At 38.8% G+C, this 1,153,433-nt stretch overlaps 1 protein-coding gene, 2 long non-coding RNA genes, 1 other non-coding gene and 1 pseudogene across 15 annotated transcripts; 2 read left to right on the top strand and 3 right to left on the bottom strand.

Moving 5' to 3' along the window:
- Positions 1 to 3,500: 3,500 nt before the first annotated feature.
- Positions 3,501 to 911,737, bottom strand: NAV3 (neuron navigator 3). 10 transcript variants are annotated; one of them, XM_044941916.2, is made up of 42 exons: positions 911,616 to 911,735; positions 638,178 to 638,302; positions 622,220 to 622,612; positions 277,663 to 277,780; positions 276,949 to 277,001; positions 258,525 to 258,597; positions 255,303 to 255,486; positions 223,637 to 223,705; positions 220,392 to 220,531; positions 208,271 to 209,297; positions 194,448 to 194,563; positions 172,389 to 172,497; positions 171,341 to 171,724; positions 159,075 to 159,194; positions 105,858 to 105,990; positions 104,922 to 105,192; positions 103,059 to 103,767; positions 100,595 to 101,083; positions 96,813 to 96,854; positions 95,262 to 95,422; positions 88,885 to 89,073; positions 86,187 to 86,239; positions 77,836 to 77,859; positions 75,112 to 75,189; positions 65,915 to 65,998; positions 55,952 to 56,063; positions 44,860 to 44,981; positions 43,846 to 43,866; positions 42,985 to 43,157; positions 42,653 to 42,718; positions 41,261 to 41,414; positions 39,647 to 39,821; positions 34,864 to 34,961; positions 32,095 to 32,190; positions 31,654 to 31,822; positions 30,070 to 30,305; positions 20,002 to 20,156; positions 18,401 to 18,472; positions 17,637 to 17,833; positions 16,399 to 16,517; positions 12,146 to 12,349; positions 3,501 to 5,953 (listed from the first exon to the last, which is right to left on the bottom strand). In XM_044941916.2, the coding sequence occupies exons 3-42, from the start codon at positions 622,289 to 622,291 to the stop codon at positions 5,834 to 5,836; spliced, it is 6,987 nt and encodes a 2,328-aa protein (XP_044797851.2). In that variant the 5' UTR covers positions 622,292 to 622,612; positions 638,178 to 638,302; positions 911,616 to 911,735; the 3' UTR covers positions 3,501 to 5,833. The 10 variants fall into 10 exon arrangements, with proteins under 10 accessions (XP_044797851.2, XP_044797850.2, XP_044797846.2 ...); XM_044941915.2 differs by lacking the exon at positions 638,178 to 638,302 and having other exon boundaries at positions 911,616 to 911,737; XM_044941911.2 differs by lacking the exons at positions 622,220 to 622,612; positions 638,178 to 638,302; positions 911,616 to 911,735 and adding an exon at positions 387,993 to 388,678.
- A 2,738-nt stretch (positions 911,738 to 914,475) lies between these two features.
- Positions 914,476 to 915,626, bottom strand: LOC123333356. The gene is made up of 2 exons (XR_006550691.1): positions 915,447 to 915,626; positions 914,476 to 914,619 (listed from the first exon to the last, which is right to left on the bottom strand). It is a non-coding gene; the product is annotated as an uncharacterized LOC123333356 (long non-coding RNA).
- LOC123333355 lies at positions 914,615 to 919,488 on the top strand. 3 transcript variants are annotated; one of them, XR_006550690.2, is made up of 5 exons: positions 914,615 to 914,857; positions 914,947 to 915,128; positions 917,448 to 917,542; positions 918,905 to 919,090; positions 919,190 to 919,247. It is a non-coding gene; the product is annotated as an uncharacterized LOC123333355 (long non-coding RNA). The 3 variants fall into 3 exon arrangements; XR_006550688.2 differs by having other exon boundaries at positions 918,905 to 919,488; XR_006550689.2 differs by lacking the exon at positions 914,947 to 915,128 and having other exon boundaries at positions 918,905 to 919,488.
- A 169,753-nt stretch (positions 919,489 to 1,089,241) lies between these two features.
- LOC112584356 lies at positions 1,089,242 to 1,089,635 on the top strand (annotated as a pseudogene).
- Positions 1,089,636 to 1,113,911: 24,276 nt separating this feature from the next.
- Positions 1,113,912 to 1,114,021, bottom strand: LOC112584784. The gene has a single exon (XR_003109188.1). It is a non-coding gene; the product is annotated as a U6 spliceosomal RNA (small nuclear RNA).
- Between the last annotated feature and the right edge of the window lie 39,412 nt (positions 1,114,022 to 1,153,433).

The raw sequence follows: 1,153,433 nt of genomic DNA on the forward strand, positions 1-1,153,433 counted from the left end.
CCCCAAAGCGCAACTGAAGATTCCGTGTGCTGCAACTAAGACTTGGCACAGCCAAATAAACAAATAAAATATTTTAAAAAGTCTACACACAACAAATGCTGGCAAAGGTGTGGAGACACTCTCCTACACTGTTGGTGGGAATATAAATTGGTACCACCACCATGAAGAACAGTGTAAGTGTGTTAGGTGCTCAGTCGTCTCCAACTCTTTGCAACCCCACGGACTGCAGCCCGCCAGGCTCCTCTGTCCATGATATTTTCTAGGCAAGGATACTGGAGTGGGTTGCCATTTCTCCAGGGGATCTTCCCAACCCAGGGATCGAACCCGGGTTTCCTGCATTGCAGGCAGATCCTTTACCGACTGAGCTATAAGGGAAGGAGATTCCTTAAGAAACTATTAAATAGACATAGTGCTATCTTATGATCCAGAAATCCCATTCCTGGGCATATATCTGGACAAAATATACTGAAAAGACATGCACCCCAATGTTCATTGCTGCACTATTTACAGCCACCAAGACGTGGAAGGAAATTAAATATCCATTGAAAGAGGAATGGATAAAGACGTGGTACATATATATAATGGAATTATTATTCAGCCATTTAAAAAGAATGAAATAATGCCATTTGCAGCAACATGAATAGACCTAAAGATTATTATACTAAGTGAAGTCAGTCAGATAAAGACAGATATCATATGACATCATTCGTATGTGGAATCTAATTTTTAAAAGACATAAATGAATGTATTTATAAAACAGAAATAGACTCACAGATTTCAAAAACAAACTTACAGTTATTAAAGAGGAAATGTTGGGAGGAGGAAATTAGGTAGTTGGCCTTAGCATACATACATTACTATATATAAAACAGATAACCAACAAGGACCTACTTGTATTACACAGGGAGCTCTACTCAATATTCTGTAATAATCTATATGGATAAAGCATCTGAAAAAAAAAGATCAATATAGGTATATATATAACAGACTCACTTTGCTGTACACATTAAACTAACACAACATTGAAAATAAATTATACTTAACAAATTAAAAGTAAAATGAAAAATAGGAAATAATCAGGTCAGGAAGCAACAGTTAGAACTGGACATGGAACAACAGACTGTTTCCAAATAGGAAAAGGAGTACGTCAAGGCTGTATATTGTCATCCTGCTTATTTAACTTATATGCAGAGTACACCATGAGAAATGCTGGGCTGGAGGAAGCACAAGCTGGAATCAAGATTGCCAGGAGAAATATCAATAACCTCAGATATGCAGATAACACCATCCTTATGGCAGAAAGTGAAGAGGAACTAAAAAACCTCTTGATGAAAGTGAAAGAGGAGAGTGAAAACATTGGCTTAAAGCTCAACATTCAGAAAACTAAGATCATGGCATCTGGTCCCATCATTTCATGGCAAATAGATGGAAAAACAGTGGAAACAGTGACAGGCATTTTTTTGAGGGGGACTCCAAAGTGACTGCAGATGGTGACTGCAGCCATGAAATTAAAAGATGCATATTCCTTGGAAGGAAACTTATGACCAAACTAGACAGCATATTAAAAAGCAGAGACATTACTTTGCCAACAAAGGTCCATGTAGTCAAGGCTATGGTTTTTCCAGTAGTCATGTATGGATGTGAGAGTTGGACTATAAAGAAAGCCGAGCACAGAAGAATTGATGCTTTTGAACCGTGGTGTTGGAGAAGACTCTCGAGAGTCCCTTGGACTGCAAGGAGATCCAACCAGTCCATCCTAAAGGAGATCAGTCCTGGGTGTTCATTGGAAGGACTGATGTTGAAGCTGAAACTCCAATACTTTGGCCACCTGATGCGAAGAGCTGACTCCTTGGAAAAGACCCTGATGCTGGGAAAGATAGAGGGCATGAGGAGAAGGGGACGACAGAGGATGAGATGGTTGGATGGCATCACCAACTCAATGGACATGGGTTTGGGTGGAGTCCGGGAGCTGGTGATGGACAGGGAGGCCTGGAGTGCTGCAGTTCATGGGGTCGCAAAGAGTTGGACATGACTGAGCAACTGAACTGAAACTGAAATAAATAAATAAAATATTCCATCTTCAAAGCAATCTTATGAGTAGGAACTAAAACCATCCCATTTTACAGATTGGCAAACTGGATAAAAGACATACTTTTCATAAGACTTTAATATTACCATGAATACATTTACAAATTCAATAATGAGAGTATTTGTTACACTACTGATGTTATTAATGTATTATAATGGCTGTGCTAATTAGTAGCTGGCATTTATTCTATTTCCTGAGTGCCAGGCATCATTTGAAGTACTTTACAGATCTAAATTCAATATTCCCAACAGCCCTATGAGATAGGTACTATTACCCCATGTTATAAATGAGAACACTGAGTTTTAGAAGATGCAGTCTTAAAAAAAAATACTGTTGATCTTTGAAAACACAGTAATTGTAAGAGCTGGATATTATTCCAGTCATCCAGTTGATAGGTGAGGAAACTAGGCATAAAGAGTGTGAGTAATTGGCCAAGGTTACACAGAGAATGATACTGTTGGGACCCACACTTACACAGCCTGATACCAAATGTGTGAGAATAATGTTCAAGTTTTATATCATTTCAGCTTTTACCTGGATAAGATGAATTGTGGAAATTTCCCAGTCTCTGAAGGTGTGAATAAAGGAAATATTTATCCATTTTTATCTATTACTGTTGTTCAACTCATTTTAACTAATATATATATATATATATATTTATCAACAAGTGTTCTAATTTTCCTGCTTTTAGAACTAAAACCCTACTCAGAGTACCCAAATAAGCATTCCAATTACTGGTATGAAAGACCAAGGTGCTTTGAAAAAAATTTCTCATTTTAAAGAGGGTTCCTTTTCTTTTTATAATCTCTTAAAAATAAACCATCACCAGAAGAATTCTTCTATGTTAAAAGCATCTTTAGAGCTAAAAGGTCAAAAAAAGTTAATGGAATAAAAACAAAGAAACATTTAATAAGTTGATATAATTAAGTGAATATTAACATTTTATTTTATATTAATGCTTATTTTATAATCATTTAGGTAGACTAATAATGAGTTTTCTAAAAATATTCACTGAATAAATAACTTTCATTTAAAAAGATATACCTAGTGCCTTCAATATATTTACTCATTTAAAAGCTATGAGGTTCTTTCTATGAGGAATATAAAATAAAAAAATCACATACATCCTACTCATGGCTTATTAATAGTGCAAGCAACATTTTAAAGTTTGATACTTTTGGTGCATAATTATTCAATTCTCTCCACATATAGACACCACACCTTGTTGTCAATAAATAATTCCACTTTAATGTCAAAGTAATAATTTAGACAGATACAGGGTGCACATTTGCAAAAAAATATATGCAAGCTGGTTTACAAGCTAGAGGAACAACCAACCAATAGAAAATACATCACCCAGTTAAGTCCACTGACACCAAGTAGTTGCTGTCGGGGCTTTACAAAGACTACAAAACTTTTCAGATGATTTATTTCACTGTTTCTATTTACATGGTATGTTACATCAAAAATGTACAAAATATAAAATGTATACAGACAGATGTTTCACAAACTAGTTTAAGTTGTGAACTAGGCGGACCTACTGGGATGTATTGCAGGAATTTCTGTTTAATGATCATGTTTGGACTGTGGTTCTCAAAACGGAAGGGAAAGATTAGCAATTTTCTTAGATCACATATTGTACAAGGGCCGCTAGTCACTCATCCAGCTACGTACGTCGACGTTTCACCACAGACGTGATCCACGTTTGAGGCTTCAAAGTCAGGGCGCCCTTTCTATGTGCACACATCCAGTCCCGACTTCCCTTAGGGCAATAGCACCGTGGAGGGCCTGCAGACCGAGCGACACTCTGGCAGCTGCACCGGTGTCTCGTGTGGTTACTGTTCTACAGCAACTGACCCGTGGGTGGTCACAGAGGGTAGCACCAATTGGACGTCCTGAAGTAGCACATTTTCACACGCACGGACCAAGTCTACACCGTGGCCTAGCCCTTGGGGTGATGAATTTCAAACCTGTCCTCTGTGCGTGGTGGGAACTTCTCCAGTCACTCCCGTTAGCTCTCATGTACTCTCTTGAAAGCCTGCCATGATGGATGCACTTTCAGACTTTACTTTTCCAAAAATGTATTGGCTTCATGGACAGTTTTGAAGCATGCTCACTCTAGCACTGATAGCTCCTGCATGGTCATCACGACTGTAAATACAGGACAAACACACCAGGTAACAACAGCATTGAGGGTCTGCATTCTGTATTTGTTTGCAACGTACAGGAAATCTCAGCAAGTGAAACATCTCTTAACACCCACAGGATAAAATACAATTTGTGTGTGTGTTTGTTTTGAGTTGTGCAAGTTTTTTAAATGATTTATTTACAATACCTACCCAGTAGACTGTGCAAATCTAACCTTCTTTTACAGTATAAATGCCTTCTCATCCACAGTGACTTCACTGCTTCAGTGTTCTCGAATGCTGAATTTCTCATGTACAATAATACCCATCAAAACAACATGCTCAAAACTCATAATAATTAAAAAAAAAAAAAAAGAATAGGAGAGAAAAGCCGAATAGTTGTGCTCATGCTGCATCTAGTGCTTCCAGCTCTGCTGGATAAAAATTCACCCTCTCCCGCCTTCTGAAGCTCTTTCCCCTAGAACTGGATGGAAGATAGCCACATGGCTTAGCTTTTAAATGACAGTCAAAGAGGGTTTCTGGGTTACTTGAGTCTTTTGGAGGATAGGCAAAGCAATCTATTCTCAAGGTAAAAATACTGATCTTTCTCCTATCCATTTCTTCAAAAACAAACACAAAAATAGAGATGAGGCTACTGTGTTAACTGGTGTTATAAGTGAAGATGGTGGAAATTACCAATGGTTCAGGATTTAAACCAACTGTTAAACTGTTGTAGAAATCGGTTTAAGGCAGTGAGACAGCACCATAAGAAATGTTCCTTCTTTTCACTGACAAGGCTCAAACAAATAAAGCCCTAAAAAAGCCTGTTGCCAGTGTTGACTAATAATTGGTATAAAACTTTTTTTTTTTTTTTTAAGGGAATGGGCAGGTGGTTTAAAAAGACCACAGTGGGAAAAACAACTTATCAAACCTGTGACGCAGACACTAAAGCGTGGGTGAAGCAACACCCCGTGATCACGGCAGTAGGGAATGATACCGGCACTTCTCCAGCTGGCCACAGCAGTGTTTCCCTGGGGTCGCACAATTCCGTTTGTGCTTGTAGAGGCCTGGCCTCTTCATTTTGGAATGGGGTGAGCGCACAGCGCAAACACTACTGGGGCTCCACGACCAGCACCGTGTGGCACAAAGGAGGCTGGACGGGTCAGGAGCGTGGACCCTGCTCGGGGAGAACAACCCCTCAGAGGAAACCAAGAGAAGGAACTACCATAACAGAAAAAGAAAAAAGAAAAGAAAGAAAAGGTCTGCATTGTAAACTTTTAAAGAGAAAAAACAGAAAGTCCAGTTTGGCTATCCCATGCGCAATCTTCAGGTGCCCTGTCATTAGGGTCCTTTCCAGTTGAGTATTGGAGCCTTACATCACTCCACAGAGATTAAAAAAAAAAAAATGCCTAGAAAGAAAAGCAAGTTACGCTTCCGTGTCAACTGAGTATCTTGGCGGTTCAGACTTAGTTCTGCTGTCTCCTTAGAGACCACAACTCTGGGTCAGGGCCCTGACAGGATGCTTTCATACTGGCAGTGGTTTAATGAAAATACCTTACTTTTCAAACATTTGTTTTGTTTTAAGCATAGTCTTTTTCCCCTAACTTTTTTTCACCCTCTAGAGGGTAGATTCAAGAGACGAATCCAAAATGTCTTCATGATGGCTGGTGCTATCACTGTCGCAGCTTTGTGTGCCCGAGTAATTGGCTGCTTCTTGGAGTTTCATTAGCATATTCATCTGAAGAAAGAAAAAGAGACATCGATGGAGGCGATGATGCACGGAAAAAGCCCGGCCCAGAAAACACAGGGGCCCGAGCCACACAGAGCACCCATCTTATCCCCTCCAAGGGAAACGGAAAACAATTTTAGACTTTGACTGGTTGCCCCGGCTCCTAGACTGTTTCTCCCACACATGACTACAACGGCAAACCATAAGGACAAAATAGGGCCTCTGGATAAGTCTTTTATTCGCGACTGTAAATGAATACAGCGCCAGCAGGGAGCGCGGAGAGGAAACTGTATCACAGCCGGACATCTGGGCTCGTGGCTGCAGAGGACGCCAAGCTGCCCAGCTTTTTGGCTGCGAGAAGCAGAAAGCGCTGAATGGCAACTCGAAGTCCTGAACGTTCCTACACGCCGACGGGCACACAGGCTTCCGCTCAGGGTCCCTGGAGAGGAGGCGGGGCTGGAGTAGAATGGAACCAGCTGCTTCATACAAGCCCCCCCATCTGCTGCTTAAGCGTTGACCTCGAGGGGAGGCGACCGAATGAAGCCGACCATGAGCATTTGAAGAGGGCAAAGGGAAGAATCACCGTCAAGCTTCTGTGGCTGTTGAACGCCTGGCTAAAATATGATGGATATCTCACTGAAAAGAAAAACCACCTTCTGGAACAAGAGCAGCTGTCTAAAGTTTTCCAGCCTTCTAGGACAATGGCAACGTTTGTTCTCATAAAAGGGACATGGGCAGGAAAGCAGCTGGGGAGAAAGGCAGCTAGTGTTACCGGGTATTAGAAAATAAAAGGAGGACACTTTGCTTGGATTTTGAGAGATCTGCAGATTCAGTGGTAGAGATGGATAAAGAAATCTTGTTCAAAAGCAAATCGTGAATAAATGATTTGACAGTTTTAGAAAGCACAGAAAAATTGGCACATCTTCGGGAGGGTATGGACTTGTTTGCTTATCAAGAGTTTCTGTAAATGGTAATAATCTTTGTATTGTTTAATGCATGCTAACTTTACTATTTATTATGTAATCAAAGATGTTCTTTTTTCCCCCCAACTTAAAATTTAGGGAAACTGATCCAATAGAAAGGCTAAATCAAAAAGGATTCCTTAGTCATATGTTAAGCTCTGCTTGCTGATATATTCAGTATAAAATGTGTGTTCAATTAAAAAATGTTTGTGAAATAAAATGACACACTGGTAATTACCAATTCCATCAAGAATGCCTTTCTGACAAAGAAGCTATAGTTATAGCATATTTTAAAGTCATTTTAATATTCTTTAGGACAATATATTTCAACATAAGTTTCTGTCTAATCCCCTGAATTTATTAAACAAGCTACATAAACATATGAAAGTAGTTGGTGATAACCTCTTAAAACTCAGTGAGTCAAAAAGCTAAATGTCTCCATCAACATAGTGTTTCTCTCTCTCCCCCCTTCTCTCTCTTTTGAACACAAACATACACTCCCACCTTCATGCACATTCATACTCCCTTTTTCCTTTCTTTTGTTACTCTCTCTAAGTAGCTGGCTGTATGTTCAAGCATCTGGGTGAAGATAATTTGCAAAAAAAAAAAAAAAAAAACAAACCAAAAACACTGTGTTTTGAGCACCTTTCAAGAACAGAAATGCTTTCAAGGTTATGCCTTGATCTCAGTTACAAATATTTGAAATCACTTGAAAGCTGACTGTTATAAAGTTTTACGGTATAATAATAGTATTATTAAAGTCTTATGTTTTGAAAATGGTGCCATATAGTAAATATGTTCCATTAAAATAAGTTCCAAGTCTCAGATTCATGGTAAATACATATAAAGGATTTACAGTGCCTTCTCAGAGGGTTGCTTTGTACATTTGAGTCAAAGGAGGTAGGTAAGTTTCACATCAATCAGTAATATGACTGGGTATAATCAGGGTGGATCATTATTCTCTACACAAGTATTTCCTTGCACTCTTTTCCCCTGCTTCTTTCCCAGACTCATAGTCATAAACACAGTGCCTATCATTTCTAACACCCTGGTCAGGTCCTTATCATCCCTGCTATTTACACATCTGCCCGTCCTCCAGCCTCTATCCTCTTTCCTTTAACCTGCCCTCTATTCTATTACCAAGGTGATTTTTATAAACTGCAAATCTAATAAGTCCCTTGCTCAAAAATCTTTGGTGGCTCCCCATTGTGTGGTAAAAATTTAACTTCAAGATAAACAAGGCTTCACATGACTTATCAATTGTAGACTTCTGTAGCTTTAATTCTTTCTGTCCCTTTTATTCTAATTCCACAAATTTGTATACAGCTCCCTAAACTCATTATTTTTATTGTACTGTTTCATCATGTTTCACCTGCTGTTTTTTAAATTTTGGATCGTCTCTATCCAACCTCATTATGAACTTTTATTCATCCTTCCAGACCTAGCTCAAGAATATCCTCCTCTGAGGAGCTTTATCCTAACCACTTCCTCAACAGACTCAAAACTTTACCTAGAACATACTTCTATCATTATTGCACTGTAATTTATATATGTAGATATCTTTCTCCATGGCTGGACTATGAGCTTCTTAATGTCAGAAATGATATTGATTTTATGATCACCAGGATTTAGCCCGGAGTACATACTTATTATTTACTAATATTTACTGAATGAATGAGTCTATTGATGATGAATACACATTATATTTTAAATACTGTGAGATGTGCCAAAAACTTATATCCTTGTTCAGAGTCAAAAATATATTACTGACACTGAGGTTTTCTCTGAGTACTTCTGATTTAGATTGGACTACAAATATGTTGTTACCTTATGTCAGTCATTATAAAAATATAGAGCAATAAATGCAGAGAGATACTTGCCAATCAGAATGTGCCTGATTCATAGATATTCAGATGAGAAGGTTTTGTCATTTAATATGTCAAACATCATAACCCCTTGTCCTTTAAGATGTTGAGTGAAGCAGAAGGTTAGGAATCAGAGATTTTTTTTTTTTTTAAACCAAGTTCTCAATCAGAATGTAGAGATTCTGATCCCTTTTCTAAAGTAGAAGATAAGAACATCTAGAATCAGGGAAAAGAGTGATTAATGGGTTTAGCTCACCCGGACTGTGTGAACTGGGAAAATTTAGGACATCCCCTAAACGTCCCATACTCTATAGAGTAACCCTGAAAACAAACCTTATAAACACCTTACCTGTATCAGGAACTGTATGAGAAACTGCAAAGGGAGAACTGGAAATTATAAAAAAAAATCAGAAGAAATAACCCATATTTGTACTGTAAGGCTTATTTTTTGTCTATTACATATGGATGTGAGAGTTGGACTATAAAGAAAGCTGAGAGCCAAAGAATTGATGCTTTTGAACTGTGGTGTTGGAGAAGAATCTTATAAAGCCCCTTGGACTGCAAAGAGATACAACCAGTCCATCCTAATGGAAATCAGTTCTGAATATTCATTGGAAGGACTGATGCTGAAGCTGAAACTCCAATACTTTAGTCACCTGATGCAAAGAACTGACTCATTTGAAAAGACCCTGATGCTAGGAAAGATTGTAGGTGGGAAGAAAAGGGGACGACAGGATGAGATGGTTGGATGGCATCACTGACTCAATGGACATAAGTCTGAGTAAACTCTGGGAGTTGGTGATGGACAGAGAGGCCTGGGGTGCTACAGTACTTAGGGTCGCAAAGAGTTGGACATGGCTGAGCGACTGAACTGAATTGAACTGATCAGGAATTACTTAGTGTATAGTCACAGATTTGTGGAATTCAAAACAATTTCACCATCACTATTGTTTAGTTATTTAGCTATGTATGAGCTAAAGGGTCAGATACGTGTTGTAAAAATATGAGTTCAGGTCCTCAAGAAGTTTACGAAAGTGAAAGTCACTTAGTCATGTCCAACTCTTTGCAAGCCCAAGAGTTGCAAGCCCCAGATCTTTCCAAGCCCTAGTCCATGGAATTCTCCAGGCCAGAATACTGGAGTGGGTAGCCTTTCCCTTTTCCCAGGAATCTTCCCAACCCAGGGATAGAACCCAGGTCTCCCGCATTACAGGCAGATTCTTTACCAGATGAACCACCAGGGAAGCCAAGAATACTGGAGTGGGTAGACTATCTGTTCTCGAGTGGATCTTCCAGATCCAGGAATTGAAGTGGGGTTTCCTGCATTGCAGGGGGATTCTTTACCAGCTGAGCTACAAGGGAAGCCCCAAGAAGTTTATAGTTTAGATCAAATGTTCTAAATAAGAGATTCCTGGGCTCTAAGTAGATCAATGTATATTTCTTATGACTTTATGGAACTTTTTGACATAGTATGGAAAATCTTCCGTGTGCATGCATTTTATCGGGAAAAAAGTCATGAAACTTTATCAGATGGTTCACATGTAAATTACAAGATGTTCAAAATGGTCAACTGAAATGATGAGATGTACATGTGTTGTGGTTATTAGTGTAAGGATATTCCACAAAGTATTGACTTATAATTTTATGTCTTTAGGTATGGTTGGAGAAGGCAATGGCACCCCACTCCAGTTTTCTTGCCTGGAAAATCCCATGGATGGAGGAGCCTGGTAGGCTGCAGTCCATGGGGTTGCTAAGAGTCGGACACGACTGAGCGACTTCACTTTCACTTTTCACTTTCATGCACTGGAGAAGGAAATGGCAACCCACTCCAGTGTTCTTGCCTGGAGAATCCCAGGAACGGCGGAGCCTGTTGGGCTGCCGTCTATGGGGTCACACAGAGTCGGACACGACTGAAGCGACTTAGCAGCAGCAGCAACAGGTATGGTTACAGACTATAATTTAATAATTTCTTTAGATTCCCTGGTGGCTCAGATGGTAAAGCATCTGTCTGCAATGTGGAAGACCGGGGTTCAATCCCCAGGTCGGGAAGATTCCCTGGAGAAGGAAATGGCAATCCACTCCAGTACTCTTGCCTAGAACATTCCATGGATGGAGGAGCCTGGTGGGCTACCATCCATGGGGTCACAAAGAGTAGGACACAACTGAGCAACTTCACTTTTTATGTTTAAGTAACATAAGGACCTTTATCTCAGCATGTCTTCTTACTGTATTGGTTATTCAGTAATTTCTTTAGCCAGAATAGTAACCTAAAAAACACATTACATTTGAGACAAATTTGTGGAAAGTCATCTCTAAAAATAAAAAAATACATATGAAAATAAAGTTATTTTACTAGGAACAGCATGTGCTTAGTATTTCCAGAGTATTCGTGCTTCGGGGTTTTATTGACTTACAGTACGACTTCCAAGAATGCAATCTGAGCAAGGCAGGGAATAATAGCCCTCTATAAAGAAAGCTGAACATCAAAGAATTGGTGCTTATGAACTGTGGTGTTGGAGAAGACTCTTGAGAGTTCCTTTGACTGCAAGGAGATCCAACCAGTCCATCCTAAAGTAGATCAGTCCTGGGTGTTCTTGGAAGGACTGATGTTGAAGCTGAAACTCCAATACTTTGGCCACTTGATGAGAAGAGCTGACTCATTGGAAAAGACCCTGATGCTGGGAAAGATTGAGGATAGGAGGAGAAGGGGACGGCAGAGGATAAGATGGTTGGATGGCATCACTGACTCAATGGACATGGGTTTGGGTGGAGTCCGGGAGTTGGTGACGGGATAGGGAGGCCTGGCATGCTGAGGTTCATGGGGTCACAAAAAGTTGGACACAACTGAGCGACTGAACTGAACTGAACTGAATTCCAAAGTCAGTTCATTCTTCTCTACTGTTGGCAATGGAGCACTAATCCTAAATTTAGTTAGATAAAATTTTACATGTAAAATGTAAAATTGATACATGTAAAATATTCTTTAGTTTTTCAAGTATAGATTATATTCTTTTTTTTGTCATTTTAGAACAAAATTCAGCTTTTTCTCACATACCTAATGAATTGAGTCCTGCAATGTTTGAAGTTTATTTATTTATATAATTTTCTGCTTAATAAAAGAAAAATTATGGCCTCAGAGCTCAGCCTGGTTTAAGTGTTTTTGATTATTTTGAAGTATACAAGTTTGGTCTTTTTTAAGAGTTTCACCCAATTAATGTAGGCCAAAGGTAAAAATTTGAAAACTGAGTATCAACATCAGGACAATCTCAAATACTAGCCAGGAAAACGAACTAGTGTCTCTGATGCAAATGACTAAACGCTAGTGACTGTACACTGTAGTCAAGATTAGACAGGAGACTCAAACACCGGCTTCTTACCAGGGGATCCCCCTCTGTGTCAGCTTGTGGAATGTGCTTTGAGGTTGTAGCTTCCTTCGTGGACACACAGCCCTCATACCCAACATCTTCTGGTCGCAACTGAAGTAATGCTGGGCCTTCCTGAGGCAGAGATGCTGAGCTCCATGGGTATGTATCAAGCACCCACTTGGAGGGATCTTCCCAAGGTGCTCGTTTCCCATACATCTAAAAAGTGATCACATATTTAGCACATATAAAATGAATTCCTTGTGTGTGTGGTTTTTTTTTTTTTTGGCCATGCAGCTTGCAGGATCTTAGTTCCCAGAACAGGGATTGAACTCAGGCCCTCAGCAGTTAAAGCCTGGAGTCTTAACCACTGGACCACCAGGGAATTCCCTACATCTCTGTTCAGTACAGAGGTGGCTACTAATTGCACACTGAGTCCCTGTGGGACTTTCAGGGGAATGAAGTGTCCATATGCTACTTCCCAGATTTTAAACTATCTGTATAGTTCACTTTAAACTTGAAGGCTAGACAAAATAAATGGGCAGCATTTGGGGGAGAGCATGAGGGAGGTTTATTTTAAATACATAAAGAAATGACTACCCACATTTATCTTTGTTAGTAATTTTACAAACTAAATGAAAGCTCAACATTGAGAAAGGAAAGTTTCAGTAATAGAGAAATAAAAAGATTCATGCTAGACACTAAATACCTTTATTTACTAAAGTGTACTTTGGAAAGATGATGAATACAAGAGATTTCTTTTCTCTACTTCATTCTACTCAGATTTTCCTTGACAATAAGCATTCTTTCCCTGACAACCATTTCCATCAGATTAATTTCCTCTGTAATCTCATTGCTTCCTATTAAAACTTCTTTGAGATATTTGTTTGTAAGACCACTAGTACAGAGGAAAATTATGGGAAATGAAAACTTTGTCAGAACTCCTCTGGAGGAAGAAAGTTGATAAGAAAGAGATTATAAAGCCTGGTTAAAATACAGGTAGTGGAGTAGACGGCAGATGAACACAAGTGATGTTAAAAAAATTTTAAACTGGAAGCAAAGCCAAAACCAAACTAGAAACAGCACACTAAGGAGACAGAGGTTGGTGGGCTTGGGGAAAAAAAAAAAAAAAGAAAAAGTACAAACCACAAAGGCATAGAAAGAAACGTTATAATTAAGAGTAGAGGGTAGTAAAATAGGCACACTAGTTCTTTGATGGACTTTCCTACCCCACTGAGGGCAATCCTGGTTATTAGGTGTATATTTGGTCCCAGGTGGCGCCGAATACCAGTGTGAAGCGTTTCATGTGGTTTGCTGTGCTTCAGTGAGACAAAAACAAAATGGCAGATGCTGAGTCCAGGAAAGGCCCACAGTCTGTTAGGAACTGTCTTTTGAGCTTCTCCTGGAGAAGTTGCATGGGTTGTGGCAGGCTTGCCTTAAGGGAAAAAAAGGTTCAGGTCTTGATATCTGCACATCTAGGGGATAACAGAGAAGGCAATGGCACCCCACTCCAGTACTCTTGCCTGGAAAATCCCATGGACGGAGGAGCCTGGTAGGCTGCAGTTCATGAGGTCGCACAGGGTCAGAAATGACTGAAATGACTTAGCAGCAGCAGAGGATAACAGTAGGGGTAGTAATCAGCTTTTTGAAAATAGTTCTGTTATTTTGGAGCAGAAATTGTCTCTCAGTTAAAAATCTACTTAGATTGCTATACAACTTAAACTAATTGAAGGAAAGTATATAAATCTTGGAATGGAAACATTACAAAAAGAATATGAAAATCTAGCAGAATCAATTGATGATGTCCAGAATCATCATGGACAGCAAAATTGGGGGTGACCAATAAAAAGGTAAATAGGCTCAATTCTGTATTTCAGAGTAAAGTAGATGTTATAGAACAAGAAATGAAAGAATAAATATTTAATATTTATTTATTTAAATATTTATTTAAATATTCAGAAGGAGATGATCTGACTGCTGACATTTCAAGAAAGACAGAATCATCAGGATAAAAATCAGAATCCAGTGCATCACAGTGTTTTTTCGAACTAGAACATCTGGCAAAGAGTATTTGCCATACGGTCCCCCACCAAAGCATCAGCCTTCATTTGGGGAGAAATTATTCTATTCCTCTCAATTCAGATTTTATCTTTGCAACCATGCTTTATTTTTCCACCTTTTGTTCCAGTTCATGGTTCTTTGTTGCCAGTATATCCAAGAAAATAGTTCATGACATGTGTGATTTCTCTTCTTCCTGTTCCTCCAGAAGTCACATATGGACCATCACAAGAACATCATCTGCCAACAGACTTCCAGTCCAGCATATCCTTCAGTAGCGATAACTCTCTCCTCACCAAAGGGTTTTCCTTTTTTTCTCAAAGTGCTGTATCTGCCTCCTGCATCCTCCGTTCCCCCCAAGCCTCAGTTATTCCCTATGTTGTGATTGATCCAACTTTCACTCTAACCTACTAACAACATCTAGAACCACAGCAGAAAACTTGAGATATTTTTATTTCTCCTCAAAAAAAGTTTTTTGGAGTATATCTCCAAATCTTTATTTAAAGGGAATTTTTATAGAATGATAATTCTTAGGATGGTGCTTTATAAATAATGATTTGAACATTAAAAATGCTACATACTTCTAAAAAATGAGATTTAAGGATTTTTAAGGTATTACTGTTTTTGAGTTTTTAAAACTCTTCTAATTTTTCTGATGTATTAGCAAATGAATAAGAAATAAGGAAAATTTAATATATAAAGATTTGGATAATAGTTTACTAATGCTGAAATAGTATCTAGAGGAACACATAATTAATTTAAATATTAATTTAAAAATCATGACCTCATGAATATTTTAAATAAATTTTCATACAAATATATGATGTTTTTGGAACAAATAATTGAAACCAAGAGACCCAACTTACTTCTGAGATAGCATAATAGTTTTAGAGGAATCTTGACATGTACTATGTTATACTTGAAGATAAAACCTTTTGGCACAGTCTTTAACTTTGGTGGAGGCATTTTCTCAGGCTGGTTTGGCTCATACCATTAAAAATATGAAACTGAGTTATTTAAATCTGAGGTAGAACCAGTTGATAGCATTCTCTAGGATCATTACCTCTGTACGTTCAGAACATCCTCATAATATTCATCACGTTCACCATCCTGTTAGTTCTAAATCACTGCCATGCCTTTCTACAAGGTGAGGAAAGCATAAGGAAGTGAAAGGAAGTGAAATGAAGGAAAATAGACAACCAATTTTTTTTTAGACAGTGATATAAAGACAACACAGAACTGCAGATGACAAAATGTGAAAAGCATGAAGTGTATCTTGGTTCTGGCAGCACTTGTGATAACCAGAAATAGAGATGCCTAAAACTGAGAACAGAGAAAAGCAAGAACTGCCTAAACTTTGGCTGAGTTATTGTAAAGATGACTGGATCTTTCTGCCACAATTTTGGTGATTATACAACGCGAATCTTAAAAAAAATTCACACAAGGAAAAATAATCAAGACTTACAGAAAAGGGATGATATATTTTGTTGAAAAGGGGTTTTCTTATTAAGGATGTATTTTGATTTCTTAGTTAAGAGTAAATAGAAGGGGTGGTTGCAGGGCCTCGTGATGTAAGGTAGAAGAGGGAGGAGCAGAGATGCTGCTAAACCAACCTGTTTTGAAAAATGAAATGCCTTAGATTTAGAGCACCTGTAAAAACAGAAAGGGATTTTGCAAGGGATGTTAAAGGGTTTCAAGCAATGAAACAACCTAAAGCAGGGAATCTACTAATGTAAGCACAAACTACTTGCTACAGATTATATGAGAAGAGAATAAATGGGGAATTTCCTAGAGATCCAGTGCTTCCACTGCAGGTGGCATGGGTTTCATCCCTAGTCAGGGAAGATCTCGCATGCTGTGTGACATAAGAAAAGAAAAAAAAAAAAGAAGAGAACAAATGACCAAGGTCCATATCAACATGCCTGTTTTATAAGATGCAGAACTGTGCAATTAACTAGCTATCTAATAAGAACAGTTTGTAAATACCGATGGCAATAAATTTGGCCTTCAATGTGTTCTTGTTGGAATTCTTTCTCCTACATATTTATTCGCAGAAAAAATGTATTATAAACTATTTGTTCTTTCAAGCTACCTTTATTTTTCTGCACAAATCAGAGAAATGATTTTTTTGTTTGTTTTTTTGCTTTTAAAGGATGATTTTTTTTTTCTATTTGGTTTTTGAAAACAGTTAAGAAAATTGAATACTATACCTGCAGACCTTCTCTTACTGCCTCCAGAATATAAGGTACCAAAGAATAGTTCCAGAGATCCATGAACCATACTCTAGAACCTTCTACATCCATGGGACAAGGCAGGAAAAGCCGAGGGCCTGAGAAGAAAGAAATAACAAACCATTTATGAGAATCCCTGTATTTAGCAATCTAAAGACATATTTAGACACCGTTCTGGGGGTATTAATACGCTTCTTACAGGATTCTTAGAAAATTATAATCTTGGTCAGCTTAATTATTATCAGTGTTTTACTGAAGATCCATCTTCAGGACCCTCCTTTATTTTTACACTAAAATCTTAGTCTAACACATAACATTTTAGTATTAGGAGAAACCTTAAAGGTCATAATCCAGTCAATCTGCTCCACTTTACAAATGACAAAACTATGATGGAATGAATTGTCAAATATAAAATATGTCATTATTTGCTGGAAGTGGGCCTCTGCAGTGGTCTTCTGATCCCAATTGTAGAATTGTCCTAATTCTTTCTACACTGTGCCTTTAGTGAGTATATCTTTCTGAATGTGCAACTTAAGAAGGACTATAAAAACAAACATCTTTATGCCAACTCAAGACAAATAACTCAAACAATTTTATCTTCATGAAAATATAAAATGCCTAAATTATCTTAAAATCTCTCACAACTATAATTCATATATGCTAAAATTTGTTTTTAGCATAAAAATGATACTCTAAAAAGATATAATTTATTTCACATGGCTACCTGACTTTTAGTTGTCTATATTAAACTAATATAGCTGTCTACATTAGTTGATGTTAGCAAAGTTTCATGCTTGTATGCGTGCTAAGTTTTCTCAGTCATGTCTGACTCTTTGCAACCCTAAGAACTGCAGTCTTCCAGGCTCCTCTGTCCAAGGATTTTCCAGGCAAGAATACTGGAGTGGGTTGCTATGCCCTCCTCCAGGGGATCTTCCCATCCCAGGGATTGAACCCACATCTCTTATGTCTCCTGCATTGATAGGCAGGTTCTTTACCAGTAGTGCCACCTGGGAAGCCTTAGTAAACTGTAATAGTCAGATGAAAAGACACAAAGCTTGAAGGCTAACTTTCAGAAGGAGAAAAAAAAAATGAAAACTTAAATTTTTGGAAGCTTCAAAAACATTAGCTTCAGTTGTTATTTTCTACTTCCAATCTGGCTATCTTTACCAAGTACTCTTAGTTCCTGGAAAATGGCATATTGCAATTTTGGAGCTCACCAATTGTAACATCAGAAGAACTGTGTGTTTCTAAAAAACTGTTGAGATGATGCCACGTCTTAGGAATCCAATCTATAATTTTGACTAGGTCATTATTGCGAATGTTCCTTTCAATTTCCATCTCTATCAGTTTCCTTCGAAGGTATCTGCCTAAAAAGCCTTTCACTGGCTCTGTGTGGTTTGCACATAGTACCCACCTATAAGAAGAAAAAAAAAAAACAATCAAAACCAAAACCCAGAAATCCTTATATAAATTAAACTTAAAGTCCACAGTGATTCTCTCTCCAATATAAAGTAATAATGTTCCTATTTCAGTTGGAGGCCATATGTTAATGATCAAAGAGATGAGACAGTCTATTAACATTAGAGCTAAACTGTATGTAACTTTTCTTTCTGAGCTAAAGAGACGCTCATGTGCATCACAGCAGTGAGTGGGAGTGTGCACGCTGAGCACTCTTCTGTAGGAGAATCACAAATCCTGAAATAGGAACTCTCTTCACATTTCTCACATTTAGAAGAAAAGTGTTCTACTTTAGCTGTGACATAGTGAGCAGGAAAAACATTTCTTTTTTATTCTTTTTTAAAGAAACACTTCTGATTATAGGTCAAGGATCACAAAATGTCTGCTTGAGAAAGACTGTCAGAAGAAGTGAGAATTATTTCTACACCCCAGGTTACCGATTCGTCAGTGTACAAATGGAAAAAAACAACCAGCAAAAGCAAACAGAAAAGAGACAATACAAACAATTCCAACTTATTTTTACCTGAAATTGTGATGTAGCTCTAGATTTGGTGATGAAGAAACTCCCTGATTCATTGTTCCAATAATATATGGACTGGAGACAAAAAGAAAAGAAAATGTATATGCATTAACAGTAAAAGATATTAATATGTTAAAATTGTCTCAGGGAACAATTTGGATAAACTTGTATTCTTCCATTTAACATTATGCTGTAAAGGGGTAATTTTATAACATTCAGCTGGAAAATGACAAAGATCACTGAAGTAGAAATTAAGATTTGGGGCTCAAATGTCAGCTCTGGCATCCTAGGCAAATCATTGTAATCATTTTCCCTCTCTAATCCCATGTTTACTCATAAATAAAATAAAGAGATTAGGTAGAATAATCACAGGGATTTCATCCCACTCTAATATCTTATGATTCTTTTGCTTATAATCCAATTCATTAATTTTTCCTTTATTATTTCATATTTCTAGCAGAGATAACTGGGATACTTGCACCACTGAAACTAACATTTATGTAGTTGTTCTTATATGTTCTTTTTTAGAGATCACACTACAGTGAATCTTAAAAATCTTTTCAGATTTTTTATACCCTACTTGAACCTTTTCTCACATGTAAATAGTTAAACATTAGAATCACTAAGGACAAAGGTATATCTGAATGTAATAAATTTACTTCTATAGGAAGGTTGAATTTAAACTTTACTATGGACCAAAAATGAAACGGTTCTATAGCCTTGTTCTAGTTCTTAATTTCCCTGATTCAAACATTCTGTTATTGATAATAGTCAATAATAGGGCTTCCCTTGTGGCTCGGCTGATAAAGAATCCACCTGCAATGTGGGAGACCTGGGTTCGATCCCGGGTTGGGAAGATATCCTGGAGAAGGGAAAGGCTACCCACTTCAGTATTCTGGCCTGGAGAATTCCATGGACTGTATAGTCCATGGTGTCACAAAGAGTTGGGCACAACTGAGCAACTTTCATATCACATCACATAGCCTCATTCTAGTTCTTAATATTTCTGATTTAAACATTCTCTTAAAAAAATAAATAAATAAACATTCTCTTACTGACAATAGTCTTCCAGACTTTTAGCATACATGTAGAAGTTAATATCATCAAGTAAATACTGTTGCTATAAAAGCACTTGGGACACACTTGTTGAATGAATAAATAGATGTTATAAGGGATACACAGAGATTCTTTGTAAACATGGTATAAGAGTAATGAAGGCTTTTCAAATTAAGGACATCCATTGCTGCTGCTGCTGCTAAGTCGCTTCAGTCGTGTCCGACTCTGTGCGACCCCATAGACGGCAGCCCACCAGGCTCCCCCGTCCCTGGCATTCTCCAGGCAAGAACACTGGAGTGGGTTGCCATTTCCTTCTCCAATGAGTGAAAGTGAAGTTGCTCAGTTGTGTCCGACTCTTTGCAACCCCAAGGACTACAGCCTACCAGGCTCCTCCGTCCATGGGATTTTCCAGGCAAGAGTACTGGAGTGGGTTGCCACTGCCTTCTCCAAATGGCATCCACTATAGGTCTTAAAAGGAATAAAGGCACAAGAATTCAAGTTTGATCCCCATTTTTCATATTTCATCATTCAAAATATTTCAAGCATACCATTTATTGTATTTACAGTTGAGAAAACCATTGAAGATATCACTCAAAGAGCCCACATGATGAAGATTATCGAGAATTATTACAACTGGAAGCTCTGCACCATTATTATCAGCACTGCATTGTTCAGCCAGGTTAGCTAGATATTGTTGTAATTCCTTTAAAAAATAAAGAAAACAAACACATCAATGATAAATTCATACTAATGGTAAGCCATTCATAATTTAGGAATAATGCATTTTGTCTTCCATCTGAGTTCTGTGATTAAAACTCATAGATCATCCCATTGATATAAAATATTATTCTACAAAGCAAAAAACATATAATGTTGAAAGTGTACATTTTTAAAGGAAAGAGAAAAGCCAGTACAGAACATCTGAAGCAAATATAAAACTGTAAACAGAAGGACATATTTCTCAGTTTGTTCTCTCCCTGGAAGAAAGGCAAAAAAAAATGAATTCTTGATATGAGCTCTTATGGTAAACCATAAATATTGAGACTCCATTCTTACTTTTGATATAATTATAAAAATGGATTTTAGCAAGCCTTATAATTTGAGGTATAGACTAAATCCAAAATGATACCCCTAAATTTCCATTTAGACTCTAAACGTCTTAATCATTTTGATGAGGTGCATCTGAAAATACAGCCCTGGGACTCAAATAAAACTATGGTTGGTTGGTTGTTTGACTGACTTATTTATTATCTGCATGCCACTGTTGTAGTTTAAAATAAAGACAAAAGTTGTTGTATTTCATTGGGTCACTTGACATTAGCATTTAGCATTTATTAAGTTTCTTGGTTATTTACAGGTATTTTTCCTTTCTAATAGCTTTTAATCTAAATATGATAACCAGTTCACTGATTGCTGTCACAGATGGGTAGGCCAGAAACATAATTAGGTTTCTTAGAATTATCCTAATCAGTAAGAGCATTTCCATAATATTTGCATATTTACAATGACATTTTCAATTTGTAAATCTTGAGCAGGGTTAAAATCAATTTCATGATGGATCTTGAAAATAATGAATAGAATTCCAAATGATAAGTATGTAGATTTTTACTCTTTCAACACAGATTTAGCAAGTGCCTACTATGTGCCAGGTACTCTGGCATCAGGATTTAGAGCTTACTTCTACATTCCAAGCATTAGAGTTGACAAACAAAAGGGCAGGCCAACAAGTAAATCACAATGCAGTGTGATAAGTGAAATGCACAAAGCACTATAGAAAAACTAAAGAGAGATATCTAACTCAGATTTAAGGTTCAGAGAAATACGCTATGGGGGTGGGAGGTATAATTGAAGAATAAAGAGTAAAGCATAAGAACTGGAAGATATGAGTGTGTGACGTGTTTGGAAAAATATTAGTGTTCTGCTTTTGCAGAAAATGGTACACGGTAGTAGTGATCTCAATGAGAGAAAACAGAAAAGACTGAATCCATGCAGAGAAATTTGGATTTTACTATATAAACACAAACACCACTCATATGCTGTTGTTGTTTTGACAAGGGTAGAGAATTTATCAAAGAAAATATATTTGAAGGATTTGTCGTTGTTCAGTAGCTCAGTCATATCTGACTGTTTGTGATCCCATGGACTGTAGCACACCAGGCTTCCCTGTTCTTCACCAACTCTCAGAACTTGCTCGAACTTATGTCCATAGAATTGGTGATGCCATCCAATCATCTCATCCTCTGCTGTCCCCTTCTCTTCCTGCCTTCAATCTTTCCCATCACCAGGATCTTTTCTAATGAGTCAGCTCTTGGCATCGGGTGGCCAAAGTACTGGAGCTTCAGCTTCAGCATCAATTCTTCCAATGAATATTCAGTGTTGATTTCCTTTAGGATTGACTGGTTTGATCTCCTTGCTGTCCAAGGGACTCTCAAGAATCTTCTCCAACACCACAGCTCAAAAGCATCAATTCTTCAGTGCTCAGCCTTCTTTATGGTACAATTCTCACATCCATACATGACTACTGGAAAAACCATAGCTTTGACTATATGGAACTTTGTTAGCCAAGTGATGTCTCTGCTTTTTAATATGCTGTGTAGGTAGCACAGCTTTACTTGCAAGGAGCAAGTGTCTTTTAATGCAGATGCTTGAAGGACAGGATGATCAATTAGAAATGGAAAAACCAATCAAGATGCTTATTGCCTTGAGTAGGTTAGGCACATACAATATGCAGATAACTACAATTTATAGTGGAAAATAATACATTACCTCAAAAGAGTATACAACAAAGATTTTGTTCACTGCATATAAAGATTACTTGTGGCTTCTGGGAAAGACTTTCTGGTGGCAGTATTATTTGCTACTAACTTTTTATTCTAAAGGTTAGGTGATATTTTGATGCTTAAAAATGAAAGAATAGCTTTCCACAGACAGAAAAACAATGGCAAAACACAAAAATATGAGCTCCATGTAGGAAAGAACCAGTAGTATAGGTTTTGTGAAAGAGTTGTAAGTAGATTGGAAATAAAAGTTTGCAACTTTGAATCATTGGTAAGACTACTGGACTTTTCCTACTGACAGTGAAGAAACATAAGTAATGTAGCCAGAATCATGATTTTGAAGTGAGGTAAATATATTGTTTAACTCTATACTCTGAGTACATCATGAGAAAAGGTGGGCTGGATGAGTTACAAGCTGGAATCAACATAGGTGGGAGAAACAGCCACAACCTCAGATATGCGGATGATACCACCCTAATGGCAGAAAGCAAATAGGAACTAAAGAGCCTCTTGATGAGGGTGAAGGAAGAGAGTGAAAGAGCCAGCTTAAAACTAAATACTAAGAAAAAAACTAAGGTCATGGCATCCAGCCCCATTATTTCATGGCAAATAGGGGAGGAAAAGGCGGAAGTAGTATCATATTTCCTCTTCTGGGGCTCTAAAATCACTTTGAATGGTGACTGCAGAAATGAAATCAGATGTTTGCTTCTTGGCAGGAAAGTTATGACAAACCTAGACAGTGTGTTGAAAAGCGGAGACATTATTCTGTCGACAAAGGTCCTATGGTCAAGGCAATGGTCTTTGCAGTGGTCATGTACAGCTGTGAGAGTTGGACCGCCAAGAAGGTGGGGCAGTGAAGAATTGATGCCTCTGAACTGTGGTGCTGGAGAAGACTCCTGAGAGTCCCCTGGACAGCAAGGAGATCAAACTATCAACCTTACGGGGAATCAACCCTAAATATTCATTGGAAGGACTGATGCTGAACTGAAATTCCAGTATTTTGGTCATCTGATGTGTACAGCGGACTCATTGGAAAAGTCCCTGCTCCTGGGAAAGATGGGGGGACAGAAGGAGAAGAGGGCATCAGAGGATGAGATGGTTGGATGGCACCACCAATACAAGGGACATGAACCTGGGCAAACTTCAGGAGATGGTGAGGGACAGAGAGGCCTGACCTGCTGCAGTCCATGGGGTCGCAAAGAGTCAGACACAACTGGGCAACTGAACAACAACAAGTATATTGTAAAGGAAGAAGAGAAAGCAGTCAAGAGAATACTGAAATTGCTGAAGCCAAGACACACTGTGGGACTCAAGAGGAATAATAGAGGTATGGGGAGATTTTTGACCTAGAGCAGACAGCAATGGGGAGTCACTGCTGGATTTTAAAGTGGTAAGCTTTTAATTATGAAAAGACATTCCATTTCCACGAACTGAAAGCAAAAAGAGACACACAGAGAGAACTGGAATTTAATGGAAGTTGTAAATCAAGCAGTTAGTAAGCAACTGCAGTAGCCCAGGTGAGCGACAGAGTGTTCATTTGTTTGGGAGGGTGGTGGTAGCAGAGATGGATAGAAGAAGATGCATTTGTGATACATTTTCAGAGTTGAAATTGGCATTTCTAAATATGTATATTTACTATACTAATGGAAACATATCTGTAAGCTAACAGAAATGTCTACCATATAGAACATGGGCATGGCTAATAGTGTCCAACTGGAACCAACACAAATTCAAACAAGGAAGTTATCTGGATGAAAACAGATGTGGAGGAGATCAGAATGTTGAGGAATATTTACATTCACTGGAAGGTGAAGGAAAAACAGTCAGTGAATGACACTAAGAAGGAGCTTACTAGAAGGTAGGAAGGAAACAGGACAGCATTCCATAATCATGAAAATGAGAACAATTTCTAGATAGGGGGCTCAATTATAGTAATCAGGTACACATAAATCAAGAGAGAAAGGAGGAGGGAGGCGAGGGGAGAGGAGGAAGAGGAGGAGGTGAAGCAGGGAGGTGGCTGGGGGAGGGAGGTGGCACAGGGAGGTGGAGAAGCTTGACTTGGATTTGGTAAATAAGAAATCACTGGGTGATTTCTGAAAAAATAGGGCTAGAAGATTCTATTACAGTTCTCTTTTTTCTTGAGACTGGTAGCAGATTCCTTTGGGAATCTAATAAAAGGTATGGACCAGTCAGAAGTAGAAATAGGCAAATACAAGTAATTCAGTCATATAACTTGAGGGTTTTTTTTTGTTTTTTTTTTTTGTTTTTTTTTTTTAAACCCCATTTGAAATCATTCCATGAACTTCACCCTAGCTTAACTGGGGTAAAATCTTAGATTGAAGTATTGATGCATTAGCATTAGAAGTTTCAGTCCAAGATCTAATAAGGCAGAAAAATAAACAGGTATATCTACCAGATGGATATTGATAATGAGACGAATCCCATACTTCGAAAATATACACAGAACACAGCAGTTGCATAAAAACTATTGATCACTGTTTTCCCTCATTTTGACTCTAGACACACTCAAAATGAATCTGCCAAGTCCAGCTTTCTGATCTTTTCCCACCTAACATTCCAAATGGCTTCAGCCGGCCACATATTCTTTACTAAATCCATCTCCAGCCTTCTGGGCCCACTATATCAAATGTCACAAAGTGTAATTGTTTATGTGTCCTGCTTTCAATCAAAATATTCCAGCTGGCAGCTCAAGAGAGGGCTTGAAGAATGGGAAGAGGGACAGAATGTAAAATGCAGAGACCCCCAAAACATGAAAAGATTTGTTTTCATTTGATGGTTTATTGTTGGACGTTTTTGGAATCAATGAGTACTTTGTGCCTTGTCCCTTCAGAGCTATCAGAGGCACAGCATAAAGCATGTCAGCAGTTACGCAGCTCTGATTCTCAGGGAAGGCATTTATCTCACACCTTATTCACCCTTTACTGTCGTAAACCGACACTTAGCTGTCCCTCCCACAATGCAAACCTGCCATCCCCATTTCTCTGTACCACTCTCACATACCATCAACTCCTGGAAAATAATTGCAAATTCTCTAACAATGTGGCAAGAACCGGCCAAATTCTCTGGCCAGGACTTGGTATCCAACATTACTGATGGGTCATTCATATCTTACAACCATAAAGAAATAATAAACATTTGTTAGTTGGATTTTGTGCTTTCTTGGTGATGAACACTACGTGACTTGCCCACGGATTTCTTCCTATAACTGTTCTCTAGCGTCATCCATTCTGTTCACTTTTGTCATGCTTTATTTATTACTTTATAATAACAAAGATTAAACTGATCTCATAATGGCACAAGTGATTTTATTCAGAAAAAGTAGAAAATAAGAGTGCTGGCTGTATTTGATCAAATTTTAAAGGCCATATAAATTGTTATTACTTAAAAACATCCCCAAGCACTAAACATTTTTTAACTGAAATAAAAATAACTTAGATATAACAGTGTCTTATGGAGTGAGGCAAATTTTAGAACTAATGTAAGTTACCCTACTTTATTTTAGCATGTCAAATTATATCCTGAGGAAGGATGGTCAACTTGACTTAAAATTTGACTTTAAGTGATTCTCTAACTTTATCAAAGTCCCATTTCCTCTAATTAATCTATTCTTCTCCTATTTTCCAACCAGTTGCTTTTTTTTTCTTTTTTTTTTTCCAGAAAAGAAGTACTTCTAAATAGTTTTTTCACATTAACATTAAGGAAAAATCAAAGAGAACACAGGGTAATTAAAATATGTCAATTCTTTTATCATTTTGGCTGAAAAGAAACAAAATATGTTAAAGCTTTTAAATAAAGCTTGCCAACATCCGCTGGATCATGGAAAAAGCAAGAGAGTTCCAGAAAAACATCTATTTCTGCTTTAATGACTGTGCCTAAGCCTCTGACTGTGTGGATCACAATAAACTGTGGAAAATTCTGAAAGAGATGGGAATACCAGACCACCTGATCTGCCTCTTGAGAAATTTGTATGCAGGTCAGGAAGCAACAGTTAGAAGTGGACATGGAACAACAGACAGGTTCCAAATAGGAAAAGGAGTATGTCAAGGCTGTATATTGTCACCTTGTTTATTTAACCTATATGCAGAGTACATTATGAGAAACGCTGGACTGGAAGAAACACAAGCTGGAATCAAGATTGCCAGGAGAAGTATCAGTAACCTCAGATATGCAGATGACACTACCCTTAATGGCAGAATGTGAAGACGAACTAAAAAGCCTCTTGATGAAAGTGAAAGTGGAGAGTGAAAAAGTTGGCTTAAAGCTCAACATTCAGAAAACGAAGATCATGGCATCTTGTCCCATTACTTCATGGGAAATAGATGGGGAAACAGTGGAAACAGTGTCAGACTTTATTTTTTGGGGCTCCAAAATCACTGCGGATGGTGACTGCAGCCATGAAATTAAAAGACGCTTACTCCTTGGAAGGAAAGTTATGTCCAACCTAGATAGCATATTCAAAAGCAGAGACATTACTTTGCCAACAGAGGTTCATCTAGTCAAGGCTATGGTTTTTCCTGTGGTCATGTATGGATGTGAGAGTTGGACTGTGAAGAAGGCAGAAGGCCAAAGAATTGATGCTTTTGAACTGTAAGGACTGCAAGGAGATCCAACCAGTCCATTCTGAAGGAGATCAGCCCTGGGATTTCTTTGGAAGGAATGATGTTAAAGCTGAAACTCCAGTACTTTGGCTACCTCATGCGAAGAGTTGACTCATTGGAAAAGACTCTGATGCTGGGAGGGATTGGGGGCAGGAGGAGAAGGGGACAACAGAGGATGAGATGCCTGGATGGCATCACTGACTCAATGGACGTGAGTCTGGGTGAACTCCGGGAGTTGGTGATGGACAGGGAGGCTTGGCTTGCTGTGATTCATGGGGTCGCAAAGAGTCGGACACAACTGAGCAACTGAACTGAACTGATGAGGAGACCCAGAATTCATTGGAGGCATTAAACATGTAGGCTGAAGTTAACAAGCAACTGTGTCTTCTGCTTTTACTTAGAGAAGAGTTTAGTATTCTGTCTCAGGTGCCATGTCTCTCTCTACTTAAAATGAGAATATTTGGTTCGTCAACAATCTGAATAGTGCTGAATTCCAAGGACGTAGTCAGAATTCATGCGCTCTATTGAGTCAACATGAGGCCTTATACACAACTCTGCTCTCCTTGAAAAATACATACAAGACAATTTGAACAAATATGTGTGTGTGTCACAGGAGTGGGTGGTCTGTATGGGTCTGAGTGTATTTGTATAAGAAATCCTCATTGGAGCCAAGAGCTATAATTAGTAACTGTGGGCAACCCTTAGACAGTGCTTGCTATGTGCACTATTCTCTCTCTTTCCCGGCTTCTACTTCTCTCTGTCTCTCTCTCTCTCTCTTTGTCTCTCTCTCTCTCTCACACACACACAGAGTCACTCCTTTAGTCCTTAACACAACTTCACTATTTTCCGCATTTTATGACTGGGAAAACTGAGGCACAAAGAAATTAAAGAATCAGCCCTAGGTTCCACAGTTGGTTGGTGTCATGAACTTAATGAACTATTCCTTTAAGGCATTTTTGTTCACTAAATTAAACATCTTTCAAGAATTTAGTGGTTTGGGGCTGCTTTGGGGAGTCGTGTTTATTTTCTAAATATTTGTAGGAGGGAGGTGACTGTGAGACTGGGTCAGTTTAGATCATTTAACCAGGTAATTTTTGAAAAAAGTCACAGTGACCCAGTGTCATCTGGGTAACCTCAAGGTATTGCTGATAACAAATGTAGTTTCCTAAGAGAACCTCAGGCTGCACTGACTGAGAATGTAGTTAGTAACTATCAGTAAAAGTAGCCCAGTGTTAGCGATTTGTTAGGCATCAACTATTTTCTTTTTAAAATTGTTGACTTTGCTTGGAGTATATGAAAGTACTGGCTGCCTTTTATATCCCCTCATGACTATTTAAGAGCTGAGAGTGTTCAGGATGATAATTCTGGTATACTAGACCTTAGTATAGACTCATCTCACACACTGGCAAAGTAATGCTCAAAATTCTCCAAGCCAGGCTTCAACAGTACGTGAACCGTGAACTTCCAGATGTTCAAGCTGGATTTAGAAAAGGCAGAGGAACAAGAGATCAAATTCCCAACATCCACTGGATCATCAAAAAAGCAAGAGAGTCCCAGAAAAAAACATTTACTTCTGTTTTATTGACTATGCCAAAGCCTTTGACTGTGTAGATCACAACAAACTGTGGAAAATTCTTCAAGAGATGGGAATACCAGACCACCTGACCTGCCTCCTGAGAAATGTGTATGCAGGTCAAGAAGCAACAGTTAGAAATGGACATGGAACAACAGACTGGTTCCAAATCGGGAAAAGAGTATGTCAAGGTTATATACTGTCATCCTGCTTATTTAACTTATATGCAGAGTACATCATGTGAAATGCCAGGCTGGATGAAGCACAAGCTGGAATCAAGATTGATGGGAGAAATATCAATAACCTCAGATATGCAGATGACACCACCCTTATGGCAGAAAGGGAAGAAGAACTAAAGAGCCTCTTGATGAAAGCGAAATAGGAGAGTGAAAAGTCAACAACATTCAGAAACCTAAGATCATGGCATCCAGTCCCATCACTTCATGGCAAATAGATGGGAAAACAATGGAAACAGTGACAGACTTTATATTTTGGGGCTCTAAAATCACTGCAGATTATGACTTCAGCCAGAAAAATTAAAATACGCTTGCTCCTTGGAAGAAAAGTTATGACCAACCTAGACAGCATATTAAAAAGCAGAGACATTACTTTGCCAACAAAGGTCCGTCTAGTCAAAGCTATGGTTTTTCCAGTAGTCATGTATCGATGTGAGAGTTGGACCATAAAGAAAGCTGAGTGCTGAGGAATTAATGCTTTTGAACTGTGGTGTTGGAGAAGACTCTTGAGAGTCCGTTGGACAGCAAGGAGATCCAACCAATCCATTCTAAAGGAAATAAATCCTGAATATTCGTTGGAAGGACTGATGCTAAAGCTGAAACTCCAATACTTTGGCCACCTAATGCAAATAACTGACTCACTGGGAAAGACCCTGATGCTGGGAAAGATTGAAGGCAGGAGGAGAAGGGGATGACAGAGGATGGGATGGTTGGATGGCATCACCGACTCAATGGACATGAATTTGAGTAAACTCCAGGAGTTGGTGATGGACAGGGAAGCCTGGCAGTGCTGCAGTCTATGGGGTTGCAAAGAATCAGACACAACTGAGCAACTGAACTGAAATGAACTGACTGAGACCTTAGGTGATGGTGAAATGGAATACTATTCAATTTCCTAAGTTTCCTACACAGAAATCCTATAGAAATATGATGTAAACAATTTTCTGCTCCCAGAATTTCTGCTTAGAATATATTAATCATACCCAAATATCCATTATTACAATATTCCAGTTAATTCCTTGTTTATTATGACCCAGACCAGATACTGACTTTTGAAAGCTCTGATTTCTCCAGGAAGAGTTCTAGCCTCTTGCTTGCATAGTATTTACTTGGATCTCTTTTTGCTCTAACACTTCCTAAATGGATGTCTAAGAGAAATTAGACAATAGAGACCTTGTTCTTTTCTTCTGTCAATTCCCAATGCTTGTGAAGTACTAGATAACTGAATGCCACTGAGCAGTCTTATTCAAATTCACAAACAGGGTTTATTCATTCTCCAGATTCTAGCCTTAGCCAATGAGATAGATATGTTTCCAGGCACAATATGGAAGTTTCATGTAATCTTAATGCTTAGTTGAGTAATACAATTATGGATAAATGGCAGCGGTTGTCTTAGGAGTCTGTGACTTACCTTACTAGACTTGTGATCCACATTAAAAGTGGCGATTGCATCCTCTGTTTTTTTCCTCCCAGATTTGGTTATTACATATTCAGCAAGTTTGTGTGCTAAATAAGTCTTTCCAGTACCACTAGGTCCTGAGAGTATAATTCTGTGATGCTCCATCAACAAGTTAAAGTATCTTTGGGTAATTGGTTTAGGAATCAGAGTATCAAAAACAAAACTGTCCAAACTGTTTTCTTCTACCCCTAAAGGGAGAAACAAAGGGAAGAGAATGGCTTATGATTCTACATAAGCTAGAATTTAAAACACAGTGTCAACTGGCACCTGGGCTTTGTTAGCCATAGCAATAACACTCCTTGCAAGAGACTTTCCTTGACATTTCTGTCTCACAAACATGTGTTGCTATTTTAAGACAGAATACATGAGAAATAAGGCAGAGTGAACACAGGAATGAAAGCAAGCCAGTTGCTTTTCCTGAGACTCTCTTCCCTGTCTACTTCATGCTTCCCACTTATGTTTCCACAGAGAAATGGAAGCATTACTATGAATGCTATCAAGAATTATTCTTCTCTTTGAAGGTGGTAATTTTGTTAAGCATAAATATAAAAATTTGTGTTCTTCTCTTTTTCCTCCTCTTTTCTCCTTCTCTTTACTTCCTTCTAGCTCTCATTATACATCCCTGCTATACCATCACTTAAGCTTTTGAAGAATATATATTGTGATATTTGGCAAGGAATTAAGGAGAGCAACAGTATCTCAACTATCTTAATCATAAAATCAAATATTGACAAATCCCTCTATTAATCCATAGTTACCTAGATATGTTCTGAACTCATCAACATATGTGAACAAGAAATTATGGAGACAAGGATACCTGAGATATTCCATTTACCTAGAAATAATCACATTATTCAAAGAAAAAGAATTTCTCATCCCTAATTCTTAACTTCCATTCTCTATCCCCAGTGGGTATTCACTGAATATGTGCTTAGTCTCTTCACTGCATCCAACTCTTTGTGACCCCATAGATTGTACCCTGCCAGGCTCCTCTGTCCATGGGATTTTCCAGGAAAGATCACTTGACTGGGTAGCTATTCCCTTCTCCAAGGGATCTTCCCAACCCAGGGATCAAACTTGGGCCTCCTGCATTGCAGGCAGATTTTTTACCATCTAAGCTACCAGGGAAGCCCTTGCTGAGCATATATATTTTAAAATTGAAGGCATAGGGATGAATATATTACCTTAGACTAGGCAATAAACTTTTAGAAATTTCCCCTAAATCAAAGAGGATAATGTAGAAAACCTAGAAATTTGAAATTTGACGAGTCACTTCTTCTATGAGTCCTCGAGAATCTTCAAAATTACATCTCAAAACTCATAGACTTTAATTTACTTGATTTTTGTTTTTAGTTGGATTTTTGTGTTTTTAATATAAATATGGTTCATCTCATACCCAAACTATTAAAGTAGTTAGCCTACTTTTCAAATATGAAAATTTGAAGTGAAACTGCAAAAAAAAAAAAAAAAAAAAAAAAGGAAAAGAAACATTGGTAAAAATGCAATTGTGGGTTTATTTTCCATTTTTACTTTTACCTTTCAGGTTCACAGTGATGACGTTATTATCACCCACAAGGTACCCACAAGGCAGCAGCTCAGGCACTTCTGGGCCATGGGATCTGGTTACGTCTCCTATACAGTAGCTGGCAATGCAGTCAGAGCTCAGACCAAGGCTAGCGGAGGTATCAATTCTGAACACATACTCCTAAAATTGTATACACAAAGACGCAAAGTCAAAACAGAGGGACCACTCTTCTATCACGGTAAAATTCATGGGGATATGAAACTAGCTATCAGGAATTTTAGAACTGGGTACTACAATAACTATTAATATCACACAGCATAAAGAGAAAGCTTTCTTTAATAGTTAAAATGCAGGAGAGGAAAAGCAGATATGCACATGCCATTAAAGCTAAGGGAAGCATCCAAAATGAAACACGTTTGAAAATTAGTATCAGGATATCTTGTACAACGTACCTTAAAGAGACGTCTAATTACACCATCTAAGACATCCCACTTGGTTTTTCCACTTACACCAATGGATCCTATCAAATATGCCTGAGACTTCTGATCCTAAGTAAGATCAAAATAAAATAAGATAAAACCCAACTGCATCTTGTTTTATTATATCTACTAAAATATTAATACTGGTGGTGATTAACACTAAAATATATATTAAACTTATGGTTTATATTATGGTAGACATACACAGTGGATTATACAAAATACCCCAGCAAACAAAGCAACCAAAGTAACTAATTAACTAACAAGCAAAGTAACAGGAATAGCAACAAAACAAGAGAGAAAGAGGTTAGATGAAGTGGTATGGCCAAGGAAAACTGATTCATGACCTGTTCAGTAGAAAGGAAAGGTCCAGGAGAGAACAGTCTTCCATTTTAGCGAGCACGTACATTTCTGAAGAGAAGCAGCTTGGTGGGAAGGAGATGGTGATAGAGATGCAACAGAACTATATCTTGAGTCCTAAAATCTCATCTTAACATTTTTGCAATCTAAATGTTAAGTCCAAAACTCAGTTTATTATTTTTTATTTAGATTATCTCTAAGATTGAATCCAAATTTGAAAAAAAGTTATCCATGGCAGTATGGGATTCATATATTCACAACTCAGGCTCTACTCTGAATTTATCAGAAAATTCAATAGAATACTTGCCAGGAAATCCTACAGGATTACAAGGAATCCTTGAAGATTCTTGGAGAATCTTCAAAATTACATTTCAAAACTCAAAGATTTTCATTGACTTGATTTTGTTTGTTTTTTGGTAGGGTTTTGGTGTTTTAAATATAAACATGGTTCATTTCATAGCAACTATTAAAGTGGTTAGTTTACTTTTCATATATGAAAGTCTAAAGTGAAACTACATCTACCATGTAATTAAGAAAAGTGATGTTAGGTCAAGTCACTTAGCTGGCTCTGACCTACATTTCTTCATCTATAGAATTTAACTCTATAAGGGTAAATGATTATCACCACTACTTAGGTATACCCTGAAACAAATATTTGTTTAAAAAAAAAGTTAGAAATTTATAGCAAAACCACTGTTATTTTTATACCACTGTTATAGACTGAATGTTCTTGTTCCACTCAAATTCATATATTAAACCACAACTCCCAATTGATGGTGTTTGGAAATGGAGTCAGCAGGAGGTAATAAGAGTTAAACTAGGCCATGAGAGTGGGTCTGACATCACAGGATCAGTAGCCTTCTAAGTCGGAGAAGGCAATGGCACCCCATTCCAGTACTCTTGCCTGGAAAATCCCATGGATGGAGGAGCCTGGTAGGCTGCAGTCCATGGGGTCGCGAAGAGTCGGACACGACTGAGTGACTTCACTTTCACTTTCACTTTCATGCATCGGAGAAGGAAATGGCAACCCGCTCCAGTGTTTTTGCCTGGAGAATCCCAGGGACAGTGGAGCCTGATGGGCTGCCGTCTATGGGGTCGCACAGAGTCAGACACAACTGAAGCAACTTAGCAGCAGCAGCAGCAGCACCCTTATCTAAGTAGGGGAAGTAAGAGAGAGATCTCTCTCTCTCCAAGTACACACATTGAGGAAAGGCCTGTGAGGACATAGGTGCCATTTGCAACCCAAAGAGAGAGCCCTTTTCAGGATCCAAACCAGACAGCACCTTGATCTTGGACTTAGTAACCAGGAGAAAACAAATTTCCATTTTTTAAGCCATCCAATCTGCAGTATTTTGTTATGGTAACTCAAGAATACCAAGATAACTTCTTCTTAACATTCAGAAATATTGTCTTTCAGAATTATTTTGAAAAAGAAAACTTGTTTTCTGGTGTTAATGTAACTGAGTCAAAATGGACATGCTTACAGGGCTTTTAAGCAGCTGCTTTTAAATCAGAGATCGTTCAAGCTTCACTGAGACTATTATAGTCTTTTACAAAAAGACCGACATGGGAAATTCAGGCACAGATCTGCAGCTCAAGCAGAAAGCTTATGGCATTAGAATTCTTAGAATATATGCTCAATGTAAAAATTCACAATTGCTAGCTCACTTTTCAAACTTAAATACTGCAATTATCTTAAAATTCTAAAGTTCTTTGCTCTTCTGTTTGATACGAAAAAATCGGATACCTACAAATTTGTATTTTTGGCCACTGAAATACAATTTCAACTTGAAAAAAAGTATTTTTTGTTTCAAGAAGAGTCTAGGATCAGGATGACACTGCCAATTTGAAGGCAATATTTGATTCCAGAAAAATTAAATATTTGCCTTTTCAGCTAGGGCCTTGCTTAAAAATGATACACAAAAGTAGTATTAATGGACATTGTTATAATGAGTCTAATAAAATATATCTATCTTTCCAGTGTCTAGAATGGCCATATAGCTTATAGTCTCCTCTTTGTAGAAAGACCATCTTGACAGTTCTAGCAACACGGTACCATACATCATAAACATCACCTGTATTTAGTTAGATACGATGCTATGTCAAAGAAAGCCATGTGCTTCTTTTTAGGTTTTAGGAATGAGGGTGGCTGACAGCTGCTACTGTTTTCAGTGAATAAACATGAAGTACGGAGACACATTTCTATCTATAGGATGAGGCCATTTCTTTTGAGTCCCTAACTTTCATGCTCTTATAAACATATTAAGCCAATGCCAAGACAAACTCTGCTGGTAGAATATTTATCAGGAAAAATACTCATATTTCAATATATTTGACTCGTGGTCATTCACGGTAATAAAGAGCTTAAAATTAAAGAAATACCTTTGCTCGGCCGTAGCCCTTGCTTATGGAGACTATAATTTTCACACTGCGGCCATCCTTGTGTCCAGTTGCATCACCAGGGTCATCCAGCAAAATATCTACCAAATTTCCAAAGAAACATGCACACACATAACAGAGTCACGTTAGCTCGGATCTGTCTACTGCCATCACTTTCTCCCCCATAGTTTTTCGCTTTTCAAGGGGAATATTTACCTTTTCTGCCATCCATTCTAACTTAACACATGTGAAAAACCTCAGCTTTCAAGAAGATGGGTGGCTGTGGTTGGGTTAAAGTTTTCATCTAAGACTTTATTTCTGTTTTCAAAGATCTTCACCCAAGTGTTGGGCCATCGCATTAGATGAGGAAATAAGGGGTTTCTTTCCCTATTATGCACAGGTCTGAGTAATACCTGAGTAATATTTAGTTACCATTATAACTGCCACAAATTGAAAAGCAATCTGATTTTCTATCTAGCTGAAAATATCCAAGCTCAAACCCCATGAAATTATGAATGCAAAGGTGCTGAGATTGAGTGTCAACTGAAATTATTTTCAAGCATTTGGTACAAACACAGCTATATGACAACTTTTCCTTATATCTGTAATTTTAGGTAATGTTTTGAATTTCAATGATGGCATTATACTTCCCTGCAAAAATATATTAATTATTGCTCTTCTGTCCTCTTTCTGCTCACAGTTTCAAAACAAAAATGATATTTCTAGTAATCAGCCAAGAGTTACAGAAGCATGATAAAGCTAGTTAACCTTTAAACTACCAACATTAAATGTGATTAAAGATTAATTTTTTAAATATAGTATTGAGATTAATGTTCAGTTTGGAGAATGAGTAAGGCAAACTATCCCACATATGTCTTCCTTTGAAAATGATATTATAGAGGCATATTTAATATGAAGATAGTGTTCTGTGGACAAAGGAAACTTAGCTACATGTTGAAGATCACATGTGCCTGGTGACAAGAGGACTCATTTGCTCAAATTGTAAATTCAGAGAGACAAGGACTTTGTATCATTATATAGAAGAAACAATTTCATCAAATGGGTTCTGAAAATAAAATTGTATTACTTTAATAATTGGAATATGCAATTTTGCAAAGAAAGGAGTTTAAAAAATGCCATAATACCATAACAATGAAAAACAAATTTAGAGTTTAAGGAATATGGAGATTTTTTTGCTAGAAATTTTTAAATTGTCAAAGACAATCTCCCTTGCTGGAATTAATTTTTTTTTTACTAGATGAACATCCTCCTGGTCTCATCTTTTTGCTTATCCTGCTCAAAACTCTTCCTTAAGTGTCATTTTAATTCTCATTCCTTTTCTCAAAATTTTAAACTGGCTAATTATTCACATCTAAATATCTTATAATTCATGACCAAATCACCTCTTTAGTACTTTGTTCGATTATTCATAACTGTTCATAAATATTCAAAAATAATTATTTAAAATAATAATTTATTAAGCATCAAAGAAATCAGGTACTGTCCTGGGCATTGGAAATGAATACCATGGTGAGAAAGAAGATGAATTCTCTACTCTATCATTTACTGAACTAATTATAGTAAGGCCCCCAAGTCTTCATTTATAAAATGGGTTATAAAACCATTAGCTTGGTAGAGTTATCGAGAGCATAACAGACAATGCTTTTAAAGCACTTTATCCTCAGTATTTAGTAAGTTCATCTGTTCTAACCATTACTCCTTTTCTCTGTGTGTCTATTCTAACTCCTTGCATTAACAGTTGGAGGAGAACACCGTGGCTCACTCTGGGTCTCCCCATTGGTACACCAATGGGATGATCACCGGAGCAAACAACTCCAAGGGAAAACAAATAACAGCCAATTTGAGATAGGGGTCTTTGTGTTTTGTTTTTGGTTTATTTATTTATTTATTTGGAAAATAAGTTATGGTTCTCTGTCAACATATTGAAAAAAAGAATAAAAAGGTTTGCCATTCTGGTTCCAATCAAGTGAAATACTGACAAGAAAAATAAAGGTTTTTTCACACCTCTGTATTCACTGGATGCATGGAACATGCACTATATTTGAGGAACTGGACCTCTGTCAATTGTCCTCTGTCTACTACTTTTTTAATTAATCATGTACTCTACAAAGCTTTTCTGTTAAAAAGCCCCAGCATAAAAGCACTTTTGACTGTCAAGTTTGAGACCACTAACCATGCAGAGTTCCAAAGAATAGCAAGGAGAGATAAGAAAGCCTTCCTCAGCAATCAATGGAAAGAAATAGAGGAACACATAGAATGGGTAAGGCTACAGATCTCTTCAAGAACATCAGAGATACCAAGGGAACATTTCACGCAAAGATGGGCACAATAAAGGACAGAAATTGTATGGAACTAAAAGAAGCAGAAGATATTAAGAAGAGGTGGCAAGAATACACAGAAACTGTACAAAAAAGATCTTCACGACCCAGATAATCACGATGGTGTGATCACTCATACTCAGCTGGAGCAGACATCGTGGAATGTGAAGTCAAGTGGGCCTTAGGAAGCATCACTATGAAAAAAGCTAGTGGAGGTGATGGAACTCCAGTTGAGCTATTTCAAATCTTAAAAGATGATGCTGTGAAAGTGCCACACTCAATATGTCAGCAAATTTGGAAAACTCAGCAGTGGCCACACGACTAGAAAAGGTCAGTTTTCATTCCAATCCCAAAGAAAGGCAATGCCAAAGAATGTTCAAACTACTGCACAATTGCACTCATCTCACACGCTAGTAAAGTAATGCTCAAAATTCTCCAAGCCAGGTTTCAACAGTACGTGAACCGTGAATTTCCAGATGTTCAAGCTGGTTTTAAAAAAGCCAGAGGAACCAGAGATCAAATTGCCAACATCCGCTGGATCAATGAAAAAGCAAGAGAGTTTCTGAAAAACATCTATTTCTGCTTTATTGACTATGCCAAAGCCTTTGACGGTGTAGATCACAATAAACTGTGGAAAATTCTGAAAGAGATGGGAATACCAGACTACCTGACCTGCCTCCTGAGAAACCTGTATACAGGTCAGAAAGCAACAGTTAGAACTGGACATGAAACAACAGACTGGTTCCAAATAGGAAAAGGAGTACGTCAAGGCTGTATATTGTCCCCCTGCTTATTTAACTTCTATGCAGAGTACAGCATGAGAAACGCTGGGCTAGAAGAAGCACAAGCTGGAATCAAGATTGCCGGGAGAAATATCAATAACCTCAGATATGCAGATGACACCACCCTTATGGCAGAAAGCGATGAAGAACTAAAGAGCCTCTTGATGAAAGTGAAAGAGGAGAGTGAAAAATTTGGCTTAAAGCTCAAAATTCAGAAAACTAAGATCATGGCATCTGGCCCCATCACTTCATGGGAAATAGATGGAGAAACAGTGTAAACAGTGTCAGACTTTATTTTCTTGGGCTCCAAAATCACTGCAGATGGTGAGTGCAGCCATGAAATTAAAAGATGCTTACTCCTTGGAAGGAAAATTATGACCAATCTAGATAGCATATTGAAAAGCAGACATATTACTTTGCCAAGAAATGTCCGTCTAGTCAAGGCTATGGTTTTTCCAGTGGTCATATATGGATGTGAGAGTTGGACTGTGTAGAAAGCTGAGTGCCAAAGAATTGATGCTTTTTGAACTGTGGTGTTGGAGAAGACTCTTGAGAGTCCCTTGGACTGCAAGGAGATCCAACCAGTCCATTCTGAAGGAGATCAGCCCTGGGTGTTCTTTGGAAGGAATGATGCTAAAGCTGAAACTCCAGTACTTTGGCCACCTCATGGGAAGAGTTGACTCATTGGAAAATACTCTGATCCTGGGAAGGATTAGTGGCAGGAGGAAAAGGGGATGATGGAGGATGAGATGGCTGGATGGCATCACTGACTCGATGGACGTGAGTTTGTGTGAACTCTGGGAGATGGTGATAGACAGGGAGGCCTGGCGTGTGCGATTCATGGGGTCGCAAAGAGTCAGACATGACTGAGCGACTGAACTGAAGGGAACGGAAAATTGCCCAGGAACATGTATATTATTGGTTTTCAAGCGGCATCTAGTGGCTGTGCTTTGTAATCACCACAGGTCCTCCTGTAAATCTTTCTCTACCAAGTCTTTTATGTATACAAAAATGATTAAATGCTGTGTGTGTGCACTCAATTAAAGGAGCAGTTATACTTTATAACTGAATAGTTCATCAGATATTAAGAGGTTAGGTTATATGATTCTATTTGCAACTGACTAAGACGGTACCCTTATTCTGAACTCAATACTGGAACCCAGCGTTTCCTTTTTGTCTGTTTGGTGACAGTTTAATAGAGCTGTAGCCTGGTGACAGAGGAGCACTGTATTCTCCCTGGGCTGCAAAATGCAGGATCACTAGTCAAATTTAGGAATAGGTCCTGAAACACCTGTAAATGGGCAAAACGCACGGGGTTCTGATTATCTAGTGATGAGTACAAACCTTCATCAGAGAATATTACTCCTTCGTCCTATCTGTAATCCTGGAGGAAGTACTTGTCAAGCACAAACAATTGTTTTAAAAAATGATATGAAAACCGTATCTCTAAGTCGTTTCACTCTTTCACAGAGAATGTTCTTTTAAGATGATCATGACTGAGAATGAACTTATAAGGGAAAAGGGCTATCTCTGAGAATTAGGGTGTTAACGCTTTGAAGAGGGAATGGGTGAGGGTCGTGGTGGGCAAGGGTCTGCAAATTCGAGGTGTCCTCGCTTGTGACGTCCTAGGCATGCTGTGATGAGGCAATGTGCGCACAAAATCACCTGAGGTAACAGACTCCGCGATGTTCAGATTGTTCAGCGAGAGCCCTAAGGACTGGCGCGAGGAGGAGGAGGAGGTGCTGCTCGCGGACTCGGACGGGGGCCGAGCAGGCTTCGCGACGTTCCCCGTCTCCGCCTTCAGCCGGTCATTTTCAGCCTTCAGTATTTCAATCTCGTTCTGTTGTGAAATTGAAAAACATGGCGCTAACTTGAAGAGAAAAGGGTATCAAGTCTTTTAGTAGTAGTGTTAATCAGTGTTTGTTTTTTTTTTTAATGTGGTGAGATATTAAATAAACAAATATAAATTATGAAAACAAGATTTCCTTCCAAAGAAGGAAAAGTAAATCTCTTTCTCTGTCTCCCATATATACATATTCAGATATTCACAAATATAGATACACTGACCAGTGGAACTTTTTTACACTTAAAAAAAAATCTATCATATATTTGAGGAGTTTTCCAGGATGTGGTCTCACCTGAATTAAGAATAACATAATTGAAGAGGTCATTCCATTTCTCATTTTAGAATTAAACACTACAACATATATAAAAACAGATAACCAACAGAGAGACCTACTATATACTCAATATTTTGTAAAAACCTATAAGGGAAAAGAATTTAAAAAGAATGTATCTATATCTATCTATATTCAGGTATATATAATATATATATATATATTATATATATAACTGAATCACTGTGCTGTGCATCTGAAACTTTGTAATACAACATTATAAATCAGCTATGCTTTAATAAAATTTAAAAATTTAATGCAATACTATTAATATCTCATAGAAGAAAATGCCCTTCGTAATATTCTGAATTCAGGGAGAGTTGAAAATCACAGTAAAACAAAAGTAATATAAATGAAGTGATTTAAAATTATCACTTCAGAATCCTAGCTAACGTCTGAAAAAGTTTTTGTTCCTTCGAAACAGAGCACTAAGCTCATAAAAACAACACAAGCCTTTTGATGAATATATCAGTGGTATAGGAATCTGCTTGGCAACGAGCTTTTCCTGTTTCAGTCAGTCATCTGTGGTACCAAGTGATTATTGGTTGACAATAATAAAATGAAAGTCTGAGCACAGACTGGTTCTGAATTTAGCCTTCGGATCCTTCCAAGATATACAAAAGCTTTACTTTTACAGATGGCATTCTACATCACTTTTACTTTCATATTTAGAAAGCTTGTGTTATATTTCTGTCCTTTCCTCATTACATTTGTTTTTCAATAAAAAACAGGTAAAGGTGTTTGAAAGTCAGATTTCAAAATTATAGGAAGAAGTTACCAAAAGGTAAATCACGGGGAAGTCAAGAAGCAAGGGCTGTAGTAGTTTCTCTGAAAACTTAGCTCTCAGCCAGTTCAATCACTAGTAAAAATGCCTTCAATGGTCCTTGAGAGCAACCAGCCAGTTTGCACTCCCATTTCCAAACCTGGATTTTACAAAATTTTCCAACCGATATTAGGAAAGGAGTTGCAGAGATTAAATAAAAAGAGTGCATTTCCAAAAGGGATTTAAATGTGAGATTTGCTTTTACAATAACTGAGACAAGAGAATAAGCAGCATTTCAAAGCTCTCCTGTTCACTCCTTGAAGGTGCTTACAGACCAACCTGCATCCGGTTCATGGCTTCCCGGATCTGATCGAGATGATGTGCAGAGCTGAGGGCCTCCAGCCGAATATCTGTTAATTTTAATTCCTTTTCTCTGAGCTCACTCTTCAACTGCAGAATTATCTCTGCCTCAGCCTCTGTGCATTCACAGATCCTGAAGAAAGAAACAAGCACAAAATCAGCAGTTGGGGAAGCCAGAGGATTAGGAAAGGCAATGATTCTTTTAAAAGCTGAACTGCAATAATATCCAGCAGGTAGAGAGATTATTTGCTGCTGGCAAAACCTAGAGAAAAGGAAAAAGAGTTTTACAAACAGAAATACATTCATAGGTTCAAAACTGAAAACAGTAGGCCTTTGTCTCTCTTTTTTTTAATCTCTATTTTTTGAAGTTTAAAAACAATCTATCTTTACTGTATAGAAACTGATACTCAAAATTACCTTGTTGCTAATATTTGTGGGGCTGAAAGTCAGAGTATTACTATATCTCATTCAACCATTTTTTCAAGGGACTTAACCTTCTATTTGCAACATATTAAATGTGTTTAAAACAAAGTTATTATGTATCAAAATGTTGATTTCTAGTTTTATAAAATTTTGCAAAGAATAATCTTATTTTGCCATAATACTATCTCCCGGTTACCACAAAACTTCAAAATAAATATTGTAGACAATAAATCAGGGAGATTAGTTTTGGACATTTAAATAATGGATGAGTGTTATATAATCCTTCTGGTAGGCTCGGCTGATTTAGGAGGTCAGCTAATGAAACTGAAGCAAGGTTTCAACCCAAACAAGCGGGCTAGTTGGGGCTGCTTGAAGGTCACATACACTACATCCTCACTGTTGTTGTGCTGTTGTTTTTAGACAGCCTGGGAGGAAATGTGTCAAAAAGAATTTCTGTTGTATTAATGAATAGCTTTTCTATTTAAAATGTGAGGATTAAGTTGCTGGTCACAAAATGACCGTGCTGTGTTCTTCTAAGTAAGGGGAATAAATAGGGTGTGCAAGGTCTTAAATGGTTCTATTTGTGGCCTTGCTGTATATGACAGCTCTGGGGAGCTGCCGTCACGGGCACACATGGAATCGGAACTGAACAGCACACAGAACAGAGAATTATCAGAGCACATGTTTAACATTCTACATGTTTTATTCTTTCTTATAACATTCTAGTGGGATACTATAAAAAATGCTATGCTAGATTATCTAACACAATTGAAGAAAAATGGATTGCAGTTTGGCTTAAGGTAACAAAATTTTACTTCCACAGCAGGAGGGCAGAGGAGGTAGTCATTGTTGAAACACATGCGAGTGATTTTAGAGAAAGCAGGAGTGAACACTGCTTAGGTTAGAACTGGGATCTGAGCAGTTTTCATGCATCACACTCCATTTTACCGGGATCTATGCTTGTAGATCACAGGGCCATTTTGCCGTTTCTTTGGTGGCCAGACAAGGGGTGACCTGCATTTAATGCACAGTTAGATAGATACAAGGACAAATGCCAGTGAAAATAATAACTTAGAAAAGGGGAGAATGAGATCAAGAAACATTCACGTTCTAATGTATGGAAAACAGAAGAGAAATGAATGCTGTCTGCTATTCTAAGGAAGATCTGGAAATAACGGACACAGAGACGATGCTGTGGTTCCATTCAGAACACACACGTGGGCCTGGCCTGAAGTCGTCTTCAATAGATTCTTCCTCGTGCTGCAGAGGGGGTGACTTACGCAGAGGCAGACTGGGAGGGCTTCATGGAGGCTGACCCACAGTCACCCCCGTTGTGGGGCAACTTGGGGGATGCTGGGAGGGACCAATCTGTAAGCTCTTCAATGTCCGAATGTGAGGAAGGAGGCTTGGTGGACTTTTTCTTCCCAAAGGCTTGTTTGAATGAGCTTCTCAGCTGCAAGAAAGGACAGAAATTACCTTCCTTGCCTATTTGCACTGGGGACATCTCGCTTTGGGCCGTTAGTTTGCAAGTGCCATCCTAGCCACTGCCTGGGGTCAGTATGTATAAGCAAAGGATTAACAGCTGCAGCACGGTATCTCTAATTAAAAAAAAAAAAAAGATACCGTGTTTTGTGTTTCTGTTTTATTCTTGTATTAATCCAGCACAGCGCAAACATGGAAGGCTTTTAAACAGTGCAGGGACAAGGGCATGGCCATCAGAGCACTCATTTAAAACGAAGTACCTTGAAGGGATCTCCTTTCAGAAGGCTCCTCTCTTCAAGGCAATTTGTTTTAAATGGCCACTTTAGCTCTACTGTCAAGTCAGGGCCTGCTGACAGTACAAACTTAAAAAGCAAAATGACATCAAATTCACCTAACACTTCATCAATCGTGAGTTTCTATTCAAATTTTCAGTTCCCAGACTATGCAAAACCAGAATTGGTACGCCCTACAGCGCTATTTGGAAAGTAGTTTTACTTCTCTTTAAAATTGAAGATTAAAATGAAAAGACACAAAGAAAAGACAAACAAGGTAATCTGTTTTTAAAAGGTATAAAAGCTTCCTGCCAAAATGAATAGCATTCATGCCAAGGGTGGGTGTTTTTATAGATGCATGCCAAACTGTCCACGGTTTATATTCACCTCACTTCCTCTAGAGTTCACCTTGCAGAAACATGAAAGAGTGCGGAATTACAAATCAAGGGAAGGAAGGCTGATCAGTATTTTAAAATATTACCTGCATCAACATTTTTTTTAAAACAAAAAAAGATATTTCTCTCATTATTTACAGAAAGCACTCTAGTAAAATCCTTTCCTAATTTCATTTTGGATTTCATCAAGAGTTCTACTTATTTAAAATATACTTTTCTTCCATGGCAGTCAAAGAAATCCTTTACTTCATTATTTTTTAAACATTTTGTAGTGGTAGCATCTTCCCCTCAGTTTTTCAGCAATTACTTTATATCATAAATTAGTTAACAAGGGATAGTTGTAGCTAACAAGGGATAGTTCTGTTAAAGTACATTTCTATATTTCTCCTATGTTCTTTTGGTGAAAATATATAGAGTTGATTTCTGATACAGTGGTACTTTCACACTATAAGCTCTGTTGATGCAAGGGGTGGAGAAGTTTGCAAGGCCTCCTCTTTCTTTTTTACCAATTCTATTTTTTCTCCTCTTCTTCCATCAGCATCTTTACCACCATCACCATCATCGCCACTACTAACACCACCACCATCATCACCATCATCCTCTTTTTCTTCTTCATCTCCACCTTCACAATAAAGTCCTGCTTTGAGCCATTTATTTATAGATGTTAATCTATTTTTCTTTACAATATCCCTGTAAAGTCAGTATAATTATCCAGTTTTTACAAATGAGAAAATTTAGGCTCGCCAAAAGGTGAAGTAACTTGCCTAAGAGCCAAAACATAAGCATCAGAGTTGGGATTCAAATCTAAGTTCGGTTAGTCCCAACTCCAAGATGTCTGTTCTTCAGCGCCAGGCTGCCCTGAGCTTTTTGATGAGTATAGAATTTGAGGGGTCAGTCACTTGAATGAGACACTGTAAACTGCTGTGAATCTCTAAAGCCAAAAGGAAAAATCCTGCCTCACTGTGCAGTAATAAGCTTGTGAATTAGATGAATGCTAATAGCTTACCCAATTTTTCTTTTTCTTCTTCTTGGAGTCAGCATCATTACCACTGCCAATGCTGGAATGGCTTGTGGCACTGTTAATACTAGAAACGCTTTCAGAGGAATGCTGTCTTCTGATGCGGAGATCTAGCCACAGACAGAGAGAGTCACATTTACTCATAACGACTTTCAATCTGAACAAATAAGAATTTTAGGCTTTCTGAGAGGAAGTTCTCTAATAATAGTCAACACAGCTTTGTATAGATCATTTCAATGCAGTTTTAGTTTTATAAGCTTAACAAAGTATCACCCTATTTGCTTTAATTAATTAGGTTACCTGTATTAAGATTCAATGGGAATCTCAGGTAAGTCTGTAGCATTGGCAGTTTAATGGATTCTGAGTTTTGTCCCCAAATTAAATGCTATGCTAGTGATTTGTACTGAATACCTAGATTAAACAGCACTTAGAAAATCATTTATCCCAATGATATATTCCATGGAGTAAATGGAAACTCATAATGGCATGAAAATTAATTGTGTCTTTTTAATATTTGTCCTTTGAATAAAGCTACTAAGCCAGATATACAGACTTTCCATTTCATGGAAGCATACCTTGTTAGAGCCAAAACAAACCTTGTGAGTCATCTAAGCACTTCATCTCATAGATGAGACAACCGAAATGCAAGGAAGTACCTTGACCACGGTCAAAGAGTCAAAGTCATCAAGAGAGAATCTAGGTAGACTTGATTAGTGAATTAAATAGAAATCATATTTCAGTTCAGTTCTGCTGCTCAGTCGTGTCCAACTCTTTGCAACCCCATGAATCGCAGCAAGCCAAGCCTCCCTGTCCATCACCAACTCCCGGAGTTCACACAAACTCACGTCCATCAAGTTGGTGATGCCATCCAGCCATCTAATCCTCTGTCGTCCCCTTCTCCTCCTGCTCCCAATCCCTCCCAGCATCAGGGTCTTTTCTATGAGTCAACTCTTCACATGAGGTGGCCAAAGTACTGGAGTTTCAGCTTTAGCATCATTCCTTCCAAAGAACACCCAGGGCTGATCTCCTTCAGAATGGACTGGTTGGATCTCCTTGCAGTCCAAGGGACTCTCAAGCATCTTCTCCAACACCACAGTTCAAAAGCATCAATTCTTTGGCACTCAGCTTTCTTCACAGTCCAACTCTCACATCCATACATGACCACAGGAAAAACCATAGCCTTGACTAGATGGACATTTGTTGGCAAAGTAATGTCTCTGCTTTTTAATATGCTATCTAGGTTGGTCATAACCTTCTTTCCGAGGAGTAAGCGTCTTTTAATTTCATGGCTGCAGTCACCATCTGCAGTGATTTTGGAGCCCAGAAAAATAAAGTCTGACACTGTTTCCACTGTTTCCCCATCTATTTCCCATGAAGTGATGGGACCAGATGTCATGATCTTAATTTTCTGAATGTTGAGCTTTAAGCCAACATTTTCCACTCTCCTCTTTCACTTTCATCAAAAGGCTCTTTAGTTCTTCTTCACTTTCTGCCATAAGGGTGGTGTCATCTGCATATCTGAGGTTATTGATATTTCTCCCGGCAATCTTGAGTCCAGCTTGTGCTTCTTCTAGCCCAGTGTTTCTCATGATGTACTCTGCGTATAAGTTAAATAAGCAGGGGGACAATATACAGCCTTGACGTACTCCTTTTCCTATTTGGAACCAGTCTGTTGTTCCATGTCCAGTTCTAACTGTTGCTTCCTGACCTGCATATAGGTTTCTCAAGAGACAGATCAGGTGGTCTGGTATTCCCATCTCTTTCAGAATTTTCCACAGTTTCTTGTGATCCACACAGTCAAAGGCTTTGGAGTAGTCAATAAAGCAGAAATAGATGTTTTTCTGGAACTCTCTTGCTTTTCCGTGATCCAGCGGATGTTGGCAATTTGATCTCTGGTTCCTCTGGCTTTTCTAAAACCAGCTTAAACATCTGGAAGTTCACGGTTCACGTATTGCTGAAGCTTGGCTTGGAGAATTTTGAGCATTACTTTACTAGCATATGAGATAAGTGTGATTGTGCGGTAGTCTGAGCATTCTTTGGCATTGCCTTTCTTTGGGATTAGAATGAAAACTGCCCTTTTCCAGTCCTGTGGCCACTGCTGAGTTTTCCAAATTTGCTGGCATAGTGAGTGCAGCACTTTCACAGCATCATCTTTCAGGATTTGAAATAGCTCAACTGGAATTCCATCACCTCCACTAACTTTGTTCGTAGTGATGCTTTCTGAAGCCCACTTGACCTCACATTCCAGGATGTCTGGCTCTAGATGAGTGATCACACCATCGTGATTATCTGGATCATGAAGCTGTTTTTTGTACAGTTCTCCTGTGTATTCTTGCCACCTCTTCTTATTATCTTCTGCTCTGTTAGGTCCATACCATTTCTGTCCTTGAATTTAACTCAGATGACAATTTTATCTACTACTGTGGGCAGGAATCCCTTAGAAGAAATGCAGTAGCCATCATGGTCAACAAAAGAGTCCAAAATGCAGTACTTGGATGCAATCTCAAAAATGACAGAATGATCTCTGTTCATTTCCAAGGCAAACCATTCAATATCATGGTAATTCTAGCCTATGCCCCAACAAGTAATGCTGAATAAGCTGAAGTTTAACGGTTCTATGAAGACCTACAAGACTTTTTAGAACTAACACCCAAAAAAGATGTCCTTTTCATTACAAGGGACTGGAATGCAAAAGTAGGAAGTCAAGAAACACCTGGAGTAACAGGCAAATTTGGCCTTTGAGTATGGAATGAAGCAGGGCAAAGGCTAATAGAGTTTTGTCAAGAGAAGGCACTGGTCATAGCAAACACCCTCTTCCAATAACACAAGAGAAGACTCTACACACGGATATCACCAGCTGGTCAACAGTGAAATCAGATTGATCATATTCTTTGCAGCCAAAGATGGACAAGCTCTATAGAGTCAGCAAAAACAAGACCAGGACCTGACTGTGGCTCAGACCATGAACTCCTTATTGCCAAATTCAGACTGAAATTGAAGAAAGTAGGGAAACCCACTAGACCATTCAGGTATGACCTAAATGAAATCCCTTATGAATTTACAGTGGAAGTCAGAAATCAGTTTAAGTGACTAGATCTGATAGACAGAGTGCCTGATGAACTATGGATGGAGGTTCATGACATTGTACAGGAGACAGGGATCAAGACCATCCCCATGGAAAAGAAATGCAAAAAAGCAAAATGGCTGTCTGAGGAGGCCTTACAAATAGCTGTGAAAAGAAGAGAAGTGAAAAGCAAAGGAGAAAAGGAAAGATACAAGCATCTGAATGCAGAGTTCCAAAGAATAGCAAGGAGAGATAAGAAAGCCTTCTTCAGCGATCAGTGCAAAGAAATAGCGGGAAACAACAGAATGGGAAAGACTAGAGATCTCTTCAAGAAAATGAGAGATACCAAGGGAACATTTCATGCAAAGATGGGCTCGATAAAGGACAGAAATCATATTTAAGACAGTGTAATTCTCCCATTACACCTAATCCCAGCCCATGACTTGGAAGAGTAATAGTAGTGGCAGTAATAACAGGTAATAATAAAGCTAGCTTTCACTACATGCTTACTTTGTTCTGGGAGCAATCTAATTTTACTCTTAAAGCAAACCACTGAAATGAGTGTAATCACTACAGTTTCCTTGCAGTAACACAGCTGAAAAAGAGTCTTAGACGGATCTTACTGTCTATTGTACTAACTGCCACATAATATGACCTCTATATACTCCTAAAAAGCATGAACTTCTCTCTAGCTAATAAGATATTTGAAAAGGAGACTATTTTATACTAAATCAGTTTTTAAAGGTAGCCACTCCATACAAGCTTATAAGATTTATTTATAATATTAAAATTGAAATTATTTCTACTCATAGTGAACTGACCTTAAGAGTTAGTGAAGACACAAGTAATTTATAAAATTATTTTTAAGGTCAAATGTGCTTTTAGGCCATCTCTTACTGTTATATTTAATTGGACTCAATGCAGATTAGCCAAGCCAAAAAAATCTCAGTGGAACTTATCTGAGGTCAGAAATCACAATATAGCTTTCAAAAAGTTCCCATAGAAATAATAGTATATAATCAAAACTATTCAGCAAAGTAATCTGACAATAAAATGACCGATGGAAATGGAACCTTAACTGGTTACTTTCAAATCGTACAATAAGTATATGTGTGGGTGGGTAATATACACATACATATCTCCATCTTTAATCTCATATACGTACCTATCCATAAGTACTTTGATTTTTCCATTAAGAGAATAACCGTGCTGAAAAATTTTATAGGAGGGGAAAAATATAATAGCTGTTTTTAAGAATCCCTAGAATTTGGTCTAAAAGTATATTTTTTTAATGATGAAAACATTTACTGTTTTTGCATGCGAAAAGCATTACCAGTGCCAAAACCTAAATCATGGTATTTATGTGTGTTATTTTGCATCAACAATAAAGGAGCACAGTATACCTTATCAACTAATGTGGAAATTATGTGAATAAGCAATAAAAGAACATGTGTAGGTACTTGTGTTTTAAATATCTGCTATATTTGGCTACAAGCTTTTCTGAATAAGATTAGCATTTGCTAGTTTTCTCATCATAACTGACTTTTACAAATAAAGCAGATGTATTAAGTTAAAGTATTTCAGAGTTTTTTATTATATCCAGAATCAATAAATTATATTTGACTTCAAATAATCCCAAAATGTTTAAAGATAGGTTAAAAAGTAGTCCTTGGAAGTATTAGCTATGTTCAACTATGACCGCATTTCCAATAAAGACTGGCAAGGGTGCAATTTCAATAACATTACAGGATGAAGGGAATACATTTTACTTTCCTCTGACAATTATTTTCTAGAGTTAAGTATTTGAGTACATGCAGCATCACAGAGTTCAGTAAAAATGGTTTATCAAATGAATACCAACAATCTGAATGAAAGAAGAAGCTTATTTTAAACAATATATATTTCAGTTATATGTTTATTCATTCTCCACATTCTACTTCCCATCCTTAGTTCTGTCACTGTTCTAGTTGGAGCCATCGCCATCACTTACTTGCTCTAAGAAAGAACAGCCAGCCAAGTCATCTTCAAATCTTTTTAAAGAAAAATCTTTCATGCAATCCCTATCAAGCTACCAACAATATTTTTCAGAGAACTAGAACAAATAATTTCACAATTTGTATGGAAATACAAAAAACCTCAAATAGCCAAAGCAATCTTGAGAAAGAAGAATGGAACTGGAGGAATCAACCTGCCTGATTTCAGGGTCTACTACAAAGCCACAGTCATCAAGACAGTATGGCACTGGCACAAAGACAGAAATACAGATCAGTGGAACAAAATAGAAAGCCCAGAGATAAATCCATGCACTTATGGACACCTTATCTTTGACAAAGGAGGCAAGAATATACAATGGAGAAAAGACAATCTCTTTAACAAGTGGTGCTGGGAAAACTGGTCAACCACTTGTAAAAGAATGAAACTAGATCACTTTCTAACACCACACACAAAAATAAACTCAAAATGGATTAAAGATCTAAATGTAAGACCAGAGACTATAAAACTCCTAGAGGAAAACATAGGCAAAACACTCCCCGACATAAACCACAGCAGGATCCTCTATGACTCACTTCCCAGAATATTGGAAATAAAAGCAAAAATAAACAAATGGGACCTAATTAAAATTAAAAGCTTCTGCACAATAAAGGAAACTATAAGCAAAGTGAAAAGACAGCCTTCAGAATGGGAGAAAATAATAGCAAATGAAGCAACTGACAAACAACTAATCTCAAAAATATACAAGCAACTCCTGCAGGTCAATTCCAGAAAAATAAATGACCCAATCAAAAAGTGGGCCAAAGAACTAATTAGACATTTCTCCAAAGAAGACATACAGATGGCTAACAAACACATGAAAAGATGCTCAACATCACTCATTATCAGAGAAATGCAAATCAAAACCACTATGAGGTACCATTTCACGCCAGTCAGAATGGCTGCTATCCAAAAGTCTACAAGCAATAAATGTTGGAGAGGGTGTGGAGAAAAGGGAACCCTCTTACACTGTTGGTGGGAATGCAAACTAGTACAGCCACTATGGAGAACAGTGTGGAGATTCCTTAAAAAACTGGAAATAGAACTGCCTTATGATTCAGCAATCCCACTGCTGGGCATACACACCAATGAAACCAGAATTGAAAGAGACATGTGTACCCCAATCTTCATCACAGCACTGTTTACAATAGCCAGGACATGGAAGCAACCTAGATGTCCATCAGCAAACGAATGGATAAGAAAGCTGTGGTACATATACACAATGGATTATTACTTAGCCATTAAAAAGAATACATTTCCCTGTGTACGAGACAGCAAAAGAGACACTGATGTATAGAACAGTCTTATGGACTCTGTGGGAGAGGGAGAGGGTGGGAAGATTTGGGAGAATGGCATTGAAACATGTAAAATATGTATGAAATGAGTTGCCAGTCCAGGTTCGATGCACAATACTGGATGCTTGGGGCTGGTGCACTGGGATGACCCAGAGGGATGGAATGGGGAGGGAGGAGGGAGGAGGGCTCAGGATGGGGAACACATGTATACCTGTGGTGGATTCATTTTGATATTTGGCAAAACTAATACAATTATGTAAAGTTTAAAAATAAAATAAAATTTTAAAAATAAAAAAAATAAAAATAAAAGAAAAAGAAAAAAAAAAAAAAAAAGAATACATTTGAATCAGTTCTAATGAGGTGGATGAAACTGGATCCTATTATACAGAATGAAGTAAGCCAGTAAGAAAAACACCAATAAATAACGCATATATATGGAATTCAGAAATATGGTAATGATAACCCTGTATGCAAGACAGTAAAAGAGACACAGATGTATAGAACAGTCTTTTGGACTCTGTGGGAGAGGATGGGGGTGGAATGATTTTGGAGAATGGCATTGAAACATGTATATTATCATATGTGAAATAGATCACCAGTCCAGGTCGATGCATCATACAGGGTGCTTGGGGCTGGTGCACTGGGATGACCCAGAGGGATGGTACGGGGAGGGAGGAGGGAAGGAGGGTTCAGGATGGGGAGCACGTGTACACCCATGGTGGATTCATGTAAATGTATGGCAAAACCAATACAATATTGTAAAGTAAAAAAATTAATAAATTAATTAAAAAAAAAGAAAAATCTTACCATGACTCTCTTAAGACTTCCCAGTAGATTCCCATTTGAGCAAAAATAGAAAACATTCCAACTCTTAAAAACGGCCTACAGATCCCTAAGTAATCTGGTCAGTACTCATCTCTCCAACCTGGTTCAGTTTATTTTACCTTTGATCATTATCTTCTTGGGGTCAGTTTCATAAGGGCCTGGATCTCTTTTCTATCTTAAGACCCTTATGGAATGCTTTTCTGTCAGTATTTAAAATCTGCCTTGACAATTGATCCCTGGGTTTCCCCTTATATATTACTATCTGGTAAAGGACTTTCTTGACTCTGTAACCAGAGTAGGTACTCTGGTACCCTTGCTCTCTATGGCACACATTCTTGTCCATTTTAGAACTTATAACTGTTTTATATGCACATTCAGCTACCCTAATCATCACAACAATTCTTTATTTCTGCTTTCCTTTAAGATTAAAAGTTAAATGTTGAGAAAGACTATGTTTAGTTGGTCTACCATTATATATTCAGGGCTTTATACAGAGTATATCATATGGTAGGTGATCAACAAATAATTGTTGAATAAATATATTTTTATAATTCATTCAGTGTAACACTGAGTTTTAATATTAATCTGAATATCCTATTTACATTCAGTCCTTTATAACTATTTGTTTTTGTTAGTTTTAAACTTTATAAAACTATCATTTAATCTTTCTTGACCAATTTGTTAGTAACTGTTATCCTTTTGTTCATTTTAGTCTACCTTCTCACAAATCTGAGCAAAGGAATTCCTATTTTTCAATTCCAGTAGACATTAAGCTACCTGTTGCCTGAGATAAAATGAATCTTTCCAGAAAGTTTTCCTTCAGTGTCTTGTACCACAGTAAAGAAGGGATTAAGCCTTTTTAAATCCCTTCTGGACCTATTTACAACATGAAGATTTAGAACATAAGCTGCTTTATTATAGCTCTAAGATAAGCTTTAAATATGCAGTAATTTTCCATGCTGCATATAAATTAACTCCCCGACATGGTAAGTTGCTAAATTCTTAACAGAAGTAGCCCTTAGAGAACTAGTTTTTCTTTTAATTTCAGTATATCTCACTTTATATAATTATTTTCCCAAAACTTAAATTTTGTTTTTAAAAATTTATATTAATATTTTCTATAAAATTTGAATAAGCCCCTTTCATATACAAGGCATCAACATGGCCAGGATTTCGTATGAAGAAAACAAACCACCCTGCTATCAACCAGGAAAGGTAGACCATAAATAAATGAAGGCACCAAAGTGTAATGCAAATTTTTTAAGGGAACTATAGTTATTTTCAAAAACATATCACAAAGGGACTTCATATAGTTTGAGAGTCAAGGAGGTACGTGAAAGTGAAGTGAAAGTAACTCAGTTGTGTCCAACTCTTTGCAACCCCATGGACTATACAGTCCATGGAATTCTCCAGGCCAGAATACTGGAGTGCGTAGACTTTCCCTTCTCCAGAAGATCTTCCCAACCCAGGGATCGAAACCAGGTCTCCCGCATTGCAGGTGGATTCTTTACCAGCTGAGTCACCAGGGAAGCCCAGGAATACTGGAGTGGGTAGCCTATCTCTTCTCCAGTAGGTCTTCCCGACCCAGGAATCAAACTGGGTCTCCTACATTGCAGGCAGATTCTTTACCAACTGAGCTAATAGGGAAGCCCCAAGGAGGTATGTTTAGGCTAACCCTTGCAAGATCTCAGAAAGTTTTTATGCTGAACAAACACTATAGAAAGTGCCAAGCAGAATAAACAGAATATGTAAAGAACTTCTGAAGAACTGAAAGAAGTTCAGGATAGCTAAAGCATGAAATGACAAAATGCAAGACATAATGTCTAAAAGACTACCTAGAACATAAATGATGATCATTAAACACTTGTTGAACAAACAAAACTGGCAAAGAGAGATTATGTCATGTTACAGAGTCTGCATTTTAACTAAAGGCAATGGGATGCCTGTTAGGCATACACTGTTGGACCACTGCTCTGGTCTCAGGGTGAAGAATGGCACGAAGAGGCGAAAGTCACAGAGCAGGAAGGCTCTTGAGGAGCTTGTGGCCGCAGTTCAGCGGGGAGATGAGGACTGGTGATAGGAGGATCGGAGAAATGGAAACAAGAGATGTTTAAGAGGTGGGGTCAGCAGAACCTAGTGATTTGCTGAGTGAGGAGAGGAGGATTGCTGGTAATATGGAAGGATGGTGATGCTTTTGACTGAGAAAGCAGCATTGAAGGCATAAGCAGGTCTGAGAAAGAAGAAGACAAGTTCAAATTTAGAGATGCTGAGTTTCAGGTGATAAACACACATCCAGAGATAACCAGGTAGAGTTCCCTCTTTAGCAGCTGGATTTACAGATGTGTGACTCAAGAGATGAGCCTGCCCTGGAGAGAGATACTTGACAGTTATAAACACAAAAACAATAATTATAGAAAGAGTATTAGATGGCGTTGTATAAAAATTTAGATAGGATGAAGAGAATCATAACATGTATAAAATCATAATGGAAGAGAGCTTAGGACTGGGCTCTAAGAAACATCAATATTTAACAAATGCAACAAGCAAGTGAATCTACAAGAGAAACGGTGAAAGAAACTTTCAAAAAGCATAGAAGAATAAGAATATGCATGTAAAGAGCATCAGAAGAAGTGAATGTTTCAAGTAGGATGGAATGGACATCAGTATCAAATGCTATTTCTATGATAAATATAATAAGAATTTTAAATGTACTGCATTTAGAGTTATATAAGTCCTTATTGATGATGGAGAGAACAGTTTTGGTGGAGTAGTGGAAAGAAAAACCACACTCCAGTGTCTGAAGTATGACTGGCTGTTAAAGACATCGAAGAATTCTATCAAACATTCCCAAAATTCATCTGGAAAAGGGAAGAGAGATGACAGAGCACTCAGGATTTAAGAAAGCCTTTGTCAGCTGGTAAGAGTTGAGCATATTGAATGCTACTTAACAGAGACTAAAAATAAGTAGAACTTATGTAAAGAAAAAAATGACATGACATTATCACAGAGTATTTCTTCAGTGGCAATCAAAGGTGTAGGGGTGGCGGCAAAAAAGATTATTTTATCATTAAGGTTGTCGAAGCATCGTTACTGTTTAGTTACTAGGTTGGGTCTGACTCTTTTGTGACCCCATGGACTGTAGCCTCCCAGGCTCCTACGTCCACTGAATTTCCAAGGCAAGAATTATTGGAGTGGGTTGCCATTTTCTTCTCCAAGGGATATTTCCAACCCAGGCATTGAACCTTTGTCTCCTGCATTGGCAGGTGGATTCTTTACCACTGAGCCACCTTGAAAGCCCTGCTGAAGCAAAATAATAATTAAAAACACACCAACTTTTAGTCCATTTTCTTACCCTTTTTAAGTTTTCTACAAAAAATATATTTCTTATTGCCCCCACACAGGAGTTTGGGTAAACTCTGGGAGTTGGTGATGGACAGGGAGGCCTGGTGTGCTGTGGTTCATGGGGTCACAAAGAGTCGGACACGACTGAGAGACTGAACTGAACTGCACAGGACAAGTTGCTCCCAATACCCACTACTTCACCATATTGATTGCTATATTTTTATATAAAGATCCAAATTTCCATATTTCTTCTCTGGTTTGTTTTGCTCAATGGCAGATATGAATCTATTACCTACCCTCTCTAGACCCAACGTCACCAAATCAAGAGGAGAGAAGAGTTCGACTGTAGGAGCCAATTCCTAAGGTCAGTTTGATACTGAAGGCTCCTGTTCTTAAATTCTGAGATTCTGAAGAATAGCAATTATCAAAGGCAGTGTGACTGAGGAAAAGCAGCTTTGCTCTAATTAATAAAAATAGATGCCTATCAGACTGCATGAAAAAATGGCAAGATTTCTGAATATACCTTTGGGAGGGTGGTCAGGACCATTCAGTGCTCCCTGAATGGCTGCCTGGGCAGCAGAGTTCTGGGCCTTCAGCATTTCAATGGTTTCTCTTAGTTCTATCAGTTCAGACTCCTGTGAAACAAACAGAATTTAGAAGCTTTAATACTTTAGAGAGAAGAACAAACCACTTTTATTCACAGCTCCCTATCTAATGAGCTTGGTTTTATGTAGCGCTACTGTCCTGGGAGATCTGGATGCTTGGCTGACCTTCTAAGCTGTATCCTACAATCTTTTACTTGTAAATGTAAGAAGCTAAATCTGATAGAGAATTTAAAAAATAATGTTTTGGTTATTCTCTTACAAATGTGATCTGAATAGTCTTTATTTCTCTAAAAGTGTACCCCAAACTGAGGGCTTCCAGGGTAAAGAATCCACCTGCCAATGCAGAAGACACAGGAGATGCAGGTTCGATCCTTGGGTCAGGAAGGCCCTTGGAGGAGGAAATGATAACCTATTCTAGTATTCTTGCCTGAAGAATCCCATGGACAGAGGAGCCTGGCAGGCTACAGTCCATAGGGTTACAAAGAGTCAGACATGACTGAGCGTGCATGCACCCAAAGCTGACCAATGTGACCTAAAACAAGATAGCACATTGCTCATTTAGACACCAAACTTATTACTACTACCAAAAGTATATCATATTGCATGTACTGTTAATTGGAAACCCTGAGGTTTTGTCAAATGAGTGATTTTAGATTTTCCCATCTGTTTTGCATCTGGGAAATAGTCTTCATATTCAATAACAAAACCTGGAATTCATTCCTAAGTCACTCCTATTAAATGCCATATTATTAAATCTGCTATCATATCAAGGTCATCTTAGATTTTGGCACGTTTTAGGCAATTAAATTCCTAGTATAAAGACCTAGCTTCAGCAAGCTAAAGAAATACAGGAATTTTTAAAAACTGAATAGAAATATATGTAACATATAGTCTTTAAAATAGTCAAATTATTTAAAAAGCTTACAAATAAAAATTTTATGACACTTATTTTCTTATTGGGACTTCCCTCGTAACTCAGCCAAGGAATCTGCCTGCAAAGTAGGAGATACAGAAGACATGGGTTCGATCCCTGGGTCAGGAAGATCCCCTGGAGAAGGAAATAGCAACCCATTCCAGTACTCTTGCCTGGAGAATCCCATGGGCAGAGGAGTCTCTCAAGCTACAGTCATGGGGTCGCAAGAATCGGACACGACTTAGCAACTACACCACCACCACCACCACCATTTTCTTATTGAATTTAGGGTAACTTTAAGCTATGTCTCAATTAAAATTCTTATCTAAATTTCATCATCCATGGTTATTTAAATGAGTATCTTTACCAGAAATAAAGGACTCACTATAAGGAAGATAAGATAACAGTAGCAGCAATAACAACCAGGAACTGGAGTGTTGTTTCAGCGAAAGCAGTGTTTCCATCAGGAGCACAAAAACATGGAGTATCCCTGGCTGTGATAGCAATCCTAAAAATTAGAATCCTGTGGACCTCTTAGGAGGAGAATTCCTCCATAATATATTTGTCATTCATCATTTCTTCCAAAATCTTTGGCATAAAGCCAAAGAACTGCACTTGAGTCCTTCACTCAGTAGTAAGCAGTTTATTCCTACTTAATGTCTCCCAGTATGTATCAAAAAAAGCAGGGTTATGATAAGTGCCACTGAAGAAAACTGCTTCATGCATGGGAATATCCAATGGCTATTCCAGCCTTCAACACTTTTTTAAAAAAAGATGGATGGTGCTAATTGAAATGATATCCAGGTTCAGAATAGATACTCAGCACCTCATATATCTATTTTCCTTGAGTATCTGGCATATTCCTAGAAGACAGGCATTTAAAAAAAAAAACTCTTATAGACTTTTAATAGCTTATAAATCAAAGAATCTCATAATAGAAAATCGGTAGTGACCTCTTGGATTCACACATGGATCCTCAAATATTTGACTGTAATTTCACTTGCGTTTATTTGTCATAAAGGAAAAAGAACATGTTTGTGAAAATTACCAATACTGTGACAAAAAATCTATCACAATTTGTCATATTTTTTCAGTCTCTCCAACTTCTATCTATATTTTGCCCCTTGTCCAACTAGTAATAAATTATTTTACCAAAATTTAATATGCTTCCCATTTAAGATAAATCTCCCAAGTGATAAAATATTTACTGGAAATTCATTCTGCTTTTACCAGAAATATATTCACAAAAGAACACCTATAGTGCATATTTAATGAATCACATAATTTAAGTAATTTTACAACTAGCATGGATGTTAAATTTTAATTAAACTCAGATTTTCATACTTGAATTTAAAATCAACAGTGCTAAAACATTTGCCTTTAGGTTAAAAGAGGAAAAAATGAAAATTAAATCTCATGTAAATGTCTAAAAATTTAGCTTAATTTTATGGGTTGGTTGACTTGTTTCATTTATTTCAAATTTTGATCTTTTCTAAAGAAGTCTCTTCTAGAAACTATTATTTTTTTTAAATTAGAAGTAGAATGTTCAGGTAATATTGATTTTTTCAGAAAACTGTGTTTAATGAAATAGAATGATCACATTAAAAACAACAGCTATTGGCAGGGTAGTAATCACTCAGGGCGGCACAGTAAGCCAAAAGGAAGAATAACTATGTAAGAAATACTTCCATTATATATATGGGAAAATCACATCTATGAAAAAATTAGTTTAGCCAAACTCAGTACTTCCTCAGGAGAACTTTGTAAGTATAAGCAAGTACCTATAAAATGTCACATTGACTTTAAAAAAACAAAATAGCTAAATTCTACACTGATAATCTGTTCAGCTCTGAACTAGTTATCTCTCCATATCTTCCCAAATCCCTTTTTTCTTTCTTCTGTTAATGAGACCCACCCTCACCATAACTCAAACTAGCACATATTTTTCTCTGAGCCTTTCCATGTGATTTCTTCCTGTGCTTTGAATATTCTTCTTCACCCTTAAGGACTATGGTGAATTATCTTTATACACAGTGACATGACATGAGTTTTCTTTTGAGGAAAAATGAAAAAGTTCCTTCTCTATATGTCCAGACCATTTAATGCATTGAGTGTAGTTAGCTGTTGAAGAGTTTATCTTTTCATCTGACTTATGATCTGATCTCAATAAATGTTCGAATGATTTTGTTCAAATCTCTGGTCTATATTAAACAGATGTTTCTTCCCTTCAAAGAATGATGAAACAATTCAATTCTATTGCATATTTTAACAAGAGGATGTCTCATCAAATACATGCCATATACTAAAAACATCAAAACCTTAGCATTCATTATAAAACAAAAGTCTCAATATAGCTAAATCAGTGGAATTACATCCTTTGGATGGCAACAAAGTAAGTTTTTCTCTTTCTCTCTTTTTAGTATGTAAATGAATATAAAGCATTTCAAAACTTCATTGAGACAGCAATTTTTTTAAATAGTTTACTTCTAGGGTTCCTCTTTCCCCTTTATAATTGATTTTTCACATTTTTTTAAGCTACATATTTTCTAAGATGTCTATAATTCATGGAACTTGCAACGTTGCCTCTAAGTACAACTATGGTTTCTGTATTTCTTTTTTTTTTTTTTTGGCCATGGTAGGGAGAGAGTGAATGAGAAAAAGAATTAGAAGTGAGTTCCAGCGATATCCAACTATAAAATTCTTTGATAATCTGAAATATATTAACATACTCTTTTCATTTTAAAGGTGACTTAATAGAAGATACTTAAGTTTTGAGGATCCCTTTTAAGCCTTCAGAAAGAACCTCCAGGTATGTACCATCAAGAGATGAATCTGAAGTCTATTTCTCCAATTCAGCAGTTTTCTGTTCCACTCCGCTCATTAGGTGCCAAAGAGAAGACTGGGCCTAGACAACTCTGCAGAGGGTCTTGGGAATAAGATGATCAGATAGTATTTTGTTTATATTTCCCACTTTTTAAAACTGATACTTTAAAATGTGAGAACCGAACTAAAATTTTATTTACCTACAATGAGCCTTTCAAGATAATGATGCCTCAAACACAAGCTTGCCATGTAAGATTTCAGTATTCTATGACAGTTTCTTGTGTAAAAGAGGTTAGATGGAGTCAATATCTCTTCTAACTGTTTTGTACACATTTCTGAGGCAAAACAAGTTATCACGGTCAGATTTTAAATGCTTCAAAATAAAATGATCAAATATTGTGTCAGAATACTAGCCTTGCTTGGTGTTTTTCCAACCGAATTTCCTAACTACATCTGACTTCTTTCCAAATTTCTCCTGGACAGGCCTTGTTGAGAATCCCACAGCTTGGCAACAAATCTTATCAACCAACCAGAACTTCTAGGCAAGGTTATTAAAATTTTTCCACTAAACCTGCCTTTTGCTTCCCCATATTGACACAATTAATTCCACATTATCGAACCATTAGAAGACATGTTAGTTATTAGACATGTTCTTTGACAATGTCCCACTTGCCATTCCCTTGTGTGTGTCTTGAAATACCATGAGGTTTTCTACCAAATGAATCTGGACATTCCTGGCTCTAAGTGAACTGAACTCATCAAATCCCAGTAGCATAGGTAACTTGAATCTATAAGTAACTTGTGGATTCAAATTATGCTGCACCCTAAAAGGCTAATGAATGCATTTTCTGAGTCTAGTGATAAATTTTTTTTAAAAAATTTCTAGATATAAATATTTTAATGTGAGCTAGGAGCAATTAATGTAAAATACCCAATTCAACTAAAATTTTAGCTTTTATGTTAACCACTTCCAGAGAATTGCTTTTGAATTTCCTATTTTAGTATTTAATTGTATATTCATCTAGCTATCCAAAAAAGTAGTTTCACAGAGGTGAGAATAAGCAAACCCTAGATATTATATTTAGCACAAAGATCAATATCTGAGCTCCAATACTCATACAAAAATACATCACTCTGTTGTGCTCTGACCTTGTAACAAGACTAACCTACCACACCTTAATGTGTTCTAATCAGCTCTGGCACTAGATATAAAGAAGTGATTTGGGAGTCTTTTAATTATTAGTAAGTACACAGCCTTAGTAAATTTTCAAGGACAGCAAAACAGCAGTAGCTGTATAAAAATTTCATTCATAAAAATATAGATTTGCAGAATTCTTGCCATTTTGATGACCTTTATTGTAGCATAAGAAAATAAAATCCTGAATAATAATTTTAGTGACTTTTTTTTTCAATTCTGGCAAGGCTGGTACGTTGCTAGTACCACTTCAGATGCAGTGAAAAGATACTGTTTCATCACAATACTTCAGGGCATTAGATCTCAATTCTTTTAAACAATCTTAGTAGAAAGGTACTAGTCAAGGGACAAGGACCTGGAATCCTGGTAAAATTCTTGATCAAACTATGTTACCATTACAATTTGTTGAGCAGTAGGTATCAGGCAGTACCTAGAAATAATATTGCTGTACAGGCAAACATTATTGACAATTACCTTAATTACTTCTACTTAGTAATTAAGTAGAATGCATGCATGCATCCATTCAAAGTCGCTTCAGTCATGTCCGACTCTTTGTGACCCCAGGGACTATAGCCCACCAGGCTCTTCTGTCCATGGGATTCTCCAGGCACGAAAATTGGAGTGAGTTGCCATTCCCTTTTCCAGGGAATCTTCCCAACCCAGGGATGGAACCCTCTTTTCTTATGTCTCCTGCATTGGCAGGCAGGTTTTTTTACCACTAGCGCCACCTGGGACGTCCACTCCTATTTATAGACTTACTCTTCTATAATGTGTGAATCTTGTCTTGTGTTCAGTCGTGTCTGACACTTTTGCAACCCTTTGGACTGCAACCTGACAGGCTCCTCTGTCCATGGGATACTTCAGGCAAGAATGCTGGGGTGGGTAGCCATTTCCTCCTCCAGGGGATCTTCTCAACCCAGGGTTTGAACCTGTGTCTCCTTGCATTGCAGATGCATTCTCTACCCACTGAACTATCCAGGAAGCTTGATCTTTTGGCAACTACTGGAAATGCTGTTAAACTACTGGGAAATGTAGTCAAGATTTTTACCTCCATTAACTATCTTTCATCCTGTTAGTCTGGTGTCAAAAACCTTTGAATGGCTCCTTGTCCCCAAAGACCAAATTCCTTAGATATCTTTCAGGCCTTGGTTCCACATTTCCCCACACACTCCCTTCCCTTTTCCCTTCGTTTCCCTCCTTGCTCTTCTCTTCCATGGTGTTCCTTCCTCTATGACTTACATCCTTCATCTCTCCTGAGTTTATTTTTCATCCACCCAGAGCCTGGCATGTGTCCTGTGTGCCACCTCATTTATAAAACTAGTGTGACTAGGTCGACAGACATGGAAAACATACTTATGGTTACTAAAGGTGAAAGCAGTGTGGGGAAAAATAGGAGTTTGGGATTAACATATACACACTATCTATATAAAACAAATAATCAATTAGGGCCTATATATAGCACGGGGAACTATACTCAGTATTCTGCAGTGACCGCCAAGGGAAAAATTTAGAAAAGAATAGATGTAACTTATATAGCTATATATACCTGAATCACTTTGCTCTATACTTGAAACTAATAAAAGATTGTAAATCAACTACACTTCAATAAAAAAAAAAAAACATAAGTAAATACATAATATTTACTTACAAACTAAACAAACCAGTATGAAAATGCAATGGTTCTCTGTGAAAACAGTCAGGGCATCATCCTGTTATATTTCTAAGTGTACCTCATAATTTTCTGTCTCCCGAGTTATTCATACATGTCTTTTCCTTTTTTTTTTTTTGACCAGGCTACACATATATAAAAGCAGTGCTTTGGCACATACATTTGGCAAGAGAATCAGTGTGACTTGGCACCTGGAAACAAGGAGGAATCTTAGAACACTATTCAAGGGACCTATTTCTAATTAAACATTTGATACAGTTTTCAGGATATTGATGCCATATGATTATTAAAAATCCCACACTGAAGCAGGAGTCTTGGATTTGAGTGTTAGTGTAGTTCATCTATTTGTTAACTAGGTAACAAAGCACACGTGACCATCCTGGCCTTCAGTTCTTCATGTGTTAGCATCCCACCTCGCTTCTCAGTACAGCATACTGATTCTCAGCTTTAAAGTTTTTCAGTGGTGCATGTCTTCATCTGAACTCATACATGTTGAAGTTATATTTTTATCACAATCTATCATGTACTAGAATTTGAACTCTATTTTATATTATAACCAGCTATTAACTAGGATGTAAGTGTGTGTGTGTGTATGTGTGTTTGTATTTCACTGCTGAATTCTCAGTAGCTAAAATAGTATCTCATACACAATAGAAGTTCAACATAACTTTGGTGAATGACTAAATGGACAAAGGAACCCTGGAATTCTAGACGAGAGTGTCAAAACCTGTGCTCTATATTATCTGTTCTTTTTTCCTCGGGATTGCTGGATCACCAGAGAGTAATATGCCCTTTTATCTCAGCTCCCTGAAGAAATGGCTTTACTGAAATATGGCTAAATGTTATGCCCTCGGCTTTTAGAGAAATGCCTATTTGAACAGCGGTTTTGTCTTTTGTTATTTCATGACCTCAATTTAAGAAACTTTACAATAAATTTGTCCTTGAATTCAGTGTCTGTAAGTGTGTCTCTTCAATCTAAATTACACTCTCCTGGTCAGAAAATGAAAACTACACATTCTAAGAAATCTCCCTTTGTGCCTTAGCTTCTTTGAGATCAATTCAATTCAGTAAATCACTACTTTGGAGCAGTAATTACCTAGGCTTAAGCACCTTGTTACATACATTCCTCTACTGGTTTTCAATACATTCTGTCATTGAATTGTGCTATATCATAACCCAATAAATTTTATAAGATTCTTAAAATCACTTGGAAAAAAATCAAGTTATAAATCCCAGATTAATAAAGTAAACATTGTTAACAAAGTATAACACTAATGTTAAAAAAACCCAATGTTAATAAAATGAACATTGCTTTGTGGCTATATAGCTTTCAATTAAAAGAGCAATCATTCCATTTTCAGTTAAAAAATGTCAAGGGCAATTGCAGACATTATGATATATTCTAAGAAAGCTTTACAATTTTGGCAATATTACTTCAAGGATAATATGAAAACAATTATATAATTCTTTGTAGTATAGAGATATATTGAAAAATATTTAGAAATTTTTCATAGGTATTATAAAGTAATATACATGTATATATTTCTGATTTCCATGAGAAATTTTGCCTATAAATATAAAAGAACTGAAGGAAATATGCAGAGGCAAAATATATTAATTTTGACTTCTTAAAGATACTGACACTTAAATATTATCCAGCGATGAATTTGGTTTACCTTACATTTTTTTTATGGAAGAAAGAAGAAAAATGTCAAGAAAGGTAACATTTGTTGATTATTCACTGCCTGTGATACATTATAATACCTCCCTTCTTCCTCATAATGATTTTATGAGGTAGGTATTATAACACCTGCTTTCAAAATTATAAAGTTGAGAGTTAGGAAAGGTAGATTCTACAGCTCTTGGCAGACCTCACCAAGATTTAAACAAGGCTACTGGACTCTAACATTTATAATTGTTACCACTAAGCTTCCCTAAAAAAGGCCTTGTAATACTGTTTGCTGAGTCCTTATATTATTTAGTGAAACTGTAAATATGTATCCTCCCAAAAGATTAAGATAAAATTTATATTTATGGTCAAAGCCGTTTGTTATCATCTGTTTTTGAACAGACTTGACAGGGATAGAGGATGTTCTCTTTCATCGGCAGGATAGATTATGAAATAGGAAAATGAAAGATAAGGGCAGGCAGAATATAGTTTTATATTCATACCATGCATCTATAGGCATATTTGATTTTCTCTTTTGGTTTAACTGAACTGTTCACCTTTTTTTTTAAATTTTAAAAAAATGTGATAACCTGACAAAACTCAGTAACACATGCTAGTTCTTTAAAGCCAGACCAGACTTTATAGAACTGAAGCCAAAACTGAAGTCATCCTCATGGAAAGATATAAGTACTGATTATGAAATTATCCAAAACCTAGGATTATGGATTTCTTTGAAAATTAGAGGAAAACCATGGACATCTGCTCACATTTTACACATATGTGATTTTTAAAAATATTTCTACACAATTTTAGAGACTTTTTAGACACTCATCCAAGAATTCAGATTAGGTCACTAACTTCATGACCAGAGGTAAGTTACTGGTCGTCATATGGAAAGTGTCTAGATTGTTTCTATCTAGTGTGGACCTTTTTGATATTTCTGCCTTTGTGAACCAACTTCTCTGTTTCTTTCTTTTAAGTACTCCTTCTCCCAATCTGTAAAATCCTTAAGTTTATTTTAAAGCTTTTGCTGTCACTTAGCTTTACTTCAAAAACAGCATCCCCAGATGCCAACACATCCTTGTTATTCCCCAATTACACAGGACTGTGTCTTGTCCCCTGGATACTGGAACCTAGGGCTCCTTACTTTAAAAAGACCCTAACCTCCATTTTAGGCCTTTTTCATGAGTATCTCAGACCACAACATGGTCTACAATACAGACCACGAATTTGGGAAAATTCTTGTCAGTGTACAATTCCTGTCAACAGTGTTAACAATTATTCCTAGAATATTTTAACTCATCTCTTGTTTCTTAACATTAGATATTCTTTCAATAGTTCCTGTCAGAAGTAAAATAATAGACTGCCTTTAAAGAATGTGAGTGTTTGTGTGTGTGTGTGTGTGTGTGCACACACTCAAAAAGGTTAATCCAAGTCATAAGTCTTTAAATTAAAATCTGAAAAGAAAAGGGATCCTCTTGTCATAGTCCCAATATACCTGAGGATGGATCCTTTCAGTATTATTTCTAAGGAGCTGCATCTCAGGTGTTGTTTAAACATCTATGCAACTTGCTGCCTTATTTCAAGTCCCAGTGGCCATTCCTGAACATACCTTCTGTTCCGCTGTCATGGTTAGACTTTGCAGTCGGCCAGTCATATTCCCTAAACTCTTTTCAAAAGCTGCTACGAGGTGAGCCTGTGAACAAAATGAAAGGAACATATCTTAAATGTCAGAACCTTATGTGGATGGATGAAAACCCCTCACTTTACCAAAGTGCTTAATTTCACGTATTCTTACTCTTTAAGTACTGTGACTATCATGGCTGGCTTTCAGTGCTGACTTTCCTTTAACACAAATCTTCATCTGTTATTTCCAAACTTCAGCTTAAAAATCAGTGTTTCAGTCCTGACATGTAATGTGAGTTCAACTACGCAAAGGGAATGATACTTTGCAAATAATAACACCTTCTAACTTGCACATCATAGAGCATTTGACACCCGCCAGAAAGTTCTGAGTTGCCAAGTTTTTAGACTCAAAGCCCAAGAGGAGCTCACTGCAACAGTCAATGGAAGAACTTCCTCACATTTTATACCTGCACAATGACCTTTGAAGATATTGTTAGCTCCTCTGTTGAAATGATGCTTCCTCCAAGTGTCAGACATCTGCTGACAGCTCTAACATTATCTTTCCTTTTTCCTACTTACAGAGAATTCAATCGAAAAGTGTTGTCTTCACCCTCCAAACTTGTTTCAATAAAAAGGGCTTTTATTTTTACTTTATTCCCTCCCACTAAGGAAGTGTAGGTAGGCCAGTGGGAGATAATACTCGGTCATATTTTATTTAAGTTTTTGTGGCTCTGGGGTTTTCTTTTAAATCTCAGAGAATTATACACAGTGCAGTGCATAACCATAACTCTCATGATTAAGAGATATTTGACAATCCTATTACAGCTCTAAAATAGGCCAGTTTCTACTGACACACCATTATGCAAAGGCTTGAACCACAGAATACTAAGCATGAAGACACACTTCAACCTCTCACTGTGGCTTGATGTAGAACCACAGATATGTTGTCTCAATGTGATGGAGTTTTATTGCATCCATAAAAGATTCAAGTATAGAATATTTTACAACTTCCACCTATAATAAACTATGTATGGGGGAAATTTAGTAAACGAGAGGTAAAAGAGAAAGGAATGAGAGGGTGCAATTAAAATAAATCGCTTTGTAACCCTACCAGAACTGAAAGGCTGAGGTACCTATTATCAAATGGATCACAGGAGTTCTAAGAGTTAGGGCACCAGAAGTTTATTTCATTATGAGTAACAGCCCGAAGTTTATTCCCTTATTGGTAACAGCTAGAATGTATAAGTTCTTTCCATTGACAGGATTATATTAATACAAAAGTATCTTTGTTCCGGCTCTGAGTCTATCCTGGGATGCCTTTCTTTTTTAGATATTGTAATATATAGAAAAATAATTTGTAGAAAATGCAATTAATCTTCAGTCCATGTGTAAAATTCTATTCTCTTTCCATCTATTCACAAACCAGAAACAGACCCACAGACATAGAGAGCACATGTGTTGCCAAGGTGAGGCGGTGGGAGGAGGGAAGAACTGGGAGTGAGGAATTAGCAGATGTTAACTATTATATATAGATGGATAAACAATGAGGTCCTACTGCATAGAAGATGAACTATATTCAATATCCTTTAATAAACCATAATGCAAAAATATATAAAAAAGAATGTCTACATACATAAAACTGAGTCACTTTGCTGTACAGCAGAGATTGGCAGAACACTGTAAGTCAACTGTACTTAATAAAAAATTTGAAGAACAGTATCTTATACTTCAAAATGTTTCCAATGACAAGGAAAGTCATTACATCAGACTCATTACCCTCAGAAACTGGCATAAGGTTGTGTTCCACTTTCTCTTGTACTTAACCTTCACACTATGCTAAAGTGAAAAAAAGGAACACGCACAACCCACTGGTTTATCACAGTGAACATTCATGCACTTGGCAGGCAAGTCAAGGAACAGGACATTTGAAGATCTGGAAATCCTCCCTTGTCCCTTTTTCATCTCTGTCCTTTCTGCCTTCCACGAAGATAACCACTCCTGTGACTTGTGTGATAATTATGTTCTTGCCTCTATTTTATAGAGTTTGGCCACCTGAACCTGAATCCCTAAACACTATGTTTTAGCTTAGCCTATTTTTAAACTTTCCAAGTGGAATCACATGGCATGATATTTTTGGTGATGGCTTTCTTTTGCTTAACATCATGTTTTCAGATTCACACATGTGGTGTGTTGGCAGGAGTTAGAATGTACTGTAAAGCACTGCTCTATCTGATTTAAAATTTATTTGTCTATAGTGACCATTAGAGCTGATTCCAGTTTAAACTGTTAAAAATAATTCTGCTATGAAGATACAGTGGGTTACTAAATCCTAATGATACAATTGCTTGCTTTCCTTTAAAATAGAAAAGTTTTGTTAATATTCACCAAAAGAAATGCAAGATTCTATATAACATTGAAAATTTTCAGTCTCTCAAATAACTGTAAGGTTTAGCTGTTGGACTATGAGTCCTTGAATGTGCCATTTTATAGAAAATTAGTTCATTTTACCATCTGAGCAATATATTGCTTATATGTAGTAGTTGTCAGTAAAGATAAAATGTTCACCATTAGAATGTCAATTTTTAATCTTTAGAACATTGCACTTTATTATTTATATAATTAATTAATTTATAATAACTTATAATTGGCTATAAAAGAATATTTTAATTTGAGTCATATTGTTCTCAATGAAAAGTATGTTAAAAGTATGTTTATTAAGTGCTGCTTTAAGTTATGTCTCCATGGTTTAATTTATCACAATAGCTTTGCTACTTTGAATATAATACAAGGTTAAATTTCTCACCAATTAGATTAATAGAAAGGCAGCACAATAAGTAAATAAAGGAAGGAATTTCTACCAGTGATAATCTTTGTCACCTTAATGGAGAGAAAAGAGAATGTAAGATCAGATTATACTATAGGAAAATATATCTTATCTGAAAAACTTTATAAAATGATGACTTTAAAAAAACTGGATTTTTAGGGGACTGTTAATCATAGTTTACAGGTTCTGAGTTTTCCCTGAGAAGTTGCATAATTTTCAAGTCAGAGTAAAATTGCATTAGTGTATTAAGGGCACATAGATATGGAAACAGTGACAGACTATTTTCTTGGGCTCCAAAATCACTGCAGATGGTGACTGCAGCCATGAAATTAAAAGACGCTTGCTCCTTGGAAGAAAAGCTATGACCAACTTAGACAGTATAATAAAAAGCAGAGACATTACTTTGCCAACAAAGGTCTGTATAGTAAAAGCTATGGTTTCTCCAGTGGACATGTATGGATTGGAGAGTTGGACAATAAAGAAGGCTGAGTGTCAAAGAATTGATCCTCTTGAACTGCGGTGCTGGAGAAGACTCCTGAGAGTCCCTTGGACTGTAAGGAGATCAAACCTTTCAATCGTAAACAAAATCAGTCCTGAATATTCAATGGAAGAACTGGTGCTGAAGCTGAAGCTCCAATATTTTGGCCACCTGATGTGAAGAACTGACTCATAGAAAAGACCCAGATGCTGGGAAAGACTGAAGGCAGGAGGAGAAGGGGACGACAGAGGATGAGATGGTTAGATAGCATCACTGACTCGATGGACATGAGTTTGAGCAAGCTCCAGGAGTTGGTGATGGACAGGGAAGCCTGGCGTGCTGCAGTCCATGGGGTTGCAAAACGTTGGACATGACTGAGCGACTGAATTGAACTGAACTGATTAATGAATATTCCCTGCTTGTGTTAGGTAAAGTCTGTCAAGGTAATAAAATAGACAAGACTGAATATTAGTTAAGGGATAAATTTTTAATACATACTGTCTTTAGTTTGGGAATCACATAACATAATCTGAATACACATGTAAAGAATTGTGGTACTAAACAATAAGATGGAATAGCATTGTGAAAATGCCTGCAATTGCATTTGTTCATTCGGAATTCAACAACATCCCATCAACAAAATAAAAAATACTCTTTACATAGATGTATATGGGGATAAATAGATAGGTAGCTAGGTATAGATTATTTTATATACATGACTCTGAAACATCATAAAGATTTCATATATATATATATATAAATATAAATATCCCTACAGTGTTTGTCATTGTTAATTATGTGCAAAGTATTTTTTCTTAAGTGAGATGCAGAAAAACAAAAGTAACTGCCTGATTATGTAAAAATATTAAATAGAGCAAAGAAATAGGGCACAATCCTAAGCAAAATAAAACCTGAGAAATGTTTGGTTAAATGACTTATGTGCTGAAAGGCAAAACACTTTCTTTTGTTACACATTCATTCAGCAATATCTTTGAAAGCTAGTAGTAATAACTAGCCTTTGTGCCCATTTCCAGATTATGTAAGGGCTGACATTTGTAAGAAAATACGTTAAGACACAAATAAATGCATTCCACCTGGCTTGGCTTTAAGCAGTTGTGGGCCAGAGGTCAGGGGTAACTGGCTGTCTGTCTGATATGACCATTCGTTCCCGGGGGCCGTGGACTGTGGGGCTCCTGCTCAATGGTGGGGTACTCACTCAAAGAAAACCAGGCGACAGTGCTGGCCCACACTGCTCTTCTCCTTTCTACAGACATCCTAATGGACACACCTCTGTAAAGAGGCTTCCCAGGGCTTGCTCAGCTCTGCTCAGAGACCTGCACAAATTGCTGCGTAGGCTCAGTGTACCTTCCCCTGAACGTGGGTTATACTCTGTCAGGCAAATGAGATGAGATAGCCAAATATATTTCTGACTTACCAGTGCCCCTTTTACAAAGGGGAAAAAGACATTTTAGTAGACAAGCAGATGTTTCCAAAATAAATATTAAAACACAGATTGCTGTGTGGACTCCATATAAATATAATAATGTCAGGTCCAAACATCTGATACACCAGTTACAAAAAAAAAAAAAAATACCCCAAATTTAGGAAAAACATTTAAGGCCTGAAAGAATTATTCATATATTAAGTAAACTGAATAGATCTTAAAATGACTACTAAATAAACAATAACAGTTAATGATAGTTTCTATAGAACCAAACATTGCAACTTATATTTATACTACTACTAAGTCACTTCAGTCATGTCCGACTCTGTGTGACCCCATAGACGGCAGCCCACCAGGCTCCCCCGTCCCTGAGATTCTCCAGGCAAGAACACTGGAGTGGGTTGCCATTTCCTTCTCCAGTGCATGAAAGTGAAAAGTGAGAGTGAAGTCGCTCAGTTGTGTCCGACCCTCAGTTACCCCATGGACTGCAGCCTACCAGGCTCCTCCATCCATGGGATTTTCCAGGCAAGAGTACTGGAGTGGGGTGCCATTGCTTTCTCCAACTTATATTTATAAACCATGGCTATTACACTTCTATACAACAATGGCCATTATAGAGATCTCATTTAACCAAAAAGTAAAGTTTACTTGTGGTTTGAATAAAATAATAAAAGACATATCTCTAACTCCAAATAGGAAATGTACAAGAGTAAACATTTTTTGACTTATATTGAAGCAATTTTACAGAAACTTTTTTCAGTCTTATAATTAATTTTTATAAAAGTATATTAAAATGTGCACATATATAGTACATACATCAACAGATGCTAACTCAGAGGCAATGAAGTAAAGCACACTCTGGATGAAATTCAAATGCAGCATTTCCTAGAACTGAGGAAAAACCAAGCGTTTTCTCAAGTAAATCCTTTGATGACTCATAATGGTGCACTGAATCTAAAGTGACATTTTAAACTAGATGCTAAAGATAATGAATTCAAGACAGTTTGTACCTTATAAATAATTCAAATTTCTGAATGTGTATAGGAGATTATATCCTTAAAAATACAAAGGGACATAAATATATAAGACTCTACCCCTAGTAATTATGAAACTATTAAATGTTTAAAATAGGATTGGCAATAAAATTATTTTATAAACATTGATGAACTCATCCACTTATACAAGTTCTTCACTACTGCAATAGCTTTAAAGTGAATTTTGATAAACTGTTTTGTAAAAGAGTAGAAGATAATGCATATCTTCATTACCTGAATCTCCTGACTTTTATCTTCTGACAGTTTCAGCAATACATTTATCTGATGGTGAAAAACTTTAACAATGCATATTACCACCAAATAATAAAAGCACTAAAGGGTGAAATAAGATAGAAATGTGCAAGAAATTAAAAACTAGACATCTCTTTTAAAAATTGTGATAGATCTTTAGATGTTTGCTCTTTTAACTTGAAATAATTATACATTCACAAGAAGTTTCAAAGAGAGTACAGAAAGGACTCCTGTACCCCTTTACCCAGCTTGCCTCCATGGCTACATTGGAGAAGGAAATGGCAACCCACTCCAGTGTTCTTGCCTGGAGAATCCCAGGGGCAGGAGAGCCTGGTGGGCTGATATCTATGGGGTCACACAGAGTCGGACACGACTGAAGTGACTTAGCAGCAGTAGCAGCAGCAATGTAACGTCAAAGCCAGAAGCTCATTACTGGTACACATATGCACATGCACACATGTAGAGAACCACCTTTCATCACCACCAAGCTCTCCCTAGTTTTATACTCACCTCTCAGGAAAGAGGTGACCACCATTCCTACACCCTGGCAATCAATACAATTTTGTCATTTGAGAATGTTGAACAAATGGAATTCTACAGCATGTGACTTTAAAAGTCAGACTTTTTTCACTCAGCTTAATGCACTTGAGATCCATCCAAGTTGCTGTGTGTATTAATAGCTATTGTCCATGGTATGCATGTATGTATCAGAAGTTGTTTATCCATCAACCTATTAAAACATTTCTGTTATTTCCAATTTTTTCACTATTAAACAAAATAAAGGTTCTATGTGTGGGGTTTTGTGTGGGTCTGAGGTGATCTGAGAATATTTCTAAAATGTATTATGACATAAAACTAGAATAACATACAAAATAGGATTAAGCTCCCACCCATGTGTAAAATATACTACTACTGATAACACAGACATGGACAGGAAAGACTGGAGATATTTGGATCATTTTTCCAAGACTAGCACTTTTTAAACAAATTTATTTTCTCTAATTTTGTGTTTCTTACTTTTTTTCTTCTTTATTGACCCTTAGGGAGACAATATAGATTTTTTTTTCTCTAATTGCCCCCTTCTTCCATGACCATTTTATTATCACAGATATGATGGATACCTGTTTATATTCTCTCTGTATATCTCTGCTTTATGCATAAAAGAACACTTTTTTTTTTAACTGTAAAAAGTTATACTCATGCTATGAAGGTCGTATCAATTGCCAGCTGAGGATACATACTTCATAGTCATGAAAACAAATCAGTGACCACAGTGTGGCATGCATGACTTGAGAGAAGTGGTAGGTAGCCAATGTCTCACATGTTTTTAAAATGTTTGTTACCCTTTGAAACAGTGGCACTGAGTTGTCCCCCAGGACAGTCCTCCTATGTTAGAACTTGGTTCCTTCCATAGGGGTGTGTGGGTGTGTATGTCCATGTGTGTAAGCCTTTGCAAGTGTGCACTGTATATATATGCATTCATGAGTATATAGAAGAACAGTGTTTAAAGGACACACAAGAAATCAATAACCATGAATGGAATTGGGAGCCTCAGCAGGAAAAACAAATATATTTTGTTCTTATTAAATGCTTTTAAAATTTTTTATTAAATTTTTAATTTAATGCTTTTATTTAATGCTTTGTTTTTTATTAAATGCTTATTTTAATTTATGTTTTTCTTTTTAATACAATAAACAATGTATATTTGTCACTTGGTATCCATGGGAGATTAGTTTCAGGACCAAAGTCCATGAATGCTCATGTATCATAGTTGGCCCTCTGTATTTGAATTACACATTCAAGACGTCAACCAACCATGGATGGTGTATGGTTGAGCTCTGAACAACATGGATTTGAACTATGTGGATCCATTTATATACAGATAATTAATGTGTGAATCCACTTATGTGAGGAGTTTAAAATATCCATGCGTAAGTGGACCTGCACAATTCAATCTGTGTTGTTCAAGGGTCAACTGCATTACTTTTTAAATGGAGATGGTATACATATATAACACTGTGTAAAAGCACAAATTCCATTTTGTATAGCAGTAATTTATTAATCCAATAACTGAGTATACAAGTCCATGCAAGAGACATTTACAAAAGAAAATAAAACTCTGAGTAATCATTCAAGACATTTGTATCTTTACTATCCAGGGCATAGAAGCCTTCCTCATTGCAGACAAACTTCCCTCAAAGTTAAAAAAAGATAAAATCAATTCAAATACAGTGCTAAAATGAACTCCTTGTGAGGGAACGAACTTAAACACTGTGGAAGGAAATTCTCTCTTATTTAAATCATACACAATGGGCCCACATTGTGTACATCAAGCTTTGTTGAGATGGAAAAACTCCAGGGAGGGAGCAGAGCGCGGTAAGGCAGTAAACAGGCCCAAAGCCACCCAGTGGGAGTGAGCAGATTGATGTTGAGCAAAGGTGTCAGGACACATGGCAAAACAGCAGGAGCTTCCTCACCCCTCACTGCTGCTTCGAGACCCTGTTCCTCAGGACCAGGCACAATGCCACACGTCCTCCGGGACGTCTGCACCTACTCTGAGTGCTCCCTGGCACACTGACAGATCTTCAGTAAACGTTAATATCATTGGTAGTCTTTATCACCATCATTTTTGCTATCTTTGGCTCCTTAAACTATGAGAAGGCTACCAAGGTTTTTGAGAGAACTATAGCTCCTTTACAATATAGCTAAGATACCCAAATTCAGACCAACCTAATTTTGGAGAATTAATTGGATGTTTCGTTAATTGTTCAATAAATTGTGCTGAAGGAGTCAGCATGCATGAATTTTTTATCTTCCATGGTCAATCACTGTCAACCCCTCACTGTCTTGTGGCTTAAGAAAGTCTTATGTATGAGGAATGATAAAAATAAGAAATAAGAAAAGAAATAACCTTTCTAGATGTTACCAATGTTCCAACCTTACAAGAGACAAAAAGCCATTTTAACCACATTCTGATTCCTCATCAACTTGGATGTAGATGTGATGATTCCGTGTGCACAGTCCCCTGATTTAAAGACTTAAGTCTGTATCATTTGGACATCTAATGTTTGTGAGCCTGTTACTAAAATTATCCCATTTACTATATAAACATCTGTTTTAATATGTTAAAAAAAATTTTAAAGTAACTTACATTTGCTGAAAGTTGAGATGTGAGGGTGGCAACTTTTTCTTGTGATGCAACCAGCTCTCTCCGTAGTTTATGGATTTGCTGAATGTAATTAAAAAATCAAATCAATACGGTAGTAGATTTTAACTTAATACTAAGAATTTAGTCCAAAAAAGCAAACACTATAAATAGTTCATTCTAATACCACTGTATCAGCACCAGTTTCCAAAATTTAAAGAAATGTGAAAACTGGCTACTGAGTAACAATTAAATGCCATTTATAAGAAAAGCAAGTGCCTGTGTTCACAACGGAAGTTCGAATCGACACATTAAAGGATGCTTTTTTGTTTATTTGCTGTTTGCTTCAATGCTTATTTGCCATTGCTTTTTGAATCCAGAATCAGTTCATTTTGTCTATTGCTCCTTCTACCTCTAGAAATTTATGGTAATAAAAGTTTTTCTTTTTAAAAATTAAATACACATATATATATTTTCTGGGTCTTTTTCTTTTTCTATACATATTTGTATGTTTATTTTTATTTCCTATATTTTGATAAGTACTAATAAGCTGTAGAATATTCCCACAGTCACTGAAAGTTGGCTACAATTCAACATTTAATGATTCCATACTTGAAAATAATTTTATTGGCTGGAGTTTTCATTACTAACACTTAGAGAAGCCGTCTCAAATATTTATTATAAGGTCATTTATTCAGTGAGTTACTATGAGCTCCGAGCAGAATCGCTTTACAGATTATCCATAGTTTGGAAAAACAGGGGAAAAATCAGTAAAACTGTGTAAATGGCTAGATAAACCAATAACAAAAATATGCTAAAATGTTTCCCTTTTTCGGTTTACTCCATACTCAAATAAATTGAACCAAAAAAAGGTTAGAGTATGTATCATTTTTAAGTTTCAGTACTTTCCACAGTTTAATCTGCATGTCTTATGATGCCATGAAATATACACAGTGATTAGTAAGGTTAAAATGTTTACAAGAATCTAAGACTAAGTTTACAAGTACACTTTTGGTCTCAAGGGATTTTAATTACTTAGATGCCAAACATTCTACTCTGATGATTCTCATTTCAAAAACAAGTTGCTATTGTTGTAGTTGGACTTTCAAAACACTATCTTAGTTTGAAAGAACATTCTTGAAACAGTTCATTAAGTGCTTATTTTTTCCTACTCATTAGATTTTTGTAGAGAAGAAATGGTGGTCATTTTTCAAAGATTCTAAAAAAGAACGAAATTTTAAACTGGGAATAGAGGCAGGGGATATTATTATAATTTCAGCAGATGTGATTCCATTTGACTCCTGTACTTTAAAAAAAAGACACACCCAGATCCAAAGAGAATTTGGGTTCATTCAAATGATGGTGACCACAAATAGTTCTAAGAGGCATCTATTTCATTCTTAAAACAGTACAAAGTCCAAAGAACATTTCTCAAATTACTATTCTCTATTACATGATTATGTTTCCTTTAAAATTAAGAATACAAGAAACCTGAAACTAATGTAAATCATTAAAGAAAATGATCCACTATGGCTATAAATAATTAAAGTGGAGGTGGGTAACTACTAATATGGCAAATAGATGTGGTACTTGTACGCGTTAGTAGCTACACATATTATGATCAATGTAGGAAGCTTTGCCATGTCCCCATATATAAATAATTTAGGTTTTTCAAAATCATATTTACTCTTTGGTCTAGCAATTATACAGATAAAATTGGCATAATTTACACTTTCTCAATATTTTTATTGAAAGCGAAGCAGCTCAGTCGTGTCCAACTCTTTGCGACCCCATGGACTAGAGCCTACCAGGCTCCTCTGTCCATGGGATTTTCCAGGCAATAGTATTGGAGTGGATTGCCATTTCCTTCTCCAGGGGAATCTTCCCGGCCCAGGGATGGAACCCAGGTCTCCCTCATTATAGACAGACGCTTTACCACCTGAGCCACCAGGGAAGTCCTAATATATATATAGAAAATAAAATATATTTTAATGTAAATATTGTAAAGTAAAATAGTACAAACTTTAGAAGACGGATAAAATAAAACTTCAAAGGGAAGAGTTCCTTTGCAAAGGCTATTGCCAATGCATTTTTCTTTGTTCAGGGTAAAACCAATCAAATAGTAATTAGCATATGGTGAATAAAGGCCTAATTGAAGTCCCTCTGCTCTCCTTGGAAGGACAACTTTCAAACAAAGGGAAAGAAAAAGAATGTTCTCTCCAGGTTGCAATCTGATTTGTATGTGATTATAACGAAATACTTGTGAAGTGTGTGATTAGAATAACATACTGCATTAGCCAAGTGATTAGAAGCAGAAAAGTACTGGGACCAAATAATAGATGGACTCATATACTGGTAAACTGCACTGTGGGGGTCTAGGGCCTCAAATGTAATACTTGCCATAATCCTATGTGATTAGTCTCACAGCTGTGGGGGAAGAGACCACACATTTATTCATGCATCAAAGATTTTTAAGTGATTACTACTAGAGACAACTTAATAGGTGCTGAGTTAAGACTCCAAGCTAGAATGTGAGCAGGGAGTTTGCTTCTAAAAACTTAAGTTTCACTTTCTTTTAAGAGGAAGTATCCAAGACTATTATTGCTGGGTCACCTCTATCAGCAGTGTTGAGTCATGGGCTGTATCACAGAGCCCTCTGGTGGTAGAACTACTCATTTCATCCTAAATGCAATTGAAAATAGTCAACTAAAAATGCTGCTAGGTTGTTACCTCTGAATGAGCCTTCTCTTCAGCCTGTAAAAGATAAAAGGAAAAATAATTTAATTGTAAATAATGAGTATTAATTCATTTCACAAGTATAAAAGAATACAATAAATATAGTGTGTCATTTAAAATGTTATTTTGGTCTAACGTAAGAATAACATATAAGATATTAAATAAATTAATAGTAAAAGCAGGAACTGTAGAACTGCACTGATATTTATTTATCTATAGACCATATTGTATTCTGAAAACATAGGTTATTTGACTGATGGATATATACTGTGTCTTAAAATCTTTAAAAGTATAGAATTAAAAGATGGTACTACCCTAAGATCCAGACAACAAATAACAAACAAAAGTTATAAAATTATATTTTAAAAAAGGTGAGCGCAGAAAAAAGTAATAGGGAAGATTTTTTTTTTCATACAGATTTTAGGAAATTTGTACTTCATGAAATCATAGAGATTTTTAGCCAAGACCTAGGAGTCAGAATTTTATTCTGTGATTTATAAATCATAAAGAATGCCAAATACAACTACAGGAAAAACATGTACCTGTACTGACAGCCACAGAAAATCAGCTTATTAGTTACTATTTTGTTTACTTTTTCCTAATGATCATTGGAGAAGGCAATGGCACCCCACTCCAGTACTCTTGCCTGGAAAATCCCATGGACCAAGGAGCCTGGTGGGCTGCAGTCCATGGGGTCGCTAAGAGTTGGATACGACTGAGCGACTTCACTTTGACTTTTCACTTTCATGCTTTGGAGAAGGAAATGGCAACCCACTCCAGTGTTCTTGCCTGGAGAATCCCAGGGATGGGGGAGCCTTGTGGGCTGCCGTCTATGGAGTCGCACAGAGTCTGACACTACTGAAGCGACTTAGCAGCAGCAGCAGCAGTGATCATTAAATAAGTTTATTTGGCTGCAAGTCAGCAAAACAGTAAAACACCCAGTTGTGAAGTGGTGAAAAAAGTGGTTGGCAAACACAGGCTTTACAGATGCCAGAAATAAGCACTGCTGTAGGACCTCAAGGGGTGTTTTGGCCTCAGCTGTAGAAAACTCCTAGCTCTGTTTTTCTTCTTCTCACAGGGCTGCAAAAATGCCAGACAATGAGTTACATGTGCCATTATACTTGGGAAGCTCCCTCAATCTGAAAAAAGCTGGAGAATGCATAATATTGCTGAATATTACAAGTCTGTTCACTGCCTGGAGCAGCTCCAAGGCTGAAAAACAATCTCTTACCTCCTATCTCTCTTTTTCCGACACTTCCTGATTAACTTAAGCAGAACTATCTGAACCACTTTTTAATTCTTTCATTTCTCCGGAAAACATAAAATGAAGCAAAGTAAAATAACTCAGGATATTTTTTTATGCATAAGCACCTCTTTTAAACAGGGTTTTGTTCTTTTATATATTTTCTCTAGTCTTAAAAATATGTATAGTTAGTAAGATACTGGGATAGATAGTAACAAGACTGGGAGCTGACTGTGGCTCAGATCATGAACTCCTAATTGCCAAATTCAGACTTAAATTGAAGAAAATAGGGAAAACCACTAGACCATTCAGGTATAACTTAAATCAAATCCCTTATGATTATACAGTGGAAGTGACAAATAGATTAAAGGGATTAGATCTGATAGACCAGAGCCTGAAGAACTATGGATGGAGGTTTGTGGCATTCTACAGGAAGTAGGGATCAAGACCATCCCCAAGAAAAAGAAAGGCAAAAAGGCAAAACGGTTGTCTGAAGGAGCCTTACAAATAGCTGTGAAAAGAAGAGAAGTGAAAAGCAAAGGAGAAAAGGAAAGATATACCCATTTGAATGCAGAGTTCCAAAGAATAGCAAGGACAGATAAGAAAGACTTCCTCAGTGATCAGTGCAAAGAAGTAGAGGAAAACAACAGAATGGGAAAGACTAGAGATCTCTTCAAGAAAATTAGAGATACCAAGGGAACTTTTCATGCAAAGATGGGCATAATAAAGGACAGAAATGGTATGGACCTAATAGAAGCAGAAGATATTAAGAAGAGGTGGCAAGAATACACAGAAGAACTATACAAAAAAGATCTTCATGATCCAGATAACCACGGTGGTGTGATCACTTACCTAGAGCCAGACCTCCTGGAATGAGAACTCAAGTGGGCCTTAGGAAGCATCACTACAAACAAAACTAGTGAAGGTGATGGAATTCCAGTTGAGCTATCAACTGGAATTGATATTATTATCAATTTAGGATTATCAAATCCTGAAAGATGATGCTGTGAAAGTGCTGCCCTCAATATGCCAGCAAATTTGGAAAACTCAGCAGTGGCCACAGGACAGGAACAGTCAGTTTTCATTCCAGTCCCAAGGAAAGGCAATGCCAAAGAATGCTCAGACTACTGCACAATTGCACTCATCTCACATGCTAGTAAAGTAATGCTCAAAATTCTCCAAGCCAGGCTTCAACAGTACATAACCCATGAACTTCCAGATGTTCAGGCTGGATTTAGAAAAGTCAGAGGAAGAAGAAATCAAATTGCTAACATCCGTTGGATCATCGAAAGAGGAAGACAGTTACGAGAAGCACCTACTTCTGCTTTATTGACTATGCCAAAGGCTTTGACTGTGTGGATCACAACAAACTGTGGGAAGTTTTTCAAGAGATGGGAATACCAGACCACCTGACCTGCCTCCTGAGAAATCTGTATGCAGGTCAAGAAGCAACAGTTGCATCTGGACATGGAACAACAGGCTTTCAAATCGGGAAAGGAGTACATCAAGGTTGTATATTGTCACACTGCGTATTTAACTTATATGCAGAGTACATCATGAGAAACGCTGGGCAGGATGAAGCACAACCTGGAATCAAGATTGCCGGGAGAAATATCAATCACCTCAGATATGCAGATGACACCACCCTTATGGCAGAAAGCGAAGAGAAACTAAAAAGCCTCTTGATGAAAGTGAAAGAGGAGAGGAAAAAAGCTGGCTTAAAAGTCAACATTTTGATATTTGGCAAAACTAATACAGTTATGTAAAGTTTAAAAATAAAATTAAATTAAAAAAAAAAAAAGTCAACATTTAGGAAACTAAGATCATGGCATCTGGTCCCATCACTTCATGGCAAATAGATGGGGAAACAATGGAAACAGTGACATACTATTTTTGGGGGGCTCCAAAATCACTGAAGATGGTGACTGCAGCCATGAAATTAAAAGTCACTTGCTCCTTGGAAGAAAAGTTATGACCAACCTAGACAGGATATTAAAAAGCAGAGACATTACTTTGCCAACAAAGGTCCGTCTAGTCAAAGCTACGGTTTTTCCAGTAGTCATGTATTGATTTGAGAGTTGTACTATAAAGAGAGCTGAGTGCTGAGGAATTGATGCTTTTGAACTGTGTTGGAGAAGACTCTTGAGAGTCCTTTGGACTGCAAAGAGATCCAAGCAGTCCATCCTAAAGGAAATCCTGAATATTCATTGGAGGGACTAATGCTGAAACTGAAGCTTCTGAAACACCAATGCAAAGAACTGACTCATTGGAAAAGACCCTGATGCTAAGAAAGATTGAAGGCGAGAGGAGAAGGGGACGACAGAGGATGATATGGTTGGATGGCATCACCGACTCAATGGACATAAGTTTGAGTAAACTCCGGGAGTTGGTAAGGGACAGGGAGGCATGGCATGCTGCAGTCCTCGGGATCGCCAAGAGTAGGACACGACTGAGTGACTGAACTGAACTGAATACTTAGTAAGACAGTGGTTATATAAACAGTAGTTACCTAATAGAAACCCAACAGCCTTTATAGCAAAACTGTTTTAAAAATAAACACTGACATAAAGCTTTAATGTTTTACATCTCAAATTTATTTTAAAGTTAAGTGAATCTTTACGTAAAGATTCAATATTTTAAAATTATAATAATTTCAAGGTTTCATATAGTTTGATTTTTGAATCAGACATATATTGGAATTTTAAGACAATTTCATAGGCAGAAAGAAAGTTTGGAAGTTGTTTACCTTGACACATATGGTGTGATTAACCCTATTTGGTTTCCCTGGTATTTTGAATATTTACTGCCAGTTTATTCTGTCCAAATCCTGTTTTTAGGCTTGCTAGGATTATACAGAACTGATGCTCAACACGTAATTTGCATGTTTAAAAGAGCATTGTATGTTATTTACAAATTGTCTAAAAAGAAATTTATCACATTTTTATTATTAATAAAAAACCCTGAATAAGTTACATACACTAACTACATGTATAACTATTACGTATTATACATATGTATATGCATACTGTATAGAATCATTTTGTTTGCTGACTTTTCATAACTTTTTCTTTAATCTTTGCTTTCCTTCATATGCTTTGGTTAGCAATACTTGGTAGCTGTTACCATAAAGTGGAAGCAATGAGCCAGATTATTAATATTATATTTCTTTTGGTGGGTTAGGTATGGATTGGTGATATATGATGAAATATGATTACTTCTCAGTGTTAAATAATGGTTTTGAAGCTGGCTCAATGTCCTCAAGGATGGTAAACAGCATAAAACATCTTGCCTAAATAAAAATATATTAGATGTTTCTTTATTCTGCAAGCCTTTCTTGGCCATTCATTCATCCTTTCAAATTTATTAATTAAAAAATATTTGCTTTATTATTAGCTGTGTGTTAGGAAATATGCTGAAGGGATCCACAAAGAACTAACACAGCCCTCACTCTTATTAAATCAATACAAAGTAGATTAAAAGTACAAAACCAGTTCAATACAATTTTTAATGTACAGCCACTCAGAAAACATCTATTGCAAAGATCAAAAATTTAAATACTTAATAGAACTAGACACATAAATAAAAAGTGCCCTGGGTATTAAACACACACACACACACACAGCCTTCCTAGGCTATTTCCCCCCACTTTTCATAAAGATATGGATACTACAGAGTTATTTCTTTTCTTCAAGAAATGCAGAAGCACAATAATAACTAACAATGCAAAATCAGCTTCAGTGTCAGCAAGAGAAGAATCGGTGGAGGCTGGGTCTTGTCTGAGATCACACTAACATCTTGTGTGATAAGATCAGACACAACATCTTAAAGGGGTGATGCTGTAAACACTAGTGGTAAAGACTTCCTGCCTATGCCTATGAGGGAGACGTAAGAGATGTGAGTTCGATCCTTGGGTCAGGAAGATCCCCTGGAGAAGGAAATGGCAATCCATTCCTGTATCCTTGCCTGGAAAATCCCATGGACAGAAGAGTCTGGCTGGCTACAGTCCATGGAGTCGCAAAGGGTTGGACACGACTGAAACAATTTAGCATGCATAAACCTGGAAGAATTTCATCTCCATGTTGCTAGATATTCCACTTACTTCAAAAAGAACTTAGAAATTAGAATTTTCATGTAAAACTCCATATTTCATGGTGTCAGCTTGGAAGTAAAAACAAACACACAAACCCAAAGTTTGCCAAGGGTAACAGCTTGGCGGGTCAGATTGAGTCTGTGTTTTTCAACCAGTTTGTAATCTCCCTGGATCTTTCTGCTCAAAAATTCTGAAAGATGATTTACTCAGCTTTATAACAAGATACTTTTGAAAATTTCACCAAATTATAATTGGTAGAGACTTCAAAAGCTGTATGTGAAGAAAGAATCCTTTCAATTGGATTTACTGTACTTGTAACTTGACAGGCAAATGTCATCTTTGTTAGTTCAATATAATCCCATAAATTATGTAAATGATGGTGTCAAAGATTGTTTCTATCCATGGTTCCTAAGAACAGTGTATTGCCTAACAAAACAAAGTGTCTAACAATCTTCTAAAGAAAAAATTTTTTTTTTCTTTTCTTTATTTTTTTGGTCATACAGCTCGGCTTGTGGGACCTCAGTCCTCCAACCAGGAACTGAACCCAGGCCCTTGGCAGTGTAAGTGTGGAGTCCTAACCACTGGATTGTCAAGGAACTCTTTAATTATTTCATGAAGGAATATCATGCACAACTGTGTTACTTGCACTTGGCATAATTTCAAAAGGTGCAATTCACAAAGACTATGATATCAATGGTGCTCCCATGAAGTTTACAGTTTTTTTGTAATTAATGGTATAGAATGACCCTCTCCTCTAATAATTGCAAAAGTCCCTTGAACAGACCGAATAGATCTGGTTGCTCTTTGTCAACTTATTTTACAGGTATAGTCCAAAGAAATTGAGCAACTTTTGTGATGTCAAAAATGTAAATCAACTGAATCTTTATCCACAGTCCTTAAGGAGGCATGGAAAAAAATGATAAACTGATTCTTCACTTCCTGATTTGAAAAACACTTTCACAGATACCTTTTCTTTGCCAGTTAAATCTCAGTGCATGGTAATGGAGCACTGGAGACAGAGTGACTCATCATCTGGAGTTTTCTCTTCATTATTCCACTAAAAATGCATTTACCTGAATTGTCTAAGGTTATCAGTACAAGTATATAATTTCCATCATTTCCAATAAAGCTATTTAAATTTTCTCATTTCTGAATAATATCACCTTCTCATGTTTTGATCACCTAATCCATTATTTTCACACTTAACATGAGCATCTATTTTATCACATAAACATGTGTGTATAGTCTCTTTATTTTCATCTCTTCCTATTTCATATTGTACTCTTAACGCAGTACTTCCCATTATATTTTCTAATTTAGCCTTATTATTTTGACATCTACTCCTGTAAACCTATAATATCCAATATAGTAGTCACAGGAACATGTGTCTATAAAATTTAAAGTTGTTTTTGTTTAGTCACTAAGTCGTGCCTGACTCTTTTGCAACCCCATGGATTGTATCCTCCCCAGTTCCTCTGTCTGTGGGATTTCCCAGGTAAGAATACTAGAGTGGGTAGCGATTTCCTCCTCCAGAGGAGCTTTCTGAACCAGGGATGGAACCCACGTCTCCTGCATTGACAGGCAGACTCCTCACCATCTGAGCCACCAGGGAAGCCCAAATTTATAGTATGCAAAATTAAAAATTCAGTTCCTTTGTCATACCATATACACTTCAAATACTCGATAGCCACATGTGACTAGAAGTTACTATATTATCTAGTACAGGTATGGAGTATTTTTATTATCACAGAAAGGCCTATTGGACTTGTGTATACTAATTAGCCATCTGTTTTTCCTCAGCTCATGCTCTTTTTCTTCTTGAATTTTTCTCAGGCTACATGAAGGTGGTTTCTTATCCAAATACTGCTTCTGTATAATTTAAAATATGACGACAATGATGTTGCACCTTTGATGTTATACAGAGACTTCAACTGCAAGGGTTCAATTCAGAATATACCTCCCCTCAAGCAGTGGTATTGGCCCAATAGGAGGAATACTACATCTTAATATATTTTTTTGTTTGTTTTTTTCCAATACATTTTAACATTTCTCACTTTTTTATCCATTTGCCCAAAACAGTAGATTTATATAAACACTAATGGCAATTTAATTATTCTTAGATCTATTGACAATTTTAGTCATTAAAAGGAGAAAGGATAAGAAAAATATTGCCTCTGCCAATGATAGTTTGATCTTGAGGAACTTTCTAAAGCAATAAGTATATAAGAGGGCCATAATATTTGAACTAATGAAAATGAGTGAAAAAATCAGTATTGCCCTTAATGCTTAATTACTTAGTGACAGCTGAGGCTTTTGAACTTTTCATGAACTTTTAATACAAATTAGGAGTTAGTCATAATGTTCAAGCCTCAATGAGATTCATCAACTAAAATATACTTAGGATGAAGGAAGTTTTTTGTAAAACATAACTCCCTGTAGACTAATTTTTAGAAAAGGATGAAATTATAGTAACTGGGCAGAAAACTTATACTTGTAAAAACAAAATATATTTCACACACTGGAAAAATAAGTTGATATACTGGCATTTATCTCTTAAGAAATTAAGTTTTTAAAATCACCCTCTTTAAGAAGATTTAGTTTAAAAATTCATTAAGCCTTTTAGGCTTTTACCCTTTAATACAATTTTCTCAAAAAATGAACTTAAAAAATAAAAAAAAGAAAATGAAGAAAATGCCATAGAACAATTACCAGTCAGAGAACCAAACAAAGAAAAGTGATCAGTATGATAAAGTTATGACTGAGAATAGTACATGGTTTTAAGGGTTTTGAGTCATAAACCATCAGATTTTATGAAGTTCAGTTTTTCATCCACTCATTGATTACAAATACAAGTGTGTTACAGAAGAATTGGTAGAGTACCTGCCTCCTTAGTGGATATGCAAGAGCTTAGAGTACACCTTTATGTCACTGTGGAACTTCTGTGTAAATAAATGTCAACCTATTTAACAAAGGTTGGCGAAGGCAAAACATTTTTTTACAGCCAACACTTACCGTGGAGTACAGAGAAGAAGTGCTGGAGACCAGTGATAATGAAGAGCCATGAACTGAAGAAAGCAAAAAAAGAACAAGAGGTAAATAATGGTATCTGTTCAGAACCACCAAGCCTTTACTGAAAAATGAAGAATAGGTGGTTAAGGAAATAAAAATAACATAAGAATGTGAGGACAGGTATACATGTGTTCCCACATGTATACCTGTGGCGGATTCATTTTGATATTTGACAAAACTAATACAATTATGTAAAGTTTAAAAATAAAATAAAATTTAAAAAAAAAAAGAATGTGAGGACAAGCCTGCTGTTAATTTTTAGAGATCCAAACATTGAGCCATGGAAAGGTCCCATACCTTTCCCCTAAAGTACTTCCTCCATCATGTACAGAGAAGAATTGACAAATGCAAGCCCTTCTAGTATGCCATGCACATACTGCAAACCAGAGTAAGCTCTCACATAATACTTAATCAGAAAATCAAGGACATCTTAAGTTACTATGAAAGTGTAAACTTATAAAAAAATTTATGTATTTTATTCTATTTCATTTTTTATACAACAAAGGTTGATTTTCAGTATTTTTCTCCATATATGTTCAGGGAAATAAGCTATTTCAACATTATCTGTGATGAGCGTATTATACTCATTTAAATGAAGTACGGTTTCTTCATAATTTTAGTAATAGAAAAGTGCTTATTTCAAGGAGGTGTCTCTTAGAAATTAAGAGTGGAAATTTTATACTGTCTTTTGGGGAGGTGTAGAAAAAAATCATCTTGATCAGTTAACAGAATGATTTATTACTTCTGCAAGTCCAAGGTATTAAGCTCAAAGGAGGATACAGTTGTGCTTAATTATACTTGTAGAAAAGTTCTTCCTCTTTTCATGGGATAATATATAGTTATTTCTGCTTATTCATCCATTAAAGAAACATTAGTTGAGTACACACAATGCGACAGGCGCTTGCTAGATGCTGGGACTATAACATTGAATGTCACAATTCTCAGAGCTCAAAAATAAACAGAAATATATGTAACTAAAAACAAAATCACAACGGGGCCATATAGATACTATCGAGAGCAATGTACTGGGTACTAAGCAAGCCCCAGGGGCGCTCACACCTGGTCTGGAGAGGTCTAGGAGAGCAGGTGGAATGATAATAAAGCGATGAATTTGAGAGCTATAAGGTCAGATTATTTATCCACATAAAAGAAGGCCAGAATTTCCAAGCATATAAACAGTGTTCTCTCTGCCAGGGAAACACCATAGAAAGCCATGAGCATGTTTAGTACATAATTTTTCCAGTATTTTTTTTTTTTATAAAAGGCCTATCTGTGAAGAGAGAGGTAGAACCGTTTTAGAAATGCAACGACTTTACATTTCAGATTTGTTATATTTTGTCTACATCTGCAACTATCAGGAGGCTCTCAGGGTAGAATTCCCTATCTGTCACAGTGAATTCAGTGGTTTGGTTAATATCCCAAAAGGCAGTGGCAACTGCAGCCAAATGATTTAGTGATCACCTGGTAAACAAACATACTGCAGCGATGACCTGAAGACCATCGATTTTCACAGCTGCCTCAATTTTAGTCAGAAGATGCTTTAAATACGAAGGTAGGAAGGGGAAAATAAAGGAACAGAATTGCTCTTTACTGTGTTTTCATCCTTAGAAACTACAGACGCAGAAATCGGACGTAACAAAGTTATGAAACTTTCTCAACTTTATACCACAAAGAGACAGATGACCAGTATGTTTCAAGATCGAGTCTTTTCTGTTATAGAAACTTACTAAGCTCAGGATAGTATAGCTGACTGCCTCTGATTTTATTCTAAGGAATTTGGACTTCGATGTTTACCTTTGTTTTATTCTTAACGAAAAGTGCTTTATAAAATGTGTGTCAAAACCAATACAATATTGTAAAGTAATTAACCTCCAATTAAAATAAATAAATGTATATAAAAAATAAAATGTGTGTCACAATTTTACTTTGTGAGCATTTAAAAATAAATTCATTAAATCAAAGAGGAAAATCTCTCAAATATTATTATCAAATTTCACATTTGGGGTTATATAGTTTAGAAAATTATATACATTGGAAAATCAATTAAGCCTCTTGAGCTTTTCAAAAAGTATTTGTTATAAAGTGCTCATGTAGAATTTTACAACTATAAAGACATTTATTAGGTCAGGTGAGAATTTTAATGTAACAGATAAAGGAAATATAACTTATAAAGCAAAATGTAGGTGTATTAGGAATTCTTAAATGATATGATAATAAAAACTAACACCAGAGGGAGTTTCTGAGAATAAAAGTTGGCAGCATGTGGTTGTTTCATATGAGAATTTTTTCTGGTTTATGTATCTTTTGTGGTTTTTAACCAACGTGTCAAATGAAACATTCACTTTGATATTCGGCAAACCAAAGCAAATAGTCTCTAAAATTGCCCAGGTTTGTGTAGGAGGACACGAGATTTATTCTGAACTGTTCTATAGCCAAGTATTAATCTAAACTAGGTCTGTCATATTTCCAAATGCATAAAGAAACAGAAGGTAATACAGACTAAAACATCTTCAAGTTTCAGGGCTCCCGAAATGGAACTAGCCTACTTGATTTACTCTTGAAGGCATCCTTTTGACATAAGTGATATGATAGCTTTCAGGTCTGAGTTAACCAGCTTCATCCTTATTTCCCCCACGCCTACCTTCTTCCATGCTGTCCCTGAATGAGCCTGAATGACTGATGGCCCGTGGCCTCTCCTCCAGAGACGTGGCGCTCCCACAAAGCTGGGAGTCGTCATAGAGATCGAAGGACGAGTCTTGGGCTGGGATGCTGTTTGAGCGCATCATGCTGGGCCCAGGAAGGTTAAACTGAGAAAGATTGGTTGGGCTCACTGGAAAACAAAGTGCACACAGCCCATTATTCCGGGGCTTGGAAGTTCGCCTCTGAAATTTTCAATAGCAGTTACAGTGGAGTCCCTCTTTTCTCTAGCACTTTCATGGGAAGCAGCATGTCAATTTCTAAAGCAATATTAAACAAAACCATCAAGTTACCTCTACTGTTTTTTCCTAGAAATGATATGGTATTTTCTGCTGCCCATTATGAAGAAAAAATTGTCTTCCTAGAGTCAGAACATTTATTTTTCGAGAAAAAGAAATCTACATTTTCTAGGAAAACGTGTATGAAGCTTCCAACCAAAGACTTTCAGTCAGTTTGAGTTCTAAATTTTTGTCAGTTCATAATCAGAACCATCACTATTGTCAGAGTTAGGTTATAATAAAGAAAAATAAAAATGAAATATAATGTAAGGTACATGGTTATCCACAGCTCATTGTGACATTAATCACTTAAAACTACTTTCCATTGTATCTAAGATGAGAATGTCACAGTGAGACTGTCAAAAGTCACAAACTTGTATTTCTCAAGCAATACCTTAAGTCTGTAATTTGAAACATGAATTTATTTACCCAGTGCCTACTGCCAAATAGTCCTAATAACATTCAAGTTTTTAGGCCAACTAATTGTCATTAATTTAAAGAAATATGTGGTTGACTGAATTGGAAAACAATATTGCTTTAAATTTGGAATAAAAGCAAAACAGAAAAATTAAGATATATATTTATCATAAATGCTCATAATTAAGAAATACAAGTTGTTATAGACATATGAGGAAGCAGGCAGGAGACATTTAAGATATGAAAAGAATGGCTGAGTACTTTCAAAATCTTGGAGAATTTATGTCTTTGGCTTAGAACTGGTCTGATAAATTTTCAAAACTTGCTATTTCTTTTCTTTGACATAGGCACTACATTTCTTAATGTAATTGCTGAATCTCAGAACAATGTAAAATATGGGGCATATATACTATGAGATAACTTTAGAAGACTGTCTCTTATTTGCCAGGTACTATGCTGGAAATTTTACAGGTAATAAGGAATCTGATAGAGCTAGTTGTGAACTGAAGTAAAATAAGACCAAGAAAAGTAACTTAAGACTTAGAATTATATCTATGTGTGCATATGTGACATATAATAATGAAAGAAAGAAACGTTGGATTTACAAAGTCCCCAGTCCACTGGAAGAAGGGAAGAAAGGGTGGAAAGTAGGGGGAGGGGAGAAAGAAAGGAGAGTGAGAGAGTAAAAGTTAAAGAAAGATCTTTCAGGTACATTCCTTCAGCCAGCAGTGACAAGTCAGTGATTGCTAAAGACAACCAACAAATACCCCAAAGGACATTCTAGACTCGAATGCGTGTGTTTAAGGTGTCTGGACTGGAGTAAATCTTACTATCTTAGGTTCACAGTATGAATTGACTTTTTGCTAAATGAATGAGGTACTGAATACATTTGCTAGTGCATCATTTTAATACATATATATATATAGAGAGAGAGAGAGGGGTTAGAAACACACTTCATTCACTGACTTTGTGCAAATTCTTACAAAATGGCTGCAGATATATCCAGGTAAAGTCTCCTTATATAATTTCAAAACAACATTTAGCTCATTCAAAATGAAATAGTAATGAGGACTAGGACAGATTTTAAAAGGAATGGTTTGGAGTGAGAAGGATGGGACGAATTGAGACAGTAGCACTGACATATATACACTGCTGCTGCTGCTGCTGCGAAGTCGCTTCCATCGTGTCCGAATCTGTGCGACCCCGTAGACGGTAGCCCGCCGGGCACCCCCGTCCCTGGGGTTCTCCAGGCAGGAACACTGCGGTGGGTTCCCATTTCCTTCTCCAATGCATGAAAGTGAAAAGGGAAAGTGAAGTCGCTCAGTCGTGCCCGACTCTTAGTGACCCCATGGACTGCAGCCCACCAGGCTCCTCCGTCCAAGGGATCTTCCAGGCAAGAGGACTGGAGTGGGGTGTCATTGCCTTCTCCGCATAGATACACTATCATGTGTAAAATAGCTAGCTAGGGGAAAGTTGTTGTAGAGGAGAAGTCTCAGCTCAGTGCTCTATGGTGACCTAGAGGGGCAGGATGGGGGTGACTAGGAGGAAGGTTCAAGAGGGAGGGGATGCATGTACACATGTAATCGACTTACTTTGTTGTACAGCAGAAACACAGCGTTATAAAGCAATTATACTCTGATGTTAAAAAATGACATAGGGATAGTAGCTAGCTTTGGGGGAAGGTATGGATTGTGGCTGGGTTGCTAGATGGGTGGAAGGGAATTTCTGAGGTGTTGAGAATGTCCCGTCTTGACCAGAATGAGAGCTGCATGCATGTTCACTTGGAAATATTCATTAAACTGTGCTTTATATTTTAAAAATAAAAGGAATATGGGTATTTAGAAGCATTTCTGATAGGTTCTCCATTGAAAACATATTCATTCTATTTAAGAATGTTCAGTTAAGTTAAATCTATAGCAGGTTTGCTTTTTTGTTACCATGGTTAAATAGAAAGATCAATATAGCAAGATCTCTGGCTTCAAGAGTAACCTCTAGAGGAGGTGACTGAGAGGTAGACAAATTAATAACATAAAAGAGACAGAGAAAAGTTATGTAATAGGAGACAAAAGTATGATGGACAGAGAATTTCTGTAATGGGACACAAATTAGTACAGGGCATCTAGTGGTAGCTTTGCTTTCTACTTGCTTTAAGCAAATATTTCCATATCTACACTTCAGTTTCTTCATAAATTTAAAAAAAAATGACAGAATAAGTGGACTCTAAGATCCATTTAAAGCCAGGGAACATGTAAACATTTCTAATAAGCAAGATATAGGTGTGACAAGATATTATGGAAAAAGAGGGCTACTGGCTTTGCCTTAAATTATATATCATACTAACATCACTGTTTTTATTAAATTATATGTCGATTATATTATATGTGATGATCTGAGAACAGGAACTGACAGAAAGATGGAGTGGGTTTTTAAATACAGCAAGTGACTCCAGACTTTGCTGCCGTAGACATGTTAGCTAATGAGTTTATGATATTTTTCTAATAAAAGCTGTCATATGCAACCTACTTTTATTTTTTAAAATCTGGGAATATAACTATGAACTAGGTGGAGATTCAGAAAATGTTTACTTGATCATTTAAAGAACTTTAAAAGTGGACTATATCTAGATATAGGTAGTTTGTGATTGGTGGGTTAGAGAAGCTAGAGCCGTCAGAGGAACTTGCATAACAGATTCACAATTGAATCAGATGTAGGTTTCTTCCAACTGTGAGATTCTACTCTTCCTTGAGTATAGAAGAAAAGGCTTAATCCTGAAAGGCTTAAGGGTGAATATGGAGAGGGAGTAGAAGGGCATTCAAGGTGTAGGGAGCTTTGGGAGTAAATGCAAAGAAACTTCCCATACAAAGGTATTTAAACATCACTCTATGCAAAAGTGAAAGTGAAAGTCACTCAATCCTGTCTGACTCTTTGCGACCCCATGGACAGTAGCCTGCCAGGCTCCTTTGTCCATGGAATTCTCCAGGCCAGAATACTGGTGTGGGTAGCCATTCCTTTCTCCAGGGATTGAAGCCAGGTCTCTCGCATTGCAGATGGATTCTTTACTGTCTGATCCCATCAAATATGTAGACTTTGAAAGTGACATGTTGATAGCAATGCTTCTACAGGGTAACCCTTGAGGCAAGGTGAAAAAGAATCTGAGCGACAGTCATCACCCACGGGACTATGACAATGTCTCACTAGGTTATGGGATGCCTCACAAGGACTGTGACCAATAGTAAATAAAATTGCATCTGATAATAATCTGTTTATGTAAGTTATATTCTGTAATGCTTTCCTGGAGAGGAATGATTTCTATTATAGCTATCATGCCAGAAACCATATACAAACCAGAGCTGACTTTGGCAGTAGCTTACAGTAGTCTACTAATAATGACATAATCATAGTGACCTTAAATTTCTGTTTATTTTTTATATGTGATTTTTACAGTAATATTTCCAAAAATTTTATATACAATATTAATATTTTTAGTGGGTAAGAATAAAAAGCATGGTTACTGCAACTCTTAAGTGTTTGTAATAATCACTTATCTTAGTGATTATTCAAAAAAATGATCAAATTGAAAACAAGTGATTACTAAAGTAAAATGTAGAACAATGCTACCCATATTCAAGTTACAGGGTTACATTTGATATATTTTTAAAATTTAATAACAAAGTAATTTTTACTTATGATTGCATTTTAATAGTATCCGCTCTCTTGCCTAATAAATGTAAGTTCCAGTGGTCTGGAAACACAACCAAAAGTCTTCAAAAGCAATTTTCATGGTTTTGAAACTAGTTATTTTGTCTTCTCTTGTAAAATAATACAGCATATCTGATATGAACCCACATACCCACTTATAAAATACAGGGAGGCACATACAAGTGTGTGGATATGTATGGGAAGAACTTCCTTCATGTGTCTCAGTGCGTGAACACTTTGAGAGGTATGAAAGTAGAGATAGTAAGATCTATTTGAAACCTACTGCAATTCTCTGCTAGTGTAAGACATCTCTTTCTAATAAAAACGATGATGTAGCAGAGTCTACCAAGTCTGATACTCTATCTCTCGTCTCTTTGCACATGTTCGTCATTCCTTACAATATAACCTAAGTATTATGAATCTATTTAATAGGTGAGAAAATTGAAGTTAAATGATTGCTAATATCAGACACAGTAAGTAGCGAGTTTTTTCCTTCTGAACAAAAAACGGGATCGATTGAATCAGAATAATAACAATGGAAAAATAATGGAGTAAGGATTCACATATTCAGATTAATGTCAATTAATGAAAAGATTGACAGGAGGGAGCCGTGAGATACCCAGCAAATTCAGCAAACTAGGTGACATGGGTTTGATTTCAATATTGTGCAATATCAGATTTTTCATATGTCTATGACTCTACAAAAACATTTTCATTTTTTGAAATCAAAGTTTTAAGCTTCCTGTTGCGTTTTATAAGTACAACTCAAAGTAAAAGTTTTACCATCCTTCGTCATTATGGGACAAAGAAATCTCATCACTGTGTAGGTTCATCAGTAAAAACTTGGTGTTGGGTATACATTCAGTAGTACGTATAGAACGATAATCTAAATAACTGTTTTTCATTGTCATAATCTCTATTCTCTATAGCAGAACAGTTATAATAGAAGAGAAATAGCCTTGACTATCCCAGCAGGGGGGAAATTTGAAAAGTCCAAATTATTAAAGAATTTGGACATTCTCCAAATGTCTATTCTCCAGAATATTGGAGATTCTTCAATAATGGACATTCTCCAGAATGTACTATTCATTCTGTTGGTCTATCATTACACAAAAAACCTCAAGTGAAAAAAATAATGCGACTATTTTATACATGACTTTATAGAAGAGACATCTATTTTTAAAAGCAATGGATCTGTTCAATGATAACTGGCATATTTAGGCTTTCATTATTTTGTCACTTTCCCTTGTGTTTTCTGTGATGTTTGTGCAAATGATTTTATATTTTGTAAAAGTTATGCTAAACACAAAGTAATCCAGTGGTTCAAATAATCATTTCTTTTCATTGCCTTCATCCAAAAATGTTCACAGGGTATTATCTTAATAGGAATTCTCATATGCATTTTAAGGAGAGTTTTAACTTTAAAATGAAGATGTGACTATGGAGTCATGGAATGATATTTTTTCTTCTTCTTAATTATTTCTATTTTCTTTTTTTCTACAAAATGATAATTAATTTTCTTATAAGGATTAAAAAATTTAAACAGAAAAGAAGGAGGGGTTTTACTGGTTTCTAAGAGGACTCTGAGAAAACTCCTAGGCTTAAGGTCAGGTGTTCTGGCATCAGTTACTATCTCTGCCCCTTAAGATTGGTGATTTTTTTTTTTAAGTCAAAAAAATCTCTTTTTGCCTCTGGATCTTAGGATATAAAATAACAACAGTATTAACTATGTCAACTGGTTGTCATGAGAAATAAACTGCATAATGCTTGGGAATTATTTTTGGGGTTGTAAATGTACAAATAAAAGGCAATGTTAAGGTGTCTATCTCCTCTTTTAATGAGCAATCCTTCTGAATGCATCCCAGGGTTCCTGGGAGAGTAGATGGTAAAAGGAACAAGATGAAATGGATGGTTTAGAAGATTTTACCCAAGTTGGAAAAGTGATATTTTCCTGTTGCAGAAGATGACATGGCAGAAGGGGACACCAGGGGTGACTGGTTGCCAGTATCCTGCAGCCCTCCAGTAGAATGGGAGCGTAACCACTCTTTGCCTTCCTCTTGGTTGGCCTGCCGAGACGATGGGGTGTATCTGCAAAACAGCACAGCTAAGACACTTCAGCACATCTGCAAGGGCAAGGCAATATCAGGACGAGAAAACAATTGAGAGGAGCTTACTATTCAGACTGAACAACATTCTCAAACAGATTGAATTTAATTATAATTGCTTAGTTCTTCCAGATGATTTGACACCATCTGTTTGAATCTCACAGGAAAAAAAAAATAAAGGATTTTGAAAAGAAAATTATGTTCCTGTGAGATATGTGGTTGAAAATCATAAGCAACGAGCAGACAGCCAGGTTAATTGAGAAGGGCACAAAAGCATGGTGTTTAGAAGGGCGTGAAGAGGGTGAAAACAGAAAGTAAATATGGTAGACAGTAGCTGGCCAGAAGCCAAAGGAATTGGAAGGATGGTCACAATAAGACACAGGAAACAGAACACAAAAGACAGATCTTTTTTAAAGGAAAGGGAAAACATTTATTTGGTTAAAAATGCCACTTGACACCATGTCTGGATTTTTTTTTTTAATGGAAAGAGAAATAAGCTTCCTTTATTGGAAAATATTTTTCTGGAACAAAATCTTAAAATGGAATATTTACAAACTGTTTGCTCTTGCTAAGAAACTGGAGAGAAGGAGGATAATAGATAAAGATCTAATAGGCCAGTATTCACTTTCGCCAGAGTAAGTAAATTCTTAGTTCCAAATAGCAGTCAACTTATCATGTTCGTATAGTGTCATATCTCTAGTAATAGTTCATTCCATATCTTCTCATTAGATAGAAGTGTACAGTAAAAGATAGCCATACATTAAATTTTCATTTTATATTTTTTATGAACTTAATAATTATTTTGATATTATTATGAAATACTAGCCTAATTTATGTCTGTACTGATTTGATAGATATCAGCACTTCTGAAAAACAGGAAAAAAAGCTCTTCTGAGTTTTTACCAGAAGGATTTCTTAAAAATTATCCCTTAATTACACTATTTGTCCTCTGATGATGAAAATAACTTTTCTTTGATTCAAATTAGAGCATCCTGCAACCTTTCAACATTCATTTGGCCACATGTGCAGACTATAGGGGTTGAGGCTTTTGTAGGCATATGCCTCCAAGATACAAACATTAGGGAAACTGATTTTATTCTTCAGAAGTGAGCTCTGAATTCTACTAAAATTGCTGCCCCCCAAATAATGTCTTTTACATCACATTTAATTTACTGAGTTTCGGCCTCTACCAAAACTTCTACCTGAGGGCCATCTCACCAACTCCTCAGGCCAGAGAAAACCTCAGGATTAAGAGTGAGTTGACCCTTGATGTCAGGTGCTTCTTTGCAAAGAAAGAAAGAGGCAGAGAGACAGCACACAACGTTTACGTAACAACAGAGAAAGGCAGCGATTGTGCTGAGAGAAATATATACCTTAGTCCCTTTTTGGGTAGTGTATTTCTGTCAAGCTGCATGCTGTTAAAACAAAGAAAACCCCTAAGGACATAATGTAAACAAACCCTCCAAACTATACATCCAACATCAATGACTCTGTTTGAAATCTGTTACACAAAATAAGGTTTTCTTTTTTTGTAAAAACATATTTAATGCTTAACTCATTGGAAAAGGCCAACCAAAGATTTCACTGTTGTAACTCATTCAATGATAACTTAGTGACAGGTCTATTTGAAGATAGATTAAGTTATATATTAACATACTTCTCCTCTAGATTCTATTTACCTAGTGTTAACATGGTAGGTTTTCCTTCCCCATGCAAATGACTAGATTTCTGCTATGATTTCACATGGAAGAGAATCATAGAGGAGGAATGAGAAAGATCTCTGCCTAAGTTAAAGTGGCATGTTCCGACAGACAGAGATATAATAAATCCCCTTTCAATACTTATTTTTTGTATTTAAATGATCTTCAGTAAAAATAAAGGCAGATATATTCCTATTCACAGAAAAAGAAGAGAAATATATAACTGCTTCAAATGTAATCCTTCTAGCATCATTTATTTAGATATTTTAATACAATTAAACTATGCTATCTTTTCAAATTATAAATCGGAGGTTTAAAAGGCTATGAGTTTTCAATGTCTATTTTAAAGAATTCTCAATTGGTTCTAAAAAGGGAAGAAAGAATGTGTCTGGAGAAAATGAGAAGTGGCCTCCCTAAAAACAGAGGAAGAGGGTGTCAAGAATTAAGTGGGACGAGTCTAGGAATTTCTGTTATAATCTCCGGCATATGGATAACCAAATAATAAAATTAATTTGGATTTTCAGGATGATATCTGTTTCATTAAACTTCAAATGTCAAAATTGAATACACAGGATATGCACATGAGGATGATATAACATGAATGCCAACACAATGACTTGAAATTTAATCACTAAAAATCAAAGCTAAAATGTTTTCTTCTATGGGTACTCCATTAAATAGCACTGCAATAGAAAGAATCCAAAGGCATTATCTTCTTTTACTTTATGTACTGGGAATGTCCAAATAGGGTAATCGCACAATTATGTAGAGGCCAATTCTAGTGTGTATCTTGACTCTAGATGTATTCTTAGTACATCTGTATTTTTAGTACAACAGAAAGGAATCATACTGAACAACTACACGAGTACTCTAAATATATACTACAACATGCTGAGGCACTGATAGCGTCGTAAGCTATTTTAAAGATTATCTCTTTCATATGTATGAATTTATTAAATTTTAACATCACAGAGAACAGTGAAAATAGGCATTGTTTTGCCCATGTTATTAACTGTGTAAACATTATGTGTTTGTATCATACAGAGAATTTAATGAAAGGAAAATCAGAAAATAAGTTTACCAATAAAAGTTAAAATTTTAAGTAGAAATATCTGTTTGAACCTGGATATTAATGATTTTATAAAATAGACACTTATCACAAATGCTGAAAGGCTAAAAACTCTTATGTCTGCAGGAGCCAAGAGGGCAATGGGAATAAATGAAGTAGAAATGTTAGCAGTCTGAAGAGGACAGGCAGAGTTTGTCTGAAGCCAGTAAATGTGGTACAGGATTTTAAAGTCAGGGTAGCTGGATCTGACAGTAAAAAACAAGCCAGATGTTTTTAAAGTTGGCTACAACTTTAAATTTTTTAAGGTTTGCTTTGGTCACAAAAAACAAAATGTACAAAACAAATGTGAACTAATTATAGCCAAAGGCTGCTCTGATCTAGAACAGTTAGAAGAGAAAACTGTTATATTTTAAATAATTTGTTTATGATACTTTAATGAGAAATTTAGACCAAAATTAAAATCTATATGAAAAGCTATTTATTTAATAGTATTAGAATAATAAATATCAATAAAGTCTTCTGAAATTGTAGATCAACAGAAAAGTCATTAACTTACATACATCTCTATTATATCTTTCTAATTACTTTGTCTAAAATATTTAGACTTTGGCACGTTTATTTGGCTTCCTTAGTGTTCCCAACATTATGTGGACTATGTAATTAAGCCAGGATCTCTGATAGGATCTAATTTTCTCTTCAAGGGATCATATAGTTCTTGGGTGTACTTTAAAGGATTAGAATGGATTGCTGGTTGCTTGCAATTTTGTTCACAAGAAAAAAAAGTACAACTTCTTATATCAAAAATTATTTCAATCAAGTAATTTATTGGAAGAAACTAGTTAATGTTTATATTGTATACCATAACTATGAAGATAATTTGCTTTTTCACAGTTTAATAGTCATGAATAAATCTTACTAAGAATAAAAGGTAAAAATTTCATCTCTTCAAAATTAGTTTTAAAATTTAGTTTAGAAAAATTATTTATCTATTTATACCAGAACACATCCATCCGCAAAACTGGTCTAGTTGAAGACTGAAAACCAAGTTTAAAAAGAAGATTTGTTTAAAGGGAATAATTAACTGTATATTTGTCAGTGTATTTCCATAGTTAAATATATATATATATATATATATATATACACACACACTGACTTCTGCTAGAATACAGATCAAAGTAAAATATTAACACATTTATATTGCAGCTATAAAACTCAGCAATATTACCAACTAGATTTGTTTTAGAGTTACTTGGTTACAAATAATTACTCGACCACTTCCTGTGTTTTAATGTATGAATGCCAAAGAAATGAGTTGATGGCTAAATGGTCAACGTGTGGTCATACTCATGATGAAAATACTCAGTGTCTTGGAAGGTGAGTGCTGCTAACAAGTGGCCTACTTGCAGTGAGCCATGTTTGAGGTGGTATGTCATTATCAACGATAGACTGAATAAAAGTTTGTGAAAGTTATCAGGCATTTTCAGTGACCTGTGGCACTTTCACAAATAACACAATTCAGATATACAGCCAAGGGCATTTCTGAAAACTTTAGGTGTGCCAAGAAACAAACAGCAGTAAGTTCATCAGGGAAAACCAGGCAGGTTTAAGATACATTCCTGGGGAAAAGAGTCAGTACCAAAATATCTGAGAAAGGATTTTTTTAGGGAGGAGAATCCAGAGTCTTCTTGGCGAACAGAGATGCTTTCTCTTAAGTATATTAGGTAAGGAATGCCTTCGTATGGTCATTTTAAGTTTAAAGGAAAACTAATTAATTAAGTCAATGAGAAATATCTTGTAATGTAGTTTAAAAAGCGCCTAATAAAAATGTCACTAGAGTGTAATTTTGTCTAAGAATTCATATCTGACAACTGATCTTTTTTTTTTTCCAATTCAACTAGGGTTCCTAGCTATCCATTTGCTATTTTCCCAAAGAAATGCTAATAAAGCCACCTGAACATTTCACTCTGGGCATAATTGTAGAATCCATTTAGATTTGATCTTTCAATATGCTTAAATCATCCTAAGAAGCTATGTTGTCCTGGAGCTCAAGCTAAATCATTGCTGTGTCCTTGAGAAAACATCATTCAATACATAAAAACACGCTTTTAATTTTATTTAAATTGGCTAGTGGGTGCATATGTATGCATCATACCAAGAAACTAACTAGTCAATTTTTTATGGATCCTTAATGGTTTTCACCTTCTGCAAATGTGGTAGTAACACCAAATAAAAGGCCCAGTATCAACAATCCGACATCCCTTTGCAAAGTGGCACTCTCACTGAAATTTAAAAAAAAAACAAAACAAAACTGAATGCAGGGTAGGGGTAGGTACAGTGTGGGAAGGAGGGAGGTGAAGACTTCAGCAAGGCCTCCAGGAGAGCTCACCTTTCTGAGAGAGTAGATCTCACACTACCAGTTCTCATGAGCAGGCTCTGCACCTCGTGAGTGCCTGTGGTCAGTCCAGACAGGGAGCCATGGTGGCTGAGGGGGAGGTCAATGGACTCAGAGCTCGTATGGAGGCTAGTCATGGACTGGTAACTCGGAGTGTCCTTGCTGCCAGCAGAGGAACTGCTCAGATTGGCAGCCCACACGAGACCACCTGATGTGAAAGAGTGAACCGATGCTGGGCTGGACGCCAACGAGTGGCTTAAGCTTATAACGTCTGCAGTGAGGTCTGAGGGTTTATTGAAGAGAGGGCTGCTGCTGCCACTGAGCCCACCAGCACTGCCCAGGCTGCCCGTACCAGACGACGGCGACTCCAGACTGCCTTGCCGCGCTAGTGTGGTACTGGGACTGGGCATTACAGAGGAGGATTTCACACCCTCAGTATTAGGCGCGGAGGCAGGTTTGCCACCTGCCTTGGCACCAAACAACCTAAAAGAAAAACAAATAACAACTTCAGTTGTTCCGAGAAACTGACATCCACATTTAATACTTAGGGTTATAGTACATAGAGCCAAGCGTGCTCTGGTGGATGGGCCACCAAGCACTTCCTGTCTCTATGTTAATGAACTTGATAAGCTTGAACTTCCTAATCTCTCTCTCATATTGCCATAGGGGTAAACTGGTACTGAGCTGCCATCCCGCTGATGGGGGCACGTGGGCCACACAGAAGGAAGGATAAGCCAAACATCAAAGTCCCTGGTTTCCGCAGTTAAGTGATCATGAGAGTTTTTTGCAAAATTAAGTAGTTTGCATATACTTGCTGCCTATTTATAGAACCATTATAATGAAACAACTTCTACGCATTTGGTATATAATATGAAATTATTTTTCTTTTCTTTTTTTTTCCTTCATGTTGTCGGCTTATTCAAAATCTAGAAGGAATGCTTAAGGCAAAGTTTAGGAGGCTGTGTTGTAGGGGGCCTAAGTGACTGTCAGAGAGGAGTTGGTTAGAAACAACATTGGATACTGTCGGCAACATGTCAGTATGTCTGCAGTTTCCCCAAGAAAGGCCAAAGGGTCAGATGTCAGTTGCCAGTGCTATTCCAATACATATTTATAATACTGATTTGAAACGTGGTTGGTGCTAAATTAGATGTTGGAGTTTCTTCAGAAAACATTTTAGTTTTGTAAATGAAGCAGATGACATAATTGAATTTATGTAAATATGGAAATAAAGTGTGATATGAAAAATGACATAATGATCACTAATTAAGTTGTAATGAAATCATTATTTCCTATAGTGAAATATGATGAATAAGAGAAATTGTTTCATAGGTAATGGGCCACTGGAGGGCACTATTGGCTTTTACTTAAGCAACGGAAATATTTACTCTCACTACAAGTGATTACTCCTTCCAATTCAACATTTCAAAACACCATTTCTTCAGGATTAATAAACAATCATGTATCTGAGATTACTGAAATGTAAAAGTAAATGTTTCAAGACACTCTGTTTCCCAGATATCAAGGCTCTTGGTTTAGTCAGTCTAATAAAAGCAAACATTAACAATACTAAACATAATCATGTAATGGATTATAAATGGACTATAAATCATATTCTATCATTTCATAGATGAGGAAACAGACCCAGAATAATTTAACTGTATGACTTAAATCTTTACCTGTATGTATTTTCCTGCCACTTAAAACACATCAGTATTTAAAAACACTGATATTGGAAAGGAGAACTCCATTTACTGAATATCAAAGACAACCCCCATGCAGAAACCAAGTCCTATAGGTTATTCAAGTCATACCAATGAAAGCTGATGGTGAGTTAGAAAACCTAGCACATTTCTTAGTTATAATCCTATACCAAGTATCGAAAGGTTTTCAAATTCTGTCAATCATATCATACCTTGACTTTCATTAAGATTTCAGGATATGGTGCTACATAAATTGGTCCACTGTGATCCAGTACTGTATAAGGAACACAACAACTTCATCTATGTTCATGATTAGCAACAGCTCATTAAGAGCCAACAAGATAATAAACACTAGAAATGGATACCAATAGTCATAAAGATCTATTTTATTTTGTTATTAACTGTGTAAAGATGAACATCTATTACAAGCTACTATTTCATCACTCCCCCTAGGTACTACCATCTGCTTTTACTCATAAATGCTGTTTGTTTTGCTGTGACAATAGTGAACCTGCAAAGTTGGAGCATTTCTCAAAATGAGCAATATTTTTCCACTAGCTATTTATAGCATCGGCTTCTGAAAACTCATTGTACTCAGAAACTGACTAAGTGTAAGTTATATATATCATACACTGAGGCTATATACATATACATACACACGGAGGATATCCATCTTTTATAGGACAGGCTACGGGACACACAAATATCCTAAGATAAAGCACTATATGTTGTCCCAGCACCATTTTACGCTTTCTTACCTTCGAAATGTTGGTGAGGCGATGTCAGGGTACTTGGACCCTGGCTGCCTGAGCCCTTGTGGCCCACAGGCACTAGCAGATGTGGGGCTGGATTTGGGGGAACCTGACAAAGAAACACTCTCTGAATCTGAGACTGCAACCTTTTCTTTCTCCTTGTCTGTCTGGTTGACCGTGACGGGACTCGAGCGCCCTGAGCCGATCTTCGTGGGTTCTCTCAGTTTCGAGGTGGTGGCACCAGCTGACTTGCTGCTGACATTGGAATCGATACTGCTGGTGCTGGATCTGTGGCCGCCTCGGCCGGGAATGCCACTGGCGCTGGATTTGGACGGGCGGGGCAAGCTGCGGTACTGCAGGGAGGTTTTGGTGCTAACATGCAGCCCAACATCGTCCTGATTCTGTGACCCATCCAAGCTGGTTTTCCTCCCTGCGTTTGACTTGCCAGCAGGGGCAGCAGATCTGGGGCTTTTACCCAGTGTGGCTGAGCCGCTTGTTATACTGGCCCCACTGCTCGTGACCATGGCGGAGCACCCGACTCCACTCGGCTTCTTGAATCCAAAAGAGCCAGTGGCCGTTGGTCTTCCAATGCCCGAGGGCGGCTTTTTCCCCTCATCTCCACTGCTCTTTCCTGCATCTGATGGAGATCTCTGTAGAGATGATCCTTTCAGGGGACTTTTTCCTTTCTCAGAAGCTTTGGCATCATCGGTTTTCCCTAATGAGTGAGAAATATACACATTTATGTGCCTGCACATTGTGATTTCACAATATTTCTTTCAACAGAGTGTAAAATGTGAATACATCTATGTGCGTGCTTAGTTGCTCAGTCGTGTCTGACTCTGCGACCCCATGGACTGTGGCCCACCGGGCTCCTCTGTCCATGGGATTTCCCAGGCAAGAGTACTACAGTGAGTTGCTAGTTCCTACTTCAGGGGATCTTCCTGACCCAGGGGTCGAATTCACATCTGTGTCTCCTGCATTGGCAGGCAGATTCTTTACTACTGTACCACCTGGGAAGCCCAAATATATTTTTTTACTACTTAAATTCCTATTCATTATTTTGGCTCTAAATAGGCATGTATGCAATATATTCAGAAGATTAAGTACAAAGCTATAGAAATATGGCTGTTAGAGGAAAATGACTAGAGATCGAGGAGATAAAATGAAAATGCCTATTTTGCTATGTATTATTGCCTTATAGCTTACAACTCTCTTCCTTTATAAAGATAGCACTTAATTTCATCAAACTAAGTGCTTGAAAAAGAGTTCATCAGATGATTGTATTTGAAGTATCCTGGTACATTAGTACCTCAGGTGGCACTATTTATATGAGGCACCATTTTAAAAATAGGGAGAGAGTCTTAAAAAAAAAAAAAAAGGACGGTACATTTGCAGAAATCTTTTACTCTATTTTTTCATCAAGTCTAATTTGGAAATAATGTTTCAAATCTCCAGCCCTCCAACCCATTAGATTAGTGTGACTTTTCTTGCCTCTTAGAGTGAAACATAGGGGGAGATGTAACATAAATATTTCAAACTTTATAGAAAATCAGAATGAAAGCTATCTTATTTTTTTTAATAAGTTGGCTTATTTTATTTCCACATGACCAGAAATGACTGTGGCAAAATAAAACACTCACCAAGCTGTGATGATACCCTCTAGAGGATGCCTGGAGTGTTGTACTCATGTGGATGCATATGATAAGGCATGTGAAATTTAGACAGAAAAAGAATTTATATGGAGAATTATAAGCATTATATAAATATAAATAATTGTATTTTTGATATAATTATGAAACGCTGCTGTTAAAGACAAGAAAGATCAAATGGAAACAATTTAGCTTAACAGCTGCCAGAAGACCAGCCTACCAGGTGTCTTGAGTGCACTGGTCCCAGTTTTCTGCCTGGAAGGTGCTCCTCCTTGGGCTGACATGCCTCTTCTCCAGGAGCCTGTCTGAGAAACAGCCAGGGACGCTTTCTGCCCCGTCTTCTCAGGGTCTTCAGGAAGTCCAGAGGAAACGCCCTTCCATTTGCCACCCCCATCCCCATGGCTGTCAAAGTCCTCCTCGGGTTTTTTCAGCTCCTCGGCGCTCTCCCAAGGCTCATCTGTTGCAGATCGTTTCTCTGAATCTGTCTTCAGCTGTGAAGAAAATAGGACAGAAGAACTTTGTGCAGAAAAATCTATCAAGTGTGAATTGGGCCCTAGAATGTCCTTTCAGATAATTAGCTTAAAAAAAAAAAAAAAGCAGCAGCAGTGATTTGTATTTCAAAAGAACTCCAAAGATGCCTCTATTTTTATCTCTCTGTTCATTTAAGTTTCATTAATTTTAGTCCTATAATTCTCACTTGCACATATTAGAGAATATCAGAAGAAATGTGTGCAGAAAACTTCAATTAAACACTCCAGAGAGGAAGGCATTTTCTATGTCAAATCTAACAAGGAAAAGTAAGACAAGATAAAACTTACTTATCTAATATTCATTCTCGATTCACCATTCTCAAGAGACTCAGCAATGTATCTCAGAGATCAATATAAAATGAATCACGGACTATCCAACATTAGACAATTCAAAAATCATTTTTGGATTCCTAAACAATTATATCAATATTATAAAGAAAGATATGCAACAGAAGGCTTTCTGGGTTAGACTGAAATCAATTGAAAAAATACATATACGTACAAGCTGCCTCAGTTTAATGTAATTACTTCGGACTAAGAGGCTGTGCTCTATTTTAAAGCAATGTAACATAACTTGGGGAAAAATCTGGCAGAAGCACTGGAGAAGGAAAGGAGGCAGTTCTTACCTGAGTACTCTTTCGGGATGGGACAGTGAGGTTGGAGTAGGAGCTGACGGAGGACGCGGTGTTCAGGCCATCGGCACTGATGTTATCCAGGCTGTCGCTGAGCCCACTGCTCACGGAACTGCTGTCATCCCAGCTAAAGACAGGCAGTGGCAATGGCTAAGCACAGGCTGCACACCGCAAATCGCCCGTATTTCCACTTAACACGTACCACGCATCGGGAGAAGAATTCTTCTTTTTTTTAATCTTATGATGAAAAATACTCACTTTTCATTTTTGGAAAATCATGCTGTTAAGAACTGAGCACAAACCTGAGAATAACCTTATCAAAGGTTTGCTAAGAATCAGTGCCTAGAGCAGATACAGGGGAAATGTTTATACAATGAGTAAAAATAATGTTGAGAGCCGAAGAATTGATGCCTTTGAACTGTGGTGCTAGAGAAGACTCTTGAGAGTCCCTTGGACAGCAAGGATGTCAAACCAGTCAATCATAGAGGAAATCCACCCCAAATATTCATTGAAAGGACTGACGAAGCTGAAGCTTCAATACTTTGGCCACCTGATTTGAAGAACTGATTCATTGGAAAAGACCCTGATGCTGAGAAAGACTGAAGGCAGAAGGAGAAGGGGATGACAGAGGATGAGATAGTTGGATGGCATCACTGACTCAATGGACATGAATTTCAGCAAACTCCTGGAGATGGTGAAAGACATGGAAGCCAGGCATGCTGAAATCCAGGAGGTTGCAACAAGTTGGACATGACTAAGCAACTGAACAACAACAAAAAATATTGCTATTAATACTGCAAAGCATCAGGAAAAAAAAAAAAACATTATACCCATAACCTTTGTTTTTCCCCGAGAAAGCAATCAAGTCATGTAGCATGTAAGAATCCATCCTTTGTGTTAAAAAGAAGAAACACAAGCACACAAAAACTGTGCTTTAGTCAAGAACCAGAAAATCATTGCTCACTCTTTTCTCCTACCAATAACTACTTCCAATGATTTACCCAATCTTGAAGATTGAGACTTATTTTATCATAGCATCCCTCTTGCAATACGTCAAGATTTCTGACCTGGACAACATACAATATTCTTTCATCTGGCCTTCCTGCCTTCAGTGCTTCTCAATAAACTTCACCTGGTAAACTTGGGTCAACGTTCAGAAGTTCACATCCAGCCATGTCAGTCCCTTACTTAATACTCTTCAAAAACTTCTCTTTACAAAAGCTGTAGGTTCCACCGTATAAAGCTCCTGCCCTTCAAGGTGCACAAAGTAATCATTTGGTGCATAAGGAAAGTATCTGAAATTCTGAATAAATCTGTTCTCAATTGAAAGAAGAATAAATAAAATAGGCTATATCAATATTCATGTGGACACTACAATGGGAACCCTCACTCAATCAACATGTCAGATGATGCAGAAGGCATGCAGGCTGACCAGGGTCACCTGATGAGAATGGGAACTCCAGAGAGTAAAGAGGTGAACCACAGCTCTCATTTACTGGCTGGTTTTCAGTCTCCTGTGAAATACTGCTGCTTACCTGCACTCTATTAATTGATTTGTGTAAATTGGGTACATATATCACATACAGACAAGAGTGAAGTCTCATAAAATAGACAAGTGGCTTTAAAAAAAACCATCTGTAAGTAATCCACACAAAGAAGAGACTATGCATAGAGGACAAGCTAACTGCAAAGGAAGGGTAAACTGGTAACTTTTCCTACTCTGCTACGTGTACTTTGAGTCACACCATACATGAAAAATAATAGGGATGGCTTGAGATCACAGAGCAAACTGACTAGAAATGTAATTATCAAGAAGAAAATTTGAATTTATAGAAAATATTGTTATTGATGAGCTGTCCCTAGGTGAGCTACTGACAGCATAAAACATGATGACCAAACACATTTATAAATCATATTATTACCAATAATAATTATATTTTTAATCATAGCAAAAGGGCATTTTGTTCCACTGTAGGAAATACCTGCCATTTGCAGCTGCTCTAATCTTTTGATTATCTTCCCCACATCTTATTTTGATAATTGTCCACATTAGGAGTCTTAGGTTCTCAAGATAGAATTTAAGAAACTCACATTTCCAGATTTCCTTATAAACAGATATGACGTGTAACACAGGGCCTACACATGCAACCGCAGTCACGAATGAGAAAAATAATCTTCTGGCAGAGTAGTAGTCATTCGATTTTTCTCTTATAAACACTGGCAGATATCTGGTCTCTAGTTCCAGGGTTCAGAGGTTCCTGGTAGAGGAAGATGTGATGCCCTAGATCTATGGTCAGCTAAAAGCCTGTGAAGAGCCTCATTATTCAATCACCTCAATTATTCCAACAGCCTTTTTATATCACTTCATTCCTTAAATTAGATAGAGTGTGTAGTTTGAAACTAAGAGCCTCTATCAATAATTCATAATTTTAAAAATAATATTCCTTCTTTCATATATCCTCTAAATTTTTTTAATGTTTATATATGCTATACAATACATATACTGGGTTTCCCAGGTGGCGCCAGTGGTAAAGAACCTACCTGCCAATGCAGGAGACATAAGAGACGCAGGTTTGATCCCTGGGTCAGGAAGATCCCCTGAAGGAGGGCATGACAGCCCACTCCAGTATCTTTGCCTGGAGAATCCCATGGACAGAAGACCCTAGTGGGCTATGGGCCATAGGGTCGCAAAGAGTTGGACATGACTGAAGCAACTTAGCATAGCATAATACGTATATTCTCATAGGAATGTGTGCATATAATTATAAAATTTTAAATATACATACTTGAGCAACTACTTGTCTATTTAAGTAGTTATTTAATTAGATTAAGCAATTACTAACTGCTATCTAATTAAGCAACTACTTATCAGATTCCTTTAAAAAAACATATGGTTTTCTGGATTATATGGCCCTAGACTACTTCTTTGGAGAAGGCAATGGCACTCCAGCACTCTTGCCTGGAAAATCCCATGGATGGAGGAGCCTGGTAGGCTACAGTCCATGGGGTTGCTAAGAGTCGGGCACGACTGAGCAACTTCACTTTCACTTTTCACTTTCATGCACTGGAGAAGGAAATGGCAACCCACTCCAGTGTTCTTGCCTGGAGAATCCCAACGACAGGGGAGCCTGGTGGGCTGCCGTCTATGGGGTCGCACAGAGTCGGACACGACTGAAGCGACTTAGAGGCAGACTACTTCTTCAGCTTAAACTCTCCATCCCCTGCCTGACTGTGTGCACTCTGACTTAGAGCTGCATTCAGTTCCCATCACCATCACATTGCAACTTCTGCCTTTGACCAAGTTACCCTTTGGCCTACTTGACTACCTCATACTTGCCTTATAAAGCAATTCGAGCAACTATGTTCAGGAAAAGCTAGGTAGCTTCCTCTCTGCATTGTCATCATACTGATGCACAGACTTACAGGACTGGATGCAGCACACCGTTTTACAAATCTACAGAAATGTGTATAAATGGATCATTAGCCCATGAGTTTTCTGAGCACAGAACTGTGTGATAGTTTTCTTTGAATTTCTACTATTTGGCAATTTCTACTATATGGCAATGACTGACGTAAATGTTGAATAAATTCTCATGTTTTATTCAGATTAAAAGAAAGAAAATTACAGAGGTAATCTTTCATACTCATATGAAACTTTCACAATATATTAAGTACTCAAAGAAAATTAAACAAAAAGGAAATTTTACCTGTTTTAAAAATGAATCCTTTTAAGGTAACTATTTCTCTGGCAAGGAAGATAGAATCAATATTTCTAACTATAGCTTTCACCAATGTAAATCCTAGCATTTGCAATTCAAAGTTAAATGCAACAACTCTTACGGAATTAAAAAAAAACACTTGTGTTTTAAAGCCATTTAAAGTCTCAAATGATCACAATGGCTTTGTGCTTAAAATAATATAAATGAGAGAATCCAAAATAAGATATCAAGTTTCAATCTTGCAACAGAAAAATTTAAAAATATATCAAATTAAGAAATATCATAGACATGAACAATCTGAATTTATCTTGGTATAATGGAAAGAACAATGGATTCCTAAAATTAAAGTTTTTCACGTGAGCCTTTATTAAAGGCACATAGCTAGTCTTGCTATTCTGATCTTCCTATCTCACAGGGTAGCATGGGAAGAAAATGAATCATTTATATGAACCATTTTATAATACTTTATACTTTACCATCTCCTCAAACTGCTTTACCTCCAATATCTCAAATGCTGCAGTCTCATTTTTTGATCACAATCTTCCATACTTCTAGCATTCTAAAATCTACTGATTCCTAATTTTTAAGACTATTTGATAGCTACTTCCTGTGTGGGCTTCCTTGGTGGCTCAGAGGGTAAACATCTGCCCACAAAGCGGGAGACCTGAGTTCGATCCCTGGGTCAGGAAGATCCCCTGGAGAAGGAAATGGCAACCCACTCCAGTATTCTTGCCTGGAGAATCCCATGGATGGAGGAGCCTGGTATGCTACAGTCCACGGGGTCGCAAAGAGTCGGACATGACTGAGCAACTTCACTTTCACTTTTCCTGTTGTCTACTTTTAATGGCCTTCTCATGTTTTTTAAGCCACTGATCTCTTTACTGAATGATGCAGGATCCAAAGATGCTGGAACAAAAGGACTGCTAAAGTGAGAAGTACTCTATTCTAGCTCTTGCCACCACAGTGGTCTTCCATACCTGTCTTGACTTTGTTAATTAAACATGTTTTCCCTATTACTATTTTGGAAAATGACAACAAAGTCAATTAATGAGAATGACTAATATAAAAATATTATTATATATTTGTATAATATGTAATAATACAGATTCAAGTTACCTAACCTCAGGTGATTTCTCAGCTGAAATTAGATTTCTCACTTAGAAATTCTGCCTAATCCAAAAGTGATTTTCTTCAGAGTCCAATGATAAAGCTTTGTTTCTCTCTTCTCTGGATCTCAAAATCTTCCTCCTAGTATTTTAGTGAAACTGCTTTCACAAAGGTCAATAAATCCATGGACTGAGTGCTTACTGTGTGTCTTACTCTTCTAAATACTTAATGCTGCTGCTAAGTCGCTTCAGTTGTGTCTGACCCTGTGCAACCCCATAGACGGCAGCCCACCAGGCTCCTCTGTCCCTGGGATTCTCCAGGCAATAACACTGGAGTGGGTTGCTATTTCCTTCTCCAAAATACTTAATATATATTATCTAATCCCAGAACAAAGCCAAGAGACAGACATTATATAGATAAAGGGGTTCAGGTAGTTTGAATGATGGAGCTGAGATGTGAACTCAGGAATTTTGCCCTAAAACTTGGTCAGCACTTCTCTCCCTTGCCTCCCATCTTCTCACCCCTTGTATCTTGAAATACACCAGTGATGAGCCTTTAGAGGCTCTTTGCAAAGTCTCCCAGTCTTATTTGTGATTCCTTCAAATTTCTCTTCTTTGTGATTCCTTCAAATTCTTCAAAATTCAGAACTTAATCTTAAATCACCTTAGAGATTCTTTCTTGGAAATTTCTTAGTCTCTGACAACTTCAATATCACCTCCATGATGACGATACTCAAGTTTACATCTCTAATTCAGACTTCTTTCTTGATTAATTGATCAGCCTTTCCAGCCTTCCTCTGAACAGTTTCTCAAGGATGTCCTATTCACATCTCAAATTCAGTCTACCTAGATTCCATCATTTCTCTTTAAAAATTCTTCTCCCTTTCAGTTACTGCCTACCTGTTCATCCTTCTTCAAAATATTACTGCTAGTATCTCTCTTCTCTCACCTGGATTCACTATTAATCAAGTTGTTTCTTATCCTCCAAAGTCTGTCTCAGTTACAGGTGGCATGGCTCTCTCTGCGTTCTGTATTACCAGTCTGTATACTCCTTCCATAAGAGCTTTTAGTAAGAATCTGCTCTTATTCATTAAATGATTAATAAATTATAGCTCCTCTCCTTTGAAGAACTCACTGTGTATTGTGGAGGGCAAACATAAACAGACCATTACAATACAAAATGGCAAGGGTTGTAATAGAGATGAATGGTAAATATGTGGCACAACAACACCCCTACCACTCATTAGAAGAGTTCAAGCATTTCTTCCAGACAGGGATACTGCAGCATGATCAGAGGAAATAAATGTTAATCACTGTATTAGAGCATGTTTCACTTGTTATGCCACTATTTTGGTGTTTTCCCATCTTCTTGGTCATAATCTGGATTACCTGACGTCAGAGACTGTGTGACATTTATCTTCATAATTCTAGCATATAACATGGTGTCAACCATTGAACAGATGATGTTTGTTAAATAAATGAAACAGTTTTACTTTTGAGAATACTGCTTCTATCCAATAATGTTAAGTTAGACTAAATGCAATAATAAATGTAGAATTTGAGAAAAAAAATGTGTTCAACATATTTCTTTGCTAAGTAATCTTAAAGGAACACCTTTTGATTGATGACAACATGATTTTCCTCATCCTAAGGTTCTGTGTTTTGACTTTCATCTTTGGTTTATTAGAACCAGAATTCTCCCTAGGTAGGATGCAATTAATCTTGTTTATTATGGCGTATTTACTTAAGTGAAAAACTCCATAGAATATAGCCTTTTTTAACTGACAAAAATGTTACTCAAATAATTAGCTCCAAGTAATATGTCTCAAACTCAATATATTTTCATCATTGCAGTTTGAATTTCATTAAGATGTTCTAAGAATTCCTGACTATATATTTTTTTTATAAAAGAGAAAGTCTTTATCTCCTCAAAGTTACAGATCTATGGCTCTGCTATGCTTTTTTCGACAAACTAGGACAGTTAAAAAAAATTACAAATCTGAGTATCTTATACACATAGTTTGCATTTACACATTGAGTTATTTCCAGTTTTAAAATACTATGAATAAAGCTGTCAAGAACATTCACATACACTCCATTTATGTGACATTCTAGAAAAGGCAAAATGACAGATATATAGGACAAATCAGTGACTGCCAGTGGATAGGAGTATGGGAAGATCTGTGGTGTCTGTTACCTGACTTGAGGCATATGTCAAAATTCTGAACTATATAAAAATATTATTGTATGTAAAGTTTTTAAAAAGTAGCTAATTAACATGTTGGTAAATCACAATTTGGATATACACTAGATTACTAATCATTCTAAGAAGAAAGTGACTCTTTGGGCATGTCTTTAATATTTATACTTTTACATTTTATTTATTTATTTGGCTGCTCTGAGTCTTGGTTGTAGCGTGTGGGATCTAGCTCCCTGACCAAGGACTGAACCTGGGCCCCTGCACTGGGAGCTCAGAGTCTTAGCCACTGGGCCACCAGGGAAGTCCCAATATTTATACTTTTAAAGATTAATTAATGGCACCCCACTCCAGTACTCCTGCCTGGAAAATCCCATGGACAGAGGAGCCTGGTAGGCTGCAGTCCATGGGGTCACTAAGAGTCGGACACGACTGCGAGACTTCACTTTCACTTTTCACTTTCATGCATTGGAGGAGGCAATGGCAACCCACTCTAGTGTTCTTGCCTGGAGAATCCCAGGGATGGGTGGGCTGCCGTCTCTGGGGTCGCACAGAGTCGGACACAACTGAAGCGACTTAGCAGCAGCAGCAGCATGCCAAAGCCTTTGACTGTGTGGATCACAACAAACTGTGGAACATCCTTAAAGAGATGGGAATACCAGACCACCTGACCTGCCTCTTAAGAAATCTGTATGCAAGTCAAGAAGCAACAGTTAGAAATGGACATGGAACAACAGACTGGTTCCAAAAGGAGTATGTCAAGGCTGTATATTGTCACCCTGCTTATTTTACTTATATGCAGAGTATATCATGAGAAATGCTGGGCTGGATGAAGGACAAGCTAGAATCAAGATTGCCAGGAGAATATCAATAACCTCAGATATGCAGATGACACCATCCTTATGGCAGAAAGTGAAGAACTAAAGAGCCACTTGATGAAAGTGAAAGAGGAGAGTGAAAAAGTTGGCTTAAAGCTCAACATTCAGAAAACTAAGATCATGGCATCTGGTCCCATCAGTTCATGGCAAATAGATGGGGAAACACAGGAAACAGTGGCTGACTTTATTTTTGGGGGGCTCCAAAATCAGTGCAGATGGTGACTGCAGCCATGAAATTAAAAGACGCTTGCCCTTTGGGAGAAAAGCTATGATCAACCTAGGCAGCATATTAAAAAGCAGAGACATTACTTTGCCAGCAAAGATCTGTCTAGTCAAAGCTATGGTTTTTCCAGTAGTCACGTATGGATGTGAGAGTTGGACTGTGAAGAAAGCTGAGTGCCGAAGAATTGATGCTTTTGAACTGTGGTGTTGGAAGACTCTTGAGAGTCCCTTGAACTGCAAGGAGATCCAACCAATCCATCCTAAAGGAAATCAGTCCTGAATATTCATTGGAAGGACTGATGCTGAAACTCCAATATTTTGCCCACCTGATGTGATGAACTGACTCATTGGAAAAGACCCTGATGCTGGGGAAGATTGAAGGTGGGAGGAGAAGGGGACAACAGAGGATGAGATGATTGGATGGCATCACTGACTCAATGGACATGGGTTTGAGAAACTCCAGGAGTTGGTGATAACAGGGAGGCCTGGTGTGCTGCAGTCCATGGGGTTTTGAAGAGTCGGACATGACCGAGTGACTGAACTGAATAACTCAATGAAGCTGGGGATCTATTTTATTTATTTGGCTGTGCATTTGTGGCTCTGACACTCATGTTCACCCCTGGGTTTACACTGAGAAGCAAATATATGTGGTATATATTCATCATCTTTTTTTTATTTTTTGCTTTTTTATGTTGAAGAATTCTGAAATATTAAGTAAATAAATTTTAAAGTAATTTTACAGATATAAAACTAATTTCAGGGAAAAATGCTAGTGCTGTTGGTCAGTAATTTTTCAACACACACCTGCATGATAAGCAAACCCATCATTTTTACACATGATTTAAACAAAGTTGCTGCTGCTGCTGCTGCTGCTAAGTCGCTTCAGTCATGTCTGACTCTGTGCGACCCCATAGATGGCAGCCCACCAGGCTCCACTGTCCCTGGGATTGTCCAAGCAAGAACACTGGAGTGGGTTGCCATTTCCTTCTCCAATGCATGAAAGTGAAAAGTGAAAGTGAAGTCGCGCAGTCCTGTCCGACTCTTAGCGACCCCATGGACTGCAGCCTACCAGGCTCCTCCGTCCATGGGATTTTCCAGGCAAGAGTACTGGGGTGCCATTGCCTTCTCCAGCCATTGGTAAATAACATAGATAACATAATAAAGTGTTCACTCCAGTGCTTGAGTCTGGGGACATCTCCCACATACAGTCCAATACACTAGTTGCATTTAGTCTCTGCAGACACAGACAAGTGTGGAGACTCCCATTTATTCCATGAGTGTCTATTATAAAATGGGGATTTTTTAGTTATAAGTAAGGTGGCAAAAACAGAAAAAACGTAGAGGCTAGAAGAAAAGGGAAACATTCCATGGGTATGTCAGAGGTCCAAGTTAAAAATCTCATGAGATAGTCATACTGAGAAAAATAGGCTGCTTTCTTCCAACCTAAATATAATATATGATAAAGTACAAATATCTGATATATGAAAAATAATAATATATGATAAAGTACAAGTTCTAAGGATTTTACTATATATTTCTTAAGACAAGTAATTTCTTCATGAAAATAAAAGAGGAGTCTCTGTAGTTATCTGTAGGACAACTGGGTGAAAACTTCTGGATATGCTTTCTGTTTCTAAGGCAAAAGTAAATAAGAAAATAAAGGTACTACTTAAAACTCTATCACATTCCAGGATAGCTTTGTTTTCCATTTCCACTGTTTATGCTAATTTACATGATATACATAAAAAGATAACAGTCATCTCAAAACTATTTAGACATAATGATCTTTGCAATAATAATCTTAAAAACACTGACAATCAACTGTTGAGGCTTTGCAGTTTGGTACTAATATGCTAAGTCAATGGTCTTTTCCTCAAAACTAAATGTGCATAAAACCACTTAGACCTATTCCATACATTTTTTTTTTTTTTAAATCAGCAGAACAATGTACTACCTGCCACACTGAGCACTGCAACCACTGAAGTGTAAATTCTACATTACTTCAGGGTCATTGAAAGAAAGCAATGGCGTGTATCTCAACAATGATTCATTCAGCATTTCCCCCGAAAAATATTTTATCACCAAGAAAAAAAAGAATGAGGCATTAAAAAAGATTTTATAATTGGAGAAACCTAAGTATATAATAACATCAATAGACTAAACACAATTTTATGTTTAAAGTAGTCCTTTCAACCTATAACATGAACATGGTCTTCATTGAGTTTTTAAAAAAATGTCCTACTTTCCAAGGTATTCTGTCCTTCCACTGCTCATTAACTCTGCAGTGGAGTATAAGCAACTGGTTTATAATCCAGTTGAAAGGTCATTTCCTCTATGAACGCTTCTAGGATTTCCAAGGACACGTTAACTCTTCCCTGTCTGTATTTACTACCAGTGCGCTTCTACGGTCCTGTAATTTATCTGCTTGCAGTGTAGGTACAGCCACAGGACTGTGGTTGAGGCAAAGAGAGTGGCTTTTCTCGTAGTTTCAGTGTTCAGGCTGGCATCTGGCCCATGATAGGTTCTTAATGTTTGTGGGATAAATCGTGAGTGAAAAAAATGTTGCCAGACACGACTGAAGCGACTTAGCAGCAGCAGCCCATAGCAGTAAACAAAGAATGCTGCAATCATCCAGCCTCTACTGTGAGCCCTGAGGGAACTCGGGAGAGAAACAGCATGCCTTCCCTCAAGCCATCAGCCACCTCAGTGACTCCCCGGCAGTGCACCCCGAGGAGACTCTGGAGGGAAACACAGGATATGGATCCCAAGTAGCTGAGGTACACATTGAAGAATGGGTTCAAAGAGCCCAGCATTTTGCATTTTCTTTTACACAGAAAAGTATTACATTGAGTCACTTGAGATGTCTGGTTTTTCTCTAGTAACAGTAATATTTTGATGTTCTGAATACCTGTGTTTGTTGCAGAAACTCCTGTATATCTTGGCTCCTCCCTTACTTCTTTGGAATAGTTTCTCAAAGCTACTTGAGAGTCTGTATCCCAGACTGAAGTCCTCAGTTTTTTTCCGTGAAATAAAACATAATTGTGGTGACCCAAGGATGAAAGAGCAGATAAAACCAAGGACGGTCTTGGAATGCAGGAACAGAAAAACCAGACCCCTATCATCCTTCCCTCCCCCATGATGTAACTATTAATAGATTTCAGGTCCTCCTGAGCAGTATAACCTGCCTCCCCTCCTCCCCCATAGGGAGAAGGTATTTGCCTTACTCTTCCTCCACTCCGTATATGTGCCTCATCCAATCAGCAAATGCCTCATCCAATCGGCAAATGACCCCTAAGACCCCTATCCCACTCCTTGTACCCTGGATATAAAAGGACCCCTGTTCAACATCGGTTTTCCCTTGAGCTGACCCGCTGTTCTAACAGCATCTCCCACTCTAATAAGCTTTATTTCCCTCTCATTCTGTCTCATGTCTGGAAATTCTTTTCCAACCCGCGCCCAGACCGTGACAATAATTTCAATGCTTAGGTTGTGCATCTTTTTCAAATGACACAATAAATCATCTAGTCTTATAGTCATATACTACAACCTTAATCTATGATTCATTTACTCATTCTAACACTTAAATATGCACATCATTATGAATTGTGGTTAAAAAAATCAATGTGATTATATGAGAGAAAAACCAATCAGAAGGATCTATTACGTCAGATGAATAAAGAACAGCCTCTTTGAGGAGGCAGCTGTAGACAGTCATTAAGTAGATGAGGGAAGGGTAAAGGAAAGCCATCTGTGAAAGGGGTGGAGAAGACAACAACAGGGAGAGGAGACAGCGAGTGTAAAGACCCAGAAGCAGCAAAGGTCAAGGGGCAGCAGGACCGTGCAGCCCCAAGCAAGGGAGCAAGTGTCAGTTCTGAGACTGGCAAGTAGGCAGGGCCAGCTCTTGAACGATCTTCTAGACAATGTTAAGACATTAGAGTTCTTTGGAAGTATGAAAGACATTCATCAAATAGTTCCAAGCTATGAAATGACATGAGCGGAGCTAAGGTAATACTCCAGTGTTATGAGTATATTAGAGGTAAGGAGGAATAGTATTGGGAAGCTCAGTGAAGAGATTTTTGTCAGTTTTTGATGAGGGGGTTAGAAGTAAATTAAAAGAAGGCAGTTTGGGGGTTCCATGGTGCTCCAGTGGCTAAGGCTTTGTGGTTCCAATGCAGGGAACCTGGGTTTAATACCTGGTTAGGGAACTAGAACCCACATGCTGCAAACTAAGACTCAGAGCAGATAAATAAGTAAAATTTTACAAAAGGAAGGCAGTTTCAAGATATATTTGGAGGTAGAAATGATAGGATTTGCTGTTGGCTGGTGTGACACAATAAGCAATATATATTTGGTTTTTATCCCCAGTTCCTTATACAGAGCTCCTAAGAGTTTTGTAATTTTTTTAGGTGATAAGTATGCCAGGACAACCTTTTGTTCTAATATTTGGTCTTGGACTTCAGTTTCTAAGGCAGAGCTCCTCAATTCCTTGGAATCTTCTGGGTGATAGGAGCATCTTTTGCCTAATAAGACAATGCTTGGTTGGCTTATTGGTCTTTTTCTTTTAAACCACAATTCAAAATTACTTGCACTTATATATTAGAATGAGTGAATGTATCACAGATTAAGGCCTTAGTTTGTGACTATGTGAGACTAGATCATTTATTGATGTATCTCACACCTCCATTCTTTGAGAGGGAGAGGGGCTGAAGACTGAGTTAATGTATCATGCCTACATAACAAAGCCTCCATAAAAATCCATAAATTATGAGGTTCAGAGGGCTTCCAGGTGAACATACAGAGGTGCTTAGACAGTAGGTTGCCAAGAGAGAGCTTGGATGTTTCATGTCCCTGCTCTCTACCTTGCTGTATGAAACTCTTCAGTTGGTTATTCATCTAGATCCTTTGTCATATCCTTTATAATAAACCAGCAAATATAAGTAAATGTTGCCCTGAGTTCTGTGAGTCATTCTAGCAAATTATAGAGCCTGAAGAGGGTCATAGGAACCTCCAATTTATAGCTGGTCAGTCAGAAACAGGAGGCCTGGGCTTGCAATTGGCATCTGAAGTGGGGGCAGTCTTATGGGACTGAGACTTTAGCTTTGTGGCATCAGATGCAAATTCCAGGTAGATAGGGCCAGACCTGAGCTGAACTGAACACAGGAAACAGAGCTGGTGTCACATAATTGGTTGGTGTGGAAAAAAAGAAAACACCAAACATTTGGTGTCAGAAGTATTTAGTGAGTGAGTTATATAAAAACAGAAGTTTTCCTTTAGTTGGAATATGGTAAGAGAGAGAGAGAGAAAAAAAAAAGAGACTAGATCTATTGTAGAGTTTCTACTGGCAATAGAGGCATGAATGGATTTTTAGAAAAGTAAAGAATCCATCAACAGAACATAAAGCATAATTTCATCTTAAATTTTGTTTGCACTTAGTATTGTTATTTTTATATATCAAGGGAAACTTATATGAGTTTAATATCATAGTTTAAGTGTATAACTCTTGGCAAAACTGGCAATTCACATAAACATGAAGTTAAAATATCTCCATTTTCACTATTTTCAGTGTGTACAACATGCTATATATTTTATCCATGAAATATTTATAGAGACTACCATTATTCTGTGGGGGTTTTGGATAAGGAGAGCATCAATAAACTCTATTCACTGGCCTTTTCATTCCCCTTTCTTTTTTCTAGAAAACAAATAATGAATATTTACAGTTATTCTATTATGGCATCAGATAGGGTAAGATAAACAAAAAAACTCTTGTTCTTTATAAAAGAAAGCCCTAGGTAGATTTGATTAAATATTATGAATGATGTTAGCTTGAAATGAATCTATGTAATCAGGCAGATTTTAAGAATTAATGGTATCTGAGGCAGATAAGAAACCTCTATTTTTGTTTTTATTATTATACAGGCTGATACCATAAGAGATAAAGTAATCTTATTAAACTCATTTTGCTGAAACACATCACTGGAACAGTGCTTATTATGGTTTTGCTAGTTTATTTCAAAGCCTTCTTTAATGATTTCGTTACATAGTTGATAAGCTGAGAATATAACATATAACTCACATGAAAGCTAACTTGAGGTTAAGATCCACTTGGTATCTTTTTATATCTTACATGAATTAAAAAACCAGTATGTACTCATTGTTGCAAACTCGGAAGTCCAGAAATATATAAAAGAGACAAAGCTTTTAATTTATCTGTAATCCCACTAGAAGTACCCACCAACATTTTGTGATTTCTGTCAAGTCATTTTCTGGATGTATAATATATACATATGTAAACTGACCTCATTGAGACATTGCTGATTATACCTGATGGCACGTCTGATTGTAACTTCTTCATTTGTATTACTTTATGATGATTTTTAATATCTTTACGTTTTCTTTGATATAATTATATCAACTATTATATATTTTACCATTTCCGTTTTAGGATATATGAAATACTTTATAAATTTTTTTACTATGTAACTAACACTTCAATGAATATTTGTATGTAACTATTTAGGTTATATTTACAGTTATTTTCTTAGGATAAAGTCCTAGAAAGAGAATTAGTGATTCACAAAATACAAACATTTCAAGCACTGCAGATGCAGCATAATAAGGGAGAAAGACATCATTTTATGCTCCTGCAAGCCATGAGTGCCAATCTTACAAAACTCTGGATACTTTCAGGCATGTGGTTTCCTTCAGTGATTCAAAAGTTTTGAGATGTGAAATAGTTGCTTAATGTAGTCTTAATTAAGTTGATCAAATTGTAAGTGGGATTACATTTTCTATAGGTTTATTAGCTAATTTTATATCCATAAATTGTCTATGTTTTTGTATATTTTTCCAACAGAGTTTAAATAACAATAAAAAACCTAATAATGTTTTTATATATTAAAAATGTTTCAAATATTTTCTCAATCTAGTTCATGGTTTTTACTTTTATTCATTACATTTTAATGTATAGAGTTGAAAAAAATCCATCTCTGATCTTTTCTCCAATTTCTCCCAGGAAATTTTGCATGTATAATTTGGTTTCTCTGCCTCTTTCTTTTTATATACTATTGTTATGGTAAAGTGAGAAACTACTTTTTTAAAAAAACAGCCAGTGAATTTCATAGACATCATTTATTGATAACTATTCCTTTCTATTTATCATTATAGTTCACTTACCAAGTCTTAATGCATGGTATTTTTAAAAATGATTATCAGATATGTTCCATTGACTTACCTGTTGATTTTTGCAGTAATACATGCTGTTCTAGTATAGTGAGGTACAGAGTTGTAGTTTTTTTTACACAGTGAAGACTACAACTTCAAAATATTTATATATATATATAACTAAGAATCGAAGCCTTTAAAAAACCTTTCTCAAAAGTACACTAATTAGCTATTCTTCTAAAAATTATTGTCATTTATAGCCACAAGGGCTTCCCTTGTGGCTTAGCTGGTAAAGAATCTGCCTGCAATGGGGGAGACCTGGGTTCCATCCATGGATAGGGAAGATCCCCTGGAGAAGGGAAAGGCTACCCATTCCAGTATTCTGGCCTAGAGAATTCCATAGACTGTATAGTTCATGGGGTTGCAAAGAGTCTGACACGACTGAGTGATTTTCACTTTCACTTCCATAGCTGTATTCAGTTAGTGCATGACAAGTTAACTGAATGATACCATTATCGTAGATACTGAGAATACAGAAATATTATAAAGATACAACTTTTGATCTAATGTAGAAAATGTGCAATTTTCACTTTTGAGAATTCAGACTTTTTTTTGATAACTGAACATTTAGTTATAGGCATTTTACTTAATAAGTAGCAATCACAGCCACTAATCCTCAGATAAGAGTTTCCCTTGTAGCTCAGCTGGTAAAAAATTGCCTAAAATGCAGGAGACCCTGGTTGGATTCCTGGGTCCAGGAGATCCCCTGGAGAAGGGATAGACTAGCCACTCCAGTATTCTTGGGCTTCCCTGGTGGCTCAGACAGTAAAAAATGTGCCTGCAATGAAGGAGACCTGGGTTCAATCCCTGGGTTGGGAAGATCCCCTGGAGGAGGGCATGGCAACCCACTCCAGTATTCTTGCCTGGAGAATCCTCATGGATAGAGGAGCCTGGTAGGCTACAGTCCATGGGGTCACAAAGAGATGGACACAACTGAGCGACTAGGCACAGGACAGCAATCCTCAGCTAAACTGTCTGCTCTCTCAAAAGCCTCCTTTCCCACTCGAAATATTTTTGGCATTAGCTCTATCTTTCAGAAGAATAGAAGTCCTCAAATTACTATAATTTCAAGATTGAGTGAAGAGAAACGTTATGTAGGAATAAAATAACTTAGATAAAACCCGACAACTTATCTACAGATCTATCCACAAAACAAGGTTGAAGATGGAAATCTGTTCAATGTTATCTTACTTGAAATAGCATACATTAAAGTAACAAGATCTCAATAAAGTATTTTTATTTTGAGAGAAATATTTCTAACAATGAAGAAATATTTTTGCTCTGAAATAATATAAAATAGGTCATATAAAAACATTCCAGATTCTTGTATCTTAAAACATTCTTAAAGCTGCCTTGGTAAAGAACACCCCCTTCGCAAGCTACTCTAGAGAGTGAATATCTTCAGGAGGAAGCCAAACATAGTTCAGAATCAGAGAGCTGTCTGCCAGGAAATTCACATCCCAGCACTGAAGAACAACAGATGGCAGCAGTAACAATGAAAACTTGCAGCAGATCCTGGCTGGCACACTTTCAAAATGGCCATATATATTTCCCACCACAGTCAATTGCTGTTTCCTTCTATTGCATGTATGGATATAGAAGAGAAAAAAAAAAAATGCAAGAATGACACTTGAATTGCCTTCACAGGGAAATGATTAAACTTTAAAAGCAAGAATGAAGTGATGACATGAACCTGGTCAGGTGTATAAGTCTCCTGAGACTTCCCAGGCACCAACTCATGGCTGATGCTTAGCCTGAACTATCTACATCTGAAATGTTGCCATCTGCTTCGAAACTACTCTCTCACTTTCCACACCCCAGTCTCTGTGTCTCTGAGCATGGCTTAGAAAATTCTGCTTGATTTCTGTTTTCTTTCAGAGGAAGATTTCATCCATAGATGTCTATTGCTAAACCTGGATCATAATATCTGACCAGATTCATCTTGGGTCCCACCCAGCACAAACAGATGATTCAGAAAAGGTGACACTTTCAAAGATAATGCTGCTGCTGCTGCTGCTGCTAAGTCACTTCAGTCGTGTCCGACTCTGTGCGACCCCATAGATGGCAGCCCACCAGGCTCCCCCGTCCCTGGGATTCTCCAGGCAAGAACACTGGAGTGGGTTGTCATTTCCTTCTCCAAAGATGAGGCAGTGGTTGGTAAACAGACCATCTCTCACCTCAGACAGGCAAAGTGGAGTCAGGGCACACCCAAAAGAAAGAGATAGGGCAGAACACAAACAAGCAAGAGAGAGGTCATTGAGTCCTTGCACAGTTGAGAGCTAGTGGATTTACAGGGGTTAAAAAGGCTCAGAACATAAGCAGGAGAAAAAAAAAATGCAATGCTCAGTAACAAAAAATATTTTGAGAAATGGGTCAGTCTCTTGCTTCAAACAGAGAGCATTTATATCACTCAAGCAGAAATCAATTTCTTAGGATTGGTGAGGGTAAACAGAAGGGCCTGACATAATGATGTAAAGATTTGGAGAAAAGATGAGAAAAGCATCTCCTTTCCAGTCGGTTTGGGATGCAGGTTATAATGTCATTCTTTGGTCCTCTCAAGAGAGGAGAACTGGGTTTCATACTATAAGCTTGGAGGAAGTGAGACAATTGGTTGGGGTGTATCCTATGTGGTGCTGAGTCTTGGGATTGATTACGAGAAGTGTATTTCTGTTTTCCACACGGTGGATTTAATACTGTCTTGTCTTAGCTTCAGGCATACGACAGATATATGGAAGACTCTTCTCAGGCTGATGTGAGTTAAAATGCTAGAATCAGCAAATCAATTTTTTCAGTAGTGTTTAAACCAAATATACTGCATTTACTATATTTCATCTGTGTTGCTTCTAGGGCTATCAATAGCCTAATGTAGTAAGTATCTTTTACAGTTCCATGGGAGCATGGCTTTGAAAGCAAAATGTCATCTGGAGTTCAGATCCACAGTCATTCAGCTGTGCATCCTTGAATAGTATGCAACGTGTATGATCATGTATGGCCATCCTGAGTACTGTCATGGAAGCACTCGCCAAGACAAAAACCTAGATTTCTCTCTCTTACACAACCTAAATTCAAATGGTCAACAAGCTCAATTTGCTCTATATTTCCTCTGTTTGCATCTCTTCATCCCCATTGCCGCTGTCTTAAATGATCTCACTACTTCCCAGCAGACTAGTACTGCTATCTCCTAACAATCATCTCTTCCTCTGGTCTGAGCCAATGGATCCTCCAAAAAGCCAGAATACATTACCAAGAACTCTGTATAGTACAAAGACTCTTCAGGTTATTCTTACTGTTTTAACCTAGTTTTCATGGCTTCCCTATCTATAACCATGTGGAGCTATCTTGTACTTTTTCAAGTGTTCTCTCAATTGCATAAATTCATGCATTCCTTACTGTATTTTTATATGTACATTTAAATATAAAATTTTATATGTACAAAAATATTTTTATGTACATTTCCCCCAGGCTGTTATATAGCTTCAGTTCCTTCTCAGAAAACTTCTCAAACACCTGAGGCTCTTAAATAACCCTCCTGTGGATACTGTGTGTATCCAATTCAAATATTTATACTCATTATAGCACTTCTCTCATCAAATTTGATATTATTTATTCTACTTATCTGTGTTTTTCATTGGTATGTGATCTGTTTAAACAGTTTCTGATTACATATACAATGAATTTTGTAACATGTACAAATACCATAGGTTACATTAACAATAGGTTATATAAGAGTGGTAGATTTCATTCTCAGAAAGCTAAAATATTATAATCACCCAATCTCTGCTTGTCTTTTAGACAAAATCTCTGAAAAATAAAATGTAGTAAGTTGGTTAATATTAATACATTAAAATTCAAATATTAATAGAGAAAACACTGGGTTGAGTCCAGTAAGAATTCACGTAAGGTAAAAGAGGCAGATTTTGACATTCCTAAGCCAAAGTGTTTCCACTGATCTTCCTTTCTTTATCACTAGTTCCTCCCTAGGTGGTGTCATTACAACATACTACAATTTCTTCACTTTATCCCAAAATATATGAAAGAAACATGTCTCCAATGCTAGAATCACTGTGTGTCTCACTCTCTAAAGGACAAGTGGAAAGGAGACCAAGGGGACCACAAACAGAACTCTCCCCATCTGTGCCCACTCCGGAGTCGGGGCTCTTCTAGTGGAGTGGTGAAGTAAGAACTCCAGGAACCCTTCCACTGTGTTTATAAACATATATGCTCATGTTCTTTCTCCCCTTTACCCTTACACTTTCCTTTTTTTAAATTGATTTATTTTTTATTGAAGGATAGTTGCTTTATAGAATTTTGCTGTTTTCTGCCAAACCTCAACATGAATCAGCCATAGGTATACATATATCCCCTCCCTTTTGAACCTCCTTCCCGTGTCCCTCCCCATCCCACCCCTCTAGGTTGATACAGAGCCCCTGTTTGAGTCTCCTGAGCCATACAGCCAATTCCCATTGGCTCTCTATTATACATATGGTAATGTACACTTTCTTTAGTAACACACACTCTCTTTAACCCTTGAGTTTGAGATGATTGAGGAAGCGTACAGGAGTCAGTTTTAGTAACTGGAACTCCTTCTTGTGGAGCCTACCTAACTTGCAAAGCCCTCTGGAACTTTTCTTTGAATAAACACCTAGTATGTGTGTGCATGCATGCATGCTAAGTTGCTTCAGTTATGTCCGACTCTTTATGACCCTATGGACTGTAGCCTGCCAGGCTCCTCTCTCCAAGGGATTATCTGGGCAACAATACTGGAGTGGGTTGCCATGCCCTCCTCCAGGGGACCTTCCTGATCCAGGGATCAAACCAGTGTCTTCTACGTCTCCTGCACTGGCAGGCCGGTTCTTTACAACCAGTGCCACCTGGGAAGAATAGCAATTATATCTATCATATAAAGAAATATTTAAAAATATCTTTCACATGTAAGACAATATAAATAGAAGTTATATGCTTCTGATTTATAAGCTGGTAATTAAGAAAACACTAATTTTATTCTTCATCATATTCTTGAGCATTTTTTCCAATAATAACTATAATAGAACGTATTTATAATTGTGTAGCTACAAAGTATTATAATTATGACCTTAAAAGATCAAATGGTCTATGATGTTCATAATGATATGACAGGGTTAATGTCATCCTCCAAGTTCAATATGTATGTAATCGTTAACCATCTCAGTTACTGTTAATAATTTATCAGGTATAGCTTTTGATTTGGAGAATTATATTCTTCTCATTCAAATGTTGTATCATTACTTCCATTGAATCATTTTCATTAAATATAAACAAGCCAGGGCTTCCCTGGTGGCTCAGTGGTAAAGAATCTGCCTGTCAGTGCAGGAGACACAGGTTCTACCTGTGATCTGGGAAGATCCTACATGTCACAGAGCAACTAAGCCCATATGCCACAACTACTGAGCCTGTGCCCTAGAGACCAGAGTCGCAACTCCTGGGCCTACATTCTGCAACTACTGATGCCCGCACACCCCTGAACCTGTGCTTGGCAACAAGAGAGGCCATCTCCATGAGATGTCCACACACCACAACTAGAGGACAGGCCCTGCTGTCCACAGAGAAAAGCCCGTGCAGCAGCGAACAGCAAAAATTAAAAAAAAAAAATTATTAAAAAAAAAAAAACAGCCCATAACTTAACAAACTGAACATAATACTATACCTTGGGCATTTGAAATTTGCATTTTCTAGATTGCTTTTGGGATAAAGAACAAGTCGACTTCATAACTGCATGTTAGAAGGAAACTCCCACCCGGCTCCAGTCTTTACAAACAATCAGCTTCACAGTGTTTATAGGTAAACTCAAATAAATGGACACAGGGTGAAAGTCTAATCCTCCAATTGTATTCAAATTGGTACTTCACAATCTATCTTTAAAAATACAAATAATAATAAAATGATTTTTTAAGACATGTTGGTAAGCAACAACCATTTGAATATGCTCTGGAATAAATATATCTATATATCTTCTAATGTAAAAGGAAAGATGGTTTGGGGTAGGAAATAACGTTCACCGGGAAAGAAGAAGTTTGTCTGTTTTCCAGTTTAATGTGCCACTGTGTTCTGTTTTGTTTCTGTTAATCCCCAGAGTCCCTGTGCTTTGCCAAACTGACACAGAGAGCTTGTTGTGTCTTGTCCCTACAGCTCCTCCAGTACTCTGCAGATCTTTATACTCCGGTGATGTGTGTTTTATTTCCAAACAGTATTTAGATTTCTTGCATTTATTCCACCACAACTTCATATACCAAGAGATTTAAGGATACTTTCAATTTCCGAATCAAAGCTTAAAATGCCTCCTCTGTTCTTCTATTCCATTCTCGATTTATTGAGCACCTTCTAAATTCCAGGCTCCACATTACTTGCTGTTATAAAATAATGAATGAAAATTAGATTGTGTCTTCAATAAGCAGAGGATGCACAAAAATACAGATGGGTAAATATCTGTAATTGAGGACATTTATTTCAGCTTGTTTGTAGTCAACAAAGAAAACTACAGAAGCATTATGTAAACCTACCCCTGAATTTGTTGCCACAACAGGCAGTCACAGATTTGGCCACAGAAACTTGAAAATGCTACTCAATGAATCATACTTATTGTTTAGTGAATAATTTCTATTTTTATTTATTCACTCATTCTTCAATGATTTACTAGTTGCTAACTCATGAAAATGAGAGAGACAAAATCCAGCTTCCTAGGGCTTGACCAAATGGGAATTATTGCAGGAAGCAGACATGACTTGGCAAGTTTCTCTGGGTGATTTGATCAACCAACCAAGTAACTTAATCATTGTATGAAAGCCAAATACATACCTTACTCTGCTCTATGTAATAGAGAGATACAAAAGTCTGTGTCTCCTTAGTATGGAATTAGCCTTAGAATTTTGGTTAAGGCCCAAGTGAATACTGATGAAACAGCTGGGAAAATAATAAATACCTTCAAATAAAATGAGTCTTTTTCATGGCATTAGAAAAATAATACTATATTAAGTGTGAACACATCATTATAGATGTATTTATTTTATACATTATAATATTCTATCAATATAAGCCAAGTATTTCATATGGGGCTGACCTCTCCTTGCCTCCTTGACTCCCAATTTACACAGGTACTGATTTGAAATTTTACTTAAAATAACCTTGAACTTGAATGTGAACTTTCTACTAAGTCAAGAAATTCTGCAAGAATCTAGGCTATATGGAATCTGTACCCTGCATTGTTGTATTCCCACTGTTCTGTATATATTACGTTTGGATATTTGCTAGAATAATAATTAATAAATGTTGTAGGCTGAAAATATTAGAAAAATTAAACTACTATTTTCTCTCTTACTTTTATGACTGTTCTTTAACTTGGAGAGAGTGCTATTTTGAGAATGGACTGAGTGTGAAGTAATTTTCTATATTTTGTCCGGGCTTTAAAATGAAACTCAAAAAGGAAGAAAAGAAGGAACAAAAATAGATGTTGCCAATGAATAGATGAATTACTTGCTGGTCCTTGATTAAAACACTGCTTTCACTTAACATTTATTTTGAATAAAGTCTGTAAACTGTTGAACCCACTGACTAAGGGTCATTTCCTAAATTACTAATTTTCAACAATCTAAAAACTGTTAACATTAATCAAAGAACAATGCATTTTAGCAAAAAAGGGCCAATAACACACCTCCAAAGAACTCATCAGAATCCTCTTCTGAAACCATCTTTGTTTACAAAACTAAGGTTATTATTAAATGTTACATCTCCAACTGAACTTTTAAATGTCAAAACATCAGTAAGAATCAGTAGGTATAATTTCTATGATCTTTAACATTTCAGGCACATATCTTAAGGAAGATCTCCTTAATTAGCTAGGTTATTAATCTTTAGTGTTTCAAAAGGCATTTTAAATTACCAGCTGTACATTTTTTTTATGTCATTTTACAATACTCTAGGTACTTGAGTAAAAAGCTAAACCTGTATGTCTTTGTATGTGTTCACACTTACACAAACACACATGTCCATGTCCACACAAAGCACAGAATTAGCTCTGACACTTTGCAAGATACCATTCACCTTTTACTTTTATTGTTAGAGTTTGGAAGTGAAAGGATGGATCCCATGAAGAGGGATTTTCTCATCTTTTTAAGTTTTATTTTAGAAATCAATGGATTTTAGAAATATGAGAGCAAGTATTGTAGAATCCTGTTTATCACTTTAAAGATAGATCATAAAGACTGTTGTATGTGGTGTCAACCACAGCAGTTTTTGTTTTAGAGAGAATTTAAAATACATGTCGTGGTAAATTTAAGAACCTATAAAAGCACTGTCCATGGTTACTCGGTAATAAAGTTCACAGTACACCCACAACAAAGCTCTATTTAATGTCAATGGTACCATGATAAGTGGGAAAATATTCCAAAAAGCTCACTCATCATATACTTTATATTACCTAATGTTTGGAATCACTCAAGGCACAATCCCTATGGTGAGATCTAACAGGTATCTTCAGGGAATGTGGTTAATGTTAGTAGCAGAGGCTCTAAATTCAGACAAGCTGAAATTAGAATCTTAGATAAATTTCTTGACACTTCTGAATTTTCCATAGCTTATACATTTATTTGCAGTACTGGAACCAAAGAAGCATGGACATAGGAATATCTGCAATTTAGTTCAACTTTCAAAACTATTTTTGGGTTCACCTGAAATCAAAGTATGGTTGTCATCGTTTGATAAAGAGGATGATAGCGACATGAGAGAAGAAGAAACCTACATACAATATTAATTCTGCAAAAAGATGACAGAGTTAAATTCATAAAATCAGCAAAGAAAATCATAAAAGTCAAACAGAGCAGAAGAAAGTTTAAGCCAGAGTTTGAGAGAGAGGTCATTTTGAATTAGAAGATGTAGAAGATAGAGCAAAGGCACAAAAGGACTGAAGGTACCAGCCAGGCAGGAAATCAAGGTCAACGCTGAAGAAGAATGGAAGGTGGGGGCACATAGACACACAGCAGCATCTGGGATCTGAAATTATTTTTTATTCGATGAGTTAGATATAGTGGAAGAATAAGGAAGGGTTAGCAAGTAGGATAGATATATACTGGTGGCCACAAGTACCAACTTGCAAATGGTGAGGAGGCATAAGGGAACCAACTTCCCATAAAACACCGAGTCTCATCATAACCCCAAGTCCTAATTTCCACTCTTGATCCCATCACTAAGCAGTGCATTCAAACAGGATGAACATTTCAAAAGTCATTTATAATGTTAAACCTAAAAGCCATTATCCAAGCTAATAAAACAACTGCAATGAAGTTTGAAAGTGAAAGTGAAGTTGCTCAGTTGTATCCTGCAACCCAACGGACGGTAACCTACCAGGCTCCGCGGTCCATGGGATTTTCCAGGCAAGAATACTGGAGTGAGCTGCCATTTCCTTCTCCAGGGGATCTTCCCAACCCAGGGATCGAACCGGGGTCTCCTGCATTGCAGACAGACGCTTTACCATCTAAGCCAATGAAGTTTATCTCATCTTAAAAATGAGGGAGGGCTTCCCTGGTGGCTCAGATGGTAAAGAATCCACCTGCAATATAGGAGACCTGGGTTGGATCCCTGGGTTGGGAAGATTCCCTGGAGGAGGGCATGGCAACCTACTCCAGTATTCTTGCCTGGAGAATCCCCGTGGAGCCTGGCAGGCTACAGTCCATGGGGTCACAAAGAGCTGGACACAACGGAGTGGCTAAGCAGAGCACAAAAAGAGGGAAGGAAATTAGAAAAAGGAGACCTCTGGAAAACCAAATGTAGTTGTCTTTGAAAAGGCTAACATTCTGGAGATTTATAGCTTACTTTTTAACAAATCAGAAAAACCAGGGTATCTACCTAACCAAGGCAAATGCCTTGGTTCTTTTACTATGTGAAATAAAATGGAGTTTGTTAGGTATGTTATCATGTTTATCTCAATATTTTCTTAACAATTATGGCCTCCTCTCATGGTATAACATTTATTTTTCTCATTTGTTTCCCCTGCATTGGCTTACTCTCTCCACTTGAATGAAACCTCAGAGAAAACAAATATATGCTTATACATAGGTGAATTCCATAAGGTTTTTTGGGGGGAGGGGAGGGGAGAGAAAGTGCTGGTGGGAGAAAGTAAGTTGGTTGACTAAATCACAGATTTAAATGGCCAGACCTGCCATATTTACAAAGAGAGCGCAATACACAATCATGTCTCTCATACTGATTTCAAAATATATGAAGAATAGAATCCTTAATACTCTCAAAATCCAAAACACCTAATTTAAATGCCAGTAAGGGATTTGAGAGGTTTGTGATATAATTTCTTTTCTTTTTTTGGCTCCCATCTTTGTACTACAGCCTGCAGTCTTGGATTAATTCTGCAGTGATATGGAACATACAGCCATCTTCCTGCTCATGCTCTTGATTCTGGGTGAGCGATCCCATCTTCAAAGTCTCTGGGGACCCCTGTAAAAGCAAGCAGTTGCTGCCTGAGACAACAAGACCTACAGGATTGAACTACTGCAAGGGAAGTAGCATTTAAGCAGAGTTCTGGGTAAGAGTATTTATTTTAGTTTCTTTTCTAAGTTTCTCTCTTGACAGAACAAAAAGAGAAAGAAGCAGGATGAAGAACTTTTTATCTTCTCCTCTAGAGAGGACATCCTTAGCACTTCTTGTAAATTTATGTGACTGCATTTCAACAAAGCAGTGAAAAGTAGAAGCTGCCAAGCTAATTTAATCATTGGGTCCTTCCCCTTTGTTTGCCTAGTTTAGATAATATTGTTGCAGTGATAATCCATTTACAAATTCTATAACAATAGTATTTTATGTTTTGTTGGAAAGGTGTTTGGAAAGAAAACACAATGTTGAATGAATTTTATATTTTATCCTGTTATATTTTGCTTATAATATGCTACCTCTGGATTTATTTTTCTTCATATGCATTACAGAACAACTATTTGATTTTAATATGTTTTATATATTACATGAATTACATAGCTGTGATGATAAAGATCAATTATAACTATCATCATAAGAGGGGCAAATGAATCAGTAGCATATAAAACAATGAAACATATACTATCATATAATATACAAATATGCATATGAAAAAAGACTGGAAAAGAAAATGGTAACACTAGTTGTGCTTAGACAAGAGGTAGGACATTTTTTTTTTCTATTTAGCAAAAGCTGTCTATGATGTTATGTTGCTTTTACAATAAAAAGATGATAGTTTATATTAATCACACTGATTTATAAGTGAATATTCAAATTAATTTTCTATTAGGAGTTCATCTGCAAAACTAGGGCAAGTAAATAAATCCTTAATTCCATAGAAAGTCTCTGTAAGACTATAAAATTAAGTAGCTGGCCATTTTAATTCTAAAATACTCTTTGCATAATACACAGGGAAAATAGTCAAAAGAGGTCAATTTTAGAGGTTGCATTTTATAAACTATTATTTCTAGAAGCAGACAAGAAGGTGAAACTTTATACTTTATAAATATACATGACAATTCTAGATTACTTTACCACTCACTAATAGGGCTTCCTGGGAGGTCAACTGGTAGAGAATCTGCCTGCAATGCAGAAGTTCAGTTCAGTCCAGTCTCTCAGTTGTGTCTCACTCTTTGCGACCCCATGGACTGCAGCATGCCAGGCTTCCCTGTCCATCACCAACTCCTGGAGATTGCTCAAACTTATGTCCATTGAGTCAGTGATGCCATCCAACCACCTCATCCTCTGTCATCCCCTTCCCCTCCTGCCTTCAATCTTCTCCAGCATCAAAGTCTTCAGTGAGTCAATTCTTCGCGTAAGGTGGACAAACTATTGGAGCTTCAGCTTCAGCATCAGTCCTTCCAATCAATATTCAGGACTGATTTCCTTTCGGATTGACTGGTTGGATCTCCGTGCAGTCCAAGGGACTCTCAAGAGTCTTCGTTTCCAACACCACAGTTCAAAAGCATCAGTTCTTTGTAGCTCAGCTTTCTTTATAGTACAACTCTCATATCCATACATGACTACTGGAAGAACCAAAGCTTTGGCCAGATGGACCTTTGTTGGCAAAGTAATGTCTCTGCTTTTTAGTACTGCTGCCTGTAATGCAGAAGACCCTAGTTTAATTCCTGGGTTGGGAAGTTCCCCTGGAGAAGGGATAGGCTACCCACTCTAGTATTCTTGGACTTCCCTGGTGGTTCAGATGGTAAAGAATCCACCTACAATGCAGGATCTGGGTTTGATCCCTGGGATGGAAAGATCTCCTGGAGGAGGGCATGGCAACCCACTCTAATATTCTTGCCTGGAGAATCCCCATGGACAGAGGATCCTGGTGGGCCACAGTACATGGGGTCACAAAGAGTCAGACATGACTGAGTGACTATGCACAGTACAATAAGGCTGTCAATTAAATTTTTTTAAAAATTTAAACAACATAACTGCATAAAACTGCAGAACAAATCTCATGCAGGTCACCTAAATCACAACCCCATCTTCTAAATATCCATTTCTTGACTGTGCCTTGCAACTAGGCATGGGAGGGTGGGGAGGTTACAGTGATAATGTATGGATGCTATTGGACTCTTTCTGAATGTAACAACTTCCAAACTCATCTACAGGACAAAATACACATATGGATACCAATATAACCTTTAATCCGCCTTGAGCCTGTTGATTTTCAGTTAAAAGTTTGATTTCTAGAATTAGATCATACATGTCAAGCTCTGTTACAAAATCATCTCTCATAGAAAATGCATATATTTTGGCAGCTTAGCAAAGAAATCCTCAATTTCAGTGAGATCAACAGAACCATTTTTAGAAACTCACTGCCAGAGCTGAAGCTAATTTCCTTTAATTCTGCAACATCTGTAAGCCTCGTATGGGAGTCTGGGTTTTAATTAGCGCTGCAGGCTAACAAATAGCTAGTGATGTTTAAAAAAATAAACACCAAAAACCATTTCACAGGAAAACCACAAGATAGTATAAAAGAGCAATATGGGCTACAGGCTCTAGAATACCTACTGTTTTACTGACAACGGTTAAGACTCCATAGGCAGTTAATTCAAAAAACAGGAAAAAAGTGTTGGCATCATAAAGGGAATCTTCTTCACCAAAGAGTATTTTTTTTTTTACTAGAATAAAAGATGGACAGTGAAGCCACGATAACCCCAACACAGAGATATACCTCAGTGGAAATCGTATCTCAGTGGAAAGAAGCGATAGTGCAGAATGGAACGTAAAGAGAGCCTGGGCCACCAGTGGGCTACAGAAATTCTGATGCTAAAATAGGTGTATCGTTCCGGGTTTTTAACTCTAGCCGACTGTCAAGTTGCTTCAGGTAATTCTTCAAGTTGAATGGAATAAATAGTCCTTCAGCAATGTTTCATCCCTTCAAATGCTTCTCGTTACTATATGACTTCTTATTAAGCATAAAAATGTAAGAAGCTGAAGGTAAATGTATCAGTACCATGCAAATAGCCTCTCATTATGTCAGTGTGATAAAAATATTGGTAGCAATAGATGTACATGCTACACAGCCATACTCTTGCAAGGGGCATGAAGTGAGCATTTGGGCACAATGAATCTAAAAATTATAGCTATTAATCAAAGTGCTGTGTATATATTACAACTGAATTTAATCTTATTTGCATTTTTCACATAATTGGCTAATAATACACATTCCAGGCATTTTTATTAGTTGGCAAAAGAAATTTTAACACAGAAAATAAAAAAAAAAAAAAAACCTTATGTTTCAAGAACCAACTTCAAGAAAAGCAAAGGCAAATAAAACCTGAGTTCATGTTTCATTTTTGTTATTTAGTTAAAGCATTAAGTTTAATATTTAAAACAAGCCAAGAAATGTCTGAGCATTTTGCAAAAATAATCTCATTTAAACTTCTCCACAATCCTGTAAGGTAAGTGTTATTATTACTATTTTGCAGAAAAGGAAACAGGTTTAGGGAAGTGAAATAATTTGCCCTAACTGAAAGTGTTACAAAATGGCGGAGTGGTAAGTTAAACACATATCTTGGACTCCCGAGTTTATGTTTTAATTTCCATGCCATACTGTCTCTCTGATAAAGTCACAAAACTCAGAACCCACTTGCTGAGTAGGTCTAGGTGATTTAATAGTGGATCACCAATCCACACTTCTATCAGGATGCATGTTACTTTGAGCTGGATTTCTGTAATTTGCGAACCAGCTACTCTGTTTCTTAGCGTTAAATCCTTTATTTCTTTTTGCCAAAATGTAGGTGTTTCCAAATGATCTGTTCTTGGCTCTGTTCAGAATCGCCAGCCCTGAACTTTCCCCCAAGTGCAGTTTTCCATTTCAATCTGCCTGTCTGACATCTGCTCCTGGATGTTCAGCCTACACAAAATATGTTTCTTACTGAATTCATCTTCTCAAATTTATCCTTTCTACTCGATTTTCTATTTCTGCCTACCCTTTTCACAATCACTTAAGAGGACAGAAGCTAGTAGTTTGAGTCACCCCTATAGAAAATGGTATTACTGTTCACAAACACCCTACTCTCATCTCTTTTTGTGGCTTATCCATGTTTAACCCACTGACTTTGACCTTGACCTGGTAATGTTTTTTGGTGAAAGGGATATCAGCAAATATGACACATGCCACATTCTTTAAGGAGCACTGCACTCTTCTGCTGACTTTCTGCTTCTTCCTCTCTTACAATACCCAAACAGGGGCTGCCCCTTCAGTCTGGGTCTGGGAATGAGAAAACAAAGGAAAGCCAAGCAACATCAGGCAAGTCACAATTGTGGCATGTTTTGTAAACAAGGAATAAATACTTGTTATTATAAACCACTGATATTAGTAGGTTATTTCTTGTAGCTCTAGATATACATTAGTGTTTTGCTCTCACTTTGACATCAAATCCATTGCAATTGCTATTAGTTCTACATTTGTAATGTATCTTCCATCCTTTTACTTTCATACTGCCACTATCCAAATTATGTTGATCATTACCGTTCCTTTGGTAACTGCAATTCCTCATGCCTGTCTTTTTCTCTAGTTTCTATCTAGAGGACTCTTCCTCAAGTGAAATTTGAACATCTCACTTTGAGCATCTCACTATTCAAACACAAATGATTCTCCAAGGGCAAGGAAAAGTCTCACAGAAGACTAAGTAATCCATTTATCAAATAGTGCTGACAGGTCAAGTCAGAGAGGAATGAGAAATGACCGCTAAATTTAGCAACATGTATTTGACATCAATGAAAGTCACTAATAAGAAAGTCATTCATTACCTCAGGAAGAAAAGATTTGGAGGTGTAGAGTCTCGAGACAATAGGAAGAGAGGAAATGGAGACAGCAAGAGAATTTTAAAAAAACTTTTCAAGGATTTTGGTGTAAAGAAAAGCAAAGAAAAGGTGAAGTGGCTCAAGGGTAATATGGACTTTGCCAAGGGGGGTTTGTCATATTTATTTACAGTGAGAGAGAAATGTCAACATGTGTGTGTGCTGATAGGAATAACCAAGTGGGAACAAACAGAAAAAACTGATGATGCGGGCAGCTTAGAAGTAATGAAGCTAAACATTTGATCAGGATATAGTGGATGGGATCCAGTACTTAACTGGAGTGTTCAGTCTTGTATCAGCAGCTGAGACAGTTCCAATAGAGTAACAGAAGATATAAACTGAGCTGTAAGAAGAGATCTAGGGTGGTGAGAGTTCTATTTGAATTCCTTCCATTTTCTCAGGGAAGCGGTAAGCATGCTAACTGGGAATGAGAATGGGAAGAGGAGATCAGAAGCATAGGAAAAAGAAGAGGTGTGGATTATCTGTTAAAAAAAATGGAAGGATGAGTGAATAAGAGGATGTAGAATTTGGGGGCAAAGCAGGAGTCCATTTGAGATTAGTAGTCACAAATCAGTCTGCAGGATTTTGAAATTTTCCGGTCACATTCAGCTGGAGAGATTCCGCTGGGCAGATGAAATGTTGGATTCAACTACAGATTAAAGCTTTGTTAGTCAAGTAAGCAAAGGGACGAGTGGGCAGTGGGATAGAGGGGATTTCTATAGCCAATAAAGTTTTCTTTTTTTTTTTTTTTTAAGCAATCATGGAATCTAACTTGCATGAAGGAGACTATGAGGATACAATGAAAGTATGGCATTTTGGCAAGTTTGAAATTAAGGAATAAAAGGTCTTGGTAGAATTATGTGGCTTCTCTGATGACTCAAGGGGGTAAGTCTCCTGCAATGCAGGAGACATGGGTTTGATCCCTACGTTGGGCAAATCCCATGGAGGATGAAATGAAAACCCACTCCAATATGTTTGCATGGAAAATCCCATGGATAGAGGAGCCTGTCAGGCTATAGTTCATAGGGTTGCAAAGAGTCAGACAGGCTTAAGCAGGCATGCACACACAGCAGAATTATATTATTCTTGGAGCAGGGATAATAAAAGGAGTAAACTGAAAGAATTAGAATGATTATCATAATATTCAAAATTGTTCCAACGGGGAGGGCAGAAGCTCTTATTAGCAAAAAGTTCTAGGATGTGATGGTGGGACAACACGGTTCAAGACAAAACAGAACGCAGGATCATCGCAAGGGATGGTGTCAAGGTCCTGAGAAGATAGGCTCTGGGGAAGTGCGTCTAAACACTGATACCATAATGGGTTATGACAGGTGTAGTTACGTTAGAGGAAGTGACAAAAGCTGCGTTACCATCTTGAGTAACTGAGGGAGAGGAGCCTAAAGTTCTCGGAATGACAACACCAAGAATGGGTAGCAGGGAGTCTACATGGATGCTAGGGAGGAGCTTCAAAACCGGATGTTGTCGGAAGGGGCGGGGCAGTGGTTAGAGGCAGGACGGCGGGTCAGCTGCATCCGGGCACAGCTGCAGGAGGTCTGTGGGTGACGACGTGCCAGGAATCAGAAGCCTGCCGGTCGGAGGTGGCTGACTGGGAAAAGTAGATGAAGGGTGCAACTCAGCATGAGAATACTGTTAGAGGCAACTTAGCTGAAGATGGTTTTAACTTCTAAGAAGTGTGATGAAAAGGCTTCTAATATCTGAAGGTGTGGAAGATGGAATTTGGAAAAGGAGGATTTACCAAACTCAATAGCTTTGGGGGTATAGATATGAGAGAGCAACTTTTAATTATCACATTAAATGTATGTCTTGAAAAGTCTGATGCATGTAACAACACAGTTTGTAAATCAAACTTCTTCTATTTAAATGTTAACAGTAGGAGAACTACATCACACATGCTTTTGTTTAATAACAGATGAACAGAAACCACATAGAGAATGTCTAAAACAAAATACCAAAGTGTTCAACATACAACTTGTTACCCTCAAGTTAAATTTTAGCAGAAAAAAAGTTAACTAACCTAAAAGACCATGTTTTCCTTGAAACCTTTTGCAAAGATATTTTCAAAACATCATTAATCTGACAAAACGATGAAGGCAAGAATAATTCATCAGCTTGTATGTTTATATTGGAAAATGTGCCTATGCCAGGGAATGAGATAAATTAAAGAACACCCAGGGAAACAGTGAGTTAACATTCTTGTCTTTAGGGACTTTTGTATTTTAAAGCGAAAAAGTATCTTTGTGGTGTGGTCAGCAGCTGAAACACACGGCACAGGTTACAAAACCCACGGAGCCCATGAATGTAGAGGGTTCAACATTCAGGATGCCTGGCCCTGGGAGGGCGATGGGCAGCCCTTCTCTGGGGACTGGAAGAAAGGTGATCGTTTCCACTCGGAATGAACACGGTGGGTTTAGTTCCTCAGACAAGCCTCTCTCCCACTTCAGGATGGGCCCTATTAGATTTCCCAGGTGTATAAAAAGGTCTATGACAGGGTTTTAACAGAGACAGAAGCAAGAGACAAGGAGAGGAAATGATTGTGGACAGCGAGCAAGAGACTGTCAGCAAGACATCTAGACAGCTGACGCAGATGAGAGGAGCAGCAAGGACAGAAGGACAGACAGCTGACGCAGATGAGAGGAGCATCGAGGACAGAGAGCACTTCCCCCATGCAGCTCCTGCCATTCACAGCCTGTGAAGGCAGGCACTTGCCACCTTGGGGCCCTTGCCTGTGCTGAGCACCACGCTCTGCGTCTGCACCAGATCCACCATGAGCCTTGTGGAGCTGAACCAACAGGCTCATCACTTGCACCTACACACAAGGGATAATAAAAGGCATGACAGTGTCTGCTGACTCTGACCAAGAGAGAGTCTTTCAAGAAAAGAACATTCCTGTAGTCTGAAAAATAAACCTCACTCTCTTAATGTATTATAGTGTTAAATAGTTTATAAGACATTAGAGATCTTCCAGGCCCAGGATTGAACCTGAGTCTCTTGTGTCTCCTGCATTGACAGGTGGATTCTTTAGCCCTAGAAACACCTGGGAAGTCTATGAGATGCTATAACAATGTAATAAGTGAAAGTTTCAAATATCCTTCGAACAAAGAGAATTTCTAGAGCTTGATAGATTTTTCTTGTAAGGGGGGAAATCAAACTCTAACTTCTCTATCTTGTATCTTATTGCCTTTCTTCTTCATACCTGCTAGCTTGCCACATAGATACAATGTCTTAAATGCACCAGGCCACATTTACAATGACTAAATGGCCTGTGGTTGACAGGACTTTGAATTAGCCTTTTTGTTATTATTGTGTGCATGTGCTCAGCTAAATAAAGTCATAAGACAAACAATTTTGAGATAATCACGTGGTGCTGATCATACCTGGGGTATGCACTTGACTTTCATAATTATTTCTGCATTGAAGACTACCCATACTATTGCATTCTGCAAAACAGAGCATCACAGTAAGGGAAAAACATTTAGAGTCCCTAGTGACCATCAGTATCCATTTGAACACTATTTTCTTACCATGAGTCCAATATCTTGGAAAAACTCCAAGGTGACAGCCAATCAAGAATTATGATCTATGTTAGATAGAAATTAAACCATAATAGGCAGAAGGAAAATCTAAAAGTCATAATCAATACTGACACCCACTGTGTTAATGAGCTGCTGTCATTACAATAACAACGGAATCAGAAGGTTAAGAAAAGCATCTCTTCAAAGTGTGGTGATTAAGCCTTTAATTCAAAGAGAACATTTCTGGGGGTGAAAATTTATTTCAAAAGCATGTTGCAAGAGAGAAAACATTTAAAAGTTAATTTGAGGCTCACTCCATATATCACACAGACAACTTAATTTTACAAAAGGGTTCTTATTGATTTTTAGAAAATGAGAGGAGGCCAGCTCTCCTTCTGTGCTTGCTGGCTATGGGGATGTGACACACTTGTCTTTTCTGCTTCCTACTTGTTCTTTGTACTGTTATACTTTAACCCACACCACATGAGTACCCACTAGGGAAGAGACACTGTAAGTTAGAAAAATCTTAACTATATCCAATCTCTAAACTGGAATATCAATTAAGAAGGCCTAGGCATGTAGATATAGTTTGAGATCTGGCAGTCAACAGAATGTGTGCATGTGTGAGAGAGAGGGGAAGGATCGTGTTCATACGGTACTGAAATATAAACAAAATGCATTTGGTATGGTAAATGCACTCACTCTCCCTGCTTTGGTTGCCTCATTTGCAAAATGCAGAATACAGCACTTCGGTTATGAATACAGATTGCATGGCATGGCATCTCGTCTTTAATTAAACAATGCTAAGTCCCCCTCCACTTCTCTACTGCCATACGCAGGGAAAAGGGAGCAAATATCAATTATGCTGCATAGATGCGATGGAAACTCCATTCAGTAGACAGCCCTAAGCAGTTCTCCAGTGTTCTCTTTGAAGATGTTTCTGTATGCTTCTATTCTAGAGGTAGGATCAGTGTACCAGATATTAGTCATGTTCTAGGTAAGTAAAGAAGTCTTATGTTTGTTTTCTTACTTTTAAAGATGGGAACTTTTTTAAAAAATTAACAATATTTTTCTGTGATGAGAAGGAAAGAGAATTGTGCTTGGCACTGTAAAAGATTACAACTGTCCTATTAAAGCAGACTTGGGATGATGGAGCAGGAATAAGAGCTGAATATCAAACCACACATACCAAAGTATATTGCCTCTTTTTGCTGATAAAAATGTCATCAGTTATGAGAATAATGCACAGATCCAATGGCAGCCTAATAAGACTTCAAAGAGAAAGAATACCAGGCTCTATTTTAAAGCATGTTTCTTTCAAAATTGATGACTATGGACTAAGTTTTCCAGTTTCAGGTATGTAAGCTACAAATCTAAGCTTTTATATCTAAGAAGCTCACACAGTCTTTTCATTTAAGCCAAAAAAAAAAAAAAAAACCTCTTTAAAATCCCTGTGCTGACCCATCCTTGCCCCGGCTGTGTGACTCGATGGCATCTCCGCGCTGCATGCTGTGACTACTCCAGTTAGAAACAGGCATGATACTTCCTGAGGACAAGGCGCATGCACAGCTGGCGGCTGCAAATGCCAGTTTTATTTCAGAGTCAGTGCTGCCTGCTGTTGGACACAGATGGGTATGATTTGTGTATTATTCTTGATATTTTTAGGGAATCGCAGAGTTAAGGATGTTAGCCAGAAGAATATTTGTTAGAAATATGATGAAAATTAGTAATTTTGCTTATAATTAGATTTTTCGAAATATTGCTGCCTGTTTCTTAAAATGGTAAATAGTTGATTGATATGATGCCACATTTTCTTCCAGGTGTTTTGTAGGGTTGAAGTAGCGAGTCTTATAGGGTCACCTTTCCATTTTCTTGGTTTAGTTTTATTTTTCTATTATCACCCTGTAGAGTTACTAACAGAGAAGCTATGGCTTGATATTTAGAAGGACAGAAAGAAGAAGATACAACTCTCATATCTGTTACTTTACCTCCTGGTAGTTATTGAGTTTGATGTCATACAAAGAGAAGGAGAATGTTATAGCTGAACAGAATGCCACCATCCTTCTGCTGCTGCTGCTGCTGCTAAGTCGCTTCAGTCGTGTCCGACTCTGTATGACCCCATAGACGGCCTCCAACCAGGCTCCTCTGTCCCTGGGATTCTCCAGGCAAGAACACTGGAGTGGGTTGCCATTTCCTTCTCCAAGGCATGAAAGTGAAAGTGAAGTCGCTCAGTCGTGTCCGACTCTCAGCGACCTCATGGACTGCAGCCTACCAGGCTCCTCCGTCCATGGGATTTTCTAGGCAAGAGAACTGGAGTGGGGTGCCATTGCCACCATCCTTACCCAGCCCCAAATCACATGGCAGAGTCCTAACCCCCAGCATGTCAGAACGGGACCTTTTTGAAGGTATCGTCTTCCCAGAGGTGATTAAGTTAAAGTGAGGTCCTTAGGGTGGGCATAATCCAATATGACTCTTTATAATGACTATAAGAAGGGGTCATTTGAATACATACACACAGAGCAAGACAGTGTGAAGACATAAAGAGAAGACAGCCATCTACGCAGGCAGAGAGGGACAAGAACAGGTCTTCCTCTCCGGGCCTCAGCAGGAGCTGCACCTGCAGACACCTGCGTTTCCTCCTCCTGTCCTCCAGAACCATGACATTGTGTTTCCATTGTTTAAGGTGCCCACTTTGTGGGAGTCTGTTACAGCAGCCCCAGCTAACTAATACAGAGAAAAATGTCAGGCCTAAAGAACAGACAGAAGAGGAATCACCAAATCATGATTATGACCCAAATCCAAGTTGTAGACCCCACGAGCTAAGAATGCTCTTTACATTTTTACATGGTTGGAAACATTTGTGGCAATTGTTTTTCTCTGTTATCTAAGCACATGCATAATTTCTTGATTTTGTTTCTTAATGTGCAAAGTCTATAATATTTACTAAATGACCCTTACCAGAAAAATTTTGCTGATCCCTGGTCTTAGATAAGAATCAAGCTGAGTTCAGTTCTGATTGTGACATTTAATTATTGGGAGTACAGTTAAATTTATTGAGCTTTCCTATTTTTATTTACAGAATAAGGCTTTATAATATTTTTTTAATTTCACAGAATTAGTATCAAGGAGTAAATCAAAAGATGAAGAATGTGAAAACCTTAAGAAATGTTGAAAGGTCTATGAACATATAGATATAGTTTTTCCCTAGAAATATTAATGTAAATTACATAAACAGCAAATATTAGAAGTCTACAGCTTTATTCAATGAATTTTCTAAACTCAGATGAGTTCTGCATTGTTTTAGATGCAATCAAGACATACTTAAAGCAGAATTTCTGATGAAAATCGTCCTTAGATATCCTAGTAATATACCTCACTATTTAAGTAAGATGTACAAACTATTAGGTATAAAATCAACTACAGTGAAGTAAGCCAGAAAGAAAAACACCAATATAGTATACTAACGCATATATATGGAATTTAGAAAGATGGTAGCAATAACCCTGTGTACGAGACAGCAAAAGAGACACTGATGTATAGAACAGTCTTATGGACTCTGAGACAGAGGGAGAGGGTAGGAAGATTTGGGAGAATGGCATTGAAACATGTAAAATATCATGTATGAAACGAGTTGCCAGTCTAGGTTCGATGCACGATACTGGATGCTTGGGGCTGGTGCACTGGGACGACCCAGAGGGATGGAATGGGGAGGGAGGAGGGAGGAGGGTTCAGGATGGGGAACACATGTATATCTGTGGCGGATTCATTTTGATATTTGGCAAAACTAATACAATTACGTAAAGTTTAAAAATAAAATAAAATTAAAAAAAAATTAAAAAAAATCAACTACAGGGATATACCATACAAAATGAGGAATATAGCCAATATATATAATAATTATAAATGGAATATAACCTTTAAGATTTGCAAATCACTACCCTATATGCCTATAACATATAATAACTTATATAACATTATACAGGAACTATACTTCAATTAAAAAATAAATTTGTGGTTTCAGTGTTTTGGCCAAAATATTTTTAAATGATCACCAGTTAGAGTTAAATCAATACATTTTACACCTTAAATTTACACAATGTTATATGTCAGTCTTATCTCAATTTTAAGAAAAGAAGTGAATAGTAGTATTCTGGATAATAATGACTTTCAAAGACATATCATACATAATAAACTCTTCCATAATGTCTTCAATGTTAACATTATTATCTACATTCATCCTTTTCTACCTACAGTTTTCAAACAAAGTCTCCATAAAAAAATATTTCATTCATTCATTTAAGAAAACACGAATTGAGTACTAACAGTATATCAGGCTCTGTGCCAGATACTGAGAATATAAAGTCAGATAAGACATGGAAAAATATTTTTGATACCATGTGGAGAGTATTATATAATATAAGGATATACAAGATGAAATGGGATTTCAGGAAAATAGATATACATAGACAATAACTGCATTTGAAACTCGGGATAAGGGAACGAATAGGGCACAGCCCCTGTCCTGAGATACAGCATAGGCTTCTGGGAGACACAGACACATAAAAAGAGCACTCAAAATAATGTGGTGAACTGTAAGATTGAAGTACACCCAGTACACTGAGGAGAAACACTGAGCCTATTAAGGTTTTAAGGAAAATTCACAGAATAAATAACACCTGAAGTGAGTCTCAGAGAACAAGCAAGAATTATGAAGGAGGTAGAAGGGTTGAGTTTGGAATTCCAGATCTAAGCAAAGACATGGAACAGCTGATTCCAGCATGTGTATATGTATAAGTAAGAATTACTTTCACAAACTCCTTAATAAGGTTTATCCCATGTGATAGAGGAGCATGCAAACATTAAAAGGCATAGTTTAAAAAATATTTAATGCTATCGGGTAGGTTCCTTATGTAAGTGGGTAAAGCAAGTATAATCTATCATATGGATGCAACAGCACAAACTGAATAAGCAGAGTGATTAGCAAGTTTAAGAGGAAATATATCAAAGCAGTATTCTTGGTTGTTTTGGGGGTGGGAAGATTATGAATTATTTTTAGAATCTTTTTTATACTTTTATTTATTCTGTAAACTTCCCTCAATAATCACAGAAAAGTTTACAATAACAAAATAACTATTTAATTCAGAAAATAAGCACTCATTTGTAATGAAAGCACTTTCATTTGCAACTTATCTAAAAAAAACATATGGAAGCTCTGGTGATGCTTAAAAAAAATCCCAGCTCACTGTGAATAACTTTAACCATTTCAAAGACAAATTAAATCAAGTAAAGAAAAGGAATATAGACAGAGCACATAGGACACTAATAAATCTGTCCACACCACTCACTCAGTGCAACTGGAATGAGGATACAGAATTTATAATATCAGCTGCCAGCTGGGAACCCTCAGTTTAATGATCCCAAGTTGAATGTCTCACCCTATTAGTTAGGCTATATAAAAAAAGAATTCATCCACAGCCCTTGAAGGGGAAATAAAAATAACTGTTTCATGTATAGATGCAACTCTTAAATTAAACAATTAAATTCAGTGATAACTCTCCTGTTTTATTGGAAAAAAATCATATAAAAGGCCCACATTGTTTTTCCCCTTGTATAAGTACTCTTTTAGTTTTTTTCCTACATATAAGATGAATCGTATTTCTTCCCTTCCATTTCTATTACCTCATGAGCCTGTTAGAAACAGATATTTCAACAGACATTAGATTTCAAGATTATGATAGATTGACATGTATAAAAAGAAGCAAGACACTGCTGAATTGTTACCTATTAACAAACTATCAGCCTTTTAGAAGCTCTAATGCATGTGGAAATATTGTTCTGTCAGGTGTGTGTGTGTGTGTGTGTGTTAGTTGTTTAGTTGTGTCCAACTCTGCAACCCCATAGACTGTAGCCCACCAGGCCCCTCTGTCCATGGGATTCTCCAGGCAAGAACACTGGAGTGAGTTGCCATTTCCTTCTCCAAAAGGAACTATAGAAAGAAAAAAAGTGAAATAGCTCAGCCGTGTCTGACTCTCTGCGATCCCATGGACTGTAGCCTACCAGGCTGCTCCATCCATGGAGCTTTCCAGGCAGAAGTACTGGAGTGGGTGCCACTGCCTTCTCCACCATCAGTTGTGTTTTTACGTTTATTGGCAGTCTTCTCTAGAAATAGAAAATGATTACATGTACTGAAGGAACGTACCATCACTTATAAAGTTGAAAACAAAGATCTATTTGTATTTCACAGTATGTCTAGACCAAAAAGGATGGCTAAAATAATTTAAAAAATCAGATAATGTTATCCAGTCATGATAAAAACCTTATCTAAATTATTAATTTATGAATAACTGTAAGAGTACAGGAACTGGATTCAAATCCAGCCACTATCATTTATTACAAGAGAAGCGAAAGGCAAAGGAGAAAATGAACGATACACCCATCTGAATGCAAAGTTCCAAAGAATAGCAAGGAGAGATAAGAAAGCCTACCACAGTGAAAAATGCATGGGAGTAGAGGAGACAGCAGGATAGGAAAATAGACATCTCCAGGAGAACTAGAGACACCAAGGGAGCATTTCATGCAAAGACGGGCTCAATAAAGGACAGAAACGGTATGGACCTAACAGAAGCAGAAGAGATTAAAAAGAGGTGGCAAGAATACACAGAAGAACTATACAAAAAAAAAAAAAAATCTTAATGACCCAGATAACCATGATGTTGTGATCACTCACCTAGAGCCAGACATTTTGGAGTGTAAAGTCAAGTGGGCCTTAGGAAACATCACTATGAGAAAAGCTACTGGATGTGATGGAATTCCAGCTGAGCTATTTCAAATCCTAAAAGATGATGCTGTGAAAGTGCTGCATTCAATAAGCCAGCAAATTTGGAAAACTCAGTAGTGGCCATAGGACTGGAAAAGGTCAGTTTTCATTCCAATCCCAAAAGAAGGGCAATACCAAAGAATGTTCAAACATCATACAATTGCACTCATTTCACATGCTAGCAAAGTAATGCTCAAAATTCTCCAAGCCAGGCTTCAACAGTATATGAACTGAGAACTTTTAGATTTTCAAGCTGGACTTAGAAAAGCCAGAGGAACTGGAGATCAAATTTCCAGCATCCATTAGATCATACAGAAAGCAAGAGAATTCTAGAAAAACAGCTACTTCTGCTTCATTGACTATGCTATAGCCTTTGACTGTGTGGATCACAACAAACTGGAAAATTCTTCAAGAAAAAGAAATACTAGACCACCTTTCCTGCATCCTGAGAAATCTGTATGCAGGCTAAGAAGCAATAGTTAGAGCAGGACATGGAACAAGGACTGGTTCCAAATTGGGAAAGAAGTACATGAAGGCTGTATATAGTCACCCTGATTATTTAACTTATATGCATATTCAACTTATATGTAGAGCGCATCATGAGAAATGCAAAGCACAAAACAGAATCAAGATTGCCAGGACAAATATCAATAACCTCAGATACACAGATGACACCACCCTTATGGCAAAAAACTAAGAGGAACTAAAGAGCCTCTTGATGAAGGTGAAAGAGGAGAATGAAAAAGCCGGCTTAAAACTCAACTTTATAAAACTAAGATCATGGTATCCAGTCCCATCATTTCACGGCAAATAGATGGGGAAACAATGGAGATAGTGATAGACTTTATTTTTGGGGCTCCAAAATCACTGCAGATGGTGACTGCAGCCATGAAATTAAAAGACACTTGCTCCTTGGAAGAAAAGCTATGACAAACCTAGACAGCATATTAAAAAGCAGAGACATTACCTCACCCATAAAGATCTGTATGGTCAAAACTATGGTTTTTCCAGTGAAGTGAAGTGATAATCGCTTCTGACTCTTTGCAACCCCATGGAATTCTCCATGCCAAAATACTGGAGTGGGTAGCCTTTCCGTTCTCCAAGATGATTTTTCCAGTAGTCATGTACAGATATGAGAATTTGACCATAAAGAAGGCTGAGTGCCAAAGAACTGATGCTTTTGAACTGTGGTGTTGGAGAAGACTCTTGAGAGTCCCTTGATAGCAAGATCTAACCAGTCAATCCTAAGGGAAACCAACTCTGCATATTCATCAGCATCAGGACTGATGCTGAAGCTGAAGCTCCAATGCTTTGGCCACCTGATGTGAAGAGCCGATTCATTAGAAAAGATCTGATGCTGGGAAAGATTGAAGGCATGAGGAGAAGGGGACGACAGAGGACAAGATGGTTGGATGGCATCACTGACTCAATGGATTTGAGTTTGAGCAAGCTCCAGGAGACGGGGAAGGACACGGAAGCCACAGTCCATGGGATTGCAAGGAGTTGTGACACAACTGAGAGACTGAGTAACAACAACCGTTCATTAACAAAGTGTCTATAAGCATGTGACTTGATCAAAGGACTGTCTGCCTCACTTATAATAATGACAGTATAAAAATTCCACTTCATAGGGGTGCTGTAAAGATAAAATATAGTAATGTACTTAAATAATGTGGTATGTGGGCTATAATACTAGATCCTCAATATAGACAGATAACATATAATATGGCTATTTTACTATAATGAAGCATGTCCCCTCTTTGTCTTGAACATCATCATCACCATCTTCAAAAGATTTATTAGTAAATTGTTTCTGCAGGAGATAAGTTAAAACTACTGCAGAAGTAAGAGTATTGGGGACCATGCCCTCTATTGGGGGATTAATTCTAATATAATGACAGAGGTGAGCCATGGCCAAGTTTAATATCAGGGGCAGTCTTAAAAAGGGTGGCAACACTTACAGCCACATGGTATCTGTTTTAAAATATATTAAAAGGTATGTCAGTCAAAACAACTTGGGCTAGTCGTGCTGTCCAAGTATCCTTTGAACCTCAGTGGCTTTTAAGGCTTGATTAAGCCAGCCAAAAAGCTCTTCTAGTGTAAGACCTTTGAGTACAGGGTCCCCCAGGATTGAGTACAGAGTTTGACAGAGAGCAGGTTCTCAATGCATGTATACAGTGTGAATTAATTCTATCAGAGATATTACTTAAAAGTCTTGAAAGTTTATAAGATTATTCACAATGAAGTCAGGTAATGCTGAGAATCAGGACACAGGAGAGAAGTTAGCAGCAGTTTGTAAGCCTGCATAGATGAGCAAGGTACCAAAGGAAAGTTGAGGAGGCAATACAAATTTTTCTACTTCTCCAGTGTTTTGCATTGGTCTCTCCCTACTTAAAGAAAGGAGGGAAAATGACAGGCCATTCAATTATAAATGAAATAATTACATTTACTTTTATCTATTTCATCACAGCCTATTAATCTTTTTTGTGTTTGTTTTTAATTATTGTGGAAAACCAGTAAGTTAATGAAGGAAATACTTAAGATATGGGAATATACCAAATCTGTGATTATGTGGGAATGAATCAACAGAGAATAGAAGGAACTGTTGAAATGTACATAAATTAGTGACAAGCATCATGAGTCCAGACTCTGGAGACATTTGCTTGGCAGCTTAGGAGAAATCTCTGTTGCTTTTGTGAATCTTGTTTGCAGAAGCCATAAAAATACCAAAGGCCTCTGCCCCTTAGAAATGACAGCCCCTTCTGATTTTATAAGACCTTCCATGAGTCCTTTTGCAGAGGCAGTGCAGTTTTCTACACATTGATGAAAACTATGAAGGCATCAAAAATATACCACCGTGAAGAGCTTTTTCTTTCTTTTGAAGTCCCCTCATCTGCCTAAAAAAGTCTCCCTCAAAGAGAGAGAGACTGTCATCAATCTCCTCCCAGGGAGCTTCACAGTCAGTCAGGACTGACTCCTATCACCAGTGACAGATGGCGCTGAATAAGAGAATGCCTAAATAGACTATGTCACACAACTATCACATCTCCCATCTCCTCTTCTACAGTCCCACTGACTGTTCCTAAAACTCGTTTGTTTTCCCATAGGTATCCTTTTCCTAGTCCGCACTTCCCTATGCAGAGGTCCCGTTTCCAATCCCCACTTCCCTATGCAGAGGTCCCATTTCCAATCACCTCCCCGAGTTACATCTCTCTGTGGTCTCCTGCATACGTATGTGGGTAGGAATGAGGCTCCTGCTTTTCAGTCGGTGCAATCTGCAGGCCGCCAACCACTAAACCTAAGAGGGTGGAAAAACAGATTTCTCCTTCTAGTAGGGGACTCAGTATTCGGCACTAGACTTCCCTCAATACAATAAGTTAGAATGACTGACAATCTGACAGGCATGTAATATCATGATAATACTTAATGCATTTTGTAAATTTGTCCATCAGTTGTGATTTTAGTTTCTGATAGTATCACGAATGAAATCAGGCTCTCCTTTAATACAATACAAAAATAATAATTTCTATGATAGATGATGCTTTTATATTTTTTATAAAAAGTCATGATTTAACAGGCAAAAATAAGGACAAAGATGAATAAATTGTTTAGTTTATAATTGAAATAAACAATCACTGCTGTTAAGAATATAGTGTGTTAGTCAGTCATTTCCGACTGTTTGCAACCCTGTGGTCTGTAGCCCACCAGGCTCCTTCATCCATGGGATTCTCCAGGCAAGAATACTGGAGTGGGTTGTCATTTCCTTCTCCAGGGGACATTCCCACCCCAGAGATTGAACCCAGGTCTCTCACACTGCGGGCAGACTCTTTACCATATGAGTCACCAGGGAAGCCCTGCTTTTAAGAGTATAGTTTAGATGAAATGTCTTTTCCTACTGGTCATGGGGTTCTGAATATTCATTGGAAGGACTGATGCTGAAGCTGAAACTCCAAATCTTTGCCCACCTGATGCAAAGAGCCGACTCCTTGGAAAAAAACCCTGATTCTGGGAAAGACTGAGGGCAGGAGGAGAAGGGGATGACAGAGGATGAGATGGTTAGATGGCATCACTGACTCTATGTACATGAGTCTGAGCAAGCTCCGGGAGTTGGTGATGGACAGGGAAGCCTGGCATGCTGCAGTCCATGGGGTCGCAAACAGCTGGACACAACTGAACTGAACTTAGATGAAATGTAAGACAATCCAGAAAAGAGCTAGAAAAAGGTATGTTTGTTATTGAAATTTAAGGGATTTTGTTCATATTCAGTAAAGAGTGGCACCTGGAGCTTTGTCTTCCTCTCTTTTGAGACTCATTCTATCATCATCATGAGTTAATAGGCACCTGAATAAATCATCTACATAACTGAATTCTGACTTCTGTGATCATTCTACTTTAGTAACTTAGGTGATGACTTGTGCCTTGTGTAATATCTATAACTTTAGCTCTCAAATGTTAAACTTCACATTATATTTAATTTTTTTCATAAACCTTCTTGCCCTAACTTCGAATCTCCATAGAATTTGACATTGGTGTCTATTCCCCTTCTCTCCTTTGCAAGAATACCAGCTAACTCAATCTGTCCTCTGCTTTGTGTTAGAGTTGATTTCTCTGTCTCTTCAATTGCTAATCTTCCTTTATTCTCTTTTTTAAGTATCAAGGGTACATTCTCAAGGCTTGTTTTTTCACTCTACATCACAGATCCAGATGTGCTCTTAGCTTGAACAATGTTGATCTGCAGAGTGTTTTAAACAAAATTAATTACAGTTACTTCCATAACAGGCCTCACAGTCTCACCTAAGTGACGCTATGACTGGGATACAGACTTTTTTTTTGTTTTGGTACTATCTTACATAAAAAACTTAAAAATGAACTCAGATGGTTTTGCCACAATTCTTTGTACCTGCTGGGCAGAGTTCTCATGACTGGCAGCGTTCTCATTCTGCCTCACAGGTATCACCACTAGTGAATATCTTTAGGAAACTTAAATGGACTTAGGAAGTTTACAAGACCATATAGGAGAATGTTCATGGTCTCCTGCTTTTTATGAACTCCTGTGTGATTTCCAAGATTATGCGACATTGAAAATGTATGTGTATCTTTAATTATCTGTTGGCCTCACAGATCTGCTAAGATAGTTACCAATACTTAAAAATTGGGAGAGTTCTCAAAAAAGTCCAGACACTTGATTTTTCTTCATGGTTTTCAAAAAAAGGAAATGTTGGGAGGGGTAAATTAGGAGTTTCAGATTAAGATATATGCACCACTATATATTAAATAGATAAGCAACAGGAAGTACTGTACAGCACAGAGAACTCTCTTCAGCATGCTGTAATAACTAATATGAGAAAAGAATCTGAAAAAGACTAGATATATGTAATATATGTATAACTGAATCACTTAGTTTTGTACCTAAAACTAACACATTTAAAACCAACTATATTCTAATATAAACTAAAAATGAAATAATAAATCAAATGGTTTGGTGATTCTCAGCCCTCCTTTCCACAGCTGTGCATTTCCACAGGCAGCAAGCTGCAAGAGCTGAGGACAGATGCCTACTTGGACTTGTCATGTTACCATGTCTCTTCTGCTTCACTCTTTTCATGTGATGTTCCTCATCCCTGTAGGATTTAGGCTTATGATGTGCGTAATACATATACTCACTGTTTTACTCAAGCACCTATAGAATGTCTGAACCTATATCTTAAAGGATAAAACCACCTGGGAGTTACACGGTTTTAGGGACTGTATTGTGTCCATGTCATCACCTTCCACACCAGGTTAGCATGGTGGAGTCCTCATTTTCCAGTGTGTCTGAGGTGGGGATTGCACCTTTATGGAGATAATTAAGGTTAAATAAGGTCATAAGGGAGGGTGAATATTCCAGTTCAACTGGGGTCCCTATCAGAAGACTAACAGGCACTAAAGGTCTCTCTCACTGCAAGAGAGCACAGAGCAAAGGAGGACATGGTGAGAAGGCGCCTGTGTGAGAGCCAGAAAAACGCCCTCCCAAGAGAATGAATTTTCTGAGCCTGTAATTGGGACTTTAGCTTCTGGAACTGTGGGAACACAGCCATCTATTGCCTAAGCCACCCAGTCTGTGATACTTGGTTAGGCAGTCTGAGCAGAGCACTATATACAGGCTAAATCCAAGTTTCTCTCCAAATGATGCCCCATTTCTGCTCTTCAGTTAGTGCTCATCTTCCCTCACCTGGACTTTTACAGTTATGTCCTAAGCAGTCTACCTATGTTTGAATCATCCTCTTGAATATTTGCTGTGCAAATGTTCTTTTTAAAAGATAATGATTATAACATGTGTTCTTGCTTTAAAAAAACTAAGTAAAATAGGTAAAATAGCTTCTTATCACTTAGAGATCCAAATACTCCAGAACAGCCATCTGGATCCATTGTCTCCTGTCCACTTTGCCCACATCCCCAAGACACTAGCAAAATCGCATTACTAATGGCTCTGACAAATACTCTCTCCTTGACAAAACTTTATTGAAGGTCCTCGCAGGTCGCTTCTTAACTCATCCCTGACCTTGGCCCCTTGCTGGGCTGCATAGTCCAGTTTTATTACAAATCTTGCTAGGTTCTCCATGTAGAAAGAATCCTCCATCCTTGACAGATAATCATGTTCAATATCTGGTCAACTTGTCCATCCTCCACCCTCAGTACCTAAATGGCATGGCCTAGACATTAGCAAGCATCTCACTGAATGGATTTAACAAGAATCCCCCTACCCTCTATCTCCTTTCAATAGGCTTCCTTCCCTAACCCTCCTCATTCTGCCTGTTGTCTATGACTCCATTTACTCTTTTCGTTTTCTGAACTGAGCCCAGTTCTGTATGGAGGTCTTCTTTCCCTTATTGCAATAGTTCCTAATGAAATCTGTTTTTACTCCTTTAGCTCCTGTCGGCTTCTGGATTTGTTTAACTCCTTAAATCAAACTCTACCATGCCTCTACACTCTCATTCCCTTATTCCCTTTGATTACTCCCAGGCTGGGCTTCCCTTGTGGCTCAGCTGGTAATTGTTTTTGTTCAGTCACCAAGTCATGTCTGACTCTTTGCAGCCCATGGACTGTAGCACTCCAGGCCTCCCTGTCCCTCACCATCTCCTGGAGTTTGCCCAAGTTCATGTCCAGTGTTTTATTTATGGCCCCATTTAAATCATATTGCTTTTGGAAGTGTTTTCTTATAATCCCAAGTTTAAATAATTATTTTCCTTTGGTGCTTCTATGGCACTTTATATACATATCTATTATCACTTGGTCAATTTTCCTATCATTTTATTTTTTGTTCACATTGTTCTTTCTGACCTATAAACTCAGGGTCTTTCACATTTATTATTTTGTTTTACTTTTACCCAAGGTGCTATTATGATGTTAGGCACTCAGGAAAAATTATATATTTATTAACCAAATATTATTAGTGCTAGTACAGAAGCCAGTGAGGGCAGTAATAGGAATTAGTAAGTAGAAATAATAATCATCTCCCACCCTCTCCCCAAAATTAACTTTTAAAAGCTCAATGAAACCATTAAAGTGTATGTGAATTAGGACTGACCTCATTATAACCAGAGCCAAATGGATAGTCTGCACATTCTGTTATGAATTTATTTTTTGAAGACCTCAGAGAGCCTCCAGCATGTCTACAAGGATTTGTCCCATTCTATAATATTCTCTTAGGTTACTGAGGAAATGGGGCTGGTATTGGACAGATATAACTGCAATCTTTGAGAAACAAAATACTTAAAACACAATACAGGCGGCTGTTGGAAGCCCTCCTCTTTCCTTCGGGGCCATTTTAATCTGCTGAGAAGAGGAATTCAGCTGTTCTCTATTGTTCATCACGTTTTCTTCAGAAGTTGATCAAAGGGGAGCCTGTAACCATCACTACAGCAACACAAACAATTCAAATCCACCGCCACCCTAGCAGCTGGCTACTTTGTCATTATACAAGGGCATTTTTCACTGATACACCTTCCAGAAGATATGAAAAAGTAATAAAACATTGTCGATTTTTTTTTTGCTTTTAAACTTTCTTATCAGTGAGTTATTGCAAGGCCTAACATTTACCAATGTACTAAAATGAACTAATCACAAATTATGTCATAATATTGTTTTTAAAACTTCAATAAAAATTAAACTTAAAAATCCAGAAAAAAAAAAAAGCTTGACAAAGGTAGCTGGGAAGCTACAAGTCAAGGAGTTAAAAGATTCAACTCCTTGCACTATTATATCCCCTAAATGAGGGATTAGTCAAAATGAGCATTTCTTAAAATATTATATGAGCAAATTATTATAGAGAAAAAGGTGGGGGAATCAGTGATGAGAAAAATTTAAGGAGCAATGAATTAAATAAAGTTAAGCAGGTTTTATTTCAAACTGAAAGACTCCTCAGTACCTTTAGTCATTCTTGTCTCTCCTATTTGGAATGGATATCGGAATTAAGAAAATTTTATGAAACAATAGAAGTTAACACAAGGACTTTCACAACTTTAATATGTAAGATGATGCACTTTAAAACGATATGCCTCTTGAATCACTTTCTGAATATATGCTTTAAAAGAGCTTGAGATTTATCTACAATAGCAGAGAAACTCCTATAGTAGGATTCTCACTATAACCATATTGCTGTTTAATATATAAAAGTGGACAAAGTTCTTTTGCGTTCCTCATATTATATAATTCTTTCAAAAAACTTTTACATAATTTTCAAGATCTGAATCCAACAGAGACAGATATAACACATCATTATCTAATTTAAAAAATGATGACTGCAGCCACGAAATTAAAATATGCTGGCTCCTTGGAAGAACATTTACTCCAGCCTTCTCCGGACCTCCTTCCCAGACACTCTAGCAGGGCCTTTGCCTCTACTCATGACCACACACTGACTGACACCCGATGGCCAGCGATAGTTTACACGTTCACCAAGGCCATCCGTGGGACAACCAGGGCACCGGGCATAGAATCCAGCTATGCTGAGTGGCTGCAGTCCCTGCTAGTCAGGGCCTGACACTATGTGGTCCTTTGGAGCAGGGACTGGCAAACCATTTCATTGTTCCTCCCTTGAAAACCTCAGGAAAACCTTGAAAGAAAAGTTATGACAAACCTAAGTGAAGTGAAGTCGCTCAGTCGTGTCCGACTCTTTGCAATCCCATGGGCTGTAGCCTACCAGGCTTCTCTGTCCATGGGATTTTCCAGGCAATAGTCCTGGAGTGGATTGCCATTTCCTTCTCCATGACAAACCTAGACTGCATATTAAAAATCAGAGACATCACTTTGCCAACAAAGGTCCATATAGTTAAAGCTATGGTTTTTCCAATAGTCATGTTCAGATGTGAGAGTTGGACCATAAAGAAGACTAAGCACTAAAGAATCAATATTTTTGGACAGTGGTGTTGGAGAAGACTCTTGTGAGCCCCTTCAACAGCAAAGAGATCAAACCAGTCAATTCTAAAGGAAATCAACCCTGAATATTCGTTGGAAGGACTGATGCTGAAGCTGAAGCTCCAGTACTTTGGCCACCTGATGCAAAGAGCCGACTCACTGGAAAAGACTCTGACACTGGGAAAGATTGAGGGCAAGAGGAGAAGGGGATGACAGAGGATCAGATAGCTGGATGGCATTACTGACTCAATGAACTTGAGTTTGGGCAAGCTCCAGGAGATGGGGAAGGACAGGAAAGCCTGGTGTGCTGCAGTTCATGGGGTCACAAAGAGTTGAACACAACTTAGTGACTGAACAACAACAACAATAGATTTGTGTCAAAAATACAATAACGATTCGTGCCATTGTTATTTTAATAGTCTCTTCCACTTGACAAAGCGTAGTTAATAAAGTAAATATTAACAAATGTCATTGTTTTATTTTTACATGTTTATGTTCAGTGTTTAGTTTTCATAGGCCTCGCCTCTACTGGTTAATTTTAAGATAGTGGTTCACTAGTTTTAGTGTATATGTGAATCACCTGATTAAAGCTTTGATTGCTGGACCCCAAGTCAGCAAGTCTCAAATGGAGCTGATAATCTGCATTTCTAAAAAGTTCCTAAGTCATGCTGATGCTGCAGATCCAGGTACCACACTTTAAGAATAATGACTTTTGCTGGTTCTAATTTATTAGATGGAGCCCTGCATCTTTCTGTTGGTCCGAGTTTTGTCAGCCATGCCCCAATCTGAAGCCTTAAGGGAGCAAAGAGAGCTGGTTATCTCATTTGTCTCCAAAATACTTTGCCTTTGTAATAATTCCCAGATTCTGGTATCATAAATCTCATTCCCAAAGACCAACAGAATTTTTTCCCTTCCTTTAATGCTTTCCACTGTCAGCTAACAATATGTAGGTCATTAGTTTCAAAATGTGGCCCTTTGGATTTCTTTCCCTCTAATCACTACTTCCTATTCCCCAACATAACTCATTCCCACTCTGATATAATATCCTTACAGTATATTCCCACTCTTACATAATATCCTTGCAGTATCTTGTCTCTTTCCCCAGCCTTGTTTGTTTCTTTAACTAACTGGACCCTATCGCTAGACTATATGAATGTATCGCTGTATTCATTCCTTTCTTCATTCACTCCAAAAGCGTTTATTAAAAGCTCAACATATCAAAAATGCGACAAAAATGTTTTGCACTCCCGTGCTTACACTGTTGTGAGGGAGATACAAAATAAATGTGTAAACAAATAATTAGGATTGATGTGTACGCTAAAGAAAATAATTTAAGATAATGGGAAAGAAAATGACTGGAAATGAAATGTACCTTAGCTACTCTAAAAACACTTTGTTAAGAAGGTAACATTTAAACTGAAAATGGCATTCTAGCCAGAGGAAGCATCAGTTTGGAAGCAGAAAGAGGACCATTGTGTTTGAAGTTAGAGTCGGTGAGGGAAAACAGTTGAAGAATAGTTCAGGTGGGGGTCAGAGTGAATAAAATGTTTTATAAGCCTGTTGTAAGCACATGCTTCACACAGACACCTTGTATACAGCCTGGGAGACTAGAACACACACAGGATGGTCTAGGCCAACAAGAATTAAAGCATCAGCACATCTCAGTGAGCAGGAACTGAAGACTATGATCAGGATGCACTGTCTAGCCTTAGGAGTTGGCTGTATTAAAATACACAATGAGTTATACACAGTTCTTATTTCAGAATGTGGACACATTAGGTCTTAACATTTTGTCTCCTTCATAAATAGTGAATTAAAGAACTACTCCAGGGATTGATATACAGTAGTTCTGCTGCTGCTGCTGCTGCTAAGTCACTTCAGTCGTGTCCAACTTTGTGCGACCCCATAGATGGCAGCCCACCAGGGTCTGCCGTCCCTGGGATTCTCCAGGCAAAAACGCTGGAGTGGGTTGCCATTTCCTTCTCCAGTGCATGAAAGTGAAAAGTGAAAGTGAAGTCGCTCAGTCGTGTCTGACTCCTAGCGACCCCATGGACTGCAGCCCACCAGGCTCCGCCATCCATGGGATTTTCCAGGCAAGAGTACTGGAGTGGGGTGCCTACAGTAGTTCTAGAAAGAGGCAATCTCTCCTTTCTTAAGAAATCAAACATTCTGAGTGAAGAGGGGGTAAAATCAGGTCAGAGTATGTCTTACAACAACATTTCACAAAGACAGTATTTTTAAAGAGCAGTGATTCTTATAATATTGGCAAAACAATTCCCATCAAAATAATAACTAGTATATGAAAACACACCAGCCTTTAAGCAATTTGAGATATGAAAGAGGTTAGCCTAAAGCAAAATTTAGTTGTATGCTTTGAAGAAACCCCTTAAGAAAAGCATCAAGCTCATCTTACAACATAATTAGAATTATGTTTTAATCTTTTATATCATTAGCCCCCAGGTAGAACTGAGAGTATCTGAATTGAAAGGAATTTACCATCCAGGGTTCTTTTCAGGGAAGGAGCAAACGTCTACATTTATAATTTTGCTTTTGTAGATATTAAAATTTGCCACCATGTAACCTGAAATTTATTAAATATTCTCATCAGCAACACAATTCCTTTAGTATATAGAATGAAAATTCTTATAAGCAAAAGCACCTTAGTTTTCAAAATGTTCAAAAATAATGATTATAGCAGGATAAAAACTCATTTGGTTTACACTGTAAATTCCTAGGATCTCACTTGCGAAACTGCTTTATGCACTCCTCACCATTGAGCACACTGATGGCATTACCTGTCTGCATCCACGGCCACGTCGTGAAGCCCTCTCTGAATGACGTCCCTGGACGCTGCTGTGTCTGGGGCTCGGTGCAGACTCCTCGTGTACAGGTTGAGCCCTCCATCTGTCATGTAGCTGAAAGTAAGAGCCTAATTAATCAACAGAGAATTGAATGACCGCATCCGTATAATTTAGCTTAATATTGTTCACAAATTTCAATATTGTAATTATGAAATATGCTTTATTATAGTTTTTCTATATAAATATCCTACTCACCAGGAAGTATTAGAAAATCTCTTGAAGTTTATTAGGAAATTAATCTTCCTTACTTCAACAAGCAACTAGCCTATTATAAAACTTTCCTTCTTTCTCTCCTTGTTATCAATATTTTGAACAGACTTAACAAAATAAAACCAAGATCATTTCATCTTATAAATACCATTTTGGAAGAACTGAAGGTCCCAGGAGTCATTTTAAAATTTGATTAATTTATTTGATAAATAAAATGTACACCACAATTGACCACTATTATAAAATAACTAAGATGTATTAAACATTTAAGATGTCACCAGGAACTGTTCTAAATGGTTTACTTGCAATAACATTATTATCCCCATGTCAGTGATAAAGAAAATAAGCACAACAAGTTTAAGGATTTACACCAAGTCACTCAACCAAGTCACAGGAGTGTTGAGAATAAATCTGGAAAGTCAGCTTCAGAAACCATCATCTTAACCACCATGCACAGCTGTCTGAACCGAAGGACCACACTGCCGTTTCCTGTCTATAAGAACTACTTCTTTGCCATCACAGGACCACCGCCATCAACAGGGCTGGTAGACTTGTCATAGTCATGTTGCTTCCTTGGCGATCGGGGTTAGAACAGGTGTTAATCTCCTACCCCATATGGGGCTAATCAAATGTTTCTTTCTTGAAAAATGGGACTAAGACAGCTCATCAGTCTTTGTATGTGAAAAGTTTATGATAATGAAAACCCAGGAGCTGTGGATATTTCTCTTCATCAAATGCAAAGAGGCACAGAGAAAACTGATCAGCAAAATGGAAAGAATGACACAGGTGCACAAAAAGCACATTTTGGTCATGTGGTTTCAGCTTCACAACTTCTTGGGTTCTAGGAGGTATCCTTGCTTCCTTATTATCAGATCCTCAATTTGCTTAAACAAATTTGAGTTGATTCCACTGTTTAGAACAAAAAATTAATCATGATCATATTAAAGACTGCTCAAATAGTTAAAACTAGGATTATGAAATTTGCTAATCGCTCACATGATTAATAAATTCTGTCCATTTTAGTTGAAAGATCATAAACAAATTTCTTAAATTATATCTCAATTTCTGCCTATGAAAATGGGAAGAATAAAATTTACTGAAGATAGATTTTATATAATTGAAGGAAAAATACATAAAGCTCTTAAAATGAGAATCCTATAATAGCAACTTGTTAGTCACAAAGTCTCTCCCCCATGTTAAAAAGGAAATATATAAATTTTATACACAAACAACAAGTCATAGTGTATTATTCTTGTAAGGTACTCTACATGGTTAATTTTCTTGATAACCAAATAATTTAATCCCATCAAAACTAAAACAATGAAAAAGAGTATTTTGGTTCCAAAATGTACTGAAAACTGACATACTCTTTTAAACAGGGAATGTTTTAGACATGACAAGTTTTTTTGACAACTAATTCATGATTATGAGCATTAATTTCCTGTATTATAACAATGATACTAAATGAGACAAAGAGTAAAGGACATTTGTCCTTTGTACTTTTCAATTTTTCAGTTGCCATATTGGGGCTGTCAATGTTTTATTGTTTATTCTTACTTCCACATCATTCTCAACCAATTCTATTTTTAATTGTTTTTTTTTTAAGGTGAACTATATGGAATTCCTGATAAAGTAGAAGTGTTTAGAGATAAATAGCTTTCTCATTCACTCTCTTTTTAAAATTGTCTTAGTTTGGGGTCAATAAATATATATTGTTTGTTCAGCTGAAGTTGAAAGGCTTCCATACTGTAGGAAGAAACCGTGACAGCAGATCTCAGCACTTCATCCACAATGACAATGCATGTAAACCAGAAATAAGATGGATGATCACTTCTATTAGAAACATAACCTTTCAATTATTCAATGTTTACAGAAGAGTAAGTTCTATAGACAAAGGTTAAATGCTTTGAAAATTCAATTTCCAAAGAAAAAAAAAATGCTTGAAAATTTCAATGAATTAAGAAAAAAAGCTTTCTTTTTAAGAAGCACTTCAAAGGATACACATTTTGCATTGACCCTTGGATTTTCCAGGTAATATTAAATAGGTTTACATCAGGTATTAATTGTACCAAAAAAGTCATTCATGTCTAATTCCTCTGTTTACAGACACTGTTGCACTGGAATGCCGGAAGGGCATTTTCATAGTCGAACCATGAGTCTGCTATTTGACAATTATATATAGGGTAAAGCACAGGTAAAGCAAATTTCTGATTAAAATTTTTTGCTTGAAAATTCTTCCTTCTTTTCAGTCTTTCTAAAGGATTTAAATTTTTTTAAAAAAAATGAATTTCATAGTTCCCCTAGAAAAATTTGCTACAATCTGGGAACCATAAATGTTAGGAAATCATTTTGAAAGAAAATGTAAAATTTTTAAAAAGATCTCCTTATAATGTTATATGTAAACTTTTCAAACATAAGCTGAGCTTAACAGGTAATAGTCATAAGGAAGACTGGTATAAACAAAAAGTTGCAAAGGAAACTCGTGAAGGTTACTGATGAAAAGAAGAATCTCTAAAAATATGAAAGTCTTAAGACAACTTTAGCCATGTTGAAATTCTGTAAGCTCTAAGATGGTTCACATAAAAATCCAATGGTCTCCCAAAAGCATTTCTAATTCTTCTTCCATCCCACTGTTATCTCTTTTCTTCCTTCTGTTGCAGGAAAAACTTGGCTTACTTTGGCATATTTTCTTTAGGTGTGTGTTTTCCTAATTAATATTTCCAGGCCATACTGCTCCACCCTGCACTAGAATAAGATATCAAACTGCTTCCTGAGCACAGATAATTTGTATTTCCCATTAGCACCTCAAATCCAGCATAAACTGCCCATATATTACCTTCACCACAAAGAGAAGTCTCTTTCTGTGTATGCTAATATAGTTACAGGAAAAACACTCCATTCACCTAGTCAACAATCTAGATAGATGATTTTCTACTTGTCACTCAGCAGCCTCAACTATTATAGGATAGTCTACTCAGACCTGTGAATCAGCATCACTGTGTTTCAATTATGTCTCAAAATCACTAAAAATAGGAAGAAGTATTCAAATCTTATTTTTGTATGTGATTCAATCTCATTTTCTCAAGCAACATAAATATGTACAACTTTATCTTCACAGCAAATCCATAATTTGTTAAGCATCATAGTTAAATATATCATATTTTTGCAAGAGTATAAAAGTACACATTAAATAATAAGTAAAAAATAATATCAGTTTTCATGTACCCATAACCTGCATTCAGAAAGAGAATATTTCCAATCTTCAGTGACCATACAGGCTTTTCCTAACCCTACATTTCCAAACCTCGCTTCCAGAGATATCTACTGGCCTGGATTTTGTATTAAGCATTCCTTTATTTGTCTTTATGATTTTACCACATGGACATATATTCCTAGAAATACATTGCTTAGCATCTCATGAATTTGAACTTTATATAAATTGAACCATATTATATATATTCTTCTGTGACTTGTTTCCTTCATTCAAAATTAAATTTTTGCAAATCATCTACCTTGATGTATATCATTGTGTTTTGCATGTTAGAGTTGTGTAGCTTCACTTTACAAAAGTACTACAGGGCTTCCCAGGTAGCACAGTGATTAAAGAATCCACCTGCAGTCCAGGAGACTCAGGAGACGTGGGTTCAGTCCCTGGGTTGACAAGATCCCCTGGGGTAGGAAATCACAGCCTACTCCAGTATTATTGCCTGAAAAATTCCACGGACAAAGGAACCCGGCAGGTTGCAGTCCATGGGGTCACAGAGTCGGACACAACTGAGTACACACACATGGTTTACTTATTGACTACTGCAGACTTTTGAGCTGTTTTTAGGGTTTTTTTGATGCTACAAAAAACTCTACCATGAACATTTATATAAACATAATTCCTTGTGCTCACAAGCAAGTGTTTGTCTAAAGTCTGTATCTAGAAAAGGAATCATTGGGTCATAATAGATACATATACATATTCAAACCTTACTAGTCAGTGCCCAAGAGTTTTGCAAATATTTTCAGAATAAACTTCTTATGAATAAGAAGTTGCTTATAAAGTAAACTTGCTTATGAGTAAGAATTTTCATGTTAGCTTTAATTTATAAATTCCAAATTATCAAGCAGGTTTATCATATTTTTACTTTGTTAAAGGCCATTTATGTTTTGCCTGTGAAATGTCTGTTCACGATTTTTGCTCATTTTGCTATTGGATTCTATGTTTTTTCTTTTCTCATTGATATTCATCCTTTATTAGTTGCACGTGTTGCATATGTTTATGGTTTATGTGGGGTTTTTATTTTGACATTTTTATCTTGCTTATTTTTATGTGAAATCAATTATTTGGAATAAAAAGAAACTTGATCTAGATACCTTTCTAACTTCACACAGTAACTGCATCTATTATTTTTGTGTAGTGTTTTAAAATGCGATAATTAGCTTTCTGAGATTTCTGGACTCTGTCCCCACCTCTCATTTTGATCTGGACCTTCTCTATTGTCACTTTATTGCCACATCCCATTCAGTTTGCTTCTCCTTCTGGAAGTTTCCCCTCAGAGTGGGGCCCTGTCTGGGAAGGAAGTTGTGGCTGGAGAGTTTAATGAACTCATGGGAACAAGAAAACTCCATTCCTTCCAGATAATGACCTTCAGCCCTGACTCTCCCTGCCTGGTCAAAACCCTGCCAGCTCCAGCTGCTGCCTTCAGACAGGGCCTGTGTGTATTCCAGTCAGCGTCGCTTGGCTCTTTTGGGGTTATTCTGTTCTCAGGTGATCAGATGTCCCACTACTACCCTCTGTTTCTTTGTACATGGATGATGGTATCAGTGGTAAAGAATCTGCCTGCCAGTGCAGGAGACACAGGAGATGTGGGTTCAGTCCCTGAGTTGGAAAGATCCCCTGCAGTAAGAAATGACTACCTGCTCCAGTGTTCTTGCCTGGAAGATTCCATGGACAGAGAAGCCTGGTGGGCTACAGTCCCCGGGGCAGCAAAAAGTTGGACTCAACTGAACACACAGGCAAGCTAGTATAATTCTGATTCTTTGGCTCTTGACTAATTGTCCCTTATTACTTATACCTGGGGTTTGAGATGATACCTTGTATCAGCTTTTTTAAGTAAACAATGATCATTTTTTATGGCTTAGCTATCTAGTTGTTTTGTCTGTTTTTTGTGGAGATTTGGAAAGATTCAAAAACCCATGTCCCTACCAATCTTCCTAGAACTGTTTTTACACTCAATATTTCATATCAGAAACTTAATATAACAATTAGATATTTTTTATGACATGAAAACACAGGGCATCTAAAATTTGTGTTCATGTTTAACTTTCAAGAACTCTAGTTTAGCATCTAGAACACAGATGGCGAGCACAGATAATTTTAAGGGTCATCTCCTTGATCAAAGGTGCTAGCTAGGGAAAACTATACTAACAATGAATGATTGCTGTGAAGCTCTTTTATGTTTGTTTGTAAAAGAATAAACTTCTATGAGAGAAATGTGGACAAGGAGACATGTAGACAACAGGGTCAATATGTCAAGATGATTAAGAGTTCAGACTGAAGGCAAATTGTTTTCAAGTTCAAATTCAGCAATGCATGCATCAAGTAAGTTTGTATTTTTTGGAATGTCAATGAGTTAACTTTCTGAGTTCTATCTAAAGCTACTAAATCTATCCATGCCTCAGATGTTTCATCTGTAAAATGGAGACAGTAATAATACACTTATGTCTTACCGTTATGGTGAGACATAAATTAGTTAATGAGTTAGGAAGCACTGCTGTTAATAAAGCTAGTGGATCTGATGGAATTCCAGTAGAACTATTCAAAACCCTTAAGGATGATGCCATCAAGGTGCTGCATTCAATATGTCAGCAAATCTGGAAGACCCAGCAGTGGCCACTGGAAAGACTGGAAAAGGTTAATCCTCATCCCAACTCCCAAGAAGGGTAGTACTAAAGAATGTGCTAACCATCAGACAAGTGCACTCATCTCCTATGCTAGTAAGGTCATGTTTAAAATCTTGCATGCTAGGCCTCAGCATTATGCGAACCAAGACCTATGGGGACCCAGGTCTCCCACATTGTAGACAGACACTTTACTGTCTGAGCCACCAGGAAAGTCAAAGGAAGAGGAAACAGAGATCAAATTGCCAACATCCGCTAGATCATAGAGAAAGGTAGGGAATTCCAGAAAAACATCTATCTTTGTTTCATAGACTATGCCAAAGCCTTTGACTGTGTGGATCATAATAAACTGTGGAAAGCTCTTAACGAGATGTAAATACCAGACCATTTTACCTGTCTCATGAGAAACACGTATGTGGGTCAGGAAGCAACACTTAGAAGCCTGTATGGAACAACTGATTGGTTCAAGATTGAGAAAAGAGTACGGCAGGGCTGCCTGCTGTCACCCTGTTTGTTTAGCTTATACACTGAGCACATCATGAGAAATGCCGGGCTGGATGAGCTAAAGCTGGAATCAAGATAGGCGGGAGAAACATCAGCAACCTCAGATATGTGGGTGATACCGCTCTAACAGCAGAAAATGAAGAGGAAATAAAGAGCCTCTTGATGAGGGTGAAGGTACAGAGTAAAAGAGCAGGCTTGAAACTAAATATTAAACAAACTAAGCTCACGGCATTGGGCCCCATTGCTGCTACTGCTAAGTCACTTCAGTCGTGTCCGACTCTGTGCGACCCCATAGACGGCAGCCCACCAGGCTCCCCCATCCCTGGGATTCTCCAGCCAAGAATGGGACCCATCATTTCGTGGCAAATAGAGGAAAAGTGGAAGTAGTGACAGATTTCCTCTTCTTGGGCTCTAAAATCACTGTGGACGGTGACTGCACCCATCAGTGGTCACCCACTGCACCCATCAGAAATCAGAAGATGTTTGCTTCTGGGCAGGAAAGCTACGACAAACCCAGACAGTGTGTTGAAAAGCGGAGATATTCCTCTGCCGACAAAGGTCTATACAGTCAACGCTAGTCTTCCCAGTAGTCATGTATGGTTGTGACAGCTGGACTGTAAAGAAGGCTGAGTGCCGAAGAGCTAGCAGAACACCAAAGAATTGATGCCTTCGTACTGTGGTGCTGGAGAAGACTCCTGAAAGTCCCTTCGACAGCAAGGAGATCAAACCAGTCAATGTTAAGAGAGATCAACCCTGAATATTCACTGGAAGGACTGATGTTGAAGCTCCAATATTTTGGTCATCTGATGCGAACAGCTGACTCATTGGAAAAGCCCCTGATGTTGGGAAAGACTGAGGGCAGAAGGAGAAGAAGGCATCAGAGAATGAGATGGCTGACGGTATCACCGATGCAACGCACATAAACTTGGGCAAACTTCGGGAGATGGTAAAGGACAGAGAGGCCTGGCATGCTACAGTCCATGGGATTGCGGAGTTGGACATGATTAGGTGACTGAACAACATCAAAATGAGTTAATATATGTAAAATGCATAGAGTATTCAGTTCAGTTCAGTTGCTCAGTTGTGTCCGAATCTTTGCGACCCCATGAATCGCAGCACGCCAGGCCTCCCTGTCCATCACCAACTCCCAGAGTTCACTCAGACTCATGTCCATCGAGTTGGTGATGCCATCCAGCCATCTCATCCTCTGTCGTCCCCTTCTCCTCCTGCCCCCAATCCCTCCCAGCATCAGAGTCTTTTCCAATGAGTCAACTCTTCGCATGAGGTGGCCAAAGTACTGGAGTTTCAGCTTTAGCATCATTCCTTCCAAAGAACACCCAGGACTGATCTCCTTTAGAATGGACTGGTTGGATCTCCTTGCAGTCCAAGGGACTCTCAAGAGTCTTCTCCAACACCACAGTTCAAAAGCATCAATTCTTTGGTGCAGTAAGTAAGTGCTATGTATATGCTGAATAGCATTACCAGCTATTTGTCCATTAGACTTTCTACATTTGCTAAAAATAATTATCATATCTTGAATATGAAGTAAAGCATTATGATTAGGAATAAGTAGTTTACCACGTACACCCTTTTAACCCAACTCAGGTAACCCTACTTTTTCCAACGTTATGCATGCTTCAGTCACTCACAAAGTTTACTACAGGAGAAATGAGGGAGGGTCAAAGGAGGAAATGGCAACCCCCTCCAGTGTTCTTACCTGAGAAACGCCATGGACAGAGGAGCCTGGTGGGCTATACAGTCCATGGGGTCACCAAGAGTCTGACACGATTCGTGCCCGCATGCAGGGGAGAAGCAGTATTAAAGTATCCACCTCCCTTTTAAAAATGTCATTCTCCAGAATTAAATTACTTTGTGTTTGGGCCATTTAAAGTAGAATTTTAGGTTATATTCTTGGTCTAACTATTTATCACTGTGACACCTAGAGATAACTCCAGTTTCCACCCAGTTAAAATATGCAATTTCCCCTCCAATTTTCTAGAGTACTCCTTTTTTTTTTTTTCCCTACATGGAGACTTTTTCAAAGATATTCATTATAAGTAAGAGGCCTTCCTCTGACTAATTCCTAATTACTGGCAGATTCACATCCCCAAGTGTTTAAAGTAATTTTGAGAAGAGAAAAAAAGAGATAAGCGTTTGCATGCTTCAAGAAATTTTGAATTCTCAGAATGCCGATTACTTAATTTTCTCAGTTCTACCTGAAGTTCATGAAAAGAAAAGAGAAAGTCCATTTCCATTTACTTCATGACATGACTTGCAGTTATATGAAGAGAAAATCCTAAATTAAACATCTTCATTCACTGCTATGCCTTTTGAGCCTTTTTCTGTCCATTTAATCACTAAAACATAGTTCTAAAAATTGGGAACAGACAGTTAACTTTGTGATTCAGTATTTCTTCATGAATTGTAGCACAGACATTTCTATGCCCTTTTTCTTAAGGAAAGTATCAGATTAACATTCCCCTGAGCATGTCTTCCTATCTCTTAGTTTCAGGCTGACACACTGGACCACACCCTTCCGACTTCGACAGGGGCATAGCACGCTCAGAGCTGAGCGGTGAGGACGCACAGCACACCCTGGGTGCCCCCACAACCCCAGCCGCCGCTGAACCGGGACCAGCAGCCCCGCCTCTGCCACACTCATCACCCTCCATTCGGGGTCAGGACTCAGTCACGCGTCACATTCCCGTGTCTGCACTCCACCACGGGAAAGAGAGCGTGCATAAGGCCAAGCACATCGACCTCATCAGAGGGAGCTTCCAAACAAGCTTTGGGTTGTTTTTACTTCGTTTTTTTTTTTTTTTTTTTTTCTTCATCTTCTACTTTAGTCACTGAATATGGGTGACTTGGGTGGTCAACACAACACACGAAGACCACGAACGTGTACTTATACAGATTCATTTGTGGGACTGTTCAAGACCTCCTTTGAAAGACCAATAGTGAACAAAACCAGAGAACAGAAGTGAGAAACAGGTTTCCAGTGAGTCAGGAAACAAGCAAGAAGGAAAAGGGATATAACGGTATTTTTAAAATTTCTCATTAGAGAGTTCTGCAGAGACTAGTCAGCTCTTATCCAGGCAGCTTCCTCTTCCTTCTGGGCACTCAGCTGAACAATGGTCCCTGGCTGCACTGACGATCAGATGCGGCCACCTCAGTTCTGCATGAAGGAATGTGCGTAGAAGTCATACCCCCACTTCCAGGCCTCGTGCATATGAAGCATTCTTACACCTCGGTTCTCTATCTGTCATCTGCCTATTGAAATCAACCCCCAGGGTGACACTGGCTGTCGGCCTGGGTAACAGCCATGTTATCTATCATCCTAGTCTGAAAGACTGTGTCTTATATACACATTCCCTGACTGATGACCAGAAACGCCAGGAAGGGTTTTATGTGAAGGAGAAATAAACTTCTTTGTGTTAAGTTGCTGAGATTTTGAAATTTCTCTGCTATAGAAGTTACCTAATATAGCTCCTGAGTATGGGTATGCTGGTAAAATATATTACTATAAGCAGAACTCAGTTTTTTAAAAAAAATGCCTTCAAAACCCACTTATCTAAGAATGTATACACACACTTACATATACATATACATATATTACTATTCATTCATTGAATAAATGAACACATAAAAATATAAAAAAAAAACTAACATGTGAATAATACATGGGCTGGTACTGTGTCCATATGTTCACCACTAAATACACAGTTCCTAGAATGTTGCTTTACACATAGGAAGAACTCAACAAATTTTTCTAATAGGTACATACATAATTCATCTCATGATCTCTCTTCTCTATTATTTTCCCAGGATTCTTTCTTCATACCTCTCACAATTTCAACTATCTCCTATATGAGATCATACCCTATGATTATTAGGTTATTAATCATCAGGTTAATAATTTTACTGATAAAAATCTAACTGTGATGACAATGATAATTTACTGAACACGTACATTGTGAAAGACTTTGTGCTAAGGACAATCTGTGGGTTTTTCTTCATTCCTAACAATTTAATGAAGATTCTGCAATTTTGTCTTTATTACAGAGAGGAATTTGGATAAATTCAGCTCTCGAGGAGATCACAGACAGCACATGTTAGAAAGAGATTTAATTTAGACACTATGACTCCAGCGGCAACTCAACTGCCTCCCACCCTAATTAACAGTACCCTGTCCCCCTAATTCTAGCTCCTTACAAGCTCAAAGAAGGTGGCCACCAGGAGTGCACTGGTGGGTATCAGGATATCAAAGCAGAGCTATGAATCTGATCAAAAGCACTTTTGTACTTTTTAAGGTCTTGTCCCCATTCAAACAACTTTTTCATGAATGAAGTCAGGAAAGGTTACTTGTATAAAGAATGTCTTCTGAGACTAGTCCTCTCAGAAGCATAAGGACAAAGAATAGGTCAAAACCCAGACTCACATGAAAAATATAGATAAAGTTAATTGGAAAGTTTTTCCTTGTATTACAGAGCCTGGGTTTTGAGGTCAGATGTATCTGAGTCCCAATGCCATTTTAGTCTTTCCTTAGCTTTAATACAATTGGGGCCAACTGTGATCAGTTTCCTTATCTGTAAAACAGATTTAAAAATACACACCACATAAGGGTTGTCAGTGGAGGGCTGGTTAAATGACAACGTCCTTAAAGAACTTAACAAGAGTGAAGTAGGTAATAAGTTTTCCAAGTGGCAACTACAGTCATTAATAGAAGTAGTTTTAATAGACTATTCTATTTCTGCCACTGGGGATCACCCTAAGATTGAACTAAATATTCCAAATTGCCAAAATACTTTTTGAGAGTTTTATATCACAATATTTTTTTTTTTTTGGAATGTAATAGGAAACAGAAGGAAAACAGGCTACGATGTCAACAAAAAAGAGAATAAACAGATGGAAACTTTCAAATGTAAAAGTTAGATCAGAGGTGCATAATTAAGAATGCTAGAAAATATGTGTTCCTCAGAGCAGTTACAGGCAGCTTTGACAAGCCCCCCAAAATTCAAGCAGTTCAGCAAAACTCCTCCTGTCTCCTTCCCATGTCCTTCACTACAAAATCTGTGATTTAAGAAGCATGTGAAAATCACTCTGAAAAACATATGGCACATGTGTTTCTCTGAATTAACAATAGAAAAAGTTAATGGATTATAATGAAAAGATTTTAGAGCAAATTTGGATATTTTACTGTTCATGAGTGATCAGAAAAGAAGGCTGAAATATCCCCAAATAATCTTAGATTTCTCACATTTTCTAACAACTTTATTAACTAACCTTATATACTCCCTTCCTGGAGGCTTACCAGGTAGATCAGTGGTACAGAATCTGCCTGGCAATGCAGGAGACACAGTTTCAGTCCCTCGGTTAGAAAGTTCCCCTGGAGAAGGGAATGTCAACCCACTCCAGTATTCTTGCCTGGGAAATCTCATGGACAGAGGAGCCTGGTGAGTTACAGTCCATGGAGTTGCAAGAGTCAGATAGGACTTAGCGACTATACAACAACAAATTCCCTTCCCATAGCTAATGCATCTTGGTAGACCACCCTCTTTACACAATTCTGTTGGAGCCCAGGGCCCAGGGCCACTTACCCACTGTTGATGTCATCAGTCCTGAGACTTTTCCCGAGGATATCACCATCACTCATATATCCACCAACGTCGACTTCAGCAGACATGTCCAGGTCACTGCTTGCTTTCTCACTCATGTCAATCTGTGACATGTTTCCCAGTCGAGAGACAGCAGCTCGACGGAGAGGCGTAGTGTACATGAACCTTGAGGGGTCCGTGTGGATGAATCTCCCAGTACCGCTGCGAGGGTAGCCGGCACCCAGGGACGGAGCGTCTCCAGCCTGAAGTCGAGGGCATGCCTGGCCCAACCTCCAGGTCATGGGGGTGGGTCGACCTGTCAAGTTGGTTATGGTCCTGCCGTTCACTTCCGTTGTTACAGTGCTGTCAAATGTCGTCTCCAGGGTGCTGTCAAATAAAAGAGAGACATCACTAGACACTGGCTCACCTGGGGCCACGGACCCAGAGTGCATGAGCACGGGAAGGCTTATAGTTGAGACTTATTTCTTGGAGCGATGTCTACTTTCATGGAAGTCAAATTATACATTCATTTTGAGATTTCTAAACACCTCTGTAGGTATCAAAATGTAGGAAAGGGCATTCACCACAGCTTTTTCTTTTTTGCTTTCCAAGAAAGGCCATCATTACATTTTAGGTAAAACAATGTTTCATATTCTCAACTAACCGTTAATTTAACTCACTGTAGCCTTCCTGGAACTTTTCTGGAAGTTAACGACAATTAGTTTGCAGGCTCTCTAACATCCCTCCTCAGATGCATTTTAACTACAACATCTGCCATAGTTATTTAAGGCAGGCCTGAAAATCCATTTAGCAGTGATGGTGGTAGTTCAGTAGCTAATTCACTCTGAATGGGAAATTATGTGAAGAGATGGTTAGAAGTAAAAAACATCACTGGATAGGTGCTGAGAAGTCACCAGTTGGTTGTCACATAAAATTTAAGCGAGAAAAGAGTAAAGGGAAACTAAAATCCCTTCTTTATCATTATAAGAAGTTAGGCGCTTGCTGTAATTTTTTCTTTACTGGCCCCCAAACAGGCAGAACTGAAGAAGACCTGTGGCTTATCTGGGTCCCACGAAGACTAGACATCGTCTCTTCTAAATTCTGCCTCAAATCTGCTATGTTTTTAACTGTTCTCATTCTTCTTGTTTCAGGGTCTTCACCTAGGAAAGTAACACAATAATTTGTTATTCATGTCATTTATTGTGTATATGTATATATGAGTTCCTTTCATCAAAACTTAAAATAATAGGTAGAAAATTCCAAATAACTATATCATCTTAAATTATATTTTTTTTGTTCTACAAACAAAATGGAAATAGAAACAAATATAATGGTAAAAATAATAATTTCAAGTGGTGATAATATAATAATATTCCTTAGGTCTGAAACTCCAGTACTTTGGCCACCTCATGAGAAGAGTTGACTCATTGGAAAAGACTCTGATGCTGGGAGGGATTGGGGACAGGAGGGGATGGGGACGACAGAGAATGAGATGGCTGGATGGCATCACTGACTCGATGGACGTGAGTCTGAGTGAATTCCGGGAGTTGGTGATGGACAGGGAGGCCTGGCGTGCTGCAGTTCATGGGGTCGCAAAGAGTCAGACACGACTAGCGACTGAACTGAACTGAACTGATGAGCTTAATCGTTGCAAAATGAGAGTCATCAGCTCCATGTTTCTGAGCTTAATTTAAAAATCTGCAACTAATTATTTCCATAATCTCCTGTTTCAAAGTGTGCTCAGAGTAGCTGAGATAACCTTATTATGTAGCAAGTATACATTTGGATTTAGGGGAATATGATGGAGGCCTTTTCTCATAGAAGCAATATCTTTTCAAGTCTTTCAACAGACTAATGAACAAAGATTCAGAACTTGATTTGTAATTATTCCTCCACTTTCTACAGGGAACCAGACCATGCACATGTGACACCAAGAGTTCGAACAAAGTCCTAAGCATCTAATCTAGGAACAAGTCTACACATAAAATAAACAGCTCTGCCAGGGTGACAAATGCTGGCTTTATACAACCTTAACATATCATTCGGGGGCAGAGGGGGCATTAAGCCAGTTTGTTTATGGCCATGCAATAAAGTCCAGGCCAGTAACCTTTTCAAGCTGGTGAATCTGGAAATAAGGAGAACCTAAAAAGGGAGGAGAGAAATCACAGTCTCCATTTTGTTCAATGTAGCTCAGGAGTATGTCCAATGATCAGGAATTTTAAATAAAAAGAAAGAAGGATTTAAAAAAAAAAGAAAAAAGGTGAGAGGAAGGGGAATGAATGAATTAAGGAGACAGAAGGTATGGGGAGGAGAGGGAGGAAGAAGAAGACAAAGGAGGGAATGGCAGGGAAGGAGATGCAAAAGGGAAGGAGGGAAAAGAAAAAAACAAGAAGGAAAAGTGAAGGTAGAAAACAGTATTAAATTATTCTGTATTAAATTCCAGAATAAAGACTGTAACATAAACAAGCCAAATATCTACAATCTGTTTTAAGAATATAGGTAGATAGTCAACCTGTTTGCTTTTCTTCCATAATATTTATGCCATATTAAAAAAAATACAGAAAAATTGTACCCATATAACAATTATATGGACTTCCCTGGTGGCTCAGATAGTAAATTGTCTGTCTACAATGTGAGAGACCTGGGTTCTATCCCTGGGTTGGGAAGATTCCCTGGAGAAGGAAATGGCAACCCACTCCAGTACTCTTGCCTTGAAAATCCCATGGACGGAGGAGCTTGGTGCAGGCTACTGTCCATGGGGTCACAAAGAGTTGGGCATGAATGAGCGATTTCACTTTCTTTCTTTAACATCTATATAGCATTTAACACCTATAATAGAAACTTACCATTGGTGGGGACATCAAAGATTCTCTGGCCTTACCTCTCAGCCAATGAAGGAACAAATCTTTGTCTTACTAGTCAGGTGGCCATGTGTATCTATCTGAAACCTCTAAGATTGGAAAGACTTTCTCTTCTCCAGTAAGAGCTGATTCTTTCCAATATTAGACTAATTAGATCTAATTATAAACAACTCTGAGGATGAGTAATAATTTGTCTCCATTTAACTTCCACCCAGGGATCCCCATAACTCTGAAACCAATAGAACAACTTTACACTACTTTACCATGGTGGGCCCTCAAAAAGACAACTGCTAATTCCCTGTTCAGCCAAACATTACTACCTTGTTCATTTTTCTTCATTCTGGGTGGTTGTCAAAGCAACCACCATTCTTCTGCCAGTCTGAAAATCTCTTCCTTTTAATTTATCAATTATTTGAACTGTTGACATGTGATTAATAACTGTATTATTATTTTAAACTTAGAAAATATTGAAAAACTTCCCTAATTAACTATATGAAAGTTGCATGCATGTGTACACACACACACACTCACACACAGGAATGTTACTCAGTCATAAAAAGAATGAAATAATGCCATTTGTAGCAACAAGCATGAACTTAGAAATTATCATACTATGTGAAATAAATCATATAGAGAAAGACAAATATCATATGATACCACTTATATGTGGAATCTAAAAGAAATGATACAAATAACTTATTTACAAAACAGAAGCTGACATAGAAAGCAAACTGCTGTTGCTGCCGCTAAGTCACTTCAATCGTGTCCGACTCTGTGCGGCCCCATAGATGGCAGCCCACCAGGCTCCCCCGTCCCTGGGATTCTCCAGGCAAGAACACTGGAGTGGGTTGCCATTTCCTTCTTCAATGCATGAAAGTGAAAAGTGAAAGTGAAGTCACTCAGTCGTGTCTGACTCTTCGCGACCCCATGGACTGCAGCCTACCAGGCTCCTCCATCCATGGGATTTTCCAGGCAAGAGTACTGGAGTGGGGTGCCATAGAAAGCAAACTAATGGTTATCAAATGGGAAAGGTTGAAGGGGATAAATTAGGAATTTAGGAATTTGGGAGTAAAATATACACACTACTATATATATAAAGTAAACAAGGACCTACTGTATAGCACAGGGAATTTCACTCAATATTTAGTAATAACCTGTATGGGAAAAGAATCTGAAAAAACTATGTGAGTATGCATACATTATATATATATATATATATATATATATATATACACATATATATATATATAAACTGAATCACTTTGTTGTACACCTGAAAACAACACATTGTAAATCAACTCTACTTCAATAAAAAAAGAAATAAAAAAGTCACCCATTGTATCCTCATGCACATGGCATAAACTTTTCCAATCCTAATCCATGTGATTTCTAGCCTAGGAGATTAATATATGTTTAAATATCAGAACTGTATTTAACTTAGCCCTTAAGACTCTAATTACACCTTCTCCAGAAATTCTTCCTATTCTCCTCTTCATAAATACAACACAGCATACTTGAGAAATGGTTATAAAGAAGTCTATCTCTTATTTCCAAATAATCTGGCAGAACCCTGAAGGAAAAGGAAGGATTTATAAGAAAAATCTTAAAGGGTGACTACAGCCATGAAATTAAAAGACTCTTGCTCCTTGGAAGAAAAGTTATGACAAACCTAGACAGTGTATTAAAAAGCAGAGATATTACTTTGCCAAAAAAGGTCTATCTAGTCAAAGCTATGTTTTTTTCCAGTAGTCATGTATGGATGTCAGAGTTGGACCATAAAGAAGTCTGAGCACCGAAGAATTGATGCTTTAGAACTGTGTTTTAGAAGAATGTTGGAGAAGACTCTTGAGAGTCCCTTGGACTGCAAGAAGATCAAACCAGTCAATTCTTTTTTTTTTTTATTTATTTTTATTTATTTTATTTTTAAACCTGAAACACTGTATTAGTTTTGCCAAACATCAAAACGAATCCGCCACAGGTATACATGTGCTCCCCATCCTGAACCCTTCTTCCTCCTCCCTCCCCACACCATCCCTCTGGGTCATCCCAGTGCACCAGCCCCAAGCATCCAGTATTGTGCATTGAACCTGGACTGGCAACTCGTTTCATACATGATATTACACATGTTTCAATGCCATTCTCCCAAATCTTCCCACCCTCTCCTTCTCCAACAGTCCATAAGACTGTAATAATCCTGACTATTCACTGGAAGGACTGATGCTAAAGTTCAAATACTTTGGCCACCTGATGTGAAGAGCCAACTAATTAGAAGAGACCCTGATGCTGGGAAAGACTGAAGGCAAAAGGAGAAGAGGGTGTCAGAGGATGAGATGGTTAAATAGCATCATGACTCAATGTACATGAGTTTGAGCAAACTCTGAGAGATAGTGGAGGACAGAGAAGCCTGGTGTGCTGCAGACCATGGGGTTGCAAAGAGTTGGACACGACTGAGTGATTGAACACAACAGAAAAAAATATCATTACAGTCATAGGAAAGGCAGAGGTAAAGAAGGGGTTTTACTAAAAGTGGCAGAAAAAAAAGTAATAGTGAAGGATGAGACCAAACTGGAGACACACTAAAGTTAATACTGATGTGGTGGCGTATCTAACACGTCACACAGTAGAGAAGCCAATGATTCTAAGTGGTGGTAAGAGATGAAGAGTCTTAAGAAAGTGTTTCAGAATGGGAGAAAATAATAGCAAATGAAGCAACTGACAAACAACTAATCTCAAAAATATACAAGCAACTCCTACAGCTCAATTCCAGAAAAATAAATGACCCAATCAAAAAATGGGCCAAAGAACTAAATAGACATTTCTCCAAAGAAGACATACAGATGGCTAACAAACACATGAAAAGATGCTCAACATCACTCATTATCAGAGAAATGCAAATCAAAACCACTATGAGGTACCATTTCACACCAGTCAGAATAGCTGCGATCCAAAAGTCTACAAGTAATAAATGCTGGGGAGGGTGTGGAGAAAAGGGAACCCTCTTACACTGTTGGTGGGAATGCAAACTAGTGCAGCCACTATGGAGAACAGTGTGGAGATTCCTTAAAAAACTGGGAATAGAACTGCCTTATGATCCAGCAATCCCACTGCTGGGCATATACACTGAGGAAGCCAGAAGGGAAAGAGACACGTGTACCCCAATGTTCATCGCAGCACTGTTTATAATAGCCAGGACATGGAAGCAACCTAGATGTCCATCAGCAGATGAATGGATAAGAAAGCAGTGGTACATATACACAATGGAGTATTATTCAGCCACTAAAAGAATACATTTGAATCAGTTCTAACGAGGTGGATGAAACTGGAGCCTATTATACAGAGTGAAGTAAGCCAGAAAGAAAAACACCAATACAGTATACTAATGCATATATATGGAATTTAGAAAGATGGTAACAATAACCCTGTATACGAGACAGCAAAAGAGACACTGACGTATAGAGCAGTCTTTTGGACTCTGTGGGAGAGGGAGAGGGAGAGGGTGGGATGATTTGGGAGATTGGCATTGAAACATGTATAATATCATATATGAAATGAGTCGCCAGTCCAGGTTCGATGCATGATACTGGATACTTGGGGCTGGTGCACTGGGATGACCCAGAGGGATGGTATGGGGAGGGAGGAGGGAGGAGAGTTCAGGATGGGGAACACGTGTATACCTGTGGCGGATTCATTCTGATATATGGCAAAACCAATACAATATTGTAAAGTTAAAAATAAAATAAAATTAAAAAAAAAAGAAAGTGTTAAGATGACTTTTACTGGAGGGAGTAAAGAAAGAACAATATTGCCCTTGTACAAGTTTCCCAAAATATACCTTTATATGTACCCTGTCACCAAGCCCTTTCCCTCAGGGAGAACTTTCACATTGCAATCAAACTGCATTTCAATCACCTACCTGCCAATTTCTTAATATTAATAACACTGATATTTGAATTACTTTCAACATTTTTTACATAAACTTAAAGAACACTATATTTTCAGACATTCCATTTTTACTCAGCATTTTTTTTTTAACACCTTTATCACATTTTAAGTTTCCTTCTTCCAATCCAGCAGGCATCTTAAGTGCTTGGGTTCTTCCCACTGAATCCATTGCTTGTTTACACAGCTTCCCTCATGTTTCAGAACCATCACCTCTCTCCCTCCTCTGGTTTTTCTCCTCAGACATCCACTCATGACACTGCACCACTCATAACCATCAGACAAATGGACATTTTCCTCCTAGCACTTACTGAGCAGAACATAATCGCTGCCTCGTTCACATCAGGAAAGATAATAACCAAATCAAAATTTATTGCAGTAAATGTTCTCAATGACCCACAAAAGGCAAGATAAAGTTAAATGTACTTGCAAACCCCTTAAGGATGGCACAAGCTTGAAACAGCCTGTAAATTTGTATCCAAGTGATGTCTAGAGAAATAGTGGTGGGGAGAGAATGTGAACCTAAAAGGCAAAATATAAAAGCACAAATAATATGAAATATTTAGTAACAAAAGTTAGAAGAAAATGTATTTAGTGAGAAATGTATTTAGTCACAAAAATGTATTCCATTTCACTTTTATAACTTTAAATCTAGCTATTATTCCTGAAGGAAGCCTCTTAAGTGTCAGACAAAATAGTAAAGGCTTATACACACATTTTCCAGAAGGCCATATTCTGAAATTCACTTTGAGTTTTCAACATTAGTGTGAACTGTTTTCTCTTGGCTTGTAATATCTCTTCTCTGAGCAGGACACAGAATAACAGGCTTAGTTTGGTGCTTCTGAATCTTTACCTAATGGTAGACAGACCATTTAAACTGTGTGGTCCTGCTCTTATTTTTCAGGCTTTAATTACATGAATTGTACATGAACACTGCCAGTCCTGTTATCTTTTATGAGGAAAACAAATTATATATGAATGAACCTTCAGTTCAGTTCAGTTCAGTCGCTCAGTCGTGTCCGACTCTTTGCGACCCCATGAATTGCAGCACGCCAGGTCTCCCTGTCCATCACCAACTCCTGGAGTTCACTGAGACTCACGTCCATCGAGTCAGTGATGCCATCCAGCCATCTCATCCTCTGTCATCCCCTTCTCCTCCTGCCCCCAATCCCTCCCAGCATCAGAGTCTTTTCCAATGAGTCAGCTCTTAATAACCTTATTCACAGAGAATTATATCTTCTACAATAGCCATACTACAAACATTATTTTTTAGAGTTTAGCTGTCTGATTTATTTGGAGAAATCACCTTGGTTTTGTGGATCACCCCCAACAGGGAGTTGGATACAACATTTTTCAACTCATCAGGGTAAACCAGACACATTAGGGGGCAAAAATAGCAAAATATAACTAGCAGTTTTACTAGTTATCTTTTAAATATTCTCCTATATAGTTATAACACAAACCCTAGTCTATCTGATTTATTAGAATATATAAGAATAAAGAATTGAACTCAGGGATCTCTGCCTAAAAACAAACTTGGAAGAGGCCATTTTGAGTCAGAAGCAGAACCCAGTTAAGCACCTGGCAGAAATCCTGAAATTCCTGTGTGCTATGGGCTCGGATATATTTACCAACTTAAAATGCATCATTATTTAGGGAATTGCCTTGCAATGCTTCATTATCCTGATATGATTCTTCATATTAGAGCTGTTTGAATAAACTCTTCCTCTCACTTTCTCATCTGCATTTTTGAATACTGGCATCTGTTGGGGGAGAGAAAAGCCTTATAGAGAGCAATCCCATAAATACAATTAGCAGATACTCTGTTTAAGAACCATATACTACACAGACACCTATGGAGAGCTGACCCTCTGACAGTAATGCTCCAAGTTATTTATGCACAAGAAGGCATGTGTCATATACACACCCACCCACAGCCTGCTATAATTTAACAGAACAACCAACACACGCTGTCAGAAGACTTCACTCTGGTTGTATCTTTGAAAATACTTACATAAGAGGTACTCAGAGCAAGATAAATGTACCACTTTCAAGGTATGATTTGAATCACATCACAAATGTGATTTGATTCTACCGTTTCAGAGGATCAAGAGAAGAAAAAGGAGTCTTAAGAATTAAGACTTAATTCTTAAGTCTTAAGTCTTAACAATTAAGACTCCTTTTCTTGCCTTTTTACTGGATGCAGGTTTTTTTTGTTTGTTTTGTTTGTTTGTTTTTATGAGAATCTTTCATCACAGAAATCACACAATGGTGAAGAAGTAAATCTTCAGTGTTTGATCATCTAGGGTATTGAGATTCAGAAATCACCATTCCTTCAACTGCAGAAACATTCTTCTTCTAAAGCTAAACTGACATGCAAAATGGAGCGATATTTGCCTCTGCTGTCTCTCTAAGCTTTCTTCTTCTAAAGCTGATTCACTGAGATTCCAGAAAATCTCATAAAACCTCTTGTAACAGGAAGGTCTACAAAGAGAATAAAAGCAAACCTATATTTGGCATCAGCTGAATGAATCAGAAACAAAGAGATCACTGGTCTGGTTTAATTCTTGTGATTATAAGGGGTTCTATAATGAAGGCCTTTGTGGAAATAAACACACTGATATAAAAGGAGGATGTGGTCAATGGTTAAACACTTATGAGTTTTTGAAGAAGGCACCCTATGATATAAATATGGTACAGTAGAGCACTGGATTTAAAGTATCTCACTTCACTTTCAAATAGTTTACCTATTCAGGCAGGTAGCGAACTAAAGAGTTACTTCAGACTTATTCATACCTAGTTAATTCAAGATTATATCAGAACTTACTCCTAACAACAATGTCATCAAAAAGGCCTAGTTTGTAAAGCATCAGAATAGTTCACACTCATCTACATAGTGATTTGAATAGTTACAATGTACACACTCCTAAATATTTTTTGTCCAACACTTTTTAAAAAGTAGTCAAGCTGTCAGAAGAGACCTCTGCATTTCTGGAAGTCTAACTAGAATTCATGGTGCTTGTCACTGAGGTACAAACAAAGCCATCTCTTCAGACACCAGGGAGGCAGCAGGAGAAAGTTGACTGCACAAAAAAATTGAGCCACGAGCTCCATCATTCTTCATTTCAAATCTGTGGTGAGGTCACCTTGAGAGAAGTTGAACAAATAGGCCCTACTGATGACTAAGTAAAAGCACATTTGGAGTTTTAAATCATGAACACTTAATTATGGCTATCTAGACTCCGAGCCAATAATGCCCAGGGCAGGTGCTTGCTATTCACTTTCTCCATGTAGACTTTACAACTACTTCTCATAGTTCAGTTTGCCAAAGACAATCATTTCAAGACACAAGGAATTTAAAATTCTTTTGAGTCACGGTGGTATAAAAAAAAAAAAAAAAAAAAAGTCAGTAGGAAGAACAGAAGCTCTATGGCTCATGCAAAAGGGCAGCTCCTTAAAACTCCATCCTCCTTTCAGTAGCAGACCCAACTTACCTAACAAGTCAGTGTAAAGAGCCTCTTCCAGATCGCCCAGCATCGTCAGGATGACATCTTCATCCAGATGGGCTGTGCCTTCCCGCAGGCAGCTTTCTCCCTCCTCCTCAGCCCAGCTCCGGCTGAGGCTGCCGGGCCTGGAGGACACATTTTCATCTTCAGACCGGCTGTCTTCATCGCTCTCACCTTCCAAGCCTCTTCTGGAAGTCCACTCCTCTAAGTTCTCACTGCCTGAGTGGCTGGTGGGTAGGAGGCTCCAGGCCCCAGCGAGGCTTGTGTGGTACAGGGACTGCACAGAGCGGGAGGAGCACCTGGAGAGCGAGCGCCTCTCTGCATAGCTGGATTCCCTCTGGCTGGCCTTGGCGGCATTTCCAAACCAGTTGGAAATGCGCACAGCAGGGCGCCTCTCCCCCTCACTGGTGAGGGACAGACTGGTCAGAGATTTCTGCTTCTGAAGACAAGCTCTCTTTGGCCTTACTTCTTTGCTCCGAAACACAGAGAGTTCAGCCGGCCGCTGCATGGCTCTCTTTATTGGCTTCTTTTTCAGTTAGACTTCATATTGTCTTTCTGCACAGAGATGCCAACTGGCCCTTTTGCTTATAATTAACACATGCACTTCAAGAAAAGCCCAGAATCTAACATTCACGTTAGATTCTAGAGCTGTAGCACAATCAATGAGTTGCCCACAATTCAGCTTGCCACGTCATTGCCCTCATCAGCAGTACTCACAAACATTTTGCTTGGACATATCGGAAGCAGAAGAGAGTTCACCAGACACTTCTCCAGCTGCAAAGTAGCACAGGAAGCCAACCACGTTTTCCAATCTTCATCCAATCACATGTCTCAGCAGGAAGATGGGTCCACATTTCCCTCTATCGCTTCTGTATTCCCAAACGCGAGGAAGTGAAGCACAAGCACCCCAGATGTCTCTGACTGTGCTTTTTTTTTTTTTTCCCTGTCTCTCACCAGCCCTTCACTGATCTGGGTCTGCAGCCCTTAACTCTAGAGGAACTGACACGGTGTAGCATGCATAGCCTCCTCATCAGAGCCCCGTAAGAGCAGATTAAGCACCAAAGCCAGCCCTGCACGAGCCTCTCGTGTTTTAGTATTCCACCTGCATTCGCAGATCTACGGCTCTTCCTTGCTGCTGCAGTGGATGCTGCTGGCTGCCATGGCAGCAAACATCCTGCTAAATTAAAACAGAGGCACGGAAGCGGCTGTCCAGCCTGGCATGCCACAGGTTTCAAAGCCAAGTCTGAATGAGATGCTACACGATTAACCCTCTTCACGTTTAAATCACTCTAGGCTACCCCGCCTCAGATACAGAGGCACTCGCGCGCGCGCGTGCACACACACACACACACACACACACACACACACACACACTTACTCACTCTTACACATAACACACACTCCACGACACTGAGAATGACAGACTAATTCTCCATAGCTGCAGGCAGCCGAAGCAGGCAGATCTGTCTTCTGAATGTTGGGATTCGTGCTACAAAAGCACAAATCAAATTCAAGAGTGTAAAGGACCTAAAAAACACTCTCCACCGGCAGGCAGATAATGGTTTAAAGGGAAAGACTTCACCTTCTCTTTTAAAGAGCAAATTCAAGGGCTTTTTATTTTGAGGATATTTAGTATTATACAATCCTACTGTACAATAAAAATCAAGATTTCTTCCTATAAAAATAGCAAAAAATAAAACCTTTAAAAGTTGTTTTTTTTTTTTTTTTTTAGTTTTGAGAAGGGATATTTTTACTCAAAGCATATAATTGAGAGTTAATGGCTAAGTGTGTGGAAGACAGTGACGTGCCAAAAACATAAAATGTATATTATGTTTTCTGACATGGAGCATTTTTCCTAGTCTATTCTATAAACCTATCACTGTGTAATCTGTGTAAGCTCTTTATTTTTAATCTTTTGATAAAAAGCAGAAAACCTAAAGGGTAAGTTTCTTGTATTTATCTTGCACTGGTTACAATTGCCATCCTGAAATTCTGATTTTAGGAAGACTTTGAAAATACTTATCAAGTGTAGTAGAGACCATGTTCTACTGAGAGCTAATGAGAAGAGTATCAAGGAAAAGCTTATGAGATTGTTTCTGTCCGTAAACATTCCTCTCCAAAAGGGGGAAGCATGGAGAAACAGATTAAAATATTTGTGTCATTTAAAGTGATATAATTCCCTAGCACATAATTTTCTGAGCTAATATGATCTAATTAATTCTGATTTTTCACCTCATATTGCTAACTTCAATTAGGTGTTGTTGTTGTTATTTGCTCAGTCATGTCAGATTCTTTTGCAACCACATGGACTGTAGCCCACCAGGCTCCTCTGTCCATTGGATTCACCAGTTAAGAATACTGGAGTGGATTGCCATTTCCTTCCCCAGGGGATCTTCCTGACCCAGGGATCAAACCCTTGTCTCCTGCATTAGCAGGTGGATTCTTTACCACTGAGCCACCAGGGAAGGCCAAAGCTGGGGGTAAGGGGATGCCCTATCTTCTAACTATATAAATTATCATTACAATGTACACTGCCTACACCTCTACATAGATAACAACTTACTTTGCAAAATAATTATTTCTTATGCTCAAGCTCAAGAGGGACCATGAGTACACAGATACATAAAAGAGAATCAGATGGAAAGAATGGCAACTATTTGTGATAAAAAATTTTGCGACTAAATGAACCTGTGAATTTTAAGTACAGATTCTCAATTCTCCACTCGTCAAAAATAAATTATGTTTATATAAAATGTGCTTAAGTCTCCCCTGCTGGCTCAGTGGTAAAGAATCCACCTGCTAATGCTAGAGCCTCAGGTTTAATCTCTGATGCTGGTAGATCCCACCTGCTGCACGCAGAGCAACTAAGCACCACAACTCTTGAATCTGTGCCTAGGGCCTGGGAGTGGCAACTGCTGAAGCCTGCCTGCCCTAGAGTCTGTGCTCTGCCACAAGAGGAGCCACCCAACTGGGAGCTCACACACTGAAACTAAAGAGCAGCCCTGCTGGCGGCAGCCAGAGAAAAGCCCGTGCTGCAACAAAGACCTAGCACAGCCAGAGATAAATAAATATATAAATATATCGTGTTTAAATAAAACAAGGGTACAAAGGCTAAATCACAGAAACCGAAAACTGTCCTTCTACGACACCATTTTATAAAGTGTTTTTTTTAAAGATTAGAATGCTACTCCACTTTGGAGTTTTGTTTTGCTTTGTTCTTTCTTCATTTGGAGTTATTGTGATCCAGTGAATCACTAGATTACAAGACCAGAGTAAATTTGCTAAGGTTAGAAAACATTAATTTGTTTGATAGGTATTATGCTGAAGTACACATGTAGCATCTTCTAAAGTCTTACAGATTCACCAAAAATGGAATTCTTATGCTTTAGGCATCAACAGCTGAGCATATATAAGTAAAAGCAATAATGATGCCCTCTCTTTATACAAGGAAACTTGTGTACCAGTCAGCTTAGACCAGCGGTTCTCAAACCTAAATGTTCAGAACCTCTCTGAGGGTTTATTACAACTTAGCTGGCGGTGCCCCATCCCCAGCCCTATTCATTCAGACAGTCTGAAAGGAGCTTGAGACGTTGCATTTCTAACATTCCTAGGTGATGTAGTAGATACTGCTGGCTCTGGAACCCCACTTTAAGAACTTATGGGCTGAGACTAGTGGTTTTCAACTGGGTCCTCCTGAAGGGACATTTAGCAGAATTAGGAGACAGTTTTGTTTGTCACAAATGGGGATGTGGTGTTTCTGACACCTTGGAGAAGAGGCCAATGATGCTGCTACACACGCTACAATGACAGGGAACCTCCTCCCACCCAACAAAGAATTACGCAGACTACATGTCAGTGGTTCCAAGGTTGAGAAATTCTGGCTTAGATTAAGTTATACTGTATTTGTAAATGACTTAGAAATGTCAGTGGCTTACAGTAACAAAGATGCACTTTTGCTCACATTAATGTCCACTCTACATTGGCTGCAGTTCTGATCCAGGTACCCTTCATACTAAGAGCCATACTAAAAGAGCAACTTCCCCTAGTTGGGGATAAGAGGGAAAAAGATGAGAAATACCAGATTCTGCTCAAGAATGGCTCATGTCATTTTTCCATTCATAATTACTGGTCAAACTAATCCACATGGTCCATTCTGATTCAGTGGGGCAAAACATATAATCTTCCTGTAGGAGTGAATTTAGGAAGAGGTGGCTAAGTCCACTGGATTAAGTAATGAGGAGCTGGTTATTCTGAAGACATAATCCTAATAGAGAAAAGCATCAAAAGGGCATTTGTGTTTGTTTCTTTGTTTAAAGACACTGTCAACTTGTAGTTATAGTAGTTCTTCCTCTGGGAACTATATCCTTAAGTCCTTAAGTCTACCCTGAACAACAGCTGGGAACCTAATTATTGCTTCTCTAGAGGCAGTTATCTCTTCTTGCTTTGGGAGTACATTTAAACATGGGTGTATTCATATGTATTTATATTAAACTGTTTAAATGCATGTTACACAAGGTGGAAGAGGAAGCCTCAGGGCATAAGAGACAAACACCCCCAATCAATGCTGAAGATGTGAATCACTCTAATTTAGCCAATACCTCACATAAAACATAGCTACTACAATGTTCTGAGAAGGAATGTTTTTGAGTTCTTTAGTAAGCATAATTATAAAGTAACTATTTAAGTAGAAGATCTAAACTGATTTAAAATGACCCGAGCTTGATCATCTTAGTCTTTATAAATGTCCAAGAAAGAGGCAAGATAAATGATCATTTTCAAAGATCTTAAATATGAAGTATTTCCCATTATTCAATACAAAGTCTGGAAAGTCAGAAAAAGACACATGTAACCATTAGTTTATCTCTCTGTTTAATCTAAATTCTTACTTCCTGAATCCATCCAATTATTTAATTAAGTTTTTACAAATGACATATTAGCTTTGCTGATTCTGTTTCAGTTTGGCATCTACCATCATTTTTCAGTTGAATATAAATTCTAGATAAAGGTGAAAAAATGGATTAAATAAATGTGATACACATTGGTAGATAGCCTTATGCAAAACAAGGGACATGTGTGGATGTATGTACTAAAAATTATCTAAAAACTTTCTAAATGATTCCAGTGAAATGAAAAGTAAAGCCCACTTAGCATCTGGCAGAATCTCTTGGCACCTGATGAAAGGGATGGTTTCTGCAGCCAAATTCTTTTTGTCAATGAAATAAAGAATAAAACCCAAGCCAAGCAGTAAAATCTAAACCGCTATTTCAGCTGAACTTGTAATATTGAGAGGATGGCATGACTCCTAAAGGATAGGCTGGAAGCAAGAAGCTTACTCACTCTGTCACAAATTTCATGAAACACATCACCTGACTGCAATACTTAATAGGAACATCATCATCAGATTGGGTGAGTATTACTAGTTTGCTCCCCAAGAACATGAGAAATAATAGGAAACTTGGGAGAAATACATAGAGACTTTGGAGGGATATAAGGTTTCCAAACTGTAAAAGTCTTGGGCTTTATCTAGAAAATGCTATTTTATTGAGTGTCATGCATTTCTGACACTTATATTTACACCTCAATTTAACTACATTTCTAACTTCTGGGACCATTTAATCACGAAGACATTGTTCTTATTAATTCACATGAGTTATATAGCAAGCTGAGCTTCCCAGGTAATTTAGTGAATCCCTCTAACAATTCTGCTTTTCAAAATGAACCATTCAGGTTTGCTCCTTAGCAGTATCAGAGAACTTTACAGGTCATGCATCTCACAGGTCATGCAATAGAGGTGCTTTTAATGTTTGTTTAAGCACAGACGGGGATTTTCTTGGGTAACACAACATAAAAGTGCAGGGAAGAAGGAAGAGAGAGTTTCTGACGTGGCTTGCTCAAGAGCTCAGACATTGAGCTAATTCTCTCCTACTTCAGGTTCTGTTTTCTCTACATTTGTTTCACGGGAGGGTGAAGGTAACTGCCAGCACCTCCAAGCTTTCTTTTGATTAACTTCGGATGTAGTGGAAAAACATAGGTCTCTTTCCTAACAGTCAAGTAAAGTTCTGAGACTGATTCTCACTGGTTCCAATTCAACTGACTTGGGCCACATGTCCACCCCTGAAAGAGTCACTGTGGTCAACAGAATGGGTTGTTCTGAAAGGATCTGCTTGGATAAATTTCATCTGAACCATATGAACGAAGGTTGATGAGGCTGTGATTGATTCCCAAAAAGAAAATCAAGGCACTGTTTTTAGAAGATGTGGCAATGCGGTCAGGTAAGACTGTACCAGGACATCATGTCCACTGTGAAGCCAATAATATTTAATATACAGAGCATCTAACTTGATTGAGCCCCTTTCTAAATAATGCAATTTTGTATATTTAAAATTATTTTCAGGCTTTTCCAAATTGTATAGCCTCTAAAAATTCACAAAATCTGATCTTATCCAGCCAAGACTAACTGCCTCAGAGGAGTTCTATATTATTTACATGTATGAGGTCCCCATAGCAACATTTAGTGGTGAAGGTTCAACAATAACATGAGCATTGAAACTGTGGGTTAAGAAAATCTCAAATGTGCTCAGTGTTACAACAAGAAATATATGAAAATAGTAAGGTAAGTATTTTTTTTCATTGAAGTTGCTTTTCCCTGGAATATTATATACTGATTTCTTTGTCCATTAGAATTCTACTGTACACATGTGATCTTCTTTTAAGCCCTAACTAAATCTTTACAGCAAAGTTAGTTGTTCCCATAAGTCTAGTAATTCAATTATTCGTGGTGTTAAAGTTTGTCTCTTATTCCTCTATAGGACAGCTCATGTCTTAGTCATGTTTGTTTTCCTAGTCCTTGGCATGCTTGGCATTTATAAAGTACCACTGATGATTATGGAATATAAACCATATCTCACAACAATCCTGTGAGCTTATTAAGCATAATTATAGTCACCTCATAAAAAAAAGAGAACCAAGAAACAGTTCAAACCGCTAAATAATAGCAGTGCAAAAGCCAGAATTATTTTTTTCTACTTCCTAGAACATTTATCTTCTCATAGCTCACACTGTCTTTGAAAACATTTTCTACAGGCCAGTCTAAGGTATGGCTTAGCAATAAAATCAAGTGTTTGTGTACTTTGTGGTTTCTCAATAAGAGAAATCAGAAAGAGAAAGAAAGTGGTGGAAAGGATCGAGAAAAGTTTTTTTTTTTTTTTTATTATGATTGGAGAGAGAGCAGCATCCTGTGGGCTATAGAGTGATTTGGTATAGAGGGAGATATTAAAGAGGTAGAAAAGAAACTATTTCAAGTAAAAGTGGAGTAAACACATATACAAGCTGACCATTGGAAAAGACCCTGATGCTGGGAAATACTGAAGGCAGGAGGAGAAGGAGATAACAGAGGATGAGATAGTTGGATGGCATCACTGACTCAATGGACATGAGTTTGAGCAAGCTCTGGGAGATAAAACAGGGATGCCTGGCGTGCTGCAGTCCATGGGGTCACAAAGAGTTGAACACGACTTAGCAACTGGACAACAACAAATAAGTATAAATGCTGGGCATGGGTAGGTATGGTGGCAGGGGTTTGTGAAATTTTTTTCTCTGCTTAAATGGCATTAGAGATTTGAAGAGCAGAGAAAAGGTATAAAATTGTCATCCAAAACATTGAGATTGTTCTTAGATGACAAAAAAGACTAAATGCACCAGAGAAATATAGAATGATTGCCAGGCAGCATTAATTACTCAGTTAAGGTTGGTGGTCATGAATGTAAAACCAATCACATCAACATGTCATGTGTTTTTCTCCAGGTTCATTCATTGCTGGTATAGACTAGGTAGAGATTTGAATGTCACTAGGTCAGGAAGCAATAGTTAGAACTGGACATGGAAAAACAGACTGGTTCCAAATAGGAAAAGGAGTATGTCAAGGCTGTATATTGTCACCCTGCTTATTTAACTTATATGCAGAGTACATCATGAGAAACGCTGGACTGGAAGAAACACAAGCTGGAATCAAGATTGCCGGGAGAAATATCAATAACCTCAGATATGCAGATGACACCACCCTTATGGCAGAAAGTGAAGAGGAACTCAAAGCCTCTTGATGAAAGTGAAAGTGGAGAGTGAAAAAGTTGGCTTAAAGCTCAACATTCAGAAAACGAAGATCATGGCATCTGGTCCCATCACTTCATGGCAAATCGATGGGGAAACAGTGGAAACAGTGTCAGACTTTATTTTTTGAGCTCCAAAATCACTGCAGATGGTGACTGCAGCCATGAAATTAAAAGATGTTTACTCCTTGGAAGGAAAGTTATGACCAACCTAGATAGCATATTCAAAAGGAGAGACATTATTTTGCCAACAAAGGTTCATCTAGTTCAAGGCTATGGTTTTTCCTGTGGTCATGTATGGATGTGAGAGTTGGACTGTGAAAAAGGCTGAGCGCCGAAGAATTGATGCCTTTGAACTGTGGTGTTGGAGAAGACTCTTGAGAGTCCCTAGGACTGCAAGGAGATCCAACCAGTCCATTCTGAAGGAGATCAGCCCTGGGATTTCTTTGGAAGGAATGATGCTGAAGCTGAAACTCTAGTACTTTGGCCACCTCATTGGAAGAGTTGACTCATTGGAAAAGACTGATGCTGGGAGGGATTGGGGGCAGGAGGAGAAGGGGACGGTAGAGGATGAGATGGCTGGATTGCATCACTGATTTGATGGACGTGAGTCTCAGTGAACTCCGGGAGCTGGTGATGGACAGGGAGGCCTGGCGTGCTGGGATTCATGGGGTTGCAGAGAGTCGGACATGACTGAGCGACTGAACTGAACTGAACTGAGGTCTATGGTTTCATCCAATGAGTACAATGCAGTAAGAGAGGGGTAAGGGAGTAAAGAGTACCTGCAAAAGTAAAATCATATTCCGTCACTATCGGAATTCATCTGATTAAGGAAGGAAGGACATGTAGAGTTTGATGAGGGTAAGTAAAAGGTAGTGGGATCAACAATTTAGACATCTTAGAATCAGTAGTGTTGTCAGAGAATGAAAGGGAGCACATTGAAAAGAAAGGAGGTTGCCATGAGCAAGAGTGGGCTGCATGCCAGTGGGATTATATAGAAGGTGCAGATTCTGATGATGCCCAGATCTAGGGTATGAACAGGAGAGTAAGTAGCTCAAGGAGGGATAAGAAGACAAGATCATCAGAAGAAACGCCAGGGTTTGCCATCTCACTGGTCTACTTCCCTATGACTACCATCCTCTCATCACTGCTCTATCAGTATTCTCTCACCTGGATCTCTCCAATTATGGCACTCCAATGATAGCTTACTGAATATAAGGGAATATCTTTCCTTCATGAAATCTCCAGTTTGCATTGACAGAAATTTCCAATATTCCACCACAGACTCACTTTAAATACATGATCATAAGAATGACACAATCAAATCAGCCTCGTTTAGGCACTTATTTGCCATTTTCTTTCTTTTATTATATTCCTATCTAAATTATAGACTCAAATCTATGATTCTACAACAATAATTATTATAAAAGCTAATATTATACCTTCTAATAAATCCATCAAGCTATTGTATAATGTTAAAGTCTAGTTTATATTTCACTTTCAAATATTTCATTAAAACCAGAACATTAAATGGAAATTTTTTTTAAAAATTCCAGTTTTACTGAGATACAATTGGCATATAGTACTGTATAACTTTAAGGTGTACAAGATAATGATTTGACTTACATAAGTAGAAATATTAGCTGGAAGTATGAAAAAATGATCAAATGGTCAAAAGAATAAAGAAAATGAAGAAAGAATCAAAAATGCTGTTGCTTCAGAGACACTAAGTGATATAGTAATTTCAGAAAAACAAGTTTCTTTGTAAAATTCACATAAAAATCTGAAGTCAAAGTGTAATAAATTCATTTTCTGCTACAGATTTGAGTTCTTGTAATTTGTAGGCATACTGATACTATTTGAAGGCATTCATGAATAAAGAAATATGTAAAACATATACATCTCCATACCACACTATGTTTAAATAATATATAGTCACAATACAGATACATATCATCCATCACCATGGGGTTATCTGGAACTATGGGAAACCAACACCTTCTCCTAGTGATCGAAAAAAATCTACCAATTGTTCAAGCAATTCCCCCCATAACATCCCCATAGCTATGCCTTGGCATTACCATTTCAGCCCTTACCCTGCACTGACCCATGTTAATTCCCGCATGAAAACTCTAAAGCCTAATCCCACAGATGTTAATTCCAAAAGGAGCCCTTGGGACGCTGTGCTGCCACTGTTGTCAATATCCATGGGTGGATACTGCAGGAACGGCTAATGCTTGCAAACGCGTTTAAAGTCTGATGAAGTGAGGAAGTTTCTTAACTTCCAAATTTGTGATATGGTTAGGCTCATGAGCTTCAGAGCAGTATTTTGAGTCCTTGGAGTACTGTGGTAATTAAAAAAAATATATAGTTCTTTTACTTTTTTCCTTAGAAATAGACAAGGGCTGAGCCAGAGATTTATTGAACTAACAAATATACCTCTATGTCTATGCATTCTTATACGTGGAAACAGATAAAATGTTCTTCAACCCTCTTCCCCCTTGTTGTTGTTCAGTCGCCCAGTCATGTCCGACTCTTTGTGACCCCATGGACTGCAGCATGCCAAGCTTCCCTGTCCCTCACCATCTCCTGGAGTTTGCCCAAGTTCAAGTTCATCACATCAGTGATGCCATCATCAGTGATGCCATTCAGTGATCTCATCCTCTGATTTCTGCCTTCTCCTTCTGCCCTCGATCTTTCCCAGAATCAGGGACTTTTTCTCCTTCAGAGCATTGTATTGTGTTAAGAGCCTACTTGGCTCCTTGTGAATATTGAGCTGTATATAATAAAATTATACCAAAAGACTTCGCTATGTGCTGAGGCTTATCCAGATCCTAGGAAAAACAATGCACTAATGCTGAGAATCTGACAAATTGGGTCTGGAATTTGTATATGGCTTTTTTTTTTACATTATTTATATAAAATGAAAAAAATTTCCATAATTAGATTTTTCATAGAACACACATTTAGAGCCACTCTGAAGAAATACACAAAATAATACAGAATTGAAGATAAAGTAGGGTTGGACTGACCATGAAAATTTAACATTCCCAGCTTGCAGGGAGCCGGCGGGAGGACCTCCATCCGCAGCAAAAGTCATGAGGAAGGAGGCTCGACATACGCAAAGGCGGGATCGAGCCTCAGGAGTCCCCCTGGAAATTCTCGAGCATCTACCCCCATAACCAGAGCCTGCCTACTTTACTACTTTGTGCTCTCACCTACACCTCTGACTTTATGGGGGGCTGTCCCCCACCACCTCTTTCGGAGAAGGAGTTAAAAACTCCTGGGCGTGACAAGAGTGTTTTAACCTACAAACTCCTCTGAAGGTTCTCTAGCCTGCCTGACAGGATTGTCCAGCCACATGTGATTGCTCACAGCCTTCCAACCGTGAGAGGCACGAGATGCTTTAAACCTTCTAAAAACAGGTTCCTTAGAAAAGTTAGAAAACCATTAGTATAAGTATAGTGGGCTGATTAGAAATTGTATTGGTGAAGGGTTTTTCAATTGTTGAGCCAATGTTTGTTGCTAAGTCTCCACATCCCCTGCCCTTACATTAATGAATATATAGAAGAAATAAGTATTAACCTTTGATATTAATCATGTTAGACCTTAGGCTAACTGAATTCTTTGCTTAATTAAAACCCACTACACCCTCACCCTATAGGAATGTAACTTTATCTGGTACCTTCGGAAGGTGGAGTCTTTTTTAAGAATAATCACCCCTGGAGAAATAAGTGTCCTGGTTGACTGACCGCTGTCACAAGGAAAGGGTCATAAATTGTCAGCAGGCCCCCTGGCCAGAAGATGATGTAACACCCCTAAGACCTCTGTATACATTTGTATAAAGCACCTGACTTTGATAAAAGTCAGGACTGCTGACCCCACGTGACTTTTGCATAACATCACAGTGTATAAAAGTAGACCATGGAAAATAAAGAATGGGGATCAGTTTCTCGAAATACTGGTCTCCCCATGTCGCTCTCTCTCTCAAACTCTGGCTGAGTCTCCATCTGGAGCGCGGAACCCACCAAGCTTACTAATTTCGCCTGGGCTTCTAAGATCCGACCGGGGAGGCCTCAGTGTCTCCTCTCCGTCGGGAGAACGGAAGGATGCCTGCAGCCTACGTAAGTGGTGCAAGCTTCTTGTCTTGAAGTTTTATTGGTCTCCCATGTAAACCAAGCTACTCAGCCTCTTTTCTCCACTGAATTTCCTACTGAGCTATCCACATTCTATTACTCTTTACATCTCTAATTAATATCTAATTGAAGCTATTGTATCCTGATCCTCGCCGACGCCGTCCCCGCTTCGAACTCCCTGGATCAGCCGGGGCTGGACCTCGGCACCACCTGATCATTAATATTTTTTAAATCTGCAAATACATCCAAGGACTGCCTTATTAACAACAGAAGTTTCTCCAGATTGTCTCTGAGAGTATTCAACTTGACTGAGGGCAACAATTACTTAAAATCTCAGCCTCTGAGAGCACTACCCTTCTTTATAGAATTCTTTACTGAATAACAAAGAGATCATTCTAAGCAGAACAGTCAAATACCTAAACATCTCTGAAGCATGAAATGTACACAGTCCATATATGCCTAAGGGAAAACAGTATAGCACAAACATGACTTAATAAAAAAGACTTATGTAGAGAGATTACAAGAATTCTGAGTTTGACCTATGCGTCAATCAGGTCACTTACCAGATATCTCCTCTAGGCACTGCTTAGCTGTCTTACTGTACGATAAATCCATCTTGGTAGGGCTGGTGCAGGAGTCGGCAGATGGTAAAGAAGTCCCTTCATTTTCTGGATGAGCTCTGAAATTAACCAGGAAGACAGAAATGCAGATTGCTGTCATCAGTGACTCATCAAAGTTCTCTAACACAGGAAGAAATCAATGTATTAAAAGTTTTCTATTAAGGTGAATGAGCATTTCTTTATGTCTGAGAAATTTCTTTATTTTTCACATAAAACTGAGACACACTGGTTGTAGTGAGATATTAAATCAGATTTCCTTATTTTTCACATACAACCCAAGTTGTAATGAGATGTTAAATCAGATTTCTTAGACTTTTCTAAGTTGAAAGGCTTGTAATTACCAATGTATTCTTTTTTGACAAAAGGTTTGAAAAGATTATTTTTTTTCTTTTTGCTGTTTTAGATAAAGTCTGGCTAAATTGTGTTCTTCTGAGAATAATAAAAGCATTGAAAATAACCTAAATATTCTTTCCCTGCAAATTCTATAAAATATATCCTAAAATACAAAGTATATATAAAATAAATACTGACTTTGCTATGGGCTATAAATGTCACTATGATGTTTTCATTTCAGATAAAAAGTCAATCAAAAAGAAATTCTCATTCTGAAAATACCCTTTTTATATTGTTTTATATTTGTCTATACATGTACATGGATATGTATTTGTGTGTGATTAATATGTAAAGATTGGGCCTAATTAAATAAAAAGCTCTCCACAGAGGGACCTCACATGTTTTGATAGTCCAGTCTTCATGCAATGTTTTAAGAGGCTCTCTCTCTCCTTGCTGCTGCTGCTGCTAAGTCGCTTCGGTCGTGTCCGATTCTGTGAGACCCCATAGATGGCCTCCTACCAGGCCCCTCTGTCCTTGGGATTCTCCAGGCAAGAACACTGGAGTGGGTTGCCATTTCCTTCTCCAATGCATGAAAGTGAAAAGGGAAAGTGAAGTCGCTCAGTCGTGTCTGACTCTTAGCGACCCATGGACTGCAACCTACCAGGCTCCGCTGTCCATGGGATTTTCCAGGAGAGAGTACTGGAGTGGGGTGCCATTGCCTTCTCCATCTCTCTCCTTATGCAGTTTCAAAATCTACAAATATTTGGTCAAGAATACCACATATTTAGAAAGTCCTCACCATGAAGTACAAGAGAAAGAAGGAGACAAGACAATACAGCACTGTACACCGGACTTTGTTCTTCATAGTTACCTCATTGGTTTGGGGTCCCATTCCTACAGGGTTTGGACCATGGAAAGTAATCACTAAATATTTCTTACTTTAAAAAAAATCTAAAAAGAATATTTATATGTGAAAGAAAAATTCAGTATATCTTTAATAAATTTTCACTTAATATCTCATTTTTATTTTAAATCCTGATTTTGTTTAAGAGAAAATAAAGTGTAGTCACCTATGTTAGAAATATATTTTTTTTTTTATCGGACATGTCTAGAAAGTCTGAAAAATTCGTTAGGATCTTAATAAATCATGGAAAATTAAATGCTGTGTGTATGTATACAGGAATTGATATAATAAAAGAAATATAGAGCCATGTAAGAATTCATAGAAAGCTGCGCCTTGACCTCCAGTGATTTCTAGCAGACATTCCTAATTTTCAGGCGAAGTTCCAAATTACAAATACTTATTTCTCTCCTATTTTGACAGCACTTCATACTCTCACAATGTGACATTTGTGCAATTATTTGATAAATGTTCATCTCCAAAGTAGAGTCCGTTCTCTTATTTGAGCTCACCGTTATACCCAATGCCTAGCCCCACGTCTAGCATATATATGAATGAGTAAACCTTATCAGTAGTGATTATAAACATAGTGTTCTTGGTGGGTAAAATATATGGAAGGAAGCATGGGATAATGATGCATGCTTTGGGTCTGGTTGGACACTTGGCTCTCTGAGCAGTTATTAACTCATGTGACCTTGCTAAGTTACTTAGTTCCTCTGAACCTCAATTTGCTTATATGCAAAAGTAAAGACAAATATGTTCTTCACAAAATAACTGTGTGCTCAAGAGCTATAATTAGTAAAGATCTGGAAAAACATTCTCTTGAGGCTTGTGGGACTCTGGCCAATGTTAAAATGTGGGGAGTATATCTGGCTCTCTGTGCTACTTACTTTCTTCGGTGGCCCCCAGGGTCTCCTCGTTCCCCTGTCTATTGCCCATGCCCACTTGCTTCCAAAGTTCATTTTCATCTATTCCTCCACTTGGGCTCTTTACTTGTGAGCCATTGCACCTCCTTGGCCTATTCTTTAGCCTGGTGTCTATGAATGTGGGGGGAAATATTCCTCTGACATTTTCTAAGGATTGTTATTACTTGCAGAAGAATTTTAAATTGATAGTATATAAGTGAAATAGGAGACCCCAGGAGAGCATACTGGCTGCCTGCCAAGGAGTCTCTGGGAGGAATGGGCAGTTAGGAGAACTGGCTGGGAGCCAGGGTAGTGTACAGTCACACAGGTCAGAGATGCTGAGTCACGGAGAGCAGTTCTCTAAGGTGGCTGTCTAATGCCCAATGCCAACTGGGTTTTCCTAGGACAAAACCTGAGCTTTCTCAGGAATCAGAATACTTGTAGCCATGTTAGTTATAAAGATGCAGAGCATCTCCCGCTAGGAAACTCTCTACAGAGCAAAAGAATATGTAGAATGTATTTTGGGAGTAGAGTTTTTCCTTGCTGCAAATAAACACAACTTAAAAAGTACTTCTCAGTGTATGGCTATCTTCCTCAGTATATGAAACCTGGTATTAATTCCATTGGCTAAGTCCCCACCCTTAGATAAAAATATTCAAACTTCAGTCTTAGAAACCTTTATTTTATTTTTTAATGTGACAGTGAATATTTCTGGCTGATTTGCTCTTTAACTTTTTTTTTCCCATTTGTTGTTTTTAATTTAGGTCACAAGAGATACTTTTATTTGTACCATATTTTCACATTCTTTGGTGTATGTGTCACTGTATTCCCTATCTGAGCTACCTACTATAACAATGATAGAGTAACAGATTGATTAAGGGAAGGAACATAGATAAGTTAAACTTCAAATAATTATACAAAGACCCCAAGAAATCATTTTTGGTTTGTATGACATGTATATGGTTCCAGACCTCCTGCTCTACATATATTACAAGCCATCCATTTCTCCACGATTTGCACCTCATTATTTGTTAAAGTGGAGTCAGATTTTTACTCTAGTCTCTAGAGGGACAATCAGTGCTAACTGGTAAAGATGTAACTTTTATACAAATGATCAAAGAAGTTCAGTTTAAACTCTGAATTCTCTCAGCATGTCCTCTATTTTTGTGCATGCTTCATTCCAGTAAAATAAAAGGCTCCAGGGATGATTCATAAAATAACTCACGAAGACTTAAGAATCAATAGTGTTCTCTAATCAAAAGGTACAGTCACAGTGACATCATTCACTGCTTCCATGTAAATTGATATTGAACTCTCCTCATATTGACTGGGAAAAGGGGAAAAAAATGAGTATCATGAGGTTCCTTCAAACTATTCAGAAGACATTATCTTGTGCAGACCATCTGACTGTGCATTTACAACATGGTCAACATGTTAAAAGTACTTATTCAAACTGTAAGATAGGGCATGGCAAAAATACCATTTAATTTATTTAGAGTTCTAATATTAATATGTTAGTGCTAGCATCTGTTACTAAGTCTTAGTAGGTAAAAGTAGATTTCAGCAATGATTAACATAAGATTCATTTCCCGTTTAAGTGCACTCACTATGTGCCAAGTGCTATGCCTAGTGTTTTATCTAGGGCATATCAAACTCCACAACAATACTGTCACTATTTTCTCAGTGTCTGGTTGCTTCCAAAATCCATGTGTTGAAACCAATGTGATGATACTAGGAGGTAGAGCCTTTGGGAGGTGATAGGATCATGAGGATGGAGCCCTTCTGTATGGGATCAGTGTCATTATAAAAGAGATCTTGGAGAGGTCCCTCACCCCTTCTACCACGTGAGGACAGAATGAGAAGACGGTCATCAAAAACCAGGAACCAGGCTCTCACCAGATTCCGAATCTGCTGGCACTCTGACCTTAGACTTCTCAGCCTCCAGAACTATGAGAAATAAATGTTAGTTGTTTCAGCCACCCAGTCGACAGTATTCTTGTTAGAGTAGCCAGAACAGACTAAGACACTGGTAATGTAGGTGCTGTGGATAAATTAAGGGTTTTAGAGGTGTAACAGTTTGCCCTGTATAACACGCTGGTAGATACTTAAACTGTATTTAAACCTGGCATCTTATAAATATTGTTCTATGAACCACTACCCTACAATTTAACTCCATCCAAGTGTCTCTGGACACTGAGCATGTTAATGTATGTGATGTCTCCCCAGATAACAGATAGCTTAGCCACTAAGTTATTAGCTAAGAGTTAATAATGTAACAGTACTTAATGGTCTAACCTTAATTTTACTCTTTACTAATTTAAATTTTTACTTTTAAGAAAAGGGAGCTATTATGCATGCCATCTAAAGGAATTCAGCAATACATCTAGATATTATCAGTGTTCAGATTTTCAATTTCACAAATAGAGGTGTTGCACATTGGTTTATATAAAAAAAAATCTATCCATATGAACTCATCTTTATATGGATATACCAGTTACAAATGTGGACACAAGCAAAATTGGTTTGAATCAGCAACATTAATAAATGGTCCTATAGTTCCTGCTTTATAAATTCAATATAAAAGAAAGAAAAATCAAGGATCTTTCTAAAAGCAGTTATTTCCTTATTGGTGGGTGGCAGTCGGGTGACGGCCGGGCGAAGGCCAGCAATCTGTCAGGATGAAGAGCAGGCCAGGGTGGATGGGACATTTGTTAGATCTGTATGTTGTGGGAGGGTGCTGAGCAAATGAGAAAGTATACTGAGGACAGCGAGAGCCAGGTTTCTCAGGTGACAAAAGAAGGTGCAAGCATGGGAAGGAGAAAGCAAGACAAAACTGTGCATGTTGATTTGGAGTTGGAGGCATAGTGAATTCTCTAACAGATTCCTCACTGATATTGAGATAAATGCGTATGTGTGTTATGTATACACCTATTTATTTCACCATTTAGGAAACCTAGGGGCAGTGAGATCAGGCTCCTAAATATTATCCTTCACAAAAGAACTCAAGGCACCACAGGTAAAAGCTCAAGTTAAGGCAGTGAGAGTACATGATGAGTCTGTATCAGCTTGAGCCAAAATGAAACACAGTTATGAAAGAAAAATGGAGTGAGCGGAAGTCAGTGTGAAGTGCATCCCAGTAGCCTGATTTGAGAAAATTTAAACATCACAATAAAGAGTCATTATCGACAGATTATAATTCATTGAAGACAAGAGGAGTCCATCAGTCCATAAAATTTAAAGCGAGGGAGAGGGATAGAGTATAGGAGAAGGAAAAAGAAGAGGGGAAAGAGGAGAAAAATAAGAAGGGACATCATTTTCTAAAAGTTGAATGGCAAGACATACATACAGATGGAATTAGAAATCACATGACATCAACCGGAGTAAATGATTAATTTAGGCAAGAAATCTCAATGTGTGCTAAAATCCTATGGGTGAAAGTGGATCAAGGAAAAGAATTTTTATAGAGTCTCCAAATATCTTCCCATAAAAATATCTGTGAAATAGAAATGGGGCAAAATAACTATAGAGTAGAAAACTAGCAAGCAATATCTCAAACAAGTGATCAAATTCAACATCACTAAAAAGAGTCAGACACGACTGAGTGACTGAACTGAACTGAAAATGGGAAATATTAGTATAATTGATACCTGAAAGGAAGGAAACAGAAAAAAAAAAAATCCAGCATCATTTCTGTGACATTCTAGACAAAAAGTATATTTGTGGGTCTAATCATGAGAAACTATTAAACAACCCCACACTAAGAAATAGTCTATAAAATGCTTGCCTTCAAGGACTTCCCTGGTAGTCCAAGGGTTGAGACTTTGTGCTCCAAATGAAAGGGGCTCCAGTTCAATCCCTGGTGGGGGAAATAAGACCTTACATGCTGTGAAGTAAAAAAAAAAAAAAAAAAAAAAAAAAAAAGACCTTTTCCAAGAAAAGATGAAATATAGGAAAAAGAAACAGTAGTGGTTTGGTTGGGCAATCTGGCACTGAAGCTTGTAAGCTAAATATAGAAAGGGCAGTTTACCAAGCTTCTCTCTGAAGAAATGCCAACTCATAGCCATCTTCCACACAACAGACCCTCTTCTAGCATCGGCTGTGTTTTCCTGCTTAAAATACTGCTGTGTGAGGGAGGTTAAACTGCTACCCTCTACCCTATGCAGATATATATATCAAATCTAGCAGAGCCAAGTTTGCAAGGCAAGCTTTCAATAAGCTTTAGTTTGTGCTGATGACCAATTATGCCCAGTTCACATAAAACCACAAGTGCCGCATAATCTGTAATAATAGCTGCAGGGCTTACAAAAGTTTTATCTGCAAGATGGTTAAATGCTTCACATTTCAATCTTTGTAAACTCACAACCTCCTACTCAATATGCTGGTTCAACAAACAAGTTAAACTTAAAACCATATGAGTAAGCATTTTCAAAACGAAGGTTTTGCATTCTTTGCCTTTCAGAACATCGTATATTCAGGTGCCAATTTTCTGTGTCACTTTCTAGGCAAATCTGAGATCTCCAAAATCTTGTTACAACCTAAATCTTTCCCCAAAACCCCTAATGTTGTTGTTCAAGACACATTATATCAAACAAAAGGAAACCTCTAAATTCAGACCTTCTTAACCTGATTTTATAAACCAAGTATGTATAGAAGGTTTCTGCTTATATTTAATAGTTAATCAACGGGTTTAAGAAGCACATTGATTTTTCTCTCAGTTTAACAATGTTTTGCCTTATCTAAAGGTTGAGTTCATTTTTCTTTTCCTTTGTGAAATGTTCCCCCCCGATTCTCTCTCTTTGTCTTCAGATGTTTGCTCTATGTCCAAAATACTCTTTTCTTGACATTTACCACAAATGGTCAGAAAATAACAAAGAGCACATAGACCTCCTCAAACTCATAAGTTATGAATCTGGTTAATAGCTATTTTGAAATTTATTGGGTGCTATTATAAATATTGTGGTTTAGAGAAAATGTACAGGTCTTTCATGCCTCCTTGACTAACTTCACTATTCATGTATCTTTACAGGCACAAAACGTATAGCTGTGAAGTAATGAAAGTAAAAGAAATGAAGAAAACATGACACATGGAGAGAGAGGAGGCAATTCTGAAGGTCCCAAGGAACTGCAGTAACAAGTTTTGAACTCCAGGCAAGGGAAACAAGTTTGAAGACTGTAACATAGAGGGTAGATACCAAGAAAGAAGAGGAACATGGAAAAGTAAGCTTTTCTTCTTAAGTATGTTCTTACTCTTTATCTTTCTTTTCCTCCTATAATCAGTACCTCTAATACAATGGCAACCCACTCCAGTATTCTTGCCTGGAGAATCCCATGGATGGAGGAGCCTGGTGGGCTACAGTCCATGGGGTCACAAAGAGTTGGACACGACTGAGTGACTTAACTTTCTTTCTAATACAAGTTTAACGAAGCTGACCCTGAAAGTCAGTAAATGTCTCCTTCATCTAGCCACTGAACCTGGTATATCCTCCCTGACCTCTCCCACTAACAATTTACTTACACAAGACAAAGTACATTTTCAGATTGTGCCGCACACCCATGCTCTCAAGTGCTAGACTACACACTCACACAAAGTCTAAAGTTTTTGACATTCAAGAGTTTCTACTACAATCAGGCTGCAATCAGTCTTCGTATTCTAGGAAAATTGATCTTGCCAACAACCTACATATCTTGTGTTGATCCTGTATATTTGGCTTCTTTAGTCCTACATTTCCTTTTCTGTCCCTCTCATCTCTAAATGTTCAACTCTCACTTCTCTTTCAGAATCCGGCTTAAGTGCTACTTTCTGATTCCAACAACTAGTGGTAATTTTCCATTTTTCAAAATCTCAGTTGCCAAATCTGGTTCACTACTGTTTTTGTTTTTTTTTTTTTAAACATTTCCTGCTTCATTTTGTGGTTATGTTTGAGTCAGTCTCTCTTCTACTACACTGTGGACCACAGAAAGAAAATAACATATGGGATGTGTGACGTTTCACTCTGACCCTGATGCCTTATAAAGTAAGCTATTTAGCAGGGAGTCAGAAGTAGGGGAGATACATGAATGAATGTCCTGAAGAGTAGATACGGTTTCATTTTGTAAACATTTTAAAGTTGTTTATATTTCAACTAAACTTTACCATTTATAGGAATAAAAGACTTCTGACTTTTTCTTATTCCATTGTACATTATTGGCAGTGTTTCTATTCTTCTATAGTGGGTGAGTCTAAGCCATGATGATGGTGTTTCACTCAATTTTTATTTGGTTCCTATTGTGGGAGGCTTGTCCTGGGCAATTATGCTATCAAATAAAAATAGACAAGACTCATTTTTCAATGAGTTTATGTTATAGTTGGAGGTGGCTGAATTCATACTTGTTAATAAGTAAACAAACAAAAACAGTGGATGGTGATAAACTATGTACAAAACACAAGAGGACAATATAGCATACAATTCTGGCAAGAGGCATTGTGAGTGTTCCTTCGGATTAGATAGCTGAAGATAGACTGTGTTAATAAGCATCATGTAAGTAGAGCTCTGATGAAAAGGAGCCTGCTCTAATCCAGGAGAAAGTCCTTACATGCAGAGAGAATGTCTATGACAAAGTCCCCAAAGTAGGACAAGTGAGTTTGCTGAGAACAGAAGGAACGCAGGGATGCAGGGAGTGTGGTTTAAGGGCTAGATAGAGGTGAGATAGAGGCCAGATTGTGCAGGAACTTGTAGGGTTTGGTAAGAACCTTGGGTTTTACTACATGTAATGGAAAGCCAACAGACGGTTTTATGAGTTTAAATGACATAAAATTTATTCTTTTAGAGGATTAGAGTCCCTGTTGTGTGAACGATGTTACTGGAAAGAGCCAACAGGAGATGCTGGAAGACTCACTGGAAACTAGGTGAAAATTGGTGGTACCATGTCTTGGGCCAAGGGAAGGAGAGTGGAAATAGAAATGTACAACTAAGGGATGTTTTAGAGAACGAGACAATAGAACTAGCTGAAAATTAGACGTATTGGGAGGGAATGATTGAAAGAGAAAAATGAAGTATGGATTCATTCTAAATTTTCTTCCTAGTTTCCCAATGAAGTAATCATGGATTCTAACCTCTAGTTTCTAGCAGTTTTGGTTACTAGCATTTGCATATTACTTAGCAATTTGCCTGTTATTTTTTCCATCATGCTTTGATTGTAAAAATGTCAAGTTTGGATGATGCCATAACATTCTTCCTCCCACCTGACAAATTCTAACTCATCTTTTAAGTCTTATCTGTTTTTTCACCTTTTCTTTAATGCATACATTGACTCCACCCTCACACAAGAGTCAGGAAAACTCTTCTACATTATTTGTTGTATACATTTCCATGAGAACAATTAGTTTTTTTAAGTTCTTGATTAAATTCTTATCATTATCACCCATATACTGAACCCCCACAGAGCAGAGACTTTTTTGCTCTTTGTAACTCTTATAACACAGTATTTTCAGAATGAGTAATGAGTACATAAAAGGAAAAAAAAAAACTTTGGTGATTTTCTTTTACTTAAACTATGGAAACTGGTCACTGTATCACTTAAGAATCTTCAGTAGTCACCTTAACACTTAAAAAGACAGCTTAATCCATTCATACAGGTCTAAATACTGGAAACTTCTTACAGTGAATTAAAATCTTTTTCAAGTTTTCATCTTGATTTTAGTGCTATCCACACATTAAATGGATAAGGTATGCCAAATTCAGAACTACTTTTATCACACTGTAGTGATAAATGAGCTACAGGAACTTAATATAGAATATCCTTGTACTATACAGGAGTAGGTCTAATATAAAATTCATTAACTTCTAAAACTCAACATTATATTTATAGGACATTGAACATTCAATTTGCAGTAAAGAATATTATGAAGCAAATATTAAAGTCCCCAAAGGAATAATTAATAACCAGCATGACCTAGAAGTAGACTGAGAACAAGGAAACATATACATGACCCATCAATCTTCTCATTATATAAAGGTTATTTAATTTTCTTTAAATATCAAACATGCATGTTATATATATATATACACACACATAAATATGTGTTTTAAATTTATTCTACTTAAAAGCAGTAAAGTATTTCCCATTATAAATGAATTTTGATGAAGATATCTGCAAATCTGCTATTGACATTTTCCCAGCCAGAATTTCCTTAGTAACAATATCTCCTATTTCTACATGTACAGAAAGAACTGTGAAGCAAAGGAGAGCACACTAGAGATTCAGGCGTATATGGGTTCAAAGGCAAACTCCTGCTAGCCCTGTGACTTTAAGGGATTATCATTATTCTGCCTTGAAATTGCTGCTTCTTCATCCCTGTAAAATGCTGTTATATCCCTTTGTCCTGGGTTTATGACACAGTTTAAATGAAAAAAAAAAAAGAATATAAATTTCGTAATAGAGACTTGCATTAAGTAAGCACTCAACAAACATCATTATAAAATAGTACATTATTACTATTATGAAATGATTAGCAACACTAGGAAAGTCTGTCAAGGATCTTCCAAGAAAAATTTGTAAATGGTGTTGGAGTAGAGTTGAAAAGACATTGGGGTCACAACAGCCCTATGATGTGACTCTACAACTTTCACTGACCATTACAAAGCTTGAATACTGTCTACTCTAAGATGATTTATATTATCATTACTAAACTATTCTGAATTTATAAAACACTTCAAGCAACCTTTGCTTCATATGTAGACTATGATATGACATTTCTGATTCAATGGTTTTATTTGTTTTCAATTACTTTAAATTATTGACAATAAAACACAGAATTAATGACATTTATAAGCAATTTATTCTGAATCTGGCTCTGTGCTTAAGTCTTTACACAAGACTGTCCTAATTTAATCTTTAAAACAACCAAATGAGGTAGATATTCGATCACACTTTACAGTTTCTACAGGTTAGAAACTGAAGTCTGTGGAAGGTCATTTACAACGTGGTAGGTACTATTCTGGGGCTTCCCTGGTGGCTCAGACGGTAAAGCGTCTGCCTGCAATGCGGGAGACCCGGTTCGATTCCTGGGTCGGGAAGAACCCCTGAAAATGGCAATCCACTCCAGCACTCTTGCCTGGAAAAATCCCATGGATGGAGGAGCCTGATAGGCTACAGTCCATGGGGTTACAAAGAGTCGGACAGGACTGAGTGACTTCACTTTCACTTTTAGGTACTGTTCTTAGCCCTGTGTAAGTATCAACTCATTTAACCTTCAAATTACCTTATGAGGAAGCTTCTATTATTGCTACCTCCATTTTACAGATTATAAAAACTGAGGTCCAGCATCTTTAAATGGATTACACAAAGTCACATGATCAATAAATGATGTCATCAAGATTTCAACCCAGGGACCCTGGCTCTTGGGGCCACTGTCTCAACAATACAAGGTGCTATTTCTGAACCATGGTAGAACACACAGACTTGACAGCCTGAAAGCCGAGCTACTTGGCTATACTACCTCACGTTTATAGTCTTCATATTAAAGAGTGCAAACAGAAACTGAAAGAGGCTGGAAAATTTGGCAAAGTCACACAGCTGATTCACACTTTAACCTCTAAACTGTGCTGCTTCCTCTTTTAAATTAGCAAAGGCTATACTTTCAAATGGAAATCACTAAATCTGTACCCACTGGATATGTTATTGCAAACAACCCAAAACATCTGCTGCTACTTACAGAAAGAAGCTTGCTAAATTGGTGGGTATGTCCTTTCTGCGTAGATTTATACTTTCTTGTTGAAATTCATCTGTGGTGATTTGAAATGAGGGACGTTTTTTTACGGAATATACTTGAGAGCCCCAAGTGTGCCGAGTGTAGCATATTTCAAACTTTATAATTTCTTCTTATATCGTTGAAATGTGGAGTATGATTCTAACATCTTAAATTGTTTTTGGTCAGGTAGGGTCTCTGGAGTTAAAAGGATCTGCCGACTCCCGCTGTAATGGGGGTGAGGCAGGCATGATCTGGAGCGCTCCGGCTCAGCCACTGGTCTGCAGCCCAGTGTGTCCCTCCCCCAGGCGAGTGGCCGTTAGAGCAACTGTCAGGGAGCAACTGTTACTGATCCGCTCACACATTGGCTGGCGCTGCAGTGCCCCACCCACCCCCCGGCCCCGTATAAAAAGAGTCTGACTTCCGACTGAGGGAAGATGGTTTTTGAGGCACTAGCCTGCCATCTTCTTGGTCTGCTACCTTTCTGATTAAAGTCATTATTCCTTGACCCAGCGACCCGTCTCTGGATTTACTGCCCTGCCTTGCAGCGAGCAGAGTGAGCTTGGGCTCCATGACACCGTGCCATTTGAATACAACAGTTTTAAAATGGATCATTGCTATAAGTCAGAAGAGCAGACTTAAATAAGGTAAGCTAAGATCTGAAAATCGGTAACTAAACATTTGTTTGGATGAGTACATAAAGCCCTGGTGGGGGGTGGGGATGGGGATCACTTAAAGCACTTAGGTTTTCCAGGGAGGGAAAACAAAGCATTATAATGATTTTCTTTACTTAAAAACTCATATATGCAATAAATTTAATAAAATTTGAAACAATATAATCTTGATCATTTCCTATTTGTAGTAAATGCTACATCCTATTTTTCCTATTTTTCCAGTTGTATAGATAAACTATACAACTGCCAAAATCACAGGCATTATTCCTTTCCAGTAACCTCTTCACAGAAAAGACAGGGAATGAATATAGTGACACAGCAGCACTGACATTTCTAACTGATTAAAACTTAACCACAAAACAATAGGCAAAACGTATTCTTTTTAGAGCTGTGTAGTAGGATATATATTTGAAAATATAGCATGTGCTATATATTTTAATACATGAAAACTAAAATATAAATAAAACAAAAAGTTAATAAAGTATAAATATAATAATTACATTGATCATTATTTTTACCTAGAAACACAGGCCTAGCTGTGGAAAGTTAATACACATTTTATGCTGGGAAAACAATGCCTTATAAACAACATATAACAAACATGTACAAGGTGCCGGAATATATAATAAGCATCTTATATGCATTATGCATGTTATTCTTCCCAACTCAGCAAATCAGATACTATTCCTCTTTGACACTTGAAAATAATGAGATTAAGGATGTTAAATTCATTGTCCAAAGGCATATAGCTGATCAGTGGCAGACCTGGGTATCAAGTCTACATATGCCTGATTCTAGAACCTGCACCCTTAACCATTAGGGTCTACTTTCTCCCATGGGTGAAATATCTTTAAACTCTGTAAAAACAATAATTATTTTAAATGACTAATAAAATTATTTTGAATGACGAATAGTAAGAGGCCCAAGAAAAAAGTCATGGCACCTGGGTTCTATTTTGCCTTGGACAACGAGTAGGTTCACTTTCAAAGGCCTCCAGTTCTTGAGTAGAGAGGGGAAGAAAAAGGGGAGAGGGGAAGTACAAGAGGACTAGCAGACTGGATACAGGAGCTTTTCTCATAAAATTTTTCACTCTGGGCCTCTAACTTCAGAATGAACCATTGTTCCACAACGACTATGTGAAATAGGACTCTGCAACCTTCCTCAGGACACTCTGAGTACACAGACCTGTCACTGTTTAAAGCTGTGGAGAAGAGAGGCCACCTTACCTATAGATGAATGGAGCCACAGTGGCGGTATTTGGGTGGCTGTGTTGCTGCTGCTGAGGGAGTTGGACAGCACCGTTTCCCATGCTCTGCCCACTGCCTTGCACCACTAAACCAACAGAGGAACCCACCAGAGAAGCATGGCTGGTTTCCCTTCCTTCCAAGGGAGCGGGGCAACTGGATGTGCTTGCTTTCTCAGTGGTTATGGGCTTAGGGAAGGACTGGGAAGGGCTTCCCTTGGTAGTCCTGAATTTTTCAGACTCTTTGCTTGCTGAGTTGCCAGGTGAAACAGTCTGCTTTGCTGTTGGCACCTTTGAGCCCGGCTTTGGGATTCCACTGGACGAGGGGATTAAGCTTTCCTTCTTGGCTGCTGTCGTCTTGCTACCCTTTGGGATTAAGCTTGCAATTTTAGAGGTCTTTTTTGGAGCTGTCTCCATCATCTGATCTTTTTCGTCCTTGACCAGCTTTTCAGTACAAACTTTACTTTTGTCCCTGTTCTTTTCCTCTTTTTCCTTTGGCTGTAGCAAAGACTTTTTATTGCTGAGATTTTTGCTTCCAGCTTTTGGAGGGGCTAATTTTGGTGACACTTTGGGGCTGCTGTTTGTCGAGCCACCGCTATTGAGACCACTGTTCAAACCTTCCATTTCACCAGATTCAGAAAAGGCATCGTCTTCCTTCACGCCATCACTGGGTCCTGAACTGGCCGACTGCGGGGGGCGTAAAGCAGTCCGGGCATTGACCAGCTTGAATTTCTCAAGCATGGATTTCTGTCCTGAGGGAGCTGTTTTGACCCCTTCTGAGGCAGGGGCCTTCAGTCTGTCTGCAGACGGTGTGGGAGAGGTGGTTGGGCTTCCCTGCTTCACGGTGAGCATGGTGGAGGTGGCGCTGTGCTTGGCATTCATGGACTTGCTGCGCCATGGCTTGCTGGTGCTCGGGGAAGGGATGGCTGAGGCAGGGGGCTGCCCCGCAGTTCCAGGAGGCTGCATGTTACCATTTACCCCTGAAGATGGTTGAGGTCCTTTGGAGGAATCTGGACATGGTTAAGAACAAACATTTTTAAAAGGCTGATTAGTTTTTGATCATTTATATCAAGCTACTTTTTGAGGGCTATCAGAAAATAAGGCCTAGTGTCATATGAGTACTTACAGTGCACTAGTGTTAACTTACTTTCCACTCAGCAATCTCATTATGATTTGAATTTTTATATGACTGTTACAACACTGATGAATGCTAGATTAAAAGTCTTAAAAAACTAAACCAAAAAAAAGATGTTATAATATCATATAGAAGAAAAAAAATGAGTTTGGAGTTAAGAGATTTCAGCATAAATTTAACTATATAGCATTTGAGAACCATATAATTCTGGTCATGTTATTACCTGAAGTTTCATCTACCATAAATACCTCCTTCTTCCATCCTCTTTTTCTGAGAAATGGAGTGATAAAAAATTAAATTATCTACTTATGTAAAAAAGGCAACAATGATACTGTTAACATACTAGATATTGTCAAATTAATACAAAGTTGTCTTGATGAAATGTCCAAAGGAAATAGTTTACTAAAGAATCTTTTAATAATATTCCAGAATTGGAGTCTATTAAACCAATTAAATATTAATAAATATAAAACTACAATGCTTTCACTTTTAAATGTTTTCTTCAAGGGTATCAAAATGCATGATAAAAACATGTAATTAAGTCAATTGGTATAGAATACTTGTCTTACCTATTTTTCAAAAGAAAAATTTACATAAAAAGTTAGTAAAGAAGTTAGAGACATGAAAAAAGGTTAAATTGCTTATTGAGTTTTTGTATGAGTTAGCTTTTCTTTTTTAATAAATGTGCCTAAAATAATATAGTAGATTTGTGAAGTTTATATTAATAAAAACAACTGTATAGACAAATGTGGGCTTCACTGGTGGCTCAGCTATAAAGAATCCACCTGCAATATAGGAGATGCAGCAGGAACTGTAGGTTTGATCCCTGGGTTGGGAAGATCCCCTGGAGAAGGAATCAACAATCCACTCCAGTATCCTTGCCTGGAAAATCCCATGGACATAGGAGCCTGGCAGGCTATATAGTCCGTGGGGGTCACAAGAGTCGGATATGATTTAGTGACTAAAACAACAACAAATAGACAACTATTTTATATTGAGTTGGTACACCAACATTGACTTCTAATTCTATGTTTCCTACAATTCCACATTTTAACTATAAAAATTGGTGTAATTCTGTGTTTAAAAATGCTTCACTAAAATGTAGTAGTTCACTGATAACCCAATACGCTTACATGGTATATTTAAATTTGAAAGCATAGGACAATACATTGATTTTTTTTTACAGTATTTAAAGTCTGTAATCGTGTCCATTTCTAGAATATTTGTCAGGCTCCATTTGGTTCATACACAAACAGTAAGATATTCTTATAAACAGTAGAAGTATCTGACTAATTCCAGACAAACAAATCCAAACAAGATTCAAATGTCCAATGTCTCAAATACCTTCAGTCTCTGTGAATGGATTTCAATTCTTTACTTGTATCTGTTTTAAGTATAGGTTATTCCAGATTTACTTCACTTACAGATTCTTTTCAGAAACTGTTAACATTTCATTGTAATCTGAATCATTCTCAGTAGCAGATAGAGTACACTGATTACCTACAGTTAGAAATGCCTATCAAACATTTCTTCAGAACAGCTCCTACTTATTGATCAGGTCTCACTTTCACCTCACTTCCTCTGCAAAAAAAAAAACAAAAACATCATTTCCACCCTCACCTCTGTTCTCCCTAGCATCAGGTCTGGGTTAGGTGACGACTCTTGTGTGCTCACTCAATCGTATTCAACTCTTTGCCACCCCATGGACTGTAGCCCGCCAGGCTCCTTTATCCATGGAATTTTCCAGGCAAGAATGGAGTCGGTTGCCATTTCTACATGAGGGGATCTTCCCGGCCCAGGTATCGAACCTGCACCTATTGAGTCTCCTGCTTTGGCAGGTGTTTTCTTTACCGCTGCGTCACCTGGAAAGCCCCTACCATAGTTTTTTATTTCTTTTATTATAGCCATTATAACTTCACTGTAATTGTCTGTTTCTTCTACTACATCTATATATATGGTCCATGAAAGCAAAGACCATATATTATGGTCTATATTATGCATAGTTCTGTACTATGTACACAGTACCTTCTATGTGTAGGACACTAAGTATCTGACATTCATTAATTCAATCTTTCCAACAACTGCATGAAATTTTCATTATTACCCTCATTTTGCATGTGAAGAAACTGAAGCACAATGAGGTTAAATAACTTGGCCAACATTACAAAATTTGTAAGTGACACGTTTGAGAACTAAATTTAGCTTGGAGTTCTAAGTTAATTCTGTCAATGACTATGTCATAATATTTTCAAATGTATATAGTGCTAAATACAATTTTACAGTTTCTGAAAGTGATAAGGAGTAACACTGTTCCTGGACTCTGGAAACACAGAAGATAGTCAATGTCAAACTAATGCCTTGAATAGAATTGCCAAATGAACTTTATTTCTTGATTACCTGGGTTCAACTGGAAACTAAGAATATACCCAAGCAAGATGAATTTTCTCAAGTTCTGTGACTTGTGTACATGCCTGTGAATTTCACAGAGTGAACTTACTATTTCAGTGATTTTTGTCAACATCTATGGCTCTATTTTGACTATCTACAGAAATATTAATCAGTGCTATTTAGTTCCTACGATCTCTGGGACATGAATCTAGACACAACAGCTGTTAAATTTTACTGAGTAGCTATTTTGTGTAATGTCCTAGACTCCCCGAGACACAATCTGGTCAGAGGAAAGAAATTGGATTCACAAAAGATGAATGGCATATACTAAGTGTTAAATGAGTCGGATGTGGGGAAGAAAATGGAAGAGTTCAGAAGTGCAGCAAAGGCTGTACAATATTAAATAAGATCAAGACAAATGAGCTAAGGGAGATACACAGACATTCATGGCAGGAGGAATATAGGATTTTTCCAGGAAACTATGTGAAAATTTATTCTATGTATTTACTTTTAAATAATATGCATATTGGGATTAAGAGTTGGAGAGAAACAAAGTACCCCCAAAATGAAAGCATAGTCTGCTGTATTATTGTTTATAGGAACATAATGGCCTCATATTGAATTTATCTTCACTTTCTTACATTGATCCCAAAAGTTATGTGCAATATTCTTATTCTAGAATGAAAATATTATTAATGATTATTACAAACATAATAATGCCTACTAGCTACTAACATTTTATTGAAGTTTCTTTATATTTTCTCACATTAGCATTCACAACAACCTGATGAGATGAGAAGGGTTCCTATCTGTTTTTTCCAGCTTTTTTTTTATATATACAATTTTATAATTACTTTGCCTATCTTTTTTGGGGGAAGGGCTTCTATTTCTAATACACACTTGGGTAAGCCAAGGGTTTGAGGATCTAAACAACTCATTCAGTGGAATACAACTAGTTAGGAATTACTGTGTGGCTAGAACTGATCCCACATGTGTGATTCTAGTTCCCAGGTAGTGCTTGTGGTAAAGAACCCACCTGCCAATGCAGGAGATATAAGAGACATGGGTTCGATTCCTGTGTTAGGAAGACCTCTCCAGGAGAAGAGAATGGCAACCCACTCCAGTATTCTTGCCTGGAGAATCCGATGGACAGAGGAGCCTGGCAGGCTACAGTCCATGGCATCACAAAGAGTCAGACAACACTGAAGCGACTTAGTGTGTGTGATTCTAGAGCCCAAGCTCTGTTGTTGCTGTACAATATGTAACATTCTAAGTGTGTAATGTAAGGGTCTCAGACTTCAGTGTGTGCTTCAGTCACTGGGGATCCTACTGAATGCCCATCACTTGTGCTTTAGCAGATCTGCAGGAGGCCCTGAGATCCTGCATTTCTAACAAGCTTCACGTGATGGCAATGCTGCTGGTACAGACCATGCTTTGAGTAAAAGAGTTTGAACAGATTGGGAAATCAGGGCAACTGCTGAAATGATCAGCTTTAAAGAATTGTTTATTATGATAGTGTCGAAATTAGCTAAATTCATTTAAACTTGTCACACCTATGCAGCATTAATATTGTTTACTCTGTGAACTTCTGGAATCTTGGCCAGTTCAACCTTCCCCCAGATGCTTGGCAGTTTGTGGTGAGGGACCACTATAAACAAAAGAAGCCTATCAGGTTTTCCTAATGTCTTTTATTTCATCATTTTAGCACATACTTAGTGTGTATCTTCTGTTTCTGCAATCAGGTTAAGAAGTCAGGGGATTCCTCTGGTGTCTGTCTGGGAGCTTTGGTGAAGATGAGAGGAGAGGGTCACAAAAGGACCAGTCAGGATGCTCTTTAAGCATGCTGATGTTAGCTAGACAGACGGCTATCACCGTTCAAGTAGAGGGGAAATTCAACATCATAACACTCTAAAATGAGACAGGAGGGACTCCGAATTATGACATCTATATCCAGCCCACAGTCTCAGTCATACAACAGCTGTAAAATTGTCCTCAGATGAGTACACACAGAGAAGACACTTCTCTGAGCTCAACTTTCAGTCTGCCCCCATCTAGACAGAGTCACAATGAGGTGCTTCAGGTTTCATGAAGAGCGCAATTCATAGGTCGCTGTGCATCCAGGGAACATTAGAATAATGAGTGTCTCTGGGCTCCTCACAAGAAAGGCTGCAGAACAATAGCCACTGAAATGACAGCCTTTCAGCTCTGACAGAGTAGGGGCCGCCACACATTCTGCTCTCTGTTCCATTTACATCTTCAGTAGTAAGCAGCCTGGTCTCTCAGATACATTTCTGAGTGTTGTTATCTCAGCTTCTGTGAATGGTTAGCTGGGTATGGGGAGAAGCACAGCTCTGTACATCTAAAGGCATTCGTGCAACAAACTTGTAGCCTGTGTTTGCAGGGGCCCCTCTCTGCCTATAACTGTTCCTTGTCTCTGATCTCCAAAGAGAAAGGTACTTGCACTCCTGTTCTTTTCCTCCCCCTTCTTCTCCACCACCACCAATTCCATTACAACCAATAACCAATTATTTTCTAACGGCTTACTTTTCCCAGATACTTTGACATATGGTATCACCATGAGAGCTCTAACAACATGCCTCATTTAAATTCATAATAACCTACGATATAATTATGATCTCTACTATTATATATGAGAAAACTGAACCTCAGAGAAAGCAACTTGCTCCAAATCATACATATGGTAAAATTTAGAAAAGAGACTCAAAATTGGAAACCAGGCTTATGTGACTCCAAAATTTGGAAGATTTTGATACTCTCTTCTTTCCATATGTCCATGGCCCACCCAGAAATTCTGCCAGTACGGTTCTCCAGAAAGTCACGTTTGTCACAACAGTGAAGGCAATCGGATAACTCCCTGAAGTGTGGGTTCCTTCTTCCTCAACAAATTGAGGAGAATATACATGGGGAGGATATCATACAAGATACTATTCAGCTAGCCATATACTATCTCCTGGGACATCCTGCTGACACCATCCTTCTGAGCTGATGTTAAAGAAGATTTTAATTCTCGCTCAGAAAACACCTAAATTCACAGAGTTAATTTTTAGTTATTACATACTGCAAAAAATTAACTTTGATGACCTGGGAAAAGTGCCAATCTGTTCTAAAATTACTACACGGAGGTAAATGTGGCAGTCACAACAGGCATATGGGAAGTTTAGATAAAGACGATTCTCTGGGGAAATTTGGCAGGTTAGCTTCAGAGCTTAGAGACGTGCTGCCAACAGTGCCACTAGCCTGAGAAGCAGACCAGGGAACACCCTCAGTTATTTCTCTCTTCTTCCTCACTCAGTAGTATGCTGTTCAGATGCAAACAAACAAGTTTCAACTTACAAAGTAATGACAAAGCGCATGCGCACTCAGTCACTCAGTCGTGTCCGACTCTTGGAGACCCCATGGACTGTAGCCCCGCCAGGCTCCTCTGTCCATGGGATTTTTCAGGCAGGAATACTGAAGTGGGTTGCCATTTCCTCCTCCAGGAGATCTTCCCAACCCGGGGATCAAACCCACATACCCTGCATTGGCAGGTGGGTTCTTCACCAGAGTCACCTTGGAAGCCCAATGACAAAGTAAAAACCACCAAAAATAACAACAGCACCTCCATTTTTGAAGTATTTACTGTCTAGCTGGCATTGTGGTCAGTGACATGTACAGTCCCTACTAAATATTCAGCATCACAGATCACTATGGAAGGGAGGAAATGATTGATCAATGTAGTCATGCTAATTAGCGTGGTAAATAATTAGATTCTCATTTTATAATAATATGCCAAAATACTTTGAACATTTTGAAATTTAAAAAAAGGAGCATTCAGATTTAAATATGGCTTGTTATCAACTGGCCCTGGTTTACCTCACCACACTGTTTCCCATAAATGATAGTTTTCAAAATGCCTCAATCATCAGTTTTATGATGACTCAACAGAAACTTGGAATGCTGTTACAAGGATTGTAGAGGCACTGTCCATTCTGTGCGTGTATATATTGTACCATATGTAAGGTGAGAGTGCTGCTTTGTGGACTACTGTAAGATTTAGGGAAGCTTCAGTTCACCAGCCAGATTCTTGAAACATACCTAATTTATGTATAAGCATGTATAATATGTGTACACCTCAATATGTGAGCATGTATACATAGAAAACAACATATTGTCTATTTAATTGTATCACTTGATCTATGTACTTAATTACTTTACCTCATAAAAATCCCCAAGATTAACCTGAAGTTATCATGTCATTATAGGTTTATATAATAATTAAGGAAATAAAGCAAAAAGTCATGGCAGAATACATAAATCTCCAGTAAAGGGACATAATAAGTAAAATATATTTGCATTGCATTGAAAAGAAAATAAAAGAGTTCATTTTTTGTCTTTTGGTAATTTCAGAGTAATTTTTTAAAAATACTTAACTAGATAACTGTTTTAAAAAACCATGAGTAATACAATATTTACATTAAACTGGTAGTTTAAAAAAAAACAATTTTGCTAAATTCTCTGGATCAAGTCTACCAAATCTATATTGAATGTAAGTGAAAGAAAACACCTCCACACCAGAAGCTACTTCATTAGAATCTAGGAAAACAGAAAACAAATCTCTTTTGGAGATGTGCAAGTTCCATGTAAGAATCACATGGGAGAAATATAAAGAGACGGGAGCATGCCCTATGCTGCTGTGGTGTTTCTTAGCAACACAGAAAAACATCTCTCTGCTAAGAAACTCTGTCAAGTAATATGTGTTCAGGGATCATAATTCAGAAAGGGAATTCCAAATAGAGCCAGGAATATTTACATTCATGATAACACTAAACTGTTAAGCTGTTTTCATATTTATCATGTCAATTTTATAAAACAATTATTAAGATAAACTACTTCAGTCATAAAAAATATGTCCAAATGAACCACAGCATTTTTTCCCATAGGATCCCTGCTTTCCACTGAAGAGGTATTTGATTTTTCTTTAAAGCATACATTTGTCTAGAGTAATTTTATAGGCTCCACAAGCAAACTGCTAAATGCTAGCGTCAGAATATATTATTCATTGTCAGTTTCTGAATGGCAGGTCATCAAGGGAAGAAACTTGGACTCCCCAATGAAATGCTTCTCTACAAACAATGCTGTCTTCATTTCACCGTTTGTTCTGTGAAATTTGTCCCTACTACATTCCATTTCAACAGAATGGTGGATGGTATTGCTTTATATTTTAACAACATTTCTATTTAGCCTTCTCTGCAAGTGATAATTAATCTGTGGCCATGTTCACTGATATTTTAATCCATTTGGTGAAAGGAGCACACTATTTTTTGGTTTGTATTATTATTAAGATGATATTAGATGTATCATTTGAAGTGTGGTTTGTTATTCTCTACTGATTTTCCTTTATTAGATAAGTCACAAAATTCCAAATAAGCTATTTTTACCATCCCAAACATGTGAGAAGCCACTGTGCTTTCAAAATTATGTTTTTAAATAAGTGAAATTTCTTTAATTGTGAATAAGTCTTTACTATCTACTACAAATTCTAGAGATTCCCCAATTGATTCATATAAGTCATCATTTAAGACTTAAGTAGAAAGTACATTTTTCATTTAGAAGCATTCAGGGAGCACATTACAGATAGTATGATTATTTTTTCTAGCAAAATATTTATTAAACATAAATGCTATACTTTCTAATAACTAAAAAGAAAAGGCAATTAGAATACTCAAGTCAGTACTTTCTGAATTCTGTCATTGTAATACTGTAATCTTTGAAAATCTTGTTAAACTTTAACCTTATTTGGACATGCCCAGGATATGTATGCAAACTAGTTGGTCACAGAGATCAACTTATTATCTGATAGAATATTTTTAGAAGTTATCCTACCACAAAACATCTCCATGTCAAAAGGTTAAATAATTCTTATCCAAAAAGATGTACCAAGGAACAGTCTAAAGGATAAATTATGAACTGTTTCATATGCGATGTTTATATTTGCTTGGTTTGCTCTATAGTTTAAGATAATATTTTGACCATATGGCTTCCCAGGTAGCACTAGTGTTAAAGAACCTGCCTGCCAATGCAGAAGACCTAAGAGACACAGGTTCAATCCCTGGATTAGGAAGATTCCTTGGAGGAAGACATGGCAACCCACTCCAGTGCTCTTGCCTAGAGAATCCCATCTCTTGCCTGGCAAAACTCCTGGTGGGCTACAGTCCAGAGGGTTGCACAGAGTTGGGCACAACTGAAATGACAGCATGCACGCACATTTGGCAATATAAAATAGCATGATACAATGATTAATTTAAAAATGATATTGGAAGTACTGACATGAAGTTGCATCTCCATGTGAATAGAAAATGCCACATAACATATAAAACAAATTCTCCAGGCCAGAATACTGGACTCTGGGTAGCCTTTCCCTTCTCCAGGGGATCTTCCCAACCTAGAGATCAAACCCAGGTCTCCCACATTGCAGGTGGATTCTTTACCAGCTGAGCCACAAGGGAAACCCAAGAATACTGGAGTGGATAGCCTATCCCTTCTCCAGTGAATCTTTCCATCCCAGGAATCGAACCAGGGTCTCCTGCATTGCAGGTGGATTCTCTACCAACTGAGCTATGAGGAAAGCCCTGTATTATATAATGCAATTTAAGCTTTGTTATTGACAGTTTCAGACCATTTAATGCCTAAATTTAATATATTATAAATATTTGTGAGTGTGAGATCATCCACTTTAAAGGTTTTAGAATTTTACTTTGTTGGAATTAAAAGTAATGGCTATAATTCACCAGGAAAACTTTTGCTCTTGAGACCAACGTAAGGAAATCTGCTTGTGGTCAAAAATCACATAATGTATGTCATCTGTCTCCACCTTGCGGTTATTGTAAATACTGCTACTTTTTAGAGAGGCTGAATGGCTATGGAAAAATAGGAGTATTTGGCTATCTTTGGATTTTTACTTTTAGATACCAGAAATGTAAAAAAGTATTTCACTTTTAAATGACTGAAAAGTACATTGTTATATCAAAGTGTTAGGTCATCTAAAGCATTTCTAGGTTTCTTTGCCAATGTTACTAGTCATTTCTTACAAAAATATTATGTGACTGTAGTATCATGTAGCCAAATTGGACACCTGAGCATTCCACTCAGCATATATGGTCTAAGCCTGTTTACTTTCCATTAGAATTTCACAGGCCATTGACACTTTCTAGAAAAGTCACAAAATGAGGGAGATATTTTTGTGATAAGAAATTGTTGTCCAGGAGAAGTATAAGTCTTCAGAAATACTTCTTCTTAGGTTCTCAAATCAAAGTTTTTATTGTCTATTTTAAAGAAAAAAATCCTAACTTCCAAATACATACTATTTTCTTCTTTTTCCATTTAACTCAAGAACTGGGGATCTTACACTGCTCTGTTTATAGGGGTTTAGAGTCTGCCCAGTTGTGTTTTAATAGGTAAGAAATTTTCAGTAAAGTGTATAGATCACTCCTATCAATTCAACTATAGATCACCCATAGATTACCCTTGTCAATTCTGAGTAAAAGAACTCTCATCAAATCATCCATATGAAACAATTGGAAATGTTCGAATCAGAGCCAAAAAACTTTTAACCTGGTTGAATTAATCAAACTAAACTTGCCAGCTGTTCTACCACTAAGCATATTTGTCACTATTGAATTTCCTGTTACATGGAGAGTTAAATACTACAAAGAGAAGTTTTATTGATCAGAAAACACTACCTCAAAATCTTGCAACATGCCCTCATCCCTCACAGGGTCACACTGCTCCCAACAGCAGAAGTTCTTGGTTTTCTTATGGTTTAGATGTAAATTACACATCCTCCCACTTGGATGCATGATCCATAGGGATATGCATCAAGCCAGAGCCTCTTTAAATACATGCTGCACACACTATAGAGAACTGTGTATCATATAGTTAATATATAATCTGCCTTTAACACACTTCCAACTGTATCCTTTCTTCCTTATCAGTATGTGGTTGGATATTTCTATCATATACCCTTTCAAGAAAGTAAAACAAACCTGAATAATTTGTCTCTTAAAGGAAAAATCAAGGTCATAATATTTATTTGTCCTGCTGCTTCCAAAGACTAAATATCTCTCATAATTATGTCTTAAATTCTGATTGCTTCAAACTCAACTTCCCCAAACACTTAGGGCACTTAATTAATTTAGTTAACTAAAACTAAGGATTCAAAGACATTTTATGTAGGTTTATGATTTCAGAATAAACATTCACAAAACATGAGAAGACAAAAGAAAATATTATTTACATGCATCCAGGAGGAAATCTTTGAGAAACAGATTTTAAACATAGGGATATCACTAACTGCTTTAATATAAATGACTACATTTCCTTAAAATATTCTCCAGATCAGAAAGGTCCTGAAGAAAGCTGGATGCTTTCTTCAAGAGGATGCACTTACAAAACATAAGAAAGTCCACTGATAACATTTCCACTCCAAATACTGTAACATTGCTTACACGCTAGATTTAGCATGTAATTTACGAGGCTCATAGGTTACACTTGTGCCTTTATGATGTAAGGGGAGAACACGTACCTTTTTCATTGCCATTTGCATAATTTGGAGGCTTGTTTTTATCAATGCTGTTAAAGCTCTGACTTCTCCTATTTAAATTGGAGGCTCCCTGGACCTTGCTGCTGTTGCCTGCAGCTGGCACCCTAGAGGGACCTGGAAGCCTGAAATAGTACAAGAAAAATTACATCATTATAGTACATTACAAAAAGATAGAGAAAAGGAGGTTCTGAATAGGGAAGGGTTAATGGGAAAATCATAATTTATGGAGTTCAGCAAAAATTGTTGGTTTAAGTGACAAATTGCTAAATACAACATTTGAGAATCACCAGAAAAGTCTTGTTTCATATGATTAATCTGCCTCCAAAGTATATTAATAATGCAAGACAATTAGAAATAAAGTAATTCTAACTAAAAAACTCACTCTTATCACATGCCTGATGAATACAACTTTGATTAAAGGGGCTGTAACAATTATATGAAAAGCAAGGGAAATAATAATATTTTATTATGTTCTCAGGATATTAAGCATCTGCCTGCAATTATTGTTAAGTTTTTTCAATGTATGGGACATTTGTTTTTATCTTAGGTGGCTGTATCTTAAATGAACTTACACGTTAATAACAAGAAGAATAAAGTTACATAATAAACTGCAAAGAGCAAACACTTACTGAATATCTGAGCTAGTTAATTACTCTAAAACATGATGTGGAGACCAGGGTCATGAGTTTGTTCATACTGGACCCACCTGTCTCACATAAAAACTTTCACTTGCTTGCCAAAAGTGAAGACCTGGACTTTACCTGGTTACCCCACAAGTGTGGCTAATAATCACACAAGCCATGTGACAAAAAAGATGCAAGTCTCATAAGAAAAAAAAAATCTGTTAGTAGAATGACAATTTAAAATGCACATACAGTGAGAGTTGCTTCAGCTCCTTTTATATGAAGGACAGAGGAAATACATGTAGACTATCTTAACATTAGGGAAAGCTTGACAAGAGTTAATGTACTTAAGTTGTTTTACTTCAACTATAATTAAACATCAGTTTGGATCATTTATTTCACTGTTTAAACAGTTCCCATATTAAAATTTCAAGTATTCAGTTATTTCAAGGATGGTGCCTAAAATATGCAATTACAATATTTTATTTAGTGTATACTGCATATTTATAATAAACAGTCCACATAAAACTAGAAATTAAGAGCTAGTATTGGTATTCTAGACATATTTAAAAACTTGATATTACGCACTGCCAGCGTCTTTGCTAGTTTTTGCTGCCACCGTGTGAACGTCACTGTGTACTGCTCTAATAAATTCTATTTTAAAAGAAAAGTAACAAAAAACGTAGAACTTATAGAGGTAGCATTTTTTTTTTACTGTTATCCTTTAGAAAAGGTTTAAAGTAAAAGAATGTTTATATCTGTTATACTGGTACCCAATATATTACAATTTCCCAACCCTTTGCTACCATATTCAAAATTTAACTCGCCTTATTACACTACCTGATATACTATCGCCATAGATCCTTAGGAAATCAAACTCTTAAATGTATACTATAAATATTTTACAATAGTAACAGGTATAGCAAAAAGGAATGTACATCAGGAAAATACACACACCAGCTTGAAAACAGAAGTGTTGATATCTTGGAATAGTTAATAGCTTCAAAATGTTGACTGTATTTTGGAGTTTAAATACATATGGCTGTTAATAGTTCCTTCAGCTATTTTGCTAATTAGAGGTTGTGTCATACACAAGATTAGAATCTTTCCCAAATGACTCCAGCATTTAACTTTTGCTCAAATGGATCTACAGGGTTTGTAAGTCTAGCACAATAACCAAGACACCAGGAATTTTGGAGACCAGTGATTGCACTGTGTAGAAAGAACTCAATTAATTAATTTGGCTAAATGTCCCAATCATAATAAAAATGAGAACTAGTCCTGTAGACTCAGGCACAGACTTAGAAAGTTCAGTCCAAACTCACATTTATAAACAGATTTTGTTACAAAATTTGCCCTGATTGCAATGAAACTTGCTGTGTTTCTAGAAAGCAATTAAATTGCATTTTAATCATGACTGTGACCCATGGAGCCAAGTGATCTTTAGTTCTCAGAAGAACAAATTAAAACAAATTAAAAAATCCATTTGCTCTTCTCATTACCCTAATTTGACAGTCAGCCAGAGCTCTAGATCATTCATCAAAGTAATAAAAAGAGAAATGAGAATGAAGCCAAAAAAAAGAGATGTTCTATTAAACTGAAGAAGTACTTAAAATACATTTTACATTCATAAGTCTCAGAAGTAGTAATAAAAAAATGCTCACTGAACATGGAAGGTCATTGTTCTTTCCATATCCTAATTTATCTCATTTCTTCTGGTTTTTCATTAAATACCCTCTCAATTTGCCTATCCAGAATCAGTTTAATTACTATGGAAATAAGCATAAGTTAGAAAACCAAGGCAAGGGGAAAACATTTCAAGTCAAGGCACCATCAGCAGTCCTTGTGGTCAAACACTGCATAATATGATTCATTATTAGAGTAGTGACTAGTTAACCACCAGTGAGACACTCTCCCAGTGAGTGAGATGGCACAAATAACTACATGATAATCAGGGGGCAAAACACATTTGCTGTGGCTTCACTTAGCTGTACCATCATTAACGTTAAAAAAAGATCAATTTTCACACATTTTATATACTATTGATTTTTCAAACAGTACATAATGCACTGTCATTTATTATACTATACTGACTTTAAAATACATATTTCATAAAGAAGAAAAAATTTAAAGTGTTAAAGGAATGACCCAGGTTGACCTGGTGCTAATTGCCCCACAAAAATCTGCCAATGTGTCTCAGTGCTGCTTCAAAATGTGCAATAATCAATGCAAGGCCATTTCAAAAAGCAATTATAATCTTGTTTTACTTCCAGAATTTGTGACCTGGAAAGAAGAGGGTCTTCAAAGTAATTTTTTTCCTTAATTTTCTCTAAGCCTAGAACCTAGACTTTAGCCCAGTCATAGCACTATGTGTAACAAAACTAAATTAAAGGAACTCAAGATCCATTTCATAATTGAACACAACAAGCTCATCCTCAAGAAGTCATGTGGAAATCTACTTGGAAAAATTCAGTACTCTAACCTTTTCATCCAGAAGTATGTCATTTTTTGAAAAAAAAAAAAAATTAGAATGATAGGACAAAATATCACTGGGCATTTACTTTATTATCACTAATAAGCAATAAATTAGAGATATTAACTGACCTAGTAGGCTTTTTTTGACTGGTTGCAATTCCACTGTGATTAGACTGAGTTGCATATCTGGCTGCCAGACTGTATGAGGAGAAACAGAGAAATTGAATTAAAGAGATTCCTTGAACATGGAAAGAAAGTACAAACTTACAAGAAAACTATGAGTTAATGAAATGCAATTGGAACATGTATAAACATGCATAAAGAATAAATTAATTAGAAAATTATGATAATGTAACATATACACCATGACCATTGATTATGAACATACTATGAAATAATTAATGCTGTGTACCCCCTTAATAAGTGTGTTGTCAATGACTGTAAAATAATGGCTGTGTGACAATATTAGTGCCTTCTTAAGTAGTAGTATTCCATCTTATAAAGAACTCAACCTTTGTAAATGACAGTGAAAACTTCAGGAAAGCTACAATTTGACTTATACCATAGCAAGATCTCTTTCTCAAAAAAAGATTTAAATAAAAAAAAGTATGAAATGAGAACCATTGTTTTATGAAATCTAATTAGAAAATTTTAACCTAAATACCATTTTGAATACCAAAAGTTAAAATATCTGGTTTCTGTCTAATTAGTTATTTCTGATCTCCAGTCCTGGATACAACATTTTAAGGAAGTGATTAATAAAATCCTTTCTGGAGAAAGAGCTATGCAAAAATTGAGATTAAAATGGAGTCAGATTCTTCAAAAACAGAACAACTACTGAGGACAATTTCTGGGCATTCTTAAATTACAATTCTTAATGATTTTTTAAATCACAATCTTTGGTCAAAAATACACCAAAGAGCATCATGGAAACTGAGCTTTGAAGAACAGTGGATACTTTATAAACAAAATCAGCATCTGTGCTTCAGTTTGAACTGGTTTCTGAATTACCTAATGGCTCTGAAACTAGAGTTCTGAGGACACAGTAAGACCCAGTGGACCCAGACATTTTCACATGCGCTGTGATGGCCATGAGTTGGTGTGTGAGTAGAGAAACACTGTGCTTTGAATGGTGCCTCTACATGAAGCCAGTTGTACATGCACAGTTTTCAAGGCCTCCAAGGAGACAGGAACAACATGGAGGTGTTGGAATCAGGGTAGAAGGGTTGTGTGGAGCCCTGCTGTCCAGCCAATTGTTTTCCTGCTAAGCAGAGGGTATGTAATCAGAATGGTGTCCTTGAAATGGTGACATGTTTCCTAAGTAAACTCTGACTCCACAGAGGCAGCCTGTGGTGGGAGCATGCAGGTCCTTAGAACTGCCTGGCTAGAGAGGAACAAATACATCCTCATATTGAGATAGGTTTTCAGAGCACTTGTTTTCAAGAGCATACATAATATATTCTCATTTGCAGACAGTGCATTCTGTATTCCAATGGCACTGGACACTAAGACAGCTGGCCACAATGGCCAAACTACACCTCAACTACCAGAACATAAGAGGACAGCTTACAAAACAGAAACAACAGAGCGTCACAGTGGAACAGGACATTCACTCAAAATTTAAATGTAAAAGTACCTGCCGTGAAAAAAGAATCTTTTGTGAAGGTGTCAACTGAGAAAAAGAGAACTACCTAAAGGTTTACCCTGAAGTCTTCTATCCTGTACCTTCAAATTGAAGACAAATATTAGCAGGAGAGATGCCCATAAAAAAATGCACGTTCCCTAAGGGAGCTGAGGCCAGCTCACTGATACTTTCCTCCATGATTTATAAAGTATCATAATTTCTACTATGGAAGTGGAAACCAACAGCAAAATCGAGACAAGTTAATTGGCCAAAATCAATTTGATTTTATTGCCCATGCGTGTTTTCTAATTATCAGAGAATATAGGGTTTCTTAGGTGGCTTACAAGTAAAGAATCCACCTCTCAAAGAAGGAAACACGGGAGACGCAGGTTTGGTCCATGGGTCAGGAAGATCCTGTGGAGAAGGAAATGGCAACCCATTCCCGTATTTTAGCCTGGGCAATCCCATGGATAGAGGAGCTGGTGGGCTACAGTCCACTGGGCCACAAAGAGTTGGACATGACTGAGCACACACACATCAGAGAATACAAGTTGCCTATATTTTTGTACCCTACTCCCATTCTTTAAAACTTGGTTTCTGCTCTATTCTCTCCTTGCAATTGTGAAACTTGTTATTTGAAGAACACAAGAGTTTGATTCAGTTCTTAACATATTCTAATGTCTTTGTATTTGACCATATTGTTCCCTCTGCCTTTCTGACTCTCTTTCATAGACTGTCATTTGAAGAACACAAATAAACTCAATCGATCTGCCCATCATCATTCTTGATCATTTTCTCTTTCCTTCACCTCTTCCATTATCCATCTCTTAAAGACATGCTTTTTCATATGCTATCTTTCCTCAAACACTTGTATATGCATTCTTTCATTTGAGTCTTACATAAGATTTCAGGTAAAATCAACTAGAAAGTGAAAGTTAGTCATTCAGTCGTGTCCAACTCTTTATAAGCCCATGGAATGTAGCTCGCTAGGCTCCTCAGTCCATGGAATTCTCCAGGCAAGAATACTGGAGTGGGTAGCCATACTCTTGGGCTTTCCTGGTGGCTCAGTGGTAAAGACTCTGCCTGCAATGCAGGAGACACAGGTTCTGTCCCTGGGTCAGGAAGATCCCCTGGAGGAGGGCGTGGCAATCCACTCTAGTACTCTTGCCTAGAGAATCCCATGGACAGAGGAGCCTGGCAGGCCATAGGGTCACACAAACTCAGACATGACTGAAGCAACTAACCTTTATTCAGGGGATCTTTACCACCCGGGGATTGAACCCTGGTTCCTGATGGGGTTAATTAATAATCGAAGGCTAGAGTTAATATCTGCATCATATCGCCAGTGATTAACATCAGATGAATAAAAGACACCCATTTCCATGACCAAACTCACCATTTTCTTTTTTAAATCCCAAGTTCTAATCAGATTCTTTCTTTCATTTCATGATTTCTGTTCACAAGATCACCATTTTATTTAACCCTCTGGGCTTGAAACCTCAGTAGTCAACTCTTCCATTTTTCCTTCCTATTAATTACTGTAGATGTGCAATCAGTATCCTGACATGCTGATTCGACCTCTACAAATTTATTTGTATCTATGTTCTCCCTCAACTTTCATGTTTCCCATGCTAACTCAAGCCTCAACACTTTCCACAGAGACTCTGCTGCTGCTGCTGCTAAGTCACTTCAGTCGTGTCCGACTCTGTGTGACCCCATAGACGGCAGCCCACCAGGCTGCCCCATCCCTGGGATTCTTGAGGCAAGAACACTGGAGTGGGTTGCCATTTCCTTCTCCAATGCATGAAAGTGAAAAGTGAAAGTGAAGTCGCTCAGTTGTGTCTGACTTAGCGGCCCCATGGACCGCAGCCTACCAGGCTCGTCCGTCCATGGGATTTTCCAGGCAAGAGTACTGGAGTAGGGTGCCATTGCCTTCTCTGATAGAGACTCTAGTTCCCTTCATTTTTCTTAATTTTTTTTAACCTGACTCTGACTCCCTGTGCAGCAGAAACATATTTTTTCCCACAGTGCTTGTAATACCATTTCCCTAGTTTCATATTTACAAACTGGCTAGTAACAAAGTAGGTGAGTGGATACAGTTAAAACAATTTATTAATGAAACAGACACAAGGGACATGTAGACCCAGCTATGAGGCAAGTGGGGGTAGATAAAATGAGTTAGAGCATCAGTGAACTAAGGATTTGCAGACATCTGGATGGAAGATTGTCTTCTTTTCCAGAAATGTTATCAAAGGAAACTTCTTCTAGTTAATAATTTGGATGGCAAAATGTATCAGAAACAAAAGAACAAAAACAAAAAAATATTTAGAAACTCACTGTGGGTCCTATACTAAAGAAAAGAAGCATCTGCTCATCTATCTAATAAAGTAGAATATCAAGGGAATGCTTTTTATTTCCTCTAACATGGAAGGGAAGAGGAGGAGTTTCCAGATAGCCAATTAAACAAAGGATGAAATTCATCTGGTATTCAAAACACAGAAGGATCCCACCTGCCAGAACCATCTAAAACAGCTTCAGCACAAATCTCTACGTGGAATTACAATATCCACATATTTATAAAGAAAGAATGCTTCTCAAAGTAAACAGATCCTGAATTTTGATTAGCTATTTTTATTAACCACCAGAGTCTCACTATTCAAAGTGTTGTCCATAGAAGAACAGAACTGGCATGACACGGACCTTCTTAGAGGTTTCTGTGGTGGCTCTTTGGTAAAGAATCTGCCTGCAATGTGGGAGACCTGGGTTCCGTCCCTGGATTGGGAAGATCCCCTGGAGAAGGGAACAGCCCACTCCAGTATTCTGGCCTGGAGAATTCCATGGACTGTATAGTCCATGGGGTCACAAAGAGTCAGATGTACTGGTCTGTTCCCAAATCAACTGACTCAGAATCTGCATTTTAACAGGATTCTTATACATAATTGGGCTTCCCAGGTGGCACTCGTGGTAAGGAACCTGCCTGAATGCAGGTTCATCAATGCAGAAGACATAGCCTGTAGCCTGCCTCAGTCCATGGGAGATGGGTTCCATCCCTGGGTCAGGAAGATCCCCTGGAGGAGGGCATGGCAACCTACTCCAGTATTCTTGCCTGGGGAATCCCATGGTCAGAGGAGCCTGGTGGGCTGCAGCCCATAAGGTCGCAGAGAGCTTGACATGGCTGCAGGAACTAAGCATGTGTCATCTCCCTTAGCTTTCTCAACACAACGCTCTCTCTTGAGCTACTCCTCCTCTTCCTTCCCAGACTCAGGGTCATTCACCATACTCATCTTCTGAATTTTGCACTATAACCATGAATATTTTCAAAGTCATAATCCAAGGCATCAGCTGATCTATTCCTCCATTTTGTTATATCAAATCTCTATTTCATAATCCAATCTCAATTCTAAACTCAGCCTCTTTTCTAAAATATCTCATCTCCTAGATAAGCTACCTGAATCTATCAGCTACTAATAGATTTCTCCCAGATATTCCCCAAATGTTCAAACCTCAACTCATTATTCTTCTTCCAAATCATCCTCTTTCTCTTTGCTGTTGCTCTTTAAATTTAGTGTCAAATATTTTTTTTTCCATTGAACAAAGAACTTTATCTTGATCATGACCCACTCCATTCTTCCCTCTGTGTCATCCTTCTCATGGATTCTAATAATGACTCAGGTGACTAGTCTCCTTGTTATCAGTCCTTTTTTTTTTCACAGCTAGTCAAATTCATTCCTCTCAGAGTCAACAGAACTAACTTTCCCAAGAAAGAATCAGATCAGATCAGATCAGTCGCTCAGTCGTGTCCGACTCTTTGCGACCCCATGAATCGCAGCACGCCAGAACTCCCTGTCCATCACCAACTCCTGGAGTTCATGTCCACATTTTTCTCTGAGCTTGCTGTTGACTACCCATTGTCTGCAGGACAAAGTCCAAACTCTGTGATCTGGTTTACAGAGTGCTTCTGTGTGCCTCCTCAGACTTTCCTACAGCTTCCTTTCCTCGGCACATCCTCCACCCCATGTTCTCCACTATCACCATATCTCAGCCATGGCCTGGGTCCTCTTCTCCCAGCTCCCTGCATTTCCTCATGAGGTTTTCTTCAACATAAAACACCATTACTTCTCTTCCTCACTTTATGATATCTTCAGTTCAGTTCAGTCGCTCAGTTGTGTCCAACTCTTTGTGACCCCATGAATCGCAGCACGCCAGGCCTCCCTGTCCATCACCAGCTCCCAGAGTTCACTCAAACTCATGTCCATCGAGTCGGTGATGCCATCCAGCCATCTCATCCTCTACCGTCCCCTTCTCCTCCTGCCCCCAATCCCTCCCAGCATCAGAGTCTTTTCCAATGAGTCAACTCTTCGCATGAGGTGGCCAAAGTATTGGAGTTTCAGCTTTAGCATCATTCCTTCCAAAGAACACCCAGGACTGATCTCCTTTAGAATGGACTGGTTGGATCTCCTTGCAGTCCAAGGGACTCTCAAGAGTCTTCTGCAGCACCACAGTTCAAAAGCATCAATTCTTAGGCACTCAGCTTTCTTCACAGTCCAACTCTCACATCCATACATGACCACTGGAAAAACCATAGCCTTGACTAGACGGACCTTTGTTGGCAAAGTAATGTCTCTGCTTTTGAATATGCTATCTAGGTTGGTCATAACTTTCCTTCCAAGGAGTAAGCTTTTTTTAAATTTCATGGCTGCAATCACCATCTTCAGTGATGTTGGAGCCCCCAAAAATAAAGTCTGACACTGTTTCCACTGTTTCCCCATCTATTTCCCATGAAGTGATGGGACCAGATGGCATGATCTTCGTTTTCTGAATGTTGAACTTTAGGCCAAATTTTTCACTCTCCTCTTTCACTTTCATCAAGAGGCTCTTTAGTTCTTCTTCACTTTCTGCCATAAGGGTGGTGTCATCTGCATATCTGAGGTTATTGATATTTCTCCCGGCAATCTTGATTCCAGCTTGTGCTTCTTCCAGCCCAGCGTTTCTCATGATGTACTCTTCATATAAGTTAAATAAGCAGGTGACAATATACAGCCTTGACGTACTCCTTTTCCTATTTGGAACCAGTCTGTTGTTCCATGTCCAGTTCTAACTTTTGCTTCCTGACCTGCATATAGGTTTCTCAAGAGGCAGGTCAGGTGGTCTGGTATTCCCATCTCTATCAGAATTTTCCACAGTTTATTGTGATCCACACAGTCAAAGGCTTTGGCATAGTCAATAAAGCAGAAATAGATATTTTTCTGGAACTCTCTTTGTTTTTCCCTGATCCAGCTTACTTCTACTTTAAGATCCTATTCAAATGGCACCTCCTTGTTGAGGCATTTCTCAAGTACTGTAGAGTTAGTTTTGTCCTCCATGAGTCCCCAGGTCTTTACTCATCTCTAAGTGTCTGGTTAATATGGAAATTTATCAGGGTAAATGTCTGTCTCCTGAACAGACATCATTGTTCACCAGGACAAGGGTTATGGTATGTTCATTTCTGCATTCCCAGTTCCTACCATGGGTTTGAAGTGAAGTAAAGTGAGGTCACTCAGTCGTGTCTGACTGTTTGCAACCCCATGGACTAGAGGCTAACCGACTCCTCTGTCCACAGGATTCTCCAGGCAAGAATACTGGAGTGGGTTGCCGTTTCCTTCTCCAGGGGATCTTCCCAACCCAGGTTACGAACCAAGGTCTCCCACATTGCAGGCAGACGCTTTACCTTCTGAGCCACCAGGGAAGCCCATCATGGGTTGGCATGTGTTTAATACTAAATAATTGATTGCTATTTACTGGCTGCTGCTGCTGCTGCTAAGTCGCTTCAGTCATGTCTGACTCTGTGCGACCCGAGACAGCAGCCCACCAGGCTGCCCCGTCCCTGGGATTCTCCAGGTAAGAACACCAGAGTGGGTGGCCATTTCCTTCTCCAATGCATGAAACTGAGGTCACTCAGTCATGTCCGACTCTTAGCAACCCCATGGACTTCACCCTACCAGCTCCTCCGTCCACGGAATTTTCCAGGCAAGAGTACGGGAGTAGTAGTATTCAACATTGGGCTTCCCAGGTGGCTCTAGTGGTAGAGAACATGCCTGCCAAATGTGGGAGAATAAGAGACATGTGTTCAATCCCTGCATCAGGAAGATCCCCTGGAGGAGGGCATGGCAACCCACTCCAGTATCCAACAATGGTAATTATATCATCATTTTATAACCAAGTGAAATTGTTTTAAGAATGGAGTTATCAAAATTATGCTAAAGGAGGGAAAACAACATGTCTTCACTGTGTCCTTATTAAGTGATGTTAGCCTTTAACATTTATTATTCACAATAGTCCTGCAAAGTTAATGCTCTATTCCTCACTGAAAAATATGAAAGTGATGCCTTTAAACATTAACTCACTTGTACAAGTTATGCATCTTATAAATGATAGTAATTAAATTTAAATGTTTATCTGTTGAATTCTATAAACTATGCTGTGTTCTACTATGACATATTTACTTGCAAATTAAAACTGGCAATATTTTAATGCTTATTTTTCTATGAATTCATTGCCCTTTGGATTTGTGAATAACTTCTTCAGGGTGTTATCTTTTCCAGTGTCAAATACATCTACTTTCAATAGATACTCTTCAGCATTCAGAGAATGAATATTAGATCATTTCATTCAACAGATTACTTTATGAAGAAATATGAATACCTGTGGCGGATTCATTTTTATATTTGGCAAAACTAATACAATTATGTAAAATTTAAAAATAAAATAAAATAAAAAAAAGAAATATGAAATAGGCAATAAAAGAAACTTTAAATTGTAAGGTATTTTTAGTATCCAGGCAGATCTCCTAAAAAATCCCCCAATTAAACACTATATTTAAAATTTTTAAGCCACATTTAGTAAGAACTAGAAAATAAGTTATACTACTTATAACTTGCCACTCTTATGTTCATTACACACATAACCAAGCAAGCAATCACAGAACTTTTGAACTTTTTCTGCTGAGCGCTATGGTAACCTCAAAATCTCTGGCCAGGATTCCAGGAACTCATATTAATTAAAAGGCTTGGCATGAGTGTAAAAACTTCCTTGATTCCCTCTTTTATACTCTCACCCAAATATAAAAAAGATTTTGAGTGGTTCGGCGCAGGACTTCTTAGAAGATTCTATTTCTGTTGTAATTATTCTAACAGTGGACTTCCATGCAGCAATAAAAATTATATAATCTTATTAGTTAGCTTTCATCTTCAAAAATCAAAATGGACCCAGATATTAAGGATATATGCATCTTTTTAAAATCACCAAGGTATACCATCTGAACATCACACATCTATTATTTTTTATCTCCATTGGTTACTATTAAGCTTCTGAATATCTCATTTGTTGTTGTTCAGTGACTCAGTCATGTCTGACTCTTTGTGACCCCATGAACTGCAGCACTCCAGGCTTCCTCATCTGCCGGGAGCCGGCGAAAGACATTCCACTAGTGACAAAGGTCATGTCGCCGGCTCCTGGCACTCATCCTTCACTATCTCCTGGAGTTTGGTCAAATTCATGTCCATTGAGTTGATGATGCCATCCAATCATCTTATCCTTTGTCATCCCATCCTCCTCCACCCTCTATCTTTCCCAGCATCAGGGTTTTTTCCAAAGAGTCAGCTTTTCACATCAGTTGGCCAAAGTAATGGAACTTCAGCTTCAGCATCAGTCTTTCCAATGAATATTCAGGGTTGATTTCTTTTAGGATGGACTGGTTTGATCTCCTTGCAGTCCAAGGGACTCTCAGGAGTCTTCTCCAGCACCACAGTCTGAGAGCATAAATTCTTTGGTGCTCAGCCCAACATTATGGCCCAACATTCACATCCATACATGACTACTGGAAAAACCATATCTTTGACTATACAGACTTTTGTTGGCAAAGTAATATCTCTGCTTTTTAATATGTTGTCTAGGTTTGTCTTAGCTTTTCTTCCAAGGAGCAAATATCTTTTAATTTCAGGGCTGCAGTCACCATCCACAGTGATTTTGGAGACAAAGAAAATAAAGTCTGTCACTCTTTCCATTTTTTCCTGTCTATTTGCCATGAAATAATGGGAACAGATGTCATGATATTCCTTCTTTGAATGCTGAGTTTTAAGCCAGCTTTTTCACTCTCCTCTTTCACCTTCATCAAGAAGCTCTTTAGTTCCTCTTTCCTTTCTTCCATTAGGGTGGTATCATCTGCATATCTGAGGTTATTGATATTTCTCCTGGCAATCTTAATTCCAGCTTGTGATTCATCCAGCCTGGCATTTCTCATGATGTACTCTGCATGGAAGTTGAGTAAGTAGGGTGACAATATATAGCTGTGGCGTACACTTTTCTCAATCTGGAACAAGTCTGTTGTCCCATGTCTGATTCTACCTATTGCTTCTTGACACGTGTACAGGTTTCTCAGAAGGTAGGTAAGGTGGTCTGGTATTCCCATCTCCTTATGAACTTTCCACAGTTGTTGTGATCCACACAGTCAAAGGCTTTAGCATAGTCAATGAAGCAGAAGCAGATGTTTTTCTGGAATTCTGTTGCTTGTTCTATGATCGAACAGATATTGACAACTTGATTTCTGGTTCCTCTGCCTTGTATAAATCTCATTGGAGATAGTTAATATTTGAATTGTCTTAATTGGTACTTAATTAGTATGATAATTAAATACTCAGATGGGAACCTGGAGAGGCACATCAACTTACTAACAAATTGAGACTTTGTCCTGAATATAGCATAGAATACCAAAAAGTTTAAATTGTAGAATAAATAATAAATTTCCACATTAGTGAGATCCTTTTCTTCAATATGTAATGAAGAAATTGGGGCACAAAAGAGGTTGGGATATTTAGTAAGCTTGGAACCAGACCGCATAAGAAATCACTGCTACTGCTCAGGAAAGATCTGATGAGGGCCTAAATGGAGGCAGAGGCACAGGAAATAAGAAAAAATGATTAATGAGATAAGTTATAATCATGGACATAGGAACTGAAGGAAAAAACCTAAGACGGCTCCTGGACCTTGGCTTGAGCTGCGTAGTACAGTTATATAAGAGCAGAGAAAAGAGATGTAAACATCTTTGATACAGTATAAAAAGAAAAAAAAGAGAGAGACTCCACTTGTAACTTATGTTAACTAGTCAAAGGATGAATAAATAACAGGAAATAATAGAAAGATGGATATTCACAGGTGGGTAAATCCACTTTCACAGCAGAGAGAAAGATCACTTCATGATCTTATTATAATAGCTCTCTTATAAAGCACACAAGACTTTTGGATACTGAGTGAATCAATAGATAAAGAAGACATTGACTTCATACCCCTATGGTATTTAAAGTGGCAGATGCACATAAATATTGAGAAATTTGATTGAGTTTTGTGTTCCACTTATTCTTTTTTTTTTAATTTAATTTTATTTTTAAACTTTACAAAATTGTACTAGTTTTGCCAAATATCAAAACGAATCCACCACAGGTATACATGTGTTCCCCATTCTAATAAGCATATATTGATTGATATTATCCACCAATTAATAAATCATTAAAAACACTATTATTGACCACTGACAAAGTATCAGCATTGTTGTGACCACAAAGTTCCAATATGGAAAATTTGCTTTAGGCATGTGGGGATGACCACTTCACTCACAGAAGTATAACCCTAAATACCAGGTATTTTAATTCAAAACCCTTCCTAAAAACATGGCTTGATATTTAACGGAAAATGAATTGACTTCAAGCTTTGAAGGAGAAACCCAACAATTAGGCAAGTGTCCAAAAAGTGACACATTCAAATATTTATTCTCTGTGAATTATTAAAATGAAATGTCAGTAGTAAAGATCTATCATAATATACTGGTCAATAGCACAGTCTCTAGAATGCTCAACCTGAATCCTAGCTCAGCTGTTCTCTGTGCCTGTGTCCTTGTGGGTTAAATAAGGATGACAATGTTACCTACCTCATGGTTTTCATAAGGATTAAATTGTAAATCACTTAAAAAGGTAGCCAGTAGAAATAAGTGTTGGAACAGTTTAAAAGACAACTCAGTAGAATTCAGATGAATGTTTGGAAGTTCCTGGATTCACTAAGCCCCCATGTGAGGTTCTATAAATAGTCTGGTGAATTCAGTACAACATAACTTCCTATGTTCTTATAATCACTCTGCCCTCCTGTGCTTGGCATTATTCTCAACACCACATTCTTTGGTCCCACCTATCACTTTCAATGTTACTACATTCTTACTCTAAGACCAACAAGCATGGATTCCTCAGGGCAGTGCATGAGCTTTAACTCTGGCTCTCAGTCTCCTGGTTTATAATTACTTTGAGACCATGGTTTCTTGTAAGCAAATACAGTTGTCTTAATCCCCTTCAAACCTCCCTGGATACCACTCACTCTTTTTGTTTCCTAAACTCAACAATAGCCAGCCCTATAGGTCTTTATAATATTATAAAGAATCATCAGAAATTGTCCCAATAGGTCATCCATGAACCACCATTCCCATCACGACATGCAGAGGGTAAGCCTTCCAGAATTTATAATTCTCAGCGCTGTATATAATCCTCAAAGTATCTCAAATACATGTTTCATAAATTTTTATTTTGTGATATGTCATTAGAAGAAAATACAGTTTTGATATGTTTAATGCTATAATACATTTGCTTTAATATTCAACCACAGTTTTGTGTTAGATTTGTACTCAAAATTTCAAAACTAATTAGAAAGACAAAGCTAACATGCCTCAGAAATAACAACAAAAATAATTTGCCTTTAAGAAGGTAGCTAATGGGCTCTCATAATTTAAATACTTTGCAAAACAAACAAAAGGAACAATCTCTTGTTTGCTTACTTGACCAATAAACCTTTGCTGTCTCCAGAGTTTGTTCTGAGACCTCATTTTCTTTACAGAAATGGAAGAGCATGATCCTCTCTTTCTGAGTAATCTCTTCCATTTCTATTGTTTCAACCAACAAACCATTGCTAAGTCAATGTTCCCAGGTCCGTATAGCAGTCCCTGACCTTTCCTCTGGGCTCTAGAGCCTCATATTAGGTATCACCATCTACAAGTCTCAGTGAAATATCAAATTCATAAAGGCCAAAGCTAAACTTCTTTCTCTGCGTCTCCTTCTCATGTGTTTCTACCACAGCATTATTATTTTTTTTTCCTTATTAAAAGACATTACCACAAATGAGCCAGCAAAACTAGAAACATGATGATTTTTTGGCCCTTATCTCCAAACAGCCCAAATCCATTTTCCTCATCCTACCCTCATGCCTACTAGCATTAAACTGTTCAAACTCCTTCTCTCAAAGAATATCTTTTCTCTATGTTGTCATCAAGGTCAAGTTCCCAATTTATAAATAGCATCATCTTTCCTCTGTTATAAAATTCCCAAAGCAACTCCCTTTACCTTGGAGAAAGAACAGTCAGCTCCTAGATGGAGCATCCAGAGACACATAAATTGACCTCTGCCTTGTTCCCTATCCTATCATCAAACCCTGTGACAATTTAAACCCAGAGCTGTAATCAATTGCTTGGTACTCCTGTCATTAAGAAGTGGGGTCTTGGGCTCCTCAGGATTCACCGTGAGGGGTGGCAGCATCTGCTGGGTTTCAGTTTTGAGAGCCCTCATTCACATTTGGAGGCCAGAAATCGCTGAGGGCTGTGTCATTTCTTGTTTGTTGATATGGCAGGAGATGGTTTCTTTTCACACAGCAACCATACCTACCAACTATATTTACTACAGGCAGCCTTAAAAGCCTTGTCTCTTCTGACCTCACTCTTCAACCAGGCTCTACTGTGAAATTTGGGGAGATAAAACATCAGAAAATTAGAAAAGCCAAGCACTGAGGTCCTGCTACTGGCTGTTGGCTCCACTGCTCCTGATAAAGTTTGAGACATTGGTTGTCATCTAAACAGCAAAGAAAACAAAAATACAAGCCCAGTTATCAGCAGACAGGATTACCACCTCACTCAGCCTTGCCCGTCAGAGGTGGGGAAAAGAAACTGAGCACAAATCTCACCCTATTCAAAGCTTACACAAACCACTGGACCAACCTTAGGAGGGCAGAAACCAAAAGGAAGAAAGAATTCAACCTTGAAGCCTGGGAAAAGGAAACCTCAAATACAGTAAGTTAAAAAAAAAAAATAATGAAAAGGCAGAGAAATGCTACACAAATGAAGGAACAAACTAGAAACACAAAAGTCCAAATAAATGAAGAGGAAATAGGCAAACTACATGAAAAAGAATTCAGAATAATGATAGTAAAGATGATCAAAAACCTTGAAAACAAAATGGAGAAAATGCAAGAATCAATTAATAAAACTTAGAAGGATTAAAGAATAAACATACAGAGACAAACAACACAATTACTGAAATTAAAAGCACTCGAGAAGGAATCAATAGCAGAATATCTGAAGCAGAAGAATGAATCAGTGAGCTGGAAGATAAAATGATAGAAATAACGTCTGAAGAGCAGAATAAAGTAAAAAGAATGAAAAGAACTGAGGATAGTCTCAGAGACCTCTGGAACCATATCAAACACACCAACATTCGATTTATAGGGTTCCCAGAAGAAGAAGAGAAAAAGGATATGAGAAAAATTTTGAAGAGATTATAATTGAAAATTCCCCAACATGGAAAAGAAAATAGTCAATCAAGTTCAAGAGGCATAAAGAGTACCATACAGGATAAATCCAAGGAGAAACACGCCAAGACACATACTAATCAAACTAACAAAGATTAAACACAAAGAATAAATATTAAGAGCAGCAAAAGAGAAGCAACAAGCAGCATACAAGGGAAACCACATAGACTAAACAGCTGATCTTTCATCAGAAATTCTGCAGGCCAGCAGGGAATGGCAGGATATATTTAAAGTACTGAAAGGGGAAAATCTACAAGATTACTGTACCAGGCAAGGATATCATACAAAATTGATGGAGAAATAAAAAGCTTTTCAGACAAGCAAAAGTTAAGAGAATTCAGTACCACCAACTAGCTATACAACAAGGGTTAAAGGGACTTGTATAGTCAAGAAATACAAGAGAAGAAAGAAGATCTACAAAATCATTCCCAAACACTTAAGAAAATGGCAAGAGGAACATATATATCAGCAATTACTTTAACTGTAAACAAATTAAATTCTCCAGCCAAAAGACACAGACTGACTGAATGGATATGAAAGCAAGACCCATATATATGCTGTCTACAAGAAACCCAATTCAGTCCTAAAGACACATATAGACAGAAAGTAAGAGGATGGAAAAATATATTCCATGCAAATGGGAAGCAAAAGAAAGCTGGAGTAGCAATCCCTCAATAATGTTGAGCAATAAACCTCAACAAAATTTTAAATAAACCTTAACATAAAGAAGATTACAAGAGATAAGGAAGGACACTACGTAATGATCATGGGATCAATCAAAGAGGAAGACATAACAATTGTAAATATCTATGAATCCAACATAGGAGCACCTCAATGCATAAGACAAACACTAACAGACATAAAAGGAGAAATTGAAAGTAACACAATAATGGTAAGAGACTTTAACACCCCACTCACACCCATGGACAGATCATCAAAACAGAAAATTAATAAGGAGACACAAGTCTTAAATGATACATTAGATGAGATGAATATCATTGATATCTTCAGGACATTCCATCCAAATGCAGAAGAATACACCTTCTCAATTGCAGATGGAACGTTCTCCAGGATAGGCCACATCTTGGGACACAAATCTAACATCAGTAAATTTAAGAAAACTGAAATCATATCAAGAATCTTTTCTGACCACAATGCTTTGAGACTAGATATCAATTACTAGAAAAGAAAAACTGTAAAAAACACAAACACATGGAGATTAAACAATACATTTCTAAATAACCAACAGGTTACTGAAGAAATCAAAAGGGAAATAAAAAAATTTCTAGAAACAAATGACAATAAAAACATGACAACTAAAAACCTAAGGGAAGCAGAAAAAGCAGTTCTAAGAGGGACATTTATAGCAATACAATCCCAGCTCAAGAAACAAGAAAAACATCGAATAGACAACCTAACTTTACATCTAAAACAACTGGAAAAAGAACAAAACCCCCCAAAATTAGTAGAAGGAAAGAAATCATCAAGATCCGAGAAGAAACAAATGAAAAGGAAATGAAACAAACAAGAGTAAAGATTAATAAATCTAAAAGCTGGTTCTTTGAGAAGATAAACAAAATTGACAAACCTTTAGCCAGACTCACCGAGAGAGACGAATCAAATCAACAAAATTAGAAATGAAAAAGGAGAGATAACAACAAACAATGCACAAATACAAATGATTATAAAAGACTATTATGAACAACTATATGGCAATAAAATGGATAACCTGGAAGAAATGGACAGATTCTCAGAAAAGTTCAATCTTCCAAGACTGAACCAGGAAGAAATAGAAATTATGAACAACCCAATTGCAAGCACTGAAGTTGAAGCTGTGATCAAAAAACTCCCCCAAAACAAAAGCCCAGGACCAGATGGCTTCACAGGAGAATTCTATCAAACATCTTGGGAAGAGCTAATGCCTATCCTTCTAAAACTCTTACAAGAAATTTCAGAGGAAGGAACACTTCCAAACTCAGTCTATGAGGCCACCATCACCCTGATACCAAAACCAGACAAAGATAACACAAAAAAAGAAAACTACAGGCCAATATCACTGATGAACATACATGCAATAAACCTCAACAAAATTTTAACAGAATTTAGCAACACATCAAAAAGCTCATACACCATGATCAAGTTGAGTCTATTCCAAGGATGCCAGGATTCTTCAATATACACAAATCAATCAATGTGATACACCATATTAACAAATTGAAAGACAAAAACCATATGATAATCTCAATAGATGCAGAAAAAGCCTCTGACAAAATTCAGCATCCTTTTATGATGAAAAGTCTGCAAAAAGTAGGCATAGAAGGAACCTACCTCAACATAGTAAAGGCCATATATGATAAGCCTACAGCAAACATTATTCTCAATTGTGAAAAACTGAAAGCATTTCCCCTTAGATCGGGAACAAGGTGTCCACTTTCACCACTATTATTCAACATAGTTCTGGAAGTCCTAGCTATAGCAGTCAGAGAACAAAAAGAAATAAAGGAATCCTGACTGGAAAAGAAGAAGTAAAGCTCTCAGTTTGCAGATGCTGATACTACACATAGAAAATCTTAAAGGTAGTATCAGGAAATTACTAGAACTAATCAGTGAATTTAGCAAAGTTGCAGGATACAAAATCAATACACAGAAATCACTTGCATATATATATATATATATATATATACACATATACATACTAACAATGAAAAATCAGAAAGAGAAATTAAGCAATCAATCTCATTCACCATTTAAATAAAAAGAATTAAGTATCTAGGAATATACTTACCTAAAGAGACAAAAGAACTATACACAGAAAATTATAAGACATTGGTGAAAGAAATCAAAGATAACATAAACCGATGGAGAGATATTCCATGTTCCTGGGTAGGAAGAATCAATATTGTGAAAGTTACTATACTACCAAATGCAATCTACAGATTCAGTGCAATCCCTATCAAATTACCAATGGCATTTTTCACAGAACTAGAACAAAAAATTTCCCAATTCATGGAAAAACAAAAGACCCTGAATAGCCAAAGCAGTCTTGAGAAAGAAGAGTGGAGCTGGAAGAATCAACCTTTCTGACTTCAGATTATACTGCAAAGCTACAGTCATCAAGACAGTATGGTACTGGCACAAAAACAGAAATATAGACCAATGGAAGAAGATAGAAAGCCCAGAAAAAAAAACCATGCACCTATGGGTACCTTATTTTTGACAAAGGAGGCAAGAATATACAATGGGCCAAAGGCAGCCTCTTCAATAAATGGTTCTGGGAAAACTGGACAGCTACATGTAAAAGAAGGAAATTAGAACACTTCCTAACACCATACACAAAGATAGACTCAAAGGATTAAAGACCTAAATGTAAGACCAGAAACTATAAAACTCTTAGAGGAAAGCATAGGCAGAACACTCGATGACATAAATCAAAGCAAGATCCTCTATGACCCATCTCCTAGAATAACAGAAATAAAAACAAAAGTAAACAAGTGGGATCTGATTAAACTTAAAAGCTTTTGCACAGCAAAGGAAACTATAAGTAAGATGAAAAGAAACCCTCAGGATGGGAGAAAATAATAGCAGATGAAACAACTGACAAAGGATTAATTTCCAAAATATACAAGCAACTCATACAACTCAATACCAGAAAAACAATCGAATCAAAAAATGGGAAAAAGACCCAAACAGACATTTCTCCAAAGAAGACATACAGATGGCTAATCAAACAGATGAAAAGATGCTCAACATCATTCATTACTAGAGAAATGCAAATCAAAACTACAATGAGATATCACCTCACACCGGTCAGAATGGCCATCATCAAAAAGTCTACAAACAATAATTGCTGGAGAGGGTGTGGAGAAAAGGGAACCCTCTTGTACTTTTGGTGGGAATGTAAATTGATACAGCCACTACGGAAGACAGTGTGGAGATTCCTTAAAAAACTTGGAATAAAACCACCATATGACCCAGTAATCCCACTCCTAGGCACATACCCCGAGGAAGCCAAAATCGAAAAAGACATATGTATCTCATTGTTCATGGAAGCACTATTTACAATAGTTAGACCATGGAAGCAACCTAGATGTCCACTGACAGATGAATGGATAAAGAAGTTGTGGTACATATATGCAATGGAATATTTTCAGCCATAAAAAGGAATGTCTTTGAGTCAGTTCTAATGAGATTGATGAACCTAGAGCCTATTATACAGAGTGAATTAAGTCAGAAAGAGAAAGATAAATATCATATTCTAACACATATATATATGGAATCTAGAAAAATGCTTCTGAATAGTTTATTTACAGGGCAGCAATGGAGAAACAGTCAGAGAGAATATACTTATAGACATGGGGAGAGGGGAGGAGAGGGTGAGATGTATGGAAAAGTAACATGGAAATTTACATTACCATATGTAAGATAGATAGCCAACGGGAATTTGCTGTATGGCTTGGGAAACTCAAACAGGGACTCTGTATCAACCTGGAGGTGTGGGATGGGAAGGGAGATGGGAGGGAGGGTCACAAGGGAGGGGATATATGTATCAGATCAGATCAGATCAGTCGCTCAGTCGAGTCCGACTCTTTGCGACCCCATGAATCTGGCTAATTCATGTTGAGGTTTGACGAAAACAACAAAATTCTGTAAAGCAATTATCCTTCAATTAAAAAATAAACTAATTTTAAAAAGTAAAATAAATGATAAAAAAAGAAGTGTGGTCTTTGTCCCACCCACTGTCCCTTTGAAGATGGGTGGTCTTGTCACTCCTTCGATTAGTAGGCCATCGTGTTTGAAGTACAATGTCCCTGAGATGCCCATGCTGGTGAGGATATATGCTGTCACTATTGCAATTAAGCTGCTGGACCAGTGAGTGAAAAAGTCACCTTGGAAGTGATTCTCCAATCAAAGATGTTTTGCCTCCTACCAGTCTGTGACATGCCAGTCATTCCACCCTTTCCCGTGAAAGTCCCAGACACAGTGGAGTAGAAAGAAGCTTTTCCTGCTGCTCCCTGTCTGACTCCTAAGCTTACATTATCCATGAGTATAAGAAAATCATTATCACTTTGGGCCAAAATATTTTATATAGCAAGAGATACCTAGAACACATTTCTACTTTCACTTCCTCCTAGGCCAAAAAGTGGCAGCTTCCTGAATGTGCAATGGCATCCTTCACCAGTGCCTTTGTTTGGACTCCGGTACTCTGTTGTAGTAGTCTGCACACCTCACCAAACCATCTGTTTAAACATTTAGGTTCTCTATTAGTTGGTGGGTGATGTGCAAGATTAAAGCATCGGCAGATCTCAGCTGCGCATCTAGCATAATTCTTGGTGCATAGAGGGGGCTGAATCTTTATTTGCTGAAAGGTCACATATGAGCTTTCAAATCACCAATAAAAAAGCACATTGTGCTCTAAGGTAATATATGAAAGATCATTAGAACAGTATTGTTTTTCATTAAGCCATATGGTATTCTTGGACTGTGCCCAACTGCATAGTGACTAGCTCACCAAAACATAAAAATAAGACATAAAAACAGTAATTTTTAAAATAGATGTACTTAATATAAATAACTGAATAGACTATGTTAACCAGAGAAATTTTCATATCATGTAGGTTTTTACAACTCATCTATATTAAGAAACCTTATACAAAACTATCTTAGAATCAACCATCTTTCCTCCCTTTAGTCTATATAACTTTAGGCTTGGAGTCACACAAATATTATAAGAGTGGAAATCCCTATACAAAATCCCTCTCAGTCAGACCTTTAGTACTGTATTCCCAAAGAAAGGGAAATGATGCTTAATCATAAGATCAAATTGTTCTCTTTAACAACACTATTCCCAAGGAGCCAAAGAGGAATACAAAGAAACAAATTTTATAACAGGAGGTGAGACATTTCTTGGGCATAAATTTTGGTGGAATTTTTTACCTCCAAATTTTACCTTTCTTTTATAAGACAGTATCAAGTGAAGAAGATAGGAATTATTTCCTTTCAAATTTACTAAATAAGGCTTGAGAGAAATCAGGTATAAATTACCCAAGATGTACTATAATTAACACATTGCAAGAAAGTTTTAAACTAGGATTCTTATACAAAATAACAAACACCGAAGACAATAGGGCACATTCCCTAAAATTTTTTAAGACCGAGATAGCTTGAAATATATTTCCTTATATATCCTATGATATAGAAATATAGAAAAATATAGAAATATAAAAATATAGAAATGAAACCAGATCTTCAGAATAAATATTATTTAAGCCAAATTCTTCCTTTAGTAGATACAGTTTCCCTCCTGTAGGATCATTGTGCAATGTTATAAAATGATAACTGACAAGGTAATAGCTCTAAAAAAGAAGAAAGTGTTCAGACACTTCTGCAAAATATCTTTTGTACCTTATTCAAAAATATTTAAGACATTTTGTAACAACTACTCACTTCAGAGCATTTTTTAAAATATATTGTCCCTACAAATAAATTTTGCTGAGACGTCACTAAAAACAGTTATTGCCTAATCCATAAATGAGTCAGAAACTTAGCCTTCATCCACATGTGTTTCTTTTTAGCAGCTGGGTGGCTGAAATATCATCCTGATTACACATGAGACAGGTTACTGTGATAACTTATCCCATTAGTGAAATATGGTATGTAAATATCTTACAACCTCTGTCTAATCTTAAATTTCAGCTGACAGTTAATAAGGCCACCTGCATGGTCTGCTTTTGTGGGATCTCAAAACAGTAACTACAGAGAGAGATGCCTGGATAAGATATTACTGCATCAAAGTCTCATGCTCTTTTAGGAATGCAGGACTTCAAGATAAAGGAGAACTCAGGAAACCAGGCTCATATTTCTCTCACAATGTTACCAGAAATTAGATTTTCCACACTGCTTTTACTTACATGTAGCTCAAAACACTATGCTGCTGCATGGATCTTTTCCATTTACAACTTTTAGTGTGGAGGAAAATTATATCCCAATGCATTCAGTGCTCCATTCCAAAGGTCCATTTTAATGCAACTACCTCAAAAAAACAAAAACTGGACTCTCAATACTGCTAGAAAAAACTATTTTTAAAAAATTAATTATTGTTTTCTGTTGGAGTATAGTGGATTTCATGTTGTCCTAGCTTTAGGGGTACAGCAAAGTGATTCAGCCGTATGTTAATATGTATAGATGTGTGTTAGTCATTCAGTCATGTCTGACTGTTTGTGACCCCATGGGCTGTAGCCTGTCAGGCTCCTCTTTTCATGCAATTCTCCAGGCCAGAATAGTAGAGTGGGTAGCCATTCCCTTCTCCAGGGGATCTTCCCAACCCAGGGATCGAACCTGGGTCTCCCACATTGCAGGCAGATTTACTGTCTGAGTCATCTAGGAAGCCCCTTTTATATATATTAAGGAATCTGAAAACTAATGTGTATTTATAGAAAAGACCCTGCAAAGTAATTTTCAGATTATTTTATATATATATATTGGTTATTACTATTTTAAGCAAAAAATAAAATAACAAATGTTGGCAAACTCTACCCTGAGGAGTGAAAAATCTGGATTATTTAATACTTCTGAACATTTAAAAAGAATTGTAGTATGCACAAAATATGTTAGCAAATTATTTCTTAGTATGCACATTCATGAAAATGACATATAAAATAATTATATAAATGTTTGAAGGTTCTATGAGAAAGTAGATGTCAAGGAGTCCTTGCAATTGAGCTCTTCTCAATTTACTGCAAAGCAAATATGAGCATCAGTACAGAAAGTCTCACATTGTTCAGGGGTGACTGGGGTCTCAAAACACTTCTGATGGTGGACTCTGATCCAGAGTCCTCCCTGCAGTGTTGTGTTTATACATCTTTTGAGACTGAGAGGTCAACCAGAAAGATGTGGGTGCAGGAGGGTGGCATGGTGTGGGCAATGAGGGTGGCCAGAGGCAGAAGCACAGGGCATGGAATATGAAAAGGAAAACAGTGACAGTGAGCTTCGCAATGAAGAAAAACTCTTGACCCATGGCAAGACTATCTCAGCTGCAGAAACATGCAAGTCCCTCAAGTTCAGTTCTTTGCTTATTTTGTCATCCTCTGATTATAATTCGGCTTTCTCCGTACACCTTATGGCAGGAAAGTATTCAATGGTCATGCTGCAATGCTTGTGACAGTCGCTTTTGTCCACTGTAAGGCAGTAAGTTGAATCTCTGATACACAGATGTTAGGATAAAACAGATTAATACATAATCATTGCATATGCTATAAAACTGCAGATAGAATTATCAACTCTATGACAGTCGCGTTTGTCCACTGTAAGGCAGTAAGTTGAATCTCTGATACACAGATGTTAGGATAAAACAGATTAATACATAATCATTGCATATGCTATAAAACTGCAGATAGAATTATCAACTCTATGACAGTCGCGTTTGTCCACTGTAAGGCAGTAAGTTGAATCTCTGATACACAGATGTTAGGATAAAACAGATTAATACATAATCATTGCATATGCTATAAAACTGCAGATATAATTATCAACTCTCCATTTGTTCAGTCACTAACTCATATCTGACTCTTTGCAACCCTATGGACTGTAGCGCACCAGGTTCCTATATCCAGGGGACTATCCACACAAGAATACTGGAATGGGTTGTCATTTCCTTCTTCAACTGTATATTACCAATGCCCTAGTCGAGAAGAGAGTGTTCCAGAAATAGCAAAGATTGAATAGAACGAAAAATTTCTAGTGTTTGGGAGACAAAGTTCATACAATACATAAACAGGATATCAAAATGTTCTGGAGTAAAATATTCAAGAAATAAATCACAAGTTAATTATTCTGAGTCATGGCTCTGTGATGATACATGAATATGTTTGGTAATTATAACACCAAATTATGAAACATTGGTTTATATTGTTTTTATCTAGACATTTATGTCACAAAGAAAACAAGTCTTAAATTCTCTAAATTAGGAGTAAGTCTAATAATTTAAAAGATACATTCTCACAGTTCCCTTGGGAAGGTAGAGCATAATTGTGATGTTTTCATTTTCTCCCTGGATAAGTTCAGCTAATTGATTTTCATTTATTTAAAGAAAATAATAAAGTTATTAGAATGAAGAATTATTCTGTCAAAGAACGTGATGCCATAACATGTTGATAAAAAATAATCAAGGTTTAAGCTCATAACATCAAAGGATATCATTACAGATAAAGGGGGCCATCAATGACCAGGAGGCTAAAACAGATTTTGGGCAACTGAAAATAAATGAAGTATTTTTGATGGAGAACACACAGCAGGGGATGCCTCATCCTACTATACACATGGGGGGGGGGTTCAGTCTGTAAGAGTGAGGGGTGCTGTCAGCCCATAAGAGAGAGGGAGGCTGGACTAGGAAACTGCAGATGAGATGAAGGAGGTACAAAAAGAGGGAGATTAATCAAATACTTATGTCAATTACTATTGCTGCTCACTCTATGACCAGACATAAACAAACCAACTAGTTGACCAAACAAACAAGAAACAAGTTTAATTATAACAACTAAATAATTCCAGAGAAAAGATGCTGGCAAAGAGGGGTCCCTCAATTTATAATATCCCTCTAGAGCGACATTAAATGAGCCATGGCCTGTTCTTTTACTGAAATGTATTACTCAGCCATTAAGAGTAAAATAATACCATCTGCAGCAACATGGCATATTATAGTTTCCCATTTCTCCTGGAATAAAATCCACAGTTCTTATAATGGCAACGGGGTCATACTACCTGATCTTTCTCTGAAATGTATCCTACTCTTCTTCTATGCCCTTCTTCCTGATACAGCCAAATTGGGTTATTTCCTCTTCTTGAAAAAAAAAAAAAAAAAAAAAAACAACAACAGATAGACTCCTAACTCAAGGTCTTAGCTCTTGTTCTTCTGTCTGCCTGACACTCTCTTCCATAGGATAACTGCAGAGCTAGTTCTGTTTCCCCTTTTGCTCAGTATCATCTGAGTGAGGACTTTCCCAGAAGCCTGTTGAAATGCAGAAAAACATCTTATTTCTCCTGCTCTGATTTATGCTTCTCTACCAACAGCTGCTCAATTACTAGTACATATTTTTTTTTATTGCTTGTCTATAACTAAATATAAGCTCTAAAAGGGCAAGGATTCTTCCATTTATTTTATCCTCTACTGTATCTCCAATGTTTAGAAGAGTGCCAGGAACACCTAAGTGCTTAATAAACATTTCTTGACTATATTAATGGGGGATTGGAGAGATGGGAGAGTGCATACATCAGGGGCTGCAGATTCGATCCCTGGTGATTCAGATGGTAAAGAATCTGCCTGCAATGCTAGAGACCTGTGTTCGATCCCTGGGTTGGGAAGATCCCCTGGAGAAGGGAATGACTACCCACTCCAGTGGGCTTCTCTGATAGCTCAGTCGGTAAAGAATCTGCCTGCAATGCAGGAGATCCTGGTTTGATTTCTGGTTCAGGAAAATCCGCTAGAAAAGGGATAGGCTACCTACTCCTGTATTCTTGGACTTCCCTTGTGGCTCAGCTGGTAAAGAATCTGTCTGCAATGTGGGAGACCTGGGTTTGATCCCTGGGTTGCGAAGAGCCCCTGGAGAAGGGAACAGCTACCCACTCCAGTATTCTGCCCTGGAAAATTCCATGGACTGTATAGTCCATGAGGTTGCACAGAGTGGGACAAGACTGGGCGACTTTCACTTTCACCCTCTCCAGTATTCTTGCCTGGAGAATGTATCTTGGAGTTATATTTTGCCTGTCAAAGGCAGAAGAAGATGGTGACAGAGGATGAGATGGTTGGATGGCATCACAAATTTAACGGACATGAAATTGGGCAAACTCCAGGACATGGTGAGGGACAGGGTGGCCTTGTGTACTGAAGTTCATGGGGTCGCAAAGAGTTGGTCATGACTTGGTGACTGAACAACAACAATGTGGAGCTAAGATTCCACGTGCCATATAGTGACCAGGCTCACGGGCCACAGCTGGAAGTCTGTGTGCTGCAGGGGGAGATGCAACTGGGACCTGATGAGGACACATAAATAATTTAAAAAATAATGATCAAATTAATGGATAACAATTAGTGGCAGTAGCATTTTATTTATCTATAGGGGACTAACTACTACAGGAAATACCTAAAATAATGAATGGTGTTACCTCCATTTAGCTAGATCAGGCCTGGGAGGTCTGAGCACTGGGTCATTATTTTTAAATTGTGAGGATATATTTTGAACTACTTTTATGTAATGCATAATGGGGAACACGTGTATACCTGTGATGGATTCATGTTGATGTATGGCAAAACCAATACAATATTGTAAAGTAATTAACCTCCAATTAAATAAATTTATATTTAAAAAAAAGAACCAATCTTCTAGGATGAGACAGAAAGGAATGAACTGCTCTATGAAGAGAGATGAGTGCTTTAGACTTGGTAGAGTCATTATTTACATGCAAATGTGTATTTCTAATGCACTTGAAGCTGAGCTAAGTAAATATTCCATTTCCTTGAAAAAAAAAAAAAAAAGAAGTGTGATGGACAGAACTGATCAGAGAAAGTGAGAAAGAAAGGAAGAGTGAAGAGGTTGACTTGAGGTATTAATTTTGATCTATAATTTTATTATACATTGATATGATCTTAAAGTGAGAGGAGGGAAGATGAAAATGGCTGGTTTGAGTGTTTATTACACACTAAGAGTTGTGTTAAGGAGGCACTTTAAATACAAATTATGTCCTGTGGTCTTCTCAATACCCTTCTGAGAAAGTTATCACCATTCCAGTATTAGAGGGAGGAACACTGGCATTTGAGCAGGTTAAAATAACTTGCCGCATGCCACATCACTGGGGACTGGTAGGCAGAAGTGAAACCCATGTTTGCCTGATGCTAAAATAACCAAACCTATAGAGATGATACCCCATCATAACAGCAGAACTATGAATAGCTGTCAAGCTTTAAAAGCACTGAATAAAAGCATAGAACATAAGCACTGTGTATACATGCACTGCTACTATTATACCCTTTCTTGGTTTCCTCAATCAATCAAAGAATAATTTCTTTCCCTTCAATTATTTTTCTCTGGGAATAAAAAAATCATGATATTAAAAAGGAGATTCATAAATGTGTTTGTTGTTTGTTTCATTTTCTTTAAAGTTTAATTGATTCACCATCATTTTTGAAGAGCACACTATAATCCATATAGAGCTGAATTAAGCAACTAATTGAAGCCAGGTTCACAAGGGCTTAAATTACCAGAGCTTTCCTGTCATCTTAAATTAAACTTCCTTCTATACTTCTCAAGATTTATAACCCCAGGCTGAAAAGCTGTAAACTGCCCCAGTTTCACAGTGAATCTCCCAGAAGGAAAGGATGTTTCCTGGAAAGGGGGAAGGAAAATGTCTTTCATGGAAGAGGGTTCCAAAAGCAATGTGTGTGGCAGGGGTCACAGGATCCTTGGCAAGGGGCTGTAAAGGGAGTAGGCAAGTCACTCAAAAAGCATGTGCCCAGAGATTTTGCAATTTGACTTGTGAGTCCTGTAGGAAGGAGCAAGTTCATCTAAACAGCAACTGGACACATTCTTGACTTTCTCCTACAAAATGAAAAGCAGAAGGGACAAATGATCCTCTGCGAGGATCATAATCTCCCAAATTCCCAAAATAGCTCTTAGTTTAGTTCAGAAAGACTTGTTATCACTGCCTCTAATACTCTATCACCTATATAATTTCTTAGCTACATTTTCACATGCATTTCGTTTCTTTCTCACATGTTTCATGAAAGACCAAAAAGGAATATAGTCAGGGATCAGTGAGGATGAGGCGAATAATTTCATGCATCCAGATAAGGTCTGATGATGGTTCCACTACATACCACTCTGAAACTATCTATAGTTCAATATCATGACCACCTAAGAATCCAAAATACATTTATCTTTAATATAGTATTTTTATAAATATACACAATTTCCATTTTAAATGACCTACCATTGCAACTTTAAATGTTAGACAGTCTTCCTTCTTAAAATTAGAAGCAGCTATAATAGATTCATTCATTTTTACCTTAAATCACTTCAGAAATCATTACTAAGCACCTCCTGTGTATAATGTTTAATCCCTCAAAAAGTATTAAAACATAAAAACACTACTCTCAGGGCTTACGATCTAGAGGGGAGGAAGTAGCAATAATAAACAATGACTATAATATGTTTTAGGTTAGAGAGTGATTAGGGCTATGGAAAGGAAGGGAAAGTACAGCAACCAGGATGGATGGGCAGCCTGTAGTGTTAACAGAGTAGTCAAGGTCACCATCAGTGAGAAGGTGACACGGGAGCAGTGAACCTGAAGGAGTGAGACATTCAGCCAAGTGACTCTCGGAGGAAGAGCACTCTTGCAAAGGAATCAGACACAACGTGTTTCCTAAGTGGGGAGCAAGCCAAGGCTATTTGATGCCATGTCACGGCTCTGAGCGGAAAAGTGACATCTGCCAGGTGTGTTCAGTGAGTTTTAGATTCTGACCCAATGAACCCCCAGAACAACCTCATGATATTGGTGCCATTGCCCTTTTAGCAAACGGGAACCTGAAGCACACAGAGGTTAGGTAAGTTGCCCACAGTCACACAACTAGAAAGAGGTGGAACTGGGATCCAGGTGCAGGCAGATTCTAGAGGTGAGCTCTCAACAAGAAGATCTGTCCTGAACAGGACACACACAGGCACCTGTGCCCACATCTACGTGCACAGCACACAACCACAAACACACACTCAACAGGAGAGAGGAAGCTGAGAAGTCGGAGGAGGAGAGTTTGCCACCCCCACTCTATTTCTCTTGGTTCACATTTGATTTTCTGTCTTGTATATTTTACTTGTTAACCTTTAGATCAAAATGTCTATTTGAATGAAAAATGTTCAAATGGAAACATTCAGTGTTATGCTCAAAAGAGCAAAACAAATTAGCAATTCTTAGTGAATAAAATAAATGTTGTGGAAATCTAGGCAGCTATGCCAGTTTATTTAATAAACAAAGTGAACAAAACAAAAACTTTCTCATGAAACAAGGTGCACTAAAATCCTTTCAGGTCTACCAAGAAAAATACAAGAACATTTTCTGGCTAAATACCTAGAATAATATAGGAACCAGTCATTTAAACCATTCACTTGGAAAGAGCTTTGAAATCAATAGAAAATCTTCATAAATCATGATTTATGACTCACATCTCAAGCAAACAAAGAGAAATGTGTCCCTGGGATTTTTTTTCACATTTATCACCTTGGTTCTATAGTATGGAGACTTAAACCTTTCCTATGTATACTGTCAATATAGGTTTTAAAAATGCTTAAATATGTTATCACATTTCAGTTCACATAAATTATAATCATATACTATTTCACTATATCAACCTTTAGCAATATTTAAGTAATATTTTAGCAACCTTTAAGCAATATTTCTGTCTCTGTACAACATTGTAAACTCTAATTCCTTTGGCAAATTTTACTCATTAGTGAATGATTAATAAAGAAAAATTACAGTTTCACCAAAAAAAAACTGAATGTACTAAAAGGCCATGGAATGATAAGGCATATTTGTTTTTACTCAATACTGCAAATGTGCTTCTGTTCTTTAAGCTTGTCTTAGCATTTTGTGATGTGTGAAACTGTGCAGGGATCAAAGTGAAAAATATGATCTATAGTGTAAGTTCTTTGAAATTCCTTAAGAATGGAAAAGGAGAAAAATAAAACATACACTTTATTATTAACTTTTGAGGGGTGATTGATAGAAACATCTAGATTGCTTATCAAGCCCGCTGCTGCTGCTAAGTCACTTCAGTCGTGTCTGACTCTGTGCAAGCCCATAGACAGCAGCCCACCAGGCTCCTCCATCCCTGGGATTCTCCAGGCAAGAACACTGGAGTGGGTTGCCATTTCCTTCTCCAATGCATGAAAGTGAAAAGTAAAAGTGAAGTCACTCAGTCATGTCCGACTCTTAGTGACCCCATGGACTGCAGCCCATCAGACTCCTCCATCCATGGGATTTTCCAGCTAAGAGTACTGGAGTGGGGTGCCATTGCCTTCTCCGTTATCAAGCCCACACAAATGGAAATAAGTATTAATATCTGAAATAGAGCATTCTCCAAAACATATAATAAATTCTGTTGAAATGAAGACTTTGAGCTCCTCTTTATCATGACCCTAACTAAGCACTACATTTAGTACAGTAAGTACTCTGATTTGTTAAATTACCAATCCAAAAAGTAATTAAATCCAATTTATCAAAAGAAAAAAGTCAGGGTTCCCAGGTCGCACTCATGGTAAAGAACTCCCCTGCTATCCCAGAATTAAAGGACACTAGTGAAAAGAATGGGCTTCCCAATGCTTTTTATAACCTTTCACTGAAAAAAAATAAGATAGCTCTCTCCAAGACGCTGTAAAATGACCATGCCTATTCTATATATAGTTCTATATTTTAAAATATTATACAGCTTAATAATATCCATGCATATCTAGCAAGAAGAGAAAAAAAATCTCCCCCAAAGGGTTATAACCACTGAGAAGTCTGGGGCAAGAAACCCTAATGACAGATACAGAAGTAGAGTGAGGAAAAGAAGTGACAAATGATGGCTCATCTCATTTCCAGAGTCAACATTCTTTGCACAATACCATTTTAGTTCCTGTATTTTTCTAGCTACTATTCTTGCTTCTTGTCTATTCAAATGGCTTAAACCAAACTCTAAGAAATATTATTTCTGGCAGGTCTCAAAATCTAGATCTGCTTCTATCAACCACCACCCCCCAATTTAATAAGTCATATGTTTTATTCTTCTCCTCTATTCTTAAGGAAATCCAAAGAACTTATACTATAGATCTTTTTTTTTTCACTTTGATTCCTGAACAGTTTCACACAACAGCACAAAATGCCAAGACAAGTTTAAAAAAGCAGAAGCACATTTGCATTTTTGAGTACAAACAAACATTCCCTTATCACTCCATGGCCTTTGTAGTACATCCCAAATTTTTTGGTGAAACTATAATTTTTCTTTATTAATAATTCACGAATGAGAAAAATTTGCCAAAAGAAGTAGAGTTTACATGGTTGTACAGAGACAGAAATATTGCTTAATGTGAAGCAAGGGGTGGTTGACAGATGAAAGAGGAGATTTCTGAACTGTTGAGTATCTGACAATAAGTGGGAAGTGGTTTGTGAACATATTTTGGAGTTTTATATTAGTTTTTTCAGTCAGTACTAATTGCCAAAAACAGACTACAGGCAAACTGTGTTATTAGGTTTTAGGTCTGGCTTCTAAGATGGAAAAAGTTAAATATTTACATATATTTGATACATGTGTATATTTTAGAAGATGGTAAAGAGTATTTTTGTATTGGACATTCTCTCTCCTTAAGAAAAACAATCACAGCTATGTATGAGATAGAACTAACAAGCTGATAACCCACACACTGATCAGAAACAAACGATTTGCATGAAACCTGTTAATCTTGTTCAGTGATTATTTTTTGACGTGCCAACTTAGCTAGGTTTATTTAGTCCCACTCAGCACCAATCTGGGTCTTTCTGTGAAAGCATTTTGTGGATGTGGTCTAAATCCATAGCATTTGACTTTAAGTAAAGGAGATTATCCTAGATTATCACTAGGATAGTAGGCCCAATTCACTCCTTGAAAGGTCTTAAAAGCAGGAGTGCAGCCTCCCTGAGAGATGAAATTCCACCTGTTTATAGCAGTTTTGGCTCATGCTCACAGTGTCAACCTGTCCTCTCTGTTGGGCTGCCGTTTGGCTTCACATTCGCCTTGCCAGCCACACAATCACGTGAATCAATTCTTTACAATGAATCTGTTAACGCTATTTTTTTTTTTTCACTGATTCTGCTTCTCTGCCTGAATCATGACTGATGTAATTCCAAACTGAAAAAAGCAGTGATGAAAGAGTAAAGGATGTTGTAGTGGTTTGTCAGCACTCGATCCTGGCTGTGTCTACATGTACCCACAGACTCAAGTAAGACAAACATAACCTGTGTATATAAATACACACATACAATCTCACATCAAAACAGCATGTTCCCAAACACTCAAACTCCTGTGTTTAACAGGCCTAAACTTTTTGACAGATGTAATGATTTAACCAATCTGAAGCATCAACAAAAGAAAACTCTACAACTGGAGACCAGGACTCCAAAAGTACATTCTGAATAAGAAGAAAGTAACTGTGACAGGCAGCTTACAAGAAAGACACTTCACACATTTCGATACAAACCACGATCACCTTTAAAAACAAACACAAATGTTGTACCTAAAAAGTGACAAATGTTGGTTGTCCAAGCAAAAGAGGTTTTGAATTCTATAACATTAGTCAAATAATCGCATCACATTGATACAACTACATAAATATGGTGACCAAACTCACACACCAAAACTTATAAAAACAAACTGCCAGCATCCCACCCTGGCTGTGTCTACATGCTCCCACAGACCCCCATCGATGTAAATTCATTTGAAACACATCCCCCGCTCCCCTCGCTTACCTGGACTGCATGTCTTGCTGGGTTTTGGCCTGGCTGGCTTCTGCTTGAGGGGAGGCGTGGGTGGCCCGCTGCTGAAGCTCCAGCAGGGACTGGTAATACTGCTGCTGGTGGTGCTGCTGCTGCTTGTAGCGAGACAGACTGAAAAACAGCCCTAGGATGGCTTTTAAGTTTCCATTTCTTATTTCTGTATCAAGCGGAAAATAGAAAAACAGTATCATATAAAATTATTTTTTTTAACAAAAGAAATTCTAGAAGCAGTTTGCAAATTGCTTCCAATAGACTCTTAATAGACTAAATCTTTGAAGACAGAAATAAAACTTGGTTTTCTCAGTCACACATTAAAGTAAGTCTGGTTTTCTAAAACATGCTAACAGTTTTACATAGTTTGGAAATTCCAGAGAGAGAACAAAGCTTACTCAAGGGATGCTCTTTGCTGACCCTGAACTAAAGTTTTTCTCGAGTTAGCTTCTTCATGCAAATGGATAGGCGCTCTGTTTTGTTTTCCTCATTTGATTTATCATTCTGTTTCTCTCTCAAATGGGCTTCCCAGGTGGGTCAGTGGTAAAGAATCTGCCTGCCAATGCAAGAGATTTAGGAGACACAGGTTCAATCCCTGGGTCAGGAAAATCTCCTGGAGCAGGAAATGGCAATCCACTCCAGTATTCTTGCTTGGGACATCCCCTGGACAGAGGAGTCTGGCGGGCTACAGTTCATTGGGGTCTCAAAAGAGTCTGACATGACTGAGCACACACACACACACACACACACACACACACACACACACACACATTTTCCCTCACAAATGCACATACCTGTTATCAGCGGAGGGATGCCTATGAGCTAGAGAAAGAAAGCTCAGTGGTCTGCATTATAAATACTGATGCTATATCCTGCTGCTGCTGCTAAGTCGCTTCAGTTGTGTCTGACCCTGTGCAACCCCATAGACAGTAGCCCACCAGGCTCCTCTGTCCCTGGGATTCTCCAGGCAAGAACACTGGAGTGGGTTGCCATTTCCTTCTCCAATGCATGAGAGTGAAAAGTGAAAATGAAGTCGCTTAGTCGTGTCCGACTCTTAGTGACCCCATGGACTTTAGCCTACCAGGCTCCTCCATCCATGGGATTTTCCAGGCAAGAGTACTGGAGTGGGGTGCCATTTCCTTCTCCACTGATGCTGTATGGGTGTACCTCATAATAACTGTTAGTAGTATTCTAAATCACCCACCAACCGATTTATTAAAAAACTATGTATTTGTCCTCCAAAGAGCAGATGGCACCATAGTTATCCACTTTAATGTTCCAATTCTTTTATTTTTAATTCACATTACATACTAAGAAATGATTAAGATCACTTTATGCATGGCTTTAGATGCATGCTTATCATGCATGCATAATCGTGTAAGTAGAATAAGCATAATAGAATAAGTAGAATTTCTAGTTCTAAACACTTGAGGCTCCTGTGTAAGTTTTTCTAACATAGAAGAAAAAAATCAAATGTACAAAGTAGGCCATAACACGAGCTAGTTTTTTTCTTCTGGAGTTATAATTTTAGAATTAGAAAAAGAGAGGCCACTAAAGCTGGATATAATGCTATGCAACCTATAATCATACTTTAAATGAAACTTGCCATTGGCAATAAAATATATCCTCTTGTGAGGTCAAGGTTTTATGCCTCCTTTTCAGAATTTAGAAACATTAATAAAACTACTTAAATTTCTTTCTCTCTGATGGTTTATAATGTCACACACACACTATGCAATGGAATTATTCATATAAAATAAGGCTGAGTTATTATAACCCCCAACCTTCCTCACAGGGGCCATAAGTATAGGCTTGATCAATATAAAGCTATACAGTGAGAAAGTATAAATTTTCTTGGGTGAACCTGCAAGTATTAATTTTCTCCTGTGAATCTTATTGAAAGATATTCTTTAAACTTGTTTTATTAGTATTCATGTTTAATAAATACAGAAAAGCATTTTGACTATTCATATATTTTTAGGAGATAAATAAAAAGCAACAGGCTTATGTTAATAAAAGATGTCATGTTAAAAGGAAGAGACATAAAACCAACAAATAGTAACATTTCTCACCTACTTTTAACCTCTTAGTAAGTAAAGTATCATCCTGGAGAATTTTCTCAAATATTATTCTAAGTAATAGAACCATGAGTTGGGTTTGAACCTAAGTTTTGGCCTTTAAGTATATAATTTAATATTAAATATCATGACATAAACATATAAAGGATAGAAGAAATTAAAAATAAAATTTAAACAGTGCAGAAAAATTGAGAAAAGTAAATAATTCTAGTTCATGCTCATAATATTTCAGAAGTCACACAATTCCTATTTTTCCAATGGCAGTAAAACTTGTAGAACTTAGACCTATCTAGTATTTATACTATCTGTGGGGGTCGGGAAGGCTTTGCAGAGTAAATTGACTGTAGTAGAAACATTAAGTAACAAAAATTGCCAAAAGGGATTAATATAATATGATTAAAATTCTAATTTAAAAAATGCTTGTTGCTGATATAGATCTCAAAGGAACTGATATGTCGTAATGTTAGCAATTGTTTTTGTTACTATTACTACTTGAAAATTTTGAAAAGGTTTCCTAAAAATATATGTTGAAGAAAAAGAATGCAGGAAAAAAGTGACAGATTTAGTTGTCTTTTTCCTGTTTTCTGTATTTCAATGTCAGTAATGATCTTTTAAACTTTTAAAAATGCTAAGGTCTTTACAAAGAACAGTTACTAATACTAATTATTTAAGAATTCCTGAGGACTTGATTAAACTTACCAAATATTTAGACTTGGACTGCTAACTTGATCAAATTATAGAATTGTTATTGATAAAACAATATTTAAGCATTAATTACACCATTTAACTGTATTTCTGTCCTATTACCCAGCATTATCTATCCATCCATTTACTTAATATTCTAAAAGTACTACTTAATCGTTATAAAACATAAAGATACTTTGTTAATATGCCCCCCTTCCATATACTCAGTAATGTAAAGAACAACTTTGACAAAATCTGGAACATAGCTACATAATGAAAGCATACATTAATAACCACAGAACTTATGTTTCTATTATTTTGGAAACTTTACTAATTTCCTTTTATATATTAAGGGCCTATGTACTCTCATTTGACATTTCTAGTGTTATCAAAAGTCTTTTCAAACACAGATGCCATTTGTGACAATTATGCTTTTTCTTACCTTCAGCAGATAGACCTTGAACATTTACTCCTCTGGCTGCTAGAAAACTAAGGCAGACATCAACATTTTCAATCTGCAACATGAAAAGCAGTGAAAAAGTAACTTAGAAGATTATTTTTAAGTACATAAATGAGCTAGAATGAAGCCAGAGAGAAAGATAAAGAAAGAATGAATACTTTACATTCATTTCATACTAGAGATCTTTAACTGGACTATAACTAGAATAATTTTGGCTAATTGCAGGATGAATATAAAGACTGCATTGTCTGATTTGGTACTTACAAACAATTCATAGAGGCCTGATCAAGAATGGCATTCTTACAGATTAGCAACCCACCTACTTAACATAAAACCAGACCAGTTTTGTGCTTCACAAGTAAGTCTCTGAAGCATCCAAACAGGAGATGCTTAGAATACTAGGATGTGGGTAACTGAGATTCGAATAGTAACAGTCAGTAAGTATGCCAAAAGACAAATAAGATGGAAAAGGGGTTGATACACATGAAAGAAATGAAGCATATTTTCATTCTAAACCATAGAATTCTTTTAAAAACTGTATTTGCTGTTGTTGAAAAACAAAACAAAACAGGAAATTAATGTGTGATATGGTGTTACTAACTAAAGTACAGATTTGGTTCAAATTTACCAAAATTTTATGCTAGTGTCCATGCTTTGTTTTTATACATTATTCAAGATTCCACATTGTATTTAGTTGCAATAAGCCAGCTTCAGCTGCATGCAACAAATTCTGGTAAATTCTCTTTTCATTTGTATTTCATTATCAATATTTTCTAATTTTCCTTGCTATGCCTCCTTAGATACACCCATCATGTAAAAGTGGACATTTAATTTTCAAATACATGAGGTTTTTAAAGGATCTTTGGTATTAATTTCTCATCTTGACAGCAATTTCTTTTAAATGCTTTCATCTCAGCAATCACCCTCTGTGTTTTTTCAGACTTCTGACTTTACTGAGACTTTCAATGGCTAAGTCAAAGATCTCTCTTGGTAAATGTCACATTGCACTTGAAAATATGTGGGTTATTTTCAAATATCTTTTGATATTGATTTTTAACATAATTCCACAATGATAAGAGAACAGACTCTGTATGATTTCAATACCTTTAGACTGTGAAATTTTACACCTTGTTTTATGTCCCTGGTGTGTTCCAGTGTCTCCAAGTTTATAGTCTATGGGAACGTGAATAGAACTTTGCAACCTACTGTTGTGTGAAAATTGTATAAATCTTAATTATATTAAACTGGTTCATGGTGCTTTTCAGGTCTACTATACCCTTCTACTTTTCCGTATATTCATTCTATTAATTTTGAGAGCTTGATATTGAAATTCCAACAAAAATCTTAATTTATCCACTTAAAATAATTTTATTATAAAATGGGACTATATGACTTTGTTCTATATTTTCTAAGTGTTGTCTTACTTTCATAATTTAGAAATAAAAATAGAAAAACTATATTTGTATTCCCATAGTTCAGTAATTCTCTGATTAAATACAGACATCACCTTTGTACTTTAAAAGAGTAATGCCACTGCTTTTAAATAGTCCATTTCAGCACAATAACCAGTGAGTGATTAACCATTTGGGGTGAGAACCAAAAAGAAACAGATTAATTTATGTTAATTCATGAGTTGATTTCAGTATTAGTCATATACTAAAGTCTTAGTTAAATAACTAAGACTTTTTAAAAGAGTGTAGGAAAACTAGAAAGTTACAGTTCTTTATGAGTCATCTCCATGGGTTTTTTGGTATTCCATAAATCTTGAAATTCTAAAGTAAATAAGGTTTAAAGTTAATACTTGGCAAGGTACTGTTCTCTGTCTTATTAAATTCTCATCAAAAGCTATGTATGAGGACATATGAAGTTCTGCCAATGTCTTCTCTAGCTAAGCTTCATAGGAAGGTCAAAATGTCTTTTAAAGAAAATAAAAAGAAAAAATACATTCCAGACTTTGTCTTTATAAAATGGACAACTGTTTACATTTCTTTTTAAATGTAATTTTGTGCAAAATTAAAGCAATAATATCCAGTGAGAGGTTTTTTGCTTTAAAATGATTGCAGCCAAGGTATACACATTTGCTTTGAGGAAAAAAAAAAGTTTTATATTAATTCATTTCAAAATAAGTTTTACTGAAAGAATTATAAAGTTGAAGACACTAAATATTACATGACCAAGTGGACCTTCTTGTTCTACCTGTTTACATTGACATATGCAAAAACCCTATAGTTCTGGAACCTACTTTGAATTCTTTCCTTTCTTCACACTGCATTTTGTTATTAGAAAATGAGATAACATAAAGAAGGAAAGAATATCTTTGCCTTTGTGAGCTTTGTGAGTTTGTAATACAGCTGAAGAGAACGAAAAAAGATTCATAAATCAGCATAACACAAGGCATAATATTCCAAAAGAGAATTATAAAGAACAGTGTGGCAGTGAAGAGAATGGATTTATCAGCTTTCACTACGGAAGAAGTATCATTTGGACACACAGGATAAGTCTGATTTTGATAAGTTTGGGCAAGCTTCAGAAGGAGGAGCAGGCATGCCCATAAGAGCTACCCAGAGCAATACAGTTGCTCACAAGGACATCTGAAAACAGACCGTGCCAGCCTTTCCTCTCTGCAGTCATGCTTACAGAGTAAATCTGGCCTGGAACTGAAAAGGCTCCAATACCCACTGGGATCCTAAAACCACTGCAATATAAAAGCTAAATAACTGTAAACCAGATAGCAGGCATAATACTTAAAAGACTTGAGTTTTCTCTGCAGACACAATGCATACTGGTTAGGGCATGTCTGTAGGTACTGCTGTTATGAATCATACACAGAAAATATGTAGAAGAATATAAACCAAATGTAACTTTCATTCTCTCTGGATGAGAGAGAATAAACTTTTATTCTTTTGTGACTCGTGCTATTTTAAATTAATGATTCTTCCCATTTTTCAAGATAAACAAGTATTGCTAATGTCATTGTATAAATTAAATTTTGTTTCAACCAAAAAAATAAATAAGATGGCTCAGTTTGAGCAAACTCCTATCATATGGCAAAATTCAAATGATTATATAGATTTCAGCCAAAGATTTTATTATAACTCTTTAAAATATAAACACTTAGAAAATTAAAGTAAAATGCAATAATGTTTTTGCATTGGTTAAAACTGTTAAGATGTTTGTTTTCATTCATTCACATAATGATTATTTATTCATTGAGACATGTCCAAGACCTTAAATACATATATAATCTCATAGGAGATGATTCCAATGTAATGCAATGAATGTTATAGAGAAACACACTGCTAAACAGTCTATTCATAATCAGAGGTAAGAGACTAGGAAATTAATTAGCAACTAAGATTATCTATCATGGTTACAAAGATCTCTTCTTCTAAAGTTACCATCAGATCAGTCACTCAGTCATGTCCGACTCTTTGCGACCCCATGAATTGCACCACGCCAGGTCTCCCTGTCCATCACCAACTCCCAGAGTTCACTCAAACTCACGTCCATCGAGTCAGTGATGCCATCCAGCCATCTCATCCTCTGTCGTCCCCTTCTCCTCCGGCCCTCAATCCCTCCCAGCAGCAGAGTCTTTTCCAATGAGTCAACCCTTTGCATGAGGTGGCCAAAGTACTGGAGTTTCAGCTTTAACATCATTCCTTCCAAAGAAATCCCAGGGCTGTCTCCTTCAGAATGGACTGGTTGGATCTCCTTGCAGTCCAAGGGACTCTCAAGAGTCTTCTCCAACACCACAGTTCAAAAGCATCAATTCTTCAGCGCTCAGCCTTCTTCACAGTCCAACACTCACATCCATACATGACCACAGGAAAAACCATAGCCTTGACTAGACAAACCTTTGTTGGCAAAGTAATGTCTCTGCTTTTGTATATGCTGTCTAGGTTGGTCATAACTTTCCTTCCAAGGAGTAAGCGTCTTTTAATTTCATGGCTGCAGTCACCATCTGCAGTGATTTTGGAGCCCAGAAAAATAAAGTCTGACACTGTTTCCACTGTTTCCCCATCTATTTCCCATGAAGTGATGGGACCAGATGCCATGATCTTCGTTTTCTGAATGTTGAGCTTTAAGCCAACTTTTTCACTCTCCACTTTCACTTTCATCAAGAGGCTTTTGAGTTCCTCTTCACTTTCTGCCATAAGGGTGGTGTCATCTGCATACCTGAGGTTATTGATATTTCTCCCGGCAATCTTGATTCCAGCTTGTGTTTCTTCCAGTCCAGCATTTCTCATGATGTACTCTGCATAGAAGTTAAATAAGCAGGGTGACAATATACAGCCTTGACGTACACCTTTTCCTATTTGGAACCAGTCTGTTGTTCCATGTCTAGTTCTAACTGTTGCTTCCTGACCTGCATACAAATTTCTCAAGAGGCAGGTCAGGTGGTCTGGGATTCCCATCTCTTTCATAATTTCCCACAGTTTATCGTGATCCACACAGTCAAAGGCTTTGGCATAGTCAATAAAGCAGAAATAGATGTTTTTATGGAACTCTCTTGCTTTTTCCATGATCCAGCGGATGTTGACAATTTGATCTCTGGTTCCTCTGCCTTTTCTAAAACCAGCTTGAACACCAGGAAGTTCACAGTTCACATATTGCTGAAGCCTGGCTTGGAGAATTTTGAGCACGACTTTACTAGTGTGTGAGATGAGTGCAATTGTGCAGTAGTTTGAGCATTCTTGGGCATTGCCTTTCTTTGGGATTAGAATGAAAACTGACCTTTTCCAGTCCTGTGGCCACTGCTGAGTTTTCCAAATTTGCTGGCATAGTGAGTGCAGCACTTTCACAGCATCATCTTTCAGGATTTGAAATAGCTCCACTGGAATTCCATCACCTCCACTAGCTTTGTTCATAGTGATGCTTTCTAAGGCCCACTTGACTTCACATTTCAGGATGTCTGGCTCTAGGTCAGTGATCACACCATCGTGATTATCTGGGTCATGAAGATCTTTTTTGTACAGTTCTTCTGTGTATTCTTACCATCCCTTTTTAATATCTTCTGCTTCTGTTAGGTCCATACCATTTTGTCCTTTATCGAGCCCATCTTTGCCTGAAATATTCCTGTGGTATCTCTGATTTTCTTGAAGAAATCTCTAAGTCTTTCCCATTCTGTTGTTTTCCTCTATTTCTTTGCATTGATCGCTGAAGAAGGCTTTCTTATCTCTTCTTGCTATTCTTTGGAACTCTGCATTCACATGTTTATATCTTTCCTTTTCTCCTTTGCTTTTCACTTCTCTTTTTTTCACAGCTATTTGTAAGGCCTCCCCAGACAGCCATTTTGCTTCTTTGCATTTCTTTTCCATGGGGATGGTCTTGATCACTGTCTCCTGTACAATGTCATGATCCTCATTCCATAGTTCATCAGGCATTCTATCTATCAGATCTAGGCCCCTAAATCTATTTCTCACTTCCACTGTATAATCATAAGGGATTTGATTTAGGTCATACCTGAATGGTCTAGTGGTGTTCCTTACTGTCTTCTATTTAAGTCTGAATTTGGCAATAAGGAGTTCATGATCTGAGCCACAGTCAGCTCCTGGTCTTGTTTTTGCTGACTGTATAGAGCTTCTCCATCTTTGGCCGCAAAGAATATAATTAATCTGATTTCGGTGTTGACTATCTGGTGATGTCCATGTGTAGAGTTTTCTCTTGTGTTGTTGGAAGAGGGTGGTTGTTATGACCAGTGCATTTTCTTGGCAAAACTCTATTAGTCTTTGCCCTGCTTCATTCTGTATTCCAAGGCCAAATTTACCAAAGTTACCATAAGTATAACATTTTTTCCAGGGGTAAGTGTTGATCAGCTATTAAATTGAGATGCTCAAGGTTACACAGAGAGAATATATCAAAACCAGAGTCTGTGTCATTAACTTCACACACACACACACACACACACACACACACACATATATTTCTGCTTCAAGGGAAGCCTGAACTAGTCCCTGAAAGGTTAGGAAGGGTTAACCAAATAACAGTATGTGGGGTGAAGCGAAGCCAAGGAAGGTACAATATGTGAACTCTTGAGGGGTGAGAAACACCTTAAGTTAAAGGACTTGCAAGGAATTCAGAGGAATATTAAGAGTTGAACACTACTTAAAGCTTTTCCCACAACTTCTTTGTTATCAATGTGAAATAGACCTCTCTGGTGGCCTTCAAAAGGTTTTAAGAAACTGTGTCAGAGGAGTGTTCAGGAACAAGGGACTCCAAGATCAAGAATCTTGAGATCTGGTAAATCTAATGGCAGAAGATGAATCCATAGAGATAAACAGGCGCTGGATGTGTAACATCTTCCACACCTTGCTAGTGGCTGGGCTTGATCTTAAGGCTCAGGACGGTAATAGTGCATTTGAAGCAAAAGAAATAAATTTTCAGTGTTGCATGGAAGTTATCCTTTTTTTTTTTTTATGATCACACAGTATATACATAGGTTTATAGATAGAATTTAATAAACGTTTCACAAATCAATTTCTACCCATACTATCTGCCATGTGCTTTAATTTTTAAAAGTCCATTTTAATGGGTTTAATTTTAATATGTCATTTGTAAAATATTAACTTCACAACAGGCTGCATTGTGAGGAACCTCATACTACATGTGAAGCACAGAAGCAGGGGACATGGGTTAGAAGCCACTTCTTTCTCCATCACTCAAAATCCCAGCACAGGAAGGGAATTCATACACATTAAGCATGTATATTATTTACTCCAAATGCAAAATCCTTATCATTTTCACGATAGAGGCTGGAAAATTTGATATTCTGATCATTCAATAAAGCCTTAGAAATGACATATTTTTATACTGCTACTGTTACTGCTAAGTCACTTCATTCGTGTCCGACTCTGTGTGACCCCATAGATGGCAGCCCACCAGGCTCCCCCGTCCCTGGGATTCTCCAGGCAAGAACACTGGAGTGGGTTGCCATTTCCTTCTCCAACGCATGAAAGTGAAAAGTGAAAGTGAAGTCGCTCAGTCGTGTCCGACTCTTAGCGACCCCATGGACTGCAGCCCATCAGACTCCTCCATCCATGGGATTTTCCAGGCAAGAGTACTGGAGTGGGGTGCCATTGCCTTCTCTGGCGTTCTCTTGCCTTCTCTTGCCTTCTCTACTTTTTATAAGTTTATACAATTGAGTACACAGCAGAAGCAGAATTCAAACTCATCCCCATCAGTCTTCAATGAAATAACAATTATTACCACACTATGCTTCCTACCACTGTAACTGAGGCATTCTGAGTTAAGTCAGTTCCAGCTTTTGACTCAAGCTCTCTACATGATTAACAGACAGCTGGGTAGGATACAGTTCTGGCACAAGATAGGTGCTGCAGAACAAGGTGGTTGAATGTAAGGATGAAATTGTTCAGTGAGAGAGTATGGGCTTTCCTGGTGGCTCAGATTGTAAAGAATATGCCTGCAATGCAGGAGACCTAGGTTTGATTCCTGGGTTGGGAGGAAATGACAACCGACTCCCACTCCAGTATTCTTGCCTGGAGAATCCCATGGACAGAGGAGCCTGGCAGGCTATGATCCACAGGGTCTCAAAGAATCAGACCCAATGACTGACTAACAAACAAGCACATAAAGAGCATGTAAAATCTATGTGCTCCATACAGAGTCTAAGTTTATAAGGTTTAAGTGATTCCAAATTATTTCACAACTATCCAATGCTTTTTATATTCTGGTAGATGAACATATAGAATGATTGATGCGGCCACAAGCCAAGGAATGCTGGCAGTTACCAGCAGCTGGAACAAACAAGGAATAGATTCCCCCCACAGCCCCTGGAGGGAGCACAGGACGGCTGAAGGCTTGATTTTGGCCGTGGGATACTGATGTTATGTGGATCATAACAAACTGTGGAAAATTCTTAAAGAGATGGGAATACCAGACCACCTGACCTGCCTCCTGGGAAATCTGTATGCAGGTCAAGAAGCAACTGTTAGAGCTGGACATGGAACATCAGACTGGTTCCAAATCGGGAAAGGAGTATGTCAAGGCTGTATACTGTCACCCTACTTATTTAATTTATATGCAGATTACATCATGTGAAATGCCGGGCTAGATGAAGCACAAACTGGAATCAAGATTGCCGGGAGAAATATCAATAACCTCAGATATGCAGATGACACCACCCTTATGGCAGAAAGCGAAGAACTAAAGAGCCTCTTGATGAAAGTGAAAGAGGAGAGTGAAAAAGTTGGCTTAAAACTTAACATTCAGAAAACTAAGATCATGGCATTTGGTCCCATCACTTCATGGCAAACAGATGGAGAAACAATGGAAACAGTGACAAACTTTATTTTGGGAGGTTCCAAAATCACTGCAGATGGTGACAGCAGCCATGAAATTAAAAGACTCTTGCTCATTGGAAGAAAAGCTATGACCAAATTAGACAGCATATTAAAAAGCAGAGACATTACTTTAACAACAAAGAGCCATCTAGTCAAAGCTGTGCTATCTGCAATAATCATGTATGGATGTGAGAGTTGGACTATAAAGAAAGCTGAGCACCAAAGAATTGATACTTTTGAACTGTGGTGTTGGAGAAGACTGTTGAGAGTTCCTTGGACTGCAAAGAGATTCAACCAGTCAGTCCTAAAGCAAATCAGTCCTGAATAGTCATTGGAAGGACTGATGCTGAAGCTGAAACTCCAATACTTTGGCCACCTGATGTGAAGAACTGACTCATTGGAAAAGCCCTGATGCTGAGAAAGATTGAAGGTGGGAGGGGAAGGGGATAAGAGAGGATGAGATGGTTGGATGGCATCACCAACTCAATGGACATGAGTTTGAGTAAGCTCTGGGAGTTGGTGATGGACAGAGAAGCCTAGCATGCTGCAGTCCATGGGGTTGCAAAGAGTTGGTCATGGCTGAGCGACTGAACTGACTGACTGAGTACTGATTTCAGATTTCTTGCATCCAGACAAGTGAGAGATTAAAGTTCTACTGTTTGAAGCCACATTTGTGATAATTTGTTACAGCAAGCACAAGAAACTAACACAATTATCTACTTAGCAGAGCAGCAGGGCAAGGATGAGTCTTTAGCACATAAGGGTGAGTTGGGGTCTGTGAGCATGCAGATCTCTAGGCCTTGTCCTCTGAGGATTGATTTGCTAATCTATGGGGAGTGCAGATGAAAGACGCAGTTTAACTTGTTACCTTCTGCCACTGTGCACTATATCCCATGCTTTGCTTTTCTATTTCAAGTTAGTTTGTGCTGTGGGATAAGGCGAGGTAGGAAATAGTAATTCTGTTTGGCTCTTCAGTTTGTTTTTGTGTTAATTTGGTCCGGGGTAAGACACATGATTAAGTACTACAGAATAACAATTTAAAGTTTTGCACTCAAATCTGAGTTTGAATCCTAGTTATGACATTTACACCCTGTAAGAAATCAACAAAATAAATTGATAAAGTTTTTACTCTCCTGAAGCCTCAGCTAACCTATCTGTGAAATGAGAATGAAAGCAGCTCCCACACAATAATATTATGTGAGGAATACAGATGTTTATGAAGAGCTTAGCTCTATACTAGGCATATGTGTATCTATGTCTGAGTGTATATATGTGTATGTATATATTTTCATACTGCTGCTGCTAAGTTGCTTCAGTCGTGTCCAGCTCTGTGCGACCCCACAGACGGAAGCCCATCAGGCTCCCCCGCCCCTGGGATTCTCCAGGCAAGAACACTGGAGCGGGTTGCCATTTCCTTCTCCAATGCATGAAAGTGAAAAGTGAAAGTGAAGTCGCTCTGTGGGTCTGACTCTTAGTGACCCCATGGACTGCAGCCCACCAGGCTCCTCCGCCCATGCGATTTTCCAGGCCAGAGTACTGGAGTGGGGTGCCATTGCCTTCTCCATATTTTCATACTAGAAATGCCCATATAAACACACATATTACAGAATCTAATTACAATTAGATAGATATATAAGGGTACTCATATGGAAAATTTATTAGGACTTTCTCAGATAAAAATTGTTTTTTGTTTAAAATTCTATATTCTGCTTTAACTGACTTGGTGTTAGAGAATGATGAACATCATTTAATATTAGTTGCCTATTAAAAATGATATTAAATCTTCATTATAGGCTATAATTGCCAATAGAAAGTGTTATAAATATAAAATTATAAAATACTGCATCAGTACCTATTAACCTGAAAATATATTCTCTGGATTTTTAGTAAGTTCTTGCTTCTCCATTTGTTACAGAGAAGAAAACAAGGAATTTTTGTTTTTTATTATGAAGTTATAAAACTGTTCTAAACTTACATAATATCTATCTCTATATATTATATATAAGGGCAAAGCTACATATAATAATATTTTCCAGATGCATAATTTCACCATAAAATCTATAAATCATTATCCCATATGCCTGTATGCTCTCCCAAACTAACCAAAGCTCCTATTTCTGCTGTAGATGGAATAAAATTAAAGAAAAACACTCCTTTATGTTGCAAGTTTGGAGGGAGGGGAGAGAGGAGAAGGATCCAAACACTAAAGAAGAAGGAGGGAGAGCTGGAAGAGGAAGAGGTTAAAATTTAAAGACTTGAGTTTCAGACCTTAATTTGTTAAATGCATTTATTAATAAGTTTAAAAGCAATGTGGCCTTGACTCAAATTGTCGTGTTTTTTTTGTCTTAAATAGACATGAGACAAAAACCGATTCTTCCACTTACTGAAAAGGGACACAAGCAGCCTCAATGAGGCAAATTCTTTTGTAGGTTTGCTATAATGGTGCATTGAAAATGCAAACAAGGCGTCTAGTACAGCCCTGGATACAGGCGGTTGGCAGTTAGTCTACAAGTGAATCAGTAAGTGGTACTGGTACTGCCGCACCCTCAGGTCCATCTCTAAAGCCTGGTGCTTCTATGATGCAGTTTCACAATGGGCTTCCCAGGTGGCGCTAGTGGCAAAGAACAACCTCCAGTGCAGGACATGTAAGAGGCGTGGGTCTGATCCCTGCGTCAGGAAGGTCCCCTGGAGGAAGACATGGGAACCCACTCCAGTATTCCTGCCTGGAGAATCCCTTGCACAGAGGAGCCTTGTGGGCTACAGTCCACAGGACCATAAAAAGTAGGACACAGCTAAAGTGACTTAGGATGCATGCATGGGATGCAATTTCATAATATTTTTTATGTTTGAAACCTGACTTATACAAATTAAAGGGCAATACAATGTTTTAAAGTGTAACCTGATATGTCATGAATTTTTGTCTACGGCTATCCACACAGGTCAGTTTAATTTAACTCATATTAAATCATTTAATAAAGAAGATTTGGTACATCTGCTGATTTTCAAGTAATTTATCTTATCAAATATATACTTCTCAACTGAACATACTGAGGTCAAATGAAAAAGTTTCTCCCATTTCATTTTGTTTTTTTGTCCGATGGAAGTACTTTTACTTATAGGTTTTTAAGCTATGAATACCACAGATCATAGTTAAAATGATCTCATATCTTAATATATTGTTTTCCAAGCTAGGATTATAAAATTTTCTCTTTTTTCATATTTTTTTTCACTACTGAGTATTGAAAGTGGTAATTTTCTATTAATTTTAAGAAGGGAATTGAAAAAGATGGAGCAGTAGGTTCTTTTTAAAAATTAGACCATTTAAGGTAATAAAAGCTAAAGTTATGAAAGGATTGCTACAAAATATGTTTTCTAATATTAGGTATGACTGTATTTCATGTTAACTGGGATAGTGGCTTATCAGTGGGAAACACCTTACAGTATTTTAAGTCAAACTATTAGGGATAAGAACATTCTAAATATTTAAGAAAGTGGTCGATATTCAAATGTACAGCAGAAATACAAAGTACATTTGCAATTGTTTTCTCCATACAGATATAAAGCTTAATAACTACCTATAAAAACAGAAATAAGTTACATCCTATCTTCAAAAAGAAAAAAATTGTATGTGGATATCTGGTATCCAATTCAAAATTAGCTACTTAACTTTAATTTCTATTTGTCCTACTAATGACACAAACCAATTATAATATTGACACATAAGAAAAACATTTACACTATTTACTCTATATTATAGTTAATATAGAAAAGCATTCTTATATTTTCAGCATTTACTTAATTTCTGAAAGGCAGACTAGGTAACGTTCATAAAAGTATTGTTTTTCATTGCAAATTAGACTTAATACATCTTAGGAAATATCTTTTTTACCTTACTATGGATGCTGTTTTAAAAAGTTATAAAGATTGAAAGCCCAAATACATCTCTAAGAAGAAATACTGAACAGAAAGCATGGTCTTTGCTATTTTGTTAAATCAGTATAGCACGTCAGCATTCCAATGGATTTCAGAGTTTATCAGTCTGATTTCCTCACTACAGAAATTAGTGAAGACTTTGAATATTTATGGAGTTTTTTCCTGAATCATCTAATCAGAATTAGAACTCCAGTGATCACTGTCCTTTAAACATGACACACTCTCAATGTCCCCATTTTACTTCAGTTTTTTCATTCAAACTTTACATATGAGTATACTGAACAACTTCTAGAGACAAACTCAGCTTTAAAAATCATCAGGGTGGTTTATATTAATAATATAAATACATTGTATCAGTAATTTAATATAAATTTCCTAATACTTGTAGTTTATGCTTAATCTTCTGAAGTGTGAGCCTAAGTAAAAATAATGAAACCGTTAAGCAAACTACAAAGTAGATTTTTAGTTAGTGGTTCTTTAGAGATCAGAGCTCTATTTGTAGGAAAACATTTGTCTTCATTAAGCTATCTTTTTCTAGACATTCCAGAAGATGAACAGTTTCAAAATGGCAGGGGATCATGTGAATGGACTAACTTAGCAATATTCCACTCCTCTGAGTCATAGTGCTAGAATCCTGCAGTGTGCCATTTATAAGATTTTATTAAATCTTTAGAGCATTCCAATATTTTATCTTTTCCCTATTTGGTTAGAAACCTCATCTTATCTTACCTAAATAGATCCTTTAAAAGGGCAGCAATAACAAGCAGTGGCTGGAAGAATTAAAACTTGAAAGGGCAACATACAGATAAAACAACAGAATAATTTTTCTATCAAGAATAGCTTCCCTGTCTGGATTCCTGTAAACTATAGAAATGGAACAAAGATGCCTGTGAAATACAGTAATTATTGTGGCAGCCACAACTCTGTAGGACATGGATTCACAGAATTAAGGGAAGACTAAAACCTATTATTTCATCTAGGAACAGAAAATTGTAAGAGGCACAAGCGTTACAAAAATCCTCATATCAGCAAGTTTCAAGCAATACAATAAGATAGGAAAGAAGGTAGAAGGTTGTGGCTAAGAGAACAATTGAGCTACTGGAGTGAGGTGAAGGGATGAGCCAGAAAACAGGAAGGACAAGCTGGGAACTGCATTTGCCAGATCCTCAGTTCTGCCCCATAATCTAATTCTTGGTTTGCAACTATTGCACATAATCAAATTTCCTAATCCCTCCATGCATTTATGAAGACTGTTAAATACCACGGTCTATTTTATTAGTGTTCTACTCTAACCAACGGAGCTAACTGGCCAAGTGCTCTAATGGGCTATTTTGAAGTAAAGAAAATTTTGTTTTCCAAACAACTTTTCCCCTATGTGTCTTTCATTTTTGTCTAAGAACCTTGCAGTTGTGCCTCTGCATTTCAAATACATGTTGGGCATTTTTTTTCTGCTATTTTTAATCTGCTGGGCATTCTGGACATTCCTGGTATTTATAGTTGACTAATTTATTTCCTCATGTAATCTCACCAAAGTTGTGGCATGCAGCATATATTTTGAATCCTGATACCACCCACCTAGAAATTACTTAACAGGTGCCATCCATATTAGTAACTTCATCTTTGGATGAGGTTAAATATAGTATTGAATAAGCTCCTACAAACTTAGCTGTGTTTCCCGCCCCCCGCAGGATGAATTTAGTCTTAAGCTTATTAAAGAAAGATAGCAATAGATAACAGTTGAAACAATAAATATGAATTGGAACCTCTCAATAATCAGGCTAATAAACTGCTGTAAAGACATGTTCATATTGTCTTAAATATCTGCTCTTTAGTCAATAATATTTGAAAGAATTATTATTGAATTGTATGTTATAAAATACTATAATCAATTTTTCTTTATAAGGTCATCATTACAGAATGACATGGAAAAGAGCACATTAAATATTATCATATAATCTGAAATCATTACATTTATTTGAATTTCTTTAATTTCTATGTAATCCACTAACAAATACCTCTTCATGCGATCATATTCCCTTATGACATGACATAAAGGAAAATGTATTCCCATTGTTTTCCAACATTAAATCTTCCACCCAGACTTCAAATTTCCTCCTTTCCACTTCCTTGAGGATCTGGCATTTCCCCGGAATCTCCCTCCCCTCTCCTTCCTGCTTCCTCCTTCTCTACTTTCCCCTTGCAAAAATTCCCCTCACCCTGCCTTCCTCTCAAACCATGTTCTCCCTTCCACAGGAAAATCCTAGAAAAATATTAAACACTCAGTGGCTATCTGCCCCTCTCAGCCACTCTTGAACACATGATCACTCTTACAGAAGATGTTTACTTAAAGGTCATTAATGCCTGTCTAATTACTAGAACTAATTTTTCACCTTGGGTATACCTACCTATTTTTTATGTAGCCCTGGACAGTATCCATCACATTTCCCTCATTTTACTTTTCCCTGTCCCACTAGGCTAACCCAAGTATGCACTATAGCTTAAGCTACCATAGCTACCCTAATGATTAACAATCCACATATGTTGAGTGACCCTCTCAATGACGGGCTCACTTTCTCACCACTCTTTTCACCCTTTTCTGACTCCTACACCTCTCCTCGTCACATACATGCTGGCGTACCCCAAGGTGAGAACCTCAGCTTTCTTCCTATCTTACTCACACAGATCTCCTAGAGATCTCACCCTTGTCCACTTCAATCAGTGGCTACACACTAGTACATTCTCACCAATGCCTTACTTCTGACCTTTTGGAAACACATGCCTAATTGCCTCCAATCACCTCCACTTCACGTTCCAATGGCTATGTCAAATTATATTAGTGAGAATCTGAATTTGTCATCTCCCCCCGTTCACCTTTTAACCTGTTTTGTCCCTCCATAATAACCATCTTTTTTAATGGTAACTATTTACTCATTCAGGCCAAAAAATTGGGGAGTACTGCATAGTCCCTACATTTTTCATCTCCCACACCCAACTGAAAGTCAACACTTAAGGACTGTACAATTCTCAGAAAGCACCTGGGGTGATCTTTTTAAATATTTACATCAGATCATAACATGGTCCAGCTTTAAAAGTTTTCTAAAGGCTCCTCAATCAATAGAGTAACACAGTGGACCTTCCTTTGTTTCCACATAATTAGGCTTCCATCTTCCCCTCTGAACACCTCTCATTGTGCTCAAACCACATGGTCTTCTGTTTCTGGAACACACCAAGCTCACTCCCTCCACATTCCTTTTGTTCTTCCCTATGTAACACTGTTGTTATTACTTATCTGAATATTTGTTTCTGATTCTCAAGTGTCCCCATACCTGGGCCTTATGAGCTCAGTTAATCTTACCCAAATATGAACATCTTGCTGTTCATCGATTTCCTGTAGATTCATACTACAAGAAAACGTCTATTCTTTTTTTTTTTTTTTTTTTTTTTAGCGGATTCATTTTGATATTTGGCAAAACTAATACAGTTATGTGAAGTTTAGAAAACGTCTATTCTTAAAGGCTTAAAATAATCCAGGGAAGGTTTCCCTTGTGGCTCAGCTGGTAAAGAATCTGCCTGCAATGTGGGGGACCTAGATTAGATCCCTGGGTTGGGAAGATCTCCTGGAGAGGGGAAAGGTTACCCACTCCAGTATTCTGGCCTAGAGAATGGACTGTATAGTCCATGGGGTTGCAAGGAGTCAGACATGACTGAGCAACTAACTGCTAAAAAAAAAAAAAAAAAAAAGTTATCAAGTTTAAAATTAAAAAAGAAAAATACCACTTTGTAACTAGAAATAGTAGCAGACCTAGTTTTACCTTACCTTTTGTTATCAAACGTGAATGCCAACCCAAAGGCCGTGAACAATATATATATATATATATATATATATATAAAGAATTGGACAAGTAGTTCTATGAGTAAGGACAGTGCTCACTGTTACTAATGCAGCATTGCTTGGCTGTTACACAAAAAAAGAAGCAGGCCACATCCTGTTTGGGATAGAAATATGAACTTTATAAACCTAGTCACGCTATCATAATTCTATTTCCTCTACTTTCTTATCTCGGCTAAAATCTAGAATTTTTATTCATTAATAACATGCTACCAATGCCAATTTTTAAGAACAGAGGCAAAAATGATTCAACCAAAAAAGTGACACTTCTGTCACATGTATTCTTGTGAATCACCACAGGGAAGCCATGCCAATTTCAGGTTAAAAATTCAACCACAAAAAAAAAAAAAAAAAAAAATGAGGTTACAAGTCATTGTTACTCATATTTCAGTGTAATTCTGACTAAAACTTTTGGCTGGAAAAAAACACCTATTTTATAACATACGCATTTTTCAGGTTTTGATTTTTCTGTGTGTGTGTTTTTTTTTTTCATCAGAAGCAGAAATATCAACATCACATTGTATACTAGATGTTATATGACATTTGAGGGCTAAAGGAGCAGGAAGTAATAAAATTAAGAGAATCTTATGAGATATTTTCATATTTGTAGAATCTTAGGCACAGATGTTTCAGATGAATATCCAAGGACTGCATCTCTGTCTATAGTTATGAGCTTTGGAGGTCCATTTATTATCTATCATGAAGCAATAGCTTGGCTATTCATTGAACTGTTATCAGAATCAAGTTGGAATGACAGCGGTGAAGAGAAGAGTTTTAGTATCCAACATCTCTTGATGATTGAAATAAGGAAAGTAAAAGCAAGAGTGTTGGGTTTGAGAAACATAATGTGATATTCAGGGACTATAGTGCTTTTATAAGAAACCTTACAAAGTTTTTAACAGGTATTAATTAATGAATGTGCCCTTTATAAAGTTTGTAGCAGTACTATTCTGCATTTCCATATCAGTTTAGGTAGTAAAGACTGTCCACAGTTATATGTTATTGTCATATCATAATTAGGGTTCATTTTACAGATGAGAAAGCAGAGGGTCAGAGAAGTTACATGTCTTTGCCAACATCAAGGAGCTTTCACTGGAGCAGGGCCCAAAGGTATTATAATCGCTTCCAGGAAAACTTCAGGAAACAACCATAATTAATTTTTATAGAGTCATCTTTGTGCCCAGAGTAATTAGATCAGGAACTTTCCCTAAAACTAAAGTGTTTTACAGAGAATCTTTCTTTATAGTGACTTTTTCTTCACAACAGCGACAGAGAGTTCACGACACTGTAATAGGTCCTTAGAGTGCTTAAACACACACACACACCAGACATGCTAGTTAATCACTCTTTAAAACTAAATTATTTTTTTTATTATTTTGGATTTCAGTTTTCTGACATTACCGATACCAGGTCAGCAGGTCAAAAAGTTTATCATTTCTTTTCATTCTTCGTATTGCTGTCAATTAAGAAATCATTATTTTTATTTTAAATGTCTATTCTATGCTAAAAAGAGTTTTGGAAAAACCTCATCTTCTGAATTTTGGCTGTCACTCCTAATTATATCTGCTGACATAACTTCAACTAAGGCATTTTGGCTTCAGGTTGTCCTATAAAATTAAGTTGTGGTTATTTAATTAATAAAGGGGTGGGCTTCTAATCTCAGCAGTTTATCAATCTATTGTTTTATTACAAAACTCTACCCTTTACCAACTAGTAAAGATAAGAGAGGGCTGGGTGAGATACAGATCTCTAGATCGGCTACTTTCTGGAAAAAGCTATGAATCATATCCCCTAGTTAGTCCCTGCTCAGCAAAACCAGCAGCCTGCCTTTATAGAGTCATTTCCAAAAGTGCTGAAGAGTCCATATGTTTATACTGGACTTTGTTATGAGCAAAGAAAATACTATTTATATATTTTTAAAATGCACATGACAACTTTTGTTCTTCAAATCAGTTGTTCAGACAAAGAGGCTCCCCTCAAAACTGGAAATGGGATTTCCTGCCACTAGTGAAATTATTCAGACACCAGAACACAAAAAAATTTCAAGGATCTGATAAAACACCTGGAGACTGTTTTTTCAAAAGTCATACATATTCAAACATACTGATGCTATCACTTTTTCCTAAATTGCACCCAAAGAGATATACATACATGATAGAATACAATCAAATGGTTTCTTGAATAAGCAGGAACATATGCAAAAGAAATTTCTAGTCCATTTATAAATGCAGTTAACTCTGGAAGTGAAGACAGGCATTAAATTTAGAATAAACATGATTCTTACCATCTGAGACTGACTCCTAGGACATCCATTGATATCTTCAACTTTTTCATTTGCTAAAGCCAAGAAATAAAATAAAGGAGAGAAAAAAAGAACGACATGCTTAAGCCATGAAGTGAAACACACACACAAGAGACTAAGAAAAAAAAAAGGAAAAAAAAAAAAAAAAAAACAAAAAAACACAAGCAAAACGCTGCTGCTACATTCACTTTGTCTCCTAAGCTGTGTACAGGACACACTTGTTAGCAGCCGCCAAGTCCATATGCAGGAATCAGGCAAATTAAAAAAAAAAAAAAAAAAGTGACTGAGAAGGAAGTTGCCGCTAATTCCTCAGCTTGTGCCAAATGACTGCTGACATGAAACCTTTCACAATTGTCCCTGCTGGATCAGGATACAGTTTCAAGGAATCTCAGAGTGTATGAGTTGCTCCAGCTAACAAAAAGCACACATGGGAGACATATGGTTTAATGAAGCGTTCATTTCTGACAATTCAGTGTATGTAAAGATACAGCTCTAGCCATTTACAAGTATGGCCAAACTGCCTTTTTCAAACATCCTCACATAAACATTTTAATTAAATCACAGGGAGAGCTACATTAATCTCACAGACACATGGACCAAGTTTCTAAGCATTCGACTTAAATTGTATTTTACCCAAAGTAGGTGGGGGCAGAGACTTTCAAGTTTTGTTTTGTTTTTCCAGAGGGTAGGTCTTACCAATGATCTGGATGATTTCTGCTAGCAGTACTCCATCTGCAATGTCTTGCTGCAAATCCTTGATCAGCCGCTTGTGGCCCGATTTTGCTAGGTAGTGGTTGGCCCAGTCTGTGTAAATCTGTTGAACAGAGGGAGGGAAGAAGTGAGATGAGATGAGGGAAAAGAGAGGCAATAAAAATGCTCAAGACAAATGTTGGATACAGAGGGATGTTATTCTAGATCACATTCCAGCTTAAGAAGTCATAGCTCAAAAGGAAATAGTTGTAAAATAACTTTTAAGTTACTCTTTTTCAAAACCAGGGACTAGTCACTTGTGACAGAGCAAAACTCCCTTCCTGGACGACTGCTGAGGAAGCTCCTGTTCGCAAATCAGTTTCAGTTTGTACTCTCTTGCCTCTGGTTCCATCATACTGAAAATAATCCTGTCTGTCCTTGTAAAAGGAAGCCACCTGGATTGACTTACACAGGAATCTCACTATAAAAACGTGTGTTTCTCTGAGCAGACTTTATTAAATCTGTCATGTGAGATACTACATGTGATAATATTTTGGCATCATTTTATGAAATAATTGCAGATGCCTAAGCTGTTTTATTTGAATTGTCAAATCCCATTTCAGCTTCTTGTAATGTGTTTTTATAAGAGAATAGAGGAAGTTTAAATGCAGCTATTATATAGAAATTGTAATTAATATAGAATTGAGGTACAGATTATGAACTCTAAGCTTGGTTATCTATATAAAGAGAGGTGTCTCTCCAATAACAGATTATGATAGAGGAAAAAATTGAAACTGTTCAAAAACTTCACAAAAATAATAAAATGTTACTAATCTTTCAAATGTTATAGGCACTTACTGATGTAATATAATCTAATTATAGGGATAAAACTTCAGTTTCATAAGAGGCTCACATGGACATATTAGTACACTTATAAGGCAGACCATAACATGATGTGATAGAAGAATGAAAACTTGAAATAAGAATAGAGGAGGACAAATAACCGAGAAATATAAAACTGTGTTATAGAAGAAGCACTGGAAGTAGAACTGGAAACATAAAAGAACCTGAAGAGAGGAAGTGAAGGGAAGGGCTTTCCCCCAGAGGGTACAAGACACAGAGAGGCACAGGAGCAAAGGAATCAAGTGCACAGCTGAAAATCACGTAATTAAGGCAGGATGCCTGAAATTAGGACAAATCAGACTGGAAAGGTAAGTTGTGCCTTGTGGTCACGAGCACTGAGACCCAAGCAAACTGCAAAAAAAGAAAAAAAAATTTCTAACAAAATTAATACACGTTTTTATAAAAATAAAATAAAACAGAAGTGTAAAAACTGGACAAATAAAAGTTTTCCACAACTTGCAACCCCACCCACTTTTGAATAACTTGATATGAATAGTTCTAGAATTTTTTCTACACCCACACACTTCACCACATGACTTCATATTACACACCATATACACACACTCATGACAGAATGCGTAACCAAATGTAGCTCAGTTTTACCTACCACTCTGCATTTTCAGCTTTTCATGTAACAATATTTTAATAATACTTCTAAAACCTTTTTACAAAAATTTATCACTATTTTTGATGTTATGTTATACATAGTATCAATCCCTCCTAACAAAAGATACTTATTGTGTTTAAAAATATTTCTATTGCTTCTAAATTTGTAAGAGACATCTTACAAATGTGTCTTGGCATATACCTATACTAGTATTTTTTACAGGACCAAAATCTAAAAATGGGGCTTCCAAGTGCTTTATAATGGATCCTAGGTATAAACATTTCAAAATATAACACAAAAGAAAATGTGTTTATTTTAGAAAATATAAGGTGGCATCTTAATGCATATGTACTGGTAGAATGTGTTCTGAAAGATATCAGTAATTTAAGGTATATCCTACTGCGTAAGAAAAACATATATAATGGCAACACTACATCTTCTTTCTTCACATTCATTATCTTCTTTATACTAAAGATCATTAAAGTGTAAGAAAAATCACTTGCACAACCGTCTCCTTAATTAGAAAACAAGCACAATTTCTAGATTGACATTTTTATTTGTTGATCATCTTCCTCAATTAAGATTTTACTCTACTTGTGTTATGGCAAAATTTTAATTTTATAAGATTTACACTGTTCATAATCTTAAAAAATTGAGCGCTTTCCCTTCACCTACACATCAATCAAACAATAGCATTAATCACCTGGTGTCTAGTAGAAACTTCAGTGTGAGCCAGACTTTATTTGTGCCTATGCCCGAGGCAGTGAGTTATTTATAAGGACCAGTTAACTGACTCTAAAGGATCCACAATGATGAAGAATATGAGTTCTGGACTCAAGCAGATATAGCTTGGAGGCCCAGCAGACTATTTGCTTCCCCCTGGGACCTTGAACAAATTACTTATATTTTCTAAACCTGATTCCTTATCTGCAAAATAAGGATGATATAATACTTACAGTATTATGTCAGGACTAATAAGATTGAACTTGTAAAGGACCTGTCACAGAGTTGATTCTGAAAAAAAGGCCTATTATTATTATTTTATGGCATCTAAATGTTATTTGCTATGGTGGCTTTCCAACAAATATTTGTTGACGTTATCATTGCTCAAAGGTTAAAAAATGTGGAAGTATTGGCAGTCGAAGACTGGAGAAACCGTATTTCTTGCTTTCTTACACTAGTCACATCTCTGACTCCTGCTATCTAATTCACTGAGGCCACAGATCTGTCCCCCATCCAAACCCTGAGGAATGTGTCCAATTTTGAGGCTGCAATGTTCTCATCCAGACCTGCAGTGAATGCCTCCATCATTACACCACCGCCAACAAAGCTCATACTGCATGGATTATTTTTTATGAAGGCATTAAATTACAGAAATTATGCTTATTTAATATTTATTCAAATATATATAAAATGGAATGCATTAAAAGTAAAAACAATAATACTTTTATTCTCCGAATGCATGCTAACAGTGCCTTATCCTCTATCCAAAGCCCTCTGGGACGTAGGTGAGAAAACAGATGGGAAGTCAGCTGGTTGGCTTCAAGAACTTGTTGAGAAAGCCTCTGACTGAGCTCAAGAAACATTTTTTCACTTGGTCCAGGATTTCTTCTAGAGGAATCCCAAGCCCAAGTGCTTCAACTTGTCCAGCATCTCCAACATGTGAAACTTTGCTCAGACAATAACTCTGACTTAGCGGCAATCAGAAAAATATATTCAGACTAAATAAATGAACTTAAAAATTAGTTCCTGTGTATTTTACTTAGTCCTTCTAATAGACATGTGTAGAAGATACTTGATTCAAATAAATCAGTGTTTTCCAAAGCATTATAATATAGATGATGAAATATAAAACAATTACCTAGAAACTTCTATACATTTTAAATATTAAATATAAGCTTATAGTTTATCTTTAATAAATAAAAACTTAAATTTAAAAAAGTGGAAATAGGAAGTGTGTCTTTAAGAAGACAATCTTCAAGCAAAGGACACATGGTATATAAATGTGTTTGCTGCTGCTGCTAAGTCACATCAGTCGTGTCCGACTCTGTGCGACCCCATAGACGGCAGCCCACCAGGCTCCCCCGTCCCTGGCATTCTCCAGGCAAGAACACTGGAGTGGATTGCCATTTCCTTCTCCAATGCATGAAAGTGAAAAGTGAAAGTGAAGTCTCTCAGTCGTGTTGGACTCTTTGCGACCCCATGGACTGTAGCCCACCAGGCTCCTCCGTCCATGGGATTTTCCAGGCAAGAGTACTGGAGTGGGGTGCCATTGCCTTCTCTGATAAATGTGTTTAAAAATCATCAGTAAACTTACTGTAATAATCTGATGAGAGAAGATACTAACAACCTTGTCAACCATCATTAAAATCTGTTGTTCAAATAAATACAGAATTTATTTGAACAGAATGGTGAAATCATGACCAGATTTTGGATCCGAGCTCCAAAGTTGCCCTTGGTTAATTTCCACTAAAATAATCACATTATTTAACCTTTTAACCTCAGTTGAATGAGTAAAATGTGTGGTAACATATTTTGTAGGATTATACTACAAATTAGAGGGTTAGTTTGTGTGTGTGTGAAGAAACCGATATAATTGAAAATAACATCAAATTACTCATAAATCAATATTTTGTATTTTCTATAGCAGGATCACTGAGTATTTAAGTCATCAAGGTTCTGACCAAAACTTTAAATAGCATTTACCTTTAAGCATCTTAAGCCAACTTTCCTCAACCATTTTAACTGCAATGTTATGAATATAAATGTCATCTCATGTAGTAATTATATTTCAGTTAATTCAGAAGAATTAATGAGATTACAGTTACCAAAGTGCTACTTAGAAACTCTAGCACATTTGTATGTCTAATTATTCATTCACAGTAAGTTAAAATAATAGAATTAAATGCACCATGGCATATTTTATACTTTGTATTTATCAGCATGTGTTTTAGGGCCTGTACGCAACAGCAGGTATTCTTTAAGGAACAATCTACAGGGCTGAAATTTCTGCTCCACCATTTAATATCCATGTGGATACTGACTGAACATTTACTTTCTCTCAGTATCAGATTTTTCTCACCTATAAAATGGTAATAATAGTATTATCTACTAATGGAATTATTGTGAGGATTGAATAAATTTATACTCTTGGAACATGGCCTTTCACTTACTAAATATGTGTTAAAAGTCATATAGTGTGAGTAGTTCATGTTTCAATATAAAATACATTTATGTTAATTGTAATTAGTTTATTAACATAAATCATCAGTATCACTGTCAAATCCTTAAATATTAGCTGTCTACCCAAATGTAGATGACCTAACTAATGAAGGAAAATTGCTGCAAGTTATAATAATCTCTTAAGTATTGATCCTATAATTTTTCTTTTATAGTATTCTCTTCAGCAGCACATACACTAAAATATTTCTTTTACAATGCTTGTTTTTAAATTATAAAACAATAGGGTCAGAGAGAAGGCAATATTCCTGATTTCAAGCCATACTATAAAGCGATGGTCATCAAAAGAATATGATAGGGGCACAAAAACCAATAAATAGACCAATGGAACAAAAGTGAAAACCCAAAAATAACCCAAGAATATACAGTCAAGTAACATTTGACAAAAGGACTAAGAACACTCAATGGAGAAAAGGCAGTTAGTTCAGTAAATGGTGCTGAGATAATTAGATACTCACACGTGAAAGAATGAAACCGCACCCATGTCTTATGCCACTTTACAAAAATTAACTCAAAATGGACTAAGCCTTGAAACCATGAAACTCCTAGAAATAAACACAGGAATCAATTCTTTGACATGGGTCTTGGGAATGAATTTTTGAATATGACATGTAAGGCTCAAAAAATAAAATTAAAAAAAGAACAAATGGGACTGTACCAAACTAAAAAGCTTTGACACAGCAAAAGAAACTATCAATAAAGCGAATAGACTACCCATAAAATGGGAAAAATATTTGCAAACTACTCATGCAATGATGGAATTAATATCTAAAATACATTTTTAAAAATCATATAACACAAAAGGAAAAAATACAAATAATCCAATTTAAAATAGGCAAAAGATCTGAATAGACATTTCTCTAAAGAAAATATACAGAAAGCCAACAGGTATGAGGAAAGATGTTCAGTATCACCAATCATTAGGGAAATGCAAATTAAAATCAAAATGTGATATTACCTCATGCCTGTTAGAATGGCTGTTATCAAAAAGATGAGATAAGAAACGCTGGTGTGAATATGGAGAAAAGGCTTCCTCCTCCCTGCTTTTTTCTTTTTACTCTATGTGAGCAGATGGATGTTGCTGAACCTACTGTAGTAATAATTTCACAGTATATGTAAACCAAAGGCTTCCCAGGTAGTGTTAGTGGTAAAGAACTCGCTTGCCAATGCAGGAGACATGGGTTCGATCCTTGGGTTGGGAAGATACCCTGGAGGAGCAGGAGATGGCAACCCACCCAGTATTCTTGTGTGGAGAACCCCATGGACAGAGGAGCCTGGAAGGCTAGTCCATAGAGTCGCACAGAGTCGGACACGACTGTAGCTACTTAGCACACACACTGGCATATATAACCAAACTCTCAGGCTGTATGCCTTAGACTTATAGAGTGATATATATCAATTATTTCTCAACAAAACTGCAAATGGATAAATAAATATGGCAAAACACACAAAACAAACAAAAATAGAAGACAATACATAGATACCACATTGCTTTTGTTCTGTTCCAGTAAAACAACATCACAGGTTCTACTTTGATTCTCCATGGAGTCTTAAACTTTTGCTCATGATGACTTCTTTTTAACTACTGACAACATAATGTACTGCTGTTGTGTATCACAGCAATCTATTCCTGAATTTTTTAACCATAATTTTAGAATTTGATGAGTGTATTTTAAGTAATCTGACAGTTAAATTAAATTATTATGACTTTTTATTATTGCATATACTGCACAGAGGTACACACATGTGTCAGTGAGAGACAATAATTTATTTATAATGAGTGCTAAATGATCAAAAGAATGTAGAGAAGTAGGTTGGGAAAGACAGATTCTTTAGTCAAGAATCTATTTTAATAGAAATACACTAACCTATAACCTAAAGTTCTGAATATTCATTGGAAGGACTGATGCTGAAGCTGAAACTCCAATACTTTGGTCACCTGATGTGAAGAACTGACTCTCTGGAAAAGATCCTGATGCTGGGAAAGATCAAAGGCAGGAGGAGAAGGGGACAACTGAGAATGAGATGGTTTGATGGCATCACTGACTAAATGGACATGAGTTTGAGTAAACTCCAGGAGTTGGTGATGGGCAGGGAAGCTTGGCATGCTGCAGTCCATGGGGTCACAAAGAGTCAGTCACAACTGAGTGACTGAACTGATAACTTAATTAGAAAATATTATAGATGAAGTCTGATAATTTTTAAATATTAGTCGAGACAGTTTTAACCCTGCATTTACTTATACCATTAGTGTCTCCCCAACATTCAAGGAGTAGTGACATTCTCATAAGCACTACTCTCCAGTTTCTACAAATCACTGCCTTTCAGAAAGCAAATAGGCGCCTCTAAATCCACAGCAGACAGAAATCATTTTGAAACTCAAGAATTTCCGTGGCAATAAGAGGCTTCTGCATTATATAAATCAGCAAAGTACCAAGCACGTAAAAGATAAGCCATAAATGGTGGACTAGGGAAGTATTTTTCCCGGAAAGAGAACTCGTGCTGGCAAGATGACTGGAAGAAACGAAAGGTGCTAAGATGTGGCCTAACAGGCCACTTGTCTGGGTAGAATTTCACAGTCACATGTGGACCCAAGAAGGACTCACAAAGCATAACATGTACCACAAGTTTGTGGGACAGCATCTGCTTTTTTGTTTTTGCTTTTTTCCAATTCCTGAAAACAACATGGAATTGTCTAAGGGAAAACCACTTATCCTAGAGAGTATTTGAAATCAGGACAGGAAGAATGCTGAGAGCGGACACATGAAAGGACAAAAAGGAAGGAAGATGTGATCACAGGTTATGGTCAGTACAGTCTGACAGGCATCGTAAGTTTCACCATTACCAGGCAGCAGCACTGAGGGGCACTGGTGTCCCAGAAGACGTGGCATCACAGAGCCATGGGAACAAGTAACCCTGGGCACCAGCCCTCCCCAGACCACCCTTCAGAAAGAAATGTGCACAGGGAAGGAGAAGACTCGGGAATCGACCGGGCCTCTTCTGGTAATACTGGGCTTTAAACTGGAAGTAACTTTGATTCGGGAAAAATCAATTTTCTCCTGCTGAATAGGAATAGAGATTTAAAAGCTACAATTTTATATGCCTCAGTATATGACTCAAAAATCTCTGAACAATAGGCAAACTTGGACAAAAGGATTAGAAAAATTACTAAGGATTTAAGATTTAAAACATGCTATTTTTAGTCTGCTTGGAATTTGATCCCAGTCTGGGTCTTCAGTTGTTACCACAGAACTGATAAGACCAATGATCCATGGAGGTCAATGTCATGGCTCTTGCAGACCTTCTAGAAATCTCAATGCTGAGGGCTATGAGTGAGTGTGCCTGCTCAGTCATGTCCGACTCTTTGTGACCCCAAGGACTCTAGCCCACCATGCTTCTCTGTCAACGGGATTTTCCAGCCAAGAATATTGGAGTGGGTTACCATTTCCCTCTCCAAAAGATCTTCCTGACCCAGGGACTGAACCCACATTTCTTGCGTCTCCTACATTGGAAGGTGGATTCTTTACCACTGCACCATCCTGAAAGTCCCAAAGAGATACTATTATAAAATGAACACATGCCTCTTGATGAGAGTGAAAATGGAGAGTGAAAAAGTTGGCGTGAAGCTCAACATTCAGAAAACGAAGATCATGGCATCTGGTCCCATCACTTCATGGGAAATAGATGGGGAAACAGTGTCAGACTTTATTTTTTGGGGGCTCCAAAATCACTGCAGATGGTGACTGCAGCCATGAAATTAAAAGACGCTTACTCCTTGGAAGGAAAGTTATGACCAACCTAGATAGCATATTCAAAAGCAGAGACATTACTTTGCCAACAAAGGTCCGTCTAGTCAAGGCTATGGTTTTTCCAGTGGTCATGGATGGGTGTGAGAGTTGGACTGTGAAGAAAGCTGAGCACCGAAGAATTGATGCTTTTGAACTGTGGTGTTGAAGAAGACTCTTGAGAGTCCCTTGGACTGCAAGGAGATCCAACCAGTCCATTCTAAAGGATATCAGCCCTGGGTGTTCTTTGGAAGGAATGATGCTAAAGCTGAAACTCCAGTACTTTGGCCACCTCATGTGACGAGTTGACTCATTGGAAAAGGCTCTGATGCTGGGAGGGATTTGGGGGCAGGAGGAAGAGGGGATGACAGAGGATGAGATGGCTGGATGGCATCACCGACTCGATGGACATGAGTTTGAGTGAACTCCAGGAGTTGGTGATGGACAGAGAGGCTTGGCATGCTGGGATTCATAAGGTTGCAAAGAGTCAGACACGACTGAGTGACTGAACTGAACTGAACTGAAGTGAATTTTGCTTATAGAATTAGCAAAGACTTAAACATGATAACATTTAGTGCTGGCAAGAGTGTGACAGGGCATTCTTATAAACTTCCAGATGAATGTAAGTTGACCAACTTTTCTGAAAAGCTACCTCCCAGATTCAGAAGTAGTGCCTCTCAGCATTTTTGAGGGGGAACTTCATTGCCACTATTTCTTTGATGAGTTAATTGTGTATTTGCCCATTTTTTATTCGGAGAAAGCAATGGCAACCCACTCCAGTACTCTTGCCTGGAAAATTCCATGGATGGAGGAGCCTGGTGGGCTATAGTCCATGGGGTCGCTAAGAGTTGGACACGACTGAGCGACTTCACTTTCACTTTTCACTTTCATGCATTGGAGAAGGAAATGGCAACCCACTCCAATATTCTTGCCTGGAGAATCCCAGGGACAGAGGAGCCTGTTAGGCTGCCGTCTATGAGGTCGCACAGAGTTGGACACGACTGATGTGACTTAGCAGCAGCAGCCAGTTTTTCTTAGGCTGGTCACTTCTTTAATCACTGATATGTGGGCCCTTGTATGACTGATTATTTAATTAGTTTTCCCTACTAGACTGACTTATTTAGTTTTGTTGACCTTATGTCCAAAGTGCCTATTGTATGCCTATTCCCTGGCATACAGTAGTCATTCAGTAAAAACTTGTTGAATAAATTAGTGAGTTGAATAGCAGTTACTTAATAAAAAATTGTTGAAGCACTTAAAAAATGAATATTAATGAATAAACAACCCAGCAAATCAGAAGAAGGTCTTTGAAATCAGGTGAATTCTAAAGTAAGCATAAAATAAATTCCAATAATTTCCTTTTACTGTTTTTTCTTTCTCACATCCAATCTCTAATCCAGTTCTGTTAACTCGATCTTCTTCATGCCTCTGACCCTTCAGCTCCATTGCTGATGTAATTGTTGTGGTTCAGCTTCTCATCATCTCTCACACAAATTACTTTAAAAGTCCTAGGAATTGTTTCTAAGTTAGGCAGGCTAAGTACTAAACTATTCTAAATACTATAGACAGGAACCGCTTTAAAGTGAAAAATTATTAAGTAATTTACCTTTACACCTAAAAATTACAGGATAGCTCCCACTTGATTTGAGAAGAAAAGTTTCCTTCTATAGCCAATTTACTCCAGTTTTTAAAAGCAACTTTGCTCAAAGAAAAATGGCAAAAAAGAAAAGATAAAAAAGAAGGCCAAAACTATGAAGGTTCTAGAAGAATGATGGAAGATTGAGGAATGCCATCCAAAAGGATGAGCTTTGACAAGCAGAGAGAAGGGAAAAGCATGTGCCATATATGTGATGAAAGACAGTGAAACATAGTAAGAGGCAGGGGTGTATTTCATATTCTGAATTCTGAATCCATTTGTTCAGAATAATTTCATTTGTTCAGAGCATGGGGAAGAGGCACATTGAAAAGCTAGAGAAAAGATAACAGGAATCAGATAAGGGTCCTGTGCAAAGAAGGCTATGTCAATACATTAGGTGAAAGCTTATTCTTATGCAGGAGACATAAAACTGACAGACATGACTGCATTTCTAAACTCTAGCTCTGGTACAGCTATGGAGGACCATTTGGAACAGAGAAAAACAATAAAGGGAGATTACTTAAGAGGATTTCACATGCTAGCAAGGTAATGCTCAAAATCCTTCAAGCTAGGTTTCAACAGTATGTGAACTGAGAACTTCCAGATGTACAACCTGTATTTAGAAAAGGCAGAGCAACCAGAGATCAAATTGCCAACATCCCTCTGATCACAGAAAAAGCAAGGGAATTCCAGAAAAAAAAAAAAAAATTGCTTCATTGACTATGCTAAATCCTTTCACTGTGGGGATCACAACAAACTGTGTAAATTACACAGAGATGGGAATACCAAACCACCTTACCTACCTCCTGAGAAACGTATGCAGGTCAAGAAGCAACAGAACTGAACGTGGAATAATGGACTGGTTCCAAATTGGGAAAGGAGTATGTCAAGGCTGTATATCGTTACCACGCCTATTTAAATTATATGCAGAGCACGTTATGAGAAATGCCAGGCTGGATGAAGCACAAGCTGGAATCAAGATTGCTGGGAGAAATATCAACAACCTCAGATAGGCAGATGATACCACTCTAATGGCACAAAAGGAAGAGAAACTAAAGAGCCTCTTATTGAGGGTGAAAGAGGAGAGTGAAAAAGCTGGCTTAAAACTCAACATTCATAAAACTAAAACCATAGCTTCCATTCCCATCACTACATGGCAAATAGATGGGGAAACAGTGAGAGACTTTATTTTCTTGGGCTCTAAAAGCACTGCAGACAGTGACTGCAGGCATGAAATTAAAAGACATTTGCTCCTTGGAAGAAAAGCTATGACAAACCTAGATAGCATATTAAAAAGCAGAGACATCACTTTGCTGACAAAGGTCCATACAGTCAAAGCTATGCTTTTTCCAGTAGTCATGTACAGATGTAGAGTTGGACCATAAAGAAGGCTGAGCACCGAAGAACTGATGCTTTCAAACTATAGGGCTGGAGAAGACTCTTGAGTGTCCCTTGGACAGCAAAGAGATCAGACCAGTCAATCCTAAAAGAAATCAACCTTGAATATTCATTGGAAGGACTGATGCTGAAGCTGAAACTCCATTACTCTGGGCACCTGATGCAAAGAACTGACTCCTTGGAAAAGACCCTAATGCTGGAAAGATTGAGTGCAAGACAAGAAGACGGTGACAGAGGATGAGATGGTTGGATGGCATCACCAACTTAACACACATGAGTTTGTGCAAACTCAGAGAGACAGTGAAGGACTAGGGAAGTCTGGTGTGTGTGTACAGTCTAATGGGTCGCAAAGAGCTGGACACGACTTAGCAACTGAACAGTAAGTTAAGATGTAAGATTCTTCTTTCTCATAGTGAAATAAATACTTCACCACCCTGGTATTTTCTAGAAACTCTACCTTAAAAGAGCAAGAGCAGAAACCAAAAACTCTAACTCCATGACTATAATACATGAACATGGAAAGCAGATGAAAGAGTGATACATGACTTAGCAAAGAGAAGTAAAGAAACATCAAACCCACAGGATCTGCAGAGGTAGATACCAAAGCAATGTAAGGAAGTTTTCCCATAGAACCCCAGAACAGCTCAGAAAGTGTGGGCAACAGACCAAATGGAAGCTGGGAGGAACCAGAGACAAGAGCATACTATCCAAAGCCTGGAAATACATACCAGAGAAATTCCAGACTGAGAGTTATCAGTCAGGCAGGAGGGTGGAAGCATAAGAATGAAAATGAGAGATAAATATTATGCATCATGAAGTTGAGACTCCAGCAACTGTCTTCCTCTATTGGCGTTCTTTCTCCTTCAGAAATGCAGGAGTATATTTTCCCCATCCTCATTCCAGCCTCATTCCAGAACTTTAAAGTCTTTCTCTGACAACAGTAGTTATCTCTAAGACCAAAGACAGCAAAATTTAAGATACCAGGTGAATCAACCAGCTGGCCAGTGGGGGACCTATAATTAATCCCAGAAGACATTAAGAAATGTGTGGACGTGTGAATACAGCTTTATAGTATCTCACACTTGGTACACACAGAGTTGAAGCTTACAATACATTTGGTAAAACTCTCTAAAATAAAATACAGACATCAGATGGGCAGATAAAAGAGTCAGAATAAAATACTGTAAAAGACAGGAGTAGACTAAAACTTCAAGGAAGTTATAATATTGGTATCTACCACTTAGTAGACACCCAGAAGAGTCTGGGTTTCAGTCTTTTGAGCCATCTGTATGCAATCCATATAGATGATATATATATATGATGTTTTCATTTTTATATTTTAAGAAAACATAAATATTTCTTAATTGTTTAAAATATCTGATTTTTGGCTGCAAAGAAGAAAATGCTTTAATGATGATTAGTACACTTCTGGTACATGTCACATATATTACTAATAATATATTCCATGTGAAGGGATTACCAGTCTTAAATAAACATGATTAAAATTCATACACATGCAAAAATATCACTTTCCATTATTACTGCACTTAGTGTTTCAAGTTCTTTGAGAGTTATTTCTTATATGAGACTACAGTACACCTCGACTACCTACTGACTTTTATTTTGAGCATAAGCCGAATGAACCAAATCATCATCAGTATTCTCAAATCTCACGCTTGCAACTCTATGGATCCCAGTGACATGTTTTTGGTATGAAGCTGTCAAATGCACCCCTTGACTAAGAAAAGTCTTAGTCTTGACTAAGTCTTAGTCTTAATCTCGACTTAGTCTTAGTCTAAGTCTTGACTAAGACTTAGTCAAGGGGTGCATTTTACTGAATTTACTGAAACAAATTATATTGATATTTTCATTTACAACTAGGTTCATCTGCTTAACTTTATACCACAAATTATTAGCTTGGAATCGAATTACCTCTCCTTATAGGCGTACCTCCAAGATACTGTGGGTTCCATTCTAGATTACATCAGTAAAGCAAGTGTCTCAACAAAGCAGGTCAGAGGAATTTTGTTATCCAGTGCATATAAAAGCTACATTTACACTATGCTGTAGTTTATTAAGTGCAATAGCCATTAAGTGGAAACAATTTACATAGCTTAAATTAAAAATACTTTATTGCTAAAAATTCTATCTGAGCCTTCAGTGAGTCACAATCTTTTTCAACAATAACATTGAAAAAAATCACTGATCACAGATTATCATAACAAATGTAGTAATAATGAAAAAGGCTAAAAGATTGCAAGAAATAACAAAATGTGACACAGATACATGAAGTGAAAAAATACTACTGGGAAAGCTTGATGCAGGGTTGTTACACACCTACAATTTATTAAAAAAACAATTATTGGTGAAGTGCAATAAAGTGAAACAGCAAAATAAGACCTGCCTCATTGATATTGGGAAAAAGAGAATCTCAGATGGGCAGGAACAGACAGAATGTAATGCAAAAGGAAAACCTAGTGACTTTCTAGCCACCCGGCTCCAAATCAGCATTTCCCACAATCTTGTGAAGGCTCCCTGGCATCCGTTTGAAGTCACGTGTCACTGATCCGTTTCAGCACTGCAAAGGCATTGATTGCTTTGGCTTTCGAGTCATACTTTCTCCTTCACTTAAGGTTTTAAGTGTGACCATCATCCTGGGCAATTTCCTCATGAGTGAGTAATCCATTAAACACTGCCAGAAATTAAATATATAAATAAGAAGCATCTACCGGGTACAGAAGAACTATATAAAAAAGATCTTCATGACCCAGATAACCATGATGGTGAGATCACTCACCTAGAGCCAGACATCCTGGAATGAGAAGCCAAGTAGGCCTTAGGAAGCATCACTACGAATAAAGCTAGTGGAGGTGATGGAATTCCAGTTCAGCTATCCTAAAAGATGATGCTGTGAAAGTTCTGCACTCAATATGCCAGCTAATTTGGAAAACTCAGCAGTGGCCACGAGATGGGAAAATGTCAGTTTTCATTCCAATCCCAAAGAAAGGCAATGACAAAGAATGCTCAAACTGCCACACAGTTGCACTTATCTCACAGTAGCAAAGTAATGCTCAAAATTCTCCAAGCCAGGCTTCAACAGTACATTAACTGTGAACTTCCAGATGTTCAAGCTGGATTTAGAAAAGGCAGAGGAACCAGAGGTCAAATTGCCAACATCCATTGGATCATCGAAAATGCAATGGAGTTCCAGAAAAAAATCTACTTCTGCTTATTGACTACGCCAAAGCCTTTGACCATGTGGATCACAAAAAAATAAAAAAAATAAAAAAATAAACTGTGGAAAATTCTTCAAGAGATGGGAATACCAGACCACCTGATGCCTCCTGTGAAATCTGTATGCAGGTCAAGAAGCAACAGCTAGAACTGGACATGGAACAAAAGACTGGTTGGAAACTGGGAAAGGAGTATTCCAAGGCTGTATACTGTCATCCTGTTTATTTAACATGCATGCAGAGTATATCATGAGAAACGCTGGGCTGGAAGAGGCACAAGCTGGAATCAAGATTGCTGGGAGAAATATCAATAACTTCAGATATGCAGGTGACACCACCCTCATGGCAGAAAGTGAAGAAGAACTAAAGAGTCTCTTGATGAAAGTGAAAGAGAAGAGTGAAAAAGTTGGCTTAAAACTCAACATTCAGAAAACTAAGATCATGGCATCTGGTCACATCACTTCATGGCAAATAGATGGGGAAAAAATGGAAACAGTGACAGACTTTATTTTGGGGGGCTCCAAAATCACTGCTGATGGTGACTACAGCCATGAAATTAAAATACACTTGCTCCTTGGAAGAAAACCTATGTCCCACCTAGATAGCATATTAAAAAGCAGAGACATTACTTTGCCAACAAAGACCTGTCTAGTCAAAGCTATGGTTTTTTCCAGTAGTCATGTATGGATGTGAGAGTTGGACTATAAAGAAGCCAAGAACTGAGGAATTGATGCTTTTGAATTGTGGTGTTGGAGAAGACTTTTGAGAGTCCCTTGGACTGCAAAGAGATCCAACCAGTCCATCCTAAAGGAAATCAGTCCTGCATATACAATGGAAGGACTGTTGCTGAAGCTGAAACTTCAATACTTTGGCCACTTGATGTGAAGAATTGACTCACTGGAAAAGTTCTTGATGCTAAGAAAGATTGAAGGTGGGAGGAGAAGGGAATGACAGAGGATGAGATGGTTGGTTGGCATCACTGACTCAAAGGACATGAGTTTGAGTAAGCTCTGGGAGTTGGTGATGGACAGGGAGGCCTGGCGTGCTGCAGTCCATGGGGTCGCAGAGTCTGATACGACTGAGCGACTGAACTGAACTGAACTGACTCTGTTTTAAATTCACAGTGTTTTTTTATTTAATGATCTTTTCTTCCATAGAAAATATGACATCTTGTACGTTTTTTTTAAAAAAAGGAGTTGGATAGTATAATCATACAGTGTAATTCTGGTACTAATTTTTTTTTTTCACTTAATTTCAGTTGTATTTCCAGAGTTACCAGCAGCATGACTAAAAAAAGGGCTTTACAGTATTCTTTCTCCAAGATGTAGTATCTACTAATAATATTGTTGAGAGTAAGGCACTGTTTGTACATGTTAAATGGTTTCACTAATCAATCCTCAAAGCTCCCTAACAGGAAGATAATATTATCCCATTGCAGACATGAGGATCTTGAAACAGCTAGGTAAAGTATTTTCCCCAGGTCTCAAGAGTAAGGGTGCCAAATAATGCAGATATTCTGTCTCATAATCTGTACTCTTAGCCCACACAAAAGGAAATATCTCAGTTACGAGCTTTCCTAATTCCGGCCTCCTATAGTTATTTCTACTGCATGTGCCATGCATCTCAAAATATGAGGAAAAATCTCCTTTATTTGACTGCTACAACATCTGGCATTTATAGAATGCTCTATGGGGAATCCTAACAGCTTGCAAAATTCTAATAACCCAGGTGGCAACATGCGCTAAAATCTGCATATTAGAACCAGTTAAGAGAACTTTTAGTTCCCATAGTTTTCTAGGGGAAAAAAAAAAAATTATACTTGAAATTCTCTTACCTTCTTTTTATCTCAGTCTAATAATTGATGCAATTTAAATTCAAGGTAAATATTAGCAACCAGCCTTCAAAGACCAAATAAAATGGCAGAAAAATATGTGTAAGAAAATCATATTAATGAAACACAAAATTAAAAGAGCACAAATCTCTATTAGTCTTAGCAAGTCACAGTTTCTAGGCTTCTGACCTGGATATTTCTCTTCATGTACCTATAATTATCCGTGAAGGATTGACTGATAGAAATATTAAACATAGCCCACTAATGCTCAAAGTGCTATGATCCCTATGCCAACATTCTCAGGGTTATCTAGGAATTTGCTAGAAGTGAAAATTATCAGTTGTCACTGGAGAGCCACTAACTCACAACTCTGAAGGTAAAGCCTGTAATCTGCATTTTAACAAACCCCTCAGGTGATTTTTATGTATGCTAACATTTGAGAACCACTGGCATAGAAAATGATGTACACAGATAAAAATGATTTTATTTCTAATACTTTAAACCATGTTTTAATGTGAAGAGAATGTCATTTCTTTCTAAGTAAATTAAAAATAACAAAAGACTTATGGCTTATATGGTATTTTCCCTTAGCTCCTGAACTACTTCTGCCCTTAGCTCCTAAACTACTTCTGCTACCAAAGCAACAATAACAACCACAAAAACCTCACAATGAGCCCAGAAAATACTGACTGTAAATGCTCTTTGCAAACCATTCAATTCTATATTAAAATTTTTACATTTTTAGTAATAAAGGTAGGCATCTATTTCAAAGTTTTTTTTCAAGATTAAAAAAAAATTATTTAGAAGAAAATGAACAAGAGGTGGTTTGTATTTACTTAGACTAAAAACATAAACTTGGAATCTGAAAGAGACACTCCCTGCTGTGCTAAAAACCTGCAATGAAAAGTAATGGAAATAAAAGTGCATCACCCCAGGGTCCCTAATACAGCCTTTCAGTCACCGCTAGTCTGTAGGAGTGAAATTCCTGGGGGGAAAAAGAGACTTTTGAAAATATTTTTGTTTTGTGCCATTTTGTTTTTTGTTATTATCACATTAATTCTAAGCCAACACAACACTATTTGGAAGATTTGGGGGCATATGCTATTTTCATAAATATGTGACAATTTTGAAACTATAATCAATTACAATAGCATATACATATATTTGTGTATATATGTGACACATGGTGCGATCTCTCATGTAGTCTGCTGTTTGCTAAGGACACTGCGATAGATTCAGTTTATATTCCAATCAGACAGAATTACTTACTGGCTTCCTGCAGGTGGTTTCTCTCCAGTGACATGCTATAGCTCCGAATCACCACGGGTAGGGGCTAGAGCCACATAACTCCAAGACCATCAGCCCCGTACAGCCACCATACAGCTTTGTCACACTGCAGAGTACCTGCTCACATCCTGGGACAGCCACACTAGTGGTCTGTTGACCCCCAAGAGAACCTCTCAAGGTTTTAGAAGCTATCACATTAACAGTCACCACAAACATCTCCAAATTTCATTAAGAAATCCTTTCATTTTCCATGTACCCAACAGCTAGGTTGCTAAGGATTCAATTTAAATCCCTTACAAATTATTGCAATACATTAAGTAAAATGGAAAAAGAACACCAAATAGGCATACTGCTCATTATCTGAATTCACACTGTATTTATATATGAATGCAAGGTAGCAAATAGAAACCAAAGATTCTAATTTGGCCAATATTTCAAGTTCAAGCCTCCAAACCAAATTTTACAATCTGTTTCCTTATGAACCCATTCCAGTGACTGAAGCTGTTCCCCACGAGGTATGTGAAACATGGTCTAGGTCATTCACTCCACATGGATGGACTCAGGAAGCAAAACTTCTCACTAAGCAGAGAAGCTGATCTCAGTTGATGTTGTTTTCTAACTCCCAAACCCTCTGAGAAAAAAAATAAAATTTTTGAAGGGTTTCAGAAGTGGAGCCTGGAGTCAGAAATTCTGGGCTTGTTTCCCAGTCCCACCACTTACTACTGGATCTTGAGTTTCCTCCTCTTTAATGTGGGGATCATATCCTTATCTACCCTGCCTATCTCAGAGGATTATTGTGAGGATTAACCGTAATAGAAAACATTTGGAAAAGCAAAATATATTATCCAAAAATAAGGCATCATTATTATAAGCCATGAAACATGTTACCCATGAATTACATTTAAAAACATATCCCCCCAAAACAAACATACAACCATTTCAAAGAACTATTGTGCATGTCTATGGAGGTCAACTATGTTTTAGTTTTTAACTGCATTAATGAGACACAGAACCTAATTTATTTCCACAAAATATCCTTAACTCAATTTTTTTCTTTGTCCATATCTGATGTATTTCCTAGTCTCTTCCAAAAAAGGTCACACATCAGCTGTGTATGCTGACAATGGATGATTTTTATGCAGAGCTGACCCAAGCAAGGATGCCCTTCCAGCTGCTCCCCGATTAGAAGTGCCCCCACTCCCACCTCTTGTCAGAGAATCTATTACCCTTTAGCTACTGTTCACCAAAATTGGTTTTGCAGCTTCCATGGATAAGATCTCTTCTAGCAAGCAGCTTCTCACACAGAAACCCCACTTGCAGCTCTCCTCTCCTTGGATTTAGGTAGAAAAATGTGGACTAGTTTTTAACCAATGGGATGTGAACTGAAGTAATATTTATCTCTTCCAAGCCTGGCTTATAAAAACATCCCATACCCTGTTCTCTATCCTTTTTTTGGCCCTCAAGGCAGCTAGAAGCTCATATCTAGGTGGGACATGGAAGCCACATGACGAAAATGGCAGAGCTACAATTAGTATTAGTTCTTGAGAGTCCAAAACAGAATATCCTGACTCCACATCCAACAAGCAGAAAACATCTTGGATAGCAGGAGTGAGAAAGAAATACATACCATGCTAAGCTACTGGAATTAGGTGCTTGTTAGAGACTGGTGTTAATTTAAATTAAATCTCCTTACAGTGAAAGATTCATCATAGAAGAGCTCCCATGCATCCCAGAATTTGATGATGAGGTCAACAGAGGGACACAGGAAATATTCCTATTCTATTTTCTCTTCCAGAGACCATTGCCCTGTACCCACAGTTCTTATCAAGGACTTTCTCCTCTTGATAATCTTTTCATTAATTCATGTCATATGTATCATCTGAACACTTATCACTCCATCACTAGGAATACTTATCTCTTCCTTATGAAGCTCTGAGCTTGGACCCTCAGCAATTCCATTCAACTTGTTGCTACTGGTCCTGGGGTGGGAATATGGGCAGAGATTGGTCAAACTTCCATACCTGATATCCTCAGAAGTTGGTATAACCATTTTTTGTGCACGTGTGCTTTTTTTTTTTTTTTTTAATAAACGGGCTTCCCAGGTAGTTCAGTGATAAAGAAACCTCCTGCAATGCAAGAGACTCAGGTTTATTCCTGCTTCAGGAAGATCCCCTGGAGAAAGAAATGGTGAGCCACTCCAGTATTCTTGCTTGGGAAATCCCATGGACAGAGGAGCCTGTTAGGCTATAGTCCACGGGGTCACAAGAGATGGACATGACTTAGTGACTCAACAACAACAACAACAAAATTAAAAACTGAACTATTAAATACATGTAAAATCCTTATTTTGTTTACAATTTACAAATGGTTCATGTCATTTCTTCCTCACAATACTCTTTTGAGTTGAACAAAGTAGCTGTTATGGAATTCCCAGGTGGCACTAGTGGGAAAGAATCTGCCTGCCAATGCAGACTTCCTTGGGTCTGGAAGATTCCCTGGAGAAAGGCATGGCAACCCATTCCAGTATTCTTGCCTGGAGAATTCCACAGACATAGGAGCCTGTGGCTATGGGCCATAGGTTCACAACGAGTGGGACACAACTGAAGTGTCTTAGCAGCAGCATCTGCAGCAGGTATTAAAATCATGGTCCTACTTTACAGACCTATGGAAGGGGTAATACAGTTTTAGGAGGGCTGTTTGGAAAACTTACCCATCATTTATAACACTGTTTCTATGGCAATGGTGGTTCCAAATGTCAATAAAATGTGTTTTTAAAAATCTGGAAGATGATCAATTTCTAAATTCTTCACTGCTTCCTGTCTATTTTAGTATTGATATGTGTGTGCTTGGGACATTAAATTCAATGGCTTATAAACTCTGTTTAAAAAATAAGCATTGGTTTTTAAAATTCAGAATTCTTTACTATCATAATTAGGTGGTAGAATGCTAGAATAGTAGAAAGTCTTTTTTTTTTTTTTTAATATTTCTCAAATTGGCTTTAGGTTTGCCATACACCACTGTAACATTCTGTACTTTTTTTTTTTCATATGCATTGTGTGCCAAGAAAATGTCACATATATTATGAAAAGGGAGAAGAATCAAATCAACAGAATTAGAAATGAAAATGGAGAAATCACAACAAAAAACATAGTAATACAAAGGATCATACGAGACTACTATCAGCAACTATATGCCAATAAAATGGACAACTTGGAAGAAATGGACAAATTCTTAGAAAAGTATAACCTTCCAAAACTGAACCAGGAAAAAATAGAAAATCTTAACAGATCTATCACAAGCATGGAAATCAAAACTGAAATCAGAAATCTTCCAACAAACAAAAGTCCAGGACCAGATGGCTTCACAGGTGAATTCTACCAAAAATTTAGAGAAGAGCTAACACCTATCCTACTCAAACTCTTACAGAAAATTGCATAAGGAGGTAAACTGCCAAACCATTCTATGAAGCCACCACCACCCTAATACCAAAACCAGGTAAAGATGTCACAGAAAAAGAAAACTACAGGCTAATATCACTGATGAATATAGATGCAAAAATCCTCAACAAAATTCTAGCAAACAGAATCCAACTACATATTAAAAAGATCATACATCATGACCAAGTGGCCTTTACCCCAGGGATGCAAGGATTCTTCAACATTTGCAAACTAATCAGTGTGATATACCGCATTAACAAATTGAAAGATAAAAACCATATGATTATCTTAATAGATTCAGAGAAAGTCTTTGACAAAATTCAACAAAACATTTATGAAAAAAACCCTCCAGAAAGCAGGAATAGAAGGAACATACCCCAACATAATAAAAGCCATACACAACAAACATTATTCTCAATGGTGAAAAATTGAAAGCATTTCTCCTAAAGTCAGGAACAAGACAAGGGTGGCCACTCTTACCACTACTATTCAACATAGTTTTAGAAGTTTTGGCCTCAGCAATCAGAAAAGGAAAAGGAATAAAAAGAATCCAGATTGGAAAAGAAGAAGTAAAACCCTCACTGTTTATAGACAACATTATCCTCTACACAGAAAACCCTAAAGACACCACCAGAAAATTACTAGAGCTAATCAGTGAATATAGTAAAGTTGCAGGATATAAAATTAACACACAGAAATCCCTTGCATTCCTATATGCTAACAATGAGAAAACAGAGAAATTAAGGAAACATTTCCATTCACCATTGCAATGAAAAGAATAAAACACTTAGGAATAAATCTACCTAAAGAAACAAAAGACCTATATATAGAAAACTATAAAACACTGATGAAAGAAATCAAAGATGACACAAATAGATGGAGAAATATACCATGTCCATGGATGGGAAGAATCAATATAGTGAAAATGAGTATACTACCCAAAGCAATTTATAGATTCAATGCAATCCCTATCAAGCTACCAATGGTATTTTTCAGAGAACTAGAACAAATAATTTCACAGTTTGTATGGAAATAAAAAAAACCTTGAATAGCCAAAGCAACCTTGAGAAAGAATAATGGAACTGGAGGAATCAACCTGCCTGACTTCAGACTATACTACAAAGCTACAGTCATCAAGACAGTATGGTACTGGCACAAAGACAAAAGTATAGATCAATGGAACAAAATAGAAAGCCCAGAGAAAAATCCATGCACCTATGGACACCTTATCTTTGACAAAGGAGGCAAGAATATACAATGGAGAAAAGACAACCTCTTTAACAAGTGGTGCTGGGAAAACTGGTCAACCACGTGTAAAAGAATGAAACTTGAACACTTTCTAACACCATATACAAAAATAAACTCAAAATGGATTAAAGATCTAAATGTAATACCAGAAATTATAAAAATTCTAGAGGAAAACATAGGCAAAACACTCTCAGACATAAATCACAGCAGGATTCTCTATGACCCACCTCCTAGAGTAATGGAAATAAAAGCAAAAATAAACAAATGGGACCTGATTAAATTTAAAAGCTTATGCACAATGAAGAAACTATAAGCAAGGTGAAAAGACATCCTTCAGAATGGGAGAAAATAAAAGCAAATGAAGCAACTGACATAGAATTAATCTCAAAAATATATAAGCAGCTCATGCAGCTCAATTCCAGAAAAATAAATGACCAAATCAAAAAATGGGCCAAAGAACTAAATAGACATTTCTCCAAAGAAGACATACAGATGGCTAAAAAACACATATAAAGATACTCAACATCACTCATTATCAGAGAAATGCAAATAAAAACCACAATGAGGTACCATCTCATGCCAGTCAGAATGGCTGCTATCAAAAAGTCTACAAACAATAAATGCTGGAGAGGGTGTGGAGAAAAGGGAACTCTCTTACACTGTTGGTGGGAATGCAAACTAGTACAGCCACTACAGAGAACAGTGTGGAGATTCCTTAAAAAACTGGAAATAGAACTGCCTTATGACCCAGCAATCCCTCTGCTGGGCATACACACCAAGAAAACCAGAATTGAAAGAGACACGTGTACCCCAATGTTCATTATAACACTGTTTATAATAGCAACTGTTATTAATAGCATAGTACATGGAAGCAACCTAGATGTTCATCAGCAGATGAATGGATAAGAAAGCTGTGGTACATATACACAATGGATTATTACTCAGCTATTAAAAAGGAATGCATTTGAATCAGTTCTAATGAGGTGGATGAAACTGGAACCTATTATACAGAGTGAAGTAAGTCAGAAAGAAAAACACCAATACAGTATACTAATGCATATATATGGAATTTAGAAAGATGGTAACGATGACCCTGTATGTGAGATAGCAAAAGAGATGCAGATGTAAAGAAGACTTTGGACTCTGTGGGAGAAAGTGAGGGTGAGATGATTTGAGAGAATCGCATTGAAACATGTATATTACCATATGTGAAACAGATCGCCAGTCCAGGTTCAATGCATGATACAGGGCACTCAGGGCGGGTGCACTGGGATGACCCTGAGGGATGGGGTAGGGAGGGAGGTGGAAGGGGGGTTCAGGATGGGGGACACATGTACACCCATGGCTGATTCATGTCAATGTATGGCAAAACCCACTACAAAATTGTAAAGTAACTAGGCTCCAATTAAAATAGATAAATTAATTTTTAAAATATTTCTCAAATTGGTTTTAGTTTTGCCATACACCCCTATAACATTCTGTACTCTTTTTTTAATATGCCTTGTGTGCCAAGAAAATGTCACATATATTATGAAATAGAGTATTTAAAAATAAGTATTAAAATGAATACCCAAGAAGTAAATTATTATTCCCAAATAAGATTCACTCACCCTAGGAAATATTAAGTAGCCATGAAAAATAGAAATAATGATGCTTGTATACCAAAATATGAAAGCATAATGTAAAAAAGTAGAATATAAGGCAATCTTTAGATGTGCCTGTAGAAAATACCGCAAGCAAATGCAAAGTATAACCATAGTTGTAATGAGCGTGACCAGACTTAGAGTTTTCTCTATATTTAACAAAACTCTATAATATTATATTTCTTAAATAATTAAAACTGATTTCAAAGCATCACCTCACACATGCTATAAGAAGATTAGTAAGAGTTCTTTACGAGCACTGTTTGGCCTTTTGGGAAAAAGATGCAGTGAGACTCCGAATATGAACACACATTATGATTTATCATGTCTATAGAGAGAACCACAGGTAACCAGAGGGGGTTAGGACCACATACAGACTGAGGGACACATGCCATAGGGACAAGAGAGAGGACAAATCTGGACAAAGGTATGAGCAAAAGTTGGCACGTGGTCTGAAAGGGTGTAGCACTTTGGGGTGGTCCATTTATGTCTAGAGAGCAAGACCAACACTTGTGCAGGATGAAAACAGAAGGCAGGCACAGGGTAACTGGAAAAGTCAGAAGGAACACAGATGACGAAATCTTCCCGGAAGTAGAGGAGTGTAGAAAAGAGATCTAACACATCAAGTGCTCAGATGAAAACCAGGATGTTCATAAAAACCCAGTGGCCAGAAAAGCAATTAGGAGAATTTAAATCACTAGCCCACCAAAGGGAAGAAATCTTAAAAACAAATTCCTCTCTGGTTCACAGCTCAGAGACTTTAAAACATGTGCTAAGTGGCTTCAGTTGCATAGGACTATTTGCAACACTATGGACCATAGCCAGCCAGGCTCCTCTGTCCATGGGATTTCCCAGGCAAGAATATTGGTGTGGGTTGCCATACCCTTCTCCAGGGAATCTTCCTGACCCAGGCATTGAACCTGAGTCTCTTACATCTCCTGAACTGGGGAGCAGGTTCTTTACCTCTAGCGTCACCCAAGAAGCCCTTTTAAAACACAGAGACAGGCAACCATCCAAAGGTAGCTATTGTGGCATCTTCAGGGAAGGGAGGTAATTGGAACTGATGGCTGAATTACAGAACGTCTTCAGGGCTGACAGAGGTGGGAGCTTTCTTTAAGCAAATGACCAGAAGCTCTTGGCCTTGAAGTTGACGGACACACAGACTCAGAGAGAGCTCTAATCTCACCTCCACAGTTCCCACTAAGTCACAAAGGACACCTGCTCCAGCACAACATTCACTCCCACGAGCTGGGCACTTCACAAGTGTTATTTCCTGTACCTTCCAAAGGATCCTATGAGATGAGCATTGTTACACTCGGCCCTTGGCATTTGCGGATGTGGAATCTGTAAATGTATGGGGGCTGAATATGCTCTGCCAGTGTATACAAGGGTTTGGTGTTTGCAGAGGGTCCTGGAACCAATCCATCATGGAGATCAAAGTGTTGCTGTTCAGTCACTAAGTCATGTCCGACTCTTTGTGACCTCCATGGACTGTAGCACACCGGGCTTCCTTGTGTTTCACTATCTCCGGGAGTTTACTCATATTCATGTCCACTCAGTCAGTGATGCCATCAAACCATCTTATCCTCTGCCACTTGCTTCTCCTCTTGCCCTCTGCGGGACAACTGTGTTAACTTTACAGAGGAGACAAGTGAGGATCAGACCAGTTTACCAGCCTGCCCAAAGTCAATAGCAAGTCACAGAGCCGGACTTGAAACTGTTTCTCTCTGTCCTATACCCATATGTTTCACTGACACCATACCATCCTCTATGTTGGCATAAACAAACAAAGAAAAAGGGTAATACTAAAAACATTCAAAATATTTGTCTTGGTACTACCTTTATATGACCATAAAACAGCTGTTTTCCTTAAGAAAATATCACTTTAACCCTACGTTTTCCAGAAATTTTTTCATATTTTCATATTAGAAGGCTCATGCTAACTCCATGATAAAGAGATTTAGCTATGAGAAAGAACTTACCGTTAGACAATCTCTTCCCAAATCAGTTCCAAGCTGCAGCTATTAAGGGCTCTGTTTTGTTTTTGTTTTTTCTCTAATATATTTGGATTAACAATGCTTACCATTTGTTGATTGCTCCAAACTGTTAATTTCTCTGATGGGGTATATATGGGTAATTCTGGGGTGTAGGATTGTAAGTATATTGTTTCCACATAGCTATAATTTTTCAACACTTCTATCAATAGTAAAAGTGAAATTTGATTATCATCTCTGTGTCTCCATCAAATATTTGCAGTTGATATGAACTTAGCAGAACATTTATTAGTCTCTAAGATTTCAAATTAAAACCTGAATAAAAATTAACCTTTATAGAATTCTATATCTAGAGGACACATGACTTCAGTTATTAGATTCACAATGACAAAAAAATAAGTCATTTATTAACAAATAAACTCTTCTCAAACTAGGCTAAATTTAAAGTTTAGCCTTTGTCAAAAAATTTGCTGAATATTTCATATAACTCTACTCATAAATTTCAGCTTCTGCACTGGCAGTTGAGTGTCCTTTTCATGTTCTTATGATGGAATAATTAGAAGTGCTTTTTTCTAACCAAAATTCTCTACTCAGAAATGCCTACAGCCTTTCCATTCTCTTTTTTGACAAGAACATAGGCAGAAAACCCAAAAATGACCTTTGAAATTTTAATACTCTACATATTTGCAAGGTAAAACAATTATCAGTGTCACTTGATTCTTTGATAATCTGTCTGTATCAAGACAAGGATAATCTCCTGCAATTCTTTAATATAAGTTTTTATGACAAATATTATTGTTAATATTTGAATTTATACTAGCAAATAAAGTAGAAAAAAGTCAAATATTTGGTTACATGAGTGAGGTGTTTAAGCATCGGTACATAAGAGTAAGTTCAAATATTTGTATTTGTCTTTCAGATAGTTCTAATTTTCACAATATATATTTCTCAACACTTTTATTTTCCACAATACCAAATTAACTATGTTTCCAGGAAAATGCTAAGAAGGAGTTATTTGTCCTGTGAGATGTATAAATAAAAATTCATTTAAGACATTTCATTTTATAGTTTGGGGGCTTTTTTATTGTCTTTTTAAAATTTATCTTTTCCATTTTCTTTATGTAAAATGTTAGCTCATTCTCAAAACAAGTTCCAATTTTTTGGAAGAAAACTGTTTGGATTGGATAAAGTAACTGAAAAATTACATATAACATGAAAGTGAAAGTGAAATTGCTCAGTCTTGCCCGAGTCTTTGCGACCCCAGGTATAGTAGCCTACCAGGCTCCTCCGTCCATGGGATTTTCAAGGCAAGAGTACTGGAGTGGGGTGCCATTGATAGAGCAAAGTATTTTCTATTCTAATCTGAATTATGAATTATAGACTGCATAGTAACAGTAATGATAACAGTAAGATGTATGAATCTTTTACCATGCACTAGGCACTGTGCTATGTGCTAAATAGGTACACTTAATGTGGCTGTCATGACGATACATTAAAGAAATTATTATTACTATCATTTTACAGATAAGGAAACTAAGGTTTAGAGATGTTAAGCCATTTGCCAAAGTTCACACAGGTAGTAAGTGGCTGAGCAGACTCTTGGGCAAGCCAAAAAAAAACTTCTGAAACTTTTAACATTATATTATATTTTAATGATACATTTTAAATGCATTTGCTAAATAGTGCCTAAAATGGTAGTAAGTTCTAAACTTGCTGTATTTATAGTGTCATTTCCAGAACTGAAATACAAATGATTGTTCAGTCCCCTCTAGAAAAACATTGCTCATTCTCTTCAAATTCTAACCACACGGCCCCAACAATGACAAAAGTTCACTAGACAATCAAGGCTCAATTAGGTTTCCATGAGGCTGAATAAACAGTGGCCCTTTGAGACTTAGAATTCTGTTGATCTGCTCAAACAGAAAGCAAACAACATATAAATGCCATTGAGAACACTGCCACGCAGTTAAGCTGAACCCCAGTAGCTGAATGAACTCTGAGTTGCCATGTGAATAAGCCTGGACTATTTTGCTGGATGAGGAATAATCACATAGGGAGAGATTCCAGTCATCCCAGTTTTAACAGATAAGGAGATTGTGGGCTATCTTGAGAAGAGCTATCCAACTCTCAGAAAAAATCATCTGTCTGGTAGCTGACCACAAACATGAGTGACCCATGAAATACAGTTAAACTGCCTGGATGAACCCAAGCCAAATTGTTGACCCATAAAGTTATGAACTAAAAAGTTGTTGTCTTAAGATACGGAGTTTGGGTGGATTTTGCAGCAAAAGCTACCAGATACATTTTCCAATAACTCAAAATAGGTTTGGATGTGTTAAAAGAATCAGTAGCTAACAACTCTGGACTAGTTGATGTAAAAGGTCCCCATAATATAGACCATAAACACTCTCAGCCAAACAGTTTCTATTTGTGGATCACTGTTTAACAGAATGTAGATGTCATATGCAAGATGATAGAGTTACTAAAAGAAAACATTCCTGACCATGAAAACTTGTCCAAAGGGAAGGTAACAAAATGGTGCTAACATTTAAGAAGAGCTCTAATAATTAAAGCAAGAGAAATCCCTAGGATTGAGAAAGAAGAGGAAAAAATACCACAATTGACCATTCCATACAGAAAGTCAGAATATTGTTCTTTAGGTATAAGTTCAAGTGCTAATGCTTAATTTTGATTACTTCAATCTGGACTTTATATAGTTTGTTGGCCCTTGTGCTAGGAAAAACATTGCTGCTGACAATGTACAGGTGAATGAAAGTTTTTTCGAAATGCCATCACATGCTTTCCATGTTTAAGAAGAGATACTACAGATTAACAGGATCCATTTGGTCACTGCCTTTGGATGCAAAAATCACAGGATGAGTCAGGATCTATTCATGAAAATAGTAATCACTCTAGAGAAATTGAAGCTTATCTGGTAGCTCAGACTGTAAAAAATCTGCCTGCAATGCAGGAGACGTGGGTTCCATCCCTGGGTCAGGAAGATCCTCTGGAGAAGGAAATGACAACCCAATCCAGTATTCTTCCCTGAAAATCCCATGGACAGAGGAGCTTGGTGGGCTGGGGTCACAAAGAGTCAGACACAACTGAGCATGCACATATGCACTACAGTAGTAGAACTGAAGAACTGAATTTCTGGCCACTGAATAGCCATAAAGACAAATAGTGAAGTCGCTCAGTCGTGTCCGACTCTTTGCAGCCCCATGGACTCTAGCCCACCAGACTCCTCCATCTATGGGACTTTCCAGGCAAGAGTATTGCAGTGGATTGCCATTTCCTTCTCCAGGAGATCTGCCCGACCCAGGGATGGAACACGGGTCTCCTGCATTGTAGGCAGAGGCTTTACCATCTGAGCCACCAGGGAAATAAGGAATGCTTAATACTGATCAGTCCTGGGTGTTCATTGAAAGGACTGCTGTTGAAGCTGAAACTCCAATACTTTGGCCACATGATGTGAAGAAGATCTGACTCATTGGAAAAGACACTGATGCTGGGAAAGATTGAAGGCAGGAGGAGAAGGGAACGACAGAGCAACATCTGAGATGGTTGGATGGCATCACCGACTCAATGGACATGGGTTTGGGTGGACTCTAGGAATTGCTGATGGGAGGCCTGGCATGCTGCGGTTCATGCAGTCACAAAGAGTCGGACATGACTGAGTGACTGAACTGAACTGAATCCTGATTTTAAAAGAGCAGGAAGTCATTATCACCTCTACAGCAGAGGGGAAATAGGGTGTGGTATTGCTGACCCTAGAACCTGACTTTGCTAATAAAAGCTACAACTGGAGAGAGATGAGACCACAGAAGAGAAGACACATTCAATGCAAAAAATGCCAACCTACTACCCATAGGTGTTAAAAGATTAAAATATATTGAATACAACAGACAGAAAGATATTAGGTAGATTTTGTATTTTAGACTTTTTTAAAAATGCTGACTCAAATCTATGGAAAACCAGCCTCCCTCGTATTTCAACAAATGCCTAATAGCCTTTCTCTGTTACTAATACAATCTTTACACCTTCTGTCCCTTTCCTGCTCTGAGAAACCATTCCTTCCTCTTTGCTTTGGTACCTTTTAGTTGAAGGAACTGGACTCCCACAAAGTACAACCAGAAAGGAGCCTTAGTGTTTCCCTTCAAAACATGTTTCTGGATTTATTCTTTCCTCTTCCTTGAACTAAATATTGGACCAGTAGTACATAATTTCCAATGATTCCCAAATAATAAATAGTCCTTTAGGTGTGTGATTAAATAAAGTGAAAGTGTTAGTCACTCGGTCGTGTCCAGTTCTTTGCAAACCCATGTAGCTCACCAGGCTCTTTTGTCTATGGGATTTCCCAGGCAATAATACTGGAGTGGGTAGCCATTCCCTTCTCTAGAGGATCTTTCTCACCCAGGAATCAAATCCGGGTCTCCTGTATTACATGCAGATTCTTTACTACTGAGCCACCAGGGAGGCCGCATTGTTAAATAAAAAATTGGTGCAGTTTAAGTATCCCATACGTCCTATCCAGCTTCAGGACATTGTATCCACTGCTCTTTTGCCTTTATATCTATTAATCATTCATCTACCCAGTCATGTGTTGCCTTAACCATTTCATTCATGTCTATGCTCAAATCATTGTCTCAAAGAGACCTTTCTTAAATTTCTTGATAAAATACTCTCACCAATGCAACTCTGTCATAGCCTAACTACATATATTTTTTTCTCCAAGTACTTAACATTACCTGATACCCTATAGATTTGCCTCCCAGTTACCTCCTCGCTCTCATTAGAATGTACGTTTCATGTCATTTAGCATGGCCTTATTCACTGATCTATCTCCTGTGGCTTAGACGAGGTCTAGCCTACAGGAAGTCCCTGATAAATATTGATAGGGTAAAATGAATGAATGAGGAATGAATGTGGCCACAGAGTATACATAGCAAACATCTTACCAATTTTACAACTTTGTCTTTATAGCTCTACGGAGAAGATAATGATCCAGTCAATTTAATTATTTCTCAAAGATAAAGTGATAATCTTCAAAGATCAGAGAAAATTTACCCTCCTGGTCTTGAGGAAATGTTATAGATATAAAATGGCAAAAAGAAAAAAAACAATAACATAAAAAGAAGACACTACTCAGTTGAATTACTTGATTCTGGCTGGAAGACCTTGTCTTCCTTTTAACATGAAGAGACCCAGTGGGAAATCCCTGGCTTGCAAATTTTGTAGATATAAAATAGCAAAAAAAAAAAAAAAATGCATAAAAAGAAGACACTGTTCAGTTGAATTACTTGATTCTGGCTGGAAGACCTTTCTTCCTTTTAACATGAAGAGACCCAGTGGGAAATCCCTGGCTTGCGTGTCTGTTTTTGTCAAACATTCAACAGTAACTGATAATCTCTACATCTGTTATTTATTTGACAAATCTCCAGAGGGCCATACAAGTGGAAATTTCAGAAAAGCCCTAAACAAACTCCACGGCACTATGCAATGCCAGGAAGATTTTTTAGCCATTCTACAAATGTTAGGTTTAATTTAATGTACACACAGATGACTACTTACCTATGAGTTCTTTTGCATAAAGCATATAATGTGAAATTCTTTGATGTGCCCACTATTGTATTTAAAAATAAAAGTTAATTGCACATTGAAATTAAGCCTCTTGACTCAGGGAGGAGGCAAAAGTCAAAGAAAATTTGCAGCTGGTTGGGAAGTAAATCCAGGGTGGAGAAATTTTTGCAGAGCTCAGGAAGAGAGGAGGATTGTAAGGCATGAAGGATGATGTTTAGATTTTTTTATGGTGTTTTCGAGATTCTGACAGCTAGAATCAAAAAGATGCAAGATACCCCTTAAACATACATTGCATAACTAAACTAAATGATCTTCAGAAATTAATGAGCTGCATTTGGCTTGGGTTTTAAAAAGCCATTTAAATGACTTACATTGTAAAATAATACGCATGCTGCAACACACAATCTAGGCATAAAATGGAAAAACACCAGATCCTGAAACAAAGACTAAGCACCTACACGTTTCTTAACTTGGTAACAGGTTTAAGTTTATTGTTTTGAATTTTAAGTATCTGTTTTCTGAATAAAAACAGATATCTGAAAATTTCTTTTTAAAACTATTCAACATCTGTTTCAGTCTACAACAGACTAGGAAAGACTCCATGGATTGTCACTCCATATTTGCGCAAGGCCAAGACAACAAAAGCAAGATACACAGGCTTTCCCATAGCGCACGAGCTCGCCCTTTGAGGGAATTTAATCTGTGCCTATGACCGTAATTTATTTTAATGGTATCCCCCAAATGAGAAGTTATTCTTCAAGTATGACTTTTAGATAAAAGCAAAATCATTTATTTTACAATTTCATGACACAGAAACATTTGTAACAAAACACTAGAGAGCACCCCTCACTAAGATATCAAAGTAGCTGCTAAACTCAGAGGCCAGCTGAAGTACAGGCAGTAGAAATCATCTTGTACCTCCCCAAACATCTTACACCTTCCCACAAGACCGATGAGTGAATCAAGGATCAAAGTTTCTAATATGAACCAAAGGCATGCTCTCTTCACATGCCAGTAAGACCAATAAGGATTCATCTGCAGAAGAGATCCTTACATGATTCTCTCCTGAAGCAGCTTACAAAGCTGGCATAGCTACAAAATGTGAAAATTATGGGACACATGAACCAGCTAAACATCTGTTGTAATTTTCATTCAATTAACAGCAGAACATCTTAAAATCTTGACTTGGCTTCCTTAAAATGTCATGGCTTAGAGGTAAAGAGCGACCTCCGCACTGGAAATGATTAAGGCCCACAAAGGATTAGGAGAAAAATTAACATTCAATAAATCTGTATTGAATTCTAGGCAAAGTGCTAAAAAAAAAAAAAAAAGCTGCCTGAGAAATACAAGATCCACATCAGACTTAAAAAGAGTATGCACAACAGACAGAAGAGGCACAGAACTAAGAAAATACTTGAAATATCATCTATAAAAATGTCTGAAGCCCAGCATAAGATGAGAATTGTGCAAACATTTTAAGTAGCTATATTTAAAGATAGAACTTAAGTGAGAGAAGATAAAAAACATGCAAAATCCCAATTTGTTTTCATGAATTGAGAGTCTAATCTCCCAATAAACTACCACCTAAGTCAAATAATCATAACTTAAAAAAAACAAAGCTAATATTATAATATAAAACTCTTTGAATTAAGCTTAGAACATGGATAAATACTAGGTAAATGCTAGCTATGATAATTCTCATAATCTTCCCTCTTATTCAAATATGTTAATCTTCTAGTGGTTTACTGGATGGTACATACAAGCTGCAGGGGCTGTTTAGAGTTTTCTACCCATAACCCAGTCACCACAGTGACTTGAGCTCCACTGGACACAGAGAGGCATGTGGACTTCCCTTCTGTCCCTTCCTTCAGTTAGCTAAGTGGTTCCAAGTAAAAGTATACATGTACATATGCTAAACAATTGGGCTTCCCTGGTGGTTTCGTCCGTAAAGAATCTGCCTGCAATGCGGGAGACCAGAGTTCAATCCCTAGCTTGGGAAGATCCCCTGCAGAAGGAAATGGCAACCCACTCCAGTATTCTTGCCAGGAAAATCCCATGGACAGAGGAGCCTGGCAGGCTACAGTCCACGGGGTCCCAAAGAGTCAGACACGACTTAACGACTAAACTACCATCATCACACGCTAAATAATCTTGTATACCATGTATCAGGGCCAATCAAATTAAGATTTTTTTATTCCACTAGGCACATTTTTTCACATCATAATGGAATTTTAAGTTACATTAAACAGAGTGATTCAAATATAACTGGTAATCTGGAAAAGGAAAACATGATTAAGGGTTACAGAAATAACTGAAGATAAAGGAAAATACAGTAAATAAAATTATCTAGGCACTTTAAATATACTTGAAGACTAAAGTCTTCAAGTACAAACTATTTCCTTATGTTCTTGAAAAAAAATACATCTTTTAAGAACTACAGAGATAATAACAATGATAATCATGATTGTCATGATCTTTTAAGAAAGAGATTGATCCAATTTTCAAAACTGGGGGAAATATATCTTTGCGGATCACTTGATGCTGATTCATGAAAAAATTCTAGTGTCAATTTCTGAGCAATTGGTAACTGAGCATTTACATAGTAAAAGATGTTTCTAGCAATCAGACTATTTACTAGGAACAAATCAATTCAAATTAACACTATATCATTTGTAATAAGGTTACCAGGTATCTTTTGGTTTGTAGGCCCATCACACTCCATGGTGACATGGTGTTTTTCCTATGAATCTGTGATTCATATGAATCACATTCATATGAATCTATGAATCCAGATTTCCCCTTCTCATAAGGACACCAGTGAGTGGAGTAAGGCCCACCCTAATCCTGTATGTGTTTATCTTAACTTGATGATATCAGTAAAGATCCCATTTCCAAATGAAGTCACATTCACAGGTACAGTAGGTTAAGACTTTAGCAAACATTTTGGGAGGACACAATTCAATCCCCAAGAGTACTTTATTCCAGGCAATGTATATTATGTTGCCTCAGTAAATGGTTGCCATAAACTCAGTAGAGTAGGCAACATTCCCTTTTAACTGATGAAAAGAAAGTGCACTAAGGTTAATTTAGTTATGAGGAGGACGCAGCAAGCAAGAAGCAGAGTCTCAAACATGGAACTGACTGACTACAAAGCCTGTGTTTCTGAAAGAGGGGTAAGAACATCCTAGAGATACAAAATGTGTGACTAGTGGTATAAGAATCTTTCCGATTAACATGGTCCACCTTCCATGGAAATCAAATTTATCTGATGATGAGTGACTTAAAACATTAATTTTATTTTAAAATCAACATATTTTATAATGGAATGTTATCACATAGGCTGTTATGAATAATTTTAGTTTCAAAACAAGTTGAGAGAACGGATTTTTGGCAAACCCTTATAAGTAAACATTCACTACATCAGTCTGTAGATGCTTTATTTTTTGAGTTAAAAATAATTAATGAAGTATTGCCAGTGTGATAGTTTGTTTTGTTTTTTTTTTAATATATAAGATGGATCATCATTTGCCAGGATGTTTCAGAAAGTCTTGGATAGGATTTGATTCTTTGAATTGAAATGGATAATAAACTAAAACATCCTTTAATCTGTTCTTATTAATATTGTAACATAAACAAAGATACAGGTTGAGTGAAAAATGTAAAACAATTCTGGTATGATAAATCAAGAGTAATAAATTTATTGGTAGCAAAGTTGTATCTCTCACTACTCAGAAAATTGGTTAAGTTTTATGAAAATGCCAGGTTCTAATTCCATTCCCTCAAGGAAATTCTAGAATGTCCAAAGGTTAGGATAAACTCCATTTCTAATCTTCTTAAATCTTGAGGCACTTGATCAGTTTTCTCACCAAGATGCTCTTTGGTTTCTCCTCAGAAACTAAACTAAGTAGCAATGTTATTAGTTATTCTATTAATTTGTACTTAGTTCATATCAGATCAGATCAAATCAGTCCTCAGTTGTGTCCTGCTCTTTGCGACCCCATGAATCACAGCACGCCAGGCCTCCCTGTCCAACACCAACACCCGGAGTTTACTCAGACTCATGTCCATCAAGTCAGTGATGCCATCCAGCCATCTCATCCTCTGTCCTCCCCTTCTCCTTCTGCCCCCAATCCCTCCCAGCATCAGAGTCTTTTCCAATGAGACAACACTTCACATGAGGTGGCCAAAGTATTGGAGTTGCAGCTTTAGCATCATTCCTTCCAAAGAAATCCCAGGGCTGATCTCCTTCAGAATGGACTGATTGGATCTCCTTGCAGTCCAAGGGACTCTCAAGAGTCTTCTCCAACACCACAGTTCAAAAGCATCAATTCTTTGGCGCTCAGCTTTCTTCACAGTCCAACTCTCACATCCATACATGACCACCGGAAAAACCATAGCCTTGTCTAGACGGACCTTTGTTGGCAAAGTAATGTCTCTGCTTTTGAATATGCTATCTAGGTTGGTCATAACTTTCCTTCCAAGGAGTAAGCGTCTTTTAATTTCATGGCTGCAGTCACCATCTGCAGTGATTTTGGAGCCCAGAAAAATAAAGTCTGACACTGTTTCCATTGTTTCCCCATCTATTTCCCAAGAAGTGATGGGACCGGATGCCATGATCTTTGTTTTCTGAATGTTGAGCTTTCAGCCAACTTTTTCACTCTCCACTTTCACTTTCATCAAGAGGCTTTTGAGTTCCTCTTCACTTTCTGCCATAAGGGTGGTGTCATCTGCATATCTGAGGTGATTGATATTTCTCCCGGCAATCTTGATTCCAGCTTGTGTTTCTTCCAGTCCAGCGTTTCTCATGATGTACTCTGCATATAAGTTAAATAAGCAGGGTGATAATATACAGCCTTGACGAACTCCTTTTCCTATTTGGAACCAGTCTGTTGTTCCATGTCCAGTTCTAACTGTTGCTTCCTGACCTGCATACAGATTTCTCAAGAGGCAGGTCAGGTGGTCTGGTATTCCCATCTCTCAGAATTTTCCACAGTTTATTGTGATCCACACAGTCAAAGGCTTTGGCATAGTGAATAAAGCAGAAATAGATGTTTTTCTGGAACTCTCTTGCTTTTTCCATGATCCAGCGGATGTTGGCAATTTGATCTCTGGTTCCTCTGCGTTTTCTAAAACCAGCTTGAACATCAGGAAGTTCACAGTTCACATATTGCTGAAGCCTGGCTTGTAGAATTTTGAGCATTACTTCACTAGCATGTGAGATGAGTGCAATTGTGCGGTAGTTTGAGCATTCTTTGGCATTGCCTTTCTTTGGGATTGGAATGAAAACTGACCTTTTCCAGTCCTGTGGCCACTGCTGAGTTTTCCAAATTTGCTGGCATAGTGAGTGCAGCACTTTCACAGCATCATCTTTCAGGATTTGGAATAGCTCCACTGGAATTCCATCCCCTCCACTAGCTTTGTTCATAGTGATGCTTTCTAAGGCCCACTTCACTTCACATTTCAGGATGTCTGGCTCTAGATGAGTGATCACACCATCGTGATTATCTGGGTCATGAAGATCTTTTTTGTACAGTTCTTCTGTGTATTCTTGCCATCTCTTCTTAATATCTTCTGCTTCTGTTAGGTCCATACCATTTCTGTCCTTTATCGAGCCCATCTTTGCATGAAATGTTCCTTTGGTATCTCTGATTTTCTTGAAGAGATCTCTAGTCTTTCCCATTCTGTTGTTTTTCTCTATTTCTTTGCATTGATTGCTGAAGAAGGTTTTCTTATCTCTCCTTGCTATTCTTTGGAACTCTGCATTCAGATGTTTATATCTTTCTTTTCTCCTTTGCTTTTTGCTTCTCTTTTTTTCACAGCTATTTGTAAGGCCTCCCCAGACAGCCATTTTGCTTTTTTGCATTTCTTTTCCACGGGGATGGTCTTGATCCCTGTCTCCTGTACAATGTCACGAACCTCATTCCATAATTCATCAGGCACTCTGTCTATCAGATCTAGGCCCTTAAATCTATTTCTCACTTCCACTGAATAATCATAAGGGATTTGATTTAGGTCATACATGAATGGTCTACTTAGTTACTCTACAGCTTCTACAGCTAGTGTTTGGTTGAAATGACATAATAATGCCCTAAGGTTATTCTCTCTCTTTCTCTCCCCTCAGCCTTTTCTTTCTTTCCTTCTGAATCTCTAAACATTACTACAAGCTAATGGAAGTATAAAAAGGTGGCCATTCAATTCAGTCCCTAATACAGAAGTTTGGGGAGTTTTTCCTTGGCTCTTCTGTTGTTCAGAGTGAGTTTTTGGAACTGCAGTTTCTCAAATATGAAGTTTTAATGCTTATTGTGACTAAATGCTAGCAAATTGCTGAAATTCAGAGCAAACACACTTAGACAAGAGAGAATTTTTAGATTTCTATACCTTATTAGAAGAAATGGAACAGCCCTCATAATCAACAAAAGAGTTCCAAAAAAAAGTACTTGAATGCAGTCTCAACAGAATGATCTCTGTTCATTGAATGGTTATTCAATATCAGAGTAATCCAAGTTTATGTCCCAACCACTAATGCCAAATAAGCTGAAGTTGAAAGTTTCAGTGAAGACTTACAAGACGACTGAAATGCAAAAGTAGGAAGTCAAGAGTTACCTGGAATAACAGCCACGTTTGGCCTTGGGGAAAAAAAAAATGAAGCAGGGCAAAGACTAATAGAGTTTTGCCAAGAGAACGTACTGGTCATAGCAAACACCATGACAGCAACACAACAGATGACTCTACACATGGGCATCACCAGATGGTCAACAAAGAAATCAGATTGATTATAGTCTTTGCAGCCAAAGATGGAAAAACTCTACACAGTCAGAAAACACAAGACCAGGGATTTACTGTGGCTCAGATCATGAACTCCTTATGTCAAAATTCAGACTTAAAATTGAAGAAAGTAGGGAAAACCACTAGACCATTCAGGTATGACCTAAATCAAATCCCTTATTGTTATACCGTGGAAGTGACCAATAGATTCAAGAGATTAGATTTGATAGACAGAGTGTCTGAATAACTACGGGTGAAGGTTCATAACACTGTACAGGAGGCAGTGATCAAAACCATCCCCAAGAAAAAGAAATGCAAAAAGGCAAAATGATTGTCTGAGGCCTTACGAATGGCTCAGAAAATAAGAGAAGTGAAAGGCAAAGGAGAAAAGGAAAGATATTCCCATTTGAATGCAGAGTTCCAAAGAATACCAAGGAGGGATAGGAAAGCCTTCCTCAGTGATCAATGCAAAGACATAGAAGAAAACAATAGAATGGAAAACACAGAGATCTCTTCAAGAAAAATAGAGATGCCAAGGGAATTTTTCATGCAAAGATGGACACAATAAAGGACAGAAATGGTGTGAACCTAACAGAGGCAGAAGAGATTAAGAAGAGGTGGCAAGAATACACAGAAGCACTGTACAAAAAAGATGTCAATGACCCGGATAACCACAACAGTGTGATCACTCACCTAGAGCCAGACATCCTGAAATGTGAAGTCAACTGGACCTTAGGAAGCCCTACTATGAACAAAGCCAGTGGAGGTGATGGAATTCCAACTGAGCTATTTCAAATCCTAAAAGATGATGCTGTGATGTTCTGCACTCAATATGCCAGCAAATTTGGAAAACTCAGCAGTGGCCAGAGGACTGGAAAAGATCAATTTCCATTCCAATCCCAAAGAAAGGCAATGCCAAATAATATTCAAACTATCACACAATTGCACTCATTTCACATGCTAGCAAGGTAATATGCAAAATCTTTTAAACAATGCTTCAAAAGTATGAGAACTGAGAACTTTCAGATGTTCAGGCTGGATATAGAAAAGGCAGAGGAACCAGAGATCAAATTGCCAACATTTGTTGGATCATGGACAAAGTAAGTGAATTTCAGAAAAACATCTACTTCTGCTTCATTGACTACACCAAAGCCTTTGACTGTGTGGATCACAACAAACTGTGGACAATTCCTAAAGAGATGGGAATACTAGACCATCTTACCTGTCTCCTGAGAAACATGCATGCAGGTCAAGAAGCAATAGGTGGAACCAGACATGGAACAACTGAGTGGTTCCAAATTGGGAAAAGAGTACATCAAGGCTGTATCTTGTCACCCTGCATATTTAACTTATATGCAGAGAAAATCATGTGAAATGCTAGACTAGATGAAGCTCAAGTTGAAATCAAGATTGCCAGGAGAAATATCAATAACCTCAGATATGCAGATGATACCACCCTAATGGCAGAAAGTGAAGAGGAACTCAAGAGCCTCTTGATGAAGGTGAAAGAGGACAGTGAAATAGCTGGCTTTAAACTCAACATTCAAAAAACAAAGATCATGGCATCCAGTCCAATCACTTCATGGCAAATAGATGCAGGGAAATGGAAAGAGTGACAGACTTTATTTTCTCGGGCTCCCATATCCCTGCAGATGGTGACTGCAGTCATGAAATTAAATGATACCTGCTCCTTGGCAGAAAAGCTATGACAAACCTAGACACCTTATTTAAAAGCAGAGACATCACTTTGCTGACAAAGGTTCCTACAGTCAAACCTACGGTTTTTCCAGTAGTCATGTATGGATGTGAGAGCTGGACCATAAAGCAAGCTGAGTGCCAAAGAACTGATGCTTTTATATTGCAGTGCTTGAGAAGAGTCCTGAGAGTCCCTTGGACAGCAAAGAGATCAGTCAATCCTAAAGGAAATCAACCCTGAATATTCATTGGAAGGACTGATGCTGAAGCTGAAGCTCTAATACTTTTGCCACCTGATATGAAGAGCTGATTCATTGAAAAAGACCCTGATACTGGGAAAGACTGAAGGCAGGAGGAGATGACAGAGGATGAGATGTTTGAATGGCATCACTGATCCAATAGACATGAATAGCAAACTCCAGGGGATAGTGAAGCATAGGGAAGCCCGGTGTGCTGCAGTCCATGGCGTCACCAAGAGTCAGATGAGGCTGAGTGACTTAATAGTAACAACAAGAACAACCTTATTAACAATGTATCAAAGTTAAGAATACTCCAATTCTATTTATTATGAGTATAACCAAACATCTTTTGTTATAAAACATATAACCATATTTGGTTATACTCATGCTAAATAGAATTGCAGTATTCTTAACTTTGATACATTGCTAATAAGGGCTTTTGTGGTAGTTCAGCTGATAAAGAATCTGCCTGCAATCCTGGAGACTCTGATTCAATCCCTGGGTCGGGAATTTCCCCTGGGTAAGGTATCATTCCACTATTCTTGGGTTCCCTATTGGCTCAGATGGTAGAGAATGTGCCTGCACTGTGGGAGACCTGGGTTTGATTCCTGGGTTTGGAAGATCCCCTGGAGAGGGGCATGGCAACCCACTCCAGTATTCTTACCTGGAGAATCCCTATGGAAAGAGAAGCCTGGCAGGCTACAGTCCATGGGGTCGCAAAGAGTCAGACACGACCGAGTAACTAAGCACATAACCAAACATAAGACATCCTCTTGAATTGAAATCCCTAAGGGGTATAGTTTAAGAATGCCTTAACAATCATTTAGTGTTATTCTGAAGAAAATTTTAAAATAAAAATAGTAGAAACACTGTACAGATGGCTAAAGAATGGAAATAGTGAAAATAGTCAAATGATAGCTTAATTATAATGATTCATCTTAGTTTCTAAAGGTATCCATACCACCAGGTCAACTGTATACTATATACATTTGTAGATATTCAATGTTGTGTTTAAAGTAAATTGTGATACCTTTTAAAAATGTACCTTGTAACCATAATTCTGATGCCAATTTAATAATTTCAATAGAATCTGATAGTTATAAAGATTGAAGAGATCATTCCACAATATATAAACATTCATGAAGATCATTTGTATAAGAAAACCATAAAATAAAGCTTCCATTTGCATTGAGTCATATTAGATAAAGGGTGACAATTTCATGTTAGTAGCTGATTTTAAAAGGCAAAAAGTATTTTGCTCCACTTATGTTCCACTGAAGAACTATTTCTATTTAGAAGAGAATGACCAAGTTGGTTTGCCTTTCCGTCTGTGCCGACAAGCACTAGCATGTGGTGCCACAAGCTCTTCATAACATTTTTTCTCTTTTAACAGACTTTGAGTTGGCATCTCTTGTGTTCCTTCTTCTTATCGCTGCATTAGCTTAGATCCGAGGGGAACGCGGTCTTTATCTGGCTGGAAATGGGCCTAAGTTGCACCACTGTTTCAAGCAATATAAAGAAGAAAAATTCCTAAAAATCTCTCAACTATACATCAGATACTCATTTGTATTTCCCATTTTAAAGTTTCTGTTATCTTTAAAGATCAGATAGTTGTAAAATCCTATACCTACAAATATAATTCTGATAATAACAGAAGCTGCATTCTGTGTACCATCTACAGGCTACGACCTATATTAGAGGCTTTATATCCAGAATCTAGTTTAATCTTCACAACGAAACTATAAGGCAAATAACATTAATCCTATTTTGCAGAAAAGGAAACTGAGACTGAGAGAAATTAAGTAGCTTGAGCAGCATCAAACATCAAATGGAAGGGTCATGATCTGAATCCAGTCTGCATATTTCAACATCTGTGGTCTATGTTCTTTTCCCTGAACTATGTATGGCTTGTTTTGATTTCCAACTTCTTTAAATACAAACTATTCGATCTATTTCCACAGGAAAGGATAAAGTGCTGCTATCACACAGAAGGAGCAATCTGATGTATAAATTACACAAAGAAGAAAAAATATCTGAGGGTGGAATGCCGAATGCTTCTCTGAAATATTGTAAATAGTAAAGCAGTGGGAAAATCCAACTGTTACTCAAGGTATTTTAACTATATCTAAGCCACTTGCCCTGCTTATTGGACCTTTGTCAACAAAGGTCCATCTAGTCAAAGCTTTGGTTTTTCCAGTGGTCATGTATGGATGTGAGAGTTGGACTATAAAGAAAGCTGAGCACCAAAGAACTGATGCTTTTGAACTGTGGTGTTGGAGAAGACTCTTGAGAGTCCCTTGGACTCCAAGGAGATCCAACCAGTCCATTTTAAAGGAGACCAGTCCTGAATATTCACTGGAAGGACTGATGCTGAAGATGAAACTCCAATACTTTGGCCACCTGATGTGAAGAAGACACTGATGCTGGGAATGACTGAAGGCCAGAGGAGAAGGGGACAACAGAGGGTGAGGTGGTTGGATGGTATCACCGACTCAATGGACATGAGTTTGAGTAAGCTCCGGGAGTTGGTAATAGACAGGGAAGCCTGGCGTACTGCAGTCCAAGACATCACAAAGAGTTGGACACAACTGAGTGACTGAACTGAAGCCACTTACCAAAGCAAAGTATGCATTTTTTGATGAATATTATTTTCATAAAAATAATCTTAAAAGTCTATATATTATTATAAAATAGAATTCATATGATCATCAAAAATTGTTTAGACATCAGAAGCTAGAGATTAACAAGGATATCTTCTTTTTAAGGCTTCCCAGGTGGCACTAATGGTAAAGAACCTGTCTGACTCCAATGCAGGAGATGTAAGAGACATGGGTTCAATCCCTGGGTCGGGAAAATCCCCTGGAGAAGGTACGGCAACCTATTCCAATATTCTTGCCTGGTGGGCTATAGTCCATAGGGTCACAAAGAGCCAGACACGACTGAAGTGACTTAGCACTCACATTCTTTTTAAATTGTATTTTCTCGCATTTAAAAATATTGGTATCATTGTTTCTTTTTCTTCTAACAAATACATTTGTGGACACTTTGCTAAGTGATGACCACTTGGAAACCATTTTATAGTTCTAAAATAAATAAAATACATCCAAACTTTCCAGTGAAGTATAATATATTTAGCCCATATGAAGTGATAAACAATATGTCAGCTTCAATACTTTCTAGAAGCATATGTTGTTGATTTTATACTATCTTTACAATATGGTGATTTTTATATTTATGTATATTTTCCAATATGTTATTAGTAGTCTACATGGAAATAAGCAATTCTGCATACAAATTTGGAATAGCCTGCTGACAAATATATATATATATATACATATAATTTGTGATTATGCCTTACAATCAAGATCTCATTATGTTTTAAAATAAGAATATAAGAAAACAAGCTAAAACCCACTGCTAACTCTAATTCTATAGTTTCTGTGTGAGAGTGGTTTGTTTCCAGCTTTCCAGAATATTATGGAAGAAAACGTGTGGTGATCATCATGGATCGTACACAGGCCAGTAACTTTATTCAGCCACTCACACAGTGAAAGAAAATTTCCTAAGCATCCACACTTATGTGCAAGTATGTGGCACATCCAGTGTTATTCAGATGTGAAATCCTGCTGTCAGTTATGTTTACTGAGCTGGTTCACTTGCCCAGCATCATGCCTGCATCCAACAGATTGAACATATTAGCTCCCTTTTAGGTGTTTACAATTTTAGGTGCTGAAGTCTTAGCTATGTTAACTGAAGAATCAGGTATGATACACCTATTGAATTGTGAGGACTCGTATGTATATAACATGAATAAGATGAATGAATACCATTAAAAGTGTGTGGAGTAAGTCAGAAAGACAAATATTCTATATTAACACATGCATCTGGAATCTAAAACTGTGGTACGCATGAAACTATTTTCAGGGCAGCAATGGAGACAGAGACATAGAGACAGACTTGGGGATACGGGCAAGAAGAGGGTGGGACAGACTGAGAAAACAGCATGGCCATATGTACATTACCATGTGTAGAAGAGAGAGCTTTGGGAATTTGCTGTGTGACACAGGGAACTCAACCCAGGGCTCTGTGACAACCTAGAGGAGTGGGATGGGGGGAGGTGGGAGGGAGGTTCAAGAGGGAGGGGACATAAGTGTACCTATGGCTGATTCATGTTGATGTATGGCAGAAACCAACACAATATAAAGCGATTAAGCTGAGACATGGATCTTCTGTTCTTTGCACTCCTGGCTCTCAGGTCTTCAGACCTGGACTGGAATCGACCCCATCACCCTGGCCCTTATGCCTTTGAACTACACCAGGTTTCCTGGGTCTCCAGCTTTCAGAGATTAGGTCATCAGATTTTTCAGCCTTCATAATATTGTAAGCCAATGCCTTATAATAAATAGTAAATCTCTTCATATACATTATATATATATATATATATATATGTAAATACTCTATTTCTCTGGATAACCCTGATAGATATCTCAAACCTAATATTTACAAAGTTTAGCCACTGATCCCAACCTCACCCAAATTGTCTCCTCTTGCATTCTTCCCCATTTTACATCCCAGCAATTTTATCCTTCCAACTGGTCATTCTAAAACCTTGGTGTCATCCTTGACTATCCTCTTTCTTTCATATCTTGTATACCATCTGTCAGCAAGTTCCGATAGCTTTATGCTAATATTTAACTATGTATATGACAAGAAGAAAACATATTCATTCAGTTTGACTAGTTTGATGATCATTGAAATGAGATAAAATGAAAATGGACAATAAGGATATCATGCTTTCCAGAGAATATGGGATATAACATGATTCCAAAAAAGTACCAAAAGCCAGAGATTCAGTGTTGGTTCAAGTGTGTATGGCTTTAGTTAATTAGCTAATTTCCATAGTCATTGTAGTCTATAAAATGGAAATATAGGAGACACCTAACCTGTAACAGCTACTATTAGAAACAGAGTATAATTTTCAAAAGTAAAGGAAGGTCAAATAAAAATAGGTACTTATAATAGAAATTATCAATAAGATGTTCCTGTATTAGGTCAGCTGAACTGTTAACCACTTGGACACAGAGCTCTAAAGAAAAAAAGGGTTATGAGATTGGACACTGAGCTCAGTGGGTATAGAATCCACAATAAAATATGTACAAAGACTTCCTCTCTTGAGATATTTTTAGAGTTACACAGTTCCCAGACCATGTTTAATCTCATGAATAACAAAGAACACAGACATATCATACATACAGACAACACAACACACCTGCCTATCAGCGACTGGAACATACAGTATGCCAATACAAAAGAAAAACAGGACAAAATAGGAGCTTAGAATTGGCTAGTGGAGACTCCATGTACCATTCATGATGAAAGAAAGCAGAAGAAAGAACCACAGAAGCCAGACCAGTACGAAGCCCAGGAGGACATACAGGCTTGCAATTCAAATTGCAGTTCAAAGTAACTAGCAATTGAAGTTCACAGAGGTGTAGCAAAGGTGTAGCTAGGGAAAGACCACATACCTTTCAGTAAAATAAATATGAGAAAGTAGATATAGGGCAAAAGAGCAAGAAAGAGCAATAAAGATTGATGTCAGAGCTCCAGGATGACAGACAGAATGCCCGTAAATACTCAAATATCCCATTAAGTTAAAGCATGATGTGATGTGACGGTATGTACTAGTCATTTACTGAAACACCCTGTAATCATTTCAGAAGATTTATTTCCATGCAAGTTACAGTGAGCTGCTCTCTAGGAGAGACCAAGAACCAATGCAGATGGCCAGTGGGCATAGGAAAAGGAAGGAAAAGGAAAGGACCGTAAATTCAGAGTCAGGACCGAGATAAAAATCAACTTTTTATTTTTGATGCCTTTCTAGGCCCGAACTGGTCAAATGCTTATGAGCCTAAAAATTACATAAAAGTGTGGAAAGTGAAAGTGTTAGTCATTCAGTTATGTCCAATTTTTTGTGGACCCATGGGCTGTAACACACCAGGCACCTCTGTCCATGGAATCCTCCAGGCAAGAATACTGGAGTGGGTAGCCACTTCCTTCTCCAGGCGATCTTTCGGAGGCAAGGATAGAACCGAGCTCTCCTGCACTGCAGGCAGATTCTTTACCACCTGAGCACAGTCACTTGAGACTAAATATAGATTCCTTTTCAGGAGATCTGGAGCAGAGTCTGAGAGTCTGCATTTTTAACAAGTTCACAGGCAACGCAGGTGATGAGTCCACCACTGCACTCTTCAATCAGTGAGGCACTGATAGAGAAGCAACTTGAGAGCCTGACACGGGTCTTCTGTGGCTGTTCACAGGCCTCCTGGAGGCCACGATGCACAGCTTCGCTCTGTCTGGCCCACACAATTTTCAAGCCCACAATGAAAAAATAGGAGATTATATGCAAAGATTGGGTTTCTCAGTTCTCTTGAAATCCTAAGACAGCTGGCATCACTGCACCTGTCAACCACCAGTTGACATTAGAGCAGATTGAAAGTTACCCCTCAGGAGAGGTATTTCCCCTCCAATCCTTAACAGTCTCATTCACTACCAAGTAGCTCCCTGACAGTGGCAGAGACCATTTTTTCATTCATCATGAAAATTTTATGTTGAACATGTTTGAGAGAGAGAGAGATTTTTCTATCCCATGTCTGTTAAAACTGAAGGTTTAAACCAGATTGTATCACACTATATGCTTTATCTATATCAATCATTTATATTATATGCCAAGCCCCTTCATGTTTTTAGTTTGTAATACATGGTTTTATTCACCTATCTAGTTCCAGAACCTAAGACAGAGCCTGGCAAAGAAGACTATGAAATGAACTGCTAATAGAAAACAGAGACTCGGTATCAAGAGCCTGCTTTTGAAATCCTTTAGCAGTACCTGTTCTGTTACATGAGTGTTCCTACTGGTTTCCGTGTGCAGGCAGATCCATGAGCTATACTGTACCTACCTACGGTCAACCCACAGGTTCATTCAATCTTTTAGATGAATGTTATGTTCTGACAACCTAGAGAATGGGACTACACTTATCCTGAAAAGGATCTTGCTGACTGGAATCAAGTCATACAACTTGACTAAAAATACAATTTGAAATTAAACATACAACTTAAAGCGCTTACTTCATTAATTGTTTGACATTAGCACCACTTTCTCAGTTTTGTGACAGATTTCCATTGTCCTAAAAACAGCAGTAAAAGAATCTCTTGTTTTGTTTTTACTGGAAATTGAGATCAAAGACAAAGTAAATGGCTGCAACAGTTCAGAATAAAATAAAATCTCAGTTTCAGTGGTTATAAATCATAATGTATACTTTTATATGAGCTCTTTGCAAGAGAGTGGGAAATATAACTCCTCTTATCAGATATGTGTATTTTGTTTAAAAGGGAATATTTTCATAAATGTTTCCAGACAGAATTTTTTAAAAATGTGTGTGTATGTATGTATATATGTTGGTATAGGGTGGAGTGGCATGGAAAGAAGGCAGATGTGAAAAAGAATCATTATTCTTACTTAAAGTAGACACTTTAATTATTTAGGAAAACATAAAACTTAATATATTTTATACAAAGCTCAGGAGTGCAATTTTGCACTTTGAAGAGCACTGCTGAGAACATTAACAACATAAAGTCAAAGCCAAGTAACAGAAAGGCAGGTTCTAATCAAAACACTTGCCTTGTGTTTGGACAGCATATTCAAAAGCAGAGACATTACTTTGCCAACAAAGGTCCGTCTAGTCAAGGCTATGGTTTTTCCAGTAGTCATGTATGGATGTGAGAGTTGGACTGTGAAGAAAGCTGAGCACCGAAAAATTGATGCTTTTGAACTGTGGTGTTGGAGAAGACTCTTGAGAGTCGCTTGGACTGCAAGGAGATCCAACCAGTCCATCCTAAAGGAGATCAGTCCTGGGTGTTCATTGGAGGGACTGATGCTGAAGCCGAAACTCCAGTACTTTGGCCACCTGATGTGACAAACTGAGTCATTTGAAAAGACCCCGATGCTGGAAAGATTGAGGGCGGGAGGAGAAGGGGACGACAGAGGATGAGATGGTTGGATGGCATCACCGACTCAATGGACATGGGTTTGGGTAAACTCCGGGAGTTGGTGATGGACAGGGAGGCCTGGCGTGCTGCAGTACATGGGGTCACAAAGAGTCGGATGCGACTGAACTGAATCAAAATACTTGCCTTGTATTTGGACAGCATAATCTAAGTTTTATATTCATCAGCATGTCCAAGACTCAAAAAAAGTTCCCTTACTGTTTATCACTAAAGGTTTGACCAGCAAGGTTGGAACATTATACTATCCACATCCTACTATCCCCTTCTTTCCTCCTTCCCACAACACACACACACACACACACACACACACACACACATCCCTTCTTTTCAAAATATGTTTTTAATATCAGGTCAGTCCCTGATAAACCAACAAGTCTCTGTTGACTTTCTGTTCCTATTACACTGTTTGCTAGTGTTTGACATCCTCAGCTCCCTTCGAGAGGCCCAGCCATGCAAGGTGGCCATTGGAGGAATCTCAGAAAATAACATAGTTTTCAAGAAACATTGCTGCCCTTTTCTTATTCTTTTTTCTATGATAAGACCCTGTCATCTCATATCTCTTTCAAATATATCAAAAAAATAGAATACATGATGAATATCTGTCAGGGCAGAAGGAGTCAGTCAACAGCATCAAGCTTCCAGAGATGATTTGTTTGGCAAACACAGTGGTTTAAAAAGATTTTAGATTCCACGTATAAGCAATATCATAGATATCACTGTGTGTGGAATCTACAGAACTGGTACAAATGGACTAATTTACGAAACAGAGTCACAGATGTAGAAAAGAGACTGATGGCAACCAAGGGGAAAGTAGGGGAGAGATAAGTTGGAATATTGGGATGGACATACATGTACTTCTATATGTAAAACAGATAAGAACTCACAGGGAACTCTACTCAGTACTCTAATGGCCTGCATGGGGAAAAAATCTAGAAAGAGTGTATATATGCATATGTATGACTGATTCACTGCGCTGTATAGCAGAAACTAACACAACAGTGTCAATTACGTATGTGTGTGTGTATGCTCAGGCGCTCAGTCATGTCTGACTCCTTCGACCCCATACACTGTTATCCACCAGGCACCTCTGTCCATGGGATTTTCTAGGCAAGAATACTAGAGAGGCTTGCTATTTCCTGCTCCAGCGGATCTTCCCAACTCAGGGATCGAACCTGCATTTTCTGTCTCCTGCATCGACAGGCAGATTCTTTACCAAACTGAGCCACCTGGGAATGCTTTAACAACAAAATAATTATAATAATTTCAAAAATATTTTAGCTAGTTTTTAAAACTCAGACTCTCTGAGATTTCTGGCTTCTTCTGAGAAGCGGGACGATCTGGCAGCACCAGGTGCACACTCTGGCAAGTCAGCAGTGAGTTCTCCCTTTAACATGAAACCTGCACTTCTCAGTTAACCAGTCCTCTTCACCATGACCTGTAGTTTTGTGTCATCAGCCCTTTTCACACATTTACTCTTCTTGTCTGGTCCCCAGAGACATTTGTTTACTTTACAATTCCTGTACTAGACATCAGCTAGTCCTTTCTAATTCTCCTAGCTACAGTTGGTAGAGTTGGATAAAAATAAAGCGATGCCAAGGATTTTTTTTTTCTGATAATCAACCCTCTTACACTGTCAGTAGGTTACTGCTTTCCAAACCCAAACTACTGAAATTTTTATATTGACATGAAATTGTTGGATGGCATCAGCGAATCAAGGGACATGAGTTTGAACAAATTCCAGGAGATGGTGAAGGACAGGCAAGCCTGGCATGCTGCAGTCCATGGCTTCACAAAAAGTCAGACACAATTAAGCAACTGAACAACAAGAACACAATCACTTAAAGCAAGATTTAAAGATCTATAACATGTATTTTCTCTAGCTTATATGTTGGCTTAGAAACTAGTCTGAATCTTACTTTGAAAATAGAAATCTTCCTAGGTTACATTCATAATTGTCGCGCTGAGAGGGCGGTGGCAACACCATGGTGTTAGTCAACTGGAAAAACATCTAGGAACGTGCTGGGCAAAATTCCAGAGTCAGCAAAGCAAAGTGAAGCTGGTGTAGTTTCAGGAGGTGAGGAGGTGAGAGGGAAGCCAAAGTTCTAGGACCCAGGATATCAAATTCTGCATTTGAGAGGGGAAACAGATAACTGCCAAAAATTAGAAAAGCAACAGCACTGAGGGCAAAAACCAGTTGTCTCTGACAACCTGAGTGTTTTCTGCAAAAAACAGGTAGCTGTTCATCTACTCTTCAGAATATATTAGTATAACCAGATGGCAACTAGGAAGGCAATATTATAATCATGATTGGACTTTTCATTCTAATATCAACAGCTAAAAGGAAGTTTATTTGCACACGTGTGCACACACACGATGGAATATTACTCAGCCAGAAAAATGAATGAAATGATGCCGTTTGCAACAACATGGATGCAGAGATAATCAGAACAAGTAGGCCAAATCAGGCAGAGAAAGAGAAATACCATATTGATATCACTTGTATGTGCAATCTGAAAAAAATATACAAATGAACCTATTTATAAATAGACCCACAGACACAGAAAGCAAATTTATGGTTACCAAGGGAAAGGGGAGTTAGGGGTAAATTAGGAGTTTAGTATCAACAGATACATACTACTATGTATAATATAGGAGATTCACTGATGGCTCAGTGGTAAAGAATTCACCTGAAATGCAGGAGACACGGGTTCAATCCCTGGGTTGGGAAGATCCCCTGGAGAAGGAAATGGCAACCCACTGCAGTATTCTGGCCTGGGAAATCTCATGGCCACAGTCATGGAGTCATGGGCTACAGTCCATGGAGTCGCAAGAGTCAGACATGATTTGGTGACTAAACACACACACACATACATAAAATAGATAACAAGGATCTACTGTATAGCACAGAGAATTATACTCAATATTTTGAAATAACCTATAAAGGAAAAAAAAAATCTTAAAACTGAATCGCTGTGCTGTCCACCAGAAACTTGTAAATCAACTCTTCCTCAATAAAAGTAAATATATAAATAAATAACAATTTAAACAATCCTAATTACTCTTCTGAGTTTTATGCTTGAGGGAAAACTTCATACTGACCAGCAGAGAAGTACAACTTCACAGTAAACTTCTAAGAAAATGTTTTAATTTGGTAGAAGGTGACCTCTATAAACTTTGACATTACAAGATTTGTAGCATGATGTAAGTTGTACTTGGTTATTTAGCTCCTTCCTGAGGTTCTTAAAGATAATAAATTTCTTTCCTTACTTTATGTTCCTTTAAATCCTATTTTATATTGATAGAGATCTTTTATACACCATGTAAGGGAAAATGGTACAGTTAGACATAAAGTTCTTATAACTAGGTTAATATTTCTAAGCATTGTTCTTCAGAAAACTAACATCCACTGAGATATTAATAGTTATTACTCAATGGCACAGAATGATTATCATGAAACTCATCACTAAGTCACCTACCAAATAATTATCAAAGTTAGATATCTACCAAATAATCATCACCCCTCCCTTCTTTCTTTTATAATAGCTAACATACATTTATTACTTTGTACCAATTGCTGCATTCCTATTTTCTCATTATTATTCTCATTTTGAAATAAAGAAAATTAGGCTTATCAGGTTTAAATAATTTTTTCAAAATCATGTAGTTGGCCAATGATAAAGCTTAAATTAAATTCAGAGAGTCTGATTCCACAACTTGCCTCCTCTATGAACTTAGGGGAACCTTCAATGATCATCTGATGAATAAAGAACTAATTTTCCCTGAGCAAGAAGATACAAGGAGCATTCATCAACTCACCTTTGCATTAAATGCATCTACTCAGTGATCATAGGCTATGACATGGACTTAGAAATTTAGTAACCTTCCCTTCAGTTCAGTTCAGTCTCTCAGTCGTATCTGACTCTTTGTGATCGCATGAATCGCAGCACGCCTGGCCTCCCTGTCCATCACCAGCTCCCGGAGTTCACCCAGACTCATGTCCATCAAGTCGGTGATGCCATCCAGCCATCTCATCCTCTGTCATCCCCTTCTCCTCCTGCCCCCAATCCCTCCCAGCATCAGAGTCTTTATTGTGTATTAAATATGCCATATTTTGATGAATAAGCAGTTTATGAGACCATTTTTGCCTTTTACTTTAATGTTAGTTTGAATTATTCCTCTCTAGTATCATGAGTACCTTGTTAATACAGTAATTAAAAAAAAATTATAATTATAAAAGTATTCCATGGTCAAAAACATCTGAGAAATATTTGTGTAGGTCAATTCCTCTAAACACCATGAGAATGACAGAGTGGATGAACAGATTCCCAGAGGCTTCTTCTAGACTAGTTCAATTCAGTTCAGTCTCTCAGTCATGTTCTACTCTTTGCGACCCCATGGACTGCAGCACGCCAGGCCTCCCTGTCCATCACCAACACCCAGAGCTTATTCAAACTCATGTCCATCGAGTCGGTAATGCCATCCAACCATATCATCCTCTGTCGTCCCCTTCTCCTCCCACCTTCAGTCTTTCCCAGCATCAGGGTCTTTTCTAAGTGAGTCAGTTCTTTGCATCAGGTGGCCAAAGTATTGGAGTTTCAGCTTCAACATCAGTCCTTCCAATGAACACTCAGGACTGATTTCCTTTAGGATGGACTGATTGGATCTCCTTGCAGTCCAACAAACTCTCAAGAGTCGTCTCCAATGCCACAGTTAAAAAGCAATGATTCTTCGGCACCCAGCTTTCTTTATAGTCCAACTCTCACATCCATACATGGTTACGGGAAAAACCATAGCTTTGGACAGACTTTTGTTGGCAAAGTAATGTCTCTGCTTTTTAATATGCTGTCTAGGTTGATCACAGCTTTTCTTCCAAGGAGCAAGTGTCTTTTAATTTCATGGCTGCAGACTAGTAGATGAGGAATTAGACCTGCAAGGCTATTGGTCACAGAGAGGAGAGAAACTGATGGAATCAATAACACAGTTCCTGTGAAAGAAAATAAACAGACAACGGAACAGCAGCACCTGGAATGAACGGTTTGCCTCTGGAAGGCGGCATAGTGTTACAGAAGTATATTAGACTGAAATGCAGGAGGCCAGGGACATCTCTATGGCTACTGGCTTTTGGAGTTGTGCATAAGTACTACGACTCCAATTGTTTCAGTGAAAACAGGTTTGTTAAATTGCTAGATGTTTGTGATTTGCATGATACAGTGCATCATATGTTAAGTCACTGAACTTGGGCAGTTTCTGTTTCAAACAATGTTATGAGCCACAAATAATACAACTGGAAATCTGTTAAAGACTTCTGGAAATAAATATAGGCATATCACAGTTTATTGTGCTTCTGTTTAAGATGCTTCACAGATACTGTATTTTTAACCGTATGAAGACATGATGACCCTGTGTTAAGGAAACCTCTGGCTGCCATTTCCCACGAGCACTTATTTGCTCACTTTCTGTCCATACGTCACATTTTCATAATTCTCACAAAATTTGAAACATCTTCACTGTTACTGTGTCTGCTAGGCGCTCTGTGATTGGGGGTCTCTGATGTCACTGCTGTAGAAAGTCGATGACTCACTGAAGCTCAGATGGTGGCTAGAATTTTTAGCAATAAAGTATTTTTTAATGAAGGTAGATAATTGTTTGTTATAACCCTTCACTATAATATAGTTAAACAAAACTTTTATATGTCCTGGGAAACCGAAGACTTTGTGACTTGCATTGTCACAGGATTTGCTCTGTTGCGATGGTCTACAGCTGGATCTACTATATTTCAAGTATTCTTGAAATATTTCCTGCCTGTATCTAGATTTGAGAGTACAAGAAATGAGATTGCATTTCCCCCAAAGGACACCATATTTACATATTTCTGCCAAGAACACAAACAAAGAAGTGAGAGACAAAAGTGCTATATGGAATATTTTGAGTTCGACATACTATAAAAACAATGCTTACCACATAAGCATTTACTGAATTATCATGAAAATAATATTTGGTAGTACATTTATCTTGAATCAGAGTATAGATACAGAATAACCTATCTAAATCACTGGAGAAATATACTTGATTAAGTTATTTTGTTATTTCAGTTTGTTTCACTTACCAATTTTTAAAGCAGAAATATCAAGAAAAAGTTCTAATATTTCATTAGGAACACTAAATTTACAAGGAGTCTTTGTTATAAAACAGGATAATCTTGCTTAAGAGAAGAAAGGGAGGAAAATATTTGGCTAACCACAGGCTGCTCTGGAGAACTATCTTGGGTCTAAATTATTAAATCATTTATCATATTAGAATACTGGGCATGATTCCCTCCTTTTGATCCATTTTCTGAAACATTATAGGCATTTCAGATGTTGATGTGTCTGACTTGAAGCTACTTTCAGAAGAACTTGAAATGTTTCCACAGAGTTGACAGATAGCTGTTTAAGACATTTAGGGATATATTCACATTGTAGAGTATCTACTTTGTGCATAAAGTCATCTTCATACTTTAAATTCTAATAATATAGCTGTTATATTGAGATTTAGGGATATTTTCCTAAGTCAAAATAGAGCAAGCTATTTACCCTGAGTTTTTTTTTTTTTAAATAAACATCAAAGCAAAACAGATGGTATCTAAATTAAAAAGGAGAGGTAAAAAATAGACATGTTTTTCTAATTCCAACCATGGATAACCACATAAGAATTAGATACGAGCTAGGGCTTAAAGATATATTTATTATATTTCTTTACTTTATAATTTCCTTAAAATTAAAGAAATCAGAGTATGTTGTAAACAGGAAAGTTCTCAGGAAGGTTATTCATCAAAAAATTTTACCAACAGCTAAACTTTGACTGACTATGGATTATAATTTGCATAGAACAAGAATTTATAAAATGAAGGTTTATGAGACTAACATAAAATTCAAATATTAAGTTCACTAAACATGGTTTCAGTTGTGACTATCTAACCAGGCTAACACAGCTACAGGATAAGAGTGGTAGCTACCACATTAAGTTGGAGTTCAAATTTATAACGGCTATTCTTTGTGTATCTAGAGAAGTTTCAAAATGCAGATAAATGGTATAACTATAGGACTTTTTCTGCATGCTTATGTGAGAACTAGAATGTGCTTCCACTCTAAAAACATGAATTGTATTTAGGAATGATATTAAGAAGAACCCAACGTTATTGGTTCATGTACATCTCTAACAACTGGGTCTCAACCATTCAACAGCAATTAACCCTAAATTGTAACTAATTGATAAACATGGATGATAAGGTCCTTTAAGTTTGATACAAACATGATTTGTTGAGTTTGGTATAATGATAATTATTACAGTGTAAAAGAGTATTTACTGAGTTATCATTGAGATAATTTATGGTAGTTAAAATAGCTGCATTTACCATGGATTGTCCAGCACTTAAGTTTTAACCCTAGATAAATCCACCTGTATTAGTCAGGGGTCTCTAGGGAAACAGAAGGTATACATCTAATGAGATTTATTAAAAGGAAGTGGCTCATGTGACACAAAGACTAAGAATCTCAAGGTGTGCAGTTGGCAAGCTGGAGACTCACAAGAGAGGATTGTGTAGTTCCAACCTGAATCCAAAGGCCTGAGAAGTAGGGGAATCTAAAGGGTGAGTTCTAGCCCAATGGCAGGAAAATACTGATTTCCTGGCTCAAGCCTTTTTGTTTTATTCAGGTCCTCAATTGATTGGACAAAGCACATCCACATTAGGGAGGGTATCTTTACTCAGTCTACCAAATCAAATGTCATCTTATCCATAAACACCTGTACAATCATTCCCACAGTGACATTTGTCCAAATGTCTGGGTACTCTCTGACCCAATCAAGTTGACACAAAAAATTAATGATCATATGACCCAAAAGGTGAGTGTTCTTTTTAAACTTCATCAAACTTTTAAGATAAAATGGAGATGTTTTATTTCTACTAAAGTTTACTGTTTATTTTAAAAATAAATTAAATCATATATGTTACTAGAACACTAAAGAAGATAATTTACAAGTTAGAGAAAATAAATTCACAATTAAAGATCACAAAAGCAGTTTAAATATCTAAATAAACCTATTGAAAAGGAAAATCACATTAACATATGATAACTCCTTTCAATATTTATTGAGTTCCTGTTAAGTTTTGCTAAATGCTAAGTAACAGCTTCCCAAGTGGCTCACCAGTAAATGATTCGCCTACAATGCAAGGAACTCAGGAGACAGGAGATGTGGGTTTGGTCCCTGTGTCAGGGAGATCCCCGGAAGAGGAAATGGCAACCCATTCTAGTATTTTTGTCTAGAAAATCCCATGGACAGAGGAGCCTGGTGGGCTACAGTCCAAAGGGTCGAGAAGAGTCCAACAGGACTAAGCCCTGATCACAAATGCTAATGGGGGCAAGTGTAATAAACAAGGTAGATATAGTCCCTGTTATGAGGGAACTTATAATCTAGTGGAGAAAACAGGTGTCACATAACCACACAAATAAATGCAAGTTTTGATAAAACTTTACTACATCCCTAAACACAGTGTATCACAGTCTTTCCCTGGATACTGGTTCTGAAGTCACCATAGAAGACACACTTTTCTCACTTTCAAATACTGAAGTTTCCTCTAAAGTAGAGGATGCATAGTCTTAACTTTACAAATCAAATAGTCGTGTAGAAATTGAAACCAAGAAGGGATTCGAGTCCATCCCATGATGGAATGATGGACTAAATTTTCCATGGCATTTAAATTAATTGCTCTCATTACCCAGTCCCAATCACTCTCTCTCTCTCACCAACTCAGATAAATAAAATGTTCTAAATTAAATGCAGCTGTGATAGGACACCACTTAGGAGGCACATCTGCTCCTTGAGAACAGGGTGTTCTTTAAGGCAACATCAAATTTGTATTCTTAGCATCTAACATCATGGGCTTCCCTGGTGGTTCAGATGGTAAAGCATCTGCCTGCAATGTGGGAGACCTGGGTTCAACCCCTGGGTCAGGAAGATCCCCTGGAGAAGGGAATGGCAACCCATTCCAGTATTCTTGCCTGGAGAATTTCACAGACTGAGGAGCCTGGCGGGCTATAGTCCATGGGGTCACAAAGAGTCAGACATTGTAGCTGGAACCTAATAATTGTTTATTCAATTAGCATGGAAATCCTGTCAAAACGCCATAAGCCTAGAAGGGAACTCTTCTTTCTCAAAAAGCTTGGAATACGCAGTATCCTACATGAAGACAACTGAAAACTCTTAACACAAAGACATTTTAAATTGATTATGGTGTCTGAAATCAAAGGGTAGAGTTATATATAAATCATGTCAAAAGGCAACATCAGAATAGAACCACAATTATATAGCTCATTTCAGCCTAGTAATTATTTATAGGGAGCTGGCTTTGTGGTAGACACTATTGTAGATATTTATTTAAGAAGAAAAGATTATTTTAAAAGTATCTCCAATTCCAGAAAAATGAAGGAAATAACATTAAATGTATCAAATTTAATGACTTTTATTCAGCAAGCTACAACAGTTAAAAACAAGAATACCAGAAAAAATTGTAGGATATCACGGTATCTTTGAGAAAGAAGAATTCAGCAATGAGTTGTCCAGGGGTGGAAGCAACAAAAGGCTTAAACAATATCCAAGTAATATTTGAGATATTTTCAAATAAAAAGAAATTATACCCATTGAAAAAAATATGAATAAAAAGCATGGTAACTATACTTGAGGGATTAATAATCTGTGTTAGACTAAGAGAAGGATAATATAAATCAATATAATATGTTAAGTCTAAGAGACACATACATTGTAGTGATGGTAGAGGAGATACAAACGTTCAAAGGAGCTGGGGGGAAAACTAAACCACTACACAGCAGGCAGTGTGAGCAGAAGCCATTTAGTGTTATTAGAGCAAAGAGAAGAGGCTGGAAGCGAATGCAGGGAGCAGATCACGTGCGGTATGCACGTGTAAGTGGCGTGGCGGAACTGACATTTCTCAGCCAACAGTTTAAAGACTGTTTGGGAGACAGACTAACTGGATTGGGACTATCCACAAGTTGCCTTTAGGAAGTACATATGAGAGATTGCAATGGTGGGAACGAGGGTAGTGATAAAAGCGATAAATGGGGAAGGGAGGAGGTTGAAGAACTAGTTAAGACATAAAACGAGCAGTATCTGGTGACTGAATTGATACCAGGAATAAAGAACAGATATTTGGCTTAGACAAAGAGATAAATGATGCCCCTTTTAACCAGGAGAAAGAACTGCAAAAAAACAAACAAACAAACAAAAAATAATGTATCATTTGCTTAAACAGAAATTTTCTTAAATGGAAAGATTGAGAAGCCCAGTTTGATTTAACCTAATGCAGCTCCCATTGTCAAATATGGTGAGAAAGATCATGGAACTACAGCTATGTCTCACTTTGGACTAAAATTAATCTTAAGCAACAGGAGAGTTAAAGAATGACTCAAATTGCAAGCATGTTCTTTGCTTCAGCACTGTTTTTTCAGGAACATGACCACGCCAGTGTATTTAAGAGCGCATTAATGACTGTCAGCTACTCAACTGAGAAACTAAGGAGTGGAGACGACCAGAGGCGCAGACGTTTAGAATGAAGGTCAGAATTCACTTCCAACTTAAGACTGGAGCATATTCTTGACATTTCCGATTCACAAAAATACTTCTCTGGGGCAGATATACTGGTAAGAAGCAGAGGAACCTTCATACATGAGCAACATCACTTGCATTTCTATGTAGATATTTATTACACAACAATCTAAAATGCATTTATTGAGCACATGTTCTGTACAAGGTATTGTTGTGTATTGCTATCTTTTTTCTCCCCTAAAAATAAGAGGTACATATATAGTTACAAATACACAAACAATGGTGAATGCTGTGGCAAACTATGCAATCTCTTCAGATTATACAAGTAGGTCACTGAATTCTAAGGGCTGTTCACAATCTGTGACTCTGACATAAATTGAGGAGCTGAATCACATTTCACTATAATAAAATGCTCACTCCTAGAAAAAGCTTAACATTTTAATTGCTTTTCCCCCACCATATATAATGATAATCTCATGTTTTCAGGGATAACAATGAGTTAATAAAATGGTTAGACCTCTTTACTTTAAAGCAAATGACACAGAATTTAACATGATACACTCTCCATGGTAGATTTTTAGTCCCTGGATATAGATCTTTTCCAATAATAAAGATGAGGTTCTAGAAATGCTTCATCCATCCATCATCATAATCCTCATTATTATACTTATGATCAAACACACCTGACATTTCTGAAAATAGAGTACATCTAAATAATAATCTGCCATTGTAGATATTTGTTTCCTTTTTCTAAAGTTTTACTAAATTGATGGTGAACTGAGAATTGCAGAAATAAAGAATCAGAGCTACCATTTGGAGCTGCTTCTAGGTACCAAGATCAAGGGCCACAGTTATAAAATGAACCAACTAGCTTTAGAAGCCAGCTCTGCCTTTTAGCTGAAAGAGCTATAAAGTTTTAAAGTCATGGTAGGTGCTGGGCCTCCCAGAGAGTTTACTTTTGGCTTTATTTCAAATCACAAGAAGATCACATGGAAAAAATATATATTTCAGGTGGCCAAATGTAATTTGTACCTTTTGTAAAATGTATCTTTAAAAAAAATACATGGCTTGAATGTATAACCAATCTTTTCTAGGAAAGACTTCCAGATGGACCTGTGATTTTTTATTTGCCTGTGGTATACTGAAAGTTAAAGGAAAGAAATATCAAGTAACTATTGCAAAAACCTAATGCAACAGAGAGCATCTTTGAGGAAAAGAGAAAATATGTTTCTTCACCATGAAACACGGTTGTCAGTGCATCCTCTCTCTTGCACTCTCTTTTAGCAAACATGCTAGAAGAAAATAGCTTTTTAACCAAATATTATATCAAATGATTTTGCTGAGCAGCAGGAAGAGCTGTAAAAGACTAACTGCCATTTTCCATGAATGTTGATAGATGATGGAATCGGATCCTGATATGCAATTCAAGGAAGATTCCAACCCAGCTACTGCTGCTGCTGCTAAGTCGCTTCAGTCATGTCCAACTCTCTGCGACCCCATAGATGGCAGCCCACCAGGCTCCGCAGTCCCTGGGATTCTCCAGGCAAGAACACTGGAGTGGGTTGCCATTGCCTTCTCCAATGCGTGAATGTGAAGTCGCTCAGTCGAGTCCGACTCCTAGCAACCCCATGGACTGCAGCCCACCAGGCTCCTCCATCCATGGGATTTTCCAGGGAAGAGTACTGAAGTGGGGTGCCACTGCCTTCTCCGAACCCAGCTACTAACCATCGGCAAACATGGTAATGACTTGAGATTTCACCTGACAGACAGCAGAGGCAAGTGTTAGAATAGGGCAGGGGGGAGAGAGTCATCTTTGAGCCAGTTCCTAAAGTCAAAAATAGCATGACAAAAAAGCCCTTTACAAATGTTAGGCTGATAGAATAAGTTCACATTTATGTGTGCTCACGTTTGAGAACCACTAAGCTAGCCTGAAGGAAAGCACAGCTATCTAGGCATTCTGCCTCAGAACAACCGTAAAATAGCCGATTATTAATTGGCAGGGGAGGTAGGGGTGGCAACACCACACTGCACAACTCCAGAGCGTGTCATTTACATGCTGTCTACATAGATAACATCTAGCACAGTTGGAGTGACACAGCACTAAGGCTCTTGATGGAGAAGTTACAAGAAATACTACTTGGGATTCCCCTGATGGCCCAGCGGTTGGGAACCCACCTTGCAATGCAGGGGATGCAGGTTCCATCCCTGGTTGGGGAACTAGAATCCCACATGCCTCAGAGCAACTAAGCCCACCCGCCACAACTACAGAGCCTGTGCACCACGACTGAGACTCAATGTAGCCAAATTAATAAATAAAATGTTCTTTAAAAGTACTTCTTGCCTGCAGGGTTTATCCTATTTCTAAATACGGAACCTCTGTAAGGAAAAATTAACTGCATGCTAACAGAATTGTCCATTTTCCTGATAATGAAGGGAAGCCACATTTTACATGATGTGACTTCACTATGAGACGAGCCATTTGCCAAAGAATCTGTCCCTCAGGCTTTCTTTTCCTAGAATGAGAAATACAATAAGAGGAATAGAATCATGCCACTCACTGAGTTTTTACTTAGAAATGGAGGTTCAGGCATATTTTTATGAAGAGTCATTGGGCGGCTGGAAAGGCTTGGGGCTTCTACTCACTCTTTCTTACCTAATGTAGAATCAAAACAGGCAAATTCATAGAATAATAACTACTACCATTTATTAGGCACTTAGGATTCACACATTTTTACAAATAACATTACATTACCAAGACTGCTGTAAGGCAGAGATTACGGCTGTTTATGTATTAATGAGGAAAACGAGAGTAAAGAACTTAAATCTTTTATCCAAGGTCCTGATGGGTAATTAAGAGGGCCAGCATTTGAACCCACATCTGCGGGACTTCATTATTTCCTGCTTTGTACCACAAAAATGATGGAAAAGATGATTGACTTAATGAGAGAAAGTGCCTTCTAAAAAGCTATAGCCAACCAACAAGTGAAACAAATTGGCTTGTAAGGCAGTGAACTCTGATGATTACACATAACAATTATGTATATCCATATGGAGTACTTTCCACGGTAAAGTGATTATCATATACATGAACTCATTTAGCTCGTATAGTCCTATGGGTCAAACATTTTAATTCCCACTAAATAGGAATTCTGTGAACACGAATCTTGCATTACAAAGAGACGTGATTTAGACAGATACTAAAACATTGCTGTCTTAAAACCCTATGGCTCTCTGAAGGTATGCAGGGGAAATTTTTGAGCCTGGGGACTTTTCAGGGTTACTTGCTTAATATAGACTGTGTTGCAACTCTCCCTTACTCACTCATAAGTAGTTCCTCTACATCCACTATATTTAGTGGCACAGAGTGACCCACCTCCCAGTGTTGCCACATTCTACTGAGAGCTGCTTCCTCCCACAAGAGCCATTAAAAACTAAGAAATGGTTGTCTGAGACAAAGTGTGTGCAGACATAGTCACAAATATGCTCAATGCGGAACTGAATATCTACAAATTCAGGTCCCTCTCCTATAAACAGGCTTCCCAGGAGGCTCACTGCATCGAGAGTCTGCCTTCAACACAAGAGACGCAGGAGACACGGGTTCAGTCTCTGGGTGGGGAAGATCCCCCTGGAGGAGGGCATGGCAACCCACACCAGTATTCTTGCCTGGAGAATCCCATGGGCAGAGGGGCCTGGGGGGGCTACAGTCCATGGGGTCACAAAGAGTCAGACACCACTGAAGCAACTGAGCACTGAGTGCTCCTATAAACACCTTATTGAACTTTACGTTGACTGATGTGACCATTAATTTTTCTCACCCATTCTCAGAAAGCAATTCAGGCCAGAGTTTGATGGCCAAAAGCTGCTTATAGAGCAAAGAGTATACATACTGTGAGAACTCTAACAACCCTTATACAATTAAAATAAAACAAATGTAACCAGAATGTCTAAGCTCCCTTTGCCAGAGACCTCTTCATCAGATCGCATTACAGTTTGTTTTTTTTTAATGGACAGACTTTTTTAGAACAGTTTTTTAGGTTTACAGAACATTGAGAAGACCATATCAAGAGTTCCCATATATCCAGCACCAAATTTCCTCTATTATTAACATCTTATATTACTGTGGTACATTTGTTACAATCAATGAATCAATGTTAATACCTTGTTATTAACTAAACTCCCTATTTCATTCTCATTTCCTTAGTTTTTAACTAAGGTCTTTTATCCCTGTTCCAGGATCCCATTCAGTATCTAATACTTTTAGTTGGCATGTCTACTTAGGCTCCTCTTGGCTCTGCCAGTTTCTCAGACCATGGCTACAAAACAGTAATAGAAACATTAACCAACTTCATTTCCAAACATATTATTCCAAATATATATATATATAATTTATTTTAGAATTTTGACGGAAGTAAGAACAATAATAGCACACAGAACCATTGTCACGCTACCCTATGCCTTGGAAAGAGACTAAACCTGCATCGCTAAGTGCTTCTCCAATATGCTGTATTTTCCTCAAAAGATACAAGGACAAAGAGGAAATTATAATGGATCCCTCTAAGTATTGCCTTTTGAGAGAGGAACATACAAATGGAGACAAAGAGTATTATGCAATCTACATACAGACTAAATACATACAGTCGATAAAATACATCACTCATGTGAGCAGGGATATAATCATACTGTCAATTTAATCAAATTCCATAATCAAATAAGAACTTTTTCTCATTATTGTTGTTGCTATCTAGTCACTCAGTCACATCTGACTCTTCTGCAATCCCACTGACTGTACCCATCAGGCTTCTCTGTCCATGGTATTTTCCAGACAAGATTGCTAGAATAGGTTATCATTTCCTACTCCGGGGAGCTTCCCAGTCCAGGGATCGAACTCAAGTCTCCATGTCTCCTGCATCACAGGCGGATTCTTTTACCACTGAGCCACCAGGGAACCCTTTCTTATTATTGATTCAATTTACTCATTCATTTAATAAATATGTGTTGTGGCTGCTCTATATGCTGGGTGACGTTTCAGGAAGTGAGAACACAATAGTGAATACTCCCTATTCCCACAGATCTCACATTCCAATGGGAAGATCAATTGATAACTATAATGTATTGGTAAGTGCTATCACTTACCAAGTAGAACAATCAAACAGGATAAGAAGAAGCAACAAGGGTGTTTTCTTGAGAAGTATAGTCAGAGAAGATCTTTTTGACAAGGTGCAATTGGAGCAGAAAGTTGTGTAAAATATAGAAGTGAGCTTTGGGTAACCTACGGGTAACAACTATTACAGAGGTCCTGAGGCTCTCATGCATCAAGTGTTTAATAGTGTAAATCAGTAATTTAAATGTTTATAGTCTGCTGGCAGCTTGAAGAAAAAGGGGCTTTCCCAAAAATACTTCTGGAGAAAATATACATTTAAAGTGTTTCTTCTGTATAAAAAGCAACAAATGACCAAAATAATGTCTCTTTCACCTCTATCAGTGGCAGCTAAAGTCTTGCCATGAAAAACTTTACTCTTGCCAAACAGCTAGTTATTTATAAAGTTAAAATAAATATGCATTCTTCTTATAACAAAATATAAATTTCTTGTTAATTAACTTTGGTTACTTTCCTCTATATTTTTATACATTCATCACACTGTGTGCTGTGCTTAATTGCTCAGTCGTGTCCGACTCTTTGCGAACCCGTGAATTGTAGTCCATCAGGCTCCTCTGCCCATGGGGATTCTCCAGGCAAGAATGCTGGAGTGGGTAGCTATTCCCTCCTCCAGGGGATCTTCCCAACCCAGGGACTGAACCGAGATCTTCCCCCATTGCAGGCAGATTCTTTAGCATCTGAGCCACCAGGGAAGCCCACATTCATCATGGAAACTGTTAATATAAAATTGAGTAACCAAATTTATAGAGTAAGGAGAATGAAATAATCATTTATTGAGAGAGAAGCCCCTCTATGCTTAATTTATTCACTCATTATAATAACATAGTAAGGTAGGTATTACTAAACCCATTTTAGAGACCAAAAATCTAAAGTATCACAGGCTTTTGTAACTTGTTGCAGAAAGGCTTCCAACAGGTAATTATAGTATATAAACCCATTCTGAGAGATCCCAAAGCATTCACTTGGTAACTAATACAATTAATATAGGTTTAGATGTTTTTAAAAGCTACTCAACCTATTTGAAAAGATTAAAAATAATATCAACAACTAGTATTGACTAAGTTATAGAAAAATGGACAATCTTAAAACATTATTATCGAAAGAACTAACTCACAGGGTATTTAGAAAGAGAAACTTCATATAATCTGATTTAACATTTGATGATGTGATTAAAAAAAAAAAAGGTCTTAATGACCCAATAACCATGATGGTGAAACCACTCACCTAGAGCCAGACATCCTGGAGTGTGAAGTCAAGTGGGCCTTAGAAAGCATCACTATGAATAAAGCCAGTGTGATGGAATTCCAGCTGAAGTATTTCAAATTCCAAAAGATAATGCTGTTAAAGTGCTGCACTCAATGTGCCAGCAAACTTGGAAAATTCAGCAGTGGTCACAGGACTGGAAAAGGTCAGTTTTCATTCAAATCCCAAAGAAAGGCAACACCAAAGAATGTTTAAACTACCACACAATTGCACTCATTTCACATGCTAGCAAGGTAATACTCAAAATCCTCCAACTTAGGCTTCAACAGTATGTATCATGAGAACTTTTAGATGTACAAGCTGAATTCAGGAAAGGCAGAGGAATCAGAAATCAAATTGCCAACATCCATTGGATCGTAGGAAAAGCAAAGGAATTCCAGAAAAACACCTACTTCTGCTTCATTGACTGTGCTAAAACCTTTGACTATGTGGATCACAACAAACCATGAAAAATTCTTAATGAGATGGGAATACCAGACCCACACACAGGTGTATGCAGGTCAAGAAGCAATAGTTAGAACTGGAGATGGAGCAAAGGACTGGTTCCAAACTGGGAAAGGAGGATAAGATTGTACACTGTCACCCTGCTTATTTAACTTATATGCAGAATATATTTTATGTTAAACACTAGAAATATATTGGTGCACAAAAGAAATCACAGTTTTGCCCCCATAAAGTTTGTGGCCTACTGGGAAATATATTTAATAAATAATTATACTAATACATGCATTATTAAAAATTGAGACAATGGCTTTGAATAGAAGGAACATGATATTAAGAGAGCATGAAGCAAAGGAAACTAATCTGTTTGGATGGTGAGGCAGGTGGTCATGGAAGCCAGCCCTGAAGAAGTTAAGTCTGAACTAAAATCTGAAAGTGAATAAGAGTTAACCAGGTTAAGAGCAAAGAAGAAAGTTCCAAATAGAAACAATACTTCCAAAAATTCTGAGGAGGGAAGGTCATGCCATGTTCAAAATAGCTGACATGGTCAGGACCACACATATTAAAACAAATTTTCATTTACTCAACAAATGATCATAGGCATAATATGTCAGTACCTTATGCGATTTGCTTCATAAAAAATTATCATTACCATATTTTTCAATACAATATTGTTTCTGCTGCTGCTGCTAAGTTGCTTCAGTCGTGTCTGACTCTGTGTGACCCCATGGACTGCAGCCCACCAGGCTCCTCAGTCCATGGGATTTTCCAAGCCAAGAGTACTGGAGTGGGTTGCCATTGCCTTCTCTGCAATATTGTTTCTACTTGACATTTATTTTCCCAAATAGGGTACTTATTATATGACAAGAAATTTATAATTTCATGGAATCCTGTACAGCTGTGAAACTGATGCTTAGAATAGTTAGCTGATTTGCCCAAGGTCACAAGGCTAATAAGAGGCAAACCTAAGAACTGAGTCAGCCCTACTCAAAGCCCAGCTTCTTTCCACTTGACCTCATTTACCACCATATTAATTAAAACTTGCATTCTCCGCTAGTAGAGCAGAGCATTCTTGGTCTTTTTAAATCATCATTTAAACAGTTTGGACATATCTGTAAGGGTAGGTTTTGCATAGTGATGTTTACGGCTCTCATACAATTATTTAAATTAACCAGACTTCATGCACAAGTTAAGTTTTTTAGGAGTACCTATTTTTATTCCATAGGAACATATGCCCTGGCTCTATTTCTCCCCACGTTATAATCCAGATATCCCAGCATTGCGTTGATTCTTCTCAAGTTCTTCTGAATATTAATAGTTCTTTGAGTTACAGCCAATCACAAAGTTTGAAGATTAGAAGAAAATGACAAACTTTGGTTTATTACAGAGCCAGCAAATCTACAATGCAGAGTCTGTGCCTGAAATGAAGAGAGTATCTGGGGTGAGCAGGCTCCACTCTCTAGTCTTCCTCAATGCTTTACCTAAATGCATGCAAACTGGAGTGGCTTCAGCAGCATACCATCTACTAGATCAGTGCAGCCCAGAAATGCAAGCTGGCTACATTTTATACTCTTTGGAGTCTGAAGAAGTGGGGTCACAGCAGCACCCTAGGGTTTATTCTATTATCGTGAATTTTGTTTTAATTTTGCTATACAACAATTTGTTGTTGCTGTTTAGTCACTAAATTGTGTTTGACTCTTTGTGACCTCATGGACTGAAGGCCACCAGGCTTCTCTGTCCTTGGGATTTCCCAGGCAAGAATACTAGATCGGGTTGCCATTTCCTCCTCCAGGAGATCTTTTCCTCCCAGGGATCAAGCCAGCACCTCCTGCCTTGGCAGGTGTATTCTTTATCACTGAACCACCATAGAAGCCCACACAACAATTACTAAAACTAATTAGTGTTTGGTATGTGTTAGTCACTCAGTTGTGTCTGACTCTTCGCAACCCCATGGACTGTAGCCCACCAGGCTCCTCTGTCCATGGAATTCTTCAGGCAAGAATACTGGAGTGAGTTGCCATTTCCTTCTGCAGATTAGTATTTAAGCTTTTATTTTATCTTGGGTCTACTCAACGGTTAAGGGTCACAGCTCTAGGAAGGCCTGTCTGCTATGCTTGGGAATGTTCACACTTTATTCTCACACTCTAGAATTTGCTGCATCTCTGATTCTGTTTGAAAGGACAACATGTGTTCCACTCCTTTCCTCACACCCATCTATTCAGTATTTTTTTCAAAGGGCATTCGATATTCATCTTCCTGTTACCATCATGCCTAGCTAAATTTTAATTTCACTGACTGTCAATAGTAACCTTCAGGATTTTATATACTAATCTATATGTTAATAACAATGCTTACATATTTTTCAATGGACTTAACCTCTGTATATACTTTCATCTTAGAAATGCCAAATATTCTTTTAGAAACAAAGATCAGATAAAATCAATATATAAAAAGAAATACAACAGTCAGGAGGAACAAAGAATAATTATGTATCTTGGACTTCATCCACTTTCAACTTGAATAATTGCATTTATCATGTCTAAATACTGACTTCATTTTAAACTGTTAAATTTAATGCTTGTTTTGACTGTCAGATTACTAAATTTAATCCTTGCCATGTGATGTGTATCTTCTAAAGAACAAATGTATATGTTAATCATTTTATTTGGTTACACTGAAGAGGAGGTTAAATATGAATGAGATCTTTATTGGGAATGTATGTTTGTTATTTTAGCTAAAGATCAAAGCTTGATTGGATATTACAAGGATTTCTTTACTTTTACAATTATTAAATGAACTATCCAAATTATTTGCTGAGTTATTCAAGAAGAATATAGATAAAATATGTACCTTCTACACACAAAGTTAGATTTTAAATCTTAATCACACTTCTTATAGCTACCCAACAGTAAATCTGTCTCTGGGCCTTCTCAGAATTTTTCTGTGATTAAAATTAATCTTCGTTATTGGTCTTTAGGTGGGATAAAGAAAATGTTTGCTTCCTCATCCTGTGGTTGCTGGATTTTCTGGCTTTTCTGAATCAAATCAAACTGCTTCTATAATCCCACAGACCAGGAGGCCTATACCATTTGCACAAGCCTGCAGTCACTTAGGCTAATTTGTTCCTGTTTTTAAAAAACGCCCTTCCCTACAAACATCCACTTATAAAATAAATAAATCACGAGCATGTAATGTACACTATGGGAAATAAAACCAATAATATTATATTAATTTGTGAGTGTGTGAAAGTCACTCTGTCACGTCCAACTCTTTTGGACCCCATGGACTATAGCCCACCAGGCTCCTCTGTCGATGGAATTCTCTAGGCAAGAGTTCTGAAGTGGATTGCCATGATGTCCTCCAGGGGATCTTCCTGACCCAGGGATTAAACTTGGTTCTCCTGTACTGCGAGCAGATTCTTTACAATCTGAACCACCAGGGAAACCCTGTATTAACTTCATATGGTGACAAATGGGTACTGCTGTGGTGATCATTGGACAGTGTATGCAAATGTCAAATCACTATGCTGCCTATATGAAATATAATGTATCAAATACACATCAATAAAAATAATAGATAAATAAAATTTAAAAAACAACTTTATTCTGCTATGCAGTAGCACTATATAAACCCTCAAAGCCATTCTAACTAAACCTTAAGCCTTGGGACTTCCCTTGTGGTTCAGTGGGTAAGAATCTGCTTGCCAGTACAGATGACACAGGTTCGATCCCTGGTCTGGGAGGATCCCTCATGCCTTGGGGCAACTAAGCTTGTGCCCCACAACTACTGAAGCCTGCGTGCCTAGAGTCCATGCTCTGCAACAAAAGACGACACCTCAATGAGAAACCCACACATGCAACTACAGAGTAGCCCCTGCTGCTGCTGCTGCTGCTAAGTCGCTTCACTCGTGTCCGACTCTGTGCAACCCCATAGACAGCAGCCCACCAGGCTCCGCCGTCCCTGGGATTCTCCAGGCAAGAACACTGGAGTGGGTTGCCATTTCCTTCTCCAATGCATGAAAGTGAAAACTGAAAGTGAAGTCTCTCAGTTGTGTCCGACTCTTAGCAACCCCATGGACTGCAGCCCACCAGGCTCCTCCGTCCACGGGATTTTCCAGGCAAGAGAACTGGAGTGGGGTGCTGTTGCCCTCTCCTGGGTAGCCCCTACTCACCTCAACTAGAGAAAGCCTGTGGGTAGCAACAAAGACCAAATATGGCCAAAGATGAACAAATGAATTTTTTTTAAAAAACCCTTAAGTCTTACACTTTATTTTATACTTAAGCCTTGTATTTATTGTCAATTCCCCAGTAGAATATAGAAAGACAATATTCTAATATTCTTGTAAGTCCTATACCAATATAATATACATATTTTATCCAAGTTGACCAATCATTCAAGATCAATATAACTGTGTCAAAATCATATTTTTTGTTTAACATTTAGATTTTACCTTATTTAATGTTAAAATCTGGTTTTAAACTATATGTTTTAAATTTGATTAATTGCTCTTCATAAAATGTTTTTGTTTAAAAAAAAAATACTGGAAAAATGTTATCACACATTGTTTTGGTGGACTTCCCTGGTGGCTCAGATGGTAAAGCGTCTGTCTATAATGCGGGAGACCCCCGCACAATCCTTCCAAAACATTTCCTGGAACATATGTATTTTGAGTCAAATTCTTCATCCACATGGAACCCAATCCCTCCTTAACTCCCTGTCCCCCATTTTCATTTTCTTTTCATGTTTTCCACCTCCCATGAACAGCAAATTTTTCAAGCCATTCTCCAGAGCTTAAAATACTGCAATGTACTTTACAGTGTGAATGATGGATAACTTTTTGAAACTTATAAACTATTGTGTTTTATTTCAGAAGCCACTGCCAAAAGTAAAAATCACATTGTTTTGGTGGCAAGCTGACACACTCCTATAGTGTGAAGGCAATGGGAGCACCCCTAAGAGCAGTGGGTTGTCTCTTGATGCATTTTAAAGAAGAAGTGTATACTGAGTATTACCTAGTTGGGGATCCCAAAGTTAGAGAAAAAGGGGGACATGGGAAAGTCTGTTTGACAGTAGTCACTAAGCAAACAGATTAGGCTGACAAAGCATGCAAGCAGGATACGAGAACAATGGGTTGTTTTATATTGTGAAATAGTTGAGTTTTTGTCCATTCGTTTGTTTGTTATTAAATTCATTGTCTTAAAACTTATAAATATGCCTAAATATTACTCCTAATTTCCTTAAATTATAATACATACACTATTTAGCAAACTAATTTTTTTAAAATTACTACTATCAAGAGAAGTGATTTAATACATGTTAAGGTATGAGACATTAACTAATGAGTATATTTCCTATATCTAAAAGATATTCATACTTCCAAAGAACCTCAAAATATCTCTTGGAAAAAGTATTTCTGACAACAGAAGATTGGAAAACAAAAACAAGGTCTACAATGTTTGAAAAAGGACTTGAAATATTCAGTATCCTTATGGGCATTATGAAAGTAAAGGGAAGCCTTAATCCTTTCTTGTTCAAGAGAAATGTCTCATATCAGTTTTCCCTCCCATTTCAAAGTAAAATAAAATAAAATAGGAAAACATATAGACTCATCTATGTGAACTACAAAAGAGCTTTGAACTGTAGAATATACTTCAGTTCAGCCATCAATTTTTTCAAAAGGAGCTAATGTAAATAAGCATACCTTACATTTCCTCACCAACTATTCATATTTCATTTAAAGTCATCATCTATTGACAATATAAACACCTTTCTCACAGATTTTATAATAATGCATGCAATAGCCCTAAATCATCAAAATAAATCACAAATGTGCCTGATGCCAACAAGCTAATCCTGCAGAAGAGTAAACACTTTGAACCTCTGAAGGGTTTCTTTCAGTTTAGCATGCTCATTCATTCCTTCATTTATTATTTGAATAGATATTTCCTGAGCACCAATTTTGTGTAAGACTTCTCAAGATACAGAGGGATCTGGGATTAAAAAAAAAAAATATGACAGGCAAGAGCTCTCCCCTCATGGTACATAATTCTGAAACAAATAAAATAAAGAAAAGAGAATTACAGACTGAGATGCATATCAAGAGAGAAATTTTTAAAAATGGTAACATAACACCCAGTGGTTGGGTAGAGGGAATTTTAGATAGGAAAAAGGCTGCTTAGGAGGTGAGCAGACTCCACTAGAACATAGTTCTAGGGAACATCTACTTCTATTCAGATTAATCTTAAGAATATCTAAAACCTTTGCTGTCTCAACCATCTCAAAAATCATAACCAACTGCATCAAAACTTTATAAATTCTCACTACAGAGAGTAACTTTTGTATAGCAAGCCCCCCTACTCTGTCGTGTGTGTGTTTTAGTCACTCAGCCATGCCCATGGACTGCAGCTCACCAAGTTCCTCCATCCATGGGATTTTCCAGGCAAGAATACTGGAGTGGGTTGCCATTACCTTCTCCAGGGGATCTTCCTTTCCCAGGGATCTAACCTGGGTGTCCTGCACTGCAGGCAGATTCTTTACCCACTGAAATATGAGGGAAGCCCCCATTCTATTGCAACAAGGTAATTCTTGCAGTGAACACACACTAGTGGACATGTGATACTTTTAAAGGTAGTTAAAATAGAGATTACTTGCTACGAAAAGGATTCAAAGCCATTTCATAATGAGGTACGTCTAAACAAATTTCACTATTATTCATAGATACATTGGCAAACCACTGGGCCCTACTTCTGAAAACATGATAGACTGATAAGGAAAAGGGAAGTATAACTTGGTAGAATCCAGTAAAAAGACTGAAAATAGAGAAAGAAGATTAAACCAGGGGTCAATGAGGAAGGTATAGCAGGATGGCGTACAAATCAGAGACGCCCTAATTGCAGTGTTTAAATGAATCTTTGTGTTTAGGTATTTTCTAAGATATATCAAAGATGTTCATCAGTCCTGTCCCCACTTTACAACCTGCCACAGGAGGCATTTTACTTTGAAATATATATGTTACAGAATTTGGGGATGTGTTATTATTAACTTCATTGCCTACATGATTGCTTTAAATGATTTTTGTTTTCTCTTCCTGTCCTATTATTTAAAACCAACAAATAAAAGAAGCAAAAAGACACATAAGACTGAATTGTGAGAAAACTGTCTTTAGGTAAATTTTTAATCTTAGCTCTCAATTTTCTGACTTTGAAAGTTCAATACTCATTGCAGTCTTAAAACATGACTCCAGTTATAGAATTTTTCTCCCTATGTAATCAATTCAAACTTCTCCATACAAAGGGAAGATTAAAGACTAGGCATGTTGCTAATTGGCTGACTCCCACACACATTTATGCCAATGGGAAAAGCAAAGAATCATGATAAAAAGAAAACTGAAGAGTTAAACATACAATGACATGAATCGATACATTTTTAAAATATCTTGCTAAGGTGATCAGTAGAGTAACCTATGCTATCATTTACTTTAAAAAATAGATAAAATAATTATGAGAACTTCAAAAAGTTGTCTACCAAATAGTGACTATAAATAAGGAAATGCAAAGTGATAAAAAATATCTGAGTGATTTGTACTAGTTTAACCAAGAGTCGGAGTATCTTCTCAACATGTCTCCTGATATGTACTAAAGAGAATTGAACTTTTATGACTTGAAGTATATATGATTCATTTTGATTCAGATAAATAAGTTAAAAGTTAACTGTCAAGTATGCATTCTGATCCACCTATCTTCAGCAGAGTTGTTATTTGTTTATACTTTGTTTCTCTAGTATTTGGACAGTTGGCACTCCCAGGCCTTACATTTTAAATATAAACCTGTTTTATTTGGTGTGAGCAGTTGCAGATAATTTAACAAAGATTTTCAACATGTCAATTTCTTAAGAATATGCATACAGTTCATCTGTTCACTGGCAAAAGTTTTCCTTAACAAAGAACAAAGGAGATTCAGAATGGTAACATGCAGTGTTTAAAATACGATAGCAATAAAGAAAGCTGATACTGTAGTCGTGTTTTATTTTTTGGTTTTTTTTTTAAGATGAGAGAAAAAAGGCCAAGGTTTCATGACCTTCTAAAATTGAGTGTGACAGTATCCTCCTTCATCCTGTCCCCATTCAAGTCCTAAAATAAATAGTTGCTTCATCCAAGAAACTTCTGCCTGATTAATATGGAAACATTAGATAAACTATCATTTAAACAAATTAATGTTTTTTTAAAAAATCACATATCACTACCAATGAAACAATACTTTCCCTCTGGGGTTTCATTTCTCCAACAAAAGGAGAATAATGATGCTGTCTTTTTAATAATTTTTGTTATGATTTGCTTGGTACACTCATTGGACCTTGCTATGAAGGATTACAGGAAGGATTATGAATTTAATACATGTTTTCACTTTTGGTTCCATCTCAAATAGTACATCAAGCCAAAGGAAACAATCTCAAATTATTCAACAGATTCTACAGGCTGGCCATCGCAGAGTCAGCATCGGTTTCAGTTATCATTCGACTTTCTGTTCACCTACCCCCAAACTCCAGAAAACTGGAAACAAGTTCATCTTGTTGACAAGCAGAATTGACTCGAGGAAGGCAAGATACCACAGTATCTTTGTCATTAACCTTCAGGTAATTAAAATGTCACACCAAATCTTCAAAACGCCCTTCAGGGACAACTGATGAACTGCTCTTTTCTATATATGTAACTTGAAAGCATTTAAAAGACGTTATTTTAATGATATACAAACTAAAATTAATAACTGTTACTTTATTCAGTACTCCTACAAAGACCCATAAATAGAAACATAATTCATTTTAATGTGCATCTCACATCTGCAGAAACTGCTGAAGAGCTGTATTTGCCTGTTATTTAAAATAACAATCATAACAATATTATCCACTGGAAAAATTAGAAAACATGTCAGAAATGAGAGAGCAGAAAAGTATATCTTTGTGTGTATGAAATTTGTTCTTGACCTTTCATTGTATATTTTAAAAGCAATTTTAGACAAACACTATTTATATCAATTAATAAAAATAACCAAAATCCTACCTCATGTTTATTCACATTGATATTAGCCTGGGGAGGGAGTGACTATTTTTCTAATGGCTCAAAAAATGAATTTCATTTGTAGAATAATGGAGTTTAGACATAATATATAATAGAATCTAGACTAGTAAACATACTGCAGAAAAATTATTTAAGATCTCAGGACATTTTATTGTGTCCTCTAAGATTTCAGGAGCTTTTTCCATTATCTACTCCCTCCCCAATCCCATCAATTTAAAGTCAAATTGGCTTCCATGACATCTGGCTAAAAGGTAACAGAAACTCTTAGACATCCTATTGCTTATATACTAAGCAAGCAAGAAAGTGAAGTCACTCAGTCATGTCTGACTCGTTGCAACCCCATGGACTGTAGCCTACAGGACTCCTCTGTCCTTGAAATTTTTCAGGCAAGAGTTGCCATTTCCTTCTCCAAGGGATCTTCCCAACCCAGAGATCAAACCGGGTCTCCCACATTGCAGGCAGGCACTTTACCATCTGAGCCACCAGGGAAGCCCTGGTTTTGCTTATATAACAGGTTGCAAATGTCCAGGAGGCCATATTTCATGTTATTTAATGTTATTTTGGGCTTCCCTGATATCTCAGTTGGTAAAGAATATGCCTGCAATGCAGGAGACCCTGGTTCGATTCCTGGATCAGGAAGATCCGCTGGAGAAGAGATAGGCTACCCACTCCAGTATTCTTGGGTTTCCCTTGTGGCTCAGCTGGTAAAGAATCCACCTGCAATGCGGGAGACCTTGGTTTTATCCCTGGACTGGGAAGATCACCTGGAGAAGGGAAAGGCTACCCACTCCAGTATTCTGGCCTGGAGAATTCCATGACTGTATAGTTCATGGGGTTGCAAAGAATTGGACACATTTCACATTTCATAGTATTTCACATTATTTTATGAGGATATAGTATGAAACTGGTAGGGGAAACAACAACTGAAACTGCCCACCATGGGCAGACACAACAGTAACCATTTTGCATGAGTTATTTTATGACAGGAAGTCCTGGTAAGGAACAAGAAAGTAATAAGCTATAACCAACTGGAAGAGTTTGGTAAAGATCAAAAGGAGATGCCATGTGTCCTCCCACTTCCCAGAATTCTCCTCTATGGCTTCCATCTTGGCTGAGCAGTGTGTGCACCTCCAGAAGGACCCTGAGTCAGAATGACTGCCAGAGACAACCCGGAAACTAATCCATCACCATAAACCTGAGACTGAGAGCCACATGGCACAGCAGTCCTCCTGGGTTCCCTTACTTTATTGCTTTCCACTGGGTCACCCCTTCCCAATTAAGTCTCTTGCTTTGTCAGCATGTGTGTCTCTTCAGACAATTTATTTCCAAGTGTTAGATGAGACCCGCCCTTTCAGGCCTTGCTAGGAGTTCTCCTTCCTGAAACAAAACTGTATTTGCAACATTCAAGCGTTTCTTAATGTGCTCTCCAGAGAGACATCCAAGCTGGTTTCATGAGAAAATTATTCCAGATTTCTTAGCATTTGATCAGAATAAATGCTGTTAATGTAACCCATTATTTATGCCTGATAATGACTGATGCTGTATGATAAAAGAAAATTGGACAAAAAGTCATAAAACTTTTTGCTGGTCTTGGTTAATTAAGAGTGTTTCATGCAGATGACTGTGTATAATCATCAATATAAAACAGGAGAGAAAAAAGAAAATGATGTCTTCTTTTTAAGCCAGGAAACATTTAATCAAGTATATGATGTTGCAATCACTTGCTATCTCTACTACCCAGGAGATAACCATGACTATGATATCAAACTGAAGCACATGAATGGCCACAACAAATGTCTCTATGATCAAGAAAGGAATTAATGGGATTTACCAACTCTCTGCTTTTAAATGGGGGCTTCCCTGGTAGCTCATGACTCTTTGTCATTTCTTTACAAACACATAGCAAATGAATACTTTATCATACAGTTAAATAATTCAGTCTAAAATGAATTATTTTTACCCATTCTGTAAAAACAGCTTTGATCCTCGAGTCCTTTATTTCCCTTTTTACTGTCCAATTAAAACTACTTGACTAAGAATTACTAAAATGCTAAGCTAATTGCCATTTCAAATGGTATGAGACACTGCTAGCATCTGTTTCCATTCAGTAAGAAACCTATATGGAATTCCATTTAAACTTGTAAACCTGACTTTAGGTATTTACATTTGCACTAATATTTTGATGGCACAAACGAACTTTATTCTATTTAAATGTTAAATACAGATTTGGGATTATTGCATTTTATTCAAATAAAATAACACCAATTTATTCCAACCCGAAGGAAATAATGCTTCATTTAATACTTGCAATTTGTGCCCTCTACCCAGAAAACATTTAACAAAAGAGAAATATTTTCTAGCAATTAGAAAAATAATTTTTTGTATACTCATGATTGCTGCTGTATACTACTACTTTGGAAATGGCTATTTCTAATTCAAGTATAAAAAAGGATTTAACAATTATTTTTTAAATCTCAGCAACATTTTAATATTCTTAGATTTTAAATAATGTGTATAATAAAAGTTTAAACAATACAAAGTGTGTATATACATATATATGTGTATGTTTACATGTATAACTTTTATATATAATAAGTGTGTGTATATATATTTGTATAAATATGTGTGTTGTATGTATATATGAATATAATTATGTGTATCCTTTTATATATAAACTATATATATGACATTTACATGTATATAACAGTATAATGGTATATTATATTATTATATATAAAAATAAAGTAAGACGGCCTCTACCCTTGATCCCTAAACGTCTCAGTTTCCTTCCCCTCCCTGGAGGCAATCACTGTTACTATTTTTTTATGTAGTATTTTGGCTTTCCTGGTGGTTCAGTGGTAAAGAACCCTCCTGCCAATGCATGAGACATGTTCGATCCCTGGTTGGGAAGATCCCCTGGAGAAGGAAATGGCAACCAACTCCAGTATTCTTCCCTGGGAAATCACATGGACAGAGGAGCCTGGTGGACTGCAGTCCATGGGGTTGCAAAAGAGTCAGACATGACTTAGTGACTAAACAACAACAATGTTATTCCAGAGCTGGTATGTGCATACATAAATACATATGTACATATACATGCAAATATATTTTGTGTTTATTTGGAAGCATCCTACCCACCATGTTATGTACTCTACTTTTTCAGTTACCATATCTTCAGTCTAATTCATTATCAGTACATGTAGATCAACCACATTTTTTAAGGAACACGGAAATATTTTAAATGTGCTTTACTTGTTAGCAGGAACTGATTCAACTCATGAAGAAATACAATTAAGCATAAAAATAGTGAAAATAGTGACAGTGTGAGCAAGAGGAAAAGAGAAATACAAGGATGATGAGGCATGTCACAGTTCAAATTCAAGGAAAAGTCATCATTTTAAATACTGTCTTGAATATCAGAAAGATACAGCAAAAAAGGTTATCAATTTAGTTTTTGCCATCACTCAAAAAATTGTTCTTTCAAAAGTCACATCCAATTTTCCTTAAGCCTGAAAAATTATTAGCTCTGTCACAGAAGCTTAGCCTTGAGGGCCAAAAGACATATCTCAAAGGACTATATATTTCTCTTAGACAAAACTGAGAAATTTGAAGATTGGAGTTATATTTTAAATTGTTTCTGAAACACATTTGCAATAGTTTCCAGGGACTTATAATTTCTAAACGTTGCAATTTGGGACTATAACTGCATTCCAAGGAATGTGTAAATTATGATAAAATATGCTAAAAGTTTCGTGAACTGAAGATAAATCATAGCTCAACTGAAATTTCATTCTCTTCTATGAAGAGGTATCTCAATGAGTTCTTTATAACTACTAGTTTTCATTCTTGGATGGGATGACTGAAACTCTTTTATTGTGAATGATACACTCTTACTCATTTAAAAATAGAGGAAGGAGCTACACTTTTTACAGTTGTAATGAAAATAAACTAGGAGAAATGCATGCCAACTTGTAATGTCAGTCAATCAACACAAAAGGTTTACGATCTTAGGCTGGGGTAAAGAAGCTCACATCTCCCTCAGTAGGAACCCCTAACAGAATCATCCAGGGTAACTAACTCCTCTGCTAAGCACTGCACATGAGGTTGTATAGTTAATAAGATTTTGTAAGATTTTATTTGGATTGGTTTGGGTTTGGGTAGAGCAGCTATTGTTATGTGGATAAGCATGCTTATATAGCAGGATTTGCCTGTTAAATATTTTCCTGGGGCTCAACAGGAACAAAATTTTGATTTGTGAGCTTTTTGCTTTCCCTGAAGAAAAGTGGTCGGACTGAAATGAGAGTAGAGAGGCTCCCTAGTTCTGGAAGCAGAATTCCCACAGTGCGAAAAACCACAATGAGATAGTGGTAATAAAATACAACTGTGAGTTCCCAGTCTGTCTTCAACAGAGCTGCTTTCTCACCATTTCTCCTGGTAAATCAACTGTGTATGTAAACAGCTGGAGTCTTAGCTATTAACTTTTCACATGGTGGCTGTATGCATTGTACTTTCTGAGAACCTGAGGTATTTCGGAACCTTTAGAAATCTTAATTAACAACACAGTCCTTCCGAAACATTTCCTGGAACATATGTATTTTGAGTCAAATTCTTCATCCACATGGAACTCAATCCCTCCTTAACTCCCTGTCTCCCATTTTCATTTTCTTTTCATGTTTTCCACCTCCCATGAACAGCAAATTTTTCAAGCCATACTTCAGAGCTTAAAATACTGCAATGTACTTTATAGTGTGAATGACGGATAACTTTTTGAAATATTATAAGCTATTGTGTTTTATTTCAGAAGCCACTGCCAAAAGTAAAAATCACAGGCCAGATTTCTAACTCCCTTGGAACTCTCCCACAGAAGTGACCCCTTGAAATCCTTAAACCCATGAAATAAATATGGATTGTATTTTGTCTCAAATGCAAAATGTCTTTTGGCAAAATGCACAGATAACATTTGGTACCTAATGTGAATTTTTGACTCACATCCTTACAAAGATACTTAAAAAAAAAAAAGCAAAGAAAACAATAACAAAATTCATCAACTTTGTGTCACAAAAATGTAACCAACTCCATGGCATTGTAAATACAAGTTTGTGGGGTGGATCATTTTCCATCTAGATATTACATCTACATAATACAGATTTTTATTATCCCCAGTTCTAAGACATGGTTTTATATCTGACCATTTTTTTTTGCAAGAACATTTAAATATGATTAATTCCTGTGAGGAAAAGATTATCCAAGACACACATTTTCCAAAATCTAATTTTTTTCTTGCCCTTAAAAAATCCAAGAGATGTCATATTTAACTAAAGATTTAGTTCAAAATTTAGACAAAAGAAACTGTTGGAAACCAAACTGATGATATTTTAAATTCCCCATTACAAGCATTGCTGAATATTTAAAGATAACACAATTGGTTATTTTTTTTTTTTAGTTGCTGAATTAATGAGACTCTTGATTTTTATTTTTTTGAAATTTTTTGTTGCAGGCATCTTATTCCATGCAATCATCACATGAAGAATAAAACAGAAATCCCACAATTATCATATGATTTCAAAGAAAGTTGAAACCAAAATCTCAGAGTATACAACAAGTTATTATTTTTAAAGGCTCAATTTATTCTAGGCAGAGATATATAACTCTTACAAAAATTTCATGAAGGTCATCTTATAATCTCCATTTTAGAGAGAAAGAACATGGAACACAGAGAGGTTAAACAATATATTCAAGGTTACCCCTTTAAAAGTGGAAGGGCTAGTATTTGTATGTAAAATTGTCTTGTTCCAATTTTCATGCTTGAAATCGTCTCCAAATTTATCAGAAACATGTAGGCTCAAGTTTGCCTTAACCGGTATCTCACTGTTCAGATTATCAAAATGAATGCATTGGTTTAAAACAAAAGTTTAAGATGTATTCTATGCAAAGTCAGAAAAAAAAGAGCTTTAAATATTTGATAATGCTAAATGAAGTCTAAACATTTAGAATTTAATCATTGTTAATCTTTCACTGTCCAAAGAAAGTGTAAAAATTTTAAATCACTTAAAGATTTGTAAAAATCTTACTTTCAGAAACAATCATTTCTTATTTTCAACTCAATTCAAATTTTTAAATGTTTACTTTCACAATGTCTGGGGAAATTGTTTTTTAAAAGCAATTTCCTAATATTCAAATATTTAATGTTATTTTAGAAAAGAAAGTAGATAATAGACTTTATTTTCCTGTTCTCCATTTAACATTTTAATGTCTCTGTATTTCCCTAAATTGTAAAACAATATAATAGTAAGACTTTCACTTTTATTATTTTATTTTTTATTATATCAATTCAACATTCTGTAATATTTTTTCCACTATAAAATTTTCAGAGAAAGCTTTTCATTTATTTCTAGAGTTATGAACTTTAAACACTGAGTTAAACCAATATAGTCTTAAAGAAGTCTAGATTTCCAATGAGTATCTTTATACTTTAGATAAAGACAACAAATTTGGGGTGAACCATCTGTGTGAGAACATAGCCCTTGAGGTCCAGAGAGACCAAGAGACAACTTTCAAATTTTATGAGCAATTCATCAGTATTTTCTCTCAGTTTCACCCTGCCATTATCACTTCATAAACTGGTATTTATTTTGGGGGCTCCAAAATCACTGTGGACAGTGAATGCAGCCATGAAATTAAAAGACACTTGTTTCCTGGAAAGAAAGCTATGACAAATCTAGACTTCATATTAAAAAGCAAAGGCACCATTTTGCTGACAAACATCCATATAGTCAAAGTTATGGTTTTTCCAGTAGTCATGTATGGATGTGAGAGTTGGACCAAAAAGAAGGCCAATCATCAAAGAATTGATGCTTTTGAATTGTGGTGTTGGAGAATACTCTTGAGAGTCCCTTGGACAACAAGAAGATCAAATCAGTCAATCCTAAAGAAAATCAACTTTGAATATTCACTGGAAGGTCTGACACTGAAGCTGAAGCTTTGGCCACCTGATGCTAAGAGCTGACTCATTGGAAAAAGACCCTGATGCTGGGAAAAATTGAAGGTAAAAGAAGAGGACAGCAGAGGATGAGATGGCTAAACAGTATCACCAACTCAATGGACATGAGTGTGAGCAAACTCTGGGAGACAGTGAAGGACAGGGAAGCTTGGCGTGCTGCAGTCCATGGGTCACAAAGAGCTGGAAATGACTGAGCAACTCAACAACAACAACAAAACTGGTATTTACATTCAGACTTAAACAGCTAAAGGTAACAAGAAAATAATAAGAATGATCTAGGAAACAGAAGCCCAAGATCTACAAACCCAATGTGTTTCCTGAAAGAGAAGACACCGAAGGGACTTAAAAGATTTTAATGTACATCCATTGGTAAAAAGAATTATAAAGCATTCCCTTGCAATCCATGTGCCAGGATAAAACGAATTTCATAAAAACTACACTGATGTGAATACCATAAAATTTCAAAATGTATAGAGAAAAGAAATTTTAATAATAAATTTACATGGAAATAAACTTTGTAACTATTATGCAAATGTACTCCATATCAGTATTGGTTAGCATCTGCTATAACATACATTACCGAAAATGTAGTAAATCATCTGTTTAGCTCATGATGCTGTGGGTTGACAATGTGGGCTGAGCACAGCTGAGCAGTTTTCACTTGATCTTGGCTGGTCCCCCTCAAGTAACTGTACTGCACTGGAATCGGTGACTGGTATCATAGGACATGTGAGTGAGTATGGCAGTCAGTAGCTGTTGGTGAGGGACCCAAGTCATGTGCCATTCGTTATCCAGTCACCAACCCAGGCTTATTCACCTAGAGTTCCCAAGAGCAGCAAGGGGGACAGCTACTACGCTCAGAATTCTTACACTGTCTCTTCAGCTGTATTCTATTGCTAGAAGCAAATTTCAAAGTCAACTCAGATTCAAAATGGGGATAGAGTCCTGCACTTCACTTTGATGAGAGGTGCTACAATGTCATGTAGAATTCTTAAAATAGTGATAAATAACACAGTCATTAAACAAAGACTTTATGAGAAAGTAGAAACACATGTAGTGCTCTTTAACACACGTGTTGTCATTTTAGCCATTTCTGATTCTTTGCCTGGGCCCCACCAGGCTGCTCTGTCCAGGGGATTCTCCAGGCAACAATATTGGAGTAGGTTGCCATTCTCTTCTCCAGGGGATCTTCCCAATCCAGGGCTCAAACTTGGGTCTCTTCCCTCTCCTGGATTGGCAGGTGGGTTCTTTACAAGTAGTGCCACCTGGGAAGCCCAGTGCCCTTTAGGGATAGCATGAACTCTCTAAGAACAGATTCTATCAAACAACTTTCTTTCATTTCGTGGCAGCATTACTTGTCAGCCAAGGGAATAACAAGGACATAGATATCTTAATTTGAGCAGATTTTTTAGATAACAACTTCATTAATTTTTTGCAAAAATATACTAACATTCAGGGTATACAACAGAATAGTTTGATAATTTCACATATATTTAGAAAAATACAATTAAAGAATGATGATTAACAGACCACAGTCTACCTGAATATTCCTAGGAACCATAGACAACGATGTATTAACCAGCATTTCTAAGTAATAGACACTTAGATTTAAAAGATTTAGATGGTATTCCTTTATATGTAAAGATTAAGAAAAGATATTAGGAATAGCTAGCATGATTGGTAAGAAAATTAGTGTAGCTGGATTTAAATTCACGTTATTATCCAAAGATACATATAACACATATATACACAGAGACACACAACTGGATTAAAATCATCACACAACTTTATATCCCAACCTTTTCACTTACTTTGAAAGTGAAAGTGAAGTCGCTCAGTCGTGTCCGACTCTTTGTGACCCCATGGACTGTAGCTACCAGGCTCCTCTGTCCATGGGATTTTCCAGGCAAGAGGACTGGAGTGGGCTGCCATTGCCTTCTCCAGGGGATATTCCCAACCCAGGGGTCGAACCCAGGTCTCCTGCATTGCAAACAGACGCTTTACCGTCTGAGCCACCAGGGAAGTCTCACTTACCTTTATGTAAAGCTAAATAAAGCTAAAAAAAAGACAAGCAACTGTGGTTTATTCATAAATTAAAATGTTGAGGAGGACATTTTCAATGACAACAATCATAAGAACAGATCAATGGGGTTTATTAAGATTTATTCAAATTCAAGTTCAGTATGTGCTTATAATATCAGCACTGCCAAAAATTTACTAAAGATGTTTTACCCTCAAACAACAGACACAAACAACCTTCCATTGTAAGAGTTAAGGAAACCAGAGGCTCTTTGTCAGTAATGTTAGGGGAAGCACCCGGACTGAAACCGCTCACCCTGGCCAGGCACCATAGTAACTGCATGAGTTGTTTTATGACAGGAGGTCCTGGTAAGGAACAGGGAACTAATAAGCCACCAGCAAACAGAAGAGTTCAGGAAAGGTCAAAAGGAGACACCACATGTCTGACCACCTCCCAGAATCCTTCTCTCTGGGTTCCATCTTGGCTGAACAAGGCTTGCACCACCAGGAATGACTCTGAGTCAGAATGATTGGCTAAGGACAACCCGGAAACTAACCTCATCACCATAAAACCAGAGACTGTGAGCCACATGGTAGAGCTGTTCTCCTGGGTTCCCTTACGCTACTGCTCTCCACCAGGGTGCCCTTTCCCAATAAAATCTCTTGCTTTGTCAGCACATGTGTCTCCTCAGACAATTCATTTCTGAGTGTTAGACAAGAGCCCAGTTTTGTGCCCTGGAAGGGGTCCCCCTTCCTGCAATAGTAATACACCATGGGCCTATCGCTTGCTATTAATTTTAAATGTAAAGATATCATAACTAACTAGGCCATGTATAAAGAAGAATAGTCAAGATGTTGAAGAGTCTAGAATCCAAGTCATATGTGGAATAGGCCTCTGCTCAGAAAGGAGAACAACAAGAAGGTTTGCTACATTAAAATGAGAGGTTTCACCATATTCCTTCAGAATAAAGTTGAATTCAGAAATAACGTGACACAAAACAAAACGGACACTAATTTTTAAAAATAGATAAGATTATCTGTCTTCTGCACAATGAGCAATTCTGCACATTTTAGTATATGTGTCTATGTATGTGTATTAAAAAGTAGCTATCAAATATATTATACATATTCAATTTTATATCAAATAATGTTTTCCATAAACAATTAATTATTATTGGTCTTTCATGACATATATAATAGACATTGAGGCCAGAATTAGAAAATGTTCTAAATATTCTAGGAAACAAATACAGTAATTTGTGAATTTTATGATCATAATATATATTCATTATATTTATGTGGAAAGGAGTGTATTTTTGAGTGCAGATGTTTGTCCTTATTTATCTCTATTTCTTAGTTGACATTTGGCTCCTGGTTCCTCCATCCACTGAAACAATGATATTTATAACTTCAAGAAGACAGAATTCAGCTATAACAAGGAACTCACTGCTCAATTGTATTTCAAATAGTTTTTAAGTGACAAAGTAGTTTTGAAAGTTAGGATTCACTGAATGAGAAAGTATTTTCAAGATGGCAAAATTTCCTTTTACCAAGCAAATTGAAAACCTGAGCACAGAGTTCATAAGAAACACAATTCAGAGGATGCAGGAGGTATTTTCAGAGACCTATTGTCACGGTGAGAATTTTTAAAAGTTCAAATAGCAGGAAGGAAGCAAGGAGATTCAGAAGGGATATGTCTAAAATAAGACACCAGAAGGATCCACATAGAAGGCCATGACTCCAGACCCTGGAGAGCATTCTCAGGACTGACTGTTGGATAAGAACAGTTCCCAGCCAGGTTGTAGGTTAGAGTGAAAGCTACGAGGAATCGCATCCCACTTCCTATGTGGGAGCTGGAAGGTGGTACTGATGGTAAAGAATCGCCTGCCAATACAGTGAGGTAAGAGGCTTGGCTTTGATCCCTGTGTCTGGAAGATCCCCTGGAAGAGGCCATAACAACTCACTCCAGTATTCTTGCCTGGAGAAGCCCATAGAGAGAGGACCCTGGAGGGTCATGGTTCATAGGGTTGCAAAGAGTTGGACACCCCTGAAGCAACTTAGCACACACGCACACAGGGCCAAAATGCAGGGTGCTCATGCTCAGTGGCTAAACTGTGCTCGGCTCTTTGCAACCCCGTGACTCCTCTGTCCATGGGATTTCCCAGGCAAGAAAACCGGAATGGGTTGCCATTTGCTCCTCCAGGGCATCTACTGGACCCAGAGAGCAAACCTGTGTTTTCTGTGTCTCCTGCATTGGCAGGTGGATTCTTTACCACTGAGCTACCTGGGAAACCCTAAACACAGGTGCCTCTTGCCAAAATCCATACTGAAAATACAGGGAAAAGGGCAATAGGACACAGTTAGGCAGACAGAGTTTGAAACAGCATTCCTGATGTGCACTGAATCCAGAATATCTCCATCCAGCGAGGGTATGTGAAAGTGAGGAGAGGACCATGTCCTCAAACAGAGCTGGCATTAGGGGAAGGCAGATGCAGGGTCCAGCAACGGCCACTAGCAGTGGGTGTCCACATAGTAGGCAAAGCCCAAGTCTCAGCAGGAATTGGCACAGCAAGCCCAGAGCTGTGTGAGGTCACCACAACACAGAACAGTAAGGATCCAGATGGTTGCCAGCAAACCTGAGAGCCTTTCCCACTCCCCCTGCTGCAACTTGAAGACACACACAGTTTCCTAAATATACTGTGTTTATCTATCAGATGATGCCATTTAATAAAGGAGAAAAGAGAGAAACCTCACAGAGAAAGGAAAACAGCACAGATAAGAAGCTTGACCTTCAAATTAATAAATAATTACTCTAATGAGGCATTCCTAAACAAACAAAAAAAGGTGGGGGGATCTAATTTAGGTTTCTCCCATCATCATCAATTTCCTTTTCTATCACTAGCAGCAGGAATTGACGTTTGAAAGCAAGGTGAGATGTGTTACAGAAAATGCAGAATTATACTTTCTTATACATTGGAGAGTGAAAGTGGAGAGTGAAAAAGTTGGCTGCAAGCTCAACATTCAGAAAACGAAGATCATGGCATCTGGTCCCATCACTTCATGGGAAATAGATGGAGAAACAGTGGAAAGAGTATCAGACTTTATTTTTCTTGGCTCCAAAATCACTGCAGATGGTGAATGTAGCCATGAAATTAAAAGACGCTTAGTCCTTGGAAGGAAAGTTATGACCAACCTAGATAGCATATTCAAAAGCAGAGACATTACTTGCCAACAAAGGTCCGTCTAGTCAAGGCTATGGCTTTTCCTGTAGTCATGTATGGATGTGAGAGTTGGACTGTGAAGAAGGCTGAGCACCGAAGAATTGATGCCTTTGAACTGTGGTGTTGGAAAGACTCTTGAGAGTCCCTTGGACTGCAAGGAGATCCAATCAGTCCATTCTGAAGGAGATCAGCCCTGGGATTTCTCTGGAAGGAATGATGCTAAAGCTGAAACTCCAGTACTTTGGCCACCTCATGCGAAGAGTTGACTCATTGGAAAAGACTCTGATGCTGGGAGGGATTGGGGGCAGGAGGAGAAGTGGACGACAGAGGATGAGATGGCTGGATGGCATTACTGACTCGATGGACGTGAGTCTGGGTGAACTCCGGAAGTTGGTGATGGACAGGGAGGCCTGGCGTGCTGTGATTCATGGGATTGCAAAGAGTCGGACACGACTGAGCGAATGAACTGAACTGAACTGACACATTGGAGAAAGTAATGTATCTTAAAGCCTTCTAAGTCCAACATATAAATTACAATGCACTTGGCTGAATTCACTGCACTACAATGGATCTGTGATTACTTACAGGACTATCCAGATCATACATCATCTTAGACAAGGAAAACTGTGTTAACATCCATAAGCCTACCCTGGTGATAGAGCATGGACATTGTTGAAAAATAGAGTGATCTCATCAATTATGTTTTTTTTTTATTTTATTTTATTTTTAAACTTTACATAATTGTATTAGTTTTGCCAAACATCAAAATGAATCCACCACAGGTATACATGTGTTCCCCATCCTGAACCCTCCTCCCTCCTCCCTGCCCATACCATCCCTCTGGGTCGTCCCAGTGCACCAGCCCCAAGCATCAGTATCATGCATCGAACCTGGACTGGCAACTCGTTTCATACATGATATTTTACATGTTTCAATGCCATTCTCCCAAATCTTCCCACCCTCTCCCTCTCCCACAGAGTCCATAAGACTGTTCTATACATCAGTGTCTCTTTTGCTGTCTAGTACACAGGGTTATTGTTACCATCTTTCTAAATTCCATATATATGCATTAGTATACTGTATTGGTGTTTTTCTTTCTGGCTTACTTCACTCTGTATAATAGGCTCCAGTTTCATCCATCTCATTAGAACTGATTCAAATGTATTCTTTTTAATGGCTGAGTAATACTCCATTGTGTATATGTACCACTGCTTTCTTATCCATTCATCTGCTGATGGGCATCTAGGTTGTTTCCATGTCCTGGCTATTATAAACAGTGCTGCGATGAACATTGGGGTACACGTGTCTCTTTCCCTTCTGGTTTCCTCAGTGTGTATGCCCAGCAGTGGGATTGCTGGATCATAAGGCAGGTCTATTTCCAGTTTTTTAAGGAATCTCCACACTGTTCTCCATAGTGGCTGTACTAGTTTGCATTCCCACCAACAGTGTAAGAGGGTTCCCTTTTCTCCACACCCTCCCCAGCATTTATTACTTGTAGACTTTTGGATCGCAGCCATTCTGACTGGTGTGAAATGGTACCTCATAGTGGTTTTGATTTGCATTTCTCTGATAATGAGTGATGTTGAGCATCTTTTCATGTGTTTGTTAGCCATCTGTATGTCTTCTTTGGAGAAATGTCTATTTAGTTCTTTGGCCCATTTTTTGATTGGGTCATTTATTTTTCTGGAGTTGAGCTGTAGGAGTTGCTTGTATATTCTCGAGATTAGTTGTTTGTCAGTTGCTTCATTTGCTATTATCTTCTCCCATTCTGAAGGCTGTCTTTTCACCTTGCTAATAGTTTCCTTTGATGTGCAGAAGCTTTTAAGGTTAATTAGGTCCCATTTGTTTATTTTTGCTTTTATTTCCAATATTCTGGGAGGTGGGTCATAGAGGATCCTGCTGTGATGTATGTTGGAGAGTGTTTTGCCTATGTTCTCCTCTAGGAGTTTTATAGTTTCTGGTCTTACATTTAGGTCTTTAATCCATTTTGAGTTTATTTTTGTGTATGGTGTTAGAAAGTGTTCTAGTTTCATTCTTTTACAAGTGTTTGACCAGATTTCCCAGCACCACTTGTTAAAGAGATTGTCTTTAATCCATTGTATATTCTTGCCTCCTTTGTCAAAGATAAGGTGTCCATAGGTGCGTGGATTTATCTCTGGGCTTTCTATTTTGTTCCATTGATCTATATTTCTGTCTTTGTGCCAGTACCATACTGAATTGATAACTGTGGCTTTGTAGTAGAGCCTGAAGTCAGGCAGGTTGATTCCTCCAGTTCCATTCTTCTTTCTCAAGATCGCTTTGGCTATTCGAGGTTTTTTGTATTTCCATACAAATTGTGAAATTATTTGTTCTAGCTCTGTGAAGAATACTGTTGGTAGCTTGATAGCGATTGCGTTGAATCTATAAATTGCTTTGGGTAGTATACTCATTTTCACTATATTGATTCTTCCAATCCATGAACATGGTATATTTCTCCATCTATTAGTGTCCTCTTTGATTTCTTTCACCAGTGTTTTATAGTTTTCTATATATAGGTCTTTAGATTCTTTAGGTATATATATTCCTAAGTATTTTATTCTTTCCGTTGCAATGGTGAATGGAATTGTTTCCTTAATTTCTCTTTCTGTTTTCTCATTATTAGTGTATAGGAATGCAAGGGATTTCTGGGTGTTGATTTTATATCCTGCAACTTTACTATAGTCATTGATTAGTTCTAGTAATTTTCTGGTGGAGTCTTTAGGGTTTTCTATGTAGAGGATCATGTCATCTGCAAATAGTGAGAGCTTTACTTCTTCTTTTCCAATTTGGATTCCTTGTATTTCTTTTTCTGCTCTGATTGCTGTGGCCAAAACTTTCAAAACTATGTTGAATAGTAATGGTGAAAGTGGGCACCCTTGTCTTTTTCCTGACTTTAGAGGAAATGCTTTTAATTTTTCACCATTGAGGATAATGTTTGCTGTGGGTTTGTCATATATAGCTTTTATTATGTTGAGGTATATTCCTTCTATTCCTGCTTTCTGGAGAGTTTTGATCATAAATGGATGTTGAATTTTGTCAAAGGCTTTCTCTGCATCTATTGAGATAATCATATGGTTTTTATTTTTCTATTTGTTAATGTGGTGTATTACATTGATTGATTTGCGGATATTGAAGAATCCTTGCATCCCTGGGATAAAGCCCACTTGGTCATGGTGTATGATCTTTTTAATGTGTTGTTGGATTCTGATTGCTAGAATTTTGTTAAGGATTTTTGCATCTATGTTCATCAGTGATATTGGCCTGTAGTTTTCTTTTTTTGTGGGATCTTTGTCAGGTTTTGGTATTAGGGTGATGGTGGCCTCATAGAATGAGTTTGGAAGTTTACCATCCTCTGCAATTTTCTGGAAGAGTTTGAGCAGGATAGGTGTTAGCTCTTCTCTAAATTTTTGGTAGAATTCAGCTGTGAAGCCATCTGGACCTGGGCTTTTGTTTGCTGGAAGATTTTTGATTACAGTTTCAATTTCCGTGCTTGTGATGGGTCTGTTAAGATTTTCTATTTCTTCCTGGTTGAGTTTTGGAAAGTTGTACTTTTCTAAGAATTTGTCCATTTCTTCCACGTTGTCCATTTTATTGGCATATAATTGTTGATAGTACTCTCTTATGATCCTTTGTATTTCTGTGTTGTCTGTTTTGATCTCTCCATTTTCATTTCAATTTTATTGATTTGATTTTTCTCCCTTTGTTTCTTGATGAGTCTGGCTAATGGTTTGTCAATTTTATTTATCCTTTCAAAAAACCAGCTTTTGGTTTTGTTGATTTTTGCTATGATCTCTTTTGTTTCTTTTACATTTATTTCTGCTCTAAGTTTTAAGATTTTTTCCTTCTACTAACCCTGGGGTTCTTCATTTCTTCCTTTTCTAGTTGCTTTAGGTGTAGAGTTAGGTTATTTATTTGGCTTTTTTTTTGTTTCTTGAGGTGTGCCTGTATTGCTATGAACTTTCCCCTTAGGACTGCTTTTACCGTGTCCCACAGGTTTTGGGTTGTTGTGTTTTCATTTTCATTCGTTTCTATGCAAATTTTGATTTCTTTTTTTATTTCTTCTGTGATTTGTTGGTTATTCAGCAGCATATTGTTCAGCCTCCATATGTTGGAATTTTTAATAGTTTTTCTCCTGTAATTGAGATCTAATCTTACTGCATTCATCAATTATGTTTTAACTGACAAGGAAATCAAAGAATGCCAAGATAATGTGAGGTGTTGGGAGTTTTCTTGGAACATCTCCCATCTCCCTACTGTTCCTCCAGCACAAAGCTATGGCTGGCTTCCTATGAAACAATGAGTCTTGGATTTGATGTTAGAGCCATATTCATTTTTCTCAAGCAGGATTCTTAGGGCAACCTAAATAAATGTTAACAACAACTGGGGCACTCAGGTCAAAGATTTGTATATTCACTTTTTAAGACGATATGGCTTTAAGATAGGCCATTTCAATTTGCTGGGTCTTGTATTAGAAGACCCTCCACTATCCCTTTCACTATTCATATGATGTGTGTGTGTTAGTCACTCAGTCATGTCTGACTCTTTGCAACCTCATAGGTTATAGCCCGCCAGGAACCTATGTCCATGAAATTCTCCAGGCAAGAATACTAGAGTGGAATGCCATTCAACTCCAGCAGATTTTTCTGACTCAGGGATTGAACCCAGGTCTCCTGCACTAGGCACATTCTTTACCATCTGAGCCACCAGGAAAGTCCTATTCATATGATACATATGATGATACAGAAACTTATGAAACCACCACTGAACTGGGATAGAGTCACTCAAGATGGACTAGAACACTACACTAAAGCCAGAATTAAGAAGATTTTGATCCTCTATCACTAAAATAGCAGAAACATACCCAAACAGTAGAGCCAATATTTATACCCAAGCAACCATGAATAGGAGAAGGCAATGGCACCCCACTCCAGTACTCTTGCCTGGAAAATCCCATGGATGGAAGAGCCTGGTGGGCTGCAGTCCATGGGGTCGCTAAGAGTTGGACACAACTGAGCGACTTCACGTTCACTTTTCACTTTCATGTATGGGAGAGGGAAATGGCAACCCATTCCAGTGTTCTTGCCTGGAGAATCTCAGGGACAGGGAGAGCCTGGAGGGCTGCCGTCTATGGGGTCACACAGAATCGGACACGACTGAAGCGACTTAGCAGCAGCAGCAGCAACCATGAATACTCTACAATAGCTCTTTTTGAAACAAAACCATCACAAGGCAAATGGTAAAAACCATTATTAATTTTTTAACTCAAAAATATGTTCTAAATCTTACTGCATGCAAGATGTTATATTAGGAATCTCAGGGGATATAAACATGAATCAAATAGGACTCTCCTTAAAGTTAGAGTTTAAGTGAGAAATTTCATTTCAATCAGATTTAACTTATATGCAGAGTACATCATGAGAAATGCTGGACTGGAAGAAACACAAGCTGGAATCAAGATTGCTGGGAGAAATATCAATAACCTCCGATATGCAGATGACACCACCCTTATGGCAGAAAGTGAAGAGGAACTCAAAAGCCTCTTGATGAAAGTGAAAGTGGAGAGTGAAAAAGTTGGCTTAAAGCTCAACATTCAGAAAACAAAGATCATGGCATCCGGTCCCATCACTTCATGGGAAATAGATGGAGAAACAGTGGAAACAGTATCAGACTTTATTTTTCTGGGCTCCAAAATCACTGCAGATGGTGACTGCAGCCATGAAATTAAAAGACGCTTACTCCTTGGAAGGAAAGTTATGACCAACCTAGAGAGCATATTCAAAAGCAGAGACATTACTTTGCCAACAAGGGTTTGTCTAGTCAAGGCTATGGCTTTTCCTGTGGTCATGTATGGATGTGAGAGTTGGACTGTGAAGAAGGCTGAGCACCGAAGAATTGATGCCTTTGAACTGTGGTGTTGGAGAAGACTCCTGAGAGTCCCTTGGACTGCAAGGAGATCCAACCAGTCCATTCTGAAGGAGATCAGCCCTGGGATTTCTTTGGAAGGAATGATGCTAAAGCTGAAACTCCAGTACTTTGGCCACCTCATGTGAAGAGTTGACTCATTGGAAAAGACACTGATGCTGGGAGGGATTGGGGGCAGGAGGAGAAGGGGACGACAGAGGATGAGATGGCTGGATGGCATCACTGACTCGATGGACGTGAGTCTGAGTGAACTCCGGGAGTTGGTGATGGACAGGGAGGCCTAGCGTGCTGCAATTCATGGGGTCGCAAAGAGTCGGACACGACTGAGTGACTGATCTGATCTGATCTGATCTGAAGGGAGAACTTTGAATGAATGCCAAGATTCCCAGATGTGCTATGGAAGATTAATTTGTCAACAGCATCTGGGAAGGACTAGTATCACTTTTAGAGTCACAAAAATCACAGAAAATACTGGTATTGTATAGTCATTCCTGAGAGAGTCAAAACTTACGATCTATAAACCTCAGCAAACTGGCAAACATAGCACAGTCTCTTTTTTGGAACATATATCTAATCAAATGGCATCACGCTGAGAAGACTGATGGTTCAGTCTTTATTACAGAAATTTATCTCTATTTACCTGGGTTCTGCCCTCTAAAATAAAGAACAGCAGTAAAGTTTAAATCATCTAGTGTTCCAGAAGCATATGGCAAAAGTTGCATACATTTTGTTCAATAGATAAGATGATAGGTGCCTTTTTATCCTTTATACCACTGCCAGGATAAACTCTTCCAAGTGTTTAGTAAATTATGTGCTGTATTAAAAATGGTGTGAGCTCATTATTTATTTTTCGTACTGGAGGACAAATTTCCAATATGTCTTCAATTTGACTATTTCTAGCAGAGAAAATTTTCATTTACTGGAACTAAAATACTTGGCATACAATGGAAGGAGGGTAAGGACTTCTCACTGACTTCTCCCATTAAGCATCCTTGGGCAAACCTGAGATATACTCCACAGAACGGATTTTATATTCATTCAACAGCCCAGCTTTGCAGCTAGTAGCAACATTCATAGGCTTTACTCAGAGCAGTCCTGTTATTTTAACATGGCTGTTTCTATTTATAAAATTACACAATCCAGTTGGTTCCTTCTTCCTCCCTGTCTGAGACACAGTTTACAGAAAGAAACCACAGTTATTACATAATTGCATTGCCAGGAAATCCAAGTGCTGTTTTCTGGTAGAGAGTATAAGACCCGCACCTTGACTTACGGCTTACTCATCTTAAATCACATCTGTTTGGGGGACTTTCTCCTGGCTCAAGAATGTCCTCTGAAGTTTTACTATATTTATTAGAATGCCATTTTTGCTATTATGACTAATTCATGAGGTTGTTTTACAGATGTCCTGTAAATGAAAGCCCACTATACAACAGGAAGTACCCATAGCCAAGTCCTTTGGAGAGTAGCGGCACATTCACCAGAGGATCCAGGTGGTAAGACGTGAACAAAAGTTTTACACAACCACACTTGAAAAGAAGAAAACAAAAGACAAGGCAGACATTGGGACTCGCTCTAACTCTTTCAACTCAATGGCAGCTGTTTCACTGAATGTGTTCAGACAAGTCACCCTTGTGAGGGGGTGGATATAGACAGGAACTGTCCTCTGGAAGGCAAAGCAAACTATGAATGCAACAGAACAAACACAGGGATATGATGTCTGAGATTTTCTTGTAAATCCTCAAAATATTAAATTTAATTAAAAATTTAATGACTGTTTGATCAAGGCTGCAGAAGAGAAAGGGATGTATCAGTGCGTGTGATACCCTTACTCCAAGCAGCATCTTCTCTCAAATCGTACCCAGAATGAGTTGTAGATAGTCGTCGACACCTGGCCTACTCTCGGCCTAAAAGGATTTCTTTCTTGCTGAAACCTCTGCAGTCTTACCTTTCAGTTGGATTTTATCTTCTTGCATTTTAAATTCTCTTAGCTTGCCTCACACGCACCAGACATAAGAGCTAAACAAAATGTGTTTAGTGCCTGAGGGAATTAATTTTCTGCCTGGGATAACTAGACAAAGTGTGATGCAATTCCTCCCCTGAATTTAAAATGCTGTGTTATCTTGAAGCCAATCTTCCTCATCCAATAAAAACAGGGGGTAAACGGGTGACCTTAAAAGACATTTTTCTGAAAACTAAGATTCTCACACACACACACGCACAAATGCTTCTGATAATTCTGGGTGTAGACAGATGCTCTCTTCCTCTCTGTACTTCCCCAAGTTTTTGTCAATGGGCTATTGTTAAAAGTGTGGACTTTCTCCCAGACCACATCCTGTCTGTCTTATGAAGAAAGACACTGCTGAAGTATATTGAAAAGTCCTGTTTTTCCGAGTGTGGAGAGAAAACAAATTAACCTCAAGATAGTTCCAAATTCAACTCAGAACTATGGAACTTCTGTTGGAAATCACCTGATGAACGCAGGGAACTATGTTTGTTTCACTGACAACCCTGAGTCTTTCACACAAAATGAAACAACAGGGCATTCAGTATTGCCAACACTAGAGTCGGACACAACTGAAGCGACTTAGCAGCAGCAGCGAAAATGGCGGAGGTGTGAAGGAGCAGATGTAAGCACCTGAACTTCAAAACAAGAGAGTCATTCTTTGAACAACTAAAACCTCCACAGAAACTACTTCTAATCTGAATAACTGGCATTCAAGAAAGGACATGGTCTGTCCAACTGAGTCTGACAATGAATCCTTAATTAAATAAGGTGATATTTTAAAATCAATAAATATAAAATACATTTTCAACTACTACCAAATTAGAATTAATAATGAGATAAAAGTGAAATAAAAGTAAAGAGAAAAATAAGAACATCGGATTCAGAATTAGGGTGACCCACCATTCCACTGTGCCCTGGACTGAGAGATTCCCCGAACAAAAACTTTCAGAGCTAAAAATCAGGACAGTTCTGCGAAAACCAATATAGTCACTCACCTATGTGGACTGAATTTTTTTCATCTTAATAGTTCCTTATAGAAGGTAAGGAGAAGGGGAGAAAACAATAAGTTAAATTTGGAATAAAAATGGTATCAGGAAAATTGTTATTTAAATTATACAGTAAGATGTCCCTATGCCCCTACAAAATATTTCTTGCACACCAAAGAGCAGACAAAGATGTGACTCTCCTAAGGAAATATTAGCTCATGCTTTGGGCATTGATAAAAACATCACTTGCTTTAACCTTCATGTATCAGCAGCTCCAAAGCTCAGATCTAAATGTGTAGATGACCTTTAGCAACTATACAAAACATCACAGAATAAATTTTATACACCAGTCTTTCCTCTAGCTTTATCTTATTCTATTGTTCTTTCCTTCTTATGATCCTATTTTATTCACACATGTTTTGAAGTCACGTTGCATTTTTTTTTAATTCTACTAAAGCTTTTTTTTTTTTTCAAGAGAGACAGGATTTGCACTGGCAGTACTAAACGGAGGGCAATTTCCCCACTCCAAGGGGAAACACAATGTCTGGAGACATTTTTTGATTGTCTCAACTGAAGGGAATAAACCTGTTTGAAATTTAAAGAAAACAAAAACATACTTCAAATGTATAATAAACACTATGATTATTGGAAACCTGAATTATCAATATAAGTGTTTCTGATATTTCTAAGTAATACCAAAGAGGATTTTAATGTTGCCCTCAATAATAAATATAAATTCCTAAAGACTCAGTTGTTGCCAGCATATTTCCCACAAAGCCCATCATGTTAAAATGAGCTTTCAAACACACACACACTTCCTTTTACATAGTAAGCATAAATAGTTGATGATGGACTAATTAATAGATAGAGGAAATAGGATCCATGACATAGACACAGAAGTAGAACTTGGAGGGATTTATTTGTGAAAGAGCAACCTTGTTTTAGAATACAATAGATTTAGCTTGAATCAGAGGAAAAGAGCAGAGGGAATGTATTGTTGGAGATGATAACCCTTGTGTTCAGTGGAAGAAGGCAACACACAAGTGTGGATATCAAAAAGCCAGCCAGAGGAAGGAAAAAACAGCTATAAAAAGCAGATGGTTTGAGGAGAAAGGAAATGTAAAACAGAATCCAAAAAAGTATATGGGTCAAAATAATAACACAAATGATTCTGGCAAAAATATTGCTCTGTAGAAATGCAACGAATGGCCAAAAACAGAGAGGCACAGCAAGATTAAAAATGTAAGCATTCAGGGGCAATAAAGAGAAATACCTATTACCTGCATATTTTTCAGAGCCTAAAAGCTGAGCAATTTAAATTGATCCATGCTAAAGCTAAACAGTAAACACTGATAAAGAGAAGTATAAACCTGAGTGGAGAGTCCCAGATGTACAATTAAATCTAAAAGACCAATTAAGTCATTTAGAAATTTATGTTGCATTTGAAAAGAGGTTGTTTTATGCACTGTTCTTTGTATTTGCTCACCAAGGTCTGAAAGGATTGCAATATGAGTTGCTTCTTCCAATACTAGTGATGGAATTGTCAATGACCCATTCATCCACTGCCACTAGGTCCACTTTGGAGCCAATGTGTAATGTGCCTACAGAGCTCGGTGGTGTCTTCAGGCGGAGAGAGCAGATACTCCCTCACACAACTATGCAGCCACACATTGGACATCTAGAAGCCACCAAACACCTCCTTCCTGCTCCTGACTCCCTTCCTGACTCCAGCCCGGCTCTACATTTCACTTCTAGAATTCAGATGTGACACTCTTTTGGCCCTTCTGGCTCCCAGCTTGATGGGAGAGCTTCCAAAACCAGTAAGAGAAAAATGCAACAAGCTGAGCAGTAAAGCAAGTAGAAACAAGGGCACAGGATCAAGAGAGTTGCCTTCAGGATATAAGTTTGGATCAGCCGGTTTGAACAGGAGAAACGAAAGATGGGTAGCAAAACCATCAAGCAGGAAGCAGCCTGCAGAGTGACAATACCGCTGTTATTACTGATATATGGTGCATTTGTGTACAAGGGCCTGGTCTATTTTTTAAAAGCGGAATTAAATACAAAGTGTTTTCTTTCTGTACATTTAGTAATTTGAATATAATTTGGTCCTCCACTCATTCAATGTTTTGCACTTAAAGACATGTCCTTATATCAAGAACTTTTGGACAATCTGGAAACCACTTCTGGGCACCTGAGAATATTTCTAATATGGCAAATTTTGGCTGATTTTAAACATCTGACTAATTAGGCAGTCATGGGCTAACTAAATTCTTGCTAATAGTTCACCAAACCATTTCCAAATGTGTGGCTAGGCTATATTTCCTGGCCTTTCCAGCAATTAGGTATCCTGCGATAGGGCTCTGGCCAACAGAACTGAGTGGAAGTGAGTTCTGTGGAATTTCTAAGCCTCTTACACAATCCTCTATTTTCTCTCTTTCACTGATGGTTAGCTAAAGGTAGGATGGTACAACCACAAGCTAAAAAAAAAAATCTGATTTCCTGAGTTACCATAAACCTGTGTCAGCAAACTTTCTATAAAGGGCCAGACGGTAAATATTTAAGGCCGTACTATATTACAACTACTCCAGTCTAGTCTCACTGCACAAAAGCAACCATTGACAACGTGGAAACAATGTGATAGCTGCATTCCAATAAAACTCTACTTACTAAACTTGGGTGCCAACCCAGACTTGACCTATGTACCACAGTTTGTCAAACCCCAAGATTATACAACAACCAAAAGACTGAAAAATAACCTCCTACTGTGTTAAGCCACCGAGCCCTTGAGTTTATCTGTTAGAGAATTTAGCACTACCTTAACTAACCAACGGAGAAGGCAGTGGCACCCCACTCCAGTACTCTTGCCTGGAGAATCCCATGGATGGAGGAGCCTGGTGGGCTGCAGTCCATGGGGTCGCTAAAAGTCAGACACAACTGAGTGACTTCACTTTCACTTTTCACTTTCATGCATTGGAGAAGGAAATGGCAACCCACTCCAGTGTTCTTGCCTGGAGAATCCCAGGGATGGGGGAACCTGGTGGGCTGCCGTCTCTGGGGTCGCACAGAGTTGGACACGACTGAAGCGACTTAGCAGCAGCAGCAGCAGTAACTAACCAAATGACATTTTGATTGTTTGCAAAATTTAACACATGTCATGATGGGAACTTGTGGGCGTGACACCCCACAGGTTTTCAATTCTACAAGAGTCCTTTAAAACATCAAAATACAGCAAAAAGAGAAGGCCTGCTGTTCTTCTTTCTTTCTTTGGTTTTTCTCTTTGATGGAGACTGTATCATCTTATTTTATGGGGAAACAGGTAAATTTTTGCCACCATCTTCCCATCTCCAGGCAGACTTGTAACACTTTTTAACAAATCATTCCATTTACTGGGAACAGTGGAGAAATCCTGCCATGCGTTCAATTAATGATCTCTCCCACAGATATTGAATTTCTCTACTGGCTCTAATGACCAGGAATCCAAAGTAAAGCGTTTCTCAGAGCAAAAATGGAGCAACAGTGGGAGGACAAAGAGTTTAAAGTGAAAATTGTCAAAACTTAATTCAGCCCTCCTGCAAGAATCACAGTTTTCTATATTTTCCCATTATGTGGTTGAAGCAACAAAAAGAAATAATAACTGATTTTGTCTGTGGTTTATAAATTGTTATCAGAGAGAGGCAGAGAGGGAGATTGAAAAGTAAGGACTTAAGGGTCATATAGACCTCGGTTGGCATTCCTGCTCTATTTTGACACCTCTCTGAGTTCAGTTTCTACATATATTTAATTTTAATAATAATAAATTGGGTATAGCATCCAGCATATGGTAGGTACTCAGAAAGTATTAATAATTATCATTAGTTTTAACTGGTACTTGCTACCAAATTCACAAATTATCATTTCTAAATAAACTGTAAATTTTTGTTTGAATTAAAATACTTCAAAACACAGAATGTTGTGTTTTGTTGATAATTAGTACATTAATTCAAAAAGCTATAGCTTATTTCACTAGACTTGTCCTTCTTCCATTACTCTTGAGAGGGTTATTTTAGACAAAAGTTTGCTCCATTACACACTCCTAAACTTCTGTATTTCCAAACTCTCTTTTTACTGGATATTTCCATGTTTTATTTTATCCTCATCTTTCTAACATATGGACTTAATCATGTTTCTTTGATATCCTCCCCCTATCCTCTACAGAATAAGTACAAATTACTTATTGAGCATTTAATGTCACCTTCCCATTGCCTCATCTCAACTACATCTCTCTTATCTGTGTTTTAGGATTGCTGAATAATCTATAGTTTTCTAACCACAGCACAGTATTTCATACCTTGGTAGATGCTATTCTATCTAAAATGTTCCTTATTCTGTATTTATTTGGCTAAACAAATTCAGTCTTCAAAACATGGTTGAAATGTTACTTTACTCATACATGGAAATTAATCACTATTTCCTTTGTTCTACTAATAATACTTAATATTGCTAATCTTTATACCAAAGTATTACATATTTTAGAGTATTATAATAGGTAATAAGTTGACCACCAACTATGTATGTTGACACACAGTTTATAGGCAATAAATACCTCATTTATTCTTCAGAGCAATTTTATGTGGTTAGTTTATATTATTGTCTCCATTTTACAGATGAAGAAGCTGAGGCTTAAGTATTAATTGACTTGCCAGGGTCACTTCGTTAGTGAATATTAGAGTATTCTAAATTGACAATGGTGGTCAGCAGATGTTAAATGGTACAAACAGGATGAAAATAAGAAGTAAATGTGAGCCAAGAAAAGATGTCTTTTTAAAAGCCATTAGTAACTTCTCAGAAAACAAAAGTCAGAAATCAAGAAAAGTAAAGCAAATGTAAAGCTTGGAATAGTGGCAATAAACACAAACTACTCTTTAAAGAAATGTATCTGCAAATAATAATCATTAAATATTAAATGTTAAAATTAATGAATATACTTAACATTTACAAGATTAATAATAATAGTGGTTACTATTATTATATAGTAAAGACCTAAGCATTTGCAGAAGCTGATTCTAAAGCAGTGCTTCTTAACTGAGTTTGACTTCACCTTCCCCACAGGCACATTTCACAACATCTGGAGACATTTCTGGTTGTCATAACTGGAGGATCCTACTAGCGTGCAGTAGATAAAGGCCTAAATTGTGCTAAATGTCCCGTGATAGGAAGATTGCTGCCCCACATCACAGAACCATCAGGTCCAAAATGCGATGAGCTTGAAAAATACTGGTCCAAAAAAATCCATTGAAGAGAAAGATTGAATAAAAAGAGAAATGTGATAACGGATAGGACAAAAATCACGAAGAAGAATAAAAGGAGTACATAATAAAACTATTACCCTTAGAAAAACTTTATCAAGAACTGCTGTCCTCGGTTCTCTTTTATTTTTTACAGATACAGAGATTGAAGTCGAGAGAGTTTAAATAACTTATCCTTTCAAAATCTATCAGAAGTTTAATTCAAATCTTTGAGCTCCTAATTTGATGTTCTTTTAAGTATGCCAGCTGGTATTTTAAGTTCAAGATTGAGGGTAATTCCTGGAGACATGATAGCATAAATACCAACAATAGAGCAATTATTTTATTGACAAATTAATGACATACCTATTGATTGTATGTTTCCATAAACAATATATTAAGCACCTTCATTTTTATTACAGGAAAGAAAAAAATGTCTACAGCACTGGAAAAGAAGAAGCTAAGAAGAATGCATTTAGCAAATTGGCATCAAGTATTCACTCAACAGTGACACCTGCAGAACAATTTAAAAGTTGTATGAGATTTTGAATTACATTTAATCACATATGTTTAGAACATTACATATAATTCTTTAAAGACTGTAAAGCACAAACTAAAATAATGAATTATGGTATTACACTGTCACATTTCTATAAACTGTTACTCAAGGGAAAGAAATGCATGCTACTGAAACTCTGAGTCTTCAGCCAGTAGAGAAAAAGTTAAACTTCAGAGAGCATTACAATATTCTTTACACTATTGCTGTCCCAAAACAAAAACAATTAAAGCAACTATTAATGGCTTCATTATAAAACTTGGAGCATGAGCTATAACAAGAAAAATAAATGATCTTGTTTCTTTAAATACAAAGAATTAAATGTGCAAGCACAGCAGAACTAGGCAAAGCAGGGGGAACCATCTCGAGAACAGAGGGCTGACCTGTGCAGCTGTGGGCCTGGCCAGCCCTGCAAGTGCTGCCCAGTGAGCGAGCCCACAGGAGTGTCCACAGTCCTCAGCAACCAGGCATCCTTGCCATGAAGGAAACAGCTGGAGGCCAGAGACCACCCTCTACTCTACTGACATCTGCTGCTATGTATTTCTATCATGGGGTTTCTTTTATTTACCAATATTTTTGTTTTTCAAACAATTTGATGGAGACCATGTGTCAACTTAATTGTCTTCTGATCATTCCAGGCACTTAGGCACACCAGTGCAACTCACTAGCAATGCTGGAAGGCTGCAGTCCATGGGGTCGCTGAGGGTTGGACACGACTGAGTGACTTCACTTTCACTTTTCACTTTCATGCATTGGGAAGGCAATGGCAACCCACTCCAGTGCTCTTGCCTGGAGAATCCCAGGGACGGTGGCGCCTGGTGGGCTGCCGTCTATGGGGTCACACAGAGTTGGACACGACTGAAGTGACTTAGCAGCAGCAGCAATGCTAATTAAATACTTAAACCGTACCAATACATATAGAAATTAAGTCAGCCAATAGCCTCTCTTCTCTTCCCCTGGCACCACAAGGAGTTCTCCTTGTTGAAATGTTGTTTACTGGTAAGAACAGCATCTTCTGAAACCACACAGTCTTAGTCTGAATCCATATTCTGCCACATTGAGATACTGGTAAGCAATTTAATCTCAGTTTCAGTTTATTCATCTGTACAATGGGGATAATAACAGTACTTATATCATAAAGCTACTGCAAGGACTGAATGGAATACTCCATGAAGTGCTCAGTCCAATAAATGGCATCTAGCAAGCCTCTGTAAGCATTAGTTAATATTAGTCCCTTCCCACTCTGATTTCTCTGAAATCTCATTGACGGTGTAATTTTGTCTCATTTTTACATAAGAAGAGACTCCTTCATTGTCTACCAAATGCCTCTATCTGCCTACATCTTTAATCTGATCCCCTAAACTTTCTTTTCATTAATAGTCTGCTCAAATTATAATGGCTTTCCAACTTGGTATTCCTCTCTGAAATCCTCTCCTCAAAAGAATGCTTTTTTCTCCTCTACATGGGCATCCTATCTGCCCATTAAATTCCAGCTACTTGATGATGAAGTATTTTTTGAATGTTCCAGCCAAATAGGATTTCTATCAAATGTGAAATCTGACAAAATAACTGCCCTCATTATCAATATTATCCATATATTTTCTTGTCTATGTCGCAATTTCTGTGTTTTTTTTTTAAATATACAATTTAATGCTTCTGAGTGTCTTCTGTTTTCAAAGCATTAGCTTTGGGACTATATGAACAAAATAGTAAGAAGTGATTTCTACTTGGACTGTTCTTGCAACTAACAGGGTAAGAATATTAATCAAACCTCCACTCTATCATGTACAAGTACTTTCTTTATATCTCCACAACTGAATGTAAACTTTCCTTCCTTTTAACCTGCACAACAATTTATTTATTCCTTTCTTTGACTCTGTAAGTAAGTCTTTAAAAAAAGGTAAAATTTGGAGGAAAAAGTATAAATAGAATATTGCAAGTATATCATGAAGAGAGAATGTAATGTAAAGGAAAAAAAAAAAGTCACTGCAGAGACAAATCTAGATTCAAACTCTGGATTTTGACACTAGTACTTAACTGTTTGATCCTATGCTGGCTTCCCACTCGATCTAGGCCTCATTTAATCCTCTGTAAATGTGGATACAATGCCTTCTTTGAAACACTGGGAGACTAAAATGAGAAATTTCCTATAAAGTACAATATCAGTTAAGTTCTGTCCAGTCACGCAGTTGTGTCCGACTCTTTGTGATCCCATGGACTGCAGCACACCAGGCCTCCCTGTCCATCATCAACTCCCGGAGTTTACTCAAACTCATGTCCATTGAGTTGGTGATGCCATCCAACATCTCATCTTGCCCTTCTCCTCCCTCCTTCAATCTTCCCCAACATCAGGGTGTTTTCAAATGAGTCAGTTCTTCGCATCAGGTGGTCAAAGTATTGGAGTTTCAGCTTTAGCATCAGTCCTTCCAATGAATATTCAGGATTGATTTCCTCTAGTATGGACTGGTTGGATCTCCTTGCTGTCCAAGGGACTCTCAAGAGTCTTTTCCAACACCACAGTTCAAAAGCATCAATTCTTCAGTGCTCAGCTTTCTTTATAGTCCAACTCTCACATCCACACATGACTACTGGAAAAACGATAGCTTTGAATATATGGACCTTTGTTGGGAAAGCAATGACTGCTTTTGAATATGCTGTCTAGGTTGGTCATAACTTTTCTTCCAACGGGCAACTGTCTTTTAATTTCGTGGCTGCGATCACCATCTGCAGTGTATTTGGAGCCCCGCAAAATAAAGTCTGTCAGTGTTTCCATTGTTTCCCCATCTATTTCCCATGAAGTGTTGGGACCAGATGCCATGATCTTAGTTTTCTGAATATTGAGTTTTCAGCCAATTTTTTCCCTCTCCTCTTTCACTTTCATCAAGAGGCTTTTTAGTTCTTCTTCACTTTCTGCCATAAGGGTGGTGTCATTTGCATATCTGATGTTATTGATACTTCTCCCAGCAATCTTGATTCCAGTGTGTACTTCTTCCAGCCCAGCATTTCTCATGATGTACTCTGCATATAAGCTAAATAAGCAGGGTGACAATATACAGCCTTGACGTACTCCTTTTCCTATTTGGAACCAGTCTGTTGTTCCATGTCCATTTCCAACTGTTGCTTCCTGACCTGCATACAGATTTCTCAAGAGGCAGGTCAGGTGGTCTGGGATTCCCATCTCTTTCAGAATTTTCCACAGTTTGTTGTGATCCATACAGTCAAAGGCTTTGGCATAGTCAATAAAGCAGAAATAGATGTTTTTCTGGAACTCTCTTGCTTTTTTGATGATCCAATGAATGTTGGCAATTTGATCTCTGGTTCCTCTGCCTTTTTGAAATCCACCTTGAACATCAGGAAGTTCACAGTTCACATACTGTTGAAGCCTGGCTTGGAGAATTTTGAGCAATTACTTTACTAGCATGTGAGATGAGTGCAATTGTGCGGTAGTTTGAGCATTCTTTGGCATCACCTTTCTTTGGAATTGGAATGAAAAACTGGCCTTTTCCAGTCTTGTGGCTACTAGCAAGTTTTCCAAATGTGCTGGCATATTGAGTGCAGCACTTTAATAGCATCATCTTTTAGGATGTGAAATAGCTCAACTGGAATTCCATCACCTCCACTAGCTTTATTCATAGTGATACTTCCAAAGGCCCACTTGACTTCTCATTCCAGGATGTGTGGTTCTAGCTGAGTGATCACACCATTGTGATACAAAGTACAAGGTAGGTGCTCAAAAATTTCTATAATAATATTTAAAAAACTTTAGTTTGCATACATAATCTAAGAAAGAAGGGGGTGAACAAGCCACGTGTGAAAGAAATTAAAAATGAGAATAGAGGTAATATGTAGGTGACAGATCAAGCGGAAAGGAGGCTGGGCATTTAAAAGTGAAGGCCAGTTTACAGTGGTAGATCTAAGGAACTTTAAGGAAAGCCTAAGGAACTGTCATGAACAGGGATGTCTAATGCTTAATCACACTCTATTTGCTGAAGCATGACAATGTATAATACTCTTTTTTAACCTTAATCTCCAGATTCTTAAGTATGATCTCCTAACCAAAGTGACTCTCTTTCTCATTTGGGTGAACACCTAGGAAGAAAAGAAAAGCAAATCCATATGAGGAAAGACACTAGAAAGTTCAAGAAAAGTTGAAAATCAGAACAAAAGGTAGATAGAAAAAAAGTATAAATCCTTGAAATATCATGGTGGAATGTGAAATTGGGACATGAAATCTGTAATTAAAGCTATTTATTTTGTAAGACCACAATGAGCTATCACCTCACACCTGTCAGAATGACAATCATCAAAATGAACACAAATAACAAATGCTGGCAAGGATATGAAGAAAAGGGAAACCTTTTACTCTGTTGGTAGGAATGTAAATTGTGGAAATCTGTATTGAGGTTTCTCAAAAAATTAAAAACAAAATTACCATTTGTTCCAGAAATTCCACTCTTGGAAAACCTCCCAAGCCCACATTTATAAAGATACATGCACACTGATGTTCATAGAGCATTGTTTACAATAGCCAAGATATGGAAGCAACCTAAGTGCCCATCAATAGATGAGTAGACAAAGAAAATGCAGTGTACACACACACACACACACTACTCAGCCATAAAAAGAGTGGAATTTTGCCATCTGCAGCAACATGGATGTACTTGGAGGTCATTATGCTAAGGAAATAAGTCAGACAAAGACAAATATCCTATGGTATGACTTGTATGTAGAATCTAAAAAGCACATTGAGCCAGTGAATATAACAAAAAAGAAGCAGACACAGACATAGAGAATAAACTCGTGATTACCAGTGGGGACCAGGAAGGGTAGAGAGTATTTAGTAGGTATAGTATAGGTATGGGCTTCCCAGGTGTTGCTAGCGGGAAAGAACCCACCTGTCAATGAAGGAGACATAAGAGATGCAGGTTCCATCCCTGGGTTGGGAAGATCCCCTGGAGAAGGAAATGGCAACCCACTCCAGTATTCTTGCCTGGAGAATCTCATGGACCTAGGAGCCTAGTGGGCTATAGTCCATGGGGTTGCAAAGAGCTGGACATGACTGAAAGTGACTTGGTACTTTAGCATACTTAGTACAAGTATAATACAGTAAGAAATACAAACTATTAGGTATAAGATAAGCTATAAGGATATATTGCACAACATGAGAAAAATAGTCAATATTTTATAATAATTGTAAATGGAGTATAATCTTTAAAAGTTGTAAATCACTATATTGTACACCTGTAACATATAGTATTGTATAGAAACTATACTTCAATTAAAAAAAGAAAAAAAAAAAGGACAGGGAGTCTAATTTGACTGAAAAAGGTTGGGACAAGCAAGCATGAGAAAAAGAGTAGCCAGATGGAGCTAAGATAGAAGTGACACCAATCGGAGGACTGAAATATAAGACAGGAGAAGTAACTTAAGTCTTTGCTGTTGTTGTTTTTTTTTAATCAGAATGGTAAATGTTTTGAATAGATGTGATAGAGAATCCCTGGGGAAGGGACCGATTTGGAATTATTACAATAACTGACAGAAAACTTAACAAAGGTCAAGCTTGTGCATAAAGGAATCAACAAAGACGTGAGTAAGGGGATAAATACAAGCTGCAGTACAGAAGCAAAATCTCCAATTTCTAGCAAATTATGGAACGTGGAATAGCAATGTTTATTATCAGAAGTTAGACTAGGAAATCAAGATTAGATGCCTGGAATGTTGGCATGTACACTAATCAAAAACAAGAATAGGAGAAGGGAGTACTGGATTGAAGATCCGTTTCTGACACTGTCATATACAGATTTGTTTTCTCTCACCAAACTGTGAGGCTGTTCAGTACAAGGACTAGCCAAATACTCCACATAAATGTTTCTTAATGATAGTCATCTATTGTGGGTACTATCCATGGTCTCTTTTCCTTAGAAATAGAACCCATAATTTTTAGTTGGGCACATGGTTGCTTAGAATAAACTTTACATTTTCCAGTCTCCACTACACCTAGATAAGGCCTTGGAACTACAAAATAGGCCAAATGGATGTGGAGGAATCCTTAATGAAATAGGACATGTCTTTTTAACTGAGTGAAAGTCAGTTATCCACTTAAGACTGAAAGATGGATGCCAAAATAATGATGAACAAAAAAGAGAGAGCTTGGATCCCCGACAATTTCGTGAAGTCCCCCTGCCAGTCATGGAGTACTTACTTCCAGATAGCCTTTAAATGAAAAAGAAAGAACCTCTATTTTAATTCTGCTATTGTTAGGTTGAGTCTTTTTTTTAAAACAATTTGTAGCCACATCTAATTTTCTCTAATATAGCTACCTTGATCATGTTTGCTGTTTTCTTCAGTTCAATTTTTTCAAAGGTTTATGTAAGTCTTTATTCTTTCCTAACATTTAGAAATATTCTGGAATGCTGACCAACCAGGCATTCTTTACATTTGATTGAAAATTTTTTAATCTGATAAGTGACATGGTAAAAACATCCTTACAAATACAACATTACTTACCACAGAGTCTTATTGGAATATCAGATGTATGACTGATATGTTCACTAACCAAAGAGACCAACCAAAATTCTCTTGTGAACAGTACTCACAGTGGTCAAGTCTTAGGCCAAGACCATTTATCAAAGTACAAGTTGGACTAAACCTGCAGAGATTATAGCCATGGTCAGGAGAGAAAAGTGGTTTCTCTTCCATCTAGATCAGACAAGCCATTGTGGGCACACGGAATTTTAGAAGAGAATGACATCCATTTGCTTTTAATTATTTTCATAAAGTTAAATATTTTTTTTAGTCTTTTTTGGTAGTTTACACTTCCCTACTTTCACCTTGAAATGCTTATTTTGGGCTGAGAACACTAAGCCTGAAATTAATTACTTTCTTTTAACTGATTTTTGTTGGGTAGAAGATGTTGTCCTAAAACATAAAAGGAATAATTGTAGAACTAGAAGTACTTTAAAAAGCATTCATTCTAAGCCATATGTTTTACAGGCAGATGGTCCAAAGAGACTCATGAAGATAACTAAATCTTTCTCAGCATACCTGTCTTTTCATTCAGTGATTCATTCATTCATGTGTTAATCCATTCAATGACTATTTAATTGTTAGGCATAAAGGATTGAGGAGAGGAAACTGTAACAGAGAATACGGTCCAGGGCTCTATATATTTTCAGTTTAGTGGGGATAGATATAAATTATCCAGATAATTAAAACTCAATATAAATCAAGATGTTGCAATCATTGCTACAGATAAAGAACAACAGGAGACAGAGGGACAGGAAAGGTAATTAGCAGAGACTTTATGAAGAAAGTTGCACTTTGCTGTACCTGAGAAGATATGAACAAGTGAGGATAGAATGGACATTTCAGACAAAAGGGTGACTTTCTTTTTAACTTGTACAGCTGATTTCTGTACAAAGACTTTTTCTTAAATTATTTTTAACATACATTTGGGTGGGAGAGTAAAATCAACTCACCCCAAAGGAGTCAGAGATGAGAGTGGTAACTTTGTAAAGCTGGACATCCTAAGTTAATGCTGCATTAAAAAGTGATGCAAGGTACAAAGGAATTCCTATGAAGTTCACCAACTAAAGGGTCCCGTTACCCTTCAGCATCTGGAGAAAACGAGTGTAGTATGGTTTAAAACCCAAGAGCTACTGTTCACAAATGTCATAAATTAAATGACTGAAAAAGATGTCAGTAATGAGTAAAACCAGGGTTTCAATTTACAAGTGAAAACCCAGACAAATGTGCAGTATCAAGGAAGATCACATTTCATTGTCTTCTCTATTGTAATGAATTAAGCAGGCTAGGATTCACATATCCAGTCAGAAAGTGTATAAAATGCAAATGAGTTACAGAAAAGTGATGGTGTCTGTATGACTTTTCACAAATGAATCTTATTTTTACTTCATAATGTATATGAAAAATAGCTTCCCTTTAGCTTATACTTGTGATCAATTATGATTTCAGTAAGAGAGATATCTAGGTTTAAGAAGGCACTTCATCAATAAGTAGTTCTGATAACACAGGCATATTCAGAGAAGTCTGGTCAACCCCTTTACAACAACTGTACATAGGCCTTTTGACTATATAAACTGCGTAACTCTTTTACACCCATATTCCTCTGCTGCTCCCCAATTCACAACATGCTTTATATTCTACCTAACAGGAAATTTGCATTTCAGCTTTAAAGTCTGCAGATAGCGTTTAGTCACTAACCTTGCTGTCTTCTGTCTCCTTAGCTTTTCCTTGGAGGGGTTTCTTCTCTTCAAATTCACAGTTTGATTTGAAGGTGAGCTGACAAGAAAGCATTGAGCTCTCTAATTCGGTAAGTTCCAGAGGTCTCGAAGAAGAGCGCCGTGGCCCCGTGGTGCCAAGACTTGGTATCAGAAGAGCAGTGTGAACAGGCTTTGACCCAACAGCTGGCTGCCTTAGTTTTGAGGCAACCCCAAGTACAGGCATGGCTTCTATAAAAGTATCTTCTTGCTGCCAAAGAAAATGCTTCTAACCTCAGTCTGGTAGACTCCAACTTTAGTATTTCCAGAACAAATACTTTAAACAAAACTAGCAGTCATCATGATTAAAAAAAAAACAACAAAAAAAACCCAAAAACTAATAATATAACTTTCAGGAAGAGGCAAAACTCCCCTTCATCTTCAGTTGTTTCTTTCTTGCTGGCTTGAATTCTCATGTTTTCATTCTGTCATATATTCATTCTCTCTCCTCTGTTCCGTGCATCACTGCCCATGTAACATTAAATACTCCTTTGGGGAGGAAACTTTTCTTGAAGGTAACTGCTACAGAGCTCTTTCTCTAGGATTAAAGAGCTCCTAGATTTACTCTTTCTTCTCACTAGAGCAGTCTGAGTCTGAGCATTGCGAGTGAAAAAGAACAAAAGGAAAACCCTTCAGTCCAACTGCCAAAGCAGCCAAGAGACCACAATAGTAGTGGGACAGGCATTCTTCCTGACTTCAGAAATAATCAGCCTATATTCTCTTTTAAAGAAAATTGTATTTCCCCCAGCTTTAAAAAAAAAAGAAAAGAAAAAAAGAATGGGCCCGATTAATGGCCAAAACAAACAGCTGTTGTAAGAACTTTTAGCCCGGAAACAATCTCAGCAATGAAGCTGTTTGTCTGATTTCCAGCTATTTTTCACTACTGACAGCCATGAACCATGGTGTTCATTCTGTTTCATCCCATGAAATCAGGTTAAATTCATGCAATTGCAGCGAAAACTGCTAAATAACTCAGCAGATCATGACTGCCTAGGTTATGAAAACATAGTAAATACAAAGAGCAAGACACCAGCTATACAGTAATCATTTTAAAATGTAATAATGGTGATACTAATAATATTTAGAACTAATACATATGAGAAATGTACTACATAGCGCTTACTAGGCAAGCACTTCACACATTATCACACTTAACCAATGGGATAACTCAAGAATAGGCACATGTATTTTCTCCTTCAGAGAAAGACTAACTCAGATTCATTTAAGTAATTTGATGAAAATCATGCAGTTAAAAAGTGAAAAAGCCTATACTATTTAAAGAGTAACTTTAAAAACTAAGAAACAATTTAAAATAAAACTATTATTCAAGCTCATTAAATCTAACTTAAAATTCTAAACTTCTAAAAAGTGTCCACTGATGTATTAAATGGCTATGAAAAATAATGCTTCTATCCATAAAATGATTTTAATTATCAGATCAAGTTTCATTTCTGGTAAAAGCTTACCAGGATCTATAATAAAAACAAGGGGTATGTTTTTAAGAAAGCATCTGATGTAGTATACTGTCTTTAAAGTAGTTGGATTTAGATAATGGGTCCCCAGAGAAATTCCCCCACTATTTAGCAAAACCATACTTATATGATGGTCTTGAGATTTCAATAGAAAATGTATACCTAATAACAGGAATTTATTTGATTGTATATCCCTTACGTTGAAGAATTCTGTAAGACATTCACAGATTTTGTTTTAAAAATTTTATTTATGTTATAATTATCAACTATATTAAGATTTAGTAATATTCTAACTAAAGGTCCATAGAAAAATGAATGAACATTTAGTATTCTTTCAAGAACTGGTGGCAAATACGAGAATCATAATCACTATTGTAGAAAATATCTCTTTATAGTGAAGGAATGATTTTATTTGTCTACTGTTTCCAAGTCTAAAATTATTATGTACTTTTAATCCAATTTAAACTTGAATTTAATCCAAGAACTAAAGTACTTTTTTTTTGTTCTTTTGATAAAAGTATAGAAGAAATTCAAATACAAGTTAGAAACCTTGCAAACTTAAAAAGCATCCCAAGTGGGCTTTACACAATGGGATAATAAGAAACAAACATAACACTAGTAATCATAAAGAAATAGTTTACCTTTCTAGTGCAAGTTCGTTACTGTACATTTATAGACCATTGAACACACTGTCTCTTCCAGAGACTATGAGAAGATACTGCAAACCAGGAGATGTTCAAGTTCCTAAATCAGGTTTTAAATTCCGTGAGAAGATACATGCACCCTGCAATCCTCGCATTGCAGACAAAACGGCATACCTAAAATAATAGTACTGGGGGGGAAATCAGGTTCTGGGAAGGCCATTCAAAACATAAGCGACTTTGGGAGCAGATCACTAATAAAAAATAATACCGGTACTCCTCCAGAAGATAATTAGGACCACCCAGGCAAGCAGTCAAGCTCAGAGTTAACAAAACAAACAAATAACATATTGAATAGAAGCACTGGAGATATTTTAATTAGAATTGGTAGGAAAAAAATCTAGTTGAAAGGCAAACTTTTGAGTCCAAAGATGTGCCACTGAAATGGGCATATGCGGCGGTACAATTGGCAAATATTTAAAAGTCACACAAGACAGGAGGCCCTGAATAAGGGACTTACTCTTTAAATCATCTTAAAATTGAGCCAAAAGGGCACCTGTTGGGTGGACAGTATTAAAGCTGAGGATTTCTTTTCCTACCCAAGGCTATAATTCTACCTTATCTTATGCCTTGATCTAGAATGTATGACATATAAAGCTACATTATATCAACATAATTCTGTTTACCAACTGTAAATAAGCTAATTGGTATTTCAGAAATGTGCTGGAGGAGAACACACTATATTTCCTGATAAAGCAAATTGAAAACCAATGTTCACATGCAAAAGGGTATCTTTCACTTTGAAATATCTTTTGCTTATTACACAGTATCATTTCACTAGGACAGAAATATAGAATTGAAAATAGTCACTGCTGATAGCCTAGGAAATTACATCAAACACTAAGTACAATAAAAACAAGCTAACTTACTATAGAGAATTTACTGTGTGCCAGGCACCGTCATCCATTTCATCCTAAAAAGAACACCACCACTTTTTAATAGGAGACAAAGGTGCTGAGAAGTAATGAACTTAAAGTCACAGAAAATGGGGTTTCTCAAACTGGATTCACCAAACAACAACCAGGAGTGATTGCTAAAAATACAGATTCTCAAATTCGTTCCAAATCTACTAAATAAGAATCATGAGGGAGAAGTTTATGCATTGAATTTAATAAATTGATTCTCTTATCTTACATTTTATTTGATTTGTAGCTTGACAGTTCAGGGATGGACTTTTAAAAGGCTTGATTGCCTGTAGTCAAATTTTGCTTCTTCACTTACTAGCTGTACGAATCTGGCAGTTGCTATGACTCAGTTTCATCTTCTGTAAAATGGGGGGAAAATCTGTAGTTCTTCCACAAGTTACTTGTGAGAATTTAAAAAATGAGATAAACTAAGTCATTTTTCTCATCAAATCTGAGGGAAAGCAGCATACATTAAAATAATACATTATTACATTATTCTAAACTGTCAATCCCTTTTAAAGAAAAACAAAAATGAATAAAAATGCATTTTATGTTTATCCACATAATTTTATTTCCTGTGGTATGTATTCCTTTGTGTAGATGCAAATTTCCATCTGGTATCATTTTCCTTCTCCCTGAACAACCTCAATAACATTGATTTTACTACAGATTTGCTGGTGATTAACTGTCTCAGCTTGTTTGTCTGAAAACGGATTTACTTCACATCCATTTTTAAAAGACATTTTTTTCTGAGTACAGAATTCTGAGTTAATGATTTTCCTTCTTTGACACTTTAAAGATGTCTCTCTTTAGTTCTTCATTTGCATAGTTCCTAAGGAGAAGTCTGTTGTAATTCTGATCTTTGTTCCTCCCTATGTATTGAGGCTAGTTTATCCAGCTTTTGTTATGATTTGCTCATTTTACTCATTTTTAACAATGTGATTGTGTTATGTTTCTTCTGTGTTCTTTAGTATTCAGAGTTCTTCCAAAGCTGGAAAGTTTAGAATAGTTATTTCTAACTAAAAATATTTGTTGCCTCCCTCTTTCCTGCTGGGGCTCCAGGTACACACGTTGGACCATTTGCTTTTGTACCACAGATTACTAATGCTCTCATTATTCTTCAGGTCTTTTTGTTGTTCAGTCACTCAGTCATGCCCAGCTCCTTGCAACTCTATGGACTGCAGCATGCCAGGCTTACCTGTCCTTCACCAACTCCTGGAGATTGCTCGCTCATGTCCATTGAGTCGGTGATTCCATCCAACCATCTCATCCTCTGTCACCCCCTTCTCCTGCCTTCAATCTTTCCCTGCATCAGGGTCTTATCCAATGAGTCATCTCTGCATCGGGTGGCCAAAGTATTGGAGCTTCAGCTTCAGCATCAGTTCTTCCAATGAATATTCAGGGTTGATTTCCCTTAGGATGGACTGGTCTGATCTCCTTACAGTCCAGGGAACTCTCAAGAGTCTTCTCCAACACCATAATTCAAAGGCATTAGTGCTTCTGTGCTCATCCTTTTATATCCAGCTCTCACATCCATACATGACCACTGGAAAAACCATAAACTTGACTAGACGAACTTTTTTAGGTAAAGTAATGTTTCTGCTTTTTAATACGCTGTCTAGGTTGGCCAAAGCTTTTCTTCCAAGGAGCAAACATTTTTTAATTTCTTGGCTGCAGTCACCATCTGCAGTGATTTTGGAGCCCAAGAAAATAAAGTTTCTCACTATTTTCATTGTTTCCCCATCTATTTGCCATGAAGTGATGGGACCGTATGCCATGATCTTAGTTTTCTGAATGTTGAGTTTTAAGCCAGCTTTTACACTCTCCTCTTTTACCTTAATCAAGATTGTCTTTAGCTCCTCTTCACTTTCTGCCATAAGGTCTTTTAACTGTTTTGTTGTTGTTGTTGTTTTACAATCAGTAAACCTCTATTGCTACATTGTCAAGCTCACCAACACTTACTTCTATAATATTTAAATATTTTGCATCTAACATTTCTTTTCTCACCATCTTGATGTTCTCTTCTACCTTCTGTGTTTATGAGGAATATTTATAATAGCTGTTTAATATTCTTACACATGAATTTCATCCTTTCTGTCATTTTGGATTATGTCCTTCTTACAATTTTTTTTTCCCTTCCTGGGTATGACTCATTTATACTGCTTTTTACATGTCTGATAATTTTTTCCTGGATGGGAGATGTTTTGAATTATACATTATTGTCTGCTGGATTTCATGTAATGTATGAGTTTGTAATGGCACAATTAAGTTACTTTTGAGACTTTATCACAAGCTATTTTAAAAAAGGTACAAAGCAGCTTGTTGTCTAGAGTCAATTTAACACTACTTCTAAAGAAATACAAATACCTCATCTATTAAGTGGCCTCTCCACTCTAGCTGGGAAAATACCAAGAGTCCCTAGACTTACATGAGTTCTGCGGACTGTTTATCATACTATGTCATGGTGCGTTTCTGGACCTTTGCTTTTTTCCTTCCCATACAAGTACAGTGCAGTCCTCTACCAAACACTGGAGAAAACACCTCTGTACGTTTCCAGTGTTCATTCTCATTTTCTCTCTCATTCATTTTCCCCTTCCTTTCTGGTATTCTTAAAAAATTTAGACCTCTAGGTTGTCTGAACTTTGATTTCAGTCTCTACAACTCAGCACAACTGCTGGACTCTACTTGGGTTCTATAGACTCTTTGGGGAATTTGGACATTGCCTCCAGGAAGTAAGGTGGCACAATAATAGAACCAGTTTTTAATTACCCTTCTCCTGGGTATCACAGATTTATGCTGCTTTTTGTGCAAAGACTGAATAATGTAATTTTTTATAACTTTGTCCCATTTCTAGTTGTTTAAGACAGGAGATTAAGTCAGATCCCTATTAATCTGTAATGGTCAGAAGCAGAAATAGAGTCAGATCTTAATTTTTTTTTCCTCCAATCCATCCTGAAAACTGCTGACTGTTACTAGTTTTTCACAATATACCTCAAAACCTTTTTTGGTTTGTGAGCCTCTTTCATTTAGCTGAGTACTTCCCTTAAAGCACAGAGAAGAAATAATTTGTACTGACAACTTGCAAACTGTTTGACTGATTGCGTTAGACTGTCTGCCAGATCTAATGAGAAAATTTAAATAATAAAACTAACATAAGATACAATGAGCATGAAGTTACAACTAGTCTCCAAACTTGGCTTGAAACACTTAAAACACTGAGATCTGTTTTAGAATGTCTCTTTCCAAAATCCCTGTTGGCACCATTTTTTTTTCTACTGATATCTGGGAAATATATGATGCAGAAAGACGTATTAGCCATATAGTATATCTGAAGGGGCAGAAAGCCAAAATATGCCTTTATTGTGGCATTAGACAGGGAAAAAGAAGGTAAACCAGCTGGCTCAAATATAAAGGCAGGTGATGAGTACAAAGGAGCCAATAATAAAACTTCATGAACATTGGGAAATGCACATGATACCCAGCAAAATGAGGAACAAGTCGAGAGAGTTGAAACTAATTATATTTGCTCTATGGCATATATTTAGCATCTTACAGGCTTCCTTACAATATACTACTGATATAGTCAATTGAGCAAATAAAATTCACCAAATTCAGAAGCCTCTTAACCACAAGGTATAATGAAAAGCAAATGTAGTAAGCTCTGAAATGGCACTGCATGTTGATATTCTCCCTTTCAGAATATCATCTTCCAGAGTAAAAAACATACACATCCAGAGAAAGGACAGTTATTTTATTAAGACAAGAGTCTCTTTGACAGCTTTGCCAGATAAATTTCAGTGCTCTAATAAGACAGAAGATCTTACTCAAAAAGGACATTAGTAACTTTAAAAATACACTTTAAAAGACTATTTCAATTGACATATAAGTACATAACACACTGTGTTATGAAGGTAAAGAAAGGGAACTAAAACCAAGTCCTGAGAGTTTGTTCCTGGAAAACGCAGCCAAATAATTTTAGGCATGCATGAGTACTAAGTTGCTTGAGTCATGTCCATCTCTGCGATCCTATGGACTCCAACACACCAGGCTCCTCTGATCGTAGGATTCTCCAGGCAAGAATACTGGAGTGAGTTGCTATGCCCTCTTCCAGGGGATCTTTCTTACCCAGAGACTGAACCCACGCCTCTTACGTCTCCTGTACTGGCAGGTGGGTTCTTTACCACTAAAGCCACCTGGGAAGCCCAATTTTAGACATGACAATATATAAAGTCTATTGTTATAAAAGTATACAGTGGCTTGGAGAAAGAAATGGCATCCCACTCCAGTGTTCTTGCCTGGAGAATCCCAGGGATGGGGGAGCCTGGTGGGCTGCCGTCTATGGGGTCGCACAGAGTCAGACACGACTGAAGTGACTTAGCAGCATACAGTGGCTCAGACAGAAAAGAATCTGCCCACAGTGTGGGAGACCTGGGTTCAATCCCTAAGTCAGGAAGACCCCCAGAGAAGGGAATAGCTAATAGAGAATTTCATGGATAGAGGAGCCTGGCAGGCTACAGCCCATGGGGTAACAAAGGGTCAGACATGACTGAGTGCCTAACACATTCCTTTCACATAATCTTTTTTTTAGTACTGTTGCCACTTTTCATTATTTTCAACTATATTACATAAATAGGAATTGTTTAAAATAAGAGATAAAGCAATAAAGCATAACTATTTAAAAGGTATCAATAAAATTATTGTTTGCAAAGGTTGTACTCACTTCTCGTGAAGAATTTGTAGGAATATCACTTGAAATATTACACATTCTCACATACTGAGTACCCAATGGCATTATATATAACCACTGTTCTTATATCTTTCAGAATATTGTTAACTATCCCCTGCTTGATTTCAGATACATTGAGGGTGCATCAGAATTCTTTGAGTAATTCAGAAGAAGTACTTTCATTTCAGAAAAATCTTTTCTAAAGTTGTCTTCCTAACTTTATTTTTATTTTTTAACCCAAAAAGTGAGTTAAATTGTTGCCTGTGATCAGGAGGAGATATGTCCCTCAGTTTTAGCAAAGGGAATTTCAGACATAACCAACTTTCATCTCCATTATAGGAGACCACCCAGAAAACCCACCCAAATCCATAGCTTCGCAAAGGTGGTCTTTATCAGATCATGTAACATTGTACTAGGAACCCTGGGGATATTTCAAAACAGCTGTTGGGGGGTGGGGGGAGGAGAGGAGAAATACTGAGAGATTTAGCAAGATCACATATTATTCATCCTGCTTGAAGACATGAAAATAAGAAATGAGGAACTAGGAAGAGTGAGGATGAAAACACGTGGTCTAAGAATTACTCTCCTACTATCCCAAGTATTTTATTCAGGTGCTTGAACAGCACCATAAAATTCCATATACATTAGGGGCATCTGTTTATCCCACTGAACACAAGCGACGATCCAGGGCTGCCACTTGTAGGTGTAGTGCCTTTCACACCTGGGTTGGTGTAGTGCACAATCTTCTCAGCTGTACTCAACGGCCCCATTCACAACAGCCCAGGGATAAAGTAAAACGAATAAGTGGAAAGCCACGGTTTTTGTATCAGGGATATCTAACCCACTGGATTCAAAAATACATAGAAAATATACCATAAAAGATGCAAGCTTCAAATATATTCTTTATAAACAAGTCTGAGGGAGCACTTTAAAGTTTTCTTTTTCTTTTTTTATCTACTTTTCACCAAAATGGTTTTCTTTATGTATATCCTTTGACTGACATAATATTCTCCTGATCTTGACATCTGTTTCCTTTGCCAATCAGTTTTCTTACCAACATATGATATCCAAATATATATCCCCTTCACTTCCACATTATCCACATTTCAAGGATTCCTTTCTTGAAATTTCAAAATGGAAGATGATTTCTGACAGCAACAGAAACTGTTGCCTAACTCTTTCCTACATATTTTTGGTTATTGCGTTTATGAACAACACATATGTTGCCCTGAAAAATCTTCCTCTTTCCTGTTTTAATTCCTTAGGCTTTGAAGATGGCTGAATAGAAGAGCATAATGTCGACAAAGTGCAACAGATTTCTCTAAAGATGACTTTAATTAATTAATTTCAATTAATTTAACAGGAAATTCTTTATCATTATCAATGTAAGATATATATCAGGAGCATCTAATTCTCAAAGCAGAAAATTTAGGCTAAGGCTGAGATGTTTTGTTTTCTTTTCTTCACTTTATTCCATGTACCTATAGTCTCTTGCTAAATATTTTAGCAAAAACATTTTATTATCTTCCCTACAATGCATCCACAAAAACCTTATAAGCTTTATGTGTTAGGCAAGGATGAGAACACGGAAGGAAAAAAAAAAAAAAGGAAAACTAAGTTTGGTGTCTAAAATACGAGGCTATTTTTCATTTTTCAACAGCTATATTTTGAAGATTTACAATCCACAAATTTAGAAGAAATGAGATTTTCAAAATTTGCTGATAGCATGCTATTTAGTAGCTGGTGATACAGTAGAATGTCATCTACTAGAGCAAGTTGGACTCTTAGTAACCTCAGCTTAAAATCCTCTTAGTCAACTCTTATACTCAGGATGAGTAGCATATTTATACCATGTTTATGTTAATATTCAGTTCAGACAAAAATTAAAAAGAGGGTGAGGGGACAGGGAACTCCCCAAAATATTTATAAGATTCCCACCGGTCTCATAAAAAGTTCACAGAAACATCTACTGCTGCCATGAGTCTTGTCTTGGCCAAGTTCTGTAACAGTACCAAGAAGGTTTGGAATCAATCAGTTCCACTATCACTGACAGATATCGCTGCGGTCAGTGAAAACGTCTTCAATGGACTTTAAGAATATAGAGAAAATTTGCACAGCCAAAATAAAATGGAATTAAGTACCACTAGACTTGCTGAAAATGGGATGGGCTGAAATCTATCAACAATTGGCACAATACATCCTACATGGATATAGAACCAGGGATATGAACAGTCTGCTAACTTTTAAAATAAACTCACTTTTCATTACTTAAACTCTGCTTATATTAAATGCACTCATTTTCATATTCTTTATCATAAGCAAAACAGAATCTCTCACATACATTTCTGGAATTAATACAAAAACTTTCTTCTCATAGATCCAGGCAGATGAAAGAGGAAATGTTAGAGATGAAAGGTAATATGTTGTCTCATCTCCTCTAAACCCCATCTGATGGAGACCATCAGATGCTAACCTGAAATCGCACAATGTACTGATTATCTCCAGACTTTCCTAACAGAAGTGTTAACTTTTACACGAGGTCACTGAAAACAAAGGGTTCACATACTCTTAGTCTTGGGGACAACACTGCCAACTTTCCACACTTTTCAACTTTCCACACTTTCTGACAAAAAACAGGCAAACAAAACAAGACCAAACACTTTGAACAAATGGAAAGTTTCATAATTCGAACTGGATGGGACAGAGATTTCTCCCATAAAGCCAATTTCCTTGTTTCTTATGAAACATTAAAATTACTCATTACAAATAGATCATTTTCATAGGATAGTTTTAAAACCCATGCCCCAAAGCATATGCATTCTAGAAGTTTTATTTCTGCCATTCTTTCAGCAACATCGGCATATTTGCATTTTCTATTGTACACATCCCAGACTCTCATGTAACAAAATAGTTGGGATTTCTCTAAGAAAAGCATTATGATAAATCAGTTCCATTCAATTGTATGGCTTACTTCAACTTAGCTCCATTATTAAAGTCTCATGTTTTTGAAGCTGTTTTTCATTGTCTTTAGCAGAAGGAAATCCTTACATGTTCCCTTCCCCAAACACAGAAAGCCTTGTTTCTACATATATTTATTTCACCACACCTCAGCTTCTAATTCATCTGCTTACTGTATCTTATCTAAAAAGTGTTATCTCAACATCCCAAAGATATAAAATGATAAGAGCAGGTTCCATAGTTGTAGGCATCTTCCATCTTACTAGAGACAAACCATACAAAAATATTGCCCTATTGCTGAAAGATGCTTAGAAACACATTTACCCAGTTGAATTCACCTTTGAGGGTTAAAAGAAAAATGAGAGACCAGTCGTGATTTTTTTTTACCCACCAGCTTGCATCTCTCAGCTGGGTTTTAAAAGCTATTTTACAAAATAAGCATATGGAGACCATAACTGCTATAGTGTACATAAAGAAGGAAAATAATGACAATAACATGCCACGAAAACTATACTGAAGGTGAAGTGACCATTTAATTGCACATCTGGCAATGCTAAGAGCTGAAAAGGAGAAAATATTCAGGAGAGGTTACAGTTGTCTCTGCAGTAAAAAAAAAAAAAAAGTACAGTCTGATCTTAAGAGAATCACTGGAAGAACTTTGCAAAGCCTTCTAATCAACAGGCATTGCCATCAAGGAAACTAGTCTAAAGTAAAAAATAAATAAACAAAAATTCAAACTTTTTGTTTGTTTGTTTAAGGCAAACTCAGCAGCTTCTCCTCTTGGGTCTTTCTGCAAAGAATCTGACTTAAACAAAGCATTTCTGGCAAAAAAAAAAAAAAAAAAAAAATAGGGCTTATTATCCCTACACAGAATATTTAATAAAGACATAAAATTATTAGTAAATCTGAAAGTGGGTACAGCCATTCCAGGCCCACAATTTCAAAATAGTGAGCTCAGTTTAGATAAGCTTTAAAGTTTGGTTATCCACTTTCTTTCTGTCCAGTTTACATCTTATTGGTATATTTTCTTAGTATCAGAGGCCCTATAAGCATCCTCCCAAAATCTTATCACCAGTGTGTACATAGTAAATTGAAATTGTTGTTGTTCAGTTCCTAAGTCCTGTCTGACTCTTTTGCAACCCCATGGACTATAACCCGGCAGGCTCTTCTTTCCATGGGATTTCCAGGCAAGGAATAGTGGAGTGGGTTGCCATTTTCATCTCCAGGGGATCTTCCAGGGATCGAACCCATGCTTTCTGCATTGGCAGGTGGATTCTCTACCACTGAGCCACCAGGGAGGCCCAAATTGGGATTAAAGGTCAATAAAAAGCCACCCAGAAGATGTAAAGAGTATAATAAATTGGGAAAGAGAAGGAAAAATAAATTGAAATCAATAGGAGCAACTGCAGTTTGACAGAAGCATGTAAAATGCCAGCTGTACAGATACACAGCACAAAGTTCAATTTGTCCATCAGCAAGAATTCATAGAGTTATTAACAAATTGATGGCACTTTATTATTATATCTGAAATGTTAGCTTTAAATGTTCACTGAAAAAGAGCAAACACTCCCTCCATAGGTTATTACAGATCATAAAGATGTTTAGAAGTGAGCTGAAACATAAAGCCCTAAATCTACATTATTCATTTAAAATATTTGCTTACTGATATAAAATTTATTTTTTCTCCAATTTTGGATAGGGAGGTGAGGAATGGCAAGTAATGAAATAAACATAAAGCTAGCTAGAACAAGATATTGTGTCTATAAGTAATATTCAAAGCCAACTAGGCACAAGGGCTTCCCTGGTGGCTCATCGGGTAAAGAATCTACCTGCAACGTGGGAGACCTTGATTCGATCCCTGGGTTGGGAAGATCCCCTGGAGAAGGGAAGGGCTACCCACTCCAATATTCTGGCCTGGAAAATGCCATGGACTGTATAGTCATGGGTCACAAAGAGTCAGACAGGACTGAGTGGCTTTCACTTTTACTTTCAGGCACAAGGAGTGTAGGGTCAACATTTGGGCATCATTTGAGAGGAAGGCAGAAAGAAGTGCATGTCACATGCTACCTGGCGGCTTCACCTTCCATTTCTTCTAGTTGTTTGTGCTCACATTGGATAAGGAACTTCGAGGTAATCCTGGATGATAAACTCATAGGAAGGGAAGCAAAGGAAAACAAATGTCATTATCTTAGACTCAATTTGAAAATACTGACCCAGTACCAATTCTAAACAGAAAGTAAAACTAGTGGTTTTCCAGACCTTTCAGAAGTCTCTTAAGTTCTGTCTTTCAGTAAAAAATGCACCTTCTTTTCTGACAGAGCTAAAATATTTCTTTACATATTAATCACATTAGAGGGTATTCACTAAGTCTGAAAATATAGATGAATACTTTAAACAATTCATGGACATTATACTCAAAACATCATAAAATGATAGCTTCGGTTTCCAGACTTCCTGCTTCTAGTATTTCTTAAGTCTTCCTTCTTAACACTTTCCAATGAATACTGTGTTCATTTCTCCCAAACATACCTTGTGATTATACACACATTTCCACTAATAAATTCTTAATAACTGTCCCATCAAGCTTCTTCCTGCCTTTGAAATTCTATCTTACACTTCCTCAATATCCCTGCTCTTATTCCCTGTCCTCTCAAATCATTCAATATATGAGGCTAGCTTGACACATAATATAATATATTTCAATTCCCCACTTTCCCTGGTGTATGGTTACATATTAAGAAGTTTCAAAATACCACAAAATATCAATAGAAAATGATCCAGTTTTTTTAGACATCAGATTATTATTTTATTGGAATATCTAAAACTGTTAGGTACCACACCCAAGTTCTCGTTCTGAGAGCTCATTCTTGGCAATCTAAAAATTACAGTGTGCGGTTCAGAAAGGATGTGGAGATGAAATGCAGGCGAAAATGATTTGATGAACTATGACATCTCAGGAAGCCATGACCACACTTTATATGAGAACTAAGATGTTCTCATATAAAGTGATAATTTTATGGGACTATGGTGTAATTTTAAAAGCTACAACTTACTGGAGATGATATACATGATAATTTAAAAACCCATTCATCAGGGGGTGTATCAGGATTTTTTAAATGAATTATATTTAACCTATCTACTCATAGTAGAGATATCCTTAGTCTACTCAAATATTTAAAATGAAAGGTCAATATTTACTATGTGCTTCTGAAAAAACATATGCTGTAATTCTGATAATGAGAAAATAGTAGGTTAATAACATAGCAGCATCTTCACAGAACTAGATGTTTCAAATTTCGCCACTTGAATTTTTAAAGTTTAAATTGCGTCCCTGCCTATTCTAGTCTCCTCTGGATCAAGTCTGATCCTCATTTGCTTCAATATAAACAATATAAGTAACTGTCATATGAATAAAAAACTGACTGAGGAAGTTATGACTAAAACTATTGTCTACAAATTATTTGCTTTTTGTATTATCTATTTATTCAGCCTAAAATTTTACTTTGAAATAACAGACAACGTCTGACTGGTAGTGAATATGGCCAGGACTAAAATTCAAGAAACATACACCACACTCCCTTCAATGATCGATGCTCACCACCTTGTCAATTACACTGGCATACTCTTATGTCATATCACTCCCCACCCCATCCTTGACAGTCTTCAAGCATCCCTGCCGTTAATAGCACCAACATAAATTCTAGTAAAATCAGCACATCTTGCAGCACATCTTTGGGAACACAAACAAAAAATACATATATCTCTTCCTCTCCCCAGACTGGGGATTCACATTCCAAACTAACTGATTAACAGCACCAGCAACAGCAACATTCTAATCAGCATTTTGCAACCACGATCAAGCTGAAGACAGTCTTAACTTGTTTTAAACCTTGCACATCCAGTAGCTCACTGTGTTTTGCTGGGTTTTAATCACAGGTGAGTCCCTCGAATGGGCAATTCCTGTCGTAATTAGGAGGAAAGTAGGCCTGTGCTATTGAGGGGTCCCTTTCTCACCTTACAAACTGCTTCTCCACAGTTCTTTAGTCCTTTCCACAGGATCCAGTGCTTTCCCTGTTTCTATAATTTCCTCTGCTTACCACACATCGGTTGTTTTTATTGGCACCAACCCACTCTTTCCCTTTGAACCCAATCTTCCCTCCTTACTGATGTTTTCTTGGTATAACATTTCAAATAAAGATCTCCATTGCTTTGTGTTGCTTTCTTTTTCGATTTGCATGGTGTAGAGTTTGGTGAAAGTAGAGTTCAGTGCCAGGCCATGGCAGAGAAGGCAGAATGTCTGATTTGGAGACCACATCTCCCCAAAGGTTTCTTGATAAACTTATCACAGGGCAGAAAATGGTAGGAGACATTGGCATGTTCACCTCAAATCAGTTTTTCCTCAACTGATTGCCATGAAAAGCCATGAGTCTTCTTGGGCATTGATTTACTACTTTCTCTGGGAGATTGGACTTGGGAGTGTCCACCAATCTCTAGCATGATATTCAGTCAGTGGTCCCTTAATGCACATTAGATATGCAGATGGTATCACCCTAATGGCAGAAAGTGAAGAAGAAAAGAGCCTCCTGATGAAGGTGAAAGAGGAGAGTGAGAAAGCTGGCTTAAAACACCATTCAAAAAGCTAAGATCATGGTATCTTGTCTCATCATTTCATGGCAAATAGATGGGGAAAAAATGGAAACAGTGGCATATTTTATTTTCTTGGGCTCCAAAATCACTGTGGACAGTAACCACAGCCATGAAATTAAAAGACACTTGCTCCTTGGAAGGAAAGCCATGACAAACCTAGACAGCATATTAAAGCAGAGACTTAACTTTGTTAACAAAAGGTCATATAGTCAAACCTATGGTTTTTCCAGTAGTCATCTATGGATGTGAGAATTGGACCAGAAAGAAGGCTGAGTGTCAAAGAACCAATGCTTTCAAACTGTGGTGTTGGAGAAGACTCTTGTGAGGCCCTTGAACTGCGAGAAGATCAAACCAGTCCATCCTAAAGGAGATTAGTCCTGGATATTCACTGGAAGAAGCGATGCTGAAGCCGAAGCTCCAATACTTTGGTCACCTGATGCAAAAAGAGCCAACTAATTGGAACAGACTCTGATGCTAGGAAAGATTGAGGGCAGGGGGATACAGAGGATGAAATGGTTGGATGGCATCACTGACTCAATGGCCATGAGGTTTAGTAAACTCTGGGTGATACTGAAGGACAGGGAAGCCTGATGAGCTGCAATTCATGGTGTCACAAAGAGTTGGACACGCCTAAGCGATTGAAAAACATACACCATCTGAAAAAGATAAACTCAGAATGGCTTAAAAATATACACAATGGAGTATTACTCGGCCATTAAAAAGAATACATTTGAATCGGTTCTAATGAGGTGGATGAAACTGGAGCCTGTTATACAGAGTGAAGTAAGCCAGAAAGAAAAACACCAATACAGTATACTAACACATATATATGGAATTTAGAAAGATGGTAACAATAACCCTGTATACGAGACAGCAAAAGAGACAGTGATGTATAGAACAGTCTTTTGGACTCTGTGGGAGAGGAAGAAGGTGGGATGATTTGGGAGAATGGCATTGAAATACGTATAATATCATATATGAAACGAGTTGCCAGTCCAGGTTCGATGCACGATACTGGATGCTTGGGGCTGGTGCACTGGGACAACCCAGAGGGATGGTATGGGGAGGGAGGAGAGACGAGGGTTCAGGATGGGGAACACATGTATACCTGTGGCAGATTCATTTTGATATTTGGCAAAACCAATACAATATTGTAAAGTTTAAAAATAAAAAAAAAAAAGACCTGAACATCCTAAATAACTTCATATAGTGACAATACATAGGGTGTTTCTTTCATAATGTATAAGAATATCTAAGCACTATGCTGTACATCTGGACTTCCCATGTGGCTCAGTGGTGAAAGAATTTGCCTGTCAATGCAGGAGACACAGAAGACGTCTTTCCGATCCCTGAGTCAGGAAGATGACTTGGAGGAGGAAATGGAAACCCACTCCAGAATTCATTCTTGCCTAGAAAATCCCATGGACAGAGGAGCCTGGCAGGCTATAGTCCAAAGTGTCTGCAAAAAGTTGAATCCGACTGAACACACACACACACACACATGCATGCTATACACCTGAAACTAAAACAATATACTAAGTCAATTTTGCTTCAGTACAAATATTCAAAGCATCAAAAAGCAAGCAAATTCTAAAAAATTAAACATGCATTCATGTTCATAGCAGCACTACTCATAATAGGCAAAAGGTGGAAATAGGCCAAAGGCCCCTCAATAGATGAATGGATAAACAAACTGTGGTATATACATACAATGAAAGACTTAGCCTTTAAAAGAAAAGAAGTACTGGTATGTGCTACAATGTGAAAGAACCTTGAAAACATTGTACTGAATGAAAGAAGCCAGATACAAAGATATCATACAACTCTAATTTCTATGACATATTCAGAATAGGTAAATATATAGAGGCAAAAAGCACACTGGTCGTTTCCAGGGGATGAGCAGAGGGGTAGAAATATGGAGTGACTGCTTAATGAGTACAGGGTTTCCTTTTCAGGTGATGAACGTTTTGGAAAACTAGATAGAATTGGTGGTTGCACAACTGTAAGAGTGTACTGCTACTGCTAAGTCACTTCAGTCGTGTCCGACTCTGTGCGACCCATAGACGGCAGCCCACCAGGCTCCCCCATCCCTGGGATTCTCCAGGCAAGAACACTGGAGTGGGGTGCCATTTCCTTCTCCAGTGCATGAAAGTGAAAAGTGAAAGTGAAGTCGCTCAGTCATATCCGACCCTCAGCGACCCCATGGACTGCAGCCTTCCAGGCTCCTCCATCCATGGGATTCTCCAGGCAAGAGTACTGGAGTGGGGCGCCATTGCCTTCTCAATTTAGAGTGTACTAAATGCCACCAAATTGTTCACTTCAAAATGGTTAATATTGTTACCTCATCTTATTTTATAGCATTCTCAGTGAATGTCTGTCTTCCTTCTTTCCACCTATCTATGTCCTTCTCAGAAAGGAATTCACATGTCATTTACTTATTAATACCTTCTTTGATAATTCCAACCCCAAGTTAACTTTTATTTCTCTGAGTGTTTATGTTGTATTTCATATTCAGTCATTCGGCCATCAGCTATCCATTAAAAATCCACTCTAGGTTCTGGAAAAGCTTTTACTTCAGACAAATGGCAAGAATTATGTAATCAAACTAAAGAAGGTCTAGATCAAGTCAGTAAATGTGCTTTGATAAAAAGAAACATTTCTCGAGAACATAAAACTAAACAATGTGACTGAGACTTGATGATGGAGGTTGTCAGAAGAGAGAATTAACAATATGTGCTTTATTGTATACTCTCTTAATTATTAATAGCTCCCCAAATATTAGAAAACAAGACCACATTCTACATAAATTACCATGCTCTTACATGATGCCAAAAGAATGAAAGAATGAATGGCTGGTGAGTACACAGATATTCATGGACCATAGGCATAGATGGTGAAGAACTTGTGGAAACAAGTTTGCACTACTACCTAAATAACTAATAATTACTATATGAATTAACACTTTTATTCTTTTACATTTTAAAAATTCATCTACTATGCATGTTTACTTGCCATTTGAGAGACATCTTTTCAATTGAAAATATTAAATTTTTCCCCTTAGGAAATATAACTGTCTTAAATATTTATTATTCAGTAGTCATATCAGGGGAATTTGATATAAAGCTATTTATTTTTATCATTCACTGCATATTTTAACATGAGCAAGTAATTTTGAATTAAAATAAAAAAGCAATAAAACTGATTTAACATAAAACTTTTAAGTAGCTATATTTTTTAAAAAAGGCTTCATTTGAATTTTGGACTACCTTTATTCATAATGGCTTGGCAGAAATATTTAAGTAGTGAAAAGAATTTAAAAATTTGTAAGAAACATATTTGTTGACATTATACATGAAATGTCTTGAAGTGAAGTGAAGTGAAGTGAAGTGAAGTGAAAGTTGCTCAGTTGTGTCCGACTCTTTGCGACCCCATGGACTCTGTATAGTCCACAGAATTCTCTAGACCAGAATACTGGAGTGGGTAGCCTTGCCCTTCTCCAGGGGATCTTCCCAACCCAGGGATCAAACCCAGGTCTCCCACATTGCAGGCAGATTCTTTACCAGTTGAGCCACCAGTGAAGCCCATGAAATGTCTTAGTTCTATTTATTTTAATTAACTATTTATTTTAATTAACCCAAAGTGTTTAATCGTGGGAAGAAAAATTTGTTTAGCCTTGTTGGTCTGCAACATTACTCTAAGTTTAAAAGTATTTTCTGATTTTAAAACAGTTACCAGTCTATAAATGGAATCACATAATATCACTTTAAAACAATTATTCACTAATAAGCAATTATTGATCGATATGAAAACACATAATGGATCTTGTACCAAAAAATGTGTAAAATGACTAAGAAGTTTAGAAAACTGACTAACAGAATTTGGAATTAAACAGAAAAAGAAAAGATCCAGGCAAAACCTGGATCAATCCTGAGCAGAACAGTTTGTATAATCAGGCATTTGAGAATCTGGTTTTAATAGATACTTGAGTTAGTATTTTTATAACAGCAAAGGTGACAAGCCAATAAAAATATTTAGCAATTCAATTTTTGCTGCACTGGAGCAACCAGGAACCCAACCAAAGGCAGATCTGATACACAGGCCACGTATATATCTGCCAAACATTAAAGCCAAAATGATTTGTAATTCACCGTGGAGAAAACCACACAACAGTGGTTTTGCTATGAATTGGAAATTAGCAATTTAACCCAATTTAAAGGACAGAGATCAAATACAAAGAATAAACAACCCACATTTGCAAAGTATTTTTCTATTCTGATTTTTTTTCATAACGGAAAAAAAAAAAAAAAGGTTAGTAACTCATTCCTCAGTTCATTGGTTAAAATGTAATAGTATAGCAAGGAAGAAAGCGAGACAATGTAACACTGTCATTAAAATATCATCAAATATAGGATGTTGTATAATAAATGTACCCTTTACATTATCAAAAGGAATTTTCAAAGCTAAACAAGAAGAATGTAATTTTTAAAGTTCTTTTGGGCTTCATTAACAGAGTTTAATTGAAACTCATTTCCATTACTCTAGTATCCATTTACAGAAAACAATTATTTGAACTCTCAGGAAAAATTCTGTTTTCCTTTTGAATACCTGAGAATATACCAAATCCATTTATTTTATTTCCATCTTTCCTCCTTAAAAATCAGAGATAAGCTTGACTGAGCTAAAAAATGTAAACCACAAAGTTAATATAATATGAAATTCATGACATACCTAACTTCTCAATCGCTTAGGCCTGGTTTTCCTAGAGTCACTTATCAGGCATGGATTAATTATATTTGCTATAAAAAGTCAATGATGTATTTTTAGCTGATTTCTATCCAGTATTCCTTTGGTGGCTCAGATGGGAAAGAATCTGCCTGCCAAGCAGGAGTTGTGGGTTCAGTCCCTTGGTCAGGAAGATCCCCTGGAGAAGGGAATGGCAATCCAACCCAGTATTCTTGCCTGGGAAATCCCATGTACAGAGGAGCTTACAGGTTACAATGGGGATGCAAAAGACTTGAACACAACTTAGTGACTAAACAACAACAATCCCCTGAATATCTAGGTTAACTTGGGAGAGGAGAGAATGGGGGTGGGGGTGGGGGGTGGGAGGATATATTCTTAAAATATATACCAAGCATCAAAATACACACCAAACCTTCTGAATAAGAATCATTTCTCATATTGTTCAGTTCAGTTCAGTCGCTCAGTCGTGTCCGACTCTTTGCGACCCCATGAATCTCAGTACACTAGGCCTCCCTGTCCATCACCAACTCACAGAGTTCACTCAAACTCATGTGCATTGAGTCGGTGATGCCATCCAGCCATCTCATCCTCTGTCGTCCCCTTCTCCTCCTGCCCCCAATCCCTCCAGCATCAGAGTCTTTTCCAATGAGTCAACTCTTTGCATGAGGTGGACAAAGTATTAGAGTTTCAGCTTCAACATCAGTCCTTCCAATGAGCACAAACAGTTGAAGGCCAAAGGTTTCTTTTAAAAGATGGATTACCATGGTTTACCCATTTTTATATTTATATGTACAATTCTAGGATGTTCAACTTGGAGCCCCTGAGAACTAAATGACCATTCGTTCATTTATCAAATACTGAGTCAGCAGCAACTATGAGCAAAGATGCTATAAAGACTAGAGACCACCTGAAACTCTCATGAAATTTTTAACTGGCTATACTGCAATACAAAATAAAAAATCTAATAAAGAACAAAGAGAGGAGAGAGGCATTAGGCATGTCATCTCTCCCTCAGTAGTTTAACTGAAAAGGAAGCAAAGATAAGGATCTTTTCACTAGAAATCATTAAAGCGTTAAGATGAACATCTCTGATGGGCTAAGAGAGCTACCCCCAAAGGGCTGAGAAATGAGGAAGGTCAGACATGAGAGGCAGCTCTTAGCTATTCCACACAAGGAACTGAAGTCTTTGGGAGCAAGCCACCACAAGTATCCCAGGTTGTCTTATCATTAACTACAAAACCCAAGAAAGAAAAATTTAAGCTTTATATACTAAGTTTTCCACTTAGATGGGGCACGCTACTTTTTTTAGAGTTTCAGCAAAATCAAATATCCAAAGGACCATTTTTATTCATCAAAGAATGAAATAATGCAAATTAAAAAATATTAATGAACCAGTACTGTAAATACACAGTTTTGAAATAGAAATTCTGAAATCATGGGAAAAACAAATATCCATCTCTTCCTCTGGATGTATGTTTGTGTTCAAGAGATACATATAAATGTCGAGGATATGAATTTTAAAAACAGGAGAAGAAATTACAATCATGTATTATAATTAATTTTTAAACCCATTATATCTCTAAAACCACTTTTAGTTAATGTTTAGTTTTTGTTCACAATGATAGTATCTTTAATGTATGTTATGTAATGATGTAAATTACATATACAGTATTACATATATATACACACACACACATGTTCAGTCATTTCAGTCATGTCTGACTCTTGCAACCCTATGGACTATGGCCCACCGAGCTCCTCTGTCCATGGAATTCTCCAGGAAAGAATCCTGGAGGGGGTTGCCATTTCCTCCTCCAATATACACACATATATACATACCTACAGTACACCATGGAATCATGTAACTGGGGGAAAGGAACTAACAGTTAGTGAGTAACACGTATGTGATATAGCCACTCTGCCAGTAGCTCACTGAATCCTAAGCATCGCACTCCGAGCTAGGTTATCATATCAGCTTTTGTTGTGCAGAACTAAGACTGTGCGATTCCATATTGTACCCATGATCAATCTGGATGGATTAGAATCTGAATTCCAAAATAGATAATGTTTTTAGATTCTAATGCCCAGGCAGGCAAAGCAAAGAAACACATCATCTTTGGTAAGAAAAGACTTTGTCATATTTTCTCCTAATCAACTCTTAAACAAAATCACAGAATGCCCTGGGAATAATGAAAAAGTTTTAAGAAAACCACAAGGAGTATCCTGGGTGAATAAAAGGGTTTAAGAATAAAGAAAAGTGTAATGAATAGTAACGTCTACCTTCCCTAAAAAGGAAATATGAATTTATTAGAAATAAATTAGGATTTCTTTATCATGTGTTTTATCTCACAAATTTGTGTCCATTAAAAAGCAGATCTTAAAAACATTCCTCTGAATTAGTTCTTCACAACTCATTCTGTTATAAAGTCAGATATGTAGGTCACTTATACAGATGCCAAAATATGTTACTACTGTATTTTAAAAGCAAAGCTACATAATCATGTCCAAATAAAATTTTAGATTGTTCATAGACAATAGTTTTGCCTACTGTACTTAAAAACAACAAAAAGAATGTTTGTTAGTAAGTTAAATAAATATTAGATTACTAAGGATAATATCAAACTGATGACTTTTAGGGGCAAATGCACTAGGTATTTTATGAGTAACCATCAAAATATCCACATTCCCTCAAAAAGAATATGAGACCCAAGAACATCAGACCACTGTACACATAATAGAACCCACTGACTTTATACCATGATAACAAACACTTTTTCTATAAAAACAGCCAGACTAAAGTTCATGTGTTTTGTAAATGTGAATACCTCGGTTTATTAGCTATGGGAGTTGAGCTCTATGTTCCATTTCTGCTTTGGGAAGAGTTTCATTTCTAAAGACCACCCATAAATACAAGCCAGTCCCTTCCTTCTTACCTTCTTCCCTTTTGGCCTTTATCAATGCTTTGCTGGCCAAATTGAATCTTTACAGTGGCTGCCAAGTTCAAGGCCTCAAAAGCCATCTCATGACACTCATGTTGATGTTCCAGGAAAGTCCAACTCTACTATTAGTAAACTATTATTCACCCATGGTTTGACATGTCTTCAACTGTTATATGTCTCAGAAAGCAAGGGCATGCCATGGTGAGAATGATGCCTTTTAACACATTATTCTACTTGTGCCATTGATTTTTTATATCACTGATTCCGAATATTCACTGAGATAACTGTTGAGATTCTGGAAGAATCAAATTATAATAGCATTATAACTAAGTACAGATAATATAAAACATCATAACTACATATATTCATTTCATATTTAAAATATATATTACAGGGACTTCTCTGGCTGTCCAGTTCGCCTTCCAATGCAGAGGGTGTGAGCTCAATTCCTGATCTGGGGGCTAAGATCCCACATGCCTGGTGGCCAAAAAACCAAAATATAAATCAGGAGCAATATTGAAATAAATTCAAAAAAAAGGTTTTAATATATACATATACATTATATATATACAAATAAAATTTGTGACACTGTAGAGTATAGTAACCAGAAGTCTGTGTTCTAATATCCGACCAACAAATGTCAACACCTCTACCACTTACTAGTATGTAACTATGCAAGAGTTCCCTAGCCTCTGAGTATTTCACCTTCCTATTTGATTTTTTAATAAAAAAATAATTATCTATGACAAGGCTAAATTAGGAGAATATACATAAATAATTTAATAGCATGTGCAATGTACATTAAGATCTCAAAATTAATTTTTAGGTGTTATCACCACTATAAGCATCATCACTGGGGGAGGAATAAACCTTCTTAGTATTTATTGCAAGCCATAGCAACTAAACTTTGGCTCTATCACATTCTGACTTTAAAGTTATAATGAGACAATAATTCTTAATAAAGGACCGTGTTGACTAAGGTCTTTAAAATCATGTTTACCTGCTTCATTTAATTTTCTATAAGTTAAAAGTCCAATAAAGCAAGGGAGGCTCAAAAGTTGTGTTTGTAGTAGCCTGTTATAAGAAAGAGCTCGGATGAATCATGTTCCTTGATATCCCAACCCTTGTGTTATCTCTTCTCACACTGACTCCTCCCACATGTGCTCTGGCCAATGGAAAAAGAGCAAGCACTATACCAACAGAGGCCTTAATGGAAACTGCACGCTGGGGTGTGCCCTAGCTCTTGCTCCACAGACAAGCTAGGCTGCTGAGGATGTGCAGTCCAGCTGAGAGCCAGTATCAACTGCCAGATACGTGAGCAGGGCCACGAGGGAGCAGCCAACTCACTGCAGATGCTTGAATGCAGCCAAAACACAGGGAAAAGCCATTCCAGCTCGGCAACACAATGATTTGTTAATAAACGGTGGTCTGGAGGTGTTTTGTTATGTAGCAAAAGCTAACTGATAAGAGTATTTCTCCTCCAATGAAGTAATTCTAAGTTATTCATCTGGGTGAAAATGTGTTTCATTTCATTAATTCATTTTCATTCATTTATACCTATGTTTGGTACATAACACATTGAAAAACAAAGTCAAATCATATGTGAATCTTGCTCTCCCTTGGATCACTCGTACAGACGTGGATGGACCTAGAGTGTCACGCAGAGAGAAAAACAAATATTACACATGAATGTATAATGTGGAATCTAGAAAAATGGTATAGTTGATCTTATTTGCAAAGCACAGAGAACAAACATGCGGACACCAAGGAGGAAAGAGGTAGTGGGAGGATTAAGAAGACTGGAGTTGACACATGTACACCATTGACCCTATGTACAAACTAGATAACTGAAAAAACATACTGTGAAGCACAGGGAGCTCTATTTCGTGCACTGTGGTGACCTGAATGAGAAGGAATTCCAAAAGGAAGCAGATATACATATGTGTATGGCTCATTCATTTCACTGTACAATAGAAACACTGGAAAGCAGCTATACTCCAAAAAAATTAAACAAACAAAAAAGAATCTCCTCACAGCAGCAACGTGAAATCAAAGGAAAGGAAGTCCCGCTCAACAGTGATCATAGCAAGTATGATATTTTATCATCATTCAAATATTATTAAAAATAAAGATAAAAAATTAATATTTATGTATTCAAGCACACTATTTCATTTAATCACCATCATAAAAGAGGTTTCACTTTTATTCTTATCCCTTAGGGGAGAAAAGTAAAGTTCAAGATGTTAAATAATTTGCCCATTACATAGTTATTAGATGGACTATTTTCTCATAATTTCTACAGCTTTACAACTATATACTTACAAAAGTTATTCTGGTCCCATCACTTCATGAGAAATAGATGGGGAAACAATGGAAACACTGATAGACTTTATTTTTTTGGACTCCAAAATCATTGCAGATGGTGACTACAGCCATGAAATTAAAAGATGCTTACTTCTTAGAAGAAAAGTTATGACCAACCTAGACAGCATATTAAAAGCAGAGACATTACTTTGCCAACAAAGGTCCATCTAGCCAAAGCTACCATTTTTCCAATAGTCATGTATGGATGTGAGAGTTGGACTATAAAGAAAGCTGAGTGCCAAAGAATTGATGCTTTTGAACTGTGATGTTGGAGAAGACTCTTGAGAGTCCCTAGGACTGCAAGGAGATCCAACCAGTCCATTCTAAAGGAGATCAGCCTTGAATATTCATTGGAAGGACTGATGCTGAAGCTGAAACTCCAATACTTTGGCCACCTGATCTGAAGAACTGACTCATTGGAAAAGACCCTGATGCTGGGGAAGGTTGAAGGAGGGAGGAGAAGGGGACAACAGAGGATGAGATGGTTGGATGGCATCACCGACTCAATGGACATGAGTCTGAGTGAACTCTAGGAGTTAGTGATGGACATGGAGGCCTGGCGTGCTGCGATTCATGGGGTCGCAAAGAGTCAGACACAACTGAGTGACTGAACAGAACTGAAAGCAAATTTATTAAACATGCCGTGTGTGTTACCTACCCTGAACTTGGTTACTTCCTCATTTATCAAATGAAAGTATTTGAAAACATGATCTTTAAACTACTTTCTACTTTATACAATTTCTGTATAATCCTTCGACACAAAAAATCAAATCAGGACACATGTTACTGATTTACTTACTCTAAGTACATAATGAAGTGCAGTCACAATGTAATTTTTGAATTAGTTTATCATACACAAACACATATATATTGATAACCCACAAATAGTGCTTTTAAAAGAAGGCCACACATAAATAGTAGATTATAGAAAAAAACAAGTATGTCCCAAGACCTTGATTAATACTCTTCTTAGCCTGATACTGACAGTTAATATCTGGGCAAGCTGTGCTCCATGTGCCTCGGTTTTCTAATTTGAGGAAAATAATGCATATTCTGTGACTATTTTGTAAATGAAATAGGAACAAGAGAAACTGTTCATGTGTGCTAGGCATTGTACACACATAATCTCCATTCTGACACACAATATGGAAAAGCACTCTTATTTTCATTTTATAGTAAAAAGAAGTTGAAACCTGAAGCAAGATCATACATCTTAGATGAAAACAAACCAGTATTCAAACCTGAGTTTCTCGGGACTTGCTGCATGGTGCTCTGAAAAAGGTTAATGTTAAAAAATATATTTTTATTTAGGTAGATAACTGGCAAGATCAGTCATCTTGACCAGTAGCTAGGTTGTAGACTGATTACAACTTGAGGACCATAAGAAGTGAAGCGATCTTTAAAACCATTTCATTTAAATAACAATAAGAAAATGGAGTACCTGAGTTTACTTACTTGCCCAAGATTTTACTTGATAGTTTGTAAGGAAGACTTGACTATAAACAGATTCCTGAGTCTTCTTCATTTTAAGATGGACGCTACAACTTAACTGCTGAAGGCATTAAGAAATAATTGTCACTTCTCTTTCAGTCTTAGACAAAATACCACCTTCCTGATTTCAATATAGCATTACCCAGTTCTCTTTACTATACCTCTATTATTTTTTTCCTTCACAAGGTTAACTATCAGATATAATTATTTTACTTATTCACTCACTCACTTCATTATTGCCTGTGTCTTCTCAGTGAAATCACGTTCATAGAGGGCAAGCTCACTGGGTGTATGGATGGAGACAGTTTGGCGTCAGCAAAGCCTAAGAAAGTGTTCAGCTCCTTAGGGTGACCAGGCACAGAGGACCACGGGCAGCCTCTCTGAAGACTCTTGCACTGGAAGTACGGAATGCACCAGGTAAGAGCCAGCAGACTTGAAGGGCCACAGTAATACGTCCACAAAGAGATGTACCTCCTGATAGTAACTGCTGGAAAGTGATGATTTGATGTCCAAAGCCCCTACCTGTTAGTAAGGGGCTTTTGTTTGTTTGTTTTGTTTTAATATTTTTGTTTAGTTAGTTTTGGCTACACGACATGACTTGCGGGGTCTCAGTTCCCTGACTGGGAACATGGGCCGCGGCAGTGACAGGGCCATATTCTAATCACCTGGCCACCAGAGAACTCCCAGGAAGGAAGTTCTTGGAAACAGACACTAAGACAGGATTAAATGTGCTAAGGTTTTCCTATAGGAAACAGCTATGAAAGAAAATAGACAGGGAGACTTAAAAGGTTGTCAGTGCCTTCATTCAGACCGTACCAGTCTGATCCAAGGGGTGGAAAGAGGGAAGGGAAGTTGAGAGTGGAAGTGCCTCTAGGTGCTGAGCAATCAAAGGACAGCTGAGCAAGGCTGAGGGGAGTCCGTGAACCAGAGCTGACCACCAGAGGAATCCCATACTTTTGGCAATCAACCGACCTTAACATCTCTGTTCTGCTTAGCAGCTGGTGGAGAGCAGCCCCAGGAATCCTGTGTCAGTGGGCTGATGGATTCCAGGGCACATCAGCAGGGGTCTCGGTTCAGCGATGCTCCCTGTAGACTGTGGTCGTGACCACCATGACCCGCATCCAGTGCCTTAGCCCTACATGATATATGTGCACCATGGCAGGTGGTATGTGAGTGGACCTTAAAAAAGGGTGAAGATTAATTTTTTTGCCAGCCTGACAAGAGACAGGTTAAAGTGACAATTGAATTGAATTATGAAACAAAGACTATTTTATTGCCTGGCACCTGCATTGGTGAACTGAGCTTTTCATTTGCTGCATGTTGGAAGGTAAAGAATTCTAAACAGAGAGGAAAGCAGATGGTCCGGAGACGAAAACAACAACAACAAAAAGACAATTTGGAGGAGCTGAAATAAAGCAAGTCTGGCATTAAGAATGGTACTAGTGTTAGAAAATGTTGATGAAAAAATGTAAGGCGCTTGGTGCTTAGGTAGATTCTGGAGGAATACATACAGATGTGGGGTCCTGCTGCATGACTGTGGTTAGCCATGGGCTACTGCTAACTTTTTGTGAGTCTTACCTCCTCTTCTCAAAATAGGAGTTATGATAGCATAAGGGAGTTATGTGGACTAAATGAGACAATATCTTGAAAGCATCCATACTAAGTTTCTAAGAGTTAACTAAGTCTGTTCCATCTCATCAGAGAGTCTGTTTCATATGCCAGGAAAATGCCCTCCTTTATCATTAGTGCCCATCCTGATGACCATCTCATAGGATGAGCTGGAAGGAAGAAATGACAAATAAAAGTAAACCCTTCTTACTGTCCTACAGGCACAAAGAAAATGCCAAACTGAGGTCAAGGGTCTTGCCTTTTTCTCTTCCTCGTTTTCGCCTCCTTTGAAAGAAGATCCTAAATGGGTATATGGGGAGAAGGGGGTGGTGGAGAGAAATGCCTTAAAAACATAAGGTACGTGGAGGAAAGCAGCAAGATAAGGAGGACTTTGCTCTGCAGAAGGTACCTGAATGGGGTGGTCAGACACAGAGTCTCTGGTTTTCACTCCTGAATGTTCTTACATCACTGGACAGTGAGTTGAGAGTCACTCAAGTAGTAGTGAATCCTCTGAGTAGTGAATCCCATATGGGATAAATATCCAGATCTCAAACCCTACAGAGGATAATGCAGAGCCTCAAAGGCCAGAAAGCCTCTAAAACAAGCAACATCTGGTCAACTGGAGGTAAAGGTGGGCCCTGCTCGAGCCACAAAGCCAGACTGCAAATTATACTAGTAGCTGCCCCCACCTGCCAAGACCAGCACCAGGTGGACAGGGGTAATCAACCCAGGGGTCAGAGAAAACAAGCTCCAGAGCCCAAGAATCTCAACTCTTTACCCACAAGATAATGAAAGTCACTTACTCCTCAATACCTTATATGCAGACCAGTCTAGGAAAGAAACCTAAAATGGGACAGAGGCCTGAACCCAAGGTTGAGTATTTTCTCCTAGAGATGCTAAGCATCACCTAAAGAGCCCACTGAACATATCTATGTTACAGTTGCCAGTTGTCTCATTACTTTTTTTTCTGGCAAGTCAGAAGATGTGAGCCTGTGTGAAGGACATCAGCTCAGCGCAAGACATCATGTGTTCACTGCACATCTCAGCTCTAGTGTGAGAAACTTTGCTATCGTTTCTTTTATGGGTGTTTATATGAAAAATGACGGTAGGGGTACCAGAGACAGGCTTGTTACGTGTGATGTGAGCTAGCAGGTAGTAAGGGAAGCTTCACAGAGGTAGAATCTGCAGAACAGATTTGCTGAATCTTGAAAGTATCAATACTTACCTGGCAGACACAGGACAGGTGAGGGAGAGAAAGGTATTCCAGAAAGTGGGAACAGGAGGATAAACGTAGGTGGTGCTTACCAGAAAATAGACTAAGGAAAATAAAGCAGTTCAATAAGAGTTGGGGGGGGGGGGGCAGGAAAAACAGGGACTAATGACTAATAAGCCAAGTAATCATGTATGCATGAGGCAGCTGATGAAGTGCTGATAAGAAACCGGAAAAATTTACTGTGGGAGGAATATGATAATCAGATACACATTTTCATTCCAGGAAATCCCACTTTGGCGGAGAAATGGAAAATTTACTGGAAGGATTTGATATCAGAATGAGGAAAATAGGTGAGCTGGCATGATCCAAGCAAGAAATGATCAGAGCCTGAAATGAGACAGTGGCAACGGAAATGGAGCAGATGGACTAGGACATGAGTGAAGCAGAAGAGTCCCGACGTGGTTACTGGATTACCGCGGATGGGGTGTGCGTGTGCATGAAAACTCAGCCATGTGCTACTTTGACCCCAGGTCTGACTAGTCCGCCAGGCTTCTCTGTCCACAGAATTTTCCAGGCAAGAACACTAGAGTGGGCTGTCCTTTCCTTGTCCCGGGGATCTTCCCTACCCAGTGATCAGAACCATGCCTGCTGTGTCTCTTCCATGTGCAGGCGGGTCCTTCACCAGCTGAGCCCCGAGGGAAGCCCATGGCTGGGGTAGGAGATAAGGACATGCTTACACGGCTTCCAGTGCTCTGGCTGGGGAAGATGAAGCAGAAAGGGACACCCCGCACAGGGTGAGGAGATGCAGGGGAGGGACAGAGTTTGAGGAGCCAGGAAATAGAGAAGATGATGGGCTCAGTCAGGAGGCAACATGAAGTGTTGTTGTTGTTGATGTTGTTGTTTTAATCTACTATAAGAGTTTAATCTCAAGAAATCTCAGTTACTGTATCTTAGGAACAGACATCCTATCACTTACCCATCCTGAGAACAGTAGTTAGGCCTGGAATCTCTACAAATTCTACATAATAGAAGGGAGAAGAAGGAAAAGGGGGGTGGGAAGAAGGAGGAGGAAGAGGAAACACCTGAGAAAGTCGGGGTTTTTTTAAAGGCTAAATGTGTTTAAGAACAGGGCATGTGTGAAATTCATTAAGTCCAAGCATACGGAAAGATTCACAGACCTTTAGAGATGAAAGACATCTTAGAGATCATGTAACCCAAGCTAGCACTTTTCGAGATGAGGCAACCGGGTAGGGAGGGGTTAAGAAATTCAGCCAAGATCACGCACAGGGGCCCATCTCGGGACTGCTCTTCTTGCCAGGCTGCTGCCTCGAGGGATCACATTCAGCACAGCTTAAACTGGAAACACTACCACAGACTCAGAACTGAACGCCTGTTGTATTTCTTTCTAACATTCAGAATTTCTAATTTTACTAGAAATCTCTCAGCATCAGTCTGAATAACTCTAATAACAGTAAGGAATTCACATATATGCATTTAATACACATTAAATCCATAAAATCCACAGTAAAGACATTATTTGGGTCTATTGATATTCACTACAATCCCATGAGGATTAGCTACACTTTATATTAATAAATATAAACTCCAAGGTACAGCTGTGTCAAATGTCTGACTCCGGGTCAGAGGATTAATAATCTGTGGAGTTAGGACTGGAACACAAGTAATCTAGCTTCAGCATTTTGAACTTTATAATATACTGTCTCTCAATCATCTCTTTTTTTGTTGTTTGCAAACTAACAGAGCTAATGACACATTGATAATACCAAAATACTTTCAAACAGGTTGCCATTTAAATATAGATCTAATCATTATCAAGATAAGTCCATGAATAATTTTAAAATATGCATATCTGTACAACTACCAAACTGCATCTGTATACTCCATAATAACTTAATGACAATCTATAAAATAGTCTTGGCTTGGTAAACCACATTTACATAAAATGAACAGTTTCCCAAAAAACCTGCTAAATAACAAAGAAGATTATTTAAAAAAAACTGTTTAACTTAGTTCAAGGAATCACTACTTTATGGAAATTCTTATCTGTAAGACAGTGAATACATCCTAAAGGAAACAATGCCAGTAAAATATGTTGGTCACATCAGTGTTTGTACCTAAGTTACCTTCTGGGTATCTAAGCAAGTGCTGCCAGCCTTAAAGGACAGATGGGGACAGTAAGCCACACAAATAAGAATTCTGTTTCTCCATAGTTGTCTCTGGCAGCCATCACCCTTCAACCTCAGGTTGACATTGTCCAATCACATGAGAGGATAAATGAAGTACTCATCAATCAACAAGTAATAAATAGTTCTTAAGCTTCAAAGGTCTTCTTTCTTGAGTGCTGAGTTATAATGGGGAACAAAAGATTGGGAATAATAGAGCAGAGAAATGGCATAACAGAACTGAAAATAATACATGCTGAGAGATGAAAGGCCAAGACATCCTTCAGAAGAACAATGTGATTCTAAGACTTCAATTCCATTGCTGGTAGGATTAGGAAAGAAAGACCCTGGGAAGTCAGAGATGGTAAAAGCTGGAGGTGTGGGGACAGCAAAAAGGCAAGAGTTAAAGATGCAGGGATTTCTCCTATATAGTTCTTGCAACCGTAACCCCATGTCTTAATATCAGCTTTAACATGACCTTTTCCAAGGATCCACCTTATACACTGCCTTCATCTGAACTGCTTCAAAATGTTCAAAGAAATTATGCTTATTATTTAAACTACATGGCTGTTGATATGCTGCCCAAATGAACAAAGATATTTTATTTGGCCCATTTTACAAAAAAATAGAATGCTGTTTCAAACCATTCTCTTTAAATTATCCTAGTGTTACAAAGACAAAAAAAGTCACTTCAGTTTTAACATATGAATAACATTAAAATGACATGTGAAGAATATTAAAATACATGGATAATAGTCACCATTTGGAAATGATAACAGGCAAACGGGTATATGATGAACAATCCAAAAATATAAAGCTTTAACTCAGGAAAAAACCCAGATAAAATAGTATCAGTGTTCTCATATTTCACCATAATCAGAATTATCTTATTCTCTATCATATTCTCAAAAAAAAAATAGTACCACGTAACATTAGCATAACAAAATAGCCATTTTCAATTATTCTTGTGAAATGACTTAAATAGGGATTTTTTTTAAGAGGCATTATTTGGCAAAAATCTCACTGCAATGATTTTTATTGGAAAGATTTTGTGGGCTCCCACAGCTTAGGTGAGAGAATTTGATCCCAAACCCCAAGCCAAAATTCTTATAAATCTACACTCATCAAAAAAGATCATTCAGCTCCTGCTAAGGCTTGACTTGTTTAAGGTTTAACATGACAAACCTCTCCTCATCTCAATATACACAGGCTCTGTTACTGAGGGATTTGGAAGGATGGATGAATATGCATTTCTTGGGTTTCCAAAGTATATACTGAGCAAATTGTCCCCCTGATAGAAGTCATCTTAAAGCTACTATAGGAGCCCACCATTATTCCTGATGGCATTCAGGGTAGGCTGCCCCAAAATGCCACTTTGAGATATTGATGATTTTGAATCAATCAATATTGATTGATTTCTTAAAGCTACTTAAGAAACAGCCAGTACAAGAATACGCTGACCCTCCCCTGTCTCCCTGAAAGCAGATGACTCTCCCATGTCAAATATATTCTTCCTGCACCAGGAGGAAGAGAAAGACTTCTTATCTATCTCCTCAGAGAGAGAGAATTTAGAGTTGAGAAGGCTGTATAAACAAACCTTGCTATTTCTACCCCAAATTGCTTCTCTAAGCCCAAACTTCTTTGTCTTGTCAATTCTTCACAAATGTATTCTTTCTTTGTCTAAAGCTGCCTCTTTTGGTCACTTCTCTGAGTCTCATATTTCTATGAGTTCCCCATACCTTCAAAATTAAAATGTTTGTTGTTTTTTTCTTTTTAATCTGTTTCATATCAATGTAATTATTAGAACAGCCAAAGGATCTACAAAGAAGGAGAGTTTTCCTTTTTTACATTCCTTTCATCAGTAAGACTATGGAGAAAACAGCCCACACATATTCCAGGCCTCCCACTCCAGGAATATTGACCTGCTTACAAACAGCAGAAATGACCACGAGGCTCTGCCCTTCTATGCGTACACACAGACCTGTTTTGTCATCTGGAATGTCTTTTGGCTTATTTCTCCTCAACCCTTCAAGGATGAGTTCTGTTTCCACCTTCCCCTTGAATCCATACTTAAAATATCAACATGCCATCAGTACCAGATGGGTCTGCAGAAGTTGCCCTGCCTTCTTTGTCCCTCCACCTCTTCAGTCCCCTCCCCTCTCCTCCCGCTTCTCCACCTCAGGACCTCCTAGGAACATTTCTGTCTAACATGCTAACCCTTTTCCAATTAGCATCCATCTCTGTTTAGGGAATCTTCCCCATCTCCGCCACACCACATTGCACATTGTCTTAGGAAACAGTGACTACTTCTCGCTAAGGACGTCAAAGTAATATATCATCATGACCCTGTTCAGGACAGACAGAAGCCAGGCATGGACAGATTCCAGGTCAGTATGAGGCTCTCTGAGGTTTTCAGTGTTGAGTAAATGATACCATAAATTGGGGAGCACTGGAGGTCAGAGTGGAGGCATGAAGACCACATGGTCTTCACCCTTTGCTGTGCCTATAGCTTTTTCTCACTGGACTCACTGAACTTGCATTATCCTAATTAAAATCCATTTCACTTTCATGTGTTGGCTACTGTAGCTTGGTGCTAAGATCCCTGATGGATACATCTCCCAAAGTCAACTGTACCTAAACTGGTCCTCCCAACATATTGCTCTTCCAGCCAAGCAAGAAATGGAAAATATAAGATACTCGTTCAACTAACTGCTTCACTGACCAAACTCCCTGACTCCTGCCATAGGTGAAGTTCGACTGCTGACTCTCACTGCACCTCTAACCTTGACGTGCCTTTAGCAGGCAACTTTCTATTTTTGATGATGGAATATCAGTTACATCGTCCTTCCGTAGGGTGACACTGTGCTTGTTGCACGTTCCCTGCATGGCCCACCTTCTGACAGCGCTGTGTGCTCCACTATCTACATTTTCAGACCCTGACTTCAATCAGAATGCAGTCTGAACTCCCATTCATGATGTGTATCTTATGACAATGACAATCAAATTTTCATAGAAAGGATAAAGAACTATTATCCCCTTCTGTCTAGATGAGGGAAATACCATAATAGATTCCTCTTTGAACAACTCACAGTTGCAGGCTCCTAGAAGACTCCTGAGAGTCCCTTGGACTGCAAGGAGATCCAACCAGTCCATCCTAAAGGAGATCAGTCCTGGGTGTTCATTGGAAGGACTGACGTTGAAGCTGAAACTCCAATACTTTGGCCACCTGATGTGAAGAGCTGACTCACTGGAAAAGACTCTGATGCTGGGAAAGATTGAGGGCAGAAGGAGAAAGGGACGGCAGAGGATGAGATGGTTGGATGGCATCACTGACTCAATGGACATAGGTTTGGGTAAACTCCAGGAGTTGGTGATGGACAGAGAGGCAAGGCGTGCTGCAATTCATGGGGTCACAAAGAGTTGGATACGACTGAGCGACTGAACAGAACTGAACAGAACATATCTCTCCCAGCCTTAAAACCTCAATAAATTAATTCCAGGCTTAATTTTACCAGCTTCCATCTCCTTTAGTTACTCTTTGCTTTCTGTTACCTTATCCCTAGATTCTTCCTCTCTTCATTGACTGTTCGACTGCACATTCTTCTGTGTAACTTTGGTTTCAGGTTCTCTCCATGAGATCACTGGACTCCCACTCAGTCCAGCATTCTCATCTGCCGGAGTCCAACTCCAGCAACCAGGGATTCAACCTGAAGAGATGACGGTGTTGGCCAATGAGACAGCCTCTCAGTTTTCTATGGACTGCCTGTTTATTCCAAGTTTAAGATTCTCTTTTATGCTTTTACAAAAACATTAGGCCAGAGGTTTGACATTTTCAGTTTCCCCTCTCCCAGATTTATTATCTCCATAAATCATTGTTGCTCTTCAAACAGAGTTCCTGCTTCAGTGATTCTCTGGGAATCAGCCTTATCATCTATTATCTACCTCCTCTAATGTGTCCTATAGTTAACTTGTGATTACATTGTAACTCATGCTACATTCCTCAGTTTACTACCTATCTTCCTAAGTCCTATTTGCCCCTAACATCCTGAGCTCACTATCTCTTAAAAAAGCTTCTAGCTATAGTGTCTCTAAAAATTCCTAACTTCTATAAGCTATAGTAAAATATGCTAACTTTACAACATTCCTTACATCTTTAACTTCTAACTATTTTAATTATTTCTAAGCCCTAAATTCAGTAAACTCCTTTGCCATAAACATTCTTCTCACAAATAGGCTTCAGATACCATCCCTGGAGGTGACGGAATTCCAGTTGAGCTATTCCAAATCCTGAAAGATGATGCTGTGAAAGTGCTGCACTCAATATGCCAGCAAATTTGGAAAACTCAGCAGTGGCCACAGGACTAGAAAAGGTCAGTTTTCACTCCAATCCCAAAGAAAGGCAATGCCAAAGAATGCTCAAACTACTGCACAATTGTACTCATCTCACACGCTAGTAAAGTAATGCTCAAAATTCTCCAAGACAGGCTTCAGCAATATGTGAACCGTGAACTTCCAGATGTTCAAGCTGGTTTTAGAAAAGGCAGAGGAACCAGAGATCAAATTGCCAACATCCGCTGGATCATGGAAAAAGCAAGAGAGTTCCAGAAAAACATCTATTTCTGCTTTATTGACTATGCCAAAGCCTTTGACTGTGTGGATCACAATTAACTGTGGAAAATTCTGAAAGCGATGGGAATACCAGACCACCTGACCTGCCTCTTGAGAAATCTGTATGCAGGTCAGGAAGCAACAGTTAGAACTGGACATGGAACAACAGACTGGTTCCAAATAGGAAAAGGAGTTCGTCAAGGCTGTATATTATCACCCTGCTTATTTAACTTATATGCAGAGTACATCATGAGAAACGCTGGACTGGAAGAAACACAAGCTGGAATCATGATTGCCGGGAGAAATATCAATCACCTCAGATATGCAGATGATACAACCCTTAAGGCAGAAAGTGAAGAGGAACTCAAAAGCCTCTTGATGAAAGTGAAAGTGGAGAGTGAAAAAGTTGGCTTAAAGCTCAACATTCAGAAAATGAAGATCATGGCATTCGGTCCCACCACTTCATGGGAAATAGATGGGGAAACAGTGGAAACAGTGTCAGACTTTATTTTTCTGGGCTCCAAAATCACTGCAGATGGTGACTGCAGCCATGAAATTAAAAGATGCTTACTCCTTGGAAGGAAAGTTATGACCAACCTAGATAGCATATTCAAAAGCAGAGACATTACTTTGCCAACAAAGGTCCGTCTAGTCAAGGCTATGGTTTTTCCTGTGGTCATGTATGGATGTGAGAGTTGGACTGTGAAGAAGGCTGAGTGCCGAAGATTTGATGCTTTTGAAGTGTGGTGTTGGAGAAGACTCTTGAGAGTCCCTTGGACTGCAAGGAGATCCAACCAGTCCATTTTGAAGGGGATCAGCCCTGGGATTTCTTGGAATGATGCTGAAGCTGAAACTCCAGTACTTTGGCCACCTCATGCGAAGAGTTGACTCATTGGAAAAGACTCTGATGCTGGGAGGGATTGGGGGCAAGAGGAGAAGGGGACGACAGAGGATGAGATGGCTGGATGGCATCACTGACTCGATGGACGTGAGTCTGAGTGAACTCTGGGAGTTGGTGATGGCCAGGGAGGCCTGGCGTGCTGTGATTCATGGGGTCGCAAAGAGTCGGACACGACTGAGCGACTGATCTGATCTGATCTGATCAATCCCTCCATGGCCTCAAGCTATGGCCTCTGTGCTCATCCTGGAACACTCTTTTGTAAAAGTCCTTGCACAAATGTCAATGATTAACTTTATGAATTATTTTCTGAGCACAACTGCAGAAGGCTTTGTGCCTTCTCATGCTCCTCTCAAGAACAATAAGCACCTTAATATTCCTTTTCAGTCAACTCAGCTGAGGAGAGGAAAAGACAAGTCAGAATTACAAGGCCTAACTCCTTCATCCCAGGGCTGTGACTGTGGAATGAGGAGAGGGGGCTGGGGACCATGCCTCCATTTTGTCAGTAATGCCTAATGCAGTTCCTGACACTCATCCATTTGGCAAGAAGCTCAATCCAGCCGACTCAGCTTCAGCTTATGGGAGAGGGATTGTTATATCTCCACTCACAATCAAGAGAATAACTGTGTTGAAATGGGATTTTCATCCTTCTTTTTAGCATGATAATAGCTACTGCTCACAGACTACTGTTATGAGTGGCTGGTACCAGCCTAAGCACTTTACCTAATAATCTTATTTGATCCTCAGAATGCCTTGAAGCAATTAGCATTATTGCTCCTCATTTATTGAGGGGAAAACTGAAGGTGAGAAGCATTATGTGCTAACCAAGTTTACACAGTTTGTGGATGACAGAGTAAGGATGGAAACCCAAGTTGCTCTGATCTCGAAGTCTGTGGTTTGAATCACTACACTCTAACTCCAATCTGCCCGCAACACACATAGCCATGAAAAAACTCATCAAGTCTTTACGTCCTAACTGACTGAGGGCCTTATGATTTGCTTCTGTTTGCCTTTCCAAACTTCTCTCTCCTTTTGTCCCTCCTCCCTCTCTCAGCCACATGGAATCTGAACTCCAGGCAAATCGAAATGCAGGTATCTACAAATAAGCTCTATGCCTTAAGCCCCAGATGGCCATCATTTTACTAATGCAGTTTCCTATAATATAAAACATTCTTACCCTTATAATCTCCATTTTCCATCCTATTCATTCCATATGATCCAGATCAAACATGTCCTTTTACATGAAGCCTGCCCCATCATCCCCCCACTTAAAAAAAAATGTGCCCGTCATTTTAATTCCCACAATACTTAATTTATTCTCTACATAACCCACACCAACTCAACAAGATGCTGAGTTCCTTGGAGGCTCACACTGTGATCTTCTCTTCTACTGCTTGCTCTGTGCACCACTCTTTTCCCTGGTAAGCTTAACTGTTGGACTCACTTAAGTCTTCTGCTTGCTCCTATTCCCAGCCTATCTCGAAGAAATGTAATGAGGTTGCCAGACACCGATGATCAGAGGCCACCACACCTGCCCTTGCTTACCTTCCTTCACAATTTCAGGCTCCATGTGCTCCTTCTGGGTGGGTTCTCCCATTAAGCCTGGAAAGGTCATGTGCTTACACTTTATAAGTACAAAGGAGAAGACTGGTTGCAATAGTTCTAATAAGTAAATCATGAAGTAGGAGCTGGAATCTGTAGCCCAAACTGGACTTTAATATAGCATCTTTTAAAATGACAACCTTAATAATATAAATTGAAAATAAATTATCACAATAGAGTCAATGGTGAATGAATATATTAAAAAAAATATGTTCCAAGGATAACTTGAAATGAGCTGCTTTAAAACATAATGAGAAAAACAATTGCTAAGGAACTGATTCTTCCCATGCTCCTTCCACTTCCACCTCACCTCCAGAGAGTCTGTAAGCACAGCCCAGGACATTGCATCAACAGATGCTCCATTTTCACACCAAGATAGAAACGAGAACTCTGCAAATAAAAAGTGGGGACAAATTAAAGTATGCTATCAAATGTGGAAAGTGCAACTAAGTAATAAAAGTTTAGAATGAGAGCAACTTCTGACTTCTTCCTTTTTCATCTGGATACTACTTTCAGCTCCACTAGGATTTTCTTATTATCCTATTTCAAGTGGGATAATTTCTTTGAGAAGGTACAGCTATGAAAGATGCAAAGAAATGCAGAGGATAAAAACAGTGTGAAACTGTGTGGAAAAGTTTGACTGAATTGTTTCTATGTGACTCTGTGTGAAGTAAACTCCCAATTTACAGGCTCTTTGCACAATATAGGGAATCTTTAAAATCTCTCTCAGAGAAGGCAATGGCACCCCACTCCAGTACTTTGCCTGGAAAATCCCATGTATGGAAGAGCCTGGTAGGCTGCAGTCCATGGGGTCGCGAAGAGTCAGACACGACTGAGCGACTTCACTTTCACTTTTCACTTTCATGCATTGGAGAAGGAAATGACAACCCACTCCAGTGTTCTTGCCTGGAGAATCCCAGGGATGGGGGAGCCTGGTGGGCTGCCGTCTATGGGGTCACACAGAGTCGGACAAAAATCTCTTTAGGACAAGTCACATAATTATGACTGGTCAAATTCATCACGCTAAGCATTAATTCATGAAGTTTTCATTTTAAATTTTATTTGAATCATGGCTTTTCCAGCTAGTGGGGTCAGAAGTATTATCTGGCACGGTGCATTTTTTATTATATTTTGAAGGAAAGAGAAGAATTTCATCAAAAAAGGAAAGAAAAAAGAGAAGAAAGGGAAAAAAGAAAACAAATTTCTCAAGAAACCTTGGCACTCTGTTCAAGGTAAAGTAGCTTTAGAGAATCAGAGCTGTACGATATGAGGACAGCACCTTCATCACCAAACTTCTCTAGCAGCAACTTGAGGACTCCTACAGATCTAAGGAAACTGTTATTAGTGAAACTGCTTTAATTTCACAAAATATGCAAATGAAGGATATAGCACATCAGACTGTTAGGGAAGCCTCCTGGTATTTACATCTCTAGGTAAAATTCTTCCATTGCATGTGTGTGGAAAATGTGACTTGATTCTAACCAATAGATTATGGTGAAGATGCTGAGATGATATTTCTAGGATTACACAGTGTAATGCACAACTTTCTTTGCTAGCCAACTTGCCCCAGGATCTCTCTCTCCCCTTTTCTACTTTCAAAAAATGAATGCCATGAATCCTATAGCCAGAGAGTTGAATGTTGGTTATAATCATGCAAGTGGAGGGAGTAGATGCTTTCAAGCTTGAGTGTCTACTAGAAAACACCACTGTGTCAACCCACTGATTTCAACAGAGCATAAGCAATCCCTGACCCACAGAAACTGTGAGATAAATAAATATGTGCTGTTTCAAGCCACCAGGTGTGTGGTAATTGTCATGCCCTACAGAAAACGCATAAAGAACTAACATCTACAAAATATACAGAAACCAGAGCCAAAGACAAAACCTAACTTCTTAGGTTTAGAATTCTCTACCTTCGTTCTGCCTCCAAGGAAAATGAATGTAACCAAGATGCCCTTAAGAGCACCCTCGGCATCACTAAGATTTAGATAAGTTTCTTCCTGACTTTTGGCCCTTGCCTTCTCTTTTCTTAGATTTCCCTCTAAAAACTTGATTTTGTAAATTCTTTCTCTCTTTGAGATATAAATCACTTCCCAGCCTCTGGCTCCTTCTACTACTAGAAAAGTCTTTCTCAAGGACCTGAGAAACATCTCTTTGAAATTTTATCATCAGTAAAGATTTAGCCTTAATTTTCCAGTCTCTGTGGAAGGTAGGAGCCTAAATTAGGTAAATTGCCATATTGCAAACACATTGACTGACCTCCCCACAGTTAGTCCACAAACTTTTCTACTAGCTCATTACAAGTACTTAAAAATTCTACTGTTTTTTGGTTCAGCATAATTAAAACAATCTCTTTCCTCTACTGCATAATCTTGAATAATCTCACTACAATAGTCTTGACCCCTATTGCAACAGACATGAATAGTAAAGTCTTCTTGTCTGTTTAACTCCATCCAGTATTTGCTCAGTTCTAGAAGTTACCTCTCATACTTATTCACATAGAACTTCATGAAGTTGTGCAACACAAGATGTACATATTAGTTCTTTCCAATGAGCAGTTTAAGACTGCTGTTAATTCTCTTTTTCAGCAGTCCTGGATGATCTGAGTATATACAAGCTGCACAGAACTCAATTTCAGAATGCAGGCACCTTAGAGAGATTGTGGATTCAGTTCTGAATCATCACAATAAAGTGAATATGACAATATAATGGCTTGCACAAATATTTTGGTTTTCCAGTGCATATACAAGGCATGCTTATACCATACTGCAGTCTTTAATTGTTCAATAGCATTATGTCTAAAATAACAATGTATACACTTCAATCAAAATATACTTACTGCTAAAAACTGCTATCATCTGAGCCTTCAGGTTGTTATAATCTTTTTGCTATCATAGCACCAAAAATCACTGATTGTAGATCACCATAACAAAGAAAATAATAATGAAAAAGTTTGAAATATTGTGAAAGTGAAGTCACTCAGTCGTGTCCGACTCTGTGACCCCATGGACTATAGCCCACCAGGCTTCTCTGTCCATGGGATTTTCCAGGCAAGAATACTGCAGTGGGTCGCCATTTCCTTCTCCAGGAGATCTTCCCGACCCAGGGATTGAACCCAGGTCCCCCGCATTGTAGGCAGACACTTTACTGCCTGAGCCACCAGGGATATTGTGAGAATTAGCTAAATGTTATATGGGGACATGAATGAGGAAATGCTATTGAAAAAATTGTGTCAGTAGACTTGTTCAACACAAGGTTACCATAAATTGCCAGTTTGCAAAATAAAAAAAAAGGCAAAGTCTGCAAAGAGTGATAAACGAAGCACAATAAAACGAGGCATTGCCTATATGTCCATCTTATTGGAATGGTTGATTTTATGCCCACTGAGATATTATTTTAGTGCTGATTTCACTCAACTCATGGGTAGACACCAAAAATTTAATTCATACCCTCTGGGTGAGGTTTTTTCAGTGTGGTGAAAAAATTTCAATTCAAAACTACAAATCTCAGTGGCTTCATAACATTTATCCAAAACTGACACTTGCAGAGGAAATAAGTAATATGACCAACTGCCACAAAAGTGTCATTACAAAGCAGTATATAAGTACAGATGCCAATAATTTATTCTCGCATATACAAAGTGGCACTGGGTAGTATCAAAAAGACTTCTATTAAATTTACATTTTAAAGCCTATTAATGCTTTTTATTAATAATTTGAGAAAATTACAAATTTCAATCCACATTTTAACTTAGTCACATGAGAATCATATGAGATAGTCAATCTCAGTAATCACTAAATTGATTTATTTCTTTGTCCCAGAGATAATAATTGATGTCATCAAATTATATACACATTTATTAATGAAGATGGAGAACTCTGCTTGATGACACGATTTTATGCTTCTCTACTATATACAATTTCCTTTCTCCAACAAACTATTTTTTATAATTTTAAAAGGAACTTTTTTCCCATTTCCTTTTAAAATACATGTTCATTAAAATAGTACAGAAAATAAAACAGTGTAACGAAAAAGAAAATGATCTATAATTTTATCAGAGAGGATCACTAACACTTTTGGTATAGTATCTTCTAGTCTTTTTTAAATACATTTTAAGGGGAAAGTGTTGCAAATATACTGATGAAACATTTATGTAGTCTACTTTATCATAACAGTATATACCAAGCCTTTTTCCTATATGGATACTAATTATTTTCAAACATACTTTTAAATGATGATATGATAGTTCAAGCATATGATGAAATCTGAACAATTGGATTACATGGACAAGGAAATCTTCACATTCGTTTCTATTAATCACAGTTTGAATAGTGAAAAACTCTCAGCTCCTGTTTATACTTGTTCAGAGACTATATTTATCAGTGATGCAATCCCAGAACATGACTTTGATGAGCTTAAGGATTGATGATCTTGAGACACAGGGTCAGAGAAGTGCAGTACCTTCATAAGGAGGTTATCATCATCCTACTGAACAAATGACTGACAATGAATGAGCTCTCCATAACCAATAGTTGGAGTTTGTTTCCAAGTATCTGATAACCTCTAGAAATGGAATTTTAAAAAATATGCCTATGTCTTTGTGTATTATTCTGTAGAGGGACCAGAGCTTTCATCAGTTTCTCAATAGGTTTATGACCTATCAAAAAGGGCTTCCCTGGTGGCTCAGACATTAGAGTCTGCCTGCAAGGCAGGAGACCTGGGTTTGATCCCTGGGTCAGGAAGATCCCCTGGAGGAGGGCATGGCAACCCACTCCAGTATGCTTGCCTGGAGAATCCCCTTGGACAGGGTCTGGCAGGCTACAGTCCATGGGGTTGTAAAGAGTCGGACATGACTCAGTGACTTTTACTTCACTTCACTTCTATGCTTTTGTGCATTTTTCCGAAGAAGGACTTCAGCTTTCATCAGATTCTCAAGAGGTCTATGACCCACCAAAAAGTACTTAGCTATTAAATGCAGGAAAAGTTCAATACATATCCAAAATATTATTAATCTTTTGTGTGACACATATCTACCTGTTGTCATGTCTTATTTTTCTGTGATATTAGAACTGCCTGTTTTTGTTCACGTGTTTACCAACGTGTCACCAACCTAGAATTTACCCCATCAGCTCCCCAATCTAGTTTTCCCTGGTTAGACACGTGTGACTGATGAACTTCACATGTAACACAATAGTAAGGTTTCTTGAATGCTCCAGCAGGTTGTGTCTTCCCCTATAATAATTCCTGGTCTCAGAGAGATGGGGACTACAAACCTTTCCACATCCTGAGGACAAAAGTGTGTCCCGAACTTGGGTTGTATCATCTGAGAGGACAGAATGTCCCTTTTTTAAATCACAGAAAGGAAGCAAATGGGCTAGTGGCAGTAATGTATACACACAAGTACAAACATCTGTTGACATGCCACTTCCAGCATTAGATGTAAACTTACCTCTCTTATCAAACTTCAGAAAGTGAACAATGGTCTTATTTAAAATTGCATTATACGGACCATCTAGTAATCATCAGTTCATGTCAAATGTAAATAGTTTGGTATTATTGTTTAATTATGGTTGGTAACAGTCACGTCAGACCCTTAGTGATCCCATGGACTATATCTCAGCAGGCTCCCCTGTTCATTGTATTCTCTAGGCAAGGATACTGAAGTGGGTAGCCATTCCTCATTCCTTTCTCCAGGGGATTTTCCAAACCCAGGTTTTGAACCCAGGTCTCCCACAATGCAGGCAGATTCTTTGCCATCTGATCCACCAAGGAAACCTCAACAAATATAGGGACATTTGTGTTTGACCTCATAATATACTGGTATGCAATCCTATTGTGGTAAGAAAAATGTCAACCAGTACAGATTCTGTAAACTGGTTATTCATTTATTTATAATCCCACATTTTCCAAAAGTTCTAAGGTGCTCTATATAGTCATATGAACTAAAGCAAAATACAAATTTTTAAATAAATGGATGAGGAAATATATCAGAGGGAAAATAAGAATAAGAAAGATACGATAAAGTCAGGAGTGAAGTTGATAGACAAGTATACCTTGCAAGATGAAATTCACTGGTTAGAGCTTGGTCATGAATTTAAATTAACTTTGCAAGAGACAGCGCAAATTGACAGAGAGACTCTTTTAGGTGAAATATCCATGTCTAAAGTCAGGAGCTCCTGGTATAGAATGAAACAAACTTACTTATTTTATTCATAAGGAAAATAACCCATTTGTTCAGAGTAGAAGCTCTGAGCTTCTAAGCTCAACTAATCCTGGTACTAAAAACAGACAGAAATTTCTCCCAAGGATCCTCATAGGATTAATCTGTGATATATAAATAAATAGAACTGCATGCTTCATAATCTTTATTTTTTAACTTCCTTAATGTAGACTGTTAGATTCACAATATATTAGAATTCAGAAAAATTACATTTTAACACAGATTGGAAAAATGTGGTTTGAGTATCTTAATCAGATACCAGCCTATTTTAATTGAAGGATTAAATGCATGGTATTAAAGTGGTCATCTGGTTCCAGAAATCAACCTTCAAAATGTGTGCTTTATGGAATGAGGACTGTCTTTTGATGTGCATGTGACCTCCAGGAGGCCACAGGTCACATACTTGCCTTCATTCAATTTTGTTACTTTCTTGGCTTCTCTAGTCCTTTAAGTTTGCAATTATCAGTCCAGAAGGGTAGATGATCTGCACGTCCCTCAAGGAATCTTCCATAAATACTTTTTTCATTCTAGCTTTTGATAAATATTTGGGGCAGTGACGTCAAAATAATATTCTCCAAGAAATGCCTTGAATACACTATTGTACATTGCTGATTGAGCAGTGATTATTCAGAAACGTAAGACTAGACCAGCATCAACTTATGAAAGCTAATGAAGTCCACTCTACATCTTCACAGAAGTGGGTCAAAGGAGGGCTATGACTGGATACCTGCAGACACTTCCTGCTATGTCTTTCCCAGTGTGTGAAAATAAAACCATTTGAGCATCTGAGTAGAAGACGACATGCTTATTCTTTCCAGTCTCTAAAACTAGGCAGGCAACTATGCATGTTGTTCACCAGAGCATGAAAATCACACCTGGAAACTGCTATGTAATTCTCAAGAAAATTGTTTCATTCATATTAATTCCGTAATATTAATGTAAAACTGTTGTGTGAACGCAAGCATCTTTAACCCATGACCAATTTCTGATCATGTGCTTAACAGGCAAGTTAAGTACAATAAAAACAGAGGTTTTGGCAACATAATACAAAGTATAATAGTGATTAATTGCAGAATAATCATATCTAATGCCTACAGCTCCCAAGAAAGAAGAGCAGCTTGTGAATCTGCCAAATCCCACTTATTTTCTATTAACATAACAGCAGGGGTTGGCTGACATAAATACAAAAATACTGTATAGTATAATTACACAATTAAGTAGACGAATATATCAAAGTACACTGGGAAAAACACCATATAAAGTTGTCAAAAAACACATTTGAGAGTTAATGTTTGATAAGTAATCTATTAAATTGCACCTCCCCATACTCCCCAACAGCATTCTCTGTCTTTCCTGCCTTGTACTTCTTCATAGCTCTTATCACCATCTAACATTATATAGTTTACTTATGTATCTCATTTCTTGTCTGACTCTTCAACTACGTTTTAAACTCCATTAGGACAATCTATGTTTCCACTTCACGGAGCCAGAGATTATTTATTTCCAACATGTGTAAGGAAGTATTACTTACTAGCACTTTGTATTTGATAAGTAGCTATGAATTAATACACAGAATGACTTAACAGTCAGTTTTATTTAAAATTATAGAACACCTTGCAACAACCAAACTAGTAGAGACATCAAATAGAATATTTCAATGGAAGATGCTATTGTTTACATTGCTTTTCTTTTGAAATCTTGGTGGTAACAGTTACAGCCTTTTTGCTGTTGTCTACAATAATTCCAATACTTTTTTTTTTTTTAAACACTGAGGATGATCACTGGAGAAAACAACAAAAAACTGATGATTTGAGCAAAAGCAGTTCTAATAAGGTGATACAGTAAATAATCAACACTTTGGGGGAAAACAATTTCTGATTATTTATTACTGAATTACATGGCAACCAGACATATATATTCCATAATGATGTCATATCTATGACAGCAGATAGCTTTGTAGCCAATAGGAGAACTCATCTGTTTCTTCCATTTAGGATGATTAAATATTGGAATGAAAGAGTGTCAGAAACGAGCCTATTTTTTCAGCATTACAAATTTTCAGGTAACATATCTGCTGTTGAAATGTCCAAATTTATCTGTTGTTCATGAACAGTCATAATGCAAACAACTATAGAAGGCTGGAACAGCTGGTAGGAAAGACCAGCTATCTGTTTAGTTCATTAAGCTAGGTCTGGGTGCTATCATGTAACATGCGTGTCCCACAAGCACATTTCGGCCATCAACAGTCACCCTAAACCTCAGTAAGAATTCAACACAGATTCCAACCGCTTGAACCATCAAGGATTTTCCTTTTAAAACAGTTTCTCATATGACTGAGTTTACCCATTGAAATAGAAACTCTCAAACCGAGAACTGAAATTTAAAAGGATAGCCCCCTCCCCCCCCAAAAAAAAACCTCAGTTCAGGTTTCAATATGAAAATTGCTAGAATCTCCTTAATGATTTTGCTCAGTGAAGTCAAAATCAGTGTTAACACAATTTATCATTAACCTGAGCAAGGATTTGATTCTGATATTTCCTTACAGAAAGACATATATTCATAAAAGGAATGACAGGTACAGTCAAAATCAAAGATTCATGAATAAAAACACTTGGTTGGTGGTTAGTGGCTGATTTTTCCTAATTAAAAGATTTCCAACTTAATTTCTTCTATTATTTTGAAATCATCTTTGTGTTTCTATCATCTGTTGCTCAGAGTACAAAACATTCAAAGTTTTTGAAAAGCCTTCACAGAATCAGTATAACTTAAGAGATTAGACATACCCAAGTTGGAATACTAGTTTCGCCCCTTGTTATTAGCAATGTCACTTGGAGCAAATGATACAACCTCTCCAAGTCCCAGAATTCTCATCTGTAAATAAAGCTAATGATATCAAAATCAAGGTTGAGGTAAGGTCTAAAGGAGATCATTATGCAAAGCCCTTAGCACAGTGTCTGGTGCAACATAAAAGAATGATACATATTATTAATAGGTATTATTAGTAGGCACCAATGTTGAATACATAGTGTTAATTTTTCATACTTTATCATATCCTCTGTTCAGTTCAGTTGCTCAGTCGTGCCCGACTCTTTGCGACCCCATGAATCGCTGTACGCCAGGCCTCCCTGTCCATCACCAACTCCAAGAATTCACTCAGACTCACGTCCATCAAGTCAGTGATGCCATCCAACCATCTCATCCTCTGTCGTCCCCTTCTCCTCTTGCCCCCAATCCTTCCCAGCATCAGAGTCTTTTCCAATGAGTCAACTCTTCGCATGAGGTGACCAAAGTACTGGAGTTTCAGCTTTAGCATCATTCCCTCCAAAGAAATCCCAGGGCTGATCCCCTTCAGAATGGACTGGTTGGATCTCATTGCAGTCCAAGGGACTCTCAAGAGCCTTCTCCAACACCACAGTTCAAAAGCATCAATTCTTCGGCGCTCAGCCTTCTTCACAGTCCAACTCTCACATCCATACATGACCACAGGAAAAACCATAGCCTTGACTAGACGAACCTTTGTTGGCAAAGTAATGTCTCTGCTTTTGAATACGCTATCTAGGTTGGTCATAACTTTCCTTCCAAGGAGTAAGTGTCTTTTAATTTCATGGCTGCAGTCACCATCTGCAGTGATTTTGGAGCCCAGAAAAATAAAGTCTGACACTGTTTCCACTGTTTCCCCATCTATTTCCCATGAACTGGTGGGACCGGATGCCATGATCTTCATTTTCTGAATGTTGAGCTTTAAGCCAACTTTTTCACTCTCCACTTTCACTTTCATCAAGAGGCTTTTGAGTTCCTCTTCATTTTCTGCCATAAGGGTGGTGTCATCTGCATATCTGAGGTTATTGATATCTCTCCCGGCAATCTTGATTCCAGCTTGTGTTTCTTCCAGTCCAGCATTTCTCATGATGTACTCTGCATAGAAGTTAAATAAGCAGGGTGATAATATACAGCCTTGATGTACTCCTTTTCCTATTTGGAACCAGTCTGTTGTTCCATGTCCAGTTCTAACTGTTGCTTCCTGACCTGCATACAGATTTCTCAAGAGGCAGGTCAGGTGGTCTGGGATTCCCATCGCTTTCAGAATTTTCCACAGTTTATTGTGATCCACACAGTCAAAGGCTTTGGCATAGTCAATAAAACAGAGATAGATGTTTTTCTGGAACTCTTTTGCTTTTCCATGATCCAGCAGATGTTGGCAATTTGATCTCTGGTTCCTCTGCCTTTTCTAAAACCAGCTGGAACATCAGGAAGTTCACGGTTCACATATTGCTGAAGCCTGGCTTGGAGAATTGTGAGCATTACTTTACTAGCATGTGAGATGAGTGCAATTGTGTGATAGTTTGAGCATTCTTTGGCATTGACTTTCTTTGGGATTGGAGTGAAAACTGACCTTTTCCAGTCCTGTGGCCACTGCTGAGTTTTCCAAATGTGCTGGCATATTGAGTGCAGCACTTTCACAGCATCATCTTTCAGGATTTGGAAAAGCTCAACTGGGATTCCATCACCTCCACTAGCTTTGTTCGTAGTGATGCTTTCTAAGGCCCACTGGACTTCACATTCCAGGATGTCTGGCTCTAGATCAGTGATCACACCATCATGATTATCTGGGTCGTGAAGATCTTTTTTGTACAGTTCTTCTGTGTATTCTTGCCACCTCTTCTTAATATCTTCTGCTTCTGTTAGGTCCATACCATTTCTGTCCTTTATCGAGCCCATCTTTGCATGAAATGTCCCCTTGGTATCTCTAATTTTCTTGAAGAGATCTCTAGTCTTTCCCATTCTGTTGTTTTACTCTATTTCTTTGCATTGATCACTGAAGAAGGCTTTCTTATCTCTCCTTGCTATTCTTTGGAACTCTGCAGTCAAATAGGTATATCTTTCCTTTTCTCCTTTGCTTTTTGCATCTCTTCTTTTCACAGCTATTTGTAAGGCCTCCTCATACAGCCGTTTTGCTTTTTTGCATTTCTTTTCCATGGGGATGGTCTTGAACCCTGTCTCCTGTACAATGTCATGAACCTCCGTCCATAGTTCATCAGGCACTCTATCTATCAGATCTAGGCCCTTAAATCTATTTCTCACTTCCACTGTATAATCATAAGGGATTTGATTTAGGTCATCCCTGAATGGTCTAGTGGTTTTCCCTACTTTCTTCAATTTCAGTCTGAATTTGGCAATAAGGAGTTCATGATCTGAGCCACAGTCAGCTCCTGGTCTTTTTTTGGTTGACTGTATAGAGCTTCTCCATCTTTGGCTGCAAAGAATATAATCAATCTGATTTCGGTGTTGACCATCTGGTGATGTCCATGTGTAGAGTCTTCTCTTGTATCATATCCTGGGATAACCTAAATCCAATGCTTCATATATAAAAGCAAGGAAGAGTAGACAGGCTCCAGAAGGGGTACAGGTGTGATTGCTAGGCTATCATTAACTACTCAGATCTGAAGCTCTTGGCAACTGTTGAGGCAAGCCACCTCTAAGTCGAATTCAACTTTCTACATCTATTTCTCAAGAGCTCTTGTGTAGTTCAGGGAAGTTCATTACAGTTCAGTAGCTCAGTCACATCCAACTCTGCAATCCCATGGACTGCAGCATGCCAGGCTTCCCTGTCCATCACCAACTTCCAGAGCTTCCTCAAACTCATGTCCATCAAGTGGGTGATGCCATCCAACCATCCCATCCTCTGTTGTCTCCTTCTCCTCCTGCCTTCAATCTTTCCCAGTATCAGGGTCTTTTACAATCCAAAATTCCTACTAAATAACATTCTCTGGTTACTTGGGAGGACAGTTTATTGACTGGCCCACTTCTTTGACATGCTCAGTCAATCCCAGTGACATCCAAGTCCAAGGCTACTTCAGCAGAGACCTCACTTCATTCAGAATTGCTCCATCTCTAAGACTGCAAACTGACAATTTACTCTCCTCCTACAGGGATTTAACTTTCTCAATTATGATTTTTCCTCACCTATAAATGTTGTTCTCAATGCCAATATTCTTTCTTATAAACTAGAGAAAGCCCATTGCTCCCAGGCTCATAATATTTTGATGACAAAGAAAATCTAGAAGTTTAGCATAAGCAACTTTCTTATGTCTTCTCTTTTCATACTCCTACTGGTATTTCTCAATAAAACATACCCAGATTCAAACTTACCAACTTCTTTAAAAAGACAATTTCTCCTTCTTATTCATTTCTTTAATTTCATTTTTTCAAAAGAAATTTACCTGAATATCCTAGTTATTGGTCAAACATTCATTTCACTAGATGTACTGATGAGAGGTTACTATCTTGAAACAGGAACTGACAGTTTTTAAATTAATAATATTCACTACCAGGTGGTTTGGGGAAGGTCAGTATAGGATACACTCAATATCTTGTAGTCATCATTTTACGTTTTAAAAAATCACTTTCTTGTTGAGACATCTAAGTTTCTATAATGGCAGTATATTTCAAACTCTGGCATCAAAGACCTTAATTATAAAAATAAACCATTTCAGTTGGGATTATTACTAAATTATTCTAATGATTCAATGTTTTCCTTTACTAATTTATAAAGTCCAGTAATTCATGTTTATTAACCCATAATCAGAATTGTCTCTTCAAACACTCCTGTTACTTTTCTTTTATGAATATACTGCTTGCTCTTTCAGTCAAGGAAATGTACAGAAAAAGTCTCAGATGTTGAAGTAGTTATCTGGGTAACCATACAAAATGGGTCAACATTCCTCTTTTCAAATACAGCAAGTACTGCCCTATCAGAAAATGCTTCTGACAGATGGCATGACTGCTCTGAGATCTGTGTTCTTCTGTTAGTTATTAATGACAAACTGGGCATTTTACATATGTCTGCAGTTGTATTAGAAATAAAACTTGAAAGCTTGGAAGCCATTTACTGCTAAGCCTTGTATCAAATTTAGTTTATATCAAAAACATATTTGAAAAGAATTATTTCATAAATAAGCAGCAACTATATGTAGAAGTTTAAAATACAGGTTCTGGAGTTGACTTGACTGGGTTTTAATCTGGGCTTAGTTTGTTACTATATGAGTGACCTAGCAAATTATTTAACATCTCTATGCCTGTTTCCTCGACCGTAAGATGGTAATGAAAATAATACCTACCTACCTCAAAGAGTTTTTTAAAGAATATTAGATATATTAATTGATGTAAAAGACTTAAAACAATGTATTGCTCACAAGAAATTTTCATTTAATGTCTGCTACTAGTATTTTCTTGAGGAAAAGGCATTGCAATTGAGGAAGAAGAGAATCACAGGTACTCATTAAGCACCCATCACGTGCCACAATTGTGCTGGCTTTTTTACCCAGATCATCACATGTGGCTCTCACAACAATCCTGTAGGAAACTACACATACCCACTATGAAGAGGTCAAAACTGAGACTGAGTTCAAGAAACTCAGGTAGAGACACAAAGCTACCACATGAGAAGCCAAGATTGGAACCTATCCGTGTAACCCCCAACTTGCCACCAAACTTCCTAATAGTCATTTCATCCCTTTGCATAAAATGATTAATTGCTTAATTTTAGTATCCTTAAATTTTTATCTGGAATACATCTTAGACAGAAGCTATACAAAGTTATCATTTTTAACCATAAGAGGAGGCATGCCTTATGTCCATCACAAAATTAACTAAAAATGGACCACAGTCATAAATGTGAAACACAAAATTCCTAGAAGACAACATAGGAGAAAACCTAGATGACCTAGAGTATGGTGATGCATTTTTTAAGATACAACACCAAAGGCATGACTCATAAATCAATGATAAGCTGGACTTCATTAAAATCAAAGACTAGGCTGTAAAGAAAACAAGCCACAGCCAGGGACTGGGGGGAGGAAGTACTGAAAAAGACACACTTGATGAATGACTGCTACCCAAAATACACAAAGAACTCTTAAAACTCAATAATAAGAAAACTATGCAATTTTTAAAAGTGGATCAAAGTACATAAAGTAGCAGATTGGATTAAAAACAAGAACCTACAATGTGCTACCTAAAAGAGACTCACTTCAGGGTGAAAGACACAACTTCAAGGTGAGGGGATAGTAAAAGATTTCATGCAAATAGAAACAACAAGAAAATGAGATTAGCTATACTCATATCAGACAAAATAGACCTTAAAACAAAAGTAATAAAGAAAAAAAAAGGGGGGGTAGACCTTAAGAGACACTTCACTAAAGAATATATGGATGACAAATAAGCATATGAGAAGATGTTCCACAAATATGGCATCAGGGCAATGCAAATTAAAACAAGATACTACCATATACCTGTTAGAATGCCCAAAATCTGAAACACTAACACCACCAAATGTTAGGATATGGAGTAACAGAAACTCTCATGCCCTACTGGTGCAAATACAAAATGGCACTGCTGCTGCTGCTGCTGCTAAGTCACTTCAGTCGTGTCCGACTCTGTGCGACCCCGTAGACGGCAGCCCACCAGGCTCCCCCGTCCCTGGGATTCTCCAGGCAAGAACACTGGAGTGGGTTGCCAGTTCCTTCTCCAATGCAGGAAAGTGAAAAGTGAAAGTGAAGTTGCTCAGTTGTGTCCGACTCTTAGTGACCTGATGGACTGCAGCCTACCAGATTCCTGTGTCCATGGGATTTTCCAGGCAAGAGTACTGGAGTGGGTTGCCATCACCTTCTCCACAAAATGGCACAGCCACTATGAAAGACAATTTGGCAGTTGTATAAAATGAAACAAACCAGGTGGGAGGGAGCCCCGAGAGGGAGGGGCTATATCTATATTTATGGCTGATTTATGTTGCTGTACGGCAGAAACCAACATAATATTGTACAGCAATTATCCTCCAATTAAATATAACTTTCAAATAAAATAAACATATTATTTCCATGCAATCACCAATCACTCTCCTTGGTATTTACCCAAAGTAGTTGAAAATTTACATCCACCCATAAACTTGCACATGGAATTTTTGCAAAAGCTTAATTCACAATTGACAAAAGTTGGAAGCAATCAAGATGTACTTCAGCAGATTAATGGATAAACAAACTGTGGTACATTTAGACAATGGAGTATTATTCAGCATTTTAAGAAAATTAGCTATCCTGTGGTGACCTAAATGGGAAGAAAAATATAAATAGTCTGGGATATATATATGTGTGTGTGTGTGTGTATGTGTAACTTATTTACTTTGCTGTACAGAAGAAACTAATACAAGATTGTAAAGCAACTATACTTCAATTAAAAAAAAAAGAAAAGAAAATGAGGTATCAAGCCATGAAAGACATGAGGGAAACTTAATCAAATATTAATAAGTGAAAGAAGCCCATTTGAGAATGGTATATATTGTATATTTCAACAATAGGACAATCTGGAAAAAGAAAAACTAGATAGAAAGACAACAGAAAGATCAGTGGTTTCATGGAATTAAAGGAAAGGGAGAGGAACAGACAAAGCACAGAGGAATTTTAGGGCAATTAATATACACGATATGATAGTTTAGCGATGAATATATGTCATTATACACTTTTTCAGACCCATTGGACATACGACATGATGAGTCAACCCTTCAGTAAATTAAGGGCTCTGGGTGATTATGATGTTCTAATGTGGCTTCATCTTTGGTAAAAAGTGTACTATGCTGGTGAGTGATGCTAATAATGAGGGAGACTATGGGTCAGGAGCACAGAGCCAAATTCTGTGCCTGTCCCAACTCTACTGTAAACCTGAAACTTTACTAAAAATATATATTTTTTAAAAAAAGCAGGAGGAGACTGAAACTTAGAGTGCTTAAGGCATTTGTTCTAAGGCCATGTGGCTATCCTGTTTTTTAACTTCTTTGGTTCTATCAATATGTTTTTTATACAAAAAACCATTCTCTTTGAATGTTAAAAACATTCTCTTGGCCATTAGCCATTTTAGACAGTGAGCTGATGAATATGTATGAGGCCATGATAACTTGGGAATGAAAGGGCCAGTCACTAACAGAAATGCTGAGCCAGGTTCTGAGATGGAGATAAAAGGAATAGCTTTGTTGGTGGATGAGAGTGGTGCCAAAAGGGGAGTTAAGTTTCACTTGGAAAGGAAATGGAGAAAGAGAAAATGGTGGTGTTGATGTGTAAAAGGAATTGACAGATTTTCCACACCTCCTTTAAAAGTAATTACCATCTCTTCTATTTCCTGTATCTTCACCATCTTCCCTTCCTCTAGCTCTTCTCCCTTGTGTGATAAATGTGATCTAAGTTTTTCTATCTAGCAGCAAAAAGTAGCCTGTCTGTATATGGCTTCAGTTTCCCCTCCTTTACTCTCTGTTCTCCTTCAACAAATTTGACCACTCAACATCTCCTTTTTCTCACATCGCTTAAATTTCTCAAACTATGGCCATTTCTCCTCAACCAGTCAGCTAAAACAGATCCAGCTTGGACACTCAGAACACACTGTACGTCTCATTGGGTTTCATGTCCTTCCTTCAAAGTTCATCAGTGATTCTTTCCTCTTCCATTACATTTTTCTCTTATTTCTATGTTACATTCTTCTCCCGGTTCTTCCTCTTCTCTCTTTCTTTGATCTTGGTATCCTCTTCCTAGCTAGTCAGTTTCATCAGATTTCACTGTTGGCCTTCCTTCTGTTCTCAGTCTGTGTGCCCATCTTGAATTTCCTTTTCTTCCACTGGAATCAGCTCTTCCTTTCTTCCTCTGGTAACCAGTCCTTACCAGCTCTCACATGAACTCTCGGCTCCACCCATACTGCCCTTCCAATATCCTACGTTCTTTCAGAACTGCATGCCTTTGGTCACGTCACTCCTTTTATTTGCATGGCTCTTTTCTTCTTTGCTTCCTGACTTAGCTTAAAAACCATCTTAACTGAATGCCTGAAACACAGTCAGCTGCTGTTGCTTCTAGATTTTTAAAAGTCTCTGCAGCACCTATCACCTTCTTTTGTAACTAGACTTCTCCTGTAGCAGAATGTTATCTTCAAAGGCACCACTTTGAAATGTATTATTTATCTTCATAGCCCAAGTAATTGTCATGATACCTGTATACTATAGACCCTTCCACAATTAGTTCTTAACAGTCTGATCAGTGAACAATCTGGAGTCATGGGTTAAGCAGCTGACAATGACATTTAGAGGAGCACAGAGTTGAGGCTAAGGTGGCTGGAAAAGAGATTTGTGGCTGAGGGTCTCTGAAAGGTCAAAGAACCTTAGAGACTAAAGAATTCAGGTCTGGCAGCAAGACTGTTGTCAGAAGTCTTCCTTCAGCTCAGGGTATGAACCAGCTAGGCATTTCCAACAAGATGTGAATAAAGAAGAATGGTTAAAATATTAGGATTTCTGGGGATTTCCACTTTCCAAACACCAGTTTGTTTAATTTAATAGCCTTCATAATGTTTTATGTTCATGAAAACTTTTAAGCAGGTTTCCTAACCTAGCATAATTGAGAACATACCATTAGGAGATTTTACAAGAGGGCATGGGGAAGACTGGCTTGCCGATGCATACATATGCAGACACTTCCTGGATGTGGTATATTTACACACCCAGGTTACAGGAACTGGGATAGCTTCCAAAACAATGACCCAGACTTGCTTTCACAAATGTCACTTATACACTGACATGAATACGCAGAAATTTATGTACCGACTCATTCCATTTGTAAATGAGAGGTCCATTACCTAATTCAGAGGTACAGACCTCCTGTAACATGATAAAATAGTTAAAGCAGAATAAAATGCAATAATGCCATGTGGGAGAGCAAAATTTGCCACCCCAAAATGTGTCTCTTTGCATGATGATTATTTTCAGCTGAAAATAATCAAGGTCCAAGAGACTCAGGAAGACCCTGTGGCCTTTCCCCTACCTGCCTAAAAGAATGTACATAAAGAACTTATTCCAGGAAAGGAACTAATACCATAGACAACTAGAGTATGAACTATGTGTGGTAGACCAGGAAGAATCTAGTAAGGTCTGCTTGTTAAAATTCCCCTCTGTATCCAGTTGTCTCTCCATGGACCAGCCAACATTTGTTTACCAAACATTTGTTTTTCCATCTCCATATGACCTGCCTTCCTCTTCTTTGATGTCCCAAGCCACAACCCCCAACATTCTCTTCTGGCTTTAGTTGAAATGGCATTTACGGTGAGGGCTTTGGCCATTTCACCTAGTTAGTCTTCCTGGGTCTCTTCCATGTATACACATTATTAAACATTTGATGGATGTTCTCCCATGATCTGTCTCATGTCAATTTAATTCCTAAGCCAGCCAGAAGAACCTAGAAGAGTAGAAGAAAATTTCTTCCTTTCCAACAGCTAACAACACTATTTTATTAGGTTTAAAAACAGTGTAAAATCAATTTAATAAAAGTTTTTTTTTAATCTCATGAAATGAAGAAAATGAATCTCATTCAAATCAACTAAATAGCAACTTAAATGAAGTTAAATTCTCTTTTGCAACTTGATTAAGGGAATCTTAAAACACCTCAGGATTAAATTTGTTTTAAAATCCCTAAACAGATATGAGAAGTTCATTTCTATCTTCCTTTCAAAATAACCAATGACTGGTCTCAGTAACAAAATGCCCAGGGTCCTCTGGGTGGGTCTTAAAACATATACCAAAATAATAATGATGGCCTATGTGGTAATATTTGCATTTGATGAGGGACAATTGGGGTGATTTTATTGATTTTGAGCAGGCTGTATTACTTAGGGCATGGATGCCAAGCAAATGTATAAACAATGAAGATGCCAGTATGTACAAGTTAATTAGGAAGGACAGTGCCTGTGTACAGATGGTCACACATATAAAAAAGTGGCATCTACAATGCTGTTATACTTCAGGAGGCATTCATCCTCTTGTGGGAATATTTGAAGAGATTGTAAAGGACAAGAAAAGATGACTCAGAACTGGGAAGAAAAGTGTTTACATGATTAAACAGCTCTAATGGGCAGTACCACCTTTTACAAACAGGCAAGTAAGGCCCCCATCCTGGGCCCCAGGATTCAGGGGCTCCCACATCTGAAGTGCCTTGTTTGAAATTTTCCTCTGTTCTTAAAATAATTTTATTGACTATGATTGATATACAAAGAAACTATACATACCTAATATACATAGCTTCATGAGCCTCGACATATGAATAAAGCTGGAAAGCCATCACCACAAAGTAACAGACATATCCATCACTTCTGAAAGTTTCCTTCCTCTTGTGTGTGTGTGTGTGTGTGTGTGTGTGTGTGGTAAGAACACTTATATGTGAGAGCTATCCTCTAGACAAATATTAAGTGTGCAATAAAATATTATTAACTATAGGTTAATAACATGTTGTATAGCAAATTTCTAGAACTTACTCCTCTTGCATAACTAAACACTGAAATTGTCTTAAAAAGTCCCTCTCTAGTGCCTGGAGCTGGCCAGGGTCTACAGTGCTAGGTAGGGATGGTACCTCAAACTCAGACCAGAACCTCATGGGCACTATTCCTCTTTCCTCCATTTGAGGTCTTCTGCCATGCTGTACTGAGGGACCCAAACCTATTTCAGCACTTGGTGACCTTGCCCTCATTCCAGGAGAGTAGCCGCGGGCAAGGAATCCCTCACACTGGTCAGCGCACTATTTCTTTCATAAGGTTGCGCAAGGTTAGGTCATAAGAGTTGTGCACACATAACTGGTTTTGAATAATGTTTACTTATGTTGGATGCAGAAGGCAATGGCCCCCCACTCCAGTACTCTTGCCTGGAAAATCCAATGGACGGAGGAGCCTGGTAGGCTGCAGTCCATGGGGTCGCTAAGAGTCTGAGCAACTTCACTTTCACTTTCATGCATTGGAGAAGGAAATGGCAACCCACTCCAGTGTTCTTGCCTGGAGAATCCCAGGGACGGGGGAGCCTGGTGGGCTGCCGTCGATGGGGTCACACTGAGTCGGACACGACTGAAGCGACTTAGCAGCAGCAGCAGCATGTTGGATAGAGGGCAAATTCAGAATGTGGGCCACCAAAGGTCTAGCCTACTTTGAGCTCCATGGCTCATCCATCAGTTCACCCATGTTCCAACTCTGTCACACTGCTGGTCCACGGCACTCAAGGGTAGCAGGGGTGGCAGCATGCAGTCTTTGTTCTGTGGGCTCCTTACCCTCTGCATCCGGGGCTGCCATCAATCCCCATCTGGGGGTCCCAGGCTGAATGTTCTCTAGTGGTGGTCATATCCATCTTCTCAAAGGCCTTTTTCCCTAATGCTCATGAGTTACTGTAATCAATGTCCTCTCTTACTGCCTACTGAGCTGCTTCCCCAGTCCAGTCCTAAGCTGTATGGACAAAGGAGACGTATTCTTTGTATGAAGAGGCAACTTCTCTATCGAAGTTTTCATCATCCCCACCCTACAGATGGCCTTGTGGATAAGCCAAGGACACAGTCTACATTAAAAATAATCACAATCTAGGAACACACTGACTATGGTCTAAGGAGTTCATGAAAAGATATAATAAAGATGGATTTGTTATTTTCAGCTCACACTCTAGATAGTAAATTTAAATAGTAAATAGGAAACAAATTATGGTTCAGATTTTCCTCCATATTCTGAGTAAGATGTCTTTTCATGGTTATTAGTGTTTATAAGAATAACCTCTGAGGGGGCCACCACAAGTCAGTATTCAGGGAAAGAACAATGGATAATGCAGTATCGTGAATGATCCAATGAGCATTCAATAAATGGCATCATGGAAATGCAGAGGCAAGATGCATATTGTTTCAATGTGAATAGTTTCTAAAGATGTGTGACACTAAAAGTAAAACAGTCATGCCCACAGTGAGCAACAGTCAGTTAGCCAAAAACTGTGCTTTTAAGAATAAAGATCATGGCATCTGGTCCCATCACTTCACGGGAAATAAATGGGGAAACAGTGGAAACAGTGTCAGACTTCATTTTTTTGGGCTCCAAAATCACTGCAGATGGTGACTGCAGCCATGAAATTAAAAGACGCTTCCTCCTTGGAAGGAAAGTTATGACCAACCTAGATAGCGTATTCAAAAGTAGAGACATTACTTCACCAACAAAGGTCTGTCTAGTCAAGGCTATGGTTTTTCCAGTGGTCATGTATGGATGTGAGAGTTGGACTGTGAAGAAAGCTGAGCACCGAAGAATTGATGCTTTTGAACTGTGGTGTTGGAGAAGACTCTTGAGAGTCCCTTGGACTGCAAGGAGATCCAGCCAGTCCATTCTGAAGGAGATCAGCCCTGGGTGATCATTGGAAGGACTGATGCTGAAGCTGAAACTCCAGTACTTTGGCCACCTCATGCGAAGAGTTGACTCATTGGAAAAGACCCTGATGCTGGGAGGCATTGGGGGCAGGAGGAGAAGGGAACGACAGAGGATGAGATAGCTGGATGGTATCACTGACTCGATGGACATGAATTAGGGTAAACTCCGGGAGCTGGTGATGGACAGGGAGGCCCGGCGTGCTGCAGTTTATGGGATCTCAAAGAGTCAGAGATGACTGAGCGACTGAACTGAACTGAAGAATAAAGAATTTGAAGAAATGAGTGGGATTTTAAGGAAGAAGAGTTCTGTCGATCAAGAATTTCGTAGCAGTTATCCCTGTTTATATGTGGACTAGTCATCTTTTGAACATTTTCCATGATGAGAGAGATCAAAGAACACGGATCAAATGTCAGAAAGGTCGGAGTTGATAGTTACAGTGCAGTAGATGGAAACAGATGATCTTCAGGGCACTGCTGAATTATCACGGTCTTCAATCACTCCTCCTTTGGTGAGAGACACCGGAATTCCCAAAGTGGTGTCAAAATAATTTTCTAAGTAATTTCAGGTTTCTGCAAGGTATAGCATAGGGTTTCTTAAAGTAAAGTATGAAGTTCATATAACTGAATTTAAAATGTTAATAGGTGCGTAAGCTGCCAATTTTGAAAAACATACCATTGAAACAGAATTTTAAAAAATTTCTAAGATTGTTGTTCTTCCATTGTTCTGTTAATCTGACTAAGCCTCATGACTTTGTGCAATGACTGTGAGTATTCCTACTAGAGTAATGGGAAATCGTGCACTGAGGTTTCTAGAATCTGTGGTTTGTTCTATCTCCTTTACTCTTCTCTCCTTTGAATCATCCAGTTCCATCATAAGCTTCATGCAATTCCACTATTATGCAGGTAAAACTGTAAGTGTTCTGGAGAAAACATCATCATCATCAAGCTAAGATATTTTCAAATACTCCATTTCTTCATTTGAGAGATATATATATATATAGATATATATATATATATATATGTGTGTGTGTGTGTGTGTGTGTGTATATATATATATATATATATATGTGTGTGTATTTGATTTTGAAGTGGAATTATTAACAGTGTCACCGTATAATGTTCTCTTAACATACAACAACCTAGCAGAGATCAGTACAGTCAAAGGAAAAACAGTTGACTAGTGAGAGCACTAGGCACTGAACTAACATAATTTCCTATCAGCTTTTTTCTTAAATGGTAAGTTGTTTTGCTTATTCATATTGTTTTAAGGATCTACCTTAGGAGATGATCTATAGACATGCCCGGTATCTGCCTGCTAGATCTAGTACAGCATCAGTGTATTCTTTTTTTTTTTTTTAATTGAAGACAACAGAAAGAGTTCCTTCCTGTATTACTTTTATTTGTTCACTCCTTTAGTTTTGACTGTGCTGGGCCTTTGTTATTCCATGAGGGCTCTCTCTAACTGTGGTGCTGGGCTTCTTATTCTAGTGGTTTCTCTTGTTGCAGGGAAGGTTTTTCTGTTGCCCTCCACAGGCTTAGTAGTTGTGGTGCATGGGTTTAGTTGCCCTGAGGCATGTGGGGTCTTCTCAGGTCAAACCCAGGTACTCTGTGTTGGCAGGAGAACTCCCCGCCACTAGACCACCAGGGAAGTCCCTACAGTCAGTGTGTTCTTTGTGTCCATGGCAACCAATCACAGCAGGGGTCCCTGCACACACTGACTTTCAGCTTCTGTGCCTGGATCAACCCTGATTTAGATGATCAGTACCCCAGCAGGGCTCTCCTACAGTCCTGGGGTCAACTTCCAAGAGGCGGTGCTCCTCATATCATATAAGGTCCTGGTTCACCCGCTGCTTTCTTGCATCACCCAACATCCATGTACAGGGAGACATTCTTCCTGATACTGCTGCTGCTGCTGCTGCTAAGTCACGTCAGTCGTGTCTGACTCTGTGCGACCCCATAGACAGCAGCCCACCAGGCTCCCCTGTCCCTGGGATTCTCCAGGCAAGAACACTGGAGTGGGTTGCCATTTCCTTCTCCAATGCATGAAAGTGAAAAGTGAAAGTGAAGTCGCTCAGTTGTGTCCAACTCTTCGAGACCCCATGGACTATAGCCTACCAGGCTCTTCTGTCCATGGGATTTTCCAGGCAAGAGTACTGGAGTGGGGTGCCATTGCCTTCTCTGTCCTGATACTCCTACTGCAGCTCAAAAAGACTTGGGCTACTGCCACATTTCCCCTAAAGTTTCCCTGATTCATGACCAGGCCTATGATTTTGAACTCTTCTGGGACAAGGACGCTACTGTGAAATGCATTTGGTGTTGGACACTCAGAAATCCTCTAATATATGTGAAGCACTCTGTGGATTAGCACTTGGCTTTGAATGAGTCCTCCATCCCCACCCTACGCTGGTAAATACTGGCCACTTGCTGGATACCTATACTTCCTGCTCATATATACTTTCTGCTGACCTTTTGTACTTCAATGGGTGGCAGGGGAGGACTTCTTATAACTAGACATTCCTGGGGAAGCCTATAGAATCTGTTGGAGAATACCTCTTCTGGAACTGTCTAGTATCTTCCATCTCTGCTAATGCTTAGCAACCTAACCTGAAACCTGGGGTAAGATTATGGCTTCAGTCAGAGAGACAGCAATAGGAGGCTGGGTTTCCTTTTACTCTTAAAATGATCAGAGCTTAACATTACTTAACTTTGTTTCCTAGAAATCCACTTGCCTGGAAAAACATTATCACTCAGAGCTAACTTCTAGTGTACTCAGGTTCTTGTATCACACTTAAGCTTGGTAAAAAATTGTGCCCCCCTAGTGACCCAACACTATGACCTTCTACCTTCCTTTCAGTCTCTCTAAGCTCCATGTTGTCCTGGGTTCATACTTCCAGGGGTTCATCCCATAAGTCGACACTGGAAAAGTTATATGATAATATTTCCCTTGCTTTGACCAAGAATTTCATCTAAAACAGAATTCATTTTCAATGCAACTTCTTCATAATGATAGCTTTGAAGTGCAACTTACTGACAGCTAGCGGAATATTAAAAACAAGGCTACAGATAGCTTTGCAAACTCTCCAACTGCTGCTAGTACAACTCTCACTAAACAATAGCCAAGGTCAACAGGAAAGGCTTAGAGACGCTAAGACAGGTTAACATTTCACTTTGAAATTTGCACGTATGGCAAGAACCCCAGAATCCAAAGTAAACTTGCATGCTGCTCTGTGGTTCCCCAGAAACCCATCTGCCCACTCTGATTCCATTCAGGACAGTGGGACCAAGGCCAAGATACTTTCTCAGCATAAAAAATGATCTCCACCTGAAAGTGTAACTAAAATCCTGACAAAAGGAAAATTATTTTGGAACAAGAATCCAAAGAAAATTTCTTTTTTACATGGCTACGCAATGACTCAAAAGATACTGCTTTCCTCATACACATGGGTATCTCCTGCCATATCTGGATTTAATGTTGTTCTAGCAGAAATTCAAAACATTAAACATATTCTACCCCAGAGATCTTCTGATATTCACAATGTTCAACAGTCTAGGATATTCAAATCACCACTAGAAAGGTTCCAGCTTCCTTGGATTTATAACTGATCCTGGGAAAGAGGCACTTATGCATTAATTATATACAAACAGGACACTTTCAATTCACTCTCTGGGCTTCTGTTGCAAACAGGAAACTGCAGCATACTAAGCATAACTTCAAGCAGAAGTCATGTGACAGTGCTTTAGAATCCAGAAAGAAAGCAGTACTGGGAAGATGGACTACTTTATTAGAAAAAAAGTTGTTGATTCCTCTAGAATCAAACTGGAATATAATCCCAAAATATTTTTAAAATGAGACAGTCTTCATCAGTAAACAACCTTACTTTAACTCCTGCATATTTGTTCATAGAGTGGTGGATATCCACAACAGGGTAAAATTAATATTTGTTCATTTGAACATAGTAGATAACCAAAATAATGGCATTTAATCCATTAAGAGCCCATTTCTCAACTTAACTTCAGCTATACTGGCCACCAGGAATGATTTTATTTGACCAGTTACCTAAGAGTCAGAGGAGCACATTTACAGCTTCACACTCATTTCAATTAGCACAGTTTAATTCCCTATGAAATAAATGGCTCCCTGGAAATTGAAGACCACTGGTCCTATATAAATTCCTAGATCAGTCAAAAACTAAGATCTGAGATCACAGCTCTGCCATTTTAAGCCACATGGGTTTTGGCAAATTTTGTAATGCTTCTGGGCCTCCTTTTCTTTTTAATCCATTTTCATTTCTTTGTGTAGAGCTGCTGCTGCTAGGGAGAAGGCAATGGCACCCACTCCAGTACTCTTGCCTGGAAAATCCCATGGACAGAGGAGCCTGGTGGGCTGTAGTCCATGGGGTCGCGAAGAGGCAGACACAACTGAGCGACTTCACTTTCACTTTTCACTTTCATGCATCGGAGAAGGAAATGGCAACCCACTCCAGTGTTCTTGCCTGGAGAACCCCAGGGACAGGGGAACCCGGTGGGCTGCCGTCTATGGGGTCGCACAGAGTTGGACACGACTGAAGCGACTTAGCAGCAGCAGCAGCAGCTGCTGCTAGATAACATTTATAAAGCAACTACTACAATCCTAGCATATAGATGGCTCTTAATGAGTATCAGTTATGATAAATACTTCTGCTGATCAAAAATGGGAATTAAAAATGAAAGTGCTTAGAATTATTAACTATGTGGAACATGCAATAGTTACTATTAAATATACGTCTGAAAAGTGAATATATGATGTTTTCAAATTAGGGAGAGGAAGGGACATTTCAACATGTACTGATAGCACTGCTGATGTAGCGTGGTAGACTATAATTTTGTCTAAACATTCTTGCTACTCTCCTCCCCCACAAAGTAGGCCTATTGCTGCAGGGAGCCATACTTCCCATCACATCATTATCAAGCATGGCCACGTGACTTATGGCTCATGAAACATGAGTGAGAGAGAGATGAGACAGGGGCCTCTTGAAAGCAGAAGAAGTAAGAGCCAGCACGTGGTCTCACAATCTCTTTTGTCCAATCTGCTACCCTCTTGGCATGGCCTAGAAAAGGACTGCCCTTCAGCTTGAGTCCCACCAGGACAAAAAACATGAAGGGGAGCCTCAGAAAACATTGAACATGAGCAGGGAATAAAGTTTTGACTTCATGGAGATTTCTCTTACTGCAGTGTAAACTAGAAAAGGCTACCTAATTAGATGTAAAGGGTTTGTTGGATGGACTCTAGCCTACTGGATCCTCTGTTCATGGGATTCTCCAGGCAAGAATACTGGAGAGGGTTGCCATTCCCTTCTCCAAGGGATCTTCCAAATACAGGGATTGAACCCATGTCTCCTGCATTACAGGCAGATTCTTTACCATCTGAGTCATCAGGGAGGTCCCTTTCATCTTAAAGTAGTAACTCAAATTTTAAGCTAAGAGTGAAGTTAGCAAGTTAAATGACAAAAGAATCTTTTCAGGCATGAGGTAAATTTACTAAATATATATAAATATATAAATGCAGTTAATACAGTTAAATAGAGTAGCTGAAATGTACCCACTAAAGACAGATGGATAGATTTGGTGGATACTGTGTATCTCAAAGACTTACAAAGTACATCTACATTTTGGTTATTAGGAGCTCTTGACTTTCAAATAAGAAAATAAGAACAACACAAAAAAACAACATGATAATTCAGGATATCACTTTTAAACCATTACTGAAATACTCAATCTCAAAAGAAAGTCAACCAAGAATCTTTATATAACCTCCAGCTATAAAACAGAAAGTTATGGTTATTTCTTTTTTATATGACACTCCAGACTCATAAACTGTGCAGCTCCTGAAGGAGCCTGTCTTAATGATATCACAGGATGTAACAAGAGAATGGCAAAGATAATCGAGACATTTCCAAGAACGCCTTTATTCCCATGTCCAGAATAATAAATAGGACAACACACTGTGTGGAAAAATAAAAATACATGCTTCCTGGAGATAGGAGAGGAAATTGAAAGTTTAAAAATAAATCTGACAGTTAAGTAAGCATGGCATGCATAAACTACAAAAGCCATATAAGCCAACATTCTGAAAGATTATTCTATCGTATAATTTTCTAATTTTTGTAAGCCTACTTAATTTCCATAAAATCTTGTTTTTAATAACTTTGGTAATAAAAATAGAAGGCAAAGATGCAGCAGTGGTTGTGCATGTTATACCACATGGTCCTCACACACCTCTGTAAGGTGGTACTTTTATTACCTCTACCTTTTTAAAGAAAACGAAATGAGAATGCAAAACGGCAAGTGTAATTTGTGCCTGCTAAGTAACAGTGCTAGGACTCCAAAGGTGGTATCTCTATTCCCAAGTCCATTCTAAGTCAGCACTGTAGGCTTTTTCCTGTGTTTTCCTATAATGTATGAAGATCATTAACGTAGGTTTAATCTTTCAGTATGTCTTAAAAGGATTTCTAATTTGTTCTTTCAACCCAACTTATTGTTTCAACCCATTAATGTTATTATCCAATAGTTTCTCAAAAAGGAGATTACAGCTCCCACCAAATAAAGGCAGAGGGCCTTGCACCCCTCATATGCCCAGCCATAGCTGGTACATGGTAGACATAGGTGAGCAAAGAGGTCAAAATATATGCAGCCTATGTTAAATTAATATATATATATTTATATATCACATGTTAATATATTAAATTAACATATGTGTGAATATGTGTATTTTATTTTATTTTAGAAGAGCCTTATTAGGAAAATATAAACTGGAAATTATTAATTATGATATAAGATATCTAATTCAATTTCTGAAATCATCTCTTGGAAAAAAAAAAGACTGAGTAAAACAAACTTCAGGAAAAAACAGGCTTAGAAATACCAAGATGAGGTGAGGTATGCATCTGTATGAAAAGGTTTATCTGTAGTCCTACCTTCATGGCTAACTGAAAGAAAAGGGAAAATTAAACTATTAGGTTTTTGTTTTCTTTTAATTCAGGAAAGAAACTTGTAATTTAGAATATTATATTTAAATATTTTGATAAAGGATTCTATATCCGTGTCAACAATTTTCACCCAACACTACCTGATTATATCTTTGAATTTAGTGCAAAATCAGGAACAAAGTCACAATATTACAAAGAACATGATTCTGGCAACACTTCTTTCCAACGTAGAGGGAAACAAATCTCATGAGCAATTCAGGCAAAATTTCACATAAACGACTCATTCACTGGAAGCACAGCCAAAAGGAACATTAACATTTTTCTAGGATTTTCATAAAGTAGCACTAATACTAGTTAATAACTTTGCCTTCCTCCTCTCATAGTAGCAGCAAGGAACATGAAACCGTGATTAAAAAGCTTGTTTTCTGAAGCTATCTAAGTTTTAGTATGTAAGAATTAGATGTTCAGTTAACCTCACAGTCTGGGCTGTAGAGACCATGGAAGAGAAAGACAAGATAAAGTAGTTTTTTAAGAGCAATGAAGGTCACCATAATAATCCAATATCAGATCAGATCAGTCGCTCAGTCGTGTCCGACTCTTTGCGACCCCATGAATCGCAGCACGCCAGGCCTCCCTGTCCATCACCAGCTCCCAGAGTTCACTGAGACTCACGTCCATCGAGTCAGTGATGCCATCCAACCATCTCATCCTCTGTCGTCCCCTTCTCCTCTTGCCCCCAATCCTTCCCAGCATCAGAGTCTTTTCCAATGAGTCAACTCTTTGCATGAGGTGGCCAAAGTACTGGAGTTTCAGCTTTAGCATCATTCCTTCCAAAGAAATCCCAGGGCTGATCTCCTTCAGAATGGACTGGTTGGATCTCCTTGCAGTCCAAGGGACTCTCAAGAGTCTTCTCCAACACCACAGTTCCAAAGCATCAATTCTTCGGCGCTCAGCCTTCTTCACAGTCCAACTCTCACATCCATACATGACCATAGGAAAAACCATAGCCTTGACTAGGCGAACCTTTGTTGGCAAAGTAATGTCTCTGCTTTTGAATATGCTATCTAATAATCCAATACAGGGGACTGGGAATAGCCATAGCTTCCACTGGGAAGTGAAACTGTTAGCCAATTAGTGGCGTCTGACTCTTTCTGACCCCATGGACTGTAGTCCACCAGGCTCCTGTGTCCATGGAATTGTCCAGGCAAAATACTGGAGTGGGTAGCTGATTCTTTACCATCTGAGCCACCAGGGAAGCCCAGCTTGTACTGGAGTATAGTTACATATACTGGAGTATATGTAAAATAACTTTCACATATATTGTTATTCCTTTTCCATGTGAGCATAAGTGGGGAATTAAGCCAACAGATAATTCAGTTAATGTGTTTGACTCTAGTTCCATGTGACTGAAAGCTTTGGTAATGCTAATCCTACGCCAGGATTCCAGTTGAGGACGTGAAGGACATGAGAGGAAATGCCCAAATAGAAGCTCTAAATGGTAAAAGCTGAGAGAAGCAGGGTGACGTGAAACGATGAGATGCCTACAACATGCTTTTGTAAAAGCTCATTCAGAAATATTTAAAATTTAAGTGATAAACTTAAAAGTATTCATTATTTCAGAAACAAACAAGTGTACTAGCCTCATTTTTTTTCCCATATATCAAGGCTCAAAATAATGGTTAATTATGCAACACTAAAAATGACACATAATTTAATGGCACTAAAAGTGGCTGTCTGACCAACGTGGAAAAACCTGAATCTCATATTAGTGAATAGCATGTAGAATGACAAAACATCTCTCATTTAATTCTTCTTTGGATATAATTTGATGCATTATTACCTTGATAAGCACACATTCTCCTTATCTGTAATAATTTCACTGCAGACAAAGAATTTTTTATACAATGTTTACAACTTCCACACCATTTCTTAAAGAGCCATGAGTTCAGTGTTGTAGAACAACAGTAATGGACCACCTCCTCTTCTCTTCCTTTTCTACTGATTTGTGGCAAAGGGTAAAAAAGAATCCAACACTTCATTTTTAATGCTATCATGATTTTCAATATGACCTTACTGGTAAGAACTGCAGAATCAGCAGTGGATGCAGACCTAGGGATTGTCTTTAAAAAGAGAGAGGAGAGAAGCACACCTGAGCTGCGTCCAAGAAGCTGTCATTAGGCCTAGGGATGAAGTTCACTTTTGGCTACTACAAAGCTCAGCAATTGCTACTTCTCCACTCTGACTGGGCATATACTCTTAAAAGGAGAGATTTAGAGAATATTTTAGAAGGAATCTTCACTGTGAAAATCTTGGTCATAAACTTCAGTTGAAAAAAAAATTTTTTTATTAGGTGCCTACAATGTGCAAGACAGGGAGCTCATGAGAATGATAAGTAGTATTCTCCACAGCGAACGTTCTAGACACTCAATAAATATGAATAAAAGGGTTGATTTGACAGGTAAAGTTTTGTTGGAATTCTTTTACTATTTCTACATGGTTTCATTTTCTAGCCTCACATAGCTCTTACTGAAGATAGTTTGCAAACCTTCCAAAATATAGATGAACTGAGCCTATGAGACCTAAATTACTCATAAAATACAATGGAATTTTATGGAGTTGTGGCTTCATGGTGCTGGAGCAACTTTGAAGAGATACCCCACACCCAAGGGCAAAGGAGAAGCCTCAGCAACTTGGTAGAAGGGGTGAAATCACATTTGGAATCAAACCCCAGAGCTGCCAGAGATGCTCAGATGGCTCAAACAAACCTTGTGTGCACCAGGACCCAGAGACCCCACAGAGACCCCCAGAACTGTGTTTGAGTGTCTCCTGTGGAAGTACACATCAGCAGTGGACTTCTGCAAGGGCAGGGGCTCTGGGTGCAGTAGATCTGGGAATGGCATAAGCCCTCTCAGAGGAGGTCGCCATTAACCTCACCATAGAGCCGCCAGAACTTACACAGGACTGGGGAAACAGACTCTTGGAGGGCACAAACAGAACCTTGTGTGCACCAGGACCCATGAGAAAGGAGCAGTGACCCCACAAGAGACTGAGCCAGACTTGCCCAGGAATGCCCAGGTCTTTCCCACAGAGGGGTGGGTCAGCGGTGGCCTGCTGCAGGGTTGGGGGCACTGGGTGTAGCAGTGTCTGCATGGGACCTTCTGAAGGAGGTCACCATTATCTTCACTATCTCCACCAAAGTTTGGCCTCAGGTCAAATAACAGGGAGAGACCACAGCTCCATCCATCAACAGAAATTGGATTAAAGATTTACTGACCATGGCCAAGCCCATCAGAACAAGACCAATTTCCTACTCAGTCTCTCCCATCAGGAGCTTCCATAAACCTCTTATCCTTCTCCATCAGAGGGCAGACAGACTGAAAACCATAATCACAGAAAACTAACCAATCTGATCACATGGACCACAGCCTTGTCTAACTCAATGAAAACTATGAGTCATGCCATGTAGGGCCACCCAAGACAGATTGGATCATGGTGGATAGTTCTGACAAAATATGTTCCACTGGAGAAGGGAATGGCAAACCACTTCAGTATTCTTGCCTTGAGAACCCCATGAACAGTATGAAAAGGCAAAAAGATAGGATACTGAAAGATGAACTCCCCAGGTTGGTAGGTGCCCAATATGCTTCGGGAGATCAGTGGAGAAATAACTCCAGAAAGAATAAACAGATGGGGCCAAAGCAAAAACAACACCCAGTTGTGGATGTGCCTGGTGACTGGAAGTAAAGTCCAGTGCTGTAAAGAGCAATATTGCATAGGAACCTGGAATGTTAGGTCAATGAATCAAGGCAAATTGGAAGGGGTCAAACAGGAGATGGCAAGAGTAAACGTCAACATTTTAGGAATCAGAGAACTAAAATGGACTAGAATGGGTGAATTTAACTCAGATGAACATTATATCTACTTTGGTGGGCAAGAATCTCTTAGAAGAAATGGAGTAGCCATCACAGTCAACAAAACAGTCTGAAATGCAGTACTTGGATGCAATCTCAAAAACGACAGAATGATCTCTGTTCGTTTTCAAGGAAAGCCATTAAATATCACAGTAATCCAAGTCTATGCCCCGACCAGTAATGCTGAAGAAGCTTAAATTGAACGGTTCTATGAAGACCTACAAGACCGTCTAGAACTAACACACAAAAAAGACGTCCTTTTCATTATAGGGGACTGGAATGCAAAAGTAGGAAGTCAAGAAATACCTGGAGTAACAGGCAAATTTGGCCTTGGAGTACAGAATGAGGCAGGGCAATGGCTAATAGAGTTTTGCCCAAGAATGCACTGGTCAGAGCTAACACCCTCTTCCAACAACACAAGAGAAGATTCTACATACTCACACCACTAGATGGTTGATACTGAAATCAGATTGATTATATTCTTTGCAGCCAAAGATAGAGAAGCTCTATACAGTCAGTAGAAACAAGACCAGGAGCTGACTGGGGCTCAGATCATGAACTCCTTTTTGCCAAATTCAGACTGAAATTGAAGAAAGTAGGGAACACCACTAGACCATTCAGGTATGACCTAAATCAAATCCCTTATGATTATACAGTGGAAGTCAGAAATAGATTTAAGGGCCTAGATCTGATAGAGTGCCTGATGAACTATGGATGGAGGTTTGTGATGTTATAGAGGGGGCAGTGATCAAGACAATTGCCAAGAAAAAGAAATTCAAAAAGGAAAAATGGTTGTCTGAAGAGCCCTTACAAATAGTTGTGAAAAGAAGAGAAGTGGAAGGCAAAGGAAAAAAGGAAAGATATACCCATTTGAATGCAGAGTTTCAAAGAATAGCAAGAAGAGATAAGAAAGCCTTCCTCACTGATCAATGCAAAGAAATAGAGGAAAACAATAGAATGGGAAAGACTAGAGATCTCTTCAAGAAAATGAGAGATACCAAGGGAACATTTCTTGCAAATATGGGCACAATAAAGAACAGAAATAGTAGGGACCTAACAGAGCAAAAGAGGTTAAGAAGAGGTGGCAAAAATACACAGAAGAACTATACAAAAGGGATCTTAATGTCCCAGAAAACCACGATGGTGTAATCACTCATGTAGAGCCAGACATCCTAGAATGTGAAGTCAAGTGGGCCTTAGGAAGCATTACTACAAACAAAGCTGGTGGAGATGATGGAATTCCAGTTGAGGTATTCCAGATCCTAAGAGATGATGCTGTGAAAGTGCTGTGCTCAATATGCCAGCAAATTGGGAAAACTCAGCAGTGGCCAAAGGACTGGAAAAGGTCAATTTTCATTCCAATTTCAAAGAAAGGCAATGCTAAAGAATGCTCAAACTACTACACAATTGCACTCCACATGCTAGCAAAGTAATGCTCAAAATTCTCTAAGCCAGGCTTCAACAGTATGTGAACTGTGAACTTCCAGATGTTCAAGCTGGATTTAGAAAAGGCAGAGGGACCAGAGATCAAATTGCCAACATCCGTTGGATCATTGAAAAAGTGAGAGTTCTAGAAAAACATCTACTTTTGCTTTATTGACTATGCCAAAGCCTTTGACTGTGTGGATCACAACAAACTGTGGAAAATTCCTTAAAAGATGGGAACACCAGACCACCTGACCTGTCTCCTGAGAATTCTGTGTGCAGGTCATGAAGTAACAGTTAGAACTGGACACGGAACAACAGACTGGTTCCAAATCAGGAAAGGAGTAAGTCAAGGCTGTATATGTCATCCTACTTATTTAACTTATATGAAGAGTACATCATGAGATATGCTGGACTGGATGAAGCACAAGCTGGAATCAAGCTTCCCAGGAGTAATATCAATCACCTCAGATATGCAGATGACATCACCCTTATGGCAAAAAGTGAAGAAGAACCAAAGAGCCTCTTGATGAAAGTGAAAGTGGAGAGTGAAAAAGTTGGCCTAAAGCTCAACATTCAGAAAACAAAGATCATGGCATACGGTCCCATCACTTCATGGCAAATAGATGGGGAAACAGTGGAAACAGTGTCAGACTTTATTTTGGGGGGCTCCAAAATCACTGCAGATGGTGACTGCAGCCATGAAATTAAAAGACGCTTGCTCCTTGGAAGAAAAATTATAACCAACCTAGACAGCTAAAAGCAGAGACATTACTTTGCCAACAAAGGTCCCTCTAGTGAAAGCTATGTTTTTTTCCAGTAGTCATGTATGGATGTGAGAGTTGGACTATAAAGAAAGCTGAGCACCGAAGAATTGATGCTTTTGAACTGTGGTGTTGGAGAAGACTCTTGAAAGTCCCTCGGACAGCAAGGAGATCCAACCAGTCCATCCTAAAGAAATCAGTCCTTAATATTCATTGGAAGGACTGATGCTGAAGCTGAAACTCCAATACTTTGGCCATCTCATGTGAAGAACTGACTCATTGGAAAAGACCCTGATGCTGGAAAGGTTGAAGGTGGGAAGAGAAGGGGACAACAGAGGATGAGATGGCTGGATGGCATCACTGACTCGATGGACATGAGTCTGATTGAACTCCAGGAGTTGGTGATGGACAGGGAGGCCTGGCGTGCTGCAATTCATGGGGTTGCAAAGAGTTGGACACGACTGAGCAACTGAACTGAACTGAACTGAAAACCATAGTGGTTTTCAGACATGACTTAGCGACTGAATTGACCTTCACGATGGAATGGTTCACATCTTAGAGCTGTATTAGCACCTTCAGGTCACTGAGTTACCATTCACTTCACTAGGGAAGAAGTAAAGACTATGTCACTGACTAGGTGAGTGAGAGCAGGGTGACAGTGAAGCCAGAATGCCCAAAGCTAACCCTTTTTAAAGACCTTAAACCCCATAGTCTTGCCAAAAGGAATTAACTTCTATATTCAATTTTGAGAGATGAAGAGAAGGAGGAGGAGGTGTACTCTGTGTCAATCCCTGTTCAAACTCCCTCAACTTAATCCTTGTAAGACCTCTATGGGGTTGAAACTTTTGATATCTCATTTTAGAGTTGAGAAAACAAAGACTCAGGGAGAGGAAATAACTCGTCTGGGCATAAAAGTGATAGAGTCAGAATTCAAACTCAGGCCGTCTGGATCTAAATCCTATCCTGGGCTGTTTGAATGGATTGCTTTGTATTCCATTAAACTGAGACATTTTGGTGTGTCTTTATCTGCTTTTACCTACAAATTGAGAAAAATGGACTTGGCTAGATTTTTTTTTTTTTAATAGCAGTGCCAACCCTCAACTTGTGGGTACAGGCACATTCAGGTAGCACTTCTAATTAGAGCAACACGAACATCCTGTGTATGTAGACCTTTAGAGAATGTCAAGCAAATAGTTTCCTCCCCAGATTCCAGGTCAAAATGGAGTTTGCTTCATATTTTACACCAAAGACAGGATCTGTGCCAAGTTTAAATTAAGAACAAAAGTCAAAGTAATGGTGCATCAGTTGTGGGTTTGGCAATGGCAAGAAAGATAGCCTCAAAGAACACTCATACCTTTTATGGAAACCAAATATTGACCACAACTGGCAGACAGAAAACTGCACAGACAAACAAAACTGCTGGATAAACAAATCGAAATTACATAGGAAGCTGACACCCACTCTTTACAGTGGAAAACCAAAGATAAAAATGAGTCACAAATTTTATATTCTTGGAAAGGATAAATGTTCACTCATCTGGTAACATGTTTTTAAAAAATTTCCCTGAAGATGTCTAATAGTACCAATATTTTCTTTAATAACAAACTAAGAATAACTACAATGTGTTAACACTACAGAACAATTGACTATAAACTCAGATGAGAAAGAAAAAAAAATTGAACATTGTGTCCTGTAATAATACAAAGTGTATTCTCAGATTCCTATGACATTTTTAGATTATAAAATGAGTCTACGTATACGTGGGTCTGGGTACTGGATTTGAGGGAGAAAGAGAGAGTCGTTTTAAGACTCATTTTTGAAGTAGAGAGGCATTAAAGAGTGCAACGTGTTAGTCATCCTTCTTTTCTCTTTTGTTACCCAATATCTTTACATTTTCTTTCCCCTGACCCACACCAAACTAAACTTTCATACACTTAAAAGATCCTAAAGAAATAAGAAGTTCAGTTTGTTCAAACTAAGATCTACTACATCTTTGTGAAACTCTAAAGAACATAACCCTTTAGCCCATCTCAAACAAGGAGAAAAAGAAAATTCTTACAATTAGCCATGAGATTGTAGGAACCACTGACCATATTATAAAGGCAGTCATGTAGCCAAAGGCACCTTTATTTTCAGTTCTAAGTGAAATAGTGTAAGTGAAATCGTGGAAAAATTAAGTGAAATAGTATAAATAACTAAGGGAAATAATGTAAAAAACTATAATCCTGTTAGTGCATGAAAACCTTCAAAGGAGACAGACTCTCATTTTGTGAGTTTTGTGTTTTGCCTTTTTTATTGTACATCATTGCATTGCTTGATTTGGGAAAAAATCCACATAGAACTATTTCTGACTTTCCCTTTTAAATGCTAACAGTTACAACGTGTGATATAATCTTTTACCACTCAACATTGTAGCACAATTAAGTCCACTTCAGTATTTAAACAGAGGCCCAAGGTCTAAACAATATGATTTAAGAGGCGCAGAAGCTAATCAAGGGTAATATCCCCCAATGAAACCCTAACTTAGCTCTTACCCAGGCTTGTCTTTCTTTTTGCTCTCTCAAATTTTTAATTAATATTAAATAATCATGGTACCTTGACATTTAAAACAGAGCAGAAGTTATTCCATTTAATCTCTACCAAACCAAAGATTCCTGTTTATTATATCTGTTTGGCAGTGGCCGCCCATGACTTTTACTTGACAGAAAATAATTCTAGCAAGAATCTATTGGCAAGTTGAACATCTGAGGAAAACTGGTCAGCCTCCAGCTTCATTTGGACCCAGTCTGACATATTAAGCACTCTGTTAAATCATGGCTCATAGAGAGCAGCACAAGCCCCTGGATGTGGCCTGTACATCACAGGGTGCTAAGTGTCTAGCAATATTTTTAAATCTATTTCTTTTTTGAAGTATAATTGATCTACAATGTTGCATTAGTTTCTGATGTAGAGCAAAGTGATTGAGTTATACAATATGGATAGGTAGATAGATACATTCTTTTTTATATTCTCTTCCATTATGGTTTATTTTTATAAGATATCAAATATAGTTCCTGTGCTACTCTTATTTTTTATCTATTTTCTGTACAGTAGTGTTTACCCTGGAGAAGGCAATGGCACCCCACTCCAGTACTCTTGCCTGGAAAATCCCATGGATGAAGGAGCCTGGTGGGCTGCAGTCCATGGGGTCGCTAAGAGTCGGACACGACTGAGCGACTTCACTTTCACTTTCCACTTTCATGCATTGGAGAAGGAAATGGCAACCCACTCCAGTGTTCTTGCCTGGAGAATCCCAGGGATGGGGGAGCCTGGTGGGCTGCCATCTATGGGGTTGCATAGAGTCGGACATGACTGAAGCGACTTGGCAGCAGCAGCAGCAGCAGTGTTTACCTGCTAACCCCAAACTTCTAATTCATCACCCCCTTACCCCCTTTTCCCCTTTGGTAACCATAAGTTTGTTTTCTACATCTGAGAGTCTGTTTCATAAATAAATTCATTTGTGTCATATTTCAGACTGCACACGTAAGTGACACCAGGTGATATTGTCTTTCTCGGACTTCACTGAGTGTGATCATCTCTAGGTCCATCTGTATTGCTGCATCTGGCATAATTTCACTCTTTTTAATGGCTTAGTAGTATTCTGTTGTGTTTATATATGCATCTTCTTTACCCGTTCATCTATCAGTGGACACTTAAGTTGCTTCCATGCTTTGGCTACTGTGATATAGCGCTTCTATGAACATGGAGGAACATGTAACTTTTTGAATGTGAGTTTTATCCAGATATATTCCCAGGAGTGGGACTGCTGCATACATGGCAACGGTGATTTTAGCTTTCTGAGCAACTTCCCTACTGTCTTCCATAGTGGCTGCAGTTTACCCCACCACCAACAGTGTAGGAATCAAAAGATTCTTTTGATCTTTACTACATTTCTCTCATGACTAAGGTTTTTATTTTTAGCAGCTGCTTCATACTGCTGGTTTATATTATGGTCATATAAAAATACCCAGCTTAACCTTTTTTTTTTTTTTAATTTTATTTTATTTTTAAACTTTACATAACTGTATTAGTTTTGCCAAATATCAAAATGAATCCGCCACAGGTATTTGCTATCAAGCTGTGGTTCCATTATCTTAAAATTGTCCAAATTTTTTAAAAATAAATATGTACAGTCAAATTTAACCCCATAATTTGATGATATCCATCAAGTGAAGCTATTAACCTTGTCCATTGATGTTCTCATCCATCATATTAATGCTCCCTCCTGTATTTTTATCTGCAAATATTATATATCTTTTATGACCTCATTCAAGTTTTAATATTTATAAACACTTTTAAATGTTAAACTCAGTCTCAGGGATGAATCCTTCATAGTCAAATCCTCAGATATCCTTCAACATAGAATTATTAGAAATGAAAAGCTTTCCCTTTTCCATTTACAATAATATTTCCTTCTCTGTTAATCTGATGCCCATCACCACAGTCTAATTAGAATCACTCTCTTTATAATTGCAGTTCATATCAAATCTTCCTTCATCATGCCTGTCATCATTAAAGAAGAACATCTCTTTCCAATAGTTCTGGGTTGGGAGAATCTTTCACACTTTGTCACTGAAAGCTTACTATCAATATTGTGTGATAGTTTAACATCACATACACCTTAAAAGGCCAACTTGAATCTTACCCACCGTCTTGAAAACTTACATACAAACTTTTTTGGTCAGCTAGAACAACAGAAATCTTGAATTTGACAATGAGAAAGGCAAACCACAAATGGAAGTTGAGTGACTGTAGCAACCAAATTAGGAGAAGGCAATGGCACCCCAATCCTTGGACGGAGGAGCCTGGGGGGCTGCAGTCCATGGGGTTGCTAAGAGTCGGACACGACTGAGAGACTTCCCTTTCACTTTTCACTTTCCTGCATTGGAGAAGGAAATGGCAACCCACTCCAGTGTTCTTGCCTGGAGAATCCCAGGGATGGGGAGCCTGGTGGGCTGCCGTCTATGGGGTCACACAGAGTCGGACACAACTGAAGTGACTTTGCAGCAGCAGCAGCAGCAACCAAATTGCTCAGGAAACTTTATAGACACCACCATCATGACACTGAACAACTGATAATACAATTTTCCATCTAGAATCACAGACTGTATTTTATTGTAAAATTACTGGTAGAAAAGTGATGGCAGTGGTCCTTTCCACATACTGTTCTGTGATGTCAAAAGGGAACAGATTTATAATCCTGGGTTTTTTTTGACATGCTACTTTCTGATTACTTTCAAAGTATGGTTTAACAATTTTAAATGCCTATTTTAATGTGGCAAACACTAGATCAGATTTATCCACTGATTTTTATTTTTCATAGGTATAACTTCCCAAAATAGAATCCACACTTAAGAATCTACTGCCACATAAATTTAATTTATAATTCAATAAAATATTTTAAAAGAAGCAAAGGGAGTTGATATCAAATATAACGGGGCACTACTTTCAAGGTATCAAATATTTTGGGAGACCATTATCATACTAGTCAAAATGTGACTGAGTCTGAAAAGTGACCATTTAATTTTTAGATTTTTCTGACTTTTAATAACTATTTAGACTATATGATATTTAGCAGAACTAAGTGCTAGAAATAATAATCCTGGAAAAATGAGTCATTATCTTGTCTTTCCAAAGCATAAGAGTAGCTGAAATGCTATATGTTAGAAAAGAGTTCCCTGTTGACTACTGTCTCAAATCTCAAGTCCAAAGGCAGAAAAATCTCCCTGCTTGGTGCACAGGCATTCTGCAATCAAAGTCATTAAGTAATCTTTTTAACAGTAACTCACTGTCCAATGATATGATATTTTATAATTATTTTCATTCTTCCAATCTTCCTTTTTCCATTTCCTTCTTCAAATAGATATTCATTTCTGGGAAGACAGACTAATTCTTTAATTTCTATATATTTCTCTCAGAGACTATAACAGTATTGTGCATGTTAGTCGCTTAGTTGTGTCCAACCCTTTGCAACCCCTGCAAAGGTTCCTCTCTCCAAGAGGTGCTCCAGGCAAGAATACTGGAGTGGGTTGTCATTTCCTTCTCCAGGAGATCTTACTCACCCAGGAAATGAACCCAGGACTCCTGCATCGCAGGCAGAATTTTTACCATCTGAGCTATCAGGGAAGTCATATGTCTCTTTATGATATTATATCCTAAAAACAATAACAGTATTAGGTATATAATATAATGAACAGATATAGACACACATATATGTATTTGTGCATATGTGGGTATACACGCACATACATACATACAGCTAGAGATACCTGTAGACAGATTTTTTAAAAGCTCTTTAACATCCAGGGGTGCTTCCCTGGTGGCTCAGAGGGTAAAGCATCTGCTTGCATTGCAGGGAGACCTGGGTTCAATCCCTGGGTCGGGAAGATCCCCTGGAGAAGGAAATGGCAACCCACTCCAGTATTCTTGCCTGGAAAATCCCATGGAAGGAGAAGCCTGATAGGCTACACAGTCCATGGGGTCGCAAAGAGTCAGACATGACTGAGAGACTTCACTTTGACTTTTTTAACATCCAGGAGGCTAGACAGTTTATTTTTACAAGGACTGCAACACTGTTTATAATGATACTTCTTTATGTTGACTTTTAATGGGGATTTCACACAAATGCTTCTGGGCAACAACCTATAGTTTTCATGTAAAAGCATTTTCATATTGTGTATGGCTGTTTGCTTGCTATGATGGTAGATCTCAGTAGCTGTAATAGAGAATAGGGCCCACAAAGCCAAAAATATATACTATCCAGCCCAGTAAGAAAACATCTGTCAACATCTCATACAAGCAAAACACACAACACAGAGTAGCCCTCAACTAACAGGAATAATGGTAGAAGATGGACTAGCCTGATAGATTTTCTTTTGACTGCTGCTGTTATCAGCTTGCCAATCGGGGAACAGGTTACCACTCTTTAGGGCTTCCCTGGTGGCTCAGATGGTAAAGACTCTGCCTACAATGCAAGAAACCTGGGCTCGATCCCTGGGTTGGGAAGATCCCCTGGAGAAGGAAATGGCAATTTCTTGTCTGGAAAATCCCATGGACAGAGGAGCCTGGCAGGCTACAGTCCACGGGGTCGCAAAGAGTCAGGCATGACTGAGTGACTAACACTTTAACTTTTCTTTACCACTCTTTACTAATGATTCCTAGAATATGTTCCTATATTTTGACCTTAAGTATGACTGAGCAACTGAGCACACACACAGCACATTTAGCTAATCGTGTACAGATTTCTTGTATAGAAATGTATGTATGTATAGATTTCCAGTTTAAGTTTTCAGAATCAGGGCTTCTAAACCCCTGTTCCATTTTCCCATAAAATTTCTTGGTATCCTATTCACTTGAGCAGTCACTGTTGTCCCACTTATCCTAGAGTTACTTTCCTTTGTCCCTCTCTGTCAAGAACTACCAGAAAAGCCCATTGTAATTGACCAAGAATACACCAAGACCTCACTGATGCTCAGTAAGCCTTTGATTCCTTCCTAAATGATTCCTTATTGCATTCTCCTCCACCCTTGACCCCAAACTTTACCATCAGAACTTCTCAGGCTTTTCTTCCCCTCTCTCAATGCCCTCAACTCTTTCAATGAGTATTTACTGAGCAGTGGCTCTGCTTCTGAATTTACAAAGACGACAGTCGCTGGAGATGATATCTGGCAGTCTCCTTCCTCTCCACCAGAAGATGTGGCTGACCTCTGCTGCATGCATCCTTTTTCACTGAGTTCCACTTTCCAAGCCTCCTGGACTTATCCCCAATCTTCTCACAATTTGTTCCATCACACACTTTTGGCTACTTCATCACTGCTTTTGTTTCTCTCACTCTTCTAACTGACTCAAACATTCCCAGTTTTCACAAGAACCAATGATTACTACCTGGCTAAGTAGTCTAAACTCTTACTAATAAAAGGAAAAGAGATAGCCTCAGTTTCATGCAGAATGAATGATGTAATACTTACTCACCACTAACAAAGTGTTGGTTTTAGATACTATCTCATTTGACAAAGTTTAATGATACTAAAATCAGCAAAAATTGCTGCAACACTAGTTTTTAACCAAAAGACAACACTTCAGCCCAGATTGTCAATTTTTTTCAATAAAAAAGGGAGTTGCTCATTGCATTTAACACGACACTGTCCAAATCAAGACAGAAATATAGTTATTGTTCACCCCTTGAAATGCAAACCTTCCATATATAGATGGAGCTACTTAGCATCAAAGGATACTCTCATGATCTATTTTACAAACATACTTTAAAGTTCATATCTATAAAAAAAGTTCATTATGATTTTTATTTTACATAAAAAAAGATAAAATATTTAAATAAATAAAAATACTTAAATAGTTTAACTAATAACAGTAGTTTCCTGACATACCTTCTCCTGACATATTTTTATTAATATACCACGAAGAACACTGAAAAGAAACCCACCACAGTAAAAAACTAAGTATAGTAAAGAGCCTGTATAGAGTCTTAGGAAGTGCCACACTGCATAAACTCCATGAAATGAGACAGAGGAAAAATAACATATCCTATATATCCTTCCACGCATTCACAAAGACCCAGACATGACTAAGCGACTGAGCACACACATGACTAAGTGACTGAGCACACACACATATATGCTTCCACTTATTAAACAGAGAAGTTCTTTCACAATACACGAGGCTTCTCACTTGCTCCTGCAGCGTGTTGTCTCAGCTCAAAATCAAAGTCTTATGTTTCTGATTCCTAGGGTAAATACCTAGGAGCGAATTGCTGTGTCAGATGAGAGGTATACGTTTAATTTTATAATGATGGTGTATCACTGAACATTGCCTCCAGCAAAAGCAATGTGCTGAGATAAATTATTTCAAACAGGATAGGCTACATATATATACTAACACTGTACCAGCTGAATTAAGGGTACAGCTGATATGCTGGTTAAAACTGTAACACAGATGTCAACTAGAAAAACTCATGAGCAAAAAAGTGCAACAAGTTCAAATTATGTCAGAAGAAAAATTTTATAGAGATAGCAGAGCAGATCATAATGAAAGATTTTTAGGTATACTGGATGCAGAAACCAGAAAATAAGCAATAAGAATCTCAATATATATTGAATAATATGTGGTAATTATGAAAGAAAACTTAGTGAAGCTAAATATGAAGATCAAATGAGGTCACTGGATTCTTAACAAATTCAAATTAATTAATAACAGGCTTTTTGCCCTCCTGCCTAAGTAGAATCATATATTTAATATTTTTTTGTACAAAGATAAACTGTCAAAAAAGCATGAAGTTAGGAAAATCAGTTATCAATGAAAAAGAAAGACATTAATTTGTTATCACACCCATCTGCAAAACTGAATTCCTATTAAAATATTGAGCACTGCCTACAATTTTAATGACCAACCAGTACCTTTATATTTAGCCATATTTTTACTCATATATGAAGCAAGAGAAAGGTATCTCCAGTAACTCAAACTACCTAATTATGAAACAAACAATTTGAATGCATACTCTAGGTGTTTGAGTAATAAATCAAATTTAAGAGATACTGAATAAATAAGTGGTGGAACAGAATACTGGCAGGGATAACAAAAATCAGTTAAATAAAAGTTGTCTAACGGAGAAGGCAATGGCACCCCACTCCAGTACTCTTGCCTGGAAAATCCCATGGACAGAGGAGCCTGGTGGGCTGCAGTCCATGGGGTCGCTAAGAGTCGGACATGACTGAGAAACTTCACTCTCACTTTTCACTTTCCACTTTCATGCATTGGAGAAGGAAATGGCAACCCATTCCAGTGTTCTTGCCTGGAGAATCCCATGGACAGAGGAGCCTGGTGGGCTGTAGTCCATGGGGTCGCTAAGAGTCGGACACAACTGAGAGACTTCACTCTCACTTTTCACTTTCCACTTTCATGCATTGGAGAAGGAAATGGCAACCCACTCCAGTGTTCTTGCCTGGAGAATCCCAGGGACAGAGGAGCCTGGTGGGCTGTAGTCCATGGGGTCGCTAAGAGTTGGACACGACTGAGGGACTTCACTCTCACTTTTCACTTTCCACTTTCATGCATTGGAGAAGGAAATGGCAACCCACTCCAGTGTTCTTGCCTGGAGAATCCCAGGGACAGAGGAGCCTAGTGGGCTGCTGTCTATGGGGTCGCACAGAGTCTGGCACGACTGAAGCGACTTAGCAGCAGCAGCAACTATAGTAAATATATTAAAAAACACCCTGAAAGTGATACAAAAATTAAAAGTGCATATTTAAAGGACAGAAATATATAATGTAAAAATTAATAGCTTGCAACAACAACATAATTCCTAAACCTCAGATTATTACTACTTCAGCGTCTGACTCTTTGCAGCCCTATAGACTGTATGTAGCCCACCAGGCTCCTCTGTCCCTGAGATAGATGCTTCAGGCAAGAATACCAGGGTGGGTTGCCATACCAGGGGATCTTTCCTACCCAGGGATTGAATCCCCATCTCCTACAGCTCCTGCACTGCAGGTGAATTCTTTACCACTGAGCCACCGGGGAAGACCTAGATTATTATAATACAATGGAAAATAATGGCTAAATTAACATAGGCAAGTTAAAAAAAAGTGCTAATTGTATCAAATTTTATAAGGATTTTACTTTTTTCTGTCTCTCCTTTTTTATTCTCATTTTTACTATCTTTGCCAACTAAATTTTGCTGTGGTTATTCCTAATATCAAGTAATTCTTTACAACCAGTGACAAATGACATTTCAAGAAATACTTTCTGCATAAATTAATTTTATTTTTAAACTTAACATAACTGTATTAGATTTGCCAAATATCAAAATGAATCCGCCACAGGTATACATGTGTTCCCCATCCTGAACCCTCCTCCCTCCTCCCTCCCCATTCCATCCCTCTGGGTCGTCCCAGTGCACCAGCCCCAAGCATCCAGTATCGTGCATCGAACCTGGACTGGCAACTCATTTCATACTTAATATTTTACATGTTTCAATGCCATTCTCCCAAATCTTCCCACCCTCTCCCTCTCCCACAGAGTCCATAAGACTGTTCTATACATCAGTGTCTCTTTTGCTGTCTCGTACACAGGGTTATTGTTACCATCTTTCTAAATTCCATATATATGCATTAGTATACTGTATTGGTGTTTTTCTTTCTGGCTTACTTCACTCTGTATAATAGGCTCCAATTTAATATTGGACTCTCCTACTCTGATAACATACAATCTACCTGGCAAACTTCTGTGCACTTCGGTTGGTCTGAAAGGCTACGGGTCAGAAGATTGCTTAGAAGTTCTCGGTCCCTCTCTCCCAAGGAGGAATCCTCAGTTATCACATCCCTGCCATGTGGTCACCCAGGTTCTGCTGAAGAAGTCACAGTAAATGACAGTTAACTTCCTTGCTAACAACCTTGCATCGTGGCTGCAATAGTACTAATGGGAGATGATGCTTCTCTTCCAGGAGCCATAATTTACCTCCCAGGATTATTCACCCATTTGTTCATCTTCTGCCTTCTTGAAGTCTACTGGCAAGCCTTCTCCTTTCCACGGAGAAGGAGTAATCATGACAGCCTATCCTCACTGGAAACCATGAAGACCTCTTACATTCCTGCTGCTGCTGCTAAGTCACTTCAGTCGTGTCCGACTGTGTGACCCCATAGATGTCAGCCCACCAGGCTCTCCTGCCCCTGGGATTCTCCAGGCAAGAACACTGGAGTGGGTTGCCATTAAAAATGACCTTAGACATGGATTCAGTACTCCAGATGTGGTCTTAACCACAGAATGGCATTCATCAGTCCAGTACCATAGGTGAAACACTCCCTTCACTGGAAATATGCCTTAACATATGATGAGTCCTAATTTCACTGTTATTCTTTTTTTCAAACTGAATTATTTAGCATACTGTTTTGAAATTAACTTATAAAAGAATAACTCTCCCCTCATATATCATAAATATCCCCTCTATTTTTTTTTTTTTTTGCAAAATCATGTTTCCTCCAACCAGTTATATGTTTCATTGACTTCTGTAATGGCCCTTATTTTGTTCCAGATCATCTTATCACTTTCTAGACAGTAGTGTTTAAAGCATTCTGGTTCTGTGTACCAGCTTTCTACATATTAGAAACATCATATTAAAGAAGAAAATGTCCACACATTCAATGAACCATTTTAAGATCTAAATTGAGTGCTATATTATTAGTTTTCTTATGCCTACATGGGGATAATAATTACACAGTTTTAATAAAACCTGTAAAATCCACCAAGCATAGGAAACGAAAAACAATTAATATGCAATATTATTATTTTTGATTATTGAAATTATCAGTTCCAATCCAAGAACTGGGAATCAAGAGGCATCTTTTTTTTCTCTTTACTATATGACTGAAAGAATATATATTTTTATTAATTAATATGGTTACCATCAACCTAATTTAAAAATAAAGTCTGCAACTTTCTTTTAAGGCATTGATGACATTCTTTTAATTCACACAAATGATATTTAAACATATTTTGCACTTAATATTAAAATTTGATTTAAACGATTCAAATGCATAATGAAAAAGGTCACTAAGTGAATCATTATAAAACACTAGCACATTTGTCTTTTAGATTTAAATGTTTAATGCTCCAGAACCATAGCCAGTCTCTACTTAGAAGAGACAATTATCCACGTGGATTCGAATTTTCCATCATCTGACATTATTCCAATTTTAATATTACTATAATTTTCTGGGATCTGTAAAGTTGAGTAGAATAGTTGAGGTTAAAATAAAATCTGTTTGCATCTCACAAACTTATTTTCATACCATTTTAAAATTTGCTGTGAAATGAATAATTATGTTTTGGGTAGATTTGCTTTAAATCAGTCAGATACAATTTTCACTACTCGTCAGGAATACCCACTTTAATCAGTTTTTACAATAAAAAATGTCTTATTTTGATCCAGTGTGACATTCTGGGTCAGTGTTCGATGCATGATGATTTTGCTATTAAATGTAGCATCATGCTAAATGCTAGACACACAAATAACAAAAATGTTTATAAAACCATATTATCTGAGAAAAGGGGCACTATTTAAGTAAATATATAGGATATACAAAGACAAAGATACATACTCTAGAAGTATGTAATGCCATTAAGAAAATACATTAGCAAATTAAAAAACAATAGCTAACTTTTATATTTAAGATGTTCCAAGTACTATTTTAGATCACTTCCTTTAGTCCTCATAACATTTGGTCCTTTCATCCAGATCTAACTAATGAAAAAACTGAATATAGAGGCCAAGCTCTTGCCTAAAATCACATAGTTAGTTAGTGTTGGAACCAGGCTTTAAGCCAAATCCAGTTCCAGAAGCCACAATCTTAACTGCTCTACTACTCTGCTTCTAATTACACTTTTTTCCCTCAAGTAATTCATTGAGGTATGATTTACATCTAGAAAATGTATACATCTTAAGTATAGATCTCAGAAACTTTGGCAAATGGTTACGTCTATGTAACCACCACCCAAATCAAATTATGCTTATGTGTGCCTGTGTGCTTGTGTGTGTGTATGTGTGTGCACTTGTGCACTTTTGAGTCTGGCTTCCATTAATCATGGGCTTCCCTGGTGGCTCAGCTGGTAAAGAATCTGCCTGCAATGCAAGACAGAACTGGGTTCAATCCCTGGGTTGGGAAGATTTCCTGGAGAAGGGAATGGCTACCCACTCCAGTAGGCCTGGAGAATTCCATGGACTATATAGTCCATAGGGTCGCAAAGAGTCAGGACACGACTGAGCAACTTTCACTTTTTCACTTTCCATTAATTATACTTTGCTATAAATTTATTTAGAAAAGCTTATAAACTTTGTGGAAAAGGAGGTGTCATTAGGAAGTAAAAACAAAAACTAACATTTATTGAATACTCACTAAACGGCCACCTCTATACCTGATATTTTATATCTAACACCTGCTATAAGCCTTTGAACTGTCCCATAAGGAAAATACTGCAATTGTCTTCATTTTACAAATTAGAAATTGAAGCGCTAAAAAGGAGGAAGCAGTAAGACCTGGAATTTTCACTCTACTAACTGATCAGTTAAAAAGATAAAGAGATAATAAGACAGATGGATGTTAGGAAATATTTTTAAATACCAAGAAGAAAACTCCATAATTCACATTTACATTTGATTGGCCTTCAAAATCCAAGTAGATGTGGACTAGACTGCATATCTTAGGAGATTCACCATGGAACAACAGAAAGAAACTAAAGTTAAAGTAAACATCCAAGAACCTGAGGAGCAAGAACAAGATGGATACAGGAAACATCCTTAAAGGATGCTAAAATTAAGATAGATGTGGTGGTACACCAAGGGAAGAAAACAGGCTATGAAGCAAGGGATAAGCTACTGAAATTTGCTGTCACCCCAAAAGGGAACTAGAAAAATACAGAAAAGCACGTTTGAAAGTTTCTAGATTTCAAGTTCAGTCACCAAATCAATGTGAAATACTGGAAGCATTTGTATCTCTAGAAAAACAGTGACTGTTGAATTCTTACAAGACAGAAGGTACACGAGTTGTTGAAGAGCCCCATAAATGACAATGAGTCCTTCAGAGAAATTACATATATGAAGTTATCTTTAAATCTGTGATAGTTCTTAACATCCTGTAGTTACTTTATCTATATCTATAGATAACACTACCAGCTTTGGCCTGTTCGTTTGAGTTTTATTTATCCTAGATGGAATGCTGGCCCATCTTCTCTTTTCACTTATCTTCAGTGTTTCGTAATCTTTGGTTTACATCAGAATCTCCTGAAGAACTTTCAAAACAGCATCAATGTCCACATCCCCTGGAAGTGTGTGTGTGTGTGTGTGTGTGTGTGTGTGTACACACGCACACACACACACACGGGGTTCGGGGGGTGGTGTTTCAAAGAAGACATGCTTGTTTGCCTGCTTGCTTCTCCACCGCTGTGATGCTGGGAGACAAGGCAGAAGATTAGAATCCAAAGTTTGCAAATGACCTCTAGAGAATTCTACTATACCCTCCTCCTCTTTATGAAAGACTCTTCTATGCATTCTTTGGATGAGCTCAATCTCTCCTAAGCCTTCAAAAACCAGTTGTATGCCAATGACTCCTAAACCTTCTTCTCCATTCTAGATCTCTCTCTGTGTTCCAAACTCACAAACCTTGCCACCAGTACATATTTCTACCTGTATATCCAAAGAAACATCAACATCAACACATCTTATGTAGAGGTTTTGCTGTTGTTCAGTTGCTAAGTCCTGTCTGACTCTTCTGTGACCCCGTGGGCCGGAGCCCGCTAGGCTTCTCTGTTTATGGATTTCCCTGGCAAGGATACTGGACTGTGTTGCTACTTCCTTCCCCAGGGGATCCTCCCAGACCAGAGCTCGAACCTGAGTCTCCTGCATTGGCGGGTGGACTCTTAACCACTGAGCCACCAGGGAGCCTATATAGTGGTACATGAACTCATTTATTGCACGTGGCACTTCATTTTATGAAAGTCAGTGTTTGGAGTATAACAGCAGATTCAAATGGCAGATATTTCATGTACCATTACTTTAAAGTAAAATTTCATATAAATAAGTCATTTGTCTTTCCAGGATAAAAAAATATTTTTCTATTAAAATAACAATATAATGTCTAACAGGGCAGAAAAATTAAAGGAATATTGGAAATTTTAAAGAAAAACAATAATCACCCTGAATTGTAAGAAGGTCTTTAATCAAGCTAAGAAAAAGAATGGACCTCTGCCAGGGAGCATCTTCTGTTTACAGAGGGTTTAACACATTTTCCCTCTTATCTTTACATCATTCAAATTCAGCTAACCATTGTTGAACTCCTACTGTGAACAGTTATCTGCACTTTCTTTTATGTAAATTCATTTATTATTAACATTTTTGTACATTCTCATTGGTACTGAAATTCAAATCCTCTGTAAGAAAAAATAAAGTGTTTATATTCAAAGATAAGTATCATTTTCCAGTGCTCCATTATTATAAACAATGTTCAGGATACCAATTTTCAATGTGCCTTATAAGACATTAAAAGACTAACAAAATTTGTATGATTTCGCAATTTTCTTTAAAATATTTTTTGTCTTGTGTCAAAATGTTTGCAATTATGTGAATAATATCATGTTCTTGATAACTGTGCAGAAAAAAAGCCTGTATCATTCAAGTACACATACAGAGTGTTTTCACTGACATTTGTACACAATTTACATATTACTAGCTTTTTCGGAGAGAAAATTGATTCAACTTCATCTTGTCCTTAGTAAAATGAGTTACATCTGACTGTTCATGTAAAACATCAAGGCTACCAGGGAATAAAACACACACAAGATTTTCAAAGGCAAATGAAGGAAGTAACCTTATGATTGCCTACAATGATAATTCTGTGGTTTTCGCTTCATTGCCTTCAATGATAATTCTGTTGTTTTTGCTTCTAAATGTTTCCTTTTACTTACAGGAACTGGTCAAGGTTGACACATTAGGCGGTCTTGCCTAGCAGAGAATATTTTTAATGGTGATTTGTCGGAGGCATGGCTTCGGGTTGTGCAGTGTCCCTGGAACTGACTGTTTAAAATCCCAGATAGGCTGACTCATCCCTTCCACCCTTAGAGGTTAAAAAAAAAAGAAGGCACATCTTACAATTTACTGCATGCAGATCTTTGAGGCCAGGTTGTAGATCATCGGCTCAGACTGCAAAATTATATCCAAATACGCAAATCAAAAAACCTCAAATTTAGTTGCTGTGACTGACTTCTATAAAAGTCATTTAACCAAAGCTTCAAAACTTAGTTGTTGCTTATTTTTTTTGTTTTGTTTGTTTGATGCTAGGTATTTCTCCCATGTATAGATAAGATATCAAATTTTCCTTAAATATCATCACATGGCTACCATACATGGTGAATCTGAGAAATTAAAGGACAGAGAGACATAGTCTGTGGTGCCAAGATAAAAAAGTACCGTGATACTGCAATTTGTAAGAATATATATTTGGCCATCTGGATGACCTGAGGATGAGTTTAGTTGCCAGTGAAGCCAAGCATATGATTAGAATGTTGGAACTTTGAGTCCCACTCCCTGACCTCTGGAGAGAGAAGACCTAGAGGTTGAATCAACCACCAACAGCCAATAATTTAACCAATCACGTTTATACGATGAAGCCTCCAAAAGCCCCAAAGGATGAGGTTCAGCAAGCTTCTGGACTGGTGAACACTGTTGAGATGGGGGATAGAGTCCACTTAGAAAAGGCATGGGAGCTCTGGGTGGGCATTGCCCATACGCTGCCCTAGTCTCTCTCCCATCTAGCTGTTCCAGACTTTTATCCTTTTATAATAAAGTAGTATTCTAGTAAGTAAAATATTTCTCTAAGTTCTATCCGCTGCTCTATCAAATTAATTAAACCCAAGAAGGATGTTATGGGAACCTCTGATTTAGACCCAGTAGCTCAGAAGGAAATACAACCTGGGCATACAACTGGTATCTGAAGTAGGGGCACAGTCTTGAAGGGCTCCAACTTTACACCTGTGGAACCTGATGCTATCTCTGAGTAAACTGTGTCAGAACTGAGTTGAATTCATGGACACCCTGCTGACATCTGGGGATGGCATGCTGGAGTTGAGGGGAATCCCCTCCCACACACAATGGAAATCTAAGTATGCAATTAAGTTACTAAACATCAGAACCAATTTAAGTATGCAAATAAAAAATACCACAAATACAACTGGAATTCAGAGAAAGGAAAAATGAGTGGTTCATTGAAGACAAGACAGGATACAAAAAAAAGTAGAGTCTATCAAGTTGACAGACTGTTAGATTTTGTCCACCAAGTTCTCACTTTCATCCTTTACAGCATTAGCGAACAAAGATATATCAATTGTTATCCAAGTCAAATGTCCCTTTTCTACTCTGGATGTCATCCTTCCCATTAATACATTCCCCCAGGCATGCATGGTCAGTCATTCAGTCCTGCTAATTCTGCATACTATGGACTGTACCCCGCCAGTCTCCTCTGTCCATGGAATTTTCCAGGCAAGAATAATAGTATGGGTTGCCATTTCCTTCTCCAGGGTATTTTCCCAACCCAGAGATCAAACCCATGTTTCCCGTGTCTCCAGCATTGGCAGATGGGATTCTTCACCACTGCACCACCTGGGAAGTTCAGTATATCCCCCCAGGGTTCCTTTTTTGCTCAGAATTTTCCAATTCATCTTTATTTTCTGAGTCTTTCCCTTGAGCTTCTCTCATCTTAAAAAATAAAATAAAATTAAAAAAAAAAAAGTATTCTTTTTAATGGCTGAGTAATACTCCATTGTGTATATGTACCACAGCAGGGTGGGAAGATTTGGGAGAATGGCATTGAAACATGTAAAATATCATGTATGAAACGAGTTGCCAGTCCAGGTTCGATGCACGATACTGGAAGCTTGGGGCTGGTGCACTGGGACGACCCAGAGGGATGGAATGGGGAGGGAGGAGGGAGGAGGGTTCAGGATGGGGAACACATGTATACCTGTGGCGGATTCATTTTGATATTTGGCAAAACTAATACAATTATGTAAAGTTTAAAAATAAAATAAAATTTAAAAAAAAAAAAAGGAAAGGAAATCACCAGTAAAAAAAAAAAAAAAAGTTTTGACCCTATTTTTTCCTGTTATCTCTTAGCTTTGGGAAATGTCTAGTCTACAAAAATTAGATTTACTTCCTCACCTCTCTTTATCTATAAACTGAAAACAAGTTCTTAACCTGACTGCCTCAATGAATCTAATCAAAACAAGTCAATAATGGCTTGCTAACTGCCAAAGGTTCAGTGGACTCTCAGTAAAACTTGATTACTGTTTCCTTGAAATTCTACTCGCTATTCTCAAGCTTTCATGAAACCATGATTTGTAGGTTTCCCTTAAACTTGGCTCCTCTTCAATCTCCTCTGGGGTCTTTGTTTCTAGCTACCATTTAAATGTGATTTTCCCCAAAAATTATAACCACATTCCTCTTTACCACTTAGTTTATATCTATCAAAGGATCCCAGATGATGTTTTGGAACTTTGCTATACATTCCTGTGACAGTTACAACCATGGCCAATATGCACAGGTGACTTACACAGGTGAAACCCAGACTGAAATATATGAGTCTCACATCCACGCGTCCATGCATTCATGTCTCCTCTTTCTCTCTCTCACACACATACATATATACATGCATGGACACACACATACTTCACACACACACACACACACACACACACACACACACACTTTAAAATAACCAACACTGAACATTTCCATGTAAAAGCTTTCCAGGTCACAGAGCTGATATGTTGGAAAACTGACGACACATTTTGTCTCTCCAATGCTCTTCTTCACGGTTTTCTCAGATGGGTGAATGGTGCTTCCTCCACCAAGTCTCTCAAGGCAAAATCAAAGGAACTCTATCCATTACCCCCTCTCCTGGCTCTCACTGAGTCTGTCTAACTGTACCATTTACCCCTTTCCTGCCTCTCACCGAGTCTGTCTCACTGTACCCTTTGCCCCTCTCCCTTCTCTCACTGAGTCTCTCTAACTGTACCCCTCTCCCATCTCTCACTGAGTAACTGTACCCTTTACCCCTCTCCCGTCTCTCACTAAGTCTGTCTAACTGTACTTCCATATTGCCTGTTCTATTGGTCCTCTCTTCTCTGTGCCAACTTTTTAGCTCAATCAATGTCAGTTTCTTAAAAGTTTTCAATGCTATATCTCCTCTTCTGACCTTTCAAACAATCCTCTATAATGTCAGAGGCCTCTTTCTAATACAAATGTTATTTTCTTACTTAAAGTTCATCAATGACTCCTTTTTTTTTTCTTTTATTTGAAACATTTTACTTTTTTTTTCATTTAATTTTATTTTATTTTTAAACTTTACAATATTGTATTAGTTTTGCCAAATATCGAAATGAATCCGCCACAGGTATACCTGTGTTCCCCATCCTGAACCCTCCTCCCTCCTCCCTCCCCATACCCTCCCTCTGGGTCGTCCCAGTGCACCAGCCTCAAGCATCTAGTATCATGCATAGAACCTGGACTGGTGACTCGTTTCATACATGATATTATATATGTTTCAATCCCATTCTCCCAAATCTCCCCACCCTCTCCCTCTCCCACAGAGTCCATAAGACTGATCTATACATCAGCGTCTTTTTTGCTGTCTCGTACACAGGGTTATTGTTATCATCTTTCAAAATTCCATATATATGCGTTAGTATACTGTATTGGTGTTTTTCTTTCTGGCTTACTTCACTCTGTATAATAGGCTCCAGTTTCATCCATCTCATTAGAACTGATTCAAATGTATTCTTTTTAATGGCTGAGTAATACTCCATTGTGTATATGTACCACTGCTTTCTTATCCATTCATCTGCTGATGGACATCTGGGTTGCTTCCATGTCCTGGCTATTATAAACAGTGCTGCGATGAACATTGGGGTACACGTGTCTCTTTCCATTCTGGTTTCCTCCGTGTGTATGCCCAGCAGTGGGATTGCTGGATCATAAGGTAGTTCTATTTTCAGTTTTTTAAGGAATCTCCACACTGTTCTCCATAGTGGCTGTACTAGTTTGCACTCCCACCAACAGTGTAAGAGGGTTCCCTTTTCTCCACACCCTCTCCAGCATTTATTGCTTGTAGACTTTTGGATTGCAGCCTTTCTGAACTGGCGTGAAATGGTACCTCATAGTGGTTTTGATTTGCATTTCTCTGATAATGAGTGATGTTGAGCATCTTTTCATGTGTTTGTTAGCCATCTGTATGTCTTCTTTGGAGAAATGTCTATTTAGTTCTTTGGCCCATTTTTTGATTGGGTCATTTATTTTTCTGGAGTTGAGCTGTAGGAGTTGCTTGTATATTCTCGAGATTAGTTGTTTGTCAGTTGCTTCATTTGCTATTATCTTCTCCCATTCTGAAGGCTGTCTTTTCACCTTGCTAATAGTTTCCTTTGATGTGCAGAAGCTTTTAAGTTTAATTAGGTCCTATTTGTTTATTTTTGCTTTTATTTCCAATATTCTGGGAGGTGGGTCATAGAGGATCCTGCTGTGATGTATGTTGGAGAGTGTTTTGCCTATGTTCTCCTCTAGGAGTTTTATAGTTTCTGGTCTTATGTTGAGATCTTTAATCCATTTTGAGTTTATTTTTGTGTATGGTGTTAGAAAGTGTTCTAGTTTCATTCTTTTACAAGTGCTTGATCAGTTTTCCCAGCATCACTTGTTAAAGAGATTGTCTTTAATCCATTGTATATTCTTGCCTCCTTTGTCACAGATAAGGTGTCCATATATGCATGGATTTATCTCTGGGCTTTCTATTTTGTTCCATTGATCAATATTTCTGTCTTTGTGCCAGTACCATACTGTCTTGATAACTGTGGCTTTGTAATAGAGCCTGAAGTCAGGTAGGTTGATTCCTCCAGTTCCATTCTTCTTTCTAAAGATAGCTTTGGCTATTCGAGGTTTTGTGTATTTCCATACAAATTGTGAAATTATTTGTTCTAGCTCTGTGAAGAATGCTGTTGGTAGCTTGATAGGGATTGCGTTGAATCTATAAATTGCTTTGGGTAGTATACTCATTTTCACTATATTGATTCTTCCAATCCATGAACATGGTATATTTCTCCATCTATTAGTGTCCTCTTTGATTTCTTTCACCAGTGTTTTATAGTTTTCTATATATAGGTCTTTAGTTTCTTTAGGTAGATATATTCCTAAGTATTTTATTCTTTCCGTTGCAATGGTGAATGGAATTGTTTCCTTAATTTCTCTTTCTGTTTTTTCATTATTAGTGTATAGGAATGCAAGGGATTTCTGGGTGTTGATTTTATATCCTGCAACTTTACTATAGTCATTGATTAGTTCTAGTAATTTTCTGGTGGAGTCTTTAGGGTTTTCTATGTAGAGGATCATGTCATCTGCAAATAGTGAGAGCTTTACTTCTTCTTTTCCAATTTGGATTCCTTTTATTTCTTTTTCTGCTCTGATTGCTGTGGCCAAAACTTCCAAAACTATGTTGAATAGTAATGGTGAAAGTGGGCACCCTTGTCTTGTTCCTGACTTTAGAGGAAATGCTTTCAATTTTTCACCATTGAGGATAATGTTTGCTGTGGGCTTGTCATATATAGCTTTTATTATGTTGAGGTATGTTCCTTCTATTCCTGCTTTCTGGAGAGTTTTGATCATAAATGGATGTTGAATTTTGTCAAAGGCTTTCTCTGCATCTATTGAGATAATCATATGGTTTTTATTTTTCAATTTGTTAATGTGGTGTATTACATTGATTGATTTGCGGACATTGAAGAATCCTTGCATCCCTGGGATAAAGGCCACTTGGTCATGGTGTATGATCTTTTTAATGTGTTGTTGGATTCTGATTGCTAGAATTTTGTTAAGGATTTTTGCATCTATGTTCATCAGTGATATTGGCCTGTAGTTTTCTTTTTTTGTGGCATCTTTGTCAGGTTTTGGTATTAGGGTGATGGTGGCCTCACAGAATGAGTTTGGAAGTTTACCATCCTCTGCAATTTTCTAGAAGAGTTTGAGCAGGATAGGTGTTAGCTCTTCTCTAAATTTTTGGTAGAATTCAGCTGTGATGCCGTCTGGACCTGGGCTTTTGTTTGCTGGAAGATTTTTGATTACAGTTTCAATTTCCGTGCTTGTGATGGGTCTGTTAAGATTTTCTATTTCTTCCTGGTCGAGTTTTGGAAAGTTGTACTTTTCTAAGAATTTTAAATGATACAATAGACCAGTTAGACCTAATTGATATCTATAGGACATTTCATCCCAAAACAATGAATTTCACCTTTTTCTCAAGCGCACATGGAACCTTCTCCAGGATAGATCACATCCTGGGCCATAAAGCTAGCCTTGGTAAATTCAAAAAAATAGAAATCATTCCAAGCATCTTTTCTGACCACAATGCAGTAAGATTAGATCTCAATTACAGGAGAAAAACTATTAAAAATTCCAACATATGGAGGCTGAACAACACACTGCTGAATAACCAACAAATCACAGAAGAAATCAAAAAAGAAATCAAAATTTGCATACAAACTAATGAAAATGAAAACACAACAACCTAAAACCTATGGGACACCTTAAAAGCAGTCCTAAGGGGAAAGTTCATAGCAATACAGGCATACCTCAAGAAACAAGAAAAAAATAAAATAAATAACCTAATCCTACCACCTAAAGCAACTAGAAAAGGAAGAAATGAAGAATCCCAGGGTTAGTAGAAGGAAAGAAATCTTAAAAATTAGGGCAGAAATAAATGCAAAAGAAACAAAAGAGACCATAGCAAAAATCAACAAAGCCAAAAGCTGGTTCTTTGAAAGGATAAATAAAATTGACAAACCATTAGCCAGACTCATCAAGAAACAAAGGGAGAAAAATCAAATCAATGGCTCCTTTTAACTATCAGGCTAATGCCCAAACAAAGGTCTTGAATATGACAAGAAGGCTCTTCATGAACTAGTTTCTCCTATGTCTACCCATTTTTTCCTACTAGTTCCCCACTTGCCCCCTTTATATGTGCATCATGTATTCTATGTTTCAGCTCTGCTTATAACTTCCAGTTGTCCAAATCACTCTTTTTTTTCAACCTGTGCACTTGCTATTCCTGTCTACAATTGAGTTACAACTAATGTAGGATAATAGCTAACCAGAAAGGAAAGGAGTTGGACTACTCAGATTTCAATATCACCTCCTCCATTCACTTGCTTCGTGACTCTTTGCCAATTAAATGCTGGGTCTCCTGTTTTTCTTTTTTGTAAAATAGGGTAAAAACAACTCTTACCTCATAGAGTTGTGGCAAGGATTAGGTGAGATAATCCATATGAAGCAATGAAAACAGGGTAGCAATAACCTCTCAGTAAGTGTTAGCAGTAATCACCAAACATATATGCAAGGAATATCTACAGAAAGTACTGAATTCTACCCCGTCTGAGAAATGGCTCACAAAACTAATCAAGCAGCTAAGATGCAGTGTTGAGGCCCTATAGTTTGGTTCCACTTACCCACGGAGGCGCCTTCAAGAAACAATGAGAAGAGCCTCCTCCCTTCCAATCTCCCTCTGTCAGCTTATGTTCTCTTTCAGTCAAATTCTTTTCTAGTTCAGTTAATGTTTAACTCCCTTCCTAAACTCTTTCTCATTGGTTCTTCATTTCAACACCATGACCTTTTGGGGGAATTGCTCATCAACTGATAAAAACTTACTTTACTACCCCTGCAAATGGGCTGCAAAGTAGGCTATAGAATTTGGGATGGAAAAGCAGTAGGGATGCAGAATGAAGGAGAAGAATGTTAATCCTTTTCTGTGTTAACCCTAATCCTTTTCTGTGGCCTCCACGCAAACTTTACTATTTGAGGGATTTAATTTGTGGGCTCTCATTTTTTGCCTTGTTTTCAAACTTTTTTCTCTCTCCTGTTTCACTCTCTGTATTCCATAACATGACTCAAATCTCTCTCACACAGCTGCTCAATGGAGCAACCGTTCCTCAAGTTTCTTCCTTCTGCCCTTCCTAGCTTAATTCTAACCACAATTGTACTACATGTGCAGACTCTTCTTCAAGTATTCCTCCTCTATTTCAGAATAATTTTATATCCAGAATGTTATGTGCAAATTTTAAGTTAAAAAAAAAATCTTTTTGTTTTTTTTTTAAGTTAAAAGATACTGGAAAGAATTTGGAAAAGAACAGGTATGTCTATACATGTAACTGAATCACTTTGCTGTGCTCCTGAAACTAGCACAACATTATAAGTCTACCATAGCCTAATATAATTTTTTTTAATTAAAGATTTTAATAAGAAGAGTAGTCCTCTGTGTCATCATGGAGTTCAGTTTCTTAAAAAGCAATTATTTTAACTCTTTCAGTTAATTTTCCTAGAATTTATCTCAGAGGTACAAACAATATCTGTGTTATTTCCTATTATTTCAAAGTTCAAGAATCTCTTGAATTTCTACATGGAAGATGAAGATTTTCTTTTTCCTATGAGCTCTTTCCAATCAAAATTTGGATAGAAGTCAATATTCAGTGTTTATATTACAGTAACTAAGTAACTTTGTTTACTGCTGGGTCATGCATTGCAGCATAAAATCATTTACTTTATTATACATTTTTTTTTTGCTTTTCCTGGAATTAAATGCCTTTTTAAAAACATCTGCATTGTTTTCTATGTTCCTGTCACTAAATTATTCTATAAATCTCTATAGTGAAGCATGTAGGTTAACCCATCATTTTAACTTTTTCTTTGAAAGACCCTCCCCTGGACTCTTTCCTTTTATTCCAATAGTCAGTACTGGTTGCCCTGTAGGTCTGGTATACAGACATCACCCTTGCCTTCAACTTCATTTTTCTGGGAATCACCTTTGCCTGTCTTCTGGGTTAGGTCTCCTTATTCCTGAATCTAACACTACCTTCATTTTTTATTTAATCCATTTATCTGATGGACCATATGTGATGTAAGTGGTAAAATGTTCAATGCCATGTATTTTTTCAAATACCTTTTGTTTTTAACCCTCACATTAATCAGAGACTAGCTGAACATTAAAATGTAGATTGGCAACTGTTCTCCTTTTAGGACTTCAGGAATTTTCTTTTTTCTAGCTTCTAGCACCCATTTCTGGAGAAGACAATGGCACCCCACTCCAGTACTCTTGCCTGGAAAATCCCACGGACAGAGGAGCCTGGTAGGCTGCAGTCCATGGGGTCGCTAAGAGTTGGACACGACTGAGTGACTTCACTTTCACGCATTGGAGAAGGAAATGGCAACCCACTCCAGTATTTTTGCCTAGAGAATCCCAGGGATGGGGAAGTCTGGTGGGCTGCTGTCTATGGGGTCGCACAGAGTCGGACACGACTGAAGCGACTTAGCAGCAGCAGCAGCAGCAGCACCCTTTCAAGAACGGTTGTCTTCTTTTTTGGAAGTTACCTTCCTTTCTGAAAGCTTTTAAACAATTTTCTCTTTTTTCTGACTATGCAAAATCCCATTATAATGTGCCTTTTAAAAAAATTCATTATATCATATAATTCAATGGGCACTTCAGTTTGAAAGCTCAATAATTCAATATTATTTTTGTATTATTTAATTCCTAATTTTTTCACTTGTAACTTCTCAATGGAACACGAAATGGAACTTCTCAATGGACATGGAACAACAACCTGGTTCCAAATAGGAAAAGGAGTACGTCCAGGTTGTATATTGTCATCCTGCTTATTTAACTTATTTGCAGAGTGCATCATGAGAAACGCTAGGCTGGATGAAGCACAAGCTGGAATCAAGATTGCCAGGAGAAATATCAATAACCTCAGATATGCAGATGACACCACCCTTAAGGCAGAAAGTGAAGAGGAACTAAAGAGCCTCTTGATGAAAGTGAAAGAGGATAGTGAAAAATTTGGCTTAAAGCTCAACATTCAGAAAACTAAGGTCATGGCATCGAGTCCCATCACTTCATGGCAAATAGATGGGGAAACAGTGGTTGACTTTATTTTTCTGGGCTTCAAAATCACTGCCGATGGTGACTGCAGCCATGAAATTAAAAGACGCTTACTCCTTGGAAGGGAAGTTATAACCAACCTAGACAGCATATTCAAAAGCAGAGACATTAGTTTTCCAACAAAGGTCCGTCTAGTCAAGGCTATGGTTTTTCCAGTAGTCATGTATGGATATGAGAATTGGACTATAAAGAAAGCTGAGTGCCAAAGAGTTGATGCTTTTGAACTGTGGTGTTGGAGAAGACTCTTGAGAGTCCCTTGGACTGCAAGGAGATCCAGAAAGTTCATCTTAAAGGAGATCAGTCCTGGGTGTTCATTGGAAGGACTGATGTTGAAGCTGAAACTCCAATACTTTGGCCACCTCATGCGAAGAGTTGACTCATTGGAAAAGATCCTGATGCTGGGAAAGATTGAGGGCAGGAGGAGAAGGGGACGACAGAGGATGAGATGGCTGGATGGCATCACTGACTCAATGGACATGGGTTTGGGTGGATTCCAGGAGCTGGTGATGGACAGGGAGGCCTGGCATGCTGCAGTTCATGGGGTTGCAAAGAGTTGGACATGCCTGAGTGACTGAACTGAACTGACCTTCTCAATTCTGTCTTTCTAGATCTCGTTATCATAGGATTTTATTTTATCCACTGCATGTTCCCAGCATCTAGAATAATAGATGACATAAAGTACTGCTAATAAAATTTGACTGAAATACTATAATTAGGATATTAGCCCTCTTGGTTTACTTTCCTGACTTCGCTTTCCTATTATGATTCTCTCATGCCTTTTTTAGCTGTTACTGTCTCCCTAATTTTAACTGTTAAATCTTATTTTTTTTTAATTTCTTGGAATCACGCTTTTTCATTTCTAAAAATCATATTTTTCATTAATTGTTCTTTTTAAAAATCTCATCCTATTCTTCTTTCTTGTATCTTCTATTTTTTTCCTCTGAGCTTATCAATTACTGCTCTTTAACTTTTCTTTTGCTATGTGAATATAAATGTTTTCATTTCATTTGAGTTATTTTTCCTGATTTTTCCTAAGGTTCTTGTCTCACATTAAAGGAATTTCTCATAATGTCTTGTGATCCTTGGAAGTCTATGTATTAACATGAAGCAGATAAAGTAGATTAGAAGATCTTTGTGAATATTTAGAGTTTATGGGTTCATGGGTCTTATCATGGAGTGAGTGGATAGAGTCTGCTTTCAACATAGAAGCTTTCAGATGTCACTATCTAGAAAGCCTTCTATTTCCTATTCCCCTTTCTTGAGAAAGAAAGCTACCATTCTCTCATCAAGAGAGCTAAAAGCTTGGAGGCAGCATTCTGTTAATATAAAAGGAAGGATTTCATGGTCTATTTATATCTACATTGTCAAGTGTTTTTAGGCCTTCTATTGTGTCTGAAATTATTGTATCAGATATAAAACTGTGTCTAATACTATTTCTGGTTCAATTTACCAGTGATTAAACTTTCTGCCTTATTTCTGGATTGAGGAGGAACTGTTACATGGCTCTGGAGGGAATCTGGGAGACTAAGAGCTCATTTAAATTTCAGCAATCATTCGTTTCCCTTTTCAGTGATTCTTGTCACCTCTGATTCCTTAGCCGTTCCAGGGTCTGAGGACAAAACTCCACTTCTCATTGGCTCTTCCTTCTAAAGGTAATTACATTGCAGCTCTACTGTATTCTACTGACCATTTTTCCTTTGCACTTCACTCTTGAACAAGCCATACATCTTACTCTTATCCTCTCCCATCACTTTTCCTGGAGTATTTTTTTTTTCCCTTTGCTAACATTTTAGTGAGATTTGAGAGGTAAAAATAAACACATGAACTCAATCTTCCATGTTTCAGTAGAAGACGACTTCTCTTCCCTTTCCAATTATAAAATCAGGCTTCTAGTCTTTTTAAATTGGGGTTATAATTAACTTTGCAATGTTGTGTTCATTCCTGCTGTTACATCAGAGTGAATCAGCTATATGTATACATATATTCCCTCCCTTTTCAATCTCCCTCCCACCTGCCCCCATCTCACTCATCTAGGTCATCACAGAGTACCGAGGTGGGCTCCCTGTGTAGGCTCCCTCTGGCTATCTACTTGCTGCTAACACTGTTTTAGCCAGGATCAATAATGACACTTTGCACTCTAAAATCAACATACTGATGATTTCCAAACCTATATATATGAGCCAAAGCCTCTTCTCCACATGTACAAGTGTGCTCTGGACATCATTTGCAAAATTGCACTCACTGTTTTCTCCACCCTGAAGCTATTGCTGCATTAAACCATACCACTACTCAACTTACAATTCAAGCTAGAGACTTGGACATTTGCTCCGTTCTCCCCATCCTTCTCCATCTAATAAAGAAACAAAATCAGCAAGCATGATTAAATTAATATGTTTTATATAACTATGTCCCCTCTCCTCGGTGCAAATGCTTTAACCCACTTTATAACAACATTTATTGGGGTTATAGAAAGTGTCCAGCTATATTCTTTCTGTCTCTAGTCTTGCACTTTCCATGCCATTACAAATCTACCTGTGCCATTGCCTACTGAAAAGTAATAAAACACTTTTGATCATATGCCCTAATAAACAACTCAAATAACCTTAGTAATTTTTTGGTTCATATGACCAAACTGCTGAAAAGGGATGCTTGCCCCGATAGGACTGGAAAGAATCAAGTATTTGAATACCTCCTAAAGACTCACTAGATCTCTCCTCTGCTTCTCTTGGTGAGTGAGGTTTATGAATTCCACTGACTATGCCCACAAGGCTGGAATCCTAGTCACCTCAATCTGCAGTGGACATTTTACTGGCTTTGCTACCAGAGAAGTAGGGATTTATACGCTCTTAATTCTGATTTTTAATCCTAAAGAAAGATTCTCATGAGGCCAGTCTGGGTTTCCTGTCTACTCTGATAGCCAATGGGAATGCAGATGATTGACAGAATGAATAGAGGAGTGTTTTCCCACAAAAGGAGAAATAGAAGGATGCTGATCAACAGCACTGCCCACTATGTAATACAGACTGTCTGGACTCAAATTCCAACACAACTTCCTAGCTGTATAACTAGGGAAAGTAACTTCTCAGTGTCTTTCTTGTCCAAAATATAAAATGAGAGTAATGACACTAATTATTTCATAGACTTGTTGATTTATAAGGATAAAATTCTTATAACAGTCTTAGCTTCATAGTCTGTAATAAACAAACATTAGTCATGTATAAATAAATCGAATTTTTCTTACCGTAACAAAGAAAACCCATTACAACGGGGCCCTTGCTTAATATTTCAGTGTAATTTCTTATCCTGTTCCTCATACTCACACTTCTAGACAAAATCTCTCTCCGTGCCTCTTGGCCATGCTGGCACTAATCTCTGTCTCTGGAATGCCCTTCCCTACTTTTGTCTGCCTTTGTGCCAGGGACGGGGGAGCCTGGTGGGCTGTCGTCTATGGGGTCACACAGAGTCGGACACAACTGAAGTGACTAAGCAGCAGCAGTGCCGTGTAAATTTCATCTCAATATTAAAATATTTATACTTCAACTTGGTAATGGTACTTCTAGATCATATAAAAAGTAGTCAAAGATTTATGCAATATTTTAATTGCTCCCCTTAAGACCTGAAATAGGAAGGGGTTCCTTTTCTTCCCTGCTCTTTGCTTCCATTCCATGCTTACTGTATGCTTTATATAGACTAAAGATGGCCACAGATATAGATCCAACTCAGACTGAACTCTCAGACTTTGAACAAATTATTAAACTTTCCCCTTTAAGTGTCACATTGATGATGGAAAGGCATCTCAAACTCAACCTACCCAAGGCCAAACTCAATATTCCCACTACGGCTGCTTTCTCTCCCAGTACTTGTTCCTGTAAATGGAGATAACCGTCCAGTGGTTCCTGTCACCCTGACTATTCACTTCACTATCAACTTGCACACATTTCTCAACACAACCCTCCTTTCCCAGTTTCATTCTGCCTCTTTCATTCAGGAATGTCGAGAGCCAGATGGATCATTTTAAATGCAACATCAGTGTATTCCTCCTTAGATTAAAAGTGTTCAATAGCTTTCCTTTGTCTTTAACACAAAACCCAACATTCTCACCCTGGCATATGAAGTCTTGTAGGATCTAGATTCAGCCCACCTCTCCATCGTTGTCTTAAGCCATTCTCCTGCTCACCAAGGAGGAGATTTCTCTTCCTTCTGTGTATGTGCTTAGTCGCTCAGTCATGTCCAACTCTTTGCAAGCCCACAGACTGTAGACCGCCAGGCTCCTTTGTCCATGGGGATTACTGTCCAGGCAAGAATACTGGAGTGGGTTGACATGCCCTACTCCAGGGGACCTTACCACACCAGGGATTGAAGCCAGGTCTCCCACATTGCAGGTAGATTTTTTACCATCTGAGCTTCCAGAGAAGTCCAAGAATACTGGAGTGTGTAGCCTATCCCTTTTCCAGGGGATCTTCCCAACCCAGGAATCAAACTGGGGTCTCCTGAATTACAGGTGGATTCTTTACCACCTGAACTACCAGGGAAGCCCCTCTGACTTATACAGATTTCTTGAATTTTCTAAAAAACTTCCTGACCTGTGGTCTTTAATTATGCTCTTCTTTTTCCTCAAACACTCCTCCCCACTTCTCAAAGTATATAAATCCATCCATCTTTCTTGTCAGTTTTAATGTCACTTAATCAGGGAAACTGGGCCTGACTAGGAATATTCTCTCCATTTTTATGGTACCGTTGTTTTTGTTTTCACACACAAGTCAGAATTTTAATTAATTAATTCCTCAGTTAATCCCTTACATTTCTTTCTTTTCCATTTTCCCGTAAATTCCCCAAAGGTAGAAGCTTTATCTTACTTATGACTAAAGCCCCATTTCTTTGCAAAATACCTCTAACATAACTGGAACAAAATAAATATTTTTTGAATAAGTGAAATGGCCAATATGAGGTTAGTATAGTAAATTATTTCAACGTAGTACAGGTGAAAAGACATATACTAAAAACTGCTGATATGAGAAAATGCTACATACAAGCTACACACATACTATTTCAATTTTGTGAAAAATGCACAGAAGACAGATGTGGTAGGCAGAGAAATAACCCCGTCCCCAAAGATGTTCACATTCTAATCCTTGGAACATTTGAATATGCTGTATTACATGGGAAGGGGTAATGGAAACTGTTCATCAACTGACCTTAAAATAAAGAGAGCTGTGGATTATTTGGTCGGACCCAATGTAATCACAAGGGTCTCTTAAATGTGGAAGATGATGCAGAGGAGCCAAGTAGGATGGAAGAGGAATGTGAACATCTCCTAGAAACTGAGAAAGGCCAGGAAAATTCTCTCCAGGGCCCCCAGAGAGAACACAGCTTTGCATCCTCAACTTTATCCCAGTAAAACCCCATTATGGAGCTTCTGACCTCGAGACTTTAAGATAAAATATTTTAGGATTTTAATCCATCAGTTTGCAGTAATCTGTTAAAGCAGAAATAGGAGACAAATAGTGTAAAAGGATATATGAGGATAAGAGAGTTGATGAGCTTTTGTTTTCAAAGTTTGCATGTTTTTCATATAAGCTCTCTGTAACTTCTCCTTTCTCTGCTTTTAGTTCAATTTTATCAGCACTGTCCTTATGACTGCCATATTTCCACTCAATCCATAAAATTAAAAAAAAAAAAGTGGAGAAATTATCTGGTTCACACATGCAAGCATTTTTTGTCCCTAAAAGGACATTACATGAAAATGTAAATGGCAGATATTCAAAGAAATATACAGAGAAATTCCATAGTTTTTCTTGCTAAAATGATGAATGAATAAATTTTCATCAGTTACACTGACATCATAAAAGGACTCTGGAAAATATATATATAGCTTGATGACTTTTAACACTGAAAGACAGAAAGAGCTCCCGCGATAATATGATTGTCCCTTTACTATTTTATCCTCTTTTTATACCTTTACAGTAGTAATACAGATAAGTACTGGATTTTGGAATCTGAGACGTATGCTGTAATTCCTGAATGGGAAAGAAAAGGGAAATCCTCGATGGAATTTTTTAATGTCAGCATCTTGAAATAAACTATCTCAATAAAATGCACATGCATACCTGATATTATACCTAGGAAACTTGGAGGACAGCAGAGTCTTTACATTTAATTAATTTACTAACAAGATTAGAAAGTGTGCTCTAGAAGTATGCATTCAACACTACCATTCTCAGCTCTATCTTATTTTGAAATGAGTGTAAATTGACTTTTGAAAGATCTGAAATTTAAATTAGGATAGATCATAAGGTTTCTTTGTATAGTTGACTTAAAAGATGATTTTTTACACAGAAGCATAAAATATTTATCTTCAATTACATGACTATTACGTTCTCAAATAAGTTGTACATTTCCCCCCACCCCTCCAAGATCTCTTCTAGTTATCTTGATGAATAAACCGATTAAAAATGTGCTTTTGTTTTTGCACATGGCCAAAACCCTGAAACTTTGTATATCTAATATTTAAACCATATGAAAACCTGTCACTGAACAGACGAAACTATTTAGGTGGAGAAAACACCACCAAGCAAATGGGAAAAAAGCTAGTGCAAAGCATTCATAGAGCTGGTTTCATTTCCCTCTAGCACCTTCTGGTGGCAAACTTGGTATATTGCTGATTTCTCTAGAATGAATAGCAAGAATTTATTGCAAACATTATTTAATGTTTCAGGTATTACTCAGTATCTTGATTATCCCTCAAAGCAGTCCAAATATATTTTTTCTGTAATTATGGTGATATGTCCATAAAATGACCATATCAGAAAAGATAATTTTAAGATTTCTTCCAGACCTTTGAGTTAATTCATTTTCAGGTATGGTGAATTTTTTGAAGGTTTGAACTCAAAAATAAAATTGGATAAGGCAGAATCAAAAATCAGGACTGTAGATAAATATACAAGTACCCACATATGTGATTTCAGCTTGGATTATATATGAAAGAAGAAATTTTAAGAGAAAAGTACCTTTATTTTTATTTTTTAGATTTAGAATGTTATATTATTTAGTGTCAGTAATATCCAACATTTATTGAGCTCTTACATGAATGTCTGGGATAACATTAAAGTATGTTATAAATAATTTCATTTGGTTAAACAATAAGCTAATGATGTATGCATGTGTATGCATGCTATTATCCACATTTAATGGATACAGAAAAGTAATAATTCATTGACATATTTTAAAATAATGAATAGAAAAACACAAAAAATACTCAAATGCACTCTCATGTTCAAAGAATAAATGTATGGGTAAATGTACTCATTTCCTAACACCATGTACATATCAAAGACCAAAACTGGGAAATTTAACATGAAAAAGTGTTAGTGGCTCCGTCATGTCCGACTCTGCGCCCTCATGGCTGTAGCCCACAAGGCTTCTCTGTCCATGGGATTTCCCTGGCAAGAATACTGGAGTGGGTTGCCTTTTCCTCCTCCAGGGGCATCTTCCGACCCAGGGACTGAACCTGTGTTTTCATTGTCTCCTGCATTGCAGGCTGATTCTTTACCGAGCCATAGGGGAAGACTGGTTATGTATATGATATGTACATGTACATGACATAGTATGTACATGATATGTACATGATGTGAATATCATCCACATATCAAAGCCAAAATTGGGAATTTAACATGTAAAAGGCTCATTACTACTTTGAAAGCATTCACTGTGTAAGTTGCAGAAGTTATAAGTGAAACAATACCATGGGATACTGTTATAACAGACACTTATGTACCAAATGTCAGAAGTGTCAACACAAGTCCCTAAATCTGTATGAAGACACAGAAAGGACAGATTTGGCTAGTGATCAGGATCTCCCATTAATCCTCTATTTCCATGATCATTAAACATCCAAGAATCAAAATTTGGCTTGCATCTAGATTCGCTGCAAGGAGAAGATACATAAGCCTGAAGAGCCAAACTTTTCACGCTATTTATCATAATTTAAATTTTGAAATTAATTTACATTAAGCAGGCAAAGATCATCCCTGTTTTGTTCATCACTGACCTCCCAACAGCCACCGTAGTGTTGGACACAGGGTGAGACGTGCTCAACATCTGCTCAATCGCGCCACATGGCCTATGCAGTCTGCCTGTCTCCTTAATGAACATCTCATCACAACTCTTCACACAACACCATCCTATGAAGCCAAACATGTCCAATACTTTTCAACAACATTAAGTGTAACAGGCGGTGCAATTCTGCAAAAGTGAAGTGTTAATGCATACAGTCTTTATTGATAGGCACTTCAGTAAATGGCAAGGTTTGAAAAACCAGAGACCAAATTGCCAACATCCGCTGGATCATCGAAAAAGCAAGAGAGATCCAGAAAAACATCTATTTCTGCTTTATTGACTATGCCAAAGCCTTTGACTGTGTGGATCACAATAAACTGTGGAAAATTCTGAAAGAGATGGGAATCCCAGACCACCTGACCTGCCTCTTGAGAAATCTGTATGCAGGTCAGGAAGAAGCAGTTAGAACGGGACATGAAACAACAGACTGGTTTCAAATAGGAAAAGGAGTACGTCAAGGCTGTATATTGTCACCCTGCTTATTTAACTTATATGCAGAGTACATCATGAGAAACGCTGGACTGGAAGAAACACAAGCTGGAATCAAGATTGCCAGGAGAAATATCAATAACCTCAGATATGCAGATGACACTAACCTTATGGCAGAAAGTGAAGAGGAATTAAAAAGCCTCTTGATAAAGGTGAAAGAGCAGAGTGAAAAAGTTGGCTTAAAACTCAACATTCAGAAAATGAAGATCATGGCATCTGGTCCCATCACTTCATGGGAAATAGATGGGGAAACAGTGGAAACAGTTGCTGACTTTATTTTCTTGGGCTCCAAAATCACTGCAGATGGTGACTGCAGCCATGAAATTAAAAGATGCTTACTCCTTGGAAGAAAAGTTATGACCAACCTAGATAGCATATTCAAAAGCAGAGACATTACTTTGCCAACAAAGGTCCGTTTAGTCAAGGCTATGGTTTTTCCTGTGGCCATGTATGGATGTGAGAGTTGGACTGTGAGGAAGGCTGAGCGCCGAAGAATTGATGCTTTTGAACTGTGGTGTTGGAGAAGACTCTTGAGAGTCCCTTGGACTGCAAGGAGATCCAACCAGTCCATTCTGAAGGAGATCAGACCTGGGATTTCTTTGAAGGGAATGATGCTGAAGCTGAAACTCCAGTACTTTGGCCACCTCATGCGAAGAGTTGACTCATTGGAAAAGACTCTGATGCTGGGAGGGATAGGGGGCAGGAGGAGAAGGGGACGACAGAGGATGAGATGGCTGGATGGCATCACTGACTCGATGGACGTCAGTCTGAGTGAACTCCGGGAGTTGGTGATGGACAGGGAGGCCTGGTGTGCTGCGATTCATGGGGTCACAAAGAGTCGGACACGACTGAGCGACTGGACTGAACTGAACTGAACTAATAAATGAAAAGGGGCTGAGAAGAGATATTTTCGTAGATCACATAGTCTCCCATGAGGGCAGAGACCACACCACTGCCACTTCTGCATCCTAGTAACCTGCTCAGCGTTTGGGACACAGTAGACAGACAATCAAATATTTGTTGAGGCATGAAGAACAATCAATAAATGAAATAGCTTATATATTTCACAGAGTGAATGTGAAAGTTGCTCAGTCGTGTCTGACTCTTTGCGACCCCATGGAATTCTCTAGGTCAGAAAACTGGAGTGGATAGCCTTTCCCTTCTCCAGGGGATCTTCCCAACCCAGGGGTCAAACCCAGGTCTCCTGCCTTGCAAGCAGATTCTTTACCAGCTGAGCCATAAGGGAAGCCCAAGAATACTGGAGTGGGTAGCTTATCCCTTCTCCAGGGGTTCTTCCTGACCCAGGAATCGAACCGGGGTCTCCTGCATTGTATGCAGATTCTTTACCAACTGAGCTATCAGAGAAGTGCAGAGAGTTAATCACAAATCAGAAAAACACTAAGATTCTAAAAGGTAGAAAGATTATTTAGGATCACGAAAGCTTGTCACCCAAAAGCTACAGAGGTACCCCTATGTAGACTCAGAAACAGAAAGTCTGCACACACTCATTTGGACTTAGCCTCATTGAGGCTTATGCCAAATACGCATGGCAAAGAAGGAGAAAAAAGAAATCGTTTGAAAGCTGAACTTCACGAGTAAGGTCTTGGCTCGAAAATTGCTATCCTCGTAAACATTGCATGATTTCCAAGGAACATGACAAAACTTCTATCAATAATGCCACAAGTTAAATATTTGGCCTAATTCAAGAATAGTTCAGATCATTCTTTTATTTAAACCATGTTCCCACATAAACAAAGCATAGAAACAGTCTGGACACTCTTCAAAAGACTCTAAAAGAACGCAATGACCCATATAATAACATTATTTAACAAAATTTCTCCCAGACGATAGCAGAATATTTTTCATTTTTTTCTATCAGTGCAATTTATGTGTAATTTTAATACTGCCCATTTAAAAAGAGTTTCATAGCCCTTCAGTAATCAAAACTTATTGTTAAGCAGCATTACTAGCATAATGCTTTGTAGAAACAAAGATTTAAACATCAAAAAGCTGAAAGCTATCACATACCATATTAACAACTTTTTTTTATACTACCTGGCACTTTAACATATAAATACACAACATGTACTTTGCTGGAAAGGACACAAGTATATTCCTTACAGGAAGTCTTAAATCCTCTTTTTCATGGACAAAGGGTGCTTATAATTCCTATTAAATGAAGTGTCAGTCACAGCCCAGTACACATTCTCAAAAATACTGCCAAACACAACTGAAATCATTTCCATGTCTTTCATTTTCTAGAGACATCCCACTTACAATAAAACAAGAGAATAAACAAAAAATGTGCATCATGTTGAAAGGCTTGTTTGTGGGCTCCTTCACTGTTGTTTTCAGTGCAAACTTTTGTCCAGCAGAAAATTGAGTTGAGTTTCTGTTCCATTTAAACACAAGGAGCACACGGTTTATGGCAACCGTTGTTGCGAAATGTGAGTAAAATTCACAATTCTTCCAAGGGTGCTATCCTTAATTTCTCGCCCTCAGAAAACCTTAGAAGTGCAGTGGTTTGCAGACCGGGTTAGGGTTGGCTCTCTGGAATCAGAAAAGCCTCTTTCCTTTAATTAAAAGATTTTGAGATTTCCGCCCACCTACCCCCCCCCACCCCCGCCCACAAATCAGATAAGTCTTGAATTGCTTTGTTTCTTGAGTAAAAGTGCCTTGTAAATTGCTACATTCTTACACAACAATTTTCTAAAACTTTGGTTGTTTATGTGCTAGTATGACTTTCAGCATTTCAGATCTTGAATGTAACATCTTAATTTCAATATAAAGGATGGTAATAGGATCACTGATTTTAGATTTACTCTCCATTAAATGCTTCATATTTTTATACCCATGCTTCTTATAACTAACACTAATTTAAGTATAAAATGCATACCTACACTACTAAATTATAGGATTTCACATATGAGAAATGGATATACATTCACATATGTGAGGGAATTAAAGTGAAAGTGAAAGTGAGAGTTGCTCAGTCATGTCCAACTCTTTGCAACCCCATGGACTGTCCATGGAATTCTTCAGGCCAGAATACTGGAGTGGGTAGCCTTTCCCTTCTTCAGGGGATCTCCCACCTCAGGGATTGAACCCAGGTCGCCCACATTGCAGGCGGATTCTTTACCAGCTGAGCCACAAGGGAAGCCCAAGAACCCTGGAGTGGGTAGCCTATCCCTTCTCCAGGGGATCTTCCAGACCCAGGACTTGAACTGAGGTCTCCCACATTGCAGGTGGATTCTTTACCAACTGAGCTATCAGGGAAGCCTGTGAGGGAATTAAGACAAATATAAACAGGTAATTTTAAACATTTAATTACTCAGAATTTGCAGCAGACTCAAATATCTTCATTATGCTAACACAGGGCCAAGCAGCTACTGTCAAAACGAACCAATTTTATGAGTAGCACATACACAAATAACTGTATTAAAAAGTGGGCAAAGAACTTGATGGATATTTCTCCAAAGAAGACATACAAACAGCCAACATGTAAATGAAAAGATGCTCAACATCACTAATCATCAAGAACATACAAATCAAAATCATTTACAATAAGTGATCACTTCATACCTGTTAGGATGGTCACTAGGGGAAAGAAAAACAGAATATAATGTTGATAAGGATATGGAGAAACTGGAACTTTTGTGCAGTGTTTATGATAATACAAAATGGTAAAATCAGTATGAAAATCAGCAGGCAGTTTCTTCAAAAAATTAAAAGTAGAACTACCATATGACCCAGTAATCCCACTTCTGTGTATTTATAAAAAAGAAAAAAAAAAAAACCTGAAAGCACCTCTCAAAAAGATACTTGCATTCCCATGTTTATTACAGCATTACTCACAATAGCAGAGAAGTACAAAAAAATCTAAATGTTCACTGATGGATGAACAGATAAAGACAATTGTACACACATGTAATGGAATATCATGGGCCTCCGTGGTGGCTCAGTGGTAAAGAACCCACCTGCCAATGCAGGAGATGTGAGTTTGATCCCTAGGTAGGGAAGATCCCCTGGAAAGGAAATGCAACCCACTCCAGGATTCTTGTCTGGGAAATCCCATGGACAGAGGAGATTGACGGCTACAGTCTATGGAGTTGCAAGAATTGGACAAGTCTTAGCAACTAAACAACAACAACAATGCATATTATTCTTCCTTCAAAAGGAAGGAAATCTCATATGCTGTGATGTGTATGAAACTTTAGGACATTATTCTAAACAAAACAAGGCAGTCACAGAAGGACAAATATTGTATGATTCCCCTATATGAGGTATCTAAAATATTCAAGTTCAAAGAAGCAGAAAATGGGATGGTGATTGACAGACTGGTGGTGGGGGGAGGAAAATGAGAAGTCACTGCTCAGTGAGTATAGAGTTTTGGTCATTCAAGATGAGAAACTTCTAGAGATCTGCTATACAACAATGTGCATATAGTTAATACTGTACTGTACACTTAAAAATTTGACAGTAGATTCCATGTTATGTGTTTTTATTACAATAAAAAAGGATAAAAACCAGAGATATTCAATAATTCCCTATACATACACATATGCACACACTCATGTACAGACATATGTTTAATTTTCTGCAAGCTGCAAAACACAGTTGCTTTACTCTTTTTATTATAGTGCTCCCTTAGAATAAACGTTACAAGCAGTTTCCTAAAAACCTTATTCCATAGGATTTCTGCTGTCAATATGAGGTGTCTAATTTTCTTCCTCATCCCATTTAATGGAGTTTGCCTCATCCCATTTAATGTTATTCAAAATTTGGTGTGGTGGGAATTGTACCTCCCTTTTGACAGATAATAAAGTTGAGGCTTATACATGGTAAGAGGGAATAAATAGCATAGTTTAGATTGAAATTAGATATGTGGAGCTCTAGGCCAGGATTCTAACAATTTTTGTCCAAGAGAAAAATTGAGAATTTAGATATATTCACTGTAACTTGATTTGTTACTATATGACCTTGAATGATAAATTATTTTAGTTGCTTAGATAAGATGTTTATAAATTTCTATGTCATGACTGAAAAATGTACAGGAAAACTAAAGGTCATAATTTTTGCTATTCCTCTAAATGTGGTTGCTTTTGAGGATATTAAAGATGTGTAAAGAAAGGAAAATTATATCATTTCCTTTTGATAAATGAAATTAGATTTCTTGAATTCTGAAACTTATTTTTAAAAAACAGGTTGAATTTCAAAATTTATTTAAAAAACAAGTATTACAATATTTAATTTACTCTCTTATTTAGGAAAAAACACTGATGTCCTCAAGACTTACATATATTGGAAAGAAGCCTGAAAAATGAGACAAAATTTCATTGTAAGAACTTGACAAACTCTAAGAGGTTTAAAGTTACAATTACAGGTTTTGTATATTGTAAATATAACATAAATATATTGTACTTGTGAAGTACAATGATTTTTCTTTTGGCTCTAAATCTTGATAATGGCCTAGGCTCTACAGACTTTTGAGAATTTGCACTGTAGGTATGACGTAGTTCATATAGATATACCTAAGTGTAATTTTATACAGACCTCAAGTTCTCAAGATGTAAATAAATGGCCTCCTACAACAATGATTGAAGGCCACCATAACTTTTTTATCATTCAGCAAAGTGGCACACTACACAGAGAAAATACACAAAAAGTAAAACATGGCCAAGTCAGCAACGCTTTGCTACTCAGCCCCTAAGTGCCTCCTTAATGAGGCACCCTGAACAGAGTAACAAAAGACACTGAAAAAAGACAAAAGACTTACTTCAGAACTGACCAATGGTTTAAAATATCTAAACCTAGTGTTTTCAGTAATGCACCCACGCTCAGTCGCTCAGTCATGACAGACTCTTTGGGTTAGGATTTAGATCCCCTGGAGAAGGGAGTGGCTACCCACTCCAGTATTCTTGCCTGGAGAATTCTATGGACAGAGGAGCCTGGCGGGCTATAGTCCATGGGGTCACAAAGAGTCAGACATGACTGAGTGACTAACACTTTCACTTTCACAGCCTACTTAAAATGGCAAAGACTCCCAAATTGTAAGGGATACTTTTTAAAGGCGTATCTTTGCAAATTTCCTTCCTGATAGCACACAATGAGGCTTGAAAGTAAAAATTTTAGTTACAGAATAAAAAATTGAATTCAATAAGTTGAATCATTTATTATAAATAAAACCATAGATGTCATTGAATCTAATACATTTTAATTTTTCAGGGTTAAATGGGTAGCTGTTTAAGGTAGGTGCCAGTCACAGAAATCCCTAAAGAAACGAATGTTCTGAGGTGGCCCTGTGTTACTTTCTCAGTCGTATCTGACTCTTTGCAACCCTATGTACTGTAACCCTCTAGGCTCCTTTGTCCATGCAATTCTCCAGGCAAGAACACTGTTACTGCTTCTGCTAAGTCACTTCAGTCGTGTCTGACTCTGTGTTACCCCATAGACAACAAGCAGCCCATCAGGCTCCCCGTCCCTGGGATTCTCCAGGCAAGAACACTAGAGTGGGTTGCCGTTTCCTCCTTCAATGCATGAAAGTGAAAAGTGAAAGTGAAGGCGCTCAGTCGTGTCTGACTCTTAGCGACCCCATGGACTGCAGCCCACCAGGCTCCTCCGTCCATGGGACTTCCCAGGCAAGAGTACTGGAGTGGGGTGCCACTGCCTTCTCCAGGCATTAACACTTGAGTGAGAGAAATAAAATAAGAATGAAATCTCACAGATAGGTGGCGCTGCACCTTCAATTCTAAAAAGATCTGATAGACTGTAGGATACAAAACTGAATAAAGTCAAGAAGATCAGAAACTAGATCAATTAATCAGAGATTGTGCACAGGACTCATTACAGTTCAGGATGTAGCTAGTAAACTGAAAACAACAATAAAATAACAGCCTCAGTTGATGAATTTCATAGGATAAATTTGAGTATAAGGTAGAGTTGCATTAGATCTTCTTCTCTATCCATTCATGCAGTATTATTTTGGATATCTCTTCATAGCTTCATTTCCCAAATTTCTAAGTTATACAGATTTGACATCTTTATGCCTTATATCCTCAATCTAGATTTTGAGAAGCAGAGTCTGTAGCAACCTTCTTTGGAATTTCTCCAAATGTCTGTCACAAGCCATGCATTATACATATAATAAATAATATTCCCAGAAGAAAACAGAAAATATGTATCTTTATGATCTCCATAAAATAGTATGATATTTTCTACCATGCAGAAAAAATATTTCCTCAATGTAATAATGTTATATTATACAAATATATAATAATAATATGCTTTGCTATGCTAATAATGTGATTTAGTCATGTCAAACTCTTTGCAACCCCATGGACTGTAGCCCACCAGGCTCCTCTGTCCATGAGATTTTCCAGTCAAGAATACTGGAGGGGGTTGCCATTTCCTTCTCCAGGGGATCTTCCGCAGGGACTGAAACTGTATTTCTTGGGTCTCCTGCATTGGCAGGCAGGTTCTTTATCACTAGCTCCATCTGAGAAGTCTTATAATCGTAACAAAAATAACACCTAAGGCTTATGGGGCACCTAATTTTGCTAGGAAATATTATTGGCACTTTTTAGAAATGATGAGAACACATCTAGGGACTTCTCTGGCAAACCAGTGGTTAAGACCTTGCCTTCCAGCGCAGGGGTATGAGTTCCATCCCTGGTCAGGAAGCTAAGATCCCACATTCTCTGTGGCCAAAAAACAAAAGCAATATTATAACAAATTCAATAGAGACTTTAAAAAATGGCCCACATCAAAAAGTCATTAAAAAAAACAAAATGAACACTGAATTAATAATGAAAATGAATAATATTAATAAACAATGAATTACTTAGCTGACAGTATCCACTGAACTGGTAAATGTTAGAGCTAGGATTCAGACCCAGACTTTCAGACCATAACATCCATGCTATTACCCACCTCGAGATAGTATATACATTGTTGTATTTCCATTTCTGGCTTGCACATTTCCATTATTAATCTTAGACTGGAAAGAGATAAACAGCAAGGATGCAACAGAGGAAATAAAGACATCAAAAAGTCACATAATAAAGATCAGAAAGGAAGATTATTAAAGGTACCTTTAAAGCATGATAAAGAGTATAAAATAGAATAAGCAAGGTTTCTTTCACTCAGCATTTTATGAGCTTCATATACTCTTTATGTTACCAAACACCATTTCTACTTTTCGGTTCACTGACTTTCACTTAAATGTGTAATTAAGAACAGGGGTCGCTGAGAGTCGGGCACGACTGAGCGACTTCACTTCCACTTTTCACTTTCATGCATTGGAGAAGGAAATGGCAACCCACTCCAGTGTTCTTGCCTGGAGAATCCAGGGGACGGGGGAGCCTGGTGGGCTGCCGTCTATGGGGTCGCACAGAGTCGGACACGACTGAAGCGACGCAGCAGCAGCAGCAGCATATTACTAAAATCAAGCTTTGGAATACTATTTTACGATGCAAAATTTACTCTGTGAGTTTTAAACAGTATATAAAACTGAATATACATTATAAATCAACTTTTAAAACTATAGGAATGGATAGGTACAGATACATAGCATGATAATTTCTGAACACAACATATTTTTGTGAAGATATTTTTATAACTGGATAGAAAACCAAATGCCTGAAGAAATCAGAAACTAATGTATACACACATCAACCTCCCTCTTTCAGATGACTTGATGACTTGTTGTTTTCTTCTATCTAAGTGAATATGTGAGCACACAGAGCTGGCAATGCATACACATGCTGCTTAAGTCAACTGTAACCAATGGAACGGCCATTTGTGGGCCTTCATACTGCCTCAGCGGAAGAACACTAGGCCTGAACTAGCTTCCATGGTGGTGCGGCTCCAGGGAGCGGAAGGACAGGCAGTGTCTCACGCGAAGGCATCTGGGCCCACAGCCGCAGTGGCCATGCGCACTGGAACCGTCACAAAACAGTCCAACAGGACTGAGCCACATGCCCACTTTGTTGAGAAAACCAGATACAGCTCCAGAGCGTGATTTATGAAATTTAGCTGTAATAATTGTGTTAAGTGATCTCCATCACCTGGCTTGCCTGTTTTTTAATGAGTAATTTGCATGGATGAGTTTGCTTTATTTCTATGCAAACTCTGAAACAGTGGTTGTGTGTGTGTGTGTGTGTTTAGTCGCTCAGTCATGAACAACTCTTTGTGACCCCATGACCTGTAGCCCTCCAGGCTCCCCTGTCCATGGGATTTTTCAGGCAAGAATACTGGAGTAGGTTGCCATTTCCAGGGGATCTTTCCAACCCAAGGATGGAACCCACATCTCTTGCGTCTCCTGCAGGCGGATTCTTTACAACTGCACCATTACTTCACTATTATCGGAAAGAAGTTAATTGTTTGGCATTTTATACAAATGAAGCTTCATTTGAAAAGAAATGTCCATAGTTGGGAACTTATAACTATCAGTTATTAAGAATCCAACAGGCAAAACTAAGATTTTAAGCACCTTTAGGTCACTGTAAATATATTCTGGCTAGGGCATCAGATTAATACTTATCTTACTGGAGTCTCAATTCTAATTATCAACAGAAGTGGCCTTTCATTGGAAACGCTTTTTGGACCTCAGCATTTGTTCGTCCTGAACTTATCCGAGGCCAGCATCTTCCTGCTTCCTAATATAAAGATAGGGCTTTCAATGTATTTTACTTTAGAGGGAGCCTGGGTACGTTTAGAATGGTGCTTTCTAGAAACAATGAGTATTCTTACAAGTGGAACAAATTCACAAGGGAAAACATTATATGATAAACATAAAATGGTATCTTCCATCCGCTTAAATCTTCCCTTAGTCCAGCATTCATTTTTTCTCTTGGCTTTCCTTTAGTCTCTGCTGCTTATTTTCACAAAAATCTCTCTCTCTCTCTCTGAAAAGGAGATTGCAGCTTAAAGGGTGTACCAAAGCTAGACATGATAAAATGCAATATTAGAAAATATTATTAGACATCTAAACCAGAGTTTGCTTTTACCATGCTCAAATTACAGGTGGTTTAAATGACCTGGAGGTTGAAGAAGAGATGCATAGAGTCTTAATTCAAAAGAACTAAAAGCTTTTTAATGGAGTTATGGGTTTTGAAAAAATAAAGACGGAGAGGGAGGGAGAGAGAAAGAGGAGGCAGAATGAGTTCACTGTAAATAGTTCTACAAGTAGTCCACCAGAGAAAGGATAAAACCAAATACAGGAGGCAATGAATAAGAAAACAAGATCACACTTGAGGGTAAATAACCTTAGCTCTATTCGGTGACACAGAGGCGAGTAGTAGAAGACTAATCAGAAGGTTCCTGAGAGCTGATTTAGTGGTTACCTACTGGCCACTGGGGTAGTGGTTTTTATCTAAGACCGGAAATGAAGACATCTGTTCCCCAAACCTAAAGATTGAAAAGAGCTTAGTCCATGACCAGGGTTCAAGATGAGAGCCTAGAATTGATAAAAAGAGGACAGTAGCATCCCCAAGCAGACTGTCAAACATTGCATGCCTGCATCTCACTGGATATAACCAAGTAACTACATCCGATGAACTACAAGCAATTATAGCTTCCACTCTACAATTTCCTCCCACTGTGAGAAGAAAGGTTCCAGGACTTACAGGACAGCTTCAGACCCCTGGGAGGGAAAGAGAGAGAGAAGTAACAGACAGGCATCTGGGGCTTAAAAGGATGGCTGCCTTCTTGGGCTCTCAGGGGATGGTAATAAAAAAAATTATCACTAGATTCACAGCAATGGGGTTCCAACTAAAAGCTTCCAGTCTGTGGATACCTCCTCCCTCAGAGATCCCTTGTCCCACTGGCATCCTGGCTAATCTTCTTCAGGCAGCTTAAGAAACAAGACTAACAGGACGTCAGGAGTGTCTGCCCTCCGGCCTCCCTTGACACCACACTCCATGCCACAGGCAGAGATAAGGTCCTGGATGGGATTCCTTCCAGTTTTAAGTTATAATTTCAAGATCAGTTCAAAGTTCTTGCCCCTTGACCCAGATTTTAAAAGCAAAATGATGAGAAAAGAAAAATAGCCCAATACTCTTCCTATTTTCACTGATTTCCTTAGAGTCAGGGAAAGATAAATTTAACATCGTTACATTAATAGCGAAGACTGGGAATTTCTCATGAGACCAGTTATGTACAGACAACAAAAGTCAGGGCAGAGGCCATAGCCAAAATAAATAAATAAATAAAACATAAATTTAAAAAATAAGCAAAAAAAAAAAAAAAAAAACCAATGAACTAACAAAAAACAATCTTCTATGTTAGTCCAGAGGCATGGGGTTAGGTCACACTAACAAGAGTGAAGAATACATGAGTCTTTGAGGCTCCCACTGATAATTCTAATGCAAAGTCACAGAGGGTCTGCAGCTGACAGTGGGATTCTAAGTGGGTTTGATGTTTCAAAATGCTTTGCATTTTGAGCTTTGTTGCATACTGAGACAGTTTAATTAGCAATTATTTCCACAATGCACAATGTCCAGTGATTTCATTTCTTTGAGAAGTGCAAAGTAACACAGTATTTGACAAGGATTTTTATTCAGTTTGTTGTTTTATAAGGTCATTGGGTTGAAATGGAATCAAGAAATACCATGGTACAAAAGTTCTGATCAACAAAAACTGAATAACTTCAAAATTCTTAGAAACAACTTTTTAAACTATGTTTAAAGCTAGCTGCCAGAAAAAGAAAAGCTGACTCAAATAAATTTTGCCAAGTATATTAGATTAGTTCATTTAATCCACTGCCAAGAGCTAGAACAAGGAAAACGCTCAAATCATGTCTAAAAATACAAGTAATGTGAAGTACTATCTTTCTAATATGTTACAGAATTCCACGAAAATTCAAGAGAGCCTGAACAAAGAACACACGTTCTTGTCTATGCACATGTCAGAGACACTCTACCAGGACTTTGTTCTTGATAACTTTTCTATTAATTTGTTCATTAAACTATGGTTGTGTAATACTGACATATTTCTAAACACTTGTAAGTAATTTCCACTGGTACCTATGGGGGGCGGGGGGAAGCAAGATAAATCACATTAACATCCATTTACCAGATGTAAAAATTGGTACAAAGAAGACAAGTGAGTTTCAACATCACAAAGAACATTGGCAGATTCAAGCTTGAATTCAGTCTTCTACTTCTGCTTTTAATCCTTAAGAGTCGGTAAGCTGTAGGGCATCCAAAATGTTATTTATTTGACAAGAGCTCCAAACAGGTAACAGCTGCCCAGAATCAAGTCCAGGAAAGAAACAAGTTTTAGAATCACAAATTAAGTCTGTGTTAGATGTAAAATTTTTGCTTCATAATCAAGAGAGTCTGTGCAAAAGCATTTTGTTTCTGAAGTGATTTTAAGTGTTCTGGAGAGAGCTGAATCTTTATTGACTTGAAGTATGTTATAGTTGAAATACATTAGGATATTTAAAAGAAGAAAGTAAACACTCTAACAAGAATAATCATCAGCTGATTTTGGGGGGGGTGTGGTTAAAAATCCATTTAGAAGAAGGCAATGGCACCCCACTCCAGTACTCTTGCCTGGAAAATCCCATGGGCAGAGGAGCCTGGTAGGCTGCAGTCCATGGGGTCGCTAAGAGTCGGACACGACTGAGCAACTTCACTTTCACTTTTCACTTTCATGCATTGGAGAAAGAGATGGCAACCCACTCTAGTGTTCTTGCCTGGAGAATCCCAGGGATGGCGGAGCCTGGTGGGCTGCTGTCTATGGGGTCACAGAGTCAGACATGACTGAAGCGACTTAGCAGTAGCAGCAGCAGAATCCATTTACTAACTATTGGCTTTCAAAATGCAGCTTTCTAAGACATATACTACTACAAAAAGTTATTATTTTAAAAAAGTACTGCTGAGGTGTATGCATCTTTTCAAATGATGATCTTCTCCAGATACATGACCAGGAAAGGGACTACTGGGTCATATGGTAGTTCTATTTTAGTTTTTAAAGGAATTTGCATACAATTCTCCATAGTGGCTATACCAATTTATATTTCCAACAACAGTGTAGAAGGGTTAATTGTAGCACTATACAAGATATAGAAGCAACCTAAATGTTCATCAACAGAGGAATGGGTAAATAAGATGTGGTACATCCATATGATGGAATATTACTCAGCCATAAAAGGAACAAAATAATGTCATTTGTAGCAACATGAATGAACCTAGTGATTTTCATACTGAGTGAAATAAGTCAGATGCAGAAAGACAAATAACATATGATATTGCTTGTATGTGGAATATAAAAAAAAAAAGGTACAATGAACTTCTTCACAAAACAGAAGTAAAGTCATGGATGTAGAAAACCAGCTCACAGTTACCAGAGGCTAAGCAGGAGAAGGGATACCTTGGGAGATTGGGATTGCCATAAACACACTACGTATGAAAGTAGGTAACCAATGAGAACCCACTGTGTAGCACCGGGAACTCGACTCAATGTTCCTGCACAGGAAAAGGACCTAAACAAGAGAACAGATATGCATATATGTAGAACTGATTCACTCTGCTGTATGCTTGAAACTAACACATTATAACTCAGCTGTACTCCAATTTTTTTTTTTTTTTTAAGTAATGTGAGCTGAGATTTGTCTCTGCTGATGCTCATATGAGGCCCACAGTAGAAGAGCTCAAGATTCCAGAGAGTTCTTCTGGGTTGATGTGGTATATCTGGGCCTACTGAATTTGGCTCACTCTTTAACAAGTTGAACAGAGACAGATTAAAAGATCTCTGGAAAATATATATGGAAGGAAAACACACACCTTTTAATTAAGCACACATTTATTGAGTGTGTACTCCATGTCGGGCACAATGCTAATTGCTGGAAATACAAAATCAACATTGAGAAGGTTGTGATTTAACAGGATGGTATCAAACAAATGCAGCAGAAAGAGTGCTTCTATTCAAAAGTCCTTTGCCAGACTCTGACAGTGGCAATACTCAATATCTCAGTTTCTAAATGATCAGGTAGGGATATAACTAACTCATCATTTTGTTGTAATTAAGAAGAAATTGCATATAAAGAATATTTTATACTTTAAAACACTATGTTTGACATACTCCCTTGCTATGCCTATCAAATATGGTACCTAAAATACTTTACTGAATTTATACCTACATTGCTCCCATCCCACTCTACTGCATGGCCCTTTAAGGTAATGCATGTTTACAAACACGATGCCTTGCAGAGCAGACACGTAGTAGGCAACCAGTCATTACAAATTAAAATGTACAAGAAAAGAAAGTTGCAACTACTTGGTAGTAAGAGAAAAAAGGTAGGATTCTAGCTAGTACCTTGAAAACAGAATAGGAACTTAGTAGATAATCAAAAGCTGGTAAAACATTTACCGACCTGCAAACTATCAACATGCAAAAAAAAAAAAAAAAAAACAAAAAACACCACACACACACACCTTTTTCCTCAGATGTTGTAATCCTCGGTCTGTTCTATCTTTTGATTTCTAGCGTGAGAAGAGTGATCAGGGCCAGGGAAGATAATCGTAATAACTTACCACTTGGCAGGTAATAGAGGGTGAACATTAAAAGGCGAGTGCCAAAGAGGTGTCAGGAATGGATGGAGGGCATAGATCAACAGGTCAAGTTTGTCTCTAAAACTTGAGGAAAGTCTCTTTATGTGGAAATGAGAAAATGATCTCAAAGTCTTTGAACAACTCTTGGGAAATATAGTATGCACTTCTAGAAGTTCAATCTACTCATTAAAGTTTTAATGTGATTTTTCACCATTCATAATGGAGATCTGTTAATGTTAATTGAGTTCTCCAAAATGATTAACCAGGCTTTCTGGAGTAGTTTGCACAGTGATAAGTCCACCTGAAATTTTATTAAGTTTTTATTAAATCATATCTCTTAGCTACACAACAGGGTAATCTTCTTTGATATAAAGTATGAGTCATAAAAGTTAAAGGTTGTTCAATAATAACTTTCCTGTCTTTATAAAGGAATTGTAAAGTCTCAACTGTAGATATCATACACTGTAAGAATATCCTCTATTCTAATAGCTTTGATGGGAAAACACAATCAAAATGGATAGACACATCAAAGGCTTATTCCAATTGAGGAAAGAAGTAAACTGAAAATATGTAACTTAAAAAATAAGATAGGTATTATAAAATATCTGAAAACTCATATAAGACTAAGAAAAAATACCAAGTGTAATACAGAGATTAAAAATGTTCATTATTAATAACTGACAGCTCTACATCCTCAAACTGTGACCAGGACATTAAGCTCCTTGAGGGCATAAGCTTGGACTGTCTGCAATCAGCATTTAAAAGAGTACCTATGATTTCAGTGAATCATGCCTGAACTTAAGGGCTAAAAATGACCTAGGTGAAACCAACTAAGGAAACCAACTATCCTTTTTTCCCATGAAACTATGTCCACATAGTTGACCACATAGAGGAAAGTAATTCTAAGAAATGGACAGATAAGCCTGTGAGTCCCTATCTGTTTTGTAAGTAAAGTTCATTTGTATCTTTTCTTTTTCAGTTCAGTTCAGTCACTCAGTCGTGTCCGACTCTTGAGACCCCATGAATGGCAGCACGCCAGGCCTCCCTGTCTACCACCAACTGCTGGAGTTCACACAAACTCACGTCCATCGAGTCAGTGATGCCATCCAGCCATCTCACCCTCTGTCGTCCCCTTCTCCTCCTGCCCCCAATCCCTCCCAGCATCAGAGTCTTTTCCAATGAGTAAACTCTTTGCTGAAGTGGTCAAAGGATTGGAGATTCAGCTTCAGCATCATTCCTTCCAAAGAAATCCCAGGTCTGATCTCCTTCAGAATGGACTGGTTGGATCTCCTTGCAGTCCAAGGGACTCTCAAGAGTCTTCTCCAACACCACAGTTCAAAAGCATCAATTCTTCGGCACTCAGCTTTCTTCACAGTCCAACTCTCACATCCATACATGACCACTGGAAAAACCATAGCCTTGACTAGACGAACCTTTGTTGGCAAAGTAATGTCTCTGCTTTTCAATATGCTGTCTAGGTTGGTCATAACTTTCCTTCCATGGAGTAAGCATCTTTTAATTTCATGGCTGAAGTCACCATCTGCAGTGATTTTGGAGCCCCCCCAAAATAAAGTCTGACACTGTTTCCACTGTGTCCATCTTTTCTTTTTAGATTCCACATATAAAGGATGTCATTAGAGAATGAACTTACAGTTGTGCAGGCGGGGGAAGGATAAGGGAAGGGATAGTTAGGGAGTTTGGGATAGACATGTACACATTGCTATATTTAAAATGGATAACCAACAAGGACTTACTATACAATGCAAGGAACGCTGCTCAGTGTTATGTGGCAGCCCGGATGGGAGGGGAGTTTGGGGGAGAATGGATACCTGTGTATGTATGGCCCTTCACTGTTCACCTGAAACTGTCACAGCGTTGCTAACCAGCTACACTCCAAAATGAAATAAAAAGTTTAAAAATAAATTAATTTTAAAAAGAAAAGGAAAGATAACATTTTAAAATATAATTTTTGGAACTGGGTCTAAAGCCATTTTATAATGTTAAATTTCTGACTTTTGTTAGCCAATAAATTCCCTTTGAATTTCAAGCCAGTTTGAGCTAGTTTACATCATTTATTTCACAATCATGAGAGAAAGAATCTTGGTTAATACATATGCAAACATGATAAATACACAGTCTCCTTTAAGCTAACATAGAAATAAAGTTGGTGTAATATTATAGCAACAATAAGATTTCTTCATGATCCTTTTCACTGTCTCTAGAACCTTAAAAATGACTTACATTATGCTATTAAGTCTCTAAAATGGTACCATAAAATCTTATAAAAATAAAAAAACATAAACTAGATTTAAAATTCAAATATCCTAGAAAGAAGTAGTGTTATTATAGAAACTCCCAGATGAGTGGGAAATTCCTAGACACACTAAGGGTCTTTGAGCTGATAGTATAAGTCAGAGAACAGACTGAAGAAGGCTGTTTGCAACGTGGGAAATAAAAAAATCCCTTACACAATTTCTTTAGTTATTTAGATTTTTTTTTGGAATATACTTTTAGCCAATCTAGTTTACTAATGTCCAGTTTGTTACAATGCAGCCCAGTTCACTTTACTTTAGCAAATATTGAGAGCTGGCTTTTTACTATTGTTACCCTTAGCTATTAATGAGTATACAAAAATCCACTGACTCATTAACAGGAGCATTTTCCCCTGGAAAAAAAAAAGCTGGTAATCCTTGCTATTTAAATGGCAGTTTTTATGGAATTACATGAATTCTTTTAAAGGATTTAAGAGCAACAACTGTTGGATTATCATGGGATTTCCAGAGAATGTGTACCCAATATTATTTAGGAAATCAAACAGGAATCAGAGCAGCTGGACCAAATAGCATTGGGATATGGTAGCCTTTGTTTGTGCTTCAAAGTGTGTAAGCTTTGTTAACAATACCTTATAAACTCCAGATTGGCACTACTGCTAGTAATCCAATCTATGTGAATCATTTCTCAATTCTGCTTTATTGACTCTGCCAAAGCCTTTGACTGTGTGGATCACAATAAACTGTGGAAAATTCTGAAAGAGATGGGAATCCCACACCACCTGACCTGCCTCTTGAGAAATCTGTATGCAGGTCAAGAAGCAACAGTTAGAACTGGACATGAAACAACAAACTGGTTCCAAATAGGAAAAGGAGTACGTCAAGGCTGTATATTGTCACCCTGCTTATTTAACTTATATGCAGAGTACATCATGAGAAACGCTGGGCTGGAAGAAACACAAGCTGGAATCAAGATTGCTAGGAGAAATATCAATAACCTCAGATATGCCGATGACACCACCCTTATGGCAGAAAGTGAAGAGGAACTACAAAGCCTCTTGATGAAAGTGAAAGAGGAGAGTGAAAAAGTTGGCTTAAAGCTTAACATTCAGAAAACAAATATCATGGCATCTGGTCCCATCACTTCATGGGAAATAGATGGGGAAACAGTGGAAACAGTGGCCGACTTTATTTTTGGGGGGCTGCAAAATCACTGCAGATGGTGACTCCAGCCATGAAATTAAAAGACGCTTACTCCTTGGAAGGAAAGTTGTGACCAATCTATATAGCATATTGAAAAGCAGAGACATTACTTTGCCAACAAAGGTCTGGCTAGTCAAGGCTATGGTTTTTCCAGTGGTCATGTATGAATGCGAGAGTTGAACCGTGATGAAAGCTGAGTGCCGAAGAATTGATGCTTTTGAACTGTGGTGCTGGAGAAGACTCTTGAGAGTCCCTTGGACTGCAAGGAGATCCAACCAGTCCATTCTAAAGGAGATCAGCCCTGGGATTTCTTTGGAAGGAATGATGCTAAAGCTGAAACTCCAGTACTTTGGCCACCTCATGCGAAGAGTTGACTCATTGGAAAAGACTCTGATGCTGGGAGGGATTGGGGGCAGGAGGAGAAGGGGACGACAGAGGATTAGATGGCTGGATGGCATCACCGACTCAATGGACGTGAGTCTGAGTGAACTCCGAGAGTTGGTAATGGACAGGGAGGCCTGGCGTGCTGCAATTCATGGGGTCGCAAAGAGTCGGACACGACTGAGCGACTGAACTGCACTGAACTGATTCTTGTCTTTCATTTACATATTCCAATATAATCTTTATTTGAGACACAATATTAGGCAAAGAAACTTCCCAACCTGGTTGTGTACTAGAAGCCCTGGAGAGAGCTTAATACAAATACAGAGGAACGGTCAGCACTGTAGATGAACATTTGGCATCGTTGCTAATGGTGATACCATGATGTACAAGGTACAGTCCCTATATTAAATGAACTTAGAGTTTAATAAGTTAAATATATACATGTGTGTGTTTATTAAAATTTGATGTAATAAAGTAATATGGGTAAGACCTTAAGTACTTTTAATTCTGACCGATCTGAGTTCTAATCCCAAATTCTCCAATCACAATGTGGGACAAGTTACTTTCTAAGCCTCAATGATTTCATCTATAAATGACAATGTAATAACCAACCTCATAGGATTATATCTAATTTTTATTATCAGTCATTCAAATATGGAAACAATAGTAAGATACCGCTTAATGTAGGTACTGCATTACATGAAAATTCTAAAAAGGAAAAGCTACATTTATCATTAAGGGTCATTAACATGAATGCCCAGCCATTCATATGAAGTTGTATTAATATTAACAAATTAAAATAAACAAAACACAGAAGTCACAAGACTTTTAATTAAAAGTATGAGAAAAATTTTTTATTTTTTCAAAGAATCACTTTCAGCTTCAGAATAGTACCCAAAATATTCCATCTTACATGTTTTGTGGGGACTTCCACTCAGGAAATCACACTGTACTACTTTCTATAGAGGTGATGCCAGACCCTGCCATCTAAGTTGCCGCTGTGATAAGGAAACTATTAAAGATTCAGATAAACCAAGCAGAAATAAAGGATGCCATTTACAAGGGAATGTCACCCCATAATTGAATTCTAAAGCCATAATTCCTGACAATAACTGAGTTGTTAATGGCTCTAAAAGAACGTGCTCCAGGATGGTCAAGTCGCTCCTGACCAACTTGCCACCTGCTGCCCCATCTTATGATATTTAACCATTTGGTTTTCTCTGCTCCTGCTTTATTTTTACTTCAAAACTGTAACTGCATATTTTTAAGTGCTATTTTAAATGCTCTTAATTTTAAAACAAACATGAGAAGAAAGATGTTCACTCATGTGATTCTTATCAGAATAATATTACTTGCTTCCTTTTAGTAGATGCGCAACAGTAGCTAACTGTCTCCTCTATTAAATTGAGGTCCTCATTTAATCTCATTCATTTTTCACTTATCAAGGCTTGACTGATTATTCACTCCATGCACTAAGTAATGTTGCAGGTGTTAGGAAAACGAAGAGTAATGGATTGATTCTACTTTAGCTTCCTGAAATGCTATTTCTTCTTTTTAATATAATTGAGATTCAATAATAATTTTCCAATATTATTTCATTTAGGATATTTTTTCTAATAATCATATTACTAATATAAAAATAATATTAGTTTGGCTCACATCTGGGAGATTAATGTGAGGAAAATAGTGGATACAACGGATAAACTGCATGAAAGAAAACAAATTTAGAACATAATTTATTACTAAGATGTAGATACAGTTTAAGAGTTTGGTTTTAATTTTAGCAATGTGAACTACTGAAACAAACTCAGAATATCATTCACACTGAATAAGTGTTCCTTTTTTAATGAGAAAGGGAGGAAAGGGGGGAAATTTATAAGTGAATATTACTCTAGGTATCACACACATATTTTATTACTTATTATTCAGAAGCATCCAGGATTGTAATTAAGATAACCTCCACTTTAACAAAGGCAAATAGTAATGTTCTAGAAAAGCAGATAACTTGCCTAATATCCTTCTGTTACATGACAGAGTTGAGAATGGCATGCACAGCCGTCTGGCTGCATAGCCCAGGCTCTTCCCACTCCACCATATTGCCCCATATGCAGCAGAAATGAGATAAGCATGCCTTTGACAACAGAAAGAAATTTTAAAATGTTAAGTTTCAGGAATTTAAAATGTATTTATATTGGAATGATGTTTACAAAGTATAAAACATCTTCCAAGTATTTACTGGTTTTTAATTACATTGTTAGAAATGGTAACTAAACATTATCCTTTACAAGAATGGATTTTCTTATCCTTTACAAGAATGGATGTAGTTTTCTAGACATTTGAGCAGTGCTTTTATTGTCTCCAGCCACATATGATCCACACTAAGTCTATCTGCCTCCTTTGGAGTCTCTCATTTGTCAAAGTGACCCAAGACCTCCCTGGGGCATCACACTGAGACAGTCTGCTTCTCAAGTGGTGTCTAGGCACCATCTGCATCAGAGTCATTGTGAAACTGAAAACAATTCAGCCCCACTAAATACTTGAGAAAGGGACCTGAAAATCTGCATTTTACCTAGTTCCATAAATTACTTATATAGGTGGCTCCTGAAGAACCTGATAGAGCTGAATGTTAATATACCCTGAAGTATGAGAACCACTTATCTGAGGTGGAGAAAATGGCCCAATGTTAGTGATTATTCAATTTTATTTCAGAATGGCAAGTGGAAAAAAAAAAAAGGTCCATCTAGTCAAGGCTATGGTTTTTCCAGTGGTCATGTATGGATGTGAGAGTTGGACTGTGAAGAAAGCTGAGTGCCGAAGAATTGATGCTTTTGAACTGTGGTGTTGGAGAAGACTCTTGAGAGTCCCTTGGACTGCAAGGAGATCCAACCAGTCCATCCTAAAGGAGACCAGTCCTGGGTGTTCATTGGAAGGACTGATGCTGAGGCTGAAACTCCAATACTTTGGCCACCTCATGCGAATTGACTCATTGGAAAAGACTCTGATGCTGGGAGGGATTGGGGGCAGGAGGAGAAGTGGACGACAGAGGATGAGATGGCTGGATGGCATCACTGACTCGATGCACATGAGTTTGGTGAACTCCAGGAGTTGGTGATGGACAGGGAGGCCTGGCGTGCTGTGATTCATGGGGTCAAAAAGAGTCGGACATGACTGAGCAACTGAACTGAACTGAAATCTAACAGCTGACATGGCAATAATTAGTCCTACTATGATTTCTGAAAATATCAAAATATTTCACTGCAACATAAAATTTGGGTAGTAAAAAATAGATGCATTACTTAAAATGTTGACTCCACATTTTAATTATTACCTTACATAAAAACAGCTAAAAATGAAGCTCTCCTTTAACTATAGTAATTTGGAAATGTTACCTTTATGATAAACCCTTACCTCAGTTTATGTTCTTATTCATTCTTTACTGCATCTAAGCACGAGGACAGTGTTTCTACAATCGGCTCTCGGAGAAAAACATCTAAGTATAGTACACTGTTACAGTTGCTAAGGTAACCACCATCTGCTAGTCCCTTAAAAGTTTGAGTTCACAGACATCTTAATGACCTTCCTGAAACATCCAACCTAAAAGCCACTGCCTAGAGAAATTTGGGTTCCCGTGTATTGGTTATACATCTCAGACTAGAGAATCTGTGGCATCAATAGAGGTTGATATTTTTGGTTTTTAATCTTCATTGCACTTCAAACATCAGTAGAAGACGAGCTATGTTCTAAAATGGTTCTCGAATGAGCTCATCTTGATTCATTCAGTAATTTTAGCACTGCTTTGGCTTGAACACTGGTACATAATGTTGAGCTTTCTGAGATTTTTTTTTTCCTGGCAGCTAATGTTCAAGACATGAGAATAACATATTTTGCTTGGAAAAGCAGCATCAATTTCAGCAGGAAATGTTATCTTCTTTTAGACTTGTTAATACTTGGAAATAGCCTGCTCAGTGTGTTAAGATCTTCCATATTTCTACTGATAAGGTCTTTAATAATGTTCTCAACCCTGTTTCCTCCTTAATCCTTCTGCTGTGCTGTGGTAAGTCGCTTCAGTCTTTTCTGACTCTTTGTGGTCCTATGGACTGTAGCACACCAGGCTCCTCTATTTATGAGGAGCTCCAGGCATATTGCTCCTCATGTACTGCTCCAGGCAAGAATACTGAGTGGGCTGCCATGCCCTCCTTCAGGGCATCTTCCCAATCCAGGGAGTGAACTTGCATCTCTTATGTCTCCTGCATCGGGATATTCTTTACCATCAATGTCACCTGGGAAGCCCACTGCTGTTTCAGTCTTAAATCCTGAACTCCCCCTCTTTTATACTTATTATCTGGCTTTCATCCTAGGCCCTTCCAGAGAAAGTTACAGAACTATGGAACTTCAGCCCACTGATAATTCAGATTTTCTGATTTTAGTTGGCTTCTTATAATGTCTGAGAAGTCCTTTCATTCACCCCGTATTGCTTGCAGAACACACTGTTTAGAGTGGTCAGCCAAACTCTTGCTTATTTGCCCCCACCCCTATACATCCCAATTTCACCAAATTTCCCTTTTCTTGTACTGCTTCTCCTTTTTCATTACCCATCAGTCCTTAAATTCTCTAGAATTTAACGTCCATTAACTTCCTTCTACTGAAAATTCATTTTCCAAAATCTTGTGTTTGCAATAAACCATTTCTTGTAACAACTGTGCTTTATCTGAACACTGGTTTTTCTAATACTTCACTCTTGTTCTCTCTCAATCTGTCCCCCTCAGTTACTGACTCTTCAATGAAAATTCAACTGAATATTCATTATGAATCTATTATTATCCTGTCACTAGACTAGACCTTAGAGATGAAACAGTGAACGAGATAAGGTCCTTATCCTCAGGGAAGGAAACAATAAAAAGGTAATCAGAGTATTAAGAAAGAAATAGCAGAGACTACAGCGAGCACATACAGTAACCAAATCTAACCTATTCCAGGGGTCAGGAATGGTCTAGAGGAAGAGCCTGAATGGTCCTTAATCAAACAGCATTTGCACTGTCTCTTAGACTAATTGATAAGTGTTTCATGTAAAGTTTTATCACTTATAAAAACTTTAAGTACATTAATATTGTTCTCAACTTTGTGGACCAACAATAATTATGTGGGAGAAGTGAATGGAAAGAAAAATTTCAAGAAGAAAAAATAACTTAAAATTGAGCTTGCAACAAATATACTATTTAAATGGATATCAGTGGGTTTTCATTTGCTATGATACTTATATTTCACTGGATATAATTAAAAGTGTGATATAGCAGTTTTATGTAAAATCAATTGTTATGATATACTGAAAACTTTATCTTTGTAAGATACAATGAAAAAGATGTGGACTAGCACACATTTTTTATAAAAATAATTTTGAGGGAATCCTCAGTTCAACAAGTTAAAAACACTAAATGACATATTGATGTTTTTACAAGTTGTTACTATGCAATAGGGTAATCGATTCTGTCCTGATCCACAAGTAGCTTATAATCAAGAAAGGCATTACCATCTCTTAATAGAGTTCATGGAACCTACCTAATTCATATTACCATTCAGTGGTTGAGCCTACAAATCCAGTTTTTTTCATGATCATCCTAGCATTATGCTAGAATGATTCCATATGCTGTTTTTTTTTTTTTTTTTTTTTTTTTTTTTTGCTCATACTTGGCCTGTGACTGGGCAAATAAATAGTCCATTTAAAGCTCTGGCAGATATAAGCTTGATTAATTAAGTCTCTTTCATTATCTCTAGGCATTTCCTGGGTCAATTTCCCATCTCTTGATTGTCCACAGATTCAGACATTTTAGGTGTTTTTAGATCTTGGATTCTCAGAAATGAGTGTGGGATGGCCCCAGAAGTGGAAGGATAAAGTGTACACTTTATGACTGGTTGATAAATATGGGCTCCACAGAGCTTTCTTCCATATGTGCATGCACACACACACATCCTTTCTCATATATGAGCATATAATGTGTCCAAATAATGAAGAACATCCCTAAAAAAAATCAAATAGCAGACCTAAGATAATAAAATGCACCAGGCCACTTCTTTCAGCTTTTGTAACTGATCATCTGTCATAGTAAAAAAAAAGAAAGAAAGGGAAAAAAAAAAAAAAAAAAAAGGGAGAAAGAACATTGCATATCAATTGCTCATGTTCTTCCAGCCTGGAGGTATAAAATTAGAAGACTGGGTTGACCAGAGATAAGACTCAGAAAATGAAAGAAAAAACAAATTTTGTACACATATGAAGTCATACTGTATATGTTAAACTTATACAGTGTTATATGTCAGTTATATCTCAATAAAACCGGAAAAAAGAAAAAGAAAAATTTTAACCAGACTTATGTGCATATGCAGGAAATTATGGATTCAGTACAAGAAGAACACTGTCCAATGGCCCATGGGATAGTGAAAATGAAAAGGTTGTTATGGAAAAGAGACCCCACTAAGAGGCAGTATTGCCTTTTAGACATGTACACACTATTAATTTTGTTTCTTTTTAATTCTCCTATAACTCTGCTTGTGTATTACAACATAAACTCCAATAAGAAGAGATCTGAGCTTTGAAAATTCATCAGAGCCTTTATGAACACCTATTTTAAGAGAGTATTTGAAATAGAGAAATAGGCAGTAAGGCGTATTAAGAGCTTGTGAAGTGAGATGGACCTGTTTAAAATACTGGCTTCTCTCCACCATGTACTTATTATCTGGGATATGTTATCTCAGCCATCTAAGCACAGTGTCATCATCTATAAATGGGGATAATAATACAATGAAATTATATATACGAAGTATTCAGTACTCATGGATGCTATGTGTGGACCCATCATTAATTCTGAGGCTTAAAATAGCCTTTGCAATTAAAATCCAGTAATTCAAATATTTGTGCTTGTGTTAGGAGTGTGTTAACAACTGAGTTAGAGTACCTGTCACTGAATGCACTGAATGAACAAAGAAAGGAAGTTTATCACCTTTAATGCAATTGGAAACAGCAGATGGCACACTTGTCAGGAAACCTGTTTCACAAAAACTAAAGAAGTGCTCAGTTACTTGACATTTTCATGGCATGTCACACATGGCATCTAGGAAGCACAGTGGAAAGATGCATGAACATTTACATGTTGGGATTCTTCAATAACCCATTCACAAAATAGCCATTTTTCAGTTAAAGCAGAGGAAAAATAGAGGCTCTCAATAAGTACAAAGTAATACTAATCAAGAATTCCAGCTTCAGAAATCTTAAAAAATAATAATCATGTTGGAGGATTAACATTAACTGATTTCAGGACTTACTTTAAAGCTAAAGTAATCATAATAGTCTGGAACTGACATAAAGACTAAAAGATCAATGGAATAGAGTCCATAAATGACCCAAATGACTTTTGACAAAGGTATCAATGGAATTCAGTGGGGAAAGGAAAGTTGCTTATTTTTTTGCTAGAGTATACATGTGCACACACACACACACACACAAGTCTAGATTACAGAAAATGCAAAAGCCATACTATGAAGTAAAAATCATACTACAAAGTTCACTGAAGGAAAAATAGGCAATTATATTTGTGATATTATCCCTGTGACCAATTAGGAAAGGATTTCTAAGTAGAACAAAAAAAGAACAAATCATAAAAAATTATAGTGAACTTGATTTCACTGGACTTAAAAAGTTTACTCATTGAAAGACACCATTAAGAAAATGAGAAATCAAGTCAAAAAATGAGAAAATATTGGCAATACATAAATCATATACTTGGATTCAGATTATCTAAACAATGCCTACAAATAAATACTAATATGATTATCAAACAAGTCAGTTTAAAAAGGGCAAAAGACTTGACACTTCAGAAAACTGTACATTGGAATCGTAACACATGAAAAATGTTCAGCATAACCATCAAGGAAAGAGAGATGAAGATATCACTTCATACTCATTAGAAGGGCTAAGTTTAAAGTGTGATAGCATTTAATGTAGAAGAGAATACAGAGCAATGGCACATGGAAATATAACTTTGCTCTACATCTGTGGAAAATCATGAGGCAGTTTCTTATAAAATTATAAATACAGCTACCTCATGATCCATTAATTCTGTTCCTATGGATTTACCCAAAATAAATAAAACCATGTCTCCCAAAATACTTATACATGAATATTCATGGAAATCTTATTCATAATACCCTAAAACTGTAAACAACCCAGTCATCCATCAATAGGAAAAAGAATATAAAACTGTAACATATTCATACAATGGAGCATTATGCAGCAATAAAGAGTAAACTTCTGATGCAGGGCAAAGGGATGAATCTCAAAAACGTTCTTCTTAGGAGAATCCAGACATAAAAACATACCTACTGTATAAGGGCTTCCCTTGTGGCTCAGCTGTTACAGAATCTGCCTGCAATGTGGGTTTGGGAAGATCCCCTGGGGAAGGGAAAGGCTACCCACTCCAGTATTCTGGTCTGGAGAATTCCATGGACTGTATAGGCCATGGGGTCACAAAGAGTTGGACACGGTTGAGCGGCTTTCACTCACTCATTGTATAACAAAATACTGCAGTCTTCAAAAACAAACAAAATCATTCTATGAAGCAAGAAATCAGAAGAGCCGTTGCCTCTGTGAGAAAGGGGGATTAAACTGGAAAGATGACAATGCTGTGTATCCTGATTGAGGTTTCGGTTACATGAGTGCATACACTTATCCAAACTCTGCAAAACACACATAAGATCTGTGACTGTGACTGTTTGAAATTAATGCCAACAAAAAAGGATAAAATATCCAATTTAACAGAATACCTTGCATCAGAACCTACTGACAAAAAAAGTGATCATTTAACACGGTTCACTGCTCTTCTCTTTTCTCAACTGCAAATCCCACTCACACGAAGGTATTTCAACACAGGTGAGATTCTTTTTTGAGTTAAAAATTTAAAACAGACATTTCCGTAAGAAAATACGCCTTTATCTTACTGAAAATGCCAACTGTCTCCTGTCCTAACGCTTTGTGCTCTATTTCCTAGGACTCACAGTGTCGGGAGTGTGTGTAATTTCCTGGGTTCTGTCTCACAGCAACAAAGATTTAAAATGGCGGATCAGTGTTACAGCTCAGAGTTTCATTCAGCAAAGTTTAGAGCTCAGAGTTTTATTCAGCAAACGAAGAACAGAACACCCATGAGGCATGAGGGCCTGTGACCTCCAAGGAGAGGCCTGAATCCATCCTGGCTCCCTCTTTCTATAAGCTTCATCTCCTCCCGCCTGAGCCTGCCCTATGCAGTTTAGGGCTGGCCCGAAAGGGGGCATGTTTGTTCCACAGGAAGTTCTCGCTCAGGTTGGGCGGTTTTCCTTTGTTCTCTTTTCGCAGGCTTTTCCCTTTCTTTATCCTTTAGCCACCGCCATTTTGGACTCCTATTTCCTATTCCTACCTAACAATAGGAATGTTAGATTTCCTGGGCCAGAATTCCTACTTTCTAAAGGTCTAAAGGTTTGATAGAATTGGCATCACCAACATAAATTACTGTTACCTACCTGTCTTTCAACAAAAGACATACAAAGAGTGTTTTTATTATTTGGGCGCTATTTTAACTAGGCTTTCAATTTCATTGTTCTAAAGGGTGACAAAGTAAGTTGGGGAACCCCTGCTTTGGCCTGAAATCTTTTCAAAATTAAAAGATAATTAGGATAAAGTACTTGCCTGATAAATTAACAAGCCATCTTGGAAATAATAGCAATAAAAAATACTATGTATATCTAGGTATGTAACAACAACTTCAAAAAAAACTTTTTTTTTTTTAAGATAAAAACCCATTGCCAGAAATCTGACAAAGAATGTGACAAAAATTCTTATAATCTTGGCCAATCTTGATAAAAAACTAAAAAGAAAAGCTATTTTAATAAATTCTTGTCTCCACTAGATGAAAAATGCCAGTCAGTACTTATCCTGCGTGTCCACATTCGATTCATCAGATTTTATTATGTACCCTGACCCCTTCTCCTAGCATTTACTATTATCTCCTATCTGAAGGTAAAAGGTCAAGATGCTCTTAACTTTTCATTTGGATACATATGGAGATATTCCATCTTCTATTGTCAACCACTTTCCACTTATCTTAAGAAGAAAAGTTTCCTGAAAATCAATTAAGGGGCACCAAGAAGTAAAGGTACCTCTTCCTTAGCTGAATTTGGAGCTGATTGAGAAATAAGACAAAAATCAATTAAGTCCAAAATATCATCTTTCTTATTGTTGAAGTAAACATTGGAGACAATGACTAAAGCGTAAGGGTTAAATAAAGCTTCTATATATTATCAAAAATCAAAACCAAGCAGTCTTATCAACCCAGTCATAACAATAATAAAAAAAAAAAAAAAAAAAGAGGAGAATTCACAACAGGAAGGAAAGAGAAAGAGGAGGCCAAAAACACCCAGCATGTCAAATTCACAAATTAAGTAAATTATGTCTCCCTCTTCGCCTAGGGGAGTAGTGGGTAGAAGGTGGAAAGAAGCAGTGTTACCCCAGTAAGTACTCGCTCCCCGTGGAGGACACAGCACAGGCGGGGAAAGTAGCACATCTGTTTTCCACTCCACCCCTGCTGTGCCCTTCCCTAATGACATAAAAACAACTGTCCTCAAGTTTTACCTGGGTCAAACGCAGATGCGATAGCTCTAGTACCTTTCATTCTCTCTCCCTCTATCAGTAAATCTCTGCTCTCCTTATACCTCCTGGCTTCCTTGCTCCTTCAGTGAATAGTATGCAGTCTCCATTGCTAAAATCCTTTCCCTTCACCACGTGCCCTCTCGCATCTGTAACTGGTCTCCTTGCATCCGCAGCGCAGCTTCTGAGGAACGGATACGTGATGCTTGCCCTCACGCTGCCCACTGCTTCCCCATCCGCTGTAATCTGGCTTCCTTCCCATCCATCCACTGAGAGTTTGGTGCCTCAAGTCAACAACTCTCTCTGAGCTACCAAAGCTACTGAGCGTATATCACTCCTGCTCCTACTGGACTTTCCACTGACACTGTTGCCAACCTTTCCTCCTCAAACATACCTCTCGCTGTCTTCTCAGACGGTGTCTTTTCCGGCTTCCTTCACACCTTTCAGGCTGTGGGTCTCTATTTTCCCAGAGGTTCCCCCTCTGCTTCCACTGGCTGGTGCTCCTCCATGTCCCATCTCTAGCTTTCTCTTCTCACACTGTCTCCCTTTGCTCAATGGTCTCTCTCACCACCGTAGAGTTCAGCTATTACTTAAAAATGGATAACTCTCAAATTTTTTTAAAATGTCCTTTGAGTCTCTCTTCTGATTCCCAGACTCAAATACTTATTTCCCATCTATAAACATGACAGGGTCTGAAAGAAATGTACCATTCTGTTTACCAACTTGTACATGCTCTATCTTAGTGGATGCCATCAAACTCTACCCATGCATTTGCAAGTGCTCCTCAACACTGAACTGCTCATCCATCTCATTATCTTCATTCAGGACCTATCACGCCTCTTCCTAATATTATCCTATGCTTCACGGTTTCCCCAGAGTCTCCATCAGGACCCTGACATTAGCAGAGGACTCTACCATCTCTTTTTTAGATGGTTTGGATATTCAAAAGCACCACGTCAGTCATACAAATGCTGTGCTCAGGACCTAAGTGAAAAACAGCTAAATATAAAGTCCTGAATTGGGATTAAAAAGAAAGAAAAAGAGCTAGAGCTATTGAACTGCAAATTCAAATGAAGTTACCATTGAATAGTAACTGCTCAGAAGTCTCTATATAGACACAATCATATTTAAGATGCCTTTGGTCACAAGTAAAGGAATGCAAATGCAAACTTTTTATTTTTTTTTAAGTTTTGGAGTTACTTAAAAGATAATGGGAGAAGGCAATGGCACCCTACTCCAGTACTCTTGCCTGGAAAATCCCATGGACGGAGCCTGGTATAGGCTGCAGTCCATGGGGCCGCTAAGAGTCAGACACGACTGAGCGACTTCACTTTCACTTTTCACTTTTATGCACTGGAAAAGGAAATGGCAACCCACTCCAGTGTTCTTGCCTGGAGAATCCCAGGGATGGGGGAGCCTGGTGGGCTGCCGTTTATGGGGTCGCACAGAGTCAGACACGACTGAAACGACTTAGCAGCAGCAACAGTAGCAAAAGATAATGAGACACTAAAGAATCTCAAAGGAAGCAGGACCTCAGGAGGCTCTAGAAACAGAAGCCAGAAAGCCTTCAGGAAATCTGGGCACACTCTCTTCAACCCTCCTCTCTTGCCTCTCTATCCTTCTGTTTACTTCTGATTTCTCTGTGACTAGATTCCTCTCCTTCTTAGGGTACCATATGGCATAAGATGGCTGAGGTACAGCTCCTGCATTTTTACAGATCTCTTAATCGAACCACATAGAGGCTGAACAGAATCAAATTATTAAAACTTCCTGAGAAAGGGGAAAGTTACTAGAACAGACATTTCCATTAATGGGTTATTTATAAAACACGGCTTTTGGTAACAAATGAAACAAATACCAGCTAGCATCATTCAGAAGGTTGGGGAGCTTCCTTGAAGAAATAAAGAATCCCTATGTCCATTTATTATCTCCAAAGAGAAAACAGTTAGGGTGTGATATTCATATAGTGATGATCTTGAGTTACTAATAAAAACTGCTTAGTATACTCTATTTTCTGAATCAAATGCCTGCAATACTTAAGGTTCCCATAGAAATGATAATTTCCACTAAAACATGCTAAAGCAAACATTACCAATTTAAGTGCTTAAATGTCAGTTATAAGTAAAGTTCATTTACCCTTTCCCTTGGCATGCTGAATGGTTGAGGTATTCTGCTTCCAATCTTTTCTCAAATAAGGCTGATTATACATTTTTAAAATACAACATAGCTGTATAATGTCTATTGCTTCCTCCTAATCTTCCATTTCCATTTGCCCACCATCTTCATCCTTTTCTATTTATTAGAGTTTATGTGTACTTTATTTATAAATCCATAACAAATACTAAGTCCTTAAAGAAGTTACGTTGTCAAAAGCCTAACAGCAAATCAGTGCTAATAAGGCATAATATCAGAGCCCACTACTCCTCCTTTAGAAAATTATGTAATTTAGCAATCTTGAAGCTACAAGAAACAAAATATTCCAAGTTTGAATCTGTGGGAAACAACAACAGTCTACTTGCTGTGAGGAAACTAGCCAGTGATGAGAGAATAGAGGCTGGCAATGTTAAGGTAATAAGACGAGAATTTTTTTAAAAGTGATTTTGTATCATTATTATTTGAGAATAGTGAAATTTATTTGCTACTTTAGTACATTGTTCAGGCCTGGAAAACAGTTTGGTTCCAAAGCACATTCATTTATGTATTAGTAACAGCAGCAGCAGCAGGTGCCAAGGTTTCCAGCGTGCTTGGTAACTGCCGAGCAAACCACTAATTACTCCATTCATACACCTCATTTATCTACTCAGCAGGCCTATGCAGACACTGGTATAGCCCCATTTTACAGATAAGACAGTGACGTTCAGAGTAGTTAAGTAACTTGCCTGAGAGCTAGTAAGTAAAATCATTAGAAGGCAAATACCATCTGTTCCTGTCTGGCTACACAAATTGTTAGGCCCAGGACAAAACAAAAATGTGAGGACCATCGTTCAAAAATGATTAGGGATGTTAAAATGCCCACAGCAGTGCACTAAGCCAAGCGTGGGCACTTCTCAGCACAACAAGAGTCTGTCCCGCCTCTGCTCCATCGTATCACAAAATGTCTGCAATTCTTTCTTTTTTTAACCCACCAAAACTGCATTCTTCAAAGAATAAGTATCTGTAATGGTCAATTAGCCAATTATAAACTAAGACTCAGAATTCATACTATGGGCTGTACCTAGATACACTCAATAGTATTTGTTGAATAAATAAACCTATCTCTTGGCCTCAAACTGAACCCTTCTCTTCAATAACTCATGCTGAAAATGCCTCTGGTTAAACGCGGAGATAGGTTAAGAAAAGAAAAATGGATCATTAGGAATCCATCCACACCACTGGTGAAACACTGTGTGCTCCATTTGTGCTGGTTTGGGAGTTTTTATGACTGTAAAGAAGCTTATTTTAAAATCTAATTATCATTTCTATCTAGAGTTGACATTTAAATTCTGGGGCTCTAAGCAAAGCTTAGAGAATGCACTCCTTACTTTCCCACCCCCACCCCCAATACACACCACCCTCATCCCACCCCTTAACTTTCCCTAATAAAAAGTTTACCAGCACAAGCAAAAAAAAAAAAAAAAAAGTCCTCTCTCCTCAACCTGTGCTTACTGAAGGCCAACATACTTGATACTCAAACTCTGCTTTTCAAAAGACATTAAAGGGTCAGGTTTGCATCCCACACAAGAAGCGTTCTGCAACAATAAAAGAAAGTCCACCCCCTTTCTAGTCCTGGGGGATTGTTAGGAAGGAAAAAATAAAAATGAAAAACTAATGTAATACATCCTTGGTGGCTCTGCTGGGAGAGCACTGGAATCAGAGTATCATTTTTCTGAGAGAGTCCATGGAGAATGCCATCTTGTCAGCTGTTATTTGTGAGCCAAGGAGTCAAGACATAGAGGTTAGGTAGAGGATAACCTTAGCGCTAGCATTTGAAAGCTGCTGTGACTCAGCTGGTAAAGAATCCGCCTGCAATGCAGGAGACCCTAGCTTGGGAAGATTCACTGGAGAAGGGAAAGTCTACTCCCTCCAGTATTCTGGCCTGGAAAATTCAATCTATACAGTCTATGGGATCGCAAAGAGTCACACAACTGAGTGACTTTCACTTTCCCATGTCAAAGTTAATGACATGTTGAGAACCAGTGGGTTAACCATTGAGCCCTCTTGGTGAGTGAGGGGCTATGAAAACTCCCAGGCCACAGAAGAAAAGGAGGATAAAAGAGAGGTTTGAATGTCTACATGACTAGCCACTGAGGATGTGTCTAGAAACACCAGCCAGGACCAAAGTACAAACAGAAGATCATGCATCAATTAAGTATATCAAAGACAGAAACCTGGAGTGTACAAATAGCAGTGAGTGTACATACACACACACAAGGGACAGCATGGGAGAGAGCCCCACATTCTTCCCATGACCCCAGGTCTCATGATGCACAAACTTTCCAGAATACTCAACCGCATACACCTAGATGATATCGTAGAGAGGGAAGAAGATTGAAAGGGGACTAGTTCAAAGAGCACATTTTTGTCTAAATGACAGGTTGACATTAACCTGTAAAGACCATTTAAATGTTCACACTGGACAAATTTAAATTGTATCAGTGTGATGGTCAGTTTTATGTGTCAACTTGACTAGGCTAGAGTTCCTACTTGTTCAATCAAACACCAACCTGGGTGTTGCTGTGAAGGTACTTTGTGGATATGATTCATATGATTATAATCCGTAATCAGTAACCTTTATGTAAGAAGGACTATCCAAGATATTCTGGGTGGGCCTTTCAGTTGATAGGTCTTCAAAGCAAAACTAAAGGAAATTCTGCCTCAGACAGCAGCTTCGGCTCCAGGCAAGAGCACTAGCCCGCCCTTCAGATGCCAATGGACTTGTCTAGCTTGTCCCCACAGCTGTGTGAGCCAATAGCTTACAATGTCTCCATACATATTTCCTCCTACTTCTGTTTCTCTGGCTGAACTCGGATTGATATAATCAAATAAAGCCAAAATAATAATGAAATATGTAAATATTACATTTTTCTTCACTTCTTGGCTTGTGGCATGAGTAATTTAATATATGTAAGTCAGACCAGCATACCTAGAGTATTTCGTGCCTACTCCCCTCTTGGCCTGAAATGCACTTCTCCTAGTCTCTATCTTCCTTCTGAAGTGTTAGTCACTCAGTCATGTCTGACTCTTTGCAACCCCCATGGACTGTAGCCCACCAGGCTCCTCTGTCCATGGGATTTTCCAAGCAAGAATACTGGAGTGGGTTGTCATCCCCTTCTCCAGGGGATCTTCCTGACTCAAAGACTGAACCCAGGTCTCCTGCATTGCAGGCCAATTCTTTACCATATGAGCCATTCTTTACCAGCTGAGCCACAAGGGAAGCTGAAGTAAGCTGGAGTGGGTAGCCTATCCCTTCTCCAGCGGATCTTCCTGACCCATGAATCGAACCAGGGTCTCTGCATTGCAGGCGGATTCTTTACCAGCTGAGCCATCAGGGAAGCCCATCCTCTTTCCAAAGCTTGATCTACAAATCCACTTCCTCGAGGACTGCTTCCTTTGACCACCAGTCAAATTCAGGTCTGCTATTAAACATGCTCATGACACCTGTTCTTCTCTTGTAGCACGGATTACAATTGAAACGGATGTCTCATTATTTGATATTCATTTGTTTTCCCCCTGAAGTGTAAGCTCTATGAAGATAGAGTCAGGTTTGACTTGACCAGCAATATATCCTCACTATCATGCACACTGTCAAGGACTTAGAGCACATGCTAAACAAGTATTAACTGCGTGAATGCATGCACTTAAGTGGGTGTAACATTTAAAACACCCTGCATTTCACATTGGAATATAATCTGAAAATATCTGCTTTTGATAGTTGATCCTCAGCAATACCTTTCAAGGAACTCTAGTTTAGGATTCAGAATGTGGAATTTAGAGGTAAAAATAGCAGGAGTTATTAGCATTGCCTGTGTACACAGCCCAGTGAATACCACAGTCAGTCAGTTTGGGCTGCTACAACAAAATCTTTCTAGGGTCTTCCTTTATAAGATTGCTAATTAAGATCCCTTAACCCTTCCATCAAGTGAGGATCCAAGAAATCTGAAACCCAGAAGAGGGTCCTTGCTTAACCACCAGGCACACTTTCCTCAGTCTTCAGCCTCTAGAACTATAAGAAATAAATTTCTATTGTTTATAAACTACCCAGTCTGTGGTATTTTGTTGTAGCAGCCCAAAGTGACCCACAGTGGAATTCAGTGGGCTGTGTACACAGGCAATGCTAATTACTCCTGCCTTTCTTATCTCTAAATTCCACATTCTGAATCCTAAACAAGCTTCCTGATAGCTCAGTTGGTAAAGAATCTGCCTGCAATGTGGGAGACCTGGGTTTGATCCCTGGGTTGGGAAGATCCTCTGGAGAAGGGAAGGCTACCTACTCCAGTATTCTGGACTAGAGAATTCTATAGTCCCATGGAGCATAGAGTCCATGGTGTCGCAAAGAGTCAGACACAACTGAGCAACTTTCACTTTTGCTTCACAATCACATTATGAGGATAGCACCCTCATGACCTAATCATCTGCCAAGCCTCCTCTCTCAATAATATCACCTTGGAGGTTAAGTTTCAACATGAATTTGGGGGAGATACATTCAGACCACAGCAATCATGAAGTTCTTTTTAGTTAATATCATACAAATCACATGAGCTAAAAATGGCTCAAGCCAGAGCTGTGTGAAGAGGAGCTCATAAATTGGTTTGCCAATTTTACATTTATGCAGAAACGGAGATTTTATGGTTCTTCAAGACAGCTAAATGACACCACATTTTATGACATTCTTAATAGTATTTGAATCCCTTGGAAATATGATTCATCTCATGACTTGGGATATTAATTTGGAAGTTTAAATTGGGTAATGAGAATTTAGGGAGTTGTAAATATTTTTAATAAAAACCTATGTTCATACTCTAAAGGCAAACCAAATTCTTGGTATTTTGGCACAACCTAAACATTAGACATTGATCATATTAGCAGAAAAGTAGAAATGAAATAGAACCTCCTTATAATTCTATGTATTCTGCAGTTTAGGAAATGAATCTTTCATGTTGAAAATCTTTCCCATGAGAAAAGGATCCTCAACTATCTACTCACTTATTTCTTTTTAAGTGGAGAAATTGTAGAAAAGGCTAAAATCAAACACTTAGTACAAAAACTCAGGAACAACTATTTACTTTCAAATGAATTTGATGCCACTTGTGAATCAGAGTATTACTTGGATGCATGTTCAACAAATTAGTGCATCTTTCATATTCACTAAGATAATTTCACTGGTTCAAGGAAGATCTCATGCTTGAAAGCAGACATAGGAACTTTAAAATGTATGTTATGTTTTGGATATACTGCTAAGAGGGAATCTTTTTAACAGTTACATCTAGTATCTACTAGTGCTGCTCAGTCAGTAAAGAATTCGCCTGCAATGCGGGAGGCTGGGTTCAATCACAGGGTCAGGAAGATCCCCTGGAGAAGGAAAATGGCAATCCAACCAGTAGTCCTGCCTGGGAAACCTCATGGACAGAGGAGAATAGTAGGCTACAGTCCATGGGGTTACAGGAGTATGACACAGCCAAACAAGAAAACTACTATGTTTCCCCGGTGGCTCAGTGGTAAAGAATCCGCCTGCAGTGCAGGAGCCGCAGGAGAGGCAGGTTTGATCCCCGGGTCAGGAAGATCCCCTGGAGAAGGGCATGGCTACTCATTCCAGTATTCTTGCCTGGAGAATCCCATGGACAGGGGAGCCTGGAGGGCTATACAGTCCATGTGGTCGCAAAGGGTCAGACATGACTGAAGCGACTTAGCATGCATGCACCTACACCTTTCAATGAATCAAAAGACATTACTATTATAGCTATTAAGCTCCATTTAATCATTCGTACAGTACTCTGAGTATGAAGGTCTGGCAATGAAGTTTGATTATTAAAGACTTAAAGTTTAAATTCAAATATGTATGAACAGTGAAAACAAAAATTATTGTCAATGGAGTTTTTAATCAAAATGATGGACACATCATTCAACAACAACAAAATGATGAATAAAAAAACTGCTATTCCCATAAGTTAATATCCCTGATTTAATGAAAACTTTTGAATTTATGTAGCAAACTATACTTGATGACTACCAAATATGAGCAAACACAATAACTACTAATTTCAACAAAAGTATTAATGTGCAAATATATGAGTTATTCAAAGTGGGGGAAAAAAATAAAGAACAAAGGTCAAGCATCTTTTACTTGGAAGCCATTAGTTTTTTCTTTTTTATCCTCTTCTCTTATTACCCTTCAAAATAGTCAAAAAAAATTAGATCCATTTTAACATTGACTAAAACTAGCAAGTAGTTCCTTTCCCACAAAATTCCTTGCATTCTCCATTCACATTCCCTGTGATTGGGAATTTATTTTTAGGACTTTGACATGGGACTGATGAATTTAAAAAAAAATCCTTTGACTCTGAAAATTGATTTTTAAGTTATTATTTCTGAATAATAATATAAACTCTGTTTTAGATCATATAATCTTTGCTTATTAAACACGTCAATATAGGATACCATGATTTTAAAATTTTTGGTTTAAGAAATTAAATATGCAATACCCAGAAATGAGTATTCTGCTTCTGAAAGAAACCTATTATTACCCATCATAATAAACAGCATGTAGAAAATGTTCAACGGAAGTATAAGAAATCAAATCAAACTTACCAGAATTTCTTACAAAAAAATTTTATCCTCCTATCTGATGTGGGTATCAAAGCAAAGTTTTAAATCAAATAAAAATACTTAATCCAGATAGAATAAGCTTCAAAGAAGCACAACATACCTTTAAAGAATAGGGTTTAATTCCTCCTTAAATTCCTACAAGTTAATACTTGTAGCGGAATATTTAGACTTACTTAGCACAAGTCAATTGCTCTAAAATCTTTGAATTCATTCTCAAGATGTATGAAATTAAAACTATCATTTTCTTATAGAGTATTTTTTCCTAATAGACATTCAGGAATTCAGCTTCTATTTTAACACATATCCAATTAAACAACTCTATCCCTTTTTTAAGTACTCTAATTTTTTTGTAGTCTAGACATTATAAAATTCATTCATTCACACATTCATTCTACAGGTATTTGCTCTTTGCTATACATAATGTGCCTGGTTTAACAGGAGTAGTTATTAAAATAAAAACCAAGGACGACTGTTCTACCAGTAATTTGAAAAGAAATTGTTTATGGTAGATTTGAAAGACTCAAGAGAGGCCTCTGGATAACAAACAAAACAAGCAATTGACTGGAAACACCTGGAGCTGGATTTGTCTACATGAATATACCTGAACAACTTTAACACGGAATTTTATAAAAACAGAGGAGATTAGGAATAAAATTGCACTTAAATTATGATTAATGGCCAATAAAGTAATTATATTCATAACTGTATAGGCTCCTCAAGTTTTCTTATTTGTAAAGTAAGGATAGTTAATCCTAAGCACTAGGTAAATACTGAATAATTTAATTAAAATGAAATGTGTAAAGAGTTTGCGAGGTCATACGATGTGTTTCCTCTCTAATTTGTGTGCTGTGTGCTAAGTCACTTGTCGTGTCCAATTCTTTGCAACCCTATGGACTGTAGCCCACCAGGCTCCGTGGGATTCTCTAGGCAAGAATACTGGAGTGCGTTGCCATTTTCTTTGTTCAGTTCAGTTCAGTCACTCAGTCGTGTCCGACTCTTTGCGACCCCATGAATCACAGCATGCCAGGCCTCCCTGTCCATCACCAATTCCCGGAGTTCACTCAAACTCACGTCCACAGAGTTGGTGTTGCCATCCAGCCATCTCATCCTCTGTCGTCCCCTTCTCCTCCTGCCCCCAATCCCTTCCCAGCATCAGAGTCTTTTCCAATGAGTCAACTCTTTGCATGAGGTGGCCAAAGTACTGGAGTTTCAGCTTCAGCATCCTTCCCTCCAAAGTAATCCCAGGGTTGATCTCCTTCAGAATGGATTGGTTGGATCTCCTTTTTGAGAAACTATCAAATCAACATTTCCTTGTAACTCTAGGCAAACCATTTTCACTTTCAGTGAAATGGTTACAATTAGAGGCTGAAAGTCAGACAAAGTACCAGGGAATCCCCATCTGTCCTCCAGGAACCACTGACTGAGTGATCCTAAGAAGGTTATTCCCACTCACAGCCACAGTCACTTTAACCATAAAATAGGAATGACCATGTATACCCTTTAACATTTTAAACATTTAATGTTTAATGTTGTAATGATTTAATGTTTGTATGTCCCCCTGTCTCACCCATACACCCCCAGCCAATTAATATGCTGAAACCTAACCCCCACATTAGTTAGGCCGTGAAGGAGGAGTCTTCATGAATGGGACTACTATCCTTTTAAAAGAGACTTCGGACAGGAGCCCTGTCCCCCTTTCCATGCAGGACACCGTAAGAAGATGGCTGTGTATGAACCAGGAAGCTTGTCTCCACCAAATACCAAAACCTGCCAGGGCCTTGAACCTGGAGTCTCCAGCTTCTAGAATGTGAGAAACCAATTTCTGTGCTTAAGCCGCCTAGTCTAGACATTTTTCTTAGAGCAGCCTGAACAGACTGATACAACTTGTAGGTTTTTTATGAAGATGAATGAAATGATGTCACTAACATTCCAAATATAAAGCCTGGCCTGTCACAAATGTTTAACAGTCAGTATTTTTATAACTGAATTTCAGAATATAAAATATTTTAAAGCGATTTCAGCTCTACATTGTTTTTGCCTTCCCCACATACTGGGCTATTTGACCAATAATGGAGACTTCCTCACAACTTTCTGAGAGAAAAGAATATCGTCATGATAAGAAAAACATGATGGAGAGAAAATGTTCATTTTTTTTGTAATAACTTTTAAAACATTTGTAATCTTTACAAAGGAACCATAATATGTAATAGTGCCACAAGGCCCATAATAATTTCATCCTTAGAACTAAAAATGAAAAATAAAAAGTCAATAGGATTTCTGTGATGCTGACTAAATACAAGAAAGTATGGATTATTAATCATTTGATTTACACAGGAATATGAGAGTATGCCAAAGCCTTTGACTGTATGGATCACAATAAACTGTGGAAAATTCTGAAAGAGATGGGAATACGAGACCACCCTCCTGCCTCTTGAGAAACCTATATGCAGGTCAGGAAGAAACAGTTGGAACTGGACATGGAACACCAGACTGGTTCCAAATAGGAAAAGGAGTACGTCAAGGCTGTATATTGTCACCCTGCTTGTTTAACTTCTATGCAGAGTACATCATGAGAAACGCTGGGCTGGAAGAAGCACAAGCTGGAATCAAGATTGCCGGGAGAATCATCAATAACCTCAGATATGCAGATGACACCACCCTTATAGCAGAAAGTGAAGAGGAACTAAAAAGCCTCTTGATGAAAGTGAAAGAGGAGAGTGAAAAGTTGGCTTACAGCTCAACATTCAGAAAACGGAGATCATGGCATCTGGTCCCATCACTTCATGGCAAATTGATGGGGAAACAGTGGAAACAGTGTCAGACTTTATTTTTGGGGGCTCCAAAATCACTGCAGATGGTGATTGCAGCCATTCAATTAAAAGACACTTACTCCTTGGAAGGAAAGTTATGACCAACCTAGATAGCATATTCAAAAGCAGAGGCATTACTTTGCCAACAAAGGTCAGTCTAGTCAAGGCTATGGTTTTTCCAGTAGTCAAGTATGGATGTGAGAGTTGGACTGTGAAGAAAGCTGAGAGCCGAAGAATTGATGCTTTTGAACTGTGGTGTTGGAGAAGACTCTTGAGAGTCCCTTGGACTGCAAGGAGACCCAACCAGTCCATTCTAAAGGAGATTGGTCCTGGGTGTCCTTTGGAAGGACTGATGCTAAAGCTGAAACTCCAGTACTTTGGCCACCTGATGCAAAGAATTGACTCATTGGAAAAGATGCTGATGCTGGGAGGGACTGGGGGCAGGAGGAGAAGGGGACGACAGAGGATGAGATGGCTGGATGGCAACACCAACTCTGTGGACGTGAGTTTAAGTGAACTCTGGGAATTGGTGATGGACGGGGAGGCCTGGCATCCTGTGATTCATGGGGTCGCAAAGAGTCGGACACGACTGAGCGACTGAACTGAACTGAACTGATGAGAGTTATCGGCTTCCCTCATAGTTCAGTTGGTAAAGAATCTGCCTGCAACACAGGAGACCCAGGTTGGTTTCCTGGGTCAGGAAGATGCCCTGGAGAAGGAAATGGCAATCCACTCCAGTATCCTTGCCTAGAAAATCTCATGGACAGAGGAACCAGGCGGGCTACAGTCCATGGGGGTCGCAAGAGTCAGATACGCTTAGAAACTAAACCACGATCACCACCATAAGAGTTGGGTTTCTTAAAGTACTAAGAGTTACACTATGAATATCTCCTTGATTTAGCTTTAAGAGATCCAGTGACCTAAATAAACTGTATACAAAATTGTATTTGCATAAGTGCCTATATGCTTTTCTAGAGGAAAAGTCTAGGGCTTTCACAGGTTCTTTATAGATTCTCAAAAGGATCCATAAACCAAAGACAAAATGCTCCAAAAGTGCCAACATACATCACAACTCTTATGCACTGCAGAGCACTGCAAACTTGTCTACAGGACCTGTCACTCAATATTTATTTTTAGTGTACAAAAACAACAGGCTATCAAGAAAAAAAAAAAAAAAAAACAGGTTATCAGAGAAGACTCTACATAGATTAACAAGATTATAGCATGCTTTTTCTTTTCTTGTTTTTAACTTAAATAAAACTAAATAAGTGGAGAAGCAGTAAAGATATCACATCTTAACAGACAAGAAATTCTGAACAAAGATTTATAGAGTAATAAGTATTTTATTCTTGAAGTTCAATGGAATTTGTGACTTAGGAATTATAATAGTACTTGGAGATTATCATCTATGACTTTAGCAGGTAGGTATTAAAATAATATATTTTCACTAGATCATATTTGTCATTAATAATAATACTGTCAGATTACACATTTAATATAATTATAAGTACACATTAAAAGTCTCAAAAAGAAAAAGTATTTTAAAATATCCTCAAGCATTGTGAGGAAGCAATGGACATACATCTACTGAATATCAAATCAACTCCTCTAGGATAAAGAAAAATAAGATATGTTCAATAGAACTTAATTCTTCATTGAATATGACAATTATTTGGTACAGGATGGAACATTTTTCTGACATGTTTTAAGTAGGATGACCATGGATACTTAAATGTTCAGTTCTCATACTTCTGAAGTAATTTGGATCCAGAATCTAAAATAACTACTAAATATGTTATTAACTCTTCATATATGTACTTTAGCACTGGCACATACCAAAACCTGAATAAATTCATAGTTAGTCAATTTTTTTGATAATGACATTATTTCTTATCATTTTACACTCATCAAACTTTGTACCAAGCTAAAGGGTTAATACTAAAAAATGGAAATACGTATATATAGATAAAGAGATAACAGATAGGAATAGCACTTCCAACACAAAGACGCATAACTACACACATGTATGTGTGTTGGGTGAGTGTGTTCCGTCATTCAGTCATGCCCAACTCTTTGTGACCCTCCAGGCTCCTCCGTCCATGGGATTCTCCCTGGCAAGAACACTAGAGTAGGTTGCCATTCTCACATAAATAAATTGCCCATGATTCCATAGCTAATAAGTGACTAAGCCAAAAATGTGAACCTAGGAAATACAGTGCAGAGTCCTGGCTCTTGCCCTTTGCTTACAGCCGCCTCCGGGAGCAATGGCAACAAAGAGGTAAGACAGGTAGTGATGACAGACGGGTTGTTTGGGAAGCGGTAGCCACATGCAGAGGTGCCAGGATGGTGAAAACCTCTTGAGCGTTTATTGGTTACTGTATACTTTCAATGTAATATTAATACATACATGCGATTGAGTGCAATGGACATACACTCGGGCACACGTGGTGCAGGCTGGACTCCACACACTTGCAAGAAATACTGCTTCCCATGTAGGATAATCTTTACTTGTAGTGGAAAAAGCTAACTTTGTAGGTTGCATCTTTCTGTTTATGTTTGTTTACATTTTTCTCTGGGTCCTTAATTTCCAAACTCCATAAACCTGTCTTTGGCTTGAAACGTTATGTTTTGACACAACTCACACAGTAGTCAGAATGATGTATGTTTGGCATTATATCAATTCATACGTGGGGGAAACAGGTGTTTGTGTTTTATGCAATTAAAATTCCTCACTCAAAAATTATTTAAGGAAAAAAAGATCTTCCCAGTAAAATGTGAGATGTTTAAAATGACACAGATTGCTGGTTAAAAAAAAAAAAAACTGAAGTGAATAAAAGAGATTTGTACTCAGTGTATACTTAATGCAATTTACAAAATTTAAGTGAAAATTAAATAAATGCCCTGTTGCTATAAATTGCAAATTACAAAATAAACATGATAAGGCATAAGCATTTTTCTTTCATGAAATAAAAACCTGATTGTAAGGAATGCATTCTTAATGCATTTAGTATTGATCACATATTCACCTTGAACTTTGCATCCTTTTGGAAAAAAGAAAAAAGTGAATTTTTTCACCAAAATGCTCTTGGATAAAATAACTCTTATTTTATCGCCAACTTGGGTTTTGTTATCACATTGTCTGTATGACCTAGGAATGGAGTCTAAAGCACGAAACATTTGCAATGTATTTGTAACAAAATGTAAATATATAATCAAACCTATTAAAGTTTCATTTTTATAAATTTAAAGTACTTGCAAACTAAAGTTAGGAAAAGCATAATATAGTGGAGAAATATATGCAAAAATCCATTCCATCATTCAATAAATATGTATCAAGTATTCATTATGTGCTAAGCATGGTTATCTACTCTCAGGTAGCATACAGACTATTTCTGGGAGACATCAAGAATGAGATACCCTTTAAAAATCAGAGTGAAGTAAGCCAGAAAGAAAAACACCAATACAGTATACTAACGCATATATATGGAATTTAAAAAGATGGTAACGATAACCCTGTACGCGAGACAGCAAAAGAGACACAGATGTATAGAACAGTCTTTTGGACTCTGTGGGAGAGGGAGAGGGTTGGATGATTTGGGAGAATGACATTCAAACATGTATAATATCATAAAAGAAATGAATCACCAGTCTAGGTTCGATGCAGGATACAGGATGCTTGGGGCTGGTGCACTGGGATGACCCAGAGGGATGGTACAGGGAGGGAGTTGGGCGGGGGGTTCAGGATGGGGAGCACGTGTACACCCGTGGTGGATTCATGTTGATGTATGGCAAAACCAATACAATATTGTAAAGCAATTAACCTCCAATTAAAATAAATAAGTTCATATTAAAAAAATAAAATAAAACTCTCTTAAAAATAAAATGTGTTCATAATAAAAATAAATAAATAAATAAAAATCCTAAAAACTTTTTATGAAAGAATGGTTCGTGTACTAGAATTAATAAATGTGTACATGATAAACATAGGATAGGATACAAGATACAAGATATATATAGGATAAGATATATATAGGATACAAGATAAATATAAAAATTATTTGCATCTGATATCAACAAAATATCTGAAATACAATTAAAACAAATTTTAACAGTAGCATTAAAAGAATAAAATAGGAATAAATTTAACATAAATCCAAGACCTGCAGACTAAAAACTACAATACATTGCTGAGAAAAACTTTAAAAGACACAAAAAAGGTAAGATATGCCACATTCATAGATTGGAAGAATATGATTAAGAAAGCAATTCTTCAAGCTGATCTATAAATTCAACAAAATCTCAATTAAAATTCCAAATCTCATTATTATAGAAATTGATAAGCTAATCTTAAATTTTATATAGAAAAGCAAAAGACCTAGAAAAGTTAAGCAATTTTGGAAAAGAAAGCCAAAGTTGAAGGATATATTTGATTTTAGAGGTTAATATAAAGCTACAGTAGTAAAGACAGTACATTATTTCCATAGACATAAATACCAATGGAATAAAATAAAAACTCCAGAAACATACCTTCTAATTATGTCAACTGGTTTTTCATAAATGTGCCAAGGCAACATGACAAAGACAGAAAAACTTTTCACTAAATACCATTGGGATGATTGGATATTTATATGACAAAATAATTTTAACATCTAGCCTCACACCATTTACAAAAATAAACACAAAATGAAACAAATATTCAAATGTACAAATTAAAACTACAAACTATCCAGAAGAAACAGGAGAAGACAATAGGAAAAACAGGAGAATATCCCTGACTTTGAACTTGGGTAAAATTTCCTTGTGTTACTCCAAAGCCATGATCCATTAAAGAAACGTTTAAATTTAACTTCAGGAAAATCAGTAACCTTTCTCTTCAAAAAAACACCATTAAGTAAAAAGACAAGCTCCAGACCATGAGAAAACACATGCAACTCACTAATAAAGGTTTTTCTCTCTACAATTATGAAATGCAAATTAAAACCACAATAAAATACCACTGTTTACACTACACTAGAATGATTAAAATCATAGAGTCTGAAAAATCTGTTTCTTGAGGTTATGGCTAATCAGAACTCGCAATAATCTCTGGTGGGAATGTAAAACCGTGTGCCCATGTTGGATTATATTTGGCCAGGGATGGGAAAAGAAAAGACAGCAGGGGCCACAGAGGAATTTTTGGTGAAGACAGAAGGTCTAAAATTGGACTGAGGCCGTGGTTATACGATTACACACATTTGCTCAAATATATCAAACTGAAAACTTACAATGGTGAACTTTATTATACATAAATTATACTTTAAAAAATGAAGTACAATTTACATATTACTTTAATTTTTTATTAAAAATAAAAGCAATACCTTTAGACAATTCATGTAGAAACCTTGTGGCATAGACATGAAAAAAATATCTAATCCCTTTGAAGGCACAGAATTGGCTCATAGAACTAAATCTTTCTGACTTTTCCCAAATTCCCAGCTTTAATAATTTAGCTTAGGATTCCACAATATTTGACTTAAATGTTGTGATAAAACAAATACCATTAAAGTAGGAAAATGGGACTAACACCTACTTGCTAAAATTATTCTACTTAATAAACCATATATTTAAACTCATGGTGGTAGCTGAATAAGAACATCATTAGATTTTGCTCCATCCACCATAAGCAATTTCTGATGTATTTTTATACATACATATATATATTACGTACACATATATAATTACCATAAAGAAAAATGGCTATCTGGTATTTCTCACTTCAGGGCTATCTGAATGTCTTTCTTAATCCAGAAAACTACAATTTTTCCCAATACCCTTCCCACAGAGATACATCTGTGTGTTTGCAGTTGTGAAAATAAAGACATATACATATGTGTACACAGTGCTTACCTGTATACTGGCATCCCCAGTGGCTCAGCTGGTAAAGAATCTGCCTACAGTACAGGAGACCTGGGTTTGAGCCCTGGGTCGGGAAGATCCCCTGGAGAAGGAAATGGCAACCATTCCAGTATCTTGCCTGCAGAATTCCAAGGACAGGGGAGCCGGACAGGCTACAGTCTGTGGGATCGCAAAGTGTCGGACACGACTGAGTGATAAACTTTTTTTTTAATAAAGGGATGTAATACATTTATGTGTAACGTGTGTGTGTGTGTGTGTGAAAGTTGCTCAGTCATGTCCGATTCTTTGCGACCCCATGGACTATACAGTCCATGGAATTCTCCAGGCCAGAATACTGGAATGGGTAGCCTTTCCCTTCTCCAGAGGATCTTCCCAACCCAGGGATTGAACCCAGGTCTCCCACGTTGCAGGAGGATTATTCTTTACCAGCTGAGCCACAAGGGAAGCCCTTAGAAAGTTAAGTGCAGAGAAGTCTGCCCTACTGATGGATCAAATTTCAGAGGGTTGTTTTTTTTTTTTTTTAAAGTATTCTAAATCCCTGTGGCTGTTAAGTAATCCACTCCAATCATCATTCATATAAGCAGCAAGAACTTCTAAAAAAAAAAAAGCATAGGAAAGATGCTGGTAGTAACAGACTAAGGCACCAACAAAATGAAGAAAACGTAAGAATGGATCATTCAGTGTACATTTGAAAAGACTGAGGGGTCACAGAGGAAAAGCAGTTAAAATTTTACTCCAATATTTTTAATGTCAGTATAAATATGGTGGGGAATTCCCTTGAGTATAAATGACCAAAATTTTCTAAGGAATTGATTATGTTTGCCAAGAAGTAATTATGATTACAGCTGGTCTAAAAAGTAGGAAAGTTGTATGATTAATTTAAATCAAAGGGACCCTGTCTTCCAAGGCATTTTGTGTTAAAATGTTATTAGCAGTGTAAAACTTATTTGTATTTTGATGAGTCTAAAAGGCTAAGAAGCTAATTTTAACAACAATCAAGTTCTTGGGATGAATTTACTCTAGATTTAAGAAAGTTGCTAAAAATTAATGAGAAATGGAATTTTCAATTCTCAGTACCCATTCAATAGGATCAAATCCCTTGAAAACATGAAAGTTTGAAAAACCGTTCCTATATCTATTTATATGTGATATGACCATATCTATCTATATGGCCAAAGAGTCATGTCCGACCCTTTGGCCCCCTGTAGACTGCAGCCCACCAGGCTCCTCATATATCAGCAGCAGCACCTTTAGTTTGATTCTCAATCTTATTGCTGACCTAGTAATAGGTATTATAAAGACCATCTCTATGATCTTTATTAGCCTGTTATTAAATAATACCAAAAGTGGGAAATGTAAGTCATTAACACTAACTAATGTTTTGGAGAAGCAAGGGGAAACCCACTCCAGTATTTTTGCCTGGGAAATCCCATGGATGAGGAGCTGGCAGGCTACAGTCCATGGTCAAAGAGGTGGACATGACTTAGCGACTAACCAGCAAACAATGTTTTCCCAAGACTGGTATCTGGCTCCAAAAACATTTTCAGATTTACTGACCCTGTAAAACAAAGCATCCTTCTACAAATCAATTACAATTCATATAATTTTTAAATTGAAATAATAAACCACACAAAATAACTCAAGTCAAAGAAATACAGAAATATGAAACGGTTCATTGTACATGGCAAAATGTTATTTTCATCAGATTTTGCACTTAAGATAAATTCTTTCTTTTCAAATCATGATTAGATTAATTCAGCATATGTAATAACAATGCTTCCTTTCCAGCTGTATCTATTTGAAACTCGGCATCAAGTGAAATATCTCCTGACAACAGAGAAGTGGCAACTAGAACTGCTTCTCCTCAAGTTCTTCCTTGTTCTCACCAACCAAGAAGTGCTCAAGTTCAGTTCAGTTCACTCGCTCAGTTGTGTCTGACTCTTTGCGACCCATGAATCGCAGCACACTAGGCCTCTCTGTCCATCATCAGCTCCCGGAGTAGACCCAGACTCACGTCTATTGAGTCAGTGATGCCATCCAGCCATCTCATCCTCTGTTGTCCCCTTCTCCTCCTGCCCCCAATCCCTCCCAGCATCAGAGTCTTTTCCAATGAGTCAATTCTTTGCATCAGGTGGCCAAAGTACTGGAGTTTCAGCTTTAGCATCATTCCTTCCAAAGAAATCCCAGGGCTGATCTCCTTCAGAATGGGCTGGTTGGATCTCCTTGCAGTCCAAGGGACTCTCAGGAGTCTTCTCCAACACCACAGTTCAAAAGCATCATTCTTTGGTGCTCAGCCTTCTTCACAGTCCAACTCTCACATCCATACATGACCACAGGAAAAACCATAGCCTTGACTAGCTGGACCTTTGTTGGAAAACTAATGTCTCTGCTTTTGAATATGCTGTCTAGGATGGTCATAGCTTTCCTTCCAAGGAGTAAGTGTCTTTTAATTGAATGGCTGCAATCACCATCTGCAGTGATTTTGGAGCCCCAAAAAATAAAGTCTGACACTGTTTCCACTGTTTACCCATCTATTTCCCATGAAGTGATGGGACCAGATGCCATGATCTTCGTTTTCTGAATGTTGAGCTTAAAGCCAATTTTTTCACTCTCCACTTTCACTTTCATCAAGAGGCTTTTGAGTTCCTCTTCACTTTCTGCCATAAGGGTGGTGTCATCTGCGTATCTGAGGTTATTGATATTTCTCCCGGCAATCTTGATTCCAGCTTGTGCTTCTTCCAGCCCAGCGTTTCCCATGATGTACTCTACATAGAAGTTAAACAAGCAGGGTGACAATATACAGCCTTGACATACTCCTTTTCCTATTTGGAACCAGTCTGTTGTTCCATGTCCAGTTCTAACTGTTGCTTCCTAACCTGCATACAGATTTCTCAAGAGGTAGGTCAGGTGGTCGGGTATTTCCATCTCTTTCAGAATTTTCCACAGTTTATTGTGATCCACACAGTCAAAGGCTTTGGCATAGTCAATAAAGCAGAAATAGATGATTTTCTGGAACTCTCTTGCTTTTTCCATGATCCAGTGGATGTTGGCAACTTGATCTCTGGTTCCTCGGCCTTTTCTAAAACCAGCTTGAACATCAGGAAGTTCATGGTTCACGTATTGCTTAAGCCCGGCTTGGAGAATTTTGAGCATTACTTTACTAGCACGTGAGATGAGAGCAATTGTGTGGTAGTTTGAGCATTCTTTGGCATTGCCTTTCTTTGGAATTAGAATGAAAACTGACCTTTTCCAGAAGCGCTCAAGGTTTGTCTTAAATGTCAAGTTCAGGAAGACTTTCTTATTTCACCCCCTCCTCCATAGCCTAGGGTAAGTTCCCCAAATACACCTCTCAATATACCTCATACTTTCTCTTTCAGGACATTAAAAACACAGAATCATTTCACTGTGTGTGATTATTTGTTTAAGGAATATTTTTTTATTACTAGCTCGAAGACACATGTGATTAACGGCTTCATCAACTGCATCTTTAGAAGCCAGCACAGAGCCTGGCACCTGCTGCTGCTGCTGCTAAGTCGCTTCAGTCGTGTCCAACTCTGTGTGACCCAACAGACAGCAGCCTAACAGGTTCCCCTGTCCCTGCGGTTCTCCAGGCAAGAGCACTGTAGTGGGGTGCCATTGCCTTCTCCGCCTGGCACCTGGGAACTATCTGAAAAAGGAGGGAGAAACAGAAGGCCAGCCAAAAGCCAAAAGTGGAGAAGACAAGCTTAGCAGACAAAGAGAAGAGGGGATGGAGGGACATCAGGGCATCACCACTGAAATGAAACAACATAGCTCAACATACCTGACGAGAAAGATCTCTGTTTCAACGTATTCCGACTAAATGACTCATGAAAGGACCTAAAGTAAAGTGAAAGAGGAACTCAGCATGACCTTGGTAAAGAAAATAAAACTATTGCAAGGAGAAGCAAAAGTGAAGACTGTCATTTGAAAAGAAAGAGCTAGTAAATTATTCCTTTCCAAAGGCACACATAAAAAAATCTTTCATCATACAAAACATAGCAGAGAGCAAGTTTTAATGGCAAAATGATTTTGTATTTGCCATATTACAGAAGACTGCTCAAACTGATTCTATTATAACAAAGTCATTTTTAAAGAAGATTAATCAATATAATGGTCACAATGATGTACAGATACAGTGCACATGAATTCTGCTTGTACTTTAAAATTCAAATGGAAAGTTTCTTTGTATTTCTGATTTACCAACCCTTGTTTGTGTCTTGACTTCACTGTGTGAATCAGAGATAATCCAAGCAGTGAGCTGCATAATTTGATGCAAACCACATGATGTGCTAATTTATGCCTTTTAATTAAACAAGATAAATTAAAACTTGAAATGAGTGCCAACAGGACAAAAAATAATATAGCACATAGTGTATTACTATCCAGGGGTTACATGTAATGTATTATCTCCATCTCTTGTCACTAATACTCATCATAGAACTTGAAATACACAAATATCATCAGACTTTGAAAAATCTAAGGTCACTAACAGCCTGAGTTTTATTCACTAAGTTATCCTCAGTGCCTAGTAAACTGCCTTCCATATAAGAGGTGCTCAATAAATGTTGATTGAAAGATGGAATGAATTTTTCATTCCTGGTCTAGGTATATCTATGTTGCAGTGGTCTCTCTGCAGAACCACTGGCTTGAATAAGGTCTAATCCAAATTATATCCTGAAATTTATTTAAGAAATTGAGAAAGGAACAACCCAGGAAATTCATCTATGGGGATAATGTATGATTATAGCTTATCATCTGAGCCTGATTCTATCTAAACCACCTCCCTAGTCTACTTTCCTAGTTCACAAATAGCTTACTTTATGATGTGCTGAAAGAATCAGTTACATCAAAAACAATATGGGGTGTAAACAGAGGATTTCCAATGGACTCTGAAAGGGAAAATAAAAAAGACTTATCTTCTCAGTAGATACCTTACCCAATAATATCTGCCAGCAAAAAGTTCAGGAAAATTCATAGAATACAGAGTTGAAAGAAACTTTAGCAAGCTCCATCAGCTCTACACTTCATACACAAAGCAAAACTGAGATAATTATTAGAGCAAACAGGTGCCAAAAATTTTATGACATATATTAGGGGACTTGCTGTTTGCAGATTTCTTCACAGTTTTTCTCCACAGTTGGATGAACAATAACATTCAGAAGAGAGCTCTTCCACTGACTGCCAAGCTCATAATAAAGAAGCAGAAATACTTGAATAATCAGTTCGGCCCTGATCCAACTATTACCATTTAATAACCAGTCGGTAATATATTCTAAGACTCTGTAATTTGTGAGATATAAATACTGCTATTAAACTGATTATCTGCAATGTTCACCACCTTTGATGTTTTTGACTTAAAACACCATACATGACAGTCTCCAACCAAGAGCCCAATTAATTAAGTAAAATTAAGGGTGTCTGGCTGTACACGTGTGCATGTGTATGTGCTCCTGGAAAGATAATAAAGATCAGGTCTCTAACTGCAGCTAAATTATAGCATAATTCAGGATCAGACCTTGTTTGATGATAAATCTCAGCAGCTTCATGGCTTTTATACTCCTCCAAAGAAATTCCTTTGAAACCAGAACTTACTTTTACCGGACAATGCTGCAAGACTCAATTATACTTTGTATGTCTTTCTAAATAGGTATGATTTTTCAAATAGGGCAAAATCTCTGTTTGGGCAATGATAGAGGGTCCAACAAGAGGGAAGCATCAGGATCTGTTTTCTTCTCTTTGTTATTTCATTATTTTTGGACAGCTGCCAGGTTTCTCCTTGGTCTTGAGGGCCCAAAATGTCATGTTATTGCATTTCTCCATCTGTTTTAGGAGAAGTTGAGATGTACACTGTAAATTAAGGTACAGAAACCACATTTTTCTTTTATATGGTATAGGAATGGCAGAACTGTGCTTTTAAAGCAAGCAATTTCCTGACTGGCAGGCTTTATTCTTCTGTAGTAGTAAAACATAATACAGTAGTAATTTCACTAGAAAGAGTAGTGCATCTATATTACTTCATTCCAAGCCTTAGAGAGGGTTGGCACAGTGTAACAACAGTACTGGCTGTAAAATGTTAATAAATCACTTCATTTTATACCAAAAAGAACAGGATCAGAAACAGCACTAATCTATCACAAGCAGCGATAGATTCTGATCATGTGCCTTTCCAAGTGTTTCTGGAAAGACGGAAGGAGGGTAAAATAGAGGCAAAAAAATCTCAAGTCCCAAACTTTCTCAAATTTCTGAGATGAAAGAAAAATGTCTACTCAGTTTCAGCAAAGAAAAATGTGCTACGAGTCTGCAGCTGGCTGTGACCCAGAGCTGTTTTAGAGACTAACGGCTTGAGCTTCCTGTGATTTTAGCTCAAGCATAAACAGAAGCAAGCATAATGTGATGTGCCAGTTAAGACACGTAAAGCCTTTCTAATATACAAGGGAGCTGCTCTCCCCTGACCAAGAAATGTCACCCCCAAGTCATTCTTAATTATAATGAAGTTAAATGCTTTGTTTTTAACTCTTCATTGTATAAATATGCAATGATTTATCCATTCTTTTCTTGAAGGCATTATTTAGTTCATTTCCAATTTTTGCTACTACAATTGTATTTCTTGCACACATAGACACATGTCTGTAAGAAATATATAGGTAGACCATCTGAAAATGGTGTTTTTGTAGGTCAAAAACAGGTAGGTGTCAGCAATTTCAGACAGTTCAACTTAATAGGAGTGGAATTGCCAGGTCATGTCAGGATTACTAGGTTTTACCAAATTGCTCTCCAAAGTGGTTTTACAATTTATATTTTCTTTATCAGGAGTATTTTAAAGAAAGTTTTGCTTTTCTGCAGTCTTTTCTGCAAAATGATGACTCATCTTCCACTGAGGAATTGCTTTTTCCGGGGTGTTGCAAGACAAGTCTCTTTCTCTCTGCTCTGCATCTCTGTGATTAGTTTTCCAAATTCATCATCTCTTTTGTACAGTTTGCTCGGCAATTATAATCTTCTACTTCCCTGATACATTCTAATGCCATAAAACTTAGTCAAAGGAAATAAACAGAAGCATATCTAAAGAAGGGGGAAGGTACATGATACAAGGCTAATCAACCAGCCTTAATCTCTAAGAAATGAATCCAAGAATTAGATGATGGTCAGGAAGATTCTATATGAGAACCTTTGCCATGTGGCTTTCCAGGTGGCTCAGTGGTAAAGAATTTGCCTGCCAAAGCAGGAGACATGTGTTCCATCCCTGGGTCAGAAAGATCCCTGTAGAAGGAAATAGCAATCCACTCCAGTACTCTTGCCTGGGAAATCCCAGGCACAGATGAGCCTGGCAGGCTACAGTCCATGACGCTGCAAAAGAATCAGACATGACGTAATGACTAAACCACCACCACCACCTTTGCCACGGGACCTCTTCTCAGCTTTTTTCCGTAACAGTGTACCCCCTTTGAAACTTCAGGTCCATTTTCCTCCCTGTCATGTCTCTTCTAGGCCTCCAGTCAGACATCCCTCTCTGCTGCCTGGATGCCCTATGAGCAACAGTGCACACGTTACGTCTCTGTGCGGGCAGCTGTCTGGATGTGGGGCGTATGCAGGTGAGGCGGGGACTAACACTAAGACCCCAGAGTCTTGAGTTTTAAGGCTGATGACTGCTCCGTGCAGTCAGACATTATGTCTTTTAGGAGGCTATTGCTCACCTCTGAAGTCTGCACCTATTAGTCCTGCTCTGTGCTTCTCAAAGTACCTGATTTCTCGGTCTGTAGCTGCATGTCGCCAGCTCTTGGTGGACTGTCTGTTCCCAAACAGACTTTCCTACTCCCTGTGGTTCCCATTCATCTTTTTATACCTGGCAGTAAGCACCCTCTTACTTAGCAGATAAATACAAAATATGTGTCACTTAATTCTTCTCCTTCAACACTGACCTCACAGTAGGAGCCAGCGCGTGTTCTAGCAGAGGAGCTCCAGCAATGGGCAAAGTAGACAAACCCTTGCCTTCAGACCATTTTCATCCTGGTTGGGGGAGACCGCCAACAAATGTATAATGGGGGAAATCACAAAAAGCGCTACAGATAAAGTGTGCTGAATCAGGGAATGAACGAGCCATTCAGTTTCTGCTTCAGCAGTCCTCCAAAGACTATACATTGCTCAAGAGCGGACAGCGGGTCTATCCTGCTCATTTCTGAGCCATTTATACCTAGACAAGTGCCTAGCACCTAGATCAGATTGTTACCTTACTAAATTAAGTAATGAAGGAATCTCAAATGTCCTTTATACACAGAAGATGAGGGTCAGTAAAAACTTGCTTATAGATACTTGATCTGTCAGCAATCTAGACCCAAAGGGAGATGGTCTAGCTACCTCAAACTTTATTTCAATGGGCATTTTCCCCACACCTACCTCAGTGGTTCTAAATCAGGATGCAATGTGTCTATCACCAATTATTTTTCAATGTTTAAAACTTTTGCTGAATATAGATACAGTCACTCCAATGTCCTTTAAATAGAATGTGGAATATATTGAAGGGAAAAAACAAGTGAAGCATCAGTCCAAATAGATATTCATCCTTCCTAGAGAACATTTAATGGAGAAGGCAATGGCAGCGCACTCCAGTACTCTTGCCTGGAAAACCCCATGGGCGGAGGAGCCTGGTAGGCTGCAGTCCATGGGGTCGCTAAGAGTCAGACATGACTGAGCGACTTCACTTTCACTTTTCACTTTCATGCATTGGAGAAGGAAATGACAACCCACTCCAGTGTTCTTGCCTGGAGAATCCCAGGGACGGGGGAGTCTGGTGGGCTGCCGTCTATGGGGTCACACAGAGTCGGACATGACTGAAGCGACTTAGCAGCAGCAGCAGAGAACGTTTAAACATTGTCACCTAAGCACATTAGAGAGCAGGTTCAAGGTAATAGTCCTACTCAAATAGAGTAACAAGGTAAGAATAAACAACTCAGACGATATCTGTCATTTGCACCACTGTGACACAGAGGTGATGTTGCTATGAATATTATGGATTTTATTGTTGTTTGGAGAGTTTTAATCTATTCAAGTATTATGGATGAACTATTCATACATAAAAATGTCACATGCTCAATTCATTTTGATATTTGGCAAAACTAATACAATTATGTAAAGTTTAAAAATAAAATAAAATTTAAAAAAAATGTCACATGTTCAAAAATAGTGTAAAAATCCTCTCTTAAATTGCTCTATTCTCCAATCAGTACTTTCAGAATATCCAGATGATACTTATCAAATAAGAGAACTACAGCTAACACAGTATGACCTATAGATTCCTGTGGAAGACTGTACACAGTTACCTTCACACCAGAGACCGTGACTTCTCAGAGAAAGCAGACACCTACACTGGATGTGGCAGAAACGCAAAGGGACGAAGCATAGAAAGAGCAGGAGGTGGCGTACACTGACAAGAAGTACAGAACATGGAATCCTAGTCTTTGAAGAGAATGAAGATGTAGAAGAGCAAAGAGTTATCCTTTCTAGGGGCTGGTAAGATCCATTTGGGCTTCCCTGGTGGCTCGGATGCTAAAAATTCCACCTGCAACGTGGGAGACCTGAGTTTGGTCCCTGGGTTGGGAAGATCCCCTGGAGGAGGGCATGGCAATCCACCCCAGTACTCTTGCCTGGAGTATCCCATGGACGGAAGAGCCTGGTGGGCTACAGTCCATGGGGTCTCAAAGAGTCAGACAGGCCTAAGCGACTAAGCACATCAGAAGATACATTAAGAGAAATTCCATGATTTTATCCTTTGTTTTCTAACAAAGCAACAGAAAAAATCCCCCATTATACTCAAGACAGCAGTATAAAGACATTTGGCCATTCATAAAAGTCATTCAAAGATCCTATTTTTTTAATTAATGCATTTAATTGGGACGAGACATTAATTTCTCTCCTAAGACTTAGTTATGCCACGTTTTTCAATTAATGATCCATTGCAAAAGAAATCCCTATAGACAAGAAGCATTATGTCCTCTGCTCTACTGCACAGATGAGATGACAAATGGCAGCAGAGCACACACAAAGGTTGCTTCACGATCCATCAAACAGTGTCTGTTGAGAACCTTTGACTCATTAATTAAAACGTCGATTTTAAAAATTTCTATGACAGTAGTCAAATAAGGAAGTGCTATTTAAAAACATGACTCTGCCCTATCACAGCACAATTTTAAAAATAATGGAATTCTCTGAAATTACAGCTGCGTGCATCAGCTACTTTGTAGAACACAGAACATGGAAATATAGGCAATACGTTTAAAATAAAGCACTGACTGAACACCTCAAGTATTTGGATGATATGGATGAAAGGTAGCCCTGAGCACAAACTCTGGAATTAGACAGCCTAGATGAAATCTGATGGCCACATTTACTAGCTGTGTAAACATAAGCCAGTGTGTATGTTTCATTTTCTTTACTCTAAGATGGGAATAATAATGTGCCTACATCCCATGAATATGAGGATTAAGTAAGTTAATATTTATAAAATGCTTAGGGCAATCTCTAGAACAAAGCAGCTACAATGTATCTGTAGGGTAAAAATTTTTTATCAGTATTGGAAATTGCTTCAACTCTTACCTTTAAGGACAAAAACTGTAAAAAGGCTGCAATCTGCCTGATCATGATGCTATTTCCCCCGCTAAAATTCTAATGAATACTTAACTTTACAATTCTAAGTGCCATAAGTAAATTTTCAATCTCAGTGATGGTTTAAATATTACAAATTCTATGGCAAATTTTTTGTCACAAGCATCGGTAATCACCTTTAGTCAAACATTTATAGTGTTTATTTATTTTACATATTAAATCCATTATGCATCCCTAGATATTTATAATGGAGAAGGCAATGGCACCCCACTCCAGTACTCTTGCCTGGAAAATCCCATGGATGGAGGAGCCTGGGAGGCTGCAGTCCATGGGGTCGCTAAGAGTCTGACACGACTGAGCGACTTCACTTTCACTTTTCACTTTCATGCATTGGAGAAGGAAATGGCAACCCACTCCAGTGTTCTTGCCTGGAGAATCCCAGGGACAGGGGAGCCTGGTGGGCTGCCGTCTATGGGGTCTCACAGAGGACTTAGCAGCCACAGATATTTACAAACTAGCTGAATATTTTTAAAGTAAAATTATTTATTTCAATAAAATCATTATTTATGATATAATGAGTAGTAGAATTAGAGGATAAGAGGATGACTTTAGAATGTACTTAAGATTTGAGTATTATATCAGCTTTACAGTAATTCTGTAACTTTGGGAAGTTTATTCAATTCTCAGAACTTTAATTTCCCCAGGAATAATTTCCACAGGGAATATTTTAAGGAAATTTCCAAAATAGAAACAAACAAACAAACCATGATGGCTACCTCAAAGTTTCACACTATGAATGTCACATTTTTCACATTAAAACATATATATTTTTGTGCTTGAGGATGCAAAAATATTGTCATCATCTCTTAAAGATGATGGCATTGCAAGGAAAAGAGCATCTCTTTTCAACATGCCTTTAATTAATTAGCATTAGTTGTCATCCCAAAGCTAGATTTTCTTGCAGTTGGTCCCTTGTAGTACTGTTTATGGTATGACAGTCTTTAGAACAAAGAAATTATTGCTCATGCTGTTTCACAGAATGAAAAAAAATTCTCTGTAAATGCAACAAGCGTGTGATGGCAGAAACCCAATAAATGATCCGCTGGAGAAGGGAGAGGCTACCCACTCCAGTATTCTTGGGCTTCCCTTGTGGCTCAGCTGGTAAAGAATCCACCCACAATGCAGGGGACCTGGGTTCGATCCCTGGGTTGGGAAGATCCTCTGGAGAAGGGAAAAGCTACCCACTCCAGTATCCTGGCCTAGAGAAACCCATGGACGGTTTTGTCTATGGGGTCACAAAGAGTCTGACACGACAGAGCGACTTTCACTGTTGACTGTTCAAAAGTAAAGTGAATGCATTAAACCACCAAAATAGCAGTGCATGCAATCCAACGCTGAAGAGGATGTCCTATAGATAAAAACCATGAAGCCTGAAAGTGTACCCTTAGAAAATGAGAATAGCCACTATTTACTGAGGATTTGCTCTGTGTCAGGCATCATTTAAGCTTGAAAACAACACATCTCATTTCAATCCTCTCAAAACCTCAAAGGATTCTTATAAAAACAGCCTGAATTAAAGAGAAGATTTTTCAAGGTGGCTGGAAACAAAATTAAAACACACATAAAGAAGTGAGGCTTCACTTTCATGCACTGGAGAAGGAAATGGCAGCCCACTCCAGTGTTCTTGCCTGGAGAATCCCAGGGACGGGAGCCTGGTGGGCTGCCGTCTATGGGGTCGCACAGAGTCAGACACGACTGAAGCGACTTAGCAGCAGCAGCAAAGTGAGAAATAGAACCAGAAAAAATATTCTGTTTATGTTAAAAACAAAACTGTTAAATAGCTAGAGATGAATGTAACAGAACAGATCAGGATTTTATGAAGAAAAGATCACGATATCTTTGAATGATATAGAATAAGATCTGAACAATTAAAAACTCATTTTATAGACTGGCATGGGAAAATTTATCATAAAGATGTTAGATGTCCCAAGATAAATATATACATTTGATGCAATTCCAAACAGCACTCCAATAATCATGTTTTTCAAACAGAGTAAAATGAGTATTTTTAATTTTACCTAAGTATATTCTTACTCAAAAGAAAGAAGTGGCAAATGGAAATATTTATCTTGCAAACCCCTTCACTGAAACAATGGTGTATAAATACTTTCTGACTATGAACTTCACATTTATAAGACCTCTCAGCACTTTAAAAATAGTAGCCAAATTCTAACCTCACTACTAACATAAAATGTTACTTGGGAATGTATATTGGTTTAGCTTCTCCTTTAAATTTTTTTTTAATTTAATTTTATTTTTAAACCTCAAACACTGTATTAGTTTTGCCAAACATCAAAACGAATCCGCCACAGGTATACATGTGCTCCCCATCCTGAACCCTCCTCCCTCCTCCCTCCCCACACCATCCCTCTGGGTCGTCCCAGTGCACCAGCCCCAAGCATCCAGTATCGTGCATCGAACCTGGACTGGCAACTCGTTTCATACATGATATTACACATGTTTCAATGCCTTGAATCTTTTAGCCTTTTTTCTGGCCAATGCTAAGAATAATATCTAGTTTTCTTTGATAAACATCTTTATGAACGCATAAGAATTGTCAACTTTGAAGAAAAATGACTATTATAAAAAAAAAAAGTTTGGCTGTGCTGGGTCTCCATTGCTGTGCATGGGCTTTCTCTGGCAGCCGGGAGCGGGGGCTGCTCGCCAGCTGCAGTGCTCAGGCGTCTCGCTGCAGTGGCCACTCCTGTTGAGGGGCACGCGCTCTGGAGTGAAGGCTCAGGAGCTGTGCTGCGCGGACTTAGGTGCCCCTTGGCCTGTGGGGTCTTCTCTGACCAGGGATCAAACCTGTGTTGCCTGCATTGGCATGTGGGCTCTTAACCACTGCACCACCAGAGAAGTCTGAAAGACGACTATTTTAATTATCATTTTAACTTCTTCATTGTGAAAAATTTGTGATAAGGAATGGTGTAGAATAACTTCAGCAAAATAAATGTTCTCTCATATTAAGTATACATTGACTTTAACAATAAGTATTAGAAACACTTTTTAAAAGTCTAAGGACTCTAACGATGACTCATCTTAAGCACCCTTCCTTCTGCTTATGGAAAAAAACATAATGAACAGTTACAGATTCATAAAAGTATTAAAGTGATGATGTACACTTACGATACTAAGGGGCACAACAATGGAACATAACTCATAGGGAAATAATGAGCATACAACGAAATAATAATCACATAACATTTCACATGCTGCTGAGCATTTTTTAAAAAATCAATAAAATTCACTTTACAGATGAATTTATTCTAACAGAAATGTTTTTCTACTTCTCTCTGAATATGAACCTCTTAGTCAAAACTGGAAATATCTATAATATAATTTTGTTTAAATTAGCATCACTATATGAAAAATAAAAGGAAACCAGTTGAAATGACAGCTGGCATTTCTGAGTACTTACTAGGCACAAGGCTAAACATTAGTAAAGATTTTAAATTAGGGGATATGTATCTGTATATTTTCTAAGATATTTTCAACATACAGCTATCCAAAAATACCTGTACGTACTTTATTCAAAAATCAACATATATGTATGTATATCTTTTACTATATATAGAGAGAGTATCTATAGATATTTATAGGATAGGAAAAAAGGAAACCCCAAACTTGATATATTGCTTTTAAAAGACTCATCATTCCTCATAGCATATGCTATGGACTTTAGATTTATTTTCTTTAAAATAGCCAGAAAAGATAACAGAGGTGATATTAAATATTTGGCAGTGATATAAAAATGTATGGTAATATAAACCTATTAGCTTTTTGTTGTTGTTGTTGTTTACAAAGAACATCAAAAGATTGCAACCTCTTTGGAAAAAGTACATCAACATCATCATTCTCATTTTAGTTAGATAATAGAGAAGAAGGCAATGGCACCCCACTCCAGTACTCTTGCCTGGAAAATCCCATGGGCGGAGGAGCCTGGTAGGCTGCAGTCCATGGGTCGCTAGGAGTTGGACACGACTGAGCGACTTCACTTTCACTTTTCACTTTCATGTATTGGAGAAGGAAATGGCAACCCACTCCAGTATTCTTGCCTGGAGAATCCCAGGGACGGGGGGAGTCTGGTGGGCTGCCATCTATGGGGTCGCACAGAGTCGGACACAACTGAAGCAACTTAGCAGCAGCAGCAGCAGCAGAGGAATAATAGTTAAGCTCACCAGGCGTGCGTCTTAGTGGAATGAGTAGGACATAAATCTGTTTTCTTGATTCCCCACCTGATGTCAACAGTCCATATCATGCAGGCAAGGGCCAGGCTGATGCCAACACTGCTCTGGTTGACATTCCACCCACTACCCACCAATCATTAGAAATGGGAAAGGCACTAATGATTCCTGGCTGCTTGCCATGTGTCAGGCTTCACAGGTTATTTAGCCAAATGACACATTTTAGTGCTTTAGGAAAATGGACTAGGCCCCAGTGAACTATACTTTCTTTGGTGTCAGAAATGCTTAATGCTAACAATTTAATAAGGTTCCACCAAAGAAAAGAGGAAAACTAATCAAGCTTTACTCACTGTGCCTTGACGTAATCACATAAGAAGGTGATAGAGTAAGATTAAGAATCGACTCAGTATCAAGAGTACTGCTATCACTTTCACGGTGGGGCAAGCTGGTATTTCTAGCCTCAGCCTTAGCGTATTTTGGCTCCAGGATTTGCTCTCTGAATCCAGTCATTGCTCTCTCCTCTGTGGCATGCTGTTGGCCATGGGGTCTGAGATTCTGCTGAAAATATCTAAGCTTTTCTCTTCAGAAAAACAAACATAATGTCAGTCCTGCTTTCCAGGGATATTTTATAAACTAAAGCAACACTGACTTAATCACTATGAAATGGCCTTTGTTTTTCTTTCTTTACCCCCATGATGGATGAGTTCCCTGGAGTAGCTACTTGCCAAATGGTACCCTAGTGTCCCGAAAGAGTTAAGGCAGCTTGTTTATTTGCATAATTTACAACCAGGGAGTGGCTGGGGACTGGGAGAATCTGGTTCAGTAGGCCATTTAGAAATTCATTAAAATTTATTCACTCTTTATGGTTTTTCTGGCTATGACCAGTACCTAAAAACATCAAAAATGTGTTTCTAAAAGTAAAGTAGAAAATAAGGTACAACCAGTATTCTTACATCTGTAACTGTAAACTCTGAAATCACCCCATTGTTTGTTTTTTTCCTTAAATACAGAAACTTATTCATATATTCACATTAGGCAGTTAATTGAACAGAACAGAGGTTGCTATGGAAACAGTGTGGTATGCCCTAGTACTTATTGAGGAAATGAACACTACTAATTATCACCAAATGTATGATATTTCTGCTTTTGTACTCTATAGTTTTTAATGTACAATCTGTTTAATGAGCAGCAAGTTGTTCACCCAGTGTGCAGAGGGTGAATGAAGTCTAAAAATAGATGATTAAATCTTCAGGTGTGAATCTGCCAATTTATTTAAATAAAGCAATAAATATAAAAGACTTGTCTTTCTCCCATATGCTTTAATAAAAATGGGGGGGTCTTTATTGGAGCCTAAAATCTTAAATATAAGCAGTTAAGAGAATAGGAAGGTGCTGCCAAGAAAAAATAAATCTGATTCTTCCCTCACTTCATTAAAATATTTCACACACCCAACACACTCAAAAAGGTATGTATTGAATTCTTACCAGGTACCAGGGAGGAATGGAGGCCTGGTCTAAAGAAACGTGGTTTTACTCTGTTACAAAGCCAACTCTATTAGGGTCCATTAACGAGTTATAGAAAGCACTAAGAACCTAGAAGAAAAGCAGGTTAAATCTAGCCCAGGAGACTGATGAAAACAGATTTTACCCAGTATCCCTGAAGGATGGTGAAACTTCTGGCCCGCTGAGTTGCTCATAGCAGCCAGAAGGAATAACTTGCTCACCTGCAGACATAACCTTGAATTCCACTAGGAAGATGGTACGGACACTGAATCGGGAGACACCACAACGGAGAGCAGTCTGCAGTTGATCGCCTGCTCGTCACACTTCTATGTCCTGGAATATCTGTCCCCCTACACGACCACTGGTGACCACTTCTACTATTGGTGGTATTTATTTCCTGTAGGTCCTTGTTGGTTATCTATTTAAATACAGCAGTGTGTACAAACTAGAGAAGAAGTGAAACTGTCACTGTTTGTAGATGACATGATACTATACACAGAAAATCCTAAAGATGCTACCAGAAAACTAGTGGAGCTTGCCAATGAACTCAGTAATGTTGCAGGATGCAAAGTTAATACACAGACATCTGTGGCATTTCTATACACTAACAACAAAAGATCAGAAAGAGAAATAAAAGAAACAGTCCCATTTACCATCACATCAAAATAATAAAATACTTAGGAAAAAACATATCTAAGGAGGCAAAAGATCTGTACTCTGAAAATTGTAAGATGCTGATGAAAGAAATCAAAGATGACACAAACAGATGGGAAAAAATATACCATGTTTTTGGATCGGGAGAATCAATATTGTTAAAATGACTGAACTACTCAAGACAAATCCCTATGTTCCAAAGTATTTGAAAGAGAATCTGGCTGCAGCTTTTTCAACTTTGACCCTGGTTAGTTGAATCCTGGAGTTTGCTGTCCAATTTCTGACTGAAATGTTTCTCTCACCTTACTTCCATCATCTCTGGTGCTAAACCTATGGGACTCTCTCCAAGAACTACTTTTGTAACCACTATTGCCATGAGCTGGCCCCAACACAGGCTGCTGGATTATGCAATTACGGATATTTTAAGACTACTAAAACCTGGCAAGGAATCATCTGTTATATTGGTAGCTCTTCCCATCTTCTCCCAAGCCTACTTGGCTCCTATTTTCAGCATGCTAGGAATTCCCAGAACACCCAAGAAGCAGGTAACAAGCAGAATGTCATTTTAAAGAGAGGAGTGTTTTCAATATACAAAAGTTAATATGGCTTACATATATTTAACCAATAAAGTACATCAAGATAGCAAAATAGGATATTACTTCATAAACAGCTTGGAAAGGTTTGTTGGTACCACAGTGAAAAGAATATTTAATGTTTTGGATTTTATTCTAGGGGAAAATTAAAGCAAATGGTATTGCAATAGTCCAAAGCAAGAGATAAAAGGAACCAGAAAAGAATCAAATTTATCCACAGCTTTGCAAATGAAACGTCCAAGCTCCAATCACAATGGACATTAAATAATGGGCACTGGATAAACATTTGTGGATGATCCCATGCTGTTAGGTCAGCTTCAAAATGTCAAACTAAAGGCCACTTATCACAATTACACTTTAAAAGTCAAGTTATTTTGACTCATAGAGCAAACTCAGAATTTCTATTTCACTTCACTTAGCACATGAAATTTATAATTAAACATTGATCAAGCTGCAAATATTTATTGAATACTTACATCCAAGCCAGCTGGAATCCTATTACTAGACTCTAGAAGAAAGACAGTATTTATGGGCTTGTAAATAAGTCAGCCCTCATTTTTTTTTTTTACAACTTTATTATTTCTATGCCAGGAAAAAATTGTTATTAAACAGTATAGATATTGATCAACAGCTTATAAAACTGTGCCTTTAGGCAATTTTGAGAACTTCTTTCAATATGATAAAATTATTTTCAACTATATGAGCAATTAAGATTTATTTACTGTGTACATTCAATTCAGTACCCTCAATGCGCTTGAGACAGGGAGGCCCGGCGTGCTGCGATTCATGGGGTCGCAAAGAGTCGGACAGGACTGAGCGACTGAACTGAACTGAACTGAACTGAATGTGCTTGAGAATGCTATTAAAAAATTTTTAATTCTGGAAAATGCAGAAAACATATAGAGTCTGGATTTCTCAAAAGCAACTTGCAAACAGGAAAAAAACAGCAAATGTATACCATAATTATACTTTAATGACACAAATAATAATTGAAAAATTGTTTCTCTTTTAACAATTTAAAAATTGTTTCTTTTGTTTCTTCTCTCAGGTTACAAATTTAAGCATCTTGTTAGGCAAGAATAGTTTGATGTAATTTTTAACTTCTTATACATGAATTTACTGAGTTTCATTTCTTTCCATTAATTTTATGCAGAACTCGCTTTCAATTATTCATTTTGGCTTGTTCAGTTCATGGAATATTCAGGCCTTTTGTTTCTGAACCTGCCTCTTTTTAAATTCAAATCACTACATATCTGTTCTTACTAGCAATGGTATTGATAGACAATAAAAATCAACGCTTATTAAGAACTTATTATGTGTAAGCATTGCTCAGAACATTTGACATACAGTAAACCACTAAATTATCACAATAATCCTCTAAAGTAGGCAGCATTCATATTTCTAATTTACACATGAGGGAAAAGAGGGTAGCTAATTGCCCTGAAGTTTCAAAGCTCATGAGTGGGGATGTCAGTATTTAAACCCAGGCAGTCTACTTTTAGAATTCACACTTTTAACAACTACACTATTATTGATACTTCATTCCTCCAAAAGTATTTCTTATATGTATTTTTTTTTAATTTTATTTTTAAACTTGAAACACTGTATTAGTTTTGCCAAACATCAAAACGAATCCGCCACAGGTATACATACGCTCCCCATCCTGAACCCCCCTCCCTCCTCCCTCCCCACACCATCCCTCAGGGTCATCCCAGTGCACCAGCCCCAAGCATCCAGTATTGTGCATCGAACCTGGACTGGCAACTCATTTCATACATGATATTACACATATTTCAATGCCATTCTCCCAAATCTTCCCACCCTCTCCCTCTCCAACAGAGTCCACAAGACTGTTCTTATATGTATTTTTAAACTTTAACCTCTAGAGTGACTATTTACAAAACTACAGAAAATCAAAGCCAAAGGTTGGAAAAATCTCCAATCTGCAATAAGCCACTAAAATATCCCTGAGAATTAAGGATGTCTGCCATTAATACTAGAGAAAGCAATGGCACCCCACTCCAGTACTCTTGGCTGGAAAATCCCATGGACGGAGGAACCTGGCAGGCTTCAGTCCATGGGGTCGCTAAGAGTCAGGCATGACTGAGCAACTTCACTTTCACTTTTCAGTTTCAAGCATTGGAGAAGGAAATGGCAACCCACTCCCATGTTCTTGCCTGGAGAATCCCAGGGACAGGGGAGCCTGGTGGGCTGCCGTCTATGGGGTTGCACAGAGTCGGCCACGACTGAAGCGACTTAGCAGCAGCAGCAGCAGCAGCAGCAGCCATTAATACTAATGCAATATTTGAAAGGACTTAAGGAGGTTAAATCTGATAAATGATGTTGATTTTAACTTTGCAGTAACATGTTAATTTCTCAAATGAACATCCCAAACATTGAGAGGAGTCATAAACTCTGCAGTCATTATCGGCTCTTATCTTTCTCTCCCAGCCTACATGCCATCCCTCAGCATATCCCACCAGCTCTGCCTTCAGCAGCCACTTCCCTATTCTGCCTTTTTGCCGGGCTCAGGTCAACCTCTGCATCCACTCTTGTCAGACTACTGAAGAAGACTGCTGAGTACAGAGCGCACCTCTGGAAACACTTGTCAGATTTTGTCTCTTTTGCACTCAGGATCTTCCAGGGGCATTTAAGGTGTCTCAGAACAAAAGCCGTTCCACAGGCTAACGGTTCCACAGCTAAGGAGCTGCCATTCCTCTGGGCCAACTGGCTGCTTCTCCAACTTGGTTTCTACAACTTTCCTCCTGTTCACTGGTCTCCTTACAGGTGCTCAACAGGACCATTATTCTCAGAGCTTATCTCTGCTTAATTTCTTACATCTCGCATATTCACATGCTGACGTCACCCTTTATTCCGTTTCTACTCAAAATGCCACTTAAGACCATCTTTCCTTGGCTAGCCCCTTTAAAATAACCCTTTGTCATTTTCTGTCTACTCACCCTATCTTCCTAGTGCTTCCTGCACTACTTGACCTTACTGATATTCTACCTTCATTATTATTATGTAAATTCCCTTTAGACATCGCTGTAGGCTTAATTCCTAGAGCAGTGTCTGACCCACAGTGGATGCTGAAAAACATTTGCTGAAAGAAGAGGTGAATTTAGATACAATATTTCTTCTTACAGTCATTTCACTAGGACAGCAGTAAATTCAATCTGGTCCTTCATCATCTTATTTTCTTTATGGAGAATGAATCATAAGCTCTTGCCCTGAGTTTCTAACAGATATTTTTATCTACAATTTTCTACTGTAAAATGCTGTTAATAATTTAAAGGTTGAAATATTTATCTTTATATTACTGATAAGAATTATCTTCCTGATTCTCTGCAAGAAAAAACTCAAGGAAAATCCTGGCATTTGAGCATTCTTTAAGACAAGACAAAAACACAAAGATGCCTCCATCTCAGAGGACATGCTAGGCCTTAATAATGGTGTGCAGAAGTAAGACAGACTCCCCTGAAGTGTCTCATCCCTTACTATGCTGCCTCTTAGACAGTATCCCCCCAAACTCCCAGTGACTGTGTTAGACAATTCACTAAAGGGCTGTCCTACACTTGGGATCAGAAGTTCTGCTGTGAAGGTGATCTCTCATAGTGTAGGATCTTTCACTCTCCAGATTCCCACCAACTCAACACCACAGGCATCCCCAGGGACCATAACAACTAAAAAACGTTCCCAAACATTCCCCACCTCCAGTGAAGAACCTGTGATAGGCTAGAAGCCTTTCAGCTTCACTCTTCTTCTTCTGTAATATTCTCCTCCAAGTCTGACTTAATTCCTTATTGGCTTATAATCCAGTGAATACATTATCCTCAGACTAACCTCCTGAAGCCCATCTCCAATCAAGATGCCCCCCACAGCTCTCTGGATGCCTAAGAGACAATGGGTAAAAAGGGCCTTTAATATCTTTAATTTTAATTAATATTTTATTTTTAGTCTTACAGTATTTTATATTCTTATAAAGAAATCAAGCAATTTTACATAACAAAAGAATACTATGTTTTAATTGGAAAAGAACATACTTATAGTAAGACAAATGTGTTCTGGCCTCAAAGCCATCCTATACCGAGACATCTAAGCAGACACTTTGGTGAATCATTTCTTTTCCTGCCCTGATATTTGCCAAGGCACATTCCTGTCAACATAAATTGGTACCCATTACTTTCCATTGTGAGACTGTCCAACATAAAGCTGTATTACAAATATCATCGACTGAAAATCACTATGTGTATATAACATTCTCCGGGTACACACACGTACGCATTCTTGTACCTTTCTAGATGATGAAAGAAACGGTACATCCGCATCTAACTCTCAGTACATTTCAGATACCAAATGCATTTTTTAAACTATATAAATTATAGATACACATTATAGATACACACACATACATATTTAATTCAACTTTATGTTTCATAAATTCTCCACATCAAAATTCATTTAGCAAATGGAACAAAATCACTGTGATTGATAGAACACAACGTGATGAGGCCAGGAACTAAAACACGAGGACTTTATTGACTTTCTAAATATTTTGGAACAAGTACAACCAGCCTATGCATCGTGTTTTCTCAGTGCCTGCCTAATCATTTCTCCTCCAACTTCCAATGAAAAATTCATAAGGGTGAGCATCATGCAGAGCACAATGGGCCTTGATCAATGTGGTACAGTGGAAAAACACTGAAGACTTGAAATTCAGCACTGTGAGTCTCCTGCTTCCTCTGCTCATTTTCCTCATTTATATACGTTAATAATAATAATGGCTCGGGCAAGCGTTATGCTAGAAAGATAAGGGAGCCAAAACATTCTTGTTGAAAGAATAAGATGTTAAATTTGAACATGTCCAATAATCCCCCCCAGCATCACTGAAGCTTATACACTGTATTCACTCATATATTATTTCTCAGGTTCTAAAACATGAGTGATGTATTAATGGGCAGGAAAATGTTAACTGTGTGATTGTCAGTTGGGGTTGGGGGTTATCTTCTTTTGATAAGACTTTCTGAGCTCAAAGATGGCATGCAATGGAGCTTTGTGGTTCAAAGGGAGAGTTCAATGATGGTTGTATTAGCTTCTAATTACTTCCTTAGAGTTTAAACAAAGTGATGAATTTTTTAGATTTATTTATTGATTTGCAGGAGGTGTGGATACTGTGCTGGGTCTTCCTTGCTGCATGGGCTCTTCTCTGGTTGCAGTAAGCAGGGGCTACTCTCTGGCTGTGGTACAAGGCTTCTCACTGTGGTGGCTTATCTGGTTGTGGTCCCCAGGCTCTGGAGCACAGGCGCAACAGCTGTGGTCCAGGGCCTTAGTTGCTCTATGGCATGAGGAACCTTCCTGGACCAGGGATGGAACCTGAGTCTCCTGCACTGGCAGGAGGGCGCCTCACCACGGAGCCACCAGGGAAGCCTCAAAGTGATGATCTGTTTCAGAACCTACAGTATTTCATTCCTCACGTGTCCTAGGTTGCTGGGCGCTTTGTTGGGTAGTGTGCCAATGTCTATAGTTCCACTATGCAAATAAGGCCCAAAAGTTGTAGGAAAGCTTCCTAACTACCATCCCCTCCGGTTTCACGGTGATTGACCCATAGAATGCAGGGAGAATAGTTTTATAAATGACAAACTTGTAAATGACAAATAATCGCTTGCTTATCACTTTCAGTACATCTCACAGACTTTCAGAATGGACTCACACACATCAAAAATCCAATCCTTCTTCAAGAATAACTTACTGAAAAATAAAAACTTGAGCCACCTGTTTCACCCCTCCATCAGTTTCTCCAAATTTCCACCACTCATGCTGCCACACCAGCGCCAGTTTCTAGCTTTTGTCATGATGTCATCTAAGTTTACCAAGTCTTTGATTCAAGTGTCTTACGATTTGATTTTTGTAAGTTTTAAGCTTTTAACTGTTCATTCAATTCATTCATATAAATGCCAAAATATCTTCTTTCTGTACTCTTTCAGCAGCCATTTGGCCTCTTTTTCATAAAACAAATGTTCAAAATCAAACATGTTATTCTGAAGATTGGGCGCAAGCACAGGTAAGTGGCGTGTGAATGGATTCCATTAGGGAGCCTACATTTTTGTCTCAGCAACACCTGCCAACATCATCATGAGTAGCCAAACTGACATATTTACCAGGTGACTTCTATATGAAGTAGCATGGCATAAGAAGTTTCCATCATCTATTATCTTCAAAAAACCCATTACCAAGATTAGAAAGATGAGGTTCAGGCAGATAGGTTAGTTGCCTAGGATTTCATAGGTAGCAGGAGGAGGGGAAGGCTGAATTTCAGGTATGAGACTAGCAACATCGCTAGTTTTTCTAGAAATGACACTTATTTTTATGATTTGGTCTAAAAGGTAGTATCCAAATTAAAAGCACCCTTAATTTTACAATGAACAAAATGTGTCTATTTGGGCAGTGGAAATAAACTCAGAATCATCTTTCATATCATTTTAATAAACCCTTTACCCAAGAGGTGTATAAACATTTGAAAATTTCCAAATTTGGGGTGGGTTTGCATGTGTGTGCATGAGAGAGACAGAGAGAGAAAAAAAGAAACAGACAGACCTTCCAAATTTGCGATCTGTCTGTCTTAAAAAACGCTTCCACTCCAAAGTCATTCTGAGGATGGAGTGCCTTCCCGTGTTTTTTTTTTTTTTTTTTAATACGCATGAAGAAAAATGGTGACTTAAAAAAGTGATTCACACGTGGCAACTCTACTGACTCATTTTTCTTTCTCACAAGTTCCCTGTGATAGCAAAAGCATTCATTCCTTCAATAGTGCAGACACAATTAATTCCATACATCATGTGTGAGTCCGACTGACAGGACACACCATCTGCAGTGACCACGAAAGTCCTGCTTAGAAGGCGAAGTACAGCAGCCATCAGCACTCGAGACAAGAAAACGTGCTAAGATTCACAGCTACACTCTTAACACACGCATTTTCCTTACCTTACTAATAAAGAAAGTTGTCAAAGTAAGAGGAAATCATCAAAGGCAATTGGCTGGGTCAGAACAAAGGACCAGCAGAAAAGACTTAACCCAGCCCGATTTCTGGATCTGACTGATGTGGTTTATGGTCTTAATCAGCAGAAGCTTATGAAATCTAAAAAATACTATTGATGGATACACATTCCTTTTAAACATTTCAGGATGCTTTCTGGCTTTTGACAATATTCACAAACTTAAGTAGGGATAAAGAAGCAGCTTTATATTCTGCGGAAGCATGGAGGAACGTGGCTGGCAGTGATCGTTATGTTATGCCAACAGAATAAACCACTTCTTCAAAACATGGAGATGGAAAATTCTTTCATGAAGGAAATGTATTGTGCTAAAAGCAAAAGAGGATATACTAAATACTAAATTGAATACTAAAAACATTTGATACACTATTAACCTGACTTATGAAAATATATTTTCAATGATTATTACAAGATACTCATTTTTTGAGCAAATCTCTTGAGCCATCCTTTACAGTCTTAGATTTCAAAGCTACACTTTTTGGTTACACAACACAAAGCTTATCCTGACAATGAAACTAAAAGAAACATAAGCTCCTTGGATACCAGGAGCAAACTCTGCCAGGCTACTGGCAATCAATTTAGACTTTGCATGCTTTCAATTCTTGATTTGTAGATGAGGCCAAAAAATATTTATTGCCTTATCATTCTTCCTCTCATCCTTACTTCACCTTCATTGAGGCATTATTAGATCAATGAATAAATCTTACAAATACTAAGATAAAAGTAATACTCAAGGATTACAACTATTTTTTTTATTAAGGGGGAGTCTCTTCAAGCTCTTTTATTAATATTATGACATATAAATAGGTTAAAACACATTATAACAGTTATGAAGTGAATTCAATTCAATAGTTTATCACTGCCTACCACTTCAGTTTTATGAATGTTTTCCATTTATTTCCTCCATCTTAAATTAAAAAGACTAAATGACTACTGGTAAAATGAATTAAAAGAATCATTTTTAAATATAATATTGAATGTAGATGAACAAATAAAAGGTGTATTCCATTTTGTAGGCTTCCTTGGTGGCTCAGATAGTAAAAAACCTGTCTGCAATGTTGGAGATCCAGGTTCAATCTCTCAGTGGGGAAGATTCCCTGGAGAAGGGAACGGCTACCCACTCTAATACTTTTGCTTGGAGAATTTCATGGACACAAGCAAGCTACAGTCCATGGGGTTGCAAAGAGTCAGACATGAGTGTACAACTAACACTTTCACTTTCCATTTTTAATACACACAAAAATGTTGAGCACTTCCATTTTAAAAGTGCTCACCTATCAAGAGGTTTAAAATCATTTCAAATAAAGACTATATTTGTTAATTATTGCTCAGTATAACAAATCATCCCCAAACCTAGTGGCTTAAAACAATAAACATATTTTTTGGTTTATGCAGGTCATGACTTTGGCGGCGGTTTAGTTGTGTGGCTCCAGTCCATCTTTCATGATGTTGAGTCAATACAGTGGCCAGAGTTTGCAGTCATCTGAAAGCTTGACTGTGGCTGGAGGGCTCACCTCCTAGACGGCTTACTCACATAGACTTGAAGGGTATCCTTGGTTCATCATGTATGTCTCCACAAAGCTGAGCCAAGACGGCTATGTCTTCAGGAGATGGCCGCTAGCTTTCGCCCAGGACAAGGGATCCAAAAGTGCAAGATGGAAGTTGCAATGGGTTTTATGATCTGGTCTTGGGTCTCAGTCTCTGACAGCAGCATCCTTTTACACAAGTCAGCCCTACTGCAAGTGGGATGGAACCCAAGGGCATGAATACAAGGGAGTAAGGATCACTGGGGAACATTTGGAAGTTGGCTACTACAACCACGTATCTTGTAAAATGGTCAAAAATAAAGAACTGTGTGATCTACTCTAGACGAGTCAACAGTCATTCATCCACAACATTTCCAGTAGGTGTGATACTCAATGAGAAAAACTGAATTGCATCCAAGATAAAGTCATAGAAGGTGTCCTCAGGAAACTCACAAGAATGGGCAAGATAAATGATTATTCAGAATCATGCAAATACTAAAATGGATTCTAATACATTCTTCTTGAATTATTAAAAAAAAAATCACTCAACCAGTGAAGAGTTAAAATAATTAGTAATTTAAGTCCATTGGCAGAAGCTTAGGATCATAAAATGTAAAAAAATAAAAATAAAGAAGACATGCTGAGCTTTTCTGCAGAACATCATCCTACCTTCACAGGTAGTAAGAGGTCTCTGAAAAGGAGGTGCATGACAGCATAGGGTCTACTTTAATATATGTTTGTGTTTATATTAGAAATAACAGGCTTTGAAGTCAGGAGAACCTCGCTTCCCTGCCCAGTTCTGATATTTACTGGGTCAATTTAGGCAAGCAACAATACTTCTGACAGCAGTTTCCCAATCTCGAAAATTGTCCTACCTACCCCACTGGTTATTATGTGGGTTCCAGAGACCTGTACATGTGTCAGAAATAGCACCCGGTCTTACATATGTTAGGAAGGGGTATGATTTGTTTTTGAATATTATATTTGTATCACCAGGGCAGCTGACCATTCATCAAGAATTGCCCAAGGATGATTAGATGCCTATTCTCACACAAATAGGATAGCTAACATGGAAATGAAGGACAGGAAAAAAATCTGGTAAATAATACTTGCCCTTTGACAGTATTTGTAAAGAAGCAAAAGGAAATAGGAAATAGCCAGGCTTTCCTGAGTCTGTGATAAGAAGGAATTCTAAAATTAGGTAAGATTATCATATAGCAATGATATCATTTTCAAGGAAAATATTTGGTTTTCACTGAGAGTCAATACTTCATTAAAATGGATAAAAATATTCCACGAAAATTCTAATAGCAAAATACACTTTTATAAGGTATAGAGAGTTGTGACCTAAGAAATACAGGTTGAAAGTAAATGTTACATATTAAAATATTTAAATAATGCATTTGTTTCTGTATCACAGATTATACATTTTTTAAAAGGTAATACTTCTGCTGGAATGCCCTACCCTCTTCTTTACCACATGTCCTTTTGGGTGACCTAGTCCTACAGGGCTCAGCTATATGAGAAAGACTTTTGAGGTTACTAGCACCCCTCCACTCAAGATGAGGCATTGCTCTCCTGACGAGAACAGCATCCTCAGTCATAATGTTGATGCGGATAGTGGTAACATCCACCTCAACTAACATTCTTTAAGCTCTTACTATGCACCAATCTGGAGAAGGCAATGGCACCCCACTCCAGTACTCTTGCCTGGAAAATCCCATGGACGGAGGAGCCTGGTGGGCTGCAGTCCACGGGGTCACTAAGAGTCGGACACGACTGAGCGACTTTGCTTTCACTTTTCACTTTCATGCACTGGAGAAAGAAATGGCAACCCACTCCAGTGTTCTTGCCTGGAGAATCCCAGGGACGGGGGAGCCTGGTGGCTGCCATCTATGGGGTCACACAGAGTCGGACACGACTGAAGTGACTTAGCATAGCATAGCATATGCACCAATCACTGCATTAAGTGCTTTACACATGGTTTTGTTTAACCTTATGAACAAGTGTGTAAAAACAGGCAGTATTGTAACTATTATTTTGATCTGGATTCACTCCTAAAGGAAATCAATCAACCGTGAATATTCATTGGAAGGACTGATGCTGAAGATGAAACTCTAGTTCTTGGCCACCCGACGTGAAGAGCTGACTCACTAGAAAAGACCCTGACGCTGGGAAAGACTGAAGGCAAAAGGAGAAGGGGACAAAGAATTAAATGGTTAGATAGCATCACTGACTCAATGAACATGATTTGAGCAAACTCTGGGAGATAGTGGAGGACAGAGCCTGGCATGCTGCAGTCCATGGAATCGCAAAGAGTCGGACTCGACTTAGTGACTGAATAGCAACACAACTATCATTTTACATATGATGAAACTGAGGTACTCACTGGTTAAGATCACACAGCCAGAAATGCTGGAACCAGTCTTTGAACTCAGGCAGTCTGACCCTAGGACACAGCCTCTTAACTGCTGAGTGAATACCGCCTCATCTGATTTATTTTAAAATACTCATTATGTAGGACAGTGCCTGGTCCATGTAGGTGCTAAATTTCATTTTTTAAAATATAAATAAGTTTTTTAAAAATATAATAGTGATAAATATTTTAAATATTAATTAAAAGTTTATTCTATTATGGTCAGACTGAGGACAAAAGGTTACTGGAAAATACAGAATTCTTCCCAAGTGGCTGAGTGGGAAAGGATCATCCTGTCAATGCAGGGCACACCAGGGATGTGGGTCTGATCCCTGTGTCAGGAAGGTCCCCTGGAGTATGAAATGGTAGCCCACTGCAGTATTCTTGCCTGAAAAATTATAAGGACAGAGGAGTCTGGCGGTCTACAGTGCATGGGGTCACAAAGAATTGGAAAGTTTGCAGCTGAACACGCAAACACACAGAGCCACAATAAAGGTTGGCACTGGCATTATAAAGGCTATATGTTTAAGAGGCATCCCCGTGCAGACGTCCTTTCCCTGCAGATCAGCAGTTCTCAATCAGGGGGAATTTTGCCCTCGGGGAGGGTAGGGGGAGGGGGCCACTGGCTGAAGACAGTTCTGGTTGTCACAACTGAGCGGGTACTGCTACTGCCATCTAGTGGTTAGAAGCCAGCGATGCTGCAAAACAACCTAACCCAGTGGAAAACTACCCCCCACAGCAAAGCCCGGCCTGGCTTCAAACGTCAGCAGCGCTATAGAGCTAGTCTTGAATGTACATTCCCTTCCAAACTCTAATATGCTGATTAATATTTAAGGAATCTCCACTAACCTCCAAATCCCATAATGTCCTAATAATATTCTAAGTAGCAGTAACAAAAAATAATAAAAACAAACCCACAATTTCAAAGGACGAGAGAGAGAGGCCAATGCTTTGGAAAATAATGACTTCTGGGAAGATGAACACTGACGTCCAAGAATCCTAGAACATCAAAAGCAAAGGCTGTGCAGGGGGCACAGGTTGATCCCTGGTAGGAGAACTGAGATTCTGCATGTCTCACAGCACGACAAAAATAAAAGTCTTCTAATAATAAATGCTGGAGAGGGTGTGGAGGAAAAGGAGCCCTGCTCCACAGCTGGTAGAAATGTAAATCGGTAAAGCCACTGTGCAAAACAGCATGTTGGTTCCTTAAAAAAATAAAAACAGAGTGGTCCCACTCACGGGCATATATCCAGAGAAAAATCTAATTTGAAAAAATACAAGCGCCTCAATGTTCATAGCAGCACCATTTACACCAGTCAGTACCTGGAAGCCACTTAAAACGCTCATCACAAATGCATGGATGGATAAACAAGGCATGGTCGGGGCTGCGGGCTGTGGAGTGCCGGGCAGGCTGTGTGTATGTGATACTTCATCGGGGTGCCCAGCTGGGGTGCACGACCAAAGGACAATGCTGGGCTGGCCCCTGCCGACAATCTGACCCCACAAAAGGAAGCGCTCAGCAGCAAGTTGAAAGAACAAAAATAAACCTTCTCACCTGAAGAAGAGGAGGATATATTGGGTGAGCTGAGGAAAGACTATCAAGGAATAAAAAACTCAGAGAAGAGTAAAATAAAGGAATACCCAACTTGATTTTACATAGTAATGTGTGTGGTATTTGCCGTGCAATGAATCAGTTGATCTTCTTAATGTGGCTTTCATGACTAAAGAATAGATCAGACCAGCTAGTTTTAACAAAAAGGGGAGAAAACAGAAAAATCATTATGAAATACCCTCTGGGGAATCCTCCAAAAATGTTACTGCTGTGAACTGCTGCTGCTAACCCTGGTGAACAATTCAGTGTACCAGACCACGTCACAGGAAGAGCAGGACTGAAGGGACTACAAGCTGCCAACCCTTCCCGCATTTGGAACTTGGTTGAAATTAATGTTTCTCTAGAATTGCAGAGATTAAGAAGAACTTGAATATCCCACGTAGTTCAGCCCTTGGCTTCAGTACTGGATGATACCAGTGGCTGCACGGCCTGATTTGCTTCCAGAGGAGTTGATTGGTTAGTGATCCAAGAGGAAGTAAACCCGTATCAGAGCCGTGGGAAGGCAGTTCTTTCTGAGTTGGTGCAGAGGAGCAGCTTGCAAGTTATTCTCATCATCATGTCCACTCCCAGACACACAGGTTGGAAAGACTGAATAAGGAAATTGAAATGGAACTGGGTCAAATTTCTTCTAGAAATCTTGGTCGTGATGATCGAGTTATTGGTGATCATGGAAAAGAAGCAAGATTTCCCTTCCTGAATGAAAATACTGTCTCCTTTCTAAATTTCCTACCAGTCTGGGAAAAGGCAAACTTGACTTTATCTCGTGGAATCGGTGAAAAACGAATTTTGCACCTTGCAGCCCTGGAACTTGGTCTAACAGATCTCCGGTTTTCTGCCAAAGCAGGCCAGGCAATTTGGATCCAGAATTGCAAAAACAGAAAAGAATAATGAAAAGCCATCTGATAAATGTGGAAGGCTCCAAGTCATCTCCTTAGAAAACCTTTCTATTGAAAATTAGATTAAAACGTAATATTTCACAGTGTAACAACATTTACTGAATGATGAATTTTTAAAAAGAATAAAATACCCTGCTGCCTTATTGTAAAAAAAGGAAAGACATGGTATATATACATATAATGGAATATTAGCCATAAAAAAGAATGAAATAATGTCATTTGCAGCAACATGGATGGATCCAGAGATAATCATATTAAGTGAAGTCAGTCAGAAAGAGAAATCACTTATATGTGCAATCTAAAAAAAAAAAAAAGATACAAATGAACTTACTTGCAAAACAAACAGACCCACAGACAGAGAAAACAAACTTTTGGTAAGGAAAGAGTAAAAATGGGGAAAGGGATAAACTAGGAAGTTGGGGTTAACATATACTCTGTACTAGTACATAAAACAGACAAACAAGGACCTACTGTATAATACAGGGAACTATACACAATATCTTGTTTTATAAATATGTATGTGTGTGTGTGTGTGTAACTGAACTACTTTGCTGTACACTAGAAATTAACACACTTTAACTATACGTCAATAAAAGTTATACTAAATAAGAAATTTAACATAATTTTTTTTTAAAAAAAGGAATATATAGATAACAGGAAAATAAAAGTAAAGGAAGGAGAATTACTCACTAAATACACCTACTTGGTTCAGGCCAAGGGCTAGGCATCTAGAAACATTCCAACACCCTAGAAATTTCATTCAAGAAGGGATTGTGTTCTGAAAAGACAGAGTAGCTTTGCTGGGGTCATAGGTTCAATGCAGCAGCAAGGCCCTGACACATAGGTACCTGGACTAAAGGCCCAAGCTCCCCTTTTCCATGATCATAAACTTAACGTTAGACGGGGGTGCCCAACCAGAAGGCCAGGCAGGCCCCCTGGTAGCAAACCAACAAACAGCTGCCAGGCCAGCTTGACTTGTAGTTATATGAATGGCTTCTTGGAGAAGAACCCTGAAATCTCGAACAGACAGAAAGACAACTCCCCAGAGAAGTGACAAAAGCTCACTGAGCTGTCAGGCAAAACACAGAAAGCAAACGTCAGCATCATATGTGGGCGTGTGCTGTGAAAAGGCCACTTATTCTCCACATACTCCTTCCAGCCTCACCTGCAACCACTGAGAGCAAAGTCCTCTTCTAAGACACGGGCACAAGTGTTGGAAGAACATGGGCTGCCTTGAATACCAAGAATGTCCCTCTGCTCTTCTCTAAAAAGTGAGTACCAAATAAGGGTGAAAGCAAGCACAGCGGGAAATGAGGCTGCACACTTCACGGACAAGAGGACGCCTGGGTCCCTGGAGCACCGCTTTAATGTAAAAAGGCTGTGTACCTGTCCTGCAGGCTAAAGGTTGCTAACACCACCTCCCAGTCTTCTCCTTACGACAGTGTTCCCAAGTGTTCCCAAATGGGGCACCAGTATAATCAATGTCCTTAGACAGAGAAAACACTGGTAAACAGAAATGAATGCTGTTGGGTTCCTCGGTAAACAAAAAACTTAAAACAGTACAGAACTCACGCATGCATGAAATCCACTCACTGCCCTATTTAGAATTCTGAAAAAAAAGTAGGCAAGTAGCTGGCCAATAAACGAATAAAATCTATTCTGCTTCCAAGGCAATGTGAATCTAGAACTCAAGGAGATTGCAACTGCTGCTAAAGGAGACTCCTTTCCAGTTGAAGGGGTGGCATTTTAAAAGTGAGAAGAATTTACGTCACCAAAAATCTTTATGAAAACTTTAATTATATAAAATAATAAAGCAACATTAAAGAAAAATATTTCCTTGCTCCAAAATCTGTTAGGGTGGCTTCCAAATCCACAAGAAGCAGTGATAGGTTCAGATAAATGCATGGCTTCCCAGGTGGCACCAGTGGTAAAGAGCCTGCCTGCCAACTCAGGAGACCTGAAACATAGGGGTTCAATCCCTGGGAAGATGCCCTGGAGGAGGGCAATGGCACCCCACTCCAGTACTCTTGCCTGGAGAATCCCACGGACAGAGGAGCCTGTTGGGCTACAGTCCATGGGGTCGCAAAGAGTCGGACACGACTGAAGCAACTTAGCACACACGCACGCTACCACCACAGAGCATCTTTTCTATTCTGCTGCTTCCCACCTGTGGCACGGGGAAATTATAGGAATCACAGAGTTATCCAATAGTGAATCAGATATTTAAATTTTACTCTATAAAAACTCAAAGTTATGTATTTTCTTCAAGTGTAGATCACCATTCGAAGGTAGCTTCCACATGAATGACTGAGAGTGATTCTTCCATAACCAAGGTCAAATAAAGGCTGTATTTTCACCGAATTCACATATTTCAAATAATATTGTATTACAAAATATTTTTGCAGCAATTACAGTCCTACAAATCTGTTCACACTATTTACTATGGGATTATGAACTCATAAGGTCTAGTCTTTTCTGGCAAATAATCTAAAATTTAGTTTTGCTAATAGTTTATTAAGAATTTAAACTAGAAATGTACAATAAAATCACAACATTAATATCATCCAAAATATCTGAGAGGATGTTTCTGGGGTCATTATCTCCTTAGCTCATTAACAGTACTTATAGAATTAAAAAAGGCAATGAGTAGAAGCAAATATAAATGAAAACCAGCTTCCTGTATCAACAATTTAATAATGAAGAGATGCTTATGTGCTTTTGGATAGAGTACTGTTAATCTGCTTCAGGTTTTTTTTTCTAAAAAAGGTACACTTGCTAAGCTGTCCTCGATTATTTATTTCTTCTATTTTTATTATAGCACTTTTGCTTCTCATTAAAGTTTGCACTTTTGAAACAAAAATCAAGGCTTTGTAAACTATAGAGAACATGATTCAATTTCTGGTGTGTGTGTGTTATACAAACAGAAAGGATACACAAAAACCTGTTAATGGTGACTGCCTCTGGGAAGGAGAACTGGTGATTCACAGAAAACATCCTAAAGAACTTTAATTTGGAGCTTTCCCGGTGGCTCAGTGGTAAAGAATCCTCCTGTCAATGCAGGAGACATGGATTCAATTCCTGATCCTTTAAGACCCCACATATCGTGGAGCAACTAAGCCCCAGGGCCACGACTACCGAGTCCATACCTTGGAGACAATGCTCTGCAATGAGAAACCACTGCAACGAGACGGCCGCATGCCCAATCAGAAACGCGGCCCCTCTGGCACGAGAGAAAAGCCCTCATGGCGACAAAGACCCAGCACGGCCACAAATAAATAAATAAAATGAGTTTTAAAGAAGAATTTTCCTTTTAACATATTTTATGCAATTTTCTATGTGCACATAGTTCTTTTAAAATTGAGTTTCAACTTTTTCAAAGAGTGTAATATTTAATAGGAGAATAAACAGCTAGCATATATATTTAGCATTTCATCCTTTTGCCCAGTCTCATCAAACTCAACCAAAATTATAATTCTTTTTTCCCTAGAAAAGAGAGGCATACAAATCTAGGCATTGCCACTAATATCCTCCAACTCAAAGAAAAAGCTTTCTGACAGGAGGAAAAGATAAACAAAAATGGAACATTAAAAGAAATGGAAAATTAGAAAACAAAATTGCCCTGTCAGGAGAGAGATTTCACTGGGAAGCATTGCCCTGCAGGGTGCCCTGGTTAAAGTGTTTTTATTTTCACCCTCTGATGTGGGTTATTAGGTATAAGACTAAACTCTTTTCACACTAACATTTAAAATGAAAAACTATTATTACAATTGTCAAAATTAGCAAACATGAATATTCCTGTTAAGCAGAGCTAGGGAATATTTTTTAAGCAAGACTTTTCAGAATTACTTGAAAACTGGGCATCCTCCATTCTCAAGGGTTTCGTTTTCACTTCCCTCTTAGTCTAGTTTCTTGTCTATTTTACTTCTAAAAGTGTACAGATCACACACATCTTGGGTCAAATACGCTTCGGCTCCTAAAATAGCCCACTTTCTAAATAAGAAGGCAGAAAAGAGGCACTTTACGTCTGAGTCCATAGAGACCGCGTTCCCATTCTCAGGTCCTTCACAGAACTCGACTCTTGTAGTACTGTCTGCAGGTAGGAAGCCCTACAGTTCCAAGCACAAATGAGACATTCTTTGAAATTTTCTTCTGAATCTCAATAAATGAAGTCCGACCGATTCCAGAAAGATTTTTAGGTTGAGATCTCAACTACAGAAGCTACTGAGGCATCACCAGTTCCCTCCACAACCAGCACAAGTCTTTCAATGTCCTTGACTGTCTCCAGTCCACAGGGATTTCTCCCACGCCACACTGCATGCTACAGAAAATATAGCCAGAATGTTCAAGAAGAAGACTGATAAGACATGACAAATGCTTAGATAAGGAGAACGAAATGGAGAATTCCCAGTTCACTCTGGAATGTGACTGGGAAAATGCTACCACCAGCCTGGATAAATCAAGATAGAGACATAGAAAAGAGCTTTACTAGAGACAAGAGGCTAAGACCCCGGCTGCATAGCATGCTGAGCCTCAGCCAGGCCAAAAGATTCATGGGGTCACAAAGAGTTGGACACGACTGAGTGACTGAACTGAACTGAACTGAATCTTATTAGTATCTTGTTATGGCCCAACTCCACATCTAAAACAAAGCAAATGTTTTGCATATAGGCTCTAACAGTCTGCTTAAATTACATGGAAAGGATAATACTGTCTCAACTGACACTTGTGATTAATTCTAATAAGAACTTGCTTTAGAAAGTTTTTGGCAGAACGTTTGAAACTGACAATTCACAAAGACAAGGATTTCACTGCTTATGACAACAAATATGGAAACAATAATGATACTGTACCATCTCTCCTCATTTCCCTGCATCTGTTTAAGAAGAATGTTTGAATAACACTATAGCATGTCCATATCTTGACATTTTTATGAATTTTATGGAAGTAAGATAAATACAGTGACACACCCATAAAACTTCTTCCTTTATAATCTAGTTGTTTGAAAGTCATTGGAAACCTGGCATCAGAAAAGCAGGAAAAATAATTTCAAGTGGTTCTATTCCCTTTGAAAGTCTTTTAACAGTCTTCTTTCTTACTGGATCTTTTTCTTTGCATGGCAATATTTAAATTTTAATCTGAGTTTCTCAAGGAAAAAAAGCTAGGCAAACACTTTCACATTGCTGTAATCCAATTACCTGTGTCCAAATTACTATGAAATAGAACATTTGAACCAGTTCTCACAAGCATTTACTCAGCACCAATTATTTACTACACAACTCTCAAAATGCTGAGGTTAATTCCAGAAAAGGACAGGACAAAATTCTTGCTCTCAGGATGTTTACGCTCTATTTAGGGAGACAATATATGTGGATGAAAACAGATATTTTTTCCCAGAAAACAGATATTTTTTCCAGAAAACAGATGTTAATTCCAGAAAAGGACAGGACAAAATTCTTGCTCTCAGAATGTTTACACTCTATTTAGGGAGATAATATATGTGGATGAAAACAGTTAAATGATATTTCAGAGCAGTAAGGGGAGTAAGAGAAGGACGGACTAGATAATAGGATTTGTATGGGGTTGAAAGAGAAGAAAGGAGAACTGCCATGGAGGTGAATACTTGATAAACACACATCCTATAAGTTGATGACTTAAGTTTTATATGCAGCACCAACCCCACAATATTGGTTTTGGCTTCCTGGCTCCCCTCCTGGCTATTCCTCCCCCATCCTTTAGACATCTTATGCACTCGTGATGTATATTCTTTCAAAATGGAAATGCTCACACAAAATCAAGTTTGTAAGAAGTCTGAGATCACTGGGATGGTTCTTGGCAAAAACTATGCATCTGCCAAGTTGGTTTCCCTCCCTTTTCCCTTTCCGATGTGCGTTTCCCTTACCCAGTCATTCAGTCATTTCCCTAGTGTCAAAAGGAAAATACATCCCTTGCTGAAGGCTAAAACTCCTCTCAGAGTTATGAGGGTAGGTTGGTGGAGATGGGGGTGGTAGAAGATTTCTCCTAAATTGCATCATGAATGCAAGTATACACTACAACTTTTGCTAAACTGTCTTAGGTTTTAATTAATTGTGTGCTGCCGGAATCATTACTAATAGATTCAAAACACATGTTTACACATGTGTGTGCCACTGTTTTTGAACTATGATAGACTGAGATAATTCAGACTTAAAAAAACTTTTTCAATGTCCTCAGTTCACTACACTTCATTAAATGCTGCTGTTGCTGCAGCTAAGTTGCTTCAGTCCGACTCTGTGCGACCCCAGAGACGGCAGCCCACCAGGCTCCCCCGTCCCTGGGATTCTCCAGGCAAGAACACTGGAGTGGGTTGCCATTTCCTTCTCCAATGCATGAAAGTGAAAAGTCAAAGTGAAGTTGCTCAGTTGTGTCCGACTCCTAGCGACCCCATGGACTGCAGCCTACCAGGCTCCTCTGTCCATGGGATTTTCCAGGCAAGCGTACTGGAGTGGGGTGCCATCGCCTTCTCCACACTTCATTAAATAAAATGCCACAAAAGTCTTGGAATTCCATTCATTAGCCGTAGAAAATATTTTTTCTAGCATCCTTGCATTCATTTGTCTCCTGACTCCAATCCTCTCTTGGCAGACTATAATCCCAGCAAAGTCAGTCTGTAGATTCTATGCCTGACCACAGTCACAGGTTTAAGAACGGCATGTGACTTACAAGAATCCAATTTCTTGGAGTGAGCTCAGGACTCTTTCCAGCAGTGTGGAACACAAATGCTATTCCCTGCCCTAAATCCGTGGAGATACATGTTGCAGCCTGAGGGAAGCATAAGGGTGATGCTTTGGCCCAGAGACGGAAAGGGCCAAACTGCAGAGAGATGTAATGAGAGTCTTGATTGAAATAGACCTAAATTATTAAGTCAGATTCCTTCATTGTTCAAGGCATTTTTAGCAGGTTTTCCCTTAACCTGCAACCAAACACATAATAACTCATGAACTGAGCAAATATATATTGAGCACATGCCATGCGCTAAGTTCTAGAAGTGCAGCAGAGACATAAATTGTTCCCTGAAGTCGCGAACATTCTAGCAGAAAAATTGAAAAAAATAAAACAACAACACAACCAAACTAATATAGTGTGATAATGAATTAAGAAGGTAAACAGAACAATACAGTGTGATAATAAATTAGGAAGGTAAAGAGAACAAGAGAAAGTTATGAAGAGGGGGACTTAATCCAGCACTGTTTAAAAAAAATGACTTAGAAATTAACATAAAGACTGAACTACATCATTATCTTATATACAGTATAACAGTATCAATCAGTTAACAGAATGGCTACTCCCTATGCATTCAATATGAAATGCCCGCGGTTGAAATGCCAAATACTAATACTCTCACCCAGCACTGAGCCTCTTGAAATCACCAAATCATTCCTGAAATAAATTGTCATTTACTGTGTGGCATGACAAAGACATTCCAGTGAATAAAATGCAAAGTATTAACTCCTAGACCACTATCAAGTAACTTATTTTACCTGAGGGGTTTTTCAGAAGGAATCTCTGAAGACCTGAATTCAACAAATTCAGTGAGGCAGTTTCAAAAAACCACAGTGGTAAAACAGTAGCTGGGTGTTAAAATAGTAGCTGGGTGTTAAAATATACTCCTCTACCAGTAAAATGTTTCCTGTGGAATCATATGCAATAAAAGATATGAAAGCAAGTTATAGAGTATAAAGAACTGAAGGCAAATGCTGGTTCTTGACACTCTTGAGAGTGAACATTGTTACTATAATCAGAGATGCAGGAAGTATGATTATGCCATGCAGTTACCTCTGATATCTTTAATCTCAGAGGAAAAAATGAACATATTAAAGAAGGCCCAATACAAATCACTGTGCCAAAATAAAGAACTGATATCTTCACTCTTCTTACTGGGATCTGTACAAATAAAACCAGACAGCATGGTTTGGAGTTTTGTTTCCTTTACTTTTCGTCACTGAGGAAGGAATATAGTAAGAGTCAACTGATTAATTTAATCTTCTAATGTAATAGGAAAGTGGGCAAGAAAACGAATGAAGTAGTGAAAGTGTTAGTCACTCAGTCGTGTCTGACTCTTTTCAATCCCTTGGATTGCAACCTGCAAGGCTCTCCTGTCTGTGGAATCCTCCAGGCAAGAACACTGGAGTGGGTGTGTGTGCCCACTTGCTTCAGTCGTGTCCGACTCTGTGCGACCCTACGAACTATAACCCACCAGGCTCCTCTGTCCACAGGATTCTCCAGGCAAGAACACTGGAGCGGGCCACCGTGCTCTTCTCCAGCCATTCCCTTTGAGGGTAAGTGCTATCAATTTTATTTCATAACTACCTTGTTTGCATAATTACTCCCATTTTACAGAAGAGGAAATTGAGACTCTCAAAGCTTAAATGACTTGACTGAACAAATGCTTGTAAGGTATTTTGTTAAACTTGATTCCAATTTATCTCATAATCATCTTCTTTAGAGTGGCTGAAGCTAACAGGCATTTCTATAGCATAGGAAACTGAGCTGCTTTTGAAATGATCCATCATTAATGCAGCCCCTTCTCTCTTGTTCCCTAAGTATTGAGTCCTCAGTTCATCTTTCATAATATAAGCTATCAGTCAGTCCATCAGTTCAGTCGCTCAGTTGTGTCTGAATCTTTGCGATCCCATGAATCACAGCACGCCAGGCCTCCCTGTCCATCACCAACTCCCGGAGTTCACCCAAACTCATGTCCATCGAGTTGGTGATGCCATCCAACCATCTCATCCTCTGTCGTCCCCTTCTCCTCCTGCCCCCAATCCCTCCCAGCATCAGAGTCTTTTCCAATGAGTCAACTCTTCGCATGAAGTGGCCAAAGTATTGGAGTTTCAGCTTCAACATCAGTCCTTCCAATGAACACCCAGGACTGATCTCCTTTAGGATGGACTGGTTGGCTCTCCTTGCAGTCCAAGGGACTCTCAAGAGTCTTCTCCAACACCACAGTTCAAAAGCATCAATTCTTCGGCTTTATTAAAAAATCCGGCTCTTAACAAATACTGAATAAAGAAGGGCAACATAAGATCAACTCATACAGCAAACAATCATTCTACAGTATCCCATTTACTTTGTTTTTTTTTTTTTTTTTTTTTTAAGGGCACCACCTAAAATAGTTAAGTCTTTATTTAGAGTTTAAAGGAACAAGGTTTATTTCTATACATAGTGAAGTGTTAATACAAGAGTCCAATTTTGTGAGAAATGGTGAATAAATCCTCTTAATAAGCTATCTAAACATCCCCAAGATATTTGGAATTTTACCAACTATAAACAAAGTTTATACCTTATATACAAAGCTTAAACCCAACTAAATAAGGGCAAAAGACACAGAAATGAACCAATGACTATATCAGCACAAACTATACAGCCTAGTAGACACTCAAAAGGAAGAAAATCTCATCAAAGAAAAAGCAACGCAATCCAATCCTCACTTTGCATCTCAGCTACATTCTAGCCATCTATTTTTCCCAAAATGTGTCCCCACCCTCGAAAGCCACTTAAGAATAAATGTATGGTTCTTAGAGAATATTTATCTGGGGCTACGCTGTAGCAGGCATTGTTGTAGATTCTTTACCAACGACTCTGTTCACAGTTTTATTAAGGTATCAGTATGTCTGGCTAAGTGTTCATCTTTCTGAGAATGCTAATCCTCTTCTCATTCTTGATTCATTTCCTCTCTTATTCTTCTCTTGCACCCATCCTTTTGTACTAGATAAAAACCTACCCACTATGCATGATGAGTGGTTTCCGACTCCACCTGGGCAATCGGTGCTGTTCTACACTCATCACGTTTGCCCTCAGTGAACTCCTCGTCATGTCTGCAACTGCAGACATCGTGAAAGTGAAAGTGAAGTCGCTCAGTCGTGTCCGACTCTTTGCGACCCCACGGACTGTAGCCTACCAGGCTCCTCTGTCCACGGGGATTCTCCAAGCAAGAGTACTGGAGTGGTTGCCATTATACATAGTTGATAAACCACCTTTTTTTTTTTTTTATAAATATTTACTATTTAGTTGCAGCATGTGAGATCTAGTTCCTAGCCAGGGATCAAAACACGCCCCCTGCATTGGGAGCACAGAGTCTTCATCACTAGACCACCAGGGAAGTCCTGAAAAACCAGCTTTCTAATTCATAGAGAAAATATCAAGCAGGGACTCTACCAACGTGTCTCCTCAAATGTAATCTCTAAAGTTATCCAATACAGAATACTTTCTTATGCCGTTTGCTCCTATCTTTCTTATGAAGGATTTCCTCCATACACTAGACTCCTCGCTCCTATGCTTCAAGCAAATTCCTTAATATTGGCTGCTTCTTCCAAGATTATAAACACATTTAAAACTTCCATGTAAAAGGAAGGAAGAGGGAGAAAATAAGGAGGAAGGAGGGCAGAAGGAAGAATATAACTCATTAGAGATCTGTCTTCCATTCAAGGTTCTATCCTGCTTCCCTTTCCCCTCATCACAATCATGTATCCAGCTTCTGCTCATCAGCAAGAAGTTTTTGAAAGCATCACAGTCTACATTTTCTGTCTTTATTTGCTCAATTTTTGTTAGTGAACAGTCCAGTGGGCATTACTTAGCAAGTTATGACCCTTCAGCTTCTACTAATACCAATGTACTAAAATGTCTTTTGGGCTTCCCTTGTGGCTCAGTTGGTAAAGAACCCACCTGCAATGCAGGAGACCTGGGTTTGATCCCTGGGTCGGAAGAGCCCCTGGAGAAGGGAAAGGCTACCCACTCCAGTATTCTGGCCTGGAATTCTTTTGCTGAAATCACCAAAGAGTTCATGAATGTCAGTTAATATCATTAATGTTCATTCTCAGCTCACTTGATCTCTCTTCAGCACTTGCTATTTCTAAATACGCCCTCTGTCGTGGCTTCCACACACCAATGAGCATGGACTGACACGCTTACAGGTGAGCCTAAGGGCCACAATCCTATGAATCAGTTCTAAAGTCTGTTGCCTTAATATCCAACACGGTTCAGCATCAGAAGGTCCAGGATGCCCATAGCTTTGTTTCTACTCTTTCTTTAAGGATAATAAGGTAGGAGATAAATGCTGTTTGTTGCAAGAAATTGAGAGATATTCTATTATTCAATTGTCTGAACTGAGGGCTAAGTGTTTCAAAATTTCTTAGAGTTCCCTCTTGCACTGGTCTTTGCTTTGCGTGCTTAGACTGAACAGTAGACTGAGTCTGAAGAACAGTAGTCTTCAAACAAGACTGAGGCCTTGTTTGATGGTCATTGCGACTGCATTCAAGGAATTTGGAAACTGTTTTCTGATAGATGGGAGGCTGCAAAGTGGAATCACTTTGAAGGGCATGGAGATATATGCAAGGATGTTACAGACTGCTGCTACAGGAGCAGTGGATTGGGGTACACAACTTCAAAAGAGAACCCTAATGTCAATCTTCCCCATCTCCTGCTCCACTCCATTAACATTTCTGACTGCTTTCTGTTCTTCTCTCTAATCCATTCCCTCCAAGGTTGCTGTCCTTTAGATTGTGCTATTAATCTTCACTATTAATGCCCTCCTCAGTCCATCTGAAACAGCAGCAAATTTCTGATAACTCAGATTTATCTCTCTCATGACCAAAATCCTTATTCCAAACTACCTATCAGACAGTCTCACAGACACTTAAAATTTTAAATATCCAAAACAGAACTCATCATCTCCCCATGTCTTCCTAAATTTGTCCTACCTCCTTCATCTCAGATCTCTATTAATGTGGTCATAAAACATTCTAGAGCTGAACTACTAATTATACCTCAAAATTCACTTTCTCTCCTTTCCTTCAACAACAGAACCTCCAAGTTTTAGCTGGATACATGGGCATCCAGAATAAAGACTATAATCCCCAGCCTTCATTACTATTACAAATGGCTATGTGACTAAGTGGTAGCCAGTAAAATGTGAGCAGACTTCCTGACCACGCTTCTTTCTGTGTTCTAGACTGGGAAAGAGATCTCTTCAAACATATGAATGAGGGTATCAGCCTAAGGGAAGGCAGAGCAACAAGAAAAAAAACATACACCTGAATTGGTAATACCACAGATCCCCATATCATCCATCACTAGACTGAGATGCTTGGATGATTTCATTAAAAGAGAAATTAACTTCTGCTATTTTTTAATAACTGACAATTTTTAATTATACTCATTATACATAATATACATATATATAATTACACACTTGATGATTGGATATATGTATGTATTGTGAAATAATCACTACAGTCAAGCTAATTATCATAGCCATCACCTCACAAGTACCTTTTTCTTCTTTTTTAAAGTAGTAACACTTAAGATCTATACTTTCAACAAAGCTCAAGCATAAAATCTTGTTAACTATAGCTGCACTGTTGCAATAAATTCATCCTGCACAACTGAAACTTTGTACTCCTTGACCAACATCCCCCATTCTACCTGCTCGCTGTATTTGTTTGACTATTCTAGACTCTGGATATAGTTGAGATAATACAGTGTTTGTTTTTCTGCATCTGGCTTATTTCATTTAGCATTATGTCTCCTAGGTTCAAACCATGTTGTCACAAATGGCAGGATTTCTTTCTTTCTTAAAGTTTACTAATATCCCATGTGAGTAAATATATAAATATCACATGTTCTTGATCCATTCACCTATCAACTTCTGCTCTATTTAAACAAGTGTTGTTAAACTGGATTTGGTACAGAGGATAACCAGGATTCTAAATACTACACACCGTATCTTAAGCTATAAACTTCATAGGCATGTGTCATCAATATATCTCATCCCCTACCTTCACTCATTTAACAAATCTTATTTATTCTGATAAAAAAAAAATCTCAAGTTCAAAATAGTATGGCTCTGGCACAAAAACACATAGATCATTGGAACAGAAATAAACCCACACACTTATGGTCAATTAGGCTATGACAAAAGAGGCAAGAACATACAATGGAGAAAAGACTATCTTCAATAAATGGTGCTGAGAAAACAGGATAGCTACTTATACAACAATGAGATTAGAACATTCTCTAACAGCATATACAAAAATAAACTCAAAATGGATAAAAGACCTAAATGTAAGACCAGAAACCATAAAACTTCTAGAGGAAAAGAGAACACTCTTTGACTTAAATTGAAGCAATACTTCCTGGATCTATCTTCTAAAGCAAAGGAAATAATAGCAAAAATAAACAAATGGGACCTAATAAAGAGAAAAGCAATTGCAGAGCAAAGGAAGCCACTGACAAAACCAAAAGACAACGTACTGAATGGGAGAAAATATTTGCAAATGTACTGAACAATATTGGCTTAATATCCACCATATATAAACAGTGGATAAAACTCAGTATCAAAAAACCCCAAACAACACAATTTTAAATATGGGCAGAAGGACTGAAGAGACATTTTCCAATGAGCAAATGGGCTTCCCTGATAGCTCAGTTGGTAAAGAATCTGCCTGCAGTGCAGGAGACCCTGGTTCAATTCCTGGGTTGGGAAGATCCCCTGGAGAAGGGAAAGGTTACCCATTCCAGTTTTGCTGGGCTTCCCTGGTGTCTCAGCTGGTAAAGAATCTGCCTGCAATGCGGGACACCTGGGTTCGATCCCTGGGTTGGGAGGATCCCCTGGAGAAGGGAAAGGCTACCCACTCCAGTATTCTGGCCTGGAGAATTCCATGGACTGTATAGAGTCAGACATGACTGAGCAACTTTCACTTTAGTGAGCAAAGGCAGATGACCAACCGGCACATGAGAAGATGCTCAAAATCATTACCATCAGGGAAATGCAAATCAAAACAATGAAATATCACCTTACACCTCAGAGAAATGGCTATCAGCAAAATGAACACAAGTAAAAAGTGTTGTGCTGGTGAGGAAGTGGAAAAAAAGGAACCATGGTACACGGTTGGTGGGAATGTAAATCGGTATAGCCATTGTGGAAAACAATATGGAGGTTTCTCAAAAAAGTAAAAACAGAACTACCAAATGGGCTCAGCGATTCCACCTGGAGGTATGGATCCAAAAGAACCAAAAACACTAATTCAAAAAAAAAAATACATCTACCCCAAGGATCATAGCAGCATTATTTACAAATGTCAAGATATAGAAGCAACCTAATTGTCCATCAACAGTTGAATGAATAAAGAGGACACAGTATATATTAAATGGAATAATACTCTGCCATAAAAAGAATGAAATTTTTCCATTTTCAGCAACATGCATGGACTTGGAGGGCATTATGAAATAAGTAAGACAAAAAAGACAAACACTACATAATATCACTTATAGGTGGAATCTAAAAATACAACCGGTGAATATAACAAAAAAGAAACAGACTTACAGATGTAGAGAGTTAGCTAGTAGTAACCAGCTGGGAGAAAGAAGGGGGAGGGGACAATATAGGGATAGGAGAATAAGAGGCAAAATAAGCTACAAGGATATGTTGTACAATGTGGGGAATACAGCCAATATTTTATAATAACTAAAATGGAGTATAAACTTTAACAATTGTACACTACATTGCACACCTGTAACATATCATTTTATGCATCAAATATACTTAAATTTTTAAAATCTAAAAGAAAAGTTTCTAAAAATCTCCAATTTCTCTTCCCCAAGTGCAGGGACACCATTTGAGCTCTAGCTGCCAAAGCCTTTGGCTTAGAATTTTCTAAGTCTCATATTTGATGCTTCTTTCTATTCTTCAACAGCCTACAGCACAATCTTTCTATCAAATAAATCCTCTGCTATCAGTCTTCAGCATCAAATCTTCTGAAGGTTCCCAGTATCTACCAAATATAGTCCCAATCTCTTAGTTTTGTATACACAGATCTTTGAAATCTTTCTCGCTTCCTATCACCCTCACTATACACCACCTGCTCCTGTCACACAGAAGTTCCCTTTATTTCTGAAATGACCTCAGCCTTCTTAAGACCCTAGGCCTTTGTTTATGAAGTCTCTTTGATTAAAATATCCCCTTTCCTCTCCTTGGTCATGAAAACACCTACGTGAAAAAACCCTTAAGTCCCAGTATAAATGTGATATCATCAATAAAGATGCTTAGAAATCTTCCCTTAGAAATCATTGTTTTGTTATCTGTGTCCTATTTATATGATTTTGCTCATATTTTTGTAACTACAGTTATAAATCGTACTTTAATGTATCTATTTGCACATCTCACTCTAAGATTTCTGAAGGATAGAAATCATTTTATTATTTATCTTTGTATCTCTATCACCCTGATATGTAAACGGTAGTAAATATTTTTTGAATGACTACACAAAAGCTCCAAAAGTTTAAGCATATCTACAAAGATTGATTTAAGGAATGTAAGGAAGCATCCTACCTGTATTAAGATATACAATGGTGACCGTTCTCTCTTATATTCAGCTTAGTCTCCCCCCCATCAAGTCTCTCTTTTTGGTTACAAAAAGAAAAGTATTAGTTGACATAGTAGCTTAGGAATTGTAAAGTGCATGAGACTTGAAGTCACAGTGGCTGGTTTCAAATCCTAACTCTGTCACCTACCAGTTGTACAACCCTAGGCATGCTACTTACCCTCCGGGCTTCAGTTTTCTCATCTGAAATGAGGAATTATTCTCACCTCATTCAGTGTTTGTGAGGATACTATAACTTATATGCAGAGTACATCATGAGAAATGCTGGACTGGATGAAGCACAAGCTGGAATCAAGATTGCCGGGTGAAATATCAATAACCTCAGATATGCAGATGACACCACCCTTATGGCAGAAAGTGAAGAACTAAAGAGCCTCTTGATGAAAGTGAAAGAAGAGAGTGAAAAAATTGGCTTAAAACTCAACATTCAGAAAACTAAGATCATGGCATCCAGTCCTATAACTTCATGGCAAATAGATGGGGAAACAATGGAAACAATGGGAGACTTTATTTTGGGGGAGTTCCAAAATCACTGCAGATGGTGACTACAGCCATGAAATTAAATTATGCTTGCCCCTTGGAAGAAAAGCTATGACCAACCTGCTGCTACCGTTGCTAAGTCGCTTCAGTCGTGTCCGACTCTGTGCGACCCCATAGACAGCAGCTCACCAGGCTCCCCTGTCCCTGGGATTATCCAGGCAAGAACACTGGAGTGGCTTGCCATTTCCTTCTCCAATGCATGAAAGTGAAAAGTCAAAGTGAAGTTGCTCAGTTGTGTCCGACTCTTAGCGACCCCATGGACTGCAGCCCACCAGGCTCCTCCATCCATGGGATTTTCCAGGCAAGAGAACTGGAGTGGGGTGCCATTGCCTCCTAGGCAGCACATTAAAAAGTAGAGACATTACTTTCCCAACAAAAGTCCATTTAATCAAAGCTATGATTTTTCCGGTAGTCATGTATGGATGTGAGAGGTGGATTATAAAGAAAGCTGAGCACCAAAGAATTGATGCTTTTGAACTGTGGTGTTGGAGAAAACACTTGAAAGTCACTTGGACTGCAAGGAGATCCAACCAGTCCACCCTAAAAGAAATCATTCCTGAATATTCATTGGAAGGACTGATGCTGAAGCTGAAACTCTGATACTTTGGCCACCTGATGCAAAGAACTGACTCATCTGAAAAGACTCTGATGCTGGGAAATATTGAAGCAGGAGAAGGGGACGACTGAGGATGAGATGGCTGATGGCATCACCGACTCAATGGACATGAGTTTGAGTAAACTCCAGGAGTTGGTGATGGACAGGGAAGCCTGGTGTGCTGCAGTCCATGGGGTCGCAAAGAGTCAGACCTGACTGAGTGACTGAACTGAACTGAGGATGTTATAAGTTTGATTATGTAATGAGTTGTAAAAATATAAAAAGTGTAAATGAATTGGATATGTAATGTTTCCATACACAACACTTAAAACAGCAACTGCCACACATTAAGCATTATAGAAAGGTTAGCTGTTCTTATAATTTCAAAATAAAGTGTTACAAGGAAGGCTAAGGAGAGTACTGGGAGATGCCAGTGAACAGTAGGGGTAACTCCTTGTTATCTTTTCTCATTATTATCAGGTAGGGATACATTTCTAAAACTGGCTAATTATTGTATAAATAATTAAAGTTCAAAGGTTACAGGATGCCTGAAAGAAGACTGCCACTTTAAGGCCCAGCACATGAAAAGATACCTGTAGAGAAATCTGCAAAGATACTGGAAGCCAGAGTCCACTGTCTCGTGCACTGGTCCTACACTGGACATTTATTCCTATCCAACGGTCATCCATCACCACTTGACCTGGCATGATTCCTACTGAAACCTCAGAGACTGAGTATGAAGCCTGGACAAGACTTCATGGTAGAAAGATGGGTTAGAGAGAATAGACCATCAGGAGGGCATAGGAACACGTAAATGTCAGTAAAAAAGAGAGCTAAGATGTACTGGTCAGTAACAAATCACAGACACAGACGCAGTATACAGAATATAGAAAAAACGATGAAAGAATACATGAATGCCAAAGGTATTACTAATGCTTTCCCAATTCTGCCTAGGTACTAAATATTTAAGCGCAAACATCAAAACTCTAGTTTTGCATTCCCTGGAGTAAGCTTACACTCAATGCTGCATTACTTTGACCACATGTATTACACATTTGCTTAAGCATTAATGTTTCTAAATATATTCTGATAGCAAGTACAGCTACAAAGGAGAAGAAAATCTGTGATGTTGTGTAGCTTTTCAAAGAGCTGACAGTCTTCTTTAATAATTAAAAAGCTGCTGCACTGGCCTAATGGCAAAATATTTCTGCAAATTGACTTTCCATTCATAGTGTGAGAGGACTGGACTAAAAGCTAAATAATCATTAATGTGCCTTCCTGCTCTATATTTCTTGAGTTTGTGTTTAGATTCTTATGAACTAAAAACTAACCAGATTAAAAATTAACAGTCTCTCAAATGTAAACCACAGTATTTTATTAGAGAAAGAAACTTGATGTGAATTTTCTTTTTAATAACACTATTATGTTGAAAGAAATAAGAAAGCCTGAGGAACATACTTGGAATTTGTTCATTGTCAAAGTGGACTATGACACTTGATGATAAAAAACAAAGATTTGAAAATTCTTGAATAAATATCCATCACTAAAGAAGTTAAATATTTTAATAGTTCTTTAATAGCTAATCACTACTTCCTCTGTGTTAACTCTCTACATTATTCAAGCTTCTCATTTCATTTTTTATTATTTTTTACTTTACAATATTGTATTGGTTTCATTGACTAACCTATTAAACTCTCTTTCATTCTTTGTCTCTAAGACGCTGTCATTCACATTGCCTATTCTCAGTACTTGGTGCGCATCTGTAGGGGACTGCTCCAAGACCAGACTGTTGAACAAATCTTTAATTTGAAAGTATAAAGATATGCTAAAATATTCTGACTTACTCTAACTAAAATCTAGGAAACTGGCTGAATATGTGATTATTTGCATACTTTTTTTTTTCTCAGACTTGTTTCAATTTTACTTGATAGCTAAGAAAACTGAGCTGCCAATTATATACATTTAATTAGTACCACATTTAAATTTTAGTATTGCATTTAAATACTAGTACTACTATTCAGCCTGGAAGAGGGCATGGCAACCCATTTCAGTATTCTTGCCTGGAGGAGCCCATGGACAAAGGAGCCTGGTGGGTTACAGTCCATGGGGTCTCAAAGAGTCAGAGACTACTGAGTGACTAAGCACAAACAGCATTATACTGGGAGTATTACATTTAAATTTTTATTTTACTGGTATTAAAAGGGTAAAATATTTATGTTCCAATGTATTAATGAATAAATATTAAAATAGACTTGAGGAAAGTCTAAATTTTTTCAGATTCTTTTACTGTAAATAACCTATAACATAAAAGAATCTGAAAAAGAACATATACATATACATATATCTCTCTCTCTCTCTCTCTAAAATGGAATCACTTCACTGTATACCTGAAACATTGTAAATCAATTATACTTCAATAAAACAGGATACACACACACACACACACACACACACACACACACACACACGCCATGTGTTTCACGACCCCATGGACTATAGCCCGCCAGGCTCCACTGTCCACGGGATTTCCCAGGCAAGAATACTGGAGCAAGTTGCCATTTCCTCCTCCAGAGGATCTTCTTGACCCAGGGATCAAACCTGCATCTCCTGTGTCTCCTGCATTGCAGGAGAATTCTTAACTTGCTGAGCCACTGGGGAAGCCCCCAAAAAGGCTAAACAGTGATCAAATCCAGAGCCTGTACAAATAAAACCTGTTAAGTTGATATGCTCAAATAATCAAAAACTACCATTTTCTGAGTTCTTGCCATGTATCTTGCACTCGTAAAGGTTTTAGAATACACTGCAACCGTCCCAGAATACTATTAACATTTCCCTTGAGTACAAGAAATTCAGAGAGATCAACCCATTTGTCCAGGGTCAGACATCCTGGAAAGTGATGGACCTGGGATTGTTACTCAGATCTGCCTGCCCCCCTCAACCTTTGATCACTACTTACATGACTAAACAATGACATGCTGCTCAGAGATGGCCAGAATGGACCCGACAGTTGAATAAAACCTATGCATCCAGTAAATCTCCAATGTTTTTAAGGTAAGTTTCTTCCTACTTGAGATAAACAATTTCACAGTTCAGTGCATTACTTTCTTGTTTATTATGTATCTGCCAGACAAATGTATCTGTCATGAAGCTAATTAGAAGTATGTGAATGTGACAAGTATTCAAGTTAAACATATACATAGCAAAGTAACACTTCACATTTGTATAGGATGGTTTATATCTTCCATAAACTTTTTTGACATGATAAAAGATGTGCTGAAAATAAATATAAATGATAGAGGGATTTTTTTCGATAAGTATTTACTTAATAATTGACTAAAAGTCAGAAACTGAATAGAATATACAAACTGGTCTGATATAGTCTTACCCACACGGCAACCTCAGCCACTTGGCAAGTCTACCTCTATAGGTACAATGAATTAACTGTTGTGATTTGAGGAACACAAATAAGGAGGTCATGCCAACATATCCTACCATTCATGCTTAGCACAATTGACCATTTCCTTGGAAAACTTTTTTTTGTTAGTGTCCCAGAAGAAAATAAGCTACCACAAGATCTTTAGAATTAAATAAACAGCAAAAATATCCACAACATTTTACATCCTCAGGCACACTTTGTAGCTTATAGCCCACCTAGAGAAATAAGGGTGAGAAAAGACCCCACTGTGTACTTTTCATTGTTGTCAAAATCACGCATTTATGAGAAAAGCAATCAAACCATTCAACATATAGATACACATGCAATGCATGTTAGATATGAAATAAGCCCAATGATTGTATTTATCATAACCAGTATTGCATTCCAATCAGTAGGCTCTTACACCACAGATAAACTTCTGCAAGCATTACACTGACTATGAATTCTTTTTTCTTCATAATTGGGTTTTCCTCACCTGGCATTTATTAAAGCAAAACTACATTTAAGGAAAATAATAGGTGATTACAAATCATATGAAGTAAAAACAATGATCCTATTGCATATTGCCTGGTTTCCATTTTGCACCCCAGGAAGGAGGGCCTGGGAAAAGGTCTTCTAACCTTCAATCCATGTCTAAGCGTCCTGTCTCTTCCTCATTTTCTTTTATGATTCACTTGCCTATTGTCAACTATGTGTTTTATGCCCAAAGAAGCCTGATCCGGCACTTGAGTGCCCTAAAACCCAACAGCAACCTTGCTGTGCTTGGGGAACATTCCTTCCAAGTAAATATTCAGGCTCTTCTGCCAGATGTTCAACTAACAAAATCAATTACTGCACAATATTCTGTCCAGTCTTGCCACCGGCAGACCATTATGATACACGAGGATCTTTGACAAGCCAGTGGAAACTAGTTAAAATAAATGGGCACTTTTATTTAAACACTGGAAGAAGAGCTAAGCCCTTGTTTTTCATTTTTTCTTAGCACAGATATATGATTACAAAAGATGCTTGGATCCTGAGTGACTGTTTTCTTCTCCATGACAGTATTTTCAGGACAGCACACTAGCTACTTCCTCCTATCACCACTTCCCCTGTGGGCAGTAGGAATGATTACATAAAATGTAGTTGTAAATGTGTGAGACAGTCCCCACAATTCCTCCGCTAAAAGACATAAAAACTATTAGCAATCTTTTTTGCTGTTCCAACAGCAAAGGGCGTTAGTAAGATTTTCCTTTTAGGGTATTCTTAGTCACTGGCATTAAGTAGATCTGCTGGCTAAAAAAAAAGAAGAGATAAAAATTATGTGAAATGTGTTGAAAAATTAGTAAGTGAATATTATGTGATAGAAGTCATGCCAGCATACATGCAGTTTCATATACTCAAGACTGCAAAAAGGCAGCAGAACCACGGAATGTTAGAGAAGAGGGGAAATACTGAGAAAAGAGCATGAAGACATCTGACAATGAAACACGCTATAAACATCAGCTTTCACTTTCATCTACCCAAAATACTCATCCTCCCCCCCCCAAAAAAAAAAATCACAAAAAATGTGACACTTTGGCTATTTAGGAGACAGCCAGGGAGAGGGAAAGGGGAAGACAAGAGGGGTGAGGGCGAAGCGGGGAGAAATTGAGAGGGAGAGAGAAGTTACATATGTTAAAATAATACATAATTAGCTTTGTATTATTTAAAATATAAAGGATAAAAATACACACATGCACACACATACTGCAGAGAGTTAATGAGTGTTACAGTTGGTGTAACAGTTACATTCCTTTTCAACAGATTCATTATTTTTCCACTATGATCATTTCTAGGCACCCAAGGGTGATTGGGGTTTCTCTTTTCTCTGGCAGGCCCAGTCTTTTCTGCAAGCTGGCTTCTATCCTTGCTCCAGGCTACAAAAAGCAGGGTTGTTTGCATGCCATAGCACCAAGCCCTTTAACTCTGAGACTCACCATTTGGAAGCTCAGTTTTTACCACCTCCATCTGCTGCCTAAGAAGAATTAGATCCCAGTTGTCTAGGCCACTGAGAAAGGGTATTTGTAGAATTCCTCTGGCATTTCCTCAGGCTACTGGCCTTTCCATTCAAATGTCAGCATTTTCTTTTCATTCAGTAGACTTTGCTAAACAAAAATATGACTCTGTGTGAAATGGTTTGCTACAAGAAGGACGAATTCAGAATACCTAGTATATGGGCAACCTGGATAATCAACTGGCACAGGAGATCATTCAACCAAAATATTCAGAGGAATTTAGAAGAGTTTTACCAGAGAAGGCAATGGCACCCCACTCCAGTACTCTGGCCTGGAAAATCGCATGGATGGAGGAGCCTGGGAGGCTGCAGTCCATGGGGTCGCTAAGAGTCAGACACGACTGAGCGACTTCACTTTCACTTTTCACTTTCATGCATTGGAGAAGGAAATGGCAACCCACTCCAGTGTTCTTGCCTGGAGAATCCCAGGGATGGGGGAGACTGATGGGCTGCCGTCTATGGGGTCGCACAGAGTTGGACATGACTGAAGTGACTTAGCAGCGGCACAAGAGTTTTACAACTTAGCATATATGAACAAGTACAACATATGTAGCAGCACCAACCAATATATCAGACCAAAGTGTAGGAAGCAAGCTACAGGACATAATGGAGTTATGAAAGTGAAATGCATGAAAGTGAAAAGTGAAAGTGAAGTCGCTCAGTGTGTCCGACTTAGGAACAGCTTAGGAACTAAGCTACAGGACATAATCTGATATCGTCACTAAGGAGGGTCAGAAGATAACTCACCCCCTGAGGTTTACTCTACTGAAAAAATTGGGTCGGCATGGTAAGACTCCTGTCAGAAAGGGAAAGGACAAGCAGCTAAATTTAAGTTTCAGAATAACACCAAAGGGATCTTTATTAGAGCATAATAATTGTTGTTTAGTCACTCAGTCGTGCCCCACTCTTTGCGACCCCATGGACTGTAACCCTCCAGGCTCCTCCGTCCACGGAATTCTCCTCTCAACAATACTGGAGTGGGTTGCCATTCCTTTCTGCAGGGGATCTTCCTGACACAGGGATCAAACCCACATCTCCTGCATCTGCAGGCAGATTCCTTACCACTGAGCCACCAGGGAAGCCCATAATAATGTTTGCATGAGCTCAAAGAATGACAAAAGACAGACAGCATATATCTACGATAGAACACTCTGGAACTGATTTATTACCTCTCGGTGGCTGCTTGTAGAGCAAGAGCATCAGACAATGGGCAGCAAGCAGCATCAGCACAGGCTCGCTCTAAGTGACCCTTTAGCTGAGTGTGGACAGCACCCCAATAGCCCTCAGCCAGCGCCCAACCCCATGTTGACTTTCAATATGCTTCCTGATGACAGGCAGCAGCTGGCCCTCAATTTCCTGATCAGGAAACCTGAGAGGAAAGCCCAGTGAGCCAGGCAGGATCCCAAGCTGGTTTTGGAGCCAGACACTGTGCAAAGCATCTAGTCATTAAGAAGCCCAAATTTCTAGTTTCTAACAACAGTGTACCAACCTACCATTGAAACCTACTTCAGAAGCTTTGCTTCAACAGAAAAGTGTATTTTACCGTTAATAAATCATCATGGAAATTCATATTCTTTACATTTTACTAAAAATCGCATAGACATTCTGATCAATAATAAAGTAAATATGATATTGTACTTAGCCAGACATGTACACATTTGGATATATATATATATTTATATAGAAACACATATATAAACACATTTAACACACATATATAAATCCAAGCTTATATAAATAAATATGTGCATATTAATCTTATATTTAAATATGATTACCTCCTGGTACACTGATTTTTAGATAGGTATATCTAGAATATTTGCTTAACATTTAAGTGGTTTTGAAATCAAATGATACATCTAAATAAGACTGATCAAAGCATTATGTATAAAGTTTCCTGACCATTCAACTTATCTCTATTGGCTGATTCAAGAAATCAGTAGCATGGGCTTCCTCAGCTTCTTCCATCTGTATAGAGTTGGCATTAATGTCTGTATCTTTTCTAAATTTTCCAGAAATATCTCCAACTTCAAAGTTTGTACAAAATAATTAAATAGGTAACATCACCAGCATGTCCCCCATGCTATAAAATCTCTTACAGCAAATAATCCTAAAAACCTACAAAAGAAATCTCGTGGATAAGATCTATCCAATTAGCCATAAAAGTAAATGAAACAGACAAATATCTTTCAATTTATTTGAAATGAATTTAAGTAACATAATTTTTTAATTAATTACAACTTTCTTTTTAATAAATAAGGTTTCAAAATGACAGATTAAGAAGATATTGGCTTTGGTGAGCAGTGAATTTAGAAATAAAACTAACATATATGAGAAGGCCCCCGCCCCCCTCAATTTTCCAGTTAAATGACTATGAGCAATATTCAGGGAAATCAATTTGATAAGTCACCACTGCTTATCTGATATCATTTCCTCCTCTTCCTCTTTTCCTTGAGCCATTCTTACACAAAGAGCACTTACAATGGAACTTCCATGGCTTATCACCCTTATTATGACAAATACCTAATAAGGTGGATATTATTATGACTCCCATAATTCAGATAAATAAACTGAAGCTAAAAGAGCTATGATCACATAAAGACAAAGAGTAATCTTGGCACTCATACCCAGATCTGTAGGACTCTACAACGTTCTCTGTTAATCATTATAAAATTCTATGTCTATTCACAAATTCCACAAAAGCATCTATGTATATACTCTTGATGACCCATCTCCACGAATGAGTACATTGATGTGAATAATTAAAACTACAAGATGGGGTCTTAACTTCATTCCTCCTACTGAGGAATATGCTATTGAGTCTTCTCATCTTAATTGTGGAGGGAGGGCTTAAGTAAAAGATAGGCCAGGAGCTTAACCCATCACTGATGAGACATTCACAACCCCAACCCCTGGCTGTCCATGTTTGCTCATCACCGACCTAAAGTGCCCAATGCAGATACAGGTACACCACCTCTTCCCGGAACTGTTACTGTGTCTTTACTTGAAGCTCTAGTATATTACCCATCTGAACAACCTCTTCAGCTCCTCCTAGGTTTTAGTTTGCTGTGCCTAGTCCTAACTTAGGTTTCCCTGGTGGCTCAAACAGTAAAGAACCCACCTGCATTGCCGGAGACCTGGGTTCAATCCCTGGTTTGGGAAGATCCCCTGGAGGAGGGTATGACAACTCACTCCAGTATCTTGCCTGGAGAATCCCCATGGACACAGAAGCCTGGCAGGCTACAGTCCATGGGGTCACAAAGAGCTGGACATGACTGAGCGATTAAGCACACGTAGTCCTTTCTTAAAACTGACCGCCTTCACCTCCTACTGATTAGTATTCATCAAGAACTATAGCGCAAGTTGGGATGTGGACACCACTGTCTGAAACTGCCAAGAAGACAGTGAAAGACGCTCAGTATAAGTCCTCTAGTGGGTTGTTCCTATCCTATCACATGTAACAGTAAGCCTGTATTGCCTTATAACATTAAGACAAGCTTCTCTATATTAAATTTAGAAATGACTGGTGTATATAAACATGTTTAAAAAACATGTGATGATTATAAGTTGTTAAACATTGTAATGGCTGGTCTAATGTTTAAAAATCTCCTTGATGGAACTGTAGCTGTTAGTACATATGTGTCTTTGATCACAGATCTGACGCTATGACCTTGGTTATAGAGTTACACGGCCCCTCAATCTCAGATTTCTCACACTCCAAGTGAACTATGTAATCACTAAAATTTTTCTTTTTTTGGTTTTAAAATTCTGTAAGTATTACATGAAACACATACTTCAGTCTACTAAGACTTAACATTCTTGGTAAATTAAGTATTCACATATCTTATTTGTATTACTATATAAATTCCATGCAAATCTTTCATTTTTAATGAATATAATGGCTTCACCATGCTTTTCTGAGATCTGTTCAGTTTTATATTTTGTACCTAAAGTGGTCTGACATCACCTCATTGAAAATGGGATTTCACAATACCTATTTTGGATCAATGCTGCCTGGAAAACAAATTTGACTAACGATGCCTTTGCTAACTAGCTAACATTTTACTTGTTTTAGCTTTAATAATATTTCTAACAAGAGCTTAGAAAACATACGGCTCTGTTGATCTTATTATTTGGCAAGAAGACAATAAATATAAAACAGATGAGTTGAACTACAATATAAATGGGCACAATTATGATTTTAAATTACTTGCTAAAATGATGGAAAATATTATGCAAGTATTTTTGTAAGAATTTTACTATTCTTTTTGACCTCAATATTTTTGCCCCAATACTAATTTGTTGGCTGACTGTATTATGATGTAAGATTCGAAATAGCATTTAGTTCCCTGTGAGATCATGGAAAGCAATTTTGCTTTGCAAAGCCTTCATTTCACTGCACTAGTGAAAATTTATGATCAAATAATTTATTATGGATAATCATTTATGATAATTCAACATTTTCCTTATATATAACACAAAGCTGATCATCTCATTCATTGTATGTTGCTTCTTGAGGTAAGGAGCTTGGGTTTTTCCAAGTAAGCAAAAAATAAGAAATATAAATAGCTCAAATATTAATTTGGTAATTGGTCTAACTGATCTTTAAGATTCTTTCAAGCACTTTATTCACTAGTTTATAGCAGAAAAAGAGGTAAGTGTCCTCTTTATCATGGAACAATGATGGCCTCCCATTCCAATTTTGTGCACTTAAAAAATTACAAAATACCTTTCATGAATGCTCTTTTTCCTTCCTTTCACTGGTCAAACTCTGACTCTGGGATTCCCTACCATCCCATTATCCAGTGCATTTTAACCGGGATGACATTTCAGCAACGATGTCCAACAGAGCTTTCTGCAGTGATAAAAATGCTGTAAATGTGTCCTGTCCAATGTGGCAGCCAGTAGCCACATGTGATGATTATGCATTTAAAATGTAGCTAGAGCATCTGAAGAACTGATTTAATTTTAATTAATTTAATCATTTTAAATTGAGTAGTGAATACAGTATCAAGAAGCACAGATAGAGTATTCAAATTTTTTCTAAACTCTCATTTCTATTTTGCAATAGCTGTTCTAGTCTTACTTTCTCTTGAAAATAATCCTAAATTTTGTCAGGTGCTCTCTAGGACTTTTAAAAAAAACTAAATAACACTTCAGTTAATCAGTATTCTATTAGAATCAAGTTCCTCTCTACAAAAAGCCTATTTTTAATTATGTTTGTAAACAAGAGTATGAGAAGTCCATTATCTCTGAGAAAAAAAAATAAAACAGCAGCATGTGCTAAAGGACCCCTAAATATTGGAAAGAATCTCGTCATATCAAACTAGCCCATAGAGAGTTGATTACATTTTCTTATCTAGGAAAGTCCTCTCCTAAGTACCAACAATAAAATCTTTCTTCCAGGAAAGAATATTAATACTTTTGGCCAATCAATATCATAAGACTTTACAGAAGAGAATTGATGTAAAAGGAGCTGGCGGTCAATGTAAATGACAAAATATTATTACAGTAAGCTTCTGAGATGGACATGCGTAATATTTCAGAGGTAAAGAAACCAACAAACCTAATGTGACATCATATATTTCATAAAGTAGTATGACTCCTCAGAGGAATGATTATTTTTTCATTTTTATATTTTCTCTTCCCCAGCAAGAGAGTTGCTGGAAATTATCTTAAAGTCGTTGAAATTGATTTTTGTCTAAGGTTCAAGGAAGTTTTACTAGAAGCCCACTACTCAAAAAAAGAGAGTATAATCAAGCATATTGTGTTTGACAGCAGGGGAAAAAACGGTGGCTGATATCTACGTGTAAATGCCTGTAGTGGCGAGACCCTGGAAACAGACGTGATTCAGTGTCCCTGATGCCAGCTGATACCTGGGAAGTGAATACATGTACAGACCCCAAAGTGCGGAACACTGAACACTGCGGCCTGGAGACCAGACTGGAAGAGAGGATGGAAGTCATATCACGCACGGCCCCACGGGCCATGTGAAGGAGTTCAGATTGTACTCTGAATGCACTGAAAAGCCACTAAAAGGCTTTACAACGGCAAGGAATAAATCTGGAGGCATAGTGTATTGGGGAAAAAACCCACTGTTAATACCCATGGATACGCTTAGTGTCATCTCTTAGGCCGAACCCACTAATATAGTACTTGATAATGGCTATGAAAGACATAAGTGGCAACGCTATAGAAATATTAAGGCCTGGTTTTTAACATTATTTTGTACATTTCTCTCAGAGCAATGTGGAAATCACTGCATCAGTTCATAATTAGATAAAAAAGACTTTACATCACGAAGAAGACTAAGACATTTATTACAAAATTCACATTGTTTTTAAAGTTTAACCCTAAACCCTTTCCCACTGTTAGAGATTACATATATATAAAAGGTGTTGTTTATCTGTTATTTGCAAACATTACTATTTGCCAATACTGCTGCTGCTGCTGCTAAGTCGCTTCAGTCATGTCCGACTCTGTGTGACCCCATAGACAGCAGCCCACTAGGCTCCTCTGTCCCTGGGATTCTCTGCTAAAAGCCAGAGGCCTTTCTTACCAAGATAACATGAGGTGAGACTTCTACCTTGCACTTAACATGGATGTTTCCTCAGGGAGTTTTTCAGGGTTTTGAAGGAGAACATCTAATTCTAATCAAAAATATAAAGTACAAAATTAACTATCAGCAGCAAAATGCAACCAGGAAAATTCATGTGGTTTCTATCACCTTTGCAAGAAGAGGTAGCCTTGAATGGGAACACTTAGATTAGTACCCTATAGCTATTAGTGTTTATGAAAACACAGACATTAGGAAAATGTGATGCTTGTACCCAGAGTGCCACTGTAAAATATTATTAAAAAAAAAAAAAAAAAACAATTAAAAGAAAAACCCCAGAAAACAAGAAAAATATTATCAGAGTGGAAAATCAAAAGGGCCATTTATCTGGAACCCTATGCTCATCTTCATTTTGCATCAGACAAATCAAACATACGGCAAATTAGGTCCGAAGATAGGCACAAATCCATTTTATGTTTTAATATTCCCTCAAAAATGACGTGGCTGTGCCTGGAAATGGTCAGCAATATTACCTCTGGGACAGGCCCTGCTTCCCACTCATTTCCACCAGGCTGAGCATTCATTCTGAACGTGAACGTGGTCCAACAGAACATGCTGCCTCGTGACAGGAGGGCAAGGCGGCTCTCATACCTACATGCGCTCGCATGTGTCACTGGCACAGCCAGGGGGCCTGGTAGCCAAGTTTGTGGGTTATCTGGTGGCTGACGAGCCTGGCAAAACTGAGACGCTGAGATGGAGCATGGCCCTACCCGTGTGGACTGATGATTTTTCTCCATGCAGCCCATCAAATTTAAACGTGACCTGTGTTCCTTACAATGTATTTTCCAACAACTAAATGAAGCTTCCTGATGTGATTTAATGAAATCTGTCACCTTTAATAAGCTAGGGAACCTTGAATCTGGGTCCCCAAATGTGACAAGTCTAATGTGACCAAACCAGGTTGAATGCCAACAAAGAACTGCACTTTCCCAAATCTGATTTCTCATTTTTCACACATTTTCAAACTCATTTAGGGAGTAGCTTTTGAAAAATATTTGCTCAAAGAATGTATATCACGCTCAGACTCATATAGCAGAAAAGTTGAATAGAAAACTAGAAAGGCTTCTGTAGATGTATATCCTTCAAACAGATTTTAATAAACCATGAATAAATTAAATGGTTTTAAGAAAGAAGAGAAATCATTTGATACATAATTTTCATGCATGCAGAAAACATGCTAAACATAGGTAGATAAGAATTTGGAATAAAATCATAGACCACTAAGCACAAAAGACAGATGCAGCCTCGTGAATTCTCTGACCTTGGCCAAGTCCTTCACAAGAAGGGATCCAAAGAATATCTGACCTTCAGCTCCACTGAGATGCAAGGGTAGATACAAATGTGAGGAAAAGTGCTTTGTAAACCACAGGCTGCTATTCAAATATTGGTTAGAAGCCTAACCCCGTTTGTTATTCTAAAGGAAGTGGATGGAGGGATATAAATGGATGAACCCATTAATAATGCAGTTAACACCATAAAGTGTATTATTGTTACCTACCACAGGGCACTAGAAGGCACTCTATAAATACACGAAAACACATTGAATTCAGCCAAAATACTGTGCCATTTAAATCTGTGTAAATCCACAAATAAATAATTTCCACCTTCAAACAAAATATTATGCTAATACATATATATATATATATAAAAAATACAACTAAGAGAAGCACTACTAGCCTGAATCAACTAATTCTATTTCTGAAACAATCACTTTTCAAAATCTAATTAGCTAATTGGAAGGTAGCAAGTAATATGTAGAGCCCTCTGAATATACTGTGGAAAATTCTTAGGCACGAACCACATCCACTGGGCACTAAAGAACTCTTTTACTATTATGCAAAAATAGCCATAAGAAATAGCTTCGAAAAAGGCAATTGAATATTGCACGTTTTAATGTACTTTAACCACTGCACTGTCCAGTAAAATATGTGTTAAGGAGCATTTATAAAAGAGCACATTCTACCAAATATGACAAACTGATCAAAGGACATTTTGATTCCAAAAATGATCAATAGGGATTTTTTTTTCTTTTATTGCATTAATGTTTAGAACTGACAACTCAGATTCAAACTGGAGCACAATAATTGTGCCCTTTTACGAAACATACAAATGATCAAATATACAAAACTAATTTTTAAGTCAAGGCAAAAATTGACACATGTGATGGTGTCCTAAAACTGATTTTTAAGAATGTCGTTAAGAATTGTGAGTCTATTTCCCACATATATCATGTAAAAAACACTTATAGAGGATCCAAGGAGAACTGAAAAAAACTGCCTAGTTCAGCTTAATAAAACCAATTATAGCAATCTGCTTTAACTCCTCTAAAATCCACCAGGCTCTCTGGATTACACCAGGTTACACTGGAGAGAAGGATCAAGCTTGGGGAAGTAAGGCAGAAAAACAGATTTTACATACTGGATTGGCCAAAAAGTTTGTTCATTTAAGAAATATGTTGTTCAATAAAGTTCTTCGTGAAAATGAAATATGTGTCCTTTATTTTACTTAAAACCAAATGAAATTTTTGGCCAACCCGATACACTGAAAGCAAGCATCACATTTTGTTAACATATTCCCCCATGCTGTTTCATGCATATTTTCAGATACATAAAAAAGTTGAAGTAATTTTACAGTGAACACCTATACACCTAACACTAGAGTCTACAATTAACAATTTTCTATGTCTCCTTTATCATACATCTTTGTAACACACAATTTTTACACTCTCAACTTCACTTTGGAAGTGACAGAGATAAAGCATGAATTACTTGATGTACTGACAATTTTCCCTATATTCAATAATCTTTGCCTCTCTTTGAAATAAAATCCATACTAATGTTTAGAATTTAGAAAATAAAATTTTATTTAAAATATACCATGTACCACAGCTGTGGTACATATACACAATGGAGTATTACTCAGCCATTAAAAAGAATACATTTGAATCAGTTCTAATGAGGTGGATGAAACTGGAGCCTATTATACAGAGTGAAGTAAGCCAGAAAGAAAAACACCAGTACAGTATACTAACGCATATATATGGAATTTAGAAAGATGGTAACAATAACCCTGTATACGACACAGCAAAAGAGACACTGATGTATAGAACAGTCTTTTGGACTCTGTGGGAGAGGGAGAGGGTGGGATGATTTGGGAGAATGGCATTGAAATATGTGTATAATATCATATATGAAATGAGTCACCAGTCCAGGTTCGATGCACAATACTGGATGCTTGGGGCTGGTGCACTGGGACGACCCAGAGGGATGGTATGGGGAGGGAGGAGGGAGGGGGGTTCAGGATGGGGAACACATGTATACCTGTGGTGGATTCATTTCGATATTTGGCAAAACCAATACAATATTGTAAAGTTTAAAAATAAAATAAAATTAAAAATATATATAAAATAAAATAAAAGTTTAAAGGAATAAAATGAAATAAAATAAAATGTACCATGTATTAGAGGGCAAGTGAGTATCTGTCAAACCACGTCATGGCCAGAAAGTATTTTGGTTTATCAAATTCATTATTCTAAGGGAAATAAAGACTCTGAACTTACAGACCTTCCTTCTGACCCCCTCTAGGGTTGAGCTCTAGACACACATGGTTGACCCTGATCCATATTTTAAAACAGGAAATACCCTGAGCACCACCTACACTCTCTCTTCAGGAAACAGGCAGACTGAGCCCAGCCTGTCTTAACCACTGGACAACCAGGGAAATTCCTAATAAATGACTTCTGCTGCTGCTGCTGCTGCTAAGTCGCTTCAGTCGTGTCTGACTCTGTGCGACCCCTGAGAAGGCAGCCCACCAGGTTCCCCTGTCCCTGGAATTCTCCAGGCGAAAACACTGGAGTGGGTTAATTTCCTTCTCCAATGCATCAAAGTGAAAGTGAAAGTGAAGTCGCTCAGTCGTGTCAGACTCTTAGCGACCCCATGGACTGCAGCCTCCCAGGCTCCTCCATCCATGAGATTTTCCAGGCAAGAGTGCTGGAGTGGGGTGTCATTGCCTTCTCCGAATAAATGACTTCTAACTGTGTGATTTTTCAGTGAATAGGGTAAAGGCAGGAGATGGAAAGAGGTACTAGCAGAAACTTCAGCAACTGCTTGAAACATTCCAGTCGCAAGGGCCATAAACAATGGGTGACAGTGGGAGGAGGCAAGAGCAGTGCTGTGAGTGGTCACCTGTCAGCTGGGAGCATACATGTCCAGGCCAACCACAGCATACAGGTGCTGATTTATCATCTGTCTGAGCGTGGACTCAGGATATCTGTGTGTGCACTGGGTGTGCACTTGGGTTGTGTGTGTGTGTGTGTGCGTTCATGTGTGTTCAGTCATGTCTGACTCTTTGCAACCTCGTGGGCTGTAACCTGCCAGGCTCCTCTGTCCATGGGATGTCCCAGGCAAGAATACTGGAGTGGGTTGCCATTCCCTCCTCCAGGAGACCTTCCCGAACCAGGATCAAACCTCTATCCCTTGTGTCTCCTGCATTGACAGGCAGATTCTTTACCACTAGCACCACCTGGGAAGCCACACACTTGGGATAGCCAAGAATAAAATACATCTGAATAAAAAAAGATAGAAGAATTTGTGAAAAAAAAATTAAATTCCAAGCATTTGCATGAACTTAGAGCTGAATACTAGCCCAGAACTCTCGCTATACGATGTCCTAGTTTAAGTTTCCCCAGAACAGACCAGAAAGAAAGACTCAAATGCAAGTTTTGGATTTGGCTGATGATTCCAGGAAATAGTAGGAGGGAAGTCAGAATGGGAGATGAGAACCAGAAGACAGAAAATAAAGGGCATCTTATCACAACAGTAGGTAACCAGAGCTCAATTCCACTGAGGGCCTCTCAGACATGATTTCCAGAGCAGGGCTTCTCCAATCCCCTCAGGATCCGGCACATGCTGATTCTGCAGATTTAGCCTGATATCTGAGACTTTGCATTCCTTACATGTTTCCAGACTAGAAAGATGCTGCTGCTGCTCCTCAGAGCACTTTGAAGAACAAAGATGCTGATACTTAATTCTCATTCAAATTTTTAAAATTTGCATCTAAAATTGACAGAATTTATCCCCCCAACTACTTTCATCACCTATCATTAAATCTGCTTCATCTCCTGCAACTCTTATCCCAGGCACTGCACTGTCAGTCTTTCCAAGTCCCTTTACAAACCCAGCCTTAACCAGAAACCAACAATGATCTGAATGACCACTGAAGACAGGTCACAAAATATTTAGCATTTGCTTAAAAACTTAGGCATTTACTTATTGCCGTGGTAAGTCACTGTGAACCTATAAACTGTACCCCGCCAGGCTCCTCTGTCCTTGGGATTCTCCAGGCAAGAATACTGGAGTCGATTGCCATACCCTTCTCTAGGGGATCTCCACAACCCAGGGATGGACTGCAGAGTCTTACATCTAACCTGCATCGGCAGGCAGTCCTTTACCACTAGCGCAACCCGGGAAGCCCCAAAGGTATTTATATGTACTAGACATAAGCTAAGCTAAGCTAAGTCACTTCAGTCGTGTCCGACTCTGTGCGACCCCATAGACGGCAGCCCACCAGGCTTCCCCGCCCCTGTGATTCTCCAGGCAAGAACACTGGAGCGGGTTGTCATTTCCTTCTCCAAGGCATGAAAGTGAAAAGTGAAAGTGAAGTCGCTCAGTTGTGTCCGACTCTTAGCGATCCCATGGACAGCAGCCTACCAGGCTCCTCCATCCATGGGATTTTCCAGGCAAGAGTACTGGAGTGGGGTGCCATTGCTTTCTCCACTAGACATAAATATATATATATATATATATATATATATATAAAATCTAATGATATGTGTATATAAACATGAAAGAGAAGGATATATTCATGCATTTCAAGTTTTCTACACTGCATATGCACACATTTTTCCCCAGATATTTTAAGGAAAAATTCAGTCTCATTCTTTCATGAAATGATAAAAGCTTGATTACTCCCATGATAATACCAAGACAGAGGAAGGTATTTATGAAAACACAGAAGCTAAAACTTACTAAGTCTTGTATTTAAGTAAGCACTATCACACATCTAATGACTGATAGCCATAAAACAATTTATATATAATGCTACCTTCAAAACAGGGCTTCCCTGGTCATTCAGTGGTAAAGAATCTTCCTGCCAATGCAGAAGACACAGGTTTGATCCCTGATCCAGGAAGATCCCACAAGCTGCAGAGCATTAAGCCCATGCCCCACAACTACTGAGCCTGTGCTCCAGAGCCTGGGAACCACAACAACTGAGCCCATGTGCAGGAACTACTGAAGCCCACGCACCTAGAGCTCATTTTCGGCAGTAAGAGAAGCCACCGCAGAGAGAAGCCTGCACACTGCAACTAGAGAGCAGCCCCTGCTCGCCGAAACTGGAGAAAAGTCCACACAGCAACAAAGACTCAGCGCAGCCAAAAATAAGTAATGTTCAAAACATATGCACATCAGTTCAGTTCAGTCGCTCAGTCGTGTCCGACTCTTTGCAACCCCATGGACTGCAGCACACCAGGCTTCCCTGACCATCACCAACTCCTGGAGTTTACTCAAACTCATGTCCATCGTTTTGGTGATAACATCCAACCATCTCATCCTCTGTCATCCCCTTCTTTTCTCCTGCCTTCAATCTTTTCCAGCATCAGGGTCTTCTCCAATGAGTCAGTTCTCCACATCAGGTGGCCAAAGTATCAGAGTTTCAGCTTCAGCATCAGTCCTTCCAATGAATATTCAGGACTGATTTCCTTGAGGATGGATTGGGTGGATCTTCTTGCAGTCCAAGGGACTGTCATGAGTCTTCTCCAACACCACAGTTCAAAAGCATCAATTCTTCAGCGCTCAGCATTCTTTATAGTCCAACTCTCTCATCCATACATGACTACTGGAAAAACCATAGCTTTGACTAGATGGACATTTGTCAGGAAAGTAATGTCTCTGCTTTTTAACATGTTGTCTAGGTTGGTCACAGCTTTTCTTCCAAGGAACAAGTGTCTTTTAATTTCCTGGATGAAGTCACCCTCTGCAGTGATTTTGCAGCCCAAAAAAATAAAGTCTGACATGGTTTCCATTGTTTCCCCATCTATTTGCCGTAAAGTGATGGCACCAGATGTCATGATCTTAGTTTTATGAATGTTGAGTTTTAAGCCAACATTTTCCTTCTCCTCTTTTACTTTCATCAAGAGGCTCTTTAGTTCTTCCTTGCTTTCTGCCATAAGGGTGGTGTCATCTGCATATCTGAGGTTACTGATATTTCTCCTGGCAATCTTGATACCAGCCTGAGCTTCATCCAGCCCGGAATTTCACATGATGTACTCTGCATATAAGTTAAATAAGCAGGGTGACAATATACAGCCTCGATAGATTCTTTTCCGAATTTGCAACCAGTCTACTGTTCCATTGTGCAGTTCTAACTGTTGCTTCTTGACCTGCACATAGATTTCTCAGGCGGCAGGTCAGGGGGTCTGGTATTCCCATCTCTTTCATAATTTTCCACAGTGTGTTGTGATGCACACAGTCAAAGGCTTTGGCATAGTCAATAAAGCAAAAGTAGAGGTTTTTCTGGAACTCGCTGGCTTTTTGGATGATCCAGCAGATGTTGGCAATTTGAACTCTGGTGCCTCTGCCTTTTCTAAATCCAGCTTGAACATATGGAAATTCATATTTCACGTACTGTTGAAGCCTGGCTTAGAGAATTTTAAGTATTACTTTGCTAGCGTGTGAGATGAGTGCAATTGTGTAGTAGTTTGAGCATTCTTTGGCATTGCCTTTCTTTAGGATTGGAATGAAAACTGAACTTTCCCAGTCCTGTGGCCACTGCTAAGTTTTCCAAGTTTGCTGACATATTGAGTGCAGTACATTCACAGCATCTTTTAGGATTTGAAATAGTTCAACTGGAATTCTATCACCTCCACTGGCTTTGTTTGTAGTGATGCTTCATAAGACCCACTTGACTTTGCATTCCAGGATGTCTGGCTCTAGCTGAGTGATCACACCATCATGGTTATCTGGGTCATGAAGATCTTTTTTGTATAGTTTTTCTGGGTATTCTTGCCACCACTTCTTAATTTATAATTCAAGTACCATATATTTCAGACTGGTCTATTTATCTATATGCAGATTATATGGTCATTATATCTTCTGACATTTTAAATTCAGCAATCAGGAAAAAGAGCATGGTTTCATTTAGAAAATAAGCAATAGTCCCAAGAAGCATGGTATACAGTGTTTACTTTTACCTATTTCCAGCTCTTTCCATTATCCCAAGTCTGTTTATAGGGCAAATATATGTTGCCAGAAGCAAAAAGGCCAGTGGCTGTACAAGCTTTCAGAAGTCCACTTGAGGAACATGAATGACATGATAAAGGAAGTTTTAAAGGAAATTCTGTGCAATTCAAATCCAAGTTCAGATTGAAAAGAAACATTTCTAGAATCACTTCTAAGCAGAAAAATAACTCACCTTATCTAATTAATCCTTAGAGAAGTCCAGGTCAAATGGCTGAGAGACAGCTGTTTTTAGCATCCTTTCATGAAAGACAGTCAGGCAGAAGAAATTAGGGGCAGCCCTAACTGGCATCGCAATGTGTCACAATGCCAGTACTCGTTTTTTGTGACCCTGATATTCATATTTGTATCTATACATGTATTCCAGATTTATACAATAGCAGAAAAAGCCTCTTGATGAAGGTGAAACAGGAAAGTGAAAAAGTTGGCTTAAAGCTCAACATTCAGAAAACGAAGATCATGGCATCTGGTCCCATCACTTCATGGCAAATAAATGGGGAAACAGTGGAAACAGTGTCAGACTTTATTTTTTGAGGCTCCAAAATCACTGCAGATGGTGATTGCAGCCATTCAATTAAAAGACACTTACTCCTTGGAAGGAAAGTTATCACCAACCTAGATAGCATGTTCAAAAGCAGAGACATTACTTTGCCAACAAAGGTCCGTCTAGTCAAGGCTATGGTTTTTCCTGTGGTCATGTATGGATGTGAGAGTTGGACAGTGAAGAAAGCTGAGTGCCAAAGAATTGATGCTTTTGAACTGTGGTGTTGGAGAAGACTCTTCAGAGTCCCTTGGACTGCAAGGAGATCCAGCCAGTCCATTCTAAAGGAGATCAGTCCTGGGTGTTCTTTGGAAGGAATGATGCTAAAACTGAAACTCCAATACTTTGGCCACCTCATGCGAAGAGTTGACTCATTGGAAAAGACTCTGATGCTGGGAGGGATTGGGGGCAGGAGGAGAAGGGGACGACAGAGGATGAGATGGCTGGATGGCATCACTGACTCGATGGACATGAGTCTGAGTGAACTCCGGGAGTTGGTGATGGACAGGGAAGCCTGGCGTGCTGCGATTCATGGGGTCGCAAAGAGTCGGACACCACTGAGTGACTGAACTGACTGAACTGAGTGCAAAATGGTTGCTTGATATACATTTATCCCTTGAACAATACAAAGGTTAGGGGCATTAATCCTCTTGCAGTCAAAAATCCACCTATAATTTTCTACTTGTCTTTTTTAGCCGAGGTTCTGAGTCTCTGGATTCAACCAACCATGGACCATGTCCTGCAGTACATATTCACTGGGGGAAAAAAGTCTGCATATAAGCAGACCCACACAGTTCAAGCCAAGTGTTAAGAAAAGGTCAGCAATATTTCAAAAATTAAAATTTTGAGTAACCCATAACAGGATGACTGGTCAGTTTTGTTGAAACCCTTGATAATGCATTCATTAATTAGCACGCATGCTTCAGAACTTGATGATTAACAAATTATGTGGTTTTGCTTCAGAAACCTCATCTCCCGCACAGTCCTTTCAACATATATTTACACACTAACATAAAAGAAGTCAGGCAGATCTAGAAAAATAAAGCACCATGAAATGAGTCTAACCTTGAAGAATATCAAAGAATAAAGAGCTGAATCTATCCTAAGCCCCTCTTCTATGGTGATTTATCTTCATACTTTATCTTAAGAAGACAGACCTTTAATCAGTTTCTAACATAAACAATTTCAAGTAGTCTTCAACCCCTGTGAGAATAATCCCACACTTCTGTACTCCTGCATGATGCTGTTTTACCATCACTACAAGAAAATGCAACAAAGGTAGTCTAAATTTAAAATCTCATCACACTAAATCAATAGTAAAGATTATGCTAGTTTTAAACTGATAAAGCAGTTTTACTCTATAAAGCAGTGGCAACCATAAGTGGGCAAGATTTTTCAGTAAAATTATTAGAGCAGCCTAACACAGTCATATTCAGATACACTACTGGGTCACACTTCTGCATGATGTCAACAGGAAAGAAAAAAAAAAAGAACACAACTAGTCCATGGGCAAAGACAATGACGAAGCACTCACTGTCATTTACAGATGATGCTTCCTCTAACCCGCTATTTAAACTTGATTTTAATTCCACAGCATTACAGGGCCTGCCCTTAAAATAACAGGCTTGTTCCAGCCGACTCATTAGAAAAGATCCTGATGCTGGGAAAGATTGAAAGCAGGAGGAGAAGGGAACAACAGAGGATGAGATGGTTGGATGACATCACCGCCATCATCAATGGCGATGAGTTTGAGTAAACTCCGGGAGATGGTGATGGACAGGGAAGCCTGGTGTGCTGTGGTCCATGTGGTCACAAAGAGCTGGATATGACTGAGTGACTGAACAACAATGAGTATATTCTTTTCTATTAATAAATACAATCATTTCTCTCATTTTCCATGATTTTCCACATTTCAGACTCATTCACTACTGAAATAACTGTCAACTCAGAAAGAAAGACACGACGTGTTGGATTTATCTTGAGTTTTTTGCACCACACTGTGAAGATAAGGCCGAGTGTGTAAAAGACATGATTTTAAAAGTGACAAACCGAGATGGCATCCGTCTTGGAAATGTCCATAAAAGTAAGTACCTCCACGTAAATGCAACAATACTGCTCATTCCTTTCTGCTTTAGAGAACAGAGAAACAAAGTAATTCCAACAGGTCACTTGACATTTATTGTATGCCACTGCCACGATTTCAAAATGTGTATCCTGCTACCTTTTTCAGCAGTACCTAGTAAATCACGGACTATGACAGTTTTGTTTAATACACAAAATACTTGTAAGGCAAAAATGCAGTGTCCCAGGGCTGTCTGGTCAGCAAACTGCTACAATTAGACTGACAGTAAAATCATCCAAGCTGTGCTTTTGAGTCCAGGGTCACAAGTAATTATATAGAAGTGACATTTGTACCTATAGGGCTTATGCTGTTCTGGGAGCTTTTGCAGAAATAATTCCACAAGCAATACAATTAGTGGAAAGTAATATACCGACTTCACAGGCATCAGTGAGGAAACAAGGGTCAGAAGGTAAAGTTTCCAAAAATAAAGACCTCATTAGAGGCGTCCAGAAGTTTTGCAATGCCATCATAATTCTGCCATCTGGGACATTCCAGAAGTCGAATGCCAAGAGGAGGATCATGTGCCAATATTAACTGGAAGTTCTACTGATAATAATCATAGGAATCAAAAAAGACAATGGAATTCCACCTACTCCTACACTAATCCAAGGTGATTTGAAATTCTTAGATATATTCTCAGTTCCTATAAGATCCACATTTCTGGCTTATCCATAATGAAGAGCACTTAAGTATAGGATTTGTAGACATGATAACTTTCTAACTTTCAAGTATGTTTTCCTCTATTTAGAGTTAGTGAGATGATGAGGTATTATTTAAAAGAAGCCCAAAAATTCACACACACACACACACACACTTTTGAACTATTAGTTTTGAATAATAGTGTGTGTATGTACGTATGTGTTTGCTGCTGCTGCTGCTAAGTCGCTTCAGTCATGCCTGACTCTGTGCAACCCCATGGACTGCAGCCTACCAGGCTGCTCCATCCATGGGATTTTCCAGGCAAGAGTAATGTAATGGGTTGCCATTGCATTCTCCAATGCATGTGTATATATAAGTATGTATATATATACTTGAGAAATGAGCATTATGTTTATAAGACCAACCATCTTAAAGATGTAAAAAACAGTTTTTATCTTTGGATGAAGGTACATTCTTAATAAATGAGAAAGGACCAAGCATGTGCCAGGTATACAGTAAAGTGAAAGTGAAAGTCACTCAGTCGTGTCCGACTCTTTTTGAACCCATACACTATACAGTCCATGGAATTCTCTAGGCCAGAATACTGGAGTGGGTAGCCTAGCCCTTCTCCAGCGGATTTTCCCAACCCAGGAATCAAACCAGGGTCTCCTGCATTACAGACAGATTCTATACCAACTGAACTATCAGAGAAGTCCCAGGTATATAGTAAGTACTCCACAAATGATCTCTGATATTTACCTACTCATTGCAATAAAACAGACATACTCACAAACTCTCTTTCAGTACTCTAAAAGTTTCCACTTGGAAGCAGAGAATAAGTACAAATCCACACATTTTAAGTTAAGAACAAAAGTTAGTGAGCTATCTAAGGTAAGAACAAAAGCTAGTGAGCTATTTATTCATGAAACAAGAAATTGGTTGTTCAGAGTTCAAAATAAGAACCTGGGGAGGGAGGAGGGAGGAGGGTTCAGGATGGGGAACACATGTATACCTGTGGCGGATTCATTTTGATATTTGGCAAAACTAATACAATTATGTAAAGTTTAAAAAAAAAAATAAGAACCTAGACTCAAGCCAGTTCAATGCATCTTGCTTTGAATGTCTACCATGTGTCAAACTGTGAAAAGCACAAATTTTTCAGTAATGCCAAAAAAAAGTTTCACCACTGGATATTCAAGTTGTGAGTTAGAATTAATGAATTTTATTCCACTTCTGTGAAACACTGCTCCTGTTTAATGAATTCATCTCAAAGGACTACAAACACTTAGAGTAATTACATGAATGATCTTATAATCTCTGCTGGCAATTGTGTGGTGTCAGAGCTGTGTCCAGAGCTTAATCTATGAAGATTTATGATGCAACATTTCATTTTTCTCCTTAATACAGACTCACAAAACTGTTGTTAGAATACGTATTCCTGCTGACATGTAACAGATTTCCATCTTATGTACTGATCAATCAACACCTGAGTTCCTGACTTATTCACTACAAATGCCTGCACCAATTGGGCAGCCAATATCCTTAGAACCCTGTTTTCCATCTTGATACTGCTTAATAAAAATGTTCATTCCTCCCACATCTCCCTGCCAACTAGAAGGTAAGGCAATAAGGATTCTCTTGCAACACAACACCAAGCTGTTCATTTATGTTGTTTTCCACAAAATCATGGATCCCATAATTTGTCCAAATTCTAGTACTATTCTCTATGTGCTAAACAGTCCTCTGTGAATTGGCCTGGGCAACCAAGTATCACTACAGACCATTGTTTAAAGTTCCACTCAAGAAATTTTCAAATGACTTTTAAAATACATCCCCCATTGCCATTCATTCCATTCTTTAGTTTGCACTCCCTTCCGTGTTTGCAAAAATCTCTTTTATTCAGGAAATGAAAGACTAACACTTGCAGCAGTACTTTGTTTGCCTGCGAGAAAACCAGGGCTGCTATCAAAAATCAGAACTCTGTAGCATTAATTGCTTACCGAACCCACTTTCCATGTGTAGAGTCTTCTCTTGTGTTGTTGGAAGAGGGTGTTTGGTATGACCAGTGTGTTCTCTTGGCAAAACTCTACTAGCCTTTGACCTGCTCCGTTTTGTACTCCAAGGCCAAATTTGTCTGTTACTGTCGCTCTTGACTTCTTACTTTTACTTTCCAGTCCCCTATAATGAAGAGGACATCTTTTTTGGGTGTTAATTCTATAAGGTCTTGTAGGTCTTCATAGAACTGTTCAATTTTAGCTTCTTCTGCATTACTGGTCGGGGCACAGGCTTGGATTACTGTCAATATCCAATTACGTGGAATACTGAATGGTTTGCCTTGGAAACGAACAGAGATCATTCTGTCGTTTTTGAGATTGTAACCAAGTACTGCAGTTTGGACTCTTTTGTTGACTATGATGGCTACTCCATTTCTTCTAAGGAAGTCTTGCCCACAGGAATAGATATAATGTGGAGGTAATGAAGATAATGGCGACCTCCTTCAAAAGGTCCCATGCATGCACTGCTGCACTCAGTACATCCGACCCTGAAGCAAGCCACTGCCGACCCACACCTCCACCGGAGACTCCTGGACACTCACGGGTAAGTCTGGGTCAGTCTCTTGTGGGGTCACTGCTCCTTTCTCTAGGGTCCTGGCATCCACAAGCTTTTGTTTGTGCCCTCCAAGAGTCTGTTTCCCCAGTCCTGTGTAGTTCGGGTGGTTCTATGGTGGGGTTAATGGTGACCTCCTCCAAGAGGGCTTATGCCGTACGCAGGTCTGCAGCACCCAGAGCCCCTGCAGCAGGCCACTGCTAACCCCTACATCCACAGGGGACATTCAGACACAGTTCTGGCTCAGTCTCTGTAGGTTGGGTGTGAATTTTGTGCCGTTCCCACGTCTGAACAGCTCAGGTGACCAGGTGCTTGGTGAGCTCAGTGTCCCAGGTGGACTGTGCATCTTAATCACCTCCCCAGTTGCAGCTGCCCAGTTTCCCGGGTGCCCCACAAGAGCTCTGTCTCAGGTGGGCTGTCTGTCTCCACTGGGGAGCTGATCTCAGGCCATGACCCTCCTGGTGGATGTCAACCGTCCAGGATCCCAGGAAGACTTGGTTAGCAACTGGGAGCCTGCTCTCAGTTTTGTGGAGGAGGCCGTTTCTGGGGCTAGGATTGCAGTAGCCCCTTGCCTTCTGGCTCTGGCTGTTACAAGCCTGTCTCTCTGACTCCGGGAGCTGACTGTGACTCAGATTATGAATTTCTTATTGCCAAATTCAGACTTAAATTGAAGAAAGTAAGGAAAACCACTAGACCATTCAGGTATGACCTAAATCAAATCCCTTACGATTATACAGTAGAAGTGACAAATAGACTCAAGGGATTAGATCTGATAGAGTGTCTGAAGAACTATAGACAAAGGTTCATGACATTGTACAGGAGGCAGTGATCAAGACCATCCCCAAGAAACTGAAATGCAAAAAGGCAAAATGGTTGTCTGACAAGGCCTTACAAATAGATAAGAAAAGAAGAGAAGGGAAAAGCAAGGCAGAAAAGGAAAGGTATACCCATTTGAATGCAGAGTTCCAAAGAAGAGCAAGGAGAGATAAGAAAGTCTTCCTCAGCCATCAATGGAAAGAAATAGAGGAAAACAACAGAATGGGAAAGACTAGAGAGCTCTTCAAGAAAATTAGAGATACCAAGGGAACATTTCATGCAAAGATGAGCACATTAAAGGACAGAAACGGTGTGGACCTAACAAAAGCAGAAGATATTAAGAAGAGGTGGCAAGAATACATAGAAGAACTGTACAAAAAAGATCTTCATGACCCAGATAACCATGACAGTGTGATCACTCCCCTAGAGCCAGACATCCTGGAATGTGAAGTCAAGTGGGCCTTAGGAAGCATCACTACGAACAAAGCTAGTGGAAGTGATGGAATTCCAGTTGAGCTATTTCAAATCCTGAAAGATGATGCTGTGAAAGTGCTGCACTCAATATGCCAGCAAATTTGGAAAACTCAGCAGTGGCCACAGGACTGGAAAAGGTCAGTTTTCATTCCAGTCCCAAAGAAAGGCAATGCCAAAGAATGTTCAAACTACTGCACAATTGCACGCATCTCACATGCTAGCAAAATAATACTCAAAATTCTCCAAGACAGGCTTCAGCTGTACATGAGCTGTGAACTTCCAGATGTTGAAGCTGGATTTAGAAAAGGCAGAGGCACCAGAGTTCAAAATGCCAACATCCACTGGATCATCCAAAAAGCAAGAGAGTTCCAGAAAAACCTCTACTTTTGCTTTATTGACTACGCCAAAGCCTTTCACTATGTGCTTCACAACATACTATGGAAAATTCTAAAACAGATGGGAATACCAGACCCCCTGACCTGCCTCCTGAGAAATCTGTGTGCAGGTCAAGAAGCAACATTTTGAACTGCACATGGAACAACAGATTGTTTCCAAATTGGAAAAGGAGTACGTCAAGGATGTATATTGTCACCCTGCTTATTTAACTTATATGCAGAGTACATCACGCGAAATACTGGGCTGGATGAAGCATAAGCTGGAATCAACATTGCTGGGAGAAATATCAATAACCTCAGATATGCACATGATACCATCCTTATGGCAGAAAGTGAAGAAGACCTAAAGAGCTTCTTGAGGAAAGTGAAAGAAGAGAAGGAAAAAGATGGCTTAATACTCAACATTCAGAAAACTAAGATAGATCTGGGATCTGGTCCCATCACTTCATGGGAAATAGATGGGGAAACAAAGGAAACAGTGAGAGGCTTTATTTGGGGGGGTTCCAAAATCACTGCAGATGGTGACTGCAGCCATGAAATTAAAAGACACTTGCTCCTTGGAAGAATAGCTATGACCAACCTAGACAGCATATTAAAAAGCAGATACATTACATTACCGACAAATGTCCATCTAGTCAAAGCTATGGTTTTTCCAGTAGTCATGTATGGATGTGAAAGTTGAACTGTAAAGAAAGCTGAGCACCGAAGAGTTGATGCTTTTGAACTGTGGTGTTGGAGAAGACTCTTGAGAGTCCCTTGGACTGCAAGGAGATCCAACCAGTCCATCCTAAAGGAAATCAGTGCTGAATATTTATTGGAAGGACTGATGCTGAAGCTGAAACTCCAATCCTTTGGCCCCCTCATGCAAAGAACCGACTCACTGAAAAAGACCTTGATGCTGGGAAAGATTGAAGGTGGGAGGAGAAGGGGACAACAGAGGATGAGATGGTTGGATGGCATCACTGACTCAATCAGCATGAGTTTGAGCAAGCTCCAGGAGCTGGTGATGGTCAGGGAAGCCTGGCATGCTGCAGTCCACAGGGTCACAAAGAGTTGTACATGACTGAGTGACTGAACTGAACTGAATTCATTTTCCTCTAGTCAGATGAAAAATAATTCAAAACCTAAAAGTTGAGACTTTCGTTTTATCCAGGCAGACAAAACTGAAGACTTAAGCGCAGGACACACCCTCTCACATAGCTCTGAGTGACTGCTCCAAAGAGCTACGGGAGAAGTCAGGATATGAAGGGATTTTTGCAACAAAGACCAGGTAGTCAGATATCAGAAAATTATCATTAATTAAAGAAAACTAAATGCTGAAGTTAAGGAATTTAGTGCTTTTCTGTATATGGGAAGAGGCAAGAGTCTTGGCTCACTGGAATCATTCCTTTGATATGCACCTGAGCTATCTGGGGCCAGTATCCTGCGCTTTTTCCTCCTGGGTCTCCTCAGGTACACACCATCAGGGCTTGCTGTAGTGGCCGATGGTTTGACAGCTGCAACAGCCTTTGTCTATTGACACCGCAGGCAGTAGTTGTCCTTCACATTCCTCACTGGACCGATACAGTAGGTAAAATTTCATCATCAGCGTGAAGAACATTTTTAGAAATGTGGATAGAGGAAACAGATTAAATGGTTCCTTTGTAGTTAAGAAATTGAAGAGCATGCTTTAGATAGAAACTTACCTTGCCAACTTTTTCAGATTAACACCCTTACTGCTAAACAGCAAGAAAAAAAAAAAAAAAATGCTGACCATTTAAAACACAAACAGCATTCTTGGTAACACACTTATTTGTGCAGAAATTTATATCCACAATGAATTGAAAACAGATTCCAGCCATTTTGGACTTTACAATACTTAGTGTTTTCCAAGACTTATTTATACTGAAGGTAGACTCCATGAAGGACCCAAATTGGGCATAAATAATCCATCCATTTCTGCCCAAACTGCTGCAAAAAGGATCCCGGTAGCCCCCATTCTAGTGGCAATGGTCACAAAATCAGAACAAATTAATAAGCTATTGACTCTTCTTGGCTTCTTCTAAATTTCTTACCTCTAAAACTGTGAAAGAGCTAGTTGTATTCTGGGAGTACAAAGCGAGTGGTAAATAATTTCCGAGACAGATGTAAAAACAAACCTTAATCGTGTCCCTGAGATCCAGCTCTAACTAAAAATCTTTCGGTTTTCTCACTATTCCTTGCTTTTGTGCCTTAGCCCCTGGGTCCCTACAAGCCTCTCTGTACTAATGGATTCAATGAAAGGCACCACAAAAGAGAATACATTTCATTAAGAGTAGGCTTCCTCTCCCAGGGACCATCCCTGACCCTTCCTCTAAGTGCTCTTTAGACGGCTCTCACAACAGTACAACAGTTTAGCAGGTAAGAGTTTCTCAAAAGGTAGAAAAATGACGTTGAAATGCAACCCTCAGTATTCAGTTTCCAGCTTCCCTCTCAGAAGGTCTCTAAGCCCATTTAAAAAATATATATATTAGCACAGTTCTTTCTTGATATTTTCCATTAATTGCTTGGACATCACACATGAAGAGGCAAACCATAGCTCACAGTTGGCTCATGACTCTCTTTCTCGGCTAGGTGGAAAACTAAGAGGCCCTCGTGCCCCGAGGACATGAAATCAGAGAATTTCAAATGCCACCTAAGCCTTCAAGCAGCAATAGCATCAAGGCAGTTGTTCTCTTTTAGGAGAACTCTGTCTTGCTCCTTGGAGAAGGAAGTGGCAACCCACTCCAGTGTTCTTGCCTGGAGAATCCCAGGGACAGGGGAGCCTGGTGGGCTGCTGTCTATGGGGTCGCACAGAGTCGGACACGACTGAAGCGACTTAGCAGCAGCAGCAGCAGCTGTCTTGCTCCATTACTCCAGAGATGCCCCACGACTCACACTTCATCTGGATCTCAGAAAACTGTTCACGAGCAGTCAGACCAGCATGTTACTATTAACAGAATCAAGTCAAGGGTGAGCAAACACAGAAGAATCCTTTACAAACCCACTGGATGGATGAATTCAGAAGCCTTTAGAAACTAAACCACTAACTGATGATGAAATCCAGGCCCAGAGCAACACTTGGCTACATGGCAGGATTAATTTTCATGAAATAGCATGTTATTTCTCAGAGCATATTCATTTTCAACTTACAGTCTTCTGTGTAAGCAAAAAAAAAAAAAAGTGACCAAGCAAAAGGAAATGTATCTGTATTACCTTTTTCTGATCTTCTAGCTTGTGACTCACTGGATTCTTCCCATGTCTGCTCATCTCTGAAGATAAATCCATCACATTAGGTTCTTGCCCTTCACAATAGAGTATCTTCAAAAAAGCAGCAAGCTAATCCAAGATGCAATCACTAGGAAAACAATTCCCATCACGCACCATCTCTGAATTTCATCAGCTCCAAGGATTGATTAAAAAATCCATTGATTGAATGGAAAAAGTGGATTTTGTAACTGACTTCCGGGACTTTCCAAATCAACATATCGTTTTTAAATGCAGACTTCTCAAAAGCAAAATATTCATCCAGGAACATTAACTGCAACTGCTATCTTTTTCTTTCTTCACAGTTTTCCATTTTAACCAATAATTACAGTTCCTGTAAGCCTATAATAAAAGATAAAAAAAAAAAGCACACAGTTAATTCTACTACCCCAACATTTATAGTACAATTAAGGAAAAATTTTTATCTGAAATGTCAAATTTAGAAAAAAAAATGTAGGCATGGATTGTATTTCACATAATAGGAATGGAAATAAACGGCATTATTCTTTAACCCTAGGGCCTTTAAAATACCAATTATAATGTCTGAACCAAAATAGAATATTAAAACCAGGGATTGACAGTATACTGAAGCAAAAAAAAAAAAAAATCAATCAAGAAAACACACACATTCACCAAATGTGTATATTCTCTATGGTCCCACTCATTAATGTCAGCATTCATAGAGCTACAATTTAGAAAAGAGCCTGATAGACATTATACAAGACTGACACTTTTCACAAACAACTTTATTTAAACTTCCAAATGAATCTATAAAATGGATATTATTATTCCATTTTACAATGAGGAGATTGAGAGGGTAAGTAAATTTTGTAAGTTTAGTTAAATAAGTGCAACAGGACTAGAATTTCAATTCAGATACCTTTGAATCCAAAACCCATTGTTTGTCCCAGACACAGTGGTCTCAATTCACAGTATGCATTTTATTGTCCACAAGGAAACCACAAATGAGTTCACTAAGTGCCTTGTTAGATGATGAGCACACAAGGCACTCTCCTTATAATCCAGCGGTTTCCAAACCCAGCCAGGAAAGCGAATCAACTGGTAATAATCTTAATCACATAGATTCTTGGGGTCCACCCCACCCTGCCAAATCAGGAGCTACAGGGGAGTGCTCACAAACACTCTGGCTTTCATTGTTTTTCCATCTTTTCTAAACCCTTCTGATGCAAGAAAACCACTGAAGAGTTGAAACCTCCCTCTAATGCAGAGCACTTTCCAAACTTTTTTCTGCATTTTGGAATTATTTGTGAAGCTTCAGAAACAACTGATTCTTGTGTCTCATCCCCAGAGACTGTGATTTAACTAGTCTGAGATATGGCCTGAGTCTTGGAATCACTGCTCTAATATATAAATTCCATTTACATAATTGACCAGCCACTGCAAGAATACATCGAACAGGAGGCAACTTAGTGTCTCAAGAGGCAGCTCTTTCCAGATTGGGATAGTTCCAGGCTTTAGATTGTTCTTCCTAATTTGGAAATGAAGTCTGCATTCCTGAATGTGTCTGTACATTGTAATTATTCATATCCTTGTAGTCCTCAATGTACACAAAATCTTTTAAATTTCCCTTTTCATCTGACAGTTCTTCAAGTATCACTTTAGCAGGGTTAACTATGCCTTGTGCCTGCAACCGTTCCTCACCGCCCTGGTTATTTACTTAAAAGGCTTTACTTTTGACATGACCCATAAACTGTTCTATCCAGAAATGAGCACAAGAGTCGAACATGGTATGTTCCCTTTAAGAACTCACCTCCAGGTACCACTAAACATGCCAAGCCAAGCATAAAATATATGATAAAGTAGACAGATAATGTTTGAAAAGTCAGCTCCTGGACTGTTTCCTGACTAGTCATGCTTTGGCCAACCCTTGCTTGTTCTACAACTCCACTGCTCTGCAGCATAGGTATTTTTACTATATACAATGTACAAAGTTTCTGTCCTAAGTGAACGTTACCAGCAAAGGAAACTACACAGGCAAAGACTTGGACATGGGAGAAAACGTAGCCTATCTGAGGAATTCAAAGAAATTCAATGAGAAGCCACGACATTTTTAAATAAAGAATGTAACAAAAAAGAATATATATTTTTTTAATTGTAAAAGTCCATCTAACTAAAGTATGGAAAATAGGTGGGAAAGAACAAAACTTAGGGATCGTTAGAACAATCAAAGAGACAACAGCACTCTGAACAAGTGCAGGAGCTGACAGATGGGAAAAGATGACAAGACTAAGTGCTACGGTGCACAGGTGGAGTCGACAGAACTGGTAACTGCTTGGACATGAGAATGTATGTGTGAACATCCGTGAGCATCATCCATGTGTGAACATCATCATGAGAATAGATGATGATATCACTATCTAAGATAGCAAATCCCATAAGAGAAGCACTTTAGATACAGGGAAGATCACATAATTTGTAAGGCAAACCAAAGATGCTTATTGAAATCCAGAAAATGACAAGCCAATCTCATTGGTGGACATAGAAGCAAAAGTCCTAAAGGAACATGAGCAAGCTGAATCCAGTAAAGTATAAAATGAATCATACATCAATTTAAAGTTGGTATCACCCTGTGAATAAAAGACTGGTTTGAGATTTAAAAATCCATCAGTATAATTCACCATATCAACAAGGAAGAAAAATGATGTACTCATTTCTATTGGTACAGAAATATAATTTGACATAGTTAACATTGATTCATGATCAAAAAAAGCAAAAATATCTTGGCAAATGAGGACCAAATAGGGATTTTCACAATCATCCTTTATCTGATAAAGTGTATTCATAAAATGTCTATAGCAAACACATACTTTATGGATGAAAAGCTAAAGATTTTCCATTTGCTCAGGAATAGCACATAATGCCTGCTAATGTTATGTCTACTAAATATTGTACCTAAAGTCCTAGTCATGCATTGAGAAAAGAAAATATGAGAGAGGCAGAGAGACAGAGGGAAGGAGAGGGAGGAAGGAGACAGAGGCAGGCAAGCAGTGTAAAGCATCAAAAAGAAGAAAATATTATCTGCAAATGTCATGATGATGCACGCTGACAACACTAAAAAATCAAGAGATAAATTACTAGAATTAATGTGTTTAGCAATTTTCCTGGATAAAAATATATAACATTCCTTTATATACTCAGAAAATGAAGCTCTAAAAATATACTATTTAATGGTGTCACAAAAATAACAAATATCTTGGAATGTATCTCATAAAAGATGATAAAAACGTTATGAGAGGGCAATAAAACACCATCAAAAATAAATATCTAAATGAAAGAAGCCTATGCCATATTAATAAATTAAGATTCAGTACTCTAGAAATGCCAGCTCATGCCTAGATTCAGTGCATTACTAATCAAAATCCCATTTTCTTTTTATAACTTTAAAAGATGTTTGTAAAATATATATGCAAATGTAAAAGATCATGAAAATCCAAGACACTCATGAAGAACAAGCTGCATCTATTTGCTTTACCAGATGTGACGACCTATTATCAACCAACAGTAAATAAAAAACTATTTCACTGGTACAAGGGTAGACAAGTTCAACAATGGAATGCAAAAATCCAAAGGACTCATAACACATATGCAGTTCACAAAGGTGGAACTGCAAAGCCCTGGGGAAAAAGCCTTCAATAAACAGTTCTGGGTCAATTGGATATTTATAAGGAAAAAAATAAAACTTGACCTCAACTTCACACCACTAATCAATTTCAGGTGGACTGTACACAAAACAATAAGGCTTATGGGAAAACACCTTCATGATCTGAGGGAAGGGAAAGATTTACATAAAAAATATATATATATAAATAAGATTATACTAAAATCAAGAATTTTATTCATTAGATTGTTGTTGCTGTTGTTCAGTCACCCAGTTGTGTCTGACTCTTTGCGACCCAATGGACTACAACACGCCAGCCCTCCCTGTCCCTCACCATCTCCCAGAGTATGCCCAAGTTCATGTTCATTGCATTGGTGAGGCCATCTAGCCATCTCATACTCTGACACCCTCTTCTCCTTCTGCCCTCAACCTTTCCCAGAATCAGGGACTTTTCCAATGAGTCATCTGTGCACATGAGATGACCAAAATCATCAGATTGTACAAAGAAGAAAATATAAATGCAACCCATAGAGTAGGAAAATGTAGTTAAACGTAAAATTACATGTAAAAACATCCAAAAATCGAGCAAAGACAGCTAACAATAAAAAAATATTTTAACAGCACTCCAAAAATAATAATAGAGATGAAGAACAGATTAGTGGTTACTATGGGTTGCACATGGAGAGAGAAGGTCAGATTGCCAAAGCATGATACAAAGAAGTCTTGCAGTAAGGAACTAATGTTGAGTCTTGAATGTAGAGGTGGTTGTTTGAAACTATACAGGTGAAAAACTCCATGAAACAACACATATACATATACACACACATAAATGCATATAAGTCTGGTGAAATATGAATCGATTCTGGTATCTCTGATGCCAATTTCAGGCTTTGACATTGTGCTACAGTTATGCAAGATGTTACCACTGGAGAAAAAGAGGTGGTAACTGGTTCAACCACTTCTGCGAAGCTGAAATTATTTTTTTTTTAATTTTAGAAAAAAAAAGAGGATATACAAATGGTCAATAACCAATCTGTACAGTCTTTCTGATGTCTAATATGCTTCATATGAGATTTTGACTATGTCATAAATTGACTACGTCATAATTGACTACGTGACTATGCCCAAGTCTTAGACTGTGTGGATCACAAGAAACTGGAAAATTCTTCAAGAGATGGGAATACCAGACCACCTGACCTGCCTCCTGAGAAATCTGTATGCAGGTCAAGAAGCAACAGTTAGAACTGGACATGGAACAACAGACTGGTTCCAAATTGGGAAAGGAGTCCATCAAGGCTGTATATTGTCACCCTGCTTATTTAACTTATATGCAGAGTACATCATGTGAAATACCAGGCTGGATGAAGCACAAGCTGGAATCAAGATTTCTGGGAGAAATATCAATAATCTCAGATATACAGATGACACCACCCTTATGGCAGAAACTAAAGAGCTTCTTGAGGAAAGTGAAAGAGGAGAAGGAAAAAGATGGCTTAATACTCAACATTCAGAAAACTAAAATCATGGCATCTGGTCCCATCACTTCATGGCAAATAGATGGGGAAACAAAGGAAACAGTGAGAGACTTTATTTGGGGGGCTCCAAAATGACTGCAGATATGAAATTAAAAGACACTTGTTCTGTGGAAGAAAAGCTATGACCAACCTAAGCAGCATATTAGAAAGCAGAGATATTACTTTGCTGACAAAGGCCCATCTAGATAAAGCTATGGTTTTTCCAGTAGTGACATACAGATGTGAGAGTTGGACCATAAAGAAGGCTGAGTGCTGAAGAACTGATGCTTTTGAACTGTGGTGTTGGAGAAGACTCTTGAGAGTCCCTTGGACTGCAAGGAGATCCAACCAGTCAATCCTAAAAGAAATCAACCTTGAATATTCAATGGAAAGACTGATGCTGAAGCTGACACTCCAATACTTTGGCCACCTGATAAAAAGAGCTGACTCACTGGAAATAAGACTGTGATGCTTGGAAAGACTGAAGGCAAAAGTAGAAGAAGGCACCAGAGAATGAGATGGTTAGATAGCATCACTGACTCAAAGGACATGGATATGAGCAAACTCGGTGAGTCGGGAAAGCCTGGCATGCTTCGGTCTATGTAGTCACAATGAGTGAGACACAACTTAGCAACTGAACAAATTTATATGAGTATAAAATAGAATTTCCAAAGTATCATTAATGCTCTAAATTATTTAAATTTACCAATGTTATCTAATTTACTTTTCATTACAGTGTTAAAAAACATTTAAAACACACAGCACTGAGTGCTTAATATGTACTCAACACCATGCAGGACAAAGGAGTCAAATTTCAAATCTAGTCCTTGTCTTCACAGAGTTTACAGTCCAGTGAGGAGTCAGATTTAACTAAAACCAAGGAGCAACAGAAAACTCTTCAGTTTTGTCTAATATCAAAACCTTAGAATATCTATGAGAAGTTTACACCAATGATAAAAGGGAATTTCACGTGAATGGAATGAAATGAATATTAAATATATTCCCTGGTGATTCAGACAATAAGGAATCTGCCTGCAATGTGGGAGACCCAGATGAGATCCCTGGGTTAGGAATATTCCCTGGAGAAGGGAATGGAAAGCCACTCCAGTTTTCTTGCCTGAAGAATTCCATGGACAGAGGAGCCTGGCGGGCTAGAGTCTATGGGGTCTCAAAGGGTCGGACACAACTAAGTAACTAACACTCAGTTCATTTTAAATGCATAAAGAATCTAACACAACTTATGCTTACTTTCATGGAATAAAAAACATTTATAATAAAACTAACTGGCCCAAAAAGAATAGGTTATGTATATTGAAAAAATTCTCATAGGTTATTCTCTCATTATGGAGGTAATTGCAAGTATGTCATATCAATTCTCTGCTTCTCTTACTCAATATAACTTAGGGGTAGGGTTTGGGAGTGAAATTTACTTTATGCATAAATATAAATAATTTCATTTTTATATAGCTTAAGAGGTTTCGATCTTGCTCAAACTTATCTAAAAGTCCCTCACACAAATGCAGGATGAAAAAGATGAAGACGATGAGATTTCTGAAAGGATTTTTGGGTGATTGGGATATGTGCCACTTCCTGACCTAGCCTTCTCTCAGGGATTTTAAGGGGATCATCAGAGAGCTTCCCTGCATTTGTAGGTCCCCTGCAAGTAAGAAAACCCAGAAGCTCAGTACCTAAGTGTTGTAAGGTGGTCTGTGGCAGCAGGAGAGGGCAAGGCATCTGAGGAATAAATTGTAGTCTTCTCTGATTGTAGATCAAAGCTGTATCTGTCTTAGAACAAGAATAGGAATTTGTGGTAGGAATGTTTGCCTGAATCCATATGAAATAGGAAAGGGATGCTGCTCAAAAAAAGCAATTTGCCAGGATGGGTAAGGGATTCCTGCAGGAGGCGGCTATAGGGACTGCAGAAAAGAGAAGTCCAGGTGATCTGAAATGCTCAAGGAGAGGTCATTTTCCAGATCAAGGGAGGTGAGATCAGAGGAACCCAACAGGGAAGTCCTCAAGCATCTCACATAAATAACCAAGAGTTAGTTTTCATATCCCCCAGTCCTACAGAGAATTAGGCCATTAGGTCACTAAGTCAATACTGGCCATTAAGCCAGGAACAACCAGTAAGAAATGTTCTACTGCTATACCTCTTCTCTCTTCCTCACCTCCCTTACAAAGATCCTAGTGAATGGGTGTGGAGGTGAAAAAAGAAGGTTCTTTCCACATGGCTGAAGTATGGTAAGGAAGGGAACTGGAACCCAGTCTTGGTTTGGTGGAACAGGAAGAGCTTTGAGTAATGATGTGTTTATAAATGTATTGAAATAAATATTCTAAATTTTAAATTGAAACTTGTTTTGTGACTTAAGTGATCATAAAGATTATATCATTTAAAGGTGAACAAACACATGAAATAAGACAAGTTTCTATCCAGGGACAGAGAAATAATTCTACTCAGAAGTGTGAAGAAAAAGGAGAGACGTTTGGAATAGAGATTTGGATTTAAGAGTCATCAGTCTAAAGAGATAACTCATAGAACTTACATAAATTGAGAAAAGCACCAAAGGCATACCTCCAGGGAAGATCAAAATTGTCTTAGGTTCTACTGCCAAAATTATCTCGAAAAATGCAAACATAATCATGACACTTAATTAAAATTCTTCAGCAGTTCCCTAACCCCTAAAGCCAAAAGGAAAATCAAAATCAAAATTCCTTAGCATGTCATTCAACATTCTACCCTATTCATGATCCCTTCTCAACTTTCCAGCTTCATATAGTACTGCTTCTGAGCTTATATTTTTATAAGAAATACAGAGTTCCTGAGTACAATGCCTCATTCCACAGCTTGAGCTTTAACATATCCCCTAAGTGCCACACTTCTACTTGACAAACTCCTACTTATCGTTAAAATGTCTCCTCAAATCCATCTCCTCTCCAAAGTCTCTACTTTCTTTATGCCCCCAACCCTGCTCCAAGCACATTGACCCCTTCTTTCCTAAGAGTGTACTGGCATTCATAGACTTCCCCCATACCATCACACTTATCTAGTTACTCAGCACCCACTGGACTGTCAGCCATATATACTTTCTCAGATTCCCCCAAGGCCTGACAATGCCTTCAGGCTGGTAGCCATTCATAAAGGGATTCATATGATTGTGAAGCAAGCATGTGAAATGCACGCATGCTTACATACATACATGCTCCAGCCAATATAGTTGATCTTGACCAAAGGAGGTTTCAGGATCACCGCCCATCACACAGTTGAAAATCCACTTTACAGTCAGCCCTCTGCATCCATGGATTCAACCATCCACAGATCATATAAAACTGGAGTACCTACTTGTTGAAAAACATTGCATATAAGTGGACCTGTGCAGTTCAAACCTTTGTTGTTCAAGAGTCAACTGTAATTTCCTACGAACCTAAAAAGGTTATATCAAAACTGTATTTTATCAAAAACATATAGCTGAGCCCTTTCTGAATTTATTTCAGCCAGATTCTCTTTTTAATTAAGGCATCGCACACATACAAAGTACAAAAATCTTACAGGTATAGCCTATGATTCACTTAGTTAACCACTACCCATATGAAAATACAAAATGTTTCCAAAACTCCTTGAGACTTACTACTTTCCCCTCTCCCACAGCAGTGAGAGTGCATGTGTAAGTGCTCAGCTGTGTCCTACTCTGAGACTCCATGGGCTGCAGCCCGCCAGGCTCCTCTGCCCATGGGGTTTTCCAGGTAAGAATACTGGCGTGGGTTGCCATTTCCTCCTCCAGGGGATCTTCCAGACCCAGGGATCAAACCCAAGTCTCCTGTGTCTCTTGCACTGGCAGGTGGATTCTTTACCACTAAGCCACGTGGAAAAGCCCAAAGTGAAGCTGTGTTCACTCGGATGGTAACCACTCTTCTCCTTTATCAGAACAAACCTCAGATTTGTTTTCTCTATTCTTAAAACTTCACATTAAGTGGAATCACATAGTTATCTCCCTTCTATTTGTTTTCTGCAGCATTCATCTGCATCATTTTTTTGCAGCAGTAGTTCATTACTTTCTTTTGCTCTATAGAGGGGGGACTGTGCTTATGCATCCCAATTCATGTACTTGCCCAAAAGAAAGCCTAAATTCATCCGAGATTTTTAACCATCCAGAACTCAATATCCTAATACAGGCTTTCCGGATGCCTTGTGTTTACAAATGAAGAAAATAAAGAGGCTCACTTTATTTCACATATTTCCCCCAGGCTCTTTGACCTCTATTCAAGGCAAAGAGAATGCAGAAAAAATCAACAGTCCCTGTGTCCATACTGCTGACTGAGTAATAAAACCAGATCCAGAAATCATTAAGAAATGACTGGAAGTTTCTTTCGGAATTTAAACCATTAATCTGAGGTGAAACGGCCATTGTTTATGCTTTGAATTCTGATAATGAATTGTTAAATACGGTTGCCCTTTGAACCAAGTGGGGGTTTAAGGGATCCCACGCCTCTGCACAGTAGAAAATCTGAGGATAGCTTCACAGGCTGCCCTCCATAGCCATGGTGCTGCATCCAGACTCAACCAACCTTGGATACTGTACTAACACCACTGCGTATTTAGTAAAATAAGTCCGTAGTAAGTGGACATTCACAGTTCACACCAATGTTGCTCAAGGGCCAACTGGATGCAGCACCATGGTTTAAATTCCGAAAGAAACTTTCAGTCATTTCTTAATGATTTCTGGATCTGGTTTTATTACTCAGTCAGCAGTATGACAATTTTCAAAGCTGATTTTTGGATAACTGGCTTTCCACCTAGAGAAAATAAGAGTAATATAAAAAGTTTTTTTTTTTACACAATACAGGAAAACTGCTAACTCTAATAAAAACTGATAAAAATTGGCCTCAGCCATTTGCACAACAAAAACCATACAACATACAAAAGTCAGAGGCTGGGAAAATCTGTTTATAGTATACATATACATATGTGTGTGTATACATACTAAAAACAGAAATCTGGCTAAAAAAAAAATCTACGAAGAAGACAAAAGACCCAGTAGAAAAATGGAAAAAATCATATGAGCAGGCAAGGCCCACAAGAGGAACCATGGATAGCCGATAAACATATGAAAAGTAGTAACTGGGAAAATATAAAGTGTTAAAAACAATGTCCCACACAAAGGATTGTTAACGTTTTTTAATGTTGTCAATAGTAGTAGTTGCAACGGATAATACTAAAATTTCATGATCTTTCAGTGGGCCCTGAAATGCTTTGTTGGTACAGGCAAGCACTATTGAGTAATCTTGCAAAACTTAGTATATTAAATGTCAGCAGATCCTCACACCCATAAGTTAAATTTCTAGGGATAAATGCATCCACTAAAAGACACGTATGAGAACATTCAATATAGCATCCTTGGTACTGAGTTCTAAAAAATTAGATATATTCTAAATATATAAGTATCAGGAATATAGATAAATAAATTGTGGCATGTATTTGTATTATCTCGTTTATAGCTTTTTAAATTGAATAATCTAAAGCGACCATATCTCATAGACAAATCTTGAAAACATAATCATGCATCAAGTAAAGAAGATGCACAAAAATAAGCTGTAATATCATTTATAAGTTTTAAAATATGTAAATAAATACCAAATGCCACTAATACACAGAAATATGGTAAAACCATAAAAACACATAAGAAACTAAAAATCTGAAATCAAGACAGCAGTTTTTTTCCTGGGGTAAGGATACAGAAAAGAGACTGAGGAGGACTGCAAAGAAAGCTTTAATAATGATGCAGTACCCCATGGCTTCAAAAATTTAGAAAGCCACATGCTAAAATGTGGCAAGGCTAGATGTTGAGTACACATAAGTGTTAATTCTGTATATTCTCTATGCTTATTCACTGTGCTTTTCTTTTTTTAATATAAATTTATTTCTTTTAATTGGAGGCTAATTACTTTACAATATTGTGTTGGTTTTGCCATACATCAACATGAATCCACCACGGGTGTACATGTATTCCCCATCCTGAACCCCCCTCCCTCCTCCCTCCCCGTACCATCCCTCTGGGTCGTCCCAGTGCACCAGCCCCTAGCATCCTGTATCCTGCATCAAACCTGGACTGGTGATTCATTTCATATATGATATTATACATGTTTCAATGCCATTCTCCCAAATCATCCCACCCTCTCCCTCTCCCACAGAGTCCAAAAGACTGTTCTATACATTTGTGTCTCTTTTGCTGTCTCGCATACAGGGTTATCTTTACCATCTTTCTAAATTCCATATATATGCGTTAGTATACTGTATTGGTGTTTTTCTTTCTGGCTTACTTCACTCTGTATAATAGGCTCCAGTTTCATCCTCCTTATTAGAACTGATTCACATGTATTCTTTTTAATGGCTGAGTAATACTCCATTGTGTATATGTACCACAGCTTTCTTATCCATTCATCTGCTGATGGACATCTAGGTTGCTTCCATGTCCTGGCTATTATAAAACAGTGCTGCGATGAACATTGGGGTACATGTGTCTCTTTCAATTCTGGTTTCCTCAGTGTGTATGCCCAGCAGTGGGATTGCTGGGTCATAAGGGAGGTCTATTTCCAGTTTTTTAAGGACACTTAAACTAGTTCACAATAAAAATAAGAAATGTTAAAAAAAAAAAAGGAATTTACAGAATGTAAAATTATTTGTAATAGATAAATCAATCAATCAACCAAGGGCTTCCCTGGTGGCTCAGAGGATAAAGCATCTACCTGCAATGCAGGAGACCCAGGTTCAATCCCTGGGTTGGGAAGATCCCCTGGAGAAGGAAATGGCAACCCATTCCAGTATTCTTGCCTGGAGAATCCCAGGGACAGAGGAGCCTGGTGGGCTACAGTCCACAGGGTTGCAAAGAGTCGGACATGACTGAGCGACTTCACTTTCTGACTTGCCTGGTGGCTCAGATGGTGAAGTGTCTGTCTACAATGCAGGAGATCCGGGTTCAAGCCCTGGGTTGGGAAGATCCCCTGGAGAAGGAAATGTAAATCCACTCCAGTACTATTGCCTGGAAAATCCCATGGACAGAGGAGCCTGGTAGGCTACAGTCTATGGGATCTCAAAGAGTCTGACACAACTGAACGACTTCACTTCACTTCACTTCAAACCAACCAACTAACCAACTATGGGACTATAGCAAGTGATTTTCTGCAGAGTTAGAACCTCTCTAAAAGTGGCATTTTACAATGTACCAGGAGGAGTGGGCTCTTTTTGGTTGTCCCATGAACTGGAGACACTGCTGGTATTTACTGGGAGGGAGCGGGAACATGATAAATATCTTGCAATGCAATTTTTACAATTCAGCACAAAGAAAAATTGTCCCTACATCTCCAGAGTCACTATACCAAGCAGCCTGGAACATGTCTGACTTGATCACAATATAAATTCAAGATCCTCAGCTTGCGAAGATGGCGTCTCCCTTGGGATTCTTCCTTTTATTTATATATATATATATATATATACACACATACATACATATATATACATACATACATACATACATATAAAATTGTTTTTTCCTAGAGCCTCCCATGTGTCAGAGATTTTTCTAGGGCCAGGAAGAAAGTAGATGCTTAAGGCTCTGTCTTGCCCCTTCCCCATAAGCTGAGTTCCCAGCTCATCCTCTCAGGCAAAGACATGATCTCCATCAAGTCAACCCCAGGACACCTTCATGCTCCACTGAACTAGGCCGTATACAATGAAATAGAGCCTTGGTATTATTGGTTGCCCCACAAAGGCCCTTGCACACATAAATGTATACTTTTTTTAGGGGTCACAGAGAACCTGGCAACCAGAAAGTCAACAAAGATATAATGCAAATTTTGTGGGTTTTCAGAAAATTGCAACCCAATTTTCAAAGACAAAACAAATCTTCCTCTTGTATACCACATATTCAGGAAAATTACTTTTAAAAAATACTGCCTGCATCAGGCTTTACAAACTACATTCTCATACAATCCCATCTTTCCCACTGGTGATACACAGGAAAAATAAAAACAGCAGGGGAAAACATTATGTTCCTTGCAACATGGCTGCTCTGCTCCATTTCTGTAGAAAATGGTATGTTATTTGCTTTATCAGATAAATTGGCTCTGCAGTCCACATTTAAAGAACATACATGGGTTTCCAGCAGGAAGTTTGGACTTGATTAGTTCAAGATAAAAGGATGCAAAGAGGGTTGAATATGATTCTGAGCCAATAACCATATCTGTAATGGAGATGAAACAGTATCAAAGATTCATATTCTTAGGTACTAATAATAAGTCAAAAAAAAGCTTGCATCTTTTAGCTAAATTTGTTCATTGTCTAAAACCTCAAGGTAGTAATTCAATGCCAAGTGACAGGAAATTACAGTTTCCTGGCTGACATCAATTCAATCTTCAATAATAGTTCTGAAATGGAGTTTCTAAGCTCTGAAGAGAGAAGAAAAACACATACATGCATGATATTTCCAATAATTCAGGTCACAACCCAGACGATATAGCACACATTATGTGAACTAAAATTATGATGTGTGCTTATAAACATGCAAGGCCTTATTATGTCATTTTAATCAAACTTTTCATTTGATCAAGTTCTCACATTTAATCTGTACATGAACTTGGTTATTTACAAAATACAGGCTCCCATAAGGGAGATTTGAAACACATGGCTGTTTCTTGTTGCAAAAGCAAGTAGACAATCATTTTATTGAGATAATCATATAAGTTATACTGAAGGCTGATGAGCTAAGAAAAGTTCAAAAATCTCATTTTATTGCTATGAAAAGACTGTTATCTACACAGTTTCTCCTAAGCAGAAGGGGGCTTTTTTCATCTTTTCTACTCATGCTCATCCCCCCATAATACACACACACCCACTCATACCCACACTCATACACACACACACACACACACACACACACACACACATATATATATATATATATGTTCAAACTTTTTTGAATGTACAGACTGCTGATTGTCAATATCTGTTCTCTGTTGATCCTCAAGGTTTTATTTACCTGAATACAGGGCCTCAAAATGAAAGGCTACATCCACCAGTTTACCTGGTCACAAAGTCCTGCCACTTTACAATGCTATGGCCAATGGAATAAGAGCAGAAATCCTTTTCAAATAATTTCAAAAGGCCATTGCTTCTGTGGCAATTTTCTCCCTTCCCCCAGTTCCCATGAGTTGGAAAGCAGCGTTGTGCTGGTCAGAAACCTTCAGCCATGTGATGAGGACACCATCCTATGGGCAATGTCAGGGCATTGAGACGGAAAGAACCTGGGAACCTTGGGTACCACTGGCTCATGAAGGAAGAGGAAATACATGGAGAAAACCTAAATCCAACCCACAGCATTATGGCAAACTCAGTCAAGCCCAGCTTTACCCATCAATGGGAAAATAAATGCGGGCTGTACTTTTTTAAAAATATGTATTGATTTAGCTAGCTGGCCGTGCTGGGTCTTAGTTGTGGCGTGGGAGATCCTTCTGTTGTGTCTGTGAACTCTTAGTTGCAGCATGTGGGATCTAGTTCCCCGAGCAGGGCTGGAACCCAGGCCCCCTGCATTGGGAGCACGGAGTAAAACCCATTGGGCTACCAGGGAAGTTCCATATCTGCTGTTCTGAGCTATTGTATTTGGGGGGAAGAGAATAGGGAGAGGTTAGGCAACATTATTGAACTAATATATCATACTGAAAAGAAAGAAGATGGGATGCTATGTTAAAGAAAACAAATTGTACTTCACGAACTTGGAACTAGAAGTTTTAAAAAATTTTATGTGGTTTCAACTCAATCACTTGATCTTCAAAAACAAAAGGGTTAAGTATGCTATCTTTAAGGATCCCCACAACTTTGATTTTCTAAGACTTTGTACGCTGTCTCCTAATTTCCACCACTTTCTTAGCCAAGGCCCTTTACTAGTTTGATCAGTGGACTGCAACCTACAGATACTCTGAGTAGAGTAACATTCTCCTTGTTAAGAGATGTTTGTGGCCCTCTGTGATTTCAGATCATCCTAAGTCGTGATTTGTTGACATTTTATAGCCAAATGAGTCTACAGTTTACTTTTTCTTAATATCCAACTTTTGGACATCAGTATGACACAAATAAAGAAGCGAATTATATTATTAAATATCATAAATTCTATGTGAATTAGAGAATCAGAATTCTGGCCAGCATATAAAACTGTGGAAACTTTCTACTAGAGAGACTAGTAATACATTTTGAAGAGAGATCAAAGAAACACCAGTCTTCAGTGTAGGTCATTCTGTTTTGTAATATTTGTTAAAGGATGGGGATACCAGAAGCCCTTCAGGGAAAGGCTGTACTATTTTTGTGTCCAGTAAAAAAAGACTGCTTTGGACATAATTTTTTTTCTTTCTTCAGCAGTTTATTTTTATGTATTACTATCCACAGGTGTATAAGAAACCAGGCCGTGTGCTCACCACAGCGTTTTCTCCTTCTGTGCATAAGCAAGACCACAATTCTCAGCCACACTCCTGGGAATATGTTGCTCAGTTCTCACCAACAGCCAAACTGAGCTGTTACTTCTGGAACTAGATGGTTAAATACAATGAGTGTGAGTCTTTCCCATCTGGGTAGCTAAGGGGGAAACAGTTGGAATTCCTGAGTTACTGTTGACGGAGTGTCACCCAGGAGAGTGGCCCAACTCACATCAGGAAGCGATACAACTGAGCAATAAACCTGTGCCATATTAATCCACAGACATCTGAAATATCTTAATACCACAGTTTCCCTCACCCGTACAAGATCACTGGCTCCTACCCCGACACAGCTTTGCACAGTTCTTCTTCTTCTCTACTGGAATGTTGCTATCACGCACTGAAAACCGTTTTCCTTTGTTCGTCAACGAAACTTGGATAAACCTATGAAGCAGAAATAAAGAAAAATGCCCCTAATTTTTTTTTCTGTTTCTATTTCTGCTGACATACACAACGCGCCACTGCACAAGAGTACTCTTGGAGTGCTCAAGAAGAGTACTCAGGAAGAAGGAAGGTATGCTTTATATAGTGGTTCGGTTTCCAAATGGACTAGAGTTTATTAGAATCTTAATTTCATTATGGAAAAGTTTTTAATACTTAATTATTCAACCTGCTCATGCATGTTAGGCATTAAGAAATAAAAATGAAATGCAAAGACACGCTTTTTTATGTTTAAACAATCACAATGACTATAAATATCTGAGAAATAGGAAATATAGTCAAATGAGATATAGCCACTCTCGTACCCTTCTAACACAATGTTACTTACAAACAGTTAAGACTATCTTATTTTTATTCTTCAGGAGTAACTTATCTTAGCACAGAGTTTAAGAAATGATTATGGAAATAAGAAAGGAAACAGAAATGAAGAAAGGGAGGAAGGAAGGAAGAATGCAGTAGCCAACCAAAGAAATTTACTACTCAATTATTTTGTAAGGAGAAGGCAGTGGCACCCCACTCCAGTACTCTTGCCTGGAAAATCCCATGGGCAGAGGAGCCTGGTGGGCTGCAGTCCATGGGGTTGCTAAGAGTCGGACATGACTGAGCGACTTCACTTTCACTTTTCACTTTCATGCATTGGAGAAGGAAATGGCAACCCACTCCAGTGTTCTTGCCTGGAGAATCCCAGGGACGGGGGAGCCTGGTGGGCTGCCGTCTATGGGGTCACACAGAGTCGGACACGACTGAAGTGACTTAGCAGTATTTTGTAAAGGATTATTCTACATTTGACTTTCTGAAATTCTGGGTCTGTACATATTATAAAGATATGTATCAAAAAAAGAACTGTTTAATAATGGGAAATATAATCTTTTAAAATATTTCAATCACTAGTGACCCATCACACTAATAATTTATATTAAGAAGTTAGAATTATATTGGACTTAATTTTTCTTTAATGTTAGTTTGAAAGGAGTTTCAGAGCAAATCAACAGTACAAATAGTACTTCAACAAGCACGAGATGCTTCAAAGCACTTCAGCTCTATGTAATTTGTTTACAAGTGATGAATCGGTTAGTTACAAATGGCTCTTATTATTCATAAAAGCAATTCAGGTATTCCTTCATTCAATTACTATGCATCAAGTACCTACTAAATGTCAAGCATGAACTCTACTTCGCTTTACAATAGCACAATAAAGTGATATCTTCTCAAATATATTCTAAAAAACAGACTTTAGAAAATGGCAAACTAATCCTGATTCCAATTATCTATTTCAGTAAAATTTTGGTAAAACTGTTATATTAAATTTTTGTAGCATGACTTCAAATGAAAAAGGATCATAGGAAGGTGTTCATTAAGAATGACAGATCTTCAGCTGCATCTCAAGGAAAGAAAAGGACAGCCTACCTGACAAGAAATCTAGCACCAGAGAGTATATGTTAGTCATGGGGGTTACATGTGGCTTCGGAGAGGTTTTGGATTTTTTTTCTTACTGTTGTTTAATTGCTATCATGCATTCTCAATTCCCAACATGTCTGGACACTTGCTATTATCTTAAAACTAGTCACTTCACACATTTATAATAACGACCTAATCCCTAAATATGATTACTCCAAGTACTTCATGTAAGTGGAATCACACGGCATTTGCCTCTTTGTGACTGGTTTATTTCACTTAGTATAATGTCCTCAAGGTTCATTCATGTTTTAGCATATTGCAGATTTTCCTTTCTTTTAAAGGCTGAATAATATTCTGAATAATAATATTCTGTATATTCTGAATAATATACATCACATTTTGTATTTCCATTTATGTGTTAGTGGACACTTGGATTGGTTTCAGGTTTTACCAATTGTGAATAATGCTGCCTTTTTTTTTTTTACTGTTGCATAGTATTCCACTCAATGACTATACAATAGCTGATTCAACCATTCCTTTGTATGTGGGTATTTGGGTGTTTCCACTATTATGTAATTCTCATTGAAATTGCAATGCATAAATTTGTTTAGGTATTTCCAGAGTACTGTATTTACAGGGGAGATTCCTAAAAGTGCAGCTGCGGGTCAAAAGAGAGTAGCACATGTAATACAGCCAAGTATTGTCCAATTTCCATTCAGAAAGGTTGTAGTAGGTCCATTCCTACCAGCCTATTTCCTTATGGCTTCATTGGTGGGATGTGTTACCACAGTATTTAATTTTCACTAACTTGATAGTTGAGAAAAGGCATCTCAGTACTATTTTTATTAGCATTTACCTAATTATGGGTGAACTTGAACTTTTTTTTCCTTGTGCTCAAGTCCCATTTTTATATCTTTACTTGCAAGTTTGAATTGATAGTTCATAACTTTTCCCATTTATTTTCTTGATGTTTTAGTCTTTTGTTTCTCAGCTTCTCAGAAGTCTTTGTACATTAAAGATGTATTAAGCTTTATGTTTGTGGCATATGTTGCAAATATTTACTACCGGTTCGTAAGTTGTCTTTGATTTGCTAATGGTGTTTTACCCCATGAGCTGTGTGTGTGATATCCAAATTATCAATTTTTTTCTTTTATTGACTGGATTTTGAATCATAAGTAGACATGTCTTTCCTTATACCAAGGTAAAGAGGAAATCACTTGTTTTCTTTCAGTGTGTGTATGACAACAATTTTTTAAAATATTTATTTATTTGGCTGTGCTGGGTCTTAGTTGTGGCGTGTGGGATCTCAGTTGCAGCATGCGGAATTCTTAGTTCCCTGACCAGGGATCAAACCCAGGCCTCCTGCATGGAGTCTTAGCCACTGAAGCACCAGGGAATTCTCAACATTTTTTTTTTTACACAAACATATTTATACAAATTAAATTAGTTAAGTGATATTAACTAAAAAACAACTGAAGAGGAAATTCTTAATTTCTTTAAATAGAAAAAATATTTTTGTGAAAAAAGAAAATCAAAAGTATCTATTTTAATTACTGATTAATTTTTAATAACTTCATCCTATATTTTCTATTTTGTTTGGAAGTTATCATTAAATGATTTGGGACTTGCAGAAACACCTGAGATGAAAGCACAGAAGAAATTTCAAGGAAGTTCCTCAGATCCTTTGCACACACACAACCTAGGCTCCATATACAAAAGGAAAATAAACAGCATGCATAGATGTTTTCTAATCAAAATGAGCATCTTTCAGTGTTCTGGATATACAAATGCTACTCACTTTCATAGCTGACATGTGAGAAACAAATACTTTGTTTTCTATAATTAAGTTCTTGTCTACAAAGAACTCAGAACTGAGTAAATAAGTTAAAGTATAGACAAATATAAAGTAATAATTGGTAGCTATCAGAACAAAAGGATTATAACCCTCCAGGCTCCTCTGTCCATGGGATTTCCCAGGCAAGAATACTGGAGTGGGTTGCTATGTCCTTCTCCAGGGGATCTTCCTGATCCAGGTATCAAATCCGGGTCTCCTGCATTGCAGGCAGATTCTTTACTGCTGCACCACTGGGGGAGCCCCAAGAATACAAGGATGTAGAGTAAACTGCAAGAAGCAAAAGACAGTGATCAGACGAGGTTTGTATCCCCACCCTCCTCTGACAACAGACTTCTGACCTCAACAGTGAAAAGGAGAAAATAACAACACCCTTCATACCCAAAGGATTAAACAGTATAATGTATATGAAAGCATCTACCCTGGGATATTATTGCGACCGAAATATTATTGCAACAGAAATACGCAAAAAGATCAAAATATATTGTCCCAATAAATCAGATACAGACAAGACTTGCTATTCAGGTCACAGAAAAAAGGCTATAAAAGATATGCCATAAATAGCATATCTGCAAAAATGCATAGTACTTGTACCAAATACATTATGGAATGTTTTCCTGCTCTGACTATAATTACAGCAAATTGAGTATGTTTAAACTTTCTCTATAAATTATCTTCCCTATTTATGTGCTTTTCAGTGGAGCATGCCAGAACATTTATTTACACACAAGAACAAAATTAACTAAATAAATCCTTTAGTCCATTTAAATCCTTTAGTACATTTAAATAAATCCTTTTGTACATTTAAAGGTACAAAAACTACATTTCTTAGTAAAACAATTTAGCTTGTTCTTTGCTAACTGGAAATATTTCCACCCACTGTAATATCAGACGACACCCAGTCACTTTTAGAACTGCAGTCCTTCGGCTCCTGCCAAGTATAGCAGGTGATAAATTATATTCTTCAGGCCCAATGAGTATTGGAACCAGTAGCTTGGGCTCACCTACTCACTAAACCAGAAGGCACTGGTGGATTAGCATACCCAATACCTCTGGAAGAGATCACTGGCTTTGCATGAATATGCATCATCTCCTTCTTTTAATAGCAAAAATGCCAAATTTAAAATTTTGAATTAAATAGGTAAACAACAGCCTAGCTAGAGATTTTGCAGCCTCTCTTGCATCTAACGTGATCATGACTAATACCCAGCTAATGGAGCCTACAGAGAATTGAAGTGTGCTATTGCCTTAGAAGGAATGGATATATGCTCAGCTGACCTTTCCTCTTCTGATGACCTCAAGCATACATATGATGCCGACACTCTTCTTGAACCATCACATGAAAACTGCCTATTGAGAAGAAAGTAACAAGATTGAATGAGCCTCAGTCCCTATGTGAAAAGTTACACACTAGACCTGGTCTATCTGTAGAGCACCATGTAAGAACAAAACACACATATGAGCATATACATGCATCCACATCCCCCCATACATATGCACACACATGCCACATGCTCCAAAAACCTTTCTTACTTAAGCTACATTATGAGGGAGAATTACTTGTAATAGCAACTTTAACTGATCATCCAACCAGTCCATCCTAAAGAAGATCAGTCCTGGGTGTTTTTTGGAAGGACTGATGCTGATGCTGAAACTCCAATACTTTGGCCACCTCATACGAAGAGCTGACTCATTGGAAAAGACCCTGATGCTGGGACGGTTTGGGGGCAGGAGGAAAAGGGGATGACAGAGGATGAGATGGTTGGATGGCATCACTGACTGATGGACATGAGTTTGGGTAAACTCCAGGAGTTGGTGATGGAATGGGAGGCCTGGTGTGCTGCAGTCATGGGGTCGCAAAGACTCGGACACGATTGAGCGACTAAACTGAACTGAACTCCACAGGACAACTGTTCTATTCAGTATCTGGGTCTGTCTACTCCTACCAGGTTCCACTTCTAGAAAGTTTAGCCTTACCCCTCCTTCCCAGCTGCGCTTAGACTATAAATCTGCTGGCATGACTGGGTCTTACACTCTGCCTCACTGGGTCACCCCTGGACCACCCTGGCTGGCTGTGGCCTGGAAGCACTCAGCAATGTGCCAGACTGAGTCTGGCTGTGAGACTCTTACGTCCTTCACCAAAGGAACCAGTTTATCTCACTTTCTAGGTTCTTATGATCCCATATACTTGTCCTAGTTCTCCTCCCATGGAAGCTTTTTCCTGAGGACACATTTCAAATTACACAAACAGAAGAGGATGACTACATTAAGAGAAGACTCCTGGCAGTCTTCTGTTTAATACTTACAGTTCCATCATTTGATTCTAAAATCTTTCCAGCAACTTAGGATGCCATGGCATTTTTTACTTCTTTTTACTTATTCATTTAGTTGCAGCCTGCAGGATCCTTAGCATGCAAATTGTTATTTGTGGCATGTGAGATCTAGTTCCTTGACCAGATATTGAGGCCAGGCCCCTTGCACTGGGAGAGTGGAGTCTGAGACACTGGACCAGCAGGGTAGTACCTGGGACATAAATATTTTGATGGTGTTGTTTTTCAGTCACTAAGTTGTGTCTGACTCTGAGACCACCTCAGTCTTCCTGGTCCTTCACTATCTCCCGGAGTTTGCTCAAATTCATGTCCACTGAGTCGGTGATGCCATCTAATTATCTCACCCCTAATCTGGGTTTAGAAAGCTCTATATTTTAAAATACAGATTTATTGTGAATTATACTCTCAAGTTAGTTACTGATTTAGTTTTGCAGATGGAACTACTAAATGATATAGCCACATAACATAATTTATGATTCATGATTTTTTCCATTAATGGCTATTTTAAAAACCCATGTTGATTACAACTAAGGAGTACCTGGCACAACTAAGGAGGGATTTTTAGCTTTTAGTTTTACTATCTTTATATTCTATCATATTTTACATTGACTTTTGCTGTAATCTGGTGTTTTTCTAATATCAGACGATACCTAAACATTTAGTAAAAGTATTAATATTTCCTCTAAATATCATTTTATAGTAGGTGTTGTGTCTACTTGTATTTTAATTCTTCAACTCAAACTCTAAGAAACTAGGAAAAATTTTATGTTCTTTGAATTTTCAGTTGTGTTCTAATAAGTTAATTTCTGTTGAAAATTTCCACTAATTCCTGGACCCATGTAAAAATAACAATAATTTTTTGAAACATATTGTCAAACCAAAGCAAGATTGTCTTTAAGCCAACACTTAAGGTCAACAGACCTAGGGCACTTTCAAAATGAAGTTGATAGGTTGCTTCAAGTAATGTTTGATTGAACTACTCCTTAGCAATAAAGGAATCCTGTTATTTCAGAGAGATTAACTTTTAATTAAAGTCAAGTTTGAAACATCTTTTCTGGATACTTATTTATGTATATGGCTGCCACTTAGCCATGGCATCTAGTGATCTCTCATTTTAACTTAGTCACCATTGAAACTGCACATTCCAGGACGGGGGGATAGAAGGAGGCAGAGAGGGTAGAGAAAGGGGGGCTTAAAGCAGGAGAGACAGAGGGAAGAGAAAGAAGAGAGGAAGGAAAATAAAGGGAGAAGAGAAAAGACAGCAAAGAAGGGAGAAAGGGTGATGAAACAGAGGAGAGGACAGAGAAGGGGTGAGATGAGAGCTCTCAGTTCAAGGCTCTCTGTAGCTTTGAGGTCTAGAGAATAAACCTAACAAGAAGTGGAAGATGTCTTAAGAGGATAGGTTAACAGTTAAATAAACGTGCACTTCTGCCATCATAGCCAGAAGACGGATTAATTCAAACATCTCACAAATCCCTACGTTCCCAAAGAAACTCAAAGCAATTTTAAAAAGCAAGGGGTATACCTTCTACATCTTAGAAAAAACCATCTTCCAGTACCTGGTCTGAGCAAATTAAAAAGAAGTGACTTCAAGTAAATTCCTCAGTAAGTGACAGTGTCCAGTTTTCTATAAAAATGTTTTATTGATCCAAATATCAGAAAGTAATAGAGTTCCTTTGCCAAGATGGAGGAATAAAGGGGTTTATGCCTTTATCATTCTGGCTTGCAAACTAACCCATAATATAGAAACAAACACTTTTTCCCTTGTTAAAGGAAAATCCAATGTCCAATAAAATGGACAACCTGAAAGAAATGGAAAATTCATAGAAAAGTACAACCTTCCAATACTGAACCTGGAAGAAAACAGAAAATATGAACAGACCAATCACAAGCACAGAAATCAAACTGTGATAAAAAAAAAAAAATCTTCCAACAACAAAAGCTCAGAGCCAGATAGCTTCACAGGCAAATTCTGTCAAACATTTAGAAGAGAGCTAACACCTATCCCTTCTCAAACTCTTCCCAAAAACAGCAGGGGGAGAAATACTGCCAAGCACATTCCATGGGACCACCATCACCCAGATATCCAAACCAGACAAGATATCACCAAAAAAAAGAAAATTACAGGCCAATATCACTGATGAACATAGATGCAAAAATCCTCAACCAAGTGCTAGCAAACAGAAACCAACAACACATTAAAAGGATCATACACCATGAAAAACTGTTCAAGAATGCCTAGTCATGCAAAGGTAGGCTAGTCCAAGAGACCTGTGCTGCATTAACAAAAGTCTTTTACAGATCGGCAGCCATTTGCTTCATGAATCGAACTGAACTTTCCATAATCAATGAGATTATTTTCCATAACAGGGTCAACACTTTCCTGTAGTGTTCTGAAAATTACCGTGGATAAGGGCCAAGTACACCAAGAATGCCTCTCACATGCTTTTAGGGTATAATGCCATTCACACCAAGTTGAAGTCATGTGAACTTCTGCTAAAAGCCTAAGCTAAAAGATACCTTTAAAGTAAATAAAGGAACTATAATTAAATCTCTTTAAAGAAACTATCTTTCTAGAAGACTTATTAGCCACCTGTACAACTCTTTGACTCATGCTACCTAAGGATCTGTCCTGGAAATTCGATTTTTATACCTTTTTTTTAATTGCTTGGGGTATGGAAAAAGAACTTGTACATATGAAATGGACACACACTTGGGCTTAGGTATTGACATAGAGGGGCTAGAACCAGTAGAAGCAGATGGCAATCCAACTCTCATTCCTCACTCTGAAGTAAACCCTTCTGAGCTTCTGCTCTGTTTTCCCTCCATTTCTTCTTTCAGAGGAAGAGAGAGTAACAATACAAAGGGAGAGAAGAAAGAATGAGGTAGCTTCCCTACTTTTCTATTTTTTTTCCAAATCTCAGCCTACAGAAAATATTTAAGCTATGTCCTTTGGACAGCAAGGAGATCAAACCAGTCAATTCTAAAGGAAGTCAATCTGGAATATTCATTGGAAGGACTGATGCTGAAGCTGAAGTTTCAATACTTTGACCATCTAATGGGAAGACCCAACTCATTGGAAAAGACACTGATGCTGGGAAAGATTGAAGGCGAGAGGAAAAGAGGAAGACAGATGGTTGGATGGCATCAGCAACTCAATGGACACGAGTCTGAGCAAACTCCAGGAGATAATGAAGGACAGGGAAGTCTGGTGCGCTGCAGTCCATGGGGTCACAGAGTCAGACACAACTTAGCGACTGAACACAAGGGCTCTCAGGTGGCTCAGTAGTTTAAAAAAAAAAAAAATTGCCTGCCAGTGCAGGAGATGCAGGTTCAATTCCTGGGTCAGGAAGATCCCCTGGAGAAGGACCTGGCAACCCACTCCAATATTCTTCCCTGGGAAATCCCATGGACAAAGCTAGCCTGGCAAGCTACACTCCATCAGGTCACAGAGTCGGATATAACTTAGCAACTAAACAACAACAAATACAGCAATTAACTGTGTTTTGGAACTGAAGCCCCCTAAACGAGTTCACACATAGCTTTACTCACTCACCAAACCTGACCATCCAACAAGTCAACAGATGTCAAATGGTGGCCCTACACAGGAGGCTCCCAGGCATTTGAGAGAACAGCCTGAGTCTACTGAGCTCAGAGTCTCTATTTTAGGGTGGTACAATTTTGCTTAAATTAAAAAATATATATATGAATATGTGTTAAGTGTATTTCTGTGAATCTGTTTTTATAGAGAAGAAGAAATAATTTTCTCTGAGCAATGGGACTAGAGACTTTTATTATTTTAACTTACAGAAATTATCAAAAGATACAAAAATAAAGTGAACAGCACAATGAACCACTACGTACCCCAAACTTACCAGTGCCAATACAGTTTCATCTAGACCCTCACCTCTTTCTCTATCCAAAATTATTTTGAAGCAAATATCATCATGTATCATTTAATCCTGAATTCTTTTCATTAATTTTTATTGTATATATTTTCTAAATATTTTAATATGACTATTTCTTTTATACTAGAAAAAGACAATATGTTTTCTCAATAAAAATATGGAATCCAAGGCAGGACCAAGAGACTATTAAGTGCTAAATAGATACTGTAAACTAGTATTAACAAAGAATAGGTATATAAGAAATACAAAGGATCATAATATGTAGTGACTTAGCATTGAAGACCTTTTATTACCATTTCCTATTTCAATTATCTTTGACTTCTTAATGTTTTCACAATTTTGGAGGATGTACAGGCCTTTAAACTGCTGGGAAACAAAACTTGAAATTAAGATGAATGCTCACAGCAAAGACACCGATTTCCTCCTCAATACCTCAATGTACACTTTCCTTCTGCCATCTCTGCTTTGTGTTATAATGCATGTTTAACATCTATGTGTACATCCTCTGTATAATTCAAAACTATTCAAATGCTGAATGAGACAAAAACCTAGGATATTCATAATTTTAAAACCTGATGAGAATCAAGCACAAATCATTGTATACCTTCAAAATATATGTTTTATTCTAAAGTGATATTTGGAAACTAAAACATATTAAAAAGATATTATGTCATGGCCCTTTAAAAATCATGTTAAATTTGAGCTCTGAAGTTGGAAGTAAAATGAACTTTTATTTAAAACTACTACCAGACTCCAACATTGGCAACCTTGTTGGAAAATGAAAGGTGATTTGTATTAAGTAGGCTCCCAGAGAGACGCTTCATTACAAATATATCGTCGAAGAGATATGCCTTCACTCTACTTAATCCTGTCCTTCCAGCCGGGGTCAAGGCGTGTCAGGGTTCAAGCGTAGAATATAGTAAACTGAGTTCTTAGAAGTGACAGGGAAGGACCAAGTGGGATACTAAGAATAAAAATGAACATACTCTCTCCAGGATGTTGTTAGCTGACAGTAAAAATCTAACCTCTAGTTGAGGTAGTTAATGTAATGCAAGCCACATACCCAGTTCATGCAGCCTTTCTAACTGTGACACCTCCCACTGAGACTGATCTCTATCTATGCAGTTCCCCTAAAGAGCACAGCCGTTTCACAGAGGAATGAATGTCTGGAAACAACCAAAGAGGCTTTCTAGCTCAATCCAAACTTCAATTAAAACACTCGCAGAAATCCTTCTAGGTACCATTTTAAAAGTGTATCCTCTGGATGAACCTAGAGCCTATTATACAGAGTGAAATAAGGCAGAAAGAGAAAAACAAATAGTATATGTCAACACATATGGATGGAATCTAGAAAGATGGTACTGATGAGCCTATTTGCAGGGCAGCAATAGAGAGACGCAGACACGGAGAACAGACTGTGGACACGGTGGGGAAAGGAGAGGGTGGAACGAATTGAGAGAGTAGCATTAAAACATATGCATTACCATATGTAAAATACAGAGCCAGTGGGAATTTGCTGTATGATGCAGGGAGACCAAACCCAGAGCTCTGTGACAACCTAGAGGGGTGGGAGATGGGAGGGAGGTTCAAGAGGGAGGGGACATATGCATCCTTATGAATGATTCATGTTGATGTATGGCAGAAACCAGCACAATATTGTAAAGCAACTGTCCTCCAATTAAAAACAAATAAATTAAAAAAAATAAAATTATACCCTTTGCCTTCTTATTTTAGGGCTACTAAAACAATCTAAAACTGACAACCCTCGTCCTCCTAACAAAAACCAAAAGGAATCATTGATGAAATATATAAATACCCTTCTCTGGAAAGACCTGTCTGCTTATTTGTTTTCCTGATTATGGAAATGTAGTAGCTTGTGTCACAACCAAGTTCCCTGCTGAAGCAGATCAAGAAACGAGGGTCTTACTTGCAATTCTGCTTCTGGTTGTTGCTGGCCTCACAAGCCCGGCTCCTGATCATTCCGAGGCGGATTCAATCAATCAGTCTCCAGGCACATACAACAGTCAGGGGTCAACGGCCATCATCGCAATCAACCAGAGTCAGTATGAAACGTACACTTCCTTAACATGGCAGTTGGGCAAGGGGCATTCAGCTAGTGACCCCCAACCACCTTTGATGTTACAACCCGAATTAACATCACTCACATAAAGCAATTAAGAAGGCCAGTCCTGACAGCTGTTAGGCAAAACCGCAGAGAAGCCGGAACAGTAGGTTGTGGAAACACCTGGCTTATTTTGAGCCAAACAGATTCTTAGATGGCAACATGGAGAAAAGAGAATGTATTATTTATTGAACACACATACTACAAGACAGCAAGAGGGCAGGATGATGTCTTAAATGAAATAACGAATCAATAAAAATTCATTCCTTTCTACTTCAAATAAGAATCTCAGAGGATTGTTCCCTGATTCTGTAATAAAGAAGGTATATTGCTCTCCACTAGTATGGCAATAATAGTTCATCTCATATACTTCTTCCTCTTTCAGGGAAAGGCAAGGGATTCTTAACATTTTAAAGTGAGCTGATTCTTGTGGCTTCAGGTGGTCATGCAAACAGTATACTCATATTTCAGTTCATACAGCTCCATATTTTAATATTAATGTACATTAGTCAGATCATATTACTTCTTTGTAGATTTCATAATTCTTCAAATATAATACCCAATGTAACAAAGCCTACTTTTAAAAAGCATTATCAGCACATAAAATTTCCAACTTACCCTTACTAACAGACATAGAAGATTCAGAGAATGTATGATTGTCTGCACACATTATTTTTTTTTAATTGCTATCTTTGATTCAAAGAATTCACAACCAACAAGTTTGTTTTGGCTAAAGATGCAGACTTCTAAAGGCAAGCTTTACTATGAAAACCATGCTTTGAGGGTAGGGTTCAGTTAGCCTTTCCCCAATATGTATGGGTCCATTGACAGGAATTTTACTCTTTCCTTAGGAATAGCAAACGTTTTAAGCTCAGGTGTTCTCAGGTACATCTACAGTTCATCCGCCCTAAAAACCAACACCCAAAAGAATGATACTGTCTGCCTCCACTCACACATGGTGTCTCTCTCCTACCAGGGAAATAACTACATTTCTCTAACACAATATCCTTAAGAAGCTCACACATTTCTACTGTATTCCAGCATTATGCTTTTAATTTACTTCAGTTAAAATTTAAAACTCCCACATATACAAAACCTTATACATACGAGACACTGTGATACGAGCCTTACAAATACTAACTCAACTGATCTTCATAGAAACCCTATAAGATAGATGGTATTATTATCCCCATTTTACAGATGAGGAAATTGAGACAGAGAGCCTAGATTTTCCCAAGGTCACATGGCTGTAAAGTGGCTCAGTGGAGATTAGATTCCAGGAAGCCAACTCCACAAAAAATAATCCTAAGGCTTTCTACTAATCATGCATAATATTGATGGGATGAAACCCCTTCACTTACTTTTTTTTTCAGAAATCTTAAGAGGGATAAAATGACTCTAAAATTCACTTGAAGGTTAAATATATACAGATGATTCAAAAAAAAATTTTAAGAAAAAAAATGGAATGCTTTTCCCTACCAGCTGGTTAAAAGACATAAGCATTTAGTACACAAAGAATCAATTCAAATCAGCAATGAGAAGAAATATCCAATAAGTGGTAGACAGGAGCAACTGGCTAGTATTCAATCTGAAACAGCGTTTTAAGATATCTGTAAGTATTTCATACAGTATAAATTGGTATATTAAGATACACTAACTACAAGTAAAACATGATATTTTGATGCTTTGCATTCTAGATTCTGCCAAACCAAAGCAAGAATACAATCATACATCTGAGAAAGTTTTGCACCAAAAACACAGGTAACAATTAGATAGCATCTGCTCTATACACTCAAACAACTTTAAAAAATAACTGGGCTTCCCTGGTGTTCCATTGGTTAGGAATCCGCCTTGTAATGAAGGGGACATCAGTAAGATCCCTGGTCCCCGAAGATCCCACATGCCACGAAGCAGGTAAGCCCGTGTGCCACAACCACTTAATCCGCGCTCTAGAGCCCAGGAACCACAACTACTGAAGCTCGTGTACCTAGCATCCATGCTCTACAACAAGACAAGCCACCACAATCACAAACCTGGGTGCCGCAACAAAGAATAGCCCCTGCTCTCTGCAGCTAGAGAAAGCCTGAGTGTAGGAACAAAGACCCACAATTGCAAAAAAAAAAAAAAAAAAAAAAAAAAAAGATAAATCTTAAAAAGATAACCACCGATTTCTAGCCCTCACTCATACATGGGTCTCTCTTTCCTCTAGGCACATGAAGTTTGGTGGGCTAAGAGAGGGGCTTAATGACTGCTTCTGGCCAGTAAGCCAGAAAAATTAAATCACAGTGTGGTAACTGATAATGTGGCCTGTCCCAAGTGGTGCTGGTAAGAGTCAGGCTCCATCAGCTTTGATCACGGAGTGCCTATGTGGAATAGTGCACACCATCACCATAAGTTATACAGCATGAGAAGAAATATATTTGCATTTATTCTTGCAACGTAGACTATTTCATACCGTTTAGCACAAATACTAAGAATAAAATATACTAAGGGGGTTGCATAAAGAATCATAGATCATTTCTAAAGCCATGGTGGAATTCAAAAGAACATTACATAATAATGTAAAAATCAAATCATAAATTATCATATTTAACAGACTTTCCAAACATGGGAAGGAAGAATACAAAAGTTGACTCTGACAAAGAGAGTTAATAATGAAATTAGATACCTGATTTTCAACTCACGGATAGCAGGTATTTTTTGGAGGAAGAGACTAAGACAAATAGAACAAATATAATAACCCAACGTATTAAAACATTAAAGCTAAATAATAACCTGATGATCAGCTGAGAACACTCAACACACACAGTTTAAAGTGAATAAACAACAGAATAATAGGACCGAATGGGATTTAAAAAAAACATTTTAGTAAGGACACATGCAAGAAAAAAAAAAAGAAATCAGGACACTTTGCTCTGAAATAATACAGTATGAAAGATAAATAAATAAAAAGGATACCAAGTATGACCCTGGAGCTCAAAATTTTAAAGTCAACCTATATACATAATGCAATTCTGTCTAACAATGAATATATAAATAAGATATGTAGAAAGGCAGAATTTAGTTTCTTTCCTCTTATTTATTTGTCAAAAATCTTTAAAGATCCTACAGTGGAATCCCAGGTACTTCATAATGAACCACAACAAAAAGGAGATCCTTTAAGGGAAAAAAAAATTGACTGCAAAATGTAAGAAAACATGAAAGATTCTGAGTGTTTGAGTATTAAATCAGACATGTTTTGCATGTAAGAGCTTGTATATGTATGACTGTCAGTTCTGTCAATATTTATGCTCAACTAAGAAAAATGTAAGAAATTATCATACATTTCATTTTCTTCATGTAGTTTTTTTGATGATACAGAAACATACTTTGGCAGCTGGCAAGGAACTTCAAGCTCACCATGAGCAGTAAGAAACACTTTTGTGAAACAACTCTGATTGGTTTGGATTTATTCATACAGACCTGATTATATTTTATTTCAGAAAGCTCTATGTGTTGCAGTAATGAGAAAAAATAATTACTGTGCAAAAACTCTTAACCCAAATATTTCATTTATTGGTATTTCATAATTCAAAACTGACATAGCTGTGCAGTATTATAAGTTTAAATGCCAAAAGAAAATTAGTCATTCTTAAAGGACCAAAATCAGGAAGACTTCAAGTAAGAGTTGAAAAGATATGTCTAAATACATTTTTTATGTTTATGGATATTAGTGGTATTGATATAAAACTTAAAATGTAAAACTTCAGAACAAAAGAGCTGATAACATCATATATATATACACATACATATATATCACTTTGTCAGGCCCAAATGTATTCATCATGTTCACGTCCTGGAGATAGTGCGGGCGTTGAAAAGGATGGAGAGGCATCATCCAATTTATGGCCATCACAGTGGCTGGCATTACAAATCACAGTTTTCTAGGTTAGACACTATGCATCAATCCCCAAAGTCCCCTCTTCCTAACCCACTGAAAAAAGTGAAAGTGTTAGTTACTCGGTCACGTCTGACTCTTTGTGACCCCATAGACTGTAGCCCACCAGGCTCCTCTGTCCATGGAATTCTCCAGGCAAGAGTACAGGAGTGGGCAGCCATTCCCTTCTCCAGGGGATCTAAATCCTAACCCACGGAAGTCCCTTAAACACAAAGCCCCACTGATACACCCTGTGAAACACGTCTGCTACTTCAATCTGACTTTCAGCCTCCCTCATTTCGATCAACCAACACTTTTCAAATTGTTTAGCTTACCTTCTGAAATCCACTATTCACAGAGGAAAAAGTCACCCCTTGCAGGTATGGATTCAAGAATGGCAATTCCTTCTTTTTTTTTAATTTTTTTAAATTTTATTTTATTTTTAAACTTTACATAATTGTATTAGTTTTGCCAAATATCAAAATGAATCCACCACAGGGCATTCACTGGCTCCCTATTTGCTCCGAGATGAAGTCCCAACTCTAGAGTATATCTTACAAAGGTCCTTAAGCATCTGGCGCCGGGAGTCTCTCCACCCACATCCCTGGGTATTCTGCACCACCCCCCGACCAGCCAGCCCTGCTCCAAACACAATGACATGCTGAACGTGGGGGACACTCTACCAAACTGTCCTTCCTTGGCTTTCTCTTTCTGGAAACTCTATCTGCTACCCCTTTATACCTTATTACTGTTAAAGATCAAACCTAAATATTACTTCCTCCAGGTGCTTGACACAGCCCTCTGGATCTTGGTTAGATCCTCTCCTAACCCAGGCTTCCATGGCTCCTGTTGTGCCTTCCTGTCACCATACTCACCACACTATACTCCGTACAGACTAAACATTTGTGTCCCCTACACCCCGAATTCACATTTTGAAGCCCTGATCACCAATGTGGATGGAGGTAAGACATTTGGCAGATAATCAGGTTTACATGAGGTCATGAAAGTCGAGCCCCCATGGTGGGATTAATGCCCTTATTAAAAATTTTAAGACTCAAGGGACTTCCTTGGTGGTCCAGTGGCAAAGACTCTGTGCTCCCAATGCAGGAGTCCCAGGTTCAATCCCTGATCAGAAAGCTAGATCCTACACGCCTCAGCTAACACCTGACAGAGTCAAATAAGTAAATGAAATAGCATCTGGTCCCATCCCTTCATGGCAAATAGATGGGGAACCAGTGGAAACAGTGGCTGACTTTATTCTTTTGGGCTCCAAAATCACTGTAGATGGTGACTGCAGCCATGAAATTAAAAGACGCTTACTCCTTGGAAGGAAAGTTATGACCAACCTAGACAGCATATTAAAAAGCAGAGGCATTACTTTGCTAACAAAGGTCCATCTAGTCAAGGCTATGGTTTTTCCAGTGGTCATGTATGGATGTGAGAGTTGGACTATGAAGAAAGCTGAGTGTCGAAGAATTGATGCTTTTGAACTGTGGTGTTGGAGAAGACTCTTGAGAGTCCCTTGGACTGAAAGGAGATCCAACCAGTCCATCCTAAAGGAGATCAGTCCTGGGTGTTCATTGGTAGGACTGATGCTGAAGCTGAAACTCCAGTACTTTGGCCACCTGATGTGAAGAGCTGACTCACTGAAAAAGACTCTGATGCTGGGAAAGACTGAAGGCAAGAGGAGAAGGGGACAACAAAGGATGAGATGGTTGGATGGCATCACCGACTCAATGGACAGGAGTTTGAGTAAGCTCTGGGAGTTGGTGATGGATAGGGAGGCCTGGCGTGCTGCAGTTCATGGGGTCCCAAAGAGTTGGACACAACTGAACTTATTTGAAAACAAATATTATTTGAAAACAAATATTTAAAATAAATATTATTTAAGAAACTGAAAATTAGAAAAGAAATTAACAGACTCAAAGATTTCTCTCCCCTCCCCTCTCTAAGCACCAAGGAAAGGCCATGTGACAACATAATCAAGAAAAGGGTTTTCACCAAGAACCTGACCATGCTGGCAACCTGCTTACAGACTTGCAGGCACCAGAACAGGATTATTTGTTATTTAAGCCACTCAGTCTATGATAAGTTACAGCACTCTGAACAGAGACAATATTGTATTCAGCCACATACACATCCACTGGCACAGAGACTTACCTATCTGGATTCAACACCATATTCTCAGCACTGACATGGTCTCTGACATGGCAGTGTATAGTTAAGAGACTTACTGACAAAAGCAAGCTGATGTGACACAAATGTGACACGTTAATTTTATTTCCAAATAGAACCTCGATTAAATAATAATAATATAAAAACTTGCTCTTTGGTGCTTTCTTTCCTTGCGATATCAGCTATTAAAGAATCCGCCTGCAATGCAGGAGACCCCGGTTCAATTCCTGCACAGGGAAGAGCCACTGGAGAAGGGAGAGGCTACCCACTACAGTATTCTTGGGCTTCCCTGGTGGCTCAGCTGGTAAAGAATCCACCTGCATCGTGGGAGACCTGGGTTTGATCCCTGGGTTGGGAAGATCCCCTGGAGAAGGGAAAGGCTACCACTCCAATATTCTGGCCTGGAGAATTCCATGGACCATATAGGCCATGGGGTCGCAAAGAGTCAGACATGACTGAGCGACTTTAACTTTTACATATTAAAAACACTTTAAAGTTTGGAGATTACAGTGTTATCCTAAGAGAGGATAAGTCTGTAAGACTGTTAAGCATGTTAAGAAAAGAAAAATAACAGAAAGGCTTTATAGAGAAGCAATAACACTTTGCATAATTTCGATGAAAAACAGCATTCAAGATAAATGTTTTCTTAAACAAGGCACTATAGCTTTCAATTTCTACTACATTTATTTCACCTTTGCCCATTCAGTAATAGGCAATGTAGATCATAAACTTGATTTCAGCTCCAAAAATGAGAATTAGTCTACATCAATCATAGTGATTCTGTTTCCTCTGTCAAAAATTATTTTATGGATGGAACTGTGATCCAATTCTGGCCAATAAGCTAAGAAGTTTCAGGGAATGACTGCCAAACAGAAACAAGGAACATACAGTTCCCGTGGCCAATGTGACCGTCCAGCAACCACAGAAGTGAGCACAGTGACATGTCGCTCAGGGGAAGGAAAGAGCTCAGTAGCCAAGAAGAGACAGAGCTGTGTCCTAACTGAGCCAGACCTGAAACCCTTTGCCTCTCAATTTCCTCTTGAAGGAGCCAATAAAATTTCTTATTAACACAATGTGCAGCTGTTTTTTGTTAGCTGCAGCCTTTCTGATAGTCACTCTCCCTAGTCCACAGTGTATTCACCTGATAAATAAGTGTTTGAAGTAGACAAAATCTTAAGTTGAAGTAAGTAGACAAAATCTTAAGTTTTCTCAAGGCGGTCCAATAACTACTTGGATCAAAATCACCTGGGGGTACAGTTTAAAAATACAAGTTTAGCAGGCCTCCCATCAGACCAACTGAACCAGATTCTTCGGAGATGTGTACGAACCCCCACTGTAGAGCAATACTCCAGGCAGACAACAAATTTTGAGACTTCACTTGATCCATAATCAGATGTGCAAGTGCTTTTAACAGATCTAGGAGCTTTTGGCTTATGTGGCAAAAGCATTTCTCTTAAAATGATTATGATGTATGAATATACATGCAAAAATAATTGATATTTTAAAGAAATTATAGACTGAGCAACTCTGATGAAGCAACAGTCAAGCTCCCAAAAGGGCCTTGTAAAATCACTATTCCAAAGCTATCAACATAAAGTGAAATTGGCACTCTCACCTTGGCTAACAGCTATGACAAGAGATCGCTTTATCCCTGTCGCTAGTTTAACTTGTCACTGTCAGGACTAACACTAGCCTAGGGCGACTCTGGCAAACTTAAAATAGAAAGACTCACTACATCTGACTCATATGATTAATTTTCTATTTTGTGTTTTTCACAACTCCATAAATAAACATAACACAACGCTAATAGGAAAGATGAAAGTGTCTAATATGTACTAAAATTCTAAGTGTGTCTGAAGTACAAAGTAATATAGAAAAGTAAATTGGTGGTGGCAGAATAGTGGAATTTCTTATTTCAACATGACTTATTATTGCTATCATCATTTCAATATATATATACATACATTTCAATATATATATACTTACACAAATATATATATACATTTGAGAAATAAAATGCAAGACCTACAAAGTATTCAACTAAAGTCTAAACTAAGATTTATATTATCAACTAAAATAAACTATTTTTTTAATTTCACACCCCATGCAACTTTTTATTACATAGAATATATTCACAAGATACATTTCTATAATCCTGAAATTCCAAGGCTTCTGAATAAAAACAAGATTCCTTGGTTCTTCTGTTAAACATTTATCAATATTTCTTGAGAAACTTGCAGAACACAGAATAAATAAGATTCCCTTCAAACATAATTTATTGGCACTCAACGTAAAAACATACAAACCAAGCCTATCACTTGAATAACCCAGAAATTTCTTTAAGGAACACCTTTCAAACAGATAATTTGGTCTCAAAAACTGTCCACTTCAATTGGTGTAGTAGATATTCAAACCTAGAGATGGACTGATTCCAGTATCTTATAAAAGCTGTAGCAATTCTGTCTAATTTCAATAGATTGTTCATACCACTGCTGGGAGACTATGTTTCGTGAATAGGTTCACATTTCTGCATACTCAGGACTTTCTGGGTAAAAATTACCAGCAACCTGGGGTTAAAAGATGACTGAATGGAAGTTAGAGATAGAGAATTTTCCAGAGAGATTTAAGGGCTTATCTGCCTCAGAGATACTTGCTTACATGTTAAGGGTAATAAAAATCTCTAGACCTTTCCCTCCCTTCCCTGGACAGAACTTATCTCTCCATGGGGAAAGAGGGGAAAACATGCTTGCTGCCTTATAGAAACTCTGAGTTTCATAATTTAGGGGTTCCTCTCCCTCAGCGCAGTCTCTGCATGCACAGATGCGTCTAGTCCGCACTGCGTGGCCCCACAAGGAACTAGAACACGGGGGATTACTGCCTCTGAGATGCTGTGTGAGTAACTGGTCTAAGATCTGATCTGGAGGTCTCCTCCTTTGTAGTGTTTATATAGGCACACTACAGTGGCAGGGGAGCTGTTGGCTTACAAGAAGCTTCCTCTCTTTTAAAAAAAAAAATTTAATTGAAGTAAAGTTGATGTTCAATATTATATGTTGCAATTTATACAAAATAGTGATTCACAATTTTAAAGGTATGCTCCATTTACAGTTATTATAAAATGTTGGAAATGTGGCTTCCCTGGTGGCTTAGCTGGTAAAGAACCTGCCTGCTAATGTAAAAAACTCAAAACATACAGGTTTGATCCCTGGGTCAGGAAGATCCCCTGGAGAAGGAAAGGGAAACCTACTCCAGTATTCTTGCCTAGAAAACCCAATGGACAGAGGAAGATGGTGGACTACAGTCCATGGGGTCACAAAGAGTCAGACATGACTGAGGACACACACGCAATACAGGCAGTACTGGCTGTATTCCTCATGTTGTACACTAAATCCTTTTAAGTTACTCTATACATTTATCAGTCTGAATCTCTTAATCCCCACCCCTTACTGCCTCTGCCCTGCTTCTGTTTCTCCTGGTAACTACTAGCCTATTCTCTGTGAGTCTTTTTTGTTACATTCACTAGCGTGTTGTATTTTTTTTTTAGGTTCTACATGTAAGTAGTATCCTATAGCTTTGTCTTTCTCTGTCTGAATTATTCACTTATAGTATCATCCATGCTATTGCAAATGGCAGGATTTTCTTCTTTTTTATGGCTGAGTGGCATGCTATTGAGGGCTTCCCTGGTGGCTCAGATGGTAAAGTGTCTGCCTGCAATGCCAGAGACCCTGGTCCAATCCCTGGGTTGGGAAGATCCCATGGAGAAGGAAATGGCAACCGACTCCAGTATTTTTGTCTGGAAAATCCCATGGACAGAGGAGCCTGGTAGGCTACAGTCCATGGGGTCGCAAAGAGCTGGACATGACTGAGCAACTTCACTTTCACTTTCAGCATGCCATTGTGTTAATATGTGTGTGTGTGTGTGTGTGCGTGTGTGTGTGTCTGTGTGTGTATGCTTATCTTCCTTTCATCTCATGGCTACTATAAACAATGCTGTTATGAACACTGGGGTGCATATATCTTTTCAAATCAGTGTTTTCATTATCTTTGGATATATACCCAGGAATGGAATGGCTGGGTCATACGGTAGTTCTATTTTTAGCTTTTTGAGAAATTTCCTTACTGTTTTTCACAGGGGCTGAACCAATTTACATTCCCATCAATAGTGTACTACGGTTCCCTTTTCTCCATATCCTTGTTACCTTTTGTTATTTGTGTTCTTTTGGATGACAGCCATTCTGATTCCAAGGGGAGGCAGGGTGGGTTCTAGGAGTAAAGAGAGGAATCACAGGCAGAGAGAAAGCTGCTTCAGTAACAGACTCAACAATTTCCCACCAATGTTTTTATTCAGACTCAGGATTTTTCACCTGCACTCCTGCTGTAGCCTACCTTTTCCTCCAGAGGCTTCCTCCACATTATTTCTACAATATCATCCTTAAACACATCTCGCGTCAATCGCTATCTCCTCTCCTTAAAAACTGTTAACAGAAGGCAGTGAAGTACTACATCAAGAGCAAAAGCTTTGGAATCTGAGCCTGTGTGGCTCCAAATGCAGCTATGCAGGTCACCTACTAGGTGACTCTGGTTAAGTTACTTAACCTCTTAGTTTCCTTATCTACCAACTAGGAACTTAAGCAACCCACTGCCCATGGTTGCTCAATCATGTCTGACTCTTTGCGACCCTGTAGACTATAGCCTACCAGGCTTATCTGTCCATGGAATTTCCCAGGCAAGAGTACTGGAGTAGGTTGTCATTTCCTTCTCCAGGGGATCTTCCCGACCCAGGGATTGAACCTGGGTCTCCCGCATTGTAGGCAGACACTTTACCATCTGAGCCACCAGGGAAGCCCATGGTTAGCCCTCAATAAATGGTGGTTGTTATAATCACTCTTAGCACAGCTCCTCATTAACCTGAGAATAAAGTATGAACCACATAAAAATTCCCACTGGAGAGCATTAAAATCTGGCTCCAAATGTTCTCACTTCTGCAACTCAAACTTCAGACCTGCTTCACTTCTCCTCATCCTCAAGGCATGTTCTCCAGAACCCCAGAGCTTTACTTGCGCTCCCTCTCATCCCTAAAGGCATTTATCCTCCTTTGCCACGGAAGTGACAGCTCATCCCTGACCCAGGTCATCCTCTCACTGCATTTGGTTGGCAGTCACTCTGTCCACTAGGCTCCAACACCACATCTCTATCTAAGCTCTCCAAGCACTGACTGCAATCATTATTATTCATTTAGACATTTGTTTCCCACACTAGAGGACCTGTAAGTGCGGTGACACCCTGGATCAAGATGGAGTGGTCCATCCACTAGGTTGGATTCTATAAAATGTGGAGTCATGGCGGCTGGAGGCCACAAGGTGAGAGGGTCAAAATTTTACTTGAAAAACAAGGCAAAGCAATGTAGTTTGCACCAAAAGTACCCATAGTACCAGGATCACAATGCAAAAATGAATCAGAAAAATGATAAAACAATCCCTATCAAAAATACCAGCGGCACCAGTCCAGGTTCGATGCACGATACTGGATGCTTGGGGCTGGTGCACTGGGACGACCCAGAGGGATGGTATGGGGAGGGAGAAGGGAGGAGGGTTCAGGATGGGGAGCGTATGTATACCTGTGGCGGATTCATTTTGATATTTGGCAAAACTAATACAATTATGTAAAGTTTAAAAATAAAATAAAATTAAAAAAAAATACCAGTGGCATTTTTCAAAGAACTAGAACAAAATTATTTTTTAATATGTAAGGAAACACAAAGACTCTAGATAGCTAAAACAATCTTTAAAAACAATAGAGCCTGCAATAGCATATTCCCTGACTTTAGACTATACTACAAAGCTGGCACAGAAACAGACACACAGATAAATGGAATCAAACAGAGCCCAAAAATAAACCCACATGTGAATTAATCTATTAAAAAAGATGCAAGAAGGCATAACAGAGAAAAGAGTCTTTTTAATAAGTGGTGCTGGGAAAACTAGAGAGACACATGGTAAAAAATGAAGTCAGAACATTTTTAGCACCATATAAAAAATAAACCCAAAATGGATTAAAGACCTAAATATAAGACTAGAAACAATAAAACTTACAGAAAAAAACATAAATAGAATATTCTTTGGCATTAATCAGAACAACATCTTTTTGGATATCTGTCTCTTTAAAAGTATGAACCACAGAAAAATTCCTATTGGAGAAAGCAAAAAAAAAAAAAAAAGCAAAGGAAATGATCAACAAAATTAAAAGACAAGCTACTGAATAGGAGAAAACATTTGAAAATTATATGCTCAATAAGCGGTAATATCCAAAACATTCAAACAGCTCGTACATACAACTGAACATCAAACAACAAACAACTCGACTGAAAAATGTGCAAAAGATCAGAACAGACATTTTTCCAAGAAAGTCATACAGATGACCAACAGACACATGAAAAGATGCTCAAACTTTGTTAGTCATTCAGTTCAGTTCAGTTCAGTTGCTCAGTCCTGACTCTGCAACCCCAAGGACTGCAGCACGCTAGGCCTCCCTGTCCATCACCAACTCCCAGAGTCCACCCAAACCCATGTACATTGAGTCGGTGATGCCATTCAACCATCTCATCCTTTGTCCTCCCCTTCTCCTCCTGCCCTCAATCTTTCCCAGCATCAGGGTCTTTTCAAATGAGTCAGCTCTTTGCATCAGGTGGCCAAAGTATTGGAGTTTCAGCTTCAACGTCAGTCCTTCCAATGAACAGCCAGGACTGATCTTCTTTAGGATGGACTGGTTGGATCTCCTTGCAGTCCAAGGGACTCTCAAGAGTCTTCTCCAACACCACAGTTCAAAAGCATCAATTATTCGGCACTCAACTTTCTTTATAGTCCAACTCTCACATCCATACATGACCACTGGAAAAACCATAGCCTTGACTAGATGGACCTTTGTTGGCAAAGTAATGTCTCTGCTTTTCATTAGAGAACTGCAAAATCAGAACTACAATGAGGTATCACATCACACCTGCCAGAATGGCTATCATCAAAAAGAACACAAATGATAAATATCGGTGAGGGTGTAGAGAAAGGGGAACCCTTGTACATTGTTGGTGGGAATGTATATGGGGGTAGTCACTGTGGAAAACAGTATGGAGTTTTCTCAAAAAATTAAAAATAGAACTATCACATGACTCAGAAATTCCACTCCTGGGTATATATCCAAAGAAATGAATTTAACAGATATATACACCCCAATGTTTATGGCAGCATTATTTACAATAGCTAATATGGAAGCAACCTAAATGTCTATCAACAGATAAATGGATAAAGATGTGATAGACACACGGGTACGCACACATATCCACACAATGTAATACTACCCTTCCATAGTAGAGAATAAAATAACTCAGTTTGCAGCAATATGGATGGACATGGAAGGTATGAAATCTAGCAAAGTAACAAAATGGCAAATATTGTACGAAAACACTTATCATATGGAATCCAAGAAGGAAAACAAACTAGTGAATATAATAAAAAAGATATAGACATATATCTCACAGATATAGAGAACTGACTAGTGGTTCCTAGTGGGGAGAGGGAAGAGGGTAGGGGAGTGAGAGATAAAAGCTGCAATGTGAAAATTCAACACACTACAAGGAGATACTGCACACAGGGAATATAATCAATATTTCTAATAACTATAAATGGAGCATAACCTTCAAAAATAGTGCATCATTATGCTGTATACCTGAAACATGTAATACTATAAACTAACTATAATGAAAGAAAAAGAATGCAAATTGAAAGATAAAGTTAAATTTTAAAAAAGATATCAAAACTTATAGTGTTATGTTCAATAAATACATATTAAACTCTGAAACATATTTATTATCAACACAGGACTGGAAAAGGTCAGTTTTCATTCCAATCCCAAAGAAAGGCAATGCCAAAGAATGCTCAAACTACTGCACAATTGCACTCATCTCACATGCTAGTAAAGTGATGCTCAAAATTCTCCAAGCCAGGCTTCAGCAATATGTGAACCGTGAAGTTCCTGATGTTCAAGCTGGTTTTAGAAAAGGCAGAGAAACCAGAGATCAAATTGCCAACATCCGCTGGATCATGGAAAAAGCAAGACAGTTCCAGAAAAACATCTATTTCTGCTTTCTTGACTATGCCAAAGCCTTTGACTGTGTGGATCACAATAAACTGTGGAAAATTCTGAAAGAGATGGCAATACCAGAACACCTGATCTGCCTCTTGAGAAATCTGTATGCAGGTCAGGAAGCAACAGTTCAAACTGGACATGGAACAACAGACTGGTTCCAAATAGGAAAAGGAGTGCGTCAAGGCTGTATATTGTCACCCTGTTTATTTAACTTATATGCGCAGAGTACATCATGAGAAATGCTGGACTGGAAGAAACAAAAGCTGGAATCAAGATTGCCGGGAGAAATCTCAATAACTTCAGATATGCAGATGACACCACCCTTATGACAGAAAGTGAAGAGGAACTCAAAAGCCTCTTGATGAAAGTGAAAGTGGAGAGTGAAAAAGTTGGCTTAAAGCTCAACATTCAGAAAACTGAGATCATGGCATCTGGTCCCATCACTTCATGGGAAATAGATGGGGAAACAGTGGAAACAGTGTCAGACTTTTTCTGGGCTCCAAAATCACTGCAGATGGTGATTGCAGCCATGAAATTAAAAGACACTTACTCCTTGGAAGGAAAGTTATGACCAACCTAGATAGCATATTCAAAAGCAGAGACATTACTTTGCCAACAAAGGTTCATCTAGTCAAGGCTATGGTTTTTCCTGTGGTCATGTATGGATGTGAGAGTTGGACTGTGAAGAAGGCTGAGTGCCGAAGAATTGATGCCTTTGAACTGTGGTGTTGGAGAAGACTCTTGAGAGTCCCTTGGACTGCAAGGAGATCCAACCAGTCCATTCTGAAGGAGATCAGCCCTGGGATTTCTTTGGAAGGAATGATGCTAAAGCTGAAACTCCAGTACTTTGGCCACCTCAGGCGAAGAGTTGACTCATTGGAAAAGACTCTGATGCTGGGAGTGACTGGGGGCAGGAGGAGAAGGGGACGACAGAGGATGAGATGGCTGGATGGCATCACTGACTCGATGGACGTGAGTCTGAGTGAACTCCAGGAGTTGGTGACAGACAGGGAGGCCTGGCGTGCTGCGATCCATAGGGTTGCAAAGAATCGGACACGACTGAGCAACTGAACTGAACTGAACTGAACTTAAAATTACTTAGAGTAACATCTACATCCTTGTTCATGTTCAGATATATCAAACCCTCCTTGAACAGAATATCAAGCATGGAGACTCTGCTATTGGCTAAACCCACCTTTCATGTATTCTCATTAATAAGGGCTAAAACCGTGATGTTAAAAACAAAATTAAAAGTATACTTGATAAAACTTTTGTCTATGTAAAAAAATGTGGTAAGTGCCAAATCTAGAAGTGAGAATCTGTTATGTATGCATTTCATAACATTTGCTATAAACTATGGAGTTGTGGACACTCCACATATATAACAAAATATCACACAGAAGAAATAGTGAACTAACACCAAGGTCTTCCTTTTACCACTCTTACCAGATAATCTCTAAAGGATCTTATGCCTCATTATAAAGACGAAAACATAACAATTTTCTAATATTAGTATAGGACATATCATTGGTATAGCCACAGAAAAAAGGTAAATATTGTATCTTTGGGTACATTTACATTCTTGGTCAATGAAATTACTAAGATAAAATAGATTTTAGTCATCCTAGATTGTTTGCAAAATCTTTTTATTTTGCCAACAGAATCAGACATGTGATTATATTAAGCAATGAAATTAAGGGTTCATATTTTTCTCAAATAAGACTGCTTATATTCAACATTAGCCATTATACTTAATAACTGTGTGTGTGTGTGTGTGTGTGTGTGTGTGTGTGTGCGTGTGTTCAGTCACTAGGTTGTGTCTGACTCTGCAGTCCCATGGTCTGTCGCCTGCCAGGCTCCTCTGTCCATGGGATTCTCCAGGCAAGAATACTGGAGTGGGTTGCCATTTCCTCCTCCAGGGGAATCCTTCTGACCCAGGAATTCAAACCCTCATCTCCAGTGTTGGCAGGCAGATTCTTTATCGCTAGCACCACCATACAAACAAGAAGTTGCTTCCACGATTATAATATTAAAAAGTATACTCTTTACCTTTACTAAAAAGTTACTGAATAGTAGATACATAAAATTCAAAACTACCAAATTCCACTAGCAGAAATATTGATAGAAAGCAACTAAGCATATGAAAACATACCAGAGTGCCCCCCAAACCTGTTCTACATTTATCTTAACTCATTCTTCCTACTTTGTCACTAATTCATTTACACTGCTTGCTTTAAACTCCCTTCCTAGACAACTGTATTTTATTTAATGAATACATGTGTCAAAATAATTTACTCACATCTCATTCTTCATCTTTTTTCTGTGTTGAGAATAATGTGTGTATTTTTTTCCAAAAAAAATGGAAATAAGATAATAAAAAGCAAACATGAAGAAAATAGATTTTCTTTTAGCTGAATTAAATTACAAAGCATGATGATATTAATTACTCTTAAGTAAAACACAACAGAATGTTACTATTTTATTCCAAACATACAATTATCTTTGAACTATTTTAAACATACAGATTAAAAACAGATTTTAACCTTTAATATCATTTAAATACTTAGAAATAATTTCTATTATGAACAAAAAACAATATAACACAATAAATGGTCTTTACTATTTTTGTTGTATTACTGTAAACAGAAAACAAGCTACCAGTGATTGGAGCTTTAAAAAGCATAGCATTAAATCACCAAATTAAGTGAATAAATGTATTCTTAATATTGAAATTAATGGCTGTGCTTTATGCAGTTTATTGTCTCTTTTGAAATGCCATCCAATTTCAATTCAGGACTTTCTCCTCTCCTCTGACCTCTAGCAATTTTGTCAGCAGAGGTGGAAACTAATGCTCTAATTCACGAATAACAAAACCTCATCAAGAGATCTTTGCCAATTTGTCTAGCACACGGGTTGTCATTCACTAGGTGCCTAATAAATGCTCACTGACTTGAACCAATGAAATTTTTACTAAAGGATCATTTATACTCCCTTCTTTTGGTCACAGCTCCAGAAAGAGAAGGAAGGCTCAGATCTTCCACCCTGCACCCACAGCCAGTAAAGAGTTAAAGTCATTCTGCATACCAGGAGCACACATCACTCTTGAAAGTCAAGACCAAAGACGCACTCCTCTTACAAATACACAGGTACCAAGTCTTGATCCTGACTTCACTCTTTTGGTTTTTTTTTTTTTTTTTTTATTGATCCTTAGTTCACATGACAGTAAATTCATCCTTTTAAAGGATATGGTTCAAAGATTTTTAGAAAAATCATGGAATTGTACAACAATCGACGTGACATAATTTCAGAAAATCTTTTCACCTCAAAAAGAAACTGTATAGTCACTAACAGCCATTCCCCATTTCCTCATCCCTCCAGTCTCTGGCAACCACGAATCTACTTCCATTTCTGGGGATTTGCCTAGTCTGAACATTTCATGTAAATAATCATACAATATGTGGCCATTAGTCACTGACTCCTTTCACTAAGCATGTTTTCAAGGTTTATCTGTATTGTAGTATACATCACTACTTCATTCATTTTCATTGCCACACTATCTTTTATTGCATAAATTATTACATTTTATTTACCCACTAATCAACTGATCAATATTAGGGTTGTTCTGATTTTTTGGCTACTATAAATAATACTGCTACAAACTTATGTATACAAGTCTTCATGGGACATAGGTTTTCATTTCCCTTGGGTGGGGAGTTCTTGAGAAGAATAGCTTAACTATGTCCTTAACATGTGAAGGAACTGCTAACCTGCTCGCTAAAGTGACTGCACATTTTACAATTGCAACAACGTTTAAGATTCTACTGTCTCCATATCCGAACAACATCTGTTATTGTCTTTCTGATATTAGCCATTCTAGCGGGTATGAAATGGTATCGCAATGTTGTTTTAACTTGCATTTCTCTGATGCCTAATAATGTTTTCAGGCACTTACTGAACATTGTGATACCTTCTTTAGAGAAACATACTCATATATATTTTACCTATTTTTAACTGAATTGTCTTAACCACTGAATTGTAAGAGGTCTTTACATAGTATGGATAGTAGTTTCTTATCAGACAAATGAATTTCAAGTACTTTCTCCTTTTCTATGGGTTATTGATTCGCTTTCTTAATGGTATCCCTTTAAGAACAACAGTTTTTAATATTAATAAAGTCTAATCTATTTTTCCTTTCATTGCTTATACTTTTGATGTCATACCATTTCCTAATCCAAGATCATAAAATTTTACTCCTACATTTTCTTTAAAACAATTTTATAGTTGTAGCTCTTACATTTATGTCTGTAATCCACTTTGAGTTAACTTTTTATATGGTATGAAGTTTACCAAATTCATTCTTTCACATGTGGTTATCTGGGTCAGGAAGATCCCTCAGAGAAGGGAATGGCTACCCACTCCAGTATTCTTGCCTCTGTCCAACTGCATGGACAGAGGAGCCTGGCAGGCTATAGTCCATAAGGTTGCAAAGAGGCGGACATAACTGAGCAGCTAACACTTTCACATCCAATTAGTCCAGCACTATTTGTTGAAGAGTCTTCTTTCCCTATTGAATTATCTTGGCAAGCTTGTTGAATGCTCTGTAGCTTCTTAAAGGCAAATATTTATCTTTTAGACAGTTACAAAATTTTCTAATTGCTCTCCCATTAAATTAAAGGTTGCAGTTCATTTTTATAAGATTTTCTTGTAGCTGCTACTACTGCTGCTAAGTCGCTTCAGTCGTGTCCGACTCTGTGTGACCCCATAGATGGCAGCCCACCAGGCTCCCCCGTCCCTGGGATTCTCCAGGCAAGAACACTGGAGTGGGTTGCCATTTCCTTCTCCAACGCATGAAAGTGAGAAGTGAAAGTGAAGTCGCTCAGTCGTGTCCGACTCTTAGCAACTCCATGGACTGCAGCCCACTAGGCTCCTCCGTCCATGGAATTTTCCAGGCAAGACTACTGGAATGGGGTGCCATTGCCTTCTCTGTTTCTTGTAGTTCCATCCTCAAATTCTGTTTAAACTGGTAGCAACCCAATTTTTTTTTCATTCCAAAGACAGTACTTGTTTTAATATCTAAACTCTATTTTCTAGGTGTATTGTGCTAAGCATAGTATAGTATCACAGTGAGTCTTCAGGACAACATTGTGAAGAAAGTTCCAGAACACATATTTATTTAGTTTTAAGCTATGGTTATTCACTCTTTTAAAGATGAACTGTGAGCAGAAGAGGAATAATTATGCAAAGCCAAACTGCTCTTAAATTTCCTGAAACAGCCAGTGTAGAGGAGAGCTCTTACCTTCAAGCTGCCTGATAGACCCCTGCTTTGCTAACAACATCCAGTTTCATTTCAGGAAACAACTTTTCCTTCTCTACAGGGTATCTTGCTGGAGCAGTAAGTCAAGGTGCCACACACTCCCGCTACAGACCCTCCCAAGAAAGGTCTCATCATGGGTCTTTTTCTTTTTCCATCCATATAAGGTTAAGCTGTGGGAACAACCTGAAATACAAGCTCTGAGAAATTCAAGAAAGGTAATGCAAGGACAGAGTAAGCATGAGCTCACAAATCCCAGGGAGCTGCCAGAGCAAGATGATTAAAGTGTCTCTACTCCCAAAAGCCATATTAATATTCCCGGTCCCGGTCTATCTGAAGCTTGGCTTGTATTATTCCTTTCAATAATGAAAACTACACCATGAACTTCAAATAAATTCATTTATTGGTTTAAGACAATCATAATTCACTGATTGAAAGAAAGAACCTTAACTTATACAGTCAATTTCAAAGATATCACTAGAGATTGTAATCTTATTTTCTAATATGATTTCTCCATGAATAAAAACTGATAAGCTTTCTCAGAGAGTCTGTTTAATAGCTGGGTCAACACAAATTACACAATTACTTGACTTAACGAGCTTGTTTGAGCAGGTGGTTTCTGGAATCCTTAATGTTATAGCTTGTCTACTTGTCTTGGAAACACCATCCCACTAACTTGCACACAGCTTTGTGCATGTATATATTCCCTAGATGGTGCTGACTTAAGTTAGCCACGCTGCTTTCTGAGTACTTTTCAAGGCAATGTTAATGAATGAAAGTGAAAGTCGCTCAGTCGTGTCTGACTCTTTGTGACTTCATGGACTATACAGTCCATGGAATTCCCCAGGCCACAATATTGGAGTGGGTAGCCCTTCCCTTCTCCAGGAAGGGAATCTTCCTGAAGATTCCCTGAAGATCCAAGGGATCCTCCCAACCCAGGGATCGAACCCAGATCTCCACAATGCAGGTGGATTCTTTACCAGCTGAGCCACAAGGGAAACCCAAGAATACTGGAGTGGGTAGCCTATCCCTTCTCCAGAATATCTTTTCAGCCCAGGAATCAAACCGGGGTCTCCTGCATTGCAGGCAGATTCTTCACCAACTGAGCTATCAAAGAATGGCAGATACCAAAAACAGGAAAAGAATTTCGGCACATATTTTTAATTTAAAGATAAGAAAAGTGGTGAGTTTTAAGACTTTTTTTTTCTGCCAAAATATTATGGATAAAGGTTCAGCATGTGGCAACTTGGAAAAGTTGCATTCTGTTTTGAAGAGGTTTTAGTTAAACTAAAGAAACTTTTCCTACCCGGGAGTGTTGTCTGTGTATGTCAATGCAGGTGTGTACCGATAGATCCGTGGACGTTTAACCGTAATGTGACATTCTGCCTTATGAGTAACTTATTTCTGTTTTGTTTCTGCTTCCTTGCAGATTAAATTAAGTTTTGTTGGGCTTCCCTAGCAGCTCAGCTGGTATATGATACTATTTCACATTACTGGGCTGCCCTATGATTGTTTTCCTTGCTACTTGGTCATGTTTTGTTTTGTTTTTTTTTTTTTTTTTTGCTTGTTTGTTTTCATTGTTTTGTCTTTTGCTTCTTTTGAGGAATGGTCAGGAGATAGGACCGTATATTTGTTATCCTTTTTTATACTATGTGTAAGGCAAATTGAGTCCCAAGTGGCTCAGATGGTAAAGAATTCACCTGCAACGCAGAAGACCCAGCTTTGATCCCTGGGTTAGGAAGATCCCCTGGAGAAGGAAATGGCAACCCACTCCTGTATTCTTGCCTGGAGGATCCCATGGACAGAGGAGCCGGGTGGACTAGAGTCCATGGGGGTACAAAGAATCAGACACGACTGAGCCACTAAGCACAGCACATGTGGGAACTACCACATTTACTACTGATGAGCTAAATTTCCATGATCTTGAGCTACACAATGACGTCTCAACACCAAAGGTACTAAAACAATACAGTGACAATAGGAAAAAAAATCAACTGGACTTTATTAAAAGTAAAGAAGTAGGAAGCCTTCAGAGGATTCCATCTTCTGGCCATTAAAATAGCCCCTGCATGTCTCATCTTTCTAGTTAAGACGTCCAACACTATGGAGCAGAGAAAAACATGCCCACATTTGCATTATGTCCTTTTCAAAATTCTGATCTATGTATTCCATGAGCATACAAATGATGACTGTTTTCTACCACTAAGCTTTGAGAGTATTTTTTTTAATTGTAACAGGAACAGATTTTGATTCCTGTAAGCAGAGTACCACTGTAACAAACCTAAAACACGTAACAATAGATACACAGAACAACAGATATGGTCCCATTCCATCCCATCCCTTACAGTCTTTTAACCCACTCCAGTGTTCTTGCCTGGAGGGTCCCAGGGACGGAGGAGCCTGGTGGGCTGACATCTATGGGGTCGCACAGAGTCGGACACGACTGAAGCGACTTAGCAGCAGCAGCAGCAGCAGCTCGGACAGTAAAGAATCTGCCTGCAATGCAGGAGATGCAGGTTCAATCCCTGGGTCAGGAAGATCCCCTGGAGTAGGAAACAGCAACCCATTCCAGTATTCTTGCCTGGAGAATTCTACATACAGAGGAGCCTGCCGGGCTATAGTCCATGGCGTCACAAAGCGTCAGACACAACTGAGCAACTAACACTTTCACTTATAGTCTATTGGGAGGTGTAGAGAAGCAAATAAGCAACAGCAATGAAGAACTAAAAAGCGCCATGAAAAGATGGAATGCCCGCACTGGGACATTAGCAAGAACACCTCTTCTCGTCTGTGGTTCTCAGGGAGAATTTCCTCCATGTAGCGCCACCTAAATTGAGGACAAGAAAGCAGGAAGGCAGCATTTGAAACCAAAGGCAGATCATGTGTGAAGTCTAGGGGGGCCATGTAGCCATGCAAGATTTGAGACCATGCATTAAGCTTCAGAAAGTGAGGAAGTTAAGAAATGAGTCTGAAGCTGAACAAAGTGGAGGGGGAGGTCAAGCCTTGGAACACTTTTACAACATTCTAAGTAGTTTTGTTCCGACCCTAAGGGCAAGACCACTGGTGCTTTAAGCACAGAGACTGCAGGACAGCACATCTTACTGACTAACGTGGGAAGGACGCACTGAGAATAGTGCAGAAAGGACGCACTGAGAATGCAGAAAGCCACCATGGTCATCCGGGAGATAGTGAGCTGAATTAAGTGGTGGCTCTGGAGATGGGGAATCCTGACCAGATTCTAGGATTCATTCAACGTAGAGAAAGAGAGGGACTTTCCTGGTGGTCCAGCGGCTAAGACTCTTCCCTCCCAATACAGGGAGCCCGCCTTCAATCCCTGATTGGGGAACTGGATACCAAAGGCTGCAGCTAAGACCAGGTTCAGCCAAATAAATTTTAAAAAATTTTAAATCCTTTTTTTTTTTGGTAGCTAAAATTAAAAACAATCAAACAAAAAGAGAAAAATATGAGTCAAGGATGAAGCCCAGGTTGTTGACTTATACAAGAGATTCAATGGTAGAACCAAAGTCTGTGAAAGGGAATTTAGAAGAACAACAGCTGGTAGGGGAATATGGTAAATCATAATGAAGTGTTTGGCTCCTTTTAAATATAAAATGAAAAAAAATTACACACATGAGAAATTGACAGATTTCTCACATATAGGAATATTCCTTCTGGGGTGTTTTTAAAAAGGATGCTTAAGGAAAAGAATTTAATAAGCACCAAATATTTGTACATTAAATATTAAAACATTTAGGAAATGATTTTCACTATGTCAGAAAGGGATCAAGCCTCCCTCCCCCAAATCAATAGTTGCTATTTTCAGTTTTAATATTCAGTATATAAATATTCCCATCAGAAGAAAGAAACTATCCTTTAAGAAATTGCCTCTTAGAAAGAAAAGATACCCAGATTCAGCAATCTTATCTTTCAGAAAATGGGAAATCAATGAGAATGTTCATGCCAGGGTGTTTGGAATTACTTAACAACCCATCACGTGGTCATTGAGCCAAATTATCTCATATCACAGCCCAGCATCCCTACACTGAGAGGCAGATTAGCTATACTCATCGACTAAAAATAAACACTTCCTTCCCGACCACAATTTGCCTCTGAACTCAGCTGGGTAAAACAACACAGTATTCATTGTGATTGACAGAGTACTTTCAGATCTAATGATAATTTTCACCAATTTTTGAACATGTTGTGTTTTCAGCATGAATTCCAACACAACTGAATGATTCTCACATCAATATGAATTGAGGGATCTGGTGATAACAAACATCTGTACTGTTGTGCATGCAGATGATACACTGGTAGGATCAGACTTTGTTTATTTTGTAACAGAACAATGTGAATAAGGCCAAGATCAAGAGCTTAGTCCTTTTGGGGGGAATTCAAAATTGCTTTCTTTCATTCACCCCAACATGGGCTAATGTGCTCATAAACACACACAACTGATTTCAAGGGTATCCTCGTATTTAGGCTATATTATGAAAAACTCATTGACACTTCCAGAAAATCAAATTAATGTTTATGCCTGGGTGATTGTGTATCAGGAGCTCCCAGACTGGCCCACACACTGTTTAGTCGGTACTATACGAAAATAATGTTCTAACACCTTGGCATTTTTCACAGTCTTACTATTAAAGCATTTACCTTAATATGTTTCCTGCCATACTTCACTATTTCCTACTCCTAATTCTGTAGACTTGTCATGTTCTTATTAAGCATCTTACTCATTTTTGCATTTGGAGCTCTACCCTGACCCTGGTTCCTGACAATGAGTACTACCCCTGCAGCTACACCCCTCTGCTTCTGGTAGGATTCAGATCCGCTCACCCCTTGTCCTCCAGCCACCATGACCCCATATTTGGCATAATCCAGGCTAGCAGACGGGCCTCTCTATCCTTGTTTAGAACCCCACAGCACTTCCCCTTAAAGCTCCTCAAGCAAAGCCAGCCAAGATCCCCTTCTAAACTTTAGGGATGACTTGTCAATGGCCTTTGTAATACTGGCACTTGAACGTCTTCCAGGTATCTTAAATCGAAAACCACATTTGGGCCCTATCTCCCATCTTCCCACCCATCTATCAGTTCCTCCTTGCTTACACCAGAAATGCTGGAAACATTCTTGGGACTCTCCTTTCCCTCACCACACACCAGGGCCTGTCTTATTTTTTTTATTTTATTTTATTTTATTTAACTTTACAATATTGTATTGGTTTTGCCATATATCAAAATGAATGTGCCACAGGTATACATGTGTTCCCCATCCTGAACCCTCCTCCCTCCTCCCTCCCCATACCATCCCTCTGGGTCGTCCCAGTGCACCAGCCCCAAGTATCCAGTATCGTGCATCGAATCTGGACTGGCAACTTGTTTCATATATGATATTATACATTGCCATTCTCCCAAATCATCCCACCCTCTCCCTCTCCCTCTCCCACAGAGTCCAAAAGACTGTTCTATACATCAATGTCTCTTTTGCTGTCTCATATACAGGGTTATTGTTACCATCTTTCTTTTTTGTTTTGTTTTTTAATTTTATTTTTCCATATATATGTGTTAGTATACTGTACTGGTGTTTTTCTTTCTGGCTTACTTCACTCTGTATAATAGGCTCCAGTTTCATCCACCTCATTAGAACTGATTCAAATGTATTCTTTTTAATGGCTGAGTAATACTCCATTGTGTATATGTACCACAGCTTTCTTATCCATTCATCTGCTGATGGACATCTAGGTTGCTTCCATGTCCTGGCTATTATAAATAGTGCTGCGAAGAACATTGGGGTACACGTGACCCAGTAAAAGCACTCTTATCTACTCTCCAGTTACCTGGTTGTTAGAGTAACTGATATTTTCACTTCTTCTATAAAAAGACTTGTGACCATGGGACACTGAATGCTTGCAGTCAACACAAGGGTTACTTCGAGCATCACCCTACACTTTTACTCCCTCCAGTTAAATGACATCTGTGCCAGAAGTCAATTGTATTTTTCTCCAAACTTGCTGATACCAGTATGCACTCATTACTGAAATGATATATTTCAATTAAACACTACATAAACTGGGTAATTTTGAATTTTAAAAAAGTTTGGCTTCATAAAAACTAGGTAGAATGTTTGGGCAAATCTCCAAGAAAATTTTCTATATTAATTGTTTTCAAATCCCATAATGGGCAAAATTTGGGGGGGTGGGGGCGGGAAGAAACTAGAAAGTTTTGTGATCTCATTCTCATCCCTAATTCATAAAGCCATTTACAGATGTCTTTAAAATTCTTGCTTCATATAAGGGAACCAAAACTGGAAATCATGGAAGATGTAAGTATAGGTATGGTTCACATAAAAGTAAACCAAACAAAATCAGGTCAGAATTGCAGTTCACAAATTCACCTTCAACAAATGGTCCCAAGCTATATCAAAAGACTGGCAATGAGTGTTTATATTCTTTAAGTTAAAATAAAATATAGGATCGGAGTACATATTATTTAATATTTCCCTTTAATCAACTTTTCAATTAACTAACCAACTAGTGTATTCTACTGGGTAATACAAATAACAACTGTAGGTAATATTTACTTACGTGAACTCTATACCAAACATGACTACTCCCATTTTTCAGATAATGAAACTGAAGGTTATGTCTGTATATCCTGACTCTTTCCATCATTTTGACCATTCTCCTTTCAATATCCTCTTAGCCAGTCTCTACACTTCCACTTTCAATCCTTCACCAAATTTCATCAATCAGTGAATAGTAGAAAATATTTTTTAACTCATCTGTAATTATGCCATCACCTACTTAAGACCTTTCAGTGTCATTCCACTTCTGAATGGATTCAAAATCCTTACAAAGCACTTCACGACCTGGCACTGACATATTTCTCCATCTTTACCTAACATATCCATCCTTGCTCATTGCACACCAGTTACCTCGGCCTTCTTTCACTTCTCAGAATATGCCAAGGTCTTTTCCATTTCTAAGAATGTTCCCATGCTGTGTACTCTGTTAAGAGTGTTCTTTTTTGAGTTTCTCTTCATCCTTCAGACCTCAACTTGAGCTCAACTAGTCTTTGAATTCCAATTTAATTATCTCTTTTTCCTAACTCATAGCATTCAATTATCTTCATTCATAAGACATGACAATTGAAAAATACTTATTTCTTTGAAATTATTTTACTCCTGTCTTTCAGAAAGAAAAGGGCCATATCTATTTCATTCACCTCCACAGTCCCTCCAATAATACCTTTAATTTAGAAGATAAGCTCACAAATAATGAATCAATGAAGCAATCTATCAATGTTTATACCTGAAGTAGAGAAGAGGCAATGCCAAAGAACTTTCAAATGGCCATAAAACACCTGCTACCAAAGGGTTTCCCCAAAATGGGTGAGCCACTCTCCAGAGATGCTGTGAAATATCTCCAGGGATGGAGACTTCTCCACCACTTACATTAGATTCTGTTCCCATTCTAACCTTTGGGTTTCCCTCGTAGCTCAGTGGGTAAAGAATCTGCCTAAAAGGAAGGAAACCCGGGTTTGATTCCTGGGTTGGGAAGATCCCCTGGAGAAGGAAATGGTAACCCATTCCAGTATTCTTGCCTGGATAATGCCATGGACAGAGGAGTCTGGCAGGCTACAGTCTATGGGGTCGCAAGAGTCAGACACGACTTAGCGACTAAACCACCACCTACTCTAACCATCATTATATTTGAGATGTCTAATTCATGAATTCACAATTCTGTCACTCCTCCTCACAGATTTAGTAAATCAGGCTTCCTTGGTGGCTCAGACAGTAAAGAATCCACCTGCAATGCAGTAGACCAGGGTTCAATCCCTGGGTCTGGAAGATCCCCTGGAGAAGGGAATGGCTACCCACTCCAGTATTCTTGCCTAGAGAATTCCATGGACAGAGGAGCCTAGTGGGCTCCATGGGGTTGCAAATAGTAGGGCATAACTGAGCTAAATAATATCTATATAATGTTAGCATTTGTGCTCGAGTTCTTACATTAGGCATACATTAAAAATATTAAACATATAGGTCATTTGATTGAATATTAGAAAATAGTGTTCCAGAAATCAAAGTCCTAAGGCAGTCTTCAGCCCATCTACAAACACTAACATCTCCCTTATTCCATGAACTGCACTTGAGAAAATATCAAGTCTTCACACAAGCTCTGGTGTTATTTTAGACACAATCCCAGCAAGCATAGCTTGCAGTCAGAATTAGCAAATAAAGATAAGCTTTCTAAAAGTAGGCACATTGCCAGTGGTGAGAAATAACAGTAGACATGAGAATTCACAACAGGACAGCTGTCTGGATCCATTTAGCACATGGTCAAGAAGGCCTACATATTTTCATACATCTGAGGACAGTATTGTATCACTAAGCAGTTATAATAAAAAATGCCTAATGACGACCTTGTATTATGAAGAAAGCTGATACTATTTTCATTGAGTACTGCATCAAAAGACAAGGAAGAGAGTACCACATCACAGGGAGAAATCACCTGGAAAAAAGTGTATTTATCTAGAATACATCCTTTCCTGACAACATACTATGAAATCAAGTTATTACCATATCATAGAGCTTTGCATCCCATGCCTTATTAAAATAAAAATAAGCTCTATAAAATTTCACTTTCCTATTATTTCTCTAAAGAAGGGACATAACACAAATTACCAAATTAAAAGATTTAATCATTCTACTTCAGTGATTTTATAACTGTGAAGTGCTCATCTTTTGAGAACAAAGCATAGCTTACTAAGGAGCATAAGAAAAGAGTGCAGCATACAGTATTAACAGGAATTTTTCAAAGTACTAAAGCACTTTGTCTTCAAAACAGATAAGCTAGGTAGAAATAGTCTATCATTTACAAAATAATAATACAAAATGATTATATATGTACTTATATATTTAGATTTGATTGCCACTGTACATTATCTTTGGATTCTCTCAAAGAATAGTCTTCACAAATTGCTAAAATAGGAACCCACAGTAAATGCAGTAAATGGAACCCTGATTGATCAAGACTCAGGTAGACTAGATCACTAGAAATTTAATTATCAATCAAAATAAAATAGAGATTATAAAACCTCAGAGACAAAAATTATAATATAAATTATGTTTCCTATGTGCCAGATACTGTTCTAAGTAAGCATATTATCAGAAAGATCTCATCTAATCCTTGGTACAAGGCTAGCAAGTAGGTACTATTATAACCCCCAGTTAAAGCTGGCAAACCTAAGGCACAAAGCAGTTTATACATTGCTTTAAAATCTCACAGCTAGGGCTTCCCTGATGGTTCAGGGGTAAAGAATCTCCCTGCCAATACTGGAGACATGGGTTCAGTCCCTAACTGGGAAGATCCCACATGCTGCAGAGCAGCTAAGCCCGTGTGCCACCACGACTGAGCCTGTGCTCTGGAGTCTGGGGAATCCACAACAACCGAGCCCTCACGCCACAACTGCTGAAGTCCGAGGACACTATCGAGTCTCTGCTCCACACAAGAGGAGCCACCGCAATGAGAAGCCTGCACACAACAACCAGAGGGAGGGCCGGCTCGCCACAACCAGAGGAAAGCTCGCGGAAACGGAGACCCGGCACAGCCAAATATCATGTCCTCTGAAAACCATGCAGCTAGCAAACGATGAAGTCAGCATATGACTCCTGAAAGTCCATTTGCAGCACATACTTTTAACTGTACCAAAACTATCAAAGAAGTCTTCAATTATGCCCATAAAAGAAATGGCTTTATTTCATGTTTAGATAGATGTTAAGTTAAAGAGGAAGTTAAGTGGAAGAGACATAAAAGTGATGTAAAACAAAATTTTGGAGAATGCTTTTTTCCTCAAGTATTTGCTTTACATGCAAAGAAAAGCACAAAGAGCCAATGATTTAATACAAATAGGATGCATGCAACAATCTTCAAAGTATTCTAATTCAACAACCTCAAAATACTTTTCTGTTGTAAATAAAAGGTTATAGGAAGGATGCCAGTATGTTCTTCCTCAAAATGTCTCAAGTCCCAGAAGCCTGTAGTCTATAAACAGTGTACTACTGCATAAATTAACAATATAACATGGTCATAACCAATGTTTTAGAATCAGCAGAGTCAAAGCATACACTAGTGATACAAATGAGGATGGGAATTCATTTCTTTCAAACTGTCAGATAAATGTATGTAAAAGCACCATTGAATATAACAGGCATATTTTGCCTAGCAACTAAAATACTGTATTTCCAGCTGAATAACTACAGCCCTCTAATAAACAGGCAGTAATATTGGATACACCTTGTTAGTGCTAGAACTCTCACTAGAAGTTTGGAAAAGATTCTGAAATAGCATGTCTTTTGCTAAATAGATCCTTCAAAAGTATTTTGGGAGTTTTGTTGGCTACTTCAATTTTCTTTCCATATGTGATGCTATTTAAATATCCAATAACTCAAAATTCTCTAATGCAGACAAGAATTATTCAACTTTTCAATGATTTACAGCCTTTTATCATCTTCACTCCACTTTCCAGCCAATTCCCTTAGCGATTTCTAGTGAAAAGATACAAAAGGGAAATAAAAGGATCAAAATTTGAAGGTGCCCAAGTGTGATAATGAATCTGTTATTCTCTGCAAAGAATGCCTTTCCTCTGTCCTTGCCCATTTCAGTCTTTTGTTCTGATCTGTCATATTAAAGACCCCTTCTATTCAAGACTCCTCCTATTCCAGCACCTTCCTGGAATTGCATTTAAATAGTCCGCTCTTCTCTGAAATTGACTGTTTTGATTTGTGAGTTCCCCAAGTTTTGACAGTAAATCAGGTTCTGGGCCAAAGCACAGAACAGAATTACGTAAGTATAATGCATCTGGAAGCTGAGCTCACAAGGCATTTGAATCGTTCATTCACACAGACCCAAGCTTGGTGACAAAGAGAGTCCTGAGAACCTTTGGTGACAAGCTCTCATGACTTAATGGAGAGGGAAGACTTGGAGACTGACAGCTATACAAGCAGGCTAGTCTCCACAGTGTGGATCCATCTAGAAACCTGATGCCCATTGGCTTTTTCTGATCTCCACAGATGCTATGGAGATGGAGAACAGGGAGCAGTGTTCAAAGTCACTTTCTCCCCAGTAGCAAGTACAATTCTATTATTTTAACCAAAGGAACAAATTCTCATGAGCAAAGTAGCCTAGGGATGCTGCTGCTGCTGCTAAGTCACTTCAGTCATGCTTGACTCTGTGAGATCCCATAGAGGGCAGCCCACCAGGCTCCCCAGTCCCTGGGAGTCTCCAGGCAAGAACACTGGAGTAGGTTGCCATTTCCTTCTCCAATGCATGAAAGTGAAAAGTGAAAAGTGAAAGTGAAGTTGATCAGTCATGTCCGACTCTTAGCGACCCCATGGACTGCAGCCTACCAGGCTCCTCCATCCATGGGATTTTCCAGGCAAGAGTACTGGAGTGGGGTGCCATCACCTTCTCCAGCCTACAGATGGTTGAGTAATAAATACAAGTAAATAGGGCAACAATTCGTTCACTAAACTCATTCTTTTATCATGTCATCCATCCACTTACTAACCACATGGCAGAGTGGAAACATTTACAGCTTTGAAGCTGTATATACTTGAGCTCAAACATGATACTACTGATTACTAGTTAATGACCTTGTAAAAGTTACCTGTTTGTAAGCTTCAGTTTCTCCGTCTATAGAAGAGAAGTAATAACAGATCTGTTCAGGATTGTTCTCAGGAGGAGAATGAATCTTTGACTGAACATCAGTTCAGTTCAGTTCAGTCGCTCAGTCGTGTCCGACTCTTTGCGACCCCATGAATCACAGCACACCAGGCCTCCCTGTCCATCACCAACTCCTGGCGTTCACTCAGACTCACGTCCATCGAGTCAGTGATACCTTATTTTATCGTGCTTCATTTTACTGCATTTCACAGATAACTGTGTTTTTTAATAAGTTGGTTTGTGGCAGTCCTGAATCAAGCAAGTCTATTGGTGCTATTTCCAATAGAATTTGCTCACTTTGTGCCTCTGTATCCCATTTTGGTAATTCTCACAATATTTCAAACTTTTTCATTATATTGCCATGGTGATCCATGATCAGAGAGCTTTGACATCACGATTGCAATTGTTTTGGAGTGTCACAAATTGTACCCACTGAAGATTGTGACATTGATCAGTAAACACGTGTCCCGACTGCTCAGTCAACCTCCCTTCACCCATCTCTCTGTCATCCTGGGCTTCTACACAACAATAGTGAAATTAGGCCAATTAATAATTCTGCACTGGCCTTTCAGGGTTCCAGTGAAAAAGAAGAGCTGCAAGTCTCTCGCATTCAAAGAAAAGCTAGAAATGATTAAGCTTAGTGAGGAAGGAATGTCAAAAGCTGAGACGGGCGGACAGCTACGCCTCTTGTGCCAAATAGTTAGCCAAGTTGTAGATGCAAAGGAAAGGTTCTTGAAAGAAGTTTAAAGTGCTGCTCCAGTGAACACATGAATGATAAGTGTAACAGCCTTATTGCTGATAGGCATAAAGTCTGGATAGAGGATCAAACCAGCCAGAGCATCGCCCTAAGTCAAAGGCTCCCAGAGAAGGTCCTAACTCTCTTCAGTTTTAAGAAGGCAGAGAGAATTGAGGAAGCTGCAGAAGTTTTTCTAGCTAGCAGAGTTTGAGATGAGATCAACTTCACATTGTACTTTTAAAAACTGGATTACATTTTTAAATTACTGATGAGATTTAAGAAAAGAAGTCACCTCTGTAACATAAAAGCTCAAAGTGAAGCAGCAACTGCTGATGTAAAAGCTGCAGCGAGTCATTCAGAAGATCTAGCTAAGTTCATTAGTGAAGGTGGTCACACCAAGAAGCAGATTTTCAATGTAGACAAAACAGCTTTCCATCGGAAGAAGACGCCATCTAGAATTTTCAAAGCTAGAGAGGAGAGAAGTCATTGCCTGGGTTCAAAGCATCAAAGGACAGGCTGACGCTTTTGTTAGGGGCTAAGTGTCAGACTTTATTTTTGGGGGGCTCCAAAATCACTGCAGATGGTGACTGCAAGCCATGAAATTAAAAGACACTTACTCCTTGGAAGGAAAGTTATGACCAACCTAGATAGCATATTCAAAAGCAGAGGCATTACTTTGCCAACAAAAGTCCATCTGGTCAAGGCTATGGTTTTTCCTGTGGTCATGTATGGATATGAGAGTTGGACTGTGAAGAAGGCTGAGCACCGAAGTATTGATGCTTTTGAACTGTGGTGTTGGAGAAGACTCTTGAGAGTCCCTTGGACTGCAAGGAGATCCAACCAGTCCATTATGAAGGAGATCAGCCCTGGGATTTCTTTGGAGGGAATGGTGCTAAAGCTGAAACTCCAGTACTTTGGCCACCTCATGCGAAGAGTTGACTCATTGGAAAAGACTCTGATGCTGGGAGGGATTGGGGGCAGGAGGAGAAGGGGACGACAGAGGATGAGATGGCTGGATGGCATCACTGACTCGATGGACGTGAGTCTGAGTGAACTCCAGGAGTTGGTGATAGACAGGGAGGCCTGGAGTGCTGCCATTCATGGGGGTTGCAAAGAGTCGGACATGACTGAGCAACTGAACTGAACTGAACTGAATGCAGCTGGCACCCTGAAGTTGAAGCCAAAACTCACTTACCATTCCAAACATCCTAGGGCCTTAAGGATTATGCTCAATCTGCTCTGCCTGTGCTCTATACACAGAACAACAATGCCTGCATGACAAAACATCTGTTAACAACGTGGTTACTACATATTTTAAGCTCAATGTTGAGATGCACTGCTCAGAGAAAAAGATTCCTTTCAGAATATCATCACTCATGAACAAATGCACCTGGTTACCCAAGAGCTATAATGGAGATGCACAATGAGAGTGATGTTTCCATACTGCTAGCACAACATCCATTATGCAGCCCATGGCCATTACAACTTTCCAGTCTTATTATTTAAGACATATGTTGGGGGGACTTCCCTGGCAGTCCTGTGGTTAAGGCTCTGCACTTCCACCCTAGCAGGTGTGCATTCAAGCCCTGGTCAGCCCTGCAAAACCATATGGCACGATCAAATATTTCAAAGAAAAGAAAAAAAAAACAGACATTTAATATGCTATAGTTTAAAGGCTATTTAAAGGTTATAGTTGCCATAGATAGTGATTCCTCTGAAGAATGTGGGCATCCTTCTAGATGCCATTAAGGGCATTTGTGATTCATGGGAAGAGGTCAAAATATCAACATTAACAAAAGTTTAAAAGAAGTTGATTTGAACCCTCATGGATGACTCTGAGGGGCTCAAGACTTCAGTGGAGGAAATAACTGCAACATGGTAAAAATAAAAAGAAAATTAGAACTAGAGGTGGAAACTTAAGACTGAATTGCTGTAATCTCATGATAAAACCTAAATGGATAAGGAGCTGCTTCTTGTGGATAAGCAAAGAAAGTGTTCTCTAGAGATGAAATCTACCCTAAGTTGAAAGGATGACAAAGGATTTAAAATATTACATAAATCTAGCTGTTTTAACAACAGCAGGGTTTGAAAGAAGTGACTTCAATTTTGAAAGAAGTTCTACTCTGCATAAAATGTTATCAAACAGCACAGATGCTACAGATAAATCATTCTTGAACAGAAGAGTCTCTCGAGGCAGCAAACTTTACTGGTTTTTTTATTTTAAAAAATTGCTAAAGCCACCCCTCCTTCACCTGGGGTGACGGTGAACCACTACCCTGATGGGTCAGTAGCCATCAAACTTAGGCAAAGCCCGCCACCAGCAAAAAGATTACAGCTTGCTGAAGGCTCAGAGATGGTCAGGATTTCTTTAATAACAAAGCATTTCTAAACTAAGTATGCACATTTTTAGACAATGCTAATGCACATCTGATAGACTAATAAAACTAACATAAACTAAATATAAACATAAACTTATGTTCCCTTCTCTGCACGGAGCTGGAAACCAAACCCTCAATGTCTTGAGGTGTGTGTGTAAACACTTATTAACTGCCTTCCACATCACAGTAACTCTGCCAAGGATGAGGATATAGCAGTGAATGAGAGAGATGTCGTTTCTGACGTCACAATATTTGTAAAATGCCTGGATGCCTTTTGTAAGTACATGGCAGGTACTCAATAAATGGTAACGGATACTGTCACTGTTATTAATATTCATAATGGCACCCCACTCCAGTACTCTTGCCTGGAAAATCCCATGGACAGAGGAGCCTGGTAGGCTGCAGTCCACGGGGTCGCTAAGAGTCGGACACAACTGAGTGACTTCACTTTCACTTTTCACTTTCATGCATTGGAGAAGGAAATGGCAACCCACTCCAGTGTTCTTGCCTGGAGAATCCCAGGGACGGGGGAGCCTGGTGGGCTGCCGTCTATGGGGTCACACAGAGTCGGACACGACTGAAGCGACTTAGCAGCAGCAGCAGCAGCAGCATTACTCCCAACTCAGCAAAATGCTGACAATACTGAGATGAGACCGAGGTACCTTCCCCTAGTAGGAACATCTATGCCATTACTCTCTACAATGTGCCTTGAAATAAAGGAAGCTTAAATGAAGGTATATTTATGAGAGAAGAAAGCGAGAAAACCTCTGAGCAGATCCACTGGGACCTGACAAGCACAGATAAAACTCCGCTGTGAAAAGCAGCTTGGCCTTATATAAGGATGCAGAAGTCTCCTCTTCTGGTTCTGTATTTGAGGCTGGGAAAATATTTCTCAAGGACTGATCAGTGAAACTCTCTCTAGCGTTGCTTAAAAACCCCTCTCCTCTATGGCCGGGTACTCGTCCTGTTTCTGTGACCAGAGGATAGGACTCCTCCTTCGTTTTTAAGAATTTGTGTCTTTAGTTCAGACGACCAGGTGATCCTTCTCAGGAGAGAGAACATGTAACCCATTCTGGGTGAGGAATGTTTCTCTTTGTCCCATGTTCTCTTGTCCAGAACAAGTACAAATTTTCCTTTGGGGATCCAAAGGGTAGAGTGTTTGGGTAAAAGAAGGTCATGGACTGGCCCGAAACCATTTACTAAAATTATAGAACTAAGTAAAAATGCACAATAATCATCCATATGAACATTACAAAGGCTATTACATTGTCTCACTGTACCAGCTATTACTGCTACATTCAGGTTCACAGATATGAACCATACATCCATGGAAGGGAAAAGGCATCAGTTATAATAAAGGAAGCAAATTTAAATTTCACAACACTGTGAAAGGTATTTTTATATATGCCAAAATTTCATTGAGTATTCAAAGTTCTTGCAACATTGAATAAATTGATATTTATTAAATAAACACTGTGTCAATAACTGTCAAACTCTAGGAGGAGAAAGTCCATTTAATTTGAAATTTAGAGATGATTGGTGACAAAGACAAAACAATTTCATTAGAGAGATATCAGTAGAAATCAGAATGAAACTGGTTTAAAATGGGCAAATGAGACAGTTCCTACTGAAGACAAAGCTGTGGTTTATGAATGCTGTGTCCTGGTACCTAACATGGTGAATGTCTTTGCCACTTGACTGAACCTTGAGCACAGGGAATGCAAGTCTTTTTAAGAGTTGGTACACCCTGGAAGACTTCTCTGGTGATCCAGTGGTTAAGATCTCGCCTTCTAATGCAGGGGGCACGGGTTTGATCCCTGGTCAGGGAAATAAGATCCCACATATCTCAAGGCCAAAAAAAAAAAAAAAAAAGTAAAATATAAAGCAGAATCAATATTGTAACAGATTCAATAAAGACTTTAAAAATGGCCCACATTAGAAAAAAATTGGCAAATGAGGATGCTAAAGAGAAAATGTAATCTCTTCTTTTAAGAGATTTAGGAGAAGAATGGCAGATTTAGAGACACAGACAGACTAAGCTCTTAAGCCTCAAGACACTTTCCTGTGTTTGCCTGAAAGTGCTAGAACATGTGTGCATGTGTGTGTACACACACACACACATATGGGGGCCTGCACATATGTTCATTTTAAAGCTAAGCCAGTTTATTTCCAGCTCTAGTGAAGAAGCCCATATTAAAGGAGAGGCTGAAAATTAAATCAAAAAGAGGAACTAATTGAAGAATCAATTCTTGGAAAGGAAAGGAGGTAACTGGACCAACAGGAATTAGCCTTGGATAGGAAAAGTCTTAAATCTTAAAGTCTTAAAGATAATTTTAATCTCTGGTGGGGGCGGGGGAGGGTGGAAATATAATTCTTGATGTAGAACTTGTAAAGTATGATGGACTAAATAAAAAATACTATTTCCAAGGATAAATAGAACTCCATAAATGGAAAGACAAACACATGAAAAGTACATGTACATATCTTCCCAGGTACAACACAAAATGCACAGAGTATTTTCCCCACACTCATGAAAGAGTTTTTAATTAGATTTCCCTAAATATACGTTCCCTTTGATAGGAGAATTTTTCATCTTATATTAACACTTTCACTGTCACCACCTAACTTACAGTGGAATCTTTGGTGTGTTCTGAAAACCAATTTCACTTAAGAATCATAACAGTATCATTTGAATGTTTTAATGAAAGATAAAAAAGAATCTTCCTACTGCACAGACTTACAAGGTGTATTTGTGTCTAGATGAAACAGAAAAATCAAAATGTAGCTCTTGTTTTATCATATAAAATTATGCTCTCACCTCCAAACAATAGAATACACATGGGGAAAATAGGAACTTTACTACCTAAGCTAAGTGATCAAAGTTACATCAGGAATAAGTGATGTTGCTTTCCTTCTGTTCTTAAACTATTCTGACAACTTTATTGGACTTAGTTTCAGATGTCTTTCTGAAAATACCTTTTATATTAATCGGCTATATTCTTATGGATGTGCAAACTGCTATGCTGGTTGTGTGCTTCAACATGTGAAAGCACCCAGTGCTACGACCATAATGTGATAAGTACATATGTGCACTACACCACAAACATGAGGACTGCCACTTGGTTCATCAGAGTATTCTGTTGTTATTTAGACACGAAGTTGGGTTCAATTCTTTTGTGACACTGTGGACTGTAGCCCACCAGGCAAGAATTTATTTAATACTTCCACATGAACCTTAAATATATATTTCCTTTTTTAAATAGCCTTATTGAGATATAATTCATATACTCTAAAATTCACCCAGTTAAACTGTACTTGAAAGCGACTTTTATTATATTACTAGAGTTATACAGGGAGAAGGCAATGGCACCCCACTCCAGTACTCTTGCCTGGCAAATCCCATAGACAGAGGTAGGCTGCAGTCCATGGGGTCGCTAGGAGTCGGACATGACTGAGCGACTTCACTTTCACTTTTCACTTTCATGCATTGGAGAAGGAAATGGCAACCCACTCCAGTGTTCTTGCCTGGAGAATCCCAGGGACGGGGGAGCCTGGTAGGCTGCCGTCTATGGGGTTGCACAGAGTCGGACATGACTGAAGTGACTTAGCAGCAGCAGCAGCAGAGCTATACAACCATCAACATGATCTAACTTTAGAATGTTTTCATCATCTACAACAGAAACTCCAAACACATTAAGAGCCCCGCCTCATTCCACACCCTACCCTTAGCCCAGACAGCCACTAATCTACTTTCTAGCTCTATAAATCTGCCTGTTTTGGACATTTCACATCAATGAAATCATGCAACAGGTGGTCCTTTGTGACTGGTTCCAACTAGCATAATGCTCTCAGGATTCATTCATCTTGTAATATGTAACAGGACATCCTTCCTTTTTTATGGCCAAATAATATTCCATTGAGTGAGTATACTATGTTCTGTTGATCCATTTATCAGCTGACAGATTTGGGGGTTATTGCGAATTAGGGGCTTTTAGGAATAGAGCTGCCATGAATATTCCTTCACATACAAGTTTTTGTGTGGACATATGTTTTCATTGCTCTCATATGCACACCCAGAAGTGCAACTGCTGTATCAAGTGGTAACTTTATGTTCACCATTTTGAACAGTCAACTGTTTCCCAGACTGGCTGCACTATTTCACATTCCCTTCAGCAATACACGAGGTTTCCACTTCTTCCACATTCTCACCAACACTTGTCATTGTCTGTCTTAAAACATGTACTTTCAAGACTTATAATGTCTCTTGTTTCTTTTACTCCCTATTAAATTGTTTGTTGTCTTCTGATCTCCTTTCCAAGGAAACACCAAGTTGCCAAACAACTCTATGAAACAACTTTTATACAAAATATACTAAAGGCATAATCCAACTTAATCCTATTATTTTCAAAGTGTTTTATTTCATTCCCCCGACCTCATCATTACCCTTCTTTCTTTCATTAATAATGACTGTAATATGACTTTTCAAAATAAAAATTCCCACTAAAGTAATTCCTACCAAAGCAATTGTGACATGCATTTATATGGGTGTTAGGAGCAAAATTATTAATTTAGCCATGTTCATAGACTTATCTTTTTCTCTAATCAAAGATAATTATGTGATTCAGTTTCTTATTACTGCCCAGAACCCATTAATGAATCATAAAATCGTAACTGGAAGTTTTAAATAGAGGACAGAGGAAAATAGAGGGGTGAGGAAGGGTGGAGTGGAGCAGAATGGAACAGAATAAAATAGAAATGTTAGAGTCCAATACATTATTTTCTGATACTTTTCACTCATTTTATATGTTCAAGAAAGTTTGAAAGCCACAAATTTGATTATCTCTTACCACTTAAACAGGAAGAACGCTTTCCTAAATTAACTGAAAAAGATAGAAAGGGGAATATTATTTATAAAAGACAGATGGTGAAAAAGGAATTTGAAGAATTAATCTGAAGAGAGAAGAGCTGTGAGTTACAAAAGGGAATTTAAAAAACTACTGATAGCAAGCCACATATTTAGGTTATTTTTATGTCTGTTAAAGGTCAGAGCAAATAAAGAATATATTTTAAATAATTATGGACTATAAACTTTGCCTCTTTCATCTCATTCTGCTCGGATCTTAAGAAATGGACTTCTAGGTTATTAAGAACTACATAATATATTCATACTTACAAATATATGCTAATTTATATACACAGGTATTTATTATGATGGGAAAAGACTATGGAAAGGGAATTCACCTTTTAAACAGATGACAGGAGTTTACAGTTAAAAGCATAAAGCCTGGAGTCAAGCAGATTTCAGCTAATCCAACTTTTACTTCCAGTTATATATTTTGCCAGATAGACTGGAAAAATGTCTCAACCTATATAAAACTCAGTTTTCTTCAGAAAATCCATGGCTTGCTTTGAAAATCAAATGATAAAAGGCATATTAAAAGAGTACAATATCCTAGAACCCAGCACATAGTATCAGCAAATGGAAGCTATTTTTATTTAAAATTATAAGTCTTAAAAGTGTTTTAAAGCAGAAAATCCAAAGATATAGTCCATTGTAATCAAGAGAAAGTGAGTGGATACATTAGAATATGTTGCTCCTGTAAGCAATCAGACAAGGAACAGGATCATTCAACGATTCAGTCTTTATTACCAGTTCATGTGGGCTTCCCTGGTGGCTCAAGAGATTAAAAAAATCCACCTGCAATGCAGCAGACCTGGATTTGACCCCTGGATTGGGAAGATACCCTGGAGAAGGGAAAGGCTACCCCACTCCAGAATTCTGGCCTGGAGAATTCTAGAGATTTATAGTCCAAGGGGTCACAAAGAGTCGAACATAACTGAGCAACTTTCACTCACCGGGTCATGTAACTACTATATTCATCATTTTTTTAAATTGACAAATGACAAGCAAAAAACCCAGATTGTTCTATGTGTTCCAATTTCCAATAATGAAAGGTAATTATAACTGAAATCAGCTCTATAACAGTGCACTGACAGCACAGAATGTCTGTGTGCATCAACCAGGTAAAATTATAAGACATCAAGACATATACAGGAATGGGATATTGAAAACTCAGCTATAACTTAGGCTCTTTACATAACCTTGATTAAACTACAGTCACTCTGTTGTGTCAGACTCTTTGTGACCCCATGGACTACACAGTCCATGGAATCCTCCGGGCCAGAATACTGGAGTGAGTAGCCCTTCCCTTCTCCAGGGCATCTTCCCAACCCAGGGATCGAATCCAGGTCTCCCACATTGCAGGCAGATTCTTTACCAGCTGAGCCACAAAGGAAGCCCCAAAATACTGGAATGGGTAGCCTATCCCTTCTCCAGCAGATCTTCCTGACCCAGGAATCGAATGGAGGTCTCCTGCATTTCAGGCTGACTCTTTACCAGCTCAGCTACCAGGGAAGCCCCTTGATTAAACTACACCACAACTCTAAAAGGTAAGCAGGTTGGCATAAATGCCATTTGTTAAATGTGAAGCAATTAGGTAAAAATGGAGATGCAAAGAGCTGACCAAGAAAGTCTAGGAAATCAATTGCAAATTAAAATATTGCAGGAATTCCTTTAAACTCATGCTCCTGTTATAACGCAGCTGAAGTCCTTTCCAACCAGTTAGTTCACCTAGAAAATGTCACTATCCAAGAACCTCTAACACTTGCTTACACAAGGGAACTGCACACACTTCAGAGAGGTTCTACTGTGACCTGTAATCCTCCCAAGCCTGCTGCAAAGAGGAGGCTTGAGACAGCTCTAGATTATCTAGCAAACTGCATATTCCACTAGTATCTGGTTCTAATGATAAATAATTCATAGATCTGATGACCAACAGTAAATCTGCTATAAAAATATCTAGTCTGATGTCTTGACACATAGTAGGTCCTCAACAAGTAAGGCAAGACATCCAGAACAGTGAGATCTATTGTCCTAAGTAACACCCCTATTTAATTCCCTCAGAGAACTTTTTTCCACATTCTAAAATAAAAATTGCTTCTTTGATTATTAGAAAAAACTATAAACATTCATTGTTTGTGGACAAAGGTTTGTATTAAATATTGGAAGACATCCATTTAAAAGAGGTAATAGATAAAAGGGCCATGCACTCATAATAACAGGGGGAAAGGAAGAGAAGGGATAAAGGGAAACACAAAATTAAATTCATTGGACTCCACTAAAACATGTTAAGGCACCACTGTATTTCTCCAAAAAATAACGAATAAAGATAGAAAATAAAATTTATGCTACTATTCCTATTTAAGTTGTATTTCACAGTAAATATAAGGCAAGTTGATAGAGGGAAATCTTACCTAATAAGTGCAAACAGAATGAAATAATCAGACTGCCACCATTTTCCAATATTTAATAAATAACTGATTTGTGCAATCAGTAGCCATTAATGAAGAGTAAAACCAGTAAGTGCAAAGTTGATGGGGAAGTTCAGACTGTCACCTCTCAGCATCTGGACCCAATTTAAATATTGCTCAAACAGATGGGGAAACAGTGGAAACAGTGTCAGACTTTATTTTTTTGGGCTCCAAAATCACTGCAGATGGTGACTGCAGCCATGAAATTAAAAGACGCTTACTCCTTGGAAGGAAAGTTATGACCAACCTAGATAGCATATTCAAAAGCAGAGACATTACTTTGCCAACAAAGGTTTGTCTAGTCAGGGCTATGGTTTTTCCTGTGGTCATGTATGGATTGATGCTTTTGAACTGTGGTGTTGGAGAAGACTCTTGAGAGTCTCTTGGATTGCAAGGAGATCCAACCAGTCCATTCCGAAGGAGATCAGCCCTGGCATTTCTTTGGAAGGAATGATGCTAAAGCTGAAACTCCAGTACTTTGGCCACCTCATGCGAAGAGTTGACTCATTGGAAAAGACTCTGATGCTGGGAGGGATTGGGGGCAGGAGGAGAAGGGGACAACAGAGGATGAGATGGCTGGATGGCATCACTGACTCGATGGACATGAGTCTGGGAGAACTCCGGGAGTTGGTGATGGACAGGGAGGCCTGGGGTGCTGCGATTCATGGGGTCGCAAAGAGTTGGACACGACTGAGTGACTGAACTGAACTGAAAACTGAAACCACCGGACACTGTTTACAACTGATATGATGATACATGAAAATACACAGCAGCCCTCATGAATTGTTCTTGCAAAAATACATGTAAATCTAAGTATTTCTATCAACTTCCCGTCTTCAGGGAACATGTAGAATAGGGGAATGAGCTAAATACCTGCACAAACGAGCAGTCAGAAAACTCTAAACTCCAAAACGTGGGATTTTCTACAGGACAACTGACTGACTGCTTTTACAAAATAACTGGATGGGAGATAGAGAAGATAGGAAGAGAGGAAGACTGGGATGGGTAAGATTAAGAAAGCATGAAGGGAGAAAGGAAAGGTGGAGGAATGGAGAGAAAAGGAGGGAGGAAGGGGAGAGGGAGGGGAAGATGGAAGAAGTTGCTTCTTAGATCCCAAAAACCCAAGAGACTTCAAAGAGGCTTAAAGAACACAACCACAAACAAGGTATAGATCTTGTCTAGAAACTGATTTGAAGAAACAACTGCTTAAAACACGCACATATTTTTTAGACAAGTAAATGTGAATTTGATATGAATTGAGAATAACCGTAAGTATTGCTCATTTTATTTGAAGTGATAACTACATTGCATTTAGTGGTCTACTAATGATGGAGTAACAGCTTCAAGTGCTATACAGCTCTAAGCTAGCCACAGCAGATGAAGACAGGAACCTCCAAGGGGGGAACCACATTTATTTTACTCTCTGCTGTGCCTTCCATGCCTAATATGGCACCCACACAGCTCACTCAAGGTTTACTGAGTGACTGTATCTAGGATAGTCTAAGAGCACATCTCAGAATCTTGCCTGGGAACTTTTACAGGTAAAATACAGCAAATAGCAGAATGCTTTTGAGAACATACAAACTGTTTTAAAGTGGCTGGAATTTTATGCACACTTGGAAGAAAAATGAAAGATGTAGCTGAAGTAGCAAGGAAGCAGCAAATCATAACTATATTCCATATGTGACACTACGAACTTCGTGTTTTACCCTCTTGGTAGAGGGCGGTCACTGAAAAGGTTTGACTATACATAAATTTAGAATGAGTTTTTAAGAAGGTCACTCTAGAAGAGTTTTTCTACACCTGCACTGTTGACATTGTGGCCAGGTAATTCTTTGTTGTCTTGCTCAATGCAGAATATTTAGCAGCATCTTTAGTCCCTTCCATATAGATGCCAGTACAACCCACATGTGACAACCAATTAATATCTCCAGACACTGACAAATTTCACCTGGAAGCAGAGAGTAAAATTTCCTACAGGGAAGAATCACTGCCCTGTAAGTTTTGTGAATCAGAAGGTGAAACTCAAGACAGGGAGATCGATCAGAAGGCTACTCTACAAAGAGTAAGAGCATGAACTAAAGCAGTAGTGAGGGGGATGGAGGGAAAAAATAGATTTGGGTGCCACTGGAGAGGCAAACACAGCATCCAATTATGGGTAGTGAATGAGGCTTAACAATGGGCAAAGACAATGCCCAGCTGCCTTGACTGAGCAACTGGATGGTGGGGCTAGTCATTCAAACAGGGACTAAAGATGAGTACCTGATCACTCTCCAGGGGTGATAAGGTGAACAACAGCAAAAACAATACCCTTCTTCTGAAACTGATTTTCTAACAGAGGTAGGCAAGGCAACAGACACAGGAATAACCTAACTTCTGAGAGTGGTAATTGCTCTACAAGGAGTGATGCTTGTGAAAATGTTGAAGGAATCTGAAGCTGGGGGTGGAAAGATTTATCAGTATCACAGAGTTGGTTCCATCACACAGGCTTAGAATCGGGAGACCTGATCTCTGATGACAATTCTGCTATTACTTGGTTGTTACTTAGAAATGTTGGTCAGCCAGTTGAAGTCTCACTACCCCCAACTATGCCATGAGGATAATGAGTATTGAATAGGCTGTTATGAGTTTTAAACAAGAAAGAATATAATTTGTGTGTGCATACCTGTGTGCCCATATATGTGTGTGAGTGTGTGTGTAATCTCAGTACGAAGTCTGGCAGGAATAAGCACTCAATAATAACCATTACCATACAATCATTCAGTTGTGTTGGGCTTCTCTCTGAGCCACTCAGCACTTCAGCTTTTCACACTTTATGCCTTCAGCCAACAAGCTTTCATCACGTGCACACTCTGTGGTTGATACCATTCTAAGAGCCAGGGACCAAGCAGTGAGCAAGAGAGACAAAGTTCCCAGCTCCAGCACCAAAGCTATTCCTGGCAGCCTCATCCTTCTCAGCAGCTGGATCTTTCCACCTCATAGGGTTGTCTGGGCACCTGCTCAACTGAAAATCAGCGAAATTCCCACCATGACTTTGTACCAGGCCATTTCAAGGGCAGTATGTAGCAGCTAAAAAGCTTCAGCAGGGTCGGAGGGTGTTTAGAAGATTAAGCAGCTGTTTATCCCTTGCCAATCTATGATGATATTAAGCTGAAAGTTGCTTGAGAGAATAATTGGCTTGGTTTTATAGAAAGTAAATCCAGTCAATGATGGCAGCCAAGCTGGAACCTTGCTTAAACGGCATCCTGGGTCCGTTGCACTCTAAATGATGATGCTCAGATCTCCTAAGCAGGAGAAATAGGAGGACAGCTGAGAATAGATAACAAATTAAAGCTGCAGACTTTCTTGACTCAATGGGTTCCAGGAGCTGGAGGGGTTGCTAACTGCCATCCTACACTGACTTCTGAGAGAGTGCTCGGTAAGAATCTAAGTCAATGGTCCTCAACCTTGGTCGTACTGTAGGGTCACCTGGACAAATCCTAAAAGTAGGCAGGGCTGGGCCTTACCCTCATTTAATTGGATTGGGTGGGGCCTGGGTGTTAGTGTCTTAAAAGTTCTCCAGGTGATTCTAGAGTTTGTCACCTCTTTTGAGATCCACCTGCAATGCAGGAGACCCAGGGGTTCAATCCCTGGGTTGGGAAGATCCCCTGGAGAAGGGAAAGGCTACCCACTCCAGTATTCTGGCCTGGAGAATTCCATGGACTGTATAGTCCACGAGGTCGCAAAGAGTCGGACATGACTGAGCAACTTTCACTTTCACTTTGAGAATCATCAATCAGAGCAAATAATATTCAGTGTGTGATTTCAACAGAAACATTTGCAACAAGGGGAAGGTAGAAGAAATTAAAAGAAAAACTGTAAGTTATATTTTATCCACTCCTTACTGGGTCATCCTCAAATTATCATTACTTCTTTTAATCCCAAGTCTCCAAAGAAGAATAGTGGTTATTATTGAACTAACAATCAAGTTAACAATAATTCATGTTAAACTATTAATTATTTTTAAGAAGCTGCATTTTTTTATATATAGCTTAAATAAATACAAAGAAAATATGAATCCATTTTTTAATTGCTAAAAATAACTTTAGCCCTCAAAACTTATTTTATTGCTCTCTATCAAATTCCTTTCACACTTTGTTAAACTGAATGTCAGGTTCCAATTTAAAATAAAATAAGAGTTCTGTTTTGGAGGACAATTGTACCCAGAAGCAGCCAATTAAGAAGATACTGTAATCTTATAATAAAATTTCAGAAGCACTATTTTTCTGACAAAATTGCATGAAAAAATTACAAGACACTGTTCATTTCTAATTCACTCAAAAGAAGAGATAATTTTCCAGTGATTGACATTATTTGCATTATATTTCAGCAAGCAACTACCCATTGTGATATTTGATGTCAAGTGTAGGATAAGACAGCTTCATTAAGCGCAGGAGATGTTTGAATGGAGACTACTTTTTGAGGTAAATATCAATAAACCGCTTCATGTTATAGCAATTACTTGTCCTACTCAACTTTATAAACAGATAATAAGGACTCTCTATGATAAAATATTATAGGGCAGAATAAACTGACTGGTCACTAAACCCATAGGTGACCAAATTAAGTCAAATATTCAAATGATGACATAAAATGTGATCTTACCCACCAAGCAGCCATCAGCCCTAACAACAACTGATATCAAGGTCCAATACTATTTTGAAAAGCAATTATTGATCTTAAAATAGAATATATGACATACAAAGGCTTTTGTCTAAGCTAGAAACAATATTCTATCCCAAGTGCTGCCAAATAGAATTAAATAATTATGTGTTAATATAATGCTTTCCATAGTGTTTTACTGCCTATATAATATAAAGACATTATTATCCCACTTTATAGATGAGGAAATTGAGGCTCAAAAGTGCTAAGTGACACACCTGAGGATGTTTGGTTAGAAAAGGTAGAGATGAAATACAGAGTCATATCTTGGCTCAAAATGTAAAGATTTTGGTGTTCTAAATTGTACTTCCATGACTTCTAAAGAGTATTTGTAAGTGTTTTAGCAAAAAGGCCAGAGAAGTACCTTTCTTTATTACTTCTATGGGATGGGAACATCATTCTTTCTAACTTATGGGGCCAGAAAAATGACTTTATTTTTATTTTATTTTCCAGGAGGAAAAAGTGGGCACATATGTCATAAAAATGACTGAATTTGCTAAGAAACACTATTTTTAAGTAATCCCCATCGCTCTTCAGTCATGTCTGTCCATTCAAATCAATACCACAAGGAGCTAACTCTACCACAGCACTCAAAGGATCTTCTTCATCATCAAATCTCTATTTCAGCTCCTTTCTAAAGTCTGCTTAGACTGAAGCTTATGATTACTCAAGGAATTCCCCAAACCCCAGAATACTCACCTAAGTAATGGCCTTTATACATCATTCATGGAACAGTTTACATCAGTGGATGATAATTCCTACACATTATTCATACTAGGAATTATCATCTACTGTTGCAAAGTGCTCCAGGCCTGGCATGAAATAGGTACATCTTCATTAAGCTAAGTTGCTATTCTCCTCATTTAGTGTTTTTGTGTATGAGATGCCAATTCACATTTGTGTGAACATTTGACTAATCTAACCTTCCTTTATGCTAGAGACTCATGAGGGCAGCTGCTGCTGCTGCTGCTGCTAAGTCGCTTCAGTCGTGTCCAACTCTGAGCGACCCCGTAGACTGCAGCCCACCAGGCTCTTTCGTCCATGGGATTTTCCAGGCAAGAGTACTGGAGTGGGGTGCCATTGCCATCTCCGATGAGGGCACCACTGTACCTTTCTCTCTATGTTTATACACCCAGAGCAGAACATGCTGCCTCGCATACAGTGGGCCCTTATCCTGACACGAGGTCTTATATGCAGTCCTTAGAATAATGGAAGACTTTCGAGTCTACAGCAAGCACCCCAAGTGTTTACTGTCGTTGTTGGTTCTGAATCAACGAATCAATGACAACCTTGTCACTACCTGATGAAGCAGATTAGGAAGCTTTTACACTGTATATTTTTACCAGACTTTTTAACTTAGAGAAATAACAGAAGTTGACCAAAAATACTTGGCAAGAATCTATTTTGCAAAGCCATATCATAAAGATTAAATGAATCCAAGTAAGATCTGATTAAAAGGAAGATATATCTATCTTGGCAGTTCCTAAAATATAAATCGAATCAGAAACTCGAGACCATAAGGAGCAGATAAGCCCGCTCCCCTGAGTATATCTCAGTCCTGACTGGCATCCAACTCCTTTATTCAGTGTGGCAGACTGCGTTTTTCAAAGATGGTGGCAATAATATCTCCCTTCCCACATGCTCATCTCCAATGGGACTTACCCACTCCTCAAGTCCTAAAATCACCCCGGAAGGGTCAAATTAAATCCTCCGTCCCTTGACTCTGGGATTTCCTTAGTGATATTTATTGACTCATAGAATATGGCAAAACTGAAGTCATGAGACCAAGAAAGCTAGAGCAGGAATCCTACAGCTTTAATTTGGGCTTTCTGGAACCACCTAGCTGGAGGCAGACAACTCACAGAACTACAGGAGGTCATTAACAAACTATCAGTAATGTGTTAGTAAGTTTGAGAATGGTTTATTACACAGCAATAGGTAATTTGAAAATTCAGGACAAACACATGAGCCCTAATGAATATGTAGGTACTGAGCTAGCTTGTACTGTGTGTCCAAAACTGTCTGGGCTGAGGATGGAATTCAGAATTAGTGTAAGTATCAACTGAAAGTCTCTGACAGCCCCAGGTAATCGCATCCTCATATTCTGTCCTCCAGCAACTTAATACATACGTTGCTTACTTTCATGTGACGATTCTATAAACTATCTGCACGCTAGGCCTGGAATGCTCAGCCCATCCCACCTGTGTCATTTAGCTGATCACTACTCAATCTCAGACGTATTAGTTCTCCTTTCTAACACTCATAACACCCTGTACTTCTCTGTTGCAATATTGTTCAGAATTCTAATTACTGAATTATTTGTGTGATTATTGGAGAAGGCAATGGCAACCCACTCCAGTACTCTTGCCTGGAAAAATCCCATGGACGGAGGAGCCTGGTGGGCTGCAGTCCATGGGGTCCCTAGGAGTTGGACACGACTGAGCGACTTCACTTTCACTTTCATGCATTGGAGAAGGAAATGGCAACCCACTACAGTATTCTTGCCTGGAGAATCCCAGGGACAGGGAAGCCTGGTGGGCTGCCGTCAATGGGGTCATATAAAGTCAGACACGACTGAAGCGACTTAGCAGTAGCAGCAGCATGCATCTCAAACTATGCACTCTGAGAAATAAGCCCATGTGCTTGTTCATCACTACATTCCTAAGACATTCTAACATGACACATAGTCAAAAAAAAAATGCTTTGTGTCAAATTAATGTATAGATGAGATGTTACACTGAGTGGCCTTGAGTGGGAAAGAGAGGGCTTCCCTCAAATCTGAGGCTTCCTGATCTTGTTCTTGTCAAAGATAACAACTGCAGTGTCAAAGGAGCTCTGAAAGTTCTAGCAAGATGATGGGGCTGGCTCTGGTAGGTAAGTCTTCATGCAGTCAAGTATGGCTGAGTGACGATAAATCAGGAATACAGCCAATATCATCAACTCCCAAGTGACCCCCTCACAAGCTGCCTGAAGACCTCAAATATCCAGCTCAGCAACATAAAGGGGAAAGTGCAGTCTTTGAAAGCAGATGAACTGGACAGATATAGTCACAGACTAGTTCCCCAAATTACTAGTTGTGTCATATTGGGCAAGTTTCTTCTCTGAGTCTCATTTTCATAATATATAAAAAATAGAAATAATGTATTTTCATGAAATTACCATGAAAATGAAATAAAATAATGGGTGGACAATGAATGCATTCTTGACAGGCAGTAACTCTAGGTTACTGAATGAAGTCAGTTCCCCCTCTTTTGGAACATGTAATCACCATTCTGTACTATTTCCTCATGAAGAACACACATCAATCCTCCATGAAAATACAAGTTAAAACATGCATAAGTATAAGAATATAGAGCACTGCTGACTGAATGTGGATCTACAGAACTGTAAGTCCCTTATTAAAATGAAAGAAAACATCTGTAAAGCCCCATTTAAGATATAGGTTTACTGACATAGAACCCAGCTAGCTAGAGGCTCCCTTCTACAGTATTTTCAAGACACACCACGTTTTGCCTATGCATTTTCAGACTGAACCCGGGATTATGCTTCATGTTTGAAACTGCAATTTAGTGAAGCAGTTTATATTCTAGAGGAGAAAGAAATAATACTTTATACTTCACACTGACTACCCATCTGAGGAAAAAGAATAACATACTGTCAACGTCGCAGAACCTGGAATTGACACATATACACTAAGCTAAGTCATCTTCATCTTCCTTGTCTTCCTACCAGTTGGCATGATCATATGAGAAAAATGCAAATAAGGCAGATCCAGGAAGTATCAGGAGAAGAAAGTGTATCCCTTTGACTGAAGCATTACTCCTTCTGGATGATCAGTTCTTCAAGCTCATCAAAATGTTGCTCTACGCTCACAGCTCTTGTCACTCAGTATCCCGTATTTTTGACTGTTTACAATGTGTAGTCACCCTAGTGTTTTAAAAAAGAATAGATCTGAAAAGTGTTACAGTAAGAATGTTTAAAACCAAGTAAGAACAGTTAACATACAAATTTCTCAAGAGAGATCAGAAACCATTTAAAGAAAAGGAAGAGAGATCCTAGAAAAATGACATAAAACCGTCCTGCAATTGAAGAGTGAATTCAGCACTCAACTACATTTGGGGATGGATTTTATAGTTCTCTTTGTGCAAGCAAGCTCATTTGAGAAGCAGATTTTGCTGGCATTAAATCCTGGAAAGAATGCATTCTGTGGATCCTTACAGGCAAAGGAGATACTAGAAATACGACAGAAACTATCATTTGAATATGGAATAGCCAAACGGTCTTCTTAATATGCAAGCACGCATGCTCAGTTGCTTCAGTCGAGTCCGACTCTTTGTGACCCCATGGACTGTAGCCCTCCAGGCTCCTCTGTCCATAGGGTTGTCCAGGCAAGAACACTGGAATGGGTTGCCATTTCTTCCTCCACAGGATTCCTCCTCCTGCACTTCCTGCAGCTCCAGGGGATCTTCCCGACCCAGGGATCAAACCTACCTCTCTTACATCTCCTGCATTGCCGGTGGGCTCATTACTAGTGCCACCTGGAGCCCCATCTTCTTAATACAGAATGGCCTAAGTATCATCTTAGAGCCATTTCTTATATAACAATCCTTGATGATCACTTAGAACATAATAGCAGATAATTTCATGAAGCTTAAATAATATGTTGCTTTCTGAAGGTACCTCCTGATGAAAAATTTGGGGAAAGCAATGATATATCTCATTAGGTACTTTAGACCCACGGTTCCAAGATATTAGGAATTTCTAATGGGTAAAATCAGGGTGCAGGGGAGGAAAAAAACACAAGGACAGGGGGTTGCCATGTGTTATTTTTGTCAGATAAAGATAACTTTAAGTCTGTCATTGCAATAACCTCAAAAAGAAAGGCTATTTTAAATGGCAAAATGATATGTTAAAGCATTAGTCCTTTAGTAAATTTTATAAAATGTATAAGATCACCTCATACATTTTTTTAAAGATCACCTCATACTTTTAATGTCCTCTTTTTTTTCACTATTTGCCACCAACAGTGAAAGCTTTGCCACAGAATAGTATCAGAACACAGGTATTTGGGAATTACCCCCTCAGACAATTTTCCTAAAATAAAAGAGTCGGCCTCACAGGTAAGTGGTCCTTGCAGTCTCCCAAGGCCCAGGACTCAGAAGGGCCTCTCACTTGGGGGGTTAAGGCTCTGTGGTCATTACCTTGAGCTTCTCAAAAATACAAAATGCCTACTGTTATTAGTTTGCCCTGGGCATCCCCAAGGGTTTCCCAAGTGGCTCAGTGATAAAGAAACTGTCCGCCAATGCAAGAGATGCAGGAGACACAGGTTCGATCCCTGAGTCGGGAAGATCCCCTGGAGAAGGAAATAGCAACTGACTCCAGTGTTCTTGCCTAGGAAACCCCATAGACACAGGAGTCTGGTGGGCTCCAGTCCATGGGGTCACAAAGAGTTGGATACGACTCAGTGACTGAGCACGCACGAACACATCCCCAAATTATGTAGCCAGTCGTGCCTAAGATATTGTGAGCATCTTGTACATTTTAAAGTAACTTACCCAGCAGTCAATTCACAATTGCATTTCAAGTGAGTGCCCGAAGGACAAACATAATACTGTCCATTGAAAGGAGAACGAAAGCCTTCAGAAACATGAGAGGAAAGTGACGAGCAGACATTGCACAGTGAAAACTGTGTCATCTAATGCCCCCCAGATCAAAGGTTATTTCAGCTCTCAACAGGTTGCAGAGATGCCTTGGGAGAAAAAGCTAACATTCTTATGAAGGAATAAAAGTCGGAATTGCTCAAGTGATAAGACCAGTACTAAGCTGAGACTGCACAGGTCTGTATTGGGGAACAGGCAAAAAAACGTTGCATCGGGCCAGGGAAATGTAAATATCTTTTGTTCTCCCTCTCTAGCACACACCACTACCTCTTGAAGGGCCTGCCAGAATGAATGAGCCCCAAAAGAGATATTCAAATTGTCCTCCCAGCTGTGCCTCTAAGAAATGTTATTTAATCGTATCCATGTGAATTTGGACAATTTATGTGCAAAACGAGCCCCAACAGTTGACACAGTTGAAGTACAAATGTTTTTTCCTGACAACAATTAGCTTAAGTATAAAATGGCAACTCACTCCAGTATTCTTGCCTAGAGAATCCCATGGAGGGAAGAGCCTGGTAGGCTACAATCCATGGGGTCGCACAGAGTCGGACACGACTGAGCTACTTCACTTTCACTTTCATGATACGACTTTGGAGCAAAATCGATAGGTAATTAGGCCCAGTTGTCTCTGACACTTCAGAGGTGTACCACCCCAAGAAAGGGGTCTTCCTTTACGTCTCTAAACCCCACTTTGCTCTATCTAGTGGTGATGACTAAGTGGACATTCTAATATCATGGCTAAAAGCAGGCACTCTAGAGTAATCCTGGCCCTGCCACTTACCAATTATATAATTTTTGTCAAGTCATTTTATCTCTGTGTCTCAGGAGTGCCTACGCTTTAGTTTTAAACCCAAAAAGATCGATTAGTTGGGTAGCCACTATAACTCTTACTGACTCCCACTGTACTGGGAGTGCGTCCCAACATCACCTCTGTTTCAAGGCTACAGGGAGACCCATCTGGCTGACTCAGATCTTGCACCCTGCTACAGATGCCAAATAACATACCCGTATCTTTCGCCCAGTTTCTCATTCTCCAGCATCCAAAGAGAAGAACACACACACAGTGAGACCACTGACCCCAGACAACTCAATCAGCCCCACATGCATCCACTCTGATGGAACAGGGTGTCCCTGACTGGGCCTGGGCTGACTGTTGGGTGTGTGTAGCATGTGATGGATTTCAGTTCATGTATTTATAGGTAGAGATTGCTATGCTCTTGGATTTAGGTCACGTTGTATTGAAATTACGCAGGCCTGTCTCCCACTGGGGTGCAAACTCCTGCAGGACAGGGCAGCGGCTCTTTCATGGGCTTCGTGCCACCAGCACCCATCGTGCAGCACACCTACCGCACGTGGACTGCAGTTTAAACGTCTAAGTGACTAGTAAAATGCTCAACCCAAAGCAGACTCTCAACAGCTAACAGTGCTCTTAAATCATACCTACCTTGTCTTCTCCCCAAAGTAAGTGTCAAGCCATTAATTTTTGTGTTGAAGTATTTCACTTGATACTTAACTCTGTGAACATTGTTAGTATGTTATATGGGATTCCAAGGTGGCTCAGTGGAAAAGAATCCAACAGCAATAAAATGAACATCACAAGAAAGTGAGCCACACAAATTTTTCAGTTTCCCAGTGCAGAGAAAAGTCAATGTTTACACTATATGTGGGTCTTCCCTAGTAGCTCAGACGATAAAGCATCCGCCTGCAATGCGGGAGACCTGGGTTTGATCCCTACGTTAGAAAGATCTCCTGGAGAAGTAACTGGCAACCCATACCAGTATTCTTGCCTGGAAAATTCCATGGACAGAGGAGCCTCATGGCCTACAGTCCATGGGGTCACAAAGACTCAGACACGACTGAGCAACTAACACACACACACACACACGCTATACTTAAGCAATAGCATTATGTCTAAATAAACAATGTGCATAACTGAACAATAAAGTAAATATATTTTATTGTTAAAAACTAACCATCATCTGAGCCTTTGGCAAGCTATGGTATTCTTGCTGCTGGAGGATCTTGCCTCAATGTTGATCGCTGCTGACTGAGCAAGGTGGTGGTTGCTAAAGGCTGGGGGGGCTATGGCAATTTCTTAAATTATTGTCTTAAGACAACAATCAAGTTTGTCCTACTGATTGTTAAAGGCCAATGTAGGGTTATTAACTGGTCTAATTTCAATACTGTTGTATCTTAGGGAGTAAGGTAGTCTGAGGAGAGGTAGAGAGACGGGGAATGGCCCATCTGTAAAGCAGTCAGAACACACAACATCGATCAATTAAGTACGCTGTCTCATATAAATGTGGTCCGTGGTACCCCAAAACAATTACAGTAAGTGCACTGAAGATCACTGAGCGCAGATCCCCAAAACAAATATAAAAATCATTTAAAACTTTGAAATATTTTGAGAATTACCAAAATACGACAGAGACACACCGTGAGCAAACGCTGCTGCAAAAGCGGGACCAGTAGACTTGCTTGATTCAAGGTTGCCACAAACGTTCCGTTTTTCAAAAACACAGTATCTGCGTATCTGTGAAGCCCAATAAAGCAAAAGCACAATAAAACAAGCTATTTTCTTGATAAATAACTGCTGGATGAACGAGTGAACAAGTGATTGAGGACCTTGCAATCTGTTCTATCATCTCCTATCCCATTCATTGCAGATGTGGCTAAGAATTTTAACAAGCCAGCAATTCTAAATTCAGAAAGACGAAAGCATACAGACAGACCTGTAGGAAAGGCACGCTTAACTCTAGACTTTATGCACATTCCCACCCTTGCAGGCAAGCGCCATTTGTTTTGCAATAACTCCTTAGAGTAACCAAGCCTGAGAATTCCTCCAGGGCTTATGCAAAATTAAAAGATTCAGCTTCTAAGGTGCAGTTATAAAGGGAACTTCTGTAACATGGAGTTAAAAATCTCTGGCACCCCATCATCTTCATTTAAAAGCTCAACTGAACAAATCTTCTATTTGATATATTTCAACTCTAGAAAATTACTATGAGTTTATGAAGTCCTAATAAATGAAGACATCACATATACATGGAAAAGAATTGCAAAGGAACTATGTAAAAATATGTTACTGGTTTCTAATTCACTCGGTTTTCCATTGCTTTTCCCCCAGCTTTCAAAAAGTACCAAGTCCCTCAAAATGAAGCTTTGGTTATATAGTGCTTCTCAAACTTCAGTCAGTTCAGAATCACCCAGAGGACTGGCTGAACATACATGACGGGGACTTTCCTGGCTGCCCAGTGGTTAAGATTTTGCCTTCCAAAGCTGGGGGTGAGTTTGATCCCTGGTCTGGGGGCTAAGATCCCACATGCCTCATAGCCAAAAAAAAACAGAACATAAACAATATTCTGCAGAAGCAATATTGTAACAAAGTCAGTAAAGACTTTTAAAAAATGGTCCACCACCAAAAAAAAAAAAAAAAAAAAGTTGAAAAAAAAAAATCTCCTGGCTGGGTTCCAGCATGTATCTCTCATTTTGTAGATCTGGGGAGGCATCCGCATTTCTACAGGTTTTAAAGGGTCCCGATGCTACTGGCCCAGGAATTACCCTTCACAAAGCGCAGGCATAAAGCAGAGGCAGTACTGAGGCTGCCCAGCACAATGGTGAAGAGCACCAGCTTGGGACCAGACGTGCAGGTGAGCACTAGGATCTCCCAACCGCATTAAATTTGGCAGATTAGAAACTTTTCCATGTTTGGAGGTATTCCAATGCCCCCATTGTTGATGCTAAACTGCAGCCAGGTCCCAGACATAGGACCTGTGCTTCACTCATCAGCTGCACCCACTGAGCCATCAATTCACAGGCGAGCAACGAGTGGAAACAAGCTCTCCGGGCAGCTTCCATATTGCTGGCACTGGGGATGGTAGGCATTGGTAGGCATCCAGTTTCCTGAGGCCTCAGTGGAGGCAAGGTCAAGTTCCTGACGTTCAAGAGGCATCAATACAACAAGTTCAAGTTTCTAGCATTAATGGCAGGGTGCATCAGCTTCTTCAACAGGCCAGCTAAGCAGCTTGACTTGATTCAGTGTCCCAGAAAATTAAGTCCTAAGTCCAAGTACTAACTGCTCAAATGTTCTTTGGGTCACCCAATACCCTGTAGTTAGCTCCTCCCTGCCAAATGCATTTTGCGGTTTATCTAAGAACTCAATAACATCCACATTCTATTACTGTGAACCAATAAATATCAACATGGCCTCAATTTTCTTCATTGTAAAATGAAAATACTACTAAATGGAGAGTGAGTCCAAAAAAATTTACATAGTGTGGATCAAATACACATTCTGAAAGACATTTTTAACTTCAAACACAATGTTTTGTCACAAAACTCTAATTTCATGACACTTAATAATCTTAAAAAATATAGTAATGGGTAACTTCTCACAAACAAAAGATTCCTTTAACTGATGTCAGCTAGCCAGGAAAAAAGAACTTATGTTGAAGTATTTTTTTCTCTCTCATTTTTTCTCCTCTTAGGATTTTGGATATTTGCAAATGATATATTCAATATATCAAGATGAAAACCAGTGATTAGTAAACTGTCTGGGAGAAACAGAAAACAGTATGGGAAGTGATATTTCTAACACAGAGACTTTCCCTAAGCTATGCCGATAAGAGAAACAGAGAGAAACCAAAATGTGCTTTTCTGCTGCTTCTTTTTCCATAGCCCCAAGAAGACGTCCAGGCAAAGCTGTCACATCTAATCTTATCTTACATTCCTGTGTGCTGTTTACTAACCTCTTATTTATTTTTTTATTCAGCTGACAAGCTGACAAGCACAACTGCAATTTCTAGTTTTGACTGCATTTTCTTTTTCCTTCCAGTCTCTTCCAATAGTATAGATGCTGTTGTCAGATAACCTCCCCACCTGAACCCATGTGACTGACATCTGGCACAAAGTAGCAGGCTGGACCATACATTCATCAACCATCTTCAGTCCCCTCCCACCTTGTCATTCAAAGGCTAAGTTCCTCAAGGCCATGGCAGTTTCCATCAAGGCCCAGGACACAGAGTTAAATTGTCGCAGGCCTATATTTTAAGAACACCGAAGCTGCGAGAGACTTTTTATACATTTTGCCACAATCACATACCAAGTGAGGGCAAGTACTGGAAACAGGATCTGACCTCAGATTTCCCTGACTCAAACAGTCCCAATTATTAACCACTGTATAAGTTTTTTTTTGCAAAGCATGTGAAATAGGAATCATATTTATTCTGAATACCCCTTGAAAGCTTGGCATTAAAATTGCTTTAGAATACAGTAAATATTTACTCAAATAGTAGTCACATCAGTTCAGTCACAGTCATTGCCAACTCTTTGCAACCCCATGAACTGCAGAACGTCAGGCTTCCCTGTCCATCACCAACTCCCCAAAACTACTCAAACTCATGTCCATTGAGTTGGTGATGGCATCCAAACATCTGATCATCTGTTGTCCCCTTCTCCTCCCGCCTTCAATCTTTCCCACCATCAGGGTCTTTTCCAATGAGTCAGTTCTTTGCATCAGGTGGCCAAAGTACTGGAGTTTCAGCTTCAACATCAGTCCTTCCAATGAATATTCAGGACTGATTTCCTTTAGGATAGACTGGTTGGATCTCCCTGCACTCCAAGAGACTCTCAAGGGTCTTCTCCAACACCACAGTTCAAAAGCATCAATTCTTTGGCACTCAACTTTCTTTGAACTCCAATTCTCACATCCATACATGACTACTGGAAAAACTTTGACTAGCTTGGACTAGATGGACCTTTGTTTGCAAAGTACTATCTCTGCTTTTTAATAAGCTGCTTAGGTTGGTCATAGCTTTTCTTCCAAGGAGCAAGAGTCTTTTAATTTCACGGCTGCAGTCACCATCTGCAGTTATTTTCGAGCCCCCCAAAATTAAGTCTGTCACTGTTTCCATTGTTTCCCCATCTATTTGCCATGAAGTGATGGGACCAGATGCCATGATCTTTGTTTTCTGAATGCTGAGCTTTAAGCCAACTTTTTACCTCTCCTCTTTCACTTTCATCAAGAGGCTCTTTAGTTCTTCTTCGCTTTCTGCCATAAGGGTGGTGTCATCTGCATATTTGACGTTATTGGTATTTCTCCCAGCAAACTTGATTCCAGCTTGTGCTTTATCCAGCCCAGCATTTTGTATGATGTATTCTGCATATAAGTTAAATAAGCAGAGTGACAATATACAGCCTTGACATATTCCTTTCTCAATTTCAAACCAGTCTGTTGTTCCATGCCCAGTTCTAACTGTTGCTTCCTGACCTGCATACACATTTCTCAGGAGACAGGTCAGGTGGTCTGGTATTCCTATCTCCTGAAGAACTTTCCACGGTTTGTTGTTATCCACACAGTCAAAGGCTTTGGTGTAGTCAATAAAGCAGAAGTAGATATAGTCACAAGGCCATCTATTTGAATCCCTGCTTTGACAAGTGGCTAATATCTTAATACTGATTATTTAAAAATCCAAGTCTGAGGCAAATATTATGGGCTGAGGCTTGAATGAAAGGGGCAACTCCAAGGCAGCTATGCTGAGGAGGAAGGGGAAAAAGCAGATAAGGAGGGAAAGAAAATACAGGGTGGGGTAATTATGAAGCTTACAAGAAAATAGTCAGTGGCTCAGGTACAGAGAGAGGAGGTCCTCAGAGAGGCCATGGAACCACAGCAGCTCGGGATAAGCAGGAGAGAATTTTATCTACACACTGCTTCCTGTCATATCGTCCTCATTGGTCAGAGTCAGCCCCCTGTTATATAATCCTCTAATACTTTCTGTTTTCTTTATCCTGCCCTCTATCTCACTAAAGGGACAGAAGCCAGACCCTATGCATCTTGGGACCACACTTCCCCTGAGACAGGAAGCTGTGAGAGGACTCCCGGAGGGAGTCTTGTCAGTCTGGCCCTGGAGGTTGGCCTTGGGTGTGAACCCCTATGGTTGGACCTTGCTCCAGAAGAGGAGCTGTTGGGAGATGCAGTGGTGGCAACGGTGGTGGGGCCATCCATCAGGCCAGTTACCAAGGACGGGGGAGACACAGCTGGGTCTAGAACAGTGGGTTCGACAGAGCTGCTTTCACGCCTTCCAAATCGAATGGTCTGTGATTCAAAATATTAACAGTGGGGTTAATGATCTGTTGAAGACTGAACAGTAAGTAGGCAGAAGTTTGAAACTTGAAACTCCCAAGAGCTCCTCTGCTATGCTTTCCACCACAGCACAGCTTCCTTAAAGCTCCCTAAGAATCCTCTTGAATCCTCAGAGTCCTTCAGACCACAGGGAGCAAACAAATACGCAGAAGGTCCCGACGGGTACCACGAACTAGTAAACCATGCCAGTTATTAGCATACTGAACCACAAAAAAACACCCTTTTTTTTTTAAGCATTTTGTCTTTTGTCTTAAGTTTCCAATTTTAATAGAGAAGAGAATTGAGAAATATTTCTTTACCATAAGAAAAATAATACAAGTGTGATGATAAATGAAATGACCACAGTAGGCTAGGACAAGCTCACACCATGCTGTCTGAGCATCTTCTCTATTCTGCGTTCAACGACTTCACCAGGTAACATGAAATTGGCCATGGTGGAAAATCAAATGCTACAGGTCTAGGTTTTTTCACTGTCTGCAGAGCTAAGAAAACACTGCCCAGCATAACACTGCACATGACCTCACTTTTAGATGGCAGAAAGTCATGGGGCCTGTAGACTAGGGAACACACACACTCCTTTAAAGATGACAGCGGGATCGACTGAGTCTTAGAAAAATATCACCACATAAGAAGGTAGGCTCAGCATGGTTGACCTTCCAAGTATTCCCAGAAGTGAAACATGCAAGTGTTTAAATTAAAACCTCTAATTTTTAAATGTCAGCTTACTTCCCGCCCCTCCCCCACCACCCAAACATCTCCCTAAAACAAACTGGGACATTTTGTCTCAAGTGTGCAAATTCCAGTTTAAACCATGGATGACCTCGAAGGGCTGCATGCTACACATCTTCAACTAAATAAACATCAATATAAAAGATCTGATTTGCATTTTTCTTTTCTCAAAAAAGTAGCAAAAGATACTCCATGGATTTGTCCCATATCAACTATCCCTTTATTTAACATAGCAGCAGCATCTTGTGGTATTTATCTGGCTTCCAGAAAAGCACTGACCTAACTAGGGGCACTGTGGAACTCAAATCTTACACCTCCTCTTCTAAATTCCCGTGTTGGGCAAACTTTATCCGTATTACTTTACAGAGTTCCAGAAGACTTGCAGGCTGCCCATTTTAATATTAGCCTTTACTTGAGCAGGTTTTTTGTAGGATAACTGGTGATACATGAAGTAATTTCTTTTTATCCTGTTTTGCTATCCAAAAATGACAACAGGATAAACAGAGGGAAAAACTCTCATTTCCAAATCCTAATTTTGTTCTATTGGAAATGCCATTGGTTACCAGGATGTAGTGATATCTGAGAATCTCTTACAAGATCCACAGGTACATCTACAGGACAGATACAGGAGGGTGGGTCCTAGCCTGTGGCTGGAGCTGCAATGGATCTAGTTTGCCATTGTGTGCAGCTTAGTTTAGCAGATTCTATGGTGAACTTTCTTTTGTTTTTTGTTTTAATTTGACCAGAATGAAAGACTGTCCTTTTTAAAAGTAAAAAGGACATGGAAGCAACCTAAATACCCATCAACAGATAAAGAGGATGTGGTACAAATATACAATGGAATATTACTCAGCTATCAAAAAGAATGAAATAATGCCATTTGCAGCAACATGGATAGACCTAGAGATTATCATACTAAGTGAAATAAAAGAGAAAGTCAAATATACATCACTTATATGTGGAATCTAAAAAAAAAATGATACAAGTGAACTTATGTATAAAACAGAAATAGACTAACAGACATAGAGAACAAATTCATAGTTACCAAAGGGGAAAGGCAAAGGGAAGGGACAAAGAGTTTCAGACTAACGCACACACAATCCTATATATAAAACAGATCATCAACAAGGACACAGTACAGGGAACTCTACTCAATACTGTGTAATAATTCTGTAATTTTCCATCCGGGAAAAGAATCTGAAAAAGAACAGATATACGTATATGTATAACTGAATCACTTTGCTGTATAGCTAAAACTAACACACACTGTAAATCAACTATACTTTAATATAACTGCATACATTTAAGGAGTACCATATGAGGTTTTGAAAAGGTTACTACAGAATGCTAATTAACATAGCCATCTTATATAACTTTTGTGTACGGGTGGGTGGTAAGTACCTGAAATCTACAATCAAGCAAATTTCCAATATTCAGCACAGTATTATTAACTATAGCCAACATGTTGTATATTATAGCTCTAAATTTATTCATCCTACATAACTGGAATTTTGTACCCTTTGGTCATTATCTCCCCATTTCCTCCACCTCCCCACCTCTGGCAACCACCATTCTACTCTCTGCTTCTATGTATTCAACTTACTTAGATTCCATATCTGAGAACATGCAGTATCTTTAATTATGTGTCTAGCTTATTTTACTCAGTATAATGACCTCCAGGTTCATCCATGTTGTCACAAATGTGGGATTTCCTTTTTAAAGCTAAATAATATTCCAACATATTATAATGATAATGCATCTTATATACATTTATGTGTATATATAATATATATACACACATATATAGTGATATATATGTCTATTGTCACAATTTCTCTATTCAATGACAAACATGGGTTTTCACATTTTGACTATTTGGTATAATGCCTCAATATAAATAGAAGTTGTCTTCGCAGGGTGCGTTAGTGCTAAACAACCTTCTTGCCAATGCAGGAGATATAAGAGATGTGAGTTTGATCCCTGGATCGGGAAGATCCCCTGGAGAAGGGGATAGCAACCCACTGCAGTATTCTTGCCTGGAGATTCCCACGGACACAGGCGACTGGCGGCTACAGTCCATAGCATCACACGGGGTGGGCCATGACTGACGCAATGAAGCGCCCACGCACACACGCAACTAGGGGAGGGCAGGTATCCCTTCAAGACACAGATTTCATGTCCTCTGGGTATATATTCAGAAGAGTTACAAAAAAGTGACTCTATCCCTAGAATTGACATTTATGGGCAGGCTATGCCTTTAATTTCTGTTTCGATTCTTTTTCTGAATTCTCTCTGCTTCCACAAACGCCTCCTGGTGGGAGGTCTTGCTGTCCGGCGTTCCGTTTACATACCTGGTTCAGTGGAATTTCTCAAGAAGCACACTGAGGGAACCTGGAGGTCTCCCACTGCAGGGAGCTGCATGGTGTTGAGTAGAACACACAGGAAATGTGGACGCAACTGCTTGAGCAGTTGGATGTAGGGGAACCATCTCTCCAAAGTCTATGCCAACCTTATAAAACTTGGTTTAGTGTAAATCTCAGTTCTCTTCAATACATACTGTCTGCCAGTCCACAATGACTTTGGAGCTAATTTTCTAAATTTATATTTACCATTCACTTGCTACCCAGATGGTAGAATTTGGTAAGATCACTCAACTTTGTAATGTCAAGCAATGTAGTTGTGTATGTATGTACGTGTACAGACACACACACACAAAGTTCTGAAAAATCTGCAAACATAGGAAAAGCTTACTTGAAAACAGTTTGTTAGTTACATTTTTAAGTTGATATCCTCAGTGCATTTTACATCAACTCCTAGAAAACATTTTGGGTCAAGTGTCTCTAAGTTTAAAGCAATGGGTGCAACTGTTAATATACTACAGAGTGAGGAAAAATGTATAAAGAGAAATGTAATATTACCTTTTCTAATGAACAGTTATTCAGAGCTTGAGTACAATATTTTTTTTCTCATTCAGTGAAAGAAAAAAAGGATGAAGTGATCATACATTTTTTTTGTCTCAATTAGAAGGAAAATGATGCTATTCAAAATTAAATATTTTCAGTTCTTTTTCTACAGTGGGACACACAAAGACAATATGCTTAAAGCACTGCAAAATGGACACAAATTCAACTGGCTTGAGTCAACAACATCCAAAATCTAGCACCACTACAATTTTTTCCTTAAGCTTGTGAGGAACCAGACACAGACAGGAAGAAATTGGAGACAATAAATAAAGCAAATGAGCTATTTCTCAAATGCAAATATTTTGGCTCAAGTTGAAAGATTATATTGTTTATAGACACACGATACACTAAAACAGCAAAACCAATATTCTTTTAAAATATACCACATGCTGGGTAGAAAATATGTAATCTATTCAAGTATTGAGCAGAAAAATCTTTTCCCATAGCACACAACCATGTGTATAAGGAAGATTAATAAATATTACTTTGAGAAGGCTGCTGGGGAGAAAATTTCCTACTGGGAAATTTTATTATCCAGAGTAAGATACATTGATTACCAACTTTCATTAATCTTATTTATTAAGACTACTTTATATTCTACTCAGGTTCTGTTTACCAAGGAAAATGGAAGGAAGGAAATTCTCATCGCACGGACTTAGACATTACAGACTGCACGAACAGTTTCTGCATTTTGTGGTGTCGATCACCATTTAAACATTATGCACAGGACCCAGTGACAGCAGGCTCTGTGACCAGTGTGGGAAGACGAGTTTTTCTACTGCTCTTTCAGAGGGCAGTTATTTCTGTGTACCAGGAAATCTGAACTTATTTACCTTTGTTATGATTAACAGAAACACACTTTGTTCTAAAGCTCTTAAAATTTATAGACTTTATTGGCGCACATTTTCTTTCTTGAAATACTAGCAGTAAAAACAACACAGCTTTACCATCCATCGCTGGGTATCATCAGTCAAATATGTAAATAGAGAGTAGGATTACTGATGTATTCATGTCCTATTAGGCAATTCAACAAGTCTTCGTCTCCCAGAAAATGCTGAGTCTCTGGTCGAAGAGAGACTTGCAGCTGGAAGCAATGTGTAAACAAATCAAAGAAATAACCCAAATCAAATCATCTCATAGTACACCTTATACTTATACAATGTTGTATGTCAATTATTTTGCAATAAAGCTGGAAAGAAAGAAAATGAAAGAACCCCAAAGTTAATGATGTACCACCATAAAAATTAGTGGGTATAAATGACTCCAGGAACTTCTGGATACAAGAAGCTGGGTCAATTAATGCTGAAGAGGGCTGTCACAGGTTATACATAAGAACATTCTTGTTGGGGTCTCAGAAGTGTCAAGGGCTAGAGAAGAAACATATGCTCACAGTGCAGAAGGAAAAGTGAACCAAGGTTTTGCTGAGAACCTTCAGGACGGAGTTTCAGAAGAAAGTACCAGATCCCCGATGGATTCTTTTATCAGAAGGAAGCAAACGAGTGTTTGAGGGGCAGGGAGAAGGCAAGTGCAATACTGTTAGGGCTTTTGACAGTAGCCTTCCCTTCTGCCTGCCCCAGAGAGAAAAGCACCACTTTCCTTTCCTGCAGGAACTGTCTCGATTCAGACTTTTCTGGCTGTACTCTATTACAATATTTTCTATAAAAATGAGAGTCCCAACTACTAAACTCCTAATGTATCGATACCCACACAGACTGTCCATCTAAGTATTGCCTTATTTCATATGTAGCTCCCCACTTCCCTTTCCAAGACATTATTTACTTCACACACACACACACATAAACCATACAAAGAGGAGTCAGCAGGAGAGATACTGTGATGGTATCATATTTATTAACCCCATCCCCTTAATAATTATGCCCACCTTGAAGCTAAGTTCCTCTCCATAACCCACATTCCACAAACTAATGATCCACATGAGCTACAGGAAAGGCCCTGCCACGTCGGCTCCTGGACTTCTTTGAAACCTGCAAATTCCAACGTAGCAGTACCGCCATTGTTACGTACTTCAAATCCGTTCAGCCCGAGAAGATCTTAGTATTTGTATACTCCCCTCTGTGTGTGTGTGTGTGTCTGTGTAGTATAAGGGCTCACAGATGCTTGTTTTTTTTTTTTTTTTTTTTTTTTTGTAATACAAGTGCCTGACTTAAGCTTTGATTGCCCAGGCTTTCATTTCAAGGAGGCATGCATTCCAAAACTGGCTATCTTACAGAAACACATTGCCAGCCACTAGACTAGATAAAGAGCCAGGCCGTCTCCCCATAGCAGGCTCCTTTGTTTTAGACATCTTGGCTGATTTCAACAACTGATTTGGACTATTTGCTTTTTTCCTCTTACCACTCTTTACATTTCTGCTCTATGCTTTAAATTCACCAACAAAGAATGAACCCTAGAAATCCTAGGCCCCCACCCTCCACCCCAATAAAAGCGGAACCACAAGCCCTGCAGCTTGCTCCCTCCCCAAACTGTGCATTGTAGTTTTATCAGTCTTTTAAGCAATAAATCTATTTTTATCATATTTTTGTGTTCTAACCATCAGGAGGGCATCTCACAATCATAGTAAGAACCACAAGGGCTGGTCCAACTCAACGCTGGTTACTGATAGGATGAGACCAGCACAAAACAGCATATCCCTGTGTTCAATGTGATTTTCAAAGTCAGCCCCTTGAATAGGATTATAGGTGCAAATTGCTATAAACTGAATGTTTGTGTCCCCCACTAATTCATATGTTGAAACCATATTCCCAATGTGATACTAGAGGGTAGCGCCTTTGGGAGGTGATTAGGTGCTAAAGGAAGAGTCCTCTGCACAGGGCTAGTGTCCTGACAAAGGAGACCAGACAGGCTTCCCTGGTGGCTCAGGGCTGAAGAATCTTTCTGCCAGTGCAGGAGACACAGGTTTGATCCCTGATTCAAGAAGATCCCACATATGGCAGAGCAACTAAGCCCCTGCCTGCACACCACAACTACTGAGCCTGCGCTCTAGAGCTTGGGAGCCCCAGCCAAGGAGCCCACATGCCCACAACTACTGAGGCCCAACCTAGAGCCTGTGCTCCACAACAAAAGAAGCCACCACAATGAGGAGCCCACATGCCAACTATAGACCAGCTGCACTCATGGCAACTGAGAGCACCCACGCAGCAAAGGTCAGCATAGCCAAAACAAATAAAGTTATATATATATATAAACTTTTTTTTAAAAAGAGACCCAAGAGCGCTCTCTCGCCTTTTGCCATGCAGGCACACAGGGAGTGATGGCATGATTCATGAAGCAGCCACGGAATCTGCTGGAACCTTGATCTTAGACTTCCCAGACTCCAGAACCAAGTGGAATAAAGTTCTATGGTTTCTAAACCACACAGTCTGTAGCCCAAACAGGCTAAGACACAAATACTCCTTCAAGTCCATTTCTTGTCATCACAACCGAGACATCAGCTTCAGTCCCTCAGAGAAGACTGGAAGACCCAAGCCACACGATGAGAACTCCATCCAAAGGTCATGATGGAGCCTGGCTTCAGGAGCACCAGCTTTGCCAGGCTGCACTGAGTACCCATTTCTTGGATTTTCTCTTTTTCATTCCATATAATTTCCCCCTGTCTTCTCCATGACAATTATCTTTACTAACTACATTTTAATCCTTTCCAAATGGCTTTGTATTAGATTTGACTTTCACCTTCTGATCCACCAATGAGTTTTTCACTCTCCTCTTATCTCCTGTGCTGCCTGTACATACACCTGGACCTCACCTCACCCACCCGCTCATGTTATCAACCCTTTGAGATCTGCTTTTCATCTCTACTTGTCTGTGAGATGATCCAATTCTATTCTCCCTAAAGCCTTTGTTCTCGTTTTGTTATTTTCTAGAGGGAATGTCACCTCTAATCTTATTTTCAGCTCTTCACATAACTCCTATTTTCTTTCATGATTAATTTATGTTAATACTGGGATATATTACAGTTGTCTCCAGCCAAGTCACTAGGGAGTTTGTATAATACACTGGTAATCAATTAATAATTACAAATTGCTAAAAAATGTTTTCCAGTCTCTGCATTTCAAGTGCATTTTTAAATGGAAAATTATTTAGAAAAAGGAAATAAGATTTCACCACCTGATACCTCTTATAAACAAATATGGAATACAGACTTCTTCTCATCCTAAAATACATCAAAGTGGAAATATAATTTTGATCTCTTTAAACAAAGAAAATATCTCATGGAAAACAAAATAACATAGATTTAGGGTACAGATCACTGAACTAGAGAATTCCATTTTTTTTTCCCCCATGGAAATGTGAGATTGAAAAATCCTATAGTATAAGCTACACTAGAAATAAAGCTTCCTGGATAAACTGAAGTTATTCTCACCACACTCTTTGAATAGGTAAACTTGCCAGAAATGTGTCATTGAAGAATAAGACTGTGGAGCCCCCAGACAAGTTATGTTAATTAATGTGTCATTTCCAAGTTCTGTAAATACTTCATTAAAAACCTAAAGGATTAAACAATGACTTGTCATGTTTTGATAATGAATACATTATTATAGAATCTCATAATTTAATTCATACTGTACATCCGAAAAACAGATTCCTAATTAGGCATTTGCTATAATGTGTATTTGAACCAACATATTAGGCTTTCTAGCAATTTTAACTACACTTCTGATTTTCACTTCACCAACTTTTTTTTAATATGGGGGGTCTTCATATAAAGGAAATAAACACTGACAACATTTTTAATCTACTTGGGGAATGGGGTACAGATGTCATGACCCCTTGGAGAATTAAATAAAAGGCACAGACTCGTACCTATGGCTGATTCTTGTTAATGTATGACAGAAAACCACAAAATTCTGTAAAGAAAATATCCTTCAATTAAAAATTACAGTGGCACAAAAAGAAAAAAACGGGCACAGATTCTTCTCCCAGAGAAGTACATGAGAACATGTGCATTTACATATCATATATCTGCACAAACACAGAATTTTAACAATATTCTCGGGTTTCCTGGGCTTCCCTCATCATTCATAGCCAGAGTAAGATCCCAAGGACAGAGTGCAACTTTAATAACACTAGGAATATCTTGCTGAATTTTCTAAACCCTATACATGAAAGACTACTTCTAAGATGATAAATGGCAACATACAGATGTAAGAAATGCCCTCAAATTGGGCGTGCTTCTCTTTTTAAAAGACAGGAAATAATACTTTTTATTTATTTAAAAAATCCCTAACTTCACTACTCTATACAGTCACTACCGGCTACTAAGCAATGGAAATGTGACTACGAGTCTAAATCAGATTTCTAAAATTTAGTACCTACATACACATGTGTGTGTTTGTACACACACACACACACATATGATGCTCACTAAATTTTCAGTTGATCATAGGATGAAATAAAATTCAATTCTACTGTTGTTCAGTTGTGTCCAACCTTTTGGGACTCCATGGACTGCAACATGCCTGATTCCCTGTCCACTACCTCCTGGAGTTTGTCCATTGAGTCAGTGATGCCATCCAACTATTTCATCCTCTGTCATCCCCACTTCCTCCTTCCCTTAATCTTTCTCAGCATCAAGGTCTTTTCCAATGAGCCAGCTCTTCACATCAAGTGGCCCAAAGTATTGCAGCTTCAGCTTCAGCATCTGTCCTTTCAATGAATATTCAGGATTGATTTCTTTTAGGATTGACTGGTTTGATGTCCTTGCAATTCAAGGGCCTCTCCAGAGTCTTCTGCAACACCACAATTTGAAAGCATCAATTCCTCAGTGCTCAGCCTTCTTTTTTAAATTTTTTTTGAAGAATAATTGCTTTATAGAATTTTGTTTTCTGTCAAACCTCAACATGAATCAGCCATAGGTATACATATATCCCCTCCCTGTTGAACCTCCCTCCCATCTCCCTCCCTATCTCACCCCTCTAGGTTGATACAGAGCCCCTGTTTGAGTTTCCTAAGACATACAGAAAATTCCCATTGGCTATCTACTTTACATATGACAATGTAAGTTTCCATGTTACTCTTTGCATACATCTCACCCTCTCGTCCCCTCTCCCCATGTCTCTATGATTGTTTCTCCCTTGCTGCCCTGTAAATAAATTCTTCCGAACCATTTTTCTAGATTCTGTATATGTGCATTAGAATATGATATTTATCTTTCTCTTTCTGACTCACTTCACTCTGTATAATAGGTTCTGGATTCATCCACCTCATCAGAACTGACTCAAATGTGTTCCTTTTTATGGCTGAGTAATATTTCAGCCATATTTCAGTGTATATGTACCAACACTTCTTTATCCATTCATCTGTCAGTGGACATCTAGGTTGCTTCCATGTTCTAGCTATTGTAAATAGTGCTACAATGAACAGTGGGATGCATGTGTCTTTTTCAACTTTGGTTTCCTCAGGGTATATGCCTAGGAGTGGGATGGCTGGGTCATATGGTGGTCTTATTCCTAGTTTTTTAAGGAATCTCCATCCTACCTTCCATAGAGGCTGTATCAACTTACTTTCCAACAAACAGTGCAAGAGGGTTCCCGTTTCTCCACACCCTCTCCAGCATTTATTGTTTGTAGACTTTTTGATGATGGCCATTCTGACCAGTGTGAGGTGATATTTCATTGTGGTTTTATTTGCATTTCTCTAATAATAAGCCATGTTGAGCATCTTTTCACGTGTTTGTTAGCCATCTGTGTCTCTTTGGAGAAACATCTGTTTAGGTCTTTTCCCCACTTTTTGATTGGGTTGTTTGTTTTCGTGGTATTGAGTTGTATGAGCTGCTTGTATATTTTGGAAACTAATCCTTTTTCAGTTGTTTCATTTGCTATGATTTTCTCCCATTCTGAGAGTTGTCTTTTCACCTTGCTTATAGTTTCCTTTGTTGTGCAAAAGCTTTTAAGTTTAATCAGGTCCCACTTGTTTACTTTTGTTTTTATTTTATTTTATTTTATTTTTATTTTATTTTATTTTTAAACTTTACATAACTGTATTAGATTTGCCAAATATCAAAATGAATCCACCACAGGTATACATGTGTTCCCCATCCTGAACCCTCCTCCCTCCTCCCTCCCCGTTCCATCCCTCTGGGTCGTCCCAGTGCACCAGCCCCAAGCATCCAGTATCATGCATCGAACTTTTGTTTTTATTTCCATTCCTTTAGGAGGTGGGTCACAGAGGATCTTGCTTTGATTCATGTCACTGAGTGTTCTGCCTATGCATTCATCTAAGAGTTTTATAGTTTCTGGTCTTAAATTTAGGTCCTTAATCCATTTTGAGTTTATCTTTGTGTGTGGTATTAGGAAGTGTTCTAATTTCATTCTTTTACATGTAGCTGTCCAGTTTTCCCAGCAGCATTTATTGAAGAGGCTGTCTTTGCCCCATTGTATATTCTTGCCTCCTTTGTCAAAAATAAGGTTCCCATAGGTGCATGGGTCTATTTTTGGGCTTTCTGTCTCGTTCCATTGGACTATATTTCTGTTTTGTGCCAGTACCATACTGTCTTGATGACTGTAGCTTTGCAGTATAATCTGAAGTCAGGAAGTTTGATTCCTCCAGCTCCATTCTTCTTTCTAATGACTGCTTTGGCTATTTGGGGTCTTTTGTGTTTCTATATGATTTGTGAAATATTTTGTTCTAGTTCTGTGAAAAACGCCATAGGTAATTTGATAGGGATTGCATTGAATCTGTAGATTATGTTTGGTAGTATAGTCATTTTCACAATATTGATTCTTCCTACCCAAGAACATGGAATATCTCTCCATCTGTTTATGTCTTCTTTGATTTATTTCATCAGTGTCTTATAATTTTCTGTGTATAGTTCTTTTGTCTCTTTCAGTAAGTTTATTCCTAGATATTTAATTCTTTTTGCTGCAATGGTAAATGGGATTGATTCCTTAATTTCTATGATTTTTAATTGTTAGTATATATAAATGAAAGTGATTTCTGTGTATTTATTTTGTATCCTGTAACTTTGCTAAATTCACTGATTAGCTCTAGTTATTTTCTGATACTATCTTTAGGGTTTTCTTTGTACAGGATCATGTCATCTGCAAACAGTGAGAGCTTTACTTCTTCTTCTCCAATCTGGATTCCATTTATTTTTTTTTCTTCTCTGATTGCTGTACCTAGGACTTCCAGAACTATGTTGAATAATAGTAGTGAAAGGGGATACCCTTGTCTATTCCTGATCTTAGGGGGAATGCTTTCAGTTTTTCAGCATTGAAAATAATGTTTGCTGCAGGCTTATTTTATATGGCCTTTACTATGTTGAGGTAGGTTCCTTCTATGCCCATTTTTTGTTGAGTTTTCATCATAAATGGGTGAATTTTGTCAAAGGCTTTTTCTGCACCTACTGAGATGATCATATAGTTTTTATCTCTCAATTTGTTAATATGGTGTATTGAAGAATCCTTGCATTCCTGGAATAAATCCAGGAACTTGATCATGGTGTATGAGCTTTTTGATGTATTATTGAATTCTGTTTGCTAAAATTTTTTTGAGGATTTTTGCATCTATGTTCATCAGTGATATTGGCCTGGAGTTTTCTTTTTTTGTGTTGCCTTTGTCTGGTTTTGGTATCAGGGTGATGGTGGCCTCGCAGAATGAGGTTGGAAATGTTCCTTCCTCTGCAATTTTTTGAAAGAGTTTTAGAAGGACAGGCCTTAGCTCTTCTCTACATATTTGATAAAATTCTCCTGTGAAGACATCTGATCCCGGGCTTTTGTTTTTGGGGGAGTTTTTTGATCACAACTACAATTTCAGTGCTTATAACTGGGTTGTTCATAATTTCTATTTCTTCCTGGTTCAATCTTGGAAGATTGAACTTTTCTAAGAATCTATCCATTTCTTCCAGGTTGTCCATTTTATTGCCATATAGTTGTTCATAATAGTCTCTTATAATCCTTTGTATTTCTGCATTGTCTGTTGTAAACCTCTCCTCTTTCATTTCTAATTTTGTTAATTTGATTCTTCTCTCTTTTTTTCTTGATGAGTCTGGCTAAAGGATTGTCAATTTGGCTTATCTTCTCAAAGAACCAGCTTTTAGTTTTATTAATCTTTACTATTGTTTCTTTTATTTCTTTTTCATTTATTTCTGCTCAGATCTTTATTACTTCTTTCCTTCTTCCAATTTTGGGGGTTTTTGGTTCTTCCTTTTCCAGTTGTTTTAGGTGTAAAGTTAGGCAGTCTATTCGATGTTTTTCTTATTTCTTGAAGTAGGATTGTATTGCTCTAAACTTCCCTCTTAGAACTGCATTTGCTGCATCCCATAGGTTTTGTGTTTTCATTATCATTTGTTTCTAGAAATTTTTTGATTTCCCTTTTGATTTCTTCAGTAACCTATTGGTTATTTAGAAATTTATTGTTTAATCTCCATGTGTTTGTGTTTCTTACAGTTTTTGGGTTTTTTTTTATTGTAATCGATGTCTAGTCTCATAGCATTGTGGTCAGAGAAGATGCTTCATACGATTTCAATTTTCTTAAGTTTACTGAGGTTTGATTTGTGGCCCAAGATGTGGTCTATCCTGGAGAATGTTCCATGTGCACTTGAGAAGAAGGTGTATTCTTCTGCATTTTGATGGAATGTCCTGAAGATATCAATGAGATCCATATCATCTAATGTATCATTTAAGACTTGTGTTACCTTATTAATTTTCTGTTTTGATGATCTGTTCCTTGGTGTGAGTGGGGTGTTAAAGTCTCCTACTACTATTGTGTTACTGTCAATTTCTCCTTTTATGTCTGTTAGTGATTGTCTTATGCATTGAGGTGCTCCTATGTTGAGTGCATAAACATTTACAATTGTTATGCCTTCCTCTTGGATTGATCCCTTGATCATTATTGCTTGTAATATTCTTTATATTAAGGTCTATTTTATCTGATATGAGGATTGCTATTCCAGCTTTATTTTGCTTCACATTTGCATGGGATATATTTTTCCATCCTCTCACTTTCAGTCTTTATGTGTATTGAGGTCTGAAGTGGGTTTCTTGTAGGCAGCACATATATGGGTCTTATTTTTGTGTCCATTCAGCCAGTCTGTGTCTTTTGACTGGATCATTTAATCCTTTTACATTTAAAGTAATTATTGATAACATATGTTCCTATTGCCATTTTCTTAATTGTGGGGTTGATTTTGTAGATCGTTTTTCTTCTCTTGTACTTCTTGATTATATAAGTCCATTTAACATTTGTTGTAAAGCTGGTTTGCTGCTGCTGCTGCTGCTAAGTCGCTTCAGTCGTGTCCAACTCTGTGCGACCCCATAGATGGCAGCCCATTAGGCTCCTCTGTCCCTGGGATTCTCCAGGCAAGAGTACTGGAGTGGGTTGCCATTGCCTGCTACAAAGCTGGTTTGGTGGTACTGAATTCTGTAAACTTTTGCTTGTCTGAAAAGCTTTTGATTTCTCCATCAATTTTGAATGAGATCCTTGATGGGTACAGTTATTTTGGTTGTAGATTTTTTCCTTTCAGTATTTTAAATATATCCTACCACTCCCTTCTGGCCTGCAGAATTTCTGCTTAAAGATCAGCTATTAAGTGTATGGGATTTCCTTTGTATGTTACTTGTTGCTTCTCCCTTGCTGCTTTTAATATTCCTTCTTTGTGTTTAGTCTTAGTTTAATTAGTATGTGTCTTGGCCTGTGTGTCCTTCAGTTTATCCTGTAAGGAACTCTTTGTGCCTCTTGGAATTGATTGACTATTTTTCATTCCATGTTGGGGAAATTTTCAACTATAATCTCTTCAAAAAACTTCTCATACTCTTTCTTTTTCTCTTCTTCTTCTGGGACCCCTATAATTCGAATGCTGGTGCACTTGATATTGTCCCAGAGGTCTCTGAGACCATCCTCAGTTCTTTTCATTCTTTCTGCTTTATTCTTCAGATGTTATTTCCTCTATTTTATCTTTCAGCTCAGTGATTCGTTCTTCTGCTTCAGATATTCTGCTTTTGATTCCTTCTAGAGTATTTTTAATTTCAGTAATTGTGTTGTTTGTCTCTGCAAGTTTATTGTTTAATTCATCTAGGTCTCTGTTAATTGATTCTTGCACCTTCTCCATTTTGCTTTCAAGGTTTTTGATCATCTTTACTATCATTATTCTGAATTCTTTTTCAGGTAGTTTGCCTATTTCCTCTTCATTTATTTGGACTTCTGTATTTCTAGTTTGTTCCTTCATTTGTGTAGTATTTGTGTAGTATTTATCTGCCTTTTCATTATTTTTTTTTAATTTTATTGTGTTTGAGGTCTCCTTTTTCCAGGCTTCAAGGTTAAATTCTTGCTTCCTTTTGGTTTCTGCCCTCTAAGTTTGGCTCAGTGGTTTGTGTAAGCTTCTTATAGGGTGAGATTTGTGCTGAGACTTTGTTTTTCCTCTGATGGGCAAGGCTGAGTGAGGTGGTAATCCTGTCTGCTGATGATTGGGTTTGCATTTTTGTTTACTGTTTAGATGAGGAGTCCTGCAAAGGGTGCTACTGGTGGTTGGGTGATGCCAGGTCTTGTATTACAGTGGTTTTCTTTGTATGAGTTATCACTATTTGATACCCCCTAGGGTTAGTTATCTGGTAGTCTAGGGTCTTAAAGTCAGTGCTCCCACTCAAAAGCTGAGGACTTGATCTCGAGTTTTGAATGGGTCTATATATTCTTTTCGGCTGGCAAGATACTCCTGTCGGCTCTCAGCTGGTGTTCTGCACGCACTTCTGTGTCTGAACATGTAATCCTATTGTATCCATGGAGAGAGATGTATTCCACGTCAACCTACTCCTCTGCTACCTTGCTCCTCCCACTCAGCCTTCCTTATGGTTCAGCTCTCATATCTGTACATGACTACTGGAAACACCATAGCTTTGACTATATGCACCTTTGTCAGCAAAGTGATTTGTGTCTGCTTTTTCATATACTGTCTAGGTTTGTCCTAGCAATTCTTCCAAGGAGCAAGCATCTTTTCATTTCATGGCTGCTGTCACCAACTGCAGTGATTTTGGAGCCCAAGAAATAAAGTCTTTCACTGTTTCCATTGTTTCCTCATCTGTTTGCATGAAGTGATGATACTGGACACCATGATCTTAGTTTTTTCTGAGTTTTAAGCCAACTTTTTTCACTCTCCTCTTTCTTCTTCATCAAGAGGCTTTTTAGTTCCTCTTCACCTTCTGCAATTAGGGTGCTGTCATATGCACTCTATGATGACAATATTTCCTCTGTTTCTTTTTACTACTGAGATACAGTGACTAGAAAACTTAAAATTGTATATGCAGCTTGTGTTATATTTCTACTGGACAGGGCTGGTATAGAAAATGTAAATCAATATTTCATTATATACCTAATCCTGCAAGAGTATTAGATTGTTATAATCTTCCACCTAGAGGCAATAATTAAACACCTGACTTATGTAGTGCATTTCTGACTCATTCATGTGAAAAATTACTATCATTCATGCCCTTCTCCCTGTTCCTCATTACTACCAATAATCGTTCTGCTCTTATCTCTGTCCCCTTCTCTTCTTTCATCACTGTCTGCTCCTGGCTGTGTTTCCCATAGGTCCTGGCCAATACTGTCCAGCACTAGAAGACTGGGCCAACTCTACGATCAGGGCCATGTGGACTTTTAACATTGCTGGATTTAGAATTCTTTCATTTTATTTCTTATTTTTTCACAGCATGACACCATTTATACTATGGCACAGTAGCGTCAGAAAAGGTGATAATTCTGAGGGTTTTCTACGTTGTTTGCCTTGAAGAAGTTTACCGTTATATATGAGATAAAACATTCAATATAAAACAAAAAAAATTAAATGGAAGAATGTAATCAAGTGCTGAGATGTGTGAGATGGAACATAACCACAGCTCATAAAGATTTTTTAAAAGGAGAAATTATTGCCTAACAAGTTTTCTATCTTAAACATTACTGACTAGGACCACAGAGTTTACAAGATTATATTTTTACATCATTCTAAAGCAAGTGACTAAAATGTGAAACCATGGGAAAATGTTTATTTAGAGGAAAACAAAAGATACTTGATTGAGTTCAACATTTTGATGATTAACAGAAACCATGATTTGAATATTATCTCAGATGTCATATACCCACATATTAAACTCAAGATTTTTTAATCAGTTGAAAGCAAATGGAATGTTTACATTTGAAGAATGCAGGTTTCTGAAAACTAAAAGAAAACAATTCTGAGAAAACTTCAAAGCAGGAAACCAGTTTTAATTTGAAATTTAGAAGTCTACAAGCCAGAGCTCCTGGTACTAAGGATGAAATATTATTTTCTCACTGTTTTGTTTGGTATCTTAAAATCAGTAAACTTACATCATTTTGTCAGTGATATGTATCAATCACTAACTATGAGACTGTTTTTTTTTTTTTTTTAGGTAACAATTTTTTCAACCACCTTATCTACAGTTCAAATAATAGCTATATTATCTGAAGGGGACATGTCTGCCTATTACAGCAGATTTTTAATCTTGGTCAAACAAATGCATACTATGTAACAGGGCAAAGTTCACAAGCTCTCCATCTTCAACCTCCATCCTTTCCAAAAAATCCATATGTCATATTACATTCCAAATACAATTCACCTTTCAGCTTAACCTTGGCCTTTTCCCATAATTATTAAAAGGCTTGGATGATGGCAGTAATTCAGTTTGTTCTTGTTTGTGTGGCAGGAAAATCAATACTGTGGCAGCATTTCACACATCAACTGCTATCTTCACTATTTTCATGCTGAAATATCCACAAGAGTCTGAACAGGGTGTGTATCTACGTACTCAGAAGTCAAACAGTAGTTTTCAAGAGACAGATATGCATGCAAAAAAACCTGGAATGAAAGAAACAACAAAATACTCTAAATGCTGCAAGACAAAGGAATAAAAACATAACAGAGGAAAATAAAAGTACAGGGTAAATTATTTCCAGTTTTTGACATCTATAAGTGTTAGATTTGACAGCAATCACATCGATATATGTATCAGAAAAGTGTTGAATAAGAAAATGTTGCTTGTTACTATACACATGGATTCTATATTTACTGCATTCTATATTTGTACTTCTGTATACTAATTCCTGTATTTTTTACTATATTAGAAACTACCTGAAACTATGTTTACTATAGTTGTTGTTCAGTCACTCAGTCGAGTCCAACTCTTTGTGACACCATGGACTGTAGCATGCCAGGCTTCCCTGTCTCCCAGAGTTTGCTCAAACTCATGTCCACTGAGTCGATGATGCCATCCAACCATCTCATCTTCTGTTGCCTCCCTCTCCTCCTGCCCTCCATGTTTTGCAGTATCAGGGTCTTTCCTAGTGTTTACTGTGCTGTATGCCAAATAACTCTAGGATGAACATGTTGCAATGAATTTTCAATAGCCATACTCCATAAACATGGTTTTACACAGTGATACCTAAATAACACAGGTATTCAATAACTGTTTTTAGAATGCATCAATAAATTAATACCTAAGTAGAGAATCCTGGATTTTTCATTAATTAGCATTTATTGAAAACTACTAATTAATTGAGCTCTATAGACACAGTGTACCTCCTCTTTGGTTCCTTTCCCCCAGATAATGATGCAGAAATGAGGTAGAGTAATTTCACATTACTGAAAAAGATCAGTTTTCATTCCAATCCCAAAGAGAAGAAAGGCAAAAGAATGCTCAAAGTACTGCACAATTGCACTCATTTAACATGCTAGAAAAGTAATGCTCAAAATTCTCCAAGACAGGCTTCAACAGTACATGAACCGTGAACTTCCAGATGTTCAAGCTGGTTTTAGAAAAGGCAGAGCAATCAGAGATCAAATTGCTAACAGCCATCAGATCATCAAAGCGCAAGAGAGTTTCAGAAAAATGTCTACTTCTGCTTTATTGACTATGCAAAAGCCTTTGACTGTGTGGATCACAACAAACTGTGGAAAATTCTAAAAGAGATGGGAATACCAGACCACTTGACCTGTCTCCTGAGAAATCTGTATGCAGGTCAAGAAGCAACAGTTGGAACTGTATATGGAACAACAGACCGGTCCCAAATTGGGAAAGGAGTACGTCAAGGCTGTATATTGTCACCCTGCTTATTAAACTTATATGCAGAGTACATCATGAGAAATGCTGGGCTGGAAGAAGCACAAGGTGGAATCAAGATTGCTGGGAGAAATATCAATAACCTCAGATATGCAGATGACACCACCCTTACGGCAGAAGGTGAAGAACTAAAGAGCCTCTTGAAGAAAGTGAAAGAGCAGAGGGGGAAAATTGGCTTAAAACTCAACATTCAGAAAGCTAAGATCATGGCATCTGGTCCCATAACTTCATGGCAAATAGATGGGGAAACAACGGAAACTGAGAGACAATTTTGGGGGAACTCCAAAATCACTGCAGATGGTGACTGCAGCCATGAAATTAAAAGACGCTTGCTCCTTGGAAGAAAAGCTATGACCAACCTAGACAGCATAATATAAAGCAGAGACAGTACTTTGCCAACAAAGGTCTGTCTAGTCAAGGCTATGGTTTTTCCAGTGGTCATGTATGGATGTTGAGAGTTGGATTATAAAGAAAGCTGAGCGCCAAAGAATTGATGCTTTTGTACTGCGGTGTTGAAGGCTCTTTAGAGTCCCTTGAACTGCAAGGAGATCCAACTAGTTCATCCTGAAGGAAATCAATCCTGAATATTCACTGGAAGGACTAATGCTGAAGCTGAAACTCTGATACTTTGGCCACTTGATGTGAAGAACTGACTCATTTGAAAAGACCCTGATGCTGGGAAAGATTGAAGGCAGGAGGAGAAGGGGACGACCGAGGATGAGATGGTTGGATGGCATCACTGACTCAATAGACATGAGACTGAGTAATTTCTTGGAGTTGGTGATGGATAGGGAAGCCTTGTGTGCTGCGGTTCTTGGGGTCACAAAGAGTGTGACATGACTGAGCAACTGAACTGAATTTCACAATACACACTCTTCAAGTCTTTATTGAATTGTTACAATATTGCTTCTGTTTTATGTTTTGGTTTTTTTGTCCAGGAGTCATGTGGGATCTTAACTCCCTGACCAAGGATGGAGACCACGCCCCTCTGTACTGGAAGCTGACGTCTTAACCACTGGACTACCAGAGAAGTTCCACAATACACCCCTTAATTGAAGATCATGGGTGTGAAGCAAGGTGGAGCCTGGGAGGGTGGAAAATTCAGCAAGTCAGTTTTATAACATCTATTTCCTGCAATAATAAGCTAGCCAGAAAATAAGGTTTGGGTCTGTTGTTTTATATTTTAATGATTTGGAAGGAAAACAAATTTAGCATATGATACTTTCTAGATATACTGCTTCCCTGGTGTTGCAGTGGTAAAGAATCTACCTGCCAATGTAGGAAGTGCAAGAGGACCGGATTCAATCCCTGGGTCAGAAGGATCTCCTGGAGGAGGAAATGGCACCCCACTCCAGTATTCTTGCTTGGAAATCCCACAGACAGAGGAGCTTGGTAGGCTATAGTCCATAGGGTCACGAGAGTCAGACACAACTTAGCAACTAAACAATAAGATATATTGCAACCTGCACCCCCAGCCTCGGGAAGTCACAAAAATGGAAAGGATATAGTCAAATATCAATAGGAAACATAGATACTCCCTCAACTGAACTGTGGTCAAGCAGAATCTAAGACAAACACACACATAAAAGCACACACTTGTACACACTTATGATAGGAAGAGTCAAATTAGAAATAAATACGTGTGTGGTCATGGAATAAACTTTCTCCTAATGGTAGGAGAATGTGAAGTCAAGTGGGCCTTAGAAAACATCATTAAGAACAAAGCTAGTGGAGGTGATGGAATTCCAGTTGAGCTATTTCAAATCATGAAAGATGATGCTGTGAAAGTGCTGCACCCAATTTGCCAGCAAATTTGGAAAACTCAGCAGTGGCCACAGGACTGGAAAAGGTCAGTTTTCATTCCAATCCCAAACAATGCTCCAACTGCCGCACAATTGCACTCATCTCACACGTTAGTAATCTCAAAATTCTCCAAGCCAGGCTTCAGCAATACGTGAACCGTGAACTTCCAGATGTTCAAGCTGGATTTAGAAAAGGCAGAGGAACCAGAGATCAAATTGCCAACATCCGCTAGATCATGGAAAATGCAAGAGAGTTTCAGAAAAACATCTATTTCTGCTTTATTGACTATGCCAAAGCCTTTGACTGTGTGGATCACAATAAACTGTGGAAAATTCTGAAAGAAATGGGAATACCAGACCACCTGATGATTTTGAATTGTGGTGTTGGAGAAGACTCTTGCGAGTCCCTTGGACTGCAAGGAGATCCAACCAGTCCATTCTAAAGATCAGCCCTGGGTGTTCTTTGGAAAGAATGATGCGAAAGCTGAAACTCCAGTACTTTGGCCACCTCATATGAAGAGTTGACTCATTGGAAAAAACCCTGATGCTGGGAGGGATTGGGAGCAGAAGGAAAAGGGGACAACAGAGGATGAGATGGCTGGATGGCATCACGGACTTGACGGACGTGAGTTTGAGTGAACTCCGGGAGACGGTGATGGACAGGGAGGCCTGGCATGCTGCGATTCACAGGGTCGCAAAGAGTCGGACACGACTGAGCGACTGAACTGAACTGAACTGAATGGTAGGTATGGCTCACTGAGGTATTCTGCACAATTTCACTTAATCCACTGTGATATTACATACTTAAGGATATGTCTACAAATATCCAATTGCTAAGAGAGAAGCAATATTTCTGAAGCATATACACATCCATAAGTTGGCCAAGCTGAATTTCTTTTTCAAACATAGCTAAGGAAATACACAGCAATCCTTTGCAAGCTTCTTTTTTTTCTTTCGATATCCAAAACAAAATCAGGCAGTTATTTCCCAAAGCTTCTGGGATTTTCTGCTGCTAGAAGAAAAGTGGACATTATGTAACACCATGGCCTCAAATAATTTCCGTGGTGCTTATTCATTCAAAGAAAATGTGTTCTTGTGACCCTTGCTTTAGAAAATTAAAATGAATAATTGGAGGAATTAATGTATAATTGAAGGCCATGGCATGTGTATTGGCAGCTTAACAATAGCTAATTTTACCTTCCATGTACACCTCACAAACTCTAATGAACATCACCATCAAATGAATTAAGAAACAATGACACAGGGCTTCCTAATAAGCTCACCAACAGCATTAAGCACTTTCGAGCATAGAAGACAAAATGCACAAGGGAATAATTTGATTATAATGAATCAATGGCTGAATTTCTGGTTGTATCCTCGCTATAGTGAAAATTTTATACAGCCTCAATTTCTTCACTTTTAATTTACTTATCAGCAGGTAAAACAGTTCACAGGGTGATGGCTCTAGCCCTTAACTGAACATTAATGAAGATTATGAATCTCTGAGAGTCTGCTTTTCTATTCCTTCATTTTGTTGTAGAACACATAAGACTACTGACATGTATCACGTACCAAGCATCACACTTGTCTTTTTCCTCTTTATGTATGTCCTCTTCCCATTTTTCCTGCTTCAGTTATTTCATTTTAAATATTATTTTCTTTTTCTGAAGAAAGAAAATACTGATCTCTAGCTCACCAAGACCAATGCTTATAGTTGAAGAGATGAACAAATTAATATTCATAATCTAGTGTAAAGAAAGCAGAAGGAATCAGGACCATTCTCAGCTACAGGGAGGCAGCAGGTTAGGAGGAGGTGTGGCCTGGGGAATGGGCTTGGTACCCAATTCTGCCTGGGGCTGGCTTAAGTAAATTTTCTTCATGTGGCTCAAAGGTCCTCACCAAATGCCACAGTGAGAAGTAGAGCTGTGGCCTGAAGGACTTGTCAGGATCTTGCCAGGAATATAACTATAAAAAAGATTTACTGGTAATAACAATGGCAACATTCTATTAAGCTCACACAAAGTATACTAGGCACATCATATTCATTAAATCAGTAAATCCTAGCTACAACCGTATCGAGTAGATACTATTTTCATCCTCGTTTATAGATTGGCAAACAGCCTCAGAGAAATTAAGCAATGTGATTAAAACCACACAACTGAAGTGGTGTGAGCAAAAAAGAGACCTCTATTTCTTTAGATGCATGAAAGACCATTAAAAACTAAAATTATGCCAATAAAATAGTAGCTGAGGAGATTTAGGAAAAGAGCTTCAGGAAGGAGAGTCCTGCATGGGACCAAGTTATTCTTTGTATATCATTCTAACAATCCCAGGATAAGAATCACAAATGAAGCAACTGACAAACAACTAATCTCAAAAATATACAAGCAACTCCTAGAGCTCAACTCCAGAAAAATAAATGACCCAATCAAAAAATGGGACAAAGAACTAAATACACATTTCTTCAAAGAAGACATACAGATGGCTAACAAACACATGAAAAGATGCTCAACATCACTCATTATCAGAGAAATGCAAATCAAAACCACTATGAGGTACCATTTCACACCAGTCAGAATAGCTGCGATCCAAAAGTCTACAAGCAATAAATGCTGGAGAGGGTGTGGAGAAAAAGGAACCCTCTTACACTGTTGGTGGGAATGCAAACTAGTACAGCCACTATGGAGAACAGTGTGGAGATTCCTTAAAAAACTGAAAATAGAACTGCCTTATGACCCAGCAATCCCACTGCTGGCATACACACTGAGGAAACCAGAAGGGAAAGAGACATGTGTACCCCAATGTTCATCGCAGCACTGTTTATAATAGCCAGGACACGGAAGCAACCTAGATGTCCATCAGCAGATGAATGGATAAGAAAGCTGTGGTACATATACACAATGGAGTATTACTCAGCCATTAAAAAGAATACATTTGAATCAGTTCTAATGAGGTGGATGAAACTGGAGCCTATTATACAGAGTGAAGTAAGACAGAAAGAAAAACACCAATACAGTATACTAACACATATATATGGAATTTAGAAAGATGGTAACGAGTGTATGAGACAGCAAAAGAGACACTGATGTATAGAACAGTCTTATGGACTCTGCTGGAGAGGGAGAGGGTGGGAAGATTTGGGAGAATGGCATTGAAACATGTGTAATATCATGTATGAAACGAGTTGCCAGTCCAGGTTCGATGCATGATACTGGATGCTTGGGGCTGGTGCACTGGGACGACCCAGAGGGATGGTGCGGGGAGGGAGGAGGGTTCAGGATGGGGAGCGTATGTATACCTGTGGCGGATTCGTTTTGATGTTTGGCAAAACTAATACAGTGTTTCAGGTTTAAAAATAAAATAAAATTAAATTAAAAAAAAAAAAAGAATCAGCCATTGAGGTAGATCTGGTCCTGATTCAAGCAAGAGCACTCTTCCCATTCAATACAATAAATAAAATGCATTCTCTGGCATCATACACACCCACGCTTAAGGATTTGGTAGAAAGGGTCAGAAAGTCAATTTCAGACTTCTCAAGAATGAAAACAAAGTAGATGTAGCGCGATATTTCAGCAGGAATGCCAAAGAAAGAGACTTTTCTTGAATGAATGACAACAGGAGCTGTGTCTCTAAGGAGCAACACAGGCTGTGAGGCCACTGCCGGGAAAGCAGGCATGGGGCAGCACAACAACTACTACTCATGTTAACATTTATAGGGTGCTGACCATGCACCTGGCCTCACGCCAAGAGATTTAAATGAATTAACTCACTTCATCTTCTTAACACCCCTACAGCAGACATCGATATGAGCCCCACTTCTTAAATGAGAAAACTGAGACACAAAGTGGTTGGAAAAGGGTTTAAAACTCAGGTCACCTAGATTCTAAGTGTGTGCTCCAAATTTCAAAAACGATGCCTAAAGAGCAACCCCTCAACCATATATAATATTTTTAGATATTAGGTACTATAGGTATCGGCATAGAACAGAGGACTGATCTTTAATTCAGCACCCACTGTAAACTGTATGACGAAACCAAATCAACCTCTTCCTTTCTAGTGAGTAAATCAATTTCTATGTGTTATTGAAGGTTTCCAATGATGATGATCATTTGAATTATTACCTGCATCAAGAAGTACAGTGCCTGAAAGTACACATTTCAAGCAGACCAAAAAAAAAAAAAAAAAAAAAAGAAAAAGTAGAAATATTACTACTGCTTTTGCTTTGCATTTTAAGAGATCTTTCCCTTCAATTAACTCTAAAATCCCTTCTTATGTACATCACCATCTATCCTTTAAAATTGCTGAGGCCAGGGCTTCTCTGATGACTTGGTGGTGCCCTCAGACAGCTAGAGTAGTGCTTGCCGTAGTTAGAGAAAAGTTCATGTAGCAATGAAGACCCAGCACAGCCAAAAAAAAAAAAAAAAATTAAGGGCAAAGACAAGAGTAAATATAAAGGAATATACACTTAACTACAGAACCAGCAAAAATAACAAAGCAGTTTTATATATATTGAAATTAAATCCAAATTAATTTTAAAGAAAAGTGCATGGATAGTGTCATATTTGAATACTTTGAGCTGCACTTTTAACCACACCTTTGATTTTTAGAAAACTAAAATGAGAGTCAATCTATGTGTAGATAACACCACAGGAAGTAGAAGAAAACCAATGAAATCCCTAAGACAGAGTTTAGAACTCTTATTACTCAAAGCCACCATCTGAAAAGCATAATGAAGCATTCACATTTCTCCCAGAAGGCTTTAACCGCTCCAACTTCATTAAGTTTAACATTTTTCTAACTCAGATCGCAGCTATGAATCTTGCCACTGATCCCAGCTCAATTTTTTCACAGTAGTTCATTGCTAGTCAGGTTTGCACCTGCTTTCTGATTGCCTGCACCCATTTCCAAGTTGAAATCAATGAAACCTATTAGCATGTTCTCTACTCGGCACTTTAATTTTGGATAGCGATGTATTATTAATGTAATCATCCCAGCGCAACCCTAGTTCACCACAGAAGTAAAATTGAAGGGTTCACAATAGAGAACGTTAATAAGAATGCTTATTAAATTGCACTGAAATCTAAATAATTGAATGCATATTTGATACAAATTTTAAATTGAAATGGATCACACCAAATAGAAGGCTGTGAGTGGAGAACAGAGATCCTTTATACCTTTAAAAGACAAAACATGATTCTAACCATGTATTACTGCATTCATGACATATAACCAAGATAACTCATTTCTGCATCTGGAGATGACTGTTTCTTTTTTTACGTCTTTACTAGGCTTGCCACTTTCTATGAATAAAACAGTCCTCCTTCTCCAAGTCAGATAAAGAGAAGGCAGTATGACCAGGTGCCAGGTACTGATTTGGTAAACGTAAAGACTCTCAAGAGAAAAATTAGTGAAGATGTTGATAAATTAAATGCATGGTCAAAGAAAAGGGGAATTTCAATGTAAAAGAACTAACAATTAAAAGATGGCAATTGGTTAATTTGTTATCTAATTTTTCTCACTAAGAATCTTATACGATTTGGGAGGAGCCAAGATGGCGGAGGAGTAGGAAGGGGAGAACACTTTCTCCCCCACAAATTCATCAAAAGAGCATTTAAACATCGAGTAAATTCCACAAAACAACTTCCGAATGCCGGCAGAGGACATCAGGCACCCAGAAAAGCAGCCCAACTCTTCGAAAGGAGGTAGGAAAAAATATAAAAGACAAAAAAAGAGACAAAAGAGGGAGGGACGGAGTTCCGTCCCGGGAAGGGAGTCTTAAAAAGAGAGAAGTTTCCAAACACCAGGAAACCCTCTCACTGCCGAATCTGTGCCGAGCTTTGGAAGCACAGAGGGCAACATAAAAGGGAGGGGAAAAAAAAAATAAACAATTAAAAATCGCGGATTGTGAGCCCTACGGGAACTCCCCCAGCGGAGAAGCAGCGCAGACGCCTGCACACGGCATTAGCAAGCGGGGGCTGGGCAGGGAAGTGCGGCACGGGCTGTGTCCCTTAGAGTAAGAATCGGGCCGAATGTCCTGAGCGCTATCTGAGCGAAATAATTTGGGCTAGCAAACCAGACTGTGGGATATCTACCACGCGAAAAGCCAGCCCTAACCTAAGACACCGCCAGGCCCGCGCACAGAACAAAGGACTGAACAGAGATAGCCGGCTGCAGACCTCCCCCTCCGGTGACAGGCAACCAGAGCCGGAAGGGGGCAATAGCAGCCCCAGAGAGACACTATCTATAAAACTGTAAGCAGGCTTCTTTGCTAACTAAAACTTCTTGGGGGTCTGGACGGTCAACATCTGCCTGAGAAGGTGCGCCGGTTTTACACCCAGATAATCGAGTGGCGGGGAGGCGATAAGTCGCAGCATTGGCGCCCGCCAAGCACCTCATCGCCTGAGCTGCTCGACCTGGGAAGAACACAAAACGCAGGCCCAACCGAGTCTGCGCCTCTGAGGACTACCCGAGTGCCTGAACCTGAGCGGCTTGGACCTGGGAGCTCAGTCCAGGGCCGGCCTCTGATTGTTCCCGGCGGAACAACCTAGAGCCCAAGCAGTGTGGGCAGGGAGGTTACACGCGCCGTGAGCGGGGGCAGACCCAGTGTGGCCGAGGCACTTCGAGCGCACGCCAGTGTTATCTGTTTGCAGCATCCCTCCCTCCCTCCCCACAGCGCGGCTGAACAAGTGAGCCTAAATTTAAAAAAAAAAAAAAAAAAATAGGGTCCTCCACCGTCCCCTTTGTGTCAGGGCGGGAACCAGACACTGAAGAGACCAGCAAACAGAAGAAGCTCTAACAGAGGGAAACGCCTTGGAAGCTACAGGCCATAGATTAAAACCCTGTGGTTACTACGGATTACATAGGAAGGGGCCTATAGATCTTGAGAAATATAAGTCGGACTAAGGAACTGCCAAAAATGAACTGAACCCACAATACTCACAACAAAACCAGAGAAAGACCTAGATATATTTTTACTATTTTTACGATCAATCTTTCTTTCTTTCTTTTTTTTTTTAATTAAAAAAAAATTTTTTTAAGTCCTCTATTGTCCTTTAATTTTCACTTTTATAACTATTACTTTGCAAAAAAAAAAAAAAAAAGACCCTATTTTTTTTTTTTTTTTTTTCTTCTTCAGCAAACTTCATATATATATTTTATAATTTTTTGACCGTGGTTTTTTTTTTTTTTTTTTTCTTTTTCTTCTTTTCTTTAACATTGCATTTTTGAAATTCCAAACTCTACTCTAGATTTTTAATTTTAGCCATTTGATATATGTTATCAATTTTGTACCTATAGTTTTTTTCATAATTGCTGTGACTTTTTTTTTTTTCCTCTGTTTCTTTCTCTTCTTCTTTTATATAACATCGTATATCTGCAATTCCAAACTCTACTCAAGATTTTTAATTTATGCTTTTTGGTATTTGATATCAATTTTGTACCTGTATTTTCTTTATAATTTTTGCGACATTGTTTTTGTTGGTTTGTTTGTTTTCTCTCTTTATTTTTCTTCTTCTTCTTTTTTTTTTTTTTTTTTTTTAACGTTGTATTTTTGAAATTCCAAACTCTACTCTGGATTTTTAATTTTTGCTGTTTGGTATTAGTTATCAATTTTGTACCTGTAGTTTCTTTATTACTTTCACGACCTTGTTTGTTTTTCTTTGTTCGTTTTTTCTCTCTTTCTTTTCCTTCTCCTTTTCATTAACATCGCATTTTTGAAATTCCAAACTCTACTCTAATTTCTAATTTTTGTTTTTATGTATTTGTTACCAATTTTGTACCTTTAAGAACCCAATCTTCAGGACCCATTTTTCACTAGTGTACGAGATTACTGGCTTGACTGCTCTCTCTCCCTTTGGACTCTCCATTTTCTCCACCAGGTCACCTGTATCTCCTCCCTAACCCCTCTCTACTCTACCCAACTCTGAATTTCTGTGTGTTCCAGACGGTGGAGAACACTTAAGGAACTGATTACTGGCTGGATCTGTCTCCCGCCTTTTCATTTCCCCCTTTTATCCTTCTGGCCACCTCTGTCTCCTGCCTCCTTCTTCTCTTCCCTGTATAACTCCGTGAACATCTCTGAGTGGTCCAGTTGTGGAGTGCACATAAGGAAGTGACTACTGGCTAGCCCACTCTCTCCACTATTGATTCCACCTCATCTCATTTGGGTCACCTCTAACTCCCTCCTCCCTCTTCTCTTCTCCATGTAACGCTGTGAACCTCTCTGAGTGACCCTCACAGTAGAGAAACTTTTCATCTTTAACGTAGATGTTTTATCAGTGGTGCTGTATAGAAGGAGAAGTTTTGAAACTACTGTAAAATTAAGACCGATAACTGGAAGTAGGAGGCTTAAGTCCAATCCCTGACTCCAGGGAACTCCTGACTCCAAGGAACATTAATTGACAGGAGCTCATCAAACGCCTCCATACCGACACTGAAACCAAGCACCACACAAGGGCCAACAAGTTCCAGGGAAAGACATAACAAGCAAATTCTCCAGCAACAAAGGAACACAGCCCTGAGCTTCAAGATACAGGCTGCCCAAAGTCACCCCAAAACCATAGACATCTCATAACTCATTACTGGACATTTCATTACACCCCAGAGAGAAGAAATACAGCTCCATCCACCAGAACATCGACACAAGCTTCCCTAACCAGGAAACCTTGACAAGCCACCTGTACAAACCCACACACAGCGAGGAAACGCCACAATAAAGAGAACTCCACAAACTGCCAGAATACAGAAAGGACACCCCAAACTCAGCAATTTAAACAAGATGAAGAGACAGAGGAATAGCCAGCAGATAAAGGAACAGGATAAATGCCCACCAAACCAAACCAAAGAAGAAGAGATAGGGAATCTACCTGATAAAGAATTCCGAATAATGATAGTGAAATTGATCCAAAATCTTGAAATTAAAATGGAATCACAGATAAATAGCCTGGAGGCAAGGATTGAGAAGATGCAAGAAAGGTTTAACAAGGACTTAGAAGAAATAAAAAAGAGTCAATATATAATGAATAATGCAATAAGTGAAATTAAAAACACTCTGGAGGCAACAAATAGTAGAATAACAGAGGCAGAAGATAGGATTAGTGAATTAGAAGATAGAATGGTAGAAATAAATGAATCAGAGAGGATAAAAGAAAAACGAATTAAAAGAAATGAGGACAATCTCAGAGACCTCCAGGACAATATTAAACGCTACAACATTCGAATCATAGGGGTCCCAGAAGAAGAAGACAAAAAGAAAGACCATGAGAAAATACTTGAGGAGATAATAGTTGAAAACTTCCCTAAAATGGGGAAGGAAATAATCACCCAAGTCCAAGAAACCCAGAGAGTCCCAAATAGGATAAACCCAAGGCGAAACACCCCAAGACACATAGTAATCAAATTAACAAAGATCAAACACAAAGAACAAATATTAAAAGCAGCAAGGGAAAAACAACAAATAACACACAAGGGAATTCCCATAAGGATAACAGCTGATCTTTCAATAGAAACTCTTCAAGCCAGGAGGGAATGGCAAGACATACTTAAAATGATGAAAGAAAATAATCTACAGCCCAGATTATTGTACCCAGCAAGGATCTCATTCAAGTATGAAGGAGAAATCAAAAGCTTTTCAGACAAGCAAAAGCTGAGAGAATTCTGCACCACCAAACCAGCTCTCCAACAAATACTAAAGGATATTCTCTAGACAGGAAACACAAAAATGGTGTATAAATTCGAACCCAAAACAATAAAGTAAATGGCAACGGGGTCATACTTATCAGTAATTACCTTAAACGTAAATGGGTTGAATGCCCCAACCAAAAGACAAAGACTGGCTGAATGGATACAAAAACAAGACCCCTGCATATGTTGTCTACAAGAGACCCACCTCAAAACAGGGGACACATACAGACTGAAAGTGAAGGGCTGGAAAAAGATTTTCCATGCGAATAGGGACCAAAAGAAAGCAGGAGTAGCAATACTCATATCAGATAAAATAGACTTTAAAACAAAGACTGTGAAAAGAGACAAAGATGGTCACTACATAATGATCAAAGGATCAATCCAAGAAGAAGATATAACAATTATAAATATATATGCACCCAACACGGGAGCACCGCAGTATGTAAGACAAATGCTAACAAGTATGAAAGAAGAAATTAACAATAACACAATAATAGTGGGAGACTTTAATACCCCACTCACACCTATGGATAGATCAACTAAACAGAAAATTAACAAGGAAACACAAACTTTAAACGATACAATAGACCAGTTAGACCTAATCGATATCTATAGGACATTTCATCCCAAAACAATGAATTTCACCTTCTTCTCAAGTGCACATGGAACCTTCTCCAGGATAGATCACATCCTGGGCCATAAAGCTAGCCTTGGTAAATTCAAAAAAATAGAAATCATTCCAAGCATCTTTTCTGACCACAATGCAGTAAGATTAGATCTCAATTACAGGAGAAAAACTATTAAAAAATCCAACATATGGAGGCTGAACAACACGCTGCTGAATAACCAACAAATCACAGAAGAAATCAAAAAAGAAATCAAAATTTGCATAGAAACGAATGAAAATGAAAACACAACAACCCAAAACCTGTGGGACACGGTAAAAGCAGTCCTAAGGGGAAAGTTCATAGCAATACAGGCACACCTCAAGAAACAAGAAAAAAGTCAAATAAATAACCTAACTCTACACCTAAAGCAACTAGAAAAGGAAGAAATGAAGAACCCCAGGGTTAGTAGAAGGAAAGAAATCTTAAAAATTAGAGCAGAAATAAATGCAAAAGAAACAAAAGAGACCATAGCAAAAATCAACAAAACCAAAAGCTGGTTCTTTGAAAGGATAAATAAAATTGACAAACCATTAGCCAGACTCATCAAGAAACAAAGGGAGAAAAATCAAATCAATAAAATTAGAAATGAAAAAGGAGAGATCACAACAGACAACACAGAAATACAAAGGATCATAAGAGACTACTATCAACAATTATATGCCAATAAAATGGACAACGTGGAAGAAATGGACAAATTCTTAGAAAAGTACAACTTTCCAAAACTCGATCAGGAAGAAATAGAAAATCTTAACAGACCCATCACAAGCACGGAAATTGAAACTGTAATCAAAAATCTTCCAGCAAACAAAAGCCCAGGTCCAGACGGCTTCACAGCTGAATTCTACCAAAAATTTAGAGAAGAGCTAACACCTATCCTGCTCAAACTCTTCCAGAAAATTGCAGAGGATGGTAAACTTCCAAACTCATTCTATGAGACCACCATCACCCTAATACCAAAACCTGACAAAGATCCCACAAAAAAAGAAAACTACAGGCCAATATCACTGATGAACATAGATGCAAAAATCCTTAACAAAATTCTAGCAATCAGAATCCAACAACACATTAAAAAGATCATACACCATGACCAAGTGGGCTTTATCCCAGGGATGCAAGGATTCTTCAATATCCGCAAATCAATCAATGTAATACACCACATTAACAAATTGAAAAATAAAAACCATATGATTATCTCAATAGATGCAGAGAAAGCCTTTGACAAAATTCAACATCCATTTATGATCAAAACTCTCCAGAAAGCAGGAATAGAAGGAACCTACCTCAACATAATCAAAGCTATATATGACAAACCCACAGCAAACATTATCCTCAATGGTGAAAAATTGAAAGCATTTCCTCTAAAGTCAGGAACAAGACAAGGGTGCCCACTTTCACCATTACTATTCAACATAGTTTTGGAAGTTTTGGCCACAGCAATCAGAGCAGAAAAAGAAATAAAAGGAATCCAAATTGGAAAAGAAGAAGTAAAGCTCTCACTGTTTGCAGATGACATGATCCTCTACATAGAAAACCCTAAAGACCACCAGAAAATTACTAGAACTAATCAATGAATATAGTAAAGTTGCAGGATATAAAATCAACACACAGAAATCCCTTGCATTCCTATACACTAATAATGAGAAAACAGAAAGAGAAATTAAGGAAACAATTCCATTCACCATTGCAACGGAAAGAATAAAATACTTAGGAATATATCTACCTAAAGAATCTAAAGACCTATATATAGAAAACTATAAAACACTGGTGAAAGAAATCAAAGAGGACACTAACAGATGGAGAAATATACCATGTTCATGGATTGGAAGAATCAATGTAGTGAAAATGAGTATACTACCCAAAGCAATCTATAGATTCAATGCAATCCCTATCAAGCTACCAACAGCATTCTTCACAGAGCTAGAACAAATAATTTCACAATTTGTATGGAAAAACAAAAAACCTCGAATAGCCAAAGCGATCTTGAGAAAGAAGAATGGAACTGGAGGAATCAACCTACCTGACTTCAGGCTCTACTACAAAGCCACAGTTATCAAGACAGTATGGTACTGGCACAAAGACAGAAATATAGATCAATGGAACAAAATAGAAAGCCCAGAGATAAATCCACGCACATATGGACACCTTATCTTCGACAAAGGAGGCAAGAATATACAATGGATTAAAGACAATCTCTTTAACAAGTGGTGCTGGGAACTCTGGTCAACCACTTGTAAAAGAATGAAACTAGAACACTTTCTAACACCATACACAAAAATAAACTCAAAATGGATTAAAGATCTAAACGTAAGACCAGAAACTATAAAACTCCTAGAGGAGAACATAGGCAAAACACTCTCTGACATACATCACAGCAGGATCCTCTATGACCCACCTCCCAGAATATTGGAAATAAAAGCAAAAATAAACAAATGGGACCTAATTAACCTTAAAAGCTTCTGCACATCAAAGGAAACTATTAGCAAGGTGAAAAGACAGCCTTCAGAATGGGAGAAGATAATAGCAAATGAAGCAACTGACAAACAACTAATCTCGAGAATATACAAGCAACTCCTCCAGCTCAACTCCAGAAAAATAAATGACCCAATCAAAAAATGGGCCAAAGAACTAAATAGACATTTCTCCAAAGAAGACATAAAGATGGCTAACAAACACATGAAAAGATGCTCAACATCACTCATTATCAGAGAAATGCAAATCAAAACCACTATGAGGTACCATTTCACGCCAGTCAGAATGGCTGCAATCCAAAAGTCTACAAGTAATAAATGCTGGAGAGGGTGTGGAGAAAAGGGAACCCTCTTACACTGTTGGTGGGAATGCAAACTAGTGCAGCCACTATGGAGAACAGTGTGGAGATTCCTTAAAAAACTGGAAATAGACATGCCTTATGATCCAGCAATCCCACTGCTGGGCATACACACTGAGAAAACCAGAAGGGAAAGAGACACGAGTACCCCAATGTTCATCGCAGCACTGTTTATAATAGCCAGGACATGGAAGCAACCTAGATGTCCATCAGCAGATGAATGGATAAGAAAGCTGTGGTACATATACACAATGGAGTATTATTCAGCCATTAAAAAGAATACATTTGAATCAGTTCTAATGAGGTGGATGAAACTGGAGCCTATTATACAGAGTGAAGTAAGCCAGAAAGAAAAACACCAATACAGTATACTAACGCATATATATGGAATTTAGAAAGATGGTAACAATAACCCTGTGTACGAGACAGCAAAAGAGACACTGATGTATAGAACAGTCTTATGGACTCTGTGGGAGAGGGAGAGGGTGGGAAGATTTGGGAGAATGGCATTGAAACATGTAAATATCATGTATGAAATGAGTTGCCAGTCCAGGTTCGATGCACGATACTGGATGCTTGGGGCTGGTGCACTGGGACGACCCAGAGGGATGGAATGGGGAGGGAGGAGGGAGGAGGGTTCAGGATGGGGAACACATGTATACCTGTGGCGGATTCATTTTGATATTTGGCAAATCTAATACAGTTATGTAAAGTTTAAAAATAAAATAAAATTAAAAAAAAAAAAAAAAAAGAATCTTATACGATTTGAAGACTAATATTTACTTTCCTTAGCACTTGCTTTAATAAATATTAATATGGGAACATGATTATCATAATTAAAATAAATTTATTGATTTCCAACGTGCACAGGTTGTTTAAGCAAATTTACTTTCTATACTCTGCTGCTGCTAAGTCGCTTCAGTCCTGTCCGACTCTGTGTGACCCCATAGACAGCAGACCACCAGGCTCCCCCATCCCTGGGATTCTCCAGGCAAGAACACTGGAGTGGGTTGCCATTTCCTTCTCCAATGCGTGAAAGTGAAGTCACTCAGTCGTGTCCGACTCCTAGCGACCCCATGGACTGCAGCCTACCAGGCTCCTCCGTCCTATACTCTAGGCACCTATAATCTAAAGCAGTCAACCAAAATAGACACCACAGAATAGTAGCAAGAGACGAGTATGAAAACATCAGTTGTCACATACACAGTAGCTGATTATTTAGCCTGAGCATATCTCAGAGTAAAGCCAGGGAAAGAACTTTAAGTTCTAAGAGAAAAATGCTATGATGTCATATGGGTTCACCCAAATTCTCAGAGAGAATGCACAGGCATTTTGCTGGGTCACGGAATTTGAGAAACCCACCTATCTTCTATTCATGGGCTTCTCAAGGCAAGAATACTGAAGTGGTTTGCCATTCCCTTTGCCAGTGGACCACATTTTGTCAGAACTCTCCACCATGACCTGTCCATCTTGGTGGCCCTACACGGCATGACTCATAGTTTCACTGAGTTAGATGAGGCTGTGGTCCATGTGATCAGATTGCTTAGTTTCTGTGATTATGGTTTTCTTTCAGTCTGCCCTCTGATGGAGAAGGATAAGAGGCTTATGGAAGCCTCCTGATGGGAGAGACTGAGGGGGAAACTGGGTCTTGTTCTGATGGTGGGGGGCAATGCTCAGTAAATCTTTAATTCAATTTTCTGTTGATGAGTGGGGTTGTGTTCCCTCCCTGTTACTTGACCTGAGGCCAAACTAGAGTGGAGGTAATGAAGATAATGGTGACCTCCTTCAGAAGGTCCCAATCCAGACACTGCTACACTCAGTGCCCCCAACCCTGCAACAGGCCACCATCAACTCACCCCTCTACCGGAGACTCTGGACACTCACAGGCAAGTCTGGGTCAGTCTCCTGTGGGGTCACTGCTCCTTTCTCCTGGGTCCTAGTGCACACAAGGTTCTGTTTGTGCCCTTCAAGAGTCTATTTCCCCGGCCCTGTGTAAGTTCTGGCGGCTCTAGGTGGGGTTAAAGGCAATCTCCTCCAAGAGGGCTTATGCCATACCCAGTTGACTGCACCCAGAGCCCCTGTCCCTGGGGCAGGCCACTACTGACCCGTACCTCCACAGGAGACACTCAAACACAGTTCTGGCTCATTCTCTGCAGGGCCTCTGGGTCCTGGTATGCACAAGGTTTGTTTGAGCCCACTGAGGGTCTCTGGTGGGTAAGGGGTTTAATTCTAAATACAATTTCACCCCTCCTACTGTCTTGCTGGGGCTTCTCCTTTGCCCTTGGGCATGGGGTATCTTTTTTTGGTGGGATCCAACATTCTCCATACGATTATATAGTGGAAGTGAGAAATAGATTTAAGGGACTAGATCTGATAGAGTGCCTGAAGAATGATGGACGGAGGTTCATGACATTGTGCAGGAGACAGAGATCAAGACCATCCCCAAGAAAAAGAAAAGCAAAAAGGCAAAATGGTTGTCAGAGGAGGCCTTACAAATAGCTGAGAAAAGAAGAGAAGCAAAAGGCAAAGGAGAAAAGGAAAGACATATCCATTTGAATGCAGAGTTCCAAAGAATAGCAAGGAGAGATAAGAAAGCCTCCCTCAGTGATCAGTGCAAAGAAACAGAGGAAAACAACAGAATGGGAAAGACAAGAGGTCTCTTCAAGAAAATTAGAGATATCAAGGAACATTTCATGCAAAGATGGGCTCAATAAAGGACAGAAATGGTATGGACCTAACAGAAGCAGAAGATATTAAGAAGAGATGGCAAGAATACACAGAAGAACTGTAAAAAAAAGATCTTCATGACCCAGATAACCATGATGGTGTGATCACTGACCTAGAGCCAGACATCCTGGAATGTGAAGTCAAGTGGGCCTTAGGAAGCATCACTATGAACAAAGCTAGTGGAGGTGATGGAATTCCACTTGAGCTATTTCAAATCCTAAAAGATGATGCTGTGAAAGTGCTGTACTCAATATGCCAGCAAATTTGAAAAACTCAGCAGTGGCCACAGGACTGGAAAAGGTCAGTTTTCATTCCAATCCCAAAGAAAGGCAATGCCAAAGAATGCCCGAAGTACCGCACAACTGCACTCATCTCACACACTATCAAAGTAATGCTCAAAATTCTCCAAGCCAGGCTTCAACAGTACATGAACTGTGAAGATGTTCAAGCTGGTTTTAGAAAAGGCAGAGGAACCAAAGATCAAATTGCCAACATCTGCTGCATCATCAAAAAAGCAAGAGAGTTCCAGAAAAACATCTATTTCTGCTTTATTGACTAAGCCAAAGCCTGTGACTGTGTGGTTCACAACAAACTGTGGAAAATTCTGAAAGAGATGGGAATACCAGACCACCTGAGCTGCCCCTTGAGAAATCTGTATGCAGGTCAGGAAGCAGCAGTTAGAACTGGACATGGAACAACAGACTGGTTCCAAATAGGAAAAGGAGTATGTCACAGCTGTATATTGTCACCCTGCATATTTAATTTATATGCTGATGGGCTGGAAGAAGCAAGAGCTGGAATCAAGATTGCTGAGAGAAATATCAGTAACTTCAGATATTCAGATGACACCACCCTTATGGCAGAGAGTGAAGAGGAACTAAAGAGCCTCTTGATGAAAGTGAAAGAGGAGAGTGAAAAAGTTGGCTTAAAACTCAACATTCAGAAACCTAAGATCATGGCATCTGGTGCCATCTCTTTATAGCAAATAGATGGGGAAACAATGGAAACAGTGACAGACTTAAATTTTTTGAGGCTCCAAAATCACTGCAACCATGAAATAAAAAGACGCTTACTCCTTGGAAGAAAAGCTATGACCAACCTAGACAGCATAATAAAAAGCAGAGACATTACTTTGCCAACAAAGGTCCATCTAGTCAAGGCTATGGTTTTCCAGTATTCATGTACAGATGTTGGACTATAAAGAAAGCTGAGCGCTAAACAATTGATGCTCTTGAACTGTGGTGTTGGAGAAGACTCTTGAGAGTCTCTTGGACTGCAAGGAAATCCAACCAGTCCAACTTAAAGGAAATCAGTCCTGAATATTCATTGGAAAGACTGATGTTGAAGCCGAAACTCCAATACATTGGCCACCTGATACAAAGAACTGACTCATGTGAAAAGACGCTGATGCTGGGAAAGATTGGAGGTGGGAGGAGAAGGGGACGACAGAGGATGAGATGGTTGGATGGCATCACTGACTCATGGACATGAGTTTGAGTAAGCTCTGGGAGTTGGTGATGGACAGGGAGGCCTGGCATGCTCCAGTCCATGGAGTCACAAAGAGTCAGACATGACTGAGCGACTGAATTGAACTGAACCTATCTTCTAATGGTGTTGGCAGTTTGTACCTAGGGATTAATGATCTGATACAGTAATTCACTCCACATATATATATATAAGTGCCTTATATATTAAGGCACTTGCTTTATACTAGAATGGTTACTTCTTCACTCTAAGTTATGGCAATGTCTCCTGGTAAGCCTCATGGTTTTGTTTTGTTTTGTTTCCCAAGAGTTTACTTATATTTCCTCTTCTATATAAACCATCAGTCATCAGAGAACGTGTTTGAGGGGTACCAAATGGGGAAAATACTTGAAAGTTACAATAATTAGGGTAAAAACTTATAAAAGTTCAAACCAGGTTAGATGCAGTGAGGACAAAAAAGAGCAATACCTGAAATACGATTTTGAGATCAAATTGACTAGGACTTCTAATTGATTGCATTTGTACATGAGCAAGAACTTGAAATCAAGTATGAAATCAGGTCTATAGTTTAGGTGAATTAATAGTAAGTACCCCCAGCTGAGATAAAGAAAACAGAAAAAGTAATTGGCTAAGGAGGTGACATATTCATTCAGTGCAGAACTTCATAAGATGCTCAGGAGAATATCCAGTAGGAATTTCATATTAGAAATTCCAGTGAGGTTGGTCTGAACTGGAGACAGATTGGGAAACCATCAGCATCTTTTAAAAGTGCTCTCAAAAATATAATGCAACTGGCCTATGAAGTTGAAAATTTTCTAGTAGCTCCATTTTTAAAAAAACAAAGGAATAAACAAAGTTATATTTTATTTTACAAATGTATCCAAAATGTTTTTTCAGCATGTGGCACTAGCCCTGTTCCAAGCTAAGCAGCCATATGCTGTTAGTGGCTACCACACTGAACACTGGAGAAGGCAATGGCTCCCCACTCCAGTACTCCTGCCTGGAGAATCCCATGGGCGGAGGAGCCTGGTGGGCTGCAATCCATGGGGCTGCAAAGAGTCAGACACGATTGAGCGACTTCACTTTCACTTTTCACTTTCATGCACTGGAGAAGGAAATGGCAGCCCACTCCAGTGTTCTTGCCTGGAGAATCCCAGGTACAGGGGAGCCTGGTGGGCTGCCGTCTATGGGGTCGCACAGAGTCGGACACGACTGAAGTGACTTAGCAGCAGCAGCAGCAGCACTGTACACTGAGGGTAGTTGAAGACTTGAGAATGAGTGTGTCACATAGAATGGATAAGCAAAATAAGAAGGAAGGCCTAAGAACAGAGCCCTGGATTGCATCAGTGGAGATGATGGAAAAATAACCTACATCTGAGATGAGGAGGAACTTAAAAAAAAAAACACACAGAAACAAGGAAAAATAAGGACCAAATGAATGATGTTTTCATGGAAAAGAGATTAATAGTTAGGTACAAGAAGTCTACTTAGGCAAAACTTAAAGTTAGTGATAATTTTAGCATTAGTATCAACCTGTCAGAGGTGGCCAGCAACAGAAACTGGGACAGATATAGATTTAGGGGGACTTAAAATTTAACCAGTTTTAGAATCCCCTTTAAAAGGACAAAATTAACAATACAAAATTGTGAAGGCCCCTATGGAGGTCTAGGAAAGAGTTCATACAAATAAGAGGCCCTGAAGTTTAAGCCTCAGTAGCTGCACAGAAAATTTGCCTTTAATTGGTACACAATTTCAACGGAAGGTAAGAATATGGAAACACTTTCAGACATGTTTGAAAAAACTTGAAGAGAAGAAACTGCATAGGATTAAGTTGAAGGTTCACATAGAGTACCAAGCTATATGAAATTGAGCATGAGTTAAAGGTCAGAGGGTAGGGACGCCATAGAGGTAAAAAGGGAGCTAGAGCTGTAGCTTAGTGTCATGGAAAGGCAATCCTCGCTAAAACACCTGCAGACTGGACTCCCTCTTGCATATTGAAAACATAAAAACATTTTAAGAAGTGCTAGCTCCTCTTTCCAAACAATTCAGATTATGCAAAGCGTATCTTCCAGTTTCACTAAATTTCTTTAATGTCTGATTATTTAATATCTCATTTAAAGACTCATTAAAGAAACCATGGGCTTCCCTGGTGGTCCACTGGTTAAGAATCTGCCTGCAGATGCAGGGGACACGGGTTCAATTCCTGGTCCAGGAAAGCCCCACATGAAGCAGGACAGCTATGGCCCTGTGCTCCACAACTTCTAAGCCAGTGCTCTAGAGCCTGCAAGCTGCAGCTATTAAAGTCAGCCTGCCAAGAGCCTGTGCTCTGTAACAAGAGAAGTCCACACGTCCCAACTAGCGAGTAGCCCCTGCTCCCTGGAACTAGAGAAAGCCCCTGTACAGCAATGAAGGCCTAGCACAGCCAAAAATAAATAAATAAAAAGGAAAAAAAAGAAACCAGACATCTAAAATTATGTTGGCCCTTATCCCACACCCCTCCTAATTACTCACAGCCCACGTAACTTTTCTACCATTGTTTTGCTTTTAGTCAATTTTCAGAGTTCACAAAAACGAGATGAAAATCTTCACTGCCCATGAAAGAGTAAATATAGTCTTACATTATGTAACTCCTTGGTGATATTTATTCTTAGGATAAAGCTACATAGCATTATTGTCGAGAATGTAGAAATCCAGCCAAACATAGGCAAAATTTCTGAGTAAAGCTTTTGGTGGCTCGCATGACAAGATGAATGAAAACCTAAAAATGAAGCTTCTTTGCAATTTCAAAATTAAAGCTTTCATTTAGAATGGTCCTGAGTGGTGAGCGGCGGCTACGCAGTGCTGGAGGGGCAAGAGGCTGAGACGAGATACCCCACGTCCAAGATCAGAGAAACCCCAGTAAGAGGGTAGATGTTGAGAAAGGGCATCAGAGGGCAGATAGACTGAAACCACAACCACAGAAAACCAATCTAATCACATGGAACACAGCCTTGTCTAACTTAATGAAACTGTGAGCCATGCCGTGTAAGGCCACCCAAGACGGATGAGTAATGGTGGAGAGTTCTGACCGAATGTGGTCCACTGGAGATGGAATGGCAAACCACTTCAGTATTCTTGCCTGGAGAACCCCATGAAGAGTATGAAAAGGCAAAAAGATAGGACACTGAAATATGAACTCACCAGGTCAGTAGGTGCACAATATGCTACTGGAGATCAGTGGAGAAATAACTTCAGAAAGAATGAAGAAACGGAGCCAAAGCAAAAACAATACCCAGCTGTGGATGTGACTGGTGATGGAAGCAAGGTCCGATGCTGTAAAGAGCAATATTGCATAGGAAACTGGAATGTTAGGTTCATGAACCAAGGTAAATTGGAAGTGATCAAACAGGAGATTGCAAGAGTGAACATCGACATTTTAGGAATCAGCGAACTAAAATGGACTAGAATGGGTGGATTTAACTCAGATGACCATTATATCTACTACTGTGGCAGGAATCCCTTAGAAGAAATGGAGTAGCCATCATGGTCAACAAAAGAGTCCAAAATGCAGTACTTGGATGCAATCTCAAAAATGACAGTGATCTGTGTTAGTTTCCAAGGCAAACCATTCAATATCATTGTAATCCAAGCCTATACCCTAACCAGTAATGCTGAAGAAGCTGAAGTTAAATGGTTCTATGAAGACTTACAAAACCATTTAGAATTAACACCCAAAATTGATGTCCTTTTCATTATAGGGGACTGGAATGCAAAAGTAAGAAGCTAAGAAACACCTGAGGTAACAGACAAAATTGGCCTTGGAGTACAGAATGAAGCAGGACAAAGGCTAATAGAGCTTTGCCAAGAGAACACACTGGTCATAGCAAACACCCTCTTCCAACAACACAAGAGAAGACTCTACACATGGACATCATGAGATGGTCAACACCGAAATCAGATTGATTATATTCTTTGCAGCCAAAGACGGAGAAGCTCTACACAGTCGACAAAAACAAGACTGGGAACTGACTGTGGCTCAGATCATGAACTCCTTATTGCCAAATTCAGACTTAAATTGAAGAAAGTAGGGAAAACCACTAGACCATTCAGGTATGACCTAAATCAAATCCCTTACGATTATACAATGGAAGTGAGAAATAGATTTAAGGGACTAAATCTGATAGAGTGCCTGATGAACTATGGAGGGGGGTTCATGATATTCTACAGGAAACAGAGATCAAGACCATCCCCAAAAAAAGAAATGCAAAAAAGCAAAATGGCTGTCTGAGGAGGTCTTACAAATAATTTTGAAAAGAAGAGAAGCAAAAAGCAAAGGAGAAAAGAAAGATATACCCACTTGAATGCAGAGTTCCAAAGAATAGCAAGGAGAGACAAGAAAGCCTTCCTCAGTGATCAGTGCAAAGAAAGAGAGGAAAACAAGAGAATGGAAAAGACTAGAGATCTCTTCAAGAAAATTAGAGATACCAAGGGAACATTTCATGCAAAGATGGGCTCAATAAAGGACAGAAATGGTATGGACCTAATAGAAGCTGAAAAGATTAAGAAGAGGTAGCAAAAATACACAGGAGAACTATACAAAAATATCTTCATGACCCAGATAATCACAATGCTGTGATTACTCACTTAGAGCCAGACATCCTGGAATGAGAAGTCAAGTGGGCCTTAGGAAGCATCACTATGAACAAAACCAGTGGAGGTGATGGAATTCTAGTTGAGTTATTTCAAACCCTAAAAGATGATGCTGTGAAAGTGCTGCACTTAGTATGCCAGCAAATTTGAAAAACTCAGCAGTGGCCACAGGAATGGAAAAGGTCAGCTTTCATTCCAATCCCAAAGTAAGGCAATGCCAAAGAATGCTCAAACTACCGCACAATTGCACTCATCTCACACGCTCACAAAGTAATGCTCAAAATTCTCCATGCCAGGCTTCAACAGTATGTGAACAATGAACTTCCAGATGTTCAAGATGGATTTAGAAAATGCAGATCAAATTGCCAACATCTGCTGGATCATTGAAGAAGCAAGAGAGTTCCAGAAAAATATCTATTTCTGCTTTATTGACTATGCCAAAGCCTTTGACTGTGTGGATCACAATAAACTGTGGAAAATTCTGAAAGAGATGGGATTACCAGATCACCTGACCTACCTCTTGAGAAATCTGTATGCAGGTCAGGAAGCAACAGTTAGAACTGGACATGGAACAACAGACTGGTTCCCAAGAGGAACAGGAGTATGCCGAGGCTGTATATTGTCACCCTGCTTATTTAACTTCTATGCAGAGTACATCATGAGAAACGCTGGGCTGGATGAAGCACAAGCTGGAATCAAGATTGCTAAGAGAAATATAATAACCTCAGATATACAGATGACATCACCCTTATGGCAGAAAGTGAAGAAGAACTAAAAAGCCTTTTGATGAAAGTGAAATAGAGAGGGAAAAAGTTGGCTTAAAGGTCAACATTCAGAAAACAATGAGCATGGCATCCGGTCCCATCACTTCATGGCAAATAGATGGGGAAACAGTGGCTGCTTTTATTTTGGGGGGCTCCAAAATCACTGCAGATGGTGACTGCAGCCATGAAATTAAAAGACGCTTACTCCTTGGAAGGAAAGTTATGACCAACCTAGACTGCATATTAAAAAGCAGAGACAGTACTTTGTCAACAAAGGTCCGTCTAGTCAAGGGTATGGTTTTTCCAGTAGTCATGTATGGATATGAGATTTGGACTATAAAGAAAGCTGAGTGCCAAAGAATTGATGCTTTTGAACTATGGTGTTGGAGAAGACTCTTGAGACTCCCTTGGACTGCAAGGAGATCCAACCAGTCCATCCTAAAGGAGATCAGTCCTTAGTGTTCATTGGAAGGACTGATGTTGAAGCTGAAACTCCTATACTCTGATGACCTGATGCGAAGAGCTGATTCATTGGAAAAGACCCTGATGTTGTGAAATACTGAAGGCAGGAAGAGAAGGGGATGACAGAGGATGAGATGGCTGGGTGGCATCACTGAGCGACTGAACTGAACTGAACTCTGCCATATAGGACCACCTGGCTGCTTAGCACAAAATCCCATTACCAAGATTCATTCCTGAGCTCAAACTTTCCATAATGTCTTTGAAATTCTTTTGACACACCCCTTCCTCCAGCCTATTTTTTTACTCGCCCAAATAAGTGTAGCTTGTTAGATCTATATTTTCTAACAAACCATTACTATATCAAAACAGAAAAAGCAATTATCAGATTGTCCTTCAATGAACTAAGAGTAATCAACACACAGAACACACTCTACAAAGCTCCTTCAATTCAATCAGAATGGCAATACATTGCTAAGAAACTGCAGAAGTTATTCAAAGAACTCAAAATTAAAAATATTGGGTTGGCCAAAAAGTTCAGTAACATCTTACAAAAAAACTCAAATGAACTTTCTTGTTGTTGAAGCTGAAGTTCCAATACTTTGGCCACCTTATGCGAAGAGCTGACTCTTTGGAAAAGACCCTGATGCTGGGAAGAACTGAAGGCAAGAGGAGAAGGAAGCGAGAGAAGGTAAGATGGTTGGATGGTATCACTGACTCAATGGACATGAGTTTGAGCAAACTCTCAGAGATGGGGAAATACAGGGAGGTCTGGTGTGCATTTTCCAGCTTCCTCACTCACTCCTTTTTAAGACATCCAGGAATTTGGTCTTTAGAATGTTTCATCTCATTAATGAAGAGTTTCAAAAATCCCAGAAGAATAATTAATGGGATAGGATCCTTAACTATCTCATATACATTTTTAATTTGACATTCAGTGAACAGTAGAATTACTAGAGCACCACCAGTTATGACATGCAATACCTGTGTAAGCTGAATGAAGAAAAACATATCAAACTCAGTGCACTGGGTAAATTATAGTATTCAGTCAACAGAGAAGGCCCCACATCAAAGCAAAATTAATTCCACTATTATGGACTTTTCAAAGTGAAATTAGAAATAAGACTTAGATAACAGTTGAAACAAAGTCAAGAGAATTGCTACAATTAAACAATGTGAATGACATTTATTCTTATCCAAAGGCCAAACACCTCTAAGAACATTTAGAACTACGGTAATAAAAAAGGGGGAAAAAGAACATTTCTCTAATCAACTGTGCACAAACACCAACAGAAAGTGCTCTTTCTATGTCTCTTTCATATTTGTTTATGGCCAATCTGTGTTTCTGGTGTTATAATGATCAAACATTTGTAAGCCTTCAGTTCAATTCACATCAGTCACTTGGTCATGTCCAACTCTTTGCAACCCCATGAATCACAGCACGCCAGGTCTCCCTGTCCATCACCAACTCCCGGAGTTCACCCAAACTCATGTCCATCGAGTCAGTGATGCTATCCAGCCATCTCATCCTCTGTCGTCCTCTTCTCCTCCTGCCTCCAATCCCTCCCAGCATCAGTCTTTTCCAATGAGTCAACTCTTCGCATCAGGTGGCCAAAGTATTGCCCTTTTCCAAATCCTCCAAATGGAAGTAACTCCTCCAAGGATGCTATTCCAGAGGAGGCCAGTAGGTGTGCTGTGGGGCCCTCCTCCTATCTCACCACTCAGCTGCTCTATGGTGTGGACCAGGGAGTTGTATGATTCCTATTGGTGAAGGAGGCTAACCAATTTGAATTCTTTAGTTGTTTGTTCATTCATTTTTTTTTTTTTTTTTTTAAGGATATGGTGGGAAAGTATGGAAGCTATGAAGGCCTCCCTGGTAAAAGACCTGTTTGCTGCTGCTGCATCATGTCAGTCATGTCCAACTCTGTGTGACCCCTTAGATGGCAGCCCACCAGGCTCCTCCATCCCTGGGATTGTTCAGGCAAGAATACTGGAGTGGGTTGCCATTTCCTTCTCTAATGCATGCATGCATGCTAAGTCGCTTCAGTCGTGTCCAACTCTGTGCGACCCTATGGACAGCAGCCCACCAGGCTCCTCTGCCCACAGGATTCTCTAGGCAAGAATACTGGAGTGGGTTACCATTACCTTCTCCAAAAGACCTGTTTAGTAATATACAATAAAATAAGTTCTCGCAGGAAATAGGGCCCTGATGACAACAGCATTTTTCAAGACAGTATGTTGAACCCTGCTCTAAGGAATTATGGGCTAACATTTAGTATGATCTCCAACCTACATTGCATGTAGACCTAGACCTTACTCCAAAATGGTTATTTTGTTCTATGAAGTAAATGGATAGAAGTCATGCTGCATGGTAGGATTCATTTTTCAAAAAAGCATTCAAATTTATTGTGAGAAAATAATCTGTTGAAACACTAAACTGCCTTCCCTTGTAATTTCTTATTTTGGAGATGTGGACTGGTCCATTGAGAAGAACTGGGCGGGAGGAGGGGGGCAGGCAGGATATCCTGGGACTAGCAGAGGGACTGAGGTCTGAGGGCTGGCACCTTGTTCTGCTTTAGAGAGGTAGTCAGGCTAGGAAGGGAAACCACCGTGTGGGACGCAGAGGGAGAAGAGGTCCTAGCTTCCAGGGCTCCTGGATTCTCAACATCACTTTCGAATCCTGACCCACAATTCTAGTATGGAGTTAAGGGAGTGAGGACCCTAAGGAAACACCTGGGATAGGAATGATGCTGTCCCTATAGTCCCCACCACGACACTGATGACATGCCATGCCTTACTGGGTTGCACATCCCTGGGACCTCTGCACAGCCACGGAGGAAGGAGAGCATATATAATTTTAAACGAGCTTGGACTTCCCATCATGCCAGCAGGTTCTGCAAAATGGAATTCTGTTAGTCACAGAATGTGAAGCAGTGCAGCATCTTCAGCATACTTAAATTTATGGAGGGTGATTCAGACTAGCTACCTACTTTGATATTCTACTGAGAGTCGGTCAAAATCAAATGCTTGGTATGCTAAGCCTTCTCGCCATCCTCGCTCCACCAAAGACGAGGGCATTCGATGATTTTGCAGGTCAAATGAAGGACCATTTTTCATTTTGCCTCATTACTCAAAGAAATGACAGACACTGCTAAGACTTTCATACAGCACAAACATAGCAAATGTCTCAACATTGAGATTTGAGGGATTTTTAACAGAATATATTACCTTTGGTTTATATATGTGAAGATCACAGCTAACTTCTTCCTAAAGCCCATCAGTGAACTAAAATTGCCAGTTATAACAAATGAAAAGAAGCTTTTAGCCAATGAGACACTACCACAAGCCTCAAAAAGAGCCATCTTGTATCAATAGTTGATACATGTAAACAGAAAAATTTTGCCAGTAGACAGAATACAGAAAACACTTGCTTCATCATATGTCTTGAACAATAACAATTACCATTTGCACCATCCACAAAAGCTTAAGAACATGTAAAGTGTGCATGAGGGGAAAAAAAAGAGTTACCCTCAGAGACTCTGTCATTCAATATCACTCAGAATGGAATCCCAAAACTATCATAGCACAAACTGCCAAGCATCAATAATTCTTAATTCATATAAAAGCAAAGTTCAGAAAAGTGTCATAATCCAGAGAAAAACATCTCTGGATCTGAAATACACAGTTAGCTATTAAGAGTTCATATCGCATGCATCTTACTCCCAGCTTTGCCACTTACCAGCTAGGTGAGCTTTGCAAGTGTTAAGAACCTTTCAGGATTCCCTAGTGACTCAGACGGTTAAGAATCTGCTCACAATGAGGGCGACCTGGGTTCAATGCCTGGGTCGGGAAGATCGCCTGGAGAAGGGAACGGCAACCCACTCCAGCATTCTTGCCTGGATAATCCCATGGACAGAGCAGCCTGGCAGGCTACAGTCTATGGGGTCACAGAGTCAGACAGGATCTAGCGACTGAGCATACATGCACACACTATGTCTATATATATATATAGAATACATGTATATACAGATATATATTATTATACACATTAATAGAAGCTCAAAGGCAAGCTCCCTCCTTCCAGTGATGAGATGGAGAAAGATAGACAATAGATACACAGACACAATGACAGTGTTCTGCTAAAACAGCTGAAGTGACAGCAAGTGATGCTTTAGTTTGCGAACTGGAAAAGAGTCTCTGAAAAGTAAATATTTGAGCTGATTTCTAAACAACAGAAAAGCACCTGCATTGAGAAGATCTGGGTCACAAGCTTCGGGGAAGAGAATATTAAGTTCAGAGGCCCTAAGGCAGAAAGGAGCCTCAGGGGCGCTGGGAAGAGTTGCTCTCCACAATGATCCTAACAGGAGAGTAGCTATCAGTAGAAACTGTTTTGTTAACATGCAGCCTGAGCCTTCGGGGAGCAGTCTCTGCTTCTCTCTGCTACGTGGACAGCCACAAGTCTAGGTCAAGAATCTCCATAAATTAGCACAAGCATTCTTTATCTCAGTAGAGTGTACAAAATGGGCCACGGTATTTATTCCATCTCACAACTTTGCAACAACCTCACCTTGTCAAGAGCTGAGAACAAAGAAGCAGTTTATTTAGGGCAGCAGCAAAAGTTATACTCTCGAAGAAGAATATGGACATCCTCCCAAATGAGAGGTGCCCTGCAGGATTGTTGATCCCCCCTTTTATCTTACTTTTAGCCCTTTGAATGGGTGGAGGTCTTTTTGATTAGGAATGGAATATTCATTGAAGGGAGGAAGGTTGAGGGGTGGCCTGGACTGCCCCAGGTTGCATCAGCTTCTGATGCTGTGCATCTGTCTCCTGAAGCTACCCTACATGCACTCTTAAGAGCTGTTTTCCCTTGAATGTTCCCTTACTAGTCGAACGCTATATGCAGAAGGAAGATTGTTCAGAGTCATCAGCAACCTGTACATTTTCATTGCACCTCCTCCAAGGTTTTCATGGTCAGAGCTTCCTGCTCAGATGCTATAAAATTTCTGTTTCAGATGCCAATTTTCCACCTGTCCTGGCCTCATTAAGTGTAACACAGGAGGTGGCTTTGCATTCTGCCTAATGCCTATCCACGTGAGGAGGCTGTCCTTGGGCCGGCCTTGTCCCTCTTGCCTCAATGGGTCTGTTTCCAAGCCAACAATGGGGTGGAGTCAAGTACGTTTTCCTCCACGTTGACTGTGAGAGATGGCTGTCAAGACTTCTGGGGTCAACAGCAGGAGTCAACGTTGTTAAATTGTCTGCAGGTTCGTTTCTATCTAGACGTTGTTTTTAAAAAGCAAACCAAGACTAATAAAAACACATATCTTCTCTTTTACTTGCCCTCTGCCCATTTTCAACCTTGGAGATTAGTTCTTACTCAAGACTACAGAGCTGAACACCAAAAGGTCCCCCTCATTAAGGAGTCACGATGAGCCACTGATAAACGCGAAAGACGTTTTTTCTAGAGTGATTGCCTACAGGTAGAACCGTTTAAATACACCACCTCAAAAGTCATCAGGCACTGTGGTTTTACTCCTGTATCTCACCAGAGTCTCAAAGAAAGAAATATTCTCAACCAGTTATGATGTGGAATCAACTGGGGAACCTTACACACAAATTATGTAACACAGAGAAAGTCACAGTAGGGCACTGTATTGCTTTTACAAAGAGAAAAGGGGCATTATATATGCTAAGAGAAGACCTTCCTTAATGTCAGTGTTTTCTTGTTGTTTTTTTCCCCACCTATAGTAGTTTACTGAAAGGATTTTGAAGGAATATTAAGCAGATTCATTTTGCCTAAGATAGGAACGGACAGAATGGCAGAAATAGCACCCCACTGTTTAAGACCTTTAACCGCCCTGGGGGTTTGTTTTCTTCTGGCTATTTTACTGTTTGTCTTCCTAGTCTTTCTACCCTGGCTTTCCCAATGTAAGAGGATGACAGCCCCACTGACCGAATTCTTTTTTTTTTTTTTTTTTAATAGAAAGGTTCAACCTGCTGTATGGAGTCCAGTTTTCAATATCTCATCCCTTTTCTGACCTGTCTCTTACTATCAGCAATCTCAGTATTATAATAGTTCAGAAGTTTCAAAAACAGCATGAGGTGTGTAAATTATTACATAAGTTAAAGAGCAGCTGCAACATTGAAAATATCCTACTAAACAGTGAGTTAAATAGAGTGAGTATTAGGGAGCCTTAGATTTTGCAAACAAGTCTAGGAGAGAAAACGTTGATATAGGAAATGATTAATTATCAGATGTCTTCTGATAAACTGGCATTTTGTTTCAAATTATCCCAATTGCATACAAAGATAACATGTTACAGTGTGGCTATAAAGAACCAGGTGAAAGGATGATTTCATAATGGCTGCTGCATGTTTGTACACAAAGCCAGTTAAATTACATCTTGAAGTAACTAGATGCCATTGCGGAGATAAGAGCAGCATAAAACATGAAGAGCTTCACAAACGTAAAGTATCATTTCCTCTCCTTTTTTTAAACAACGAAAATAGAGAAACTGAAATTGACAGAGTAGTAAAATGTGGATTTTGACCAGATTCTTCCAAGTATAAAAGGTGAACTTAAAAAAAATTACCTCGTAGTCAAATATATATTTGACACAAAAGTGATCGATTGAGTCTCAGCCTTAGAACAAACTTCATGTGGAAGACTTTTAGGCACATCCTCACCTAATAGCAGCTACAACTGGAGCAAACTGGAGTCACGGCTCTAGGCATCCCTCACGGATGCCCAAGTTCCCAGGAATCTAGGAGTTAAGAAAGATGCTCCTTCCCCAAAATAAGCATTAAAAAAAAAAAAGCAATGTCCTTGTCTGCATGGAGGAAATTTTAGACAGGAAACAATAAATATACACACACCCATAAACATATACACATCCACACACAGGTGGAACTAAAACGCCGAACTATCAAAAATAAATCAGACGTGACTCTCCTAAGAAGACTATATTTCATGGGAAATATATTTATCATATGAATTATGGTATCAGATATACGATTGTGATGGTTAATTTCAATTTGTCAATTTGACTGGGCCATAGAGTATCCAAGTATTTGATCAAACATTATTCTGGGTGTTTCTTGAATGAGATTAACATTTAAGTGGGAAGACTTTAATATTCACTATTTTTTCTCAGTTTCTTCACCTTCAAAATGGGGAAAACAATAATACCTGTAGGACATGGGTGGGAATGATAAGTGAAAGAATTAATATTTGTTAAAATTTACAAAAGTACCTGACATATAGTTGTGTTGTGCTGCGTTTGCTCATATCATTAACTGGCTGTAGTATGTCAACCAACATCCCACAGCTATTACATTATAAAACTGAATTTTGAACTCCACTCTCAAAAATGTCCAGCTCCTAACCACTCGTCTACACTGCTGCTCATCGTAAACAAGGGGGACGATGTTGTACGAAGAGTCCATCAGATGCCATATTTGCAGAAACTTCCTCCACGTGACTTGAGAATGATGAGTTATGATTAATCTTGGGGATGGTACAAACACAAGGAGCTAATTTCTAAGGTGAACAGGCCTACATTACTTAGGACCTGATCGACCAAAGACCAGTTTCCTGAATCACATTTGAAAGTAAACTGGCAGGTAGAGCCACCTGAGTCAAGAGCCTTGCTATAATGTGCTCCCTGCGGCTCGCTCACTTAGCGCTTTATACCACCAGCGTTTGCTCTATTTGCTTAGTTTAGAAGTCAATACAACTGCACAGAGCTGCTAAGCACACATAAAACATGAGAGTACAACAGTCAGGAAAAAAATAAATCAAAGAAAAACAGCATCACCCTTCTCTCTGGCTCCTCGGGTTCCAGCCAACATCCAGAAAGGTCCCACAGACAAAAATACGCCCTTGACATCTTACCAGGGGGTAAAAGCTTCATGGTGATCAACAAGTCCCTGTAAGACAACCTTAGAGTCTGTTGAAACAGCTCCTAGATGTGGTCATTAAACACAGCTGAATAAAGAACTACTTGGAAACCACGGATAGAGAAGTTACAATACTTCATCTTCTAGCCCTTTTTCAGAAGTTCTTGGCACAGATAATATGAAAGAGTATGACTTACAGGGAAATGTATTCAATCAAACAGGCCTTTAAACCTAATATCATGAATCCTTACACAAGATCACCCAGCAGGCATACTGCAGTTTTTCTGATCTAGATTTACAGCTGTCCAAAAGTGAAAAGGAGAAAACTTAAGGCCTGCAGCCAACTCCTGTGCCTCTGGCTCCCGGAGCAGAAGTGCCACAATAGGGGCTAGTATTAACACTAGCACATGTCCCCAAGTGGCAGTAGTATTAACATAACCTCATGACCCACATCTGTTTCCACACACATAGAAAGTGAAGTCGCTCAGTCGTGTCCAACTCTTTGCGACCCCATGGACTGTAGCCTACCAGGCTCCTCCCTCCATGGGATTCTCCAGGCAAGAATACTGGAGTGGGGTGCCTTTTCCTTCTCCACACACATAACCAACCATCAAAACTTCACATATACTTTTGATAATATTCAAGATAAGCACTTGGTAAGACTCAAAGGTAATCCAGCCAATCACTACAAATAATTTCAGAGTCTTAACTGATTGCAAAGGTCAGGTACAGGAGGAGAATTTAGCTCCATTATGGCTCAGTCTAATGCTTCTACCTCTCAGTGGTTAGCAAGGAAATGTCCTACTTAAGCTGTTACTGTCCTAGTTGTTTTACATGTTCTTATGATCTGGAATGTGCAAGTTATTAAATTGCCTTGAGCCTAACAGAGTTGTAATGCATCTGATAATCCCTCAGGTTTAAAAGCAATAAGGAGGACACTCAGTCTCACTTGCTTCTTACCTTGGGGAATCCAAAACCTTCTTCATCAAATGAATTAAAAATACAGATAATAAAAAAAGACTAAAAATAGGGCTTCCCTGGTGGGGCAGTGGTTAAGAATCTACCTGCTAATGCAGGGGACACAGGTTCGATCCCTGGTCCAGGAAGATCCCACATGCCATGGGGCACCTAAGCCCATGCACCACAACTACTGAGCCCACACTCTACAGCCTGTGGGCGGAAACTACTGAAGCCCACGTGCCCTAGAGCCTGTGCTTTGCAAAGATAGAGGCCACAGCAATGAGAAGCCCCTGCACTGTAGCTAGAGAGCAGCTCCTACTCTCCACAACTAGAGAAAAGCCTGCACAGAGGTGAAGACCCAGCACAGCCATAGATAAATCAATAAAAATTGAAACAAACAAAAAGAATACTAAAAATAACGCCAAGAACTTCAATTCAGTTCAGTTGCTCAGTCATGTCTGACTCTTTGCGACCCCATAGGCTGCAGAATGCCAGGCCTCCCTGTTCATCACCAACTCCCAGAGTTTACTCAAACTCATGTCCATTGAGTCAGTGATGCCATCCAACCATCTCATCCTCTGTCATCCCCTTCTCCTCCCGCCTTCAATCTTGCCCAGCATCAGGGTCTTTTCAAATGAGTCAGCTCTTTGTATCAGGTGGCCAAAGTATTGGAGTTTCAGCTTTAGCATCAGTCCTTCCAATGAATATTCAGCACTGATTTCCTTTAGGATGGACTGGTTGGATCTCCTTGCAGTCCAAGGAACTCTCAAGAGTCTTCTCCAACACCACACTTCAAAAGCATCAAATCTTTGGCACTCAGCTTTCTTTATAGTCCAACTCTCACATCCATACATGACCACTGGAAAAACCATAGCCTTGACTAGATGGACCTTTGTTGGCAAAGTACTGTCTCTGCTTTTTAACATGCTATCTAGGTTGGTCATAACTTTTCTTCCAAGGAGTAAGCGTCTTTTTATTTCATGGCTGCAGTCACCATCTGCAGTGATTTTGGAGCCCAAAAAAATAAAATCTCTCACTGTTTCCACTGTTTCACCATCTATTTGCCTTGAAGTGATGGGACTGGATGCCATGATCTTCGTTTTCTGAATGTTGACCTTTAAGCTAACTTTTTCACTCTCCTCTTTCACCTTCATCAAGAGGCTCTTTAGTTCTTCTTCACTTTCTGCCATAAGGGTGATGTCATCTGCATATCTGAGGTTATTGATATTTCTCCCAGCAATCTTGATTCCAGCTTGTGCTTCATCCAGCCCAGCATTTCTCATGATGTACTCTGCATATAAGTTAAATAAGCAGGGTGACAATATACAACCTTGAAGTACTCCTTTTCCTATGTGGCACCAGTCTATTGTTCCATGTCCAGTTCTAACTGCTGCTTCCTGACCTGCATACAGATTTCTCAAGAGGCAGGTCAGGTGAAATGTGCCAGGTTAAGTGCCAAGAAACTAAAACCCAAATGGATGCCAAACCAACTTGGTCAACTGACTTAGTGTAAGAATTAAGTAACCTCTACTTGGTGAAATAGAGATAATATCTGACCTCTGGAACATGAGTCTCTTGAGAAATAACTGCTAAAAGCTTATCATACAACTAGAAAGTAAGACATACCATATGCGTGCATGCTAAGTCACTTTAGTCATGTCCAACTCTAAGGCATGGATTGTTATGCCCTCCTCTAGGAGATCTCCCCGACCCAGGGATCTAATCCACATCTCTTACATCTCCTGCCTTGGCAGGTGGGTTCTTTACCACTGGTGCCACCTGGGAAGCCCAAGATGTACCCATATGCACCATACTAAAAAAAGCTTTAGATTAATTAGAATCTCAAATATGAAGCTGTTTAATGCCTAAACTGGGATCTGTTTAAACCTATAGTTAAACCTAACTAGAATTTAATGAGAAATCAACAGATTTCATAATGGAAATTATAAGAACTTCAGAGATATTTCAAGACATAAAACAGCTTCAGCAATTTAATGGTGCCTGTTTGGAGGCAGATCCCTTGTTTTCATCATCCTTCCTACTGTTCTTCCAGTTGCCAAAATAAATTTACCCACAGGCAGGACACGACCATACAAGGCAATCTGTGAAAACAAGTGTAAGGAAAATAATAACAATATTAATAAAACTAGAGTAAATACACTGAAAATGATACTATTTCAAGCTGCTCATGGATATTTGACAATTAGTAATGAAATCTGTGGCAAGAGAAATATAAGGAGGTCCTCATACATTTTCTAGGCACACAGAAAGATGTTGTCCAGTCCTCTAGCAATCTAGGTGGGGCTATGTGACCATTTTCTGGCTAAGAGAACAGTGATAGAAGGGAATTCCATCCCCCCAATCCAGCGGGTCAGTGAGTAGGGAGAGGGGATGCTGGCCACTGAAATTACAATTAGAATTCCAAGGATGTTCTAGGCAGCAGCCTCCAACCTGTTTGGCAGCAGAGACCAGTTTAATGGAAGACAATTTTTCTATGGATGGGGTCAGGGGGGCGGCCCAGATGATTCAAGCACATTTCCTATGCACTTTATTTGTATTATTACCACATCACTGTCAGCTCAGATCATCAGGCAGTAGACCCCGGAGGCTGTGGACCCCTGATTTAGGCACAGACAGAACCGCAAGAAAGAAGGGTTCTGCATCCTAGTGTCCACACTCCCGGGGCTGCCTTTTACCTTGCAGTTGCCACTATTACCTCTACTAACAGAGCTGCTCATGTTCCAACTGACTTTAAGGTTCTCAACTCTATCAAAATCTAGAGTGTGATGTTATATATCTATAAATGAAGGCTAATATTCATTGAGGGCTACATACAGACCAGGCACTTCCTAAGTGTTACCCATCCATTATGGCACAGTTCTTACGAGAATGGATTGGCCTATTATCCCCGGGAGGAAGCTGAAGCTAGGGAACACTCGGTAAACACACAAGGTCACACAGCAAGAGGCGGCAGAGCTCGGCTGAATCCAGCAGACTCTCTGCAGTGCTCTCAGGACAAATCTTCAGGATGCCACTACTTCATACCTCCCAGGCACTGAGCCAGGTAACCGGGATACACAGACCATGTAGGGCTCCTGACTTTGAGAAGTTTTTACAGTCAAGGGGGGAAATGATTGAAAGCGAACAGAGTTTCCACTACCCTACAAAACATGCTAATAACAAACCACTTTAATAAAAATAAATAAAAGCACAAATGAAATAAAAAGAACGTCCAAGTAAATTTGGAATGGCAGTTTCCCGTTCGTTCCATTTGAACGAACATCTACAACGCACGAGCATCACCCCAAGGCCTTCCTCACCCTGAATCCCTGGAGGAAGCAGCTAAGGGACAGAATCAGCTGACATTCACTTCTTTACTCTGGGTCTTAGAAGGACAGCTCTATTAAGCCTTCTAAGCAGCCCAGGGTTTAGTTACAGATTATGTCACCGCTTGATTAATTGTTGCCTGCCCCTTAGGTGGACTGCTGCTGATTCCAAGGAAGCCAATGTCACATTCTTTGGCCTCAAGGTGTTGTTTTCCTGAATGCTCCAAAAGTCTCTTCGGTCTCCCTTACCGACTGCTAATTACACCCTCCTTTATTTTCCTTGGTATCCTGCTACTTGGTCTGATTTCTGGTCAATCAAGCTACAGCCAACCACGGTGAGTGGGCTCTGATGAGTGCGAAGTGACTGCCCAAGGTCTTGATGCTAATATTCTAAACTCTTAATTCTAAATGCACTATAAAAGTCCCTCATTTCATAACATTTACTGAATCTCTGACTACCTCCCATAGATTGTGCTAGGCAGGTGCAGGGATACAAAGGTAAGTAAAAACAAATCAAATGCATTACCAGCCATCAGATAACATATGACTTAGCAGTGACCAGACACGAATGAGACTCAAGTAGATGCAGACTACAGGTATGACGAGGGCTATGAAGCGATCCCTAACACGTCCAAGGTATAAGATAAGACTTCGAGCAGTCCAGTAAGTTAAGACTTTGCCTTCCAGTGGACGGGTGCAGGTTCCATTCCTGGTCGGGGACCTAAGATCCCACATGCCTCACACCCAGAAAACCAAAACATAAAATAAAAGCAATATTGTAACAAATTCAGTAAAGACTTTAAAAATAGTCCACAAGAGCAACAAAAAATATCTTAAAGAAAAAAAAAAAGTAGAAGATATAGTATAATAGGATAACGAGCCTAGGAGAGGGTGTTACTGTTGTTCTTCAGTTGCTCAGTCAAGTCTGACTCTTTGCAGCCCCATGAACTGCAGCATGCCAGGCTTCCCTGTCCTTCGTTACCTCCCAGAGCTTACTCAAACTCATGTCCACTGAGTCGGTGATGCCATCCAACCACCTCATCCTCTGTCACCCTCTTCTCCTCTTGCCCTCAATCTTTCCCATCATCAGGGTCTTTTCCAATGAGTCAGCTCTTTGCATCACGTAGCCAAAGTACTAGAGCTTCAGCATCAGTCCTTCCAGTGAATATCCAGGGTTGATTTCCTTTAGGGTTGACTGATTTGGTTTCCTTGCAGTCCAAGGGACTCGCAAGAGACCTCTCCAGCACCATAGTTTGAAAGCATCGATTCTTTGGCACTCAGCCTTCTTTATGGTCCAAACTCTCACATCCATACATGACTACTAGAAAAACAATAGCTTTGACTAGATGGACCTTTGTCAGCAAAGTGATGTCTCTGCTTTTTAATACGTTAAGTTTGTCACAGCTTTTATTCCAAGGAGCAAGTGTCTTTTAATTTCATGGCTGCAGTCACCATCTACAGTGATTCTGGAGCCAGCAACATGGAGTGGCTGAAGGGCATGTACCTGCTAGTCAGGGCCTGATAAAACGTGGTCCACTGGAGAAGGGAATGGCAAACTACTTCAGTATTCTTGTCTGGAGAACCCCATGAATATAATGAAAATGCAAAAGGAAAGGGCAGAGACAACAATGGGTAAGCGGAAATTAATTAGTCAGAGGCTGTCAGGAAATGCACTTTATATTGAGGGCCCAGATTATACATGGGCTAAGTGGCAAGAGAGCATGGTAAACAAAAGGGGATTAAAGAATGCAAAGAGGGAGAGGAAGGCTGTGCTTGGTCACTCAGTTGTGTCCTATTTTTTGCGACCCCGTGGACCACAGCCCACCGGGCTGCTCTGTTCATGGAATTTGTCACCCAAGAATACTGGAGTGGGTTGCCATTTCCTACTCCAGGGGATCTTCCCAACCCAGGGATCGAACCTTCTTCTCCTACGTTGGCAGGCAGATTCTTTTACCACTAGCATCACCTGGGATGCCCAAGAGGCTAGGACAGGATAAAGTTGAAAGGTAGGCAAAGGCCAGATCAGACACACAGGCTTATAGGTTCTGCTAAGGATGAGAAGCCACAGAAGGTTTAAGGAATACTACAACTGCTTCTAGGAATACTACCACTAGATCATATAGCTCTCAGAAAACGGCAAAAATCCATAATAAAAAAAAAAAAAGAGGGTTACTTGGGTGAGCTTCCCAGAGTTATAACTGATTTGTTATTTACACACACCCTGTGGGCACTTTTCCCTACAACAGGAGCCATGTAATTAGAAAAGGTGGTGGGAAATTTATCCCTGACTTTAGCTGATGTGATCAATGACACCACCTAGGCCCTGGAAGGCATTCAGGTCAGCCTCGGTTCACTGGCCAAGGCTATTATGGATGATAAAAATGCACTAGAACCACTCATTTTTGGGCCAAGGCAGAGTATATACAGTCACCAACATTCCCTGCTATGGCTGAATTAATGCCTTAGGTCAAGTGGAAAGCTCAGTATATAAGCTTACGGAGAAAAGCACCAGGTTTCCTAAGATTGGCCCTGATGTTTTATGGGATTTGTTCAGTTAGCTAGTTTGGGACCCTGGAGGCTGAGTTTGGCCTCATCATGCTGCTTGGAATCCTGTTGATAGGAATCTTAATTAAATACTATGTAAGATAAACAGATTTGATACAGTTTCTGTTGGTCAGATAAATTAGCATGGCTAGTGGAGAGGCACACCCATGGGAAAATTCTTCAGAAGTCAAGACAAAATAGAAACAAAAGAAGGGTACTATTAGAGACAATTTTCTATGAAGTCCTCGCATTTACACATATTTTACCCACGCCAGTACTCTTGCCTGGAAAATCCCATGGACAGAGGAGCCTGGTGGGCTGCAGTCCATGGGGTCGCAAAGAGTCAGACACGACTGAGCGACTTCACTTTCCCTTTTCACTTTCCTGCATTGGAGAAGGAAATGGCAAACCATTCCAGCATTCTTGCCTGGAGAATCCCAGGGACAGGGGAGCCTGGTGGGCTGCCGTCTATGGGGTCGCACAGAGTCGGACACGACTGAAGCAACTTAGCAGCAGTAGCAGTACAAGCAGAAGCGCAAACAGCCTTTGTTCTGGACTATGTTTTCAAGGATGTCTGTGTACAAAATAGCGTTGGAAGACAGGAACAGTATCTCTCTCTGAAGCAAAGACCAGGTTTATTTTTACTGTCCAGTATAATAAAGACAATGACTCTGTCCAAAGCAAAGGTCAGGCAGGTTTGCTGACCTTTGTAAAAGGTCAATGTAAGAGGCCAATGTAAAAAATTCAGTTCCCCAGGCCTGGTTTTTGGCATTCCCTTTCTCTAATGTAACCCTCTCAGCATACAGGCATTATCAAGCTGTCTTTGAACTGTCCATGGAAACAGGGCTAAGAAAACTAGTGCAAATGCTAATACTTCAGCTATTGCTATTGCTATGAGTAACAAAATCCTTTGTATCTGAATCAGAAGTCTTGTGGCTGTGTCTGCCAGCAAACATGAATTGCAGCAGACTAATATATTATCTTGCAAACACAGTAAAATCTCAGACTCTCCACATTTCTCAACACTCATAATCTCAGAAGCAGACGTTTTTCAGATGAGTTCTGCCAAGTGTGGTATCTTAAACCACTTAGTATTTTAGATCAATCAAGCTATATCTCAATGATATTAGTCCAGGCATGATATAAGAGGAATTCATGCCCCTGGCATTTACCTTAAATGTTCTTGTCCTCCAGACACTAATTTTTAATGTGCTAATTTATTCAAAGACAACTGTTTTTATTGATAAGCACTAGCATTGGAGAAGGAAATGGCAACCCACTCCAGTGTTCTTGCCTGGAGAATCCCAGGGACGGGGGAGCCTGGTGGGCTGCCGTCTATGGGGTCGCACAAAGTCGGACACGACTGAGGCGACTTAGCAGCAGCAGCAGCCCCATTATATATCAATTAGTATGTGAGATTTCCTTAGCCACAGGGTTCAGCATGTGGTCCAAGTTTTTTCAAGTTAAGTAAATTCTAAAGCTCCTATTTTAGGGTTTAGAAAGAGTATACTTGGTACCTTTGGATGGTTTGATATAGGGTATAAGGCCTAGAATTAGGGCAGTTACCTCTCCTATGAGAGACAGTATTCTAAAGAAAAGACAGTTCTGAAAGAATTGACATGACCAAGATAATCACAGATAAATGGTGCAGGAGCTGAGATCAAACCACAGCTGAAGAACACATTGCTGGACCTTTGCTTACATAAATCAGAAAAATGCTCTTCATCAAGCCACCTTCCAGTGCATTTTCCAAAACTTGCAACTCTCAGGTTGCTGACTGATCCAGTCCACCTGGCTTTAAAACACGACTTCATAACCACTACACCATACTGGCTCCCACTTTTCCCATTGTCAGACACTCAAACAGCTATTACTTGTAGAAAACTGCAGAATCAAGAACACAGAAAGATTTTTTTTAAGACAATGAGCAGCAAATAATTATCCCAAAGTTTCTACATGGTATGGAAGAAATAGGGTCTCCTCTTGTCCAGGGCTTCTGGCATGAATGGAATTCAAAGCTAAAACACTGAAAACCAACTACTCAGAGCAAAGGAGAAAACACTAAAACACAAGCACTGAAAGCCATCTAGAGCATTTGACAAAGGAAGGCATGAGCAGTCTCCTACCTGTTTGAAAGTGAAAGTGTTAGTTGCTCAGTCATGTCCAACTCTTTGCGACCCCATGGACTGTAGCCCGCTAGGCTCCTCTGTCCGTGGAATTCTCCAGGCAAGAATACTGGAGTGGGTTGCCATTCCCTTCTCCAGGGGATCTCCCCAACCCAGGAATCAAATTGGGGTCTCCTGCATTGCAGGCAGATTCTTTATCATCTGAGCCACCAGGGAAGCCCCAGTAAGGTTACAGACATCCAGAATTAGATATCAGGATTCTATAGCCAGAATTTCAGATTTGGTTTCAGCTGAATTTCAGATTTGGTTTCAACTGGTAAGAGGACAGAATGTTCAAAGAATTTCAAGTAGTAGAATGTTTCTGCAGGATACAGCAGTAGGAAATTAATCAGGAGAAGCAGTACATAGGGATCAAATAAAAAAAGGCATCATGATGTTATGTGTGGGCTAATCACTTTCATCTTTATCCTGAAAGTCAGATGTTTTAATTTGGAAGACACAGACAATAAATGTGGTCACTGAATACTCTGAGACTATAATTACAATGTGTTTGTGTGTGTGTGTGTGTGTGTGTGTGTGTGTGCATGTGAGCAAATACACATTGGAAAAGGATCTACAACTGTTTTTAAATTCTAAAAGTAGTCCATGAATGAAGAATGGTTATGAAATCTGTTAGGATCACCTGCAGGGAAATTTTCTTCAGGTTATGCATTGGAGAGATGAATCTGGATCAAGGACTGAATATAGATTGGGCAGACAGTACATGATACTTAAGAAGGGAAATCAGGTCAGAGACTATAGGAAGTACCCATGCTACAAAAAATACAGACAGCACTTAAATCAGGCAGCTCAGAATTTCTATTGAGAACAACCAACAGGCAACAATATTCTTGCGATAATCATGTGTACCGTAATAAGTCTACAAGTATGTATACATTTTAAATCTCCAAGGATACATTTACCAAGAAGAGCATTACATACAAGAGGATTTCTGGTAAATCTCTGGATGAATTTTATCCATCTAAATATGAGAATGGTTTTAATTTACAACCTGATAAGTCTTTCAATTTACAGGCGATACTAAGTACTTCTGACTAGCAAAATGTCAATCATTGCTAGAATCATTTCTAGAAGATTGCACAAAGCTATGTGAGAAGAAATGTGACCAAATATTCCTAGCCAAAATAATCCAAGTTATAGTTGTATGATGGTGTGCTCAGTCACTTCAGTCATGCCTGACTCTCTGCGACTCCATAGACGATAGCCCACCAGGCTACTCCGTCCATGGGATTCTCCAGGCAAGAGTACTGGAGTGGGTTGCCATTTCCTTCTCCATTTTGTATGATGGTACTTACAATGTAATCAGAAAATGATTATGCAAAAGGGAAAAATACAAGTGAAAAGATGATCAACCTTACTAACAGTAATGAAAATACAAAATCTTTTATGCCTAAAGTAGCAAATAAAGTCTGATAGTAAGGAGTGTTGATAAGGAAGCTGACCAATTCTTGAAAAACTTGGTAAACAGCTCTGGAGAATAAAGTGTTAATACCTAGTAAAGACACATATGCCCATAGTAAGGCAGAATACTGGCTCTCCAAAGTTGTCTAGGAGATGTTGAGGGCTTCCCTCATAGCTCAGTCGGTAAAGATTCCGCCTGCAAAGCAGGAGATCCTGGTTCAATCCCTGGGTCGGGCGATCCTCTGGAGAAGGAAATGGCAACCCACTTCAGTATTCTTGCCTGGAGAATCCCATGGATGGAGGAGCCTATCATGCTATATAGTCCATGGGGTCGAAAGAGTCGGACACGACTTAGTGACTAAACCACCACCAAAGATGTCTAACTTTTAATCCCAGAAACCTAATGTTTACATTATATGACAAAGAGATTTCGCAGATTTGAGATGGGGTGAGGGATTATCCAAGTGGATCCAATGTAATAGTAAGGGTTCTGATAAGAACAAGCAGGTAGGAAGGTCAAACAAAGCAAATATAGCAATATGTTGAATTTTGATAAAGCTGAGTGGTGACTACGAAGCTATTCATCATTCTCCCTCCTCTACTTATTGATGGCTTCAAGAGTTTCAGGTACAATATTCTGCTACAATCTCCCCACTCTGGACTACCACTCCCTAAACCAGTCAAATATCCCTGGACAGGTACAGGAAAACAGAACATTGCTTTTCTGATGTTTTTTAGGTCAGAAAACTAAAGAGAAGTTTTGGAAAATAGTTATAAACCCTCTACACCCAAGCACTAAAACTCACAAGAAAAGATTTCAAGGAAATAGAAGTTTAGAAGGCTTTGTGAAAAGTATATAAGGTAGGTCTTGTCAAATACTGAGGTTTCAGAACCCCTGAAAACCCTTAAAAATTACTGAGGACCATAGCAATCTTTTGTTTATATGGGTTGGATCTATCAACATTTACCTGTTAAGAAATACAGACCAATGGAATAAGATAGAAAGCCCAGAAATAAACCCATACACCTATGGGCACCTTATCTTTGACAGAGCAGACAAGAATATACAGTGGAGCAAAGATAGCATCTTCAATAAGTGATGCTGGGAAATCTGGAAAGCTACCTGCAAAAGAATGAAATTAGAACACTTCCTAACACCATACACAAAGATAAACTCAAAATGGATTAAAGACCTAAATGTAAGACCAGAAGCTATAAAACTCTTAGAGGAAAACATAGGCAGAACACTCAGTGACATAAATCAAAGCAAGATCCTCTATGACCCACCTCCCAGAGTAAGGGAGATAAAAACAAAAATAAACAAGTGGGACTTGATTAAACTTAAAAGCTTTTGCACAACAAAGGAAACTATAAACAAGGTGAAAAGACAACCCTCAGAATGGGAGAAAATAATAGCAAATGAAACAACTGACAAAGGATTAATTTCCAAAGTATACAAGCAGCTCATACAACTCAATACCAGGAAAACAAATGACCCAATCAAAAAATGGGAAAAAGACCTAAACAGACATTTCCCCAAAGAAGACACATAGATGGCTAAAACACACATGAAAAATGCTCAACATTGCTCATTATTAGAGAAATGCAAATAAAACCACAATGAAATATCACCTCACACTGCTCAGAATGGCCACCATCAAAAAGTCTACAAACAATAAATGCTGGAGAGGGTGTGGAGAAAAGGGAACCCTCTTGCACTGTTGGTGGGAATGTAAATTGATACAGCCACTATGGAAGACAGTATGGAGATTCCTTTAAAAACTAGGGATAAGACCACCATATGACCCAGCAATCCCATTCCTAGGCATATACCCTGAGGAAACCAAAATTGAAAGAGACACATGTATCCCATTGTTCATTGCAGCACTATTTACAATAGCTAGAACATGGAAGCAACCTAGATGTCCACTGACAGATGAATGGATAAAGAAGTTGTGGTACATATACACAATGGAATATTACTCAACCATAAAATGGAATGCATTTGAGTCAGTTCTAATGAAGTGGATGAACCAAGAACCTATTATACAGAGTGAAGTCAGAAAGTAAAAGATAAATACTGTATACTAATGCCAATATACAGAATCTAGAAAGATGGTACTGATGAATTTATTTGCAGGGTAGCAATGGAGAAACAGACAGAGAATAGACTTATGGCCATGGGGAGAGGGGAGGAGAGGTTGAGATGTATAGAGAGAGTAACACGGAAACTTACATTACCATATGTAAAATTGATACCCAATGGGAATTTGCTGTATGGCTCAGGAAACTCAAACAGGGGCTCTGTATCAACCTAGATGGGTGGGATGGGGAGGGACATGGGAGGGAGGTTCAAAAGGGATGGGATATGGGTATACCTATGGCTGATTCATGTTGATAATTGGTAGAAAACAACAAAATTCTGTAAAGCAATTATCCTTCAGTTAAAAGTAAATTAATTAAATTAAAAAAAAAACTACCTGTTATAATTAAAATTCAGTTCAGTTCAGTCGCTCAGTCATGTCCAACTCTTTGTGACCCCCATGAACTGCAGCATGCCAGGCCTCCCTGTTCATCACCAGCTCCTGGAGTTTACTCAAACTCATCTCCATTGAGTCGGTGATGCCATCCAACCATTTCATCCTCCGTCGTCCCCTTCTCCTCCTGCCTTCAATCTTTCCCAGCATCAGGGTCTTTTCCAAGGAGTCAGTTCTTCACATCAGGTGGCCAAAGTATTGGAGTTTCAGCTTCAGCATCAGTCCTTCCAATGAATATTCAGGACTGATTTCCTTCAGGATGGACTTGTTGGATCTCCCTGCTGTCTGAGGGACTCTCAAGAGTCTTCTCCAACACCATAGTTCAAAAGCATCAATTCTTCAGTGCTCAGCTTTCTTTTAGAATTAAAATTGAAAAGTGTTTAAATAATCGGTTGACCAAGAAGTTCATTCAAGTTTAACTTCTTGGCCAACCCAGTATTTCCTAATGCATTTTAAATAACAACATTGTACCCAATGCCTGTTAAAATATACATATGTATCTTTTGTGAAAAATAACTATTTTAACAAAAATAATTAGTTAGAAGAGTGGCATTAATCTACTTTTTTGTTAAGCTCTTTACTATCTGGCTTAAATAAAAACAATATGGATTCTATTGAGTATACTGTTTTGGTTGAAGTATGTCAAGACGATCTGACTCACAGAGATTTGTAGTTGAAAAGAGCTGGTACACCTTGTGGACTCCTGAAAATTGGGGGAGCCTCCAAGGGTCCCCACGACAAACTTCAAGAACCACTGGTAAAGGGAGTATTCCTTATTTCCAAAAGCTAACAAAGAATATGACCAAAGTACAAAGATGTTATATTAAAAACCTGATATTTTAAACTATCTGGGAATATTAAAAATAATAAAATTACAGAAACCCTAACCTACAAACCCTAACCTTAATTTTCCTATAGAAAACCAAAACTATAATTTCTACCCATCCCATATACTCATTTAGAAGCTTAAAAGATAAGTTTTTTGGACACAAACAAGGAAATGATTCTCATTATTAGGTGATAAACTTGAACAAATAGTAGAATGTGGCAAAAGCTTCAAAGGAATTAAATAATTTTGATTGAAAGGACTTTGAAATGCTCACAGGTAATAAATTCATAATGACCAAGAGAATAGAGTAAAAATTTCCATTCCCATAAGTACTCCACACCCAAAAGAAGTGAAGATGTGATGAATAAGAAATATTTCTTCATGTTACCTACTATTAGTGTTTACTTAAAAAAAGAAAAATAAACCCAGAAAACGAAAGTCAGAATGTCAAATTATTTGTGATGCTATTGTAGAGCTTGATGACAAATGAATTAGCCATATCTTAAGCAATAATAATTTACCACAGTAGGTATATTTTAAGTGAATAGTTGGATATCTAAATAAGCTTATTTGAGTTCAGAAATCAATCAATGAGAGTTATGAAAAATAGCAACAACAGCAGCAATCACCACCACCACCCCTTTGATATTTGGGGATTACCACAAGCAAAAAACTGCCATCATGGAGAAGCATAAATATAAAACAGCTACATGTTCATAGTTCATTTTCATCCTCTTAACATACACCTCAGGGTATCCAGGCAACATAATCGGGGCAAGATCCTAATAACTCCGCTTATTTAAGAGCCTGAGGCTCATTGCTAAAATAATTAACCTGGAGCTCATTTGGTAAAACTCCAGAAAGGTTGGAGTGGGGACAGCAAATTTTTAAATATAGGCTGTCCCTTATTCTCGGAGAAGGCAATGGCACCCCAACTCCAGTACACTTGTCTGGAAAATCCCATGGATGGAGGAGCCTGGTGGGCTGCAGTCCATGAGGTCGCTAAGAGTCGGACACGACTGAGCGACTTCATGTTCACTTTTCACTTTCATGCATTGGAGAAAGAAATGGCAGCCCACTCCAGTGTTCTTGCCTGGAGAATCCCAGGGACGGGGGAGCCTGGTAGGAGGCTGTCTATGGGGTCGCACAGAGTCGGATGCGACTGAAGCGACTTAGCAGCAGTAGCAGCAGCAGTCCCTTATTCTGGAGATATTTAACTCTATGTCAACACATTCACAGCTCCAATATATGCGATTCTTGCTTTAAATGGAAGGTAATGGCACCCCACTCCAGTACTCTTGCCTGGAAAATCCCATGGGCAGAGGAGCCTGGTAGGCTACAGTCCATGGGGTCGCAAAGAGTCAGACACGACTGAGCGACTTCACTTTCACTTTTCACTTTCATGCATTGGTGAAGGAAATGGCAACCCACTCCAGTGTTCTTGCCTGGAGAATCCCAGGGACGGCAGAGCCTGGTGGGCTGCCGTCTATGGGGTTGCACAGAGTCGGACACGACTGAAGTGACTTAGCAGCAGCAGCAGCAACACTACCAGAAAATAAATGCATCCACATTTCTGCAAATTAGCAATTAAAAGTCAGCCATAGGTTTGTTTTTGAATAAGATTTCTTTAGTCTTCTAAAAATCAAGTGAAGAAATTAACCAGATGAAGTGTTAACAGGAGCTATATCCAAAATAAAAGGAAAAGCTCAAGAAAAGAATTATTTTTAGCATCACAAATTAAACAAATTAATAAATTAGCAAGGTTGCTAGATACACACAGTAAATTTTCCCATCACAATTTGTATTCAGCGTAGCTGAAGTCCAGTGCATCTTATGGGAATCCACCACAATTAGCATAATCTCCCAAGTTTCAAATTCATGTGTTGCTATCAACACTGTAAATTTAAATTCTGGAACAATGCCCAGAATTTTTTGTTAACTGAAAACCAAATGAATCCCTGAAAGAAAGAGGTCTCCTCCCTCCATGGTTCATGCACATTTGCTTCTCAATAGTCTTGGCAACACATTCTTGGAGACTGTATTTTTCTGGCCAAGCTCTGTGACATCAATTCTCAAAAGTGATGCATGTTATTAGCACAATGGGTGGGCAATTTTCAAAAGTACTTTAAACAAATCACAGTTAAGTATGATCCATTTTAATTTTCAACAAATATTTGACACCTAGCATCGTGAAGATAGAAAAGGCCTTAAAATCAAATGGTCTAGCATAGGAATGCAAGACCGCACCACTCAGGAAGCTGTCTTTTCCAAATGACTGAGGTCAGATTGATACAGAACTCAAAATAATCCAGATTTTAGGAAAGTAATGTGGTGATGTTCTGTATGTTACACAACTCTTTCTGGGGAGTTAAGAGTATCATGCTGTCATCAAACACATTAAGAGAAAAAGTGAAAACAATATAATAGAAACAATTAAAATATTTTGAGCAAAACTTAAATGAGGGAGACAAGATTAAATAGAAAAAGTAGGAAGTTAGAAAGAGTTAAACACTCACGGTGTAAACAACCAGATGGGCCTTTTGTTAAGATTTCATGATCCAACATATTCAACAAGCAAACAGAAAGATCAAGGTCACAAACTGGCTAGTGGGGGAGACTAAAGAGGACTAGGGGAACTTTGGGGTTTGTTTTTATTGTTTTTATTACAATTTCAGTACACAGAATGGCACTGAAAAGACGTCCACATCCTAATCTGTGAATCTGTGGAACCTGTGAATCTGTTACGTGGCAAAGGTGGTTTGGAGATGTGATTAAGGTTGCAAACTTTAAAGCAGGGGCATTAGCCAGTACCATCCAGGTTAGCCAAATCATACAAGATCTTAAAGGCAGAGCAATTTCTCTCACTGGTGTCAGAGAAACCTAAAGTATAAGAGGGACATGATCTGTTGCTGCTGAGGGTGGAAAGAAGAGACATATGCAAAGCAGAAAGCATGTGAAGGAATGCAACAAGGACTCTGGCAGCAAGGACCGGCCCCTGGTCAACAGCCTGCAAGGAAAGGGTGGCCTCTGTCCCACGACTACAAGAAACTGAACTCAGCTCTGAGCCAGAATGAGTTTGGAAGTGGATCCATCCCCAGAGAAAGAGACACAGCTCACCTAACAACCTCATACCAGCCTTGTGAGATTATAAGCAAAGAACCCAGCTGGGTCACACTGCACCCTGGATTTCTGACCCACAGATGTATGAGATAATAAAAGGATAGTGTTTATTGTGCATGTGTGTTTACGTATTTTTTACTGAAGTACAGTCAATTTACAATGTTGCACCAAACTCTGCTATACAGCAAAATGATTGTTATACACATATATACATTTTTTATATTCTTTTCCATTATGGTTTATTGAATACAGTTCCTGAGCTATACATTAAGACCTTGTTGCTTATTATAATACTTTGGATCTACCAACCCCAAACTCCCAGTCTACTCCTCTCCCTCCCCCCTCACTTCTCCTTGGCGACCACAAGTCTGTTCTCAATGTCTGTGGGTCTGTTCTCTTTTGTAGGTATGTTCATCTCTACCGTATTTTAGATTCCCTGAGTACGTGATATCATGCTATTTGTCTTTCTTACTTCACTTAGTATGATCATCTCTAGTTGCATAGGAAAAGATATTGTTTTAAGCCACTAAATCTATTATAATTTGTTATGGTAGCAATAGAAAACTGAAACAGCCATCACTTTAAAACGTGACGGTGGCCAAATCCAGTTGGTGGTTGGCTAGAGGGAGAAAAGTGTTACAAGTATGGGCTAGTGAAGTTAAACAGGAAAAGGCAACCAGGAAGACTAAATATGGCTGCAGTGAAATTTAAAGACACCAAAATATTTTTTATTTAGTATCTACTACATGCTGAAAGGAAGTACACTGAAATTTATATAAACAATTATTTGTATTGCTCATGGTCAAAGTTCTACTTTTTTATTATTTACGGTAGCACCATCAATAGGAATTTGAATACCAAGAATCTTTGACACAAACTGCCTTTTAAAACTGCATACATGGGGAGAAAATAATCTCTGAGTGAAAAGCAATGAGCACATATCACAGATAAAGCAAGCTAGTCTAAGGGCAAAGACTCATTCAAACTGACTTAATTTTAGCAAACATTCAAAAACCAATGTATCAAGCGATTATATATGAAAGGCTTATTTATGGAAGATGGAATGTTATTTAAATAAGACACTGAACATAATTTGGACTTTAATATATAAATAAGTTATCTTGTCTCAACAGGTATGAATTGTCTGAACTTTTGTTTTCTTTTAATGTACCTTCTTTTAATTGAACTAGAGTTGACATACAATATTGGTTTCAGGTGTACAAAAGTAATTCAATATTTACATACACTGCACTCATGCTTAGTCGTGTATGACTCTGTGACCCCGTAGACTGTAGCCCACCAGGCTCCTCTGCCCACGGAATTTTCCAGGCAAGAATACTGGAGGGGGTGCCGTTTCCTACTCAGGGGATTTTCCCAACCCAGGGATTGAACCCATGTCTCCCACATCTCGTGCATTGTAGACAGATTCTTTACCCATTGAGCCACCAGGAAAGCCCTTATATACATAAATAAACCATGAGGATGCAATGTACTGCAGAGGAATATGGTCATAATAATACTACAATAACTTTGTATAGTGACAGGTGATTACCAGGCCTATTGTGGTGATTGTAATGTATATAAATGTTCTTTACTCTGAATGTGCGTCTTCATTTTCACTTGATAAATGCCCAGTAGTGGAATTCCTGGACAGGTAATTCTATTTTTAATTTTTTGAGGAACCTCTACAGTTTGCCATAGTGGCTGTACTAATTTGCATTTCCAGCAACAGTGCAGGAGGGTTCTCTTTTCTCCATATCCTCACCACTACTTATTTGTCTTTTTAATACTAGCCATTTTGACAGATGTGGTAATATCTCAAGGTTTTGATTTGCATTCCCCTGATGATTAGTGATGATAAGCATCTTTTCATGTACCTGTTGGCCATTTGTATGTCTTCCTTGGAAAAATGTCTATTCAGGCCCTTTGTACATTTTTTAATTAGATGGGTTTCTCGATATTAAGTTGTGTGAGTTATTTATATATTTTGAATATTAACCTCTTATAAGACATATCATTTGCAAATAGCTTTTCCCATTCAGTAGGTTGTCTTTCCATCTTCCTAATGGTTCCGCTGTGCAAAAAGCTTTTAGTTTGATACAGTTGCACTTGCTTATTTTTGCTTTTGTTGCCCTTGCCTGAGGATACAGACCAAAAATAATAATAATAGTAAGACCAATGTCAAAGAGCATACTGCTTATATTTTCTTCTACAATTCTTATGGTTTCAGGTCTTACATTTAAGTCTTTAATCCATTTAGAGTTTATTTTTATCTGTGATGTGAGAAGGTGATGTGTTTTGCCAACACCATTTATTGAAGAGAGTGTCATTTCTCCACTATATAATGTTGGATTCTTGGCTCATAAATTAATTGATCATATGAGCATGAGTTTATTTCTGGGCTATTCTGTTCCACAGATAACAGTGGTGCCCACCAGCATACTCAGCACCAGATACAGTTCCACCAGATCCCCACCCCGCTAACACATGACCTAAAATCTGTCAGTGAATATCCTTGTGTAATTCAGGTATTTGTCAAGCTGCCCCTTGCACTGGAATTCAACACCAATGAGTTTGTACACAGGCCCTTCAAGAAAGGAGTTTGCTTCCCATAGCCCTCCAGTGCTCTCAGATGTAAGCCCTGCTGGTTTCGAAGCCTCATGCCATGAGGATCTCCTCTTCCCAGAGCAGGTCCCCAGGGCTGGAGAGCCCAGCGTGGGGCTCGGACGCCTCCCTCCTCTGGGGGGAACCTCGCTCCCACTGGACCTGTGGGCTGCAACCCTGGAGCCAAGGGCTCTGACTGGACTGGGGCTGAGCCCCTCCTCCTCATCTCATCTCAGTTTTCACGTCAGTGGTTGTCTATTCCCCTAGTCCTCAGGCTGTTCTCGGAGACAGTCATTCAATATGCACTTGTATTTTGGGTATTGCTCTAGGGAGAGAGGAGCTCTGGATCTTCCTACTCTGCCATCTTGAACCAGATACCTTCATTTAATGAACTTTACAAGACACACAGAGGACTATGTGGATACTTATTCATTATCTAATAGCTATGGATCATTTTATCATAATGTAAACCTTACCATCTTACCATAGTGTAAACCATACCAGCCAGCCTATTATAAATATAAATAAAAAATCTCTCCTATGATTCCAGATCTTAGAACCCAAAACCAAAGTCAGAAAGAAAAATTCATATGCGTTTGGCTAATTGCTTTTCTAACTAAGGATCCGCAAGCATACATTAAGCAAGATGAATGTTTTATAATTGAAGTCTACATTCAAGTTCAAGGTTCAAATGCCTAACTTTTATAGAAATGAGCATAAATATTGTATTTAGCCATTTGGTGTACAACATAGCATAAAAATTTCCAAACTTCACAGAAGTCAAAGAATCCAGTAACCAATTTTGTTACATGTTATTTAACATGAGCTGAGTGCTATATAAGCCATGTTCTATTGTTTTCTCATCAAATCTAGGATCATAAAATTCAAAAAGAAGTCTTCAGCAACACTTTGACAAATATCATCAAAGTGATTTCAGGCTTCTTGAGAATTCTGAAGACTTTTCTAAGGCTTGTTCTAAGTTCTTTTAGTTAAAGATTCCCTTACAGCAAACCTACACTTTCCAAATCAAGCTGTAGTCATCTTTTTTTTTTTTTTGGCTTCACCATGTGGCTTGTGGAATCTTAGTTCCCCAAACCAGGGACTGACTCCAAGCCAAGGCAGTGAAAGCAGAGAGTCCTAACCATTGGGTCGTCAGGGAATTCCCCAAGCTGTAGTATTTTTCAAACAAATTCAAAGTAGGAATAGTCTTCTCAAAACTGGCAATGCAAAATACAAACGCCCTTCTTGAGTTTGCCAAGTAGTATATGCCTGTAAATTTCTAACTAGTTACATTTGCTTTTTATCTAACCCATTAACTTAAATTTATTGAACTAGAAATTTAGAAGGTAAAAATAGACAGCAAACAAAATAAAATTTAAGACTAACCATAAATGCTGGGTGCATGTATTAAAATGTATTAGTATAGATTCAGAATATGAAAGAAATGTCATGGCCAAACTATTAAGAAAAACACTCAACCGACAACATATTTACATTCAAAGGATATTTAGTAACTACAGCTATGGATTCAGTAAGAAAGTAGTGTACTTGATAAAATTCAGGAAGCACCTCATTCTAATAGCTAAATTTAGGCTCAGCCCTGTATTATCTCATGCTAATGTTTGATATTCACAATATATTTCTTCTGAATTGATGCAATAAACCAACAAAATGGTCACCCACCACATCCTATGCTTAAGTCATTTACCAGCTGCATTTGTGGTTTTCTTGAGTAAAGTTCCAACCTAAAAGGTTTAAAATATCTCCCTAAGAGTCACATTCTTTTCCCTTAAAGACGGGCTAAATGCAATGAACCTAAAATGGGTTTTATTCCCCTAAAAATAAGCATTGATCCAGAGTATGAATCTGGCCACACTTGAAAGAGCACCACAGAAAACTGAAAATATGAATAAAAGATGATGACCAAGTGTCCCCAAGCCCAGGAGGCAAAGCATATACCTCAGGACACAGACATTCTCTGCTGGAAGATTTTGAAAAGTACAAAATAAAATTTTTGCAGACTGACCTTTTTCCAGGATTGAATCAGTTTGAAGCAATCTATAAGGTTAGATATTTTCTTGGCCCTCAAGGTGGTTTACAGCGGGAGCAAACATGCGATTTTGCCTAAAGCAAGCAGTAGCCTATCCAGGTAACTGAAAACGTCCAGTTTTTCCACTGGGAGAGGGCTGCATCACATTAATCATATTCTGCCCAGATAGTCTGCCCAAAGAGGTACAGCAACATACTTATCAATCCTGGCATTGAGCCCACTATCAAATGATAACCTGATATTTATCTTCCATTTTTTGCTAGCCTATTAAAGCAACAGACACCTTACGTTGTTAGCGGGTTGTTTTTCTCACATGAGAATGTCTGACAGAGAGATATATGAAACAGCAGCAAAAAGGAACCAGCTTTTTAGCACCTAGAACTCAATGACACAATGAAAACTAACATTATGTAAGTGAAAAGTAAAAAGCGGGGAAAGCAATGGGAAGATGATTTCAAACGGAGCAGAAGCTAGCCGCTAAATTTCATCATGTGTAGCTCACCAATTTGAAATCTCCTGCAGGTTAGAAATGGGGGTTGGGGCTGTGATAATTCTCTCTTGGTGAAGCTACTCAGAGTACAGAAGAGCGGATAAATCCAAGATTCCCATGACCCTGGCAGCATTCTCATCTCATCATCTTGAGGAATGTCCCACTGACGGCTTGGAGCACACCCATCACATCAGTATAGTCCGCCCTTGCTGTAAACCATGTCTGTGATTTATAGGCATTGGCAGACGTGTTGTGCCCTTTCAGCTCTGCCGGGTGCAACAGGAACGTCCAGACTCATTTCAGTAAAAGAAATTTGTGTTGGCTGCTCAAGTCTACCTTTCTGTGAGCTGAATTCTCATTATCTCACACACCTAGCAAGGGTTTGCCTGTAGGGTTTTAAGTACCTTTCAAGACCTCCCTCTTCCCTGCAAGGAGCGCCTAAAAAGCTCATTAGAAAGTGATTTTGTAATTTCCTGTGTGTAAAAGGTAGCAGTTTGGAGTTTTATTACTGTCAGAGAACTTGGAAAGTCACATCTATTTTATAGATTACCATCTCTGACCTACTTCCACTGGGTGCAGGCTCTCCCTCCTGAAACCAAAAGAAAAAACAGAATTCAACAGCTCCCTAATGTACATAGGATTAAGTTCTAACTCCTTGAATTGACATTTTTGACCTTCCACAATCTACTTCAGGATTTCACCGTCTCAGCACTACTCACATTTGAGGCCAGAAGATTATTTATGTGGGACAGTCCTGTTGATTTTTTAGTTTTGGGGAGCATCCCTGTCCCTACCAACTAGATGCCAGCTATTCCTCCCCAGATGTGACAACCAAAACCATCTCCAGACATGGCCAAGGATCAGGTCCTATTGAAAAATCACTGGAATATTGTTAGGTCCTATTGAAAAATCACTGTGAAAATAACACAAGACACATTTCCAGCAGTTTTCATAACCAAGAGGCCCCCACAGAATGTTTCTAAAACAAAATCTCAGTTTTAGTTCAGAAAATTGTTAGACTTTCTCATTTTCATATTTTTCCAGAATATGCCATCTGTATCTTGTTCAAGATCCACCTTTATTTTCAATTGCCAAAATTTTTTTTCTGGCTGTGTCAGTTGGAATGCTCATTTTTGAAAGGTTTCTTAATCATCAGATGGTGACTGCAGCCATGAAATTAAAAGACGCTTGCTCCTTGGAAGAAAAGCTATGACAAACCTAGACAGCACATTAAAAAGCAGAGACATTACTTTGCCAGCAAAGGTCCATCTAGTCAAAGCTATGGTTTTCCAGTGGTCATGTATGGATGTGAGAGTTGGACCATAAAGAAGGCTGAGCACTGAAGAATTGATGTTTTTGAATTGTGGTGCTGGAGAAGACTATTGAGAGTCCCTTGGACTGCAAGGAGATCAAACCAGTCAACCCTAAAGGAAATCAATCCTGAATATTCATTGGAAGGACTGATGTTGAAGCTTCTATACTTTGGAACTGACTCATTAGAAAAGACCCTGATTCTGGGAAAAATTGAAGGCAGGAGCAGAAGAGGACAAGATAGTTGGACTCAATGAACATGAGCTTGAGCAAGCTCCAGGAGATGGTGAAGGACAGGGAAGCCTTGTGTGCTGCAGTCCATGGGGTTGCAGAGTCGGACACGACTGAGCAACTGAACAACAAAAACAAATAAGGATAATAATATCTAGCCTGTGGACCTGGTCATTGGGCAAAGCTAACATGATGTGGTACATGGAGTACTTTGACAATTGTAAAACACATGTAAAATACTACCATGAAATGCCTTCTGCTTTCTCTCCTTTCACAGTGGTTATTTAGCTCTTACAATGGGATTTATATCCTCACATTCCCATCAAGTCTTCACTATATGAAGGCAAAGAAGATTCCCAGACTGAGTGCTTTCAACAATGATCAGGACAATGTAGCATGTAATAAATATGTTTAAGCTGTTTCATAAGTTCAACTCTTTAATCATGGCTATTTCAAGAAAAGGTAATTTATCTTTAGATTCTATAACTTCCTACAGTGAGCAAATTCTCCACATGAAAAACAGTTCCACATAGTACACAGGACTGTTTCTACTCCTCCATCATGCCCCTTTGGCCCACTGTTCAACAAAACAAGCTGGTATTTTGTTAGGAAACTTGGGACACATTCTGAGAATTTAGAAAATACCATTGATACATACTTGAAGGAAGAAAAGGGAAAATATTCAGGACTGGAGTTAGGCAGTGAATGCTGATTCAATCTCCCCTTTCTCCCCTACTCAACAAACAGCAAATTTCCACTCTTTTTTGTAAATGTTTGCCTCCTTTGGCAAAGCTATTACATTTAATAACAACCCCCAAAGTCATCGATAAGAATGACTCCAAAGCTGAACTATCTGTAGAATCTGCAATACTGTCACACGAATATCTTCATTATTTGAAGAGGGTTTCAATTTTTGGTTATAGCCAAGTCATTCAGACAAAAGTTCATGAATGAGGTTGGTGATTTTGGGCAACACTGTGCTTAGAGAGGGGCTTCCCTGATAGCTCAATTGGTAAAGAATCCACCTGCAATGTGAGAGATCTGGATTTGATCCCTGGGTTGGGAAAATACCCTGGAGAAGGGAAAGGCTACTCACTCCAGTATTCTGGCCTGGAGAATTACATGGACTATACAGTCCATGGAGCCACTAAGAGTCAGCCAGTACTGAGCGACTTTCACTTTAAGAAGAAAAACTTAACGCTATAAAGTTAATTTACATGATTCAACCTCTGTAATTCCAAAACAGAAGTGACAAAAATACTTAGGATCACAGCAACGTTTATTGTTTGACCTCCCAGGGGATACTTTTGTATATTTTAATAGTTCATTATAAAAACAGACATATTACATAAAGCTAGAGCTCATAGAGGAAAAAGCAACAGGTTATATGCATAATCTTTGAAAGAGAAATAAGCTGCCATGGAATCACTCTAATTGTATGCTGCATTATATGTATAAGTTTGATCCTGAATAAGCTATACTTTACTTTAAATGTTTATAAATATGATTATTAATGCTTTTGAAAGATTTTTTAGTAAATACTATCACAGAACACAGAATCTTTTTTTTCCTAAATTGGACTATTAAAAACCTAAACCTCCATGAGTTAATTCACTCAAAATAGACAATAACCAATGCAGATTATTGTAAATGGGCAGATTTATTTTTGAATCTTTAGCATCTCTAATGTTGAAATGCATTTTTCTAAAATGAAACACAAAAATAAAAGTAAAATGGCTGTCTGGGGAGGCCTTACAAATAGCTGTGGAAAGAAGAGAAGCGAAAAGCAAAGGAGAAAAGGAAAGATATAAACATCTGAATGCAGAGTTCCAAAGAATAGCAAGAAGAGATAAGAAAGCCTTCTTCAGCGATTAATGCAAAGAAATAGAGGAAAACAACAGAATGGGAAAGACTAGGGAACTCTTCAAGAAAATCAGAGATACCAAAGGAACATTTCATGCAAAGATGGGCTCAATAAAGGACAGAAATGGTATGGACCTAACAGAAGCAGAAGATATTAAGAAGAGATGGCAAGAATACACAGAAGAACTGTACAAAAAAGATCTTCATGACCCAGATAATCACGATGGTGTGATCACTGACCTAGAGCCACACACCCAGGAATGTGAAGTCAAGTGGGCCTTAGAAAGCATCACTACGAACAAAGCTAGTGGAGGTGATGGAATTCCAGTGGAGCTATTCCAAATCCTGAAAGATGATGCTGTGAAAGTGCTGCACGCAATATGCCAGCAAATTTGGAAAACTCAGCCGTGGCCACAGGACTGGAAAAGGTCAGTTTTCATTCCAATCCCAAAGAAAGTCAATGCCAAAGAATGCTCAAACTACTGCACAATTATACTCATCTCACACGCTAGTAAAGTAATGCTCAAAATTCTCCAAGCCAGGCTTCAGCAATATGTGAACCGTGAACTTCCTGATGTTCAAGCTGGATTTAGAAAAGACAGAGGAACCAGAGATCGAATTGCCAACATCTGCTGGATCATGGAAAAAGCAAGAGATTTCCAGAAAAACATCTATTTCTGCTTTATTGACTATGCCAAAGCCTTTGACTGTGCGGATCACAATAAACTGTGGAAAATTCTGAAAGACATGGGAATACCAGACCACCTTACCTGCCTCTTGAGAAATTTGTATGCAAGTTAGGAAGCAACAGTTAGAACTGGATATGGAACAACAGACTGGTTCCAAATAGGAAAAGGAGTGCGTCAAGGCTGTATATTGTCACCCTGCTTATTTAACTTATATACAGAGTACATCATGAGAAACATTGGGCTGGAAGAAGCACAAGTTGGAATCAAGATTGCTGGGAGAAGCATCAATAACCTCAGATATGCAGATGACACCACCCTTATGGCAGAAAGTGAGAGGAACTCAAAAGCCTCTTGATGAAAGTGAAAGTGGAGAGTGAAAAAGTTGGCTTAAAGCTCAACATTCAGAAAACGAAGATCATGGCATCCGGTCCCATCACTTCATGGGAAATAGATGGGGAAACAGTGGAAACAGTGTCAGACTTTATTTTTATGGGCTCCAAAATCACTACAGATGGTGACTGCAGCCATGAAATTAAAAGACACTTACTCCTTGGAAGGAAAGTTATGACCAACCTATATAGCATATTCAAAAGCAGAGACATTACTTTGCCAACAAAGGTTCGTCTAGCCAAGGCTATGGTTTTTCCTGTGGTCATGTATGGATGTGAGAGTTGGACTGTGAAGAAGGCTGAGTGCTGAAGAATTGATGCTTTTGAACTGTGGTATTGGAGAAGACTCTTGAGAGTCCCTTGGACTGCAAGGAGATCCAACTAGTCCATTCTGAAGGAGATCCAACTAGTCCATTCTGAAGGAGATCAGCCCTGGGATCTCTTTGGAAGGAATGATGCTAAAGCTGAAACTCCAGTACTTTGCCCACCTCATGCGAAGAGTTGACTCATTGGAAAAGACTCTGATGCTGGGAGGGACTGGGGGCAGGAGGAGAAGGGGACGACAGAGGATGAGATGGCTGGATGGCATCACTGACTCGATGGACCTAAGTCTCAGTGAACTCCAGGAGTTGGTGATGGACAGGGAGGCCTGGCGTGCTGCGATTCATGGGGTCGCAAAGAGTCGGACACGACTGAGCAACTGATCTGATCTGATTTCCTGCTGGCATTTAACAATGAATCTTCATTGGTGACCCATTTTAAAAAAGACCATAATTCACAGCAAATTGTACTTCAGTATTATATTGGCAAAGGATGGAGAGCCATCTGAGTTACTGATCAAAACTGTACATAAATATACAGAGATGCTCTTGTGGTTTATAAGTTCTATCTAGGATAAGAGCCTCTTATAAAAAATTAAATATGTTTCCTAATTGATCCACTAGAAGTTTCATTTTGATGGGGAGGAGTAGAGTCAGAAATAGTATCTGGTTGATTTTATTCAGCACTTTACAACTGTGGACCATGATTCAGATGTGGTTAGAAAGAAATCTACTGAGATTTAGAGTTGGATTTTAGAGGCTATTTGATTTCTAAAGCAGCAAACTTGACAGCTAATTGATAACTTGGAATTCTAGATGAATTGTAAAGTTAGGCCAATTTCCCTGGAGTTAAAGAGAGATGCCCTTATAAACCCCAGTCCTCATAATGGATCAGCATAAATACATTTCAAAAGTATCAGGCTATGAGAACCAAGTCATTTAAGTCTGTGTAGATCTAATGAGGGAAGGTACTTATACAGCCTATGAAATCAGTTTTTAAAATATTCAACTAATGGCCTATGGATTCCAAGAAGGTACTATTTACTTCTTCAATGGTATCATATCTACTAAAGCCAGAAGAATACTTTTATAATACCTCAATGTCAAAAATTAAGACGATCTGATAGTCTAAAAGCACTTACCAAAGAAAAGAACAAGTTACTGCACTCTTTTAATATAAAATTGTTTGAGAAAATAATTTTTTAAAAAACCCCTAACTCCTTTACATCCAAAGATATATAATCTTAAAGTCTAAATTGGCCATATACTAGTATTATCAAGGGTCTCATCAACCCATTAGAGACTACCTGTATTCAATATGCCAAGGAAACCTGGTGAAAATAAGGAATATTCTGTCTGTAATTCAACCTATCTCCTCTAAACATAAAGACCATTGTCTTTTCCAGGAGGCAACTCTAAAGAAAAAGCTTTCTGTTGAAGAAAGGAATCCAAGGTCAAGGGAAATAAACCCAATACAAAAGGCCCGAATTAGTCTGAATAAAATAAGCAGTTGCATTTCCACAGAGCTTTTTGAATATCCAGTATTGTCATAGTTCAGGGAATAAAGGACTGTCACTTTAAAAAGCTAACACTAATATGGCTGTTACCATGTATCAGGTTCTTCTCTACCTTGTAATTTACTTCTATTTTACTCTCTCAACAACAGGTAGGTATGATTACAACTTCAAGGTCACATGGCTTATAAACAGAAGAAACAGGACTGACCCTTGCTCTTAGCCACTACTGATAACACCTCTGCTAAAACAAGCAACTATACAACCAAAAGGAAAGAACAGGGTCTAATCCTTCGTAAACTAGAGAAGACCAGCCATCAAGAGGTTTACACACAAACAACAGATGCAGAAGGGAACTCATGGGGACTTAGGAAGCAGTCCGTTCTCCGGGGACTAAATCTAAGGTAATAGTTATCCCTATTCTTCTGTGGAATGGGTGGAAAGTATAACTGATTATTCAAGTATTTAGTGAATGCCTACTAAGTGCCCAGTACCAATAGGGTTGTAGGGAATGAAAACAAAGTCAAAGGCATGTTATGTGCGCCATGGGACATTAACAAGGTTTATTCCAAATATCTTACTACATGCAAGAAGAAACAAGGCCAGAAACAATTAAGGAATAAATTCATAGCTAATGACGTGCAAAAAATTGCAGCATAAGCAGTAAACACCCTTTAAAAAAATCTAGTATACTTTGGGAGAGCACTTCAAAACTGTCAATGTCTCCCTTCACCTATCTGCAATTAACAAGTTCTCACACAGCTGCACTAAGATACCAAAAAATCTACTTGAACAAGTATTTGTCCATCGAAGAGAATTACAACTGTAAGAATAAATAGGAAAAGAACATTCTAAGTTTATTTTAAATATGTATTAATGCAAGATTTGAGCAAATTTAATAGTGGTTATTTTCATGGCTTTCTTGGCTTTTTCTCACCTTCTCCACCCGTAGAGTTCAGGTGGGCAGTGCAAGGGATAGTAAGTGTAGTTTTAATGAGCTCCTTGCTTCTATAAGGAGTCTGTCTACAAGGAGCTGGAGGAGGTGTTGAAAATAGAGCTCCTATTTTTTTCTTCCATTATGCAGACAACTTAGATTTTTGCTATAGAAGAACCAGAGAAAAATTATCTTCTGCCTGAAAGCATTTTACTTCCCTCATTGAATACACAAGCCAGAAAACTCCCACTCCATCTCTATTTCTATCTTATTTAACAGCACCCCATCTCTTGTCTTCCTGGGCCCAGAAAAAAGCAGACCCATGGATTCCTCCCACCCAAAATCAATGTTAAATTTAGAGTTCCTAAGCAGAGCAAACTACAGTGCATTGCTGTGGCCCAAGAGCAAAGACGGGGATACAGGAAGCCAGGGAGTTGCACAAACGTGTAATGAATACTATCAGTCCTCAGAGGGCAGAGTTCATTTGAAACCTTCTCAGTATCTTAACATCAAAAATTCAAAATTTTAAAGAAAATGCAACCACCAACTGCAGACGTACTGAGTGAGGTAGCAGGCCTATTGCAACCTTTAGGCCATGAATACCATAAAAAGTGAACACCTACAAAATTTTATGATGTTTTCACTCTTTCTTTTTAGACCTACTCTCAGCTCTTAGTGATGGCACGGACGCCTCCTTTGGAATGTGTGCCGTGTAGAAACGTTTACATTCACTCTTCATTTATTTACCAAAACAACTGTAGAATATTTTGCCATTGAATGTTACTTCTCAAAAGCTAGTTATGCGAGGAAAAAAATAAGACTCAATCCATTTCTATAGTTTGTATTCAGAGGACCTGTATAGTTGAGCACTTCTTGAACACAATGGATGGGAATGCTTTCTCAGTCAAAAACCTTGACCTCTGAGGAGACACTCGAACTTCATCATGAAGAACTGGGGTTTTGCTAAATGCAAGCTCCTTCTCGAGGACAACTGAGATTATTTTCCTAAAACCCCTGTAGTTTTCCTAAAACCTCTCTTCAGACCTGGAACCACACACTCGACGAAGATGATCTGAGGATGGAAAGGAACACAGGTGGGCTGTGCACACCTTGATCCAATGTATCCAAACTTGAATTTTTTTTTTAAACCCATATTTGATGGAAACTAACATCTCTGTAGACTGAGTTCAGTCCACGTGTGCCTCAATTCCTAGTTACTGCTCTAAATATTAGTCTCATCTCACAGCTCCCCACCAAGGACCTCATATTTATTCCTTTTCCCCTCAGACCCTGTATTTCAAAAGAATCTGTGGCAACTTCAGCCCAAATTAAAGGACAATTTAAATAGCTTACGCAATAATACTGCTGATAATTGAGGTGTTTCTCATAGAGCTTTTGGAAGATTAAAGATAATTTATAGACTCCACTGTGCATGCTCCATGCTAAGTCACTTCACTCGTGTCCAACTCTGTGAGACCCTATGGACTGTAGCCTGCCAGGCTCCTCTGTCCATGGGATTCTCTAGGCAAGAAGACTCAAGTGGGTCGCCATACCCTCCTCCAGGGAATCTTCCCAACCCAGGGAATAAACCTGCGTCTCTTACGTCTCCTGCACTGGCAGGAAGGTTCTTTACCACTACTGCCACCTGGGAAGCCCACAGTCCATTAGAGAGTGGTTAAATGCAGGATCTGGGACCAGAACAATATTGATATGAATCACATTTCAGCCACAATCATGTACTAGTCAGACAATCTTGAGCTGGTTATGTAACTTCTACGTATCTCAGTTTCTTTATTTGTAAAAAGGAGAAGGGAGTGATAATAGCACCCTCCTCACAGAACTGCTAGTTGGATTAAATGTAAGTACTTGGTACACCCAACACCTGGGCTTCCCAGATAGCTTCTCAGACAGTAAACAATCTGCCTGAAATGCAGGAGACCCAGGTTCAATCCCTGGGTCAGGAAGGTCCCCTGGAGAAGCGAATGGCTAGCCACTCCAGTAATCTGGACAGAGGGGTTGCAAAGAGTCAGACATAACTGAGAGAATAACACTTTCAAATCCAACACCTAGTGATTTCCACAAGGATGGACATCCACAAAACCATTTGAACACAACTGATTCCTAAAAGTTTCTAGACTGACCATAGATAAAACACTACCTTGATATCTTCTTTCAAAACAAGTTCCTTAACAAGAAATTGGATTAAGACATCTTCTACTGGTTTATTATAAAACAAAGTGCTTCAGTGGAATAGTGTATTAACAACTGACAATCCCTTGTGATAAGAGTTCATTTTAATTTATGATGCCTAGGCTAATCAGGGTTTTGATCAATCGGACAGATGTGTCTCCTGTTGACCCTCAGCTTTAATTCTCCATTGGCAATTTTCACTGCTTCTTCTTTATTATTTCATCATGGCAACATGTTTTCAAAGTGTTATACTACATCTTAAACCATTTTTATTACTTTATGCTTCCATGTGCAAGTGCCTTGAGTATCATTCTCCTGTGATGTAACATGGGCAGCTTCACGAAAATTTCACTTCTGTATCCATATCAGTTCAATTCAGTTTAGTCACTCAGTCGTGTCCAACTCTTTGCGACCCCATGAACTGCAGCACGCCAGGCCTTCCTGTCCATCACCAACTCCCAGAGTGCACCCAAACTCATGTGCATCGAGTTGGTGATGCCATCCAGCCATCTCATCCTCTGTCGTCCCCTTCTCCTCCTGCCCCCAATCCCTCCCAGCATCAGAGTCTTTTTCAATGAGTCAACTCTTTGCATGAGTGGCCAAAGTATTGGAATTTCAGCCTCAGCATCAGTCCTTCCAATGAACACCCAGGACTGATCTCCTTTAGGATGGACTGGCTGGATCTCCTTGCAGTCCAAGGGACTCTCAAGAGTCTTCTCCAACACCACAGTTCAAAAGCATCAATTCTTTGGCACTCAGCTTTCTTCACAGTCCAAATCTCACATCCATACATGACCACTGGAAAAACCATAGCCTTGACTAGACAGACCTCTGTTGGCAAAGTAATATCTCTGCTTTTTAATATGCTATCTAGGTTTCCTTCTGAGGAGTAAGCGTCTTTTAAATTCATGGCTGCAATCACCATCCGCAGTGATTTTGGAGCCCAAAAAAATAAAGTCTGACACTGTTTCCCCATCTATTTGCCATGAAGTGATGGGACCAGATGCCATGATCTTAGTTTTCTGAATGTTGGGCTTTAAGCCAACTTTTTCACTCTCTTCTTTCACTTTCATCAAAAGGCTTTTTAGTTCCTCTTCACTTTCTGCCATAAGGGTGGTGTCATCTGCATATCTGAGGTTATTGATGCTTCTCCCAGCAATCTTGATTCCAGCTTGTGCTTCTTCCAGCCCAATGTTTCTCATGATGTACTCTGCATATAAGTTAAATAAGCAGGGTGACAATATACAGCCTTGACGCACTCCTTTTCCTATTTGGAACCAGACTGTTGTTCCATGTCCAGTTCTAACTGTTGCTTCTTGATCTGCATTTAGGTTTCTCAAGAGGCAGGTCAGGTGGTCTGGTATTTCCATCTCTTGAAGAATTTTCCACAGTTTATTGTGATCTACACAGTCAAATATAACCAGGCCTAAATCATTGCAGCTGTTTCCCTCCTCAAAACCAGCATGGTCTAGCAGATGGAAAGAATGGGTGTATCTGGGTTTAAATGATGGCTAGCATCTCATTTATTGAGCAATCACTACACACCAGTCCTAGCAGGAAACACTTCACATGCACTAATTCTTACAAAAGTTCTCTTAGGTATATGTAATTATCACCCACATTATACAAAGGGAGAAAATACAATAGAGAAATACATAACCTGACAAAGGCCACACAGCTAGAAAGTGGCAAGGCTTACATTCTAATACATTCCATTCCAACACAGAAAGACAGAAGGTGCTGGAGTAGCAGCTGCATGGCCTTGGAGTGGCTGTGATGAGATACCCCACATCCAAGGGCAAAGGAAAAGCCCCAGCAAGATGGTAGGAGGGGCAAATTCACATTTAGAATCAAGCCCCATACCTGCCAGAGATGCTCAGATGGCTCAAACAAACCTCGTGTGCACCAGGACCCAGAGACCCCACAGAGACTGAGCCAGAACTGTGTCTGAGTGTCTCCTGTGGAGGAGGTCAGCAGTGGACTCCCGCAGGGACAGGGGCTCTGAGTGCAGTAGATCTGGGTATGGCATAAGCCCTTTCGGAGGAGGTCACCATTAATCCCACCATAGAGCCGCCAGAACTTACACAGGACTGGGAAACAGACTCTTGGAGGGCATAAACAGAAACTTGTGTGCACCAGGACCCAGGAGAAAGGAGCAGTGACCCCACATGAGACTGACCCAGACTTGCCCGTGAGTGTCCAGGAGTCTCCAGTGGAGGCATGGGTTGGCGGTGGCCTGCTGCAGGGCTGGGGGCACTGAGTGCAGCAGTGCCAGCATGGGACCTTCTGAAGGAGGTCACCATTATCTTCATTACCTCCACCATAGATTAGCCCCAGGGAATAACAGGGAGGGAACACAACCCCACCCATCAACAGAAAATTGGATTAAAGATTTACTGAGCATGGCTCCACCCATCAGAACAAGACCCAGTTTCCCCCTCAGTCAGTCTCTCCCATCAGGAAGCTTCCATAAGCCTCTTATCTTTCTCCATCAGAGGGCAGACAGAATGGAAACCACAGTCACAGAAAACGAACCAATTTGATCACATGGACCACAGCCTTGTCTAACTTTCTGAAACTATGAGCCATGCCGGGTAGGGCCACCCAAGACGGATGAGTAATGGTGGAGAATTCTGACAAATTCTGGAAAAGGTTTGGCAAACCACTTCAGTATTCTTGCCTTGAGAACCCCATGAACAGTATGAAAAGATAAAAAGATAGGACACTGAAAGATGAACTCCCCAGGTCGGTAGTTGCCCAATATGCTACATGAGATCAGCGAAGAAACAACTCCAGAAAGAATGAAGAGATGGAGCCAAAGCAAAAACAACACCCAGTTGTGGATGTGACGTGATGGAAGTAAAGTCCGATGCTGTAAAGAGCAATATTGCATAGGAACCTGGAATGTTAGGTTCATGAATCAAGGCAAATTGGAAGTGGTCAAACAGAAGATGGGAAGAGTGAATGTCAACATTTTAGGAATCAGCAAACTAAAATGGACTGGAATGGGTGAACTTAACTCAGATGACCATTATATCTACTACTGTGCGCACGAGTCCATTAAAAGCAATGGAGTAGCCATCATACTCAACAAAAGAGTCCGAAACGCAGTACCTGGATGCAATCTCAAAAACGACAGAACGTCTCCAAGGGAAACCACTCAATATCATAGTAATTCAAGTCTATGCCCTGACCAGCTGAAGAAACTGAAGTTGAACAGTTCTATGAAGACCTACAAGACCTTTTAGAACAAAATAGAAAGCCCAGAGATAAATCCATGCACATATGGACACCTTATCTTTGACAAAGGAGGCAAGAATATACAATGGATTAAAGACAATCTCTAACAAGTGGTGCTGGGAAATCTGGTCAACCACTTGTAAAAGAATGAAACTAGAACACTTTCTAACACCATACACAAAAATAAACTCAAAATGGATTAAAGATCTAAACATAAGACCAGAAACTATAAAACTCCTAGAGGAGAACATAGGCAAAACACTCTCTGACATACATCACAGCAGGATCCTCTATGACCCACCTCCCAGAATATTGGAAATAAAAGCAAAAATAAACAAATGGGACCTAATTAAATTTAAAAGCTTCTGCACAGCAAAGGAAACTATTAGCAAGGTGAAAAGGCAGCATTCAGAATGGGAGAAAATAATAGCAAATGAAGCAACTGACAAACAACTAATCTCAAAAATATACAAGCAACTCCTACAGCTCAACTCCAGAAAAAAAAATGACCCAATCAAAAAATGGGCCAAAGAACTAAATAGACATTTCTCCAAAGAAGACATACTGCTCAACATCACTCATTATCAGAGAAATGCAAATCAAAACCACTATGAGGTACCATTTCACACCAGTCAGAATGGCTGCAATCCAAAAGTCTACAAGTAATAAATGCTGGAGAGGGTGTGGAGAAAAGGGAACCCTCTTACACTGTTGGTGGGAATGCAAACTAGTACAGCCACTATGGAGAACAGTGTGGAGATTCCTTAAAAAACTGGAAATAGAACTGCCTTATGATCCAGCAATCCCACTGCTGGGCATACACACTGAGGAAACCAGAAGGGAAAGAGACACGTGTACCCCAATGTTCATCGCAACACTGTTTATAATAGCCAGGACATGGAAGCAACCTAGATGTCCATCAGCAGATGAATGGATAAGAAAGCTGTGGTACATATACACAATGGAGTATTACTCAGCCATTAAAAAGAATACATTTGAATCAGTTCTAATGAGGTGGATGAAACTGGAGCCTATTATACAGAGTGAAGTAAGCCAGAAAGAAAAACACCAATACAGTATACTAACGCGTATATATGGAATTTAGAAAGATGGTAACAAGAACCCTGTGTACGAGACAGCAAAAGAGACACTGATGTATAGAACAGTCTTACGGACTCTGTGGTAGAGGGAGAGGGTGGGAAGATTTGGGAGAATGGCATTGAAACATGTATAATATAATGTACGAAACGAGTTGCCAGTCCAGGTTCAATGCACGATACTGGATGCTTGGGGCTGGTGCACTGGGACGACCCAGAGGGATGGTATGGGGAGGCAGGAGGGAGGAGGGTTCAGGATGGGGAGCACATGTATACCTGTGGCGGATTCATTTAGATGTTTGGCAAAACTAATACAATATTGTAAAGTTTAAAAATAAAATAAAATTTAAAAAAAAAAAGAGAGAGAGAGAGAGAGAGAAAAAAAAAAAAGAACTAACACCCAAAAAAGATGTCCTTTTCATTACAGGGGACGGGAATGCAAAAGTAGAAAGTCAAGAAAACACATGGAATAACAGGCAAATTTGGCCTTGGAATACAGAATGAAGCAGGGCAAAGACTAACAGAGCTGTGACAAGAGAATGCACTGGTCATAGCAAACACCCTCTTCCAACAACACAAGAGAAGACTCTACACATGGACATCACCAGATGGTCAATACCAAAATGAGATTGATTATATTCTTTGCAGCCAAAGATGGAGAAGCTCTATACAGTCAGCAAAAACAATACCGGGAGCTGACTGTGGCTCAAATCATGAACTCCTTACTGCCAAATTCAGACTTAAATTGAAGAAAGTAGGGAAAACCTCTAGACCATTCAGGAATGATCTAAATGAAATCTGTTATCATTATACAGCAGAAGTGAGAAATAGATTCATGGGATTAGATCTGATAGTGTATGAAGAACTATGGACAGAGGTTTGTGACTATGGACAGAGTGTTTGTGACACTGTCTTAGGAGACAGAGATCAAGAATATCCCCAAGAAAAAGAAATGAAAAAATGGAAAATGGTTGTCTGAGGAGGTCTTACAAATAGCTGTGAAAAGAAGAAAAGCGAAAAGCAACAGAGAAAGGAAAGATAGACCCATTTGAATGCAGAGTTCCAAAGAATTGCAAGGAGAGATAAGAAAGCCTTCCTCAGTGATCAATGCAAAGAAATAGAGGAAAACAATAAAATGGGAAAGACTAGAGATCTCTTCAAGAAAATTAGAGATACCAAGGGAACATTTCATGCAAAGATGGGCACAATAAAACACAGAAATAGTATGACCTAACAGAATCAGAAGAGATTAAGAAGAGATGGCAAGAATACACAGAAGAACTATACAAAAATATCTTCAGGACCCAGATAATCACAACAGTGTGATCACTAACCTAGAGCCAGACATCCTGGAATGAGAAGTCAAGTGGGCCTTAGGAAGCATCACTACGAACAAAGCTAGTGGAGGTGATGAATTCCAGTTGAGCTATTTCAAATCCTACAAGATGATGCTGTGAAAGTACTGCTCTCCATATGCCAGCAAATTTAGAAAACTCAACAGGGGCCACAGGACTGGAAAAGGTCAGTTTTCATTCCAATCCCAAAGAAAGGCAATGCCAAAGAATGCTCAAACTACATCACAACTGCACTCATCTCACACGCTACCAGAGTAATGCTCAAAAAATTCTCCAAGCCAGGCGTCAGCAGTACACGAAGTGTGAACTTCCAGATGTTCAAGCTGGATTTAGAAAAGGTAGAGGAACCAGAGATCAAATTGCCAGCATCCACTGGATCATCAAAAAAGCAAGGGGGTTCCAGAAAAACATCTACTTCTGCTTTATTGACTATGCCAAAGCCTTTGACTTTGTGGATCATAACAAACTGTGGAAAATTCTTCAAGAGATGGGAATACCAGACCACCTGACCTGCCCCTTGGGAAATCTGTATGTGGGTGAGGAAGCAACAGTTTGAACTGGACATGGTACAATAGACTGGTTCCAAATTGGGAAAGGAATACGTCAAGGCTGTCACCCTGCTTTTTTAAACTATATGCAGAGTACATCATAAGAAACACTGGCCTGACTAAGCACAATCTGGAATCAAGATTGTGGGGAGAAATATCAACAACCTCAGATATGCAGATGACACCACCCTTATCACAGAAAGCGAAGAAGAACTAAAGAGCCTCCTGATGAAAGTGAAAAAGGAGATTGAAAAAGTTGGCTTAAAACTCAACATTCAGAAAACTAAGATCATGGCATCTGGTTCCATCACTTCATGGCAAATAGATGGGAAAACAGATGGGCAGATAGATGGGGGAAAAGCTTTATTTGGGGGGACTCCAAAATCACTGCAGACGGTGACTGCAGCCATGAAATTAAAAGACACTTGCTCCTTGAGAGAAAAGCTATGACCAACCTAGGCAGCATATTAAGAAGCAGAGACATTACTTTCCTGAGAAAGGTCCATCTAGTCAAAGCTATGGCGTCTCCAGTACTCATGTATGGATGTAAGAGTTGGACTATAAAGAAAGCTGAGTGCCGAAGAACTGATGCTTTTGAACTGTGATGTTGGAGAAGACTCTTGAAAGTCCCTTGGACTGCAAGGAGATCCAACCAGTCCATCCTAAAGGAAATCAGTCCTGAACATTCATTGGAAGGACTGATGTTAAAGCTGAAACTGCAATACGTTGGCCACCTGATGCAAAGAACTGACTCATTGGAAAAGACCCTGATGCTGGGAAACATTGAAGGCAGGAGGAGAAGGGGGCAACAGAGGATGAGATGGTTGGATGGCATCACCGACTCAATGGACATGAGTTTGAGTAAACTCTGGGAGTTGGTGATGGACAGGGAGGCCTGGCATGCTGCAGTCCATGGGTTGCAAATAGTCAGACGTGACTGAGCAACTGAACTGAACAGGAAACTTGTGCCAGATCCTATGGTGCCCTAGTGTGTATGCTACTTCCTACCTGCACTGTGTGAATCTGGTAGAAATCAATATCCAAGCTCTATATCTGAAATTTCATATCTTGTTCAAGTATATCAGTACATAATTAAAAGTCTGTTTTAAGTCTAAATAATATAAATAACTGGGTTGTATAATGGCTAATATAGAGTTGCCATTAAATAATCTTTATAATCTCCCTCCTCTATTCTCAAAGGATGGGGTGAGCAAAGCTTACCATACAGAATATTTCCTAAGTACTGTGCAGAAATCATCAAATAAAAATGCCATGTTATGCCAGAGAAGGTGTGGAGAAAAGGGAATCTTCCTATACTGTTGGTGAGAATGTGGTGCAGCCACTATGGAGAACAGTATGGAGGGTCCTTAAAAAGCTAAAAACAGAACTAGCTACCATATGATCCAGCAATCCCACTCCTGGGCATGTATCTGGAATATAGCCAGCATTTGATAATAACTGCCGATAGACTAATTTGAACAATACACACCCCTCTCGATATTGACAGCAGCACTATTTACAATAGCCAAGACAAGGAAACAACCTACAAGGCCATCAACAGATGAATGGATAAAGATGATGCGGTGTATACAGTGGAATACTGCCCAGCCATCAGAAAGAATGAAATACTGCCATTTACAGCAACATGGATGGACTTGGGAGGCAATATGCTAAGTGAAATACGTCCAAGACAAATACTACATGATATCACTTATATGCGGAATCTAAAACGTACAACAAACTAGTGAATATAACAAACAAGAAAGACATTCATAAATGCAGAAAACAAACCAGCAATTACTAGTGGGGAGAGGCAGGGAGGGGCAATATTGGGGTGGGGGGTGAAGGTACAAGTCACTGGGTATAAGATAGGCCACAAGAACGCACCACACAAGACGAGGAACACAGCCAATATTTTGTAGTGATTGTAAGTGGACTATAACCCTTATGATTATATAAAAACTTAAAGAGTTAGTCAATGGGAAAATGTGGGCTTTTTTCCCCCAAAATGGTTCTGGAACAACTGGACATTCACAAGCAAAAATAAAAAAGAGGGACTCTAGATATTAATTTACACCCATCACAGAAATTCACTGAAAATAGACCACAGACCTAAATGTAAAACACAGAACTATGAAACTCCTAGAGGATAACCTAAGGGAAGATCTAGATGATTCAGGGCTTGGCAAGCGACTTTTTAGATACAATACAACAGGCATGATCCATGAAACAAAGAACTGATGAGCTAGACTTCATTGAAAAAACTTTTTTTTTAATTTTTCAGCAAAAGACATTGTCAAGAAAATGCAAAGACAAGCCAGAGACAGGCAGAAAACATTTCCCAAAAACATATCTAGTAAAAGACTATTAAATTTCAACAACAATGAAACAACCTGAAATTTAAAAACTGACCAAAGGTCTTAAAGGACATCACACTTAAGAAGATATAAAAATACCAAATAAACGTGACAAAATGCTCCACGTTACATGTCATCCAGGAAGTGCAAAATAAAACAATCATGAGTGAAGATTACACACCTATCAGAGCAGCCAAAATCCAGACCCTGCCGATACCGAACGCTGGTGAAGTAGTGGAGTAACAGAAACTCTCACTCACTGGTGGGAAGGTAAAATGGTACAGCTTCTTTGGAAGACAGTTTTATGGGGTTTTTTTTGTTTGTTTGTTTTGTTTTTAACAAAATTAAACACGCCCCAACCACAAGATCCAACAATCAGGCTCTTTAGTATTTACCAAAACGAGTTGAAAATTTCTGTCCACACAGAGAACAGTACACAAATGTTTACATCAGCCTTACTCATAATTGCCAAAAACTGAAAGCATCTAAGATGTCCTTCAATATGTGAACGGATAAACTCTGGCACATCCAGACAATGCTTATTCGACAGTGCTATAAAGAAATAAACTATTAAGCCATGAAAAGACATGGAGGAAACAAAAATCATAATACTAAGTGAAAGAATCCAGTCTGAATAAGCTATACATTGTGTGATTTAAACTATAAGACTTACTGGAAAAGGCAAAATGATACTAAACAAGATCAGTGGTTGCAAAGGACTGGAGGAACAGAGGGAAGGATGACGAAGCGAAGCACAAAACGTTTTCAAGGCAGTGAAACTGCCCTCTGTGATACCATAACAATGAATACATGTCATTATAAATCTGTCCAGACCCACACAATGTGCACCACCAAGAGTGAATCCTAATGTAAACTACAGACTAAGTGATAATGATGTGTCAATGTAGGTTCATCAACTGTAATAAATTTACCAGTCTGGCAGGCAATACTGGCAATGGGAGAGACTATGGGTGTGCGGGCTCAGGAGATACATAGGAAAACTATGTCCTTTCACCTCAATGTTGCTTTGAACCTAAAACTCCCTTATTTTTAAAAGAGGTACATACAGATTGTTTTTTTTGAATGCACACTCCTCAAGAGCACAGATGTATTTTTCTACTGTAGTTCTTCTGTGCCTAGTGCACTGTAAACGCTCAGGAAATACCGGTGATGAAAGGCAGTGAGACTCGATAAGAATGAGAAATGTGAATATCAAAACAAAACAGGTAACTGTGGGCTTTCCTGGTGGCTCAGTGATGAAGAAGCCACCTGCCAGTGCAGAAGACACGGGGTCCATCCTTGATCCAGAAAGATCCCACATGCTGTGGAACAGCTAGGCCCATGCCCAACAACTGCTGGGCCTGAGTGCCGCAACGACTGAAGCCCACACGCCTCGAACCAGTGTTCCACAGAGAAGCCACCTCAATAAGAAGCCTGTGCACCACGGCTAGAGAGCAGCCCACAGGCAGCAAAAAAGACCTAGCACAGCCAAAAATTATTTTTTTAAAAAAGGTAGCGGTATGCAAGACAGCAAAAGAGACACAGATGTATAGAACAGTCTTTTGGACTCTGTGGGAGAGGGAAGGGGGGTATGATTTGGGATAATGGCATTAAAACATGTATAATATCATATAAGAAACGAATCGCCAGTCCAGGTTCGATGCAGGATACAGGAAGCTTGGGGCTGGTGCACTGGGATGACCCAGAGGGATGGGATGGGGAGGCAGGTGGGAGGGGGGTTCAGGATGGGGAACGTGTGTACACCCATGGCGGATGCATGTTGATGTATGGAAAAACCAATACAATATTGTAAAGTAAAAAAATAATAATAATAATAATTTTAAAAAAATAAATAAAAGGTAGCTGTTACATTAACATGCATTCATATATGTGGATACACACACATGGATATACATGCACACATGTGCATACACACACACATTGTCTATATTCATATATATTCTGTTCGACTAACATAACAAAATAGATTAATAAAGGTCCCTTTGCCTCTGGTGATTCTGAGAAAAAACTGAAGATGTTAGAAGGGGGTTTTGGTGGACTGATTCCTGCTCACCCCATATTCATTCTGTAGCAACCTCCATGATGCCTCTCCCTGCAATTCAGCCAATGAAATGTAGGCAGAAGTGATATAGGCCGCCTCAGGCTTTGAGAATCAGTGCACTGGATGTGAACTCTCTCTCTGCCACAAGACCAGAAATATTCTACTGCCTTACAGGCATGGAATTGACTGGAGAAAATGTGAAGCAGTGTTGCAGTTGAATCACAATAGAAATGTTTTACGAGTAAGAAACAAACTTTTTTTTGTAAAGGGCTAAGATCTGAGGGTTGTTGTGCAGCATACCCTACTATATGCTGATACAGGTGTACCATCAGAGCTTAAAGTTTGGAGGTTAATAAATATACATCTTTTCCATAATCCTGTCACGTGTTCCCCAACTTACATACATGCTCCAAGGCCAGAATACTGTAGCAAAGAAGTATGGCTCTCTGACTCATTCTCTGCCCTTAGGATTTCTTTTTTTTAATTTACCCTTCCTAGTTTGTATTAATGTTTTTTACTGGGAAGAGGGACAGTCGAAGAAAAAACAAATCACTCAAATTTTCACACCTAAAATAATGAAAGTCTCCAAACATTTAAGTCTCCTATTTTAAAAGGATAATCACAACTTAAAATGACAGGATTCATTAAATTATTCTAAGTACTTAAAATAAGCAATCACTTAACTTTTATCACATGTACACTAGAAGCAGGCCTTAACATGGAATCAGAAGACCTGAGTACGAAATTGGGTCCTGCTCTGTAGCAGCAACATTTTGAGACACAAAAATATCCTACCCACACCCTTTATTTGGAAATGACCCAAACTTACCACCCTGTGATAGTACAGTCATCTTTGTCAAAGTGAAAGATTTATCTTTACACCAAGTGACTTCAGACAGCCCCCAGTCTACAAGGTCAGGTCCAAATGAATTTTATATCCAGGTCTTCAACATGTATGAGATTACATTATAACATCTCTTATGTTAGACTGAGAGTACGTTTAAAAGAAAGTTGCAATAAAATTTTTGATTAAACATGTGTGCTGTTAGTGAATTACTCGCCAAGACTGAGTCTACTGAGCTACAGAATCGATTAAAACATTCTTGCTCGGCTGTTGGGAAATTCAAATAATGTGAATAAATGCAACTCTGTGGGAATAATCAATCTGAAAAGAAATTTCAGAGGAACAATTCAAATCCTTCCTAAAGTAAACATTCTGCTCAACTCTCAGGTAAAGGAAATTACCGGTAATCAAATATTCATTGTAACAACTCTAACTGGCATGTTTATTTGAACTATGTCAAATTTTATGAGAGTATTAAAACTCCTTAAATATTTAACAGAAATACAATCTTTTAAGTATTTGAGACCACAGTGAATTTTAGCTGAAATTGTTAATCTTGTTACTTTTACTATTTTGTTACAACTACTTGGTCCTTGTTAAGAAACTCAACATCCTTTTAAAGCACTATTTCTTTGGAAAAGTATAATGAGCTTTAAGTTTCCTGTAACTGCTTACAGCAAAAATCTAGAACTGATAGGAACCTTTAGGAAAAGAGGAAGAAGTACACTGAACTTAAGAATACCTTTTAGGTGCCAATGGAATTTTTATTTTCTTTTCCTGTACACAGTCTAGAGAACAAAGCTTACCGAATGACCATGATTATGATTTCTTTAACCTCACAAACATTATGCTTAATATGTACCATTCCTGTGCAAGTGGTATTTTCTTTGAAGGAAAACACTGACATTTCTCCCCAAATGAAGAAATTTAGAGGATATATTCAGAAAAATCTATTTTAATATACTAGATAAATTCTAAGTACTTTATGGCTCTGCTTCCTAAAGCAAAACAGGAATACTAACTGCTCACTAAACATGAACCTCACTTTACATGGGGCTTCCCTGATGGCTCGGACAGTAAAGAATCTGCCTGCAATGCAGGTGACCCAGGTTCGATATTTGGGTTGTGAAGATCCCCTGGAGAAAGGAATGGCAACCCACTCCAGCATTCCTGCCTGGAGAATTCCAAAGACAGAGGAGCCTGGCAGGCTACACTTCATGGGGTTGCAAAAAGTCTGAGCGACCAACACTTTCACTTCACGTTACATACAATCTTGCTCCCCAAAACTCTTTTTTTCAGGCCCCAAAATGCTGTACCAATTGTCTACCATGTTTTGAATTGCTTTGCAAGAGACAGTTTTCAATACAGGACATTATTTTACTGTCTCATATCAGCTTTTTGTGGATCCAAATCTGTAGAGTTATGGGTGGCTCCATAGAGGCCATACTTTTTTTCATATTTCATACATAATGAATTTCATACATATTTCATACATAATGAAAGACTTTAATCTTACAAATATCTTCAAGTTATCTCTTTCTTCTGTGTACCTGAAAATTGCTCGAGAATGTGAAAACTGCTTGGATGTCTCCTCCTGAAAGGACATTTAACATAGCAGCATCAGCATGGTGAAGTTTAATGACTAAAGTGATGGCAATTCTAGCCTAGCTTGATATATTTCAATCTCAGGCTCATAGGGACAAACAGATAGAAAGCATTTACAGCCATTCTTCGTGCCATTTGCTATGTCTTAAAAGTTATTTAACACACAGTTTTCTCAGTTTCCTTTTCACATTAAAATGCTGAGGTCATTGGAACTTTCCCAGGAGTCAACTTAAGACAATTGAAACTGATACAGTACTGATCAAATGGAACAAATATACGAGATCATTCAGAAGAAACAAAAGTCTTGGGCTCATATTCCAAAAGTTTTAATATATCATGAAGACAAAATTCTGCATTAAATAATCAATATAAATGGCCTCCTATTTCCTTTAGACACCCCAGAAAGTTATTCTACTTGCAAATATAGCAGGCAGTTATAAAGCTCATTAGAATATTTTTAATTCAAAATAAAATTATTTGTGTTATTTCCAAGGCATCTGAATTTCTAAAGCACTGATTATCATAATAGGGTCAATGAATCACTGATGGTCTATTGATATCCACCAGGTGGATATCAGGTTTATAAATTAGACACGTTAAACTATTCCTGTTTTGAGTATATTAATGAGTGCACTGCATATCTGAGGTTACTGATGTTTCTCCCAGCAATCTTGATTCCAGCTTGTGCTTCTTCCAGCCCAGCATTTCTCATGATATACTTTGCATATGAGTTAAATAAGTAGGGTGACAATATACAGCCTTGACGTACTCCTTTTTGCCAGGAGCCAGCATGAGGAACTCCGCCAGTGGCAAAGGTCATGAGGAAGGAGGCTCAGCATACACAAAGGCAGGATGGAGCCTCAGGAGTCCCTCTGGAAATTCTCGAGCATCTACCCCCAAAACCAGAGTCTGCCTACTTTACCGCTTTGTGCTCTCACCTACACCTCTGACTTTACGGGGGGGCTGTCCCCCACCACCTCTCTTGGAGAAGGAGTTAACTTAGAGCTCCAGTTAATAAAGTTCCTGGGCGTGACAAGAGTGTTTTAGTTCACAAACTCCTTTGGAAGTTCTCTAGCCTGCCTGAACAGGTTCTTCTGGCCACATGCGATTGTTCACAGCCTCCCAACCGTGAGAGGCACGAGATGTTCTAAACTTTCTAAATACAGATTCCTTTGAGCAGTCAGAAGATTATTAATATAGTATAGTGGGTTGATTAGAAATTATATTGGTGAAGGGTTTTCATTTATTGGGCCAATATTTGCTGCTAAGTTTCCATATCCCTTACCTACTGTGTCCCTGGGAGTGTACTGATTAATATAATTGGTGTATAGGAATGTAAGTAGTAGCTTTAATGTTTGTAACCTTGGACCCTTGAGTTAATTCTTTTCTTGTTATAGCCCACCACACCTTTGCCCTATAGGAATGCAACTTTATCTAATGCTTTTGGAGGGTGGCGCCTGACTTTAGAATAATCACCTTTAGAAAAAAATAAGCTTTCTGAAGAAAGGGTCATAAACTGTTAATAGGCCTCCTGGCCAGAAGATGATGTACATCACCTAAACTTTTGCATATGATAAGTTTGCAGGAAGAAAGCCTGGCTTTGATAAGGATCAAGACTGCTAACCTTGCATGACTCTACCCCTTCCCCCATTATCCTCTATGCACAACTTAAGGTATAAAAACTACTTTGGAAAACAAAGTGCGGGCCTTGCTCACCAAAGCTTGGTCTCCCCATGTCGTTCTTTCTCTCACCTTCTGGCTGAATTCCCATCTGGAGCGTGGAGGCTCGCCAAGCCTACTAATTTTGCCTGGGCTTCTAAGATCTGACCGGGGGAGGCCTTAGTGTCTCCTCTCCTTCGGGAGAACAGGAGGACGCCTGCGGCCTACATAGGTGGCGCAAGTTCCTTGTCTTGGAATTTTATTGGTTTTCCATGTAAACCAAGTTATTCAGCCTCTTTTCTTCACTGAATTTCTTGGCTGAGCTATCCCCATTTAACCACTCTTTATATCTTTAATTCTATCCTATCCTGATCGCTGATGCCGTCTCCCCTTCAAATTCCCTGGATCCACCAGGGCTGGACCCCGGTACCTTTTCCTATTTGGAACCAGTCTGTTGTTCCATGTCCAGTTCTAACTGTTGCTTCCTGACCTGCATACAGGTTTCTCAAGAGGCAGGTCAAGTGGTCTGGTACTCCCATCTCTTTCCGAATTTTCCACAGTTTATGGTGATCCACACAGTCAAAGGCTTTGGCATAGTCAATAAAGCAGAAGTAGACATTTTTCTGGAACTCTCTTGCTTTTTTGATGATCCAACGGATGCTGGCAATTTGATCTCTGATTCCTCTGCCTTTTCTAAATCCAGCTTGAACATCTGGGAGTTCACGCTTCATGTACTGGTGAAGCCTGCCTTGGAGACTTTTTTGAGCATTACTTTGATAGTGTGTGAGATGAGTGCAATTGTGCAGTAGTCTGAGCATTCTTTGGCATTGCCTTTCTTTGAGATTAGAATGAAAACTGACCTTTTCCAGGAGAAGTATCAATAACCTCAGATATGCAGATGACACCACCCTTATGGCAAAAAGTGAAGAACCAAAGAGCCTCTTGATGAAAGTGAAAAAGTTAGCTTAAAGCTCAACATTCAGAAAACGAAGATCATGGCATCCGGTCCCATCACTTCATGGCAAATAGTTGGGGAAACAGTGGGTGACTTTATTTTTCTGGGCTCCAAAATCACTGCAGATGGTGACTGCAGCCATGAAATTAAAAGACGCTTTCTCCTTAGAAGAAAAGTTATGACAGACCTAGACAGCATAGTTGGAGAAGGAAATGGCAACCCACTCCAGTGTTCTTGCCTGGAGAATCCCAGGGATGGGGGAGCCTGGTGGGCTGCCGTCTATGTGGTCACACAGAGTTGGACACGACTGAGGTAACAGCAGCAGCAGCAGCAGACAGCATATTAAAAAGCAGAGACATTACTTTGTCAACAAAGGTCCATCTAGTCAAGGCTATGGTTTTTCCAGTGGTCATGTATGGATGTGCGAGTTGGACTATAAAGAAAGCTAAGCACTGAAGAATTGATGTTTTTGAACTGTGGTGTTTGAGAAGACTCTTAAAGAGTCCCTTGGACTTCAAGGAGATCCAATCAGTCCATCCTAAATGAGATCAGTCCTGGGTGTTCATTAGAAGGACTGATGTTGAAGCTGAAACTCCAATATTTTGGCCACCTGATGCAAAGAACTGACTCACTGGAAAAGACCCTGATGCTGGAAAGATTGAAGCCGGGAGGAGAAGGGGACAACAGAGCATGAGATGGCTGGATGGCATCACTGACTCAATGGACATGAATTTGAGTAAACTCTGGGAGTTGGTGATGGACAGGGAGGCTGGCATGCTGCAGTTCATGGGGTCGCAAAGAATCGGACACGACTGAGTGACTGACCTGAACTGAACTGAACTGATGAGTGCACTGATTAAATTATAATTGCTGCTGATAAGTGCTAAGAAAGAACTATGTCCATCACCCCACTTGTAGTAGTAAGCACCTCGCCCATTTTTGTCTTATTTCAATTACAAGAAGAAATACATGACATGACCCGCTATTTCTTTTTCCTGGAGTACTGAGTATTCAAAACATTTTAAAAGATCAAATACCAAAGTGTATTTCAAAAAGAAAGCATCCTTCAATGGAAAAATAATCCTTCAGACTTGTTCTGCTAAAGGAGCAAAGCAAGTTACAGAGCAGTGACTGTATTTCATAGAGAAGAATGAAGAACCCTAACTTCCAGCATTCCACAGAGCAGTAAAGTAGTGAAGTATGTAGAAAAGCAGGTAAGACAATAAAACGAGAGTTAATGAAGACCAGAGTTTGAACTTTCAGGAAGAGAAAGCAAAGATATTCTGCAGTTAGCCTATTAGTTCTAATAAAGACACAACTGGCTTAATGCAGTGCTGTCCAATTCAACTTTCTGTGATGATGGAAAGATTCTATTCTTTTCTATCCAGTTTGTCCATGTGGCTACTGAACTTGAAATACAGTAAGTGAACCTTTATTTTTTTTTAATTATTTTTAATTGTATTTTAACTCAAATAGCCACAGGGGGCTAGGGGCTAGCATGTCAGACATTGCAAGTCTAGGAAGCCTTCTCACAGAATGTAGGATAAAATGGCACAGAGAATGACTGAGAAACACAAAGCAGGTAAATAAGGAAAGAAAAGCATCAAGACGAGAGGAACCCAAGTGAGGCTGAGGAGTAGGAAAGGGGCTCCAGTACTTAGGCAGAGGAAGGAGTTGACTATGTCAAAATCAGAGTAATATTTTTGTTTTAATTTTCTGCATATGTTTTCACATTTGAGCTATTTAGCTACTTCTTTACCATTCCATGGACTTCCCTGGTGGCTCAGATGGTAAAGCGTCTCTCTCTACAATGCGGGAGACCAGGGTTCGAACCCTGGGTCAGGAAGATCCGCTGGAGAAGGAAATAGCAATCCACTCCAGTACTATTGCCTGGAAAATCCCATGGACAGAGGAGCCTGGAAGGCTACAGTCCATGGAGTCTCAAAGAGTCGGACACGACTGAGCAACTTCACTTGCTTGCTTGCTTACCATTCCATACCAAATGGGGGCTTAAATATTTTAGCCATGTATATGAATAAAATGGGAACTAACCAGGTGGCACAGTGGTTAAGAATCCACCTACCAGTGCAGGAATGCAACAGACACGGGCTCAATCCCTAGGTCGGGGAGATCAGTGGACAGTGAATTGGCAACCCACTCCAGTATTCTTGCCTAGAAAATTTCACAGACAGAGGAGCCTGGCAGGCTACAGTCCATGGGGTAGCAAAGAGTTGGCTACAACTGAGCAACTTTCACTTTCACAGGCATCAGTCAATCCTGATATTAATACCAGGGAGCTTGTCGACAACAACAAGACAAATCTACACTATGGTGCCACTCTGCCCATAGGGTGGCAAAGAGTTGGACATGACTGAGCATGCACACATACACACACACTCATGAATAAAATATGACAGAATACAACACATAGCACATCTCTTATATATTGTAGGCAGTTGATAAATGTTGACTCCTTTTTCAGTATTAGAATCACTCTTTTAGATATTGTTAAAGAAAGCTACCTGAGATGAAGCCAACTGAAAATTACGATTAGGATTCTATGCAGACTAGGTAAGTGACACTTCTATCATATTTATAGATACCCATGTGCTCCTGCTTCTATGGGTCACATACTACATTAACTAATTTTAATACTTCAGACTTGTACATAGATTAAATTCATACAAACTGGGGATATTTTTAACACATAATATGGCTTAGTGGTCAAGATATTCAGCAGCATTTTAAATGGTAGATATGAGAATTAAATGCATTATAATATTTCATAAGTCAATATATTCAGAAGGAGAGATTCTTATTAATATTAGTATGGATAAATCTGTAATTGAGCTCTGAAATTGAGATGTATAATTATGAGGGGAAAATATATGTTGGAGGGAAATGAAGAACTTTAACCATGAGAACACACAGAGGAGAGTCATTTTATCTTTTCCTTTTCTATACTTTTAGTAACATTTACCTGAAAGAAACAGGAAAACAAATCTTTTGAGCAGCTGCAAATAATTATATACTTCACATTAATAATGAATGCTACATATCAAGAGACAAACTATTCACTTCTTGTCTAGAGTATCTGACAATGTTTGATCTTTGACTATCACAATATAAAAATTTTAACTTGGTTTTATGTTAAAGATATCTGCACTTTTTAATAATGAATTGAGAGAGCTTGCTTCATGTTTAGGCTTAAAAATGTTAATTACTCATTATCAAAAATGATACTTCAAAGAAAGCAAAGGCAGGAGTCTCAGCTTTTCAAACCATGAAAGTATTGAGGGTTGTGAGGTAGAAAAAAAAAATAATTCACATATAGGAATCCCATAGATCTCAGAGCACCCCACAGTTTTTACAGAAGGCTCAAATTTCTCCAAGCTACAGACTATATTCATGCTAGGGTCTTTTTGTCTCTAAACTCCTTAGGCTTCCCCTGTGGCTCAGACGGTAAAGAATCTGCCTGCAAGGAGGGAGACCTGGGTTCGATCCCTGGGTCGGGAATATCCCTTGAAGAATGGAATGGCAACCCACTCCAATGTTCTTGACCAGAGAATCCTATGCACAGAGGAGCCTGGAGGGTTACCGTCCACGGGGTCACAAACAGTCAGACACTACTGAGCGACTAACACAGACACACAAACTTCTTAGAGGTTCTATTTTTGAGAATGTAAAAGGAAGAAAAAAATTGAGAAGAGAAAGGCATGAATTCACATCTGAACAATTACACATTTTTCAAGTTGAAGTTTCATTATATTACTCTGGTTATTTGTTCCACCTTCAATTTTTCCTTCTTCATATTTCTGTATGTGAGTCCTTTAAATCATAAACAATCAAGAGGATAAAACAATTAACAATAATAACCATCTCCAGTAAAGCATCCACCATATGCTAAGCACAATGTTAGATGACTTGTGTATATTTTCTCTTAAAACAACCCAGCACAGGCACGTATTGCTATTCCATTTTATGGGCAATGGAACTGCAGGGTTTACAAGGTCAAAGGGCCTGTCCACAGTCATTCAACTAGTAACCAGGAGAGCTAGAAATCAAATCAAAGTTGGCAAAAAGCTCTCACCCAAAGACCAAGGGGTCAGCCAGGCTGTGATATGGTATAATGAAAATGAATAAGGGGATGATGACACAGAGGACAGGTATTTTTTCTTCCTGGCAACACCTCTGTCCTGATGCTAATTCTTCTCCCACAAAAGCATTCTCTACAGCATACTGTAACACCACACCTCTCTAAGGTGACTGCTACAGGCATAAGTCAGAGGCTTCCCTGGTGGCCCAGATCATAAAGAATCTGCCCGTAATTCAGGAGACCCGGGTTCAATCCCTGAGTTGGGAAGATGCCCTGGAGTAGGAAATGGCAACCTGCTCCAGTATTCTTGCCTGGAGAATTCCATGGACAGAGGAGCCTGGCAGGCTACAGTCCATGGGGTCGCAAAGAGTTGGCTACGACTGAACAACTGTACTTTCACAGGCACAGTCAATCTTGGTATTAATACCAGGGAGCTTGCTGACAACAACAAAACAAATCTACACTATTGTGTCACTTTGTGTAATAAATTCAAGTTCAGTTCAATTCAGTTGCTCAGTTGTGTCCGACTCTTCACGATGCCATCAAGAAGTGAAGTTAAATCATATGAGACCCTGCTTTTGAAAAAGGAGCTCAATGATCATTAGTATCTCTTAAATAACTGGACAAACAATAAAAAGCATAAAGACTTTTTTTATAACACAGAATTCTTGGAAATACATGTTTACCAGAATAATCTACTGAGGTGTTAAAATCAACACTTTTTCTTTATAAAAGCAAGCATATATGTATAAGAGTTAAAACATAAGAGCCCTAAGAGGATAAGTGACTGCATATGGTTTTTTTCTTCACCAAAACCAATGTTGATACAAAGACCCAGGCATTACAAGAAGTCAGGATGGTCCCTGGACACCACCACTGTTCACTGCTGCTAAGTCACTTCAGTCATGTCCGACTCTGTGCAACCCCATAGACGGCAGCCCACAAGGCTCCTCTGTCCCTGGGATTCTCCAGGCAAGAACACTGGAGTGGGTTGCCATTTCCTTCTCCAATGCATGAAAGTGAAAAGTGAAAATGAAGTCGCTCAGTCATGCCCGACTCTTAGCGACCCCGTGGACTGCAGCCCACCAGGCCCCTCCATCCATGGGATTTTCCAGGCAAGAGTACTGGAGTGGGGTGCCATTACCTTCTCTGACCACTGTTCACAGGTGCCCACTAATCCCAGGTGCCAACATGGAGTTCACAAGCATACATCCTAACTCTTATACAGGCTCCTTTCCCTTAATATTTCCTAGAAAGAAAATCCTTCCCACAACAGCTTTCACACTGTATTTTATTTTCATTTTTCAGTTGTCTAAATAGAAGTCAGTAGGGATGCTGAACTCAAAAACTATAGCAATCCTACCACTTAACACCTTGACATCAAAATCACAAACCATAAAATTAAAAAATTGATGAACTGGACTTAAAGCTAAAACTTTTCCACATCAAAAGACACCAATAAGAAATTTCTAAGATGAATCAAAGACTAGCAGAAATTACCTGTAAATCATATATCTGATACAGGACTTGTCTGTGAAATACATAAAGAACTCTTAGTGAAGTAGTATAGTGATATAGTGAAGTTGCTCAGTCGTGTCTGACTCTTTGCGACCCCATGGACTGTAGCCTACCAGGCTCCTCTGTCTATAGAACTCTTACGACTAAAAGAACTCTTACGACTCAACAATAAGTAGACAAATCAATTTAAAAATTGGCAAAACAATTCAATAGACATTTTATCAAAGAAGAAGAATGGCTAGTAAGCATATGATCAACATCACTATTCTTTAAAGGTGTGTGCACAATCAGTCATGTCTGACTCCTTGTGACCCCATGGACTGCCAGGCTCCTCTGTCCATGGGATTCTCCAGGCAAGAATATTGGAGTGGGGTTCCATTTCCTACTCCAGGGGATCTTCCTGACCCAGGGATCGAACCTGTGTCTCTTGCATCTCCTGCGTTGGCAGGTGGATTCTTTACTACTGTGTCACCTGGGAAGCCCATTATTCATTAGCGGATGCAAACTAAATCTAAAATTAGATACCTGAAATCAAAGATAAGACCAAATTGGTGAGGACACAGAGAAACTGGATCATTTATACACTTCTGGAGAGAACTGGCTCAGACAGTTTGAAAAAGATATTGGCAGTTTCTTTAAAATTAAACATAAAACACACCATGCTGCTGCTGCTGCTGCTAAGTTGCTTCAGTCGTATCGGACTCTGTGTGACGCCATAGACGGCAGCCCACCAGGCCCCTCCATCCCTGGGATTCTCCAGGCAAGAACACACATCATACAACCCAGCAATTCCACTCCTCGGAATCTAAATTAAAGGGATGAAAACATGTTCACACAAAGACTTGTACACAAATGCTAACAACAGTACTATTATTCATATTAGCCAAAAGAATGGAAACAATTCAAATATCCATACATAAATGAGAGTAACATATCCATACAATTGACCACCATTTAGCAATAAAATAGGAATGAACTACTGAAACAACATGGATAAACCTCAAATATTTATGCCAAGTGAAATAAGTCAGACACAGAAAAACTGTGTATTCTATGGTAACATTTATATGAAATATCCAGAGAGTGTAAATCTAGGGGAAAAAATATTAGTGAACCTAGACTGTGACTGCAAAAATGCTCATAGGAACTTGGGGTTTGATAGAAATCCTGCAACACTGAACTGTGCTATATTGCGGCACAACTCCATAAACTGATTAATAATTACTGAATTATACACTGAAATGAGTGAATTTTAGGGTATGTATAGTATACTGTAAAAAGTTTTTAAAATAATAATGCCTTACATGAATATATTTCTTTTTTTAATTATCCCATTGGAAAATAAAGTTTAAATATAGAGAAACACAAAAGTTAATATGAGACATATCTTATGTCAGTTACCCAAAAATAAAGCCTATTGACATGCTTTAAAGTAGAACTGCTATCATCCAAATATTTCAGAAGTAAAAGCAGGCAAAAATAAAGAGAAGTCTAAATCCATATATAGTTAGTCAACTAATCAAAATTAAGATAATTTTTAATTCTAATTTGGAATCTTTCCACTTTTCCAAGATTTAGTATTTAAAGATTTAGCACAAGCCAACCAGAATTCATTTCTTCCTATAACTCACAGGTCATTCCAATTAAAGCCTATTAGAACGTTTATTCTTTTTTACAAGGTATATGGTATCAGTTAGAACGCTGGATTTTTTCCTTACAGAGAAATCCCAGTTGCAGCTTTGAGGATACTATGTACTCTCTTTGTTCCTGTTTCTTTTCTTTTATGAAAAATGAAGAGAAAAATGCCTTTTCTCCTTCATGGGGTTGTGACAGCCATCAAGTCAAATTATATTCATACCCTGTAAATCTGTAACAAAGATTTGAAAGTTGTAATAAATTAGATGTAAGATTTCCCTTCACTGGTCATAGAAATAGCCACTCAAAATTATTGAGAATGTTGTTCAAGCTGAACTACAGGAGTCGGGTGATGGTTAAGTTTTGTGATACCAGTTAAAAAGAGGCATGTTCAAGAAATTTACAGCCCAAAGGTGAAAACAAATCATTTCAATGCCAGTCAGCTCCTTTTTTCCGTCCACCCAATATATTTATAGATTACATTAGAATATATGCTTTTTCTGGTAACAAGTTTCTATATGCATAAATGGTTCCGGTCCTGCCAAACAAAAGTGCTACATCTCTATTTGATATCACTTAGATTGCTACCTCTGCATGAAAGCAAATCTGGAATGCTACAAGATAGTCTGGACTGGGCAGCAAATGTATCAAGTTGCCAACGATAAGGATCTTAATTGGAAGTCCAAAGAAACAACATGCAGTCAGCTGATGACACCTTCCTGGGGTAACAATGAGATAAACATACAGAACGGAAGACCTAATGCTCCGAAAACAGTTTAAGTATTGGTACTGAAAATTGGGAGTTCCGATGCAAGGGAAAGGGGGCAATTCCAGTCCTCAATGGAATTTCTAATGAAAAGTTTGCTCTAAGCTTAGATGAGCAAACCAAGTACATTTCCACAGCTGCTCCAATTAAATGAGGATAACTTAAGTAAACAAAAACTTCTGCACATGCTCTCAACAAAAACAACTATGTCTTGTGGATTCACACTTAGGACGGAATAAACTGCATGGTTGTTCCTCCCAGGAGTTAAATGCATGCCACAATAGTATTATTTAATACAACCCTCAAATCTGCCTTCAGAACATTAGAGAAATGCCTGTAATCTGTAAAAATATTCCTCCCAGACACTATTGCTTGAACACCAGTCACTGATGTGCATTTCTGAAATGATGAGTTGCATTTCCAGTTATCAGACAGATATTAAGAACATCTGCTGTATGAGCTCAATGGAGGGGAAACGTTTGTTGGCCACTGCAAAGAGAAGTTTATATCCATCCCAGAGCTTCCTCTGCTGTCGAATACTCTGCTTTCTCCTCGTAAGCTTAAATGAATAGAAAGTTCTTGGCTTTCTCTCTTTACAGGGAGTAGCCTCAAAGAAGATTATCACCATGAAGAATAGTATCATGTGTTACATTTCTCTTTTGCTATTAATCTGAAGACTGAAAAAAATTTTAAGAAATACGGAAGTTTCAACATCCATTTCTGAAAGTGAGCCATTCTTGAGGCAGTAAAGAATATCATCAAGACCTCCAGATTTACTCTGCAATTAAAGAATACCACAAGCTGGATGACTCAACAGAGGCCCCAGAGAGGCAATGGGAGCCATGGTCTAGTGCTGTGGCTTTCCATTTCTGGAGAACATGTAACCTTTCTGACGGCTGTCTGGCTATACAGTGTACCCACTTAGCTTTCCCATGAATCTATACATCAGGGACATTTTCAAGCAATTCAACAAATGCTGCACCAGGCACACAGAGTCTTCTGGACACTAAGATGTTAAATACAAAACCAAAGCCAGTGAGACCCGATCCTCTTTTTTTTTAATAGCAACAACATCTACGAAACTCAAAACAGACACATTTAATGAGATATTTGAGTTTGGAAGTTTGGAAAATCATCAGTCTGGGACCTGGAAGTCAAAGAATTCATGTTTAGTTCTGCACAGTTATTTGACCTGTGGTTAGAGGAAAGTATGCCATCTCTTTTTTGTGTGTGTGGAACCACTGAGATGGATAGCTAAGCTAGCTCTATCTGTAGGTACAGAATAATGAGGATAAAAAAGATTAGGAGATGGGCTGTAGAATAAAGAAAAGAAACCACGTGCAGGACAGTTCAGTGATTCTTGCTGTAACTGTGAAAGAATCTATGGGACCTTCTTGAGACAGACCTCTACCCCATATTCTCTGCTTTAACTCCTCTCTTAAGTACCCAGGAAATAGCATCTGATGCACATTTCCTCAGTTGTTTTACAGATGTGAAAACCCCTAACAAATAGAAGATGTTAACTACCTGATGACCAGGAACACATACCTCCCAGACCTACCAGAACTTAACGACTGAAAATGTTAACCTCTGTGACATCACCCTGTTATCTCACCATCTACCAACCAGAGCACCGTTCAGGGGCTTATCACAGACCCCGCACCCACCATGCCTCCCCTAGGCTTTAAAATGCTTTCCTGAAACGCATGGGGAGTTTGGGCTAGTTTTCAACACTAACTGTCCAAGACTACTTGTATGGAGCTTTACAATCAATGTTGCACTTTCCTTCACCACAATCCAGTGTCAATAGATTGGCTTTACAAAGCACATGGGCGAGGGGACCTAAGTTGGGTTCAGTAACATCGGTAGCTTCTGTCATTGGAAACTTGTAGGAAACTGACTACCATTGCCATATCTGGGGAGAGTAAATACGTCTAAAAGTCTCCATAACACCTCAGATTGGCCATGACTTCATGACTGGAAATGGGTTTCCAATAGGTATGGCAAATAATCAGAATAAAACTAGTCTTCTCTGCAAGAGCTAGAACCATCTCAATCCCATATCCCATTGAAAAGGGGGGCCAGGTTACTCATTTAAGTATCTCTTAGCTGATCTGTGGTTCTTAATGTTGTTAAGACCACTGCTCAGTAACCTTATTTTCCAGATTCCCTCATACTGAAGATGGGTTTAGATTAACTGTTTCGACTGTAATCTGCTAATACAAATGTAGTCACTAATATTTTTCCTAATTTAGTACATGGCTTCACATTCTAACACAGACAGTAAGCAATGAGGCATTGTCTCAAAAGTACACAGGATATACACATTTTCAAGGTCCAGAATAATAGCTATGTATCACATTTTTCTAACCACACCCATATTGAGATACAAAAATTCCCCAGGGGATATCAGGCAGAGTTCAATATCAGCTGTTAAGAATATTTCCTGTGTCTCAAATATGGTAATAAATAGTGTGTGTAAAAAGTAAAGCTTTTTACTTTGCTTTGTTTCAAGAGCAGGTCACTTGCTTTTTATTAATTCAAAAGTAAATCAAATTTGTTGGGTAAAACATAGAATTCAGTCCTCTAATCATAATTCTCTTGCATCTGTCATGAAAGAAATGTGTACTCTTGAGAAAGATTGACTTTATCTACATGACAGTTTTGTAAATTCTAAAAACCTTTAGTCTAACTCCCAAGGGCCATGAATTATTTTTGTACCATTAGATTACTGTAACTCTGTAATGACATTTTAAATAAGATCATATGGTTTGATGCTAAATTATTTTCCAGTGTTGTCCTAGGGAACATAATTCTTAGAGATGATTATAAAAAAGAATCCTGTGGTTGAGTAAGTTGGAAAATATTGTGACCTCTTGCTGGTTGCTCTCAAATCACAACAGCATATTCAAGGCTCTGAGAAGTCTTGCAAAGAAAAACTTTTTCAACTATTTAACCTACCATTTTGTATGTTTTTTAGCCCCAGAAACTTTTTCTCACATGATTACAGTCTCAAGCACCAGTGTCCCTAAAACAAACTCTGCTAACTGTGCTGCTGCTTTAATCCATGAGATTCTCTAAACTATTTAAGTAATTGAATAAATAATGAATAACGATAAGAGATTATTCAGAGGTTTGTCTGCCGCTACCTGGCTTATTTGTCTGTATCCTATGACTTCAGTAAACATGTTCTAAATGAATGAATAAACATCCTCCACATTTCAAGCATGAGATGGTATTACGCGTTGACTGGTTTTCTCCGGAGAAGTTATGCTTCAGTCTTAACCTCCAGGACCTAAGGACGTGACCTTATCAGGAAATCGAGTTAAAATGAGGTCACTAGTGTGTACCATAACTCAGCATTACTGCTGTGCTTATGAAAAAGAGACGTTTGGACAAAGAGAAAGACATGCACCAAGAGAAGACAATGTGACAGTATCCACAGAAAAGACGGACACGCGACTGGAACGACACGTCTCAAAGCCAGGTAACACCGAGTCTCGCGGCAGACACCAGAAGTTAAATGAAGCAAGGAAGGATTTTCCCCTACAGCACTTTCTCTCAGACTTCTAGCCTCCAGAATTTATGTTGTTTTAACCATCCAGTTTTGGGTACTGGGTTATGGCAGAGTCCTAGAAAACTAATACAGATGGCACATCTATAGATACTTTATTGTAATTTTGTTGTTTAGTCACTAAGTCATGTCTGACTCTTTTGTGACCCTATGGACTGTAGCCCAACAGGCTCCTGTGTCCAGGGAATTTTCCAGGCAAGAATACTGGAGTGGGTTGCCATTGCCTTCTCCAGCGGATCTCCCCAACCCAGGGATCGAACCTGTGTCTCCTGCTGGGAAGCCCAGATACTTGGTATAATGAAGTAGGTCAGTAATAAACTATTTTCTTTAACAGCATCTTTCATAATATATTTATCTATATAATGTATTTACAAGTTAAATTTTTTTTTCATTCAGCAAATCCTTATCTATTGGAGAAAATCTAAAAGCCAAGAAAAATGAAGGGGGAAAAAGAAAATATTAATCAAATAAAAATAAATCAATGTCATATGAGCATCACTCTGAAACAGAACAACACTACAGAGAGGATCTCATTTCACAACATTCTCAATACTCTACATCTGGAAAATTTATGTCCAAGAATTATGTCTTTCCATACAGATGACCAATAAGCCTATGAAAAGATGCTCAATATCGCTAATTATTCAGTTCAGTTCAGTCGCTCAGTCGTGTCCGACTCTTTGTGACCCTGTGAATCGCAGCACACCAGGCCTTCCTGTCCATCACCAACTCCCGGAGTTCACTCAAACTCACGTCCATCGAGTTGGTGATGCCATCCAGCCATCTCATCCTCTGACGTCCCCTTTTCCTCCTGCCCCCAATCCCTCCCAGCATCAGAGTCTTTTCCAATGAGTCAACTCTTCACATGAGGTGGCCAAAGTACAGGAGTTTCAGCTTTAGCATCATTCCTTCCAAAGAAATCCCAGGGCTGATCTCCTTCAGAATGGACTGGTTGGATCTCCTTGCAGTGCAAGGGACTCTCAAGAGTCTTCTCCAACACCACAGTTCAAAAGCATCAATTCTTCGGTGTTCAGCTTTTTTCACAGTCCAACTCTCACATCCATACATGACCACTGGAAAAACCATAGCCTTGACTAGATGGACCAAAACTACAATGAGATATCACCTCACATGATCAGAATGACCATCATTAAAAAGTCTACAAATAACAAATGCTAGAGAGGGTGTGGAGAAAAGGGAACCCTCCTACACCCTTGGTGGGAAGCTAAGTTGGTACAGCCTTTAGGTAAAACAGTATGGAGGTTCCTCAAAAAACTAAAAATAGAGTTGCCCTATGATTCAGAAATCCCACTCCTAGGCATATAGCTGGACAAAACTATAATTTGAAAAGATACACACATACCCGCCTGTTTATAGCAACACTATTCACAATAGCCAAGACCTGGAAACAACCTAAATGTCCATCTACTGATAAATGTATAAAGAAGATGTGGTGCGCACACGTTCATACACACAAGGGAGTACTACGCGGCCATAAAAATGGAACGATGCCATTTGAGCAACATGGCTGGATCACACCAAGTGAAGTCAGTCAGAAAGAGAAAGACAAATACCATATGATATCACTTCTATGTGGAATCCAAACTATGACACAAATGAACTTACCTATATAAAAGACTCACCAAGAACAGAGAACAGACTGGTGGTTGCTAAGGGAGTGGAAAAGGAACGGAGTGAGAGTTTGGGGTTAGCAAACATAAACTAGTATATACAGAATGGATAAACAACAAGGTCCTACTTTATAGCACAAGGAACTATATTCAATATCCTGTGATATACCATAATGGAAAAAAGCATAAAAAATCTGTATATATGCATAACTGAACCACTTTGCTATACAGCAGAAACTAACACAACTGTGTAAATCACGTATACTTCAATAAGAAAAAGAACTATGTCTTCCTAGATATTGCAGTAGACATTTCAGAAAATACAGCTATGCAGAATGCCGGTAGAACTGTCTTTTTTTCAATTCTAGGTCACAATCAGCCTGCTTGAAGCAAACAGGTATTGTTATAACAGTAACACAATTATGTATTTGAAAGTAAAACTGTTCTTATGTATCTAAAGAGATATTCTTTAATGTTGACTGAGCTCTTTTCACTTTCCTAATGCATACCATGAAATTCTTCACAGGAGGAACACAGGAAGAGTTGTTCAGAGCCACGAAAGGTACCTTGTAGCTGATAGATCCATGGATCCACATATTCAGTAGAAAAACTAGGTCTACAATTCAGAATTAAAGAGGTCCATAAAAAAAGTGCTACCTGAGTTTGGTTTCCTTTCCACGCACTCAGGTATGGGCAACAAGGGCAGCATGTTTTACTAGTTTTATTTCAGAAGTGGTGACCTCCAGTCCTAGGGAAGACATCAGTGACTATGGTCCTGCTGGTTGGGGCTATTTAAGGACCATAAATATGATGGCCAGAAAGTAGACAGAGGCCACACATCTGGTAAAGCACGTGTCTATCAGGTTGAGGGACACAGAGGGCAATTTTCTCTTACACTGTCAAGAATAAATTATACAGAAGTTCACCATCAGAAGTTAAACGATGAATTTTTTTCCTTCAGGTAGTTCAGTAAAACCAATTTTCAATATCTATATCCTAACATTTTCAAATTACCATTGCCAATACAACCAGTCCATTCTGAAGGAGATCAGCCCTGGGATTTCTTTGGAAGGAATGATGCTAAAGCTGAAACTCCAGTACTTTGGCCACCTCATGCCAAGAGTTGACTCATTGGAAAAGACTCTGATGCTGGGAGGGATTGGGGGCAGGAGGAGAAGGGGACGACAGAGGATGAGATGCTGGATGGCATCACTGACTTGATGGACGTGAGTCTGAGTGAACTCTGGGAGTTGGTGATGGACAGGGAAGCCTGGTGTGCTGCGATTCATGGGGTCACAAAGAGTTGGACACAACTGAGCAACTGAACTGAACTGAGCTGAATACATATTATATATATTATTGTGTGAAAGTACTATATAGACATATAAACATATACAGATAAATATCTTACTGTCATGAATATTATATCTCATAAAAAACTAACAACAAACTATATAATCCTTGTTGAATGTTCAAACTTCACTTGGTGGTCGTAGTAAAAAAAAAATAAAAATTTTAATAAATACCCAAGTAATAGGTTTTTTTAAAAGCAAAGATCTAAGGAATAATTATTTAAGTGTTTCAAACTGATAAATTTAGCATTTATTAGTAAGAAACAACAGTAAGGAATTATATGTCAAATGACTAATTGATTGTCTTAATATTTATCCTATATCTTTGCACTAAACCACTAGAGTGTGTCTTAATTTGTTCCACAGTATCTGTTCCAAGGAGAATACACACACACACACACACACACACATATATGGGCTTCCCAGGTGGCACAGTAGTAAAGAATATGCCTGCCAATGCAGGAGACACAAGAGACGTGGGTTCAATCCCTGGGTTAGGAAGATCCCCTGGAGGAGGAAATGGCAACCCACTCTAGTATTCTTGCCTGGAAAATTCCATGGACAGAGGAGAGTGGCAGGCTAAAGTCCATAGGGTCGCAAAGAGCTGGACACGACTGAGCAACTGAGCACACACGCATGCGTGCATGCGCACACACACACACACACACTCACACACAAGAACACACACATTTAAGTTTCACATTTGGACTCATGTCTGTATATCAAAGGGTTCTCCTCTAAGTAGGCGTGATCAGTCTAAACCCAAAGAGGTTGTCAATGATTGAACTATTTTAAGATAGGAACTTCTTACTGTGTAAGTATTTGCAAGTCATCAGCTGCATATAGCTATTTCCTAATACACTATGGCTGGGCACAGTCTATATTCAAAACTGTTATAAAGTGAAGACAAACTGCAATACTCCAGATTCAACATCTCATTACTTATTAATCAGGGATGCATATCTAGTATCTCGTCACAGCAATCCTCTGAAAATGCACTAAGGCTAATGAAGCGACGGCTTAAAAGTGGTGGGTGTTTAAAACCTAGCTCTGGAAACCAAATCAGCTCAGTCACTGGCATGATAATGACCTTCTAACCTTGGGCTCAAAACCCTGATTTGTAACAGTTTTCTTTGTTTAAAAGCCAAGAAATCTCAATCCACTTCTCTAATATCACTACATTTGAAAATAATACAAGAAATAGGAAGTGCCAAAACACTGGGAATTTCATGCTGCTATTGGCTCCTCAGGATATTACCACTTCAGACAAAATCAGGAATGTCTGAGCACAGAGAAATCTTAGTAATCTTTGATGTTCCCTATCAGACAGGGAGACGCTCCAGACTGTCTCCTCAGCAAACATCGAGCTACATGCCCTGGAACACTGCCAGAGAGAAACAGACATTAATGAGTTATTTTCTATTGTTACTCATTCTATGGCAGTGCCTTATAATTATGCAAAGTACTAAAGGGACAATTTGAAATCTAATCAGGATTAGGAAAAAATCCTTACATTATTGCATTTTTTCATAAGCCGCATTTGTTTTAATATCTACTTAGCTAAGCTCATTCAGAATACGCCCCTCCTATAATAAATCAATTTGCATTTATCTCATCTTTCATGTATCTTTATGCAGTGCAAAAAAAAAAAAAAGAGTTAAAAACTTACCTCCTCCAGAAAGATTAAGTCAGACCTAATGAGTTTATACAAAATTGAGAAGAAACGCCATCGAGGACTTTAAGGCAGCACTTCTCCTATCTACATTAAGCATTTGAATCCTTGTAAGATACTGAATTAAGTTGTTCCCAAAATCCCAATGCAGAACACTAGATTGTTTAAAATGAAATCACCGGAACAATCACCTCTAGACCAAACTTCATATGCTGAATAATCAAATTCAGAGTACGCAGGCGTTTGAATTGATTTTGTAGTATGAGTCTGGCAAAACTTCAAAATGACTACACTGTAAGAAGTTGAGCTCCCACCCCTAAATTGTTTTATGCATCCAAAATTTGAAATAGTTAGCTAAAAGGCAATACACTCCCTATTACAAATATTGATAGAAATACTTTGAAAAAGTAATGCCTGCTCATAACAAAAATTTCAGACAGCACAGAAGGTAAAAAATCAAAGGCCTCTTTTCCTCCAGACCCCATTTCTTCTACTCAGGAGCGAACCACTTAATAATTTATTGCATATTCTTTGATACATTTTCTGTACAAAGAAGAGCATCCTGCAACTTTTTTTTCCCACTTACTATGCCTTAGCTATCTTCCCAAGGATACCTAGGATAGAGATTCTTTGTAATCTCTATCGATCTCACTGCACGGATTTGCCATAATTTAATCAGTTTCTAACTTATAAGCAGTTCAGTTGTCAGCAGTTTTAAATTTTATAAAACAATGCTATCATGAGCCCCCTAGTCCATATATCCTAAGAAGATATACTTAGGCTGCCAAAACACAAGAATGATAGTACAGTTATGCACAGAGACTGTCAAACTGCCTTCCATAAAGCCTGCCCTTATTAATGCTCTATTAGTTGTGAAAACTCCCATTTCTCCACACCCTCACTCAAAAAAAAAGGGTGGATAACTCAGTTCTGTTGGCCCAACTTTATGGAAGAATCTTAAAACATGTTGTTTCATTTATTCCTCTCAACACAATCTTGCAAGTTTTGTATTATTCTCATTTTAACAGATGAGGAAACTCAGAAAAGTTGGGTTGAGGCAAAATCAAGATTAAAACCTAGGCTGCCTAGTTCCTAGAGACAAGCTTTTTCCCATCTACTAAGTTCCCATGTGATTCAACAGACTGTGGGCTCATAACTAAAATTCAGGAACTTGCCCCACCAACTGTCTTGAGAAGTTTCACCCACCAAAGCAAGCAGTAGATGACTGAGAAGCGACAGTAACCTCAGAATAGCTATTTAGGTGTGCAGAGTCAATATTCTGATTTTATTTGCCTCACGCATAGGAGTAGAGGGACTTCCCTGGTGATCCAGTAGTTGAAAATCCTCCTTGCAGTGCAGGGGTCTGGGGTTCAAGCCCTGGTCAGGGAACTAAGATTCCACATGCTACAGAGCAACTAGACACACGTGCTCCAACTAGAGAAGACCAATGACGCAATTACTAGGCCGATGTACTTGAGAGCTTGTGCTGTGCAGCAAGACAAAGTGGTACGGCAAGTTGTGAAGGTACCCCGTGCCTCAACCGGACAGAAAGCCTACGGGCTGCAGTGAAGAGCCTGTGCTCCACAACAGACCCGGCACAGCCAAAGAAATAAACTGGGAGAAGTCAGAGGAAAGAACGAAGACAGAAGAGGAAAATATTTCTTGTCCTATCAAAATCACTAACCACAACCCTTAGGAGAAAAAGGCTTCGAAGTACTTGCCCTTCACCATCCTGTGCTATGAGAAATTTTCAATACCACTCTCTCCCAATCTCTGGGTTTCCCAGGTGGCTCAGTGGTTAAAAAAAAAAAAAAAAAAAAACACCTGCCAATGCAGGAGACACAGGTTTGATCCCTGGGTCAGGAAGATCCCCTGGAGGAGGAAATGGAAACCCACGCCAGTATTCTTGCCTGGAGAACCCCAGGGACAGAGGAGCCCGGTGGGCTACAGTCCACGGGGTGACAGAGAGTCAAACATGACTGCATGACTGGGCACACATGCTCTACCTATGACAATAAACTCTGTACGTTCATAATCACCTCAGCACCCTACGAGTGTTTTGTTTTGTTCTCCAAGGACAACAAGGTTCTACATCTCCTGGATACCAGGAATCGATAGTATTTTTTTTTTAATCAAATTGGTCTCATTACATAGAAAAGTATCATGATTTATAATCTGTTTATTTGACAAACTGTTTTCCGTTTCCTAAGACTTTTCTCAGCAAATTTGGAAAAAGAATTTTTGGAATAAAGGACATATCTGATTAGTTTCCTTAAAGTGGATTTTAAGTTACAAATTCCAACAAGTGAGAAAGAGACATGGTCAGGACAGTATCACAGAAACAAAGAAACCATAAAAACTCAAGTCTTGATTATTTATCTATTTACAGTTAATTTTTTTTTTTTCTGAACAATCTGAAAATAAGCATATACATACTGAAAAAGTAAGCTCTATAAGAGTTAAATTTTTAAAAATTCTCCTTAAAGAGAATCACCAGAAATTGAAAAAAAAAAAGTCAGGAATTAAAAAGAACATGGTAGCCCAAGGAAGTGCTGTTTCAAGAAAACTACCCACCCTTCAAGTTATGAGCTGGCAATGTAGCTGCTACATATCCGGCCTTCAATAAGTGTTTCCCCCCAACTATAATACTTCTATTTCATAAATATTTGCTAAACACCTACTGTGTGCCCATTCTGCACTGCCCAATATGATAGCCACTGGCCACAAGTAGCCACTGAACACTTGCAATGTGACCAGTATGAACTGAGATGGGCTCTAAGTGTAAACACACACCAAGTTTCAAAAACACAAGAAAAATATAGAATATCTTACAAACACTTCATAGAGATATGTGGAAATGATCATTGCTTGGGATATACAAGTTAAACAAGATCTATTAAAGTTAATTTCACCTTACTTTTTATGAGTGTATCAAAAAATATGAAGTTACACATGTGGCTTGCATTCTACTTCTACTGGACAGCATGATTCTATATTCATGTTTCCCAATTTTCAATGTGCATCAAACTCACCTGGGATCTTGATAAAATGTAGCTTCATGATCCATCTGGTCTGGGGTGAAGAGTAACATGCTGCGTTCTAACAAACTCCCAGGGAATCTGATCCCAACGGAAGTGGTCTGCAGACCTCACTTTGGGAATCAAGGCTCTGTACATGTGCTACCCAAGTGTGCCATATAGAGCAGTGCTGTTCCACAAGTATCTATCAGTCTAAAGGAGGCAGGAACAGAAAGGGAAAACTGAGAATGAGCTTTGAGAAACTATTACTGTTGTTGCAAAAATCCAACTACATGGTCACTGGACTCATCATATTGAACTGGATACAGGTCAGCTGGAATGTGGACGGACTCATGTGCTACATACCAGCTTGTGTGCTCATCACCACTAGCGACCTATTATGACAGAAGAAATTGTCAAGATGCTTTGTTACTACAATAGATTCAGAAACACTGCTCTAGAGCTTAGACCATCCAGGCCAAGGAGGGTTCACAGAATATCAGGAAGGAAATGCAAAAAAATTCCTGGTTAAGCAAATTTTTAAAACTTTAGTTTAAAAGAGAGAGAAAAGAACTACAAAACAGACTCACATAACTCAAAAACAAATGCATGGTTGTATGTCCACTCAGTCGTTAAGTCATGTCTGACTCTTTTGTGACCCCATGGACTGTAGCGCACCAGGATCCTCTGTCCATGGAATTTTCCAGCAAAGAGTACTGGAGTGGGTTGACATTTCCTCCTCCAGGGGATCTTCCCAACCCAAGGATCAAACCCACATCTCCTACATTAGCAGGCAGATTCTTTATCATCTGAGTCATCTGGGAAGTCCCCAAACCTATGGTCACCAAAGGGGAAAGGTGCAGGGAGAAGGAGGATAAATTAGGAGTTTGTATTAACATACACACACTACTATACATAAGCCAGATCATCAACAAGGACATTGTAGCTTAGAGAAGTCTACTCAGTATTCCGTAATAACCTATATGGGAAAAGAATCTGAAAAAGAATGAGTATATGTATATGTTCAGTTCATTCACTCAGTTGTGTCCGACTCTGCGACCCCATGGAGTGCAGCACACCAGGCCTCCCTGTCCATCACCAACTCCCAGAGCCTACTCAAACACATGTCCACTGCATCGGTGATCCATCCAACCATCTCATCCTCTGTCGTCCCCTTCTCCTCCTGCCTTCAGTCTTTCCCAGCATCAGGGTCTTTTGCAATGAGTTAGTTCTTCACATCAGGTGGCCAAAGTATTGGAGTTGCAGCTTCAGCATCAGTCCTTCCAATGAATATTCAGGACTGATTTCTTTTAGGATTGACTAGTTTGATCTCCTTGCAGTCCAAGGGACTCTCAAGAGTCTTCTCCAACACCACGGTTAAAAAGCATCAATTCTTCAGTGCTCAGCTTTCTTTATGGTCCAACTCTCACAGCCATACCTGACTACTGGAAAAACCATAGCTTTGACTAGACGGACCTTTGTCAGTAAAGTAATATCACTGCTTTTTAATATGCGGTCTAGGTTGGTCATAGCTTTTCTTCCAAGGAACAAGTGTCTTTTAATTTCATGGCTGCAGTCACCATCTACAGTGATTTTGGAGCCCAGGAAAATAAATTCTCTGTTTCCATTGTTTCCCCATCTATTTGCCATGAAGTGATGGAAATGGATGCTGTGATGTTAGTTTTGGGAATATTGAATATTCTCTGGCTTTTTTTAAGCCAGCTTTTTAATTCTCCTCTTTCACTTTCCTCAAAAGGCTCTTTAGTCCCTCTTCACTTTCTGCCATAAGGGCGGTGTCATCTACATATCTGAAGTTATTGATATTTCTCCCAGAAATCTTGAGTCCAGCTTCTGCTTCATCCAGTTTGGCATTTTGCATGACATACTCTGCTTAAATAAGCAAGGTGACAATATTGGGTTATATATGTATAACTGAATTATTTTGCTGTACACCTGAAATCAGGCTTCTCTGGTGGATCAAACAGTAAAGAATCTGCCTGTAATGAGAAAGACCTGGGTTTGATCCCTGGGTCGGGAAGATCCCCTGAAGAAGGGAATGGCCCCACTTCAGTATTCTTGCCTGGAGCATTCCATGGACAGAGGAGCCCGGCAGGCTACAGTCCCTGGGGTCACAAAGAGTCGAACAGGACTGAGCAACTAACACACACACCTCAAATTAATACAACACTGTAAATCAACTATTAAATTTTTTAAATTTTTAAAAAACTTTAAACAAAGCTGAGCTGGCCTCTTTGTTGCCCGATTTCTCGTAACCTTTAACATGCTTGTGTTCTTTTGTATCTCCAAGAGAACACAGCATATAATGTTACCCAACTATTTTTGTTATCAAAACCCCTCACTCTATACTATCACCATCATTACCACATCTCAAGAAATAATACTGTGTGGAATACCAGTGTATGAAGTCATTCTCTTAAACGATCTAACTGAGGTATCTTGCTTTTGCAACCATTTGAAAAAAGGACTGATTAAGTACTAATTAAAATTAACCTGTGGTATCTTCATTACCACCATCCTGAACAGTTTAAGCCATTTTAATTTGCAAAAAGTTATTTATGTTTTCTTGGTCTATTAACAGCAGAATGGTTGTTTTGGCAGTTAAATACATTACTACAAAACATAATTTAAATTAAAAAAACACAGTGACACAATACCACAGTATTTTAGAGTCTTACAGCATTCCTGTTAACAATTTTCCTAAAAGGCTAATTTGGAATTTAATTTAGATAACAGGTTTGTGATTGTAGAGTCTCTCCCTCTCACCACTAATGAAATCCATAGTGAAATATCACTGCTCCACTTGGTATTCAAAGTTACTAATTAGGCTGAGTTCTCTTCTTACAAAAATACACTTTTTTACTTTGTAAGCTATTAGAGACTCAAGTATAAACTGCTCCTAAGTTAGAGGAGATAACCTGTATGTAGTACAATCTCTTGACACACTTCACCTTCACACCTAAAGGAAATTCAGGACAAAGGGAATGAGGCTGAAGTCTACAAAAATATTGATTATGAAAGATGGTCCTCAACAAGTTTTCTTTAACCACCACTGTCAGCGAGAATACCCTTGGTGATGAAAAGCACAACTCTGTAAAATATTCGTGCTCATTTTTCGAAGAAAAGTAACAGGCTTTTTGTTTGTTCAGTAGGGAATGGCTGCTAATAGTTGCATCAAGTTCACTTTGGTTACATGATGTCTGAAGGAATACTGGCTATTATTTCATGACATGTTATTTCACTAAGCATTCAACAAATAGGTTTCAATAAGCATGCAGGGCTCTTGAAGGAAAAACATGTTAATTACCAACCTAGTATGCATTTGTAGAGAGATCAGGAAAAATTTGGAAACAAAAGCAAAACATAATCCTCAGAGTTTACACTTAACATCCATTTGTACCCTAGTAAATATACTTCAAGACACTTATTTTTTCAACAAACAAGGAATCATACTCCATGCTAATCCTCACTCGTGGCATTGGTATAACACTCGGCTTCATTATGAAAGGCCACATACACAGTCATTTTAGGAACAAATGAAATTTAAGAAATGCCTCTACTACTGAAGATCTAAATTATTCCTCCTCTCTTATTATTCTGGAGAAGGAAATGGCACCCCACTCCAGTACTCTTGCCTGGAAAATCCCATGGACGGGGGAGCCTGGTGGGCTGCCATCTATGGGGTCGCACAGAGTTGGACACGACTGAAGCGACTTAGCAGCAGCAGCAGCTATTATTCTCCCCTTTAGTCAACTCTCTGTGCACTCCCTAACAGTTTCTTTAGGACATATTCCTGAAAGGACATGTACATTGTAACACCCTTGTGCACTTCCAAACTATCCTTCAGAAAGACTAACTTCTCACAGCACAACAAGCAGAACAGAAGACTCATCTTCAGAATTTTAACTAAGAGTCAGAAGCTATGACTCAAGAACTCCACCATCAACAAATGGCACACATCAAGAGACTTTTAAAATCTAACCTCTCCTTCAGGAAACCAACCATATAACAATACTATAAAATAATGACTTGTCCTAGGTATACAAGAAGCCAAAAATCTCAGAGCTGAATGCAGAAGAAATAACACAGTGTGAAAGAAGTAAGAGAATCGAAGAATGAGTTTTATTAAGTACAATCTAAGTTTTGTAATTCTGTGCCAATGAGAGTATTAAGATAATAAATGAGTGAAAAATTACTCATTTATCTCACTCAAAGGAAGTCAAGTTCTATGTACATCCCAAGGAGGTAAAAGCAGAGGTGTTTGGGAGAAGGCAAAAAGTTCCATATTTTCTGAGACAAAGGGGTCCAAGTAACTAGACATGGGTAAAGCTCTTAGAAAAGAACACAAGAGGATAAACCTAAGAAAAAAATTATAAACTAGAACACAGGAAAATAAAAAAATAGTTATATCCTATGATTTAATTCTATCACAGTAAACAAAAGGTTCCAAGCCACAAGAAAGTTCAGTAAAAAGATCATCAAAAATTTAAGGCATGAATTGATCCAACAGGTATTGACTGATTCACGTTGATGGACACGACAGTTCTTTGGCGCATGACATGCAGAGTCCCATCTATTTGCAAGTCTTGCTTATTGGTCTCCAAGCACCTAACGTCAGTCAGCTTATAGAAGAGTCAGCATTGGCTGCCCACCTGACCCCACCAACACACACACACAACCATCCCACAGACCGGATGACCCCAGCCAAAGTTACTGGGGAGCCATGACTATCTGACTTATAAGATCTCTCTACCAGACCAGACTAGGTCTTTACCCTTATTGAAAATACAACCATTAGCTGATTTGGAGGCCACCAAGGTCTAAAGGTAGGGTCTAAGAGGAAGGTGATAAGTTTAGGAACTGGGATTCAGTGAAACTTTGGAGGTATTAGTTTGCTTGAACCTCAATGAAAGTCAGAAAAAAGCCAGGGTTGGGAGGGTGGAAGTGAAGTCAATCAGTCGTGTCCGACTCTTTGCAACCCCATGGACTGTAGCTCGCCAGGCTCCTCCATCCCCAGGATTTTCCAGGCAAGAACACTGGAGTGGGTTACCATTTCCTTCTCTAAGGGGTCTTCCCAACCCAGGGATCAAACCCAGGTCTGCCACATTGCAGGCAGACTCTTTACCATCTGAGCCACCAGGGAATAGGTAAGTTTATTTTTTCATTTTTAAGCCTGATCGTCTTTTCTGCAAGAGCCATACCTCCTGCATGAGAGAAAATATACGCACCCCTCTGCCACGCTGTCTATTGCTCCCAGAGGCTCATTCTGTCACACACCCAATTTTGTGAGGACTCGTGTGTAATGCGACATCTGTAAGAAGTACAATAGTGGCCAATTCCAAAAACTGGGCGGAAAATGGGGAGGAAAATGAAGATCAGGGAAAAAAAATCAGGAAAATAATCTGCTAATGTCTTCATTCACATAAATATTCACAATACCACAGGTTAATTAATACTTAGCTTTCATTTAAACAGTGCATAAAACTTGCATGATGTCAAATCCTTCATGTATTTTTCAAGACCTGTAGCATATGTTTATTTTCCTTTCACTATAATTGGGCTATTATTAAAAAAAAAAAAAAGGAATCATGTCTCCATCTTGGTGAAAATTCCCAGTCCTGTGGTTATAATCAAGGGTGAAATTGCTAATAACATCAAAATCAATGCGAGCACTGAAATTAGAAAGGGGGCCCACTTGACTGCCACCCCCACCTTAACATTTTCTTTTTAGGATAAAGAGAGGCTTCAAGCAATCTGGCCTTTGGGTTGATTTATTTAGAAATCCATGACAGCACTCCCTATTCCACATTCAGTGTTCAAATTTTTCTTCACCTCCACTCCCTTACGCACACACGCACAAACAAACCCTCAAAAGCTCAAATATCTTCTGACCTCATGATCCAGAAATTAGATATAAATTGGTAGGTCTGATCTAAAACGTGCCAATTTCATTTAGCTCAAAACAACTGAATAACCTTAAAGAGCCTTTTCTGAACTTTCTTTTCTAAAAGAACAAATCAAAATATAGGTTACATGGCCTTTAACAGAGATTAAATTTTGAATTTATATAGTATATGTTTTAACTGACAATTAGTGAAACAGAAAAAAATTATCGGAAAAATGTAAAAATTAAAACTAATAGTTTAGACATCTGGTTACAGGGATAGGAACAGTTACAAAGATGACTGGTTGAGGAAAGTTTCAAGGCTTACTTTAGAGACTAAGTTTCATATTGCATACTATTCTTCTAGGTCCCTGGGGGCTCAGGCGTTAAGGAGTCTGCCTGTAACATGGGAGACCCTGGTTCAATCCCTGGGTCAGGAAGATCCTCTGGAGAAGGAAATGGCAACCCATTCCAGTATTCTTGCCTGGGAAAATACAATGAATGGAGGAGCCTGGCAGGCTACAGTCCATGGGGGTCACAAAGAGTCAGACACGACTGTGACTTTACTTCACTTCTTCTAGATAATAAAAGGATTATTTTCTTTGGCTATTCTGCTACACACTCCTCTTTGCTTTCCATCATCAATCTAGATGCTAGACTGAAAATCCCCATTTCAACAGCAATCTTTTTCTCCCTATTATAAAATGAATTAATTAATGAATTCAATAACTATTTATTGAGCACCATCCTCTATGCCAGGCACCATTCTGGGAATTAGGGAAAATATAGACAAAAAGAGGCAAATAATCTCTGTCCACACACAGCTTTCATTCTTTGACTAACTCTTGACTGAAAACTCACTGTGTGTTCAGACATTGAACTAAACAGCAAATCCATTAACAGTGACGAAAACACAAGCTCGCCCTCAAGAAGTCACAATTTACTTGTTTTTTTCCTGCTAACTTTATTTTTGCATCTTCCCTTTTTTTTTTTTTTTTCACTTTTATAGAAAGTGCATCCTAGAATACTTAGGCCCAAGTTAGCCTAAAAAAACACCTTAATAGATAATAAATTACCAAGTATCAAGCATTTCCATTTATTGGTTTTTTTTAAAAAGCGTTCCCTAATCTCATTATGATAAACTTCAAAGTTGTCTACAATAGAAGCAAGTGGTAATGTTGACAAATTTGACACATTTAGAGCTGTTCATTTCTGGAGACTCACCTGAATGTTTAAAACATTTTTGTCAGTACCTCCAATTTATTTCCCACACCCATCTCCTCATCCAGGATCTACAGGCCAGACCACTTTTTCATTTCTGCTTTTCAATTAGGTGATACCTTGAGTTGAACTGCCTTCTCTACACTAAGGCCCAAAGTATATTTTCTTTAATTCCTACTTAGAAAGCACATTAAAAGATAAGCCTCAGTTAGATTATAGATTCAAAATGATTCAAAAATGAATTTAATTACGTTTTTCAAGTGTAAAAAAAAAGGGGGGGTGTACTTAGCATATGGGATGAAAGAAGAGTTCTAAGCAGAGTTTCACATAATAATGTTAGAAACATTTTGCCATATAAGTGATAATTAAGTCATTTCTGCTGTACTATCACAGAACTTGAACATGCAAAAGGATCATGTGTATGAAGCACAAAAAATGAAAACAATTGCGAAATCTGAATGCATTGTATGAGAAACAGTAAAGAAGATGAAAGACTGCTAGTATTAGCTGGCTATTATTTTGATGTTAATATCTTAACACTTAACAATATCTGAGAAAGAAGGGAAGATTTTTCTTTGAAATTTTGTCTAAAAGAGTATAATAATAAAGAAGCCCATTATTTATACACCAGCGCATGGGAGAAAACTAACAATTAGTTGCAGTTTTAGAGTCAACTGGGATTTCATAATATATAATCAGTTATATAAGAAAAAATATATAGAAATACACATATACACATATGTGTGTGTTTTAATCATAAAGACCTATCTTTAGCTCATGGAACTGTGCAAATTTGATATGCTAGATCTAAACCCAGATGAAAAATTCTGACTGCAAATAGACTATCCAAGAAACCCAAACAATATGCAATCATGACACAATGATCTTAGTTTGCAGATGTGAACATGTCTTTTATTAAAAGGGTTACTCCTCAAGACGGATGCAACAACACCAATTACTCTCCATTCCTGAATCTCCACGTGCACAATGAGGGGATCAGGACTTGAAACAGTGCCAGGATAAAAAAGGGAGATGACGGAGGAGAAGAAAGAGGCTTCGGATTAATGAGCTGGCATACACACTGCGGCCTTAATGGGCAGCCCTGACAGGGTTCAATTACAGTGGAGCGCGCAGCCTCATTACTGCCAGGGGCTGTCACACAGGGCACTGGTGCAGAGGAGAATCCAGCTGACTGCAGACAAAGGGAGAGAAAAGTACACGAAAACAAAAGACAGTTACACAGCATCTTCAGGAGCAAAGATTCTACCCTCATCTGCAACTCACACATAAACACACACACACACACCCCCCCACACACCCACACCCATATGCTCCTCAGCTCCACTTACAAATCCAGCACACACACAGGCACAAGATCTTTGTACTTACACACAGGGAAGTTTCCTCCAACCTGGCTGGCTCATTGCATATTACATAGAGGGCTTTTAGATGGAAATTTAATTAAGAGCTAGTGTCAAGGAGGTTTTTACAAATGAGACCTTAAATACTATTCCTCAAAAAAAAAAATAAAATAAATTCCCATTAAAATTGTTACTCTTCATACTGGGCACCAGTACCTTCTTATCTGTTGCCCCACGCTGTCTCACAAATGACGATCACCCTTTATGACACAATCTTCAATGTCAAAATTATAAATGTAAAAGGAAGTAGTTTAATTCCATGAATAGTTATGTGTAAATTTTCTAGGCTATTTAAAATTCTCTTCATGTCCTGGTGTTTAAATGGAGGGGGAAATGTGCTAAATGGAAATTTGATAAGGCCTGACTAATAAAAGTTCCAACAACATGTGGGATCAAGTCTTGCCACAGAAAAATCCATTTCTGAAATGCACTCCATGAATCCACTTATGAAAGACAAAAGGCTGCCTCTTCCCCTTGAAAAATCTTCTGCCTCTAAAAAAACAAGTATACATTTAACTAACTGATTTGCAAACAGAGACTTGACGTGAATATAAAAAAATGATCAAGGCACTAATAGAAAACAATGGTACAAATACTATGCACTTATTCAGAGTTAGTCTGTAAATTTTAACACACAATATACACATCTATGCTTGATGTGCAGTGGAATGATAGTTACTTGAACTGTAAGCTGTAAGCTGACATTCTTTTTCTCCAAGAAAAACATCTCCAGGTGAATTTTAACAACCCCTGTTTAAATAATTATTGGGTTCCTTTTCAATTATCTATGACCATTCAGAAACAAAATCAATCTTAGGGGAAACAATTCAGAAAATGCTTTAGCATCTTTTAAAAAGAAAGAAGCAACAGAAAACTCTCAGGATTACTCTGAGGATAGTTTTCAGTCCCCTTTTCTGAACACATCATAAACACCTACAGGTGAAATGGATTTAAGCCTAGGAATACATGCCCCCAAATCAGAAGGGATGTACATAAATGCAGAGCACAGATTACTGAGTCAAATGAGGCTAAAATAACAAAAACATGCAAAGGGGAAATATTTCAAATGAATGGACTTGCCTATACCAACAAACCAACTCTTAAAAAAAACCAATATGCATTTGCATTTTTTTTAAATGGCTAAAAGTAGTCATTTTTCTGCAAGGGATTCATACTAACAACTTTTCTAATACAGGTGGATGCCAGAAAGAAGGAATAGTCATAATTCTGAATAGAAAACACAGCAGAAGCAACAAAAAGATGAACATTTCACTCATCTTTGTATTTCAGCATATATTCTCACTCTATCATTTACAGATAACTGGAGCCCAAACAACATTAACGTACTTGGATAAAGCATCCTTTACCAGGCATGATTACACTCTGGTGGGAATTTCCAACTGAAGTATTAACTTAGACCAAAGGCTTCCTAACCATCCTAGTTACTCACAGTCCAGGAGCTCCTACAGTCATACTCCACTCGTGTCATCGAGACCATGAGGGCCAGGGAGGTGAGCCATCAGCCACCCGATCATAAACGGAGTCATTCTCCTGCATCTGGCCGGAGTGCACCCACACCATCTCCTCGCTCCACCATATTCACCCCTCACCCAGATGCACCACTCTAGGCAAGTGAAGGACCTCAATAGTTCGTTCCTCCCCAGCTACAATGTCAAGAAGTTCTACCGTGGGTACCCAACAAAATATTAATACTTATGAACAACAATGAAAACGGGCCACATAACACTCACTGCACCAAGAAGGGCCAGGTCATTGTTTTCAAGGGCTCTACACAGCACTGAGTAGCCCCACAAACATGAACAAACACAAGTCACTCCATCCTCTAAATTTATAGGTGGAAAAATTAAGGCAATCTTTACTGAGTTTGAATAGGCTATAAATACAGAAAGAGTGAATTTGAATAGGCTATAAATACAGAAAGAGTGAAACATATCTGAAGCATCTCGATGTGCAGAGTTTGGCTATTGAAAACCATTGGTTTTCCTCTCCCTACCCTTTACCGTAATGAATGCATGACTTCATTATGTCTTAAGACCCGTAGCACTTTGTGGCTTATGTCTCATCTCGCAGCTGCCAAGCTAAACCACAGAAGTGCAGGACAAGGACCGCCACAGCTTAAGTGCTGTACAACCACTAAAAATATATTTTATATATACCTCTGATCTCAACTACATAATTGGCACAGACCAAAATACACTGCAAATATACTGCAACTCATCTCCCTCATTTCCTGCCTACGGTGCTAGTAGTTCAAAGAAAGATCTTGTCTTGGTCTTTATTCCAATCTTTAAAAGCCCTATGCAACTTTTACTCAGAAAATTTGTTACTGAAATATGCTTTGTTCTCTTCTGAAAATTCCAAATGCGATCACAGTAAGATTCTTTTCTTCTCATAAGAAGGGTAAAGTTCTTCTCATAAGAAGTGTAAACCAAGCCATAGTACAGTTACCAAGCAAAGAAAAAAGAAATGAAATTAGGAGGGAGTGTATATAAAGAGATACAACCTAAAAATAGTACTGCAGTATAGTATAATTGTTGTTTAGTCCCTAAGTCGTGTCCCACTCTTTTTCGACTCCATGGACTGTAGCCCTCCAGGCTCTTCTGTCCATAGCATTTCTCAGGCAAGAATACTGGAGTGGGTTATCATTCCCTTTTCCAGAGGATCTGCCTGAACCAGGGATCAAACCCATATCTCCTGAATTGGCAGATGAATTCTATACCACTGAGCCACCAGGGAAGTATAGTATAATATGAATTGATTTAAATTTTTACTCTTTTAACTTTTTATATTACTATGTGTGAATTTTTAAAATTTTAAATTAAGTATTGACATGTCCCCAATTATGAGATGGGTGACTTCTTGTTATTTCCAGTAGACAATGTACGTCTTAATGCTTCTCTTATCTCAACTTTGCAAAACCTCATGCCTTTTTTTTTTCCACTAAACTTTGGGCCTGCCCATAAAAACCCACCTCACTGGCATCTGGAGAAAATCCATGCATGCAATAGTTACTCATATGACCTGGAAGACAGACACAGCTAAGCCAGACTCAGCAAACATCCCACCAATAAAATGTCTTTTCTCCTGAGGGCAAGATCTGATTGGCTTTTCACTTCCACAAGGCTGAACCACCTTCAGCCAACAACATTCATTTCCCCAGACTTGACTCGGTGGGGGTCTTCCACTCTCACCAGATATCCAAGTTTCTGATCTGTTCCAATGTTTAAAAGCTGCAAAATTCCACAGTCATCCAGTGTGTGTTCTGTCCTCAACTGTAAACAAATTCATCCCATGCACACTCCATAAAACCAAATGCCAAGCTACAACTGTGGCTTTAACTGTGGAAAACACTCAAGATACCAACCATCTTTTCCCTGACTCCTACCCTCCCCATCACTAAAAAGCAAACCCAAACTCATATATTTCCCTTTGATCCTGATTCCCTTGATTTACTTGAGCTTCCCAGGCTTCAGCTCCTTCAACTCTGTGTATTCTAAATTACATTTCAATTTCTGGCCCATTCCATTTTGGGGACTCTGTAGATCAAGTCTTCCTCCAACTTGAATATGCACACTATTTAGTTCAGGCTGCCGAAACAAATACCATAGGCTGGAAGGCATATAAACAACAGAAATGTATTTCTCACGGTTCTGAAGGCTGGGGAGCCCGGAATCCAGGAAGCTGCAGGTTCAGCATCTGGCGAGGCCCTGCTTCCTAGAAGGCAGTCTCCCAGGTGTGCCCTCACCTGGCAGAAGGGGCAGGGAGCTCTCTGGGGTCTCTTTTATAAGGGCATTAATCCTAATCATGAAAGCTCTCTCCCCATGATCCAGTTATCTCTCAGAGCTTGCACCTCCAAATACCATCACACTGAGGGTTAGGTTTCAACACATGAATTTTAAGAACACACCAGTCAGTTTACAGCTCATACGAACCACCTCAGAGGCTTGTGAAAAATGTAGATCTGGAATCAGCTGGTCCAGGGCAGTAACTCAGATTCTGCATTTCTAGCAGGCTCCCAGGTCACACCTAGGCTGCAGGTCTTGCTAATTTGAATAACACATTTCTCTTCATCCCCCTTACTTTCCTGGACCTTACCATTCCTAATTGCTAGTTATCACTTGTTCTTCCAGTATGCATATTCCTCTTGCTAAATGTGAGGTACCCTGTCCCTTCTCACAAAATCATCAAGAATATCCTGATACAAACAGAAGGCCATGATTATGCAATACCTAGGCAGCTATTCATGGGGAAAGTCAGCTCAGATATTTTAGGTCATGAAATCCTTTTTTTTTTTTTTTTTAAAAAAAGCATCCCAATAATCATCATCTATATTCAGGAAAATATTAAATTGCCCAAGGTTTTCCTGTAAGTTTCCAAGCACTTGGACATCAGACATCACCCTATAGGAAACAGCTCAGTCCTACGTTAAGTCTGCTGCTGCTTCTGACAGCTGCATAGGTTATATCTAATAAGATAATCCCATGTATGAGCAAATCACATGCCTCCCTCACAATCCTCTAAGGGCTCTTTCCATGAACATAAAAAATCAGCTCCTTTCAAAGGATTTAAGGGAGGGGAGTGTCAAACAATGTTTAACACCACAGTTAGCAGCTTAGACTGCCCTAAACCCTCTAAGCACACATAAATAAAGCTAGATTTCATTATGGGCTTGACAGCACTGAGTAGCCCTACATTTTTTATTTTATTTCAATCCCAGGGAAAAGCACAGAGGAAGAAAAGAGGTGCTTGTGGACTAAAAGAATGCATCATAAAATATCATTCTAAGAAGAAACAAAGAAAAGGGAATGCCAGTGAGTCGAGAAATGCCCTCAACATATTTAGCACTTTCTCAAAAATATATGAAAATCTGATCTAACAGATTGCTCTCACTACATTTTAACTGAAGCCCCTCATTTGGGCCATAGTTTCAGCACTGGAAGTCTGACTACAAAAAAAATGCACATTTTCCAATAGTGATTTTTAAACCAATGTGTTCGCTTTGCCCACAACTCCTCTCCAAGAAATTATGAATCCCTAGTCACCCTCTTTCATGTCTCAGGACATTAGAGACTCCTTCAGGTAAACACAGCTTATCATGGTTTGTCTCTTACCAGAGCACCTCTAATCTACTCAGAATCCAGCAGAGTCTCTATCTCCTGGACTTTGTTTTCTGAAACAACCAATTCCACAGACATCAGTTTGCTTCCAGAAGAATCCGATCAAATCACACTTCTGCAGAAAAACAGATACAAATGTTATGAACTTCAAGAATATGAGTTCATATTTATCACTCCACTGATAAGTGAAAAAAATTACAACAGACTTCAGAAATAATTATGTCCAGGGCTCCAAAATCCTGGTACTTCATAGATAGTTAACTATTTGTCCTTTCTCTAACATATTATAGAATCTGCTATCTCCCTGGACCATGCCTACAAATCTTCAAGTTCTTTCCCAACACAAATTTCTCCAGCTGTTTCATAGGATTTTCTTTAGTTTTGAGAAGAAGGGATGACATTTACTATCCTTCCAACTCCTCTTCATGAACTTGCAACTTGTATTTAAATCACCATATATTTATCTACATATGAAATAATTTCCAATTCTTGTTCACTTCTACTCATAGGTCCTATTTCCCAAAACATTAGTCATGTTCCAGATGTTTCCAACAAAGAATACTGGAGAAGAATTACTGGTGATTACTGTATGCAGTTTAAACATTCCACTATTTCCAACTAAGTAGAAGTAAAACTGAGTTTAATCAGAGGATACGAGATGTGTATGTCTCAGGAATGGTTTCAATCACATTAAATCAGGGAGAACTATGATTTCCAAATATTAATAAATGTTCAAAATTTTGATGGCAAGTTAAAAAATTTTTAGAATTAAAAATCGCAACAGGTATACACTGCTCTGAAGAGAATAAATGCAAATGACCTGATTTTAATTGGTTCCTGTGAGTTATATTATAATATTAACTTTCTAAAGGGTTATTATCCCAAAAGGAAATTCCCACACTTCTAATCTAGAATTTTTAATCACTGTTCTGGAAACTCTCATACTTAATATAAATAAATCATTCATGATTCCCTCTAAATACAATAAACACTGGAATTTTCTTTCTAAAAATGATAGCATTGCATTTATTTTTCTAGTAAGAGGGAAGGGGGGAAAACTGTACTGAAAGAAGTTATAAAATTGGATGTAACCCAACAAAATGACAGATTAGGTGGGGTAAATCTTACACTCCCTTCATGATCCTGTTCTTGTTTTTATAAATCAAAATCAAGGATGTAAGTGCCAGTCACACACATTTGATCTGGGACCCCTCCTACTTATAACACTGCCACGATAGCAGAAGCTCACGATCGCATTTTACATCACTGACAGCTTTGGAGATAATGCGAGGAAAGCGTCCAGCTCTTTCTTTAGATCTGGACTGCTTCTTTGATGTTAACAGCCATGTGCACCTAATTTTATTTTATTTTTCCTACAAAAGAGGTCAGTATGAATCAAACACTATGGCTGATGATAAATTCAGTCAGAACGTACCATTTATACATAATCATTTTTCTGGACATCATGAGGTTTTAATCTCAAACCAGTCCTGCGTTTTCTGAAGCTGGCTACCACCCCCCATTGCCACCCTTTTCCTTCTACACAGAAATACTCTCTGTTGTAAGTTACCCCCTGAATCTCCCAACTCAGAAGCCATGCCCATTTTCTCTAGATATATGGCAAGAATGATACCAGCAGCCAGAAGCCTGAGGCCCCATGCCTGTGTCCGCTCAGGCAGCAACAACCACCAATCCATTCTCTCCCATTTCATCATCGCTGTTCTCCTCTGATGCCGCAGGACAACCATCTTGATCTTGGCAGTAGGACTAAATGGGGCATCTTATTTGGAAGAGGAAGCATGGGTGCTTACTCCCACCCTAAAACGGCTCCCTCTTTAATGCAAAGAAGAGTTTTACAAGCACAATTTTGTTAACTAGGATAAATTGCTTCAGAATAAATCCTATTCTTAAAAAAAAAAAAAAAACAACACTAGAAATAGCAAGAAGACACACAATTAGAGACAATTTCTGCTTTGATCAATTTTAGAAATTATGGAGTCTAGTTTCTTCATGTGACAGATGTGAAGCAGAGTCCCAACGAATAAACATGACTTGACAGTCACAAAGGGAGCTGAAAGCCAGAGGTGGAATTCAATCTCTTTACCAGTTAGACATTTTACCACAAGGATAACAGCTGGTTACATTAAACCGTCATTAACAACCCACTTCTAACCTTCTTATCTGAGGCTTCTCTCTTTCGAATCTGGGCCACTTAGCAACCCAGAACTTCTTTGAAGGAGACAGAGGTTCAGCCTGAAGATCCCACAAAAGCACACAGGTGACCCACTTGTAGGTAGGAAGACCCTCCATGAAAGTAGAGCCTGCACCAGAATTTTAACCTGTTTTTGGCCTTTTCCCATAGCCTGGAAAAGACCCAAGAACTGTATGGCCTCTAGCTGAAACCTGAACCCAGAATCAATCTTTCAGAAAAACTTAAATGGGGCAGGGTGTACCCAGAATCCATCCAGAACAACAGAAAATGACTCCACAAGAACCACAGCCACTCCCACAGGGGGGTACCTTTCTCCACTTCTCCCCCTGCCTTCAGAAACTTCCTCTGCAGCTGACCCCAGATGTTTAGAGATGTCCAGAGCAAAGGGCCCCGGCCATCTGTACTCCGAGCCCGTGGGTCCCTATATTGTGTATTGACTCGCTGCTAATCACCTCGCCTCTGTGAACTAAGAAGGGCAAACTACAATTTGAAAATGGTTGCTGTTGCGTTTGTTTCCTCTTTAATAGCCCCAGCATACAACACAATGCCTCGCATATTGTAGGCACTTAAGAATGGCTTGTTGAAGAATGACTTTTCTAATGTCATGTTCTACTGAGAGGCATTGCTTTGACTGCCTCTGTACTTGCTCTGATGACATGTTTTTAAAGATCGTCCCAGACAAATTTTGGAAATTATGAAAGAAGAAAGCGATTCCACTAAATTATTCTATGATACTTCACAATATCCAGAAAGAAAGCAAGACGTATGAAAGCTAATTAGTCCCATGAGAGCATCTTATTTTTTCGTTTGTTCTTATTAGAATATAGTTTATTTACAGTACCATGTAAGTTTCAGGTGGACAGCACAGCAACTCGGTTATATACACACACAGAATAGGTCCTTGTTGGTTATTTATTTTATATTACAGTAGTGGGTATACATATAAATCCCAACCTCCTAATTTATCCCTTCCCATGAAAATATGTTAAGTGACAAATTTATTTTGAATCAAACTCAGATACCTGTAAGTCCTAAGCCTGTGAACACAAATACACTCAAGCATAAAAGGAGAGGAAATACGCCCAAGGTTTTGCCTAAACAACCGTCACAGCCTGTGGTTATTTCCCTGTTACTGACATTCCCTATAATGAAGTACAGAGAAAAAGGTCCTCCTATTGCATTTTTGGTATAAAGAGCAAGCATTCCCACTTTCTCAGCTTCTCAAGAATGTCATCTAATAATAACAGCGTATTAGACTCAGAGGACAGCAAGCCAATAGTCTCATTTTACAGACAATAAATAAATCCTCACAGAGCTCTTCTATGGAAGCTTTCAAAAGTTCTCCTACAGTCTCTCTAATCTTCCCCCAATCTTCCTCGTTAGAGTATCCTCATCTCTGCCACATAGAACATTCTTCTCCAGTTGCCTTTCTCTTCTAAAGTTATTTAAATCTTCAGAATAAATTAACTCTTTTCCATAACCAGATCTACAACACCACTTCCCTCCAAAGCAGGTAACTCATACAATTTTGAAATTTCACTTCCAGCCTCCATCAGCTTGAATCAATGCCCAATCAACTGTCCTGCTGCTCAATGTCCTTATCCGCTGGCAGACCATAAATACGGGAAGTCCCATCAATACCAATAACAACAAAATTAGTTTAATTAGAAGAAATGATTATACTCAATAGGGGAAGACTCAAAGAAGCTACAAAATGGCAAAAAAATGAGACAGCCTCTATTTTAAAATTCTTGAAATGGATTTTGGTTGTCACTATATAGAAAAAGTAGCTGGCTGGGAGACATGACTTAATAAGTGCAAGGCAGACTCCTCTGTTTAAAAGTATCTCACCCATCTGCTGAAAATGCTTCATTTCATTGTATCAACAGAACAATCCATGAAATTTATTTAAGTTATTAATAGAAAGCTTTACTGTCAACAAAATGCAAATGCTAAGAAGAGCAATATACTGCTTCCCACGAATTATACTTGACCCTTGATCTACCTAAGGGTTAGGGGTACAGATCATTGAAAATCCATATGTAATTTTACAACCAGGTTCTGCATTTGTGGATTCAACTGGTCACATGCAGTACTACAATATGTATTTTTTAAAACTCTGCATATAAGTGGACCCACAGAGTTCGAACCTATGCTGGTCAAGGGTCAACTGTATTTCTAATTTCACATAAATCAGATGGATCATCTGGCTCCTCTAATAATTAGCTGAGATCCAATACCTATGCAACTCCTTATAAAGTGAGGACTGGCAGTAAAATGTTTTGCATTATAGAGCATAATTAAGGAATAAGTTTGAAGTTTGGGGAAGGAAACATATGGAGATAAAAGAAAGTAGGAAGCATGACAAATGTCACTGTCTCAGAATGTTGACAAAACCCTATCCTTCCTTCAAAAGTTGAATTTCCTTAATAAATGAGAACAAGAACACCACTTTTACATTCTGCAGATTGTTGTGGCCCTTGAGACTTTTATAATCATTGGATGCTTTTGAAATAGCGAAACGGCACTTTAGGTATTCCCTCAACCGAAGCACATGGCTATCTTCAGAGACAAAAGGAGGGAGCTGAGAGAATGAAGGACACTGAGAAAGCAAGACATGAGAAAAGCCAGTCATTCGTTAAAAGGAGGCGTTTCTAGCACTTCACAAGCCTGCAGCAGGGTTCTCAACCAGCGGTGATCCTGGCCCCCAGAAGGCACCAGGCCCACCAGGAGACATTTTTAGTTGTCACATCTGGGAGGGAAAGAACACCCCGGCGTCTAGCAGATGGGGTCAGGGGTGATGCTAAACATCTTACAATACCTAGGGCAGCCCCCGCAATAAAGAACCATTCAGCCCATGGACTGACCTGGAGATTATCACAGTGAGTGAGAGAAGTGAGACAGAGAAAAACAAATTTCATATGATATCACTTATATGTAGAATCTTAACAAATGGTACAAATGAAATGATTTATAAAACAGAAACAGACATAGAAAAAAAAAACCTATGTTCCCCAAAGAGGAAACGGGAGGCGGAGGGTTAAATTAGGAGTTTAGGATTAACAAATACATACTACTATACATAAAACAGATAAGCCACATATACACACATATAAAACAAAATGAACAATTTATATATATACATATATATAAACTGAATAACTTCGCTACACACCAGAAACTAACTCTATATTGTAAATCAACTATACTTCAATTTAAAATTTTTTTTAACTTAAAAAAAAAAAAAAAAAAAAAGGATTATCCATTCCTAGCCTAGAACACCACTCGTGCTGAGGTTGAGAAACCCTGGTCTAAACTCCTGTAAAACATGAAAAACAATTGCAGGGACAATTAAACACGAGTCTTTTCACCAGGAAAGATTTCACTTTGCTTGTGCTGATCTGCATAGCCCAGAGGCAAGCCACTGTTTTCTACAAAACTTTAACACAAATGTTGATAGTAATGTGAAAGGGTCTAGCTGCTATCCAACTGACCAAAGAATATGAGCATGAGTCTAGCTGGCACCCAAATATGCAAAGTCATTCAGTGAGATGAAGAGTTTGGGGTTGGAGAGATACCAAAATCTTAAGCACTGCATCTGTATTTAGAGATGAAACAAAAGTAGACATTATACTATACCCTTGGGATTTTCAGTTCATCCTACGAAACATATGGAAGTTTAAATGAATCCAGATAATGATCATGATGAAAACAGCAACTAGCATCAGTTCAAAACTCCCTGCATGCCAAATACATGCCGGATTCTTTACAGACACAATATCGTGTGGCTATTATAAACTTTATTTTACATTTTGGAAAACTTACGCTCTGAGAGATAAGGTAATAATTAGAAAAATGTAGGAATCAAACCTAGGTATTCCTGACTCCAGAGTCTAGCTTAACCACTGTACCATACCAACTTCCTAATGAATGAGAGTACTGATCCAAAAGAAAGAGGCAAAAAACAACATTCCTTCATTATCCCTCAATTATCTGAGTGCCTCCTAGGAGCTAAGAATACTGTAATGAAGAGGACAGACAGATGCCTTGATCTCAGACAACTAACACAGCAACAGGGATAGAAATCTCCAGAATGAAACTCTGGGGGTTAGCTGGAGTCTTTGATGATAAAGTCTGTAAGGACAAAGCAGGAGCAGGAGCTTTCTATTTGTTCAAGAAACTCTGACTCGCTTTAACTGGGCCCAGGGCAAAGCAGAGCCTAATCATGTACGGAGGCCTCTCCTCCCTTAAAACCCAAAATTAAACTTTGCTTCCCATACAAATAGAGCTCTTTCTCCCCATCAAAGACCATTTGATGCCAAATTCCAAACAATATATATATACACACACACACACACACACACACATATACACATATATGTGTGTATATATACACATATATTATATACATAATTTGTATATTATATAATATAAAATAAATATAATTTATGTATGTGTATATAATTATATATATGTATAATTAACACATATAATTATGCATTAATATATTAATACATACATGTATATATTTATACATATTATAATATGTATATAATAATTATACACATACATAAATTATATACATATATATAATTTGTATATATAATTTGTCCAACAAATGTAGCTCACCAGGCTCCAGGACTGTAGCTCACCAGGCTCCTCTGTCCATGGGGTTCTTCAGGCAAGAATACTGGAGTGGGTAGCCATTCCCGTCTCCAGGGGATCTTCCCAACTCAGGGATCGAACCTGGGTCTCCCGCACTGCAGGCAGATTCTTTACTGCCTGAGCCACCAGGGAAGCCCATATACATATGGACTTGCCACTTTCTATCCATCCAGCTCTAGAAAAAACTAGGCTTATGGCTTCCTTAAGTATATGAAGTCCTCAGATCCCAGACTGCCAGTCACAAAGAAAATGACGAGAGGCATCAAAATACCATAAAATAATAAAAGAAGCTGCAGAAGCAGTTGTCTGATGAAACAGCTGCCTCCTGCACATGACACCGTCTTATACATTATGAAGAACACGGGAAAGCAAGAAAATCCCCTGGATTAAGACACAAAAGGCTGTTATTTCAAGGCACAGCTTTATCACTTACTGGTTGTGACCCTGGGCAAGTAAATTAACCCTCCCAGAATGCCCATTTCCTCTCCTATTAAATGAGAATAGCTTCCCTGTCTACCTTACAAAAATGCAATAAATAAAATAACACATACGGAAGGGCACTGTAAACTGTCCATGTTACCTATGACACAGGTATCCAATTTGATCCTTCCCTAACTGTTAGAGGTGAAACATTGGTTAGAAATGCTTAGCTGCAAACACGTCGCAACACCCTCATCCGAGCGCCAGCATCACCAAGTGCCACCGGCAGAAGCATGGTCGCCCAAACGGCAGAGCCTGACGGAGGCGGTCTTTCCACGAGATGGCGCTAAAGCTTCCTCGCTTTCCGTTTTCACCTTCGGTATTTTGCTTACAGACACGCCTTTCCTGGTGACTTAGACAGTAAAGAATCCGCCTGCCAATGCAGGAGACAAGGGTTCGATCTCTGGGTGAGGAAGATGCCCTGGAGGAGGGCATGGCAACCCACTCCGGTATCCTTGCCTGGAGAATTCCTACGGGCAGAGGAGCCTAGCGTGGTGGGCTACAGTCCATGGGGTTGCAAAGAGTCGAACATGACTGAGTGACTAAGCTTTACAGCAACAGAAGCAAAAAGCTGATTTATTTATAGTCATGAACTTTTCAGGTTTCATACTTGAGCACATTTCTCATAGGCAGATCGCACAACATCTCCCTTCTCTCACCCCAGTATATAGGAAGGATTCTATAACCTGAAACAGGGCAAGGATCACATTTCTCTTCTCCCCATTTGGGCTACCACAAGGCAAGTTTAGCTAAGGAGAACAAAAGACTAATAATAAAGTGTGGATTAAAAAGTTAGCTGACATTTATTAACACAGCACTGAAATATTCTAAATGAATGCCACACATACAGTGTGATGAAGATAACACTCATGTAGCTAAGGGCAAAGACTTAGAATACTAGTATATCTGATTTGGAAACTATCCAAATGTCATCATCCTTCAGTGACATTTGCCCTCTTCCAGTGTAAGTTCAAGATGTCTATGACAGTGTCTGAAGGAAACGTTTTCAATTATGCAGGAGTGATTAATAGTGCGGGCTCTGGATCAAACCATCCAGATCCCTATGTGCGTTAGACCATGTGATCTTGAACAAGTACCTGGGTGACCTTGGACAAGCCACTTAACTGTCTCACTCTCAGTCGGCTTCCATGTAAAACAAAGACAGTAATAGTACCTACTTCCTATGGCCATTGTGGGGATGAAATGAGATAACCCAAGTCAACCTGAATGTTATACTACACATTCAGGAAATGTTAGCAGCTACTTATCACAATTGAATGAGAGAGATGCAAGGGATTAGTAACTTCCAAATAGGTAAATGATTTAAAAGAACTCCTACTCCTCGCCCCCACCTTCATAAGTAAGTCAGTCAGTAAGTGAAGTCGCTCAGTCGTGTCCGACTCTTTGTGGCCCCATGGACCGTAGCCTACCAGGCTCCTCTGTCCATGGGATTTTCCAGGCAATAGTACTGGAGTGCATTGCCATTTCCTTCTCCAGAGAATCTTCCCGACCCAGGGATCGAACCCGGGTCTCCTGCATTGTAGACAGATGCTTTACTGTCTGAGCCACCAGGGAAGTCCTTCCACCTTCATAGGTCCACTTTAATTGCTAAGCAAAGATATAAACAGTGAGCACCTGAGGGTAAATTTTCCAAAAGCAGGACATACAGACATATCTGCAGCAACATCTTAGGTGTAAGAGTGACCAGTCCACACAGAAACCAAACTACTGCAAGGGGGCACTCAATGTAAAGCTGGGAGCACAGGCCTGAGGTCCCAGTGGCCTCACACTAATGCAGAAAAGGCCTGAAAGGAGAGGACGGAGGGCCAAGGAAAAGCTGGGGCTACTGACAAGAAAGCAGGCCACTCAGGAGCAACCAGGTCAGAAACAGATGGCATGACCACAGGGGAAACTCCTCTGGGATTCAAGGTGGAGTACTGAAGAGAACTGACAAGAAAACCAGGAAGGTCAGGAAAGATCAGACAGACTTGCTAAAGGTTTAAAGAAGTCTTGATGACCTTACTTAATGAAAGAGGGTTAAAAAATGCTGGAAATGAAAATGGAAGCCACAGGCTGGGCCCCAGCCCCCACTATCCTGCCCTCCCTCACCAGATGTGCCTTATCACCCTCCAGTGGCGCAAGCCAGTCCGTTCCGCTACAGCTCAAGAATGGGTTCCAACATGATCCACTGTATCAGAAAGCAATTTAAGCATAAGCAGATCCTGCATTGGCTTAGGTGTGAAGTCATCTTTGGGGAAGACCAGATGAACAAAGAGAACACAGCCAGCTGAACCAAGCCAGGTAGCTATACAAAACCTGGCAGACCCCATACTTGAGCATCTACCAGCTCCCCTTGCTGGACTATGAGCCTCGCCACCAAGGCTGCTGTTACAATTTCCACTCCTATCTCAGATAACCCTCCGGGCACCACTTTGCAATAATTCACAGGCTACAACCCTTCTGACAGCAGCTTCTACAGGTAAACCTCAGATTCTTTTCAAGGAAATGTGCCACATTTGTTGTGGTATTTCTGTACTTCCTAACCGTAAAACTGTGATTTCATGTTTATTAGGTTTCTATCTTTTTCCTTGAGAGTCACTTAGGAAGTTTTGAATCAGTTCAGTTCAGTCACTCAGTCGTGTGTCCCTCTTTGCAACCCCATGGACTGCAGCACACCAGGCCTCCCTGTCCATCTCCAACTCCCGGAGTTTATTCAAACTCATGTCCATTGAGTTGGTGATGCCATCCAACCATCTCATCTTCTGTCATCCCCTTCTCCTCCTGCACTCAATCTTGCCCAGCATCAGGGTCTTTTCAAGTGAGTCAGTTCTTCGCATCAGGTGGCCAAAGTATTCGAGTTTCAGTTTTAGCATCAGTCCTTACAATGAATATTCAGGACTGATTTCCTATAGGATGGACTTGTTGGATCTCCTTACTGTCCAAGGGACTCTCAAGAGTCTTCTCCAACACCACACCTTAAAAGCATCAATTCTTCCATGCTCAGCTTTCTTTATAGTCCAACTCTCATATCCACACATGACCACTGGAAAAACCATAGCCTTGACTAGACAGGCCTCTGTTGGCAAAGTAATGTCTCTGCTTTTGAATATGCTATCTAGGTTGGTCATAACTTTTCTTTCAAGGAGAAAGTGTCTTTTAAATTCATGGCTGCAATCACCATCTGCAGTGATTTTGGAGCCCCAAAAATAGTCTGTCACTGTTTGCACTGTTTCCCCATGTATTTGCCATGAAGTGATGGGACCAGATGCCATGATCTTAGTTTTCTGAATGTTGAGTTTTAAGTCAACTTTTTCACTCTCCTCTTTCATTTTCATCAAGAGGCTCTTTAGTTCTTCCTCACTTTCTGCCATAAGGGTGGTGTCATCTGCATATCTGAGGTTATTAATATTTCTCCTAGCAATCTTGATTCCAGCTTGTGCTTCATCCAGTCCAGCGTTTCTCATGACATACTCTGCATGTAAGTTAAATAAGCAGGGTGACAATATACAGCCTTGACTCCTTTTCCTATTTGGAACCAGTGTGTTGTTTCGTGTCCTGTTCTAACTGTTGCTTCCTGACCTGCATACAGATTTCACAAGAGGCAAGTCAGGTGGTCTGGTATTTCTGTCTCTTTCCAAATTTTCCATAGTTTGTTGTGACCCACACAGAGGCTTTGGTATAGTCCATAAAGCAGAAGTAGATGTTTTTCTGGAACGCTCTTGCTTTTTCGATGATCCAGCGGATGTAGGCAATTTGATCTCTGGTTCCTCTGCCTTTTCTAAAATCAGCTTGAACATTCAGGTATGACCTAAATCAAATCCCTTACGATTATACAGCTTTTGAATGCTTCGCTCCAATCCCCTTTACCCCATAAGCCAAGTGGTTTTTCATTGTGCAATTCTGCAACAGTGATTTTTAGCAATGCATATGTCACGTTTTAGCAGACCTGACTGTATCCTGCAAAGACCACATGATTTTGGTATTTTACATAACTGTGTAAAATTGTTCCCATTGGCTGGAGTGCCACCCTGCATCTGAGGTTTACACTCATTCTTTCTAATTAAATCCTACTCTCCCTTAAAATTAAGCTCTTCCAGCAAACTCCATGGCTGGCCAGCCCGCCTACTTACGTGCTCTTTCTCTGAGCTCTCATGGCACTTTCCATGGATGCTTCTATCATTACACTTGGCATGAAGTACAGAAATGACACCTTTCCAGATATCTTCACCACTGATTTCAATTTCAAAAGCATGTATCCACTGCATACACTTGGGCATCTTCAACATGGCACAGCATAGGCACCTAAGAACTGTTAGCTGAGGTAAATGGAACAAAACAAAGCCACTTTTGAGTTTTACAACCCACTTGGTATCTCATAATTCGACAATATCTACACAGAATCTCAGGAAAGAAAGAAAAACTAGAGGAAACAAGGAGCATTCAAAACAAGCTGAGTGTGTTCAAAGCTGCCAGATCAATAAATGGGTGCAAAATTAAGGGGACTCAATAGGAAAAGTCCACAACAAGGGAGACAGTGAAGAATATTATATTTATATGTTGAGGAAAAGTATCTGAAAACACTGGGGAAATGTGTTTATAAGTAAATTGTGAGCTTCATATGTTAAGAAAGAATGAGACTAGCACATACTAGTGACCTTTTACCAAAAATCTCATAATAGCAGCTGCTAGAGAGTGTTTGGAGAAGGCAATGGCACCCCACTCCAGTACTCTTGCCTGGAAAGTCCCATGGACGGAGGAGCCTGGTGGGCTGCTGTCTATGGGGTCGAACAGAGTCGGACACGACTGAGCGACTTCACTTTCACTTTTCACTTTCACGCATTGGAGAAGGAAATGGCAACCCACTCCAGTGTTCTTGCCTGGAGAATCCCAGGGAAGGGGGAATCTGGTGGGCTGCCGTCTATGGTGTCGATGGACGGACACGACTGAGGTGACTTAGCAGCAGCAGCAGCAGAGAGTGTTTTCCCCTAAGCGTCCTTTTATCATTTAAGTACAATTTTCCATATATGTTATGGGAAGGGCATTTCTGGAAAGGTTTATTAACTTTGAGATGAGCTATGTTTAAGCCAATTAAAGGGCACATGTCATGGTCTTCCCTGAATAGAGACTGAAGTGAGATATAATAAAAAAGTTCCTTTTAGTTTAGGCAACATTTACAATGAGGCAGACTGATGATAAAGCTTTATCACAGATTATGAATCCATATATATAGCAAAGCACTCAGAGAAGAGCCTATCCTAGTGACTTTAAAGGATTTTTGTTGAGAGGAGAACAAGAGTCAAACTTCACCAAATGAAAATTACCCCTTATATTGCTTTTAAAGCTTCACATATGTAGGCTATGCAACAATTGTCCTTGAACTTGAGATTCACTCACTGCTCTAATGCAAACAGGAATAAGACAATGTGGAAGCTGCATTAAATGTACTTCAAGCCTTTCATTTTATTACTAAATGAAAGAAAAAATTTCCTCAAATTGGTAAGAAATGAAACAGGAAGAAGCAGGACAGAAAGCATTTCAAAGCAATGTTATAAACAAAGGGAGAAACTCCATTCACAAAACAAAGTTCAAACAAAAAAAGAAAGCACTCCGAAGAAATAACAAGTAAATAAATAACATGAAAGAGTGAAAAAAAAAAAAAAAACCCAGACTCTGATAAACAAGCTTTATTTATGAAACTTATTTAAGATGAGACACTTTTAAAAAGGCTGCCAGAGGCTACCATTGGACTAGTAACCTCAAGGGTGATTTAAATTAACTTATATGATAATTAACCATGATAAAAGAATGAGATATGTCCGAGGGGACCAAAATTCTCCCTTAGATATGGATCAGGGAGGGCAGAGTTGAAGAAAAATGTCACAATGCAGTGAATACAGAAACTGCCAACACATTTCTTTTAATTTATACATTGCACACAGAGCAATCTTCAACGGCTATGCAGATCTGTAACAAAAACCCTAATCAATTCCTACTTCTGTTATTCTCTGATGCCATATAATTCAGTGTTGTTCATTTTTAGTGACTTCCAATAGCACTTTAGTACTCTTCCCATGCCAGGTACTGTTTTAAGTGCTCTATGTATATAAACCTGGGCCCTTTCCAGGTAGCACAGTGGTAAAGAATTCACCTGCCAATGCAGGGGACTCCAGAGACATGGTTCAAATCCTGGGTTGGGAGGATCCCCTGGAACAAGATATGGCAACCCACTCCAGTATTCTTACCTGGAAAAATCCCATGGACAGAAGAGCCTGGTGGGCTATAGTTCATGGGGTTGCAAAGAGAGGACATGACTGAGCACACCCAAGCATGCATGCGTGAATATAAATTTATTTAATTCTTACAGAAAGTGATTATTACTGTTCCCATTTTACACGAGACACAAGATTAAGTGCCTTAACAAAGTTACATAGAACCAGATTTGCACCCAAACAATCTAGATCTAAAGAGTTTAGGATTAACATACACACTGCTGTTCAGTCGCAGAGTCATGTCTGACTCTTTGTGAACCCATGAACTGCAGCACGCCAGGCTTCCCTGTCCTTCACTATCTCCCTGAATTCGCCCAAACTCATGTCCATTGAGTCGGTGATGCCATCCAACCTTCTCATCCTCTGTTGTCCCCTTCTCCTCCTGCCCTCAATCTTTCCCAGCATCAGGGTCTTTTCCAATCAGTCAGCTCTTCACATCAGGTGGCCAACATATACACAGGTCTATATATAAAATGGGTAAGCAAGGACCTTCTGTACAGCACATGGAACTACATTCAATATCTTGTAATAACCCATAATGGAAAAGAATCTGAATATATATATATATATATAAAATATCATAACTGAATAATTTTGCTATACTCTTGAAACTAACAACATAGTTAATTAACTATACTTCAATTAAAAAACCTTAAAACCTACACCGCCACTGACTATAACAAACAATAAATATATTCTGTTTAAATGTATTCCCCCTCAAAAAAATTACACTCAATCTATTTGTAAAGTGATATATAAGACCAAGAGATATGGGTGGGTTTTTTTTTTTAATGTGAATTCCTATAGTTGTGTATGTTTCAAGAGGGGAATGTGTAGCCAACGTGGCGCTTGCAGTTACTCAGCCATAACCTGGGGACTGGAGCCAAGAGACTCACCCCAATTTGCTGGAAGTTGACAGAGTGTCATTCACCCAGCTGGGAAGAGAAAATACACACAGCTACCAGGACGAGCTCCAAAATGGAAAACAGTATGTTTTAAATTATCATTTCTCTAGCGACAACACTTCTTCCTCTGTTTGAAATTGCTGACAAAAGTTCCCTCTTTTGCCTCTGAGAAATTTAAATAACAATTTGTCAATAGCCAAAGAGTTAGCCAGGCCACACACAACTTCACCTTAACCACCTGCTTCCTCCAGCAGTCTTTCTGGCAAACGGCTCTTGGGAAACATGGATGGAAAGACTGTTCCCAGTTGGCCCAAGGATCCAGAGAGGGAGGGGAGAAAGCCTGGGGCCCTGAATAAATGTGCCTTATGGATTTCATCACAGATTCCAAGAAGACTTCTTTGGATGCTTCCTGGTGTTAAAGATGTAATGCCAGAAAGAGAAAGGACAGATTGCTTGAGTAGTAAGGTATAGAGTCATAAGGACTGACTTGGAAACCCAGGGGTGAGAGCCAAACACCCGTATCCAAAAGCACAGAAGGATTTTTTATATCCCAGATGATAAATCAATAACATCAACAGCTGAAGTTCTCACTGCCTCCCAGAAACGATTCCTGATTCACCAAGGTTACTGTGCATGCGTGCGTGCTCAGTTGCTTCAGTCGTGTCCGACTCTTTGCAACCCTATGAACTGTAGTCCACCAGGCTTCTCTGTCCATGGGGTTCTCCAGGCAAGAATACTGGAGTGGGTCACCATGCCCTCCTCCAGGGGATCTTCGAACTTGCATCTGCCTTCATTCCTGCATTGCAGGCAGATTATTTACCCACTGAGCCACCTGGGAAGCCCAAGGTTACTGTAGATGCCCTCAAAGAACCACGCATTCACTCTTATCCTGGTACCTTTCACAGCACGGTGATCGGCAGGTGCCTGTTGACTTGGTCCCCACGTGAGGTCCATTAGCGCAGACACTGTGTCTTATCACATGTATACTCCATGTCTGTACTACACCCGGCACGTAACAGACACCCAATCATTTTTTTGAATGAATGAATGATACAGGCCAAACCAGCTGTCAGATTCTAAACCCTAACTCATCTTGAGAGCCAGAGATAGCATGTCAGAATTCAGGATCACCTAAAGGCAAATTGAAACTAGAACAAATATTTCATTAAAAGGGAAAAGAAAAAGGTGGGTGTTTGCCCTTTGGTGGTGCTTGTAGAAGGACATAAAAGGATGCTTAGTGATAGGGAAAGATGGAAAACACTGCCAGGAAAAAAAAGGTGAAAGTTAGAATGACAATTCTGACGTGTCGGTCCACATTAATGGGTTAAGATCCAAAGAGGATACATATAACTGACAATCAAGTGAGATTTTGCCTCACTTTATTTCTACTTTATATTCTGCTGTGCCTATTTGCCTACAGTTTATTTCATGGCCTGTTTACTTTAAAGTGAGTACCTATGTGGAAATCATTAAAATCCAGATTTAACTGAGTTTGGGTATGTCCTAGAGAATTGGGGGAGAGAAAACAGTAGAAAACTCAGGCAATGTTTTTATAGGTGAAAAATTTTATTATCTCAAATGCCCTTCCTCGAAAAACCACTTATGGTATTTAATCATTTTTAATCTGTTTTTACTTTTTAAGAGTGAAGCCAAATGGTTCTCAGAGTTCTTTAACTGACCAATAGCAAAATGATTTCAATCATATATATTCAAGTTTTTATAGACGCAAAATGTAGAACCTTCAAAGGACAGGGAAAGAAATGAAGAAAAAAACAAAGACAAAAAAGCATTTACTTACTGCACAGCACACAACATTAGTTAACATAACATACACAAAGACTTGCGTTTTGCTGTCATATATCGGAGTCTGAAATAACTGCTTAAGCCACGTGAACCTACATTCATTTTAATCCTGTGAATCAAGAACTGTCATTCATAATGTAGCAGTGCTAAGAGAGCAGTCCACATATGTCACTGCCCACCATCACCAGTAACAGACACACACACGTGGAAACAAACAATAAAAAGTAAGATGTTCCTCTAAGTCACTGGAACATTAAAAACAAGCAGAAGCAAGAGCATTTCAGAGGAATGCATTTATTCCTGCAGATATGCATTAATTCAATTAGCCAGTGTTTCTTAAAGTGCAGGCATGCATGTATTGGGTTCTGGGGATGTAAAATAAACACTTTGAGTGTGCATGGTTCATAGTCTACTGTAGGGGGGAATCTATGGAAAATAAATTGAATACAGCTATAACAAGCATATATGAATACATATATACATATATGTATTCCTATGGTGAGCAGATTCCTGGTTATGTCCAAGGGGTCCAGGGGGATGGAAGATAAGGGTTTCTAAAAGATTATGAAGCAACCTCCATTGCTAGGAATGGGGCCCTCTGACACACTGCTGCTGCTGCTGCTGCTGCTAAGTCGCTTCAGTCGTGTCCGACTCTGTTCGACCCCATAGACAGCAGCCCACCAGGCTCCCCTGTCCCTGGGATCCCCAACTCCTGGGAGTGGGTTGCCATTTCCTTCTCCAATGCATGAAAGTGAAAAGTGAAAGTGAAGTCGCTCAGTCGTGTCTGACTCTTAGCGACCCCGTGGACTGCAGCCCACCAGGCTCCTCCACCCATGGGATTTTCCAGGCAAGAGAACTGGAGTGGGGTGTCATTGCCTTCTCCATGACACACTGCTAGTGGGACAGTACTGGGTTGGCCAAAGAGCCCGTAACATCTTACAGAAAAACTCTGATCAACCCTACATGTTGCTAAGATGATGGTGTTATACAATTTAGAATTATGCAGCAAGTCTCTTAAAAACAGTCATACCCTTTGACTTAGTAATTATGTATCTGGAAAGGTAGCTGAAAGAACAATCTAAAATTAGGGAAATGTTTATCCACAGAGATGTTAATCACAACAATTTTATGGGAGCAAATATTTGGCAAAAAAAACCATCCAACAACAGAGAAATGCCTGAATAAACGATAGTGTATTTATTCAATTAACTCATAAAATCATTGTGAGTATAATTTTAATAACACAAAACAAGTTTCTTTTGTAATAAGTGAAAAAAAGCTAGATACAAAGTTGTATTTGATGTGATCACCACTAAAAACTGTATATTAAAAAGTGAGAATTGAGGACTTCCATGGTGGTCCGAAGAATTGATGCTTTTGAACTGTGGTGTTGGTGAAGACTCTTGAGAGTCCCTTGGACTGCAAGGAGATCCAACTAGTCCATTCTGAAGGAGATCAGTCCTGGGTGTTCTTTGGAAGGAATGATGCTAAAGCTGAAACTCCAATACTTTGGCCACCTCATGCGAAGAGTTGACTCATCGGAAAAGACTCTGCTGCTGGGAGGGATTGGGGGCAGGAGGAGAAGTGGACGACAGAGGATGAGATGGCTGGATGGCATCACCGACTCGATGGATGTGAGTTTGGGTGAACTCCGGGAGTTGGTGATGGACAGGGAGGCCTGGCATGCTGCAATTCATGGGGTCACAGAGTCAGACACAACTGAGCAACTGAACTGAACTGAACTGAACTGATTGTGGCCCAGTGGTTAAGAACCCGCCTTGCAGTGCAGGGGGTACAGGTTCAGTCCCTGGTCTGGGAAACGAAATCCCACATGCCATGGAGCAACTCAAGTCCACACTGTAACTATTGAGCCCCAATGCTCTGGAGCCCCCAGGCCAAAACTAGAAAGCACTGTAGCAAAAAACCCTTCACAACACAATGAGATCCTGAGTGTGGCAGATAAGACTCCACACAGTCAAATTTAAAAAAAAGGTGAGAATAGGTATACATAAAAATGCCTGGAGTACTTAAATTTAAGTTACAGTAAAACGGGTAGTTTTCCCCTTAATTTTGTATTTTCCAGACTTTCTATAATGTGTATTTTATTATTGGCAAATCAAATAATAATTTTAAAAAACACTATTTTTGTTTCTTTATACCACCCCAAGATGGAGAAATACTTTTACATCCTCTTCTGAAAACTCTGGACAAAACACAAAATGCAGCCACTTGAAAACTCTGAGAAATAAACAAGAGCAGGTGATTTAGGGAGGGAAGTAAAACCCTAAAGAACCAGTTCAACAGTGGTTTCTAGATTTTACCCCCCTTCTTTACATTCCTGATTTGACTCAAGGCTGAACCTGACTCCCAGAACTACATGGGAGGCACAAACGGCTACAACAACAACAACAGAGGACTTGGGAAAGGTACTCCTGCCAACAGGAGGGTATGGAGGGCATCCGTCCTTTTTTCCTCTCCCTGCCCTGCCCAGAAACCAGCTGCAGTCCCAGCCATGCAGTTCTGCCACAGCTATGACTCAAGCATTAAGATCTAGAGAGAAAACCCATCACTTGACTCAAAGGAACTGTGCAAATGAACCCAAGTGGTCTGAAGAATGTGACGGTATCAGCATTTCTCTCTGTCTTGGTCTTCCCCCAAACCTCCCACTCCATTCAACCCCTATTGCTCTATTCCCTAGGGCAGCCCAAATGGGCAGAACTATGCAACAGCACAGGGAACTAAACTGAAACACTAGCCTTTTTTTTCCCCAACAGAAATAGGAAAACAGACCCCTGTGAGTCAGAGAGTACTGGGGGAAATACAATGAGGAAAGATCTGGAGAAGGAGGTCCTCTAATACTGTGTATAAACCAGTGCCTTCCAACTGTGCACTTTGTGACACAGACACAAAGAAACCCAACACAAGCTTTGAGAATTAGGCTATGATCTAAACCACCACCCGTGTCTGAAATGAAACCCAGAGTGAGGAATGCATGAAGTGGACCCAAAGCAGCAGAGCAAAGGGTTGGAAAACAGGACTGACATTGGGAAAACCACCCACCGAAATGGTACAAACGTAAGTGGGCTGACTGCCTGCCAAAACGAAGAAACGCAACCAGCGTTCTCAAGGGGCCTTTAACAAGACTCAAAGTCTCAGAAAACAATATTCAAAAAGTCCAGGATACAATCCAAACTCATTCAACATACAAAACACTAGGAAATTCTGACCCATTCACAAGGAAAACAACAAACAATAGGGACCAGTCTAAGATGATCTTAAAATTAATGAAGATTTTTTTAAAAGCAATTATAACTGTTGTAAACATGAACACACTCTTGAGTTGAAAGGGAAAGGTCTCCATAGAAATCAAGAAATCATAAAAAAGAGTAAGTATTAAATTTTTTTACCATTTTTATTTTGATGCAAGTGCAAAAAGTTAAAAATTTGTAAAGCACTCACACTAAAATTTTGAAATCTAAAAATTCAGCAGGTTGTCTCACTAGCAAAACAGAGATGAAGGGGGAAAGTGTCAGTGGACCTGAAGATAAATCAACAGAAATTAACCAGTCTGAAGAAGATTTTTTTTTTTTTTTTAAGGAACAGAATTTCAAGGACATGTGGGACAAAACTCAAAAGGTTACACATGTGTATTACTGGATTCCTGGAAGGGGAGGAGAATGATCAGGGTGCAGAAAAAATATATGAAGGAATAATGGTAGACAGAACCCTAAACCTGGTGGAACACTAATTTACAGATTCTTTAAGCCAAATGAACCTCAAAAAAGATAAACTCAAAATCATATCCAGACACATTGTAATCAAATGGCTGAAAGCAGTCAGAGGGAGAAAAGACCATTTAACACAGGTAAGGATACAAATGACTGTGGATTTCTCATGAGAAACCATGGAGGGCTGAAGACAGTGGAACAACACTATTAAAGTACTAAAGGAAAAGAATTAATCAGCCCATGTCTACAGATTCAGTGAAAATACACTTTAGGAATGAAATCAAAATTAAGACATTCTCAGACAAAAGAAAGCAAATAGAATCTGTCACCAGCAGACTAACAATAAAAGAAATGCTTAAGGGAAGTCCTTCATGTCAAAGGGAAATACCAGGAACGAAGAAGGACCACGAGAAATAATAAACAACAGGGTAAATAGATTATTTTCTTCTCAAAGCTTTTAAAAATATGTATGATACATAAAGCAAAAACTCTAGCACTGTAGGTAAGAAGGATAAAGACGTGCAAAGTCGACTGTGAAAGTCAGTTATGTACACTGTAATGGTTTAAAACCCTATGAATAAAATAGAGTCAAAAAAGCAATTAACAACATACTAACATTTCAAATCATACCAAAAAAAAAAAAGGCAGGAAGAGATACCAGAGAAGGGAAAAAACAGAAGATAAAAACAGAAAATAATACAATGGTAGACCTAAATCCAACTATTATCAGTAATTATGTTAAGCGAAAATGGTTTAAACACACACACTAAAGGATTAAGCGTGAGGAAATGCAACAATAATACCAAAGACCCAAACTATATTTTGTCTACAAAAAACTCACATTAAATACAAGGATACAGGTGAGTTAAAAGTCAAAAGAAATAAAAACATATCATGCAAATTCAAATCAAAAGAAGGCTTGAGTAGCTATATTAATATTAGGCAAAGAAGGTATCAGAACCAAAAAAATAAGGATTAAAAAGGAATGTTTCATGATGACAAAAGCATCAATTCAACAAGGAGACATTAAAAAAAAACCTATTTTATTCATCTAACAACAGAATATCAAAATACATAGAGCAAAAGCTGACAGAACAGAAAAGAGGAATAAATATATCCATAAATACACTGGGAGACTTCAATACTTTTCAGAAACTTATGAAAAAAGTATATGGAAAAATTGATAAAAAAGTAGAAGTAAATAATACTACCAACCAATTTGACTTGACATTTTCAATATACTCCAGCAATAGCCTATTCTTTCAAGTGAAGATGGAACATTCATCCTGGGCCACAAAATAAACAAATTTAAAAGAAATTAAAGGCTACAAAGTATGTTTTCTGACCACAGCAGGATTAAACTAAAAACAATAACAGAAAGATAACTGGAAAATGCCCAAATATTTGGAAATTAAACAACACATTTCTAAATAATCCTCAGGTCAAAAAAGGAAGTCCCCAGGGAAATTAGAATACATTTTGAATAAATAAAAATAAAATGAAATTACAATACATCGAAATCTGTTGGATTCTGCCAAAGTCTGTTGAGGGTAAATGGTATCATTAAAAGCTTAGATAAGAAAGTTCAAAATCATTAATATAAGCTTCCACCTTGGGCTTCCCTGGTGGCTCAGACAGTAAGGAATCTGCCTGCAATGCAGGAGACCTGGGTTCAAAACCTGGCACATTACATCAAAAACAAGCAGAAAAAAGTGAAACAATAAAGGCAAGAGAAGAAATTAATGAAACTGACAACAACAACACACACACACACAAAAATAGCAGAAAAAAATATCAATGAAACAAAAAGCCAACTCTCTGAAAATAAAATTGATTTTTATCAGATTTGATCTTTCTCATCAGATAGAGATGTAAATCTCTATGCAGATTTACAAAGAATGAAAGAAAGACACAATTACCAATAATAGGAATGAGATACTATCACTACAAACCCTACAAACATTAAGAGGATAATAAGGGACATTATGAACAGCATTTTTGACAACTTAAATATAAAACAGATAATTCCTTGAAAGACACAAAATATCAAACTGAAACAGATGACCTGAATAGGCCTACAACTAATACCATAAAGTAATTATCCTCCAATTAAAATAAATAATTTTTTAAATTAAATTTACAATTAAAATCCTTCCAACAAAGACAACTCCAGGCTCAGATGGTTTCACTTAGAAATTCTACCAAATACTCAAGGAGGACACTGTATCAGTTTCACAGTAGCTCTTTCAGAAAATGGAAGAGGAAAAAATACATCCAAACTCATTTTGAGTCTAGCATTACACTGAGACTAAACCCAGACAGACATACATGAAAAGTATAAATATCTTCATGAATATAGATTCAAAAATCCTCAAGAAAATACCAGCATATCCTGTGTATGTATGTATGTATGTATACACAAACATAGCTTTCCAGGTGGCACAGTGGTAAAGAATCCACCTGCCAATGCAGGAGACGCCAGAGATGCAGGTTCAATCTCTGGGTCGGAAAGATGCCCTGGAGGAGGAAACAGCAACCCACTTCTGTGTTCATGCCTGGGAAATTCCATGGACAGAAGAACCTGGCGGGCTATGGTCCATGGAGTCAGAGAGTCGGACACGACTGAGTGACTGAGCACCCACGTACACATAGCATATGCAAATATATATTAATTCATACGTACCGTATACAAACATATATTATTTCATAATTAATTGAGGTTCATTCCAATAATACAAGTCTACTTTAACATTCTAAAAATAAATGTAATTCACCCTAGTAAGAGACTAGTGAAAAAATCTGATTATATTAGCAGACGCAGTAAAAAGCACATAACAAAATTCGACACCCATGTATAATTTTTTAAAAGTTATGTCAACAGCAGAAAGAGAATCTTAACCTAGTAAAGGATATCTACAAAAGTATCCCTAGCTAAGTCGCTTCAGTCATGTCCGACTCTGTGCAATCCCATAGACGGCAGCCCATCAGGCTCCCCCGTCCCTGGGATTCTCCAGGCAAGAACACTGGAGTGGGCTGCCATTTCCTTCTCCAAAAGTATCCCTAGAGCTAACATCAAACTTGATAACAGACTGGATGCTTTCCTCTAAAATTGGGGGGAAATATAAAGCTATCTGCTCTCACCATTTCTTTTTAACATCTCTAACAGGTACAATAAGATGAAAAAGGAAAAGGCAACAGATTGAAGAGAAGCAGTAAAACTGTTCTTATCTGTAGACAAGATGATTGCCTGAATTAAAAAAAAAAATCAAGAAATACTCATAGTGAAGTCACTCAGTGGTGTCCATCTCTGTGACCCCATGGGACTGTAGTCTGCCAGGCTCCTCCATCCATGGGATTTTCCAGGCAAGAGTACTAGAGTGGGTTATCATTTCCTTCTCCGGGGGATCTTCCTAACCCAGGGATTGAACCCAGGTCTCCCCCATTGCAGGCAGACGCTTTACCATCTGAGCCTCCAGGGAAGCCCATACTCATAAGCAGTTCCTAAAACTAGTAAATAAAGTTTACTATGACTATAGGAAACAAGTAGAAATGCAAAACTTAGTATTTCTATAAGTAACAATAAGCAATTAAGATATAAAAAATGTTTTAAACTACCATTTATAAAAGCACTCTCTAAAATATTTAGATGATTAATACTTTAAAAATATCCAGTATCTGTATGCTGAAAATTTATAAAACATTGATATAAGAGAAATAAAAAATAAAGGGGGGATACATCATGTTCATAGATTGAAAGATTCAATATTAAGATGTCAATTACCCCTAATTGATATACAGAAATTGCACTATAGAATCAATACAGCTTCTTTAAAAATGCCTAGGAGGAATTTTTGTAGCAATCAAACAAGCTGATTTTAAAATTCATATGGGAAGGCAAAGGAACCAGAAAGCCAAAGCAAATTTGAAAATAAAAAAAGTTGGGGGATTTCCAGGACCTGATTCTGAGGCTTTTTTTTTTTAATAAAGTTATGGTAATCAGCAAAGTATGGTGTTATCAAAGAATTGACACATATATCAATGGGACAGAAAGGACAGACCAGAAATAAAAGCACACAAATACAGTCAATTTGAACGAGGATGTCAAGGTGAATAAATGAAGAATTTTTTCAATAACTGGTACTGGAATAATTGAACATGTATGTTGTCATCATCATTGTTTAGTCACTAAGTTGTATCCGACTCTTTGGATACTAAGTTGTATCCCATGGACTGCAGCCTGCCAGGCTCCTCTGTCCACAGAATTTTCCAGGCAAGAATACTGGAGTGGACTGCCATTCCCTCTCCAGGGGACCTTCCTGACCCAGGAATCAAACCTGCATCTCCTGCATCGCAGGTGTATTCTTTACCACTGAGCCTCCGTAGAAGCCCATAGCTGAACATATATAATGCCCCCTCCCCAAAAAAAAAAGAAAAAAAGAACTCTTGCCATATATTCTACATCTTATACAAAAATTAACTAATAAATGTAATGCCAAAAACCATAAAACTTTTATGGGAAAACAAAGAAGAAATTTTTTTCCTAACCATGAGTGAAGAAAATAGTTCTTAAGTACAGCATTAAAAGTATGACCCCAAAAAGAAATATGGATAAACTGGACTTAAAATTTAAAATATTTTGCTTTGCAAAGGCCTTTGTCAAAAGGATTAAAAGAGGGACTTCCCTAGTGGTCCAGTGGTTAAGAATCTATGTTTCCACTTCAGGGCCATGGGTTTGATCCCTCAGCTGGGAACTAAGATCCCACCCACATGCTGTGCAGTCAAAAAAGCTGAATAAATATTTTCTAAAAAAGAGAATTAAAAGACAAGCCACAGAGTGGGGAAAAAAAATTTTTTTTCAAGTCACAAAACTGACAAAGGACTTTTTATCTACAGTACACAAGGAACACTTAAGAATAAGAAAACACCCTTTTTTTTCAATGTGTAAAACGTTTGAACATAGAATTCACTGTGGAAGATAAATAGATAAGCACATGAAAAGATGCTCAACATCAGTCATTAGAAAAATGCAAAACAGAACTACAATGAGATAATTACACACCTATTAGAACAGCTAAATTTAAAAAAAAGATATCAAGTGCTGACGAAGAAGGAGAGGAAGAAAGACACTCATACTTTGCTAGTGGGGAGAGTTCAAAATGTTAGTCACTTTAAAACAAACAGTTTGACAGTTTCTTATAAAGTTAATTATACACTTACCATACAATTCAACAATCCCAATCCTAGATGTTTATCCAAGAAAGATACTTAAATTCACAAAATTCACATAAAAACTTGTATGTGAATGTTTAGAGCAGCCTTATTCGTAACTGCCAAAACCTGGAACCAGCCCAGATGTCTCAATTGGAATATGGGTAAGCAAACTATGGTAAATCCACACAATGAATATTACTCAATAAAAAGGAAAAAACTGATACACACAAACAGCTTAGAGAAATCTCAAACGCAGTATGCATGCGGGCTTGCCAAGTTGCTTTAGTCAAATTCAACTCTTTGTGACACTTTGGATCTTAGCCCTCCAGGCTCCCCTGTCCATGGGATTCTCCAGGCAAGAATACTGAAATGGGTTACTGTGCCCTCCTCCGGGGGATCTTCCCAACCCAGGGATCCAACCCAAGTCTCTTACATTTGCAGGTGGGTTCTTTACCAGCTTGCCACCTGGGAAGCTCCCAGATGCACTATACTGAATGGAAGAAGCCCAACATAAAAGGCTATATATTATTCCATTTATATCACATTCTGCAAAAGGTCCAATTATAGGGAAGGAGAACAAATCAGTGGTTGTCAAGGGTCGCGAGGCGTTGTTAACTACAAAGAGGCAGAGTGAGGGAATTTTTAAAAGAAAAGGAACAAGGATTTCCCTGGTGGTCCAGTGGCTAAGAAATGCAGGGGCCCAGGGTTTGATTGCTGGTCAGGGAATTAGATTTCGCATGCTGCAACTAGTACTCGGTACAGCTAAATAATACATAAATAAAAAGAAATAAAAGCTAAGGAATAATCTGAACTTTGTGCTGATGGTTATACTATCCCATGCAACTTGCCATAATTCACAGAATTACTCATCAAAAAGTGAGTAAAACTGCTGAAAACTTTTCAACACACAAATGTTATTTTTGAAATTTACCTATATTCACTAAGTCTCTTGTTGCCTTTCATTCAGCTCCCAAATCTTACAAGAAAATGCAGAACTTCTGGAACTAGACAACTGTGTGTGCACATACACATCCAACAATCACAGCATTTCCTGGTTTGCCAATTGTAAGTATTTCCATTTCAACTTCTTAGGAAACAGTGCATTAAAATATATGTGATAGTATGACTTGAATCAAGAATCCTAAATATAAAAACCTGTTTAAACTTAGTCCAACTCTGCACACAGTAATGCTTATTTGTTTACCACTGGAAAAGCAAAGCCAAGATAAATAAAACACTGCAGTAAGAAGGTGAGTTTTCATCTAATAGGAAAAAGAATTTCAAGCTACTGCCTGATACTCAGAATTGAACAGTGATGATAGAGGAAAAGTCACTGCCATCAGAATTTCTATCCAAGCATGCCTCACCACAGCCACTCTACTCTAAGTATTACACGAGATAACAAAACCTACAGCATTTTATCTGCTTTCTGCACACATCCATCAGCCTTTGAAATAAAAAGGACACACACAAAAACTTCAAAACACAGACTATCGCCATCAACTGACAGCATTTGACAAAGTTATTACAAAATTGAAACCTTAAATTTTTTTTTAATCCTTTATTATGAGAAGGATCTTTCAATTAATCAAATAATTACCATCATTTCAAAAGAATGTTAATCAGCCTGGCAAGGACAGTAAGTTGTAACTATGACCCTGACGACCCCAGCCAGCCACACTGGCTGCCTCTCTCCACACCAGGGGTTAACTGAGCCTTTATACACTCGGATTTCTCCAGGTATTGGGGCTGCAAAACCAGAAGCCTATTTTTTTTTTAAAAGATCAACATAAGTATAACAACCCAGACGAAATGAAACAACTGCCCACCCTTGGGCGGCAAAGTTTATAATAAAATGTAAGAAGAGGTGAAAAGGATAAAACCTAAGATGTTGCTCTGAAGAATGAGATGACAAAAAAAAAAAGGCAAATTAACAGATGCAGACAGGACCCAGTTCCTGGAGGAAGGGTAGGAGTTAGCACGTTAACATTTCCTTCCAGATTCTAGTCTGCAGGATTCTCTTCTGCACAGGGTCCCCAGGTGGACGCTGCAGGACCCCCAGGGTTCAGCTGCAGATTGAGGCTTGAGGAGAACAGTGTCTCTCATTTTTCTCTTCCATATTTGCCTCCAGTGGTCAAGATAATAGTTCAGGGTTAAATGTATAAGTAAAGAAAGAAATCTCTAATAAGATATGAGTGCAATATCATTATTACGAATGTCATATACTCTACTGGTGAGTGTATTATATACAATGGAGTTGCATGAAAATGAATGCTGACCCTGACCTAATTAACTTTTTTGGCTTACTGTAACCCAACTTCATATTATAATTGGAAGTGTCAGCAAGTAAGAATGGAGAGGAGCAGCACCCAATCCACACCAGGTCATCATCAACTGCCTCACTGAATCCTCACTACAGCACGGCAAGGTAAGCATTACATCTCTCCCCTATAGATGAGGAAAGTGGTCCAGAAAGGGAACGTTGTCAGCCCCAAATTAAAGAGTTAAGTAATACAGGATAAGGCCTAAAATCAAACCCAAGTATGATTGCTAAAGCATGATTTCTTACCCTAATCTTCCTCCATTAGAGCTGGGGTGCAGGCTCCTCTCTTTCCTATCACCTTCTATCAGTGGAAGTATACCATTCGAAGAAGTGGCTTACTTTTCCTTAGTCATCTTTATAGTAACACCAGATGGAATTCCAGAGGTCTGAATTTGGTTACATTTTTCTAGTACCAGGTACAGTGTCTAAAATGTAATTCTAAGAGGGGATAGACTGCACAGGGCTTTCTAGGTGGCACAGTGGTAAAGAACCTGCCTACCCATGCAGGAGATGCAAGAGACTCAGGTTCAGTCCCTGGGTTGAGAAGATCCCTGGAGTATGAAATGGCAACCCACTCCAGTATTCCTGCCTGGAAAAATTCCATAAAGGAATCTGGCGGACTACAGTCCATGGGGTTGCAAAGAGTCCATCACTACTGAGCATGCACGCAATGATGACCACACAGTGGAAGGAAATACAAATACCCACCAAAGAAACTGAGAGAAGCGCTACCATTTATTCATGTCTTCTTTCATTTCTTTCATCAATATTAAACAGTTTTCAGTGTATGAGCCTTGCACTTCCTTGGTTAAGTTTATGCTCTAATATTTTATTCTTTCTGACATTATTTTAAATGCGATCGTTTTCTTAATTTCCTTTTTGAAGAGTTCACTGTTAGTATATAGAAAAGTAGTTAATACAATGTTATGCCAATTATATCTCAATTTTAAAAAGAAAACAGAAACTGATTTTAATATGCTGATTTTGTATCTTGCATCTTTTCTGAATTTGTTAATTAGTTCTAATAGTTTTTTGTTGTATCTTTAGGGTTTTGAACACACAAGACCATGTGATCTTTAAACAGATAATTTTACTTCTTCCTTCGCAATATGGATTCCTTTTATTTCTCCCATGCTCATAAATTGGAATACTTAATATTGTTAAAATGTCCATACTACCCAAATTGCTCTACAGATTCAACACAAATCTCTATCAAAATCCCAATGGCATGTTCTTACAGAAATGGGAAAAATCTTAAAATTCATATGGAACCTTTTACAAAGAACTCCAAATAGCCAAAACAATCCTGAGAAAGAAGAACAAAGTTGAAAGCATCACATCAAATTTCAGTTACAATGACTCTTGAACAACATGGGTTTAAACTGTACAGGTCCACGAATATGAGGATTTTTTTTCAATAATAATTATTATAGTGCTACAAAACATGCAGTCAGTTGAATCTGTGGACGTGGAACTATATGTAGTCAGAGGGTCAACTATAAATCACACCCAGAATTTGGACTGCACAGAGGTTCAGCATCCTTAACCCCTGCACTGTTCAAAAGTCAGGTTTATATTACAAAGCCACAGTAATTAAAACAGTATGGTGCTGGCATAAAAACAGACACACAGACTAACGGATTAGAACAGAAAGCCCAGAAATAAACCCAGGCATGTATATCAACTGCTCTTAGATAAAGGTGCCAAAAATACACAGTGAGAAAAGGACCGTCTCTTCACCCAATGGTGTTGGGAAAACTGGATGTCCACAAAAAGAATGAAAAGTGGATCCTTGTATCATGCCCAAAAAATCAAAAATGGATTAAATATTCAGACACAAGATCTGAAACTGTAAAATTATTTGATAAAAACACAGGGGAAAATCTTTGACATTGGTCAAATGCTTTATTGGATATTACACCAAAAACATAAGCAATAAAAGCAAAGACATACATGGAACTACATCAGATTTAAAAGTTTCTGCATAGCAAAGGAAACAGTGAAAAGACAATCTGTGGAATGGGAGAAAATAGTTGCAGATCATGTATCTGTTAAGGGGTTAATATCCAAAATATATAAAGAATTCCTACAACTCAATAGCAAAAAAAAATCCAATTTAAAATGGGCAAAGGACTTGAACAAATATTTCTCTACAGATAACATACAAATGACAAACAAGTATATGAAAAGATGTTCAGCATCACGATCATGAGGAAAATTCAAGTTTCAACCACAATGAGATATCATCTCCTATCTATTAGAATTTGGTGGTTCTTTAGTCAATAAGTCATGTTTGCTCTTTGCTATTATAAAAAAAAAAGATAACAAGTGTTGGCAAGAATGCAGAGATATAGGATGCTATTGTATGCTACTGGTAGAAATGAAAAATGGTGCAACCATATGGAAAACCATATGGAGTTTCCTCAACAAGTTAAACACAGAACTACCATATGACCCAGCAATCCCACTGCTTGGTATTTATCCAAAGGAATTAAAATAAGGATCTCAAAGAGAAATCTGCCCTCCCTTGTTAAAATTTAACATCAATCATAATAACCAAGACACAGAAGCAACCCAAGTGCCCATGACAGATGAAAGGATAAGGAAAACGTGATAGATACACACACACACACACACACACACACACACACACACACACACACACAGGAATATTACTCAGCCTTAAAGATGAAGGAAATCCTGCCATACACAACAACATGGATGAACCTGGAAGATATGCTAAGTGAAATGAGGCAGACCCAGGACAAATACTCCATGATTCCACTTAGATGAGTTATCCTAAACAGTTAAAATCACAGAAGCAGAAAGTAGAGTGGTGGTTGCCATGGGATAGGGGTGGGGAAATGGAGAGTTGCTATTCAGTGGGTATGAAATTTCAGTTACACAAGATAAATAAGTTCTAGAGACCTGCTGTATAACATTATGCCTCTGGCTAACATCACTTAAAATTTGCTAAGTGGTGCACTGTTTGTGGGAATGTAAATTGATACAGCCACCATGGAAGACGGTATGGAGATTCCTTAAAAAACTAGGAATAAAACCACCATATGACCCAGCAATACCACTCCTAGGCATATACCCTGAGGAAACCAAAATTGAGAGACACGTGTATCCCGTTGTTCACTGCAGCACTATTTACAATAGCTATGGAAGCAACCTAGATGCCCATGGACAGATAAATGGATAAAGAAGTTGTGGTACATATACACCATGGAATATTACTCAGCCATAGAAAGGAATACATCTGAGTCGGTTCTAATGAGGTGGATGAACACAGAACCTATTATACAGAGTGAAGTGAGTCAGAAAGAGAAAGATAAATACCATAGTCTAATGCATATATACGGAATCTAGAAAAATGGTACTGAAGAATTTATTTACAGGGCAGCAATGGAGAAACAGACATAGAGAATAGACTTATGGCCATGGGGAGAGGGGAGGAGAGGGTGAGATGTATGGAAAGAGTAACATGGAAACTTACATCACCATATGTAAAATAGATAGCCAAAGGGAATTTGCTGTATGGCTCAGGAAATTCAAACAGGGGCTCTATATCAACCTAGAGGGTGGGATGGGGAGGGACATGAGAGGGAGGTTCAAAAGGGAAGGGATATATATATTTCTCTGACTGATTCATATTGAGGTTTGACAGAAAACAATAAAATTCCTATAAAGCAATTATCCTCCAATAAAAAAATTAATTTAAAAACATTGCTAAGAGGGTAGGTCTCAGGTTAAGTATTCCTTACCACAAGAGTAAAAAACAAAAAAGAAACAAGAAGTTATGCCTTCTTGAGCATCATGCACACAGTACAGAAAAAAATAGAGTACAGACATGGTATCAGACAGAATTGGGCTGAAAATTCAGCTCAGCCACTTTCTAGGCATTTAAATCTTTCTTAGGCTCAGCCCTCTTAGCAACGTGGGAATTCTCAGGATTAAAGTATATATGCAAATACCTATCAGAGTACCTAGCAGTGAGTGAGCAGTATTAGCATCCTTCCTTGATTGACAGTGTACAATTATCCTGGACTTCTTCATGGCGTTTTTCTTTACAAAAACATTAGTGCAAGTAACTCTAAATACGAATCTAATGCAATAAGCATACTGGAAACTGAGTCTGAGCAAAGTGAACTGAGTCAGGATAGAAGTGACAGTTAACTGCTGCCTCTATAGCACTCTTTCAGACAGAGCCCTCAGAAGCTAGCTGGTGGGCCCCAAGTCTTTCCTCTCCAGCCTGCTACTTCAACTCTAGCTCATAAATAGCGCAAAGGAGCTCCCCATGTGCCAGCTGCTCAGCCTCCCACATGAGAAGGCGGCGTGCACCGTCCAGCTCAGACTCAGCTGTGCAGCCCTATCTCTGAGTTCCACTACATTTCAGCACCATCAGGACCCTATTACAGGCTGCCCTTCAAGTGAAAAGAGTGGTGGCAGGGAGAAACCCTTTTTTTTTTTGAAAACTGCTAAATATGTGCTGTGCCTCTTCCTGTGCAGCTCACGAAATACGTTTATATTGATTCCACACTCATGCAGTGTACAAGAGAGGACATGCTAGATGGCTTCCCTTCTTCCCTCCCACAGCCCTTCGCTCCTTCCTGCCTGCTAATACACTCAGGAAACCAAGGACCATGCTCAGTGCCAACCTTCCAGGGCATGACGCCTGCCTATCACTGGACAGGATGTTCTGAAGATGTAACGATGGCTGTGTGCTCACTAATTTAATGTTCGATTCCTCTTTTCAAAGGGCGAGAGGGAAAGGAAGAAAATTCAAATCCTTGGGAGGAATATAGAGACATGACAGCCCTATTATCCTCTTAATGAGTTTTTATCTCGCTTCCAAGGGGATTACCATAGTTACTGCCATTAACGTTTAGTAATGCCCTCCCAGACAGCTGAAAGAAAGATGTTAAAATTCAAAAATAATTATGAAAATACTAACAATTTTATAATAATAATAAATGTGGAGTTTTCCTCCCTGGCTGATGAGTTCTAAATATATGTGACTTAATAAAATGCCAAATGAGTACATACTAAATGTGTTTGGGGGAACCACCTTCTATTATGAGTAATACAATTGAAATACCACTACTCGTGACATTCATATAAGATATACTGGATACACAAATTTTGCTTTTAGGGAACATACTTACCTAAAGTTACTATAATTGTGAGAATTGACAGTTAGTTCTTATAATTAAAAAACACTACCTTTCATAATCATAATCAAATCGAATTGCTTCACAACAAATTCATCAACAATTTTACCAAGATGCTATCTATATCTATCTCTAAATGTCATGCTATAAAATTTCAAAATACAATTATGTGCATGTATTTAAAACCAGAGTTGGAAGAAAGCATTATCTTAAGATCCTTTATTCATAATAATCATAAAGAAATTGTGTCAAATATAAGTATTGAATACTAAGTGATTCAATAGCTAAAAGTGACTGTAATCAGAATGGATAAAATTACGTATGTCTACATGCACAGCTCAGTATGAAGTGCCTCATTAGAAAAAAATGTGTATCTTCACAGAGATGAAAAAACCGGTTTTATCTTTAAAAAGAAAAACTACACGCTACTCTATTATGCCTATCTATATTGACAAGTTCAAGCCTACATTCATAAAATGTGCCCTTAAATATGATACTATTTTCCTCCAACATGGAGTCTGAGAGCAGTCCCTTTCAATCCACAAAGACAATAATATGATCATATCAAATCTATAATGTCAACAGGTTTATGATCACAAACACTTGATGAGCTGAACATTGTACCTACCCTTCAATAATGTTTGCAGTGAGACAGGGCCTGACGGTTACCATAGTGATCATGTGGCAGCTCCTGATTTATTACCTTGTTCCCCGGGACTGTGACGGCTCCTTGGCTATACCTTCAGCAGCTATTTCAGATTTGAGAGCTACACTATGATAAATGTCCACTATCTGAAAGATACACTCAGCAGAAGGTAACCTTGGAGAGCAGTGCTTTAAATGCAAATTGCCAGCTTTGCCTTGCTCTTAGAATATGAAAGAGTGATTCCAAAGCCATGAAAAGGGGAGACCTCTGGCCCCTGACACGTGAATTCCTCTCCTTAGGGACTGTCATTTTCAGGGATACCACCCAGTGAATAGTTAAGCAGTCTGAAACAGAAAATGAGGCAATAAATTCTGCGGAGGCTAGCCCAAGTAGCACATTGATTACAAAAGCAGGCATGCGTCTAAGCAATTAGTGAGGCATGCAGTTATGTGGCACCAAATGTTCGATGTATTTAGAAAGTTATCACTACCGGTCAATAAATTATGTCACTTCATCTCAACTAACTGACACAGCTAACGCTTTCACACGGAGACCTGAAAAGAGCATTTCAGGGAATAAATCTCCCAGCCGGGTGTCCATTTGCCAATGCTTCCTAGTTATACATGCCAAAGGATGATGAGCTCTTATTAGAAAAAAAAAAAAAAAAAACAGGTTCTATCTGATTTTTGCTTTAGGAAAACATACCATACACAAAACCAGTGATTTGTTATAGGAGTTTGTCATGCAATGAGGTAGTACACAGATGTCAGCTGTTGCCACTATGCGTGTGAATTAACATCCTAGGAAGATGATGATATACATCGTTTCATTCCCTTACGTTGTTTCTGTCTGTTCTTTCATTTGACTGCACGGCAATAAAATACTGAGAGAATACAGCCTTTTAAGCTTATCTAGCTCATAAGCACCATACACTAATTTGTGTATTAGCAAGTCTGACATGGAAACCAAGTTATTGATTCTGCCATCTCAATCCCTTGCTTTGACAGAAAGGATATTGCTTTTAGGAAAAATTAGACAATCTCCACAATCGTTTATGTTCCTTTCTTAGAGCTCTGTTTGCAGAAATCCTTCTTAAAGATGAAAATACACAGAGTATTTTCACAGCATAATAGGTCAGCACAAACGGAAACTAATTTACATTTTCTTTTGCATGACTGATAAGAAAGCTTAACCGTAGCCAGGGACAAGTTCTTTCTGACTCATAAAACCCAGAGGTGAGAAGGTATTTTCCATTTCCTGCTTTGTTGATTCATCAAATCTGTGCAATTCCTATCTGTGCAGTACATTACTGGGTTCCCCATAAATCAAAACTGACCTAACCAAAGACTTATTTAATACTAAGTCTTATTTTGTTTTATTGGTAGAAAGAGTAGAGAGGAAGATCAAGTAAGTCAGTAGACCTCTCCATTTCAAATAACTGTAATAGATACATATATTCACAGAAGAGTTTTAAGAACTACTTTCAAATTTCAAATCCTATATCCGAGTTTAAGGGTTTGGGGCAGGGGGGATAAGCAGAAATTGATTGCCTTGGATTAGCTATTTGATTTTGTACTGGGTAAAAAAAACAAACAACAAAAAAACAGCTCAGTAGATTACAGGAAACTCTCCACCCATCCATTCTGCCCCCTTCTCAGTTCTTTTCTGGCAAATGGTCACATGTAAGCGAGCATGTGTGAATCGTGGGAATGCCAAGTCACTTTAGTCGTGTCTGACTCTTTGCAACCCTATTGACTGTAGGCTGCCAGGTTCCTGTATCTGTGGGACTCTCCAGGCAAGAATACCATGAAACTGACCTGTCTGTTCCCAAAGCTAGGAATTCACAGGTACCTCATGTATAAGGCCAGTTTGGGACTAATATCTTTTTCCTGTAAATCAGATATATATAAGAGAGAGACTATACCATATTCTCTCATATTATATACCATATAATAAGGTATTAAGAAGTCATAAGGTATCAGCATCTAGAAGGAAATATTCCTTTACTTTAAAAAATTGTATCCATTTATTGGCATTAAGAAGTCCAAAACTTGTAAAGTTTTATATAAATACAAAAATCATGGCAGTTCTACTGTGAACAGCAGTAAATTAAACAAATACATAATTCGCAAAACTGGCTTGACCTCCACTGCGCTAACAGTGAACTAGCATTTCCTATAGGTTTCCTCTCTAGAAACCATAGCAATCGCCCCTACATTCCCAGAAATTCCTCGTCCAAACCCATTTTTCAGGTCCCAGTCCCCGTCAGTACTACAGCAGCCCCACCTCCGCAAGCACGGTCAGAACCCACGCTCTAAGGAACAGAGCAAGGAGCACACAACTGGTCTTTACAGCACCTCTTTAGCTCTCTTTCCCCTCTACTTCTCTAACTCCTTGACTACAGTGAGCACATGTGATTATAAGCGAAATGGAATACAAAACTACCAATCCCTTCTAGTTATCTAATTCTGAACCACTCAGATCAATGCCCATCCAGACCCAGGGCTAGAAAAGAAAGGGGGGAAAAGGTGCTGACAGAGGTTCCCCGTCTTCAACGCCTGCTTCAGCAGCTCCTGCAAATCCAATCACTTCACTTCTCTTACCTACATAGCCCACTAGGAGTTAACCACTGTCAGCCAGGCAAGAGTCATTCTGACCCAGAGGTCAGCAATCTTATTAAATCCCTATGCCACCATTGGGACAAAGTAATGTCCATGCTGCTCAGTGCAAGGCAAAGGGGAAAATGATTGAAGAGAGAAAGAGTTAGACAAGTCAGACGGAAAATTAAAAAAAAAAAAAAAAAGAGTTGGAACTAGATGGGAGCAAGTGGTAGAGAGAAAACCTCCAAAACTGTTCTCAGTTAGTCTGTTCCTACATTTCTTCTTAGAATTCGCCAGTCAACAAAGCATTTGGTGTAATTAAATAACCATTGCAATTGGGAAACTCCTTTAAGAGCACAAGCTTACATTTTTGTAATTGATGTCATTCTACTGTGAATACACAGCCCACACCCAGAAGGACTGGTGTAGTCATCCTTTGGCATTTTGTAGACAAGTGCTAAAATTCTGCAAGTATGAAACATATTGACATTTATTTTTATAATGGCAATGCTCCAAAAGAGAATGAACCATCTTTCATTTTAATGAACAAGAATTGGGCTGGAGCAAGTGCAGATGACAGAGCTTCTCATTTCTAATCTCCTTTATGTATGCTAAATACATATTAAACAATCTTTCTAGCCTTAAGTCTCAGCTATGCAATTACAGGTTTATGTCCCTTCTGTTTGTGTTTGTTCATATTTGAGGAAGAACCCATTATCACTGAGCTTGTTGTAAAGATCATAATAGCAGGCACAGAGACCTAGTGACCATTTTCAAACAAACTATAAATTGGAAAAAAGTGATGCCTGCCTCATTTATTAAGATTAAATTTTCACTTCACAATGCACAAAACTTCATTTATTTCAAGAGAAAGCCTCTATGATTATAGCCCAGAATACAACCTGCTCTACGTTCCTGTTGTCCAAAATCTGTTTTAAAATAGCATATAGCAAGAAAGACACATCTAATGTAAAGGAAGGAAACGGGAGGTTTCCCTGTTGGTTCAATGGTGAGGAATCTACCTGCCGATGTAAGAGACACAGGTTCGACCCCTGGTCCAGAGCCCAGGAGCCGGAACTACTGAAGCCTGCGTGCCCTAGAGCACATGCTCTGCAGCAAAGAGACGCGACCACAATGAGAAACCCATGCACCTCAATGAAAGCAGCAACCATTTGCCGCAACTGGAGAAAAAAGCCCATGCAGCAAGGAAGACCCAGCACAGCCAAATATAGGTAAATTAATAAAACTATTTTAAAAATAAAGAAATAACGATAGTGGGATAGTAAGGGGAGCGAGCTTCTCATGGCGTGTGAGAAGCAGTTCTAGGCTTGGCTGGGGAAGCAGACTGAACCCAAGAAGAGCCACCTATGTGAGAGGGGTCAGACAGGTTCCTGAGGGCACCAACATCGAACTAATAATAGTGCGCAGGAGCTGAAACAAACAAATGACAACTTAAAATAAAGGAAACTTCCTATTTTAAAAAATTGGCAAAAATAGATCACCAGTCCAAGTTCTGAGCATCTGCACTTTCACTTTTCACTTTCATGCATTGGAGAAGGAAATGGCAACCCACTCCAGTGTTCTTGCCTGGAGAATCCCAGGGATGGGGGAGCCTGGTGGGCTGCCGTCTATGGGGTCGCACAGAGTTGAACATGATGGAAGTGACTTAGCAGCAGCAGCAGCAGCATGTATGGTACGTGCTAGCTCTTCTGTGGCAGAGAAGCTGGACTATATATAGCTTTAAGTTCCAATCCAAACACAAGAGTGTATAAGCTCATGCAACTTGGAAATTAAAGTTGAATCAAACTGCAAACAACATAATGTATATATGGAATCTAGAAAGATGGTGTTGATGAATCTGTTTGCAGGGCAGCAATGGAGAGGCAGACACAGAGAACAGAGTCGTGGACATGGAGGGGGGTGGGGAGGAGAGGCTGTACACATGGGGAGAGTAGCATAGAAACACATAGGCTACCAGATGTAAAATACATAGCCAGTGGCAATTTTCTCAGGGAGCTCAAATTGGTGTTTGTGACAACCTAGAGGGGTGGGATGGGGCGGGAGGTGGGAGTGATGTTCAAGAGGGAAGGGACGTACATGTACCTATGGCTGATTCATGTCGATGTATGGCAGAAATCAACACAATATTGTAAAATTATCCTTCAATTAAAAATAAAAGTTTATATATATATATATATTTATATATATACACACACACACCCTATCTGAAGTCTTTTTCTCCCAAGAAAAGCTGAGCGTGTTAGACTTTTTCACTTTTCAATATTTATTGAGCATCTACCATGTGGTTTGGGTGAACTCCGGGAGTTGGTGATGGACAGGGAGGCCTGGTGTGCTGTGATTCATGGGGTCGCAAAGAGTCGGACACGACTGAGTGACTGAACTGAACTGAACCACGTGTTACACACTGTTCTAGAACCTGGGCATACAGAAATAAACTGACAGAAGCCACTGCCCCCCTGAGCTTATATTCTAGTGACACATTCAAACAGTTCTAAAGTACTTGAACTACAAAAAACTCAAACCATTATAAACCTTCATTTATACAGAAAGACTAATGCATAAATCATGCATAAAATATGTACCCGTAAATTGAAAAACAGCAAAATTCTAGGTTAATGAGTTAGTAGATTATACACAAGATGGATTAGAGAGATATATAACCAAAGCCCCAAAACCTAAAGAGCTTTATTCCAAAGACAAAACACATGAACCTGTAAGGCATAGATTATATGATCAGGGACAACTTCCTGTGAATGCTTTTCTGTTTATTATGAGCCTTCAATCAGGTACACATTGGGTGCCTAACAGTTATTAGCTCTACTACCCTTCATTTATTATGCTTCCTGTGTACAAGTTATTATGGGAGTATCTAAAGATGAAAGACACGGTCCCATGTTCAAGGGACTTAGAATGTACTAGCCAAGATTAGACAAATATACAAATACAGAAGTCATAATACAGTAACAAAAAAGAATACCATAATATAGGAAGTTTGATATAGTAGTGGATAGTACAAAACTGTTGGAAAAGTTAGAGGTAGATTCTGGAGAGCATGAATGCTAGGCTAAGGCTAAGCTGAGCAGTGTTCAAGGTAGCATCTCCGAAGTCTGAATCAGAGCCCAGGGTGGAGAGTAAAAAGAACTGAGGCCAGGATCCAGCCCCTCTCTGCAACAGGCAGGGCCAGAGAATGCCAGCAGAGTGCATAGACTTTCCCCAAAGAAAGGCATATGGGCCAAAGTGTCTGGCACCAAAGAACAAGTCCAGATATAGCAGATCCAGGCCTTTATCAGAGAGGATGAAGGCAGGCACTGCCTGGGTGCTGGAAGGCCTGGGCAGAGGCTCTGACATGCTGAGATAATGCAGACACAGCTACTGATACTAGGTTCAAAGCTTGCTCACAAGAGAACCCAGTGAATGGAACCCAGACTCTGTAAAGAGCAGGACAAGAAGCATGGCTAATTTTATGCTTAGCCAATCAAGATAATTGCCTGGCTTTCTGAAATTCCCTCTGACTAAGAGATTCCCCTTAGAGACAGGGATGAGACTAAGCCTGCAAGCAAGACCTCAGGAGTCTCAGCTACAGAATTCAGAAAACTGCAGGAGGAGGAAGCCAGATGTGTCATTTCAGCTGTCCTCAAAGATCTAATACCCTGAAGGATAAAACTACTATATAATTCATATGGGACATCAGCAAATACAAGAAGATGGAATTTTCCTCCAACAACTATGTGATTCAAATTCATACAAAATTAAGAGAACAACTCCTCAGCATTTTCCTCTAAAATATGCAGCCTTAGAGAGTTACTAAAAGATGTGTGCCCTGGCCTTCTAAGAAAAATATGTGTTTATTTCATGGAGAAATTAAATAAAGAAAAAACAACCTTGAGCAAGTAACTTAACATCACTAAACCTTCTGTAAATTAAGCATGATAACAGGATCACTGTGAGCATTAAACGAGAAAGTATGGAAAGAGCTCACGTAGGTACATATTATCATAGCTTTTAATACTGTATCTCATTAAATGTTCTGTGCCATCAGCTGTATACAAGAATAAAATTAAAAATATAAAATATACAATAAAAGAGAAGAAAAGAAAAAAACCATCAAGGAACCATAATGCATCATTGACTTTAAGATACATCCTGGTTTCGGAGATTTCTTTCTATAATTTTCTATATTTATGTATGGCTGTGCTGGATCTGCATTGCCCCGTGGGTCTGTCTCTAGTTGCAGAGCACAGGCTCAGTAGCTGTGGTGCATGGGCTTAGTTGTCCTGTGGCATGTGGGAATCTTCCCAAATCAGGGATCGAACCTGTGTCTCCTGCATTGGCAGGCTGATTCTTTACCACTGAGCCACCAGGGACACCCTCAGAGATTTTTTTAATGTGGAAAAATGTGTGTTTTAGCATTAGAGGAAAAAATGATACTAAGTCATTAAATTAACAGCCTTCCTTTAAATACAGGACCATACCTGAAGGGAAATTATCCATGTTTATAGTGAAGATTAACTCAATCATTAACTTAATCAAAGGATAGAATTTCATCATGATGCAATGTCAATTTCAGCAGCACATCAAGTGTTATATGGGCCTTGAAAGGAATCTTGGAGAGTAGCCTTTTTGCCAGACCCTGATTCTATACCTTCCAGATTCCCATTCCCTAAGAGACAATTACTCCCATTGTTAGAATCTGCATGTGTTTGTTCTCCCTCTCAGTTAAGAAAGTACAACTATGCGCCACAAGCTTTTAAAGCACCAAATTGTCTTACTGGCTTTTAAATCCTAGCTCTGTGGCTGTATGATGAGTCAGTTAGTGAATGGCTCTTCAAGATACCTAAAACAACCAGCACAACCAGCTTGAGACGAACATGAAGACGGCTCTGGAAATGGTAAAATGTAAAAGCAGGGCATAAAGGCAGCGAACACCTTAATTCACATTTCTCAATCCCAGGAAGTAAGGCAGAACTGAATCCCCCAAAAACGCTATGCTGAAGCCTTAACCCCCAATGTCAGGGTATTGAAATGGGGCCCTCAGTAAGTAATTAGGGTTCAATGAGGGTTCATGAGGGTGAGGCCGTCATGATGGGATTAGTGGTTTTACAAGAAGAGGAAGACAGCTCTCTCTCTCTCTGCAAGTGAGGACGCTGAGAGAAGGCAGCTGTCTACAAAGCTAGGAAGTCGGCCATCAGCGGGAACAGAATCTTCAGGTACCTCCAAAGACTCGGAGGAAAAGGATACTTGCAGAATAAAACCCTAGACAAATAGTCAAATGTGAGTGGTGGGTTGGGGCTTTCTCCCTAATGAGAACATAAAGGTAAACAGATGTGGTCCCACAACTGAACTGCATTTAAAAGATGAGTCAGGTCATTGGATGAGGGTGTGTAAAAATTAAGATACTGTTAACAACTTGAAAATACTTCAATATTACTCTCAGGCCACCATGTAAAGTAAACACAAGATGGCCACAGTTGCTCTAATAAGTAAAATCCAAACGTAGGAAACCTGCTAGAGTGTATATTTGGAGATGGGGTTTTACAGAGGTGAAGTCCCGAGTTACCGTTACTAGGAATCTCCAAGATGTTTCTTATTGTCAACAGGGGTAATAAAAGAACTACAAGTTCTCATTTCCTGTGTGCTCACAATGCACCAGGTACCGCACATTGTGTTAAATACTTAAAATATAGCATCTCATTTAATCCTAAGTCTGTTGCTCCTCATTTCTAATATGTTCATTACCAAGTGTTGAGGATCCAGGCATCACACTTCCGGCTACCCATTCCTCTTTTCCATTCCCTCTGCCACTACATTATCTTAGGTCCGCAAGGCCTTTAACATAAACCACTGAATGTATTTTCTTACTAAATTCCTACTCTCAAGTCTCAGCCCTCTCCCGATCAATCCCCCACTCCCCTGGAGCATTTATCCTTGGAAGATGCAAGGTCATCACTCTCTCCAGTGCCACGTGTTCTAAACCCTCAGCATAGCACAGAAAGCTCCATGTGATACCATTCCTATCTGCCTTTGGACACTTGACTATCGCCCCCTGCCAACCATGCTCTCTAGAGTGCAGCCATGTAGCACTCAGAGTATATTTTCAGAGCCCTACATATGCTGTGCTGATTTACCCCTCCATACCTCCTGCAAACTCTTATAAATCCTCTGAGACTCAACTCAAACATCATCTCCTCCTCTGAAGACTTCTCTTGACATAAACCCTCCCTCTTGCAGCAACTGACACCCATCTCTAGGCTCCCACAGTGCCTGGGCCATTCTCTGGAATGGCTGTTCAGAGTGTGGGGTGCTCAACAGGAGCACCTGGATGCCCACTCAAAGGGCATACTTTGAACTCAGTGAATTTCAGGGGATGGTCCTCCTATAACTCAATTCTATCAGTGACAAACAATGCTGATCAGACTGAAAAGACTAAACCACACTCACTAACCAATCAAAGACTTAATGATATAAAAGAGAAAGTCTTCAGCCCAGAGGCTGATCAGAACAAAAAAATTAAGATAAAAATAGAGCATGTGAAATGACAGTGTCAACACATTTCTTGTCTTTATGATATCTGACTTTCACTGGGCTCCAATCCTATTCATGCCCACAGCATGCCTTATTTTTATAGCTTCACTGAAGCAACACAGATGATGTCTTTCTTCCTTTATCCTGCCTTGGGAGATAATTTTCCAAAAGCCCGATCCCTATATTCCTTTTCCTTCTCATTTTAATCATCATAAAGACATACTTTCAGCATATCATGCCAGGAAATGAGTAACTATGTTAACTGCACCTAAGAAAATATGCAAAGTACTAACATTTCTGAAGCCAAGAAGGATTTTTAACACATTGTCTTCATCTGATTTTCCCTCCTAAAAATAAAAATTGAGTGACTACATACCAGGAAATGTATCTGTAGTGGGTAAATATATGTGCCTTATATATGTTCCACTTTACTCCAGCTCTTTCTAATTTCTTCCAAGAAATTATATACTCATATGAAACCAGTTATTATGTTTATTGAAAATAAACAGAGTCAGCATTTTAGCAGTCATACACACACGTGTCTATTTCTTTCCCCTGGGCTGTGTACAATTCTACAATATTTCCACACATCTTGGGTTATGATCTGCTTATTGCCATTAAGCTCTAATTTCTATCAACAAAAGAGAAAATACTTGAAATTTTTAAGTATACATTTGGGTGCTCCATTATCAAGTTATCCTACCGTACAATTACTTTGGCTAACAATATAGACAGTGCTGGAAAAATCCATTTTTTTTAACCAGAATGCAAATGTCAATTACATAAAAATGTCATACTATGCTACTGTAGGGGGAAAAAACTTAAAGAAAGGAAGAGAGAAGCATATTAAATTCTAATAAATGGGATACAGGAAAGCTTCATCAGACAGATTAACAATTGTCTCAAAACCATGGCATGGCATTGTTATTTGGATAATGTTAACCATGAGTAGATGACACAGTACACAAAGGCTGTTCTGAATTTAAAATGCTACTGACTCTGCTAAATCACACACAATACACTGACCACTAGCTCTCCATGACTGTGGTCAAATAATCCAGCAAGCCAGCTGGGTTGGGGCTGGATCTGAGAACATCTGGTAAGTCAATAGCAGTCAATGACTTTATTCCTACATAACAAGCTACACAAATATGCTTCCTTCCAACTCTAAGATTGGAAGAAAATCACATAACCCTGGATAATATAAGCATGCATGAAGGCAATTATCTTAAAAATTCTATTCCTTAGTATCTTAAACAATCAGTGCCTTAGAGAGCCAACAAGGACAAGGATCTTTCCAGCTTATCTCTTAAAAAAGGGGCAGCCATCAAGAGGGGTTTAATATCCCTTTCATAAGTATTTCTGCTTCCCTAACTTTATTAAGATTACCAATAACAAAACACAGAAATCCATTTTTATGGATTTGGGAGATCCAAATTCTAGAGCCAGTTTTCTTAGACATGAGTTTTTTCATCATTAGAGAAAGAGAGGTATAACTAACTTATTCTAAGATTTTCTCCAATGTATACAAAGAGCTTAGAATTTATTATTCAGCACTAGACTTTCATGTTTTCATGAAATGATTAGAATAAAAATAGAGATTTTTGTGGCTGCATTATGGGTTTCCTAGAAGACTGAACTCCAGACATCCCATAAAATAGATGATCACTACTTATCCTTGGAACTCTTCAAAGGAGATTCCATAATCTTCCATAGCAATAAGCTCACATACTTAGAGAGACAACAGCTAAATAGAATGTTGTACAAAGTGCCCAAAGTCAATTCCAAGATGGAGCCCCGGATGGCACAAATCAAAAGAAATGCCATGCTAACATCTGGGGAGGGAAACAGAGAAAATGTGTCTGCTCACAAAGAAGAATCAAAGTACAATACTGAACCTGTGCTGTAGCCAAATCACTACAGAGATGGTTAGGAACAGAAGGCGAAATTCTGACTTTGGTTTCCTCGTCATCATTACTGCTTGAAAGCACCATTTCCCAAACAGTGTTCTATGAGAAATTCACAGATGCTCTGCTAGAAAGGGGGCTCCCATGGCCCCCACGGCTGAGTGAAACAGTTAATTAAATAGGTTTCTCTGCCGCTGGACTCTTCAGAGCCTTGGAATGTGAATATAGATTCTGTATCTCCCAGAGAGGAATAAAGAATGCATCATTACCCAGCCTCTTCCTTCCCTGATTCCCCCTAAGGAAAACCTATTAACCCTTCCTGAATGGGAAGAACACTCTCCTACCTACTAGAAGAGAAAATAAAATCTTGATGTCTGCCTTCTCTCAAATTCCCACCAACCCAGCTATTTCCCCATATGAAAAAATTCAAATTCTACCTCAGGTTACTTATCAAGGCAACACTGGACATGAATAGTCGGTGCATTAACACTTAAATGAAAGAAAGGAACACTCTCTTCGATTGTACTACACACACCTTTTCCAGAGTATGTCAAATTTACTGCATAAAGAATGAGACTGAATTTAATAACATTATTTCAAGCTTTGGGGTCAGGGCAGATGACGGAAATACACTACTACAATACTATGATATTCTGTTCCAAGACTTGGATTCAACCATGTACTTATTTCTCTCACCACCCCTGCCCTACGCACACATACACACCACACACACACAACACACACACACTATTTTACAATAAAATAGCTCAGGAACAGAAAAGCAGCAAAACAGCAGTGTGTTACTCCAACCACTTCTTTTTCTACAACCTGCAGCTTACAGGAAGGTCAGACATATACAAAAAGTGATGACTTTGAAACGTGTGTCATGAAACAGAGTCATTTATCAACACGCCTGACAAGAAGAAGGTGCGAGTCCATTTCAGCTGGCCAGAATGACGGCTGTACATCACATTTGGAGGCAGTAAGCCAAGACAGAATGAGTATTACCAAGTTGTTATGGTAACTAAATTGTGGCTGGTTCCATCAAACATTAGCCTTCCATCGCAGGGATCGTGTTTACAATCCACCGTGAGGCAGGGTCTCCGCTCCATATGAGACAGTCCTGGCACCTTTACCAACAATACTGCTGCTGCTGCTAAGTCGCTTCAGTCGTGTCCGACTCTGTGCGACCCCATAGACGGCAGCCCACCAGCTCCCCCGTCCCTGGGATTCTCCAGGCAAGAACACTGGAGTGGGTTGCCATTTCCTTCTCCAATGCATGAAGGTGAAAAGCGAAAAGTGAAGTCACTCAGTTGTGTCCGACTCTTAGCGACCCCATGGACTGCAGCCTACCAGGCTCCTCCGTTCATGGGATTTTCCAGGCAAGAGTACTGGAGTGGGGTGCCATTGCCTTCTCCGAGGCAGTTGTATATAGGGGACCAATTCATTGTTCATAGGGTGGGCAGAACCCTCTGCCTCCAAACATTTTTTGAGCTAGTTTTACTTTCAGCAAGCCATGCCAAAAACAAAGCTCACAGGAGCAGAGTAGCAGCCACCTTCCAGGAGAGCTCAGCTGCCGAGCACCGACGGCTTTCACGCACTAACTCTCAGCCCTGTGACACCCCAACCTAAGGGACAACATTCTCCACCTGCCTTCACCAATATATGAAGACCAACCATGAAGGGAATCAAAGCAAATCAACAAAACAAAGGTCACCGTAACCACAGCCAAAAACAAACATCTCAGAACAGAGGTCCACGATCACCAGCACAGGCAGAACAGCATTTCAGCCTGATTTGCAGTCAGATATTCGATCTGAATACTGACCCAGCTACTGACTACCAACATGACCCAGAGAAAGCATCGTATTTTCACCTAAGCCGCTATGTACTAACAATGCAGTGACTGTCGAACTGCGTAATGGCCACAAACAGCATGGATTGTTATCCTGTGTCTGTGGCCCACTAGCTGTGTGACTTTAGACAAGTTATTTAACTTCTCCGAGCCTCAGTGCTTTCCACTGTAAAATAAGGATAACCTTACCTACCCCTAACAGCTTCCCAGATGGTATGCCATTGGTATGGCATACGGCATCCATTGGTATGCCAATGCAGGAGATGCAAGATATGTGGGTTCAGCCCCTGGGTCTGGAAGATCCCCTGGAGGAGGAAATGGAAACCCAGTCCAGTATTCTTGCCTGGAGAATTCCATGGACAGAGAGCCTGGTGAGCTACAGTCCTAGGGACCGCAAAGAATTGGACACGATTGAGCGACTAAGCACCCCTTACAGTGGCCATGAACACTGAATAAGACCCGACTAGAACACAGTAGGAAGTGAACACATGTTACGGTTCAGATCACTGCCCTCATTCTGGTGGCGGGAGCTGACTACCTATGGTAGGCGGTACAATGCTCCCCTAAAAGTGGCCGCATCCTAATCCCTGGGACTGAGATGGAGCCAGGCCCGCCCACCAAGTCCTCCTCCTGCCTTTTGTCTGCGGTAAAGCTTTAGCCAGAGTCAGTTCAATCAGAGCAGTGAGCAAGTATAGAAACAAAGGGAAGCGGTCAAAAGGGACAAAATGAAATTCACTTAGTCATTAAGCAAAGTCTAGAACCTTTAGTGTCTTAAGATCTATGGATAATATTCTGAGCCATTTACTGTGAACTACCTTATATACTAGATACTGAAGCCCCTAACAGGGAGCAGTTAACTGCATGACGACTAGACTGTGGCCCTGACAAAAGCCACCGCGGTTCCAAGAACTCAAGGAAATGGCAACAAACTGGCTCAGGAACCGCAGATTCATGGCACTTAAAATAATCAGGATGACGCTGGGCAGACCACTGTAAGACCAATTTCAAGATGACCGTCAGCGCTAACTGTACTACGTCTGCATGCAGCCCCCGCCCCTCACATGTGAAAGCTCTTTCCCACTCACGGTTGGGGCAAGAGGTGGTGGTGGGGGGAGTCAGCCATTGAACCCAATTCCCCACCCTCACTGGCCCCCGTCTCCGCCTGGTTGCCCACATCCAGAATAAAGCAAACTTTCCTTTCCACTAACATGGTCTCATTACTGGCTTTAGAGGGGTAAGCAGGCAGACCCCACTTTCAGTTACAGAACCTGTGGATACATACTCTACATGTCAATAGGTACTCTGTACCTGTGATTATACAAAAGAGTCTTGAGATGGGGAGGTGAGCCTGGATTATCCAGATACATCTGATGTAATCACAAGGGTGTTTACAAGGAAGAGGGAAGCAGAGGAGCCAGAGACGGAGATGTGAGCATTATGCAAAATGCACCACACATAATAGGCTCTGAATAAATGATGGCTGTTGAATTCTATCTGACAGATGCCAGTGACTAGAGGGACTCAATGTTTCTCAGAAACCTCAGTCATCTAGCTTGCCACTGCAGCTGATGTCTGTTACCTGTAGCAACCTTTATGCCTCCTGCCACATATCAAAGTTATAGATAGACATCATGCTCTCCCCATCCATTCTCAGATAATTGCACCTGAAATAGTCCAGATAACTAAATGAACCAGAAAGGGAGGTACCGTCGACCAAGCAGCAGCTAAATTTTGAAGATGAGCAAACCTAGACAGGAATATCATTAGCCCAAGGCAATCTTGTAATTCAAAAGAGAAAAAAACCCACAGTGCTTTGAAAAGAAATAACAAAAAGGATGTCTACTCGCCTCAGGTCAGGTCTAAGACTACAGAGCCTATAAATCGGATGGCATCCATAACAAGGAACCTCCAGATGATCACTGAGAAAGGCTGACACACAAAAATGCAAGAGCCTGCTGCCCCAGTCAATAATGAGGGAAAACACAAAATCAGGAGTTTTCTCCTCTCCCGTTTCACTTAATGTCCAGTGTGGAGGGAGGGTTGCAATCACTTTTGGTAGCATGTCTGCCGGTACATGGAGGGGCGTGTTGACTTCTTCTACCTCCTCTGCAAGGGGTATGGCTTCCTGCCGCTGGGTATTGGAGACAGAAGCAGTGATTAGGGCTATCTTAGGAATAACACTACCAAATCTTGTGTGGGAAGACGGATGGGACATCTGCAGTGAAGAGACTGGAAAGGGAGAAGAATACAGCAGAGCAATGTGGGGACAGAAGGACAGGATTAACCGATTCTTCCATCTGTGAAACTCATGGGTAATCAGGGCTTTACTTTTGTATGTACCTTCATGTGCTCAGTCCCTCAGTCGTGTCTGACTCTTTGTGACCCCGTGGACTGCAGCCCACCAGGCTCCTCTGTCCATAGAGTCTTCTAGGCAAGACTACAGGAGCAGGTTGCCATTTCCTACTCCAGGGGATCTTCCCAACCCAGGGATGGAACCTGAGTCTCTGGTATCTCCTGTATTAGCAGGCGGGTTCTTTACCACTGTACCACCTGGGAAGCCCTATGTGCCTTTATATACAGTCCTAAAAAGAGCTTATATTTTTCTTTTTTTTAATTTTATTTTATTTTTAAACTTTACAATATTGTATTAGCTCCGTACATGACCTGGGGTGGCTCTTAGCACTAGGAGGTTCTTCTTGATGATCACAGAGAGTTAGGAAACAACCTGATCGCTTTTCCAGACACACAGAATTTCTGTTTTTAAGAGCTTCATCTATATTTTCACCCTTACATTTATATCTGCAGGCTCAGGTCTTTCAAACAAGAAAACAGTAAAAAGGTTAGAAGAAATGAAATTATCCCAAGATCCTACTCCAGATAGAAAGACAAAATATGAGTTGTTTTTTTTTAAGGCACAAATAAAAAGATGAAGCCCCCAAGGAACATCCTGGATGAGATTGTGTCCTTCTCCTGCTAGGATGTGTTTGCCTATGATCTTCCGGATACAGAGATGTGGCATGGGATTCCAGCCCAGGGCAAGCAATGGGTGGAATACACTCATGGAATGTCAGAGTTTTCAAACTGTGCCCCAGGAATCTCCTAGGATCTTTGGCTGGGGTGTGTGTGTGGAAAGGAGGGTGGGGAACTGGAACTCAGCCCCAGTTTATCTGCAAACTGAACTTTCCTTTTATATTTTGGGACTCTTGAAGGAAAAAAGAAAAGATGTTTAATAACATCTAATTTAATGCAACCATCTAATTTTACCAACAAACATGGAGAACTGGAGAGGATAACAAGTCAGCCCAGGACAGTCGGGTTGATGCCTGATGACCTGCTGTAATTTTGAATAGCAGCTCCATAATGTGACAATAAATTATGTAGTCACCCAAGCGCAGTTAAGTTACAGATCTGCCTACGGTCCCACATTCCTGTGGGGTTCAGCCTGTATCCATTGGCTCAGCAGGTAAAGAATCCCTCTACAATGCAGGAGACACAGGAGACTCAGGTTTGATCCCTGGGTCAGGAAGATCGTCTAGAGAAGTAAATGGCAACTCACTCCAGTATTCTTGCCTGGAAAATCCCATGGACAGAGGAGCCTGGTGGGCTACAGTCCAAAGGGTCTCAAAGAGTTGGACATGACTGACTGACTATTGCCTAGCCTCAGCCAGTACCAGATCATGGCTCTTAGGATTATTCCTGCTACTCAGACTTAGCTCTTATCAGAAAGAATGGTTTTTATTTGCTTTTTGTTTGTGTTTCACTGACAGGGGAAAGAATTCCATTATAACCTAATAGCACCCATAGAAAAAATATAAATGATCACTGGAACATTTTCCTTATTTTATTCTACACTGCTTCTTTGCTTAGATATTAATCAAACACCATAGAGTCTGTTTGTATTGTCCTTCTGCAAAGTTATGTTAAACTTCTGGATTTTTTTTCAGTGGCCCAGACTTAAATTGAGGTATAAAAACCATCTGGGAATGACCCAGAGATGTGTACTAGAGGGAATTCCCACTATAGACAGGGTCCTTATTTCCAGATTTTCTATTTCTATTTAATAATGCAAATAACATAAAAATTAGGAAGCTGAATGAAAAATCTGCATTCATTTTTCATATGAAATGTGAGATTTCAAGTGATTCTCTCATTTCCATAGACCAGCCCCATGAACCTTAGAGCGTGTATTCACTATCTTCCGTCTTCAAGCTGATCAACATTACTGTAAGTGCCCCATGATAACTATTACAGCCGCCCCCCCTGACCCACCGTGGTGGTCTCTATCATTGCTTTTCAGAACGTGACCGCATCTGTTTATAGTCTTCCTTATGTTGTACCTCCCTGAAAAAAAAAAAAAGATATTGCCTCTTCCCTCAACGTTTAGGACCACGTCCCATTCGGGCCATTAACATCCAAACAGGAACTTTTGCTAGCTGGGGGAGAGAGTGCTGACACTCACTCGAGACGATGCCCTGCCCTACAACTCTGACCCAACGACATACCTCAGCACAGCCATGCTGCCTGCACACCCAGAGGGAGACACAAACGCAGAGAGAAAAGAGCAGGGGTTATGACAAGCCCCTCACAGTATATGCACTCCCAGTACTGTATGCCCCCGTTCCCAAGCAAGGCGCTAAGTTGTTTACGTGAGAAAATCCTGTCAACCCCCACTACTTGACCGATGCTCATATGAAGCTTTATTGGTGACAGAGGAAACACCACATAGTAGAGGCAGGGAACAAGCACTGGAACAGCAACGAGAAGAGCTGAAGCACAGCTTCCAACAGTCCCAGGTCAGGAACAGCGCCGCTCTCTCGACTCTCGCAGCCTCAAAAGGTATTTATTGTATGTGAGATATGGCTTCCCACTGTAATTGAGACTGCACTGTAAGTAGAAAGACGAATAGATTATTCCACCTTGGCAACTGTATCACCTTCCAATGTCCTAGTTTAAATGCAAAGATCTGGACGCAAGCAAACCTGCACACGTGTCTCCAATGCAGGACTTGCCTGCTTGTGCAAATCTCTAGCCTCCCTGGGCCCCGGCGAGGTGAACTTTACCCTACTAACTGTGCAAAATGATGTAAGTTGGGGGCTTCCAGCAATATCGAAAGACATATACAACTACCCAGCTGTCAAAGACCACAGAAAGGCTGCACGGTCTTTTCTGAGGACCAGGAAACCGTCGCCAGGACAGACGGATGGTGTCGCCACACAGACAGCGTGCGCTCTGGGCCTTCCGAGCCTCAGGAGCCTGAATGTGCTCTGGGCCTTCCGAGCCTCAGGAGCCTGAATGTGCTCTGGGCCTTCCGAGCCTCAGGAGCCTGAAGCCTTGGGGAGAAAAGGTTACTGCACAAAAGGAAACGTGGAGATTCGGGGACTCAGTAGCAGGCACGAGGAAGGAAGAAAGGCCAAAAGAATTCTCTTTTCTAAATACAATCAAACATGCCCAAATTCCTCCCAAAGTAATAAGCAACCATTTCAAAACCTGAAACGTATACAACTTACACCTTGTCTGCATGGCTTCTTCAAAGGACTGCTTGTGAAGGGGGGAACTACTCAGGGCTGTACATTTACAGAGTTAGTCCTCCCCAGTCATTTGTTTGGCAGGAAAACCTGATCTGCTTTTATGTAATTAGGTGATTAAAAGTGGTGTTTGATTGAACCCTAGCTATACAAAGTGATCTTGAGCTGATTGAAGGACACATTCAAACGCTTCTATTAACAGTGTTTGTGTTGAACATAATATATCTTTACTCAAGGATGGGATAAGCATTTCTATTTGAACAATTTCAACACCAGTGATAATATACTTACTCATTTCAGAGGTGGGTTTTATTAGTCCCTTTCGAGAATGAAAAAAAAAAAAGAAAACCATGATGATACTTTAAATCATACACGCCTGAGAAAAAAGAGTAAATTATGCACAGTGATCATTTACGGTGAGAATGGAAACAAAAAGTACCATATCTGATTCATTGTGATGTACAGCAGGAGCAGACTACATCATGGAACTATAATTTATCATCACTATCGACTTTGCAGAAGCCTATGGCAAAAGATGAGACACTGACCCCAAACATAGGCAGAACTGTTTTGCAAAAGGATGTATTTGTTCCTTCCATCCATGCCTCCCTAATAAGCAGATCATGCTTTTTTCCCTTAAATTTTTATTACTAATTTTAAAATATGCATGCTTCCCCCAATGTTGCAGATATAATTAAAGCCCTATTATGGTTGAGAATGCCCCAGAAGTAATGAGAAAGAGCATCCCTACCCATTGCCTTAGCAACTACATGCCTTTCCTGATTAATTACAGATGCCAATTCAAAACTCTACACTAGCTGAGCTGGGTTCTAATTCTGCTCTACCACCAATCATTGTTCTGGATTTGAATAAACCACTGCACTTTATTCCAAACCCCAGTTTAGCTACCTGTACATTGAAGCAAATATATGCACCACGTGCCTTCCAAATTTAAAACCATCATATGCTAAAGTACTTCAGAATAAAGCAAAAGGACTTCCTAGAGATTTCCATAAACAACTTGTAGAGAGGAAATGACTTAATTGTATCCCATGTACTTTAAATGATACCATTTTAAACTAGTTTTTAACCAAAGCAGAAAACAGAATTTGAGCTCTGTCGCCAGGCCTCAGGGACTCTTCTTTTGCCTCTTGGAGATGGTCTGAGCCTGGCCACAGGCAATTTTAATCTATCCCCATCACCACAGTTAGCTACCATGGAGACTCAGCCCTTGGTCAAGTCAATCAGGCCTTGTACAGAGTAAAACGACTCTGAAGAGACAGCGGAATGAATCTGGTTTAGAAGTCACATAAACTGAGCAACAAAACAAATAAAAGACAGTAGGCTGTAAGAGCATGGAGCTGCATCTCCTTCTACATAAAGTCAATCAATTAGCGGTAAATTGTTAAAACTTTACCATTTGGTTTGATCCTTTTGCAGCCTCCAGAGCCTCCCCCTGCAGCAGCCGGCTATGAACTGTGTTTCCACTGGAAACAGGCCCTGGCAGTCCAGTGCTTTCCTCCCCCTCTATTTTCTCCTCCCTCGCTCCAGCTAAGCTTTAATACCTGTGTAAAAGCAGACTCTACACTACTTGGCGACACACACAAGAAATAAAAATCCATATAACTAGGATTCTAACCATAACCCCGTTTGCCTACATGGTATTCCCATGATGCCCAAAGACACAGGCGTGTTTGGAGGCTGAAATGTAAACGGGATTATTTATTTGCTGAGCATGACAGGAGGAAAAATAAAATGCAGTGCTCCAGTCTTCACAATTAGAACTCAGTCAATTTATTGTCCACTGTCAGGGTGCTGAATTTCGATCTATTCTTTCAACATAAAACACACACACACACACACACACAAAGCCTGAATATGAAGCATACAACAAAATCTATTACACAGAAAGCAGGGAAGACATATAATAAAGTCTTTTTCTGTCTACAAGGTCATCCTTCTAATTCATGGAATTCATTTAATCCTGAGGTCCAATTCAATGTGTCCTCCTCTACAAATAAATCCATACAGGTTCCTAACAAGAGCCCTAATAGTGGATTCAGAATGCAAATGAGAAAAGCAGCCATAATATAGACACCAGGAAATTGTTTGGGGGCAGTGGTAAGCACCACAAAAGAAGCCATTTTTCTAAGTATCTTTTAGAGGACAATAAACTGCTTTACCCAAAAAATTAAACTCTAAGCAAAAAATGAAACTAATAACATGTGCTAGAGGTTAATTTTCAAGGGCTTGGAGCTGTAATTTACCAACCACTTCCTTCATTAGCGGCACCAACTCGTCATTAAAGACTTCTCCAGACTGTGCCTTCCATTGGAACTCGTGATTCACGTGACTGGCAGAGTTACAATTATTCATCATTCAATCTATAGTAACTGCTCAGCAAGAAGGACCAAGGCCTGACTTCATCTTTGTATTACCTGTGACAGATTTTATGAGAAGTTACAAATATTTAAAAGTCCTGCTGCTTAACCTGATGAACTAGGGACACCTCAATTTTCCCTGGAAGGGAACAGACATACAGAATAAACTTGTACGAGTGGGAGAAGAAGGTGAGGCAGACTGAGAGTAGCACGGACATATATACACTGCTGCTGCTGCTGCTAAGTCACTTCAGTTGTGTCCGACTCTGTGTGACCCCATAGACGGCAGCCCACCAGGCTCCCCCGTCCCTGGGATTCTCCAGACAAGAACACTGGAGTGGATTGCCATTTCCTTCTCTAATGCATGAAAGTGAAAGTGAAGTCACTCAGTCGTGTCCGACTCTCTGCCATCCCATGGACTGCAGCCCACCAGACTCCTCCATCCATGGGGTTGTCCAGGCAAGAGGACTGGAGTGGGGTGCCATTGCCTTCTCCAATATATACACTACCATGCGTAAAACAGACAGAGCTCAGCCCAGTGCTCTGTGATGACTTCGAGAGGTGGGATGGGAGAAGAGGGAGGAGCAGGAGGGAAGCAATATATGTATACGTGTAGCTGATTCACTTGGATGTACAGCAGAAACACAACATTATAACACAACTACCTTCCAGTTAAAAAAATAAGTCACACCCCACATTAAAAAAAAATTATCATGGTTATTACCTTAAAATCTTGCTACAGTAAAAAGGAAGCAAAAACACTTTTCAAAACAGCAAAGAAAAATGTAATCATCAATTAATAAAATGCTAGGAAGTCTCAGTTCACCTTTCCATCTCATAAAAACATTTGATTTTGTTCACTAACAGAAAGACCAATGATATATGTAATATGTCTTGGTATACAGGAGCTCAAGTGTTAGAATGCTTGTGTCTGTGAAATGCGTTGTGCTAATACTACATACAGGAGAAGGCAATGACACCCCACTCCAGTACTCTTGCCTGGAAAATCCCATGGACAGAGGGGCCTGGTGGGCTGCAGTCCATGGGGTCGCTAAGAGTCAGACACGACTGAGTGACTTCACTTTCGCTTTTCACTTTCATGCATTAGAGAAAGAAATGGCAACCCACTCCAGTGTTCTTGCCTGGAGAATCCCAGGGATGGGGGAGCCTGGTGGGCTGCCGTCTATGGGGTCGCAAAGAGTCGGACACGACTGAAGCAACTTAGCAGCAGCAGCAGCAGCAGCAGCAATACTACATACACCAGTACATTCACCAGTTGAAGCATTAATCTGTGTCTCTTTCTGTTCTGAGAAAGATTTATTATGTGTAAGTGGTTACTATCAGCTGAACTGTGATACCTAAGGATATGTGAGAGATTTTCAAGTGACCACTCAAACACACGTTTCTGTGGTTATCCACATTTCACTGATAATTGCTCGGCCAGGCCAGCAGAAGCCATGCCAAACCCTTACATCATTTTGGTGCCCTAGCTTCCGCTCACATTTCTCTGGACCAACTGAGTCACAGCAGGGGCAGCTCTTTCAATCTCCAATATTCCCTGTGTTCTGTTGATTGCATCACATGAAGATGCCACCTTTCCTAATATCCCAACACAATGCTGCTGACTGTGGGGTGGGATTTCAAAAGCCTCACCCAAATGTGGCTAATCCCAGTCAAGGCCCCACACATGTTATTTGCCACAGACTGCCTCATTTTTGCTTCCTACCACATCTCATTTTCTTTTTTTTTTTTTTTTTTTTTCACATCTCATTTTCTTAAGGACCCTTCTTCAAGCAGGTAAACATGACCATCTCAGATTTCAAGACATATGTAACATTCAGCCTATGGCTTTGGGCTTTTGTTATAAACTTGAAATGGCCTTCCCAGGTGGTGCAGTGGTAAAGAACCTGCCTGCCAACGCAAAAGGCTTAAGAGAGGTGGGTTCAATCCCTGGGTCAGAAAGATGATTCCCCTGGAGAAGGAAATGGCAACCCACTCCAGTATTCTTGCCTGGAGAATCCCATGGACAGAGGAGTCTGGCGGGCCACAGTCCATAGGGTCGCAAAGAGTGGGACACGACTGAAGCAACTTAGCACATAGAACAATATATGCTGCAACTGACTTTTAAGGACCCTTTCAGTTTTCACATCAAGTTCTTGCTGGACATCTAGTCTTTATTCTTAATAAAATCAGAATGCATAGTAAATGTACACTTAATTACTGTGTACTTAGTATAATAGTTGGGTTCTTTAGCAACAATAAGTCACCAAATTCTCACATTGATTCTGCAACAGGGGTATTATCATGCCCACTAAGCAGATAAAGAAACTGAGATGCAGAGAAGCTACATAATTTGCCCACACTCACACAACCTATAAAAAGTGTCAGCATATTGTGAAGCCTCAACTCTTAGTTGACACATGGTAGGGCTTCCCTAGTGGCTTAGAGGGTAAAGAGCCCACCTGCATTGCGGGAGACCTGGGTTCAATCCCTGAGTCGGGAAGATCGCCTGGAGAAGGAAATGGCAACCTACTCCAGTACTCCTGCCTGGAAAATCCAACGGACGGTGGAGCCTGGGAGGCTGCAGACCAGGGGGTCACAAAGAGTCAGACACTACTGAGCGACTTCACTTTCCTTTATTGCTTCTGCACTGAACAATTTTTTTATTAAGATACTATAATCCTGGTATCTGCTTTTGAAGGGAATTAGACATAAGGCTCCCCTGTTTAACATCCTTCCACAACTGATACTTGCAGAATAAAGTACTAACTCCTTGATCTAGAATGTATACACTTTCTCAGCTGCCTGCCCTTCAGCTTCATCACAATGCACTCATCCCAACACATATTTTGCTGGTGGGGACTGACTGTACTCTAACTTTTCATGTTCCCTTATGGTTTTGCACACTTGCAGAGTCACATCCCAAAACATCCTCCTCCATTATGTCCATCTGGCAGGTTCCCACTCATCTTTCGTGACTCACTTTGAGCCTCTCCTCTCTGGGCATTCATCCCTGAGGCCCCGCCGCAAGAGAAAAGGTCACCCCCACTCCTGTTCTCCCAGGCGTCCTCGTCACACGTCTAGTATGGCTATGGAAGTTTCACATTAAAACTGTTAGTCTCTCCAGCAGTGAGATCCTTAAGAACAACTATTTTCTCTGTCATCCCTTTAGCAGTACACATGCTTCAAAAAATAAGCAAAGATGGCATAAGTGGCATTATTGGAGTTGAACAACATCACCTAAATATAAGCTCGGGAATTCCAAGACCTTGTGGATGGCAAGACTGAACAACCAGGAAGATGTTATTTACAGAAAGTCACATCTATGTCTTAAGAGGAGTTTTAAAAAAATATATATATACACTCAACATGGAACTCTCATTGTACAGCAACTAGACCTGTTAGCGTAGGTCCAAAGTGTGAAGGGCACGATGCTTGTAGGACCCTATGAACAGCTCAGTGTGGCTGGAGTGGAAGGTGAAGTGGCCAGAGGCAAGAGAGGCAGAGCTAGGTCCTGGAGGCCCGTATGCGATGGTACAGATTAAATTTTGCATGAATGGTTTCCTAACCTTCATGGTTCAGATGACACTTCCTCCATCAAGCACACTGTTTTCCCATCTGGAGGAAGCCTCCCTCCCTCCTTCATCTGCTCTTCTGCACGGACACATGTTAAGCGTCCAGAGAACTAGCCACCTACTTCTTCCTTTGTACAAGGCTTACCTTACCTGCTGAGCATAAACTCCTTAAGGGCAAAGTCTAGATCCTTTTTCAGGCCACTTACAACCCAGAACACAGCCCAAAGCCTAATACATTGTGGTGTGAAGAATAACACATTCCCTAGGTTCTGAAACTACTTTATAGTAAATTCAGTAGAGTCTATAAGCATGAAAACCAATTTATGATTATATATCACTGCTAAATTTTAAGACAGATTTCAAATAAAATTTCTCTCTGGAATTCCCAATAGTCTAGATCTTCATTTGGGCACACAACTTTGCACAACTAGCCATCTTGTTCTTGATGACACACACATGAAGTCTCAACAGTCTCTTGTCTAGGGTACGTTGTAAGGTTGTATTTGATTCACAATAACTTCCATCAGAAGCTTAGAAGAGATTTCAGATGTATCCTACTGAAGATGTTGGGGAAGAAAAGGGTTGTGTTATGGGTAAGAGTGATGTGCTTGTGGGGACAAAGAGGAGATATAGTCTTCAGTGAGAAAAAACGTTTAAAGTCATATATTTGGTCATAAACCACAGCTTAAAATCTACCAATTTTCTAGAAGAAAAAAGAAAAACAGTAACACAACCACACACCCACACCACCCGGCACCAGGCAAAGCAACACTCACTCTCCCAGCACATGAGCAAAGGAATCAACAGGGAAATGATGTTCCTGAAGCTTCCCTTATAGACCAAGGACAGTGTAAGGTGCAAGCTAGATGTGAGCATTTTAATCCGAATCAGAGCTCGCATCATCATGCTGAAACATTTCACCGAAGGTATAACCTTCAAACGTGTATCAGACAACTACAGTCATTCCAGAATCATGGCATCTACTACAAGGACACAGCCTCACAACAAAATAAAACCAATATTGCCTCCTGAGCGTGAACTGCTGCCTTGTATTCTAAAGTATGCTTTATACTTTGCAGGTTATTTTCTGGGAAAATTTCAAAATACATAGACTTTGCCCTGGATTCTACTATGAGAAGGAGCAGAAGATGGACATTTCTTACTCAAGTAAATGGTTGAGAATGGGGGTCCATGGATGAGCCCATGGTATGCAGCCTTTCTGTGCTGAGACGTTCATCCCAGATGCCACGTCCCTTGGAGCCACACCAACACTAGAGACTTGTAATGTAGGGGATGGATTTCTCAGAGGCAGAAGGAAGAAGCAACCCCACAGCCACACTCACAAAATCATCCTGCGGTATGTCTTCCCCTCCAACCCCTCTACAAGGAAGGAGGGACAGGAGGCAGCTGCCCAATAATGAATATCATCATCAAGGACAACAAACATTTACACAGTACTTCAGAGTTTGAGTCCCTCCATATATATTACTTTAATCTAAATCTAGGTGAACCGAGGTCCACGGGGCGAGTTGACCAGAGCCATCATCAACCAGTGTAAGGTCCGTAGAGGCAATGGACATGCATACAAAGAAATCACCAGAGGCTCAAGTATTCAGATGGTAACAACTAAAAGGCTTTCCTCCTAAGAACTTTTCATCCCATGATTAATTCAAACACCATAAGGTCATCCAGTTAAAACATCAAGATTTTCCATTTCTTTTACAGGCTCACAATTCCTAAGTGCAATTCATAATCTAAAAGGCTCTGCAAATCCAAAGGTTTCACATAACTAGACCTGAAGTAAAATAAGGCTGTAGTCATTATCTCACTGCATCCGTGTTAGTGCCGCTCAGCTGCGTCCAACTCTGCAACCCCATGGACTGTAGCCCGCCAGGCTCCTCTCTCCATGGAATTCTCCAGGCAAGAGTACTGGAGCAGGTAGCCATACCCTTCTCCAGGGGATCTTCCCCAGCCCAGGGATCAAACCTGGGTCTCCTGCATTGCAGGCACCAGGGAAGCCCGTATTAGTTTTATACCACTGCTGTAATAAGTTACCACTGAAGTAGTAGCTTAAAAATTGTATTCTTACAGTTCTGGAGTGCAGAGGTGCAACAGTGGGCTCACTGAGCCAAAACCAGAGTGTCAGCAGGACGGCATTCCTGTCTGGAGGCTCGAGGTGACAGTGTTTCCTTGTGTTTGTTGACTTCTGGAGGCCACCTGCATTTCTTCACCCCAGCCCCCTTCCTCCATTTCCGAAGGCAGCCAGGTAGCATCTTCTGTTTCCATCTCCACACCTCGTCCTCCCACCACAGCTGGGCAAGGTCCCCTGCTCTCAAGGTCCCCTGCTCTTAAACCTTAATCACAAATTTCAAGTCCTCTTTGGCCATGAAAGGTGATGTATTCACGGGTTCTGGGGATTAGAACATGGACATTTTAGGAAGGGGGCATTATTCTGTCCACTATGCTCACTTATTCTGAATATTCAAGGATTTTCTTACAGAAATAGTCATATGTTATGTCTAGAGAAGCTGTCACAGGTCACACTGGGTTTGTTACATGATACATACACATATACATACACACACACACTCCTGTCTTTCTAAAACATGAGAAAGTGCAAATTCTGAAATATTTATTGTCCCTAGGCTTTCAGATAAGTGACTGTGACCCGTACTATGATGAATCTATCCAGTTGGATCTCTCCCTCCTCATCAGGAACTCCTCTGTCCACCCCTGTCAAAGAAGGAATTGCTCTTCTAGTAGGTAAGACACAAAAACAATGACTGGAGTTTAATTATGAGGGAGCAGGGTCATCACACTTTAAAGACAACAAAATCAAGATCTAGTCCCTCTCTCTTTCTACTTTCTAGTTTTACGTGGTTTTTAAGTTGAAATTAGGACCCTTCTTGGGACATGATCATTTCTTTCTCTTCCTGACTTCCTTCCCAAACTATGGCTAGACCAGAGCATATCAAGACTAAATACATATATATTTGGACTCAAACCAAGAGTACATGCTCCAAACCACTTCTTTCCAAAGAGACCTGCATCAAGGGTAATTGGCCCCAGCTCAAGCAATTAATAAAGTGGTATTCTGATTACCATTTGGCTGCTATTGCCTGCATTTATCTTCCCTGGGGGCCCTGAACAGGGACAAAGGTAATTGACAGAACAGATTCAGGTATGTCTGAGATTCTAACATACTATCTAATCCCCACCTCAATTCTTAAAGCACGCAAGTAGCAAGCACAAATATCAGAAAATTTACTTCAACATTCATAAGATGCATTTCAATTATATATATATATATAAAATCTCCCAAGTGTGATACAGACATTTGCCCTATAGGGAATACACTGAACAGACACAACTAGCTAGTCAGTTAAAAAATAGGCAATGGCAGAATTTCTAATGCAACTTCCTGTGACATTATTGAGAGTTTATCTGCTGTAGGCAGAAAAGCCTTTGTGGTTATTGAGGCCATACATAGGAGACCTTCAAAAGAGTATTAGCATTCATTAACAGTGTAGAACTCAGAATAACTCTCAATTATGGTAACATAATTTAACTGGATTTTGTGTTGAGTGCAGCCTAACCCTAACTTGTAAAGTCCACCATAAATAAGCAGCTAAATACTCTGAAAAAAAATTAAATTAATTAAGTACATCCCAATTTCCTCTAGGGCAAGGACCTTGTCTTATTCATTTCTGTACCCCTGTTATCCTCATCACAGTACAGAAAGTAATTAATATATACCTAAAACTTTCTCTTAAAAATCATGCTTACTTTATAGAGTAAATTAAAGCCACATCAAGTGCACAAAGAACATAAAACAAACACATAAGATGAGTCACATTATCCAACAAAAACCTGCTTAGCAGAAGACATTTATGAAAACACTCCCAGACTCTATACACATCTGCCATATAGCCTTTTCACCAGAAATGAATAGTAGTTTAATTTCTACATTTTCAAAGAACAGAAAAACCAGACATGTTGCTTATCCTCAGCACTAAAGGTAGTTGTTATCACACACTGTGCTCAAACATAAAAATATCAAGAAGAGCTAGTGACTTCATTATTTTTCTCCTGAGGCTTGTGATGCAACTAATTTGTGATGTCTTGAAAACTAATTTCTGAACATCTACTTACTGGTTTTCCTAAGCCATCCCAGGTGATGCTTGTTCAAATAGCAAACGCACATACCAAGGACCAAAAAAAATCAATTTCAATTCCCAGGGAGCATGATATTGGTACAGGTCAGTGAACACCATCACTGTTTTATATCGAGATAAACCTGAATCTGAAAACATTCTCAGAGGCAAAAGAATCCTATTAGTAACCCTACCTGACAAATTAAAAAGCAAATGTACTAAAACCTTAAGCTCCAAAGAATGAGACTAATGGCTCATTTATGAAAATAATATTCACGCCAATATAAAGGCTCGAAAATCTTACTTCTTAGTGTTCTTCAAGTGCCTAATATCCACTTGTATGTGTGTGAGTCACTCAGTCGTGTCCGACTCTTTGTGACCCCACAGACTGTAGCCCACCAGGCTCTTCTGTCCATGGAATTCTCCAGGCGAGAATACTGAAGTGGGCAGCCATTCATTCTCCAGGGGATCTTCCCGACCCAGGTCTCCGATTCAGTCACCCTTTAAATGTTTATGGGATGATAATTTATGTAGATAGCATTAAACAGATCCATGAAGTAAAAAGTGAGGTTATGGTCTTTTTTTGGTTTTCCAAATCATGTCATTTTGTATGTACCAAAATGTCATCGTTATACAGAATCTTTTATTCCTATTAGATTCCCTCAAACTTATGAGAAAAAAGTTTGATGTGTACAACCCAGAACTATGCTTAAGGAGGGAAGTGAAGTTGCTCAGTCATATCTGACTCTTTGCGACCCCATGGACTGTAGCCCACCAGGCTCCTCCATTCATGGAGTTTTCCAGCCAAAAGTACTGGAGTGGGTTACCATTTCCTTCTCCAGGGGATCTTCCTGATCCAGGGATCAAACCTGTGTATCCCACACAGCAGACAGACGCTTTACTGTCTGAGTCTAACAATATTCACAAAAGACCAGAAGTGCAGACAAATTCATGAAGAATGGCTACGTTAGGTAACACCACCAGGGCCTCACTGGGGCATATTTTATTTGAGGCACTTTAATCTTGCCTGGTTCAGAAGATAACAGAAGAAAACGTCTATGGCAATGAAAGCCAAAATTTTAAATGTCTTCCTGTGGTGTCTGAGGGTCGGGGGAACTCTCTGGGGGATAACCCGAAAGTAAACTGGGGGATCTCAGGTGGCTCGGTGGTACAGAATCTGCCTGCCAGAGCAGGAAACATGGGTTCAATCCCCAGGCTGGAAAGATCCCATGGAGAAGGAAATGCAACCCACTCCAGTATTCTTGCCAGGAAAATCCCATGGACAGAGGAGCCTGGCAGGCCATAGTCCATGGTGTCACAAAGAGCAGACACAATTGAGCGCACACACACTCAAAGTAAACTACAATATTAGCTCAAAGTTTACCTGAGCATCAGCTAAAGCACGTCCCAGCCCTCAACCTCCAGTCCCACCCTCTTAAACAGATCCATTGCCAAATGGAAATGCTGAGATTAGGTTCAAGGTGAGCAATTAATGAAATAAGAGACACCATGCCTTCTGCCCTCATTTAATTATGGATAATGTCCACAGAAGATTCATTCTGAGGAGTTAAAAGTTTAAAAGGAAGCTAGGATGCCAGAAATTCACTGTGCTAAATGCAGATTTAAACAGCAGTCTCACAGCTAGAATTCTACTAACTGACGCTTCTACCTATAGAACAATCATAACTATGTATACGCTAACAATCTTGAGGCAGTTTAAGGTTTTTATAGTGTTTCTGCATAACAAATTACTCCAAAATTTGGCAGTTTCAAACATTTAATAACTCATGCAGTTCCTATGGGTTATGAATTCAGAAGTGGCCTAGCTAGGTGGTTCTGGCTTGTGGTCTCTCAAAAGGATACAATCAGTATGTTACCAAGGACGGCAGTCATCTGAAGATTTTTACCAGGGCTAAAAACACCCTCTTCCAAGGCTGATGCTCCATGTGGTTGGTAAACCAGTGTTGGGGGTCAGCAGAAGGCCTCCCTGCCTTGCCACAGGAATCTCTATGGCCAGCTTGAGTATCCTCACAACAGGGCAGCCAGCGTCTCCCAGAACGAGTCATCCAAGAGAGCAAGGCACAAGGGGCAATGTCTTTTACAACTTAGCCACACAAGTCACCCACCATCACATCCGCCATATTTCACTGGTCACAGAGAAACACCCTGTAATGTGGGAAAGTAACAAGAGAATGAATAGCAAAAGGCAAGAATCACTGGGGACCATCTTGGAAGCTGGCTTTTACTATCTTAAAATAAGCTTCCAAATGAAAGACAATGCTCAGTACAGTTTTAGAACAGTTTATCATAGCCCTTTTTTTTTTAATTTTCCTTCGCCACACTGCATGGCTTGTAGGATGTTAGGCTTCCCGAAGGGAGACTGAACATGGGCCCTTGGCAGTGAAAGCAGAGAATTATCCACTGGACCACCAGGGAATTTCATCTTAAATATGGTAATATGGGATCCTACTGGATAACATCTTTGAGTGCATGCTCAGTAATGTATGACTCTTTGCGACCCCATGGATTATAGCCTGCCAGACTCCTCTGTCCATGGGATTTTCCAGGCTAGAATACTGGAGTGGGGTGCCATTTCCTCCTCCTGGGGATCTTCCCAACCCAGGGATCGAACCGCATCTCCTGCCATCTTCTGCATTGGCAGGTGGATTTCTTGCCACCATGCCATGTGGGAAGCCCTAACTTCTTTGAGGGAGACATTTAGTAAATGTCTATTGAACCAAACTAATCCCAACACATTGCTCATGTATCATTTTGTTCACCTGCCATTAAATTCTCAGTGTTATAAGGCTCACTTTAGTATCAATATTCCTGACAATAGTGTCAATATTATTTAAAAGCAGATATTCTGGATTCTCAAAACCAGAGGGAATCAGAATTTCCATGGTCAGAGAATCACAGAACTAGGAAGGATCTTAAGAGGTTGTTACCTAATTTGTTGCAGTGAAACGATGGGTCCTTGGAAACCCACTGTACTTTTCTACTTTGGTTTTTAATTTTTTTTTTCATTATGGAAAGTTTTGGGGAAAAAAAAGAGGTATACTAACCCAATACATTCACTTTGCAGATGAGAACAACCTCTCAATATGTAAAGAAATTGACCTATTCAATGCAACTCTTTATACTGGAGCTCACAAAGGAAAAAAAGAAGGATGAAACAAACCTTTAAACAACATTTTCTCATCAATGAGACTTCAAGCAACTTCATACAAAAAAATTATTCAGCAACCTTCTTTAGCAAAAGTCTGTCGCTTTATGATTACATTAGGGTAATAAGAGGCAGGTGTGGCTTGTGAGCAAACAGCACTGAAAAACTGAAGCATAAGTTTTACGTTTGTCATTTTCTAAGCTGGTGTAATATAGTATTACTGGACCTAATCCTGATTTCGAGTTTCAATTTGTGAATTTTAAAAAAAATTCTATGGATAATGTTGATACTGAATATAAAATAAGCTTTTCTGGAAATAAGGAGAATTAAACCCTCCCAAATAAATCTATTCTTATCACCCAGGCACCTGGTCATTATTTTCACCTTGAAATTGTCGGGAAAAGCTAAGGTGGGAAGTTGGCACGGGGTGGGGGGAGCAAGAAAAGGGCACAGCTCTTATGTGGACGAATATTATAAAGCACATTCAGACTCAGACGGAAAAAACTCAACAGAAAAAGAACTGGACTTCTGATAATGCTGCTGTTGTCAAAATGGAACAATAATAATGAATGCGTGGTACATGTCAGAAGCAGTCCTCAATATTATTAGCAACAACCTCTTCCAGTTAGTCTTTACAAAAATCCTTCAACAATTGTTTTACAGAGAAGGAAACTAAGACTCAGATTAGGAAAGGTACCAAAAGTAACCTACATAGTAAGTGCCAGAGCTGGGATTCAAATCCCAACGCAGCCGACTCAAGAAGCTACATCTTTAAGTGCTGTGCAGTACTGCCTTAAAATGCATCAATATAATCAGGCAGCCATGGTGTCTGATTCCATCTTAATAAGGTGGCCTAAGATGGAGTTCAATAACATAAATGTTTCTTTTGATTGGGGGAAAAAACTAATGGTATGATTTTGTGGTCATGCTTGTAGCTGTAACACAAGCACGTAAAAGGAACCATTTCTTCCTCAACGCTATGAATTCAAACCTACCAAAAGCCAAGTGAGACTGGCAATTTCGACAGTGCTTCCAGTAGAAAAAATAATGAAAGCTGGATATGAGTTCTGCATATAAATAGCTACAAAGAAATATTTTAAAATACAGAAACTTTTTTTCAAATCTTCTTGACTATATCTGAACTGTTCTCTATCACTTATCAAAAACGCTGACTTCCAGTCTTCTCTCTAGAAAACTCTGGCCCCATGTTGCTGGTAGTGTTTCCAGACCTTGATATCTCCAGGCCCCCGTTCATCATAGAAGCACAACCAGCAATGGTCCCAACTGCCATGGCTCTCACAAAAATGCTGCACAGATTTAAAAAAAGAGCACTGCACAAACACTGTATAATGAACAAGCCGCTTTTAAATTCTCAGAGGGACCAAGCTAATTTTAAAAATTATGATGTTTGGAAAAATACAATAGTAAACAGATATAAAGACCTCAAGCTTAAAAATAAAAAAAATAAAAAAAGACCATTGAGTTACATAACCAACTTGAGTAATGCATTGAATTCAGAATCTATGTTACTGAAGTACTTGTCCTGAGACTTCATCTGGGCCAGAGAAGAAACTCCACCACCTGAGGCACATATCACATATTACTGTTGACAGTCAGACTTGAGAGGAAAAAATGAAGTCTGAGCAGAAAGCTCAGGGAATTTTTTCATACCCTGAGGTCCACTTAACCTAACAGAAAATTACTTTTTTGTTACAAAATGGAGGAGGGGAGGAGGAGATCTTAAATGGTTTAAAAAAAAAAAAGAAATGTATTCTTTACTTGCATTCACGTAACTAAAAGGGTGATACCTGCTGGGATAATTCAGCATATTCAATTATATGATTACCCACTGAGCACTGACTACCCATACCCACAGAACAGAGAGGAATGTATTTGCCTTTTCCTGAATGGAAGGAAATACTCAGCATCATTACACATATCTCAATGGTATAAGGAAACACTTCCTTTCCTGAGACAGAAGTCTGGTCTGTTGCCTCTGAGCATGTGCATATGTGTTTTAACATCCACCACTTCTACACATGTACAGTTGTATGTATGATTATGTCATATTCACATATATTTGAGAATTCAAAAAAACAGGAAAAAGATCACTACACCCATTTCTCTTCTGGAAGAAAAACAAAGCTAAGTGACATCTGTCAACAAGGAAGCCACTCCAAGCAGCACTCTGATACAGTGAGAAGGGAGGATATAACCTTGGCCTCTTGGCTCCTACTTACAAACACACCTCCCCGACTCTCAACATTTTAAAGTTGACAATGCCTCTCATGTTTGATTGGGTGCTATTCTCACCCTAATTATCCTAGCTATGCACAAAGTCAGATGCACTTCTTTATAAACACTTTTAAATTTAAAAGTATAACTCACTTGTTTTCTGAGAATTTTAGAACATTCAAGTGAATGAGGAGCTAAGGGGAATTGCAAAGGGGGGAACGGCTATTCTGACTAAAGTCAAAAAGTTAATGCCAGTCCAAACCAAGGAGGCAGCACACTTTTCCTATCAAGTCCCTGAATGATGACAAAGTGTGGATATGGGTCCACACTTCAGCTTCCACCCAGGAAAACCATTTCCTGTTGCCATGGGTTACAAGGATGAGTCACTTGCAGCCCTCCAGACAACTTGAGAGATGTCTTATACCAATGTCAGAATTAACAAAATACATTCCTGGTAATTAGTAGTGCTCAGCAATACAGTCTATTAAAATATCAAAAATATCTATTAATCCCTTGAGATGAAAATGTGGACTTGAGGTAAGTAAACTTGAGGGATATTTTTCCTATTATAAAACAGATAACATTCCCAACCTTTCATTAAGTGATCCATATAAACATGCAATCACAAGGAGAAAACTGTTTTAGGATCAATGTACTATAAATAAGAGTAATTTATGTCTTGTCACTAACATACCTTTTAACCTCAAATCACACTGGCTTAGTCAGAACAGGCTTTATATTAAATCTTTTACATACACACACACACACACACACACATATGCAATCACATCAAAACACTAAATGTCCAGGAGGGCAAGCCATCTCTTAAACTAAAGAATAACAACAACAAAAATGAACATTTTATTATACATACAATTAATTACCCATTCAAGTTCCAAGCAGCGTGCTAGGATCTTGTAAATGTGTCAGGAGCAACCCACCCAACCCAAAGAATGCCAAAAATCAGAAGTCAGGTGCAAGCAATCACGTAGGCCCATTACTACCATCAGCATTCACTAGAAGAAAACGTTGTAGGGAAAAACATGCTTTTCAGATATCACTGGCAAGGAGATTTAAGTCTTTTGTAAATATTCATCTGAACTGCATAAATACGACCCCAGATCCAAAAAGTATTAGGTACAGATTTAAGCAGAGGAAAATCCATTTAAAACAGCTGCAGCTTCTTAATTGGCTAAAAACAAAGACACTGTGAGGTGGCGTGGCAATATTTATCTTTTCTTGGTTTCAGTATAGTTTCCATTATACCAGTAGTTTCTCTTCTTCTTGATTGATTCTCTGCTCCAAGATCTTTTATTCCATATTAAAAGTTGAATTTAAAAACAAATGTGCAGACAAAGGAAAAGAGGCAAGGGGGGCTCTCTAAAAACTGAGACCTTTTTCTGTATAAACTATGACCACGGCTGAACAGTGGAGGAAAATCATAGCTGAACATTGTTTTCACCCCTGAAATATTTTGACCTCAGGAAAACTTGAGAGCGTAACAAGTAGATCTTTTGAGAAACAAAGGAAATCCATATAAATCCTATTTCTGGTAAAAATTGAAGTCATCCTTTTCTCCCTTTGTTTTCACATGATACAGACATGTTAAGTTTCAAAGAAAAATAAAACCATGGTGAAAATCACTTCAACATAAACAAGGTTGAATGGGTTCTATACTACATAGGGGTTCTGTTTTCAAGTAAGTTTTAACTTATACCTACCCAGTATGGTTATACACATGCTAAGAACCAAAAGCAAAAATCTCATTTTATTGTATTTTCATGTCTTCAGTACTGAAGTCTGAATCTAGCTATGTATTTTACACTAGAGTTGCTACGCCTTTTCTATTCTTTGGCAGGTCCCAATGTCCTGGCCCCCTACTTGGTTTTCTTACCCAGCCTGGAGTTTTGGAAACAAGCCTCTGAACCTTAGTTATGCTCTATCGACTCATTGTAGGGACTAAGAAGCGCAAAACTGAATGAGGTTTAAAGAGGAGATAATTAAGGCAATAGAAGTTGCATGTTCCTAATCAACTGGGAGAAGAAAACACACCTGTCTTTCGGTTCTCCTAAAATTAAATACCAAAGAGGGAAGAGTCTATCAGTCTAAGAGGGAAGTTCCTCGAAAAGAAAACTAGGGGGTTAAAAAAAAAAAAAAAAAAAGAACGATAGATTTCTTTACACCCATGGCTTATGTGGATTTAAAACATAAGCAGTCCTTACAATACACGTCCTCCTGCGAGCACGGAAGCGAGCTGCAGAACTCTGATTCTGACATACAGACGCCCAGCTCAGAACGCATTTCTGCAGAATCAAGGGAGATCAATAGACTCAGGAAACAAATATGTTGATGAAGACGAGTCGGGAAACGACCAGGTTGAGGTGGCCACGCTGCAGGTTTCACCGCTCTTCCCATGTTGGCAAACCAAAGGTTACAAACCATTCCCCTTTCTTTTAAGAGGGAAAGGAGAAAGGGAAACGAGAGGTGGAGGGGGGGGAAGAGATAAGGAAGGGAAGATAATGGAGCCAGCGATGAGAAAAGGAAGAAAGAAATGGGAAGGGGGGGGAGAGAAAGAGAGAAACCCGGAGAGGGGCGGAGGAGTAGGAAGGGGAGCTATGATGCATGGACGCTCGCCAGCCACCCAGCCGAGCGCTCCATCGCCCCCCAAGCCTGCGTCCCTCGCTCGCCCGTCTGGAGACGCGGGGCTCCCCGGTACCTCCGCCCTGGGGCTGACAGCCCTCCCCGCGACCCCCGCATGGCGCACCCAGCGCCCAAATGCCCAAAGTAGCCCGCCGGAGCCCAGCCACCCGAGCCCGCCACTCCCTGGACCGCGCTGGCCGCCCACCCCCGCCCCTACTTCTCCCCGCGCCCCCATCACTAGTCTCAGGGAAAAAGCCAGCGAGAGCGCAGAGATGGGAAAAATCAAAGGGGGGGGGGCGACCAAGAAAAAATTATATACATATTATATTATACAATTATATATAATATATATATTTAAATAAGGTGCTCGTGGGTCCTGGGGGAGCAGCAGGGGAGGAGACCCGTGGAAGACACCTGGGAAGGAGCACGCTCTTGCAAATACCCCGGGCTGCGTGGGGCTGGGCGATTGTCCACAAAAGGAAGTTTGGAGGGAGCGCAGCCGTTTGCCAGGGGAGAGGACGAGATCCGAGCGTTACCTGACTGAGGTCAAGCCGGCGGGCCGCGGAGATCCTCAGGTTTGCGATCCTGAGCCACTTGATCAGGTTACTATGGAAATCGTCTTAAGGAGGAGGGCGGGGGGGGAAGCCAGCAGCCAGGCACATCCTCGTCACCCCCGAAGGGAGCCGCCGGGGCCGCCGAGCGCGGACGCGGGACCGGGCGCGGCGCCTCTGCCGGCCCGGCTAGCTCTTTCTTCGCTCCTCGGCCGGGCCGCGCCTCCCCGCCCCGCGCCGCCGCCGCCGCCGCCGAGCAGCCCGCGGGCCGAGCGAGCCCTCCGCGGCGCGCAGCCGGGAGCGGGAGCGCGAGCGAGCCGCCGCCTGCCGGCCTGGGCGCCGGGCGGCGCTGTCTCCCGGCCGCGCAGCTGGAATTTAAAGAGACAGGCGCGGCGCGAGGTCGGGGCCGCGGCCCGCGAGAGCGGCACACCGGGCGCCCGCCGCCTGCGCCCCCGCCCAGCGGCCCGAGCCAGCCCTGCGAGAAAAGTTTTCTGCGGGGACGACTGGGGGAGCGCCTGAAACCGGCCCCGGCCTCCTCTCCCGAATGCAGAACACAGGCTGCAAGCAGAATGATAGGGATTTTTTTTTCCCCTCCCTGGGAGACTAGCGGGGAAATGATTTGTATGCTCAACAAGTCATGCACCTATTTTCAGCAGCGCTCGTTTCCGTCCTTGTGCAGCGACTTTTTTCAATGAAAGCACCAAGAGACAAATGGAGGGGGTCACTCCTCCTTTTATGTCAGACTCTAAGCGGAGCCGCATGGGTTTGGAAGGAAGGTGGTGGCGGGAAGATATAGCTGTCAAATATCTTGAAAAAAAAAAATTTTTTTTTTTTTTTTAAATTTTTCTCCTCCTCTCAACTAGCGAAGCACCTCCCTTTCCCTTCCCTCCCAGCCGTGAAGAATACGCATGAAGGTAGAATCCAACCTCTGGTCCAGCATTATCCGACAAATTACATTCCTGCAGGCACCTTTTCTCTACAGCGATGGATGTGTCTATCAGAAAGAAACATCTAGTCTGGCTGGCCCTCTTCAATGCCTAGCGGAAAACCAGTTTTCATTGGGCAGTTCTCACACTGCTATTGTAAATAAGGCTCAGATTTGTGGTATTCCCAACATACAGCCCAGGCAAAATGTGTTTATAAATTACATGGTTTAATGCCACCATGGATGTACGAGTACCAGAGAAATTATGATCCATTTATTTTACTATTCTAACCACTACCTTTCACTGCTTTATATATAGTAAACAGCCACTGTGGTACAGTTCCACAATGTACAATGTACAATGCACAAGGTACAATGGGGAATGAAAAGCAAGGGGATAAAAAACTAGGAGACCCTCCCTGTGGTCTTGTCCAAATCAATCAAGCAAATTTCACAGTTACCCTTGCAAAGAGTAGCAGATACTCCATAAACAGGGATGGCACTCTATCGGGTTGGAAGAATGTATTGTCAGAAGGACTGAATCCAGTCAGTCTAGATTATCAACAGCTTGTGGGCAGGAGATATGAATCCTTCTCTTAGGCCTTACACATTCTCAGAAGCCCAGCACTCAGCAAGGATGCTACATTCTAACTCAAGAGTCTTAAGTTTCTTCCCTGTCTCTCCCTATGGACTTACCTCCAGTACTGACACCTGTTCCATGCATCCATCATGCTCTCTTTTACCCTGCTTCCAGAGTGAGCCTGCAAAAAACAGTAGTCTTATCTAAATCCTCCCATAGTTCCCCATTTCCTTCAGGGAAATAACCAAATTTTTTTACTGTGGCATGGTACAGGGCTTCTCAAACTTTATCATGCATCAAAATGATAACCAGAAGCGCTTATTAAACAAAGATTTCTAGGCCCTGTATTCCTGTTCAACTTTTCCTCTTTAATGGGTCTAGGGTGGGGCAAAAGAATCTGTAGTCCTGACAAGATCCCAGCTGATGCTGTGCATCTGGGACCCATCCTTTTAAAACCATCTTTTATGATGTAGCCCCTGCCTGCTCCTCCTGCTTCATCCTTTACACCTCCCCTGCATTTGCTAAGCCGGTCAAACTTACAGATGCCATGCTTTCTCAAACATTCACTGGTTTCTGCCAGAATTCCTTCCCCCGCTTTCCCCACATCCCCCATCACCTAAACACTCGTGGGTCCCACATCTGAGTTTACACCACTCCTTGTGCTGCCAGTGCCCGCTTTTCACACCTTAGGTATAACAACTGCACGTTTGTCTGCTTCCTCACTAGACTGGCTGTGCTAAGGGCAGGGACGATAGCTTACTTATTACCGCATCCCCAAGTCCTTAGCACACTGGCCAAGATATTGCAGCTCAATAAATGTGGAGGCGGATGGGGAGAGATAAGGAGAGGAAGATGGACACCATTTTTCATTGTGATGATGGTAAAGACAAAAGACCAAGTGACATAAAGGAAGTAGTAATTCCCTGGTGGCTCAGTTGGTAAAGAATCTGCCTGCAATGCAAGAGACCTGGGTTTGATCCCTGGGTCAGGAAGATCCCCTGGAGAAGGGAATGGCAACCCAGTCCAGTATTCTGGAGAATTCCATGGGCAGAGGAGTCTGGTGACCAGAGGTGTCTGTGGGGTCGCAAAGAGTCGGACACAACTGAATGACTAATGCACACAAGAAAGGCAGAGGGGGGAAAAATAAGAATATTTCTGAACTTCTAGCATGTATCAGATGCTGGGATAAATGCTTTGCGTGTCTGCTATCATAAACAATGTTTGTATCTCCCCAAAATTCGTATGTTGAAACCTAATCTGCAGTGTGACAGTATCTGAAGATGACGACTTTGGGGAGGGCATTAGGTCATGAGGATAGTGCCTCAGAAGTGGAAGTTAGTGTCTGTGTGAGATTCCAGAGAGTTCCCTCGGCCCTTTCTCCACAGGCGGACACAGTGAGAAGATGGTCATCTGTGACCCAGGAAGCTTGTCCCCACCCAGCACCAAATCTGGCTTCTTGATCTTGGACTCAGCAGCCTCCAGAACTGTGAGAAATGAACATTTGTCATTTAAACAACCTTGGATATTCTTGTTAGAGCAGGCAGATACTCTTACCTCTCCTATTCCTCAAAGCTACCCTGCAAGATAAACATTACCCAAAAGCTCAGGCGAGGAAAAGTGAGGTCGCTTGCTTAACATCACACAGCTGTTTGGTGGCTCCTGTGGAGCAAAGGGAGGGAGCTTATGCTTCACTGCCAGCACCACAAAGACAGCTTACCACAGGTATGATGTGTTTAATTTATATCTAAATATTCATGGGTTTTTGTTACTTTGATGAATGCCGCTTGATCTCTCACTCCCCTTCCTATTAGAAGGGACTCTGCCTCAAGGGCTGAGGCCTCAGAGGCTTTACTGATCCTCCCGTGACTCAGCGGTCCACCAAGGCGAGGGGCTTCTCTGACTGCTGGATATCATCTCTGTGAGGCCGTACTCAACCTATGTGTGGTATCCTTCATGTTATATAAATTTGTAACCAACCAACCAAACCAGACAGGTAAACATCCATTATGGTAACAGGGCCAGAGTTCTTCACTTGCCGTTCTTTCCACTATACTACATTTTATATTATAATAGAGGTAAACATTAACTAGCAAGGAAATATGTGAATATTAAAGGTATGATAGATAAAATTATTTGTGCTCCCTCTTTTATATTTAACAGAAGTGAGATTTTTCAAAAAGTAGATTTTATAGACGTTTGCGATAAGGCTTCAATGAAAAGTTCAGCTAATGTGTTATAAATAAACCAACCCTCAGAGCTCATAAAATGAGTGTAAATTTGGGAACCATACAATGACAGAATAAATTAGTACCTTTTTATAGGAATGTTCATTTTCCATGAATGTTGTGTCCTTTATGTAGGATTATGCTAAAATCATGACATTCTTACAGCTAGAAGGTATCTTTAGGGCAGTAGTTCACATGTTAGCTGCATAGTAGAGTCACTTCTGGAGCATTCAAATAACTCAATGCCCATGCTGCACCTGGAAGCAATTGTATCAGAACCTCCAGGATTGGTATCCAGGCATTAAGAGTGCTGAAGCCCACCAGGTAATTCTAATGGACAAGCAGGATTGAGGACCACGTCTGAGACGATCTGCAGCAGACTCCAATCATGGCCACTCCTTAGAATCACCTGGGAAATATTAAAGGCCACCAAGCCCAGACCCACCTGTAGAGATTCTGATTTGGTTTAGCTGGGGCCCCGTCCTTTCTGCAGCTAAGGCAACCCCAGGGGATTCTAATGTTGTGCTCTGTTTGAGGATTATGGTCTTATACCAACGGTTCTCAACACAGAGTCCTCAGAACAGCACCAGAGGCATCACCTGGAAACCTGCTGGACATGCAGACTCTCTCACCCCAGATCTGTCGAGTCGGAAATGCTCCTGGTGGGATCCAGAATGTGGTCTTTCCACAAGTCCTCCTGGTTACTCTGATGTGCACTAAAGTGTGGGACCACTGCCTTACAACTTGGGCTTCCCTCCTGGCTCAGTGGTAAAGAACCCGCCTGCCAATGCAGGAGATGTGGGTTTGATCCCTGAGTTGGGAAGATCCCCCTGGAGAAGCAACCCACTCCAGTATTCTTGCCTGGAGAATTCCAGGGATAGTGGAGCCTGACAGGCTAGATAGAGTCCATGGGGGTCACAAAGAGTTAAAGACAGTTGAGCATGCATGCACGCACCAACATGCCTTACAACATGGTATTAAATGGCATCATTCTCCCTTGGAATTAAGAACTCAGCGTTACCTTCAGTAAGCATCTATTGAATCCCTACCATGGTGGTTCTAACAAGTTTCCAGGTCATACTGATGTTGTAGGATCAGGGATCACAGTTTGTGAACCACTGTCCTATTATGTCCCCAGCCCTGTAACTAAGCATTAATAATCCTGAGATTTGTTTTCAAAAGGAACCTGTCCCAAAATAAAACCAATGTGTATGGCTCCATCAAGCTTATTATGATTATTCTTGTACTTATTCCCTAAGAATCAATAAAAAAAAGTAAGGAGTCATGTAATACATACTTTTTAACCTACTTTGAATTACCAGATCAGAAAAAACCTTTGGCATTCAGCACTAAAAGCTATGGGCACCATGTTAATGAATGTGATTGGAAAAAGTTCCTGTATTGGATTGCAGAAAAACCCCAGGAAAAAGAAAAGAAAGAAAAGACAGTCCCTATCTCCTCAAACCAAAGCACCAGATCCAGGGCATAAGAAAACTGCTGGTGAAAATTTTGCCCTCTCTGGCTACACATATGAGCCGATTTGCCTTCCCAAAGAGGCTACTCTTCTTCCTGTAATTGCTTGAAGAAGAAAGAAAAACCTGTTCATTCTCAAAAAGCAAAAAAAATAAAAAATAAAAAACTTCTTAGTGCCTTGGTGTAAATGTAGCTGTATAAACTTGGTCCATCCTAATCCACAACGTTAAAAGAACCCCCATTCCCACAGCCTGGGCTGCTTTCCAGGGAAAAGCATAGAAGTGCAGGTCACTGAAAGCAAGCACTGTGTCACTAATCTTTGCCTCTAGTCAGGCAGCCAAAGAAAACCCCCAACCAGAGCACTCAAAAGAAGACACCCCGGACCATGAAATCTCCTTTCATCCTTTTAGCTGCTTGAATTGATTTCAAGCTACTAACCTGGATCCTTGAGGGAGGATCTTTCGGGGATAAGCTTTTTATTTTTTTATTTTTTAATAGTATGAGACCCTGCTTCTACTTGGCAATTGCTTTTGAAAATTTCCGAAATAGACTGCTAAACTGCATTTTCTTTCTGAGACTACTTTAGGATCAATGGCATTTCTCTGCTTTAACAGATGAGAGCTCCAGGGAGAAGATCCTGAAAGAGCTCCCAGATGCCTGCCGAAACCTCGGGTGCTGAGTTACTGACAAGAGAAAAGCCTTTCTAAGAGTGAGCTACCAGCCTGTGTTTGCCTGTGCTCTTTCAAATAGCCACATTGTTAATTACTAAATCGGCCACTGAACCACTTCCTCTCCAAAGGTCTTAAAGTTTGAATGAAGTCTCCTCCTATCAAGGCTGGAGGAAATAATAGTCTCCACCACACAGCAAAATGTCACCTAGATTTCTTTATTTTAAGGCATATATACTTAAGTAAGCAATGCAGCTCTGAGAAATGTAACTAAGTTGCCTAGATGAACAGCAGGAAGTGGCCTTTAGAAATATCATTTGGGAGGGAGGGAACTGTAAGGGAACTGATGAAAAGATGATGAAAAGAAAGGGCATGTAAGAATAGTTGGGAAGGGAGTTGCTGTGAATGGCAAGACAGCCTTCATTGGGAGACTGTCAGTTTCAGAGAAACAGCTGGGATGTTTCATTAGGGAGTAGATTTCTTTGGGAAAAATAATAAAAAGCTCAATTTTCAAATCAGAGGACTGTTAAAAATAGATTACTACCTGAATTTGAAAGTAGCTGTGAGGTTACATAAGAGAATATCCCTGTTCTTAGGAGATTTCAGCTGACGTGACACTGAAACAGCTATAAAAATAATAATAATAAGTGCTTATATAAGAATAAAAATGTTTCTTATTCTTATATAAGAATATGAATGTCTTATCTTTATATAAGAATAAGAATATGATCATTTAGGAGGATGGGATTAACATATACATACTACTATATATAAAATAGATAACCAGCAAGGACCTACTGTATAGCACAGGGAATTATACTCAATATTTTATAATACCCTACAAGGGAAGAGTCTGAAAAGAAATATATATATACATATATACATATATCTGAGTCACCATGCCATACATCTGAAATTAGCACAATATTTTAAATCAACTACAACAATACTTCAACTTTAAAAAAGTTTAAGACTTATGTTTTATATCCGGAGAAAGAATACAAATGTGATGAACATTAATGAAAGGTGTATGTAGGTGAATCTAAGTAATTTGTAATAGACGTATAACTTCTCTGCAGATTTGCAACTTTTTCAAAACAAAAAGTGTAATTAAAAAAGAAGAGATTAATAAAATTTCTGCAAAGTAAGTGACTCAAAGGAACAATACAAAAAGAGTTTACAATGAGGATGCTGAAAATAGATTCTTAGTCTCTTCTAAACACCATTAAGAGATTGGCAACGTGTTCCCCTCTCGTAGGACTAATATTGTCATTAGAGATGAGGCAAACACATTTTAGCACATCATATCTTGCAAGTAATCAGCACACTAGTCTGTACCATGGTGACCTTTGAATATTCTGCAAATTGATTTCCAAGTCATTCCTGTTCCTTCTTGTTTATAGCCTTGGTTACCTAGAAGACAATGAGCAAGACTGACCAGCTGTGAGGCCTGCATTTCCTGGCTCATCAGCACTCAGTCACATTTCTCTCTCTCCCAGAGGCCTCATGACAACACTTATGGATGGTCAGGAGAGCTGCAGCCCCGAGAACCTTCTGTATGGTCAGATTTAAGAGCTACAAGCAGCTGGGTGAGACCCTCAGAGGTACCCACTACAACACCAGGACCAGTAGATTTATACTTTTCTGTATTCCAAACTAAGAGTAGAATTCTAAACCTTGCTTCGCAGGGGCACTAGTGGTAAAGAACCTGCTTGCCAGTGCAGGAGACACAAGAGACCTGGGTTTGATCCCTGGGTCAGGAAGATCCCCTGAAGAAGGAAATGGCAACCCACTCCAGTTTTCTTGCCTGGAAAATTCCATGGACAAAGGAGCCTGGTGGGTTATAGTCCACAGGGTCTCAAAGAGTTGGACACAACTGAAGCAACTTAGCATTCAATGTAGAGTGAACATAACCCTTGAAACCATGATATGTCCAGATTATTCACGTATTTTCCTATCATTAAATCATCTTTACCTGTTGTTTTCATGAACTTTTAACCCATAAAAATGTCCTTCCATGTGCTAAATCTTCATGGATGCTGACCCCAGTGACCCATGCTAAGGTTTCCTTAAAAATTCTTACAAAAAAGCAATCCCAAACCCTGAATCACACCCAGATCATTAAATAAGAAGTCAGTACCCATCTTAAGCTTTATGACTTAGAGTTCCCCAGCAGACACATATTCCTACAAATAACCAACTAAAATGGGATCAAAATAAGCCCTGTATATTCAGTTTCTTCAAAGCAACTTCCCTGTTTCTGTTAGAACAATCCTAATTTTCTAAGTGATGAGGAGGAGATAAGATTTTGATTTCCAGTATTTGGTCCACCCTGATGCATAGATTCCTTAATTTGGGTGGGGGGGACAGGCAAAAATGGAAGACAAGTTAGTGTGAAAATAAAATGGAAGAGAGAGTGATTGTTTTCCTACATGCCAGAAGATATAGAGAAAAGATAAAGTTAGGAAAACTTAATCACTTCTGGCCACACACTGACAACACAAATAAAAATTCAAGATGTGTTTGGTAGGAGAACACAAGGAGAATGTTCTTTTCTTTCAGAAATAAAGAATCAGGTAAGGAAATTTCTATTTGAGTAGCTCAGTATATCGGAGAGGGCAATGACACCCCACTCCAGTACTCTTGCCTGGAAAATCCCATGGACAGAGGAGCCTGGTGGGCTGCGGTCCATGGGGTCGCTAAGAGTCAAACACGACTAAGCGACTTCACTTTCCCTTCTCACTTTCATACATTGGAGAAGGAAATGGCAACCCACTCCAGTGTTCTTGCCTGGAGAATCCCAGGGACGGGGGAGCCTTGTGGGCTGCCATCTATGGGGTCGCATAGAGTCGGACACGACTGAAGCGACTTAGCAGCAGCAGCAGCAGCTCAATATATAGGGAGAACATTCAATTGTCCTCATCAGTAAACACAAAACCACACTTCCACAGAACACTCAGTAACGTAAAAATAAGTCATAAACAGAAAGCTAGGATCCCCTCTTAGTTATTCATCCCTGTAGAGAGTCTACACTGAATATGTGAAGAGTTCAGAAATACAGGAGAGAGAATTTTGTTCCTCAAAGCAATAGATCTTTGTAAAATTTGGCTCCCCTAAGGGAAATCCTGTGTTTTCTATGCATCCAAAGTTCCAAGTGCTAACTGGAAGTTATATGGAACAGGCGAGCAAGAGTACAGTCCTGAACTCTTACAGTAACTGGAGGTGGGTAGGTATTAGTGGAAGTTTACTCATTTATATTACATCAAGCCCGGTGCTAGGAGTATACGGTTTTCTCCTACCAAGGGACTGACAAGGGCCAGTTTGGGGAGGAATTTCATTAATTTCCATTAATAGATTATTGGTTTCTTCTAATGTTTTTAGCAAGCTGCCTTTAGAGACTAAAACACCAGTATAGACCACTTTATTGATTTGCTTATTCCATTCACAGAATGCCCACCTAACAATAGCTGTTGGGAATTCCAACATAGAAAAGTTAACTTATTACAAATAATGTGGATAATGGATGAATAGCAGATATAAGCCTGAGGCAAAATAACTATTTAAAAATTGCTTGAAGACAGCCTTTTTCCCTATAACTTAATGCAATCCAAAGCTACTTCTCACTTCATGCAATCCCCAAATACTCAAGCTACATATTACATTTATGTAATATATATATAGATGCATATATAATAAATAGATAAAAATGTGTTTGAACCTACACTGTAAATCTGATTTACTGCATGGAAAACTTAAAACTCAAGAGTTCCTAATACATTACATGTAAGGGTTCAGTCTACATTTTTGATGAAAATGAGCTAGCATATTTCCAACTTATGTTTCATTAACATCTACTATTTAAAAGCTTCCTTCAGTTCAGTCACTCAGTTGTGTCCGACTCCTTGCGACCCCATGGAGGCATGCCGTGCCTCCCTGTCCATCACCAACTGCCGGATTCTACCCAAACTCATGTCCATTGAATCGGTGATGCCATCCAACCATCTCATCCTCTGTCGTCCCCTTCTCCTCCTGCCCTCAATCTTTCCCAGCATCAGGGTCTTTTCAAGTGGGTCAGCTCTTCACATCGGGGACCAAAGTATTGGAGTTTCAGCTTCAACATCAGTCCTTCCAATGAACATTGAGGACTGATTTCCTTTAGTATGGACTGGTTGGATCTCCTTACAGTCCAAGGGACTCTCAAGAGTCTTCTCCAACACCACAGTTCAAAATCATCAATTCTTCCACACTCAGCTTTCTTTATAGTCCAACTCTCACATCCATACATGACCACTGGAAAAACCATAGCCTTGACTAGACAGACCTTTCCTTATTAGCACCTAAATAGTATCAAAAGCATGGGCTTTGATTTCCTACTCTCAAAAAAGTCTTAAGCAAAGTTCTCAAACCTTTCCTGTTTCTTAAAAGGAATGTCTTATTTAGCTTAACAAGAACCCCAACACTGTTTATGACAAACCAAGATACTTCATTTTGAAACCACATTTTATTCACTGTATAACTCTTCTGCGTAAACACTTGATTCTAGTCACAGTCTGCATTTCAAGAAGCTGAAAGGATGGATAGGACCTGAATCACATGATATGGAATGCGGAGGCGTATCTCACGTCCTGTAATAACTGTCACAGGAGAGCAGATATGAAATGCTAATGTCTGTCTCCTTGATGTTTTGCAAACTAGTGAGGTTTTCCTGGTAATTTATAAACTTGTTGAAGTCATGAGTGTTATGAAGCCTTTTTTATTTCCAGCTTAATCAGGAACCTTCCCTGAAAGGGCAACACCTACTACTTCTGTCAACAACTGTGTTTGCTCTGTATTGATACCAGTTGTCATTAATCCACCTGAGAATCAAAATGTATTTACATCTCCTCCTCTTCGCAATACACAGTATCCGGTTAGAGTGACAGATGCTGCAGCTGGTGAAGATAAATGATAATTTCCTTTACATAAAAATTGCACTAATATCTTTAAAAACACCCAGATAAGAACCATTCCTTTCTTGTTAATACTGCCAAATAGGGTGTGAGTCGGAGAAGGCAATGGCACCCCACTCGAATACTCTTGCCTGGAAAATCCCATGGATGGAGGAGCCTGGTGGGCTGCAGTCCATGGGGTCGCTAAGAGTCGGACACGACTGAGCGACTTCACTTTCACTTTTCACTTTCATGCACTGGAGAAGGAAATGGCAACCCACTCCAGTGTTCTTGCCTGGAGAATCCCAGGGATGACGGAGCCTGGTGGGCTGCCGTCTATGGTGTTGCACAGAGTCGGACACGACTGAAGCGACTTAGCAGCAGCAGCAGCAGCAGGGTGTGAGTGGAGAAATATCATCTGAATGCTAGTCATAAGAACACATGCCCAAAGATTATCTCATTAATTTAAACAGTGAAGCAAAACTGAACAAAAAGCTCATAGAGAATCATGCACAGATGATGAGAAAGTATCTGGTCCTTCCAATTTATTTCCTGAACTCTGAGATCTCTAAGAAATGATGAGATTTTCATGAGGAAGTGTTAAAGTGATTGAAGACACAGATTTGTTCCATTGAAGGCAAGTGCAAACCATAGCAGAGCTTGTATTTTGAAACACACATATCCATAAAATTTACTCAGGAGCATCTGACTTCCTTTGGGAGTTTTAAGAGATGACTCAATCAATATAATCATTTGAAAGTGGAGATCCAAAATCTGTACTCAGGATTTATGCATGTTATTACTTTTTCCCCCAAATTTTCACCATCATTTGTACAGACTATTATATCCTGCTGTCTGTGGGAGTTTTCCAACTCTGTTTCAAAGTTCACAAAAGAAGAGAGTTTAGAGCATGTTATTTCTATAGATTGCCTAACTTTTAAATCCTTCAAAACTTTTTAATAGGAACTCTCTGCAAGGATTGTTCTACCCATACAAGCTGATAATATCTGTATCCAACAAATCAATTAAAAACTAAGTTTGGAAGTAATTGTCAGGATTATAACCTGTTATTTTGTGACTGTGAGTTTTCCAGAACACATGTATTGTAATCAAAGCAATAAAACAATAATACATGTTTTCCCTAACCTGGTTTATAAAGTCTCATTCAGATCTATATTATCTTCAAAATAGCAAAGACCTTTACTTCCTACTTTAGCATTGTAATTTAATAATTCAAACATAGCATTTTATTCAGGATACTCAGATTTCCTCACTTTGGTGTATTTTATAATTTTACCTAAAACATTTATTTGTTGCCAAATTGTAAATTTAAATGTACCTCATGAGTTCTCACATGATAAAATGCTAAGTAGCAATCCCTTAAGAATAATTAATCAGCAAATTTAGTGTAGACCTACTAGGTATAGGACAGAGTAACCTCACTATAAGAGATTATACAAAAGCTGTGAGGAACCATTCCTGTACTAAAGAAGCTTTCTATCTACCTGGGATTACAGCTTTTGAGAATGCAGCATTTAAACAGTAATATAAGAGAATATACATTTCAAATGAGTAATTTGTCATTAAGAACAATCAATGACAATTTTCCAGCCCTTTTTAATTTGAATGTCTGAGGAAATGGGGTTAAATTGAGCTAGTGACTTTTAATGAGGCCTTACAGAGCCTTCAATACTTAATATGTGATCCAAAGGACCAGTGATAAATACATCGCTGGAAGTTGGTTACAGATACAGAATCTCAGCCCTCAACTCAGATCTGGTAATCAGAATCTTCATTTTCATTCCATTCCTTCTCAAAATCAACCATATGCCCTTTAAATTTGAGACTATTATGGAAGATGTGTCCTTGAACTGAAAGAACAAAATAGCTAAGATGATAGGGATAAACAGAATCAGTGAAGGGCCCCAAAAGTTCAACTTAATTCATTTTTCTGTTTGCAGTGATCAAGTATAGAAAGTATTAGAAAACAGCTATAATGAGAACCAGGCTTCCCAGGTAGTGCTAGTGTTAAAGAATTCGACTGCCAATGCAGGAGACAAGAGAGACATGGGTTCGATTCCTGGATCAGGAAGATCCCCTGGAGGAGGGCATGGCAACCTACTCCAGTATTCTTGCCTGGAGAATCCCATGGACAGAGGAGCCTGGCAGGGTACAGTCCATAGGATCACAGAGTCGGACACAACTGAAATGACTTAGCACACATGCACGTACGGAGAACCATGACATCAATTAGGAAAACATAGCTTGAAGAAGACATACCATGTATTATGACAATTGTCCATGCAAGTTCTTTTCTTTCATAAGGAAAAAGGGCTAAAGGTAACATTTGTACATGCACCCAAAGGAGAGAGAAGTGAATCCAATTAGTTAGAGCCTATGATTCATTGATCTGTGTTTGCTAGTGGCTCTAAATTCTGTTCCTTGAAAGCATGAATTGGGGGACTTTCGTGGTGGTCCAGTAGTCAGTAATCTGCCTTGCAATGCAGGTTTGATTCCTGGTTGGGGAACTAAGATCCCGCATCCCACATGTCACAGGGCAAGCTCGCACACCACAACTACCAAGCCTACGAACCACAACAACTGGAGAGCCTGGGTACCACAAGGGAAGATCCCTCATGATGCAGCGAGAAGAGTGCATGCTGCAACTAAGACTCAATGAAGCTAAATAATTAATAAAAAAAAAAAGAAAAGAAAAAGCATGAACTGGCCTTGCTGCCCTTTCACTAGCGAACTATCTTGTACTTCTTGTTCTTGTGGAATAAACATACCAGAGCAGAGTCTGCATATCCCACCCACAGGAGGGTTGGGAAGGTAGGGTATGGCAATGAATCTAAAAACCTGTCCTCCTCTGCTTTTCATAAAAATGGGCAGGTGAGGCAGCCTCCTGGTCCTTACAAGGAAGCTTGTTGGTTAAGTAGATTCTTGTTGGTGAACTAGTTATCTGTTGACCAAGTAGATTCTTTTTGGGCAAATAGATTCTAAAGATGCAAAATTTTTGTCTGAGGACCAAAGTCCCAAGATCTAGATTCTTTAAGGAAAGTAAAAGGCCCTCCTCAACCCTAAGCCCCAGAAGTGGAAGATTATAGAGAGGTTAACAATATACTTTTCAAAGTAGGATAACTTTTATCCTAGGTAAAAGTTAGGTAAAAAGAGAAAATTCCTTAAAACCACACCACAACAACAGATATAAACTAAGACTCTCCTGAACCAACCTCTGTTACCCTATAAATCACAGTGTAATTGCACGTGAAACTGGTTCAGTTGCTCAGTCGTGTCTGACTCTTTGCAACCCCATGAATCCCAGCACGCCAGGCCTCCCTGTCCATCACCAACTCCCGGAGTTCACTCAGACTCACGTCCATCGAGTTGGTAATGCCATCCAGCCATCTTATCCTGTCGTCCCCTTTTCCTCCTGCCCCCAATCCCTCCCAGCATCAGAGTCTTTTCCAATGAGTCAACTCTTCGCATGAGGTGGCCAAAGTACTGGAGTTTCAGCTTTAGCATCATTCCTTCCAAAGAACACCCAAGGCTGATCTTCTTTAGAATGGACTGGTTGGATCTCCTTGCAGTCCTGGTATGCTGCTGCTGCTACTGCTAAGTCACGTCAGTCGTATCCAACTCTGTGCGACCCCATAGACGGCAGCCCACCAGGCTCCCCTGTCCCTGGGATTCTCCAGGCAAGAACACTGGAGTGGGTTGCCATTTCCTTCTTCAATGCATAAAAGTGAAAGTGAAGTCGCTCAGTCGAGTGGGGTGCCATTGCCTTCTCCCTGCAGTCTTTGGTATAAAATGCCCTAAAAACTCAGGATGGAGAGACTGTGAAATCTCACTCCCCCAAATACTATCTTGAGCCCCTAATTTCTTTATTAGTAGACAAGCATGTACCTTCTTCTTTAGAACTGTCCCTCCATCAACCAAAACCTCCAGTGTTCACACAGCCCCACCCACATATTCCATCAGGAGGAACGCTGTCATCTGTGCATCACTTCTTTCTGCTATGTGTTTGGCCCTGTTGAAGCTGTGTTCTGCAAAATTCCAGAGTCATTGCCAATCCACCATGGAAATAAGGACTTAAAAATCCAGATCCAGGCTCAGGACACTGTCATTCTGCAAGGAAGCAGGAACCCACTTCTTCAGTATAGACAAGAGCAAGCGTGCCTCTCACTTGAGCTGGCAACACTTACAGGTCTTCACTGTGAATGCTTTGGTGGACAAGATGGTTATGGACTGGTTCAGTGTCGGGCAACCACAGACCATGTCAGCTTCCCTCTCCAGGGTGTTGGACCCCTTTGTCGTCTTATAGTCTGCAAACACAACGTGTTACTCTTCTGAGAAGGTAATACTCCGTGAATCAAAGATAATTTACTTTGCTATTGAGGAATTCTTATACGTTTGGAGGAAGATAAAGGTGGATGATACCTCTTATGATTCCAAAACCAAATTAATGCACCTCTATTTAGAGAGATTATTTTTAAGTTATAAGATAAATAAGTCCTAGGGATGCAATGTTCAGCATGATGACTGTGGCTGATGTGTGATATACTGCAAAGTTGTTAAGAGAGTTAATCTGAGCGTTCTTATCATGAGGAGAAAAATTATTTTCTTTTACTCTCTTTTTCTTTCTTTTCCTTTTGTTATACCTATACAAGAAGATAAAGGTTAGCTGAAGCTGTTGTGGTAATCACTCACAATACATGTAAATCAAACCATTATACTGTATGCCTTAAACTTAGACAGTGATGCATGCCAATTATTTCTCAGTAAAACTGGAAAAGAATTTTTAAAAGAACTAGAAAAGCTCTTTTAAGCTCTTTTTTAAAAAGCTTTAAAAATTTCAGAGAGAGACGGTGCGAACATTACTATTTTTATTTTCTCCTTTTTTTATGTAATAAAACTACACATTTTTCAAGAAGAAATAGTGCAAAATACATTTTTAAAAAGGTAAACTCTGACAGGATATTCTGCTATGAACAGATTAATAAAATTGGAATGTGTCTGTTTGCCAAGTGGGTGTCATTGTGATTTAACAAAGACCTGGGGGGAAAGGTATTAACGTTGGAGTTGGGGATAGAAATGTTTGAATACCAAGTACAGCCATTTCCCAAGAAAAACTTTACTGGATTATGCTACGTGAAATAAGTCAGACAGAGAAAGACAAACAATTTATGGTATCACATGTGGAATCTAAAGACTACAGCTACTGGCTATAACAATAAAGAAGCAAACTCACAGATGCATAGAGCAAACTAAGTTACCAGCTGGGAGAGGGAAGCAGGGAGGGACAGCATGGGGCACGGGAAAGAGAGATGCAAACTATTATGTATAAAATAAGCTAAAAGGATATATTATACAACATAGAGAATGTAGCAAATATTTTATAATAACTGTAAATGGAGTACAGCCTTTAAACATTGTGAATCCCTGTCTGTACACCTGCAACATATATCGATGTTTCAGTAAAAAATAAATTAAAAAATTTTAAAGGAATACTTGACTAAAAAAAATCCCACTTTATTGAACCTAGAGACTGATATGGACTTTTTATTAGACCAAAAAATAAAATATGGAAAGAAAAAATAAAGTCAAGTGTGATACAAAATTTTAAGGCTGAGTGATGAAAATAAGAAGAAGAAAATAATACTGATACAATGAAGAAGTAGAAGTTAAGCAAATGTAGCTGCTTTTGGAGAAGGCGATGGCACCCCACTCCAGTACTCTTGCCTGGAAAATGCCATGGGTGGAGGAGCCTGGTGGGCTGCAGTCCATGGGGTCACTAAGAGGCGGACACGACTGAGCGACTTCACTTTCACTTTTCACTTTCCTGCATTGGAGAAGGAAATGGCAACCCACTCAGGTGTTCTTGCCTTGAGAATCTCAGGGACGGTGGAGCCTGGTGGGCTGCCGTCTATGGGGTCACACAGAGTCGGACACTACTGAAGTGACTTAGCAGCAGCAGCAGCAGCTGCTTTAAGATAAAAATGACTCATTCACATTGAGAAATACTGGTTTTGTGCTTTTTAAGAGTAGAACATTCAAGTATAAATGATTATTAATGGACAATTCGAAATTTTAAAAAATAGAGCATGACCAAAAATTAGAAGTCAGTGTACAAAGTTGAGTCTTTTACTTCTCAGAGGATTATAACCTCATGTATCAGCTCATTAAGGGTAAATATAAATTTAAAAAAATAAATAATAAATAAATAAAAATAAATAAATAAATAAATATAAAGACCTATATATAGAAAACTATAAAACATTGGTGAAAGAAATCAAAGAGGACACTAACAGATGGAGAAATATACCATGTTCATGGATTGGAAGAATCAATGTAGTGAAAATGAGTATATTACCCAAAGCAACCTATAGATTCAATGCAATCCCTATCAAGCTACCAACAGCATTCTTCACAGAGCTAGAACAAATAATTTCACAATTTGTATGGAAAAACAAAAAACCTCGAATAGCCAAAGCGATCTTGAGAAAGAAGAATGGAACTGGAGGAATCAACCTACCTGACTTCAGGCTCTACTACAAAGCCACAGTTATCAAGACAGTATAGTACTGGCACAAAGACAGAAATATAGATCAATGGAACAAAATAGAAAGCCCAGAGATAAATCCACGCACATATGGACACCTTATCTTCGACAAAGGAGGCAAGAATATACAATGGATTAAAGACAATCTCTTTAACAAGTGGTGCTGGGAACTCTGGTCAACCACTTGTAAAAGAATGAAACTAGAACACTTTATAACACCATACACAAAAATAAACTCAAAATGGATTAAAGATCTAAATGTAAGACCAGAAACTATAAAACTCCTAGAGGAGAACATAGGCAAAACAGTCTCTGACATACATCACAGCAGGATCCTCTATGACCCACCTCCCAGAATATTGGAAATAAAAGCAAAAATAAACAAATGGGACCTAATTAACCTTAAAAGCTTCTGCACATCAAAGGAAACTATTAGCAAGGTGAAAAGACAGCCTTCAGAATGGGAGAAGATAATAGCAAATGAAGCAACTGACAAACAACTAATCTCGAGAATATACAAGCAACTCCTCCAGCTCAACTCCAGAAAAATAAATGACCCAATCAAAAAATGGGCCAAAGAACTAAATAGACATTTCTCCAAAGAAGACATACAGATGGCTAATAAACACATGAAAAGATGCTCAATATCACTCATTATCAGAGAAATGCAAATCAAAACCACTATGAGATACCATTTCACACCAGTCAGAATGGCTGCGATCCAAAAGTCTACAAGTAATAAATGCTGGAGAGGGTGTGGAGAAAAGGGAACCCTCTTACACTGTTGGTGGGAATGCAAACTAATACAGCCACTATGGAGAACAGTGTGGAGATTCCTTAAAAAACTGGAAATAGACATGCCTTATGATCCAGCAATCCCACTGCTGGGCATACACACTGAGAAAACCAGAAGGGAAAGAGACACGAGTACCCCAATGTTCATCGCAGCACTGTTTATAATAGCCAGGACATGGAAGCAACCTAGATGTCCATCAGCAGATGAATGGATAAGAAAGCTGTGGTACATATACACAATGGAGTATTACTCAGCCATTAAAAAGAATACATTTGAATCAGTTCTAATGAGGTGGATGAAACTGGAGCCTATTATCCAGAGTGAAGTAATCCAGAAAGAAAAACACCAATACAGTATACTAACGCATATATATGGAATTTAGAAAGATGGTAACAATAACCCTGTGTACGAGACAGCAAAAGAGACACCGATGTATAGAACAGTCTTATGGACTCTGTGGGAGAGGGAGAGGGTGGGAAGATTTGGGAGAATGGCATTGAAACATGTAAAATATCATGTATGAAATGAGTTGCCAGTCCAGGTTCGATGCACGATACTGGATGCTTGGGGCTGGTGCACTGGGACGACCCAGAGGGATGGAATGGGGAGGGAGGAGGGAGGAGGGTTCAGGATGGGGAACACATGTATACCTGTGGCGGATTCATTTTGATATTTGGCAAATCTAATACAGTTATGTTAAGTTTAAAAATAAAATAAAAAAAAAAAGGGTAAATAAAGAGTGGGGTGAAAAAAAATGTGTCATCAAAGAAATCAAAGAAAATACAGGCACCACAGAGATACTGCAGTTTCACAGTAAAGCAAATATCACAATAAAGCAAGTCACGTGAATATTTCTATTTTCCAGTGCATATAAAAGTTATGTTTACACTGTAGTCTCTTATATGTGCAAGAATATTATTTTTAAAACGTAATGCATGATATCATGCATTATGATATCCCATATGTTCTCAATTAGAGAACACTCTATTGCTAAAAAAAAAAAACTAACCATCACCTTAGCCTTCAACAATCTGTAATCTTTTTGCAGTAGGACCATCAAAGACCACAGATGACCATAACAAATATAGTAATACTTTAAAAGCTTGAAGCAGCACAAGAATTACCAAATCGAGGCCCAGAGACACAAAGTGGGCAATAAAAATCGCTCGCTGCACAGTTGCCACAAACCTTCAAGTTGTCAGAAACAAAAATCTGGGAAGCACAGTAAAGCAAATCACAGTGAAATAAGGCATGCCTGTATGGTCAAAAAGACAGTCCTGTGTTGTTGACTTGGAAATGGACATGAATACCAGGGTAACACCGAAATTTGTAAAGAGTGATAACATGAAAAACCTAAAGAGAAATTCAATGAGATGGAAGTCCACAGTATTAAATGTCACGGAGAGATCAGAGGACACAGAGAGCCTAAAAATAAATCCTTGGACTTTATACAGAGGAAAAGGTAGAAATGTTTACATGCCAGCTATGTACCAGGCGCTTTCACTTACAGGAGATGTTTAAGAAGAAAAGGTTTATTGTGTCCCTGGATGTTGGGACAGAGAATGGTGGCAGGGACAGAACAGAACTGGTGACTCCAGGGATGAGGAGCCTCAAGCTAGAATCTCTTGCCATCTCTACTTGCTTGCAAGCAGGGACAGAGAAACCTATAGGGAGAGAAATTGGAAGGGGTTGTGATAGAAGCTAAGCGACTGCAATGGTAAATGTTAAAAAGTGCAGTTTTATCATTATTAGCAGTAATCAGTCATTCTATGCTGCTGCTAAGTCACTTCAGTCGTGTCCGACTCTGTGCGACCCCAGAGATGGCAGCCCACCAGGCTCCCCTGTCCCTGGGATTCTCCAGGAAAGAACACTGGAGTGGGTTGCCATTTCCTTCTCCATTCCCTATCAAAGAGATCATTTTGCTTAATTATACACAGAGTGAGTCTGTTTCTATATCAGCTCTCCTTGTCTCCCTGCCCTTTGCTTTTATGGGTTTTCATTCTTAAAAACAAAGTCTTATTCATTTCACTATACCCTTGAAATTTTGAGTAGTCAGCCTAATTTTTGACCTGATCTTATAAGTTATATTAAAAAAATCCACCAGGGAATTGAAAACCTTCCATAAAAATCAACTAGATATTGCTCATATAGCTTATTATAATAAAAAATTTGAAAGTTTTATCTCATAGCAATGATATCCCTGCTTCTCTCAAATCATTTTGCCTCATTAGACATTGATGTATTCTAAAAATTATATAAATGTATCCATGAAGTTGAATAACTACCAAAAAGCAATTTCGTCATTTTTTGCATTACTGAACTTTTCCAAATACTAAGTATTATAAGGCAGTATTCTAAACTGGCAGTTTATTCCCTGTGTTCAGAGTATTACTGTCTATCTAAACCAAAAGACATGTTCCTTCTAGTCTTCATCACTCCTCTAAGCACCAGCAACCCAGTTCTCTAGAATTGAGAAGCAGTCTCAGATGCAGCAGCTGTTCCCTTGACATCTCTCAGTTAACCTCCCATGCCTAAATGTCCCTTGGGTAAGTTAAAATTTCAGTGTGATAGGATATCATTTTCTCTTACAATTAAATCCTAGACAGGCAGATAGAATAGCAACTTCATCTCCTGCCGAACAGCTAGCCACTTTTGGGTGATGATTACTGAGTTACTTCCCAGAAATAAGAAGCAGATACTGTCCAATGAATCACACATGAGTATTTCCCTATTACATATGAAAGGAGGTAAGTGGGCTGAACAGAAGAAAAGAAACTGCTATTGATTTCACTGCCACATCAAAGAGAAAGCAGAGCAAAATTCAGTCATCAACAACCACAAACCAATCTAGCCTTGGTTGGGCAATAAAACTAAAAATAACTGAAAATAATAAAATTATTTGAGCAGTGTCAATACATATACATTAAATTTAAATTCATGCTGACTTCTCTGACTTGTAAAAGGTGAAATTACAAGTGAATAATTGTAAAAGTATTTCAGAAGAAATACCCTATAGCTATTTCTTATAAGCTTATTGAAACAATCTCACGAACTATTGATGAACAGGAAACTATTTAGAAAATTATAAAGTGCTATGTAAATGTTAATCTTAGCATTCAAAAATCCAAGATAGTATTTGGTTGTTACTACCAGCCATAATTTATTGGTTGTGAAATCCACTCTAATAAATATTAAAATGTTTGAAGGTGTTACATTGATATCCATAATGTTTATCTGTAAAATTAATTTCAGAAATCTTCTGTTTAATGCTTAAGGATAGGCAGATGTCAATTGTGGTATATTACTATTTAGAAACTGATAAATCTAGAAATTTTCTAGGAATACAAATTTCAAGGAAAAGTTTTTCTTCTCATCATTACATAATTATTCATCAAATGTTATACAATGTCTGAAAAGAGAAAACCCTTTGTTACAATCTCCCTATTATGTCTTTTCTGAAGTATTAATGTCAAATAATTATAAGGTTCCTTTGTATTCTTCTTCAGCAACACAAATTATAGGCAAAGACTTCAAAATACTTTAAAGAAGTGCTTCTCAGATTTAATGTGCATACTGATCACCTAGAGATCTTATTAAAATGCAGATTCTGACTCAGTAGGTCTGAACTGAGGCCTGAGGGCCTGAGATTCTGCATTTCTAATAAGTTCCCAGCTGATGTCAGTGCCGCTGGTTAAGGGCCATGCTTGAAGTCTAAAAAAACTTATCAAGGTTGGGTGCTGTATTAGTTAGCGTTCCACAGAGAATTATAACCCTGTTATCCTATATACAGATGAGAGAGGGAGGAAGAGACATTGATTTATTATAAGGAATTGGTTCACTCAATTATAGGGCCTGAGAAGCCCAAGATCTTCAATTAGCAGCTGGAGACCTAGGAGAACCAATGGTTTAGATCCAGCCAGTCCAAAAAGCCTGCATACTGAGGCCCAAGAGGCGGCAATGGTTCAGGTCAGGTCCCAAATCAGGAAAAGACTGATGTACCAGCTCAAGCAGAAAGGCAGGAGCAGTTCCCTCTTACCAGCAGGAGGGTCAGCCTCTTCATTCTATTCAAGATTTCACCTGCTGGAGTAGGGCCAAGCATGGTAGGGAAGGAAAGCTGCTATACTCATTCTACCAACCCAAAAGTTAGACATTCAAAAACACTCTCAGACACACCCAGAACGACGTCTGACCAAATATCTGAGTACCCCACAGGCCAGTCAAGCTGACGCATAAAATGAACCATCTCAAGTGGTATTGCTACTCTAACACACATTTTTTTTTTTATTTCAATCAAATCTTAATAATCTAATTAAAGTAATTCCAAAGAACTTATTTGAAACTCCTAACTTATTATGAGCTTGATCCATAATAAGTGAAGACAAGTTGTGTTGGTTGACTGTATAAACTACCTTTAGAGGTAATAAAAATAATCCACCTTAAAGAAGGCAACATTTATCTCAAAGAGTAAAGACTGGCCTATATTGCCTGTCTTTCTCAAAACTGTTACACAGAGAGCTCAGCCCAGTGCTCTGTGACAACCTAGAGGGTTGGGATTTGGTGGGAGGTGGGAGGGAGGCTCCAGGGGGACGGAACATATGTGTACCTATGGCTGCTTCATACTGATGTATGGCAGACACCAGCACAATATTGTAAAGCAATTGTCCTTCAATAAAGAATTTTGAAAACTGTGTTATGGATAACTCTGCTCAATGTTGTGTGGCAGCCTGGACAGGACAGGAGCGTGGGGGAGAATGTGTACCTGCACAGCCATAAGCCCTGCTGTCCACTGAAAGTATCACAACGTTGTTAATCTGCTACGTGTGTATGTACGTGCTAAGTCACCCGGTCATGTCTGACTCTTTGAGCCCCCGCGAACCGTAGCCCACCAGGCTCCTCTGTCCATGGGATTCTCCAGGCAAGAATACTGGAGTGGGTTGCCATGCCCTCCTCCAAGGGATCTTCCCAACCCAGGGATCGAACCCAGGTCTCCCGCATTGCACATGGATTCTTCACTGTCTGAGCCACCAGGGAAGCTATACTCCAATATGAAAAATACAAAATTAAGTAATCCTAAACATACTAAGTTTCCTAGGAAAAGGGAAGGGTTATCATAAACTGTATGCAAAAATTAAACCACCTCCTTTAAAACTTCTTAGAGTCTTTAAAAGGCTGATTATTGGCATCTGCATGCCAATAGGCAGTATATTATATATCCCCCTATATAGGCCAAAATGGAAATGTGTCATATTTCATCATCTAAAATGGCATTCTAATGTTAAGACATATCAATTTAGGTACCACTAAAGAGGAAATAATGACACAAATTTAGTATGACACAGTGTTTTGTGAATCACCTGATTTTTTAGATACTTATGGACCGAGCTCTTGTAGATATACCTAACTTTAATCACCCACCTACATATATAAAAAGGAACATATAAGTAAAGAACATCTATTACAGCATTAACAAAATGTCTTCACACTGTCTGACTCTTCTGAATCACTTTTCAACTGACTTTCACTCTCACCTTTCCGTATAGTATTTCCCTCAGTGACTTCTGGAAGCGCTGACGAGAGCAGGCTAGGTGCACTAGTGTTTAAGTGTGTTTCAATATTGTCTCTAGAATGTTCTTCCAAGCCACTTATACCTATTTTGGAAGTTTTGATGTCAGTGTGTTTTGGATTAGATGTCAAAGAAAGTTTCAGAGACCAGTCAAGGATTCAAATGGTTTACACGTTGACTTAAAGGTCCAGAGGTTTTCATTTTCCAGTTTGCTACCAGGAGTAATAATTAAGTTCACCCACGTGTAGGCAAGAATAACTATACCACAACTGCTACTTGGCCAATACCATTTGTAAGCTACCATCTTGAATTCAGAGATGTTAAAATTGAAAACACAGACACATTTCATCTTGAAATCAATGGAAACATCATTATTCTAAACATGTTCAACCACAGAAGAAACCCTCACTTTTTAAAGAACTGTCTCAAGATACTAGCATTTTCTGAATCTTATTTTTTAAAAATACTGCCTTAAATGTATTCCTTCTCTACATTACATTACCCTTTGGCATAAGTTGATTTAAACAATTTATTTTTTTCTTAGTATACAACCCTTCTGAACAAAAGATTATGCCTATTGCTTCTCCTCTCTGCCCTCCCCACAGTGTCTAGGAAACCTTTCATTACACTTAAGTGAAAATAAAAGCGTTAGTCGCTCATTCATGTGTGACTCTTTGGGACTCCATGGACTGTAGCCTTCCAGGCTCCTCTGTCCATGGAATTCTCCAAGCAAGAATATTGGAATGGGTAGCCACTTCCTTCTCCAGGGGATCTTCTTGACCTGGGAATCAAACCGAGGTCTCCTGCATTGCAAGCAGATTCTTTACCGTATGAGCCACAAGGTGGTCAACAAAAGTTCTAAGATGAAGGTCCAGGACTGTGAGCATCATGCAAGTTTTCCCAGCCTGCTTCCAAAACAGTTCTAATTATGTTCTGTCTTGTGACTAAAACTTTCTTTCTAAAATGTCTGTCAAAGAATTTCCTGCCTTTTAATCTCATATTAACACAGGCATACCTCACAGATGTTGAAGGTTCAGTTCCAAACCACTGAAATAAAGCAAATATCACAATAAAGTGAGCTACACAAATGTTGGTTTTCAAGTGCATATAAAAGTCATGTGTACACTATACTGTAGTCTGTTGTATAATAGCATTATATCTTTAAAAAGTATATACTTCAAAGATTCTTTATTGCTGCTGCTGCTGCTGCTAGGAAATGTCAAAATAGTTACCATAGTGACATCAAAAATCACTGATCACAGATCACCATAACAAATATAATAATTGTGAGAAAGACTAAAATGTTGCAAAGATTACTGAAATGGGACACAGAGACAGGAAGTAAGCAAATGCTGTTTGGAAATATGGCACCAATAGACTTGCTCAACCAAGCCCTCAGTTTTTAAAAAATACAGTACGTGCAAAGTATAATAAGATAAGGTGAACCTGTATCCACTTTTCCTGTGATCCCCTGCTCTTCACTGATCATTATTATCACTCTATTCTAATGGGCTGGTGTTTGCAGACACTTTGTCACTGAATAAGGATGAAAAAATCTGAGCTCTAAGCATAGTGCTGCCATTTGCTGATGAAGCACAATGCTCCTCCAGTCTTCAGTTTTCTCAGAAGTCCGAAAAAGACAACACTTGTCCAACTAGCTTCACAGGGCTATTTAATAATAATTAGAAAAAATATAAAGCTTCCCTTATAGCAAAAACACTTTAAAGGCTACATAGCGCTGTCTCTGCTTTTATTACACATTACACATATTATTTATTTATTACACATTTTATTACACATTTTTATTACACATTAAAATTCTGTGCAATATTCGATTTGGCTTCAGTTTTGTTATTCATCTGACATAAAGCATACACTCCCCAGAGAAACTTTATGAATACTTCCAGAGTATCCTTGCCACTGAAAAACATCACTAAACAGTAATAGCCATGAAATTTCCAAGAACTACTCTATTTGAGATAATAATCTTAAACATACAAAATGGAGTCTCCTGTGGCTCAGTGCATCCATTCATGGTGAACTTCCTGACGGTATTAATTAAAAGTCAAAGCTTTGCCTTTGCTTCCACTAAAGAAATATCGGGATGATAATAATGGAAGCCTCTCCATTACTATTAAAGAACGCAAAGTATAAAATTCATTGACCAGCATTATCTCATTGGGATTGTATAATGCTCTGGCAGGTGTTAGTGCCATCATGTTTTACAGATGAGAAAACTAACTAGCTCCAAGAGGTTTATTGCCTGGGGTAAAATGTCTAACAAATTCATGGCAGAGCTAAGGTTTTACTCTCACAATGTGAGGTTTTCTCATACGTTAGGCTTTCTCAGTCTCTGCACTATTGACATGGTAGGCTGGATAATTCCTTTTGGGGATAAGGGCCGTCCTCTATATTGCAGAATGTTTTGCAGCATCCCTGGCTCCTCCCACTAGAAGTAAGTAGCACCCCCTCCCACCATGATGAGAGCAGAGATGTTGCCAAGTGTCTTTTACCGGCAAAATCACCACCGCGTGAAAACCTGTCATACCCCATGCCAACTTCATACGTTTTCAAATAATACTCACAAGCTTAATAATATTACCGTAGGTAGACAACAATGATAACGTGGAATCAGAGGGTATTTGCTTTCCTGTTTGCCATAACAAACGATCACAAACTTGATGGCTTAAAATAAGAGAGTTTTCTGGAGTTCTGGAGGCCAGTAGTCAGAAATAAAGGTTTTGGTGGAACCACATACTCTTTGAAAGCTGTAGAGAAGAATCCTTCTCGGCCTCTCCCGGCTCCTTGTGACTCCAGGTGTTCCTTGGCTTGTGGCTGTGCTGTGCTGTGCTGTGCTTAGTGGCTCAGTTGTGTCTGACTCTTTGTGATCCCATGAACCCCATGCGACCCTGCCATGGCTCCTCTGTCCATGGGCATTTTCCAGGCAAGAATACTGGAGTGGATTGCCATGCCCTCCTCCAGGGGAGCTTGATGCCCTAGGGACTGAATCTCCTGCATTGCAGACAGATTCTTTACCACCATGCCAGCAGGGAAGCCCCGGCTCGTGGCTCTACCATTCCAATCTCTGCCTCCATCTTCACATGGTCTTCTCTGTGTCTTGTCCTCTTCTGTTTTCTATAGGACTCCTGTCATTGGATTTAGAGTCCACAAGGTAATCCAGAATGGTCTCAAGATCTTTAACTCAATTACATTTGCAAAGTCCTCTTTTGCAAATAAGGTCTCATTCAAAGGTTCTGGGGGGGGGTGTATCTTTCAGGGGGTTCCCATTCTACTCACTTCACAGATTATATTTTTCTCTAAGAACTTAAAACACTTTCTCAATAATCTATCATCTCATTAATTTCACAAATGCTTTAGAAAATGGAGAGACAGAAAGAGGTAAGACTTAGGGGCAAGTATGCTAAAGTCAGTGAGTTACAGATTTATTAAAATAATCTTCTAATCCACTTTCAGGGCCTTCCCTACTGGATCTATCCCAGGATGGTGAGAGAAACAGTTGAATTGCATCCTGCTTTATGAATCATACAATTTGCAGCTTAGTTCCGATGGGAAATAGAAAAGCAAAAGAGAACACAGCTGAATTTTCAGATCCTTTTCTTGGTTTTTAAAAGATTAGCTGTAAATTTCTTAAATGAACAAGATTTCTAGAACCTGATGAAAGAAAACAAACATGGAACCACATTGAATAAAATTTTTCAATCTGTAAGCATCCTTTTAATTCATCCCTGTATATTTCATGTCAATTTTTTTTAAAGTCTGTGGTTATAGAATCAGGAATAGAAACACAGAGCATTAGCTTTCATAATGCATGCTATTAATCACACTCTCATATACTGAAACCGATTCTGCAGAAAAAAAAAAAAAAAACAACTATGAGATCATGCTTATTTAGCAGAGCTTGGTCACAGGGTGGTCTGCTGATCTCCCTAAAACATTGCGTTTCTTTCTTTGATACCTCTGCATTTTCATTCTAAGTGATGTTGACATTTTAACCAGAGTATCCAGTAAGTTATGAATCACCAGCAGACACCAAATGACTGAGTTATAGAATTACAACCATGATTTGTATTAAAAGTTTTTTAAAATATATCATGCAAGTCCCTTGGTTTCTCTTGCAATAGTCACACTCTTTCTTCTAAAGATTAGCACAAAGATGTCCAGTCACTTACTCATTTTTTCTGACCTCCATTTATAACTGTAACTCACCAAAATTATACCCCTATTATATTCTTTGTTGCATGCCCTACAGTTTATTTGAACATTTTTGATTTATTCACAAGATTTAATTAAAAAAAAAAAACACAGAAAATGGGGGTATAGGATGCAGAGTAAATTTTCTAGCAAGCCCAGTTCTCTGTCCTAGTCCTCCTAGGCAATCAGTTTTGGTATTTTGCCAGAAATAGTTTATATATACTCAATTCTCCTTTTAAAGAGAGCCTTTCCTACTAAAGCACACATGATTCTTTCTTAATGATAGAGTTCTCACATTTTTGTTTTAGACCATAGTCTCTGACAAGATTAACTCTAACCTGCCCCAAATCTTCTGAGTGGATTAAATCAAGTCTTTAGATTCTGTAGGCTGCATCTTACAACTTGGAAAGAGAAGAGTGTGTATTAAAATATCTCGGTAATGAATAATCCTCAGCAAGTGCTACCTTAATAGTATGTGTGCCATAATCCACTCCTTCAAACTTCATCCTATGAGGGGCCCTTTAAATTTTATTCTCAGAGGGGAATAATGTTATCTTCTTAAAATAAAATTTCAATGACAAATCTATTGCTTCAAAAACAAAATATCCCCAGGTTTCTCCATTACATATTCCCAGAGATCACTAAGCCCTTATATTTACTTTGATTCTTCTTCTAAGTGTTGAAGTTGTTAATGGACTTATCTTTTAAGGAAAAAAATCTAGAGGTACACATAAGCCAGATTTAGATTTATGCTATAGCACACACACACACACACACACACACACACACACTACAACTACAGAAGCTGACATAGGCTTGAAAAAATTAGGCAAGATTTAAAGCAGGTGGAAGTTTAGCTCTAATTCAATATCCTAAACAGCATAAGAACTACAGCTACAGCTTTTCTGTGCTTTCTGCTACAGATTTATTATAAAAAGGTGCATGAGAGGGCCTAGTGAATGTTTTATAATACTGTCAAGGTGTCTGAAGCCTCAGAATTCTGTAAACCTGTGAGTGTTGTGAGTGTCGAGCAGAGATGGGCCTGTAAGGTGGGTATGGTTGGAAGCTGGGCATCTTTCTGACTCCTTCCATCTGCCCTCCACCATAACACAGACATTTCCAGTCAGAACTTTCAAGAAGTAGACATCAAGACAGAATGACACAGTTAAGAAATTTACTAGAGACCCACCTATAAGAGAAAATGGGGAAGGCAGTCAAACCTTGAGGCAGGTCTGCCTGAATGGAGAAAGAGGGGATGGAAGGGAGGGAGGAAGGCTGGATGCCGTGTCTTACTCTGCAGTAACTTCTAAGAGAAGTTTAGCAGAGCCATGAGAGGTAGGGGTGGGGGAGAATAGGAAGGACCTCAAACCAATGTCACTTGTCAGAGGAGTCCCACACGTCCTGGGGATCCCTGCTAAATCACTTCACTGGTATCCCATTCTGTGCGACCCTCTAGACTGCAGCCCACCAGGCTCCTCTGTCCAAGGGATTCTCCAGGCAAGAATACTGGAGTGGGTTGCTGTGCCCTTCTCCAGGGGATATTCCCTACCCAAGGAGGGAATGGGCATTATGTCTCCTGCATTGGCAGGCAGATTCTTTACCACTAGTGCCATCTGGGAAGGCCTACTTTGGTATCCCAGGAGAGCTCAATCATTGGCTGAGAGCAGCCTGTGGGCGGCGTGGCCTCGGCACAAACTTGGGGATGACCCACAGAGATCCACATCTGGGGCCCTTCCTCATTACGCTCCCTGTAACTGATGATCTGAGGAGCTTATTCTCCTGGTGGACACACACCATCTCAGAGGAGACCTATCACTGCAAATATATTTTAGGCTGGTCTTTAGTGCCTGGAGAATTTCAGAGACAGAGGAGCCTGGTGAGCTACAGTCCATGGGGTTGCAGAGTCAAATGCTATTGACTAACACTTCACACCTTTAGAGCCATCAGTTCAGTTCAGTTCAGTCGCTCAGTCGTGTCTTACTCTTTACGACCCCATGAATCGCAGCACGCCAGGCCTCCCTGTCCATCACCAATTCCCGGAGTTCACTCAGACTCACGTCCATCGAGTCAGTGATGCCATCCAGCCATCTCATCCTCTGTCGTCCACTTCTCCTCCTGCCCCCAATCCATCCCAGCATCAGGGTCTTTTCCAATGAGTCAACTCTTCTCATGAGGTGGCCAAAGTACTGGAGTTTCAGCTTCAACATCAGTCCTTCCAGTGAACTCCCAGGACTGATCTCCTTTAGGATGGACTGGTTGCATCTCCTTGCAGTCCAAGGGACTCTGAAGAGTCTTCTTCAACACCACAGTTCAAAAGCATCAATTCTTCAGCACTCAGCCTTCTTCACAGTCCAACTCTCACATCCATACATGACCACAGGAAAAACCATAGCCTTGACTAGACGGACCTTTGTTGACAAAGTAATGTCTCTGCTTTTGAATATGCTATCTAGGTTGGTCATAACTTTCCTTCCAAGGAGTAAGTGTCTTTCAATTTTATGGCTGCAGTCACCATCTGCAGTGATTTTGGAGCCCCCAAAAATAAAGTCTGACACTGTTTCCACTGTTTCCCCATCTATTTCCCATGAAGTGATGGGACCAGATGCCATGATCTTCGTTTTCTGAATGTTGACCTTTAAGCCAACTTTTTCACTCTCCTCTTTCAATTTCATCATGAGGCTCTTTAGTTCCTCTTCACTTTCTGCCTAAGGGTGGTGTCATCTGCATATCTGAGGTTATTGATATTTCTCCTGGCAATCTTGATTCCAGCTTGTACTTCATCCAATCCAGCATTTCTCATGATGTACTCTGCATATAAGTTAAATAAGCAGGGTGACAATATACAGCCTTGACGTACTCCTTTTCCAATTTGGAACCAGCCTGTTGTTCCATGTCCAGTTCTAACTTTTGCTTCCTGACCTGCATATAGGTTTCTCAAGAGGCAGGTCAGATGGTCTGGTATTCCCATCTCTTTCAGAATTTTCCACAGTTTATTGTGATCCACACAGTCAAAGGCTTTGGCATAGTAAATGAAGCAGAAATTGATGTTTTTCTGAAACTCTCTTGCTTTTTCGATGATCCAGCGGACATTGGCAATTTAATGTCTGGTTCCTCTGCCGTTTCTAACACCAGCTTGAACATCTGGAAGCTCACAGTTCACGTATTGCTGAAGGCTGGCTCGGAGAATTTTGAGCATTAATTTATTAGCCTGTGAGATGAGTGCAATTGTGCGGTATACACTTCTTAAATTGAAAGTTTTGTTTTGAGAGTCTCAGCATGATTATCTTCGACAGAGATGTTTCTAATTCTAAACTTGCCCTTGGTCAACAAAGCAACTGACAATAAACTAATACAAGAAGGGAATGATCACTATGCTTCCTGCTTAACTCTTCTTTAACTCACCAAGTTGATCTAACTCTCCAAGTTGAATGGATCTTTAATTGGTAGATATATTTTTATTTAGGTGAATTTTGCATACATACTTTACGTAAAATACACAGGTCTTAAGAGCAAAATCTGAAGAGATTTGATATTATGTGCACTCATGTAACCACCACTCTAGTGAAGATTTAGACCACAACAGAAAGTTTCCACATGTTACTTTCCATTCAATTCTAACCTTCCCATAAACAACCACTGTTCTATCACTAGAGATTAGTTTCGGCTCTTTTTCAAGTTCATATAAAGAGTCATACAGTATATAGTTTTTTGGTGTCTGGCATCTTCCACTTTGTGTAGTATTTTTGAAGTTTATCCATGTTGTTGCAATTGCTTTCAGCTGTTCATTCTTTTGTTTTTATTGTGGAGTAGTATCCCAGTGCATGGATATATCACAGTTTATGCATTCACCTGTTGATAGACTGTGTTGTTTACAATTTGAGGCTGATATAAATAAAACAGTTCTAAATATTCAAGGAGAAATTTTTGTGTGGACATATGTCTTCATCTTTGGAGTCTATATGAGTTAAAAGGGAGTTGTATATTTATAAGAAAAGAATTTCCATTGTTTGTATCATTTTATTATCTGTAACTGGTGGGATTTTGGGAAATACTGGGTGATATTTTTGGCTTTCTCTCAAATCACACCACTCAACTAATTTCATTTATGTAAAAGATTAATACTGAAAGAAATAATTTATATACCTTTATTCTAGCCAAAGCATACTAATGCTCTAACACTTCATTTTACTGATGAAATAGAGTTCAGGAACTCCCTGGCAGTCCAGTGGTTAAGAATCTGGCCTTCCCAGGTGCTGCTAGTGGTAAAGAACCCGCCTTCCAATGCAAGAGATTAAGAGAAGTGGGTTCGATCCCTGGGTCAGGAAGATCCTCTGGAGGAGGGCATGAAAACCCACCCCAGTATCCTTGCCTGGAGAAGGAGCCTGGGAGGCTACAGCCCATAGGGTCACAAACAGTCAGACATGACTGAAGCCACTTAGCACACACACACACTTCCATTGCAGGGGGCACAAGTTCCATCTCTGGTTGGGGAACTAAAATCCTGCAATGCTGCATGGAGTGGCCAAAGAAGAAAAGAGCAGAGAAAAACAAGAGTTCAGGAAATATTAACGCTTGCCCAAAGTCAAATAGCTAATAAGTGTGCAATCAGGATTCAAACTCAGCTCTGCTCCTTTTACAGCAGAACTGATGGCTCTTTCCTCTAAACAAACTTTGAACACATAGCAGCCTTTTTAGCCAGAGGCCAGAGGCTCAAGGAGAAGAGATGTGAAGTGAGTAGCCATCTTTTCTATACTTGCTACAGAAAAGAGGGTGCTGCTGCTGCTGCTAGGTCGCTTCAGTCTTGTCCGACTCTAAAGGAGGGTGAGAAACCACCAGCTCTTCCTTATTACCCCTGCTCAGGTATATTCGTCAGTTCCCTCCCCTGTCTTAGAAACCAGAGCATTTGCAAAGAATCTTCTGTTCACCTTGTTTGTTTTTCTTTCCGCCCCAATCTAACCCGGAGATTATTATTGTTATTGCCAATTAAAAGATAAGGAAACAGAGACTCAGTTTATATAATTTATCTATACAAATTACAGATTCACATGTCTTTCTTATTCATTAGTTTTTGGCTTCTTGAAAACAGAGATTATTATTGCCTTCCCTGAACATCCTCATTGCTAAGCATCCTGGAGACTCAAGGCCAGGGAGACAATGGACGTGTAACAGTGAATGAATGGATCACAAACAAGTCTTTCTGGTTTCAAGTTAAGAAGTCTATTCTTTAGGCAGTTTATACTAAAGCCTATCTACTTCAAATTTTTAAAACCAAGAGGCTAGGTGAGATAACCTCTAGGAAGGCTAGGGTTTCTTGTGTTTGCACTTAATACATACCTTATAAGAAAGAAACCAGCATTTTTCTCTGACAGCACCTTAAAATTATCAAAGAGAGAGATCTGAGCCTTTGAATGCAGAAATGGAACCTACTGTGATCAATGAATAAAATGTCCCACTGGATGGAGTCTGTCAGAAACCAAGAGCCCATCCAAAGGTGACATTGAACGTTTGCCCCTTCTCAAACAGCACAAATAGCAGATTTCTACTCCAGGTGGGGTGACACGTTCTGGAAAAGTCAATTTCATGACAAACATAAGCATTTTATTTGCATATATGACAAGAGAATTCTAGAAAAAATATAATCAATAAATATAGAGAATAAGAAAAAAACTATGAACCAAACATACAAATCAATGCTCAAAAAACAAGACTAATCATCTCTTGGAATCCCAGGTGGATCAGCAGTAAAGAATCCGCCTGCCAATGCAGGAGACATAAGAGACACAGGTTCAATCCCTGGGTCAGGAAGATCCTCGGGAGAAGGAAATGGCAATGCACTCCAGTATCCTTGCCTGGAAAATTCCGTGAAGAGAGGATCCTCATGGGCTGCAGTGGATGAGGTCAAAAAGAGTCAGATACAACAGAGTTTGCATGCACGAACCATCTCTTGGCCATGCATAAAATTCCAGACTGCCCCTAATGGTGTCACATCCTTCCCTTTGGTCCTTTGTCAGCCTCACTGCTGCAGTGTTCCCAAGCACTGAAGCACTAGCCACCTGCTTTGTAACAGATTAGGCATTAGATTGAAGACGTTAGTTTCACCAAGTTCTCCCTGTTATCAGCCAAGAGTCCTTCTTTAAGGCAGGAACTCTCAAAGAAACAAAACCTTCCATTGACTCAGCCAAGTAGAAGTCATATCAATCCTATCCTTCCAATCCATAATTACATTTTTAGTCCAGACACTAAGGCAACTGATAAAAGTCCCTTTCTTTTTCTGTGAAATATCAAGAAATAACTCATTATTCAATCTCTTTACCTCATTGCGCATGGACCAACAAAATTTAATCTATGGGTATAAATCACCAAGTGGGCTTTAGGAAGCATCACTATGAACAAAACTAGTGGAGGTGATGGAATTCCAGTTGAGCTACTCCAAATCCTAAAAGATGAGGCTGTGAAAGTGCTGCACTCAATATGCCAGCAAATTTGGAAAATTCAACAGTGGCCACAGGACTGGAAAAGGTCAGTTTTCATTCCAATCCCAAAGAAAGGCAATGCAAAAAAATGCTCAAACTACTGCACAATTGTATTCATCTCACATGCTAGCAAAGTAATTCTCAAAATTCTCCAAGCCAGGCTTCACAGTACGTGAACCATGAACTTCCAGATGTTCAAGCTGGTTTTAGAAAAGGCAGAGGAACCAGAGATCAAATTGCCAACATCTGCTGGATCATCAAAAAAGCAAGAGAGTTCCAGAAAAAACATCTACTTCTGCTTTATTGACTATGCCAAACCTTTGACTGTGTGGATCACAATAAACTGTGGAAAATTCTGAAAGAGATAGGAATACCAGACCACCTGATCTGCCTCCTGAGAAATCTGTATCCAGGTCAGGAAGCAACAATTAGAACTGGACATGGAACAACAGACTGATTCCAAATTGAGAAAGGAGTACGTCAAGGCTGTATATTGTCACCTGCTTATTTAACATATGCAGAGTACATCATGAGAAATGCTGGATTGGATGAAGTACAAGCTGGAGTCAAGATTACAGGGTGAAATATCAATAACCTCAGATATGCAGATGACACCACATTTATGTCAGAAAACAAAGGACTAAAGACCCTATGATGAAAGTGAAAGAGGAGAGTGAAAAAGTTGGCTTAAAACTCAACATTCAGAAAACTAAGATCATGGCATCTGGTCCCATCACTTCATGGCAAATAGATGAGTAAGCAGTGAAAACAGTGAGAGACTTTATATTTGGGGGCTCCAAAATAACTGCAGATGATGACTGCAGGCATGAAATTAAAAGACGCTAGCTCCTTGGAAGAAAAGTTACGAGCAACCTAGATGGTATATTCAAAAGCAGAGACATTACTTTGCCAACAAAGGTCCGTCTAGTCAAAGCTATGGTTTTTCTAGTAGTCATGTACGGATGTGAGAGCTGGACTACAAAGAAAGCTGAGCGCCGAAGAATTGATGCTTTTGAACTGTGGTGTTGCCAAAGACTCTTGAGAGTCCCTTGAACTGCAAGGAGATCCAACCAGTCCATCCTAAAGGACATCAGTCTTGAATATTCATTGGAAGGATTGATGCTGAAGCTGAAACTCCAATATTTTGTCCACCTGATGCAAAAAACTGATTCATTTGAAAAGACCCTGATGCTGGGAAAGATTAAAGGCAGGAGGAGAAGGGGACGACAGGTTGAGATGGTTGGATGGCCTTACCAACTCAATGGACATGAGTTTGAGTAAACTCTGGGAGTTGGTGATGGACAGGAAGGCCTAGGATGCTGCAGTCCATGGGATCTCAAAAAGTCACATGCGACTGAGCAACTAAACTGAACTGAACTGATAGATCAGCATGAACATTAAGCTTCTCTGATACACTTTACATAATTTAATGGAAACTGCAGCTTTCAACCCACTGGGAATGTAATATTACCATCTTCAAAGTGTTTTCATAGACACAACACTCAATCTCCCTTTGAGCTGAATGATTTTACACCCAAGTTGATAATGCAAAGACCTCAAAGGTCCCTCCTGTAAGCAATTAATACTTTTAGAACAACCTGATTTATCTCTGTTTGGGGGAAGTTTTCAGTATGTACAAATCATAGCTTCATTCTTTGATTCAGAATCCTGTTGTTTCTGAAAACAGAATACTCTTGCTCCTGTGCAGAGTGAAATTGACCCTATTTTTATATCTGTGGTAGCTCCTATTTGGGTACTTCAGTGTGTTTCACTGTATGTAACAACAGGAAATACTATAATTTTCTAACAAGCAGTACCTGAACTGAAAAGAATAAGCCAAAGATAAATTCTATCATTTTAAATGGACCCTCTATCCCCAGTTCCATTCATAATTCTGTCAATGGCTTCTAACAATTATTGGGGTAAAAAACAACCCTGTGCCTCTACCTCATGGTACCTTATTATTGTGTAAGTCTTTTCCTCTCCAGGGACTCCCGCACTTCCATCTCCCCTCTCTGCCATCTACCATACACCCCTCTCTCCAACCTCTCCAACAGTCCTCACTTCCTCCCACCTCTGGGATTTCAAACACACTCCACCCTGTACCCCTAGATGTACCCCACCTTGAAACTGCTGAGAGAAACTATCCCTTCCTTCAGGTTTCAGCTCTGTGATCATATCCTTCAGGAAAGTGCTCACTCAGTTCGATCACCAGGTCTCACTTTTTTCATGAGTTTCTCCCTCATTATACTTATCAAAGTAGTCATTTGCACAGAAGAACCCTAAATGTCCATCGACAAAGGAATGGATAAAGAAGATGTGGTATATGGAACACTGCTGCTGCTGCTAAGTCACTTCAGTCGTGTCCAACTCTGTGAGACCCCATAGACGGCAGGCTCCCCCATCCCTGGGATTCTCCAGGCAAGAACACTGGAGTGGGTTGCCATTTCCTTCTCCAATGCATGAAAGTGAAAAGTGAAAGCGAAGTTGCTCAGTCGTGTCCGACTCTTTATGACCCCATGGACCACAGCCTACTAGGCTCCTCCATCCATGGGATTCTCCAGGGAAGAGTACTGGAGTGGGTTGCCATTGCCTTCTCCTCTATGGAACACTACTCAGCCATAAAAAAGGATGAAATAATGCCATTTGCAGCAACATGGACAGACCTAGAGATTATCATACTAAGTGAAGTAAGTCAGACAAAGACAAATAGCATATCACCCATATGTGGAGTCTAATTTATTTTAAATTATACAAATAAATTTATTTACAAAACAGAAACAGACTCAAAGATATCAAAACCAAACTTAAGGCTACCAAAGGGGAAAGGTGGTGGGGAGGGATAAATCAGGAACTGGGGATTAACATACAACACTACTATATATAACAGATAACCAGCAAAGACCTACTGTACAGCATGGGGAACCCTCCTCAATATTCTGTGATAACTCATATGAGAAAAGAATCTGAAAAAGAATGACTATGTACATAACTGAACCAATTTGCTGTACACCTGAAATTAATACAACATTGTAAATCAACTGTACTCCAATAAATTAAAACCAATTTTAAAACTAATCATTTGAATGTATTTGTTTGATTCTTAGATGAATATCATCATCCCCATTCCATGAGATAAAACTATAACTTTTTTGCAGTCATTAGTAAATTTCTGGTATGGTGTTCAATATTTAGTTAAGAAACTGAATTTTTAACATAATCTACATAAACAGCATAAAACAAATTTTAGTCAGAAAACCATAAACAAGGATAATTATATTAAAATGCTTCTTTTTAGTAAAGACATTGGAGAAAAACACTAGGAAAAATCACAAATCTAATTAACAATGGTTTTAAAGAAGAAAAACTATGTGGTTTTATTGGGGGAGAAGGACTTTTATAAAAATTGACTTGATGATTCTGTATCAGAATCCCTGGTGTTTTGTTTGGTGGTTTGTATAAGAATGACTCATTCTTCCTTTAAGCAGAAAAAACTATCTCACATTCAAAAATGTCTGCAACACAATCACTGTTCCAACACTTGGACTTGAGACAAAAAAATGTATACACCTTTGTATGAAAGATATTTCCTGGGCTTCTCTGGTGGCTCAGTGGCGGAGAATCCACCTGCCAATTCAGGAGATATAGGTTCGATTCCTGATCTGGGAAGATCCCACATGCCACAGAGCAACTAAGCCCATGCACCATGACTATTGAGCCTGTGCTCTAGAGCCCAGGAGTCACATCTACTGACCCTACATGCCGCAATTAATGAAGCCCACATGCCCTGGAGCTGTGCTCCACAATAAGGGAATCCACTGCAATGAGACGCCGAGCACTGCTACTGGAGAGTAGTCCCCACTCACCACAACCAGAGAAAAGCTCAGACATCAACAAAGACCCAGCACAGCCAAAAATAACATAAATAAATACATACAATTATATCTTAAGAAAGATATTTTCCTCTGATTTACGTTCTTACTCAGGACCAACAAACACCCTATTTGTAGAGCCTAAACTTCAAAGATTTAGGTAACTAAGCTGAGTTCTTTAACTCAGGTAGGTATAATCATCTAGTGAGACTGCTAAGTCACTTCAGTCATGTCTGACTCTGTGAGACCCCATAGATAGCAGCCCACCAGGCTCCGCAATCCCTGGGATTCTCCAGGCAAGAACACTGGAGTGGGTTGCCATTTCCTTCGATGCATGAGAGTGAAAAGTGAAAGTGAAGTCGCTCAGTTGTGTCCTACTCTTAGCGACCCCATGGACTGCAGCCTACCAGGCTCCTCCATCCATGGGATTTTTCCAGGCAAGAGGACTGGAGTGGGGTGCCATTGCCTTCTCCATCTAGTGAGACTAATAACATGAAAAACCCAAAAATCATGTTGAAAACTGAGGTTCCAAACTTTACTTGGCTTTTCACTGAAATCTTGTCTTTATATACTTTTATTTGTGTGTGAAACTGCTGAGTGTCTAAGATGTATTTTAAAGTGAGCAAAGTGATAGTAACTGACTCAGAAGTAACCATTGAAGATGCTGCATTGAAGTGAAGGGGATTCCTAAAAAGGCATGTGGAATACAGTTGGAGTCCTGGGGCCACTACCCGTGGAAGGAAGCAAGAATTCCTTCTCTCCTACCCACCCAACCACTATATCTGGCACATATGTTGTTCATTTTTTGTTTGTTGATTGAGTGACTGAATGAATGAATGAACAGAGGATTTTGATAGCATCATAGCATGCATTCAAAATACAGAGTATATCCAAATAATATTATCTACTTGGGGCATCAGAACCTCACCTCAGGGAATTTGATAAAACCTGGAGAGTGCTTTAACTTTATAAAAAGTCAAGAGAGAATTAAGTAAGCCTAAAAACAAATGAAAATTTTAGAATAAATTTGACCAGATTTTATAGTTAGTAATGGTAAATAGCACCTAGGGATTTCTGCCAGAACATCCTTGTTGGCAAGTCTCTATTCTATTCTGTACTTTTGTCTGAACCTTTCTTCTTGCACTTTTTAAGTTCTGCTGTTCCTCTTATGTGATTTATTAGTTAGAGTGGCTAATCATTGCAATGAACAACTCGCAGATTGTAGTGGCTGAAACCAACAAGGGTGTCTTTCTTTTTCAGGTTGCCATCAAGACAGAGTCAGTGAGATGGGGCACTCCATCAATCGCAGAAGGACCAGGCTCCTTCCAACTGAAGGCTCTATGTAGCGACTAAACTTCAGCGCCTGTACTGCAGTCTCTAGATGCAGACCATCTAATAAGCAACATTTGAAGAGGATCTGCATATTCTTATAGGAGGCATATGAACCAAGCCTGAAAATGGCACACATTCCTTTCATCTACATGCCATTGGCGGTAACTTGGTCACATACAAGAGGGCTGGGAAATTTAGAACAGCAAAATATCAAGGGAGAGAATTTGAAACAGCTAGCTAGCTACTTTCTCCCTCCATGTCCTCCATTTCTGGCCCCACGTCACCCTGTTCTGGGATATCACTTCTTTGTATTAGGATATCATTTTCAATCTCCATGTACAGACTTAATGAAAGTTGACTGGACTTAAAATTATGTATCCATTTTTTATATCTAAAGTATATTTCCTCCAACCAGCATGCTCTGTAAATGCTTGCAATGAATTATTTATTAACCCAGAAGGGCTTTTCTCTGTCTAACTCTGATAGCCTTCTGCTGTGAGTCTGCCTGATGCATATTCTTGGCTTGCAGTGAGGAAAGGGTGCTGGAAACATTCTTAGGAAAAAGGAAACTACATATGGCGTTTATCTTCTATTGACTAGAACAGCCCATTTAAAAGCAAACGCCGCCCTCACAGTGGCAGAACCACACAGCATTCCTTCCCAATTCTTTTTATTTCCCCATTTTATTAAAAAACTACTAATATGTAATGTTTGTTTATTTTTATCTGGGAACCTTTACTCTTCAAGCATGCATCTTCCTTCTCAGATAACTATTTCCCTAGGCTCAAAATGTACCAATAAATAGCCTCAAATGAATCTGTCTCCTGGATGAATTGTCCTCATAGCTTGAAAAGCTTCACATACATTGTATATTCAGTTAAGTAGTATGGTTAACCCAAACCCTTGCAGTTTTTTTTTTCCCAGTCAGAGAAATGAGAAAAGAGCTGCATTTTAATTTTATTCCAGTGATAAGAAAATTAGTTATTTTATATTAAAAACCTTAATATGGTCTGAAAATCTTAACAATTTTTTTTTATCATCTGAAATGACTTTAATGGATTTTCTCTAGTATGCAATTAATATAAATCCATTTCGTTTTATTGAGGTCAAACTATATTCCCTTGTCTTGCTCCCCAGGAGAAGGAAATAAGGTAAAAATTAGCTCACTGTGGTTATATTCATTTTATTTGCTGCATAAAGCAGAGGACTAGCAAAAGGGCAAGCTGATACCGCACAAATATCAAGTGCTTTATGTTAAGGCACAGTTCCTGTGATGTAAGGGGAAAATCAGAAAGTAAGAAAGACAATCCATAAATAAATGAATCAAAGCACCATTGAACGTAGTGGTTATTGACTTTTGAAAGCTTTTTTAAAAAAATTAGCATGTGTTTTACATATAAATTCATTAGGTATTAAGCCACCTAAAAAATTAACTTTGAGCACCTCGTTTCTCTGTATCTTCTTCAACTACAAGTAGAGCTAACTACAAATATATATTTCCTTCCTATAGGTGTGATTTTCTTAAGAGCTTTAAGCCTACCTTATCATTTCAGTTACAAGTTAATTGAGTACTATACACAAATACATAAGGCAGAATTATGCTTTACATGGTATAAATATATACATATATGACACAATACATACACATACATATGTATTGTGTCATATATATGTGTATATATATGACACAAAATATGTACATATACACATATATGTATATATATGACACACATAAATAAACACTGCACATATATGCTGGATATTGAAGGTTGCTGTTTTTAGTCACTAAGTTGTGTCTGATTCCTTTGAGATCCCCTGAACTGTAGCCCACCAGGCTCCTCGTCCATGGGATTTCCCAGGCAAGAGCACTGGAGTGGGCTGCCACTTCCTTCTCCAGGGGATCTTCCTGACCCAAGGCCCAAACCCATGTCCCCTGCTTGGCAGACAGATCCTTGACCCTGAGCCGCCTGAGAAGACCCAGGTATTGAAGGTTAGCTTCTCAAGTTCCATTTTATCTTCTAATTAGACAGGCTGGAAAGCCTAAAAATAAATATCTAGGCTTCCTTGAATATAAAATTCTTAATGTGAATCTAAAATTCTCGTTGCAAATACAATTTTTTTTTATAAAGTATTTATTTCTGTATGGCTGTGTCAGGTCTCAGCTGTGGCACATGGAAGTTTTCCTTGGGCACACGGCTCCTCTCTACTTGTGGCACCCAGACTTGGGCCCCAGTTGTGGCACGTGTGCTTAACTGCCCTGCAGCACGTAGGAGCTTAGTTCCCCGACCAGGGATCGAACCCGAGTCCCCTGCATTGGAAGGCAGATTCTTAACCACTGTGCCACCAGGGAAGTCTCACAAATAAGATTCTTCAATGCACCTGCGTGAAATGTGTGAGACAAAGAGAGATGAATCAGTCTGTTCCTTTTGGGTTCTTTGTGCTTGCAAGCAATGCATGGAAATGGAAGTTGCTTTCTGTAGCAATGATTCAGGGTCTGTTCAAGAGCTGTCTGGGTGTTAAGAAATGATTGGGTCAGCTTTTTCTGGCTTTGAGATCTCTGGATCTTAGCTATAGGTCCATTCCATAGATTCCTGGGTGATGAGAGGAAGTGGTCAACAACAGCTTCACTACCGACCTGCTTTAGTAAAGATGACTGATCCTTGCAATCAAAATTATGGGCTGTGTCCTTGAACTTATAGCATCATTTATAGTGTTACAGGTGGTAACTCAAGCAAATTATGAACTCTTCCATAAGTCATTCCTGGAGGCCCATCTTAAAACCCTTCTTCCTCCCTTCTCATAATTTAGGAGCACAAAATTTCATGTATTCAATTCCATGATGTAACTGGATGACATTTTATGTCATTTTTCAGTGTATTCAACTGTTCTCTAATTCATTGGGCTAAATCAGTTGCATCTGGTACAACTTTCTACAAATCTGTTCACATTCTCCCTCCAGATAATCTGTCCCCTCCAAAGCCCTACATCCAGTCTTCTGTCATTTTTCAAGGAATTCTAGGGACATTTTTGTCAAAAAATTTCCTCTTCTGCATCTTCCGAATTTCAGTTTCCCACTTATGGCCCCTCTCAGTCCCAACCGTGATACCACTTTTATGCTCAAGGTATTTAATGATATAGATTTTCTGCAATTTTGATGAGATGATAGTTTTTTCTTTTGTATCTTGGGTAAATACGAATTTTACAACAAACCCTCTGCTTCAGGTTTATGGAAAAAGAACATCCATAACAGCAACAAAGTAGCAATAACAAAGTCATTCAAAGTCTCCATTCCCTTGGTGGGAGACATTACCTGATTGAAAAGGTAAATCAGTGATTCAGAATTAGATACAGGAAGAACTACTTTTTTAAAAATTCTGCATTTCTTGCTGTTTTTCTCTTCTCTCCTTGGAATGTCTCGGGGATTTTTCTACGAATTTCCTCCTTCCCTTCTACTCCTGGCAAGACTCACTGGGACAGAGGCTGTCAACACTGTGAGCTAAGATTTCTAACAGACACTGCTGCCTCCTGGCATCCAGCTCATGACCACAGAGCAGAGCTTCAAGGCTAATACGCTACCTCCGCAGCAGAGTGACACCAGCATCGCCGAGGAGCAGTAATGAAGTAGAAACATGTTCTGGCTACTGGAAACCTTTGTGATAGTCATCCTTTTTTTTTTTTTTTATAGTGAGGCAATGTATCCCTTTCTTTGGGGGAACTGCCTCTTACTCCCTCCCTGCTGCCTGCTAACTACCACCATCAATATTCCACCATATGCTACCTACAAGGTGGTCTTAGATTCAAGCTAGGCCAGTCCTCCTCTCTCTTCCAGGTGTTTGCAAACTGAGAGTGTAAACACAGCGGTGGTGAGCCATCCTGGACCTTGCTGCTGCGAGCAGCACCCTGAGGGTAGGGAGCAACTAGATTGAAGATGCCTGGGTCCCCAGCTCCCTGCAGCTTCCACACATGCCCTGAAATAATCACCCTTAGACTCTTACATGAAAATAAACATCAACTTTAATCCAGTTTAAGGCAATATAGAGGCCACCTGTCACAGCCAGGGGAATCAATAACCTAACTATAACCAGAGGACTTCAGAGTAGAAAATGCAGATATTACAATTAACTTTATGCTTTAGAAAAGAGTCAGTTACTTCCCTGATGGTCCAGTGGTTAAGAATCCACCTTCAGGGGAAGTGGGTTCAATCCAATCCCTGGTTGGGGAACCAAGATCCTACATGTCACAGGGCAACAAAGCTTGTGCTGCTACTAGAGAAAGCCCATGGGCCACAAGGGAGCCCCTGTGCAGCCAAAAATAAATGAATAAAAAAAATCAATAAAAGTTTTAAAAGAGGGGAAAAAAAGGAGTCATTAAATGATGGCCTGCAAGCCAATGTCATCCCATTTTGTTTCTGTATGACCCATGAGCAAGATGTTTTTTATATTTTTAAATGACTGAAAAAAATAAAAATAAGAATATTCTGTGATACATGGAAATTGCATAAAATTTAACACCCATATAAACGTTATAGAGGAACATAGCCATGTTCATTCATTTATGTATTGTCTATGGCTGCTTTCACATTACACCAGTCTGGTTGAATAGTTACAACAGAGATCACATTTATTGTCTAGCCCTTTACAGAAAAAGTTGCCAGTGCCTGCTTTAGATGATCACCTCAATGGTTGAAGCAAATTTCCTGAAGAATGAAGAGACTAGAAATCAAATGAGAGCCAATGAGAAGGTTATCCAGTGGTCTAGGTAAGAGATAAAAGGGGCTCAACCAAATTAATTATCCCCAGTAGGAATAAACATAAAAGTGTATTTGAACAAACTCCAGGAGATAGTGAAGGACAGGGGAGCCTAGCATGCTGCAGTCAATGGGTCAAAAGAGTTGGACATGACTTAGTGACTGAACGACAACAAGTGAAATTAACACAACAGAGAATATTCATCCCAATAGAAGTATTGAGATCATAATGGAATATGTCATTTCCTGAAATTTCCATGTATATGACAAACTATTAAAATAGAAACCTTTGTCCCATTCAAAGCTGATAACTGTCAAACCTCCACTAGGGATCTACCAGAGAAGCCCAAATCCATTACCATTATCCTCTCTGAGCTTTACCAATATTTGTTTCCTTCATCATATTTAAGTTCTAACTTGACCCCCAGCAGAACTTTCTCCTGTCTGGTCTCAAGTGACAAGACTTCCAGAACATGTCTTCTTACCTCCTCGCACACAATCAACAAAGTAGATACCATGCCATCTTCAGACAACTTTCTTGGTACTCTAATTCAGATTTTAAAAGAACTATTGCTCTCAGTTTCAAAATTTATACTCATTGCTATAAAGACTTGTTTGTAAAAACCTGGAACTGCATAAATATTAACTTATACCATCATGCATGTACATTCTATAAATAATAGCTAAGTCATTACATAGGTATTTTTAATAAGTCAACTGAGATCGATCTGTTAACATTTTAAGGCCTCCTAATCAATGAGTAGACCAAAATGAAACTCATGTAATTTTCCTCTGCCATTGTAGCTCTGATATTTTATTTACAACAGATGTGATTTTAAACAAGAAAAAGCTGTATTTCAAATCCACCTGAGATGATGTATACACTGTTGCGGTCCATTCATCATTCGTTCATTCATTCGCTCATCCATCTAACAAATGTATACCACATGCCTATTATGATCCAGTAGGGATGTCAGACCCTGAGATACTAGAGATTGAACTTTCTTCCTTAGAGAGCATATAATTTAGTGAGTGACCCAATCAACAGGCTGGCACGCACTCTGTGATGAATGCTGGACTGTAAATCGGGCAATGGATACGTAGAAAAGGACCCAGACTAGGTGGGAAGAGATAGGGGAAGGCTTCCAACTGGAAGTGATGTCCAAGCAGAGGCCTAGAGTATAAGACTTATTCAAGATAAAAGGGAGGAGCAGGGAAAAGCAGTAGCACGCAGACTGGGAAGAGGGAGTGTGCATAAGCAAGCGGCCCCTTCCTATCAGAGGTGCAGTCAGAGTCTACTCGCGGGGTTACGGGCCACTCTTCAACTTTCTCGTCCTCACTATGGTCTGAACAGGCACTGCTCTTGGAGATGTGCTCAGGACCACAGGTGTTCCCCTGCCTCCCTCACCCACCCCCTCCAGGTACATCACTGTTTCAGTAAGTGAAAGAAGTTCCTTGTGGCTGAAAATCAAAGACATGGGTGTGATGAGTAAAGCAATGACAAGGATGGCATGCAGAGGGCCCAATATTAGTTGGGATTTCGTTTCCTGGCCCTTTCCCTGTCTTGCCACCAATCCATTTGACTGGTGAATGCTTGAAGCATCCATTCCTGCCCATTGCCTAGTCCACTGTCCCCAACTGGCCCTGACACTAGAGAACACCATGCCAGGGCTACACAGGTTGATATGTAACCAAGTGTCCATCTAATGAGCTGTCAGTTCTGACTTTTCCCTTAGAAGGGAGTACAGACAGAATGCTTTCTTTATGAGCTCATAGCTGGGCTCTGACTTCTAGGCTCTTCCAAAACAAGATGGAAAAAACATGAAAGAATTCAAATTGTTGCCTTTTTCAATCAGGGGGCAGCATGAATAGGAAAGTAATAGTCTACCTAATTACATTTCCTAATCTATACCCAACTTGAAGAAAACAAAATGTGCATCATTGTTACAAACATTATTGTGTTTGACCTGTTTTTCCTCTATTATAACATTTGAATATTCTACTTCCCTTCCTCAGGTCTATGGTACAATGATCTGTATTGTCCCTGAATGATGTTTTCCAAAACAGGTGGAGGAAAAAACATAAATTAAGAATTTCCTTACCAAAAATTTTAGAATAACAGAATGTTTACTGAAAATTGGCTCACATGTACTAGCATCCTGTCAGGTTTAAGTCAGAAAGCATCCATAGCTCAGGAAATCATACTGGTGAGTTTTTGTTGAACTTTCTCAGCGGCCACCAATTAAATTCCATTTTCACTTGATGGTAAGTAAGCTCAGACTTCAGTGAGTTGATGTGGAAAGAAACATAGCTTCCTTCTCTTAATAGCTTGAGACAACCTAAACGTAAGCAATCAAAACAAGTGTTCATAGAACTTTCAAACGGCATCTTCACTCGACAGTGCCTGGGCAACACACACTGGAGAGCAGATACAGATGTAATTTTTCAAAAAACGAAGCACCTAGCCTGTTTTCAATTACACCCCCATTGAGCCAACAGCTGAAGCTGGTGCAGGGGAGGTACTGGGTTGGCCAAAAAGTTCATTAAGGTTTTTCCGTAAGATGGGAACAGACTTTTTGGCCAACTCAATATATAGGTGTTGTCAAGTCAGTAAATTGATTTGGAGATATTTTATAACCTTGGTCACATTGTAAAAATGAGAGGTTTGTCCTCACATCTTGATATTAATATCTGAATAAATGACCTCTTCCATTTCTCTCCTGCTCACAACACCAAACACTAGGTTTGGGTTAATGTGTAGCTCCCTAAAAATAAGAAAAACGCTATAAAAATACAGCAAAATACTTTATGTCTATTTTACGTAGTAATGCTGTCTTCTTATTTTCAGTTATGTATTTTATATTATGACTTTAATGATCTGGTCATGCTATAGATGTTAATAAAGTTTCATCAATCAATCTTTTCATTGATATAGGAAATCGTGCTCCCATAATTAAACCAGTCTGGGTGAGGATTATAAATATAGGTATCAACTTTGATCTGACAAGAAAAAATGTTACAGAAGTTACAAGTATAATGTGCAAACTATACATGCATGAGGGCAAATACACACACACACCATGGTTTTTATGCTAGAATTGCAATATTTTAAAGTAAAATAAAATTATGCTCTGATAAAATAGCCTCTAACATCAGGAGAAATCAGGATTATAAGGCATTTTTATAAACTATTTTGAGTAAATGTGTTTTCATTAATTTCAGGTAGAGTTGGCAAAACAGGGCAGTTCTTTTTGGTCCACTTTATGTAATTATAATTTTATGTTATTTGTAAACAGTGCTTCTAAGATGATTAAAAATTTGTAATAAGATAAGCATTTGATTGAGGTCTTATTAGAATGTTAATATCCTTAGTGGATATCTTTTCTGTAGACTGTAAAAAGGCCTTTTTGTTGGGGGATTTATGTTTACAGACACTTTCACCTACATATCCTCATTTAATCCTTAGGACAAAGCTGTGAAACATTTAATTTTCCCTCCTTTATACAGATGCAAAAAAACAGAGATTCAGTAACATTAAGAAGCTAGTCCCAGACCACACACACAGAAAAAGTGACAAAGTCAATATACAAACCCATTTCTTCTTAGTCTATAGCTTTTTCATTAATGAAACAAAGTATTAGCCCAGCTGGTAATCAAATTATCACTAATTCTTCATTAGTGGAATGAGGTAATGAGGTTTCACTTTATCATTTACAATTCAGAGATGCAACTTTCAGGCTTGCACAAAAATGGCATCTACTATTGGAGAAGGAAATGGCAACCCACTCCAGTGTTCTTGCCTGGAGAATCCCAGGGATGGGGGAGCCTGGTGGGCTGCCGTCTATGGGGTCGCACAGAGTCGGACACGACTAAAGCAACACAGCAGCAGTGATAGTAACAGATTACATTCATGGTAATACATTACACTCATGGTTTAGGATTTACAAAGCAATTTTTATCTGGCTTTTGTTTTAGTGAAGTATTTTATAGTATGATTTGAAATATCTAATGGGTTTATAAGACATTTCAGGCCCTCAAAACATTTTAGGAAAACTCGATTCACTGACCTTTTCTAATGACTTCTTCCACCTCTGCCTTCACCTTCTGTGATCATGGAAGCTGTGATTCAAAACAAGAAAGACATCCTGGTCATGGGCACAGCTTTCCAAACATTCATGTTGCCTACTCAAATATTTCTGCTATGACCCTCTAGCCTTGTCAGGCCCTGAAGTCCATCATACTGGGAAAAATATCAGCCCTGATGTACCTAACTGCCTGTGTTTTCCAGATTTCCTCTATGTAGCTGAGCACCCCTGGATAGAGTCACTCAGCAGAACTACCGGCATCACCCTAAGTTCACGGTCATTGGTTATCTTCCTCAAATGGCTCTCAGCACCACCTGGAATTCACTCTGGATGGAAACTTTCTACAATCATGCTAAGTTGCTTCAGTTGTGTCTGACCCTGCAACCCCGTGGACTGTAGCCCACCAGGCTACTCTGTCCATGGGATTCTCCAGGCAAGGATACTGGAATGGGTTGCCATGCCCTCCTCCAGGGGGTCTTCCTGACTCAGGGATAGAACTCATGTCTCTTATTTATCTTGCACTGCCAGGTGGGTTCTTTACCACTAGTGCCAACTGGAAAGCCCCTTCTCCACTCTTTAGTAAAACAAAAGTCCTGGTTTCCCCTGACCTTTGTCCTTAGATGATGACTCCCCTTTTATTCCTTTGAGAAAAAGTAAAATCTAGTGAAAGGAAACCCTTCTACCTCCCTTCATCAAATGCACAAGGTAGATTTATCTGCACTCACGCTATTCTTTCCATCAACAAATGTTTATAAAATGCCTACCATACTCCACATATTGTTCTGAAAACCAGAGCTAAATCTGGAAACAGGAAAAAAAAAATCCTTCTGTCAATGTAGTCACTGTAGCCCACCAGGCTCCTCTGTCCATGGGATTCTCCAGGAAAGAATACTGGAGTGGGTAGCCATTCTCTTCTCCAGGGGATCTTCCTGACCCAGCGATTGAACCCAGGTCTCCTGCACTGCAGGCAGACTATTTACCATCTGAGATACCAGGTAAGCAGTTGGAATTACCTACCAGAGAATAAATAAATAATTGAAGGGAGGGAAAAGTGCAGTTGTGAAGAATGACAGGATACTAGCTTAGGCTACAACTGGGAATGGCCATCAAAGCAGGCAACATTAAGACACAATGTTCTGACCCTCTCACATCTTCCCCTTCCCCTTCCAGGAAAGGCTGGGACATGGCACCCAGGCTGTCTCTTGGTTGCAGTGGGTACAGAGAGTCCAGACCACTTCCAGGGCGAGTGTTCCTGATTGTGACATCACATCCATCCCCTTGGCAATGGAGCTTGTCACTAGGAAGGAATACTCAGTCAGAGAAGAGCCAACAAAATGGGTTACTGGGAGTGTCTCCTGAGTAACACTGAGTGGCAGCACCAGGGGGTTGGAGCCTTGTGAACAAGGAACCTGCTTCCCAATACTTGGAAGACATCAAGCCGTGAGCCTTTGGAGTGGGAGCACTGACTCCAAGACCCTAGACTACCAGAGAACTAACCCTCGGAGAAGGCAATGGCACCCCACTCCAGTACTCTTGCCTGGAAAATCCCAAGGACAGAGGAGTCTGGTAGGCTGCAGTCCATGGGGTCGCTAAGAGTCAGACATGACTGAGCGACTTCACTTTCACTTTTCACTTTCATGCATTGGAGAAGGAAATGGCAAGCCACTCCAGTGTTCTTGCCTGGAGAATCCCAGGGACGGGGCAGCCTAGTGGGCTGCCGTCTATGGGGTCACACAGAGTCGGACACGACTGCAGCAACTTAGCAGCAGCAGCAACCCTCGGGAGGATAAAACAGTGAGAACTCACACAAAGGAAACCACTTGAATACAAGACCCGGCATCACCCAACCAGCACTAGCACCCTGTGCAGGACGCCTCCTCTAAACAACAAACAAACAAAAAACACAAACCCAATCATTAGCAGACAGGATTACCACCTCCCTCAGACTTGCCCATCAGAGGAAAAACAACAACAACAAAAACTCACATAAATCTCACCCTATATGAAGCTTACATAAACTACAGGACTAACCTTAGGAGGGCAGAAACCAAAAGGAAGAAGGAATTCAAACTTGAAACCTTGGAAAAGGACTCCTCAAACACAATAAGTTAAAAAAAAAATAATGAAAAGGCAAAGAAATACTACACAAATGAAGGAACAACTAGAAACACAGAAGTCCAAATAGATGAAGAAGAAATAGGTAAGCTACCTGAAAAAGAATTCAGAATAATGATAGTAAAGATGATAAAAACCCTTGCAAACAAAATGGGAAAAAAGCAAGACTCAATTAACAAAGACCTAGATGAATTAAAGAATAAACACACAGAGACAAACAACACAATTATTGAAATTAAAAATACTCTAGAAGGAATCGAGCAGAATATCTGAAGAAGAACGAATCACTGAGCTGAAAGATAAAATAGAGGAAATAACTTCTGAAGAGCAGAATAAAGTAAAAAGAATGAAAAGAGAATGAAAAGAACTGAGGATAGTCTCAGAGACCTCTGGGACTATATCAAATGCACCAACATTCAAATTATAGGGGTCCCTGAACAAGAAGAGAAAAAGAAAGGGTATGAGAAAATTTTGATGAGATTATAGTTGAAAATTTCCCCAACATGGAAGAGAAAATAGTCAATCAATTCCAAGAGGCACAAGGAGTCCATACAGGATAAACCCCAGGAGAAACACACCAAGACACATACTAATCAAACTAACAGAGACTAAACACAAAGAAAGAATATTAAAAGCAGCAAGGGAAAAACAACAAGTAACATACTTTATGGGGTTTCTGATCTTTCAGCAGAAACTCTGCAGGCCAGAAAGGAATGGCAGGATATATTTCAAGTACTGAAAGGGAGAAATCTACAACCAAGATTACTGTACCTGGCAAGTATCTCATTAAAAATTGATGGAGAAATCAATTTCAGACAATAACACTGGAGTGGGTTGCCATTTCCTTCTCCAGGAAATGGGAACATATATATCATTAATTACTTTAAATGTAAATGGATTAAATGCTCCAACCAAAAGACACAGACTGGCTGAATGGATACAAAAACAAGACCCATATATATGCTGTCTACAAGAAACTCACTTCAAACCTCAAGACACATATAGACTGAAAGTGACAGGATGGGAAAATATATTCCATGCAAATGGGAAGCAAAGAAAGCTGGAGTAGCAATCCTCATATCAGACAAAATAGACCTTAAAATAAATAAGATTACAAAAGATAAGGAAGGACACTACATAATGATTAAGGGATCAATCCAAGAGAAAGACATAACAATTGTAAATATCTATGCACGCAACATAAGAGCACCTCAACGCATAAGACAAGCACTAACAGACATAAAAGGAGAAATTGACAGTAACACAATAATAGTGAGACTTCCATAACACCCCATTCACACCAATGGACAGATCATCAAAACAAAATTAATAAGGAAACAAGTCTTAAATGATACATTAGATGAGATGGATCTCATTGATATCTTCAGGACATTTCATCCAAATGCAGAAGAATACATCTTCTTCTCAAGTGCACATGGAACATTCTCCAGGATAGTCCACATCTTGGGTCACAAATCAAACCTCAGTAAATTTAAGAAAATTGAAATCATATCAAACATCTCTGACCACAATGCTATGAGACTAGATATCAATTACAAGAAAAAAAAAAAACTGTAAAAAACACAAATACATGGAGCTTAAACAATACATTTCTAAATAACCAACAGGTTAATAAAGAAATCAAAAGGAAAATCAAAACATTTCTAGAAACAAATGACAATGAAAACAGGACAACTCAAACCTATGGGATGCAGCAAAAGCAGTTCTAAGAGGGAAGTTTACAGCAATACAATCCTACCTCAAGAAACAAGAAAAACATTGAAGAGACAACTTAACTTTACACGTAAAACAACTGGAAAAAGATGAACGAAAAAATCCCAAAATTACTAGAACTAAAGAAATCAAAGATCAGAGCAGAAATAAATGAAAAAGAAACTAAAGAAAGAATAACAGTAAAGATTAATAAAACTAAAAGCAAGTTCTTTGAGAAGATAAAAAAAAAAAAAATTGGCAAGCCTTTAGCCAGACTCATCAAGGAAAAAAAAGAGAGAGAGAAGAATCTAATCAACAAAATTACTAAAGAAAAAGGAGAGGTTACAACAGACAATGTAGAAATACAAAGGATTATAAGAGACTCTTATGAACAACTCTATGACAATAAAATGGACCACCTGGAAGAAATGGACAGATTCTTAAAAAGTTCAATCTTCCAAGACTGAACCATAAAGAAATAGAAATTATGAACAGCCCAATTTCAAGCATGGACATTGAAGCTATGATCTAAAATCTCCCAAAAAACAAAAGCCCAGGACCAGATGGCTTCACAGGAGAATTCTATCAAACATTTAGAGAAGAGCTAATGCCTATCCTTCTAAAACTCCTTCAAAAAATTGCAGAGGAAGGAACATTTCCAAACTCATTCTACAAGGCCACCATCACCCTGATACCAAAACCAGACAAAGACAACACAAAAAAAGAAAGCTACAGACCAATATCACTGATGAACATAGATGCAAAAATCCTCAACAAAATTTTAGCAAACAGAATTCAGCAACACATCATAAAGCTCATACACCATGATCAAGTTAGGTTTATTCCAGGGATGCCAGGATTCTTCAATATATGCAAAACAATCAATGTGACACACCATATTAACAAACTGAAAGATAAAAACCATATGACCATTTCAATAGACGCAGAAAAAGCCTTTGACAAAATTCAGCACCCATTTATGATTAAAACTCTTCAAAAAATGGGCATAGAAGGAACCTACCTCAACACAGTAAAGGCCATATATGATAAGCCTGCTGCTGCCGCTAAGTCACTTCAGTTGTGTCCAACTCTGTGTGATCCCATAGACAGCAGCCCACCAGGCTCCCCCATCCCTGGGATTCTCCAGGCAAGAGCACTGGAGTGGGTTGCCATTTCCTTCTCCAATGCATGAAAGTGAAAAGTGAAAGTGAAGTTGCTCAGTCGTGTCCAACTCAGCGACCCTGTGGACTGCAGCCTACCAGGCTCCTCTGTCCATGGGATTTTCCAGACAAGAGTACTGGAGTGGGTTGCCATTGCCTTCCCTGGATAAGCCTGCAGCAAACATTATTCTCAAAGCTGAAAAACTGAAAGCATTCCCCCTAAGATCAGGAATAGACAAGGGTATCCACTTTCACCACTATTATTCAACATAGTTCTGGAAGTCCTAGCTACAGCAATAAGAGAAGAAAAAGAAATAAAAGGAATCCAGATTGGAAAAAAAGAAGTAAACCTCTCACTGTTTGCAGATGACATGATACTGTACATAGAAATCCCTAAAGATAGTATCAGAAAATTACTGGAGCTAATCAGTGAATTTAGCAAAGTTGCAGGATACAAAATGAATACACAGAACTCACTTGCATTTCTATATACTAACAATGAAAAATCAGAAAGAAAAATTAAGTAATCAATCCTATTCACCATTGCAACAAAAAGAATAAAATATCTAGGAATAAACTTACCCAAGGAGACAAAAGAACTGTACACAGAAAATTATAAGACACTGATGAAAGAAATCAAAGACAATATAAATAGATGGAGAGATTTTCCATGTTCCCAGGTAGGAAGAATCAATATTGTGAAAACAACTATACTACCAAATACAGTCTACAGATTCAGTGCAATCCCTATCAAATAACCAATGACATTTTTCACAGAACTAAAGCAAAAAATTTCACAAATCTTGTGGAAACACAGAAGATCCTGAATAGCCAAAACAGTCTTGAGAAAGAAGAATGAAGCTGGAGGAATCAACTCTCCTGACTTCAGATTATACTGCAAAGCTACAATCATCAAGACAAAATGGTACTGGCACAAAAACAGAAATATGAACAAATGGAACAAGATAGAAAGCCCAGAAAGACAGAAAGAAACAAGACAGAAAGCCCATACACCTATGAGTACCTTATTTTTAACAAACGAGGCAAGAATATACAATGGGGCAAAGACAGCCTCTTCAATAAATGGTGCTGGGAAAACTGGACAGCTAAATGTAAGAGAATGAAATTAGAACACTTCCTAACACCATACACAAAGATAAACTCAAAATGGATTAAAGACCTAAATGTAAGACCAGAAGCTATAAAACTCTTAGAGGAAAACATAGGCAGAACACTCAGTGACATAAATCAAAGCAAGTTCCTCTATGGCCCACCTCCTAGAGGAACAGAAATAAAACCAAAAATAAGTGCGACCTGATTAACTTAAAGCTTTTGCACAGCAAAGAAAACTATAAGCAAGGTGAAAAGACAACCCTCAGAATGGGAGAAAATAATAGCAAATGAAACAACTGACAAAGGATTAATTTCCAAAACATACAAGCAGCTCATACAACTCAATACCAGAAAAACAACCAACCCAATCAAAAATTGGGAGAAAGACCTAAAAAGACATTTCTTCAAAGAAGACATACAGACGGCTAACAAACACGTGAAAAGATGCTCAGCATCACTCATTATTAGAGAAATGCAAATCAAAACTACAACGAGATATCACCTCACAGCAGTCAGAATGGCCATCATCAAAAAGTCTACAAACAATAAATGCTGGAGAGGGTGTGGGGAAAAGGGAACCCTCTCGTACTGTTGGCGGGAATATAAATTGATACAGCCACTATGGAAGATGATATGGAGATTCCTTTAAAAACTAGGAATAAAACCACCATACGAGCCAGCAATCCCACTCCTAGGCATAAACCCCGAGGAAACCAAAATTGAAAGAGACACATGCATCCCATTGTGCACGGCAGCACTATTTACAGCAGCTAGAACATGGGAGCCACCTAGAGGTCCACTGACAGGTGAACGGATGAAGAAGTGGTGGTACATACACACGGTGGAATATTACTTGGCCGTAAAATGGAACAAATTTGATTGAGTTCTAAGAGGTGGATGAACCTAGAACCTATTACACAGAATGAAATAAGCCAGAAAAAGAAAGATAAATATCGTAATCTAATGCATATACATGGAATCTAGAAAAATGGTACTGAAGAATACAGGGCAGCAAGGGAGAAACAGACATAGAGAATAGATTTATGGACATGTGGAGAGGGGAGGAGAGGGTGAGATGTATGGAAAGAGTAACATGGAAACTTATGTAAAATAGATAACATATGTAAAACTTATGTAAATAGAAACATATGTAAAATAGATAGCCAATAGGAATTTGCTGTATGGCTCAGGAAACTCAAACAGGGGCTCTGTATCAACCTAGAGGGGTGGGATGGGAGGGAGATGGGAGAGAGGTTCAACAGGGAGGAGATATATGTATACCTATGGATGATTCATGTTGTTTGACAGAAAACAACAAAATTCTGTAAAGCAACTATCCTTCAATTTAAAAATAAATTTTAAAAAAGATACAGTGTTCTGTGAGGAAGGGGCATTTTAGGTACGACTCAGATGTCTAGAGTGAATCAGTCATGGAAAGATCAAGAGAGAAAGCCAGAACCACGTTCCCGAAGAGACAGGTTTATTACATGTTCAAGTAACAATGACAAAAAAGAAGCTCATATGGCCTGAGCACAGTGAGCAAGGGAGAGAATGGTGTGAGACAGGTTCTTGACTCATCCCTTAAACAAGGGACACTGACCTGGATGCAGTATTTCTATCTGGGCTATTGAACCCAGCCCTCAGCTTTCCCAAAGATGCTCAGAGCTGATTTATTAGACTACCTCTTCTGTAGTCTCTCAATCTTCTCTTTTCTATCAGCATTTAAACATGTTTATAACACACCCCCAATTTCTCCTCCAGATCCAGAGCATATTTGAACCTTGAAAAAGAGTTGTCTTGACTTTCTTTGTGGTCTAGTGGTTTAGACTTCATGCTCCCAATGTAGGGGCCGGAGTTCAATCCCTGATCAGGGAACTAGATCCCACCTGCCACAACCAGGAGTTTGCCTGCCACAACTAAAAATCCCACTTGCTGCTGTGAAAACCAAAGATCCTGAGTGATGCAACTAAGACCTGGAGCAGCCAAATAAATGGATAAAAATAAATATTTAAAAAAGAGTTGTCAGTACTTATCGCTTTTCTTCCCCTCCCACTCACTCCTCAGTACTCTCTAGCATATTTCCATCTCCATCTTTAGAATAAAACAGTTTTCCTAAAGCCGAAAGTGATCTCCATTTCACTTGATCTCCCAACGATACTTAACTCTTTTGATCTTGACCTTCTCCTTGAATTTTTCCATCCCTTTCCCCAAAGACTCTAATGATGCTTGATTTTTCCTTTCACCACCTGGCAAGCAGCTCAGTCTCTATCATCTTTACTGACGCATCCTCCACCTTTCCGTTATCAATGGTCAGGGTTAGCCCTAACCCTTCCTTGAGTGTGCACATACAAAATCATCTGGACATGATGAGCTCCACTGGCTGAGCTCCACTCCCAGAGTTTTAGATTCCAGTAGCTCTGTTTGCTTTTCCAGTGGATTCTCAGGTGATTTGGATACTGCTGGTCTAGGGGTTATGCTTTGGGAGCCACTGTATTAAATATAGGGCTTCCCTGTATTAAATACAGTTCCTCCAGGCTCAATTGTAGCTATCTACCCTTTTCACTTTCTACTCTTTCTACTGATGATTTCATGCACACCCCTAGCTTCAGTTATCAGCTATATATGAATGACACACAAATTTACATATGTCCTGTCTTAGATCCAGAATCAAATATCTAATTGCAGTCAAAAACTTCCACTTGCATGCATCAAAATTACTTCCCATCTCCATATATGCCCCTAAACAAATGTATAATAAACCAGTTACTTTTCCACTGTTTTTGTCCAAGGAAATCATGCCTTTTCCATCCTATTACGGAAGTCAGAATCTCAAGCCATCCTCAACAGCTTCCTCTCATACGCCACCCCCATATCTAAACTTGTATTAACTCCTATGTACTGTACCTCCTAAATGTCTCCCCCTGAATTGTTCATGGCCCTCTAGGTACCTCATTACTATCCTTGTCCAAACTGCCATTCTCTTTACGGCACCACTGGCTATAGCAAACCTTAACTTCTTCCAATCCATTCTCCAGTCTATCCAGAGTGACCATTTCAACAAGCTTATGGCATTCCTCTGCCTAAATTTCAACAATTTCCCATTGCTTTTTGGAATAAAAAATTCTTGGGGCCTGCATGGTCTAGGGTCTACCTATGTGTCTCCATCTCTTTTCACATCTTGCTTCTTGCTCTCTGTCCAGCAAATGTCCTGGCTCTCACATTTCTTAAAGCCCTATGCTCCTTCAGACCACAGGCTCTTTGCACATACTTTCCCTTCCAACAGGAGTTTTATTGAATTCCTCTTCTCTAGAATTTCTAGTCATCCCTCATATTCCCTCATCACCCTTTCCAGTCAAGCTCAGTGCCTTCTATTATTTGCTTTCGTAGTACCAGATACATTTACTTCAAAGCAATTTCGCTGTTTGTAAAAGCACATTTATTTATGTGACTATTTTCATTAGAATTTGTCTCCTCCTAGTTTTAAACTTCATGAGGTCAGGAACAAAGTCTGTATTTTCTCACTATGACATCTCCAGAGCCTAACCAAAGTGACAGAAAAAAGGTCCCCGATAAATATATGATGAATGAATAATTAGACTGTTTACTTTTTAAATAAGTTTACCTCTGTTTTCCTAGAGAGCTTTGTTCTGAGCCTTGGGGCTCCTTCTTCAGCATCAGAATTTCATTCATTGCTATCAGCATCTTGGTTCCTGTTATGCAAAAGCTCCGAAGAGTGGATACCTGAAGGCAATATTTAGCTTAGACTCTCCTAGGAAACATGAGTGTGTGCACACAGGCTGTGGATATTTACTGTTAACTGACTTCCTACTGTGTTGCTCAGAAAACGACTTGCAATTTGCTGCCCCTCTAATTTTCTTACTAATATTGTACCACGACTTCCGAATCCTCAGTGGGTTTAGAGCAGCTGTTAGGGAATATAAGAAGTAAAATTTGATTGTGCATGGAAAATTGGCCTGCATATGAGACAAATAGCTTTAGTTTCTTTACTGCATTTACTGTACTACAATTATCTGAAAACTCAGCCTCACTAGATTGCAAGAAACTGCAGTAGCTTTAATGAATGCTTTTGCCACGGTTCCTATTGACTATTGTAAACGTTTGTATGTCTCTCCAAACGTTGCCTTCTGAGAGTTGTGGGTACTTCAGAGGATCTCCACTGTGGCACCGCTTTCTTGTAGCTCATTAAATCTCGTGTCAAAATGACCCCTCTGCTCTTATTTTCCAAGTTAACATCACGGGACCCATGCTGGTTTCAGACCCCACCCCTTGTTTGGAGAATCTGTGCTTTTCTACGGTTTGGCCTTTTCATTTCTAGTGATCAATTCAAATGTCTTTTGCAACCACATTGTTCAGGTAATACATGGTATAAGCTTACTGCATGTGTTATATTCAGAATATCATTTTAGGGTTTGCCAAGTCAAACTATCAGCTGCACATAAAAATTCAGTGTGGTTTTGGCCCCACGTTTTGAAAAAGCAAATTTCAATATTGCTTTAAGACATCACTCTGGTCTTCTTTTTGTTTTAGGTTCTTGCTGACTTGTTTAGGAAGAATATATGAGAACAAATGCATTATTTAAATTTCCAGGTTGTCTATAGCAACCCGTTTTCAGGCTAATTAGGACCAATAGGTTGTGAAATGCCTAAAGCAAATCCATTAACACTTAACTACTCTTCTGAATCTATACTAGGCTGACTGACAGAAGATCCAGGCATCACATATTTGATGAGGGCTAATGACTTGATAATGCATTCATTGTGTCAGATGTCAGGCGAACAGTGGGGTTGTGAGAACTACAAAGAAGGAGAAACAGCGTTTGCTCCTGTCTTCCTCCCATCTGTCCGCCTGGTAGTATGGCTAGTAGAGCAATCTCCAGTTTATGTAGGTGGTGACCACAAAGGGACCTGCAGGATCAAGGGCACCTTTGCAATGATTTCTGTTCAGACTCTAGTTATAAGGCACCTTGTTCATCCATGTAGCATGTGAGTGGGGGTGTGTGTTTCAACAGAAGCTTTGTGCTTATCACCTCCATCCTCATCTTTGTGTGGCTAGGTAGTCATGAGCCCCAAGGGGAAGAGAGGAAGTGACTGCATTTATTCTTAGTGTTCCTAATGGTCAGGGACAGTGCTCTCCTGCTGTGGGATATAGCAAGGTTGATGGCATTTAATGAATGAATAAGCCAGTCTTTTACAGCATGGGTCCCCAAACCTCCAGGATCTAATGCCTGATGATCTGAGGTGGAGCTGATGTAAAAATAATAGAAATAAAGTGCACGATAAATGTAATAGGCTTGAATCATCCCCAAACCATCCTTCCTCCCCTGTCTGTGGAAAAATTGTCTTCCACAAAACAGGTCCCTGATGTGAAAGAGGTTGGGGACAGCTAGAAGAGAGGAGGCCGTGCTTCTCACATGAATCCGTGACAGAATCAATTGTTATAAGAACCAAGATAGATTACATGAGAGGAGGAAGCAAGGGAGTAGAACTTCCCAGCTGCTCAAAGAGCTAAAAGTAAAGGCCTCTGCATCTATGTGTGCGTGCGTGTGCGTGCGAGTCTGTCTGTCTCTTTCTCTCTCACACACACATATACACACTCCTTTTCCTGTGAATTATTAGAATGTAGTTATGGTGTTCAATTTTACCATCTTTAAATGAAAAATTATAAATCAATAACAATGGTGAGGCATAACTACAAAATAACATGACTGACTTTTTAACAAATAGAGCAGAATTTTTACATTATGTAAACAGGTTTTGTCCTTGTAAAGAAAAGAAGCTATATGTTTATTTCAAGGATTCTATTGGCCAGTTTTTGGGTTTTTTTGCAACTCTTATTTTAGAATGGTCTTTGGAACCTGTGACATTCTTTTGAATATTGTCCATAGTGACAAAACTTCTGTCTTCAGAGTGTATCTAATTGGTGAAAATAAAAAGCATTCGGAGCCAAGTCCAATGATTACAAGTAGATGTCCACACTGGGTGATATAATCTGGGCTTAAAAGGGAGGTGCAGTTCTGGAGTAAACTATCCTGATTTTCCTGCTGGCTCTTCTGCTCATTTCCTGCCCACCCCCCAGTTCACCTATTGTAATGAACCTACTGGTGTTCATTATTACTGAGGAATATGACATAACTTAGCTTGAGCTCAGCAGTATTTTTCAGCCTTATGTCAATCTCAACCCTACTTCCAACTTAAAGATCTTGAATCCAGAACTTGATTCTCTTGTGGCTCTTTTAACTGGGCATTAGCCATGATTTTCCCCCTGTTTAAACTACTAATTTTCTAAGTATACTCTGAGTTAAAATTTTCTTTTGCCTTTGGATGCTGTGTGTTTGCTGACAAAGAACTCCGTACTCTACCTGGCTCGCCTGAAAACCCAAATTCTGATGTGAACCATGTGGTCCACACTGAGAATTACACTGCTATGAACATAATTTCAAAATAAGTGTCTCAGAGCTATTTTAACTACCAGGAATACCATTAGAATGAGTATAGAATGAGCTCAAGACCTTTCAAGATGATTACTTTTAAAATAATACTTGATTGTGTACATGCATATGTGAGTGCTCTATTTTTTGTCAACTTTTTATTATGGAAGATATTAAATGGTTTTGCCCAGCTTCAACAACCACCAACTTTGTCATCTTGTTTCATCAACCTCCTTCCAAAATTTTTCCAGAATATTTTAAAGCAAAGTCCAGATATCATATCATTTCTCCTACAATTATGTCAGTATTTACATCAAAAAAGAGATTTTTTAAAAAACAAAATCACTGTTCTATTATTAAACTCAACAAAATTACTGAAATCTTAATACTGTCTACATTTTAATTCATGTTTAATTTTCCCAGTTATCTCAAAACTGTCCTTTTAGACCTGGTATTTGAATCAGGATCCAAGCAATGTCTACATATCATATGTAATAGGTCTCTGGAGACTCTTTTAATACTTAAATTTGCTATAAATAATAATGTATATATAATTTTATATATTACTGTTATCAACTTACTTTTCATAGCTAAATTATAAAGAGATATTTTGCTTGTATATATATATATATATCTTTTTTTCATTAAGTATCAAATTTCTGTATAAAGTAGTGAATTTTCCTCATCAGAGACTAAAGAAAGGACTCAAGTTCATTGGCTATCTAAATGGGGTGGGCATAAGAGGCAATGGCCTTGATTTTTATCACTTCAAACCGTCTCTTCTTGGCCTTTGATTTTGATTTCATAAAAATGATAATTCATCATTTCTATAATAAATTCAGTGTTTATAGATATTTTTTACATCACTCTATCTCAAATTTTCCAATATGAGCTCTCAAAAGGAGAATTTATTTCAATGATAAATGACTCTTCATTATATTATTTTTCTATTCCTTTATTGCCACATAAATCTGTTAACTCAATATACAACATATTGTAGAATATGAATGTTTCACTAAGAGTAGTAAGCATTTTCCTAGGTACTATCCAAATGATAACAATGCCCTTTAGTTTATGAAATAAAATTCTAACTCTTTACCATTAGCTTTATAAAAAAGAGCCAGATCTAATGTATCTTCTTATATCTCCAAATTGCAGAGCCTTACTCCTGGGTCTTTATGTTAAATCCTTCTTTTTTCTTTTAGTGTGGTTTCTTTTTAGAAGTATATGCAAATATAAAAATAGGTTCAGAAAGAAATGTATTATAAAAATATATAGTTAGGAAAATCTTAATTATAAACCATTAAAAGATAATACACACTTAAAACTCAGTGCTCATTTAACCATGAAGTTCAGTGCATTAATAGCATACTTTGTGTCATGATCTGCAAATTCATTATTGAATCATTTTGAAACTAGTATACAAAATACACAAATGCAGCCCAGAAATAACAGGTTAACATAGTCTTGCTTCAGCTGGAACTAATTCTGTGTTCAAGTTATTCTCCTTAGGGAAAAATAAATTGAAGAATTTAATTGAGCATTTGGAATACCAAAAGAGAAAATTGATGTATTTAGGAGCAGACTGACGCAAATCACATTCCGCTGCGTTAGCCTTTATTTGTGCAGCAAACAGTCTCCAATCGAGTTCCTATGCCTTAGCTTCTTAAGGTAAATATCTTCCTTTGCTTTAGAAGAGGTTTCAGTCTGGCTTTGGAAAGCGTTCCAATCTGGAAACTAGTATTAAAAGACCCAATTCTACACCTCGCATTCCCATGAGTATAACTCACTGACACCAATATTAAAGTTTTATTTATGAAAATCCCCTACTCTTTTTTAAAACTGAATAAATATAGCATTGTTATCCCTACTGTCATAACTACACAAACTGTGTGTGCATGTGTGTGTGTGTGTGTGTGTGTGTGTGTACACGCAGCTACATGCATGCTCACACACGCACGTGCAGGAGCCCATGAACACAAATAATAAAAGCTACAACTTGGGGTGCAATATCTTATGTGCTGTGCTTAGTCACTCAGTCATGTACAAAGCTTCGCAACCCCGTGGACTGTAGCCCGTCAGGCCCCTCTGTCCATGGGGATTCTCCAGGCAAGAATACTGGAGTGGGTTTCCATGCCCTCCTCCAGAGAAGCTTCCCAACCAAGGGATCTAACCCAGGTCTCCTGCATTGCAGGCGGACTCTTTAATGTCTGAGCCACCAGGGAAGCAATATCTTATAGGAGTAGGTAATTCTCCCATTGATACACTATACTTAATATTCTACAGGTTTCTTCTCTTCAAATTATATACCTGTAAATCATTCTACTAACAATCTGTAACAGTTTCCTGGCCCCAGATCCATCCTTTGGTGGTTATGAAAGCAACTCAAGAGAGGAATACATATCAATAAATATTTAATATCTGGAATTAAAACTCCTGCCCAAGATCTGAATGACAGAAAACTATAAGGAATAACAATTTTGATGAGCTCTTCAATTACAATAAAAATTCGCTTTCTAAATATGCCTGGAAAGAATGCAATTTACTTATTTTCTCAATAAGTCCTCCTGAAAATTCTGTCCAAAAAAATTGTGGCAGTTAATTTGGGTTTTATTGCACAAGGCAGATTGATTTTTGCCAGAATCTCAGGGTAATTCCCTTTGTAAATCTCTCCTTGCCCCAAATCCTCTAACCTGTGAACAATGATTTTCACAAGATTGCCTTGCAAGTCTGTCTTTGTAGTATAAATTTTTTAAAAGAAGGCTATACTGATAGCCTCTACAGTGTCTGCAGATAGATAATGAATTCTGAAGATTATCTAGAACAGCTGGGCAACTGTGGCTTCTCCACCTGAGACCTCAGCAGGTTACCAGGCCACGACAGCAGGAACAATCATCAACCGAGACTCGAGCTGAAGAACAGGAGGAATGAATAGCCTGTTTTCCTAAGCTGGTACCTTAATGCTTCCCAAAGGTAAACACAATTTATTCGTACAATTATTGATACATTGTTTTTAAAAATCTAGTCTAATTCACCTGCTTTCTACAATCTTTCAACTAATATTGACAAAAGAAAGCAAGCTCTGCTGTGTCCAATGGCACACAGGGTTCTCGTTTATTGTTATTCACTGGGCTTTAATAGGAAATGTAATATTGAAATTTAACAACTTTTTAGTATACTAAAAGTTACAGAGGTCAAAAGACATTTACGGAAGGTTATCCATATTGCTTTCAGAACACAATCAAGATAAAAGTGATTGAGAAATTTGAGATACTACTATTTAGATTGGGGGGGTGTTTTTGTTTTAGAAAATTAGTCATATTCTGCAGAAAGATGATAAAATATTAGTCCCCATACTCCACAAAATAAATGTATCTCTTTAGCCACAGGCAGGAATGACAAGACAAATGGATTCTAGTTATTTTCTACTGTGGTTTAGACAGAACATGACAATTCCCCTCATAGTCTAAGATCTGTTTTCTGTTTGTTTAATTTCTTGAGATACCTAGAAAAGGGCAGTAAACATAGAAGGTGCTTAGAAATAACACTTGTATTCATAATGATATTGCTTAATGAAGAGAACAGTTTCACAGAATGGCCTAAAGTCTTCACCACTCATCCAGTTTTTAACCACATGTCCCTTCTTGGGGAAGAGCAAAGAAATAAAAATAAATTGCCGTTACCCTTTACCACGTTTTCCACTTCTAATGTTAATCCTTTGGATGAGTGGCAGTTTGCAAAGTTAGCATGGACTATTTGTTATTTCTATCAGCTATTAAAATATTTTCTTAAAGTTATGTTGGGAATGACAATGTTAGGTGTATAGTTACAAATTTTCTAACCCTATTAAGTTTAAATTGCATTAAAATATCATTCAGTAAAATGTTGACAACCCACAACCACCCATAAAAGAAAATTTTCATTGCAGGATCACGAAGCCAAGCTAATGCAGGACAAAGTGTAAAAAACAGCTTTTGCTTATATTTTTCAGTGATGCAAAATTCACAAAGGATAACTAGAATATCTAAAGAAAACTCCTTTCACGCAAAGAAATTTTCTTTCAGTTGGTACCACTTCTTTCTTTCTGATGACAGATGGCTAGGATTTCAGGCCTTCCTGGTGGGCTGGCACTGGCCTTATCCATCATTTTAAAAGAGACAATATTATTTTGCCTATAAAGACTCACACCAGAATATTCACAGTTCCTAAGCAGGCACACCTTGTTAACACACTCACTTTATTGAGCTTCACAGATACTCTGTTTTTTTAATTTTTTTTTTGTATTTATTTGCCTATTTATTTACTTTTTATTTTTGGCCACGCTCAGTCTGCATTGCTGAGAGTCAGCTTTCTCTAGCTGCGGTGAGTTGGGGCTTCTCTTACTGCGGAGCAGTCTCTAAGAGCAGGTGGCTCAGGGAGTATGGCACATCGGCAGGGAGTATGGCACATCGGCTTAGCTGCCGCAGCAGCGTGTGGAATCTTTCTGGACTGGGGATCAAACCCATGTTCCCTGCATTGCAAGGTGGATTTGTAACCACTGGACCACCAAGGAAGTCTGATGTTGTGTTTTTTACAAATTGAAAAAGGTTTGTGGCAACCCTGCTTTGAGTAAGTCTATTGGTGCCATTTTTCAATGGAATTTGCTCACTCTGTGTCTCTGTTTGGAGAAGGAAATGGAACCCACTCTAATATTCTTGCCTGAAAAATCCCATGGACAGAGGAGCCTGGTATATTACAGTCCAAGGTGTCTCAAATAGCTGGACATGACTGAGCAACTAACCACACATGTGTCTGTTACATTTTGCTAATAATTGGAATATGTCAAACTTTTTCATTATTGTTATGTTATGGCGATCTGTGATAGTGATTTTTATATTACTATTATAGTTGATTTGGAGGCACCACAAATCACAGCAACATAAGAGAGCAAACTTAACCAATAAATGTTACATGTGTTCTGACTGTTCCACCAACCTGTCATTCCCCTCTCTCTTGCTTTCTTTGGGCTTCCCTATTCCATGAGGCTCAACAATGTGGAAATTAGGCCAATCAGTGACCTACAATGACCCCTAAGGGTTCAAGTGAGAAGAATTGCTTATATCTGAATCTACACCAAAAATTAGAAATGATTAAGCTTAGTGAGGAAGGCATGTTGAAAGTCAAGATAGGCTGAAAGCTAGGCCTCTTAAGCCAGATAGACAAGCTGTGAATGCAAAGTAAACATTCTTGAAGGAAACTATTCCAGTGAATACACAAATGATAAGAAAGATAACCAACCATGTGCTGATATGGAGGAAGTTGTAGAGGTCTGCGTAAAAGATCAAACCAGCCAAAGATCAAACCAGCCATAATATTCGCTTAGCCAAAGCGTAGTCCGGAGCAAGGTGCTAACTCTGTTCAGTTCTCTGAAGGCTAAGAGAAGTGAGGATGCTGCAGAGAGAAGCTTGAAGCTAGTTTCCTATGGTTGAGCAAAGAAAGTGGTTTCTTCAGATCGAATCTACGCCTGGTGAAAATGCTGTAAAGATTGTTGAAAGGACAACAAAAATTTAAAATATTGCATGAACAGTCAATAAACTGGCAGCAGGCTTTGACTCCAGTTTGTTTTAATGCAAGAACCATTTACTGTGCAGCTATTATTTGCAGAACACTGGACTAGACACTATGGAGCTCATGAACTGAGCTCCACTGGGAGGAGTGCAAAGGATTTGTAGCAGATCATTGTACCATTGGGGTGTTGGTGAAGCTTCTTGTAAGAGGCATCAGAGAGAGGCCTGATATAGGACATGAGTGGAGGGAGCTCAGGACTGTCATCGGGATTCCATGGTTATTGCAGAGTAAGTTCTGTCATCTCCTGCCAAATGTACTGCTGATCTGGGCAGATGTGGAACTAGATGGACAAGGAGCCATGAAGCATCTTCTCTCCCTCCTGGAGCTAAACCTACCAAGGATTGACTCTAGTTTGAAAAGAGGTTCTACTGTGGGTAAAATGCTGTTGGATAGCATTACATGCTACAGAGAAATCATTCGTGAAAGGAAAAGTCAATTGATGTAGCAAACTTTATTGTTCTTTTATTTTAAGAAATTTCCAAAGCCCTCCCAACCTTCAGCAGCCACCAACCTGATCAGTCAGCAGCCATCAACCCTGAGACAAGACCCTCCACCAGGAAAATGATTATGACTGTCTGAAGGCTCAGACAATGGTTAAAAATTTTTAGCAATAAAGTATTTTAAATTAAGGTATGTACATTGTTTTTCAAGAAATAAAGCTGTTGCACACTTAATCGACTATAGAAGAATATAAATGTAACTTTTATGTAAAAAAATTTGTGTGACTCGCTTCACTGTGACATATTCTTTATTGTGGTAATCTGGAACCCAACCCACAACATCTCTGAGGCGTTCCTGTATATAATATAGAAGTACATTCACAAATATATAGCTATGGACTGTTCCTATGTACATACTATAAAAGCAGTATTCTTAGAGATGTTATTTTAGGAAGTGCACAGAGCCAGTGTCTCTTGCTATTCTACCAAAATCTGTAAGGAGCTCATAAGTTCTTAAATATATTAATATACCTCAACATGACAATGTGCAAAACATCTGAGGCAGACTCGGGTATTGCCTGCAGACCACATTATCAGGCAGTTTACATTATCCCCTAAATATCTGAGTAAGCTTCTTGGTTCTCTGAGTCTACATGAAAGCAATATATTTTAGTTAGCTTTCATGTTGTGGTCTTGCATGTATAGGGATGGCTTTGCTTTTAAATTCTGCATCAACAAAACACAAAAGAAAGCTATTGAGGACAAAGGAATAGGGTGTTATATATGATGTCATGTAAAGCATAACTCCCTACAAGTACTCCCCGTGACAATTGTATGTGTAGGTAATAGTGAAATTTTGAAATATTATTACAAGTCAGAACCTTGCTGAGTCTGATGAAAATAAAGTCCTTTTAATAGGTTAAGTTATTCTCAGCTGGTGCCTTTTCAACTAAGGCAGCGTGCTCTATTAGTTTCAAATACAAAGGCTCTGATCGCTCACTTACAATAATGCCCAACAGACCATCCTTGACACTCCCTGCACCATCATCCCACTAGATGATGAAGGCATATGAAGGCATGGGACACAACTACGGGAAACAGAAACATCTGAAACAAGTGCTGATAGTCACTCTGCTTCCAGGCTCAGGGAAAATTATTCAGGCCAATGAAGCCAGACTGAGAGATCACATCAGTGACCAAGCCCCATGACACAACCAGAAAAGAGCAGACAGAGGACACATCTCCATCCTCTGTGTTTCCTCTGGTTCATAAACACAAAGTTTATACCAAGCAGAATACTAAGCAGTTCCCTACCCACCATATGGATAGATGGAGAAAAATCAGAGCGTCACTGTCCTTGTTCTCACTGCTTACACCATGGCAGTGAGAATGAGTTAGCCCACCCCATAAGCAGCTGGAAGCTGTAAATACTAAAACACAGTGTCGGATGTTGTGGACACAGGTCAGGCCTGGACACAGTCCAAAAGATAGCTTGAAATCAAGAACCCAGGGATAATAATAAAGCAGATGAGAACTAAAACCAGTTTAACTTAATGTCAGGTGAACACAATAAATTTGGTTACTAAACTGAGTCTATAGATAAGCGAGAGTACTTTAAAGAAAATGTAGGCTATTAAAAAGTAATTTTAAATGTGTATTTTGGGTTTTAAACCTCAGATGATATAAACAAACAGGGGAGTGAGGATAATTGCTTAGGCCCCTGAAACTTACACACACCCTTGGCTCTGCTCTTTCACTCATGCACCGTATTTACTCCCCAAGCAAATCTCACAGGCCTGTCATACCTGCAGATACACCCAGACCCTGATTCATTCTCACCCTCTCCACCAAGGCACTTCCAACTCACACCTGGATCACTGCAAAGGGCCCACTAACCCAACTTGCCATGTCCTTATTTTCTCCCCTTTTGCAGCTTCTTATCAACATGGCAGTCAGTGTGATCCTTATGAAAATATTAATGTAAGTTGGGTATTGCTTGCTTGCTAAGTCACTTCACTTATGTTCTACTCTTTGCAACCCCACGGTCTGTAGCCTGCTGGGCTCTTCTTTCCATAGGATTCTCCAAGCAGGAATACTGGAGGGGGTTGCCATGCCCTCCTCCAGGGGATCTTCCCGACCCAGGGATCAAACCCACGTCTCTTACAGCTCCTGCATTGGTAGGTGGTTTCTTTACCACTAGCACCGCCTGGGAAGCCCTTAGCACTTGCTTTTTCCACATCTTCACATTGTTGCCCATCTCAGTCAAAGTAGAATTCAAAGTGCGATAGTGCCCATGGGACCCTGCAAGCGTTGGCCCTTGCAGTGTCATCTGCTCCTCGTCCCTATGCTTGCTCCACGCCTCGAACATTCCAAGGACACTCCAGCCTCAATATCTTTGCCTAGGACGCCCCTCTTGCCTAGACGCTTCTTCCCCTCGACATCCACGTGGGCACTGAGCATGTTTGTGAACATCTTCACACAATCCATATGAACGACAGTCTTGAAAGTGAAGCAGTGTATTTGAGTGGTCTTACTCACTCTCTCATCTCCTTCAGCTTTTCACTCAAAAGTCCCCTTCTCAGGAACACATCCTTTGACCATCCTACTTAAAAATGCAACAGTTCTCCAGGAATTCCCATCTCCCTTCTCTGCTTTCTTTTTCTCCATAGTATTTACCACCATTTGACATTTGACATAAATTTCATTTAACGTAAAATATCATTAATTATAAAGGTTCACATTTTAAAATGATTCTACCCTCAAAGCATGGCCAATTAAATATGATATATCACCCATTGTAAGAGGCATCCTGATTTCCAAGATTTTAAATTGTGAAAAAAATGTTCTTTGACTCAATGAAAAATGGTCATTTACTTGTTTATTTGTTCATTACCTGTCTCCCTTAAACTCCAAAAAGGGAGAGATGTTTATCCTTATTTTTCACAACCTGAACAGTGACTAAGGAATTATGATAGATATTCATGAAGTATTTTTTAATTGAATGAAGGAAAGCAAGTAAAAGTAGCTTAAGTTCCTCATTTTACATAAGGTTAAAGGCTGCACTACTAAAAGAGAAAAGCATTCATCTTGCATAGAAGGATGTCTCTCTCATAATATTCCTACATATAAAGCCCTGGTAAGCTGACTTCACAATCCAAACTTACAAAACACATGAGAAAACAAGACTCTGGGAGCAAGGGGCAACAGAAACAGCAGCAGCACAACACACAGAATTAGACTGTCAGGGTGGACCAGTGGGTAAGAATCTGCCTGCCAGTGCAGCGGACCTGGGTCTGATCTCTGGTCTAGGAAGATCTCACACATGATGGAGCAACTAAGCCCATGTCCCACAACTACTGAGGCCCATGCTCTAGAGCCCATGCGTCACAAGAGAAGTCGCTGCAACGAGAAGCCCGCACACCAAGCTAGAGTGTAGTTCGTGCTCGCCACAGCTAGAGAAAGCCTGTGAGCAGCAGCAAAGACGCAGCACAGCCCAAAAAAGAAAAGAAGTTTACAAAGAGTTTTAAATAAAAATGAATCAGACTGTCAAGAATTTCAGATATTAGAAGGATTGGATGCAAACTATAAAATCATTACATTCAAAATATCTGAGAAGTGAAAGATGGAAAACAGAAGGATGGAACAAAAGATCATTTTCTTTTCTAACATTATGACAGACAAGATACCCTGAATGATCCACTGATTAGAAGAATTAAAATTCCAGATACATATTATATTATTTTTAGCATATCACTGAACTGGTTCAAAAGCAAAGAATCTGTAGGTCCTCAGAACTCATTGGAATTTGAAGTCCTAAGAGGAAAGGAACACCAAAACTGGCTAATGCCCTGAGAGTTTCTGCTGCTCCTTTGGGGATCTTGCCTCAATTTCTGCATGGGATTCTCAGGAAACTGAAGATTGAGTCCTGGGTCCTGGGTCCAAGTGAATTAGGAACCTAATAAGGGATCTGAGGTAAACTGAACTCCACAGGCTGTTTCCTCAGTGGGGCTACTAATTAGAAATAACTACATCACATAGAAAGGGAAAGCCAGGAAATTCCCCCAATTCAGATTGTATTTGGTAGAGAAGGAAAAAATCCTCTCTTAAAACTTTTTAGCCATAAACCAACAAACATGTAGGTTTTTGTTGCAAATTTATACCACTGTATAAAGTTTTTATTTTAATCCCTAAATAGAAAAACTAAAGTGATTCTGGGTTAATTTTGCCAAGTGACTGGCAAATGAAAAATGAAAATCCAAATAAAAAGAAATGAAAAATCCAAATGAAATTAAAAAACAAATGAAAATCCTCTTTGAGGAATTCAACTTGAACCCCAAAAATTCCTACAGATAAAGTTCCAGAAATAGAGCAGTCTACACAGAAATGTCATGAAATACATTCAAAGAAAAAAAGGTATCATGAGTGAAAACAAGTAGAAATAACAGATGTAGAAATAAACCTGCAAGGACATGAAATATTGATAGTGTCAGAATATTTTTAAAATTCTATAATTAATTTATTCAAAGAATTCAAAGATAAGCTTGAATACATGCGCAAAAAATGACCAAAGAGAACCTAACATTACTTCTGGAATCACAATGTTTAATGGTGGAAATAAATATATTTGATGATAATTAAGCAATAGATTGACAGAATGTAGCCAAAAGAGATAAAGAGATAGAAAATATGAAAGAGAAGTTAAAAGGTATGAAACTTATAAAGAGCTGGTCTAATGGGTTTGATTAGACCATTAGAGTTCTGGAAGGTGATAATAGGAAGAATGGAGAAGAGATCTCTCTAGAGGGATAATTTCTTTGAATTTTCCAGAATTACTGAAGGACACTAAAATCCAGATCAAAGAAACCCAACCTACTCCAAGCAAGATAAAAAAAAAAAATTCCATACCTATAGAGACCACAACAGTGAAACAGGAGAACATCAAGGAGATCTTAAAATCATTCAGAGGCTAATGAGTAATGACTAATATAGAAATGGCAATTAGGCTGAATGTTCACCTGCTGAAAGTAATGGTAGGATCCAAAAGACAGTAGAATGATGTCTTCAATGTGCTGAAAAAAAGTTAATATAGCATTCTATACCCACAGAAGCTACCTTTGAAAAACATAAATGAAATTAAGGCATTTTAGGCAAAAGAGAGTTTATTACCTAAAAATCTTCACTAATGGAAATTCTAAATTCTATATATATATGTGTATATATATATCAGAGAGATGAAAAATCATATTGTTTCAGGCAAAATTACCAAGAGAATCACATATGTAATTTCATAGTTCCAAGTAGCTACATTAAGACTATTAAAAACAAACAGGTGAAATAATTTTAAAAATAGTGTATTTAAGAAAATTACTAAAAAGGATCATTTTAACATAGAATCAATATTTAAAAACTGATGAGATCACGCACATCAATTTTTTTCACCATGTCTTTGAGATCTAGTGTGTATTTTGTACCAACTCAATGAGATACCAGTGCTACAATTAAAGTAAAACGTAGTCCTAATCAAAACAATAAATTGTGTTTAATAGACAACTATTTTGTTTTTCTAATTTAAGTTCATTAAAATTAACAAAAAAAAGTTAACACCTCAGTCTCACTAACCACATTTCAAGGGCATTAGCCACACTATTGTTCTTGCCTGGAGAATCCAAGGGACGGGGGAGCCTGGTGGGCTGCCGTCTATGGGGTCGCTCAGAGTCGGACACGACTGATGGGACTTAGCAGCAGCAGCAGCAGCAGACTATAATAAGTTGGTTGGGATGTGATTAGAGTGAAAGCACTCTAAAATCCTTACATTTCTGAGAGAGAAGTGAAATCTGTCAGATTGTTAGATTAAATATGCAAGTTAAATATATAGGATAGGGGCATATCAGAAAATACGGGAGGGTAGGGACCTCTAGGAGGCATCCCTCTCAAGAAACGCTATAAGTTTGGTGAAACAAAGCAACATTTTGGAATCAACTTTTTAGAACTCAGAAAAAATAGATGAAGACTTCTAGCAACCAAAAGCCTAGTCACCAGAGAAAGCCACTGAAACAGGGTAAGAGATCTTTGTGGTATTTTAGCCTAGTTCCACCTCTTCGCTGGCGTGGAGACATTTTTGAAGATGACAGTCTGCATTTCATCAGTGTGGGTATCTAACATCAGAGACAGCAGAAATCAGCTTGTTCCCATGGGATTTTGTTTCTCTGCTCTGGCATAACTGGGGTTTCCGCAAAAGACTTCTGCCAGGGTCTTCCCCTTGTTTAGCCTAACTCTGACCTCTGTCTCACAATGCAGGGCCTAAAGGTCCTCAAAAACAATGAAAACAAATGAACATGTTGCTGCCGCCGCCTGGGAACAAAAATAAAAGTTGGAGCAAAAAGAGACCTGCAGAAAGCCTGGGAGGAAAAACTGGAGAGTGTGATTTTATTTTTGGAGGGGGCTAGAGAATAAGAGTTTTATAATCAATTTTCAACAAGATTAACAGGACTATTCAATGGGGAAAGAATAGTCTCTTTGGCAAATGGTGCTGGGACAAGTAGATATCCACATGTAAAGGAAAGAGGTTGGGCCTTTATCTTACACTATGCATGAAAATTAATTCATAATGATTCAAAGATCTAAATGTAAGGCCCACTACTATAAAACTCTTAGAAGAAAATGGGAGAATCTGCATGATTTTAGCAATTGTTTGGTAATGGATTCATAAATATGACATCCAAAGTACAAGCAACAAAAGATAAAATAGATAAATTTGATTTCAACAAAATTTAAGACTTCCCAGTATCAAAAGATACTATCAAGAAAATGAAAGGACAATTCACAGGCGGGCTATGCCAAACTGGGAGAAAATATTTGCTAATCATATACCTGAGAAGGGTCTAGTATCCACAATATATAAAGAACTCACAACTCAGCAACAAAAAGACAAACCATCCAGTTTTAAAATGGATAAATGATGTATAATAGACATAACAGACATTTCTCAAGAAAAAAAAAAGTCCAAATAGCCAATAAATACATGAAAAGATGCTAAATGGCTTTAGTCATTGAGGAAATGCAGATGAAAACCACACTGAGACACCACTTGGGGTATGTGATATGAGACAGTACATCCACTGGGATGGCCATTTAAAAAAAAAAGGAAAATTACAAGTGTTTGGAAAGATGTGGAGAAATTGGAACCCTTGTGCATTGCTGGTGGAAATGTAAAATGGTACAGTGCTTTGGAGAACAATTTGGTGTTTCCTCAAAAAGTTAAACATGGAATTACTATATAACCCAGTAATTTCCTTCCTAGGTAATGGGTTGGCCAAAAAGTTTGTATGAGTTTTTCCATACCATTTTATGGGAAAAACCTGAATGAATTTTCTGGCCAACCCAATGTACATATGAAAAGGGATTGAAACAGGTTTTCAAACAAAAACTTGTACAAGAATATTAATAGCAGCTCTATGTACAATAACCAAAAGGTAGAGACAACCCACATGTCCATCAACAGATAAATGAATAAATAAAAATAGTCATTGAATAGACTATTATTCAGCCATAAAAAAGAATTATTGCATATGCCACTGGTACATGCTACAAGATGGATGGACCTTAAAACCATGCCGAGTGAAAGAAGTCAGGACACATATTGTACGATTACATTTGTATGAAATGTCCAGAATTGGCTAATCCATACAGACAGGAGGCTGATTATTGTTTGCCAGGAGTTGGGAGAGTGGTGAATTCAGTGTGTGTGTTAGTTGCTCAGTTGTGTCCGACTCTTTGCAACTCCATGGGCTGTAGCCCGCCAGGCTCCTTTGTCCATGGGATTTTCCAGGCAAGGATACTGGAGAGGGTTGCCATTCTCTTCAGGCGATCTTCCCAACCCAGGGACCAAACCCAGGTCTCCTGCACTGCAGGCAGATTCTTTACCGTCAGAGCCACCAGGGAAGCCCGATTTACCAGGGAAATTGAGACTGATTGCTTAATAGGTACCAAATTTCTGTTTGTGTAGATAAAAAATTTCCAGAACTAGACAGTTTCATGTGCACATTTTGTGTGATGTGGTAATGGCTTGGAAATGTATTAATAGTTAATACCATTGAAATGTACACTTTAAAATTATCACAGTGACATATCTAATGTTATCTTCTTTTACCACAACTAAATGTTGTATGTGTGCGTGTCTGTTAATAATTAGCTAGAGGACATGTAATTTCAAAACATAGGGAGTATACACAAAAGAAGAAAAAGTGAAATAAAAGCATCCAAAAGAAACCGGTTTACCGAAGAATACATTTACTATGATTAGTAAGTTATACACTCATATGTATGTATGTGCGTGCGTATGTGCGTGCGTACTCCGTCACGTCCGTCACATCTGACTCTTTGTGACAATACAGACTGTAGCCCACCAGGCTCCTCTGTCCAAGGGATTCTCCAGGCAAGAATACTGGAGTGGGTTGCCATTCCCTCCTCCAAGGGATCTTCCTGACCCAGAGATCAAACCCGTGGCTCCTGTGGCTTCTGCCTTGCAGGCAGATTCTTAACCACTGAGCCACCGGGGAAGCCCGTAAGTATGTATATCTCAAGTTAATGTTAAAAATAAAACAGAAGAATAGGAAGCCAGGCAAAAGACCCAGCACACAGAGCTCTTCACAGATCTTTGTTTTAATCTGTATGAATTACAGAGTAGATTAAGCAGAGCTGATATTTACAAAATAAAAAAATTAGCAGACTGGAAGACAGATCTGATGAAATCCCGAAATACAGCACCAACACATATAAAAGTCATGGAGAAGAAAAGACTGAAAAGATGTTTCAGTGGAATTTCAGAAGGAGAAAATAAAGAGAACTGGAAAGAGGAAATCCCCATCATCGATGAGGATTCTTGTTTTTCATCCTCACATTCAGAAAATGCCACAAACTTTTTCTATTTCTATTGAGGTTTAATATAGGTGAGTCCTAAAGGAAACCAGTCCTGAATTTTTATTGGAAGGACTGATGTTGAAGCTGAAGCTGAAGCTCCAGTACTTTGGTCAAGAACTTTGTGAAGAACTGACTCATTTGAAAAGACCATGATGCTAGGAAAGATTGAAGGCAGAAGGAGAAGGGGACGACAGAGGATGAGATGGTTGAATGGCATCACCGACTTGAATGGACATGAGTTTGAGCAAGCTCCGGGAGTTGGTGATGTACAAGAAAGCCTTTTCATGTTGCAGTCCATGGGGTTGCAAAGAGTCGGACACGACTGAGCAACTGAACTGAACTGATAGGTGAGTCAGTATAACAATATTTAGCATTTCTAATTTCTATCACAAATGTTTTTCTCAAGGTAGCCTGGCAAATATTCTTAACATATGGACATACATACTTCATGCAACACTTGTGATATGCCTTTCCCACTACAGAAATGATGTCTATGTACTTTCTTATAATTAATGAAAAATAATTTAAATCTACATTGGATCCTGTTACGCAAGCATGATATTATTTGTAGAGAAAATGATGTTGAACACAGTCATCTTTTTCATGGTTCCAAATTCTACCTTATGTGGGAAAATTTCATCACCACTACATCAATTTTGGAAATCTTCCCAGAAGTTAAAGTTGCATTGTTTGTTGTTGAGAAAGAAAGAAATATGTTAGACATGGGATATCGTTGTTAAGCCAAAAATGAGATAGAAATGGAATAAGAGTATTTGAATGGGAACCATTTAAGTAAATGTGGGACAATTGGATATTATAAATATACTCAAGCTGAAGAATTACTGCTATCTACTGATTTTGTGCACTACATTAAAATATAGGCCTATTCCACTTACTCTTTCCATTTAACATATTTAAAGTGCAGCCCAGGGAATTTGCTTAAGTAATCGATCCGTCTAACTAGCCTTTGTTGTTGTTGTTCAGTCACCCAGTGTATCCAGCTCTTTGTGACCACATGGACTGCAGCACGCCTGGCCTCCCTGTTGTTCACCATTTCCCGTTGTCTGGCCAAGTTCATGCTCGTTGCATCGGTGATGAGGTCCAGTTACCTCATCCGCTGATGCCCTCTTCTCCTTCTGCCTTCGTTCTGTCCCAGCATGAGGGACTTTCCCAATGAATCATCTGTACATATCAGATGACCAAAATACTGAAGTTTCAGCTTCAACATCAGTCCTTCCAGTGAATATTCAGGATTGATCTCCCTTAAGATTGACTGGCTTGAACTCCTTGCTGTCCAAGAGACTTTCAGGAGTCTTCTCTAGCACCACATTTTGAAGGCAGCAATTCCGTGGCACTCTGCCTTCCTTGCGGTCCAGCTCTCACAACTGTGCATGACAGTTGTGAGACCATAAGTCTTGACTATATGAAGCTTAGTCTTGACTGGGGAGACCACAGCCTGGACTATATGGACTTTAGTCGGCAGAGTAATGTCTCTGCTTTTCAGCACACTGTCTAGGTTTGTCATCACTTTCCCGCCAAAAAGCAATCGTCTTCTGATTTCATGGCCGCTGTCACCATCCGCAGTGATTTTGGAGCCAAGAAGAGGAAATCTGTCACTATTTCCACCTTTCCCCCTTCTATTTGCCATGAAGTAATGGGGCCAGATGCCATGATCTTAGTTTTTTTTTCCTTTAATATTTATTCTTAAGCTGGCTCTTTTACTATCCTCCTTCACCCTCATCAAGAGGCTCTTTAGTTCCTCTTTGCCTTCGGCAATTAGAGTGGTACCATCCCCATATCTGAGGTGGTTGATGTTTCTCCTGCCTATCTCGATTCTGGCTTATAACTCATCCAGCCTGGCATTTCTCGTGATGTGCTCAGCATATAGGTTAAACAAACAGGGTCACAGCAGACAGCCCTGTTGTATTCCTTTCTCCATCTTGAACCAATCAGTTGTTCCATACAGGCTTCTAACTGTTGCTTCTTGACCTGCATACAGATTTCTCAGGCGATGGGTAAGATGGTCTGGTGTTCCCATCTCTCTAAGAGCTTTCCACAGTTTCTCATGATCCACACAGTCAAAGCCTTTAGCATAGTCAATGAAGCAGAGATAGATATTTTTCTGAAATTCCCTAGCTTTCTCTATAATCCAGCGAATGTTGGCAATTTGATCTCTAGTTCCTCAGCCTTTTCTAAACCCAGCTTGGACATCTGGAAGTTCTTGGTTCACATAATGCTAAAGCCCAGCATGCAAGATTTTAAGCATGGCCTTACTAGCATGGGAGATGAGTGCAACTGTCCAATGGTTAGCACATTCTTTAGTACTACCTTTCTTGGGAATTGGGATGAGGATTGCCTTCTAGTTCTGTGGCTTCTGCTGGGTCTTCCAGATTTGCTGACATAATGAATGCAACATCTTGATGGCATCCTCCTTCAGGGATTTGAATAGTTCTTCTGGAATTTCACCATATCCACTACCTTTATTAACAGCTGTGCTTCTTAAGGCCCACTTGACTTCAGAAGATCTGGCTCTGGGTGACTAACCACACCATTGTAGTAATCCAATTCATTAAGATCTTTTTTAAACAGTTCCTAAATAGCTTTAGATTTATTTAAAAATAAAAACAGAAAAACAAGTTGTATCTCTGTCCTACCATCTCTGTACTTCCCCAGATTTGCTGTCATGCAGAACAAGCTCATTCCTTGGCAAGACTTTGGGGTATTGGTTTATACTAAAATTCTTTCTTTATGACTTGAGTAAAACAATAATTAAAAGAAGACTTTTAATAAATAAGCAAACATGTGGAAGCCTTTCCCCAGTTGTACCTTATTGATTATAACACTTATAAAGTGCCATTATACCAGGAAAACAACACCCTATTAACCACTTATACCAGGAAAACAATACCCTACTAACCACTTTGAAGTATTCTGCTGCACTTTTAGACCTTCGACTTTCCCTTTCTATTATTGGGTGTGTCATGAATGATTCTCTTCACATTAGATCATCATGCTTTGGGATTAAGGATAAGAACCTTGAGCTAAAACATGTTGGTCTCTGAAATTCACAAATATAAGTTGATGCATAAATTCAGGATAAGTAATGTACATGAAAATAATTTACAGTGATATGCAAATTCCCTGTTGCCTGATTATATAATCTCAACAGATTATCTTATCAAATTTTATAGAATCAGTCCAGCTATAGCTAGTCAGGCTGAGGACTGAAATTGTCAAAGAATGCATTAGAAATTCAAGCCTTAATATTAATAATAGGAAAAACCTTGGCTTATTAAAAATCTTTGGCCCATTCTAGTAGATCCGTGTGGTGCAAAAAGGTAGCCACTAGCCACATGGGGTTGTCTAGCCCCTGAGATGTGCTTTGTGAGAATTAAGATATACTATAAGTGTAAACCACACTGGATTTTAAGAATTAATGTGAAAAAATATGCCGTATGTCACTAAAAGGTTTTGTATTGATTACATTTTGAAATGATAATACTTTGGACACATTAGGTTAAACGAAATACATTATCACAATTAATTTCATTTGTTTCCCTTTCATGTGGTTACTAGAAAATTTTAAATGATATATTAGTTCACAGTTATGGCTTTAATTATGTTTCTATTGGACAGTACTGGATTTTCAAAGATAAAATTCTTGGTCATCCATGACTATTCTTTTTGACTAAAGATTCCATCAAAAGGTTCACTCATTTAGATAAAAGCACAAAACCACTGTTTCAACATTTTAAGTTATCAGGATAAAGGAATTAGTAGATGGAGCAATATTAGGTTTATCTGGTAAAAATGTTTTTTCAAATATATGTATAATTGTAGCATGTAATTTCCAATGACTATGGCTTTAGAAACCAGTTTTCTTTTGTATACAAATTATTTTTCATTTTCTACTTTCAATATATACATTATACAAAGGAGGTAATATATATTATATTTTAAGAATTCTCACTTAGTTCTGATAACACTATTAAACAAAATTATTTTACTTATAGTTATCAGTGATATTTTAAAATTCCATAATAAAACCTATGACTCCAATTAGATTTATAAAGGAAAATATTAAAGGTACTGGAGGATGGGGTAGAATAAAATTGATTTGGCTGTTTCTAAGTCATAATGAATTATCTGTTTTACACCTGATTATTCGAACTGCATCATGGGGGAGCTGGTGATGGACAGGGAGGTCTGGCGTGCTGCGATTCATAGGGCCGCAAAGAGTCAGACACGACTGAGTGACTGAACTGAACTGATGGGCTTCCCTGGGACTTCAGATGGTAAAGAATCTGCCTGCAATGCAGAAGACCCAGGTAGGAAGATCCACTGGAGAAGGAAATGGCAACCCGCTCCAGTGTTCTTGCCTGGAAAAGTCCATGGACAGAGGAGCCTGGCAGGCTACAGTCCATGAGATTGCAAAGAGGTGGACAGGACTGAAGTGGCTTAGCACAGCACACATATGCTGCTACAGACATTATAATTTTTCTTCATTTCTAATTTAGTAACATGTCATTTTTATATTTTTCTTTATTTTATAATTCATTCTTATATTTAACTCAACCTTTCAAGTTTCCTAAATGAGAGTACATTTCATAATTTAGAAAAAAATATTTAAGGTAATAAAGGTATAGTATAAGAACTCAGAAGAACAGGGTGGAGTTAGTCAGTGACTGTGGCTTTTCCTGGTTGTTTTGGGGGAAGCCTTGGTCTTCCTTCAGGAGCTCTCCTTCCCACTCTGAATCTAATGGTCTGGGTGGAGTCTACTGCCATCTCGAGTGCTTGCTGCAGCGCTTTCCCTTAACCACAAGGATGGCCACTAATCAGAGCCAGTTCAAAGCTAGTCCTAAGACTCTTACTCAGGAAACCAATACAGAGACGCTGGTTTTTGCTGAGGGCATAGAATATAAATCTGGAGCTATTATAAGTCATCTTGCATTACAAGGGGACAGCCCTTCTGAAAATGGAGTTGCTGCTGCTGCTAAGTCACTTCAGTCGTGTCTGACTCTGTGCAACCCCATAGATGGCAGCCCACCAGGCTCCCCCGTCCCTGGGATTCTCTAGACAAGAACACTGGAGTGGGTTGCCATTTCCTTCTCCAATGCAGGAAACTGAAAAGTGAACGTGAAGTCGCTCAGTCGTGTCCGACTCTTAGTGACCCCAAGGACTGCCTCCAACCAGGCTCCTCCGTCCATGGGGTTTTCCAGGCAAGAGTACTGGAGTGGGGTGCCATCGCCTTCTCCGAAAATGGAGTTAACAGAGAGGAAAGAAATAAGTGATTTAAAAAAGACTTAACACAACAAAGAAGTCTTTTTTAAATCACTTATTTCTTTCCTCTCTGTTAACTCCATTTTCGGAGAAGGCGATGGCACCCCACTCCAGTACTCTTGCCTGGAGAGGGTGGGAAGATTTGGGAGAATGGCATTGAAACATGTAAAATATCATGTATGAAACGAGTTGCCAGTCCAGGTTCGATGCACGATACTGGATGCTTGGGGCTAGTGCACTGGGATGACCCAGAGGGATGGTATGGGGAGGGAGGAGGGAGGAGGGTTCAGGGTGGGGAACACATGTATACCTGTGGCGGATTCATTTTGATATTTGGCAAAACTAATACAATTATGTAAAGTTTAAAAATAAAATAAAATTAAAAAAAAAAGACAACATTTGAGCCTTTGTACACTGTTGTGTCTAAACAGAGTCCACCTTTGGGCAGTCCACATATGTGTCAAAAATCTACTCTGAATTCCTTCAAATAGAAGTTGGGTTTGCTGGCATAGGGCTGTTACTTAGCGAAAACACACCCACACATCTGTCCCATTGTGGGGAGGGGCATCCTGCTGAATCAGTGCCTATTCCAGCAACCATTTTGATTAGTTGCTGTCCACATCATTCTGATTGCTAAATATTTTAAATATTACCTTATCAAAAAATTTTTAATAATAATGTTAAATTTGGAAATATAAATAAGGGTAACATTTCAATTGATAAGAAGAGAATGAGGTAGGGCAAAAAAAACCCCAAATCTATTCACAAAGATATAATTCAATAAACACATGCGTTTACTATCAAGTTATAAAAAGATATCAACCTGTCTTTCCTACCTGAGCATGTCATTTCCCCCTTTTTGGAACATTTTCCTCTATTATTAAATAGGTATTAAAAATAACTCCCGTCATGTTCTTATAACACCACAAGCATCAAATCAGATACTACCTATAAAAACACTTTCTGTATAAACTATTCAGTGCGAGGATACAGTCATCACAAAGACAAGTGAATGCTTAATAAATGCAAAGTATTATTACTCCTTTTGATTCTTACATCTGATTTTTTGGTTATCTACATTTCCAGTGTGTTGAAAGTAGAGTATCAGCTCAGTTTCCTTGTTACAAAAAAAGGTCATCATTATAGATAATAGTACCATTATAGATAATAATACTTATTATACTTAAAATCATTTCTAGTATATTTTTCCTCATGTATTTTCTTTTTTAAAATTTATTTTTATTGAAGTATAGTTGATTTACAATGTTGTGTTAATTCCTACTGTATACAAACACGATTCAGTTCTACAGCTGTAAACATTCTTTTTTCCATATTCTTTTCCATTGTGGTTTATCACAGGACACTGACTATAGCTCCCTGCACTACACAGTAAGATCTTGATGTTTATCCATTCTGTATATAACAGCTTATGCTCATGCATTTTCTTACTCTCCTCTCACCACTCTCTATAACCCAATTATAAAAGTATGAAATTATTTTTTATCACCATCACTCTTTTAAAAACATCCAAATTCTCAAAGCAAAATATGTTTTATATTATTTGTTATCTTGAACAAGAACATTTCCTTTTTATACTTTAATTTTTATAATTACTTGGTTATTCTTTTAGTGAAAGGAATAATTGCTTTTCTTAAGATGTGACATTTCTCTACAGAAATTTCAAAATATATGTATAACCTACATATATAAATGTTTGTGATTTCAATATCCAGAAATAATAACTAATAACTTCTAAAATTTTAATAATAATTACATTACTTCATGAGATAGCTATTTAAAAACAAACAAACACACATTTTTACACTTAAAATTTACTTCCTAGTATGAAGTGTTACTACGGTGGAGTCCCTAAGTCATGTCATAATATAGCATTGATTACTATCACTATTTACATTTTATTTATCCCAGAGCATATCCCATTTTAGAAAATGGTCTAGGTTTCATATCAAAGGATCACCTGCATTAGACAATTTCTAATGTCCACCAGTGCTCAAGAGATGATACAAAAATCTGAAGGGGGCCAGATCTAAGACAAGAGACTTTAAGCAATAATACTTGTATTTTGACCAACAATTACACGTAACCAATTATAATGCCTTTCTAAACTTCAGGAGGGACAAAAAACCAAACCAAACAAAGCAGGTCTCCAAGCAGTTTTCTGTTCAAAAACTGCCAATCTGCGACCCCAGTAATCATTACTAGCTGGGTATTTATCCCATAAAAATTGTGTGAGAATAAAGAGATAAAGAGACCAACAATACTTTTATCTACCTTTCCTAGGAAGCAAATTATTACTACCTTTGCTTCACCAGCTAATAAAAGGAGACAGAATCTGAATACCAGTAACTTTATGTTGTTCTTCCTTTTGCATAAGAAGCATAAGTATGCCTGTAAATTTTGCTGATGGAGAAGGTTCTGATGAAAGAGTTCTACAGTTCTGCAAGCTTAGATTTTTCAACCATATTGGAATGTCGTGTGGCCACCATGCCTTTGAAATATGTTTCATTATTTTAACACAAGTTACATCTGTCCATTTTGGTTTTATTGGAAAGAACTCCACTAATGCAGCAAAATTTTAGTTACACATTAAGCCAGAAACCATTAATGACTGTTTAAGTGGGCCCCTAGGAACATCCAGGTAAGGTGATACCTATCTTGCACCGTGTTTCTGTTGACTCATTTTCCCCAACAACTTGGTCAAATAAATGATTTGCCAATTCTACTCCATACTGAATATGTCTCTAGGGAAATCATCAGTTAGTAGCGACTTCTGGCCAACTGTATGAAATACTCTTCCATAGACTGCAATTTGTTCAGTGAAAGTTTCCTTAAGCAAATTGATCTTGACCTCTTTTCAATTTCCGAAGCATCATCAACATTATTCTTTAAAAGTTACTAGTCAGATATATATTTAGACTACAGACATAAAAAAGTAGACTCAGCAAGAAAGAACGTGGTTTAGCCACTGATTATATGTTTAGTCTTTTTGAGTTTGTGCTTCCCAAGCGGTACTAGTGGTAAAGAATCTTCCTGCCAATGCAGGAGATGTAAAAGACACGGGCTTGATCCCTAGGTTGGGAAGATCCTGTGGTGGAGAAAATGGCAACCACTCTAGTATTTCTGCCAGGATAATCCCATGGACAGGGGGACCTGGTGGGCTAGAGTCCACAGGGTCAGAAAGAGGGAAACATGACTGAGCATCTGAGCACATATTGTTTAGATAGGGAAAATAATACATCTCTCACAAGATGAGGATTAAATGAGGTAAATGCATGCATTCAATGATATTTCAGCTATTTAAGTGACATTGGTGGGAATTACTGGTCCAACACGTATTCTAGCACTACTAACTCTTCATTTCCTTTCTTAAAATATTCTCAGGAAAATGGCAAATTTTTAATTGAACTTAGTACATGGTAAAAGGAATTTTATCAATTTATCAATTGCTAGATAAGTAAGATACATATATTAAAAATAAAAAAGACCATCTACTAATTGTAAATCTTTAGTCAGGTGAGTTGATGGTACATACGTTTTGTTGTTTGCCATTTTCTCTTGTTTCTGATAAGACGACACAGTAGTTCAAGAAAAGGTATCACAAATACAACAAATTATTTTGATCAAATTCTAGAGTGACCTTTTTGAATGAGAGAGAGAGGAAAATCCTTGGAAAATTTCAAGATCAAATTATTGTAAAACTAGTTATACTTTGGGTATGGCCAAGAGAGCAGACTGGGAAGACCCTGAAGTTACCTCTTCTCATAGGCACACCACAATTACAACATTTACAATTATCTATGAGACAGTCTGAAAACTAGCACAAGCGGGAAGCACAACGAGAAGGGTGGGAGGGGAGGAGAGACAATAGAGTCAAGACTCACGGCCCTGGGTAGGCAACCCACAAATGGGCGGATAATGACAATGGAGCACGCTCTCCCAAAGGAGCGATGAATTCCAGCCCCACATCAGACTCCCTAACCTGGGAGTCCTGCACCAGGAAAACGAGCCTCCAAAGTGTCTAGCTTTGAAGGCCAGCAGGACTTATGGTAAATGTGGGAGAACTTGAGAGCTGTAGAGACTCTACTCTTAACAGTTACACACAAAACCTCACATGCTCCCAGTCCCAGCACAGAGGCCATAATTTGAAAGGATCCTGGATCAGACCTATTTGCTGATCTTGGAAAGCCTCTCAAAGAGGCAGGAGGCAATGGGGATTTCCCTGAGGACACAGATGCTGGTGGCAGTCATTTGGGGAGCTCATTCTACCATGAGGACAATTGTGCTGGCAAGCATCATTTTGGAGCTCTCTCCCTAGCCTATCAGAACTGGCAGCTTACAAGCCCACCAGCAGGCTGGCATCAGTGCCAGCACCCAGTTCCATGCATCAGCTCTAGGACCCCAATCCCCTGCAGCTGGCTGCCCCTACCAGTGGATAAGCATCAGCCCCAGGATCCACCAGACTGTTCAGCAAGCCACACTGGGACTCATCCCTGCCCACCAGTAGGGTTGGCACCCACCATGCAAGACAGGACCTGGCAGCCAACCAGCCTGGTGTCCACTTTTACCTGCCAGCGCACCCACAGTACAAAGTCCCACCACAAGAGAAGGGTCCTCTAGGAGTAAATATACAGCTTTCGTGACCAGGCGAATATGCTTCTCGGTCCAGTAGGACATGACTTGAGTAAGGCTACTTCTTCAAGATCAGGAAATTTACTTAGGAGCACATAAATGCATATAATTAATAAAAAAGAAATCAACAGAAACACAATAATAGTGGGAGACTTTAACACCCCAACCCATCAATGAATAGATCATCCAGACAGAAAATGAATAGGAAAATTGGCCTTAAATGACATATTAGACCAGATGGATGTATATATCAGTTCAGTCTCTCAGTCGTGTCTCCTTTTTGCAACCCCATGAACTGCAGCATGCCAGGCTTTCCCGTCCATCACCAACTGTATATGTATATAACATACAACACATTCCATCCAAAGGCAGCAGAACACATCTTCTTTTCAAGTGCACATGAAACACTCTCCAGCACAGAGCATATCTAGGTCACGAAATACGTCTTAATAAATTTAAGACTGAAATCATATCAAGCATCTTTTCTGACCACAATGTCATGAAACTAGAAATCAACTACAAGGAAAAAAAAAAACTTCAAAAAACGTAACACATGGAGGCTAAACAACATGTTACAAAACAACCAAACGGGTCACAGAAGAATCAAATTGGAAATCAAAAAATATGTGGATTCAAATGAAAATAGAAGCACAATAATCCAAAATATATGGAACACAGCAAAAGCAGTTTTAAAGGGAAGTTCATAAGCAATACAAGCCTACCTCAGAAAATAAGAAAAATCTCACATAAACAACATAATGTTACACCTGAAGAAAACGAGAAAAAAAGAGCATAAAACTGATTTAAAAAAAAAAAAGCTAAAAAAGGAGAAAACACAAAATCCAAGATTAATAGAAACTAGTAAAATATAAAGTTCAGAGCAGAAATAAATAAAATAGAGATTAAAACACAATAGAAAAGATCAATGAAACTGAGAGCTAGTTCTTAGAAAAGATAAACAAAATTGATAAATCTTTAATCAGACCTATCAAGAGAAAAAAGAGAGCCCAAATAGAAATTTAAAAAAGAGAAATCACATCAACACCATAGAAATGCAAAGGATCACATAACATTACTACAAACAAGTATATACCCATCAAACGGGCATCCTAGAAGAGATAATTTTTTTTAAAATGTACAATCTCCTCAGACTGAATTAGAAGAAGTAGAAAATATAAACAGACTCATTCCCAGTAATCAAAGTACTCATCAAAAATAAAATTTCAGGATTGGACAGCATCACAGGTGAACTCTGCCAAACATTTAAAGAAGAGCTACACCTATCCTTCTCAAACTATGAGGCCAGCATCACCCTGATAGAAAAAACATATGAATATAAAAAATGAAGAAAATTACAGGCCAATATCACTGATGAACATTGATATAAAATTTCTCAACAAAACATTATCAAATTGAATTTTATAATACATTAAATGGATCATAAACCATGATCAAGTGCGATTTATCCCAGAGATGAGAGGACACTTCAATATCTCCAATTTAATAAATGTGAAATACCACACTAACATAATGAGGAATAAAAATCATACAATTTCCTTAATAGATGTAGAAAAAGTATTTGACAAAATTCAACATTCATTTATGATAAAAACTCTTAACAAAGTGGTATAGACAAAACATACCTCAACATAAAGCCATATATTAAAAACCCTTAGCCAAGGTCATACTTACTGGTGAAAACCTGAATGTATTTCCTGTGATCATGAAAACAACACAAATGACCACTCTTACCAGTTTTATTCAGCATAATAGTGGAAGTCCTAACAACAGCAATTAGACTAGAAAAAGAGATAAAAGGGATCCAAATTGGAAAAGAAGTAAAGCTGCCACTATTTGCAGATGACATAATGCTGTATACAGAAAAGTGAGAGTACACGAAACTAAAAAGATTTTGTACAGAGAAAAAACTGTCAATAAAGTGATAAGGCAGACTAGTGAGTGAGTGAAAATATTTTCAAACAATATATTTGATAAAGCTGCTGCTGCTGCTAAGTCGCATCAGTCGTGTCCGACTCTGTGTGACCCCATAGACGGCAGCCCACCAGGCTCCCCTGTACCTGGGATTCTCCAGGCAAGACACTGGAGTGGGTTGCCATTTCCTTCTCCAATGCATGAAAGTGAAAAGGGAAAGTGAAGTCGTTCAGTTGTGTCCGACTCCTAGCGACCCCATGGACTGCAGCCCACCAGGCTCCTCTGTCCATGGGATTTTCCAGGCAAGAGTAGTGATAAAGGGGTAATATCTAAAATGGGGCTTCCCTAGTGACTCAGACAGTCGAGAATCTGCCTGCAGTGCAGGAGACCCAGGTTTGATCCCTGTGTCAGGAAGATCCCCTGGAGAAGGGAATGACAACCCACTACAGTATTCTTGTCTGGAGAATTCCATGGACAGAGGAGTCTGTTAGCTACAGTCCGTGAGGTCACAAAGAGTTGGACACAACTGAGCAATTAACATTCACACTTTCAATATCTTAAATATACAGAGAAATCATACAGCTCAACATCAGAAAAATAAGCAACCTGATTAAAAAATGAGAAGAGAAACAAAAATGAGAAGAGGACCTGCGTAGACACTTTTCCAAATAAGACATACAGATGACTAACAGACACCTGAAAAGATGTTCAGTATCACTAATCATCAGCAAAATGCAAATTAAAACCACAACGAGATATGGCCTCATACCTATCAGAATGACTATCATTAAAAAAAAAAGCCAAATAACAAGTGTTGGCAAGGATGTGAAGAAAAGGGAACCCTCTGCACTATTGTTAGGAATGTAAATTGGTACAGCCACTATGGAAAACAGTGGAGGTTCTTCAAAAAATAGAAGCACCACATGATTCAGTATGGATCACAAGCTGTATGAGTCACAAGCTGGAATCAAGATTTCCAGGAGAAATATCAGCTCACTCAGATAGGCAGATGATACTACTCTAATGGCAGAAAGCAAAGAGGAACTAAAAAGCCTCTTGATGAGGGTGAAAGAAGAGAGTGAAAAAGCCGGCTAAAAACTCAACATTAAAATATCTGAGATCATGGCATCAGGTCCCATCACTTCATGGCAAATAGAAAGGGAAAAATAGAAGCAGTTACAGATTTTCTTCCCTTGCGCTCCAAAATTACTGTGGATGGTCACTGCATCCATGAAATTAAAAGGCACTTGCTCCTTGGAAAGAAAGCAATGGCAAACCTAGACAGCGTATTCAAAAGCAGAGACATCTCTTTGCCGACAAAGGTACCTATAGTCAAAGCTATGGTTTTTCCAGTAGTCGTGTATGGATGTGAGACTTGGCCCATACAGAAGGCTGAGCACTGAAGAACTGATGCTGGAGAAGAGTCTTGAGAGTCCCTTGAATGACAAAGAGATCAAACCAGTCAATGCTAAAGGAAATCAGTCCTGGATATTCATTGGAAGGATTGATGCTAAAGCTGAAACTCCAATACTCTGGCCACCTGATGCAAAGAGCTTATTCATTGGAAAAGACCCTGATGCTGGGAAATATTGAAGAGAAAAGTGGAAGAGGACAGCAGAGGATGAGATGGTTAGATAGCATCCCTGACTCAATGGACAAGAATTTGAGCAAACTCTGGGAGATAGTGGAGGACAGGGAAGTCTAGCGTGCTGCAGTCCATGGGTTCCCAAAAAATTGGACACGATTTAGTGACTGAACAACAACATGATCCAGTAATTCCACTTCTGGGCTTTTCCATAGAAAACTAAAGACACTAATTTAAGAAGTTATATGCAGCCCTGCGTTCGTTTCAGCACTATTAACAATAGCCAAGATATGAAACCAACCTAAGTATCCATAAATAGTTGACTAAAGAAGATATGGCATGTACGCACACATGTACACACACACACCACTGTGGAATATTATTCAGCCATAAAAAGAATGAAAGTTTTATTTTTGTGACGACATGAATAGGCCTAGAAGATGTTATGCTAAGTGAAATGTCAAAGACAGATAAATACGATATGATTTCATTTTTATGTGGAATCTAAAAAAGCAATCAAATACAGCAAACCAGAAACAGGTTCACAGATACGGAGAACAAACTGGTGGTTGCCAGAGAAAGGAAAAGGTGTGTGAAGTGAAGAGCTACAAACTTCCAGTCACAGAGATACAATGTACATTATAGGGGATATAATTAGTAATGCTGCAATAACTTTGTATAGTGACAGATGGCAACTAGATTTACTGTGGTGATCATTCTGAAATGTATAGAAATTTGATCATTGTTGTATACCTGACTCTACTGTAATTTTGTAAGTCTATTATACTCAGTAAAAAGAAGTCAGTCACAGACAATGGCACCCACCACCGCCAGTGTTCACGTGGCAACAGGAGCTCCCAAGAATGGCTACAGCCAGGGTCTGTGCCCCTGTGGTGAGTCCCAGCCACCTCCCACCTCGCTGGGAGACTCTCCACAACCAAAGGAAATTCCTGGACCTTGGGACGTCTGCTGTTTCAAAAGAAGTGAGAGTTCCTAGAGAGACCACAAGGTAACTCGTAGTCTTGATATATAATATATAGCTGCTGAAGCACCATCATCTCTGTGTTTCAGGAAGGAGCAGAATTAAGGCGAAAGATTTGGTCTTGACCAACAGTTCCCCTTTTAAGGATTCTTCCTGGATGTCTCACCCAACAACTTTTGTTTATTTCTCATTAGAAAGATCTTGGTCACATGGTCACCATAGCTATAAGAGAAGCTGAAAATATGGTATTTGGTACCCTGAATAAACATTGGGGTTTACTACTGAAAAATATTAGTCATCCTTTGACCTCCCTATAAATACTGTACTTATATGTAGTCTACAAGTGAGAACTGTTCTACCATTTGCAGTGTAGACTTGGGCAACTCCTTTAGCTTATTTGTATCTCAGTTTCCTAATCTGAAAGTTTAATAAGATGGTCCCTTTCATCTCTAAAACGAGCATAATTTATGACACTGTTGATGAGTGTATTAACTAGGGGTGGTCAACATTACTAAGTATTCATAGTATTCAATTTCAACTGACCCCGCTTGATACTCAGTAATGTTCGCACAACTTAGTACATTATTTAGAGTAATTATCTCAAAGCCTCATCAGTCTCCTCAAGCCCTCATGCTATTCTACCATCACACTGGGCAGATGTGGACCCAGACTAATGAAATCTTCAAGTAGACACAGACCAGCTCCTAGCAACTTGTTGGTAAGAAGCAATCAGCATCATGAAGATACCCAGGATAGCTGTTGGTACTATCTATTTGATACTGAAGAGCCACTACATGCCTGCTGATGAGGAAAATCACCGTTTGGAATGCAATGCTTCTTCTACATTTTGATTCAACTGTAATTTTTTTCACATGCATCTGTTTGAAGACCAAGTATTGGATATATACAAAAATGTCACCGAAAAAAAGGTTGATGGTATACCCATTATGTTAATTAAATTCTACTCCCTTATTTTTGTTCTAAGAAATTGCTAAATTATCTAAGTGTTAAAATTAAATGGTTGGTCCTGAGAGTAGGGCCATTTCACAGTAACAGTAGAATACAGAGAATATGTTAAAATTAGAATAAGCTAAGAAAGCATTATATACTCTGACCAAGGTGGGAAAATTAGCTGAAATATCTGCCAAGATAAAATGGAAAGTTCTAAGATACCAGATGTCTCTGTGGGTTCCAAATTTGGAATTCTTTGTCGCCTTTTAAATCTTCCTTCAGAAGTATCGAGGCTTACGATGCATGTGGTTTGGCATATGGGCTGTTATTTTGCATTTCTAGACTCTGAGTCTGCCTTTCAATCAGCATCCAAGCTATTTTGCTAAGTTCTATGATATCTTAGGATATATGGCTCTCAAGAACATGGAGGCAAGAAATAATGACATGTTCTTTCCCTCCTTCATTCTATTATGATCTGCAGAAAAGATTTAGGGCCCAAGGAAACATAACCACTATCCTTCATCTCTTTCTGGAAGCCCTTGTGAATATTTTTTTGTGTGAAGGAAAGAGCTTTCATTTTTTTAATATTAAATTATCACAGAGGGCAGTCTAGGATCATCCTCTCTAGTCATCTCTCTTTAGCTCCAACCCTCCCTGAACTTCCCCACTGAGAACTGGCTAGACCACTTGTACCTGATTTCAGGTGATCGAGACAATGGGACAATGTAATATGAAAATGTTATTCACTCAGAAATGAGAGTTAAACCGAAAATGAACAAGTGGTGGGAGATGAAAGGACAATTAAAATCTAGGAGGGCAAGACCTCTCATACAAAAGATAAAAGAAGCACCCATTTAAAAAAACATTAATTTTCACTTACAGCTCATTTTTCTTGATCCAGGATGGTAGGAATACCTGGGACTGTTAGCTAGATATAATATATTATGTTGGTGGAAAATTACTGATTTGTAAACATCACATAGCACCCTTGAACATGCCTAACTTACGTTTGTCTGCATTTTCAATTGTTTAGAAATCAATTTTCTAAACAAAAATAAAGTCTAAATGGATACTTTAGACTTTTCAATACTTTCAACTTATCAATATCATATGAATAATGTTAAATGCCTAAAAAGAAAATCCCTTCTATCTGTGAAAAAAACTGCTACACAAAATTGAGGTTAGAACTGTTTTTTATATCAACATGCTAAAATGTGATTTTTAAAATAGTGACAAACCTCTTTGGAAAATGACTTCTATAATGAAAAATCAATTCTGGCAGGATCATTATACATATAGTTCAACATTCATGGGCAAGGTGGAGCAGCCTACAGAGTGTTTAAAAGTAGAAACAAGAGAGCATTAATGTCCTACATGATAAACTATATTCTGGGAGAGGCTAATGGGTCCTGAATTTAGAGAAGATAACCAAAAGTTGCCAGATAAACAGAGTTTTCCTCCTCTTTATTTTGCATCCAGATAGAAGCAGCCATAGGGAGAAAAATGTTTTTTAAAAAGATAAAAGCATAATTTGAAGGTAGAATCTCTTGAGTTTAACAAAAATGAGCTGAGAAAGCATATAAATGGGAAGCTGTGAATTGTATGTGGCAAGCTATGGAATGGTGAGTTAAAACTGCCTTTCTCTCCAAATCCATAATGAGGAGGTTTTCTGATTGGAAGACTTAAAACCCAGGTGAACATTCAGAATATTCCCACTGCTGAGTCATATGAGATGGAGAGAGACGTCATGGAAGCCACAGCTTGGGAAACCAGCAAAACTTACTCAACAGCCTTTCCCCCTTCTTCTCTGCCATAAGGAATCAATCATCGTGTTGGGAGAGGACAGTGTGTCTACAAGCTCAGCCCCAGGAGATGCCTCTGGCTTATTTAATACAATGCTAGCAATCATAGCCTCCTTTGGTAGTTAATCGTCAGGCTGATATTCTGTGCATCTTTTGGGCAGAAATGGGGGACAATGTGATCCGATTCTCCCAATAAGTTACAAAGGAAAGTCTAATAAAAAGTCTGGGAGAGACTGGTCTTCCTGACACAAGAAAAGCCATTTTCCTCCAGCCCATTCTCTAAAGCAAACATGAAGTTGTGAGATCATGCTTCCTCAGTAGCTGTCTTGTAGCTTAAGGACTTCACTTTCACTTTTCACTTTCATGCATTGGAGAAGGAAATGGCAACCCACTCCAGTGCTCTTGCCTGGAGAATCCCAGGGATGGGGGAGCCGGGTGGGCTGCCGTCTGTGGGGTTGCACAGAATCGGACACGACTGAAGCGACTCAGCAGCAGCAGCAGCAGCTTAAGGACCAAAACATCCACAAGCTGAGGATGGCAGAGAAGAAAGATTGAAAACTAGTTCCTTGATGTGAACTTTGGATTTCTTTACCAAATCTAGAGCCACCTACTCCCTGAGTTCTCACTCTGTAGGAAAATTAAAGGCCTTCATTTTTGAGTCACAGTTGAGGATGGTGTAGCTTGCAGCTGAGTGACGCTAATTGATAGGAACATAAAGACTGTAACAGTAAGAAGATTCTACGATTCTATGGCTAGAGAGTCACCACGAACTTTGCAAGGGCCACCATGGAGAAGAGAGTGCAGACCAAGATATAAAGTTCCACTAATAAACAGAGGACAGGGAGTCATGTTCAGGGGTCCATCTTTTTGATTTCCACTTCTGATAATGAAGTTTTCCACAATCAATTGTGAGAGGGCATATGCTGTTCATTAGCAGAAGCAATCCCAGAGATAGAAAAATTGCTGGTAAAATAGTCAGCAAATTCTTCAATCAGTTCTGTATCATGCCTGTGATATTTCATTTCATTTGGCATTTCTATCAATAAGTTTATGAGAAACAGACATTTGTTTCTAAGAGACATCGGGGAATTCAGTAATGCCTAAAGATTTCCTAAATGATGGTTCATATGTTTTGAGCCTCACATATGTTTCATGGTTTCATTTAAATATATGTGTGTAGACACACAGAAACATGCTGAGATACACAAAGACAGATTGTATTTAAAGATTTAATTCTCCTTAGATTCTAAATTTGTCAAAGGCAGTGAGTGTCCACAGTTTAATGCACTTAATGGAGAACTTGTACTAATTGACAAAAAGGAAACTTCCAAAATCAGATAAATATTCATTTCATGCTATGACAAACCTAGGCAGCATATTAAAAAACAAAGATGTCACTTTGCTGACGAAGGTCCATCTAGTCAAAGCTATGTTTTTTCCGGAAGTCTTGTATGGATGTGAGAGTTGGACCATAAAGAAGGCTGAGCACCAAAGAATTGATGCTTTTCAGCTGTGGTGTTGGAAAAGACTCTTGAGAATCCCTTGGACTGAAAGGAGATGAAACCAGTCAATTCTAAAGGACATCAGTCCTGAATACTCACTACAAGGACTGATGCTAAAGCTGAAGTCCCAATAACTTGGCCACCTGATGCGAAAAGCTGACTCATTGGAAAAGACTCTGATGATGGGAAAGATTGAAGGTAAAAGAAGAGAGCAGCAGCAGATGAGAATGTTGGATAACATCACCGACTCAGTGGACATGAACTTGAGAAAACTCCAAGAGACACTGAGGGACAGGAAGGCCTGGTATGCTATAGTCCATGGGGTCTCAAAGAGTTAGACAAGACTTAAAGACTAAACAATTCGCTTTATACTGCAGACACATTGTATTACCTAGGTCTTTACATAACTTCTTATACTTATAGTCAGTATAATGTTTTGTGTTTCCTTTAATATCTGAGGGAGGAAAAAAAGGGTGATGCTAATAAAATATCAATATAAATAAAATTAAAATGCAGTTCTCTGCATAACTTGAAGCTGTTTCATCAGGCCTTCATTCTCACTTTGACTCTGTTATCAATATGGGATAGTATAACTTTTCTTAGCGCTTCCTTTCCTAGAAAAGACTCCACCAATGCTGAACTTTGGTCTTTATCCTTTTGCCTTATTATGAGTATGAAAAGTAGGTTGGAGCATCTTTTTTTAGAACAAAAAAATTTTCATGCTTGCATAACTCATGCAGTTGAAATGGCCTGAAATCAACAGTCCCCAGAAAAGTAACTTTGAAAAGACACTGAGGCTAAAAAGTACTAACTGCAAAGAAGTACTTTGAAAAGAATAGTAAGGAAAATCTGTGAAACTGTACAGGAGAGATAAAAATACCTCCAATGAGAAGACGTTCACTTTGGAAACTTTATGGTTTCGAAAATTTTATACATTCAAGTTTTTAAATACCTAAAGTTTTCCTGAGATTACAGATGTTTAAAGCTTCCAAATCAGTTTTGCAATTCTTGGTAGGAAAATTTGATTTCCAGAATAGCTTTCTCACTTAATAAAATATTAGGACAATTAGTCGGCAGAAGAAATAAGCAAGAATTGAGCATGTCTAAGTCCCCCAAAAAGGGTAAAGGAAAGGTTGGAGAAGGGAGCAAAAAGAAGAGGAAAGGAAGAGGCAAGTGCGTTGGGTTTGGAGGAGCAGGAGAGTCAACAGGTAGGCAGTAAGTGTGGGGGCAGGAGAAGAGGGATGATTTAGGGAGACTGGGTCAAAAACATGAGAAAGGGTTTCCTCTCTAAGGGTGAGAATAAAGCCCTGAGAAGCTATAATTTAGTCCTCTCTCCATCTCTTTCTGTCTCTGGCTCACTTTCTTCTCTCTCTCGCTCGCTATTTCTCTGTATCTCTGTCTCTGTGTTTGTCTGTGTCTATCTATCTGTCTGTCTCTCTCTCACACAAACATGAACACATACAAGAGAGGCCAATGGAAGGACCCTGTTCAGCAATTCCTATAGGATCTGGTCTAGAACAAAGAAAGCCTGTAGTGTCTGTGTGTGGGCAGTTAAGAGGCGCCTTTTTGAGTGTTCCCAAGAAAGCATGGCTGCTAACAGGCTCCCAGGTTCCCCTGGGACAAGGCCTTGGGCATGTCACTGTCTGATTATGGCAGTTATCTCTCTTATGTTCCCACACAACCCTCTGAAGACTTGTGGGAATTCCATTTTCCCTTTTTCTTTTTCTTATTTGGAAAATATTGCCATGTCTGTGTTCACTTCCTCTGTTATTCCTGGGCTGAGTCTTGCTGCCCCTTCCTCTTACACAGGCCTAGGAGGTATGTCCTTGCCTCTGCCTCCTTCCCTCTGCTGGTGGTTGTTTATAACGCAGAGCCTGCTTTTCTCTTTTATCTCCTTCACCAAACAACTTCCTTACCTACATTTGCCAATGGTCATATGGTGTTAATGAAACCCTGAGCTCTCACCCACCAGGGTATGCTCAGCTATGAATACAAACCAGGGTGATCTTCAATCATCTGACCCAATCTCAAGTGATTCTTTGTCCTTGAAGCTTTGAAGACTGTCACTAACTATAGATGGAGGTTCATCAATGAAGACCCTTGGCTAAAAAAATTCTGCCCAACTTGAACATAAAAAGATCTATTGGAAGAATATAAGGGTGGAATTGATATATTCCCAGAACTGACAGAAGAACAGAGGAATAAAGCTCTGTCCTGGACAGGAAAAAGAGTTTAGGGGACTAAGAAAGATAAATCTCGGCAGTAGCCTCATCTTAGGGACATCCAGGTCATCACGAGTGAGCATCAAAGACCATTCTTTTATTTGATTCAATTAGTTATGATTCAAGGGGCCAGTAAAGTCCTTCTGATGGGCTAAACAGAGGTCACATGCCTTCTTGTGGGCAAAGAGAATGAGGAGAGAGCCTCTAGTTCCATCGAGCTCCAGAGTAAAAGATATGAACCTGAATTTTCCTACCCTGAAAAAACATACACACAGAAGAGAGATGATTCCCAAAAATAAGATTATGATGCTGTGGAAAGCTATGAAGGAATGCCAAGCCTCCCAAAGTTATAAAGATACATTACACAGGGCTCCCTTTCTGCTTTTACATAAAGGTATTTTCTAAGATTCCACAGTGCTGGCAGCTGGTAGGTGCTTCATATCTATTGACTGAGTGGGATACCCCCATCTCCCAGAGGTCCTGATGAAGGGTGGTCCTGGGCCAGATTATCTGAGAGATGGTTAAGGTTCAGAATAAATCCCCTTCTGGAGCCTCAGTCTAGGGCTACGCCCAACCAATCCCTAAGGCAGAAAAGTCCAAAGTAAGATGTGGATTAAAGGGAAACCTGGAAAAGATGAGGGTCAAGGCAAAAATATCTGTCCATTTCTCTCTCTTTCTCTTTAGCTGTATATCAAAATTTTACTTTTATTACCTGCCTTTGGCAGAACAGACTCTTAGTGTTGTTTTTTCCATAGATTATTGCAATATCACAAATATTTAAAAAGATCATAGTACAATTAACCCTGAAGAGTTGATAAATCATTCACTATTGGGATTCAATTTGGCCATTACAGCGTATTTTCTTTAGGGCCTTTCCAAAAATAATCTTTTCTTTCTGTTTGATGGAACAAAGAGTTATCACTGGGAAAATGAAGACACTTTACAGCAAGCTCTTGTGGACCTAGCATTTAAGGAAGATTATGAACCCTTCATCATTTCTATGGTATCCTTCTATTATTTGCTGGACAATTACTCAAATATATTCTGGAATATAAACTTTTATGTAAGAACAATTTTAAATAAAGAAAACTTTCCTAGTTTTGTGACCAGTTGTGCCACTAAATAAAAGATATCTATTTTTTCATGGAAACTGATTCTAATCATTAGTAAGCACTATTTTCATGTTCCTTTTCCTATTACTATTTCTACAAAAGTTGAAGCAAACAGTTGAAAGAAATTTTGTCAATCAGAATCCCTACTGGGCATCTCTTATTCCTAAACAATGCTAGAATAATCATTAATAATGGGCAGAGAAAGCAGAAGTAGAAAATGAGATTATAATTATTGTATTTTATTTTTTATAATAATAAATGTTTAATTCTAACAATTTGGAGAATTATTTCAACATTATGTATGATCAAAGTTGATCTATGTATGCTGTAAGTCAACTTATAAAAATTAAGAATATAAATTAGCAACCTGATTTCATTTTTTTTTTTTTTACTCTAGAGAACATAATGTCACCTTATGGATATTTGTACCTTCTGTCTCCTTCAGAATTAAAGTCACCTGGTCACTCAGCTCTTATAGTCCTTGTTGCGATTCAGTTCAATAAGATGTACTGAAATTTTGAAGTTGAGTGCTATATTAGACAGAATAAGACATACAAAAGAGAATAAAATTCCCTGCCCACCAAGAGCTTATGGTCTGATAGATTGAAAAGGTAACTACAATAAACAAGCCAAAAGAATAAGTGTCGAAGTGGGATGCAAAATTCTGTCTTCAACTATATAAAGGACAATCCTGTGGAAAAGGAGAAAATATGTTTTCAAAATTGCCCAGTCTATCACAACATATATAAACCCACTCATTGGCCAGATGTCTGTAAAGGCCATTGGGTCATGGCTCCTGGGAAACCTCTGGTTTCAGATCTCTGTAAAATTGAGGGAAATAATGTTTCCAATCTGTTTTAGAGGCTTATGCTGTGCCTCAGAATGGATCTCAGATGGATCGTCTGATATTTTAAAGGATCAACTTTTAGAAGACACTATAAAAGTGAAATTTGATTAGTCAATCTAACTCTTTAGAGTATATAAAAATGTTTTGAGAACTTCCACACAGTTCTTTGTATAAAAATCATCATAGGGTTGAAAATGTCACCTTATATTCTTTATAAACTCTATAAAGGAAAAAACCCTTAAATGAGAAAGGGTTTGTCTCAGGTACAGAATCAAAATGGGTAGAACTGGTAGTGCAAATGAATACAGACCCATGCTCTGAGTGACCTCTTGTTCCTTTCCAGTCTTCCTGAAGAATCACTACAGGTCTGAGAAATAAGATTATTACATCTTACTCTATAAATTTTTATTGAAAGGGTTGGTATCACTCAGGGAGATGATGAAGGACAGGGAAGCCTGGCATGCTGCAGTACTTGGGGTCACAAAGAGTCAGACACAACTGAGCGGCTGATCAACAAACAAGTTAATGGCAAAAGGTCAAGAGTTAGTTGGAAGTTGGCGTGTAAAGCTTGATGGACCATATTAGGAAGAAAATGATGAAAAAGTAAAAATAAAGTTAAGAGGACACTAGGGTGACATAACAGGCATGATAGTCATTTTCAAGTATTTAAAGGACAGTCAAGACCCTAGAAGTCAGTACTTGGACAAAAAGTATGTGCAGAGCTAAAGTGAGCAATTTTGGTTGATTAGGAGGAATACTTTCTAACTAGGATAACTTTACAAAATTGGAGTGGTATATCTTAGAACATAATAGTTTTCCATCACTGGTAATGTTCAGATGGAGAAGAAGGAGGGAAAGAGGTAGGGAAGCAGGAGGAGGAAACAGTAGAACCCTTTGTTGAGATCCTCATCATGTGCCAGGCTCCATGTTAAGGGCTATACATGTGTCATCTCAGGAAATCTTCCGTATATACAACCATAACTCTATGTTGTATATTCAGTTCAGTTCAGTTTAGTTCAGTCGCTCAGTCATGTCTGACTCTTTGTGACCCCATGAATTGCAGCACACCAGGCCTCCCTGTCCATCACCAACTCCCGGAGTTCACTCAAACTCACGTCCATTGAGTCGGTGATGCCATCCAGCCATCTCATCCTCTGTCGTCCCCTTCTTCTCCTGCCCTCAATCCCTCCCAGCATCAGAGTCTTTTCCAATGAGTCAGCTCTTCGCATGAGGTGGCCAAAGAACTGGAGTTTCAGCTTTAGCATCATTCCTTCCAAAGAAATCCCAGGGCTGATCTCCTTCAGAATGGACTGGTTGGATCTCCCTGCAGTCCAAGGGACTCTCAAGAATCTTCTCCAACACCACAGTTCAAAAGCATCAATTCTTCAGCACTCAGCTTTCTTCATAGTCCAACTCTCACATCCATATGTGACCACTGGAAAAACCATAGCCTTGACTAGACGGACCTTTGTTGGCAATGTAATATCTCTGCTTTCCAATATGCTATCTAGGTTGGTCATAACTTTCCTTCCAAGGAGTAAGCGTCTTTTAATTTCATGGCTGCAACCTGGGTCATGAAGGACATAAAAAACTTCCCAAAGGTCACACAGGCTGTATGCAGCTAAGCAGAGATTTAGATTTGACTCTGACTCCTAAGTCTATAATATTATACTTTCTTTCACTGGAAATGTTGTGTAAAAAATGTAAGCAGGTTTTTCCCTGGGACAGGGAAATCAATTATCTATTGGTTTTGTTGTTCTTCTTTAATTTTCAAACTTGGAGATTATACAACTCAACAAATATAAGGCATAGATAGATTAAATGGTGGTGAATGCTATTGATTCTAGTGACTGCTAGAACTGTGTTTAAAACCTACTTTCTGGATCTCTACCAGCTCAATGCTCTGTTCACAAATTCTGCCTTTCAAGTATGGATCCACATATAGGGAGAAGGAAAGGGTGAATCAACAACAAGGAAGACTAAAGATGACTAAAGGTGAAAACAAGCAGAACTGGAAAGGGCAATTGGCCTCCCAAATGACAGGACAACCTACTTTTTAAAAAGCATGCAGAAAACAATCTTGTTTTTCATAAATATGTGAGAAAGTGCCTTATGGTTTGATAAAATCTGAAATGCTGAAAGACATGTATGCTAGATCCAATACACATTCAATTTCTCTTTGACCAGTAAGAAAATTTGAATGGTAAGAGTAATATGATAATTCTCCCCTGGACTTGTTAAACTCTTTGCTAGGTGATCTGTCTCATACTCAGCATTTCTTTCCATATGTGTTTTGAGTTTAAAGTACTTTTGCAGTGTTTTACATCAAATCTTCATAATAAACCCATTCAATAAATAAAAAATGTTATTGGCCTGTGTGTATTCCATAAATAAGGAAATTGAGGCCCACAAAGGTGATTGAGATGAGTCAAAGTCCCATAGCTGGTGCATGACCCAGCTGAGACCAGGTACACATGGCAGCTCACAGAGCGATGCTCTATCTCTGGCACCACACTGACTTTCTAGACTACAGAACAGGGTAACACAGAGGTCTTCAAAATCAAGTACAATAGGGATATGGACGTCTTATAATTCATTTCCTTTATAACTTACTTTTTCAAAAGAGAATCTAACTTAGAACATTTTAAGTATCACAATTACTTAATCCATCTAGGTAGTATTTTTTTATGTGGACCATGTTTAAAGTCTTTATTGAATTTGGTACAATATTGCTTCTGTTATGTTCTGGGTTTTTTGGCCATGAAGCTTGTGGGATCTTAACTTTGCAACCAGGGATCGAACCCTCACCCCCTGCATTGGAAGCAGATTCTTAACCACTGGACCACCAGGGAAGTCCTGCATCCAGGTAGCATTTTCATGCCTCAAATTTATATCTGTTTAAGGTATAAATGGCATCATCAACTCAATAGACACGAGTATGAGCAAACTCCAGGATATAGTGAAGGACAGGGAAGCCTGGCATGCTTCAGTCCATGGGGTTGCAAAGAGTCAGACAAGACGGAGTGACTGAACAACAAAGGTAACTTAGAAATAAAGACAAAAGCACATATGTGCAAACTTCTATATGTAGACTAACCTATATGATCATTTGTAAAAAGAAAATATTGCTAGATAAAATCACCGAGTAGGCTACATTTATAAGGAAATGGGAAGAGACACATTTGTAATTTTAACAGGATTCAATGGCATATCCCAGTTGAACATGATTTTTAATTTGATGTTTTATTGTGCTTATAAATATCTACTTCTAGGTCAATAATTAAGAATTGAAGACAGTGATTTTCTCAAGGGCAGTGAGGTAGACCTTGTGTGCACCAGTAGACCAAATACATTTATAGACCTTAGGGTCAGAAGAAACAGATTCCACCATGAATGAGCACCAGGAAAGCTAATCTTGAGGGTTTGAAAGGCTATCATCATCTTTCATGAGGTCAGGGAATCCAAACTCCCTAAGAAGGCAGAATAGTAAGGAAAGGAAGAACTGGCTTGTATCAGTTGGAGATGGCAGGTCAAAACTCTTTCTTTTCAACCTATTTTATTGTTTGCACATAGTAGAAACTCTAGAGGGACAGTCTCCCCACCCACTTTGAATTGCTGAAGCAAGCATGCTGAAAAGAAGGAAACGCTTGGATTATTTCTCTTATCAACAGAAAATAGACTTCTTGCTTAAAAAAACTAGAGACCACAAAGATTATCATTCATAACAACACTGTAGGAAAAAATTCTGCTTCTATGCCCCCCCAAAAGTCTATAAAACAATTTAGGAATAAAAAATCATGTCAAAATCTTAAATGTAAGTAACAGATTGCTAAAGGTTATAAGCTAATTCTAATATATGTTGGATATTCACTTTCTTGAGGGTGATGGAATATAATGAACAACCTTGGGGCATTCTAACCAATGGTTGTGAAGGCTGAGTTTCCCAGGTAACAACACAATAGATGCTCTAGAAAACTGGATTAAACCAACAGGGAAGAAGTAATTTAAAATGAAATAGTGCTGAGGAAAGACTACTCGACATGGTTTCATTGCATATATAGCCCACTCCTTTTTAAAATAAAATACTCCAAGAAAAAAATTTATAAAACCTAATAACAAAAGAACATATGTGGATCCTGGAAACATCCACTGAGCTAAGAGGCAAGAAATTAAAAATGTATACATACTCCCTATCTTAAAGATGACTAAATAAAAGCTCTCTGGAGTTAAGTATTTCTTAGATCTCCTGCGTTGGCAAGTGGATTCTTTACCACTAGCGCCACCTGGGAAGCCCAAGAGAGAGAACTGACAAATGGTAGAAATCATTTGACCTAGTTGTCAGGTCAGTTCACACCAAGATGCCTATCCCTAGACCTGGGGCTGAAACATGTCAGGGGCCAAGTGGCCACTTGTGTGAATGGAAATTTCCTAATTTGTTTCACTCAGGCCCAACAACTCTGCTGAAACTGCTGTGCTTCCGTATGTGGATCCAGTAGATTAGGAGAAGGGCCTGGGCTCTAGAAACAGACGTGGTGCTTAAACCATGGGTTTTGGTACCAGAGATTATTAAAAAGTGAGAAGACCAAACAGCTAACAGAGTCCTGGGAAATATCCATAGTTAAGAGCTTCAGCTTCCCTGGTGGCTCAGATGTTTAAAGCGTCTGCCTGCAATGCGGGAGACCTGGGTTTGATCCCTGGGTCAGGAAGATCCCCTGGAGAAGGAAATGGCAACCCACTCCAGTATTCTTGCCTGGAGAATCCCATGGACGGAGGAGCTTGGTGGGCTACAGTCCACCGGGTCACAAAGAGTCGGACACGACTGAACGACTTCACTCTCACTTTTCAAGAGCTTCAGAGGGAGAAAATAATGGGGGAAAACTTAGCTTCCAAGCAAGAAGACCAAGAAGGAAAGCCCTGAGTGTTAGAAGGACACTCCAGAAAAAAGCTAGATTTATAAAAGTCCAATGAGGAGACATTTCAGGAAAGGAGTGGCAACTCTGCAAAGTATGACAGAAAGGTCAAGTATTATTGGACAATTTTCATAGGATAAAATATTTATAGGACAAAAACCAATCTCAGAAACTCATTTCTAAACCTAAAAACAAAAACTTTCAGACCCTCTAGATTATGAGAATGTACCCAAAGTAGACAAGACCCTTGGAAATGTTTTTTTCAACTTAATGTTTATGAAGAAACTACCATACCCCTGAGCCTGGCCACAAATCCTGTGGATAGGAAGTGAGACCACGCAGATCTCTCCCGTCCTCCGTGCATCATCTAATGTAAGAATCCCAGCCCTCTTCAAACTTCCTTCGCTCAGACACTGTTTACAGTGCCCCTAAGGTGTGTCTCCCCTGAGCTCCCAGAGCCATCCTTTCATCTCCCACTCTCATCAGTGTCTTCCTCCCTTGCTGCTCATTGCCCCGGTGATATCTGATAATATTATTAGAAATAACGATTCCCATTTATGGAGTATTGACTTTATGTGCCTTATTTTCAATCCTCAGAGCAGGCTCAGAGAGGTTAGGGAAGTTGCCCAAGGCTCCGCATAAGGAAGGAGCAAAGCCAGGATTCCCATCAGTCTGTCTGGCACCCCAGCCTGCCTCCCTACCACTGAACCATACATAGAACCCCTGTGAAGATAAACCACAGCCAACTTTGCTCCCAGGGGCGGGACTGGCACAGCTCCTGTGAACACTGTGAACACGACTTCCCTGCTTTAATGTCAGAAGACACTGTCTTCTCTTTTTTTATTATTAATTTTATTGGAGTATATTTGTCTTACAATGTTAGTTTCCACTGTACAGCAAAGTGAATCAGCTATGTGTATACATATATCCCCTCTTTTTTGGATTTCCTTCCCTTTTCGGTCACCACTACCCTCTCTTCCATATCTAGGTGTAGGCTAGAAATCTTCACCCATAAAGGTTATTATGTTTGCTTCATTCACAAATAATGACTCTAAGTGGCACTTTCATATCCATCACTGACAATAATGCAAGCACAGTTCCTCTTCAAAGACTCCCCCATCATCTTATGAAGTAAGGCCTGGGGAGCCAGCCCCAGTGGGCCCATGAACTTGTCCAGGCATGTGTGAGTCTAAAAGAGAACACAACTTAGACCCAAACTAAAATCACTATCACATACAAATCTGCTCAAAATCTAGTTGAATGGTTTTCAAATACTGAGCTGCAAAGAAATTTGAGCTTTAAGAAAGGGAGACAAGTTTATTAAATATGACTTACAGGACAAACAGGACTGGGGGCTACCATAAATGGAGAACACAGGTCCTCAGCTTGGGACAGACTGGGAAAAACTGAGAAGGATCTGCCTTTTAGCAAGAGAGGTCTTAAAATGCTTAAATGCTCACAAGATATTTGCCTTAAGAACTGAAGAATTGGTTCAAAGGGCCAATTTAGGGTGATCTAGAAATTAGAGGGAAAGCTAAGCAAAGTTTTATCAATACAAAGCTTCAGCTAATCATAATTTATAACTTAAATTATGAAAATACCTCTGTTTTCTCTGAGAAAAATCATTAGGTAATCAACCTAGTCTCATTTTCACTGCAGCTACCCAAAATTTCGGTGCCAAGTTTGAGGCTTAATTATAGCAACAGTAATTAACAATATGGATCTTTACAGGCAATGTCCTTATTCCTTTTTTCCCTTCTAGAAACTGTACATTTATCTTATTCCTATTCAGGACAGAGGAGCCTGGCAGGCTACATTCCATGGGGTTGCAAAGGGTTGGACACAACTGAGCAACTAACACTTCCTCTTTCTTTTAAACTCTGGGGGACAAATTTTCATTGCAGACAAATAATGGTGGAGGATTGACAGATGATGATAGGTAAATAGATACAACGATGACTAAGAGATCAAAGACAAATCGGTACTGAACAGGAAGAAACTTGCCAGGCTTTGTGACTCATTGTGGGAATGTGGGAGATTAAAAAAAATTAAAAAGAATCAAAACCAATTCCCAAGTTTTTAGCTCTGGTGACTGGAGACAAGGTGGTGTCAATTCAGACTGAAAATGCATCCTGAGAAGCTGGGGAGGATAATAAATTCTGTTTGTACATGTTGAGTTTGAAAGGCCTGGAAATACCCAGTAGGTAGGGCTTCCCTTATAGATCAGTTGGTAAGGAATCCTCCAATGCAGGAGACCCTGGTTGAATTCCTAGGTCGGGAAGATCTGCTGGAGAAGGCAAAGGCTACCCACTCCAGTATTCTTGGGCTTCCCTTGTGGCTCAGCTAGTAAAGAATCCGCCTGCAATGCGGTAGCCCTGGGTTCAATCCCTGGCTTGGGAAGATCCCCTGGAGAAGGGAAAGGCTACCCACTCCAGTATTCTGGCCTGGCGAATTCCATGGACTGTCCATGGGGTCCCAAAGAGTTGGGCACAACTGAGAGACTTTCACCTTCAGTTAAAAATACAACTCTAAAGCTTGGAGAAATGTTCTGAATGGATGTATGGATTTTTTTTAAGCTGCAGTATAAAGAATGAAGTTTAACATGAGAATGAAAGCAATCATCCAGGGAGAACTCCCCACTTCATGGACTTAACCATAATCAGAGTAGAAACCATCCAAGAGCAGAATCCTTATACACTCACATTGAAGGGGAAAACAACATAGGAAATTGGCAAAAATCTCTGAGTGGAACCAAGAAAGCACAGTGCTTGGAAAATTAAGGAATCAAGGTGTCAGATGAATGCTCCCACTGCAGGGGGCACAGTTTCAATCTTTGATCGGGGAACTAAGATCCAGTATGACCCATGGTGCAGCCAAAAAAAGAAATACCAAATTTTCAAATGATCTGCTTTTTGTAAAATATAAATCAAAAGTGATTCAAAGTTTAAAGAAAAAAAACTGAAAATGCTAAGACATTTGGGGGCAGTTAGAAATTACTCATGGCCTTATGAGGAGTTGACTCAGTAACATGGTGGGAGCAGACGCCACTCTTTTGAGAAGTACAGATGGGAAGCAAAGAAGATGCAACAGACACCCCCAGAAATCAAAGACTTTGAAGGGGACATTAAAAGCAGAAGCAGGCTTGTCTTTGCCTTCTGGCTGGAAGTCTGCATGGAGACCTGTGACAAGGATTAGTAAGGGCTGAGGGAGGTAACTGGTAGTGCAGCAGTACACACTCCATCACTGCATAGAGTAAGTGGCTGAGGATACACAGAGGTGCTGAGAGCCAGCAAACCAGGAGGGGGCTTGGGGTAGGGTTAAGAAGGCCACAAAATGCAAGTCCCACAGGAATGGGATCTGGTGGGTGCCACTGGTTTGCGTGAACACAGGAAAGCTTTCTCAGAGAGCCAGGCATGATCAGCAGTACTCCAGCCAACACCGATGTCCAACTTAGTCACAAGCATTTAAGCTAGAAGTGGCCCAGGGAAGCTCAGACCAGCAGCCCCTGCCTCCAAGTCAGGGGTCTGGCAGCATCACCAAAGAACTCTTAGGAAAGGGGAGACGCTGTCCCAACAAGGAGTATAACTTTGAGTTGAATGACCATTTATCCAAATGATGACTCTAGAACAACACAAAAAAATAAATTTTAAAGTTTGAAACAACTTCATACTTAGAAAGGATACACTTAAGATTTGGAGGGTTTTGTTTGCTGGTTTTATTTTTTCCACTATGAGGGCAATGGAGGTTAGAGTGTAAGATGAAATCAATTATAAAAAAGTTTTTTAAAAACATTCTATTTTTGGTACATGTTAAATATAGTGAATAAATTTTACCCTTCTGTGCTTGCAAACAAAATGTCCTTACAAATACAGCGAGTATAATGATAGACTCTATGTTGGAGAGGATGATAGTAAAAGAATGCCCACGTTTTAAATTAACATGAGGGACTAACGAATCAGAAAGTAGGTGATGGGGATAAGGAAGGCAGAGACGTCATTCCAGGTGGCAGAATTTCCAGAGGGACAGAATCTTTTTTCATTAAGGTGGAAGAATGATGGAACTAGACATGCAATTTTATAGAGAAAGCAGAAAACTGACACCATCCTTCAACTCTGTGGCTCCCTGCATTTGAGGAGATGCCCTAGAAAAGACACACTCATAAGAAAGCTATATTTTATTCTGGTAAAGAAGTAGCAAGAGCATTCTGTAAAGAAAGCGAGGATGTAGGAGAGCTGGTTTCTGATGGAATGAAGTTTCAATAGGCAGCAATGGAGTTTTGGTCCTCTCTCACAATGAGAAGCATAGATTGATACCAGGCAGGAGATAACTGCAGAAATGAACAAATCTAGGGCATAAGGGGTGAGCCAACTCTGGTTTTTCAAGAGAATTCTGGCATAAATGTCTTGAGTACAAACATTAGTTGAGGTCTCAAATAGAGGTGGAGGCCTTGTGAAGCCAGCAATAATTCGCCTAATTTGAAATCATCAAGGTCAGACCAGGCCAATCCCTCTCAGGCAGAGAGGTCTGCTCTGTTGCTTTTGAGGCTGATCCTAGTAAAGGTCCTGGTTAGGCACAGATACAAATGTCCGAGTAGATACTTGAGCCCAGAAGCCGTCTCTGCGATCCTGAGCACCAAGCCCAAGCACCAAGCTACCTGCAACTCTCACCATCTGATGCCAACAATCTCCATCAGCTTCCACCACTGACCAAAGTGCAGACATTTTCTGCATCTCCAACCCCTTCACCACCTAAAGTTTCTTATTCTCTTTCTCCATCAGACTGGATTTGTAAAATATTATCTATTATTGAGAATCAAACATTGACCAGGGTGAGAAGTCAAGTATTTAAGAAGTGGGAAAGGCTTCAAAGCATTAAGCAAATTCTGGAGAAATTTCATAGATCAGTCAGAATCTCTAGAGAGAGAGCCAGACCTTGTGGAGAGAGAAGAACAAAACAAGAAGAGCAAACTGGCAGAAACGTGGAGTGGTTTGCATTTTTTTAACCTCAAGAGTCAGAGTAGCCAAGAGCACAGAAAGAGTCTTACGAAGCAGAAGTGTTCAAGTTTTCTGTTTTGGATGCTCATTAGCATCACCTGGCAAACTTTAAAAAGTCAATGTTTTTAAAGCTCCCAGGTAATTCCAATGTGCAGCCAACTTGAACACTGCCGTAGTGCTTCTCCCACATCCAAACTAACATGGTCAAGAGGAATCCTACCTCTGATTACCATCTAAGTCTTATATGCATTTTCTTCATGTACCGTCATTTTGATCAGGAGTTTCCTGAGGTTTGTACCAGAGACAAAGAATGTTGTCCTGAAGGGGAAGAATATCACTTGTATATAAAGAAGTTAATTTAAGCTTATGCTTATGTTTCTTATGTTAACTTAAGCTTGTGTTTCTGAGTCCCATGGAAACTTTGTTTCTCTTACTGGTCCTGGTTAAGTAATAAATCAAGCAGTAGCCCATTACAAGGATTCAAGTGACGCACACAACAGCATCACCTCTAGGAAGGGAGCTGGAGAACCCTGCAGTGGCAAGCAGTGGATGCTCACTCTCTTGGCACCCAGGCATGGGAATGCCATTGGGGAAAGCTTGGGCACTCTCCCTGCCTATCTCATCTCTCCAGAGGACCAGGCTCATGCCAGCTGGGGAATATGACAGGGAGCCCACATCATGTAGTGAGCAACCATTGACTTACTCATGTCTTCTGATTTGAAGACATAGTATTCGTTCATGATAAAATGACCAGTGTTCCACTGGAAAGGTGATGCAGAACTGATATGAGTAGGCATAATGAAGTTCTAGGGGCAGACAGGCAGTCAGAAATGACACGGTGCAGTTTAAAAAGGAAGCAGTGAAGGGCAAAGATACAAAGCTTTGTCCCAGATAAATAAGTGCAGGATGTTCTTCTGGTTCTCAAAACTTTTGAAAATAATTCTCTGATGCTGGTAAGTCATTTAAGAGCCTTAAGAATACAGCTAACCCAGGAAGGAATACCTGGCCTCAGAGGAGGTAACTACCTGCCTAGCATAACCAAAGACTCATTTACCTAATTTAATGCCTAAATTCAGGTCCCTCCACCGTGAGTGTTTGACCAGATTTCCAGTGTTCTTTCATTTGATGACTTGGCTTCTTATTTGTTTGTTAATAGTTTGTTATCTATTCTTATCCTGGCAATGAAACTTGGTACATTATGTCAGATGTGTCCCTCTCTGCATAGAAGAAGCAAATAAGCTCTGAAGACTTAGCCGTGACACCACATCTAAATCATACAAGACTCAATTTTCAAATATTCCAGATGAGACCAACTATTAAACAAATATTGCACAAAGAGGATTTAGGAAATTTACACATGGCTTTTAAACTGCTGCAGTATAAACTATTTATAAGAATTCTGCTTCAGCCAAGATGACAATTAAATCCCTAAAAGAGCTGATATATGTACAAGTGACCAGCCCAGTGCCAGTGCCTGGCAGGCAGCTGACCCTCCGCTGTGTTAATGAAAGCTGAATCTGAATCTTACTCTTAGAAAGAAGCAGTTGACATGATTCTAACCATCAGAATGGAAAGTGAGAACATTTGGGAGACGATGACTATGCACTTTAAAATTAGAAATGCCAAAAGAGGCAGATGGAAGGTTCCGTCTGATGTGGTTTGGCGGTTTGAAGCACAGCTTAAAAGGCAGATGCCAGAAATCACTGCAGGAGATTGAGTACAATCTACCAGACTCACGACAGACAACCTGCTCTGACCCTACCGTTATTACCTTTGCTCATCTCACTTCCTGTCTATTTTCCCTTTCCACTTTTGTGAGACTCTCAGCTCTAGACACTCCTGTCACTGTCCTAAATTGCATCTTACCTCTTCCGCCTGACAGGCACTGACACCTTTGTAGTTCTGGTATTTGATAATGTACCTTACTTGGCTCAGCCTTGGGGCGCCCCATCATCTAAGCACTGGTCTCACAACTGCCACCAGTGCGGATCAGCTTCACAAGACCGGACCTAACAGCTTGAATCAGAAACTCCTTAGGCTTTAGACAGCCAATGTCTTAAAGTTCTGAGAAGAGAAACCATGTTGCATGATGTCTCCTTAATAAATAAAAATAGGGATCAACAGGTCATTATGGATGGTAGACTCCTTGAAATAAAATTGTATTAATACATTTAAATATTATTTCCCCTTTTTCTCTTCCTGACCTTTAAATGTTAGAATGCTCTGGGTTTGGTTCTTAGCCGTTTCTCTTCTTTAACTGCACTCATTCCAAGTGATTTCACTGAATGTTGTGTCTTTAAGCATATTAATGCACCGTGTGTGTGTGTGTGTGTATGTGTGTGTGCTCAGTTGTGTCTGACTCTTTGCGACCCCATGAACAATAGCCTGAAAGGCTGCTCTGTCCATGAAATTTTCCAGGCAAGGATACTGGTATAGGGTGCCATTTTCTACTTTAGGGGATCTTCTCAACCCAGGGATCAAACCCACATTGCTTGTGCCTCCTGAACTGACAGGTGGATTCTTTACCACTGGTGCCATCTGGGAAGCCTCCAATTCACTCACTACTGACTTTCAAATTTATATCTACAGGTCAACCTCCTCCTCTGGACTGCTTATCTCATATACACAACATCTTGACATCTTCACTTGGAGGTTTGTACACATTTCAGACTTGACCCAAAGCCTACTCTTTGTGTTTGCCCATCTCGGGAATGTACCACAACCACCAGATTGGAAGAAAGGGAAAAAAGAAAGCAGGAGGAAAGGGAGAAAGGAAGGGAGGAGAGAGAAAGGACCTAAAGCAGTGAGGTTTGGAAAACAACCAGCTAATAGGATGGCATCACTGACTCGATGGACGTGAGTCTGAGTGAACTCCAGGAGCTGGTGATGGACAGGGAGGCCTGGAGTGCTGAGAGTCATGGGGTCACAAAGAGTCGGACACAACCGAGCGACTGAACTGAACTGAATAAGAGTATAATGTGTTGATAGTATTGGGAAGCATAGAAGCAGAACTAAAAAGTTTTAAAGAGTTTTTATGGACCAAACACTTCCAAAAAACACCTTTGGGAATTGTTTATTGATCCAGATTTTAAACTAAATTTTAAGCATGAGAGGCAGGGATCACAAGCGAACCAACACTTTTAAAAGATGAATGATAGGGTCAGCAAAGTCCATTTAAAATATCTCATGACTTAATGTGCAGTCAAGCTCATCAATACTCTGCTAAAGTAAAGAAAGTCTACTGAAAACAATGCTAGATATTTTTGAAATATGTTTGTTGAGATATAGACACTAAGTAAAGTTCAGAACAATGGGAAATATTAAGTAAAGTACGTTAAGGGTGCAGCCATTTGCAAAATGCCTAAATGCTTGTGGGGTGGTGTTTACTTATTTTAAGGCAGGTTTTAAAACCAAATCTGATGGATAAAAGCTGAGAAAGAGGAAAGGCAAAGGAGAATCTCTGACACCCTTTTCTTATCTCTCTCTTCACGTGCATATAATCATCACTGAGTGCGTATCCCTGCCTATGAATTTAACCCCGTAGCATTTGGCTATATTTAGCTCCTCTGCCCTCGGTATATCAAAACAAAAATGGAGTAACTTAATTCCCTTAATTGCCCTCACTCACCATCAATCACATCCATAAATATTTACTGGGTACCTTCTGGTACTATGTTCTGCAAAACACTCTATCCTTTCCTGGAAGTTGGTACTCTGTATTTTTGTTTTATTACTATCAATCACCATCATTATCATTAATTTTCACTAAAAGTCTGCTATAGAGCAAGTTTTATCAGAATGGACATTTTTAAAGGTGAGAACAAATTATTTGGGAATATAACTAAGGTTTGAACATGGTGCTTTGGTCGCCTCTGGAGACATTTTTCTTCCTTCTTTTTGCTCTGTCACGCAGTGGGAGTGCAAGCTGACTCCAGCAGTTCCACCAGATACCATGGACTAATGGCTGTGGGACTGCTGCCAGTGGCCCTGTAGACATGTGCTTCCCATCGGCTTATCTTTACTCATTATTCTGTTCTTAATATCATTGTGCAAAGAATCTGAAGATTACGAAATAACAAGGTTTTCCAATATGTTGCTGTGTTTAAACATGTGATAAATTAACAAGGGGATAGTGCAATGAAAACATTTGCATTTAATTTCCATTCAAGGCACAGAACGAATGCAACACTAGAGAACGAAAGTGATTTGGTCTATTCTCAAGAGTATGGGTGAGCACAAAACTAAATAAAGCTGAACCCACAACACGGTAGAATTTATTAAGTCTGCACAAGCAAACAGTGATACCCTAAACACTGAATCAGACTGCCTTTTCCTTTGCTTTCAAATGGTCAGAGCCTAGATGCAAGATTTCCGTAAATCTAACAAAATATCACAATGAAAAACATTTTTGTAAACTAGTGTCCCACAGATGTGCAATTTTCTAAGGAAAATAGCCATTAAAAAAAAAAAGTCAATGAGAATCACAAAAGAAAAGGAGAAAATTTGAACTTATACCAGTATTTTCATTCAATCATCTTGGTAAACTCATGCATTTTACAGGATTTTATTTGCCACTTATAAAAATATTAAAATAAAACAAAACCATCTTCCTATTTATCCTATGGTGGAAATGAGAAGTTTTCCGAGTTGTTTCTGAAGTTATAAAGCACAGTTAACTCTTAAAAGGGTTTTGTTTTTTTTTTAAAGAAATAGAATAGTTTTTCAATTATTTCCTAATAATTCAATTGGAAAATGAGCATTTCTGTAGAGATTCATCACAGGATAGTTCGTGCAGGATTTGTTGGATGGCTATCACTGTTTTGATAGAACTAGGCACACATCCAAGAACAGAGATTTAAATCTTAAATTTAAAACAGTCCTTTGTTTTGCTTTTCTCATTCTTTGCAAAGCCCATTTTGTGACTTTAAAAATATTTACTCAAGAGATACTCTCCTCAGGAACCATAACCAAGAAATTGCCAACCTGATATTATTTTAGGAGATGCCAAAAAATATCCTTGCAAAAAAAATCTCTTTAGTTGCCCCAAAGCCTAAAATCCCAACACTTGTGATTCCCTTGGTTATACTAATGGTTGGCATCTTCCTGTTGTAAACTATTTTTTTGGCGGGGGGGTGGGGGGTGGGGAGGAAGGACATATGGCTGATCAAGCAACAACATCACTGCACCATAATATCATCCAGCCTACATTTCTCCATATTACTCCCAAAGATATTCTGATGTTTTCAAATGGTTTCATGAAACCTAGCCTTATCTTTGCTACAGTATGTTCCCAAACTTATCGAGGAGCTTCCCAGGTGGCACTACTGTTAAAGAACACACCTGCCACTGCAGGAGACATAAGAGATGCGGGTTCAATCCCTGGGTCGGGAAGATTCCCTGCAGGAGGGCATAGCAACCCACTCCAGTATTCTTGCCTGGAGAATCCCATGGACAGAGGAGCCTGGGGGTCCACAGTCCATAGCGTTGCACAGAGTCAGACATGACTGAAGCAACTTAGCATGTCCATCACAAACTTACTGAGAAGAGAATCTTTGAGAAGTCCTTAAATGAAACAGAAAGTTTATTGGCATCTAGGGGTTTTGAGTCAAGGGAAGGAAGCAAGTCTACCTACTGTGTTCCCCTCTACATTGGATAATCTGGAAACTCACTGAGAGGGAATTCAGATGGGCTTTTAGTGACCACTCCATTTGTTTCTAAGTGCTCATGAATTACATTCTGGAGAATCCTCTTTAGAATTTAACCAGACATCTCCTTCTTCAAAAAGAAAGTAGGGCATTTGACCATCACACACAATTTCTCTTTCTCTCACTCTCACGTTTTCAGTGGTTGCTTGGAATTTCAGAGTTCTAAAATGAACCCCAAAACTTTCTTCAGCATCCTTAGATATAAGTGCTAAGGTCTAAATATCTGAGTTTATCTAAGGAGTTTGTTGGGCTTCCCTGGTAGTTCAGCTGGTAAAGAATCTGCCTGCAATGCAGGAGACCCTGGTTCAATTCCTAGATTGGGAAGATCTCCTGGAGAAGGGATATGCTACCCACTCCAGGATTCTTGGGCTTCCCTGCTGGCTCAGTCAGTAAAGAATCTGCCTACAATGCAGGATCCCTGGGTTGGGAACATTCCCTGGAGGAGGGCATGGCAACCCACTCCAGTGTTCTTGCCTGGAGAATCCCCATGGACAGAGGAGCCTGGCTGGCTGCAGTCCATGGGGTTGCAAAGAGTTGGACACAACAGAGCAGCTAAGCACAGCACAGGACAAGGAGGTTGTTGTGTTCTCTTTACATCTTAACCTATAATAAATATTCTTTATGTTGCTTTATAAATGCTTTTCTGTTGTAATGCCTCTCTGTTAGAAAAAATAGAAGCAAAACAGAAGGTAATTCACTCTGGCTTCTTTTTTTCAACTGTTATCATCGATTAATGTAACCAGCTTCCCCCAAATTAAGTGAAGAACTGAAGTCTTTCCTTTATCTTAATAAATTTTATAGGACAGATAGACTAGTTCAACTATGTGCACATATAAATTTGATTTTTAAATACTAATCAACAGGGAAATCAAACAAAAGAATTAGTGACCTAATTTTATACCATTCTAAAAGCACAGAACCTATTATTTGAAGAGAAATACTTTATTTCTGTATAATTTTTTCAGGTTGGAAATAATTTTATTTTTGCAATGTTCACTAGGTTCTGGGAACAAAAAATAATGAGATTTCTAAAGTGATCTTGATTACTATAATTCCCAGGGGTCATTATTTGGAAGTTCCAATGAAATTATTATACGTAAAAGAGTACTGCTTTAACAAATTCTAAATATGTGAAAGCGATTTTGGAATTAGGTAATGAATAGTAGTTGGGAGACTTTTAAGGTACATGCGAGGAATATGGATGGTAAGGCCAGTGAAGTCTCAGGTGGAAGCGAGGAATATGTTATTGAAAATGAGGACGTGTAAGAAGCAGGGCTACCCTGCAGAGCCCCGAGGGTGGCAGTGCCAATCTTGTGGGAGTGGAAGGCAGGACCCTGAACCAAAGAGAGGTATTCTCAGGCCTTAAGATCTAATAGAATTTGTCTTGCTAGGTTTTGGATGACTCGGGACCTGTCATCCTTTCCTTCTCTCTTATTTCTCCCTTTTGAAGTGAGAATGTCTATCCTATGCCTGTCTCACAGCTATATTTTAGAAGCACATAACTTGTTTAGTTTCACAGGTTCACAACTAAAGAGGAATTTTGTCTTTGGATGAATCATACCTCAAGACTCACTCATATCTGATTTAAATGATATTTAGATGAGATTTTAGACTTTAGAGTTGATGTTGAAATAAATTAGGACTTTAAGGGCTGTTGATATGGAATGTGTGCATTTTACACGTGAGAAGAACATGAATTTTGGAAGAGAGTGCAGAGGTAGAGTGCAATGGACAATTGTGTTCCTCCCCAAATTCATGTCTTGAAGCCCTAAGCCCCCATGTGATGGTATTTGGAGATGGGCCTTTTGAAGGTAACTAGGTTTAGATGAAATGATGAGGGTGGGGTCCTTGTGATAGGATTAGTGCCCTTATAAGTAGAGACACCAGACAGCTCTTTCTCTCTCTCTCCCTCTCTTCACATCCACTCACCAAGAAAAGGCCATGTGAGGACACATCAAGAAGGCAGCTATCTGTAACCCAAGGAGCTAGCTCTCACTAACCAGACACTAACCCTGTTGGCATCTTGATCTTGGACCTGCAGTCTCCAGAGTTGTGAGAAATACATTCTTGTTGTTTAAGCCACCCAATCTATAGCATTTTGTTTTGACAGTCCAAGCAGACTAATACAAACACCAAAGTGTTGTTTCTTGTAGCTTCTACTCTTTCCTTAAGAGAAATGAAAACTTAAAATGATAAGGTTAAACAATAAACTCAATGGGTGATAAAAAGAGATTTGTTTATCCAAGTCAAACAGCATGTTTCTCTTACATCACAATACTTAGCAGTTACCAAACCATTTATTTTTGTTATCAGCAGAAAAGGCAAGGAAAAAATAAAACAAAGAAACCAGTACTGGTGGTGATCGCTCTTTTCCTTCACCAAAGGGGACAATTCATTTATCCCTGACTCTCCAGCATGTTCACTGTTCTCTGTGGCATGAAAATCCGATAAAACTCAGAAGGAATAGAAAAACGCCACTTCAATATTTTCCTGCTGAGCCTGAGAGTGCTTTGCAGACCCCAGCAAGATGAAAATCTTGCTGCAGTATCAGAAAGAGAACACCTTGTTTTATCCCTAAGAGCTTAGGAGCCCTACAGAAGGTTCCAACTGAGAAATTTGAGGTGGGTTTTCCTTCATGCTTAAAAGGATTATCTCTGAAAGATAAGTTTGTTTCCTCCATCAACTTTTTGTAAATATTATCTCTTCATTAGAATCAGGTTCTCTTTAATCCCCTTACTTTGGAGAGCTTGAGGAATTTGATTTATTGACAAATCTGCCTGCCTGCAATAAAGGAGACCTGGGTTCAGTCCCTGGGTTGAGAAGATTCCCTGGAGAAGGGAATGGTTACCAACTCCAGTATTCTTGCCTGGAGAATTCCATGGACAGAGGAGCCTGGTGAGCTACCATTCATGGGGTCACAAATAAGTTGGACATGACTGAATGACTAACACACACACATACCAAAACATAGGTCAGAGTGGAATATCATTCATTATTATCTTTATATAATATTAAAGATACTGCTATATAGCTGGAGTTTCAGAGAAAGGACTGTCTTGCACACCTACTCCTTGGATTGGTAAGCAAGAAAGTAGGGAGGCAATAACACACTCTTAGACATTTACTTCCCAGCTGTACCCAGTGGGACCCACAAGGAGACAAATCTGCCATCATGAGCACACATGACCCATTCGGGGCTACACCAAGAGAAGCGAAGGGCATGGAGGGAAGGTAATGGAAGGGTGTGGGACCAGGTTGTCCCCACGGTTAACCTTGTTAACTATTCATACACTTCTTGATGACCTTTGTCTCCTTAGTCTGAAGTGGCTGGGGTCAGTCAGCATCAGATGTTGCTGTAAAGCACCTATCTGTATACTTAACTTTTCCTGTTTATTCCCATTAACCAGCTCATTTACTATTCTTCTTCCTCATTTCCCCCAAATGATTAAGGGGCAACTTACAATAAAAAAATATACAAACAATAGGGCCCTACTAAAATAAGAAAGAACATGACCTAATAAAAGGAAAAAGGAAATATATCTGAAGGATATCTAGGAAATATTTAGTCTACAATTAGCTGCTCTGAGTTTCTGTAGTCACAGGCAAAAGAGAACTGTAGCAGCTTTCATGGCATTCAGATAATATGGAAGATGCCAACAGAGGATACTGCCAGTACTCACCGTTCCTGATCTCCACTCCTTCCTAAGAATGTGGAAAATTATACCTCTTAATCCCTTTACAGTTGGCAGGGGCATGAGACTGGTTTTGACCGATGAATTATGAGCAGAAATAACATATGTCTCTTCCAGAGCGAGGCAATGCAAGGCCCTGCACCTCCTCCATGCAGCACATGCGTTGACTGAGAGGGGCCACCAGAACCAGGCAGCTTGGATCAGAGGAAAACGGCTACTCTCTGAAGGAGCAACTCTCTCCTCTGGAGAGTCAAAGCTACTCTCTGACTTTATATGAGTGAGATATAAATTTTCTGTGTTAAGCCACTGAAATTTTGGAGCTGTCTATGACCACAGCATGAGCCTAGCCTGTTCTGTTAATAAATAAAATACCAAGTATGATGCCTGACATAGAAGCCACTTTTACTTACCCCTTTAACCAGTAATATAAGATATTTGTGCTTTTCAAGAGCAATATGGACTTTTTTCTGGAGCTAAATTCTTTTTTAAAAACATATTTTTGTGGCTGTGCCATGTCTTAGTTGTGGGATCTAGTTCCCTGACCAGGGATTGAACCCAGGGCCCCCTGCATTGGAAGCATGGAGTCTTAGCCGTTGGACCACCAGGGATGTCCTTGGAGCTAAATTCTTGAGAAAAATTTATTTCATGTATCTTTAAGGAAAGGACAATAAATAATCTAGTAAAAAAAAATAAAGTCTTCAAAAGTAGATAACACAAAGGATAGAGATACTTTCTCTTATCTTGCCCTTTATTAATAATAATAAAAAAAACTTAGGCACATGATTGCATTGTAATTCCTCTGGAAGGTCCAAGGTAATATGGTCCAGGTAGTTTATGGTGATCCAGGAAGTTGCTGGATCTGAGATGGAGCTGAGACAGAGGTCACAAGTCTAGACGGAGGACGTATTTTGCTTGGCCTGCTGTGTTTGAACATTTTTTGAACTAGTTGCCAAGATTGAAACATGAAGAATGTCCACATAAAAAATCTTGATTTCTGATTTCTCTTTTCTGTAAAAGTTCATTTTGGCAACACTGGATCTCCATTCCCAACTGGAGAAAATTCAGCTAGAGTGAAGAAGCTGCTCTCCCTGTAAGCTATAATCTTGTTCTCCAAGTCCCCAAGGTTCTTCCATGGCAATGCACACCACTCGTTCTCATGGCCTTACTGGCCCTCCTGGGCATGTAGTTTGTGACTCTAGGATTATAAGTTCTAGAACACCAGATGGCCATAGAGCCTCAGGGCATTTGTTTTGAGCATTTAGGAAACTAGGATCCAGGTCATATTCCTTACTTTAAACCAATCGGCTTTGGCAGGAAATAAAGGCTCCCTGAAGGTGGAATGATTTGAGTAGGGTTTAATCATATGTGGACAGGATGTGGGAGAACCATGGGCTTTAGGGCAGTACTCAGTTCCTAAGGGGGACAGAGGGAGGAAGTGGCCCCAGAGAGAGCCATGTTGTGACCTGTGAGGTCACATCTGGTAGGAACAGTGACCTTCAAAAAGGGGACTCAGCCAAAGGCAGAGGAGGAACCAGAGAAAAGAACACTTGCCTCTCTGCCTGTGGACCTCTTGTTGCTGCTTGTCTTGTCATTAGCTGAACCCAAGTGAAAGCCTGGGAGAAGGCAATGGCAACCCACTGCAGTAGTCTTGCCTGGAGAATCCCATGGACAGAGGAGCCTGGTAGGCTACAGTCCATGGGGTCCCTAAGAGTCAGACAAGACTGAGCGACTTCACTTTCACTTTTCACTTTCATGCATTGGAGAAGGAAATGGCAACTCACTCCAATATTCTTGCCTGGAGAATCCCAGGGACAGAGGAGCCCGTTGGGCTGCCATCTATAGGGTCGCACAGAGTTGGACACGACTGACGCAACTTAGCAGCAGTAGCAGCAGCAGCAAGTGAAAGCCAAAAGGCAAAGCAACCCATTGATTTTGTTCATAGAGTTACCTCCTGGAGCACAGAACAGAGAGGAAAGGTGTAATAAAAGGATAAGGAGCAGTGGATAGATGATAATCAGCATTGCTTTCAGGTAGAAATTGGGGGAAGGAAAAGTTCTTGGGGGAAGGAATAGTTCTACTGCTGTTAAATAGTAAATTAATAGATAGAAAGATGTAGATAGATTATTCATCTAGGTAACCATATGACTAGCTATATTAATTTGCTAGGGCTGTTATTACAAAGTACCAAAGACTGGGTGGCTTCAGCAATAGAGATTTATTGTCTCCTGGTTCTGGAGGTTAGAAATCCAGTACCCACATGTGAGTAGTGTTGTTTTCATCTGAACACTGTGAAGGGGAGTCTGTCCCATGCCTCTCTCCCAGCTTCTGCTGGTTTGCTCTCAGTATCTGGTGTTCCTTGGCCTGTATCACCCTGATTTCTGCCTCTGTCTTCAGAGGGTATTCTCCCTATGTATGTATCAGTCTCTGTGTCAACATTTCCCCCTTTTAAAGGACACGAGTCCTACTGGATTAAGGCCCACCTTAACAGTCTCTTACTATTTTGCTAATCTGCAAAAACCCTATTTCTATATAAGGTCCCATTTTATAGGTACTGCAGGCTAGGATCTCAACATCTCTTAAGGGGACTTGATACAATTATAACACTAACTTAGTTCTTAGACCAGGGGTTCTCAGCTGAGAGGATGTCATCAGTTGTGGGATGTAACACTTAACAGATGAAATGAAAGTTTTTCATAAAATTTACTCTTACTTTCCAACTGAGCTATCAGGGAAGCTCCACTCTTACTTTAATTTGTGTTTTCTTATATTTCCTCCTAACAATAATATGTATGCCCAATAATAGCATTGTAATTGACTGTCTTTGTGTTTTCCAAGTTACCATAACATTTACTTGTATGCTCAAAAGTATTATTTCTATTTTAAAACACTAATGTAATTACTGTTTTGGTTTGTTTATACATTAAAGTTTAACAATAACTCCCAACAAAGTAAGTGCAATGCTTATTCCCTTTAAAAGGCATAAATTATATCTCCAATAGTAGTCTTTCCCTAAACATATAAATATCCTTTTAGAAAAAATGGGACCTGGATTGCCTGATAAAGACAACTTCAGTTCTAATATTTGAAAGTTTATAGATTACTGCCTGAGATCATCTCAGCTCCATCTGATTGATGTTATAATAGTAAAGATTAAAAAAAAAAAATGGGACTTCAAGTAGATTCTAAGCAAACTCACTCTTTAGAATGATGCAATCCTATCACAACATTGTTAATTGGCTATACTTCGATATAAAATAAAAAGTTAAAAAAAAGAATGATGCAATCATCTTTAAAATCGCATATTTAAGGAAACTGATACTCAAACGATCTTGTAAAATGACTCACTCTAAGTATCAGAGGTGATTTCACAAACTATATCCAGATTCCTTTTCAAGTGTTGCCACCAGATTTCTACCTTTATCAGAAAATTCCACCACATAAGCAACTGGGCAAGGCCTTACTAAAAAAAAAAAAAAAAATGCTGGAAATTTTCAGCTCAGTCTGCAGCAGTAAAAGACCTCACTTGAAATATTTCAGTCATTTTAATTGGATATGCTATTTTAAGAAATAACTATGTCTGAGTACCTATATTTATATTTCATTGCTCTGCTCCAGAGCAAAGTCAAAGTCTAGCTATTTCCCCCTAAAGTATACTCTTTAGTCAGTCTCCATTCTCAGTCCACTTAGAGGGGTCTTCAGGGCCAGCTTTTAGTCTGCATTTCATTCATTCACCCCTCTTAATTTTTGGAGCACCCACATTGGACCAGACTCTTTTCCTTGCACATTCCAAGGGTCACTACCCTTAGCATTGCCCTCTTGGCCAGTAACTAGGATTGGCCTTCCAGAACATTAAAAACCCCTCTAAAATCTTTCTTGCCTCCGGTTTTCCTTTTTTAAAGGAGCTAGAAGTATTTTTGGATCTATGGGAATACTGAGCACCATGGGAATTTTGTTGTAATTGTTTTTTAATTGCTTGTGAGAAATTCCACAAGACTCATGCATAAATAGCTTTGGGTGTTTTCTAAAAGCTTACTTCCAACATTATGGCAGTTCATTCATCCTCTTATGGTTGGCTTTGGTACTCTCGGGTCTCAACTAAGATGCTAAACTAGTTTGAGAACAGAGCTACGGTAATGTCCACCATAGTAAAACACTAGATATAAGGCAACTGAAGGAATGTGAGCATACAGGTGGTTCCTACACCAGGAAGAAAGGATTAAAGTGTAAATGCTGAGGCAGAAGATAAATAGGCAGGGACTTCCCTGGTGGTCCAACAGTTAATAATCTGCCTTCCAATGCAGGGGACGTTTGATCTCTGGTCTAGGAACTAAGATCCCACATGCTGTGGGGTAACAAAGCTCGAGCACTGCAGCTACAAAGCCCATGGGCTCTAGAGCCTGTGCTCCGTAACAAGAGAAGCCCATACACCACAACAGGAAACCCTTGCACCACAACTAGAGAAAGCCACAGGCTGCAATGAAGAGGCTCCAGTACAGCCAAAAATATATTAATTAATTCTTAAAAAAATTTAAAAAGGCTTTGTCGTTGTTATGAAAGTGAAAATTAAGTTTCTCAGTAGTGTCCAACTCTTTGTGACCCCATGGACTGTAGCCTGCCAGGTTCCTCCATCCATGGGATTTAACATGCAAGAACACTGGAGTGGGTTGCCATTTCCTTCTCCAGGGGATCTTCTTGACCCAGGGATCAAACCGAAGTCTCCCACATTGCAGACAGACTCTTTACCATTTGAGCCACCATGGAATCCCTTGTCATTGTTATATTAAAAAAAGAAAGAAAGAAAGAAAGAAATAGGCAGAAATTTAATTGCTGAAACGAGGATCAAGGTATGAAGTTGAGCCCAGAAATAAGGCAGAAATTCATATAATCCTAGTTGGACTGGCATTAAGAAACTGTCAAATGGAATCACCTACTGGTGAAACAGATGCTTTTGAATCACTCCTGTCTTAACTCAGAATGGGCCTCAGAGCTCAGGCAGAGCTAATCCTGCAGAAGTGGTCAAGGAAGAGACCCAGTACAGGTTGCAAAGCAGGTCTTGACTGCTCTCAACTTTCATTTTGCTCAGCACCAAAGCCAAAGGAGGACTTCTTTTCAGGCTCAGGAAAATATATAACAATATTTGTTTGTGCATTTGACTAAAGTATTGAGGGCCTACTCTTGTGCTCAGGATTCTGTTGTAGATAAAGTGATGAACAAGTCAGAAAGTACTTGCACCATAGAAAGGATGAGAGGGAGGAGGTGGGGCCAGAGAGGAAAAACAGAGGACAGATCATGCAGGTTGTAGGGACCAGGTCAAGAAGCTTACATTTTCTTCTCAAAGCAGAGATTTTTAAACAGGTCAGTGACTGACTTTGTGTTGATTTGTTTCAGTAAATATTACTTGGCCATCAAGTAGAAAATAGATTGCAGAAGGGCAAAAATAACACTGAGATAACCTAAGTGATTTTACATACCATGCACCAGACACTTGGAGGTTACTACTATGAATCCCAGTGAGAGACGTTGGTACCTCAGACCAGGTTGGATATAATGGAATAGTGATGCTTATGGCACCCCACTCCAGCACTCTTGCCTGGAAAATCCCATGGACAGAGGAGCCTGGTAGGCTGCAGTCCATGGGGTCGCTAGGAGTCGGACACGACTGAGCGAATTCCCTTTCACTTTTCACTTTCATACATTGGAGAAGGAAATGGAAACCCACTCCAGTATTCTTGCCTGGAGGATCCCAGAGATGGCGGAGCGTGGTGGGCTGCCGTCTATGGGGTGGCACAGAGTCGGACACGACTGAAGCGACTTAACATAGCATAGCATAGCATATACATATAATATTTAGAGGTACAACCAGCAAGATTTGCTGAAGGATAGATCAAGGAAAGAAGAATAAAAGATGAACCCAAGTTTTGGCTAAAGCAGTTGCATGCATGGCTGTTGATGCTGCAGTCTAAGCCAGAGAAGAGTTGAGAATGAGCAGGTGTGGGAGAAAATAATGATGGGCTCTCCTTATAACATATTGATATAGATCAGTCAATCCTAAAGGAAATCAATCCTGAATATTCATTGGAAGGACTGATGCTGAAGCTGAAGCTCCAATATTTTGGCCACCTGATGTGAAGAACTGACCCATCAGAAAAGATCGTGATGCTAGCAAAGACTGGAGGAGGAGATGACAGGATGAGATGGTTGGATGGCATCACCGACTCAATGGATATGAGTTTGAGCAAGCTCTGGGAGATGGTGAAGAACAGGGAAGCCTGGCATGCTGCAGTCCACACGGTCACAAAGAGTTGGACACGGCTTAGCAAAATGGCAACCAACTCCATTATTCTTGCCTGGAGAATCCCATGGACTGAGGAGCCTGGTGGGCTACAGTCTATGGGGTCGCAAAGAATCGGACACGACTGAGCGACTTCACTAGCAACTGAACAATAGAGATGTCAGGCATTTAAGAGGAGCTCACGTACAGGCCAAGAGTATGAAAGGTCAGGGCTAAAGAGAACTCAAAATCAAGTCCCAGTTTTCTTCTTAGTTCTAGTTTGACCTTGAAATGTCATCTAAATTTCTCCTTTCAATTTATTCATCAGCAAAATAGATCTTTTAAAAAGATGTAAAATATAACTTGCTATATATTTATCAAAGCTTTAAAATACTTTTTAAGCATTTCTTTTCCTAGGACATCTGAAAATGTGACATGGAAAATCTTTTTTTTTTTTTTTTTTACAAAAATTAACAAGTATACAGTGTAATAAAGATGAAAAAATAAGTCTCCAATTTTTACAGAGTTCAAGTTAAAAAAATTAAGAAAATTACTTCTAAAATTACCTAATGCTAATGCTTATTTCTTATAAAATTAACTGGAAGTTACTGCATATAATTTTTTGCTTGAATTGAAAGCATATTTTCTCTTTAAGACAAAAATAGTTACTGCCAAAATTAAACAATTATGGGTATATAGCAGAAAATAACACATTTGAAAACAATTTGGCATATGCCTATGTTCCAAATTTATATGAGCTCTGAATACGTCATACCTCCTTAGGACAAATACATAGTTCATATTTAATTATTCTTTCTTCACAAAGGTGCCTCTACATTGAAACACAGTCTGATAATACATATACATTCTGTTCAGTTCAGTTCAGTTGCTCAGTCATGTCTGACTCTTTGCAACCCCATGGATTGCAGCACGCCAGGCTTCCCATTTCATCACCAACACCTGGAGCCTACTCAAACTCGTCTATCACGTCAGTGATGCCACCCAACCATCTCATCCTCTGTCATCCCCTTCTCCTCCCACCTTCAATCTTTCCCAGCATCAGGGTCTTTTCAAATAAGTCAGCTGTTCACATCAGCAGGCCAAAGTATTGGAGTTTTAGCTTCAACATCAGTCCTTCCAATGAACATTCAGGACTGATTTCCTTTAGAATTGACTGGTCAACACATCCTATGTGTAATTACAAATATTCATATGAATCATACCAACGAGGCTATAAAAGAAATGACATCATTCTTTTTTTTTTTTTTTTTGCTTTTCTTTTCTCACAAGATCTTCCTCTAATTGACTACATAAAGATAAGAGCAGCCTGGTTGAGGCATGTTACTCAATTTGCCAAGGCTGATTTAACTGCTCTAGCTAAGAGGCAGCTGGCTTCTCTCTCTCTCTCTCTCCCGCCTGTTCATTGACCCATCGTGGAAAAATGTAGGCTCCTATCCAGCACCCTAGACCACTGAAACCAGCCTTCACATCCCAGAGGTGGAAAATGGTACCATTTCTATTGATCAACACCAAGTGAAATATAGTACTCCAGAAAGCTAAAAGGTCCTTTTGTTCTGGTAAGGAAATTCTTCTGCAGTGTTTGAAAAAGTCTGCAAGAGCATGAAAAATTCTCAGTGCCTGCAGGGAATCACATGTCAACCATCACAAAGAGCATGCAAGATTCATGTTACCACACACTTGACTTGTGGGATTCTTGACTCACCTTCATGTATCACGAGATGATGTCAATTCATCTACACATTGTAATCTTGCATTCACCATTCTCTCTCTTCCTGTGACTAAGAAGATATTTCTTTCTTCTAGGTAAAGCAAACAGAAAATCTTTTGAATAATATGTCCACACTTACTTCTCTCTTGCTGTAAAATGTATGATGGGTTTGTTTACATATGAATTTGGAAAAAAATTTCTGATGGGCAAGTATTGCTATACCTAAACAATATTTGGAGATACTCCTGCTGCAAATGTTTTTCTAAATTATTTAAGGAGTCTTTGATAACAAGAAATATGCTAAATCTCAAAGTCTTGTTTTAATATTACTAACTTTTCTCTTTTCTAAAAACTGAATTATAACTGAAAGTGCTGAAAGTCACTCAGATGTGTCTGACCCCATGGACTATATATAGTCCAGGCTAGAGTACTGGAGTGGATAGCCATTTTCTTCTCCAAGGGATATTCCCAACCCAGGGATGGAACCCAGGTCTCCTGCCTTGCAAGCAGATTCTTTACCATCTGAGCCACAAGGTAAGCCAAAGATTACTGGAGAGGGTAGCCTATCCCTTCTCCAGGGGATCTTCCCAACCCAGGAATTGAACCGAGGTCTCCTGCATTGCAGGCAGATTCTTTACCAACTGAGCTATCAGGGAAGCCCGAATTATAACTGTACTAATATTATATGCTTCAATAGTATGTGAACCGTGAAATTCCAAATGTTCAAGCTGGATTTAGAAAAAGCAGAGGAACCAGAGATCAAATTGCCAACATCCGTTGGATCATCAAAAAAGCAAGAGAGTTCCAGAAAAACATCTATTTCTGCTTTATTGACTATGCCAAAGCCTTTGACTGTGTGGATCACAATAAACTGTAGAAAATTCTGAAAGAGACGGAAATACCAGACCACCTGACCTGCCTCTTGGGAAATCTCTACGCAGGTAGGGAAGCAACAGTTAGAACTGGACGTGGAACAACAGACTGGTTCCAAATAGGAAAAGGGGTACATCAAGGCTGTATATTGTCACCTTGCTTATTTAAATTGTATGCAGAATACATCATGATAAATGCTGGGCTGGATGAAACACAAGCTGGAATCAAGATTTCCAGGAGAAATATCAATAACCTCAGATATGCAGATGACACCACCCTTACGGCAGAAAGTGAAGAAGAACTAAAGAGCCTCTTGATGAAAGTGAAAGAGGAGAGTGAAAAGATTGGCTTAAAACTCAACATTCAGAAAACTAAGATCATAGCATCTGGTCCCATCACTTCATGGCAAATAGATGGGAAAACAATGGAAACAGTGAAAAACTTCATTTTGGGGGGCTCCAAAATCACTGCAGATGGTGATTTCAGCCATGAAATTAAAAGACGCTTGCTCCTTGGAAGAAAAGTTATGACCAATCTAGACAGCATATTAAAAAGCAGAGACATTACTTTGCCAACAAAGGTCCATCAAGTAAAAGCTATGGTTTTTTCAGCAGTCATGTAAGGACATGAGAGTTGGACTATAAAGAAAGCTGAGTGCTGAAGAATTGATGCTTTTGAACTGTGGTGCTGGAGAAGACTCTTGAGAGTCCTTTGGACTGCAAGGGGATCCAACCAGTCTATTCTGAAGGAGATCAGTCCTGGGTGTTTATTCAAAGGACTAATGTTGAAGCTGAAACTCCAATACTTTGGCCACCTGATGCAAAGAACTGACTCACTGGAAAAGACCCTGATGCTGGGAAAGATTGAAGGCTGGAGGAAAAGGGGATGACAGAGGATGAGATGGTTGGATGGCATCACCGACTCAATGGACATGAGTTTGAGTAAGCTCCAGGAGTTGGTGATGGACAGGGAGGCCTGGTGTGCTGCAGTCCATGTGGTCACAAAGAGTCAGACATGACTGAGCGAGTGAAATGAACTGAACTGAGTATTAAATGCAATCACATATGATGAGGTTAGAGAACATTCCCTGTTGTAATTGTGAGCATGGGTCACCTGGCTGTTTATAAGATTCACCATTTCATTGGACCTTGGAGTGGCCTAAGACCCTGCAAACACAGCTTTTCTGTTTATAAAGTTTTTATCAAGTTGTGCCATGATCTTTGTGGTCCCAGGGACCAAAATGTTGGGGAAAATGCAACTGGGATTATGTAGGGAATCTCTTCCCATCCCACCTTCTTCCTTAATCACCTAGTCTACATCTCACTTCCCCACTCACACTATAATCTCACCTTGAATAATCTCATTCATTCCTAAAGATTTACCTACTACCTACCTAAGGATTCCCAAATGTGTATCTTCAGTTCTTTTTCCTGACTGCCTGCTGTTCATCTCAACCTGGATCTCCACAGACAACATACAGCTTCACCAAAGTGGAACTTGTCCTTCCCTTTTCAAGCCCTTATGCTCCTGTATTCCCTATGGCAGTACATGTTAATCTTTTCTCTTAAATTAATTTATTATTTTAATTGGAGGCTAATTATTTTACAATATTGTTGTGGTTTTTGCCATACATTTACATGAATCAGTCATGGGTGTACGTGTGTCCTCCAGTCTCAAACCCCCATCCCACCTCCCTCCCCATCCCACAGCTATATGGCATGTACCACAGCTTTCTTATCCATTCGTCTGCTGATGGACATCTAGGTGGCTTCCATGTCCTGGCTAGTGTAAACAGTGCTGTGATGAACATTGGGGTACATGTGTCTCTTTCAATTCTGGTTTCCTCAGTGTGTATACCCAGCAGTGGGATGGCTTTCATATGTCAGTTTGATTTCCAGTTTTTAAAGGAATCTCCACTCTGTTCTCCATAACAGCTATATTAGTTTGCATTCCCACCAACAGTGTAAGAGGGTTCCCTTTTCTCCACACCCTCTCCAGCACTTGTTTGTAGACTTTTTAATAGCAGCCATTCTGACTGGTGTGAGATGGTACCTCATTGTGGTTTTGATTTGCATTTCTCTGATAATGAGTGATGCTGAGCATCTTTTCATGTGTTTGTTAGCCACCTGTATGTCTTCTTTGGAAAAATGTCTGTTTAGTTCTTTGGCCCATCTTTTGATTGGGTCGTTTATTTTTCTGGAATTGAGCCACCTGAGCTGCTTGTATATTTTTGACATTAATTCTTTGTCAGTTACCATTTGCTATTATTTTCTCCAATTCTAAAGGCTGTCTTTTCACCTTGCTTATAGTTTCCTTCATTGTGCAAAAGCTTTTAAGTTTAATTAGATTCCATTTGTTTATTTTTGCTTTTATTTCCATTACTCTGGGAGGTGGGTCATAGAGGATCTTGCTGTGATTTATGTCAGAGAGTGTTTTGCCTGTGTTTTCCTCTAGGAGTTTTATAGTTTCTGGTCTTACATTTAGAGCTTTAATCCATTTAGAATTTATTTTTGTGTATGGTGTTAGAAAGTGTTCACGTTTCATTCTTTTACAGATGGCTGACCAGTTTTCCCAGGACCACTTGTTGAAGAGATTGTCTTTTCTCCATTGTATATTTTTGCCTCCTTTATCAAAGATAAGATGTCCATAGGTGTGTGGATTTATTTCTTGGCTTTCTATTTTGCTCCATTGATCTATAATTCTGTCTTTGTGCCAGTACCATACTGTTTTGATGCCTGTAGCTTTGTAGTATAGTCTGAAGTCAAGCAGGTTGATTCCTCCAGTTCCATTCTTCTTTCTTAAGATTGCTTTGGCTATTTGAGATTTTTTTTTTCCATACAAATTATGAAATTATTTGTTCTAGTTCTGTGAAAAATACCATTGGTAGCCTGACAGGGATTGTAGTAAATCTATATATTGCTTTGGATAGTATACTCATTTTCACTATATTGATTCTCCCGATCCATGAACATGGCATATTTCTCCATTTATTTGTGTCATCTTTGATTTCTTTCATCAGTGTTTTTTTAAATTAATTTATTTATTTTAATTGGAGGCTAATTACTTTACAATATTGTGGTGGTTTTTGCCATACATTGACATGAATCAGCCATGGGTGTACATGTGTTCCCCATCCTGAACCCCTCTCCCACCTCCCTACCCATCCCGTCCCTCAGGGTCATCCCAGTGCACCAGCCCTGAGAAACCTGTCTCATGCATTAAACCTGGACTGGCGATCTGTTTCACATAAGATAATATACATGTTTCAATGCTATTCTCTCAAATCATCCCCCCTCACCTTCTCCCACAGAGTCCAAAAGACTATTCTATATATCTGTGGTCTCTTTTGCTGTCTCACATATAATGTCATCGCTATCAATTCTATAAATTCCATATATATGCATTAGTACACTGTATTGGTGTTTTTCTTTCTGACTTACTTCACTCTGTATAATAGGCTCCAGTTTCATCCATTTCATTAGAACTGATTCTAATGCATTCTTTTTAATGGCTGAGTGGGGTAACAGGCAAATTTGGCCTTGGAGTACAGAATGAAGCAGGACAAAGGCTAATCGAGTTTTGCCAAGAGAATGCACTGGTCATAGCAAACACCCTCTTCCAACAACACAAGAGAAGACTCTACACATGGACATCACCAGATGGTCAACCCCGAAATCAGATTGATTATATTCTTTGCAGCCAAAGATGGAGAAGCTCTATACAGTCAGCAAAAACAAGACTGGGAGCTGACTGTGGCTCAGATCATGAACTCCTTATTGCCAAATTCAGACTTAAATTGAAGAAAGTAGGGAAAACCACTAAACCATTCAGGTATGACCTAAATAAAATCCCTTATGATTATACAGTAGAAGTGAGAAATAGATTTAAGGGACTAGATCTGATAGACAGAGTGCCTGATGAAATATGGACAGAGGTTCATAACATTGTACAGGAGACAGGAATCAAGACCATCCCCATGGAAAAGAAACGCAAAAAATCAAAATGGCTGTCTGAGGAGGCCTTACAAATAGGTGTGAAAAGAAGAGAAGTGAAAGCAAAGGAGAAAAGGAAAGATATAAGCATCTGAATGCAGAGTTCCAAAGAATAGCAAGGAGAGGTAAGAAAGCTTTCCCCAGCGATCAATGCAAAGAAATAGAGGAAAACAATAGAATGGGAAAGACTAGAGATCTCTTTAAGAAAATTAGAGATACCAAGGGAACATTTCATGCAGAGATGGGCTCGATAAAGGACAGAAATGGTATGGACCTAACAGAAGCAGAAGATATTAAGAAGAGGTAGCAAGAATACACAGAAGAACTGTACAAAAAAGATCTTCACCACCCAGATAATCACGATGGTGTGATCACTGACGTAGAGCCAGACATCCTGGAATGTGAAGTCAAGTGGGCCTTAGAAAGCATCGCTATGAACAAAGCTAGCGGAGGTGATAGAATTCCAGTTGAGCTATTCCAAATCCTGAAAGATGATGCTGTGAAAGTGCTGCACTCAATATGCCAGCACATTTGGAAAACTCAGCAGTGGCCACAGGACTGGAAAAGGTCAGTTTCATTCCAAGCCCAAAGAAAGGCAATGCCAAAGAATGCTCAAACTACTGTACAGTTACACTCATCTCACATGCTAGTAAAGTAATGCTCAAAATTCTCCAAGCCAGGCTTCAGCAATATGTGAACCATGAACTTCCTGATGTTCAAGCTGGTTTTAGAAAAGGCAGAGGAACCAGAGACCAAATTGCCAGCATCCGCTGGATCATGGAAAAAGCAAGGGAGTTCCAGAAAAACATCTATTTCTGCTTTATTGACTATGCCAAAGCCTTTGACTCTGTGGATCACAATAAACTGTGGAAAATTCTGAAAGAGATGGGAATATCAGACCAACTGACCTGCCTCTTGAGAAATCTGTATGCAGGTCAGGAAGCAACAGTTAGAACTGGACATGGAACAACAGACTGGTTCCAAATAGGAAAAAGAGTTCGTCAAGGCTGTATATTGTCACCCTGCTTATTTAACTTATATGCCGAGTACATCATGAGAAACACTAGGTTGGAAGAAGCACAAGCTGGAATCAAGTTTTCCAGGAGAAATATCAATCACCTCAGATATGCAGATGACACCACCCTTATGGCAGAAAGTGAAGAGGAACTAAAGAGCCTCTTGATGAAAGTGAAAGAGGAGAGTGAAAAAGTTGGCTTAAAACTCAACATTCAGAAAACAAAGATCATGGTATCTGGTCCCATTACTTCATGGGAAATAGAAGGGGAAACAGTAGAAACAGTGTCAGACTTTATTTTGAGGGGCTCCAGAATCACTGCAGATGGTGACTGCAGCCATGAAATTATAAGACGCTTCCTCCTTGGAAGGAAAGTTATGACCAACCTAGGTACCATATTCAAATGCAGAGACTTTACTTTGCCAAAAAAGGTCCGTCTAGTGAAGGCTATGGTTTTTCCAGTAGTCATGTATGGATGTGAGAGTTGGACTGTGAAGAAAGCTGAGCACCAAAGAATTGATGCCTTTGAACTGTGGTGTTGGAGAAGACTCTTGAGAGTCCCTTGGACTGCAAGGAGATCCAACCAGTCCATTCTGAAGGATATCAGCCCTGGGTGTTCATTGGAAGGACTGATGCTAAAGATGAAACTCCAATACTTTGGCCACCTCATGTGAAGAGTTAACTCATTGGAAAATACTCGGCTGCTGGGAGGGATTGTGGGCAGGAGGAGAAGGGGACGATAGAGGATGAGATGGCTGGATGGCATCACTGACTTGATGCACATGAGTTTGGGTGAACTCCAGGAGTTGATGATGGACAGGGAGGCCTGGCATGCTGCAATTCATGGGGTCGCAAAGAATCAGACATGACTGAGCAACTGAACTGAACTGAACTGAATATTCCATTATGTATATGTACCACAGCCTTCTTATCCATTCATCTGCTGATGGACATCTAGGTTGCTTCCATGTCCTGGCTATTGTAAACAGTGCTGTGATGAACATTGGTGTACATGTGTCTCTTTCAATTCTGGTTTCCTCAGTGTGTATGCCCAGCAGTGGGATTGTTGGGTCATATGGCAGTTCTATTTCATCAGTATTTTATAGTTTTCTATATATAGGTCTTTTGTTTCTTTAGGTAGATATAGTCCTAAGTATTTTATTCTTTTTTTCCCAATGGTGAATGGGATTTTTTCCTTAATTTCTCTTTCTGTCTTCTCATTGTTAGTGTATAGGAATGCAAGGGATATCTCTATTAATTTTATATCCTGCAATTTTACTATATTCATTGATTAGCTGTAGTAATTTTCTAGTGGTATCTTTAGGGTTTTCTATATAAAGGATCATGTCATCTGCAAACAGTGAAAGTTTTACTTCTTTTCCAATCTGGATTCCTTTTTTTTTTTTTTTTTTCTCCTTCTTCTCTGATTGCTGTGGCTAAAACTTCCAAAACTATGTTGAATAGTAGTGGTGAGAGTGGGCACCCTTGTCTTGTTCCTGACTTTAGGGGAAATGCTTTCAATTTTTCACTATTGAGGATATTGTTTGCTGTGGTTAATCATGTATGGCTTTTATTATGTTGAGGTATGTTCCTTCCATGCCTGCTTTCTGGAGAGTTTTTATCATAAATGGGTGTTGAATTTGTCAAAGGCTTTCTCTGCATATATTGAGTTAGTTATATGGTTTTTTTCTTTCAATTTGTTAATGTGGTATATCACATTGATTGATTTGTGAATATTGAGGAATCCTTGCATCCCTGGGGTAAAGCCCACTTGGTCATGCTGTATGATCTTTTTAATATGCTGTTGGATTCTGTTTGCTAGAATTTTGTTGAGGATTTTTGCATCTATGTTCATCAGTGATATTGGCCTGTAATTTTCTTTTTTGTGGCATTTTTGTCTGGTTTGGGTATTAGGGTGATGGTGGCCTCATAGAATGAGTTTGGCAGTTTACCTTCCTCTGCAATTTTCTGAAAGAGTTTAAGTAGGATAGGCATTAGTTCGTCTCTAAATTTTTGGTATAATTCAACTGTGAAGCCTGGGCTTTTGTTTGTTGGAAGACTTTTTTTAATTATAGTTTCGATTTCTGTGCTAGTGATGGGTCTGTTCAGATTTTCTATTTCTTCCTGGTTCAGTTTTGGAAGGTTGTGCATTTTTAAGAATTCATCCATTTCTTCCAAGTTGTCCATTTTATTGGCATACAGTTGCTGATAGTAGTCTCTTACGATCCTTTGTATTTCTGTGTTGTCTGTTGTGATTTCTCCGTTTTCACTTCTAATTTTGTTGATTTGATTGTTGTCCCTATTTTTCTTGATGAGTCTGGCTAATGGTTTGTCCCTATTATCTATCTTCTCAAAGAATCAGCTTTTAGTTTTTTGATTTTTGCTATAATCTCCTTTGTTTCTTTTTCATTTATTTTGTTATGATTTTTATGATTTCTTTCCTTTTAGTAACTTGAGAGTTCTTCATTTCTTCTTTTTCTAGTTGTTTTAGGTGTAAAGTTAAGTTATTTATTTGATTTTTCTCTTGTTTCTTGAAGTGAGCTTGTACTGCTTTGAACCTTCCTCTTAGCACTGCTTTTACTGAATCCCACAGGTTTTGGGTTGTAGTGTTTTTGTTTTCATTTTTTCCGTGTACATTTTTATTTCCTTTTTGACTTTCTGTGATCTGTAGGTTATTCAAAGCGTGTCATTTAGCCTTCATATGTTTGTATTTTTAATAGTTCTTTGCTTGTAGTTGACATCTAATCTTACAGCATTGTGATCAGAAAAGATGCTTGAAATGATTTCAATTTTTTTTTTAATTTACCAAGGCTAGATTTATGGCCCAGGATGTGATCTATCCTGAAGAACTTTCTGTGTGCACTTGAGAAAAAGTTGAAATTCATTGTTTTGGGGTGAAATGTCCTATAGATATCAACTAGGTTTAACTGGTCCATTGCATCATTTAAAGCTTGTGTTTTTCCTTATTAATTTTCTGTTTGGTTGATCTATCCACAGGTGTGAGTGGGGTATTAAAGTCTCCCACTATTATTGTGTTACTGTTAATTTCCCCTTTCATACTTGTTAGCATTTGCCTTACATATTGCAGTGCTCCTATGTTGGGTGCATATATATATTTACAATTGTTGTATCTTCTTGGATTGCTCCTTTGATCATTACATAGTGTCCATCTTTGTCTCTTTTCATGGTCTGTATTGCAAAGTCTATTTTATCTGTTATGAGTATGGCTACTCCTGCTTTCTTTTGATCTGAATTTGCATGAAATATCCTTTTCCAGCCCTTCATTTTCAGTCTGTATGTGTCCCTTGGTTTGAGGTGGGTTTCTTGTAGACAGCATATATAGGGGTCTAGTTTTTGTATCCATTAATCCAGTCTTTGTCTTTTGGTTGGGACATTCAAGCCATTCACATTTAAGGTTATTATTGATAAGTATGATCCCACTGCCATTTATTTTGTTGTTTCAGGTTCGAGTTTATAAACCTTTTCTGTTTCCTGTCTAGAGATCCTTTAGCATTTGTTGAAGAGCTGGTTTAGTAGTGCTAAATTTTTGCTTGTCTGTAAAGCTTTTGATTTCTGCTTCGTATTTGAATGAGATCCTTGCTGGGAATAGTAATCTGGGTTGTAGGCTTTTCTCTTTCATCACTTTAAGTATCTCCTGGCATTCTGTTCTGGCCTGAAGAGTTTCTACTGAAAGATCAGCTGTTATGGGGATCTCCTTGTGTCATATTTGTTGCTTTTCCTTTGCTGATTTTAATATTTGCTCTTTGTGTTTGATCTTCATTAGTTTGATTAATATGTGTCTTGGGGTGTTTCACCTTGAATTTATCCTGTATGGGACACTCTGGGTGTCTTGGACTTGGGCAGCTATTTCCTTCCCCATTTTAGGGAAGTTTTCAGCTATTATCTCCTCAAGTATTTTCTCATGCCCTTTCTTTTTGTCTTCTTCTTCTGGGATAACTATGATTCAAATGTTGGGGTGTTTAACATTGTCCCAGGGGTCTCTGAGATTGTCCTCATTTCTTTTCATTCTTTTTCCCTCTCTGCTTCATTTATTTCCACCATTCTATCTTCCACCTCACTTATCCTCCCTTATGCTTCAGTTATTCTCCTGTTGGTTCCTTTCAGAGCACTTTTGATCTCTGTTATTGCATTATTCATTATTGATGGACTCTTTTTTATTTCTTCTAGGTCCTTGTTAAACATTTCTTGCATTTTCTCAATCCTTGTCTCCAGTCTATTTATCTTCAGTCTATTTATCCATTTTGTTTTCAAGATTTTGGATCATCTTTACTATCATTATTCTGAATTCTTTTTCAGGTAGACTCCCTATCTCCTCCTCTTTTGTTTGGTTTGGTGAGTATTTATCATGTTCCTTTACCTGCTGAATATTTCTATGCCTTTTCATTTTGTTTATATTGCTGTGTCGGGGTGCCCTTTATGTAGGCTGGAAGTTCATGGTTCTTCTTTATTGTGAAGATTGCTCCTTGTGGGTGGGGTTGGACTAGTGGCTTGTCAAGGTTTCCTGGTTGGGGGAGCTTACATCTGTGTTCTGGTGGATGGAGTTTGATCTCTTCTCTCTAGTGCAATAAAGTGTCCAGTAGTGCGTTTTGGGGTGTCTATGTTTTTGGCATGGCTTGGGCAACCTATCTTTTAATGCTCAGGGCTATGTTCCTGCTTTGCTGGAGAATTAGTGTCGGATGTCTCGCATTGGAACTTGTTGGCTCTTGGTTTCAGTGGAACTTGGGTGGAGCTTTGTTTCAGTGTAGGTGTGGAGACTTTTGGGTGAGCTCTTGTCTATTAATGTTCCCTGAAATCAGGAGTTCTCTGATGTTCTCAAGTTTTGTAGTTAAGCCTCCTGCCTCTGGCTTTCAATCCTTCTCTTACAGTAGCCTCAAGACTTCTCCATCCATACAGCACAGATGATGAAACATCTAGGTTTATGGTGAAACGATTCTCCACAGTGAGGGACACCCAGAGAGATTCACGGAGTTGCATAGAGAAGAGGAGAGGGAGGAAAGAGATAGAGGTGACCAGGAGGAGAAGAGGGGGAGTCAAAAAGGGAGAGAGCAGTCTAGCCAGTAAACAGTTCCCTAAGTGCTCTCCGCAGTCCAGAACACCCAGAGAGATTCACAGAGTTAAGTAGAGAAGAGAAGAGGGAGGAAGGAGATAGAAGTGACCTGTGGGAGAAAAGGGAGAGTCAAAGGGGGAGAGAGCAATCAAGGCAGTAATCATACACTTGAGTGAAAATGGATACTGAAGATTAGATTCTTAAAGGTACAAAATTGATAACAAATACCAAAAAGCAAAAATTAAAAATCTAGAATAGAGGTTAGACTCTCAAAAATACAAATAAAATCAATCACAAAGTTAAAATATATATATATATACATGAAATTTGCTTTAAAAATAGGGTCTTTTTTTTAACAAGGTAATAGATTATAAAAATGAAAATTAAAGGAGTAATAAAGAATTTAAAATTTTTTTAATTAAAAAGTGATAATATTAAAGATATAGCTATGAATTTCTCTGGAGCTGTTTTGGGCAGTGTGGGGTCAGTTCAGTTTCAGATAGTTCCTTGTTTCAGCTTGTACTTGTTCTTAAGGTCTATAGGCCCTTTCCAATGCATAGTCAACATTAACCACAGGGTTTTAATCTGTTGCATCTGTCACTTCCAGAGAGGTTCCCTCTTCTTTGTTTATTTTGGCTTCCTTTGTTTGCTTTTCCTTTGTTTATTTTGGCTTCTTCCCTGGTGGCTCAGATGGCAAAGCATCTGCCTACAATGCGGGAGACCCAGGTTCGATCCCTGGGTTGGGAAGATCCTCTGGAGAAGGAAATGGCAACCCACTCCAGTACTCTTGCCTGGAAAATCTCATGGACAGAGGAGCATTGTAGGCTACAGTCCATAGGGTCGCAAAGAGTCGGACATGATGAGCGACTTCACTTTCCTCTGTTTGCAAGTCTCTTCAGTGTCTAATTTCTGCCCTGACACAAGGGGGCAAAAGTGGTCACTTATTTAGGCTCACTTGTTCAGTTGTGTTGTGGGGAGGGAGGAATACTGCAAACAAATATCACTGGTGTGTGTGTGGAGTGCTCACAGTGCATGGACCACAGCAGGTTTGCCACAGCTCAAGGCGGTATGTGCTTCCTGGGTCTACACTGCTCAGGCTCCAGGGTGCTCTGCAAGGGCACTGCCTGAAGCGGACCCTGCATTTCCTGCACTTCCCAGGTCTAAGCTGTTCAGGTCTCGGGTACTCCGCAAGGGCACAGACCAGGCTGGGTGTACATTTTGTGCCCTTCCCAGGTCTGAGCAGCTCAGGTGACCAGGTTCTTGGCAAACGCACTGTCCGAGGTGCGTGGTATGTCTTAATCACCTCCTGCATCTGGCCGCTCAGTTTCCCAGATTCACCGTGAGAGCACTGTCTCAGGTGTGCCGTGTGTCTCCTCTGGGGAGCTGATCTCAGGCTGTGACCCTCCTGGCGGATGTCAATGATCCAGGATCTCAGGAAGATGTAGTTAGCAACTGGGAGCCTGCTCAGTTTGGTGGAAGATGCCATCTCTGGGACCGAGATTACAGCAGCCCCTTGCCTTCCAGCTCTGACCTCTCTGCCTCTGAGGTGGGGGGAAGGATCTGTATACAGCTGGCTAGCTCTCCTTTGGTATTTGCCCAATCCTTTGTTCTGTGAATGGGCCAGGCTGTGCGTTAGGTTAGAGCCTTTCTCAGGGAAGTTCTCCCCCTTTTTTTTCCTCTCTCTCTTTCTCTGTGGCTCTCCCACAGTTTGGGTTGCTATCTCACATTACTCCCTCAGATTGTCCTCAGGGCATTCAGGCCCGGCCCTTACCCTAAGCACCGATGATGCCACTCGCGTCTCTCTGCCCAGCCCTGCTTGCTGGTGGCAGACTCAAGTGTCTGGGCTACTTCTCCACTGGCAGTTTTGGTTAAGTGCATATTCTGTAGGTTTGTTGTTGTTGTTTTTTTTTTCTCCCAGTTATGTTGCCCTCTGAGATCCCAAAACTCCCCACAGACCCAGCTGTGAGAGGGTTTCTTACTGTGTGGAAATTTTTCCTACTTCATGACTCCCTCCCCAGGATGGCTCTCCATCCCTAACTCTTTTTTTTCTCTTTTTGTCTTTATATTTTGTCCTACCTCCTTTCAAAGAGAATGGGCTGCCTTTCTGGGTGCCTGGTGTCCTCTGCCAGTGTTCAGAAGTTGTTTTGTGGAAGTTGCTCAGCATTCAGATGATCTTTTGATGAATTTGTAGGGGAGAAGTGGTCTCCCCATCCTATTCCTCCGCCATCTTGGGACAGCCCTCTTACATGTCAATCTTGATAGAAACTGGGGTGTCATCTGACACTTCTCCAAATCCTTCCTCCCACCCACAGCCATTCCCTGACTGAAACGTGTTGGCTTGACTCTTAACATCTCTCATATCTGTCCACATACAAGGCTACAATAATAGAATCTGTACCTATGAGTTAGTGTATTAGTCACTCAGTCATGTCCGATTCTGTGACCCCCATGGACTGTAGCCCACCAGGCTGCTCTGTCCATGGAATTCTTCAGGCAAGCATACTGGAGTGGGTAGCCATTCCCTTCTCCAGGGGATCTTCCTGACACATATTGAACCTGTGTCTCCTGCATTGGCAGGCAGATTCTTTACCGTTTGAACCACCAACGAAGTCCTACCTATGGGTACAGTTAGGCATAAAAAAAAAAAAACAACAGGATGGCCAAGTCAGTCTGGGTTCAAAGGAGGTTAGTCATATCCTCATGGAGAGAGGGACCTTTTGACTGGGACATAAAAGGAGGTAGATATTGAGGCCATTCTAGCAGGGGTGGTAACATAGTCAAGGGCTGGACAAGACACAGTTGCAAGCATTTCAGCTTAGCTAGAACATAAAGCTGAGTTAACATTATGGTGAGAATTTGGCAAGAGAGGAAAGTCACTCAGGAGGCAGGGCCTCGGGAGCATGGGTTTGTTCACGTAGGCAGTTGGGAACGATTGCAGGGGACTTAAACAGAAGAAGGACAACATCAGACTCACCTGTTAGAAACCTGTGCAGTTGGAGGGTGGATGAGCAAGGGGACAAGATAGAAAAGGAGGCTGTTGCTATGATCCAGGTGCAGGGGAGGCCAGTCTGTACCAGGAGGGTGGAACAGGGATGACAACAGCAGAGGCAGAGGTGAGGAGGCAGGACCTGAGCCCCACTCTGGCTATACCTAGAGCAGACTTGCCATCCCTGGCATATAAAATAAGCTTTTCATTTGAAGAAACGTTTCTGCAGTTTGAAAACCTCTGATCTTCAGGGTAACACATGGCTCACGGAGCCCTCAGTCTTGTGACTTCTGATAGGTTCTTCCCCTTCTTCTCGTTCCACTCTGCCTAGCCCTCCACCTCCAGCTACAGGAACTGCTGGTGGCCTCCCCCACATACTGTGCATGCTCTTTCTTATCTTCTCTGTTTGATGTGTGCATGTCCTTCCCCCATTTTCTTTGCACTAACTGTGTGGCCATCACCTCTCCTAAGAAGACTTCTCTGATCCCCTCAAATCCTTAACTTCCATCCTGCCCCAGCTCATCCCACCATCTACATTCTTCAGGATCAGAATCTCCCTGATCCTCTCACTGCAGAGTGATCCTCTGAGCATTAATTTCACACCCTTGCTAACCCAGTTACTCAATGCTTAACACAAATGGTCCTTTCTTTTTAATGTACTTTTTGTTTGAATTGTTTTCACTTCTTGCTGCTGCTGCTGCTAAGTCACGTCAGTAGTGTCCGACTCTGTGTGACCCCATAGACAGCAGCCCAATAGGCTCCTCTGTCCCTGGGATTCTCCAGGCAAGAATACTGGAGTGGGTTGCCATTTCCTTCTCCAATGCATGAAAGTGAAAAGTGAAAGTGAAGTCGCTCAGTCGTGTCCGACTCAGCGACCCCATGGACTGCAGCCTACCAGGCTCCTCCGTCCATGGGATTTTCCAGGCAAGAGTACTGGAGTGGGTTGCCATTGCACTTCTTAGCTCCTCAAATAAATCCCAAACTCCTTAGAGCAAAATCTATACCTTTCTGGTTTTTGTTTATTTATTATAGGGCAGGGAAGATGTATCTTTTGTCACTCCTGGCTGTACACTGTACTCAGCAATTAGTTTTTAAATGCTTATTGATTTAATTATCTTCTGTTTCCATCGCTCTTTTCTCCCTCTCCCTCCTTCCATTCTCTCTCTCTCACTTACAAACACATCTTAAGCTCTCTTAACTATATCGAATATTTGATGTCTTTGTAATCCATGCCACAAGAGCAGATGACAAGGAAAATGATGTCACAATGAATTTTTTCCCCGTTCTTCCACTGAGAAATGTCCAAGATGCTGCACAAGGTTTATAATAGACATTTGCCACATTGCTATGGACTGAACTGTGTCTCTCCAAAATTCATATCTTGAAGACCTAAGCTCTAATGTGACTTATTTGGAGATGGAGCTTTCAGGAGGTAAATGAGGTTAAATGCGGCCATAAGGATGAGGTCTTAATCGGACAGGACTGAAGACATAAGAAGAAAAAGATATTTTTCTCTCTCTTTTTCTCTCTCTCCACACACAGACACACACACACGCACACACAAACACACACACCAAGGAAAGGCCATGAGAGGGCACAGTGAGAAGGTGGACCTCTGCAAGCCAGGGAGAGGACTCTTGCCAGAACCTGACTGTACCAGCACCCTGATCTCAGTCTTTCAGCCTCCAGAACTGTGACAGAATAAATTTCTGCTATTTACAACCCAATCTATGGTATTTTGTCATGGCAGCCCAAGTTAACTAAAACATACACCAAAGTCAGCGCCGTGGGAAAACTTCAGAGTAAAGGATATCAGGCTGTGCACAGCTTTTGTTCTGAGGGATCCATTTGGAATATAATCCTGGATGCTAAATGCCATCACGTTTTCTCAACCTGAAAATTCATACCTTATAAATTCAACATGGATAACAATAGATAATATGGTCTTAAGAAAAAGAATACTTTAATATATGAACTCTCAAATAGAAAATGAAAATGCTTGAGGGAAGAAAAAGAAAGTACTTGGTAAGACACTTAATTCAGATACCTTCTTTCTGTGAAGGTCAGACTGTAGCTCTGTCTTCCCAAATGACAGCGGTCAATTCCCAGTGGATAATGGGGCACTTTCAGATATGGGGAAAGAGGTTGCAATTCTCAAGTAATGGCATCATAGGTATCTAAGGCCACACACCGAGCCAAGTGACGTTGGAGAGTGGAAGCTCCATCTCAGCACAAATTAAAGCCACTCTCCTGGGCACAGGCACAGGGGAGAAAACAAAAGACATCTCAGAAGTTTTCTTCTTGTGGATCAACTAAAATTTTTGTGTACTTGCAGAATTCCTAGCACAAAAGTCCTGCCACAGAGAGCAAAAATGCCTTCTAAATTACTCTTGACAGATAATATAGCATCCTTCTCTTGAATATAAACTCGTTGTCTTCTAAGTCAGCCAATTCCATTGTTGAACATTAAATCTCAGGGCCTGAGGTTTAACCAAAACATGTTTTCAAAAAACAGGCTTCCTTTGATGATTCTGTGATTGTGACAGATTGTGACATTGATCCCCAAAAATGTCCTTGCAATATTTTGAGTACAATAAGAGTCATGCCTAGTTAAACATAATCTATTCCTTCTGGTCTAAATCCTTTGTATACTCATTTATATTTTCTGAAATGTTTTATTTTTATATAGGAGTATAGCTGATTAACAATGCTGTGATAGTTTCAGGTGGACAGGAAAGGGACTCAGCTATACATACGTGTGTGTATACTCATTTATAATGGCAAACTTCTCAGCTTTATTACATTAGGAAACAATTAAGCCTATGTATAATTACTTTAATAAATAAGACTATGAATGTGGTTAACAGCTTTTAAAATCCTCAGCAGAGCTTGGCCTTTTTTTTTTTTTTAGTAAATTTGCAAAGAAAGAAATGAGAAATATGCAGTAGAGTAGCAAGGGAGCAGAGAGATTCTCACCTTCCCTCCTTTGCTGTTTTTCCCTTGATCATTAATTATTCAGACCAACTACAGAACAACTCAACATGGAGGGTGGGAGGAGGGGAAGAATCATAGATCTTCTGAAAAATGAACACATGAATTTATCGTCCACTGGATTCTCAAAAAGGTCCAAGAATTCAAAAAGGTTAAGAATCCCTGAGGGAAAAAGCCTTCAATAAATCTGAGACTCTAGAATCAAAAGGGTTAAATGTATTAACAGTCACAAGTTGGTTTACAGATAGAAATAAAGAGACTTCGTTGGGCTTTCAACCTCTGTAGACAATGGAAGGTGTTTGTTCGGTTAACTTTTCCAAAAACGACTTCCTGCCAAGCAGTGGGCTGCAACACTTGCTCACAATAGTCTGCACTTCCCACACAAGCCGCTGAGAAAACCCTGATTTCCGTGGACTGTTTCTGAGTGGTGCCATTATACTGCAGTTGAGAAAAGGAGTGGGAGGGAGGAGGGAAACACTGCATTCAATTCTCATGCAATCTATTTTTAACATGCCTGAGAAGGTTTCCAGCCATTAATGTAATGAGGCTAGATTTAAAAACAAAAAGAGCAGTAGGGCAGCAAAGGCCCACTGTGTAGGGAGTGGTCCTGACTCCTTAAGGATGCTAGCAGCTCCTTTAGTATCATGTAGATGTGTATAGTACTCATCAACTTACCCTTAATTAGAGGGTATCATGATAAAAAAGCAAATGTGTAATCTGAATGACTTAGCTTCTCCCCGATTTTGTTTCAGTGTCTTACAACTCTCTGTGATCCATCTACTTAGTTTTATGTTTCACAGACTTACTAAGAGAAATTTCTGCAATCTTCCATCCTGGAATTGCTCTAGGTTCTTATATATATATATATATATATATATATATATATATATATATATAACAAATTTGATGACCATGGCTGGGATTCAGGACAGGTATTGATTGCTAAAACACTCAAAGAACAGTTTAGCTAGTATATCATCATTCAAGGTCAAGATGTACCAAGTTTTATGACACTGTGGTGATTACACAGTAATGCTCTGCTGTTAAACCTCAAAACAACAAAGCAATCAAGAGTCACCACTTGTACAAAGCAGAGACCTTAGGGGTATTACTTTTTAATCTTTTTTTTTTTTTTCAAGTTCTCTCTCTCTTCCTTCTCCAGAAGACCAGCTTGTCGGCCTGACTACTAGAGAACTAAGCAGGTATCAATTAAGAAAATTATCACAGTAGTCATAAAAGGAGCCAGAATTTGTTAAATGCTTGATAGTGATAATATACAACACTGAACACTTTACAAATGGCATCTCATTTAATCCTTGTTTCTCCCATTTACAGATGATAAAAGTGAGGTTCAGGAAAGTCATTTACTTGACAAGGCCATACTGCTAGTAAATGGTGGAGCTGAAATTTAGATCAAATTGCATCTTTCTCCAAAGCCTCATGTTCTTAACCCCTATGCTATACAACTTCAACCACAAGAAACTTACATCAGGCAAGATAAGTCACTTATTTCTTTGAAAAATCTACCTGGCACTGAGACTCAGAAATAACAGCTCAGCCTCTCCAGTCTCCCAGTGGAGGCAAGGATGGGGAAAAAGAGGTAGATGAATGGAGAAAACATGTCATCCAACTCCTCTCATCGTGCATAGCTGGCATCTTGTCTTTGCTTGGCCATTTCAGTCATGTAACTAACATTCAACCTAGGAGAAGCAGCTTCATGCAATTAGTCCAGCTTCTCTAAGTGGAGCTTAGTAATCTGCCAAATACAAAACCATCCCACTGGTCTTGTTCCTGTTATGGTTATATCTGTGACTGATACCCTACAGAATAAAAAATGACATTTCTTAACCAGGGAGCTATTTATTATGTTATTTAATGTTCCAAATGTCTTTTATTTTTCTATTCTCTTTATTATAAATGCAAAAGTACATAACTTGAACTTGTCTTAAAGTTCAGGAATAATTGTTGTTGTTCAGTTGCTCAGTCATGTCCGACTCTTTGCAACCCCATGGACTGCAGCGTGCCAGGCTTCCCTGTCTTTCACCATTCTCCCGGAGCTTGCTCAAACTCATGTCCATTGAGTCAGTGATGCCATATAACCATCTTATCCTCTGTTGTCCCCTTCTCCTCCTGCCCTCAATCTTTCCCAACAACATGGTCTTTTCCAATGATTCAGCTCTTTGCATCGGGTAACCAAAGTATTGGAGCTTCAGCTTCAGCATCAGTCCTTCCAATGAATATCCTAAAGGTGGATTTCCTTTAGGATTGACTGGTTTGATCTCCTTGCAATCCAAGGGACTCTCCAGAGTCTTCTCCAACACCACAGTTCAAAAGCATCAATTCTTTGGCGCTCAGCCTTCTTCATGGTCCACCTCTCAAATTTGTACATGACTACTGGAGAAACCACAGCTTTGGCTAAACAGACATGATGTCTCTGCTTTTAAATATGTTATCTAGGTTTGTCATAGCTTTTCTTCCAAAGAGCAAGCATCTTTTAATTTCATGGCTGCAGTCACCATGTGCAGTGGTTTTGGAGACCAAGAAAATAAAGTCTGTCACTGTTTCTATTGTTTCCCCATCTACTTGCCATGAAGGTATGGGACCATATGCCATGATCTTAGTTTTTTGAATGTTGAGTTTTAAGCCAGCTTTTTCACTCTCCTTTTTCACCTTCATCAAGAGGCTCTTGAGTTCCTCTTTACTTTCTGCCATAAGGAATAATTAGAAATAGGAAAACTTGGCAACACTCTGGAGGCTGAAAAAAGGAAGAAGATTGCCCAGATTCCTACAGAGACTCATGGAACAGATTTCTGGGATGTGATTCTTTTACTTAGTTCTCTCAGCTCTCAGCTTCTCAGCTTTCTCTCCTTGACCCACTTGCCTTCTGTTTTGAGCCTCATTCTACCCACAGATCTTTTTGCCACAATATAAGCCAGAGCAAAAATTACGCTTACTGGTAAATAGACAACTTCAACAATATTAAAATAATAAGGAAAAGAACCCTGAAATTTCTGTGTGTAGTCAAAACAATTTTAAAAGTCATTTGTTTTCATTAAATACATCATATAATTTATTGTGAATAATTTAGAAAACAGAAAATATAAAGAAAACCATCACTCATATTCACAGAAAGTGGAGACACACTATTCATATTTTCTGGACTTCTTTTTCATATTTATTGAAATATATATATAGATGAATTCACTCATCTTACAAAAACAGAGTAATTAGTATGTGCCAGGCAGTGTTTAAGTGTTGAGGATATAGCAGTTAACAGGCAAAAACTTTTTCCTAAAGGAGTTTATATTCTAATTAAGGAAGACAGATGATAACCCTCCCAAATGAGTCAGTTATATGGTATATTAGAAGATGGAAAGTGCTGTGGAGAAAAATACAGTGAGGAAGAGGGATCAGGTATTCAGTTCAGTTCAGTTGCTCAGTCGTGTCAGACTGTTTGCAACCCCATGGACTGCAGCACGCCAGGCTTCCCTGTCCATCACCAACTCCTGGAGTTTACTCAAACTCATGTCCATCACATCAGTTATGCCATCCAACCATCTCATCCTCTGTCATCCCCTTCTCCTCCTGCCTTTAATCTTTCCCAGCATCGGGGTCTTTTCAAATGAATCAGTTCTTCACATCAGGTGGCCAAAGTATTGGAGTTTCAACTTCAGCTTCCAATGAATATTCAGGACTGATTTCCTTTACGATGGACTGGGTGGATCTCCTTGCAGTCCAAGGGACTCTCAAGAGTCTTCTCCAACACCACAGTTCAAAAGCATCAATTCTTCAGTGCTCAGCTTTCTTTATAGTCCAACTCTCACATCCATACATGACTACTGGAAAAACCATAGCTTTGACTAGACAGACCTTTGTTGGCAAAGTAATGTCTCTGCTTTTTAATATGCTGTCTAGGTTTGTCAAAGCTTTTCTTTCAAGGAGCAAGTGTCTATTAATTTCATGGCTGCAGTACCATCTGCAGTGATTTTGGAGCCCCCCAAAATAAAATCTCTCACTGTTGGACTAGAATGAGGACTATCATTTTTAATTAGGGTGAGTCAGTCACTAAGAATGTGACATTCTTAGCCAAACTTTGAAAGGGATAAGAGACAAATCCATACATATATCTCATAGAACAACCTCTAACATGGAAAATTTAACAAAGCATTTATTTCTTGCTCAGCTTCATTTGTGACTTGGAGTAGCTTAGTGTCAGATGGCAATCACTGGTTCTCTTCTGCATGTCTCTTATCCTTTTCCTGAGACCAGGAGACAATCAGAGGCTTTTGCTTTCCATAACAGTGGCAGGAGCACAAAAAGTCAAGAGCCACAACTCAAGCAATTTTGAAGCGTTTGCTTGTACCATGCCAAGCATTTTTGGCACTATACCATTTGCCAAAACAATCCATATGGCCAAGTTAAGGTCAAAGTGGAGAGATAGAACGGAACTTTTTCATGCTTTCATATGAAAAAGTAGAGGTGAGAGAATAAAGTGAATACTTTAAACAACAGTCTAATCTATCATAGACCTCTCTATTTTTCATAAATAGTCATATTCCTTTCATATGCAAAGTATACTCACTCCCACCTCAAGTCATCCCTGCCCAAATTTCATCTATTAGATAACAACAGACTCAAAGTCCAGAATCAAGTCTAGATGTACCTCCTGTTTTTCAGAGACTCTTGATATAAATAAACAGACCATCTCCCTTATCTCATCCAAAACACAGTAATGGAATGAAGACAGGATGACCACAATAAACAATCCCATTTGAAAAAGGGAAGAATGAGAGGCACCTGGCAATCCATGGTCCACTGCAATTCTGAGAGACCACTATAAATGTATTGCCATTTCTTCTCAGGGAGGAAAATGTTCCTTGATTTGGTCCAAGTTCTGGTCCCTGAAAGTTTCTGCTTAATCTGATTCTCCAGAACTATTGACAAAGCCCTCCATGAGTGAGGTGGAGATCCTTCATTTTACATTCTTTTCCTCGGCCTTCCAACAAGGAGTTTGGAAAATATATCATCCTAGAATTCTGAGATTTCTCAGCCTGCTTCCTGCCATGGAAAGTTAAGATATCATTTTTATAATTCATAGGGTCTTAATCTTTTTTAGTCCAGCTGAGGTTAGTCCAACATAATATGCTCAAAGACTTTGGGGGTATTTCCATATCTTTGGTTCTAAACAAAGCCATTTCCCAAAAACCACATTCACCATTCTTTTTGAAACACATCCCTCCTTCTAGACTCAGTTATAAGTACTGCAGGCACATGAGCTTCTGTATAGCACACTTAACATAATGCAACACTAGCTGTTTCTCAATCACAAGTTTGCAGATCATTTGGGGCAGCTCTCTCTGGCATGTAGATTCGCGTTATGGGGAAGCTGGGCTGGTTCCTGTCATGTGTCTGTTATTCTCCTTCTGGGACCAGAAGGCCATCCAGAGGTTATGTTCTGCTCATGGCAATGGAAGATAAGCATGGCCTCCAATGGCACCTTGAAAGTGAATGGAAGGATGGCAACACAGACACCTAATCTCCCTGGCGCAGTGTGGCACATCCCTTCAGTTCCTATTCCACTTTACCAAACCATGAGGGGATACCACATGGCTGCAAAAGGACTGAGAAAGCAGTACCTGGCTGAGAAGCGGCTTTCCAGCTACAGAAGGGAAGCTCAAATCTTCAGAACTCAACTGGCCTTTTCTGCCACAACAGGGAAACATTTCATTATACAGCTTCATGTGAAAGAAAACACATTAAGAAATATATACAGTATAAAGTCACTTCTATGATCTATAGAGAGATCTCAATGCAGTAGGAAATGTTGAAGGTCTAGATGAAGAGAGAAAAAAATCTGGAAATACATATTGACAGTGGTCACTGATGCATAGGAAGATTACAAGTAGTTTCATTTTTTCACTTCCATGCAAACATGAAAAATAAGAGATAGAGTATAATTTTTATAATGAGAAAATAAGGAGATACTATAAAGTTCAAGTAAATTTCTTTTTACAGTGATATTTACCCTTTTCACTAAGGGTCTGTAGTAAGACATTATCATTCTTTTTTCACTTTTCCTTTATTTTGGAAATAAAAGTACCCATTTATAATTTTTGTCATTTCTTTAAAAAAAATGATTATGCTTTGATTCTTTGGTCTGCCACTGAACTTGGTCATTCTTTTCAGAACATGTATTCCTCTGGGTATGTTGTTAGTCAAGGGCATTATCTTTCAGCACACAGAAAGAACAGGGATAAAAGACTTTTTTCCCTGTCATTTTACAAGGAACTATTTCAGGTGGCCTTGGTGTCAAGATCTATGTCATCGGACATGTTCCCAAGAGACAGAAGAGCTCAAGGAACATAGAAATTAATGTTCCAACCTTTTACCTGTAGCCTCTCTTCTAACAGACTCATGTTGACAAATAGTCACTGTCTTCCGTTTGGTCATATCTACCAACGGAAAGAGACTGAATGTGTGCTATCCAAACTATTCACTTAAATCTGTCCTCATGAAGGTTAATTTGTAAACTAGAGTTCAAGAATTTCCTTTTAAAATGATTTCCTACCACTAGTGAAAATGAAGTCTTCAATCACCAGAAGCCTAAATAAATCACGACTTTCAAAGTTTTCCTTCAAGTTTTACTTCCCTAAATCAATTGTTTTAAGCCCCATCTTATTTTTCTGTCACAGAATCCTTGCCAATTACTTCCTATAAGGAGGATACTTTTCAGAGAGTTACAAAGTATAGAGGGACAAGGTACAAATCAAATCATCAGCAGCTCATTTCTCCAAGAAAGTTAATATCTAGTTGGGAAAATAAAGTATATGTAGAAAATTATCTAGAAACTTCAATAATACAATATCATTGTTAGTATAGTCACATCCCATGTGATTTAAAAAAGTAAGAAATCTCCCTCATGGAGCTCCCAGTCTCCCTATGAATTATTCAAAGTCCTAGAGGTTTACATGTGCAACAGGGTATCTGTCATCCACCCCCGCATAGGAGAGGTGGTTTATATACGCAACATACGCAGTGGCTAATGATGTGGTTTCTAGAGAGACACTGCCTAGGTCTCAGTCTTTGAATTCTGGTTCCGTCACTTTCTAGATTGGGTAATTTATCACCTCTCTTGGCTTCACCTTACCTCACCTAAAAGATATGGAGTAAGACACTTGAGGTCTTAGGGCAACAAATGAACCCCCAAATCTAAAGAAAGATAGGTGATAAGGAGAGCGAGCCCTTGCTTACCTAGGAAAGACACTGGAAAACATGTAAGATGATAAGAAGAAAGCAACCAAATTTTTAGCAAATCACTGAAAGTCAAGTGCAATGTATGAGAGAACAGAAACCCAGAGAACCACAAACACAAAGAGATTTGCACCTACTCAGGCTCTTTTCCAGGGACCTCACCAAATACAAGAAAGATTTGGGATAGGTGAAGAGTTAGGAGAAAACCTTCCTTGTAGAGAAGACCCGAGAAAGGGAAATATCTTCCATTAGAGCAAGGGATTCTGCTCCACTTTTTCTTTAGGCAACAAAAGCCTTAAGCCACTGAGAAGAAATACAGGAAACTCTGTCACTGGCAACTCTGTCACTTGGGCAAAATGTCAAGGCCTATTGCACCTAGAATGTGACAGTGAAGTCGCTGAGTCCTGTCCGACTCTTTGTGACCCCATGGACTGTAGCCTACCAGGCTCCTCTGCCCATGGGATTTTCTAGACAAGAATACTGGAGTGGGGTGCCCTTTCCTTCTCCAGGAGATCTTCCCAACCCAGGGATTGAACCCAGGTCTCCCGCACTACAGGCAGACACTTTACTGTCTGAGCCACCAGGAAAGTCCTCTATTTTACGTGGAGAAAGCAAATATTCTTCTGTCCCTCCAGGAAGGGCAGGAAGTCATCTGGGCTCAGTGATTACAAACAGAACGGAAGAATCATTTGACAGTCCTACCCCCAGGGCTCAGGGACACAGTACTTACCCTGATAACTAGCTTGAACAGCCCAGCCGGCAAACACTGAGTAAAAGGCAAGAGCAGTCCATCGCTGGGAGAGGGGCAAGAGATGGGAAAGAGACCCTGTCTGAGACACAGGCACAAAGAGAAGACCTAAAGCTGAAGACGGAGCAGATATTGAGAAACATTCTCCAAAAAACTAATTACCATGAAGCCGCTCAGTCATGTCCGACTCTTTGCGACCCCATGAACTGTAGCCTATCAGTCTCCTCCATCCATGGGATTTTCCAGGCAAGAGTACTGGAGTGAGTTGCCATTCCCTTCTCCAGGAGATCTTCCTGACCCAGGGATTGAACCCGGGTCTCCCACACCATAGGCAGACGCTTTATCATCTGAGCCACCAGGGAAGTCAAGGACCGCCCTAAGGACAAGGACGTTAACACCTGCAGCATGCCAAGGGTCACAAGAGCAATAAAAGCATACCCAGGTCAACCCCTGATGAGATTAACTTGATATTTCCCCTCTCTCCAAAACCAAGCCAAAAAAGGTGGACATTGCCAAACACACATAATATTAATTTGTCTTTACTATTGTACATCAAATGCCCAACATTCAAATAAAATATACAACACACAAAGAAGCAAGGAAAAGTAACACTCTGGCAAAAGACAAAGCAAAATCAACAGAACCAGACTCAAATATAATCCAGATTTGAAGGTATCAAAGAATGTAAAATATGATATGTTAAAGGCTCTAGCAGAAAAAAAAAATGGACAATATGCATAAACAATTCAGGAATTTCAGTAGAAAGATGGAAAATATAGCACCAAAATAAAATGTAAATGCTAGAAATGAAAAAAAAAAAAAGGTAACAGAGATGAAGTATGCCTTTCATGGGCTAATGAGCATATTTGAAGCAGCCGAGAAAAAAATCAGTGAAATTAAAGAGTGAAAAGCTCTTAGAGAGGTGGGAATACCTGACCATCTTACATGTATGCTGAGAAACATGTATGTAGGTCAAGAAGCAACATTTAGAAGCCTGTATGGAACAGCTGATTGGTTCAAGATGGAGAAAGGATTAGGACAGGGCTGTCTGCTGTCACCCTGTTTGTTTAGCCTATACGCTGAGCACATCATGAGAAATGCCAGGCTGGATGAGTTACAAGCTGGAATCAAGACAGGCGGGAGAAATATCAACAACCTCAGATATGTGGATGATACCACTCTAATGGCAGAAACTGAAGAGGAAATAAAGAGCTTCTTGAAGAGGATGAAGGAGGAGAGTGAAAGAGCCAGCTTAAGACTAAATATTTAAAAAAGCTAAGATCACGGCATCCGGCCCCATTACTGCATGGCTAATAGAAGTAGAAAAGATGGAAATAGTAACCGATTTCCTCTTCTTGGGCTCTAAAATCACTGCAGATGGTAACTGCAGCCGTGAAATGGGAAAACAACTATTTCCTGGCAGGAAACTGATGACAAACCTAGACAGTGTGTTGAAAAACAGAGACAACTCTGCTGACAAAGGTCTGTAAAGTCAAGGCTATGGTCTCCCCAGTGGTCGGTCATGAACGGTTGTGAGAGCTGGACCTTGAATAAGGCAGATTGCCAAAGAATTGATGCCTTTGAACTGTGGTGCTGGAGAAGACTCCTGAAAGTCCCTTGGACAGCAATGAGATCAAACCAATCAATCTTAAGGGAGATCAACCTTGAATATTCACTGGAAGGACTGGTGCTGATGCTGAAGCACCAATATTTTGGTCATCTGATGTGAACAGATGACTCATTGGGAAAGTCCCTGATGCTGGGAAAGATCAAGGGCAAAAGGAGAAGATAGGTGGCTGGATGGCATCACCGATGCAATGAACATGAACTTGGGCAAGCTCCAGAAGGTGATGAGTGACAGGGAGCCCTGGCATTCTGTACTCCATGTGGTTGTGGAGAGTCAGACGCAACTGGGTGACTGAACAATAGAAATTACAAAAAAAAACCTACAAAGAGAAAAAATGTTTAAGAAAAAGGGAAAGAACAGAACAGCAATTCTGAGTTGTGCAATATTTAACAGTCTAACATTTATGTAATTGGAGTCCTAGGAGACAAGAGAGAGAAAGAGGCAGAACAAATAAACTGTGGACTCTGGGTGATTATGATATGTCAATGCCAGTTCAGCAATTATAACAATGTACTCTCTGGTGGGGGATATTCATAATGAGTTCAGTTCAGTTCAGTTGTGTCTGACTCTTTGAGACCAAATGAATCGCAGCACGCCAGGCCTCCCTGTCCATCACCAACTCCCAGAGTTCACTCAAACTCACTTGCATCGAGTTGGTGTTGCCATCCAGCCATCTCATCCTCTGTCGTCCCCTTCTCCTCCTGCCCCCAATCTCTCCCAGCATCAGAGTCTTTTCCAATGAGTCAACTCTTCGCATGAGGTGGCCAAAGTACTGGAGTTTCAGCTTTAGCATCATTCCTTCTAAAGAACACCCAGGGCTGATCTCCTTTAGGATGGACTGGTTGGATCTCCTTGCAGTCCAAGGGACTCTCAAGAGTCTTCTCTAACACCACAGTTCAAGGGAGCCTTTATATGTAGGTGGGGGGTGGGTAGGTAGTATATGGAAAATCTCTGTACATTCCCCTCAATTTAGCTGTGAAACTTAAACTGCTCTAAAAAATAATCTCAAAAAAAAAATGTTTAACTTTACAGAGAAATAAACAAATTTACAGTTACACTTAAAAACTTCAGTTCTCTCTTAGTGATTAACAGAATTAGTGAGCATAAATGAATAGCTTTGTAGTAACTACTAGTAGTTCAGCAGTAAACATGAAGTTGCTAACATCATACTAAATAGTGAAAGACTGAATGCTTTTTCCCTAAGTCTGGGAAAAAGACGAGTATGTCCACTTACACTACTCCTATTCAACATAATACTGGAGGTCCCAGGCAATGCAATAATACAAGATAAAACATATAAAAGAGAAAAAAACATATAGACTAGAAAAAAAGAAATAAAACTGTCTCTATTTGAAGGAAACATAATTGTCTATGTAGAATATTCCAAGGGATCTGTCTACACATACACACACACACACACTCATTCTACTAGAACTAGTAAATGAGCTTAGCAAGAACACAGGATACAAATTCAATATACAAAATTTATTGGATTTCTATATAGTACCAATGAACAACTTGCCAATATCTGCTGGATCATGGAAAAAGCAAGAGAGTTCCAGAAAAACATCTATTTCTGCTTTATTGACTATGCCAAAGCCTTTGACTGTGTGGATCACAATAAACTGTGGAAAATTCTGAAAGAGATGGGAATACCAGACCACCTGACCTGCCTCTTGAGAAATCTGTATGCAGGTAAGGAAGCAACAGTTAGAACTGGACATGGAACAACAGACTGGTTCCAAATAGGAAAAGGAGTACGTCAAGGCTGTATATTGTCACCCTGCTTGTTTAACTTATATGCAGAGTACATCGTGAGAAACACTGGACTGGAATAAACACAAGCTGGAATCAAGATTGCCGGGAGAAATATCAATCACCTCAGATATGCAGATGGCACCACCCTTATGGCAGAATGTGAAGAGGAACTCAAAAGCCTCTTGAGGAAAGTGAAAGTGGAGAGTGAAAAAGTTGGCTTAAAGCTCAACATTCAGAAAACAAAGATCATGGCATCTGGTCCCATCACTTCATGGGAAATAGATGGGGAAACAGTGGAAACAGTGTCAGACTTTATTTTTCTGGGCTCCAAAATCACTGCAGATGGTGACTGCAGCCATGAAATTAAGATGCTTACTCCTTGGAAGGAAAGTTATGACCAACCTAGATAGCATATTCAAAAGCAGAGACATTACTTTGCCAACAAAGGTCCGTCTAGTCAAGGCTATGGTTTTCCCTGTGGTCATGTATGGATGCGAGAGTTGGACTGTGAAGAAGGCTGAGCACCGAAGAATTGATGCTTTTGAACTGTGGTGTTGGAGAAGACTCTTGAGAGTCCCTTGGACTGCAAGGAGATCCAACCAGTCCATCCTACAGGAGATCAGCCCTGGGATTTCTTTGGAAGGAATGATGCTAAAGCTGAAACTCCAGTACTTTGGCCACCTCATGCGAAGAGTTGACTCATTGGAAAAGACTCTGATGCTGGGAGGGATTGGGGGCATGAGGAGAAGGGGACGACAGAGGATGAGATGGCTGGATGGCATCACTGACTTGATGGACATGAGTTTGGGTGAACTCCGGGAGTTGGTGATGGACAGGGAGGCCTGGCGTGCTGCGATTCATGGGGTCACAAAGAGTCGGACATGACTGAGCAACTGAACTGAACTGAACAATAGGAAATTACAATAAATAAGTAATCTGGGAAAACAAACAATGTCTTTTCCCAACTGATAGCTCTACTAATTAAAGTAAGAAGCTAGAATAATACTTAATATTTTAAATATATAGACAAAAAAAAATCTTAGTGTTAAAGTTTGGGAAAGATTACTTTCTCCCCTCATGGTGAATTATAGATTATTTGTGTTATTTTAGCTTATTAAGCAAACTTTCTGAAAAAAAAAATTTTGTTTCAAATTCAATTTCTTATATCAGCTAATGAAATATAAAGTGTATTTTCATCTTTACTGTCTCATGTTCAACAGTATCTGTATTCATGATGTTCTTATCTTCATTTTATACATTTAGAAGGCAATGGCAACCCACTCCAGTACTCTTGCCTGGAAAATCCCATGGATGGAGGAGCCTGGTAGGCTGCAGTCCATGGGGTCGCTAAGAGTTGGACACGACTGATCGACTTCACTCTCACGCATTGGAGGAGGAAATGGCAACCCACTCCAGTGTTCTTGCCTGGAGAATCCCAGGGACGGGGGAGTCTGGTGGGCCGCCGTCTATGGATTCGCACAGAGTCGGACACGACTGAAGTGACTTAGCAGCAGTAGCAGCAGCATAGTAACAAAATGCTTGATGAATGGACATTTTCAAACTCATATTGAAGGTGACTTGCCTCTTAAAAGAATCCACGGTTGTGTTGCCTACTGCATCGTAGACCACTGTGTACCAGGTATGATAAAACTTTCCCTGCCGTGACCATGGCAGACATCGTTAAACACAGCATCTTGGTCCTTTATCCTTTGACTAGGCTTAGAATCCTTCTCAATACAGCCATCACCTGACAGCCATTAACAATCAAACAAAGTTGTCACACCATCTGAAACCTATTTAAGGCTTAACATCCTAGAGCTACAACATTAAGCCCAAATTCCTTTAGAAATTAAGATTCCATAACTGATCACATCCTGATCTGCTTATCTGTCCAGTAACATTTTCTTTGGTCTTCTGTCTTTTCCAAATTTGCCTTTCTTCAAGGTGCAGCTCAGTCTCAATATCAACCATAAAGCTCTCCCTCAAATACTAAGGTTTACAATGAGTCTTCACTTTGGTAAACTCCTATCCCACACATAAGCTATACCACATTTTAATACTTAATCTGTCCTATGCTGGAGTCATAAGTTGCAACTTTGAGTCCCCAAAGTGACAAGTGTTCTGTCCCATGATTATTGTATAGTTCACTCATCATAGAACTGAAGGCAACACAGGAGCTCAACTACAAGAAGTAATTGGTTTTGTTAAAATGTGAATGCCTAGTAAAAGGACCCTGCTGATTCTGTGTAAAGAACTGCTGCTGTTTTTCACTAAACAATATACTCTAGAACAACTTGTTCGTAAAGTTCTAAATTGTTCATATCATTCTAATGCTGTTTTTCACTAAACAATATACTCTAGAACAAACTTGTTCGTAAAGTTCTAAATTGTTCATATCATTCTAATTCTGTTCATATAGCTCTAGATATTTTTTCCAAGCTTTCCTAGAATTTCCACAGCTACCAGATTTTTTCACAAACATCATTTTAATGGGTGCTCTACTTCATTATATGCATATTGAGAGCGGGGAAAAAAAAAAGATGGGAATAAAGTGAACCAAATTGTTGACAGTGATTAACTTTGAGTGGCAAACTTACTGTGACATTTATTTTCATCTTTATTTTTTGTGTTTTACAAGTTTTCAGCAGTTATAATATACCACTTCATACTTGGAAAAATAAACTATGTAATTGAAAAAATACTCTCACTCCTTACTGTATGAGGCTGAGCTTCTTATCGGTAACAGGATCCCATACTGGATCTCTGTAAGATTATTGAGGTTTCTGCGAAGCTCCTATTACTCCTTGTGGTAAGAATAAAGGAAAGATGCTGGTCATTTCACTGAAAGAAATAGAACATCTAGCATTTTAACAACATGTGCAGACAGAGAAACATAGACACACACAATAGCTTCTTTAAAAATCAGAGTTTCTCTGTGGGACAATCACAAATCAAATATTTTCTAACCTCCCCTTTAACAAATTATATATGTTGCCCCTTCTCATTTTAAAACTTTTGCCTCTTTTCTTTCCTTTTATAAATTTCTAAACACTTTTTCTCAGCTTACTCTTTGATGGCAAAGAAATATTACAATTAATATGCTAGGTTTATTTTGCCAAAATACAGTATTATAATATGTTTATAGCCTCAGAAATTACAAAAGCAGATGTGTTTCCAATCTTTAAATAACACCAGGCAGAATTTGGGATGAGACAAAGATAAAAAGTAGGTAGGTGCATTGATATAAGTACTGATATAAGTGACTCTTATATCAGTCAGCAAGTTTCAGCTAATGAACCTAAAGAAAAGGGAATAAAATTAATTTTATCTTGGAAATATATAAAAGGAATATTCATAGAGCTTACTCTTTTATTTCTGTGAAGCTCAGAAATGATTATTCAAATGCTAGCACATAAATCCTAATTTTAAAAGCAGTATCTGTGATACCTTAAAATACTATCATAATTTTAGTTCATTCCTATTTTGTGCTAATTTTACTAATCAAGGGCTTCCCATGCAATGCTAGTGGTAAAGAACCTACCTGCCAATGCAGGAGACATAAGAGATGCAGGTTCAATCCCTGGGTCAATAAGATCCCCTGGACAAGGGTACGGACACCCACTCCAATATTCTTGCCAGGAGAATCCCATTGGACAGAGGAGCCTGGTGGGCTATAGTCCATGGGGTCGCAAAGAGTAGGACACTACTGAAGCGACTTAGCACGAATGCATGATCTGTCTTTTAAACAATAACAGAAATCAAACAAACAAAAATGAGCTGAATTTTATTTCACTACCAACCTAGATAGCATATTCAAAAGCAGAGACATTACTTTGCCAACAAAGGTTCGTCTAGTCAAGGCTATGGTTTTTCCTGTGGTCATGTATGGATGTGAGAGTTGGACTGTGAAGAAGGCTGAGCACTGAAGAATTGATGCTTTTGAACTGTAGTGTTGGAGAAGACTCTTGAGAGTCCCTTAGACTGCAAGGAGATCCAACCAGTCCATTGTGAAGGAGATCAGCCCTGGGATTTCTTTGGAAGGAATGATGCTAAAGTGAAACTCCAGTACTTTGGCCACCTCATGAGAAGAGTTGACTCATTGGAAAAGACTCTGATTCTGGGAGGGATTGGGGGCATGAGGAGAAGGGGACGACAGAGGATGAGATGGCTGGATGGCATCACTGACTCGATGGACATGAGTCTGAGTGAACTCCGGGAGTTGGTGATGGACAGGGAGGCCTGGCGTGCTGTGATTCATGGGGTCGCAAAGAGTCGGACATGACTGAGCGACTGATCTGATCTGATCTGATCTGACATTGACTTCAACATTTTATTTACGTATATATGAGAACCCTAAGAATTGAGGCCGAATGAAAAGACATTAGGGCTTCCCTGGTGGTCCAATGGCTAAGACTCCAAGCTCCTAACACAGGGGGCCTAGGTTCAATCCCTTGGTCAGGAAATTAGATCCCACATGCTGCAACTAAGACCCAGCATAGTCAAATAGATAAAATTTTAAAAATATCTTAAGGCGAGGGTGGGATGATTTGAGAGAACAGCATTGAAACATGTATATTATCATATGTGAAATAGATCACCAGTCCAGGTACAATGCATGATACAGGGTGCTTGGGGCTGGTACACTGGGATGACCCAGAGGGATGGGATGGAAAGGGAGGTTGGAGGGGTTCAGGATGGGAAACACATGTACACCCATGGCTGATTCATGTCAATGTATGGCAAAAAACACTACAATATTGTAAAGTAATTAGCCTCCAGTTAAAATAAATAAATTTAAAAAAAATAAAAAATATTTTAGAGAAAAAAAGAAGACACTGATATAAATTCTGTCTCGTTGCCTGGTTGTCTGTTCAACAATTGAATTCATTTAGTTTGTAATTTCTCTGTTCAGAGTAGAACTTGCAACTTTTTAAATGATCATAGTAATCCCCTAGAGCCATTGTTTCCAATGATTATTTTATTCACATGCTATCACTGGGGGAGTTTTATTCACTAGCACACTGAACTTTTGACAGTCCATATGGTCTTAATGAATTCCCCAGGTGCTGTTCACCATCCAACCTGTATTTCTGGCAGCCTGCAGAGGTACTTAAGCTTGCCTCTGTCTTTCTTCCTAATGCTGCTTAAGATGTTTTTTAGAGGAGAAAGTTTGAAGTGGTTACCAGAAACAATTGAGTTTTACATGCTTATATTCATCAACACATAAGTACTGTCAAGGAGAATTCACTTCTGAGAGAAGAAAACAAAGCTGTTCACTTAATAACTACAGAGAACTACTATCAGAATATATGTTTGATGTTATTCTTCATACTTTTAGATTGAGTTTACTGCCTTTGTGGGCTTCCCTGGTGGCTTAGAGGTTCAAGTGTCTGCCTGCGATATGGGAGACCTGGGTTCGATCCCTGGGTCAGGAAGATCCCCTGGAGAAGCAAATGGCAACCCACTCCAGTATTCTTACCTGGAGAATCCCATGGACAGAGGAGCCTGGTGGGCTACAGTCCACGGGGTTGCAAAGAGTCAGACATGACTGAGCGACTTCACTTTCACTTTTCACTTTCACTTTCACTGCCTTTAGTTCATTATAAAAAGCACTGCACAATATTTTCTCCCCCTAACTGATAAATCTGAGAAAGTTCAGAGTGAGCACAAAATTGGCCCAATCATCAGCCTTGCTTATTATAGGATTACAGATTAATTTTAGAATATATTTAGCATATATTATTGGCTAGCTGAATTGAAATAATGGCTAACCAGTTAATGATAAAGGTGGATAGATAATATTAAGACCACTTAGAAAGGAAAAAATGTTTTAAAATCTTCAAACTATATTTAGAAGTTAATACCTAAATCTACCTCTTTTATGTCTATTTTTGAAACCTCTACGTTACAAATGTTGCCCACAAAACCCTAGGAGGTAGACATTATGAATACATTTACAGAGCAAAGACTAGAATTCTGTATTCTCTAACTCTGAAAACAGGCACTTAAGTACTTATGCTATTTTTGCTCAATCTGAAAAATATGTTGGTCATTATAGTGCACATTTTTGACATTTTTAAATGGCTGATCAGAAAATGAACCCCCTGTCCATGCTTTGGGTCCAACATTGTACAAATCAGTCTCTGCAGGAGGCAGCTCTATCTTCCATTGCCAGCACCTAGAGGGCCAGACACTCGAGCTCTCAGACCCCTGGCAGCTCAGATTCAGACCCACGTGCTAAATTCAACATTCTGGCCTCCTAACATAGGATTTTGAATCTGGCACAAAGATTGAAGGAAAAAGAGAGAGTTTAAAATTCATTTCTAGCTTTGGCAGCATCCAGGGATGATATTTCAGTTTCCAGTGTTGATATTCATGACAAAATCCAGAGTCTTACAGTCTAATCTAAGACTCTAATCTAAGTCACCCGTGGCACTATTATCAGAAGATCATTCCTTGGTGTGATTTGCAAGTACCTGTGGCTACACTGTCTTAAGCCTAGTTCTGTGCCTTATTCTCCAAATTTTTCATCAGTTTCATCATCTTTCAAAATTTTTCAACAATGTATATGATGTCTAGCCAGTCAGTATCTTTTCAACCTTAATTAACTGTAATTGGTCTCTGTATCTTATGTACTTACAGGTTGCCAGAGCTAAAGGATAATCATCTGTTTACCCCTGTACCATGTTATTTCTCTACTCCCTCAGTTTTACCTGAAGTTATTTATAGTATTATCCATTCTGTCTCAAAATCCATCCTTCACTTTTCCCTTCAATTGTAAAGCCTTTGATTTTTAGCTAGACAGGTGGCCACCCAACCAAAATCTACATTTCCCAAATTTCCTTGCAGCTACATTGGTTCGTGACTAAGTTCTGACGTGGGATATGAGTGAAAATGAGTGGAATGACTTTCTGCATCATGACAGTAAAAGAAAGAAGCATTGTCTCCACTTCTCCTTTTTTGCTCACAGCTTACTAGAAGGCAGACATGACGGTGAAAGCTGAAGCAGCTATTTCAGACCTTAAGGTGGAAACCACAGGTTGAAAAGACAGAGCAACAGTGCAGAAGGAGAGTGGGTCATGGATGAGTGCAGCCTTCACCCTGGTCTGCTTACCCTTGAATTGTTACCCATAAAATAAACGAACTTCTATCTTTTTATAGGTCGTTGCTATTTTGGACTTTGTTGAAGAACCAAACTAATGTGACCATTAGCATTTTCTTTTTAAAAAAATCTCCATAGCCCCTTTTGGCCACATCATTCAGCATGTGGGATCTTATTCCCATGACCAGGAATTGGACCCGTGCCCCTGCAGGATAAGCACAGAATCTTAACCACTGGACTGCCAGGGAAGTCCCTTGGCATTTTCAGCGATATTCTATAACTTCTTGCCAGTTATCCTCTACCTTGGTTCTGCTGAAGCTTTGTCACAAGAAGAGGAACACTGCTTCATGTGCCTCCCACTTGAACTTGAAATTCATTTACTTGGTTAACTTTTCAGCAGTAACAGAAGTGAGAAGACACGACAGTGACTACTTCTGCCACAGTGGCAGAAACAGAAACCCCAGTGTAGCATGAAGACGTAGCAAATTCTAATGAGCATGGAAAGGTCAGCCGTTAGTTTTACATGCTTCTTGAAAAGTGATATGAGGCCTGTTAGCAGTTCTTAAATAATGTTGCAGTATTGGTTTTCATCCCGAGGTTCATGGCACACTACCTACATAGAACAGATAAAAGAAAACAGCTGTGTTGTGGTTTATGATACTCATGTTTGCCATTGACAGAATTGCAGTTGAGGTTTTCTTTTAATTAATCACACTAAAGAAAGGTTCCAAAAGTAAGTCTCTCTTTTTCCAATTTAACATAATCTCTATGCCATAAATTAAAATTTTAAAAGTCAAATGCAAAGCAGTTATGAAGATCATCCTTTCTTTTCTAAGCTTACAGTTTGACCATTCCCACACGCATAAGATAAGAGAGTAGGGAAACAAGTAGCTTTCCTAAACATTTTGGTATGTGGAAAAACCATTTCAGCACTGATGCTATGGGACTGCCAAAAAGTTCAAACACAAATGAAACCTGCCTATTGTAATAAATTACTGGGCACGTTAGAGCCTTGATTTGACCCAAAATGCTTCATAATGGGTGTTTTACTGTGTCTAAACCTCTACTTTCTTTCAGTTTAAAAAAAAAACTGCATCTTTTCCTATCTGTGGTTCATGTTCTATAGCTGCTGCTGCTGCTAAGTCACTTCAGTCATGTCCGACTCTGTGTGACCCCATAGACGGCAGCCACCAGGCTCCCCCATCCCTGGGATTCTCCAGGCAAGAATACTAGAGTGGGTTGCCATTTCCTTCTCCAATGCATGAAAGTGAAAAGTGAAAGTGAAGTCGCTCAGTCGTGTCCGACTCTTAGCGACCCCATGGACTGCAGCCTACCAGGCTCCTCCGTCCATGGATTTTCCAGGCAAGAGTACTGGAGTGGGGTGCCATTGCCTTCTCCGGTTCTATAGCTAGGGGGAATAAAAAGAAATCCTATTTCTGTGCTGTTGGTGTTGCAAAAATATAAAAGTTTACTGCTCCTAGGAAGTCAGATCAAGTCATTAGTAATTATAAGCACTAAAATTACTATCACTATTAATTTTCTTTGGATTTCCCTGGTGGCCCAGAAGTTTTCTTTATCCATCTGAAATACAAGAACATTTTTAAGTACTGCTGAAATTGTCATTTAAAAAGACGCACATACATGACATATCAAAAATTATCTTCTTCAATCATTATCAACTTCCTTCTACAGATATTAGAAATCCAAGAGATTCAATAACTTCTTCCCTCTGTTCTGATACTTATCTGGACAAGTATCACTTAATATCATGAAGAGGACCAGCTAAGAGCTCAGCTGCCAAAGATGACTGCTTTAAAGTCCTTGTAATATCAGTCTAAGACAGCCCACTAGATGAACAAGGAGATTAATCACAGACCTTTGAAGATGGGTAAGCAAACCACAGCCAAATGGATAATGTTTCACAAAGAACATGTAATCTTTGGATGCTGGTGTTTATTTTACCACACGCATTCCATAATGGCTATGAAGTTTTCTACAACAAAATACCCACTGAGCTCTAAGCCAAGAGGAAAAATGAAATCCTGTCTATACAAAGTCAAGATGGCAACTGATTCAGTTTACTTCACCAAATATTTAATAATATTCTCCATATGCCAGGCATTAGGGTAGGTGATAAGGATGTAGCAGTGAATTAGACACAGCTCTGACAAACCTTGCTTTTTTTTTTTTTTTTTGCATTTCTTTTTCTTGGGAATGGTCTTGATTCCTGTCTCCTGTACAGTGTCATGAACCTCCATCCATAGTTCATCAGGCACTCTGTCTATCAGATCTAGTCCCTTAAATCTGTTTCTCACTTCCACTGTATAACCATAAGGGATTTGATTTAGGTCATACCTGAATGGTCTAGTGGTTTTCCCTACTTTCTTCTATTTAAGTCTGGATTTGGCAATAAGGAGTTCATGATGTGAGCCACAGTCAGCTCCTGGTCTTGTTTTTTCTGACTTTACAGAGCTTCTCCATCTTTGGCTCCAAAGACTATAATCAATCTGATTTCGTTGTTGACCATCTTGTGATGTCCATGTGTAGAGTCTTCTCCTGTGTTGTTGGAAGAGGGTGTTTTCTATGACCGGTGCATTCTCTTGGCAAAATTCTATTAGCCTTTGCCCTGCTTCATTCCGTATTCCAAGGCCAAATTTGCCTGTTACTCCAGGTGTTTCTTGACTTCCTACTTTTGTATTCCAGTCCCCTATAATGAAAAGGACATCTTTTTTGAGGGTTACTTCTAAAAGATCTGGTAGGTCTTCATAGAACCATTTAACTTCAGCTTCTTCAGTGTTACTGGTTGGGGCATAGACTTGGATTACCATGATATTGAATGGTTTGCCTTGGAAATGAAGATTGCATCCAAGTACTGCATTTTGGACTCTTTTGCTGACTATGATGGCTACTGCATTTCTTCTAAGGGATTCCTGCCCACAATAGTAGATACAATGGTCATGTGAGTTAAATTCACCAATTTCAGTCCATTTTAGTTTACTGATTCCTAGAATGTCGACACTCACTTTTGCCATTTCCTGTTTGACCACTTCCAATTTGCCTTGATTCATGGACCTAACATTCCAGGTTCCTATGCAATATTGCTCTTTACAGCATCAGACCTTGCTTCTATCACCAGTAACATCCACAACTGGGTATTGTTTTCGCTTTGGCTCCATTCCTTCATTCTTTCTGGAGTTATTTCTCCACTGATCTCCAGTAGCGTATTGGGCACCTACCGATCTGTGGAGTTCCTCTTTCAGAATCCTATCTTCTTGCTTATTTATACTGTTCATGGGGTTCTCAAGGCAAGAATACTGAAGTGGTTTGCCATTCCCCTCTCCAGTGGACCACATTCTGTCAGACCTCTCCACCATGACCTGTCCATCTTGGGTGGCTCCACATGACATGGCTTAGTTTCACTGAGTTAGACAAGCCTGTGGTCCGTGTGATCAGATTGGCTAGATGTCTGTGACTGTGGTATCAGTCTGTCTGCCCTCTGATGCACGCTCTCAGTGCCTACCATCTTACTTAAATGCAAAAAAGCAAAATGGCTGTCTGGGGAGGTCTTACAAATAGCTGTGAAAAGAAGAGAAGTGAAAAGCAAAGGAGAAAAGGAAACATATACCCATTTGAAGGCAGAGTTCTAAAGAATAGCAAGGAGAGATAAGAAAACCTTCCTCAGTGATCAGTGCAAAGAAATAGAGGAAAACAATAGAATGGGAAAGACTGGAGACCTCTTCAAAATAATTAGAGATATCAAGGGAACATTTCATGCAAAGATGGGCTCAATAAAGGACAGAAATGGTATGGACCTAACAGAAGCAGAAGATATTAAGAAGAGGTGGCAAGAATACACAGAAGAACTGTACAAAAAAAGATCTTCACGACCGAGATAATCACGATGGTGTGATGACTCACCTAGAGCCAGACATCCTGGAATGTGAAGTCAAGTGGGCCTTAGGAAGCATCACTACAAACAAAGCTAGTGGAGATGATGGAATTCCAGTTGAGCTATTTCAAATCCTAAAAGATGATGCTGTGAAAGTGCTGCACTCAATATGCCAGCACATTTGGAAAACTCAGCAGTGGCCACAGGACTGGAAAAGGTCAGTTTTCACTCCAATCCCAAAGAAAGGCAATGCCAAAGAATGCTCAAACTACCACACAATTGCACTCGTCTCACACGCTAGTAACGTTCAAAATTCTCCAAGCCAGGCTTCAGCAGTATGTGAACTGTGAACTTCCAGATGTTCAAGCTGTTTTTAGAAAAGGCAGAGGAACCAGAGATCAAATTGCCAACATCCGCTGGATCATGGAAAAAGCAAGAGAGTTCCAGAAAAACATCTATTTCTGCTTTATTGACTATGCCAAAGCCTTTGACTGTGTGGATCACAATAAACTGTGGAAAATTCTGAAAGAGATGGGAATACCCGACCAATTGACCTGCCTCTTGTGACATCTGTATGCAGGTCACGAAGCAACAGTTCGAACCGGACATGAACACAGACTGGTTCCAAATAGGAAAAGGAGTACGTCAAGGCTGTATATTGTCACCCTGCTTATTGAACTTATATGCCGAGTACATCATGAGAAATGCTGGGCTGGATGAAGCACAAGCTTGAATCAAGATTGCCGGGAGAAATATCAATAACTTCAGATATGCAGATGACACCACCCTTATGGCAGAAAGTGAAGAGGAACTAAAAAGCCTCTTGATGAAAGTGAAAGAGGAGAGTGAAAAAGTTGGCTTAAGGCTCAACATTCAGAAAACTAAGATCATGGCATCTGGTCCCATCACTTCATGGGAAATAGATGGGGAAACTGGAAACAGTGTCAGACTTTATTTTGGGGGGCTCCAAAATCACTGCAAATGGTGACTGCAGCTATGAAATTAAAAGATGCTTCCTCCTTGGAAGGAAAGTTATGACCAACCTAGATAGCATATTAAAAAGCAGAGACATAACTTTGCCAACAAAGGTCCATCTAGTCAAAGCTATGGTTTTTCCAGTAGTCATGTATGGATGTGAGAGTTGGACTATAAAGAAAACAGAGCACTGAAGAATTGATGCTTTTGAACTGTGGTGTTGGAGAAGACTCTTGAGAGTCCCTTGGACTGCAAGGAGATCCACTGGTCCATCCTAAAGGAAATCAGTCCTGGGTGTTCATTGGAAGGACTGATGCTGAAGCTGAAACTCCAATACTTAGGCCACCTGATGTGAAGAACTGACCCATTTGAAAAGACCCAGATGCTGGGAAGGATCAACAAAGGTCCAAATAGTCAAAGCTATGGTTTTTCCAGTAGTCATGTGAGAACTGGACCTTAAAGAAGGCTGAGTGCTAAAGAACTGATGCTTTCAAACTGTCATGCTGGAGAAAACTCTTGAGAATCCCTTAGACTGCAAGATCAAATCAGTCAAACCTAAAGGAAATCAACCCTGAGTATTCATTGGAAGGACTGATGCCAAAGCTCCAATACTTTGGCCACCTGATGCAATGAGCTGACTCATTTGAAAAGACCCTGATGCTGGGAAAGATAGAAGGCAGGAAGAGAAGGGGACGACAGAGGATGAGATGGTTGGATGGCATCATTGACTCAATGGACAGGAGTTTGAGAAAACTTTAGAAGATGGTGAAGAACAGGGAAGCCTGGCCTGCTGCCGTCCATGGGTTCACAGAGAGTAGGACACAACTTAGTGATTGAAGAAAAACAATAATCCAAACTCTATATTCTTACAGGCTTGTGCTGGCTACAGACTCTGAAATAGATCACTTCAATGTGTAAAAAGTCCAGCTATCAGCACACAGACATGTAGCAAAAGTGTCTGGGTTCAAAACCTAACTCTACTGTGTACTTATATTTATTTGTTTTTACTTATACGTTACTTGAATTCTTGATGCCTCAATTTCCTGATCTGTAAAACGGGAATAATAATTGTATGTGCCTTAAAGGACTGTGGTGAAGAGTAAATTAGTAATATATTTAAATCACTTAGAACATACCCTAGTTAGAGTAAATCTTCATAATTATGAGCCATGATCTTTAAAGTAAAACAAAATCTCCAGAGAGTCAAGAGAAGAGGGGTCTAGGATACAGCCATGAGGAGCTTCAGCATTTGAAGATTAGGAAGAGAAGGTGAAATCTTCAAATGAAAATAAGTAGCCAAAGGTGCTAAGAAAGTCAGAGGGTGTTATAGGAATCAGGTGAAAAACAGGTTTATCAGGAAGAAGTTGGTAAAAAACATGCCAAAAACTAAAAAGAGGTCAAGGAAGGTGGGAATTGAATATTGTCCTTTGAAGTCCTTAGGTCCTTGGCAGTTTCGACAAGAACCAATCAATGAAATGGTGTGAGAGTGGAAGGAAATGGTGCTCAAATGAAGACCCTCAGGGAGATGAGGAGGTCTGGCTGTGACGGGCAGAAGCCTGCTGGGGAATAGCTGAAAGGTCTTAGACGACCCCAGGAAGACTTTTTTAGAGACTAAGACAAAAGAGACTAGAGTATGTTCAAATGCCTGAGATCCATGTGTGCGCACTAAGTTGCTTCAGTCGTGTCCAACTCTATGCTACCCTATGGACTGCTGCCCGCCAGGCTCCACTGTCTATGGGACTCTTCAGGCAAGAATACTGGAGTGGGTTGCCACGCCCTCCAACAGGGAATCTTTTCGACCCAGGGATCAAACCCACATCTCTTAAGTCTAACTTGCATTGGCAGGTGGGTTCTTTATCACTAATGCCTCCTGGGGAGCCCATGAAATCCAGGAATGGGTGGTAAATGTTGGAATCCTGATCACAGCCGTCTCAATTTACAAGTAACAGAAAAACTACCCTTACTTCTCAGGAACAATCTTGCTGATAATCTGAGTGAAGTGATATACCCATAGAAAAATGCCTACAGACCTCTACTAAACCACTTATCATACTGAAATTATTGGTACACTTGTTATTTCACTCACTAAAATAGAATGCATTTCAGTGCAGGGATGGCTTATCTACTCCCATGCCTGGCATGTTCAATTCACTAGTCAAACAAGAAAATCTAGCCCATGAATGAAATTAGTTCCATTTACTTGTTAAACACACATGTCCAGTTCTCCTCATTTTCAAAAAATAGTCTGGCCAGAGAGAAAAACTACGAGTTTTTTTTAAAGGCCTAGATAAAGAGATTTCTAACCTAGACTTGAACTTAACTTTTTAACATGTGTTAGAACAGATAAAGCTACACAAACTGTAAGGTTTCCTAAATTTCCTGAAAGTACTGTGTTTTATACATTTCTTTACCTTCCACTGAGTCCAGCAAGGCACTAAACATAAAGGAAGAGGCTCAATAAATATTTATTGACTGGTCTTTCTTTTACCTTCATGAAATTATATATATATGAAGCAGAAACACTGCTGCTGAATATTGTGATAAAACAGGAATTTCTCTTCAGTACTGTCTCCCAAACATTTTACAAAAGAATGTTCGCACAAAACAGCAGGTAAATGAATCATGGTAAGATCGTTCATTTGCCACATAAAATAGATGTATTGGTCTCGGTGTAATATGCAATCATTTTTAGCTGTCGGGTGACTAAATTGCAAGCTTAAGTCCTAATTGTTTACATTTGCCGTGTTGAAAATGGATAATAAAGTTAATCTGCGCTCAGGAACCCCCCTGATGGGCAGAGAAGTTGTCTAGCAGTATAAAAACAAGATCTTTTTCAGTAAGAAACATTTACACAGTGACCAATCTATTGTTCTCTAGGATGAATCAGTACAGGGATATTTTCTTTCTGTGCAAAACATAGTCATTGTATAATATTTTGTTGCTTCTGCTCCTTCTGCCTCAGGCACAGATGCAGTAAGAGAACTAAAAAGTCAGAAAAACCTCTAGAATTCAAGTGTTGTGACATTCAATCTTTCTTGACTAAAGCAACTCAGCAAAGGATGCTATTTCCAGTCCCAGTACATCAGAAAAGTGTCACTAAATGCACATTTCTGTGGCAAAGGTCACTGATTCATCTATATCTGTGTTTTCAGAAGTAAAATAATATTTTCCGGAAGAAAAAAATTAATAGGGACATTTACGCTGTGAATTCAGGACAATACTTTGTTAAAAACATGGCCCCTGTCATTCGGTGAATGGTATTTTTAGGTCTGGGGCAGAAGAAAACCCTTCTCCCAGTCATTCTGGCATACCTGTGCTCCCAAAGAAAGTGCAGAATTGCTTTCTTACTTCAAACCATAAAATAAGCTGCTGTGCTAGACTAGGGCATTTAAAGTCTATGTGACTTCTGGGAAAGATTATATAAACACATGAATCTAGCTCTCCTTCCAGAATCCCACTGAAGTGACCCATGGAATATTCAAATGGAAATACTGCCTGAGCACCATATGCTAGAAGAGATCTCCATCACTCCATTCCAGAAATAAAAAAAAAAGGATGGAAAGCTTCCATGTCAATCAAAACATTGGGTAATATAAGGACTTTCCTGTTGGTCCAGTGGTCAAGAATCTGCCTTCCAATGCAAGAGATACATGTTTGATCCCTGGTTGCGGAAGTAGGTTCCCACATGCCATGGGGTAACTAAGCCTAAGCACCACAACTACAGAGAAGGCCAAACACAGCAATGAGAATCCCGTGTACCACAGCTAAGACCCAACGCAGCCAAGTGAGTAGATAGATAGAAATAAATAAATATTTTTTAAAATATATTGGGTAATAAGAGGATACTTCAATCACCCTTATAAACTAGAGAAAACAGCCAGAGACAAGGGCAAAAAAAATATAACCATGGGTAGATTTCTTCTGTCTGTTGTTTTAGACCCACGGCCAACACCATAAGGCTCCATGGTTTGCTCCTAACACAGGTAGAACCAAAGCAGGTATGGAAGTAGACATATGGAATATGGGAAACAACTAATTTGGAATATAGCACAGAGACATAGTCCTGTGCCATGATGTCCCCCAGCACCATTTCCCTCTTAGACTTTCTCATATTGATCAGTTCAGTTCAGTTCAATTCAGTTTAGTTGCTCAGCTGTGTCCGACTCTTTGCAACCCCATGGACTGCAGCATGCCAGGCCTCTCTGTCCATCACCAACCCCCAGAGTTTACTAAACTCATGTCCATTGAGTACCTGATGCATCCAACCATCTCATCCTCTGTTGTCCCCTTCTCCTCCTGCCTTTAATCCTTCCCAGAATCAGGGTCTTTTCGAAAAGGTCAGCTCTTCGCATCAGGTGGCCAAAGTATTGGAGTTTCAGTTCAACATCAGTCCTTCCAATGAACACCCAGGAATGATCTCCTTTAGGATGGACTGGTTGGATCTCCTTGCAGTCCAAGGGACTCTCAAAAATCTTCTCCAACACCACAGTTGAAAAGCATCAATTCTTCGGCATTCAGCTTTCTTTTATAGTCCAAATCTCACATCCATGCATGACTACTGGAAAAACCATAGCCCTGACTAGATGGACCTTTGTTGGCAAAGTAATGTCTCTGCTTTTCAATATGCTATCTAGGTTGGTCATAACTTTTCTTCCAAGGAGTAAGCATCTTTTAATTTCATGGCTGCAGTCACCATCTGCAGTGATTTTGGAGCCCAAAAAAATAAAGTCTGACACTGTTTTCACTGTTTCCCCATCTATTTGCCATGAACTGATGGGACCAGATGCCATGATCTTCGTTTTCTGAATGTTGAGCTTTAAGCCAGCATTTTCACTCTCCTCTTTCACTTTCATCATGAGGCTCTTTAGTTCTTCTTCACTTTCTTCCATAAGGGTGGTGTCATCTGCATATCTGAGGTTATTGATATTTCTCCCGGCAATCTTGATTCCAGCTTGTGCTTCATCCAGCCCAGCATTTCTCATGATGTACACTGCATGGAAGTTAAATAAGCAGGGTGACAATATACAGCCTTGACGTACGTTCCAAATCCTTTCCCGATTTGGAACCAGTCTGTTGTTCCATGTCCAGTTCTAACTGTTGCTTCCTGACCTGCATACAGATGTCTAAAGAGGCAGGTCAGGTGGTCTGGTATTCCCATCTCTTTAAGAATTTTCCACAATTTGTTGTGATCCACACAGTCAAAGGCTTTGGCATAGTCAATAAAGCAGAAATAGATGTTTTTCTGGAACTCTTTTGCTTTTTTGATGATGCAACGGATGTTGGCAATTTCATCTCTGGTTCCTCTGTCTTTTCTAAAACCAGCTTGAACATCTGGAAGTTTACAGTTCACATATTGCTGAAGCCTGGCATGGAGAATTTTGAGCATTACTTTACTAGCGTGTGAGATGAGTGCCATTGTGTGGTAGTTTGAGCATTCTTTGGCATTGCCTTTCTTTGGGATTGGAGTGAAAACTGACCTTTTCCAGTCCTGTGGCCACTGCTGAGTTTTCCAAATGTGCTGGCATATTGAGTGCAGCACTTTCACAGCATCATCTTTCAGGATTTAAAATAGCACAACTGGAATTCTATCACCTCCACTAGCTATGTTCATAGTGATGCTTCCTAAGGCCCACTTGACTTCACATTCCAGGATGTCTGGCTCTACGTGAGTGATCACACCGTTGTGATTATCTGGGTCATGAAGATCTTTTTTGTAGTTTTTCTGTGTATTCTTGCCACCTCTTCTTAATATCTTCTGCTTCTGTTAGGTCCATACCATTTCTGTCCTTTATTGAGCCCATCTTTGCATGAAATGTTCCCTTGGTATCTCTAATTTTCTTGAAGAGATCTCTAGTCTTTCCCATTCTATTGTTTTCCTCTATTTCTTGGCACTGATCACTGAGGGAGGCTTTCTTATCTCTCCTTGCTATTCTTTGAAACTCTGCATTCAAATGTGTACATCTTTCCTTTTCTCTTTGCTTTTCACTTCTCTTTTTTCACAGCTATTTGTAAGGCCTCCTCAGACAGCCATTTTTGATTTTTGCATTTGTTTTTCTTGGGGATGCTTTTGATCCCTGTCTCCTGTACAGTGTCAGGAACCTCCGTCCATAGTTCATCATGCAGTCTATCAGATCTAATCCCTTGAATCTATTTCTCACTTCCACTGTATAACCGTAAGGGATTTGATTAGGTCATACCTGAATGGTCTGTGGTGTTTTTGTTGATTTGGTGGCTTATTTCTTCCCTACTTCCTTCTGTGTAGGTTTGAAGGAACTCTGTGAAACATTTGGGGAGAACAGGAAGCACACCAATTGCCAGTAGTACCCACTCAACTCCTACAAAGATTGGCAAGCACAGGCAACCTTCTGGGAGTAAAAGAAAACTGAAAATATCATGAGATCTGAAAATGTTAAGAGCATGTAAGTGAAGGGAGCACTTAGAAAAATGGCACAGCCATTGACTCAACAGGTATTTTTTGAGCATACAATGTGCCAGGTGAAAAAAGGAAACGAAACAGTAAAGACATCTTCCTTCTTTTGAGGAAGTAGTTGGCTACCTTGTATATTGACTTACTAACTTACTACTGGAATTGAATAAGACTTCGTGCCTAGGAGCTCAGTCATGTCCAAATCTTTGTGACCATATGGACTATAGCCCACCAGGCTCCTCTGTCCATGAGATTCTCCAGGCAAGAATACTGGAGTGGGTTGTCATGCCCTCTCCAGGGGATCCTCCCAACCCAGGAATTGAACCTGTGTCTCCTGTGTCTCCTGCATTGCAGGCAGATGCTTTACCTGGTGAGTCTATCAAATAAGCCTTTAGAAAATATCTAACCCATGTATAGTAAGATTCAAGGGACCACTGAATTGATAGTGTAGTGAGAGGGACAAACCTAAGACTAAAAAACTCACTGAAAATGAAAGCAGAGTCACTAAAGTAAAGCCAAAGGGAGGCAGTTAAGAACAGAAAATCAAGTCACTGTTAGATAAAAGTGAGAAATACACTCAGAACTCCCAAGAAAGCCTTAAAAAATTTAAATTATGAGAGAAAATAAGTGAGAGAGAGAGATTCCAGTGTTTAAACCTTTGGTTCATTGGAATTCCAGAATTCCAGAAAGAAAGAGACAAAATAAAGTAATAATAGCAGAAAACTTTGCTCATATAAGAAAGACCTACTTTGTGAAATTGACAAACTATTTCTAATATTCATATATGAACAATCTAAGCCCCTAAAAAAAAAAAAAAAAAACTGCTGAAAAAGAACCAAATTGAGGATTAACCCTATCTGATCACAAGACTTCCTATAAAGCAAGAGTATTTATGATAATATTGTATTGGAGTAAAGACAGAAAGTGTTTTGGGACACACTGAGGAGTACAGAATGGACTCACTCCTATATGTTCAAAAGACTTCTGACAAAGGCAAAAAAATCACTTCAGTAGGGGGAAGGAAAGTCTCTTCCTAAAAATGTGAATAAATAATTGGATATTCATATAAAGAATCTTGATCTTTGTGTGCCATACCATACAAAAAATTAATTCAGAATAGATTATGAGCCCAAATTTATAAGTTAAAATTATAAGGCTTCTAAAAGAAAACACAGAATATTCTCACAAGAATAGTTGAAATAAGCATATAATTTTTTTAAGCAATAACCAGAAAAGAAAAAATTGAAAAATTAGATCTTATCAAAATGTAGAACCATTGTTCATCAAAGACCTCGTTAAGTAAATGAATAGGCAAGCCATACTGCTGCTGCTAAGTCGCTTCAGTCGTGTCCGACTCTGTGCGACCCCATAGACGGCAGCCCACCAGGTTCCCCCGTCCCTGGGATTCTCCAGGCAAGAACACTGGAGTGGGTTGCCATTTCCTTCTCCAATGCATGAAAGTGAAAAGTGAAGTCGCTCAGTCGTGTCCGACTCTTAGCGACCCCATGGACTGCAGCCTACCAGGTTCCTCCATCCATGGGCTTTTCCAGGCAAGAGTACTGGAGAGGCAAGACATAGACTGGGAGATATTCTCAGAGGATGAGGTGGTTAGATAGTATCACCAACTCAATGGACATGAATTTGAGCGAACTTCAGAAGACAGTGGAGGACAGAAGAGGCCGGTGTGCTTCCATCCACAGGGTCACAAAGAGTCAGACACAACTTAGCGACTGAACAATAACTAACATATAACAAAGTTTGTGTATACAGAATATATAAGAAATTCCTACAATTCAAAATAAAAACACACATGATACAATCAGTTCAGTTTAGTTCAGTTCAGTCGCTCAGCCATGTTTGACTCTTTGCGACCCCATGAATCGCAGCACGCCAGGCCTCCCTGTCCATCACCAGCTCCCAGAGCTCATTCAAACCCATGAGGATCAAGCCGGTGATGCCATCCAGCCATCTCATCCTCTGTCATCCCCTTCTCCTCCTGCCCCCAATCCCTCCCAGCATCAAAGTCTTTTCCAATGAGTCAATTCTTCACATGAGATGGCCAAAGTATTGGAGTTTCAGCCTCAGCATCAGTCCTTCCAATGAACACCCAGGACTGGTCTCCTTTAGAATGGACTGGTTGGATCTCCTTGCAGTCCAAGGGACTCTCAAGAGTCTTCTCCAACACCACAGTTCAAAAGCATCAATTCTTCAGCGCTAAGCTTTCTTCACAGTCTAACTCTCACATCCATACACGACCACTGGAAAAATAATAGCCTTGACTAGACGGACCTTTGTTGGCAAAGTAATGTCTCTGCTTTTGAATATGCTATCTAGGTTGGTCATAACTTTCCTTCCAAGGAGTAAGCATCTTTTAATTTCATAGCTTCAGTCACCATCTGCAGTGATTTTGGAGCCCAAAAAAATAAAGTCTGACACTGTTTCCACTGTTTCCCCAACTATTTCCCATGAAGTGATGGGACCAGATGCCATGATCTTTGTTTTCTGAATGTTGAGCTTTAAGCCAACTTTTTCACTCTCCTCTTTCACTTTCATCAAGAGGCTTTTTAGTTCCTCTTCACTTTCTGCCATAAGGGTAGTGTCATCTGCATATCTGAGGTTCTTGATATTTCTCCCAGAAATCTCGATTCCAGCTTGTGCTTCTTTCAGCCCAGCGTTTCTCATGATGTACTCTGCATATAAGTTAAATAAGCAGGGTGACAATATACAGCCTTGATGTACTCCTTTTCCTATTTGGAACCAGTCCATTGTTCCATGTCCAGTTCTAACTGTTGCTTCCTGACCTGCATATAGGTTTCTCAAGAGGCAGGTCAGGTGGTCTGGTAGTCCCAACTCTTTCAGAATTTTCCACAGTTTATTGTGATCCACACAGTCAAAGGCTTTGGCATAGTCATTAAAGCAGAAATAGATGTTTTTCTGGAACTCTCTTGCTTTTTCCATGATCCAGCGGATGTTGGCAATTTGATCTCTGGTTCCTCTGCCTTTTCTAAAACCAGCTTGAACATCTGGAAATTCATGGTTCACGTATTGCTGAAGCCTGGCATGGAGAATTTTGAGCACTACTTTACTAGCGTGTGAGATGAGTGCAATTGTGTGGTAGTTTGAGCATTCTTTGGCATTGCCTTTCTTTGGGATTGGAATGAAAACTGACCTTTTCCAGTCCTGTGGCCACTGCTGAGTTTTCCAAATGTGCTGGCATATTGAGTGTAGCACTTTCACAGCATCATCTTTTAGGATTTGAAATAGCTCAATTGGAATTCCATCATCTCCACTAGCTTTGTTCGTAGTGATGCTTCCTAAGGCCCACTTGACTTCACATTCCAGGATGTTTGGCTCTAGGTGAGTCATCACACCATCGTGATTATCTGGGTCGTGAAGATCTTTTTTGTACAGTTCTTCAGTGTATTCTTGCCACCTCTTCTTAATATTTTCTGCTTCTGTTACAACAAAATTGAGCAAAAGACTTAGACAACTCACAAATGAGATACACAGATGGCAATAAGTAAGAGAATTTTGTGCAATACCATCAAACATTAGGGAAATGCAAAATAAAATCAAACAGGTACATACCACATATCATAATGGATAAAATAATACTGACAATACCAAATAGAGGATGTGAGACAACTAGAATCCTCATACATTTCTGACAGGGGTGTAAAATGGTACAACTATTTCAGAAAATAGTTTGGCAGTTTTTTACAGGGTTAAAAAATTCACCTACTCTACTGCCTATATATTTTTCCCAGAGAAATAAAAACGTATGTCCATAGACAACTTGCATAAGAATGGTCATAGAAGTTTAGTTTATAATAGCCCAAACTGATAACAATCCAAATGTTTAGCTACAGAATTTTGCATTTCACTGTATGTAAATTTTGCATCATAAAAATAAAAAGTTATAAATGGAAGAAAGACCTGAGTCTGAAAATTCACAATGTGCTTCATGTTCTAAGAAAACCTGATCAACAAAATCACACTTGGTACAACTGACAGATGGCTCAAAATGGAGTAAAACCAAGTTGCATACAGATTTCTTTCAGTGACAATCATAGAACACTATGTAAGAGTATCTTTATCATTACAAATTAAAGGGTAATGGTGCCAGAATTCAGTATTTGGCAAAGTTGTCATTAATGTCTGAAGTCAATTAAAATACAACCTCAGGTATGGAAGGCCTCAGAAAATACACCAACCACCCAAATATTCTTCCAGAAAAAAAATCTAACCCAGAAACCAAAAGTCTAGGTTTATAATACCAACTTAAATTAACAATAATCAGGAAGGAATTTGGATAGGAATCCAAATCATTGTAGGAAATAAAACAAGCAATAAAAGAAAAATTGGATTAAAAAAAAAGGTAAGAAACAATACATATGTAGGCAGAGAAAATATGATTTTAAAAAGGACTTACAATCCCTTATTTAAGAGATTCTTAAAAGGACTGAGTAGTTGGCATATACAGAAAAATGTGAGAGGCAATTCTATTGCAGGGGAGAAACAGAAAATCATACTGATTTCCTATTTACCACGTCCATGTAGTATCATTTACTATAGGTTCTTCCAGTGTAAAGTGGATCCTTCATGTCCCTCATGAGGTTGACCCTCAAAAACTGTGGCTTTGGCAGAGCGGGCAGGAGGGCTCTGGATCACTGCCATCTCCCCAGACCCGAGCGCTCTGCAGGGCAGCGGTGGCGGCCGCGGAGTTCTGCCTTCACATCCCCGCCAGCCCGGAGCCCGCGAAGGCAGAAGGTCAGTCCCTACCCGGCGAGAGGATGGTCATCCGTGTGTTCATCTCCTCCTCCTCGGGCTTCGTGGCGATAAAGAAGAAACAGCAGGATGTGGTTAGATTTCTAGAAGCCGCAAGATAGAGGCTGAAGAGGTGGACATCCCAATGGCAGAAGAGCAGAGGCAGTGGGTGTGTAAGAACATCCCCCCAGAGAAGAAACCTGCTCAGGGCAACCCTCTGCCACCTCGATGTTTAATGATGAACAATACTATGGAGATTATGACAGTTTTTTTGAATCTAAGATCAATACAGTCCTTTCATTCTTAGGCCTGAGATCACAGTTGGCATCAAAGGCAGAACCTGAGCAAAGACAACTGGAAGAGAGAGAAGATGCATTTCAGAGTCCCCGCTGGTACTCAGCACACAGCTTCTAACCTAATGCATCATTGTGACAGAAGCCACAGACATTATCAGTAACTTTGCTTGTCAAGGAAAAGGCGTTTGGGGAAGACTTGGGTCTAATGGGATTACATGATTGCTTTAAACCAAATCAGGACTGTGGTGGGTTTTTTCTTATTTTCAGAATTACCTGCAGTTGTCTCACTTTACCCAGAGGATCCGTCGCCTGTTCCGGGTGTGCTTCCTGAATGACTGATAAGCGGGTGGCACCATCGGAGAGAAAATATTGGATCTGCCCTGGTTTGTAGTCCATGTCAGGATTGCTCAAACCTGCTTCTCTTCAAACTGCTGCTGCTGCTGCTAAGTCGCTTCAGTCGTGTCCGACTCTGTGCGACCCCATAGACAGCAGCCCACCAGGCTCCCCCGTCCCTGGGATTCTCCAGGCAAGAACACTGGAGTGGGTTGCCATTTCCTTCTCCAATGCATGAAAACAAAAATTGAAAGTGAAGTCGCTCAGTCATGTCCGACTCTTAGCAACCCCATGGACTGCAGCCCACCAGGCTCCTGCATCCATGGGATTTTCCAGGCAAGAGTACTGGAGTGGGGGTCCATTGCCTTCTCCTCTCTTCAAACTACCTAGGTGCTAATCCTAGCACCTAGGTAGTTTGAAATTAGTCTGCCAGGCTATTATAATATTTTGGTGAGAAATAAAAATAGCAATGTTGGTTGACAAAGGGCTGAAGGTCTTTGCTGCAAAATCAAATATCACTATTCCAGTGCTTTGTCATAACTGTAGAAAAAATTAGATGTTCTAGCCTCCTTTTGGTGATGGAAATTCTTGCCCCCATAAATCCTCCAAGTGCCTCCTGATGTGTCCAGAAATCACAGTTGATTATAGTATGTGATCAGAACCAAGTTATAGAGATGAAAAGAACTGCTGTTTTGAAAAATATATGCTTCTTTATCTCTTGCAAAGGGCAAGTCTCACCTAATGCATAAGATTGCTTAAAAGATATATTTTAAAAGGAGCACTAATTAGATAGTAAATGTTTAGGGACATTATCTGACTTGTATCTGAAAGCATTTCAGCTCTAGCAACTTAGTATGCATAAGTGCACATATATTTTAAAATGCAGCCCCCCTAACTAGTAGCTGCTTACATATTTTGTGAAAAGATTATATTTTTTGAGGAAGGAAGATTTTGTTTAGATGTATTTTGTGAACCCTTGATGAGGCATATTAAGAGATAACTAATATTGCTATACATTTTAATATTTTTTCCTGTGTTACTGGCCCTCTAACTCTGCCAACTCATATTTCTGGCCACTGCACAGTCCCAGATTTTCAGAGTAATGTAGGTACATGTTCTCATTCTCGTGTAAGTATCAGTGATCTTTCAGAACGGAGTACATACAGGAAAGAGGCTGTCAGAGATTCACTCTGGATTGTGCACGGCATGTGAAATCTCTCTTTGAAGTGGTTACAAATAAATGCTGAACCTGTCCACTTCATTAAGGCAGAGGTTCTTCCTTTTCTGCAACCTTGTCCCTTCTCACACTTTCTAGAGTTTTTAGTTGCCAACCTGGGAATGGTCTTGCATAGGACAAACTCTCAGAAGGCTACCTACGATACTCTGCTCTTCTCAACATCCTGATGGTGGACCTGCCTTTTAGATTCTGAGCAGGAAGTTTGTAAGAAAGGAAAAGAGCAAAAGAATTACGTTCCTGTCACCTGTGTTCTCTCTCCCTCCAACTTGCTAAATGTGGACTCTTCTAAAGAACTTGCTGAAGCTGACATCCCAGCTTGAGGTTTGCAGTCCAGGACTACAATCAAAAGAAAAGCATTCCACTGATTCCTACTTGACTAGAACAGACACATAATCCACAGTCTTCTCTGCAAGGAAAGCTGCTGTGAAATCATGAGTATGAATGCTTGCTGCTGCTACTGCTGCTAAGTCTCTTCAGTCGTGTCCAACTCTGTGCAAACCCACAGACAGCAGCCCACCAGGCTCCCCCGTCCCTGGGATTCTCTAGGCAAGAACACTGGAGTGTGTTGCCATTTCCTTCTCCAATGCATGAAAGTGAAAAGGAAAAGTGAAGTCACTCAGTCGTGTCTGACTCCTAGTGACCCCATGGACTGCAGCCCACCAGGCCCCTCCGTCCATGGGATTTTCCAGACAAGAGTACTGGAGTGGGGTACCATCGCCTTCTCCGGTATGAGTGCTTAGTTGGCATTAAATACAGTCCAGGTCACATTCCACTTGATAAATCCCAGGGACTATTTAGGAAATTGTTTTTGAAATGGGTATTGTGTTAAAATCTGATAAGACTTAGTATTTCTTTTTAAGATATAGCAAATTAAAAAATTAATGTCACAGTGATCTAACTTACATTTTGTCTGCTCTTGCCAGTGAGTACCAAAAAGCAACTTGGTAGGATTCAGTCTTTGGGAGTTAAATTCTGGGGTCATAGGATCAATACAATACTTGCCAGACCAATAAAGCTACTCAGACTTGTTTGTCTCAAAACCCTGAATTACTCTGATTGTATTATATTCTCCTAAGCAGATTAGATGAATAGGAGAGCTAAATTATTATCACAGTTACACACTATCTATACTCACCTGCACTTTTTTTTGGAGCAGGAAAGAAATTGGCGAGACCAGCTTGAGTTGGTACTGTGCTTGCTACAAGTGAGCCAGAAGCCCATTGTGTGGCATTTCCCGTGGTATCCAGGCTCTGCGGGGTCCTGAGGGCATTGCTCTCTGGGCTTAACTGAACCACATCTCACCTGAATCTGTTCAGATAGTATCATTCCCTTACTTGTGGTGTTTTACCAGCTAAATTCCAAACATGTAATGATTTTCTTCATCCCTTGTTTAGCTAGCTGCCTTTGGATCTGGATAATCACATAGGAAAGAAGCAGATGGGAATTGTAGACATAAATATTATATTAGGAGCATTTCAAGACAGAATTTTTCTTTCCTATAGCAGGCGTGTTGGGGCAAAGGAAATATGCTGCTAAAACTCAGATTATGCCTTTTTAAAATTAGACAAAATACAGAGTGATATATATAATTTGAATTTTTGGAAACTTTAGCTGTGTTCTCAACTTTGGAAAAAGTATCCCAGTTGTATTGTGTTGTGTTGGCATTGTACAAAACTTAACAACCATATTGGTCTAGAAACGTCACTGTGTTAAATATGTAAGGTCTTATCTAGTTAGGTTTGATTACAGAAACTAATAAAGTATTCTCTAAATTTAAAAAAAAATGCATGTGACTTTGACTCTTCAATATCAGTTTCAATATCTTTTTCCTGCCTTTACTTCCCTAAACATTCAACTTGTATTTCATTCTCAGAGGACCTTGCCTTCTCTTAGTTGTAGACTGTGGTACAGAGGAAGAGCAGGATTCTGGGATTCAAGGAAATGAGAATTTCAGTCCAAGACTTGATCATTTCCTAGCTTACCCTAACATATATGTATTTTTTCTGAGTCTACTTTTCTGTTTTATAAAATTAAGATAATATTCCCCTCAAAGAAGTATTTGTGAAAATTGAGTGATATCCCAGTATCATACCTCAAATACGGTGATTAATGAAAAAATGTGTCAACTGAAAATGTTTTGAAATATTAACTTTGGTACATTTGCCTTTCAACTAGAGTTTTGATGTGTATCAATAAGTGTATTAAAGGATTTCATATAAATTAAATAGTTTCATTTAATTACTCAAAAACGAATGCATTTTCTAAAGGTAGAACTTCAATTTGGGAGTAAGTCCTAAAACTTGGGCCAGTTTATGACATTTCTGTGTCCTCTTGATAATTAAGAAGATGTCAAGAATCTAGAAATGAGAATTTAGAATTCATCTCATTAGAAATTTTCACTTTTGTAAAATCATGTGTCATGGAATTGTTGAGAGCTGTCCAAAGAGTATAATTATTATATATGAAAGCAAACCCAAAGAATAAGTATCTGTGGATAGAATTCACCTGCACCTAAGAGAAATAAAAGATATGGAGACTTTCTTCCCTTCTGCTCTGTTGAAACCTCCTTCCCAGTGTTTAACAGAATGATACAGCTTAGGAACAGCATATTGAGTGGGTGTTTTCAAGTGTTTTGTTCATACAGCTCAAGAGAGAAGATTGCAAAAAAGAAAAAGAAAAACTCTATTGCAGTTAGAAATAAAGTGGATCGGTCAAAGATCTTGAAAGAATTTACAATATCCCCACACTAACTGGACTCCAAGAAGCTTCTGCACTTGAATTGACACCCTTATGTTACCATTTAAAGTTAGACAACATTTAGAAAAACATTCAACCTTCCATTGTCCCAATTCACAAAAGATAACTAATAAGGCTCAACGAGTCTGCCTGGGTCAAAGTGTTGAAAACCTTCCTTTGATCACAGTAACATCTCTATTTATATGCTTTTTAAATACATTTGAGTTCTCACTTCCAGCATTTGTGATCCATTGAGAATCTCAGTCTCACTGTTCTTAGTCTGCTCTTCAGTAAAAAATGAATTGTAATACCCGTAGTACTCACCTCGCTGAATTATTTGGGAAGATGACTAAAGAGAATACAAGCAAAAGCACTTGATACTAACACACTGAAGCAAATTATAAAAGTGTTCACAGTTTTTTCCTTCCTTGTAGCGATTTACTCTTTGCTATGTGTATTTGCATCTTTTCCCATCAAGAAGTACATTTTCCCATCCCTAGAAGCAGGACTGACCTTTGGGCTTGTACTGACCAATAGAATGTGTCAGAAATCACACTGTAACAGTTCTGACCCACCTAGGCCTCAATAGACTCTGCAATCGTCTGATCTCGGGGACTGGGGGTGGGGGGATGTGGTCAAGGTCCCCATGAGCCAGGTCAGCTGTGAGTAGCTAAGCCTAGATCCTCAGCGCTCCTAGATCAACTCAGACTCCCGAGCCAGCCGTATATGGACTACAGAGCTGATGACGGGGCAACTCTAGACATCTTTGATTAAGCTTTCTTTTTATGATGGTGGTTGGCATCCTCAAGGACTTAAATATGAATTTGTAAAGGCTGAGACACGGAACAATCCATGGGACAGAATCTGGCCTAATTCATTAAATTATGGACCTTAGAATTCCTTTTGTTAACCTCCCATGTAATTCTCCACAGTCATGTCCTCCTGCCCTTAACAATTCGTTAGAAACTCAATTATATTCTTTGGGAATGAGTTCTTTCCTCCAAAGCACCTGAAGTCCTCATGCAGTGAGAGCAGGGGTTCCAGATAAAGGCTTGCATTTTTTTTGAAGTGTCAGAAAACTCTTGTAACTATAGAAAAACACATAAAAGTATCTCTCCTACAAGGGGAGAATAAACAAGCTTTTACTCCCTGTGGTTTCTGTCACTAGTATTTTTTCTAATAAACCGGAGAATTGTTAGGAAAGAGAAATATGAGGAGTACTGCTTATGAGTTAAAAACAGATTAAGAGTGGCATAGTGGTACCCAGGGAAGAAGACAGAAAGAAGGAAATGGGGTGATGTTCTGGGTCTGGGAGACAGCAGACAATTGAGCCCAGTAATGGGATCCATTTAAGGTATAAGAGGGACGTGGGGAGGACTGCCATGAGCAAGATGATGCTGCAGTGATGCCAGCTCAAGCCAGCCCAGAGGACCCAACCCAGCACCCTAGTTTAGAAGAGGCTGCTTACCCATTCAGGCATCTGCTCTGGTCTCACACTGATTCTCTGCTCATGCTGCTCTGGGGTACCCCGTCATCATCTGCAGCCCTGGAGAATATGCTGCTCCCCAGCACCACTCCTGGGCAGTGAACAGGAAGAGAGGGGGCGCACAGCAGAGCTGCTGCTCCACTTATCACAAGGCGAGAACGTCCAGGACTTAGGGCCAGACTCAGGACATTGATGAACTCCAAACCAAGGGTAGAGGGGAATGAAAACCATGATTATCCTCTTACAAATGGACACTGGGAAGTACTACTCCCTCCCCGACCCTCCATAAAGTCCTCCAGGTCATTCCAGGCAGCACTGAATCCTATGTCAACCACAACTTACATTCAGTGTGGTCTCCCCGTTTCATATTCAATCCTTCTTCCAGATGAAAGGGTTTAAAATACTTGTAGCAGCTATCATGCCCTCTCTGTCTTCTTTCCTCTGGGCTAAGTTTCCCGTGATCTTTCAATTAGAAAATCAGTATGCCTGAATGGAGCCATTTGAAGAAAGCTCCCAGTAGCCTCACTGAAGCAGGGAACCCATCTGTAACTAACAGAACATTAAATAGGGAAATCCCCTTGATGCTGTCTGCAAGACAGCCATCAGCACAGTGGGCCCTGGTAAACAAAGTCATCAGCGCTAGAGTGATAAAAATTAGACAAATTAAAAAGCTACTCCCGAGTGAACAAAAGACTGTTTTGTCTTACAAGTGAACCGTCTGGTGGTGTTCAAAATGTAAGCCCTCTGAAGGCAGAGCCAGCATTTCCCATTACTTCCCAGAGACCACCCTGCCCAGATGTGGACACAGAGTTTTCACTTAGTACATCCTTAGGGAGACGTTTGTGAATTGAACGTATGCTCTGTCTCCCTTCCATCATCTTTAAAGTCAAAGGACAGAGGTGTCTACAAAAGGCAGCAAAGGGGTACACATTTGTGCTGAGAAAATGGCATGCTGAATGGTGGGACTCCAGGATGGAATAAATTCACTTTTATGCAGAACAACCAAATTCACAGACTTCCACACAGCCCTAATGAAACTATACCCTGTATTTGATTAACACTGGAATTACAGACATAAAATGTACATGAACTTTCATTGCAGAGAGTCTTGCTGCTGCTGCTGCTGCTAAGTCACTTCAGTCGTGTTCGACTCTGTGTGACCCCATATACAGCAGCCCACCAGGCTTCCCCATCCCTGGGATTCTCCAGGCAAGAACACTGGAGTGGGTTGCCATTTCCTTCTCCAATGCATAAAAGTGAAAAGTCAAAGTGAAGTCGCTCATTTGTGTCCGACTCTAGTGACCCCATGGACTGCAGCCTACCAGGCTCCTCCATCCATGGGATTTTCCAGGCAAAAGTACTGGAATGGGGTGTCATTGCACTCTCCGGCAGAGAGTCTTAGAATCCCATTTTCCAAAGGAATCTATATAATCAATAGGATAACAATTTTTCCAGTTTTAATTAAAAAATGTTGGCATACATCACTGCATAAGTTTAAGGCATAAAATATGATGGTTTAATTTACATACATGATGTACGACAGTAAGTTCAACTAAAATTCATCTTATATGGATATGGTGAAAAGGCAAAAATGCCTTCTTTTGAGGAGAATTCTTAGGACTTAACTACTTTCTTAACAACTTGCTCCAACTCTTTGTGACCCCCATGGACTATACACTCATGGAATTCTCCAGGCCAGGATACTGGAGTGGGTAGCCTTTCCCTTCTCAGGGGATCTTCCCAACCCAGGAATTGAACCCAGGTCTCCCACACTGCAGGCAGTTTCTTTACCAGCTGAGCCACAAGGGAAGCCCAAGAATACTGGAGGGGGTAGCCTATCCCTTCTCCAGGGGATCTTCCCAGCCCAGGAATTGAACCGGGGTCTCCTGCATTGCAGGCGGATTCTTTACCAACTGAGCTATCAGGGAAGCCCATGTCATACAGCAGTGTTAGCTATAGCTATTGTGCTGTATGTTACCTCCCTAGTCATTTATTTATCTTATAACTGGAAGTTTGACCACCTGCTCTAATTCCCCTCTCCCTCCCCTCCACCTTAGTAACCACTTTTTTGTTCTCTTTTTCTGAGTTTTGTTGTTTTTAGTTCCACATATAAGTAAGGTCATATACTATTTGCCTTTCTCTGTATGACTTATTTCACTTAGCATATTTTCAAGATTCATCCATGTTGTCATAAATGGTAGCATTATCTAGCTTTTTTATGACTGAATAATATTCCTGTGAGTGTGTGTGTGTGTGTGTGTGTGTGTGTGTGTGTGTATCACAATTTCTTTATCCATATATAGTATCCATATACTGGGTATATTTTAAGATGACGTTTGCTGCTGTTGGGAGAACAAGGGGCAGGAATGTAATCAGTTAGAAGTTATAGCAATTGCCTGAGTGAGAGGCAATGATGGCCTGTGCCATGATGATGACAGAGATGGTGAAGCACAGTAGACAGAGGTAAGGTACATGTTGGTGGATTTGGCTGGTCGTTATTAGACATTGTGGGTGGAGATGAGGCATATTTGAAGAATGCCACTTGTGTTTCTGACTTGAATATCAAAGAATTTCAAAGAAATATCAAAAGAACGTGAAAGGGAGAGTGTCATATTCGTCACGGTTAATCCCCCCAATTCCTTCTTTCAAAATGATTGATAAATCCAAGCCAGTAGCCCTCAGTAGGGCATGTGCCCCTCCTCTACCTCTCACTCCCCACTGCCCCAGGGTAGTGGAGGCAGGTGTCTTAGAAAAATGTGAGATGGGGGAAGTTTGGAGCTTTCCTAGTGACTGAGAAATGTTACTGCTATTTTTCATTCAGTGTTCCAGAATGGTAAACATCCTGAGATGCATAAGACAAGTTAACAAAACAAAATGTGAATTGTCTGTCTTGCCTGAAGTACCTGTACACCCTGTAGAGAAACCAAGGCCGAGGCCTCTTAGGACAACCTCATTCCACACACTAATAACTGGATTAGGGGTAGACCTGAGACCCTGTTTTACCTAAGGAGAAATGCGCTAGAGACCTTCCATGAAAGGTTCCTCCTTTCTCGCTAGAGACAGACAAAGGAAGAAAGGGCCCCCTTTTCCCTCTGAACAGTGTTTTCCCTCTAAACACTATTTAGATGTGATATCTGGACCTTCTGCAGACATCTTAGGAACAAGAGGCAGACCAATCTGAGAGTAGGGCTAATGAGGATGAAAGAACAAAATAGTGAAAAGAAATAGGACCTTGGCAACTTCACTGAGCTGCTGAGTCAAATAATCTCAGTTCCCCAACCCCAATCATGATGTTAGATAACAGTCTCCTTACAGTTTAAGTCAGCTTGAGCTGGATTTTTTTTGTTACTTGAGTAAGATACACCCTAAACAATAGAAGAAGGAAACAGGTTTTGGAGTCAAAAAAAATTGAGTCCCATTTTATGATAGAGTGACATGAAACCAGATTGTTGAGTATGTGCGTTTGGAGTACAAAAGCAAGACTGGACCTATCCTTAGAATCAACAGTGGCAGGATATGTGTAATGAGTATATCAATATACATATTGTGAACCAGATCTTCACAGTTTACACCATTAAAGATGGCATACCGAAGATCACTAAGCATTTTGATGAATTGTTCTGGCCTCTTCCTACAGTACAGGCAAGACAATCACTCATCTCAAAGTCTTGAGGCCATAGATTTATTTATGTGTTCTGATTGTTGCATGGATGCTTGGTTGCTTCTCCCATACTAAATCACAATCTGATGAAATTATTTAATCCATATCCACCATACCACCAAATAAAATGCAAGGCACTCAGCAGGTACTAAACAAGTGCTCATTGAACTAAAATTGCTCAAAACATCTGTTTCATTTTATAGTTGTTATACATAAAGGGTAATTTTGTGGACTGTATCATGTGTCTTAACCCAAATATTGCAAATTGGAAACCCACAGGTATGTCATTGTGTGGCTTAATGTTTCAAAAAGTTTGAATTATACAGTCATCAATATTTAAATAGTGGGAGATTTCACCTTAAAATCTGGATGGTTGCTTCAGTTGATGATCTGATAGCAGTGGTCCCATCTTTTTGCCCATCAAAGAACTAGAGTTGAGTAAAGGGCAATGCCCTCCCTCCCCTGTCTCCAATAGCCAACCTCACTCACACTTGAGTGAGTTCCCCTTACTTAATCTCTGTACAATCAACGGGTTGAACAAAGTGATCTTGTTCTAACATTATGTGCATCTGAAAGCCTGTTTTTATCAACAGAGGAATGGATAAAGAAGGTGTGGTGCATACATAAAGTGGAATATTACTCAGCCATTAAAAATAATTAAATAATACCTTCTGCAGCAACATGGATGGACCTAGAGATTATCACGCTGAGTGAAATAAGTCAGACAGAGAAGGAGAAATATCCTATGACAGCTCTTATATACACAATCTAAAAAGAAATGATACAAATGAACTTATTTATGAAACAGAAACAGATTCATAAACTTAGAGGATGAACTTATGGTGGCCAGTGGAGGAAGAATGGAGGGGAGTTTGGGATGGACATGTACGCACTCCTATATTTAAAATGGATAACCAACAGGGACTCGCTGTAGGGTACAGGGAACTCTGCTCAATGTTGTGTGGCAGCCTGGATGGGAGGGGAGTTTGGGGGAGAGTGGATACAGGTACACGTATGGCTGAGTCCCTTTGCTGTCCACCTGAAGCTATCACAACATTGTTAACGGACTGTATGCTGTACGCTCAGTCGCTTCACTTGTGTCTGACTCTTTGCAGCCCTGTGGACTATAGCCCGCCAGGCTCCTCTGTGCACGGGGTTCTCCAGGCAAGAATACTGGAGTGGGTTGCCTTACCCTTTTTCAGGGGATCTTCCTGACCCAGGGATCGAACCTGCATCTCCTGTGTCTCCTGCATTGCAGGTAGATTCTTTACCCACTGAGCCACTTGGGAAGCTTGTTAATTAGCTGTATTCCAATATAAAATTGCAAGTTTTTAAAAAATAAATAAAAGCCTGTTGTTATAACAACACAGTAAATTAGTGATATTTCCGATTGCTTTTTCCCTTCTGTCCGTCACTCCTGAGTATTCAGCCGTAATACTGTCTGTCCCTGGTTTTAACCTACATGTAATACCTGATGAAAACAGAACAGTCAGAGTTGTTCTATTCAGCTGCCACATGGTTTGATTAAAAATGAAACTACATTTTCTCCTGTTTACCACAAGAGAGTACCTTCCATTAGTAAGGTGAAAATCTAATAAACCAGGTAAAAACCAAGCAATGCTGAAATGACTCAACCAGCAAGAACATAAACAGACTCACCCTCCATCTTACTACAGAAAGATAGAGAAATAGCTTGAAAACAGTTTTTATGTGTGTTGATCCATTCAAAAGTTACTTATAAGTCAAGATAAATGTAATAATATTTATTATTCGATTAATAATAGATAGCTCAACTGGATACTATGAACTTTATATATGACTCCTTTCCTTTTTTGATGAAGGAGTATTATTACCTATTTTCAGTCCCCTCGAGATACCCTAAGGATGCATTTTCCATCTTTTATACCACCCTGCTGTTCTATTCACTCTGGTGCACTAACAGTCCCACCCTCATTGAATCCATTTGAAAGATACACAGTGAGGTGAGACATCAGGATTTCAGCTTATTTTCCCTTCTCATCTAAGGCTTACTAAAATAAAATGAAGCCATGGTCAATAGCTGTATTAAGCAACAATTGTACATTTTTGTACAGGGGTACCTGGGGCCACCCTCTTAACTCTGGTAACCACGTATCTAAAAGCCTCTTCTGCAAAGCACTATATTTAAAGGCTTTGTATTGACACCTAGTAGATGATACTGATGAATAAAAGGAAGAGCTGGTGTTTCTAATAACAGAGAAAATAGGAAGCCAACCCCTGTGAACAGTGAGTTAGACAAATACCCTTTATGTCATTTATGTCAAGCAAGGCAAAAAAAAAGTAGAGAAGGAGAAATGTAAATCAGCTGCTCAGATGGTCATGGAAACACCATGACTGTTAAGGCTAGCCTATAATAAGGAGGAAAATGAGATCACCACTCCATTTATCTTCAAAAATTTCTTTTGCTCGCTTGAACATACAATATCCTGATGCATTTACTTCACAAATACTATGCACTGTTTTTTATCCTCACTCAACAATGTGCTTAAACAGAGTGTGCAATTAGGGTAGACAAGCAGCAATAAGTAGCGATAGACAGAATGATCTTTTATTCATTTAAAATGTTAAAGAAAAGATGTCTAAGTTTTACGATTATGTTGACTTGAAAATTCTTTTCAGCTATGAAGGAAGGTATTTAAAATAGAGAGTGCATTCTAAAGTTTTCAAATGTAATTATACCAAAGAGCAATTACATAAAACAAGTCTCAACTTCCATATATAAGGAGAGATACCTTTTCCTAAGATACTTGGGAAAGAGGCTTGAGCTTCTGCATTGTCTAAGCACTGCAGCTAGGATGCGATGTGATTGATTCATGGGCAAAACATTATCGGGAATGAGGCTTCATTATTCTGTATTCTCCTTACACCCTCCCTTGAAGAGACAACAAAATATCCAATAAAGCTTGAATCAATAGAAAAGACAAATTAGCACTGGCGAAGTGCCTACTTGCTGTCTCAGACATGGAGTTAAAGTTTCAAGATGCTTACTTTATCTACATTTTGATAAATTCCTTTCACAGTCATAGTTTCTACAATTTTGACCTGGTTCTGCATTGTTTTTAAGCTTCAAAAATAGAGTTGGAATCCCATTATTCCAAATTGATTAATCTTTTCTACATTTATTTGAAGAATGTAAGTATCTACTCTGAGTATGAAATATATATTACTGATGTAATCTAGAATACAGTGATGGAGTCCATTATTATAACTTTATTCTGAAGCAAATTATTATATGGCATGTATAGACAAGTATTCAAATCAAAAATTTTCCTATGAATTCTTTGGTTTAGAAATTTCTAAACATGAAATTGAGTGATTTAATAATATATTCTTAAGAAGCAGGTTCAAAGCCAGGGTTATAAAATTAAAAGAAGATAAAAAACAAAGCCATCACTGTTTAGGTCGTTGGTTGGATTAATAAACTATATGTCAAATATTTAAGAGCTTTCAGCCTTATTTTAAAAGTAAAATATGGTGAAGTACATAAACTTTTTCAGAGAATTACATACGTTGACTGCTCGATACTTTTATCTCTTCACACATTCATTCATTCAATGTTTATTGAATCCTTACTACATACTAGGACCCAGCAGAAGTTTTAAAAATACCAATTGAATGACATTTTCCATAATCATAAAATATATAGAGACACACTGCTCTTATGTTCCTGTGTCTGTTCATAAAAAATATAAAACATGTATTGATCTACTTGGCCAGCCAGGAACTAGGCAGGTAACAGTGCATGGCTTAGCGCTTTTGCTACCTAGAGAGAGAGCTTTGGAGCTGCCACCCCCCTAGGGGAGATGCTGTCACATACGCCTTTCTGGAAGGGATTAAGAAAGCCAGAGCAGCTGGGACCCATTTTCAAATATAAAACTGGCATGAAAGGCTTTATGTGAACGACTAAAATGCTAAGTTCAAATAAGCTGGAAGAACCTAAAAAGGGGAGGCATTAGTCTTGGTGTTAAACCAAAGAAAATTGATTAGATCGCGAAATAGGCAGGTTTAACTTCTGATCCGGTAAGCCTAGGAAAATGAAAAACAAAGATCTGTACCTTTATTCATCTGTGTTCTTGCATATTATAGCCAGAAGATGGGAAGAACTGAAGGCTACATAAGAAATGCCCTAGGCCTAGCTAAAATAATCAATACTATGATTTGGGTTAAAAAGCTTTCACGTTCCAAAATTTTAGATAACTTTTGGTATATCCTATTTTTGAAATTTAAAAGATGAGATTTTTGCTAAAACAAGGTAGCATTTGTCACATTCTATCCCTTTGTCATCTCCTACTGGGAGTAGCCCTTCATTGGTTAAGTGACACTTTCAGGGAAAACTGTCTATATCTTCATACAGAAAAAGAGTTTAATGTCAGCTTACAACAGGTTTTTACATTATATTCTTAGATATCAAAGTATTTTGGCCTTTTGTTTAAATTTGAATTACAGTCAAATGAGATTGCAAAAGCCCTAGAAGTTCAGTGTGTATGTGTTAGTCCCTCAATCGTGTCCAACTCTTTGCAACCCCATGGATTGTAGCCCACCAGGCTCCTCTGTCCATGGGATTCTCCAGGCAGGAATACTGGAGTGGGTTGCCATTTCCTTCTCCAGGGGATCTTCCCAAACTGGGGATCGAACCCAGATCTCCCACATTTCAGGCAGATTCTTTACTGGTCTGAGCCACCAGGGAAGCAGGAGTTTAGAGTGGGGTCAAATTACAGTGAAAATAATGAGACAACCTTGTTATACTTCCTGTTTTTCTATAGTCAAGTGATGATAGTGATAAGTATTAAATTTCTAGACTTATGGAAACACTACCTATGAAACAGCACTTGGATGTTTTTGAGGTGCAAATTTCCTAACACAAATACAGAAGCCCAACAATTATTGTAAGCACTTTCCATCATCACATTGCAGAAGTGTACAGAATTAGCGAAAATAAAGAGAAACAGTATACTACTTAATAGCTGACAGCCAGAAATGTTTGCTCATGAACGCTTTGCTGACTTTTGTCAAATATAGCCTTCCACTGAGCCTAGCTCCAGATTTTACATGGTATGAATACTATAGAATATAGGTATCATTTAAAGGTCACAACTTCAGGTTCTAAATAAAAAGTCATTTCTAAATTACACACATTTAATTTACTTAGAGAAATTACATTTCAATATTTTTTGAAGTCAGTAACATGTAATTCTCATATTCCCTAAAGTTTTCTTCTGCTAAGAAACCAAAGAAACATTCCCGTTCATGAAGGAAATGAATTTATTGGTGTTGGAGGGTCTAGAAAACCTACTCTCTCATCTTTTCCCCTATGGGTTCTGATAAACTTGAGGAACAAATAAAGGAGACTAGATGGGGGTCAAAAAAATTGCTGAATAGATTTAGCACTCTCTAGCACTCAGCCCTGGGATTTCTTTGGAAGGAATGATGCTGAAGCTGAAACTCCAGTACTTTGGCCACCTCACGCAAAGAGTTGACTCATTGGAAAAGACTCTGATGCTGGGAGGGATTGGGGGCAGGAAGAGAAGGACGACAGAGGATGAGATGGCTGGATGGCATCACTGACTTGATGGACGTGAGTCTGAGTGAACTCTGGGAGTTGGTGATGGACAGGGAGGCCTGGTGTGCTGTGATTCATGGGGTCACAAAGAGTCAGACACGACTGAAAGACTGAACTGAACTGAACTGAGCACTGGCTACATTATAGTACTAGTAAAGTTCCCTAATACTTGTCCCACTCTTTCCCCATGTTTCAACCTTGGGGTCTACCTTGGGAAAGGCTGAAGCTACAGAGCTATCTTAGCCAAACACCCATGTGGAGCAAAATGGACTATAATACCCTCTGTGACACACCAGAGACCGGGGTGCATGGTGACTTCACCCACTGATTACTACAAGCCAGTGAATGGCTTTCTAATCCTATCTCACCAACCAATATGTCAATTAGAAAGAAATCAGCCATAGAGAGAGGTTTTCCCCTTCAGTACTGCCCTCCTTTCAGGGTTTAGGGCACAAGCCACTCAAGAGAATCAAAAAAAAGATGACTAGGTATTCCCCCCAAAGCTAATTTTATTAGCATATTTTTATTAGAAAATTTATTATAGCTTTCATATTACTCACGTTTTTATGTTTTCTTGGCTGACTGCATAGCAGGTGGGATCTTATTTCTGCCACCAGGGATCGAACTCATGCCCTCTGCATTGTAAGCACAGAATGCCAACCACTGGACCACCAGGGAAGCCCCTACTCATGTTGTTTAAATAAAAGAAAGTCTATTATTTTGCCACAGTACTTTCCAAGATTAATAGATTACACAAGATCATCTGGCCGTTTTCTCTCTTCCCCAGTGAAAGTCACAAACAATTATTGGCCATCTGTTCTATTGACTTGATAGAAAATCATCACAGGATGTACAAATTGTATCAAGTATATCACTTCACATGTGCATTTGAATATTTGTCGGATGGGAACCCTTGTTTGTATAATGGCAGCTGAGATGATTCTGAGGGATACTGGCCCATGGGGTAACACTGGAGGAAGCTTTCTTTCAAGGTTCCTTCATGCATGGATTCACCCACCACATGCCAGCTAGTGTTCAAAGCACTGCAGCAACAGGCTGGGCCCTGATCTTATAGACATTTTTTTTTTTAATTATTCTTTGTTCATCATGGACTTTTTTGCATCAATTTTTATTTTTATTTATTTTTTGGCCATGTCTTATAGCATGTGGGATCTTAGTTCCTCAACCAGGGACTGAGTCCGTACCCCATTCAGTGGAAGCATAAAGTCTTAACCACTGGACACGTCACCAGGTAAGTCTCCTCATAGACTTTCATTCTGTAAGGTGGTAATAGTCAATAAGCAAAAGAAATACATAAGCAAGATAAGTTTATGTAGTGATATGTATGCTGCTGCTGCTAAGTCACTTCAGTAGTGTCTGACTCTGTGCAATCCCACAGACGGTAGCTTACCAGGCTCCCCCGTCCCTGGGATTCTCCAGGCAAGAACACTGGAGTGGGTTACCATTTCCTTCTCCAATGCATGAAAGTGAAGAGTGAAAGTGAAGTCGCTCAGTCATGTCCGACTCTTAGCAACCCCATGGACTGCAGCCTACCAGGCTCCTGCATCCATGGGATTTTCCAGGCAAGAGTACTGGAGTGGGGTGCCATTGCCTTCTCCGAGTGATAAGTATGGAAAGCACTAAATCCACTTGATGTAATAGCTGAAATCAGCTGCAAACAGGAGAGAGGGGAGGAATTTGAAGTAAGTGGTCAAGAAAGGCTCTCTAAGAAGAAACCATTTGGACTAAGAACTAAACTGAAAGGAGCCAGCCAGACGCAAAAGGAAGCACATTAAAAGTCATAAGATGCCAAGGTCTAGAAATGAGAAGCTACAGTTTCAAAGATCCAGCCTATTTTATTCCAAGAAAATTGCTCTATAAGGTGTTACCATACAGTCAAACAGCTCACTGCTTTGTAAATAACACATGGTAAACCAGTGGGAAATGGCATATGACTAACGATGAATCCTGTGGTGTTGATCTGTGATGAGGGATGAATGAGTGAACATATACCCACTCTCTACTAAATGCCAGGCACTGATAGTGGCTGTTTTATACCCGGTTCCCTTTGAACAAATATATCCATTTTTTATTCAGTGAATTTGTTTCGGGTCCCTCTGTGTGCCAGGCACTGTACATGGCATCTGATTCCATTGTGAACCTGACAATATGCCCAACAGGCACTTGTGCTCAATTGAGGGAAGTTGACAATTAAAGAAACAATTGTAAAAAAAAAAAAAAAAAAGAAATAAAGAACAACTGTGATATAGCTTGATCAATGCTAGCAAATGAGTAAAACAGGTACTTCAGGTGGATAGGGTATTTCTCTTAGGCTCCCGGGTGAAGAGGGTCAAGAAAATCTTTTCGGATGATGTGACACTTAAACAAGGTTTTACAGATGTGCTGGAAATAGCCAGGCTGCGTGCCTAGAGAAAAGAGGTTAGGGAATTATAAGTTCTTCTCCAGGTCTGGAGCCATAGAAGGTAAGAAAAACTGCTAAGAGATAAGACAGCAGGATCAGCCGTAGCAGATCAAGCAGAGCCCTATATGCTGAGCAAAGGCTTTATGTGGAAGCAACAGGGAACCACTAAAGAGCTTTAAGCAGGGGATTGACAGACTTGTGAGTTTTTCAAAAATATCTCTAGCTTCAATGTGGAGATTCCAAGGTGGGGAGAAAGAAAAGCAGGTTGAACACAACGTGAACTTAACCCATTCAAGTACTGCTATGAAAACTTGAAAACCTCCACGAAGCTGGATTTCTGCCCAAATCTCACAGTGTGTTGCTTTAAGTGAGCTTAATAAACCTTACTTATAAATTTCACTCACATTTTTAATACTCAGGTGGTGATTTTGATCACATGACGTTGCATTGTATCACTTACTTCAAGTATGTTTGAAATGTGCATTTTTTGCTGAGTCAGCACAGCCATATCACTTAGCTCAGGAAAACATGTCAATCCTTATGCCCCTCAAAACTGCCATTAACACACATAGCATCAGAGTTTTCTAAGTGATAAAAAATTAAATCATGACTCTTTTCAATGTATTCTAATCAGCTACTCCATTTACTGTTTTCAAATGGTAATCAATTTGGCTCCAAATGAACAGTTTCATATTCAGCTTGCTCCATGAAATCTATGAATGCATTTATGATTACAAGTTATAATTATATTACTTTCATAAGTCACTTACAGCAATTGAACAAACTAAGGAAAAGAGATTCTTGTGTGACAGTACAATTAAACAATATGAACTATAAGACTCTACTTCATATTCAAAATTTTAGTTATGATGTATTTTCTGAGAAATGATATTTTGAAACAAATATAGATATTTTTCAGGTTAAGACTTTATGACTTTAAATTATGGGCCACCAAGCAAAATTATCAAGTAATACATTATACTTCATTATATGCCAAATCAAATACATCTCGAAAAGAGAGAAATCTCTTTCAATAAGGAGGCATGTGGAAATGTCTGCAGCAGAAAGACTGCTTGGGAAAAGCCAATTATAATTTTACAATACCTACTATGTGCTGATGCTGAGCTCCAATACTTTGGCCACCTGATGCGAAAACTGACGCATTGGGAAAGACCCTGATGCTGGGAAAGATCGAGGGCAGGAGGAGAAGAGGACAACAGAGGTTGAGATGGTTGGATGGTATCACCAACTCAATGGACATGAGTTTGAGCAAGCTCCAGGAGTTGGTGATGGACAGGGAAGCCTAGAGTCCATGGGGTCACAGAGTCAGACACGACTGAGTGACTAAACTTAACCATGTGCCAGGCACTGCACTCTTGACTGTATGTTATTTTGACCTGTGTCATCTATCTCACCTGAATACCTGAAAGAAGAACCCATCTTCCTCAGATCAGAATTCATCTATTTCAAGTAGTTAGGTAGTTATAATGGAGAAGGCAATGGCACCCCACTCCAGTACTCTTGCCTGGAAAATACCATGGATACAGGAGCCTGGTAGGCTGCAGTCCATGGGGTCACTAGGAGTCAGACACAACTGAGCAACTTCACTTTCACTTTTCACTTTCATTCATTGGAGAAGAAAATGGCAACCCACTCCAGTGTTCTTGCCTGGAGAATCCCAGGGACGGGGAACCCTGGTGGGCTGCCGTCTATGGGGTCATACAGAGTCGGACATGACTGAAGCAACATAGCAGCAGCAGGTAGTTATAAAAGGGACTACAACATTTTTCAATTGTCCATTGCCACATAACACAGCACTCTCAAACTTTGGGAGCTTAAAAGAGCAACCACCATTAATTATCTTTCATGATTCTCTGCATTGAGCAGGCAGTTCCACCTCTGTGGTGATGGGTAGGGTACAGGGCTAGTTGAAAGGTCTACAATGGCCATGCTTACAGGGAAGGGAGCTGGTGTTGGCTGCCAGCTGGGAGGTCAGATAGGAGTGTTGGCCTGAGGCCTTGATTCCTGTATGTGGAGGCCTCCCTACATGGTTGCTTGGACTTTCCTACAGTACAGAAATTGTGTTTCAAGAGGGGGAATTCAGAGTGAGCATTCCAAGAATATAAACACACAAGCAACACTTTAGGGGTAGGTAGTATAATGCTCCCTATAAAGATACCCTTGCTCCAATCCTCCAAACCTGTGAATATGTTATCTTACATTGCAAAAGAGATGGTGCATATGTGATTAAGTTACAGTGAGGTGGGAGAATTGGCCTGGCTTATTATCCTAATGGTCCTAATGTAATCACAAGAGTCTCTATAAGAAGGAAGAAAGAGTAAGGGAAAATTGATAATGTTATATTGATGTCTTTGAAGGGGCAGGAAGGGGCCATAAGCCAAGGAATGCAGGGACCTTCAGAGCTGGACAAGGCAAAGAGATAGATGCTTGCCTAGAGCCTCTAGAAGGAATGCAGTCCTGCTGAGATCTTGACTTTTGGTCCAGTGAGACTTCTGATCTACGAAATTATGTCTGTTTTGTTTCAAGCCAGTAAATTTGTGTAATTTGTTTAAAAGTCAATAGGAAACAAATACATTTGTCATGTCTCTGTTGTTATTACATTTGTTAATATCCAGTGGCTAAAGCCCAAAGTCACTGGACTAAATTCATGGAGGCATGATTCATTGTAACAGTCCACTACCAAAGTCACAATCCAACACAAACACCATTTTCTTCCAAATGTTTTCTGATTTAGTTTTCCACTGATACTGTGACAAACTTCCACAAACTTAGTGACTTGGCAACAGCACAAATTCATTATCTTAGTTTCTGTAGGGCATAAGCCTGCTATGTGGTTCACCAAGCTAAAATCAAGATGAGGGCAAGGCTGCACTCCTTACCCAGAGGTCTGGGGAAGAATCAAGTTTGAAGCTCATTCGTGTTGTTGGCTGAGTTCACTTCCTTGGGGTTGTAAGACTAAGGTCCCCATTTCCCTACAGGCTGTCAATGAGGCATGGCCCTAGCTCTATAAGCTTCTTTTCAGCCCTCACATGTGACCCCTGACATCTTAGAATGACCAATAGTGCATAGACTCCTTCTCACACTTGGAATTTTCTGGCTTTTCCTTCTGCTACATCTTCCTCCAGCTGGAGAAAGTTCTCTGCTTTTAAGGGATCATGTGATTAGACTGGGCCCACTATAATCATCTCCTCATCTTAACATCTATAACCTGAATTACCTCTGCAAAGCTCTTTTTTTTTTACCATGAAACAGCATATTCACAGGTTCCAGAGATTAGGGCATGGAGATGTTCAGGGTCATTATTCTGCCTACCACAGTTATCAGCAATCAGAATCTTCATGCCAAAGAGAGGTGAGAAGTGCAGCATTGATCTGCTTTGTGCTCTGTCCAGAAAAAAATCCCTCAAAGGCACAATTAGCACAGATAAACCCATCATCATTCTGCTGTCCACTGGCTCCAACAGCATCTCCAGGAGACAATTTATGTGAGACGTTACTCCTCCAAAATTAGTCACAGTTGGGTATTTCATAACTAGCTCTGCTCCATCGTTAAAGGGAAAGGCTTCTCAAAAGAGCAACAATGCTGTTTTCTGCAACAACCACAGAAACTGCCCTCCAAGACAATGAAGAGGGATGACCACTCAAAAATCCATTGGTTCAAGATGATCTCACGACATCATACGGCAGACTGTGTACCTACAGTGACGGTTGCATCTTCACACCCCTCTTTACTCTCAAGGATTTGGACTTTCTGTTCAGTATTCTGAATCTACTAGTGGCTTCTTTTTTTTTTTTTTTTTTCTTTACTTTAAACAACAGAAAATTATTCTCTTACAGTTCTAGAGGCCAAAAGTTCTGAAATCAAGGTATCAGAAGGAGCCTGCTAAGAGGTCCGAAGAGGCAGAGTCGCTCCTTGCCTCTCACTGTCTCCCGGTGGGGCGCTCTCACTGTCTCCTTGTGGGGGCGCTCTCACTGTCTCCCGGTGAGGGCGCTCTCACTGTATCCTGGTGCCAGGGCGCTCTGTCTCCCGGTGGGGCGCTCTCACTGTCTCCCGGTGGGGCGCTCTCACTGTCTCCTTGTGGGGGCGCTCTCACTGTTTCCCGGTGGGGCGCTCTCACTGTCTCCCGGTGGGGCGCTCTCACTGTCTCCTTGTGGGGGCGCTCTCACTGTCTCCCGGTGGGGGCGCTCTCACTGTCTCCCGGTGGGGCGCTCTCACTGTCTCCCGGTGGGGCGCTCTCACTGTCTCCCGGTGGGGGCGCTCTCACTGTCTCCCGGTGGGGCGCTCTCACTGTCTCCTTGTGGGGGCGCTCTCACTGTCTCCTTGTGGGGGCGCTCTCACTGTCTCCCGGTGGGGGCGCTCTCACTGTATCCTGGTGCCAGGGCGCTCTCACTGTCTCCCGGTGGGGCGCTCTCACTGTCTCCTTGTGGGGGCGCTCTCACTGTCTCCCGGTGGGGGCGCTCTCACTGTATCCTGGTGCCAGGGCGCTCTGTCTCCCGGTGGGGCGCTCTCACTGTCTCCCGGTGGGGCGCTCTCACTGTCTCCTTGTGGGGGCGCTCTCACTGTCTCCTTGTGGGGGCGCTCTCACTGTCTCCCGGTGGGGGCGCTCTCACTGTATCCTGGTGCCAGGGCGCTCTGTCTCCCGGTGGGGCGCTCTCACTGTCTCCCGGTGGGGGCGCTCTCACTGTCTCCCGGTGGGGCGCTCTCACTGTCTCCTTGTGGGGGCGCTCTCACTGTATCCTGGTGCCAGGGCGCTCTGTCTCCCGGTGGGGCGCTCTCACTGTCTCCTTGTGGGGGCGCTCTCACTGTCTCCCGGTGGGGGCGCTCTCACTGTATCCTGGTGCCAGGGCGCTCTGTCTCCCGGTGGGGCGCTCTCACTGTCTCCCAGTGGGGGCTCCCGGTGGGGCGCTCTCACTGTCTCCTTGTGGGGGCGCTCTCACTGTCTCCCGGTGGGGCGCTCTCACTGTCTCCTTGTGGGGGCGCTCTCACTGTCTCCCGGTGGGGGCGCTCTCACTGTATCCTGGTGCCAGGGCGCTCTGTCTCCCGGTGGGGCGCTCTCACTGTCTCCCGGTGGGGCGCTCTCACTGTCTCCCGGTGGGGCGCTCTCACTGTCTCCCGGTGGGGGCGCTCTCACTGTATCCTGGTGCCAGGGCGCTCTGTCTCCCAGTGGGGCGCTCTCACTGTCTCCCGGTGGGGCACTCTCACTGTCTCCCAGTGGGGCGCTCTCACTGTCTCCCGGTGGGGCGCTCTCACTGTCTCCTTGTGGGGGCGTTCTCACTGTATCCTGGTGCCAGGGCGCTCTGTCTCCCAGTGGGGCGCTCTCACTGTCTCCTTGTGGGGGCGCTCTCACTGTCTCCCGGTGGGGCGCTCTCACTGTCTCCTTGTGGGGGCGCTCTCACTGTCTCCCGGTGGGGGCGCTCTCACTGTATCCTGGTGCCAGGGCGCTCTGTCTCCCGGTGGGGTGCTCTCACTGTCTCCCGGTGGGGCGCTCTCACTGTCTCCCGGTGGGGCGCTCTCACTGTCTCCCGGTGGGGCGCTCTCACTGTCTCCCGGTGGGGCGCTCTCACTGTCTCCTGGTGGGGGCCCACAACCCTTGGTGCCCCCAGGTCTGCAGCGGCTTCACTCCAGTCTCTCCCTCTCTTGTCACACAGCCCTCTTTCCTGCGCGTCTCTCTGTCTCTGTGCCTTCACACGGCGTCTCCCTCTTCTTACATGGACTCCAGTCATATTAGATTAAGGGCCCACCCTGGTGACCCTATTTTAGTTTGGCTACAACTGTAAGAATCTATTTCCAAACAAGGTCACATTCACAGATCCCTGGGCTTAAGACTTCAGCCTATCTTTTTGAAAGACACAGTTCAACCTATGACAAGATTTATTCATTTTTAAAAGCTCTGTCTAATACCCTTGGGACACATACCCGCCACTAGGTGGCTTCTTTATTGATAAAAAGCAATGTAATTAGAGCATCTGGGATGAGTGAGGTTATCCTATGTTATACACATGAGAAATGTCTCTTACTTTTAGATACATAGGCTATATCTTACTTATACATATATACAAAGAGGGATAAGTAGGTAGAAGCATAACTATACTTTTAAAAAACCCAAATGCCTTACTGATTCATTTCAAAATACTCTTTAAAATCATTGGAGATTTAAGGACAGTCTTGAAAAACAAAGCCATAAAAATTAAGCTAAGGAATGTTGAAATAGCCCAAGTTAGTGGGGAGTGTTTTATCCTAACATTTTTATTAATTGTTATTCAACTAGAAGAGAAATATATGACTGAGCTGGAAGGAAAGAACACTTAACACTCACTTCTTATCCATGATTGCAAATTTAAATTCTGTTCCTCCAGGGAAAATTTCAGGGTGCTGCCCCTTCTACCACCAATGACAGAGATAGCTTGGGACACTTTAGAACCACCTAGAAGAAGTAAATTCACGAGTTTTTAGTCTAACTTCATACAGTGAGGTAGAAGAGAGCCTCCTTCTGGTCAACTAAATAGAAGAGAATTTTGTTTTGCATGGAAAGTTCTTTGCCTATTTTAAAGTTGAAATTGCAACCAGCTTCTCTTATTGAAATAGTTTCTGCAGTATTAATAGAAGAAAAGCAATGAAAATGATCACACTGTACTACCTCAGCAGAAATGTGACCAAACATACATGCACTTCAAAGTAAATAAAATTCTACACTGTTTCAATTACCACATAATCATTTCACACAACAGTCAAATTCCAAAGAAAACACAGCCTATACATATGTTCTCAAATTATGGGTAGATTTGGGACAAATCTTTTAAGCTAAATGACTTGAAAGTGAATTTTTTAAATGACATTTTCTTTATTAAAATATTCATTAATTTGATGTAGCCTAGATGTAGAGTTGTAATGGATTTTTAAAAAATATGGAATGCCTCACAAATTTGCATGTCATCTTTGCACAAGGCCATGCTACTCTTCAATGTAATATATATTCCAATTTTAGTATATGTACTGCTGAAGTGAGCACTAGATTTCTAATATTTATTATAATAAATGAACTATAGGAGCATAAATCCTGATTCATATATTTTAATTTGTAAATATATCACTTTGATGAATGGAGTCATTTTTCTGTCCAATCACATTAAATTACTTCCATAGCCAAATCCCTGGAGTAAGTAATGAGCTCATTCAGGAAATAGCCTGCCAAGTGAAGATTTGGCACACAGTAGGCAGTCAATAAATACTGAAAATAACATGTATTCTATTAAGGCATCCATAGTATAGATTTTCAACCACATGTAAACTCTCCAGTTGAAATGTTAACAGCAGTCATTAGCCTCTCATCCAACACACCTGAGAGTTGCTTCTCCTTCCATTAATTGAAATGCTTTCTGGAGACACACATTAATTAGTAATAATCTAGCTTCCTGTGCAAGTAAGCAGTGATCCCACCAATGTACTCTGAGATCATATAATAATGATTTTAGAGTCACTGCATTCCTTGTTCCCTCAGTTTATGTTGATATTGAATTACATGTCATAATAGAAATAATCACTTATCAAGAATAATCAGGGAGGGTGAGGTTCAGATGAGTCCTTTCGCATCATCTTGGAAGGCTTCCTAAATCCTCATTCATAGATATTGAATGCCAGGGTGGGGTGGTGGGGTGGTGGGTAGTTCCCTGTACTAGGCATTGAGTATGCAGATGTGAAAAGATGTGATTCCTGTCCTCAAGAAGCTTCTAATCTAGTAAACAGAAGTTTAAGCTCATAAGGGCAACAAAATATTACACTAAGTGCTGAGAGAAAGAATGAAAATATCAATAAGGGGGACTTTTTGGTGGTCCAGTGGCTAAGACTCTGCATTCCCAATGCAGGGGGCTGGCTTCCGTCCCTGGTGGAGGAACTAGACCCTACAGGCTGCAACGAAGATCAAAGATCCTGTGTGCAGCAACTAAGACCCAACCAAGTAAATAGATAAATATAAATATTAAACACACACACACACACACACACACACACACAGATGAGGAAGCTGTCAGTTCAGAGTTAGATCTAGGTGAGAAAAGCTGGAAAACCATTTCCATCATACCTGAGCACATCAGTTCCCTGTTGTAAAAGGCATCTAAATGCTCCATCTTCTTGTGAGAGCTGTAGGAAATGTTGAAGAAAATTAAATGCATGAAAAGAAGGCCTGGGAAAACTTGACAAGGACTCATGATCAAAGCATGGTCTGCAATAAGCCATTCCTTAAACTTTCAGAAGCCGACAGCAAATAGAAGACTCTAAGTTCCTACTGGGTGTTGCACTCGGGCATCACTATAAACACGTGATATACTGCCTTAAACTGTAGCTAGTTTTTCACTTTGGTTTTCATTCACCAGCCCTGGAGATAATCAAGGGCTTGGGCCCCTGACCTACCAGGCTAAAACCTCCAAAAGTGTCATATGTCCTACAGAAAAAAAAGGGCTTTTGGAGGTATATTTAAAAGTCCCAAGTTATCTGAGTCCCAGGGGCCAGTGAGCTCCCTGTCTCACTCTCGCCTCCCTGAAGGCCTTCCCCAGCCAGTTCTGACCACTAGCATGTCACCCCCAGCATGGATTATGTCTCACACTTCTTTCTTGGTACCCTCCATAGCTCCCACCACAGTGCCCTGCAGCTAGCTCATTTGATGATTGATAATAACAATGATGATAACAAGCACAGAAACTCTCCAAAGATGCCCAGCATGGTAAAATCTCAAAATGTTTCCATGTGTTAGAAGTTCTGCAAAAAGTGCAACTGGTTGACAGGTTGTCCTATTAAATACATTCTGTGCATTTTCTATTCCCATCCTCTCTTCCCTACAGTATTGTAGATGATAGCAGTTAGGCTGACATATGCCTTCTTCATTTACACTGCCCATGAAGAAACATGGAGGCTCCTGTTGGTGCCAAACAAGCCTTTTTATCTGCTTAACATAAGTCAGCATATGGAGCAGGTCCTACCTGAGGCCTGCCTGGGTGAAGTCCAAGTCATTGTGAGACCTTATGTCCAATTTATCTACGGTTCTGATTTACCAAGGAATATCCCAAGGAGCCACCACAGATGCCAGGCCTGTGTTAATAAAATAAAAGACAAGCGCCCTAACCTGTGTCCCATAAGCAGAGGGAAATCTTTGATCTCTTGGGCAAGTCACACTTCTGTTGCTTGTAGTCCTTTTTGGAACTGTAAAGCTCCTATTTGTTGCAATAGCACTTATTTGTAAAATTAAGGGACAAAGGGCTTGTTTGCTTTAATAAAAGCAAAGAACAAGCTCAATCATTTATGGGAAATTTCATTTGACTCCTGGGTCAGTGGTTTAATTTTGCATATTTTCTCATAAATGTAACTGCTGTATTTTGTGAGACAATCATCTTGTAAACTAAACGTGCTGGCAAAGGAAAATAAGTTTGTGGCACCCAAGACACTAGGGGAACTGGCAGACATGGAAAATGCCTGACATGATTTCCTCCCCAGCATCATGACTATCTAGCAGAAAAGGAACACCCTCCCTCCAACACTCTCCTTGCAAGTGGTGAGCTCCTCCACAGACCTTTACCTTCTGGGTAAATTTTAATATCGAGAAGAAGCTGGAAGTAACACCAGCACTTATCTCAGTGCTGTTGCGCTGAAGAAAAATGTTTATGACTTAGTAATCAGTCTATCATGCATTTCTTGCATGTGTTCATGCTCAGTTGCTTCAGTTGTGTCAAATGTCAGTGGCAAATTGAGTAAATGCAAATTAAATGGAGAAATTCTCTGGTGTATGCATGTGTATACGTGTGTGTATGTGCATGCATACGAGCACATGCCTGAGTTCACATGCCTTGTTCCCAAGAAGCTAAGACCCACATCAGTTCAGTTCAGTTCAATCGCTCAGTCGTGTCTGGCTCTTTGTGACCCCATGAACCACAGCACGCCAGGCCTTCCTGTCCATCACCAACTCCTGGAGTTTACTCAAACTCATGTCCACTGAGTCGGTGATGCCATCCAACCATCTCAACCTCTGTCATCCCCTTCTCCTCCCACCTTCAATCTTTCCCAGCATCAGGGTCTTTTCAAATGAGTCAGTTCTTTGCATCAGGTGGCCAAAGTATTGGAGTTTCAGACCCACATAGTAAAATATATTTATGTGAATTTTAGAGCCTTGTACATTTGCCTCAACCTTACCAGGGCTGGAAAACCCAAAAGTGCAGACAATCTCCATCTGAAGCTGCCGCTATTAAATGTAAGTTGGTGTTATTGTGAAATTGACTCAGCACAGCCTCTTTGTCTTCTGTAAGCAATACTGACACCGGGGTTCCCTACTGATAAGACTGGAGCTATGCCTGGAGCTACCGCTTGTGATTAGCCCCTACCAGATGACACTGTACTAAGCACATTATCTCTGACCCTTTTCCCATACGGCTGAAATCTTACAGGACATACGTACTGATCCTTGTTTTACAAATCAGGAAATTGAACCTCAGAGAACTTAAAAAGTGGGAAAATATCATACATGAACATAAATTAGTCTGATCCCATGGTCAAGCTTTGCCTACACACACATAGCCACTGATTTTATATATATATATATATATATATGACTACAGCCAGTCACCCAACCTTATTTCCAAGAAATATTGCTTTTCTGGGTGGTTAATACTCGAGTATTAACTAGTATTATAGTCAAAAGTGCTATACCTCTGGCTTCCCAGCTAGAAGCAGACACAGTCACTTACCTAGTCTGCTGGCTGGGACAAGAGGACAACCCTCCTCCACCTGAGATATCAAGATGCTAGGTATAAGGTTTATGGAACATCAGCCACTTTTATGAAAAATCTACTGCTCATCACACAGTCATTCGTTCATTCAACAAACATTTGCTGAGGGACTGGTCCATGCCAGTCAGTGTATAACAGGCTAAACTTGGCAAGTACAAGATAGCACCCACCTTTGAAACACTCACAGTATTAGGGAGAAAGTCAAAGGATTAGTCACTCAGTTGTGTCTGACTCTTTGCAACCCCATAGACTGTAGCCCGCCAGGTGTCTCTGTTCATGAGATTTCCCAGGTAAGAATGCTGGAGTGGGTTGCCATTTCCTTCTGCAGGGGATCTTCCCAACCCAGGGATTGAACCTGCATCTCTTGCGTTGCAGGCAGGTTCGTTACCGTCTGAGCCACCAGGGAAGCCTAGTATTATGTGGAAAGACTATCAAAAGAATGATTCCTATGCAAAGTGATAAAAGCTAGTACTGGAACAAGCAAGAGATTACTGGACACAGAGCAAGGACTACCACTGGTCGTGGAGTGCTTCAAATAATTTACAGAAGAAAAACAGCAACCAGACAGACTCCTGAAGAACAAGTTATGGTGAGCCTGGTCATTGAAGGGAGGTAGTTAGGAGTTTTCCAGGCAGAAAGGACAGGATGTATATGGACCTAGAAGTGAGAGAAAGCCTACATGTCCCCAAACCTGCAAGCTCTTCTGTGTTATGTGAGGGGGAATGGAGGAGAAAATAATGACATTGGACAATGAAAAGCAGGACAAATGGTAAAGGTCCTGGTGAGAAATGTTAGGACTCCATCGTGGAGAGAACAGTTTCCCTAAACAGACAGTTTAGGATCTACTCTTAGTCATCCAAGTAGAGTTTCAGAGAGCTCAGAACATTGGTCACCTGACCCATTTGGGAGCAAAACACAACACGTGTAAGGCTTGTCCCCATGTGCTCCTCACTCAGCCCTAAAGAGTGATGGTGACGTTGTCCTCCCATGTAGGGATGTGATTCTTTCACAGTCCCATGAATATTGGAGCAAACTGAGGGGACCAAATCAGGAGATGGTTGGCTGCTGTCAAAGAGGTTGTCACTCATTCATTTATCCATTCATTTAATCCAAGCAATACAACAATATTGTTGTATTGGCAGTTGGCAGTCTGTGCCTGTTCAGTCAAGTGTGACCTACCATCCCTTCTTGTAAATAAAGTTTTATGGGGACATAGCTATGTCTGTTCATTTATGCATTGTCTGTGACTGCTTTCACACTATTAGAGCAGAGGTAAATTGTAGTAACAGACCAAGGGTATATATCCGTGTTAGTCAATCACATATATTTAAAGACACAGAACTAAGTGGAGCACTAGGGGGAAAAGATATGTGTAGAAAGTAGTTCAGTTCAGTTCAGTTCAGTTGCTCAGTTGTGTCTGACTCTTTGCAACCCCATGGACTGCAGCCCACCAGGCTTCCCTGTCCATCACCAGCTCCCAGAGCTTGCTCAAACTCATGTCCATCAAGTTGGTGATGCCATCCAACCATTTCATCCTCTGTCATCCCCTTCTCGTCCTGCCTTCAATCTTTCCCAGCATCAGGGTCTTTTCCAGTGAGTGAGTTCTTCACATCAAGTGCCAAAGTATTGGAGCGTCAGCTTCAGCATCAGCCCTTCAAATCCTATTGAGGTTTGTGGGTCTAAATCTAAGGTTAGAGCAGTAAGCATTGCTGCATTTTTCCAGATATATTCAGTTGTGTTGATACAGAGGTGAAATAAAAAGAAAGTTGACTTTACTGAGGGTTGGAATTTTGCCAGGCAAAAACAGAAGAGGTGGGGCAAGGGAGCTGAATCAGTGTACATGAAAACCACCTAACAAAAGACCAATAAATCTTAACTAGGTATAGATGGATGTTTGCCACTGGGACAACAATGTCAATGGACTGGAGTTCCTAAATGTGCCCAAGAATTACTGGAGCAGAATCATTTTCTGCTCACTCATTTACACTAGAGTAGATGAACTGGAGAGATAAGAAGAGGTGGTCAAAAAATAGACACAATAGTGATGTGAGAAATTTAGTCAACTAATGACTAAAATCCTTAGTGCATGGGGGGAAGTAATGCAGAAGAAAGTAGATTGCTATAAAAGGTGGGGGGCAGGGCAAAGTGGTGTGCCTAATTCCATGTGCTTCAAAGAACCAGAGGGAGCAGAGAGAAAGTGGAATTAAGTGTATAAAAGCAGTCTGAAGGAAAAGGTGGGCACCTCCCCTAAATAATTTCAGCCAGGGATAAGCAACCAAGAGAGAAATACTTACACAGTAGAGGCTAAATGTAAATAATGTAAAGAGAGTACATTATTAGGGCAATACTAGCTGTTGTAAGAAATAGAAAGAACCCCAGAACTCAGGGTCTTAACTTAATAGGAGCTTATTTTTTGCTCAATAAACTCAATAGAAGTTAATCTCTTGGAAGAAGAAGGACTCTTTCCAGTGTAGATATTCAAACACTCAAGCAAGTTGAGGGAGGCTTTCTTATTTGCAACATGTGGTTTCTAGAGCTGTTAGGGATATTGACACGAACACAGTAAGAGAGAGGGAGAAGAGCATTGCGTTATGGGCCAGGCCTGCAAGTGGCCAACATCACTTTCTCCTGTTCAGTATCCTGGCTGGGAACGGAGTCTGTATTTTGGAAAATACAGGAAAAACTAAAGCTTTGACTAGAAGGACCTTTGTCTGCAAAGTGATGTTTCTGCTTTTTAATGTGCTGTCTAGGTTGGTCATGGCTTTTCTTTCAAGGAACAAGCATCTTTTCATTTTGTGGCTGCAGTCACCATCCACAGTGATTTTGGAGCCCCCCCCCAAATAAAATTTGCCACTGTTCCCACTTTTCCCCCATCTATTTGCCATGATGTGATGGGATCAGATGCCATGATCTTGGTTTTTTGAATGTTGACTTTTAACCCAACTTTTTCACACTCCTCTTTCTCCCTCATCAAGAGGCTCTTTAGTTCCTCTTCCTGTTCTGCCATTAGAGTGGTATCATCTGCATATCTGAGGTTGTTGATATTTCTTTTCTGCCTATCTCATAATACTGCAACCCAAGTTGTGGGTTTCCATTTTGGTTTTGCCCTCTGATACATTTGTGTCCTGTAGGACACAAATCTATTACTGTTAACACCTGTGTCTTTATACACAGAGACCCAGGTGGGCTGCTCCATTTCCATTCACTGTCTTTATTCTTTTGAAGGACTTCTGCATACAGTTGTACAGGGTGTGTACTGCATACTCATGTGTATGCATAACCCTAGAAGCCATTGTTCATATAGTTGCCCGAGTTATTATTATAATGTTCTAGCAGATGACAGCAAAGCATTTTGCTCTATCAAGACAATATTCTGTCAGAGAGAAGCTATGTGTTCAGTCTTCAGAAGTTCAGGCTTCAGAGAGAAGCCACTTTTCCTAATCCACACTAAGGTGGCATATAGGCTTGTGGTGATTCCTCATTTGAGATCTGTTCTGCCCAAATGTGAAGGAGAGTTGTGCATCCTGTCCAGTAAGATTAAGCACAAAACTAAAGAAGAGACTGTACCTGAAAGAACCAGAGCTGTAGAGCCTTGTCTCTTTGCAAGTCATAGATAAAAAAACATTTACCATTTCTTAATAACATGGAATTGTTGATTAAAAGTAATACAGCATGTTGAAATATGCTATATTTGTGCCTATATTCATTATTACATAAACCCATATATAAAATTTCCATTGTAATGTTTGTTTCTTCAAAGAAAAAGAAATCAACAAAGACCTCTGTTTACAAGCCAAATCAAAATACCCCATTCCGTCACAGTTCAAGCAAAGACAAATGAACCCAGTGTCCATGCTTCTGGACTCTAGGCAAGAGCTTCTTTGTCTTCTGGACCATGATTTACACTGATGAGTCTTATACAAGTGACGCTGCCCTGAGTTGGGAACTGCAGCTAAAGTCACATGGAGACAATCACAGCGAACAGCACCCAAAACACCCATAACCTGAGAGCATTGGCCCAGATCAGTCAGTTCAGTTGCTCAGTCATGTCCAACTCTTTGCAACCCCATGAACTGCAGCATGCCAAGCCTCCCATTCCATCACCAACTCCTGGAGCTTGCTCTAACTCATGTCCATTGAATCGGTGATGCCATTCAATCATCTCATCCTCTGTCATCCCCTTCTCCTCCCACCTTCAATCTTTCCCAGCATCAGGGTCTTTTGCAATGAGTCAACTCTTCGCATGAAGTGGTCAAAGTATTGGAGTTTCAGCTTTTAGCATCAGTCCTTCCAAAGAACACCCAGGACTGATCTCCTTCAGAATGGACTGGTTGGATCTCCTTGCAGTCCAAGGGACTCTCAAGAGTCTTCTCCAACACCACAGTTCAAAAGCATCAATTCTTCAGCACTCAGATTTCTTTATAGTCCAACTCTCACATCCATACATGACCACTGGAAAAACCATAGCCTTGACTAGATGGACCTTTGTTGGCAAAGAAATGCCTCTGCTTTTTAATATGCTGTCTAGGTTGGTCATAGCTTTTCTTCCAAGAAGCAAGTGTCTTTTCATTTCATGGCTGCAGTCACCATCTGCAGTGATTTGGGAGCCCAAAAAAATAAAGTCTGTCACTGTTTCCATTGTTTCCCCATCAATTTGCCATGAAGTCCTGGGACCAGATGTCATGATCTTAGTTTTTTGGATGTTGAGTTTTAAGCCAACTTTTTTACTGTTCTTTTTCATTTTCATCAAGAGGCTCTGGAGTGGTGCTGGAGCGACTTTGAGGAGATATCCCACATCCAGGGGCAGAGAAACCCCAGCAAGATGGTAGGCACTGGAGCAGAACATAACCCCTTTTATCTCCGTCTATTTAGCCCTCCCATCTTTAATTACATAGCTCAAAATCAACATTCTTCTTTAAAAGACAAATACTGTATAACCCCATTTCTTTAAGGGGCCTAAAATAGTCAAGTTCACAGAAACAGAAAGTAGAAAGGTGGTTGCCAGAGGCCTAGAGGAGGGGAAGGGGGAGGGGTGCTGTCCTTTAATAGGGTTAGAGTTTCTGTTGGGCAAGACAAAATAGTCCCCAAGAGCTGCTGCTCAGTCATGTGAATATGCTTAATGCCACTCACTGAACGCTTAAAGATAGTTGAGATGGTAAATTTTATGAGTTTTCTAACCACAATTAAAAAATAAATATTTAATAACTGAGTCACTTTGCTGTACAGCAAAAATTAACACAATATGGTAAAATATATATAAATAAAATTTAAATCAATAAATAAAAATTTTAAAGTTCTACATTCTTCTTAAATCCTTTGTTCAGCCACCCTGTTTTAAAATGTATTTATTGGTTTATAACTTTGGGCTGCACTGGGTCTTCCTTGCTGCAAGCAGGCTTGTCTCTAGTTCTGCCGGCAGGCGCCATTCTCTAGTTGTGCTGCACAGGCTTCTCATTGCGGTGTCTTCTCTTATTGACGAGCACAGGCTCTAGCGTATGTGAGCTTCAGTAGTTGTGGCTTGCAGGCTCTAGAGCACAGGCTCAGCAGTCGTGGTGCATGTAAGTGCTTAGTTGCCCCATGGCGTGTGAAATCTTCCCGGCCCAGGGATCGAACTCATGAGGCCCGCATTGGCAGGTAGATTCTTAACCACTGGACCACCAGGGAAGTCCCAGTTCAGTTCTTGCCTGAACTTACCTTGCCCTCTTCCCCAAAATTACGGTTTGCCCTCTTGTTGCTTAGTCATGTGCCTACTTGGAGCAAGTACTTTTGTCTGAAACTGTTAATTTAGCATTTTAGCATAATAACTTTTATCTATTTTAGTTTCAATTAGACACTAATAATGAAATTGTTTTAAAATCAGCATCTGCATCTTCCGTTATACCCTCTCGGTGCCCTTCCAGTAATGGCATTCAATAAGCACCTGCTCTTTTAACTCAGCTGTGTCACAGTAGGTACCATCAATTTGGAGAGCTGAGGCAGAACCTGAATTCAACAGAAAGGCTAGTGTGGGGAATAGGTTAAAAGTAAAAGTCATCAGAAAAGGCAGAACGGGCTGTCAAGGACAATTAAGCTGATGGTGGCCACTTTCACTTGCTCATCTTTTTATTCAATAAAATATTATTGAGTTCCCATGTCTAAGACATAATACTTATTCTGTGAGATACAAGTCTGACACAGTATCTGCCTTTAAGAATTTATTATCTTATAGTATCTGACACTTTCTTCCAAGAAAAGTTGGAGGAAAAGGGCCAGCCAGGTTGAGTCATGTCAACCTAGGTTTTGAGAGGTGAAAGCAGGTACAGTAGCAACTCAAGGAGGACAGAAACATGTGCTAAAATATGTGCAAGGAAAAAAAATAAAGTAACAATATGAGAAGTTAAATTTGTCATCAGGTACAAGAAGCAAGCACAAAGGCCAATATATGAACTGAAGACAAAGGTAAGGTAAATGCGGTAAGGGAGCAAGAACTAAGAAACAAGATATGTATTAGACATATACTAATATGTCTAGACTAGACAAAATTGAAAAGGATGTTGGCCATTGTAAGAAACAGGGTACCCCAAATTCTCCCTTCATGGGTTCATTTCCAGTTACAGTAGGTGGATTCACCAGGGGTAAAAGCAGAGCAGGCAAGTAGGGTAAATCTACAAACAATCAAATTAAAAGTACTAAGTCCCATTAGGAAAATAATATGAAACTGAACAAGAGACAACAGAACAGGTAACAGCACAGATGCTGATGTCAGAGAACCTAGGCTCAAATCTCAAGTATGATAGTTATTTGCTGTTTGACCTTGGATGAGATAAAGATATTCCTCTGTTTTCTTATCTGTAAAACAGGAACAATATTATGCCTGCCTTACAGGAGATGTTTCAAGGATGAAATTAGTTAATATATGGGAAAGCTTGAGGAGAGTGCCTAGCACACGATAAGCTGTGTATCAGTGTTAGGTGTTGTGACTTAAAGGCAGGAGGAATCACCTCGGACTGTGAGGGAAAACTTTGTACAGGAACTTGGGTTTGAGTTTGCATTTCAATTACAGAGACAACTTGAATATACAGGATGGGAGCGTGGGGACAAGTTCAAAGTGGCATAAATGCTCAAACTGTGTTTAGAAGCATAGATATAAATACAGGCTATGTACCAGAGAATAATAGGAGATAGGGCTGGAAAGGTGATTTGCAGCCAGCTAAGTTGAATGTCGTGCTAAGGGGCCCACCTCACTCAGAAAGTAATGGAGAGTCATCACGGGCTTCTGAACAGGGAAGCAGTCTGTTCAGAGCAGTAAGATGAGTCTGGTAGCCGTTGACAGCATGGACTATGGACTGAAGAAACTGGAAGCACCATGTCCAGGGAAGTGGCAAAACTTCCCAAGTGAGGTATTAAGAATCAGAGAAAAACAGTTACTAAGGACATCACTAAAGCCTTGCAAAGCAGACAGTTGTTAAGAAAAGTGCCCTTGAAAAGAGATTAACACAGAAAGTATATCCTACATGTTCTAAAGTGACAATGGAGACTTGGAATCCCTATTCATGATATTTTTCTCTACCTGGATTGTTCATTTCTATGAAAATTCCTTAAAAAAGAATTCAGGCTCCACCAAAATACTGTCTTAACCTGGTCTCCAACCTTCTCTCTCTCCTGCCCCAACAGCATACCCTGTGCTACTGTCAAATTGTATTAATTGTTACTCCTGCTCAGTGAACATATTGTAAATCATGAGGCAATGTGAAAACCTAAGGCCTTATTTACTCTTTTCTTCACTTTGGGCATTGGCTCACCCAGGTTTCTCTCCCTGGAAGAATCTTCTCATCTCCAAGGACCAAATTCCTATGTACCCTTCGAGGCCCACCTGAAACTCTGCTTTCACATGAAGCTTTCCTCAGTCTTCCAGCAGAAAATGATTTCTCTTTATCTATACTTTCAAAGCACTTGATATATTACCCTCACAACACTATAATTTAATGCAAACAAATTAGATTATTAATAATTGCTATAATTTAATAGCAATAAACACTGTTTGTGAACATGTCATAGCTATGGCATTACTAACAACTTTTTTCACTGCAATATTGCTGGAGAGCTTACAAAGCCATCTTTTTTATTCTATGCATAGGATAGTGGTGTTGGAGAAGCCTCTTGAGAGTCCCTTGGACTGCAAGGAGATCCAACCAGTCCATCCTAAAGGAAATCAGTCCTGAATGTTCATTAGAAGGACTGATGTTGAAGCTGAAACTCCAATACTTTGGCCACCTGCTGTGAAGAGCTGACTCATTTGAAAAGACTCTGATGCTGGGAAGGATTGAAGGCAGGAGGAGAAGGGGACGACAGAGGATGAGATGGCTCGATGGCATCACTGACTCAATGGACATGAGTCTGGGAAAACTCCTGGAGTTGGTGATGGACAGGGAGGCCTGGCATGCTGCCGTTCATGGGGTTGCATAGAGCCGGGCATGACTGAGCGACTGAACTGAACTGAACTGAGGAAAATCTAATCCTTTTAATCATTTGTTAATACAACATGACTGAGCGACTAAACAGCAACAATACAAAAGACAAAAAAATTATTATGAGTCTCATTCTTTACTGCTGATAAAAATAAATGAATGACCCAAATCACACAGCTAAACCCAGATCCAGGGAATTTTCCACCATGTGCTTTCCCACCCACTAAGCTCCTCTTATCCTTCCTACCTGAACTGCCGAACCCTAAGCCTCTCAGGTAGCGCCCATGATGTGTTGGGCTGGTCCAGTGAACAGGGTCTCCACTGTGTGCCGTTCCAATGGCAGAGGCTCTGTCATTTTCACTTTTCAGTTTCCAGGTCACATTACACCACCTGCCCACTGGAGGTTGTGCCCGCTAGTCACAGTGCTCTGTCTCCAGCCCATTCATTGAAGTGCCCCAAGCGGCCAGGACCAACTGACCAGAGATGCAGTCAAAATGAAGGCTATTTTCCTCCCTGGATGCAGGAAACATGGAGGAATCACACTGCCGGTCTCAGAAAAGCAAAGACTGAGCCAGATTATCTTGTACCTGACTACCACCGGCTTAGCACAGTCTTCTTAGCACAGATGCTCAGCAAGATGTTGGATATTCTTCCCAGATGCCACCCAGCTCAGGAAGGAGAAAAGAAGAGGAAAGTGAAGGAGTTTTCAGAATTTTGCATGAATTTATAATATTCTGTGACTTCACTCAAGCATCTTGCTTTTTCTGTGACTGAGATATAATAGATAGTTTGTCATTTTCATTTTCCAGCTGAGTTAGACCAAAATGGACAGTCTAAGGGAGAAATAAATGATTGATTGATACAAGGACCTAATTTATGAAGTCTAACGTTTCTCCCTGCCAAATGCTTTTCCTTGTCAAAATTTTGCTGGAATCAATTGGTTATTTTTGGAATTATTAAATATAGTACTGAATCAGGGAAATTATGCTACAAATAATATCACAAATACTATGCAGAGACAGAAAATAATAGATGATTAAATGTCTCCATGCATTCTTCCTAGGATAGTATTTTCTAATGAATTATATAATTTAGATATTTGGGAAACTATTTTCCCTCCAGAGGAATGCTCCTTTACTAGCTTACAAAAAATCAGAATACAGTCTCACACAAATAGTACAAATTCTTGGTTTTCAAAGAGTGTTTTCATTTAAATAACAAATGCACAGGGAGAATAATGCTCAATGATCTAATTTCACATTTTGAGGACTTTTCTCCCTTTGATTTTTTAAAATCTTTACAGAAAATCTAGTGCTTCATCACATCTTTATTTTAATCTTCACTGCTTTTTCCAATTATAAGAATAATGCATACTACCACAAAAATTCAAAATTTTCAGAAAAGCATCACATAGAAAGCCAAGAATCCCGCAGTTACTCAAAATCGCTACTCTTGTAAAAATCTGTAACTATAGCTTCAGATTTTCCCAATCTATTAACCCTCTTCTGAAGTCTTCAAATCAGCCCCGTTGCTTCTTTCTCATTACAGCTCTTCCTTCCTGTCCACATGCTGTTAAACATCCCCCATAATTTAAAAAAAATGCTCTTTGACCCTTCCATTTCTTAGACCTACAATTTTTCTCTCTTTTTCTTCTCATTTAAACATCTCAAGAGTAAGTTATATTTGTTCCTCAGATTAGTTTAATTTCATTTCTTTCCCTTTTATTCAACTGAAGCCATGAGGTTCTAATGTCCAAATACAGCAAATATATTTGGTATCTCAGAAATCCTCTCTTCAACTTTAATACTGCTCATGGTTGGCCATAGCAGTTTGTTCAGATTTTTCTGTAAGATGCTAAGAAAACCCAAAAAGACTATTTGGCCAACCCAATACATATCCCACTGGTTTACATTTCTCTGTCCTGGTTCTCTTTCTGCTTCAGTGACAATATTTTCTTGATCTCTTTTATTATTCCCTTCTCCTCTGCTTGTCCTTCCTATGTTGGTGTTTTGTCTCTGGTTCATTTTCCTTCTCATTCTATGTGAGTTGTCTCATCTGAGTTGTCTAATTGATAAGTGGTAACTCCCAAATGTTTTTCATCTCCAGCTTTTAACCCCAGGCTTCCCAGGTAGTTCAGCTGGTAAAGAATCCGCCTGCAATGCAAGAAACCAGGTTCAATTCCTGAGTCAGGAAGTTCCCCTGGAGAAGGGATAGGCTACCCACTCCAGTATTCTTGGACTTCCCTGGTGGCTCAGATGGTAAAGAATCTGCCTGTAATGTAGGAGACCTAGGTTCGATCCCTAGGTTGGGAAGATCCCCCATGGAGGAGGGCATGGCAACCCACTCCAGCATTCTAGCCTGGAGAATCCCTAAGAATAGAGAAGCCTGGCAGGCTACAATCCATGGGGTTGCAAAGAGCTGGACATGACTGAGTGACTAAGCTGTCTGTCCATACTCATACACGTACCTGTGTTTCCCAAGGCACCTTGAAATCAGCCTTGCCTAGAGTGTATTCTTCTTTGCCTCCTCTTTTTCCAAGCCCAGAGATCTCCTTCTGCTTTATTCCATGTCAGATATTGATAGCACCCCCACCCAATCACCCAAGCAAGGAACTTGGTGGTCATTTTCTACTTTTTATTCTTCTTTATTCTTTATATAGACCTAACCATCCAAGCATATCATGAATCTGTACGCTTTTTCTAATATAGACCATGCTATGCTAATGCTAAGTCACTTCAGTCGTGTCCGACTCTGTGGGACCCCATAGACAGCAGCCCACCAGGCTCCCGCATCTCTGGGATTCTCCAGGCAAGAACACTGGAGTGGGTTGCCATTTCCTTCTCCAATGCATGAAAGTGAAAAGTGAAAGTGAAGTCGCTCAGTTGTGTCCGACTCTTAGCGACCCCATGGACTGCAGCCTACCAGGCTCCTCCGTCCATGGGATTTTCATGTTCCCTTTATATCTATTTTTTAATTAATTAATTTTAATTGGAGGCTAATAACTTTACAATATTGTAGTGGTTTATGCCATATTTTGACATGAATCAGCCATGGGTGTACATGTGTTCCCCATCCTTAACCCCCCTCCCACCTCCCTCCCCATCGCATCCCTCAGGGTAATCCCAGTGCACTGGCCCTGAGCACCCTGTCTCATGCATCAAACCTGGACTGGCGATCTATTTCACATATGGTAATATACATGTTTCAATGCTATTCTCTCAAATCATCCCACCCTTGCCTTCTCCCAGAGTCCAAAAGTCTGTTCTTTACATCTGTGTTTCTTTTGCTGTCTTGCATATAAGGTCATGGAGAAGGCAATGGCACCCCACTCCAGTACTCTGGCCTGAAAATCCCATGGCCGGAGGAGCCTGGTAGGCTGCAGTCCATGGGGTCGCGAAGAGTTGGACACGACTGAGTGACTTGACTTTCACTTTTCACTTTCATGCATTGGAGAAGGAAATGGCAACCCACTGCAGTGTTCTTGCCTGGAGAATCCCAGAGATGGGGGAGCCTGGTTGGCTGCTGTCTATGGGGTCCCACAGAGTCAGACACGACTGAAGCAATTTAGCAGCAGCAGCAGCAGCAGCATATAAGGTCATCATTATCATCTTTCTAAATTCCATATATATGCATTAATATACTGTATTGGTGTTTTTCTTTCTGACTTATTTCACTCTGTATAATAGGCTCCAGTTTCATCCACCTCATTAGAACTGATTCAAATGAATTATTTTTAATAGCTGAATAATATTCCATTGTGTATATGTACCACAGCTTTCTTATCCATTCATCTGCTGAGGGACATCTAGGTTGCTTCCATGTCCTGGCTATTGTAAATAGTGCTGTTATGAACATTGGGGTACACGTGTCTCTTTCAATTCTGGTTTCCTCAGTATGTATGCTCAGCAGTGGGATTGCTGAGTCGCATGGCAGTTCTATTTCCAGTTCTTTAAGAAATCTCCACACTGTTCTCCATAGTGGCTGTACTAGTTTGCATTTCCACCAACAGCGTAAGAGGGTTCCCTTTTCTCTGCTTCCTCTCCAGCATTTATTGTTTGTAGACTTTTGGATAGCAGCCATTCTGACCGGTGTGAGATGGTACTTCATTGTGGTTTTGATTTGCATTGCTCTGATAATGAGTGATGTTGAGCATCTTTTCATGTGTTTGCTAGCCATCTGTATGTCTTCTTTGAAGAAATGTCTGTTTAGGTCTTTGGCCCATTTTTTGATTGGGTCATTTATTTTTCTGGTATTGAGCTGCATGAGCTGCTTGTGTATTTTTGAGATTAATTCTTTGTCAGTTGCTTCGTTTGCTATTATTTTCTCCCGTTCTGAAGGCTCTCTTTTCACCTTGCTTATAATTTCCTTCGTTGTGCAAAAATTTTTAAGTTTAATTAGGTCCCATTTGTTTATTTTTGCTTTTATTTCCATTACTCTGGGAGATGGGTCATAGAGAATCCTGCTGTGATTTATGTCAGAGAGTGTTTTGACTATGTTTTCCTCTAGAAGTTTTATAGTTTCTGGTCTTACATTTAGATCTTTAATCCATTTTGAGTTCATTTGTGTATGGTGTTAGAAAGTGTTCTAGTTTCATTCTTTTACAAGTGGTTGACCAGTTTTCCCAGCACCAGTTGTTAAAGAGATTGTCTTTTCTCCATTGTATATTGCCTCCTTTGTCAAAGAGGAGGTGTCCATAGGTGCATGGATTTATTTCTGGGCTTTCTATTTTTTTCCATTGATCTATATTTCTGTCTTTGTGCCAGTACCATACTGTCTTGAAGACTGTAGCTTTGTAATATAGTATGAAGTCAGGCAGGTTGATTCCTCCAGTTCCATTCTTCTTTCTCAAGATTGCTTTGGCTATTTGGGGTTGTTTTGTTTGTTTGTTTGTTTTGTTTTTGTATTTCCATACAAATTGTGAAATTATTTGTTCTAGCTCTGTGAAAAATACCGTTGGTAGCTTGATAGGGATTGCATTGAATCTATAGATTGCTTTGGGTAGTTTACTCATTTTCACTATATTGATTCTTCCAAACCATGAACATGGTATATTTCTCCATCTATTTGTATCATCTTTGATTTCTTTCATCAGTGTTTTATAGTTTTCTATATATAGGTCTTCTGTTTCTTTAGATAGATTTATTCCTAAGTATTTTATTCTTTTCATTGCAATGGTGAATGGAATTGTTTCCTTAATTTCTCTTTCTATCTTCCCACGTTAGTGTATAAGAATGCAAGGGATTTCTGTGTGTTAATTTTATATCCTGCAACTTTACTATATTCATTGATTAGCTCTACAGTCCATGGAGTCGCTAAGAGTCGGACACGACTGAGCGACTTCACTTTCACTTTTCACTTTTATGCATTGGAGAAGGAAATGGCAACCCACTCCAGTGTTCTTGCCTGGAGAATCCCAGGGACGGGGGAGCCTTGTGGGCTGCCATCTATGGGGTCGCACAGAGTCAGACACGACTGAAGTGACTTAGCAGCAGCAGCGGTAATTTTCTGGTGGAGTCTTTACAGTTTTCTATGTAGAGGATTATGTCATCTGCAAACAGTGAGAGTTTTACTTCTTCTTTTCCAATCTGGATCCTTTTATTTCTTTTTTTTTCTGATTGCCGTGGCTAAAACTTCCAATACTATGCTGAATAGTAGTGGTGAGAGTGGACACATTTGCCTTGTTCCTGACACTAGGGGAAATGCTTTAAATTTTTAACCATTGAGGATAATTTTTGGTGTGGGTTTATCATATATGGCTTTTATTATGTTGAGGTGTGTTCCTTCTATGCCTACTTTCTGGAGGGTTTTTATCATAAATGGATTTTGCATTTTGTCAAAGGCTTTCTCTGCATCTATTGAGATAATCATATGGTTTTTATCTTTCAATTTGTTGATGTGGTATATCACATTGATTGATTTGCAAATATTGAAGAATCCTTGCTTCCCTGGGATAAAGCCCACTTGGTCATGATGTATGATCTTTTTAATATGTTGTTGGACTCTGTTTGCTAGAATTTTGTTGATGATTTTTTCATCTATGTTCATCAGTGATATTGGCCTGTAGTTTTCTTTTTTGTGTGGCATCTTTGTCTGATTTTGGTATTAGGGTGATGGTGGCCTCATAGAATGAGTTTGGCAGTTTACCTTCCTCTTGGCAATTTTCTGGATGAGTTTGAGTAGGATAGATATTAGCTCTTCTCTAAATTTTTGGTAGAATTCACCTGTGAAGCCATCTGGTCCTGGGCTTTTGTTTCTTGGAAGATTTTTTTATTACAGTTTCAATTTCCGTGCTTGTGATGGGTCGGTTAAGATTTTCTATTTCTTCCTGGTTCAGTTTTCTAAGAATCCATCCATTTCTTCCAAGTTGTTTATTTTATTGGCATATATTTGCTGGTAGTAGTCTCTTATGATCCTTTGTATTTCTGTGTTGTTTGTTGTGATTTCTCCATTTTCATTTCTAATTTTGTTGATTTGATTCTTCTCCCTTTTTTTCTTGGTGAGTCTGGCTAATGGTTTGTCTATCTTATTTATCTTCTCAAAGAACCAGCTTTTATCTTTGTTGATTTTTGCTATAGTCTCCTTTGTTTATTTTTCATTTATTTCTGCCCTAATTTTTATTATTTCTTTCCTTCCTCTAACCCTGAGGTTCTTCATTTCTTCTTTTTCTAGTTGCTTTAGGTGTAGAGTTAGGTTATTTATTTGATTTTCCTCTTGTTTCTTGAGGTAAGCTTGTATTTTTATGAACCTTTCCCTTAGCACTGCTTTTACTGAATCCCATAGGTTTGGGGCTGTTGTGTTTTCATTTTCATTCATTTCTATACATATTTTGACTTATTTCTTGATTTCTTCTGTGATTTGTTGGTTATTCAGAAGCGTGTTGTTTAGCTTCCATATGTTTGTACTTTTAATAGGTTTTTTCCTTTAGTTGACATCTAATCTTACCACATTGTGATAAGAAAAGATGCTTGAAATGATTCAGTTTTTTTGAACTTACCAAGGCTAGATTTATGGTCCAGGATGTGATCTATCCTGGAGAACGTTCTGTGTGCACTTAAGAAAAAGTTGAAATTCATTGTTTTGGGGTGAAATGTCCTATAGATATCAATTAGGTCTAACTGGCCCATTGCATTATTTAAAGTTTGTGTTTCCTTGCTAATTTTCTGTTTATTTGATCTATCCAAGGGTGTGAGTGGGGTATTAAAGTCTCCCACCATTATTGTGTTACTGTTAATTTCCCTTTTCATACTTATTAGGATTTTCCTTACATATTGCAGTGCTCCTATGTTGGGTTCATATATATTTATAATTGTCATTTCTTCTTCTTGGATTGATACTTTTATCATTATGTAGTGTCCTTCATTGTCTCTTTTCATGGCCTTTATTTCAAAGTCTATTTTATCTGATATGAGTATTGCTATTCCTGCTTTCTTTTGGTCTCCATTTGCATGAATTATCTTTTTCCAGCCCTTTCACTTTCAGTGTGTGTGTCCCCTGTTTTGAGGTGGGTCTCTTGTAGACAGCATATATAGGGGTCTTGTTTTTTTATCCATTCAGCCAGTCTTTGTCTTTTGGTTGGGGCATTCAACCTATTTACATTTATTGATAAGTATAATCCCATTGTCATTTACTTTGTTGTTTGGGGTTTGAGTTTATAAACCCTTTCTGCATTTCCTGTCTAGAGAAGATCCTTTAGCATTTGTTGAAGAGCTGGTTTGGTGTTGCTGAATTCTCTCAGCCTTTGCTTGTCTGTGAAGCTTTTGATTTCTCCTTCATATTTGAATGAGATCATTGCTGGGTATAGTAACCTGAGTTGTAGATTTTTCTCTTTCATCACTTTAAGTATGTCCTGGCATTCTCTTCCAGCATGAAGAGTTTCTATTGAAAGATCAGCTGTTATCCTTATGGGAATTCCCTTGTATGTTATTCATTGTTTTTCCATTGCTGCTTTTAATATTTGCTGTTTGTGTTTGCTCTTCATTAATTTGATTAATATGTGTCTTGGGGTGTTAGGCCTTGGGTTTATCCTGTTTGGGACTCTCTGGGTTTCTTGGACTTGGGTGGCTATTTCCTTCCCTATTTTAGGGAAGTTTTCAACTATTATCTCCTCAAGTATTTTCTAATGCCCTTTCTTTTTGTCTTCTTCTTCTGGAACTCCTATGATTAGAATGTTGGGACATTTGACATTGTCCCAGAGGTCTCTGAGGTTGTCCTCATTTCTTTTAATTCTTTTTTCTTTTTTCCTCTCTGCTCCATTTATTTCTACCATTCTATCTTCCACCTCACTTATCCTCTCTTCTGCCTCAGTTAGTCTACTGTTGGTTCCCTCTAGAGTGCTTTTAATCTCAGTTATTGCATTATTCATTATTGATTGACTCCTCTTTATTTCTTCTAGGTCCTTGTTAAACATTTTTTGCATCTTCTCAATCCTTGTCTCCAGTCTATTTATCTGTAACTCCATTTTGTTTTCAAGATTTTGGATCATCTTTACTATCATTATTCTGAATACTTTTTCAGGTAGACTCCCTATCTTCTCTTTTGTTTGGTTTGGTGGGCATTTATCATGTTTCTTTACCTCCTGAATATTTCTTTGCCTTTTCATTTTGTTTATATTGCTGTGTTTGGGGTGGCCTTTCTGTATGCTGGAAGTTTGTGGTTCCTCTTTGTTGTGGAGGTTGCTCCCTACGGGTAGGGTTGGATGAGTGGCTTGTCAAGGTTTCCTTGTTAGGGAAGCTTGCATTGATGTTCTGGTGGGTGGAGATGGATCTCTTCTCTCTAGAGTGCAATGAAGTTTCCAGTAGTGAGTTTTGAGGTGTATATGGATTTGGTGTGACTTTTGGCAACCTGTATTTTAATGCTCAGGGTTATATTCCTGTGTTGCTGGAGAATTAGTGTGGTTTGTCTTGCTCTGGAACTTATTGGCTCTTGGGTGCAGCTTGGTTTCAGTGTAGGTATGGAGGCTTTTGGATGATCTCTTGTCTATTATTGTTCCCTGGAGTTAGAAGTTTTCTGGTGTTCTCAAGTTTTGGATTTAAGCCTCTTGCCTCTGGATTTCAGTTTTATTCTTAGATTAGCCTCATGACTTCTTCATCCATACAGCACAAATAAAACATCTAGGTTAATGGTGAAAATATTCTGCACAGTGAGGGACACCCAGAGAGGTTCACAGAGTTACATGGAGAAGAGAAGAGGGAGGAGGGAGATAGAGGTGACCAGGAAGAGGGGGAGTCAAAAGGGGAGAGGCCACTCTAGCCAGTAATCAGTTCCCTAAGTGTTCTTCACAGCCCAGAACACCCAGAGAGATTCATAGAGTTAAGTAGAGAAGAGAAGGGGAAGGGAGGAGATAGAGGTGTCCTGGGGGAGAAAAAGGAGAGTCAAAAGGGGAGAGAGCAATCAAGCCAGTAATCACACCCCTAAGTAAAAATGGATACTGAAGATTCAATTCTTAAAGGTAAAAAATTGATAACAAATACCAAAAAACAAAGATGAAAAATCAAGTGTAGAGGTTAGACTCTCAAAAATACAATATTAAAAATACAAAACAAAATCAATCACAAAAATTATATAAAATATATATATTAACTTTGCTTTAAAAATATGGTCTTTTTGCAAGGTAATAGTAGGTTATAAAAATGAAAGTTAAAGGAGTAATAAAGAACATAAAATAATTTTTTAATTAAAAAATGATAATAGTGAAATGTATCTAGGAATTTCTCTGGAGCTGTTGAGGGCAGTGTGGGGTCAGTTCAGTTTCAGAGAGTTCCTTGTTCCAGCTTATACTTGTTATCAAGGTCTATAGGCCCTTTCCAATGCTTAGTCAATGCTAACGACAGGGTTTTAATCCGTTGCACCTGTCACTTCCAGAGCAGTTCCCTCTTCTTTGTTTATTTTGGCTTCCTCTGTTTGCAAGTCTCTTCAGTGTCTAATTTCCGCCCTGACACAAGGGGGCGAAGGTGGTCACTTATTTAGGCTCATTTGTTCAGTTGTGCTGTGGGGAGGGAGGAACACTGCAAACAAATATCACTGGCATGTGTGGGGAGTGCTTGCAGTGTCTGAACCACACTGGGTTTGCACCAGCTCATGGCACATGTGCTTTCCCATTCTACACTGCTCAGTCTCCAGGTTGCTCTGCAGGGGAAATGTCCAAAGTGGGCCCTGGGTTTCATGCACTTCCCAGGTCTAAGCTGCTCAGGTTCAGGTTCTTGGGTACTCCACAAAGGCACAGACTCAGTTGGGCATGCGTTTTTTGTCCTTCCCAGGTCTGAGCAGCTCAGGCAAGCAGGTGTTTGTCCAACACACTGTCCCAGGTGGTCTGTGCATCTTAATCACCTCCCTGGTCCCAGCCACTTGGTTTCCTGGGTGCACCATGAAAGCACTGTCTCAGGTGGGCCATGTGTCTCCTCTGGGGAGCTGATCTCTGGCTGCAACCCTCCTGGCAGATGTCAACCATCCAGGATCCCAGGAAGACTTGGTTAGCAACTGGGAGCCTGTTCACAGTTTGGTGGAAGATGCTGTCTCTGGGGCTGAGATTGCCGCTTGCCTTCTGGCTCTGGCTGTTGCCCACCTGCCTCTCTGCCTTTGGTGGGGAATGGGCCAGTCTGCAGCTGGCTAGCTCTCCTCTGGTATTCGCTCAGTCCTTTGTTCTGTGAGCAGGCTAGGCTGTGCCTTAGGTTAGAACTTTTCAAGGGAAAGTTCTCTCTCTTTTTTTCTTTTTTCTCTCTCTGGCTATCCTACAGTTTGAGTTGCTATCTCACGTTAGTGCCCTCAGATTGTCCTGAGGGCATTCAGGCCCAGTCCTTACCTTAAGCATGTAACTGGCTCTTCCCTGTTCAGCCTCCACTTGCTGGTGGTGGATACAAGCATCTGGGCTACTTTTCCACTGGTAGTTGTGGTTAGGTGCGTATTCTGTGGGTTGTTGTTGTTTTTGTTGTTTTTTGTTTGTTTGTTTGTTTCCTGCCAGTTATGTTGCCTTCTGAGATCCTGAAACTCCCCACAGACCCGCTGGTGAGAGGGTTTCCTGGTATTTGGAAATCTCCTTCGCAACTCCCTCCCTGGAATGAGTTTCTGTCCCTAACTCTTTTGTCTCTCTTTTTGTCTTTTATATTTTGTCCTACCTCCTTTCAAAGAGAATGGGCTGTCCTCTGCCAGCATTCAGAGGTTGTTTCATGGAAGTTGCTCAGCATTCAAATGATCTTTTGATGAATTTGTGGGGAAGAAAGTGGTCTCCCCATCCTACTCCTCCACCAGCTTAGGGCCACCCCCACTTTATACCTTTGTAAGAGACTAATTTTCTGGAATCTAGTCTCAGTCCCTCATATACATTCCCATACTGATTTCAACATAAATTTTGGAAAGTTGAAATTTGATCTCATTACTTCCTGTGCTAAAATGAACAATGATTCCCCAGAGTTTTCAGATAAAAATCCAAACTCTTTAGTTTGGCATTATTGTTGTTCTGTAGTTGCTAAGTTGTGTCTGATTCTTTGGCAACCCCATGGACTATAGTCCACCAGGCACCTCTGTCCATGGGTTTTCCCAGGCAAGAATACTTGAGTAGGTTGCCACTTCCTTCTCCAAGGGATCTTCCTGTCCCAGGGATCGAACCTGTGTCTCCTGAATTGGCAGATGGGCTCTTTACCACTGAGCCACCTTGGAAGCCCTCAGATTGGCATTAAGGTCTTTTATAACATAGCTTCTATAATTTTTCTTTTATTGTCTCACAATTTATGATCTAACAACATTAAATTTCTTACAATTCCATGTACACCTCATACTCTTTTCTTCATGTATGCTATTCTCTCTGTCTTTCTCTGTGTATCTCTGTGTATCACCTGTCTAACTTTTACTCATTCACTTCTTCTGTAAGAATAAAGTAAAAATTAGCTTTTACTGTTTCTGAGGTTCAAAGGACATCCATAATAGATTTCCAATTTCAGTAATAGTGAGTTAGACTACTGCAGAACCACCTCCTGCTAGGGCAGGCAAGAACCAAAAAAGCTAGATGAAATGTATGTGCTTAAGTTTTGGCTGCACTGGGTCTTTGTTGCTATATGGACCTTTCTCTAGTTGTGGAACACAGGCTCTATAGCAGTGCCTCAGTAGTTGTGGTATATGGGCTTAGTTGCTCCACAGCATGTAGGATCTTCCCGGATCAGGGATCAAACCCATGTCACCTGCATTGGTAGATGGATTCTTTGCCACTGAGCCACCAGGAAGCCCTAGAAAAAAATATTCTTAAAGATTTTATTAAAGACATATGAGAGGTTCCAAAGCAGTGAGGATTGTGGTAACAAATATCCAACAGAGAAGGAAAATATGGAGAGGTGAGCCCAGTTTTTCCTATCAAAGCCTTTTGTGGTGGGCATATACATTATACAACCCTTTCAAAAAATGTTTGAGACTGTCTACTAAAGTTAACTTCCCATGCCCTATAACAAGCAATTCTACTCTTAGATTTTTACTCCACAGAAATGTATATCAGAAGCCATGTGGAAGAATTTACATAGCAGTGTTATTGATAATAGCCCCAAACTGAAAGTGAAAGTGAAGTCGCTTAGTTGTGTCCGACTCTTTGTGACCCCATAGGCTGTAGCCTACCAGGCTCCTCTGTCCATGGGATTTTCCAGGCAATAGTACTGGAGTGGATTGCCATTTCCTTCTCCAGGGGATCTTCCCAACCCAGAGCTCGAACCCAGGTCTCCCACATTGTAGACAGACACTTTACCATCTGAGCCACCAGGGAAGACTATTTCCAACAAATAGCAGAATTAATGAATAATCTGTATTATATTTACACAGTGGAATACTATACAACAATAAAAATGAACTACTGCTTATCACAGCAACATGAATGAATTTTCTAAACAAACTTGGTATGAAAAGTGCCAGACATAAAAAAGTAGATAAGACTTCATTTATATAAAGTACAAAGACATAAAACAAATGCATACTGTTAAAAGTCCAGGTAATAGTTTTCTCTGCAGAGAAAGGAAAGTAAAACAGTTGGATCCTGGTAATATTCTAATTCTTGATCTAATGTTGCTTACCTAAAAGTATTCACTTCATGATTTGTCAAGCTGTACATCTACAATTTGTGCAAAGTATGGTATAGATGTTATACTTCAATAAAAATATTCTTTAAAAAAAAAGAAAATAGGGCATCTATATCTAAATATAAAATAGTATTATGTACAATTGAAAAAGATATAAATATAAAGCTATATTTTAGAGAAATAAACAGTTTTGGAACTGGGTTTCTCAGCATCTGTGCTTTAACAGCTATTACCACTAAATTACTGGAGAACTACCAACCACAGGGAAGTGTCTGACACACACATATTATTTGCCATCACAAAGAACTCATGCAGAAACTTTATTTAGACATGATCAGAAAGTTTTTCTTTCCATAAAATATACTTTACTTTTCAAAGAAAGCCAAAATCAAAAATAGTTCTAAGTTATTTTTTCCACTGACATCACCTAGGAGTTACTATCCAATTTCATTTGTTTTAGAGTGTGCCGAATGCTTTAGACTTGGGCTTCTGGAAGGCCTTTACCAGACCTTACAACAGGTAATTATTTTCACTGTATATGAGTACCTAAAGACCTTTGGAGAAGAAAATGGCAACCCACTCCAGTGTTCTTGCCAGGAGAATCCCAGGGACAGAGAAGCCTGGTAGGCTGCAGTCCATGGGGTTGCTAAGAGTCTGAGACGACTGAGCGACTTCACTTTCACTTTCGCTAAAGACCTTTCAGGATTTTTGCCTTTATGTTCTGATGCAAAGTGGACCTGCATAAGACAGTCTGTGCCTATCAAATTGCAAGAAAATATTTCAACATCTTTCAGTCTAGTCTTGGGGAGGTGCGGTGGGGTAAGGAAAAAAATTACGTTGAAAGATCTTTATCTTTAAAAACTAAGGACCAGACCAACTATGAACATTAGATCAGTGCTTTCAGTTAGTAAAAATGGTGTCCAAATTAGCACCTTCAGCTTGTGGTCCAACAAAAATAGAGGAAGTGACATGCAGGGAGATGCAGGAATCGTCATCCACCTTCTGGCTACCTGTTGCAGAAGTTACAGAGTTCAGCAGCCAGTCATTGCCACATCTGACCACCATGCTTGCTCACACCCAGGCACAGCACCAGTTACCTGGACAGACGTAGACAGGTGGCCTCGGCCAACGGCAATAAGCAGAGAGCCCATACGTGCTTTCTCTCCTAGAGAGGAGCAGTCTTTTCACTCTGTCACCTCCTCAATTAATATTTAGCATATTTATTGACATATCCAAGGACACATTCTCCCTTGTCTCACAGAATTCCAAGCCTATGTGGGAGCTCAGGTATTTAAAAGTCTCTTCCTCTGCAATTTTGATAAAGAGGCCTTTGCCTTGTTCCCCTAAATACAAGTTTCTACTTCAGTAAATTTATAGGAAGTTTCTACTTCCTATAAATATGTGGTTTCTCTGGCTTACTTTTGTCAGGATCCCTCAGGGAACCAGAATCTGCCCCTTCCTCCCTTATCATGTGTTACTGAAATATTTCTCTGAAGTCGGGTACTTTCCTACTAGTCTGACTTTATGCCTATCTATCTGCCTGGCCACCTAGAACTCCAGATGAGTTGTGCACATCCCGTTGCTTGTTCACCTACCAGTTGGGATTTGCTTATCACCTTGGATTGGGCTCCCACTCCCATCTTAATATCAAATGCTTTCTGACACCGAGACTGTGATCAGGAAGACAGGACACCTCCCAAACTCCAGCGATTGTGTTTAACGTTCCTGTGAGAAGCCAACACTATAATGGCCTTAATCACCCCTGCCACCCAGTTTCCACACCTTGGTTTCAGTTTCTAGCATTAATCACATGAACCTGGAAGAGGCTCCTTCCTCAGTCAAGCCTCGGATGAGACCGCGTGCCTGTTGACAGCCTTGATTGCAGCCTTGTGAGAGACTCTAAAACAGGAGACCCAGCTAAGCCATGCCTAGATTCCTGACTCACAGAAACTGTGAGACAGTAAGTGTGTGTCATGGTAAGTCACTGAGTTTGTGATAATTTGTTACACAATCATAGATAATTAACATAGTTTCCATTGTCTATCCAACCCCCAAAGATCACTGAAGCTAAGTGGGTTAGTCCAGACCCATCCCAAGTTGTCACATTTTTAATAATAAATTTCTCTCTTGATGTGCTTTTGAATGTGAGGAAATATCAGCATATTTACAGAGATCAATGTCTAATGCTATTAAATTCTGCCTTTTTTGAATGTTTGAGGCAAGTTGGTAAACAGTTGGTGAACTCCAAAATATTTCACTTATTCCAATTGACAGAGATGTTCATTTTTATCTTCTCTAGCCGAGTGTGCTTCTCAAAGATGACTGCAACAATATCCTCCATCCTACCTGCTCTCATGCAATACGACTCCTTCATCAAAGATGGAATCCAATTCCCTCCTCTTGAGTCTGGGCCAGCTTTCTGATGTTTGCAATCATAAACACAATTAGGACGTAGTTCTAAAAGACAAAAGAATTGATACTTCAGTTGGAACTTAAAGGAAAGATGCTGAAATCCAGTAACTTAAAAATGTCATCACTCAAGGGGAAATAAATAAAGGCCAAAGGAAAGAAATAAAGGCCAAATGCACAATTATTGAACATGCCTCAGGAAAGGTGAAGGGGACTTCCCAGGTGACACAGTGATAAAGAATCAGCCTGCCAATGCAGGAGACATGGGTTTGATCTCTGGGTTGAAAAGATCCCCTGGAAAAGGGAATGGCAAACCACTCCAGTACTTTTGCCTGGAAAATCCCATGGACAGAGGAAAGTAGCAGGTTATAGGCAATGGGGTCTCAAAGGGTCAGGCACAGCTGAGCGAGCACACATGCAGAAAGGAGAATGATAAAGCAGAAGTTCTTCAACCAATTGATGAGTCACAAAGGATCGAGATGAGTTAACTTCACTTCATGCTGCATTAGAATGAAAGATCTAAAGTGTGAGTATTACAAGCAGAATTAGCCAAATATTATGGTGGCAGAAAAGGGAAAAGACACTCTGAATTTGACTAGTGTAAATGATTTCATTAGTCTCAGGTCAACAGAAAAATGAAAACTTTCAGGGTTTTGCAAAAAATGTGTATATTTAATGCTGGGCAACTGCTAAACTATACAGTTTTTGTTGGAGAAATTTAAAATAGTTAACTCACCAACAGTCTACAATTTTATATCCTTTTGGCTTAAAGTAAAAGGAAGAAAAATGGAATTACAGCAGAACTCAATGGTTATTGTTTACTTCCCATACTTTTTGTCACTTTAGTGGGTTTTTTTCTTTGTTTTAAAGATTTTTTATGTGGACCATTTTTAAAGTCTTTATTGATTTTGTTATAATATTGCTTCATAACATTGCTTCTTTTTGGTCACTAACCTACACCACCTGCTGCTTTGGAAGGCAATGTTCCAACCACTGGACTGGCAAGGAAGTCACATCACTTTAGTTTCTCATTGGTCAGCATAATCAATTTGCTCTTCCAAAAAATAATAATATTTATTATTATTAGAAATAATATTTAATTATAATTACATTATAAATATCATAATACTCTAAATCTTGCCTGATTTGTAGGGCTAGATCAGAAAAGGCCACACAGCTTCTGCCTAGTTCTCTTGACGCTTTGCCTGTCATGCACTTCCTATCGGAGAAGGCAATGGCGCCCCACTCCAGTACTCTCGCCTGGAAAATCCCATGGACGGAGGAGCCTGGTAGGCTGCAGTCCATGGGGTCGCTAAGAGTCGGACACGACTGAGCGACTTCACTTTCACTTTTCACCTTCATGCAATGGAGAAGGAAATGGCAACCCACTCCAGTGTTCTTGCCTGGAGAATCCCAGGGACTGGGGAGCCTGGTGGGCTGCCGTCTATGGGGTCTCACAGAATCGGACACAACTGAAGCGACTTAGCAGCAGCAGCAGCTCTTCCTTTTCAGTTTCTCTCAGAACTCTGCTCCCAGGCTGTGAGAAGACAAAGCGAAATGGAGAGGCCATGGGTAGGGGCTCCAGATGACAGAAACTGCTGAGCCTGGCCTTTACGTCAGGTACCAGTCTCATGAGTAGAGAAGTTTTCTAACAGTTGCCCTGTCAGAACACCACTCAACATCACCCCAACCATTTGAGTTTTTCTGGCTAAATTCCTGAACATTGTGGAGCAGAGACAAACAGTGATGATCAGTTTTATATACCAAACTTGGCTAGGCTACAGTGCCTGCTAATTTAGTCAAACATTAACGTAGGTACTGCTATGAAGGTAAGATATGATTCACATCTACAGGTGGCTTTATGTTAAAAAAAAAAAAAAAAGATTATCCTGAACAATTTGGGTTAGCCAAATCCAATCAGTCAAAAGGCTTTAAGAACTGAGGTTTCCCTGCTGCTGCTGCTGCTAAGTCACGTCAGTCGTGTCCGACTCTGTGTGACCCCATAGACGGCAGCCCACCAGGCTCCCCCGTCCCTGAGATTCTGCAGGTAAGAACACTGGAGTGGGTTGCCATTTCCATCTCCAATGCACAAAAGTGGAAAGTGAAAGTGAAGTCACTCAGTCATTTCTGACTCCTCGCGACCCCATGGACTGCAGCCTACCAGGCTCCTCATCCATGGGATTTCCCAGGCAAGAGTACTGGAGTGGGGTGCCATTGCCTGTTTCTCTGATGGAAATCTATTACAGAAATCATCTGGCTGAGCCCCATCTGAATTCCATATCCATAGAATCCACAGCATAATAAAATGGTTGCTTTTTTATACTATTAATACTAAGATTGATATTTTTGTTATGCAGCAATGGGTAACCAAAACATTTTCTGTTATTTAGCCAGCTTCTAAAGAATTCTCTAAATCAGGGGGAAACATTGGTTGTGAGTATGTACTTTGCATCTCTCTCATACGTCAGTCAAAATTAAAGGAAAAGTAGAATATTTTTCCTGAATCCAAACACATTTTCATTCATTATATGGTTGAGCTCAAAATCTACGACATCTTTCTTCATCTTCAGTCAAGACTATACTAAAAATAAACAAGGCAAAAATCTTCCTAACCTATTCTTAGAGAAGGCAACTACATCAGTAACCTGGATTTTCTCTTGATAATATCAATGTCTCACAGTCACATCAATAATAATAACAACAACATCGATAGCAATAAACAGTATCTGTCTAGCTGTAGCCCTACCTTCTTTAAGAGAGCCTCTATTCTCTAAATTTCCCCTTTCCATCCCCAAATTTTTCTGAGAATAAACACATTCTCTCTGCTTCCACCCGGTGCCCACCATTTTTCCTGCACACTTCTTCAGCACCCTTTAGAGTATCTAATGCTAAATCTCCAACTGAGTGCAGCCCATGAGGGTGGTGCCCCAGCACACCACCAGCATCCGCTGTCCATGGTGCTAATTTTTGCACAAAGGCACAGTACCCTAATGACACAAAGCACTCTCTCACGTTACCAAAGACTCCATTGACCTCAGACATCATAGCCCTAGACTCAGACATGGGATATTGCCAGGTACTGTTATGAAAGATCTTGAGTGTTCCCAGGGTACTAGAAGCAGTGTTTAGCTGAAGACACCAGTATTATTAACATGTCAATACCCTAAATATACCAAAGTTCCATATACCCTGCACCCACAGTATCCATCTCTCAATTGGTTGAACCATGCTCTTTGTTAATGGACACCTATGCAATGGTGCTTACTGCTTTTAATGCCCAACCAAGTATTTAGTAAAATGAATTTTTCTGTTTTATCTTCAGCCCTCAGTCTCCTAGAGATTCATTCATGGGCATCGTGCTGAAAAGCAAATCTCAGTAGTAAACAGTATGTTGTACTCAAAATTGGTCCTCACTTCGAATTATGAAGCTTGTTGTTAATTCTCTTTTCTCTTGGACTAGTCTCACTATCAAGTTTTATCAGACCTTCTTCCAGACACACCCTGAGTGAACCTGCCCTGATGGGTCTAATTAAGGTGAGCAGCACTTAAGTTTTCTCTGGGAGTGCCTACACCACAGTTCTGAAAAAATTTAGTTTAGCTGAAGGAAAGTTGGATGTTCTTATTCCATTCTGACAAGTGAAGATTCCAGAACACCAATTTTAATGAAAATATTTTGGGGTGTTGGCTTCTTCGAATTTACTGATTCTAGTCTTACAAGGAGTGTAGGAGTCAAAAGATGGACTGTAGAGCCAGACTGGGTTCATCTCAGGCCTGCCAATTATTAACACCAACTTTGAGACTTTGGAAATGTGTTCCCAGAAATACAATGAGGGTATTGATAGTGGACACACCATAGGGTTTTAGTGGAGATTGGTTCACATAAATAAGCAGCACTGGCATAGAACAGTGATTGGCATATAGTAAGCAGCACTATATGTGATTCACTAATAGTATTTAACAATTGTTCAGCAGCTGTAACTTTACCAATGATTGCTCATGCAAAGTTTCTCATTTAGTGATACTAAATGAGTAAGAATTGATGAGGCCTGGGCACATGCCAAGGATTTTATTTTTTTAACACTTCTGTGCATTCTAAATTGGAGAAGTGGGTACATGGAGGAAATTGTGCAAACATTTGTACTTATTTGTGATAACGCATTAAATTTTAGTACATGTTGCAATGGGAAGAGAGTGTTGCTTGGGAGATAGTCTATAAACAAATGTGTTTTCTCAGCATATAGACAACTTTTCTATGTAAATACAGCCACACAATCTAACCAGCAGCTGGCATAGTTATATGATGTTAGTACATTATATATATATAATATATACCAATATACAATACACCTGTGTATATACAATATACATGTGTGTCAGGTACTGTTATTTAATTATTCCACTGACATAAATATAAAAAATATTCCTATTTTGAACAAAAGGAATACCTCCAACAAAGACAGACTCTCTAGTCACTGATAATTTGTTTATTAACTTTATTCATTAGCTAAAAATACTAAGTACCTCAAACAAATTAATTAAAAAATGAAGTACAAGTGAAAACATACACACACATACACAAATCTGTACACAAATATTCATAGATGCTTCATTACTCTCTATAGCCCAAACGTGGAAACAACTGAAATGTCCCTCAATGATTGAAAAGGCAAACAAACTATGATACGTAACATTATTAAACGCTAATTGGAAAGAGAAAGTAGTGAATTTTTACATTATTGAAGTATTGTTGATTCTCAACGTTTCAGGTATACAACAAAGTGATATCATTATACACACACACACATACATACATACATACACACACACACACACATGCACACACATGCACACACACACACACACACACAAGGAGAGCATGGCAACCCACTCCAGTATTCTTGCCTGGAGAATCCTCATGGACAGAGGAGCCTGGAGGACTGCAGTCAGTGGGGTCATCAAGAGTCAGACACGACTGAACACCCATGCACACACACGTATATATGTACATATACACACATATATATAGGCTTCCCAGGTGGCACTAGTTGTAAAGAACCTGTCTTCCAATGCAGGAGATGTAAGAGATTTGGGTTTGATCCCTGGCTCAGGAAAATCCCCTGGAGGAGAGCACAGCAACCCACTCCAGTATTCTTGCCTGGAGAATCCCCATAGACAGAGGAGCCTGTCCACAGGGTCGCAAGGAGTTGGACATGACTGAAGTGACTTAGCGTGAATTAGCATGCATGCATGCATACACACACACACACACACACACACACACACACACATATATATTCTTTTTCAGACTCTTTTCCATTATAGGTTATTACAAGACAGTGAATATAATTCCTTGAGCTATATAGATATAGTAGGTTCTTATTTTTCTATTTTATATACAGTAGTGTGTATATGGAGAAGGCAATGGCACCCCACTCCAGTACTCTTGCCTGGAAATCCCATGGGCGGAGGAGCCTGGAAGGCTGCAGTCCATGGGGTCGCTGAGGGTCAGACACGACTGAGCGACTTCACTTTCACTTTTCACTTTCATACATTGGAGAAGGAAATGGCAACCCACTCCAGTGTTCTTGCCTGGAGAATCCCAGGGACGGGGGAGCCTGGTGGGCTGCCATCTATGGGGTCGCACAGAGTCGGACACGACTGAAGTGGCTTAGCAGCAGTGTGTATATGTTAATTCTAAATTCCTCATTTATCCATCCTCCCCAGTATTCCCCTTTGGTAACTATAAGTTTGTTTACTATGCCTGTGAGTCTATCTCTGTTTTGTAAATAAGTTCATTTGTATCATGTTTTTTTGATTCCACATGTAAGTGATATCATATATTTATTTGTCTTTCTCTGTCTGACTTACTTCACTTAGTACCTCTAGGTCCATCCATGTTGCTGCAATTGGTGTTATATCATTCTTTTTTATGGCTGAGTAATATTCCATTGTGCATTTGTGTGTGTTTGTGTGTGTGTGTGTGTGCATAAAACACATCTTCTTTATCCATTTATCTGCAGATGGACAGTTAGGTTTCTCTCGTGTTTTGGCTATTGTAAAAAGTTCTGCTATGAACACTGGGGGTACTGTATCTTTTCAGATTAGAGTTTTCAGCTTTTCTGGACATATGCAGGACTGGAATTGCTAAGTCATATGGTAACTCTATTTTTAGTTTTTTAAGGAATCTCCACAATATTCTCCATAGTAGCTGTACCAATTTACATTCCCACCAACAGTGTAAGAGGGTTCAAAAAGGAATGAATTATTGATACATGCCACAACTTGGATGATTCTCAAGGGAATTGTGTTAAGTGAAAAACAATCAATCTCAAAAGATTATATACTATATAATTTCATTTATGTATGCATTCTTGAAATGAAAAAATTATAGAGGAGGAGAACTAATGAGTAGTAACCAGAGGTTGAAGGAAGGAATAAGTGCATCTAGCTATAAATAGGTAGCCCAAGAAATCCTTGAGACAGAACACACTGATGTTTTCATATGAATCTACACATATGACAACAAAGGTCTGTCTAGTTAAAGCTATGGTCTTTCCAGTAGTCATGTATGGATGTGAGAGTTGGACCATTAAGAAAGCTGAATGCCAAAGAATTGATGCTTTTGAACTGTGATGTTGGAGAAGACTCTTGGGAGCCCCTTGGATTGCAAGAAGACCAAACTAGTCAATCCTAAAGGAAATCAATTCTGAATACTCATTGGAAGGACTGATGCTGAAGCTGAAGCTCCAATACTCTGGCAATCTGATGCAAAGAGCCAACTCATTGGAAAAGACCCTGATGCTGGGAAAGATTGAAGGCAGGAGCAGAAGGGGACAACAGAGGATGAGATGGTTGGATGGCCCCATTGACTCAAAGTACAAGAGTTTGAGCAAGCTCTGGGAGATGGTGAAGGACAGGGAAGCCTGGCATGCTGCAGCCCATGGAGTCGCAAAGAGTCGGACACAACTGAGCAACTGAACAAGAACGCATATGACAAAATTGCACAGAATGAAATAGTATACAAAAATACAAATGAGTGCATGAAAAACTGGTAACAAAATATAAATAAGATTGATTCATTTTATCAATGACAATCTCCCAGTTGTGATACTGTACTATAGCTATATAAGTTATTACCATTAGGAGATATGGGGTCAAAGGTATACAAAACTGCCCTGTATTATTTCTTACCACTATATGTGGATCAGCAATTATTTCAGAATAAAAACCTTGCAAAAAGAAAAGAAAGCACACCTAAGAATTTTCATAAGATGTTGCATAAAATGTCAAAAATACAAAATCTACGTCTCTCGGTAGTATGATTTCATTACTCATAGACTTACAATAGTTGCTATTTTAAAGCAGCAATTCCATGATTCTGATTTAATAAATATTTATTGAGTTCTAGGCCTAATCACAGACATTTAAGCTGAGAAAATATCATATGACCTTTAAGGGTACTCTTGTGATAGGTACTATGGTTCCTATTTACAAATGAAGACACAGATTCAGTGATGTCAAGGAACTTGCCCAAAGCCCCATATTCAATATACAGCAGGTTGAGCATCTGCCTCCAAACAGTGCATTTTCCAGTACTAAATCAGAGCAGTCTCTGTTGTAGGTAAATGTCCTTGATGTTATAGAACAGCAGCTATTTAGAATGAATTTAGGGGACTTCCCTGGTGGTCCAGTAGTTAAGAATCTGCTTGCTAATGCAGGAGACATGGGTTCAACCCCTGCTCTGGAAAGATTCCATGTACTGCCGGGAAACTAAACCCATGTGCCACAACTACTGAGCCTGAGCTCTAGAGATTGCATGCTTCAACTACTGAGCCCACACGCCCTAGAACCTGTGCTCCAAACAAGAGAAGCCACCACAGTGAGACTCCCACACCCTACAACCAGAGAGCGGTCCTGCTCGTCACAACTAGAGAGAGCTCACGTGCAGCACAAAGACTCGCCACAGGCAAAAGTAAAATAAATGAATAAAACTTTTTAAATAAATAGAAATAGAATGAATTTAGGAACGTAAATAGTGGATTTGGTGTTTGGATTTTCTGTCACAACAAGGGCTAATTTCATGTCACTACCACCTGGAATTTTGTTTTACTTTCCTTTGCCCTTTGACCACAAGAAAAACCTGATCACTGTCTCAGCAACATCTCTAAAAGCCATCCCAGTTCTTTCATAAAATGTCATGTAAAATAGTAGCTTAAAAATCCAAAATCTAAAAGCAGTACAGTTTCATTACCCATAGGTTTACAAGAGAAGCATCGCTTCCGATACTGGCTTCCCAGGTGGTGCCAGTGGTAAAGAACCTGCCTGCCAATGCAGGCGCTGCAGGAGACACAGGTTCGGTCCCTGAGTCGGGAAGATCCCCTGGAGGAGGGCATGGCAATCCACCTCAGGATTCTTGTCTGGAGAATCCCATGGACAGAGGAGCCTGGTGGACTACAGTCCACAGGGTCGCAGAGTCAGACACAACTGAGGTGACTTAGCACGCATCACTAATTCCATCATTAAATTGCTTTGTTTGCCACAACCAGTCTCTCAGTGGCTGAGCTGTTGCAGACTGGACAATCGGGCAGAGTTATCATAGTGAAGTCATGGGATCCATAGTTTGTTTCCCAGCAAAATGTTCTAGCTGGTTCCAGTCTTCCCCTTGATTTCTAAAGTGCAGCTCCATTACCTTTTCTTACAAAGTCACTCAAATATTTGAAATCAGTCATCAAATTGCCCAAATCATCTTTCTCCAAGTTGCTGAATACACTACAATTGGTCTATGTCTCATTTGAGGCATGAGGACCAGAGATGGATTATATAGTGACTCTAAGTGGAATATCCCCACCATAGAGCAAGCTTATTCTCCAGTTATTCTAAACACAGTGCTTCTTTCTAGCACAGACAAGTTTACATGAATCTCCTTGACATCCAATCACTACTTATAAAGTGAAATTTTACATGCTACTTCTAAGCCATATTTCCCTTTTCCTTTAACGGTGCAATTGGGTGTTGTTTGTTTCTTTGTATTACTTTCTTTTTTGCCAAGAGATAAATCATTCATACATTCAAAGATATTAAATGCCTTAAATATCTATTTAGTCTAGCATTTTTATTAGTCCTAAGGTTACAGAAATCAACAGGCTCCATTTTCAAAAAGGTCAGGGCTGAGGGGGATTGGGAGGGAAGACAAGCAAAACAACCTGATTTTCTTAGAGTGTGATGAAAGTTTACAAAGAAGGAAGAACAAGAGTGTTACTGGTGTCAGCCTATCATCCTCAGTCAGCCCGGGTTGGGGAGAGGTGGAGAAGTGTTCCCAAGAGATTGCAATTCTCAAGCTGGGTCTCAAAGAACAAGAAGGTAGCCAAGGAAATCCCTGAGGGGCAGTGATCAAGGGTATTCCCAGTAGAGCAATCCGCATGGGCCCTTCATGGAGTTGCATGTTCTCAATGTGACTGGAGTCCATTCTGTTAAGCTCAAGACTTATTCCATAGAAACCTTGGATCTCAATACCATTGCCTAATATGTTAGTTATCTTGTCAAGGTTTATCCACAAATTTGATAAGCATTTCTTAGGTTTTCTCCACCCAAGTCTCTAATCAAAAGGCTGCTTGTCCTATTGTACAAGGTGTATTTCTACTCTTCTCTGAAAGATTATTATGAGGAAACTTCCCAAATGTCTGCCTAAAAGTCAGACACTAACCACTGAGTTATCCTCATCAATCAGACCAATAAGTTTCTAAAAAAAAAAAAAAGGGAAGGAAGGAAGAGAGGGAGGCAAGGAGGGAGAGAGGAATGGAGGAAGAAGTACAGAACAAGCTACCTTCATTAATTGATTTGTAAAATATGCTGATTTCCAGTGGTTGCAAAGTGCTTTCTGAACTGGCCAGAAGAATTAAACACAGGCCATTTAAGGTCTTTAACTCAGCCACAGGTACTGGTGAATTGCCCTATCAATGCTGGAAACTAAAGATGTTTAGGAATCCTAATTTTTAGTGTCGTGAATAATGAAGAAAGTCACAATAACTACCCACCTCCTTGTTCCAGACCTTCACCTCCAGCTGGCCCTCAGGTGGCCTCACAGTTTGGGCATTCCCCCCACCTAGGGATGTTAGTGCGCCCCCCAGGCTAGGATGTATTTGTAGTGGATTCCTGCCAAAGGCCCCATCCCAGAAAAGCAAGTGGGGATGGGTATTAGGACATCTCTCAACCAAGAAGATTGCCTGAATCAAGATTGCCGGGAGAAATATCAATAACCTCAGATATGCAGATAGCACCACCCTTATGGCAGAAAATGAAAAAGAACTAAAGAGCCTCTTGATGAAAGTGAAAGAGGAGAGTGCAAGAGTTGGCTTAAAGCTCAACATTCAGAAAACTAAGATCGTGGCATCAGGTCCCATCACTTCATGGGAAATAGATGGGGAAACAGTGGAAACAGTGGCTGACTTTATTTGGGGGGGCTCCAAAATCACTGCAGATGGTGATTGCAGCCATGAAATTAAAAGACGCTTACTCCTTGGAAGTAAAGTTATGGCCAACCTAGACTGCATATTAAAAAGCAGAGACATTACTTTATTAACAAAGGTCCATCTAGTCAAGGCTATTGTTTTTCCAGTAGTCATGTATGGATGTGAGAGTTAGACTGTAAAGAAAGCTAAGCGCAGAAGAACTGATGCTTTTGAGCCATGGTGTTGGAGAAGACTCTTGAGAGTCCCTTGAACTGGAAGGAGATCCAACCAGTCCATTCTAAAGGCGATCAGTCCTGGGTGTTCATTGGAAGGACTGATGTTGAAGCTAAAACTCCAATACTTTGGCCACCCAATACAAGGAGCTGACTCATTTGAAAAGACCCTGATGCTGGGAAAGATTGAGGGCGGGAGGAGAAGGGGATGACAGAGGATGAGATGGTTGGATGGCATCACCGACTCAATGGACATGGGTTTGGGTGGACTCCAGGAATTGGTGATGGACAGGGAGGCCTGGTGTGCTGCAGTTCATGGGGTCGCAAAGAGTCGGGCACGACTGAGTGACTGAACTGAACTGAACAACCAAGAAGACTGTGCCTGACAGAGCAGCCTCGCCTTCTAACTGAGGAAGGGTCTTTCTATAGGATTGCCACTGCCCTCACCCACCACTATCACCAACCCGTCTTGAATTCCTGTCAGAGCCAGGCCTGATCTTCATTGGTCCCTCTTCCTTCTGGTCCCTGGCAAAGACTTCTCTTTTACTGGTCGTTTACCCTAAGACTCAGAGAAATTGGAAACAACCATCACTGAATGAATTGGTCCACGGTAGGAACCTTGAGACACTTGCTCCTTGGAAGGAAAGCTATGACAAACCCAGACAGCATATTAAAAAGCAAAGGCATCACTTTGCTGACAAAGGCTCTCATAGTCAAAGCTATGGTTTTTCCAGTAGTCACATATGTATGTGAGAATTGGACTATAAGCAAGGCTGAGCGCTGAAGAATTGATATCTTCAAATTGTGGAGCTAGAGAAGACTCTTGAGAGTCCCTTGAATTGCAAAGAGATCAAACCAGTCAATCCTAAAGAAAATCTACACTGAATACTCATTGGAAGGACTGATGCTGAAGTTGAAGCTCTAATACTTTGGCCAACTCCTGCAAAGAGCCAATTCACTGGAAAAGACTCTGATCCTGGGAAAGACTGAAGGCAAAGGAGAATAGGGCGGCAGAGGATGAGATGGTTAGATAGCGTCACTGACTCAATGGACATGAATCTGAGCA

This window comes from Bubalus bubalis, chromosome 4 (assembly GCF_019923935.1).
Source record: "Bubalus bubalis isolate 160015118507 breed Murrah chromosome 4, NDDB_SH_1, whole genome shotgun sequence".
NCBI classification, from domain to species: Eukaryota; Metazoa; Chordata; class Mammalia; order Artiodactyla; family Bovidae; genus Bubalus; species Bubalus bubalis.

What these genes read in the sequence shown, in the direction of transcription:
- NAV3 (XM_044941911.2), bottom strand. Translation starts at nt 388,235, where the DNA reads ATGCCTGTACTTGGGGTTGCCTCAAAACTAAGGCAGCCAGCTGTTGGG. An exon ending in AGGAGACAGAAGACAGCAAG is followed by an intron (nt 277,781 to 387,992) that starts GTTAGTGACTAA and finishes TCTGTTCAACAG; the next exon opens with ATTTACACAGACTGGGCCAA. An exon ending in CCATGACAGCGGAACAGAAG is followed by an intron (nt 56,064 to 65,914) that starts GTATGTTCAGGA and finishes TTTGTTTCACAG; the next exon opens with GAGTCTGAACTGATAGAACT.